Here is a 1,153,433-nt window from a genome sequence, read left to right as displayed (position 1 = left end):
GGTCGCTGACATGTGGGCCCAACCCCTGGTCAACATTAGATTAGTGACTAACCTAACCCCTAATTAGTTAGTTAACTAATTGAGTCACTGACGTGTGGACCCCACACGTCAGGTTTGACTTAGACCGGCCCTGTTGACCTGCTGACATCACAGTGATGTAGTAAAGAATTTTCTGGATTTAAACTTATTCAGAAAATTCCAGAAATTGTTATAAACTTCAAAAAATCATAGAAATTAACCTATAACTCCAAATGAAAAGATTTATATATGAAAAATGATTAGAAAAATCCAATCTATCCATCTGTACTGGTTTCATGCATGACAAAGCAAATTAACCTTGTTGTATAAATCAGAATATGATAATGCACTCTATAAAGTCATAACTTGAGTTTGAATTTGAACCCTTGGTTCAAATTGACTCAAACCCTTCTGGTTTTAGTTGCATTAGCTCAACACACTCATTTTGCCATGTCATGCGCATGCATCTTACTGTTGCATATTGCCATGTATTGATTGCGTTACGGTGTGATCTCCGTGGTAGGTTCTGCTCCCGAGGATATTTGCGAGTATCCAGCTGAAGGAAAGTACCCCTCGACCACTCTGTCAGGCAAGCAACCCCCCATTTGATCATATTGATACAATCCCATCTTCTCGCTCCTGCTCTCATTTACTGCATTAAGACAACAACGTTTCAAACTGCGATGTGCTGCGGTAGTTGAACCCATTTCCTCTGCATGACCTGTCTTTGCCACATTAACTAGATGAAACCCACTAGCATGTGTAGGAGTTGATTGAGCCATGTTTGTGTTTCCTACCATGCTATGCCTACTATGCTTAGAGTCGTGTCATGTCTGGTTCATCTGGGTGATGGGCTAGAGTGAAATGGTTGTGTCAGTGATGAGAGTGAAGTGTTGAACATGTTTTGGTAAAGGTATCGATGAGAGGCCATGTAGGAGTACATGGTGGGTTGTTTCATTGGAACCGTCCCTAAGAACCGAGATCTGTATGTGTGATTTAAGATCAGCTACTACCACGCATTGGGCCCTAAAATATGACCTTGCTCGACTTATTGACCCCCCTTGTCCTCTGTCCAGGAGTCGCAAGTAGTTTATGGTGTTTGTAGTTTACTGGAGGCCGTGCGCAACACTGACCCTCGGGGTGGGTTGTGATGCGGCAGGTACGTGGCACGGTGTACCAGGACACCCGTTTGGTGCCTCAGGAACCCTGCACACATTGTTCGGGGCCGTAGTGGAAACCTCGACCGGACTCCCTGCGGATGGAGCCTGAATAGGCGATAAACCTAGACTAGGGACTTGTGTGGTTAGTCAGGTCGTGGTCTACACCCACGTCGGCTTTCGCTTGAAGTCTGCCGAGCACATGTCGTGTGCGGACGCTAAGTGGTGGAAACATGTGTGAAGAAGTACACCCCTGCAGGGTTAACATCATCTATTCGAATAGCCGCGTCCGCGGTAAAGGACTACTTGGTTGCCTATACAGTTCATAGACAGGTTAATGGATACTCCTAAAATCCTCAAGACAAGTGTCAGTGATATGGATGGCCTTCTCGTAGGGAGACGGGAATGAATCCATAGTAGTGTATTGATGTGGTGATTAGTGGACTCGTGTGCAAAAAATCATTTACAAGATACTATCAATCGTAGGGTAGAATAGCCAAGAGTCAAAGCTGGCTTGCTGCAATAAGCTCCACTACCCTTGTTGATAATGTTGCATGTATGTAGGATCTGATTAAGTCTTGCTGAGTACCTTTGTACTCATGTTTTCTTAATACACTGTTGCAGAGGAGAACACTGCCCCCTCCGATGGGTTTTATGTAGATCTCGACGTTGATGAGTAACTTGCTGCCCAGGTGGTGACCCTGAGCTTGTGAAGGGCCTATGTAGATAGACAGGCTTCATCAAGCCTTCTTTCTTTCTAGTTGTCTATACTCAGACAAGTTTGCTTCCGCATGTGCTTGTATGTTTGTATGACTTGAGTGTTGGGTCGTATGACCCCTACCTGTATGGATATGTTATGTATAGCTCTCCAAAGCCTTTTAAATAAATAATTTGAGTCATAGAGTTTGGTTGTGATGCCATGTTGTATTTGCACATATCAAGCATATTGTGTGTATGATTTTGAAATGCTTGGTATGTGTGGGATCTGAAACCTAGTTGTTTATTCTTGGTAGCCTCTCTTATGGGGAAATGTCTCCTAGTGCTTCCACTGAGCCATGGTAGCTTGCTACTGCTCCAGAACACTTAGGCTGGCCGGCATGTGTCCTTCTTCGTTCCTGTGTCTATCCCTTCAGGCAAATGTCATGCGTTTTTCCTTTAAGTCCTTGTAGCTTGCTACGACTTGGGTTCATATGTTGATCCAACATGTTCGTTGCTGGGTCATGTATTCATGTCCCTGTAAGTTAGTGCCACTGTGGATTCATGACTAGTCATGTCGGCCTGGGTTCTCTGTCATATGGATGCTAGCGACACTATCATATACGTGAGCCAAAAGGCACAAACGGTCCCGGGCCAGGTAAGGTGGCACTCGTGGGGATACCGTGCGTGAGGCCGCAAAGTGATATGATGTGTTACATGCTAGATTAGTGTGACTTAGGATCGGGGTCCTAACAACACCTTCGCATGGAACGCTTCCCCAGCGAACGCAAGTCCAAACTTCTACCGTGAGCCGACGGACCCTTCAAGGTGCTAGCACACTACAACAACAATGGTTACAAGACCGATCTCCCACATGACAAGTACTCCATGAGCCATACCTTGAATGTAAAATATATCACTCCCTACCATGGTGATGAGGATTTCAATCCGAGGTCGGATCTTTCCCAAGGGGGGAGATGATGCGGAGCATCCCATGGTCATCCCCATGGACACTACCTCAACTACCCAAGCTCCAAGTGGACCCATGACAAGAGCTCAAGCACGTTCTATTCAATCCAAGGTGACATCTCTCCTACTTGAGATTCCCTTACATTCGAGTGAGACATGGCTACTGCCTAAGTCAAAAACACGATGTGTGATCAGGTACAACGCACAAGCCACAGAGCCAAGAGCTGAGGAAGAAGGAGCAAGCGTCAACTCTCTGTTTAGCTTGAAACTTCCGACCAGAGCTCGGAACCTCCGGCCTCCCTAGAACTTCTGACCTCCGATGACCCAGACGAGCCCGGGCATGCCAATTCTCTGGTTAGCCTGGAACCAGCCCGGAACCTGGCCCAGACCTTCCAGCCCCCGGAACCCCCGGCCTGCCCGGACCTTCCGGCCCCTGGACGCTAGCCCAACTATGACCATGCCAACTCTCTGGTTAGGCCGGACCCTCCCAGTACCTTGGCCCGGAACCTCCTGCGCCAGGAACTTCCGGTCTCGCCCGGAACTTCCGGCCTTGCCTGCGTGCAATGACTCGGGATGAGGCCCATGTACCCTTTCGCCCCCTAGACTATAAATACTCTTCTCCTACCTCCGTTTTAGGGTTAGCATTGGTTTAGCTCATACTTGAGATAGAGATTTGCTCACCCATCCGGATCTACTCCACCGAAAGAGATCGCGGCCTCTATAGAGAAGATCCACCTTGGATTCAAGACCCCTAACGGGAAGACCCTCAAGACCTCCTCATGGAGAAGAACTTGCTACTTGTATCGTCCCTTGTTGATCGTGGATCGTGTATCCTTGATTCCTGCTTCCATGGACTCAAAAAGGACAAGTCCTTGGACCCATCAACAGAATCATCAGCTTCTTCGACTCTCTTGGACAGCGGTGTCAGGATACGCCCGATCTCTTCATCAAAATCCTTGCTCACCGAAATAGATGAGTGATACGTCTCCAACGTATCTATAATTTTTTATTGTTCCACGCTATTACATTATCTATTTTGGATGTTTTATATGCATTATTATGCTATTTTATATTATTTTCGGGACTAACTTATTAACCTAGAGCCTAGTGCGAGTTTCTATTTTTCTTCTTCTTGTTTTTGAGTTTTACAGAAAAGGAATATCAAACGGAGTCCAAACGGAATAAAAATTTATGACGATTTTTCTTGGACCAGAAGACACACGTAAGATTTGGAGACGAAGGGAGAAGAGTCCCAACGGCTCCACAAGCCCTCAGGGCATGCCCTAGGAGGGGGGCCTGGCTTGTGGGCCCCACAAAAGTCCTCTAGCCCTAATCTTTGGCCTATATATTCAGAAATATTCCCAAACCAACAAAAGCGTCCACCAAAATACTTTTCCGCAGCCGCAAGCCTTTATTTCCGCGAGATCCCATCTTGGGGCCTTTTTCAGTATCCTGCTGGAGGGGGATTCAATCACGGAGGGCATCTACATCAACCCTATTTCCCTTCCGATGAAGCGTGAGTAGTTTACCATAGACCTATGGGTCCATAGCTAGTAGCTAGATGGCTTCTTCTTTCTCTTTGATCTTCAATACAATCACTGGTGCAGAGACGTGCTATACAAATGGTTTTTACCAACTTTCCGCGATGGAGTTTTCAACCGTCGCCTAGTGAGTGTGTGCGATAGGGGTGTCCTTCCCACACGACCTAGAAATCGCCGGGGATAGGCCCTCCGACCACATAGGTGGGGGCAAAATGAGCTCATGTGCGATCGGGCGAGGCATCGAAACCCAACCGTTTCCGTTCGTACGTACATCCCACACGGTGAATCCCAGAAAAACATTTTCGTTCGTATGTATATCACACACAGTTTTTTGTGTGGAAATGTTTGTGCAAGGTGGCCTAACACAAACAGTTCTCTACCGGAAGCCGTGTGTGATTGTTTGTTGATCCAACACGGCTACTTTCTAGAAACCGTGTGGGTTGTTTGAGTTCATCGCCCATAGTGTTGTCTGAGTAATCATCTGCAATAGAGAACTCCAATAAGTAGGGTAATTAGCCTATTATTGATAATCCATGTAGTAATCATATTGATATTTATTATAAAACACACCAGATATTTCATATCCTTAAAACAGCAACCAGGATTTCATAATCGAATTACATCAGATAGCTTCAGCACTTAGTTACACCATTACACAACAGCACCAAGTTTCACATGCAACATCAAAAACCTTTGCAAAGTAGCATCATACACGGTAAATAGACAGATGAATCTCATCTGGGAAACTGCAGAAGCGGAAGGAAAATATTGAGCCTTCAGTGATGCTGAATGTCCTTGCAACTTTAGGCCAGTGGCTATGGACAATTTCCCACCCAACCTTCTTCCTCTTCAGGAAGACTTCAATATTGTACCATGGGTGTTGAATGAATACCTTCCTCGCCTCTTGACCATGCAGGTGGTTTGAGAGGTAATCATCGGTGAACTACTTTGAAAAGTACTAAAAACAAATATATGCATAAATCGCTGTTATAAATTTTGAAATGACGAAAGGGGTAAAAACAAGGTAAAAGAGTTAGCACCATCCTATAGTTGATTGATGTCTTCTTCATTGTGCAAACAAAAATCTTGGTATTATTCGTCGCAAGTTTCTTCATCCTACAATCTTTCTGAGTTTCTTCACTTGAATGATATTCTTGGACATGTCATTTCCCCATATGCAAAATGGGTCGAACAGTGGGTCTAAGCCTCTGACAGCATGACCTACATGTGCAAGACCAAAGTGTAAGAAACTTAAATATTAGAATGATCCTTGCAACTGCACAATAATGTGTTATTAGCGAAAGGACCATGCATGAGCAAACCTCGATGGTAAACCACAGTGTCTCCCATTTGTTTCCTTGCAACACATATAAGGAAGATCTTGATCAAGTTAACTAAGAGTTCCCATACTATCAGTAGAATATGTATTGAGTACATCCAAGTTCGATTTATTTTTCACATGCATAACAATACAAAATTGTACCCACAACAAATGAAAATCAAATTGCAGAATTGAACCAAACAGTTAAATGGACAACAAACCAAATGAACCAAAACAGTTAATTGAGCATGACATTGCAGAATAGAAACATGTACTAGAGGATAAGACAGTTAACAAAACAAAGAATGCTTGAGAACAGTGCTACGAAATGTAGCAATTGTTGGACCAAACTGTTAACTGAACATTACATTTTAGAGGAACAAACTGTTAACTGAACATCTGATTGCATATTAACATTACAGGGGACAAATCACTAGAAGGCACTGGCGGTGGCCTCGAGAAAACAACACGAACTATATTTTAAAGTAGACAACCACGTGGCGGTGTCGACGGTGGCCTCGAAGACAAGGTGCTCCTCCATGATTTGGCGGTCGACACGCATGGCAGCCATAGCAACCTCGTGCGCGCGTGTGTCGGATTCGGGGTTCCGCAGACCCTTGAGAGGTTCGAACACTGGGTGCATGCGAAGAACTCATCCTCACCAGTCTGCCTACGCTCTGATCCCACGGCCTAGCTCGACGACCCAACGAACAAGAGACACAGTGGTTTACCCAGGTTTCGGCCACCTTGCGGTGTAAAACCCTACTCCTACTTTGTGGTGGATTGGCCTCGGGGGGGTTGTGGATGAACTAGTACAATGGACGAACAGCCTCAGGAGGTGAGGTGTTCTTGGGCTCGATGAGCTAGTGAGGTGGTCAGGGTGGAATGGATCCCCTCCCTCCTATGGTGGTGGCTAGGTCCTATTTATAGTGTGATGAGGACATCAATACCATTGTTACACCCACAGCCCCTACTGTTACATATACTGGACCAATTACTAGAGCTCGCGCACGCCAATTAAATTACCAGGTACTTTCGTTTCTTGGTAATGATTCTAATGTTCATGAGATTATGATGCTGCCTAAATTGGATACATTTGTTTTTCTTACAAATGAAGGGCCTAGCTTTGAGATGGATGAACATTGGAGCAAGAACACGCATGGAGTTGATGGCATGCGCAAGGGGATCAAGAAAGGAGTTACAAGTGATGATTTCAGGACTTTGAAGCCGCCATAAGGAGTGCATGAAGCCTTGGACGGAATATACAAGATGCCACTTCATAATATTCGTCCATAGGCTATTCTAGGTGTTGCGTCACCTTATTAATGGGCCAGGCCCATGTAATTTCGAAATACTTAAGTATAGGCTATTTTTAGAGTCCGTATGTGTGGGGAAACAAGAGTTAGGGTTGGTTTCGGACCCCACCCTCAAGGGCCACGAAATTCCCCCCTCTTCCTCCATATATACAGCCCTTAGGGCGTCGTTTAGACTTTGGGTTTTGTTTAGATTAAAAGTTCGCCATAGCTGCAACTTCGCGTACTTCGTTTGTGTCCAACGACCAGACCAAGACGTCACAGAACCCCACCTTGATCAATAAAGCTTTCATCTTATATTCGCAATATCCCGATTGCAATCTCAGTTTCTTGCTTGTTCTTCGTTTGCTCACAGGAAACAGACCCTCGTGGTCAGGTTAATCGTGCTCCGGCGTGGTCAATAACCCTCGGAAGTTGGTTTAGCGATTGCTAAGGCGCGACGTCTCGCACGTTCGTAGTCGGATCGTCAAGGTCGACGCCCACAAAACGATAGCCACCATCTCATCGAAACATCGGGACACCTTAGCTTCTATCATAGTGGCCTTGGTCCTCTTCCCAAATGTAGGCTGGAAGGGATCCCACAACGACCAAATTCAAAGGGAGACAACTAGTACAAGTTATCCTGACAAAAGTAGTCTTCGCCTACTAAAGCCTCTAGTGGTGACGCCGCGGTGGGCTCCACGATGACATCCGTCCTGGCGGTCTTGGTCTTGTTGCACCAAAATGGAAACCTTTGCTTGACGCCTCGGGACTCCGCGCCTGCGCTTCTCTCCTTAGCACCAAAGAGGAAACTAGTACACTGCGCTCGCTGGCGCCCTCTTGGCCTTGGTCGTCATGGCTCATGTCATATGAACCTCACGAGGTGCACCTTGCATTGATATCTCCGCTCCTCGGGAGCCAGCCTAGTGATGGTGCCCCCCAGGGAGGTCTTGGTGTTGTCTGCCTCACGAGGCTTGGCCCCTCGGGAGGGTCATGGGTTGTTGTTGTTGAAGCTGGGCCGTACTGGGCCGCTGGCAGAGCCACGCCGTGGGCCACAGGCAGGCAAGTCTGGGTACCCCCGGTCCAAGAATGCCGACAGTAGCCCCCGGGCCCAAGGCGCGCTCATACTTGGCTTCGAGGTGAAGCCAAAGGGCAAGTGCGGAGCATCGCGGGCCCTAACCGCCTGCGGCCTTGGTTGATGCATGATGATTGATGGGACGTGGGTGCCTCCGCTTCCCCATGCTGCCTCGACAACCGTCCTTGTGTGGTAAAAAGGCCGGCGCTCGCTATAGAGCTTTCATTGCCTTCCCTTCATCTTGCTCCAGATCCCCTTCTCCTTCTGCCCGAAAAAACTCCAGATTCGCCAAACCTCCGCCCCTAGCATGCGACCGATGGCCACTAACAAGGAGGATCCCTTGGCTGCAGTCGCACGTTCACCCTCCTGGTTCGAGCCTGCCTTGAGCGCGTCCACCGTCGCCGAGGAGAAGCACCTTGCTGTCGTGCTACAACTGACGTGGGTAGCAGCAACGAGGGGTAGAGACGGCGCTCCAAGCTGGCTCCGCCAAGCCGGAAGCCTTGGGCGGCACCTTCTATCCCTTCTTCCTTCACATCGTCTTTGCGGGGCTGATTCCCCCTTTCTCTGACTTCTATGCTGTTCTTCACCACTACAAGCTCCACGCCCTCCATCTTCATCCCAACTCCGTCCTCCTCCTGTCGATCTTCTCATTTTATTGTGAGGCATTTCTGAGGGTGATGCCCTCAATGGCGCTACTCCGTCACTTCTTCTATCTTCGGGTCAAGGACGGCCAGTGCATGGGGTGCGCCAACTTCGTCGCGGCCAACAGCAGCAACACGATCTCGCAAGCCAGGGAGAAGGTGGAGGACCTCCGGAATAAATGGATCTTCATGGACGCCAAGCGATCCTACCCTCGGCTAAAGCTGCCGACCGGGATGCCTACGTCCCACAATGGATGGACTCACCAGAAGCTCACGGATCCTTGGGTGGGGCACCTGATGGAGAAGATGGTGGCCGATCTGAAGTCGGACGATCCGAAGGCGGAGAAGCTGACGGGGCCCATGATCGTTAAGGAGTTCCTGACGTAGCGCCTGGCCCCGCTCCAGGCGCGCTCTCGCCCCTTATGGAAGATCAAGGGCGAGGGCGGGGACCTCCGGCTGCGCCCGGACAACTTGCCCGATGAGGAACTGAACAAGGCCGTGCGCACCTTGCTCGGGAAGGATCAGGGTTGCCCCCCAGATACCCATCTTCCGCTGTATCGCCATCCCGATGGGGAGAAGATCGTCGATGCCATGCCTATCATCGACAAGCGCGGGCTTGTGCCTCTGCGGCCTTCTCGGCCCCGGGCTCCCCGATAGCGGTGTCCTTTGGCGAGTCTGACGAGGAGAAGAGGGCGAATTCGGAGGAGACCTTGGAAGGTGCGGGGGAGACATCCCCCTTGCGCCAAACTGACCTCCTCCTCGTCCGTTCCGATGACGATGAGAGCACCTCGTCCAAGAGTCCCCGCACTTCGCCGAGGTCAGCACGAGATCTAGGGGCACCCCTCCGAAGAAGCTGAAGCTTGGGGAGAGCCGCGTTCACTTCGCGGGCAAACTGCTTGAAGATGCGATGAGAGGCTGGGGTCTGAGCACCGCCCAGATGTAGGCTATGGTGCGAGGCTCCTGGAAGCCCCCCAGCCCCCTCATCCTGGTGGTGGTTGTCATTCCTTCTTGGTGCTGGCTGCAGCGGAGGGAGCCCAGCGTTGCCCTAATGACGATCCTCACGAGACTGGTCCTTCCAGGGGCCCTCGCGAGGCTGGCCCTGCCAGCGCTCCTCGCGAGGCTAATCGTGCCAGTCCTGGCGGGGGCCGCGGTCGTCCCAGCGTCCTCCAGTTCGGCCTCCTCCACGGCCGTAGCCCCGGTCGCTGCGCTCGGGGCAACGACCGAGGCTCCCGTCGCGGATGGCCCTGAGCTCCTGACAGTTGTTGGTGTTGTCGATGTGTACGTTGTGGAAGACGGAGAACGGGCGATTTCTCTTGGATGATTCTGGGTGATCGTATCCGCGCTTCATCTCTGGTTCAGCCACGAGCATGGCTGCCCCCTTGTGCTTCATGTCCTTGGCCTTGGCTTTCTTGTCCTCTGGGTCGATCTCTGGGAGCTCGAGGAGGGAGAGGCGTCCTTCCTCAGCTCTCGCGCACTTGGTTGCCATGTTGAACATCTCCAGAGCCGTGCATAGGTCCTCATGTATGGCGAGCTCTTCCTTCATCTTGACGTCGTGGACACCATCAGTGAATGCGGAGATGATGGCCTTGTCCGACACCTTGGGGATCTTGAGACAAATGTTGTTGAAGCGCTGGATGTACTTCTATAGGGTCTCTCCTGGCTACTACTTGATGCACCGCAAGTCACCCGCGGCAGGCGGGCGGTCGCGAGTGCCCTGGAACTTGGCGACGAAACACTCACGCTTCTCGCCTCAGGAGGAGATCGACCCCACGGGCAGGTTCAGGAGCCAAGAACGTGCCCCATCCTTGAGGGCCATGGGAAACCAGTTCACCATAAACTTCTCGTCACTGTTGGCCGCCTCGATGCTCAGCTCATAGAGCTGCAAGAACTCAGCAGGGTCGGGGTGCCGTCGTAGCACGGAGGCAGGTTGGGCTTGAACTTTCCCAGCCAGACGATGCTACCTAGCTCTGGTGCACAAGCACATGCTCCAATGCACCAAAGTTGGTTGAAAAATCACATGTGTGTCCTTGGGTGAATTTCTAGGTCCCATGCAAGAAACAGGAATGGAATTCAAACATCTGGGCGTCGTGGCTCAGCCAGAAATATTGAGAAACTTGGTTTTTTAATTCCTGTAATCCAAAAAACACCTGAAAATCATGAAACTTGGCATGGTGTCATGACATGGCACCAACATGATGTGGTTATTTTTTTGGCTGAATTGGGAAAGCTTTGGTATAAGCTAAATGCAAACCGGAGCTTCTCTTAAGAAGGCTCGTGGTTCCGAGAGGGAACATGTCACCTCCGTGTGCGAAACGACAGACACTGCCTTCTCCCGCCTTGATTTTTTTACACAGGCAACTTAAACCATATAGGAGTTTCATGCTAAATTTTGGAATTATTCCAGTTTCGTTTGGTCCTTTTTATACATTAATTGATTTTCCAGGCATTTACTGCACATAATTCAAATTTGAAGTACAAGCGCATGCTCTAGTGCGCAAAAATTAGTTGGAAAATCATTATGTGTACTTGGGCAAATTTCTAGGTCCCATGGAAGAAGTGGGAATGGAATTCAAACATCCGGGCGTCTTGGCTCGGCCTGAAACATAAGAAACTTGGTTTTAAAATCCCCGTAAATCCTAAACTCGCCTGAAAATCATGAAACTTGGCATGGTGTCATGACATGGCACCAATATGTTGTGGTAATTTTTTTGTCCAATTTGCCCAAGGCGCACACATTAACAATCGACAAAGTCATTTTGAAACAAGTGTTGTCACATTACAAATCGGAAACACAAGTATTATTGAAACCGTGGGTGTTCTACTTACCATCTACGTGCCGCCATGTGTCCCCTTTTTTATTGGCTAGGAGGTGCCGTGCGGGGTAGCTAATTGAGTATGGGAGGCGTGCGATCAGACCCCTGCGCGTGCTCATCAGGAGGAGAACCCTTTGACCTCTATCTGCCACCCACCTCCCTCCCAACGTTTCCATTAATGGCGCCCAAGCCCCTGTTTCATGGTATGGCTATGTCTCACTCGACTGAGATTTAAGAGAGAAAAAAGAAAATCTGAAAAGAAAGTTTTGCACGGATCTTGATGTAAGATCCGACGGACCTATATAGGATCGACTGCGACTTATAGCAAGATTGGTGAATATAAGGACGATGACAGTGGATAATAATTGCCTTACATATTTAGGAAGATAATTAAAAAAGCCACATGTAACAACGCCCGAAATACACAAGGGCAAAAGAAGAAGGAAGACATCGATCTGGCTCGCTGATCTCTACTTTCTTGATGCCTTGTTGTAGGCCGCGGGAACTAGTCTCCGCAGTGAGCGGCGATGAGCTATTTCGTATCCTCAAGACGCTGCTTGAGAGCATCCACGGATTCCTCCACCAACCTTTGGTGCTCGATGCGGAGCATGGCATTCTCGTCCATAAGTTTCTAGACGATGATGCCGGTCCTCTGCAATAAGGCAGTGGTGTCCTCGTGATGCTTCGTTGTTCTGGCGATCTTCGTCCTCAGTAGGTCGCGCTCGGTGTGGAGCTTCGCCTTGTCCTCCCCTATTCCCTGGATGACGCCGGTAGCATTTTCAAACGAGGCCTTCATCTCGTCCACCTGCTTCTTCTAGTCAGAGATCCGACCCATCAGGTCATCGAGCATAGCGTGCATGCGCCTGTGAGAGTCTTCGCCTACCCGCGAGAGATTTTCCCAGGCCACCGCGGCATGGGAGGACATCTCTTTTGCATTCGTGGCGCGGCGGGACATCTCTGCTGCTTCCGTGGTGGCCGGACCAGTCTGTTGCATCGACGGCGCGACGGGACCTTTGTGCTGCTTCGGTGGTGCGGCGGGACCTCTGTGCTGCTACGGCCGCGCGGCGGGACATGTCGGCTGCTTTCGCGGCGAGGCGGGACATCTCTTGTGCTTTCGCTTCCATACTCGCCTCTCCCTGGTAGTAATCTATCGACCCAGAACTCACGCTGGCCATGGTAGACGCAAGGGAATGACGATGAATGACTTGTTTGTTTTTGTGGATGAGGAATTGGGGAGGAATGTGCAGTCATCTTGGAGTAGTAGTATTTATAACCGAGTACTAATACACTCCTAAGTGGGAAATCGTTTAGGTTTTGATCGGTGTGAACAGGTTTGCAATTAAATATGGCGTGGTAGTAATTCGGAATATGACGGGACGCAGGCTCAAAATTTATTGATGGTTCTATAATTTCTAAGTGCGGCACTATTCCCAGACGGCGTAACGTGGGCACGCTTTCTTGGCCGCGTACGTGGCGTTTGCACCATAGGGTGCACTGCAATAGGCGATATCAGCACACGTCTTGTTCCAACAATCGTGCGCGCTCATTATTACCAGCGTGCACACTTCTTTTAATTAGAATATGTGCACGTCTAGCGTACACGGCACACACGTTGATCTGTCTAACTGTTTCTATTCGTAGTGGCTAATCGCAAACAACTCATCCGTGTGAAGTGTATGTCATCAATTGCAAACACGTTAATCTGTCTGACCGTTCTGTTGTGTTGCCTAATCGCGAACAGTTCATACGTCTGAAGTGTATGCCCTCAATCACACACACCTTCATTTGGCTGCCCATTTCTGTTGTTCTGCCTCATCACAAATAGTTAATTGCACTAAACTATATGTCGTATATCACACACGCCTTCATTTGGCTGGCCGTTTCTATTCTTCTTCCTCATCGCAAACAGTTCATTGAACTGAATCGTATGCCCCGCATCACACACACAACTAAAATCTGAACTATGTTTGATGTATCCGCCATCGCAAACATTTTGCATCTTTTTACATCACCGTTGCGATTAATGCATCACACACAGTTTCGTTGAAGGGTCTTTGATTGTATGGTCGTGTTAGCAGCATCCTGCCATAGTGAATGTTCTCCTCTATGTTCTTGGAGATCTATCCGATGTAATCTTCTTTTGCCGTGTGTTTGTCAAGATCGGTGAATTGTGGATTTATGATCAGACAATCAATGAATATTATTTGAATCTTCTCTGAATTCTTATATGCATGATTTGATATCTTTGTATTTCTCTTTGAATTATCGGTTGGTTTGGCCAACTAGATTAGTATTTCTTGCAATTGGAGAGCTGCTTAGTTTTGGGTTCAATCTTGTGGTGTCCTCACCCAGTGAGAAAGTAGGGGTAGCGAAGCACGTATTTGTATTGTTGCCATCAAGGGTAAAAAGATGGGGTTTTCATCATATTTCTTGAGTTTATCCCTCTACATCATGTCATCTTACTTAAGGTGTTACTCCATTCTTATGAACTTAATATTCTAGATGCATGTTGGATAGCGGTCGATGTCTGGAGTAATAGTAGTAGATGCAGAATTTTTCAGTCTACTTGACACGGGTGTGATGCCTATATTCATAATCATTGCCTGGGATATCGTCATAACTTTGCGCTTTTCCATCAATTGCTCAACAGTAATTTGTTCACCCATCGTATTATTTTCCTTCAAGGGAGAAGCCTCTAGTGAAACATATGGCCCCGGATCTATTTTGCATCATATATTTTCAGATCTACAAACCAAAAATACCTTGCTGCAATTTATTTACTTTTACTTTGTTTTATGTTTTAGTAATATTTTATATCTATCTCTATCAGATCTCACCTTTGCAAGTGACCGTGAAGGGATTGACAACCCCTTGATCGTGTTGGGTGTAAGGATGGCAATGGGTCGGGTTTGGATCGGGTTGAACAATCTCAAATCCATATCCATGTCCATGAAGAAAGTCTTTGCCCGCCCATGAAAAAATCCATGGGTGAAAAATTGTGTCCATGTCCAAATTTGATGGATATCCATACCCATTGGATATCCATTGGGTCCTCTCGAGACATATAAATAAGACATAACACAATATTAACATAAACTCTTCCATTCTTCACCTCGTGGTAGGCTAGGCTTCACTTATGGTAAATCAACATCCACTAACAACCTAAGATCATTTAGTATTTTTCTAACAGATGAGAATGACGAGTCATTTAAGGAGGAGGTAAAAATAAGGGAAGGGGTGTTGGATTATGTTACAGAGGGGATTGAATGTCAACTAAAAAAAGTTACGATGGGGATTGTGTAATTTCTTATGCATGTTTTAGATAAAAAAAAGTGTAAAATTGTTGTGGGACATATGACCGTGGGGCAGGGATAGCAGATTTTCCCCATTAAGTCATACTATCGGGTCGGGTTTGAGTATATCCATGGGTACAAGATTATATCCATGCCCTATCCACGAACAATCGGGTTGGGTTTGGGCGCCGCCCATGGACACAAAAGCATATCCAAACCCTATCCATTCGGGTCGGATATCCATGGATATCCATGTCCATGGATAAAATTGCCATCCTTAGTTGGGTGCAAGTGTTTGATTGTTTGTGCAGGTGCATAGATAGGAGACTTGGGTGTATCTCCTACTGGAATTATACCTTGGTTCTTAACTAAGGGAAATACTTATCTCTACTTTGCTGCATCACCCTTTCCTCTTCAAGGGAAAAAACCAATGCAAGCTCAAGAAGTAGTAGGAAGAATTTCTGGCGCTGTTGCTGGGGAGATCTACATCAAGCCTACCAAGTACCCACTGATACATCTCCAACGTATCTATAATTTATGAAGTATTCATGCTATTATATTATCTGTTTTGGATGTTTATGGGCTTTGTTATACACTTTTATATTATTTTTGGGACTAACCTATTAACCGGAGGCCCGGCCCAAAATGTCATTTTATTGCCTATTTCAGTGTTTCGAAGAAAAGGAATATCAAACGGAGTCCAAACGGAATGAAACCTTTGGGAGAGTTATTTTTGGAACGGAAGCAATCCAGGAGACTTGGAGTAGACGTCAGGGAAGCTTCGAGGAAGCCACGAGGCAGGGAGGCATGCCCTACCCCCTGGGCGTGCCCCCCACCCTCGTGGGCCCGTCGTGGCTCCCCTGACCGACTTCTTTCGCCTATATATATCCATATACCCTAAAAACATCGGGGAACAAAATAGATCGAGAGTTCCACCGTCGGAAGCCTCCGTAGCCACCGAAAACCAATATAGACCCGTTCCGGCACCCTGCCGGAGGGGGGAATCCCTCTCCGATGGCCATCTTCATCATCTCGGCGATCTGCATGACGAGGAGGGAGTAGTTCACCCTCGGGCTGAGGGTATTTACCAGTAGCTATGTGCTTGATCTCTCTCTCTCTCTCTCTCGTGTTCTTGAGATGGTACAATCTTGATGTATCGTGAGCTTTGCTATTATATTTGGATCTTATGATGTTTCTCCCCCTCTACTCTCTTGTGATGAATTGAGTTTTCCCTTTGAAGTTATCTTATCAGATTGAGTCTTTAAGGATTTGAGAACACTTGATGTATGTCTTGCGTGCTTATCTGTGGTGACAATGGGATATCATGTGATCCACTTGATGTATGTTTTGGTGATCAACTTGCGAGTTACGTGACCTCGTGAACTTATGCATAGGGGTTGGCACACGTTTTCGTCTTGACTCCCCGGTAGAAACTTTGGGGCACTCTTTGAAGTTCTTTGTGGGTTGAATAGATGAATCTGAGATTGTGTGATGCATATCGTATAATCATACCCACAAATACTTGAGGTGACATTGGAGTATCTAGGTGACATTAGGGTTTTGGTTGATTTGTGTCTTAAGGTGTTATCCTAGTATGAACTCTATGGTAGATTGAACGGAAATAATAGCCTCATGTTATTTTACTACAGACTCTTGAATAGATCGATCAGAAAGGATAACTTTGAGGTGGTTGTGTACCCTACCATAATCTCTTCGTTTGTTCTCCGCTATTAGTGACTTTGGAGTGACTCTTTGTTGCATGTTGAGGGATAATTATATGATCCAATTATGTTACTATTGTTGAAGGAACTTGCACTAGTGAAAGTATGAACCCTAGGCCTTGTTTCAACGCATTGCAATACCGTTTGTGCTCACTTTTATCATTAGTTACCTTGCTGTTTTTATATTTTCAGATTACAAAAACCTTTATCTACTATCCATATTGCATTTGTATCACCATCTCTTCGCCGAACTAGTGCACCTATACAATTTACCATTGTATTGGGTGTGTTGGGGACACAAGAGACTCTTTGTTATTTGGTTGCAGGGTTGTTTGAGAGAGACCATCTTCAACCTACGCCTCCCACAGATTGATAAACCGTAGGTCATCCACTTGAGGGAAATTTGCTACTGTCCTACAAACCTTTCACTTGGAGGCCCAACAACGTCTACAAGAAGTAGGTTGCGTAGTAGACATCAAACTCTTTTCTGGCGCCTTTGCCGGGGAGGTTAGCACTTGAAGGTATATCTTTAGATCTTGCAATCGAATCTTTTAGTTTCTTGTTTTATCACTAGTTTAGTTTATAAAAGAAAATTACGAGAAAAATGGAATTGAGTTTGCCTCATATGCTTCATCTTTTTAATATTTTTCGTGAGAATGATGGAAAGGAAAATTGTGCTCAAATGCTCGAAGAAGAAGTCTCTAAAATGTTTGGCACTAAATATTTGAATGATGAGCATGATTGTAATGTTGTTAGTATGAACTCCTTGAATATCCATAGTACTAATGATGATTGCATTAGTCATGATGAAAATGTCTCTTACAAGCATGTCAACTTTTGTGGAGTGCATAGAGTTTGCAAGTACACACCAAATAGGGAAGATAGATTTTGCAAGAGGCATAAGTATTTGGAAACTAAGTGGTTGCAAGAGAGGCTAGATGTTTGTGCTGAAAATTTAAAATTTCTTCACCATACTTGTGAACTTTGCAATGAACATGGTCATTTAAATCTCCGATGAAGATTGTTCCATGATCGTATCGTGTCCAAAAATTGTGATGATTTGATTTCCCTTGCACATCATAATGAACTTAGTTTGCTTTTGGGTTATGAAGAAATGAAACGTATAACTACGCATATTCCAGAATATAACCTTGAGAAATTCCTCGATATTGATCTAGAAGAAATTTTTATGTACTGTGCGGTGAATTGCATTGAAAATCCTTATATTGCCAATTACATAAAGAAAAGAAAACAAATAGAAGATGAATAGAATACTAATGAAAGGGAAGAGACTTCCCAATATCCTCCTATTATTTCTTATGATGAATCAGGTAATGAGGAGGAGCCTTCTATCCAACCAATCTCATCAATAAGGAGGTCCAAAAAGAGGATTGAACCCACACATAATGTGAAGAAGAAAAAGAAAAGACGGAGAAGTAAAGGTGAAAAGGTATCCCTCCCAAATGATGTTGCTCCTATTACTCATTGTGATGATGATAATTGTTATACTATTGGTGCTATCCGTACTATCAATGATGAGAGTGATTATGCTTATGATATGAAAAGGCCCAAGCTTGGGGATGCTATGTTTTATTTGAATGACAAGTTTGAAAATATATTTGCTGCAATTAATGTTTGTCCCAAGCTTGGGGATGCTATGTTTAATGAAGATGATATTTGTAGTCTCTCAAGTTTTGATATGCAAACTTATTATGATGATAGCATGCCTACTACTTATGATGATTATATTGATGAAAGTGGATTTGGAGAGGTCATGACTTTATTTCGTAATGATTCCACTATCTTGGAAGAGGTTTCAATCGATTATGATGAGAACAAAGTTGCTACTTATGATGATTATTGTGATGACACTTATGCTATAGAAAGTAGTGATGATTATATTAAAACTTTTCATGATTATGATTACCCTTTACCTGCACATTACTCTTTTAATGTGGAGACAATTTATAGTATTCGAGTTTCTTATGATACTCCCACTATTCCAAATGAGAAGAATTTTGCTTATGTGGAGAGTAATAAAATTTCTATGCTGGTAGATCATGAAAAGAATGCTTTAGGTTCTGGTTATATTGTTGAATTCATTCATGATGCTACTTAAAATTATTATGAGGGAGGAACGTATGCTTGTAGGAATTGCAATAATATCAAGTTTCCTCTCTATGTGCTTAAAATCCGGAAGTTATGCTTGTTTTACCTTCCTATGCAAGTTGATTCTTGTTCCCATAAGTTGTTTGCTCACAAAATCCTGATGCATAGGAAGTGGGTTAGACTTAAATGTGCTAGTCATATTCTTCATGATGCTCTCTTTATGTTTCAACTCTTATCTTTTATGTGAGCATCATTGAAATCATCATGCCAAGCTAAGGGCGTTAAACGTTAGCGCTTGTTGGGAGGCAAGCCAATTTTGATTTTTGTTCCTGTGTTGTAATAAATAATTAATATAGCCTCTGTTTAGATGTGGTTTTATGTTTTATTTAGTGTTTGTGCCAAGTAGAACCTTTGGGAAGACTTGGGTGAAGTCTTTGTGATCTTGCTGTAAAAAACAGAAAATTTAGCGCTCACGAGTTTTGCTACCATTTTTTACTGGAGAGTGCGATTAAGTTGATTCTTTTTGCAGATGATTAAAAGAAAAATTCCTCACGTCCACCAATTTATTTCAGAATTTTGGGGGTTACATAAGTATACGTTTGATACATATTACTACAGACTGTTCTGTTTTTGATAGATTCTGTTTTCATTGTGTTGTTTGCTTATTTTGATGAATCTATGAGTAGTATCGGAGGGTATTAATCATAGAGAAGTTGGAATACAGTAGATATTACACCAATATGAATTTAAAATGAGTTCATAATAGTACCTAAGTGGTGATTTATTTTCTTATACTAACGGAGCTTACCAGTTTTCTGTTAAGTTTTGTGTTGTGAAGTTTTCAAGTTTTGCGTAAAGATTCGATAGACTATGGAATAAGGAGTGGAAAGAGCCTAAGCTTGGGGATGACCAAGGCACCCGAAGGTAATATTCAAGGACAACCAAGAGCCTAAGCTTGGGGATGCCCCGGATGGCATCCTCTCTTTCGTCTTCGTTCATCGGTAACTTTACTTGGAGCTATATTTTTATTCACCACATGATATGTGTTTTGCTTGGAGCGTCAATTTATTTTGTTAGGATTTTCTTTATGTTATTTATGACAATGTTTTGCATCTTTTATTTCAATAAAAGTGGTATTGATAGCCTTTACTATGCCTATTTTACAAGTCTACATGTTGCTATTTGAAAACAGAAAGTTTACCGTTGTTGCAAAAATTCCCTAGAAAATCCAGAATGTGATAAAATGTTGAAACCTTTTGCATAATAAGATCTGATAAATTTAATATAGTGGGAATTTTCGTTCATAATTTTTGGAGCTAGTGAATTATGGATCTTGCTGCATTCTTTACAGACTGTCCTGTTTAGGCAGATTGCTGTTATGTTTGCATTGTTTGCATATGTTTGCTTGTTTAATGATTCTATTTGAGGATAGGACTATTAAATATGCGGAGGCATTTAGTATGAAAAGTTGATTAATAATATTAGTGATTTGCTACAGAAGAGTATGATAAGGTTTTTTTTGCATTGGTTTATACTAACTTATCTCACGAGTCCTTGTTGAGTTTTGTGTGGATGAAGCTTTTGAGATTTAGGGAGACCGTGATATGAGAGGAATTAAGGAGACACAGAAGATCAAGCTTGGGGATGCCCAAGGCATCCCAAGATAACATTTCAAGAAGTCTCAAGTGTCTAAGCTTGGGGATGCCCCGGTTGGCATCTGATACGTCTCCAACGTATCTATAATTTTTTATTGCTCCATGCTATATTATCTACTGTTTTGGACTATATTGGGCTTTATTTTCCACTTTTATATTATTTTTGGGACTAACCTATTAACAGGAGGCCCAGCCCAGAATTGCTGTTTTTTTGCCTATTTCAGTGTTTCGGAGAAACAGAATATCAAACGGAGTCCAAACGGAATAAAATATTCGGGAACGTGATTTTCTCACCGAACGTGATCCAGGAGACTTGGGTCCTACTCTAGGGGGTCAAAGAGGAGGTCACGAGGGTGGGGGGCGCTCCCCCCTAGGGCGCGCCCCCTGACTCGTGGGCCCCTCGGTGCTCCACCAACATACTCCTTCCTCCTATATATACACACGTACCCCCAAACGATCAGAACAGGAGCCAAAAACCTAATTCCACCGCCGCAACTTTCTGTATCCACGAGATCCCATCTTGGGGCCTGTTCCGGAGCTCCGCCGGAAGAGGGCCGTCATCACGGAGGGCTTCTACATCATCCTAGCCCCTCCGATGAAGTGTGAGTAGTTTACCTCAGACCTTCGGGTCCATAGTTAGTAGCTAGATGGCTTCTTCTCTCTCTTTGAATCTCAATACAAAGTTCTCCCCCTCTCTTGGGGAGATCTATTCGATGTAATCTTCTTTTTGCGGTGTGTTTGTTGAGACCGATGAATTGTGGGTTTATGATCAAGTCTATCCATGAATAATATTTGAATCTTCTCTGAATTCTTTTATGTATGATTGGTTATCTTTGCAAGTCTCTTCGAATTATCCGTTTGGTTTGGCCAACTAGATTGGTAGTTCTTGCCATGGGAGAAGTGCTTAGCTTTGGGTTCGATCTTGCGGTGTCCTTACCCGGTGATAGAAGGGGCAGCAAGGCATGTATTGTATCGTTGCCATCGAGGATAACAAGATGGGGTTTATTTCATATTGCATGAATTTATCTCTCTACATCATGTCATCTTGCTTAAGGCGTTACTCTGTTTTTAACTTAATACTCTAGATGCATGCTGGATAGCGGTCGATGAGTGGAGTAATAGTAGTAGATGCAGAATCATTTCGATCTACTTGTCACCGAAGTGATGCCTATATACATGATCATGCCTAGATATTCTCATAACTATGCTCAATTCTATCAATTTCTCAACAGTAATTTGTTCACCCACCGTAGAATACTTATGCTCTTGAGAGAAGCCACTAGTGAAACCTATGGCCCCCGCGTCTATTCTCATCATATCAATCTCCATCACTTTAATCTTGTTTTGCTCTTTTACTTTGCTTTTACCTTTTACTTTGCATCTTTATACCAAAAATACAAAAAAATATTATATCTATCCGATCTCACTCTCGTAAGTGACCATGAAGGGATTGACAACCCCTAATCGCGTTGGTTGCGAGTAGCTATCGCTTTGTGTAGGTACGAGGGACTTGAGTGTGGCCTCCTACTGGATTGATACCTTGGTTCTCAAAAACTGAGGGAAATACTTACGCTACTCTATTGCATCATCCCTTCCTCTTCGGGGAAAACCAATGCAAGCTCAAGACATAGCAAGAAGGATTTCTGGCGCCGTTGCCGGGGAGTCTACGCAAAAAGTCAACATACCAAGTACCCATTGCAATCCCTATCTCTCGCATTACATTATTTGCCATTTGCCTCTCATTTTCCTCTCCCCCCACTTCACCCTTGCCGTTTTATTCGCCCCCTCTCTCTCTATCCTCCCTCTCTATTTGCCTCTTTTGCCCGCTTGCCTCTTGTTTGCTCGTGTGCTAGTTTGTTTGCTTGTCGTCATGGCTAGTCTCATTGATGAGGACATCAATACCATTGTTACACCCACAACCCCTACTGTTACATATACTGGACCAATTACTAGAGCTCGCGCACGCCAATTAAATTACCAGGTACTTTCGTTTCTTGGTAATGATTCTAATGTTCATGAGATTATGATGCTGCCTAAATTGGATACATTTGTTTTGCTTTCAAATGAAGGGTCTAGCTTGGAGAAGGATGAACATTGGAGCAAGAACACGCATGGAGTTGATGGCATGCGCAAGGGGATCAAGAACGGAGTTACAAGTGATGATTTCAGGACTTTGAAGCCGCCATAAGGAGTGCATGAAGCCATGGACGAAATATACAAGATGCCACTTCATAATATTCGTCCATAGGCTATTCTAGGTGCTGCGTCACCTTATTAGTGGGCCAGGCCCATGTAATTTCGAAATACTTAAGTATAGGCTATTTTTAGAGTCCGTATGTGTGGGGAAACAAGAGTTAGGGTTGGTTTCGGACCCCACCCTCAAGGGCCACGAAATTCCCCTCTCTTCCTCCATATATACAGCCCTTAGGGCATCGTTTAGACTTTGGGTTTTGTTTAGATTAAAAGTTCGCCATAGCTGCAACTTCTCGTACTTCGTTTGTGTCCAACGACCAGACCAAGACGTCACAGAACCCAACCTTGATCAATAAAGCTTTCATCTTATATTCGCAATATCCAGATTGCAATCTCAACTTCTTGCTTGTTCTTCGTTTGCTCGCAGGAAACAGGCCCTCGTGGTCAGGTTGATCGTGCTCCGGCGTGGTCAATAACCCCTCGGAAGTTGGTTTAGCGATTGCTAAGGCGCGACGTCTCGCACGTTCGTAGTCGGATCGTCAAGGTCGACTCCCACAGAAAACGATAGCCACCATCTCATCGAAACATCGGGACACCTTTGCCTCTATCAAGTGGTATCAGATTTCCAGGTTGCTCGGTGAGATTTTTACAGTTTTTCGTAGATTAGATCGAGTCTGTTCTTCATACCTACAGTCCACGAAAAAGCCACAAAAAAAATTAGGGTTAGTTCATCATATCCGAACCAATCTGAGCCTTTGCATAATCTTTTTAGGGTTTTTGCTTTGTTGAATTTGCGGTTGCATCGTCGTGTCAAGTTGCTGGTCTTAGAGTCTAGTCTTTTAGAGTTTCAAGTTCTGGTCATAAGTTGTCACGCCGCCGCCGCACCATCATCATCGCCCATCTACCACCATTGCTTATCCGCCACCGTTCTGAATCCGTATCCATATACCACCACCAATCCGTATCCATATACCACCACCAATCTGTATCCATATACCACCACCAATCTGTAACCATATATCCACCACCAATCCGAGTTCTTCTCATATTAGGTTTGTTCTTGAGATCAATCTCAATTCCGGTTCGTGTTTCCTTGCCTGCGTAGGTCTCGGAAAAAAAAAGTCTGGAGACCGCCGGGCAGTTTTTAGGCCAAAATTTTCACGGGCAAAAATATTTTTTCCCTATCCTATTTTTAGGCTTTTCTGAGTCTTTTGAGCCACGTGCCATCATAGTGATTTTTTGTCGCACTTTTTCGTCGTCGCTGCCCTGATTTCCGAAAAAAAAGTGAATTTTTTTTTCATGCCCATCCTATCAGTTTGACGAGGGAAGAGTTTTGAGACACTCGCCATTATAGTAATTTTTCGCAAAAAAAAAGAGGAGCGCAAAAAAAAAGAGGAGCGCAAAAAAAAGCGAAAAAAAAAGTTCCAGAGTGTGCTTTTCCCTTATTTACGTGCAGCGCCGTGATTTTGTTAGTGTTCTAGGCTCGCGTCTCTAGCACGGTCTAGCCTAGGACCAACACAGTACCGTCGTTGAGCGTTTATTCAACTTTGCATCTCTGAATTGATTATTGCTGACCCTTTTTGCTACCATACTATAAGCCTTCCCAGCTCCACATACCTCTACGTCGTGCGTTTGACTCTCCCTGGCAATCGCTCTATCCAAGCTTTTGAGAGTTTTGACTACAACGGTTGCTGATCACCGCCTGCTGCTGGGTAAGAACTGGTAAGAATTTGAGATTTGCTTGACGGATTTGTGACACCCGCCACCACCACCTCTTGTTAGTATTCTGTAGGATCATATTCTTGTGTGTTTTCTATTGTTGCTAACCATGGCAGGATCACAAGCCGACGAGACTGACTGGGAGAACATGACGAATCAGGAGTTGCATGATAAATTTCAGCAAATGATGAATGGACAGGTGCAGGATGTGCTAAACAGATTTGAAGAGGCCATGGAGAAGATAGATGACATGGAGAAGACGTTCGAAACAAATCTCGATAACAGGTTTAATGAATTGCTCGCGCGTCTTCCACCACCACCACCGGCTGCACCTAACGCACCTCTACAACAACAACGACGACGACTACCTACACATCGTGAAACATCTCTCCGCCGAGCGAGCCGTCTCCCTCTTGCACCTGGCCAAACTGTTGGTGCTGCTGTTGCTACTTCTGTGGCTCCTGCTGCTGATGCGGAGGAGGATGATTTTGCTGGCGATTACGAGGATGAGGTTGATCAAAATCAGAACTACGTGCCACCACCAGCACAGCAACCATCAGGTCGTCCACATGCAAATAATGGCAATGGTAGGGCTCACCCTCAGGTACGAGATCATGACCATCTCCCTAAACTAAAATTGAATATTCCACCATTTGAGGGTAGATATGTTCCTGATATATATCTTACTTGGGAGTTAGAAACTGAACAACGATTTACATGTTTACAATATCCCGAGGAGAGACGTGTTCCTGCTGCTGTTTGTGCATTCACTAGTTTTGCATGTGTTTGGTGGTCTGAGCATTGTAGATTATATCCCATTCCTGCTACTTGGGCTGCTTTGAAAACTGCTATGCGTACTCATTGGGTTCCACCATATTATCAACGTGAATTACTTCAAAAATTGCAGCGCTTAAGACAGGGAAAAAATTCTGTAGAAGAATATTATCAGGAATTACAAACTGGCATGATTAGATGTGGTATTGTTGAGGAGAATGAAGCTATGCTTGCACGTTTTATGGGTGGATTAAATAGAGATATTCAGACGATTCTAGAGTATAAGGAGTATACTAATATCACTCGTTTATTCCATTTTTCTTGTAAAGCTGAACGTGAAGTGCGGGATCGACAGGCATTGGCGCGGACTAACTTTTCTGCAGGTCGACCTTCTTCATGGACACCACGTGCATCATCTACTTCCACATGTTCTGCTACACCGGCGCCTCCGTCGGCTGCCACCTCCAACCGTGATACAATAAAGCAGGCACAATCACCACTATCTGCCAAGAGCACACCTTCTGGGCCTGCAAAGAGCTCTTCTTCATCCATGGCATCAACAGGGCAAACACATGATATTATTTGTCGACGTTGCAAGGGTGGAGGTCATTATGCGAGAGAATGCCCATCTAAGCGTGTGATGATTGTTACTGAGGATGGTGGGTATGAGTCCGCTAGTGACTATGATGAGGAGACTTTGGCTCTTATTACACGTGACGAACACGGTGGAGACGATTCTGATCATGAGACGCAATACATGGCTCCTGAAGATGCTGACAGGTATGAATGTTTAGTTGCTCAACGTGTTTTGAGTGTGCAGGTTACACAAGCTGAGCAAAATCAGAGGCATAATTTGTTTCATACAAAGGGAGTTGTGAAGGAACGTTCTGTTCGCGTGATCATAGATGGAGGGAGTTGCAACAACTTGGCTAGCATCGAGATGGTGGAGAAGCTATCTCTCACCACAAGACCACATCCACATCCTTACTACATCCAATGGTTAAACAACAGCGGCAAGGTTAAGGTAACACGTACTGTTCGTGTGCATTTTAGTATCTCTACATATGCTGATTATGTTGATTGTGATGTGGTACCTATGCAAGCATGTTCCTTATTACTTGGTAGACCATGGCAATTTGATAAAAATTCTATTCACCATGGTAGAAACAATCAGTATACTCTTGTTCATAACGATAAAAATATTACTTTGCTTCCTATGACTCCTGATTCCATTTTGAAAGATGATATTAATAGAGCTAATAAAGCAAAACAGGAGAAAACTAAGAGTGAAAATCAGATTGTGGCAAAAGAATTTGAGCAACAAATGCAGCCTAATAATAATAAACAATCTAGTGTTGCTTCTGAAATTAAATTGAAAAGTGCATGTTTACTTGCCACCAAATCTGATATTGATGATCTAGATTTTAGCAAATCTGTTTGCTATGCTTTTGTGTGCAAAGAGGCATTATTTTCATTCGAGGACGTGCATTCCTCTTTGCCTCCTGCTGTCACTAACATTTTGCAGGAGTTCGTCGACGTCTTTCCACAAGACGTGCCACCGGGATTACCACCTATTCGCGGGATTGAGCATCAAATTGACTTAATTCCCGGTGCATCATTACCCAACCATGCACCATACCGTACCAATCCAGAGGAGACGAAGGAGATTATGCGTCAAGTACAAGAACTGCTCGACAAAGGTTATATACGCGAATCCCTTAATCCTTGTGCTGTTCCTATCATTTTAGTGCCGAAAAAGGATGGTACGTCGCGTATGTGCGTTGATTGTAGAGGCATTAATAATATTACTATTCGTTATCGTCATCCTATTCCTAGGCTAGATGATATGCTTGATGAATTGAGTGGCTCTACAATATTCTCCAAAGTTGATTTGCGTAGTGGTTACCATCAAATTCGTATGAAATTGGGAGATGAATGGAAAACAGCATTTAAAACTAAGTTTGGATTATATGAGTGGTTAGTCATGCCTTTTGGGTTAACTAATGCACCTAGTACTTTCATGAGGTTAATGAACGAAGTTTTACGTGCTTTCATTGGACGATTTGTGGTAGTTTACTTTGATGACATATTGATTTATAGCAAATCTTTGGAGGAACATTTGGAACATTTACGTGCTGTTTTTATTGCTCTACGTGATGCACGTTTGTTTGGTAACCTTGGAAAGTGCACCTTTTTCACCGACCGAGTATCTTTTCTTGGCTATGTTGTTACTCCACAGGGAATTGAAGTTGATAAAGCCAAGATTGAAGCTATTGAGAGTTGGCCGCAGCCCAAAACGGTCACACAAGTGAGGAGTTTCCTTGGCCTCGCTGGTTTCTATAGGCGTTTTGTGAGAGATTTCAGCACCATTGCTGCACCTCTCAACGAGCTTACAAAGAAGGATGTACCTTTTGTTTGGGGTACCGCACAGGAAGAAGCCTTCACGGTATTGAAAGATAAGTTGACACATGCTCCTTTACTCCAACTTCCTAATTTCAATAAGACTTTTGAGCTTGAATGTGATGCTAGTGGAATTGGATTAGGAGGTGTGTTATTACAAGATGGAAAACCTGTTGCATACTTTTCTGAAAAATTGAGTGGGCCTAGTCTGAACTATTCTACTTATGATAAAGAATTATATGCTCTTGTTTGGACCTTAGAAACATGGCAACATTATTTATGGCCCAAGGAATTTGTTATACATTCTGATCATGAATCTTTGAAACACATTAAAAGTCAAGCAAAACTGAACCGTCGACATGCTAAATGGGTTGAATTCATTGAGACTTTCCCTTATGTGATTAAACACAAGAAGGGTAAAGAAAATGTTATTGCTGATGCCTTGTCTCGTCGTTATACTATGCTTTCACAACTTGACTTTAAAATATTTGGTTTGGAGACCATCAAAGATCAATATGTTAATGATGCTGAATTTAAAGATGTATTGCAGAATTGTAAGGAAGGGAGAACTTGGAACAAGTTCGTTCTTAACGATGGATTTGTGTTTCGTGCTAACAAGCTATGCATTCCAGCTAGCTCCGTTCGTCTTTTGTTGTTGCAGGAGGCGCATGGAGGAGGATTAATGGGACACTTTGGCGTCAAGAAGACGGAGGATATACTTGCTACACATTTCTTTTAGCCAAAGATGAGACGGGATGTTGAGCGTTTTGTTGCTCGCTGCACTACATGTCAAAGAGCTAAGTCACGACTCAATCCTCATGGTTTATATATGCCTTTGCCTGTACCTAGTGTTCCTTGGGAGGATATATCTATGGACTTTGTTTTAGGTTTACCTAGAACAAAGAAGGGGAGGGATAGCATATTTGTTGTCGTGGATAGGTTCTCGAAAATGGCACACTTTATACCATGTCATAAAAGCGATGATGCTGTTAATGTTGCTGATTTGTTCTTTCGTGAAATTATTCGCTTACATGGTGTGCCAAATACTATTGTTTCAGATCGTGATACTAAATTTCTTAGCCACTTTTGGAGATGTTTATGGGCTAAGTTGGGGACTAAGCTACTTTTTAGTACTACTTGTCACCCCCAAACTGATGGACAAACTGAAGTAGTCAATAGAACATTGTCTACTATTCTTAGGGCTGTTTTGAAGAATAACAAGAAAATGTGGGAAGAATGCTTGCCTCATATTGAATTTGCTTATAATCGTTCATTGCATTCTACTACTAAGATGTGCCCTTTTCAAATTGTGTATGGTTTCCTACCTCGTGCACCTATTGATTTGTTGCCTCTTCCATCTTCGGAGAAGGTTAATTTTGATGCTAAAGAACGTTCTGAATTGATTTTAAAAATGCATGAGTTAACTAAGGAAAACATTGAGCGTATGAATGCTAAATATAAACTTGCTGGAGATAAGGGTAGAAAACATGTTGTGTTTGCACCTGGAGATCTTGTTTGGTTACATTTGCGTAAAGATAGATTTCCTAATCTGCGCAAATCAAAGCTAATGCCACGTGCTGATGGTCCTTTTAAGGTTTTAGAGAAAATAAATGATAATGCATATAAACTTGAGCTACCTGCAGATTTTGGGGTTAGTCCCACTTTTAACATTGCAGATTTGAAGCCTTATTTGGGTGAGGAAGATGAGCTTTCGTCGAGGACGACTTCAATTCAAGAAGGGGAGGATGATGAGGACATCAATACCATTGTTACACCCACAGCCCCTACTGTTACATATACTGGACCAATTACTAGAGCTCGCGCACGCCAATTAAATTACCAAGTACTTTCGTTTCTTGGTAATGATTCTAATGTTCATGAGATTATGATGCTGCCTAAATTGGATACATTTGTTTTGCTTTCAAATGAAGGGTCTAGCTTGGAGAAGGATGAACATTGGAGCAAGAACACGCATGGAGTTGATGGCATGCGCAAGGGGATCAAGAACGGAGTTACAAGTGATGATTTCAGGACTTTGAAGCCGCCATAAGGAGTGCATGAAGCCATGGACGAAATATACAAGATGCCACTTCATAATATTCGTCCATAGGCTATTCTAGGTGCTGCGTCACCTTATTAATGGGCCAGGCCCATGTAATTTCGAAATACTTAAGTATAGGCTATTTTTAGAGTCCGTATGTGTGGGGAAACAAGAGTTAGGGTTGGTTTCGGACCCCACCCTCAAGGGCCACGAAATTCCCCTCTCTTCCTCCATATATACAGCCCTTAGGGCGTCGTTTAGACTTTGGGTTTTGTTTAGATTAAAAGTTCGCCATAGCTGCAACTTCTCGTACTTCGTTTGTGTCCAACGACCAGACCAAGACGTCACAGAACCCCACCTTGATCAATAAAGCTTTCATCTTATATTCGCAATATCCAGATTGCAATCTCAGTTTCTTGCTTGTTCTTCGTTTGCTCGCAGGAAACAGGCCCTCGTGGTCAGGTTGATCGTGCTCCGGCGTGGTCAATAACCCCTCGGAAGTTGGTTTAGCGATTGCTAAGGCGCGACGTCTCGCACGTTCGTAGTCGGATCGTCTAGGTCGACTCCCACAGAAAACGATAGCCACCATCTCATCGGAACATCGGGACACCTTTGCCTCTATCACTCATATCTTTCCCGTTGTCTCCCGAGAGTGAAGTTCTAAATTTTAAACAAAGGGAGGGAGAAAATCTAAAAGATGCTTCGTATAGAATTTGCAATGCTCAAAATAGATCTACCAGGAAGCAATCTACCTTAGTTCTTCTCCGCAATTTTTATGTAGGTGTTAATCCTTGGTATAGATATATCCACGATACCATTACCGGAGGGAACTTCTTGGGTAGCCATACTTTTGATTCTTATAATGCTATGCTAAATTTATTTGGCTCACCACCTCTTTTGGTTAATGGAACCACGTTAACTTTGGAGCATGTTATGCAAAGACTTGAAATTATTGAAAATAAAGTTGCTACTATTGAATCAATTGAAAATCTAGATAAAAAGATCCACCATCAAATTACTCAATATGGATCTAAGGTAGGAATGACTCTGAAAAATATTAAGGAAAAGGGACCCATAGTTAATGAGAAGATAAACTTAGATCCTACTAGAATTGATAAACTTGAGGGTATCGTTACAAACTTGGGAACCGCTTTTTCTTCCATAAAGAATACTCCAAGTCCTCCTACTAAAATTGCCAAGCTTATGTATGTTCCTAAAAATAAGGGTGAATCATCTAGTAAGGAAACTGTGGATCTTAAATCTATAAGTATTCATCCTAATATTTTTGCTATCATTAAGGAACCGATTGCTACAAATGAATTTTTCGATCTTGTGCCTAAAAGTTTTATAATCACTAGAAATAAAGAAATTCCTAAGGGAAATAGATGCCTCATCGAAGAATTGCCTACCAAAGATGGCAATACCTAGATCTATCCTCGCTTTTATGCCTAGCTAGGGGCGTTAAACGATAGCGCTTGTTGGGAGGCAACCCAATTTTATTTTTATTCATTGCCTTTTGCTCTTGTTTAGTAATAAATAAATTATTTAGCCTCTGTTTTGGTTGTGTTTTTTGTTTTTAATTAGTGTTTGTGCCAAGTAGAACCGTTGGGAAGACTTGGGGAAAGTCTTGTTGAACTTGCTGTAAAAAACAGAAACTTTAGCGCTCACGAGAACTGCTGTCATTTTTATTTGAAGAGTGATATTTAGTTAATTATTTTTGAAGATGATTAATAGATAAATTACTCACGTCCAGCAATTTATTTTAGAATTTTTGGGGTTCCAGATCTTGCGATAGCTACAGATTACTACAGACTGTTCTGTTTTTGACAGATTCTGTTTTTCGTGTGTTGTTTGCTTATTTTGATGAATCTATGGTTAGTAAAATAGTTTATAATCCATAGAGAAGTTGGAATACAGTAGTTTTAACACCAATATAAATAAAGAATTAGTTCATTACAGTACCTTGAAGTGGTCTTTTGTTTTCTTTCGCTAACGGAGCTCACGAGTTTTCTATTTTGAGTTTTGTGTTGTGAAGTTTTCAAGTTTTGGGTGAATTCTTTTGATGGATCATGGAACGAGGAGTGGCAAGAGCCTAAGCTTGGGGATGCCCATGGCACCCCCAAGATAATACAAGGACACCAAAAAGTCAAAGCTTGGGGATGCCCCGGAAGGCATCCCCTCTTTCGTCCACTTCCATCGGTAATTTACTTGGAGCTATATTTTTATTCATCAACATGATATGTGTTTTGCTTGGAGCGTCTTGTATCATTTGTGTCTTAGTATTCCACAATCATCCTTGTTGTACACACCTTTTGAGAGATCCATACATGAATTAAAATTTGATAGAATACTCTATGTGCTTCACTTATATCTTTTGAGCTAAGTAGTTTTGCTCTATGTGCTTCACTTATATCTTTTGAGCTAAGTAGTTTTGCTCTATGTGCTTCACTTATATCTTTTGAGCATTATAATTTTGCTCTATGTGCTTCACTTAGATCTTTTAGAGCACGGTGGTGGATTTTTTTTAAAGAAACTATTGATCTCTCATGCTTCACTTAAATTATTTTGAGAGTCTCTTAATAGCATGGTAATTTGCTTAATAATAATATGCTTGGTATTCAAGATTTGTGAAACTTTCTTTTGAGTGTGTTGAATACTAAGAAAAGATTGAAGCATGATAATTGTTTTGAGATATGGAGGTGATAATATTAAAGTCATGCTAGTTGAGTAGTTGTGAATTTAAAGAATACTTGTGTTAAAGTTTGTGATTCCCATAGCATGCACGTATGGTGAACCGTTATGTGACGAAGTCGGAGCATGATTTATTTATTGATTGTCTTCCTTATGAGTGGCGGTCGGGGATGAGCGATGGTCTTTTCCTACCAATCTATCCCCCTAGGAGCATGCGCGTAATACTTTGCTTTGATAACTTCTAGATTTTTGCAATAAGTATATGAGTTCTTTATGACTAATGTTGAGTCCATGGATTATACGCACTCTCACCCTTCCACCTTTGCTAGCCTCTCTAATACCGCGCACCTTTCGCCGGTATCATACACCTACCATATACCTTCCTCAAAACAACCACCATACCTACCTATTATGGCATTTCCATAGCCATTCCAAGATATATTGCCATGCAACTTTCCACCACCTAGTTCACCATGACACATTCATCATTGTCATATTGCTTAGCATGATCATGTAGATGACAAAGTATTTGTGGCAAAGCCACCGTTCATAATTTCTTCATACTTGTCACTCTTGATTCATTGCATATCCCGGTACACCGCCGGAGGCATCCATATAGAGTCATACTTTGTTTTAGAATCGAGTTGTAATCATTGAGTTGTAAAAAAATAGAAGTGTGATGATCATCATTCAATAGAGCGTTGTCCCAATAAAAAAGGCCAAAGAAAAAAAGAAGGCCCAAAAAAAGAGAAAATAAATAAAAAGGGGCAATGCTACTATCTTTTTTTCCACACTTGTGCTTCAAAGTAGCACCATGATATAGCGAGTCTCATATATTGTGCTTCAAAGTAGCACCATGTTCTTCATATAGAGAGTCTCATGTTATCACTTTCATATACTAGTGGGAATTTTACATTATAGAACTTGGCTTGTATATTCCAATGATGGGCTTCCTCAAAATTGCCCTAGGTCTTCGTGAGCAAGCAAGTTGGATGCGCACCCACTTAGTTTCTTTTGTTGAGCGTTCATACATTTATAGCTCTAGTGCATCCATTGCATGGCAATCCCTACTCACTCACATTGATATCTATTGATGGGCATCTCCATAGCCCATTGATACGCCTAGTTGATGTGAGACTATCTTCTCCTTTTTGTCTTCTCCACAACCACCATTCTATTCCACCTATAGTGCTATATCCATGGCTCACGCTCATGTATTGCGTGAAGATTGAAAAAGTTTTGAAAAAGTTAGAGTATGAAACAATTGCTTGGCTTGTCATCGGGGTTGTGCATGATCTAAATACTTTGTGTGGTGAAGATGGAGCATAGCCAGACTATATGATTTTATAGGGATAACTTTCTTTGGCCATGTTATTTTGAGAAGACATAATTGCTTTGTTAGTATGCTTGAAGTATTATTATTTTTTATGTCAATATAAACTTTTGTCTTGAATCTTTTCTAATCTGAATATTCATACCACAATTAAGAAGATTTGCATTGAAATTATGCCAAGTAGCACTCCGCATCAAAAATTCTCTTTTTATCATTTACCTACTCGAGGACGAGCAGGAATTAAGCTTGGGGATGCCTGATACGTCTCCAACGTATCTATAATTTTTGATTGCTCCATGCTATATTATCTACTGTTTTGGACTATATTGGGCTTTATTTTCCACTTTTATATTATTTTTGGGACTAACCGATTAACCGGAGGCCCAGCCCAGAATTGCTGTTTTTTTACCCATTTCAGTGTTTCGGAGAAACATAATATCAAACGGAGTCCAAACGGAATAAAATCTTCGGGAACGTGATTTTCTCACCGAACGTGATCCAGGAGACTTGGACCCTACTCCAGGGGGTCAAAGAGGAGGTCACGAGGGTGGGGGCACCCCCCCTAGGGGGCGCCCCCTACCTCGTGGGCCCCTCGGTGCTCCACCGACGTACTCCTTCCTCCTATATATACACACGTACCCCCAAACGATCAGAACAGGAGCCAAAAACCTAATTCCATCACTGCAACTTTTTGTATCCACGAGATCCCATCTTGGGGCCTGTTCCGGAGCTCCGCCGGAAGAGGGCCGTCATCACGGAGGGCTTCTACATCATCCTAGCCCCTCCGATGAAGTGTGAGTAGTTTACCTCAGACCTTCGGGTCCATAGTTAGTAGCTAGATGGCTTCTTCTCTCTCTTTGAATCTCAATACAAAGTTCTCCCCCTCTCTTGTGGAGATCTATTCGATGTAATCTTCTTTTTGCGGTGTGTTTGTTGAGACCGATGAATTGTGGGTTTATGATCAAGTCTATCTATGAATAATATTTGAATCTTCTCTGAATTCTTTTATGTATGATTGGTTATCTTTGCAAGTCTCTTCGAATTATCCGTTTGGTTTGGCCAACTAGATTGGTAGTTCTTGCCATGGGAGAAGTGCTTAGCTTTGGGTTCGATCTTGCGGTGTCCTTACCCGGTGACAGAAGGGGAAGCAAGGCATGTATTGTATCGTTGCCATCAAGGATAACAAGATGGGGTTTATTTCATATTGCATGAATTTATCTCTCTACATCATGCCATCTTGCTTAAGGCGTTACTCTATTTTTAACTTAATACTCTAGATGCATGCTCGATAGCGGTCGATGAGTGGAGTAATAGTAGTAGATGCAGAATCGTTTCGATCTACTTGTCACGGACGTGATGCCTATATATTCTCATAACTATGCTCAATTCTGTCAATTTCTCAACAGTAATTTGTTCACCCACCGTAGAATACTTATGCTCTTGAGAGAAGCCACTAGTGAAACCTATGGCCCCCGGGTCTATTCTCATCATATCAATCTCCATCACTTTAATCTTGTTTTTCTTTTTACTTTGCTTTTACATTTTACTTTGCATCTTTATACCAAAAATTCCAAAAATATTATATCTATCAGATCTCACTCTCGTAAGTGACCGTGAAGGGATTGACTACCCCTAATCGCGTTGGTTGCGAGTAGCTATCGCTTTGTGCAGGTACGAGGGACTTGAGCGTGGCCTCCTACTGGATTGATACCTTGGTTCTCAAAAACTAAGGGAAATACTTACGCTACTCTGCTGCATCATCCCTTCCTCTTCGGGGAAAACCAACGCAAGCTCAAGACGTAGCAGCATCCCACCTTTCTTCTTCAACAACTATCGGTTAGTATCGGTTGATCCTAAGTTTTTTGCTTCTTCACATGATGTTTGCTATTCTTAGATGTAATTTTATTTTGTTTTTGCTTGTTGTTTGAATAAAGTATCAAGATCTGAAATTATTAAATGGGAGAGTCTTCACATAGCTAAATAATTATTTAACTACTCATTGATCTTCACTCATATCTTTCGGAGTAGTTTGTTATTCATTCACGTGCTTCACATATATCCTATGAGTAAATGGTTGAGTGAATTGAATATAATAATTCTGAAATTATATATGTTTCATATGCTTATCCCATGGGGAGTAATGACTTCACATATAAGAAGTAGAGGTGGTAAATATTGAAGGTTAGAAAACATTGTATTGGTCACTTGAACAATCCATGAAAGAATATTGAGGGAAGAGAGATTTCACATATAAATATACTATCTTGGACATCTTTTGCAATTGTGAGCACTCATTAAAATATGACATGTTAAAAGGTTGATGTTAGACAAGGAAGACAACATAATGGGTTATGTTTTCTTATATCTGAAATAAAGTATATTGTCATGGATCATTCAACATGCCGAGCTTGCCTTTCTCCCTCATGCTAGCCAATTCTTTGCACCAAGTAGAGATACTACTTGTGCTTCCAAACATCCCTTAAACCAGTATTGCCATGAGAGTCCACCATACCTACCTATGGATTGAGTTAGATCCTTCAAGTAAGTTGTCATCGGTGCATGCAATAAAAATTGCTCTCTAAATATGTATGATCTATTAGTGTGGAGAAAATAAGCTTTATACTATCTTGTGATGTGGAAGCAATAAAAGCGACGGGCTGCATAATAAATGCCCCTATCACAAGTGGCAATATAAAGTGACTTTCTTTCGCATTAAAATTTTGTGCATCCAACTATAAAAGCGCATGACAACCTCTGCTTCCCTCTGCAAAGGGCCTATCTTTTATTCTTGTCTTATACCTTATGCAAGAGTCATGGTGATATTCACCTTTCCTTTTTACATTTTATCCTTTGGCAAGCACATTGTATTGGAAAGATCCTGATATATATATATATATCCAATTGGATGTAAGGCATCATGAACTATTATTGTTGACATTACCCTTGAGGTAAAAGGTCGGGAGGCGAATCTATAAGCCCCTATCTTTCTCTGTGTATGATTAAAACATTGAACCCATAAGTATCACGTGAGTGTTAGCAATTGTGAAAGACTAAATGATAGTTGAGTATGTGAAGTTTGCTGAATCAAAGCTCTGACATGGACCCTTCCTGAAAATAAGATGAATTGTAATTGTTTGATGACTAATAACACGGTTTGTTAGTTTTCAAGAAAGTTTATGATCTATACTTTAACATGTGAATAGCTTGTTACTTGATCATGAGAAGTCCTATGAGTTGAGCTACTGTTATGATATATAATGATGCTAGAAAAGGTGATTGAAATTACCATTGATCAAACTTGTGCACCTGCTAGCATTCACACTTCATAAATTCTTTCTTTTATCATTTACCTACTCGAGGACGAGCAGGAATTAAGCTTGGGGATGCTGATATGTCTCCAACGTATCTACAATTTATGAAGTATTCATGCTATTATATTATCTGTTTTGGATGTTTACGGGCTTTATTATATACTTTTATATTATTTTTGGGACTAACCTATTAACCGGAGGCCCGACCCAAAATGTTGTTTTATTGCCTATTTCAGTTTTTTGAAGAAAAGGAATATCAAACGGAGTCCAAACGGAATGAAACCTTCGGGAGAGTTATTTTTGGAACAGAAGCAATCCAGGAGACTTGGAGTAGATGTCAGGGAAGCTTCGAGGAAGCCACGAGGCAGGGAGGCGTGCCCTACCCCCTGGGCGCGCACCCCACCCTCGTGGCTCCCCTGACCGACTTCTTTCGCCTATATATATATCCATATACCCAAAAAACATGGGGGAACAGAATAGATCGGGAGTTCTGCCGCCAGAAGCCTCCATAGCCACCGAAAACCAATCTAGACCCGTTCCGGCACCCTGCCGGAGGGGGGGAATCCCTCTCCGGTGGCCATCTTCATCATCCTGGCGCTCTCCATGATGAGGAGGGAGTAGTTCACGCTCGGGGCTGAGGGTATGTACCAGTAGCTATGTGCTCGATCTCTCTCTCTCTCTCTCTCGTGTTCTTGAGATGGTACGATCTTGATGTATCGTGAGCTTTGCTATTATATTTGGATCTTATGATGTTTCTCCCCCTCTACTCTCTTGTGATGAATTGAGTTTTCCCTTTGAAGTTATCTTATCGGATTGAGTCTTTAAGGATTTGAGAACACTTGATGTATGTCTTGCACGTGCTTATCTGTGGTGACAATGGGATATCATGTGATCCACTTGATGTATGTTTTGGTGATCAACTTGCGAGTTCCGTGACCTCGTGAACTTATGCATAGGGGTTGGCACACGTTTTCGTCTTGACTCTCCGGTAGAAACTTTGGGGCACTCTTTGAAGTTCTTTGTGTTGGTTGAATAGATGAATCTGAGATTGTGTGATGCATATCGTATAATCATACCCACGGATACTTGAGGTGGCATTGGAGTATCTAGGTGACATTAGGGTTTTGGTTGATTCGTGTCTTAAGGTGTTATCCTAGTATGAACTCTATGATAGATTGAACGGAAAGAATAGCCTCGTGTTATTTTACTACGGACTCTTGAATAGATCGATCAGAAAGGATAACTTTGAGGTGGTTTCGTACCCTACCATAATCTCTTCGTTTGTTCTCCGCCATTAGTGACTTTGGAGTGACTCTTTTGGCATGTTGAGGGATAGTTATATGATCCAATTATGTTAGTATTGTTGAGGGAACTTGCACTAGTGAAAGTATGAACCCTAGGCCTTGTTTCAACGCATTGCAATACCGTTTGTGATCACTTTTATCATTAGTTACCTTGCTGTTTTTATATTTTCAGATTACAAAAACCTTTATCTACTATCCATATTGCACTTGTATCACCATCTCTTCGCCGAACTAGTGCACCTATACAATTTACCATTGTATTGGGTGTGTTGGGGACACAAGAGACTCTATGTTATTTGGTTGCAGGGTTGTTTGAGAGAGACCATCTTCAACCTACGCCTCCCACAGATTGATAAACCTTAGGTCATCCACTTGAGGGAAATTTGCTACTGTCCTACAAACCTCTGCACTTGGAGGCCCAACAATGTCTACAAGAAGAAGGTTGCATAGTAGACATCACCCACCATAAACTTTCATCTCTCGCATTACATTATTTGCCATTTTCCTCTCGTTTTCCTCTCCCCCACTTCTAGAACACTTTTAGAAAAACGCAAAAAGATTTGCCCTTTTATTCGCCCTTCTTTCTTTCATCTTTCGTTTGCCCTTATGTCTTACTTGGTTTGTTTGCTATTTTTCTTGCCATAATTGTGTATTTATTGAAACTCAGGAAGCAAAAAGTTTATAGATCCTCGTCCACTTGCTAATATTTTTAAAAGATCCAATTATGATGAACCAATTGCTAGTGAGTTGAGTGCACTAGATTATCTTTATGAGGTTTTGTTTGAAATTCGTGAATATGGAATTTGTGATGAAGTGTTGAAAGAAGTGATTCACGATAGCTCCTTGAATGAAAAGCTTGATTGCAATGATGTTTTTATAAATTCTATTAATGTCAATTGTGCTAATAATATGCAAAACCCCAAGCTAGGGGATGCTAGTTTTGCTATGTCCACTACTTATTGTAATGATCATGATTGGGGTGATTCTTCTTATGATCTTGAAATTTTTTATTTAAGCCTCATGAACAATATGTTTGCAATAATATTGGAAGTAGGTTTGGAAGAGTGTCAACTCTAGTTAATAATGATCCCACTACTTTGGAGATTTATTATGAAATTTTTGATAAGTGGGCTTAGAGAACTAGTGACTTTATTTAATGATAATCCCACTATTCTGGAAGAGTGTCAACTTTGCATGCATGTGGATCACGAAGAGAATATTTTATGTGATAGTTATATTACTGAATTCGATTATGATCCTACATGTAATTATTATGAGAGATGAAAATATAGTTGTAGAAATTTTCATGTTACTAAATTACCTCTTGTTATGTTGAGATTGCTATTATTTCTTTCTTCTTCCTTGCATATGCTAGTTTTTACTGGTCTTGATAAATCTTTTCCCTAAAAGATGCCTATGCATAGGAAGTATGTTAGACTTAAACTTGTTTTTCACATGCTACATGTTGCTCTCTTTGTGTTTCAATTACTATCTTTCATGTGAGCATCATTAAAATTATCAACGCCTAGCTACACGGCGTTAAACAATAGCGCTTGTTGGGGGGCAACCCAATTTTTTTTGTTCTTGCTTTTTTTGTTCCTGTTTTTTGAATAAATTTATCATCTAGCCTCTGGTTAGATGTGTTTTCATGTTTTAATTTAGTGTTTGAGCCAAGCAAGACCTTTGGGATGATCTATGGTGATAGTTGATTTGATCTTGCTGAAAAACAGAAACTTTTGCGCTCATTGTCAGAATTTCTAAAACTCACAGAAGCGTGGACTAACTCTAGATTTTATTAAACAAGATTGATATGCAAATTTCCTAAGTATACAAATTTTTAGATTGCTACAGACTGTTTTGTTTTTGACAGATTCTGTTTTCTATGTGTTGTTTGCTTATTTTGTGAATCTATGGGTAGTATCGGGGGGGGGGGTATGAACCATAGAGAAGTTGGGATACAGTAGATATTACAAAAATATAAATAAAGAATGAGTTCGCAACAATACCAAAAAGTGGTGATTTATTTTCTTATACTAACGGATCTCATGAGCTTTCTTGTTGAGTTTTGTGTTGTGAAGTTTTCAAGTTTTGGGTAAAGATTTGATGGACTATGGAATAAGGAGTGGCAAGATCCTGAGCTTGGGGATGTCCAAGGCACCCCAAAGTAATATTCAAGGACAACCAAACATCTAAGCTTGGGGATGCCCTGGATGGCATCCCCTCTTTTGTCTTCGTCTATCTGTAAATTTACTTGAGGCTATATTTTTATTCACCACATGATATGTGTTTTGCTTGGAGCGTCTTGTATGATATGAGTCTTTGCTTTTTAGTTTTCCAAAATCATCCTTGATGTACACACCTTTTGAGAGAGTCACGCATGAATCGCAAATTTATTAGAATACTCTTTGTGCTTCACTTATATTTTTTGAGCTAGGAAATTGCTCTAGTGCTTCACCTATATCTTTTTAGAGCAGGGCGGTGGCTTTATTTTATAGAAATTGTTGAACTCCCATGCTTCGCTTATACTATTTTGAGAGTCTCTCTAAACAGTATGGTAATTTTTTTATGTTATGAATTTAGTCCTAATATGATGGGCATCCAAGAGGGATATAATAAAAAATCATTTAAAGAGCATTGAATACTATGTGAAGTTTGATTCCTTATGATTATTTTGAGATATACAGTTGGTGATATTAGATTCATGCTAGTGAGTAATAGTGGATTGGTAGAAATATTTGTGTTGAAGTTTGTGATTCCCGTAGCATGCACGTATGGTGAACCGTTATGTGATGAAGTCGGAGCATGATTTATTTATTGATTGCCTTCCTTATGAGTGGCGGTCGGGGACGAGCGATGGTATTTTCCTACCAATCTATCCCCTAGGAGCGTGCGCGTAGTACTTTGTTTCGATAACTAATAGATTTTTGCAATAAGTATGTGAGTTCTTTATGACTAATGTTGAGTCCATGGATTATACGCACGCTCACCCTTCCACCATTGCTAGCCTCTCTAGTACCGCACAACTTTCGCCGGTGCATTAAACCCACCATTTACCTTTCCTCAAAACAACTACCATACTAACCTATTATGGCATTTCCATAGCCATTCCGAGATATATTGCCATGCAACTTCCACCGTTCCGTTTTATTATGACACGCACCATCATTGTCATATTGCTTTGCATGATCGTAAGATAGCTAGCGTGATGTTTTGATGTTGTTGGTACGCTAGATCATTGCACATCCTAGTACACCGCTGGAGGCATTCATATAGAGTCATATTTTGTTCTAAGTATCGAGTTGTAATTCTTGAGTTGTAAGTAAATAAAAGTGTGATGATCATCATTATTAGAGCATTGTTCCATGTGAGGAAAGGATGATGGAAGCTATGATTCCCTCATGGGTTGGGATCAGTCTCCAGACTTTATAAAAATAAAAGAGGCAGAAGAAGCCCACAAAAAATAAAAGAGGCCAAAGAAGGCCACCAAAAAAATGAGAGAAAAGAGAGAAGGGACAATGTTACTATCCTTTTTCCACACTTGTGCTTCAAATTAGCACCATGATCTTCATGATAGAGTGTCTCCTATGTTGTCACTTTCATATACTAGTGGGAATTTTTCATTATAGAACTTGGCTTGTCTATTCTAATGATGGGCTTCCTCAAATTCCCCTAGGTCTTCATGAGGAAGCGAGTTGGATGCACACCCACTTAGTTTCTTTTTGAGCTTCCATACACTTATAGCTCTAGTGGATCCGTTGCATGGCAATCCCTACTCACTCACATTGATATCTATTGATGGGCATCTCCACATCACATTAATACGCCTAGTTGATGTGAGACTATCTCCTTCTCTTTGTCTTCTCCACGACCACATATTCTATTCCACCTACAGTGCTATATCCATGGCTCACGCTCATGTATTGCGTGAAAGTTGAAAAAGTTTGAGAACATCAAAAGTATGAAACAATTGCTTGCCTTGTCATCGGGGTTGTGCATGATTTAATACTTTGTGTGATGAAGATGGAGCATAGCCAGACTATATGATTTTGTAGGGATAACTTTCTTTGGCCATGTTATTTTGAGAAGACATGATTGCTTTATTAGTACGCTTGAAGTATTATTGTTTTTATGTTAATATTAAACTTTTGTTTTGAATCTTATGGATCTGAACATTCATGCCACAATAAACAAAAATACATGGATAAATATGTTAGGTAGCATTCCACATCAAATATTCCATTTTTTGTCATTTACCTACTCGAGGACGAGTAGGAATTAAGCTTGGGGATACTTGATACGTCTCCAACGTATCTATAATTTTTTATTGTTCCATGCTATTATATTATCTATTTTGGATATTCTATATGCAATATTATGCTATTTTATATTATTTTTGGGACTAACTTATTAACCTAGAGCCTAGTGCTAGTTTTTGTTTTTTCCTTGTTTATGAGTTTTACAGGAAAGGAATATCAAATGGAGTCCAAACGGAATAAAACTTTACGACAATTTTTCTTGGAGCAAAAGACACACATAGGACTTGGAGACGAAGGCATAAGAGTTCCGAGGGCTCCACAAGCCCTCAGAGTGCGCCCCTGGCTTGTGGGCCCCATGGGAGTCTTCCAACCCTAATCGTTGGTCTATAAATTCAGAAATATTCCCAAACAAACAGAAGCGTCCACCAAAGTACTTTTCCGCCGCCGCAAGCCTCTGTTTTCGCGAGATCCCATCTTGGGGCCTTTTCTGGCATCCTGTTGGAGGGGGATTCGACGACGGAGGGCATCTACATCAACTCTATTGCCCTTCTAATGAAGCGTGAGTAGTTTACCACAGACCTATGGGTCCATAGCTAGTAGCTAGATGGCTTATTCTCACTCTCTCTCTTTGATTCTCAATACCATGTTCTCCTCGATGTTCCTGGAGATCTATCTGATGTAATCTTCTTTTGAAGTGTGTTTGTTGAGATCCGATGAATTGTGGATTTATGATGAGCTTATCTTTGAATATTATTTGAATCTTCTCTAAATTCTTATATGCATGATTTGATATCTTTTATTTCTCTTCGAATTATAGGTTTGGTTTGGCCAACTAGATTGGTTTTTCTTGCAATGGGAGAGGTGCTTACATTTGGGTTCAATCTTGCGTGATTTCACCCAGTGACAAAGTAGGGGTAGCGAGGCACATATTGAATTGTTGCCATCGGGAATAAAAAGATGGAGTTTTCATCATATTGCTTGAGTTTATTCCTCTACATCATTTGTCATCTTACTTAAGGCGTTACTCCATTCTTTATGAACTTAATACTCTAGATGCATGCTGGATAGCGGTCGATGTGTGGAATAATAGTAGTAGATGCAAGCAGGAGCCGATCTACTTGACATGGACGTGATGCCTATATTGCATAATCATTGCCTTAGATATAGATCTTCCTCCTATATATTCACATATATTCTAGAACCACCAGAAGCATCCATGGAAACACTTCTCCACCGCCGCAACCTTCTATTTCCGAGAGATACCATCTTGGGGCCTTCTCCGGCATCCTGCCGGAGGGGGATTCGATCACGGAGGGCATCTACATCAACCCTATTGCCCTTCCGATGAATCATGAGTAGTTTACCACAGACCTACGGGTCCATAGCTAGTAGCTAGGTGGCTTCTACTCTCTCTTTGATCTTCAATACAATGTTCTCCTCGATGTTCTTGGAGATCTATCCAATGTAATCTTCTTTTGTAGTGTGTTTGTCGAGATTAATGAATTGTGGATTTATGATCAGATTATCTATGAATATTATCTGAACCTTCTCTGAATTCTTATGTGCATGATTTGATATCTTTGTATTTCTCTTCGAATTATCGGTTTGGTTTGGCCAACTAGATTGGTATTTTTTGCAATGGGAGAGGTGCTTAGTTTTGGGTTCAATCTTGCAGTGTCCTTACCTAGTGACAAACTAGGGGTAGTGAGGCATGTATTTGTATTGTTGCCATCAAGGGTAAAAAGATGGGGTTTTCATCATATTGCTTGAGTTTATCCCTATAAATCATGTCATCTTACTTAAGGCCTTACTCCGTTCTTATGAACTTAATACTCTAGATGCTTGCTGGATGGCGGTCGATGTGTGGAGTAATAGTAGTAGATGCAGAATCGTTTCAGTCTACTTGGCACGGACATCATGCCTATATTCATAATCATTACCGTGGATATTGTCATAACTATGCGCTTTTCTATCAATTGCTCGATAGTAATTTGTTCACCCATCGTATTATTTTCCTTCAAGGGAGAAGCCTCCAGTGAAACCTATGGCTTCCGGGTCTATTTTACATCATATATTTTCAGATTTATAAAGCAAAAATACCAAAATACCTTACTTCAATTTATTTACTTTCATTTTGTTTTATGTTTTAATAATCTTTTATATCTACCTCTATCAGATCTCACCTTTGCAAGTGACGGGAAGGGATTGACAACTCCTTTATCGCGTTGGGTGCAAGTGTTTGATTGTTTGTGCAGGTGCATAGATTTGAGACTTGCGTGTATCTCATACTAGATTGATACCTTGGTTCTTAACTGAGGGAAGTACTTATCTCTACTTTGCTATATAACCCTTTCCTCTTCAAGGGAAAAACCAACGCAAGCTCAAGAAGTAGCAGCAACAAACTAAAGGCACCGACAGGATAGCTTGCTGGAGAAAGCTTGTTTACTTAAACGTATAGGGGCACCTCGCCTCTGCATGGACATGATACATGCACAGGTACCCGACAAGGCATTTCTGTTTCATTAATATGCTAATAAGAATGTACAGATCTTACAGAACATAAGCAGGGTTGCCTCGTCGGGTACCTGTGCATGTATCATGTCCATGTACATAAGCAGGGTCTTACAGATCAGTACTTGCTTATTAGCATATTAATGAAAAAGAAAAGCCTTGTCGGGTACCTGTGCATGTATCATGTCCATGCAAAGGTGAGGTGCCTCTATACATTTAAGTAAACAAGCTTTCTCCAGCAAGCTATCCTGCCGGTGCCTTTAGTTTGTTGCTGCTACTTCTTGAGCTTGCGTTGGTTTTTCCCTCGAAGAGGAAAGGGTGATGCAGCACAGTAGAGATAAGTATTTCCCTGAGTTAAGAACCAAGGTATCAATCCAGTAGGAGAAACGCGCAAGTCCCCAATAGATGCACCTGCACAAACAATCAAACACTTGCACCCAACGCGATAAAGGGGTTGTCAATCCCTTCACGGTCACTTGCAAACGTGAGATCTGATAGAACTAAACAAAAGATAAAATATTTTTGGGTTTTTTTGTTTACAGATCTGAAAATAAAATATTGCAAAATAGTAGATTGGAAACTAATATGATGGAAAATAGACCCGGGGGCCATAGGTTTCACTAGAGGCTTCTCTCTTGAAGGCAAATAATGTGGTGGGTGAGCAAATTACTATCGAGCAATTGATAGAAAAGTGCAAAGTTATGACGATATCCAAGGCAATGCTTATGCAATATATGCATCACATCCGTGTCAAGTAGACCGACTCCTGCCTGCATCTACTACTATTACTCCACACATCGACCACTATCCAGCATGCATCTAGAGTATTAAGTTCATAAAGAACGGAGTAACAGCTTAAGTAAGATGACATGATGTAGAGGAATAAACTCAAGCAATATGATGAAAACCCCATCTTTTTATCCTCGATGGCAACAATTCAATACATGTCTCGCTACCCCTACTTTGTCACTGGGTGAAATCACGCAAGATTGAACCCAAAGCTAAGCACCTCTCCCATTGCAAGGAAAACCAATATAGTTGGCCAAAACAAACCGATAATTCAAAGAGAAATACAAAGATATCAAATCATGAATATAAGAATTCCGAGAAGATTTAAATAATATTCATAGATAAGCTCATCATAAATCCACAATTCATCGGATCCCAACAAACACACCGCAAAAGAATATTACATCGGATAGATCTCCAAGAACATCAAGGAGAACATGGTATTGAGAATCAAAGAGAGAGAATAAGCCAACTAGCTACTAGCTATGGACCCATAGGTCTGTGGTAAACTACTCACGCTTCATCGGAAGGGCAATAGAGTTGATGTAGATGCCCTCCGTGATCGAATCCCCCTCTGGTAGGATGCCGAAAAAGGCCCCAAGATGGGATCTCACGGGAACAAATGGTTGCGGCGGTGGATAAGTGTTTTTGTGGATGCTTCTAGTGGTTCTAGAATATATGTGAATATATAGGAAGAAGATCTAGGTCAGGTAGTCACCGAGGGGACCACAAGGTAGGGGGGCGCGCCCTCCACCCTTGCCGCCTCCTGGTGGCTCTTCTGACTTGCACTCCAAGTCCCCCGGGTGTCTTCTGGTCCAAGAGAAATCATCATGAAGTTTTATTCCGTTTGGACTCTGTTTAGTATTCCTTTTCTGCGAAGCTCAAAAACAAGGAAAAAACAGAAACTGGCACTGGCTCTAGGTTAATAAGTTAGTCCCAAAAATAATATAAAATAGCATATTAATGCATATAAAACATCCAAAACAAATAATGTAATAGCATGGAACAATAAAAAATTATAGATACATTGGAGACGTATCAAGCATCCCCAAGCTTAATTCCTGCTCGTCCTCGAGTAGGTAAATGATAAAAATAGAATTTTTGATGTGGAATGCTACCTAACATATTTATCCATGTAATTTTCTTTATTATGGCATGAATGTTCAGATCCATAAGATTCAAAACAAAAGTTTAATATTGACATAAAAAGATAGTACTTCAAGCATACTAATAAAGCAATCATGTCTTCTCAAAATAACACGGCCAAAGAAAGTTATCCCTATAAAATCATATAGTCTGGGTATGCTCCATCTTCATCACAGAAAGTATTCGAATCATGCACAACCTTGATGAAAAGCCAAGCAATTGTTTCATACTTTTGATGTTCTCAAACTTTTCAACTTTCATGCAATACATGAGCATGAGCCATGGACATAGCACTATAGGTGGAAAAGAATATGGTGGTTGTGGAGAAGACAAGAAGAAGGAGATAGTCTCACATCAACTAGGCGTTTCGACGGGCTATGGAGATGCCCATCAATAGATATCAATGTGAGTGAGTAGGGATTGCCATGCAATGGATGCACTATAGCTATAAGTTTATGAAAGCTCAAAAATATACTAAGTGGGTGTGCATCCAACTCGCTTGCTCACGAAGACCTAGGACAATTTGAGGAAGCCCATCATTGGAATATACAAGCCAAGTTCTATGATGAAAAATTCCCACTAGTATATGAAAGTGATAACATAGGAGACTCTCTATCACGAAGATCATGGTGCTACTTTGAAGCACAAGTGTGGAAAAAGGATAGTAACATTGCCCCTTCTCTCTTTTCTCCCATTTTTTATTTTTTATGGTGGGCTTCTTTGGCCTCTTTTATTTTTTATAAAGTCCGAAGACTCATCCCAACTTGTGAGGGAATCATAGTTTCCATCATCCTTTCCTCACATGGGACAATGCTCTAATAATGATGATCATCACACTTTTATTTACTTACAACTCAAGAATTATAACTCAATACTGAGAAAAAATATGACTCTATATGAATGCCTCCGATGGTGTACCGGGATGTGCAATGATCTAGCGTAGCAAATCACATCATAAAAGGGGCAAGCCATGTAAACATCATGCTAGCTTTCTTACGGTCATGCAAATCAATATGACAATGACGCAGCGTGTCATAACAAAACGGAATGGCGGAAAGTTGCATGGCAATATATCCCGGAATGGCTATGGAAATGCGATAATAGGTAGGTATGGTGGTTGTTTTGATGTAACATCCCAAAATTCTAAATTTTGGAATGTTATAAACACATAGATAAATTGATTGATTGTTTGATTGATTGCGTGAAGTGAGTGAATTCGAAGCTTTTGAAAGTTAAATGAGAGGGAATAAAAGGACTTTCCCAAACTTTCATATTGGTTTTCTGTTCTTCGTGAATTCAAATTCTTTTCAACACAAAACCCCGGAGAGAAGATGACATGACTTCTTCCATTTATTTAAATGACAAGGGGTGTTGAAAATATTTGAATTTCATTTGAAAATATTTCCAATTCAGAAACTTTAAGCAACTCAATGATTTTCACGAGAGAAGATAAAATGACTTCTTCAAATTATATGAAATATGAGTTGGGAGTTTCAAAGAATTAACTTCAAAGCTCTTTTGAATTTATTTTCAATTTGGAATATTAGATCATCATGCATACCTTATTTTCTTGCATTTTGGTCGATCCTAGAAATTTCACGCAGCTCAAGGACCTTCGGAGAGAGTTGGAGATTTCGTTATTTTCTTATTTGAGAGATTTTTCTCGAATTGGAAAAGAGGATCATTTGATTTATTTATTTCATCTTCAAAAATTTTCCGATGTCAAAATAAGAGAGCGGGAATAATATGACTTTCCCGAAATTTAGGGAAAATGAAGATTTAATAAATAGATCAAATTTCGTTTTCCGGAGTTTATTTGCATTTTATTTGGATAGGGAAAAATGCGCGTTTTTGAAAATTTTATTTTAGGCCCGGAGAAAAGTTCATTTTGTTCGGCTCATTTTTAGGAGTCGGGGAAAATTTATTTTAGATTTTTCGGAGTTCGTTTAGATCTCTTTTTGTTTTTTTTTCTGTGCGCGAAATCTGTTTAAAAAAAAAACTGCAGCGCCTTGGGCCAAAGGCCCAAGCCACCAGCCGGCCGAGGCCAAGGCCATCGCTAGCGCCCCAGCCTCCCCGTGCGCAGGCGCCAGGCGCCACGGAGCCGCCGCCTCTTTCTTTTAGGAAATCCTAGTAGGACTTTTGTCCTACTTCCGTTTATTTTTCTAGATCTTTTCTACTCCTATTCTTATTCCTTGCCCCCTATCCCAAGTTTTGTCTCCCCTCACCCATATAAATACCCAAGCACCCCCCCTCTAAACACATCAAATCAAAGCCGCAACAAGCAGCAGCACGCAGCTCCACCCCGCACCCTGCGTCACCGCCGCCCCGCGCCTAAGCCGCCTCACCACCACCGCGCCGCGCCGCACCACCACCTCACCACCACCGAGCCGCGCCTCTCACCCGTGCCGCGCCTCACCCGCCGCCGCACCACACCCGCGCCGCCCTGCGTCACCACCGCCGCCGCCGCACCTTGCCGCGCCGCCGCCGCCCTGCGTCAACGCCGCCGTCGCCGCCATTCGCCGGAGGTACCGCGCCGCGTCTCTTCTTTCCCTCGGTTCGGTTTTTCTTATAAACCGTTCCGATTCTTTTCTTCTCTACGGATTCGTTTTCTTTCCGATTTTTCGCTAAACCGTTCCGGTGTTCTAGATCGGTTTTTCGTTTCGATCTCTTTTCCGAAAACCCTAGATTGGTTTTCATTCTTCTTTCGGACCGTTCGTCTCAACGAACGTGATCACCGATTATTTCACGGTTAACGACGCCTGTTCGTATAACCGTTCTTCTTTTTCTTCTCGTCGGATTTATTCCGCGATCGCGATCTCAGATCCGATCTTCGTTCTAGTTTATCTTCTCGCCCGTTTATCGGAATCAGGTGATTCAAGCGCCTGGAGTTTCGTCTCGAAACCGCCGTTCCGTCTAATCAACTTAAACAAGTTTTTGCTACTGTAAAATTTTGACCTAGTTCAACTTGCTAGAACCGAGTTGTTTTCTGCCGCCGTTTGTTTTCCGTTTCTTTGTTCGGTTCGTTCTTTCTTTGTAACCGGAGTTCTTAAGTTGAACTTTCTGGTTCGTTCTCTCGTTCGAGTTTTCCCTGTGCATTAGATGAGTACTTATTGTGTGGTTACTATTGCTTGCCTATGATAGATTGACCGGAGTGTGACGAGTAGATCTATCACGAGTTTTGAGTGCAAATCATCTTCATCAACATTGCAGGCAAGTTCACACTTTGATCATACCTTTTCTACAACCCATGTTTTATTGCATTAGATCAATCCTCACACATTGCATGATTAGGATCTAATTAAATTGTGGGATGGGAAGTAGATGAGGTAGTACCTATTACCTGTATTATTATCAAACCCTTGGGAGTTACTTCTACGTTTGCTTATTATGCCATGCTATGCTAGTAGACGTGGATTGGGTGAGTGATATCCATGACAGATGTGAGTTGATAATTTTAATGGTTTATCTAAGGTGGCAACTTAAACACACATCTGGGTGGATTGAGGCACCTGATGTCTATCAGGACTTGCCTGTTTTTTTTGGACCGCCACCCAGGCTCAAAGGGATCATAAGATCTTTCATGCTAGAAACTTCCGGGTGCAGCCACATGCTACTATGGGCTCTAGCATAGTTGACTAAGTTGTGCGAACTCTTACGGGGTGGACTAGCAGATGTAGGGGATGTAGGTGTACCGGTCTACCCCACATGTAAGGTGCTAGTGCTTCTGAAAGACTATGTCTCGGTCATCCGTTTCTCAAACACCATGTAGTGCGAGAAAACAAACGGAGGCGATCAAGTCATGTGGGGAAAAGTGCGCAACCTCGGCAGAGTAACAAACTAATCATGATTAGCCGTGTCCCCGGTTATGGACAACTTGAGTATCTAGTACTTGAATATCATTGTGAATCTCAACATGTTACTTCTAATTAATGTTGTTGGGTTTTAATTATTTTTAATTGGGATTGAGAATGCTGTCAACCATTCTCAATGTTTCACAACCACCATGATAGTTAAATAAATTTATTCCTTTGTAGTAGGGAAAAATTGGCTTTACGCAAAAACCTTATAACCATAGAGCTTTTCCACCAGCCATATATGCATATAGTGATAGCCATTGTTCATCATTTTCTCTATGGTGTGAATTTGCCAGTACATTCAATGTACTGACCCGTTTCGGGCTGCAACGTCTCATGTTGCAGGTTTCTTACGACGAGTAAGTGTTACGTTAGGGTTACGATTTCTACACTCAACTTTGCCGTTGGTGTTGATGGGAAACCACAACCTTGTTGCTTCCGCTATATGGATTGAGGTAATAGTATTTACGTTACTTTATACATGTGATTTACCTCTGTTATAAATCCTTCGAGTACTGTGTGTGTCAGCATACTAATCCAGGGATGACACATAAGCACAGAGACTTGATCCATTCGGGTCGGGTCGCTACAAGATGGTATCAGAGCACATGTTGACTGTAGGACGTGACCCTAGAAACTGGCAAGCCCATAGCAAAGATTTTTCTCTACAACTTTTCCTTTCAAAAAGATCTTTTACCTCTCTTCTCTTCTGAGCTTATTCAAAAATTCCCTTTAGTGAGACCATACCCCTTTCTCCTTTTGACCATTTGAAGATTCGACGGATGAGACCACTCCAAGAAGTACAAGATATCGGACAACTGAGACCACTATGGAATGAAGGAGATTTTACCATACATTATGATAATGGAAACTACAACTGTGAAGACTCTGAAGACAAGTAGAATTTGTAGGCTCTGAAGAATCCCCAGATTTGTATGACCTAGGAATGCTACCCCTATAGAACTTGGCAGATTATGGAAGTTGTCAATACCCGAGATCAAGGTGTATCGAAGAAAGACTGAAACAAGGAGTATGAGAACTCGAAGTTTTGTCAAAGAAACCCTAAGGCAGGAGATATCAACTGGCAAGATAGCTCATGGAAATGAAAAGAGCAGAAATACGGTTATTCGTGATGTCATCGCCCGCTTATGCTATTGTCACCATGCCGAGTTGATGCATTTCATCAGAATGGATTTGATGGAAGAAGGCTGATGGAGCACCTACCATAAGATGAAGTTTTAGCCCTAGCCGGTATATCACCAGGATCTGGAGTAGTACATCAAGAAGTTTAAAATGGAGCTCCAGGAAGTCGTATTAGATAAGGAAGTATTTCATGAGGAACTCAGGATCCTGAAGATGAGAGTAGCCAAGCTGGAGGAGCAGAACCTCGAGATACCGGAGATTCGTCAGGAACTAAAGGACAGTAGAACATGGTTCATGCCAAGGATGTTGAAACCAGAAGTTTGGAATGCAACTCCATAAATATTGAAGGATGCCACGATAGACTTTGCGTCAATAGAGATGATCTGGCAAAAGAACTTGAGAAGGACAAGCATGATTGGAAGAAGCCATTGGAGGCTTGAACAAGGCTTGAAGAGTTGGTGATTTTGAAGATTTATTAACCTTTAGAAGACCAAACCCCTATTATATACCTACGTTAGATGCGACGATTGTGAGCTGTCACTTGTTTGATGTTTTTCGACAGCCACAACAAAAATCTGTCTTTCAAAACTTTTGTTTGCATTGTGTGCATCTCCCTCTCTATCTCTCTTATCTCACCCCAAACCCATGGACCCAATAGAGGATGAACGGAGATGAGCTTGTATTTTCTGGACCGATGAGTCAATTGGAGACAGACCGATGGATTCAGAACATGGAGGATCATATGGAGAACAACCCTATAGTCGGAAAGGATATGGCCCAGTATGCCCTTCAATGCTTTGAAAGAGGTGCTGCTACTTGGTGGAGGATGTACCAAACCATCAATGGATGGCAAGGAGTAACCACTTGGAAAAAAAATTAAGTTGACTTTGCTAAAGTCACAGTTTGTGTCCCAGAAGTTGAAGCCTTATGGAAAGGATATAAGGAAACCTTGTGCATGCAAGACTTGTGGAGAAATCGGACACACCCATAAAGAACACAAGGATGAATGCCCTAACTGTGAAGGAAGTCACCCAGTTGAAGAATGCCCAACTAGGAAGATTACTTGTTTCTTGTGTGAAGGGACTACCCACTATCCTGCTTAGTGTCACATTTACCCCATGGTACAAAGAACCATCCAGCAGAAGGAAGAAGCAATGAAAGGAGCTCTTATGGAAAGTTTAGAAGAACCTGTGATGAAGAAAGAGGTGGAGGACACACCCAAAGAAGAACCAATTAAACCCTGCACCAAGTCTTGCTATTCATGTGGAGAAGAAGGACACATCTCCCAAAATTGTATGAATGGGGATCTAGTAGAATTCCCGATAGAGGAAGTAGAATATGACCCACAGGAAATAGAAGCCATGATTGGTATGGAAAGGTCCAGAAAGAGAAAACGATTGGATTCCAGGAAGGACCTAAGTCATATCACCTGTTATAGGTGCAAGGAGTCAGGGCACTACCTCAGCAGTTGCCCAAAAAGGAAACCTCGATACTTGTCAGATGTAATATGTTTCCGTTGTAATAAAGCAGGGCACTTTGCCAGAGATTGTCCGAAGGAGAAGGAGACTTGTGATAAATAGTTGAGTTTGTAACAGAAGGAATATAGTCGTAGTAGTGAGGACATTTTCCTTTATATTGAGGTGTTGAGTTGAGACATGTAATGGAGAAGCGAGAGATTGTAAACATTTGAGAATGAATAAAGTAGCATCGTTGGTACTGATATGGATTTTATGAGCTGTTACTCTATGAGGAAAGATGTTGACCATTTTTGAGGATATGAGAAATATGGTCTATAAAAATATTGGAGCTTTTTTAAGGGTGGTAGTACCCTGTAAGAACCGTTGACCCCTAGAAAAGATAAGGATACTCCACTGAGTGGATTTCAGACAAAATGAATACGAGTTTTGTCTCGATATGTGTGATACCCCAAGAGTATGTGGGATGAAGTTGGAGACCGACAGTTGTTTGGACCAAAGGTGATCAAAGGAGTCAGAAGAGAATGTTAAGTTGATTCGAGATAGACTGAAGGTAGCTCAGTCCAGGCAGAAGAGTTGTGCAGACTCAAAACTGAAGGAGGTAGTCTATGAAATTGGAGACAGAGCATGTCTTCATGTGTTCCCTCTGCGAGGAGTTAAACGAATTGGAGTTAAGGGACAGTTAGCCCCAAGATTTGTAGGACCATACCGAGTTTTGGAGCGTATGGGAGAAGTGGCCAACAAGTTGGAGTCACCCGAAGGACTGTCAGGAGTTCAAGATGTGTTTCACGTTTCCCAGTTGAAGAAGTGCCATGCAGAGATGGCCAATATTCCCTTGTAAGGACGCTTGACCACAGAAAGGATAATGATGTTCCACGAAGTGGAATATGGACTTCATAAGTATAAGTTTTTATCCCGATATGAGGGATATTCCACAAGGATGAAGAGATGAATTACTATTGGATATAAAGGAGGTATGATGTTGGAAATGTGGATCAATGGAAACTCCATGATGAGTCTGAGTAAACATGTCCTAGTTTGGTGCCAATAGAAGGAAGGAAGATGATACAATTGGATGGATTTAAGAATACTAGGAAGTTGGAAGATGGAATAATGATAAGTTGCCCAATGATAAGTTCAAGGACTACAAGTGATGAGATGGGCCATAACCCACAGGCCCCAGGACCTGCCAAGAAGCAAGCACATTCTTGCTGAAGGAAGGACCCTGGAGGAGGATATACCTTTGTCGATAGACGATTCCATAGGAGTAACGCAAAACCTGAGAGTTGTGAAGGAACGATAGATGGTTGTTTGGCTTGCAGAATCTATGGAATTATCCGAACTTGGTTCGTCGACAAGAGAAATTCTGCAATGCTTGTGAGGATGACCGAGTGTTAGAATGCGAGATTCGCTAAACCGTATACAAGGTAATGATTTGGGTGCGGGATGGATTGATCACCATACCGACTTACTCTTATTATTCGCCTTGCTATATGGGATGGTAAATCTGAGTGACTTGCCTATAGTAGAGAGACGACGATATTAAACCTTGTTAAACCTTAGAATGGTATAAGAATTTTTCCCTTGTACACGGCAGCTTTTTGCCAACCGTAGGTTATACGGTGAGGATCAACCCAGACCCATTTCCTGCAGGAGAAACCATAAATTGTTGACCACCATGAGATATCGATAGTTGTTTAGTCTTGGCGCCAGACCCGTCAGTTAAGAAGACCCAGTCTCGAAAGAACCTTACCTAGATGAAAGACAAAAGAATTGAGGAAAAAGGTTATGCCACTACCTGAAGAGCCTAGAGAAGGATTTATCCTGAAGATCTGAGAAGACCGACACAGTCAAGAATAAGGATGGGGTATATGAATTTTGATGGAAGAGTAACCATGCTTCTAAGGGTGGTAGCACCCCAGACCCCGGAGATGATCGATGGAATTTTGAGGAGACCCCCAAACCCTAACCTATTTCTTTCTAGCCTCTCCGAATCTCGAGGACGAGATTCATTTTAAGGGTGGTAGGTTTGTAACATCCCAAAATTCTAAATTTTGGAATGTTATAAACACATAGATAGATTGATTGATTGTTTGATTGATTGCGTGAAGTGAGTGAATTCGAAGCTTTTGAAAGTTAAATGAGAGGGAATAAAAGGACTTTCCCAAACTTTCATATTGGTTTTCTGTTCTTCGTGAATTCAAATTCTTTTCAACACAAAACCCCGGAGAGAAGATGACATGACTTCTTCCATTTATTTAAATGACAAGGGGTGTTGAAAATATTTGAATTTCATTTGAAAATATTTCCAATTCAGAAACTTTAAGCAACTCAATGATTTTCACGAGAGAAGATAAAATGACTTCTTCAAATTATATGAAATATGAGTTGGGAGTTTCAAAGAATTAACTTCAAAGCTCTTTTGAATTTATTTTCAATTTGGAATATTAGATCATCATGCATACCTTATTTTCTTGCATTTTGGTCGATCCTAGAAATTTCACGCAGCTCAAGGACCTTCGGAGAGAGTTGGAGATTTCGTTATTTTCTTATTTGAGAGATTTTTCTCGAATTGGAAAAGAGGATCATTTGATTTATTTATTTCATCTTCAATAATTTTCCGATGTCAAAATAAGAGAGCGGGAATAATATGACTTTCCCGAAATTTAGGGAAAATGAAGATTTAATAAATAGATCAAATTTCGTTTTCCGGAGTTTATTTGCATTTTATTTGGATAGGGAAAAATGCGCGTTTTTGAAAATTTTATTTTAGGCCCGGAGAAAAGTTCATTTTGTTCGGCTCATTTTTAGGAGTTGGGGAAAATTTATTTTAGATTTTTCGGAGTTCGTTTAGATCTCTTTTTGTTTTTTTTTCTGTGCACGAAATCTGTTTTAAAAAAAAACTGCAGCGCCTTGGGCCAAAGGCCCAAGCCACCAGCCGGCCGAGGCCAAGGCCATCGCTAGCGCCCCAGCCTCCCCGTGCGCAGGCGCCAGGCGCCACGGAGCCGCCGCCTCTTTCTTTTAGGAAATCCTAGTAGGACTTTTGTCCTACTTCCGTTTATTTTTCTAGATCTTTTCTACTCCTATTCTTATTCCTTGCCCCCTATCCCAAGTTTTGTCTCCCCTCACCCATATAAATACCCAAGCACCCCCCCTCTAAACACATCAAATCAAAGCCGCAACAAGCAGCAGCACGCAGCTCCACCCCGCGCCCTGCGTCACCGCCGCCCCGCGCCTAAGCCGCCTCACCACCACCGCGCCGCGCTGCACCACCACCTCACCACCACCGAGCCGCGCCTCTCACCCGTGCCGCGCCTCACCCGCCGCCGCACCACACCCGCGCCGCCCTGCGTCACCACCGCCGCCGCCGCACCTTGCCGCGCCGCCGCCGCCGCCCTGCGTCAACGCCGCCGTCGCCGCCATTCGCCGGAGGTACCGCGCCGCGTCTCTTCTTTCCCTCGGTTCGGTTTTTCTTATAAACCGTTCCGATTCTTTTCTTCTCTACCGATTCGTTTTCTTTCCGATTTTTCGCTAAACCGTTCCGGTGTTCTAGATCGGTTTTTCGTTTCGATCTCTTTTCCGAAAACCCTAGATTGGTTTTCGTTCTTCTTTCGGACCGTTCGTCTCAACGAACATGATCACCGATTATTTCACGGTTAACGACGCCTGTTCGTATAACCGTTCTTCTTTTTCTTCTCGTCCGATTTATTCCGCGATCGCGATCTCAGATCCGATCTTCGTTCTAGTTTATCTTCTCGCCCGTTTATCGGAATCAGGTGATTCAAGCGCCTGGAGTTTCGTCTCGAAACCGCCGTTCCGTCTAATCAACTTAAACAAGTTTTTGCTACTGTAAAATTTTGACCTAGTTCAACTTGCTAGAACCGAGTTGTTTTCTGCCGCCGTTTGTTTTCCGTTTCTTTGTTCGGTTCGTTCTTTCTTTGTAACCGGAGTTCTTAAGTTGAACTTTCTGGTTCGTTCTCTCGTTCGAGTTTTCCCTGTGCATTAGATGAGTACTTATTGTGTGGTTACTATTGCTTGCCTATGATAGATTGACCGGAGTGTGACGAGTAGATCTATCACGAGTTTTGAGTGCAAATCATCTTCATCAACATTGCAGGCAAGTTCACACTTTGATCATACCTTTTCTACAACCCATGTTTTATTGCATTAGATCAATCCTCACACATTGCATGATTAGGATCTAATTAAATTGTGGGATGGGAAGTAGATGAGGTAGTACCTATTACCTGTATTATTATCAAACCCTTGGGAGTTACTTCTACGTTTGCTTATTATGCCATGCTATGCTAGTAGACGTGGATTGGGTGAGTGATATCCATGACAGATGTGAGTTGATAATTTTAATGGTTTATCTAAGGTGGCAACTTAAACACACATCTGGGTGGATTGAGGCACCTGATGTCTATCAGGACTTGCCTGTTTTTTTTGGACCGCCACCCAGGCTCAAAGGGATCATAAGATCTTTCATGCTAGAAACTTCCGGGTGCAGCCACATGCTACTATGGGCTCTAGCATAGTTGACTAAGTTGTGCGAACTCTTACGGGGTGGACTAGCAGATGTAGGGGATGTAGGTGTACCGGTCTACCCCACATGTAAGGTGCTAGTGCTTCTGAAAGACTATGTCTCGGTCATCCGTTTCTCAAACACCATGTAGTGCGAGAAAACAAACGGAGGCGATCGAGTCATGTGGGGAAAAGTGCGCAACCTCTGCAGAGTAACAAACTAATCATGATTAGCCGTGTCCCCGGTTATGGACAACTTGAGTATCTAGTACTTGAATATCATTGTGAATCTCAACATGTTACTTCTAATTAATGTTGTTGGGTTTTAATTATTTTTAATTGGGATTGAGAATGCTGTCAACCATTCTCAATGTTTCACAACCACCATGATAGTTAAATAAATTTATTCCTTTGTAGTAGGGAAAAATTGGCTTTACGCAAAAACCTTATAAACATAGAGCTTTTCCACCAGCCATATATGCATATAGTGATAGCCATTGTTCATCATTTTCTCTATGGTGTGAATTTGCCAGTACATTCAATGTACTGACCCGTTTCGGGCTGCAACGTCTCATGTTGCAGGTTTCTTACGACGAGTAAGTGTTACGTTAGGGTTACGATTTCTACACTCAACTTTGCCGTTGGTGTTGATGGGAAACCACAACCTTGTTGCTTCCGCTATATGGATTGAGGTAATAGTATTTACGTTACTTTATACATGTGATTTACCTCTGTTATAAATCCTTCGAGTACTGTGTGTGTCAGCATACTAATCCAGGGATGACACATAAGCACAGAGACTTGATCCATTCGGGTCGGGTCGCTACATTTGAGGAAGGTAAAAGGTGGGTGTACGACACCGGCGAAAGTTGCGCGGTACTCGCAATGGTGGAAGGGTGAGAGTGCGTATAATCCATGGACTCAACATTAGCCATACAGAACTCACATACTTATTGCAAAAATATTTTAGTCATTGAAACAAAGTACTACGTGCATGCTCCTAGGGGGATGGATTGGTAGGAAAAGACCATCGCTCGTCCCCGACCGCCACTCATAAGGAAGAAAATCAATAAATAAATCATGCTCCGACTTCATCACAGAATGGTTCGCCATACGTGCATGCTATGGGAATCACAAACTTTAACACAATTATTTCTACAATCCACAATTAATCACTTGCATGACTCTAATATCATCATCCTCATATCTCAAAACAATCATAAGGAATCAAACTTCTCATAGTATTCAATGCACTTCATATAAAAGTTTTTTTATATCCCTCTTGGATGCCCATCATATTAGGACTAAATTCATAACCAAAGTAAATTAACACGTTGTTTAGAGAGACTCTCAAAATAATATAAGTGAAGCATGAGAGTTCAACAATTTCTATAAAATAAAGCCACTGCCGTGCTCTAAAAAGATATAAGTGAAGCACTAGAACAAAATTGCCTAGCTCAAAAGATATAAGTGAAGCACATAGAGTATTCTAATAAATCACGATTCATACATGTCCCTCTCAAAAGGTGTGTACAGCAAGGATGATTGTGGCAAACTAAAATTTAAAGACTCATATCATACAAGACGCTCCAATCTAAACACATATCATGTTGTGAATAAAAATATGGCCTGAACTAAATTTACCGATAAACGAAGACGAAAGAGGGGATGCCATCCGGGGCATCCCCAAGCTTAGGATCTTGGTTGCCCTTGAATATTAGCATGGGGTGCCTTGGTCATTTTCAATCTTAGGCTCTTGCCACTCCTTATTCCATTGTCCATCAAATCTTTACCCAAAACTTGAAAACTTCACAACACAAAACTCAACAAAAAATCTCATGAGATCCGTTAGTATAAGAAAATAAAATCACCACTTTTGGTACCGTTGTGAACTCATTACTTATTTATATTGGTGTAATATCTACTGTAATCAAACTTGTCCATGGTTCATACCCCCCCCCCCCGATACTACCCATAGATTCATCAAAATAAGCAAACAACACATAGAAAATAGAATCTGTCAAAAATAGAACAACATGTAACAATCTGTAAAATTCGAATAGTTCTACAACTCCAACAATTCTGAGAAATTAGGAAACCCTGGGCTATTTGTATACCAATCCTTTGCAAAAAGAATCAGATCAAAAGCACACTTCTGTAAAAAAATGAAATTATTTTTCTGGGCGCAAAAGTTTCTGTTTTTCAGCAAGATCAAATCAACTATCACCATAAGCCATCCCAAAGGTCTTACTTGGCACAAACACTAATTAAAATACAAAAACATATCTAACCAGAAGATGAATTATTTATTTAAAAACAGAACAAAAAAGGAAGAAAATAAAATAAAATTGGGTTGCCTCCCAACAAGTGCTATTGTTTAGCGCCCTTAGTTAGGCCTAAAAACATAGATCTAGGTATTGTCATCTTTGGTATGCAATCCATAAGTAGCTCTCATAATAGATGCATATGGCAACTTAATTTTGTTTCTAGGAAAGTGCTCTATGTCGTTCCTTAACGTAAATTGAAATCTAATGTTTCCTTTTTTCATATTAATAATTGCACCAATCGTTCTAAGCAAAGGTCTACCAAGAATAATAGGACATGTAGGATTGCAATCTATATCAAGAACAATGAAATCTACATGCACATAATTACTATTTGGAACAATAAGAACATCATTAATTCTTCCCATAGGTTTCTTAATAGTGGAATCTACAAGATGCAAATTTAAAGAACAATCATCAAATTCATGAAAACCTAACACATCACATAAAGTTTTTGGAATCGTGAAAATGCTAGCACCCAAATCACACAAAGCATGGCACTCATAATCTTTAATCTTAATCTTAATAGTAGGTTCCCACTCATCATAAAGTTTCATAGGTTTAGAAACTTCCAATTCAAGCTTTTCTTCAAAAGATTTCGTCATAGCATCAATGATATTTTTAGTAAAAGCTTTATTTGGACTATAAGCATGAGGAGAATTCAACATGGATTGCAACAAGGAAATACAATCTATTAAAGAACAATTATCATAATTAAATTCCTTGAAATCCAAAAGAGTGGGTTCATCCTACTTAAAGTTTTGACCTCTCCAATCCCACTTTTATCAATTTTTGCATCTAGATCTATAAACTTCGAATCATTGGGACACCTTTTAACAAAGTTGACTCATCTCCAGCCCCATCTTTACCAAGATTTATATTGGAAAACAAAGATTCGGTAGGAGTCACATCAATCACTTTAAGATCTTCATCATTATTTTAACAAAAACTAGAAGAGCGTGCTTTTACAAACCAATCTCGGTTAGCACGCATCTTAGCGGTTATTTCTTTGCACTCATCAATGGACATTGTCACAGCCTTTAGAGATTCATTGATATCATGCTTGGGTGGAATAGATCTAATTTTTAAAGAATCAACATCAAGAGAAATTCTATCCACGTTCCTGGCCAAATCATCAATCTTAAGCAATTTTTCTTCAACCAAAGCATTGAAATTCTTTTGCGAACTCATAAATTCTTTAACACTATTCTCAAAATTAGAGGGCATGTTATTATAATTTCCATAAGAATTTTTGTAGGAATTACCATAATTATTAGAAGAAATACTAGGAAACGGCCTAGGATTAAAATTACCTCTATACGCGTTATTACCAAAATTTTCCCTACCAACAAAATTCACATCCATTATTAATTCATTATTATTCTCAAAGTAGACAAAGGAATATAATTAGGATCAATAGAAGCACTGTTGCCAGCAAATAATTTCATAAGCTCATCCATCTTTCCACTCAAAACATTAATCTCTTCAATCGCATGCACTTTTTTACTAGTGGAAGATCTTTCGGTGTGCCATTGAGAATAATTAACCATGATATTATCTAGGAGTTTAGTAGCTTCTCCTAAAGTAATTTCTATAAAAGTGCCTCCCGCGGCTGAATCTAGAAGATTTCTAGAAGCAAAATTCAATCCGGCATAAAATTTTTGTATGATCATCCACAAATTTAAACCATGAGCAGGGAAATTTCATATCATCAATTTCATCCTTTCCCAAGATTGTGCAACATGCTCATGATCAAGTTGCTTAAAATTCATAATATCGTTCCTAAGGGAGATGATCTTGGCAGGAGGAAAATACTTGGAAATAAAAGCATCTTGACACTTATTCCATGAATCAATGTTGTTTTTAGGCAAAGATGAAAACCAAGATTTAGCACGATCTCGAAGTGAGAACGGAAATAGCTTAAATTTAACAATATCACTATCCAAATCTTTCTTCTTTTGGATATCACACAACTCAACGAAATTATTCAGATGGGATGCGACATCTTCACTAGGAAGGACGGAAAATTGGTCTTTTGTAACAAGGTTCAGCAAAGCGGCATTAATTTCATAAGATTCCGCACTAGTGGTGGGAGCAATTGGAGTACTAATAAAATCATTATTATTAGTATTGGAAAACTCACACAATTTGGTATTCTCTTGAGCCATCATGAAAAAGCAATCAATCTAACACACGAGCAAACGAAAAAGACGAATGGAAGAAGGGCGAATAAAAAGGCAAATCTTTTCGGAAATTGTTTTAGAATTGGGGGAGAGGAAAACGAGAGGCAAATGGAGAATAATGTAATCCAATAGAGAGAGTACTTGGTAGGCTTGACGCAGATCTTGACTTGGCATAGATCTCCCCGGCAACGACGCTAGAAATTCTTCCTTCTACTTCTTGAGCTTGCGTTGGTTTTTTCCTTGAAGAGGAAAGGGTGATGCAGCAAAGTAGAGATAAGTATTTCCCTCAGTTAAGAACCAAGGTATCAATCCAGTAGGAGAAGAACGCGCAAATCACCAATACCTACACAAACAATCAAACACTTGCACCCAACGCGATAAAGGGGTTGTCAATCCCTTCACAGTCACTTGCAAAGGTGAGATCTGATAGAGATAGATAAATGAAACTAAACAAAAGATAAAATATTTTTGGGTTTTTTACTTTATAGATCTGAAAAATAAAGATTGCAACATAGTAGATCGGAAACTAATATGATGGAAAATAGACACGGGGGCCATAGGTTTCACTAGAGGCTTCTCTCATGAAGGCAAATTATATAGTGGGTGAACAAATTACTGTCGAGCAATTGATAGAAAAGCGCAAAGTTATGACAATATCCAAGGCAATGATTATGCAATATAGGCATCACGTCCGTGTCAAGTAGGCCGACTCCTGCCTGCATCTAGTACTATTACTCCACACATCGACCGCTATCGAGTATGCATCTAGAGTATTAAGTTCATAAATAAAGGAGTAACGCCTTACGTTAGATTACATGATGAAGATGAATAAACTCATGCAATATGATGTAAACGCCATATTTTTATCCTCGATGACAACAATTCAATACGTGTCCCACACCTCTCCTGTTGCAGGAAAACCAATCTAGTTGGCCAAACCAAACTGATAATTCAAAGAGAAATACAAAGATAACAAATCATGCATATAATAATTCAGAGAAGATTCAAATAATATTCATATATAAGCTGCTCACAAATCCATAATTCATCAGATCTCGACAAACACACTTCAAAAGAAGATTACATTGATAGATCTCCAAGAACATCAAGGAGAACATGGTATTGAGAATCAAAGAGAGAGAAGAAACCATCTAGCTAGTAGCTATGGACCTGTAGGTCTGTGGCAAACTACTCATGCTTCATCGGAAGGGCAATAGAGTTGATGTAGATGCCCTCCGTGATCGAATCCCCCTCTAGCAGGATGCCAGAAAATGCCCCAAGATGGGCTCTCATGGGAGTAGAAGGTTGCGGTGGTGGAAAAGTGTTTTCGTGGATGCCTCTGGTGGTTTGCGAATATATGTGAATATATAGGAGGAAGAACTAGGCCAGGGGGGTCACAAGGGGCCCATAAGGCAGGGGGCGCCCCCACTAGGGCGTGCCCTCCACCCTTGCTGCCGCCTCATGGCTCTTCTGACTTGAACTCCAAGTCTCTTGCGTGTCTTCTGGTCCAAGAAAAATCATAGCGAAATTTTTATTCCGTTTGGTATTCCTTTTCTGCGAAGCTCAAAAACAAGGAAAAACCAGAAACTTGCACCAGGCTCTAGGTTAGAAGTCAGTCCCAAAAATAATATAAAATAGCATATTAATGCATATAAAACATCCAAAACAAATAATATAATAGCATGGAATAATCCAAAATTATAGATACGTTGGTGACGTATCAAGCATCCCCAAGCTTAATTCATGCTCGTCCTCGAGTAGGTAAATGATAAAAACAGAATTTCTGATGTGGAATGCTACCTAACATATTTATCCATGTAATTTTCTTTATTGTGGCATGAATATTCAGATCCATAAGATTCAAAACAAAAGTTTAATATTGACATAAACACAATAATACTTCAAGCATACTAACAAGGCAATTATGTCTTCTCAAAATAACATGGCCAAAGAAAGTTAGCCCTACAAAATCATATAGTATGGCTATGCTCCGTCTTCATCACACAAAATATTCGAATCATGCACAACCCCGATGACAAGCCAAGCAATTGTTTCATACTTTTGATGTTCTCAAACCTTTTCAACTTTCATGCAATACATGAGTGTGAGCCATGGACATAACACTATAGCTGGGATAGAATATGTTGGTTGTGGAGAAGATAAAAAAGATGGAGATAGTCTCACATCAACTAGGCATATCAACAGGCTATGGAGATGCCCATCAATAGATATCAATGTGAGTGAGTAGGGATTGCCATGCAACGAATGCACTAGAGCTATAAGTTTATGAAAGCTCAAAAGAAAACTAAGTGTGTGTGCATCGAACTTGCTTGCTCACGAAGACCTAGGGCAATTTGAGGAAGCCCATCATTGGAATATACAAGCCAAGTTCTATAATGAAAACTTCCCATTAGTATATGAAAGTGACAACATAGGAGACTCTCTATCATGAAGATCATGGTGCTACTTTGAAGCACAAGTGTGGAAAAAGGATAGTAACATTGGTCCTTCTCTCTTTCTCTCATTTTTTGTTTGGCTTCTTTGGCTTCATTTTTTTGTTGGCTTCTTTGTCCTCTTTTTTTTCCTCACATGGTGCCATGTTCTAATAATGAAGATCATCACACTTTTATTTACTTACAACTCAAGAATTACAACTCGATACTTAGAACAAAATATGACTCTACATGAATGCCTTCGGTGGTGTACCGGGATGTGCAATGACTCAAGAGTGACATGTATGAAAAAATTATAAAGGTGGATTTGCCACAAATACGATATCAACTACATGATCATGCAAAGCAATATGTCAATGATGGTATGTGTCATAATAAACGGAATGGTGGAAGTTGCATGGCAATATATGTCGGAATAGCTATGGAAATGTCATAATAGGTAGGGATGATGGCTGTTTCGAGGAAGGTAATAGGTCGGTGTATGGCACTGGCGAAATTTGTGTGGTACTAGAGAGGCTAGCAATGGTGGAAGGGTGAGAGTGTGTATAATCCATGGACTCAACATTAGTCATAAAGAACTCACATACTTATTGCAAAAATCTATTAGTCATCGAAACAAAGTACTATGCACATGCTCCTGGGGGGATAGACTGGTAGGAAAAGACCATCGCTCGTCCCCAACCACAACTCATAAGGAAGACAATCAATAAATAAATCATGCTCCAACTTTGTTACATAACGGTTCACCATACGTGCATGCTACAAGAATCGCAAACCTTAACACAAAAATTTCTCCAATCCACAATTACTCACTAGCATGACTGTAATATCACCATCTTTATATCTCAAAACAATAATAAGGAATCAAACTTCTCATAGTATTCAATGCACTTTATATGAAAGTTTTTATTATATCCCTCTTGGATGCCTATCATATTAGGACTAAATTCATAACCAAAGCAAATTACCACGCTGTTTAGAGAGACGCTCAAAATAATATAAGCGAAGCTTGAGTGTTCAATAATTTCTATAAAATAAAACCACCACCGTGCTCTAAAAAGATATAAGTGAAGCACTAGAGCAAAATTTCCTAGCTCAAAAGATATAAGTGAAGCACATAGAGTATTCTAATAAATGATGATTCATGTGTGTCCCTCTCAAAAGGTGTGTACAATAAGGATGATTGTGGCAAAAAAAGTAAACACTCATATCATACAAGACGCTCCAAGCAAAACACATATCATGTGGTGAATTAAAATATAGCCTCAAGTAAATTTACCGATAGACGAAGATGAAAGAGGGGATGCCATCCGGGGCATCCCTAAGCTTAGGCTCTGGGTTGTCCTTGAATATTACCTTGGTGTGCCTTGGGCATCCCCAAGCTTAGGCTCTCGCCACTCCTTATTCCATAGTCAATGAAATCGTTACCCAAAACTTCAAAACTTCACAACACAAAACTCAAGAGAAAATCTCATAAGATTCGTTAGTATAAGAAAATAAATCACCACTTTTGGTACTATGGTGAACTCATTCTTTATTTATATTGGTGTAATGTCTACTGTATTTCTTCCATGGTTCATACCCCCCGATACAACCCATAGATTCATCAAAATAAGCAAACAACCCATAGAAAACAGAATCTGTCAAAAACAGAACAGTCTGTAGCGATCTATAACTCTCGAATACTTCTGTAACTCCAAAAATTCTGAAAAATTAGGAAAACCTGGGAAGTTTGCTTACCAATCTTGTGCAAAAAGAATCAGATCAAAAGCACGCTTCTGTAATCAAGAACTAGGAAATATGATAATAACTAATTTATTATTCATCCTGTCTCCATGATAATCCCCTATACTTGAAGAGTGCACGAGGAAGTGGAAAGGTAGGAGGGCGTGCCCTACCCCCTGGGCGCACCTCTGTACCTTGTTGTCACCTTGTGTGCCCTCCGGACTCTGTTTTCTTGCAAAGTACTTCTTTTGGTCGGTAAAAATTCATTATATAATCTCTTGAAGGTTTTGACCATCGTACCACTTCAATATCTCCTCTTTTCATTTTGAGTTGTTTCTGCATCAGATGTCTTCGCAAGAGTCGGTCGGGGAGAGTCGTGTCTCTCATCCGACACCGGGCCCAAGAGCAAACAGTGAAGCTGACCACTTCGGGCAATCAACAGAGGAAGATATGGAGGCTGACTTGAAAAGGGTGGATGCCATGGAGGAGGATCAAGAAGTTACCTCTCGTCTTCAACCTGGATTCATGTTGGAGGAACTTCAGAGCTCAGCGACACCAAATTCAGTCATCCCTCCCAATGCTAGATTTCTCTCTTATGAAAATATGAAGAAGAGTGTTGCTTTTCCCCCACAGCTATGAAACATCCATGGGTGATTAGAGCTCTAGCCATCACGGCTAAACTTTGCAAGGAAATAATGGATCTTAAGCAGCAAAATAATAAGCTCGAGGGGGAGAATCGCATCCTAAGGGGCATCATCGCCAAGAATATCACATCACCACCTCCGAAGAAAGACACATAAATACATGGGTATGGGCACTCCCCTTGGCAACTGCCAAGCTTGGGGGAGGTGCCCCGGTATCGTATCACCATCACATCTTTACCTTTACCATTTTTCTTAGTTCGGTCCTTTTGGTTATATCTTGATCTAATAGAATAAAGTTTTTAGTATGATCTAGCTTTGAGTTTTATCTTGATATCTATCTATGTAATCGAGTCCTTGAGTTATATATAATAAAAAGTAGTTTTGAGTTGAGGGCTTTACTTTCTTGCTATGATCTTGAGGGAATAAAATAAGAGAAAGAATATAAAAAGAAATAAAAAGATCATATAATGATCTTATGGAGAGTGATGACTTCACATATAAAGAGTATGATGAATAAAAATGTTGAGAGTTGACAAACATAGTTTTGGTCATTATTGCAATTAATAGGAAGTAATAAATAAAGAGAGGCTTCACATATAAATATACCATCTTGGACATCTTTTGTAATTGTGAGCACTCATTAAAATATGACATGGGAAAAGTTGAGGTTGGACAAGGAAGACAACATAATGGGTTATGTTTTCTTATATCCGAATAGAAGTTATATTGTCATGGATTCTCCAACATGTTGAGCTTGTTTTTCTCTCTTATACTAGCCAAATCCTTTGCACCAAGTAGAGATATTACTTGTGCTTCCAAACATCCCTTAAACCAGTTTTGCCATGAGAGTCCACCATACCTACCTATGGATTGAGAAAGATCTGATGAGGACATGAGTACCTTGGATACGACCAAAAATATTGCATACATGTATATTTGTGAGGTGATTTCTAATGCAAACTACGCAATAATTTATTTATGTCATCCAGGACAAAGATACTTCACAAACTTTTGTGTCATGTTTAATTGCAAGTGTATGGGACGTTTGTACAATCCAAATGTGAAGATAAGGGAAAAGAGAAGTTTAGGTGTTGTTCAAAAAGTCTTCTCACATCACTTTTAGGCCAAGAGAAGATAGAGTCCAAGTCTCTCATGTTCTGGATTCAGATTCAGACTGCACAGACATACCTGACTCAAAACACAAATAATACTTCCATACGAACTCCGAATTGGGTGATTCTTCTTTTTGTTGGAAAGTAGATTTCGTGCTCTTTCCAACCCAATTGGATTCACCTTAAAATTCATACGGAGCATTGAGTTATCAACGAAACAATCTGATGCTGCAGCAGAATCTGAGTCAAACTACAAGTCCAAAGGTGTTGCATCACCTCCACTTGGGACCATGAGCCTTGTACGACCTAGGGTTAGTTTTAGGCTGCCTTGGGATGTCTTCCCACATCCTTGGCCGCCACCCCTTGCTCTTATATAAGTAGATCAATCTAGTAGCTTTTTCCTTGGGATTTGTTTAGTTAAAAGTTAGCCAACGCAACTTCGTGTACTTTGTTTGTGTCCAACGACCAGACCAAGACCGCTTTCGGATCCCCACCTTTATCAATACTTCATCTAAATTCGCAATATTCAGATTGCATTATCATATTCTTGCTTGTTCTTCGATTGCATGCAGGAATAGACCTTCGTGGTCAGGCTGATCGTATTTCCAGCATCATCGATAACCTTAGGAGATTGGTTTAGCGATTGCTAAGGCGCAACGTCATGCATGTTTGTAGTCGGATCGTCAAAGTCGGCTCCACCAAATCGATAGTTATCATCTCATCGAAAGATCGGGACCCTCACCTCTATCAAGTGGTATCATTTTTTAGGTTGCTCGATGAGAATTTCTAGCTTTCCCTAGATTAGATTTATTTTCTTACCTATTATCCAAGAAAAAGACACAAAAAAGTTAGATCTATTCATCCTTTGTCCAAGACAGTCTGACCTTTGCAATTTGTTTTCATTGTTTGCTTTGTTGAATTTGCGGTTGCATCATCGTGTCAAGTTGCTGGTCTTAGTGTCTAGTTCGTTTAGAGTTTCGAGGTTTGTTCACATTAGTCACGCCGTCGCTGCATCATTATTCCTTCCGCTGTCCATCAGCTCCATCCATCAATTTCCACCGCGTGCCACCCATCATTCATTGGCATTATCATAGTTGAGGTCGTTCGCATCTTTGCTTGATCCAATCTGCATCTTATCTAGTTGTTTTGGAAAGAGGGAGAGAGGAAAAAAAACTTAGAGAAAAAAGTCAGAGAAAAAAAAGAGAGAAAGAAAAAAGAGTGAGAAAAAAGGATATAAGAAATAAAACAAAATCCGGATCTATCTGGACTCAATCGCGTACTTGAATTTGGATTGGAATCTGTTGTGCGCACTGTTCAGTAAAACAGGCATAACTTCCTCATACAAAGTCCGGGTTGGCTCCGCGAGTACTCAAATTACAACCAGTGAAGAGCCGCATCTAAATAGTTTCAGAAGCTAGTTCAATATTTGAGACCTCAAAATCAGCTTCTAAATAGGTCTTTTTGCCCTCCGAAGTTCGTGAACACAGCTTGTTCTAGTTTTTTAGGCTAGTTTTTGAATTTTTGTACTCCTCATATCAACTCGGAATTGAGTGATTCCTTTTGCATTTGAAAGATTGAGTGAGTGTCATTCTTGAGAAAAAATTATCAGAAATTGGCACAAACTATTCCAGAGGAAAGTTTGAGAGAAAGTTGTTGGTATATCCTGCTTGGCAGTTGTTTCACATAATTATCTTTACTGCTATTGTGATCTTCACTTTTATCTTGTTGTCCAGAGCTACTTCATATCCTTTATTGATACTACTTGTGCTACACCGTGACCTCATTACTGTTATAGGCTCGCGTCTCTAGTCCAGTCTAGCCTAGGACCAGCACAGTACCGTCTCTGAGCGTTTATTCAACATTGCATCTCTGAATTGATTATTGCTAATCTTTTGCTACCATATATTTAAGCCTTCCAAGCTCCACATGTTTCTACACCGTGTATACGTACGTTCCCCTGGCAATCGCTTTACTCAATCTTCAGAGTTATTTGACAGTGCTGGTTGCCTGTCACCACCTATTGCATGGTAGGAACTTGTAAGATATTGATAGTTGCTTTAGTGTGAGCGTTTTACCACCACATCCTAGTAGTTCATAGGAACATTATTCTTGGATTTTGTTTCTTGCTTTCTACTAATTATGACAGGTTCCAGAGTTATTAGTTCTTGGGCTTCAACGATCGTGGGAGACGTGCCACCACCTAAGCAAATACTACAACTGTCACAAGACATACACAAACATCCAAACGCACATGATCATGTTAATGTTTCTATACCAGCATTTAATGGCTGTTTTAGACCTGCTTTATATATTGCATGGAAGTTCGACATAAATAATGTATTTGCTTCCCATAATTTTGCTGATTGTAAAAAAGTTAAGGTTGCGGTTGGTTCTTTCACTGGTTATGCTTTAGTTTGGTGGAATGAATACTGTCAGTTAAACCCTGATTACATACCTACTACTTGGGATGGTTTAAAACATGTCATGAGAGATAAATTCATTGATGTTTATTATACTCGTGGCATGATTAAAAAATTACAACATTTAAAACAAGGCACTAACACGATAACAAAATACTATGATGATTTACAAACTACATTGTTGCACTCATTTTTAGAAGGAAGTGAAGAAGATTTGATGGATTGATTTTGGGGAGGATTAAACCGTGATATTCAAGAGATACTAATTCATGAAGAGTGTTATCCTATGGACCATTTGTTTCGTCTTGCTTGCAAAGCTGAATAGGAAATAAAACGACATGTTTCCCACAAGGAGAACAAGCACACGATGCACATTCCAACTATTGATACAGATGTTTCTTCAACTACTAGGGCATACTACGACAACCACATCCGTTGTGGCGAGGACTACATCATCTGCACCATGTGATAGATCACCACTGAGAGTGCCTACATCATCTGAGTTGATCATAAGAGGTAATGACAAAGGTACAGATTTTCCACTTTCACATGAGAATGATGCATGCCTAGTTAACTTGAATACATCATGTGTTGAGTCACCTGTTGATTTGAGCACACCACCTATTTTAGGGAATCGTGTTACTATCATGAATGCGTCATGTGATCAAACAACTGAAATACCAACAATTTTGAGTGCACCCATTGAATTAACTGTTGATGCAAAAGAACCAATGTTTAGTCATTTTGATATGACCTCTAATATTGGTGATGATTCTGTGACCAATGACTTATTGCATGTTTTCTTATTTAAGCATGTTGTAGCATGTAAATTTGGTGCAAGTAAGGTTTATTCGCCAATGTTGGGATGATTTAATGATGAACATTGTCAACCTTTTGAAATGAATAAGAGCTTCACTTATATATGCAAATTGAGTTGCAATATTTTCATGCCTTCTACTTCTTGTGATAATATTTTGGCTTCAGATTTTATGAACTAGGAAAGGTACTCATGTATACATGTGTCATATGTGCAAAAACCAAGGGAAGTAAAAAAATGGATGACATATACATATACAACATGTACACCTTGTATCTTTTGTTAGCCACATTTCAGAATAAGCAACGCCGAGGACTACTTTGTTTTCAAGAAGGGGAGGATGATGAGGACGTGAATACCTTGGATACGACCAAAAATATTGCATACATGTATATTTGTGAGGTGATTTCTAATGCAAACTATGCAATAATTTATTTATGTCATCCAGGAAAAAGATACTTCACAAACTTTTGTGTCATGTTTAATTGCATGCGTATGGGACGTTTGTACAATCCACATATGAAGATAAGGGAAAAAGAGAAGTTTAGGTGATGTTCAAAAAGTCTTCTCATGTCACTTTCGGGCCAAGAGAAGATAGAGTCTAAGTCTCTCACGTTCTGGATTGTAGCGACCAAACCTCAAACAGCCAGATCTCTGTGCATCAGTGTCGTCCCTGGATCGGTAATGCTGACACGCATAGTAATTGAGGATTTATAACAGAGTAGCAATCACACACTTATTACATCGAATGTCTCAAAAGAGAACATATATAATAAATATGGCTTAAGGCCATCTAAAGCAATAACAACGGAAGGCTTGGAAGATAAAGTGAGTCCATCAACTCCAACGGCATCACTGAGTGAAAGACAACGACCTATGGCTCCTTACTCGTCGTCCGAAAAGTCTGCAACATGAACGCTGCAGCCCGAAACGGGTCAGCACATGGAATATGCTGGCAAGGTAATACATAGAGAGTAATGAACAGGATAATTGCTATCACTACATGCATATTTGGCTGGTGGTAAGCTCTATGGTTACAGTTTTGCATAAAGCCAATTTTTCCCTACAACAAAGGAATAAATTTTATTTAACTCTCATGGTGGTTGTTAAACATTGAGAAGGTTCCTCCAACTTAATCCCAATTAAACATCATCATTAACCCAATCAAATTATATTAAGGGTGATGAGATCAACATGATAATCCAAGAACCAGATACTCAAGATGTCCATAACCGGGGACACGGCTAACCATGATTAGTTTGTACACTCTACAGAGGTTTGCGCACTTTTCCCCACAAGACTCGAATACATCCATGGTCGGAGATTCGAGACACAGACTTTTTGAAGCATTAACTCTCTACTCTGGATAGACAGTACCACCTACAACCCACTACATCTGCTAGTCTACCTCTTCGAGAGCTTCACACAACTTACTCAACTATGCCAGAGCCCATAACGGCTTGTGGCTTCACACGGAAGTTTCTAGCATGAATAATCTTATGATCCCTTTGAGCCTGGGTGGCGGGCCGTAGGATGATCACACGGGTCCTCCGGGATATCCTAGGACAACACTGGATTCTCCAGGTGCCCACAAGCAATCCACCCAGATGTGTATTTAAGTTGCCACCTTAAGTTTAACCATTAATTAACAACTCACATTTGTCATGAAAACACTCACAATCCACGTCTACGAGCAGAGCATAGCAATATAAGCAACGTAGAAGTAACTCCCATAGGGTTGAAAATAAACAGGTGAATAGGTACTACCTCATCTACTTCCCAAAACCCACAATTTAATCAGATCCTAACCATGCAATTGTTTGAGGATTGATCTAATGCAATAAAACTGGTTAGTAAAGGGGTATGATCAAAGTTTTACTTGCCTTGCTAATGATTCGTGAAACCGAGAGACTCGTAGTAGCACGCTTCGCACTCCGGGTACTCTATCGCAAACAAACAAGCATACAATAAGCACTCAACTAGAAGCACGGGTAAAACTCAGATAATAAGTCTAACCAGAAAGTTCAACTTAAGAACTCCGGTTTGCAAAAAGAATCGAACCAAATGAAGCAACGAAACTCAAACTGCGAAAGAAACAAGATCCGTTTACTAATCTGGACTTGAGTCAAATTTTACAGTAGCAAAATCTTGTTTAAGTTGGTTAAACGGAAAGAGAGCTTCGAAACAAAGATCTAGGCACTTGAATCGCCTGATTCCCATAAATGAGTGAAAAGTTATACTACAACAAACATTAGGACAGAAATCGTGATCGAAAATAATCACGGAAAACCCTGAAAAAAATAAAAACTGATGAACAGGCTAACGAACGAACGTTCGTTGTCTGCGGTTAACGGGTGAAAACCGTTCGTTAAAACGAACGTACGAACGGGCGTTCGCTAAATAACTAAACTGAAAAAACCAAACCGATCTAGATCTAGGGTTTTGAAAAAAACTGATCGGTTTTTCGACGAAACCCGGAGGCAGCGGCGGCTACCTCGTCGACGGCGGGGTCGGTGGCGGCGGCGAGCGGATCCGGCGGCAGGGTCGGGCGGTGCGTGTGGCGGCGGTGGCGAGCGGCTCCGGCGGCGGCGCGTGGCGGCGGCAGCGGCGCTAGGGTTAGGGTTCGGGACGGGGTGGGCTGGCGGCTCGGGCCTTCGGCTTATAAAGGCCGCCCGGGTGCAGTGTCCAGGTCGGACATGGCCCGGTAAGTCGGTTAACTTTTTAAAAAAATCCACGCAGAAAAACAAAGAAAAGAAATACTAACGGACTCCAAAATTCCTGAAATAAATCCCGTCCTCTAAAAATCTAATGGACAAGGTGAACATTTATTTGGGCCTCTAATGCAATTTTGAAAAATGCATTTTTCTCCTAATTCAAATAAAATAACGACAAAACTCCGAATAAAATCTTATTTGATTTTAATATTAAATCTCCAATATGTCTTTATTTTTGGGAAGTCATTTTATCCCCTCTCTTTTATTTTTCATAAGAGAAATATTCGAAGAGAAAATAATCAAAATCAAACGATCCTCTTTTCAAAATTTGAGAAAACTCAAATATGAAAATAACGAAATCCCCAACTCTCTCCGTGGGTCATTGAGTTGCGTAGAATTTCTAGGATCAAGCCAAAAATGCAATAAAATATGATATGCAATGATGATCTAGTGCATAACATTCCAAATTGGAAATTTGGGATGTTACAAGCCTACCCCCCTTAAGATGAATCTTGCCCTCGAGATTCAGGTTGGCTAGAAAATAGGTGAGGGTGATCCTTTGGCAGGTCTTCCTCTCTTTCCCAGGTGGCTTCATCCTCGGTATGGTGGCTCCACTAAACTTTGCGGAACTTGATAACCTTGCTGTGTGTGAGTCGGCTGGCAAACTCAAGAATCTTGACTGGTTTCTCCTCGTAGGTCAAATCGGTATCCAACTGAATCGATTCCAGTGGCATTGTATCTCTCGGAGGAATATCAGCCATCTCTGCGTGGCACTTCTTCAATTGAGAAATGTGGAACACATCGTGAACTCCTAACAATCCTTTGGGCAATTCCAACTTGTAAGCAACTTCTCCCATACGTTCCAAAACCTTGTATGGTCCCACAAAACGTAGCGCTAACTTTCCCTTAACTCCAAAATGCTTCACTCCTCGAAGTGGTGATACCCGAAGATACACTCTGTCCCCGACTTCGTAAACTGTCTCCTTGTGTTTAGAATCCGCATAGCTCTTCTGCCTGGACTGGGCTACCTTGAGTCTATCGCGTATCAGTTTAACCTTCTCTTCAGACTCTTTGATCAAATCTGGTCCAAACAAACTGACGGTCTCCAACTTCATCCCACAACAATGGTGTCCTGCACCTCCTTCCGTACAATGCTTCGAAAGGGGCCATCTTCAAACTGGCTTGATAGTTGTTATTGTAAGAGAACTCTGCATAAGGCAAGTTGTCATCCCAACTAGATCCATAGTCTTGTGAACAAGCTTTCAACATGTCTTCCAGAATCTGATTGACTCTCTTAGTCTGTCCATTCGTTTGTGGGTGAAAGGTTGTACTGAACTCTAGCCTGGTTCCCAAAGTCTCATGCAATTGATTCCAAAATTTTGAGGTAAACTGGGTTCCTCTATCTGATACAATGGTCCTCGGAACTCAATGTAGACATACGATCCTGGTCATGTAAATCTTCGCCAACTTAGCACTGGTATAGGTGGTCTTCACTGGGATGAAATGAGCTACCTTCGTCAAACGATCGACTACAACCCATATCGAGTCGTAGCCTTAATGAGTCCTGGGTAATCGCGTGATAAAGTCCATGCCTAGTTTATCCCACTTCCATTCGGGTATCGGCAATGGTTGTAACAATCCAGCTGGCTTCTAATGTTCTTCCTTCACTCTCTGACATACATCACAAACTTCTACATACTCCGTAATATCCTTCTTCATTCCTGTCCACCAGAAACTACCCTTCAAATCCAGATACATCTTGGTATTTCCTAGGTGAATCGAATACGGCGAATCGTGGGCCTCTTGTAGAATCAACTTCCTGATCTCCGAATCATTTGGCACATATACGCGATCCTCAAACCATAGGGTATCGTGCTCGTCCTCACAAAATCCCTTAGCTTTTCCTTTGCTCATCCTCTCTTTTATCTCGGCAATCTCCTTGTCCGTCTTCTGAGCTTCCCTGATCTTATCCATCAAAGTAGACTGAATCTCCAATGCTGCTACATAACCCCTCGGAACTATTTCCAAACATAGCTCACGAAGATCCTCTGCTAACTCCTTGGGTAACTCTCCGGTCATGAGTGTATTGACATGACTCTTGCGGCTCAACGCATCGGCTACTACGTTAGCCTTTCCGGGATGATAATGCAACTTCATATCATAATCCTTGATGAGCTCCAACCATCTCCTTTGCCTGAGATTCAACTCCTTCTGCGTAAAGATATACTTCAAACTCTTGTGATCCGTGTACACCTCACAATGGTTTCCGATGAGAAAATGTCTCCATGTCTTCAATGCATGCACAACGGCTGGTAACTCCAAATCATGGGTAGAATAATTCAACTCATGGGGTTTAAGCTGTCGTGAGGCATAAGAAACAACTCTTCCTTCCTGCATAAGCACTGCTCCAAGTCCTCGATGAGAAGTGTCGCAATACACCTGGTAATCCTTGCGTTGATCTGGGAGAATCAACACTGGAGCTGTAACCAAGCGTTTCTTTAACTCTTGAAAACTGGCCTCACATTCCTCAGTCCATTTAAACTTAGTGTCCTTCTTCAACAACTCTGGCATGGGCTTTGCAATCTTCGAGAAATTCTCAATGAACCTTCTGTAGTATCGTGTGAGTCCAAGAAAACTCCGGATCTCTCCAACTGACGTGGGTGCTTCCCAATTTGTCACAGTGATGACCTTGGTAGGGTCTACGGCTATTCCTTCTCTGGATATAACATGTCCGAGGAATCCAACTTCCTTCAACCAAAACTCACACTTGCTGAACTTGGCATATAGCTGATGTTCTCTGAGCTTCCCAAGTACCAAACGCAAATGCTCCTTATGCTCCTCTTCATTCTTCGAGTAGACCAAAATATCATCGATGAACACCACGACGAACTTATCCAAAAACTCCATAAACACCTTGTTCATCATGTTCATAAAATAGGCAGGTGCGTTAGTCAGACCAAATGACATAACGGTATACTCATATAGTCCGTACCTTGTGGTAAAAGATGTCTTAGGTATATCCTGCTCTCGAATCTTCAACTGGTGGTACCCTGATCGCAGATCGATCTTGGAAAACACCTTAGCTCCTTGTAGCTGGTCAAACAAATCATTTATCATCGGCAGTGGGTACTTGTTCTTGATCGTCACTTCATTCAATCCTCGATAATCAACAACCATCCTCAATGATCCATCCTTCTTCTCCACTAGAAGCACTGATGATCCCCAAGGTGACGAGCTTGGGCGAATATAGCCTTTATCCAGTAACTCCTTAATCTTCTTCTTAATTTCCTCTAAATCCTTAGCGGGCATCCTGTACGATCTCTTAGATATTGGCCATGTGCCTGGCAAAAGCTCGATCAAAAACTCGACATCTCTATCCGGTGGCATGCCTGGCAACTCTTCTGGAAATACATCTGGGAAATCCTTCACTACAGGTACTTCCTCCTATACAACTCCTGATAAGGAATTCACTTGAGTCCTATTCGGCACATGCCGGGATACATATTTGATCCTTCTTCCTTCTGGGGTGGTAAGCAAAATCGACTTACTGGCGCAGTCAATGTTCCCTCCATACTTCGATAACCAATCCATGCCTAATATCACATCCAGTCCTTGTGACTCCAATACTATTAAGTCTGAGGGGAACACGTAGCTACCAATCCTTAATGGTAACCGATCACACCATAGGCTAGCCATATACTCTGCTCCTGGCGAGGTTACTAACATGGGTGTCCTAAGGGCTTGGGTTGGCAGTTTAAACTTTTCCACAAATCCCCTTGATATGTATGAATGCGATGCACCAGTATCAAAAAGAACAATTGCAGTAAATGACTTAATCATAAACTTACCTATTACTGCATCCGGTTGCGCTTCAACCTCCTCCACATTCACGTGGTTCACTTGTCCCCTATTTAAAGGGTTGGGCTTCTTCCCAGAGCTTCCATTGCCATTCCCATTCTTTGCTTCAGAACATTCCGTGGCATAATGTCCATTCTTCCCGCACTTGAAGCAAGTAACGTGACTTAGATCCTTCTTGGCGGGCATTGCCGGGTTGGTATGGTTCTGGCCGTTGCTTCCTCCATTACCATTCCCATTTATAGGGCCACTATGGTTGTGCGAAATCCCTCCATTGTGATTGTGACCTCCATGGTAATGTTGAAGGGGTCCTCCTGAGTTCGGGGTAAAACAGGGTCTCTGCTGAGCTCTAGAATTGTACTTCCCTTGTCCATACTTCCTCTTGCGGTTGTCAATCTGCTGCTGCTTCCCTTCAATCATGAGAGCTCTATCTACCAACTCCTGGTAGTTATTGAAAGTTGCCACCATCAACTGCATGCTCAGCTCATCATTCAGTCCTTCCAAGAACTTCTCATGATTCATGACATCTGTGGCAACGTCATCTGGGGCATAATGTGCTAGCTTACTAAAGTCATCCACATACTGGCCAACGGTGCGTCCTCCTTGGCGTAAGTTGTGAAACTTACGCTTCTTCATGGCCATAGCTCCTGCTGATGCATGGGCGGTACGGAATGCTTGCTGAAACTACTCCCAAGTGACATTGGCTATAGGAAAAGTGACTGTGTAATTATCCCACCATGAGGCTGCTGGTCCATCCAATTGGTGCGCGGCAAAACGCACCTTCTCAGCATCTGTGCATCCTGCAGTGGTCAACTCCCTTCCAATCATGCGGAGCCAATCATCTGCAACTATCGGCTCGGTGCTACTGGAAAACACCGGTGGCTGCAACCTCAGAAAACGGGCTAAGTTGTCAACTCGAGGTGGTGGTGGTGGGTTGTTGTTGTTGCCTTGGTTCTGAACTAACAATTGTATCAAGGCATTTTGCTGCTAGATCAACTGAGTGAGCTCCGGTGGGAAAGTAAATCCGGGGTCACATCTCGGAGGCATCTGAGGGTTTAGAGGGAAGAGATTTAGAATAGAATGAGGTCTAGTGAGATAGCATTACCCATATGCACATGAGACAAACACAATCATATCACTTCAATCAACTCAAACAAGGGCATACAGTCGATCTAATTATCGTTACAAAAGTGCTCGGTCTAATCTATATACAAGGGGGAATACTACTACTGATATGGTGGTCGACTAGAAAAATTGATCGGTGGAAGACTCCATAATATCTGCTCCAGATTCATCAATAGAGTCATCATCGCCATCGTCGGGGTCCGAGTCGGTGTCGTCGATGATGATGTAGTTCTCCGGGCAAGTGGAATCGTCGTCTTCTCCTCCCGGCGCGGGGTCTCCCATGAATACTCCTAGCTTCCTTGTCAGATCGTCATTCTTCTCCACTAGTATCATCATTTCCTCCTCGTATCCATCGCGTGTAGACTTGAGTTCTTCCTCCAGCTCCGTGATCCTAGTTATTGCCTTCTTCAGATCTATCATGCCTGCGCACATCTGGTTCTCCTAGCGACGAATGTGCTGATTTAACTCCTGGATGAAAGCTGCAATGGACCTATCCTTCCTGGTGCTGATCATCTCCCATTGCTCATCTCGGCGCCCACAAATCTGGTAGATAGTATCCTTGAGATCCTTGTGGTAAACTTCTCCAATGCGTCCCATGGTGATGTGGGCTGCCCATGCTCTTGCCTAGACTCTGGGTTGGTGCATCAAAGGAAAACTCTATGGGCTCAGTGACTGGCGCGAACGTCCTTCCTGGAACTTGAACTTGAATCACCCAGCGCTCCTTTTCTGGTAAAGTGGCGTTGTAGGTCCCAGTGAAGCTTGGTATTCCGATGTTCAGGTATCTAGTAACTTCCTTCAAGTGTCGTCCTAAAGGTGTATCTTCATCTGGTTGAGTGAACTTGTTCCTTGCATCCGCCATCCTAAAGAGTAGAAAATGGAGAGGAGTCAGAAATGAGAAGAGAGTAGTGATCTAGGGTTTTAGCTTAGTGGTCGTGTCCTACAGTCAGTGTGTGCTCTGATACCATCTTGTAGCGACCAGACCTCAAACAGTCTGATCTCTGCGCATCAGTGTCATCCCTGGATCGGTAATGCTGACATGAACAGTACTTGAGGATTTATAACAGAGTAACAATCACACGCTTATTACATCGAATGTCTCAAAAGAGAACTTATACAATAAATATGGCTTAAGGCCATCTAAAGCGATAACAGCGGAAGGTTTGGAAGATAAAGTGAGTCCATCAACTCCAACGACCTATGGCTCCTTACTCGCCATCTGAAAAGTTTGCAACATGAACGCTGTAGCCCGAAACGGGTCAGCACATGGAATATGCTGGCAAGGTAACACATAGACAGTAATGAATAGAATAATTGCTATCACTACATGCATATTTGGCTGGTGATAAGCTCTATGGTTACAGTTTTGCATAAAGCCAATTTTTCCCTACAACAAAGGAATAAATTTTATTTAACTATCATGGTGGTTGTTAAACATTAAGAAGGTTCCTCCAACTCAATCCCAATTAAACATCATCATTAACCCAATCAAATTATATTAAGGGTGATGAGATCAACATGATAATCCAAGAACCAGATACTCAAGATGTCCATAACCGGGGACACGGCTAACCATGATTAGTTTGTACACTCTGCAGAGGTTTGCGCACTTTTCCCCACAGGACTCGAATACATCCATGGTCGGAGATTCGAGACACAGTCTTTCTGAAGCATTAACTCTCCACTCTGGATAGATAGTACCACCTACAACCCACTACATCTGCTAGTCTACCTCTTCGAGAGCTTCACGCAACTTACTCAACTATGCCAGAGCCCATACTGGCTTGTGGCTGCACACGGAAGTGTCTAGCATGAATAATCTTATGATCCCTTTGAGCCTGGGTGGCGGACCATAGGATGATCACACGGGTCCTCCAGGATATCCTAGGACAACACTGGATTCTCCAGGTGCCCATAAGCAATCCACCCAGATGTGTATTTAAGTTGCCATCTTAAGTTGAACCATTAATTAACAACTCACATCTATCATGAAAACACTCAAACCCAATCCACGTCTACGAGCATAGCATAGCAATATAAGCAACGTAGAAGTAACTCCCATAGGGTTGAAAATAAACAGGTGAATAGGTACTACCTCATCTACTTCCCAAAACCCACAATTTAATCAGATACTAACCATGCAATTGTTTGAGGATTGATCTAATGCAATAAAACTAGGTAGTAAAGGGGTATGATCAAAGTGTTACTTGCCTTGCTGATGATCCGTGAAACCTAGAGACTCGTAGTAGCATGCTTCGCACTCCGGGTACTCTTTCGCAAACAAACAAGCATACAATAAGCACTCAGCTAGAAGCACGGGTAAAACTCAAATAAGAATTCTAACCAGAAAGTTCAACTTAGGAACTCCGGTTTGCAAAAAGAATCAAACCAAATGAAGCAACGAAACTCAAACTGCGAAAGAAACAAGATCCGTTTACTAATCCGGACTTAAGTCAAATTTTACAGTAGCAAAATCTTGTTTAAGTTGGTTAAACAGAAAGAGGGCTTCAAAACGAAGATCTAAGCGCTTGAATCGTCTGATTCCGATAAACAAGCGAAAAGTGATACTAGAACGAAGACTAGGGCAGAAATCGCGATCGAAAATAATCGCGGAAAAACCCTGGAAAAAGAAAAACTGATGAACAGGCTAACGAGCGAACGTTCGTTGTCTGCGGTTAATGGGTGAAAACCGTTCGTTAAAATGAACATACAAACGGGCGTTCGCTAAATAACTAGACCGAAAAAAAACCAAACCGATCTAGATCTAGGGTTTCGAAAAAACCGATCGGTTTTTTGACGAAAACCGGCGGCGGCGGCTACCTCGTCGGCGGCGGGGTTGGTGGTGGCGGTGAGCGGCTCCGGGAGCGGGCTCAGGCGGCGCGTGCTGCGGCGGTGGCGAGCGGCTCCGGGAGCGGGCTCGGGCGGCGCGTGCTGCGGCGGTGGCGAGCGGCTCCGGCGGCGGCGCGTGGCGAGCGGCTCCGGCGGCGGCGCGTGGCGGCGACTGCGGCGCTAGGGTTAGGGTTCAGGACGGGGTGGGCTGGCGGCTCGGGCCTTCGGCTTATAAAGGCCGCTCGGGTGCAGTGTCCAGGTCGGACACGGCCCGGTAAGTCGGTTGACTTTTTTTAAAAAAAATTCCGCATAGAAAAACGAAGAAAAGAAATACTAAACGGACTCCAAAAATCCTGAAATAAATTTTCCCCGTCCTCTAAAAGTCTAACGGACAAGGTGAACATTTATTTGGGCCTCTAATGCAATTTTGAAAAATGCATTTTTTTTCCTAATTCAAATAAAATAACGACAAAACTCCGAATAAAATCTTATTTGATTTTAATATTAAATCTCCAATATTTCTTTATTTTTGGGAAGTTATGTTATCCCCTCTCTTTTATTTTTCATAAGAGAAATATTCGAAGAGAAAATAATTAAAATCAAACGATCCTATTTTCAAAATTTGAGAAAACTCAAATATGAAAATAACGAAATGCCCAACTCTCTCCATGGGTCATTGAATTGCGTAGAATTTCTAGGATCAAGCCAAAAATGTAATAAAATATGATATGAAATGATGATCTAGTGCATAACATTCCAAATTGGAAATTTGGGATGTTACATGGATTCAAATTCGGACTGCACAGACATACCTGATTCAAAACACCAATAACTCTTTCATATGGACTCTGAATTGGGTGATTCTTTTTTTGCTGGAAAGTAGATTTCGTGCTCATTCCAACCCAATTGGATTCACATTAAAATTCATCCGGAGCATTGAGTTATCGACGAAACAATCTGACGTTGCAGCAGAATCCAAGTCAAACTAAAAGTCCAAAGGTGTTGCATCACCTCCACTTGGGCCCATGAGCCTTGTACAACCTAGGGTTAGTTTTAGGCTGCCTTGGGACGTCCTCCCACCTCCTTGGCCGCCATCCCTTACTCCTATGTAAGTAGGTCCATCTAGTAGCTTTTTTCCTTGGGATTTGTTTAGTTAAAAGTTAGCCAATGCAACTTCGTGTACTTCGTTTATGTCCAACGACCAGACCAAGACCGCTTTCGGATCCCCACCTTTACCAATACTTCATCTAAATTTGCAATATTCAAATTGCATTATCATGTTCTTGCTTGTTCTTTGACTGCGTGCAAGAATAGACCTTTGTGGTCAGGGTGATTCTGTTTCCAGCATCATCGGTAACCTTAGGAGATTGGTTTAGCTACTGCTAAGGCGCAATGTCGTGCATGTTTGTAGTCAGATCGTCAAAGTCAGCTCCACCAGATCGATAGTTATCATCTCATCGAAAGATCAGGACCCTCGCCTCTATCAAGATCCATCAAGTAAGTTGTCATTGGTGCAAGCAATAAAAATTGCTCTGTAAATATGTATGATCTATTAGTGTGAAGAAAATAAGCTTTATATGAACTTGTGATATGGAGGAAGTAAAAGCGACAGACTACATAATAAAGTTCTTTATCCCAAGAAGAAATATATAGTGACGTTCTTTTGCATTAAGATTTTATGCATCCAACTATAAAAGCACATGACAACCTCTGCTTCCCTCTGCGAAGGGCCTATCTTTTACTTTCAGCTTCCACCCTTATACAAGAGTCATGGTGATCTTCACCTTTCCTTTTTACACCTTTTCTTTTTGGCAAGCACAATGTGTTGGAGAAAGATCCATACAAACATACATACATACATACATCTGAGCTATTCTATTTCGCGTAATAGAATATTATTCTGCTACTATTGTTGAATTGATGAATTTAAACAGTTGTACTGATGCTGTCAGCCCCTCCCACTGGCCACTCCAGCCGTCGACCGAGCTGCTCGCGGCCGATCTCTCCACCCGCCCGCCTCCCTCCCGGCAACCCAAGCCCCACCCTAGGCGCGGTGATGGGTGCCGGGGCGCGGGGGTGGCCGTCGGCGGCTACATCGTCCACTAGGATGACGACGCGCCCAAGATCCCCAGCTGCTCCAATGATTTCATGCTCGTACGCCACCCTCTCACTCATCATCATCATCCTCCTCCCCACCTCTCTCGATCGAGTGGAGCGGTCGGCCCAGGTTTCCGATTCCGAGCCCATGGCTGGGTGGCCGGCGGATCTTTGTTCTTGGCTGGGCGCGTGACCTCGGAGCCTAAGGAGCAGCAACCAGAGCCTCGTGCTCGGCGCGCTCGACAACCCCTGCCCAAGGTGAGACCCCAGCACCCGTCTCCTCCTGCCGCCCCTTGCAGCGCTATGCTCTGCCACGCAGCTTCTTTTGATCGCATGGCGAGCGGGTGGGTCGTGGAATGGTACGACGCGATCGATTCGTCCTGCCAGTGGATTCGCTGGCCGCCGTCTTGGTTCCATCCATGGTTGATTTGCCCGGTGGACTGGTAGGCAGGCAGGCGGGTAGGCGCCGGACGAGTGAGCGCTTGTGAGATTCGATCTGGTTGCTTTGTCCTTCAAGGTGGACTCGCGGTCGGTAGGTTAGGGTGAATCGGTGGCTGCTAGATTTGGGAACTAGCAGTAGCGCCATGGCTCTGCTTCTTGGCTGGAGAGCATGCCCGGCCTGAGTAGTCAGTGACTGGACGCTGCCATGTCGTTGACTAAGAGAGCTGGGAGATCCCTTTTTAGCTACGACGTCTTCTTATTAATGCAACAACTCGTGTGCGTCGTGCAGATGAATGTCGACAAGCTGAAGAAGATGGCCAGTGTTTTGATACGAGCAGAATCGTTTCCCGCTTTCAGCATGTTACCTGTTCTACATATATCCATTTTACCTGTGTCAGTCGTTTGTTTCAGGCCTAAAATGTCTCATCAGAATGAATAATTTGTGCCATGTGAACCATTCTAACATGTACAAGTTTTTGCCCCAGCCCACCCACATGGTGATGTACTCAATACTAATCCTAGGCAGTTGTCTTTTTGGTACTCCCCAAGGTGCTACATATGTACTCACTATGGCGATGTATTTGTACTGCCCAAACACATATGCAGGAGCCGAAAATAAGAATTTAGAAAAAAAATAGTGCTCACTGGAATAGGGACAAACACCTACAGAGCAAACAGAGTACTCGTACTAATCTCTGTGTGTGTTTGTACTGAGGAGGTATTTTTCATAGAGTAGTTTTGAATAGTTTCAAAAAAGTACTTGAACTGATGTCCGTATGGGTTTGTACTAAGTGTGTTTTCGCAGACTAGACTTTACTTTTTTGGTACGGCTTTTCCATGTAACTTTTCTATGGTTTGCAGTATCATAGTCCTCGAACTTGCATGGTTTATACCATTGAACTAAATGGTATTTTTCAAAAATAAAATATTTTGTGTGCTTCTTTTTTAACTCATTTTTTTTACAATGATGTTTTGGACTTCTCGCGTTTTGCGACTTGAACTTTTACCTTTTGAATTCCCGTGGGTTTTTCTTTTGTTTGAGCTTTTTCCCAAACTTAGCTGAGACGTCATGTTTGAACATACAACTTTTGTAGTTGTGAACTTGTAGTTTTTTCCATTTATTAAGTTGCTTTTTCCTCCAAACTTCTACTGCTACATTTGTTTTGCAAATTTATTGTCCCTTGAGTTAGAACTGATGCAATTTTTAGTTTTTAATTTATAGTAATTATGGTACTAGAGTTTGTACTTCTCAAAAAATAATCACTTGATGTTCTTTTAGTTTTAATTTTTAATTTTCTTTCTCATCCTTGTCCTTACTAATGGTGTCATCACCATCGTACCTTTATGGTTTATATAGTTGAACGGACTTACATTTTTACCATTCCCTTCTTTTAAAAACTTATGTTTTCTTCTCCAAACTTCCTACCTGACAAGAATCATAACTTATTTATTTTTTACGTGTGTACTTCCAAGAGTCTTTAATGACATTTTCACTATTTTACTTTGTTTTACCTCATCAAACAAGCGCACAACACATTTGAAGAAACAAAATACGAATCTTTGAAACACTAGGGGGATAACCATTGCACATGACTTCATGTATGCCTTCATCATAGAAAAATAGACTGAATATCGCCAAGTTCTAAGATTGAACAAATGAATCATACAGAATATTGTCAAAATGCCGCATTTTCTCGCTAAAACAAACTTTTGTACTTGCATCCAGGTTCAGCTATTTACCGAAAGTAGAACTTCTCAGTTTTATTAAATCAAACTGATGTTTAAATGTTCACCATTTTTGGCCTACAGATCAGAATACTGAGAACACCATATATGCTTAAGGTCCCGGCAGTACAAAGTTACAAACAAATTCTAAACACCATATATGCTGAAGGTCCCGTCAGTACAAAGTTATAGAACAAATTTACGCAACGATAGTAATCACAAACAACACTAGCTCGACTATCCGGCATGTCTGTGCGACAAGGGGGAGAGAGATACTCCGATGCTAGATGTGTAGAGACAACAAGCTCATGCGTAGAAGACGATGGACGGCCCGTGCAGCAGGCCTTGAACTGCTCGCCTGATGGCTATGGATCATCCAAAATCATTTGTGGAATTAATTAGCATGTATTTTCACCTTTGTGGAACTATGACAGGTAGCTGGCTCATCGGTTTCGCAGCTCGTGGCTCTGTAGGAGCTCGTCGACGTGCCACGGCTCCACAACAACGGTTGTGAGTAGTTCAACCTCTCCATCTTTTCCCTTGTACTTCTAAAACTAGGAAAAATGAAACAACTCATCAGCTCCAGATGATCAAAACACAGACAGGAGGAACTGAAAATCAGAGAAAAGAGAAACTAACCTTTTCGTTTTTGTTGAACTCGGTAACTTTTGCCCCTTGTACTTCCCACTTCCCAGGCTATGAACTTTTTCTGGGTCTGAAAACCAAAATAACTTTGTATGTACACCATATGCAAGTCATGGTTGCACTTGCGCACACACACACACACACACAGATTTGGTCTTGCTTTTGTCAACCAAGCTGAACCTCAAAATGGCCGCATGTAGACCAAGAAATAACTGGATAAGATGCACCATAGCAGCTAATGCCCACAACACTTGCCCCTGCAACAATTCCTCCTCCTTGTTTCACTCCAGCTCTGCATTAATTTCCATTATGCAGGGTATGACAGTGACATGCAAAACCTTTTGTTTCTAACGGGTGCACTTGTGTGGAGTTACCTAGGCTGACATTGGTTCTCTGATTTTCTTTACACTACCAACTTTCTGCCTTTTTACAAGCAAACTAATCGAAATCTTGCTGGTGCACTTCTGTATTTTAATCAAGGTGAAGTGATGTACTTGCAAAGTTAACTTATTGTGTTCCTTTTTTCATAATGAACTGATGTAGCCTCTATACAGTGTAATTGGTGCAGCCTTACACTGTAATTACCTACATGGTTGAACTAGTTAATACATTTTGCTTTCCGTTGTGCATTTCTTTTTAATTAGACAAACGGTGGATTGGTGGTACTACCACCACAATTTCTCTATATATTTCTGATCTGAACGCGCCAATTAGAATAGATTGCCAAAAAATTGTAATCGCATGCCTAAAATGTTGCAACAGTGTTTTCTATAGAAGCCTTTCTCCTATAGAGGGCATTTTCACATGCTTTTCCTTGACATTCATGTTGCAGCAATGTTTATATAAAAAAATGTCTTGATTGTAAGGCATCACAGCAAGTGTAAAAGTTTTTTTCCAAATGACCTTAATCACTAAATACACACAGTTGGCTTGATCAGTGTCACAGTAATGCCAATCATCTTATGCTATAGGAAGAACATGGAAACACAGATGAAATTGGACTTATGACCAGCAAGTAGTGGAACTGAACAAAATATAAAATGTAGTGGAAAAATTGAATAGGGGCGGAGACCCACCGGCAGGAGGGAGGTAGCGTGGTGAGCTGAGGACGCCATTTGTGCAGGGCCAGCACCGGGCCAGCACTGTACTATCAGAAAGGTGTACTTGTACTTCTCAAAGTAATGGAATAGGGGTAGTTTCTCCTCTAACTTTATTCAATTCAAGTATGATACACACATCGGTATTTTAAGCACTATGATTTTTGTAGCTCTCAGAAAAGAAAGCATGAGAATTATTCAACAATACACAGGAAAGTGAACATCCAAAATATTTTGATTTAGCAAGTGATATGTTACTAACTAGAGTAGCAAAGCTACCAAGCAAATGCACCGACACACTCAACATCAGGGAAATCCCAATTCTTACAAGATCAAACTGCGCTAGTTCATGATGCAAAGGTCGGCTGCCTGGCTCGTCATCGTCGAACTGAACCCCACAACCCCTGTCGAACTTCTGAAATATTTTATAGTATGGGTTAGATACAGTTCCAAACTAGTACCTGAAACCATCCCCAAATATGCATGTCAAACTTCAGAGTTGGAAGTAATAAACACCCAAATATGCATGGGCTTATATGAGTATCGATAAGCTACGAAATAAACACTTAGATATGAATTTGCTTCAAGTCAAGTTCGTTTTTTTAATTTGATGCATGTTTGCACTATAGAACTGCTACTGGTTTGCAAGATGGACTTGAGTACTCCTCTATAAAGAAATATAAGAGCATTGTAGATCACTACTTTAGTGATCTAAACGCTCTTATATTTCTCTTGTTAATTTTTCCATAGTTTACTCCCAAGATCATCACCACAAAAGAAACACATATGCATTCCAGTGTACCTTGGCGATGCATCGGCTTGTACTGAGGGTGTAGATTAGAGTGGCCGGAAGAGGATACAGCAGCACGCGCACACCACCGGATAAGTCCAGAACACATGTATATATTCACACATCTCCATCTACAAGGAAGGATAGATGGGTAATTGATAAGAGAAAAATGAATGCTAGAATGTAAACCTGGAATTAGAAAAAAAACAAGTAGCAATGTGATACGTCTCCAACGTATCTATAATTTTTGATTGTTCCATGCTATTATATTATCTGTTTTGGATGTTAATGGGATTTATTTTACACTTTTATATTATTTTTGGGACTAACATATTAACCCAAGGCCCAGTGCAAATTGCAGTTTTTTTTGCCTATTTCAGTGTTTCGCAGAAAAGGAATATCAAACGGAATCCAAACGGAATGAAACCTTTGGGAACGTGATTTTTGGAACAAACGTGATCCATAGGACTTGGAGTGGACGTCAAGAAACGAACGAGGAGTCCACGAGGCAGGGGGCGCGCCTACCTCTCCTGGGCGTGCCCTCCCCCCTCATGGGCCCCTTGTGGCTCAACCGACCTACTTCTTCCTCCTATATATAGTCATATACCCTGAAAATATCGAGGAGCTCCACGAAACCCTATTTCTACCACCGCAACCTTCTGTACCCAAGAGATCCCATGTTGGGGCCTTTTTCGGATCTCCGCCGGAGGGGGCATCAATCACGGAGGGCCTCTACATCAACTCCATGGCCTCTCCGGTGATGTGTGATTAGTTTACTTCAGACCTTCGGGTCCATAGTTATTAGCTAGATGGATTCTTCTCTCTCTTTGGATCTCAATACAAAGTTCTCCTCGATCTTCTTGGAGATCTACTCGATGTAACTCTTTTTGCGTTGTGTTTGTCGAGATCTGATGAATTGTGGGTTTATGATCAAGTGTATCTATGAACAATATTTGATTCTTCTCTGAAATCTTTTATGTATGATTGGTTTATCTTTGCAAGTCTCTTCGAATTATCAATTTGGTTTGGCCTACTAGATTGATCTTTCTTGCAATGGGAGAAGTGCTTAGCTTTGGGTTCAATCTTGTGGTGCTCGATCCTAGTGACAGAAAGGGAAACGACACGTATTGTGTTGTTGCCATCGAGGATAGAAAGATGGGGTTTATATCATGTTGCTTGAGTTTATCCCTCTACATCATGTCATCTTACCTAATGTGTTACTCTGTTCTTATGAACTTAATACTCTAGATGCATGCTAGATAGCGGTCGATGTGTGGAGTAATAGTAGTACATGCAGGCAGGAGTCGGTCTAGTTGTCACGGACGTGATGCCTATATACATGATCATGCCTAGATATTCTCATAATTATTATCTTTTCTATCAATTGCTCGACAGTAATTTGTTCACCCACCGTAATACTTATGCTATCTTGAGAGAAGCCACTAGTGAAACATATGCCCCCCGGGTCTATTCTCCATTATATTAATCTTCCATCAACAAGCTATTTCTATTACCTTTTATTTTGCAATCTTTAATTTTACTCTTTATCATAAAAATACCAAAAATATTATCTTATCATCTCTATCAGATCTCACTCTCATAAGTGACCGTGAAGGGATTGACAACCCCTTTATCGCGTTAGTTGCGAGGTTCTTATTTGTTTGTGTAGGTACAAGGGACTTGCGTGTGGCCTCCTACTAGATTGATACCTTGGTTCTCAAAAACTGAGGGAAATACTTACGCTACTTTGTTGCATCATCCTTTCCTCTTCAAGGGAAAACCAACGCAGTGCTCAAGAGGTAGCAAGAAGGATTTCTGGCGCTGTTGCCGAGTAGTCTACGCACAAGTCAAGACATACCAAGTACCCATCATAAAATCTTATCCCTCGCAATACATTATTTGCCATTTGCCTATACTTTTCCTCTCCCCCACTTCACCCTTGCCATTTTATTCACCCTCTTTTTTGTTCCCCTTCTCTTCTCCAGTTCGCCTCTTTTTGCTTGTTTCTTGTTTGCTTGTGTGTTGGATTGCTTGCTTGTCATGATGGCTCAAGACAATACTAAATTGTGTGATTTTTCCAATACCAACAATAATGATTTTATTAGCACTCCGATTGCTCCTCTTACCAATGCCGAATCTTGTGAAATCAATGCTGCTTTGATGAATCTTGTCATGAAAGATCCGTTTTCTGGCCTTCATAGTGAAGATGCCGCTACCCATCTAAACAACTTTGTTGATTTATGTGATATGAAAAAGAAGAAAGATGTGGATAATGATATTGTTAAACTGAAGCTATTCCCATTTTCTCTTAGAGATCGTGCTAAAACTTGGTTTTCGTCTTTGCCTAACAATAGTATCGATTCTTGGAAAAAGTGCAAAGATGCTTTTATCTCCAAGTTTTTTCCTCCCGCTAAGACCATCACTCTTAGAAACGATATTATGAATTTTAATAAACATGATCATGAACATGTTGCACAAGCTTGGGAGAGGATGAAATTAATGATACGTAATTGCCCTACACATGGTTTGAATCTTTGGATGATTATACAAAAAATTTATGCCGAATTGAACTTTGCTTCTAGAAATCTTTTAGATTCGGCCGCGGGAGGCACTTTTATGGAAATCACTTTAGGAGAAGCTACTAAACTCCTAGATAATATTATGGTTAATTATTCTCAATGGCATACTGAAAGATCTACTAGTAAAAATGTGCATGGTATAGAAGAAATCAATGGTTTGAGTGGAAAGATGGATGAGCTTATGAAATGGTTTGCTAATAAGAGTGTATCTTCTCATCCTAATGATATGCCTTTGTCTACTTTGATTGAGAATAATAATGAATCTATGGATGTGAATTTTGTTGGTAGGAACAATTTTGGTAATAACGCGTATAGAGGTAATTTTAATCCTAGGCCGTTTCCTAGTAATTCCTCTAATAATTATGGTAATTCCTACAACAATTCTTATGGAAATTATAATAAGATGCCCTCTAATTTTGAATCTAATATTAAAGAACTTATTAGTTCGCAAAAGAGTTTCAATGCTTTGATTGAAGAAAAATTCTCTAAGATTGATGAGTTGGCTAGGAACGTGGATATAATTTATCTTGATGTTGATTCTTTGAAACTTAGATCTATTACACCTAAGCATGATATCAATGAGTCACTCAAAGCTATGAGAATTTCCATTGATGAGTGCAAAGAAAGAACCGCTAGGATGCGTGCTAAAAAAGATTGCTTTGTGAAAGTGTTTTCTTCTAGTTTCCATGATAATAATGATGAAGATCTAAAAGTTATTGATGTATCCCCTTTTAAATCTTTGTTTTGCAATATGAATCTTTATAATTATGGGACCAGAGATGAGTCAACTTTAGTTAGAAGGCGTCCCAATGATACGGAGTTTTTGGATGTTGATGCAAAAATTGATAAAAGTGGGATGGGAGAGGTCAAAAGTTTAAATAGCAATGAACCCACTATCTTGGATTTCCAGGAAATTAATTATGATAATTGTTCTTTAATAGATTGTATTTCCTTGTTTTAATCCATGCTAAATTCTCTGCATGCTTATAGTCAAAATAAAGCTTTTGCTAAACATATCGTTGATGCTTTAATGCAATCTTATGAAGAAAAGCTTGAATTGGAAGTTTCTGTCCCTAGAAAACTTCATGATGAGTGGGAACCTACTATTAAAAATTAAAATTAAAGATCATGAATGCTATGCTTTGTGTGATTTGGGTGCTAGTGTTTCCACGATTCCTAAAACTTTGTGTGATTTGCTAGGTTTTCGTGAATTTGATGATACTTTCCTATAAAGAAAATTAAATTGCCTTATGAATCTATTATGAGGGCCACTTATGGATTGCATACCAAAGATGATAATACCTAGATCTATCCTTGCTTTTATGCCTAGCTAGGGGCGTTAAACGATAGCGCTTGATGGGAGGCAACCCAATTTTATTTTTGTTCTTTGCTTTTTGATTCTGTTTAGTAATAAATAATTAATATGGCCTCATTTTATATGTGGTTTTATGCTTTTGATTAGTGTTTGTGCCAAGTAGAATCTTTGGGAAGACTTGGGGAAAGTCCTTGCGATCTTGCTATAAAAAACAGAAACTTTAGCGCTCACGAGATTTGCTGTCATTTTTTAATGGAGAGTGCTATTTAGTTAATTATTTATGCAGATGATTAATAGATAAATTCCTCACGTCCAGAAATTTATTTTAGAATTTTGGGGGTTCCACAAGTATTCGAAACCTACAGATTACTACAGACTGTTCTGTTTTTGACAGATTCTGTTTTCGTGTGTTGTTTGCTTATTTTGATGAATCTATGGCTAGTAATAGAGTTTATGAACCATAGAAAAATTGGAATGCAGTAGGTTTAACACCAATATAAATAAATAATGAGTTCATTAAAGTACCTTGAAGTGGTGGTTTGTTTTCTTTTACTAACGGAGCTCACGAGATTTTCTTTTAAGTTTTGTGTTGTGAAGTTTTCAAGTTTTGGGTAAAGATTTGATGGATTATGGAACAAGGAGTGGCAAGAGCCTAAGACTGGGGATGCCCAAGGCACCCCAAGGTAAAATCCAAGGACAACCAAACACCTAAGCTTGGGGATGCCCCGGAAGGCATCCCCTCTTTCGTCTTTGTCCATCGGTAACTTTACTTGGAGCTATATTTTTATTCACCACATGATATGTGTTTTGTTTGGAGCGTCTTGTATGATTTGAGTCTTTGCTTTTTAGTTTACCACAATCATCCTTGCTGTACACACCTTTTGGGAGAGACACACATGAATCGGAATTTATTAGAATACTCTATGTGCTTCACTTATATCTTTTGAGCTAGATAATTTTGCTCTAGTACTTCGCTCATATCTTTTAGAGCACGGTGGTGGTTTTATTTTATAAAAATTATTGATCTCTCATGCTTCACTTATATTATTTTGATAGTCCCTTAGAACAGCATGCTAGTTTGCTTTGGTTATGAATTTAGTCCTGATATGATAGGCATCCAAGATCGGTATAATAAAAACTTTCATAAAAAGTGCATTAAGTACTAGGAGAAGTTTGATACTTGATAATTTTTTTGACATATAAAGGTGGTAATATTAGAGTGTGCTAGTTTAGTAGTTGTGAATTTGAGAAATACTGGCGTTGAAGTTTGCAAGTCCTGTAGCATCCACATATGGTGACCGTTGTGTAACAAATTTGAAACATGAGGTGTTATTTGATTGTCTTCCTTATGACTGGCAGTCGGGGACGAGCGATGGTATTTTTCTATCAATCTATCCCCCTAGGAGCATGCGCGTAATGCTTTGTTTTTGATGACTTGTAGATTTTTGCAATAAGTATGTGAGTTCTTTATGACTAATGTTGAGTCCATGGATTATACGCACTCTCATCCTTCCATCATTGCTAGCCTCTTCGGTACCGTGCATTGCCCTTTCTCACCTTGAGAGTTGGTGCAAATTTCGCCGGTGCATCCAAACCCCGTGATATGATACGCTCTGTCACACATAAACCTCCTTATATCTTCCTCAAAACAGCAACCATACCTACCTATTATGGCATTTCCATAGCCATTCCGAGATATATTGCCATGCAACTTTTCACCGTTCCATTTATCATGACACACATCATCATTGTCATATTGCCTTGCATGATCATGTAGTTGACATCGTATTTATGGCAAAGCCATCGTTCATAATTTTTCATACATGTCACTCTTGATTCATTGCCCTTCCCGGTACACCACCGGAGGCATTCATATAGAGTCATACTTTGTTCTAGTATCGAGTTGTAATCATTGAGTTGTAAACAAATAGAAGTGTGATGATCATCATTAGTAGATCATTGTCCCAAATAAAAAAAAGAAAAATGCCAAAAAAAAGAAGGCCCAATATATATATATATATAGGTAAAACTGTGTCTATCATAGCTTGCCACAGAATTATTTAAGTGTCCCTAAACTTTTAACGGTTTAAAAGTTATTAAAAAATATGAAATAAATATGGGAGCATCTCTCTAATGTAATAAGCATTTCAGCTCACTGCGACATAAATATATACTGAACTATTTGTTTTTTTGTCCAGGACACATACAGTCGTATTTTTTTAATCCCTCCGTTGGATCATGTTATATTATAGGTGTGTTGGTTCAATATTGTTTTTAGAATTTTTGAGAACTTTTGCATCGTTGAAACCCTTAACTAGTTCTGTGGCAAGCACTTGTAGAAAATCCTATATATAAAGGGGCAATGCTACTATCCTTTTTTCCACACTTGTGCTTCAAAGTAGCACCATGATCTTTATGCTAGAGAGTCTCTTGTTTTGTCACTTTCATATACAAGTGGGAATTTTTCATTATAGAACTTGGCTTGTATATTCCAACAATGGGCTTCCTCAAATGCCCTGTGTCTTCGTGAGCAAGCAAGTTGGATGCACACTCACTTATTTTCTTTTGTTGAGCTTTCATACATTTATAGCTCTAGTGCATCCGTTGCATGGTAATCCCTACTCCTTGCATTGACACCAATTGATGGGCATCTCCCTAGCCCATTGATTAGCCGCGTCGATGTGAGACTTTCTCCTTTTTGTCTTCTCCATATAACCCCATCATCATATTTTATTCCACCCACAGTGCTATATCCATGGCTCACGCTCATGTATTACGTGAAAGTTGAATTTTTTTTAGATTACTAAAGTGTGAAACAATTGCTTGGCTTGTCATCGGGGTTGTGCATGATGAGAGCATTTTTGTGTGACGAAAATGGACATTGACCAAACTATATGATTTTGTAGGGATGAACATTCTTTTGCCATGTTATTTTGAGAAGACATAATTGCTTAGTTAGTATGCTTGAAGTATTATCATTTTTATGTCAATATTAAACTTTTGTCTTGAATCTTTCAGATCTGAATATTCATGCCACAATAAAAAGAATTACATTTAGAATTATGTTAGGTAGCATTCCACATCAAAAATTCTGTTTTTATCATTTACCTACTCGAGGACGAGCAGGAATTAAGCTTGGGGATGCTTGATACGTCTCCAACGTATCTATAATTTTTGATTGTTCCATGCTATTTTATTATCTTTTTTGAATGTTAATGGGCTTTATTTTACACTTTTATATTAATTTCGGGACTAACCTATAAACACAAGGCCCAGTGCAAATTGCTGTTTTTTTTGCCTATTTCAGTGTTTCGCAGAAAAAGAATATCAAATGGAATCCAAACGCAGTGCTCAAGAGGTAGCACAATGTTTTTACGGAAAATGCCCACGGGTCAGTTCCACAGCTCTTTCAATTTGAAGGCACTAACAGAAATACTAATAGAGAAATAGCAAAGCACCATCTTTTTGGTAATCCAGGAAAGTATAAAAACACCATAACATGATTTTTGCTAATGGGGTATATACTGATGTACCAGTACAGGTTTGCTGTCAAACTTTACTTGTTGTTTGGGATGTACTACTTTTACGAAACTTAACTGAACAGGACTGAATTGCAACACTCAGAATTTCATATCATTTTTCAGAACTTTATTATATCTTCATTTTTGTAATCTGCTGCCTGTTCCTGCTATTTTTTCAGGGTTTTTTTTGTGAACTGAGTCTTCTGCGTTCCAGTGCTGCATCTTCCTCTAAATTCATCTCTTTTTTCATAAATGTTACATCCTGTTTTTCGGCAACCTGCAAAAAAGAAGGATCAAAATCTGAAAATTGAGGAAGTACAGGGGGGCGCCGGACCTGGAAGAGGAGGTCGTCGCATGAGCAGCCTAGCCGGATACAGCTGCAGAGCAAGAGACGATCGGAGGCGGAGCTAGCAGTTGGACTGCGAACCATGGAAGAGCTCGATTCTGTCGAGCGCGAACAGGTGAGCGAAGCCCGAACTTAAAGAGGAAGACTAGCTGAACTGAGAAAGTAAACCAATTTGTCACACACATCTAGTGGAACTGAATAACAACACACAGACTGACGAGTGTACAATTCATCAAACTTCTGGACAGTAGGGCACCAGCGGTGGGCAGGGACATGTGCACCAGCTGGGGTAGGGGACGCATATGGGAGCCCAAGGTGCGGGCGGAAGGTGGCTCGACACAATCAGCCTGGGAGCTGCGACGGGTGAACGACCTGGGGCGGCCGGGTTGGACTGTCGGTCGCAGCAGCAGCGAAGCCAACGCCCTGGCCACACCAGGATGAGAGGCAACCAGAAGGAGGTGGAGGGGCGTGTCCACGGCGGAGAGCTTGAACGGCCAGTGGTTGCACGTTGAACTGCCTGCACACGGTGGTAGAGCGGCAGCGGCGCATGGATCTGGTGCGGGGCGACAGCCGCGGCGCCGGTTGTATTGCGGGGCGGCAGTGGGATCTGGGAAGGAGGCGACGTCCGGCAGGTCAGGGAAAGGAGATGGCGACCGTCAGCGCATCAGAAGGAGGAGGGTGGCGCGCAGTGGAGAGAGGCGGTCGGCGCGGGGGAAGGAGCGGCCGGCGCGCGGGGCAGGGAGGTGGCCGGCGCGGGGAAGGAGGGGGGCCGCGCGTGGGTCGGGGAGGTGGCTGGCGCAGGGAAGGAGAGGCTGGTGTGGGGGAGAGAGCCGGGCGGCGACGCGCCGGAGGGTAGCCCGGGGGCGGCGCGCCGAGGGGAGCCCGGGGACGGCGCGCCGGAGGGGAGCCCGGGGGTGGCGCGCGGGGGAGGAGGTCATGGCGGCGAGGATCTCATCGGGGTTGTGTCAGAGATGATGAGTGTTGGGGCATTTTCTGTATTTGTCTTCGGGTCGGGGAAGTTTTAGACGTGCCTCTCTCAATTGGTTTCGAGATTCGTCAGATCGCGCCCTTATAGTCCTGATAGTAACAGAATAATATTACGTTTCTAGTAACAGAATAGTCCAGTATATATATATATAGACTATAGTCCAGTATATATATATAGGTATACAGGACTCCTCTTCTGTACTTTTGAGAGTATATACTTCCATTCTCAATATACCTCATATACGCATTAATTATACCTCTTTATTATTCTCAATATACTTTATTAAATATTCTAAGATATCCTAATACGAGTTTTTTTTTAGCATCAGTACAAACTCCGCACATGCCACCCCCACCACCGGCCAGCCTTCCCCGCTCCGCCGCCCGCCCCCCACCCCCTCCACCAACCTTCTGCGATGCTGGCCCAGCGCTAGGGGCAGTCGCCGGTAGCGCACCACCCCGTCGCTCCACCTCCAGTGAGCCAGCGATGGGATCCGGCCCTCCCCAACCAACATCGCACCATACCTTCTTCCCCTGCACCTTCCTCCCCCTCACTCCGCCCCCGCCGCCAGCAGTAGACCCGCCCCGGTGATCGCCTCCACCTTCCTCCGGCACAGGGCGCCGCCGCCTTGACCTAGACCAAGACACCGTGCTCCTTCGCCACTGGATCCCGTTGTCGGCCACACCGCGACGAGCCCGGGCACCACGAGCCGCCGCGAGGCCAGCCATCACCGGATCCGGACAACCGCGGCCCCACACGACCCGCCATCGTCGGTTCATAGCCCGCAAGGCCTCGCGCAAGCTGCCTCCTCTCCCTCCGTCGCATGGGGCCGCCCCACCTTCTCCTCCTCCCTGGTTCAGATCGAGCCAAGGATGAGATTTCTCCTCCTCGTTGCGGTCCCCAGCCATGACGCCATCTGTGCTGCTCGGCCACCGCCCCACCTCGTGCAGCTCGGTCGTCGCCCCTGTGTAGCTCGCCCCCTCCCCCCATGCAGCTCGGTCCCCGGCCAAGGCTTCCATCCTCCAGATCCGGCGGCCATGGCATCTGCTGCCTCCTCTATGCCTGTAATGGCAGCGACAACCACCCGTGCAGTACAGAAAAGGGCTTCTTTTTTCCTTTTTTGTTGTTCTGGATGTGCAGTGTTGCCGGATCCTGCAAGCAGTACGTTGTGTGCCTTCGTGTGGTTCATCCACGACCGCCGCAAATCCCCTCCCTGCCCTACCCTCTTTATTCCACAGTCGGGCACGCTCGTCATGGGGCTGCTACTGGTCTGAGACGTGGGACGAGCTCGAGCGCCTGGTCTCCTTGCACGCGCATGATGGAGGCGATGCAAGTCAGGGAGGATGGTTGGCGTGCGGGTTCCGTACTGCCTGACCGAGCCAGCCACATACATGGGTGTCGTGCCAGTGCTGTTCGCCGTGGACGCATGGTGCAGTGCACCTCGTCATGTGGTGCGGTTCGGAACAGTTTCTTCCCACATTTTTTCTAGATTTTTCATGTGCAATTCAGTCACATCACTTGAGCAAAATAATTGTGTGTGTATTTTTTCAGATTATGGCTGTTAATTTGGGTGAATTCAGTTTCTAATGAAGTGTCACATCCCTAGCTTCTGGCATTTCACTAGGCTAGTTTCATGTGTGCATCATGTTTAAGTTTTGCCTAAACTTGAATTGGGGATGTTTAAACCCTAGCACCAAATGAAATTCAACTAGGACCACAATGAAATATTCTCAATGATCCCAAAATGCCCTTTGGAAATGTTCATCATTCCTGATAAAGGTAAAAAACTCTGCCAAAAATGATAAACATATTTCCAGGTCATTTCTGGATTTTTGAATTAACTCATATTGTAATTGAATTGGGGCATTTAAATCCTATAAATATTTTGAATGCTCTAATGATTCTGAAACTAGTTGAGGGTTGTTGGGAATAATTTCAACAGTGCCCACAAATATTTTCAGGATTTTTGGAAATGCTCTGGCATTTTTAATAAAGACAAAACAATTGCAGAAAATAGAAAACAGAAACAATTAATAAAAGAGAGAGGAGAAAGGAACCTACCTGGCCCACTTACCTGTAGCCGGCCCAGCTTGACCAGCCCAGCCCACCTACCTCGTCGCTCGTCGTCTTCCTCTGCCAGTAGGCAGAGGCGAAGACGCACGCGCGCGCCGGGAGGCCTCCACCTCCTGCTTTGCGCTGGCAGCGTCCCTGCGAGTCCAGCTGCTTGCCTGGAGACGCCATGCTGCCCCCCGACTCTCTCTCGCTCTCTCTCGTCCCCATCCTCTCCCCTGGCTCTCTCCCTCGCACGCACTGAACGCAGCCGCCGCCGCTCACCGTTGCCGCACCCAGAGCCTCCCCCTCGACCCCTCGACGTGCCCAGTAGCTCCGCTACCTCGTCCTTGACCTCCTCGCCAAGCCAAGCGACGCCGGACGCCCTCACCGCCGTCTTCTTCAACCTCGGGCCACCGAGATCGCCGGCGACCGTGCGCCCGCTCCGACGCTTCCCCGAGCTCGCCGAGGCCACCGAACGAACCGCTGTGAGCTCCTGCGTGGATCCCCTCCTTCCTCCCCTTTGATTTCGAGCCGTAGACGTCGCCCCCTTGACGACCGTAGCCGCCGCCGCTTGAGCTCGTCGGCGGCGCAGCTCCGGTGACCAAATGGTCACCCCGGCGAGTCCAACTTGCTCCCCGCAACGCGTAGTGCCCCGCTAGACCTTCGCCTTGCTTGTTAGCACACCGCAGCGCTAACCCGCACTAGCCCCGAACTCCGGCAGCCGCCGCGGGTTCCACTCCGGCGAACTCCGGCCACCCCCGCACCTCCCGTTGGTCTCCCTAGATGCGCACGGGCATGGGCTATCCTATGGTGCCCCTGGCGCGTCGATCCGTCGCCTCTGGTGAGTTCCGAGCAAACTCCGCCGTGGTTCGAGGTCACCGCCGGCGAGACTCCGGCGACTGTCGACGTGGCCACTTAGTTAGCACTAATCACTCACTAATTGACCTCCTGACCCACTTACATGTGGGCCCAACGCCTAAACTATTTAGTTTAACTTTCTGTTAGATTAGCACTACTTCCAGTGGGCCCCGCTTGTCAACTTTGACTTGGTCACGTCAGCTTTGACCGGGTCCCACATGTCAGCCTCTGTAGCTGACTATGTGTCACTGACAAGTGGGCCACACCTGTCAGGTTTGACCTGGATGGTCTTGTTGACCAGCTGACATCAGCATGACCTAATGCTGACGCAATATTTCCTTTCTGGAATTTAAATAAATCTTAAATGATTTATTATTTTCAGAAAATGCCCAAAACTTCTAAAAATCATAGAAATTCAACCGTAACTCCAAATGAAATAAATTATATATGAAAAATTATCAGAAAAATTCAAGGAATCCATCTGTACCATTTTCATGCATGTTAGAACAACTTAAGGCCATTGTTTAGGACAAATCAAATGAATGGTATTTAAATAACCACATGTGGAGTTTGAATTTGAACTTTGGGTTCAAACCAACTTCATTTAATTGTGTTACTAGTTGCATTAGCTCAATCAACAACATATTGCCATGTCATTATCATGCATCATGTTGTGCATTGCATTGATTTGTGTTCCTTCTCTGTTGCCAGTGGTTGTCCCCTCTCGATAGACGTTGTACCGACGCTGTGATCGTTGACACTGATGAAGACCCAATGATATCTTCGGAAGTGCCAGGCAAGCAAACCCCCTTGTTCATCCCGATACAATCCCACTCTCTCGCTCCTGCTCTCTTTTATTGCATTAGGATAACAACAATTCGACTGTTACATGCTGCGGTAGCTGAACCCCTTTTCCTCTGCATGACCTGTCATTGCCACAGTAAATAGATGAAACCCCACTAGCATGAGTAGGACTTGTTTGAGCCCTGATGTGCCTACTCATTCATGCTTGTTTGTCATGCCTGCTACTGCTTAGAGTTGAGTTAGGTCTGATTCATCGGGGATGAGTTGGAATGTGGTGAACATGTCCTACTGTTGAGAGCTAAGTGTGTGAACATGATTTGGTAAAGGTAGCGGTGAGAGGCCATGTAGGAGTACATGGTGGGTTGTCTCATTGCAGCCGTTCTTAGGAACTGAGTTCTGTGTCTGTGATCCATGAAAAGCTACTACCACTCATTGGGATCCTTAATTGACCCTCTCGGCTTCTTAATCACCCTAGTCCTCTGTCCAGGAGTTGCAACTAGTTTCTGGTGTTTATAGGATATGTGTTGGCGGCCGTGCATAGCGCTGACCCCAGGGGTGGGCTATGTTGCAGTAGATACACCGTGGTCGGGCATGCCGGGCGCCCGTTTGGTGTCTCGGAACCCTGTACACATCGTTCGGGGCCGTATGTGCAAACCTCGGCCGGACTCCCTGCGGATGGAACCTGGATAGGCGATAAACCTGGACTAGAGACTTTGAGTGTTTAGGTAGGCCGTGGCCGACACCCTCGTTGGGCTTCCGCTTGAAGGTTGCCGAGTACATGTCGTGTAAACGACGGTAAGTGGTGGGAGCGTGTGTGAAGAAGTACACCCCTGCAGGGTTATCATTATCTATTCGAATAGCCAGATTCCTCGGATATGGAAACTTGGACCCCTTGCATAGTTCATAGACAAGTGAAAGTGGACACTATAAAACTCGCAAGATAAGTATGAGTGCTATGGATGGCCTTCTCGTAGGAAGACGGGAGCGGATCCATAGTGGTGTATTGATATGGTGAATATGTGGACTCGTGTGCCCAACTCAAAAGAGTTGCTTGCAGTCGTAGTTCAGGTTAGCCACCGAGTCAAAGTTGGCTTGCTGCAGTTAAACTCCACCACCCCCCCTTGTTGATACCGATGCATATGTAGCTAGTTCTGATGTAAGTCTTGCTGAGTACCTTTGTACTCACGTTTGCTTAATTTATGTTTTGCAGAGAGACTTCAGTCTCGCTAGTAGTTCTGCGTGGACTTCGATGTTTAGCTTGATACCTCAGCTACGATCTTGTGCCCTCGGCAGGATCTGGTAGTTAGTCAGGCTTCTTAGCCTTTTTCATTTGTAGATGTATGTACTCAGACATGTTAAGCTTCCGCATGTGTTTTGATTTGTATGCTATGATTGTTGGGTCATGAGACTCATGTTTGTAATTTCTCGCTCCTCGGAGCCTAATGAATAAATACTTGAGACGTAGAGTTATGTTGTGATGCCATGTTGTATTTACACATATCGAGCATATTGTGTGTATGATTGAAATGCTTGGTATGTGTGGGATCCGACAATCTAGTTGTTTATCCTTGGCAGTCTCTCTTATGGGGAAATGTAGTCTAGTGTTTTCATGAGCCATAGTAGTCCGCTACAGCCCGGTTCACCGGAGTCCTACTAGCCCAGCACTACTGCTCAGGACACTTGACTGGCCGGCATGTGTTTCACTTCGTTCCTGTGTCTGTCCCTTTGGGGAAATTTCACGCGGTGAAATCCGGAGTCCTGCCTAGCCTGCTACAGCCCGGGTTCCCGGAGTCCTGTTAGCCCAGTGCTATAGCCCGGATTCACACGCTGCTGACCGACATGCTCGATGTGATTCATGTATGCCTGTCCCCATAGGTTGGTGCCGCTTTGGGTTCACGACTAGTCATGTCGGCCCGGGTTCTCTGTCATATGGATGCTAGCGACATTATGATATACGTGAGCCAAAAGGCGCAAACGGTCCCGGGCCAGGTAAGGTGGCACCCGTGGGAATACCGTGCGTGAGGCCGCAAAGTGATATGAAGTGTTACATGCTAGATCGGTGTGACTTAGGATCGGGGTCCTGACATGAAGTTTGTTAAATCCCTCTGTGTTGTTCGGCTGGCGCCGACATGAGGTTCACTTCTACATGGTAGCTTGGATGCCTTGGCATTGCACGTTGTCATTTGCTGTGGTGTCGTGCGGGTGTGTGCGGCGTGCAGCTCGGAGCAAGCGGGCATGCAGTTTAGATCGTTGTTTGTGGTTTTTTTGTCTATCAAATGTATCTGGTTGGGATATGATGTATTGTGTATACAAAATATTTGTTGAGAAGTTTATTTCAACAAGCATTAATGGTTCATTTTGAGAGAAAAAATTTGTTGATGAAGGCCATTTCGAGGAGTCTTGTGGTTCATTGTATTTAATGAGGAGTCTTGTTGTCTCATGCAGTTTGCTATAAAAACTGACAGATGTGGCATTGAAGCTCACTTAGTTGTCCCATGCAGTTTGCTATAAAACTTCTACGTGGTTCACTTGTCCCACTTGTAAAACACTTGTAAAACAGGAAAAACACTTGTAAAACAAGGAAAAATACTATCTCAAAGAAGCTCACTTCTATATTAGATGTAGTTCACTCGCTCAGTCACTATGGTACACTCGCTTGGTCAACGGGCGTAAAAAACTTGTAAAACAGGGAAAATAATATCTCAAAGAAGCTCGCTTCTATATTATATGTAGTTCACTCGCTCAGTCATTGTGGTCCACTCGCTTGGTTAACGCGCGTAAAAAACTTGTAAAACAGGGAAAGATAATATCTCAAAGAAGCTCGCTTCTATATTAGATGTAGTTCACTCGCTCAATCACTGTGGTCCACTCGCTTGGTCAATGCGCATAAAAAAATAAGTATGAAAAAAGACAACAAAAACTCATGAGGTTCACTTTGGTAGTGTTGCGGTTCACTTTCGGGAGTGTTGCGGTCCACTCGTTCAAAAAAGAGTTGAAAAAAAGACAACAAAAAATTGTGCGAGAAAAGTTTACGTCTAACAAAAAGAAATCAAGAAGTTTGTTTGCCCATATGATGCAGTGCGGTTTTTAGTCTGAAAGCAGCGCGTTCTTCTGTCCGATGCAGTGCATATGACGATTTTGGTCTCGCGAAGAACAGAGTGTCCGCTTTTCGGTAAAATCAAAACTGCTCTTAAACTGAAAGGAATTAGAGAGAGTGTTCTACATGAAGAAGTGCCTATCGTCGATATCTTTCCAACGGCGTATGATTTGAATTATTCCGACCAGCAGTTCGTAAATATTTCGCAAAAAAACGCCAGCTGCCTCTCGACGTCAACTGCATGATTTTCAAAATTAACTAAAAACCATAAGGAATCTCAAAAACATTTCAACATGTGAAAGTTGTGCCTTGTCCGTAGCTTTCCAACGGTGTATCATACATCTCGTTTCGACAAACGGTTAGAAAACAGGAGCGAAAACAGTACTGAAAATTTCAAAAAAATTGAAAAACATAATTCCGCGATTTAGTAAATTTGAAACAGTTCTTAAACCGTAACGAATTAGAGAAAATAATAGATATGAAAAAGATGCGCCTCGATGATATCTTTCCAACGGTGTATCATTTGCTTCATTCTGACGAGCGGTTTAGAAGAAATCGCGAAAAAATGCTCGCTGCCACTCGTCATGGGACGCACCATTTTCAAAACTGCTCTTAAACCGTGTGGAATCTCGAAAAGTGTTCATCATGTCGAAGTTGCGCCTAATCCATAGCTTTCCAACGGTATATTATACACCTTGTTCTGATAAACGGTTAAAAAACTAGAGCGAAAACAGTACCAGAAAAAACACGGCGTGCAGTTTTTTTGCGACGGGAAGTTCACTCGCGTGAGTACTGCAGCACACTTGATTCAAACAATGACGTGCACTTGCGTTGAGCATCCCGTGCGGAAGTGTTGTCAGAATAACTATTCTGCTAATATTAGCATAATAGACCGGCTTAGAATAGTTATTTGGATCACGTGAGGCCCTATATAGAGCGATCGGGTTGTTCCCGAACTACCCAACCCGCTACAGAAAAAAAAACGCCCCACCATCCCACAACCGCTCGTCCCTAACCTCCCCTGATCCCCTATGATCCACCGTGATGGCGCCTCCCTCCCCTGGATCCGGCACCTCTCGCTGCCGTCTCCCCAGCCCCGACGCGCCTCTCCTCCCGCCACCTCCTGCATCTCGCCGCCCCTGTTCCTTCACCCTACAATGCGCCGCCACCATGCATCTCGCCGCCATCACCACCCTCCCTGGATCTCGCCGCCGCGTGGCTCCTCCGCCACGGCCGCGGGCTTCCTCCCCCATGGCCGACGTTCCTCCTCCCCAACGGCTGCCGCCTGCCATCGCCCCCCCCGACACCTCCTCTCCGTCACGACTCCCGTCGCCACCCTCCAGCCCCGGCACCTCCTCTGCCGCCCTTTCTCTCAGATCCGCCACCAACCCCGGCGCCTCGGATCCCCACCGCCGAGCAGTTCCCATGCAGGTCTCCCACGTGCTACTACTGGTCAACTATGCCGTCGCGCGAAGTTCACCGATCAGAGCTCCGGTCAGATCCGTCGCCGGTGCATCACCTTGGTCAGTCTCCAACGCTGCCCTGCATCTCCTCCTATTACGGCTGTCCATGGCCACCTCTCGTGTGCCTTCTCCTCCCAGGTCACTCCCGTTGGGCTGGGATAGGATCCTCGTGCGTACTGCGCCCAGTTGTCACCGTGGACTGCTCCAAATCGTCACCGTGAAGAGCTTCCAAAGCTTTCCTACATGTTGATGTATCCCGCATGCACATCTTCAATCTCCTTCATGTATCTTCTGTGTTTAGGAAAAATGCTCGATGAAATTTATATTCCGAGAAGTTCATATATTATTGTGTGGAAAGGTCATGTATTAGTATTACCTAGTAAGTGAAAAAATGGTAGTGTGTTCATCTTCTTCCAGTCAGTGTTCATATGTGTTCAGTACATGTTCATACATGTTCTGTTTGTTTCCGCAACTCTGATGTGAAATGGCTCGACACTAAGCACGTCCGCAGGGCTGTGGCCTGCTGCCGCTGGTGAGTTTGTGTCCTAGCGATGTGTGCATGTGCTGATGGTGTGAGTGCGTGATGTATGTCTATACACACGAACTGGAAAAGTTTCAGATCTTGTAGCCTGCTCGTGTGCACTACAAGTGTTTGTGTTTATGCCCCAAGGAAGAAAACATGTTATTTTTAATCGAGAACATAATTTAAAACACACACTTGGGCAACCAAGCTATCTATGTTTTTCTATCACAAAATAAATCATGCCAATGCAAATTCAAAACTTCATATATGGATTACAAAAATATTTTGCATGGCGTTCCAGTTTGTTTGTTTGTTGACTCAAAACTTCATGAAGTTCGATTTCTGCAAAAGAGGATTTTGAGCAAAGAATGATTTACCCATTAAAAAATATAGAAGTTCAAATGAAAATAACAGTGTAGTTCAAAGTTAAAAAACTAAACTTTCACTTAAAAAAATAAAATCCTAGAAGTTCAATTTAGAAAAAACAATAATTTGATTTTCATCATTTCAAAAAAAACCGAGAAGTTCAGTTTAAGGAACCTAAGAAGTGCGAATTTAAAAACTCAAAAATTCCTTTGTGCTAAACAAATAAAAATTGAGAAGTTCAAAATAAAAAAACAGAGTAGTTCGATGTATATGAAAAAAACAAATTATTTTCGTTTCTAGGAAAAACAGAAGTATGAAACTTCAATTTTAAAAATTTGTTTAATGCTTATTTGAAAACATATTTTTTTCTAAGAATAAGACTAAGAAGTTCAAATTAAGAAAACAGAGAAGTTCAACGCATATAAAAAGCTCAGATTTTTTCTCTTTACTAAAGAATAAAATGAAGAACTTCAAATTAAAATAAAAGGACCAACTAAAAAAAGTTTACAAAGTGTTGATCTTTATTAAAAAATCTAGGATTTTCATAGATATCCATTTTTGTTAGATTATCAATGATGAAGTTCATATTGAGAAGCTAGTCAAATTTGGTGTTTATTTAAAAAATCGAAAACAATTCTTTACTAAAAAAATATAAAAAGCGGAAGTTCAAATTGAAATAACAGAGAAGTTCGGAGTTTATTAAAACCTAGCATTTACCTATTCAAAAAATAAAAAACACAAGGCCATTTTTTTGCACTTTAAAAAACAACTCATAAATGGAAAAAATGGTTGCTAGAAGTTCAAGTGCTCGGTCCGAGAAAGTTCAAAAATTCTTGTGAGAGAGGTTGAACAAAAATACGTGACAGAAGTTCAAGATGAAAACGGCAGGAAGTTCAACTACTACACAAAATGCATTTCAGATAGGAATATAAGAATAGAAAATAAAAAGCTTCAAAGATTTGTTGCAAGAAGTTCACGTGCTCCTCCCGGTGAAGTTCAAGATCTCTAGTGTGAGACGTCCGACCTTCAATTACATGTAAAAAATAGGCAAAAAACGACATTGTTTTTGCCATTTTTAAAACTGCTCTCAAATGAAAAAAAATTGTAATGTATGTCTACATGAAAAAGATGCTCCTATTCATAAGCTTTCCAACGGTATATTGTATGCTATATTCCGATGAATGGTTTAAAATTTTCTGTATACCGTTAAAAACACATTTATACGCATTAAAAAAAATATTTTGAACCGTTGCGAGTATGAAAAACTGATCAACACGAAAAAGGTGCGTGTTTTCAACAACTTTCCATCGGTATATTATTTCATCAATTCCGGTAAGTGGTTTGAGAGTTACGGCCAAAAAACAACACGTCAAAAATAGAGTGAAGTTCAAACAAACATGCCTGAGAAGTTCAGCTACTTCATGCAGTGCATTTCCATTCGCGATGAAGGCAGAAATCATGATCTCGTCATTTTCTAATTTACTCCAGAACGGTAGGAATATCATTTGTGTAAGTTCAAGTCCTCGGTCGGAGAAAGTTAAAAAAATTATTGTGAGAGAGGTTTGTATAAAAGGAAAATCATTTGTGTAACACTGACGAATGGATGAGAAAATTACAAACAAAAATATGTCACAGAAGTTCAACGTGAAAACAGCAGGAAGTTCAACTACTACACTGAATGAATTTCAGATGAATAACTTTTCAAACCGTCGCGAGTACCAAAAAATGATCAACACGGAAAGTTGTGTGTTTACAGTAGCTTTCCACCGGTATATCACTTGCTTAATTCCGGTGAGCGGATGGAGAGCTATGAGAAAAAACAGCACGTGAAAAAACAGAGTGAAGTTCAAGTAGACATGCTGAGAAGTTCAAGTTCTTCACGCGGTGCATTTTCGAAGAATCTGTTTCGCGATAAAGGCAGAACGAATGATCTCACCATTTTTGAAATTACTTGAAAATAGCTAGGAATCAGAGAAAATCATCATCATGAAAAAATTTCGCATTTTCCGTAGCCTTTCAAGGGTATATTATTTGCCCCATTCCGATAAAGTTTGTAGAAATTACGGCCAAAAAATATTTTTAGCCATTTTCAAAATTGACTTAAAACCATAAGGAATTGGGAGAAACAATATATACCAATAAGTTTCGCATTTCATTAAGCTTTCCAACGCCATATCATTTGTTGCATTCGGACATACGGTTCAAAAATTAGCTCGAAAATACAAATTCACTAGAACATGTGTCATTTTCTAAATCTCTTTTAAACCGTTCAAAACTAGAAAAAACTCTCAACATGAAAAAGTAGCGCATTTCATAAGATTTCCAACGCCATATCATTTGCCTCAATTGGATTAGCCGTTTAGAAATGACATCGATGAACTCGGCTGTTCGGTTTGCAAAATTTTACTATTTTCCAAATTAGTCTTTATCCATAGGGAATTAGAGAAAACTTTCAACATGTGGAAATAGCGGTTTTGCTGTAGCTTTCCAACGCCATATTATTTGCCTCATTACGATAAACAGTTTAGAAATGCGATCAAAAATATGATTCACGTTTTTTGTATGAAGAAAAAATGGTTTTTATAAATGCTTTTAAACCGCTTACATTTTACCAAAAATTCAACTTGGGTCATGATAGTCGTGTCCATAGCTTTCCAACCGTATATCACAAGCCCCATTTGGACACTTTTTTTGCTGAAGTTCAACCTTGTACTCGGGGAAGGTCAGGTGCGTTACTCGGGGAAGTTCATGTTGTGATCAGAATATTATTCTGATCCCGTGATCAGAATAGTGTTTATATATATATATATAGGAGTAGGATTTTCTACAAGTGCTTGCCACAGAACTAGTTAAGGGTTTCAACGGTGCAAAAGTTCTCAAAAATTCTGAAAAAAATACTGAACCAACACACCTATAATATAACATGATCCAACGGAGGGATTAAAAAAATATGACTGTATGTGTCCTGGACAAAAAACAAATAGTTCAGTATATATTTATGTCGCAGTGAGCTGAAATGCTTATTATTTTTGCCGAGGACACATAGATGCATATTTTGACAATCCCTCCGTTGGATCATCTTATTACATTAGAGAGATGCTCCCATATTTATTTCATATTTTTGATAACTTTTGAACCGTTAAAAGTTTAGGGACATTTAACTAGTTCTGTGGCAAGCTATGGTAGACACAGTTTTACCTATATATATATTCACTCGGATATAGGTTATCATAAAGTATTATTGTTGGCGTTACCCTTGAGGTAAGAGGTTGGGAAGCGAAAGATTAAAGCTTTGAACTCATAAGTATCACATGAGTGTTAGCAATTGTGAAAGATTTAATGATAGTTGAGTATGTGGACTTGCTGAAAAGCTCTTATATTGACTCTTTCTGTTGTTATGATACATTGCAATTGCTTCAATGACTGAGATCATAGTTTGTTAGTTTTCAATGAAGTTTTTGATTCATATTTTACCTTCTGAACAAATTTTTACTTTGTCATACGAAATTGTATGACAATATATGTTGCTGTTCTAAAGATGATCATGATGCCCTCATGTCCGTATTTTATTTTATCGACACCTCTATCTCTAAACATGTGGACATATTTTCGCATACCCCAAGGTGAAAATAATTGGGATTCTTTCCACTAGTAAAAAAGTGCATGCGATTGAAGTCATTGTAGGGGAACGTTGCATGGGAAACAAAAAAATTCCTACGGTCACCAAGATCAATGTAGGAGATGACCATCTATAAGAGGAGAGATTGGATCTACATACCCTTGTAGATCACTAAGCAGAAGCGCTAAGAAACACGATTGATGTAGTCGAACGTCTTCGCGATCCAATCACGACCCGTCCCGCGAACGTCTTTGCGATCCAATCACGATCTGTCCCGCAAACTCCCAATCCAAGTGCCGAACGGACGACACCTCTGCACTCAACACACATACAGCTTGATGAGGCCTTCACCTTTGCGAAGCGAGGGATGGTGAAGTAGTAGCTCGAGTCCTCTAGTAGCACGATGGCGTGGTGGCGGTGGTGGTGGCGAAATCTCAGCAGAGCTTCGCTAAGCGCTACGGAGAGGAAGAAGGCTACGAGAGAGAGGAGGGGCCGCGTCATGGCGTATGAGGGTGCGCCTGCCCTCTCTCTACCTCTCTATATAGGGAGAAGGGAGAGAGGGGGGTGCCCCTAGGGGATCCCATCTAGGGCCGGCGGCCACAAGAGGGAAACCCTAGATGGGTTTTCCCCCTTAGGAGACTTGACCCCGAGCTAAAGGGGTGGGAACCCTAGGGGGCACCCCTCCTCCTCTGGCAATGTGGGATGGGGTGAGGGGGCGCACAACCCCTTAGTGGGCTAGTTTGCCCCCTCCCCCTGGCCCATGAGGGTCCCCAACACTTGTCGGGGCCCCCCGAAACCCCTTTCGGTCATGCTGGTCATCACCCGGTACCCCCGGAACACTTCCGGACTCCAATACCCGTTGTCCAATATATCAATCTTCACCTCCGGACCATTTCTAAGTTCCTCGTCACGTCCGGGATCTCATCCGGGACTCGAACAACATTCAGTAACCACTATAATGACTCAACTATACTTATATCGTCACCAACCGTTAAATGTGTAGACCCTGCAGGTTCGAGAACTATGCAGACATGACCGATAAACATCTACGGTCAATAAGCAATAGCGGGACCTGGATGCCCATATTAGTTCCTACATATTATATGAAGATCTTATCGGTCGAACCGCGATGTCAAGGATTCAGCTAATCCCGTATGCAGTTCCCTTTGTCTATCGGTGTGTTACTTGCCCGAGATTCGATCGTCGGTATCCCCATACCTAGTTTAATCTCGTTGCCGGCAAGCCTCTTTACTCATTCCATAATACAGGATCCTGTGGCTAACCTATTAGTCACATTGCTTGCAAGCTTATTATAATGTTGTATTACCGAGTGGGCCCTGAGATACCTCAACATCATATGGAGTGACAAATCCCAGTCTTGATCCATGCCAACTCAACAGACACCCCCGGAGATACCTGTAGAGCACCTTTATAGTCACTCAGTTAGGTTGCGACATTTGGTACACACAAGGTACTCCTCCGGTGTCAGTGAGTTGCATGATCTCATGGTCATAGGAACATATACTTGACATGCAGAAAATGATAGCAATAAACTTGATACGATCATATGCTACGTTTATAGTTTGAGTCTTGTCCATCACATCATTCTCCTAATGATGTGATCCCATTATCAAATGACAAATCATGTCCATGGTTAGGAAACCATAGCCATCTTTGATCAACGAGGCTAGTCCGATAGAGGCTTATTAGGGACATGTTGTCTATGTATCCACACATGTATTTTAGTTTCCGATCAATACAATTCTAGCATGGATAATAAACGATTATCATGAACAGGGAAATATGATAATAACTAATTTATTATTGCATCTAGGGCATATTTCCAATAGTCTCCCACTTGCACTAGAGTCAATAATCTAGTTCACATCGCCATGTGATTAACACCCAATTAGTTCTGCAGTTTGATCATGTTTTGCTTGTGAGAGAGGTTTTAGCCAACGGGTCTGCAACATTCAGATCTGCGTGTACTTCGCAAATTTTATGTCATACTGTAGATGCTGCTACGATGATCCACTTGGAGCTATTCCAAATGGCTCCTCCACTATATGTATCCAATTTGCTACTGAGAGTCATCTGGATTGGTGTCAAAGCTTGCATCGACCTAACCCTTTACGCCGAACTCTTTATCACCTCCATAACCGAGAAAATCTACTCAGAGTCATCCGGATTAGTGTTAAAGCTTGCATCAATGTAACCCTTTACGCCGAACTCTTTATCACCTCCATAACCGAGAAACATTTCCTTATTCTTCTAAGTATAATTATGACCGCTGTCCAGTGATCCTCTCCTAGATCACTCTTGTACCCCCTTGCCAGACACATGTCAAGGTACACATTAGGTGCGGTACACAGCATGGCATACCATATAGAGCCTATGGCTATGGCATAGGGGACGACCTTCGTCCTTTCTCTTTCTTCTGCCGTGGTCGAGCTTTGAGTCTTACTCAACTTCACACCTTACAACTTAGGCAAGAACTCCTTTGACTGATCCATTTTGAACTCCTTCAAAATCATGTCAAGGTATGTGCTCCGTGAAAGTCTTATTAGGCGTCTTGATCTATCTCTATAGATCTTGGTGCCCAATATGTAAGTAGCTTTACCTAGGTCTTCCTTTGAAAAACTCCTTTCAAACAACCCTTTATGGTTTCCAGAAATTCTACATCATTTCCGATCAACAATATGTCATCCACATATACTTATCAGAAATGTTGTAGTGCTCCCACTCACTTTCTTGTAAATACAAGTTTCTTGCAAACTTTGTATAAACCCAAAAGCTTTGATCACCTCATCAAAGTGTATATTCCAACTCCGAGATGCTTGCTCCAGTCCATAGAACGATCGCTGGAGCTTGCAAGACTTTTAGCATCCTTAGGATCGACAAAACCTTCTGGTTGTATGACATACAACCTTACCTCACAGAAACCGTTATGGAAACTCTGTTTCGACATCCATCCACCAGATTTCGTAATCGAAAAATGCAGCAACTGCTAACATAATCCCAATAGACTTTAGCATAGCTACGAGTGAGAAAGTCTCATCATAGTCAACTCCTTGAACTTGTCGGGAACTTCTTTGCGACAACTCAAGCTTCATAAATGGTTACATTACCATCAATGTATGTCTTCTTAAAGATCCATTTATTCCGAGTGACCTTTTGCCCTTTAGGTAATACTTCCAAAGCCCATACTTTGGTTTCATACATGGATCCCATCTCACATTTCAGGGCCTCTAACCATTTGTTGGAATCCGGGCCCACCATTGCTTCTCCATAGCTTGTAGGTTCACCGTTGTCCAACAACATGACCTCTAAGACAGGGTTACCGTACCAGTCAGAAGTTGTACATACCCTTGTCGACCTACAAGGTTCGACAGTAACTTGATTCGAAGCTTCATGATCATCATCATTAGCTTCCTCTTCAACTGACGTAGGTGCCACAGAAACATCTTTCTGTGTTGCGCTACTATCTGGTTGAAGTAAAGGTTCAACAACCTCATCAAGTTCTATCTTCCTCCCACTCAATTCTTTCGAGAGAAAACTCTTTCTCAAGAAAGGACCCGTTCTTAGTGACAAACACTTTGCCCTCGGATCTGAGATAGAAGGTATACCCAACTGTCTCTTTTGGGTATCCTATGAAGAACCATTTGTCCGCTTTGGGTTCGAGCTTTTCTGGCTGAAGCCTTTTGACATAAGCATCGCAACCCCAAACTTTAAGAAACGACAACTTAGGTTTATTGCCAAACCACAATTCATATGGTGTCGTCTCCACAGACTTAGATGGTGCCCTATTTAAAGTGAATGTAGTTGTCTCTAATGCATAACCCCAAAACGAGAGTGGCAGATCCAATAAGGTACGATTACGACATTCGGACACACCATTACGCTGTGGTGTTCTAGGCGGCATCAGTTGTGAAACAATTCCACATTGTCTTAAGTGATTTCCAAACTCATAACTTAGATACTCTCCCTTCGATCAGATTGTAGGAATTTGATCTTGTTACGATGATTCCCAACTTCACTCTAAAATTGTTTGAACTTTTCAAACGTTTCAGACTTATGCTTCATCAAGTAAATATACCCATATCTACTCAAATCATCAGTGAATGTGAGAAAGTAACGATATCCACTGCGTGCGTCAACACTCATCGGGCCACACACATCAGTATGTATGATTTCCAACAAGTCACTTGCCCGTTCCATTGTACCGGAAAACGGGGTCTTAGTCATCTTGCCCATGAGGCATGGTTCACATGTGTATAGTGATTCAAAATCAAGTGACTCCAAAAGTCCATCACCATGGAGTTCTTCATGCGTTTTACACCAATATGATCTAAGCGGCAGTGCCACAAGAAAGTGGTACTATCATTATTAACTCTACATCTTTTGGCATCAATGTTATGAACATGTGTATCACTACGATCGGGATTCAATAAACCATTCACATTGGGTGTATGACCATAGAAGGTATTATTCACGTAAACAAAATAACCATTATTCTTTGATTTAAATGAACAACTGTATTGCAATAAACATGATCTAATCATGTTCATGCTCAACGCAGACACCAAATAACATTTATCTAGGTTCAACACTAATCCCGAAGGTAGAGGAGCGTGCGATGGTGATCACATCAACCATGGAAACACTTCCAACACACATCGTCGCCTCGCCCTTAGCTAGTCTCTGTTTATTCCCTAGCTTTTGTTTTGAGTTAATAATATTATAAACTCAACCGGTATCTAATACCCATATGCTACTGGGAGTACTACTAAGGTACACATCAATAACACGTATATCAAATATACTTTTGTTGAAGTTGTCAGCCTTCTCATCTACCAACTATTTTGGGTAGTTCCTCTACCAGTGACCATTCCCCTTACAATAGAAGCACTTAGTCTCGGGTTTAGGTTCAACCTTGGGTTTCTTCACTAGAGCGACAACTGGCTTGCCATTCATGAAGTTTCCCTTCTCGCCCTCACCCTTCTTGAAAGCAGTGGTCTTGTTAACCATCAACACTTGATGCTCCTTCTTGATTTCTACCTTCGCAGTCTTAAGCACCGCAAACAGCTCCGGGGTCATCTCCATCCCTTGCATGTTATAGTTCATCACGAAGCTCTAGTAGCTTAGTGATAGTGACTTGAGAACTCTGTCAATCACTATCTTATCTGGAAGATCAACTCCCACTTGACTCAAGCGATCGTAGCACTCAAACATTTCGAGCACATGCTCACTGGCTGAGCTATTCTCCTCCATCTTGTAGGCAAAGAACTTGTCAGATGTCTCATACCTCTCAACACGGGCATGCGCCTGAAATACCAATTTCAGCTCTTGGAAAATCTCATATGTTCCATGGCGTTCAAAACGCCTTTGGAGCCCCAATTCTTAGCTATAAAGAATGGCACACTGAACTATCAAGTAGTCATCAGAACATGTCTGCCAGATGTTCACAACATTGACAGACGACGCTAGAGTGGTTGGTACACTAAGCGGTGCATCAAGGACATAAGCTTTCTGTGTAGCAGTGAGGACAATCCTCAAACTACGGACCTAGTTCGCATAATTTCTTACAATATCTTTCAACTTAGTCTTTCTTTAGGAACGTATTAAAACATGGAGCTATAGCGCGAGCTATTGAACATAATTTGCAAAAAAATAGACTATGGTCATGATAAATGAGTTCAATTAATCATATTACTTAAGAACTCCCACTCAAATTGACATCCCTCTGGTAATCCGAGTGTAACATGATCCAAATTTACCAACCCAAGTCCGATCATCATGTGAGATGAGGTGGTTTCAATGGTGAACATCTCCATGTTGATCATATCTACTACATGACTCATGTTCAACCTTTCGGTCTCTTGTGTTCCGAGGCCATGTTTGTACATGCTAGGCTCGTCAAGTTTAACCCAAGTGTTCCGCATGTGCAAAACTAGCTTGCACCCATTGTATGTGGATGTAGAGTCTATCACACCCGATCATCACGTAGTGCTTCGAAAATGACGAACTCGGTGCACACTTGGGGAGAACACAATTTTATCTTGAAATTTTAGTGAGGGATCTCCTTATAATGCTACCGTCGTCCTAAGCAAATAAGATGCATAAAAGTATTAACATCACATGCAAATCATAAGTGACATGATATGGCCATCAACTTGTGCTTTTGATCTCCATCTCCAAAGCACCGGCATGATCTCCATCGTCACCGGCATGACACCATGATCTCCATCATCGTGTCACCATCGGGGTTGTCACGCCAACCATGCTTCTACTACTATTTCTACCGCTTAGCGATAAAGTAAAGCATTACATAGCGCTTAATGATTGACACACAGGTCATACAATAATTAAAGACAACCCTATGGCTCCCGCCGGTTGCCGTATGCATCGACATGCAAGTCGATATAAACTATTACAAAATTGATTAGCTCATACATGAAATATATTTCATCATGTCTTTTGCCATATCATATCACAACATACCCTACAAAAACAAGTTAGACGTCCTCTACCTTGTTGTTGCATGTTTTATATGGCTGCTATGGGTATCTAGCAAGAACAATTCTTACCTACGCAAAGCCACAATGGTGATATGCAAGTTGCTATTTAACCTTCTACAAGGGCCACCTTTGTCGAATCCGATTCAACTAAGGTGGGAGAGACAGACACCCGCTAGCCATCTTTATGAAACAAAGTCACATGTCTGTCGATGGAACCGGTCTCATGTACGTGGACATGTAAGATCGGTCCGGGCCGCTTCATCCCACAATACCGCCGAATCAAGAAAAGACCAATGAAGGAACCAATCTGAATATCAACTCCCACAAACTCCTTTATGTTCTACTCGTGATGTCATCTACGCAAACCTAGCTATGATGCCACTGTTGGGCAACATTGCATGGGAACAAAAAAAATCCTACGCTCACTAAGATCAATCTAGGAGATGACCATCTACAAGAGGAGAGATTGGATCTACACACCCTTGTAGATCACTAAGCATAAGCGTTAAGAAACGCGGTTGATGTAGTCGAACGTCTTCGTGATCCAATCATGATCCATCCCGCGAACGTCTTTGCAATCCAATCACGATCCGTCCCGCGAACTCCTGATCCAAGTGTCGAACGGATGGCACCTCCGCGTTCAACACATGTACGGCTTGATGATGTCTTCACCTCCTCGATCTAGTGAGCAATGGTGAAGTAGTAGCTCGAGTCCTCCGGCAGCACGACGGCGTGGTGGCGGTGGTGGTGGCAGAATCACAGCAGAGCTTCATTAAGCGCTATGGAGAGGAAGAAGGCTACGAGAGAGAGGAGGGGCAGCGCTGTGGCGTATGAGGGTGCAGCTGCCCTCTCTCTACCTCTCTATATATAGGGGGAAGGGGGAGAGGGGCGCCCCTAGGGATCCCATCTAGGGCCGGCGGCCACAAGAGGGAAACCCTAGATGGGTTTTCCCCCTTAGGAGACTTGGCCCCCAATCCAAAGGGGTGGGAACCCTAGGGGGCACCCCCACCGCCTCTGGCAACGTGGGATGGGGTGAGGGGGGCGCACAACCCCTTATTGGGCTGGTTTGCCCCTCCCCTTGGCTCATGAGGCCCCCAACACTTGCCAGGGCCCCCAGAAACCCCTTTCGATAATGCTGGTCATCAGCCGGTACCCCCAGAACACTTCTGGACTCCAATACCCTTCGTCCAATATATCAATCTTCACCTCCGGACCATTCCGGAGTTCCTTGTCACATCCGAGATCTCATCCGGGACTCCGAACAACCTTTGGTAACCACCATAATGACTCAAGTATACTTACATCGTCACCAAAAGTTAAGTGTGTAGACCCTACGGGTTCGAGAACTATGCAGACATGACCGATACACCTCTATGGTCAATAACCAATAGCGGGACTTGGATGCCCATATTGGTTCCTACATATTCTATGAAGATCTTATTGGTCGAACCTCAATGTCAAGGATTCAGCTAATCCCGTATGCAATTCCCTTTGTCTCTCGGTATGTTACTTGCTCGAGATTCGATCGTCGGTATCCCCATACCTAGTTCAATCTCGTTACCGGCAAGTCTCTTTACTCGTTCTGTAATAGAATATCCCGTGGTTAGCCCATTAGTCACATTGCTTGCAAGCTTCCTATGATGGTGTATTACCGAGTGGGCCCTGAGATACCTCTCCGTCATACAGAGTGACAAATCCCAGTCTTGATCCATGCCAACTCAACATACACCCTTGGAGATACCTGTAGAGCACCTTTATAGTCACCCAGTTACGTTGCAACGTTTGGTACACACAAGGTACTCCACCGATGTCAGTGAGTTGCATGATCTCATGGTCATAGGAACATATACTTGACATGCAGTAAACGATAGCAATAAACTTGATATGATCATATGCTACATTTATAGTTTGGGTCTTGTCCATCACATCATTCTCCTAATGGTGTGATCCCGTTATCAAATGACAACTCATGTCCATGGCTAGGAAACCATAGCCATCTTTGATCAACGAGCTAGTCCGGCAGAGGCTTACTAGGGACATGTTGTTGTCTATGTATCCACACATGTATTTGAGTTTCCGATCAATAAAATTCTAGCATGTATAATAAAGATTATCATGAACATGGAAATATGATAATAACTAATTTATTATTGCCTCTAGGGCATATTTCCAACACATACTAGGTCATTGTTTCCAGGGGCATCTTTCCTCCAGGAAATGGCATCACTTTCCCTTGCTTCCTCTACTGTTGTTATTCCAAAATCCTACTTTCTCCTGAGAGCCCCTACATTTATCTTCATCACCAGGTGATTTTCTCCACACAACATATTTACGAGTTATGATCCGCATACCCTAAGGTGATAATAATTGGGATTCTTTTTGGTGATTATTGTAGTTTGAGGAGTTCATGTATTCACTAAGTGCTAATGCTTTGGTCTGGCTCTCTATTAAAAGGAGGCCTTAATATCCCTTAGTTTCCATTAGGACCCTGCTTCCACGGGAGGGTAGGACAAAAGATGTCATGCAAGTTCTTTTCCATAAGCACGTATGACTATATACGGAATACAAGCCTACATTATATTGATGAATTGGAGCTAGTTCTGTGTCACCCTAGGTTATAATTGTTGCATGGTGAATGCCATCCGACATAATTATCCATCATTGATCCATTGCCTACGAGCTTTTCACATATTGATCTTTGCTATGTTACTTTGTTGTTGCCACTGTCACAATTGCTACGAATCTGCTACTATTACTTTTGCCACCATTACCGTTACTTACACATGATAGAGGCGTGGCTTCAAAGTCCTGAAATCATCACATGTATGGTGTCCCATATTTTGATGAGATGGCGGCTATCATTTATGGTGGAGTAGACTTTGACTATCTGACTACGAACGTGCGAGGACGTCGCGCCTTAGCAATCTCTAAACCAACTCCGAGAGGTTATTGACCACGTCGGAGCACGAGCAACCTGACCACGAGGGTCTATTTACTGCAAGCAAACAAAGAACAAGCAAGAAACTAAGATTGCAATCTGGAAATTACGAATATAAGATGAAAGCTTTATTGATCAAGGTGGGGTTGTGACGCCTTGGTCTGGTCGTTGAACACAAACGAAGTACACGAAGTTGTAGCTATGGCGAACTTTTAATCTAAACAAAACCCTAAGTCTAAATGACGCCCTAAGGGGAATTTCGTGGCCCTTGGAGGAGTGTTCCGAAACCAACCCTAACTCTTGTTTCCCCACACATACAGACTCTAAAAATAGCCTATACTTAAGTATTTTGAAATTACATGGGCCTGGCCCAATAATAAGGTGATGCAGCACCTAGAATAGCCTCTGGATGAAATATATGAAGTGGCATCTTGTATATTTCATCCAAGGCTTCATGTGCTCATTATGGTGGCTTCAAAGTCCTGAAATCATCACATGTAACTCTGTTCTTGTTCCCCTTGCGCATGCCATCATCCCCATGCTTGGTCTTGCTCCAGTGTTCATCCCTCTTATCCATGCCAGGCCCTTCATTTGTAAGCAAAACAAATGTATCCAATTTAGGCAGCATCACATTCTCATGGGCGAGACGAGCTCCCCTGTGATCCCATAGGTGTCGTTCTCACCGACGTGCCCCCTCACTTTACCGGGGACGACAAGGAAGCTCGTCTCGCCCTGTTACCGCCTCGCCTCGCACTGACTAGGCATGCAGCGCCATGCTGGCTGGCTGACTGCTGAGTTGGTGCGGTGGCGGAGTCTTCATGAAGATCAGCATGCCACCACGCAGGTGCTCGCTGAGTTGGCCTGGAAGCTGCACGTCGCCATGCAGGTGCCTGCCTCGTTGGAGGGTTGACTGCTGTGTTGGAATGGCGGTGGAGCCTTGGCAGGTGGGGGCCTGACTGCAGCCCCGCATATGTCCTCGGCAAGGGCCTTGCTAGGATCTCACAGGTGTCCCCGGCAAGGGTCTTGCAGGCGGTCTCGTGAGCGTCCCCGGGGGATTTCTGTCTTCTCGTCCTCATCTAGTCTTGTATGTTCTTGGCCTTTACAAAGATCCGCATGCCACCATGTAGGAGCCTCCCGAGCCTTGGTTCCAATGTAGTCGACGGTGTCGGAACTCTTAGGCTCAAGGGTGGAGGCTCTGCTGGTGTTGGGCAAGTTGCACTGGCAAGACTCTTGCCGGGGCTACGTAAGCTCCCTCGGCAAGGCTCTTGCTGGGGAAAGCCCACCTTGTCCCTCTGCTTCTCGCGCCTTCGGCTTGGTGCTGCTTTGGTAGTCTTGTGTCTTCGCTTCCTCTGCTCCGCCAAGCATGGCCGCAGGCGTGTGGCTGCGACTGCCCACGCACAAGTAAAAGGGTAAAAAAGGCCCCCTAATTTTGAACACCAACAGGAGCCCCCGGGCCTTGGCCACATATAAGAGCGGAGCGTTATTAGGCAAGGCCCAGAACGATGCGCGGGTACGCGTGGCAGAGTTTTACTGCAGTAACTCCCTTGCTAGTTGTGCTTCCCCACAACCCGCGTTGAATGTGTGACATGGGGGTCATGCATGGGGCGGTTGTGGCCCGCTTGCATCACGTCGTGGTAAATGGTAAAGAGGCGGCCCGCGCCTTCCCCATAAAAAGGGAAAACCGCAGGCGCACTGCTCATTTACCCCTTGTGCCCTTCCCAATCTCGGAACCGTCGGTCCCTTCTTCTTCCTCCAGCTCTTGCCTTTGCTCGCCGCCGCAGCGCCCTCATTGCCCTTAATCCTCCATCCCCTCTTGGTCGCTATGGCACCCAAGATAGGCAAAGGCAAGGTGGCGGCCAAGGATGCCGGGGAGAAAGAGGCGTCGGAGAGCGAGTTGGCGCCGCTTCGGACGCTGCACACCTAATTCCCATCGACGGTCGATGCAGTCCATCTCAGGGACTACTTCAAGCCCCTGTGGGGGAGGAAGACGATGGGGCACCCTGCCACGTGTATCGTCCCTGCCGATTTCGCCGAGGCTGGCCCAAATCGGTACCCCTTCTTTGTTGACTACTTCTCTTGCGGGCTCTGCCCCCCTTTTTCTGATTTCTTCAAGGACGTCATGCACACCTACGGCTTCCATCTTCTGGATCTTACGCCGAATGTCGTGGCGGCATGGCCTTCTTCACTCATCTCTGCGAGGGCTTCGCCAGAGTGCTCCCTAGCATGCTACTCTTCCGCCACTACTTCTACCCTCGCATCCAGTCAGGGGGCGCCATCTCCGGATGCATCACCAGGATCCCGAGGTCTCAGGAGAAAGGCACGTATCCGGAGGGCGCCCAGAAGGAGTCTGTCAGGAGATGCATGGAGGTGGACCGGCAGACTCCGGCGAACCTGACAGAACTCCCGTTGGCGCCCAGAGGTGGGAGGAGTGGCGGAGCCGGTGGTGCTGGATCGAGGAGGAGGATCCACGGGAGTTCTGTCAGGTTCGCCGGAGTCTGCCGGTCCACCGCAAGGACTGGAGCAACCTCGACGCCAACGACAAGAAGCTCTTGGTCGCCACCACCAGGATCAATCGCCTCACCGTGGCCGGGCTCACCCTTGAAATGATCAGGGCTGATTTCATCCGCCGCCGGATTGCCCCACTGCACAACAAGGGGAGGCCGGCCTGGGACTACAGGAACACGGCTGACGTCATGAGGCTCCGCCCTGGCTTGAACCACAACGCCACGGTGACGGGGCATGCTCACTTTTGCCAGAGGCTCTTCCAGCTCAAGGTGAGTAACGACGGCAGAGCTGACAGGACTGGCAAAGCCGAGAAGGCCGGTAAGACCATCAAGGCGTCTTTGTTTGGGTTGCCGGCAGGAGTTGTCCCGTTGAGCAACAACTCTCGCCAGACCGCCATCATTGCCATGATGCCGGACTTCAACATGCATGGCCTTGATCCGCTCTGGGTCGAGCCAAAAGCGGAGGAGGTGTAGGCGTTCTTCGACAACTTGTCGGAGAAATATGTCCGTGATGAGCCGCTGCTCATCCGCGACACCACCAAGGAGGAGCTGGACTACATCGCCGCCAGGGCGGCGGAGGCGGCGCTTGCCAAGGAGGCTGGCAGCGCCGGCACCGTGAAGGACGAGGCTGACACGGCTGCAGAGGATAAATAGCTCACCGGTGGGTGAAGTCTGCTGGGGAGGCCAGCAGCGTTGGCGCCGGGCCCCCCTCGTTGAAAATGTGGTCGAGGAGTCGGCCGAAGAAGAGGCCGAGGCTGACGACCCCCCAGCCACAGAGAAGAGACGCGTCCTGCGGCGGGCTAGCTCCGGCGAGCCGGTCTGGCCCGACAGGACCGCGCAATGGCAACAGGTCCAGGACCAGTCCGTGCGCCAGACGAGGGCCGCGGCGATGAAGGCCGCGGCAGCGAGGAAGGCGGTGAAGGCCGCGGTAGCGAAGAAAACGGCGGCTGCTTCCTCGTCCTTCGGATGGCACCTCGGAGGTTAATTTTGACCTTGGGTCCTTCAGCCCGAAGAGGAAGAGGAGGCTAGTGGAAGAAGAGGCAGAGGACAAGTAAGCACTTTGCCCTTCTGTTGGGGAACGTAGTAATTTCAAAAATTTCCTACGCACACACAGGATCATGGTGATGCATAGCAACGAGAGGGAAGAGTATCGTCCACGTACCCTCGTAGACCGTAAGTGGAAGCGTTAGCACAACACGGTTGATGTAGTCGTACGTCTTCACGATCCGACCGATCCAAGTACCGAACGCATGACACCTCCGAATTCAGCACACGTTCAGCTCGATGACGTCCCTCGAACTCCGGTCCAGCGGAGCTTTGAGGGAGAGTTCCGTCAGCACGACGGCGTGGTGACTATGTTGATTTTCTACTGTCGCAGGGCTTCGCCTAAGCACCACTACGATATTATCGATGTGGACTATGATGGAGAGGGGCACCGCACACGGTTAAAAGATCCAAGAGATCAATTGTTGTGTCTATGGGGTGGCCCCTGGCCACGTATATAAAGGAGTGGAGGTAGGGGAGAGGGCCGGCCCCTATGGCGCGCCCTGGAGGAGTCCTACTCCCACCAAGAGTAGGATTCCTCCCCTTCCAAGTAGTAGGAGTAGGAGACAAGGAAGGGGAAGAGGGAAGAGAAGGAAGGAGGGAGCGGCGCCCCTCCCCCTAGTCCAATTCAGACTAGTCATTGGGGGGCGCGCGGCCTGCCTCTCTCTCTCTCCCCTAAAGCCCAATAAGGCCCGTATACTTCTTCCCCCGTATTCCCGTAACTCCCTGGTACTCCGAAAAATACCCGAACCACTCGGAACCTTTCCGATGTCCGAATATAGTCGTCCAATATATCGATCTTTACGTCTCGACCATTTCGAGACTCCTCGTCATCTCCCCGATCTCAACAGGGACTCCGAACTACCTTCGATACATCAAAACACATAAACTCATAATATAACCGTCATCGAACTTCAAGCGTGCGGACACTACGGGTTCGAGAACTATGTAGACATGACCGAGACACGTCTCCGGTCAATAACCAATAGCGGAACCTGGATGCTCATATTGGCTCCTACATATTCTACGAAGATCTTTATCGGTCAAACCGCATAACAACATACGTTGTTCCCTTTGTCATCGGTATGTTACTTGCCCGAGATTCGATCGTCGGTATCTCAATACCTAGTTCAATCTCGTTACCAACAAGTCTCTTTACTCGCTCCATAATACATCAACCCGCAACTAACTCATTAGTTGCAATGCTTGCAAGGCTTAAGTGATGTGTATCGCCGAGTGGGCCCAGAGATACCTCTCCAACAATCGAAGTGACAAATCCTAATCTTGAAATACGTCAACCCAACAAGTACCTTTGGAGACACCTTTAGAGCACCTTTATAATAACCCAGTTATGTTGTGACGTTTGGTAGCACACAAAGTGTTCCTCCGGCAAACGGGAGTTGCATAATCTCATAGTCATAGGAACATGTATAAGTCATGAAGAAAGCAATAGCAACAAACTAAACGATCAAGTGCTAAGCTAACGGAATGGGTCAAGTCAATCACATCATTCTCCTAATGATGTGATCCCGTTAATCAAATGACAACTCTTTGTCTATGGCTAGGAAACATAACCATCGTTGATCAACGATCTAGTCAAGTAGAGACATACTAGTGACCCTCTGTTTGTCTATGTATTCACACATGTATCATGTTTCCGGTTAATACAATTCTAGCATGAATAATAAACATTTATCATGATATAAGGAAGTAAATAATAACTTTATTATTGCCTCTAGGGCATATTTCCTTGAGTCTCCCACTTGCACTAGAGTCAGTAATCTAGTTCATGTCTTAATGTGATTAGTTCACATCTCCATGTGACTAATTCCCAAAGGGTTTACTAGAGTCTGTAATCTAGTTCACATCGCTATGTGATTAACACCCAAAGAGTGATCATGTTTTGCTTGTGAGAGAAGTTTAGTCTACGGGTCTGCAACATTCAGATCCGTATGTATTTCGCAAATTTCTATGTCTACAATGCTCTGCACAGACCTACTCTAGCTAATTGCTCCCACTTTCAATATGTATCCAGATTGATACTTAGAGTCATCTACATCGATGTAAAAAGCTTGCATCGACGTAACTCTTTACAACGAACACTTTTATCACCTCCATAACCGAGAAATATTTTCTTAGTCCTCTAAGGATAATTTTGACCGCTGTCCAGTGATTTACGCCTAAATCACTATTGTACTCCCTTGCCAGAAAGATGCTAAGGTATACAATAGGGCTGGTAAACAGCATAGCATACTTTATAACACCTATGACTGAGGCATAGGGAATGACTTATCATTCTCTTTCTATTTTCTGCTGTGGTCGGGTTTTGAATCTTTACTCAACTTCACACCTTGCAACACAGGCAAGAACTCCTTCTTTGACTGTTCCATTTTGAACTACTTAAAAATCTTGTCAAGGTATGTACTCATTGAAATAACTTATCAGGCGTCTTGATCTATCACTATAGATCTTGATGCTCAACGTGTAAGCAGCTTCATCGAGGTCTTTCTTTGAAAAACTCCTTTCAAATACTCCTTTATGCTTTCCAGAAAATTCTGCATTCTTTCAGATCAACAATATGTCATTCACCTATACTTATCAGAAATGTTGTAGTGCTCCCACTCACTTTCTTGTAAATACAGGCTTCACCGTAAGTCTGTATAAAACCATATACTTTGATCATTTTATCAAAGCATATATTCCAACTCCGAGATGCTTGCACCAGTCCATATATGGATAGCTGGAGCTTGCTCACTTTGTTAGCACCTTTAGGGTCGACAAAACCTTCTGGTTGCATCATATACAACTCTTCTTTTTAAGAAATCCATGAAGGAATACAGTTTTGACATTCATTTGCCAGATTTCATAAAATGCGGCAACTGCTAACATGATTCGGACAGACTTTTAAGCATCGATACGAGTGAGAAAATCTCATCATAGTGAACACCTTGAACTTGTCGAAAACACTTTGCGACAATTCGAGCTTTGTAGATAGTAACACTACTATCAGCGCCCGTCTTCCTCTTGAAGATCCATTTATTCTTAATGACTCGCCGATCATCGGGCAAGTCAATTAAAGTCCATACTTTGTTTTCATACATGGATCCAATCTCAGATTTCATGGCCTCAAGCCATTTCGCGGAATTTGGGCTCATCATCGCTTCCTCATAGTTCGTAGGTTCGTCATGGTCAATTAACATGACCTCCAGAACAGGATTACCGTACCACTCTGGTGCGGATCTCACTCTGGTTGACCTATGAGCTTCGGTAGTAACTTGATCTGAAGTTACATGATCATCATCATTAGCTTCCTCACCAATTGGTGTAGGAGTCACAGAAACAGATTTCTGTGATGATCTACTTTCTAATAAGGGAGCAGGTACAGTTACCTCATCAAGTTCTACTTTCCGCCCACACACTTCTTTCGAGAGAAACTCCTTCTCTAGAAAGGATCCATTCTCAACAACGAATGTCTTGCCTTCGGATCTGTGATAGAAGGTGTACCCAACTGTCTCCTTTGGGTATCCTATGAAGACACATTTCTCCGATTTGGGTTTGAACTTATCAGGATGAAACTCTTTCTTATAAGCATCGCAACCCCAAACTTTAAGAAACGACAACTTTGGTTTGTTGCCAAACCACAGTTCATATGCTGTCGTCTCAACGGATTTAGATGGTGCCCTTTTTAACGTGAATGTAGCCGTCTCTAATGCATAACCCCAAAACTATAGTGGTTAATTGGTAAGAAACATCATAGATTGCACTATATCCAATAATAGTATGGTTATGACATTCGGACACACCATTATGCTGTGGTGTTCCAGGTGGCACGATTTTGTGAAACTATTCCACATTGTTTTAATTGAAGACCAAACTCGTAACTCAAATATTTATCTCTACGATCAGATCGTAGAAACTTTATTTTCTTGTCATGATGATTTTCCACTTCACTCTAAATTTCTTTGAACTTTTCAAATGTTTCAGACTTATGTTTCATCAAGTAGATATACCCATATCTGCTCAAACCATCTATGAAGGTCAAAAAATAACGATACCTGCCGCGAGCCTCAACACTCATCGGACTGCATACATCAGTATGTATTATTTCCAATATGTCAGTTGCTCGCTCCATTGTTCCGGAGAACGGAGTCTTAGTCATCTTGCCCATGATGCATGGTTCGCAAGCATCAAAATGATTCATAATCAAGTGATTCCAAAAGCCCATCAGCATGGAGTTTCTTCATGCGCTTTACACCAATATGACCTAAACGGCAGTGTCACAAATAAGTTGCACTATCATTATTAACTTTGCATCTTTTGGCTTCAATGTTATGAATATGTGTATCACTACGATCCAGATTCAACGAACCATTTTCATTGGGTGTATGGCTATAGAAGGTTTTATTCATGTAAACAGAACAACAATTATTCTCTAACTTAAATGAATAACTGTTTTACAATAAACATGATCAAATCATATTCATGCTCAACGCAAACACCAAATAACATTTATTTAGGTTTAACACTAATCCCGAAAGTATAGGGAGTGTGCGATGATGATCATATCAATCTTGGAACCACTTCCAACACACATCGTCACTTCACCCTTAACTAGTCTCTATTCATTCTGCAACTCCCGTTTCGAGTTACTACTCTTAGCAACTGAACCAGTATCAAATACCGAGGGGTTGCTAAACACTAGTAAAGTACACATCAATAACATGTATATAAAATATAGCATTGTTCACTTTGCCATCCTTCTTATCCGCCAAATACTTGGGGCAGTTCCGCTTCAAGTGACCAGTCCCTTTGTAGTAGAAGCACTTAGTCTCAGGCTTAGGTCCAGAATTGGGCTTCTTCACTTGAGCAACAACTTGCTTGCCATTCTTCTTGAAGTTCCCTTTCTTCCCCTTTGCCATTTTCTTGAAACTAGTGGTCTTGTTAATCATCAACACTTGATGCTCTTTCTTGATTTCTACCTTCATCGATTTCATCATCATGAAAAGCTCGGGAATCATTTTCGTCATCCCTTGCATACCATAGTTCATCACGAAGTTCTACTAACTTGGTGATGGTGACTAGAGAATTCTGTCAATCTCTATTTTATTTGGAAGATTAACTCCCACTTGATTCAAGCGATTGTAGTACCCAGACAATATGAACACATTCTCACTGCTTGAGCTATTCTCCTCCATCTTTTAGCTATAGAACTTGTTGGAGACTTCATATCTCTCAACTCGGGTATTTGCTTGAAATATTAACTTCAACTCCTGGAACATCTCATATGATTCATGACGTTCAAAACATCTTTGAAGTCCCGATTCTAAGCTGTTAAGCATGGTGCACTAAACTATCAAGTAGTCATCATATTGAGCTAGCCAAACATTCATGACGTCTGCATCTGCTCCTGCAATAGGTCTGTCACCTAGCGGTGCATCAAGGACATAATTCTTCTGTGCAACAATGAGGATAATCCTCAGATCACTGATCCAATCCGCAACATTGCTAATAACATTTTTATGCTTGTGATGTCCATCTCTGAAGCACCGTCATGGTCACCATCGTCACCGGTGCAACACCTTGATCTCCATCGTAGCACCGTTGTTGTCTCTCCAACTATTATTTCTACGACTCTCACTACCGCTTAGTGATAAAGTAAAGCAATTACAGGGCGATTGCATTGCATACAATAAAGCGACAACCATATGGCTCCTGCCAGTTGCCGATAACTCGGTTACAAAACATGATCATCTCATACAATAAAATATAGCATCAAGTATTGACCATATCACATCACAACATGCCCTGCAAAAACAAGTTAGACATCCTCTACTTTGTTGTTGCAAGTTTTACATGGCTGCTACGGGCTGAGAAAGAACCGTTCTTACCTACGCATCAAAACCACAACGATAGTTCGTCAAGTTAGTGTTGTTTTAACCTTCTCAAGGACCGGGTGTAGACACACTCGGTTCAACTAAAGTTGGAGAAACTGACACCCGCCAGCCACCTGTGTGCAAAGCACGTCGGTAGAACCAGTCTCGTGTAAGCATACGCGTAATGTCGGTCCGGGCCGCTTCATCCAACAATACCGCCGAACCAAAGTATGACATGCTGGTAAGCAGTATGACTTGTATCGCCCACAACTCACTTGTGTTCTACTCGTGCATATAACATCAACGCATAAAACCTGGCTCGGATGCCACTGATGGGGAACATAGTAATTTCAAAAATTTCCTACGCACACACGGGATCATGGTGATGCATAGCAACGAGAGGGAAGAGTATCGTCCACGTACCCTCGTAGACCGTAAGCGGAAGCGTTCGCACAACGCGGTTGATATAGTCATACGTCTTCACTATCCGACCGATCCAAGTACCGAACACACGACACCTCCGAGTTCAGCACACGTTCAACTCGATGACATCCCTCAAACTTCGATCCAGCCGAGCTTTGAGGGAGAGTTCCGTCAGCATGATGGCGTGGTGACTATGTTGATGTTCTACCAGCCTAGAGCTTCGCCTAAGCACCGCTACGATATTATCGATGTGGACTATGATGGAGAGGGGCACCGCACATGGCTAAAAGATCCAAGAGATCAATTGTTGTGTCTATGGGGTGCCCCTGGCCACGTATATAAAGGAGTGGAGGAGGGGGAGAGGTCCGGCCCCTATGGCGCGCCCTGGAGGAGTCCTACTCCCACCGGGAGTAGGATTCCTCCCCTTCCAAGTAGTAGGAGTAGGAGACAAGTAAGGGGAAGAGGGAAGAGAAGGAAGGAGGGGGCGCCTCCCTTCCCCCTAGTCCAATTCGGACTAGTCATTGGGGGGGCGGCCTGCCTCTCTCTCTCCCCTAAAGCCCAATAAGGCCAATATATTTCTTCCCCCGTATTCCCGTAACTCCCCGGTACTCCGAAAAATACCCGAACCACTCGGAACCTTTCCGATGTCGGAATATAGTCGTCCAATATATCGATCTTTACGTCTCGACCATTTCGAGACTCCCCGTCATGTCCCCGATCTCATCAGGGACTCCGAACTACCTTCGGTACATCAAAACACATAAACTCATAATATAACCGTCATCAAACTTTAAGCATGCGGACCCTACAAGTTCAAGAACTATGTAGACATGACCAAGACACGTCTCCAGTCAATAACCAATAGCGGAACCTGGATGCTCATATTGGCTCCTACATATTCTACGAAGATCTTTATCGGTCAAAACGCATAACAACATACGTTGTTCCCTTTGTCATCAGTATGTTACTTGCCCGAGATTCGATCGTCGGTATCTCAATACCAAGTTCAATCTCGTTACCGGCAAGTCTCTTTACTCGTTCAGTAATACATCATCCCGCAACTAAATCATTAGTTGCAATGCTTGCAAGGCTTAAGTGATGTGTATTACCAAGTGGGCCCAGAGATACCTCCTCGACAATCGGAGTGACACATCATAATCTCGAAATACGCCAACCCAACAAGTACCTTCGGAGACACCTTGAGAGCACCTTTATAATCACCCAGTTATGTTGTGACGTTTGGTAGCACACAAAGTGTTCCTCCGGCAAACGGGAGTTGCATAATCTCATAGTCATAGGAACATGTATAAGTCATGAAGAAAGCAATAGCAACAAACTAAACGATCAAGTGCTAAGCTAACGGAATGGGTCAAGTCAATCACATCATTCTCCTAATGATGTGATCCCATTAATCAAATGACAACTCTTTGTCTATGGCTAGGAAACATAACCATCTTTGATCAACGAGCTAGTCAAGTAGAGATATACTAGTGACACTCTGTTTGTCTATGTATTCACATATGTATCATGTTTCAGGTTAATAAAACTCTAGCATGAATAATAAACATTTATCATGATATAAGGAAATAAATAATAATTTTATTATTGCCTATAGGGCATATTTCCTTCACCTTCATCATCTCCTGAGCCCATGCCTGTGTTATCCTCCTTCAACTTGATGTTATCCTCACAGGGACACGGAGACGTTGTCCTAGAGGGTGGCGAAGAGGGCTAGGGCCTCGATGGGCGACATGCCCTCGGCGAGCACTCCGTGCATGCCGGAGTTGGTAGTGATTAGCCCAGACGACAGCCCCGACGCAGCCCTCGCTTCAGCCCCCAGCGTGAGATCACTACTCACTTCCCGTCGATGTGTGTTGGGGCACGATCCCTTGGTGCTGACCTTGCCGGGTTCGCAGGAGGAGAGCGGCAGCAGGAGGAGCCGCTGAGGGCCACCCCCAACACGCTGCCCCTGTCGACCATGCCACCCAGAGGGGCTTGCCTAACAAGGGCACCAAGCACCGATCCCACATGCACGGAGGAGGAGGAGGTGAACTTGGGTGGTAGTGGCTCCATCCCGGCAACGAATGTTGGCGGGGAGGGAACCACTTCTCCCCAGCTTGGCACGGGTACGTGGCCTGCCTCCTGTCCTTGTCTTTTCTTCTTCTTCTTCTTCTTCTTGAACCTTGACTTTGGCCTCGTCTCATTCTTCTTCTTGGTATCCAGACCCTCCCCCGGCGGACCAGGAGGATATTGATACCGTCATCGAGGAGGTCGCCAAGGACGCCGAGGCCGAGAACGACAAGATTGCTGCCGAGGAGGCCGCCAAGACCGCCGCCGAGGAGTCCGCCAAGGGTCCTACCGGGGAGGCCGGCAAGGCCGCTGCCGAAGAGGCCGCCAAGGCTGCTACCGAGGAGGCCGACAAGGGGCCTGCCGGGTAGGAGGTGGCCAACGACCAACCTTCCTCCCCTACAGCCCCTGTCCCGGGAAAGTACTTGAAGGTGGGCGACGACCTGTTCGTCGACCTCCCGTGGGCACTAGGGCACCAACTGAGGGGAGGTGTTTGACGACGAGGCACTTGCCACCGTTGGGATCCAGGTTGTTGATGAACAGAGCACTAGCGGTGGCGGTTCTCAAGAGGAGCAGCTTCTCCGGGCCATGAGCGTCAACTTCCAGAAGCTCCAGGAGCTCCACCGTGCCCGCCTAGACAAGGCGAAATCCAGGATGGTGGTAGCGGACAAGGCGGAGGTGGATCTTGAGGAGCATGTCGCTCAGACGCAGGCCTAGTTCTGTGAGGCTTAGGAAGAACTCAAGGCTACCCAGGGCGAGCTGGCTGAGCGCAAACAGGAGCTCACCCTGAAGCAGGCTGACGTTGAGAAGACCCAGGAGGTGGCGAAAGAGCAGGCCACCAAGGACGAGGCTGCTCGGCAACAACACCAGGCTCTGCTGAACTCCCAGGAGGAAGATCTTGCTGCCTGTGAGGAGGCGCTCGCTGCCACACTCCGCGGCAAGGATGAGGAGGTTGAGAAGATCGTTGTGCAGCGGACCTAGGAGCTAGAGCAGAGGCACAAGGACGCGCTCGATGCTCGGACTCGGGTTCACACTAGCAAAGTGGAGAAGCTGGAGCTAGAGTGGGGTGGGTTGAAGAAAGTGGTCTTGGAGCTGATGGGGGAGAGGGACACGGCCAAACGCGGCTTGGCGGATGCCCAGGCCATAGTCTCTGACAAGGCCAAGATGCTCTCCGAGGCTGACGACTCCATCAATGACCTTAAGCTGAAACTAGACGACTTGTAGGGGAAGCTTACAGAGGCCGGAGCTCGTGAGGAGACCCTGAACAAGGCCCTGGAGGATGAGAAGCGGCTGCGGAGCAACGACGGCGCTGAACACAAGGATTACACGAAGATCGTAAACCTCTGGGTCAGCCGCCTCGTCAATGTCACGGAGAGGCTCACACGCAGCTGGCCGCCATGGGCATGCTGAACTTCAAGTATTCCCGGAGGTGAACGTGAGCCCCAACGCCAGGCTGACCTTGTTCTTCGAGGGCGTCATTGAAGCCCTGGAGCAGCTTCGTTCCAACTGAGCGACCTCTCTGGCCCATGAGGCCCAGAAGCTCTGCCGAGGTGCCCTGACCAAGGTCCTCACCAAGGTGGCGTACTGGAACCCCAACGTCGACTTTGCCGACGCGCTGGAGAGCTTGCCGGAGGGTGTCGACCTCACGGCGCTCGAAGAGCGTATTGAGCCCATCATCAGCCACGTCGACAGAGTCAAGAGGGTGGAGGGCCAGCGCCGAGACTAGGCACCCCATTTCTCATTGCCGCTGCGAGTTCATGACCAAGACGATTTTATCTTAAGTTAGAACTGCAGCAACAATTAATGTAATATAACTCTGCAAACACTTCAAGATGAAACATGCTATCTTCCTGTGTCGATCTTTCTTTGTACGTATACACCTTACACCCAGTAGGATAGGTTCGCTGGTGCGTAAACCCATGCTATGGGGCTTCAAGGACGGATCCTTTGCAGCCTGCCGGGGGGCGCTTGCTGCCGGACAAACCACCTTGCTGCTCTCAGCGCGGCCGCTTAAACTGTTGAGTGGACTCGAAACAGAACAAGGCCGTTGCTAATAGCGGGTAGGTCACCTTGCCGTTCTCAGCACGGCCGCTTGAACTGTTGAGCAGACTCGAAACAGAACAAGGGTGTTGCCAATAGTGGAAGGGTCCCATTGCGTGCAGGTTTTCCGTACAAAGAGCAAGATCTTTCGAGGAGAATAACGTTATATTAAGAACAAATGCTCAAGGTTGTGCGTGACTTAGCTTTTTGCGGCCACGCGGACGGCCGTTGCGGCTGCGAACGGCTCCAGAGCACGGCTGATTGACGTCGCCTTCTCTTCTTGAGCCATTGCAATGAAGGAGTCAGTAAGTTGACTCCAAAACCGGATTTTCACAGCTTGCGCCCCCTACCTGGCGCGCCAAAGATGTCAGTGAGAACGACACCTATGGGATCACAGGGAATCCCTTCTACGGTTGGCGGGCGCGGGGCTGTGGAAAGAGCGGGTTTAGAAGATCAACAAGGGGGAATTTATTCAGGTTCAGGCTGCAAGTGATGCATAATACCCTACTCCTACTGGTTTGTGTTTATCTGGTGTTCTTGGACTTAGCTACAAAGCGTACAGGGTCCAAAAAGTCCGAATCCTTCTCTTGTATGCCTCAGGCCTCCTTTTATAGCCAAAGGGGTCGCCATAGTGGCACAAAGGAGGTGGAAAATTTGTACTGTATACGAGTCTATCGCCTGGTACCGTAGGACAAACGCATTTAATGTGCTGTCGACGTGCCTCCTCACTTTATCAGGGATGGCAAGGAAGCTCGTCTCGCCCGTCGCCGCCTTGCATCGCACTGACGCGCTACTACCTCTTAAGCGCTGCGTTGGTTTTCCCTTGAAGAGGAAAGAATGATGCAACAAAGTAGCGTAAGTATTTCCCTTAGTTTTTGAGAACCAAGGTAGCAATCCAGTAGGAAACTACACGCAAGTCCCTTGTACCTGCACAAACAAATAAGAACCTCGCAACCAACGCGATAAAGGGGTTGTCAATCCCTTCACCGTCACTTACGAGAGTGAGATCTGATAGAGATAATAATAAGATAAATACTTTTGGAATTTTATGATATAGATTGAAAGTAAAGATTGCAAAATAAAATAGATTGGAAACTTATATGATAAAAGATAGACCCGGGGGCCATAGGTTTCACTAGTGGCTTCTCTCAAAATTGCATAAGTATTACAGTGGCTGAACAAATTACTGTCGAGCAATTGATAGAAAAGTGCATAATTATGAGAATATCTCGGCATGATCATGTATATAGGCATCATGTCCGCGACAAGTAGACCGAAACGATTCTGCATCTACTACTATTACTCCACACACCGTGTGCTATCCATCATGCATCTAGAGTATTAAGTTCATTAAGAATAGAGTAATGCATTAGGCAAGATGACATGATGTAGAGGGATAAACTCAAGCAATATGATATAAACCCCATCTTTTTATCCTCGATGGCAACAATACAATACGTGCCTTGCTGCCCCTACTGTCACTGGGAAAAGACACCGCAAGATTGAACCCAAAGCTAAGCACTTCTCCCATTGCAAGAAAGATCAATCTAGTAGGCCAAACCAAACAGATAATTCGAAGAGACTTGCAAAGGTAACTAATCATACATAAAAGATTTCAGAGAAGAATCAAATATTGTTCATAGATAAACTTGATCATAAACCCACAATTCAGCAGATGATGAGGACATCAATACCATTGTTACACCCACAGCCCCTACTGTTACATATACTGGACCAATTACTAGAGCTCGCGCACACCAATTAAATTACTAGGTACTTTCGTTTCTTGGTAATGATTCTAATGTTCATGAGATTATGATGCTGCCTAAATTGGATACATTTGTTTTGCTTACAAATGAAGGGCCTAGCTTGGAGAAGGATGAACATTGGAGCAAGAACACGCATGGAGTTGATGGCATGCGCAAGGGGATCAAGAACGGAGTTACAAGTGATGATTTCAGGACTTTGAAGCCGCCATAAGGAGTGCATGAAGCCTTGGACGAAATATACAAGATGCCACTTCATAATATTCGTCCATAGGCTATTCTAGGTGCTGCGTCACCTTATTAATGGGCCAGGCCCATGTAATTTCGAAATACTTAATTATAGGCTATTTTTAGAGTCCGTATGTGTGGGGAAACAAGAGTTAGGGTTGGTTTCGGACCCCACCCTCAAGGGCCACGAAATTCCCCCCTCTTCCTCCATATATACAGCCCTTAGGGCGTCGTTTAGACTTTGGGTTTTGTTTAGATTAAAAGTTCGCCATAGCTGCAACTTCGCGTACTTCGTTTGTGTCCAACGACCAGACCAAGACGTCACAGAACCCCACCTTGATCAATAAAGCTTTCATCTTATATTCGCAATATCCCGATTGCAATCTCAGTTTCTTGCTTGTTCTTCGTTTGCTCGCAGGAAACAGACCCTCGTGGTCAGGTTGATCGTGCTCCGGCGTGGTCAATAACCCTCGGAAGTTGGTTTAGCGATTGCTAAGGCGCGACGTCTCGCACGTTCGTAGTCGGATCGTCAAGGTCGACTCCCACAGAAAATGATAGCCACCATCTCATCGAAACATCGGGACAACTTAGCCTCTATCAAGTGGTATCAGATTTCCAGGTTGCTCGGTGAGATTTTTACAGTTTTTCGTAGATTAGATCGAGTCTGTTCTTCATACCTACAGTCCACGAAAAAAAGGCACACAAAAAAAAATTAGGGTTAGTTCATCATATCCGAACCAATCTGAGCCTTTGCATAATCTTTTTAGGGTTTTTGCTTTGTTGAATTTGCGGTTGCATCGTCGTGTCAAGTTGCTGGTCTTAGAGTCTAGTCTTTTAGAGTTTCGAGTTCTGGTCATAAGTTGTCACGCCGCCGCCGCACCATCATCATCGCCCATCTACCACTTTTGCTTATCCGCCACCGCTCTGAATCCATATCCATATACCACTACCAATCCGTATCCATATACCACCACCAATCTCTATCCATATACCACCACCGCTACCATATACCACCACCGCTGCCATATACCACAACCATATATCCACCACCAATCCGAGTTCTTCTCATATTAGGTTTGTTCTTGAGATCAATCTAAATTCCGAGTCGTGTTTCCTTGCCTGCGTAGGTCTCGGAAAAAAAAAGTCTGGAGACCCCCAGGCAGTTTTTAGGCCAAAATTTTCACGGGCAAATTTTTTTTCCCTATCCTATTTTTAGGCTTTTCTGAGTCTTTTGAGCCACGTGCCATCATAGTGATTTTTTGTCGCACTTTTTCGTCGTCGCTGCCTTGATTTCCGAAAAAAAAAGTGAAAAAAAAAATTCGTGCCCATCCTATCAGTTTGACGAGGGAAGAGTTTTGAGACACTCGCCATTATAGTGATTTTTCGCAAAAAAAAAGAGCGCAAAAAAAAGGAGCGCCAAAAAAAGAGCGAAAAAAAAGTTCCAGAGTGTGCTTTTCCCTTATTTACGTGCAGCGCCGTGATTTTGTTAGTGTTCTAGGCTCGCGTCTCTAGCACGGTCTAGCCTAGGACCAGCACAGTATCGTCGTTGAGCGTTTATTCAACTTTGCATCTCTGAATTGATTATTGCTGACCCTTTTTGCTACCATACTATAAGCCTTCCCAGCTCCACATACATCTACGTCGTGCGTTTGACTCTCCCTGGCAATCGCTCTATCCAAGCTTTTGAGAGTTTTTGACTACAACGGTTGCTGATCACCGCCTGCTGCTGGGTAAGAACTGGTAAGAATTTGAGATTTTCTTGACGGATTTGTGACACCCGCCACCGCCACCACTTGTTAGTAGTCTGTAGGATCATATTCTTGTGTGTTTCTATTGCTGCTAACCATGACAGGATCACAAGCCGACGAGACTGACTGGGAGAACTTGACGAACAAGGAGCTTCATGATACGTTTCAGCAAATGATGAATGGACAGGTGCAAGATGTGATAAACAGATTTGAAGAGGCCATGGAGAAGATAGATGGCATGGAGAAGACGTTTGAAACAAAGCTCGATAACAAGTTTGCTGAATTGCTTTCGCGTTTTCCACCACCACCACCGGATGCTCCTGCCGCACCTTTGCAACAACAGCAACAACATCGACTACCTCCACGTCGGGAAACAGCCCTCCGCCGAGCGAGCCGTGTCCCTCTTCAGTCGGGCCAAACTGCTGGTGCTGTTGTTGATACTTCTGTGGCTCCTACTGCTGATGTGGAGGAGGATGATTATGTGGGAGATTATGAGGATGAGGTTGATCAGAATCAGAACTACGTGCCACCACCAGCACAGCAACCACCAGGTCGTCCACATGCAAATAATGGCAATGGTAGGGCTCACCCTCAGGTACGAGATCATGACCATCTCCCTAAACTAAAATTGAATAGTCCACCATTTGAGGGTAGATATGTTCCTGATATATATCTTACTTGGGAGTTAGAAACTGAAAAACGATTTACATGTTTACAATATCCCGAGGAGAGACGTGTTCCTGCTGCTGTTTGTGCATTCACTAGTTTTGCATGTGTTTGGTGGTCTGAGCATTGTAGATTATATCCTATTCCGGCTACTTGGGCTGCTTTGAAAACTACTATGCGTATTCGTTGGGTTCCACCATATTATCAACGTGAATTACTTCAAAAATTGCAGCGCTTAAGACAGGGAAAAAATTCTGTAGAAGAATATTATCAGGAATTACAAACTGGCATGATTAGATGTGGTATTGTTGAGGAGAATGAAGCTATGCTTGCACGTTTTTGGCTGGATTAAATAGAGAGATTCAGACAATTCTAGAGTATAAGGAGTATACTAATATCACTCGTTTATTCCATCTTGCTTGTAAAGCTGAACGTGAAGTGCAGGATCGACAGGCATTGGCGCGGACTAACTTTTCTGCAGGTCGACCTTCATCATGGACACCACGTGCATCATCTACTTCCACACGTTCTGCTACACCGGCGCCTCCGTCGGCTACCACCTCCAACCGTGATACAATAAAGCAGGCACAATCACCACTATCTGCCAAGAGCACACCTTCTGGGCCTGCAAAGAGCTCTTCTTCATCCATGGCATCAACAGGGCAAACACATGATATTATTTGTCGACGTTGCAAGGGTGGAGGTCATTATGCGAGAGAATGCCCATCTAAGCGTGTGATGATTGTTACTGAGGATGGTGGGTATGAGTCCGCTAGTGACTATGATGAGGAGACTTTGGCTCTTATTACACGTGACGAACACGGTGGAGACGATTCTGATCATGAGACGCAATACATGGCTCCTGAAGATGCTGACAGGTATGAATGTTTAGTTGCTCAACGTGTTTTGAGTGTGCAGGTTACACAAGCTGAGCAAAATCAGAGGCATAATTTGTTCCATACAAAGGGAGTTGTGAAGGAACGTTCTGTTCGCGTGATCATAGATGGAGGGAGCTGCAATAACTTGGCTAGCATGGAGATGGTGGAGAAGCTATCTCTCACCACAAGACCACATCCACATCCTTACTACATCCAATGGTTCAACAACAGCGGCAAGGTTAAGGTAACACGTACTGTTCGTGTGCATTTTAGTATCTCTACATATGCTGATTATGTTGATTGTGATGTGGTACCTATGCAAGCATGTTCCTTATTACTTGGTAGACCATGGCAATTTGATAAAAATTCTGTACACCATGGTAGAAACAATCAGTATACTCTTGTTCATAACGATAAAAATATTACTTTGCTTCCTATGACTCCTGATTCCATTTTGAAAGATGATATTAATAGAGCTAATAAAGCAAAACAGGAGACAAATAAGAGTGAAAATCAGATTGTGGCAAAAGAATTTGAGCACCAAATGAAGCCTAATAATAAACCATCTACTGTTGTTTCTGAAATTAAATTGAAAAGTGCATGTTTACTTGCCACCAAATCTGATATTGATGAGCTAGATTTCAGCAAATCTGTTTGCTATGCTTTTGTGTGCAAAGAGGCATTATTTTCATTCGAGGACGTGCCTTCCTCTTTGCCCCCTGCTGTCACTAACATTTTGCAGGAGCATCAAATTGACTTAATTCCCGGTGCTTCGCTACCCAACCGTGCACCATACCGTACCAATCCAGAGGAGACAAAGGAGATTATGCGTCAAGTACAAGAACTGCTCGACAAAGGTTATATACGCGAATCCCTTAGTCCTTGTGCTGTTCCTATCATTTTAGTGCCGAAAAAGGATGGTACGTCGCGTATGTGCGTTGATTGTAGAGGCATTAATAATATTACTATTCGTTATCGTCATCCTATTCCTAGGCTAGATGATATGCTTGATGAATTGAGTGGCTCTACAATATTCTCCAGAGTTGATTTGCGTAGTGGATACCATCAAATTCGTATGAAATTGGGTGATGAATGGAAAACAGCATTTAAAACTAAGTTTGGATTATATGAGTGGTTAGTCATGCCTTTTGGGTTAACTAATGCACCTAGTACTTTCATGAGGTTAATGAACGAAGTTTTACGTGCTTTCATTGGACGATTTGTGGAAGTTTACTTTGATGACATATTGTTTTATAGCAAATCTTTGGAGGAACATTTGGAACATTTACGTGCTGTTTTTATTGCTCTACGTGATGCACGTTTGTTTGGAAACCTTGGAAAGTGCACCTTTTGCACCGACCGAGTATCTTTTCTTGGCTATGTTGTTACTCCACAGGGAATTGAAGTTGATAAAGACAAGATTGAAGCTATTGAGAGTTGGCCGCAGCCCAAAACGGTCACACAAGTGAGGAGTTTCCTTGGCCTCGCTGGTTTCTATAGGCGTTTTGTGAGAGATTTCAGCACCATTGCTGCACCTCTCAACGAGCTTACAAAGAAGGATGTGCCTTTTGTTTGGGGTACCGCACAGGAAGAAGCCTTCACGGTATTGAAAGATAAGTTGACACATGCTCCTTTACTCCAACTTCCTAATTTCAATAAGACTTTTGAGCTTGAATGTGATGCTAGTGGAATTGGATTAGGAGGTGTGTTATTACAAGATGGAAAACCTGTTGCATACTTTTCTGAAAAATTGAGTGGGCCTAGTCTGAACTATTCTACTTATGATAAAGAATTATATGCTCTTGTTCGGACCTTAGAAACATGGCAACATTATTTATGGCCCAAGGAATTTGTTATACATTTTGATCATGAATCTTTGAAACACATTAAAAGTCAAGCAAAACTGAACCGTAGACATGCTAAATGGGTTGAATTCATTGAGACTTTCCCTTATGTCATTAAACACAAGAAGGGTAAAGAAAATGCTATTGTTGATGCCTTGTCTCGTCGTTATACTATGCTTTCACAACTTGACTTTAAAATATTTGATTTGGAGACCATCAAAGATCAATATGTTCATGATGCTGAATTTAAAGATGTATTGCAGAATTGTAAGGAAGGGAGAACTTGGAACAAGTCCGTTCTTAACGATGGATTTGTGTTTCGTGCTAACAAGCTATGCATTCCAGCTAGCTCCGTTCGTCTTTTGTTGTTGCAGGAGGCGCATGGAGGAGGATTAATGGGACACTTTGGCGTCAAGAAGACGGAGGATATACTTGCTACACATTTCTTTTGGCCAAAGATGAGACGGGATGTTGAGCGTTTTGTTGCTCGCTGCACTACATGTCAAAGAGCTAAGTCACGACTCAATCCTCATGGTTTATATATGCCTTTGCCTGTACCTAGTGTTCCTTGGGAGGATATATCTATGGACTTTGTTTTAGGTTTACCTCGAACAAAGAAGGGGAGGGATAGCATATTTGTTGTCGTGGATAGGTTCTCGAAAATGGCACACTTTATACCATGTCATAAAAGCGATGATGCTGTTAATGTTGCTGATTTGTTCTTTCGTGAAATTATTCGCTTACATGGTGTGCCAAATACTATTGTTTCAGATCGTGATACTAAATTTCTTAGCCACTTTTGGAGATGTTTATGGGCTAAGTTGGGGACTAAGCTGCTTTTTAGTACTACTTGTCACCCCCAAACTGATGGACAAACTGAAGTAGTCAATAGAACATTGTCTACTATGCTTAGGGCTGTTTTGAAGAATAACAAGAAAATGTGGGAAGAATGCTTGCCTCATATTGAATTTGCTTATAATCGCTCATTGCATTCTACTACTAAGATGTGCCCTTTTGAAATTGTGTATGGTTTCCTACCTCGTGCACCTATTGATTTGTTGCCTCTTTCATCTTCAGAGAAGGTTAATTTTGATTCTAAAGAACGTTCTGAATTGATTTTAAAAATGCATGAGTTAACTAAGGAAAACATTGAGCGTATGAATGCTAAATATAAACTTGCTGGAGATAAGGGTAGAAAACATGTTGTGTTTGCGCCTGGAGATCTTGTTTGGTTACATTTGCGTAAAGATAGATTTCCTAATCTGCGCAAATCAAAGCTAATGCCACGTGCTGATGGTCCTTTTAAGGTGTTAGAGAAAATAAATGATAATGCATATAAACTTGAGCTACCTGTAGACTTTGGGGTTAGTCCCACTTTTAACATTGCAGATTTGAAGCCTTATTTGGGTGAGGAAGATGCGCTTCCGTCGAGGACGACTTCATTTCAAGAAGGGGAGGATGATGAGGACATCAATACCATTGTTACACCCACAGCCCCTACTGTTACATATACTGGACCAATTACTAGAGCTCGCGCACGCCAATTAAATTACCAGGTACTTTCGTTTCTTGGTAATGATTCTAATGTTCATGAGATTATGATGCTGCCTAAATTGGATACATTTGTTTTGCTTACAAATGAAGGGCCTAGCTTGGAGAAGGATGAACATTGGAGCAAGAACACGCATGGAGTTGATGGCATGCGCAAGGGGATCAAGAACGGAGTTACAAGTGATGATTTCAGGACTTTGAAGCCGCCATAAGGAGTGCATGAAGCCTTGGACGAAATATACAAGATGCCACTTCATAATATTCGTCCATAGGCTATTCTAGGTGCTGCGTCACCTTATTAATGGGCCAGGCCCATGTAATTTCGAAATACTTAATTATAGGCTATTTTTAGAGTCCGTATGTGTGGGGAAACAAGAGTTAGGGTTGGTTTCGGACCCCACCCTCAAGGGCCACGAAATTCCCCCCTCTTCCTCCATATATACAGCCCTTAGGGCGTCGTTTAGACTTTGGGTTTTGTTTAGATTAAAAGTTCGCCATAGCTGCAACTTCGCGTACTTCGTTTGTGTCCAACGACCAGACCAAGACGTCACAGAACCCCACCTTGATCAATAAAGCTTTCATCTTATATTCGCAATATCCCGATTGCAATCTCAGTTTCTTGCTTGTTCTTCGTTTGCTCGCAGGAAACAGACCCTCGTGGTCAGGTTGATCGTGCTCCGGCGTGGTCAATAACCCTCGGAAGTTGGTTTAGCGATTGCTAAGGCGCGACGTCTCGCACGTTCGTAGTCGGATCGTCAAGGTCGACTCCCACAGAAAACGATAGCCACCATCTCATTGAAACATCGGGACACCTTAGCCTCTATCAATGCTTATGTGAAAAAGCTTCAACCTGATAAGCTCGAACCCAAATCGGAGAAATGTGTCTTCATAGGATACCCGAAGGAGACTGTTGGGTACACCTTCTATCACAGATCCGGAGGCAAGACATTTTTGCTAAGAATGGATCCTTTCTAGAGAAGGAGTTTCTCTCGAAAGAAGTGAGTGGGAGGAAAGTAGAACTTGATGAGGTAACTGTACCTGCTCCCTTATTGGAAAGTAGTACATCACAGAAACCGGTTTCTATGACACCTACACCAATTAGTGAGGAAGCTAATGATGATGATCATGAAACTTCAGAACAAGTTACTATTGAACCTTGTAGATCAACCAGAGTAAGGCACCAGAGTGGTACGGTAATCCTGTTCTGGAAGTCATGCTACTAGATCATGATGAACCTACGAACTATGAAGAAGCAATGGTGAGCGCAGATTCCGCAAAATGGCTTGAAGCCATGAAATCTGAGATGGGATCCATGTATGAGAACAAAGTGTGGACTTTGGTTGACTTGCCCAATGATCGGCAAGCAATTGAAAATAAATGGATCTTCAAGAAGAAGACTAACACTGATGGTAATGTTACTGTCTACAAAGCTCGACTTGTCGCAAAAGGTTTTCGACAAGTTCAAGGGATTGACTACGATGAGACCTTCTCACCCGTAGCGATGCTTAAGTCTGTCCGAATCATGCTAGCAATTGCCGCATTTTATGATTATGAAATTTGGCAGATGGATGTCAAAACTGCATTCCTGAATGGATTTATGGAAGAAGAGTTGTATATGATGCAGCCGGAAGGTTTTGTCAATCCAAAGGGAGCTAACAAAGTGTGCAAGCTCTAGTGATCCATTTATGGACTGGTGCAAGCATCTCGGACTTGGAATAAATGCTTTGATAGTGTGATCAAAGCATTTGGTTTTGTACAGACTTTTGGAGAAGCCTGTATTTACAAGAAAGTGAGTGGGAGCTCTGTAGCATTTCTGATATTATATGTGGATGACATATTGCTAATCGGAAATGATATAGAATTTCTGGATAGTATAAAGGGATACTTGAATAAGAGTTTTTCAATGAAAGACCTCGGTGAAGCTGCTTACATATTGGGCATTAAGATCTATAGAGATAGATCAAGACACTTAATTGGACTTTCACAAAGCACATACCTTGACAAAGGTTTGAAGAAATTCAAAATGGATCAAGCAAATAAAGGATTCTTGCCTGTGTTACAAGGTGTGAAGTTGAGTAAGACTCAATGCCCGACCACTGCAGAAGATAGAGAGAAAATGAAAGATGTTCCCTATGCTTCAGCCATAGGCTCCATCATGTATGCAATGCTGTGTACCAGACCTGATGTGTGCCTTGCTATAAGTCTAGCAGGGAGGTACCAAAGTAATCCAGGAGTGGGTCACTGGACAATGGTCAAGAACATCCTGAAATACCTGAAAAGGACTAAGGATATGTTTCTCGTATATGGAGGTGACAAAGAGCTCATCGTAAATGGTTACGGTGATGCAAGCTTTGACACTGATCCGGACGATTCTAAATCGCAAACCGGATACGTATTTACATTAAACGGTGGAGCTGTCAGTTGGTGCAGTTCTAAACAAAGCGTCGTGGCGGGATCTACATGTGAAGCGGAGTACATAGATGCTTCGGAAGCAGCAAACGAAGGAGTTTGGATGAAGGAGTTCATATCCGATCTAGGTGTCACACCTAGTGCATCGGGTCCAATGAAAATCTTTTATGACAATACTGGTGCAATTGCCTTGGCAAAGGAATCCAGATTTCACAAGAGAACCAAGCACATCAAGAGACGCTTCAATTCCATCCGGGATCTAGTCCAGGAGGGAGACATAGAGATTTGCAAGATACATACGGATCTGAATGTAGCAGACCCATTGACTAAGCCTCTTCCACGAGCAAAACATGATCAGCACCAAGGCTCCATGGGTGTTAGAATCATTACTGTGTAATCTAGATTATTGACTCTAGTGCAAGTGGGAGACTGAAGGAAATATTCCCTAGAGGCAATAATAAAGTTATTATTTATTTCCTTATATCATGATAAATGTTTATTATTCATGCTAGAATTGTATTAACCGGAAACGTAATACTTGTGTGAATACATAGACAAACAAAGTGTCACTAGTATGCCTCTACTTGACTAGCTCGTTAATCGAAGATGGTTATGTTTCCTAACCATAGACATGAGTTGTCATTTGATTAACGGGATCACATCATTAGGAGAATGATGTGATTGACATGACCCATTCCATTAGCTTAGCACCCGATCGTTTAGTATGTTGCTATTGCTTTCTTCTTGACTTATACATGTTCCTATGACTATGAGATTATGCAACTCCCATTTACCGGAGGAACACTTTGTGTCGTGGAATTGTCACGGCAGATGTCCTCATGAAAGGACTTAGTCGCGAGGCCAACGCATCTATGTGGTAGCTTGAAGGGGTTGAGCGGAATCGAGAGACGCAACACACAAGACGAGGATTTAGACAGCTTCGGGCCCCGGGAAACATCGTCCGGTAATAACCCTACATACTGTTTGAGGCTAGGTCTCATTATGATCACGAGAGAGTCGCCGGTAAGCCGGCTCTTTGTGTCTAGCCCTAGAGATTGTTTTTCTCTCCCTCCTTTGGGGAGCCCTGCCCCTCCTTATATAAGTTAGAGGGGCAGGTTACATGTGGAGTCCTAGTAGGACTAGGACTAATCTATCTTCTCTTACAAGTTGATTACAAGTCCGGGTCTTGCTTCCTCGTAAAGGAAATATTCGTCATCCCTTTCCTCTTAAGACGGCCCACCATAATATGAGCTGGACTTCTAGGCCTTGGGCCATCCGTGAGTCGCCAGGCTCGTGAGTCGTCTGATCAGTGAGCCGCCAGACCCGTGAATCGCCAGTCCTCCAGCGGGTCATCGGTGAAGCGCCAAGTCTGGCCGGGTCATACTTCCGGCCGGGTCATACCGCGGGGTATATCCCCGACATTAGCCCCCAATTTAATTTGGATTTATCCATGTTAAACCGATCCTGCAAAACAACTCAAGAACGACTTTGACAGGTTGTGCTCCGGGTTAAATATTCTTTATAAGCCGGCACTTGATCATCCTTAAGTCTTTGTCATCTCCTTCTTGATATGTATCCATAATCTCATAGCAAATCTCTTTAGCAGATATGTTCAAATTTTTCCAATGCAAAAAATCTAGATACTTTCTTTGAAAAATCCGGGTCAACATGCCAGCTTCAGAGTCAATTTGCTGACATTGGTCTCTTGTTGAGAAATATTGTAAGAGATAATCCACTTGAGTCGGCTTTCAATGCTCTGTCTTGACAAAAATATTGGTCTTCAAATATTCAACTTATATTCAGCCAGCTTGAAGATATAAAACTTGCCAGTTTATGATTACCAAAATTGCCGGGTTATAAATAGATGATGCCGAGTCGTAATTGTCGCCGACGCCGGTTTATGATTTTTGCAGACACCGGGTCAATCTGATTTACTCAAACTGAGAATTTGAAGATATTTCTCCCTTATATCCATATTACCTGTAGCCCCCAAGGGCCGGTTTAATCAACATGAATAAGCCGGGACTTATCACCATGGCTTTAAAAAAAATCCAGTTGTGTAGCCCCCATGAGTCGGTTATATATAGTCATAGTAGTGTAGCCGGGTCATCCTAGAATTGTCTTCAGCAAAGAGCAATTTTCATTAGCCCCCAAGTGTCGGGTCATTATGTAATAATGAGCAGGGACTTTGTAAATATGATGATATAAATTTGAGCAGTGATGTGTAGCCCCCAAGGGCCGGCTTAGTAAGATAATACTAAGCTGGGACTTTTCATTGAAAATAATATCATAAGATGTAACCCCCATCCTGGGGCTTGAACCCACGTCCACAAGGTTAAGAGCTTTGTGCTTTACCAACTGAGCAGTGGATCCTTCAATATAATGGAATAAGGCTTGTATATCTTGAATTTTAACAGGAGCAATTGGTAGCCCCCAATGGCCGGCTCATTACAATGGGATGAGTCGGGTCTTCAATAAGGCCAATAAAAATGACTTTGCATTAGCCCCCAAGTGTCATGGTGCATGCTTGCAGCGACATGAGACTTGTATATTTAATGTAACCTCAACTTGAATAATGTAGCCCCCAAGTGCCGGGTTGTAAGCCTGCAGCGACTCGGGACTATTTCCTCCATTGTAAAATAAATCATGCCCATTGATAAAGATAATAGCCGTTGCGCTAAAGCGACTTTGAAAATCTCAATCATAATACTGGTTATTGATAATCATAATAGAAATCCAGCCATGTTGGCTATTCAAGATTTGAATAATATAATCTGGTATGAAAAACCTCAATCATATAATATTATCATGAAAATCCAGCCAAGTTTGGCTATTTTAAAGATTCAAATACCTTATCTGTTGACAAGTAAATCTAGAGTTTTAAATACCTGGCTGCTCTTGACCGATGGCGATTTAATACGCCTCCATTGTAAGCCGGAATTTTTATAACCCGACGGCTTATAGCCTTTGAGAAAATCCAGAACGGATAATCATTTTGAAGCATCAATTTTAATGATGAGTTTGGACTTAAGCATTTATATAAGTCATAGTTCTGCAAATCCTGCACAAAATTTAAACAACATATACCCTGGCGACTTAACGTCAAAAGCCAGGGCGGGTAACCACCCAAATGTAGTCTTATCCTGCACACAAGTAGATCACAAGATCCCTATGATCCTTTGGATTATACCGCCGGTTTATATGACTCGGACAGTGAGGGTGAGAACCCAATTCTGTAAAAGCCGGCACATATGATATTTGTGACAACTCAAATATTTGTGATTACAAAAAACTGTATGAGAAACAGATAAATTTTTTTTGAGGCTTCTGATTCGAATACGATCAGTAAACTGTTCCAAAGGGGTTAAGCTAAGATTCGAATACGATCGCATAGCCCCCAGTGGCTTTGGCGATGCCGATCAAGAGGGTATCGACAGCTATGTTCTCTTTGGTTCGAATATGACCTATGTTTGAACAGGAAGCCTCCAAATGACCTTAAGAGTTGTTTAGCGACGCTGATTCGAATACGATCCACGTCGATTCCCAAAGGGGTTGAGCTATGATTCGGATACGATCAAGAAGCCCCCAAGTGGGTTCGGCAGTTTGCCAATCAAAAGGGTATCGACAACTATGTTCTCTTTGGTTCGAATACGACCTATGTTTGAACAGGAAGCCCCCAAGTGACCATATAAGTTTTGGCATCGCGCCGATCAAGAGGGTACTGATAGCTATGCCCGATGAGCAGGAAGCCCCCAAGTGATCATAATAAGATAAGCCGTAAGGCAGGATGTCCAAGTTTGAACCGCGCATCATGGCAGCAAGTTCTTTTGGCAACCTTTAATTTTTCTGAGAACTCGAACTTGCGAGAGATTAAATCTTTTTGAACCGGAACTTTAAACCGGATTTAAAAGCTTCAAAAATTTGTGAGGGACAAATTTACCTTGAGCCGGATTTTGAACCGGATTTGAGAGCTTCAGTGCTTTGTAGGAGAAAGATGTCTCTTGAACCGGATTTTAAACCAGAATCCTTATTTCGAGCCGGAAATCTTCTGATAGCCTTTAAATTTTCATTTATCTAGCAGTAATCTCCGGGGCCGGGTTATTTTTCCCTTCAATGACCCGGAGTTCTTGAATTTATTGAAACCGGCTAATTTTGCTGAGTCATACCATTGTAGCCCCCAAGTCTCAAGACGACTCGAGGAGTTGGCTTGAGATTCTCCATATTTAACCATAGCAAAAGGTGTATAAGGTTGAGGTGACTGCGGCGGGTTATAAATGATCCCGTATGAGCCGTGTCAGCAACTCGGCCAATGGCTCCTTCCAACTGGTTGTTCGAAGTTAACCAAACTGTAGTGGCGGCGACTCATGGGCCTGCCCATTGAACCATCCAGTGCAGACGGCGGCTGATAATATATTATAATTTGCCTCCAGTTTGTTGGAAAAAAACCAGGCTTCCCAAGTAGTGACTTGCTCATACTCAATAAACAGCTCATCCAGATAAGTGCAGCCCGGTGTGCCGATGTAAATCAGGCCGCGAGAGACGGATGGTAAAGACGACCGTAACATCAGAGGCGGCACAGACAGATGAACCGGCCGTGGCGTTGTAAGCCGGTGCAGACAGGCAAGTTGTCCTCCTTGTTGTAAGCCAGCGTGGTCGCGAGAGACGGCCACGGCGTTGCAAGCCGGCGTGGTCGCGAGAGACGGCCACGATGTTGTAAGCCGGTGCAGGAGTCCCTTGAGTAACGACGACCACCTGTGCCAAAAGATGTTGGCGTGCCTCCATCTCCTCCGTATAATATCACTTTTTGTCATAAATAATTGCCCTGCATAAACAATATTGCAGACCAAGGCAAAGATAAACTTGTTCTTTGACAAAAACAACATGTGCTAATAAAACAAACTTGGATGGATATCACCTGATTTGTTTGGACGACGGATGATCACAACAAAAGCGGTTCAGGCGGACCGGCGACTCCCAGCGGCTAAAGACCGCAGAGGCATAGATGATGTAGGCAGCATAAAAACAGCGATGCAAGCTCGGACAGCGGGTCAGCACGAGGGCGGCTCAACGCCCGACGGCGGAGCGATGTGCTAGCGACTTAGCGATGATGGCATGAAGCAGGGGCAGAGGTAGCCCAACGTGGCTCCGGCGGTTCAACGCAGAGGCAATTTAAGCTGAAGCACGAACTTGGCTTTACTAACGACCATAGTGTCGATCAATCTTCTCTTAATGACTTCTCCATCATCTCATCCATCTCAACAATAATCTTGCTGTGAGGCCACAGCCACGCACGGTAGAAATCAAGGGCAGGGCCGACGGGTTAGCTACAACGGCTCTCGGCGGTTTAGTGATCTTAAACAGCCGGAGGCGCGGCGACTTGACCCGGTGGCGGCCGACAATGGGTGGTAAGTCAGCTTGAGGCGGTTTAGACAGAAGCGGGGCGGGTCAAGGTGTCCCCGGCAAGGCGGAGAACAGCAGTGGCTCGGGGCCGGCTCGACGGGAATTGGCATCGTCAACGGCGCAAGGTGCAATGGGCACAAGCCGTCCCTGATGTATTTGACCCTTATGATCCTCAGCAGTGTCCGTTAGTCGACCCGGCACGTTGAATAAGCTGGACCGCAGGGGGCTTGGCCCATCTTGATAATTTTTGGATGTACATCGACTAGTACTGATGATTCTGAGCGGATGCTTTATTCATCTGGGACTATTTTGCCTTGTACACCGAACAACAGTAGTAGTGAGAGGAGCGCCCATGAGAAATTCTTCTGAATGTACGCCCTCATGTATATGAAAACTCTGCACCACAATCGAACACGCAGTTGTAGAGGGGCGTCGGCGGTTTGTTGGCTGAGGCGATAGCCGATCAACGGAAACGCGGCGACGGGGCGATCCGACGAGGCCACAAGCGGCAGAGTCCGAATCCAAACCTCCCTCCACGTCGTTTCCAGGTCGCGATTGCTTTGTCTTTTTCTTCTTCTGATACTTCGACATGTATCGCATGTGCAGCAGCAGTAGTAACTACTTATCCCTGTCTTGGGGAATCAAACCAAATGACTAGCTGAAAATTTCAGTCCATCTTTAAACTGATTTTTTGATCATTCAGAGAGCTTGAAAAATGATGACACCAATATATACGCATAACAGCCTTTGATTTCCGATTATTGACAATCGTGATTATGAGTCTCAGCAGTGCTTGAGGTGGCCAACTTGCAAAACGGCTTGGAACCGGCTCGAGGCGCGAGACAATGGCGGCGGCCAAACGGCGTGAGGTGGAACCGCATCCGCGGGCTGAACGAAGTATGGAGACCCGGCGACTCAAGCGAGGACTGCAGCTCGGACAGGCTGGTTTGACACCATCCGCGGCAGAGGCCAAGCGTGAAGGCGACGGCAGCTTACAGCAATAGCGAGGTGGCAGGGCCGCGCTTGAGACGGACACGTGAGGCCATAGCTAAGGCGGCCGCGAAGCCAGATGGTTCGATGCCGGCCACAGCGGCTCGACACGGCGGGGAAGGCCGCAATGATGGCGACCGCTGTGGGTCCCCCGACAACCCGGAGCGAGGACGAGGCGGCGATGGCGAGTGAGGCCGCGCGTGCCTAGGCGGGCGACGGGGCGAGGCCGGGAAGATGAGATGGGCGAAGGGTTAGTCCGCGAATTCCCATCGTTGACTCTCCTGGGACCCGGATCTGAACCACCCCTTTTTTTCCTTTTTCTTTTGAGGTTTGGCCACGTGACCAGCTGTTTGGCCGGTAGCTGATTTTCTACCTCCCTCGGGACTTGCTTCCCTGGTTGGACTCGGACTTTGCTTTTTATTGCATGTACTCATCAATGCAGAGTTTGCCCAGGAGCCGATCGAGTTGGACAACGATACGGACAACCGAAAAACAATGGAGACAACCGATGCTGGCAACGATGACTCTGTCGATCTCGACTCCGGGCGATTCAAATCTCTGAACGCTGGCCGGAAAAAATCCCATACCTTCAGTAAATACGATCAACCATCTCCAGTAAACATGCTAGCCATCCGGTGCGGTGATAGAGCCGCTGCTATTTTGTTGATGACGATTGGACTGAATTCCCATGAAATCCAAGGTTACTCATAACGGGTTATAGTGCATGATTTCCCCGTGCCAGTTCTTCTTCATCGGACCAATCGCGAGCTTCTCGACACCTAGGAAAAATCCCTCCAAGAACTCAACACCACCGGGCGCGAGCCCCATGGTGGGCGTCAACTGTCGTGGAATTCTCACGGCAGATGTCCTCATGAAAGGACTTAGTCGCGAGGCCAACGCATCTATGTGATAGCTTGAAGGGGTTGAGCAGAATCGAGAGACGCAACACACAAGACGAGGATTTAGACAGCTTCGGGCCCCAGGAAATATCGTCCGGTAATAAGCCTACATGCTGTTTGAGGCTAGGTCTCATTATGATCACGAGAGAGTCGCCGGTAAGCCGGCTCTTTGTGTCTAGCCCTAGAGATTGTTTTTCTCTCCCTCCTTTGGGGAGCCCTACCCCTCCTTATATAAGTTAGAGGGGCGGGTTACATGTGGAGTCCTAGTAGGACTAGGACTAATCTATCTTCTCTTACAAGTTGATTACAAGTCCGGGTCTTGCTTCCTCGTAAAGGAAATATTCGTCATCCCTTTCCTCTTAAGACGGCCCATCATAATATGAGCCGGACTTCTAGGCCTTGGGCCATCCATGAGTCGCCAGGCTCGTGAGTCATCTGATCAGTGAGCCGCCAGACCCGTGAATCGCCAGTCCTCCAGCGGGTCATCGGTGAAGCGCCAAGTCCGGCCGGGTCATACTTCCGGCCGGGTCATACCGCGGGGTATATCCCCGACACTTTGTGTGCTACCAAACGTCACAACGTAACTGGGTGATTATAAAGGTGCTCTACAGGTGTCTCCAAAGGTACATGTTGGGTTGGCGTATTTCGAGATTAGGATTTGTCGCTCCGATTGTCGGATAGGTATCTCTGGGCCCTATCGGTAATGCACATCACTTAAGCCTTGCAAGCAATGCAACTAATAAGTTAGTTGCAAGATGATGTATTACGGAACGAGTAAAGAGACTTGCCGGTAACGAGATTGAACTAGGTATTGAGATACCGACGATCGAATCTCGGGCAAGTAACATACCGATGACAAAGGGAACAACGTATGTTGTTATGCGGTCTAACCGATAAAGATCTTCGTAGAATATGTAGGAGCCAATATGAGCATCCAGGTTCCGCTATTGGTTATTGACCGGAGACGTGTCTCGGTCATGTCTACATATGGTTGTCGGTACGAGTTAGTTGCGGGATGATGTATTTCGAGATTAGGATGTGCCCGAGATTCGATCGTCGGTATCTCAATACCTAGTTCAATCTCGTTACCGGCAAGTCTCTTTACTCATTCTGTAATACATCATCCCGCAACTAACTCATTAGTTACAATGCTTGCAAGGCTTATAGTGATGTGCATTACCGAGTGGGCCCAGAGATACCTCTCCGACAATTAGAGTGACAAATCCTAATCTCGAAATGCGCCAACTCAACAAGTACCTTCGGAGACACCTGTAGAGCACCTTTGTAATCACCCAGTTACGTTGTGACGTTTGGTAGCATACAAAGTGTTCCTCCGGTAAACAGGAGTTGCATAATCTCATAGTCATAGGAACATGTATAAGTCATGAAGAAAGCAATAGCAACATACTAAACGGTCAAGTGCTAAGCTAACGGAATGGGTCAAGTCAATCACATCATTCTCCTAATGATGTGATCCCGTTAATCAAATGACAAATTATGTTTATGGTTAGGAAACATAATCATCTTTGATAAACGAGCTAGTCAAGTAGAGGCATACTAGTGACACTCTGTTTGTCTATGTATTCACACATGTATCATGTTTCTGGTTAATACAATTTTAGCATGAATAATAAACATTTATCATGATATAAGGAAATAAATAATAACTTTATTATTACCTCTAGGGCATATTTCCTTCAGTGTCCCACTTGCACTAGAGCCAATAATCAAGATTACACAGTAATGATTCTAACACCCATGGAGCCTTGGTGTTGATCATGTTTTGCTCGTGGAAGAAGCTTAGTCAAGGGTCTGCAACATTCACATCCGTATGTATCTTGCAAATCTCTATGTCTCCCACCTGGACTTGATCCCGGATGGAGTGGAAGCGTCTCTTGATGTGTTTGGTTCTCTTTTGAAATCTGGATTCCTTTGCCAAGGCAATTGCATCTGTATTGTCACAAAAGATTTTCATTGGACCTGATGCACTAGGTACGACACCTAGATCGGATATGAACTCCTTCATCCAGACTCCTTCATTCGCTGCTTCCGAAGCAGCAATGTACTCCGCTTCACATGTAGATCCCGCCACGACGCTCTATTTAGAACTGCTCCAACTGACAGCTCCACCGTTCAATATGAACACGTATCCGGTTTGTGATTTAGAATTGTTTGGATCCGTGTCAAAGCTTGCATCAACGTAACCATTTACGATGAGCTCTTTTTCACCTCCATAAACGAGAAACATATCCTTAGTCCTTTTGAAGTATTTCAGGATGTTCTTGACCGCTGTCCAGTGATCCACTCCTGGATTACTTTGGTACTTCCCTGCCAAACTTATGGCAAGGCACACATCAGGTCTAGTACACATCATGACATGCATAATAGAACCTATGGCTGAGGCATAGGGAATGACTTTCATTTTCTCTCTATCTTCTTCTGTGGTCGGACTTTGAGTCTGACTCAATTCACACCTTGCAACACATGCAAGAACTCTTTCTTTGACCGGTCCATTTTGAACTTCTTCAGAACTTTGTCAAGGTATGTGCTTTGTGAAAGTCCTATTAAGCGTCTTGATCTATCCCTATAGATCTTGATGCCCAATATATAAGCAGCTTCATCGAGGTCTTTCATTGAAAAACTCTTGTTTAAGTATCCTTTTATGCTATCCAGAAATTCTATATCATTTCCAATCAACAATATGTCATCCACATATAATATTAGAAATGCTACAGAGCTCCCACTCACTTTCTTGTAAATACAGGCTTCTCCAAAAGTCTGTATAAAACCATACGCTTTGATTACACTATCAAAACGTTTATTCCAACTCCAAGAGGCTTGCACCAGTCCATAAATGGATCGCTGGAGCTTGCACACTTTGTTAGCACCTTTTGGATCGATAAAACCTTCAGGTTGCATCATATAAAACTCTTCTTCCAGAAATCCATTCAGGAATGCAGTCTTTACATCCATTTACCAAATTTCATAATCATAAAATGTGGCAATAGCTAACATGATTCAGACAGACTTAAGCATCGCTACTGGTGAGAAGGTCTCATCATAGTCAACTCCTTGAACTTGTCGAAAACCTTTTGCAACAAGTCGAGCTTTGTAGATAGTAACATTACCATCAGCGTATGTCTTCTTCTTGAAGATCCATTTATTTTCGACGGCCTGCCGATCATCGGGCAAGTCAACCAAAGTCCACACTTTGTTCTCATACATGGATCCCATCTCAGATTTCATGGCCTCAATCCATTTTGTGGAATCTGGGCTCATCATCGCTTCCTCATAGTTCGTAGGTTCATCATGGTCAAGTAACATGACTTCCAGAACAGGATTACCGTACCACTCTGGTGCGGATCTTACTCTGGTTGACCTACGAGGTTCGGTAGTAACTTGATCTGAAGTTTCATGATCATCATCATTAGCTTCCTCACTAATTGGTGTAGATGTCACAGGAACTGGTATCTGTGATGAACTACTTTCCAATAAGGGAGCATGTATAGTTACCTCATCAAGTTCTACTTTCCTCCCACTCACTTCTTTCGAGAGAAAATCCTTCTCTAGAAAGGATCCATTCTTAGCAACGAATGTCTTGCCTTTGGATCTGTGATAGAAGGTGTACCCAACAATTTCCTTTGGGTATCCTATGAAGACACATTTCTACGATTTGGGTTTGAGCTTATCAGGTTGAAGCTTTTTCACATAAGCATGGCAGCCCCAAACTTTAAGAAACAACAACTTTGGTTTCTTGCCAAACCATAGTTCATAAGGCGTCGTCCTAACAGATTTTGATGGTTCCCTATTTAACGTGAATGCAGCCGTCTCTAAAGCATAACCCCAAAATGATAGCGGTAAATCAGTAAGAGACATCATAGATCGCACCATATCTAGTAAAGTACGATTACGACATTCGGACACACCATTACGCTGTGGTGTTCCGGGTGGCGTGAGTTGCGAAACTATTCCGCATTGTTTCAAATGTAGACCAAACTCATAACTCAAATATTCTCCTCCATGATCAGATCGTAGAAACTTTATTTTCTTGTTACGATGATTTTCCACTTCACTCTGAAATTCTTTGAACTTTGCAAATGTTTCAGACTTATGTTTCATTAAGTAGATATACACATATCTGCTTAAACCATCTGTGAAGGTGAGAAAATAATGATACCCGCCACGAGCCTCAATATTCATCAGACCACATACATCAGTATGTATGATTTCCAACAAATCTGTTGCTCGCTCCATAGTTCCGGAGAACGACGTTTTAGTCATCTCGCCCATAAGGTATGGTTCGCAAGTACCAAGTAATTCATAATCAAGTGATTCCAAAAGTCCATCAGTATGGAGTTTCTTCATGCGCTTTATACCAATATGACCCAAACTGCAGTGCCACAAATATGTTGCACTATCATTATCAACTCTGCATCTTTTGGCTTCAACATTATGAATATGTGTATCACTACTATCGAGATTCAACAAAAATAGACCACTCTTTAAGGGTGCATGACCATAAAAGATATTACTCATATAAATAGAACAACCATTATTCTCATATTTAAATGAATAACCGTCTCGCATCAAACAAGATCCAGATATAATGTTCATGCTTAACGCTGGCACCAAATAACAATTATTTAGGTCTAAAACTAATCCCGAAGGTAGATGTAGAGGTAGCGTGCCGATGGCGATCACATCGACTTTGGAACCATTTCCCACGCACATCGTCACCTCGTCCTTAGCCAGTCTTCGCTTAATCCGTAGTCCCTGTTTCGAGTTGCAAATATTAGCAACAGAACCAGTATCAAATACCCAGGTGCTACTGCGAGCTCTGGTAAGGTACACATCAATAACATGTATATCACATATACCTTTGTTCACCTTGCCATCCTTCTTATCCGCCAAATACTTGGGGCAGTTCCGCTTCCAGTGACCAGTCTATTTGCAGTAGAAGCACTCAGTCTCAGGCTTAGGTCCTGACTTGGGTTTCTTCTCCTGAGCAGCAACTTGTTTGCTATTCTTGTTGAAGTTCCCCTTCTTCTTCCCTTTGCCCTTTTTCTTGAATCTGGTGGTCTTGTTGACCATCAACACTTGATGCTCCTTCTTGATTTCTACCTCCGCTGCCTTTAGCATTGCGAAGAGCTTGGGAATTGTTTTTTTCATCCCTTGCATATTATAGTTCATCACGAAGCTTTCGTAGCTTGGTGGCAGTGATTGAAGAACTCTGTCAATGACACTATCAATAGGAAGATTAACTCCCAGTTGAGTTAAGTGATTATGATACCCAGACATTTTGAGTATATGTTCACTGACATAACTATTCTCCTCCATCTTGCAGCTATAGAACTTATTGAAGACTTCATATCTCTCAATTCGGGCATTTGCTTGAAATATTAGCTTCAGCTCCTGGAACATCTCATATGCTCCATGGCGTTCAAAACGTCGTTGAAGTCCTGGTTCTAAACCGTAACATGGCACACTGAACTATCGAGTAGTCATCAGCTTTACTCTGCCAGACGTTCTTAACGTCATCAGCAGCATCTGCAGCAGGCCTAGCACCGGCGGTGCTTCCAGGACGTAATTCTTCTGTGCAGCAATGAGGATAATCCTCAAGTTACGGACCCAGTCCGTGTAATTGCTACCATCATCTTTCAACTTTGCTTTCTCAAGGAACGCATTAAAATTCAACGGAACAACATCAAGGGCCATCTATCTACAATCAACATAGACAAGAAAAATACTATCAGGTACTAAGTTCATGGTAAATTTAAGTTTAGTTAATCATATTACTTAAGAACTCCCACTTAGATAGACATCCCTCTAATCATCTAAGTGATCACGTGATCCAAATCAACTAAACCATGTCCGATCATCATGTGAGATGGAGTAGTTTTCAATGGTGAACATCACTATGTTGATCATATCTACTATATGATTCACGCTCAACCTTTCGGTCTCAGTGTTCCGAGGCCATATCTGCATATGCTAGGCTCGTCAAGTTTAACCTGAGTATTCTGCGTGTGCAAAACTGGCTTGCACCCGTTGTAGATGAACGTAGAGCTTATCACACCCGATCATCACGTGGTGTCTCGGCACGACGAACTTTGGCAATGGTGCATACTCAGGGAGAACACTTTTACCTTGAAATTTAGTGAGAGATCATCTTATAATGCTACCGTCAAACAAAGCAGAATAAGATGCATAAAGGATAAACATCACATGCAATCAATATAAGTGATATGATATGGCCATCATCATCTTGTGCTTGTGATCTCCATCTCCGAAGCACCATCATGATCACCATCGTCACCGGCGCGACACCTTGATCTCCATCGTAGCATCATTGTCATCTCACCAACTATTGCTTCTACGACTATCGCTACCGATTAGTGATAAAGTAAAGCAATTACAGGGCGATTACATTGAATACAATAAAGCGACAACCATATGGCTCCTGCCAGTTGCCGATAACTCGGTTACAAAACATGATCATCTCATACAACAAAATATAGCATCATGTCTTGACAATATCACATCACAACATGCCCTGCAAAAACAAGTTAGACGTCCTCTACTTTGTTGTTGCAAATTTTACGTGGCTGCTATGGGCTGAGCAAGAACCATTCTTACCTATGCATCAAAACCACAACGATAGTTCGTCAAGTTAGTGTTGTTTTAACCTTCACAAGGACCGGGCGTAGCCACACTTGGTTCAACTAAAGTTGGAGAAACTGACACCCGCCAGCCACCTGTGTGCAAAGCACGTCGGTAGAACCATTCTCGCGTAAGCGTACGCGTAATGTCGGTCGGGGCCGCTTCATCCAACAATACCATCGAACCAAAGTATGACATGCTGGTAAGCAATATGACTTGTATCGCCCATAACTCACTTGTGTTCTACTCGTGCATATAACATCTACGCATAAAATCAGGCTCGGATGCCACTGTTGGGGAACATGGTAATTTCAAAAAAATTCCTACGCACACACAGGATCATGGTGATGCATAGCAACGAGAGGGGAGAGTGTATCTACGTACCCTTGTAGACCGAATGCGGAAGCATTAGCACAACGCGGTTGATGTAGTCGTACGTCTTCACGATTCGACTGATCCAAGTACCGAACGCACAGCACCTCCGAGTTCTGCAGACGTTCAACTCGATGACGTCCCACGAGCTCCGATCTAGCAAAGCTTCACATGAGAGTTTCGTCAACACGACGGCGTGGTGACGGTGATGATGATGCTACCGACGCAGGGCTTCGCCTAAGCACCGCTACGATATGATCGAGGTGGATTATGGTGGAGGGGGGCACCGCACACGGCTAAGAGATCAATGATCAATTGGTGTGTCTTTGGGGTGCCCCCTACCCCCGTATATAAAGGAGCAAGGGGGAGGAGGCGACCGGCCAGGGAGAGGCGCGCCAAGGGGAGTCCTACTCCCACCGGGAGTAGGATTCCCCCCTTTCCAACTTGGAGTAGGAGAGGGAAGGAAGAGGAATGAGGGAGGAAGGAAAGGGGGCCCGGCCCCCCTCCCAATTCGGATTGGGCTTGGGGGGCGCCACCTCCCTTGCTCATTTCCCCTCCTTTCCACTAAAGCCCAATAAGGCCCATATACCTCCCGGGGGGTTCCGATAACCTCCCGGCGCTTCGGTATATTCCCGATCTCTCTCGGAACCAGTCCGGTATCCAAATATAGTCGTCCAATATATCGATATTTACGTCTCGACCATTTCGAGACTCCTCATCATGTTCGTGATCATATCCGGGACTCCGAACTACCTTCGGTACATCAAAACACAAAAACTCATAATACCGATCGTCACTGAACTTTAAGAGTGCGGACCCTGTGGGTTCGAGAACTATGTAGACATGACTGAGACACGTCTCCGGTCAATAACCAATAGTGGAACCTGGATGCTCATATTGGTTCCTACATATTGTACGAAGATCTTTACCGGTCAAACCGCATAACAACTTATGTTGTTCCCTTTGTCATCCGTATGTTACTTGCCCGAGATTCGATCATCGGCATCTCAATACCTAGTTCAATCTCGTTACCGGCAAGTCTCTTTACTCGTTCCGTAATACATCATCCCGCAACTAACTCATTAGTTACAATGCTTGCAAGGCTTATAGTGATGTGCATTACCGAGTGGGCCCAGAGATACCTCTCCGACAATCGAAGTGACAAATCCTAATCTCGAAATACGCCAACTCAACAAGTACCTTCGGAGACACCTGTAGAGCACCTTTATAATCACCCAGTTACATTGTGATGTTTGGTAGTACACAAAGTGTTCCTCTGGTAAATGGGAGTTGCATAATCTCATAGTCATAGGAACATGTATAAGTCATGAAGAAAGCAATAGCAACATACTAAACGATCAAGTGCTAAGCTAACAGAATGGGTCAAGTCAATCACATCATTTTCCTAATGATGTGATCCCGTTAATCAAATGTCAACTCATGTCTATGGTTAGGAAACATAACCATCTTTGATAAACGAGCTAGTCAAGTAGAGGCATATTAGTGACACTCTGTTTGTCTATGTATTCACACATGTATCATGTTTCCGGTTAATACAATTCTAGCATGAATAAGAAACATTTATCATGATATAAGGAAATAAATAATAACTTCATTATTGCCTCTAGGGCATATTTCCTTCAGTGTCGGCCAAGGAGGTGGGAGGACGTCCCAAGGCAGCCTAAAACTAACCCTAGGTTGTATAAGGCCCATGGTCCCAAGTGGAAGTGATTCAAAACCTTTGGACTTGTAGATTGACTCGGATTCTGCTGCAGCGTCAAATTGTTTCGTCAATATCTCAACACTCCGGACGAATTTGAAGGTGAATCCAATTGGGTTTGAAAGAGGACGAAATCTACTTTGTTACAAAAAAAGAATCACCCAATTCGGAGTCCGGATGGAAGTGTTGGAAATATGCCCTAGAGGCAATAATAAAGTGGTTATTATTATATTTCCTCAATCAAGATAAAGGATTATTATTCATGTTATAATTGTATTGGCCGGAAACTTAAATACATGTGTGGATACATAAACTAATATTGTGTCCCTGGTGAGGCTCTACTAGACTAGCTTGTTGATCAAAAGATGGTTAAGGTTTCCTAACCATAGACATGTGTTGTCACTTGATAACGGGATCACATCATTAGGAGAATGATGTGATGGACAAGACCCATCCGTTAGCTTAGCATATGACCATTTAGTTTATTGCTACTGCTTTCTTAATGTCAAATACATATTCCTTCGACCGTGAGATCATGCAACTCTCGGATACCAGAGGAATACCTTGTGTACTATCAAATGTCACAACATAACAGGGTGATCATAAAGGTGCTCTACAGGTATCTCTGAAGGTGTATGTTGAGTTGGCATGGATCAAGATTGGGATTTGTCACTTCGTGTGACGGAGAGGTATCTCTGGGCCCTCTCGGTAATACAGCATCACAAGAAGCTTGCAAGCAAAGTGACTAAGGAGTTAGTTACGAGATGACGTATTATCGATCGAGTAAAGAGACATGCCGGTAATGAGATTGAACTAGGTATGGAGATACCGACGATCGAATCTCGGACAAGTAACATACCGACAAACAAAGGGAACTACATATGTTATCATAGAGGTTTGACTGATAAAGATCTTCGTAGAATATGTAGGGACCAATATGGGCATCTAGGTCCCGCTATTGGTTATTTACCGGAGAAGTGTCTCGGTCATGTCTATGTTATTCTCGAACCCGTAGGGTCCGCATGCTTAATGTTCGTTGACGAGATAGTATTATATGAGTTATGTGAGTTGGTGACCAAATGTTGTTCGGAGTCCCGGACATGACGAGGATCTCTGGAATGGTCCGGAGGTAAAGATTGATATATAGGATGATAGTATTTGGTGTCCGGCAAGGTTTTGAAATGCACCTGAATTTTATCGGAGTGTCAGAAGGGGTCCCGGGATGCCACCGGTACTTGGTGGGCCTCATGGGCCAAAGGAGGGAGGCGCATGAGCGTCTACAAAACTCAACTTGTTGCGAAAGGTTTTTGACAAGTTCAAGGGGTTGACTACGATGAGACTTTCTCACCCGTAGCGATGCTTAAGTCTGTCTGGATCGTGTTAGCAATTGCCTCATTTTATGATTATGAAATATGGCAAATGGACGTCAAAACTGCATTCCTTAATGGTTTCTTAAAAAAGAGTTGTATATGATGCAAACAGAAGGTTTTGTCGATTTTAAAGGTGCTAACAAAGTGTGCAAGCTCCAGCGATTCATCTATGGACTGGTGTAAGCATCTCGGAGTTGGAATATACGCTTTGATGAGGTGATCAAAGCATATGGTTTTATACAGACTTACGGCAAAGTCTCTATTTACAAGAAAGTGAGTGGGAGCTCTGTAGCATTTCTAATATTATATGTGGATGGCATATTTCTGATTGGAAATGATATAGAATTTCTGGATAGCATAAAAGGATACTTGAATAAGAATTTTTCAATGAAAGACCTCGGTGAAGCTGCTTATATATTGGGCATCAAGATCTATAGGGATATATCAAGACGCTTAATAGGACTTTCACAAAGCACATACCTTGACAAAGTTCTGAAGAAGTTCAAAATGGACCAGTAAAAGAAAGAGTTCTTGCATGTGTTGCAAGGTGTGAACTTGAGTCAGACTCAAAGTCCGACCACAGCAGAAGATAGAGAGAAAATGAAATTCATTCCCTATGCCTCAGCCATAGGTTCTATTATGCATGTCATGATGTGTACCATACCTGATGTGTGCCTTGCCATAAGTTTGGCAGGGAGGTACCAAAGTAATCCAGGAGTGGATCACTGGACATCGGTCAAGAATATCCTGAAGTACCTGAAAAGGACCAAGGATATGTTTCTCGTTTATGGAGGTGACGAAGAGCTCGTCGTAAAGGGTTATGTCGATGTTGGCTTTGACACAAATCCGGATGACTCTAAGCCACAAACCGGATATGTATTTATATTGAATGGTGGAGCTATCAGTTGGTGCAGTTCCAAGCAGAGTGTCGTGTGGGATCTACATGTGAAGCGGAGTACATAGCTGCTTCGGAAGCAACGCATGAAGGAATCTGGATGAAGGAGTTCATATCCTATCTGGGTGTAATACCCAGTGCATCGGGTCCAATGATAATGTTTTGTGACAACACTGGAGCAATTAACTTAACAAAGGAATCCAGGTTCCACAAGAGAACCAAACACATCAAGCGATGCTTCAACTCCATTCGTGAATAGGTTAAGGATGGAGAAATAGAAATTTGAAAAGTACATACAGATTTGAATGTGGCAGACCCATTGACTAAACCTCTTCCGCGGGCAAAACATGATCAGCACCAAGATTCCATGGGTGTTAGATTCATTACTATGTAATCTAGATTATTGACTCTAGTGCAAGTGGGAGACTGTTGGAAATATGCCCTGGAGGCAATAATAAAGTGGTTATTATTATATTTCCTTAATCATGACATAATTGTATTGATCGGAAACTTAAATACATGTGTGGATACATAAACAAATATCGTGTCCCTAGTGAGCCTCTACTAGAGTAGCTCGTTGATCAAAAGATGGTTAAGATCTCCTAACCATAGACACGTGTTGTCACTTGATAACGAGATCATGTCATTAGGAGAATGATGTGATGGACAAGAACCATCTGTTATGATGAGGACATCAATACCATTGTTACACTCACAGCCCCTACTGTTACATATACTGGACCAATTACTAGAGCTCGCGCACGCCAATTAAATTACCAGGTACTTTCGTTTCTTGGTAATGATTCTAATGTTCATGAGATTATGATGCTGCCTAAATTGGATACATTTGTTTTGCTTACAAATGAAGGGCCTAGCTTGGAGAAGGATGAACATTGGAGCAAGAACACGCCTGGAGTTGATGGCATGCGCAAGGGGATCAAGAACGGAGTTACAAGTGATGATTTCAGGACTTTGAAGCCGCCATAAGGAGTGCAGGAAGCCTTGGACGAAATATACAAGATGCCACTTCATAATATTCGTCCATAGGCTATTCTAGGTACCGCGTCACCTTATTAATGGGCCAGGCCCATGTAATTTCGAAATACTTAAGTATAGGTGCTGTGTCACCTTATTAAGGTCGACTCCCACAGAAAACGATAGCCACCATCTCATCGAAACATCGGGACACCTTTGCCTCTATCAAGTGGTATCAGATTTCCAGGTTGCTCGGTGAGATTTTACAGTTTTTCGTAGATTAGATCGAGTCTATTCTTCATACCTATAGTCCACGAAAAAGCCAGAAAAAAAAATTAGGGTTAGTTCATCATATCCGAACCAATCTGAGCCTTTGCATAATCTTTTTAGGGTTTTTGCTTTGTTGAATTTGCGGTTGCATCGTCGTGTCAAGTTGCTGGTCTTAGAGTCTAGTCTTTTAGAGTTTCGAGTTCTGGTCATAAGTTGTCACGCCGCCGCCGCACCATCATCATCGCCCATCTACCACTTTTTGCTTACCCGCCACCGCTCTGAATCCATATCCATATACCATCACCAATCCGTATCCATATACCACCACCGCTACCATATACCACCACCGCTGCCATATACCACAACCATATATCCACCACCAATCCGAGTTCTTCTCATATTAGGTTTGTTCTTGAGATCAATCTAAATTCTGGTTCGTGTTTCCTTGCCTGCGTAGGTCTCGGAAAAAAAAAGAAAAAAAAAGGAGGCTGGAGACCCCCGGGCAGTTTTTAGGCCAAAGTTTTCACGGGCAAATTTTTTTTCCCTATCCTATTTTTAGGCTTTTCTGAGTCTTCTGAGCCACGTGCCATCATAGTGATTTTTTGTCGCACTTTTTCGTCGTCGCTGCCCTGATTTCTGAAAAAAAGTGAAAAAAAAAATTTCGTGCCCATCCTATCAGTTTGACGAGGGAAGAGTTTTGAGACACTCGCCATTATAGTGATTTTTCGCAAAAAAAAGAGGAGTGCAAAAAAAAGGTGCGCAAAAAAAAGAGTGAAAAAAAAGAGTTCCAGAGTGTGCTTTTCCCTTATTTACGTGCAGCGCCGTGATTTTGTTAGTGTTCTAGGCTCGCGTCTCTAGCACGGTCTAGCCTAGGACCAGCACAGTACCGCCATTGAGCGTTTATTCAACTTTGCATCTCTGAATTGATTATTGCTGACCCTTTTTGCTACCATACTATAAGCCTTCCCAGCTCCACATACATCTACGTCGTGCGTTTGACTCTCCCTGGCAATCGCTCTATCCAAGCTTTTGAGAGTTTTTGACTACAACGGTTGCCGATCACCGCCTGCTGCTGGGTAAGAACTGGTAAGAATTTGAGATTTACTTGACGGATTTGTGACACCCGCCACCACCACCACTTGTTAGTAGTCTGTAGGATCATATTCTTGTGTGTTTCTATTGCTGCTAACCATGCCAGGATCACAAGCCGACGAGACTGACTGGGAGAACTTGACGAACAAGGAGCTTCATGATACGTTTCAGCAAATGATGAATGGACAGGTGCAAGATGTGATAAACAGATTTGAAGAGGCCATGGAGAAGATAGATGGCATGGAGAAGACGTTTGAAACAAAGCTCGATAACAAGTTTGCTGAATTGCTGTCGCGTTTTCCACCACCACCACCGGCTGCTCCTGCCGCACCTCTGCAACAATAGCAACAACACCGACTACCTCCACGTCGGGAAACAGCCCTCCGCCGAGTGAGCCGTGTCCCTCTTCAGTCGGGCCAAACTGCTGGTGCTGCTGTTGATACTTCTGTGGCTCCTACTGCTGATGTGGAGGAGGATGCTTATGTGGGAGATTATGAGGATGAGGTTGATCAAAATCAGAACTACGTGCCACCAACAGCACAGCAACCACCAGGTCGTCCACATGCAAATAATGGCAATGGTAGGGCTCACCCTCAGGTACGAGATCATGACCATCTCCCTAAACTAAAATTGAATATTCCACCATTTGAGGGTAGATATGTTCCTGATATATATCTTACTTGGGAGTTAGAAACTGAATAACGATTTACATGTTTACAATATCCCGAGGAGAGACGTGTTCCTGCTGCTGTTTGTGCTTTCACTAGTTTTGCATGTGTTTGGTGGTCTGAGCATTGTAGATTATATCCTATTCCGGCTACTTGGGCTGCTTTGAAAACTGCTATGCGTACTCGTTGGGTTCCACCATATTATCAACGTGAATTACTTCAAAAATTGCAGCGCTTAAGATAGGGAAAAAATTCTGTAGAAGAATATTATCAGGAATTACAAACTGGCATGATTAGATGTGGTATTGTTGAGGAGAATGAAGCTATGCTTGCACATTTTATGGGTGGATTAAATAGAGAGATTCAGACGATTCTAGAGTATAAGGAATATACTAATATCACTCGTTTATTCCATCTTGCTTGTAAAGCTGAACATGAAGTGCAGGATCGACAGGCATTGGCGCGGACTACCTTTTCTGCAGGTCGACCTTCATCATGGACACCACGTGCATCATCTACTTCCACACGTTCTGCTACACCGGCGCCTCCGTCGGCTGCCACCTCCAACCGTGATACAATAAAGCAGGCACAATCACCACTATCTGCCAAGAGCACACCTTCTGGGCCTGCAAAGAGCTCTTCTTCATCCATGGCATCAACAGGGCAAACACATGATATTATTTGTCGACGTTGCAAGGGTGGAGGTCATTATGCGAGAGAATGCCCATCTAAGCGTGTGATGACTGTTACTAAGGATGGTGGGTATGAGTCCGCTAGTGACTATGATGAGGAGACTTTGGCTCTTATTACACGTGACGAACACGGTGGAGACGATTCTGATCATGAGACGCAATACATGGCTCCTGACGATGCTGACAGGTATGAATGTTTAGTTGCTCAACGTGTTTTGAGTGTGCAGGTTACACAAGCTGAGCAAAATCAGAGGCATAATTTGTTCCATACAAAGGGAGTTGTGAAGGAACGTTCTGTTCGCGTGATCATAGATGGAGGGAGCTGCAATAACTTGGCTAGCATGGAGATGGTGGAGAAGCTATCTCTCACCACAAGACCACATCCACATCCTTACTACATCCAATGGTTCAACAACAGCGGCAAGGTTAAGGTAACACGTACTGTTTGTGTGCATTTTAGTATCTCTACATATGCTGATTATGTTGATTGTGATGTGGTACCTATGCAAGCATGTTTCTTATTACTTGGTAGACCATGGCAATTTGATAAAAATTCTGTACACCATGGTAGAAACAATCAGTATACTCTTGTTCATAACGATAAAAATATTACTTTGCTTCCTATGACTCCTGATTCCATTTTGAAAGATGATATTAATAGAGCTAATAAAGCAAAACAGGAGACAAATAAGAGTGAAAATCAGATTGTGGCAAAAGAATTTGAGCACCAAATGAAGCCTAATAATAAACCATCTACTGTTGTTTCTGAAATTAAATTGAAAAGTGCATGTTTACTTGCAACCAAATCTGATATTGATGAGCTAGATTTCAGCAAATCTGTTTGCTATGCTTTTGTGTGCAAAGAGGCATTATTTTCATTCGAGGACGTGCCTTCCTCTTTGCCCCTGCTGTCACTAACATTTTGCAGGAGTTCGCTGACGTCTTTCCACAAGACGTGCCACCGGGATTACCACCTATTCGAGGGATTGAGCATCAAATTGATTTAATTCCCGGTGCTTCGCTACCCAACCGTGCACCATACCGTACCAATCCAGAGGAGACGAAGGAGATTATGCGTCAAGTACAAGAACTGCTCGACAAAGGTTATATACGCGAATCCCTTAGTCCTTGTGCTGTTCCTATCATTTTAGTGCCGAAAAAGGATGGTACGTCGCGTATGTGCGTTGATTGTAGAGGCATTAATAATATTACTATTCGTTATCGTCATCCTATTCCTAGGCTAGATGATATGCTTGATGAATTGAGTGGCTATACTATATTCTCCAAAGTTGATTTGCGTAGTGGATACTATCAAATTCGTATGAAATTGGGTGATGAATGGAAAACAGCATTTAAAACTAAGTTTGGATTATATGAGTGGTTAGTCATGCCTTTTGGGTTAACTAATGCACCTAGTACTTTCATGAGGTTAATGAACGAAGTTTTACGTGCTTTCATTGGACGATTTGTGGTAGTTTACTTTGATGACATATTGATTTATAGCAAATCCTTGGAGGAACATTTGGAACATTTACGTGCTATTTTTATTGCTCTACGTGATGCACGTTTGTTTGGAAACCTTGGAAAGTGCACCTTTTGCACCGACCGAGTATCTTTTCTTGGCTATGTTGTTACTCCACAGGGAATTGAAGTTGATAAAGCCAAGATTGAAGCTATTGAGAGTTGGCCGCAGCCCAAAACAGTCACACAAGTGAGGAGTTTCCTTGGCCTCGCTGGTTTCTATAGGCGTTTTGTGAGAGATTTCAGCACCATTGCTGCACCTCTCAACGAGCTTACAAAGAAGGATGTGCCTTTTGTTTGGGGTACCGCACAGGAAGAATCCTTCACGGTATTGAAAGATAAGTTGACACATGCTCCTTTACTCCAACTTCCTGATTTCAATAAGACTTTTGAGCTTGAATGTGATGCTAGTGGAATTGGATTAGGAGGTTATTACAAGATGGAAAACCTGTTGCATACTTTTCTGAAAAATTGAGTGGGCCTAGTCTGAACTATTCTACTTATGATAAAGAATTATATGCTCTTGTTCGGACCTTAGAAACATGGCAACATTATTTATGGCCCAAGGAATTTGTTATACATTCTGATCATGAATCTTTGAAACACATTAAAAGTCAAGCAAAACTGAATCGTAGACATGCTAAGTGGGTTGAATTCATTGAGACTTTCCCTTATGTCATTAAACACAAGAAGGGTAAAGAAAATGTTATTGCTGATGCCTTGTCTCGTCGTTATACTATGCTTTCACAACTTGACTTTAAAATATTTGGTTTGGAGACCATCAAAGATCAATATGTTCATGATGCTGAATTTAAAGATGTATTGCAGAATTGTAAGGAAGGGAGAACTTGGAACAAGTTCGTTCTTAACGATGGATTTGTGTTTCGTGCTAACAAGCTATGCATTCCAGCTAGCTCCGTTCGTCTTTTGTTGTTGCAGGAGGCGCATGGAGGAGGATTAATGGGACACTTTGGCGTCAAGAAGACGGAGGATATACTTGCTACACATTTCTTTTGGCCAAAGATGAGACGGGATGTTGAGCGTTTTGTTGCTCGCTGCACTACATGTCAAAGAGCTAAGTCACGACTCAATCCTCATGGTTTATATATGCCTTTGCCAGTACCTAGTGTTCCTTGGGAGGATATATCTATGGACTTTGTTTTAGGTTTACCTCGAACAAAGAAGGGGAGGGATAGCATATTTGTTGTCGTGGATAGGTTCTCGAAAATGGCACACTTTATACCATGTCATAAAAGCGATGATGCTGTTAATGTTGCTGATTTGTTCTTTCGTGAAATTATTCGCTTACATGGTGTGCCAAATACTATTGTTTCAGATCGTGATACTAAATTTCTTAGCCACTTTTGGAGATGTTTATGGGCTAAGTTGGGGACTAAGCTGCTTTTTAGTACTACTTGTCACCCCCAAACTGATGGACAAACTGAAGTAGTCAATAGAACATTGTCTACTATGCTTAGGGCTGTTTTGAAGAATAACAAGAAAATGTGGGAAGAATGCTTGCCTCATATTGAATTTGCTTATAATCGCTCATTACATTCTACTACTAAGATGTGCCCTTTTGAAATTGTGTATGGTTTCCTACCTCGTGCACCTATTGATTTGTTGCCTCTTTCATCTTCAGAGAAGGTTAATTTTGATTCTAAAGAACGTTCTGAATTGATTTTAAAAATGCATGAGTTAACTAAGGAAAACATTGAGCGTATGAATGCTAAATATAAACTTGCTGGAGATAAGGGTAGAAAACATGTTGTGTTTGCGCCTGGAGATCTTGTTTGGTTACATTTGCGTAAAGATAGATTTCCTAATCTGCGCAAATCAAAGCTAATGCCACGTGCTGATGGTCCTTTTAAGGTGTTAGAGAAAATAAATGATAATGCATATAAACTTGAGCTACCTGTAGACTTTGGGGTTAGTCCCACTTTTAACATTGCAGATTTGAAGCCTTATTTGGGTGAGGAAGATGCGCTTCCGTCGAGGACGACTTCATTTCAAGAAGGGGAGGATGATGAGGACATCAATACCATTGTTACACCCACAGCCCCTACTGTTACATATACTGGACCAATTACTAGAGCTCGCGCACGCCAATTAAATTACCAGGTACTTTCGTTTCTTGGTAATGATTCTAATGTTCATGAGATTATGATGCTGCCTAAATTGGATACATTTGTTTTGCTTACAAATGAAGGGCCTAGCTTGGAGAAGGATGAACATTGGAGCAAGAACACGCATGGAGTTGATGGCATGCGCAAGGGGATCAAGAACGGAGTTACAAGTGATGATTTCAGGACTTTGAAGCCGCCATAAGGAGTGCATGAAGCCTTGGACGAAATATACAAGATGCCACTTCATAATATTCGTCCATAGGCTATTCTAGGTGCTGCGTCACCTTATTAATGGGCCAGGCCCATGTAATTTCGAAATACTTAATTATAGGCTATTTTTAGAGTCCGTATGTGTGGGGAAACAAGAGTTAGGGTTGGTTTCGGACCCCACCCTCAAGGGCCACGAAATTCCCCCCTCTTCCTCCATATATACAGCCCTTAGGGCGTCGTTTAGACTTTGGGTTTTGTTTAGATTAAAAGTTCGCCATAGCTGCAACTTCACGTACTTCGTTTGTGTCCAACGACCAGACCAAGACGTCACAGAACCCCACCTTGATCAATAAAGCTTTCATCTTATATTCGCAATATCCCGATTGCAATCTCAGTTTCTTGCTTGTTCTTCGTTTGCTCGCAGGAAACAGACCCTCGTGGTCAGGTTGATCGTGCTCCGGCGTGGTCAATAACCCTCGGAAGTTGGTTTAGCGATTGCTAAGGCGCGACGTCTCGCACGTTCGTAGTCGGATCGTCAAGGTCGACTCCCACAGAAAACGATAGCCACCATCTCATTGAAACATCGGGACACCTTAGCCTCTATCAATGCTTATGTGAAAAAGCTTCAACCTGATAAGCTCGAATCCAAATCGGAGAAATGTGTCTTCATAGGATACCCGAAGGAGACTGTTGGGTACACCTTCTATCACAGATCCGGAGGCAAGACATTTTTGCTAAGAATGGATCCTTTCTAGAGAAGGAGTTTCTCTCGAAAGAAGTGAGTGGGAGGAAAGTAGAACTTGATGAGGTAACTGTACCTGCTCCCTTATTGGAAAGTAGTACATCACAGAAACCGGTTTCTATGACACCTACACCAATTAGTGAGGAAGCTAATGATGATGATCATGAAACTTCAGAACAAGTTACTATTGAACCTTGTAGATCAACCAGAGTAAGGCACCAGAGTGGTACGGTAATCCTGTTCTGGAAGTCATGCTACTAGATCATGATGAACCTACGAACTATGAAGAAGCAATGGTGAGCCCAGATTCCGCAAAATGGCTTGAAGCCATGAAATCTGAGATGGGATCCATGTATGAGAACAAAGTGTGGACTTTGGTTGACTTGCCCAATGATCGGCAAGCAATTGAAAATAAATGGATCTTCAAGAAGAAGACTAACACTGATGGTAATGTTACTGTCTACAAAGCTCGACTTGTCGCAAAAGGTTTTCGACAAGTTCAAGGGATTGACTACGATGAGACCTTCTCACCCGTAGCGATGCTTAAGTCTGTCCGAATCATGCTAGCAATTGCCGCATTTTATGATTATGAAATTTGGCAGATGGATGTCAAAACTGCATTCCTGAATGGATTTATGGAAGAAGAGTTGTATATGATGCAGCCGGAAGGTTTTGTCAATCCAAAGGGAGCTAACAAAGTGTGCAAGCTCTAGTGATCCATTTATGGACTGGTGCAAGCATCTCGGACTTGGAATAAATGCTTTGATAGTGTGATCAAAGCATTTGGTTTTGTACAGACTTTTGGAGAAGCCTGTATTTACAAGAAAGTGAGTGGGAGCTCTGTAGCATTTCTGATATTATATGTGGATGACATATTGCTAATCGGAAATGATATAGAATTTCTGGATAGTATAAAGGGATACTTGAATAAGAGTTTTTCAATGAAAGACCTCGGTGAAGCTGCTTACATATTGGGCATTAAGATCTATAGAGATAGATCAAGACACTTAATTGGACTTTCACAAAGCACATACCTTGACAAAGGTTTGAAGAAATTCAAAATGGATCAAGCAAATAAAGGATTCTTGCCTGTGTTACAAGGTGTGAAGTTGAGTAAGACTCAATGCCCGACCACTGCAGAAGATAGAGAGAAAATGAAAGATGTTCCCTATGCTTCAGCCATAGGCTCCATCATGTATGCAATGCTGTGTACCAGACCTGATGTGTGCCTTGCTATAAGTCTAGCAGGGAGGTACCAAAGTAATCCAGGAGTGGGTCACTGGACAATGGTCAAGAACATCCTGAAATACCTGAAAAGGACTAAGGATATGTTTCTCGTATATGGAGGTGACAAAGAGCTCATCGTAAATGGTTACGGTGATGCAAGCTTTGACACTGATCCGGACGATTCTAAATCGCAAACCGGATACGTATTTACATTAAACGGTGGAGCTGTCAGTTGGTGCAGTTCTAAACAAAGCGTCGTGGCGGGATCTACATGTGAAGCGGAGTACATAGATGCTTCGGAAGCAGCAAACGAAGGAGTTTGGATGAAGGAGTTCATATCCGATCTAGGTGTCACACCTAGTGCATCGGGTCCAATGAAAATCTTTTATGACAATACTGGTGCAATTGCCTTGGCAAAGGAATCCAGATTTCACAAGAGAACCAAGCACATCAAGAGACGCTTCAATTCCATCCGGGATCTAGTCCAGGAGGGAGACATAGAGATTTGCAAGATACATACGGATCTGAATGTAGCAGACCCATTGACTAAGCCTCTTCCACGAGCAAAACATGATCAGCACCAAGGCTCCATGGGTGTTAGAATCATTACTGTGTAATCTAGATTATTGACTCTAGTGCAAGTGGGAGACTGAAGGAAATATTCCCTAGAGGCAATAATAAAGTTATTATTTATTTCCTTATATCATGATAAATGTTTATTATTCATGCTAGAATTGTATTAACCGGAAACGTAATACTTGTGTGAATACATAGACAAACAAAGTGTCACTAGTATGCCTCTACTTGACTAGCTCGTTAATCGAAGATGGTTATGTTTCCTAACCATAGACATGAGTTGTCATTTGATTAACGGGATCACATCATTAGGAGAATGATGTGATTGACATGACCCATTCCATTAGCTTAGCACCCGATCGTTTAGTATGTTGCTATTGCTTTCTTCTTGACTTATACATGTTCCTATGACTATGAGATTATGCAACTCCCATTTACCGGAGGAACACTTTGTGTCGTGGAATTGTCACGGCAGATGTCCTCATGAAAGGACTTAGTCGCGAGGCCAACGCATCTATGTGGTAGCTTGAAGGGGTTGAGCGGAATCGAGAGACGCAACACACAAGACGAGGATTTAGACAGCTTCGGGCCCCGGGAAACATCGTCCGGTAATAACCCTACATACTGTTTGAGGCTAGGTCTCATTATGATCACGAGAGAGTCGCCGGTAAGCCGGCTCTTTGTGTCTAGCCCTAGAGATTGTTTTTCTCTCCCTCCTTTGGGGAGCCCTGCCCCTCCTTATATAAGTTAGAGGGGTAGGTTACATGTGGAGTCCTAGTAGGACTAGGACTAATCTATCTTCTCTTACAAGTTGATTACAAGTCTGGGTCTTGCTTCCTCGTAAAGGAAATATTCGTCATCCCTTTCCTCTTAAGACGGCCCACCATAATATGAGCTGGACTTCTAGGCCTTGGGCCATCCGTGAGTCGCCAGGCTCGTGAGTCGTCTGATCAGTGAGCCGCCAGACCCGTGAATCGCCAGTCCTCCAGCGGGTCATCGGTGAAGCGCCAAGTCTGGCCGGGTCATACTTCCGGTCGGGTCATACCGCGGGGTATATCCCCGACATTAGCCCCCAATTTAATTTGGATTTATCCATGTTAAACCGATCCTGCAAAACAACTCAAGAACGACTTTGACAGGTTGTGCTCCGGGTTAAATATTCTTTATAAGCCGGCACTTGATCATCCTTAAGTCTTTGTCATCTCCTTCTTGATATGTATCCATAATCTCATAGCAAATCTCTTTAGCAGATATGTTCAAATTTTTCCAATGCAAAAAATCTAGATACTTTCTTTGAAAAATCCGGGTCAACATGCCAGCTTCAGAGTCAATTTGCTGACATTGGTCTCTTGTTGAGAAATATTGTAAGAGATAATCCACTTGAGTCGGCTTTCAATGCTCTGTCTTGACAAAAATATTGGTCTTCAAATATTCAACTTATATTCAGCCAGCTTGAAGATATAAAACTTGCCAGTTTATGATTACCAAAATTGCCGGGTTATAAATAGATGATGCCGAGTCGTAATTGTCGCCGACGCCGGTTTATGATTTTTGCAGACACCGGGTCAATCTGATTTACTCAAACTGAGAATTTGAAGATATTTCTCCCTTATATCCATATTACCTGTAGCCCCCAAGGGCCGGTTTAATCAACATGAATAAGCCGGGACTTATCACCATGGCTTTAAAAAAAATCCAGTTGTGTAGCCCCCATGAGTCGGTTATATATAGTCATAGTAGTGTAGCCGGGTCATCCTAGAATTGTCTTCAGCAAAGAGCAATTTTCATTAGCCCCCAAGTGTTGGGTCATTATGTAATAATGAGCAGGGACTTTGTAAATATGATGATATAAATTTGAGCAGTGATGTGTAGCCCCCAAGGGCCGGCTTAGTAAGATAATACTAAGCTGGGACTTTTCATTGAAAATAATATCATAAGATGTAACCCCCATCCTGGGGCTTGAACCCACGTCCACAAGGTTAAGAGCTTTGTGCTTTACCAACTGAGCAGTGGATCCTTCAATATAATGGAATAAGGCTTGTATATCTTGAATTTTAACAGGAGCAATTGGTAGCCCCCAATGGCCGGCTCATTACAATGGGATGAGTCGGGTCTTCAATAAGGCCAATAAAAATGACTTTGCATTAGCCCCCAAGTGTCATGGTGCATGCTTGCAGCGACATGAGACTTGTATATTTAATGTAACCTCAACTTGAATAATGTAGCCCCCAAGTGCCGGGTTGTAAGCCTGCAGCGACTCGGGACTATTTCCTCCATTGTAAAATAAATCATGCCCATTGATAAAGATAATAGCCGTTGCGCTAAAGCGACTTTGAAAATCTCAATCATAATACTGGTTATTGATAATCATAATAGAAATCCAGCCATGTTGGCTATTCAAGATTTGAATAATATAATCTGGTATGAAAAACCTCAATCATATAATATTATCATGAAAATCCAGCCAAGTTTGGCTATTTTAAAGATTCAAATACCTTATCTGTTGACAAGTAAATCTAGAGTTTTAAATACCTGGCTGCTCTTGACCGATGGCGATTTAATACGCCTCCATTGTAAGCCGGAATTTTTATAACCCGACGGCTTATAGCCTTTGAGAAAATCCAGAACGGATAATCATTTTGAAGCATCAATTTTAATGATGAGTTTGGACTTAAGCATTTATATAAGTCATAGTTCTGCAAATCCTGCACAAAATTTAAACAACATATACCCTGGCGACTTAACGTCAAAAGCCAGGGCGGGTAACCACCCAAATGTAGTCTTATCCTGCACACAAGTAGATCACAAGATCCCTATGATCCTTTGGATTATACCGCCGGTTTATATGACCCGGACAGTGAGGGTGAGAACCCAATTCTGTAAAAGCCGGCACATATGATATTTGTGACAACTCAAATATTTGTGATTACAAAAAACTGTATGAGAAACAGATAAATTTTTTTTGAGGCTTCTAATTCGAATACGATCAGTAAACTGTTCCAAAGGGGTTAAGCTAAGATTCGAATACGATCGCATAGCCCCCAGTGGCTTTGGCGATGCCGATCAAGAGGGTATCGACAGCTATGTTCTCTTTGGTTCGAATATGACCTATGTTTGAACAGGAAGCCTCCAAATGACCTTAAGAGTTGTTTAGCGACGCTGATTCGAATACGATCCACGTCGATTCCCAAAGGGGTTGAGCTATGATTCGGATACGATCAAGAAGCCCCCAAGTGGGTTCGGCAGTTTGCCAATCAAAAGGGTATCGACAACTATGTTCTCTTTGGTTCGAATACGACCTATGTTTGAACAGGAAGCCCCCAAGTGACCATATAAGTTTTGGCATCGCGCCGATCAAGAGGGTACTGATAGCTATGCCCGATGAGCAGGAAGCCCCCAAGTGATCATAATAAGATAAGCCGTAAGGCAGGATGTCCAAGTTTGAACCGCGCATCATGGCAGCAAGTTCTTTTGGCAACCTTTAATTTTTCTGAGAACTCGAACTTGCGAGAGATTAAATCTTTTTGAACCGGAACTTTAAACCGGATTTAAAAGCTTCAAAAATTTGTGAGGGACAAATTTACCTTGAGCCGGATTTTGAACCGGATTTGAGAGCTTCAGTGCTTTGTAGGAGAAAGATGTCTCTTGAACCGGATTTTAAACCAGAATCCTTATTTCGAGCCGGAAATCTTCTGATAGCCTTTAAATTTTCATTTATCTAGCAGTAATCTCCGGGGCCGGGTTATTTTTCCCTTCAATGACCCGGAGTTCTTGAATTTATTGAAACCGGCTAATTTTGCTGAGTCATACCATTGTAGCCCCCAAGTCTCAAGACGACTCGAGGAGTTGGCTTGAGATTCTCCATATTTAACCATAGCAAAAGGTGTATAAGGTTGAGGTGACTGCGGCGGGTTATAAATGATCCCGTATGAGCCGTGTCAGCAACTCGGCCAATGGCTCCTTCCAACTGGTTGTTCGAAGTTAACCAAACTGTAGTGGCGGCGACTCATGGGCCTGCCCATTGAACCATCCAGTGCAGACGGCGGCTGATAATATATTATAATTTGCCTCCAGTTTGTTGGAAAAAAACCAGGCTTCCCAAGTAGTGACTTGCTCATACTCAATAAACAGCTCATCCAGATAAGTGCAGCCCGATGTGCCGATGTAAATCAGGCCGCGAGAGACGGATGGTAAAGACGACCGTAACATCAGAGGCGGCACAGACAGATGAACCGGCCGTGGCGTTGTAAGCCGGTGCAGACAGGCAAGTTGTCCTCCTTGTTGTAAGCCAGCGTGGTCGCGAGAGACGGCCACGGCGTTGCAAGCCGGCGTGGTCGCGAGAGACGGCCACGATGTTGTAAGCCGGTGCAGGAGTCCCTTGAGTAACGACGACCACCTGTGCCAAAAGATGTTGGCGTGCCTCCATCTCCTCCGTATAATATCACTTTTTGTCATAAATAATTGCCCTGCATAAACAATATTGCAGACCAAGGCAAAGATAAACTTGTTCTTTGACAAAAACAACATGTGCTAATAAAACAAACTTGGATGGATATCACCTGATTTGTTTGGACGACGGATGATCACAACAAAAGCGGTTCAGGCGGACCGGCGACTCCCAGCGGCTAAAGACCGCAGAGGCATAGATGATGTAGGCAGCATAAAAACAGCGATGCAAGCTCGGACAGCGGGTCAGCACGAGGGCGGCTCAACGCCCGACGGCGGAGCGATGTGCTAGCGACTTAGCGATGATGGCATGAAGCAGGGGCAGAGGTAGCCCAACGTGGCTCCGGCGGTTCAACGCAGAGGCAATTTAAGCTGAAGCACGAACTTGGCTTTACTAACGACCATAGTGTCGATCAATCTTCTCTTAATGACTTCTCCATCATCTCATCCATCTCAACAATAATCTTGCTGTGAGGCCACAGCCACGCACGGTAGAAATCAAGGGCAGGGCCGACGGGTTAGCTACAACGGCTCTCGGCGGTTTAGTGATCTTAAACAGCCGGAGGCGCGGCGACTTGACCCGGTGGCGGCCGACAATGGGTGGTAAGTCAGCTTGAGGCGGTTTAGACAGAAGCGGGGCGGGTCAAGGTGTCCCCGGCAAGGCGGAGAACAGCAGTGGCTCGGGGCCGGCTCGACGGGAATTGGCATCGTCAACGGCGCAAGGTGCAATGGGCACAAGCCGTCCCTGATGTATTTGACCCTTATGATCCTCAGCAGTGTCCGTTAGTCGACCCGGCACGTTGAATAAGCTGGACCGCAGGGGGCTTGGCCCATCTTGATAATTTTTGGATGTACATCGACTAGTACTGATGATTCTGAGCGGATGCTTTATTCATCTGGGACTATTTTGCCTTGTACACCGAACAACAGTAGTAGTGAGAGGAGCGCCCATGAGAAATTCTTCTGAATGTACGCCCTCATGTATATGAAAACTCTGCACCACAATCGAACACGCAGTTGTAGAGGGGCGTCGGCGGTTTGTTGGCTGAGGCGATAGCCGATCAACGGAAACGCGGCGACGGGGCGATCCGACGAGGCCACAAGCGGCAGAGTCCGAATCCAAACCTCCCTCCACGTCGTTTCCAGGTCGCGATTGCTTTGTCTTTTTCTTCTTCTGATACTTCGACATGTATCGCATGTGCAGCAGCAGTAGTAACTACTTATCCCTGTCTTGGGGAATCAAACCAAATGACTAGCTGAAAATTTCAGTCCATCTTTAAACTGATTTTTTGATCATTCAGAGAGCTTGAAAAATGATGACACCAATATATACGCATAACAGCCTTTGATTTCCGATTATTGACAATCGTGATTATGAGTCTCAGCAGTGCTTGAGGTGGCCAACTTGCAAAACGGCTTGGAACCGGCTCGAGGCGCGAGACAATGGCGGCGGCCAAACGGCGTGAGGTGGAACCGCATCCGCGGGCTGAACGAAGTATGGAGACCCGGCGACTCAAGCGAGGACTGCAGCTCGGACAGGCTGGTTTGACACCATCCGCGGCAGAGGCCAAGCGTGAAGGCGACGGCAGCTTACAGCAATAGCGAGGTGGCAGGGCCGCGCTTGAGACGGACACGTGAGGCCATAGCTAAGGCGGCCGCGAAGCCAGATGGTTCGATGCCGGCCACAGCGGCTCGACACGGCGGGGAAGGCCGCAATGATGGCGACCGCTGTGGGTCCCCCGACAACCCGGAGCGAGGACGAGGCGGCGATGGCGAGTGAGGCCGCGTGTGCCTAGGCGGGCGACGGGGCGAGGCCGGGAAGATGAGATGGGCGAAGGGTTAGTCCGCGAATTCCCATCGTTGACTCTCCTGGGACCCGGATCTGAACCACCCCTTTTTTTCCTTTTTCTTTTGAGGTTTGGCCACGTGACCAGCTGTTTGGCCGGTAGCTGATTTTCTACCTCCCTCGGGACTTGCTTCCCTGGTTGGACTCGGACTTTGCTTTTTATTGCATGTACTCATCAATGCAGAGTTTGCCCAGGAGCCGATCGAGTTGGACAACGATACGGACAACCGAAAAACAATGGAGACAACCGATGCTGGCAACGATGACTCTGTCGATCTCGACTCCGGGCGATTCAAATCTCTGAACGCTGGCCGGAAAAAATCCCATACCTTCAGTAAATACGATCAACCATCTCCAGTAAACATGCTAGCCATCCGGTGCGGTGATAGAGCCGCTGCTATTTTGTTGATGACGATTGGACTGAATTCCCATGAAATCCAAGGTTACTCATAACGGGTTATAGTGCATGATTTCCCCGTGCCAGTTCTTCTTCATAGGACCAATCGCGAGCTTCTCGACACCTAGGAAAAATCCCTCCAAGAACTCAACACCACCGGGCGCGAGCCCCATGGTGGGCGTCAACTGTCGTGGAATTCTCACGGCAGATGTCCTCATGAAAGGACTTAGTCGCGAGGCCAACGCATCTATGTGATAGCTTGAAGGGGTTGAGCGGAATCGAGAGACGCAACACACAAGACGAGGATTTAGACAGCTTCGGGCCCCAGGAAATATCGTCCGGTAATAAGCCTACATGCTGTTTGAGGCTAGGTCTCATTATGATCACGAGAGAGTCGCCGGTAAGCCGGCTCTTTGTGTCTAGCCCTAGAGATTGTTTTTCTCTCCCTCCTTTGGGGAGCCCTACCCCTCCTTATATAAGTTAGAGGGGCGGGTTACATGTGGAGTCCTAGTAGGACTAGGACTAATCTATCTTCTCTTACAAGTTGATTACAAGTCCGGGTCTTGCTTCCTCGTAAAGGAAATATTCGTCATCCCTTTCCTCTTAAGACGGCCCATCATAATATGAGCCGGACTTCTAGGCCTTGGGCCATCCATGAGTCGCCAGGCTCGTGAGTCATCTGATCAGTGAGCCGCCAGACCCGTGAATCGCCAGTCCTCCAGCGGGTCATCGGTGAAGCGCCAAGTCCGGCCGGGTCATACTTCCGGCCGGGTCATACCGCGGGGTATATCCCCGACACTTTGTGTGCTACCAAACGTCACAACGTAACTGGGTGATTATAAAGGTGCTCTACAGGTGTCTCCAAAGGTACATGTTGGGTTGGCGTATTTCGAGATTAGGATTTGTCGCTCCGATTGTCGGATAGGTATCTCTGGGCCCTATCGGTAATGCACATCACTTAAGCCTTGCAAGCTACCATCCTTCTATTTTTTTTTAGTTATTCACTGGAGCAATTATATATTGAAGTCAATCCGAGGCAAGTGTTCGGGTCTATTATGACATAAAGATTAGGTGCCTAACGGACATTGTTTATCTTGAAAAACAAATATTTCTCGACGTAAGAAAAAAATCTTTTTTATTTTTAATTTAAGAAACTAGTGTATTTTTTTTGAGTGCTTCCCCATGGGTATCTGGTAACCACGTATGTAGGGGTATAATCGGCAATTTGACAGCATAAGCAATAAGGAAGCCAAAATATAAAAGTATTTCCAAGGTTGCAGGGTATGATTGATTAATTAATCTTTCCAAATCTAATCCTGGACCTCAGAAGATAGAGGAGAGCGCCAGGCCCAGATTTCCGGAATACTTCTACGGGGAATGCTCATTGAATGAGCATTCTCCATATTATGCCTTGAAGAGGACTCGAACCTCCACGCTCTTCAGCACGAGATTTTGAGTCTCGCGTGTCTACCATTTCACCATCAAGGCATCTTGGAGCCAAGGTAAGATCGGCTCGGGATCATGGGACCCTTTTCTATCAGATAGGAGGGGCTCTTGTACAAAATAGACTTACTAAGTAATAACCCCATAGAATCTATCTATATAAAGATAAAGAGGCAATCGTGTCAGGAAGCGGGTTTTGTGAAATCTTCTAGGATGTTAATTGGTAAAAGGATTGGAGTTGGTTTAATATATTTCTCGAAATAGCTCAATCCTTTTTTGCTAAGACCAGCATAAAAATATGCCGCTGACGTGAGTAAAGCTAAAGCAACAGTAGTATTTATATCATTCGTGGGCGCTGCTAATTCCCCATGGGGTAACTGGGCAGCCCGGCAAGTAGACATCCACAGGAATTAACTTATCAACTCCCCGAACAGTACTATAGGAATCCGTACTGAACATTCCCCCTGTAATAGTACAGGCTCCCATAGCAATGACGTATTTTGGTTCAGGCATTTGCTCGTATAATCTCACTAAAGAGGGCCCGAGCCATCAGTGAGATACCACTCTGGAAGAGCTCGGATTCTAACCTTGTGTCAGACCCGCGGGCCAAGGGACAGTCTCAGGTAGACAGTTTCTATGGGGCGTAGGCCTCCCAAAAGGTAACGCAATGCAACTAATAAGTTAGTTGCAAGATGATGTATTACGGAACGAGTAAAGAGACTTGCCGGTAACGAGATTGAACTAGGTATTGAGATACCGACGATCGAATCTCGGGCAAGTAACATACCGATGACAAAGGGAACAACGTATGTTGTTATGCGGTCTAACCGATAAAGATCTTCGTAGAATATGTAGGAGCCAATATGAGCATCCAGGTTCCGCTATTGGTTATTGACCGGAGACGTGTCTCGGTCATGTCTACATATGGTTGTCGGTACGAGTTAGTTGCGGGATGATGTATTTCGAGATTAGGATGTGCCCGAGATTCGATCGTCGGTATCTCAATACCTAGTTCAATCTCGTTACCGGCAAGTCTCTTTACTCATTCCGTAATACATCATCCCGCAACTAACTCATTAGTTACAATGCTTGCAAGGCTTATAGTGATGTGCATTACCGAGTGGGCCCAGAGATACCTCTCCGACAATTAGAGTGACAAATCCTAATCTCGAAATGCGCCAACTCAACAAGTACCTTCGGAGACACCTGTAGAGCACCTTTGTAATCACCCAGTTACGTTGTGACGTTTGGTAGCATACAAAGTGTTCCTCCGGTAAACAGGAGTTGCATAATCTCATAGTCATAGGAACATGTATAAGTCATGAAGAAAGCAATAGCAACATACTAAACGGTCAAGTGCTAAGCTAACGGAATGGGTCAAGTCAATCACATCATTCTCCTAATGATGTGATCCCGTTAATCAAATGACAAATTATGTTTATGGTTAGGAAACATAATCATCTTTGATAAACGAGCTAGTCAAGTAGAGGCATACTAGTGACACTCTGTTTGTCTATGTATTCACACATGTATCATGTTTCTGGTTAATACAATTTTAGCATGAATAATAAACATTTATCATGATATAAGGAAATAAATAATAACTTTATTATTACCTCTAGGGCATATTTCCTTCAGTGTCCCACTTGCACTAGAGCCAATAATCAAGATTACACAGTAATGATTCTAACACCCATGGAGCCTTGGTGTTGATCATGTTTTGCTCGTGGAAGAAGCTTAGTCAAGGGTCTGCAACATTCACATCCGTATGTATCTTGCAAATCTCTATGTCTCCCACCTGGACTTGATCCCGGATGGAGTGGAAGCGTCTCTTGATGTGTTTGGTTCTCTTTTGAAATCTGGATTCCTTTGCCAAGGCAATTGCATCTGTATTGTCACAAAAGATTTTCATTGGACCTGATGCACTAGGTACGACACCTAGATCGGATATGAACTCCTTCATCCAGACTCCTTCATTCGCTGCTTCCGAAGCAGCAATGTACTCCGCTTCACATGTAGATCCCGCCACGACGCTCTATTTAGAACTGCTCCAACTGACAGCTCCACCGTTCAATATGAACACGTATCCGGTTTGTGATTTAGAATTGTTTGGATCCGTGTCAAAGCTTGCATCAACGTAACCATTTACGATGAGCTCTTTGTCACCTCCATAAACGAGAAACATATCCTTAGTCCTTTTGAAGTATTTCAGGATGTTCTTGACCGCTGTCCAGTGATCCACTCCTGGATTACTTTGGTACTTCCCTGCCAAACTTATGGCAAGGCACACATAAGGTCTAGTACACATCATGACATGCATAATAGAACCTATGGCTGAGGCATAGGGAATGACTTTCATTTTCTCTCTATCTTCTTCTGTGGTCGGACTTTGAGTCTGACTCAATTCACACCTTGCAACACATGCAAGAACTCTTTCTTTGACCGGTCCATTTTGAACTTCTTCAGAACTTTGTCAAGGTATGTGCTTTGTGAAAGTCCTATTAAGCGTCTTGATCTATCCCTATAGATCTTGATGCCCAATATATAAGCAGCTTCATCGAGGTCTTTCATTGAAAAACTCTTGTTTAAGTATCCTTTTATGCTATCCAGAAATTCTATATCATTTCCAATCAACAATATGTCATCCACATATAATATTAGAAATGCTACAGAGCTCCCACTCACTTTCTTGTAAATACAGGCTTCTCCAAAAGTCTGTATAAAACCATACGCTTTGATTACACTATCAAAACGTTTATTCCAACTCCAAGAGGCTTGCACCAGTCCATAAATGGATCGCTGGAGCTTGCACACTTTGTTAGCACCTTTTGGATCGATAAAACCTTCAGGTTGCATCATATAAAACTCTTCTTCCAGAAATCCATTCAGGAATGCAGTCTTTACATCCATTTACCAAATTTCATAATCATAAAATGTGGCAATAGCTAACATGATTCAGACAGACTTAAGCATCGCTACTGGTGAGAAGGTCTCATCATAGTCAACTCCTTGAACTTGTCGAAAACCTTTTGCAACAAGTCGAGCTTTGTAGATAGTAACATTACCATCAGCGTATGTCTTCTTCTTGAAGATCCATTTATTTTCGACGGCCTGCCGATCATCGGGCAAGTCAACCAAAGTCCACACTTTGTTCTCATACATGGATCCCATCTCAGATTTCATGGCCTCAATCCATTTTGTGGAATCTGGGCTCATCATCGCTTCCTCATAGTTCGTAGGTTCATCATGGTCAAGTAACATGACTTCCAGAACAGGATTACCGTACCACTCTGGTGCGGATCTTACTCTGGTTGACCTACGAGGTTCGGTAGTAACTTGATCTGAAGTTTCATGATCATCATCATTAGCTTCCTCACTAATTGGTGTAGATGTCACAGGAACTGGTATCTGTGATGAACTACTTTCCAATAAGGGAGCATGTATAGTTACCTCATCAAGTTCTACTTTCCTCCCACTCACTTCTTTCGAGAGAAAATCCTTCTCTAGAAAGGATCCATTCTTAGCAACGAATGTCTTGCCTTTGGATCTGTGATAGAAGGTGTACCCAACAATTTCCTTTGGGTATCCTATGAAGACACATTTCTACGATTTGGGTTTGAGCTTATCAGGTTGAAGCTTTTTCACATAAGCATGGCAGCCCCAAACTTTAAGAAACAACAACTTTGGTTTCTTGCCAAACCATAGTTCATAAGGCGTCGTCCTAACAGATTTTGATGGTTCCCTATTTAACGTGAATGCAGCCGTCTCTAAAGCATAACCCCAAAATGATAGCGGTAAATCAGTAAGAGACATCATAGATCGCACCATATCTAGTAAAGTACGATTACGACATTCGGACACACCATTACGCTGTGGTGTTCCGGGTGGCGTGAGTTGCGAAACTATTCCGCATTGTTTCAAATGTAGACCAAACTCATAACTCAAATATTCTCCTCCATGATCAGATCGTAGAAACTTTATTTTCTTGTTACGATGATTTTCCACTTCACTCTGAAATTCTTTGAACTTTGCAAATGTTTCAGACTTATGTTTCATTAAGTAGATATACACATATCTGCTTAAACCATCTGTGAAGGTGAGAAAATAATGATACCCGCCACGAGCCTCAATATTCATCAGACCACATACATCAGTATGTATGATTTCCAACAAATCTGTTGCTCGCTCCATAGTTCCGGAGAACGACGTTTTAGTCATCTCGCCCATAAGGTATGGTTCGCAAGTACCAAGTAATTCATAATCAAGTGATTCCAAAAGTCCATCAGTATGGAGTTTCTTCATGCGCTTTATACCAATATGACCCAAACTGCAGTGCCACAAATATGTTGCACTATCATTATCAACTCTGCATCTTTTGGCTTCAACATTATGAATATGTGTATCACTACTATCGAGATTCAACAAAAATAGACCACTCTTTAAGGGTGCATGACCATAAAAGATATTACTCATATAAATAGAACAACCATTATTCTCATATTTAAATGAATAACCGTCTCGCATCAAACAAGATCCAGATATAATGTTCATGCTTAACGCTGGCACCAAATAACAATTATTTAGGTCTAAAACTAATCCCGAAGGTAGATGTAGAGGTAGCGTGCCGATGGCGATCACATCGACTTTGGAACCATTTCCCACGCACATCGTCACCTCGTCCTTAGCCAGTCTTCGCTTAATCCGTAGTCCCTGTTTCGAGTTGCAAATATTAGCAACAGAACCAGTATCAAATACCCAGGTGCTACTGCGAGCTCTGGTAAGGTACACATCAATAACATGTATATCACATATACCTTTGTTCACCTTGCCATCCTTCTTATCCGCCAAATACTTGGGGCAGTTCCGCTTCCAGTGACCAGTCTATTTGCAGTAGAAGCACTCAGTCTCAGGCTTAGGTCCTGACTTGGGTTTCTTCTCCTGAGCAGCAACTTGTTTGCTATTCTTGTTGAAGTTCCCCTTCTTCTTCCCTTTGCCCTTTTTCTTGAATCTGGTGGTCTTGTTGACCATCAACACTTGATGCTCCTTCTTGATTTCTACCTCCGCTGCCTTTAGCATTGCGAAGAGCTTGGGAATTGTTTTTTTCATCCCTTGCATATTATAGTTCATCACGAAGCTTTCGTAGCTTGGTGGCAGTGATTGAAGAACTCTGTCAATGACACTATCAATAGGAAGATTAACTCCCAGTTGAGTTAAGTGATTATGATACCCAGACATTTTGAGTATATGTTCACTGACATAACTATTCTCCTCCATCTTGCAGCTATAGAACTTATTGAAGACTTCATATCTCTCAATTCGGGCATTTGCTTGAAATATTAGCTTCAGCTCCTGGAACATCTCATATGCTCCATGGCGTTCAAAACGTCGTTGAAGTCCTGGTTCTAAACCGTAACATGGCACACTGAACTATCGAGTAGTCATCAGCTTTACTCTGCCAGACGTTCTTAACGTCATCAGCAGCATCTGCAGCAGGCCTAGCACCGGCGGTGCTTCCAGGACGTAATTCTTCTGTGCAGCAATGAGGATAATCCTCAAGTTACGGACCCAGTCCGTGTAATTGCTACCATCATCTTTCAACTTTGCTTTCTCAAGGAACGCATTAAAATTCAACGGAACAACATCAAGGGCCATCTATCTACAATCAACATAGACAAGAAAAATACTATCAGGTACTAAGTTCATGGTAAATTTAAGTTTAGTTAATCATATTACTTAAGAACTCCCACTTAGATAGACATCCCTCTAATCATCTAAGTGATCACGTGATCCAAATCAACTAAACCATGTCCGATCATCATGTGAGATGGAGTAGTTTTCAATGGTGAACATCACTATGTTGATCATATCTACTATATGATTCACGCTCAACCTTTCGGTCTCAGTGTTCCGAGGCCATATCTGCATATGCTAGGCTCGTCAAGTTTAACCTGAGTATTCTGCGTGTGCAAAACTGGCTTGCACCCGTTGTAGATGAACGTAGAGCTTATCACACCCGATCATCACGTGGTGTCTCGGCACGACGAACTTTGGCAATGGTGCATACTCAGGGAGAACACTTTTACCTTGAAATTTAGTGAGAGATCATCTTATAATGCTACCGTCAAACAAAGCAGAATAAGATGCATAAAGGATAAACATCACATGCAATCAATATAAGTGATATGATATGGCCATCATCATCTTGTGCTTGTGATCTCCATCTCCGAAGCACCATCATGATCACCATCGTCACCGGCGCGACACCTTGATCTCCATCGTAGCATCATTGTCATCTCACCAACTATTGCTTCTACGACTATCGCTACCGATTAGTGATAAAGTAAAGCAATTACAGGGCGATTACATTGAATACAATAAAGCGACAACCATATGGCTCCTGCCAGTTGCCGATAACTCGGTTACAAAACATGATCATCTCATACAACAAAATATAGCATCATGTCTTGACAATATCACATCACAACATGCCCTGCAAAAACAAGTTAGACGTCCTCTACTTTGTTGTTGCAAATTTTACGTGGCTGCTATGGGCTGAGCAAGAACCATTCTTACCTATGCATCAAAACCACAACGATAGTTCGTCAAGTTAGTGTTGTTTTAACCTTCACAAGGACCGGGCGTAGCCACACTTGGTTCAACTAAAGTTGGAGAAACTGACACCCGCCAGCCACCTGTGTGCAAAGCACGTCGGTAGAACCATTCTCGCGTAAGCGTACGCGTAATGTCGGTCGGGGCCGCTTCATCCAACAATACCATCGAACCAAAGTATGACATGCTGGTAAGCAATATGACTTGTATCGCCCATAACTCACTTGTGTTCTACTCGTGCATATAACATCTACGCATAAAATCAGGCTCGGATGCCACTGTTGGGGAACATGGTAATTTCAAAAAAATTCCTACGCACACACAGGATCATGGTGATGCATAGCAACGAGAGGGGAGAGTGTATCTACGTACCCTTGTAGACCGAATGCGGAAGCATTAGCACAACGCGGTTGATGTAGTCGTACGTCTTCACGATTCGACTGATCCAAGTACCGAACGCACAGCACCTCCGAGTTCTGCAGACGTTCAACTCGATGACGTCCCACGAGCTCCGATCTAGCAAAGCTTCACATGAGAGTTTCGTCAACACGACGGCGTGGTGACGGTGATGATGATGCTACCGACGCAGGGCTTCGCCTAAGCACCGCTACGATATGATCGAGGTGGATTATGGTGGAGGGGGGCACCGCACACGGCTAAGAGATCAATGATCAATTGGTGTGTCTTTGGGGTGCCCCCTACCCCCGTATATAAAGGAGCAAGGGGGAGGAGGCGACCGGCCAGGGAGAGGCGCGCCAAGGGGAGTCCTACTCCCACCGGGAGTAGGATTCCCCCCTTTCCAACTTGGAGTAGGAGAGGGAAGGAAGAGGAATGAGGGAGGAAGGAAAGGGGGCCCGGCCCCCCTCCCAATTCGGATTGGGCTTGGGGGGCGCCACCTCCCTTGCTCATTTCCCCTCCTTTCCACTAAAGCCCAATAAGGCCCATATACCTCCCGGGGGGTTCCGATAACCTCCCGGCGCTTCGGTATATTCCCGATCTCTCTCGGAACCAGTCCGGTATCCAAATATAGTCGTCCAATATATCGATATTTACGTCTCGACCATTTCGAGACTCCTCGTCATGTTCGTGATCATATCCGGGACTCCGAACTACCTTCGGTACATCAAAACACAAAAACTCATAATACCGATCGTCACTGAACTTTAAGAGTGCGGACCCTGTGGGTTCGAGAACTATGTAGACATGACTGAGACACGTCTCCGGTCAATAACCAATAGTGGAACCTGGATGCTCATATTGGTTCCTACATATTGTACGAAGATCTTTACCGGTCAAACCGCATAACAACTTATGTTGTTCCCTTTGTCATCCGTATGTTACTTGCCCGAGATTCGATCATCGGCATCTCAATACCTAGTTCAATCTCGTTACCGGCAAGTCTCTTTACTCGTTCCGTAATACATCATCCCGCAACTAACTCATTAGTTACAATGCTTGCAAGGCTTATAGTGATGTGCATTACCGAGTGGGCCCAGAGATACCTCTCCGACAATCGAAGTGACAAATCCTAATCTCGAAATACGCCAACTCAACAAGTACCTTCGGAGACACCTGTAGAGCACCTTTATAATCACCCAGTTACATTGTGATGTTTGGTAGTACACAAAGTGTTCCTCTGGTAAATGGGAGTTGCATAATCTCATAGTCATAGGAACATGTATAAGTCATGAAGAAAGCAATAGCAACATACTAAACGATCAAGTGCTAAGCTAACAGAATGGGTCAAGTCAATCACATCATTTTCCTAATGATGTGATCCCGTTAATCAAATGTCAACTCATGTCTATGGTTAGGAAACATAACCATCTTTGATAAACGAGCTAGTCAAGTAGAGGCATATTAGTGACACTCTGTTTGTCTATGTATTCACACATGTATCATGTTTCCGGTTAATACAATTCTAGCATGAATAAGAAACATTTATCATGATATAAGGAAATAAATAATAACTTCATTATTGCCTCTAGGGCATATTTCCTTCAGTGTCGGCCAAGGAGGTGGGAGGACGTCCCAAGGCAGCCTAAAACTAACCCTAGGTTGTATAAGGCCCATGGTCCCAAGTGGAAGTGATTCAAAACCTTTGGACTTGTAGATTGACTCGGATTCTGCTGCAGCGTCAAATTGTTTCGTCAATATCTCAACACTCCGGACGAATTTGAAGGTGAATCCAATTGGGTTTGAAAGAGGACGAAATCTACTTTGTTACAAAAAAAGAATCACCCAATTCGGAGTCCGGATGGAAGTGTTGGAAATATGCCCTAGAGGCAATAATAAAGTGGTTATTATTATATTTCCTCAATCAAGATAAAGGATTATTATTCATGTTATAATTGTATTGGCCGGAAACTTAAATACATGTGTGGATACATAAACTAATATTGTGTCCCTGGTGAGGCTCTACTAGACTAGCTTGTTGATCAAAAGATGGTTAAGGTTTCCTAACCATAGACATGTGTTGTCACTTGATAACGGGATCACATCATTAGGAGAATGATGTGATGGACAAGACCCATCCGTTAGCTTAGCATATGACCATTTAGTTTATTGCTACTGCTTTCTTAATGTCAAATACATATTCCTTCGACCGTGAGATCATGCAACTCTCGGATACCAGAGGAATACCTTGTGTACTATCAAATGTCACAACATAACAGGGTGATCATAAAGGTGCTCTACAGGTATCTCTGAAGGTGTATGTTGAGTTGGCATGGATCAAGATTGGGATTTGTCACTTCGTGTGACGGAGAGGTATCTCTGGGCCCTCTCGGTAATACAGCATCACAAGAAGCTTGCAAGCAAAGTGACTAAGGAGTTAGTTACGAGATGACGTATTATCGATCGAGTAAAGAGACATGCCGGTAATGAGATTGAACTAGGTATGGAGATACCGACGATCGAATCTCGAACAAGTAACATACCGACAAACAAAGGGAACTACATATGTTATCATAGAGGTTTGACTGATAAAGATCTTCGTAGAATATGTAGGGACCAATATGGGCATCTAGGTCCCGCTATTGGTTATTTACCGGAGAAGTGTCTCGGTCATGTCTATGTTATTCTCGAACCCGTAGGGTCCGCATGCTTAATGTTCGTTGACGAGATAGTATTATATGAGTTATGTGAGTTGGTGACCAAATGTTGTTCGGAGTCCCGGACATGACGAGGATCTCTGGAATGGTCCGGAGGTAAAGATTGATATATAGGATGATAGTATTTGGTGTCCGGCAAGGTTTCGAAATGCACCTGAATTTTATCGGAGTGTCAGAAGGGGTCCCGGGATGCCACCGGTACTTGGTGGGCCTCATGGGCCAAAGGAGGGAGGCGCATGAGCGTCTACAAAACTCAACTTGTTGCGAAAGGTTTTTGACAAGTTCAAGGGGTTGACTACGATGAGACTTTCTCACCCGTAGCGATGCTTAAGTCTGTCTGGATCGTGTTAGCAATTGCCTCATTTTATGATTATGAAATATGGCAAATGGACGTCAAAACTGCATTCCTTAATGGTTTCTTAAAAAAGAGTTGTATATGATGCAAACAGAAGGTTTTGTCGATTTTAAAGGTGCTAACAAAGTGTGCAAGCTCCAGCGATTCATCTATGGACTGGTGTAAGCATCTCGGAGTTGGAATATACGCTTTGATGAGGTGATCAAAGCATATGGTTTTATACAGACTTACGGCAAAGTCTCTATTTACAAGAAAGTGAGTGGGAGCTCTGTAGCATTTCTAATATTATATGTGGATGGCATATTTCTGATTGGAAATGATATAGAATTTCTGGATAGCATAAAAGGATACTTGAATAAGAATTTTTCAATGAAAGACCTCGGTGAAGCTGCTTATATATTGGGCATCAAGATCTATAGGGATATATCAAGACGCTTAATAGGACTTTCACAAAGCACATACCTTGACAAAGTTCTGAAGAAGTTCAAAATGGACCAGTAAAAGAAAGAGTTCTTGCATGTGTTGCAAGGTGTGAACTTGAGTCAGACTCAAAGTCCGACCACAGCAGAAGATAGAGAGAAAATGAAATTCATTCCCTATGCCTCAGCCATAGGTTCTATTATGCATGTCATGATGTGTACCATACCTGATGTGTGCCTTGCCATAAGTTTGGCAGGGAGGTACCAAAGTAATCCAGGAGTGGATCACTGGACATCGGTCAAGAATATCCTGAAGTACCTGAAAAGGACCAAGGATATGTTTCTCGTTTATGGAGGTGACGAAGAGCTCGTCGTAAAGGGTTATGTCGATGTTGGCTTTGACACAAATCCGGATGACTCTAAGCCACAAACCGGATATGTATTTATATTGAATGGTGGAGCTATCAGTTGGTGCAGTTCCAAGCAGAGTGTCGTGTGGGATCTACATGTGAAGCGGAGTACATAGCTGCTTCGGAAGCAACGCATGAAGGAATCTGGATGAAGGAGTTCATATCCTATCTGGGTGTAATACCCAGTGCATCGGGTCCAATGATAATGTTTTGTGACAACACTGGAGCAATTAACTTAACAAAGGAATCCAGGTTCCACAAGAGAACCAAACACATCAAGCGATGCTTCAACTCCATTCGTGAATAGGTTAAGGATGGAGAAATAGAAATTTGAAAAGTACATACAGATTTGAATGTGGCAGACCCATTGACTAAACCTCTTCCGCGGGCAAAACATGATCAGCACCAAGATTCCATGGGTGTTAGATTCATTACTATGTAATCTAGATTATTGACTCTAGTGCAAGTGGGAGACTGTTGGAAATATGCCCTGGAGGCAATAATAAAGTGGTTATTATTATATTTCCTTAATCATGACATAATTGTATTGATCGGAAACTTAAATACATGTGTGGATACATAAACAAATATCGTGTCCCTAGTGAGCCTCTACTAGAGTAGCTCGTTGATCAAAAGATGGTTAAGATCTCCTAACCATAGACACGTGTTGTCACTTGATAACGAGATCATGTCATTAGGAGAATGATGTGATGGACAAGAACCATCTGTTATGATGAGGACATCAATACCATTGTTACACTCACAGCCCCTACTGTTACATATACTGGACCAATTACTAGAGCTCGCGCACGCCAATTAAATTACCAGGTACTTTCGTTTCTTGGTAATGATTCTAATGTTCATGAGATTATGATGCTGCCTAAATTGGATACATTTGTTTTGCTTACAAATGAAGGGCCTAGCTTGGAGAAGGATGAACATTGGAGCAAGAACACGCCTGGAGTTGATGGCATGCGCAAGGGGATCAAGAACGGAGTTACAAGTGATGATTTCAGGACTTTGAAGCCGCCATAAGGAGTGCAGGAAGCCTTGGACGAAATATACAAGATGCCACTTCATAATATTCGTCCATAGGCTATTCTAGGTACCGCGTCACCTTATTAATGGGCCAGGCCCATGTAATTTCGAAATACTTAAGTATAGGTGCTGTGTCACCTTATTAAGGTCGACTCCCACAGAAAACGATAGCCACCATCTCATCGAAACATCGGGACACCTTTGCCTCTATCAAGTGGTATCAGATTTCCAGGTTGCTCGGTGAGATTTTACAGTTTTTCGTAGATTAGATCGAGTCTATTCTTCATACCTATAGTCCACGAAAAAGCCAGAAAAAAAAATTAGGGTTAGTTCATCATATCCGAACCAATCTGAGCCTTTGCATAATCTTTTTAGGGTTTTTGCTTTGTTGAATTTGCGGTTGCATCGTCGTGTCAAGTTGCTGGTCTTAGAGTCTAGTCTTTTAGAGTTTCGAGTTCTGGTCATAAGTTGTCACGCCGCCGCCGCACCATCATCATCGCCCATCTACCACTTTTTGCTTACCCGCCACCGCTCTGAATCCATATCCATATACCATCACCAATCCGTATCCATATACCACCACCGCTACCATATACCACCACCGCTGCCATATACCACAACCATATATCCACCACCAATCCGAGTTCTTCTCATATTAGGTTTGTTCTTGAGATCAATCTAAATTCTGGTTCGTGTTTCCTTGCCTGCGTAGGTCTCGGAAAAAAAAAAGAAAAAAAAAAGGAGTCTGGAGACCCCCGGGCAGTTTTTAGGCCAAAGTTTTCACGGGCAAATTTTTTTTCCCTATCCTATTTTTAGGCTTTTCTGAGTCTTCTGAGCCACGTGCCATCATAGTGATTTTTTGTCGCACTTTTTCGTCGTCGCTGCCCTGATTTCTGAAAAAAAGTGAAAAAAAAAAATTTCGTGCCCATCCTATCAGTTTGACGAGGGAAGAGTTTTGAGACACTCGCCATTATAGTGATTTTTCGCAAAAAAAAGAGGAGTGCAAAAAAAAGGTGCGCAAAAAAAAGAGTGAAAAAAAAGAGTTCCAGAGTGTGCTTTTCCCTTATTTACGTGCAGCGCCGTGATTTTGTTAGTGTTCTAGGCTCGCGTCTCTAGCACGGTCTAGCCTAGGACCAGCACAGTACCGCCATTGAGCGTTTATTCAACTTTGCATCTCTGAATTGATTATTGCTGACCCTTTTTGCTACCATACTATAAGCCTTCCCAGCTCCACATACATCTACGTCGTGCGTTTGACTCTCCCTGGCAATCGCTCTATCCAAGCTTTTGAGAGTTTTTGACTACAATGGTTGCCGATCACCGCCTGCTGCTGGGTAAGAACTGGTAAGAATTTGAGATTTACTTGACGGATTTGTGACACCCGCCACCACCACCACTTGTTAGTAGTCTGTAGGATCATATTCTTGTGTGTTTCTATTGCTGCTAACCATGCCAGGATCACAAGCCGACGAGACTGACTGGGAGAACTTGACGAACAAGGAGCTTCATGATACGTTTCAGCAAATGATGAATGGACAGGTGCAAGATGTGATAAACAGATTTGAAGAGGCCATGGAGAAGATAGATGGCATGGAGAAGACGTTTGAAACAAAGCTCGATAACAAGTTTGCTGAATTGCTGTCGCGTTTTCCACCACCACCACCGGCTGCTCCTGCCGCACCTCTGCAACAATAGCAACAACACCGACTACCTCCACGTCGGGAAACAGCCCTCCGCCGAGTGAGCCGTGTCCCTCTTCAGTCGGGCCAAACTGCTGGTGCTGCTGTTGATACTTCTGTGGCTCCTACTGCTGATGTGGAGGAGGATGCTTATGTGGGAGATTATGAGGATGAGGTTGATCAAAATCAGAACTACGTGCCACCAACAGCACAGCAACCACCAGGTCGTCCACATGCAAATAATGGCAATGGTAGGGCTCACCCTCAGGTACGAGATCATGACCATCTCCCTAAACTAAAATTGAATATTCCACCATTTGAGGGTAGATATGTTCCTGATATATATCTTACTTGGGAGTTAGAAACTGAATAACGATTTACATGTTTACAATATCCCGAGGAGAGACGTGTTCCTGCTGCTGTTTGTGCTTTCACTAGTTTTGCATGTGTTTGGTGGTCTGAGCATTGTAGATTATATCCTATTCCGGCTACTTGGGCTGCTTTGAAAACTGCTATGCGTACTCGTTGGGTTCCACCATATTATCAACGTGAATTACTTCAAAAATTGCAGCGCTTAAGATAGGGAAAAAATTCTGTAGAAGAATATTATCAGGAATTACAAACTGGCATGATTAGATGTGGTATTGTTGAGGAGAATGAAGCTATGCTTGCACGTTTTATGGGTGGATTAAATAGAGAGATTCAGACGATTCTAGAGTATAAGGAATATACTAATATCACTCGTTTATTCCATCTTGCTTGTAAAGCTGAACATGAAGTGCAGGATCGACAGGCATTGGCGCGGACTACCTTTTCTGCAGGTCGACCTTCATCATGGACACCACGTGCATCATCTACTTCCACACGTTCTGCTACACCGGCGCCTCCGTCGGCTGCCACCTCCAACCGTGATACAATAAAGCAGGCACAATCACCACTATCTGCCAAGAGCACACCTTCTGGGCCTGCAAAGAGCTCTTCTTCATCCATGGCATCAACAGGGCAAACACATGATATTATTTGTCGACGTTGCAAGGGTGGAGGTCATTATGCGAGAGAATGCCCATCTAAGCGTGTGATGACTGTTACTAAGGATGGTGGGTATGAGTCCGCTAGTGACTATGATGAGGAGACTTTGGCTCTTATTACACGTGACGAACACGGTGGAGACGATTCTGATCATGAGACGCAATACATGGCTCCTGACGATGCTGACAGGTATGAATGTTTAGTTGCTCAACGTGTTTTGAGTGTGCAGGTTACACAAGCTGAGCAAAATCAGAGGCATAATTTGTTCCATACAAAGGGAGTTGTGAAGGAACGTTCTGTTCGCGTGATCATAGATGGAGGGAGCTGCAATAACTTGGCTAGCATGGAGATGGTGGAGAAGCTATCTCTCACCACAAGACCACATCCACATCCTTACTACATCCAATGGTTCAACAACAGCGGCAAGGTTAAGGTAACACGTACTGTTTGTGTGCATTTTAGTATCTCTACATATGCTGATTATGTTGATTGTGATGTGGTACCTATGCAAGCATGTTTCTTATTACTTGGTAGACCATGGCAATTTGATAAAAATTCTGTACACCATGGTAGAAACAATCAGTATACTCTTGTTCATAACGATAAAAATATTACTTTGCTTCCTATGACTCCTGATTCCATTTTGAAAGATGATATTAATAGAGCTAATAAAGCAAAACAGGAGACAAATAAGAGTGAAAATCAGATTGTGGCAAAAGAATTTGAGCACCAAATGAAGCCTAATAATAAACCATCTACTGTTGTTTCTGAAATTAAATTGAAAAGTGCATGTTTACTTGCAACCAAATCTGATATTGATGAGCTAGATTTCAGCAAATCTGTTTGCTATGCTTTTGTGTGCAAAGAGGCATTATTTTCATTCGAGGACGTGCCTTCCTCTTTGCCCCTGCTGTCACTAACATTTTGCAGGAGTTCGCTGACGTCTTTCCACAAGACGTGCCACCGGGATTACCACCTATTCGAGGGATTGAGCATCAAATTGATTTAATTCCCGGTGCTTCGCTACCCAACCGTGCACCATACCGTACCAATCCAGAGGAGACGAAGGAGATTATGCGTCAAGTACAAGAACTGCTCGACAAAGGTTATATACGCGAATCCCTTAGTCCTTGTGCTGTTCCTATCATTTTAGTGCCGAAAAAGGATGGTACGTCGCGTATGTGCGTTGATTGTAGAGGCATTAATAATATTACTATTCGTTATCGTCATCCTATTCCTAGGCTAGATGATATGCTTGATGAATTGAGTGGCTATACTATATTCTCCAAAGTTGATTTGCGTAGTGGATACTATCAAATTCGTATGAAATTGGGTGATGAATGGAAAACAGCATTTAAAACTAAGTTTGGATTATATGAGTGGTTAGTCATGCCTTTTGGGTTAACTAATGCACCTAGTACTTTCATGAGGTTAATGAACGAAGTTTTACGTGCTTTCATTGGACGATTTGTGGTAGTTTACTTTGATGACATATTGATTTATAGCAAATCCTTGGAGGAACATTTGGAACATTTACGTGCTATTTTTATTGCTCTACGTGATGCACGTTTGTTTGGAAACCTTGGAAAGTGCACCTTTTGCACCGACCGAGTATCTTTTCTTGGCTATGTTGTTACTCCACAGGGAATTGAAGTTGATAAAGCCAAGATTGAAGCTATTGAGAGTTGGCCGCAGCCCAAAACAGTCACACAAGTGAGGAGTTTCCTTGGCCTCGCTGGTTTCTATAGGCGTTTTGTGAGAGATTTCAGCACCATTGCTGCACCTCTCAACGAGCTTACAAAGAAGGATGTGCCTTTTGTTTGGGGTACCGCACAGGAAGAATCCTTCACGGTATTGAAAGATAAGTTGACACATGCTCCTTTACTCCAACTTCCTGATTTCAATAAGACTTTTGAGCTTGAATGTGATGCTAGTGGAATTGGATTAGGAGGTTATTACAAGATGGAAAACCTGTTGCATACTTTTCTGAAAAATTGAGTGGGCCTAGTCTGAACTATTCTACTTATGATAAAGAATTATATGCTCTTGTTCGGACCTTAGAAACATGGCAACATTATTTATGGCCCAAGGAATTTGTTATACATTCTGATCATGAATCTTTGAAACACATTAAAAGTCAAGCAAAACTGAATCGTAGACATGCTAAGTGGGTTGAATTCATTGAGACTTTCCCTTATGTCATTAAACACAAGAAGGGTAAAGAAAATGTTATTGCTGATGCCTTGTCTCGTCGTTATACTATGCTTTCACAACTTGACTTTAAAATATTTGGTTTGGAGACCATCAAAGATCAATATGTTCATGATGCTGAATTTAAAGATGTATTGCAGAATTGTAAGGAAGGGAGAACTTGGAACAAGTTCGTTCTTAACGATGGATTTGTGTTTCGTGCTAACAAGCTATGCATTCCAGCTAGCTCCGTTCGTCTTTTGTTGTTGCAGGAGGCGCATGGAGGAGGATTAATGGGACACTTTGGCGTCAAGAAGACGGAGGATATACTTGCTACACATTTCTTTTGGCCAAAGATGAGACGGGATGTTGAGCGTTTTGTTGCTCGCTGCACTACATGTCAAAGAGCTAAGTCACGACTCAATCCTCATGGTTTATATATGCCTTTGCCAGTACCTAGTGTTCCTTGGGAGGATATATCTATGGACTTTGTTTTAGGTTTACCTCGAACAAAGAAGGGGAGGGATAGCATATTTGTTGTCGTGGATAGGTTCTCGAAAATGGCACACTTTATACCATGTCATAAAAGCGATGATGCTGTTAATGTTGCTGATTTGTTCTTTCGTGAAATTATTCGCTTACATGGTGTGCCAAATACTATTGTTTCAGATCGTGATACTAAATTTCTTAGCCACTTTTGGAGATGTTTATGGGCTAAGTTGGGGACTAAGCTGCTTTTTAGTACTACTTGTCACCCCCAAACTGATGGACAAACTGAAGTAGTCAATAGAACATTGTCTACTATGCTTAGGGCTGTTTTGAAGAATAACAAGAAAATGTGGGAAGAATGCTTGCCTCATATTGAATTTGCTTATAATCGCTCATTACATTCTACTACTAAGATGTGCCCTTTTGAAATTGTGTATGGTTTCCTACCTCGTGCACCTATTGATTTGTTGCCTCTTTCATCTTCAGAGAAGGTTAATTTTGATTCTAAAGAACGTTCTGAATTGATTTTAAAAATGCATGAGTTAACTAAGGAAAACATTGAGCGTATGAATGCTAAATATAAACTTGCTGGAGATAAGGGTAGAAAACATGTTGTGTTTGCGCCTGGAGATCTTGTTTGGTTACATTTGCGTAAAGATAGATTTCCTAATCTGCGCAAATCAAAGCTAATGCCACGTGCTGATGGTCCTTTTAAGGTGTTAGAGAAAATAAATGATAATGCATATAAACTTGAGCTACCTGTAGACTTTGGGGTTAGTCCCACTTTTAACATTGCAGATTTGAAGCCTTATTTGGGTGAGGAAGATGCGCTTCCGTCGAGGACGACTTCATTTCAAGAAGGGGAGGATGATGAGGACATCAATACCATTGTTACACCCACAGCCCCTACTGTTACATATACTGGACCAATTACTAGAGCTCGCGCACGCCAATTAAATTACCAGGTACTTTCGTTTCTTGGTAATGATTCTAATGTTCATGAGATTATGATGCTGCCTAAATTGGATACATTTGTTTTGCTTACAAATGAAGGGCCTAGCTTGGAGAAGGATGAACATTGGAGCAAGAACACGCATGGAGTTGATGGCATGCGCAAGGGGATCAAGAACGGAGTTACAAGTGATGATTTCAGGACTTTGAAGCCGCCATAAGGAGTGCATGAAGCCTTGGACGAAATATACAAGATGCCACTTCATAATATTCGTCCATAGGCTATTCTAGGTGCTGCGTCACCTTATTAATGGGCCAGGCCCATGTAATTTCGAAATACTTAATTATAGGCTATTTTTAGAGTCCGTATGTGTGGGGAAACAAGAGTTAGGGTTGGTTTCGGACCCCACCCTCAAGGGCCACGAAATTCCCCCCTCTTCCTCCATATATACAGCCCTTAGGGCGTCGTTTAGACTTTGGGTTTTGTTTAGATTAAAAGTTCGCCATAGCTGCAACTTCGCGTACTTCGTTTGTGTCCAACGACCAGACCAAGACGTCACAGAACCCCACCTTGATCAATAAAGCTTTCATCTTATATTCGCAATATCCCGATTGCAATCTCAGTTTCTTGCTTGTTCTTCGTTTGCTCGCAGGAAACAGACCCTCGTGGTCAGGTTGATCGTGCTCCGGCGTGGTCAATAACCCTCGGAAGTTGGTTTAGCGATTGCTAAGGCGCGACGTCTCGCACGTTCGTAGTCGGATCGTCAAGGTCGACTCCCACAGAAAACGATAGCCACCATCTCATTGAAACATCGGGACACCTTAGCCTCTATCAATGCTTATGTGAAAAAGCTTCAACCTGATAAGCTCGAATCCAAATCGGAGAAATGTGTCTTCATAGGATACCCGAAGGAGACTGTTGGGTACACCTTCTATCACAGATCCGGAGGCAAGACATTTTTGCTAAGAATGGATCCTTTCTAGAGAAGGAGTTTCTCTCGAAAGAAGTGAGTGGGAGGAAAGTAGAACTTGATGAGGTAACTGTACCTGCTCCCTTATTGGAAAGTAGTACATCACAGAAACCGGTTTCTATGACACCTACACCAATTAGTGAGGAAGCTAATGATGATGATCATGAAACTTCAGAACAAGTTACTATTGAACCTTGTAGATCAACCAGAGTAAGGCACCAGAGTGGTACGGTAATCCTGTTCTGGAAGTCATGCTACTAGATCATGATGAACCTACGAACTATGAAGAAGCAATGGTGAGCCCAGATTCCGCAAAATGGCTTGAAGCCATGAAATCTGAGATGGGATCCATGTATGAGAACAAAGTGTGGACTTTGGTTGACTTGCCCAATGATCGGCAAGCAATTGAAAATAAATGGATCTTCAAGAAGAAGACTAACACTGATGGTAATGTTACTGTCTACAAAGCTCGACTTGTCGCAAAAGGTTTTCGACAAGTTCAAGGGATTGACTACGATGAGACCTTCTCACCCGTAGCGATGCTTAAGTCTGTCCGAATCATGCTAGCAATTGCCGCATTTTATGATTATGAAATTTGGCAGATGGATGTCAAAACTGCATTCCTGAATGGATTTATGGAAGAAGAGTTGTATATGATGCAGCCGGAAGGTTTTGTCAATCCAAAGGGAGCTAACAAAGTGTGCAAGCTCTAGTGATCCATTTATGGACTGGTGCAAGCATCTCGGACTTGGAATAAATGCTTTGATAGTGTGATCAAAGCATTTGGTTTTGTACAGACTTTTGGAGAAGCCTGTATTTACAAGAAAGTGAGTGGGAGCTCTGTAGCATTTCTGATATTATATGTGGATGACATATTGCTAATCGGAAATGATATAGAATTTCTGGATAGTATAAAGGGATACTTGAATAAGAGTTTTTCAATGAAAGACCTCGGTGAAGCTGCTTACATATTGGGCATTAAGATCTATAGAGATAGATCAAGACACTTAATTGGACTTTCACAAAGCACATACCTTGACAAAGGTTTGAAGAAATTCAAAATGGATCAAGCAAATAAAGGATTCTTGCCTGTGTTACAAGGTGTGAAGTTGAGTAAGACTCAATGCCCGACCACTGCAGAAGATAGAGAGAAAATGAAAGATGTTCCCTATGCTTCAGCCATAGGCTCCATCATGTATGCAATGCTGTGTACCAGACCTGATGTGTGCCTTGCTATAAGTCTAGCAGGGAGGTACCAAAGTAATCCAGGAGTGGGTCACTGGACAATGGTCAAGAACATCCTGAAATACCTGAAAAGGACTAAGGATATGTTTCTCGTATATGGAGGTGACAAAGAGCTCATCGTAAATGGTTACGGTGATGCAAGCTTTGACACTGATCCGGACGATTCTAAATCGCAAACCGGATACGTATTTACATTAAACGGTGGAGCTGTCAGTTGGTGCAGTTCTAAACAAAGCGTCGTGGCGGGATCTACATGTGAAGCGGAGTACATAGATGCTTCGGAAGCAGCAAACGAAGGAGTTTGGATGAAGGAGTTCATATCCGATCTAGGTGTCACACCTAGTGCATCGGGTCCAATGAAAATCTTTTATGACAATACTGGTGCAATTGCCTTGGCAAAGGAATCCAGATTTCACAAGAGAACCAAGCACATCAAGAGACGCTTCAATTCCATCCGGGATCTAGTCCAGGAGGGAGACATAGAGATTTGCAAGATACATACGGATCTGAATGTAGCAGACCCATTGACTAAGCCTCTTCCACGAGCAAAACATGATCAGCACCAAGGCTCCATGGGTGTTAGAATCATTACTGTGTAATCTAGATTATTGACTCTAGTGCAAGTGGGAGACTGAAGGAAATATTCCCTAGAGGCAATAATAAAGTTATTATTTATTTCCTTATATCATGATAAATGTTTATTATTCATGCTAGAATTGTATTAACCGAAAACGTAATACTTGTGTGAATACATAGACAAACAAAGTGTCACTAGTATGCCTCTACTTGACTAGCTCGTTAATCGAAGATGGTTATGTTTCCTAACCATAGACATGAGTTGTCATTTGATTAACGGGATCACATCATTAGGAGAATGATGTGATTGACATGACCCATTCCATTAGCTTAGCACCCGATCGTTTAGTATGTTGCTATTGCTTTCTTCTTGACTTATACATGTTCCTATGACTATGAGATTATGCAACTCCCATTTACCGGAGGAACACTTTGTGTCGTGGAATTGTCACGGCAGATGTCCTCATGAAAGGACTTAGTCGCGAGGCCAACGCATCTATGTGGTAGCTTGAAGGGGTTGAGCGGAATCGAGAGACGCAACACACAAGACGAGGATTTAGACAGCTTCGGGCCCCGGGAAACATCGTCCGGTAATAACCCTACATACTGTTTGAGGCTAGGTCTCATTATGATCACGAGAGAGTCGCCGGTAAGCCGGCTCTTTGTGTCTAGCCCTAGAGATTGTTTTTCTCTCCCTCCTTTGGGGAGCCCTGCCCCTCCTTATATAAGTTAGAGGGGTAGGTTACATGTGGAGTCCTAGTAGGACTAGGACTAATCTATCTTCTCTTACAAGTTGATTACAAGTCCGGGTCTTGCTTCCTCGTAAAGGAAATATTCGTCATCCCTTTCCTCTTAAGACGGCCCACCATAATATGAGCTGGACTTCTAGGCCTTGGGCCATCCGTGAGTCGCCAGGCTCGTGAGTCGTCTGATCAGTGAGCCGCCAGACCCGTGAATCGCCAGTCCTCCAGCGGGTCATCGGTGAAGCGCCAAGTCTGGCCGGGTCATACTTCCGGTCGGGTCATACCGCGGGGTATATCCCCGACATTAGCCCCCAATTTAATTTGGATTTATCCATGTTAAACCGATCCTGCAAAACAACTCAAGAACGACTTTGACAGGTTGTGCTCCGGGTTAAATATTCTTTATAAGCCGGCACTTGATCATCCTTAAGTCTTTGTCATCTCCTTCTTGATATGTATCCATAATCTCATAGCAAATCTCTTTAGCAGATATGTTCAAATTTTTCCAATGCAAAAAATCTAGATACTTTCTTTGAAAAATCCGGGTCAACATGCCAGCTTCAGAGTCAATTTGCTGACATTGGTCTCTTGTTGAGAAATATTGTAAGAGATAATCCACTTGAGTCGGCTTTCAATGCTCTGTCTTGACAAAAATATTGGTCTTCAAATATTCAACTTATATTCAGCCAGCTTGAAGATATAAAACTTGCCAGTTTATGATTACCAAAATTGCCGGGTTATAAATAGATGATGCCGAGTCGTAATTGTCGCCGACGCCGGTTTATGATTTTTGCAGACACCGGGTCAATCTGATTTACTCAAACTGAGAATTTGAAGATATTTCTCCCTTATATCCATATTACCTGTAGCCCCCAAGGGCCGGTTTAATCAACATGAATAAGCCGGGACTTATCACCATGGCTTTAAAAAAAATCCAGTTGTGTAGCCCCCATGAGTCGGTTATATATAGTCATAGTAGTGTAGCCGGGTCATCCTAGAATTGTCTTCAGCAAAGAGCAATTTTCATTAGCCCCCAAGTGTCGGGTCATTATGTAATAATGAGCAGGGACTTTGTAAATATGATGATATAAATTTGAGCAGTGATGTGTAGCCCCCAAGGGCCGGCTTAGTAAGATAATACTAAGCTGGGACTTTTCATTGAAAATAATATCATAAGATGTAACCCCCATCCTGGGGCTTGAACCCACGTCCACAAGGTTAAGAGCTTTGTGCTTTACCAACTGAGCAGTGGATCCTTCAATATAATGGAATAAGGCTTGTATATCTTGAATTTTAACAGGAGCAATTGGTAGCCCCCAATGGCCGGCTCATTACAATGGGATGAGTCGGGTCTTCAATAAGGCCAATAAAAATGACTTTGCATTAGCCCCCAAGTGTCATGGTGCATGCTTGCAGCGACATGAGACTTGTATATTTAATGTAACCTCAACTTGAATAATGTAGCCCCCAAGTGCCGGGTTGTAAGCCTGCAGCGACTCGGGACTATTTCCTCCATTGTAAAATAAATCATGCCCATTGATAAAGATAATAGCCGTTGCGCTAAAGCGACTTTGAAAATCTCAATCATAATACTGGTTATTGATAATCATAATAGAAATCCAGCCATGTTGGCTATTCAAGATTTGAATAATATAATCTGGTATGAAAAACCTCAATCATATAATATTATCATGAAAATCCAGCCAAGTTTGGCTATTTTAAAGATTCAAATACCTTATCTGTTGACAAGTAAATCTAGAGTTTTAAATACCTGGCTGCTCTTGACCGATGGCGATTTAATACGCCTCCATTGTAAGCCGGAATTTTTATAACCCGACGGCTTATAGCCTTTGAGAAAATCCAGAACGGATAATCATTTTGAAGCATCAATTTTAATGATGAGTTTGGACTTAAGCATTTATATAAGTCATAGTTCTGCAAATCCTGCACAAAATTTAAACAACATATACCCTGGCGACTTAACGTCAAAAGCCAGGGCGGGTAACCACCCAAATGTAGTCTTATCCTGCACACAAGTAGATCACAAGATCCCTATGATCCTTTGGATTATACCGCCGGTTTATATGACCCGGACAGTGAGGGTGAGAACCCAATTCTGTAAAAGCCGGCACATATGATATTTGTGACAACTCAAATATTTGTGATTACAAAAAACTGTATGAGAAACAGATAAATTTTTTTTGAGGCTTCTGATTCGAATACGATCAGTAAACTGTTCCAAAGGGGTTAAGCTAAGATTCGAATACGATCGCATAGCCCCCAGTGGCTTTGGCGATGCCGATCAAGAGGGTATCGACAGCTATGTTCTCTTTGGTTCGAATATGACCTATGTTTGAACAGGAAGCCTCCAAATGACCTTAAGAGTTGTTTAGCGACGCTGATTCGAATACGATCCACGTCGATTCCCAAAGGGGTTGAGCTATGATTCGGATACGATCAAGAAGCCCCCAAGTGGGTTCGGCAGTTTGCCAATCAAAAGGGTATCGACAACTATGTTCTCTTTGGTTCGAATACGACCTATGTTTGAACAGGAAGCCCCCAAGTGACCATATAAGTTTTGGCATCGCGCCGATCAAGAGGGTACTGATAGCTATGCCCGATGAGCAGGAAGCCCCCAAGTGATCATAATAAGATAAGCCGTAAGGCAGGATGTCCAAGTTTGAACCGCGCATCATGGCAGCAAGTTCTTTTGGCAACCTTTAATTTTTCTGAGAACTTGAACTTGCGAGAGATTAAATCTTTTTGAACCGGAACTTTAAACCGGATTTAAAAGCTTCAAAAATTTGTGAGGGACAAATTTACCTTGAGCCGGATTTTGAACCGGATTTGAGAGCTTCAGTGCTTTGTAGGAGAAAGATGTCTCTTGAACCGGATTTTAAACCAGAATCCTTATTTCGAGCCGGAAATCTTCTGATAGCCTTTAAATTTTCATTTATCTAGCAGTAATCTCCGGGGCCGGGTTATTTTTCCCTTCAATGACCCGGAGTTCTTGAATTTATTGAAACCGGCTAATTTTGCTGAGTCATACCATTGTAGCCCCCAAGTCTCAAGACGACTCGAGGAGTTGGCTTGAGATTCTCCATATTTAACCATAGCAAAAGGTGTATAAGGTTGAGGTGACTGCGGCGGGTTATAAATGATCCCGTATGAGCCGTGTCAGCAACTCGGCCAATGGCTCCTTCCAACTGGTTGTTCGAAGTTAACCAAACTGTAGTGGCGGCGACTCATGGGCCTGCCCATTGAACCATCCAGTGCAGACGGCGGCTGATAATATATTATAATTTGCCTCCAGTTTGTTGGAAAAAAACCAGGCTTCCCAAGTAGTGACTTGCTCATACTCAATAAACAGCTCATCCAGATAAGTGCAGCCCGGTGTGCCGATGTAAATCAGGCCGCGAGAGACGGATGGTAAAGACGACCGTAACATCAGAGGCGGCACAGACAGATGAACCGGCCGTGGCGTTGTAAGCCGGTGCAGACAGGCAAGTTGTCCTCCTTGTTGTAAGCCAGCGTGGTCGCGAGAGACGGCCACGGCGTTGCAAGCCGGCGTGGTCGCGAGAGACGGCCACGATGTTGTAAGCCGGTGCAGGAGTCCCTTGAGTAACGACGACCACCTGTGCCAAAAGATGTTGGCGTGCCTCCATCTCCTCCGTATAATATCACTTTTTGTCATAAATAATTGCCCTGCATAAACAATATTGCAGACCAAGGCAAAGATAAACTTGTTCTTTGACAAAAACAACATGTGCTAATAAAACAAACTTGGATGGATATCACCTGATTTGTTTGGACGACGGATGATCACAACAAAAGCGGTTCAGGCGGACCGGCGACTCCCAGCGGCTAAAGACCGCAGAGGCATAGATGATGTAGGCAGCATAAAAACAGCGATGCAAGCTCGGACAGCGGGTCAGCACGAGGGCGGCTCAACTCCCGACGGCGGAGCGATGTGCTAGCGACTTAGCGATGATGGCATGAAGCAGGGGCAGAGGTAGCCCAACGTGGCTCCGGCGGTTCAACGCAGAGGCAATTTAAGCTGAAGCACGAACTTGGCTTTACTAACGACCATAGTGTCGATCAATCTTCTCTTAATGACTTCTCCATCATCTCATCCATCTCAACAATAATCTTGCTGTGAGGCCACAGCCACGCACGGTAGAAATCAAGGGCAGGGCCGACGGGTTAGCTACAACGGCTCTCGGCGGTTTAGTGATCTTAAACAGCCGGAGGCGCGGCGACTTGACCCGGCGGCGGCCGACAATGGGTGGTAAGTCAGCTTGAGGCGGTTTAGACAGAAGCGGGGCGGGTCAAGGTGTCCCCGGCAAGGCGGAGAACAGCAGTGGCTCGGGGCCGGCTCGACGGGAATTGGCATCGTCAACGGCGCAAGGTGCAATGGGCACAAGCCGTCCCTGATGTATTTGACCCTTATGATCCTCAGCAGTGTCCGTTAGTCGACCCGGCACGTTGAATAAGCTGGACCGCAGGGGGCTTGGCCCATCTTGATAATTTTTGGATGTACATCGACTAGTTCTGATGATTCTGAGCGGATGCTTTATTCATCTGGGACTATTTTGCCTTGTACACCGAACAACAGTAGTAGTGAGAGGAGCGCCCATGAGAAATTCTTCTGAATGTACGCCCTCATGTATATGAAAACTCTGCACCACAATCGAACACGCAGTTGTAGAGGGGCGTCGGCGGTTCGTTGGCTGAGGCGATAGCCGATCAACGGAAACGCGGCGACGGGGCGATCCGACGAGGCCGCAAGCGGCAGAGTCCGAATCCAAACCTCCCTCCACGTCGTTTCCAGGTCGCGATTGCTTTGTCTTTTTCTTCTTCTAATACTTCGACATGTATCGCATGTGCAGCAGCAGTAGTAACTACTTATCCCTGTCTTGGGGAATCAAACCAAATGACTAGCTGAAAATTTTAGTCCATCTTTAAACTGATTTTTTGATCATTCAGAGAGCTTGAAAAATGATGACACCAATATATACGCATAACAGCCTTTGATTTCCGATTATTGACAATCGTGATTATGAGTCTCAGCAGTGCTTGAGGTGGCCAACTTGCAAAACGGCTTGGAACCGGCTCGAGGCGCGAGACAATGGCGGCGGCCAAACGGCGTGAGGTGGAACCGCATCCGCGGGCTGAACGAAGTATGGAGACCCGGCGACTCAAGCGAGGACTGCAGCTCGGACAGGCTGGTTTGACACCATCCGCGGCAGAGGCCAAGCGTGAAGGCGACGGCAGCTTACAGCAATAGCGAGGTGGCAGGGCCGCGCTTGAGACGGACACGTGAGGCCATAGCTAAGGCGGCCGCGAAGCCAGATGGTTCGATGCCGGCCACAGCGGCTCGACACGGCGGGGAAGGCCGCAATGATGGCGACCGCTGTGGGTCCCCCGACAACCCGGAGCGAGGACGAGGCGGCGATGGCGAGTGAGGCCGCGCGTGCCTAGGCGGGCGACGGGGCGATGCCGGGAAGATGAGATGGGCGAAGGGTTAGTCCGCGAATTCCCATCGTTGACTCTCCTGGGACCCGGATCTGAACCACCCCTTTTTTTCCTTTTTCTTTTGAGGTTTGGCCACGTGACCAGCTGTTTGGCCGGTAGCTGATTTTCTACCTCCCTCGGGACTTGCTTCCCTGGTTGGACTCGGACTTTGCTTTTTATTGCATGTACTCATCAATGCAGAGTTTGCCCAGGAGCCGATCGAGTTGGACAACGATACGGACAACCGAAAAACAATGGAGACAACCGATGCTGGCAACGATGACTCTGTCGATCTCGACTCCGGGCGATTCAAATCTCTGAACGCTGGCCGGAAAAAATCCCATACCTTCAGTAAATACGATCAACCATCTCCAGTAAACATGCTAGCCATCCGGTGCGGTGATAGAGCCGCTGCTATTTTGTTGATGACGATTGGACTGAATTCCCATGAAATCCAAGGTTACTCATAACGGGTTATAGTGCATGATTTCCCCGTGCCAGTTCTTCTTCATCGGACCAATCGCGAGCTTCTCGACACCTAGGAAAAATCCCTCCAAGAACTCAACACCACCGGGCGCGAGCCCCATGGTGGGCGTCAACTGTCGTGGAATTCTCACGGCAGATGTCCTCATGAAAGGACTTAGTCGCGAGGCCAACGCATCTATGTGATAGCTTGAAGGGGTTGAGCAGAATCGAGAGACGCAACACACAAGACGAGGATTTAGACAGCTTCGGGCCCCAGGAAATATCGTCCGGTAATAAGCCTACATGCTGTTTGAGGCTAGGTCTCATTATGATCACGAGAGAGTCGCCGGTAAGCCGGCTCTTTGTGTCTAGCCCTAGAGATTGTTTTTCTCTCCCTCCTTTGGGGAGCCCTACCCCTCCTTATATAAGTTAGAGGGGCGGGTTACATGTGGAGTCCTAGTAGGACTAGGACTAATCTATCTTCTCTTACAAGTTGATTACAAGTCCGGGTCTTGCTTCCTCGTAAAGGAAATATTCGTCATCCCTTTCCTCTTAAGACGGCCCATCATAATATGAGCCGGACTTCTAGGCCTTGGGCCATCCATGAGTCGCCAGGCTCGTGAGTCATCTGATCAGTGAGCCGCCAGACCCGTGAATCGCCAGTCCTCCAGCGGGTCATCGGTGAAGCGCCAAGTCCGGCCGGGTCATACTTCCGGCCGGGTCATACCGCGGGGTATATCCCCGACACTTTGTGTGCTACCAAACGTCACAACGTAACTGGGTGATTATAAAGGTGCTCTACAGGTGTCTCCAAAGGTACATGTTGGGTTGGCGTATTTCGAGATTAGGATTTGTCGCTCCGATTGTCGGATAGGTATCTCTGGGCCCTATCGGTAATGCACATCACTTAAGCCTTGCAAGCAATGCAACTAATAAGTTAGTTGCAAGATGATGTATTACGGAACGAGTAAAGAGACTTGCCGGTAACGAGATTGAACTAGGTATTGAGATACCGACGATCGAATCTCGGGCAAGTAACATACCGATGACAAAGGGAACAACGTATGTTGTTATGCGGTCTAACCGATAAAGATCTTCGTAGAATATGTAGGAGCCAATATGAGCATCCAGGTTCCGCTATTGGTTATTGACCGGAGACGTGTCTCGGTCATGTCTACATATGGTTGTCGGTACGAGTTAGTTGCGGGATGATGTATTTCGAGATTAGGATGTGCCCGAGATTCGATCGTCGGTATCTCAATACCTAGTTCAATCTCGTTACCGGCAAGTCTCTTTACTCATTCCGTAATACATCATCCCGCAACTAACTCATTAGTTACAATGCTTGCAAGGCTTATAGTGATGTGCATTACCGAGTGGGCCCAGAGATACCTCTCCGACAATTAGAGTGACAAATCCTAATCTCGAAATGCGCCAACTCAACAAGTACCTTCGGAGACACCTGTAGAGCACCTTTGTAATCACCCAGTTACGTTGTGACGTTTGGTAGAATACAAAGTGTTCCTCCGGTAAACAGGAGTTGCATAATCTCATAGTCATAGGAACATGTATAAGTCATGAAGAAAGCAATAGCAACATACTAAACGGTCAAGTGCTAAGCTAACGGAATGGGTCAAGTCAATCACATCATTCTCCTAATGATGTGATCCCGTTAATCAAATGACAAATTATGTTTATGGTTAGGAAACATAATCATCTTTGATAAACGAGCTAGTCAAGTAGAGGCATACTAGTGACACTCTGTTTGTCTATGTATTCACACATGTATCATGTTTCTGGTTAATACAATTTTAGCATGAATAATAAACATTTATCATGATATAAGGAAATAAATAATAACTTTATTATTACCTCTAGGGCATATTTCCTTCAGTGTCCCACTTGCACTAGAGCCAATAATCAAGATTACACAGTAATGATTCTAACACCCATGGAGCCTTGGTGTTGATCATGTTTTGCTCGTGGAAGAAGCTTAGTCAAGGGTCTGCAACATTCACATCCGTATGTATCTTGCAAATCTCTATGTCTCCCACCTGGACTTGATCCCGGATGGAGTGGAAGCGTCTCTTGATGTGTTTGGTTCTCTTTTGAAATCTGGATTCCTTTGCCAAGGCAATTGCATCTGTATTGTCACAAAAGATTTTCATTGGACCTGATGCACTAGGTACGACACCTAGATCGGATATGAACTCCTTCATCCAGACTCCTTCATTCGCTGCTTCCGAAGCAGCAATGTACTCCGCTTCACATGTAGATCCCGCCACGACGCTCTATTTAGAACTGCTCCAACTGACAGCTCCACCGTTCAATATGAACACGTATCCGGTTTGTGATTTAGAATTGTTTGGATCCGTGTCAAAGCTTGCATCAACGTAACCATTTACGATGAGCTCTTTTTCACCTCCATAAACGAGAAACATATCCTTAGTCCTTTTGAAGTATTTCAGGATGTTCTTGACCGCTGTCCAGTGATCCACTCCTGGATTACTTTGGTACTTCCCTGCCAAACTTATGGCAAGGCACACATCAGGTCTAGTACACATCATGACATGCATAATAGAACCTATGGCTGAGGCATAGGGAATGACTTTCATTTTCTCTCTATCTTCTTCTGTGGTCGGACTTTGAGTCTGACTCAATTCACACCTTGCAACACATGCAAGAACTCTTTCTTTGACCGGTCCATTTTGAACTTCTTCAGAACTTTGTCAAGGTATGTGCTTTGTGAAAGTCCTATTAAGCGTCTTGATCTATCCCTATAGATCTTGATGCCCAATATATAAGCAGCTTCATCGAGGTCTTTCATTGAAAAACTCTTGTTTAAGTATCCTTTTATGCTATCCAGAAATTCTATATCATTTCCAATCAACAATATGTCATCCACATATAATATTAGAAATGCTACAGAGCTCCCACTCACTTTCTTGTAAATACAGGCTTCTCCAAAAGTCTGTATAAAACCATACGCTTTGATTACACTATCAAAACGTTTATTCCAACTCCAAGAGGCTTGCACCAGTCCATAAATGGATCGCTGGAGCTTGCACACTTTGTTAGCACCTTTTGGATCGATAAAACCTTCAGGTTGCATCATATAAAACTCTTCTTCCAGAAATCCATTCAGGAATGCAGTCTTTACATCCATTTACCAAATTTCATAATCATAAAATGTGGCAATAGCTAACATGATTCAGACAGACTTAAGCATCGCTACTGGTGAGAAGGTCTCATCATAGTCAACTCCTTGAACTTGTCGAAAACCTTTTGCAACAAGTCGAGCTTTGTAGATAGTAACATTACCATCAGCGTATGTCTTCTTCTTGAAGATCCATTTATTTTCGACGGCCTGCCGATCATCGGGCAAGTCAACCAAAGTCCACACTTTGTTCTCATACATGGATCCCATCTCAGATTTCATGGCCTCAATCCATTTTGTGGAATCTGGGCTCATCATCGCTTCCTCATAGTTCGTAGGTTCATCATGGTCAAGTAACATGACTTCCAGAACAGGATTACCGTACCACTCTGGTGCGGATCTTACTCTGGTTGACCTATGAGGTTCGGTAGTAACTTGATCTGAAGTTTCATGATCATCATCATTAGCTTCCTCACTAATTGGTGTAGATGTCACAGGAACTGGTATCTGTGATGAACTACTTTCCAATAAGGGAGCATGTATAGTTACCTCATCAAGTTCTACTTTCCTCCCACTCACTTCTTTCGAGAGAAAATCCTTCTCTAGAAAGGATCCATTCTTAGCAACGAATGTCTTGCCTTTGGATCTGTGATAGAAGGTGTACCCAACAATTTCCTTTGGGTATCCTATGAAGACACATTTCTACGATTTGGGTTTGAGCTTATCAGGTTGAAGCTTTTTCACATAAGCATGGCAGCCCCAAACTTTAAGAAACAACAACTTTGGTTTCTTGCCAAACCATAGTTCATAAGGCGTCGTCCTAACAGATTTTGATGGTTCCCTATTTAACGTGAATGCAGCCGTCTCTAAAGCATAACCCCAAAATGATAGCGGTAAATCAGTAAGAGACATCATAGATCGCACCATATCTAGTAAAGTACGATTACGACATTCGGACACACCATTACGCTGTGGTGTTCCGGGTGGCGTGAGTTGCGAAACTATTCCGCATTGTTTCAAATGTAGACCAAACTCATAACTCAAATATTCTCCTCCATGATCAGATCGTAGAAACTTTATTTTCTTGTTACGATGATTTTCCACTTCACTCTGAAATTCTTTGAACTTTGCAAATGTTTCAGACTTATGTTTCATTAAGTAGATATACACATATCTGCTTAAACCATCTGTGAAGGTGAGAAAATAATGATACCCGCCACGAGCCTCAATATTCATCAGACCACATACATCAGTATGTATGATTTCCAACAAATCTGTTGCTCGCTCCATAGTTCCGGAGAACGACGTTTTAGTCATCTCGCCCATAAGGTATGGTTCGCAAGTACCAAGTAATTCATAATCAAGTGATTCCAAAAGTCCATCAGTATGGAGTTTCTTCATGCGCTTTATACCAATATGACCCAAACTGCAGTGCCACAAATATGTTGCACTATCATTATCAACTCTGCATCTTTTGGCTTCAACATTATGAATATGTGTATCACTACTATCGAGATTCAACAAAAATAGACCACTCTTTAAGGGTGCATGACCATAAAAGATATTACTCATATAAATAGAACAACCATTATTCTCATATTTAAATGAATAACCGTCTCGCATCAAACAAGATCCAGATATAATGTTCATGCTTAACGCTGGCACCAAATAACAATTATTTAGGTCTAAAACTAATCCCGAAGGTAGATGTAGAGGTAGCGTGCCGATGGCGATCACATCGACTTTGGAACCATTTCCCACGCACATCGTCACCTCGTCCTTAGCCAGTCTTCGCTTAATCCGTAGTCCCTGTTTCGAGTTGCAAATATTAGCAACAGAACCAGTATCAAATACCCAGGTGGTACTGCGAGCTCTGGTAAGGTACACATCAATAACATGTATATCACATATACCTTTGTTCACCTTGCCATCCTTCTTATCCGCCAAATACTTGGGGCAGTTCCGCTTCCAGTGACCAGTCTATTTGCAGTAGAAGCACTCAGTCTCAGGCTTAGGTCCTGACTTGGGTTTCTTCTCCTGAGCAGCAACTTGTTTGCTATTCTTGTTGAAGTTCCCCTTCTTCTTCCCTTTGCCCTTTTTCTTGAATCTGGTGGTCTTGTTGACCATCAACACTTGATGCTCCTTCTTGATTTCTACCTCCGCTGCCTTTAGCATTGCGAAGAGCTTGGGAATTGTTTTTTTCATCCCTTGCATATTATAGTTCATCACGAAGCTTTCGTAGCTTGGTGGCAGTGATTGAAGAACTCTGTCAATGACACTATCAATAGGAAGATTAACTCCCAGTTGAGTTAAGTGATTATGATACCCAGACATTTTGAGTATATGTTCACTGACATAACTATTCTCCTCCATCTTGCAGCTATAGAACTTATTGAAGACTTCATATCTCTCAATTCGGGCATTTGCTTGAAATATTAGCTTCAGCTCCTGGAACATCTCATATGCTCCATGGCGTTCAAAACGTCGTTGAAGTCCTGGTTCTAAACCGTAACATGGCACACTGAACTATCGAGTAGTCATCAGCTTTACTCTGCCAGACGTTCTTAACGTCATCAGCAGCATCTGCAGCAGGCCTAGCACCGGCGGTGCTTCCAGGACGTAATTCTTCTGTGCAGCAATGAGGATAATCCTCAAGTTACGGACCCAGTCCGTGTAATTGCTACCATCATCTTTCAACTTTGCTTTCTCAAGGAACGCATTAAAATTCAACGGAACAACATCAAGGGCCATCTATCTACAATCAACATAGACAAGAAAAATACTATCAGGTACTAAGTTCATGGTAAATTTAAGTTTAGTTAATCATATTACTTAAGAACTCCCACTTAGATAGACATCCCTCTAATCATCTAAGTGATCACGTGATCCAAATCAACTAAACCATGTCCGATCATCATGTGAGATGGAGTAGTTTTCAATGGTGAACATCACTATGTTGATCATATCTACTATATGATTCACGCTCAACCTTTCGGTCTCAGTGTTCCGAGGCCATATCTGCATATGCTAGGCTCGTCAAGTTTAACCTGAGTATTCTGCGTGTGCAAAACTGGCTTGCACCCGTTGTAGATGAACGTAGAGCTTATCACACCCGATCATCACGTGGTGTCTCGGCACGACGAACTTTGGCAATGGTGCATACTCAGGGAGAACACTTTTACCTTGAAATTTAGTGAGAGATCATCTTATAATGCTACCGTCAAACAAAGAAGAATAAGATGCATAAAGGATAAACATCACATGCAATCAATATAAGTGATATGATATGGCCATCATCATCTTGTGCTTGTGATCTCCATCTCCGAAGCACCATCATGATCACCATCGTCACCGGCGCGACACCTTGATCTCCATCGTAGCATCATTGTCATCTCACCAACTATTGCTTCTACGACTATCGCTACCGATTAGTGATAAAGTAAAGCAATTACAGGGCGATTACATTGAATACAATAAAGCGACAACCATATGGCTCCTGCCAGTTGCCGATAACTCGGTTACAAAACATGATCATCTCATACAACAAAATATAGCATCATGTCTTGACAATATCACATCACAACATGCCCTGCAAAAACAAGTTAGACGTCCTCTACTTTGTTGTTGCAAATTTTACGTGGCTGCTATGGGCTGAGCAAGAACCATTCTTACCTATGCATCAAAACCACAACGATAGTTCGTCAAGTTAGTGTTGTTTTAACCTTCACAAGGACCGGGCGTAGCCACACTTGGTTCAACTAAAGTTGGAGAAACTGACACCCGCCAGCCACCTGTGTGCAAAGCACGTCGGTAGAACCATTCTCGCGTAAGCGTACGCGTAATGTCGGTCGGGGCCGCTTCATCCAACAATACCATCGAACCAAAGTATGACATGCTGGTAAGCAATATGACTTGTATCGCCCATAACTCACTTGTGTTCTACTCGTGCATATAACATCTACGCATAAAATCAGGCTCGGATGCCACTGTTGGGGAACATGGTAATTTCAAAAAAATTCCTACGCACACACAGGATCATGGTGATGCATAGCAACGAGAGGGGAGAGTGTATCTACGTACCCTTGTAGACCGAATGCAGAAGCATTAGCACAACGCGGTTGATGTAGTCGTACGTCTTCACGATTCGACTGATCCAAGTACCGAACGCACAGCACCTCCGAGTTCTGCAGACGTTCAACTCGATGACGTCCCACGAGCTCCGATCTAGCAAAGCTTCACATGAGAGTTTCGTCAACACGACGGCGTGGTGACGGTGATGATGATGCTACCGACGCAGGGCTTCGCCTAAGCACCGCTACGATATGATCGAGGTGGATTATGGTGGAGGGGGGCACCGCACACGGCTAAGAGATCAATGATCAATTGGTGTGTCTTTGGGGTGCCCCCTACCCCCGTATATAAAGGAGCAAGGGGGAGGAGGCGACCGGCCAGGGAGAGGCGCGCCAAGGGGAGTCCTACTCCCACCGGGAGTAGGATTCCCCCCTTTCCAACTTGGAGTAGGAGAGGGAAGGAAGAGGAATGAGGGAGGAAGGAAAGGGGGCCCGGCCCCCCTCCCAATTCGGATTGGGCTTGGGGGGCGCCACCTCCCTTGCTCATTTCCCCTCCTTTCCACTAAAGCCCAATAAGGCCCATATACCTCCCGGGGGGTTCCGATAACCTCCCGGCGCTTCGGTATATTCCCGATCTCTCTCGGAACCAGTCCGGTATCCAAATATAGTCGTCCAATATATCGATATTTACGTCTCGACCATTTCGAGACTCCTCGTCATGTTCGTGATCATATCCGGGACTCCGAACTACCTTCGGTACATCAAAACACAAAAACTCATAATACCGATCGTCACTGAACTTTAAGAGTGCGGACCCTGTGGGTTCGAGAACTATGTAGACATGACTGAGACACGTCTCCGGTCAATAACCAATAGTGGAACCTGGATGCTCATATTGGTTCCTACATATTGTACGAAGATCTTTACCGGTCAAACCGCATAACAACTTATGTTGTTCCCTTTGTCATCCGTATGTTACTTGCCCGAGATTCGATCATCGGCATCTCAATACCTAGTTCAATCTCGTTACCGGCAAGTCTCTTTACTCGTTCCGTAATACATCATCCCGCAACTAACTCATTAGTTACAATGCTTGCAAGGCTTATAGTGATGTGCATTACCGAGTGGGCCCAGAGATACCTCTCCGACAATCGAAGTGACAAATCCTAATCTCGAAATACGCCAACTCAACAAGTACCTTCGGAGACACCTGTAGAGCACCTTTATAATCACCCAGTTACATTGTGATGTTTGGTAGTACACAAAGTGTTCCTCTGGTAAATGGGAGTTGCATAATCTCATAGTCATAGGAACATGTATAAGTCATGAAGAAAGCAATAGCAACATACTAAACGATCAAGTGCTAAGCTAACAGAATGGGTCAAGTCAATCACATCATTTTCCTAATGATGTGATCCCGTTAATCAAATGTCAACTCATGTCTATGGTTAGGAAACATAACCATCTTTGATAAACGAGCTAGTCAAGTAGAGGCATATTAGTGACACTCTGTTTGTCTATGTATTCACACATGTATCATGTTTCCGGTTAATACAATTCTAGCATGAATAAGAAACATTTATCATGATATAAGGAAATAAATAATAACTTCATTATTGCCTCTAGGGCATATTTCCTTCAGTGTCGGCCAAGGAGGTGGGAGGACGTCCCAAGGCAGCCTAAAACTAACCCTAGGTTGTATAAGGCCCATGGTCCCAAGTGGAAGTGATTCAAAACCTTTGGACTTGTAGATTGACTCGGATTCTGCTGCAGCGTCAAATTGTTTCGTCAATATCTCAACACTCCGGACGAATTTGAAGGTGAATCCAATTGGGTTTGAAAGAGGACGAAATCTACTTTGTTACAAAAAAAGAATCACCCAATTCGGAGTCCGGATGGAAGTGTTGGAAATATGCCCTAGAGGCAATAATAAAGTGGTTATTATTATATTTCCTCAATCAAGATAAAGGATTATTATTCATGTTATAATTGTATTGGCCGGAAACTTAAATACATGTGTGGATACATAAACTAATATTGTGTCCCTGGTGAGGCTCTACTAGACTAGCTTGTTGATCAAAAGATGGTTAAGGTTTCCTAACCATAGACATGTGTTGTCACTTGATAACGGGATCACATCATTAGGAGAATGATGTGATGGACAAGACCCATCCGTTAGCTTAGCATATGACCATTTAGTTTATTGCTACTGCTTTCTTAATGTCAAATACATATTCCTTCGACCGTGAGATCATGCAACTCTCGGATACCAGAGGAATACCTTGTGTACTATCAAATGTCACAACATAACAGGGTGATCATAAAGGTGCTCTACAGGTATCTCTGAAGGTGTATGTTGAGTTGGCATGGATCAAGATTGGGATTTGTCACTTCGTGTGACGGAGAGGTATCTCTGGGCCCTCTCGGTAATACAGCATCACAAGAAGCTTGCAAGCAAAGTGACTAAGGAGTTAGTTACGAGATGACGTATTATCGATCGAGTAAAGAGACATGCCGGTAATGAGATTGAACTAGGTATGGAGATACCGACGATCGAATCTCGGACAAGTAACATACCGACAAACAAAGGGAACTACATATGTTATCATAGAGGTTTGACTGATAAAGATCTTCGTAGAATATGTAGGGACCAATATGGGCATCTAGGTCCCGCTATTGGTTATTTACCGGAGAAGTGTCTCGGTCATGTCTATGTTATTCTCGAACCCGTAGGGTCCGCATGCTTAATGTTCGTTGACGAGATAGTATTATATGAGTTATGTGAGTTGGTGACCAAATGTTGTTCGGAGTCCCGGACATGACGAGGATCTCTGGAATGGTCCGGAGGTAAAGATTGATATATAGGATGATAGTATTTGGTGTCCGGCAAGGTTTCGAAATGCACCTGAATTTTATCGGAGTGTCAGAAGGGGTCCCGGGATGCCACCGGTACTTGGTGGGCCTCATGGGCCAAAGGAGGGAGGCGCATGAGCGTCTACAAAACTCAACTTGTTGCGAAAGGTTTTTGACAAGTTCAAGGGGTTGACTACGATGAGACTTTCTCACCCGTAGCGATGCTTAAGTCTGTCTGGATCGTGTTAGCAATTGCCTCATTTTATGATTATGAAATATGGCAAATGGACGTCAAAACTGCATTCCTTAATGGTTTCTTAAAAAAGAGTTGTATATGATGCAAACAGAAGGTTTTGTCGATTTTAAAGGTGCTAACAAAGTGTGCAAGCTCCAGCGATTCATCTATGGACTGGTGTAAGCATCTCGGAGTTGGAATATACGCTTTGATGAGGTGATCAAAGCATATGGTTTTATACAGACTTACGGCAAAGTCTCTATTTACAAGAAAGTGAGTGGGAGCTCTGTAGCATTTCTAATATTATATGTGGATGGCATATTTCTGATTGGAAATGATATAGAATTTCTGGATAGCATAAAAGGATACTTGAATAAGAATTTTTCAATGAAAGACCTCGGTGAAGCTGCTTATATATTGGGCATCAAGATCTATAGGGATATATCAAGACGCTTAATAGGACTTTCACAAAGCACATACCTTGACAAAGTTCTGAAGAAGTTCAAAATGGACCAGTAAAAGAAAGAGTTCTTGCATGTGTTGCAAGGTGTGAACTTGAGTCAGACTCAAAGTCCGACCACAGCAGAAGATAGAGAGAAAATGAAATTCATTCCCTATGCCTCAGCCATAGGTTCTATTATGCATGTCATGATGTGTACCATACCTGATGTGTGCCTTGCCATAAGTTTGGCAGGGAGGTACCAAAGTAATCCAGGAGTGGATCACTGGACATCGGTCAAGAATATCCTGAAGTACCTGAAAAGGACCAAGGATATGTTTCTCGTTTATGGAGGTGACGAAGAGCTCGTCGTAAAGGGTTATGTCGATGTTGGCTTTGACACAAATCCGGATGACTCTAAGCCACAAACCGGATACGTATTTATATTGAATGGTGGAGCTATCAGTTGGTGCAGTTCCAAGCAGAGTGTCGTGTGGGATCTACATGTGAAGCGGAGTACATAGCTGCTTCAGAAGCAACGCATGAAGGAATCTGGATGAAGGAGTTCATATCCTATCTGGGTGTAATACCCAGTGCATCGGGTCCAATGATAATGTTTTGTGACAACACTGGAGCAATTAACTTAACAAAGGAATCCAGGTTCCACAAGAGAACCAAACACATCAAGCGATGCTTCAACTCCATTCGTGAATAGGTTAAGGATGGAGAAATAGAAATTTGAAAAGTACATACAGATTTGAATGTGGCAGACCCATTGACTAAACCTCTTCCGCGGGCAAAACATGATCAGCACCAAGATTCCATGGGTGTTAGATTCATTACTATGTAATCTAGATTATTGACTCTAGTGCAAGTGGGAGACTGTTGGAAATATGCCCTGGAGGCAATAATAAAGTGGTTATTATTATATTTCCTTAATCATGACATAATTGTATTGATCGGAAACTTAAATACATGTGTGGATACATAAACAAATATCGTGTCCCTAGTGAGCCTCTACTAGAGTAGCTCGTTGATCAAAAGATGGTTAAGATCTCCTAACCATAGACACGTGTTGTCACTTGATAACGAGATCATGTCATTAGGAGAATGATGTGATGGACAAGAACCATCTGTTATGATGAGGACATCAATACCATTGTTACACTCACAGCCCCTACTGTTACATATACTGGACCAATTACTAGATCTCGCGCACGCCAATTAAATTACCAGGTACTTTCGTTTCTTGGTAATGATTCTAATGTTCATGAGATTATGATGCTGCCTAAATTGGATACATTTGTTTTGCTTACAAATGAAGGGCCTAGCTTGGAGAAGGATGAACATTGGAGCAAGAACACGCCTGGAGTTGATGGCATGCGCAAGGGGATCAAGAACGGAGTTACAAGTGATGATTTCAGGACTTTGAAGCCGCCATAAGGAGTGCAGGAAGCCTTGGACGAAATATACAAGATGCCACTTCATAATATTCGTCCATAGGCTATTCTAGGTACTGCGTCACCTTATTAATGGGCCAGGCCCATGTAATTTCGAAATACTTAAGTATAGGTGCTGCGTCACCTTATTAAGGTCGACTCCCACAGAAAACGATAGCCACCATCTCATCGAAACATCGGGACACCTTTGCCTCTATCAAGTGGTATCAGATTTCCAGGTTGCTCGGTGAGATTTTACAGTTTTTCGTAGATTAGATCGAGTCTATTCTTCATACCTATAGTCCACGAAAAAGCCAGAAAAAAAAATTAGGGTTAGTTCATCATATCCGAACCAATCTGAGCCTTTGCATAATCTTTTTAGGGTTTTTGCTTTGTTGAATTTGCGGTTGCATCGTCGTGTCAAGTTGCTGGTCTTAGAGTCTAGTCTTTTAGAGTTTCGAGTTCTGGTCATAAGTTGTCACGCCGCCGCCGCACCATCATCATCGCCCATCTACCACTTTTTGCTTACCCGCCACCGCTCTGAATCCATATCCATATACCATCACCAATCCGTATCCATATACCACCACCGCTACCATATACCACCACCGCTGCCATATACCACAACCATATATCCACCACCAATCCGAGTTCTTCTCATATTAGGTTTGTTCTTGAGATCAATCTAAATTCTGGTTCGTGTTTCCTTGCCTGCGTAGGTCTCGGAAAAAAAAAGAAAAAAAAAAGGAGTCTGGAGACCCCCGGGCAGTTTTTAGGCCAAAGTTTTCACGGGCAAATTTTTTTCCCTATCCTATTTTTAGGCTTTTCTGAGTCTTCTGAGCCACGTGCCATCATAGTGATTTTTTGTCGCACTTTTTCGTCGTCGCTGCCCTGATTTCTGAAAAAAAGTGAAAAAAAAAATTCGTGCCCATCCTATCAGTTTGACGAGGGAAGAGTTTTGAGACACTCGCCATTATAGTGATTTCTCGCAAAAAAAAGAGGAGTGCAAAAAAAAGGTGCGCAAAAAAAAGAGTGAAAAAAAAGAGTTCCAGAGTGTGCTTTTCCCTTATTTACGTGCAGCGCCGTGATTTTGTTAGTGTTCTAGGCTCGCGTCTCTAGCACGGTCTAGCCTAGGACCAGCACAGTACCGCCATTGAGCGTTTATTCAACTTCGCATCTCTGAATTGATTATTGCTGACCCTTTTTGCTACCATACTATAAGCCTTCCCAGCTCCACATACATCTACGTCGTGCGTTTGACTCTCCCTGGCAATCGCTCTATCCAAGCTTTTGAGAGTTTTTGACTACAACGGTTGCCGATCACCGCCTGCTGCTGGGTAAGAACTGGTAAGAATTTGAGATTTACTTGACGGATTTGTGACACCCGCCACCACCACCACTTGTTAGTAGTCTGTAGGATCATATTCTTGTGTGTTTCTATTGCTGCTAACCATGCCAGGATCACAAGCCGACGAGACTGACTGGGAGAACTTGACGAACAAGGAGCTTCATGATACGTTTCAGCAAATGATGAATGGACAGGTGCAAGATGTGATAAACAGATTTGAAGAGGCCATGGAGAAGATAGATGGCATGGAGAAGACGTTTGAAACAAAGCTCGATAACAAGTTTGCTGAATTGCTGTCGCGTTTTCCACCACCACCACCGGCTGCTCCTGCCGCACCTCTGCAACAATAGCAACAACACCGACTACCTCCACGTCGGGAAACAGCCCTCCGCCGAGTGAGCCGTGTCCCTCTTCAGTCGGGCCAAACTGCTGGTGCTGCTGTTGATACTTCTGTGGCTCCTACTGCTGATGTGGAGGAGGATGCTTATGTGGGAGATTATGAGGATGAGGTTGATCAAAATCAGAACTACGTGCCACCAACAGCACAGCAACCACCAGGTCGTCCACATGCAAATAATGGCAATGGTAGGGCTCACCCTCAGGTACGAGATCATGACCATCTCCCTAAACTAAAATTGAATATTCCACCATTTGAGGGTAGATATGTTCCTGATATATATCTTACTTGGGAGTTAGAAACTGAATAACGATTTACATGTTTACAATATCCCGAGGAGAGACGTGTTCCTGCTGCTGTTTGTGCTTTCACTAGTTTTGCATGTGTTTGGTGGTCTGAGCATTGTAGATTATATCCTATTCCGGCTACTTGGGCTGCTTTGAAAACTGCTATGCGTACTCGTTGGGTTCCACCATATTATCAACGTGAATTACTTCAAAAATTGCAGCGCTTAAGATAGGGAAAAAATTCTGTAGAAGAATATTATCAGGAATTACAAACTGGCATGATTAGATGTGGTATTGTTGAGGAGAATGAAGCTATGCTTGCACGTTTTATGGGTGGATTAAATAGAGAGATTCAGACGATTCTAGAGTATAAGGAATATACTAATATCACTCGTTTATTCCATCTTGCTTGTAAAGCTGAACATGAAGTGCAGGATCGACAGGCATTGGCGCGGACTACCTTTTCTGCAGGTCGACCTTCATCATGGACACCACGTGCATCATCTACTTCCACACGTTCTGCTACACCGGCGCCTCCGTCGGCTGCCACCTCCAACCGTGATACAATAAAGCAGGCACAATCACCACTATCTGCCAAGAGCACACCTTCTGGGCCTGCAAAGAGCTCTTCTTCATCCATGGCATCAACAGGGCAAACACATGATATTATTTGTCGACGTTGCAAGGGTGGAGGTCATTATGCGAGAGAATGCCCATCTAAGCGTGTGATGACTGTTACTAAGGATGGTGGGTATGAGTCCGCTAGTGACTATGATGAGGAGACTTTGGCTCTTATTACACGTGACGAACACGGTGGAGACGATTCTGATCATGAGACGCAATACATGGCTCCTGACGATGCTGACAGGTATGAATGTTTAGTTGCTCAACGTGTTTTGAGTGTGCAGGTTACACAAGCTGAGCAAAATCAGAGGCATAATTTGTTCCATACAAAGGGAGTTGTGAAGGAACGTTCTGTTCGCGTGATCATAGATGGAGGGAGCTGCAATAACTTGGCTAGCATGGAGATGGTGGAGAAGCTATCTCTCACCACAAGACCACATCCACATCCTTACTACATCCAATGGTTCAACAACAGCGGCAAGGTTAAGGTAACACGTACTGTTTGTGTGCATTTTAGTATCTCTACATATGCTGATTATGTTGATTGTGATGTGGTACCTATGCAAGCATGTTTCTTATTACTTGGTAGACCATGGCAATTTGATAAAAATTCTGTACACCATGGTAGAAACAATCAGTATACTCTTGTTCATAACGATAAAAATATTACTTTGCTTCCTATGACTCCTGATTCCATTTTGAAAGATGATATTAATAGAGCTAATAAAGCAAAACAGGAGACAAATAAGAGTGAAAATCAGATTGTGGCAAAAGAATTTGAGCACCAAATGAAGCCTAATAATAAACCATCTACTGTTGTTTCTGAAATTAAATTGAAAAGTGCATGTTTACTTGCAACCAAATCTGATATTGATGAGCTAGATTTCAGCAAATCTGTTTGCTATGCTTTTGTGTGCAAAGAGGCATTATTTTCATTCGAGGACGTGCCTTCCTCTTTGCCCCTGCTGTCACTAACATTTTGCAGGAGTTCGCTGACGTCTTTCCACAAGACGTGCCACCGGGATTACCACCTATTCGAGGGATTGAGCATCAAATTGATTTAATTCCCGGTGCTTCGCTACCCAACCGTGCACCATACCGTACCAATCCAGAGGAGACGAAGGAGATTATGCGTCAAGTACAAGAACTGCTCGACAAAGGTTATATACGCGAATCCCTTAGTCCTTGTGCTGTTCCTATCATTTTAGTGCCGAAAAAGGATGGTACGTCGCGTATGTGCGTTGATTGTAGAGGCATTAATAATATTACTATTCGTTATCGTCATCCTATTCCTAGGCTAGATGATATGCTTGATGAATTGAGTGGCTATACTATATTCTCCAAAGTTGATTTGCGTAGTGGATACTATCAAATTCGTATGAAATTGGGTGATGAATGGAAAACAGCATTTAAAACTAAGTTTGGATTATATGAGTGGTTAGTCATGCCTTTTGGGTTAACTAATGCACCTAGTACTTTCATGAGGTTAATGAACGAAGTTTTACGTGCTTTCATTGGACGATTTGTGGTAGTTTACTTTGATGACATATTGATTTATAGCAAATCCTTGGAGGAACATTTGGAACATTTACGTGCTATTTTTATTGCTCTACGTGATGCACGTTTGTTTGGAAACCTTGGAAAGTGCACCTTTTGCACCGACCGAGTATCTTTTCTTGGCTATGTTGTTACTCCACAGGGAATTGAAGTTGATAAAGCCAAGATTGAAGCTATTGAGAGTTGGCCGCAGCCCAAAACAGTCACACAAGTGAGGAGTTTCCTTGGCCTCGCTGGTTTCTATAGGCGTTTTGTGAGAGATTTCAGCACCATTGCTGCACCTCTCAACGAGCTTACAAAGAAGGATGTGCCTTTTGTTTGGGGTACCGCACAGGAAGAAGCCTTCACGGTATTGAAAGATAAGTTGACACATGCTCCTTTACTCCAACTTCCTGATTTCAATAAGACTTTTGAGCTTGAATGTGATGCTAGTGGAATTGGATTAGGAGGTTATTACAAGATGGAAAACCTGTTGCATACTTTTCTGAAAAATTGAGTGGGCCTAGTCTGAACTATTCTACTTATGATAAAGAATTATATGCTCTTGTTCGGACCTTAGAAACATGGCAACATTATTTATGGCCCAAGGAATTTGTTATACATTCTGATCATGAATCTTTGAAACACATTAAAAGTCAAGCAAAACTGAATCGTAGACATGCTAAATGGGTTGAATTCATTGAGACTTTCCCTTATGTCATTAAACACAAGAAGGGTAAAGAAAATGTTATTGCTGATGCCTTGTCTCGTCGTTATACTATGCTTTCACAACTTGACTTTAAAATATTTGGTTTGGAGACCATCAAAGATCAATATGTTCATGATGCTGAATTTAAAGATGTATTGCAGAATTGTAAGGAAGGGAGAACTTGGAACAAGTTCGTTCTTAACGATGGATTTGTGTTTCGTGCTAACAAGCTATGCATTCCAGCTAGCTCCGTTCGTCTTTTGTTGTTGCAGGAGGCGCATGGAGGAGGATTAATGGGACACTTTGGCGTCAAGAAGACGGAGGATATACTTGCTACACATTTCTTTTGGCCAAAGATGAGACGGGATGTTGAGCGTTTTGTTGCTCGCTGCACTACATGTCAAAGAGCTAAGTCACGACTCAATCCTCATGGTTTATATATGCCTTTGCCAGTACCTAGTGTTCCTTGGGAGGATATATCTATGGACTTTGTTTTAGGTTTACCTCGAACAAAGAAGGGGAGGGATAGCATATTTGTTGTCGTGGATAGGTTCTCGAAAATGGCACACTTTATACCATGTCATAAAAGCGATGATGCTGTTAATGTTGCTGATTTGTTCTTTCGTGAAATTATTCGCTTACATGGTGTGCCAAATACTATTGTTTCAGATCGTGATACTAAATTTCTTAGCCACTTTTGGAGATGTTTATGGGCTAAGTTGGGGACTAAGCTGCTTTTTAGTACTACTTGTCACCCCCAAACTGATGGACAAACTGAAGTAGTCAATAGAACACTGTCTACTATGCTTAGGGCTGTTTTGAAGAATAACAAGAAAATGTGGGAAGAATGATTGCCTCATATTGAATTTGCTTATAATCGCTCATTGCATTCTACTACTAAGATGTGCCCTTTTGAAATTGTGTATGGTTTCCTACCTCGTGCACCTATTGATTTGTTGCCTCTTCCATCTTCAGAGAAGGTTAATTTTGATGCTAAAGAACGTTCTGAATTGATTTTAAAAATGCATGAGTTAACTAAGGAAAACATTGAGCGTATGAATGCTAAATATAAACTTGCTGGAGATAAGGGTAGAAAACATGTTGTGTTTGCGCCTGGAGATCTTGTTTGGTTACATTTGCGTAAAGATAGATTTCCTAATCTGCGCAAATCAAAGCTAATGCCACGTGCTGATGGTCCTTTAAGGTGTTAGAGAAAATAAATGATAATGCATATAAACTTGAGCTACCTGTAGATTTTGGGGTTAGTCCCACTTTTAACATTGCAGATTTGAAGCCTTATTTGGGTGAGGAAGATGCGCTTCCGTCGAGGACGACTTCATTTCAAGAAGGGGAGGATGATGAGGACATCAATACCATTGTTACACTCATAGCCCCTACTGTTACATATACTGGACCAATTACTAGAGCTCGCGCACGCCAATTAAATTACCAGGTACTTTCGTTTCTTGGTAATGATTCTAATGTTCATGAGATTATGATGCTGCCTAAATTGGATACATTTGTTTTGCTTACAAATGAAGGGCCTAGCTTGGAGAAGGATGAACATTGGAGCAAGAACACGCCTGGAGTTGATGGCATGCGCAAGGGGATTAAGAACGGAGTTACAAGTGATGATTTCAGGACTTTGAAGCCGCCATAAGGAGTGCATGAAGCCTTGGACGAAATATACAAGATGCCACTTCATAATATTCGTCCATAGGCTATTCTAGGTGCTGCGTCACCTTATTAATGGGCCAGGCCCATGTAATTTCGAAATACTTAAGTATAGGCTATTTTTAGAGTCCGTATGTGTGGGGAAACAAGAGTTAGGGTTGGTTTCGGACCCCACCCTCAAGGGCCACGAAATTCCCCCCTCTTCCTCCATATATACAGCCCTTAGGGCGTCGTTTAGACTTTGGGTTTTATTTAGATTAAAAGTTCGCCATAGCTGCAACTTCGCGTACTTCGTTTGTGTCCAACGACCAGACCAAGACGTCACAGAACCCCACCTTGATCAATAAAGCTTTCATCTTATATTTGCAATATCCCGATTGCAATCTCAGTTTCTTGCTTGTTCTTCATTTGCTCGCAGGAAACAGACCCTCGTGGTCAGGTTGATCGTGCTCCGGCGTGGTCAATAACCCTCGGAAGTTGGTTTAGCGATTGCTAAGGCGCGACGTCTCGCACGTTCGTAGTCGGATCGTCAAGGTCGACTCCCACAGAAAACGATAGCCACCATCTCATCGAAACATCGGGACACCTTAGCCTCTATCAACATCCAAGGTTGATAATATAATAGCATGAATACTTCATAAATTATAGATACGTTGGAGACGTATCAGCATCCCCAAGCTCAATTCCTGCTCGTCCTCGAGTAGGTAAATGAGAAAAGAAATAATTTATGAAGTGTGAATGCTAGCAAGTGCATAAGTCTCATCAATGATAGTTCCAATCACTTTTTCTAGCATCATTATATATCATAATAGTAGCTCATTTTCATAAAACTTTTCATGATCAAGTAACAAGCTATTCACATGTTAAAGTATAGATCATAGACTTTCTTGAAACTAACAAACTATATTCTTAGTCATCAAACAATTGCAATTCATCTTATTTTCAGGAAGGGCCTATGTCAGAGCTTTGATTTAGCAAACTCCACATACTCAACTATCATTTAATCTTTCACAATTGCTAACACTCATGTGATATTTATGGGTTCAAAGTTTTAATCGGACACAGAGAAAGATAGGGGCTTATAGATTCGCCTTCCAACCTTTTACCTCAAGGGTAATGTCAACAATAATAGTTCATGATAACTTACATCCAATTGGATATATATATCAGGATCTTTCCAACACAATGTGCTTGCCAAAGGATAAAATGTAAAAAGGAAAGGTGAAGATCACCATGACTCTTGCATAAGGGTATAAGATAAAAGTAGAAGATAGGCCCTTCGCAGAGGGAAGCAGAGGTTGTCATGCGCTTTTATGGTTGGATGCACAAAATCTTAATGCAAAAGAATGTCACTTTATATTGCCACTTGTGATATGGACCTTCATTATGCAGTCCATCGCTTTTATTTCTTCCACATCACAAGATCGTATAAAGCTTATTGTCTCCACATTAATAGATCATACATATTTAGAGGGCGATTTTTATTGCATGCACTAATGACAACTTACTTGAAGGATCTTACTCAATCCATATGTAGGTATGGTGGACTCTCATGGCAAAACTGGTTTAAGGAATGTTTGGACGCACAAGTAGTATCTCTACTTGGTGCAAAGAATTTGGCTAGCATGAGGGGGAAAAGCAAGCTCAACATGTTGGATGATCCAAGACAACATACTTTATTTTGGATATAAGAAAACATAACCCATTACGCTGTCCTCTTTGTCCGACGTCAACCTTTTAGCATGTCATATTTTAATGAGTGCTCACAATTACAAAATATGTCCAAGATAGTATATTTATATGTGAAATCTCTCTTCCTTCAATATTCTTTCATGAATTGTTCAAGTGACCAATTCTATGTTTGCTAACTTTTAATAAGTTTACTACCTATACTTATTCTGTGTGAAGTCATTACTCCCCATGGTATAAGCATATGAAACATATATAAATTCAGATTTATGATATCAATTCATTCAACCATTTACTCATAGGATATATGTGAAGCACGTGAGTAGATGACAAACTACTCCAAAAAGATATAAGTGAAGGACACTGAGTAGTCAAATGATTAACTAGCCATGGGAGGATTCTTTTTCATTCAAGATTTCAGATCCAATGATTTTATTCAAACAGAAGTAAAATTGAAAATACGGTCCAAGCAAAACACATATCATGTGACGAATAAAAATATAGCTCCGAGTAAGGTATACCGGTAATTTTGAAGACGGAAGAGGGGATGTCTTCCGGGGCATCCCCAAGTTTGGAGCTTGAGTCTTCCTTGAATATTAACTTGGGGTGCCTTGGGCATCCCCAATCTTAGGGTATTTCCACTCCTTATTCTCCTCATATCGATAACTCACCCAAAGCTTGAAAACTTCAATCACACAAAACTTAACGGAACTTCGTGAGATAGGTTAGTACGATGAAGACTAAACCATTCACTTTGGTACTGTCAAAGACAAGGCTCATAATTTTTATCACACAATTCCTACTGTACCATATCATTTCTACAATTTATATTGAGAAATATAAGCCATAGAAACTAGAAAACAAGCAAACTATGCAATGGAAACAAAATCTGTCAGAAACAGAACAATATGTAATGATCCGAACACCAACCACATTTCTTCTGCTCCAAAAATTCTGAAATAAATTGGTGGACGTGAGTAATTTGTCTATTAATATTCTGAAAAAAGAATCAACTCAATCACACTCTTCTGTAAAAAATGGCAGCTAATCTCGTGAGCGCAAAGTTTCTGTTTTTTTACAGCAAGATCACATTAACTTTCACCCAAGTTTTCCCAAAGGTCTTACTTGGCACTTCATTGAAACAAAAGCTATAATACATGATTAATACAGTATATTAATCATGAGAACACACAAAAACAGTAAGGGTAAATATTGGTTTGTCTCCCAACAAGCGCTTTTCTTTAATGCCTTTTAGCTAGGCATGATAATTTCAATGATGCTCACATAAAAGATAAGAATTGAAACATAAAGAGAGCATCATGAAGAATATGACTAGCACATTTAAACCTATCCCACTTCCTATGCCTAGGGATTTTGTGAGCACACAATTTATGGGAACAAGAATCAACTAGCATAGGAAGGCAAAACAAGTATCACTTCAAAACTTTAAGCACGTAGAGAGGAAAACTTGATATTATTGCACTCCTACAAGCATGTATTCCTCCGTCATAATAATTTTCAGTAGCATCATGAATGAGTTCAACAATATTACCATCACATAAAGCATTCTTTTCATGATCTACGAGCATAGAAATTTTACTACTCTCCACATAAGCAAAATTCTCCTCATTCAGAATAGCGGGATCACTAGTTCCTAAAGTTGACACTCTTCCAAACCCGCTTTAGATAATAGTATTAATCATACTCCAAAAGATATAAGTGAAGTGCATGGAGTGTTCTACAATTAATATAGACTAACCAATATCCAAGCTCAAAATATATAAGTGAAGCACACGAAGCATTGTATAAAACCACACTCAAAAGATTTAAGTGAAGCTCAAAGAGCAATTCTATAAGATCATACTTAGAAGATATAAGTGAAGCACATGAAGTATTCTATAAATTTATGAAGGGACATCTCATACTAGCATGGTTCTTAAAGAAAAATAAAAATTCAAAGGACACAAATCATGTGAACAAAACAAAAACCGAGGTATACCGATAATTGTTGACGAAGAAAGATGGGATGCCAACCGGGGCATCCCCAAGCTTAGATGCTTGAGTATCCTTAGAATATTTACTTGGGGTGCCTTGGGCGTCCCCAAGCTCGAGCTCTTGCCTCTCTTTATTCTTCTCACATCGGCAACTCCTCGTTCTTCGAACACTTCATCCACACAAAACTGTAACAAAAACTTTGTGAGATCCGTTAGTATAATAAAGCAAATCACTAACTTTAGGTACTGTTTCAAACTCATTCCAATTTCATATTATAACTATATCTACTGTATTCCAACTTCCCTATGGTTCATACCATCCGATACTGGCCATAGATGCATCAAAGTAAGCAAACAACACACGAAAAACAGAATCTGTCTAAAACAGGACAGTCTGGAGGTTTAGTAAATTTCTGTAACTCCAAAAATTATGAAATAAATTAGACAATTTGAAAAATTTGTACATAAGTAATGTGCAAAAAATTTCAGACCCATTTGACTTTCCAGTAAAAAATGTAAAATCATGCGCTACAGCCAAAGTTTCTGTTTTTTGTTCTGCACATAGTAAACAAGCAATCTAATCATCCTAAAACCAAAGCTTGGCACATTATTTTTATAATACAATGGATATATGTAAGGGGATAATTATTTACAGAGAAACTTCCATGAAAAATTCTACATTGTTTCCGTGAGCATGAACACGAGTGCTCAAGGTCGAACCTCACTTCTTCAATGCATAACTTTCCAATCACTTCTCTTTTTGAATAACTTTTTAGGCATGAGAGGCAAGTTTTTTTTTTGTATTTTCATTCTTAATTTTTTTGTATGTTTCACCCACAACTAAACAGAACCAAAAAAAGGGAAAACAAAATCTACTTAGTGAAGAAATCGAACAAGCATACACAAGAATATCAACCCCACGCTATTGCTCCCCGGCAACGGCGCCAGAAAAGAGCTTGATAATCCCCAAGTGCAGGGAATCATCGTAGCAATTTCCAAAGGTGGAAGTGATAAGTATGGAGTGTCGAACCCACAAGGAGCTAAAGGTAAGATCAATATTCTCTCAAGCCCTATCTGCCACTAATATGACTCTACGTACACCGAACGTTTGCTTCCAACTAGCAACGAGAAATAAAACTACGTTGTGGGTATGAAGTGGATAACTTTGTATTGTATCGGAGAGATAAACTATTAAAGTAGGTGTTGTTATCATAAAGTTAGAATATATTACTAAATATTATAAATAGTGAGTGTGGAATAATGGTGGATCGGTGTGCAGAATTGTCCTAGGTAATTGTTAACAAGACCGATAATCGCTATTGCAATTTCATAGAAGGAGAGGCATACGCTAACATACTTTCTCTTCTTGAATCATTTGCACTTATGATTGGAACTCTAGCAAGCATCTGCAACTACTAAAGATCATTAAGGTAAAACCCAACCATAGCATTAAAGTATCAAGTCCTCTTTATTCCCATACGCCATGTCCCGCTTATCCGTGTTTGTGTTTCAGTCACTCACGCAACGCAGACAATAAGAAAACCATGGACATATTGCAACACCCTACAACATGAATCCCTCACGCTTGCGTGACACGGAGGGCACCATAGGACAACACCAAAGTAAAACATACAACTCATACCAATCTATATCATCAATCAACCCAAAGACAAAGGATATCTACTCAAAACATCATAGGATGGCAACACATCATTGGATCATAATATGTGGCATAAAGAACCATGTTCAAGTAGGGATTACAGCGGGGTGCGGGAAAGTGGACCGCATAAAAGAGATGAGGATGGTGATGATGATGGTGATGTTGATGAAGACGATCACCGCGACGATGATTTCCCTCCCGATGGCACTCCGGTGCCACCGAGAGAGAGGAGGAGAGGTTCTCCCCCTTATGCTTCCTCCTCCATGGCCTCCCCCCTAGATGGGGAGAGGTTCTCCCTCTGGTCCTTGGCCTTCATGACGATGATGGCCCCTCTGGGATCCTCCTCCATGCCATCCGGTGATGATGGCCCCCTCCGACATGGTGCCAGAGAGGGCCTAGATTGATTTCTCGTGGCTACAGAGGCTTGCGGCGGCGGAACTTCCGATCTAGGTTATTTTCTAAAGGTTTCTGTATTTATAGGAATTTTTGGCGTCGGTCTCACGTCAAGGAAGTGCCCGAGTCGTCCACGAGGTAGGCCCACGCGCTTGGAGGGGTGGGCGCGCCCCCCACACTCGTGGATGGCCCAGGACTCTTCTGTCCCAACTCTTTTACTCCGGGGTCTTCTTTTGGTCCATAAAAAATCGTCAAAAATTGGCACGTCAATTGGACTCCGTTTGGTATTCCTTTTTTTGTAAAACTCAAAAACAAGGAAAAAACAGAAACTGGCACTGGGCACTAGGTTAATAGGTTAGTCCCAAAAATCATATAAAATAGAATATAAATGCATATAAAACATCCAAGGTTGATAATATAATAGCATGAATACTTCATAAATTATAGATACGTTGGAGACGTATCAGGCCTCCTGGCACGCCCAGGTGGGTTGTGCCCCCCTCAGGGTACCCCCAGGTGCAACTAGGGCTCATTGCCTTTCTTCTGGCCCATAAAAAATCTCTGTAAAGTTTCGTGGCATTTGGACTCCGTTTGATATTGATTTTCTGCGATGTAAAAAACATGGAAAAAACAACAACTGGCACTTGGCACTATGTCAATAGGTTAGTACCAAAGAATGATATAAAATGACTAAAATGATTATAAAACATCCAAGATTGATAATAAAACAGCATGGAACAATCAAAAATTATAGATACATCAGAGACGTATCAGTATGGAGATACCGATGATCAAATCTCGGGCAAGTAACATACCGACAGACCAAGGGAACTACGGATGTTGTCATAAAGGTTCGACCGATAAAGATCTTCATAGAATATGTATGAACCAATATGGCATCCAGGTACCGCTATTGGTTATTGACCGAAGAAGCCTCTCAGTCATGTGTACAACATTCTCGAACCCGTAGGGTCCGCACGCTTAACGTTCGTTGATGATATAGTATTATATGAGTTATGTGAGTTGGTGACTGAATGTTGTTCAGAGTCCCGAAAGAGATGACGGACATGGAGAGGAGCTCTAGAATGGTTCGGAGGTAAAGTTTGATATATAGGATGATGGTATTTGGTCTCCAGAAAGGTTTCAGAATGCATCAGAATTTTACTGGAGTGTCGGAAGGTGTTCCGGGAGGCCACCGGTACTTGGTTGGCCTCATGGGCCAAAGGAGGGAGGCGCACCAGCCCACTAAGGGGCTGGGCGCTCTCCACCTCCCTTGGCCACGTGCTATGAAGGAAAGGGGGGCGCTAAGGCAGGGCAGCCGCCGGCCCCTCCCCTGCCATCTCCTCCCCCCCTAAAGAATGAAAGGGGGAGGCGCCTAGGGCAGGAGCCCAGGGCTGGCCGCAGCCCATCTTGGAGCGCCCTAGGGCAACACACACCATGATCCCCAAGTCATGTGTGTGGTTCCCCCCTCCCTCTAGTTCTAGTTCCTCCTCCGTCTACATCCGTTGTGCTTGGCGAAGCCGTGCGGATAGTTTCACCACCACCGTCACCGTGCCATCGTGTTGCCAGAACTCATCTACTACTTCGCCTCTCTTGCTGGATCGAGAAGGCGAGGACGTCATCGAGCTGAACGTGTGCTGAACGCGGAGGTGTTGTACGTTCGGTACTTGATTGGGACAGATCATGAAGGTGTATGACTACATCAACTGCGTTGATAAACGCTCCCGCTTAGCGATCTACAAGGGTATGTAGATGCTCCCCCCTCTCGTAGCTATGCATCTCCATGGATAGATCTTGCGTGTGCATATTTTTTTGTTTTCCATGCAACATTCCCCAACAGAAAGAGATCTTGGCGTTTGGAGTCGGGTATGTCTATGCAGTCCAAATCCGAGTCCAGAACGCGAGAGACTTGGACTCTATCTTCTCTTGGCCCAAAAGTGACATGAGAGGACTTGTTGGACATCACCTAAACTTATCTTTTTCCCTTAACATCATATGTGGATTGTACAAATGTCCCATACACCTGCAATTAGACATGGCACAAAAGTCTGGGAAGTATTTTTGTCCTGGATAATATAAATAAATTATTGCATAGTTTGTATTAGAAATCACCTCACAATATGCATGTATGCAATATTTTTGGTCGTATCCAAGGTAGTCATGTCCTCATCATCCTCCCCTTCTTGAAAACAAAGCCGTCCTCGGCGTTGCTTAATCTGAAATGTGGCTAACAAAAGAGACAAGGTGTACATGTTGTATATGTATATGTTATCCAGTTTTACTTCCCTTGGTTTTTGCACATATGACACATGTATGCATGAGTAACTTTCATAGTTAACAAAATATAAAGCCAAAATATTATCACAAGAAGTAGAAGGCATGAAAATATTGCAACTCAGTATGCACATATAAGTGAAACTCTTATTCATATCAAAAGATTGACAATGTTCATCATTAAACCATCCCAACATTGGTGAATAAACCTTACTTGTGTCAAATTTACATGCTACAACATGCTTAAATAAGCAAACATGCAATAAGTCATTTGACACGGAATCATCACCAAGATTAGAGGTCATATCAAAATGATTAAACATTGGTTCTTTAGCATCTACAGTTAATTCAATGGGTGCACTCAATTTTTTTTGGCATTTCAGTTGTTTGATCACATGACACATTCATGACAGTAACACGATTATCTAAAATAGGTGGCGTGCTCAAATCAATAGGTAAATCAACACATGATGCATCTAAGTTAACTAGGCATGCATCATTCTCATGTGAAGTTATATCATCAATACCTTTACTATTACCTTGTCGCAAAGACGTAGCTGATTTAGGTACGAACGATGACAATGTACCATACACTTGAGATGATGTCGCGCTCACAATCTGAGGTATGGATGCTCTAGTAGGTCCAACGGTGGAGGAACCAACCGGTGGTGAGCATGAACTGGAATAGTAGTTATTGTAGTCACCCAATGCATCCTCATGTATCTGTCTCTCAAAGGTACAAGCACGAACATATATACCAGTAATGCAATGAGGAATATACTGAAATCTTGCACGAATATCATGGTTGAAACCACCAAAAAATCTACTCGTTCTATCATCCTCAGATTCTTCTATGTCACAATGATGCATATAAGATTTGAACTCTTGGTAGTAAGCATGAACAGTGTTACTGCCTTGTTTTAATTGTTCCAATTTGCGAAGCAATTAACGACGATAGTAAGGAGGAAAAAATTGTTGTTTCATTACAGCTTCCAAATTTTTCCAAGTTGTGGGTTGGTTAATGTTTTTCTTACAATGTACACTTAGAAGAAAAACCAGTAAATGCTCCAGTGGCAGCTCGTACTCTATCAAGTTTAGAAAAATCATGGTGACTAAAAACTTGTTCTACTTCAAGATCCCAAGCTAGATAAATAGCAGGAATAAATCTTATGGAAATATGCCCTAGAGGCAATAATAAAATGGTTATTATTATATTTACTTAATCATGATAAAGGTTTATTATTCATGCTAGAATTGTATTGACCGGAAACTTAAATACATGTGTGGATACATAAAAAAAATACCGTGTCCCTAGTAAGCCTCTACTAGACTAGCTCGTTGATCAAGAGATGGAGAAGACCCAACCGTTAGCATAGCATATGATCGTTTAGTTTATTGCTACTGCTTTCTTAATGTTAAATACATGTTTCTTCGACCATGAGATCAAGCAACTCCCGGATACCGGAGGAATACCTTGTGTGCTATCAAACGTCACAACATAACTGGGTGATCATAAAGATGCTCTACAGGTATCTCCGAAGGTGTCTGTTGAGTTGGCGTGAATCATGTAGGAAGGGGGTGAATGGGAGTTTTAATTTTTCTTCGGAAAATTTAAATCTCTCAGAACCCAACAGCGGAATAAACGATAAACAAGCTAAGAAGAACTACAACAGAGTACCAAAGGGAAACTAAGGCATGCACCAAAGTAAATTACATGAATGGAATGCATCGAAAGTAAACTTGGGTAACTGAAGGTGCTTGATGGTGACAAGGTATTTGTTCGACCAGTTCGCCCTTCTACACAAGGACTACGGCTGGTTGGAGGGGTTGTGACTTAACATGGAAGATAAACTCTTTTCACCCTATTCTCCTCGACAATTGATTCGTCAACCGATGCCGATCAGTCGTGGTAGATACTTGAAGGCGATCTCCGAACCTTTACAGACTTCTTCTTCGATAACCATAATCACTCTTGGTCTCTGAAGAAATTGACACCTAATCGTCTAAAGAGTTTGCAGCTCTCAAGAGTAATAGGCAGAGCGTACTAAAATTAGATTCCAGTGATGCTGAACCACTATCTAATTCTTCGACTAGGGTTTTTCTCTCAGTAGATTTTAAACTCAAATTGCTCAGAGAGGGGGTTGCTCAACAATCTTCTCAGAATCAAACGGAGTAGCCACCAGACAAAGCTGGCGCGGGGTAGATATTTGCTACCTCTTGAGCTTGCGTTGGTTTTCCCTTGAAGAGGAAAGGGTGATGCAGCACAGTAGCATAAGTATTTCCCTCAGTTTTGAGAACTAAGGTATCAATCTAGTAGGACATAACACACACGACACCTAGTACCTGCACAAACAAACAAGAACCTCGCAACCAACGCGATAAAGGGGTTGTCAATCCCTTCATGGTCACTTACGAGAGTGAGATCTGATAGAAATAATAAGATAAATATTTTTGGTATTTTTGTTGTATAGATTGGAAAATAAAGATTGCAAAATAGAAATAGCAAATTGATAGGAAAATAATATGGTGGAAGATAGACCCGGGGGCCATAGGTTTCACTAGTGGCTTCTCCCAAGATAGCAATTTCTACGGTGAGTGAACAAATTATTGTCGAGGAATTTATAGAAAAGCGAATAGTTATGAGAATATCTAGGCATGATCATGTATATAGGCATCACGTCCGCGACAAGTAGACTGAAACGATTCTGCATCTACTACTATTACTCCACACATCGACCGCTATCCAGCATGCATCTAGAGTATTAAGTTCATAAGAACAAAGTAACGCATTAGGCAAGATGACATGATGTAGAGGGATAAACTCAAGAAATATGATATAAACCTCATCTTTCTATCCTTGATGGCAACAATACAATACGTGCCTTGCTGCCCCTGCTATCACTGGGAAAGGACACCACAAGATTGAACCCAAAGCTAAGCACTTCTCCCATTGCAAGAACGATCAATCTAGTAGGCCAAACTATACTGATAATTCGAAGAGACTTGCAAAGATATTTAAATCATGCATAAAGGATTTCATAGAAGAATCAAATATTGTTCATAAATGATCATAAACCCATAATTCATCGAATCTCGACAAACACACCGCAAAAAGAATTACATCGAATAGATCTCCAAGAGAATAGAGGAGAACTTTGTATTGAGATCCAAACACTACTAGGAAAAGGCCTACTAATGGCGCACCAGTGATGCCTACTAATGGCGCATCACCCAGTGCGCCATTAGTATATAACACCATGCGCCATTAGTATGCCTCCCAGGGCCATATTTAACCATGTGCTTTGGCACACTAATGCCGCACTGCGGATGGATGCGCCATTAGTATACTTGGCATACTAATGGCGCACTCTGTAGTGATGCGCCATTAGTATGAATATTAGGTTTTATTTTTTTTTTACTTTTCTGATTTTTGCACAGGTTACAAATATATTATTTAACTGAATATAGACAGTAGCACACATCAACAGCAGATTCATCGAATACAATAGAAGATTAGTCTCCGAATACAATTCATCATATTAGTCTCCGAATTCAAAAGGCCGAACAAAGATAAAACATTACAAGTCTCGAGACCGCGAGTATCGAGTTTGTCGGAAGTAATACTAATCCTAAGAAGTCCTACTAATCATCATCATACAACTTCTACTCGTTATTCATAACAAGTCATATGATCATCATCTTGATAGTCATCGAACCAACCCTACTTAATTGTTCTTAGCACATGATCATCAGTATTAGGCAGGACCTAAATACCCTATTTAAGCTAAAATAGCATAAAACAATATAGACCCTGACTCTCCATTATGGAGAATGGAGAACATCCTGTCTCCAATTCTTGCGCTTCGCTTCCTTTTGCTTCCAAGAAGCTCCTTACGACTGTCCATACATTTTTTCCATCCTTTGATTTTCATGTCTCCACTTCTTTTAGAAATCTCGTATGGACAGTTGAGATTCGTAGGACGACCTGGCTATATGTTCAAAACATTAACACTACCTTTCTGATACATCATATGAGGCACACAATTCTCTGGGATTTTCTATTGAAAAACATAGTAATAACTTCATAGTTAGCAATGATGTACTAGTTTTAGAAGTATGCAAAAGATGCACGGATGTCGTAATAGTAAAAATCTTACCAGGGTATCTCCATGGTAGTTACCGTAGTTGAACGCATGCACTAGTGGCACGTATTTACCATAATGTTGAGGAGTTTGATTGTGGATAGTGTAATTCTCAATGTCAGTACAAAATCCGACCGGATGCTTTTTCTCCTTGTAAGTTGTTAATTCGGAGCCATCGGTGTAGTGGGTTTTGTCTACCATCTCCCGCACATTCTTTGAACAATAAAAATAAGCTGTCAATGGAAATAAGCTGTCAACTATTTTGAAATAAACAATATAAATTAGCTAATAACTATGTTTGAGAAACTCACATAGCGGTAGAACTGGAGGCGTATCAACAAGGACCCAAATGTCCATATTGTCTTGGTTGATGTCAGGATTACCAAGATCCATGGTGATAAGCATACCCTCATCAAAACCATACATCTTGCAAAATGCTTCCCAATTTTTGCAACCAAAATGGGTTACGCTCTCAGAATTATATAGATTTACTTCAAAGTCCACATCGTGATGAGTCCTTAGGTGAATTTTCTTTGTTTCAGAAATTTCATGGTCTTCAAAATCCATCCTCTCCAAGACATAGCGTCTTGCATGGCATGGGATAAGCTATACTCGAATTGTAGAAGATGAAAATTACACGTTGAAATAGTTGAAGTCATGCTTAATTATGAAAATAACACTTGTCGTCGTTGTGTACCGTTTCAACTTCGAAGGTCTCCTCGAGCTTAATGCTGAAGCGCCGATCATCGCCCAGGTGAGGCATGTCGCACAGACCTCGATTGTCGTGGCACCAGTCACACTTCGCCGGGAGACTTTCGTCGTCCGATGATGATGACGACATATCCTACGTTCATAATTCAAAACTACATCATTTAGGGTTTGTCGACACCGCGGCATCCTAAAAGCTAAGCTTTTATCATTTAGGGTTTGTCGACGCTGAGGCACCCTAAAAGCCTAAGCTTTCATCATTTAGGTTCTTATTGACCGAGGCACCCTAAAAGCCAAGGTTTTATCATTTAGGGGTTGTCGACGTCGAGGCACCCTAAAAGCCTAAGCTTTCATCATTTAGGTTTTGTCGACGCCGATGCATGCATTAGTCGCAAGTACCCCATATGTCCTATTTTTAGCAAAGTCATGCTAAAATTAACGGAAAATTTCGGCATGGCCTTTGCTAAAAATAGGACATATGGAGTACACAAATTTGCCGTAACAGAAGTTAATCGACATTCCGGCAAACTCAAGGGCCTCTCGGGGTACCTGCAAATTCATCACGACACAATGGTCAGAGACAAAACCTAGCAAACTAGCAAGATGATCATCATCTTTAAAAGTCATTACTTGTCAAATACAGAAGAAGGAACAATTTATTTGTGACATAGTTGGCCCATACAGAAGAAGCAACACCCTGCACTAGCCTAAAAACAAGTGAAGTTTCACCCATATAATAACAACTTTATAAAAATAGAGAAGTTGCTATGTTTTTTCTACTGCTAGGAAAAACATCACTCATTGGAAATGAAAATCTCAGTACCAGCATTTTGAACTTTGAAATGAAATACAGTAGTAGTATTAGTAGTATATGGAGTAGTATCTTTTCTAGTAGTAGTATTAGTTGTATATGGAGTAGCAAGTTTTGCCTCAGAGACCGCAAAAGCTATGTTTTTTCTCAATTCAGATAGCTAAGTGGAAAACCACGTCAAGTCCTGTTTTAATACTCTATTTCTCAATGCATGCAATTGGTTTCATCTGGACTACATCAAAGAACCACCAATAAAGGACATTGAAAAAATATATAGAGATGCCTACGGTTCCTATCCTTGAGTAGCATGATTAGAGATGAGTAGGTCTCCTAAAGGTGTCATAAGCACCTGCTGTTACTCTTGGAAGCAATGCAAACATGTAAAAGTTATTACTGTTGACAATACTACTCAAATATCCAACTATCAGGACACAAGGCATGGTAATCCATCTAATCTAATGAAATCTGAACTCAACTTGATCATGGTTCATGCCCTCAGACACATCAGCACCTCAAGAATGCCATGACAAAAATGAAAAGGACCAAGACAATCACCACACAAGTGAAGAGAGAACTCGGGGCCTCTTTGACAAAAATGAAAAGGACCAATACAATGAAAAGGAGCAGTGATATGAAAAAACTAAGGTAAGGGGGGACATCAAAACGCAGAAGTGCATAACACAAGCTCACCGACATAGACACACATAACAGCCGCACAACAGCATAGACATTAAACATGTGCAGAGATCACAATCAACAGAGGCATAACAGTAGAAATTACAGGTGTAGATTGCTCTGTTCAACAAACTTCCTATCAGTCCAACAATGTTTCTGAATCTAAACTTTTTCAGTTAACAGAACCTAAACCTGACAATGTTCAGTTAACAGAAGGGGGGGAGGGGAACCGGTGCAGCTCACCGAGAGGAAGACGATGGGGAGCTCATGCGGGGATCGACGGTGAGGCCACGGTGGCCGGAGGTAGAAGAAGGCGCAGACGCCCTAGATGGTGGAGGCGTCAGTGTCATAGAGGTGCCAGAGACCTTGCCCTGCGAGACAGAGAAGGGGCTGTCAGCCGCGGCACAGGCAGGGGCAAGGGGAGGAGGAGGAGGGGAAGGGGAGGAGGAGGGTCGGGGGGGCATACGGTGTTGCGTCGCTGCTCGGCACCGACGACGAGGAGGAAGGTGAAGACGTTGAGGGTCAGGGAGGCGGGGTGATAGAGGCGAGGGTGTCCCGATCTTTCGATGAGATGATAACTATCGATTTGGTGGAGACTACTTTGACGATCCGACTACAAACGTGCACGACGTTGCGCCTTAGCAATCGCTAAACCAATCTCCTGAGGTTACTGACGATGCCGGAAGCACGGTCAGCCTGACCACGAAGGTCTATTCCTGCAAGCAATCGAAGAACGAGCAAGAATATGATAAAGCAATCTGAATATTGCAAATATATATGAGGTATTGATAATGGTGGGGATCCGTAAGCGGTCTTGGTCTGGTCGTTGGACACAAACGAAGTACACGAAGTTGCAATGGCTAACTTTTAACTAAACAAATCCCAAGGAAAAAGCTACTAGATGGATCTACTTATATAGGAGCAAGGGGTGGCGTCCAAGGAGGTGGGAGGATGTCCCAAGGCAGCCTAAAACTAACCCTAGGTCGTACAAGGCTCATGGGCCCAAGTGGAGGTGATGCAACACCTTTGGGCTTGTAGTTTGACTCGGATTCTGCTGCAACGTCAGATTGTTTCGTCCGTAACTCAACGCTCCGGACGAATTTGAAGGTGAATCCAATTGGGTTGGAAAGAGCACGAAATCTAGTTTCCAAAAAAAAAAGAATCACCCAATTCGGAGTCCGTATGAAAAAGTTGTTGGCGTTTTGAGTCAGGTATGTCTGTGCAGTCCGAATCTGAATCCAGAACGTGAAAGACTTGGACTCTATCTTCTCTTGGCCCAAAAGTGACGTGAGAGGACTTTTTGAACACAACATGAACTTCTCCTTTTCCCTTATCTTCATATGTGGATTATACAAATGTCCCATACACCTGCAATTAGACAAAACACAAAAGTGTGTGAAGTATTTTTGTTCCGGATAACATAAATACATTATTGAATAGTTTGCATTAGAAATCACCTGACAAATATGCATGTATGCAATATTTTTGGTCGTATCCAAGGTAGTCATGTCCTCATCATCCTCCCCTTTTTGAAAACAAAGCCGTCCTCGGCGTTGCTTAATCTGAAATGTGGCTAACAAAAGAGACAAGGTGTACATGTTGTATATGTATATGTCATCCAGTTTAACTTCCTTTGATTTTTGCACGTATGACACATGTATACATGAGTAACTTTCATAGTTCATAAAAACTAAAGCCAAAAAATTATCACAAGAAGTAGAAGGCATGAAAATATTAGAACTCGGTTTGCACATATAAGTGAAGCTCTTATTTATTTCAAAAGATTCGCAATGTTCATCATTAAACCATCCCAACTTTGGTGAATAAACCTTACTTGCATCAAATTTACATGCTACGACATGCTTAAATAAGCAAACATGCAATAAGTCATTGGACACAGAATCATCACCAAGATTGGAGGCCATATCAAAATGATTAAACATTAGTTCTTTTGCATCAACAGTTAATTCAATGGGTGCACTCAAAATTATTGATATTTCAGTTGTTTGATCACATGACGCATTCATGACAGTAACAAGATTCTCTAAAATAGGTGGTGTGCTCAAATCAACAGGTAACTCAATACATGACGCATTCAAGTTAACTAGACATGCATCATTCTCATGTGAAGTTATATCATCAATACCTTTACTGTTACCTTGTGGCAAAGATGTAGCTGATGTAGGTATGGACGTTGACAATGTACCATACCCTTGAGATGATGCCGCGCTCATAATCCGAGGTGCAATGATGGAGGAACCCACCGGCGGTGGTGAGCATGAACTGGAATAGTAGTTGTCGTAGTCACCTAATGCATCCTCCTGTATCTGTCTCTCAAAGGTACAGGCACGGACATACATACCAGTAATGCAACGAGGAATATACTGAAATCTTGCCTGAATATTATGGTTCAAACCACCAAAAAATCTATTCATTGTATCATTCTCAGATTCTTCTATGTCACAATGATGCATATAAGATTTGAACTCTTGGTAGTAAGCATGAACAGTGTTGTTGCCTTGTTTAAATTGTTCAAATTTGTGAAGCAATTCACGACGATAATAAGGAGGGAAAAATTGTTGTCTCATTACAGCTTTCAAAACTTTCCAAGTTGTGGGTTGGTTATCAATGTTTTTCTTACAATGTACACTCCACCAAACAGAAGCAAAACCAGTAAATGCTCTAATGGTAGCTCGTACTCTCTCAAGTTCAGAAAAATCATGGTGACTAAAAACTTGTTCTACTTCAAGCTCCCAAGCTAGATAAATAGCAGGATTAAATCTACCCTCAAATGATGGTAAAGAGATAACCTGACCATATGCTTGTGTGTGTTGTCCCGACTCTCGTGATGGTGAAGATGTGTCCGTCGTCCAAGAACTTCTATCTCTGGAACCTGTCATGATTAGTAGAAACAAGAACCAAAATTCGAGAATAATGTTCCTATGAACTACTAGGATGTGGTTGTAAAGTGCTCACAGTAAAGCAAATATCAATATCTTACAAGTTCTTACCATGCGGCAGGTGGTGACAGGCAACCAGCGGTGTCAAATAACTCCGAAGATTGTGTAAAGCGATTGCCAGGGGAACGTGCGTATACACGGTGTAGAAATATGTGGAGCTGGGTTGGCTATATATGGTAGCAAAAGATTAGCAATAATCAATTCAGAGATGCAATGTTGAATAAACGCTCAACGACGGTACTGTGCTGGTCCTAGGCTAGACCGAACTAGAGACGCGAGCCTAGAACAGTAATGAGGTCACGTCGTAGCACAACCAGCATCAATGAAGGATACTAAGTAGCTCTGGACAGCAAGATATAAGTGAAGATCACAACGGCAGTAAAGATAATGATGTGAAACAACAGCCAAGCTGTTTTACTAAACAGTGCACAAAACAGATTCCAATCCGAATTCAACTACGAGATTGAGTCTAAAAAGATCCGAATTTTGTTTTTTTCCTCTCTTTTTTCCTCACACTTTTTTTTTCTTTCTCTCTTTTTTTCTCTGACTTTTTTTTCTCTTTTTTTTCTCTTTTTTTTCTCTCTTTTTTTTCTCCCTCTTTCCAAAACAAACTAGATAAGATGCAGATTGGATCAAGTGAAGATGTGAACGATCTCAACTATTATTATGACAATGAATGGTGGGTAGCACGTGGTGGAAATTGATGGATGGGTGGTGGACAGCGGAAGAGATAATGATGCAGCGGTGGCGTGACTAATGTGAACAGAACTCGAAACTCTAAACGAACTAGACACTAAGACCAGCAACTCGACACGACGATGCAACCGATAATTCAACTATGCAAGCAATGAAAAAAAATTTGCAAAGGCTCAGACTGGCTTGGACCAAGGATGAATAGATCTAACCCTTTTTGTGGCTTTTTCTTGGACAATAGGTAAGAAAATAAATCTAATCTAGGAAAACTGGAAATTCTCACCGAGCAACCTGAAAACTGATACCACTTGATAGAGGCGAGGGTGTCCCGATCTTTCGATGCGATGATAACTATCGATTTGGTGGAGACGACTTTGACGATCCGACTACAAACGTGCACGACGTTGCGCCTTAGCAATCGCTAAACCAATCTCCTGAGGTTACTGACGATGCCGGAAGCACGGTCAGCCTGACCACGAAGGTCTATTCCTGCAAGCAATCGAAGAACGAGCAAGAATATGATAAAGCAATCTGAATATTGCAAATATATATATGAGGTATTGATAATGGTGGGGATCCGTAAGCGGTCTTGGTCTGGTCGTTGGACACAAACGAAGTACACGAAGTTGCAATGGCTAACTTTTAACTAAACAAATCCCAAGGAAAAAGCTACTAGATGGATCTACTTATATAGGAGCAAGGGGTGGCGGCCAAGGAGGTGGGAGGATGTCCCAAGGCAGCCTAAAACTAACCCTAGGTCGTACAAGGCTCATGGGCCCAAGTGGAGGTGATGCAACACCTTTGGGCTTGTAGTTTGACTCGGATTCTGCTGCAACGTCAGATTGTTTCGTCCGTAACTCAACGCTCCGGACGAATTTGAAGGTGAATCCAATTGGGTTGGAAAGAGCACGAAATCTAGTTTCCAACAAAAAAAGAATCACCCAATTCAGAGTCCGTATGAAAAAGTTGTTGGCGTTTTGAGTCAGGTATGTCTGTGCAGTCCGAATCTGAATCCAGAACGTGAAAGACTTGGACTCTATCTTCTCTTGGCCCAAAAGTGACGTGAGAGGACTTTTTGAACACAACATGAACTTCTCCTTTTCCCTTATCTTCATATGTGGATTATACAAATGTCCCATACACCTGCAATTAGACAAAACACAAAAGTGTGTGAAGTATTTTTGTTCCGGATAACATAAATAGATTATTGAATAGTTTGTATTAGAAATCACCTGACAAATATGCATATATGCAATATTTTTGGTCGTATCCAAGGTAGTCATGTCCTCATCACGGGGGTGGGGGCGTGGGGGCGGCGGGGGTGGGGGCGCGGGGGCGCGTGGGCGGCGGGGGTGGAGTCCGGCGGGGGTCGGGGCGGCGGCGTCGTGGGTCTGGCGAGGGAGAGAGGGACGAAAGGGGATCTCTGGCAAGGGAGAGGGAGGACTTAGCTATAGGGGGAAGCTTACTAATGGTGCACCACCCGTCGGTGCGCCATTAGAAATCTTTTTTTAGATAGCAATGGCGCACCCACCGCCGGTGCGCCATTAGAAATCTTTTTTTAGATAGCAATGGCGCACCACCAGGCCGGTGCGCCATTAGTATATTTATTATTATTACTTTTTAATAAATGAATATGAATATGAAACAGTAATATTTTTTATAAAAACAGTAATAATTGTTGTTTAACAACAATTGTATTCTACAATTTTTTATAATTATTTTTTAGAAAATGAAAATGAATATGAAACAGTAATAATTTTTTATAAAAACAGTAATAATTTTTTAAAAATATCATCAAATTTGTTATTTGAAAATATCATCGGCGGCGGCGGTGGAGCAGGGGAGGGTGCGGGGGGTCGTCGGCGGCGGTGGAGCAGGGGAGGGTGCGGGGGGTCGTCGGCGGCGGTGGAGCGGGGGAGGGTGCAGTGGGTCGTCGGCGGCGGTGGAGCAGGGGAGGGTGCGGGGGGTCGTCGGCGGAGGTGGAGCGGGGGGAGGGTGCGGGGGGGGGGGGGGGTGCTCGGCGGCGAGGGGGATCTGGCGAGGGGGATAGCTATCGAGAGGGAGGGGGATCGAGATCGAGTGTCCTCATGAATATTCAATATTTTTTCATATGGAATATGAAAAAATATCATCAAATTTGAAAAAATATTCATGAATTCAAAAGGTGCCCATGAAATTTAAAAATATTCATGATATCAAAAAGTAAAAAAAGTGCCCATTACTAGTTTAAACTTGTAATGGCGCACTATGCAATGGTGCGCCATTAGTAATTTTGCAGAAAAGTAAAAAAAATATACTAATGGTGCACTTTTACAGGGTGCGCCATTAGTAGTTTAAACTAGTAATGGCGCACTGTGAGGCGGTGCGCCATTAGTAGTTTTGCAAAAAAAAGAATAATTCTTTTTAGTACTGGCGCACTCCCTGTCTGGTGCGCCATTACTAGTTAGAACTAGTAATGGCGCACTTCGTTAGGATGCGCCATTAGTATGTATGTAAAAATGAAAAAAAATTATCACTAGTGGCGCACCTATTTTTTGGTGCGCCATTAGTGTCTTCCACACTAATGGCGCATCACAAACAGGTGCGCCATTAGTATATAGTAGTGGCGCACTACTTCCCTGGTGTGCCATTAGTGTCAATCCTATCTATAGCCCTTTTCCTAGTAGTGAAAGAGAGAGAAGAAGCCATCTAGCTAATAACTATGGACCCGAAGGTGTGTGGTAAACTACTCACACATCATCGGAGAGGCTATGGTGTTGATGTAGAAGCCCTCCGTGATCGATTCCCCCTCAGGTGGAGCGCCGGAAAAGGCCCGAAGATGGGATCTCTTGAGTACAGAAGGTTGCGGTGATGGAAATAGGGTTTCATGGTGCTCCTGGATGTTTTCGGGGTATATGGGTATATATAGGAGGAAGAAGTACGTCGGTGGAGCTGCGAGGGGCCCACGAGGGTGGGGGGCGCGCCTGCCCCCTGGGCGCGCCCCCTACCTCGTGGCCTCCTCGCTTCTTTCTTGACGGCCACTTCAAGTCTACTGGATCACATTTGTTCCAAAAGTAACTCTCCCGAAGGTTTCATTTCGTTTGGATTCGGTTTGATATTCCTTTTTTGCGAAACACTGAAATAGGCAAAAAAACAGCAATTTGCACTCGGCCTTTGGTTAGTAGGTTAGTCCCAAAAATAATATAAAAATGTAAATTAAAGCCCATTAAACATCCAAAACAGATAATATAATAGCATGGAACAATCAAAAATTATAGATACGTTAAAGACGTATCAATCATCCCCAAGCTTAATTCCTGCTCGTCCTCGAGTAGGTAAATGATAAAAACAGAATTTTTCATGTGGAATGCTACCTAGCATAATTCTCAATGTAATTTTCTTTTGTAGCGACCAGACCTCAAACAGTCTGATCTCTGTGCTCCGGTGTCATCCCTGGATCAGTAATGCTGACACCACACAGTACTCGGAGGATTTATAGCAGAATAGCAAGCACACACTTATTACATCGAGTGTCTCAAGAGAGAACTTATTACAATAAATATGGCTTAAGGCCATCTAATAACGATAACAACGGAAGGCTTGGAAGATAAGTGAGTCCATCAACTCCGACAGCATCACTAAGTATAGAACCACGACCTAAAAACTCCTTAATCGTCGTCTGAAAAGTCTGCAACATTAACGTTGCAGTCCGAAACGGGTCAACACATGGAATATGCTGGCAATGTAACACACAGAGAGTAATGGAATGAAACAGCTATACTATATGCATATCTGGCTGGTGGAAAGCTCTATGGTTACAGGTTTTTGCGAAAAGCCAATTTTTCCCTACTTCAAAGGAATAAATTTAATTACTATCATGGTGGTTGTTAAAAATTGAGAATGGTTGACAACATTCTCAATCCCAATTAAGCATCATCATTAAACATAACCCAACAAAATTAATTTAGAGTAACATGTTGAGATTCACATGATAATCCAAGTACTAGATACTCAAGATGTCCATAACCGGGGACACGGCTAACCATGATTAGTTTATTACACTCTGCAGAGGTTTGCACACTTTTCCCCACAAGACTCGATCGCCTCCGTTTGGTTTCTCGCACTACATGGTGTTTGAGAAGACGGATGACCGAGACATAGTCTTTCAGAAGCGCTAGCACCTTACGATCGGGTAGACCGTACCAACCTACATCCCCTACATCTGCTAGTCTACCACTGTAAGAGTTCGCACAACTTAGTCAACTATGCTAGAGCCCATAATAGCTTGTGGCTGCACACGGAAGTTTCTAGTATGAATAGTCTCATGATCCCTTTGAGCCTGGGTGGCGGTCCAAAAGAAAACAGGAAAGTCCTGGAATACCCAGGTGCCTCAATCCACCTAGATGTGTGTTTAAGTTGCCACCTTAGATAAACCATTAATTAATAAACTCACATCTGTCATGGATATCTCTCACCCAATCCACGTCTACTAGCATAGCATGGTATAATAAGCAAACATAGAATTAACTCCCAAAGGTTTGATAATAAACAGGTAATAGGTACTACCTCATCTACTTCCCATCCCACAATTTAATTAGATCCTAATCATGCAATGTGTGAGGGTTGATCTAATGCAATAAAACTGGGTAGTAGAAAAGGTATGATCAAGTGTTACTTACCTTGCTGATGATCCGCGAAACCTAGAGATTCGAAGTAACAAGCGGCGCACTCCGGGTATTCTATCGTCATCATATCGCAGACAAACAAACAAGCATACAATAAGTACTCATCTAATGCACAGGTAAAACTCAAATAAGAGATCTAACCAGAAGGTTCAACTTAAGAACTCTGGTTGGCAAAAAGAATCAAATCGAACGAAGCAACGAAAGACGAACGGCGAAAGAAAACAACTTTGTTCTAGTAATCTGGATCTAGGGCAAATTTTACAGTAGCAAAAGAATGGAGGGTTTCGAGATAGAGGGTTTTGAGATGAAACTCTAGGCGCTTGAATCGCCTGATTCCGATAAACGAGCGAAAAGTTATACTAAAACGAAAATCAGATCAGGAATCGCGATCAGAAAAATCGCGGATTTAATCTGAGAAAAAGAAAAACGACGAACGCCGATTTTTTTTCTCTTTTTTTCGGCATGGAAAACGAGGCGTGACGAACCTCGGCAGCGGGATTCCGGCGGCGGCGGCTAGGGCGAGGCGGCGGCTGGGCTGGGGGCTGGCTAGGGTTTCCCTCGGGGTGGACTACCCCGGCTTATAAAGGCCCCCCTCGGGCCGGAGTCCTAGTCGGACACGGCCCGTAGGTCGGTTCATTTTTTTTAATTATTCCGCTCGGAAGAAAAATAAAAATAAATACTAAACAGACTCCAAAAATTCCGAAATAAATTTTCACGGGCTTCTAAAATCAAGCTTCACAAGGTGAACATTTATTTGGGACCTAAATGCAATTTTGGAAAACGCACATTTTTCCTAAATTCAAATAAAACACCGAAAAACTCCGAAATAAAATCTTATTTGATTTTTTTATTAAATCCTCAATATTTCTTTATTTTGGGAAAGTCATTTTATTCCCTCTCTCATATTTTTGTAATAGAAATAATTGATGATAAAATAAATAAAATCAAATGATCCTATTCTCAAAATTCGAGAGAACTCAAATATGAAAATAACGAAATCCCCAACTCTCTCCGTGGGTCCTTGAGTTGCGTAGAATTTCTAGGATCAACCAAAATGCAAAATAAAATATGCTATGCAATGATGATCTAATGTATAACATTCCAAATTGAAAATTTGGGATGTTACAAACCTACCCCCCTTAAGATGAATCTCGCCCTCGAGATTCGGGTTGGCTAGAAAATAGGTGAGGGTGGTCCTTGAGCAAATCTTCCTCTCGTTCCCAGGTGGCTTCATCCTCCGTGTGGTGGCTCCACTGAACTTTGCAAAACTTGATAACCTTGCTGCGAGTGACTCGGTTGGCAACCTCAAGGATCTTAATTGGTTTCTCCTCGTATGTCAAATCGTTATCCAACTGAATAGTTTCCAAAGGCACTGTGTCTCTCAACGGTATATCAGCCATCTCCGCGTGACACTTCTTCAACTGGGAAACGTGGAACACATCATGAACTCCTGACAATCCTTCGGGCAATTCCAACGTGTAGGCCACTTCTCCCATACGCTCCAAAACTCGATATGGTCCTACAAATCGTGGCGCTAGCTTCCCTTTAACTCCAAAACGCTTTGTTCCCCGAAGTGGAGATACTCAAAGATAAGCTCTATCTCCAACTTCGTAAACTGTCTCCTTGCGTTTAGAATCTGCATAACTCTTCTGTCTGGACTGGGCTACCTTGAGCCTATCGTGAATCAACTTCACCTTCTGTTCAGACTCTTTAATCAAATCAGGTCCAAACAACTGGCGATCTCCAGCTTCGTCCCATGACAACGGTGTCCTGCACCTCCTTCCGTACAATGCTTCGAAAGGGGCCATCTTCAAACTGGTTTGGTAACTGTTGTTGTAAGAGAACTCTGCATATGGCAAATTGTCGTCCCAACTAGATCCATAATCTAGCGCACAAGCTCTCAGCATATCCTCCAAAATCTGATTGACTCTCTCGGTCTGTCCATCTGTCTGTGGATGAAAAGCTGTACTGAATTCTAGTCTGGTACCCAAAGTTTCGTGCAACTGCTTCCAGAACTTTGAGGTAAAGTGGGTTCCTCTATCTGATACGATACTCCTTGGAACTCCATGCAGACATACGATCCTGGTCATGTATATCTTTGCCAACTTAGCACTGGTGTAAGTGGTCTTTACTGGGATGAAATGAACTACTTTCGTCAATCGATCGACTACAACCCAAATCGAGTCATAGCCTGAACGAGTCCTGGGCAATCCCGTGATAAAATCCATGCCTAGCTTATCCCACTTCCATTCGGGTATCGGTAATGGTTGTAACAATCCTGCTGGCTTCTGATGCTCCGCCTTTACTCTCTGACATACATCACAAACTGCTACATACTCCACAATATCCTTCTTCATTCCGGTCTACCAGAAAATATCCTTCAAATCCAAATACATCTTGGTATTTCCTGGGTGAATCGAATATGGTGAATCGTGTGCCTCTTGCAAAATCAACTTCCCGATCTCCGGGTCATTGGGTACATAAACGCGGTCTTCAAACCATAGGGTGTCGTGCTCATCCTCACGAATCCTTTAGCTTTTCCTTTATTAGGTTTCTCCTTTATAGCGGCAATCTCTTGGTCAGCTTTCTGAGCTTCCCTGATTCTATCCATCAAAGTTGACTGAATCTCCAATGCTGCTACATAGCTTCTCGGAACTATTTCCAAACATAGTTCACGAAAATTTTCTGCTAACTCCTTGGGTATTTCTCCCGTCATTAACGTATTGACATGGCTCTTACGGCTTAATGCGTCAGCTACTACATTAGCCTTTCCGGGATGATAATGCAATTTCATATCATAATCCTTGATAAGCTCCAACCATCTCCTTTGTCTGAGATTTAACTCCTTCTGTGTGAAAATGTACTTCAAACTCTTATGATCCGTGTACACCTCACAATGATTTCCAATGAGGAAATGCCTCCATGTTTTCAAAGCATGCACTACGGCTGCTAACTCCAAATCATGCGTAGCATAATTCAACTCATGAGACTTCAGTTGTCTTGAGGCATATGAAACGACTCTCCCTTCCTGCATAAGCACTGCTCCAAGTCCTCGACGTGAAGTGTCACAATACACCTCATAATCTTTGGTCTGGTCTGGCAAAATCAACACTGGTGAGGTAACCAAGCGTTTCTTCAACTCCTGGAAACTAGCCTCACATTCCTCCGTCCATATGAACTTGGTATCTTTCTTTAATAACTCCGGCATAGGCTTCGCAGTCTTTGAGAAATTCTCAATAAATCTCCGGTAGTATCCTGCGAGTCCAAGAAAACTTCGGATCTCTCCCACGGTGGTTGGTGCTTCCCACTTGGTCATGGTATCAACTTTAGCGGGATCTACTGCTATTCCTTCTCCGGATATAACGTGTCCGAGAAATCCTACTTCCTTCAACCAAAACTCACATTTGCTGAACTTGGCATATAGTTGATGTTCTCTGAGCTTTCCAAGTACCAAACGCAAATGCTCCTTATGCTCCTCTTCATTCTTCGAATAAACCAGGATATCATCGATGAACACCACGACGAACTTATCCAAAAACTCCATAAACACTTTGTTCATCATGTTCATAAAATAGGCAGGTGCGTTAGTCAGACCAAATGACATAACGGTATACTCGTATAGCCCATACCTAGTGGTAAAAGCTGTCTTCGGAATATCCTGTTCTCGAATCTTCAACTGGTGGTATCCTGATCGCAGATCGATCTTGGAAAATACCTTAGCTCCTTGCAATCGATCAAACAGATCGTTGATCATTGGTAGTGGGTACTTGTTCTTGATCGTTACTTCATTCAATCCTCGGTAATCAACAACCATCCTTAACGATCCATCCTTCTTCTCCACTAGAAGTACTGGCAATCCCCAAGGCGAAGAACTTGGGCGGATATATCCCTTGTCCAGTAACTCCTTAATCTGCTTCTTAATTTCTACCAAATCCTTTGCTGGCATCCTATATGGTCTCTTCGATATTGGCCCTGTGCCTGGCAATAGCTCAAGCAAAAACTCAATATCTCTATCCGGTGGCATGCCTGGCAACTCTTCCGGAAATACATTGGGAAAATCCCTTACCACTGGTACTTCCTCCTGCACAACTCCTGTTAGGCAATTTACTTGAGTCCTCTTTGGCACATGTCGGGATACATACTTGATCCTTCTCCCTTCTGGTGTGCTAAGCAAAATTGACTTACTAGAACATTCAATGTTCCCTTCATACATTGATAACCAATCCATGCCTAATATCACATCCAATCCTTGAGATTCCAATACTATTAGGTCTGAGGGAAAAACATAGTTACCAATCCTTAATGGTAACCGATCACACCATAGACTAGCCACATATTCTGCTCCAGGCGAGGTTACTAACATGGGTGACCTAAGGGCTTGGGTTGATAGGTTGTACTTATCCACAAATCCCCTTGAGATGTATGAATGCGATGCACCAGTATCAAAAAGAACGAGTGCAGTAAATGACTTAACCAAAAACTTACCTATTACTGCATCAGGCTGAGCTTCAACCTCCTCCACGCTAACGTGGTTCACCTGTCCCCTGTTGAAAGGGTTTGGCTTCTTCCCAGAACTTCCATTGCCATTTCCATTTTGTATTTCAGGGCACTCATTGGCATAATGTCCGGTCTTTGAACACTTAAAGCAAGTGCCTTGGCTCAGATCCTTCTTGGCTGGGGCCGATGGGTTGGTGCGGTTCTAGCCATTGCTTCCTCCACCATTACCATTTCTGGTGCCATTGTGATTGTGCGAGCTACCCCCTCCATGGGTATGCTGAAAATGTCCTCCCGGTCTAGGGGTAAAACGTGGCTTCTGCTGAGCTCCAGAATTATACTTTCCTTGTCCATACTTCCTCTTGCGATTCTCAATTTGCTGCTGCTTCCCTTCAATCATAAGAGCACGATCTACCAACTCCTGGTAGTTGTTGAAGGTTGCTACCATCAACTGCATGCTCAACTCATCATTCAGTCCTTCCAGAAACTTCTCCTGCTTAGCTACATCCGTAGCAACATCATCTGGGGCATAACGTGCTAACTTACTAAAGTCATCCACATACTGGCCAACTGTCCGTCCTCCTTGGCGTAAGTTGCGAAACTCACGCTTCTTCATGGCCATAGCTCCTGCTGAAACATGTGCAGTACGAAAAGCTTGCTGAAACTGGTCCCATGTGACAGTGTCGACTGGGAAAGTGGCTGTGAAATTCTCCCACCATGATGCTGCGGGTCCTTCTAACTGATGCGCGGCAAACTTCACCTTCTCCGCATCTGCGCATCCTGCTGTGGTCAACTCCCTAGCTATCTTGCGGAGCCAATCATCTGCTACTATCGGCTCGGTGCTACTGGAAAACACTGGCGGATTCAGCCTAAGAAAACGGGCTAAGTGATCAACAGGTGGTGGTGGTGGTGGTGGGTTGTTGTTGTTCCCTTGATTCTGATTCTGGACTAGCAACTGCATCAATGTGTTCTGCTGCTGGATCAATTGGGTGAGCTCCGGTGGGAAGGCAAATCCGGGGTCACGTCTCGGAGGCATCTGAGGGTTTAGAAAAGATGAGATATAAGAATAGAGGGGGTCTAAAGAGAAAACACTACCCATATGCACATGAGGCAAAAGCAAACAATTCACTTCAATCAATCAAACAAGGGCATACAATCGATATATCTATCACAAAAGTGCTCGGACTACTATATTTACATGGTGGACTACTACTACTGATGAGGTGGTCTACTAGAAATATTCTTCGATTGCAGACTCCATGATATCTGCTCCAGCTTCATCAACATAATCATCATTGCTACTATCTTGTTCCGAGTCGGTGCCGTCGATGATGATGTAGTCTTCCGGGCTAATCTCCTTGGGTTCTTCGTCTTCCTCTACTGGTGTAGGGCCTCCCATAAATATTCCAATCTTCTTGATCAGGTCGTCATTCTTCTCCACCAATACTTCAATTTCCTCTTCATAATCTTCACGTGTAGCCTTGAGTTCTTCCTCCAGTTCCTTGATTCTAGTCTTAGCCTTCTTCAAATCTATCATGTCGGCGCACATCCGGTTCTCCTGTCGTCGAATGTGCTGGTTTAGCTCCTGGACAAAAGCTGCGATTGATCTATCCTTCCTGGTGCTGATCATCTCCCAGTGTTCATCTCGACGCCCACAAATCTGGTAGATAGTATCCTTGAGGTCATTGCGGTAGACTTCTCCAATGCGTCCCATGGCGATGTGAGCTGCCATGCTTTGTCCAAGACTCCAAGTTGGTGCATCAAAAGAAAACTCTATGGGCTCAGTGACTGGCATGAACGTCCTTCCTGGAACTTGAACTTGAATCATCCAGCGCTCTTCTTCAGGTAAAGCGGCGTTGTAGGTTCCGGTGAAGCTTGGTACTCCTATGTTCAGGTATCTAGTGACTTCCTTCAAGTGATGTCCAAAGGGTGTATCTTCATCCGGTTGCATGAACTTGTTCCTTGCATCCACCATCCTAAAGGGTAGAAAAGATGAGAGGTCAGAAGAGAAGAGAGTGAATAGTGATCTAGGTCCTTTAGCTTAGTGGTCGTGTCCTACAGTCAGCGTGTGCTCTGATACCATCTCTGTAGTGACCAGACCTCAAACAGTCTGATCTCTGTGCTCCGGTGTCATCCCTGGATCAGTAATGCTGACACCACACAGTACTCGGAGGATTTATAGCAGAGTAGCAATCACACACTTATTACATCGAGTGTCTCAAGAGAGAACTTATTACAATAAATATGGCTTAAGGCCATCTAATAACGATAACAGCGGAAGGCTTGGAAGATAAGTGAGTCCATCAACTCCAACGACATCACTGAGTATAGAACCACGACCTAAAAACTCCTTAATCGTCGTCTGAAAAGTCTGCAACATTAACATTGCAGCCCGAAACGGGTCAGCACATGGAATATGCTGGCAATGTAACACACAAAGAGTAATGGAATGAAACAGCTATACTATATGCATATCTGGCTGGTGGAAAGCTCTATGGTTACAGGTTTTTGCGAAAAGCCAATTTTTCCCTACTTCAAAGGAATAAATTTAATTACTATCATGGTGGTTGTTAAAAATTGAGAATGGTTGACAACATTCTCAATCCCAATTAAGCATCATCATTAAACATAACCCAACAAAATTAATTTAGAGTAACATGTTGAGATTCACATGATAATCCAAGTACTAGATACTCAAGATGTCCATAACCGGGGACACGGCTAACCATGATTAGTTTATTACACTCTGCAGAGGTTTGCACACTTTTCCCCACAAGACTCGATCGCCTCCGTTTGGTTTCTCGCACTACATGGTGTTTGAGAAGACGGATGACCGTGACATAGTCTTTCAGAAGCGCTAGCACCTTACGATCGGGTAGACCGTACCAACCTACATCCCCTACATCTGCTAGTCTAACACTGTAAGAGTTCGCACAACTTAGTCAACTATGCTAGAGCCCATAATAGCTTGTGGCTGCACACGGAAGTTTCTAGTATGAATAGTCTCATGATCCCTTTGAGCCTGGGTGGCGGTCCAAAAGAAAACAGGCAAGTCCTGGAATACCCAGGTGCCTCAATCCACCCAGATGTGTGTTTAAGTTGCCACCTTAGATAAACCATTAATTAATAAACTCACATCTGTCATGGATATCTCTCACCCAATCCACGTCTACTAGCATAGCATGGTATAATAAGCAAACGTAGAATTAACTCCCAAAGGTTTGATAATAAACAGGTAATAGGTACTACCTCATCTACTTCCCATCCCACAATTTAATTAGATCCTAATCATGCAATGTGTGAGGGTTGATCTAATGCAATAAAACTGGGTAACGGAAAAGGTATGATCAAGTGTTACTTGCCTTGCTGATGATCCGTGAAACCTAGAGATTCGAAGTAACAAGCGGCGCACTCCGGGTATTCTATCGCAGACAAACAAACAAGCATACAATAAGTACTCATCTAATGCACAGGTAAAACTCAAATAAGAGTCTAACCAGAAGGTTCAACTTAAGAACTCCGGTTGGCAAAAAGAATCAAATCAAACGAAGCAACGAAAGACGAACGGCGAAAGAAAACAACTTTGTTAAATCCTCAATACTTCTTTATTTTGGGAAAGTCATTTTATTCCCTCTCTCATATTTTTGTAATAGAAATAATTGATGATAAAATAAATAAAATCAAATGATCCTATTCTCAAAATTCGAGAGAACTCAAATATGAAAATAACGAAATCCCCAACTCTCTCCGTGGGTCCTTGAGTTGCGTAGAATTTCTAGGATCAACCAAAATGCAAAATAAAATATGCTATGCAATGATGATCTAATGTATAACATTCCAAATTGAAAATTTCGGATGTTACATCTTTATTGTGGCATGAATGTTCAGATCCGAAAGATTCAAGACAAAAGTTTAATATTGACATAAAAATAATAATACTTCAAGCATACTAATAAAGCAATCATGTCTTCTCAAAATAACATGGCCAAAGAAAGTTATCCCTACAAAATCTTATAGTCTGGCTATGCTCCATCACCACAAAAAATATTTAAATCATGCACAACCCCGATGACAAGCCAAGAAATTGTTTCATACTTTTGATGTTCTCAAACTTTTTCAATCTTCACGCAATATATGAGCGTGAGCCATGTATATAGCACTATAGGTGGAATAGAATGGTGGTTGTGGAGAAGACAAAGGAGAAGATAGTCTCACATCAACTAGGCGTATCAACAGGCCATGGAGATGCCCATCAATAGATATCAATGTGAGTGAGTAGGGATTGCCCTGCAATGGATGCACTAGAGCTATAAGTGTATGGAAGCTCAACAAAAGAAACTAAGTGGGTGTGCATCCAACTCGCTTGCTCACGAAGACCTAGGGCATTTTGAGGAAGCCCATCATTGGAATATATAAGCCAAGTTTTATAATGTGAAATTCCCACTAGTATATGAAAGTGACAACATAGGAGACTCTCTATCATGAAGATCATGGTGCTACTTTGAAGCACAAGTGTGGTAAAAGGATAGTAACATTGTCCCTTCTCTCTTTTTCTCTCATTTTTTTTATTTGGGCCTTTTTCTCTCTCTTTTTATGGCCTCTTTTTTTCGTCCGGAGTCTCATCCCGACTTGTGGGGGAATCATAGTCTCCATCATCCTTTCCTCACTTGGGACAATGATCTAATAATGATGATCATCACACTTTTATTTACTTACAACTCAAGTATTACAACTCGATACTTAGAACAAAATATGACTCTATGTGAATGCCTCCGGCGGTGTACCGGGATGTGAAATGACTCATGAGTGACATGTATGAAAGAATTATGAAGGTGGCTTTGCCACAAATACGATGTCAACTACATGATCATGCAAAGCAATATGACAATGATGAAGCGTGTCATAATAAACGGAACGGTGGTAGGTTGCATGGCAATATATCTCGGAATGGCTATGGAAATGCCATAATAGGTAGGTATGGTGACTGTTTTGAGGAAAGTATATGGTGGGTTTATGGTACTGGCGAAAGTTGCGCGGTACTAGAGAGGCTAGCAATGGTGGAAGGGTGAGAGTGCGTATGATCCATGGACTCAACATTAGTCATAACGAACTCACATACTTATTGCAAAAATCTATTAGTCATCGAAACAAATTACTATGCGCATGCTCCTAGGGGGATAGATTGGTAGGAAAAGACCATCGCTCGTCCCCGACCGTCACTTATAAGGAAGACAATAAATAAATAAATAATGCTCCGACTTCATCACATAACGGTTCACCATACGTGCATGCTACGGGAATCACAAACTTTAACACAAGTATTTCTCAAATTCACAACTACTCAACTAGCATGACTCTAATATCACCATCTTCATATCTCAAAACAATCATCAAGTATCAAACTTCTCATAGTATTCAATGCACTTTTATGATAGTTTTTATTATACACATCATGGATGCCTATCATATTAGGACTAATTTTATAACCAAAGAAAATTACCATGCTGTTCTAAAGGACTCTCAAAATAATATAAGTGAAGCATGAGAGATCAATAATTTCTATAAAATAAAACCACCACCGTGCTCTAAAAAGATATAAGTGAAGCACTAGAGCAAAATTATCTAGCTCAAAAGATATAAGTGAAGCACATAGAGTATTCTAATAAATTATGATTCATGTGTGTCTCTCCCAAAATATGTGTACGGAAAGGATGATTGTGGTAAACTAAAAAGCAAAGACTCAAATCATACAAGACGCTCCAAGCAAAACACATATCATGTGGTGAATAAAAAAATAGCCTCAAGTAAAGTTGCCGATGGATGAAGACGAAAGAGGGGATGCCCCGGAAGGCTTTTGGTTGTCCTTGAATTTTACCTAGGGGTGCCTTGGGCATACCCAAGCTTAGTCTCCTGCCACTCCTTGTTCCAAAACCCATCAAATCTTTACCCAAAACTTGAAAACTTCACAACACAAAACTTCAACAGAAAATCTCATGAGCTCCGTTAGTATAAGAAAACAAACCACCACTTCAAGGTACTGTAATGAACTCATTATTTATTTATTTATATTGGTGTTAAAACTAATGTATTATAACTTCTCTATGGTTCATACCCCCCGATACTAGCCATAGATTAATCAAAATAAGCAAACAACACACGAAAAACAGAATCTGTCAAAAACAGAACAGTCTGTTGTAATCTGTAGGTTTTGAATAATTATGTAACCCCAAAAATTCTTAAATAAATTGGTGGACGTGAGGACTTTGTCTATTAATCATCTACAAAAATAATCAACCTAATCTCACTCTCCAGTAAAAAATGGCAGCAAATCTCGTGAGCGCTAAAGTTTCTGTTTTTTACAGCAAGATCACACAAACTTCCCCCAAGTCTTCCCAAAGGTTCTACTTGGCACAAAAACTAATTAAAAGCATAAAAGCACATATAAAAAGAAGCTAGATGAATTATTTATTACTAAACAAAAACAAAAAAACAAGAAAAAAAATAAAATTGGGTTGCCTCCCAACAAGCGCTATCGTTTAACGCCCCTAGCTAGGCATAAAAACAAGAATAGATCTAGGTATTGTCATCTTTGGTAGGCAACTCATCAATAGAACACTTATAACCCTTAGGAGTTTCCTTCTTTTTATTAATGATCAAACTCCTAGGCAAGAAATCAAGGAAATCATTCGTAGCAAAAGGTTCCTTAATGATAGTAAAAAAGTTGGGGTGAACACTTGCTTTAAGATCCGCATTTTCCTTACTAGAAGATTCACCCTTTTTATTTTTAGGCACATACATAAATATGGCAACTCTGGTAGTAGGAGGATTTGGAGTGTTTTTCACGGAAGAAAAGGCAGACCCTAAGTTGGTAATAATATCCTCAAGTTTATCAATTCTTGTGGAATCTTGATCTATTTTTTCATTGACTATGGGTTCTTTTTCTTTAAAAAAATTCAGAGTAACTCCTACCTTAGATCCATATTGGGTAATCTGGTTGTGGATCTTTTTATCCAAATTCTCAATCAACACTACTGTGGCAACTTTATTTTCAATAATTTCAAGCCTTTGCATCACATGTTCCAAAGTTAAAATAGTTCCATTAACCAAGAGAGGTGGTGAGCCAAACAAATCTATCATAGAATTATAAGAATCAAAAGTATGGCTACCCAAGAAATTCCCTCCGGTAATGGTATCAAGAATATATCTATTTTAAGGGGTGATGCCTACATAAAAATTGCGAAGAAGAATGGAAGTGGATTGCTTCCTAGTGGATCTATTCTGAGCATTGCAAATTCTATACCAAGCATCTTTTAGATTTTCTCCCTCCTTTTGTTTAAAATTAAGAACTTCATGATCGGGAGTACTAACGATGATAGAAGGGCTAGCCATAATAGCAAAACCAACGATCTAACACACGGATACACAAGAAGCAAGTAAAAAGAGGCGAACAAAAAAAGAGGCAAGCGGAAAAGAGGGCGAATAAAACGACAAGGGTGAAGTGGGGGAGAGGAAAACAAGAGGCAAATGGCAAATAATGTAATGCGAGGGATAAGAGTTTGTGATGGGTACTTGGTATGTCTTGACTTGTGCGTAGATATCCCCGACAACGGCGCCGGAAATCCTTCTTGCTACCTCTTGAGCTTGCGTTGGTTTTCCCTTGAAGAGGAAAGGGTGATGCAACACAGTAGCGTAAGTATTTCCCTCAGTTTTGAGAACCAAGGTATCAATCTAGTAGGAGATAGCACACAAGTCACCTAGTACCTGCACAAACAAACAAGAACCTCGCAATCAACGCGATGAAGGGGTTGTCAATCCCTTCACGGTCACTTATGAGAGTGAGATCTGATAGAGATGATAAGATAAATATTTTTGGTATTTCTATTGTATAGATTGGAAAATAAAGATTGCAAAATAGAAATAGCAAATTGATAGGAAAATAATATGATGGAAGATAGACCCGAGGGCCATAGGTTTCACTAGTGGCTTCTCTCAAGATAGCAATTTCTATGGTGGGTGAACAAATTACTGTCGAGCAATTGATAGAAAAGCGAATAGTTATGAGAATATCTAGGCACGATCATGTATATAGGCATCACGTCTGCGACAAGTAGACCGAAACGATTCTGCATCTACTACTATTACTCCACACATCGACCACTATCCAGCATGCATCTAGAGTTTTAAGTTCATAAGAACAGAGTAACGCGTTAGGCAAGATGACATGATGTCGAGGGATAAACTCAAGCAATATGATATAAACCCCATCTTTTTATCCTCGATGGCAACAATACAATACGTGCCTTGCTGCCCCTGCTGTCACTGGGAAAGGACACCGCAAGATTGAACCCAAAGCTAAGCACTTCTCCCATTGCAAGAACGATCAATCTAGTAGGCCAAACCAAACTGATAATTCAAAGAGACTTGCAAAGATATTAAATCATGCATAAAAGATTTCAGAGAAGAATCAAATATTGTTCATATATAATCCTGATCATAAACCCACAATTCATCGGATCTCGACAAACACACCGCAAAAAGAATTACATCGAATAGATCTCCAAGAGAATCAAGGAGAACTTTGTATTGAGATCCAAAGAGAGAGAAGAAGCCATCTAGCTAATAACTATGGACCCGAAGGTCTGTGGTAAACTACTCACACATCATCGGAGAGGCTATGGTGTTGATGTAGAAGCCCTCCGTGATCGATTCCGCCTCTGGCGGAGCGCCGGAAAAGGACCCAAGATGGGATCTCACGGGTACAGAAGGTTGCGGCGGTGGAAATAGGGTTTCGTGGTGCTCTTGGATGTTTTCGGGGTATATGGGTATATATAGGAGGAAGAAGTATGCTGGTGGAGCTGCGAGGGGCCCGCGAGGGTGGGGGGCGCGCCCCCTGCCTCGTGGCCTCCTCGCTTCTTTCTTGATGGCCACACCAAGTCTCCTGGATCATGTTTGTTCCAAAAATAACTCTCCCGAAGGTTTCATTCCGTTTGGATTCCGTTTGATATTCCTTTTCTGCGAAACACTAAAATAGGAAAAAAAACAGCAATTTGCATTGGGCCTTTGGTTAGTAGGTTAGTCCCAAAAATAATATAAAAAGGTAAATTAAAGCCCATTAAACATCCAAAACAGATAATATAATAGCACGGAACAATAAAAAATTATAGATACGTTGGAGACGTATCAAGCTTCCCCAAGCTTAATTCCTGCTCGTCCTCGAGTAGGTAAATGATAAAAACAGAATTTTTGATGTGGAATGCTACCTAGCATAATTCTCAATGTAATTTTCTTTATTGTGGCATGAATGTTCAGATTCGAAAGATTCAAAACAAAAGTTTAATATTGACATAAAAATAATAATACTTCAAGCATACTAATAAAGCAATCATGTCTTCTCAAAATAACATGGCCAAAGAAAGTTATCCCTACAAAATCATATAGTCTGGCTATGCTCCATCTTCACCACACAAAATATTTAAATCATGCACAACTCCGATGACAAGCCAAGCAATTGTTTCATACTTTTGATATTCTCAAACTTTTTCAATATTCACGCAATATATGAGCGTGAGCCATGGATATAGCACCATAGGTGGAATAGAATGGTGGTTGTGGAGAAGACAAAGGAGAAGATAGTCTCACATCAACTAGGCGTATCAACGGGCCATGGAGATCCCATCAATAGATATCAATGTGAGTGAGTAGGGATTGCCATGCAACAGATGCACTAGAGCTATAAGTGTATGAAAGCTCAACAAAAGAAACTAAGTGGGTGTGCATCCAACTCGCTTGCTCACGAAGACCTAGGGCATTTTGAGGAAGCCCATCATTGGAATATGCAAGCCAAGTTCTATAATGTGAAATTCCCACTAGTATGTGAAATTCCCATCGCTTGCACTGATGACAACTTACTTGAAGGATCTTAATCAATCCATAGGTAGATATGGTGGACTCTTATGACAAGAGACCGTGTTCAAGGATTTTTGGACGCAAAAGTACTATCTCTCCTTAGTATGAAATTTTGACTAGCAAAAGATTATAAGCAGGCACCACATGTTAGAGGATGCATGACAATATAACTTCTATGTCAATATAAGCAAACATAACCCATTACTTTGTCTTCCTTCTGTGGACTATTTGATCAAGCTAAAAGTAATTAATGGGGGCTCACAATCATAAAAGATGTCCAAGATAGTGTATTTATATGTGAAACCTCTCTTCCTTTATTAGTCTTTCATGAATTGCATCAATGACCAATGCTACATTTGTTAACTTCCAATAAATTTTATTAGTATACTTCTTATATGTGAAGTCATCACGCCCCATGGTATTAGCATATGAATTTTTTATTATTGCTAAGATGAAGAAAGTAAAGCAACAAAACTCAAACTACTCTTCATTATATAACTCTCACACTCGATTACATAGATAGAATAATCACGAAGCAAGCTCCTGAAAAATACTTCATACTAATACTTTTATTCTTCTAGATCATGAAATAACCAAGGATCAAACTAAGATAAAAGTGATGGTGATACGATACTTGGGCACCTCCCCCAAGCTTGGAACAAGCCAAAGGTGGTGCCCATACCCATGTACTCAAGTTTCCCCTGTTTGAATCTTGTGACGACATGATGATCCTAATACCAAAGTCTTGGTAGGATATAGCCAAAAACAAGAGTAGAGGAAAACATTGCAATATGGTGTTCAAACAACATGGAGTATATAAAGAACTTTTATCCCGCGGGAGAAGTTTACGGAGTCGGAAAAGTGCATGAGGGACCCACAAGGCACCTGGGCACGCCCAGGGGGTAGGGCGCATCCCCTTGCCTTGTGGTCCACATACATATTCCTTTTTAGGATTCCGGAGCGTTATAGAAGGCCTCTTTTAGATGTTCCTCCGGTGTAATTGCTTGAATAATATTGGTTACAATGTTAATGGGGGGTACCTGCAACATAATGTTTAATTCTCTGCCCATTAACCATCTTCGGACTAGTTCCGTCAGCATTATTGATCTTGACGGCTTTAGAACGATAAACTTCTTCGACGATGTATGGCCCTTCCCATTTGGAGAGAAGTTTGCATACAAAGTGTCTAAACCGAGAATTGTACAATAGGAATTAGTCACCGACATCAAATTCTCGTTTTGAATTCTTTTATCATGCCATCTTTTATCATCTTCTTTAAATAACTTAGCATTTTCATAAGCTTGCATTCTCCACTCATCGAGAGAACTAATATCAAATAACCACTTTTCATCGGGAAGTTTGAAATCATAATTAAGTTCTTTAATTGCCCAATAAGCTTTATGCTCCAACTCAAGAGGTAAATGACATGCTTTTCCATAGACCATTTTATACGGGGACATACCCATTGGATTTTTATAAGCGGTTATGTATGCCCACAATGCATCACCAAGTTTCTTGGACCAATTTTCCTAGATCTATTAACAGTCTCTTGCAAGATTAATTTTATTTCTCTGTTGCTCAATTCAACTTGCCCACTAGACTGAGGATGATAAGGTGATGCGATTATATGGTTTACATCATATTTAGCTAAGATTTTATGGAATGCACCATGAATAAAATGTGAACTACCATCAGTCATTAAATGACTTCAAACCTCGAAAAGACAATTTCTTTAAGCATTTTAATAGATGTGTTGTGGTCAGCACTACTAGTTGGAATAGCTTCTAACCACTTAGTAACATAATCAACAACAACTAAGATATGAGTATATTCATTAGAGGAAGGAAAAGGTCCCACATAACCAAAGCCCCAGACATCAGATGGTTCAATAACAAGTGAATAATTCATAGGCATTTCTTGAAGTCTACCTACATTAATAATTCTTTGACATTCATAACAAGAGAGGACAAACTTACATGTACCCTTAAAGAGAGTAGTCCAGTAAAAAAATCGTATTGCAATACCTTATGTGCAGTTCTATCTTCAACAAATACCGTATGCCTCAGAGTGGCACTTCCTTGGGATCTGTTCCTACTCATGCTCAGGTACACAACATCTAAGAACACCATCTACTCCTTATTTATAGAGACGTGGGCCAGTCCAAAAGTAATGTCTTAAATCAAATAAGAACTTTTTTGTTGATATGTGTAATTAGGTGGTAGGTATTTGGCAACGATAAAATTAGCATAGTCTGAATACCAAGGATTATCACGAGAGGTAGAGGCATTTATATCAGCTAATTGCTCATCCGGAAAACTATCATTAACATGTATTGGGACATCAAGAATATTTTTCATCCTAGGCAAATTATCTGTGATAGGATTTTCAGTTCCCTTGCTATCAACAATATGCAAATCAAACTTTTGCAATAAAAGAACCCATCTAATCAGCCTAGTTTAGCATCTTTCTTTTCCATAAGATATTTAATAGCAGCATGATCAGTATGAATAGTAACTTTAGAGTCAACAATATAAGGTCTGAAGTTATCACATGCAAACACAACTGCTAGAAATTTGTTCTTAGTAGTAGCATAATTTCTTTGAGCACCATCCAAGGTCTTAGTAGCATAATGAATAACATTTAATTTCCTCTCAAATCCTTAACCTAGAACAACACCAATAGCATAGTCACTAGCATCACACATAATTTCAAAGGGTAGGTTCCAGTCAGGTGGTTGAACAATAGGTGCAGATATTAGGGCTTTCTTAAGTATTTCAAATGCTTCTACACAATCATCATAAAAAACAAATTGAACAACTTTTTGTAGTAGATTAGTGAGAGGCCTGGAAATTTTAGAGAAGTCCTTAATGAACCTTCTATTGAAGCCAACATGACCTTAAAAGCTTCTTATACCTTTGATATCTTTAGGATTCGGAATTTTCCCAATTGCATCGACTTTAGCTTTATCTACCTCAATGCCTATTTCGGAAGTTTTATGACCAAGGATTATACCTTCGTTCACCATAAAGTGGCACTTATCCCAATTCAAGACAAGACTGGTCTCTTCACATCTCTGCAAAACTTTATCACGATTGCTCAAGCAATCATCAAAAGAAGTTTCATAAACGGAAAAATCATCCATGAATACCTCAACAATTTTCTCACGAAACTCAGAGAATATAGCAGTCATACATCCTTGAAAGGTAGCAGATGCATTACATAAACCAAAAGGTATACGTCTACAAGCATAATTTCCATAATGACAAGTAAAAGTATTATTCTCTTTATCTTCTTGTGACACATGTATTTGAGAGAAACTGAATATCCATCTAGGAAACAGAAGTGTGTATGCTAAGACAGTCTTTCTAACATTTGATCAATGAAAGGCAATGGGTAATGATCTTTTCTAGTAGCTTTATTTAATTTGCCGAAATCAATTACCATCCTATAACTGGTTGCAACTATTTGTGGGATAAGTTCATTTTTATCATTAGGAACAATAGTGATGCCACCTTTCTTAGGGACACAATGAACAAGACTTACCCATCTACTATCAACTGTAGGATAAATTATACCTGCCTCCAGGAGCTTTAGTATTTATGTTCTTACATCATCTTTCATTTTAGGATTCAAGTGGCGTTGATGATCGACAACTAGTTTAGCATCAGGCTCCATATTAATCTTGTATTGGCATAGAGTAGGGCCTATGCCCTTCAGATCATCAAGAGTATATCCAATTGCAGCATGATGCTTCCTCGAGGTTTTTAATAATCTCTTTTCTTCATGCACCGAAAGGTTAGCATAGATAATAACAGGATATGTCTTCTTTTTATTAAGATAAGCATATTTGAATGTACCTGGGAGTTTCTTGAATTCAAACACAGGATCACTCTTAGGTGGAAGAGTGTCTCCAAAGTTTAAACATGCAAATTATGTTTAAGGATAGGTTCTTGCCTAAAGAACATTTCATCTATTCCAGTTCTTTCATTCATGTGCATACCATTTTCATGATCTAGCAGGTATTGTTCTAATGGATCAGTAGGAGGCACAACAATAGAAGCAAGACCAATAATATCATCTTTACTAGACAATTCTTTGTCATGAGGTTGTCTATTAGACTTAGAGAAATTAAATTCATGAGACACATCACCAAACTTGACCTTAACCCTTTCTTTAACACAATTTTAGTATTAACAGTATTTAAGAAAGGTCTACCAAATATAATGGGACAGAAACTAACTTATTGGGACCCAAGTACTAAGAAATCAATAGGATATTTGATCTTACCACACAAGACTTCAACATCTCTAACAATCCCAAGTGGTGAAATAGTATCTCAGTTTGCAAGCTTAATAGTAACATCAATATCTTTTATCTCAGTAGGTGCAATATCATGCACAACTTCTTGATATAAAGAAAATGGAATAACACTTATACTAGCACCCATAACAGATAAACCATAATAGCAATGATCTCTAATCTTGATAGAGACAACAGGCATGCCGACAACTGGCCTATTCTTATCTAGTTTATCTTGTTCAATGTTAAGTTGTTTAGCAATTCTTGCAGCTTCATCACAGAAATAAATAACATACCCATCAGTATTATCAACCAAGAGATCTTTAATCATTGCAATAGAAGGTTCTACCTTAATTTGTCCAGGTTGGTTAGGTGTTTTAATATTACTCTTATGAATCATGGTTCTAGCTTTAGCATGTTCCTTAATCCTAATAGGGAAAGGAGGTTTCTTAATATAAGTAGTGGGTACAAATGGATTAGCAATATAAGAAATTGTTTCAATTTTAGCAATAACTGGTTCTTCACAAATTTCTTCATTGGCTGGATGAAATTTAAACCACTTCTCCTTAGAGAGATCAACATGAGCAGCAAATGATTCACGAAATGTAGCCACTATCTCAGAGTCAAGTCCATACTTTGCACTAAGCTTATGAAAAACATTTGTTTCTATAAAGGACTTAACACAATCAAATTCAAGATTTATACCCGACTCATTACCTTTGTCGATTTCCCAATCTCCAGAGTTAGATTTAATTCTTTCAATAGGATCCCATTTGAATTCGATACTTCTTTTCATGAAGGAACTCGTAGAAGAAGAATCAAGCATTGTTCTATCATTGGAAGCCAAGCTTAATTTTTTTTGTATAATCATCTCTCTCAAGAGCTCATGATTGGGGCATGTGTGCATCATGTATTTAACCCCCCCCCCCAATGTTGAGCGATAACTTCTCCTTCATGAGGATAAAAATTCTAATGGAATTCCAGCTTCAATCGGTTCCAGTCCCATGTTTCAGATTCATCCAATAGCCTATACCATGCCAATGCTTTTCCCCTCAACTATAAAGGGAATACTTTCTTCTTAACTCCATCTCCTGATAAACCTGCAAGCTTAAACAATCCACATAGTTCATCTATGTAGATTAGGTGCATATCAGGATGTATTGTTCCATCTTTTGCATAAGGATTATCAAGCATTTTTTCCATATTACCCGAAGGAATTTCAAAAGAAATATTTTCAGTTGGTTCAGTAGGTTGAGGAGTGGCTCTTACCACTTCTAGTCAAGGTCAAGATACTCCAAACAAGCCCCTCAAAGGATTATTTTTCATAGTGACAAGTGAAGATAAAAAACATCACCCAATATAATTGTTTCCTTACCAAATTCCTCTTACCAAAAGCGCTTCACTCCCAGACAATGATGCCAGAAAAAAGTCTTGATGACCCACAAGTATAGGGGATCAATCTTAGTCCTCTCAATAAGTAAGAGTGTCGAACCCAACGAGGACCAGAAGGAATTGATAAGCGTTTTCAGCAAGCTACCTAATCTCCGCAAGTGTTTTAAAGTAGTAGTAAGAAATAGTTTGAAAGAAAGATAATTCATATAAAGTAAAAAGTAACCAAAGTGGTAAAGTGCAGCAAGGTGGCCCGATACTTCTATCGCAAAGGAGAAGCCGGAATTTCTTCTTATATTAAGCAAAGCATTCTCGAGGACACATGAGAATTCTCATCTAGTCGCGTTCATCATGCTTAGTAGATTCGCGTTCACTAGTTTAATAATTAGATTTGTGGGTGGACCGGTGCTAGGGTGTTGTTATTATTTGAAAAAAACAACCCTCTTATGATTACCCCCTCTCGCAGGCATCTGCAACTACAAAAGAAGAATTAAGATAAATCTAACCATATCATCAAACATAAAAATTGAAACCAACACCTTATGGAATAGCGCATTGCTACTTGTGAGTGGCGTTGGAATTTCCTCGAAGAGGAGAGGATGATGCTGTCGGGCTCGTGGGACCAGGGGTACCTAGGCCCGTCTGCCTTTAGCCCAGGGCGCGACAAATGACAAGAGCCCAAGAGGTGGCCCATCAGCAAGCGTCACAAGCAAGACCCCTCGCGAGGTCTGCGCCCTCGCGAGGCCCCTATCAGCAGGCGTCCTGGGTTGACTAGGCGGCACCACCGGAGCCTTGCAAGGTGGCCTCCCGAGGACCCCTCAGGGAGGCAAGAGAGTCAAGAGTAGCCCAGCCAGCCACGCGGGGTCGCGCCTTCACGTGGGTGACGCGTGCAGCAACGAACAATGCCAGAGACTATGCCAGCATGCGCGGATGAAGAGGATTTCCCCTTTGGTGCTAAGGGAGCAAGGCCAGCCTGCTGGTTCTCAAAGAAATCCCCAAAGGTTGCCTGATTGGTGCAAGAGGACCAAGACAACGGGCGTGCAGGGCGGAAGTCATCACCGGGCCCACCGGCGCGTCATGGATAGCAGCTTTGCAGGCGAAGACCATCTTTTATTAGCATAGACTGCGCCCTTGACCCCTTCAATATTGTTGTTGTGTGGCAACCTTTCCCACCAATGTTTTTGGGGGAAGAGGACCAGGGAAGATATAAAAGAAGGGCAGGGTGCTGCTGTAACGAGGGATCATTCTGTCCCCAAACCTTTCTACTCTTGTTCTCCACCACCATAGCAATCCACAAACCAAAGTAGGAGAATAGTTTTACACCACAAGGTGGCCCGAACCGGGGTAACTGCAGTGTCTCCGGCCTTTTCTCGCTAGCACACTCTCACCGTAGTCTCGCTGTGATTTGCGGCAGGGAAGGATTGGGTGGTAGGAACGAGCGCACCCCAGTGTTTGAACCTTTGGGTCCCCGGAGCCCCGATTCCAAAATTTGACGCGCCAGGTAGGGGTGCGCCGCCGTTCTTCCGCTCTGTCCCGTCTTTTGCTTCACCAAGCTTCATGGTTGATGCTCGTCGCGAGCATGCTGAGCGCCGCCACCATCGAACATGCTACCCACGAGCACCAAGACTCCTCCATGCACCCCTCTGTGCAGCCGGATGGCCGCACCACTACAGCTTCTTCCTCCCTCACCCGTCGAACTCGCAGGCCGCGTTGCTCATGGCGCGCGAGCTGCTGCGTTACCGCTTGGCCGACACTAGCTACGACGCCTGGCTTGGCCGCATCACCGAGCTCATAAACGCCGCCAGAGATACCCCGATGCCCTCTCACTCGCTCCGCCCCCACCGTCTCGCACTGGGGACATGGCACACGATGCGACTCCGCCACCTTCCATGTGTAGCGACCTCGCCAAACCCCTGTGTGACATGCGTCCATGTGCCCTGCCCCACAGAGCGCCCCCGCCGGCCCGAGATGAGGCTAGCTGCCAGATCGTCCACCGCATGCTGCCGATGCGCGCGTGCTCCTCGAGCAACAACATCAGCGCCAGGACCGGATCGTCCAAGAGGTCACAGGGGCTAGGTGCCAAAACCATGCCGCCCTCGCCCGTGCCATTCCCTCGAGCATCGTGGGATGACGGGCTTTCACCCACGAGCTGCACCAGGTGGTCTGGCCTATTAAGTTAGAGACAAAGCTGCCCCCACGTTACAATGACATTCCCGACCCCACGGCGTTCCTCGAGCTCTATGCATTGAGCATCGAGGCTGCGATCAGTGATGACAAGGTCATGGCAAACTGGTTCCCCATGGACCTCAAGGATGGAGCATGTTCCTGGCTCATGAACCTTCATGAAGGGTCGATTTCTTTGTGCGGCGAGCTCTGTGACTAGTTGGTCGCTAACTTCAAGGGCATGCACGATTGCCCCCTCACCATTAATGACCTACAGGGTGTGCAGCAGCGCCCTGGCGAGACCCTCCACAAATTCATATAGCGCTTCAGTCAAGTGCGCCATAAGATCCTGCGCGCTTCTGATGAGGACATCATCTCAGCGTTCTCCACCAGTGTCACAAACGTCAGGATGCGCAAGAAGCTCGCCTTCAACGATGATCTGAGCTCGACGCTGGAGCTGTTTAACCTCGCCGACAAGTGCGCCAAGGTTGAAGAAGGCCGCCTCTTCATCCACAACGACACCAACACCATGCTCGATGACAACAAGACCAAGGGAAAATATGTCAAGCGTAAGGGCCCTTTCGTGTGGGTTGTGGAGCCTGAGCAGAAGCACGACGCGACTATGACGAGCCCGAGAAGGACAGTCACCCGTTCTGTGTCCACCACAATGTGCGCACTCACAACACCGAAGACTGCCAAGAGCTCAAGTAACTCCGCTATGAGCGCTTGAGCCGCCGAGGGGACCGCAACGATCGCGGTGCCGGCCACGGAGGAGGCCGTGGTGGCAGTCGATGGGATAGACGCAATGGCAACCAATGCCAGGCCTGGTGCGACCAGCCTCATGAGGGCGCTTGGCGCGATCAGCCTCGCGAGGGGCACACTCAAGCCAACGCCACCCTTCTGCCGTTGTCGCCGCCCAGGAGGAATGACATCAACCAGCTCAACAACGGGGCTACCAGGAGCCTCGCATGATAGCTTTAGGGAGCTCATGCCCCCCGTCCAATCGCATCTTCAAGCAGTTCTCTCACGAGGTGAACGCCGCCCTCCCGAGGCTTGAGGCTGCGCGACCTATCAAGTGGTCACAGTACGCCATCACCTTCGACTCCAAGGACCACCTCAAGTCCACGGCCGCTGCTGGCGCGCTCCCCATGTTGTTCACCCCCACCATCAGCAACGTCCTTGTCACCAAGACCCTCATTGACGAAGGCGCTGGCCTCAACATGATCTCCATCGAGACCTTCGAGATGCTCCAAGTGCCTTGTGACCAGATGATGCCACCCAGGCCCTTCTCTGGGTGACCGATGGGTCTACCATCCCTCTGGGGCAAGTGTGCCTCCTAGTGACTTTCGACACCCGCCACAACTACCACACCGAGCTAATCGACTTCGACGTGGTGCACATTGGTCTGTCATACAACACCATCCTGGGGTATCCGGCACTCGCCAAGTTCATGTCAGTGACCCACCACGGCTACAACATCCACAAGATGCCTGGCTGTAGCAACGTCATTACCATCACATCTGACGAGAAAGACACAGTCAGCTCCCTCGAGCACGCCTGCCGGGCCGCCACGGCCACACACTCGAACGGTGAGGACACCGCCGGGCCTCCCGAGGCCGCTTCTGCATGGAAGAAGCAGCAGCTCTCCGAAGCCTGCCCCGAAGTAGAGAAGGCATCGGCCGATGCCAGCGGCCCAGGCCCTGCCCTCACCATCGGCGCCTGCCTCCCTCCCACATAGGAAGGCATGTTCAACGCCTCCCTTCGGGCAGGCTCGGGTGTTTTCTTCACGAAGGCATCTAACTTGTCCAGTGTGCCGAGGAAGGTGATCGAGCACCACCTAACGGGGTGCCCAGCGACGCCCCGCCAAGCAAGGAGTACGGCTCAGGCGCCAGAGAAGCAAGAGTTCATCATCTAGGAAGTCTCCAAGCTGCAGGAAACTCGAGCCATCCATGGGAAGCGCCACCTCAAGCGGCCCACCAACCCAGTCATCATCCTTGAGAAGGGAGGCAAGGTGCGCATGTGCATCGACCTTGCGAGCCTCAACAGGGCCTGCTCTCAAGACCTCTTCTGGCCGTCGCGCGTTGGCCGGGGCACGGGCCTCGCCACCAACTACGCCCACATGCCCTTCGACTTGATGAACATCGTCGCCAGCTTCCAAAGGCTGGCGCGGTTCACGACGGAACCTTGCGAGCCTTCTGCGCACCGTGAGCCCCCTGGGCATTGGGAGCCTCCCGGCCTCTGATCAACGAGCCTCTGCAGCGCACTCCATCAAGCCACTCGACAACGCTATTTTATGAGGTGACTTTTTGCTGTGCTAATTGAGGGTGCTCCACGGGCTGCACCAACCATAGGCCGACCCGTGCCAGGCACGGATGCGGCACCACCTTTTGGTCGGGTAATGAATCTGGTTATGCCCTAGTAAGTTTATGTCGCTTGGGGGTTGATATGTCTTCGTAGTATCTACTTTTCCAAACACTTTTGCTCTTGTTTTGGACTCTAATTTGTATGGTTTGAATGAAACTAGCCCGTACTGACGCTATTTTCTGCAGAACTACCGTGGTGTTGTTTTTGTGCTAAAATAAAAGTTCTCAGAATTGGACAAAACTTTTTGGAGAATTGTTTTAGAATAAAATAAAAATATTGGATCCAACACCCACTTGAGGGGGGTCCCTACTGCCCACTAGGCACCAGGGCACACCACCCCCTGGCACGCCCTGGTGGATAGTGGGCCCCTCGAGGCTCCGTTGACCCTAACTCCAACTCTATAAATTCCTATTTTCTGAGAAAAAGGGAGAGGATGTTTCATCATGTTTTACGATATGGAGTCGCCGCCACCTCTTGTTCTTCATCGGGAGGCCAGATCTGGAGTCCGTCTAGGGCTCCGGAGAGGGGGGTCTTTCGTCTTCGTCATGATCAACCATCCTCCATCACCAATTTCATGATGCTCACCGTCGGGAGTGAGTAATTCCTTCATAGGCTTGCTGGACGGTGATTGGTTGGACGAGATTCATCATGCAATTGAGTTAGTTTTGTTAGGGCTTGATCCCTAGTATCCACTATATTCTGAGATTGATGTTGCTATGACTTTGCTATGCTTGTCACTAGGGCCCGAGTGCCATGATTTCAGATCTGAACCGTTTATGTTTTCACCAATATATTTGTGTTCTTGATCCGATCTTGCAAGTTATATGCACCTGTTACATGTTATGATCCACATACCCCAAGGTGACAATAATTAGGATTCTTTTCGGTGATTACCATAGTTTGAGGAGTTCATGTATTCACTATGTGTTAATGCTTTGTTCTGGTTCTCTATTAAAAGGAGGCCTTAATATCCCTTAGTTTCCTTATGGACCTGGCTGCCATGGGAGGGTAGGGCAAAAGATGTCATGCAAGTTCTTTTCCATAAGCACATATGACTATTTACGAAATACATGCCTACATTACATTGATGAATTGGAGCTAGTTCCGTGTCGCCCTAGGTTATGACTATTTTATGATGAATATTATCCAACCTTATCACTGATCTAATGCCTATGAGGTTTTCACATATTGTTCTTGCTAAGTTACTATTGTTGCTGCTACCATCACAATTGCTACAAAATTACTGTTACTGCTATTACCGTTACCATTGCTATTGTTACTACTACTATCAAATTGCCATACTACTGTGCTACTGATCACTTTGCTATACATATTTAGTCTCTAGGTGTGGTTGAATTCACAACTCAACTGCTAATACTTACAAGTATTCTTTGGCTCCCCTTGTACCGAATCAATAAATTTGGGTTGAATACTCTACCCTTAAAATCTGTTGCGATCCCCTATACTTGTGGGTTATCACCCCATCGCCTAATTAAACTAGATTTAACTAAATGGATAAGTTGTAGACAATGACATGTGGGTCCCCTGTCCTGTTTGACCAGTCAAACTGTTGACTGGGTTGACCCAGTCTATGACATATGGGTCCTGTTTGACCCTATTGACCACTCAACATTGACTGGTCAACTACTGACTGTACTAGCTGACTGGACCCCCTGGACCCCACTATCATACAAATGGGCTAGCCCACTCCTGTCTACAAAAAGTAATTCAGGCATTTTAATTCAAATCCAAAAAATTTAGATAACGCAAAAACTTTAGAAACTTATAGAAAATAAAATGTAACTCGAATGAAAATAATTTATATATCAAAGTTGACCAGAAAAACATAATGAATCTGAATATGTCATCCACATACCTGCCACATGCCTTTAACATAACAAACATGGAACCTTCCCCTCTGTATCAATGCCGAAGAAATTGCATGGAGCCGGGAAAACATTCCCGCATATTTCCCCCCTTCTTTTAAACTGTGTAGTAATGCATTGGAGCATATCACCAACACATTTTACCATGACATACATTTGTGATGCATTTGATTGCTTTGTTATTGATTGTTCCCCCTCTGTTACTTCCTTTCCGGCAGATCCCGAGACCGCTGATGATCCGGTGATTGTCTACTTTGTTGAGGATTTGTTATCGTGTGCAGAGCTTCGAAGCAAGCAAAACCCCCTTAACCATCCAGATATCGCCCAGTCATTCTCTCTTATTATTGCATTAGATTTTGCTACTGTTGTTCCGATAGTTCTTATTCTGATGCATAGCCTGCTTTTTTATAACCTACTATTGATACTTTACCTTTTATCCTATATGCTTAGTATAGGTATGTTACTGTCCCATCAGTGGACCTACACCTTGTCCGTGTTGCCATGTTGTACTATCTGGGTTATCCGAGACAATGGGTCACTATACCGAGACCAGAACACCCCTAAAGGCCCTAACAACTGTACGACTCTACCGAGCCGTATCAAGTGTGATCTACCGAGGGTGATTCCTTGTATTTCACTCCCGATGGCGACTTTGTAGTGTAGCACATCTAGTGCGACCAACTAAGGGTGATTCCTCATATTTCACTCTAGGTGACGACTCTGTCGTGCAGTATATCAAGGTAAACCTATCAAGGGTGGTTCAACTAGTTTCACCTTGATGGTATGGACCTGAAACCCGATAGTTCCAATGATAAAGATGGGTCGGACCCAAGGGTACCCATGAGAGATAATGTCGCGGAACGACAGGGCAGGTAGAGACCACCTAGGAGAAAGGTGGGTCTGGTCCTTGGTCGTGGTCTGTGAGTTACCAAGTTGGCGCGACAGGAGACCTATTCATGTCCACGGGCTACTAATAACACAATTAACTAGATTGGGTATTTGATTGAGATTCCCATTGACATATACACATTAACTGCCACTTGAGATAATGGTTTATGGGACCCTCGACATCGTACGATTTCTTCTGATAGCTCTTTCAGACATCTAGTTTAGCATTGCGACATGGTATACAACAGATATCCTTCGACCAGGTGAAGCCAAACCCTGCTTGCAATGACCCGGAGTGCTTAGGGGTGAGAGGCCGAACATCCCCTTCACGCTTAGGATTTAGACCGGTGGGGACCCCTCTAGAGAGCCTAGGTAGGACTACAGCGTGTCGATTGCCTGAGGCCGGGCATTACCTAGAAAAGTGTGTCTGGCCAGAGGTAATTGAGCGTATCAGGTAATGTAGTGCACCTGTGCAGGGAGGTTAAACTATTCGAATCACCATGTCCACGGTAACAAGACGCTTGGATATATGAGAGTATCCCGCTCTTATACAACTTGAACCAGATACTTGATGGAGTACATTGCTCAATAAATATGGAATGCCCATGGATATTTTCTTGTAGGGAGTCGAGGAAGGATCTCAGGGTATTGTACTGATGTGTTAATTACAAGTTGGTATGTATATACTCATACTCCTTCCCTTGCTGCAAGATGATCTGTTCTCCTTTCATCTATTGCTGCAAGATGGTGGCCCTTCTGATGCATAGAGCTTTCCCCCTCTAGTTCTGGCATTCTGCGGTATAGTCCATTGATATAGCCCATTCCTTTGATACCGATGCATATGTAGTATAGATTTTATGTAAGTATTGCAAGTACTTCGGTTGAGTACTCACCATTGCTTCGCACCCCTTTTTCTTCTACCCGGTTGCTGTGATTAGGTGATGGAACCCAGGAGCCAGAAGATCCCGAGAATGATTGCTATGTGGAGTTCGACAACCAGGAATAGTTTGGAGGTCCCAGGTAGGAGGCTTCTCCTTTTTGATCTAGAGTCATTGTTTGTTTTCGTCTTCTTAAGGCACCTTTGTATTTGGTTGTACTCATACCTAACTCTTGATGTAATTTTGGTTGTTGCGACCCTGGCTTGTAACATTTTGTTTATTTGTTTAATTTGAGTCGTAGAGTTGTGTTGTGATATTATACCGTGAGTCAGTGATCTTGATCGTGCATATTGTGTGGATGTTTAGTGCATGATTAATTTCAGGGGCGTCACAAGTTGGTATCAGACCTGACTGCCTATAGGAATCCCTTCCACTCCTTGGTCAATGTTGAGTCTAGACTTGAAAGAAAAACTACTTTACTAACTATGTTGTGTGTTTTACCGGCCCACATCACTTATGGATGGGATTAGGATCTTTTATTCCACATCTTTACTCTGGGTTCTGATCACTCTTCTCTTCGGGTTAAAGATTTTGCTAACTCTAGGTTCTCGCGTCGACTTCATTCTGGAGATCCACTCATTCCCAATGAATTCTTGATGTCTCAAGATACTCCGAAATACTCTCTAAATTCCAAGGTATTTTTGAACCTATGGCACTTTAATTCTTGTGTCCATATACACTTATGAATAATTTTATACGACCGCCACTCATATTTTGTGCATTTGCTATTGTTAACTTGATCCTGTTGATTTTGCACAGAATGTCAGATCATGGAGATCCTCCACCACCACTATATATTGCCGCCTTGATGCAGCAAATTGAACTGAACCATTGGATCAACGAGAGTCTAGTGAACCATTTGGAACACAACGATGCTCATCAGGAGCCTAGCCTGATCTCATTTCAGGAGTTCGTGCACCTCAACCCTTCCATTTTCTGCAACTCCTCCAATCCTATGGATGCTGATGACTGGCTTCATGACATCTTTTTTGAAACGGAGTCATCTAATGTTGTCCCTGCTAGTTACGTCACCTTTGCGGCATTTCACGTGAAAGGTCCAGCTGCTCAATGGTGGGAAATCCACATGGGTATGCTACCTGTTGGAACAGTCACCACTTGGTTAGAATTCGAGATGCCTTTCATGCACATCACATTCCTCAGGGATTGGTGGACGAGAGGAAGAAGGAATTCCGCAACCTCACTCAGGGCAAGATGACAGTGGATGAATATCAGAGGGAATTCTGCAACCTGTCTGGCTATGCTGAAGATGACATCTCCACTGATGCACGAAGCAGGAGAAGTTTCGTGAAGGACTAGATCCTGATCTGAAGCATGCCCTTAGTCTCCATGAATCACAAACTTTGCAACACTTGTTAGCAAAGCTATTCATGCTGAAACTAGTCAGGCTAAGCACCAGGAGTCTTTTAAGCGCACTCACGACATTGGCTCATCTTCAGGCCTGTCTTCTCACAAGCGCCGAGTGTGGATTCCGCACAATGTCCATCACCGACCTCTCCCAGCACCGAGACCATCTTATGGTTCCCCTCGTCTGCCTCCGCCACTGAGACAACGTAGAATCAAATGTGGACAGCCCAATGCTATGGCTCCTTGCCCTGTACGTGGAGCCTGTAACAAGTGTGGAATGTCAAGCCATTATGCCAAGTTTTGCCCACAGAAACAGAATCAGAATACCAGTCCGCTTGCATTCGGTCGTGGTTATGCTAACCATGATAATGCAGGAGAAGCTCAGAATGAACCAAACATCATGATGGGAACCTTCCTAGTTAATTCAGTTCTAGCTTCTATTCTTTTTGACTCAGCAGCATCACATTCATTTGTGTCCCAGCAGTTTGCACATCTGCATGGCTTAGCCATGGAATATTTACCCACTCCTTTAGCGATTCAATCCTCGGGATCCAAGTGGCAAACCACAATGGTAAACCCCAACAACCAAATCAAAATTGAAGGGCTAGCCTTCTCTGCTTCTCTTATTTTCCCTTCCAACATAGATGTCATTCTTGGTATCAATTCGTTGAAAATCTACAATGATTTGATCGACTGTGCCGCCAAAACAGTCCAACTCATACACCCTTCCAGCCAAATATTCACCTACATAGCTCAATTAATCAAGAATGCCGAAACCCAGATATACATGATGAATGCTTTGAATGCATCACCGCCGCTTGACATCGAGAACATCCCGGTCATCTGTGACTTCTAGGATGCCTTCCCATAAGAACTTCCAGGAATACCCCTGTCGAGTGTGGGTACGACCATCTATGGGATCAAGGCAATCCCTTTTGTGGTTCGACTGAGGGAATTGATAGGCACAAAGAGCAGGGTCAGCAGAGAATGCACGTTGTTTACCCAGGTTCGGGCCGCTTGTGAAGTCTAAAACCCTACTCCTGCTTTGTGTATTGGATTGTGTATATGGGTCCATCTACAAGGAGCGCACGCCTGGCGAGGTGCTCGGGGGGTGCAGCTACATGCGTATAATGGATAGCGTCTCGACCTTTGTTAAGGTAGCAATGGAACTCCTTTTATAGACTAAGGGATCACTGATACGTCTCCAACGTATCTATAATTTATGAAGTACTCATGCCATGTTTACAACATTTTTGTATGATTTTGGTAGGATCGGATTAGAACTAACTCGGACTAACGATGTTTTCAGCAGAACTACCATGGTGTCGTTTTTTGTGAGAAATAATAGTTCTTGGAATGGGCCAATTTTTTTGATGATTTTTATGGACGAAAAGAGACCCCCGAAGCACCGGAGCTGGACCAGAAGGTAACCGAGGAGGCCACAAGCCCGGGGGGCGCGCCCACCCCCATATTGCACGCCTCCTGAGTTTGTGGGCCCCTCGGGTAGCCCCTTGATGTGAGACGACGCCAAAAATTCCTACAAATACCAAACCCCCCGAAAAGAACCCTAAATGAGAAGTTTTGCCACCGCAAGTCTCTGTAGCCACGAAAGACCAATCAGGACCCCATTCCGGCACCCTACCGGAGGGGGAAATCATCACCAGAGGCCATCTTCATCATCCCGATGGCCACCATGATGAGGGGGAGTAGTTCACCCTCAGGGCTGAGGGTATTGATGGCTTGTGTCCGTGTCAGTATTTTCCCCGAAGAGGAAGGGATGATGCAGCACCGCTATGGTAGGTATTTGCCTCAGTGATGAGACAAAGGTTATCGAACCAGTAGGAGAACCATGCAACACTATGTAAACAATACCTGCACACAAAGAACAAATACTTGCAACCCAACGCGTAAGAGGGGTTGTCAATCCCTCCCGGGTAAAAGATAGATTAGTTTGTAGTAGATTGGATAAATAGATCTTGCGGAAACGCGGAATAAAATAAATAACAAAAAAATGCAGCAAGGTATTTTTGGGTTTTTTGAATAATACATCTAAAAATAAAAGTGGCAAATAATAGATCGGAAAGCAAATATGAAAGAGAATAGACCCGGAGGCCGTAGATAGGTTTCACTAGTGGCTTCTCTCGAGAAAAATAGCATACGGTGGGTAAACAAATAACTGTTGGGCAATCCATAGACCTTCAAATAATTACGACGATATCCAGGCAATTATCATTATATAGTCATCATGTCCAAGATTAGTATACCGACTCCTGCCTGCATCTACTACTATTACTTCACATACCGGCCGCTATCCAGCAGGCATCTAGTGTATTAAGTTCATGGAGAAACAAAGTAATGCAATAAGAACGATGACATGATGTAGACAAGATCTATTCATGTAGGAATAGACCCCATCTTCTTATCCTTAATAGCAATGATACATACATGTCATGTTTCCTTCTGTCACTGGGATTGAGGACCGTAAGATTGAACCCATCACAAAGCACCTCTTCCCATGGCAAGAAAAATTGATCTAGTTGGCCTAAGTAAACCAAAGATTCGAAGAAGAAATACGAGGCTACAAGAAATCATGCATATAAGAGATCAAAACTCAAATAACTTACATGGATAAAATAGTTCTGATCATAAACTCAAAGTTCATCGGATCCAAACAAACACACTGCAAAAAGAGTTACATTAAATAGATCTCCAAGAGACCATTGTATTGAGAATCAAAACAGAGAGAGGAAGCTATGTAGCTACTGCCTACGGACCCATAGGTCTGCAATGAACTACTCATGCAACATCGGAGAGGCACCAATGAGGATGATGAACCCCTCCGTGATGGTGTCTAGATTGGATCTGGTGGTTCTGAACTTGCGGCAACTGGAATTGTGTTTCATCAACTTCCCTAGGGTTTTTGGATTTTCGGGGTATTTATAGAGCAAAGAGGCGGTGCGGGAGGCGGCCGAGGTGGGCACAACCCACCAGGGCGCGCCTGGGCCCCCAGGTGCGCCCAGGTGGGTTGTGCTCCCCTCAGAGCCCCCCTCTGGTACTTCTTTGGCCCAACATGTGTCTTCTGGAATTCTTCAAAAAGTTTAGCTATGTTTGGACTCCATTTGGTATTGATTTTCTGCGAAGGTAAAAACAAGCAAAAGAACAACAACTGGCACTGGGCACTATGTCAATAGGTTAGTCCCAAAAAATGATATAAAGTTGCTACAAAATGATGGTAAAACATCCAAGAATGATAGTATAATAGCATGGAACAAGCAAAAATTATAGATACGTTGGAGAGTATCAACATCCCCAAGCTTAATTCCTACTCATTCTTGAGTAGGTAAATGATAAAAACAGAATTTTGATGTGCAATGCTGCCTAACATGTTCATCGCATAATCTTTCTTTTGTAGCATGGACATTTGGACTTTTATATGATTCAAAGCAATAGTCTAGTTTTGACATGAAGATTTCAGTACTCAAGCATATCAACAAGCAACCATGTCATTCAAAATATCAACACTAAAGCAAGTTATCCCTAGCTCATCATGCTCAATCATTGATCCATCCATGAAACACACTCGCATATTAGTTACACGCAATGCTCAAGTACGATCATAGTGCCCCTTAGTTGGTGCTTTATAAGAGAAGATGGAGACTCAAATAAAAATATAAATTGCATAAAGTAAACAGAAAGGCCCTTCGCAAAGGGAAGTAGGGATTTGTAGAGGTGCCAGAGCTCAAAGCGAAAAAGATAGAGATAAAACATTTTGGGTGGCATGCTTTTCCTGTCAATGAAAATGATCGAGTAGTTCCCAATACTTTCCATGCTAGATATGTCATAGGCGGTTCCCAAACAGAAAATAAAGGTTATTCCTTTTCCACCATAATTTCATATTCCACGTACGACGAGCCGTATACATGGGTGCCGTCCATACCAACACTTTCCAAGGAATTTATTATTTGACAACATAAAGTAAATTCATTTTTCATTTCAGGACTGGGCATCCCTAATACCTTTGCCGTACTCTCGTGCAATGACAAGTGCATAAACACTCATCTTGAGAATAACACATCTAGAATGGAAAAATATCAGCCACCCCCTACCGTTCCATGAGCGGTACGAGCACACAAAAAGGAAATTATTTTGAAAATTAGAGATGGCACATACAAATTTGCTTAGAACGGAAAGAGAATACCGCATATAGGTAGGTATGCTGGACTCATATGGCAAAACTGGGTTTAAGGATTTTGGATGCACAAGTAGTATTCCTACTTAGTACAAGGGAAGGCTATCAATAAGATTGGGAAGCATCCAACCAAGAAACGAAAAATCACATAAGAGAGCATTAAGTGTAACTAACACCGAATAATGCACCACATGTAGGATGTAATTTCATTGCATAACTATTGACTTTCGTGCCTGCATAGGGAATCATAAACCTTAACACCAATATTCTTACTAAAGCATAATTACCCACCAACATGACTCACATATCACTATCATCATATCACTAAACTATTACAAGGAATCAAGTTTATTTTACCCAATGATCTTCATGAAAGTTTTTGTTATATCCCTCTTGAATATCTATCCCTTTGGTACTAGTTTCATATGTTGCTTTTGATAGCTCAAACAAATTTAAGTGAAGAACATTAGCATAAAAATTTTCATCTCTGAAAATAATATAAGTGAAGCATGAGAGAATTTCTTCAAAAAAATTACTAACTCTCAAATAAATCTAAGTGAAGCATGAGAGCATGTCTTCAAAAATACTAAAGCACACCGTGCTCAAAAAGATATAAGTGAAGCACTAGAGTAATTCTATAGCTCAAAATTTTTTAGTGAAACACAAAGAGCAATTCTAACAAATCATAGTATAATTTTGGCTCTCTCAAATAGGTGTGTCCTGCAAGGATAGATGACAGAAAATAAAAAGCAAAACAAGCAAAGATTCATATAATACATGACGCTCCAAGCAAAACTCATGATATGTGACGAATAAAAATATAGCTTCAAGTAAAATACCGATGGTCGTTAGAAGAAAGAGGGGATGCCACTCGAGGGCATCCCCAAGCTTAGTTGCTTGTTCCTCTTTGGATAATGACTTGGGGTGCAATCTTAGGATATTCTTACTCCTTATTCCTTCATCCATTGTGATCTCACCCAAAACTTGAAAACTTCAATCACACAAAACTCAACAACACCTTTGTGAGATCCGTTAGTATAAGAAAACAAATCACTAATCTAAGTACTGTTTCAAACCCATTCATATTTTAGTTTTGCATTATATCTACTGTATTCTAACTTTGCTATGGCTTATACCCCCTGATACAAATCATAGATTCATCAAAATAAGCACACAAGACAAAGAAACAGAATCTGTCAAAAACAGAACAATATGTAGCAATCTGAAAACTTCATATACTTATGTAACTACAAAAATTCTTAAAACTTAGGACAACATAGGCAATTTGTATATCAATCTTGTGTAAAAAATTCAGAATTTTTCGTCGCTTCCTTGATTTTTCAAAATTATTTCACAGGACGCAAAAGTTTCTATTTTAAACAAGATCAGATGAACTATCACCCAACATGATCCCAAAGGCTTTGCCTGGCCCAAACACTTATTAAAACATAAAAAACACAATCATAATAGAGGCATAATTGTGCAAACACTCAAGAACATAAAGAAAAAGGCAAAAATAAATTTATCCATTGGGTTGCCTCCCAACAAGCGCTATTGTTTTACGCCCCCTAGCTAGGCATAAAGCATAGATTCAAATATTGTCATCTTTCTTCTTATTTTCCTTAGATGTGTTTTTGTCAGGAGGTTTTGCAAAAATAACTTGAAACACATTATCCATATGAACACTAGCACTTCAAGTTGCTTATCATCATATCCCCTTTGATTTCCGGCGACAATCCAAGAATAGTGTTCATTGACATCATTGAAAACTTGTTGGATTATATCTAAAAGGGGGATTTCCTTTCTAAGATTCTCATCGAAAATTTGATTATTTCCAAGAAAGTGTCTCAACATATAATCACTATTATAAAGGATCTCATCTATCACCGGTTTCTCACGGTTCATGCCATACAAAATAAAAAAAATCCCTTGCTTCCCATATTATGTAATCAAATTCATTCATAAGAACAAGGGTATCCAACTTTTTAGCTTTAGGATTCTTTATAACGGGCAACTCATAAAACAATCTTTGCAAGGTAGGATGAGTACGGATAAATTTATTTTCAAGATTCAGAACTAGTGCTGAAATAGCTTCCGCATAGGATTTAGTTCTTTTAAGTATAGGAGCATCATCAAGAGTTAAATTTCCGACACAGTTGAAAAATTCTTGGATATGTTCCTTTACCATAATATTCCCTTGCCCCAAAACAAACGTTTTAGCATCCAGATTTCTAGATCGTCCAATTTTAGGAGTTAGGCCATCATCTGTTTCTACCATACCAAAATCACTCATGATGACAAGTTCAAGAAAATAAGAGATCTGACGAGAAAACAGTGAACAAAAAAGAGGGCGAGTAAAACGACAAATTTTTGTGAGGCGGGGGAGATGAAAACAAGTGGAAAATGACAAATAATGTAAATCGTTTGGAGATGAGATTTGTGATTAGGAACCTGATAGATGTTGATGATGTGTCCCCCGCAACAGTGCCAGGAATCCTTTCTCGATGGCTCGTGTCCGCATCAGTATTTTCCCCGAAGAGGAAGGGATGATGCAACACAACTATGGCAGGTATTTCCCTTAGTGATGCGACCAAGCTTATCAAACCAGTAGGAGAACCAAGCAACACTATGTAAACGGTACCTGCACATAAAGAACAAATACTTGCAACCCGACGCGTAAGAGGGGTTGTCAGTCCCTCCCGGGTAAAAGATAGATTGGTTTGTAGTAGATCTCGCGGAAATGCGGAATAAAATAAATAATAAAAAATTGTAGCAAGGTATTTTTGGGTTTTTGGAACAATAGATCTGAAAATAAAAGTGGCAAATAATAGTTCGGAAAGGAAATATGAAAGAGAATAGACCCGGGGGCCGTAGGTTTCACTAGTGGCTTCTCTTGAGAAAAATAGCATACGATAGGTAAACAAATTATTGTTGGGAAATTGATAGAACTTCAAATAATTATGAAGATATCCAGGTAATGATCATTATATAGGAATCACGTCCAAGATTAGTAGACTGACTCCTGCGTGCATCTACTACTATTACTCCACACATCGACCGCTCTCCAGCATGCATCTAGTGTATTAAGTTCATGGAGAAATGGAGTAATGCAATAAGAACGATGACATGATGTAGACAAGATCTATTCACGCAGGAATAGACCCATCTTGTTATCCTTAATAGCAACAATACATACGTGTAATGTCTCCTTCTGTCACTGGGATTGAGCACCATAAGATCGAACCCATCACAAAAGCACCTCTTCCCATGGCAAGAAAAACCGTTCTAGTTGGCCTAACTATACCAAAGATTCGAAGAAGAAATACGAGGCTATAAGCAATCATGCATATAAGAGATCAAAACTCAAATAACTTTCATGGATAAAATAGATCTGATCATAAACTGAAAGTTCATCAGATCCCAACAAACACACCGCAAAAAGAGTTACATCAAATAGATCTCCAAGAGACCATTGTATTGAGAATCAAAAGAGAGAGAGGAAGCCATCTAGCTACTGCCTAAAGACCTGTAGGTCTACAATGAACTACTCATGCATCATCAGAGAGGCACCAATGAGGATGATGAACCCCTCCGTAATGGTGTCTAGATTGGATCTGGTGGTTCTGGAACTTGTGGCGGTTGGAATTGTGTTTCATTGACTCCCCTAGGGGTTTTGGATTTTTGGGGTATTTATAGGCAAAGAGGCGGCATGGGAGGCGGTCGAGGTGGGCACAACCCACCAGGGCGCGCCCCCCAGGCGAGCCCATATGGGTTGTGTTCCCCTCGGAGCCCCCCTCTAGTACTTCTTTGGCCCAATAGGTGTCTTCTGGTCCAGGAAAGTTCTCCAAAAAGTTTTGCTACGTTTGTACTCCATTTGGTATTGATTTTCTGGAAGTAAAAAACAAGCAAAAAACAACAACTAGCACTGGGCACTATGTCAATAGGTTAATCCCAAGTTGCTATAAAATGATGGTAAAAAATCCAAGAATGATAATATAACAACATGGAACAAGCAAAAATTATAGATACGTTGGAGACGTATCAGGTATGTACTGGTAGTTATCTGTTTGATCTCTCTCTCTCTCTCTCTCTCTCTCTCTCTCGTGTTCTTGATTTGGCACGATCTTGATGTACCATGAGCTTTGTTAATATATTTCGATCTTATGGTGTTCTTCCCTCTCTACCTTCTTGTGATGAATTGAGTCTTGCTCTTCGAGGTTTTGTTATGTTGGATTGAATATTGGATTTGAAAACACTTGATGTATGTCTTGCATATGGATACCCGTGGTGACAAAGGGGTATTATATTGATTCACTTGATGTACGTTTTCGTACTCAACTCACAGATTGCCAAGGTGACATTAGGTAATCTATGCATAGGGTTTGATGCACCTTTTTGTCATATGTTCTCTGATAGAAAATTTGGAGTGATTCTTTGTTGCACGTTGAGGGATTGTTATATGATCCAATTATGTGATCAATGTTGAGAGATTTTGCACTAGTGAAAGTATGAACCCTAGGCCTTATTTTCAAGCATTGCAAATTAGGGCCGCAATAAAGCTTGAGGCTCGCGAGCCGCTCAAGATCGACTCGTTTTTTGGCTCGACTCGAAAAGAAATGAGCTGACTTTGAACACTTTATGTAGCTCGGCCGAGAAATGATCCGATCTTGAGCCAATATTGGCTCACTGGATTTTAGCTCGACTAGTACAAATGCCCGTGCGTTGCAACGGGCGAAAAAAATCACATGTCACCAAGCACATCTGTATCTGCATGCTAGAAGGAATTGCAGTAGGGAAATGTATATTCTTGTAGCCAAATAGACGTATTGATTGATCACCGTTGCACTTGCTAGGTTGCTTCCTCCGAACAGCACTGCCTTGCGCATGCCAACATTTGATGTCATGGACCAGATCGACCGGTGATCGATGGCGTCTCTTTCTCGCACATAATTCCTACTCCGCCCTATCTGTATCACCCATGCCCGCGTAGATGGACTTCTTGGGGTCGGTGTGAGTATTGACAAGATAAATAAACATGTGCTTGGAAACCTAAAAAAACAGATTAACACCCAAACAACGGTTCTGCGCATGCCCCTCAAACGACTTTGCAAGTAGCAAAACAATTGTTTGACAAAAGTACAAAGATCCATTCTTGGAAACAATCCATTATCAGAGAGAATAGCGTCTAGTACTCTCCTGTTACAACATCACATGGGATATAAAATAAGATTTGCCAAGTTCTAGGTTTATAATAAAAAATATTCATAACTTTACATGTCTACAACTAACTCATTATTTTGATTATACATTCAACTTTCAGTAAATTGATCAATGGCAGTGAGCTACATATGCATATGATTTTTATTCCACCCACCAAAATATCATTAATGAAACGATGTAACAAAAAATACATCATAAACAAGTGTACTTTGACCTTACATTTTTTTGTATTTACGCATAAATGTACTGACAGAACTGAATGACTAAATTACCTCATGAAGTTTTACGGCCTTTGCACCCTTTTTTATGTGGAAGATCTCCCATCACTCGCAAGTTCCAAGTGAACTACACTCTTGCACATATGTATTGTTGGAACGCTAAATTTCATTATGTACATCTGTTTGAACTTTCAAGCTGTTGTTTGTAAGCTGCTTTTTTATGGTGTCTTCTGTCTTGCACGCAATGCTTCTTCACAAAATACAAAAGAACACCATTTATTTAGAACCAGAGATAGTGCAAGGTTACACACCTCCAGATCAATAAACCTTGTCCCCTTAAACATCATAAAATAGTCTTGTTAAAACACAATGAAAGTTGAAATGCATCAGTATTCAGTACATTGATCTTTTACTTTCTGAAGCAAAATCCCATTGATCTTCTGAATTCTGGGTCTGTAGGGAGAATAGGAGGCTCAGGCTACTCACAAATATTCCGGCACCTATGTCAATGTTGTACCATGAGGCACCTTATCTCCCAAGGCCGAGTACAGAAAGATAGACATGGAAACACATCAATTATCATTATAGTTTTCTACCACATTTGGCTTTAACATTCAAAAGACAATTCAAGTACTGATTCTTCTAAACTGCAGTTGCCCACAAGCTGTTCCAAAGTCACCAAAGTTGGGGAGAAAGAAGGCACCCAACTATGGATTATTAGTGTCAAGAAAGTGCTTTGGCCGTTGCAAAACCATGTATATGAGGGAGAGATAGGGGGCTATCCTAGTAGCTAGATTAGCTAGCAATGTTAGCAGTCACTGGTTCTTGCTCCTCCTGGTGGATGTTAGTTATTGTTCTTGCATCAAACACCTGCGCATGCAGCCAAAAAATTCAGAGATATAAGATGATAGAGAGGAGGACGATGACATGAGGAGATGCATTGTTCAATCACCACCGCCCAAGCACCATCAGCAGACCACACACACCAGGCTCTCAGGCCACCACCGACCCGAGACTCATCAAGCTTGTATGTTGTGCCCTTAGGCCGCCCCCTGTGCAAGTTTTAGACCCTGGATGCCTTAGTTGCCGATGCAACACCCTTCTAGCAGAGATGATAGAGAAAGGAAAAACGAATAGAGAATAATTGAACCCCTTCTCTGCACGCTTCAGTTCCCCGGCCGTTCAAGCATCGTTTCTGTAGTTAACAAGATTTTCTCCCCCTCTGACGGTGCGCCTAACCTGCTACTCCAGGGAGGTCACATCTTTCTGCGGCGGAAGAGGACCAAGGTGGATGGGGCTCGGGCCACCATATTCACGAGGATTGGACCCGTGGAGGAACACAAGCTGGAGATGTGGAGGAGCAGCGGCCGGATCGATGCTAGGCTTGATTGGGCGGCGGATCGAGGTCCCCCAGTGGGCGCCGTCGTCTCCGCGAGGACCAGCAACACCGCTGGCTTCCATTGTCCTTGTTCTGGAGGTAACCACCACCGGGCTTCCGTCGTCCTGGTTCGCGCGATAACCACCACCGTGCTCAGGCGGCGGCCATCGCCTCTCCATGCATCTGGCGTTGGCCAGCAGTAGTAGCGTCGCCCTCTTCAAATCACCATAGGGTGGGGGCGGCGGGGGAATGGGCTGGCAAGCGCGCTGCGGCGGGGGCGTGGCGTGGCAGGAGGCGGCGGCTTGCCGGAGGTGGAGATAGGTTTGGGAGGCAGGGTCGTGACTCATGACTCGTGAGGGTAGGTTATTTTTTTATCTCGACCGTACTGGTTCGGCCGACTTATTTCAAGTATTGTGGATCGAATACCAAAAGAGCCAGGGACTTTCTTAAAAAACGCCGCGACAGTGAACCCGACAGACTCAACCCGTGCTTTATTATTAGGAAAAGATAGCTCGACATAATACCATTATGTTAAATGATCATGCCATATATTAAATGGAAATAAGATAATTTGTTACCATATATGATATGCATGAATTTTCTCCATTTTATTTACCAGCAAACATGGAAGCTTAATTGAGCGCAGAGAAGATTTATGCGTAATTATGGTACGTGGTCATCTATGTGTTAAATATCCTCTTATTTTTGGCAAAATTTCTCAGCATATGCACTTTTGTTTTCTTGTTTTTATCCATGAAGACCACCATCTATTGCTAGTTTTCCCAAGAGACCAAGAGGAGATCTCCTGAGCACGACGAGATTGCCATACAAAGTTGTGTCGTGCTGTGTGCTTATCTAGTTGAAATGATCACCACAAATTTATAATTTTTACCATCTTATTTAGCTCGATAGTAGCTTGAGATCAACTCAAGATTGTTACAAGATGAGCACAAGTCATGTTCTATGGCTCGATCTTGAGAGTCACTCAGTTTGAGCTCACTCTAATTTTAATATAAGTTGAGCTGAGCCCGCTCCAACTCGCTCGAACCCGACTCATTTGCAGCCCTCATTGCAATACCCTATCATCCTTAGTCTAGTGGTCAAGTTGAACTTAGCAATAGAGAAATAAAATTTAAATTTTACAAAAAATTGTCAATAGGTCCTGAAAGAATTGGTCTAAGAAATTAGATGATGCACTTTGGGATTATAGAACAACTTATAAAAATCCCATGGGTATGTCTCCTTATAAAATGGTTTATGGAAAAGCTTGTCATTTGCCTCTTAAGTTAGACCATAAAGCATATTGGGCAATTAAAGAACTCAACTATGATTTCAAACTTGCCGATGAAAAGAGGTTATTTGATATTAGCTCAGTAGATGAATGAAGAACCCAAGCTTATGAAAATGCCAAATTATTTAAAGAAAAAGTTAAGAGATGGCATGATAAAAGAATCCAAAAGCATGAGTTCAAAGTGGGTGTATGTCCTTTTGCACAACTCTCATTTCAGATTCAACTTCTCTCCAAATGGAAAGGACCTTATGTTATCAAAGAAGTTTATCTCCTGGAGCTGTCAAAATAAATAATGCCGAAGGTACTAACCCGAAGGTTGTCAATGGGCAAAGAATCAAACATTATATCTTAGGTATGCCTATTAATGTTGAAAGCAATATTATTCAAACCATGACACCGGAGGAACACATAGAAGAAACCTTCTGGAACACTCCAGATCCGTGAAAAAGAGGAGGTATGTGATACGAAGAGGATGCTTGGTTGATGAAGATTGAATTGAAGAGAGAAGAGCCCGAAGAAACCATCAAGAGGGACAAGAGCAAGTAAGCTACTGGAGATCAAGCTCCAGCAGTAGAGCAGACCATGCCCCCGGAGGAAGAAGAAGATATCCTTCAACCATATTATGAACATCTCACTCCTACTAAGATTGAAGCCTTTAGGATCATTGAAATGGTTCGTGTTCAAAACAAATATCTCACCCGTGAAAATATTTGATTGCAAGAGCACATCATTTCCCTTCGGAGGGTCATCCGAAGATTGGAGTATCTTTTGAGCCTGAAGGGCAAACCTACTACTACCTCATCATCACCACCACCTTCTTCATCACCAAAGGAGACTTGAGTATCGGGTATGGGTAGTCCCCTTGGCTTGTGCCAAGCTTGGGGGGAGGTGCCCTCGTATCGTATCACCATCACCATCACTATGTTTTGCCTTTACTTATCTTAGTTCGATCCTTAGTTATCTTTTGCTTTAGTTCAATAAAAATTTAGTTCAATCTTTCTTCGAGTGTTTGCTTAGTGATCTATCTATCCTTGTAGTCATGTGCGAGATATATAATAAAGTTTAGTTTGAGTTTTGCTTTCTTTACTTTCATGTTCGAATAAAAATAAATGAAAATAAATGAAAAAGATCATATGCTAATCTTATGGTAAGTGATGAAATCACATAAGGAAGAGTATAAGTAGTAAAATTTATTGGAGATGGACAAACATAGAATTGGTCAATGATGTAATTCATGAAAGAATTAATAAGGTAAGAGAATATTCACATGCAAATACACTATCTTAGACATCTTTTATGATTGTGAGCCCCCATCAAAATATTATATGCCAAAATTGTTGACGTTGGACAAGGAAGACAACGTAATGATTTATGTTTGTTCATATTCACATAGAAGTTATATTGGCATTGATCCTTTAACATGTGGTGCTTGACCCCTATCATTGCTAGCCAAAAATTCCGCACTAAGTAGAGATACTACTTGTGCATCCAAAAATCCTTAAACCCAAATATTGCTTTGAGAGTCCACCATACCTACCTATGGATTGAGTAAGATCCTTCAAGTAAGTTGTCATCGGTGCAATAAGGCAATACAATTGCTTCTAAATGTGTTAGATCATTTAGTGTAAGAGAAAATTGAGCGTTGTATGAACTTGTGATGGCAAAATAATAAAGGCGACAGACTGCACAATAAAGGTTGCTATCACAAGGGGCAATATAACGTGATGTTCTTTTGCACTAAGAGATTGAGCATACAACCAAAAAGCGCATGACGACCTCTTCTTCACTTTGAGAAGGGCCTATCTTTTACTTTTATGTATTTACTTTTATGCAAGAGTCAAAGTATTCTTCCCTATTCCTTTTTATTTTCTCCTTTGCAAGCATCATGTGGTGAGGAAAGATCTAGGCACATATATCCAGTTGAATATGGGTGGACATAGGTTATTATTGTTGACATCACCCTTAAGGTGAATGCGTTGGGAGGCGAAACTATAAGCCCCTATCTTCCTATGTGTTTGGTTGAAACTTTTTGCTCATGGGTACGTGGTGAGTGTTAGCAATAATAGAAGACTATATGATGGTTGAGTATGTGGACTTGCCAAAAGGCTCCGATACGTAACCCTTCCTGAAAATATGATGAATTGTAGTTGCAAAGTTGACTCGGAAAATAGTTTTTTGGTTTTCAATAGAGTTTATGCTTTATAATTCGATGTTGTGATGAATTGTTACTTGTTCACGAGAAGCTTATGATAAAATTTATGTGATAAAATTTCTATGATAAAGTTTGTTGCTTTTATAATAATATACATGATGCTTCTATGTCCATAATTTTATTTTTATTGACACCACTCTCTCTCTCTAAGCATGTGGACATGTTTTTCGATTTCGGGTTTCGCTCGAGGACAAGCGAGGTCTAAGCTTGGGGGAGTTGATACATCCATTTTGCATCATGTTTACCTACTGTTATTTACTATGTTTTATTACATAATAATGCTTTTTGGAGTAATTGTAATGCCTTTTCTCTCATAATTGCAAGGTCTACACAAAGAGGGAGAATGCCGGCAGCTGGAATTCTAGACCTGGAAAAGCTACGTCAGAGTTACCTATTCTGCACATCTCCAAGTGAGCTGAAAATTTACGGAGAATTATTTTGGAATATATGAGGAATATTGGAGCAAATAACCACCAGAGGGGGCCCACCAGGTGGGCACAACCCACCTGGGCGCCAGGGAGCCCAGGCGCACCCTGGTGGGTTGTGCCCTCCTCGGCCCACCTCCGGTGCCCCTCTACTGGTATATAAGTCATTTTGACCTAGAAAAAATAAGGAGAGGACTTTCAGGACGAAGAGTGATGCGGAGCATCCCAAGGCCATCCCCATGGACCCAACTACATCTCCTACGACACCTCTTGGACCCATGACACAAGCACGTGCAAGAGCTCTCGAAACCAAGGTGACATCACTCCTTTCAGATTTCCACTTCGATGCACATGAGACATGGCTACTACCTCATACGGACACTCTGTGCATACTCAGGTATCTTGGAGAAGCTAAGGAGCGAGGAGAAGAAGAGGAAGATGGACGTGAAGACGAAGAAGAAGAACTGCTACAAGTTCCCAGGCTCCGGACGACCGACGAACACCGGACGTCCGACGACCTCCAGGCTCCGGACGTCCGGGCCCCTCCGGACGACCGACGCTCCCACACCCGAGACGAAATCTACGGACATCCGATGCCCAACGGATGACCGACGCCCGGACGTCCGACCCCGACCAGACGTCCGACCAAAGACCACCCGGGCCGAAACTACGGACGTCCGACAGGCACCGGAAGCCCGGACCCCCGCGAGCCTCCGGACGTCCGATGCCTGTGCGCTGATGCATGTTGGGCCGCAGCCCATATACCCCTTCGCCCCCCTCTTTTGCACTAAGACTATATATACTCCACCTCGTCCAACTTTCTAGGGTTAGCCTTGGTTTAGCTCATTTTGAGAGATAGAGCTTCGCTCATCCACATCGGATCTACTCCTCGTGAGAGACCGCGGCCTCTTCGGAGAAGATCCCTTTGGATTCAAGACCCCTCTTTAAGGAAGAACATCAAGACCTCCTCACGGAGAAGACCTTTACCCTTGTATCGTCCTTGGTTGATTGTGTACCGCGTGAACTCTATGTATTCGAGGATCTAGCACATGTGTGACTTTCTTGCGTTGGTTTAGTGTTTCTCTTGTGTTTCCCCCTCCTTTTCCCCTCATGTTCTTCGTGTTCTTCACGGGATTCCGCTCCTATCGTGAAATATCAGCCCAAGGGTTCCTACCCTACATCATCTTGGTATCATGAGCCATGTTGATCACGATTTCGGAGCCTCCCCGTTGTGTTTCTAGCCTTGTTTTTGTTGTTTTTCGTCCTAATTCGAAAATTCCCCACAAAAATAGCCCCAATTTTTTTTGTGATTTGTTAGTGTGTTGAGATTTTGTTGGTTTGGATCCGTGGATTTGCTTTGTTTTGAGTGGATCTAGCTTTCCCCCCCTTTCCCCACCCTTTCCATCCACAAAATCCTCCGGATTTGACCATCTTCGCCATCTCCACCTCGAACCCTAGCTGTTCATCCCGTGCCCAAAATTCGCCCAGGCACTGGACGTCCGACCCAGCCCGAACATCCAACGACCGGACGACCGGCCCAGCCCGGACGTCCGATCGACCCTGATGAAACTGAATTTTTTTCAGTGTAGTCACCACCACCGCCCCACATTTCCGCATACGCACTCCCACCACCATTACGCCATCACCATTTCCGCACACCACCACCATTTGGACCGTTTCGCACTTCGACACGTGTTGCCACTTCGAGCTTTGAGAATTTAAGTTGCGGTTCCGTATCCTTTTGTGTTTTGGCTATCTAGGTACAGTTCGACATCGACATCACCGACGCTCATCTTCGCCACGGACGCGTCATCAACAACGACCACCTCGACTACATCTTGGTATTCGGTCCACCATTTTGGCACCATACCGTAAGCAAGAACGGTAACCTCGTCTTGGTATTGGACATATCACTCTTGCCATTACATTGATAGTCATCATAGCCTTACTCCTTTGCGTTGCTTACCCATTGAGACTAGCCATTGGGTATTGCCGGCCATGAGACTTGTGCACATTAGTGATCATACTTCCCATCGCATACATACATCATTGTTGCATATATTGGTACCATCCCTTGTGTCACAAAGTTGTCATCGCATACACAATTGCTATCTTGGTTCGTCAAGCATCGCATAAGAAAAGAGCTCCAACATCAAAGAGCCAAACAAGCTTTTAAGCAAAGAGGAAAGATAAGCAAAGAGCTTTTAAGCAAGAACCATAGCATCATACAACATTAAGATTGTCATACTCGATCATCTTGGATCATATCATAGAAACACCTTGCATAAAGCATACTTGGGATAGAAGTCGTTGCATTTTTGCTTAGTAGGTTGTGCACAAATTCTTGTATCCGCCTATTGTGCAATCATGCTAGCATCTCTCTAGTGTTGTGCAACAAGAGCATTTTCGTGGATTCCACATTTTGGCTCATCCTTGGTTGCCCAACCCCACTTATCTTTTTGTGTGTGTGTTTCCGTGTACCTTATATGCTTGGTCTACTTGTTACATTGCATCTTGCGAATCTTTTCCAACATTATTGAAGCTCACTTACAATTGCATGAAATTTTGTGCCACCATCCTAACCAAGCTCCACCAAAAGCTTTTACTTGTGTATGTGTGAGAAACCGACAAGAGCTAGTACCAATTGTGCTATTTCCTTGTCCTACATTGGAGTGATCATCGATCCACTTTCAATTTCGGTCAAGGTACATTTGGTATTCGTTCTTATCTTTCTACCACTCACATTGTGTATCTTGGAATGATGGATATGCCAAGTACTTCTACCAACCCACTCTTCATTGAGCACAACGACGACATGAACTCCTACGTCACCAAGAATCACCTCTTTGGTGCACAACGTGCTTTGCATCAAGAGCAACAAGCTATGAGTGAACGCATCGACAACCTTGCCGCCGACTTGCGACTTTCCGAGCAACGTACAAGGGACTACTTCGACCACAAGCTCGACGATCACAAGCAAGAGAATGACACAAGGATGGATGAAATTCGCGCTTTGTTGCTCAACCACTCTTCTTCCACTTCATCTTCATCAAGGACTCGCTCAAGCCGACACTCTGACTTCACCCTCTCCGGCTCAAGTACACTGACATCAAACACTCTTCGCCGTGTCGCGCGCAACGATCATCAAGCAAGCATCTACCCCCTACGCAACACCGACTCTCAAGAGCGCCGACAACGTCAAACTCAAGAGGCCTTTGCGCTAGCACGAGAACTGCAACGACAACGCCAACATGAAGAGGAAGAGCGAGCGCGTCTACACCAAGTTGCACAAGATGCCGAGGCACAACGCCAAGAAGTACAACTCCGTGAAGCTCAAGCACTTGCGGCGCAACAAGCCCTCCAAGATTCAAGTAGAGCCGTAGCCAACCAAGGCCGACAAGCTCGAGAACAAGAAGAAGCATTTCGCAAAGAAATTCATGAACGAAGATTTCAAGCTCGCGTGCATCGTCAAGTTCCTCAAGCTCCTCCTCGAGCTCGACAAGCCCCTCCACAAGCTCGCCAAGAACATCAAGTTCATCAAGAGCATGAAGACAATGGAAATCCTCCATGACAAGAGCAACATGAGGTTGACAACCCCCCTCACCAAGCGCGACACGAGCTTGACAATCATCTACAACACGGGCGTCATCATCCCCGACCCCAACACAATGAAGAGCAACGCTATGGCAAGCTCAAGTTCACCATGCCCAAGTCCAATGGAAGCAACGATCCCGAAGTGTACCTTTCATGGGCATTGCAAGTTGACAAGATCTTCTGTTTGCACAACTATGAAGAAGAGAAGAAGGTCGCAATGGCATCCCTTGAGTTCCAAGACTATGTCCTCATTTGGTGGGAACAACTCATAGAGCGCCGAGAGGCAAGAGGTGAACCACCCATCACTACTTGGGCGCAAATGAAGGATGTCATGAGAGCACGCTTCGTGCCAACCTACTACAACCGCGACCTCTTCAAGAAACTCCAACTACTCAAGCAAGGAACCAAGAGGTTGAAGAATACTACAAGGAGATGGAGATTGCCATGATAAGAGCCAATGTCATGGAAGATGATGAGCAAACAATGGCACGTTTCTTGAATGGACTCAACCATCCTATCAAGAAGATCGTAGACTTCCAACCATACTCGAACCTCATCGAGCTAGTGCATCAAGCCACCAAAGCGGAACGCCAAGTGCAAGATGATTTCAAGTATGCCAAGTTCTCTTCCAAGACATACGGCTTCTCCAACAACCAAGCTTCAATGACTCCAACACCGACTACCAAGCCTTCTAATAGCACCATCGACAAGTCGAGTTCCAAGAAAGCTTTGTCAACTCCAAGTTCATCCTCCTACTACGAGCAACTTCAAGCCGAGAGCTTCATCATCATCCACTCCATCCGATGAGACCGTCAAGACAAGTTCCTTCAATGCTTCACATGCGGAGGCCGAGGCCACAAGTCCTATGAGTGCACCAACAAGCGGACCATGATCCTCAACGATGACGACACTTACGACTCAATGAGTGAAGAAGAAATGGACACCATAGAGCAAGCCGCCATGCACCGGCAAGTGAACGATGAAGAGGAACAAGTCTTTTGCGATGAAGATTCAAGTCCCGCTCTCGTTGTCTCCAAGGTCTTGAATCTCCAACATCACCAATAAGAAGACCAACGATGCCACATATTCCACACCAAGGCCGGCATCAATGGACGATCCGTCAAGGTTATCATCGATGGAGGGAGTTGTCATAATCTAGCAAGTGAAGAACTTTGCTCCAAGCTCCAATTGCCCAAGACGAAGCACCCTCATCCATACAAAGTGCAATGGCTTAGCGACTCCAGCACTATCCAAGTCGAGCATCGAGTACAAGTCTCCTTCAAAATTGGCGCCTACGAAGACACCTTAGAGTGCGACGTCGTTCCAATGACCGTTTGCCATCTTCTCCTTGGACGCCCATGGCAATTTGATAGAGTCACCCACAACGGCCGAACGAACCACTACATCTTCAAGATGAAAGGCAAGGAGTACGTCCTCCGTCCAATGTCGCCAAGTCAAGTGATCGCCGACAAGCAAGCCACCCATTGTGGAGATCATAGTGAGAGAGCAAGCCACCAAAAAGAGAGTGAGCGCCACAAGCCCAAATTGAACACCTCCACGATGAGCGAAAAGAAGAACTTAGTCCTATTTGCCACCAAAAGTGAGATAAGAGGAGTGTGTGAGAACCCATCTAGTGTCCTACACTACATCCTTGTGTGCAAGGACAATGCACCACAAACTAACACTCCTCACACTCTTTCTCTAGTGTTGTCTTCTCTTCTGCAGGAATTTCACGATGTTTTCCCCAACGAGCTACCTCTGGGACTACCTCCACTACGAGGCATTGAGCACCGCATCGACCTCATCCCCGGAGCAGGGCTTCCAAACAAAGCTCCCTACCGCGTCAACCCCGAAGAAACCAAAGAAATACAAAGGCAAGTAAAGCATCTCATATACCATGGACATGTGCGTGAAAGTTTGAGCCCTTGTGCCGTCCCAGTCATTCTTGTGCCAAAACACGACGGTAGCTTTCGCATGTGCTCCAATTGTAGACCCATCAATGCTATCACCGTTCGCTATAGGTATCTCATTCCACGCCTAGATGATATGCTTGATGAACTTAGCGGTGCCACTATCTTTTCTAAAATTGATCTTAAAAGTGGTTACTATCAAATTCGCATACAAATGGAAAAACGCTTTCAAAACCAAGTTTGGCTTGTATGAGTGGCTAGTCATGCCTATGGGTCTCTCGGAAGCACCGTGTACTTTTATGCGTCTTATGAATCATGTTTTTCGCCCTTACATTGGTATATTTGTTGTGGTCTACTTTGATGATATCCTTGTTTTTAGCAAATCTCTTAAAGATCATGTCACCCACGTTCGAACCGTTTTGCAAACTCTTTGAAAAGAGCAACTCTATGCTAATATGGAGAGATGCCTTTTTGGCGTTGATAAGCTCGTTTTCTTGGGTTTTGTTGTTTCTTCTAAGGGTGTTCATGTTGATGAGTCCAAAATCAATGCTATTAAGACTTGGCCACAACCAACCAATTTGCAACAAGTGTGTAGCTTTCTTGGCCTTGCGGGTTTCTATCGTTGCTTTGTGAAGGATTTTAGCACAATTGCTTCTCCTTTGCATGCTTTGAGCAAGAAGAATGCGCCTTTTGTTTGGGGGGCATCCCAAGATACCGCTTTCAATGAGCTTAAGAATTTGCTTACTCATGCTCCCGTGCTTGCTTTACCCAACTTTGACAAACCTTTTGAGATTCATTGCGATGCTAGTGGTAGTGGCATAGGAGGCGTGTTAATGCAAGAGAAGTGCCCCATAGCTTACTTTACTGAGAAACTCTCCGGCGCGCAACTCAATTACCCCATCTACGACAAAGAGCTATATGCTTTAGTCCGTGTTTTGCATAGCAATAGAGCGAGCAACTAGCAAGCAAAGATAGAAGTGATTTCGAGGGTATGGTCATCTTGCCTGCAAAGTTCTCAGAGTTGACGAAAGCTTGATCCTCGTAAGCGTACTCAACAGGTTCCTCAACCACGTACTCGTCTCTCGGCTCTACTCAAAGCAAGAACACAATCAAAGGACCAACAATCAATCACGGTGCAATGCACAATCAACATGATGCAAAACATGGCATGACATGCGGGATGTGATATGCAATGCATATGTGTGCTCTGGAAGGGGAAGATTGATCAAGGCATCAACTTGGCAACATGAGATGATTTCGGTCGAAATCGATATAAAGATCACCGGAATTAGATGCACAGTTTGCAAATGGCAAGCAAAACAAGAATGGCACAATTCTGCGATCAACAGCACGATGCCATATGGAATGTAACAAGAAACTAAGCTACTGCACTCCAACATAGCAATAAAGCATATGTCAGTGATCTAATCAAGATGCTTGACAAAACATGAATACTGAGCTACGACACAAGAGCATGGTAGAGGCGAGGGTGTCCCGATCTTTCGATGAGATGATAACTATCGATTTGGTGGAGATGACTTTGACGATCCGACTACAAACGTGCACGACGTTGCGCCTTAGCAATCGCTAAACCAATCTCCTGAGGTTACTGACGATGCCGGAAGCACGGTCAGCCTGACCACGAAGGTCTATTCCTGCAAGCAATCGAAGAACGAGCAAGAATATGATAAAGCAATCTGAATATTGCAAATATATATGAGGTATTGATAATGGTGGGGATCCGTAAGCGGTCTTTGTCTGGTCGTTGGACACAAACGAAGTACACGAAGTTGCAATGGCTAACTTTTAACTAAACAAATCCCAAGGAAAAAGCTACTAGATGGATCTACTTATATAGGAGCAAGGGGTGGCGGCCAAGGAGGTGGGAGGACGTCCCAAGGCAGCCTAAAACTAACCCTAGGTCGTACAAGGCTCATGGGCCCAAGTGGAGGTGATGCAACACCTTTGGGCTTGTAGTTTGACTCGGATTCTGCTGCAACGTCAGATTGTTTCGTCTGTAACTCAACGCTCCGGATGAATTTGAAGGTGAATCCAATTGGGTTGGAAAGAGCACGAAATCTAGTTTCCAACAAAAAAAGAATCACCCAATTCGGAGTCCGTATGAAAAAGTTGTTGGCGTTTTGAGTCAGGTATGTCTGTGCAGTACGAATCTGAATCCAGAACGTGAAAGACTTGGACTCTATCTTCTCTTGGCCCAAAAGTGACGTGAGAGGACTTTTTGAACACAACATAAACTTCTCCTTTTCCCTTATCTTCATATGTGGATTTTACAAATGTCCCATACACCTGCAATTAGACAAAACACAAAAGTGTGTGAAGTATTTTTGTTCTGGATAACATAAATAGATTATTGAATAGTTTGCATTAGAAATCACCTGACAAATATGCATGTATGCAATATTTTTGGTCGTATCCAAGGTAGTCATGTCCTCATCAGAGCAGGTTCAAACTAGCATGGCAAAAGTGCAAAAGATATTAGCTTCACAGACTTAGTGAAAATACTAACATGCCAGGAACAACATCAGGAAGCAATATTTAGAGAAAGCAAACAACAAGCTACAGGAACATATCATAGCAAACAAAGGCATGGAATGAATCTACTCAAAGTATAGAACAAAAGTCCCTTACTGATCATGAGACAAAAAGGCACAGAAGATATGATGGCACCCATGTAAACATAGCAAGTTTTATTAACAGATTCAGACTTAGCAGAAAACTGAGCATGGCATAAACAGAATTATGAAGGCTTCTTTGCAATCTCAAATCACTCATCACAAAGCCTTGCATGACAAAACAAGCATAGAAATAACAAGAAGACATGTTCATGAAGCTTACCATGGCAAGAACAAGTTTATAGCATGCATGGATCAACTACAACAACCATGGCAAAATTGATTAACATGTAAACAATCTGTGAGGAACATTTTATAGCAAAAGTAGAGCAAGATTGAGACATGCTAGGGCACTCCACAATTGCAAACAGGGGCATGGATGGATAGCGCACAACCATATTTTCAAATCATCCTTACTGAAGCAACTCAAAACAAGCATAGATCACTGTAGCATCATGGTTACATGGCATAAAAATAACAGCAGGAAAATGACTTAGTGAAATCCTAAGACCCTGAAATCAGCAATATCATGAAGGCTACTTTGCATGCTTGTGCTAGTCACCAAAAAGATCACAAAAAATACATGGTAAACACCCCTGTAAAGATGGCATGGCATAGATCAAAACACATGTAGAGCTCATGCCCATATGATGCACACAACAAATGTGACAAAAATGGCAAATCCTCATACTCTGATAAGTAACAGCAACTAACAATTTATAGCACTCTTGCATCCACGATTTGGGCATCAAGATGGACACAAATAAGCATTCCACGATGGAATGAAATGAAGAGCATATCACAATGAACATTTCGATATCTCATATGCATGAAACGGAGCTACGGTCATGGAGATGTGACATTTGGAAATTAGCATACAAATTATCAGGATTTAGGACTTAGTGAAAAAAAGGTCCGAGCGTCAGATAGCTAAACAGCGCTCGGGGCGGGGAATAGGGAATCTCACCACGTGGGCTTCGGCCCAGTTGGCGTTGCAGCAGTCCACGAGGAGGAGGGGTGGCCGGGCTGGGCCGATGGAGCTAGGCCGGCTGCGGGGCCCGCGACGGGTGGAGGCGGCGCTGATCGTCTTCCCCGACAGGAGGAGGTAGATCGAGGCCGGGCAAGGGGCGGCGGCGCCGGCGAACGGCGATGGCTGTGGGAGACTAATCCGACAGCGGGGGAGCTTCGCCGGCGAGCGGGGCGGGCGGATCCGGGCGTGGCGCCCCCGGATCCGACGATTGCGAGGCTGGGCGGCGACGAGGGAGCTCCGGGCGGTGGGCGGAGTCAACAGGCGATGGCGCGGGACGCGCGGCGCGGAAGCCAAGGCGAAGGCAGCGGACGACGGCGGGCACCCGGTGAGGACGGCGAGTGGCGCTAGGGCGGCGCTCGGGCGACAGCGGGAGGCGCTCGGGCGAATCGAGCGGATTGGGCCCGAAGGGCCAGATCCGGGTCCCAGCAGGCCGGCGCGGTGCGGGGGAGCCGTGGGACAGGTGGCGCGCTGCCATTGGTTGCGGGTGGCGGCGGAGCTGAGGTGGCATGACGGGATTGGCTGGAGCGATGTGGAGGGCGGACATGTCCGGCGGTGGTGGGATTTGTCCGGCGGCGCGAGGTGGAAGGAGGCTAGGGTTTGCACCGCGAATTTTGGACGGGGGAGGCCTTTATATAGGTAGAGGGAGTTTGGAGTGTCCAAATGGAGTGTAGTTTTCGCCACGCGATCGTGATCCAACGGCGGAGGTCATGGAAGGGGTTTTGGAAGGGTTATTGGGCCGTTTTGGAGGGGTGTTGGGCTGCAACACACACGAGGCCTTTGCGGTTCCCTGGTTAACCGTTGTAGTATCAAACGGACTCCAAATGGCACGAAATTTGACAGGCGGTCTACCGGTGGTGTAGCAAGGCCACTTGGCAAATCTCGGTCCATTCCGAGAACGTTTAACACCCACTCACGAAAAGTGACAAGAGGGGTGCGCTGGTGCAAGAGGGAGTGTCGGATTGCAAAACGGACAACGGGAAAAATGCTCGGATGCAAGAGACGAACACGTATGCAAATGAGATGCACCTGATGACATGAACAAAAAGCAAAATGAAGACAAAACCCCAACCACAAAGGGAATCTCACATCGCATCTCCGGAAAAGGCAAGAGTCAGAGTTACAAATATGGAAAGTTGTATCCGGGGCGTTACACCACCATACCTACCTATGGATTGAGTAAGATCCTTCAAGTAAGTTGTCATCGATGCAATAAGGCAATAAAATCGCTTCTAGATGTGTTAGATCATTTAGTGTAAGAGAAAATTGAGCGTTGTACGAACTTGTGATGACAAAATAAAGGCGATAGACTACATAATAAAGGTTGCTATCACAAGGGGCAATATAACACGACTTTCTTTTGCACTAAGAGATTGAGCATACAACCAAAAAGCGCATGGCAACTGATACGTCTCCAACGTATCTACTTTTCCAAACACTTTTGCCCTTGTTTTGGACTCTAACTTGCATGATTTGAATGGAAATAACCCGGACTGACGCTGTTTTCAGCAGAATTGCCATGGTGTTATTTTTGTGCAGAAATAAAAGTTCTTGGAATGACCTGAAAATCAACGGAGAATATTTTTGGAAAATATAAAAAATACTGGCAAAAGAATCAAGGCCAGGGGGCCCACACCCTATCGACGAGGGTGGGGGGCGTGCCTACCCCCTGGGCGCGCCCCTACCTCATGGGCCCCCTGGTGCTCCACCGACCTCAACTCCAACTCCATATATTAACGTTCGGGGAGAAAAAAATCAGAGAGAAGGATTCATCGCGTTTTACGACACAGAGCCGCCGCCAATCCCTAATCTCTCTCGGGAGGGCTGATCTGGAGTCCGTTCGGGGCTCCGAAGAGGGAAATCTATCGCCATCGTCATCATCAACCTTCCTCCATCACCAATTTCATGATGCTCACCGCCGTTCGTGAGTAATTCCACCGTAGGCTTGCTGGACGGTGATGGGTTGGATGAGATTTATCATGTAATTGAGTTAGTTTTGTTAGGGTTTGATCCCTAGTATCCATTATGTTCTGAGATTGATGTTGTTATGACTTTGCTATGCTTAATGCTTGTCACTAGGGCCCGAGTGCCATGATTTCAGATCTGAACCTATTATGTTTTCATGAATATATGTGAGTTCTTGATCCTATCTTGCAAGTCTATAGTCACCTATTATGTGTTATGATCCGTTAACCCCGAAGTGACAATAATCGGGATACTTACCGGTGATGACCGTAGTTTGAGGAGTTCATGTATTCACTAAGTGTTAATGCTTTGGTCCGGTACTCTATTAAAAGGAGGCATTAATATCCCTTAGTTTCCAATAGGACCCCGCTGCCACGGTAGGGTAGGACAAAAGATGTCATGCAAGTTCTTTTCCATAAGCACGTATGACTATATTCGGAATACATGCCTACATTACATTGATGGACTGGAGCTAGTTCTGTGTCACCCTATGTTATAATTATTGCATGAGGAATCGCATCCGACATAATTATCCATCACTGCTCCATTGCCTACGAGCTTTTCACATATTGATCTCTTCTTAGTTACTTTTTTGTTGTCGCTGTTACAGTTACTACAAAACTGCTACTGTTACTTTTGCTACCGTTACGGCTACTATCATATTACTTTGCTACTAAATACTTGCTGCAGATATTAAATCTTTTAGGTGCGGTTGAATTGACAACTCAACTGTTAATACTTGAGAATATTCTTTGGCTCCCCTTGTGTCGAATCAATAAATTTGGGTTGAATACTCTACCCTCAAAAATTGTTGTGATCCCCTATACTTGTGGGTTATCAAGACTATTTTCTGGCGCCGTTGCGGGGGAGCATAGCTCTATTCTTTGAGTCACTTGGGATTTATATCTGTTGATCATTAGGAAGAATATGAAAGATAAAAGAACCAAAAATTTTCCCTCAACTACGAGGGGAGGTAAGGAACTGCCATCTAGCTCTGCACTTGATTCACCTTCTGTTTTGAGTAAACTTGCGACACCTACTCCTGCTATTCATTCTGATATGTCGCATGTTATAGATGATGCCACTTCTGCTTTGCATGATATTTATGATGAAACTACTTCTATGCTTGATAATACTATGCCACTAGGTGAATTTCTTGATGAACAACTTGCTAGGGCTAGAGAGAATGGAAGTATTGAAACTGATAATATTGATGAAAGTGATGATGAAGATTCTCCCCCTAGATATGAATTGCCTGTTGTGCCTGAGGGCTATGTTATGGATGAAGAAACTGCTAGAGATTTCTTATCTTGCAATGATAGATATGATCTTAAGAAATTATTAGCTAAGCTTAAAGAAAAATCATTGAATGCTAGAATGAAATATGACCCTGCTTTTGCTACTTCACCTATTTTTATTTCTGATAAGGATTATGATTTCTCTGTCGACCCTGGGTTAATTACTTTGGTTGAATCTGATCCTTTTTATGGCTATGAATCTGAAACTGTTGTGGAACATCTTACTAAATTAAATGATATAGCCACCCTATTCACTAATGATGAGAAAACTCGCTACTATTATATCCTTAAGTTATTTCCGGTCTCATTAAAAGGTGATGCTAAAACATGGTTTAATTCTCTTGATCCTGGTTGTGTGCGTAGTCCCCAGGATATGATTTATTACTTCTTTGCTAAATATTTCCCCGCTCATAAGAAACAAGCTACCTTAAGGGAAATATATAATTTTGTGCAAATTGAAGAAGAGAGTCTCCCACAAGTTTGGGGGAGGCTTCTCCAATTACTTAATGCTTTTCCTGATCATCGTCTCAAGAAAAATGAAATAGTTGATATCTTTTATAATGGACTAACCGATGCTTCCAGAGACCACCTGGATAGTTGTGCTGGTCGTGTTTTCAGGGAAAGAACTGTTGATCAAGCTGAATTGTTATTTAATAATATGTTGAGTAATGAAAATGATTGGACACTTCCTGAACCAACTCCTAAGCCATCTCCGAAGAAAAGGGGTATTCTATTTCTCAGTCCTGAAGATATGCAAGAGGCAAAGAAATCTATGAAAGAAAAAGGTATTAAAACTGAAGATGTTAAGAATTTACCACCTATTGAAGAAATACATGGTCTTGATAACCCGACACAGGTAGTAAAGGTAAATTCTCTCTATAGATTTGATGAAGGTGATATTCCTCGTTATAAGTCTGCTAGCCAATGCTTAGATGAGTTTGATAATTTTATTGTTAAACAAGAAAACTTCAATGCTCATGTTGGTAGACAATTGAAACACAATGCTTATATGATTGAACACTTGAGTGATTATATGTCTAGAGTTAAAGGTGAACTTAAACTTATTAGTAAACATGCTTCTATGGTTACCACTCAAGTAGAACAAGTACTTAAGGCTCAGAATGATTTGCTCAATGAATTAAATAATAAGAAAAATGATAATGTTGTTAGAGTTGTGACTAGAGGTGGTAAAATGACTCAGGAACCTTTGTATCCTGAGGGCCACCCTAAGAGAATTGAGCAAGATTCTCAGAGAACTAATTTTGATGCTCCTAGTTCTTCTAAGAAGAAGAAAAAGAAAAATGATAGGACTTTGCATGCTTCTAGTGAACCTGTTGTTGACACACCTGACAATCCCAATGATATTTGTATTTCTGATGCTGAAACACAATCTGGAAATGAACATGAACCCAGTAATAATGTTAATGATGATGTTCATGTTGATGCTCAACCTAGCAATGACAATGATGTAGAGATTGAACCTGCTGTTGATCTTGATAGCCCACAATCAAAGAATCAATGTTATGATAAGAGAGACTTCGTTGCCAGGAAGCACGGTAAAGAAAGAGAACCATGGGTTCAGAAACCCATGCCTTTTCCTCCTAAACCATCCAAGAAAAAGGATGATGAGAATTTTGAGCGCTTTGCTGACATGATTAGACCTATCTTTTTGCGTATGCGTTTGACTGATATGCTTAAAATGAATCCTTATGCTAAGTATATGAAAGATATTGTTACTAATAAAAGAAAGATACCAGAAGCTGAAATTTCCACCATGCTTGCTAATTATACTTTTTAAGGGTGGAATACCAAAGAAACCTAGAGATCCAGGAGTACCAACTATACCATGTTCCATTAAAAGAAACTATGTTAAAACTACTTTATGTGATCTTGGAGCCGGTGTTAGTGTTATGCCTCTCTCTTTATATCGTAGACTTGATTTGAATAAGTTGACACCCTACTGAAATATCTTTGCAAATGGCTGATAAATCAACTGCTATACCTGTCGGTATTTGTGAGGATGTGCCTGTTGTGGTTGCAAACGCTACTATTTTAATAGACTTTGTTATTCTTGATATTCCCGAGGACGATTGTATGTCTATTATTCTTGGTAGACCCTTTCTGAATACTGCAGGGGCTGTTATTGATTGCAACAAAGGCAATGTCACCTTTCATGTTAATGGTAATGAGCATATGGTACACTTTTCGAAGAAAAAACCTCAAGTCCATAGTATCAATTCTATTGGAAAAATTTCAACGATTACCATTGGAGGTATTGAATTTCCTCTTCCTACTGTCAAGAAGAAATATGATATTCTTATTTTTGGGGATGTGCATATCCCAGTTGAGGTGACCTAGTGTTATTCGAAATTTCTCCGGTTTCATGCAATTCGGAATGAGTTTGTTAACAAGACTTGATCAACCTTGTTAGTGGATTCCTTTTGATGAGCATGAGATGGATGAAGTTAGAAAGCACAACTCTCTGTACCCACTTTTTACTTTCTGTTATTTAATTTAAATAAAGTAAAAATAGTATTTTCTGTCTATTTTCTGAATTATCCTTGCAATAAAAAATACCCCGAAAATAAAAGTTCTCCAAATGCCCTAAAAATTTAATATAATTTTTTCTGGAATATTTAAGAATTATTGGCACTGAGAACACACCAGGGGGACCCACCATGTGCCCACGAGGGTGGAGGGCGCGCCCCCTACCTCGTGGACCCCACGTGGGTCCCCTACACTTATTCTTGCACCCACACACTTCGTCTTCCTCCAGAAAAAATCATCCACCAGCTCAAACCCGAGTTCTAGCTCATCTTGCTGCCATTTTCGATCTCCTTGCTCAAAGCTCCATTCACAAAACTGCTTTGGGGGGATTGTTCTTCGGTATGTGACTCCTCCAATGTTCCAATTAGTTTTTGTTCTAGTGCTTTATTTATTGCAAATTTTTGCTGCTTAGGTGACCCTGTTTTTGAGCTTGCATGTCAAATTTATATGGCCCCAAGTAGTTTTAATGCATGATATGGCCTCTAGGCACTTGTAGGAGTAGTTGCTATCAATGTTGTTGAGTTTGGTTCACTTCTATTTTAAGTTACTAAAAATTTCAGAAATTTCAAAGGAAGAAATATGTTTAGGAAAATGTACCAAGGTGGTTCCTCAAGGAAGCAAGGACCCATGCCCGCGATATGTGAGCCAGACTATGAACTACCAAGAGAAGCTCAAGTGCGGCCTTGTGAATGGCCGTCGGAAGATTTTATGGTCCAAGCAGGAATTAAGGAGGAATTTGACGCGTATGTGCGTAATGCTGAACTTGAGGGCTTCGTGTCAGATAATTGCCCCCAATATTATCACCTAACTGATTCCTTTGTGAGAAGATTTAAATTTGCATCATAACGCAATTCTCACACTGTCCTATTTGATCTCTATGATGAATCTTATACCATGGACTTGGAAGATTTTAATACTACTTGTAAACTCCCATAGTGGGGTAATGTTAGTGAACCTCGCAAATCTAAATTTAAATAATTTCTTGCTAGTATCACTGTGGGGAATCTAGAGAAATAACACAAGCTACCATAGGGAGCATTCATTTTCTTGCCATACATTATTTTACTCTCTTTATAGGTAGATGCATCAATGGTAAGGATGAGGCATGTCACATGTGTGTTCCCGATCTTAGTGTTATCAAGAGTGTTGTATTAGGAGATAAACAATATAACTTGGGGGACATTGTTGCACGTAGGTTGCATCATAACAGTATTATTGGAGATTTGTTCGGTGGAATTTATGCAACCCGTTTAGCTAATTTTCTTGAGATACCTATACATGAGAATGATATTGAATTGCCTCCTGCTTATCTAGATTATAATGCTATGGTTCGTCATCAGTTTGTTGAGAGGAACGATCAATTCCTCCAGTACCGACTAATCTTTGACAGGCGTGGCACTGTCCATGTTGCTCTCCCTGCTCCTGCTTTCTTTGATTTTCAGAAAAAAGGGAGATATGTTATAACCAGGGAGGAGGCGAACGAGTACGAGAGGAGGACGGAGGCAGCTCGCCTCCAAGCTGCAACTCGTGAGGCAGTAGCGGCTGCATCTCAGTACGACCCCAGCTTCAACTTCGGATATCCACCAGGCCATCCATGGCATAGACCAACTTAGCCCAAAAGCCCAAGCTTGGGGGAGTACGTATTTCACACCGACATTACATTCATGTTCACACACTCATGCCAGTTGTCGGTGCTCATACTTTTTCATTGTATTGCTAGTTGATTTTCTTTTCCAGCTTTCTTCTTGTGTGTTTGAAAAACCTTAATAAAAAACAAAAAAAATTTAGTTGTAGATTTTAGCTAGTTTACTTTCCATGCTTGTAGTAGTAATTAAAAATAAAACCTAAAAAGATTTCTCGTTCTTCTTTTGCTTGTTGGGAGCTTTCCCGTGTAAATAGTTTTGTTTCTTTTCTTTTCTTTGGGAGTCGAGAGGAGAAGACCTTAATGAAAATGTTGAGTGGCTCTCATATGCATTATTGTTGATCTAACAAAGAGCCCATATTACCTTGTCTTCTCCCTTGAATTGAATGCTTGCTGATTCCAGCTTAGTCCAATCCACGTGCACTATTATTATTATCCACACCGTCCGGTCGTGCAAGTGAAAGGCAATAATGACGATTTATGATGAACTAATTGAGATGAGAGAAGCTGGTATGAACTCGGCCTCTTTTGTTTTTGTAAATATGATTAGTTCATCATTCCTGATTCAGCCTATTATGAAGAAACATGTTTGCAATGACAATTAGAGATTATAGTTGCTCATGCCATGCTTAATTTGCTAGGAGTTTATAATGGTTTACCTTGCGTGCCAACATGCTATTAAAATGGTTGTGATGTGGTATGATAGGGTGGTATCCTACTTTGAACGATTTGAGTGGCTTGACTTGGCACATGTTCACGCATGTAGTTGAAACAAAATCAACATAGCCTCCACAATATTTATGTTCATGGTGAATTATATCCTACTCATGCTTGCATTCAGTGTTTATTAATTTTAATGCATATTCATGACTATTGTCGCTCTCTAGCTGGTCGCTTCCCAGTCTCTTTCTAGCCTTCACTTGTACTAAGCGGGAATACTGCTTGTGCATTCAACTTCATAAACCCCAAAGTTATCCCATATGAGTCCACAGTACCTTCCTATATGCAGTATCTACCTGCCGTCCCAAGTAAATTTGTATGTGCCAAACTCTAAACCTTCAAATAAAAATTCGGTTTTGTATGCTCGAATAGCTCATGTATCAAATAAGGTTGTCTGTATCTTCCATGCTAGGCGGGTTATTCTCAAGAGGAGTGGACTCCGCTCCTCACTCACGAGAAAATGGCTGGTCACTGGGATGCCCAGTCCCATGCCCAAATCAAATCAAAATAATTGCAAACAAAACTCCCCCAGGATTGTTGTTAGTTGGAGGCACCCGTTGTTTCGGGCAAGCCATGGATTGATGCTTGTTGGTGGTGGGGGAGTATAAACTTTACCATTCTGCTTGGGAACTGCCTATAATGTGTGTAGCAGGGAAGATATCGAGATCTCTCGGTTGTTATGTTGACAATGAAAGTATAACGCTCTCTATTTCAAAACTGAGCTCTCGCACCTCTACATATCCCCGATTCCCTCTGCGAAGGGCTTATCTATTTACTTTTATGTTGAGTCATCATCCTCTTATTAAAAAGCACCAGTTGGAGAGCACCGCTGTCATTTGCATGTATTATTATTAGTTTACATTGAGTATGACTGTGACTGGATCTCTTTTACCATGAACTACAATTTGTAGTCAGCCCTTGATCTTCAGGGGTGTTCTGCATTTATGTTTTGCGGTCTCAGAAAGGGCTAGCGAGATACCATCTTGTTATATCATATTATGATTGTTTTGAGAAAGTATTGCCATCCGAGACTTATTATTATTGCTCGCTAGTTGATTATGCCATTGATATGAGTAAACATGAGACCTAAATGTTATTGTGAATATGGTTAGTTCATAATATTTGCTGAAAACTTGAATGCTGGCTTTACATATTTACAACGGCAAGAGCAAACAGAGTTTGTAAAAGTTTTTCTTTATCACTTTCAGTTTGTCAACTGAATTGCTTGAGGACAAGCAAAGGTTTAAGCTTGGGGGAGTTGATATGTCTCCAATGTATCTACTTTTCCAAACACTTTTGCCCTTGTTTTGGACTCTAACTTGCATGATTTGAATGGAACTAACCCGGACTGGTGTTGTTTTCAGCAGAATTGCCATGATGTTATTTTTGTGCAGAAATAAAAGTTCTTGGAATGACCAAAAAATCAACGGAGAATATTGTTGGAATATATAAAAAATACTGGCAAAAGAATCAAGGCCAGGGGCCCACACCCTATCCACGAGGGTGGGGGCGCGCCCACCGCCCCTGGGCGCGCCCCCTGCCTCGTGGCCCCCTGGTGCTCCACCGACCTCAACTCCAACTCCATATATTCACGCTCGGGGAGAAAAATAATCAGAGAGAAGGATTCATCGCGTTTTATGATACGGAGCCGCCGCCAAGCCCTAATCTCTCTCGGGAGGGCTGATCTGGAGTCCGTTCGGGGCTCCGGAGAGGGGAATCCGTCGCCATCGTCATCATCAACCTTCCTCCATCACCAATTTCATGATGCTCACCGCCGTGCGTGAGTAATTCCATCGTAGGCTTGCTGGACGATGATGGGTTGGATGAGATTTATCATGTAATCAAGTTAGTTATATTAGGGATTGATCCCTATTATCCATTATGTTCTGAGATTGATGTTGCTATGACTTTGCTATGCTTAATGCTTGTCACTAGGGCCCGAGTGCCATGATTTCAGATCTGAACCTATTATGTTTTCAAGAATATATGTGAGTTCTTGATCCTGTCTTGCAAGTCTATAGTCACCTATTGTGACGCCCCCGATTTGACCGTACACTAATCATGCACGCAAATGTGTACGATCAAGATCAAGGACTCACGGGTAGATATCACAACACAACTCTACAAATAAAATAAGTCATACAAGCATCATATTACAAGCCAGGGGCCTCGAGGGCTCGAATACAAGAGCTCGATCATAGACGAGTCAGCGGAAGCAACAAAATCTGAGTACGGACATAAGTTAAACAAGTTTGCCTTAAGAAGGCTAGCACAAACTGAGATACAGATCGAAAGAGGCGCAGGCCTCCTGCCTGGGATCCTCCTAACTACTCCTGGTCGTCGTCAGCGGGCAGCACGTAGTAGTAGGCACGTCCGGTGTAGTAGGAGTCGTCGTCGAAGGTGGCGTCTGGCTCCTGGGCTCCAACATCTGGTTGCGACAACCAGGTAGAAGGGATAGGGGGAAAAGAGGGAGAAAGCAACCGTGAGTACTCATCCAAAGTACTCGCAAGCAAGGAGCTACACTACATATGTATGCATTGGTATCAAATGGAATAAGGCTATCATATGTGGACTGAACTGCAGAATGCCGAAATAAGAGGGGGATAGCTAGTCCTTTCGAAGACTACGCTTCTGGCAGCCGCCGTCTTGCGGCATGTAGAAGAGAGTAGACTGAAGACCTCTAAGTAGCATCGTATAGCATAATCCTAACCGATGATCCTCCCCTCGTCGCCCTGTGAGAGAGCGATCATCGGTTGTATCTGGTACTTGGAAGGGTGTGTTTTATTAAGTATCCGGTTCTAGTTGTCATAAGGTCAAGGTACAACTCCAAGTCGTCCTGTTACCGAAGATCACTGCTATTCGAATAGATTAACTTCCCTGCAGGGGTGCACCACATAACCCAACACGCTCGATCCCATTTGGCCGGACACACTTTTCGGGGTCATGCCCAGCCGCGGAAGATCAACACGTCGCAGCCTACCTAGGCACAACAGAGAGGCCAGCACGCCGGTCTAAACCTAAGCGCACAGGGGTCTGGGCCCATCGCCCATAGCACACCTGCACGTTGCGTACGCGGCCGGAGAGCAGACCTAGCAACCTCCATTTCAAAGGAAGTTACGTTACGCAGTCCAACTCAGCGCGCGCCGCTCAGTCGCTGGCGTCACGAAGTGCTTCGGCTGATACCACAACGTCGAGTGCCCATAACTGTCCCCGCGTAGATGGTTAGTGCGTATAGGCCAGTAGCCAGACTCAAATCAAATACCAAGATCTCGTTAAGCGTGTTAAGTATCCGCGAACGCCGAACAAGGCCAGGCCCACCTCTCTCCTGGGTGGTCGCAACCTGCCCTGTCGCTCCGCCTCAAAGTAACAATCGGGGGCCGTCGGGAACCCAGGCCCACCTCTACCGGGATGGAGCCACCTGCCCCTTCAGCCCCCATCTCCGAACAGTATCACAAGTAAGGTAACTGTGTAAAGTATATTGTATATGCCCGTGGTCACCTCCCGAAGTGATCACGGCCCAGTAGTATAGCATGGCAGACGGACAAGAGTGTAGGGCCACTGATGGAACACTAGCATCCTATACTAAGCAGTAGGATAGCAGGTAATGGTAACAACAGTATTAGTAAGGACAGGCTATGCATCAGGATAGGAATAACGGAAAGCAGTAACATGCTACACTACTCTAATGCAAGCAGTATAGAGAAGAGTAGGCGATATCTGGTGATCAAAGGGGGGGCTTGCCTGGTTGCTCTGGCAAGAGAGAGGGGTCGTCAACACCGTAGTCGTATTGGGTAGCAGCGGCGTCGGTCTCGGTGTCTAGCGAGAGAAGAGGGGGAAGAAACAATAAATATAATGCAAACAAATGCATGACGATGCATGACATGACAAAGCGTGATGCTAGATGTGCCCTAACGCAGTACGAGGTGGTACCGGTGAAGGGGGAAAACATCCGGGAACGTATTCCCGGTGTTCCGCGTTTTCAAACAGATGAACCGGAGGGGGGAAGTTGCGAGTTCGGTATGTTAGGGATGTGTGGCGGACGAACGGGCTACGTATCCGGATTCGTCTCGTCGTTCTGAGCAACTTTCATGTACAAGGTTTTTCCACCCGAGCTACGGTTTATTTTATATTAATTATTAAAGATTTAAATCATTTTTAGGACTAACAGAATTAATTAATTTAGGAAATACTATTATGACCTCAGCATGATGTCAGCGGTCAACTCTGACCGTTGACCAGTCAACTGGTGGGTGGGGCCGTCGGTCATTGACTGTTATCTCATTATCAGAATTAATTAGCCTAATTAGGTTTAGGTTAACTAAACAGAATTAATTAAGTTAATTAATTATCCTAATTAATTAATTATTATAATTTTCTAATTCCTCTTTTCTTTAAAGGGGCATGGGGCCCATATGTCATAGGCTCATAATAATTAAATAGGGCTAATTAGATTTAACTAAATGATTAGGTTAATCTAATCCGATTTAATTAATTCTCTAATTAATTAATTAACATTTTACTTATTATATTTATTATTTATTTTTTTCTTCTTTTTTTTGTTAAAAACGTTCTGGTCGTGGGGCCCCCCTGTCATAGGCACAGGGGGCCTTAACGGGTTTTGGGCGCCGGGGCAACGGTTGCCGCCCGAACGGGCGCAGTTGCGGGCGCCGGGGCGCCTGGACCGGGCGCTGCCTTGCCGGCAGCCATGGCGGGGCACGACGCCGGCCATGGAAGGGAGCGGGCCGCGGCGGATGCGGTGGTAGGGGGTGGTAGCTGGGGCGAGGACACGGCCGGCAGCAGCAAAGGCAGCATCGACAGCGGTGATGTGGTATCAGGCGAGCAGCGGCAGCGCAGGCAGGCGAGCAGCGGCAGCGCAAGCAGGCGCATCCAGGGACGGCGAGCGGGCGCAGTGCACGGGGAGGCAACGGCGGAGGGAGAGCAGTGGCAAGGGTCGGTGCGCGGCCACGGGCGAGAGAGAGAGAGAGGAGGGGGAGCGCGGGGCGTGCTCACGGGGGGAGTAGGGGTTCGGGCAGCGGGCTCGGGGCGGCCGGCGTGGAGGGGACAAGGAGGCGGCAGTCCGGCGAGCTGGCGAAGGTGTCGAGGTCCGGCAACGGCGTGGCGAGGTAGAGGCCTCGGGCGGTGTCTCGCGGTGCGAAGGAGGGGCGAGGAGGCGAGGCGACGACAGCGGGTGGTCGGCGGGGGAGGCCGCGGGGCGTCGGGGGCGAAGGGATCGGGATGATCGATAGGGGGAGGAGAGAGCGAGAGGGGGGAATGGGGGAGTGGGGGGTTACGGTTAGGGTTTCCCCCCTCCTGGGGATAAGGTAGGGGCGGGTCGGCCGGCTGGGCCAGGTGGGCCGGCCTGGCCGGTGAGCTGGGCCGTCTGGCCCAGTTGGCCAGGGGGCCCTTTTTATCCTTTTTAGTTTTGTTTTTTTTTCTGTTTTATCTTTGTTGCTTATTGTTTTAGTTTTTTGTGAAATATATACTTGGCATCTAATTTGGTATTTCAATTTAGTCCACTGCCACAAAAACTCTAGTCCCCAAATAATTTAGTTTGATATTTTATTTAATTAGTGAAGGCATTTAAATAATTAGTTTTGCTACTATTTAAATCATTATGGTGTAGTTAAGCATTTCATAAAAGTTTGGTTTCACCACCCCATTTACCTATGATTTATCCGACACATTTAGAACATTTCAGTTTTATTTTTGGAAAACTTTTGTTGTTTGCCTTAATTTCAAATTTGAATTTGAATCGTTTTCGAACTAACACGAGATTAGCGACAGTAACGGAGGTGACGTGGTGTCACTAGCAGAGGTTACTGTAGCTTGATTATTCGGGCGTCACAATCCTCCTCCACTACAAGAAATCTCGTCCCGAGATTTAAGAGGTAGAGAAGGGGGGATAGGTCTAGTTACGGAATGCTAACGGATCTCCTCGCTCTTGGTTCCTCTTCTCGAAGTGGGCGATCCATTATATTGATGTCTTCCCTTTTATGCCCCAACTCATCAAGATGAAGTCAGCATCTTTTCTTCGGGGGGGTTCCATCATACTTACGAAAGAATAAAGGGGTATTCCGGGAGAACGAACCTGTACAAGGTTGACTATCTGGTCGATAACATCGGGGACGGTGGCAGAAAGTAACTCTTGAATTGAAACTTAAGAAAATATCGAGAGCAAAGTAATGAGGTTTCATGGGATGTTTCGAGCGAGCAGGCAACCGTTCGATGCCTGAAACAGGGCTCGAAAGGGGCTCAAAGCAATGGGAATAAGTGTTGCGTCTGATACCAGAATAGATCTCTAAGCAGGTGGCCCGTGAAGTACATATGAAGTCAAGCGCGAGGAATAACTTTGACAATAGGTTGTACAGGAGAGTCAGGTTTCGATCCTGTGGAACTATGGGTTATGGGCCCACCATGTGGGTTAAAAGTATGAAGGGCGAGGACATCTTGCACGATCATGTGAGCAAGGCATGTCAGAGGATAGTCCGTCGGTTAAGTCGGCAACAACATCGTTACCAAGGGCGAGGGACGAAGAGAACCATTCTCCTGCTCGTTGAAACAAGGCGGACCAATAGGCAAAGTTCTCGTCCATCGGTGGTTACCGAATGTCATCAACAATCGCAACAGGGTCTTGCGGACAAAGTGGTACAACGAGGTGTTTACATAAGCAGGGAAATATTACTGCTTATATATTATAGATCACAAGGAGGTTTAAACAAACCAATGGAAAGGAAAATATGATTATCAAATTAAACAGAACAAGGGAAAGGAAAATGTGTTTAAACACATATTTCAGGGGTATATCCTTCCCAAGGACAAGCAGAGCACGATATCCATGACAGGATATTATGTCGAAAACTCTTGAGGTAAGGGGAGAGAAATTTCATGACATTACCCATGCAACGGTGTTTGGATAATTGAGCAGGTAACATTTAGCATTATGCTTCAAATGTTTTTATTGAAAATCGAAGTACCACAGGCATGCTTCGAGATAGCATCGACATGGTCTTCAAGCAAAGATCGGACTTTGGATATGCAAAGGATCCATCAGGAACAACTTATAGAATAAGTCTTACAATTTCCTCGTGGAAGAATGGCTAACCTTGCTGAAAAGGAATTTATAACAATAGGGCCTCCGGCCAGGTGTGTTGGGCATGCCATCACCTTACCGGGTCATAAAAGACCAGTGTTATAACTCTTGGAAAAATGTTCCAACCATCATATCTGACCGAGATTCAAATCTGATCGGTGTTAGCATACCTTAGACTCAGGATGCCTGAGAAGAAAAGGTGCAACAAAAATTGTCAAGATGGCATTGTAAGATTCTCGGGAATTGAACTGTGGAAGCAAGTTCTGAATCATGAGTTCATTATTAAATCAAGGATAGAATGAGGAGGTGGCTGATGAACTCAGCGACAATTCATCGAGATTTCCAAAAGATGGATTTCCACAATTATGTGAACAAGGAAATATCATTTGTCAGATCAATGATATAATGATGTATGCTCGAGGGGAACATACTCAACTGAACAATGATAGAAGGGTGCACCCAGGAATCTGGACTAGGTAGCACGATCAATGTTCGAATGATGATTCAATAAGCAATAGAATTTCTAAAGAAACTGTAGACCAATAACTTCAAAGCAATAGGGTTGCTAGAAGTTTAGAATTTACACATCACAGACCATTTGTCGGTATTCCGGTTAGAAACAACACGGAGACCAAGAATGAACGCAAATGGCGAGAGATATTACTATATCAAGAATTCTCAAGAGGTGGTAAAATTGCCACGACATTCTTGACATAAAAGGTGGTAATGTTACAAGGTAAAGAAGGACAAATGCTGGATAGCAAGGAACTCAAGGTATAACACAAAACATGAACAAGTTTGTGTTGGAGGGAAGGCAATAAAGTGGCCGATGATAACACAAATCATCAGGGGCAAGGATGGTATTTCTCATCATGAATTCAGTTGATACCCTTGAAGAGCTCAGAATGTTGATGATTAAAATTAGCACGATAATGATGTATCCGTTCAGACTAGGACAGACATGGAGTATTAAACTTGTAAGCGATGAAGATCTCTAATCCTCGTTGAATCGCAGTGCAGACTTGATTCCGTTATCGGTGTCCTTGAGTGTTTCATAACTCAAAGCCCGTGAAAAATTGGAGTCCGCGCGAATGTAATACCTGATGAAGAACTCATAAGAGGTTATGCAGTTCCATGATAATCTCGAGATACCAGGGGGTAATACTCGACGACATGTCAAAGTAAAGGTTGGACTGGAGTATTGACCTACAGAAAACAAGTGCTTAAACTTGCCCGAGAAATGGGATCAGAGAAGAACATGGTCAGAACCACGATTGCAAAAGGCCAGATCCCAGATATAAGATGAACTTCTACCAAGGGAATAATTAATTAAAGAGAAGCTTTAATGGTAAGATCTACATCATGTCCATGGGCATGAACACAAAGTTCAAGGTTGACTCCCACTTCTTCAATGCATAACCTTTCATTCATTGCTCTAGGTAAAAATGATCTTAGTGTCAAAACCTACCCGGTGAATTACCAGAGGAGTATGACCCGTGAAAACTTTCGGGTTCACACAGATTAAGGAAGACATAGGTTCAACCCATCGGGGCTTCTTAGAACATATACCATGAACTTCAGGAGTAAATAACACAAGTTCAAAAGTAGAGCATGGCTGACAAAAGTAGAGTATACAATTTACAAGGGCATTATGTATTAGGTAAAGAACTCACAAGAATTTTGGTTGTGAAGGACATTGTCGGAAAATAACCCGGCAATGGGTATGGCGGTCCACAACGGGGCTGATGTGAGTATCAGTACTCAATCAAAGGAAGAAGGAATGCCAAGGCATCGGATTATAGAAACAACTGACTAATTCAAAGCTTAATGCAAAGAAATTTTATGATTCCCAAATCAAGGGATCAGAAGCAATTGTTCTGATAAAAAATGAATAAGTTCAATAGACTTAGAAGCACAAACGATCAAGGCATTGATTGGTCAAGAACCAACTCATATCCAAATGACGTCTGAGCCGGAAGGATGAATCCTAGGATTCGACCGAGGAATGCGGGCATTCTCAACATATTGAATCAACGGACTTAAAATGATAAAGACAAGGGAGGCCAATAAGATTACGAAACTTATCGGATTAACCACAATTTAAGAAAGAGAGAATTTCAAGAGCAATAGGCTGCTCGGGATTTTCGGAAGATCGAATAGTATTTCGAAGACCATTGTGAAACACATGAACAACTGGGGGATGAGCGGATACTCGATAAGTGTGAGAATTTTCCATAGGGGTATTCAGGTGACAAATAACTGCAAGGCAGTAAGCTTAAAGGATTATCGAAACAACGACGAGTTTTTCAGGGTATCTTGTAATAACAAGACCAACTGGGGATGAAGGTAAGAATAACAACTGCAAGTAGTTATCCATAAGGGTTTACGGTGAAAGAGGAATTGCAAATGCGATGAACACAAGTTCTCAGGTTAACAGCGGAGAGTATCTTCACGTGCAGCAGACGATCATCAGTAATAAGGGGCTCTCCGGGTGAAAGTGATAATGAGATCCTAATGTTAGATTTAGCAAAATTCATTTAACCCGAATAGAAGAGAGATCAGAGTCCCAGAGTATAGATAAGGAGTAAAAGATCCTAATACCACCCAGATGGCGACGTGGGCCCGTAAGGCACACAACCATGTTAGTAAAAGTTTTTGAAATGTCTAGAATCAATTTCGGCCAAGGAGTGTGAAAGGGGGATTCCTACAGGCAGTCGGCTCTGATACCAACTTGTGACGCCCCCGATTTGACCGTACACTAATCATGCACGCAAATGTGTACGATCAAGATCAAGGACTCACGGGTAGATATCACAACACAACTCTACAAATAAAATAAGTCATACAAGCATCATATTACAAGCCAGGGGCCTCGAGAGCTCGAATACAAGAGCTCGATCATAGACGAGTCAGCGGAAGCAACAAAATCTGAGTACGGACATATGTTAAACAAGTTTGCCTTAAGAAGGCTAGCACAAACTGAGATACAGATCAAAAGAGGCGCAGGCCTCCTGCCTAGGATCCTCCTAACTACTCCTGGTCGTCGTCAGCGGGCAGCACGTAGTAGTAGGCACGTCCGGTGTAGTAGGAGTCGTCGTCGAAGGTGGCGTCTGGCTCCTGGGCTCCAACATCTGGTTGCGACAACCAGGTAGAAGGGATAGGGGGAAAAGAGGGAGAAAGCAACCGTGAGTACTCATCCAAAGTACTCGCAAGCAAGGAGCTACACTACATATGTATGCATTGGTAACAAATGGAATAAGGCTATCATATGTGGACTGAACTGCAGAATGCCGGAATAAGAGGGGGATAGCTAGTCCTTTCGAAGACTACGCTTCTGGCAGCTGCCGTCTTGCGGCATGTAGAAGAGAGTAGACTGAAGACCTCCAAGTAGCATCGTATAGCATAATCCTAACCGATGATCCTCCCCTCGTCGCCCTGTGAGAGAGCGATCACCGGTTGTATCTGGCACTTGGAAGGGTGTGTTTTATTAAGTATCCGGTTCTAGTTGTCATAAGGTCAAGGTACAACTCCAAGTCGTCCTGTTACCGAAGATCACGGCTATTCGAATAGATTAACTTCCCTGCAGGGGTGCACCACATAACCCAACATGCTCGATCCCATTTGGCCGGACACACTTTTCGGGGTCATGCCCGGCCGCGGAAGATCAACACGTCGCAGCCCTACCTAGGCACAACAGAGAGGCCAGCACGCCGGTCTAAACCTAAGCGCACAGGGGTCTGGGCCCATCGCCCATAGCACACCTGCACGTTGCGTACGCGGCCGGAGAGCAGACCTAGCAACCTCCATTTCAAAGGAAGTCACATTACGCGGTCCAACCCGGCGCGCGCCGCTCAGTCGCTGGCGTCACGAAGTGCTTCGGCTGATACCACGACGTCGAGTGCCCATAACTGTCCCCGCGTAGATGGTTAGTGCGTATAGGCCAGTAGCCAGACTCAGATCAAATACCAAGATCTCGTTAAGCGTGTTAAGTATCCACGAACGCCGAACAAGGCCAGGCCCACCTCTCTCCTAGGTGGTCGCAACCTGCCCTGTCGCTCCGCCTCAAAGTAACAATCTGGGGCCGTCGGGAACCCAGGCCCACCTCTACCGGGATGGAGCCACCTGCCCCTTCAGCCCCCATCTCCGAACAGTATCACAAGTAAGGTAACTGTGTAAAGTATATTGTATATGCCCGTGGTCACCTCCCGAAGTGATCACGGCCCAGTAGTATAGCATGGCAGACGGACAAGAGTGTAGGGCCACTGATGGAACACTAGCATCCTATACTAAGCAGTAGGATAGCAGGTAATGGTAACAACAGTATTAGTAAGGACAGGCTATGCATCAGGATAGGAATAACGGAAAGCAGTAACATGCTACACTACTCTAATGCAAGCAGTATAGAGAAGAGTAGGCGATATCTGGTGATCAAACGGGGGGCTTGCCTGGTTGCTCTGGCAAGAGAGAGGGGTCGTCAACACCGTAGTCGTATTGGGTAGCAGCGGCGTCGGTCTCGGTGTCTAGCGAGAGAAGAGGGGGAAGAAACAATAAATATAATGCAAACAAATGCATGACGATGCATGACATGACAAAGCGTGATGCTAGATGTGCCCTAACGCAGTACGAGGTGGTACCGGTGAAGGGGGAAAACATCCGGGAACGTATTCCCGGTGTTCCGCGTTTTCAAACAGATGAACCGGAGGGGGGAAGTTGCGAGTTCGGTATGTTAGGGATGTGTGGCGGACGAACGGGCTACGTATCCGGATTCGTCTCGTCGTTCTGAGCAACTTTCATGTACAAGGTTTTTCCACCCGAGCTACGGTTTATTTTATATTAATTATTAAAGATTTAAATCATTTTTAGGACTAACAGAATTAATTAATTTAGGAAATACTATTATGACCTCAGCATGATGTCAGCGGTCAACTCTGACCGTTGACCAGTCAACTAGTGGGTGGGGCCGTCGGTCATTGACTGTTATCTCATTATCAGAATTAATTAGCCTAATTAGGTTTAGGTTAACTAAACAGAATTAATTAAGTTAATTAATTATCCTAATTAATTAATTATTATAATTTTCTAATTCCTCTTTTCTTTAAAGGGGCATGGGGCCCATATGTCATAGGCTCATAATAATTAAATAGGGCTAATTAGATTTAACTAAATGATTAGGTTAATCTAATCCGATTTAATTAATTCTCTAATTAATTAATTAACATTTTAATTATTATATTTATTATTTATTATTTTCTTCTTCTTTTTTTGTTAAAAACGTTCTGGTCGTGGGGCCCCCCTGTCATAGGCACAGGGGGCCTTAACGGGTTTTGGGCGCCGGGGCAACGGTTGCCGCCCGAACGGGCGCAGTTGCGGGCGCTGGGGCGCCTGGACCGGGCGCTGCCTTGCCGGCAGCCATGGCGGGGCACGACGCCGGCCATGGAAGGGAGCGGGCCGCGGCAGATGCGGTGGTAGGGGGTGGTAGCTGGGGCGAGGACACGGCCGGCAGCAGCAAAGGCAGCATCGACAGCGGCGATGCGGTATCAGGTGAGCAGCGGCATCGCAGGCAGGCGCGTCCAGGGACGGCGAGCGGGCGCAGTGCACGGGGAGGCAACGACGGAGGGAGAGCAGCGGCAAGGGTCGGCGCGCGTCCACGGGCGAGAGAGAGAGAGGAGGGGGAGCGCGGGGCGTGCTCACGGGGGGAGTAGGGGTTCGGGCAGCGGGCTCGGGGCGGCCGACGTGGAGGGGACGAGGAGGCGGCAGTCCGGTGAGCTGGCGAAGGTGTCGAGGTCCGGCGACGGCGTGGCGAGGTAGAGGCCTCGGGCGGCGTCTCGCGGTGCGAAGGAGGGGCGAGGAGGCGAGGCGACGACAGCGGGTGGTCGGCGGGGGAGGCCGCGGGGCGTCGGGGGCGAAGGGATCGGGGTCGATCCCGATCCAGATCGGTAGGGGGAGGAGAGAGCGAGAGGGGGGAATGGGGGAGTGGGGGGTTACGGTTAGGGTTTCCCCCCTCCTGGGGATAAGGTAGGGGCGGGTCGGCCGGCTGGGCCAGGTGGGCCGACCTGGCCGGTGAGCTGGGCCTTCTGGCCCAGTTGGCCAGGGGGCCCTGTTTATCCTTTTTAGTTTTTTTTTCTGTTTTATCTTTGTTGCTTATTGTTTTAGGTTTTTTGTGAAATATATACTTGGCATCTAATTTGGTATTTCAATTTAGTCCACTGCCACAAAAACTCTAGTCCCCAAATAATTTAGTTTGATATTTTATTTAATTAGTGAAGGCATTTAAATAATTAGTTTTGCTACTATTTAAATCATTATGGTGTAGTTAAGCATTTCATAAAAGTTTGGTTTCACCACCCCATTTACCTACGATTTATCCGACACATTTAGAACATTTTAGTTTTATTTTTGGAAAACTTTTGTTGTTTGCCTTAATTTCAAATTTGAATTTGAATCGTTTTCGAACTAACACGAGATTAGCGACAGTAACGGAGGTGACGTGGTGTCATTAGCAGAGGTTACTGTAGCTTGATTATTCGGGCGTCACACCTATTATGTGTTATGATCCGTTAACCCCGAAGTGACAATAATCGGGATACTTACCGGGGATGACCGTAGTTTGAGGAGTTCATGTATTCACTAAGTGTTAATGCTTTGGTCCGGTACTCTATTAAAAGGAGGCCTTAATATCCCTTAGTTTCCAATAGGACCCCACTGCCACGGGAGGGTAGGAAAAAAGATGACATGCAAGTTCTTTTCCATAAGCATGTATGACTATTTCGGAATACATGCCTACATTACATTGATGAACTGGAGCTAGTTCTGTGTCACCCTATGTTATAACTATTGCATGAGGAATCGCATCTGACAATTATCCATCATTGATCCATTGCCTACGAGGCTTTCACATATTGATCTTTGCTTAGTTACTTTTCCGTTGCCGCTGTTACAATTACTACAAAACTGCTATTGTTACTTTTGCTACCGTTACCGCTACTATCATATTACTTTGCTACTAAATACTTGCTGCCGATATAAAATCTTTCAGGTGCAGTTGAATTGACAACTCAACTGTTAATACTTGAGAATATTCTTTGGGTTGAATACTCTACCCTCGAAAACTGTTGCGATCCCGTATACTTGTGGGTTATCAGCAACCTCTGCTTCCCTCTGTGAAGGGCCTTTCTTTTAATTTTATATATTTAGTTTTATGCAAGAGTCAAAGTATTCTTCTCTATTCCTTTTTATTTTCTCCTTTGCAAGCATCATGTGGCGAGGAAAGATCTTGGCACATATATCCAGTTGAATATGGGTGGACATGAGTTATTATTGTTGACATCACCCTTGAGGTGAATGCTTTGGGAGGCGAAACTATAAGCCCTTATCTTCCTACGTGTCTGGTTGAAATGTTTTTCCCATGGCTACGCGGTGAGTGTTAGCAATCATAGAATACTATATGATGGTTGAGTATGTGGACTTGCCAAAAGGCTTCGATACGTGACCCTTCCTGAAAAGATGATGAATTGTAGTTGCAAAGTTGACTGAGAATATAGTTTGTTGATTTTTAATAGAGTTTATGCTTTATACTTCGATGTTGTGATGAATTGTTACTTGTTCACGAGAAGCTTATGATAAAAGTTATGTGATAAAAGTTCTATGATAAAGTTTGTTGCTATTATAATAATATACATGATGCTTCTATGTCCGTATTTTGTTTTTACCCACAACTCTCTCTCTCTCTCTAAGCATGTGGACATGTTTTTCGATTTCGATTTTCACTTGAGGACAAGCAAGGTCTAAGCTCGGGGGAGTTGAGACATCCACTTTGCATCATGTTTACCTACTGTTATTTACTATGTATTATTGCATAATAATGCTTTTTGGAGTAGTTCTAATGCATTTTCTCTAATAATATGCAAGGTCTACACAAAGTGGGAGAATGCCAGCAGCTGGAATTCTGGACCTGGAAAAGCTATGTCAGAGTTTCCTATTTTGCACATATCCAAATGAGCTGAAAATTTACAGAGAATTATTTTGGAATATATGAGGAATATTGGAGCAAATAACCACCAGAGGGGGGCCACCAGGTGGGCACAACCCACCTGGGCGTGCCATGGAGCCCAGGCGCGCCCTGGTGGGTTGTGCCCTCCTTGGCCTACCTTCGGTGTCCCTCTTCTGGTATATATGTCATTTTGACCTAGAAAAAAATTAGGAGAGGAATTTCTGGACGAAGCACCGCCGTCTCGAGGCGGAACTTGAACATGAGCACTTTTGCCCTTTGGCGGAACGATTCCGCCGGGGGAACTTCCCTCCCGGAGGGGGAAATCATCGTCATCATCACCAACAACTCTCCCATGTTGGGGAGGGCAATCTTCAGCAACATCTTCAACATCACCATCTCGTCTCAAACCCTGGTTCATCTCTTGTGTTTAATCTTTGCACCGAAACCTTTGATTGGTGCTTGTGGGTAACTAATAGTGTTGATTACATCTTATAGTTTATTACTATATGGTTTATTTGGTGGAAGATTATATGTTCAGATCCATTATGCTATTTAATACCCCTCTGATCTTGAGCATGATTATCATTTGTGAGTAGTTTCTTTTGTTCTTGAGGTCACGGGAGAAATCTTGTTGCAAGTAATCATGTGAACTTGATATGTGTTCGATATTTTGATGTTATGTATGTTGTGATTCCCTTAGTGATGTCATGTGAACGTCGACTACATGACACTTCACTTTATTTTGGCCTAACGTAATGCATTATGGAGTAGTTATTAGATGATGGGTTGCTAGAGTGACAGAAGCTTAAACCCTAGTTTATGCGCTATTCCATAAGGGACCGATTTGGATCCAGAAGTTTAATGCTATGGTTAGATATTATCCTAATACTTTTCTCATAGTTGCGGATGCTTGCGAGGGGGTTAATCATAATTAGGAGGCTTGTTCAAGTAAGAACAATACCTAAGCACCAGTCCACCCACATATCAAATTATCAAAGTAGCGAACACAAATCGAACCAACATGATGAAAGTGACTAGATGAAGTTCCCGTGTACCCTCAAGAACACTTTGCCTATTATAAGAGACAGTTTTGGCCTGTCCTTTTCCACAATAGGATTGGGCTACCTTGCTGCACTTTATCTATCGTTACCGTTACTTGCTCATTACAAAATATCTTTCTATCAAACTATTTGTTACCAACAATTCCAGTGCTTGCAGAAAACTACCTTGCTAAAAACCACTTGTCGTTTCCTTCTGCTCCTCATTGGGTTCTACACTCTTACTTATCGAAAGGAATATGATTGATCCCCTATACTTGTGTGTCATCATCCTACAGAACTCTGCGCTTGGAGGCCCAATACTAGTCTACAAGAATAAAGTTGCGTAGTAGACATCAAGCTCTTTTCTGGCGCCATTGCTGGGGAGGTGAGTGCTTGAAGGTATATCTTTAGATCTTGCAATTGAATCTTTTAGTTTCTTGTTTTATCACTAATTTGGTTTATAAAATAAAACTACAAAAAAATGGAATTGAGGTTGCCACATATAATTCATCTTTATAATGTCTTTCTTGAAAATGATGGATCGGAAAATTGTGTCAAAGTGTTAGAAGAAGTCAATAGAATGTTTGGCATAAAATCCATGAATGATGAACATGATTGGAATGTTGTTAGTATGAATTCCTTGAATATCCATGATGCTAATGATATGCAAAGCCACAAGCTTGAGGATGCTATGTTTCATGAAGATGATATTTTTTGTCCCCCAAGTTTTGATGAACAAATTTATTATGATGATAGCATGCCTCCTATTTATGATGATTATGTTTATCAAAGTGGGTTTGGAAGAGTGTCAACTCTAGTTAATGATACCACTATTTTGGAGGATGTCGAATCTTTTCATGTAACATCCCAATTTTCAATTTGGATGTTTATAAATATGTCATTCATGTGCATCCATGATTTATGCATTTTTGCCCATTTGTTTTATTTGAATTTTGATCCAAGGAACTTTGATCAACTCAAGGACCAAAAGAGAGATTTTGAAGTTCCCTAAAACCATTTTGAAAATTTCAAAGTTGGGAATTTGGATCAAATTTGGTTTCACCAAAATTTATTTCCATTATTTCAGAAATAAAATAAAGAGAGAAGATAAAAGGACTTCTTCAAAAACAGAAAAGAAATATTGTAAATTTAATTTGGAATCAAAATATATTTGTTGGGTTTTATTTGCAATTTATTTTGTTGCAAATTTTATTAGTATAGCAAAAATGTTTATGTTTAAAATTTGCATTTTAGGCCAGATAAAAGTTCACAGGTTCATATATAAGACCATATAACTATGTGAAATTTTCTAGAATTTTTTAGACTTATTTTACTTATATTTTTTGGTACTTTAGTGTTTCTGTAAAGAAAACATAAAAATGTTTTTTTTGAAAAAAAGGAGAAAGCTGCCAGGCCAGGCCAACTGGCCCAGCCCAGCAGCAAGGCGACACCCAAGCCAGCACAGACAGCGAGGCCAGAATTTCCTATTCGCTACTTATTACGGCAAGTTGTCGCGCCTTCGCACAGGGCGCAACTCACTCTGGGCCAGCCCATTTGCTGTCGTTTCCATTCTCGCGAGATTAAAAATAGCAAAAATGCGAGATTAAAAACGGTTTGCGCTAGGTATCGAACCCATCACTTCATGTAGATGTAACAGCTGTGCTAGCCACCGCGACTGGCCTGTGCAAGTTAACAAACAACAACGCGAAACTTAGAGAAACAAACAGCAGCAACAAAACCACTACTGCAGGATGCTGCTAGTGCGACACTACGATCAGAGACCCTTCGACGAAACTGTGTGCGATGCAATAATCACAAACGGTGGTGTAAAAACCCGTCAAAAAAGGTGCAAAATGCTTGCGATGGAGGATACATCAAACATGGTTCAGATTTTAGTTGTGTGTGTGATGCAGGGCATACGATTTAGTTCAATTAACTGTTTGTGATGAGGAGGAAAAAAAGAAACGAGCAGCCAGATGAAGGTGTGTGCGATATACAGCATACGGTTTACTCAGATGAACTGTTTGTGATTAGGCAACACAAAACAAATGGTCAGCCATACCAAGGTGTGTGCGATATGCGGCATGTGGTTCACTCGGACTAACTGTTTGTGTTGAGACAAGAGAACAGAAATGGTTCAATATAACAAGATGTGTGTGATACACGGTAAACAAGTCTGTAATTAGAAATGTGTGCGAAGACCGATAATAACACAGACAGTTGCTCCTAATAAGACGTGTGTGTTGTGCGATGGGATTGCATACAGAATAACAACATTATATACACACTTATAAGGACATGGTTGCATACTCAAATTAAACATCCACTTACATTGGTGGCTACTATAACCATGGCATTTATACACACCAAAGTAAACTATTACATGCATAATTACATAGGTGGCTACTACACACATGACATTTCCACACACAAAGTAAACTATATTTTACATGCATGATTAACTAGCATAAACGATCATCTGATCATCATCTACTTCTTGTGACGCTTGCTCTGCTTGTGGCTTGATCCGGGCTCGTCAATTTGGGTAACGAGGCACTTCCTCATGTCAACGATCCGCCTGTGCATCTTGTAGCATGTGTACACACTCTTGGCCACGAACCTGAGGTGAGGTTCATCCAGGCCCTGTGCCAAGATAGGGGACTTGTTCTCTGGGCATCCTCTTCATCTTTTCATAGTAGGGGTCGATGATGGTCGAGGCGAGTTCGACCAGGGAGTCCTTCCGTGCTGCCCCAGACCCTGTCGTGGTCACGGATTTCGACATGGTTCTTGTAGGCCAAGCCCGTAACACTGAGCGCTTTTACATCATCAGTGGTTTCCACCATGGCGAACTTGTAGTCGGTGCTATTGACAAACCTTTTGAAACGGTCGCAAGGCTTTGTGGCCATGCAGTAGTGGTAGATTAGGACATGATGGCGCACGCACAACTGGGCGATGACAACCTTCTTATCTATGCCGGGACGACCGACGGTGAACTCGAGGTCGATGTCGACCACCTTATACTTGTCTCGAGCAAGCAACTGCTCACCGTTGTTGATGTAGTTGTCCACCATGGCTGAGTCGATGGTGTACACCACTGAGAGATCTGCCTCCCTCGCGTGGGTCTCCACTCTATGCTCGCCGAACTCCATTGGAGCGCCGCTAGACATCCCCTCTCTATGTGTCATCGTGGGTGTGCTTGTTGTGTTTTGGGGCACGATCGAAAGGTTGAAGAGACTAAGGTTATAATGGCCACGGGAATTAAAGGGGAAGCCGGGCGGCTAGGAATATTGGCACTCCCTGATGGCAGTTCTAATTTGTAGCACGAAACTCCATGTGGGGACACCGACTCATAAGTCGTGATCACCTAATGCACATGTACAGTGATCCCAGAGATCAATGCTCACTGAACACACAGAAGCTGAATAACAAGAGTCTTACATCCATACATACCGTCTTACATAAATTAAGACCATTATGGTCGAGTCTTGAGTATAACTTCGCAGCGGAAATCTTCGTCGATAACTTGGACCCATGCCATCTGCCTTAACCCTACAGGAATTCTGACTGGGAAGCGTCCTAGCTCGCATGTTCGTCACCGAAGTATTCTTCATCATATCCTGTTCTTTCATGCCTGGCCAATAAAATAACCAGTGGCAAGCCAATGAGTACTTTGAATGTACTCGCAAGCAACCCAAGGGTGATAACATAATAATTATGCAAGGCTCTATTGCTAATTTGGCATTTTTGCGGAAAGCTAGTTTTTCTCGTGCAAGTATGATCATCATTTATCAAGGACATGAATGTGTCTGCAACAAGTATCAGGAGGTTACATACATCAACATCGAGAAAGAGTTATGAACAACTCATGCTCAAGCTCACCGTGACTTTCTCACGAATCACATCAACAGATTTACCAAACCGTGTTGTTTTCCAGAAACTTATGGACATAGTCTAAGCAGCACCACCCAACTGTCCTTGACCGTGGACACGGCTATTTGAATAGTTTTACACTCTACAGAGGTTGCACACTTTACCCACAAGATCCGGGGAACTTCTGTGTCACCCACGACCCGTGGTACCTCAAGTACCCGGGGTAAGCACCCGATCACTATCTTTCCCTAGACGACACTAACATAGAGTCCACTCGATTGGTAGTAACCCCTGTACCCAACATTTCACAACTTAAAATTGTGGATCCTCGCTCCCATGTTTGTCACATACCACTGGCACGGGGTACCAACGGTGTGTTCGGTGCCCCATAAAAATGTTCTTGGCCGCCCTACCTGGCACGACCCCGTCCCGAGAGAGTGCAACAACAACTCTCCCATCACTAGTAATGCAGGCTCCAAGCTAGTATCGGCCTAGGTAATCAATAATGCCCTTTCCCATATAAGGGTAGAGTGGTTGCGCATGTAAGGTTGGGACGGTCGACAAATCTTAAATCTAATCCGTCTTTGTAAACAACACTTTTATCAAGCCTTGGTACACTACTTCTCCAAGAAGTAGTGACCTAGTTCATCATGATCTCCCAGGGGCATCAGTGGCACCCACTAGGGCTGTTTGCAAGTATGTCAAACCACACTTGTTTCTTTCTATGCATAGCCCTGACACCTTTTGCATAGCCAACTACTATAGCATATATTTCTATAATCCATCAACAAAACTCTAAATAAGGATAGAGTCATGAACAATGCAAGTATCAACGGGTATGCAACAAAGGCAAGCCCAGCAAGGTTGCCATTCAAGAACCATCATGCACTCGATGAAACAGTGAAAATGTTCTCGTGATATAAAAGGGTTCAACATGGTCAAAGGGCTGACCTGGAGGTGGTTGGAGGGCACGGGAGGAGGAATGGGCTGGCCTGGGTGGTGTACGGGAGATAGAGGGAGCAAATGGAGCAGCGAGGAGGGCCTCGAACGGCCTTAAGTAGTGAGGCCAGGTGCGCCGTAGGCGGAGCTCACGGCCATGGCCTGGGGCGTCGCCAGAGGCCATACGGGCACTTTGGGGCGTGTCTGGGGCGCTTGTGGTCGTGGTCCAGGCCGGGGGAAAAGGAGAGGGGGAGCGGGGTGAGCTCCTGGCGGGACCTGAGCTCGCGCGCCCACTGGCCGAGCCGGGCGGCGTCGGGCACGGGCAGCAGCGGGTGAGAGAGAGGGAGAGAGGAGGGGGCCAGCAGGGCTGTCGTTGTGCAGATGTCGAGGGCGTCGACTAGCGCGCTGGGGCGGCCCGAGGTGGTGGGGGAGCGCGGCGTCAACGGTCGGGTGCTCTGCCAGTCGCTCCAGAGCGCGCAAGTGGCCGACATCCGCGGCTTTTTCGCGCGCACTCGCGCGCCCACTTGTGTCTAGTGGCTGCAGGGGGAGTAAACAAAGTGGAAATTGCATTGGATGCCTTGGGGAGCCAGTAGAAAAGAGGAGGGTAGAGAGAGAGTGAAAATGCTACTGTCCAGAGAAGAAAAATGGGGTTTCACCCCCCTCAATCATTGCCCCTTGGGCTGGAAAGCTTGTGGGAGGTTAAGAGGGACTAGATTAGGGTGTGGGTGGAGTTTCAACTCATGGAGATTAGTGGAAGGGGCTGAAACATGGAGTTTTAAATTTTGTCAGAAGGTGTTTGATGGTAGTTTGGGAAAGAAATGCATTCCCCTTGCCATCATATTTAACAGGAGTGAGTGGAATCACATAAAAGTAGTGACCACCAATTTTGAGGTCAAGTGGAGAAAGTGGCCAATGCAACTTTTGAAAACCCTAGAAATCAATAGAAATGACTTTTCCAAGATTTAGTCATGCAAATCTATTCTCCTTGATGCACCACTTGGTGTAGTGTCATCATTTGCGGATTTGAACATGTCCACAAAAATTCAGATCAAAAGGACACACTAGGCAATGTAGAGTTGTTCAAATTTGGTTCTGGACAGAAAGGGTTTTGGAACACTTTGATCATGATATCCTTCTCTCCAACTTGTGCCATTTTTCCTAGATGCATTATTACACCATTTGAGCATGTGCACCAAGTTTGAGAGCATTTGGACATGTTTGGCAGTGCAAAGTTGTTCAAACTTGAGAAAGGACATAAATGGTTTTGAGAGGGTTTGGTGGGGCTATATTGTTCTCCATGACATGAGACTTTGTAGGATCCTCAAGTAGGTCATTTTGGACATGATAGAATTTTCCTGTATTTAATGGAGAATAGTTTCTTTGTAAACATTTCAAAAGCTTGAAATGTCCAGAAATAGTTTTTGAGGGATTTGACCAATAATTTGAACATGACCATGTGTTGAAACTCTTATATATGGACAATATATGTCCACTGAGCTTCCCTAAATTTTCTCAAATATTTTTGAAACATTAAAATAATTTTAACCTATTAAAGACCATTTCTGTCCTTAAGAAAAGCCTTGAAATAAAATAGGAAAATAATTTTTAAAATTATATTTTTGTGGTTTATGGGAGCCCTATACCTAATAGGTTTCAAATATACTTTTTGAAAGATTTTTCACACCCTTAATTAAGTACTTGTAGCTCAAGTCTCAATTCAGGGGTTTTTGGAAAAAACTAATTTAGAAAATACTTTTTGGCCAAAATATTTCTGAAAGAAATTATTTTTATGTCCTGCACACATGGCATGATCATTGGGCAAGGTTTTGGATCAAGGAGAAGGAGTATAAGAGTTGGAGGATTTATTTGATTTTTAGAGCACTTGCAACCAACACACAAAAATCAAATCAAGCAAAGACCAAAACACTCAAAAGTTTTTGTCAAACCACATTTTATCATGATTATCCTAGCTCCCATGTTTGTCACATACCACTGGCACGGGGTACCAACGGTGTGTCCGGTGCCCCATAAAAATGTTCTTGGCCGCCCTACCTGGCATGACCCCGTCCCGAGAGAGCGCAACAACAACTCTCCCATCACTAGTAATGTGGGCTCCAAGCTAGTATCGAATGCCCTTTCCCATATAAGGGTAGAGTGGTTGCGCATGTAAGGTTGGGACGGTCGACAAATCTTAAATCTAATCCGTCTCTGTAAACAACACTTTTATCAAGCCTCGGTACACTACTTCTCCAACTAGTAGTGACCTAGTTCATCATCATCTCCCAGGGGCATCAGTGGCATCCACTAGGGCTGTTTGCAAGTATGTCAAACCACACTTGTTTCTTTTCATGCATAGCCCGGACACCTTTTGCGTTGCCAACTACTATAGCATATATTTCTATAATCCATCAACACAACTCTAAACAAGGATAGATTCATGAATAATGCAAGTATCAACGGGTGTGCAACAGAGGCAAGCCCAGCAAGGTTGCCATTCAAGAACCATCATGCACTCGATGAAACAGTGAAAATGTTCTCGTGATATAAAAGGGTTCAACATGGTCAAAGGGCTGCTTGCCTGGTTCATCAGAGTCTTCAAATCTTCTGGTCCATCTCCGAGTATTTCGTCTACTTCGTCAACTAATGTCGGAAACAATCATAGTAAGCAACACAACAAGGCAGAAAATAAAAGTGCTCCAAAAATATTAATTTGACTTTTCTAGGACATCTCTGGTTATATGAAAAATAACCATAGTGGTTTCATTGGGATTGGGTCAGTGGATATTCCTGAACATTTCAATATGATGGAATCAAGGGATTTGTGGATTTGCAAGAAGTGTATAGAAATATATTTTTGAAAAATGAGCAAAGGCACCCATTTAACAAACCATGATTTTAGAAGCATCTAGGAGTTGGTTTCACTGGATTTGGAGTTCAAATGAATTTCCTATGAATTTGCAAAGTTGACAAATATGAAGAAATGGCTCATTATTTTGTGTGGGACAGAACGTATTAAGAAAAATGTTCATAAGCTAAGTTATGAACTTAGAAGCATCTAGGAATTTGAATCATGGCATCTGGATCAAAGATGATCTCTTTGTGATTTTCCAAAGTCCATCACAGAAATAGGGAAATGGGGTTTTGTGAAATATGTGTGAAAGAAAGTATTCTGGAAAAATGTACAAATAGCACCATGAGATAGGTCACAAATTTAGAAACTACTAGAAATTTTGAATCATCAAATTTGGAGTTATTTTGAATTGTTTATGGATTTTACAAATTGTATAGAAAAGAAAAAGGAAAAGGTTTTTACCCAAACGGGCTGGATCTGGGCGGCAACAGCGTGCTTTGGGCGAGGCTTAACGGTAGGGCGCTGCTGGGCCGGCCCAGCAGCTCGGCCGCGCGCGCTGAGGGGGGGGGGGTTGACGTCGAAGGCGGCTTCGCGGAGGCCCGCCTTCATGCCAGGGAGGCGGATTTCGCTGAAGCCGTTTCCACTTAAACGGCGGGGCCCGGCGCTCAGGCCATCTCCTACCTCCCGCTCGAACAGAGCAGAGGCAGGGGAGGCGAGGCCAAGCGGCGCCAGCACTCTCTCCGGCGGTACCGGCCACGTTCGGCGACGCCCAGCATGCCGACGGATTCAGGAGAGCGTGATGCACCCGCCGAGGTGCGCGACGACGGCTGGGGTGGCCGGATGCAAGCGGTGCATAGCCCATGGCGGACGGAGGCGACAGTTAGGTTGGGGCATGGCGCTGCAGCTGCGGAGACGACGAAATGAAGAGGGGGAGATATGCATGATGGTAGCGGAGATGTTCTTAGGCCATGAGGTGGAGAGGAGGGGCTCGGGTTGGCACGAATTTGGGCAGAGTCCGACGGCTCGGCTCCGGCCATGGAGGTGGTTGGAGGGCACGGGAGGAGGAATGGGCTGGCCTGGGTGGTGTACGGGAGATAGAGGGAGCAAATGGAGCAGCGAGGAGGGCCTGGAACGACCTTAAGTAGTGAGGCCAGGTGCGTCGTAGGCGGAGCTCACGGCCATGGCCTGGGGCGTCGCCAGAGGCCATACGGGACACTCTGGGGCGTGTATGGGGCGCTTGTGGTCGTGGTCCAAGCCGAGGGAAAATGAGAGGGGGAGCGGGGCGAGCTCCTGGCGGGACCCGAGCTCGTGTGCCCATTGGCTGAGCCGGGCGGCGTCGAGCACGGGCAGTAGGGGTGAGAGAGAGGGAGAGAGGAGGGGCCAGCAGGGCTGTCGTGGTGCGGACGTCGAGGGCATCGTCTGGCGCGCTGTGGCAGCCCGAGGTGGTGGGGGAGCGAGGTGTCAACGGTCGGGTGCTCTGCCAGGCGCTCCAGAGCGTGCAAGTGGCTGGCATCCGCGGCTTTTCCGCATGCACTCGCGCGTCCACTTGTGTCTAGTGGCTGCAGGGGGGAGTAAACAAAGTGGAAATGGCATTGGATGCCTCGGGGAGCCAGTAGAAGAGAGGAAGGGTAGAGAGAGAGAGAGTGAAAATGTTGCTGTCCAGAGAAGAAAAATGGGGTTTTACCCCCTCAATCATTGCCCCTTGGGCTGGAAAGCTTGTGGGAGGTTAAGAGGGACTAGATTAGGGTGTGGGTGGAGTTTCAACTCATGGAGATTAGTGGAAGGGGCTAAAACATGGAGTTTTAAAATTTGTCAGCAGGTGTTTGATGGTAGTTTCGGAAAGCAAATGCATTCTCCTTGCCATCATATTTAACAGGAGTGAGTGGCATCACATAAAAGTAGTGACCACCAATTTTGAGGTCAAGTGGAGAAAGTGGCCAATGCAACTTTTGTAAACCCTAGAAATCAATAGAAATGACTTTTCCAAGATTTAGTCATGCAAATCTATTCTCCTTGATGCACCACTTGGTGTAGTGTCATCATTTGAGGATTTGAACATGTCCACAAAAATTCAGATCAAAAGGACACACTTGGCAATGTAGAGTTGTTCAAATTTGGTTCTGGACAGAAAGGGTTTTAGAACACTTTGATCATGATATCCTTCTCTCCAACTTGTGCCATTTTGCCTAGATGCATTATTACACCATTTGAGAATGTGCACCAAGTTTGAGAGCATTTGGACATGTTTGGCAGTGCAAAGTTGTTCAAACTTGAGAAAGGACAGAAATGGTTTTGAGAGGGTTTGGTGGGGCTATATTGTTCTCCATGACATGAGACTTTGTAGGATCCTCAAGTAGGTCATTTTGTACATGATAGAATTTTCCTGTATTTAATGGAGAATATTTTCTTTGTAAACATTTCAAAAGCTTGAATGTCCAGAAATAGTTTTTGAGGGATTTGACCAATAATTTGAATATGACCATGTGCTGAAACTCTGATATATGGACAATATATGTCCATTGAGCTTCCCTAAATTTTCTCAAATATTTTTTAAAAATTAAAATAATTTTAACCTATTAAAGACCATTTCTGTCCTTAAGAAAAGCCTTTAAATAAAATAGGAAAATAATTTTTAAAATTATATTTTTGTGGTTTATGGGAGCCCTATACCTAATAGGTTTCAAATATACTTTTTGAAAGATTTTTCACACCTTTAATTAAGTACTTGTAGTTCAAGTCTCAATTCAGGGGTTTTTGGAAAAACCTAATTTAGAAAATAGTTTTTGGCCAAAATATTTTTGAAAGAAATTATTTTTATGTCCTGCACACATGGCATGATCATTGGGCAAGTTTTTGGATCAAGGAGAAGGAGTCTAAGAGTTGGAGGATTTATTTGATTTTTAGAGCACTTGCAACCAACACACAAAAATCAAATCAAGCAAAGACCAAAACACTCAAAAGTTTTTGTCAAACCACATTTTATCATGATTAATTAGCTTAAGTGTTGTGAAATGAAAATCAGGGTGTGACACACCATCGTGCCGCACGTAACTGCATCATGTGGCAACGCGCGCGGTGCAACCGCATGCATATGGGGCCCCCAACGTGATCGTGCGCACGCCCAACCGCTGGCAGAGCGCGCACGGAGGAACGCAAACAAAGCGCTCCGCGGTCGCCTCAATGACAAGCAACCGGTGGGTCTATTCTAATAACACCCCTTAAGACCTTATTCTAATAACACTTCCTCTTATTCTGATAACACGGCCGAGCGACCCGCGGTTACAGACTAATCCAGCAAAAATGCCCGCCTTATCCTCTCGTCACCCACCCAAAACATCTCTCTCTCCCCCACGGCCTCCCCCACGCCCCACACCCATGCCTGCTGCTGCACCACCACCTCCCCTGCTTCCTCCGCGCCGACGCTGCAACACCACCTCCCCTGCTTCCCCCACGCCACCGCCGCACCACCACGTCCCCCTGCTTCCACCGTGTCGTCGCCGGACCACCACCTTCCTCTACTTCCCCCTATCACCGCCACACCACCACCTCCCCTGCTTCCAAACGCCGCCCGTGCCCGGCCACCGCCCAACCCCACCCCGGCGTTCCTCTCCTATGGCGCTGCAACACCGCCCAGCACCCTGATCCGTACCTGCCTCTCCTTGCAAATCCTCCTCCCCATCCCGAGCTCTCGTCCTCCTAGCCAAGATCCATGGCCGTCGCAGCCCACCCCTTGGGCCTAGCCAATCCCCACTCCCCACCTTCCTTCTCTCCACCATGGTCTCGCCGCCATCAGCCCCAGGGCCGACCAACAACTCTGGCCATGCCCCTGCCAAGCAACCACTGGATCCACTCCGCCACCGATGCACATCTCCCCAACTCCCCTCCCCTAGCGTGCTCACCTCCCACCTCAGGGGTCACTGGATCGGGATCCAGGCCGGGGGCTCCCCCTAACTACGCAACACCGTCGGATCGGCCTCCCTACGCCCCTGAGATTCCAGATCGGGCCTCCCCCCAAGGAGTACACCATGCAGCTCGGGCAGCACGCTCGTGCGGTTCGGCCATCCTGCAATGGCCGTTGTCCTCGCGTGTGCGCCCTACTGGCCATGTCATGCGCCATTGGGACCGCGGCTGCCTCCAGTCGTCAGTGCGCTAGCTTCCCCGACGAACAGCCCATCTGGAAACGAGCTTCCCCTCCTCCCCTTGCAGCCCATACATCCAGACTTGCAGTGCGCTGGGCACGCGATGTGGTTTGGTGCGCCTAGCCATGCAGTTGACGGCTCCTGGTGAAGTCCACTACTTTTTTCGGTTCATGCGGTTCCAGTGCAATGCATCTCATGTCGGTCCGCTGTTGCTAATTGCTGCAAATCAGTTTAAGTTTCTTTCGCAGGAGGGAGGCGAAGAAGCAAACAAAGAGATGGAGAAATGCACTGCACACTCAGACTAAAAAATGTTGTTGATGATGGTTTGCTAGTTAATGAATCATGCCGTAAAATGTGTATTATGAAGTCCACTATTTGCACCAAGAAGTTCGGCTGAGCCCGTATCTCAGCTCACCGGTCGTCTCTCCTGCAGTTTGATTATGTAGCATAGCTTTTTGTTTAGCCAGTGTGCAGTTCGGGATACATAGCCGAGCTGTTCAACAGAAAAAAATGCAACTTCGAGGGTGGTTTGCTGGCTGTTGACTTTATTGTTTGCTCTAGCTGTTGACTTTATTGATTAATACGGAAGAAGACTAACAATGAAAAAAGAAGGAAAGAAGTGCACTGCAGCCCCTTAGTGGTTCACCTTGTATAAAAAAGAGAAAGAAATCCCCATAGAAAGTTTACTTTCTTTCTCGAATGCAATTTTTTTGTATGTGGGACGATTGGAAATAATAGTTCACTCCAATTTGTGTAGCAGCTCATTGCACCTATGTATAAAGTGCATCGTGTGTCTCAAAAATCAGTCGACTACATCAACACGTGCAGTGCGTTTGGTCCTCAGATGTGGTTCATTTTTCAGATTGATGCTGTTCACTTGCACCTAACATGAAAGTGTGAAAAATTTAGTGAAACAACAAGATGGTAATGCGGTTCACTTTGATATATGATGTGGTTCGCTTGCCCTAGTCTCCGTAGTCCACTCTTGTTAAAAAAATGTTGAAAAAAAGACAACAAAAACTCGTCTGAGAAAAAAAATTACGTTCCACAAAAGAAATCATGAAGTTTACTTGACCGTCTGATGCAGTGCGGTTTTCACTCTGAAGCAGTGCGGTCGGCCGTATGATGTTGTTCGCCCCGTAAGTGCAAAAAAATTATTACGAAGGCGGAAAAAAAGTAATGCGGTTCACTTCTTGATAGTGTTGTGGTTCATTTACACCCGATGTGAATTGCACTCTACTTTCTCGTCCTTGAAAAAAAATTACGTTTGAATAAAATAAACCATGCAGTTCTCTAACAAGTCTGATGCAGTGCAGTCTTTCATCCGATGCAGTGCAGTTTTCAGTTGGATGAAGTACCCACATCGATTTGGGTGTCGCGAAAAAACAAAGTGTCCGCATTTTGGTAAATTTAAAACTGCTCTTAAACCGTAACGAATTAGAAAGAGTGTTCTACATGAAAAAGTTGCAACTCGTCGATATCTTTCTAACGACATATCATTTGAATCATTTCGACAACCGATTTGTAAAAATTTCGCGAAAAACGGCCGCAGTCACTCATCGTCCATCGTATGATTTTTAAAATTAACTTAAAACCGTGAGGAATCTCAAAAACATTTCAACATATGAAAGTTGCGCCTCGTCCATAGCTCTTCAACGGGATATTACACGCCTCGTTTTGACAAACGGTTAAAAAACTGGAGCGAAAACAGTACCAAATATTTAATATTTTTTGAAAAAACAGAATTCTGCTAGTAAATTTGAAACTTCTCTTAAACTGTAACGAATTAGAGAAAACAATAGTTATGTAAAAGATGCGCCTCGATGATATTTATCCAACGGTGTATCATTTGCCTCATTCCGACGAGCGGTTTAGAAAAAAACGCGAAAAAACGCTCGCTGCCCCTATTCGTGGGCCGCAAACTGCTCTTAAACCGCGGGGAATCTCGAAAAGTGTTCAACATGACGAAGTTGTGCCTAATCCGTAGCTTTCCAACGGTATATTACACGCCTCGTTTCGATAAATGGTTAAAAAACTAGAGCGAAAACAGTACCGAAAAAACACTACGCGCAGTTTTTTCCAACGTGAAGTACACTAGCCTCTGTAATGCACTGCTCTTTCTAAAGAAAGTGCAGTGCCCTCGCGTTGAGCATGCAGTGCGGAAGTGTTATCAGAATAACTATTCTGATAATATTATCAGAATAGACGGGCTATATATATATATATATAGTGTTACTATTCATCACCCAGGGTGCAGAATAAGTTATTGTCCACCCGAGATAATATTATGATCATTTCATAATTAAATTATGCTTTTAATTTAAATAGTTACATTCCTATTGATTCACTACGTAAAATTTGGCATAAGAATATAAAAATATAGGTCATAAGACAAGAAAATTTACAGTTTATATGTATTTTACACTATGTTCTTACGTTTGTAATTTTACATAACATAAAATATTTTTTACAACAATTATATATTTTCTTACGGTCTCTTTTTACGTCAGAAAATAAGACAAAACTTACGGAACGTAAAATTATGGGGCATTGATGGTAAATTGAGAGGGGTGAAGAATAACTATTCTCACCCAGGGTGACGAATAGCATGACCCTATATATATATAGCAGTTGAACACGCATGGAAAAGGTGTCCACAAGCCCAGCGCGCCGACGGACGTGAGCAGAGCGCGCTGCGACGCCTAATGGCGAGTAGAGCTTACCGAGGGACGTGAGCAGAGGCCGGCACAATGATAGGTGGCAAATAAGACGAACCGTGTGAGCGATGTCAGAGACATCAAGCACGAATCAAATTAGGGTTGCGTGTGCGATACGTGGCATATAGTTGATCCATCCGAGCTGTTTGTGATGGAATAAGCCGTGTGTGTTGCGGGCAAATTCTTGCTGGTATATAACCTTAAATTTAACCAAAAAGTGTTAATGCATGTTACAAAAATTGTATAGCTGGAAACTATGTTCAAATACGACTCCAATGATATAATCTTTGGCGACATGCATTCGTATTTTATTAGTTAAATCCTACTTATAAACCAGGATGGGGGTATAGTAGGTAATTAAATCGCAAACATTTTTTTGTATTAACCGTATGTGTACGTGTCCTTCATCCTCCTCTCGCACGTCTTGTCACCCGCTGCCGCAGACGGCTTACAGTGCAAGCTTGCACAGCGCGCGGGGGCGTTCTTTTCGCCAAATGGTGGCTCGAAGTGGTGCCAATGAATCGTCGGTGAGCCCGTTCCCACGCAACCTTGCAGGTTCCTGCGCAAGCTTCCCGCCCGACTCGGTGAAATCCCCCAAAATCCCAAAGCTTACCGTCCTGCTATATAAACCCTCACAGCCGGCGAGTCCCGCGTCGCATTTTTCCCTCCCTCCCTGTAGCTTATCTCATCTACTTCTCGCATAATTGCTAATGGCACCAGTCCTTCGTCGTCGCTCAGCCACTCTGCCATCATCAGAGGACAGCTCCAGTTGGGAGGCTACACCGCGACGGCAGCGCAGTTCCCAGCGTAGTGTAGTGCGTGTCGCATCCCTATTGGGTGTGCGCGGAACACCCACCACATGCTCTGCCGCCGCTGCCCGTCGGCCGCTGTTGTCGGCCGCCATTGCCACCACACCACCGTCGAAAGCCAGGGCCATCTCCTACTCCGCCGCCGCGGTCCGAAGGCGGGAGGTGGCCGTCATGGCCGCCACCCCATTGCCGGCCACCGTGGACATCACCCGCTCCGCCACCGTGGCCCGAAGGCGGGAGGTGGTGGTTGTGGCTGCCACCCCATCATCGGCCGCCGTGGCCGCCAGCCCACCATCGACCGCTGGGATCATCACCCACTCTGCCACTGTCGCCCGAAGGAGGGAGGCGGAGGTGGAGGCCCGCACGTGCGTCAACAACCTTGCGCGCTACATCGAGGTCCTACGGGAGGAGGAGGAGCGCCTCGTCGATCATGCAAAGAGCTTTACCGCAGCCGTGGCCACAGCACACGTCGACGCAGAGGAGAGGAATCAGGAGATCTATGAGCAGTCCGGTCGCTTCGAGAGGGATCGTCTAGAGCGGCAGTGGGCGTTCGAGCTGGCGAGCGTCGCTGAACGTGCAAGAGCTGCAGGAACCATATTTCATTTGTCCAGCTTGTCGGTAGGCTCCTCCTCCTCCTCTGGCTCTTACTGAGCGCGCTCAGCAGAGGAGAGGCTGCCGGAAGTAGCACAAAGCCCCTTCGTAGTAGTAGTATTTAGGGGCTATTTTGTTCATTCATCTGACTATAGATGTGTGGTGGAACTATACAACATACTTAAAATTAGCTAGTATATATAGTTGAACTAGCTATTTCAGTACGTGGTTGGCAACAATTGCGGAAATATTTGGTCGGTTCAGCTCTCGAGTTGAACGGTTTGTATAAATTAAGAACGACTGCTTAATCTATGAATGAAATCTATGCTTAATTACTGAATTTTAGTTGCAAAAATTAGATAGTGCTAGTGATTTTAGCTGCACATTTTGACAAATCGCAGTTTTACAAGGATTGACAAATGGCAATGTTACTAGATCAACAAATGTCAATCTTTCCAGTTTGACAAATGGCAACATACCCAATATGACAGATGCAAATCTTACCAAATTGTTTGTACGTGGTTGCACACGGGTCATCCAAAACAACCGTTTGCGTTGAAGGGATGCACAAATCCTGCGCTGTGAATTTTCCCTCGACTTAAGGGGGGAGACCATAGCTCTCACTTTGCATACGGGTGTTCTATCTAAAACATTTGCGATCAAGAGCTGTAGAAATCCTGCTCGGCACATTTTCTCTTGGCTTCCTGGGGAAGCTGTTGGTTTGGATACGGGTGTTCTAACTAAAACATTGGCGACGAAGAGCTGCACAAATCCTGCTAGGCACATTTTCCCTTGGCTTCCTGGGGAAGTTGTCGGTTTTGCATACGGGAGTTCTAACTAAAACGTTTGCGATGAGTGTTTTATATTTTAAAACCAAAGTAAACTGCGGCTTGGGCGCCATTAATGGAGAGGATGCGAGCAAGGCGGGCGGCCATGGAATTCAAAGGGCTCGCTTTGCAGTGAGCCCGTGCGGCGTACAGCTCGCATGCTTCCCGATGAGCCTCCGCATTGGAGTACAGCTCGCACGCCTCCCGTTTAGTCAAGCACTCAAGCACCTGTCCGCACGGCACCTCCTAGCCATTAAAAGAGTGAGGTGTGGCGTCACGTGAATGGTTAACAGAATGCACACAATTTATATGCACTGGAGCATGTGCATGTAGTTCAAATTTGAATTATGCACATAAAATGCCTAGAAAACCCAGTTAATGTATAAAAATGTCCAAACAAACCCGAAAAATTCCAAAATTAAATATGTTGACACTAGAAATTTTTTGAAAGCAATAAGAGGCAACGGATATCATTTCGTCCCCAAAGGTGGCACGTTCCCTACCGAAACCATCACGCTTGTTGTGAGAAGCTCTGGTTTGTGAGACACTTATACCCAAACCTGCCCCAAATGGGATAAAAAATTTACCACAACATGTTGATGCCGCTCAATGATAGAATGGCAAAATTTTCATGAATATCAGACGAGTTTTGGATTTACTAGAATTTAAAAACCAAGTATCTCAATGTTTGTGGCCGAGTGAAGGTGGCAGGTTGTTTGAAATTATTTCCCATTTCTTGTATGGGACCTAAGCATGCAACCAAGGAAACAGATTTGATTTTTCAACCAGTTTATATGCACTAGAGCGTGTGCATGTAGTTCAAATTTGAATTATGCACCTAAAATGCCTACAAAACAAAGTTAATGTATAAAAATGTCCAAACGAATCCCGAAAAATTCCAAAATTAAACACAACACTCATGTTATTCTATGTTGACACTAGAATTTTTTTGAAAGAAATAAGAGGCAACAGATATCGTTTCGTCCTCAAAGGTGGCACGTTCCCTACCGAAACCATCACGGTTGTTGTGAGAAGCTCTGGTTTGTGAGACGCTTATACCCAAACCTGCCCCAAATGGGACAAAAAATTTACCACGGCATGTTGATGCCGCTCCATGATAGCATGCCAAGTTTCATGAATTTTAGACAAGTTTTGTATTTACTAGAATAGAATTTAAAAACTAGGTATCTCAATGTTTGCGGCCGAGTGACGGTGGCAGGGTGTTTGAAATTCATTCCCATTTCTTGCATGATTTTTCAACCAGTTTATATGCAATGGAGCACATGCATGTAGTTCAAATTTGAATTATGCACTTGAAATGCCTACAAAACCAAGTTAATGTATAAAAATGTCCAAACGAACCCCGAAAAATTCAAAAATTAATCACAACACTCCTGTTGTTCTATGTTGACACTAGAAATTTTTTGAAAGCAGTAAGAGGCAATGGACATCGTTTCGTCCCCAAAGGTGGCACGTTCCCTACCGAAACCATCACGCTTGTTCTGAGAAGCTCTGGTTTTGTGAGACGCTTATACCCACACCTGCCCCAAATGGGACAAAAATTTTACCACGACATGTTGATTCCGCTCCATGATAGCATGCCAAGTTTCATGAATGTTAGACGAGTTTTGGATTTACTAGATTTAAAAACCAGGTATCTCAATGTTTGTGGCCGAGTGACGGTGGCAGGGTGTTTGAAATTCATTCCCATTTCTTGCATGGGACCTAAGCATGCAACCAAGGACACAGATTTGGTTTTTCAACCAGTTTATATGCACTGGAGCATGTGCTGTTGGGGAACACAGTAATTTCAAAATTTTCCTACGCACATGCAAGATCTATCATGGTGATGCATAGCAACGAGAGGGGAAGAGTGTTGTCCACGTACCATCGTAGACCGTAAGCGAAAGCGTTATGACAACGCGGTTGATGTAGTCGAACGTCTTCACGATCCGACCGATCCTAGAACCGAAGGTACGACACCTCCACGATCTGCACACGTTTAGCTCGGGGACGTCCCGCGAACTCTAGATCCAGCTGAGTGTCAAGGGAGAGTTTTGTCAGTACGACGGCATGATGATGGTGATGATGAAGCTACCGGAATAGGGCTTCGCATAAACGATATGACTGAGGTGGATTATGGTGGAGGGGGAGGGGGGCACCGCACACGGCTAAGACAATTGTCAACTTGTGTGTCTATGGGGTGCCCCCTTCCCCTTATATAAAGGGGTGGAGGAGGGGGAGGGGCCGGCCGCCTATGGCGCGCCCAAGGGAGTCCTCCTCCCACCGGGAGCAGGATTCTCCCCCCTTCCCTAGTTGGATTAGGAGAGGAAGGAAGGGGGAGAGAGGGGGAAAGGAAAGGCCCCCCCACCCAATTCGCATTGGGCTTGGGGGGGCGCCCCTCCAAGGCTCCCTTATCCTCTCTCCAACTATGGCCCAAGAAGGCCCATATACTTCCCGGGGGGTTCCGGTAACCTCCCGGTACTCCGGTATATTCGCGAACTCACCCGGACCCATTCCGATGTCCAAACATAGGCTTCCTATATATCGATCTTTATGTCTCGACAATTTCGAGACTCCTCGTCATGCTCGTGATCACATCCGGGACTCCGAACAACCTTCGGTACATCAAAACACATAAACTCATAATACCGATCGTCATCGAACGCCAAGCGTGCAGACCCTACGGGTTCGAGAACTATGTAGACATGACCGAGACTTATCTCCAGTCAATAACCAATAGCGGAACCTGGATGCTCATATTGGTTCCTACATATTCTACGAAGATCTTTATCGGTCAAACTGCATAACAACATACGTTGTTCCCTTTGTCATCAGTATGTTACCTGCCCGAGATTCGATCGTCGGTATCTCAATACCTAGTTCAATCTCGTTACCGGCAAGTATCTTTACTCGTTTCGTAATGCATCATCCCGTAACTAACTCATTAGTCACATTGCTTGCAAGGCTTATAGTGATGTGCATTACTGAGAGGGCCCAGAGATACCTCTCCGATACACAGAGTGACAAATCCTAATCTTGATCTATGCTAACTCAACAAACACCATCGGAGACACTGTAGAGCATCTTTATAGTCACCTAGTTACGTTGTGACGTTTGACAGAACACTAAGTGTTCCTCCGGTATTTGGGAGTTGCATAGTCTCATAGTCATAGGAACATGTATAAGTTATGGAGAAAGCAATAGCAGTAAACTAAACGATCATCATGCTAAGCTAACGGATGGGTCAAGTCAATCACATCATTCTCTAATGATGTGATCCCGTTCATCAAATGAGAACTCTTTGTCCATGGCTAGGAAACTTAACCATCTTTGATCCATGAGCTAGTCAAGTAGAGGCATACTAGTGAGACCCTATTTGTCTATGTATTCACACATGTACTAAGTTTCCGGTTAATACAATTCTAGCATGAATAATAAAAATGTATCATGATATAATGAAATATAAATAACAACTTTATTATTGCCTCTAGGGCATATTTCCTTCAGTCTCCCACTTGCACTAGAGTCAATAATCTAGTTCACATCGTCATGTGATTTCACACCAATAGTTCACATCTTTATGTGAGTAGTTCACATCTTCATGTGACTAATACCCAACGGGTTTACTAGAGTCAATAATCTAGTTCACATCGCTATGTGATTAACACCCAAAGAGTGATAATGTTTTGCTTGTGAGAGAAGTTTAGTCATCTAGTTTACGGGTCTACAACATTCAGATCCAATGTATTTTGCAAATTCCTATGTCTACAATACTCTGCACAGAGCTACTCTAGCTAATTGCTCCCACTTTCAATATGTATCTAGATCGAGACTTAGAGTCATCTAGATTGGTGTAAAAAGCTTGCATCGATGTAACTCTTTACGACGAACTCTTTTATCACCTCCATAACCAAGAAATATTTCCTTTGTCCTCTAAGGATAATTTTGACCGCTGTCCAGTGATCTACTCCTAGATCACTATTGTACTCTCTTGCCAAAATCATGCTAAGGTATACAATAGTTCTGGTACACAACATAGCATACTTTATAGAACCTATGAATGAGGCATAGGGAATGACTTTTCATCCTCTTTCTATTTTTTGCCGTGGTCGGGTTTTGAGTCTTTACTCAACTTCACACCTTGCAACACTAGCAAGACTCTTTCTTTGGCTGATCCATTTTGAACTCCTTCAAAATATTGTCAAGGTATGTACTCACTGAAAAAACTTATCAAGCGTCTTGATCTATATCTATAGATCTTGATGCTCAATATATAAGCAGCTTTACCGAGTTCTTTCTTTGAAAAACTCCTTTCAAACACTCCTTTATGCTTTCTAGAAAATTCTTCATCATTTTCGATCAACAATATGTCATACACATATACTTATTAGAAAGGTTGTAGTGCTCCCACTCACTTTCTTATAAATACAGGCTTCTCCAAAAGTCTGTATAAAACAATATGCTTTGATCAACTCATCAAAACGTATATTCCAACTCCGAGATGCTTGCATCAGTCCATAGATGGATCGCTGGAGCTTGCACACTTTGTTAGCACCTTTAGGATTGACAAAACTTTCTTGTTGTATCATATACAACTCTTATTCAAGAAATCCATTAAGGAATGTAGTTTTGACATCCATTTGCCAGATTTCATAAAATGTGGCAATTGCTAACATGATTCGGACAGACTTAAGCATCGCTACGAGTGAGAAAATCTCATCGTAGTCAACACCTTGAACTTGTCGAAAACCTTTTGCGACAATTCGAGCTTTGTAGATAGTAACACTACTATCATCGGAAAGTCAATCAAAGTCCATACTTTGTTCTCATACATGGATCCCATCTCAGATTTCACGGCCTTAGCCATTTCGCGGAATTTGGGCTCATCGTCGCTTCCCCATAGTTCGTAGGTTCGTCATGGTCAAGTAACATGACCTCCAGAACAGGATTACTGTACCACTCTGGTGCGGATCTTACTCTGGTTGACCTACGATGTTCGGTAGTAACTTGATCTGAAGTTTCATGACCATCATCATTAACTTCCTCACTGATTGGTGTAGGCATCACTGGAACTGATTTCAATGATGAGCTACTTTCCAATTCGGGAGAAGGTACAGTTACCTCATCAGGTTCTACTTTCCTCCCACTCACTTCTTTAGAGAGAAACTCCTTCTCTAGAAAGGATTCATTCTTAGCAACGAATATCTTGCCTTCAGATCTGTGATAGAAGGTGTACCCAACAGTCTCTTTTGGGTATCCTATGAAGACACATTTCTCCCATTTGGGTTCGAGCTTATCAGGTTGAAGCTTTTTCACATAAGCATCATAGCCCCAAACTTTAAGAAACAACTTGGGTTTCTTGCCAAACCACAGTTCATAAGGTGTCGTCTCAACGGATTTTGATGGTGCCCTATTTAACGTGAATGCAGCTGTCTCTAAATCATAACCCCAAAACGATAGCGGTAAATCAGTAAGAGACATCATAGATCGCACCATATCTAATAAAGAATGGTTATGACGTTTGGACACACCATTACATTGTGGTGTTCCAGGTGGCATGAGTTGCGGAACTATTCCGCATTATTTCGAATGAAAACCAAACTCGTAACTCAAATATTTGTTTTCGTGATCAGATCATAGAAACTTTATTTTCTTGTTATGATGATTTTCCACTTCACTCTAAAATTCTTTGAAATTTTCAAATGTTTCAGACTTATGTTTCATCAAGTAGATATACCCATATCTGCTCAAATCATCTGTGAAGGTCAGAAAATAACGATACCCGCCGCGAGCCTCAACACTCATTGGACAACACACATCAGTATGTATTATTTCCAACAAGTCTGTTGCTCGCTCCATTGTTCTGAAGAATGGAGTCTTAGTCATCTTGCCCATGAGGCATGGTTCACAAGCATCAAGTGATTCCAAAAGTCCATCAGCATGGAGTTTCTTCATGGGCTTTACACCAATATGACCTAAACGGCATTGCCACATATAAGTTGCACTATCATTATTAACTTTGCATATTTTGGCTTCAATATTATGAATATGTGTATCACTACGATCGGGATTCAATAAACCGTTGATATTGAGTGTATGACCATAGAAGGTTTTATTCATGTAAATAGAACAACAATTATTCTTTGACTTAAATGAATAACCGTATTTCAATAAACATGATCCAACCATATTCATGCTCAACGCAAACACCAAATAACTTTTATTTTAGGTTAAACACTAATCCCGAAGGTAAAGGGAGTGTGCGATGGTGATCTTATCAACCTTGGAATTACTTCCAACTCACATCATCACCTCGCCCTTAACTAGTCTCTGTTTATTTTGCAACTCCTGTTTCGAGTTACTACTCTTAGCAACTGAACCAGTATCAAATACTGAGGGGTTGCTATAAACACTAGTAAAGTACACATCAATAACATGTATATCAAATATACCATTGTTCACTTTGCCATCCTTCTTATCCGCCAAGTATCTAGGGCAGTTCCACTTCCTGTGACCATTTCCTTTGCAGTAGAAGCACTCAGTTTCAGGCTTGGGTCTAGCTTTGGGTTTTTCATGGGAGTGGAAACTTGCTTGCCATTCTTCTTGAAGTTCCATTTCTTTCCCTTGCCCTTTTACTTGAAACTAGTGGTCTTGTCAACCATCAACACTTGATGCTTTTCTTGATTTCTACCTTCGCTGATTTCAGCACGCGAAGAGCTCGGAAATCGTTTTCATCATCCCTTACATATTATAGTTCATCACGAAGTTCTAGTAACTTGGTGATAGTGACTAGAGAACTCTGTCAATCACTACCTTATTTGAAAGATTAGCTCCCACTCGATTCAAGCGATTGTAGTACTCAGACATTCTGAGCACATGCTCACTATTTTTGAGCTATTCTCCTCCATCTTGTAGGCAAAGTACTTGTCAGAGGTCTCATACCTCTCGACTCGGGCATGAGTCTGAAATACCAATTTCAATTCTTGGAACATCTTATATGCTCTGTGGCATTCAAAACGTTTTTGAATTCCTGGTTCTAAGCCGTAAAGCATGGTGCACTAAACAATCAAGTAGTAATCATACCGAGCTTTGCCAAATGCTCATAACGTCTACATCTGCTCCTGCAATAGGTCTGTCACCTAGCGGTGCATCAAGGACATAATTCTTCTATGGAGCAATGAGGATAATTCTCAGATCGTGGAGCTAGTCCGCATCATTGCTACTAACATCTTTCAACATAGTTTTCTCTAGGAACATATCATAAATAAAACGAGGAAGCTATACGCAAGCAACTAATCTACAACATAGATATGCAAATACTATCAAGACTAAGTTAATGATAAATTTAAGTCCAATTAATCATATTACTTAAGAACTCCCACTGAGATAGACATATCTCTAATCATCTAAGTGATCACATGATCCATATCAACTAAACCATGTCCGATCATCACGTGAGATGGAGTAGCTTTCAATGGTGAACATCACTATGTTGATCATATCTACTATATGATTCACGCTCGACCTTTCGGTCTCAGTGTTCCGAGGCCATATCTGCATATGCTAGGCTCGTCAAGTTTAACCCGGGTATTCTGCGTGTGCAAAACTGGCTTGCACCCGTTGTTTCTGAACGTAGAGCTTATCACACCCGATCATCACGTGTTGTCTCGACACGACGAACTGTAGCAACGGTGCATACTCAGGGAGAACACTTATAACTTGAAATTTAGTGAGAGATCATCTTATAATGCTACCGCCGAAATAAGCAAAATAAGATGCATAAAGGATAAACATCACATGCAATCAATATAAGTGATATGATATGGCCATCATCATCTTGTGCCTTTGATCTCCATCTCCAAAGCACCGTCATGATCACCATCGTCACCGGCTTGATCTCCATCGAAGCATCGTTGTCGTCTCGCCAACTATTGCTTCTACGACTATTGCTACCTCTTTGTGATAAAGTAAAGCAATTACATGGAGATTGCATTTCATACAATAAAGCGACAACCATATGGCTCCTGCCAGTTGCCGATAACTCTGTCACAAAACATGATCATCTCATACAATAAAATTTAGCATCATGTCTTGACCATATCACATCACAACATGCCCTGCAAGAACAAGTTAGACGTCCTCTACTTTGTTGTTGCAAGTTTTACGTGGCTGCTATGGTCTGAGAAAGAACTGTTCTTACTTACGCATCAAAAACCACAACACGATATAGTGATTGCTTTTTGATCTTTAGAAAGAACCTTGTTCATTTAATCCGATTCAACTAAAGTTGGAGAAACTGACACCCACTAGCCACATGTGTGCGAAGCACGTCGGTAGAACCAGTCTCGCATAAGCGTACACGTAATGTCGGTCTGAGCCGCTTCATCCAACAATACCGCTGAATCAAGAATCAACTAGTGACAGCAAGCAATATGTATATACCCACTCCCACAACTCCTTTGTGTTCTACTTGTGCACATAACATCTACGCATAGACCTGGCTCTGATACCACTGTTGGGGAATGCAGTAATTTCAAAATTTTCCTACGCACACGCAAGATCTATCATGGTGATGCATAGCAACGAGAGGGGAAGAGTGTTGTCCACGTACCCTCGTAGACCGTAAGTGGAAGCGTTATGATAACGTGGTTGATGTAGTCGAACGTCTTCATGATTCGACTAATCCTAGCACTGAAGGTACGGCACCTCCGCGATTTGCACACGTTCAGCTCGGAGACATCCCACGAACTCTAGATCCAGCTGAGTGTCGAGGGAGAGTTTCGTCAGCACGACGGCGTGATGACGGTGATGATGAAGCTAATGGAACATGGCTTTACATAAGAACTGCAACGATATGACCGAGGTGGATTATGGTGGAGGGGGGGCACCGCACACGGCTAATACAATTGTCAACTTGTGTGTCTATGGGGTGCCCCCTCCCCCGTACATAAAGGAGTGGAGGAGGGGGAGGGGCTGGCCCTCTATAGCGCGTCCAAGGGAGTCCTCCTCCCACCGGGAGTAGGATTCCCTCCTTCCCTAGTTGGATTAGGAGAGGAAGGAAGGGGGAGAGAGGGGGAAAGGAAAGGGGAGCCGCCCCCACCCAATTCGGATTGGGCTTGGGGGGCGCCCCCTCCTAGGCTCCCTTCTCCTCTCTCCCACTATGGCACAATAAGGCCCATATACTTCCTGGGGGGTTCCGGTAACCTCCTGGTACTCCAGTATATTCCCGAACTCACCCGGAACCATTCCGATGTCCAAACATAGGCTTCCAATATATCGATCTTTATGTCTCGACAATTTCGAGACTCCTCGTCATGCCCGTGATCACATCCGGGACTCCAAACAACCTTTAGTACATCAAAATACATAAACTCATAATATCGTTCGTCACCGAACGTTAAGCGTGCGGACCCTACGGGTTCGAGAACTATGTAGACATGACTGAGACTCATCTCCGGTCAATAACCAATAGTGGAACCTGGATGCTCATATTGGTTCCTACATATTCTATGAAGATCTTTATCGGTCAAACCGCATAACAACATACGTTGGTCCCTTTGTCATCGATATGTTACTTGCCCGAGATTCGATCGTCGGTATCTCAATACCTAGTTCAATCTCGTTACCGGCAAGTCTCTTTACTCGTTCCATAATGCATCATCCCGTAACTAACTCATTAGTCACATTGCTTGCAAGGCTTATAGTGATGTGCATTACCGAGAGGGCCCAGAGATACCTCTTCGATACACGGAGTGACAAATCCTAATCTTGATCTATGCTAACTCAACAAACACCATCGGAGACACCTGTAGAGCATCTTTATAGTCACCCAGTTACGTTGTGACGTTTGATAGCACACTAAGTGTTCCTCTGGTATTCGGGAGTTGCATAATCTCATAGTCATAGGAACATGTATAAGTTATGGAGAAAGCAATAGCAGTAAACTAAACGATCATCGTGCTAAGCTAACGGGTGAGTCAAGTCAATCACACCATTCTCTAATGATGTGATCCCGTCCATCAAATGGCAACTCTTTGTCCATGGCTAGGAAACTTAACCATGTTTGATCCACGAGCTAGTAAGTAGAGGCATATTAGTGACACTCTGTTTGTCTATGCATTCACACATGTACTAAGTTTCTGGTTAATACAATTCTAGAATGAATAATAAACATTTATCATGATATAAGGAAATATAAATAACAACTTTATTATTGCCTCTAGGGCATATTTCCTTCATGTGCATGTAGTTCAAATTTGAATTATGCACCTGAAATGCCTACAAAACAAAGTTAATGTATAAAAATGTCCAAACAAACCCCGAAAAAATTCAAAAATTGAACACAACACTCCTGGTGTTCTATGTTGACACTAGAAATTTTTTGAAAGCAATAAGAGGCAACGGATATCGTTTCGTCCCCAAAGGTGGCACGTTCCCTACCGAAACCATCACACTTGTTGTGAGAAGCTCTAGTTTGTGAGACACTTATACCCAAACCTGGCCCAAATGGGACAAATTTTTTACCACGGCATGTTGATGTCGCTCCATGATAGCATGCCAAGTTTCATGAATTTCAGACGAGTTTTGGATTGACTAGAATTTAAAAACCAAGTATCTCAATGTTTGCGGCCGAGTGACGGTGGTAGGGTGTTTGACATTCATTCCCATTTCTTGCATGGGACCTAAGCATGCAACCAAGGACACGAATTTCATTTTTCAACCAGTTTATATACACCGGAGCATGTGCATGTAGTTCAAATTTGAATTATGCACCTGAAATGCCTACAAAACCAAGTTAATGTATAAAAACATCCAAATGAACCCTGAATAATTCCAATTTTTTTGACAACACACCTATAGTTGCACGTTCACTGCAAAATAAAAGTTCTAGCAATTCAAACACCATCCTTTGCAGCTGTGACCCCATTACGTAATTCAAATCAAGACGAAAAATGAAGCAATTCAAACACCATCCTTTACAGTTTATTATCACCAACCGTGTGAGATGCAACACAAAATATCTTGGAGCACCGTTGGAGTGTCAAGCACACTAGCCCGCTCCTTGAAATATCATTTCACTGTTCAATTATCGCCGGTGAAAGACGGGGACGTGGACCCACGTCGTGAGGGCAACTTCGGCGGCCCACTCCGGTGAGAGCGCGGCCGCAACCGCCAGACAGGTGCTAACAAGCTTCGTGAGGGCGACCACAATCTGCGTCCGGGCAGCCAAGGCAGCCCAAACGGCCGATGTTGCTTCTCAGGCGGCGGCAACAGCATTTGCCTCAGGGATAGCAACTAGCAAGAGCGGCATGCCAGTTGTCCGTTCCGCAGCGGCGGCCTTATCCCTAATGGAGGCCGCCCACGACCATGTCGAGGCCATCCACGCCAAGCTCATGGCGATCACCGCACAAATCGAACGAAGCTTCTCTGACAACGGTCGGCAACCCACAACCGAAGAGTTGGCAATCGCGGAGAGAGTTCGAGCAGCCGTCCATTCCTGCGCGGCATACCTTGCCACGACGGAGCCCACCAAAGCCCAGATCCTGGCCGCCCACACCCAGCTCGTGGCGGCCTATTCCAAAGATATGGCGGACGCGGATGGTGAGATGCTTGCGGAGTATGGTGCACTTGATGCCATGGAGCCCCTTCCCTGGGAGACCATCGGGTACGAGCTGGACATGGAGGTGGCGGCGGAGATTGACGAGCACCAGCCGTAGTAGTACTCTTTGTTTTGCTTAATTATTAAGAGCACTAGTCTTTAATTTGTTAGAGTAATGTTTAGGTCAACTAGCTCTGTTTAATTGCTGAACTTGCTTGATTAAGAAGTGTGGGTCTGTTGTAGTCTCCTTTGTGTACCCAAATTATGCAATGACGTGGATGACCACTGTAACCAGGGAAATTCGAACCAAAATTTTTGACGTTCAAACTCATCACACACGGGTTAAGTTATCTGAATTATTTGTGATGTTCACATATCGTACACAGTTCTGAATAAGGGACCATGTCTGATGACACTTTGTACGCTAGTTTTTTTGCTAAAGCGATTCCAAATTTTCGCTTCTGTGGAAATATCTACCTCCCCGCCCCTACCCTTACCAAAAGCCACATTTCCCCTGTTTCTGCCTTCCTTTCCAAGTTGAAACTTTCACTCCTTGCTTGCAGTGCCGCCTCCTCGCCGACGACCCTCCTTCACGCTGCTCGGCCTCGCCTATCTAGGCAGGTAATCCACACCCGACCCCATCCACCTCCTCCTTCCACATCCCACATGCCCCGACCGCCAGCGCGAGCACCTTCCACCCAAATCACCGACCCCTCCACCAAATAAGTGTTGCCCTAAGCCATGGTGCATGTAGTATAGCTCGGATCTCAAGGAGCATTTGGCAGCGGAGAAGCAAATCGCGACTACACGCACAGATGAGGTCGCAATGGCTGCCATTCGTGCCGACCCCCAGATCTTGGAGGAGCACCTTGCCATTTGCTAGCTACGCCGGTTAAGCATGCTCGGTTTACCCGTTGCGTGCGCTGCTCCTGCCTTTCCTTCACAAATTCTAGTGAATTGTGCCATCTAATTTTACCATGCAGTATGTTGCTCTAGTGTATATGTTCTATATGTCGTGCAGTGTGGTGCTCACTTATCAACTATTTTTTAATTAGTTGTCGTCTTCAGTTAACTGTTTGGTTCAACTCTGCAAATGTGATGTTCAATTCTTCAGGCAACAATTTTGTATTATCTTCGATGTGAGAAATAAATCAAATTTATCTTTACAAAATACATGAGAAACGAATACAATTGCTATATTTCCAAGTTGTCAAGCATGCTTGGTTTGGTTATACATTGTGCAATGTGGTGTTCAGTTAACGTTTGGTTCATTTGTGTTGTGGTGTTTAGTTAACTGTTTGGTTCAATTCTGCAATGCGATGTTCCATAGTTGTGGGTGCATTCTGTTATTGTAGACCATGTGAGGAATAAATTGAATTTCGCTGTAGTAAATACATGAGAAACAAAAACAATTACTATATTTCCAAGTTGTTAAGCATGCTTGGTTTGGTTAACTGTCTGATCTTCTATTAGGAGTATGTTATTTAGTGCAATGTGGTGCTCAGTTAATGTTTGGTTCATTAGTTGTGGTGTTTCGTGCTACCTCTTGAGCATGCGTTGGTTTTCCCTTGAAGAGGAAAGGGTGATGCAGCAAAGTAGCATAAGTATTTCCCTCAGTTTTTGAGAACCAAGGTATCAATCCAATAGGAGACTACACGCAAATCGCCTAGTACCTGCACAAACAAATAAGAACCTTGCAACCAACGCGATAAAGGGGTTGTCAATCCCTTCACGGCCACTTGCAAAAGTGAGATCTGATAAAGATAATAAGATAAATATTTTTGGTATTTTTGTGGTATAGATTGGAAAATAAAGATTGCAAAATAAATAGTAAACTAGAATTATAGATTGGAAACTTATATGATGTAAAGTAGACACGGGGACCATAGGTTTCACTAGTGGCTTCTCTCAAGATAGCATGTATTATGGTGGGTGAACAAATTACTGCCGAGCAATTGATAGAAAAGCGCATAGTTATGATGATATCTAAGGCAATGATCATGAATATAGGCATCACGTCCGTGTAAAGTAGACCGAAACGATTCAGCATCTACTACTATTACTCCACACATCGACCGCTATCCAGCATGCATCTAGAGTATTAAGTTCATAAGAACGGAGTAACGCATTAGGCAAGATGACATGATATAGAGGGATAAACTCAAGCAATATGATATAAACCCCATATTTTTATCCTCGATGGCAACAATACAATACGTGTCGTTTCCCTTTCTGTCACTAGGATCGAGCACCGCAAGATTGAACCCAAAGCTAAGCACTTCTCCCATTGCAAGAAAGATCAATCTAGTAGGCCAAACTAAACCGATATTTCGAAGAGACTTGCAAACATATCAAATCATGCATATAAGAATTCAGGGAAGAATCAAATATTGTTCATAGATAATCAAGTTCATAAACCCACAATTCATCGGATCTCGGCAAATACACCGCAAAAGAGTTGCATCGAATAGATCTCCAAGAAGATCGAGGAGAACTTTGTATTGAGATCGAAAGAGAGAGAAGAAGCCATCTAGCTAATAACTATGGACCCGAAGGTCTGTGGTAAACTACTCAAACATCATCGGAGAGGCCATGGCATCGATGTAGAAGCCCTCCGTGATCGAATCCCCCTCCGGCAGATCACCGGAAAAGGCCCCAAGATGGGATCTCATGGATACAGAAGGTTGCAGCGGTGGAAAAGGTGTTTCGTGGCTCTCCTCGAAGGTTTCAGGGTATGAGAGTATATATAGGCGAAAGAAGTAGGTTAGTGGAGCTGCGAGGGGCCCACGAGGGTGGGGGGCGCGCCCTCCTGCCTCATGGATTCCTCGCTGCTTCCTTGATGTCCACTCCAAGTCTCCTGGATTGCTTTTGTTCCAAAAACGATCCTCGTGAAGGTTTCATTCCGTTTGGATTCCGTTTGATATTTCTTTTCTGCGAAACACTGAAATAGGCAAAAAACAACAATTTACACTAGGCTTTCGATTAATAGGTTAGTCCCAAAAATAATATAAAAAGGTATATTAAAGCCCATTAAACATCCAAAACGGATAATATAATAGCATGGAACAATAAAAATTTATGGATACGTTGGAGACGTATCAAGCATCTCCAAGCTTAATTCCTACTTGTCCTCGAGTAGGTAAATGATAAAAACAGAATTTTTTATGTGGAATGCTCCCTAAAATAATTTTCATGTAATTCTCTTTATTGTGGCATGAATGTTCAGATCCAAAAGATTCAAGATAAAAGTTTAATATTGACATAAAATAGTAATATTTCAAGCATGCTAAGAAAGCAATTATGTCTTATCAAAATAACATAGCCAAAGAAAGCTTATCCCTACAAAATCATATAGTTTGGCCATGCTTCATTCTCATCACACAAAATGCTCCCATCATGCATAACCCCGATGACAAGCCGAGCAATTGGTTCATACTTTTTAACGCGCTTTAGCCTTTTCAACCCTTACGCAATACATGAGCGCAAGCCATGGATATAACACTATAGGTGGAATAGAATATGATGATGGGGGTTATGCGAGAAGACAAAAAAGGAGAAATTCTCACATTGACGCGACTAATCAACGGGCTATGGAGATGCCCATCAATTGATGTCAATGCGAGGAGTAGGGATAGCCATGCAACGGATGCACTAGAGCTATAAGTGTATGAAAGCTCATCAAAAGAAACTAAGTGGGTGTGCATCCAACTTGCTTGCTCATGAAGACCTAGGGAATTTTGAGGAAGCCCATCATTGGAATATACAAGCCAAGTTCTATAATGAAAAATTCCCACTAGTATATGAAAGTGACAAAATAAGAACATCTCTATCATGAAGATCATGGTGCTATTTTGAACCACAAGTGTGGATAGTAACATTGTCCCTTCTCTCTTTTTCTCTCATTTTTTGGGCTTCTTTGGCCTCTCTTTTTTATTTCATAGTCTCCATCCTTCTTTTCTCACAGGGACAATGCTCTAATAATGATGATCATCACACTTTTATTTACTCATAACTCAATGTTACAACTCGATACAAGAATGAAAATATGACTCTACGTGAATGCCTCCGGCGGTGTACTGGGATATGCGATGAATCAAGAGCGACATGTATGAAAGAATTATAAAAGTGGCTTTGCCACAAATACGATGTCAACTCCATGATCATGCAAAGAAATATGACAATGATGGAGCGTGTCATAATAAACTGAACGGTGGAAAGTTGCATGGCAATATATCTCGGAATGGCTATGGAAATGCCATAATAGGTAGGTATGGTGGCTGTTTTGAGGAAGATATAAACAGGCTTATGTGTGATAGAGCGTATCGTATCACGGGGTTTGGATGCACCAGCGAAGTTTGCACCAACTCTCAAGGTGATAAAGGGCAATGCACGGTACCGTAGAGGCTAGCAAATTGCGGAAAGGTAAGAGTGCGTATGATCCATGGACTCACATTAGTCATAAGGAACTCATATACTTATTACAAAAGTTTATTAGCCCTCAAAGCAAAGTACTACTATGCATGCCCCTAGAGGGATAGATTGGTAGGAAAAGATCATCGCTCGTCCCCGACCGCCACTCATAAGGAAAGCACTCAAAGAACACCCCATGCTTCAAATTTGTCACACAATGTTTACCATACATGCATGCTACGGGACTTCCCAAATTTAACACACGTATTTCTCAATTTCACAATTGCCCAACTAGCATGACTCTAACATTACCACCTTTATATCTCAAAACATCTATCAAGTATCATAGTATTCAATGCACTCTATATGAAAGTTTTTATCATACCCATCTTGAATGCCTATCATATTATGACTAATTTGATAGCCAAAACAAATTACCATGATGTTCTAAAAGACTCTCAAAATAATATAAGTGAATCACGAGAGATCAATAATTTCTACAAAATAAAACCACCACCGTGCTCTAAAAAAATAAGTGAAGCACTAGAGCAAAATTATCTAGCTCAAAAGATATAAGTGAAGCACATAGAGTATTCTAATAAATTCTGATTCATGTGTGTCTCTCCAAAAAGGTGTGTACAACAAGGATGATTGTGGTAAACTAAAAAGAAAAGACTCAAATCATACAAGATGCTCCAAGAAAAACACATATCATGTGGTGAATAAATATAGCCTCAAGTAAAGTTACCGATAGACGAAGACGAAAGAGGGAATGCCTTCCGGGGCATCCCCAAGCTTAGGCGTTTGGTTGTCCTTGAATTTTACCTTGGGGTGCCTTGATCATCCCCAAGCTTAGGCTCTTGCCACTCCTTATTCCATAATCCATCAAATATTTACCCAAAAACTTGAAAACTTCGCAACACAAAACTCAACAGAAAATCTCATGAGCTCCGTTAGTATAAGAAAACAAACCACCACCTTAAGGTACTGTAATGAACTCATTCTTTATTTATATTGGTATTAAACCTACTGTATTCCAACTTCTCTATGGTTCATACCCCCCCCCCCCCCGATACAAGCCATAGATTCATCAAAATAAGCAAACAACACACGAAAAACAGAATCTGTCAAAAACAGAACACTGTGTAGTAGTCTGTAGGTTTAGAATACTTCTGTAACTCCAAAAATCCTGAGAAATTAGGACGTCCTAAACAGTTTGTATATTGATCTACCGCAGTTGGGATTGGTATTTTATCGCTCTCTGGTAAAAAATTAAAATTATTCTCGTGAGCGCATACTTTCTGTTTTTTTCAGCAAGATCAAATAACAATCATCCAAGAAGATCCTAAAGGCTTTACTTGGCACAAACACTAATTAAAACATAAAAAACACAATCATAACAGAGGATATATGATTTATTGATTGCTAAACATGAATAAAAAGCAAGGAATAAAAATAAAATTGGGTTGCCTCCCAACAAGCGCTATCGTTTAACGCCCCTAGCTAGGCATAAAAACAAGAATAGATCTAGGCATTGTCATCTTTGGGATGCAATCCATAAGTGTCTCTTATAATAGATTCATAAGGTAATTTAATTTCCTTCCTAGGAAGGTGTTCCATGCCCCTCCTTAATGGAAATTGGAATCTAATATTTCCTTCTTTCATATTAATAATTGCACCAATCGTTCTAAGGAAAGGTCTACCAAGAATAATAGGACATGTAGGATTGCAATCTATATCAAGAACAATAAAATATATGGGCACATAATTCTTATTTGCAATAATAAGAACATCATTAATCCTTCCCATAGGTTTCTTAATGGTGGAATCCGCAAGATGCAAATTTAAAGAACAATCATCAAATTCATGGAAACCTAGCACATCACACAAAGTTTTTGGAATCGTGGAAACACTAGCACCTAGATCACATAAAGCATAACATTCATGATTTTTGATCTTATTTTTAATAGTAGGGTCCCACTCATCATAAACTTTTCTAGGGACAGAAAATTCCAATTCAAGCTTTTCTTCATAGGATTGCATTAAAGCATCAACAATATGTTTGGTAAAAGCTTTATTTTGACTATAAGCATGAGGAGAATTTAACACGGATTGCAACAAGGAAATACAATCTATTAAAGAACAATTATCATAATTAAATTCCTTGAAATCCAAAATAGTGGGTTCATTGCTATGTAAAGTTTTGACCTCTTCAATCCCACTTTTACCAATTTTTGCATCAAGATCTAAAAACTCCAAATCATTTGGACGCCTTTTAACTAAAGTTGACTCATCTCCAGTCCCATCTTTATCAAGATTCATATTGGAAAACAAAGATTTAATAGGAGACACATCAATCACTTTTAGATCTTCATCATTATTATCATGAAAACTAGAAGAACACGCTTTCACAAAGCAATCTTTTTAGCACGCATCCTAGTGGTTCTTTCTTTGCACTCATCAATGGAAATTCTCATAGCTTTGAGAGACTCATTGATATCATTATTAGGTGGAATAGATCTAAGTTTCAAAGAATCAACATCAAGAGAAATTCTATCCACGTTCCTAGCCAACTCACCAATCTTAGGCAGTTTTTCTTCAAGCAAAGCATTGAAATTCTTTTGCGAAATCATAAATTCTTTAACACTAGTCTCGAAATCAGAGGGCATATTATTAAAATTTCCATAAGAGTTGTTGTAGTAATTACCATAATTATTAGAGGAGTTACTAGGGAATGACCTAGATTAAAGTTTCCTCTATACGCGTTGTTACCAAAATTGTTTCTACCAACAAAATTCACATCCATAGATTCATTATTATTCTCTATCAAAGTAGACAAAGGCATATCATTACGATCAGAAGAAACGCTCTTATTAGCAAACAATTTCATAAGTTCATCCATCTTTCCACTCAAGACATTAATCTCTTCTATCACATGAACCTTTTTACTAGTAGATCTTTCGGTGTGCCATTGAGAATAATTAACCATAATATTATCTAGGAGTTTAGTAGCTTCTCCTAAAGTGATTTTCATAAAAGTGCCTCCCGCAGCCGAATCTAAAAGATTTCTAGAAGCAAAATTCAATCTAGCATAATTTTTTGTATAATCATCCATAAATTCAAACCATGTGTAGGGAAATTATGTATCATTGATTTCATCCTCTCCCAAGCTTGTGCAACATGCTCTCGATCAAGTTGCTTAAAATTCATAATATCATTTCTAAGAGAGATGATCTTAGCGGGAGGAAAATACTTAGAGATAAAAGCATCTTTGCACTTATTCCATGAATCAATACTATTTTTAGGCAAAGAAGAGAACCAAGTTTTAGCACGATATCTAAGCGAAAGAGGAAATAGCTTCAATTTAACAATATCATTATCCACATCTTTCTTCTTTTGCATATCACACAAATCAACGAAGTTGTTTAGATGGGTAGTGACATCTTCACTAGGAAGGCCAGAAAATTGATCTTTCATGACAAGATTCAACAAAGCGGCATTAATTTCACAAGATTTAGAATCGGTAATAGGAGCAATCGGAGTGCTAATAAAATCATTATTGTTGGTATTGGAATAGTCACACAATTTAGTATTATCTTGAGCCATCGTGACAATCAATCAATCCAACAAACAAGCACAGAAGAAGCAAGCAAAAAGAGACGAACGAAAAAAAGGTGAATAAAATGGCAAAGGTGAAGTGGGGGAGAGGAAACGAGAGGCAAATGGCAAATATTGTAATGCGAGGGATAAGAGTTTGTGATGGGTACTTAGTATGTCTTGACTTGTGTGTAGATCTCCCCAGCAACGGCGCCACAAATCCTTCTTGCTACCTCTTGAGCATTCATTGGTTTTCCCTTGAAGAGGAAAGGGTGATGCAGCAAAGTAGCGTAAGTATTTCCCTCAGTTTTTGAGAACCAAGGTATCAATCCAGTAGGAGACTACACACAAATCTCCTAGTACCTGCACAAACAAATAAGAACATTGCAACCAACACGATAAAGGGGTTGTCAATCCCTTCACGGCCACATGCAAAAGTGAGATTTGATAAAGATAATAAGATAAATATTTTTGGTATTTTTGTGGTATAGATTGAAAATAAAGATTGCAAAAAAATAGTAAACTAGAATTGCAGATTGGAAACTTATATGATGTAAAGTAGACCCCGGGGCCATACGTTTCACTAGTGGCTTCTCTCAAGATAGCATGTTATAACGCCCGGATAATTAAGCTACAGTGATTCCCCGCTAATGATGCCACGTCACCACGGTTACTGTGGTAAACTCTCGATAGTTTAGAACCGAAACAAGTTCAAAATTTAAATAAAAGAAAACAATAAAAGTTTTCAAAAATTAAAACAAAAATGTTCGGTGGTTGCCAAATATTACAAAGATAATTATAATGAAACAAACACATTTTTATAAAATGCCTAAATAATTTAAAATGATTTAAAACAGAAGAGGAAATAAAGAAAAGGAAAACAGGAAACAAAACAAAAAAAAGAGAGAAAACCCCCTGGGCCGTGGCCCAACTGGGCCAACCCCCAGGCCCAGCCGGCCGGCCCGCTACCCCCCCTCCATAACCCCCACCAGGGGGGGAAACCCTAATCGGCCACCACCCATTTCCCCCCCCCCCCACGACGCGCCCCCCTTCTCCCCCGATCCAGATCGGATCGGGCTCGACGCCGCCGCCTCGCCCTCATCGCCGCCGAACGCCGTCGCCTCCCCTTCCCCGCCTGGACCTCGCCGGCGCCCTTCCCCACCGGCCTGCTCCCCCACGTCGACGTCGTCCCCGCTCGCCCCACTCGCTGCCTCGGCCTCCTCCTCGCCCCGTGCCGAGGCCGCCGTTCCAGCGCCGCGCCCCCGACCTCGTTGCTCGCCGCCCGGAGCCACCCCGCCGCCGCTGCCGTCCTCTTCATCACCGCACCCCGCCACGCTCGTCATCGCCGTCTTCCTCCTCAAACCCCCGCTGCCACTTCCCTACAGGCTCCCGGTGAGGCCCCCGGCCTCTTCCTCCCCCTCGTCCCCGTCGACGCGGTCGAGCTCCCCCCGCGTGCGCGCGCCCGACCGCACGCCCGGCGACCTCTGGCCGCGCCCGCGCCACGTTCCCGACCGGCTAGTGCCCGCCGCGGCCCCGCGCTCTCTTGCACCCGCCCGCGCCGGCCACCGCTCGCATGGCCTCGCCCCCTCGCCCCGCATCGCCATCTCCGGCCTCCCCGTGACGCCCAGGCCGTGCCCGCTTGCCCCCCCCCTCGCGCCGGCTGGCCATGGCCGCGCCCGTGGCCTCTTCCCCTATCGCGTGGTCGGCGCGGCCCCGCCGCTCGCCGGAGCTGGCCGGCCCTTCCCATACGGGCGACCCGGTGGCCTCCGCCTGCGCCCCGGGTTCCCATACGGGTGCCCGCACGCTCACGGGGGCTTCGCCCCAGCAACCGCGCCCGCTAGCGCCCGAACCCACTAGGCCCCCTGGGGCCACTGACATGGGGGCCCCAGCCCCAGAACGTTTTATTAAAAAAAAATTAAAATAAAATTAATAAAATTAATAAAAATAAAAAATGATTTAATTAAATTAATTATTAATTAATTAATTAATTAAGAAATTAATTAAGTTAATTAATCCGGTTTAATTAATTTAATTAACTAGTTAAGTTTAATTAAACTGTAATTAGATTAACCTAAACCCTAATTAACCTAATTAGAGGATGATAGGTGGGTCCCCCCGGGACCCACATGTCAGGTTGACCAAGTCAACTCTGTTGACTGCTGATGTCAGCATGACATCATGCTGATGTCATTAAATCATTTTCGAATTAATTAAATAATTAATTAAATCTCAGAAATTAATAAAATCTTTAGAAAATCATATCTTTTAATCCGTAACTCGGATTAAAATATTTTCAACATGAAAGTTGCTCAGAACGACGAGGCGAATTTGAATATGCAGCCCGTTTATCCGCCACGCATCCCTAGCATAGCGAACGCGCAACTTTCCCCCTCTGTTTCATCTGTCCGAAAACGCGAAACACCGGGGATACTTTCCCGGATGTTTCCCTCCTTCACCGGTATCACCTCATACCGCGATAGGGCACCCCTAGCACCGCTACTTGTCATGTCATGCATCACTATGCATATGCTTGCTTAAATATTTATTGTTTCTCCCCCCTCTTCTCTCGCTAGACACCGGGACCGACGCCGCTGCTACCCAGTACGACTACGGAGTTGACGATCCCTCTCTCTTGCCAGAGCAACCAGGCAAGCCCCCCCCTTTTTGATCACCAGATTTCGCCTACTCTTCTCTATACTGCTTGCATTAGAGTAGTGTAGCATGTTACTGCTTCCCGTTAATCCTATACTGATGCATAGCCTGTCCTTGCTACTACTGTTGTTACCTTACCTGCAATCCTAATGCTTAGTTTAGGATGCTAGTTTTTCATCAGTGGCCCTACATCCTTGTCCGTCTGCCATGCTATACTATCGGGCCATGATCACTCGGGAGTTGATCACGGGTATATACTATATACTTTATACATGATACATGTGGTGACTAAAGATGGGTCGGCTTGAGGAGCACCCGCGAGTGGATCTTTGAGGCGGAGCGACAGGGCAGGTTCCGACCACCTAGGAGAGAGGTGGGCCTGGCCCTGGTCGACGTTCGCGGATACTTAACACGCTTAACGAGATCTGGGTATTTGATCTGAGTTTGGCCATTTGGTCTATACGCACTAACCATCTATGCGGGAGTAGTTATGGGTATCCCGGCGTCGTGGTATCAGCCGAAGCCTTCGTGACGTCAGCGACTGAGTGGCGCGCCGCCGGATTGGAACGTAAGCCTGCTCTTGTATTAAGGGGGCTAGTTCTGCTTCCGGCCGCGTACGCAACGTGCAGGTGTGCTAAGGGCGATGGGCCCAGACCCCTGTGCGCTTAGGTTTAGACCGGCGTGCTGACCTCTCTGTTGTGCCTAGGTGGGGCTGCGACGTGTTGATCTTCCGAGGCCGGGCATGACCCAGGAAAGTGTGTCCGGCCAAATGGGATCGAGCGTGTTGGGGTATGTGGTGCACCCCTGCAGGGAAGTTAATCTATTCGAATAGCCGTGATCTTCGGTAACAGGACGACTTGGAGTTGTACCTTGACCTTATGACAACTAGAACTGGATACTTAATAAAACACACCCTTCCAAGTGCCAGATACAACCGGTGATTGCTCTCTCACAGGGCAATGAGAGGAGGATCATCGGTTAGGATTATGCTATGCGATGCTACTTGGAGGACTTTAGTCTACTCTCTTCTACATGCTGCAAGATGGAGGCTGCCAGAAGCGTAGTCTTCGAAAGGACTAGCTATCCCCCCCTTATTCCGGCTCTCTGCAGTTCAGTCCACATATGATACCCTTATTCCATTTGATACCAATGCATACATACGTAGTATAGCTCCTTGCTTGCGAGTACTTTGGATGAGTACTCACGGTTGCTTTCTCCCTCTTTTCCCCCTATCCCTTCTACCTGGTTGTTGCAACCAGATGTTGGAGCCCAGGAGCCAGACGCCACCGTCGACGACGACTCCTACTACACCGGAGGTGCCTACTACTACGTGGTGCCCGCTGACGACAACCAGGAGTAGTTAGGAGGATCCCAGGCAGGAGGTCTGCGCCTCTTTCGATCTGTATCCCAGTTTGTGCTAGCCTTCTTAAGGCAAACTTGCTTAACTTATGTCTGTACTCAGATATTGTTGCTTCCGCTGACTCGTCTATGATCGAGCTCTTGTATTCGAGCCCTCGAGGCCCCTGGCTTGTAATATGATGCTTGTATGACTTATTTTTATTTGTAGAGTTGTGTTGTGATATCTTCCCGTGAGTCCCTGATCTTGATCGTACACGTTTGCGTGTATGATTAGTGTATGATTAAATCGGGGGCGTCACAAGTTGGTATCAGAGCCGACTGCCTGTAGGAACTCCCCTTCCACACTCCTTGGCCGAAGTCGAGTCTAGACATTGCAAAAACTTTTACTAACTTGGCTGTGTGCCTTACGGGCCCCCGTCGCCATCGGGTGGTACTAGGATCTTTTACTCCTCGACCTTTACTCTGGGACTCCGAACCCTCTTCTACTCGGGTTAAACGATTTTACTAACTCTAACACTAGGGTCCCGTGACCACGCTCACCCCAAAGTTGGATAAGCCCTAGTTATTCTTTAGAGTAGTACTTGAACATTATCCACATTGTCATTTGACTCCTGTGAAAACATCTTTGTTTTCAGATGGAACCCACGAGGCAGGTCGTGCGCCACACGACGGCCATTGGTGCCTCAGGATCACCTGTCGTGCTAGCTGAGATGATGACCTATCTGGGTTATCGCTGGCACCCTGAGTACACCGTCTATGAGGAGTATCAGGACTTCAACCAGGAGCAGTACCGTGCCATCGTCCACCTCTACTCTCGGGAGTATGACTCCACTACCGTGCTGCACACTGCTCATGGTGTTGGAGTGACTATCGATATGGCGGTCCACGATGCTGCTTATGCTGCTCTGACACGTCTCCGTGGAGAGTATCAGGAGTTGGATACCTCCCCCTTCAGGCACATTGCTATCGCATCCGATGTTGGTGCGGAGGGTTACTACACTGCTGCCTACTCCACTGTCACCCGAGAGCCCTTCTACCATCAGAACCTGGTTCTGCATGCTGATGGGCTGGATCGAGCTAACCGAGCTCTTCGCCACGAGTTGTACACCACTCGTCAGCACCTCTACCGTGCTCTGACGATGTTGCACCCCTTCGTCGGATCTGGGGAGCTGTCGCGTTCTGCGATCTACCCTGCCCGGACCGTGATGCCCCAGGGCGTCGGCTGGCCAGATGTGGGAGGCTACTCTCCTGCATTGGGTCCTCTCCTGCCACCTGCGCGTCGGGTTCCGCACCAGAGTATCCGTGGGCCCCAGGCTACTCGCGTAGAGGTCTTCCCTTCGCGTCACTACCAGCTGTCGGGCTACACCTACCTCCACAGTACCGCATGGGACTGACGTAGACTTGCTTGTTAGTGTTAGCTGCATTCGCCGCGAGCCTGTGTGCCGCCTATGATGTCTTAGTCTATGTACCAGACTCTGTGTAACGAACTCCATGCATGATCTCTTTTGTAAGATATGCCGACTACTATGTAGTATCTATCGTGCTGCTTTCGTTGTGCATGTTTCATCATGAATGATTCTCGTCTTTGCACATTTCTCAATACTGAACTACCCCTGTTATATATTAGCAGGATGGTTAGACCAGGTGGTCGTGGTCGTGGTCGTGGTGGCAACGCCCCACCACCACCTGAGTACATGGCTGGGATGATGCAACAGTTTGAGCTGAATCGTCAGTTCATGGAGAATATTATGGCTCAGTTTCCTCACCCCAATATGAACCAGCAGCCAACCCAAGTGACCCTGCAGGATTTCATGCGCCTGAACCCAACTGTGTACCGCAGCTCAACTCAGCCTCTGGATGCTGATGACTGGCTCCGTGACATCACCTATGAGATGGAGTCTGCTGATGTAGCCCCTGCCAGCTATGTCACCTTTGCTTCCTTCTTCCTGAAAGGACCCGCAGCTCAATGGTGGGATAGCCACAGGCGTACTCTGCCAGCTGGAACAATCATCACCTGGCCAGACTTCCAAGCTGCCTTCCGTGCTCGCTTCATTCCTCAGGGAGTTATGGACCGGAAGAAGCGTGAGTTCCGCAACCTCACCCAAGGCAATAAAACTGTGGAAGCTTACCAGCGGGAGTTTCTTGACTTGTCCCGCTATGCTGAAGAAGACATCGCAACTGATGCACGCAGACAGGAGAAGTTCCGTGATGGCCTTCAAGCTGACATCAAGCTCGCACTTCTAGTGCACGACTTTGCTGATTTCGCCACTCTGGTGAACAAAGCCATCAACGTCGAAACTGGTCTGCAGGAATACCAGAGCTCTCACAAGCGCAGCCGTGACACGGGCTCATCTTCGGGCCCGTCCTCGCAGAAGCGCAAGATATGGATCCCCAACAGCATGTACCAGCCGGATGCACCTGCCCCAAGGCAGTCCTATGCTGCACCTCGTCTGCCTGCTCCTCCAACTAGGCAGACAAGACTTCCAGCTCCACCACCACAAGCTCCTGTTCCCACTCCCAATAATGGCCTCTGCTACAAGTGTGGTCAGCCAGGTCACCGTGCTAGGGATTGCAATCAAAACCAGAATCAACTGGCCCTCCCAGCAACTGGCCGTGGAAGCAACCAGCCTCGCGACAACAGTGCCAAGTCTTATGGTCGTGTTCATGCCAACCATGTTGATCTCAATGAAGTTCTAGACCAGCCTGCTACCATGATGGGTACACTCCTCGTAAACTCAGTACCTGCATCTGTTTTATTCGATTCAGGGGCATCGCATTCATTCATGTCAGAAGATTTTGCATACAAGCATGACGTTAAATGTGAGGAGATGAACGCTTCGGTATTGGTAAAAACCCCCGTGGGACAATGTCAAACCTCACTGGTTGGCATCGATGTCCCCGTGGAAATCGATGGGCTGGAATGCCTCTCCCATTATCCTGAAGTCGTCTAACATCGACCTCATTCTGGGAATGGATTGGTTGAAAGCGCATACTGCTTTTATAGTTTGCGCCACTAAGGTTGTCCATCTGCTACACCCTTCTGACGAAATAATAGCTTACCAAGCTCATCTAGTTCAGAACGTCGAGGCACGTCTTTATGCCTTGAATGCGTTGAACGCTGCACCACTCGAGGGCATTGAAAACATTCCCGTCGTTCGTGAATTCCAAGATGTCTTCCCAGAAGAACTTCCAGGGATTCCTCCTGTTAGAGCTGTCGAATTCATCATCGACTTGAAACCCGGCACTACCCCTATAGCTAAACGACCCTACAAGATGCCGCCGCATGAACTCATTGAGCTTAAAGAGGAAATCGACAAATCTCTTGTCAAAGGTTTCATTCGCCCAAGTTGCTCTCCTTGGGGAGCACCTTCTCTCTTTGTTAAGAAGAAGGATGGGACAAACCGATTAGTCCAAGACTACCGTCCTATAAACCAAGCTACCATTCAGAATAAATATCCTCTTCCTCGAATCAATGATCTTTATGATCAACTGGCTGGCTCATCAGTGTTCTCCAAACTCGACTTGAGGTTGGGTTACCACCAGATCCGTGTTCGTGAAGAGGACATCCCAAAAACCGCCTTCGTGACTCGGTATGGGTCATACGAGTACACCGTCATGTCATTCGGTTTAACGAATGCTCCAGCCACCTTCTCTCGTCTGATGAATTATATATTCATGGATTACCTCGACAAGTTCGTCGTGGTTTATCTGGACGATATCCTTGTATTTTCCAAGAACGAGGAAGAACATGCTGGACATCTGCGTCTTGTGCTAGAGAAGCTTCGAGAACATCAACTGTATGCTAAGTATTCCAAGTGTGAATTCTGGCTCCCCGAAGTAACCTATCTTGGGCATGTCATCTCCAAGGATGGTATTGCCGTCAACCCTGAACGAGTTCAGGCTATACTTGATTGGACTCCTCCGAAGAATGTGAAGCAAGTCCGAAGTTTTCTCGGTCTCGCCAGCTATTGCCGTCGATTCGTCGAGAACTTCTCCAAGATTGCCAGGCCTCTGACTAATTTGTTGCATAAGGGTGTCAAGTTCGACTGGACAGACAAGTGTCAGGAAAGTTTCCAGGCGCTCAAAGACAAGTTGACTTCTGCCCCCGTACTTGCTCCACCTGATACTAAGAAGGACTTCGTCATTTACTGCGACGCTTCCCGTCAAGGATTAGGCTGTGTCCTAATGCAAGAGCGCAGAGTGATTGCTTATGCCTCTCGTCAACTGCGCCCTCACGAAGAAAACTACCCGGTTCATGACCTCGAGCTTGCTGCTGTCATTCATGCACTGAAGCAGTGGCGACATTACCTTCTCGGTAATCGTTGCGAGATCTTCACCGACCATCAAAGTCTGAAGTATCTGTTTACTCAGCCAGACCTGAACCTCCGTCAGCAAAGATGGATGGAGACTGTTGCAGACTTTGACGTGGATATATCATATACCCCCGGCAAGGCTAATGTAATGGCTGATGCCCTGAGCCGCAAGTCTTACTGCAACCACCTCCAGGTCCACAAAGTTCAGCCCTCGCTTACCGAAGAATTTAGAAGGCTGAACCTCCATATTGTTCCCCCGGGATCACTCGCTCCCCCTCCCGAAGGTTTCCCCAAACAGAACCTCCATGTTGTTTCCAAGGGTTCTCTCAATACCCTGGTTGCGAAACCAGATCTTGTGGACACCATCAAATGGATACAGAAGTGTGACGATGAAGTCCTCAAGATTAAGCGCGACCTCCAAAGAGGGAAGCCCTCATTCTTCACGATCGCCGACGATGGCGCCTTGTATTTCAAAGGCCGCTTAGTGGTACCATGTTCGAAGAAAAACCTGGATAAGACTAAAAGGGTTATGCAAGAAGCCCATGATACGCCTCTGTCCATCCATCCTGGTAGTACAAAGATGTACCAGGATATTCGTCAAAGATTCTGGTGGTCTAATATGAAGCAGGACATTGCTCGTTATGTTGCTGAGTGTGATGTTTGTCGCCGAATCAAAGCAGAGCATCAAAGGCCTGCTGGAACTCTGCAACCTATCTCTATTCCTGAATGGAAATGGGACCATGTTGAAATGGACTTCGTCACTGGATTTCCCAAATCGCAGAAAGGTAATGATGCTATTCTTGTCGTCATTGACCGGCTTTCCAAAGTTGCCCATTTCCTGGCGGTCAAAGAGACAATCACTGCTAGTTAGCTTGCTACTCTCTACATGGCCAGAATTGTTTCACTTCACGGTATCCCACTGGTTATCAGTTCAGACCGTGGCAGTTTATTCACTTCAAGATTCTGGGCAAGTTTTCAAGAAGCTATGGGGACTCACTTATCTTTCAGTACTGCGTTTCATCCGCAGTCACAAGGGCAAGTTGAACGTGTCAATCAAGTTCTCGAAGACATGCTTCGAGCTTGTGTAATCTCATTCGGCAAGAAATGGGAGGAATCTCTTCCATATGCCGAGTTCTCTTATAATAATAGCTATCAAGCTAGTCTGAAGATGTCCCCCTTCGAAGTGCTATATGGACGAAAGTGTCGAACCCCTCTGAACTGGTCAGAAACTGGGGAACGTCCACTCTTTGGTCCGGATATTATACAACAGGCCGAAGAACAAGTTCGCATTATTCGCGAGAATCTCAAGACTGCTCAGTCACGTCAGAAAAGTCAGTATGACCGTCATCACCAAGACATGGTCTATCAACCTGGCGAAAAGGCTTATCTTCGAGTTACACCAATGAAGGGTGCTCACCGCTTCGGGATCAAGGGCAAGCTAGCTCCTCGCTATATCGGTCCCTTCACTATTCTCGAAAGGCGTGGAAAGGTGGCATATCAACTGGAGCTTCCACCGAACCTTTCTCAGGTTCACGATGTGTTCCACGTGTCACAACTCCGCCGTTGCTTCAAGGATCCAATCCGAGCGGTGGATCATGAAGTGCTCGAATTGCAACAGGACCTCTCGTATAAAGAGCATCCGGTCCGCATTCTTGACCAAGCTGAACGCCGCACACGTCAGAAGGCGATCAAATTCCTCAAAGTCCAGTGGTCGAATCACTCTGAAGACGAAGCCACTTGGGAACGCGAGGATCGCCTGCGTGATGAATACCCCGCGTTGTTTCCTTCTACCTCCTAAATCTCGGGACGAGATTTCTTGTAGTGGAGGAGTTTTGTAACGCCCGGATAATTAAGCTACAGTGATTCCCCGCTAATGATGCCACGTCACCACGGTTACTGTGGTAAACTCTCGATAGTTCAGAACCGAAACAAGTTCAAAATTTAAATAAAAGAAAACAATAAAAGTTTTCAAAAATTAAAACAAAAATGTTCGGTGGTTGCCAAATATTACAAAGATAATTATAATGAAACAAACACATTTTTATAAAATGCCTAAATAATTTAAAATGATTTAAAACAGAAGAGGAAATAAAGAAAAGGAAAACAGGAAACAAAAAAAAAGAGAGAGAAAACCCCCTGGGCCGTGGCCCAACTGGGCCAACCCCCAGGCCCAGCCGGCCGGCCCGCTACCCCCCCTCCATAACCCCCACCAGGGGGGGAAACCCTAATCGGCCACCACCCATTTCCCCCCCCCCACGACGCGCCCCCCTTCTCCCCCGATCCAGATCGGATCGGGCTCGACGCCGCCGCCTCGCCCTCATCGCCGCCGAACGCCGTCGCCTCCCCTTCCCCGCCTGGACCTCGCCGGCGCCCTTCCCCACCGGCCTGCTCCCCCACGTCGACGTCGTCCCCGCTCGCCCCACTCGCTGCCTCGGCCTCCTCCTCGCCCCGTGCCGAGGCCGCCGTTCCAGCGCCGCGCCCCCGACCTCGTTGCTCGCCGCCCGGAGCCACCCCGCCGCCGCTGCCGTCCTCTTCATCACCGCACCCCGCCACGCTCGTCGTCGCCGTCTTCCTCCTCAAACCCTCGCTGCCACTTCCCTAGAGGCTCCCGGTGAGGCCCCCGGCCTCTTCCTCCCCCTCGTCCCCGTCGACGCGGTCGAGCTCCCCCCGCGTGCGCGCGCCCGACCGCATGCCCGGCGACCTCTGGCCGCGCCCGCGCCACGTTCCCGACCGGCTAGTGCCCGCCGCGGCCCCGCGCTCTCTTGCACCCGCCCGCGCCGGCCACCGCTCGCATGGCCTCGCCCCCTCGCCCCGCATCGCCATCTCCGGCCTCCCCGTGACGCCCAAGCCGTGCCCGCTTGCCCCCCCCCTCGCGCCGGCTGGCCATGGCCGCGCCCGTGGCCTCTTCCCCTATCGCGTGGTCGGCGCGGCCCCGCCGCTCGCCGGAGCTGGCCGGCCCTTCCCATACGGGCGACCCGGTGGCCTCCGCCTGCGCCCCGGGTTCCCATACGGGTGCCCGCACGCTCACGGGGGCTTCGCCCAAGCAACCGCGCCCGCTAGCGCCCGAACCCACTAGGCCCCCTGGGGCCACTGACATGGGGGCCCCAGCCCCAGAACGTTTTATTAAAAAAAAATTAAAATAAAATTAATATAATTAATAAAAATAAAAAATGATTTAATTAAATTAATTATTAATTAATTAATTAAGAAATTAATTAAGTTAATTAATCCGGTTTAATTAATTTAATTAACTAGTTAAGTTTAATTAAACTGTAATTAGATTAACCTAAACCCTAATTAACCTAATTAGAGGATGACAGGTGGGTCCCCCCGGGACCCACATGTCAGGTTGACCAAGTCAACTCTGTTGACTGCTGATGTCAGCATGACATCATGCTGATGTTATTAAATCATTTTCGAATTAATTAAATAATTAATTAAATCTCAGAAATTAATAAAATCTTTAGAAAATCATATCTTTTAATCCGTAACTCGGATTAAAATATTTTCAACATGAAAGTTGCTCAGAACGACGAGGCGAATTTGAATATGCAGCCCGTTTATCCGCCACGCATCCCTAGCATAGCGAACGCGCAACTTTCCCCCTCTGTTTCATCTGTCCGAAAACGCGAAACACCGGGGATACTTTCCCGGATGTTTCCCTCCTTCACCGGTATCACCTCATACCGCGATAGGGCACCCCTAGCACCGCTACTTGTCATGTCATGCATCACTATGCATATGCTTGCTTAAATATTTATTGTTTCTCCCCCCTCTTCTGTCGCTAGACACCGGGACCGACGCCGCTGCTACCCAGTACGACTACGGAGTTGACGATCCCTCTCTCTTGCCAGAGCAACCAGGCAAGCCCCCCCCTTTTTGATCACCAGATTTCGCCTACTCTTCTCTATACTGCTTGCATTAGAGTAGTGTAGCATGTTACTGCTTCCCGTTAATCCTATACTGATGCATAGCCTGTCCTTGCTACTACTGTTGTTACCTTACCTGCAATCCTAATGCTTAGTTTAGGATGCTAGTTTTTCATCAGTGGCCCTACATCCTTGTCCGTCTGCCATGCTATACTATCGGGCCGTGATCACTCGGGAGTTGATCACGGGTATATACTATATACTTTATACATGATACATGTGGTGACTAAAGATGGGTCGGCTTGAGGAGCACCCGCGAGTGGATCTTTGAGGCGGAGCGACAGGGCAGGTTCCGACCACCTAGGAGAGAGGTGGGCCTGGCCCTGGTCGACGTTCGCGGATACTTAACACGCTTAACGAGATCTGGGTATTTGATCTGAGTTTGGCCATTTGGTCTATACGCACTAACCATCTACGCGGGAGTAGTTATGGGTATCCCGGCGTCGTGGTATCAGCCGAAGCCTTCGTGACGTCAGCGACTGAGTGGCGCGCGCCGGATTGGAACGTAAGCCTGCTCTTGTATTAAGGGGGCTAGTTCTGCTTCCGGCCGCGTACGCAACGTGCAGGTGTGCTAAGGGCGATGGGCCCAGACCCCTGTGCGCTTAGGTTTAGACCGGCGTGCTGACCTCTCTGTTGTGCCTAGGTGGGGCTGCGACGTGTTGATCTTCCGAGGCCGGGCATGACCCAGGAAAGTGTGTCCGGCCAAATGGGATCGAGCGTGTTGGGGTATGTGGTGCACCCCTGCAGGGAAGTTAATCTATTCGAATAGCCGTGATCTTCGGTAACAGGACGACTTGGAGTTGTACCTTGACCTTATGACAACTAGAACTGGATACTTAATAAAACACACCCTTCCAAGTGCCAGATACAACCGGTGATTGCTCTCTCACAGGGCAATGAGAGGAGGATCATCGGTTAGGATTATGCTATGCGATGCTACTTGGAGGACTTTAGTCTACTCTCTTCTACATGCTGCAAGATGGAGGCTGCCAGAAGCGTAGTCTTCGAAAGGACTAGCTATCCCCCCCTTATTCCGGCTCTCTGCAGTTCAGTCCACATATGATACCCTTATTCCATTTGATACCAATGCATACATACGTAGTATAGCTCCTTGCTTGCGAGTACTTTGGATGAGTACTCACGGTTGCTTTCTCCCTCTTTTCCCCCTATCCCTTCTACCTGGTTGTCGCAACCAGATGTTGGAGCCCAGGAGCCAGACGCCACCGTCGACGACGACTCCTACTACACCGGAGGTGCCTACTACTACGTGGTGCCCGCTGACGACAACCAGGAGTAGTTAGGAGGATCCCAGGCAGGAGGTCTGCGCCTCTTTCGATCTGTATCCCAGTTTGTGCTAGCCTTCTTAAGGCAAACTTGCTTAACTTATGTCTGTACTCAGATATTGTTGCTTCCGCTGACTCGTCTATGATCGAGCTCTTGTATTCGAGCCCTCGAGGCCCCTGGCTTGTAATATGATGCTTGTATGACTTATTTTTATTTGTAGAGTTGTGTTGTGATATCTTCCCGTGAGTCCCTGATCTTGATCGTACACGTTTGCGTGTATGATTAGTGTACGATTAAATCGGGGGCGTCACACATGTATTACGGTGGGTGAACAAATTACTACCGAGCAATTGATAGAAAAGCGCATAGTTATGATGATATCTAAGGCAATGATCATGAATATAGGCATCACGTCCGTGTCAAGTAGACCGAAACGATTCTGCATCTACTACTATTACTCCACACATCGACCGCTATCCAGCATGCATCTAGAGTATTAAGTTCATAAGAACAGAGTAACGCATTAGGCAAGATGACATGATGTAGAGGGATAAACTCAAGCAATATGATATAAACCCCATCTTTTTATCCTCAATGGCAACAATACAATACGTGTCGTTTCCCTTTCTGTCACTGGGATCGAGCTCCGCAAGATTGAACCCAAAGCTAAGCACTTCTCTCATTGCAAGAAAGATCAATCTAGTAGGCCAAACTAAACTGATAATTCAAAAGACTTGCAAACATATCAAATCATGCATATAAGAATTCAGAGAAGAATCAAATATTGTTCATAGATAATCAAGTTCATAAACCCACAATTCATCGGATCTCGACAAACACACCACAAAAGAGTTACATCGAATAGATCTCCAAGAATATCGAGGAGAACTTTGTATTGAGATCCAAAAAGAGAGAAGAAGCCATCTAGCTAATAATTATGGACCCGGAGGTCTGTGGTAAACTACTCACACATCATCGGAGAGGCTATGGTGTTGATGTAGAAGCCCTCCGTGATCGAATCCCCCTCCGGCAGATCGCCGGAAAAGGCCCCAAGATGGGATCTCACGGGTACAAAAGGTTGCAGCGGTGGAAAAGGTGTTTCCTGGCTCTCCCTGAAGGTTTCAGGGTATGAGAGTATATATAGGCGAAAGAAGTAGGTCGGTGGAGCAGCGAAGGGCCCACGAGGGTAGGGGGCCCTTGGGGCGTGCCCTCCTGCCTCGTGGCTTCCTCACTGCTTCCTTGATGTCCACTCCAAGTCTCTTGGATTGGGTTTGTTCCAAAAACAATCACCGCGAAGGTTTCATCCCGTTTGGATTCCGTTTGATATTCCTTTTCCGTGAAACACTGAAATAGGCAAAAAAACAGCAATTTGCACTGGGCTTTCGGTTAATAGGTTAGTCCCAAAAATAATATAAAAAGGTATATTAAAGCCCATTAAACATCCAAAATAGATAATATAATAGCATGGAACAATCAAAAATTATAGATACATTGGAGACGTATCATTTAGTTAACTACTTGGTTCAATTCTGCAATGCGATGTCCAATTGTCGTGGGTAGAATTTTGTATTGTTGTGCATGTGAGGAATAAATCGAATTTGGCTGCACTTAATACATGAGAAACATATACAAGTGCTATATTTCCTAGTTCTTAATCATGCTTGGTTTGGATAAATGGGTTTTCCATGTGGCTTGAATTAATCTGATGAATCTGCAATATGCTTATTTTTCATCAACATATTTTACTGATAGCATGCGAACCCTTACTTGACCTGACTAACTACCTTATATGTGTTGCAGGGAAACAATGGTAAGCACTGAGGTTTACAATCGAGGTTAGCACGTGCATGGTCCGTTGTCTAATAGCACATTATCGTGCAATTGCAGGAACCATTCTAATATTTAGGTTTTTAACAATTTGGTCTTGCACATGTAGGTCCTGCTGTCAGAGGTTTTGACCCAATGTTCGACCATTTTTGCATATGGGGAAATGAGTTGTCCATGAATATCAGTCAAGTCAAGAAACTCAGAAAGATTGTTAGGATAAAGAAATTAGCGACAAAAAATAACAAGATCTTTGTCCGCACAATGAAGAAGACATCAGTTTACTACATGATGGTACTAACTATTACACCTTGCCTTTTTTACTCCTTTGCCCCATTTCTAATATAGAGAAGATAATTATGAACATCCTTGTTTTTAGGCCTTTCCAAAGTAGTTCACTAATGATTAGCTCTCAAACCACATGTATGGTCAGGAGGCGAGGAAGGTATTCATAAAACACCCGTGATTCAATATTGAAGTTTTCGTGAAGAGGACGTAGGATGGACGGTCAATCATCCACAGGCACTGGCGTAAAGTTACAAAGACCTTCAACATCAATGAAGGCTCAATATTCGCCTTCTACTTCAGCAGTTTTCCATATGAGATACATCTGCCTATGTACCGTCTATGATGCTAATTTCCAAAGTTTATAGATGTTGCATGTGAAACTTGGTGCTGGTGTAGTTGTGTAATGGGGTAGCTGAGTGCTGAAGCTATATGATGTTGTACTCGGATGTATTTCAATTATGAAAATGAAATATATTATGTGCTTAATATGAAATGTCAATTAGATTAATAAATGGATTATTAATAATCGGATAATTAGCCTGCTAATTGGGTTTTTCTATTGCAAATGGTTATTGAGAAAACACCGTGTGTGATGCATTCAATAACGCACACAATTTTTGGGAATAAACTGTGTTGGATTAATGAACAATCACACATGACCTTCTCTTGAAAACTGTTTGCATTAGGCCACCTTGCGCAAACGTTTACAACATAAAAACTGTGTGTGATGGACAGCCTTTGCCACACAGTTTCTTCTGCGCACCATGTGTGATGCATTCAATGACGCAAATGATAAAATTGTTAATATCATGTGCAATGGCAACGCTATCACAAACGATTTAATGGGAAAAATTGTGTGTGATGTACCTGTGAACGAAAACATTTTCCTTGGAGCGAATGTGTGGGATGTACATATGAACGGAAACATTTAGCGGGGACTGACAGTGTGGGATGTACTTGCGACCGAAAACAATTTCGCCTGTATAATTGTATTTTTAGCTCTACTGTATGTATTTTTGTATTTGAGCGCTCGTCGGTCGCACACGAACTCATTTTGCCGAGCGTGTGTGCCAGGAGGGCATATCGCCGACGGTTTCTGGGTCGTGTGGGAAGGACCCCCTATCGCCATCACTATCTCTTTCTGTTCTTTTATTTACTTTATTTTTTCTTTTCTTTTTAAGTTAAAATATTGTTCAGAATTTTAACAAAATCTTGTTGTCAAAATTTGTTCATGTTTTTGAATTAATGTTCACATTGCCAAAATTTTGTTCACAATTTCAAAAAATATTCATGTTTTCAGATTTTTTGTTACAATTCAAAAAGATGTTCAAAATTCCAAATTTTGTTCACATTTTCAAAATTTTGTTCTCAATTCACAAACATGTTTGGAATTTCGAAATTTTTTCATTGCTTTAAAAAATGTTTTTGGACTTTTGTTCATGTTCTAAAAAATGTTCGAAATTTATAATTTTGTTCACATTTTGAAAAATTGTTCGCATTGTTAAAAAAATGTTCAGAATTTCCAATGAAAATCATGTAGAAAAATGCTTGGAGTTCCAAAATTTTGTTCGCATTTTAAAAAAATGTTCACATTTTCAAAAAATTGTTCTCACTTTTAAATTTTGTTTGTTTTCTGAAAAAAGTTTACAATTGTAGATTTTCTTTATTTTTCTAAAAAATGTTCTGAATTTATAAATTTGTTCATCTTTTCAAAAAGTTTGGAGGTGCACATTTCATGCTCTTTTCGAAATTTGTTCAAAATTTCAATTTTCTGTTCTCATTTTTTGAAATTTTCTATTACAAATTTGTTTGTAATTTTGAAAAATGTTCTCATTTGCAATTTTTGGATTTTCTAGCAAACATTAAGTTTTATCGATCTCATTGTTGTTTCTTTTACTGTTCTGCTGCAAATTTAGCACCAGAGCTAGTTGGCCGCAATGGATAACAAATCACGTGCTAGGACGCGAGGTCATCGGTTCGAATCCCATACCCGCGTATTCCTTTTTCGCATTTTTTCGTCTCACGAATGCCAAATGGGCCGGTCCTGGTTCGGCACGCTTGTGTGAAACGTCGACATTTCGATGCAGTTAGCATCACATAGGAGCTCTCAGTGAGGCAAGCCGCGCCCCCGCCCACGCTCGCACAGCCCCACGTGCTCCAAAAAAACAAGAACGAGGCCAGTGCCCCACGCCTGATCCCCTCGCCGCTTGGATCCCTCTCTCTCGTTGACTTCTCTGTCTCTATGGCGCCTGGACCCCACCTTTCTTTCTTCTCCCTCACGAACAGAGAACATAACAGAGGATACTACACGTACAGATACACGACGCTGACTATGATTCAAGTTCATGGAAATCCTATCTCCAGTCAACCCCACGCCCAAGGAAGATGTCCTATAAATAGCCACGACCCTCCTCGACCGATTCTCCCAAACCCCAACACCCAAGACCACCTCTAGTTGACGCCCTCGCCATTCCAATCTCGCCCCAGAAGCTATAGTTCATCGCCGGATTTTGACGCCGGTGAGCAATCCCGAGCCTTCTTCTTTTGTGTTCCGATTTCCCTCGATCTCTACCATCGTTTTCACAAGGTCTTACATTCCCTATCCATCTACAGAGGCCGCCCCGACCTCGTCGTCTTCACTAGAGCACCGGGAGCACAGAGCTTCATCATCTCATCCCATCGTCGTCCGTCATCGCCAACCAACCCCGACTCCACCACTGGACGAGCCACTCTCCGTCGCATCTCCCCGACACCTCCGCCGCCACTCACGATCGCCGGAGCCGTCGCCACCGCCACACCCGATAGCCCCAAGTCCTCGTTCTTCTCTTCTCTGTAAGTACAAGCAAGCTGTTATTTCGGTTAAAAACATTCAGTTTTTTTACTTTAGATCATTAGATCGGTTTTAATTACCTTTTTTAGCGGTTTAGTACGGTTCGGATCAAACTAGCCGACCAGTTATATTCTATAAAAAAATGCACATGTACGTTTGGTTAAGTTTCACCCGAGCGGTTGATAGTTTCAGATCGTCCATCCCGTTTAGGCCCAACAGCTCCCGTACGTTTTTTTTTTCAAATTCTATACCAATTTTTCTTTTAGCGTATCTTTTAATCTATAGATCCGATTTAATTGATTATTTGTCCTATAGTTTCATAAAAATTCCCTATATCCAGAGAACAAAATGAAAAATATTTTTGAAAGTTTTAAATTTCGAATTCAAACAGATCTGAATTCAAACTTCGTTAGGCCATAACTTGAGTTTCGTAACTCCGTTTTGAGTGATTCTTTTTGTAAATCGAAGCTTGTGACGTGTACATTCTGTTAAAACCAAAATCATATATTTTTACTACTATTAAAAAAGCGTTCTGTACAGAAGCTTTATTTGGTTGTTTTTGGAGTTTCTCAAAGTTTTTTTTTCATTTTCTTCTTGATTCTTTGCTTGATTGCTTATGTGTGTCAATGTTTGCTTCGTTAGATCATCCGGAGTGTGAAGCTTGCTATTACGAATCCCTAGAGTTTAACGATCATCAACAAGGCAAGTTACACTTTGATCATACTTTTCTATACCTAGTTTTTACTATGCATTAGTTCACCCCTACAAATTTGCATGAGTAGGATTGGAAAATTGAGGCATTGCTATGTAGTTCATGAGGTAGGAACCTATGATCCTTGAAACACCCCGAGAATATTCATTATGTCATATATTGCTTAGCCATGTTCGTAGACGGGGATTGGTGTGTGAGAATCATGCAAGTTACTAGAGAAATAATAACTAAGGGTAACTTGAGGTGGCTTGTGATCATCCTACAGAATGCCACCCAGGCTCAAAGGGATCATACGATATTTCATGCCTAGAAACTTCCGTGTGCAGCCACAAGCCAATATGGGGGTAGGCTAGCAGATGTAGGGGAAACTAGGTGTACCGGCCTATCCAGGGTTAAGGGGAACACATTTAGAAACACTATGTCTCAATATTCCGATCATGGATGTGGTCGAGTCTTGTGGGGAAAAGTGCGCAAACCTCTGCAGAGTGTGCAAACTAATCATGATTAGTCGTGTCCCCGGTTACAGACAAATTTCAGTATCTAGAAGTGATTTATTTGTTGATCTCATCACTTTATTTAATTAATGTATTGGGTTATTAATAATTTGGGATTTTGGGATTGAGTTGGAGGAACCTTCTCAACAATGGCATAAACTTGGTAGTAAAATAAAATTTTATTCCTTTGTTGTTGGGAAAAAATAGCTTTATGCAAAATTAATCTTAGAGCCTCCACCAGCCAAATTTTTGCATATAGAGATAGTTTTTTTCATCATTGCTCTATAGTGTGACTTTGCGAGCATATTCCATGTGCTGACCTACACGGCTGCAATGTCTCATGTTGCAGAGTTTTCCGACGAGAGTAAGGTGCGATAGGTCGTTGTTCTGCACTCAGTTTTGCCGTGGAGTTGGATGGACTCATTTATCTTTGAAGCTTCCACAATTATTTTATTTAGATGGCCTTCAGGCATATTTATGTAATAAATACTCCTTTGAGGACCTCAATGTAATAAAGCGTGTGACTGAACTCTGTTATAATTCCTCGAGTACTATGTGTGTCAGCATACCGATCCAGGGATGACACTTAAGCACACAGACTCTGGTCCATTGGGATCAGATCGCTACATTTCACAATATTTATAAAAGTGGATTTGGAGAGGTCATGACTTTATTTAATGATCAATCCACTATTTGGAAGAGGTTTCAATTGATTACGACAACAAAGTTGCTATCTATGATGATTATTGTGATGACATGTATGCTATAAAGAATAATGATAACCATGAAACTTTTCATCATGATTTTAATGATCAAATTGATTATGTGAATCAAATATCACATGATAGTTATTTTGTTGAGTTTGCTCCCACTACTATTCATGAGGATAATTTTGCTTATGTGGAGAGCAATAATTTTTTATGCATGTGCATCATGAAAAGAGTGATTTATGTGATAATTATATTGTTTAATTCATTCATGATGCTATTGAAAATTATTATGAGAGAGGAACATATGCTTGTAGATATTGCAATAATATCAAGTTTCCTCTCTATGTGTTGAAAATCTTGAAGTTTTGCTTGTTTTGCCTTCCTATGCTAGTTGATTCTTGTTCACATAAATTGTTTGCTCACAAAATCCCTATGCATAGGAAGTGGGTTAGACTTAAATGTTCTATTCATATGCTTCATGATGCTCCCATTATGTTTCAATTCTTATCTTCTATGTGAGCGTCATTGAAATCATCATGCCTAGCTAAAAAGGCATTAAAGAAAAGCGCTTGTTAGGAGATGTCAGTGGAAACGACACCTATGGAATCACTAGGATCCCTTCTACGATTGGCAGGCACGGGGTTGTGCAAAGAGCGGGTCTAGTAGCCAGCGCAAAGATCGTTTACCTAGGTTCGGGCCGCAAGGATGCGTAATACCCTAGTCCTGCTTTGGTGTATATTTGAGTGTTCTTGAGCTTTCGAACTAGCTGCGATGCATGCGTAGTCCAAAAGATCTGAATCCTTCTCCAGTACGCCTCGGGCCTCCTTTTATAGTCAAAAGGGGTTGCCAATGTGGCGCACTGGAGGTGGAAAGGTATACAGTCTACAAGCTTATCGCCCGTCATTACAGGACAAGGCGCATTAAATGCGCTCCTTAGGCGTCATGTTGCTTTATTAGGGACAGTAACAAGGCCCGTCCCGTCCGTCGCCGTTCCTCGTCGCTCCGACACACGTCCAGGCCAACGAGGCATGCAGCGCCACGTGAGCTGGCAGGCTGCTGAGATGGCGTGGTGGTAGGGTATTCACGAATATCTGCATGCCACCACGCAGGTGCTTGATTAGCTGGATTAGCATCCATGTACTGCCACGTGGATACTAGCCTCAATTGGTGGGTCGGCCGCTGAGGTGGGGCGGTGACGGGGCGGCAAGGTCTTGTTGCGGTCCTGCGTATATTCCCAGCAAGGGTCCTGCCGGGGTCTTGTGATCGCCCTCGGCAAGAGTCTTGCCGGGGCCATGCGAGTGTTTTTGGCAAGGAGCCTTGTCGGGGCCTCGGGGGCATCCTCGCCAAGGGGGCTTGCGATTGTCTTGTCTTTTGGTCATCGTCTAGTCTTGTCTGCTCTATGTCTTCATAATGATTTGCATGTCACCATGGAGGTTCCTCCCGAGCCTTGGTTCCAATGTGGTTGATGGTGTTGGAACCCTTGGGCTCAAGGATGGTGCGCTCTGCTGGCGTTGGGCAAGTTGCGCCGGCAAGGGTCTTGCCGGGGCTGCGGAGGCCGCCCCGGCAAGGGTCTTGCCGGGGGAGTCCACCTCGCCCTCTTGCTCTTTGTGTCTCTGGTCTTGGTGTTGTTCTGGTTGTCTTGTGCTTCTGCTTCCTCTGCCCCGCTAGGTATGGCCGCAGGCACAGCTCTAACTGTCCGCGCACAATTAAAGGGGTACAAAAGAGAGCCCCTACTTTTGTGCACCGACAGGAGACAACCCAATATTTATATCTACTATTTTCATGTGTTCACATGATTAAGCTACTATATTAATCATGTTTTATGGAATTTGTTTCAATAAAGTACCATCTAAACTCTTTGGGATAATGTGGATGATAGTTAACTTGATTCTGTGCAAAAACACAAACTTTTGCGCACAGTAACAAAATTGTTAAAAATCACTTGAGCATCAAAAAATTCTGAATTTTTCACAGATGATTGATATACAAATTTCCTACATTGTGCTAATTTTTTAGAATTTTTGGGGTAACATAAGTATGGCCATTGTCCAGATCTTTATAGACTGTTCTATTTTTGACATATTCTGTTTTCAATGCATAGTTTGCTTGTTTTAGTGTTTCCATAGCTTATATTAAGTGATATAAATTGTGTAAATAATAAGTTATAGTAGGCATTATGTGATAAAATTATGAATCTTTTGTTTGACGGTACCCAAGTGAATGATTTGTTTTATCATACTAACCCATCTCACAAAGTTCCGTTAAGTTTTGTGTGATTGAAGTTTTCAAGTTTTGGGTGAGATATTTATATAAGGAGAATAAGTAGTGACAAAACCTAAGCTTGGGGATGCTCAAGGCACCCCAAGGTAATATTCAAGGAAGATCCAAGCAACTAAGCTTGGGGATGCCCCGGAAGGCATCCCCTCTTTCGTCTTCAACATTATCGGTAACCTCACTTGGAGTTTTTCTTGGAGCGTCCTTTTGTTTTGTTGATATTTTCTTACTTCTATTTATAATAATGTTTTGAATCTTTTAGTTCAATAAAAAGGTCAAGTATAGCCTTTACCATGCTTATTTTGCAAGTCTATATGTTGCTATTTTAAAAACATATAGTTTTCTATCATTGTATGAATTCTTCTGGAAAGTTAGCATGTGATAAAATCTTGAAACTTTTACACAATGAGTAACATCAAATTTACTATAGTGTGGTAATTTTTGCAGAATTTTTGGAGTTAGAGAAGTATGAATCTTCTTGCATTCTTTACAGACTGTCTTGTTTAGACAGATTGCTGTTGCTTGTTTAATGATTCTATTTGAGGATAGGGGTATTAAATATGTAGAGACATTTAGTTTGCAATGTTAAATTATAATTTCAGTGATTTTCTATAGTAGAGAATGATAAGGTTTTGCATTGATTTATACGAACTTATCTTATGAGTTCTTGTTGAGTTTTGTGTGGATGAAGTTTTTAAGATTTAGGGAAACCGTGATATAAAATGAATTAAGGAGACACAAAAGCTCAAGCTTGGGGATGCCCAAGGCATCCCTAGTTAATATTTCAAGAAGTCTCAAGCATCTAAGCTTGGGGAGGCCCCGGTTGGCATCCCACCTTTCTTCTTCAACAATGATCAGTCAGTTTTGGTTGAGCCTAAGTTTTTGCTTTTTCACATGATATGTGATATCCTTGGAATGTCATTTATTTTGTTTTGCTTGCAGTTCGAATAAAATACTTAAGATTTGAAATTCTTAGATGAGAGAGAGTCTTCACATAGCTACTTAATTATTTGACTACTCATTGATCTTCACTTATATCTTTTTGGAGTAGTTTGTCATTTACTCTCGTGCTTCACGTATATCCTATGAATAAATGGTTGAATGAATTGAATATTACAAATCTAAAATTATATATGTTTCATATGCTTATCCCATGGGGAGTAATGACTTCACATATACAAAGTATAGATGGTAAAATTTGTTGAAAGTTAGCAAACACAACATTGGTCACTTGAACAATTCATGAAATAGTATTGAAGGAAGAGAGATTTCACATATAAATATACTATCTTGGACATCTTCTATGATTGTGAGCCCCATTAATTATTTTCAAACTTGAGCAAATTAGTTGAAGTTGGACAGGGTAGACAACGTGATGAGTTATGTTTGGGTATATTTGTATAGAAGTTATATTGTTATGGATCCTCCAACGTGTGGTGCTTCATTAGGATCTTTTGCTAGCCTTGACTAGTAATAAGCAGAAATACTGCTTGTGCATCCACATCCTTAAACCCAAAGTTATTCCGTTTGAGTCCACCATACCTACCTATTTACCTGTCGTTCCAAGTAAATTTACATGTGCCAAACTCTAAATCTTCAAATAATAATCTGTTTTATATGCTCAAATCGCTCATGAAGAGACACGGGGCGGCCAATATCTTCCATGCTAGGTGGGTTATTCTCACGATGAGTGTTTATTCGCTTGTCATTCACGGTAAAGTGACTGGTAATTGGGATGCCCAGTCCTATGATCAAAATCAAAATCAAAATCAAAACATAATAATGAAACAAAACTCCCCCGGATCATTGTTGGTATGGAGGACACCCGAGGATTCGGATCGCCATGGCTTGTGTTTGTTGGTGGACGGGGAGTAAAAACTTTACCTTTCTGTTTGGGAACTGCCTATAATGTGTCTAGCATAGAAGATAGTGGGAACTCTATGTCGTTATGTGATAGAGGAGGTGGCTGTCCCGATCTTTCGATGAGATGATAACTATCGATTTGGTGGAGACGACTTTGACGATCCGACTACAAACGTGCACGACGTTGCGCCTTAGCAATCGCTAAACCAACTCCGAGGGGTTATTGACCACGCTGGAGCACGATCAACCTGACCACGAAGGTCTATTCCTGCAAGCAATCGAAGAACGAGCAAGAATATGATAAAGCAATCTGAATATCGCGAATATATATGAAGTATTGATAATGGTGGGGATCCGTAAGCGGTCTTGGTCTGGTCGTTGGACACAAACGAAGTACACGAAGTTGCAATGGCTAACTTTTAACTAAACAAATCCCAAAGTCTAAACGACGCCCTAAGGGCTGTATATATGGAGGAAGAGGGGGAATTTCGTGGCCCTTGAGGGTGGGGTCCGAAACCAACCCTAACTCTTGTTTCCCCACACATACGGACTCTAAAAATAGCCTATACTTAAGTATTTCGAAATTACATGGGCCTGGCCCATTAATAAGGTGACGCAGCACCTAGAATAGCCTATGGACGAATATTATGAAGTGGCATCTTGTATATTTCGTCCAAGGCTTCATGCACTCCTTATGGCGGCTTCAAAGTCCTGAAATCATCACTTGTAACTCCGTTCTTGATCCCCTTGCGCATGCCATCAACTCCATGCGTGTTCTTGCTCCAATGTTCATCCTTCTCCAAGCTAGGCCCTTCATTTGTAAGCAAAACAAATGTATCCAATTTAGGCAGCATCATAATCTCATGAACATTAGAATCATTACCAAGAAACGAAAGTACCTGGTAATTTAATTGGCGTGCGCGAGCTCTAGTAATTGGTCCAGTATATGTAACAGTAGGGGTTGTGGGTGTAATAATGGTATTGATGTCCTCATCATCCTCCCCTTCTTGAAATGAAGTCGTCCTCGACGGAAGCGCATCTTCCTCACCCAAATAAGGCTTCAAATCTGCAATGTTAAAAGTGGGACTAACCCCAAAATCTATAGGTAGCTCAAGTTTATATGCATTATCATTTATTTTCTCTAACACCTTAAAAGGACCATCAGCACGTGGCATTAGCTTTGATTTGCGTAGATTAGGAAATCTATCTTTACGCAAATGTAACCAAACAAGATCTCCAGGCGCAAACACAACATGTTTTCTACCCTTATCTCCAGCAAGTTTATATTTAGCATTCATGCGCTCAATGTTTTCCTTAGTTAACTCATGCATTTTTAAAATCAATTTAGAACGTTCTTTAGCATCAAAATTAACCTTCTCTGAAGATGGAAGAGGCAACAAATCAATAGGTGCACGAGGTAGGAAACCATACACAATTTCAAAAGGGCACATCTTAGTAGTAGAATGAAATGAGCGATTATAAGCAAATTCAATATGAGGCAAGCATTCTTCCCACATTTTCTTGTTATTCTTCAAAACAGCCCTAAGCATAGTAGACAATGTTCTATTGACTACTTCAGTTCGTCCATCAGTTTGGGGGTGACAAGTAGTACTAAAAAGCAGCTTAGTCCCCAACTTAGCCCATAAACATCTCCAAAAGTGGCTAAGAAATTTAGTATCACGATCTGAAACAATAGTATTTGGCACACCATGTAAGCGAATAATTTCACGAAAGAACAAATCAGCAACATCAACAGCATCATCACTTTTATGACATGGTATAAAGTGTGCCATTTTCGAGAACCTATCCACGACAACAAATATGCTATCCCTCCCCTTCTTTGTTCGAGGTAAACCTAAAACAAAGTCCATAGATATATCCTCCCAAGGAACACTAGGTACTGGCAAAGGCATATATAAACCATGAGGATTGTGTCGTGACTTAGCTCTTTGACATGTAGTGCAGCGAGCAACAAAACGCTCAACATCCCGTCTCATCTTTGGCCAAAAGAAATGTGTAGCAAGTATATCCTCTGTCTTCTTGACGCCAAAGTGTCCCATTAGTCCTCCTCCATGCGCCTCCTGCAACAACAAAAGACGAACGGAGCTAGCTGGAATGCATAGCTTGTTAGCACGAAACACAAATCCATCGTCAAGAACGAACTTGTTCCAAGTTCTCCCTTCCTTACAATTCTGCAATACATCTTTAAATTCAGCATCATGAACATATTGATCTTTGATGGTCTCCAAACCAAATATTTTAAAGTCAAGTTGTGAAAGCATAGTATAACGACGAGACAAGGCATCAGCAATAACATTTTCTTTACCCTTCTTATGTTTAATGACATAAGCGAAAGTCTCAATGAATTCAACCCAGTTAGCATGTCTACGGTTCAGTTTTGCTTGACTTTTAATGTGTTTCAAAGATTCATGATCAGAATGTATAACAAATTCCTTGGGCCATAAATAATGTTGCCATGTTTCTAAGGTCCGAACAAGAGCATATAATTCTTTATCATAAGTAGAATAGTTCAGACTAGGCCCACTCAATTTTTCAGAAAAGTATGCATCAGGTTTTCCATCTTGTAATAACACACCTCCTAATCCAATTCCACTAGCATCACATTCAAGCTCAAAAGTCTTATTGAAATTAGGAAGTTGGAGTAAAGGAGCATGTGTCAACTTATCTTTCAATACCGTGAAGGCTTCTTCCTGTGCGGTACCCCAAACAAAAGGCACATCCTTCTTTGTAAGCTCGTTGAGAGGTGCAGCAATGGTGCTGAAATCTCTCACAAAACGCCTATAGAAACCAGCGAGGCCAAGGAAACTCCTCACTTGTGTGACCGTTTTGGGCTGCGGCCAACTCTCAATAGCTTCAATCTTGGCTTTATCAACTTCAATTCCCTGTGGAGTAACAACATAGCCAAGAAAAGATACTCGGTCGGTGCAAAAGGTGCACTTTCCAAGGTTTCCAAACAAACGTGCATCACGTAGAGCAATAAAAACAGCACGTAAATGTTCCAAATGTTCCTCCAAAGATTTGCTATAAATCAATATGTCATCAAAGTAAACTACCACAAATCGTCCAATGAAAGCACGTAAAACTTCGTTCATTAACCTCATGAAAGTACTAGGTGCATTAGTTAACCCAAAAGGCATGACTAACCACTCATATAATCCAAACTTAGTTTTAAATGCTGTTTTCCATTCATCACCCAATTTCATACGAATTTGATGGTATCTACTACGCAAATCAACTTTGGAGAATATTGTAGAGCCACTCAATTCATCAAGCATATCATCTAGCCTAGGAATAGGATGACGATAACGAATAGTAATATTATTAATGCCTCTACAATCAACGCACATACGCGACGTACCATCCTTTTTTGGCACTAAAATGATAGGAACAGCACAAGGACTAAGGGATTCGCGTATATAACCTTTGTCGAGCAGTTCTTGTACTTGACGCATAATCTCCTTCGTCTCCTCTGGATTGGTACGGTATGGTGCACGGTTGGGTAGCGAAGCACCGGGAATTAAGTCAATTTGATGCTCAATCCCTCGAATAGGTGGTAATCCCGGTGGCACGTCTTGTGGAAAGACGTCAGCGAACTCCTGCAAAATGTTAATGACAGCAGGGGGCAAAGAGGAAGGCACGTCCTCGAATGAAAATAATGCCTCTTTGCACACAAAAGCATAGCAAACCGATTTGCTGAAATCTAGCTCATCAATATCAGATTTGGTGGCAAGTAAACATGCACTTTTCAATTTAATTTTAGAAACAACAGTAGATGGTTTATTATTTGGCTTCATTTGGTGCTCAAATTCTTTTTCCACAATCTGATTTTCACTCTTATTTGTCTCCTGTTTTGCTTTATTAGCTCTATTAAAATCATCTTTCAAAATGGAATCAGGAGTCATAGGAAGCAAAGTAATATTTTTATCGTTATGAACAAGAGTATACCGATTGTTTCTACCATGGTGTACAGAATTTTTATCAAATTGCCATGGTCTACCAAGTAATAAGGAACATGCTTGCATAGGTACCACATCACAATCAACATAATCAGCATATGTAGAGATACTAAAATGCACACGAACAGTACGTGTTACCTTAACCTTGCCGCTGTTGTTGAACCATTGGATGTAGTAAGGATGTGGATGTGGTCTTGTGGTGAGAGATAGCTTCTCCACCATCTCCATGCTAGCCAAGTTATTGCAGCTCCCTCCATCTATGATCACGCGAACAGAACGTTCCTTCACAACTCCCTTTGTATGGAACAAATTATGCCTCTGATTTTGCTCAGCTTGTGTAACCTGCACACTCAAAACACGTTGAGCAACTAAACATTCATACCTGTCAGCATCTTTAGGAGCCATGTATTGCGTCTCATGATCAGAATCGTCTCCACCGTGTTCGTCACGTGTAATAAGAGCCAAAGTCTCCTCATCATAGTCACTAGCGGACTCATACCCACCATCCTCAGTAACAATCATCACACGCTTAGATGGGCATTCTCTCGCATAATGACCTCCACCCTTGCAACATCGACAAATAATATCATGTGTTTGCCCTGTTGATGCCATGGATGAAGAAGAGCTCTTTGCAGGCCCAGAAGGTGTGCTCTTGGCAGATAGTGGTGATTGTGCCTGCTTTATTGTATCACGGTTGGAGGTGGAAGCCGACGGAGGCGCCGGTGTAGCAGAACGTGTGGAAGTAGATGATGCACGTGGTGTCCATGATGAAGGTCGACCTGCAGAAAAGTTAGTCCGCGCCAATGCCTGTCGATCCTGCACTTCACGTTCAGCTTTACAAGCAAGATGGAATAAACGAGTGACATTAGTATACTCCTTATACTCTAGAATCATCTGAATCTCTCTATTTAATCCACCCATAAAACATGCAAGCATAGCTTCATTCTCCTCAACAATACCACATCTAATCATGCCAGTTTGTAATTCCTGATAATATTCTTCTACAGAATTTTTTCCCTGTCTTAAGCGCTGCAATTTTTGAAGTAATTCACGTTGATAATATGGTGGAACCCAACGAGTACGCATAGCAGTTTTCAAAGCAGCCCAAGTAGCCGGAATAGGAAATAATCTACAATGCTCAGACCACCAAACACATGCAAAACTAGTGAAAGCACAAACAGCAGCAGGAACACGTCTCTCCTCGGGATATTGTAAACATGTAAATCGTTGTTCAGTTTCTAACTCCCAAGTAAGATATATATTAGGAACATATCTACCCTCAAATGGTGGAATATTCAATTTTAGTTTAGGGAGATGGTCATGATCTCGTACCTGAGGGTGAGCCCTACCATTGCCATTATTTGCATGTGGACGACCTGGTGGTTGCTGTGCTGTTGGTGGCACGTAGTTCTGATTTTGATCAACCTCATCCTCATAATCTCCCACATAAGCATCCTCCTCCACATCAGCAGTAGGAGCCACAGAAGTATCAACAGCAGCACCAGCAGTTTGGCCCGACTGAAGAGGGACACGGCTCGCTCGGCGGAGGGCTGTTTCCCGACGTGGAGGTAGTCGGTGTTGTTGCTGTTGTTGTAGAGGTGCGGCAGGAGCAGCCGGTGGTGGTGGTGGAAAACGCGACAGCAATTCAGCAAACTTGTTATCGAGCTTTGTTTCAAACGTCTTCTCCATGCCATCTATCTTCTCCATGGCCTCTTCAAATCTGTTTATCACATCTTGCACCTGTCCATTCATCATTTGCTGAAACGTATCATGAAGCTCCTTGTTCGTCAAGTTCTCCCAGTCAGTCTCGTCGGCTTGTGATCCTGGCATGGTTAGCAGCAATAGAAACACACAAGAATATGATCCTACAGACTACTAACAAGTGGTGGTGGTGGCGGGTGTCACAAATCTGTCAAGCAAATCTCAAATTCTTACCAGTTCTTACCCAGCAGCAGGCGGTGATCGGCAACCGTTGTAGTCAAAAACTCTCAAAAGCTTGGATAGGGCGATTGCCAGGGAGAGTCAAACACACGACGTAGATGTATGTGGAGCTGGGAAGGCTTATAGTATGGTAGCAAAAAGGGTCAGCAATAATCAATTCAGAGATGCAATGTTGCATAAACGCTCAACGACGGTACTGTGCTGGTCCTAGGCTAGACCGAACTAGAGACGCGAGCCTAGAACACTAATGAGGTCACGTCGTAGCACAACCAGCATCAATGAAGGATACTAAGTAGCTCTGGACAGCAAGATATAAGTGAAGATCACAACGACAGTAAAGATAATGATGTGAAACAACAGCCAAGCTGTTTTACTGAACAGTGCACAAAACAGATTCCAATCCGAATTCAACTACGAGATTGAGTCTAAAAAGATTCGAATTCTGTTTTTTTTTCTCTTTTTTTTTCCTCACACTTCTTTTTCTTTCTCTCCTTTTTTTCTCTGACTTTTTTTTCTCTTTTTTTTCTCTCGTTTTTTTTCTCTCTTTTTTTCTCCCTCTTTCCAAAACAAACTAGATAAGATGCAGATTGGATCAAGTGAAGATGTGAACGATCTCAACTATTATTATGACAATGAATGGTGGGTAGCACGTGGTGGAAATTGATGGATGGGTGGTGGACAGCGGAAGAGATAATGATGCAGCGGTGGCATGACTAATGTGAACAGAACTCGAAACTCTAAATGAACTAGACACTAAGACCAGCAACTCGACACGACGATGCAACCGATAATTCAACTATGCAAGCAATGAAAAGAAAATTGCAAAGGCTCGGACTGGCTTGGACCAAGGATGAATAGATCTAACTCTTTTTTGTGGCTTTTTCTTGGACAATAGGTAAGAAAATAAATCTAATCTAGGAAAACTAGAAATTCTCACCGAGCAACCTGAAAACTGATACCACTTGATAGAGGAGGTGGCTGTCCCAATCTTTCGATGAGATGATAACTATCGATTTGGTGGAGACGACTTTGACGATCCGACTACAAACGTGCACGACGTTGCGCCTTAGCAATCGCTAAACCAACTCCGAGGGGTTATTGACCACGCTGGAGCACGATCAACCTGACCACGAAGGTCTATTCCTGCAAGCAATCGAAGAACGAGCAAGAATATGATAAAGCAATCTGAATATCGCGAATATATATGAAGTATTGATAATGATGGGGATCCGTAAGCGGTCTTGGTCTGGTCGTTGGACACAAACGAAGTACACGAAGTTGCAATGGCTAACTTTTAACTAAACAAATCCCAAAGTCTAAACGACGCCCTAAGGGCTGTATATATGGAGGAAGAGGGGGGAATTTCGTGGCCCTTGAGGGTGGGGTCCGAAACCAACCCTAACTCTTGTTTCCCCACACATACGGACTCTAAAAATAGCCTATACTTAAGTATTTCGAAATTACATGGGCCTGGCCCATTAATAAGGTGACGCGGCACCTAGAATAGCCTATGGACGAATATTATGAAGTGGCATCTTGTATATTTCGTCCAAGGCTTCATGCACTCCTTATGGCGGCTTCAAAGTCCTGAAATCATCACTTGTAACTCCGTTCTTGATCCCCTTGCGCATGCCATCAACTCCATGCGTGTTCTTGCTCCAATGTTCATCCTTCTCCAAGCTAGGCCCTTCATTTGTAAGCAAAACAAATGTATCCAATTTAGGCAGCATCATAATCTCATGAACATTAGAATCATTACCAAGAAACGAAAGTACCTGGTAATTTAATTGGCATGCGCGAGCTCTAGTAATTGGTCCAGTATATGTAACAGTAGGGGCTGTGGGTGTAATAATGGTATTGATGTCCTCATCATTATGTTGACAATGAAGGCATACCTCTCAAAATTATATTCATCTCTGTTTTAAAATCTTCGAGCTCTGGCACCTCTGCAAACCCCTGCTTCCCTCTGGGAAGGGCCTATCTTTTACTTTTATGCAAGAGTCGGTAGTATTCCTTCTCATTTCAACCCCAATTATTCTCTAGTTGGCAAGTATCATGTGGTGGGGAAAGATCCAAGCATATATGGCCATTCAAATATATTTGATCATCAATTATTATTGTTGACAATTATCAGTATGATAAATAAGTTAGGAGGCGAAACATTAAGCCCCTATCTTTCTCTGTGTTCGATGGATGATATTTGTTCTAAAAATATGCTTTGAGTGTCAATAAACATGGAAAACTATATGATAGTTGTGTATGTGGAATTTGCTAAATCAAAGCTCTTACATAGACCCTTCCTGAAAATAAGATGAATTGCAACTGTTTGATGACTGAGAACATAGTTTGTTAGTTTTCAAGAAAGTTTATGGTCTATACTTTAACATGCGAATAGCTTGTTACTTGACAATGAGAAGTTTTATGTGATGAGGTACTATTTATGATATATAATGATGCTAGAAAAATTGTTTGGCACTATCATTGATCAAATTTATGCACTATGATAGCATTCACACTTCATAAATTATTTCTTTTATCATTTACCTACTCGAGGACGATCAGGAATTAAGCTTGGGGATGCTAATACGTCTCCAATGTATCTGTAATTTATGAAGTACTCATGCCATTTTTACACCATATAGGTTTTGGTATGTTTTGATTAGAACTAACCCAGACTAACACTACTTTCAGCAAAACTACCATGGTGTCATTTTTGGTGCGGAAATAAAAGTTCTCAGAATGGGCTTAAAATTTACGATGATTTTTTATGGACCAAAAGAGACCCCTGAACCACCGGAGCTGGACCAGGAGGTGACCGAGGAGGCCACAAGCCTCAGGGGCGCGCCCACCCCCTAGAATGCACCTCCTGAGCTTGTGGGCCCCTCAAGCACCCCTTGAAAGTGAGACCGACGCCAAAAATTCCTATAAATACTAAAACCCCCCAAAAGAACCCTAGATGAGAAGTTCCGTCGCTGCAAGCCTCTGTAGCCACAAAAGACCAATGGGGACCCCGCCGTGCTAGAGGGGGAAATCATAACCGGAGACCATCTTCATCATCCCGACGGCCACCATGATGAGGAGGGAGTAGTTCACCCTCGGGGCTAAGGGTATGTACTAGTAGCTATGCGTTTGATATCTCTCTCTCTCTCTCTCGTGTTCTTGATTTGGCACGATCTTGATGTACCATGAGCTTTGTCAATATATTTGGATCTTATGGTGTTCTTCCCTCTCTACCTTCCTGTGATGAATTGAGTCTTGCTCTTCAAGATTACGTTATGTTGGATTCAATATTGAATTTGAGAGCACTTGATGTATGTCTTGCATATGGATACCCATGGTGATAATGGGGTATTATATAAATTCACTTGATGTATGTTTTGGCACTCAACTCACAGATTCCCGAGGTGACATTGGGGTAATCTATGCATAGGGATCAATGCACATTTCCATCCTACGTTCTCCGATAAAAACTTTGGAGTGATTCTTTGTTGCACGTTGAGGGTGTTGGGGAACGTTGAATGGAAGACAAAAAAATTCTACACACACACAAGATCTATCCATGGAGATGCACAATTACGAGAGGGGAAGAGCATCTACATACACTTGTAGATCGCTAAGTGGAAGCATTTATCAACGCGGTTGATGTAGTCATACACCTTCATGATCCGTCCCGATCAAGTACCGAACGTACGACACCTCCGTGTTTAGCACACGTTCAGCTCCATGACGTTCTCGCCTTCTCGATCTAGCAAGAGAGGTGAAGTCTTAGACGAGTTCCGGCAGCATGATGGCATGGTGACGGTGGTGGTGAAACTATTTCGCAGAGCTTCGCCGAGGTCAACGGTTTAGGACGAAGGACGAACTAGAGGGAGAGGGGGCGCCGCACACGGCTTGGGAATCATGGTGTGTGTTGCCCCCTCCCCTCCTCACACACACACACACACACACACACACACATATATATATATATATATAGCGTCCGCCCTAGGGGGCCTGTCCAAGGTGCGCTCCCCTTCCTTCTTGGCGCGTGTGGGGTGGAAGGAGAGGGGGCTAGTTGCCTTATGCCGCCCCTTCCTTCTCCCTTGCGCGAAGAAAGGCAGGAGGGGGCCATCCCCTCCTCTTTCCTTACCCTAGGGCCGGCAGCCAGGAGGTGGGCGTACCAGCCTCCTGTGGGCTGCTGTGCTCCCTTCTCCTTGGCCCGTGAAGCCCAATAACTCCCAGTGGCCTCCGAGAACCCCATCCGGCACTCTGTTGGTAATCTGGTGGATTCAGAAACCTTTCTGAAACCCGAATACCTTCATCCTATATATAAAATTACCTCTGGACCATTCCAGAGCACCTCGTCATGTCTGTGATATCATCCGGGACCCCGAGCAACATTCAGTCACCAACATACATAACTCATATAGTACTATATCATCAACGAACGTTAAGCGTGCAGACCCTACGGGTTCGAGAATGATGTAGATATGACCGAGACACTTCTCCCGTCAATAACCAATAGCGGGACGTGGATGCCCATATTAGTTCCTACATATTCTTCGAAGATCTTTATCGGTCAAACCTTTATGACAACATAGGTAGTTCCATTTATCTGTCGGTATGTTACTTGCCCAAGATTCGATCGTCCGTATCTCCATACCTAGTTCAATCTCGTTACCGGCAAGTCTCTTTACTCGTTCAATAATATATCATCTTGCAACTAACTCCTTAGTCACTTTGCTAGCAAGATTCTTGTGATGTTGTATTACCGATAGGGCCCATATATACTTCTCCGTCATACAGAGTGATAAATCCCAATATAGATTCATGCCAACTCAATAGACACCTTCGGAGATATATACTTGTAGAGCACCTTTATGATCACCCAGTTATGAATTGACGTTTGATAGAACACAAGGTATTCCTCCAGTATCTGGGATTTGCATGATTTCATGGTCGAACAAATATGTATTTGACATTAGAAAGCAGTAGCAAAAACTGAATGACCATATGCTATGCTAACGTATGGGTCTTGTCCATGATCCCGTTATCAAGTGAAAACACATGTTTATGGTTAGGAAACCTTAACCATCTTTTGATCAACAAGCTAGTCTATTAGAGGCTCGCTAGGGACACGGTATTTGTTTATGTACCCACACATGTATTTAAGTTTCTAATCAATACAATTATAGCATGAATAATAAACGTTTATCATGATTAAGGAAATATAATAATAACCACTTTATTATTTCCTCTAGGGCATATTCCCAACACTCACCCACTTGCACTAGAGTCAATAATCTAGATTACATAGTTACGAATCTAACACCCATGGAGTCTTGATGTTGATCATGTTTTTCCTATGAAAGAGGTTTAGTCAACTGGTCTGCCACATTCAGATCCGTATGTACTTTGAAAATTTCTATGTCTCCATCCTTGACCTTTTACGAATAGAGTTGAAGCGTTGATTGATGTGTTTGGTTCTCTTATGAAACCTAGAATCCTTGGCTAAGGCAATTGCTCCAGTGTTGTCACAAAATATTTTCATTGGACTCGATGCACTGGGTATCACACCCAGATCGGATATGAACTCCTTCATCTAGACTCCTTCACATGCTGCTTCTGAAGCAGCTATGTACCCTGCTTCACACGTAGATCCCGCCACAACACTCTGCTTGGAACTGCACCAACTGACAACTCCACCATTCAATATAAATACGTATTTGGTTTGCGACTTAGAGTCATCTGTACCTATGTCGAAGCTAGCATCGACACAACCCTTTAAGACGAGCTCTTCGTCACCTCCATAAATGAGAAACATATCCTTGGTCCTTTTTGGGCACTTCAGGATATTCTTGACTGCTGTCTAGTGACCCACTACTGGATTACTTTGGCACCTCCTTGACAAACTTATGGCAAGGCACACATCAGGTCTGGTACACAACATGGCATACATAATAGAACCTATGGCTTAGGTATAAGGAATGACTTTCATTTTCTCTCTATCTTCTACCATGGTCGGACTTTGAGTCTGACTCAATTTCACACCTTACAACACAAGCTAGAACTCTTTCTTTGACTGGTCCATTTTGAACTTCTTCATAACTTTGTCAAGGTATGTGCTTTGTGGAAGTCCTATTAAGCATCTCGATCTATCCCTATAGATCTTGATTCCTAATATATAAGTAGCTTCACCGAGGTCTTTCATTTAAAAATTCTTATTCAAGTATCCTTTTATGCTATCCAGAAATTCTATAACATTTCCAATCAGCAATATGCCATCCACATATAATATCAGAAATGCTATAGAGCTCCCACTCACTTTCTTGTAAATACAGGCTTCACCGTAAGTCTCTATAAAACCATATGGTTTGGTCACCTCATCAAAGTGTATATTCCAACTCCAAGATGCTTGCACCAGTCCATAGATGGATCGCTGGAGTTTGCACACTTTGTTAGCTTTTTATGATCGACAAAACCTTCTAGTTGCATCATATACAACTCTTCTGTAAGAAACCCGTTAAGGAATGCAGTTTTGACGTCCATTTGCCAGATTTCATAATCATAAAATGCGGTAATTGCTAAAATGATTCAGACAGACTTAAGCATCGCTAAGGGTGAGAAAGTCTCATCGTAGTCAACCCCTTGAACTTGTCGAAAACCTTTTACAGCAAGTCGAGCTTTGTAGACAATGATATTACCATCACCATCCGGCTTCCTCTTGAAGATCCATTTCTTCTCAATGGCTTGCCGATCATCGGGCAAGTCCACCAAAGTCCACATTCTGTTCTCATACATGGATCCTATCTCAGATTTCATGGCCTCAAGCCATTTATCGGAATCTGGGCTGATCATAGCTTTCATAGTTCGTAGGTTCGCCGTTGTCTAACAACATGACTTCCAGGACAGGATTACGGTACCACTCTAGTGCGATACATGTTCTGGTCAATCTACGAGGTTTAGTAGTAACTTGATCTGAAGTTTCATGATCATCATCATTAGCTTCTTCTCTACTTGGTGTAGACATCACGGGAACGGTTTTCTCTGATGTGATACTTTCCAATTCGAGAGAAGGTACACTTACCTCATCAACTTCTACTTTCCTCCCACTCACTTCTTCCGAGAGAAACTTCTTATCTAGAAATGACCCATCCTTAGTGAAAGTGCAACTATCCCCGGGTGGTTTTGGTAATTCCTAACAACATATATGTAACATCCCAAATTTTCAATTTGGAATGTTATACATAGATCATTCTTGCATATCATATTTTATTGCATTTCGTTTCGCGATCCTCGAAAATCCTAAGCAACTCAAGGACCCTCGGAGAGAGTTGGGGATTTTCCGGTTTTCATATTTGATTTTTATCAAATATTGAAATGAGGATGTCGGTTTTAAATTATTTTTCTCTCCGAATAATATTTCATATTAAAATATATGAGAGGAGATAATATGACTTCTCCAAAATAATTGAAATATCGGAGGAAAAATATTAAAATCAAATATTTGATTTTATTCGGATTTTATTGTAATTTTATTTGCATTAGAAAAATTTGCCCGTGTTTCAAAGTTGCATTTTAGGGCCAAGAAAATGTTCATCTCGTTCTAAATATTTTATTTAGATGGTGAAAATTTGTTTTGGCATTTTTAGAATTTTATTTTATTTTCTAGGAATTTTTTTTCTGTTCGGCGGAATTGTTTTTTAAAAAAAACTTTGGGCGCCGACTGGGCCGAAACCCAGCCGGGCCGGCCCATCTCCCCGCGCCGCCGTCTCCCACCAGGACGCGCCGCCGCCAACTCGGACAAGAGTCCGAGCCGAACTCCTCCGCCGCCGCCTTGCCCCCTCCTCCGAGCCACCTCCCCCCTTTATATGCCACCCCAAGCCCCCCCACCACCACCACCAACCCCGCCGCCGCCGCAGCCCGCCTCCTGAGCCGCGTCGCCGCCTCCCGCGCCTCACCGCCGCAGCGCCGCCGCCGCCGCCCCTCGCCGCAGCGCCGCGCCGCCCCGCAAGCCCTCGGCCCCGCCGCCGAAGCCCCAGCCCGCCGGAGCCCCACGCCTCGCCGGATCCGATGAGGTAGCCGTTCGCCGCCGGTTTTCTCTAGAAAACTGATTCATTTTTTTTGAAAACCCTAGTTCGTTTTTTAGATCGGTTTGCCGGTTTTTCTCGTTTTAGTTATTTAGCGGACGTTCGTCCGTATGTTTGTTTGAATGAACGGTTTTCGCACGTTAGTTACAGACAACGAGCGCTCGTTCGTTAGCCTGTTCATCAGTTTTCTTTTATCGGATTTTTCCATGGTTATTCCCGATCGCGATTTCTGATCCGATTTTCGTTTCAGTTTATCTTTTTGCTCGTTTATCAGAATCAGGCGATTCAAGCGACTAGATCTTCGTCTCGAAACCCTCTTTCTGTTTAATCAACTTAAACAAGATTTTGGCATAGTAAAATTTGACCTTAGTGCAGATTAGTAAACGGGCCTTGTTTCTGTCGCCGTTTGAGTTTCGTTGCTCCGTTTGATTTGATTCTTTTTGCAAACCGGAGTTCTTAAGTTGAACTTTCTGGTCAATCTCTCTTATTTGAGTTTTGCCCGTGCATCTTTGCTTGATTGCTTATGTATGCTTTTGTTTGTTTGTGATAGAATTCCCGGAGTGCGAAGCGTGCTACTACGAGTCTCTAGGTTTTGCAGATCATCAGCAAGGCAAGTAACACATTGATCATACTCTTTCCATACCCAGTTTTTATGCATTAGTTCAATCCTCAAACATTGCATGATTAGGATGTGATTAACATGTGGGTTGGGAAGTAGTTGATGAGGTAGAACCTATTGCCCTGTTATACTCAAACCTTGGGAGTTACTTCTTCGTGTTGCTTATATTGCTATGCTATGCTCGTAGACGTGGTTGGGTGAGTGAAATCCATGACAGATGTGAGATTGCTAATTAATGGTTCAACCTAAGGTGGCAACTTGAATACACATCTGGGTGGATTGTTTGTTGGGCACCTGGGGAATCCAATGTTGTCCTAGGATGTAACGCCCCGAGACCGATGTGCCAGGTGTCGTGCAGTTATTCGCTGTTGTTGCCTTGTCATTGCTTGCATGTCATGCATTGCATATCATGTCTTCATGCGCATTTCATTTGCATACGTGTTCGCCTCATGCATCCGAGCATTTTCCCCGTTGTTCGCTTTGCATTCCGGCGCTTCGTTCTCCTCCGGTGGTCTTTTCTACCTTTCTTTCGTGTGTGGGCATTAAACATTTCCGGATTGGACCGAGACTTGTCATGCGGCCTTGGTTTACTACCGGTAGACCGCCTGTAAAGTTTCGTATCATTTGGACTTCGTTTGATACTCCAACGGTTAACCGAGGGACCGAGAAGGCCTCGTGTGTGTTGCAGCCCAACACCCTTCCATTTTGGCCCAAAACCCACCTAACTCTGCTCCATCATCTCGGTCGTTCGATCACGATCGCGTGGCCGAAAACCGCACCTCATTTGGACTCTCCTAGCTCCCTCTACCTATAAAAGAGCACCCCTTCCCGAAATTTCGGATCAATTCGCAGATGAAACCCTAGATCCAACTCCCTCTGCGCCGCCGGACGTTTCTTCCCGCGCCGGACATGTCCGCCGCCCTCAGCCACCTCACTCCGACCAACCGGAGAGCGCCACCTCACCGCCGCCAGCACCCTCACCCACTCAGCGCGCGACACGTCAGCGCCGCCACCCTCCACCGCGCCGGCCCTGCAGGCCCATCGCAGGCCCGCGCTGGCCCGAGCCGCCGTCGTCCGAAACTTGCGCGAGCCCGATCCAGGGCCTCGTCGCCGTTCCTCTACGCCACCTCGTCCGGCTCGCCGGAGCAACTCGCCGGCGACCCCCAGCTCGCCGCAGTAGGGACCCGACGCCATGGAGTTCGCCGCCGCCGGCCACATCTTCACCCGAACCCGGCCGGTATCCACCGGATCTGGCCCGGCCGGACCGGGATCCGCCGTCCCCGCTTCCCCGGCGCCGTTCCCTCGCCGGCGTCGTCGCCATGGATCTCCGCCTCGCCCTGCCTCCCCGATCCGATCGGGAGACGACGAGCGCCCCCGTTGACTCCTTCACGGGCCCCGAGTCCGGCCCAGCGCGCCGCCCCGCCTCGGCCTGCCTCCTCCTCCTTCATGGGCCGGCCCAGCTCCCCCAGCCAACGCAGCGCAGCGCCAAGCCCAGCTCCAGATCCGCGCCGCCCTAGCCTGGCCCAGCTCCCACGCGCGGCCTAGCGAGCCCCTTCGCGGCCTGCCTCTTCCACCGTCCGGGCCGAAGCCCATGGGTGAGGCCACCGCCCCCTCCTTTTTTTCCTCTCTCTAGTTGGCCCAGGACAGTTTCGGCCCATGTCATGTTTTTTTTCCAGCGCCTGGGATTTTCCTATTTATCCAGAGATTGCCAGTTTTGCAGTTTAGTCCCCCTAGGTCATGCATTTAATAACTCACTAACCGTGCATCGGATTAAAATGATTTATATATGAAACTTGCTCAGAATTTTGTGTAGATTAATAATATCCAACTTTTATCTATGTTTGAAATATTAAAAATGCTGTTTGTTTAAATTTGCTCCTATGCCATGTTAAAATGATTTAATTCATAACTATTCAACCGTAACTCGGAATTTAATAAACTTTATATGTAAATGGGGTAGAATTTTGCCTAGTTTATCATGGTGACATTGTCTTGCATGTTTAACAACTCTAAAATAATGTTTAGGGCAGAACAGTACCAAACCTAATTTATGCTCATGAGGAGTTTCCGGAATTGTTGTTCGTTGTTTCCGGCCTCATTTAACCTTGACTAGATAGGTAGTTTTCTTTTGCTTCACCCTCTTGCCATGTTTAACAACATTTAATATTGTTGGGTACATAAACGGGATCAAACTAAATAACTTATCGTGGTGTTTCGTCAATATGCAACTCGTTGCATATTTGAGCTCCACTTAATTTGTAGGATTGTTTGTGCACTTTGCCATGCCATGCTTCATTAAACCGGACACGCATCATACTTGTTTGCAGATCATGCCATGTCTATGTGGTGGTTGTTTACTATGTTGTGTGCTTCTTTTCCGGTGATTGCTTCTTCGGGTTGGTTCCGGTAACGTCGAGTTTGTGAGGAACCGTTCGACTACGTCCGTTTGTCTTCTTCATGGACTCGTTCTTCTTCCTTGCGGGATTTCAGGCAAGATGATCATACCCTCGAAATCACTACTATCTTTGCTATGCTAGTTTGCTCGCTCTTGCTATGCCAATGCTACGATGCCTACCTTTTGCTTGTCAGCCTCCCAATTGCCATGTTGAACCTCTAACCCACCCTGTCCTAGCAAACCGTTGATTGGCTATGTTACCGCTTTGCTCAGCCCCTCTTATAGCATTGCTAGTTGCAGGTGAAGATTGGAGCCGTTCCTTGTTGGAACATTTATTTACTTGTTGGGATATCATTATATTGCTATGTTATCTTAATGCATCTATATACTTGGTAAAGGGTGGAAGGCTCGGCCTTATGCCTGGTGTTTTGTTCCACTCTTGCCGCCCTAGTTTCCGTCATATCGGTGTTATGTTCCCGGATTTTGCGTTCCTTACACGGTTGGGCTATTATGGAACCCCTTGACAGTTCGCCTTAAGTAAAGCTCTTCCAGCAATGCCCAACATTGGTTTTACCATTTGCCACCTAGCCTTTTCTTTTCCCTTGGGAGTCGCGCTCCTGAGGGTCATCATTATTTTACCCCCCCCCCCCCCGGGCCAGTGCTCCTCTGAGTGTTGGTCCAACTTGTCAGCCGCCGGTGGCCACCAGGGGCAACTCTAGGCTAGCCTACCGGAAGTTTGGACGATCCGATGTGCCCTGAGAAAGAGATATGTGCAGCTCCTATCGGGATTTGTCGGCACATTCGGGTGGTGTTGCTAGTTTAGTTTTACCCTGTCGAAATGTCTTGTTGTACCGGGATACCGAGTCTGATCGGAATGTCTCGGGTGGAGGTCTATTCCTTCGTTGACCGTGAGAGCTTGTGATGGGCTAAGTTGGGACACCCCTGCAGGGATTTGAACTTTCGAAAGCCGTGCCCGCGGTTATGGGCAGATGGGAATTTGTTAATGTCTGGTTGTAGAAAACCTGAAGTTGACCTTAATTAAAATGAATCAACCGCGTGCGTAACCGTGATGGTCTCTTTCCGGCGGAGTCCGGGAAGTGAACACGGTTGTTGGAGTTATGCTTGACGTAGGTAGTCCAGGATCACTTTTTGATCATACTTTTATCGACCGTGCTTTGCCTTCTCTTCTCGCTCTCATTTGCGTATGTTAGCCACCATATATGCTAGTCGCTTGCTGCAGCTCCACCTCATACCTTTACCTTACCCATAAGCTTAAATAGTCCTGATCGCGAGGGTGCGAGATTGCTGAGTCCCCGTGGCTCACAGATACTTCCAAACCCAGCTTGCAGGTGCCGATGAGACCGTGCAGTTGATGCAACCAAGCTCAGGAGGGGCTCGATGAAGATCTTGTCCTTTGTGTTGTTTCGTTCTAGTTGATCAGTAGTGGAGCCCAGTTGGGGTCGATCGGGGACCTTTGTCGCATTTGGGGTTCTTCTTTTATTTTGGCTCCGTAGTCGGGACCTGATTGTATTTGGTTGTTGTAATGCTTTATTCATGTAATTGTGTGAAGTGGCGATTGTAAGCCAACTATGTAATCTCTTTCCCTTATTATATTCCATGGGTTGTGTGAAGATTACCTCACTTGCGACATATGCCTTCAATGCGATTATGCCTCTAAGTCGTGCCTCGACACGTGGGAGATATAGTCGCATCGAGGGTGTTACAACTTGGTAATCAGAGCCTTCCCCGACCTTAGGAGCCCCATTGCTTGATCGTTTTTAGCAGCCGAGTTGTGTCTAGAAAAAATGTTTTGAGTCATTTAGGAATTATATATTGGAGAGATTAGGAATTCTTTTACTTCCCAGTCTCCTCATCGCTCTGGTAAGGCATCTTGACGTAGAGTTTTAACTCTTCTCTTCTCAAATTTCACTAAAAAAATTTTAGGATCACGCGAGTATCTTGGAATCGTTCCGATGGCTTATGATGAGAACATTGTCTTGGTGCCTCCTGTCAGGGGTTTAGTGGAAGTGTCCCGGGGAGTTGAGCTCTAAGGTGTTGTCATCATAATTTTATCGTTGCAATTCTGGAATACTTGAGATATGTTCGCTGACATCGAAAATCTCTTTTATGTAGTTCGTTGGTGAGATAACCTCGACGCCACCCAGTACTGGGGCGGGAGTTCGGGAGTATCGCCATAACTTGTATAACGGATGCTTTTCGAAGGTTGAGGTAGATGGTTTCCGAAGGTTTCTTGGTTATGTGTTGAAGGATGGATACAGCTGGATGTAGGATTTGCTAGTTTGGGTGAGATATTATGCTTCCCCTGTATCCCCAACACCTGATTGCATAACCGGAAAGGTTCGGGAGTTTCATAGGTGGGAATTCAAGTAGCTCTTAGGATATCTTTCCGACAAATGTATGATATGAAATTGGGGTTCGACGTCTAGTGGTCCGCCTATTCACGGTCGGTTTTACAGTTGTCTCGTTGTGTCTTAAAGAGTCCTTGGCTATGCCGACTCGGGGACGCTTCGTATGTCATGGGCACTGCCTTGTACATGATGGTGCTGTACGATCGAGCCCGTGTAGGCCCACCACGAAAACTTCGGACGAAATCTCTATCATATGTTTGTTCCGGCTTATTCTGCAAGCCAATCCTTTGTTTTGTTTTCAGTTGTGGTATTCGAGTTGCTTCAATGTCAAATGTTGATTCCATACCTTCCCCAAATGGTGTTCTCATACTCCGATGCGAATACTAATCCTTCTCGATCATCGAGTTTCTCATTTCAATTTCTTTTCAACTGGTGTGTCTCTCCTCAAGTGGATCCGATCATTTTCAACATCTGCAAGATCAAGTATCAGCTCTCTCAACGGCGTTCGTTTCATCCATCTCCAAGTTGTCTTTCTTTTCCCACCCTCCCTCCCTTTTTGTTTCTTCGAGGACCCAGATTTCTTCATCGGGTATCCATTCAACTCATGTGAAGTCACTCCATTCTTTTTCATCAATATTCTTACCCGGTGGTTCTCAAGGAGATGTTCTACTAGTTTGTCATTCTCCATTCTTTTCTTCTCCGGTGAAACCAATTTAAGCTTCGGTGTTGATCATATCTTTTTCCTTGATTCAAATATCTTCTCATGCCGGTGCACCTCATATTCATTCACTTCTCGCCATTTAATTGTTCCGGAGTGCTCAAGATATCTCGAAGATTCGTGTTTCCACTCTGCATTCGTTCAAGCTCTTTCGAGGTTGTTATCTCATTCAAGTCATTTAATTCAACCGTTGCAACCTCTCTTTTAAATCATTTCAACGGTGTTTCTTTTGAGTGGGCCCTAACCCACAAGTCTTTTCCCAGGATCTTACCTGACTCTTCTTATTTTTCCGAAGCCATCCACAAATTTCTTTTCGAAGTTTGACGTAAGAATGATTTTCATCAGCCAAAGGGTTTCTCCAAGATCTTTCAAATTCTTTCATCGTGGGTTCAACTTTTCCATTCTTCTTCATCCCGGAGTATCTCAACAATTCTTGGTGGTGTTTCCCGTCGTCATTCTCGGATTTTGAAGACCGAAGAAGAGTTTCTCTTTAATCTTGCTCTATTCTCTTCAAGATTCGTGATTCTAGCCTGTTGCCATCCGCTCGTAATTGTTTTGATCGTGAGAATTCTTTTCACCTATCCGGAGTAATTCAGAGTATTTTCAGTTTGATTCTCCAGAGTCCATCATCTCAGAATTTACTCATTCTCAGCTTTCAGTTATCATTCTCAAATCTTACCGGTGCATCGTTCAAGTATTCTCTAATCAGGTCGTCATCTCTTCATTCTCATGGATCTAAATTCTCTCAAGCGTCTTCGTTCATTTGCAAATTCTTCCCGGTGATTCGTTATCGTTTATTCGAGCATTTTCAATTCTTACGGTGGTTCTTTCAAGATCTCTCTTCCTTGTTCATCATATCAATTCATTTGTTGTTCCAATCCTACCGGTGGTTCGTTAAAGACGTTCTCAAGATTATGTTATATCTCTCTTAATCCTTTCTACGAGAATAAGTAGTATGCCAAATCCATTGCCACCAATTTAATTGGTGAAGGATAAGCATAATGTAATTCTTATTCTTGTTTCATTCAAGTGATTAATTCCTTATTCCGGAGGTTCATCAAAATTCTTGTTTCCAATTGTTCATCTTCTCTTTTTCCCGGAGTTCCAACCTTTTTCAACTATTTCATCACGAGATCCATCTAAATCATTGCAAGGATTCACCTTGTGTTTTCAATTTCTCTTTCTTTTATTCTTTTGTTACCGGAGTTTCTTCATGGAGGTTCTACATGATGGTTCATCAAGGATTTAATTTCTTCTCGAAGTGTTCATCAATATTCTGTTCAGGGGAACTCAAGCTTTCATCACCTTCCTATCCGGAGTGCAATTCTTTCTTCCGTATTATTGGAGGTGGTATTATGTCATTCTTAATAATTTGAGTTCATGTTTCATAACTCACATGTTGTTATGAATGAGACATTTTTGAATCCATCAATCTCGTCATTGGAGCTATCTTGGGTTATATTTCACCTAAGCTTTCCCTAAGGATTGTTGCTATTATGGTGCTCATAAATGATCCAAGCTCTTCATTTGCCCTTTCCTGTGCGACATACCTTTCTCGTAAATTTGTTCATATCAATCCAATTCTTTTCCGTGAGTGGCAGGTTGTCACCTCATAATTCGAGATGTATTCCATAAGACCATATCAAACTTATCCTTTTCGTTGTTGGTTTTCCAACAACTCCGTTCTAGCACTTGTTGTAAGCGTGCTCCCTCAAGATTTGTTTCCCTGCGTTCCGGAGGCATTGTGATGTTGCTCTCTCCAACCCATCTTCTTGCTTTGTCAGGATCGTGTTTTTTCATGCCTATCCATTAAAACGGAGTGCCGTGCCCTTTTGCTCAAGTTCTTTTCATTTTATCAAGTTTTTGGCCTTCCGTTTCAACCGGAGCACTGCCCGAATTTGGTCTTCCTTGATCCCCTTCTTTAACCGGAGCGTTTTCAATATATATCTTGCCCTTCAACCTCAAGGTTTTTCGCAATGCTCTTTGTCCCTTTTTTTTCTAACGGTGTGTTTTCGACCTAGTTCACCTTCGTTGTATTCTTTTCTCGAACTTGTTCAACCTTTGTAAGGTTCTTTGGTTTCACTCGTTTGTCAAGAAGCAACTTAGTTTACCTCTTCTCTTTCTCTTCCGTTTTCCCTCCGGTGCCATTCTAGATCTCGGGACGAGATCCTCTCATAGTGGTGGAGTGTTGTAACGCCCCGAGACCGATGTGCTAGGTGTCGTGCAGTTATTCGCTGTTGTTGCCTTGTCATTGCTTGCGTGTCATGCATTGCATATCATGTCTTCATGCGCATTTCATTTACATACGTGTTTGCCTCATGCATCCGAGCATTTTCCCCGTTGTCCGCTTTGCATTCCGGCGCTTCGTTCTCCTCCGGTGGTCTTTTCTACCTTTCTTTCGTGTGTGGGCATTAAACATTTCCGGATTGGACCGAGACTTGTCATGCGGCCTTGGTTTACTACCGGTAGACCGCCTGTAAAGTTTCGTATCATTTGGACTTCGTTTGATACTCCAACGGTTAACCGAGGGACCGAGAAGGCCTCGTGTGTGTTGCAGCCCAACACCCTTCCATTTTGGCCCAAAACCCACCTAACTCTGCTCCATCATCTCGGTCGTTCGATCACGATCGCGTGGCCGAAAACCGCACCTCATTTGGACTCTCCTAGCTCCCTCTACCTATAAAAGAGCACCCCTTCCCGAAATTTCGGATCAATTCGTGGATGAAACCCTAGATCCAACTCCCTCCGCGCCGCCGGATGTTTCTTCCCGCGCCGGACATGTCCGCCGCCCTCAGCCACCTCACTCCGACCAACCGGAGAGCGCCACCTCACCGCCGCCAGCGCCCTCACCCACTCAGCGCGCGACACGTCAGCGCCGCCACCCTCCACCATGCCGGCCCTGCAGGCCCATTGCAGGCCCGCGCTGGCCCGAGCCGCCGTCGTCCGAAACTTGCGCGAGCCCGATCCAGGGCCTCGTCGCCGTTCCTCTACGCCACCTCGTCCGGCTCGCCGGAGCAACTCGCCGGCGACCCCCAGCTCGCCGCAGTAGGGACCCGACGCCATGGAGTTCGCCGCCGCCGGCCACGTCTTCACCCGAACCCGGCCGGGATCCACCGGATCTGGCCCCGCCGGACCGGGATCCGCCGTCCCCTCTTCCCCGGCGCCGTTCCCTCGCCGGCTCGTCGCCATGGATCTCCGCCTCGCCCTGCCTCCCCGATCCGATCAGGAGACGACGAGCACCCCCGTTGACTCCTTCACGGGCCCCGAGTCCGGCCCAGCGCGCCGCCCCGCCTCGGCCTGCCTCCTCCTCCTTCGTGGGCCGGCCCAGCTTCCCCGGCCAGCGCAGCGCCAAGCCCAGCTCCAGATCCGCGCCGCCCTAGCCTGGCCCAGCTCCCACACGCGGCCTAGCGAGCCCCTTCGCGGCCTGCCTCTTCCACCGTCCGGGCCGAAGCCCATGGGTGAGGCCACCGCCCCCTCCTTTTTTTTCCTCTCTCTAGTTGGCCCGGGACAGTTTCGGCCCATGTCATGTTTTTTTTTCCAGCGCCTGGGATTTTCCTATTTATCCAGAGATTGCCAGTTTTGCAGTTTAGTCCCCCTAGGTCATGCATTTAATAACTCACTAACCGTGCATCGGATTAAAATGATTTATATATGAAACTTGCTCAGAATTTTGTGTAGATTAATAATATCCAACTTTCATCTATGTTTGAAATATTAAAAATGATGTTTGTTTAAATTTGCTCCTATGCCATGTTAAAATGATTTAATTCATAACTATTCAACCGTAACTCGGAATTTAATAAACTTTATATGTAAATGGGGTAGAATTTTGCCTAGTTTATCATGGTGACATTGTCTTGCATGTTTAACAACTCTAAAATAATGTTTAGGGCAGAACAGTACCAAACCTAATTTATGCTCATGAGGAGTTTCCGGAATTGTTGTTCGTTGTTTCCGGCCTCATTTAACCTTGACTAGATAGGTAGTTTTCTTTTGCTTCACCCTCTTGCCATGTTTAACAACATTTAATATTGTTGGGTACATAAACGGGATCAAACTAAATAACTTATCGTGGTGTTTCATCAATATGCAACTCGTTGCATATTTGAGCTCCACTTAATTTGTAGGATTGTTTGTGCACTTTGCCATGCCATGCTTCATTAAACCGGACACGCGTCATACTTGTTTGCACATCATGCCATGTCTATGTGGTGGTTTTTTACTATGTTGTGTGCTTCTTTTCCGGTGATTGCTTCTTCGGGTTGGTTCCGGTAACGTCGAGTTTGTGAGGAACCGTTCGACTACGTCCGTTTGTCTTCTTCATGGACTCGTTCTTCTTCCTTGCGGGATTTCAGGCAAGATGATCATACCCTCGAAATCACTACTATCTTTGCTATGCTAGTTTGCTCGCTCTTGCTATGCCAATGCTACGATGCCTACCTTTTGCTTGTCAGCCTCCCAATTGCCATGTTGAACCTCTAACCCACCCTGTCCTAGCAAACCGTTGATTGGCTATGTTACCGCTTTGCTCAGCCCCTCTTATAGCGTTGCTAGTTGCAGGTGAAGATTGGAGCCGTTCCTTGTTGGAACATTTATTTACTTGTTGGGATATCATTATATTGCTATGTTATCTTAATGCATCTATATACTTGGTAAAGGGTGGAAGGCTCGGCCTTATGCCTGGTGTTTTGTTCCACTCTTGCCGCCCTAGTTTCCGTCATATCGGTGTTATGTTCCCGGATTTTGCGTTCCTTACATGGTTGGGGTATTATGGGAACCCCTTGACAGTTTGCCTTAAGTAAAGCTCTTCCAGCAATGCCCAACATTGGTTTTACCATTTGCCACCTAGCCTTTTCTTTTCCCTTGGGAGTCGCGCTCCTGAGGGTCATCATTATTTTACCCCCCCCCCCCCGGGCCAGTGCTCCTCTGAGTGTTGGTCCAACTTGTCAGCCGCCGGTGGCCACCAGGGGCAACTCTGGGCTGGCCTATCGGAAGTTTGGACGATCCGGTGTGCCCTGAGAAAGAGATATGTGCAGCTCCTATCGGGATTTTTCGGCACATTCGGGTGGTGTTGCTGGTTTAGTTTTACCCTGTCGAAATGTCTTGTTGTACCGGGATACCGAGTCTGATCGGAATGTCTCGGGTGGAGGTCTATTCCTTCGTTGACCGTGAGAGCTTGTGATGGGCTAAGTTGGGACACCCCTGCAGGGATTTGAACTTTCGAAAGCCGTGCCCGCGGTTATGGGCAGATGGGAATTTGTTAATGTCCGGTTGTAGAAAACCTGAAGTTGACCTTAATTAAAATGAATCAACCGCGTGCGTAACCGTGATGGTCTCTTTCCGGCGGAGTCCGGGAAGTGAACATGGTTGTTGGAGTTATGCTTGACGTAGGTAGTCCAGGATCACTTCTTGATCATACTTTTATCGACCGTGCTTTGCCTTCTCTTCTCGCTCTCATTTGCGTATGTTAGCCACCATATATGCTAGTCGCTTGCTGCAGCTCCACCTCATACCTTTACCTTACCCATAAGCTTAAATAGTCTTGATCGCGAGGGTGCGAGATTGCTGAGTCCCCGTGGCTCATAGATACTTCCAAACCCAGCTTGCAGGTGCCGATGAGACCGTGCAGTTGACGCAACCAAGCTCAGGAGGGGCTCGATGAAGATCTTGTCCTTTGTGTTGTTTCATTCTAGTTGATCAGTAGTGGAGCCCGGTTGGGGTCGATCGGGGACCTTTGTCGCATTTGGGGTTCTTCTTTTATTTTGGCTCCGTAGTCGGGCCCTGATTGTATTTGGTTGTTGTAATGCTTTATTCATGTAATTATGTGAAGTGGCGATTGTAAGCCAACTATGTAATCTCTTTCCCTTATTATATTCCATGGGTTGTGTGAAGATTACCTCACTTGCGACATATGCCTTCAATGCGATTATGCCTCTAAGTCGTGCCTCGACACGTGGGAGATATAGTCGCATCGAGGGTGTTACATAGGATATCCCGGAGTACCCGTGTGATAATCCTATGGTCCGCCACCCAGGCTCAAAGGGAACTGAGATATTTTCATGCTAGAAACTTCCGTGTGCAGCCACACGCTATTATGGGCTCTAGCATAGTTGAGTAAGTTGCGTGAAGCTCCCGAAGAGGTGGATCAGTAGGTAGAGGGATGTAGGTTGGTATGGTCTGCCCGAAGTAAGGGGTTAATGCTTCTGAAAGACTGTGTCTCGGTCATCCGTTTCTCAAACATCGTGTAGTGCGAGAAAACCTACGGAGGCGATCGAGTCTTGTGGGGAAAAGTGTGCAAACCTCTGCAGAGTGTACAATCTAATCATGGTTAGCCGTGTCCCCGGTTATGGACAATCTTGAGTATCTAGTACTTGGAGTATCTTAAGTATCGCATCACTCTTAATTAATAATGTTGGGTTGATAATTACTTTTAATTGGGATTGAGTTGGAGGAACCTTCTCAATGATGTTTCAACTACCATGATAGTTAAATTAAAATCTATTCCTTTGTTTTTCGCAAAAATTATAACCATAGAGCTTTCCACCAGCCAAATATGCATGTAGTGATAGCATTATTCTGTTCTTGCTCTACTGTGTTATATTGCCAGCATATTCCATGTGCTGACCCGTTTTCGGGCTGCAACGTATTATGTTGCAGACTTTTCAGACAAGGAGTAAGGTTCGTTAGGTCGTTGCCATGCAGCTCAGCTATGCCGCTGGAGTTGATGGACTCACTTTATCTTCCAAGCCTTTCGTTGTTATCGTATTAGATGGCCTTAAGCCATATTTATTGTGATAAGTTCTCTTTTGAGACATTCGATGTAATAAGTGTGTGATTGCTACTCTGTTATAAATCCTTCGGGTACTGTGTGTGTCAGCATTACCGATCCAGGGATGACACTAAAGCACAGAGACTTGACCGTTTGATGTCGGGTCGCTACAATATAGCTCATTGAGCAAATGCTACTTGAAGATAAATATTTCAAGAAAAGCTCAATGATTGGCATGACATGGATTAGAAAGTGGATCCCTCAAAATGCTAAGGACAAAGGATTGGCTCAAGCTCAAAGCTCGGGACTCTACATTTTTTTGTTTTAAGTGATCCAAGATCACATTGAGTCCATAGGAAAAGCAAATACTATCAAGAGGGGGTGAGGTGTTGCTTAATGAGTTTCTTGCTCAAAGTGCTTAGTGATATGCTCCAAAAACCCTCAACTACTTTCTCACATCCCCATATGTCCCAAACCAAAAGTCAAACTCGGCCCCACTGAAACTGTCTATCCGGAGCCACCGAGTTCAGTTGACATAGCCACTACCAGAAACCCTAGTCCCACCGAGATTGCAATGCAAACTCTCTGTTTCCCTTTCGTAACGTTTCGGTTCTACCAAGAGAGCGAATCGGTCCCACCGAGTTTGCCTGACCAACTCTCTGGTTAGTCTATTACCAAAATCGGTCACACCGAGTTTGTGTAATCAGTCTCACCAAGAGTACGTTATGCCCTAACCTTAATGATATCGGTCCCACCGAGTGGACATGTCGGTCCCACCAAAAACCCTAACGGTCACATTATGAACTAAATCGGTCTGACCGAGTTGTATGATTCGGTCCCACTGAGTTTGGTGATTTGTGTGTAACGGTTAGATTTTGCGTGGACGCTATATATACCCCTCCACCCACTCTTCATTCGTGGAGAGAGCCATCAGAACATGCCTACACTTCCAACATACATTTTTTGAGAGAGAACCACCTAAACTTGTGTTGAGGTCAAGATACTTCATTCCAACCACATAAATCTTGATCTCTAGCCTTCCCCAAGTTGCTTTCCACTCAAATCATCTTTCCACCGAATCCTATCCTATGAGAGAGAGTTGAGTGTTGGGGAGACTATCATTTGAAGCACAAGAGCAAGGAGTTCATCATCAACACACCATTTGTTACCTCTTGGAGAGTGGTGTCTCCTAGATTGGTTAGGTGACACTTGGGATCCTCCGTCAAGATTGTGGAGTTTAACCAATGAGTTTGTACGGGCAAGGAGATCGCCTACTTCGTGAAGATCTACCCTAGTGAGGCAAGTCCTTCGTGGGCGATGGCCATTGTGGGATAGACAAGGTTGCTTCTTCGTGGACCCTTCATGGGTGGAGCCCTCCTTGGACCCGCGTAACCATTACCCTTCGTGGGTTGAAGTCTCCATCAACGTGGATGTACGATAGCACCACCTATCGGAACCACGCCAAAAATTTCCGTGTCTGATAGAGGCTAAGGTGTCCCGATGTTTTGATGAGAAGGTGGCTATCATTTTCTGTGGGAGTCGACCTTGACGATCCGACTACGAACGTGCGAGACGTCGCGCCTTAGCAATCGCTAAACCAACTTCCGAGGGTTATTGACCACGCCGGAGCACGATCAACCTGACCACGAGGGTCTGTTTCCTGCGAACAAACGAAGAACAAGCAAGAAACTGAGATTGCAATCAGGATATTGTGAATATAAGATGAAAGCTTTATTGATCAAGGTGGGGTTCTGTGACGTCTTGGTCTGGTCGTTGGACACAAACGAAGTACGCGAAGTTGCAGCTATGGCGAACTTTTAATCTAAACAAAACCCAAAGTCTAAACGATGCCCTAAGGGCTGTATATATGGAGGAAGAGAGGGGAATTTCATGGCCCTTGAGGGTGGGGTCCGAAACCAACCCTAACTCTTGTTTCCCCACACATACGGACTCTAAAAATAGCCTATACTTAAGTATTTCGAAATTACATGGGCCGGGCCCATTAATAAGGTGACGCAGCACCTAGAATAGCCTATGGACGAATATTATGAAGTGGCATCTTGTATATTTCGTCCAAGGCTTCATGCACTCCTTATGGCGGCTTCAAAGTCCTGAAATCATCACTTGTAACTCCGTTCTTGATCCCCTTGCGCATGCCATCAACTCCATGCGTGTTCTTGCTCCAATGTTCATCCTTCTCCAAGCTAGGCCCTTCATTTGTAAGCAAAACAAATGTATCCAATTTAGGCAGCATCATAATCTCGTGAACATTAGAATCATTACCAAGAAACGAAAGTACCTGGTAATTTAATTGGCGTGCGCGAGCTCTAGTAATTGGTCCAGTATATGTAACAGTAGGGGATGTGGGTGTAACAATGGTATTGATGTCCTCATCATCCTCCCCTTCTTGAAATGAAGTCGTCCTCGACGGAAGCGCATCTTCCTCACCCAAATAAGGCTTCAAATCTGCAATGTTAAAAGTGGGACTAACCCCAAAATCTACAGGTAGCTCAAGTTTATATGCATTATCATTTATTTTCTCTAACACCTTAAAAGGACCATCAGCACGTGGCATTAGCTTTGATTTGCGCAGATTAGGAAATCTATCTTTACGCAAATGTAACCAAACAAGATCTCAAGGCGCAAACACAACATGTTTTCTACCCTTATCTCCAGCAAGTTTATATTTAGCATTCATACGCTGAATGTTTTCCTTAGTTAACTCATGCATTTTTGAAATCAATTCAGAATGTTCTTTAGCATCAAAATTAACCTTCTCTGAAGATGGAAGAGGCAACAAATCAATAGGTGCACGAGGTAGGAAACCATACACAATTTCAAAAGGGCACATCTTAGTAGTAGAATGCAATGAACGATTATAAGCAAATTCAATATGAGGCAAGCATTCTTCCCACATTTTCTTGTTATTCTTCAAAACAGCCCTAAGCATAGTAGACAATGTTCTATTGACTACTTCAGTTTGTCCATCAGTTTGGGGGTGACAAGTAGTACTAAAAAGCAGCTTAGTCCCCAACTTAGCCCATAAACATCTCCAAAAGTGGCTAAGAAATTTAGTATCACGATCTAAAACAATAGTATTTGGCACACCATGTAAGCGAATAATTTCACGAAAGAACAAATCAGCAACATTAACAGCATCATCGCTTTTATGACATGGTATAAAGTGTGCCATTTTCGAGAACCTATCTATGACAACAAATATGCTATCCCTCCCCTTCTTTGTTTGAGGTAAACCTAAAACAAAGTCCATAGATATATCCTCCCAAGGAACACTAGGTACAGGCAAAGGCATATATAAACCATGAGGATTGAGTCGTGACTTAGCTCTTTGACATGTAGTGCAGCGAGCAACAAAACGCTCAACATCCCGTCTCATCTTTGGCCAAAAGAAATGTGTAGCAAGTATATCCTCCGTCTTCTTGACGCCAAAGTGTCCCATTAATCCTCCTCCATGCGCCTCCTGCAACAACAAAAGACGAACGGAGCTAGCTGGAATGCATAGCTTGTTAGCACGAAACACAAATCCATCGTTAAGAACGGACTTGTTCCAAGTTCTCCCTTCCTTACAATTCTGCAATACATCTTTAAATTCAGCATCATGAACATATTGATCTTTGATGGTCTCCAAACCAAATATTTTAAAGTCAAGTTGTGAAAGCATAGTTTTGCAAGTCATGAACATTCAAGTCATGAACATATTGTTCCAAGTCATGAACATATTCTGCAATAGGTTTTCCATCTTCTAATAACACACCTCCTAATCCAATTCCACTAGCATCACATTCAAGCTCAAAAGTCTTATTGAAATTAGGAAGTTGGAGTAAAGGAGCATGTGTCAACTTATCTTTCAATACCGTGAAGTCTTCTTCCTGTGCGGTACCCCAAACAAAAGGCACATCCTTCTTTGTAAGCTCGTTGAGAGGTGCAGCAATGGTGCTGAAATCTCTCACAAAATGCCTATAGAAACCAGCGAGGCCAAGGAAACTCCTCACTTGTGTGACCGTTTTGGGCTGCGGCCAACTCTCAATAGCTTCAATCTTGGCTTTATCAACTTCAATTCCCTGTGGAGTAACAACATAGCCAAGAAAAGATACTCGGTCGGTGCAAAAGGTGCACTTTCCAAGGTTTCCAAAAAAACGTGCATCACGTAGAGCAATAAAAACAGCACGTAAATGTTCCAAATGTTCCTCCAAAGATTTGCTATAAATCAATATGTCATCAAAGTAAACTACCACAAATCGTCCAATGAAAGCACGTAAAACTTCGTTCATTAACCTCATGAAAGTACTAGGTGCATTAGTTAACCCAAAAGGCATGACTAACCACTCATATAATCCAAACTTAGTTTTAAATGTTGTTTTCCATTCATCACCCAATTTCATACGAATTTGATGGTATCCACTACGCAAATCAACTTTGGAGAATATTGTAGAGCCACTCAATTCATCAAGCATATCATCTAACCTAGGAATAGGAAGACGATAACGAATAGTAATATTATTAATGCCTCTACAATCAACACACATACGCGACGTACCATCCTTTTTCAGCACTAAAATGATAGGAACAGCACAAGGACTAAGGGATTCGCGTATATAACCTTTGTCGAGCAGTTCTTGTACTTGATGCATAATCTCCTTCGTCTCCTCTGGATTGGTACGGTATGGTGCACGGTTGGGTAGCGAAGCACCGGGAATTAAGTCAATTTGATGCTCAATCCCTCGAATAGGTGGTAATCCCGGTGGCACGTCTTGTGGAAAGACGTCAGCGAACTCCTGCAAAATGTTAGTGACAGCAGGGGGCAAAGAGGAAGGCACGTCCTCGAATGAAAATAATGCCTCTTTGCACACAAAAGCATAGCAAACAGATGCACACAAAAGCATAGCAACCAGATTTGCTAAAATCTAGCTCATCAATATCAGATTTGGTGGCAAGTAAACATGCACTTTTCAATTTAATTTCAGAAACAACAGTAGATGGTTTATTATTAGGCTTCATTTGGTGCTCAAATTATTTTGCCACAATCTGATTTTCACTCTTATTTGTCTCCTGTTTTGCTTTATTAGCTCTATTAATATCATCTTTCAAAATGGAATCAGGAGTCATAGGAAGCAAAGTAATATTTTTATCGTTATGAACAAGAGTATACTGATTGTTTCTACCATGGTGTACAGAATTTTTATCAAATTGCCATGGTCTACCAAGTAATAAGGAACATGCTTGCATAGGTACCACATCACAATCAACATAATCAGCATATGTAGAGATACTAAAATGCACGCGAACAGTACGTGTTACCTTAATCTTGCCGCTGTTGTTGAACCATTGGATGTAGTAACGATGTGGGGTGGTCTTGTGGTGAGAGATAGCTTCTCCACCATCTCCATGCTAGCCAAGTTATTGCAGCTCCCTCCATCTATGATCACGCGAACAGAACGTTCCTTCACAACTCCCTTTGTATGGAACAAATTATGCCTCTGATTTTGCTCAGCTTGTGTAACCTGCACACTCAAAACACGTTGAGCAACTAAACATTCATACCTGTCAGCATCTTCAGGAGCCATGTATTGCGTCTCATGATCAGAATCGTCTCCACCGTGTTCGTCACGTGTAATAAGAGCCAAAGTCTCCTCATCATAGTCACTAGCGGACTCATACCCACCATCCTCAGTAACAATCATCACACGCTTAGATGGGCATTCTCTTGCATAATGACCTCCACCCTTGCAACGTCGACAAATAATATCATGTGTTTGCCCTGTTGATGCCATGGATGAAGAAGAGCTCTTTGCAGGCCCAGAAGGTGTGCTCTTGGCAGATAGTGGTGATTGTGCCTGCTTTATTGTATCACGGTTGGAGGTGGCAGCCGACGGAGGCGCCGGTGTAGCAGAACGTGTGGAAGTAGAGGATGCACGTGGTGTCCATGATGAAGGTCGACCTGCAGAAAAGTTAGTCTGCGCCAATGCCTGTCGATCCTGCACTTCACGTTCAGCTTTACAAGCAAGATGGAATAAACGAGTGATATTAGTATACTCCTTATACTCTAGAATCGTCTGAATCTCTCTATTTAATCCACCCATAAAACGTGCAAGCATAGCTTCATTCTCCTCAACAATACCACATCTAATCATGCCAGTTTGTAATTCCTGATAATATTCTTCTACAGAATTTTTTCCCTGTCTTAAGCGCTGCAATTTTTGAAGTAATTCACGTTGATAATATGGTGGAACCCAACGAGTACGCATAGCAGTTTTCAAAGCAGCCCAAGTAGCCGGAATAGGATATAATCTACAATGCTCAGACCACCAAACACATGCAAAACTAGTGAAAGCACAAACAGCAGCAGGAACACGTCTCTCCTTGGGATATTGTAAACATGTAAATCATTGTTCAGTTTCTAACTCCCAAGTAAGATATATATCAGGAACATATCTACCCTCAAATGGTGGAATATTCAATTTTAGTTTAGGGAGATGGTCATGATCTCGTACCTGAGGGTGAGCCCTACCATTGCCATTATTTGCATGTGGACGACCTGGTGGTTGCTGTGCTGGTGGTGGCACGTAGTTCTGATTTTGATCAACCTCATCCTCATAATCTCCCACATAATCATCCTCCTCCACATCAGCAGTAGGAGCCACAGAAGTCTCAACAGCAGCACCAGTAGTTTGGCTCGACTGAAGAGGGACATGGCTCGCTCGGCGGAGGGCTGTTTCCCGACGTGGAGGTAGTCGGTGTTGTTGCTGTTGTTGCAGAGGTGCAGCAGGAGCAGCCGGTGGTGGTGGTGGAAAACGCGAAAGCAATTCAGCAAACTTATTATCGAGCTTTGTTTCAAACGTCTTCTCCATGCCATCTATCTTCTCCATGGCCTCTTCAAATCTGTTTATCACATCTTGCACCTGTCCACTCATCATTTGCTGAAACGTATCATGAAGCTCCTTGTTCGTCAAGTTCTCCCAGTCAGTCTCGTCGGCTTGTGATCCTGGCATGGTTAGCAGCAATAGAAACACACAAGAATATGATCCTACAGACTACTAACAAGTGGTGGTGGTGGCGGGTGTCAATTTTAGTTTAGGGAGATGGTCATGATCTCGTACCTGAGGGTGAGCCCTACCAGTGCCATTATTTGCATGTGGACGACCTGATGGTTGTTGTGCTGGTGGTGGCACGTAGTTCTGATTTTGATCAACCTCATCCTCGTAATCGCCAGCAAAATCATCCTCCTCCGCATCAGCAGCAGGAGCCACAGAAGTAGCAACAGCAGCACCAACAGTTTGGCCAGGTGCAAGAGGGAGACGGCTCGCTCGGCGGAGGGCTGTTTCACGATGTGTAGGTAGTCGTCGTTGTTGTTGTTGTAGAGGTGCGTTAGGTGCAGCTGGTGGTGGTGGTGGAAGACGCGCGAGCAATTCATTAAACCTGTTATCGAGCTTTGTTTCGAACGTCTTCTCCATGTCATCTATCTTCTCCATGGCCTCTTCAAATCTGTTTAGCACATCCTGCACCTGTCCATTCATCATTTGCTGAAATTTATCATGCAACTCCTGATTCGTCATGTTCTCCCAGTCAGTCTCGTCGGCTTGTGATCCTGCCATGGTTAGCAACAATAGAAAACACACAAGAATATGATCCTACAGAATACTAACAAGAGGTGGTGGTGGCGGGTGTCACAAATCCGTCAAGCAAATCTCAAATTCTTACCAGTTCTTACCCAGCAGCAGGCGGTGATCGGCAACCGTTGTAGTCAAAACTCTCAAAAGCTTGGATAGAGCGATTGCCAGGGAGAGTCAAACGCACGACGTAGATGTATGTGGAGCTGGGAAGGCTTATAGTATGGTAGCAAAAAGGGTCAGCAATAATCAATTCAGAGATGCAAAGTTGAATAAACGCTCAACGACGGTACTGTGCTGGTCCTAGGCTAGACCGTGCTAGAGACGCGAGCCTAGAACACTAACAAAATCACGGCGCTGCACGTAAATAAGGGAAAAGCACACTCTGGAACTCTTTTTTTTTGCTCTTTTTTTGCGCTCCTCTTTTTTTTCGAAAAATCACTATAATGGCGAGTGTCTCAAAACTCTTCCCTCGTCAAACTGATAGGATGGGCACGAAATTTTTTTTTCACTTTTTTTTTGGAAATCAGGGCAGCGACGACGAAAAAGTGCGACAAAAAATCACTACGATGGCACGTGGCTCAAAAGACTCAGAAAAACCTAAAATAGGATAGGGAAAAAAATTTCCCGTGAAAATTTTGGCCTAAAAACTGCCCGGGGGTCTCCAGACTTTTTTTTTCCGAGACCTACGCAGGCAAGGAAACACGAATCGGAATTTAGATTGATCTCAAGAACAAACCTAATATGAGAAGAACTCAGATTGGTGGTGGATATATGGTTGTGGTATATGGCAGCGGTGGTGGTATATGGATAGAGATTGGTGGTGGTATATGGATACGGATTGGTGATGGTATATGGATATGGATTCAGAGCGGTGGCGGGTAAGCAAAAGTGGTAGATGGGCGATGATGATGGTGCGGCGGCGGCGTGACAACTTATGACCAGAACTCGAAACTCTAAAAGACTAGACTCTAAGACCAGCAACTTGACACGACGATGCAACCGCAAATTCAACAAAGCAAAAACCCTAAAAAGATTATGCAAAGGCTCAGATTGGTTCGGATATGATGAACTAACCCTAATTTTTTTTGTGGCTTTTTCATGGACTGTAGGTATGAAGAACAGACTCGATCTAATCTACGAAAAACTGTAAAATCTCACCGAGCAACCTGGAAATCTGTTACCACTTGATAGAGGCTAAGGTGTCCCGATGTTTCGATGAGAAGGTGGCTATCGTTTTCTGTGGGAGTCGACCTTGACGATCCGACTACGAACGTGCGAGACGTCGCGCCTTAGCAATCGCTAAACCAACTTCCGAGGGTTATTGACCACGCCGGAGCATGATCAACCTGACCACGAGGGTCTGTTTCCTACGAACAAATGAAGAACAAGCAAGAAACTGAGATTGCAATCGGGATATTGCGAATATAAGATGAAAGCTTTATTGATCAAGGTGGGGTTCTGTGACGTCTTGGTCTGGTCGTTGGACACAAACGAAGTACACGAAGTTGCAGCTATGGCGAACTTTTAATCTAAACAAAACCCAAAGTCTAAACGATGCCCTAAGGGCTTTATATATGGAGGAAGAGAGGGGAATTTCGTGGCCCTTGAGGGTGGGGTCCGAAACCAACCCTAACTCTTGTTTCCCCACACATACGGACTCTAAAAATAGCCTATACTTAAGTATTTCGAAATTACATGGGCCTGGCCCATTAATAAGGTGACGCAGCACTTGGAATAGCCTATGGACGAATATTATGAAGTGGCGTCTTGTATATTTCGTCCAAGGCTTCATGCACTCCTTATGGCGGCTTCAAAGTCCTAAAATCATCACTTGTAACTCCGTTCTTGATCCCCTTGCGCATGCCATCAACTCCATGCGTGTTCTTGCTCCAATGTTCATCCTTCTCCAAGCTAGGCCCTTCATTTGTAAGCAAAACAAATGTATCCAATTTAGGCAGCACCATAATCTCATAAACATTAGAATCATTACCAAGAAACGAAAGTACCTGGTAATTTAATTGGCGTGCGCGAGCTCTAGTAATTGGTCCAGTATATGTAACAGTAGGGGTTGTGGGTGTAACAATGGTATTGATGTCCTCATCAGTGTCTACATTGTGTTTGCTCCCTCTAAACTCCTCCCTTTACCTTCATATGCAATTGTTTTACATTCTGCTGCTATACTCTTAGAATTGCATGTGTAGGTTGTTTGCTTGACTTGTGCTAAGTTGCTAAAATCTACCAAGAATTAAAATTGGGAAAAGGCTAGATTTTTATTTGGTCAAGTAGTCTAATCACCCCCTCTAGACTTACTTTTGATCCTACAAGTGATATCAGAGCTTTGGTCTCCATTGGCTTTGATCTCCATAGCTTTTGGTGGTCATAGCCTTGGTTTCACAACCTAGGAGAGTATGGCGTCTAGCGAGGGAAATTACCACTGTAGAGGTCCTTACTTTGATGGTACTAATTTTGCTAGTTGGAAGCATAAGATGAAAATGCATATTCTTGGACATAACCCCGCCATTTGGGCTATTGTGTGCATTGGCTTGCAAGGTGAATTCTTTGATGGGAGAGAACCGAACTGTGAAGCTACCACGGAAGAGTTAAAGATGCTGCAACAATGCTCAAGCTTGTGATATTCTCTTCAACGGATTGTGCCCCGAAGAATTCAACAAAATCATCCGTCTTGAGAATGCAAAGGAAATCTGGGATACTTTGATTGATATGCATGAAGGTACCGACTCCGTCAAGGAATCCAAATTGGATGTGCTTCAAAGTCAACTTGACAAGTTCAAAATTAAGGATGGTGAAGGTGTCGCTGAAATGTACTCTAGGCTTGCTCTCATTACAAATGAGATTGCCGGCTTAGGAAGTGAAGAGATGACCGATAGATTCATCATCAAGAAGATCCTAAGAGCCTTGGATGGAAAATATGATACCGTGTGCACATTGATCCAAATGATGCCTAACTACAAAGATCTCAAGCCAGCGGAAGTCATTGGAAGAATTGTCGCTCATGAGATGCCACTCAAGGATAAGGAAGAGCTCCATAACAAGTCAAATGGTGCCTACAAAGCCTCATGTGATACCCCCACATCATTAAATGAGAATCAAACCTTCAATGAAGAATTGAGCCTAATGGTGAAGAACCTCAACAAGTTCTACAAGAACAGAAGCAAGGAAAGAGGTTCTAAGTCAAGGTCCTACAATGACAAAAGATCTTCTAGTTGTGAGCGTAACTGCTACAATTGTGGAAGACCTGGACACTATTCAAATGAGTGTATGGCTCCTTACAAAAGAAGAAGTAGGAGAGAAGAATCACCGCCAAGAGAGAGAAGGAGTAGAGATGACCATTATGAACGAAGATCCTCTCAGAGAAGCAAGGATTCGGAGAGGAAGGACAAATCATCAAAGAGCTACACAAAAAGAAGACATCAAGCTCATGTTGGTGAATGGGTATCCGGCTCCGACTCCGACAGTCACTCCGAAAGAAGCTATCACTTTGACTCTGAGTATACTCAAGATGAAGGTGTTGCCGGTCTAGCACTTGTGTCAACCAAACTCCTACGACATATTTGAACCCGGTTACGCAACCCCTTCGTCCGCCACACGTCCCTAGCATAGCAAACCTGCAACCGTCCCCCTCCATTTCATTTGTCTGAAAATGCCTAACTCCGGGAAAACTTTCCAGGATGTTTTCCCCCTTCGTCGGTATCGTATAACACTGCGTTAGAACACCCCTAGCACCGCTTATTGACTTGTCATGCATCTGTTTGCTTGTATTTACTGTTTCTTCCCCCTCTCCTCTCCAGTAGACCCCGAGAATGCTCCTGATGCCCCTGTGATCGACTACGTCAATGACGACACTTCTTCTTTTTCAGCAGAGCTTCCAGGCAAGCAAACCCCCCCCCCCCCCTTGAGCATTCCGATATCGCCCATTTCTTTCCCTCTCATGCTTGCATTAGAACTGCTACTGCTTTCTATATGATCCTACTCTGATGCATAGCCTGTTGTTGTTACCTGCTTTTATACCTTACCTGCTTATCCTAAACTGCTTAGTATAGGTTGGTTAGAGATCCATCAGTGACCCCACCTTGTCCCAGTTGCCTCGCTTATGTTCGATGACTCGATCAACGTGATCGACGTCCAGGCCCCGACACCGCACATCACCCCCCTAGTTGTACGACTCTGCAAATTTACCATCAAGTGCCGAGGGTGGAACCTCTTACATCACTCCTGATGAGATCTCCGTAGTGTAGCTATATGTTCGAGGTCATCGAGGGTGATTTCCTCCTTAACCACTTCCGTTACGGCTCTGTCGTGCAACCCATCAAACGTGAACCTCGAGGGTGGATCCTCTTACGTTCACCTTGATGACAACATCGAGTGGAATTCACCAGGAGTGATTCCTCGGGTTTTCCCTTTGGTGTTAGACACATAGTTACTATGGTTACTATGACTTTACACTAAACCATGTTACTGAAGACGGGTCGACCCTGAGGGGTACCCGCGCGAGCTTAATGGCGAGTGATGTGGAGTCGCGTTGACCTGGAAGGTGCCCACGAGATACTTACGAGGCGTGGCCGGGCATTCTTAGCCCTTGCCGCAAGTACTCGAGACAGGGCGACGGGGTCACATCGATCGTGAGTCTCTGCTCGTTACCGCGCGTTCCTAATCCACTACGATTTGGATATTTGATCCGAGGGGCCTCTCTCCTGATAGCACTAACCATCACGTGGGCATAGTATGGGCGTTCTGCGTCGTATACATTAGCCGAAGATTAATAGACGTCAGCGACTGAGCGGCGCGCGCTGGGTTGGACTGGTAAGCACCTACCTTGTTGAAGGAGGTAGCTAGGTCTGCTCACCGGCCGCGTACGCAACGTGCAGGAGTTCCCGGGGAGATGGCCCATGACCCCTGGGGGCATAGGTTTAGTCCGGCGTGCTGGCCTCTCTATTAAGCCTAGGTCGGGTTGTGGCGTATTGTTTGGCCGAGGCCGGGCATGACCCAGGAAAGTGTGTCCGGCCGGAGTTAATCGAGCGTGGTGGGTAAGTTGGTGCACCCCTGCAGGGAAGAAAACATCTATCGATAGCCCGTCCTACGGTAACGGACACTTGGAGTTGCATCACGATCGATACAACTAGAACTGGATACTTGTGATGAGCACTGGATGGTGATGAGATTTGGAATGTGTTGACACTTGGATAGTATGGCTCTGGGATTGCTTTCTCGCAGGGAGTCGAGAAAGGATCTCTGGCCGAGGTTGATAACATTACTGCTACTTTACTTTATGCTACTCTACTCCCTCCTATTGCTGCAAGATGGTGGTTTCCAGAAGATGCTAGTCTTTGATAGGCTAGGCTTTCCCCTTCCCTTCAGGCATTCTACAATTTTAGTCCACAGATACAACCCTTTCCTTTGATACAGATGCATACTTAGTTATTTCTGATGTAAGTCTTGCGAGTACTTTGGATGAGTACTCACGGTTGCTTTGCTACTTCTTTTCCCCCATACCCGATTGTTGCGACCAGATGACGGATCCCAGGAGCCAGACGACGCCACTGATGACTACTACTACCCGGAGGATGCCTACTACTACGTGAAAACCATAGACGACTAGGAGTAGTTAGGAGGCTCCCAGGCAGGAGGCCTTGCCTTTTCGATCGTTGTTGCTTTTGTGCTAGCCTTCTTAAGGCAAACTTGTCTAACTTATGTTTGTACTCAGATATTTTTGCTTCCGCTGACTCTTGTGTATTCGAGCTTATGTATTCGAGCCCTCAAGGCCCTGGCTTGTAATATAAAGCTTGTATTATTTTAATTTGTGTCTAGAGTTGTGTTGTGATATCTTCCTGTGAGTCCTTGATCTTGATCGTACACATTTGCGTGTATGATTTGTGTACGATTGAATCAAGGGAGTCACATGAGCGATCGGTCCCACCGAGATTGCAATGCAAACTCTCTGTTTCCCTTTCTAACGTTTCGGTTCTACCAAGAGAGCGAATCGGTCCCACCGAGTTTGCCTGACCAACTCTCTGGTTAGTCTATTACCAAAATCGGTCACACCGAGTTTGTGTAATCAGTCTCACCAAGATTACGTTATGCCCTAACCTTAATGATATCGGTCCCACCGAGTGGACATGTCGGTCCCACCAAAAACCCTAACGGTCACATTATGAACTAAATCGGTCTGACCGAGTTGTATGATTCGGTCCCACTGAGTTTGGTGATTTGTGTGTAACGGTTAGATTTTGCGTGGACGCTATATATACCCCTCCACCCACTCTTTATTCGTGGATAGAGCCATCAGAACATGCCTACACTTCCAACATACATTTTCTGAGAGAGAACCACCTACACTTGTGTTGCGGTCAAGATACTTCATTCCAATCACATAAATCTTGATCTCTAGCCTTCCCCGAGTTGCTTTCCACTCAAATCATCTTTCCACCAAATCCTATCCTATGAGAGAGAGTTGAGTGTTGGGGAGACTATCATCTGAAGCACAAGAGCAAGGAGTTCATCATCAACACGCCATTTGTTACCTCTTGGAGAGTGGTGTCTCCTAGATTGGTTAGGTGTCACTTGGGAGCCCCTATCAAGATTGTGGAGTTGAACCAAGGAGTTTGTACGGGCAAGGAGATCGCCAACTTCGTGAAGATCTACCCTAGTGAGGCAAGTCCTTCATGGGCGATGGCCATGGTGGGATAGACAAGGTTGCTTCTTCGTGGACCCTTCGTGGGTGGAGCCCTCCATGGACTCGTGCAACCGTTACCCTTCGTGGGTTGAAGTCTCCATCAACGTGGATGTACGATAGCACCACCTATCGGAACCACGCCAAAAATCTTTGTGTCTACATTGCGTTTTCTCCCTCTAAACTCCTCCCTTTACGTTCATATGCAATTGTTTTACATTCTGCTGCTATACTCTTAGAATTGCAGGTGTTTGTTGTTTGCTTGACTTGTGTTAAGTTGCTAAAATCTGCCAAGAATTAAAATTGGGAAAAGGCTAGATTTTTATTTGGTCAAGTAGTCTAATCACCCCCCCCTCTAGACTTACTTTCGATCCTACACTTAGCAACAAAGATCTTGCCTTCATATCTTGGTAGAAGGTATACCCAATAGTTTCTTTAGGGTATCCTATGAAGACACACTTCTCCGCTTTGGGTTCAAGCTTATCAGGCTGGAGCCTTTTGACATAAGCGTTGCATCCCCAAACTTTAAGAAACGACAGCTTAGGTTTCTTGCCAAATGATATGTCTCCATCGTATCTACTTTTCCAAATTCTTTTGCCCTTGTTTTGGACTCTAATTTGCATGATTTGAATGGAACTAACCCGGACTGACGTTGTTTTCAGCAAAATTGCTATGGTGTTATTTTTGTGCAGAAATAGAAGTTCTCGGAATGACCTAAAAATTTAAGGAGAATATTTTAGGAATATATAAAAATATTGGCGCAGGAATTAACCAGAGGGGGTGCACCCAGAGGCCACAAGCCTACCCCCCTAAGGCCCACCTACAGGGCTTGTGGGCCCCCTAGACCTCCTCCGACCTCAACTCCAACTCTATATAACCCTATTTGGGGAGAAAAAACAGGAAGAATGATTCATCATGTTTTATGATACGGAGCCGCCGCCGCCTCCTGTTCTTCATCGGGAGGGTTGATCTGGAGTCTGTTCGGGGCTCCGAAAAGGAGGATTCATCGCCATCATCATCACCAACCTTCCTCCATCACCAATTTCATGATGCTCACCATCGTGTGTGAGTAATTCCATCATAGGCTTGCTGGACAGTGATGGGTTGGATGAGATTTATCATGTAATCGAGTTAGTTTTGCTAGGGTTTGATCCCTAGTATTCACTATGTTCTGAGATTGATGTTGCTATAACTTTACTATGCTTAATGCTTGTCACTAGGGCGTGAGTGACATGATTTCAGATATGAACCTATTATGTTTTCATGAATATATTTTTTCTTGATCCGATCTTGCAAGTTGTAGACATCTATTACGAGTTCTGATCCGCATACCCCAAGGTGACAGTAATTGGGATGCTTTGTTCCGGTTCTCTATTAAAAGGAAGAATTAATATCCCTTAGTTTCTATTAGGACCCCACTGCCATGGGAGGGTAGGACAAAAGATGTCATGCAAGTTCTTTTCCATAAGCACGTATGACTATATACGGAATACATGTCTACATTATATTGATGAATTGGAGCTAGTTCTGTGTCAGCCTAGGTTATGACTGCTACAAGATGAATATCATCTGACACAATTATCATTGCCGACCCATTGCCTACGAGCTTTTTACATATTGGTCTTTGCTAAGTTACTTTTGTTGCTACTGCTGTTACAATCACTACAAACTGCTATTCTTACTTTTGCCACTGTTACCGTTACTTCCATATTACTTTGCTACTAAATACTTTGCTGCAGATATTAAGTCTTCCAGGTGTTGTTGAATTGACAACTCGGCTGCTAATACTCGTGAATATTCTTTGGCTCCCCTTGTGTCGAATCAATAAATTTGGGTTGAATACTCTACCCTTGAAAACTGTTGCAATCCCCTATACTTGTGGCTTATCAAGACCTTTTTCTATCGCCGTTGCCGGGGATCATAGCTCCATTCTCTGAGTCACTTGGATTTATATCTATTGGTCACTATGAGGAATTTTAAAGATACCAAAACCATGATTTTTGCTTCTACTACGAGATGAGGTAAGGAACTTCCATCACACTCTGCACTTGATTCACCTTCTGTTTTGAGTAAGCTTGCGACACCTACACCTGCTATTGATTTTGATATGTCGCATGTTATTGATGATGCTACTTCTGCTATGCATGATGCTTATGATGATACTACTACTTTGCTTGATAGTAATATGCCACTGGGTGAATTTCTTGATGAACAACTTGCTAGAGCTAAAAATATTGAGAATGCTGAAGATGGTGATATTACTGAGACTGATGAAATTATTGAAACTGAACACTTTGAAACACCTGTTAGACCTAGCTCTCCTAGATATGAATTGCCTGTTATGCCTGACAGTTATGTTATGGATGGAGAGGTAGCTAGGGACTTTCTTGCTTGTAAGGATAGAGACAATCTTAAGAAATTACTGCAAGTGAAAAGAAAAATCTTTGAATGCTAGAATGCAATATGATCCTAAGTTTGCTACTTCACCTATCTTTGTTACTGATAAGGATTGTGAATTCTCTGTCGATCCTGAGTTTTACTTTGCTTGAATATGATCCTTTCCATGGTTATAATCCAGAATTGCTATGGCACATCTTACTAAATTGAATGACATAGCCACGCTATTTGCCCATGAGGAAAAAATTGCTATTACTATATACTTAAGTTGTTTCCTTTCTTGTTAAAGGGTGATGCTAAGTTATGGTTTAATTCTCTTGCTCCTGGTTGTGTGCGTAGTCCCTAGGATATGATATATTATTTCTCTAGAAAAAAATTCCCGCTCATAAGAAACAAGCTGCTTTACAGGAAATATTTAACTTTGTGCAAACTAAAGAAGAGAGTCTTCCACAAGCTTGGGGGAGGCTTCTCCAATTACTTAATGCTTTGCCTGATCATCTTCTCAAGAAAAATGAAATACTTGATTTCTTTTGTAATGGACTAACCGATGCTTCCAGGGACCACCTAGATAGTTGTGCTGGTTGTGTTTTCAGGGAACAAACTATGAACAAGCGAAAGTGCTATTGAATAATATATTAAGCAATGATAATGATTGGACTCTTCCCGAACGACCTCCTAAGCCAACTCCGAAGAAGAGAGGTATTCTATTTCTTAGTCCTGAAGGTATGTAAGAGGCATAAAATCTATGAAAGAAAAAGGTATTAAAGCTGAAGATGTTAAGAATTTACCACCTATTGAAGAAATACATGGTCTTGATAACCTGACACGGGTAGTTGAGGTAAATTTTTTCATAGATTTGATGAAGGTGACATTCCTTATAATAAGTCTGCTAGTCAATGCTAGATGAATTTGATAACTTTATTGTTAAACAACAAAACTTCAATGCATATGTTAGTAGATAATTGAAACATAATGCTTATATGCTTGAATGCTTCCATGGTAAAAACTCAAGTAGAGCAAGTTCTCAAGGCACAAAATGATTTGTTGAATGAGATGAATAATAAGAACAATGATAATGCTATTAGAGTTATGACTAGAGGTGGTAAAATAACTCAGGAACCTTTGTATCCTGAGGGTCATCCTAAGAGAGTAGAACAAGACTCTCAAAGAATTAATACTGACGCACCTAGTCCTTCTAAAAGGAAAAAAGAAGGATGATAGGACTTTGCATGCTTCTAGTGAACCCGTTATAGATACACCTGAGAACCCAAATGATATTTCTATTTTTGATGCTAAAACACTATGTGATGATGAACATGAACCTAGTGATAATGTTAATGACGATCTTCATGTTGATGCTCAACCTAGTAATAATAATGATGTGGAGATAGAACCTGCTGTTGATCTTGATAACCCACAACCTAAGAATAAAAGATATGATAAAAGAGACTTCATTGCTAGGAAACATGGTAAAGAAAGAGAACCATGGGTTCAGAAACCCATGCCCTTTCCTCCTAAACCATCCAAGAAAAAAGGATGATGAGGAATTTGAGTGCTTTGTTGAAATGCTTAGACATGACTTTTTGCGTATGCGTTTGACTGATATTCTGAAAATGTCTCCTTATGCTAAGTATATGAAAGATATTGTTACAAATAAAAGAAAGATACCGGAACCTGAAATTTTCACCATGCTTGATAATTACACTTTTAAGGGTGGAATACCAAAGAAACTAGGAGATCCAGGAATACCAACTATACCATGCCCCATTAAAAGAAACTATGTTAAAACTATTTTATGTGATTTGGGAGCCTGTGTTAGTGTTATGCCTTTCTCTTTATATCGTAGAATTGACTTGAATAAGTTGACACCAACTGAAATCTCTTTGCAAATGGCCGATAAATCAACTGCTATACCCATCGGTATTTGTGAGGATGTGCCTCTTGTAGTTGCAAATGTTACTATCATAACGGATTTTGTTATTCTTGGTATTCCTGAGGACGACAGTATGTCAATCATCCTTGGTAGACCCTTTTCGAATACCGCAGGGGCTGTTATTGATTGCAATAAAGGCAATGCCACTTTTCATGTTAATGGTAATGGGCATACGGTACACTTTCCGAAGAAACAACCTCAAGTTAATAGCATCAATTCTATTGGAAAAATCTCAAGTCTTGCTGTTGGAGGTTTTGAATTCCCTATTCCTACTGTCAAAAAGAAATATGATATTCTTATTGTTGGGGACATGCATATCCCCGTTGAGGTAACCTAGTGTTATACGAAGATTCTCCGGTTTCATGTCATCCGAAAGAAGTTTGTTAATAAGACTTGATCAACCTTGTTAATGGATTCCTTTTGATGGGCATGAGATGGATGAATTTAGTAAACACAACTCTCTATACCTACTCTCTATGTTCTGTTATTTAGAGTAAATAAAGCAAAATGCTATTATTTGTCAGTTTTCTGAATTATCCGTGCAATAAAAAATGACCAAAAATAGAAGTTCTCCAAATGCCCTGAAAATTTAGTATGATTTTTTTAGAATATTTAAGAATTTTTGGCACTGAAAACACCTCAGGGAGGTGCACTAGTGGGCCACAAGCCCAAAGGGTTCCCCCACGCCCCTGGGCGCACCTACAGGGATTGTGGGTCCCACGTGGGTCCCCCTCACTTATGCCAGCACCCATCCACTTCGTCTTCCTCTAGAAAAAATCCCACCATTGCTCAAACATGTGTTCTTACTCATTTTCTTCCATTTTTGATCTCCTTGCTCGGAGCTCCATTTCTGAAACTGTTTCGGGGATTTTTTTCATCAGTATGTGACTCCTCCAATGGTCCAATTAGTTTTTGTTCTAGTGCTTTATATATTGCAAATTTTTGCTGTTGTCGTGACCTTGTTCTTGAGCATGCATGCCAGATTTATATGGTCCAGAGTAGTTTTGTTGCATGATATAGCCTCTAGACACTTGTGGGAGTAGTTGCTATCAATCTTGTTGAGTTTTGTTCACTTTTATTTTTAGTTACTAATTTTTTTAGAGAAAAGATAAACCATGAGGAGGTGGTTAAGGGGTTCTTCAAGTCAGAATTCATAGGGAAATGAGAATGAGGAGAAGAAGAAGCCCAAGAACAACCTTCCTTGCGCTGCAGAGGTTCGGCCGTGTGATTGGCAAGTGATGTATTCTTGAGGGAGGCCGGAATTTATGATGATTTCTATTATTTGGTGGAGAAAGTTGGTAGCACCGCCTTCCTCCAAGATAAGTGTGACTAGTATCTCCTCCTCACTAATACCTAAGTGTAAAACTTTCATTTTTATCCTAGGAAATCACCACCCACGATAGAGTTTCATTTATATGATGATGAGGACATCAATACAATTGTTACACCCACAGCCCCTACTGTTACATATACTGGACCAATTACTAGAGCTCGCGCACGCCAATTAAATTACCAGGTACTTTCGTTTCTTGGTAATGATTCTAATGTTCATGAGATTATGATGCTGCCTAAATTGGATACATTTGTTTTGCTTACAAATGAAGGGCCTAGCTTGGAGAAGGATGAACATTGGAGCAAGAACACGCATGGAGTTGATGGCATGCGCAAGGGGATCAAGAACGGAGTTACAAGTGATGATTTCAGGACTTTGAAGCCGCCATAAGGAGTGCATGAAGCCTTGGATGAAATATACAAGATGCCACTTCATAATATTTGTCCATAGGCTATTCTAGGTGCTGCGTCACCTTATTAATGGGCCAGGCCCATGTAATTTCGAAATACTTAAGTATAGGCTATTTTTAGAGTCCGTATGTGTGGGGAAACAAGAGTTAGGGTTGGTTTCGGACCCCACCCTCAAGGGCCACGAAATTCCCCCCCTCTTCCTCCATATATACAGCCCTTAGGGCGTCGTTTAGACTTTGGGTTTTGTTTAGATTAAAAGTTCGCCATAGCTGCAACTTCGCGTACTTCGTTTGTGTCCAACGACCAGACCAAGACGTCACAGAACCCCACCTTGATCAATAAAGCTTTCATCTTATATTCGCAATATTCCGATTGCAATCTCAGTTTCTTGCTTGTTCTTCGTTTGCTCGCAGGAAACAGACCCTCGTGGTCAGGTTGATCGTGCTCCGGCGTGGTCAATAACCCTTGGAAGTTGGTTTAGCGATTGCTAAGGCGCGACGTCTCGCACGTTCGTAGTCGGATCGTCAAGGTCGACTCCCACAAAAAACGATAGCCACCATCTCATCGAAACATCGGGACACCTTAGCCTCTATCAAGTGGTACCAGATTTCCAGGTTGCTCGGTGAGATTTTATAGTTTTTCGTAGATTAGATCGAGTCTGTTCTTCATACCTACAGTCCACGAAAAAGCCAGGAAAAAAAATTAGGGTTAGTTCATCATATCCGAACCAATCTGAGCCTTTGCATAATCTTTTTAGGGTTTTTGCTTTGTTGAATTTGCGGTTGCATCGTCGTGTCAAGTTGCTGGTCTTAGAGTCTAGTCTTTTAGAGTTTCGAGTTCTGGTCATAAGTTGTCACGCCGCCGCCGCACCATCATCATTGCTTCATCTACCACTTTTGCTTATCCACCACCGCTCTGAATCCATATCCATATACCACCACCAATCCGTATCCATATACCACCACCAATCTGTATCCATATACCACCACCGCTACCATATACCACCACCGCTGCCATATACCACAACCATATATCCACCACCAATCCGAGTTCTTATCATATTAGGTTTGTTCTTGAGATCAATCTAAATTCTGATTCGTGTTTCCTTGCCTGCGTAGGTCTCGGAAAAAAAAAGAGTCTGGAGACCCCCAGGCAGTTTTTAGGCCAAAATTTTCACGGGCAAATTTTTTTCCCCTATCCTATTTTTAGGCTTTTCTGAGTCTTTTGAGCCACGTGCCATCATAGTGATTTTTTGTCGCACTTTTTCGTCGTCGCTGCCCTGATTTCCGAAAAAAAAGTGAAAAAAAAATTTCGTGCCCATCCTATCAGTTTGACGAGGGAAGAGTTTTGAGACACTCGCCATTATAGTGATTTTTCGCAAAAAAAAGAGGAGCGCGAAAAAAGAGCGAAAAAAAGAGTTCCAGAGTGTGCTTTTCCCTTATTTACGTGCAGCGCCGTGATTTTGTTAGTGTTCTAGGCTCGCGTCTCTAGCATGGTCTAGCCTAGGACCAGCACAATACCGTCGTTGAGCATTTATTCAACTTTGCATCTCTGAATTGATTATTGCTGACCCTTTTTGCTACCATACTATAAGCCTTCCCAGCTCCACATACATCTACGTCGTGCGTTTGACTCTCCCTGGCAATCGCTCTATCCAAGCTTTTGAGAGTTTTGACTACAATGGTTGCCGATCACCGCCTGCTGCTGGGTAAGAACTGGTAAGAATTTGAGATTTGCTTGACGGATTTGTGACACCCTCCACCACCACCACTTGTTAGCAGTCTGTAGGATCATATTCTTGTGTGTTTCTATTGCTGCTAACCATGCCAGGATCACAAGCCGACGAGACTGACTGGGAGAACTTGACGAACAAGGAGCTTCATGATACGTTTCAGCAAATGATGAGTGGACAGGTGCAAGATGTGATAAACAGATTTGAAGAGGCCATGGAGAAGATAGATGGCATGGAGAAGACGTTTGAAACAAAGCTCGATAATAAGTTTGCTGAATTGCTTTCGCGTTTTCCACCACCACCACCGGCTGCTCTTGCTGCACCTATGCAACAACAGCAACAACACCGACTACCTCCACGTCGGGAAACAGCCCTCTGCCGAGCGAGCCGTGTCCCTCTTCAGTCGGGCCAAACTGCTGGTGCTGCTGTTGAGACTTCTGTGGCTCCTACTGCTGATGTGGAGGAGGATGATTATGTGGGAGATTATGAGGATGAGGTTGATCAAAATCAGAACTACGTGCCACCACCAGCACAGCAACCACCAGGTCGTCCACATGCAAATAATGGCAATGGTAGGGCTCACCCTCAGGTACGAGATCATGACCATCTCCCTAAACTAAAATTGAATATTCCACCATTTGAGGGTAGATATGTTCCTGATATATATCTTACTTGGGAGTTAGAAACTGAACAACGATTTACATGTTTACAATATCCCGAGGAGAGACGTGTTCCTGCTGCTGTTTGTGCTTTCACTAGTTTTGCATGTGTTTGGTGGTCTGAGCATTGTAGATTATATCCTATTCCGGCTACTTGGGCTGCTTTGAAAACTGCTATGCGTACTCGTTGGGTTCCACCATATTATCAACGTGAATTACTTCAAAAATTGCAGCGCTTAAGACAGGGAAAACATTCTGTAGAAGAATATTATCAGGAATTACAAACTGGCATGATTAGATGTGGTATTGTTGAGGAGAATGAAGCTATGCTTGCACGTTTTATGGGTGGATTAAATAGAGAGATTCAGACGATTCTAGAGTATAAGGAGTATACTAATATCACTCGTTTATTCCATCTTGCTTGTAAAGCTGAATGTGAAGTGCAGGGTCGACAGGCATTGGCGCGGACTAACTTTTCTGCAGGTCGACCTTCATCATGGACACCACGTGCATCCTCTACTTCCACACGTTCTGCTACACCGGCGCCTCCGTCGGCTGCCACCTCCAACCGTGATACAATAAAGCAGGCACAATCACCACTATCTGCCAAGAGCACACCTTCTGGGCCTGCAAAGAGCTCTTCTTCATCCATGGCATCAACAGGGCAAACACATGATATTATTTGTCGACGTTGCAAGGGTGGAGGTCATTATGCAAGAGAATGCCCATCTAAGCGTGTGATGATTGTTACTGAGGATGGTGGGTATGAGTCCGCTAGTGACTATGATGAGGAGACTCTGGCTCTTATTACACGTGACGAACACGGTGGAGACGATTCTGATCATGAGACGCAATACATGGCTCCTGAAGATGCTGACAGGTATGAATGTTTAGTTGCTCAACGTGTTTTGAGTGTGCAGGTTACACAAGCTGAGCAAAATCAGAGGCATAATTTGTTCCATACAAAGGGAGTTGTGAAGGAACGTTCTATTCGCGTGATCATAGATGGAGGGAGCTGCAATAACTTGGCTAGCATGGAGATGGTGGAGAAGCTATCTCTCACCACAAGACCACATCCACATCCTTACTACATCAAATGGTTCAACAACAGCGGCAAGATTAAGGTAACACGTACTGTTCGTGTGCATTTTAGTATCTCTACATATGCTGATTATGTTGATTGTGATGTGGTGCCTATGCAAGCATGTTCCTTATTACTTGGTAGACCATGGCAATTTGATAAAAATTCTGTACACCATGGTAGAAACAATCAGTATACTCTTGTTCATAACGATAAAAATATTACTTTGCTTCCTATGACTCCTGATTCCATTTTGAAAGATGATATTAATAGAGCTAATAAAGAAAAACAGGAGACAAATAAGAGTGAAAATCAGATTGTGGCAAAATAATTTGAGCACCAAATGAAGCCTAATAATAAACCATCTACTGTTGTTTCTGAAATTAAATTGAAAAGTGCATGTTTACTTGCCACCAAATCTGATATTGATGAGCTAGATTTTAGCAAATCTGTTTGCTATGCTTTTGTGTGCAAAGAGGCATTATTTTCATTCGAGGACGTGCCTTCCTCTTTGCCCCCTGCTGTCACTAACATTTTGCAGGAGTTCGCTGATGTCTTTCCACAAGACGTGCCACCGGGATTACCACCTATTCGAGGGATTGAGCATCAAATTGACTTAATTCCCGGTGCTTCGCTACCCAACCGTGCACCATACCGTACCAATCCAGAGGAGACGAAGGAGATTATGCGTCAAGTACAAGAACTGCTCGACAAAGGTTATATACGCGAATCCCTTAGTCCTTGTGCTGTTCCTATCATTTTAGTGCCGAAAAAGGATGGTACGTCGCGTATGTGCGTTGATTGTAGAGGCATTAATAATATTACTATTCGTTATCATCATCCTATTCCTAGGCTAGATGATATGCTTGATGAATTGAGTGGCTCTACAATATTCTCCAAAGTTGATTTGCGTAGTGGATACCATCAAATTCGTATGAAATTGGGTGATGAATGGAAAACAGCATTTAAAACTAAGTTTGGATTATATGAGTGGTTAGTCATGCCTTTTGGGTTAACTAATGCACCTAGTACTTTCATGAGGTTAATGAACGAAGTTTTACGTGCTTTCATTGGACGATTTGTGGTAGTTTACTTTGATGACATATTGATTTATAGCAAATCTTTGGAGGAACATTTGGAACATTTACGTGCTGTTTTTATTGCTCTACGTGATGCACGTTTGTTTGGAAACCTTGGAAAGTGCACCTTTTGCACCGACCAAGTATCTTTTCCTGGCTATGTTGTTACTCCACAGGGAATTGAAGTTGATAAAGCCAAGATTGAAGCTATTGAGAGTTGGCCGCAGCCCAAAACGGTCACACAAGTGAGGAGTTTCCTTGGCCTCGCTGGTTTCTATAGGCATTTTGTGAGAGATTTCAGCACCATTGCTGCACCTCTCAACGAGCTTACAAAGAAGGATGTGCCTTTTGTTTGGGGTACCGCACAGGAAGAAGCCTTCACGGTATTGAAAGATAAGTTGACACATGCTCCTTTACTCCAACTTCCTAATTTCAATAAGACTTTTGAGCTTGAATGTGATGCTAGTGGAATTGGATTAGGAGGTGTGTTATTACAAGATGGAAAACCTGTTGCATACTTTTCTGAAAAATTGAGTGGGCCTAGTCTGAACTATTCTACTTATGATAAAGAATTATATGCTCTTGTTCGGACCTTAGAAACATGGCAACATTATTTATGGCCCAAGGAATTTGTTATACATTCTGATCATGAATCTTTGAAACACATTAAAAGTCAAGCAAAACTGAACCGTAGACATGCTAAATGGGTTGAATTCATTGAGACTTTCCCTTATGTCATTAAACACAAGAAGGGTAAAGAAAATGTCATTGCTGATGCCTTGTCTCGTCGTTATACTATGCTTTCACAACTTGACTTTAAAATATTTGGTTTGGAGACCATCAAAGATCAATATGTTCATGATGCTGAATTTAAAGATGTATTGCAGAATTGTAAGGAAGGGAGAACTTGGAACAAGTTCGTTCTTAACGATGGATTTGTGTTTCGTGCTAACAAGCTATGCATTCCAGCTAGCTCCGTTCGTCTTTTGTTGTTGTAGGAGGCGCACGGAGGAGAATTAATGGGACACTTTGGCGTCAAGAAGACGGAGGATATACTTGCTACACATTTCTTTTGGCCAAAGATGAGACGGGATGTTGAGCGTTTTGTTGCTCGCTGCACTACATGTCAAAGAGCTAAGTCACGACTCAATCCTCATGGTTTATATATGCCTTTGCCTGTACCTAGTGTTCCTTGGGCGGATATATCTATGGACTTTGTTTTAGGTTTACCTCGAACAAGGAAGGGGAGGGATAGCATATTTGTTGTCGTGGATAGGTTCTCGAAAATGGCACACTTTATACCATGTCATAAAAGCGATGATGCTGTTAATGTTGCTGATTTGTTCTTTCGTGAAATTATTCGCTTACATGGTGTGCCAAATACTATTGTTTCAGATCGTGATACTAAATTTCTTAGCCACTTTTGGAGATGTTTATGGGCTAAGTTGGGGACTAAGCTGCTTTTTAGTACTACTTGTCACCCCCAAACTGATGGACAAACTGAAGTAGTCAATAGAACATTGTCTACTATGCTTAGGGCTGTTTTGAAGAATAACAAGAAAATGTGGGAAGAATGCTTGCCTCATATTGAATTTGCTTATAATCGTTCATTGCATTCTACTACTAAGATGTGCCCTTTTGAAATTGTGTATGGTTTCCTACCTCGTGCACCTATTGATTTGTTGCCTCTTCCATCTTCAGAGAAGGTTAATTTTGATGCTAAAGAATGTTCTGAATTGATTTTAAAACTGCATGAGTTAACTAAGGAAAACATTGAGCGTATGAATGCTAAATATAAACTTGCTGGAGATAAGGGTAGAAAACATGTTGTGTTTGCGCCTGGAGATCTTGTTTGGTTACATTTGCGTAAAGATAGATTTCCTAATCTGCGCAAATAAAAGCTAATGCCACGTGTTGATGGTCCTTTTAAGGTGTTAGAGAAAATAAATGATAATGCATATAAACTTGAGCTACCTGTAGATTTTGGGGTTAGTCCTACTTTTAACATTGCAGATTTGAAGCCTTATTTGGGTGAGGAAGATGCGCTTCCGTCGAGGACGACTTCATTTCAAGAAGGGAGGATGATGAGGACATCAATACCATTGTTACACCCACAGCCCCTACTGTTACATATTCTGGACCAATTACTTGAGCTCGCGCACGCCAATTAAATTACCAGGTACTTTCGTTTCTTGGTAATGATTCTAATGTTCATGAGATTATGATGCTGCCTAAATTGGATACATTTGTTTTGCTTACAAATGAAGGGCCTAGCTTGGAGAAGGATGAACATTGGAGCAAGAACACGCATGGAGTTGATGGCATGCGCAAGGGGATCAAGAACGGAGTTACAAGTGATGATTTCAGGACTTTGAAGCCGCCATAAGGAGTGCATGAAGCCTTGGACGAAATATACAAGATGCCACTTCATAATATTCGTCCATAGGCTATTCTAGGTGATGCGTCACCTTATTAATGGGCCAGGCCCATGTAATTTCGAAATACTTAAGTATAGGCTATTTTTAGAGTCGGTATGTGTGGGGAAATAAGAGTTAGGGTTGGTTTCGGACCCCACCCTCAAGGGCCACGAAATTCCCCCCCCTCTTCCTCCATATATACAGCCCTTAGGGCGTCGTTTAGACTTTGGGTTTTGTTTAGATTAAAAGTTCGCCATAGCTGCAACTTCGCGTACTTCATTTGTGTCCAACGACCAGACCAAGACGTCACAGAACCCCACCTTGATCAATAAAGCTTTCATATTATATTCGCAATATTCCGATTGCAATCTCAGTTTCTTGCTTGTTCTTCATTTGCTCGCAGGAAACAGGCCCTCGTGGTCAGGTTGATCGTGCTCCGGCATGGTCAATAACCCTCGGAAGTTGGTTTAGCGATTGCTAAGGCGCGACGTCTCGCACGTTCGTAGTCGGATCGTCAAGGTCGACTCCCACAGAAAACGATAGCCACCATCTCATCGAAACATCGGGACACCTTAGCCTCTATCATATGATGAGCCTAAGAAGAAGACACTTTATGATTTTTGCAATGTTTGCAAATTACCTTATGAGTGCAGCGTCAGTGAACCACGTCCTAGAGACGTGGAGGACTTTATTGTTGAAACTACTATGGGGGAAGAGAGAGGGGTGTCGGAAGTGAGAGTGGCTAGCTTACATTTTCCTGTTTTGTGCTATTATTCATTATTGCTGGGAGATGTTTGATTGGCCGTGGGGAGAGTGGAGGCCTTAGTGCCCCTGACCTTGCTATTTTGCGCCATGCTTTATATTGTGATAGAACTTTTAGTTTGGGCGCTATTGTTGCTCGGCGGTTAAACACAAACCGCTCGAAGGGCCCCATCTTTGGAGGTATGTATGCCTCTCACCTTGCTAGACATTTTGAGATACCCATTAGGCATGATGATGAGGAGCAGATGTTGTTACCCGTTAAGTATTTAAACTTTGCTAGTATAGCACATGATTTTATTAAGAAATATGATGACAAACGAGTCCTCTAGAACCTAGTATTTAGTCAGGGTACTTGTGAGACTATTGCTCTGCCTGTACCTTCTTTGTTCAATATTTATTCAGGCAGGTACACTATTATGCCCGAGGACATCTACAGATTTGGGGTCTTTCACAACCCCCGGCACCTGAGCCAACACCAGTTTCGATCCGTGTCAGGAGCCTATTTATCAGTGGGAGCCATAGGAGCTCGCTTGGAACCCCCAGGACCCTCAGGAGTATCAAGGAGAGGGTTATTTCGAGCCATGTCCCTAGACCAACTTAGGCCAAAAGCCTAAGCTTGGGGGAGTACGTATTTCTCACCGACATTACATTCATGTTCACACACTCATTTCAGTTGTCGGTGTTCATCCTTTTTCACTATATTATCCATGTTAGTTTATTTTTCTCTTTCTTGCTTTCTTCTTGTGTGTTTGAAAAACTTTGAGGAAATCCAAAAAATTAGTTCTTGTTTCTTTTTAGCTTTTCTTTCTAGTTTAATTAGTAGTAGTATTGAAAGAAAATTGTCAGTGCAACAAACCCTAGTGCGTGTTGCCCGAACTGTACACAGGCCCAAGGGCAAGGTTACAACATCCAAGACAAGGGCAAGCAGAAGAGATATCTCTTTGAGTAATTAAAGGGCAGATCAAGAAGACCAAGACAAGCCAAAGGAGCAAGATATCACTAAGGAAAAACCTTCCTTGCCGGTCAAGCGAGCCCGTTCAGGACGAGGCCACACCGAAGACAAGTCTCAAGACCCCCTCCCCGGCAAGCTCGCCGGGGAGGCTGAGGGCAGAACACCCCGCCAAGATTCCACAACTCCACCTCACATCAATGCAAGTCACCTATCAGTACGGTGTTGAGCCCCCAGGTGATTAAGCGGCAGCCATTTGGCACGTGGCAGCCATTTCTGAGGAAGATCGCCCCTAAATGACACCCGTCCAGAGGTGTGTCACACAGGCAGGCGAGAAGGTGGTTGAATAGCACGACAAGGCTTGCCGGCTTATGCCCATGACGTGACACTAAGTGGTGCATTTAATGCGCCTTGTCCTCTCTACAGAGTTAGGTATGATAGCACTGTTTGCTATCTAATCAGTGCATAATGACTGCTTTGCCACTGTGGTAACCCCTTGACCTGTAAAAGGAGGCCGCCTTAGAAAGGATTCGGGCCCTTGTACACTTAGACGCACGTAGCCGCTCTCGTCTTGAGGAGACCTTGGCGGGCTTGAGCGCTGCGCGTTCATCACGGTCCTCACATCAATCCATCAAAGCAGGAGTAGGGTTTTACGCCTCGCGGCGGCCTGAACCTGGGTAAAAACCATCGCGTCACCATTGTCGTGCTGCCCTACGGCCTCCGCTCTTTTTGCAACGCACCCTTCCCCCTTGCCGACCACAAGGGGCCAATGGCCCCATAGGTGGCCGTGTTGAATCACGACATCTTTGGTGTGCCAGGTAGGGGGAGCGCCTGTGCGAACCCGAGGTCGTAAGCAGCGCGTCAATCTTCATCACCATCATCTTCATCAACGGCTTCGTCATCCATGGCGCCCAAGAATAAGTCCGGAGCTACAACTCAACCGTCCACCTCGAAGGCCCCCTCGCATGCAGCCACTGATGCCATGGGGGCTGCGGGGACGCACGGGGACGTGGACGCCGTGAGGAATGTGACCGGCGCGGGCGTCGCCATCACCCGTTCCCCCCGCGGCTAAAGCAGGAGCAGGAGGCGTCAGAGGAGGACATCAGCAACAGCACCCTAGCAGCCACGGACTAGAAGATGCGGGTGGGGAGAACATTCCATGTCCGTCTCTGCACCTCGCTGAAGGACGCAGCCGCAGCGATGGCGCTCACTCTGGTGCGAATCGCAACCCTCTAGCTGCCCCTGCTGCGGGTGCGACCACGGGGCCCGTGCCATCCCTAGGGCAAGTTAACCAAGATGATGCGCCGAATAGGGTCGCGAATCCCCAAGCGCACCCGCCTCGTCACCACGCCACCTTGCCGACCGGCTCGCGACAACAAGAACACAACGCTGCCACTACCAGCACCGTCAGAAGCCAGGCGACGTCGTGATCTACACCGTCGTCTATGCCAAGCACCGCTTCGGAAGCCATGGCGCGGGCCCAACTTCTGTTGATATTTCCGCCAGCGGCCGATCAAATGGATGAGTGGAGAGACACCATTCAGAGCCTGATTGGTTTCGCTGAGGTAGGAGGATCACAGCGGGCACGCCCACCACGTCCTCCACAGACAATGACAACGGCCCGAGCTGCTGGCTGTACCGAAGGGGCCACTCCTATGGTGTAGTCCCCTCCACGGCAACTAGTGTAGGGGTCGTAGCTAGAGCCACGCGATCAAGAACCTGACAATGTGTCGATGGCTTCGTATGATCCTCAAGCCTATCGAGACCAGTGGCAGGTCCTGGAAGACATGCGAAGGGAAGATGCATGCGTCATCATAGAACGACGCCATGAAACCCGCCGCCAGTTTGATAGGTGAAATGGTCCCGACGTCGACGAGCCCGCGCCTGGTGAAGACGGATACCTACCTTTCGAGGTTGGGTGTCCTGCCATCACCCACGAGCTGCGGCAAGTCCGTTGGCCATCTGCTCGTATGTTCAAGCCAGAGTTACGGGAAAAGTATGATGGAAGACTGAACCCGCCAGAGTTCTTGAGCATCTACACCATCATCGTACAAGTTGTCGGAGGAAGAGATGAGAAGGTATTCGCCAACTACTTCCCTTTGGCGCTCAAGACAAACGTAAGGTCATGGCTTATGCACTTGCCGAGAACTCCATCTCGATGTAGGCCGACCTATGCCATGAGTTTTTGGTGCCTTCACAGGCGGCCATCAAGAACCAGGGTGGCCCAGTGATTTGCAGATCCTTCCACAGAAGGAAGGAGAGAGTTTGCGGAAGTACATGTAGAGGTTCAGCCGGGTGCAAAAGAACATTCTAGATATCCACACAGCAGTTGTGATTGTTGCATTCCAGTCCAACATACGCAAACGCATGATACGTTCCAAGATGAACGTCTGGTTGCCCAAGACTGTGAATGAGCTTTACACCTTGGTAGATAAGTGTGACCGTATAGAGGAGGGGAGGCGGCTCCCCGGAGAAGAAGATGGCATCAACATCGACTCAGAAGATGATGACGATACTCCCAGCCAGAAGACGAAGAACAAGAAACGCAACAAGAAGCGCAAGGATAAAGAAGTGCTAGCTGTTGAAGGATCAAGCACTCTAGTATCGGCAGGAAGGCCAAGACCGAGGCTCCCGGCAAGGAAGTTGCCGCGTGCACTACTTGTCGAGAAGCACGACTACCGAGAAGGCTGGGAAGGCAGACATGCCGTACTGCAAGATCCTTCGGACCAAGAGCCATGATCTCCAAGAGTGTCATCAAGTTGAGCAACTCGTCAAGAAGCAAAAAGCCGAGTATGAGAAGCGTGACAAGGAAAGAGACCAAGATGGCATTGGCGGGAAGGGCCGAGGTGGCCGAGGAGGTCGCCCCGGCAAGGTCCTTCAGCATCAAGGGGAACCTGCCAAAGGCCGCGAGAAGAAGGAATGCGATGACGAGAGTGATGAAGGGGATGAAGAGGAAACTAGTGAGCAGGAGTTCCAGAAGGCCACTAACACCCCGTGCATTGACGGAGGTGCGTCCTTGCACTCCTCTCACCGTGAGCTTAAACAGTGCGAGCGTGAGGTCAATGTTGTGGAGCTAGTGGCAGATTATCATAAACCACTCAAGTGGTCCCGCACACCCATCATCTTTGACGAAGAGGACCATCCTGACTGCACCACCGCGGTAGGGTGCTTGCCATTGTTGGTTTCACCAACAATCCGTAACCTCAAGGTCACAAAGATGTTGGTTGATGGCGGGGCTAGGTTGAAGCTGATTTCTCCCAAAGTCATCAGCAAGCTGCAGATAACAGAAGAAGAGCTCAAGGTTACTGGCATCTTTTAAGGGATCAACCCTGGCAGGAGTCGTCCAAAGGGGAAGATCATGCTGCTAGTACTGTTTCCATGTCCAAGGAAGATGAAGAGAAGACCGCATTCATAACCCCATGTGGCACATACTATTTTGTATGGATGCCCTTTGGGTTAAAGAGCGCTGGATCCACTTTTCCAAGAGGAGTGCAAAATGGTTTTGAGCCCGACCTGCACAGGAATATTGAAGCCTACATGGATGACATGGTGGTCAAAACCAAGGACAAATAAACTCTCATTCAGGACTTGGAAGAGACCTTTGCAAATATGTGCAAGATCAACTTGAAGCTAAACCCAGAGAAGTGTGTGTTTGGCGTTCCTTCCGGCAAGCTACTTGCCTTCTTCGTGTCCCACCGGGGGATAGAGGCCAACCCCGACAAGATCAAGGCAATCGAGCAGATTCAAGCACCCTAGACAGTTAAATATGTGAGGCATTTGACTGGATGTGTTGCTGCGCTGAGCAGGTTCATTTCCAAGTCCGCCAAGCACGCCTTGCCGTTCTCCAAAATCTTGAAGAAAGCAGGGACCGTGGAGTGGACCCCGGAGGCAGACACCGCGCTGCAAGATTTGAAGTCCTACCTTTCCTTTGTTCCCACCTTAGTCTCTCCTAAACCACAAGAACCGTTGCTGCTATACCTAGCGGCAACCAATCAAGTGGTTAGTGCAGCGCAGGTGGCGGAGCGGAAGTAGATGAAGGAACAGAAGCGACTACCGTCCCCTCCGGAGAGGAAACTAAACTCTTCCCGGCAAGATCAAGTGCAGATCAGAACAAAGAGGAGCGGGGCCATGGAGACAATTCCAAGATCACGACAAGGAAGAAGGTGGTGCAGTGGCCAGTTGTGACGCCCCAAGACTGGAGATTCAGATGCCTTCCATGTTTTCCGAGATTCGTCGTGTGATTGGTTTGATTCATTGCATTCATTTTTGCATCATGTGCATTGCATCATGTCATTTAATTTTGTAAAACTCAACTAAATAAAATTGCATGGATCTTCGGTCCATTTAAATGGAGGGATATTCACTATGGTGATTTCTCTTTAAAACATATACTTCCAATATTAGGGAGCTATAATAAATATTCCATTCTTTTGGAATTAACCATAAAACACGTGCAAAATAATTCCCATGCCTTTTCTGCTTCGAGTTGATCTCCAAACCTTGCCAATAATTATTTCTCCATTTTTTTAGGCTCCTCCAAAAGTCTCAACATTTTTTTGGACCTTCCCTAACCTCACTTCCCATTCAAATCTTTTGGAATAAATTTCGAATGAGTTTGAATTCAACTTCAACCGCGTGCCCACTTCTATTTTTCCGGGATCAAGCTCATTTTTGTGAGTCCGAGAAAATAATCCCCTTGCCCAAACTCTTTTTCTAACCTTTTATTTTCTTACCTTTTATTTCTCTTTAGTTTTCTGTTATGAAAAGAGAGGCTAAGAGAGAGAGAGGCGGCCTGCACCGCTGGCCTCTTGGGCCTGACTCCTAGGTCGGCCCAGCCCCCTTCCTAACCCTAGGCCTCGAGCCCCGACCTCCTCCTCTCGTTCTCTCCCTCCCTCCAGCGCCGCAACACATGAGAGGACCTCCTCCCTTGACCTGACCCCTCCTCCTCATTCCCTTGCGATGCTCGGAGGCTGCCGCCCGCTCCTCCCTCGATCCCGCCGGAATCGAGCGCCGCCGAGCAGCTCCCTCACCTGCTCCTCGTCCCGTCCCCTCTGCCTCCGCCACGCCCCTCGCTGCCGTCTCCTCCAGCCTCGGGACAGCGCCACCTCCCACCTACCGCCGAGCGTCACCCCTCCTCTGCCATGGCCTTCTCCTCCAGCGCGTGCCTCCGCCCCCAACGACCTTGGCCGCCTTGTCATCGAGCTCGCCTTCGTCTCCCAGGCGCCGTAGCTCCTCCATGCAGCATCCGCCCGAGCTTCGGCAGCCGTTGTCGTATGCCCGCAGTGCTCGGCCTCCTGCCCTACTCCCCTGCATCAGCCCTAGAGATCACCGCCGCCGGGAATCATCAGGTCCGACAACCCCTCGTCCAGCACGCCGTCTCCTTCCTCGCCGGAGTTCCTCATGAGCCTCCCCCTTGTTCACATCCACAGCCGCCAGGCAAGGCCTCCTCACACGCTCGTGCTCCTCCTGATGCTTGCGCTGCCTCACCCGCCTATCAGGAACGTCGTGGCTGCCACCCCATGGAGTTCCATCGGCCCAGATCTGGCCGGGAACCAGACGAGCCCCGTGCTTGCCTTTTGCCGCTGACCACCAAGATCTCCACCTTGCTACTGCTCACTCGAGACCATCGTGTTGCATAACATGAGTACGACCACGGACGGCTACCTGCAGATGGATTTCGTAAGTTCAACGACCATCGACATGTACCCCTACACCGCACCGAAACGCCGAGTTTCTTGCCGTGACCCCGAACATCTATGGAATCTTGTGCGACTATGGACGTGAATGACCACCGTCGACCCCAAGTTACACGGATTTGTCAAGTCCTTCTACGAAAACGTGTACCGCTACCATCGCAAGAATCGAGACCGACAAGTTCGAAGATGCAAGTACCACTCCAAACCATTTACGACTACCGTCGCCGAAGACCCGTGTAACGCAAACATCAAGTTCAATCACCGTCGCGTGAACCGCTACTTCCACGACGGCTGTGAACGACTACTTCCCTCGACGAACTCGATACACTTCGAAAACGCACGCTTCGAAGGTATAACCCCGAGATGACCGTCCGAGAATGAATGCTTGTGTTGTATGAGATGCATCCTTTGTCTGCAGCGTGTCCGGAGTGTCTCTCGCTTCCATGCCATCGACTCATGGGAACCCAGTAATTGTGATCACTCCACCATCTTTTGCATGTTCCCGCCGCACTTCCTTTTGCACCGCTATCTCCATGAGCTACCGGAATCGATATGTTGATGTGTCATCATTTTCAGATTCGTTGACGTGGCCCCCTTTTCCTTCCGCCATGGCGACAATGCTTCATATCAAGCTCATGTCAACTTTTAACAAAAATTGCATAAAACTTGCACATGTCATCCGCATCATAATAATAACATTTAAAATGTTTAAATTTGTTGTTGCAGTAAATTGCTAATGCACATGAGGAATTACCAGAATTGTTGTTTGATGTTTCCGGCCTCATTTAAAATGCCTAACTATGTATTTTACTCATGCTTCACCTCTTGCCATGTCTAACAACATTTAATATTGTTGAGTACATAACCGGGAGATAACTAAATAAGTCATGTGGTGTTTCGTCAATATGCAACTCGTTGCATGTTGAGCTCCACTTAACTTCTAGTATTGTTTGTTGCACTTTGCCTTGCCATGCCATGCCTCTTTAAGCCGGACATGCATCATCCTTGGTTGTGCATCATGCCATGTTTATGCTTGTGTGTTTACCTTGTTGCTTGCTTCTTTCCGGTTTGTTTCTCTCGTTAGCTTCGGTTTCGTTCTAGAGTTGTGAGGATCCGTTCGACTACGTTCGTTTGTCTTCTTCATGGACTCGTTCTTCTTCCTTGCGGGATCTCATGCAAGATGACCATACCCTTGAAATCACTTCTATCTTTGCTTGCTAGTTGTTCGCTCTATCACTATGTCACGCTACCAACCACTTGCTATATCATGCCTCCCATATTGCCATGCCAAGCCTCTAACCCACCTTTCCTAGCAAACCGTTGTTTGGCTATGTTACAGCTTTTGCTCAGCCCCTCTTATAGCGTTTCTAGTTGCAGGTGAAGTTGAAGTTTGTTCCATGTTGGAACATGTTTTTGTTCGGATATCACAATATCTCTTATTTAATTAATGCATCTATATACATGGTAAAGGGTGGAAGGCTTGGCCTTATGCCTAGTGTTTTGTTCCACTCTTGCCGCCCTAGTTTCTGTCATACTGGTGTTATGTTCCTTGATTTTGTGTTCCTTACGCGGTTGGGTGTTATGGGAATCCCTTGACAGTTCGCCTTGAATAAAACTCCTCCAGCAAGGCCCAACCTTGGTTTTAACATTTGCCACCTAAGCCTTTTTCCCTTGGGTTCTGCAGACTCAAGGGTCATCTTTATTTTAACCCCTGGGCCAGTGCTCCTCTGAGTGTTGGTCCAAAATAGAGCCACTTGTGGTGCCGCCCCTAGGCAACTTTGGGTATTGTCGGTTTCCGTACGTAGTGTTCATCTGGTTTTCCCTGAGAACGAGATACATGCGACTCCTATCGGGACTGTCGGCACATCGGGCGGCTTGGCTGGTCTTGTTTTACCATTGTCGAAATGTCTTGTAACCGGGATACCGAGACTGATCGGGTCTTCCCGGGAGAAGGAATATCCTTCGTTGACCGTGAGAGCTTGTGATGGGCTAAGTTGGGACACCCCAGCAGGGTATAAACTTTCGAGAGCCGTGCCCGCGGTTATGTGGCAGATGGTAATTTGTTAATATCCGGTTTTAGAGAACTTGACACTTAACTTAATTAAAACGCATCAACCGCGTGTGTAGCCATGATGGTCTCTTTCCGGTGGAGTCCGGGAAGTGAACACGGTCTTGTGTTATGCTGGAACATAAGTAGCTTCAGGATCACTTCTTGATCACTTCTAGCTTCTCGACCGTCGCGTTGCTTCTCTTCTCGCTCTTATTTGCATATGTTAGCCACCATATATGCTAGTGCTTGCTGCAGCTCCACCTCACTACCCCTTTCCTACCCATAAGCTTAACTAGTCTTGATCTCGCGGGTGTGAGATTGCTGAGTCCTCGTGTCTCACGGATACTTCCAAACAAATGCAGGTGCCGATGAAACCAGTGCAGGTGACGCAACCGAGCTCAAGTGGGAGCTTGATGAAGATCTTGATCGTTGTTTTGTTCCTTTTCCGGTTGATCAGTAGTGGAGCCCAGTTGGGACAATCGGGGATCTAGCATTTGGGGTTTATCTTCCTTTTTATTCGGATTTGACCGTAGTCGGTCTTTGAGTGTATTTGGATGATGTATGAATTATTTATGTATTGTGTGAAGTGGCGATTGTAAGCCAACTCTTTATCCCTTTCTTATTCAGTACATGGGATTGTGTGAAGATTACCCCTCTTGCGACAAAACTACCATGCGGCTATGCCTCTAAGTCGTGCCTCGACACGTGGGAGATATAGCCGCATTGTGGGTGTTACAAGTTGGTAATCAGAGCCATCCCCGACTTAAGAGCCCCCTGCTTGATCGAATCGCTGACGTTGCTGAGTCTAGAACAAAAAATTTCGAGTCTTAGGATTATATATATATCGGAGAGTAGGATTATTTTTACTCCTCAGTCCCTTCGTCGCTCTGGTGAGGTCTCCTGACGTAGATGTTTTGACTTTCCCTCCTCAAATTTCATGATTTTTTTAGGATCACGCATGTATCTTGGAATCGTTCTGATAGTCTTGTGACGAGAACATTGTTCTTGGTGCCTCCTGACATTTAGGGGTTGTGGCAGTGTCCCGGGGAGTTGAGCTCCGAGGTGTTGTCGTCATAATTTTATCGTTGCAGTTCTGGAATACCCGAGTTCGCCGACATCAAAAATCTCTTTTATGCAGTTGTTGGTGAGATAACCTCGATGCCACCCAGTATTGGGGCGGGAGTTCGGGAGTATTGCCATAACTCGTATAACAGATGCTTTTTCGAAGGTTGAGGTACATGATTTCCGAAGGTTTCTTGGTTATGTGTTGAAGGATGGATATAGCTGGATGTAGGGATTCTTAGTTTGGGTGAGATATTATGCTTCCCCTATATCCCCAACACCTGATTGCATAACCAGAAAGTTTCGGGAGTTTATAAGTGGGAATTCAAGTAGCTCCTAGAATATCTTTCCGACAGATGCATGATATGGGACTGGGTAAATCTCTACCATATGTTTGTTTCCGGCTTATTTTGCAAGCCAATCCTATGTTTTGTTTTGGTTTGTGGTATTCGAGTTGCTTCAATGTCAAGTGTTGATTCCATACCTTTCCTAAGCAGTGTTCTCATATTTCTATGGGAGTAATAACCCTTTCGATCATCGAGATGGTCACGCCAATTCTTTTTCAATCGACGTACTTCTCTTCCAGTGGATCCGATCATTTTGAACAACCGCAAGATCAATTCTAAGTTTTCTCAATGGTGTTTGTTTCATCCGTCCCAAGTTGCCTTTGTTTTCCCTCCCTCCCACCCTTTTGCTTAAAGGACTCATATTTCTTATTCAAGTATCCTTTTATCGATGGGAAGTCTCTCCATTCTTTTCCTTCAACGTTCTTATCCGGTGATTCTCAGGAAGATACTAACGGAGCTTCAAGTTAATCATTCTTTGTTCTTTTTCTTCTCCGGTGGATTAAATTCAAGCTTTGTCGATCATATATTTTCCTCGTTTCAAACGTTTTCTCATGCCGGTGCACCTCTTAATCATCCACTTCTCGCTATTCAATTGTTCCGGAGTGCTGAAGATATCTCAGAAGATTCAAGTTTCCATTCTCAATTCGCTCAAGTTCTTTTGAGGATGTTATCACATTCAAGCCGTTTAAATCAACTGATGCAATCTACCTTTCAAGTAATTGTTCGAAGGTGTTTCTTTTGAGTGGGCCCTAACCCACAGGTCTTTTCCCAGGATCTTACCTGACTTTTCTAATGACATAAGAATGAGTTTTCAACAGTCAATTGCCTTCTCCAATATCACTTTCAATTTTTTCATCTTTGGCTCAACCTTTCCTCTTTTAATAATTCCGGAGTACCTCAACAATTCATGGTGGTGTTTCTCGTCGTCATTCTTGAATCTTGAAGACCGAAGAGGAGTTTCTCTTCAATCATATCTGTTCTCTTGAAGGTTCGTGGTTCTAGCTTGAGGCCATCCTCTCATAATTGTTTTCGATTGTGAGAATTCTTTTCACCCATCAGGAGCAATTCAGGAGTCTTTTCAGTCTGATTCTCCGAAGGCCATCATTTCGGGTTTATTCATTCTTAGCTTTCAGCTCTCATTCTCTAGTCAGCTCGTGATCTCTTTGTCATCTTGTATCTAAATTCCCTCAAGCATCTTCATTCCTTTTCCAATTCTTCCCGGTGAATTGTGCCTTTGCTACTTCCATTTTCAATTCTTACGGTGGTTCGTTCAAGAATTCTCTTTCGTTGTTATTGTATCAATTCATTCGTTCTTTCCAAATCCTACTGGTGGTTCGTTGAAGTCCTTCTCAAGTTTGCGCTATCTCTCTCTTAATCCTTTCTACAAGAATAAGTAGTATGCCAAATCCGTTGCTTGTCATCAATTTAAATTGGTGAAGGATACGCATAACGTAATTCTTATTATTGTTTCATCCAAGTGATCTAATCTCTTCTTTCCAGAGTTGTTCATCATGTCACATTTCTCGGTTCGAGATGCTTCATCTTTTCTTTTCTGTAGTTTCAAGTTTTCCGCTTTATCTCGTCGCGAAGCTCCATCTAAATCATCGCAAGGCTTCACCTTGTGTTTTCAACTTCTCTTTCTTTTTATCATCTTTTTTACTGGAGCTCTTCATGAAGGCCCAACATGGTGGTTCGTCAAGGATTCTTTTCATTCTTCAATTGTTCTTCAAGATATCTCTCGAAGTTAAGATCCGCCAAGCTATACTCTAAAATGAACACGGTGCTCAACACATGTCTTGTTTTGAGGAGTTCAAGCATTCTTCATCTTGCATTCCGAAGTGCGATTCTTTCTACCTTATCTTTTGAGGTGGTGCTATATCATTTCTTGACAATTTCCCTTCGTGTTTCATGATTCACAAGTTATCAAGAATGAGGTATTTTAAATCCATTAATCTCTTCGTTGGAGTTATCTTGTGTCATATTTCACCTAAAACTTTCCCTAAGGATTGTGCTATTTATGGTGCTTATAAACGACCCAAGTTCTTCATTTATCATCCTGGTGAAATAAGTTTCTCGTCTCCTTGTTGATATCAATCCAATCTATTGTTTCCATTAGTGGCAGAATTTCACCTCATAATTTTGAGACGTTTTCCATAAGCCCACTACAAGCTTATTCGTTTCGTTGTTGGTTTTCCAACAACTCCGTTATAACCTTCTTGGAAGGGTGCTTTCCAAGCTCATTGGTGGCAGAAGTAGGCATTTTCTTCTCCATTTCTTTTATTGCAATGACCTATCTTCTATTCTTCCTTCCGGAGGCATTGTGATGTTGCTCTCTTCACTCATCATCTCGAGTTGTGAGGATCGTGTTCTTTTCATGCTTATCCATTTAACCGGAGTGTTGTGTCCTCTGCTCAAGTTCTTTTCATCTTATCAAGTCTTGCATCTCTTCTCATCTGGAGTGTTGTCCGAATTTGTTCTTCCTTCTTCCTGTTTTCTAACGGAGTGTTTTCAACTTCGATCATCTCCATTGTATTATTTTCTCAAAATGGTTTAACCTCTCAAGGTTCTTTGGTATCACTCGTTTGTCAAAAGAAGCAACTTTGTTTTACCTCTTCTCTTCATATTCCGTTTCTCTCCGGTGCCATCCTTAGATATCGAGATGAGATCTCTTGTAAGTGGAGGAGTGTTGTGACGCCCCAAGACTGGAGATTTAGACGCCTTCCATGTTTTCTGAGATTCGTCGTGTGATTGGTTTGGTTCGTTGCATTCATTTTTGCATCATGTCATTTAATTTTGTAAAACTCAACTAAATAAATTGCATGGATCTTCGGTCCATTTAAATCGAGGGATATTCACTATGGTGATTTGTCTTTAAAACATATCCTTCCAATATTAAGGAGCTATAATAAATATTCCATTCTTTTGGAATTAACCATAACACACGTGCAAAATAATTCCCATGCCTTTTCTGCTTCGAGTTGATCTCCAAACCTTGCCGATAATTCTTTCTCCATTTTTTGAGGCTCCTCCAAAAGTCTCAACATTTTTTTGGACCTTCCCTAACCTCACTTCCCATTCAAATCTTTTGGAATATTTTAGACTAAAGTTTGGCAAATGCCTACACATTTTAGACTGAAAAAAGATAAGTGCCCCGTAATCCCTTTGTTGTCCCTCTCCTCCTAGGAACTACTGCGGGAGGTGAAGAGGGCAAAAGGAGTGCCTGAACAGGAGCCCAGCCCGACCCCGTAAGGACCTACCGGGCGTAGCCTGACAAGATCGAGAGTGGCGAGGCTGCGAAGGAGGGGGCGAAGAGAGTAGCTTGGCGATGCCCTGGCACCACCCCCCAGGGCCAGCAAGACGCCCCAGCACAGGCACCGGCGGGGAGAGACTGCCGGAGCTCAGCTAGAAGACTGCTGGAGGAGGCGAAGGCACCAAGAGAGCATCCCCCTCCCCGGCAGCCGTCCGGAAGAGGCGATGATGATTGTGCCGAGGAAGGAGGGGACGAGCGGAAATATGAGGTAGCGGGCAGGCAATACGAGATGAAGGCGTTGGTGCCATCATACTCCGACCTGACGGCTGCCACCCGCTTTCTCCGTCTTCCCTCGTTTTTTCTTCATCACCATCGCTCCGGGAGGACGCCGACCCCTCGGCTCGTCACCTCCCCCGAAGAAGAGGCAGACGGCGATGGCGACCGAGGCATGCGAGGAGCGCCACTCCCCACCTTGGTGGATAGGAAGACACTGCCATCTTCAGAATCAACCCCGACCCCGCTAGAAGGAGCAGTTCTGGGATTACTAAGGATCCCGAGCACTGCACTATAGGCGGGCACAGGAAGCCCTAGAGGCCTCGCCGATAGGATGAAAAGCTCGACTTGCGGCAAGGGCAAGTACTCCCCTCCAGGTGGCTGGCTTGTGTGGGGGAAATGAGTTCTCCACCATTTTGGGGAAGCACAATGCCTCCCACACTACAATCAATTCGGCGCCCGCATCTGTAACCGCCGCATCTCCTACAACCCTGGACCAGACACACTCCCCGAACATCAACACGAGTACTCGACGTCATCACCCCTGAGCTAGAGCCCGGGGCCTGGCCCCGGTCTCCCCCCTCGACATAACAAAGGAGAAGGCAAGAAATAAAAAGGAAGAGGTGCGTGGATGGGCGCCTCCGCTCCCTCTCGCACCCCCTTTTTTATAGGAAAGCTGGGGCTGGGGGCTGATCCTTCACCCCCACCCCTGAGGGGCTCATTCTGATCTGACCCGTCCAAGCTACCACTAATGGCCGGATCCGATTACTGCCCCTTACACCAATCCAAGAAGACCCAACCTTCGCCATGACACTCTTTTCCGCACCACGCGCCTCCGTTACCTACCCCACTCGATGCATGCAGCATATGTGGCAAAGGATAAGGGCGTGGTGGGATGAGTAAATTGGTAGTTAGTCCCCCGTGGGTTAAAGTCATTCATGGGCCATTAAAGAGATGGCCCCACTAAAACTGGTATCACGTGATGCGGGGAAAAACCGGAAACTGACTCAAGCGCATGTTAATGAAGAAGCAAAGAAATTCTCAAGAGATGAGCTACCACAAACTCTTCGCCTATATACTAGATAGGGCCTACCCCGACGACGCTCGGCAGCGCGTTCGTGCCAGGCCCCAGAGCTCCTGTGCATGCAACAAACCCTGGTGTGTGTTGTCCAGACTATACACAGGCCCAAGGGCAAGGTTACAACATCCAAGACAAGGCCACACAGAATAGATAGCTCTATGAGAAATTAAAGGGTGGATCAACAAGACGAAGACAAGCCAAAGGAGCAAGATATCACTAAGGAAAAACCTCCCTCGCTAGGCAGGCGAGCCTGGTTAGGTCGAGGCCACACCGAAGACAAGTCTCAAGACTCTTGCCAGGGACGCCGAGGGTGGAACACCCCGCCAAGGCTCCACCGCTCCACCTCACAGCAACGCAAGCCACCTATCAGTGCGGTGTCGAGCCCCTAGGTGATTAAGTGGCAGTCATTTGGCACGTGGCAACCATTTCTGAGGAAGATCACCCCTAAATGATACTCATCTAGAGGCATGTCACACAGGCAGGAGAGAAGGTTGTGAATAGCATGGCAAGGCTTGCTGGGCTACGCCCATGACGTGACACTAAACGGTGCATTTAATGTGCCTTGTCATGTCTGCATAGTTAGGTATGATAGCACTATTTGCTATCTAATCAGTTCATAATGACCGATTTGCCACTGTGGTAACCCCTTGACCTATAAAAGGAGGACTGAGGCAACCTTAGAAAGGATTTAGACCCTTGTGCACTTATACGTGCGTAGCCGCTCTTGTCCTGAGGCGACCATGCCGGGCTTGAGCATTGCGTGTTCATCATGGTCCTCCCATCAATCCACCAAAGTAGAAGTAGGGTTTATGCCTCACGGCAGCCCGAACCACTGCGTCACCATTGTCGTGCTGCCCTACGGCCTCCGCTCTTTGTGCAACGTGCCCTTCCCCCTTGCCGAACTACAAGGGGCCGATGGCCCCATAGGTGGCCATGTTGAACCATGACAAAAAACCCAAAAATATTTCTCGTTCTTCTTTTGCTTGTTGGGAGCTTTCCCATGTAAAGGGTTTTTATCGTTCTTGTTTTACTTTCTTCAGAAAAACAAAACTCCAAAAATATTTCAGTGTGTTTCTTTGAAATTATTTTCTTTTCTTTGGGTCGAAAGGAGAAGACCATGATGAAAACTTTGAGTGGCTCTCATATGCATTGTTGTTGATCCAACAAAGAGGCCATATTACCTTGTCTTCTCCTTTGAATAAATGTTTACATATTCCATCTTAGTTCAATGCATGTGCACTCTTAATATTATTCACATCGTTCGTACCATTCGGTCGTGCAAGTGAAAGGCAATAATGACGATATTTGATGAAAAGATTGAGATTGAGAAAAGCTGGTATGAACTCGACCTATTTTGTTTTTGTAAATATGATTAGCTCATCATTCTTAATTCAGCTCATTATGAATGAAACATGTTTGTAATGACAATTAGATATTATAGTTACTCATGCCATGCTTAATTAGCTAGTAGTTGATAATGGTATACCTTGTGTGCCAACATGTTTTTTTAAATAGTTATGATGTAGTATGATAGGATGGTATCCTCCTTCGAATGATTTAAGTGGCTTGACTTAGCACATGCTCATGAATGTAACTGAATCAAAAACAACATAGCCTCTATGATATTTATGTTCATGCTGTCTTATATCCTACTCATACTTGCACTCAGTGTTGATTAATTTCAATGCATGTTTATGACCGTTGGCGCTCTCTAGTTGGTCGCTCCTCAATCTTTTGCTAGCCTTCACTTGTACTAAGCGGGAATACTACTTTCGCATCCACTTCCTTAAACCCAAAGTTGTTCCATGTGAGTCCACCATACCTACCTATATGTGGTATTTACCTACCGTTCCAAGTATATTTGCATGTGCCAAACTCTAAACTTTCAAATAATAATCTGTTTTGTATGCCCGAATCGCTTATATAGCGACTGGGGGCTGTCAGTTTCTTCCATGCTAGGTGGGTTATTCTCATGATGAGTGTTTATTCACTTGTCATTCACGATAAAGTGGTTGGTAATCGGGATGCCCAGTTCTATGCTCAAAATCAAATCAAAATATAACAATAAAACAAAACTCCCCCAGGACTGTTGTTGCTATGGACGGCACCCGTGGATGCGGCTAGCCGTGGAATGTGATCGTTGGTGGAGGGGGAGTAAAAACTTTACCATTCTGTTTGGGACCCACCTATAATGTATCTAGCATGGAAGATAGTGAGATCTCTTGGTTGTTATGTTGACAATGAAAGCATATCGCTCAAAATTATATTCATATCTGTTTTAAAATATCTGGGCTCTAGCACCTCTGCAAATCACTGCTTCCCTCTACGAAGGACCTATCTATTTACTTATATTGTTGAGTCATCGTCCTCTTATAAAAAGCACCAGCTGGAGAGCACCACTGTCATTTATATGCTTTGTTTTTAATTGATGTTGAGTATGAGTGTGAATGGATCTCTTTTGCCATGAATTATAATGTATAGTTAGTCCTTGATCTCCAGGGGTGCTCTGCATTTATGTTTTGCGGTCTCAGAAAGGGCTAGCGAGATACCATTTTGTCATATTATATCATGATTTTTTTGAAAAAGTGTTCTCATCCGAGATTTATTATTATTACTCGCTAGTTGATTATGCCATTGATATGAGTAAATGTGAGACCAAAATGTTATTGTGAATATGGCTACTTCATAATCTTTGCTGAAAACCTGAATATTGGCTAGACATATTTGCAACAATAAGATCAAACAGAGTTTGTAAAAGTTTTTCTTTGTCATTTTTCAGTTTGTCAACTGAATTGCTTGAGGACAAGCAATGGGTTAAGCTTGGGGGAGTTGATACGTGTCCATCATATCTACTTTTCCAAACTCTTTTGCCCTTGTGTTGGGCCCTAATTTGCATGATTTGAATGTAACTAACCAGGACTAACGTTGTTTTCAGCAGAATTGCTATGGTGTTATTTTTGTGCAGAAATAAAAGTTCTCGGATTTACCTGAAAAATTTACGGAGAATATTTTTGGAATATATAAAAAAATACTAGCACAGGAATTAACTAGAGGGGTCCACCCAGAGACCACAAGCCTGGGGGTCACGCCCCCTAGTGCGCGCCTACAGGGCTTGTGGGCCCCCTGAACCTCCTTCGACCTCAACTCCAACTCTATATAACCCTATTCGGGGAGAAAAATCAGGGAGAGGGATTCATTGCGTTTTACGATTCGGAGCCATCGCCGCCTCCTATTCCTCATAGGGAGGGCTGATCTGGAGTCCGTTCAGGGCTCCGGAGAGGGGGATTCGTCGCCATTATCATCAGCAACCTTCCTCCATCACCAATTTCATGATGCTCACCGCCGTGTGTGAGTAATTCCATCATAGGCTTGCGGGCGGTGATGGGTTGGATGAGATTTATCATGTAATCGAGTTAGTTTTGTTAGGGTTTGATCCCTAGTATCCACTACGTTTTGAGATTGATGTTGCTATGACTTTGCTATGCTTAATGCTTGTCACTAGTGCCCGAGTGCCATGATTTCAGGTCTGAACCTATTATGTTTTCATGAATATATTTATGTTCTTGATCCTATCTTGCAAGTTGTAGAAACCTATTACGAGTTATGATCCGCATACCCCAAGGTGAAAAAAATGGGATTCTTTCCGGCGATTACCGTAGTTTGAGAAGTTCATGTATTCACTTAGTGCTAATGCTTTGTTCCGGTTCTCTATTAAAAGGAAACCTTAATATCCCTTAGTTTCCATTGGGACCCTGCTGACACAGGAGGGTAGGTCAAAATATGTCATGCAAGTTCTTTTCCATAAGCACGTATGACTATATACGAAATACATGCCTACATTATATTGATGAATTGGAGCTAGTTCTGTGTCACCCTAGGTTATGACTGCTACATGATGAATATCATCCGACACAATTTTTATTGTCGATCCATTGCCTACGAGCTTTTCACATATTGATCTTTGCTAAGATATTTTTGTTGCTACTGCTGTTACAATCACTACAAACTGCTATTATTACTTTCTGCACCGCTACCGTTACTTCCATATTACTTTGCTACTAACTACTTTGCTGTAGATATTAAGTCTTCCGGGTGTGGTTGAATTGACAATTTAGCTGCTAATACTCGTGAATATTCTTTGGCTCCCCTTGTGTCGAATCAATAAATTTGGGTTGAATACTCTACCCTCGAAAACTGTTGTGATCCCCTATACTTGTGGGTTATCACCAAACCAAAGTTCATACGGTGTCGTCTCAACGGATTTAGATGGTACCCTATTTAACGTGAATGCGGCTGTCTCTAATGCATAACCCCAAAACAATACAGGCAAATCGGTAAGATACATCATAGAACACACCATATCTAATAAAGTACGGTTACAACGTTCAAACACACCATTACGCTGTGGTGTTCCAGGTGGCATGAATTATGAAACAGTTTCATATTGTCTTAAATGAAGGCCAAACACGTAACTCAAATATTCGCCTCTGCGCTCAGATCATAGAAACTTTATTTTCTTGTTATGATGATCTCCACTTCACTCTGAAATTCTTTAGACTTTCCAAATGATCTAGACTTGTGGTTCATCAAGTAGATATACCCATACCTACTTAAATCATCTATGAAGGTTAGAAAATAACGATACCCGCCGCGTGCTTCAACACTCATCGGACCGCATACATCGGTATGTATTATTTCCAATAAGTCATTAGCTCGCTCCATTGTTTCGGAGAATGGAGTTTTAGTCATCTTACCCATGAGGCATGGTTCATAAGTATCAAGTGATTCCAAAAGTACATCCGCATGGAGTTTCTTCATGTGTTTTACACCAATATGACCTAAATGGCAGTGCCACAAGTATGTTGCACTATCATTATCAACTTTGCATCTTTTGGCATCGATATTATGAATATGTGTATCACTACGATCGAGATTCAACAAGAATAGACCATTAATCAAAGGTGCATGACCATAAAAGATATTACTCATGTAAATAGAACAACCATTATTCTCTGACTTAAATGAATAATTATCTCGCAATAAACAAGATCCAGATATAATGTTCATGCTCAACATTGGCACCAAATGTCCCTTGCCCTTTTTCTTAAAACTGGTGGTCTTGTTAACCATCAACACTTGATGCTCTTTCTTGATTTCTACCTCCGCCGATTTCAGCGAAGAGCTCGGGAATCATTTTCGTCATCCCTTGCATATTATAGTTCATCACGAAGCCTTTGTAGCTTGGTGGCATTGACTGAAGAACTCTGTCAATAACACTCTCATATGGAGGATCAATTCCCTACTGAGTTAAGTCGTTGTGGTACCAAGACATTCTGAGTATGTGTTCACTCACAGAACTGTCCTCATCTGACGAGGACATCAATACCACCTCGTGCATGCCAATTAAATTACCAGGTACTTACGTTTCTTGGTAATGATTCTAATGTTCATGAGAATATGATGCTGCCTAAATTGGATATAGTTGTTTTGCTTACAAATGAAGGGCCTAGCTTGGAGAAGGATGAACATTGGAGCAAGAAAAAGCATGGAGATGATGGCATGCGCAAGGGAAACAAGAACAGAGTTTCAAGTGATGATTTCAGGACTATGAAGCCACCGTAATAAGTGCATGAAGGCTTGGACAAAATATACAAGATGCCACTTCAAAAATTTCATCCAGAGGCTATTATAGGTGTTCCCTCACCTTATTGTTGGGCCAGGCCCATGTAATATCAAAATACATAAGTATAGGTTGTTTTTAGAGTCTGTATGTGTGGGGAAACAAAGTTAGGGTCGGTTTCGGACCCCTCCAACAAAGGATCATGAAATTCCCCCTACTCCTCCATATATACAGCCCTTAGGGCGTCGTTTAGACTTTGGGTTTTGTTTAGATTAAAAGTTTGCCATAGCTGCAACTTCACGTACTTCGTTTGTGTTCAACGACCAGACCAAGATGTCATAGAACCCCGCCTTCATTAATTAAGTTTTCCTCTTATATTCGCAATATCCATATTGCAATTTCAGTTTCTTGCTTGTTCTTCATTTGCTTGTAGGAAATAGACCTTCGTGGTCAGGTTGATCGTGCTCCCGCGTGGTCAATAACCTCTCGGAGTTGGTTTAGCGATTGCTAAGGCGCGACGTCCTCACACGTTCGTAGTCAGACCGTCAAAGTATACTACACCAAAAACGATAGCCACCATTTCATCGAAAGACGGGACACCTTTGCCTCTATCATCATCCATCTTACAAGTAAAGAACTTGTTAGAGACTTCATATCTCTCAACCCGGGCATTAGCTTGAAATATCAACTTCATCTCTTGGAATATCTCATATGCTCAGTGGCGTTCAAAACATTTTTGAAGTCCCGGTTCCAAGCCGTAAAGCATGGCACACTGAACTATCACGTAGTCATCAGATCGAGCCTGCCAGACATTCATAACGTCTACATCAGCTCCTGCAGCAGGTCTGTCACCTAGTGGTGCATCAAGGGAATAATTCTTCAATGCAGCAATGAGGATAATCCTCAAGTTACAGACTCAGTCCGTGTAGTCTCTACCATCACCTTTCAACTAATCTAGGAATGCATTAAAATTCAAGGGAACGGTAGCACGGACCTTTGATCTACAACATAGATTTGCAAAAACTATTAGGACTAAGTTCATGACAAATTTTAGTTCAATTAATCAAATTACTAATGAACTCACACTTAAATCAACATCCCTCAAGTTTTCTAAGTGATACATGATCCAAATCAACTAACCCATGTCCGATCATCATGTGAGATGGGGTAGTCTTTAATGGTGAACATCTCTATGTTGATCATATCTACTATATGGATCGCGTTTGACCTTTCGGTCTCCAGTGTTCCGAGACCATGTCTATACATGCTAGGCTCATCAAGTTTAACCCAAGTATTCCTCATGTGCAAAACTGGCTTACACCCGTTGTATGTGAACGTAGAATCTATCACACCCTATCATCACGAGGTGCTTCGGAATGACGAACTTTAGCAATGGTGCACACTCGGGGAGAACACTTTATCTTGAAATTAAGTGAAAGGATCATCTTATAATGCTACCACCATTCTAAGAAAAATAAGATGCATAAAGGATGAACATCACATGCAATCAAAAAATGTGACATGATATGGCCATCATCATCTGGTGCCTTTTATCTCCATCTCCAAAGCATCGGCGTGATCTCCAGCATCACCAGCATGACACCTTGGTCTCCATCGTTGCATCGGGGTCGTCTCGCCAACTATTGCTTGTACAACTATTGCTAACGCATGGCGATAAAGTAAAGCAATTACATGGCGCTTAGTGATTGACACGCAGGTCATACAATAATTACATGGCGCTAAGGCTCCCGCCGGTTGTCATACTCATCGACATGCAAGTTGTGAACTTATTAAAAAAACATGATCATCTCATACATCAACATATATCATATCATATCTTGACCATATCATATAACAACATGCCCTATAGAAACAAGTTAGACGTCATCTACTTTGTTGTTGCAAGTTTTACGTGGCTGCTAAGGGCAACTAGCAAGTACCGTTCTTACCTACGCATAACCACAACAGTGATTATCAAGTTGCCATTTAACCTTCTGCAAGGACCGCCTTAGTCAAATCCGATTCAACTAAATTAGGAGAAACAGACACCCGCCAACCACCTTTATGCAAAACAAGTTGCATGTCTGTGAGTGGAACCGGTCTCATGTGCGTGGACATGTAAGGGTGGTCCGAGCCGCTTCATCCCACAATGCCGTCGAATCAAAATAAGACATTGGTGGGAAGCAATATGAACATCACCGCCACAACTCCTTTGTGTTCTACTCATGCATATCATCTACGCATAGACCTAGCTTTGATACCATTGTTGGGGAATGTTGCATGGAAAACAAAAACATTCTACGCACATGCAAGATCAATCCATGGAGATGCATAGCTACGAGAGGGGAGAGCATCTACATACCCTTGTAGATCGCCAAGCGCAACGCAATTGATGTAGTCATACACCTTCACTGTCCATCCCGATCAAGTACCGAACGTACGACACCTCCGCGTTCAGCTGACGTTCAGCTTGATGACATCCTCGCCTTCTCGATCTAGAAAGAGAGGCGAAGCAGTAGATGAGTTCCGGCAGCACGAGGTGTGGTGACGGTGGGGTGAAACTATTCAGTAGAGCTTCGCCGAGCTCAACGGTTTAGAACGTAGGACGAACTAGAGGGAGAGGGGGCACCGCACATGGCTTGGGAATCGTGGTGTGTGTTGCCTCCTCCCCTCCTCACATGTATATAGTTGGAGGGGGAGGGGAGGCAGCCCTAGGCACACTCCAAGGGGGGCGGCAGCCGCCCTAGGGGCTTGCCATAGGTACACCCCTTCCTTCTTGGCGCGAGAGGGCAAAGGAAAGGGAGCTAGCTGCCTTAAGGCTCCTCCCCTTCGTTCTCCCTTGCACGGAGAAAGGCAGGAGGGGGCCAACCCCTCCTCTTTCCTTCCCCTAGGGCTGGCGGCCAGGAGGTGGGCGCGCCCGCCCCCTGTCGGCTGGGGTGCTCCCTTCTCCTTGGTCCGTTAAGCCCAATACCTCCCGTGGCCTCTCGGAACCCCTTCCGGCACTCCGATGCATTTCAAAACCTTTCCGAAACCCGAATACCTTCATCCTATATATCAATCTTTACCTCTGGACCATTCCAGAGCTCCTCGTCATGTCCGTGATCTTATCTAGGACTCCGAATAACATTCGGTCACCAATATACACAACTCATATAGTACTATATCGTCAACAAACGTTAAGAATGCGAACCCTACGGGTTCGAGAATGATGTAGACATGACCGAGACGCTTCTCTGGTCAATAACCAATAGAGGGACCTGGATGCTCATATTGGTTCCTACACATTCTACAAAGATCTTTATCGGTCGCTCGGGCAAGTAACATACCGACAGACAAAGGGAACTACATATGTTGTCATAAAGGTAGATTCGATCATTGGTATCTCCATACCTAGTTCAATCTCGTTACCGCCAAGTGTCTTTAGTCAGCTGTAATACATAATCTTGCAACTAAATCCTTAGTCACTTTACTTGCAAGCTTCTTGTCATGTTGTATTACCGAGAGGGCCCAGAGATACCTCTCCATCATACAGAGTGACAAATCCCAATCTCGATTCACTCCAACTCAACAGACACCTTCAGAGATACCTGTAGAGCACCTTTACGATTACCTAGTTATGAAGTGACGTTTGATAGCACAGAAGGTATTCCTCCGGTATCTGAGAGTTGCATGATCTCATGGTCGAAGGAATATGTATTTGACATTAAGAATGCAGTAATAAAAACTAAACGATCATATGCTATGCTAATGGATGGATCTTGTCTATCACATCATTCTCCTAATGATGTGATCCCGTTATCAAGTGACAACACATGCCTATGGTTAGGAAACCTTAACCATCTTTTGATCAACGAGCTAGTCTAGTATAGTCTCACTAGGGACATGGTATTTGTTTATGTATCCACACATGTATTTAAGTTTCCAATCAATACAATTATAGCATGAATAATAAACCTTTATCATGATTAAGGAAATATAGTAATAACCACTTCATTATTGCCTCTAGGGCATATTTCCAATAGAGGGATTGTTATATGATCCAATTATGTTATCATTGTTGAGAGATTTTGCAATAGTGAAAGTATGAACCCTAGGCCTTGTTTTCAAGCATTGAAATACAGTTTTTGCTCACTTTTTCTACTTGCTACCTTGCTGTTTTTATATTTTCAGATTACAAAAACCTATATCAACTATCATATTACACTTGTATCAACATCTCTTCGCCGAACTAGTGCACCTATACGATTTACCATTGTATTGGGTGTGTTGGGGACATAAGAGACTCTTTGTTATTTGGTTGCAGGGTTGTTTGAGAGAGACCATCTTCTTCCTACACCTCCCATGGATTGATAAACCTTAGGTCATCCACTTGAGGAAAATTAGCTACTGTCTGATAACCCACAAGTATAGGGGATCACAACAGTTTTCGAGAGTAGAGTATTCGACCCAAATTTATTGATTTGACACAAGGGGAGCCAAAGAATATTCTCAAGTATTAGCAGTTGAGTTGTCAATTCAACCACACCTCAAAGACTTAATATCTGCAGCAAAGTATTTTGTAGCAAAGTAATATGGAAGTAATAGTAATGGTGGCAAAAATAACAGTAGCAGTTTTGTAGTGAGTGTGACAGCAGTAGCAACAAAAGTAACTTAGCAAAGATCAATATGTGAAAATCTCGTAGGCAAAGGATCGACAATGATAATTGTGTTGGATGATATTCATCATGTAGCAGTCATAACCTAGGGTGACACAGAACTAGCTCCAATTCATCAATGTAATGTAGGAATGTATTCCGTATATAGTCATACGTGCTTATGGAAAAGAAATTGCATGATATCTTTTGTCCTACCCTCTCGTGGCAGAAGGGTCCTAATGGAAACTAAGGGATATTAAGGCCTCCTTTTAATAGAGAACTGGACCAAAGCATTAGCACTTAGTGAATACATGAACTCCTCAAACTACGGTAATCACTGGAAAGAATCCCAATTATTGTCACCTTAGGGTATGCATATCATAACTCATAAGGTGTATAGAACTTGCAAGATAGGATCAAGAACACACATATATTCATGAAAACATAATAGGTTCAGATCTGAAATCATGCAACTTGGGCCCTAGTGACAAGCATTAAGCATAGCAAAGTCATAGCAACATCAATCTCAGAACATAGTGGATACTATGGATCAAACTCTAACAAAACTAACTCGATTACATGATGAATCACATCCAACCCATCACCGTCCAGCAAGCCTACGATGGAATTACTCACGCACGGCGGTGAGCATCATGAAATTGGTGATGGAGGAAGGTTGCTGATGATGATGGTGACAAATCCCCCTCTGCGGAGCCCCAAACAAACTCTACAACTTGATGAAGAATGGGAGTCGGCGGCGGCTCTGTACCCTAAAATGCGAGAATCCTTCTCCCTGATTTTTTTCACTCTGGATGTGAAGATATAGAGTTGGACTTAGGGTCGGAGGAGGTCTAGGGGGCCCACAAGCCGCCAGGGCGCGCCCTAGGTTTGTGGCCAATGGGTGGACCCCCTCTGGTTGATTCTTTCGCCAGTATTTTTTATATATTCCAGAAATATTCTTCATAAATTTTCATGTCATTCCGAGAACTTTTATTTATGCACAAAAAATAACACCAAGGCAATTCTGCTGAAAACATCGTCAGTCCAAGTTAGTTCCATTCAAACCATGCAAATTAGCGTCCGAAACAAGGGCAAAAGAGTTTGGAATAGTAGATACGATGGAGACATATCAAATCCCCCAAGCTTAACCCATTGCTTGTCCTCAAGCAATTCAGTTGACAAAATGACAATGACAAATAAAAACTTTTATAAACTCTGTTTGATCTTGTTGTTGCAAATATGTATAGCCAGCATTCAGGTTTTCAGCAAAGATTATGAAGTAACCATATTCATAATAACATTCAGGTCTCACATTTACTCATATCAATGGCATAATCAACTAGTGAGCAATAATAATAAATCTTGGATGACAACACTTTTTTCAAAACAATCATGATATGATATAACAAAATGGTATCTCGCTAGCCCTTCTCGAGACCGCAAAACATAAATGCAGAGCACCCCTGAAGATCAAGGACTGACTAGACATTGTAATTCATGGTAAAAGAGATCCAGTCACACTCATACTCAATATCAATTAATAACAAAACATACAAATGACAGTGGTGCTCTCTAACTGGTGCTTTTTATAAGAGGATGATGACTCAGCAATAAAAGTAAATAGATAGGCCCTTCGTAGAGGGAAGCAGGGATTTGCAGAGGTGCCAGAGCTCGAGCTTTGTGATACAGAGATGAATATAATTTTGAGTGGTATGTTTTCATTGTCAACATATCAACCAAGAGATCTCATTATATTCCATGCTAGATATATTATAGGCAGTTCCCAAACAGAATGGTAAAGTTTTTACTCCCCCTCCACCAACAAGCACACTCCACGGCTGGTCCAAAAGAACGGGTACCGTCCATACCAACAACAGTCTTGGGGGAGTTCTTTTTGAAGTTATCTTTTGATTTGACTTCGAGCATGGAACTGGGCACCCCGATTACCAGCCACTTTCTTGTGAATGACAAGTGAATAAACACTCATCATGAGAATAACCCACCTAGCATGGAAGATACTGACAGCCCCCAGTCGCTACATGAGTGATTCGGGCATACAAAACCGACTATTATTTGAAGGTTTAGAGTTTGGCACACGCAAATTTACTTGGAACGACAGGTAAATACCGCATATAAGTATGTATGGTGGACTCATATGGAACTACTTTGGGTTTATGGAAGTGGATGCAGAAGCAACATTCTCGCTTAGTACAAGTGAAGGCTAGCAAAAGATTGAGGAGCGGCCAACTAGAGAACGATAAGAGTCATAAACATGCGTTGAGATTAACCAACATTGAGTGCAGGCATGAGTAGGATATAAATCACCATGAACATAAATATCGTTGAGGCTATATTGATTTTGTTTCAACTACATGCGTGAACATGTGCCAAGTCAAGCCACTCGAATCATTCAAAGGAGGATACCATCCTATCATACTACATCACAACCATTTTAAAAGCATGTTGGCACGCAAGGTAAACCATTATAAACTCCTAGCTAATTAAGAATGGCATGAGTAACTATAATCTCTAATTGTCATTGCAAACATGTTTCATTCAGAAGGGGCTGAATCAAGAATGATGAACTAATCATATTTACAAAAACAAAATAGGTCGAGTTCATAGAAACTTTTCCTCATCTCAATCATTTTATCAAATGTCGTCATTATTGCCTTTCACTTGCACAACCGAACGGTGTGAATAATAATAAGAGTGCACGTTCATCGGACTAAGCTGGAATCTGCAAACATTTATTCAAAGGAGAAGACAAGGTAGTGTGGACTCTTTGTTAGATCAACCATAGTGCATATGATAGCCACGCAACATTTTCATCGTGGCCTTCTCCTGACGACCCAAAGAAAGGGAAAAGAAATCCAAAGAAACACACTGAAAATGTTTTTGGAGTATTTTTTTCTGAAGAAAGTAAAACAAGAACGAGAAAAACTATTTACACAGGAAAGCTCCCAACAAGCAAAAGAATAACGAGAAATCTTTTTGGGTTTTCTTTTAATACTACTACTAAATAAACATGGAAAGGATACTAAAAAGAAACAACAGCTATTTTTTGGATTTTCTCAAAGTTTTTTAAACACACAAGAAGAAAGCAAGAAAAAGAAATAAACTAACATGGATAGTACAATGAAAAAGTATGAAAACCGACAACTGAAATGAATGTGTGGACATGAATGTAATGTCGGTGAGAAATACATACCACCCCAAGCTTAGGCTTTTGGCCTAAGTTGGTCTAGGGCCATGGCTGGCCTGGTGGATATCCAAAGTTATAGTCGGGGTTGTACTGGGATGCGGCAGCTACTGCCTGAAGGGTTGCAGCATGGAGGCGAGCGGCCTCCACCTCTCTCTCATACTCGTCTGCCTCCTCTCTAGTTATAAAATATCTCCCTCTTACCTGAAAGTTAAAGACATGAGCAGGAGTGGTAATATGGACAACATGCTGCCCGTCAAAGATTAGTCGGTACTGGGGGGCGTTCATTCCTATCAAGAAACTGGTAGCATACCATGGCATTATATTCAAGAAAAGCAGGTGATAACTCATTGTCATTCCCCCTTATGGGTACCCCAAATAATTAGCTAAACGGGTTGCATAAATCCCACCAAATAAATCTCCATCTTTAGCATTAAGATGTAACCTCCTCGCAATAATGGCCCCCAGGTTATATCGTTTATCACCCAACACCGCACACTTGAGGACACTAAGATCTGATGCACAAAGGTGGTTATGATCATGTTTACCATTAATGCATCTACCTATGAAGAGAGAGAAATAATGTATGGAAGGAAAATGAATGCTCCCCAAAGAGGCTTGTGTAATATTTCTAGTTTCTCCCACAACAATGCTAGCAAGGAAATCATTATACTCAGTTTTGGGAGGCTTGTTGTGAATGCCCCATTGTGGGATTTTGCATGCAGTATTAAAATCTTCAAGGTCCATGGTATATGATTCATCATAACGATCAAATAAAACAATATGGGTATTGCGTTGAGATGTAAATTTAAACCTTCGGACAAATGAATCAGTGAGTTGATAGTATTGAGGACACTTATCTGATACGAAGTCCTCAAGATCCGCATTCCGTACATACGCATCAAATTCCTATTTGAAACCTGCATGAACCATGAATTGATCCAACGACCATTCACAAGGCCGTACTTGAGCTTCTCTTGGTGTTTTTCTTCCTCTGAAAAATTTCTGAAATTTTTAGTAACTCAAAATAAAAGTGAACCAAAGTCAACAAAATTGATAGCAACTACTCCAACAAGTTTCTAGAGGCTATGTCATGCATCAAAACTACTTTGGACCATATAAATTTGACATGCGAGCTCAAGAACAAGGTCACCACAATAGCAAAAATCTGCAATAAATAAAGCACTAGAACAAAAACTAATTGGACCACTAGAGGAGTCACATACCGAAGAACAATCCCCCAAAACAGTTTTGCAAATGGACCTTTGCACAAGGAGATAAAAAATGGCAGCAAGATGAGCAAGAACACGGGTTTGAGCAACGGGATGATTTTTTCTGGAGGAAGACGAAGTGGATGGGTGCTATAATAAGTGAGGGGGACCCACGTGGGACCCACAAGGCAGGGGGCGTGCCCAGGGTGTAGGGCGCGCCCTCCACCCTTGTGGTCCACTGGTGCAGTCCCCTGGTGCATGTTCAGTGCCAGAAATTCTAAAATGTTCTATAAAAAATCATACTAAATTTTCAGGGCACTTGGAGAACTTTTATTTTTGGGACATTTTTTATTGGAGAGATAATTCAAAAAACAAACGAATAATACTATTTTTGCTTTATTTATTCTAAATAACAGAAAGTAAAAAGTAGGTACAGAAAGTTGTGCTTCCTAAATTCATCCATCTCATGCTCATCAAAAGGAATTCATTAACAATGTTGATCAAGTCTTATTAACAAACTTCTTTCGAATAACATAAAACCAGAGAATTTTTGGATAACACTAGGTTACCTCAACGGGGATATGTATGTCCCCAAAAATAAGAATATCATATTTCTTTTTGGCAGTAGGAAGAGGGAATTCAAAACCTCCAATAGTAATAGTTGAAATTTTTCCAATAGAATTGATACTATGAACTTGAGGTTGTTTCTTCGGAATCTGTATCGTATGCTCATTACCATTAACATGAAAAGTGACATTGCCTTGGTTGCAATCAATAATAGCCCCTGCAATATTCAAAAAGGGTCTACCAAGGATGATTGACATATTGTCATCCTCAGGAATATCAAGAATAACAAAGTTCGTTGAGATAGTAATGTTTGCAACCATGATAGGCACATCCTCACAAATACCGATGTGTATAGCAGTTGATTTATCAGCCATTTGCAAAGAAATTTCAGTAGGTGTCAACTTATTCAATTCAAGTCTACGGTATAAAGAGAAAGGCATAACACTAACACCGGCTCCAAGATCACATAAAGCAGTTTTAACATAGTTTCTTTTAATAGAGATGGTATAGTTGGTATTCCTGGATCTCCTAGTTTCTTTGGTATTCCACCCTTAAAACTATAATTAACAAGCATGGTGGAAATTTCAGCCTCCGATATCTTTCTTTTATTTGTAACAATATCTTTCATATACTTAGCATAGGAAGACATTTTCATAATATCGGTCAAACACATAAGCAAAAGACAGGTCTAAGCATTTCAGCAAAGCGCTCCAAATCCTCATCATCCTTTTTCTTGGATGGTTTAGGAGGAAAGGGCATGGGTTTCTGAAACCATGGTTCTCTTTGTCTACCATGTTTCCTAGCAATGAAGTCTCGCTTATCATAATGTTGATTCTTTGATTGTGGGTTATCAAGATCAATAACAGGTTCTACCTCCACATCATTATCATTACTAGGTTGAGCATCAACCTAAACATCATCATTAACATTATCACTAGGTTCATGTTCATTACCAAATTGTGTATCAACATTAGAAATAGAAATATCATTCTCAGGTGTGTCTATGACAGGTTCACTAGAAGCATGCAAAGTCCTATCAGGTTTCCTTTTCTTTTTATTACTAGGAGGACTAGGTGCATCAATATTAATTCTCTGAGAATCTTACTACTCATCTCATTGAGCAAATCATCATGTGCCTTAATTACTTGTTCTACTTGAGTTCTAACCATGGAATCATCTTACTAATAAGCTTAAGATCATTAACAGTTCTACTCATATAATCACCCAAGCAGTCAAGCATGTAAGCATTACGTTTCAATTTTCTACTAACATAAGCATTGAAATTTTCCTATTTAACAATAAAATTATCAAACTCATCCAAGCATTGACTAGCTGACTTATTATGAGGAATATCACCTTCATCAAATCTATAGAGAGAGTTTACCTCTACTACCTGTGTTGGGTTCATAGATTTCTTTGCCTCTTACATATCTTCAGGATAGAGAAATATAATACCTCTTTTCTTCAGAGTTGGCTGAGGAGTTGGTTTAGGAAGTGTCCAATCATTATCATTACTAAATATATTATTCAATAGCAATTCAGCTTGCTCAACAGTTCGTTCCGTGCAAACACAACCAGCACAACTATCTAGGTGGTCCCTAGAAGCATCGGTTTGTCCATTATAAAAGATATCAAGTATTTCATTTTTCTTGAGGGGATGATCAGGCAAATCATTAAGTAATTGGAGAAGCCTCCCCCAAGCTTGTGGGAGACTCTCTTCTTCAAATTGCACAAAGTTAAATATTTCCTTTAAAGCAGCTTGTTTCTTATGAGCATGGAAATATTTTTCAGAGAAGTAGTAAATCATATCCTGGGGACTACGCACACAACCAGGAGCAAGAGAATTAAACCATAACTTATCATCACCCTTTAACGAGAAAGGAAACAACTTAAGAATATAGTAATAGCGATTTTTTTCCTCATGAGCACATAGGGTAGCTATATCATTCAATTTAGTAAGATGCGCCACAACAGTTTCAGATTCATAACCATGGAAAGGATCAGATTCAACCAAAGCAATTAACTCAGGATCGACATAGAATTCATAATCCTTATTAGTAACAAAGATAGGCGAAGTAGAAAACTTAGGATTATATTGCATTCTAGCATTCAAAGATTTTTCTTTCCCCTTGCGTAATAATTTCTTAAGACCATCTCTATCCTTACAAGCAAGAAAGTCCCTAGCTACCTCTCCATCCATAACATAACCCTCAGGCATAACACGAAGTTCATATCTAGGAGAGCTAGTCTTATCAGGTGTCTCAAAGTTTTTAGTTTCAATAATTTCATCAGTTTCAGAAATATCATCATCTTTAGCATAATCAATAGTTCTAACTCTAGCAAGATGTTCATCAAGTAATTCACCCAGCAGCACAATTTTATCAAGCAAAGTAGTAGCATCATAAGCATCATCAATAACATGCGACATATCAGAATCTATAGCAGGTGTAGGTATCGCAAGCTTACTCAAAACAGAAGGTGAATCAAGTGCAGAGCTAGATGGCAGTTCCTTACCTCCCCTTGTAGCAGAGGAAAAAAAATCTTGGTTCTATTATCTTTCAAATTCCTCATAGTGATCAACAAATATATATCCCAAGAGACTCAGAGAATAGAGCCATGCTCCCTGGAAATGGCGCCAGAAATTCTTCCCGCTACTTCTTGAACTTGCGTTGGTTTTTCTCTTGAAGATGAAAGGGTGATGCAACAAAGTAGAGATAAGTGTTTCCCTCAGTTAAGAACCAAGGTATTAATCCATTAGGAGAAGAACGCACAAATCACCAATACCTGCACACACAATCAAACACTTGCACCCAATGCGACAAAGGGGTTGTCAATCCCTTCACTGTCACTTGCAAAGGTCAGATCCGGTAGAGATAGATAAATAAAACTAAACAAAAGAAACATATTTTGGGGGTTTTTTGGTTTATAGATGTAAAAATAAAGATTGCAAAATAGCAGATCGGAAACTAATATGATGGAAAATAGACCCCGGGGCCATAGGTTTCACTAGAGGCTTCTCTCATGAAGGCAAATAATACGGTGGGTGAACAAACTACTGTCGAGCAATTAATAGAAAAGTGCAAAGTTATGATGATATCCAAGGCAATGATTATGCAATATAGGCATCACGCCCATGTCAAGTAGACCGACTCCTGCCTGCATCTACTACTATTACTCCACACATCGACGGTTATCCAGCATGCATCTAGAGTATTAAGTTCATAAAGAACGGAGTAACGCCTTATGTAAGATGACATGATATAGAGGAATAACCTCATGCAATATGATGTAAACCCCATCTTTTTATCCTCAATGGCAACAATTCAATACATGTCTCGCTACCCCTACTTTGTCACTAGGTGAAATCACGCAAGATTGAACCCAAAGCTAAGCACCTTCCACCATTGCTAGCCTCTCTAGTACCGCGCAACTTTCGTCGATGCCATACACCCACCTATTATCTTCCTCAAAACAGCCACCATACCTACGTATTATGGCATTTCCATAGCCATTCCGAGATATATTGACATGCAACTTCCACCGTTCCATTTATTATGACACAGACCATCATTGTCATATTGCTTTGCATGATCATGTAGTTGACATCGTATTTGTCGGAAAGCCACCTTTCATAATTTTTTCATACATGTCACTCTTGAGTCATTGCACATCCCGGTACACCGCCGGAGGCATTCATATAGAGTCATATTTTGTTCTAAGTATTGAGTTGTAATTCTTGAGTTGTATGTAAATAAAAGTGTGATGATCTTCATTATTAGAGCATTGCCCTATGTGAGGAAAAAAATAAAAGAGGCCAAAGAAGCCAAACAAAAAATGAGAGAAAAGAGAGAAGGGGCAATGTTACTATCCTTTTACCACACTTGTGCTTCAAAGTAGCACCATGATCTTCATGATAGGGAGTCTCCTATGTTGTCACTTTCATATACTAGTGGGAATTTTTCATTATAGAACTTGGCTTGTATATTCCAACGATGGGCTTCCTCAAATTGCCCTGGGTCTTCGTTAGCAAGCAAGTTGGATGCACACCCACTTAGTTTTCTTTTGAGCTTTCATATACTTATAGCTCTAGTGCATCAGTTGCATGGCAATCCCTACTCACTCACATTGATATCTATTGATGGAAATCTCCATAGCCCGTTGATACGCCTACTTGATGTGAGACTATCTCCTCCTTTTTTGTCTTCTTCACAACCACCATATCCTATTCCACCTATAGTGCTATGTCCATGGCTCACACTCATGTATTGCATGAAAGTTGAAAAGGTTTGAGAACATCAAAAGTATGAAACAATTGCTTGGCTTGTCATCGGGGTTGTGCATGATTTGAATATTTTGTGTGATGAAGATGGAGCATAGCCAGACTATATGATTTTGTAGGGATAACTTTCTTCGGCCATGTTATTTTGAGAAGACATAATTGCCTTGTTAGTATGCCTGAAGTATTATTGTTTTTATGTCAATATTAAACTTTTGTTTTCAATCTTATGGATCTAAACATTTTTTCCACAATAAAGAAAATTACATGGATAAATATGTTAGGTAGCATTCCACATCAAAAAAATCTGTTTTTATCATTTACCTACTCGAGGACGAGTAGGAATTAAGCTTGGGGATGCTTGATACGTCTCCAACCTATCTATAATTTTTGATTGTTCCATGCTATTATATTATCTGTTTTGGATGTTTTATATGCATTAATATTCTATTTTATATTTTTTGGGACTAACATATTAACCTAGGGCCCAGTGCTAGTTTCTATTTTTTCCTTATTTTTGAGCTTGGTAGAAAAGGAATACCAAACAGAGTCCAAATGAAATAAAACTTTCGCGCTGCTTTTTCTTGGACCAGCAGACACCCAGGAGACTTGGAGTGCAAGTCAGAAGAGCCACGAGGCGGCGGCAAGGGTGGAGGGCGCGCCCTAGTGGGGTCCGCCCCCTGCCTTATGGGCCTCTCGTGACCCCCTTGACCTAGTTCCTCCTCCTATATATTCACATATATTCCCAAACTACCCGAAGCATCCACGAAAACACTTCTCCATCACTACAACCTTCTGTTGCCATGAGATCCCATCTTGGGGCCTTTTCCGGCATCCTGCCGGAGGGGGATTCGATCACGGAGGGTATCTACATCAACTCTATTGCCCTTCCGATGAAGCGTGAGTAGTTTACCACAGATCTATGGGTCCATAGATAGTAGCTAGATGGCTTCTTCTCTCTCTTTGATTCTCAATACCATGTTCTCCTTGATGTTCTTGGAGATCTGTCCGATGTAATCTTCTTTTGCGGTGTGTTTGTCGAGATCCGATGAATTGTGGATTTATGATCATCTTATCTATGAATATTATTTGAATCTTCTCTTAATTCTTGTATGCATGATTTGGTATCTTTGTATTTCTCTTCGAATTATTGGTTTGGTTTGGCTAACTAGATTGGTTTTTCTTGCAATGGGAGAGGTGCTTAGCTTTGGGTTCAAAGATCAATATTTGCATGTTGCTGATTTTAAATATTTAATTCAGAATTGTAAAGAAGGAAGAACATGGAACAACTTCATTGTTAATGATGGATTTGTGTTCCGTGCTAACAAGCTATGCATTCCAGCTAGCTCCATTCGTCTTTTGTTGTTGCAGGAGGCTCATGGAGGAGATTGGACCGTTTGAGGTCTGGTCGCTACAAGATGGTATCAGAGCACACGCTGACTGTAGGACACAACCACTAAGCTAAAGACCTAGATCACTACTCACTCTCTTCTCTTTCTGACTTCTCATCTTTTCTACTCTTTTAGGATGGCGGATGCAAGGAACAAGTTCACGCAACCAGATGAAGATACACCCTTTGGATGTCACTTGAAGGAAGTCACTAGATACCTAAACATAGGAGTACCAAGCTTCACCGGAACCTACAACGCCACTTTACCTGAAGAAGAGCGCTGGATGATTCAAGTTCAAGTTCCAGGAAGGACGTTCATGCCAGTCACTGAGCCCATAGAGTTTTCTTTTGATGCACCAACTTGGAGTCTAGGAAAGAGCATGGTAGCTCACATCGCCATGGGACGCATTGGAGAAGTCTACCGCAATGATCTCAAGGATACTATCTACCAGATTTGTGGGTGCAGAGATGAGCACTGGGAGATGATTAGCACCAGGAAGGATAGATCAGTTGCAGCTTTTATCCAAGAGTTAAACCAGCACATTCGACGTCAGGAGAACCAGATGTGCGCCGACATGATAGATCTGAAGAAGGCGAGGACAAGGATCAAGGAACTGGAGGAAGAACTCAAGGCTACACGTGAAGATTACGAAGAGGAAATCAAAGTATTAGTGGAGAAGAATGATGATCTGATCAAGAAGAACAGAATATTTATGGGAGGCCCTACACCAGTAGAAGAAGACGAAGAACCCAAGGAGATTCGCCCGGAAGACTACATCATCATCGACGACACCGACTCGGATCCAGACGATAGTGATGATGACTATGTTGATGAAGCTGGAGCAGATATAATGGAGTCTGCAACCGAAGAATATTTCTAGTAGACCACCTCATCAGTAGTAGTAGTCCACCATGTAAATATAGTAGTCCGGGCACTTTTGTGATAGTTAGATCGATTGTATGCCCTTGTTTGATTGATTGAATGAAGTGAATTGTTTGCTTTTGCCTCATGTGCATATGGGTAGTGTTTTCTCTTTAGACCCCCTCTATTCTTAAATCTCATCTTTTCTGAAACCTCAGATGCCTCCGAGACGTGACCCCGGATTTACCTTTCCACCGGAGCTCACCTAGTTGATCCAGCAGCAGAACACATTGATGCAGTTGTTAGTCCAGAATCAGAATCAGGGAAACAACAACAACAACCCACCACCACCACCACCACCTGTTGATCACTTAGCCCGTTTTCTTAGGCTAAATCCGCCGGTGTTTTCTAGTAGCACCGAGCCGATAGTAGCAGATGATTGGCTCCGCAAGACAGCTAGAGAGTTGACCACAGCAGGATGCACGGATGCGGAAAAGGTGAAGTTTGCCGCACATCAGCTTGAAGGACCCGCAGCATCATGGTGGGAGAATTTCACAGCCACTTTCCCTGTCGACACTGTCACGTGGGACCAGTGTCAGCAGGCTTTTCGAACTGCCCATGTTTCAGCAGGAGCTATGGCCATGAAGAAGCAGAGTTTCGCAACTTGCGCCAAGGAGGACGGACAGTTGGCCAGTATGTGGAGGACTTTAGTAAATTAGCACGTTATGCCCCAGATGACGTTGCTACAGATGCAGCTAAGCAGGAGAAGTTTCTGGAAGGACTGAACAATGAGTTGAGCATGCAGTTGATGGTAGCAACCTTCAACAATTACCAGGAGTTGGTAGATTGTGCTCTCATGATTGAAGGGAAGCAGCAGCAGATTGAGAATCACAAGAGGAAGTATGGACAAGGGAAGTACAATTCAGGAGCTCAGCAGAAGCCACATTTTACCCCTAGACCGGGAGGACATTTTCAGCATACCCATGGAGGAGGTAGCTCGCACAATCACAATGGCACCAAGAATGGTAATGGGAATGGAGGAAGCAACGGCCAGAATCGCACCAACCCATCGACCCCAGCCAAGAGAGACCTGAGCCAAGTCACTTGCTTTAAGTGCCAGAAGACCAGACATTATGCCAATGAATGTCCTGAATCATAGAATGGTAATGGCAATGGAAGCTCTAGGAAGAAGCTGGACCCTTTCAACAGGGGACGGGTGAACCACGTTAACATGGAGGAGGTTGAAGAGCAGCCGGATGCAGTAATCGGTAAGTTTTTGGTTAAGTCATTTACTGCACTCATTCTTTTTGATACTGGTGCATCGCATTCATACATATCAAGGGGATTTGTGGATAAGTATAACCTGCCCACCAAGGTTCTTAGAACACCTATGTTAGTAAGCTCACCAGGAGCGGAGTATATGGCTAGCCAAGGATGTTTTCAAGTGCCATTAAGTATTGGTAGGCATGTGTTCCCCTCGGATTTAATCATTTTGGAATCACAAGGTTTGGATGTAATTCTGGGTATGGATTGGCTGTCGATGTATGGAGGAAACATCGATTGCGCCAGTAAGTCAATCTTGCTTACCACCCCAGAAGGGAGAAGGATCAAGTATGTATCCCGGCATGTGCCAAAGAGGACTCAAGTAAATTGTTTAACAGGAGTTGTGCAGGAGGAAGTACCAGTAGTGAAGGAATTCCCCGATGTATTTCCAGAAGAATTGCCAGGCATGCCACCGGATAGAGATATTGAGTTTTTGATTGAGCTTTTGCCAGGCACATGGCCAATATCAAAGAGACCATATAGGATGCCCGCAAAGGATTTGGTGGAGATAAGAAGCAAATTAAGGAGTTACTGGATAAAGGATACATTCGCCCAAGTTCATCGCCTTGGGGATCGCCAGTACTTCTAGTGGAAAAGAAGGATGGATCGTTAAGGATGGTTGTTGATTATCGAGGTTTGAATGAAGTAACCATCAAGAACAAGTACCCACTACCGATGATCAATGATCTGTTTGATCGATTGCAAGGAGCTAAGGTATTTTCCAAGATCGATCTGCGATCAGGATACCACCAGTTGAAGATTCGAGAAGAGGATATACCTAAGACGGCTTTTACCACCAGGTATGGGCTGTACGAGTATATCGTTATGTCATTTGGTCTGACTAACGCACCTGCATATTTTATGAACATGATGAACAAAGTGTTTATGGAGTTCTTGGATAAGTTCATCGTAGTGTTCATTGATGATATCCTGGTTTACTCGAAGAATGAAGAGGAGCATAAGGAGCATTTGCGTTTGGTTCTTGGAAAGCTCAGAGAACATCAATTATATGCCAAGTTTAGCAAATGTGAGTTTGGGTTGAAAGAAGTTGGATTTCTTGGTCACGTTATATCCGGAGAAGGTATAGCAGTAGATCCCACTAAAGTTGATACCGTGACCAAGTGGGAAGCGCCAACAACAGTTGGAGAGATCCGGAGTTTTCTAGGACTCGCAGGATACTACCGGAGGTTTATTGAGAATTTCTCAAAGATTGCGAAGCCTATGACGGAGTTGTTGAAGAAGGATACCAAGTTCATATGGACTGAGGAATGTGAGGCTAGTTTTCAGGAGTTGAAGAAACGTTTGGTTACCACACCAGTGTTGATTTTACCGGATCAAACCAAGGATTATGAGATGTATTGTGACGCTTCACGTCGAGGACTTGGAGCAGTTCTTATGCAGGAAGGAAGAGTTGTTTCATATGCCTCACGACAGCTTAAGCCCCATGAGTTGAATTATGCTACGCATGATTTGGAGTTAGCAACCGTAGTGCATGCATTGAAGACTTGGAGACATTTTCTGATTGGAAACCATTGCGAGGTGTACACGGATCACAAGAGTTTGAAGTATATTTTCACACAGAAGGAGTTGAACCTCAGACAAAGGAGATGGTTGGAGCTCATTAAGGATTATGATATGAAATTGCATTACCACCCCGGAAAGGTTAACGTAGTAGCTGACGTGTTGAGCCGTAAGAGCCATGTCAACACCCTAATGACGGAAGATTTACCAGATGAGTTAGCCGAAAATCTTCGGGAGCTATGTTTGGAAATAGTTCCAAGAGGCTATGTAGAAGCATTGGAGATTCAGTCTACGCTGATGGATAAGATCAGAGAAGCCCAGAAGACTGACAAGGAGATTGCTTCTATTAAGGAGAAAATGAGCAAAGGAAAAGCTAAGGGATTTCGTGAGGATGAGCACGATACCTTATGGTTTGAAGACCGTGTCTATGTACCAAATGATTCAGAGATTAGGAAGTTAATTTTACAAGAGGCCCATGATTCACCGTATTCGATTCACCCAGGAAATACCAAGATGTATCTGGATTTGAAGGATATTTTCTGGTGGACCGGAATGAAGAAGGATATTGCGGAATATGTAGCAGTTTGTGATGTATGTCCATGAGTAAAGGCAGAGCATCAGAAGCCAGCCGGATTGCTACAGCCATTGCCGATACCCGAATGGAAGTGGGATAAGCTAGGCATGGATTTTATTACAGGATTGCCCAGAACACGTTCAGGCTATGACTTGATATGGGTTGTAGTCGATCGTTTGACAAAGGTAGCTCATTTCATTCCAGTGAAGACTACCTATACTAGTGCAAAGTTGGCAAAGATATACATGACTAGAATCGTTTGTCTGCATGGAGTTCCAAGGAGCATAGTATCAGATAGAGGAACCCAATTTACCTCAAAGTTCTGGAATCAGTTACATGAAACTTTGGGTACCAGACTGGAGTTTAGCATAGCTTTCCACCCGCAGACAGATGGACAGACTGAGAGAGTCAATCTGATTTTGGAGGATATGCTAAGAGCTTGTGCGCTAGATTACGGATCTAGTTGGGACGAGAATTTGCCGTATGCAGAGTTCTCTTACAACAACAGCTATCAATCCAGTTTGAAGATGGCCCCTTTCGAAGCCTTGTACGGAAGGAGGTGCAGGACCCCACTGTCTTGGGATGAAGTTGGAGACCGCCAGTTGTTTGGACCGGATCTGATAAAGAAGTCTGAACAGAAAGTGAAATTGATTCGTGATAGGCTCAAGGTAGCTCAATCCAGGCAGAAGAGTTATGCAGATTCTAAACGCAAGGAGACAGTTTACGCAGTCGGAGACCGAGTTTATCTTCGAGTATCTCCACTTCGAGGAGTTAAGCGCTTTGGAGTTAAGGGAAAGTTAGCGCCACGTTTTGTAGGCCCATACAAAGTTTTGGAGCGTATGGGAGAAGTTGCCTATAAGTTGGAATTGCCCGAAGGATTGTCAGGAGTTCATGATGTGTTTCATGTATCCCAGTTGAAGAAGTGCCACACATGGCTGACATACCGCTGAGAGATACGGTACCACTGGAAGCGATTCAGTTGGATAGTGATTTGACCAATGAGGAGAAACCAGTTAAGATACTAGAGTATGCCAGTCGAGTCACCCGCAGCAAGGTTATCAAGTTTTGCAAGGTTCAGTGGAGCCACCACACGAAGGATGAAGCCACCTGGGAACAAGAGGAAGATTTGCTAAAGGACCACCCTCACCTATTTTCTAGCCAACCCGAATCTCTAGGGCGAGATTCATCTTAAGGGGGGTAGGTTTGTAACATCCCAAATTTTCAATTTGGAATGTTATACACTAGATCATCATTGCATATCATATTTATTGCATTTTTGGTTGATCCTAGAAATTTCACGCAACTCAAGGACCCTCGGAGAGAGTTGGGGATTTCGTTATTTTCATATTTGAGTTGTCTCAAATTTTGAAAATAGGATCATTTGATTTTATTTATTTTATCTTCAATTATTTCTATTATAAAAATTATGAGAGAGGGAATAAAATGACTTTCCCAAAATAAAGAAATATTGGGGATTTAATAAAAAAATCAAATAAGATTTTATTTTGGTTTTATTCGCTATTTTATTTGAATTTAGAAAAAATGCGCGTTTTTCAAGATTGCATTTAGGTCCCAAATAAATGTTCATCCTGTGCAGCTTGATTTTAGAAGTCGGGGAAAATTTATTTCGGGATTTTTGGAGTCCGTTTAGTATTTCTTTTGTTTTTTTTCGAGCGTAATTATATAAAATAAAGTCCGAACCGACCTTGGGCCGTAACCGGCCAGGACTCCTCCTGGCCGGGCCTTCTTATAAGCGCCCCGAGGCCCCCGACCAAGCCCAGCCGCGCTCCGCCCGAAACCCTAACCCTAGCCGGCCGCCGCCGCCGCCGCGCCGCCCCGCCGCCGCCGCCGCCGTTCGCCGGAGTCGCCGGAGGTAGTTTTTTTTTCGTCGCCGGTTTTTCTCGAAAAACCGTTTGGTTTTCCGATGGTTTTGTTCGTTTTTTTAGTTTCGGTTTTTTAAATAGATCGGTTTTTCTAGTTTATTTAATTAGCTAGCGTTCGTCCGTTCGTTCGTTTTAACGAACGTTTGGCGTTTTTCTTTTTCTCGGATTAAATCCGCGGTTTTTCTGATCACGATTCCTGATCCGATTTTCGTTTTAGTCTAACTTTTCGCTCGTTTATCGGAATCAGGCGATTCAAGCGCCTGGAGTTTCATCTCAAAACCCTCTTTCCGTTTAACCAACTCAAACAAGTTTTTGCCATTGTAAAAATTGCCCTAGATCCAGAATAGTAAATGAAGCCTGTTTCTTTTGTCGTTTGTCTTTCGTTGCTTCGTTCGATTTGATTCTTTTTGCCAACCGGAGTTCTTAAGTTAAACTTTCTGGTTAGATCTCTTATGTGAGTTTTACATGTGCATTAGTTGAGTACTTATTGTATGCTTGTTTGTTTGCGATAGAGTTCCCGGAGTGCGCCGCTTGCTACTTCGAATCACTAGGTTTCCCGGATCATCAGCAAGGCAAGTAACACTTTGATCATGCTTTTCTCTTTACCCAGTTTTATTGCATTAGATCAATTCTCACACATTGCATGATTAGGATCTAATTAAATTGTGGGTTTGGGAAGTAGATGAGGTAGAACCTATTACCTGTTATTATCAAACCTTTGGGAGTTACTTCTACGTTTGCTTATTATGCTATGCTATGCTAGTAGACATGGATTGGGTGAGTGTATCCATGACAGATGTGAGATTGTTAATTAATGGTTTATTTAAGGTGGCAACTTAAACACACATCTGGGTGGATTGAGGCACCTGGGTATTCCAGCGATTGCCTATTTTCTTTATGGACCGCCAACCAGGCTCAAAGGGATCATGAGATTGTTCATGCTAGAAACTTTCGTGTGCAGCCACAAGCTATTATGGGCTCTAGCATAGTTGAGTAAGTTGTGCGAACTCTTACAGTGGTAGACTAGCAGATGTAGGGGAAAGTAGGTGTAACGGTCTACCCGATCGTAAGGTGCTAGCGCTTCTGAAAGACTGTGTCTCGGTCATCAGTCTTCTCAAACACCATGTAGTGCAAGAAACCAAACGGAGGAGATCGAGTCTTGTGGGGAAAAGTGCGCAAACCTCTGCAGAGTGTATAAACTAATCATGATTAGCCATGTCCCCGGTTATGGACATCTTGAGTATCTAGTACCTGGATTATCATGTGAATCTCAACATGTTACTCTAAAATTTAATTTTGTTGGGTTTTGTTTAATGATGATGCTTAATTGGGATTGAGAATGCTGTCAACCATTCTCAATGTTTAACAACTACCATGATAGTTAAATAAAATTTATTCCTTTGCAGTAGGGAAAAATTGGCTTTACGCAAAACTATAACCATAGAGCTTTCCACCGGCCAAATATGCATATAGAATAGCCTATTTCATTCCATTAATCTATATGTGTTATTTTTCCAGCATATTCCATGTGCTGACCCATTTCGGGCTGCAACGTTAATGTTGCAGACTTTTCAGACGACGATTAAGGTGTTTTTAGGTCGTGGTTCTATACTCAGTGATGCCGTTGGAGTTGATGGACTCACTTATCTTCCAAGCCTTCTACTGTTATCGTTATTAGATGGCCTTAAGCCATATTTATTGTAATAGGTTCTCTTTTGAGACATTCGATGTAATAAGTGTGTGATTGCTACTCTGTTATAAATCCTTCAAGTACTGTGTGGTGTCAGCATTACTGATCCAGGGATGACACCTGAGCACAGAGATTGGACCGTTTGAGGTCTGGTCGCTACACTTGTTCCAAGTTCTACCCTCTCTGCAATTGAGCAATATATCTTTAAAATCGACATCATTAGCGTATTGCTCTTTTATAGTTTCAAGTCCAAAAATTTTGAAGTCAAGTTGTGATAACATGGTATAGCGTCTAGACAATGCATCGGCAATAACACTCTCCTTCCCTTTCTTGTGCTTAATAACATAAGGAAAAGATTCAATAAATTCAACCCATTTTGCATGTCTACGGTTCAGTTTGCTTTGGCTTCTAATATGCTTGAGTGATTCATGATCAGAATGTATAACAAACTCCTTAGGCCATAAATAATGTTGCCATGTCTCCAAAGTCCGAACTAGTGCATAAAGTTCTTTATCGTATGTTGAATAATTCAGACTAGGCCCACTGAGTTTTTCACTAAAGTATGCTACTGGTTTGCCTTCTTGCAATAGAACACCACCTAAACCAATGCCGCTAGCATCACATTCTAATTCAAACATCTTACTGAAATCAGGTAATTGCAGCAAAGGGGCATGCGTAAGCTTATCTTTAAGAATAGTGAGGGCTTCCTCTTGTGCGCTGCTCCAAACAAATGGCACATTTTTCTTTGTGAGTTCATTAAGCGGTGCTGCGATGATGCTAAAATCCTTCACAAACCGCGAGTAGAATCCAGCAAGTCCGAGAAAACTACGTACCTGTGTGATCGAGTTAGGGGTCGGCCAACTCTGGATCGCTTCAACCTTGGCTTTATCAACTTCAATTCCCTATGCTGTCACAACATAGCCAAGAAAAGCGACTCGATCCATGCAAAAAGTGCACTTATCAATGTTACCAAATAAACGTGCATCACGTAGAGCAGAAAAAACAGCACGCAAATGGTCCAAGTGTTCCTCTAGTGACTTACTATAAATCAGAATATCATCGAAGTATACTACCACAAATCGTCCAATGAAAGCTCGAAAGACTTCATTCATTAGTCTCATGAAAGTACTAGGTGCATTAGTCAATCCAAAAGGCATAACTAACCACTCATATAAACCAAATTTAGTTGTGAAAGCAATTTTCCATTCATCACCTAGTTTCATACGAATTTGATGGTAGCCACTACGCAAGTCCACTTTAGAAAACACAACTGAGCCACTGAGTTCATCAAGCATGTCATCTAATCTAGGAATAGGATGATGATATCGAATTGTAATATTATTGATGGCTCTACAATCAACACACATACGTGAAGTACCATCTTTTTTAGGAACAAGTAAAATTGGTACAACACATGGACTAAGGGATTCACGAATGTAACCTTTTTCAAGTAGTTCTTGAACTTGTCGCTGAATCCCTTAGTCTCCTCGGGATTAGTCCGGTACAGCCCATGGTTGGGTAATGAGGCGCCAGGTATCAAGTCAATTTGATGTTCAATTCCTCTCATAGGTGGCAGCCCCGGTGGAACTTCCTTTGGGAAAACATCATGATACTCCTGCAAAAGGTTAGCGACAACAGGAGGCAAAGAAGAAGGCATGTCCTCAAATGAAAACAAAACTTCTTTGCAAATAAGAGCATAACATTCATCAGTATGAGCATCTAACTCAAAAATTTCAGCACGTGTAGCTAAGAAAGAAGCACCTTTCAATTTAATTTCTTTAGATGTGCTAGGATCAGATTTGTGCGTCTTATTAAATTGTTCTAACTCATCAACAACTTTCTGATTTTCAGATTTAGTACGCTCAGTATTTGTGTTTCTACTAGCCCTAGCAAGATCATCTTTTAAAATTTGCTCAGGAGACATAGGGTGTAGAATGATTTTCTTTCCTTTATGTGTGAGAGTGTAATGGTTAGTTGATGAGGACATCAATACCATTGTTACACCCACAGCCCCTACTGTTACATATACTGGACCAATTACTAGAGCTCGCGCACGCCAATTAAATTACCAGGTACTTTCGTTTCTTGGTAATGATTCTAATGTTCATGAGATTATGATGCTGCCTAAATTGGATACATTTGTTTTGCTTACAAATGAAGGGCCTAGCTTGGAGAAGGATGAACATTGGAGCAAGAACACGCATGGAGTTGATGGCATGCGCAAGGGGATCAAGAACGGAGTTACAAGTGATGATTTCAGGACTTTGAAGCCGCCATAAGGAGTGCATGAAGCCTTGGACGAAATATACAAGATGCCACTTCATAATATTCGTCCATAGGCTATTCTAGGTGCTGCGTCACCTTATTAATGGGCCAGGCCCATGTAATTTCGAAATACTTAAGTATAGGCTATTTTTAGAGTCCGTATGTGTGGGGAAACAAGAGTTAGGGTTGGTTTCGGACCCCACCCTCAAGGGCCACGAAATTCCCCCCTCTTCCTCCATATATACAGCCCTTAGGGCGTCATTTAGACTTTGGGTTTTGTTTAGATTAAAAGTTCGCCATAGCTGCAACTTCGCGTACTTCGTTTGTGTCCAACGACCAGACCAAGACGTCACAGAACCCCACCTTGATCAATAAAGCTTTCATCTTATATTCGCAATATCCCGATTGCAATCTCAGTTTCTTGCTTGTTCTTCGTTTGCTCGCAGGAAACAGACCCTCGTGGTCAGGTTGATCGTGCTCCGGCGTGGTCAATAACCCTCGGAAGTTGGTTTAGCGATTGCTAAGGCGTGACGTCTCGCACGTTCGTAGTCGGATCGTCAAGGTCGACTCCCACAGAAAATGATAGCCACCATCACATCGAAACATCGGGACACCTTAGCCTCTATCAAGTGGTATTAGATTTCCAGGTTGCTCGGTGAGATTTTACAGTTTTTCGTAGATTAGATCGAGTCTGTTCTTCAAACCTACAGTCCACGAAAAAGCCACACAAACAAAATTAGGGTTAGTTCATCATATCCGAACCAATCTGAGCCTTTGCATAATCTTTTTAGGGTTTTTGCTTTGTTGAATTTGCGGTTGCATCGTCGTGTCAAGTTGCTGGTCTTAGAGTCTAGTCTTTTAGAGTTTCGAGTTCTGGTCATAAGTTGTCACGCCGCCGCCGCACCATCATCATCGCCCATCTATCACTTTTGCTTATCCACCACTGCTCTGAATCCTTATCCATATACCACTACCAATCCGTATCCATATACCACCATCAATCTCTATCCATATACCACCACCGCTACCATATACCACCACCGCTGCCATATACCACAACCATATATCCACCACCAATCCGAGTTCTTCTCATATTAGGTTTGTTCTTGAGATCAATCTAAATTCTGATTCGTGTTTCCTTGCCTGCGTAGGTCTCGAAAAAAAAGAGTCTGGAGACCCCCGAGCAGTTTTTAGGCCAAAATTTTCACGGGCAAATTTTTTTCCCTCTCCTATTTTTAGGCTTTTCTGAGTATTTTGAGCCACGTGCCATCATAGTGATTTTTTGTCACACTTTTTCGTCGTCGCTGCCCTGATTTCTGAAAAAAAAGTGAAAAAAAATTCCGTGCCCATCCTATCAGTTTGACGAGGGAAGAGTTTTGAGACACTCGCCATTATAGTGATTTTTCACAAAAAAAAGAGGAGCGCAAAAAAAAGGAGCGCAAAAAAAAGCGAAAAAAAAAGAGTTCCAGAGTGTGCTTTTCCCTTATTTACGTGCAGCGCCGTGATTTTGTTAGTGTTCTAGGCTCGCGTCTCTAGCACGGTCTAGCCTAGGACCAGCACAGTACCGTCGTTGAGCATTTATTCAACTTTGCATCTCTGAATTGATTATTGCTGACCCTTTTTGCTACCATACTATAAGCCTTCCCAGCTCCACATATATCTACGTCGTGCGTTTGACTCTCCCTGGCAATCACTCTATCCAAGCTTTTGAGAGTTTTGACTACAACGGTTGCCGATCACCGCCTGCTGCTGGGTAAGAACTGGTAAGAATTTGAGATTTGCTTGACGGATTTGTGACACCCGCCACCACCACCACTTGTTAGTAGTCTGTAGGATCATATTCTTGTGTGTTTCTATTGCTGCTAACCATGCCAGGATCACAAGTCGATGAGACTGACTGGGAGAACTTGACGAACAAGGAGCTTCATGATACGTTTCAGCAAATGATGAGTGGACAGGTGCAAGATGTGATAAACAGATTTGAAGAGGCCATGGAGAAGATAGATGGCATGGAGAAGACGTTTGAAACAAAGCTCGATAACAAGTTTGCTGAATTGCTGTCGCGTTTTCCACCACCACCACCGGATGCTCCTGCCGCACCTTTGCAACAACAGCAACAACATCGACCACCTCCACGTCGGGAAACAGCCCTCCGCCGAGCGAGCTGTGTCCCTCTTCAGTCGGGCCAAACTACTGGTGCTGTTGTTGATACTTCTGTGGCTCCTACTGCTGATGTGGAGGAGGATGATTATGTGGGAGATTATGAGGATGAGGTTGATCAGAATCAGAACTACGTGCCACCACCAGCACAGCAACCACCAGGTCGTCCACATGCAAATAATGGCAATGGTAGGGCTCACCCTCAGGTACGAGATCATGACCATCTCCCTAAACTAAAATTGAATATTCCACCATTTGAGGGTAGATATGTTCCTGATATATATCTTACTTGGGAGTTAGAAACTGAAAAACGATTTACATGTTTACAATATCCCGAGGAGAGACGTGTTCCTGCTGCTGTTTGTGCATTCACTAGTTTTGCATGTGTTTGGTGGTCTGAGCATTGTAGATTATATCCTATTCCGGCTACTTGGGCTGCTTTGAAAACTACTATGCGTATTCGTTGGGTTCCACCATATTATCAACGTGAATTACTTCAAAAATTGCAGCACTTAAGATAGGGAAATTTTTTTGTAGAAGAATATTATCAGGAATTACAAACTGGCATGATTAGATGTGGTATTGTTGAGGAGAATGAAGCTATGCTTGCACGTTTTATGGGTGGATTAAATAGAGAGATTCAGACGATTCTAGAGTATAAGGAGTATACTAATATCACTCGTTTATTCCATCTTGCTTGTAAAGCTGAACGTGAAGTGCAGGATCGACAGACATTGGCGCTGACTAACTTTTATGCAGGTCGACCTTCATCATGGACACCACGTGCATCATCTAATTCCACACGTTCTACTACACCGGCGCCTCCGTCGGCTGCCACCTCCAACCGTGATACAATAAAGCAGGCACAATCACCACTATCTGCCAAGAGCACACCTTCTGGGCCTGCAAAGAGCTCTTCTTCATCCATGGCATCAACAGGGCAAACACATGATATTATTTGTCGACGTTGCAAGGGTGGAGGTCATTATGCGAGAGAATGCCCATCTAAGCGTGTGATGATTGTTACTGAGGATGGTGGGTATGAGTCCGCTAGTGACTATGATGAGGAGACTTTGGCTCTTATTACACGTGAAGAACACGGTGGAGACGATTTTGATCATGAGACACAATACATGCCTCCTGAAGATGCTGACAGGTATGAATGTTTAGTTGCTCAACGTGTTTTGAGTGTGCAGGTTACACAAGCTGAGCAAAATCAGAGGCATAATTTGCTCCATACAAAGGGAGTTGTGAAGGAACGTTCTGTTTGCGTGATCATAGATGGAGGGAGCTGCAATAACTTGGCTAGCATGGAGATGGTGGAGAAGCTATCTCTCACCACAAGACCACATCCACATCCTTACTACATCCAATGGTTCAACAACAGCGGCAAGGTTAAGGTAACACGTACTGTTCGTGTGCATTTTAGTATCTCTACATATGCTGATTATGTTGATTGTGATGTGGTGCCTATGCAAGCATGTTCCTTATTACTTGGTAGACCATGGCAATTTGATAAAAATTCTGTACACCATGGTAGAAACAATCAGTATACTCTTGTTCATAATGATAAAAATATTACTTTGCTTCCTATGACTCCTGATTCCATTTTGAAAGATGATATTAATAGAGCTAATAAAGCAAAATAGGAGACAAATAAGAGTGAAAAATCAGATTGTGGCAAAATAATTTGAGCACCAAATGAAGCCTAATAATAAACCATCTACTGTTGTTTCTGAAATTAAATTGAAAAGTGCATGTTTACTTGCCACCAAATCTGATATTGATGAGCTAGATTTTAGCAAATCTGTTTGCTATGCTTTTGTGTGCAAAGAGGCATTATTTCCATTCGAGGACGTGCCTTCCTCTTTGCCCCCTGCTGTCACTAACAATTTGTAGGAGTTCGCTGACGTCTTTCCACAAGACGTGCCACCGGGATTACCACCTATTCGAGGGATTGAGCATCAAATTGACTTAATTCCCGGTGCTTCGCTACCCAACCGTGCACCATACCGTACCAATCTAGAGGAGACGAAGGAGATTATGCGTCAAGTACAAGAACTGCTCGACAAAGGTTATATACGCGAATCCCTTAGTCCTTGTGCTGTTCCTATCATTTTAGTGCCGAAAAAGGATGGTACGTCGCGTATGTGCGTTGATTGTAGAGGCATTAATAATATTACTATTCGTTATCGTCATCCTATTCCTAGGCTAGATGATATGCTTGATGAATTGAGTGGCTCTACAATATTCTCCAAAGTTGATTTGCGTAGTGGATACCATCAAATTCGTATGAAATTGGGTGATGAATGGAAAATAGCATTTAAAACTAAGTTTGGATTATATGAGTGGTTAGTCATGCCTTTTGGGTTAACTAATGCACCTAGTACTTTCATGAGGTTAATGAACGAAGTTTTACGTGCTTTCATTGGACGATTTGTGGTAGTTTACTTTGATGAAATATTGATTTATAGCAAATCTTTGGAGGAACATTTGGAACATTTACGTGCTGTTTTTATTGCTCTACGTGATGCACGTTTGTTTGGAAACCTTGGAAAGTGCACCTTTTGCACCGACCGAGTATCTTTTCTTGGCTATGTTGTTACTCCATAGGGAATTGAAGTTGATAAAGCCAAGATTGAAGCTATTGAGAGTTGGCCGCAGCCCAAAACGGTCACACAAGTGAGGAGTTTCTTTGGCCTCGCTGGTTTCTATAGGCGTTTTGTGAGAGATTTCAGCACCATTGCTGCACCTCTCAACGAGCTTACAAAGAAGGATGTGCCTTTTGTTTGGGGTACCGCACAGGAAGAAGCTTTCATGGTATTGAAAGATAAGTTGACACATGCTCCTTTACTCCAACTTCCTAATTTCAATAAGAGTTTTGAGCTTGAATGTGATGCTAGTGGAATTGGATTAGGAGGTGTGTTATTACAAGATGGAAAACCTGTTGCATACTTTTCTGAAAAATTGAGTGGGCCTAGTCTGAACTATTCTACTTATGATAAAGAATTATATGCTCTTGTTCGGACCTTAGAAACATGGCAACATTATTTATGGCCCAAGGAATTTGTTATACATTCTGATCATGAATCTTTGAAACACATTAAAAGTCAAGCAAAACTGAACCGTAGACATGCTAAATGGGTTGAATTCATTGAGACTTTCCCTTATGTCATTAAACACAAGAAGGGTAAAGAAAATGTTATTGCTGATGCCTTGTATCGTCGTTATACTATGCTTTCACAACTTGACTTTAAAATATTTGGTTTGGAGACCATCAAAGATCAATATGTTCATGATGCTGAATTTAAAGATGTATTGCAGAATTGTAAGGAAGGGAGAGCTTGGAACAAGTTCGTTCTTAACGATGGATTTGTGTTTCGTTCTAACAAGCTATGCATTCCAGCTAGCTCCGTTCGTCTTTTGTTGTTGCAGGAGGCGCATGGAGGAGGATTAATGGGACACTTTGGCGTCAAGAAGACGGAGGATATACTTGCTACACATTTCTTTTGGCCAAAGATGAGACGGGATGTTGAGCGTTTTGTTGCTCGCTGCACTACATGTCAAAGAGCTAAGTCACGACTCAATCCTCATGGTTTATATATGCCTTTGCCTGTACCTAGTGTTCCTTGGGAGGATATATCAAAGAAGGGGAGGGATAGCATATTTGTTGTCGTGGATAGGTTCTCGAAAATGGCACACTTTATACCATGTCATAAAAGTGATGATGCTGTTAATGTTGCTGATTTGTTCTTTCGTGAAATTATTCGCTTACATGGTGTGCCAAATACTATTGTTTCAGATCGTGATACTAAATTTCTTAGCCACTTTTGGAGATGTTTATGGGCTAAGTTGGGGACTAAGCTGCTTTTTAGTACTACTTGTCACCCCCAAACTGATGGACAAACTGAAGTAGTCAATAGAACGTTGTCTACTATTCTTAGGGCTGTTTTGAAGAATAACAAGAAAATGTGGGAAGAATTCTTGCCTCATATTGAATTTGCTTATAATCGTTCATTGCATTCTACTACTAAGATGTGCCCTTTTGAAATTGTGTATGGTTTCCTACCTCGTGCACCTATTGATTTGTTGCCTCTTCCATCTTCAGAGAAGGTTAATTTTGATGCTAAAGAACGTTCTGAATTGATTTTAAAAATGCATGAGTTAACTAAGGAAAACATTGAGCGTATGAATGCTAAATATAAACTTGCTGGAGATAAGGGTAGAAAACATGTTGTGTTTGCGCCTGGGGATCTTGTTTGGTTATATTTGCGTAAAGATAGATTTCCTAATCTACGCAAATCAAAGCTAATGCCATGTGCTGATGGTCCTTTTAAGGTGTTAGAGAAAATAAATGATAATGCATATAAACTTGAGCTACCTGTAGATTTTGGGGTTAGTCCCACTTTTAACATTGCAGATTTGAAGCCTTATTTGGGTGAGGAAGATGCGCTTCCGTCGAGGACGACTTCATTTCAAGAAGGGGAGGATGATGAGGACATCAATACCATTGTTGCACCCACAGCCCCTACTGTTACATATACTGGACCAATTACTAGAGCTCGCGCACACCAATTAAATTACCAGGTACTTTCGTATCTTGGTAATGATTCTAATGTTCATGAGATTATGATGCTGCCTAAATTGGATACATTTGTTTTGCTTACAAATGAAGGGCCTAGCTTGGAGAAGGATGAACATTGGAACAAGAACACGCATGGAGTTGATGGCATGCGCAAGGGGATCAAGAACGGAGTTACAAGTGATGATTTCAGGACTTTGAAGCCGCCATAAGGAGTGCATGAAGCCTTGGACGAAATATACAAGATGCCACTTCATAATATCCGTCCATAGGCTATTCTAGGTGCTGCGTCACCTTATTAATGGGACAGGCCCATGTAATTTTGAAATACTTAAGTATAGGCTATTTTTAGAGTCCGTATGTGTGGGGAAACAAGAGTTAGGGTTGGTTTCGGACCCCACCCTCAAGGGCCACGAAATTCCCCCCTCTTCCTCCATATATACAGCCCTTAGGGCGTCATTTAGACTTTGGGTTTTGTTTAGATTAAAAGTTCGCCATAGATGCAACTTCGCGTACTTCGTTTGTGTCCAACGACCAGACCAAGACGTCACAGAACCCCATCTTGATCAATAAAGCTTTCATCTTATATTCGCAATATCCCGATTGCAATCTCAGTTTCTTGCTTGTTCTTTGTTTGCTCGCAGGAAACAGACCCTCGTGGTCAGGTTGATCGTGCTCCGGCGTGGTCAATAACCCTCGGAAGTTGGTTTAGCGATTGCTAAGGCGCGACGTCTCGCACGTTCGTAGTCGGATCGTCAAGGTCGACTCCCACAGAAAACGATAGCCACCATCTCATCGAAACATCGGGACACCTTAGCCTCTATCATTAGTTCTACCATCATGTAAACATTGTTTATCATACTGCCATGGCCTTCCTAGTAACATAGAACAAGCTTGCATAGGCACAATATCGCAATCAATAGTATCATGGTATGAACCTAAAGAAAAAGGAACTCTCACAATGCGTGTCACCTTTACTTTTCCACCATCATTAAACCATTGAATGTAGTAAGGTTGTGAATGTTATCGGGAAGGTAGGGAGAGCTTCTCCACCATGTCAATGCTTGCTAAATTGTTACAACTCCCTCCATCAATGATTATGCGAACGGAACGCTCCTTGATGACTCCTTTGATGTGGAAGAGGTTGTGACGTTGATCCTTCTTTGCTTTGACAATCTGAGCACTAAGTACATGATGTGATATAAGACTCATGTACTTATCGGCGTCGTCGGTGGTCACATCTTCTTCCTCTTGCTCTGGTCCTGTGTCATCATCTTCATGTGCAGCAAGCAAGGCATATGTGTCTTCATCAAAATCACTAGTGGAGTCGTACTCGCCGTCTTCACGAATGATCAATACACGCTTATTAGGACATTCCTTCATGACATGGAAAAATCCCTTACAAGTGTGGCACTGGATATCCTCTGTTCTTTTGGAGGAAGTGGACGATGACGATGAACTTTTTGTTGGAATTTGTGTAGTACTTTTCAGTGGTGCCGAAGTGTGTGATGCTGAAGTTGATGAAGAAGGCCCCGGTCGAGAGGTTGCGGGTGCTGTTGTAGAGGTGCGAGTGGATGGGCCAGCAGGGGTGCACATCGCCCTTGTGGAAGTACGACCTGCAGAAAAATTAGGACGCATTCTCGAACGACCCTGCACTTCATGTTCATCATGTATAGCAAGATGGAATAAACGGGTCATTGAATGATAATCCTTATAAGCAAGTATGTCATAAATTTCTCTGTTCAATCCACCCAAGAACCTAGCCATAGAGGCTTCCTCAGTCTCAACTAAACCACAACGTAACATGCCCATTTGCAATTCTTGATAATAGTCTTCAACAGATTTAGATCCTTGGTTCAAGCGTTGTAGTTTATTTAGCAGGTCACGTTCATAATATCCAGGAACAAAACGGTGACGCATTACTAATTTCAAAGTTTCCCAAGTGGCAGGAATATTATTAGGATGTTTAGGACAATGTTCTCTCCACCAAACAGAAGCAAAATCACTAAACTCACTAGTTGCAGCCCTAACTCTTTTATCATCAGGAAAATCATGGCAAGCAAATTTTTGATCAACTAATAATTCCCAGTCAAGATAAACATCCACTTCATATTTCCCATCAAAAGGAGGCATGCCAAATTTAATTCTACCCGAAGAGTCGTCATGGCCACGTACCTGAGGACGCTGGTGTCGTCCCATACCTTGTTGATTATTACGTAGTCGATGATGATCATGATCCATTGTTATCATTAACTGCATTAGGATCCTCGGAATCACCATCATAGTTGTCATCTTGGATGTCTTCATGCGGGCCGGCTATCGATTTGGCGTTGCAAGGACGGGGCTGGTCGACGGCACCGGTATATGAAAGAGGGTGCCTCGGGTCCCCTGGGAGCACCCGACATGCGCGTTGTAGACCTGTGTTGGTGGCTGGAAGACGTGGAGCGGTAGTGGAGGCGGCACCCAGACAGGCATCCTGGGCATCGAGACGTTTCATAATAGATGCAAGTGTTTGAGTGAATGTCTCATTGCTATCCTCGATCGACTTGAGACGCTTATCAAGTGCGCCCTCGAACGCTGTGAACCGCTCGGTGTATGCATGCACATCCTCCTCAAGGCGTGCCACCGTGGCTTTCATGTTGTCTTCGTCACCTGCCATGGTTAGGATGAAACAAGAACAAAATCACAAGTATATGGTTCCTACAGTAACTACAGTGAGACGATGGAAAATTTCTCTCAACTCTCGAGCAATTACCAAGCTCTTACCAGTTCTTACCGTGCTGCAGTGGTTGTCGGCCGTTGGTGATGTCAAAAGTGATCAAAAGATTGATATAGCGATTACCAAGTGACCAAAAAAGGTGCAATATAGGAAGTGGAGCTTGGTGAAGGTTTCCTCAACTCACAATATGTGGCACAATTAAGGAAAAAGTAATGCAAGCTGAATAATTGTTCAAACTCCTAACTAGTGATGGTAGTCGACTAGTAAGAGATAAAACAATCTAAGCCTAGATACTGAATCAAGGGAGTGGAAACCGATACAAATATAATAGCTCTAAATAGCTATGTATAAGTGAGGTATAAAGTAGCGTATGGCGACCAAGAGCGAGAAACAAAATGTCCAGCAAGTATCACGTGTATAGCAGAGGAACAATTCTGAAAGTCGAAAGAGATTGCACCAAGAGTGGTAGCCGGCCTGAATGTTGCAACCTTTTTTTTCTTTTTTGTCTCTTTTTTTCTTTTGCTTATTTCTTTTTTTACTTTTCTTTTCTTTTTTTTCTTTTTTTCTTTTCTTTTTCCTCAGGCCGGTTGCTAGCAGAAATCACGGACAGAAATTAAATCCCAAGAAAAGAAAGATGCAGAGCTACTGAACAAGTTGCAATGAGAGCTAGCTAGATGTATGTTCGGCGTTGAGATTAGCTAGCACTAATACTAGTGCAAAGGATCAGCCTGATGAATGTATCGCACGCGGAGGCAGACTGGCACGGCTGGATGTCTGACGGCTTGCATCTCGCCTGTGGTGAAACGACACGAAGGGCCAGACAGGGTGTGCCTAGATGTCTGGCAGCTCGCGAAGCGTGTAGGGATAGAGCATCGATGTACGCATAGGGATCTGCAATGCTAATAAGCGCCGGATAAAAGTTGTAGGCAAGGAAATACTGACATCCAGAGTCTATTAAAATTGGAGTCAATAGATCGCTATCTCTCGCTTTTTTTCAGATGACGAACGAACTTGCGGCGGAAAATATGGTGGACAAAAATAGGGTTCGATCTAGTAGACAATTTTTCCCCAAACTAATCTAAACCAACACTAATTCTAGGATATATGCAACCAAAAATTCAACTATGCAAATACTAGATGCAAAAATTGCTAAAGGCTAAAAAGGTAGGTGTAATGGATGAACTAATCTAATTTTTTTGGCTTTATCGTGGGTTTATAGAACAGAAAAAGAAACTAAACTATGAAAACTATAAATCTCTCACCGATGAACCTGAAAACTGATACCACTTGATACGACGGCGGCCCGATCTTTCGATGAGAGTGTAGATAATTATCGATTTGGTGGATTTTGACCTTGACGATCCGGCTATACCGTATCCGGCGATACGCCTCGACAATCGCTAAACCAATCTCCAATGGTTATTGACCTTGTCGTAGGCATGATCAACCTGAACAATGAGGTTCGAATTCCTGCAAGCAATCGAAGAACCAGCAAGAACAAAGGTGAATTGCAACTGAAATTGCGGATGAAAAATTGAGTACACGAACTAGATGAAAAATTGGGGTTCCACTGTGGATCTGACAAGGCGGTAGTCCTACACGTCTCGTAGATGCGAAATTGTAGCGATGGCTAAACAATACAATAAAACCCAGGTCTAAAGTCTAATCTAGGATAGCTATTTATTAAAGCTAGACGTCGGTTTGCTGTATCCCATCCGGACACGGACGGCTTCAGGCGTACGTCCACGCGTGGGCCTTCACAGGCCGCCAAATATTCTAATACCTATTCAAGTACATTGGTCTTGGCCCTTTTACAACTCCTTTGGTCATGGCCCTTGTACACGTGATTGCATGCATGGATGGTTCGCTGTGGATGCATGCATGCAGGTGACATGGTTGATGGATTCGGTGGACATGCATGCATTGCTCCATCTGATTTGAATGCGCAGTTGACTTCATCTCTAATATCTCCATTATTCTTGAGTACAAGCAAATCGGAACATGAGTGTAGCATTGTATTTTTGTCAGTCAAATCATATGTACGAAGGAGCGATAGTACCTGGCCATTTATTTGACGCGCACGCGCTCTAGTTATAGGTCCGGATGGAATAACTGATGTAGGAGTGGCGGTAGGTGTAACTGCGGCAGATATGTCCTCATTACTATCATAAACTCTTATCCCTTGCATTACATTATTTACCATTTGCCTCTCGTTTTCCTCTCCCCCACTTCACCCTCGCCGTTTTATTCGCCCTCTTTTCTGTTCACCTCTTTTCCGCTTGCTTCTTGTGTCGCCATGTGTCATTATGGCTAATTCTCCTATCGTTGTTAGTACTCCCGAGCATGAATTTCTCAATTTTAAACAAAGGGAGGGAGAAAATTTAAAATATGCTTGGAATAGAATTTGCAATGCTCAGAATAGATCCTCTAGGAAGCTATCCACTTTCATTCTTCTTGGCAATTTTTATGTAGGCATCATCCCTTGGAACAGATATATTCTTGATACCATTACCGGAGGGAATTTCTTGGGTAGCCATACTTTTGATTCTTATAATGCTATGATAGATTTGTTTGACCCACCACCTCTCTTGGTTAATGGAACTATTTTAACTTTGGAACATGTGATGCAAAGGCTTGAAATTATTGAAAATAAAATTGCCTCTGTGGAGTTGATTGAAAATTTGGATAAAAATATCCACAACCAAATCACTCAATATGGATCCAAGGTAGGAGCTACTCTTAATTTTTTTAAATAAAAAGAACCTATAGTTAACGAAAGAATAGATCTAGATTCCACAAGAATTGGTAAACTTGAGGATATTATTACTAATTTAGGATATGCCTTCTCATCTGTTAAAAATACTCCAAATCCTCCTACTACCAAGGTTGCCAAATTTATGTATGTTCCTAAAAATAAGGGTGAAACTTCTAGTAAGGAAATTGTGAATCTCAAATCTATAAGTGTTCACCCCAACTTCTTCAATATCATTAAAGAACCTTTTGCTACAAATGAATTTCTTGATTTCTTGTCTAGGAGTTTGATCATTAATAAAACGAAGGAAACTCCCAAGAGTTATAAGTGTTCTATTGAAGAATTGCATATCAAAGATGATAATACCTAGATCTATTCTTGCTTTTATGCCTAGCTAGGGGCGTTAAACGATAGCGTTTGTTGAGAGGCTACCCAATTTTATTTTTGTTTCTTGCTTTTTGTTCCTGTTTAGTAATAAATAATTCATATAGCCTCTGTTTAGATATGGTTTTATGTTTTTTATTAGTGTTTGTGCCAAGTAGAACCTTTGGGAAGACTTGGGGAAAGTCTTTGCGATCTTGCTGTATAAAACATAAACTTTAGCGCTCACGAGATTTGCTGCCATTTTTTACTGGAGAGTGCGATTAGGTTGATTCTTTTTGAAGATGATTAATAGATAAATTCCTCACTTCCGTAAATTTATTTCCGAATTTTTGGGCTTACAAAAGTATTCTAAACTTACAGATTATTACAGACTGTTCTGTTTTTGACAGATTCTGTTTTTCGTGTGTTGTTTCCTTATTTTGATGCATCTATGGCTAGTATCGGAGGGTATGAAGCATAGATAAGTTGGAATATAGTAGGTTTAACACAAATATAAATAAATAATGAGTTCATTACATTACCTTAAGTGGTGGTTTGTTTTCTTATACTAACGAAGCTCAAGAGATTTTCTGTTGAGTTTGGTGTTGTGAAGTTTTCAAGTTTTGGGTAAAGATTTGATGGATTATGTAATAAGGAGTGGCAAGAGCCTAAGCTTGGTGATGCCCAAGGCACCCCAAGGTAAAATTAAAGGACAACCAAAAGCCTAAGCTTGGGGATGCCCCGTAAGGCATCCCCTCTTTCGTCTTCGTCCATCGGTAACTTTACTTGAGGCTATATTTTTATTCACCACATGATATGTGTTTTGCTTGGAGCGTCTTGTATGATTTGAGTCTTTGATTTTTAGTTTACCACAATCATCCTTGCTGTACACACCTTTTTGGAGAGACACACATGAATTAGAATTTATTAGAATACTCTATGTGCTTCACTTATATCTTTTGAGATAGATAATTTTGCTCTAGTTCTTCACTTATATCTTTTAGAGCACGGTGGTGGTTTTATTTTATAGAAATTATTGATCTCTCATGCTTCAGTTATATTATTCTGAGAGTCCTTTAGAACAGCATGGTAATTTGTTTTGGTTATAAAATTTAGTCGTAATATGATAGGCATCCAAGATGGGTATAATAAAAACTATCATAAAAAGTGCACTGAATACTATGAGAAGTTTGATACTTGATGATTGTTTTGAGATATGAAGATGGTGATATTAGAGTCATGCTAGTTGAGTAGTTGTGAATTTGAGAAATACTTGTTCTAAAGTTTTTGATTCCCGTAGCATGCACATATGGTGAACCGTTATGTGATGAAGTCGGAGCATGAATTATTTATTGATTGTCTTCCTTATGAGTGGCGGTCGGGGACGAGCGATGGTCTTTCCCTACCAATCTATCCCCCTAGGAGCATGCGCATAGTACTTTGTTTCGATAACTAATAAATTTTTGCAATAATTATGTGAGTTCTTTATGACTAATGTTGAGTCCATGGATTATACGCACCCTCACCCTTCCATCATTGCTAGCCTCCCTAGTACTGCGCAACTTTCGCCGGTACCATAAACCCACCATATACCTTCCTCAAAACAGCCACCATACCTACCTATTATGGCATTTCCATAGCCATTCCGAGATATATAGCCATGCAACTTTCCACCGTTCCTTTTATTATGACACGCTTCATCATTGTCATATTGCTTTGCATGATCATGTAGTTGACATCGTATTTGTGGCAAAGCCACCGTTCATAATTATTTCATACATGTCACTCATGAATCATTGCACATCTCGGTACACCGCCGGAGGCATTCACATAGAGTCATATTTTGTTCTAAGAATTGAGTTGAGTTGTAAGTAAATAAAGTGTGATGATCATCATTATTAGAGCATTGTCCCATGTGAGGATAGGATGATGGAGACTATGATTCCCCCACAAGTCCGGATGAGACTCCAGACAAAAAATAAATAAAAAAGAGGGCATAAAAAAGAGAGAGGAAAGGCACAGATAAAAAATGAGAGAAAAAGAGAGAAGGGGCAATGTTACTATCCTTTTACCACACTTGTGCTTCAAAGTAGCACCACGATCTTCATGATAGAGAGTCTCCTATGTTGTCACTTTCATATACTAGTGGGAGTTTTACATTATATAACTTGGCTTGTATATTCCAATGATGGGCTTCCTCAAAATGCCCTAGGTCTTCGTGAGCAAGCAAGTTGGATGCACACCCACTTAGTTTATTTTGTTGAGCTTTCATACAATTATAGCTCTAGTACATCTGTTGCATGGCAATCCCTACTCACTCACATTGATATCTATTGATGGGCATCTCCATAGCCCGTTGATACGCCTAGTTGATGTGAGACTATCTTCATCTTTTTGTCTTCTCCACAACCACTATTCTATTCCACCTATAGTGCTATGTCCATTGCTCACGCTCATGTATTGCGTGAAGATTGAAAAAGTTTGAGAACATCCAAAGTATGAAACAATTGCTTGGCTTGTCATCGGGGTTGTGCATGATTTAAATATTTTGTGTGGTGAAGATAGAGCATAGCCAGACTATATGATTTTGTAGGGATAACTTTCTTTGGCCATGTTATTTTGAGAAGACATAATAGCTTAGTTAGTATGGTTGAAGTATTATTATTTTTATGTCAACATTAAACATTTTCTTGAATTTTCGGATCTGAACATGCATGCCACAATAAAGAAAATTACATTGAGAATTATGCTAGGTAGCATTCCACATCAAAAATTCTGTTTTTATCATTTACCTACTCGAGGACGAGCAGGAATTAAGCTTGGGGATGCTTGATACGTCTCCAACGTATCTATAATTTTTGATTGTTCCATGCTATTATTTTATCTTTTTTGGATGTTTATGGGCTTTATTATACACTTTTATATTATTTTTGGGACTAACCTACTAACCCAAAGCCCAGTGCAAATTGTTTTTTGCCTATTTCAATGTTTCGCAGAAAAGGAATATCAAGCGGAATCCAAACGGAATGAAACCTTCGGGAGAGTTATTTTTGGAACAAACGTGATCCAAGGGACTTGGAGTAGACATCAAGAAATCAACGAGGAGGCCACGAGGTAGGGAGGCACGCCTACCACCTGGGCGTGCCCCCACCCTCGTGGGCCCCTCATAGCTCCACCGACCTACTTCTTCCTCCTATATATGTCCATATACCCCGAAAACATCCAGGAGCACCACGAAACCCTATTTTCAGCGCCGCAACCTTCTATACCCAAGAGATCCCATATTGGGGCCTTTTCCGGAGCTCCGCCAGAGGGGGAGTCGATCATAGAGGACTTCTACGTCAACACCATAACCTCTCCGATGATGTGTGAGTAGTTTACCACAGACCTTCGGGTCCATAGTTCTTAGCTAGATGCCTTCTTCTCTTTCTTTGGATCTCAATACAATGTTCTCCTGGATCTTCTTGGAGATCTATTCGATGTAACTCTTTTTGCGGTGTGTTTGTCGAGATCTCCTGATAGAGGCTAAGTTGTCCCGATGTTTCGATGAGATGGTGGCTATCGTTTTCTGTGGGAGTCGACCTTGACGATCCGACTATGAACGTGCGAGACGTCGCGCCTTAGCAATCGCTAAACCAACTTCCGAGGGTTATTGACCACGCCGGAGCACGATCAACCTGACCACGAGGGTCTGTTTCCTGCGAGCAAACGAAGAACAAGCAAGAAACTGAGATTGCAATCGGGATATTGCGAATATAAGATGAAAGCTTTATTGATCAAGGTGGGGTTCTGTGACGTCTTGGTCTGGTCGTTGGACACAAACGAAGTACGCGAAGTTGCAGCTATGGCGAACTTTTAATCTAAACAAAACCCAAAGTCTAAACGACACCCTAAGGGCTGTATATATGGAGGAAGAGGGGGGAATTTCGTGGCCCTTGAGGGTGGGGTCCGAAACCAACCCTAACTCTTGTTTCCCCACACATACGGACTCTAAAAATAGCCTATACTTAAGTATTTCGAAATTACATGGGCCTGGCCCATTAATAAGGTGACGCAGCACCTAGAATAGCCTATGGACGAATATTATGAAGTGGCATCTTGTATATTTCGTCCAAGGCTTCATGCACTCCTTATGGCGGCTTCAAAGTCCTGAAATCATCACTTGTAACTCCGTTTTTGATCCCCTTGCGCATGCCATCAACTCCATGCGTGTTCTTGCTCCAATGTTCATCCTTCTCCAAGCTAGGCCCTTCATTTGTAAGCAAAACAAATGTATCCAATTTAGGCAGCATCATAATCTCATGAACATTAGAATCATTACCAAGAAACGAAAGTACCTGGTAATTTAATTGGCGTGCGCGAGCTCTAGTAATTGGTCCAGTATATGTAACAGTAGGGGCTGTGGGTGTAACAATGGTATTGATGTCCTCATCATCCTCCCCTTCTTGAAATGAAGTCGTCCTCGACGGAAGCGCATCTTCCTCACCCAAATAAGGCTTCAAATCTGCAATGTTAAAAGTGGGACTAACCCCAAAGTCTACAGGTAGCTCAAGTTTATATGCATTATCATTTATTTTCTCTAACACCTTAAAAGGACCATCAGCACGTGGCATTAGCTTTGATTTGCGCAGATTAGGAAATCTATCTTTACGCAAATGTAACCAAACAAGATCTCCAGGCGCAAACACAACATGTTTTCTACCCTTATCTCCAGCAAGTTTATATTTAGCATTCATACGCTCAATGTTTTCCTTAGTTAACTCATGCATTTTTAAAATCAATTCAGAACGTTCTTTAGAATCAAAATTAACCTTCTCTGAAGATGAAAGAGGCAACAAATCAATAGGTGCACGAGGTAGGAAACCATACACAATTTCAAAAGGGCACATCTTAGTAGTAGAATGCAATGAGCGATTATAAGCAAATTCAATATGAGGCAAGCATTCTTCCCACATTTTCTTGTTATTCTTCAAAACAGCCCTAAGCATAGTAGACAATGTTCTATTGACTACTTCAGTTTGTCCATCAGTTTGGGGGTGACAAGTAGTACTAAAAAGCAGCTTAGTCCCCAACTTAGCCCATAAACATCTCCAAAAGTGGCTAAGAAATTTAGTATCACGATCTGAAACAATAGTATTTGGCACACCATGTAAGCGAATAATTTCACGAAAGAACAAATCAGCAACATTAACAGCATCATCGCTTTTATGACATGGTATAAAGTGTGCCATTTTCGAGAACCTATCCACGACAACAAATATGCTATCCCTCCCCTTCTTTGTTTGAGGTAAACCTAAAACAAAGTCCATAGATATATCCTCCCAAGGAACACTAGGTACAGGCAAAGGCATATATAAACCATGAGGATTGAGTCGTGACTTAGCTCTTTGACATGTAGTGCAGCGAGCAACAAAACGCTCAACATCCCGTCTCATCTTTGGCCAAAAGAAATGTGTAGCAAGTATATCCTCCGTCTTCTTGACGCCAAAGTGTCCCATTAATCCTCCTCCATGCGCCTCCTGCAACAACAAAAGACGAACGGAGCTAGCTGGAATGCATAGCTTGTTAGCACGAAACACAAATCCATCATTAAGAACGGACTTGTTCCAAGTTCTCCCTTCCTTACAATTCTGCAATACATCTTTAAATTCAGCATCATGAACATATTGATCTTTGATGGTCTCCAAACCAAATATTTTAAAGTCAAGTTGTGAAAGCATAGTATAACGACGAGACAAGGCATCAGCAATAACATTTTCTTTACCCTTCTTGTGTTTAATGACATAAGGGAAAGTCTCAATGAATTCAACCCATTTAGCATGTCTACGGTTCAGTTTTACTTGACTTTTAATGTGTTTCAAAGATTCATGATCAGAATGTATAACAAATTCCTTGGGCCATAAATAATGTTGCCATGTTTCTAAGGTCCGAACAAGAGCATATAATTCTTTATCATAAGTAGAATAGTTCAGACTAGGCCCACTCAATTTTTCAGAAAAGTATGCAACAGGTTTTCCATCTTGTAATAACACACCTCCTAATCCAATTCCACTAGCATCACATTCAAGCTCAAAAGTCTTATTGAAATTAGGAAGTTGGAGTAAAGGAGCATGTGTCAACTTATCTTTCAAAACCGTGAAGGCTTCTTCCTGTGCGGTACCCCAAACAAAAGGCACATCCTTCTTTGTAAGCTCGTTGAGAGGTGCAGCAATGGTGCTGAAATCTCTCACAAAACGCCTATAGAAACCAGCGAGGCCAAGGAAACTCCTCACTTGTGTGACCGTTTTGGGCTGCGGCCAACTCTCAATAGCTTCAATCTTGGCTTTATCAACTTCAATTCCCTGTGGAGTAACAACATAGCCAAGAAAAGATACTCGGTCGGTGCAAAAGGTGCACTTTCCAAGGTTTCCAAACAAACGTGCATCACGTAGAGCAATAAAAACAGCACGTAAATGTTTCAAATGTTCCTCCAAAGATTTGCTATAAATCAATATGTCATCAAAGTAAACTACCACAAATCGTCCAATGAAAGCACGTAAAACTTCGTTCATTAACCTCATGAAAGTACTAGGTGCATTAGTTAACCCAAAAGGCATGACTAACCACTCATATAATCCAAACTTAGTTTTAAATGTTGTTTTCCATTCATCACCCAATTTCATATGAATTTGATGGTATCCACTACGCAAATCAACTTTGGAGAATATTGTAGAGCCACTCAATTCATCAAGCATATCATCTAGCCTAGGAATAGGATGACGATAACGAATAGTAATATTATTAATGCCTCTACAATCAACGCACATACGCGACGTACCATCCTTTTTCGGCACTAAAATGATAGGAACAGCACAAGGACTAAGGGATTCGCGTATATAACCTTTGTCGAGCAGTTCTTGTACTTGACGCATAATCTCCTTCGTCTCCTCTGGATTGGTACGGTATGGTGCACGGTTGGGTAGCGAAGCACCGGGAATTAAGTCAATTTGATGCTCAATCCCTCGAATAGGTGGTAATCCCGGTGGCACGTCTTGTGGAAAGACGTCAGCGAACTCCTGCAAAATGTTAGTGACAGCAGGGGGCAAAGAGGAAGGCACGTCCTCGAATGAAAATAATGCCTCTTTGCACACAAAAGCATAGCAAACAGATTTGCTGAAATCTAGCTCATCAATATCAGATTTGGTGGCAAGTAAACATGCACTTTTCAATTTAATTTCAGAAACAACAGTAGATGGTTTATTATTAGGCTTCATTTGGTGCTCAAATTCTTTTGCCACAATCTGATTTTCACTCTTATTTGTCTCCTGTTTTGCTTTATTAGCTCTATTAATATCATCTTTCAAAATGGAATCAGGAGTCATAGGAAGCAAAGTAATATTTTTATCGTTATGAACAAGAGTATACTGATTGTTTCTACCATGGTGTACATAATTTTTATCAAATTGCCATGGTCTACCAAGTAATAAGGAACATGCTTGCATAGGTACCACATCACAATCAACATAATCAGCATATGTAGAGATACTAAAATGCACACGAACAGTACGTGTTACCTTAACCTTGCCGCTGTTGTTGAACCATTGGATGTAGTAAGGATGTGGATGTGGTCTTGTGGTGAGAGATAGCTTCTCCACCATCTCCATGCTAGCCAAGTTATTGCAGCTCCCTCCATCTATGATCACGTGAACAGAACATTCCTTCACAACTCCCTTTGTATGGAACAAATTATGCCTCTGATTTTGCTCAGCTTGTGTAACCTGCAGACTCAAAACACGTTGAGCAACTAAACTTTCATACCTGTCAGCATCTTCAGGAGCCATGTATTGCGTCTCATGATCAGAATCGTCTCCACTGTGTTCGTCACGTGTAATAAGAGCCAAAGTCTCCTCATCATAGTCACTAGCGGACTCATACCCACCATCCTTAGTAACAATCATCACACGCTTAGATGGGCATTCTCTCGCATAATGACCTCCACCCTTGCAACGTCGACAAATAATATCATGTGTTTGCCCTGTTGATGCCATGGATGAAGAAGAGCTCTTTGCAGGCCCAGAAGGTGTGCTCTTGGCAGATAGTGGTGATTGTGCCTGCTTTATTGTATCACGGTTGGAGGTGGCAGCCGACGGAGGCGCCGGTGTAGCAGAACGTGTGGAAGTAGATGATGCACGTGGTGTCCATGATGAAGGTCGACCTGCAGAAAAGGTAGTCCGCGCCAATGCCTGTCGATCCTGCACTTCACGTTCAGCTTTACAAGCAAGATGGAATAAACGAGTGATATTAGTATATTCCTTATACTCTAGAATCGTCTGAATCTCTCTATTTAATCCACCCATAAAACGTGCAAGCATAGCTTCATTCTCCTCAACAATACCACATCTAATCATGCCAGTTTGTAATTCCTGATAATATTCTTCTACAGAATTTTTTCCCTGTCTTAAGCGCTGCAATTTTTGAAGTAATTCACGTTGATAATATGGTGGAACCCAACGAGTACGCATAGCAGTTTTCAAAGCAGCCCAAGTAGCCGGAATAGGATATAATCTACAATGCTCAGACCACCAAACACATGCAAAACTAGTGAAAGCACAAACAGCAGCAGGAACACGTCTCTCCTCGGGATATTGTAAACATGTAAATCGTTATTCAGTTTCTAACTCCCAAGTAAGATATATATCAGGAACATATCTACCCTCAAATGGTGGAATATTCAATTTTAGTTTAGGGAGATGGTCATGATCTCGTACCTGAGGGTGAGCCCTACCATTGCCATTATTTGCATGTGGACGACCTGGTGGTTGCTGTGCTGTTGGTGGCACGTAGTTCTGATTTTGATCAACCTCATCCTCATAATCTCCCACATAAGCATCCTCCTCCACATCAGCAGTAGGAGCCACAGAAGTATCAACAGCAGCACCAGCAGTTTGGCCCGACTGAAGAGGGACACGGCTCACTCGGCGGAGGGCTGTTTCCCGACGTGGAGGTAGTCGGTGTTGTTGCTATTGTTGCAGAGGTGCGGCAGGAGCAGCCGGTGGTGGTGGTGGAAAACGCGAAAGCAATTCAGCAAACTTGTTATCGAGCTTTGTTTCAAACGTCTTCTCCATGCCATCTATCTTCTCCATGGCCTCTTCAAATCTGTTTATCACATCTTGCACCTGTCCATTCATCATTTGCTGAAACGTATCATGAAGCTCCTTGTTCGTCAAGTTCTCCCAGTCAGTCTCGTCGGCTTGTGATCCTGGCATGGTTAGCAGCAATAGAAACACACAAGAATATGATCCTACAGACTACTAACAAGTGGTGGTGGTGGCGGGTGTCACAAATCCGTCAAGCAAATCTCAAATTCTTACCAGTTCTTACCCAGCAGCAGGCGGTGATCGGCAACCGTTGTAGTCAAAAACTCTCAAAAGCTTGGATAGAGCGATTGCCAGGGAGAGTCAAACGCACGACGTAGATGTATGTGGAGCTGGGAAGGCTTATAGTATGGTAGCAAAAAGGGTCAGCAATAATCAATTCAGAGATGCAAAGTTGAATAAACGCTCAACGACGGTACTGTGCTGGTCCTAGGCTAGACCGTGCTAGAGACGCGAGCCTAGAACACTAACAAAATCACGGTGCTGCACGTAAATAAGGGAAAAGCACACTATGGAACTTTTTTTTTCGCTCTTTTTTTTTGCGCTCCTTTTTTCTGAGCTCCTCTTTTTTTTGCGAAAAATCACTATAATGGCGAGTGTCTCAAAACTCTTCCCTCATCAAACTGATAGGATGGGCATGAAAAAAAAATTCCACTTTTTTTTCAGAAATCAGGGCAGCGACGACGAAAAAGTGCGACAAAAAATCACTATGATGGCACGTGGCTCAAAAGACTCAGAAAAGCCTAAAAATAGGATAGGGAAAAAAATTTGCCCGTGAAAATTTTGGCCTAAAAACTGCCCGTGAATTTTTGTTTTCCGAGACCTACGCAGGCAAGGAAACACGACTCGGAATTTAGATTGATCTCAAGAACAAACCTAATATGAGAAGAACTCGGATTGGTGGTGGATATATGGTTGTGGTATATGGCAGCGGTGGTGGTATATGGTAGCGGTGGTGGTATATGGATAGAGATTGGTGGTGGTATATGGATACGGATTGGTAGTGGTATATGGATATGGATTCAGAGCGGTGGCGGATAAGCAAAAGTGGTAGATGGGCGATGATGATGGTGCGGCGGCGGCGTGACAACTTATGACCAGAACTCGAAACTCTAAAAGACTAGACTCTAAGACCAGCAACTTGACACGACGATGCAACCGCAAATTCAACAAAGCAAAAGCCCTAAAAAGATTATGCAAAGGCTCAGATTGGTTCGGATATGATGAACTAACCCTATTTTTTTTGTGTGGCTTTTTTTTCGTGGACTGTAGGTATGAAGAACAGACTCGATCTAATCTACAAAAAACTATAAAAATCTCACCGAGCAACCTGGAAATCTGATACCACTTGTTAGAGGCTAAGGTGTCCCGATGTTTCGATGAGATGGTGGCTATCGTTTTCTGTGGGAGTCGACCTTGATGATCCGACTACGAACGTGCGAGACGTCGCGCCTTAGCAATCGCTAAACCAACTTCAGAGGGTTATTGACCACGCCGGAGCACGATCAACCTGACCACGAGGGTCTGTTTCCTGCGAGCAAACGAAGAACAAGCAAGAAACTGAGATTGCAATCGGGATATTGCGAATATAAGATGAAAGCTTTATTGATCAAGGTGGGGTTCTGTGACATCTTGGTCTGGTCGTTGGACACAAACGAAGTACGCGAAGTTGCAGCTATGGCGAACTTTTAATCTAAACAAAACCCAAAGTCTAAACGACACCCTAAGGGCTGTATATATGGAGGAAGAGGGGGGAATTTCGTGGCCCTTGAGGGTGGGGTCCGAAACCAACCCTAACTCTTGTTTCCCCACACATACGGACTCTAAAAATAGCCTATACTTAAGTATTTCGAAATTACATGGGCCTGGCCCATTAATAAGGTGACGCAGCACCTAGAATAGCCTATGGACGAATATTATGAAGTGGCATCTTGTATATTTCGTCCAAGGCTTCATGCACTCCTTATGGCGGCTTCAAAGTCCTGAAATCATCACTTGTAACTCCGTTCTTGATCCCCTTGCGCATGCCATCAACTCCATGCGTGTTCTTGCTCCAATGTTCATCCTTCTCCAAGCTAGGCCCTTCATTTGTAAGCAAAACAAATGTATCCAATTTAGGCAGCATCATAATCTCATGAACATTAGAATCATTACCAAGAAACGAAAGTACCTGGTAATTTAATTGGCGTGCGCGAGCTCTAGTAATTGGTCCAGTATATGTAACAGTAGGGGCTGTGGGTGTAACAATGGTATTGATGTCCTCATCAAGCATCGCAGCCCCAAACTTTCAGAAATGACAACTTTGGTTTCTTGCCAAACCATAGTTCATAAGGCGTCGTCTCAACGGATTTTGATGGTGCCCTATTTAACGTGAATGCGGCCGTCTCTAAAGCATAACCCCAAAACGATAGCGGTAAATCTGTAAGAGACATCATAGATCGCACCATATCAAGTAAAGTACGATTACGACGTTCGGACACACCATTGCGCTGTGGTGTTCCGGGTGGCGTGAGTTGCGAAACTATTCCGCATTGTTTCAAATGTAAACCAAACTTGTAACTCAAATATTCTCCTCCACGATCAGATCGTAGAAACTTTATTTTCTTGTTACGATGATTTTCAACTTCACTCTGAAATTCTTTGAACTTTTCAAATGTTTCAGACTTATGTTTCATTAAGTAGATATACCCATATCTGCTTAAATCATCTATGAAGGTGAGAAAATAACGATATCCGCCACGAGCTTCAACATTCATTGGACCACATACATCTGTATATGTATGATTTCCAACAAATCTGTTGCTCTCTCCATAGTACCGGAGAACGGCGTTTTAGTCATCTTGCCCATGAGGCACGGTTCGCAAGTACCAAGTGATTCATAATCAAGTGGTTCCAAAAGTCCATCAGTATGGAGTTTCTTCATGCGCTTTACACCGATATGACCTAAATGGTAGTGCCATAAATAAGTTGCACTATCATTATCAACTCTGCATCTTTTGGCTTCAACATTATGAATATGTGTATCACTACTATCGAGATTCATCAAAAATAGACCACTCTTCAAGGGTGCATGACCATAAAAGATATTACTCATATAAATAGAACAACCATTATTCTCTGATTTAAATGAATAACCGTCTCGCATCAAACAAGATCCAGATATAATGTCCATGCTTAACGCTGGCACCAAATAACAATTATTTAGGTCTAATACTAATCCCGATGGTAGATGTAGAGGTAGCGTGCCGACCGCGATCACATCGACTTTGGAACCATTTCCCACGCGCATCGTCACCTCGTCCTTCGCCAGTGTTCGCTTAATTCGTAGTCCCTGTTTCGAGTTGCAAATATTAGCAATAGAACCAGTATCAAATACCCAGGTGCTACTGTGAGCTCTAGTAAGGTACACATCAATAAATGTATATCACATATACCTTTGTTCACCTTGCCATCCTTCTTATCCGCCAAATACTTTGGGCAGTTCCGCTTCCAGTGACCTGTCTGCTTGTAGTAGAAGCACTCGGTTTCAGGCTTAGGTCCAGACTTGGGTTTCTTCTCATGAGGAGAAACTTGCTTGCTGTTCTTCTTGAAGTTCCCCTTCTTCTTCCCCTTGCCCTTTTTCTTGAAACTAGTGGTCTTGTTGACCATCAACACTTGATGCTCCTTCTTGATTTCTACCTCCACAGCTTTTAGCATTGCGAAGAGCTCGGGAATTGTCTTATCCATCCCTTGCATATTATAGTTCATCACGAAGCTCTTGTAGCTAGGTGGAAGTGATTGGAGAATTCTGTCAATGACGCAATCATCCGGAAGATTAACTCCTAGTTGAATCAAGTGATTATTATACCCAGACATTTTGAGTATATGCTCACTGACAGAACTGTTCTCCTCCATCTTGCAGCTATAGAACTTATTGGAGACTTCATATATCTCAATCCGGGCATTTCCTTGAAATATTAGCTTCAACTCCTGGAACATCTCATATGCTCCATGACGTTCAAAACGTCGTTGAAGACCCGGTTCTAAGCCGTAATGCATGGCACATTGAACTATCGAGTAGTCATCAGCTTTGCTCTGCCAGACGTTCTTAACATCATCAGTTGCATCAGCAGCAGGCCTGGCACCCAGCGGTGCTTCCAGGACGTAATTCTTCTATGCAGCAATGAGGATAATCCTCAAGTTACGGACCCAGTCCGTATAATTGCTACCATCATCTTTCAACTTTGCTTTCTCAAGGAACGCATTAAAATTCAACGGAACAACAGCACGGGCCATCTATCTACAATCAAACATAAACAAGCAAGATACTATCAGGTACTAAGTTCATGATAAATTTAAGTTCAATTAATCATATTACTTAAGAACTCCCACTTAGAAAGACATCCCTCTAATCTTCTAAGTGATCACGTGATCCAAATCAACTAAACCATAACCGATCATCACGTGAAATGGAGTAGTTTTCAATGGTGAACATCACTATGTTGATCATATCTACTATATGATTCACGCTTGACCTTTCGGTCTCAGTGTTCCGAGGCCATATCTGCATATGCTAGGCTCGTCAAGTTTAACCTGAGTATTCTGCGTGTGCAAAACTGGCTTGCACCCGTTGTAGATGGACGTAGAGCTTATCACACCCGATCATCACGTGGTGTCTGGGAACGACGAACTTTGCAACGGTGCATACTCAGGGAGAACACTTTTATCTTGAAATTTAGTGAGAGATCATCTTATAATGCTACCGTCAATCAAAGCAAGATAAGATGCATAAAATATAAACATCACATGCAATCAATATAAGTGATATGATATGGCCATCATCATCTTGTGCTTGTGATCTCCATCTCCGAAGCATCGTCATGATCACCATCATCACTGGCGCGACACCTTGATCTTCATCGTAGCATCGTTGTCGTCTCGCCAATCTTATGCTTCTACGACTATCGCTACCGCTTAGTGATAAAGTAAAGCATTACAGGGCGATTGCATTGCATACAATAAAGCGACAACCATATGGCTCCTGCCAGTTGCCGATAACTTGGTTACAAAACATGATCATCTCATACAATAAAATTTAGCATCATGCCTTGACCATATCACATCACAACATGCCCTGCAAAAACAAGTTAGACGTCCTCTACTTTGTTTGTTGCAAGCTTTACATGGCTGCTACGGGCTTAGCAAGAACCAATCTTACCTACGCATCAAAAACCACAACGATAGTTTGTCAAGTTGGTGCTGTTTTAACCTTCGCAAGGACCGGGCGTAGCCACACTCGGTTCAACTAAAGTTGGAGAAACTGACACCCGCCAGCCACCTGTGTGCAAAGCACGTCGGTAGAACCAGTCCCGCATAAGCGTACGCGTAATGTCGGTCCGGGCCGCTTCATCCAACAATACCGCCGAACCAAAGTATGACATGCTGGTAAGCAGTATGACTTATATCGCCCACAACTCACTTGTGTTCTACTCATGCATATAACATCAACACATAAAACCTAGGCTCTGATACCACTAATGGGGAACGTAGTAATTTCAAAAAAAAAATTCCTACGCACACGCAAGATCATGGTGATGCACAGCAACGAGAGGAGAGAGTGTTGTCTATGTACCCTCGTAGACCGGAAGCGGAAGCATTAGCACAACACGGTTGATGTAGTCATACGTCTTCACGGCCCGACCGATCAAGCACCGAAACTACGGCACCTCCGAGTTTTTGCACACGTTCAGCTCAATGACGATCCCCGGACTCCGATCCAGCAAAGTATCGGGGATGAGTTCCGTCAGCACGACGGCGTGGTGACGATCTTGATGTTCTACCGTCGTAGGGCTTCGCCTAAGCACCGCTACAATATTATCGAGGATTATGGTGGAGGGGGGCACCGCACACGGCTAAGAGATCAATGATCAATTGTTGTGTCTCTGGGGTTCCCCCCTGCCCCCGTATATAAAGGAGTGGAGGAGGGGGCCGGCCAAGGAGGACGGCGCGCCCAAGGGGGGGAGTCCAACTCCCACCGGGAGTAGGACTCCCCCTTTTCCTATTAGGAGTAGGAGAGGGAAGGAAAAGGAAGGAGGGAGGAAGGAAAGGGGGGCCGGCCCCCCTCCCAATTCGGATTGGGCTTGGGGGGGCGCCCCCTCCCTTGCTCCTTTCCCCTCCTTTCCACAAAGGCCCAATAAGGCCCATATACCTCCGGGGGGGTTCCGATAACCTTCCGGTGATCCGGTATTGTCCCAATCTCACCCAGAACCTTTCCGGTGTCCAAATATAGTTGTCCAATATATCGATCTTTATGTCTCGACCATTTCGAGACTCCTCGTCAAGTCTGTGGTCACATCCGGGACTCCGAACAACCTTCGGTACATCAAAATATATAAACTCATAATGAAACTGTCATCGTAACATTAAGCGTGCGGACCCTACGGGTTCGAGAACAATGTAGACATGACCGAGACACGTCTCCAATCAATAACCAATAGCGGAACCTGGATGCTCATATTGGCTCCTACATATTCTACGAAGATCTTTATCGGTCAGACCGCATAACAACATACGTTGTTCCCTTTGTCATCGGTATGTTACTTGCCTAAGATTCGATCGTCGGTATCTCAATACCTAGTTCAATCTCATTACCGGCAAGTCTCTTTACTCGTTCCGTAATACATCATCTTGCAACTAACTTATTAGTTGCATTGCTTGCAAGGCTTAAGTGATGTGCATTACCGAGAGGGCCCAGAGATACCTCTCCGACAATCGGAGCGACAAATCCTAATCTCGAAATACGCCAACCCAACATGTACCTTTGGGACACCTGTAGAGCACCTTTATAATCACCCAGTTACGTTGTGACATTTGGTAGCACACAAAGTGTTCCTTCGGTAAACGGGAGTTGCATAATCTCGTAGTCATAGGAACATGTATAAGTCATGAAGAAAGCAATAGCAACATACTAAACGATCGGGTGCTAAGCTAATAGAATGGATCATGTCAATCACATCATTCTCCTAATGATGTGATCCCGTTAATCAAATGACAACTCATGTCTATGGTTAGGAAACATAACCATCTTCGATTAACGAGCTAGTCAAGTAGAGGCATACTAGTGACACTTTGTTTGTCTATGTATTCACACAAGTATTACGTTTCCGGTTAATACAATTCTAGCATGAATAATAAACATTTATCATGATATAAGGAAATAAATAATAACTTTATTATTGCCTCTAGGGCATATTTCCTTCAAGCTGCACATATCTCGTTCTCAGGGCACACTGGATGAGCGCTCCGTATAGCTAAAACCAAACCTCGAGTTTCCCCGAGGGGGCGCTGCAAAGGACTCTAGTTTGGACCAACACTCAGAGGAGCACTGGTCCGGGGGTTTAAAATAAAGATGACCCTTGGGTTGCCGACCCAAGGGAAAAAGCTAGGTGGCAAATGGTAAAACCAAGGTTGGGCCTTGCTGGAGGAGTTTTATTCAAGGCGAACTGTCAAGGGGTTCCCATTATAACCCAACCGCGTAAGGAACGCAAAATCAAGGAACATAACACCGGTATGACGTAAAATAGGGCGGCAAGAGTGGAACAAAACACCAGGCATAAGGCCGAGCCTTCCACCCTTTACCAAGTATATAGATGCATTAAATAAATAAGAGATATTGTGATATCCCAACAATAAACATGTTCCAACAAGGAACAAGCTCCAATCTTCACCCGCAACTAACAACGCTATAAGAGGGGCTGAGCAAAGCGGTAACATAGCCAAACAACGGTTTGCTTGGACAAGGTGGGTTAGAGGTTTGACATGGAAATATGGGAGGCATGATAAGCAAGTGGTAGGTATCGTAGCATAGGCATAGCAAAAGAGCGAGCATCTAGCAAGCAAAGATAGAAGTGATTTCGAGGGTATGGTCATCTTGCCTGCAAAGTTCTCCGAGTTGACGTTAGCTTGATCCTCGTAAGCGTACTCAACGGGTTCCTCGATCACGTACTCGTCTCCCGGCTCTACCCAAAGAAAGAACACAAACAAAGGGAACCGCAATCAACCACGGTGCAATGCGCAAGCAACATGATGAAAAACATGGCATGATATGCGGGATGTAATATGTAATGCATATGTATGCTTCGGAAAGGAAAGATTGAACCTGGCCCCAACTTGGAAAACCAAGAGTGCCACTGGAAAGATGAGTTGATTTTGGTCGAAATTGACATAAAGATCACCGGAATCGGATGCATGGTTTGCAAATGACAAGCAGAACACATATGGCACTGATCTGCGATTAACAGCACGAGGCCATCTAAATGCATCAAGAGCAACAAGCTACTGCGCCCTAACATAGCAACAATGCACATGGAAGTGATCCACTCAAGATGCTTGACAAAAGATGAACACTGAGCTACGGCTAAATCACTCAATAGCGGGTTCAAACAAGCATGGCAAAAGTGCAAAAGATATCAGGTTATAGACTTAGTGAAAATAACATGTCAGGAATTAACATCAGGAAGCAAAGTTTAGAGCAAGATAACAACATGCTACAGGAACATATCATGGCAAAGCAAGGCATGGCATGAAGCTACTCAAAGCATACAACAAAAGTCCCCTACTGACCATAACCCAAAAGGGATTAGAAAATACAATGGCAACCATGTGAACATAGCAACTTTCGTTAACAGATTCAGACTTGGCAGAAAACTGGAACATGGCAAAACCGATTCACGTAGGCATGTTTGCGAGCTCGACACACTCACCACAAGGCATTTCATGACAAACTAAGCATACACCTAGCAAGTAGACATGGCATAGAAGCTAAACATGGTAAGAACAACCTCATAGCATGCACGGATCAACTACATCAACCCCGGCAAAATTGAATAACATGTAAACAATCTGCCAGGAACATTTGATAGCGAAAATAGAGCAAGATTGAGTCATGCTAAGGTGCTCCAAAAATGCAAACAAAGACATGGATGGATAGAGCACAACAATGTCTCAAAATGATCCTTACTGAACATGCTCAAAAGAGGCATGGATCACTCTGTAGCAACATGAATACATGGCATAAAAATATTATCAGGGAAAAGACTTAGAAGATTTCTAAGTCCCTAAAATCAGCAACATCACGAGAGCTACTTTGCATGCTTGTGCTAGTCACCACAAAGATCACAAAAATACATGGCACACACCCCTGTAAAGATGGCATGGCATACTTCAAAACACATGTAGGGCTCAAGTTCATAGGAGGCACACATTAATCATGGCAAAAATGAGAAATGACCAATATCTGATAAGATTCTGAAACTAACATTACATAGCACTCTTGCAACAGCATTTAGGGCATCAAGATGAGCTCAAATGAACATAGTGCAATGAAATGAAATGAAGTACACGTCGAGACGAACAATTTGATAGGCTACACGCCCAAAACGGAGCCACGGGTGAAAAGTTATGATGCGATGAAAAATGCTAAAAAATTACTGGAACTTAGTCGAAATTATACCCCTCCGAGAAGTCAATGGGATGGAGTGGAGTGGGACGACGAGATCTGGGACGGAGGGTGCTGTTTGGTTGGACGAACTGGTGGATCTGGTCCTGATCCACCGGACCTCGCCGGAGACGACGGAGATGGCCGGAGGGTGGCCGGAGATGGTCGGGCGGACGAGGAGAAGCGCCACCGGGGTCGGGGCGGCGAGCACCGACCGGCTCCGGGCCGGAGGACGGCGCGCGGTGGAGGGCGAGGCGCGGGCATGCGGGCGGCGACCGGGCGGCGCGGTTGCCGGCACGGCGGCGGGGAGCGGAGCGGCGGAGCTGGCGAAGGCGAAGGCCGGCGTGAGTGGGCGAGCTCGCCAGCAGGAGGCGGCGCGGGGCGAGCGGGTGGACGGCGGCGGGGCGCACGGGCGGCGCGGGTCACAGCGGCGGCGAACGGGCCAGGCGGGCCCCGGATGGGCTCTGCGGGCCGTGGCGCGGTGCGAGGGGAGCGGCGGCGACAGATGGCGCGATGTGAGTGGGCGAGGGCGGCGGCGCGATGACGTGTCAGCGCGTGATTCGCCGGAGTGAGGTGGAGGCTGGACGTGTCCGGTGCGGGAAGGACATGTCCGGCGGCGCAGAGGAGCGGGGCTAGGGTTTCGTCCGCGAATTTTTGGAGGGGATCACATATTTATAGGTAGAGGGAGCTAGGAGAGTCCAAATGAGGTGCGGTTTTCGACCACACGATCGTGATTGAACGACCGAGATGATGGAGGGGGTTTAGGTGGGTTTTTGGGCCACTTTGGAGAGGTGTTGGGCTGCAACACACACGAGGCCTTTACAGTTCCCCGGTTAACCGTTGGAGTATCAAACGAAGTCCAAATGGCACGAAACTTGACAGGTGGTCTACCGGTAGTAAACCAAGGCCGCCTGGCAAGTCTCGGTCCAATCCGAGAACGTTTAACACCCGCACACGAAAAGAGGTAAAAGGAGACACCGGAGGACATAGAAGCGCCGGAATGCAAAACGGACAACGGGGAAAAAGCTCGGATGCATGAGACGAACACGTATGCAAACACGATACACATGATGACATGATATGAGATGCATGACAAAGACAAAAGCAACACAAAGACAAAAACCCAACAACGAGGAATATCATAACTTAGTGCCGAAAATGGCAAGAGTTGGAATACAAATATGGCAGGTTACATATGGGGCGTTAGAACACTCCACCACTACGATAGGATCTTGTCCCGTGATCTAGGACTGGAAAAACTCCGGGTATTCAGAACAGAGGTGGTCCTCGCATTCCCAGGTGGCTTCACGGTCGGAATGATGTGACCACTTCACTTTCAGGAATTTGATAGACTTGTTGCGAGTCTTGCGCTCAGTTTCTTCAAGAATAGCAATGGGATGCTCATGATAAGACATGTCTTCTTGGAGATCAATCTATTCGAAGTTGATGGTGCGGTCAGGAGTCTTGAAACACTTGCGGAGCTGAGACACATGAAACACGTCGTGCATGTTTGCAAAGTTGGATGGAAGCTCAAGTTGATAGGCGAGATCGCCTCTTTTGCCAATGATCTTGAAAGGACCCACGTATCTAGGGGCAGGCTTCCCTTTGATACCGAAGCGACGAGTGCCTTTCATTGGAGAGACGCGGAGGTAGACATGGTCTCCGATCTCGAAAGCAAAGTCATGATGCTTGCTATCATAGTAACTCTTCTGGCACGATTACGCGGCTTTGAGATTTTCACGAATGACTTTGCACATTTCTTCAGCCTCTGTGATCAGGTCATTTCTAAGAAGTTCGCGTTCACCAGTCTCTGACCAGTTAAGAGTAGTACGACACTTCCTGCCATAGAGAATCTCGAATGGGGCCTTGTCCGAACTCGCTTGGAAGATGTTGTTGTAGGAGAACTCGGCATATGGAAGACAATCTTCCCACTTCATACCGAAAGAAATGACACAAGCCCTAAGCATATCTTCAAGAATTTGATTGACTCGCTCGACTTGGCCACTAGTTTGAGGATGGAAAGCTGTACTGAAGCGAATGTTGGTGCCCATGGTCTTCTGAAAAGAATCCCAGAACTTGGTGAAGATGCTACCACTATCTGAAGATATCAACTGCGGAATGTCATGCAGAGGGACAATCCTGGAGGTATATAGCTCTGCCAACTGAGCTGCTGTGATAGATTCTTTGATAGGAAGAAAATGAGCCACTTTGGTGAGCTTGTCGATGACAACGAAGATAGCATCATTGCCATGCTTGGACTTGGGAAATACAGTCAAGAAGTCCATCTCAATATGATCAAACTTCCATTCTGGAATGGCAAGAGGTTGGAGGAGACTAGCTGGCCGTTGGTGTTCTGTTGGGGAACGTAGTAATTTCAAAATTTTCCTACGCACACGCAAGATCATGGTGATGCATAGCAACGAGGGGAGAGTGGTCTATGTACCCTTGTAGACCGACAGCGGAAGCGTTATATCAACGCGGTTGATGTAGTCGTACGTCTTTACGATCCGACCGATCCAAGCACCAAAACTACGGCACCTCCGAGTTTCAGCACACGTTCAGCTCGATGACGATCCCCGGACTCCGATCCAGCAAAGTGTCGGGGAAGAGTTCCGTCAGCACGACGGCGTGGTGATGATCTTGATGTTCAACTGTTGCAGAGCTTCGCCTAAGCACCACTACAATATTATCGAGGATTATGGTGGAAGGGGGCACCGCACACGGCTAAGAAAACGATCACGTGGATCAACTTGTGTGTCTAGGGGTGCCCCTTGCCTCCGTATATAAAGGATCCAAGGGGGGTGCAGCCGGCCCTAGTAGGAGGCACGCAGGAGGAGTCGTACTCCTACCGGGAGTAGGACTCCCCTCCCTTTCCTTGTCCAAGTAGGAGAGGGGGGAGGAAGGGAGAGAGGAGAGGAAGGAAAGGGGGGGCGCCGCCCCTTCCTCCTTGTCCAATTCGGACTAGGGGGAGAGGGGGTGTGCGGCCTGCCCTGGCAGCCCCTCCTCTTCTCCACTTTAGGCCCATGAGGCCCATTAACCCCCCGGGGGGTTCCGGTAACCCCCCGGTACTCCGGTTTTATCCGAAACTTCCCCGGAACACTTCCGGTGTCCGAATATAGCCGTCCAATATATCAATCTTTATGTCTCGACCATTTCGAGACTCCTCGTTATGTCCGTGATCATATCCGGGACTCCGAACTAACTTCGGTACATCAAAACTCATAAACTCATAATATAACTATCATCGAAACCTTAAGCGTGCGGACCCTACGGGTTCGAGAACCATGTAGACATGACCGAGACACGTCTCTGGTCAATAACCAATAGCGGAACCTGGATGCTCATATTGGCTCCCACATATTCTACGAAGATCTTTTATCGGTCAGACCGCATAATAACATACGTTGTTCCCTTTGTCATCGGTATGTTACTTGCCCGAGATTCGATCGTCGGTATCTCAATACCTAGTTCAATCTCGTTACCGGCAAGTCTCTTTACTCGTTTCGTAATACATCATCTCACAACTAACTCATTAGTTGCAATGCTTGCAAGGCTTATGTGATGTGCATTACCGAGAGGGCCCAGAGATACCTCTCCGACAATCGGAGTGACAAATCCTAATCTCAAAATACGCCAACTCAACATGTACCTTTGGAGACACCTGTAGAGTACCTTTATAATCACCCAGTTATGTTGTGACGTTTGGTAGCACACAAAGTGTTCCTCCGGCAAATTGCATAATCTCATAGTCATAGGAACATGTATAAGTCATGAATAAAGCAATAGCAACATACTAAACGATCGAGTGCTAAGCTAACGGAATGGGTCAAGTCAATCACATCATTCTCCTAATGATGTGATCCCATTAATCAAATAACAACTCTTTGTCTATGGTTAGGAAACATAACCATCTTTGATTAACGAGCTAGTCAAGTAGAGGCATACTAGTGACACTCTGTTTGTCTATGTATTCACACATGTATTATGTTTCCGGTTAATACAATTCTAGCATGAATAATAAACATTTATCATGAAATAAGGAAATAAATAGTAACTTTATTATTGCCTCTAGGGCATATTTCCTTCAGTCTCCCACTTGCACTAGAGTCAATAATCTAGTTCGCATCGCCATGTGATCTAACATCAATAGTTCACATCTTTATGTGGTTAACACCCATAGTTCACATCGATATGTGACCAACACCCAAAGGATTGACTAGAGTCAGTAATCTAGTTCACATCGCTATGTGATTAACACCCAAAGAGTACTAAGGTGTGATCATGTTTTGCTTGTGAGATAATTTTAGTCAACGGGTCTGTTATATTCAGATCCGTAAGTATTTTCAAATATCTATGTCAACAATGCTCTGCATGGAGCTACTTTAGCTAATTGCTCCCACTTTCAATATGTATCCAGATTGAGACTTAGAGTCATCTGGATCAGTGTCAAAACTTGCATCGACGTAACCCTTTACGACAAACCTTTTGTCACCTCCATAATCGAGAAACATATCCTTATTCTACTAAGGATAATTTTGACCAATGTCCAGTGATCTACTCCTAGATCACTATTGTACTCCCTTGCCAAACTCAGGTCAGGGTATACAATAGGTCTGGTACACAGCATGGCATACTTTATAGAACCTATGGCTAAGGCATAGGGAATGACTTTCATTCTCTCTCTATCTTCTACCGTGGTCGGGTTTTGAGTCTTACTCAACTTCACACCTTGTAACACAGGCAAGAACTTCTTCTTTGACTGTTCCATTTTGAACTACTTCAAAATCTTGTCAAGGTATGTACTCATTGAAAAACTTATCAAGCATCTTGATCTATCTCTATAGATCTTGATGCTCAATATGTAAGCAGCTTCACCAAGGTCTTTCTTTGAAAAACTTCTTTCAAATATTCCTTTATGCTTTGCAGAATAATTCTACATTATCTCCGATCAACAATATGTCTTTCACATATACTTATCAGAAATGATGTAGTGCTCCCACTCACTTTCTTGTAAATACAGGCTTCACCGCAAGTCTGTATAAAACTATATGCTTTGATCAACTTATCAAAGTGTATATTCGAACTCCGAGATGCTTGCACCAGTCCATAGATGGATCGCTGGAGCTTGCATATTTTGTTAGTACCTTTAGGATTGACAAAACCTTCCGGTTTCATCATATACAACTCTTCTTTAATAAATCCATTAAGGAATGCAGTTTTGTTTATCCATTTGCCAGATTTCATAAAATGCGGCAATTGCTAACATGATTCGGACAGACTTAAGCATAGATACGAGTGAGAAACTCTCATCGTAGTCAACACTTTGAACTTGTCGAAAACCATTTGCGACAATTCTAGCTTTGTAGATAGTAACACTACTATCAACGCCCGTCTTCCTCTTGAAGATCCTTTTAATCTCAATGGCTCACCGATCATTGGGCAAGTCAATCAAAGTCCATACTTTGTTCTCATACATGGATCTCATCTCAGATTTCATGGCCTCAAGCCATTTCGCGGAATCTGGGCTCATCATCGCTTCCTCATAGTTCGTAGGCTCGTCATGGTCAAGTAACATGACCTTCAGAACAGGATTTACCGTACCACTCTGGTGCGGATCTCATTCTGGTTTACCTAGGAGGTTCGGTAGTAACTTGATCTAAAGTTACATGATCATCATCATTAGCTTCCTCACTAATTGGTGTAGTAGTCACAGGAACAGATTTATGTGATGAACTACTTTCCAATAAGGGAGCAGGTACAGTTACCTCATCAAGTTCTACTTTCCTCCCACTCACTTCTTTCGAGAGAAACTCCTTCTCTAGAAAGGATCCATTCTCAGCAATGAATAACTTGCCTTCGGATCTGTGATAGAAGGTGTACCCAACATTTTCTTTTGGGTATCCTATGAAGATTTACTTCTCCGATTTAGGTTCAAGCTTATCATGTTGAAACTTTTTCACATAAGCATCGCAGTCCCAAATTTTAAGAAACGACAGCTTAGGTTTCTCGCCAAACCATAGTTCATACAGTGTCATCTCCATGGATTTAGATGGTGCCCTATTTAACGTGAATGTAGCTGTCTCTAATGCATAACCCCAAAACGATAGTGGTAAATCAGTAAGAGACGTCATAGATCGCACCATATCTAATAAAGTACGGTTACGACGTTCGGACACACCATTACACTGTGGTGTTCCAGGTGGCGTGAGTAGTGAAACTATTTCACATTGTTTTTAACTGAAGGCCAAACTCGTTAACTCAAATATTTTATTTCCGCGATCATATCATAGAAACTTTTATTTTTGTTACGATGATTCTCCACTTCACTCTGAAATTCTTTGAACTTCTCAAATATTTCAGACTTGTGTTTCATCAAGTAGATATACTCATATCTGCTCAAATCATCTGTGAAGATCAGAAAATAACGATACCTGTCGCGAGCCTCAATATTCATCGGACCACATACATCAGTATGTATGATTTCCAACAAATCTGTTGCTCGCTCCATTGTTCCGAAGAACGGAGTCTTAGTCATCTTACCCATGAGGCATGGTTCGCAAGCATCAACTGATTCATAATCAAGTGATTCCAAAAGCCCATCAGCATGGAGTTTCTTCATGCTCTTTACACCAATATGACCTAAACGGCAGTGCCACAAATAAGCTGCACTATCATTATTAACTTTCCATCTTTTGGTTTCAATATTATGATTATGTGTATCACTACGATCGAGATCCAATGAACTATTTTCATTGGGTGTGTAACCATATAAGGTTTTATTCATGTAAATAGAACAACAAATTATTCTCTTACTTAAATGAATAACCATATTACAGTAAACATGATCAAATCATATTCATGCTCAACGCAAACACCAAATAACACTTATTTAGGTTCAACACTAATCCCGAAAGTATAGGGAGTGTGCGATGATGATCATATCAATCTTGGAACCACTTCCAACACACATCATCACTTCACCCTTAACTAGTCTCTGTTTATTCTGCAACTCCCATTTCAAGTTACTAATCTTAGCAACTGAACTAGTATCAAATACTGAGGGGTTGGTATAAACACTAGTAAAGTACACATCAATAACATGTATATCAAATATACTTATGTTCACTTTGCCATCCTTCTTATCCGCCAATCACTTGGGGTAGTTCCGCTTCCAGTGATCAGTCCCTTTGCAGTAGAAGCACTTAGTCTCAGGCTTAGGACCAGACTTGGGCTTCTTCACTTGAGCAGCAACTTGCTTGCCGTTCTTCTTGAAGTTCCCCTTCTTCCCTTTGCCCTTTTCTTGAAACTAGTGGTCTTGTCAACCATCAACACTTGATGCTCTTTCTTGATTTCTACCTTCATCGATTTCATCATCATGAAAAGCTCGGGAGTCGTTTTTGTCATCCCTTGCATACTATAGTTCATCACGTAGTTCTACTAACTTGGTGATGGTGACTAGAGAATTCTGTCAATCACTATCTTATCTGGAAGATTAACTCCCACTTGATTCAAGCGATTGTAGTACCCAGACAATCTGAGCACATGCTCACTAGTTGAGCGATTCTCCTCCATCTTTTAGCTATAGAACTTGTTGGAAACTTCATATCTCTCAACTCGGGTATTTGCTTGAAATATTAACTTCAACTCCTGGAACATCTCATATGGTCCATGACGTTCAAAACGTCTTTGAAGTCCCGATTCTAAGCCGTTAAGCATGGCACACTAAACTATCAAGTAGTCATCATATTGGGCTAGCCAAACGTTCATAACGTTTGCATCTGCTTCTGTAATAGGTCTGTCACCTAGCGGTGCATCAAGGACATAATTCTTCTGTGCAGTAATGAGGATAAACCTCAGATCACGGATCCAATCCGCATCGTTGCTACTAACATCTTTCAACACAATTTTCTCTAGGAACATATCAAAATAAACACAGGGAAGCAACAACGCGAGCTATTGATCTACAACATAGATATGCTAATACTACCAGGACTAAGTTCATGATAAATTAAAGTTCAATTAATCATATTACTTAAGAACTCCCACTTAGATAGACATCCCTCTAATCCTCTAAGTGATCACGTGATCCAAATCAACTAAACCATAACCGATCATCACGTGAAATGGAGTAGTTTTCAATGGTGAACATCGCTATGTTGATCATATCTACTATATGATTCACGCTCGACCTTTCGGTCTCAGTGTTCCGAGGCCATATCTGCATATGCTAGGCTCGTCAAGTTTAACCTGAGTATTCTGCGTGTGCAAAACTGGCTTGCACCCGTTGTAGATGGACATAGAGCTTATCACACCCGATCATCACGTGGTGTCTGGGCACGACGAACTTTGTCAACGGTGCATACTCAGGGAGAACACTACTTGATAATTAGTGAGAGATCATCTTATAATGCTACCGTCAATCAAAGCAAGATAAGATGCATAAAAGATAGACATCACATGCAATCAATATAAGTGATATGATATGGCCATCATCTTCTTGTACTTGTGATCTCCATCTCCGAAGTACCATCATGATCACCATCGTCACCAGCGAGACACCTTGATCACCATCGTAGCATCGTTGTCGTCTCGCCGATCTTATGCTTCCACGACTATTGCTACCGCTTAGTGATAAAGTAAAGCATTACAGCGCAGTTGCATTGCATACAATAAAACGACAACCATATGGCTCCTGCCAGTTGCCGATAACTTGGTTACAAAACATGATCATCTCATACAATAAAATTTAGCATCATGTCTTGACCATATCACATCACAACATGCCCTGCAAAAACAAGTTAGACGTCCTCTACTTTGTTGTCGCAAGTTTTACGTGGCTGCTATGGGCTTAAGCAAGAACTAATCTTACCTACGCATCAAAACCACAATGATAGTTTGTCAAGTTGGTGTTGTTTTAACCTTCGCAAGGACTGGGCGTAGCCACACTCGGTTCAACTAAAGTTGGAGAAACTGACACCCGCTAGCCACCTTGGTGCAAAGCACGTCGGGAGAACCGGTCTCGCGTAAGCGTACGCGTAATGTCGGTCCAGGCCGCTTCGTCCAACAATACCGCCGAACCAAAGTATGACATGCTGGTAAGCAGTATGACTTATATCGCCCACAACTCACTTGTGTTCTACTCGTGCATATAACATCAACACATAAAACCTAGACTCTGATACCATTGTTGGGGAACATAGTAATTTCAAAATTTTCCTATGCACACGCAAGATCATGGTGATGCATAGCAACGAGGGGAAAGTGTGGTCTACGTACCCTTGTAGACCGACAGCGGAAGCGTTATATCAATGCGGTTGATGTAGTCGTACGTCTTTATGATCCGACCGATCCAAGCACCAAAACTACGGCACATCCGAGTTTCAGCACACGTTCAGCTCGATGACGATCCCCGGACTCCGATCCAGCAAAGTGTCGGGGAAGAGTTCCGTCAGCACGACGGCATGGTGACGATCTTGATGTTCAACTGTTGCAGGGCTTCGCCTAAGCACCACTACAATATTATCGAGGATTATGGTGGAAGGAGGCACCGCACACGGCTAAGAAAACGATCACGTGGATCAACTTGTGTGTCTAGGGGTGCCCCTTGCCTCCGTATATAAAGGATCCAAGGGGGGTGCGGCCGGCCCTAGTAGGAGGCACGCAGGAGGAGTCCTACTCCTACCGGGAGTAGGACTCCCCTCCCTTTCCTTGTCCAAGTAGGAGAGGGGAAGGAAGGGAGAGAGGAGAAGAAGGAAAGGGGGGGCGCCGCCCCTCCCTCCTTGTCCAATTCGGACTAGGGGGAGAGGGGGCGCGCGGCCTGCCCTGGCAGCCCCTCCTCTTCTCCACTTTAAGCCTATGAGGCCCATTAACCCCCCGGGGGGTTCCGGTAACCCCCCGGTACTCCGGTTTTATCCGAAACTTCCCCGGAACACTTATGGTGTCCGAATATAGCCGTCCAATATATCAATCTTTATGTCTCAACCATTTCGAGACTCCTCGTTATGTCCGTGATCATATCCGGGACTCCGAACTAACTTTGGTACATCAAAACTCATAAACTCATAATATAACTGTCATCGAAACCTTAAGCATGCGGACCCTACGGGTTCGAGAACAATGTAGACATGACCGAGACACGTCTTTGGTCAATAACCAATAGCGGAACCTGGATGCTCATATTGGCTCCCACATATTCTATGAAGATCTTTTATCGGTCAGACCGCATAACAACATACGTTGTTCCCTTTGTCATCGGTATGTTACTTGCCCGAGATTCGATCGTCGGTATCTCAATACCTAGTTCAATCTCGTTACCGGCAAGTCTCTTTACTCATTTCGTAATACATCATCTCGCAACTAACTCATTAGTTGCAATGCTTGCAAGGCTTATGTGATGTGCATTACCGAGAGGGCCCAGAGATACCTCTCTGACAATCGGAGTGACAAATCCTAATCTCGAAATACGCCAACTCAACATGTACCTTTGGAGACACCTGTAGAGTACCTTTATAATCACCCAGTTACGTTGTGACGTTTGGTAGCACACAAAGTGTTCCTCCGGCAAACGGGAGTTGCATAATCTCATAGTCATAGGAACATGTATAAGTCATGAAGAAAGCAATAGCAACATACTAAACGATCGAGTGCTAAGCTAACGGAATGGGTCAAGTCAATCACATCATTCTCCTAATGATGTGATCCCATTAATCAAATAACAACTCTTTGTCTATGGTTAGGAAACATAACCATCTTTGATTAACGAGCTAGTCAAGTAGAGGCATACTAGTGACACTCTGTTTGTCTATGTATTCACACATGTATTATGTTTCCGGTTAATACAATTCTAGCATGAATAATAAACATTTATCATGAAATAAGGAAATAAATAATAACTTTATTATTGCCTCTAGGGCATATTTCCTTCATGTTCTGCTTTCACTCTTCTGCAGACATCACATTCATTCACGAACTGAGCAATCTCGCGCTTCATTCGAGTTCACCAATACGACTGCTTGAGGTCATGGTACATCTTTGTACTTCCAGGGTGAATAGAGAGGAGTGAATTGTGAGCTTCGTTCATAATGACTTTACGAAGGTCACCCTTAGGAACAACAATGCGATCCTCGAAGAATAGAGTATCCTTGTCATCAAGGCGATAGCACTTGTACTTGGGTTGACTCTTGGAAATCCCAATCTTCACCTTCTTCACCATAGCATCAAGAAGTTGAGCCTCACGAATCTGATCTTCCAAAGTAGGAGAGACTTGGAGGTTGGCAAGGAATCCTTGAGGAACAACTTGGAGATTAAGTTTGCGGAAAGCTTCACAAAGCTCTGGTTGGTATGGCTTGATAATCAAACTGTTGCAGTAAGCCTTCCTGCTCAATGCATCAGCAATGACATTGGCCTTGCATGGAGTATATTCAATACTCGGATTATACTCTTGAATCATTTCGACCCAACGAGTCTGCCTGAGGTTGAGGTTGGGCTGAGTGAAGATGTACTTGAGACTCTTATGATCAGTGAAGATGTCCACTTTCCTTCCCAACAAGAGATTTCTCCCTGTTAAAAGAGCATGGACAACTGCCGCCAACTCGAGGTCATGAGTGGGGTAGTTCTTTTCGTTGGGCTTCAATTGGCGAGAGGTATAGGCCACAACTTTCTTCTCTTGCATCAACACTACACCGAGCACTTAAAGGGAAGCATCACAGAAAACCTCGAATGGTTTGGATTCATCAGGAGGAGTCAGAACTGGAGCTGTGACTAACTTCTGTTTGAGGGTGTTGAAAGCGATGTCACATTCAGGCGACCAGACATACTTCACATGCTTCTGTAGGAGGTTGGAAAGAGGCTTCGCGATCTTAGAGAAGTTCTCAACGAACCTTCGACAATAGCTTGCGAGCCCAAGGAAGCTGCGGAGTTGCTTCACATTCTGAGGCGGTTCCCAATTCACAATTGCAGACACCTTCTCAGGATTAACAGATATGCCCTTGGCGGAGATGATATGTCCAAGGTAGAGAACCTCATCGAGCCAAAACTCGCACTTTGAAAACTCCGCATAGAACTGATGTTCTCTGAGTTTATCCAGCACCAATCTCAAATGCTTGGCATGATCCTCCTTGTTCTTGGAAAAGACCAAAATGTCATTGAGGTAGACCAAGACGAAGTCATTTGTGTAGGCGTTGAAGATGAAGTTCATCATGCGAGAGAATGTTGGAGGAGCATTGACAAGGCCAAAAGACATGACAGTGTATTCATATGAACCATAGCTTGTTCTGAATGTTGTCTTGGGGATATCTTCTTCACGAATGCGAATCTGATGATAGCCCATACGGAGGTCAAGCTTGGAGAATACTTGAGCACCTTTGAGTTGTTCGAAAAGCTCATTGATGTTGGGAAGTGGGTACTTGTTCTTTATGGTCTTATTGTTCAATGGCCGGTAGTCGACACAAAGTCGGTCTGTTCCATCCTTCTTCTTGACAAAAAGAACACCACAACCCCATGGAGAAGAACTTGATCGGATGAGACCATACGCTCTTGAATATCGAGTTGTTTCTTCAGCTCCTTCAACTCTTCAGGTCCAAGCTTGTAAGGACGTTTGCAAATAGGTTCCGTGCCAGGCTCAAGATCAATGACGAATTCAACTGGCCGGTGAGGAGGCATTCCTGGAAGCTCTTCTGGAAAGACGTCTTGATATTCACAAACGACTGGAATCTAAGAGATGGCATCCAGCTCGCCCTTCTCATTAAGAGAAAACAGTCGAATGGTATCATCACGAGCGGCAAAGATGATTACATCCTCAGACGAATGTGTCAATTGAATCTGCCTGGCAGCACAATCAAGCTGAGCCTTGTGCTTAGAAAGTCAGTCCATTCCGAGAATAAGATCAATATCCGAGTCACCAAGAACAATAGGAGACGCTAGAAATTTGTAGTCGCCCAACGTGATAGTAACATCCGGGACGCAGATATTAGCTGTCATTTGCTTGCCTGGGGACACAATTGATAAAGATCTTGGCAAAAGTTGATAATCGCACTCATACTTTGATGCAAAAGGTTTAGAAATGAAACAATGCGATGCACCAATGTCAAAAAGAACTTTTGCAGGAACATCGTTAACAGGAAGGTTACCCATGATCACATCTGACAAGTCCTCTGCCTGAGCTGCGTTCATCAAGTTGACCTTGGCATGCTTGGGATTATGCTTGACCACTGCGGTGCTGGCAGATCTCACAGGAGGAGGAGGAGGAGGAAGATGCCTCTGATTGAAGTATTTGTTGGCATAGTGACCCTTCTGCTGACACTTGTTGCACGTGACTTCTGAAAGCGGACGGTGATACGGAGCACTTGATCTTGGAGCATGAGACGAAGTCTTGTTCTGAAAGCCTGGGTTGGGTGGGTGGGAAGATCCATTGCCACCTTTGCTCTTCTGCTGATAAGGCTGGCGGAACGGAGGAGGAGGCAACCAATACTTTTGCTGCTTAGTTGCCACTTGAGTTGAGGAAGAAGGAGTTGCATCCCTAACTCATTTCTTGGAAGCATTGCACTTGAGTTGAGCAGCCTCTTGTTTCAGTGCCATATTGTAGAACTCATCATACTTCTTCGGCTCAAAAAGCACAAGGGCTAGTTGGAGATCTTCTCTAAGGCCACCCCTGAACTGATAAATCATGCTCTTCTCGTCAGGGACGTCTTGCTTAGCGAAACGAGCGAGCTTCTGGAACAGGATGTTATACCGGTAAACAGACAAGCTGCCTTGCTTCAGATTGCGGAACTCGTCACGCTTGCTCTCAACAACACTCTGAGGAATGTGGTGAGCTTTGAAGTCTTGACGGAATTCATTCCAGGTAATCACATGACCTCCTTTGGAATCTTTGTATTGCTGATACCACTCAGCAGCTTGGTCTTTGAGTTGGAACGAGGCAAACTTGACAAAGTCCTCAAGCCTGACGTTGCTGCACTCGAAATGCTTGCAGATATCCATGAGCCAATCATCAGCGTTTGTTGCCTCGACACAGTTACTGAAGGTCTTTGGCTGGTTTGCGAGGAACTGGTTGAGTGTAGCAAACTGATTCTGGTTGTTGCCATGGCCTTGATTTCCTTGGTTGCGCTCTTGCAAGAGTTGCATAAGCATCTACGTGTTGGCGTTGGTAGTGGCCATCACAGCTTGCCATGCCTCCGGAGGTGGAGGTGGTGGCGGCGGTTCAGGATTCTGACGCGTTGGAGGAGCCATCCTGAAGAGGGTGACCTCCGTTAGCATCTTGACAGACATATATTCAAGCTGAATCAATGGATTGGAATTGCAACATATAGTCTTAACATTCGAACAAGAATGAACGAATGCATTCCAATTAAATGGTCACACTTCCATAAATTGAGAAGCCACTTAGATAGAGGTAGATGAATAAAACAACAAGGTACGGACAAGAACAAATACTTGGTGAGGATTACCCAATCACAAACCAAATATCCGCGGAAGAAATACTAGAGCTACATGAATTCCCACCTATGAAACTCCCGAACCTTTCTGGTTATGCAATCAGGTGTTGGGGATACAGGGGAAGCATAATATCTCACCCAAAGATAGCAAATCCTACATCCAGCTGTATCCATCCTTCAACACATAACCAAGAAACCTTCGGAAATCATTTACCTCAACCTTCGAAAAGCATCCGTTATACGAGTTATGGCAATACTCCCGAACTCCTGCCCCAGTACTGGGTGGCGTCGAGGTTATCTCACCAACAACTGCATAAAAGAGATTTTTGATGTCGGCGAAACTCAGGTATTCCAGAATTGCAACGATAAAATTGTGACGACAACACCTCAGAGCTCAACTCCCCGGGACACTGCCACAACCCCTAAATGTCAGGAGGCACCAAGAATAATGTTCTCGTCACAAAACCATCGGAAAAATTCCAAGAAACCCGTGTGATCCTAATTTTTTTTGTCAAATTTAAGAAGAGAAGAGTCAAAACTCTACGTCAGGATGCCTCACCAGAGTGATGAAGGGACTGAGGAGTAAAAAGAATCCTACTCTCCGATATATATAATCCTATAAGACTCAAAACATTTTTCTAGACTCAACAACGCCAACGATTTGATCAAGCAGGGGGCTCCTAAGTCGGGGAAGGCTCTGATTACCAACTTGTAACACCCATGATGCGGCTATATCTCCCACGTGTCGGGGCACGACTTAGAGGCATGTAACACCCCGGATGTAATTTACCCAATATGTACTCCAACTCTTGTCGTTTCCGGCTTTAAGTTATTTTATTTTCTCGGGTTCGGGTTTTTGTCTCTGTGTGTTGTTATCGTTGTCTTGCATCTCATATCATGTCATCATGTGCATTGCATTTGCATACGTGTTCATCTCATGCATTCGAGCATTTTCCCCGTTGTCCGTTTTGCATTCCGGCGCTTCGTTCTCCTCCGGTGGTCATTTCTACCTTTCTTTCATGTGTGGGGATTAAACATTTCCGGATTGGACCGAGACTTGCCAAGCGGCCTTGGTTTACTACCGGTAGACTGCCTGTCAAGTTTCGTACCATTTGGATTTCGTTTGATGCTCCAACAGTTAACCGAGGGACCGAAAAGGCCTCGTGTGTGTTGCAGCCCAATACCCCTCCAATTTGGCCCAAAACCCACCAAAACCCTCTCCATCATCTAGAGCGTTCGATCACAATCGCGTGGCCGAAAACCGCACCTCATTTGGAGTCTCCTAGCTCCCTCTATGCCTATATAAAGACCACTCCCCGAAATTTTTGGGCAAACCCTAGATCTCTCCCTCTCCTATCGCGCCGGACACTTCCTCCCGCACCGACGGACATGTCCGGCTAGCCGCGCCGCCGCCACGTGTCGCCCACCGGTTGGCCGCGCCGCCGCCCCACTTCCTCGTCCGCCGCCGGCCCGGGAGGCCCAGGAGGGGCCCCCGCGGCCCATCCCGCCGCGCTGCCGCACGGGCGCCGCCCGCCCGCGGTCGCCGCCCACGCCTTGCGCCGGCCGACGACCTCACCGGCCTCTGCCGCCGCCTGCCTCCTTCCCGTCCGAGCCGGCGAGCTCCGGCCGCCGCCCCGCACCGGCGAGCGCCGCCGCGTCCGCCCCGCCACCGCACGGAGCGCCGCCATCGCCACCACCGCCCCGGCTGTCTTCCTCCTCCTCCGGCGCCCCGGCAAGTCCCTGTTCCGGCGAAGCTTCGGCCAACCTCGGGGAACGCGCCAGATCTGGATCTGAGATCCCGTTTGGGTTGACTTTTGCCCCGAAACCCTAATTATTTGCTCCTGTTCATCGCATCGTAACTCCTCATCCGTAGATCCGTTTTTGGCATATAGCATATCAAAATGTTCGTCTCAGAGAGTACATCATTTCATCTCATTGCATCATTTTCATTCGAGTTCATCTTGATGCCCAAAATGCTGTTAGAAGAATGCTATTTGAGATATTTGTCAGATCTGCTGCTCCAATTAGATATTTGTCATTTTTGCCATGATTATTGTGTGTATGATATGCCCATGAGCTCTTCATGTATTTTGTTATAGGATTTGTCATCTTTCCAGGGGTGCAACCCATGTATTTTTGTGATGTGTGTGGTGACTAGCACAAGCTTGCAAAGTGAGGCATTTGTTAATGCTGATTTCAGGGACTTAGCATTTCCACTAAGTCCTTGACCTGTTTATCTCATATGGCGATATGTTCATGTTGATTCCTAGTGATCCGTGCCTCTTTTGAGGATGATCAGTAAGGATGTTTTGTTAATTTTGTAGTGATCTATCCATTCATGTCTTTGTTTGCAATTATGGAGCACCCTAGCTTGAGTCAATCGAGCTCTACTTTTGTCATTTCGTGAATCTGGGCAGATTGTCTACTTGTTAGCGATTTTGCCGAGGATGTTGTAGTTGATCCGTGCATACTATGTTATTGTTCTTGCCATGTCTAGCTTGTATCTTGTGTATTCTTGATGCGTGTATGTTTATATTGTCATGAAATGCTCTGTAGTGAGTGCATCGAGCTCGTAAACATGCCTACTTGATATCTGTTTCAGCATGCTCCAGTTTTCACTAAGTCTGAGAACTGATTATGTTTTTGCCATGTTCACATGCTTGCAAATGTATTTTCTGATCCCTTTTGGCTCAAAGTCACTAAGGGGCTTTTGTTAATCTCTATGAGTAGCTCCATTCCATGCTTTACTTTGACATGTTCAAGTCCTGTAGCATGTAGTTTTTTTGCTCCAAAGAGTGCTATCTGATCTGAAATTCCAGACAGGTGTTAATTTCACTAAGTCTGAAATCTGTTTGTCAAATGCATTTTTGCCATGCTTGTTTGAACCTGTTAATGGATGAATTGGCCGTAGCTCAGTGCTAGACTTTTGTTAAGAATCATGAATGGATCCTTGCCATGTATTTTGATGCCATGTTTGAGTGCTGTAGCATGTTCATCTTGTTGCATTTAGATGGCTACTTGCTGTAAATCGCAGAACATGGCCATATTTGAATTGCTTGCCATTTCCAAACCGTAACTCCGATTCTGGCGTTCTTTATATCGTTTTCAAGCGATTTCATCTCATCTTTCCAGTGGCACACTTGGATTTCCAAGTTGAGTCCAGGTTCATGCATCCCTTGTCAAATCTTGCATATGCATCCCGCATCGCATCCCGCATAGCATGCCATCCTTGCATCATATTGTTTGAGCTTTGCACGTGGTTGATTGTGTTCTGTTTGCTTGTTTGTATTGTTTGGGTAGAGCCGGGAGATGAGTTCGCTAACGAGGAGCCCGTTGAGTTTGCTTTCGAGGATCCAGTCAACTCTGACAACGTTGCAGGCAAGATGATCATACCCTCGAAATCACTACTATCTTTGCTTTGCTAGATGCTCGCTCTTTTGCTATGCCTATGGTACGATGCCTACCACTTGCTTTCAAGCCTCCCAAATTGCCATGTCAAACCTCTAACCCACCATGTCCTAGCAAACCGTTGATTGGCTATGTTACCGCTTTGCTCAGCCCCTCTTATAGCGTTGCTAGTTGCAGGTGAAGATTGGAGACCGTTCCTTGTTGGAACATTATTTTACTTGTTGGGATATCATTATATTGCCATGTTATCTTAATGCATCTATATACTTGGTAAAGGGTGGAAGGCTCGGCCTCTCGCCTAGTGTTTTGTTCCACTCTTACCACCCTAGTTTCCGTCATATCGGTGTTATGTTCCCGGATTTTGCGTCCCTTACGCGGTTGGGTGATAATGGGAACCCCTTGATAGTTCGCCTTGATTAAAGCTTTTCTAGCAATGCCCAACCTTGGTTTTACCATTTGCCACCTAGCCCCTTTTTCCCTTGGGTTTCCGGAGCCCGAGGGTCATCTTATTTTAAACCCCCCGGGCCAGTGCTCCTCTGAGTGTTGGTCCACCTCGTCAGCCGTCGGTGGCCACCAGGGGCAACTCTGGGCTGGCCTACCGGAAGTTTGGACAATCTGAGTGTGCCCTGAGAACGAGATATGTGCAGCTCCTATCGGGATTTGTCGGCACATTCGGGCGGTGTTGCTGGATTTGTTTTAACCTGTCGAAGTGTTTTGAAGAACCGGGATACCGAGTCTGATCCGAACGTCTCGGGAGGAGGTCTATTCCTTCGTTGACCATGAGAGCTTGTCATGGGCTAAGTTGGGACTCCCCTGCAGGGATTTGATCTTTCGAAATCCGTGCCCGCGGTTATGGGCAGATGGGAATTTGTTAATGTCCAGTTGTAGATAACTTGAACCTTAACTTAATTAAAATGAATCAACAGTGTGAGTTACCGTGATGGTCTCTTCTCGGCGAAGTCCGGGAAGTGAACACGGTGTTGGAGTAATGCTTGCGCAGGTTGTTCTCTAGTTTCTCATTCGCGCTTTGCCTCCTCTTCTCGTTCTCTTTTGCGAACAGGATAGCCGCCATATATGCTAGTCGCTTGCTGCAGCTACACATATTTTCCTTGCCTTACCTATTAAGCTTAAATAGTCTTGATCGCGAGGGTGCGAGATTGCTGAGTCCCCGTGGCTCACAGGTTACTTCCAAACTAGATGCAGGGCCTGATGATTCCGCTCCAGATGGCGCGCTTGAGCTCAAGTGGGAGTTCGACGAGGACTCTCAACGATACTACGTGTCTTTCCCTGATGATCAGTAGTGGTGCCCAGTTGGGGTGATCGGGACCGTGTCGCATGTTGGGTTATCTTTTATTTTGGCGCCGTAGTCGGGCCATGAGTGTTTGAATGTTGTAATGCTATTTATGTACTTGATTGACGTGGCGAGTGTAAGCCAACTATGTATCTCCCCTTTTATTATCTATATTACATGGGATGTTGTGATGATTGCCTAACTTGCGACATTGCTTTCAATGCGGTTATGTCTCTAAGTCGTGCCTCGACACATGGGAGCTATAGCCGCATCGCGGGCGTTATAAGTTGGTAATCAGAGCCTTCCCCGACCTTAGGAGCCCCATTGCTTGATCATTTTTAGCAGCCGTTGTTGAGTCTAGAAAAATGTTTTGAGTCATTTAGGAATTATATATCGGAGAGTTTAGGAATTCTTTTTACTTCCCAGTCTCCTCATCGCTCTGGTAAGGCATCCTGACGTAGAGTTTTGACTCTTCTCTTCTCAAATTTCACTAAAAAAAATTTAGGGTCATGCGGGTATCTTGGAATCGTTCCGATGGCTTTGTGATGAGAACATTGTCTTGGTGCCTCCTGTCAGGGGTTTTGTGGCAGTGTCCCGGGGAGTTGAGCTCCGAGGTGTTGTCGTCATAATTTTATCATTGCAGTTCTCGAATACCTGAGTTTAGTACGCCGACATCGAAAATCTCTTTTATGCAGTTTGTTGGTGAGATAACCTCGACGCCACCCAGTACTGGGGCGGGAGTTCGGGAGTATCACCATAACTTGTATAACGGATGCTTTTCGAAGGTTGAGGTAGATGGTTTCCGAAGTTTTCTCGGTTATGTGTTGAAGGATGGATACAGCTGGATGTAGGATTTGCTAGATTTGGGTGAGATATTATGCTTCCCCTGTATCCCCAACACCTGATTGCATAACCGGAAAGGTTCGGGAGTTTCATAGGTGGGAATTCTTGTAGCTCTAGCTCTTCTTCCACGGATATTTGGTTTGAGATTGGGATTTCTTACCGAGTATTCGTTCTTGATCCGTAACTTGTTGATTTATTTCTCTACCTAAATCCTAAGTGGCTTCTCAATTTATGGATATGTGACCATTTCAAGAGGAATGCATTCATTCATTTTGTTCGGATGTGAAGACTTTATGTTGCAATTTTTCATTCCGTTGGATTCAGCTTCATTTTATCTGTCAATGTGCTAACGGTGGTCAACCTCTTCAGGATGGCTCCCGCTAAGAGCACCAATCAGAATCAGAATCAGGATCCGCCACCACCTCCACCTCCTCTGGAGGCATGGCAAGCTGTGATGGCCGCAACCAATGCAAACACACAGTTGATCATGCAAATTCTTCAAGAGCGCAATCAAGGCAACCAAGGGAACCAAGGCAACAATCAGAATCACTTTGCTACACTCAACCAGTTCCTTGCTAACGGGCCAAAGACTTTCAGCAATTGTGTTGAGGCAACCGATGCTGACGATTGGCTAGTGGATCTGTGCAAGCATTTCGAGTGCAGTAACATCAGGCCTGAGGACTTTGTCAAGTTTGCTTCCTTCCAACTCAAAGATCAAGCTGCAGAATGGTTCCAGCAGTACAAGGATTCCAGAGGTGGACGTGTTATTACCTGGGATGAATTCCGTCAAGATTTCAGAGCTCATCATATTCCTCAGAGCGTGGTTGAAAGCAAGCATGAGGAATTCCGCAACCTGAAGCAAGGCTCTTTGTCTGTCTATGACTACAACAAGTTGTTCCAGAAGCTCGCCCGCTTTGCCAAGCAGGACGTCCCTGATGAGAAGAGCATGATATACCAGTTCAGGGGTGGTCTCAGAGAGGAAATCCAGCTAGCTCTTGTTCTCTTTGAGCCCTTGAGGTACGGTGAGTTCTACAACATGGCACTGAAGCAAGAGGCCACTCAACTGAGGTGTGATGCTTCCAAGAAGTGAGTCAGAGACACTACTCCTTCTTCCTCTACTCAAGTGGCCAAGCAGCAGAAGTATTGGCTTCCTCCTCCTCCGTTCCATCAACCGTATCAGAAGAGCAAAGGTGGCAGTGGATCTTCCCACCCACCCAACCCTGGCTTTCAGAACAAGACTTCGTCTCAAGCTCCAAGATCAAGTGCTCCGTACCACCGTCCGCTTTCAGAGGTCACGTGCAACAAGTGCCAACAGAAGGGTCACTATCCCAACAAATGCTTGAATCAGAGGTGTCTCCCTCCTCCTCCTCCTGTGAGATCGACAAGTACAGCTGTGGTCAAGCATAACCCCAAGTACGCCAAGGTCAACTTGATGAATGTAGCTCAGGCAGAGGACTCGTCAGATGTCATCATGGGTAACCTTCCTGTTAACGATGTTCCTGCAAAAGTTCTTTTTGACACTGGTGCATCGCATTGTTTCATCTCGAAACCTTTTGCATCTAAGCATGAGTTGATTTCCCAAGTTATGCATACACCGTTAGCAGTTGTCTCTCCGGGTAAATGTTTGCTCGCTAACCACGAGATTCCGGATATTTCTATTATGATGGGTGATTTCAAGTTTCTGGCTTCTCCAATGGTTCTTGGTAACTCGGATATTGATCTTATTCTCGGGATGGATTGGCTATCTAAGCACAAGGCTCAGCTTGATTGTGCAGCCAGGCAGATTCAATTGACTCATTCGTCTGAGGATGTAATTGTCTTTGCCGCTCGGGATAATACTATCCGTCTGTTTTCTCTCAATGAGAAGGGTGAACTGGATGCTATCTCGCAAATTCCATTCGTTTGCGAATATCAAGACGTCTTTCCAGAAGAGCTTCCAGGAATGCCTCCGCACCGGCTAGTTGAATTCGTCATTGATCTTGAGCCTGGCACAGAACCAGTGTGCAAGCGTCCTTACAAGCTCGGACCTGAAGAGTTGAAGGAGCTAAAGAAGCAACTCAATGTTCAAGAGAGAATGGGTCTCATCCGGCCTAGTTCTTCTCCGTGGGGTTGTGGTGTTCTTTTTGTGAAGAAGAAGGATGGAACGGACCGACTTTGTGTTGATTACCGTCCATTGAACAAGAAGACCATCAAGAACAAGTATCCACTTCCCAACATCAACGAGCTGGTCGAACAACTCAAAGGTGCCCAAGTATTTTCTCCAAGCTTGATCTCCGTATGGGTTATCATCAGATTCGAATCCGTGAGCAAGATATTCCCAAGACGGCTTTCAGGACAAGCTATGGGTCATATGAATACACTGTCATGTCTTTTGGCCTCGTCAACGCTCCTCCGACGTTCTCTCGCATGATGAACTTCATCTTCAACGCCTACACCAATGACTTCGTTTTGGTCTATCTCGATGACATTCTGGCTTTCTCGAAGAACAAGGAAGATCATGCCAAGCACTTGCATTTGGTGCTCGATAAGCTCAGAGAACACAAGTTCTACGCCAAGTTCTCCAAGTGCGAATTTTGGCTCGATGAGGTCCTTTATCTTGGTCATATCATCTCCGCCAAGGGCATTGCGGTAAATCCTGAGAAGGTGTCTGCAATTGTGAATTGGGAACCTCCTCAGAACGTGAAGCAACTCCGTAGCTTCCTCGGTCTCGCAAGCTATTGCCGAAGATTCGTTGAAAACTTTTCTAAGATCGCGAAGCCTCTCTCAAATCTTCTCCAGAAGCACGTCAAGTACGTTTGGTCTCCGGAGTGTGACATTGCTTTCAACACTTTGAAAGAGAAATTGGTCACTGCTCCAGTTCTGACTCCGCCTGATGAATCCAAGCCGTACGAGGTCTTTTGTGATGCCTCTCTCCAAGGTCTTGGCGCAGTGTTGATGCAAGAGAAGAAAGTTGTGGCTTATACCTCTCTCCAGTTGAAGCCCAATGAGAAGAACTACCCCACTCATGATCTCGAGTTGGCGGCAGTTGTGCATGCTCTTTTGACTTGGAGACATCTCTTATTGGGAAGAAAAGTGGACATCTTCACTGACCACAAGAGTCTCAAGTACATCTTCACTCAGCCTAATCTCAACCTCAGGCAAACTCGATGGGTCAAAATGATTCAAGAGTATAATCCGAGTATCGAGTATACTCCAGGCAAGGCCAATGTGATTGCTGACGCATTGAGCAGGAAGGCTTACTGCAACAGCCTTATTCTCAAGCCTTATCAACCCGAGCTTTGTGAAGCTTTCCGCAAACTTAATCTGCAAGTTGTTCCTCAAGGTTTCCTCGCCAACCTTCAAGTCTCTCCTACCTTGGAAGACCAGATTCGCCAAGCTCAGCTTCTTGATGCTATGGTGAAGAAGGTGAAGATTGGGATTGCCAAGAATCAACCCAAGTACAAGTGCTACCGCCTTGATGACAAGGATACTCTCTTCTTCGAGGATCGTATTGTTGTACCCAAAGGTGAACTTCGTAAAGTGATCATGAGCGAGGCTCAAAATTCTCTCCTCTCCATCCACCCTGGGTGCACGAAGATGTATCAGGACCTCAAGCAGGCTTATTGGTGGACTCGAATGAAGCGCGAGATTGCTCAGTTCATGAATGAGTGTGATGTCTGCAGAAGAGTGAAGGCAGAACACCAAAGGCCAGCTGGTCTCCTCCAACCTCTTGCCATTCCAGAATGGAAGTTTGACCACATTGAAATGGACTTCATGACTGGGTTTCCAAAGTCCAAGCGTGGCAATGATGCTATATTCGTTGTCAGTGACAAACTCACCAAAGTGGCTCACTTTCTGCCTATCAAAGAGTCAATAACTGCAGCTCAATTGGCGGAACTCTATACCTCTCGTTGTCTCTCTTCATAGTATCCCACAAGTGATCTCTTCAGACCGTGGAAGCATTTTTATCTCCAAGTTTTGGGATTCTTTTTAGAAGGCCATGGGCACCAACATCCGCTTCAGCACATCTTTCCATCCTCAAACTAGCGGTCAAGTCGAGCGTGTCAATCAGATTCTTGAAGATATGCTCAGGGCTTGTGTGATCTCCTTCGGCATGAAGTGGGAGGATTGTCTTCCTTATGCTTAATTCTCCTACAGCAACAGTTTTCAAGCAAGTTCGGGAAGGCCCCATTTGAAATTCTGTATGGCAGGAAGTGCCGTACCCCTCTCAACTGGTCTGAAACCGGTGAACGTCAGCTTCTCGGAAATGACTTAATCACAGAGGCAGAGGAAATGTGCAAAGTCATTCGAGATAACCTCAAAGCAGCCCAATCCCGCCAGAAGAGTTACTATGATAGTAAGCACCGTGATTTGGCTTTCGAGATCGGAGATCATGTTTACCTCCGTGTCTCTCCAATGAAAGGTACTCGCCGCTTCGGTATCAAAGGGAAGCTTGCGCCTAGATACGTGGGACCTTTCAAGATTGTCAGCAAGAGAGGCGATCTCGCCTATCAACTCGAGCTTCCTTCAAACTTTGCAAATGTTCATGATGTGTTCCATGTCTCTCAGCTCCGAAAGTGCTTCAAGACTCCTGACCGCACCATCAACTTCGAGGATATTGAGCTCCAAGAAGATCTCTCTTATCGTGAGCACCCAGTTGCTATTCTTGAAGAGACTGAACGCAAGACTCGCAACAAGTCAATCAAATTCCTCAAAGTCAAGTGGTCACACCATTCCGACCGTGAAGCTACCTGGGAACGCGAGGATCACCTCCGTTCTGAGTATCCGGCGTTCTTTCAATCCTAGATCTCGAGACGAGATCCTTTCGTAATGGTGGAGTGTTGTAACACCCCGGATGTAATTTACCCAATATGTACTCCAACTCTTGCCGTTTCCGGCTTTAAGTTATTTTATTTTCTCGGGTTCGGGTTTTTGTCTCCGTGTGTTGTTATCGTTGTCTTGCATCTCATATCATGTCATCATGTGCATTGCATTTGCATACGTGTTCATCTCATGCATTCGAGCGTTTTCCCCGTTGTCCGTTTTGCATTTCGGCGCTTCGTTCTCCTCCGGTGGTCATTTCTACCTTTCTTTCGTGTGTGGGGATTAAACATTTCCGGATTGTACTGAGACTTGCCAAGCGGCCTAGGTTTACTACCGGTAGACTGCCTGTCAAGTTTCGTACCATTTGGATTTTGTTTGATGCTCCAGCGGTTAACCGAGGGACCGAAAAGGCCTCGTGTGTGTTGCAGCCCAACACCCCTCCAATTTTGATGAGGACATCAATACCATTGTTACACCCACAGCCCCTACTGTTACATATACTGGACCAACTACTAGAGCTCGCGCACGCCAATTAAATTACCAGGTACTTTCGTTTCTTGGTAATGATTCTAATGTTCATGAGATTATGATGCTGCCTAAATTGGATACATTTGTTTTGCTTACAAATGAAGGGCCTAGTTTGGAGAAGGATGAACATTGGAGCAAGAACACACATGGAGTTGATGGCATGCGCAAGGGGATCAAGAATGGATTTACAAGTGATGATTTCAGGACTTTGAAGCCGCCATAAGGAGTGCATGAAGCCTTGGACGAAATATACAAGATGCCACTTCATAATATTCGTCCATAGGCTAATCTAGGTGCTGCGTCACCTTATTAATGGGCCAGGCCCATGTAATTTCGAAATACTTAAGTATAGGCTATTTTTAGAGTCCGTATGTGTGGGGAAACAAGAGTTAGGGTTGGTTTCGGACCCCACCCTCAAGGGCCACGAAATTCCCCCCTCTTCCTCCATATATACAGCCCTTAGGGTGTCGTTTAGACCTTGGGTTTTGTTTAGATTAAAAGTTCGCCATAGCTGCAACTTCGCGTACTTCGTTTGTGTCCAACGACCAGACCAAGACGTCACAGAACCCCACCTTGATCAATAAAGCTTTCATCTTATATTCGCAATATCCTGATTGCAATCTCAGTTTCTTGCTTGTTCTTCGTTTGCTCGCAGGAAACAGACCCTCGTGGTCAGGTTGATCGTGCTCCGGCGTGGTCAATAACCCTTGGAAGTTGGTTTAGCGATTGCTAAGGCGCGACGTCTCGCACGTTCGTAGTCGGATCGTCAAGGTCGACTCCCACAGAAAACGATAGCCACCATCTCATCGAAACATCGGGACACCTTAGCCTCTATCAAGTGGTATCAGATTTCCAGGTTGCTCGGTGAGATTTTACAGTTTTTCGTAGATTAGATCGAGTCTGTTCTTCATACCTACAGTCCACGAAAAAGCCACAAAAAAAATTAGGGTTAGTTCATCATATCCGAACCAATCTGAGCCTTTGCATAATCTTTTTAGGGTTTTTGCTTTGTTGAATTTGCGGTTGCATCGTCGTGTCAAGTTGCTGGTCTTAGAGTCTAGTCTTTTAGAGTTTCGAGTTCTGGTCATAAGTTGTCACGCCGCCGCCGCACCATCATCATCACCCATCTACCACTTTTGCTTCTCCGCCACCGCTCTGAATCCATATCCATATACCACCACCAATCCGTATCCATATACCACCACCAGTCTGTATCCATATACCACCACCGCTACCATATACCACAACCATATATCCACCACCAATCCGAGTTCTTCTCATATTAGGTTTGTTCTTGAGATCAATCTAAATTCCGATTCGTGTTTCCTTGCCTGCGTAGGTCTCGGGAAAAAAAAGAGTCTGGAGACCCCCGGGCAGTTTTTAGGCCAAAATTTTCACGGGCAAATTTTTTTCCCCTATCCTATTTTTAGGCTTTTCTGAGTATTTTGAGCCACGTGCCATCATAGTGATTTTTTGTCGCACTTTTTCGTCGTCGCTGCCCTGATTTCCGAAAAAAAGTGAAAAAAAAAATTCGTGCCCATCCTATCAGTTTGACGAGGGAAGGGTTTTGAGACACTCGCCATTATAGTGATTTTTCGCCAAAAAAAGAAGAAAAAAGAGCGCAAAAAAAAGGAGCGCAAAAAAAAGAGCAAAAAAAAAGAGTTCCAGAGTGTGCTTTTCCCTTATTTACGTGCAGTGCCGTGATTTTGTTAGTGTTCTAGGCTCGCGTCTCTAGCACGGTCTAGCCTAGGACCAGCACAGTACCGTCGTTGAGCGTTTATTCAACTTTGCATCTCTGAATTGATTATTGCTGACCCTTTTTGCTACCATACTATAAGCCTTCCCAGCTCCACATACATCTACGTCGTGCGTTTGACCCTCCCTGGCAATCGCTCTATCCAAGCTTTTGAGAGTTTTGACTATAACGGTTGCCGATCACCGCCTGCTGCTGGGTAAGAACTGGTAAGAATTTGAAATTTGCTTGAGGGATTTGTGACACCCACCACCACCACCACTTGTTAGTAGTCTGTAGGATCATATTCTTGTGTGTTTCTATTGCTGCTAACCATGCCAGGATCACAAGCCGACGAGACTGACTGGGAGAACTTGACGAACAAGGAGCTTCATGATACGTTTCAGCAAATGATGAATGGACAGGTGCAAGATGTGATAAAAAGATTTGAAGAGGCCATGGAGAAGATAGATGGCATGGAGAAGACGTTTGAAACAAAGCTCGATAACAAGTTTGCTGAATTGCTTTCGCGTTTTCCACCAACACCACCGGCTGCTCCTGCCGCACCTCTGCAACAACAGCAACAACACCGACTACCTCCACGTCGGGAAACAGCCCTCCGCCGAGCGAGCCGTGTCCCTCTTCAGTCGGGCCAAATTGCTGGTGCTGCTGTTGATACTTCTGTGGCTCCTACTGCTGATGTGGAGGAGGATGCTTATGTGGGAGATTATGAGGATGAGGTTGATCAAAATCAGAACTACGTGCCACCAACAGCACAGCAACCACCAGGTCGTCCACATGTAAATAATGGCAATGGTAGGGCTCACCCTCAGGTATGCGATCAGGACCATCTCCCTAAACTAAAATTGAATATTCCACCATTTGAGGGTAGATATGTTCCTGATATATATCTTACTTGGGAGTTAGAAACTGAACAACGATTTACATGTTTAGAATATCCCGAGGAGAGACGTGTTCCTGCTGCTGTTTGTGCTTTCACTAGTTTTGCATGTGTTTGGTGGTCTGAGCATTGTAGATTATATCCTATTCCGGCTACTTGGGCTGCTTTGAAAACTGCTATGCGTACTCGTTGGGTTCCACCATATTATCAACGTGAATTACTTCAAAAATTGCAGCGCTTAAGACAGGGAAAAAATTCTGTAGAAGAATATTATCAGGAATTACAAACTGGCATGATTAGATGTGGTATTGTTGAGGAGAATGAAGCTATGCTTGCACGTTTTATGGGTGGATTAAATAGAGAGATTCAGACGATTCTAGAGTATAAGGAGTATACTAATATCACTCGTTTATTCCATCTTGCTTGTAAAGCTGAACGTGAAGTGCAGGATCGACAGGCATTGGCGCGGACTAACTTTTCTGCAGGTCGACCTTCATCATGGACACCACGTGCATCATCTACTTCCACACGTTCTGCTACACCGGCGCCTCCGTCGGCTACCACCTCCAACCGTGATACAATAAAGCAGGCACAATCACCACTATCTGCCAAGAGCACACCTTCTGGGCCTGCAAAGAGCTCTTCTTCATCCATGGCATCAACAGGGCAAACACATGATATTATTTGTCGACGTTGCAAGGGTGGAGGTCATTATGCGAGAGAATGCCCATCTAAGCGTGTGATGATTGTTACTGAGGATGGTGGGTATGAGTCCGCTAGTGACTATGATGAGGAGACTTTGGCTCTTATTACACATGACGAACACAGTGGAGACGATTCTGATCATGAGACGCAATACATGGCTCCTGAAGATGCTGACAGGTATGAATGTTTAGTTTCTCAACGTGTTTTGAGTGTGCAGGTTACACAAGCTGAGCAAAATCAGAGGCATAATTTGTTCCATACAAAGGGAGTTGTGAAGGAACGTTCTGTTCGCGTGATCATAGATGGAGGGAGCTGCAATAACTTGGCTAGCATGGAGATGGTGGAGAAGCTATCTCTCACCACAAGACCACATCCACATCCTTACTACATCCAATGGTTCAACAACAGCGGCAAGGTTAAGGTAACACGTACTGTTCGTGTGCATTTTAGTATCTCTACATATGCTGATTATGTTGATTGTGATGTGGTACCTATGCAAGCATGTTCCTTATTACTTGGTAGACCATGGCAATTTGATAAAAATTCTGTACACCATGGTAGAAACAATCAGTATACTCTTGTTCATAACGATAAAAATATTACTTTGCTTCCTATGACTCCTAATTCCATTTTGAAAGATGATATTAATAGAGCTAATAAAGCAAAACAGGAGACAAGTAAGAGTGAAAATCAGATTGTGGCAAAAGAATTTGAGCACCAAATGAAGCCTAATAATAAACCATCTACTGTTGTTTCTGAAATTAAATTTAAAAGTGCATGTTTACTTGCCACCAAATCTGATATTGATGAGCTAGATTTCAGCAAATCTGTTTGCTATGCTTTTGTGTGCAAAGAGGCATTATTTTCATTCGAGGACGTGCCTTCCTCTTTGCCCCCTGCTGTCACTAACATTTTGCAGGAGTTCGCTGACGTCTTTCCACAAGACGTGCCACCGGGATTACCACCTATTCGAGGGATTGAGCATCAAATTGACTTAATTCCCGGTGCTTCGCTACCCAACCGTGCACCATACCGTACCAATCCAGAGGAGACGAAGGAGATTATGCGTCAAGTACAAGAACTGCTCGACAAAGGTTATATACGCGAATCCCTTAGTCCTTGTGCTGTTCCTATCATTTTAGTGCCGAAAAAGGATGGTACGTCGCGTATGTGTGTTGATTGTAGAGGCATAAATAATATGTTCCTCCAAAGATTTGCTATAAATCAATATGTCATCAAAGTAAACTACCACAAATCGTCCAATGAAAGCACGTAAAACTTCATTCATTAACCTCATGAAAGTACTAGGTGCATTAGTTAACCCAAAAGGCATGACTAACCACTCATATAATCCAAACCTAGTTTTAAATGCTATTTTCCATTCATCTCCCAATTTCATACGAATTTGATGGTATCCGCTACGCAAATCAACTTTGGAGAATATTGTAGGGCCACTCAATTCATCAAGCATATCATCTAGTAATATTATTTATGCCTCTACAATCAACGCACATACGCGACGTACCATCCTTTTTCGGCACTAAAATGATAGGAACAGCACAAGGACTAAGGGATTCGCGTATATAACCTTTGTCGAGCAGTTCTTGTACTTGACGCATAATCTCCCTCGTCTCCTCTGGATTGGTACGGTATGGTGCACGGTTGGGTAGCGAAGCACCGGGAATTAAGTCAATTTGATGCTCAATCCCTCGAATAGGTGGTAATCCCGGTGGCACGTCTTGTGGAAAGACGTCAGCGAACTCCTGCAAAATGTTAGTGACAGTAGGGGGCAAAGAGGAAGGCACGTCCTCGAATGAAAATAATGCCTCTTTGCACACAAAAGCATAGCAAACAGATGTGCTGAAATCTAGCTCATCAATATCAGATTTGGTGGCAAGTAAACATGCACTTTTCAATTTAATTTCAGAAACAACAGTAGATGGTTTATTATTAGGCTTCATTTGGTGCTCAAATTCTTTTGCCACAATCTGATTTTCACTCTTATTTGTCTCCTTTTTGCTTTATTAGCTCTATTAATATCATCTTTCAAAATGGAATCGGGAGTCATAGGAAGCAAAGTAATATTTTTATCGTTATGAACAAGAGTATACTGATTGTTTCTACCATGGTGTACAGAATTTTTATCAAATTGCCATGGTCTACCAAGTAATAAGGAACATGCTTGCATAGGTACCACATCACAAACAACATAATCAGCATATGTAGAGATACTAAAATGCACACGAACAGTACGTGTTACCTTAACCTTGCCGCTGTTGTTGAACCATTGGATGTAGTAAGGATGTGGATGTGGTCTTGTGGTGAGAGATAGCTTCTCCACCATCTCCATGCTAGCCAAGTTATTGCAGCTCCCTCCATCTATGATCACGCGAACAGAACGTTCCTTCACAACTCCCTTTGTATGGAACAAATTATGCCTCTGATTTTGCTCAGCTTGTGTAACCTGCGCACTCAAAACACGTTGAGCAACTAAACATTCATACCTGTCAGCATCTTCAGGAGCCATGTATTGCGTCTCATGATCAGAATCGTCTCCACCGTGTTCGTCACGTGTAATAAGAGCCAAAGTCTCCTCATCATAGTCACTAGCGGACTCATACCCACCATCCTCAGTAACAATCATCACACGCTTAGATGGGCATTCTCTCGCATAATGACCTCCACCCTTGCAACGTCGACAAATAATATCATGTGTTTGCCCTGTTGATGCCATGGATGAAGAAGAGCTCTTTGCAGGCCCAGAAGGTGTGCTCTTGGCAGATAGTGGTGATTGTGCCTGCTTTATTGTATCACGGTTGGAGGTGGCAGCCGATGGAGGCGTCGGTGTAGCAGAACGTGTGGAAGTAGATGATGCACGTGGTGTCCATGATGAAGGTCGACCTGCAGAAAAGTTAGTCCGCGCCAATGCCTGTCGATCCTGCACTTCACGTTCAGCTTTACAAGCAAGATGGAATAAACGAGTGATATTAGTATACTCCTTATACTCTAGAATCGTCTGAATCTCTCTATTTAATCCACCCATAAAACGTGCAAGCATAGCTTCATTCTCCTCAACAATACCACATCTAATCATGCCAGTTTGTAATTCCTGATAATATTCTTCTACAGAATGTTTTCCCTGTCTTAAGCGCTGCAATTTTTGAAGTAATTCACATTGATAATATGGTGGAACCCAACGAGTACGCATAGCAGTTTTCAAAGCAGCCCAAGTAGCCGGAATAGGATATAATCTACAATGCTCAGACCACCAAACACATGCAAAACTAGTGAAAGCACAAACAGCAGCAGGAACACGTCTCTCCTCGGGATATTGTAAACATGTAAATCGTTGTTCAGTTTCTAACTCCCAAGTAAGATATATATCAGGAACATATCTACCCTCAAATGGTGGAATATTCAATTTTAGTTTAGGGAGATGGTCATGATCTCGTACCTGAGGGTGAGCCCTACCATTGCCATTATTTGCATGTGGACGACCTGGTGGTTGCTGTGCTGTTGGTGGCACGTAGTTCTGATTTTGATCAACCTCATCCTCATAATCTCCCACATAAGCATCCTCCTCCACATCAGCAGTAGGAGCCACAGAAGTATCAACAGCAGCACCAGCAGTTTGGCCTGACTGAAGAGGGACACGGCTCGCTCGGCGGAGGGCTGTTTCCCGACGTGGAGGTAGTCGGTGTTGTTGCTGTTGTTGCAGAGGTGCGGCAGGAGCAGCCGGTGGTGGTGGTGGAAAACGCGAAAGCAATTCAGCAAACTTGTTATCGATCTTTGTTTCAAACGTCTTCTCCATGCCATCTATCTTCTCCATGGCCTCTTCAAATCTGTTTATCACATCTTGCACCTGTCCATTCATCATTTGCTGAAACGTATCATGAAGCTCCTTGTTCGTCAAGTTCTCCCAGTCAGTCTCGTCGGCTTGTGATCCTGGCATGGTTAGCAGCAATAGAAACACACAAGAATATGATCCTACAGACTACTAACAAGTGGTGGTGGTGGCGGGTGTCACAAATCCGTCAAGCAAATCTCAAATTCTTACCAGTTCTTACCCAGCAGCAGGCGGTGATCGGCAACCGTTGTAGTCAAAAACTCTCAAAAGCTTGGATAGAGAGATTGCCAGGGAGAGTCAAACGCACGACGTAGATGTATGTGGAGCTGGGAAGGCTTATAGTATGGTAGCAAAAAGGGTCAGCAATAATCAATTCAGAGATGCAAAGTTGAATAAACGCTCAACAACGGTACTGTGCTGGTCCTAGGCTAGACCGTGCTAGAGACGCGAGCCTAGAACACTAACAAAATCACGGCGCTGCACGTAAATAAGGGAAAAGCACACTCTGGAACTTTTTTTTCGCTATTTTTTTTGCGCTCCTCTTTTTTTTTGCGAAAAATCACTATAATGGCGAGTGTCTCAAAACTCTTCCCTCGTCAAACTGATAGGATGGGCACGTAATTTTTTTTTCACTTTTTTTTCGGAAATCAGGGCAGCGACGACGAAAAAGTGCGACAAAAAATCACTATGATGGCACGTGGCTCAAAAGACTCAGAAAAGCCTAAATATAGGATAGGGAAAAAAAATTGCCCGTGAAAATTTTGGCCTAAAAACTGCCCGGGCGTCTCCAGACTCTTTTTTTTCCGAGACCTACGCAGGCAAGGAAACACGACTCGGAATTTAGATTGATCTCAAGAACAAACCTAATATGAGAAGAACTCGGATTGGTGGTGGATATATGGTTGTGGTATATGGCAGCGGTGGTGGTATATGGTAGCGGTGGTGGTATATGGATAGAGGTTGGTGGTGGTATATGGATATGGATTCAGAGCGGTGGCGGATAAGCAAAAGTGGTAGATGGGCGATGATGATGGTGCGGCGGCGGCGTGACAACTTATGACCAGAACTTGAAACTCTAAAAGACTAGACTCTAAGACCAGCAACTTGACACGACGATGCAACCGTAAATTCAACAAAGCGAAAACCCTAATAAGATTATGCAAAGGCTCAGATTGGTTCGGATATGATGAACTAACCCTAATTTTTTTGTGTGGCTTTTTTTTCGTGGACTGTAGGTATGAAGAACAGACTCGATCTAATCTACGAAAAACTGTAAAAATCTCACCGAGCAACCTGGAAATCTGATACCACTTGATAGAGGCTAAGGTGTCCCGATGTTTCGATGAGATGGTGGCTATCATTTTCTGTGGGAGTCGACCTTGACGATCCGACTACGAACGTGCGAGACGTCGCGCCTTAGCAATCGCTAAACCAACTTCCGAGGGTTATTGACCACGCCGGAGCACGATCAACCTGACCACGAGGGTCTGTTTCCTACGAGCAAATGAAGAACAAGCAAGAAACTGAGATTGCAATCGAGATATTGCGAATATAAGATGAAAGCTTTATTGATCAAGGTGGGGTTCTGTGACGTCTTGGTCTGGTCGTTGGACACAAACGAAGTACGCGAAGTTGCAGCTATGGCGAACTTTTAATCTAAACAAAACCCAAAGTCTAAACGACGCCCTAAGGGCTGTATATATGGAGGAAGAGGGGGGAATTTCGTGGCCCTTGAGGGTGGGGTCCGAAACCAACCCTAACTCTTGTTTCCCCACACATACGGACTCTAAAAATAGCCTATACTTAAATATTTCGAAATTACATGGGCCTGGCCCATTAATAAGGTGACGCAGCACCTAGAATAGCCTATGGACGAATATTATGAAGTGGCATCTTGTATATTTCGTCCAAGGCTTCATGCACTCCTTATGGCGGCTTCAAAGTCCTGAAATCATCACTTGTAACTCCGTTCTTGATCCCCTTGCGCATGCCATCAACTCCATGCGTGTTCTTGCTCCAATGTTCATCCTTCTCCAAGCTAGGCCCTTCATTTGTAAGCAAAACCAATGTATCCAATTTAGGCAGCATCATAATCTCAGGAACATTAGAATCATTACCAAGAAACGAAAGTACCTGGTAATTTAATTGGCGTGCGCGAGCTCTAGTAATTGGTCCAGTATATGTAACAGTAGGGGCTGTGGGTGTAACAATGGTATTGATGTCCTCATCAGTTTATATTGTCATGACATGCTCTGTAGTGAGTGCATCGAGCTCGTAAACATGCCTACTTGATATCTGTTTCAGCATGCTCCAGTTTTCACTAAGTCTGAGAACTGATTATGTTTTTGCCATGTTCACATGCTTGCAAATGTATTTTCTGATCCCTTTTGGCTCAAAGTCACTAAGGGGATTTTGTTAATCTCTATGAGTAGCTCCATTCCATGCTTTACTTTGACATGTTCAAGTCCTGTAGCATGTAGTTTTGTTGCTCCAAAGAGTGCTATCTGATCTGAAATTCCAGACAAGTGTTAATTTCACTAAGTCTGAAATCTGTTTGTCAAATGCATTTTTGCCATGCTTGTTTGAACCTGTTAATGGATGAATTGGCCGTAGCTCAGTGCTAGACTTTTGTTAAGAATCATGAATGGATCCCTGACATGTATTTTGATGCCATGTTTGAGTGCTGTAGCATGTTCATCTTGTTGCATTTCGATGGCTACTTGCTGTAAATCGCAGAACGTGGCCATATTTGAATTGCTTGCCATTTCCAAACCGTAACTCCGATTCCAGCGTTCTTTATATCGTTTTCAAGCGATTTCATCTCATATTTCCAGTGGCACACTTGAATTTCCAAGTTGAGGCCAGGTTCATGCATCCCTTGTCAAATCTTGCATATGCATCCCGCATCGCATCCCGCATAGCATGCCATCCTTGCATCATATTGTTTGAGCTTTGCACGTGGTTGATTGTGTTCTGTTTGCTTGTTTGTCTTGTTTGGGTAGAGCCGGGAGACGAGTTCGCTAACGAGGAGCCCGTTGAGTTTGCTTTCGAGGATCCAGTCAACTCTGACAACGTTGCAGGCAAGATGATCATACCCTCAAAATCACTACTATCTTTGCTTTGCTAGATGCTCGCTCTTTTGCTATACCTATGCTACGATGCCTACCACTTGCTTTCAAGCCTCCCAAATTGCCATGTCAAACCTCTAACCCACCATGTCCTAGCAAACCGTTGATTGGCTATGTTACTGCTTTGCTCATCCCCTCTTATAGCGTTGCTAGTTGCAGGTGAAGATTGGAGACCGTTCCTTGTTGGAACATTATTTTACTTGTTGGGATATCATTATATTGCCATGTTATCTTAGTGCATCTATATACTTGGTAAAGGGTGGAAGGCTCGGCCTCTCGCCTAGTGTTTTTTTCCACTCTTACCGCCCTAGTTTCCATCATATCGGTGTTATGTTCCCGGATTTTGCGTCCCTTACGCGGTTGGGTGATAATGGGAACCCCTTGATAGTTCGCCTTGATTAAAGCTTTTCCAGCAATGCCCAACCTTGGTTTTACCATTTGCCACCTAGCCCCTTTTTCCCTTGGGTTTCCGAAGCCCGAGGATCATCTTATTTTAAACCCCCCGGGCCAGTGCTCCTCTGAGTGTTGGTCCACCTCGTCAGCCGCCGGTGGCCACCAGGGGCAACTCTGGGCTGGCCTACCGGAAGTTTGGACAATCTGAGTGTGCCCTGAGAACGAGATATGTGCAGCTCCTATCGGGATTTGTCGGCACATTCGGGCGGTGTTGCTGGATTTGTTTTAACCTGTTGAAGTGTTTTGAAGAACCGGGATACCGAGTCTGATCGGAACGTCTCGGGAGGAGGTCTATTCCTTCGTTGACCGTGAGAGCTTGTCATGGGCTAAGTTGGGACTCCCCTGCAGGGATTTGATCTTTCGAAAGCCGTGCCCGTGGTTATGGGCAGATGGGAATTTGTTAATGTCCGGTTGTAGATAACTTGAAGCTTAACTTAATTAAAATGAATCAACAGTGTGAGTTACCGTGATGGTCTCTTCTCGGCGGAGTCCGGGAAGTGAACACGGTGTTGGAGTAATGCTTGCGCAGGTTGTTCTCTAGTTTCTTGTTCGCGCTTTGCCTCCTCTTCTCGCTCTCTTTTGCGAACAGGATAGCCGCCATATATGCTAGTCGCTTGCTGCAGCTACACATATTTTCCTTGCCTTACCTATTAAGCTTAAATAGTCTTGATCTCGAGGGTGCAAGATTGCTGAGTCCCTGTGGCTCACAGATTACTTCCAAACCAGATGCAGGGCCTGATGATTCCGCTCCAGATGGCGCGCTTGAGCTCAAGTGGGAGTTCGACGAGGACTCTCAATGATACTACGTGTCTTTCCCTGATGATCAGTAGTGGTGCCCAGTTGGGGTGATCGGGACCGTGTCGCATGTTGGGTTATCTTTTATTTTGGCACAGTAGTCGGGCCATGAGTGTTTGAATGTTGTAATGCTATTTATGTACTTGATTGACGTGGCGAGTGTAAGCCAACTATGTATCTCCCCTTTTATTATCTATATTACATGGGATGTTGTGATGATTGCCTAACTTGCGACATTGCTTTCAATGCGGTTATGTCTCTAAGTCGTGCCTCGACACGTGGGAGCTATAGCCGCATCGCGGGCGTTATAAGGCATAACCGCATTGTAGGCAATGTCGCAAGAGGGGTAATCTTTACACATCCCATGTATTGAATAAGGAAAGAGGTACATAATTGGCTTATAATCGCCACGTCATACAATAGCATAAATATAACATTACAATCATTCAGATACAATCAAGGTCTGACTACGGAACCAAAATAAAGACAACCCCAAATGCATAATGTCCCCGATCGCCCCAACTGGGCTCCACTACTGATCGTCTGGAAAGGAAACGTAGTATCGTCCTGAGTCCTCATCGAACTCCCACTTGAGCTCAGTCGAATCTCCTGGAGCGGTTTCATCGGTCCTCGCATCTGGTTTTGGAAGTAATCTATGAGTCACGGGGACTCAGCAATCTCACACCCTCGCGATCAGGACTATTTAAGCTTATAGGTAGGTAAAAGGTCTGAAGTGGAGCTGCAGCAAGCACTAGCATATATGGTGGCTAACATACGCAAATGAGAGCGAGAAGAGAAGGCAAAGGCACGATCGATAAACTATGATTAAGAAGTGATCCTAGAACAACCTACGTTCAAGCATAACACGAGACCGTGTTCTCTTCCCGGACTCCGCCGAAAAGAGACCATCACGGCCACACACTTTGTTGATTCATTTTAATTAAGTTAAGTTTAAGGTTTTCTACAACCGGACATTAACAAATTCCCATCTGCCCATAACCACGGGCACGGCTTTCGAAAGTTCAAATCCATGCAGGGGTGTCCCAACTTAGCCCATCACAAGCTCTCATGGTCAACGAAGGATATTCCTTCTCCCAAGACAATCCGATCAGACTCGGAATCCCGGTTACAAGACATCTCGACAATGGTAAAACTAAACCAGCAAAGCCACCCGGATGTGCCGACAAATCCCGATAGGAGCTGCACTTATCTCGTTCTCAGGGCACACCGGATGAGCGCTCCGTACAGCTAAAACCAAACCTCGAGTTTCCCCGAGGGGGCGCTGCAAAGGACTCTAGTTTGGACCAACACTCAGAGGAGCACTGGCCCGGGGGTTTAAAATAAAGATGACCCTTGGGTTGGCCGACCCAAGGGAAAAGGCTAGGTGGCAAATGGTAAAACCAAGGTTGGGCCTTGCTGGAGGAGTTTTATTCAAGCCCAACTGTCAAGGGGTTCCCATTATAACACAACCGCGTAAGGAACGCAAAATCAAGGAACATAACACCGGTATGACGGAAACTAGGGCGGCAAGAGTGGAACAAAACACCAGGCATAAGGCCGAGCCTTCCACCCTTTACCAAGTATATAGATGCATTAAATAAATAAGAGATATTGTGATACCCCAACTGATGAGGACATCAATACCATTGTTACACCCACAGCCCCTACTGTTACATATACTGGACCAATTACTAGAGCTCGCGCACGCCAATTAAATTACCAGGTACTTTCGTTTCTTGGTAATGATTCTAATGTTCATGAGATTATGATGCTGCCTAAATTGGATACATTTGTTTTGCTTACAAATGAAGGGCCTAGCTTGGAGAAGGATGAACATTGGAGCAAGAACACGCATGGAGTTGATGGCATGCGCAAGGGGATCAAGAACGGAGTTACAAGTGATGATTTCAGGACTTTGAAGCCGCCATAAGGAGTGCATGAAGCCTTGGACGAAATATACAAGATGCCACTTCATAATATTCGTCCATAGGCTATTCTAGGTGCTGCGTCACCTTATTAATGGGCCAGGCCCATGTAATTTCGAAATACTTAAGTATAGGCTATTTTTAGAGTCCGTATGTGTGGGGAAACAAGAGTTAGGGTTGGTTTCGGACCCCACCCTCAAGGGCCACGAAATTCCCCCCTCTTCCTCCATATATACAGCCCTTAGGGCGTCGTTTAGACTTTGGGTTTTGTTTAGATTAAAAGTTCGCCATAGCTGCAACTTCGCGTACTTCGTTTGTGTCCAACGACCAGACCAAGACGTCACAGAACCCCACCTTGATCAATAAAGCTTTCATCTTATATTCGCAATATCCCGATTGCAATCTCAGTTTCTTGCTTGTTCTTCATTTGCTCGCAGGAAATAGACCCTCGTGGTCAGGTTGATCGAGCTCCGGCGTGGTCAATAACCCTCGGAAGTTGGTTTAGCGATTGCTAAGGCGCGACGTCTCGCACGTTCGTAGTCGGATCGTCAAGGTCGACTCCCACAGAAAATGATAGCCACCATCTCATCGAAACATCGGGACACCTTAGCATCTATCAAGTGGTATCAGATTTCCAGGTTGCTCGGTGAGATTTTTACAGTTTTTCGTAGATTAGATCGAGTCTGTTCTTCATACCTACAGTCCACGAAAAAAAAGCCACACAAAAAAATTAGGGTTAGTTCATCATATCCGAACCAATCTGAGCCTTTGCATAATCTTTTTAGGGTTTTTGCTTTGTTGAATTTGCGGTTGCATCGTCGTGTCAAGTTGCTGGTCTTAGAGTCTAGTCTTCTAGAGTTTCGAGTTCTGGTCATAAGTTGTCACGCCGCCGCCGCACCATCATCATCGCCCATCTACCACTTTTGCTTATCCGCCACCGCTCTGAATCCATATCCATATACCACCACCAATCCGTATCCATATACCACCACCAATCTGTATCCATATACCACCACCGCTACCATATACCACCACCGCTGCCATATACCACAACCATATATCCACCACCAATCCGAGTTCTTCTCATATTAGGTTTGTTCTTGAGATCAATCTAAATTCCGATTCGTGTTTCCTTGCCTGCGTAGCTCTTGAAAAAAAGAGTCTGGAGACCCCCGGGCAGTTTTTAGGCCAAAATTTTCATGGGCAAAATTTTTTTCCCTATCCTATTTTTAGGCTTTTCTGAGTCTTTTGAGCCACGTGCCATCATAGTGATTTTTTGTCGCACTTTTTCGTCGTCGCTGCCCTGATTTCCGAAAAAAAAGTGAAAAAAAAATTACGTGCCCATCCTATCAGTTTGACGAGGGAAGAGTTTTCAGACACTCGCCATTATAGTGATTTTTCGCAAAAAAAAGAGGAGCGCAAAAAAAAGGAGCGCAAAAAAAAGAGCGAAAAAAAAGAGTTCCAGTGTGTGCTTTTCCCTTATTTACGTGCAGCGCCATGATTTTGTTAGTGTTCTAGGCTCGCGTCTCTAGCACGGTCTAGCCTAGGACTAGCACAGTACCGTCGTTGAGCGTTTATTCAACTTTGCATCTCTAAATTGATTATTGCTGACCCTTTTTGCTACCATACTATAAGCCTTCCCAGCTCCACATACATCTACGTCGTGCGTTTGACTCTCCCTGGCAATCGCTCTATCCAAGCTTTTGAGAGTTTTGACTACAACGGTTGCCGATCACCGCCTGCTGCTGGGTAAGAACTGGTAAGAATTTGAGATTTGCTTGACGGATTTGTGACACCCGCCACCATCACCACTTGTTAGTAGTCTGTAGGATCATATTCTTGTGTGTTTCTATTGCTTCTAACCATGCCAGGATCACAAGTCGACGAGACTGACTGGGAGAACTTGACGAACAAGGAGCTTCATGATACGTTTCAGCAAATGATGAATGGACAGGTGCAAGATGTGATAAACAGATTTGAAGAGGCCATGGAGAAGACGTTTCAAACAAATCTCGATAACAAGTTTACTGAATTGCTTTCGCGTTTTCCACCACCACCACCGGCTGCTCCTGCCGCACCTCTGCAACAACAGCAACAACATCGACTACCTCCACGTCGGGAAACAGCCCTCCGCCGAGCGAGTCGTGTCCCTCTTCAGTCGGGCCAAATTGCTGGTGCTGCTGTTGATACTTCTGTGGCTCCTACTGCTGATGTGGAGGAGGATGATTATGTGGGAGATTATGAGGATGAGGTTGATCAAAATCAGAACTACGTGCCACCACCAGCACAGCAACCACCAGGTCGTCCACATGCAAATAATGGCAATGGTAGGGCTCACCCTCAGGTACGAGATCATGACCATCTCCCTAAACTAAAATTGAATATTCCACCATTTGAGGGTAGATATGTTCCTGATATATATCTTACTTGGGAGTTAGAAACTGAACAACGATTTACATGTTTACAATATCCCGAGAGACGTGTTCCTGCTGCTGTTTGTGCATTCACTAGTTTTGCATGTGTTTGGTGGTCTGAGCATTGTAGATTATATCCTATTCCGGCTACTTGGGCTGCTTTGAAAACTGCTATGCGTACTCGTTGGGTTCCACCATATTATCAACGTGAATTACTACAAAAATTGCAGCGCTTAAGATAGGGAAAAAATTCTGTAGAAGAATATTATCAGGAATTACAAACTGGCATGATTAGATGTGGTATTGTTGAGGAGAATGAAGCTATGCTTGCATGTTTTATGGGTGGATTAAATAGAGAGATTCAGACGATTCTAGAGTATAAGGAGTATACTAATATCACTCGTTTATTCCATCTTGCTTGTAAAGCTGAACGTGAAGTGCAGGATCGACAGGCATTGGCGCGGACTAACTTTTCTGCAGGTCGACCTTCATCATGGACACCACGTGCATCATATACTTCCACACGTTCTGCTACACCGGCGCCTCCGTCGGCTGCCACCTCCAACCGTGATACAATTAAGCAGGCACAATCACCACTATCTGCCAAGAGCACACCTTCTGGGCCTGCAAAGAGCTCTTCTTCATCCATGGCATCAACAGGGCAAACACATGATATTATTTGTCGACGTTGCAAGGGTGGAGGTCATTATGCGAGAAAATGCCCATCTAAGCGTGTGATGGTTGTTACTGAGGATGGTGGGTATGAGTCCGCTAGTGACTATGATGAGGAGACTTTGGCTCTTATTACACGTGACGAACACGGTGGAGACGATTCTGATCATGAGGCGCAATACATGGCTCCTGAAGGTGCTGGCAGGTATGAATGTTTAGTTGCTCAACGTGTTTTGAGTGTGCAGGTTACACAAGCTGAGCAAAATCAGAGGCATAATTTGTTCCATACAAAGGGAGTTGTGAAGGAACGTTCTGTTCGCGTGATCATAGATGGAGGGAGCTGCAATAACTTGGCTAGCATGGAGATGGTGGAGAAGCTATCTCTCACCACAAGACCACATCCACATCCTTACTACATCCAATGGTTCAACAACAGCGGCAAGATTAAGGTAACACGTACTATTCGTGTGCATTTTAGTATCTCTACATATGCTGATTATGTTGATTGTGATGTGGTACCTATGCAAGCATGTTCCTTATTACTTGGTAGACCATGGCAATTTGATAAAAATTCTGTACACCATGGTAGAAACAATCAGTATACTCTTGTTCATAACGATAAAAATATTACTTTGCTTCCTATGACTCATGATTCCATTTTGAAAGATGATATTAATAGAGCTAATAAAGCAAAACAGGAGACAAATAAGAGTGAAAATCAGATTGTGGCAAAAGAATTTGAGCACCAAATGAAGCCTAATAATAAACCATCTACTGTTGTTTCTGAAATTAAATTGAAAAGTGCATGTTTACTTGCCACCAAATCTGATATTGATGAGCTAGATTTCAGCACATCTGTTTGCTATGCTTTTTTGTGCAAAGAGGCATTATTTTCATTCGAGGACGTGCCTTCCTCTTTGCCCCCTGCTATCACTAACATTTTGCAGGAGTTCGTTGACGTCTTTCCACAAGACGTGCCACCGGGATTACCACCTATTCGAGGGATTGAGCATCAAATTGACTTAATTCCCGGTGCTTCGCTACCCAACCGTGCACCATACCGTACCAATCCAGAGGAGACGAAGGAGATTATGCGTCAAGTACAAGAACTGCTCGACAAAGGTTATATACGTGAATCCCTTAGTCCTTGTGCTGTTCCTATCATTTTAGTGCCGAAAAAGGATGGTACGTCGCGTATGTGCGTTGATTGTAGAGGCATTAATAATATTACTATTCATTATCGTCATGCTATTCCTAGCCTAGATGATATGCTTGATGAATTGAGTGGCTCTACAATATTCTCCAAAGTTGATTTGCGTAGTGGATACCATCAAATTCATATGAAATTGGGTGATGAATGGAAAACAGCATTTAAAACTAAGTTTGGTTTATATGAGTGGTTAGTCATGCCTTTTGGGTTAACTAATGCACCTAGTACTTCCATGAGGTTAATGAACGAAGTTTTACGTGCTTTCATTGGACGATTTGTGGTAGTTTACTTTGATGACATATTGATTTATAGCAAATCTTTGGAGGAACATTTGGAACATTTACGTGTTGTTTTTATTGCTCTACGTGATGCACGTTTGTTTGGAAACCTTGGAAAGTGCACCTTTTGCACCGATCGAGTATCTTTTCTTGGCTATGTTGTTACTCCACAGGGAATTGAAGTTGATAAAGCCAAGATTGAAGCTATTGAGAGTTGGCCGCAGCCCAAAACGGTTACACAAGTGAGGAGTTTCCTTGGCCTCGCTGGTTTCTATAGGCGTTTTGTGAGAGATTTCAGCACCATTGCTGCACCTCTCAACGAGCTTACAAAGAAGGATGTGCCTTTTGTTTGGGGTACCGCACAGGAAGAAGCCTTCACGGTTTTGAAAGATAAGTTGACACATGCTCCTTTACTCCAACTTCCTAATTTCAATAAGACTTTTGAGCTTGAATGTGATGCTAGTGGAATTGGATTAGGAGGTGTGTTATTACAAGATGGAAAACCTGTTGCATACTTTTCTGAAAAATTGAGTGGGCCTAGTCTGAACTATTCTACTTATGATAAAGAATTATATGCTCTTGTTCGGACCTTAGAAACATGGCAACATTATTTATGGCCCAAGGAATTTGTTATACATTCTGATCATGAATCTTTGAAACACATTAAAAGTCAAGCAAAACTGAACCGTAGACATGCTAAATGGGTTGAATTCATTGAGACTTTCCCTTATGTCATTAAACACAAGAAGGGTAAAGAAAATGTTATTGCCGATGCCTTGTCTCGTCGTTATACTATGCTTTCACAACTTGACTTTAAAATATTTGGTTTGGAGACCATCAAAGATCAATATGTTCATGATGCTGAATTTAAAGATGTATTGCAGAATTGTAAGGAAGGGAGAACTTGGAACAAGTTCGTTCTTAACGATGGATTTGTGTTTCGTGCTAACAAGCTATGCATTCCAGCTAGCTCCGTTCGTCTTTTGTTGTTGCAGGAGGCGCATGGAGGAGGATTAATGGGACACTTTGGCGTCAAGAAGACGGAGGATATACTTGCTACACATTTCTTTTGGCCAAAGATGAGACGGGATGTTGAGCGTTTTGTTGCTCGCTGCACTACATGTCAAAGAGCTAAGTCACGACTCAATCCTCATGGTTTATATATGCCTTTGCCAGTACCTAGTGTTCCTTGGGAGGATATATCTATGGACTTTGTTTTAGGTTTACCTCGAACAAAGAAGGGGAGGGATAGCATATTTGTTGTCGTGGATAGGTTCTCGAAAATGGCACACTTTATACCATGTCATAAAAGCGATGATGTTGTTAATGTTGCTGATTTGTTCTTTCGTGAAATTATTCGCTTACATGGTGTGCCAAATACTATTGTTTCAGATCGTGATACTAAATTTCTTAGCCACTTTTGGAGATGTTTATGGGCTAAGTTGGGGACTAAGCTGCTTTTTAGTACTACTTGTCACCCCCAAACTGATGGACAAACTGAAGTAGTCAATAGAACATTGTCTACTATGCTTAGGGCTGTTCTGAAGAATAACAAGAAAATGTGGGAAGAATGCTTGCCTCATATTGAATTTGCTTATAATCGTTCATTGCATTCTACTACTAAGATGTGCCCTTTTGAAATTGTGTATGGTTTCCTACCTCGTGCACCTATTGATTTGTTGCCTCTTCCATCTTCAAAGAAGGTTAATTTTGATGCTAAAGAACGTTCTGAATTGATTTTAAAAATGCATGAGTTAACTAAGGAAAACATTGAGCGTATGAATGCTAAATATAAACTTGCTAGAGATAAGGGTAGAAAACATGTTGTGTTTGCGCCTGGAGATCGTGTTTGGTTACATTTGCGTAAAGATAGATCTCCTAATCTGCGCAAATCAAAGCTAATGCCACGTGCTGATGGTCCTTTTAAGGTGTTAGAGAAAATAAATGATAATGCATATAAACTTGAGCTACCTGTAGATTTTGGGGTTAGTCCCACTTTTAACATTGTAGATTTGAAGCCTTATTTGGGTGAGGAAGATGCGCTTCCGTCGAGGACGACTTCATTTCAAGAAGGGGAGGATGATGAGGACATCAATACCATTGTTACACCCACAGCCCCTACTGTTACATATACTGGACCAATTACTAGAGCTCGCGCACGCCAATTAAATTACCAGGTACTTTCGTTTCTTGGTAATGATTCTAATGTTCATGAGATTATGATGCTGCCTAAATTGGATACATTTGTTTTGCTTACAAATGAAGGGCCTAGCTTGGAGAAGGATGAACATTGGAGCAAGAACACACATGGAGTTGATGGCATGCGCAAGGGGATCAAGAACGGAGTTACAAGTGATGATTTCAGGACTTTAAAGCCGCCATAAGGAGTGCATGAAGCCTTGGACGAAATATACAAGATGCCACTTCATAATATTCGTCCATAGGCTATTCTAGGTGCTGCGTCACCTTATTAATGGGCCAGGCCCATGTAATTTCGAAATACTTAAGTATAGGCTATTTTTAGAGTCCGTATGTGTGGGGAAACAAGAGTTAGGGTTGGTTTCGGACCCCACCCTCAAGGGCCACGAAATTCCCCCCTCTTCCTCCATATATACAGCCCTTAGGGCGTCGTTTAGACTTTGGGATTTGTTTAGTTAAAAGTTAGCCATTGCAACTTCGTGTACTTCATTTGTGTCCAACGACCAGACCAAGACCGCTTCCGGATCCCCACCATTATCAATACTTCATATATATTTGCGATATTCAGATTGCTTTATCATATTCTTGCTCGTTCTTCGATTGCTTGCAGGAATAGACCTTCGTGGTCAAGCTGACCGTGCTTCCAGCATCGTCAGTAACCTCAGGAGATTGGTTTAGCGGTTGCTAAGGCGCAACGTCGTGCACGTTTGTAGTCGGATCGTCAAAGTCGTCTCCACCAAATCGATAGTTATCATCTCATCGAAAGATCGGGACACCTTAGCCCCTACCAAAAACCAAGCAAAGAACTCTTGCATCATGAAATAATTTCTAACAGTACCAAAATTATGTGAATTTGCCCTTATCAGAAAGTTTAGGTCAAGAGCTTCAATTTGCAAAAAGAATCAACTCAAACGGAGCTATGAAACTCAAGTTATGATCAAACGAAGTTAGAATTCAAATCTGATCGAATTCAAATTTTAAAACTTTCAAAAACATGTTTAAGTTGTTTTACTGGATATAGGAGATCGTAACGAAGACGTGGGCGTTGGTTTCGTCTAATTCCGACTAACGAGCAAAAAGTTATAATCGTTTGAAAACTAGGGGCTGATCTGTAAAGAAAATATTCACGGATGGGTCCCTAGCCGAAAACTATAATAAAAAGAAAAAGAAAAATTCTACTGTACGAACGTTCGCTATGAAACCCTAACGAACAAAAATCGTTCACTGTGAATACCTAACCAGTGAGCGTTCGTAAAATAAGTCTAACTAAAAAAAATTAAACCGGCTAAAGAGAAAATCGAAGAAAACCTATAAGGGATAAACCGGATCGAGACGGTTTATTACCGGTTCGGGGGTTTTCTGACGAAAACCAGGGCGGGCGGTTTTTGACGGGCGGCGGGGCGGATCCGGCCGGCGGCGAACTCCGGCGTGGGCGTCCGGGCGGCGGTGGCGTTCGGCGATGCGGGGCGAGCGGCGCGGTGCGGGGGCGAGCGCACGGCGAGGCGGCGGAGGGGCGCGGCGCAGGCGACACGGGCCTAGTGCGGCGGGGTGGCGCAGGCGGCGAGATTCCGCGGCGGCGGCGGCGCGTGAGCAGAGGAAGGCGGCGGTGAAGAGAGGAACGGGGCCCGGGGCTCCGGATTTATAGGGAGGGGAGGAAGTGGCGTGGAGGAGGGGGCAGAGGAGGCCGGGCGGTGCACGGCGTCCATGGCGGCGCGGCGGCGTGCGGGAGCCAGAGTCCGGGCGGAGGTCAGGGACGTGCGGGGCTGGGCTGGCTGGGCCGCGACCTAGCTGGGTGCTGGGCCGGCCCAGTCGGCGAAGATTTTTTTTTAAAAAAATTAATACAACATTTTCCAAACAAATAAAATAATTAAAGCAAAATATTATATAGGCATATAATATATCAAAATTTTCAGAAAAAGATTTTCTACACGGTGAATATTTTTCTTGCATTAAATAAAATACACATAAATTCTAATAATTCAAACAGTGCTACTAGTCTATTAAAATCCAACAAAAACCATTTTAAAAATACCAAAATGATTTCAAATTAATTTTTCTCCAATTTTCTAATGTAGGGAATCATGTTACCCTATTTTCCATATATTTTATTTTTGGAGAAAATAATTTGAATAAAACTCAAATAAATCCAAATTGAAAATTAATTCCAAAAGGACTTTGAAATTGATCCTTTGAAACTCCCAGCTCAAATTTCATATAATTTGAAGAAGTCATTTTATCTTCGCTCATGAAAATCATTGAGTTGCATAAAGTTTCAGAATTGGAAATATTCCCAAATGAAATTCAAATATTTTCAACACCCCGTGTCATTTAAATAAATGGAAGAAGTCATGTCATCTTCTCTCCAGGGTTTTGTGTTTGGAAAGAATTTGAATTCATGGAGATCATAAAAGCAAAATGAAAGTTTGGGAAAGTCCTTTTATTCCCTCTCATTTAACTTTCAAAAAGTTTCGAATTTCACTCAATCAATCACACAACAATCAAACAATCAATCAATCTATCTATTTAGTATAACATTCCAAAATTTAGAATTTTGGGATGTTACAAACCTACCACCCTTAAAATGAATCTCGTCCTCGAGATTCGGAGAGGCTAGCAAGAAAAGGTTAGGGTTTGGGGGTCTCCTCAAAATCCATCGATCATCACCGGGGTGTGGTGCTACCACCCTTAGAAACATTGTTACGGTTCCATCAAAACTCATATGCTTCATCCGTATTGTTAACAGTATCGGTCTTCTCAGATCTTCAGGATAATTCCTTATCCAGGCTCTTCTGGTAGTGGCATAACCTTTACCACAATTCTTCTGTCCTTTCATCTTAGTAAGGTTATTCTGAGACTGGGTCTTCATAGCTGATAGGTCTGGCGCCAAAACTAAACAACTATCGATATCTCATGGTGGTCAACAATTTATGGTTTCTCCTACACGAAATGGGTCTGGTTGATCCTCACCGTATAACCTATGGTTGGCAAAAATTGCCTTGTACAAGGGAAAAATACATATACCATTCTAAGGCTTAAAGAAGGTTTTGATCGTCGTCTCTCTACTATAGGTAAGTCACTCAGATTTACCATCCCACATAGCAAGGCGAATAATAAGAGTAAGTCGGTATGGTGATCAATCCATCCCGCACCCAAATCATTACCTTGTATGCGGTTTAGCGAATCTAGCATTCTAACACTCGGTCATCCTCACAAGCATTGCAGAATTTCTCTTGTCCACGAACTGCAATCGGAATAATCCATTGATTCTGCAAGCCAAACAAACATCTATCGTTCCTTCACAACTCTCAGGTTTTGCGTTACTCCTATAAAATCGTCTATCGATAAGGGCATATCCTCTTCCAGGGTTTTTCCTTCAGCAGGAGTGTGCTTGCTTCTTGGCAGGTCCTGGAGCCTGTAGGTTATGGCCCATCTCATCACTTGTAGTCCTTGAACTTATCATCGGGCAACTGATCATTATTCCAACTTCCAACTTCCTAGTATTCTTAAATCCACCCAATTGTACTGTCTTCCTTCCTTCTATTGGCACCAAACTAGGACATGATTACTCAGACTCATCATGGAATTTCCATTGATCCATATTTCCAACATCATACCTCCTTTATATCCAATAGTAATTTATCTCTTCATCCTCGTGGGATATCCCTCATACCGAGATAAAAACCTATACTTATGAAGTCCATATTCACTTCGTGGAACATCATTATCCTTTCCAGGGTCAAGCGTCCTTACAGGGGAATATTGGCCATCTCTGCATGGCATTCTTCAACTGAGAAACGTGAAACACATCATGAACTCTGACAGTCCTTCGGGTGACTCCAACTTGTTGGCCACTTCTCCCATACGCTCCAAAACTCGGTATGGTCCTACAAATCTCGGGGCTAACTTTCCCTTAACTACAAATCGTTTAACTCCTCGCAGAGGGAACACACGAAGACATGCTCTATCTCCAATTTCATAGACTACCTCCTTGAGTTTTTGAGTCTACATAACTCTTCTACCTGGACTGAGCTACCTTCAGTCTATCTCGAATCAACTTAACATTCTCTTCTGACTCCTTGATCACATTTGGTCCAAACAACTGACGGTCTCCAACTTCATCCCACACACTCTTGGGGTATCACACATATCGAGACAAAACTCGTATTCATTTTGTCCGAAATCCACTCAGTGGAGTATCCTTATCTTTTCCAAGAGTCAAGGGTTCTTACAGGGTACTACCACCCTCAAAATGCACAAATCTTCCATAGAACATATTTCTCATATCCTCAAAAATGGTCAAAATCCTTCTTCATAGAGTAACAACTCATAAAATCCATATCAGTACCAACGATGCTAACTTTATTCATTCTCAAATGATTACCATCTCTCGCTCCTCCATTACATGTCTCAACTCAACACCTCAATATAAAGAAAATGTTCTCACTTCTACTACTCCATTTCTTTTGTTACAAACTCAACTATCTAGCACAAGTTTCCTTCTCCTTGGGGCATTCTCTGGCAAAGTGCCCGGCTCCATTACAACTAAAACATATTACTTCTGGCAAGTATCGAGGTTTCCTTTTTGGACAACTGTTGAGGTAGTGCCCTGACTCCTTGCACCTGTAACAGGTGATATGACTCAGGTCCTTCCTGGAATCAAATCTGCTTCTCTTCCTGGACTTTTCCATTCCAATCATGGATTCTATTTCTTGTGGGTCATATTCTACTCCTCCGTCGGGAATTCTACTAGATTCCCATTCAAACAATTTTGGGAGATGTGTCCTTCTTCTCCACATGAATAGCAAGACTTAGTGCAGGGTTTACTCGGGTCTTCTTTAGGTGTGTCCTCCATCACAGCTTCTTCTAGAATTTCCATGAGGGCTCCTTTCATTTCTTCTTTCTTCTGTTGGATGGTTCGTTCTACCATGGGGTAAATGTGACACTGAGCAGGATAGTGGGTAGTCCCTTCACACAAGAAACAAGTAATCTGCCTAGTTGTGCATTCTTCAACTGGGTGACTTCCTTCACAACTAGGGCATTCATCCTTGTGTTCTTTATGGGTGTGTCCTATTTCTCCACAAATCTTGCATGCACAAGGTTTCTTCATATCCTTTCCATAAGGCTTCAACTTATGGGACACAAGGTGAGATCTCTGCAGAGTCAACTTTAATTCTTTCCAAGTGGTTACTCCTTGCCATCCATTGATGGTTTGGTACATCCTCCACCAAGTAGCAGCACCTCTTTCAAAGCACCGAAGAGCATGCTGGGTCATATCATGTCCAACTATAGGGTTATTCTCCATGTGATCCTCCATGTTCTGAATCCATTGGTCCGTCTCCAATTGACTCACCGGTCCAGAAAATATAAGTTCATCTTCATTCATCCTCTATTGGGTCCATGGATTTGGGGGTGAGATAAGAGATATAAAGAGGGATACACACAATACAAACAAAAGTTTTGAAAAGACAGATTTTATTTGTGGCTGTCGGGAAAAACATCAAACAAATGACAGCTCACAAACATCGCATCTAACGTAGGTAGATAACAGGGGTTGGGTCTTCTAAAGGTTAATAAATCTTCAAAGTCATCAAACTCTTCAAGTCTTGTTCATGCCTCCAACGGCTTCTTCCGATCATGCTTGTCCTTTTCCAGTTCTTTTGCCAGATCATCTCTGTTGGCGCAAGGTCTATCATGACGTCCTTTAATATTTCTGGAGTTGCATTCCAAACTTCTGGGTTTCAACATCCTTGGCGTGAACCATGGTCCTACTGTCCTTCAGTTCCTGACGAATCTTCGGTATCTCGAGGTTTTGCTCCTCTAGCTTGGCTACTTTCAGCTTTTGGTTCCCGAGTTCTTCACGAAATGCTTCCTTGTCTAATACGGCTTCATGGAGCTCCACCTTAAACTTCTTGATGTACTACTCCAGATCCTGGCGATACACCGGCTAAGGTTAAAACTTCATCTTACTAATAGGTGCTCCATCAGCCTTCTTCCATCAAATCCATTCTGAAGAAATGTATCCTTAACTCAGCACGGTGACAATAGCATCAGCGGGCGATGACATCATGGATAACCATGTTTCTGCTCTTGTCATTCCCATGAGCTATCATTCCATAGTTGATATCTCCTGCCTTAGGGTTTTCTTTGACAAAACTTCGAGTTCTCATGCTCCTTATTTCAGTCTTTCTCCGATACACCTTGATCTCGGGTATTGACAACTTCCATAGTCTGCCAAGTTCCATAAGGGTAGCCTTCCTAGGTCATACAAATCTGGGAATTCTTCAGAGCCTTCAAATTCTACTTGTCTTCGGTCTTCAACCGTTGTAGTTTCCATTATTCAGATGCACGAAAAATACTCTTCATTCCGAAGTGGTCTTAGTTGTCCAATATCTTGTACTTCTTGGAGTGGTCTCATCAGTCGAATCTTTGTGTGGTCAAAAGGGGAAAGGGGTATGGTCTCACTAAAGGGAATTTTTGAATAAGATTAGAAGAGAAGAGAGGTAAAAGATCTTTTTGAAAGGGAAAGTTGTAGAGAAAAATCTTTGCTATGGGCTTGCCAGTTTCTAGGGTCACGTCCTACAGTCAACATGTGCTCTGATACCATCTTGTAGCGACCCGACCCGAATGGATCAAGTCTCTGTGCTTAAGTGTCATCCCTGGATCGGTATGCTGACACACACAGTACTCGAGGATTTATAGCAGAGGTAAATCACATGTATAAAGTAACGTAAATACTATTACCTCAATCCAAATAGCAGAAGTAACAAGGTTATGGATTCCCATCAACACCAACGACAAAGTTGAGTGTAGAAATCGTAACCCTAACGTATCACTTTCTCGTCATAAGATAATCCTGCAACATGAGACGTTGCAGCCACAAAGGGTTAGTACATGGAATGTACTAGCAAATTCACACCATAGAGAATGATGAACAATGGCTATCACTACATGTATATTTGGCTGGTGGAAAAGCTCTATGGTTATAAGGTTTTTGCGAAAAGCCAATGTTTCCCTACTGCAAAAGAATAACTTTTATTTAACTATCATGGTCATTGTTAAACATTGAGAATGGTTGACAGCATTCTCAATCCCAATTAAGTAACATCATTAAAACCCAACAATATTCATTTAAAGTAACGTGATGAGATTCACATGATAATCCAAGTACTAGATACTCAAGATGTCCATAACCGGGGACACGGCTAATCATGATTAGTTTATACACTCTGCAGAGGTTTGCACACTTTTCCCCACAAGACTCGATTGCCTCTGTTTGGTTTCTCGCACTACATGGTGTTTGAGAAGACGGATGACCAAGACATAGTCTTTGAGAAGCGCTAGCACCTTACAATGGATAGACCGTTACACCTACTTTCCCCTACATCTGCTAGTCTACCCTGTAAGAGTTCGCACGACTTAATCAACTATGCTAGAGCCCATAATAGCTTGTGGCTGCACACATAAGTTTCTAGTATGAATAATCTCATGATCCCTTTGAGCCTGGGTGGCGGTCCATAAAAAACAGGCAATCCTGGTCTACCCAGGTGCCTAGACAGGCAATCCTAGAATAACCAGGTGCCTCAATCCACCCAGATGTGTGTTTAATTTGCCACCTTAAGTAAACCATTAATTAACAATCTCACATCTGTCATGAATACTCTCAAAACCCAATCCACGTCTACGAGCATAGCATGGCAATGTAAGCATAACGTAAAAGTAACTCCCAAGGTTTGAATGCAGGGCAATAGGTTCCTACCTCATCAACTACTTCCCATCCCACAATTTAATTAGATCCTAATCATGCAATGTTGGAGGTTTGATCTAATGCAATAAAAACTGGGTATGAAAAAGGTATGATCAAAGTGTGAACTTGCCTGCAATGTTGATGAAGATGATTCGCACTCAAAACTCTTGATAGCTCTACTCGTCACACTCCGGTCAATCTATCGTAAGCAAGCAATAGTAACCACACATAAGCAATCACTCAAAAGACCAGAAAGATCGAAGAAGACGATTCAGAAAACATCAAAACCAAGCAAAGAACTCTTGCAACATGAAATAATTTCTAACAGTACCAAAATTATGTGAATTTGGCCTTATCAGAAAGTTTAGGTCAAGAGCTTCGATTTGCAAAAAGAATCAACTCAAATGGAGCTACGAAACTCAAGTTATGATCAAACGAAGTTAGAATTCAAATATGATCTAATTCAAATTTTAAAACTTTCAAAAACATGTTTAAGTTGTTTTACTGGATAGAGGAGATTGTAACGAAGACGTGGGCCTTGGTTTCATCTAATTCTGACTAACGAGCAAAAAGTTATAATCGTTTGAAAACCAGGGGCTGATCTATAAAGAAAATATTCATGGATGGGTCCCTGGCCGAAAACTATAATAAAAAGAAAAAGAAAAATTATATTGTACGAACGTTCTCTATGAAACCCTAACGAACAAAAATCGTTCACTGTGAATACCTAACCAGTGAGCGTTCGTAAAATAAGTCTAACTAAAAAAATTAAACCGGCTAAAGAGAAAACCGAAGAAAACCTAAAAGGGATAAACCGGATCGGGACGGTTTATTACCGGTTCGGGGTTTTCCGACGAAACCAGGGCGGGCGGTTTTCGACGGGCGGCGGGGCGGATCCGGCCGGCGGCGAACTCCGGCGCGGGCGTCCGGGCGGCGGTGGCGTTCGGCGATGCGGGGCGAGCGGCGCGGCGCGGAGGCGAGCGCACGGCAAGGCGACGGAGGGGCGCGGCACAGGCGACGCGTGCCTAGTGCAGCGGGGCGGCGCAGGCGGCAAGATTCCGCGGCGGCGGCGGCGCGTGAGCAGAGGAAGGCGGCGGCGAAGAGAGGAACGGGGCCCGGGGCTCCGGATTTATAGGAAGGGGAGGAAGTGGCGTGGAGGAGGGGGCAGAGGAGGCCGGGCGGTGCACGGCGTCCATGGCGGCGCGGCGGCGTGCGGGAGCCGGAGGTCGGGGACGCGCGGGGCTGGGCTGGCTGGGCCGCGACCTGGCTGGGTGCTGGACCGGCCCAGTCGACGAAGATTTTTTTTAAAATTTTTTTAATACAACATTTTGCAGACAAATAAAATAATTAAAGCAAAATATTATATAGGCATATAATATATCAAAATTTTTTAAAAAATATTTTCTACACGGTGAACATTTTTCTTGCATAAAATAGAATACACATAAATTCTAATAATTCAAACAGTACTACTGGTCTATTAAAATCTAACAAAAACCATTTTAAAAATACCAAAATGATTTCAAATTAATTTTTCTCCAATTTTCTAATGTAGGGAATCATGTTACCCTATTTTCCATATATTTTATTTTTGGAGAAAATAATTTGAATAAAACTCAAATAAATCCAAATTGAAAATTAATTCCAAAAGGACTTTGAAATTGATCCTTTGAAACTCACAACTCATATTTCATATAATTTGAAAAAGTCATTTTATCTTCGCTCGTGAAAATCATTGAGTTGCATAAAGTTTCAGAATTGGAAATATTCTCAAATGAAATTCAAATATTTTCAACACCCTGTGTCATTTAAATAAATGGAAGAAGTCATGTCATCTTCTCTCCAGGGTTTTGTGTTTGAAAATAATTTGAATTCATGGAGATCATAAAAGCAAAATGAAAGTTTGGGAAAGTCCTTTTATTCTCTCTCATTTAAATTTCAAAAAGTTTTAAATTTCACTCAATCAATTACACAACAATCAATCTATCTATCTATTTATTATAACATTCCAAAATTTAGAATTTTGGGATGTTACAGTCAGTAACCTCAGGAGATTGGTTTAACGGTTGCTAAGGTGCAACGTCGTGCATGTTTGTAGTCGATCATCAAAGTCGACTCCACCAAATCGATAGTTATCATCTCATCGAAATATCGGGACACGCTCGCCTCTATCATAATGTCTTCACCGAGTTTCAACCTTTTCATTGTTTTATCAAGGATCAGGACACAAGGGACGTTCTTCTTAGAGGCTGCCTGCGCCATGGACCCTATGCACTTGATGTGCCGCATGTCCCTCAGGCTTTCAGCGCGCGTGCATGTGTCGTCTACTCATTGGCACGCACGGCTTGGTCATCCTGCCACTCGCATAGTTTGTCATGTTCTTCATCGCCATGATTTTCCAATTGTGTCCAATAAACTTGTTGAAACAGTTTGTGATGCCTGCTAGCAAGGCAAGAGTCATCAGCTTTCGTTTTCAGAGTCGAGTCATGTAGTCAGAAATCCACTTCAGCTTGTGTTTTCTGATTTGTGGGTTCATGCCAAAACATCTGTTAGCGGCCATAATTACTATGTCAGTTTTATTGATGCCTACAGTTGCTTCACTTGGCTTTATGTTATTGAGCGTAAATATGATGTGTTTGAAATTTTTCTGCAATTTCAAGCCCATTTTGAGCGTCTTCTTTAGCATAAAATCATACATGTACAATCTGATTTGGAGGGGGGGGGGTAAGTATCACAACCTCAATGCGTTCTTCAACAAGTTTGGGATTTCGTATTGTGTGTCTTGTCCTCATACGCATCAGCAGAATGGCACCGCTGAGCGTAAGCATCGTCATGTTGTTGAAACTGGCCTTGCTTTGCTTGCTCATGCATCGGTTCTTTTTTGGTTTTGGAGTGATGCCGTCTCCACCGCCTGTTTTCTTGTTAATAGGCTTCCTACACGACTCCTTGGATGAAAACACCACTTGAACTCTTACTTAATGAAACTCCAAATTATACGTTCCTCAAAGTGTTTGCGTGTGCGTGTTGGCCTCACCTTCACCCCTGTAATAAGCGTAAGCTCGAGTTTCGATCCAAAAAATGTGTCTTCCTCGATTATACTTCTGTTCATAAAGGGTACAAGTGCCTTTATGTTCTGTCTAACCGTGTCCACATCTCGTGTGATGTGATGTTTGACGAGAATGTGTTCCAGTTTTCATCATTTTCGTCTACTCAAACCACTCCGGCACCACTTTTGTGTTCCACCTCTCCACTGCTCTGATACCATGTAAAACTTAGGGTTTGAGAAACTGCTCGACCCCCCAACACGAGTGTGGCTATACAGTCATGTATAGATGCTACGTATTATACAGTCTAAGAGGTACACCAACATGTACAATACAGAATACAAGTCATGTACAGATGCTACGTATTATACAGTCTAACATAGATAAATTGGTGGGATAGAAAAATGATGAGAAGGTTTTAATCGGAGTGAAGGCGACGCTGCCAACTCCCCTTTAATAATAGAGATTTTCTTTCCATATGCTTCTATTTTTTTCTTCCGAACTTCGTACCGGTAACTTAGTGCACCTACGATGTGACCAAACATATGCAATATATCATTGCTTAAAATATTCATGTTCATGCAATCAGATTCCATATAAATATATCACAACCAATTCTGATTTATTTCATTGAAAATTGAGCGTCAAAATATAGTTATTCTAAAAAAAAGAGTTACTCATAGTCTAGCTAATGTTGGTCGTTCTGGTAGTAGCATTGATTGTTTGTTGTGTCGAGTGCCAGATAAGTAGCTCAGATTGTATTAACAGACTGTAATTTCATTACCGAGAAATAAAATCCACTTTTTCCTGCAAAAAAGCATCTAGTTTTTTTATTTTGAGGAAAAAAAGGAGGATTAGAGTTTCTTGGTGACAAGGACGAGCATAAAAAATCTGGAGAATGTTTTTTTAGGGGTATCTGGAGAATGGCTAACAGGTCAAATCGCACCTGGTGGCTAATAAAAATAAAATCGCACCGCCTAATTGGCTGCCAGCCCATGGAGACTATCTGCTATATATACCAGCCCACGCATCGCCCAAACATTTACCAGCCCAGCCCAAATGAATCACCACGCCCAGCTATATATATAAGCTCCCACTCTCACAAACCATTCTTCAGAACCCTAGAAGCCGCAGCTTCCCATTCCTCGCCGCCGCCGCCGCTTCGTACCCGCTCGAAGCCGACCCGACCATGGTGAGTTCGAAACCCTGCATCATCTCGTAACCCGTCCATGTCGCCCTCGTAACGCCGGATCGATGTTTCGTGTCCTCAGGCGGACGTCGACGTTGACACGGAGGTGGCCGCCGGCGCGCAGCCGAAGAAGAGGACGTTCCGCAAGTTCAGCTATCGCGGCGTGGATCTCGATGCCCTCCTCGACATGTCCACCGACGACCTTGTCCAGATGTTCCCCGCTCGCGCCCGCAGAAGGTACCTGTTGTCTATGCATCTCGCGCGTTCGAGTTTCGTTGTTTGTTGTCCTTCGTCTGATGTGGATGAATCGCTGTGTGCTCTGGCAGGTTCAAGAGGGGTCTCAAGAGGAAGCCCATGGCGCTCGTCAAGAAGCTGCGCAAGGCGGTGAGTTGCCCAGTCCTTTTTCTTTGTTTCCGTTTTATGAACATTCTGACTGATATAACTCAAGTTACTACTAGTCTACTACCTTATACGGTATGATGCCTGGATCTGTCTACTTACTATTGCGGGACTCAGGGATTTTAAGTTACTTGTTTGGTTTCTGTCACAATAAATGTTTATGTTACCATTGTCTTTTTTAGAAGGTTAATCTTAGCGGCATGTGCTGATTGGTACTGGGAAATAGACATTCAGTTACTCGAGCACATGCTGTTAATTCAGGTGCCTCCTATGTCTCCTGCAACAATCTTTAAGATCTATTGGCTACATTCTCGTGCATAGCTATCAATATTTTTTGTTTTGGTTTCAAGTTTAAACACTTGTGCCATCATAGGTCCTGAGTTGTCTAAAACTATAAACTCTGATCTCCATAGAATGTTTGAGAAATGTGTCAACTTCTATCAACTTGGTGAACGGGTTGCCACCAACTCAGATCTTTGTAAGAGTAAAGATAGAATGTGTTGTTTTTCTGTCGCAAGGTCAGGTTTCCTCACTATGCTGTATGTTGTTTATGCGTTTATGGTGCTATGCATTTGATCTTTCCTTCTTTACATGATCTGAGTTTGAAATTAGTTCAGACTATGTGAGCTGACTACTTTTGTTCTACCATATGAACTTCAGTAGTGCATTCATAACTAGCAATGCCGGCTATTATACTTCAATAACATGATTCTGAGCTGCTAACCTAAAAAAGGAGAATATGCTCTTTCCTCATTCTTTCCACTGTAATGTTGCAAATCTCACTGTATTATAGCTGCATTTCCATGCAATACTATATAATTGCCTGTGTGTTGCAGAGGGGCACCTTTTGTTTTCTTAATGCAATTGCACACTGAAAATGTATTTTAGCTTCCAATTGGATCAGTAGTTATTCAGTTACTAAATGAAACATGATTTTATTTAATAAATTATAAGCAGACCAAAAAGCAGCCAAGACTGAATGGAAGAGTTGGGGTTGTCAAATCGAAGTAAACATAAGATGGAACCTTGCATATTTTGGAAGATATACTTATTGGCTTACCAGGAAACATTATCTTATTTGATAAATAGATGATTTTTAAGTAGTGTTGGTTTTAACAAAAATTGAAGAGAAGCTTGTCCAACATCGTCTGAGATGGTTTGGGCATATTCAGCGCAGGCCTCCAGAAGCTCCAGTGCATAGCGGACAGCTAAATCATGCGGAGAATGTCAAGAGATGGCGGGGTAGACCGAATTTGACATGGGAGGAGTCCGTTTAGAGAGACCTGAAGGATTGGAGTATCACCAAAGAGCTAGCTATGGACAGGGGTGCGTGGAAGCTTGCTATCCATGTGCCCGAGCCATGAGTTGGTTGCGAGAGTTTATGGGTTTCACCTCTAGCCTACGCCAATTTGTTTGGGACTGAAGGCTGTGTTGTTGTTGTTGGTTTTAACAAAAACCAGTAGAAACAGCAAAAGCAAAAACGGAGGGGGAGGTTTGATGAAAGAATTAGTTAAGGAGGGAAAACTAGCTTAAGCTAGAGCTTTTTATTTTACTAACATGTAGTTACCTGACAATCTGTTCCGTTGGTCTTGAACAGAAAAAGGACGCTCCTGCTGGTGAGAAGCCTGAGCCAGTGAGGACACATCTTCGTAACATGATCATTGTCCCTGAGATGATTGGCAGCCTTATCGGTGTCTACAATGGCAAGACCTTCAACCAGGTTGAGATTAAGCCTGAGATGATTGGCCATTACCTTGCAGAGTTCTCTATCTCCTACAAGCCAGTGAAGCATGGTAGGCCCGGTATCGGTGCCACACACTCTTCCCGGTTCATTCCTCTTAAATGAGTTATGCCGCTTTCTACTTTGAAAGAATTCAGTACGGACCATCTGGTGGCATGTCCATCTAGCTGTCTCCCTTGTTTTGAACCAGTTATATATCTAGTATTTGGTTCTGTTTAGCTATAATTTCGTTATGCACAATGAGCTGTTCTACCTAAATGCTCTGAGAATCTTGTTTCCATTGTGAAGGTTCATTTTGATTCATGCTGTGCTTGTCAGTTTGTGAGATTTTTACTATGAAATGCACACTTTTTGATTGGTAATCATTTGGCCTGCCCATCACTACTCAAAATGGCCATCTGATGGCCACAACACGAGCTCATAAGCTTTGTGATAACACCGTTTTGATTCTCAGCCCATGTAGCCTTGGGTTTTGCTTTGTATCTGATTTTTTTGTGAGCGGTTAATGGATCATTTGAATTCTCTGTTACTATTCATACTCGGTTACGCCATCATGCTAGTTTTCGATTTTCGCATTGATTTGTTGTGTAAATCGGTGTGAATTGAGCACAATGAACTCAGAAAGATAACTCAGTTTTCTTGCAAAAAAAGAAAGAAAACTCAGTTTCCGCTATCAAACCAAGGTAGGTTCAAGTTGCCCGCAGCCCCACGGTCAAATAGAGATATAAGTACACTACTAGCATCCATAACCCCACAGTATCTTGGATGAATACTTAGCTCCAAAACTTGTGGTTCTCCCCATCAACGGTATCTATCAACCAAGGTTTGCCCTCAAACAATATAGGTGTAAGGGGTAGGTGACCAATAATGTCATCATATCAAAGTTGAAGTTCAAATTACCGGAGTTTGGGGTACTTTGATGAATTACCGGAGTTTGGAGTTTGAGGAATAGCACCGTAAATGTTCATGTAATGTACTCTATCTAATACATCAACCATCCAGTATCTAAATATTTTGGCCACGAAAAAATTGTACCAATTGATTTGTTTGATCAACTCGAGATAGCTACTACGTGCTGAAGAAGCTCCCACAGAAAGTAGAGAATCAATGTTGAAGTTGTGCTTTTTGCCGAATGTTGGCATGGCACACCCTCAAAGGCAGAATGCACCGCATTAGAAGAGTGCTAAAAAAGAAAAGAAAAAGAGACGGGCCGAGGTTTTGCTAGGGTTTGGAGAGGTTTAGAGGAGGAAGAAGAAGAAGAAGAAAAGAGAGAGGTGGGGGAGATTTACCTTCTTCCTCAGGCTTATTATGGCCGCCAGGGTGCGAAACGACCGCTCATACGGGTGCGGGTGCCTGCATGGAACGTCGTAGTTCTCCTTGATAACTTACTTGCGTCTGTGCATAGATGAAATGACAGCTGAAACGGGGCGGCAACGTTCGCTTTGAACACCATCATTCGCTCTGTTCTGTTTCTTCTTCTAGTCGATGATGTCAAATGACCGCTCGACGGGTGCGTGCACTTGTTTGGAACGCCGTCAAACGCTCTGGAAATTTTCTATGTTTCTACAAAGAAATGAAACGACCGCTTGAACAGGCGCTTGTGCTTGTTGGAAACACCATCTTTCTCCGTGTTGTCTCTGCTTATTTTGCGTTGGAACCTTCAGCAGGTCATGCGACCGCCCATAAGACCGCTGCGGTCGTTTTAAAGGCCGTCTTTTGACCTGTTTCTTCTGAAACTTTTCTTTTTCTCTATTCTCCCACGGGGTTAGTTCCAATACATAGACATATTTCCAGGTATCCAAACATCAATTCAACATATAATTCAACTTGCACATCACAAGTCCTTCATTAGTCTCTTCCAAACTTCTTCAAAAAGAACTTCAATCACTCTTTTATTGAAACAAATAAAAACTTACTTGTCTACTTTATTCGCGTGGGTTGCCTCCCACGAAGCGCTTGTTTTCGGTTGGTTAGCTCGACTGTAGTGGTGATCTAGGTGGTGCAAACACACGGAGACCATAGCTTCTAGCATTCACGACGATGCCTTCTCCTGCATAGTTCTTCATTTTCTTTTTCCTGGGGAAATGTCTTACAAAAGGATCTTTAGCTGGTAAATCAAATCTCACATTCCCCTCAATCACATTTATCACAGCTTTGATAGTCCTTAGAAAAGGTCTACCGAGAATTATAGGAGCAATTGGATCCTCAGGCATATCTATTGTCACAAGATCAATCATGACAGGGCAATCACTAATTTGAACTATAACACCATGCTTAATGCCTACTGCTCAAGTAAAATAGAGTTAGCCATATTCAAAATGATCTCAGTATTAGCATAAGGAACGAGATTGAGACTATCATAAACAGATTTGGGGATAGTGGAAACACTTGCCCCTAAATCACATAAGGCACTGAATTTATTCAATCCCATCTCAATCTCTACAGTGTGTTGAAAAGCATCCTCTTGCTTAGCTTGTAACTTACTGTAGAGCTTCTTCCTTTCATCATCGAGTTCATGTACCTTGGCTGCAACTTGTTCAACAAAAACATTATATGCAATCTGGAAAATTCTGGCTAGGCAGTTTTTAGACCATTTGTAGACTTTTTTGAAAAAAAAATTGTTGCGGAGCAAAAAAAAGAGGGAAAAAAGTGCAAAAAAATGAAAAAAGAGAAAAAAAATTCAGAGTGTGCTCCTCCCTTGTCTACATGCAGCGCCGTGATTTTGTTAGTGTTCTAGGCTCGCGTCTCTAGCACGGTCTAGCCTAAGACTAGCACAGTACAGTCGTTGAACGTTTATTCAACTTTGCATCTCTGAATTGATTATTGCTGACATTTTTGCTACCATATCATAAGCCTTCCAGCTCCACATACATCTACGTCGTGCGTTTGACACCACCTGGCAATCGCCCTGTCCAAGCTTTGAGAGTTTTGACTACAACAGTTGCCGATCACCACCTGCTGCTGGGTAAGAACTAGTAAAAATTTGAGATTCGCTTGACGGATTTGTGATACACCACCACCACCACCACTTCCTAGTAGTCTGTAGGATCATATTCTTGTATGTTTCTATTGCTGCTAACCATGGCAAGATCACAAGCCGATGAGACTGATTGGGAGAACATGACGAACAAACAGTTACATGATAAATTTTAGCAAATGATGAGTGGACAGGTGCAAGATGTGCTAAACAGATTTGAAGAGGCCATGGAGAAGATAGATGGCATTGAGAAGACGTTCGAAAAAAAGCTCGATAACAAGTTTAATGAATTGTTCACGCGTCTTCCACCACCACCGCGAGCTGCACCTGTCGCACCTCTACAACAACAAGAACAACAACAACGTCGCCTTCCAAATCAAGTGGGACGAGCACTGCGCGTTCCCCTTGAGCCTGGACAAAATTCTGGTGCCGCTGCTACTGCTGGTGATGCTTCTGTAGCTCCTGCTGCTACTGTAGTGGTGGAGGACTATTACGAGTATGGGGTTGATCAAAATCAAAACTAAGTGCAACCACCAGCACCACCACCAGCAGGTCGACCTCGGGCATATAATCGCAATGGTAGGGCTGTAGCTCCACCTCAGGTACGAGATCATGACCATCTCCCTAAACTAAAATTGAATATTCCACCATTTGAGGGTAGATATGTTCCTGATATATATCTTACTTGGGAGTTAGAAACTGAACAACGATTTACATGTTTACAATATCCCGAGGAGAGACGTGTTCCTGCTGCTGTTTGTGCTTTCACTAGTTTTGCATGTGTTTGGTGGTCTGAGCATTGTAGATTATATCCTATTCCGGCTACTTGGGTTGCTTTGAAAACTGCTATGCGTACTCGTTGGGTTCCACCATATTATCAACGTGAATTACTTCAAAAATTGCAGCGCTTAAGACAGGGAAAAAATTCTGTAGAAGAATATTATCAGGAATTACAAACTGGCATGATTAGATGTGGTATTGTTGAGGAGAATGAAGCTATGCTTGCACGTTTTATGGGTGGATTAAATAGAGAGATTCAGACGATTCTAGAGTATAAGGAGTATACTAATATCACTCGTTTATTCCATCTTGCTTGTAAAGCTGAACGTGAAGTGCAGGATCGACAGGCATTGGCGCGGACTAACTTTTCTGCAGGTCGACCTTCATCATGGACACCACGTGCATCATCTACTTCCACACGTTCTGCTACACCGGCGCCTCCGTCGGCTGCCACCTCCAACCGTGATACAATAAAGCAGGCACAATCACCATTATCTGCCAAGAGCACACCTTCTGGGCCTGCAAAGAGCTCTTCTTCATCCATGGCATCAACAGGGCAAACACATGATATTATTTGTCGACGTTGCAAGGGTGGAGGTCATTATGCGAGAGAATGCCCATCTAAGCGTGTGATGATTGTTACTGAGGATGGTGGGTATGAGTCCGCTAGTGACTATGATGAGGAGACTTTGGCTCTTATTACACGTGACGAACACGGTGGAGACGATTCTGATCATGAGACGCAATACATGGCTGCCGAGGATGCTGACAGGTACGAATGTTTAGTTGCTCAACGTGTTTTGAGTGTGCAGGTTACACAAGCTGAGCAAAATCAGAGGCATAATTTGTTCCATACAAAGGGAGTTGTGAAGGAACGTTCTGTTCGCGTCATCATAGATGGAGGGAGCTGCAACACTTGGCTAGCATGGAGATAGTGGAGAAGCTATCTCTCAACACAAGACCACATCCACATCCTTACTACATCCAATGGTTCAACAACAGCGGCAAGGTTAAGGTAACACATACTGTTCGTGTGCATTTTAGTATCTCTACATATGCTGATTATGTTGATTGTGATGTGGTACCTATGTAAGCATGTTCCTTATTACTTGGTAGACCATGGCAATTTGATAAAAATTCTGCACACCATGGTAGAAACAATCAGTATACTCTTGTTCATACGGACAAAAATATTACTTTGCTTCCTATGACTTCTGATTCCATTTTGAAAGATGATGTTAATAGAGCTAATAAAGCAAAACAGGAGACAAATAAGAGTGAAAATCAGATTGTGGCAAAAGAATTTGAGCAACAAATGAAGCCTAATAATAAACCATCTAGTGTTGCTTCTGAAATTAAATTGAAAACTGCATGTTTACTTACCACCAAATCTGATATTGATGATCTAGATTTTAGCAAATCTGTTTGCTATACTTTTGTGTGCAAAGAGGCATTATTTTCATTCGAGGACATGCCTTCCTCTTTGTCTCTTACTGTTACTAACATTTTGTAGGAGCTCGCTGACGTCTTTCCACAAGACGTGCCACCGGGATTACCACCTATTCGAGGGATTGAGCATCAGATTGACTTAATTCCTGGTGCCTTGCTACCCAACCGTGCACCGTACCGTACCAATCCAGAGGAGACGAAGGAGATTATGCGTCAAGTCCAGGAGCTGCTCGACAAATGTTATAGACGCGAACCACTTAGTACTTGTGCTGTTCCTATTATTCTAGTGCCGAAAAAGGATGGTACATCGTGTATGTGTGTTGATTGTAGAGACATTAATAATATTACTATTCGTTATCGTCATCCTATTCCTAGGCTAGATGATATGCTTGATAAATTGAGTGGCTCTACAATATTCTCCAAAGTTGATTTGCGTAGTGGATACCATCAAATTCGTATGAAATTGGGTGATGAATGGAAAACAATATTAAGAACTAAGTTTGGATTATATGAGTGGTTAGTCATGCCTTTTGGGTTAACTAATGCACCTAGTACTTTCATGAGGTTAATGAACGAAGTTTTACGTGCTTTCATTGGACGATTTGTGGTAGTTTACTTTGATGACATATTGATTTATAGCAAATCTTTGGAGGAACATTTGGAACATTTACGTGCTATTTTTATTGCTCTACGTGATGCACGTTTGTTTGGAAACCTTGGAAAGTGCACCTTTTGCACCGACCGAGTATCTTTTCTTGGCTATGTTGTTACTCCACAGGGAATTGAAGTTGATAAAGCCAAGATTGAAGCTATTGAGAGTTGGCCGCAGCCCAAAACGGTCACACAAGTGAGGAGTTTCCTTGGCCTCGCTGGTTTCTATAGGCGTATTGTGAGAGATTTCAGCACCATTGCTGCACCTCTCAACGAGCTTACAAAGAAGGATGTGCCTTTTGTTTGGGGTACCGCACAGGAAGAAGCCTTCACGGTATTGAAAGATAAGTTGACACATGCTCCTTTACTCCAACTTCCTAATTTCAATAAGACTTTTGAGCTTGAATGTGATGCTAGTGGAATTGGATTAGGAGGTGTGTTATTACAAGATGGAAAACCTGTTGCATACTTTTCTGAAAAATTGAGTGGGCCTAGTCTGAACTATTCTACTTATGATAAAGAATTATATGCTCTTGTTCGGACCTTAGAAACATGGCAACATTATTTATGGCCCAAGGAATTTGTTATACATTCTGATCATGAATCTTTGAAACACATTAAAAGTCAAGCAAAACTGAACCGTCGACATGCTAAATGGGTTGAATTCATTGAGACTTTCCCTTATGTGATTAAACACAAGAAGGGTAAAGAAAATGTTATTGCTGATGCCTTGTCTCGTCGTTATACTATGCTTTCACAACTTGACTTTAAAATATTTGGTTTGGAGACCATCAAGGATCAATATGTTAATGATGCTGAATTTACAGATGTATTGCAGAATTGTAAGGAAGGGAGAACTTGGAACAAGTTCGTTCTTAACAATGGATTTGTGTTTCGTGCTAACAAGCTACGCATTCCAGCTAGCTCCGTTCGTCTTTTGTTGTTGCAGGAGGCGCATGGAGGAGGATTAATGGGACACTTTGGCGTCAAGAAGACGGAGGATATACTTGCTACACATTTCTTTTGGCCAAAGATGAGACGGGATGTTGAGCGTTTTGTTGCTCGCTGCACTACATGTCAAAGAGCTAAGTCACGACTCAATCCTCATGGTTTATATATGCCTTTGCCTGTACCTAGTGTTCCTTGGGAGGATATATCTATGGACTTTGTTTTAGGTTTACCTAGAACAAAGAAGGGGAGGGATAGCATATTTGTTGTCGTGGATAGGTTCTCGAAAATGGCACACTTTATACCATGTCATAAAAGCGATGATGCTGTTCATGTTGCTGATTTGTTCTTTCGTGAAATTATTCGCTTACATGGTGTGCCAAATACTATTGTTTCAGATCGTGATACTAAATTTCTTAGCCACTTTTGGAGATGTTTATGGGCTAAGTTGGGGACTAAGCTGCTTTTTAGTACTACTTGTCACCCCCAAACTGATGGACAAACTGAAGTAGTCAATAGAACATTGTCTACTATGCTTAGGGCTGTTTTGAAGAATAACAAGAAAATGTGGGAAGAATGCTTGCCTCATATTGAATTTGCTTATAATCGTTCATTGCATTCTACTACTAAGATGTGCCCTTTTGAAATTGTGTATGGTTTCCTACCTCGTGCACCTATTGATTTGTTGCCTCTTCCATCTTCGGAGAAGGTTAATTTTGATGCTAAAGAACGTTCTGAATTGATTTTGAAAATGCATGAGTTAACTAAGGAAAACATTGAGCGTATGAATGCTAAATATAAACTTGCTGGAGATAAGGGTAGAAAACATGTTGTGTTTGCACCTGGAGATCTTGTTTGGTTACATTTGCGTAAAGATAGATTTCCTAATCTGCGCAAATCAAAGCTAATGCCACGTGCTGATGGTCCTTTTAAGGTTTTAGAGAAAATAAATGATAATGCATATAAACTTGAGCTACCTGCAGATTTTGGGGTTAGTCCCACTTTTAATATTGCAGATTTGAAGCCTTATTTGGGTGAGGAAGATGAGCTTCCGTCGAGGACGACTTCATTTCAAGAAGGGGAGGATGATGAGGACATCAATACCATTGTTACACCCACAGCCCCTACTGTTACATATACTGGACCAATTACTAGAGCTCGCGCACGCCAATTAAATTACCAGGTACTTTCGTTTCTTGGTAATGATTCTAATGTTCATGAGATTATGATGCTGCCTAAATTGGATACATTTGTTTTGCTTTCAAATGAAGGGCCTAGCTTGGAGAAGGATGAACATTGGAGCAAGAACACGCATGAAGTTGATGGCATGCGCAAGGGGATCAAGAACGGAGTTACAAGTGATGATTTCAGGACTTTGAAGCCGCCATAAGGAGTGCATGAAGCCATGGACGAAATATACAAGATGCCACTTCATAATATTCGTCCATAGGCTATTCTAGGTGCTGCGTCACCTTATTAATGGGCCAGGCCCATGTAATTTCGAAATACTTAAGTATAGGCTATTTTTAGAGTCCGTATGTGTGGGGGAAACAAGAGTTAGGGTTGGTTTCGGACCCCACCCTCAAGGGCCACGAAATTCCCCTCTCTTCCTCCATATATACAGCCCTTAGGGCGTCGTTTAGACTTTGGGTTTTGTTTAGATTAAAAGTTCGCCATAGCTGCAACTTCGCGTACTTCGTTTGTGTCCAACGACCAGACCAAGACGTCACAGAACCCCACCTTGATCAATAAAGCTTTCATCTTATATTCGCAATATCCAGATTGCAATCTCAGTTTCTTGCTTGTTCTTCGTTTGCTCGCAGGAAACAGGCCCTCGGGGTCAGGTTGATCGTGCTCCGGCGTGGTCAATAACCCCTCGGAAGTTGGTTTAGCGATTGCTAAGGCGCGACGTCTCGCACGTTCGTAGTCGGATCGTCAAGGTCGACTCCCACAGAAAACGATAGCCACCATCTCATCGAAACATCGGGACACCTTTGCCTCTATCAGAGAACTTGGAACAAGTTCGTTCTTAACGATGGATTTGTGTTTCGTGCTAACAAGCTATGCATTCCAGCTAGCTCCGTTCGTCTTTTGTTGTTGCAGGAGGCGCATGGAGGAGGATTAATGGGACACTTTGGCGTCAAGAAGACGGAGGATATACTTGCTACACATTTCTTTTGGCCAAAGATGAGACGGGATGTTGAGCATTTTGTTGCTCGCTGCACTACATGTCAAAGAGCTAAGTCACGACTCAATCCTCATGGTTTATATATGCCTTTGCTAGTACCTAGTGTTCCTTGGGAGGATATATCTATGGACTTTGTTTTAGGTTTACCTCGAACAAAGAAGGGGAGGGATAGCATATTTGTTGTCGTGGATAGGTTCTCGAAAATGGCACACTTTATACCATGTCATAAAAGCGATGATGCTGTTAATGTTGCTGATTTGTTCTTTCGTGAAATTATTCGCTTACATGGTGTGCCAAATACTATTGTTTCAGATCGTGATACTAAATTTCTTAGCCACTTTTGGAGATGTTTATGGGCTAAGTTGGGGACTAAGCTGCTTTTTAGTACTACTTGTCACCCCCAAACTGATGGACAAACTGAAGTAGTCAATAGAACATTGTCTACTATGCTTAGGGCTGTTTTGAAGAATAACAAGAAAATGTGGGAAGAATGCTTGCCTCATATTGAATTTGCTTATAATCGCTCATTGCATTCTACTACTAAGATGTGCCCTTTTGAAATTGTGTATGGTTTCCTACCTCGTGTACCTATTGATTTGTTGCCTCTTCCATCTTCAGAGAAGGTTAATTTTGATGCTAAAGAACGTTCTGAATTGATTTTAAAAATGCATGAGTTAACTAAGGAAAACATTGAGCGTATGAATGCTAAATATAAACTTGCTGGAGATAAGGGTAGAAAACATGTTGTGTTTGCGCCTGGAGATCTTGTTTGGTTACATTTGCGTAAAGATAGATTTCCTAATCTGCGCAAATCAAAGCTAATGCCACGTGCTGATGGTCCTTTTAAGGTGTTAGAGAAAATAAATGATAATGCATATAAACTTGAGCTACCTGTAGATTTTGGGGTTAGTCCCACTTTTAACATTGCAGATTTGAAGCCTTATTTGGGTGAGGAAGATGCGCTTCCGTCGAGGACGACTTCATTTCAAGAAGGGGAGGATGATGAGGACATCAATACCATTGTTACACCCACATCCCCTACTGTTACATATACTGGACCAATTACTAGAGCTCGCGCACGCCAATTAAATTACCAGGTACTTTCGTTTCTTGGTAATGATTCTAATGTTCATGAGATTATGATGCTGCCTAAATTGGATACATTTGTTTTGCTGACAAATGAAGGGCCTAGCTTGGAGAAGGATGAACATTTGAGCAAGAACACGCCTGGAGTTGATGGCATGCGCAAGGGGATCAAGAACGGAGTTACAAGTGATGATTTCAGGACTTTGAAGCCGCCATAAGGAGTGCATGAAGCCTTGGACGAAATATACAAGATGCCACTTCATAATATTCGTCCATAGGCTATTCTAGGTGCTGCGTCACCTTATTAATGGGCCAGGCCCATGTAATTTCGAATACTTAAGTATAGGCTATTTTTAGAGTCCGTATGTGTGGGGAAACAAGAGTTAGGGTTGGTTTCGGACCCCACCCTCAAGGGCCACGAAATTCCCCCCTCTTCCTCCATATATACAGCCCTTAGGGCGTCGTTTAGACTTTGGGGTTTTGTTTAGATTAAAGGTTCGCCATAGCTGCAACTTCACGTACTTCGTTTGTGTCCAACGACCAGACCAAGACGTCACAGAACCCCACCTTGATCAATAAAGCTTTCATCTTATATTCGCAATATCCCGATTGCAATCTCAGTTTCTTGCTTGTTCTTCGTTCGCTCGCAGGAAACAGACCCTCGTGGTCAGGTTGATCGTGCTCCGGCGTGGTCAATAACCCTCGGAAGTTGGTTTAGCGATTGCTAAGGCGCGACGTCTCGCACGTTCGTAGTCGGATCGTCAAGGTCGACTCCCACAGAAAACGATAGCCACCATCTCATCGAAACATCGGGACACCTTAGCCTCTATCACTGACATACTTGAGAGGCTCAACACACATGAGTTTCAGCTTTCTGAGAAAAGAGACATCTAGGGTCCCAACTATGGGCGAACTCGTGCCTTGAAGGCAAAAGTTGTCTCCTCATCTGAAGAAGAGTCTGACAGCAGTTCTGATGATCCTGAAGACATTGGAAAGGAGCTTGCTATGCTTGTGAAGAAGTTCCAAAAATTCACCAAGAAGAAAGGCTTCAGAAAGTCCTCACGATCAAGCTCAAGGAATGATGAAGCTTCTGCTCATGACTACAAGAAGAGAACATGCCACAAGTGCAAGAAACCTGGCCACTACATCTCTGAGTGTCCGCAGTGGGACAATGAGAACAAGAGGAAAAAGAAGAGCAAGGAGTATGATTTTGACGACAAGAAGAAGAAGAAATACTCAAAGTCTTCTTCCAAGTCCTCCTCAAAGTCTTCATCACACAAGAAGAGCTCATCTGGCAAGGCACGTGCGTTTGTTGGCAAGGAAATGGATTCAGAGGAGGAGTCCGCTTCTGAGGAGGCGGAGGTGGAGTCTGAGGACGAGTCCGATTCTGGCGTTGCGAGTCTGGCTATAGCATACGTTGCCAAGTCCATCTTCAACACTGAAGATAATGACTCCGTCACCGACACCGATGCAAATGACAAGGACTACTCCGCTCCTACCTACTGCTTCATGGCACGCGGTGCCAAGGTAAACACACGCACTACTCACTATCAAACTTCCAGTGAAGATGACTCTGATTGTGGTTCCAAACCCAGCTACAAAACACTTGCTAAAATTGGAACTGAACAACAGAAAGCTATGGAACATATTCAAAAACTGTTAGACAAAAGCGATGACCTGTTAGACGCTGAAATGACTCGATGTCAGTCCTTAATTGAAACATAAAAAATCTTCACGTTAAGTATGAGGAACTTGAAAGTCATCATGAAACGCTCTCAACAACTCATGAAAAGCTTTCCTATGATTATCTTCAAAGGAAGCAAGATCTTGAGAAATTGAGAGCGGCTCATGAAGATCTTCAAAAGGAAAACGAGTCACTTCGCGCCAAACAGATCAGTTCAGCTCAGGAAGGATTTGAACCACCATGTATTAAATGTATTGAGCATGACAACGCTACTTTTGTTGCTGGTTGTTCTACTGCTGCTACTATTGCAATATCTTCAACTGCTGATGTGCCAACTAACCCCTCTGCTGAGGATGCCACTGCTATTGCTGATGAGAATGCTAGGTTGAAGACATTGCTTGAAACAGGGATGTTCAAAAGCCTCAAAGGGCATGAGACACTATGTGATGTCCTCAAAAGGCAGATCCTGAACTGAAACCCTAGGAAAGAGGGTGTTGGGTTCGAAAGGAAAATGAATGCTGATGGCTCTTACTGGAAACTTGAGCAGTACCCCAAAACCACATGGGTTGCTACAAAGGGACCTTCAGTGGATCCATCCACCCTATCTGGCTTCACTTGTGCTAATCCCATTGTTATTGATGAATCCTTTGATGCAAACTATAAACTGTTTAAGAATCAGAAGGGTGAAGTGTTTGCCAGGTATATTGGTACTAACTGCAGGAATGGACCGCCTATGAAGAAGGTCTGGGTGCCGAAAAGGTGTTTGGAGAATCTTCCTGTGAATGTCATCATGACACCACAGGTGAAGAAGACAAACCCCAGACCACAGGCTTCATACGGTCCAAAGGCTTCATATAGACAAAGGACTCACCTGAGTCGCACTAACGCAAATGTTTTGCAGGGAAGCCATACTCAGGCCTGTGAATATGAGCGCGTTTCATCAAACCGCCATGTTCATAAGACCAAGAACTATTCTGCTTATTCTTATGAGTACTATTGTCCACCTGCAAGACTTTTTGCTAGGGCTCCAAAGCCAAAGTTCTCAGATGCTGCACTTAGACTCATTGCTTCGAAGCCACCCTTGAAGATGTGGGTGGCTAAGAAAGCTTAACTCTCTTTTGCAGGGAAAGGTCTCCAGCCGAAAACCAAAATCGTCTGAAGCTATTGCTGGGGACCTTAAACATCTTGTAGGGCGCAAGATCAAATGCCCAAATGGTCTTATTATGTACTTTGTTCCTGAGTCGCTTGCTACTTGCCCTATCAGTCCTAATCTCGGTCTAAGCTTTCATAATCCACTGGCTCGTCAAATGTTTTTGCTTCACAATTCTCTTCATGAAGCCTATCCCCCTAACTGCACTATAGGGTACGACACCAGCTACTTCAGAATGGATTATTGATAGTGGGTGTACCAATCACATGACTGGCAAGCGAAGCCTTCTTATGGACTCAACCTTACGTCCATCTGACAAAAGTCACATCACATTGGCTCACACTGGTAAAAGTAAGGTATTGGGTCTAGGTAGAGTTGCAATCTCAAAGGATCAACACATGGATAAAGTCATGCTTGTTGATCCCTTGGTTTCAACTTAATGCCTGTCTCAATGCTTTGCGATTTAAACATGATTGTGATGTTTGGAAAATATCGTTGCCTCGTTCTAATGGAATCTGACAAGTCTCTAGTGTTTGAAGGGTATCAGAAAGATGATTTGTACGTGGTAGATTTCTTAGCAGGACCACAGCTTGCAGTATGTTTTCTAGCAAAAGCTTCAGAATGCTGGCTCTGGCATCAGAGGCTAGGGCATGCTGGCATGAGGAACTTGCACACTCTTGCAAGAAAGAAGCATGTCATAGGCATTGAGGGCGTCAAGTTCAAGAAGGATCACTTATGCGGTGCCTGTGAAGCAGGAAAGATGACGAGGGCCAAGCATCTCTCGAAGACAATCATGACAACGACTCAACCCTTCGAACTGCTCCACATGGATCTTTTCAGTCCCACTCATTACTCAACTCTTACTACTACTGCTTGTCTCTATGGCTTTGTCATTGTTGATGATTATTCAATATATACTTGGGTGCATATAATCCTCTATAAAACTGAAGTGCAGGATGCCTTCAAACGCTTCGCCAATCGAGGAATGAACAACTATGGCGTCAAGATAAAGCACATCAGAAGTGACAATGGCACTGAATTCAAGAACACTGGCCTAGATACATATCTTGATACTTTGGGCATCACACATGAATTCTCAGCTCCGTACATGCCACAACAGAATGGCGTCATTGAACGCAAGAACAGAACACTTATTGAGATGGCTCGGACAATGCTTGATGAATACATGACTCCAAGAAAATTCTGGCCTGAAGCCATTGATACTGCATGCCATATCATCAACTATGTTTATCTTCACAAGCTTCTGAACAAGACATCCTATGAGCTCCTTACTGGCAAGAAGCCAAATGTCAGTTACTTCAGAGTATTTGGTGCCAGGTGCTGGATCAAGGATCCACATCACACTTCAAAATTGGACCAAAAGCACATGAAGGTTTTATGCTTGGATATGGAAAGGATTCGCACTCCTACAGAGTCTTCAACCTCTTTCACTATAAAGTGGTTGAAACTGTGGATGTGCGGTTCGATGAGACTAACGGCTCGCAAAGAGAGCACCTGCCAAATGTGCTAGATGAAGTTCCATCCAGTGAATCAATCAAACTTATGGGAACTGGAGAAATCATACCTTCTGAAGCTCAGCCTGAAGAGGAACTTATCATCTCCGCACCTGATCAACCTGAAGACAATGATCAACCTGAAGACAATGCTCAGCCTGAAGACAATCCTTCTAGCGATGACAATGATCAGCAAGAGCAAAATCTTCGTCCTGTACATCCTCGTGTTGCAAATGAAGTACATATTGAGAGAATAATTGATAGCATCAATGCACCAGGTCCACTCACTCGTTCAAGGGCAACACAGCTAGCAAATTTCTGTGGGCACTTTGCATTTGTCTTAATATCTGAACCCAAGAAAGTTGATGAAGCCTTCATGGAACCTGAATGGATTGAAGCTATGCAAGAAGAGCTTCAAAAGTTTGAGCTGAATAATGTATGGGAACTGGTTAAGCGTCCTGATCCTCACAAGCACAATATAATAGGCACCAAATGGATATATTGCAACAAGAAAGATGAGCATGGTCAAGTTGTCAGAAACAAAGCTCGTCTCATTGCTCAAGGATATACTCAAGTTGAAGGGATTAACTTCGATGAGACATTTGCTCCTGTGGCTAGACTTGATGATGAGGACATCAATACCATTGTTACACCCACAGCCCATACTGTTACATATACTGGACCAATTACTAGAGCTCGCGCACTCCAATTAAATTACCAGGTACTTTCGTTTCTTGGTAATGATTCTAATGTTCATGAGATTATGATGCTGCCTAAATTGGATACATTTGTTTTGCTTACAAATGAAGGGCCTAGCTTGGAGAAGGATGAACATTGGAGCAAGAACGCCTGGAGTTGATGGCATGCGCAAGGGGATCAAGAACGGAGTTACAAGTGATGATTTCAGGACTTTGAAGCCGCCATAAGGAGTGCATGAAGCCTTGGACGAAATATACAAGATGCCACTTCATAATATTCGTCCATAGGCTATTCTAGGTGCCGCGTCACCTTATTAATGGGCCAGGCCCATGTAATTTCGAAATACTTAAGTATAGGCTATTTTTAGAGTCCGTATGTGTGGGGAAACAAGAGTTAGGGTTGGTTTCGGACCCCACCCTCAAGGGCCACGAAATTCCCCCCTCTTCCTCCATATATACAGCCCTTAGGGCGTCGTTTAGACTTTGGGTTTTGTTTAGATTAAAAGTTCACCATAGCTGCAACTTCGCGTACTTCGTTTGTGTCCAACGACCAGACCAAGACGTCACAGAACCCCACCTTGATCAATAAAGCTTTCATCTTATATTCGCAATATCCCGATTGCAATCTCAGTTTCTTGCTTGTTCTTCGTTTGCTCGCAGGAAACAGACTCTCGTGGTCAGGTTGATCGTGCTCCGGCGTGGTCAATAACCCTCGGAAGTTGGTTTAGCGATTGCTAAGGCGCGATGTCTCGCACGTTCGTAGTCGGATCGTCAAGGTCGACTCCCACAGAAAACGATAGCCACCATCTCATCGAAACATCGGGACACCTTAGCCTCTATCACTTGAAGCCATACACATACTGCTGGCCTATGCAAATCATCATAACATTCTTCTGCATCAAATGGATGTGAAGAGCACTTTTCTCAATGGCAAGATTGACGAAGAAGTGTATGTTGCACAACCGCCTGGCTTTGAAGATCCAAAACATCTTGATATGGTGTACAAGCTCAACAAGGCACTATATGGCCTCAAACAAGCCCCTAGGGCTTGGTATGACACACTCAAAGACTTCCTGAAGAGCAAAGGCTTCAAACCTGGTTCCCTCGACCCCACTCTCTTCACGAAGACATATGATGGTGAACTGTTTGTGTGCCAAATATATGTGGATGACATTATCTTCGGCTGCACCAATCAGAAATACAGTGACGAGTTTGGATATATGACGCAAGAGCAATATCAGATGTCCATGATGGGTGAGCTGAAGTTCTTCCTTGGTCTTCAAATACGTCAGCAACGCAACGACATCTTTATATCTCAAGAGAAATACCTCAAAGGTTGTCTGAAGAAATTTGGAATGCAAGATTGCAAAGGCTACACGACGCCAATGCCAGCCAAACATCATATGGGTCCCTACGACAATGGTAAAGAGTTCGATCAAAAGGTATACCGCTCCATGATTGGTTCCTTACTTTATTTATGTGCATCTAGGCCAGATATCATGCTTAGTGTTTGCATGTGTGCCCGGTTCCAAGCGGCACCAAAGGAATCGAATCACTTTGCTGTGAAGCGAATTCTCAGATATTTGGCTCACACCCCAACACTAGGATTATGGTATCCAAAGGGCTCAGAGTTTGATCTAGTTGGATTCTCGGATGTTGACTATGCTCGTGACAAGGTGGATCGCAAGTCTACATCAGGCATATGTCATTTTCTGGGACGATCACTTGTATGTTGGTCTTCAAAGAAGCAGAACTGTGTATCTCTCTCCACTGCTGAATCTGAATACATTGCTGCTGGATCTTGCTGCGCTCAGCTTCTATGGATGAAGCAAACACTCAAAGACTATGGCATTCACCTGAATCAAGTACCACTCTACTGCGACAACGAAAGCGCCATCAAGATTGCCAACAACCCAGTTCAGCACTCAAAGACAAAGCACATTGAAATTCGTCATCACTTTCTCAGAGATCATGTTGTGAAGGAAGATATTGATATCATACACATCAACACTGAAGAGCAATTGGCAAATATCTTCACCAAGCCCTTGGATGAGAAGAGGTTTTGCAAGTTATGGTGTGAGCTAAATATCTTGGAATCCTCAAATGTCCTATGATCAGGCACACATCCTAACACTTATGCATGTTGATGACTTAGATGTGCAACACACGAGGTAAAGAATATCTTCAATCAATGAAGACTTACATTCTGAGTGTGAATACATTAACGTGGAATTTGACTTCGGAGCGCCACGATAATTGTGCGCCGTGTCTGGGTCTAATACTTCCTATACGGTGGGTAACGCCACCACCAAATTCTTCTGTTTGAAGTGTTTTACCCATGGCGTTACATGTGCTATGTCTTCACATTTTGTTTGTCTTCATTTTCAACTTGTCTTCATGATTATCTTCACTATGTTGACTTGATTGTCTTCTGATATATACATACTAGTGTTCTGTCCTCTACATCATTCACTTATAGCTATGTCTTCCTTGTTGAATCTTTTGAACTAAGTGAATGTGATCGGACCCTAATCTCTCTATGCTTTCTATCTCAAACTCTATCTGTCCAAATCATATGCATTCTATTGAAACTGTCGAATGTCTTCTCTGCGTCCTAGTCAGCAGAAGATACAGACACAAACATTAAGTCCGTTTTCAATGCTAATAACTTCACCTGAAACTCGGAGAAGTGGGAACGACCACCCGACAATCCAGGCGTGCGTGGGAACGTGGAACAACCTTTGATATGTTGCATGATGGCCACGTGTCCTTCAGATGTGAATCGCCAGGGGCACCTGTGTAATAACACTGTGCCGTCCCTGACCCAATAAATACACACCTCACCACAGTCATTATCCTTTCTTCCACTCTCGCACAAACCCTAGCGCCACCTCTAGCCCTCGACGACACCGGCGACGAAGCGCTTAGCTGCCGCGACCTTACCGACACCGTCTTCACGCCGGCCACGGACATCGTCTTCTCCGCCGTTGCCGTAGGTGTCCTCTGTCGCCAAGTTAGGGCACGGAGGATCGAACTGCTCGGCCTCCTCTCCCACTCCGTCTAGCAGTTCTTCGTGTGGTAAATAAAACTTCCTTTTTACGGCCCCTTTGATCCTATAGATTCATCACTTTCTACCACAAGCAGTTTCTGTTCACACAAGTCGGATCTATTTCATACTGCATCTCATGATATGCCTAGTATGTACACTTATGCTTCACAAAGTAGTTAGATTCCTCACTTGTACTTATTCGTGGATTCGTACAAATCTGGAACCAACTCTCTATCTATGAGTGAATGTCTTCGCACTATGAGGTCAATGTCTTCTAAACTGATTTATCTTCAAAATCTTCTGAGAATGCATATGACCTCTTCCCCTTCCCTCGCACCTTAATGCTATCACAGGTACATGTCCGTGGGAGAATCCCTTGGTTCTCATAGTCTGCATTCGTTTGCAGAATTCTTACAACATCACATTAACTCTCCTGAAGCCAGTTCCTGTTTGACCAGAAAGTGGAAGCCTTTGAAGCCTTTAAACGTGTTGAAGCCCTTTAGTTTAAGCTTCATGGCACCAGAGAAACCTACAAGAAAGGGTGGCAGACAGCGTCGTGGCAACACCTCAAGAGATTTTCCTCCTGACCTCTATGAGCTGTACAAGACAGATCCAGAGGAGGACTACAATCAGCGAAAAACTCGAATCCAATGGATTCGAAGATATTGGGCACAACAATGGTTTAAGTACAGGTTCGTGACCCAGGAGTATGCTGAGAAGAATGCCATCAAACGACCATGGGGAGACATTCTATACAGAAATCTTCAACCCAAGTCCAGAGCTGAATCCATTGAACAAGGCTTCTATCCTTGCATGGTCCGTGGACCGCAGCCTGCGGATCCAAACCCATCTTCATTACTGTGGTGCCACGATGATAATCTGTTCAAGCGCAACCTTCAGTTTGCCAGGAACTCGGCCAAAGAGAACAAGAAGTCATGAGGCTTAGACTTCAATCCAGGCCCCTCTGCTCCTCGTGCTGATGGCACATGCGAAGCTGAACCCAATCTTGTTGGGCCCTTCTACAACCTGGAAGGTCTCATCACTCATATCATGGTTCAAGGGACAGCCGTGGATGAGCCTGCAGATGACGCTGAATCTGATGAAGCACCTGCACCGCCGAAGCCAAAGAAACTGAAGAAGCCTAAAGCTTCAAAGCCTGCTCCTTCACCAAAGGTCTTACAGGCGAAGCCTCTGGCCACTGCACCTCCTGAACACAGTGTGCAGTCTGAAGATTTGTCACGCATCTCCAAGCCCTTGAGAGTAAAGATGCCCTTGCAACCCACCAACCAAGAACTGACTGCTGCTGCTATTCTGCGCAACGACGCCATTGATCTGTCCAGCGATGAAGATCTTGCAGATGAAGCTCTTGAGCAACTGATCAAGAGCAAAGAAGAAGCAGAAATCTTCAATGATTTGCCTCTCTTTGACGTAGAAATCCTTCACAACTTCATTGATGAGTGGTTTGAAACCCCCAATCTCAGCTTTGATGATCTGCAACTTCCAATTGGCCTCAGCGTCGCTTTCACTGGCGCCATTGCTTCTGAGCTAGCTCTAGCTCAGCGCATCGTTGAACTGAAGCAAAAGATCGACTATGAGAAAGCTCAGTTCAAGCAGCACATGCAAAGCTCAGCGTGCAAGATGTCAAGAACTTCAAGACTATGTTGCACGAGCTCAAGGAAGCCTTTCTCAAGAAATGCGAAGAAGCTAAAGGTTCTCGTGAGCGCATGAAGAGTCTGGCTGACAAGTGCGTGCAAGCCTACAATGAAGCTGAAAAGCGCAAGGCTCTTGGGCGTCCTGGCATCGATCCCAGGATGGCTGCAAAGAAGAAGAAGAAGCCAGCTGTGGTCGAACCCGAAGCAACAAGGCAGGAAGCACATCCCATTGCCTTCCCAGCCAGTATGACAGGCTCGAAGCCTAAGGTCCCCATAGTGGCTTCAGAATTAAAGAAGACAAGGGCTGCCGAGGCTGAAGCCAGAAAAAGGAAACATCCTGAAGCTTCTGATGTCACTCCCTCCAAGAAGAAGCGCAAAACCAAGAAAGATCGGGCTGCTCCCACAGAGCCCCTTATTGTTGAGCCCATCTCAGTTGCTCGTCCTGCCTCTTCGCATCAAGAACGACGGATGGTAATTCATGAGCCTGCTTCCACAGAGGCTCCTGAAGCTGAAGACATTCCAGCAGTTGACCCCACCGCTGCTGAAGACATTGGTCACCATGACAATGTTGAAGATGATGAAGTCCTTCCTCAGATCGAGCACCAATTGGTATCATCGCCTGTGCTTACGCATAGCGAACTCATCAGCATTGGTCGTCCTCTGACGCCAACTACTCAGGATGCATCGTGGGCTGATCACCCATAGAGACAAGACACTCCAAGCTCTCCCCAACCGCAAGCTACCCCAACAGTGCAAGATGATGATGACTTTGTGGCCCAACACACTCCATCTCCACAAGTGTCACCCGCATTAAGCAGGCTTCGCAAAGGACCAAGGCCCCAAGTCACTCCCACAATGCACGTGTCTGAACCCGAAGCCAAAATGGCTGAAGACATTCCGGCTGCATCAGCCGATGAAGAAGAAGATGAAGAAGAAGCCCCAAGAGACACAAGAGTTGCTACACCCCCGTCTCACCAAGATGTTGTTCTCGAGGAGAACGTGACCGACCCTCCAGCTTCTGAAGTGGAGGTTAACAACCCTGAAGTAACCACCAATATCACTGCTGACGCCAATGACGTTGTCATGGTTGACGCCAATATGGCGCCGGAAGCCACTGAGGCGCCAGAAGCCAATGAGGCACCAGAAGTCAATGCTGCAACACCTAATGTCAATGCTGCAGCACCTGAGGTCCAAGTACCTGAAGCACATGTGGCCCCTGAAGCCCATGAAGACAATGCCAATGCCCCTGTCCCCCCTCCAAGACCTCACACAATGGAGCTGGCATTTGATCGTGGTCAGCCAGTTATGGTTCGATGGCCCATTCTGACTCCTCCGCCTGCTGCTGGTCCACAATTTGAGTACCACGTCGAGCACATGCCTCAAGTCCAAAAGCCCAAGCCAAGACTTCCACGATTCCCAGGCACTGCCACTTCACCTGGGGTCTTCACTGCGAATGGCTTCGTGGCACATAATACCTTCTTCAACAGCTCCAAGAACCCTTATACTAGACCGCGCATTTCCTCAGATCGGTTCTGGAGCTATCAGCAGCGCAGCTACTATTCACGTGTCCTATACAATCAAGGGCGCATATTTCCACATATGCGCCTCGACTCTGAAGCTATAGCTGGTCTGCCCTGCCTCGAAGAAGCATTGGACTAATTCAGAGATTCTAGTCTGTTGTAGTTCATCACTGACAAGGAGCACTGGAATGAAGAATTGCTGCTTCAATTCTATGCCACTCTTCGTATTCGAGGCTACAACAGGGATCCGAAGACTTGGGTCCTTGAGTGGATGACAGGCAATGTCCATCATGAAGCTAAAGCTCTTGATATCATTGAGCTCACAGGCCTGCACACTCCTGGTGAATACTATGAACCAGGTTGTCAACAACATCAAAATGCCTTGGAAAGCATCTTTCAGAAGCCAAAACCCAACATGAGTCAAATGCTGAGCATGATGAAGCCTCTACCTCACAACGCTGAATACCCATCTGAGTTCTTTGTTGAAGACCTAGAGTACCTGCCTCGCACCATTTACCACATCATCAGGAAGACTCTATGGCCTGTCAAAGGACACTCATCTGCAGCGAAGCTTGAAGGAGCAATGAAGACTTTGGTTTGCTATATCTTCAATGGCATCAGCTTCAATGCTCAAGACTTCTTCATCAGGCAGTTGACTGCGTCTGGCTCCGACATCTTTGGGTTGAAATTCTATGCTCCATGGGTCATGTGTCTGATCAAGCGTCACTCAGCCTTCAACTATCAGCCGTCTGCGCGCAATCATCTTATATTCTTGCCCGAGGTTGATCTGTCACTTGAAGCCATTTACCCAGAGCCTGCTAAGTGATGAGGACATCAATACCATTGTTACACCCACAGCCCCTACTGTTACATATACTGGACCAATTACTAGAGCTCGCGCACGCCAATTAAATTACCAGGTACTTTCGTTTCTTGGTAATGATTCTAATGTTCATGAGATTATGATGCTGCCTAAATTGGATACATTTGTTTTGCTTACAAATGAAGGGCCTAGCTTGGAGAGGGATGAACATTGGAGCAAGAACACGCATGGAGTTGATGGCATGCGCAAGGGGATCAAGAACGGAGTTACAAGTGATGATTTCAGGACTTTGAAGCCGCCATAAGGAGTGCATGAAGCCTTGGACAAAATATACAAGATGCCACTTCATAATATTCGTCCATAGGCTATTCTAGGTGCTGCGTCACCTTATTAATGGGCCAGGCCCATGTAATTTCGAAATACTTAAGTATAGGCTATTTTTAGAGTCCGTATGTGTGGGGAAACAAGAGTTAGGGTTGGTTTCGGACCCCACCCTCAAGGGCCATGAAATTTCCCCCCTCTTCCTCCATATATACAGCCCTTAGGGCGTCGTTTAGACTTTGGGTTTTGTTTAGATTAAAAGTTTGCCATAGCTGCAACTTCGCGTACTTCGTTTGTGTCCAACGACCAGACCAAGACGTCACAGAACCCCACCTTGATCAATAAAGCTTTCATCTTATATTCGCAATATCCCGATTGCAATCTCAGTTTCTTGCTTGTTCTTCGTTTGCTCGCAGGAAACAGACCCTCGTGGTCAGGTTGATCGTTCTCCGGCGTGGTCAATAACCCTCGGAAGTTGGTTTAGCGATTGCTAAGGCGCGACGTCTCGCACGTTCGTAGTCGGATCGTCAAGGTCAACTCCCACAGAAAACGATAGCCACCATCTCATCGAAACATCGGGACACCTTAGCCTCTATCAAGTGGTATCAGATTTCCAGGTTGCTCGGTGAGATTTTACAGGAGTATACTAATATCACTCGTTTATTCCATCTTGCTTGTAAAGCTGAAAGTGAAGTGCAGGATCGACAGGCATTGGCGCGGACTAACTTTTCTGCAGGTCGACCTTCATCATGGACACCACGTGCATCATCTACTTCCACACGTTCTGCTACACCGGCGCCTCCGTCAGCTGCCACCTCCAACCGTGATACAATAAAGCAGGCACAATCACCACTATCTGCCAAGAGCACACCTTCTGGGCCTGCAAAGAGCTCTTCTTCATCCATGGCATCAACAGGGCAAACACATGATATTATTTGTCGACGTTGCAAGGGTGGAGGTCATTATGCGAGAGAATGCCCATCTAAGCGTGTGATGATTGTTACTGAGGATGGTGGGTATGAGTCCGCTAGTGACTATGATGAGGAGACTTTGGCTCTTATTACACGTGAAGAACACGGTGGAGACAATTCTGATCATGAGACGCAATACATGGCTCCTGAAGATGCTAACAGGTATGAATGTTTAGTTGCTCAACGTGTTTTGAGTGTGCAGGTTACACAAGCTGAACAAAATCAGAGGCATAATTTGTTCCATACAAAGGGAGTTGTGAAGGAACGTTCTGTTCGCGTGATCATAGATGGAGGGAGCTGCAATAACTTGGCTAGCATGGAGATGGTGGAGAAGCTATCTCTCACCACAAGACCACATCCACATCCTTACTACATCCAATGGTTCAACAACAGCGGCAAGGTGAAGGTAACACGTACTGTTCGTGTGCATTTTAGTATCTCTACATATGCTGATTATGTTGATTGTGATGTGGTACCTATGCAAGCATGTTCCTTATTACTTGGTAGACCATGGCAATTTGATAAAAATTCTGTACACCATGGTAGAAACAATCAGTATACTCTTGTTCATAACGATAAAAATATTACTTTGCTTCCTATGACTCCTGATTCCATTTTGAAAGATGATATTAATAGAGCTAATAAAGCAAAACAGGAGACAAATAAGAGTGAAAATCAGATTGTGGCAAAAGAATTTGAGCACCAAATGAAGCCTAATAATAAACCATCTACTGTTGTTTCTGAAATTAAATTGAAAAGTGCATGTTTACTTGCCACCAAATCTGATATTGATGAGCTAGATTTCAGCAAATCTGTTTGCTATGCTTTTGTGTGCAAAGAGGCATTATTTTCATTCGAGGACGTGCCTTCCTCTTTGCCCCCTGCTGTCACTAAAATTTTGCAGGAGTTCGCTGACGTCTTTCCACAAGACGTGCCACCGGGATTACCACCTATTCGAGGGATTGAGCATCAAATTGACTTAATTCCCGGTGCTTCGCTACCCAACCGTGCACCATACCGTACCAATCCAGAGGAGACGAAGGAGATTATGCGTCAAGTACAAGAACTGCTCGACAAAGGTTATATACGCGAATCCCTTAGTCCTTGTGCTATTCCTATCATTTTAGTACCGAAAAAGGATGGTACGTCGCGTATGTGCGTTGATTGTAGAGGCATTAATAATATTACTATTCGTTATCGTCATCCTATTCCTAGGCTAGATGATATGCTTGATGAATTGAGTGGCTCTACAATATTCTCCAAAGTTGATTTGCGTAGTGGATACCATCAAATTCGTATGAAATTGGGTGATGAATGGAAAACAGCATTTAAAACTACGTTTGGATTATATGAGTGGTTAGTCATGCCTTTTGGGTTAACTAATGCACCTAGTACTTTCATGAGGTTAATGAACGAAGTTTTACGTGCTTTCATTGGACGATTTGTGGTAGTTTACTTTGATGACATATTGATTTATAGCAAATCTTTGGAGGAACATTTGGAACATTTACGTGCTGTTTTTATTGCTCTACGTGATGCACGTTTGTTTGGAAACCTTGGAAAGTGCACCTTTTGCACCGACCGAGTATCTTTTCTTGGCTATGTTGTTACTCCACAGGGAATTGAAGTTGATAAAGCCAAGATTGAAGCTATTGAGAGTTGGCCGCAGCCCAAAACGGTAACACAAGTGAGGAGTTTCCTTGGCCTCGCTGGTTTCTATAGGCGTATTGTGAGAGATTTCAGCACCATTGCTGCACCTCTCAATGAGCTTACAAAGAAGGATGTGCCTTTTGTTTGGGGTACCGCACAGGAAGAAGCTTTCACGGTATTGAATGATAAGTTGACACATGCTCCTTTACTCCAACTTCCTAATTTCAATAAGACTTTTGAGCTTGAATGTGATGCTAGTGGAATTGGATTAGGAGGTGTGTTATTACAAGATGGAAAACCTGTTGCATACTTTTCTGAAAAACTGAGTGGGCCTAGTCTGAACTATTCTACTTATGATAAAGAATTATATGCTCTTGTTCGGACCTTAGAAACATGGCAACATTATTTATGGCCCAAGGAATTTGTTATACATTCTGATCATGAATCTTTGAAACACATTAAAAGTCAAGCAAAACTGAACCGTAGACATGCTAAATGGGTTGAATTCATTGAGACTTTCCCTTATGTCATTAAACACAAGAAGGGTAAAGAAAATGTTATTGCTGATGCCTTGTCTCGTCGTTATACTATGCTTTCACAACTAGACTTTAAAATATTTGGTTTGGAGACCATCAAAGATCAATATGTTCATGATGCTGAATTTAAAGATGTATTGCAGAATTGTAAGGAAGGGAGAACTTGGAACAAGTTCGTTCTTAACGATGGATTTGTGTTTCGTGCTAACAAGCTATGCATTCCAGCTAGCTCCGTTCGTCTTTTGTTGTTGCAGGAGGCGCATGGAGGATGATTAATGGGACACTTTGGCGTCAAGAAGACAGAGGATATACTTGCTACACATTTCTTTTGGCCAAAGATGAGACGGGATGTTGAGCGTTTTGTTGCTCGCTGCACTACATGTCAAAGAGCTAAGTCACGACTCAATCCTCATGGTTTATATATGCCTTTGCCTGTACCTAGTGTTCCTTGGGAGGATATATCTATGGACTTTGTTTTAGGTTTACCTCGAACAAAGAAGGGGAGGGATAGCATATTTGTTGTCGTGGATAGGTTCTCGAAAATGGCACACTTTATACCATGTCATAAAAGCGATGATGCTGTTAATGTTGCTGATTTGTTCTTTCGTGAAATTATTCGCTTACATGGTGTGCCAAATACTATTGTTTCAGATCGTGATACTAAATTTCTTAGCCACTTTTGGAGATGTTTATGGGCTAAGTTGGGGACTAAGCTGCTTTTTAGTACTACTTGTCACCCCCAAACTGATGGACAAACTGAAGTAGTCAATAGAACATTGTCTACTATGCTTAGGGCTGTTTTGAAGAATAACAAGAAAATGTGGGAAGAATGCTTGCCTCATATTGAATTTGCTTATAATCGTTCATTGCACTCTACTACTAAGATGTGCCCTTTTGAAATTGTGTATGGTTTTCTACCTCGTGCACCTATTGATTTGTTGCCTCTTCCATCTTCAGAGAAGGTTAATTTTGATGCTAAAGAACGTTCTGAATTGATTTTAAAAATGCATGAGTTAACTAAGGAAAACATTGAGCGTATGAATGCTAAATATAAACTTGCTGGAGATAAGGGTAGAAAACATGTTGTGTTTGCGCCTGGAGATCTTGTTTGGTTACATATGCGTAAAGATAGATTTCCTAATCTGCGCAAATCAAAGCTAATGCCACGTGCTGATGGTCCTTTTAAGGTGTTAGAGAAAATAAATGATAATGCATATAAACTTGAGCTATCTGTAGATTTTGGGGTTAGTCCCACTTTTAACATTGCAGATTTGAAGCCTTATTTGGGTGAGGAAGACGCGCTTCCGTCGAGGACGACTTCATTTCAAGAAGGGGAGGATGATGAGGACATCAATACCATTGTTACACCCACAGCCCCTACTGTTACATATACCGGACCAATTACTAGAGCTCGCGCACGCCAATTAAATTACCAGGTACTTTCGTTTCTTGGTAATGATTCTAATGTTCATGAGATTATGATGCTGCCTAAATTGGATACATTTGTTTTGCTTACAAATGAAGGGCCTAGCTTGGAGCGGGATGAACATTGGAGCAAGAACACGCATGGAGTTGATGGCATGCGCAAGGGGATCAAGAACGGAGTTACAAGTGATGATTTCAGGACTTTGAAGCCGCCATAAGGAGTGCATGAAGCCTTGGACGAAATATACAAGATGCCACTTCATAATATTCGTCCATAGGCTATTCTAGGTGCTGCGTCACCTTATTAATGGGCCAGGCCCATGTAATTTCGAAATACTTAAGTATAGGCTATTTTTAGAGTTTGTATGTGTGGGGAAACAAGAGTTAGGGTTGGTTTCAGACCCCACCCTCAAGGGCCACGAAATTTCCCCCCTCTTCCTCCATATATACAGCCCTTAGGGCGTCGTTTAGACTTTGGGTTTTGTTTAGATTAAAAGTTCGCCATAGCTGCAACTTTGCGTACTTCGTTTGTGTCCAACGACCAGACCAAGACGTCACAGAACCCCACCTTGATCAATAAAGCTTTCATCTTATATTCGCAATATCCCGATTGCAATCTCAGTTTCTTGCTTGTTCTTCGTTTGCTCGCAGGAAACAGACCCTCGTGGTCAGGTTGATCGTGCTCCGGCGTGGTCAATAACCCTCGAAAGTTGGTTTAGGGATTGCTAAGGCGCGACGTCTCGCACGTTCGTAGTCGGATCGTCAAGGTCAACTCCCACAGAAAACGATAGCCACCACCTCATCGAAACATCGGGACACCTTAGCCTCTATCACTAAGGATCCCCTTTATCTTCACAATGCTGATCACCAAAGCTTCACCTAGCCCATTGAAGGAATTCCAGCAGTGTCTCATGTTTATCCCCTTGCTGGAAACACACGTGCCCCTCGTGCTCAAACTGATGCCACTGGTAGCACCATTGCGCAAAGGCGCCAAAGATGATCTCATGTCCTCAATGACCGAGAGCTTCTCATCGCGCTGCATCAGAAACAGGACAAACATCATGACTGGCTTAAGCGTCAGATGCAAAGCCTCTTGGTGGATGTCAACCGCATTCGCAATCTTGCCACCAAGAATGCCTTTGTCACTCATGAAACCTGTCGGAGGTCATGGAAGAGTTTGACCCTACTGAGTGCTGAAGCTGATCTGCACGACGATGGCTTCACCGAACGCTTCAAGTTTGACTCATCTCCTCCCAGAAATGCTCACTTGCATCGGACTCCCTCACTTGAAGACTCTGAATACTCGTCCTCAGCTGTGACCGTAAATGCCAGAGTCATCGATGACCAAGATGATGCAACTTCACCTCCTCCAACTTCAGCGCGTGACAACACAACACCAAGTTCCTCTGCACCACCGGATCTCACCGACGACCCTGCTGCCTCGCTTGCACCTCATGGGAACGAGTAGGCGCTCTATGTCTTCAAACCTTTTTGGTCCTCACTGACAAAAGGGGGAGAAGCATATGAGTTGATAGTCTTCAAGCGGGTCCATATGGGTGGTTGCTTTACTTTTTGCTACTTTTGCCAAGTGCTTACAACTCTCGTTTTCGATACATTTGGTTCTTTGAGTTGTAACACTTAAACTCGATGGTCGTCTGCTACTTATTTGCTATTCTGTGATGCGATGATAAATTCCGCATGTGCGACGATAAATTCTGCACTTAGATCATTTTGCAGACGTCCATTTTTCATTATGCATGTCATTATCTTCACATACTTTTCTTGCATGATGAATTGTCATCATAAGTTGAAGAGGATCTCCACAAGTACAACCTGCCATGTGCATTTGCATACCAAAAGCAAATTACTTATATGCACATTTTCAAGGGGAGCCTTTGCCACTTATGATGACAATCCCCTATCCTTTACAAAACATATTTTATTCCCCATTGAAAACTTCAACAAGTTTGTCATCAATCACCAAAAAGGGGGAGATTGTAAGTGCATCTAGTGCCACCCCTAGTTGGTTTTGGAGTATTGATGACAAACCTAGTTGAGGGACTAATGTGTTTGTGAGAATTACAGGATAACACAGGTAGAAGTCCCTCATTGATTCGGTTTTCCTACCACAGATGACCCCTAAAAATGTAAGAAGACATTGAAGTCAAAGGTGGTATGTGAAGACATTCACATTGAAGACTATGACAAGAAGACATCGCATGAAGACTATGGAGCGCGAAGACTTAGTTCTTTTGTCGTTCTTTTTCTTCTTTGTTGAGTCATAGGAACCACCTACTGTTAAGTGGGGTCCAAGTGAACCATTCAGAATGACTGAAGTGATGCTTAACCAAAATCCTATGTCTTCGAGTAAAGACTATGAGAGCAAATCTTGTCCAGAGTTGGATAAGTCAGCTTTGCTTGTAGCTCAAGTAAAGTTGCCGTGTGTGTTTGAAATCTGACCATTGGAACACGTGTCAGTTCCTTAGTGACCAAGGGTCATTTCAGACAAATCAGGTCGGGTTGCCTAGTGGCTATAAGTAGCCCACCCCCTACAACCATAAACGGTTGGCTGCTCAGAGTTAGTGCACGGCTTTTGTCGTTTGAGAGCAACCCACCTCGAAGCCTTTGAGAGAGAATTCCTTGCGAGGATAAAGCTCTAAACACCCAGAGCCAAAGAGTGTTAGGCATCACTTAAGTCTTCCTGTCTGTGTGATCTGAAGACTTATTACACTTGAGGACTGTGAATCCTCCAGCCGGTTAGGCGTCGCGTTCTGAGCATCCAAGAGTCATTGTGGATCGCCGGTGAATGAAGTCTGTGAAGGTTTGGAAGTCTACCTTGAAGACTTACCAGAGTGATTGGGCGAGGACTGGGTGTCCTTAGCTCAAGGGGAATAAGGTGAAGACGAGGTCTTATGAGTTGAATCTCAGCCTCCCTAACCAGACGTACAGTTGTCACAGCAACTGGAACTGGTCCAACAAATCATTGTCTTCAATGAGTCACTGGTTTCATCCTTCCCTTCCCTTTACTTACTGTTGGTCCTGGTGAAGTCATTGTATGATTGATTTATCTTTTGTCTTCACTGAGTGACTGCTTGTTCTGATTGGCTTCACAATATCTTCCTACCTGATCTTTACTGCCTAGCTGCTATTAGTCATTGTGCTTTCACTCCATTTAATACTTGACTATGGTTTGCCTAGTGTAGTCTACCTTCCACTGCATGGTAATAGGTTTATTTCTATCGTTTGTCTTCGAAACTTCCATGTTTTGAAGACTTTCATAAAAATCGCCTATTCACCCCCCCTCTAGTCGATCACTAGCACTTTCAGTTTTCAAACTGGCAGTCAAACGGTCAAAGGGCAAAAGCATAAGAGGAGCAAAGTGACTTGGACAGAAATGGTGACTTTTGGAAATTAGGGGTAAAATAGAAGAGTGGGACACAACTAGGGGCATAAATCTAATTATCCCTTCTTGAATGGGCTCAATCACCCAATCAAGAAGATCGCCGACTTCCATCCATACTCGAACCTCATCGAGCTAGTGCATCAAGCTACCAAGGCAGAACGTCATGTACAAGATGACTTCAAATATGCCAAGTTCTCATCCAAGTCCTATGGTTTCTCAAACTACCAAGCTTCAATGACTACAATGCCTTCTACCTCAACCAAGCCATCTACAAGCAACGGTGACAAGTCAAGTTACAAGAAAACTTTGACAACCTCAAGTCGCCCTCCCACTACAAGCAACTTCAAGCCAAGAGCTTCATCATCATCTACCCCAACCGATGGGAACATCAAGACAAGTTATTTCAAATGCTTCACATGCGACGGACGAGGCCACAAGTCATTCGAGTGTACAAACAAGCACACCATGATCCTCAACGACGATGGTACATATGACTCCATGAGTGAAGGAGAAATGGAAGCACTTGAGCAAGTGGCCATGCACCGGCAAGTGAACAAAGATGAAGAGGATCAAGTCTTTTGTGACGAAGACTCAAGCCCCGCTCTCGTTGCCTCCACGGTTTTGACTCTTCAACATCAACAAGAATAAGACCAAAGATGCCATATATTCCATACCAAGGCTGGCATCAATGGAAGGTCCGTCATGGTCATCATCGATGGAGGGAGTTGTCATAACTTGTCAAGTGAAGAACTTTTCTCCAAACTCCAATTAGTCAAGATGAAGCACCCACATCCCTACAAAGTTCAATGGCTTAGCGACTCCAGCACTATCCAAGTCGAGCATAGAGTGCAAGTCTCCTTCAAGATCGGAGCTTACGAAGACACTTTGGAGTGTGATGTAGTTTCGATGTCCGTTTGCCACCTCCTTCTTGGGTGACCATCGCAATTTGATCGATGTGTCATCCACAACGGCCGAATGAATAACTATAGCTTCAATATGATAGGAAAGGAGTACGTCCTTTGACCTATGTCTCCAAGCCAAGTGATCGCCGACAAGCAAACAACCCATCATGGAGATAATAATGAGAGTGTGAACCACCAAAAAGAGAGTGAGCGCCACAAGCCAAAATTGAGTGCCTCCACGATGAGCGACAAGAAGAACTTAGTTCTATTTGCCACCAACGTGAGATGAGAGAAGTGTGTGAGAACCCATCAAGTGTCATGCACTATGTACTTTTGTGCAAGGATGACGCACCAAAAGCTAACACCTCTCACAATCTACCCTTAGTGTTATCTTCTCTATTGCAGGACTTCCAAGATGTTTTCCCCGACGAGCTACCTCCGGGTCTACCTCCACTATGAGGCATCGAGCACCGAATTGACATCATCCCCGGAGCTACCCTTCCTAACAAGACTCCCTACTGCGTCAACCCTGAGGAAACTAAGGAGATCCAATGGCAAGTACAACAACTCATCAACAACGACCATGTACGAGAAAGTTTGAGCCCTTGTGTCGTCCCGGTAATCCTTGTTGCCAACAAAGATGGTACATATCACATGTGTTCCGATTTCCGTCCTATCAATGCTATTACCGTGCTTTATCGTGACCCTATCCGACGCCTAGATGATATGCTACATGAGCTTAGCGGAGCCACCATCTTCTCTAAAAATGATCTTAAAAGTGGCTACTATCAAATACGCATCCAAGAAGGCGATGAAAGGAAAACCGCATTTAAGACCAAATTTGGCTTATATGAATGGCTTGTTATGCAAATGGGTTTATCTGAAGCACCCGATACTTTCATGTGACTCATGCATTCTGTTTTTCGACCCTATATTGGTGTATTTGTTCTGGTCTACTTTGATGATATTCTTGTCTTTAGCAAATCTCTCAAAGATCATGTCACCCACCTTAGGACCGTGTTGCAAACCCTCTGAAAAGAGCTCCTTTATTCTAATATGGACAAATGCCTTTTTGGTGTTGATAAGCTTGTTTTCTTGGGTTTCGTTGTATATTCTACGGGTGTTCATGTAGATGAATCTAAGATCAATGCTATTAAAACTTGGCCCCAACCAACCAACTTGCAACAAGTGTGTAGTTTTCTTGGTTTAGTCGGTTTCTATCGTAGATTTGTGAAGGATTTTAGCACCATTGCTTCACCTTTGCATGCTTTGAGTAAGAAAAATGCGCCTTTTGTTTGGGGACCATATCAAGATAGTGCATTTAATGAACTTAACAATTTGCTTACTCATGGTCCCGTGCTTGCATTAACCAACTTTGACAAACCTTTTAAAGTTCATTGCGATGCTAGTGGTAATGGCATAGTACGTGTGTTAACGCAAGAGAAGCGCCCCATAGAATACTTTAGTGAGAAACTTTCCGGAGTGCAACTCAACTACCCCATTTATGACAAAGAGCTATATGCTTTAGTGCGAGTTTTGCGTGAATGGGAACATTACCTTCGCCATCATGAATGTATCATTCATACCGATCATGAAACGCTTAAGTACCTTAAGGGTCAAACTAAGTTGAACAAGCGTCATGCTAAATGGAGTGAATTCATTGAGTCATTTCCTTATGTCATCAAGTATGTCAAAGGCAAGCAAAATGTCATGGCAGATGTGCTTTCTCGTATATGCATGCTTGTTAATCAACTTGAATTGAATGTCATAGTCTTTGAGCACATAAAAGACTTGTATGTGCATGATCCTACTTTTGCTATTCCTTATGCCAAATGTTTGATGCATACATCTTGGGAACGATATTACATCAATGATGATTATCTTATGAGATCTCACAAACTTTGCATCCCCGAGTCTTCTCTTCGTTTGTTACTTTTGCGAGAATCTCATGGAGGAGGACTAATGGGACACTTCGGACGCGGCAAGACATTTTCTACGCTCTCCAAGAACTATTTTTGGCCCAAGATGTTCTGCGACGTCTCACGCTTCACCACCCGATGTTCGACATGTCACAAAGCTAAGTCCAAAGCTCAATATCTTGGTCTATATACACCCCTTCCAATTCCATATAATCCATGGGAAGATATTAGTATGGACTTTGTGCTTGGTTTGCCTAGAAGTAGAAACGGCAAAGATTCTGTATTTGTTGTTGTGGACCGATTCTCAAAAATGGCCCATTTCATACCATGCAACAAGATAGACGATGCTTCACATATTGCAAATCTCTTTTGTAGGGAAATCTTACGCCTACATGGAGTGCCAAAGACAATTGTCTCGGACCGCGGTGTCAAGTTCTTGAGTTATTTTTGGAAGACCCTATGCGCCAAGCTCGGAATCAAGCTACTATTCTCCATGACATACCATCCACAAACCGATGGCCAAACGGAAGTGACGAACCGAACACTCTCCACCCTACTACGCGTGTTGATCAAGAGGAACATCAAGGAGTGGGAGGAGTGCCTACCGATCCCCGAGTATGCCTACAACCACGCAAGACACTCAACTACCGACAAGTCCCCCTTCGAGGTCATCTATGGATTCAACCCGTTGTCCCCATTGGACATTCTTCCTCTACCACTCACTACAAAAAAATACACTTCTGTGATGATACGTGTTTGTCACAGTAGGTCGTGTTTTTTGTCATGCATGTACATCCATGAAAAATTTATGAGAATCAAGATAGTCATACCTGTGCTGTCGTAGAAGTGTTCCATGACATTACCAAAATTATCATCACGGAAATGTCCAATTCCATGTCGATAAATCACACGTCACAGAAGTGCTTTCGTCAAGGGTGACCGACACGTGGCATCCCCGTAACGGAACGCTGTTAAGCTATCGGGTCGGGTTTTGGATCCGATAACCCGTTAACATCCCTGACCAATGGGGATTTTCCATGTGTAAAATCATCATTGGCTAGAGGAAACACGTGTCGGCTCATCATTGGGACAGATGTCATCCACTCATTGGACATGAGGCGCCTATGATAGGTCGACACGTGGCACGGCCCAAGAGTGGCCCATTTCGGTGAAAAAGGCCGGCCCAGTAAAAATTAGCAGGCCGGCCCATATAAGGCCTACTTGTGTCAGGTCCATTTAAGCCCACGGCCCATACGAGATGTGACAATTCGGCCCGTTAAAGATTTGACACCATTGCAGCCCATCGTTAGTTCGAGCCCGTTAACAGCCCGCTATATATTTGGGCTCAATGTCGGCCCGATGAGATTTCGGCTTGTTAACGGCCCATTTAATGGATGGGCCAATTTTCAGGATGTACATCTTTCGGCCTTTTAGCGACCCATTTAAATGTTGGGCTAATTTCCGGCCCGGTGTGTCTTTCAGCCTGTTGACGGCCCATAAATCTGATGGGCCATTTGTAGTCGGACCTGAGTTTCGGCCTTTTAGCGGCCCATTTAAGTGTTGGGCCAATTTCTAGCCCGGTGTCACTTTCAGCCTGTTGACGACCCATAAATTAGTTGGGCCAATTGTAGTCGGACTTGAGTTTGGCCTTTTAGCAACCCATTTAAGTGTTAGCCAATTCCCGGCCCTGTGTGCCTTTCGGCCTGTTAACGGACCATAAATGAGTTGGGCCATTTGTAGTCGGACCTTAGTTTTGGCCTCTTAACGGCCATGCCCTTCATGGTCCAATACCAGCCCAGTTTCTCTTTCGGCCTGCTAAAGGCCCACAATACAGTTGGGCCGTTTACAATACGACCTGACTTTCGGCCTCTTAGCGGCACATGCTCTTCATGGTCCAATACAAGCCCGCTGTCTCTTTTGGCCTGCTAAAGGCCTACAGTATAGTTGGGCCATATGTAGCCCAAACTTAGTAACGTCCTGTTAATGGCCCGTGAAATAAATTGGGGCCACCTGTTGCCCGCTTCGATGTCGGCCTGTTAACGATCCGGGATGTAAGAGGGCCGACCATTAACTTTCGGCCTAGTAACGGCCCATTAACTTAATGGGCCCACTAAAGTTCATTCATGTCTTTAGGCCAAATTAGATAATTTGAGTCCATTACGACGAGCAAAGGTACGACATATAGGGAATAACGTTGCACATCCAGAATATATTACAGGAAATTACATCCACTGGGCAATCAAATATTGATGCCAGTGCAAACAAATGAGCAGAACCTAACCATCTACAACGTCACAATCTGCAACCTCAGCACAGACCTCAGCACAGATGACGCCCATAAGCATGTGGGCAAGTTCTTGCTGCTTTGCCACACTGTCTCTGAAAACATCGATCAGTTGTTGTGTCGCACGACTCTGCACCTCTGATTCATCCACCATTTCCATCATTGCTTCGGCCATTAATTGGTTCACAAACATACATTTATTCTGTTGCATTCGATACAGAGGATACTGAACAGATTCAGATGGCGATTTTGGCAGGCTTGTATTATTGATAGTGGAGAGTGTCTTGACCACTGCATCATAACATAAATTAGGACGGGAACCAAACAGATTAATCATGAGTTATTTCCATCTTACCTGGCCAAGATTTACTGGAAAGAAACAATGGGGTTGCCTTGCTGTTTTCAGAGTTTGTTTTCTTATCTTCAGTAGCCTGCACAAAATTAACACACTAGCATTGCTATCATTGGCCAAGTCAGATAATAGGAAAGCAACATTGACACAACGAACGTTTGGGCGACTAGCCTACACCAAATTAACACAATATGGCACAGCTATCATCAGCCAGGTAAGGTAATACGAAAGCAACATTGACACAATGAATGAATGGGCAACCAGAGAAGCACTACAATTCAGTAATGTGTGTGATATGAGATAGCACATCCATGCAGATCAGTACGCAAAACTACCAGACAGTTTTCCTTACAAAAATCAACATTGGCGCCTTTAATATTTTGCTACAACTAATTTTAGATCAGATAAAGGTTAGATTCACGCAGATTAACAAAATACATGCTGATGTAAAAATATAGTGATATACAACATGTACTTACATCAACACTGGAGCACAGAGATTTCCCGCAAGATATTTTCCTCATATACGATCCCAGTGGAGGAAGTCTTGTATTGTTTAACCTTATTTTCTAAAAGAGAGACAGGTAAGAAACATGTAGAAAATATGATCAGAATGCTATAAAATTTCATGATGCGAGGATACGCACACGCTTCTTAGAATGGAGTTGACATTCTTTTGTTGGACTGGAGCGGACCAGTTCTTTGGCCACTGGAATCTGCTTATTATCAGTGGGAGTTAGGTTTCTCTGTGCTGGAGCAGTATCTATGAAAAATGGAGTTGGTTTATTATATCCTGGCGTTTGGATCTTTTGCAAAGACCTGGTTTGTAACCCTTCAGATTCTAACATAGCCGTCTTCCCCTTGCATGCCTTATATAGAAGAATGGTGATTCATTTATAAAACATGCTACATCAGAGATGGAATAGGTAATGAAGAATAGAAAGGAATGACATATTGACATGTATTCACTCCATCTGGAAATAAATGGATGGGTCTAGGCGTATTTCAGTTCTAGATACATCCAGTTTTATCCATTTCTGCGACATTTAATCCAGACGGAGGGAGTATGATGTAAGAGCTAGGGATACGACAGGACAACACAGTAAAAAAACACTGAAAAACCCACTGCAGAACCAAAGTATTTAAACCCACTGATATGAGATAGTACACTGATGCAGCTCAGGATGCAAAACTACCAGGCAGTTTTCCTTGCAAAAATCAACATTGTGGCCTTTAATCATACATTTTGCTACAACTAAATTTAGATCACCACGAGCACCACGAGTTGAACAATTATCTACAACATGGGCGTCATCATCCCCGACCCCAATACAATGAAAAGCAATGCTACGGCAAGCTCAAGTTCACCATGCCCAAGTTCAACGGAAGCAAGGATCTCGAAGAGTACCTTTCATGGGCATTGAAAGTTGACAAGATCTTCCGTTTGCACAATTATGAAGAAGAGAAGAAGATCGCGATGGCATCCCTTGAGTTCCAAGACTATGTCCTTATTTGGTGGGAACAAGTCATTGAGCGCCGAGAGGCAAGAGGTGATCCACCCATCACTACTTGGGCGCAAATGAAGGATGTCATGAGAGCATGCTTTGTTCCTACCTACTACAACCACGATCTCTTCAAGAAACTCCAACAACTCAAGCAAGGAACCAAGAGCGTTGAAGAATACTACAAGGAGATGGATATTGCAATGATAAGAGCCAATGTCACGGAAGATGATGAGCAAACAATGGCACGCTTCTTGAATGGCCTCAACCATCCCATCAAGAAGATCGCCGACTTCCAACCATACTCAAATCTCATCGAGCTAGTGCACCAAGCCACCAAAGCAGAACGCCAAGTGCAAGATGATTTCAAATATGCCAAGTACTCGTCCAAGACCTACGGCTCCTCTTATCAAGCTCCCGTGACTTCGGCAACTCCTACCTCAACTAGAGCATCACCAAGTACCGGCGACAAGTCGAGTTACAAGAAGACTTCGACAAGCGCAAGTCGTCCTCCTACTACAAGCAACTTCAAGCCGAAAGCTTCATCATCATCTACTCCAACCGATGAGACCATCAAGACAAGTTCCATCAAATGTTTCACATGCGGAGGCCGAGGCCACAAGTCCTTCGAGTGCACAAACAAGCGCACCATGATCCTCAACGATGACGGAACCTACTACTCCATGAGTGAAGGAGAAATGGAAGCCCTTGAGCAAGTGGCCATGCACCGACAAGTGAACAACGAAGATGAAGATGATCAAGTCTTTTGTGATGAAGATTCAAGTCCCGCTCTTGTTGTCTCCAAGGTCTTGACTCTTCAACATCAACAAGACGAAGATCAAAGATGCCATATCTTCCACACAAAGGCCAGCATCAACGGACGGTCCGTCAAGGTCATCACCGATGGAGGTAGTTGCCACAACTTAGCAAGTGAAGAACTATGCTCCAAACTCCAATTGGTCAAGACGAAGCACCCTCACCCCTACAAGGTTCAATGGCTAAGTGACACCGGCACCATACAAGTCGAGCATCGAGTACAAGTCTCTTTCAAGATCGGCGCCTATGAAGACACTTTGGAGTGTGATGTGCTTCCGATGACCGATTCCCACCTTCTTCTTGGACGGCTATGGCAATTTGACCGAGGTGTCATTCACAATGGGTGTACAAATCACTATAGCTTCAAGATGAAAGGGAAGGAGTTTGTGCTACATCTTATGTCTCCAAGCCAAGTGCTTGACGACAAGCAAAACATCCATCGTGGAGAGAATAGTGAGAGAGTGAGCCACCAAAAAGAGAGTGAGCTCCACAAGCCCAAATTGAGTGCCTCCACGATGAGCGACAAGAAAAACTTAGTCCTATTTGCCACCAAACGTGAGATGAGAGAAGTGTGTGAGAACCCATCAAGTGTCCTACACTATGTCCTATTGTGCAAGGACGAGGCACCAAAAACTAACACCTCTCACAATCTACCTTTGGTGTTATCTTCTCTATTGCAGGAATTTCAAGATGTTTTCCCCGATGAGCTACCTCCGGGACTACCTCCACTTCGAGGCATTGAGCACCGCATCGACCTCGTCCCCCGAGCACCGCTTCCGAACAAAGCTCCCTACCGCGTCAGCCCCGAAGAAACCAAAGAAATTCAAAGGGACATACTACGTCTTCATGGAATGCCAAGGACAATTGTCTCGGACCGCGACGTCAAGTTATTGAGTTACTTTTGGAAGACCTTATGCGCCAAGCTCGGAATCAAGTTACTCTTCTCCACGGCATACCACCCTCAAACCGACGGCCAAACGGAGGTGACGAACCATACACTCTCCATTCTACTATGAGTCTTGATCAAGAAGAACATCAAGGAGTGGGAGGAGTGCCTACCAATCGCCGAGTTCGCCTACAACCGTGCAACACATTCGACTACCGGCAAGTCCCCTTTCGAGGTCGTCTATGGATTCAACCCATTGTCCCCATTGGATATTCTTCCTCTACCACAACAAGAGAGCATCAACATGGATGCGAGCGACCAAGTGAACCACCTCAAGAAGATGCATGAAGATATAGGGCACACCATAGAGCGCCAAGTACAATGACTCGCGACCAAGCGCAACACCAACACGTCCCCAATTCTGTTCCAACCGGGTGACCTAGTTTGGGTACATCTCCACAAGGATCATTTTCCCAAGGAGCGCAAGTCCAAGCTACTTCCAAGAGCCGATGGCCCATTCAAGGTACTCGCACGCTACAACAACAACGCCTACAAGGTCGACATCCCAGGAGACAAGTACAATGTGAGCGACACATTCAACGTCAAAGACTTGGCCAAGTACCATGGTGATGAAGGTCACGATCAGTGGACGGATCTCTCCCAAGGGGGGGGGGGAGATGATGCGGAGCATCCTTCCATCATCCCCATGGACTCTACACCGACACATCAAGGCCCACGTGGACCTATGACAAGAGCGAGAACACGTGCTTTGGAAACCGAGGTGAACTCCTTCCTACTTAGCTTGCATATGGATACGAATGGAACATTGTTGCTACCTCACCAAGATACGCTATGTCTCATTAGGTACAAAGAGGAACACCACCAAGAGGCTCAAGTGCACCCCCAAGGAGAAGAGGAACCACCCCAAGGCCACGCGGACCAAGACGGAGTGCAACACCAGCAAAACTGGAAGTCCCAGGTGACCCCGTGCGCACGGGCCCCCGAGACCCCGTGCCCACGGGCTGTCCAGGAAGTTGGCGTTGGAGCACCCCGTTCGCACAGGCCTGTACCGTGCCCATGGGACCCTCGTGCGCACGGGCCCAACTTACCCCATGCGCATGGGCCACCCAGGATGGACGGCTGAGATCCCCAAACCGAGCCCCTCTTCATCTCTCTCGACCCCAAGACTATATAAACCGTACCTAGGGCTATGTTTAGGGTTAGCAAAGTATGAGATAAGATATTTGTGAGCTTTGCTCCTCCTACCTTCCCACTTGTGGAATCAAGGCCCCTTTTGGGAAGAATCCTAGTGGATTTCAAGACCTCCTCTAGGAGAAGACTATCTTCAAGACCTCCTCTAGGAGAAGACTATCCTCAAAACCTCATCTCCTAGGAGCGGGAAGAACTTTGCCATTGTATCTTTCCTTTGATTGTGTTTGTGACTTGTGGATCTTGTATTGCTATTCTAGTGGATGTGTAATTGGGGAATTGTTTGAGTGATACCTCTTTGCGTTCTTGAGAGTTTGCCCTTTTCCCCCTCCAAGTATGAAAAGACCCCCCTCTAGGATTTCATCCTATATCAGCGACTGTGAAATTGGTGCGGTGGGGGCGCCATGGAGGTGGGGCTGAGGTTTCGCGGCTCGGGAGAAGGGAGCTTCCCGGGGAGAAGGTGATTTGGCGCCCACGAGGTATGAATGGGGGCGGGCGGGGGAAATTGGGAGGGGAGTGGAACCATGTCTTACGGATGCATTTGTATGAAATGTGAGGGGGAGTTACAGTTCTACCCTTTCCTATAGGCTTCTCGGCTTGGGTCTGTGTACTGAGGGTCGGGTATAGTAGAGTAACTTTGCTTCTCTGGGCGGGAGCGATTTCGGGCGAGGAGGGCGTGTTTTGACCTATAGTCGGCGCGAGCGATTTCGGGCAAGGAGAGCGTGTTTTGAAATAGTGGGCATGAGCTATATCGGGCGATGAGAGCGTGTTTTGCCGACCATGGTTTATGAATTATTCGGCACATGTCATTTCGGCCGAGGAGAAGGCGCGCTTGGATGAAGTTACGAACCTACCCTCGATGTACAACGGGCCAATTGATGTGTGTCCCACATAGGACGGTAATTTCGTGTCTCCCATTTATTTGCTCGGGCTAATTCCATCGAGCAGAGAGGATGTTTAACGGTTCGTTCAAATTTTGGGAGAACGAGCATCCACGTCTACCTTACCAAGTCGATTCGGATCAAATTTTGAAATATTAGCTTGCCACTTCTTTTTTAGATGGAGAGATGATGCTCGGGAGTAATGTGTTTTTACATGCTCGTTGCTAGCGATTTACTATATGACAAATAGTTGACCCACTAAAAAACGCGAATCAAACCCAAAATGAAATATCTTGATTCAATGAAATAGCTCGTCCAGTAGGTCAAAATAGTGAACTAAATCCAAAATTGAATACCTCAATCGAGTAGCATGTTGTACAGTATTATAGTACTCCATGAACATGTTGAAAGTCAAATTAATGAACTTGTTTGATATACGCATATATCCGTTCATGTGTGGATTGCAGACAACATGTTCTCCAATTTAAATATTTGAATGCAAGTTTATATCAAAACATGGTTTATATCAGTCTTTGATGCATAAAACGCGACCTCCCCCTCTCCCGGACTCCTGTTCTCTCTCTCTCTCTCTTGCCGACAATCTTCAATTCTGTCGCACGCATCCGACACAAAAACCTTGTTCGTCCCTCTCCCTTTCTCTCCATCTCTCTCTCTTCTCTCTCTCTCTCTCTCTCTTTGTGTGTGTGTGTGGTGGTGGGGGGGGGGGTCTTTCTAGTTCGCATGCATATATGCACCATCTATAGGTCTCTCTCGCACACTATGTATGATACTCTAGCTTGTCCAAGCTAGATATCTTGGGTGCACTCATCGTACGCACACAGATTCCTTGGCTCTTTGCCTGTAACTCTCTCACGCACCACTATGTCGTCTCGGAGCTCTTCCCCCCTCTCTCAAACTCTCCATCCACCTGGGTCACACATACACATGCATATCTCGCTCGCACTTGATAGGCCCATCTAAAACTCTATCTCTCCCCCTCGTTCTCTCTCCATCTCACACGCGCACACACACAATCTCATGCCCAGCTAGCCAAGTATGATGGTCTCTCACTCAATTGTAGGCACACGCAGTCCCCCCTATATGTATATGACTAGCTAATCTTAGTCTCCATCACAAACATGTGCATGGTCTATCTCGATTTCTCTCGGGGCATCTTTCTATCGCGCACGCACTCCCTCGATCTCCCACCCATATAGTCCCCTCACGATCTCGACGGGATCTCTCTATCACAAACACACCCTCTCTCCCTCCCCATGCATCCATGCCATCCATGTGTCCCTCTCGACCTTTGTTCCTTGTTGGCCACACCTTTATTGGACATGTGCTACAGGGGTGTCTCTCTCCGTTGCAAACAATCACACACTAGCTATCTTCGTGTATCTCCTCGCCTCGCTTTTCCATCTCGGAGATGCATGCGTGATATGTTCGCATAAGAAACGAAAAAACACACACTCTCTCTAATTTGTCGTTTGTTGTCACTTTCTCTTTCACACACATACTCTTTTTGCACACTTACTCATTCTCCTTCACACGCACTTGATCTGTCTCGACTGAGGCACTCTCCTAGGTCCATAGCATATAGATTTATTGAAAAGTAAACCATCACAAAGTTTGACCATGTACGTGGAGAAAAAGAATTACACCTAATACGGCAAACATATACCATTAGATTCACCATGAGATGTAGTTTTGTATGATGTATCTTTGGTATTGTAGATATAAATAACATTTGCGTAAACCTGATCAAAGTTTCCAAAGTTTGACTTCTAAAAAATTTACATGCACTGCATTATCGAGCGGATGGAATATCTCTTTCCCCCTCTCAGCTATCTGACGCACCACTCAGCCCTATCGGGGCTCCTCAATCTCTCTCAAACTTTATTGGTCAGTTTGGTTCGTGACCTGACCCTCATGCCTTGATGGCCGGTACTGCCTGGTGTGGACATGAGATGTAAAATATTTCTGCCTGGCCAGGCTTGTGTGGTGCTGAAGCGTTTGGTTCATGCCTGGGCCAGGCAAAGCATCAACGTCCCATCAATCAATCCATGCGTCAATTATTTAATGCTAATATCCATCCATGTTGCTGTTAGCCTCGTGGCCACATGACCAGGCACGACCAGGCGTTTGAAATCGCTCGCCTGGGCCAGGCTACTTCCAGTGTCTGGAGTTCAGCCAGGCTAATTAAAGTGCAAGGGAACCCAGGCCAGGCGGGCTTTCTTTTTCACAGGGTAGCAACCAAACAAGCGTGCATGAAATCCAGCCACAACCCTAGGCTAGGCAAAAGATGCTCAGGACGCAAGGCAAACTGGCCTTATATCTCCCTGGTTCACACATACACATGTCTCGCTCGCGCTATACATATAGACCCATCCAACACTCTCCGCCCTTGTTCTCTCTCCATGTGACACGCACCCCCTAAGTACCATAATCCCTCAATCCATCATAGGTGCAAGCACTCCCCCCCTCCTAAGTATGATTATCTCTTACTAGCCAACAGGAACACACGTATTGTCTCCTTCCATCCATACGTCTATCTCGATATCTCTCGGGGCATCTTCTATCATGCACACACCTTGTCACTCGATCTCCCACCCATGTAGTCCCATCACGATCTCTAGGGGATCTCTCTATGACAAACATACACTCTCTCCTCCCCATGTGTGCATTTTCTCCATACGTCTCTCTCGACCTCTCTCCCTTGTTTGTCAGACCCCTCTTGGCCACGTGCTAGGGGTCTTGCTCTCTCAGTTCCAAACAACCACACACAACAATGAAAGAGTGACCCATCCAATATGCGTATTTGAGGTTGTCTCAAAGGGAAGGAGTTCACCTTTATGAAAATGTCAAAAATGTTGGTGTCAAAAACACGCATCGTGTACGCCTTCACATGACCAAGTTGTCTCCTGGTGGAACCACCTTGTGAATCCTTCAAAATTAAAGAACATGACAAACACTCGGAAAAACAAATGAGGTTAGCAAAAATGCAAAACCTATCATTCGTGTGGTAAGATACCCAACAGGTGTATGAATCGTGCTCATCATAAGAAAGGACAAGGGAGCATTTCATAGTATGGAGGCATATGATGCGAGAACAACCAAATACAATAGGCTCAATCAAACAAGCATGCATCACAAGTAAGATGTCCAAGTCTCCACGATCAATAAGCATAGATGCAACAATTGGAGGCAAGCGACAATGATCAATACAAATCAAGTGAGAGACATGAACATATATGTCATCAACCCAAGAAAGCAAGTAAGAGTGGAACATGGGTGATGCAACAAACCAAGCAATCATAGTGATCAAGTCAAGCAAGCTAGTAGTGCGAAGATGCAACATACTAGAAGCAATCATGGCAATCATGTCCTGTGTGCAAATAGTGGGCATGAATAATGCACGTGACATATCACAATCATGAAGGCAAGATATGAGCAAAATAGCATCAATAGCATGAGGCACATGATAAACATGGCAATAGCAACAATGATCTCCACCAAGCATGCAAATACACATAGGAGTAGCATAATGGTGAATCATGGGTAGATGCAAGAAAGGGTCACAATTGCATGGAAAAGACATAGAAATAGGCATAACATGCAAAGTGAACATGATAGTATGGGCATAATCTAACAAGTGATATATAGCCCATAGCCGTGTGAGAGCTAAGTAGAGGAGATGCGCATAGTTCTTGCATGAAGGGAATGGTGGTAAGGATAGTCCACGGGATCCCAAATCGCTGTTGCTCTCAAGAGCTCGTTTCGTCAACTCATGGGATTGGGAGGTCGACGAGTATACATGAGTACCTACAAAAAACAAAGACAAAGGGAAAATTGTGTGTGCGTGGTATATGTACACATCATCCATCATGATGCACACGTGCTTGTTTTGGTTAGCACAAAATATCCAATGATCGAATAAATGAGATGCATGATATAGAAACATGTCATCCATCATGATAGGTTTGTTGTTATGTATAGCATAATGGAGACTCAAATTGTGTAATGCATCATGAGAAATATGTAGAGCATTGTTATTCATGGAATGCATATGGTGCAAGCAATTATGGGAATCATGCAAAGTTTGGAATACATCAAAATCTCCTAATATGTATGAGGAAACTATGGGGGCCTCCTCATGATCATTAGTGGAAACATCACATGGAGAATATTGACAACATCCAAAACAAAGAATATTCGGAACAATGTGATCATGGCATGGCATAGTAGATGAATTGCACAAATCATGTAAGGGAAGCATGGTAATATCATCACATGAAAAACAAAAGCCAATGACCATCATCTCGTCATCTATGCCATAAGTGCAAATGGGATTTATTTAAATGGGGCATGCATAGCTACTATGTTGAGATTGAAATGATGCAATATGGGATATCTCACTCATAGCATATGACAAGTTCAATGGATTGTCAAACATGATGTGACCGATAGAATTTTCACATGATATCTTATGGATCATAGCATCACAACTAGGCAAATCAACATGCTCATCATCATATTCATCATAAATAGGTAAGTCATGACATGAAGAAGTCGCACTAGCATGAAGCATGGGAATAGGTGGATCAACATCATGGAAGCAATCATTGGTGAGATAGTCCACTAGTGGGACAAGAGAAGCACCATCACTTATATTACCTTTAGAGCAATGCTCATGTGTTGTAGGTGAGGTGTCGAAGACCAAGTCATGGTCATCTTCATCTTGATGGAACCATGTGGGGGGTGAATCTTCTTCCACTATGGCCATCGTCGTCTCCATTCGAGGTATGGACTCGTCGAGGATGGGCGTGTCGTCATGTAGGAGACCTAGCACCAAAGAACAAAACACACTCGGAGTAGAGGTTAAGTCGTTAGAAATCATAGTGGCCTCACATGTCGTCTCAACTACCTCACTCACTAGGTGTTGTGGCTCACTCACTCCCTCTTGGATGCTCCCACTCATATGGTTGGTGGAGTCACTCAAATGGCTCTCAACCTCACATAGAATGTGTGGCATGCTCTCAAGTGTGGGGCTAGTGGTGGTCACACTCATTCTCTCATAGGAAATGCACTCAATGTCATATATGGTGGAGTCACTCATCTCACTCATGGGGTGGTGGCTCTCCTCACATGGCAATTGGGTCATCTCATGATATGTGGGTGTCAGAGAGATGTAGGTGCAAACGTCTCCATGCTCAATCATGTCGTAGTCGTAGCCGTGGATGAAGGCCGAAGATGGCACACCATCACTCTCCTCTAAGACCAAAGATAAGGTCTCATGTGCGGTCTCGTACCTTGACTCGGAGTATGACTCCAATATGAGCGTCGTCTTCATGTTGTTGAAGATGTTCGTGCTCGTCGCCGTGGTCGAAGGAGATGGCCCTTTCTGGACCTTCTTGTCACCGTCTTGTTGTTGGAGGCCCATATGAGGTGGCACCTCGTAGCTCGTCTCCATGACCGAAGGGAATATCCCATGCTCGGCCATCTTCCTTGAGGGGCTTCCAAAGATGGAAGAGTCGTCCTCGCTCGTAGGTGGTCGCCTTGTAGTTGAAGATGTCGATGTAGGCGAACTCATGGGAAGTAGGCGAAGATGTTGTACATCCAAAGGCGAAGATGCCTTGATAGCACTTGGTAAAGATGCCGAAGTGGTTGTTGTAGCCGTAGCGCCGTCTTGGTTGTGGTCGTCTCACGGTCTTCTCTTATTTTCATGAAGGTTGGCCTTGCCGTGAAGTAGGGCTTGTTGGGACTTGTGCATTTGCGATTGGCGAGCATCTTCATGATGATGGTTTCGTTGTCGTGCTTGAGCTCGATGGCATTCGTCGTCGTGCACATGATGCTTGGAGGTGACTTGCCCTTCATGATGATGTGGATCACGAACGTGATGTTGGTCACCATGGAGATGTGGACGTGGACGACTTGGGCTTGCATCATTTTTTGCGCTCCAAAGACTTGTGACTTGAATGTCATCGCCTTGAGGATGATGAAGGGGAAGAACGGTTGATCAACAAGGTCTGAATTCCTCCATCCTTGCATCTTGCCCCTCCTTTTGTGCGGAAAGCTTGTTGTCAATGTAGTCCCTTTTCCTTGCTTCGGAGTGACAAATGCCGATGGAGAGGTTCTTAATGCGCTCTCGCAATCTTGATTGTGCACCTTGCATTTGTTGTTGTAGATCAAATATTGACACTTTGGTGATGTAGTTGTTCACGTCGTTGTTGTGGAAGACCGGAGATGAAATGCCTTGCCTATCCATCACAAGACTCGAGCAAATATGAGTTGAAGAAAGAGAAGAACTTATACCAAATGTACCTTGACCAATGTTGAAGATGGATCAATGATCACTCAATGATATAACAAGGAAATAGCACAATTGGTATCAATTCTTGTCGGTTTCTCCCACCTACACAAATAAGGCTTATGGTGGAGCTCGGTGAGGATAGTGGCACAAAAAATTTAATGCAAAATGTTAGCAAGAGTCAATAATGTTGAAAGAGATTCACAAATTTGCAAGTGAAACAAGTAGACCAATAGCAATGAATGGCACACGGAAACGCACACACAGATAGATAAATGGGGTCATGCAACCAAGGATGAGCACAAAATGTGGAATCCACGAAAACGCTCGTGTTGCACAACTCAAGAGAGACGCTAGCACGATTTCTCAATAAGCGGATACGACACTTGTGCACAACTTATAAGATGTAAAATGTATCAACTTTCTATCCCAAGTATGCTATATATGTATGGTTCCCGGTGTTATGATCCAAGATGATCGGATTTGACAATCTTATATGCAATGTGGTATGATGCTATGGCACTTGCTTACAAGCTTCTTTGCTCTTTCTCTTTTGCTTAAAAGCTTATTCTTTTTTTGTATGGCCACTTTTGATAGAGGCAAAGGTGTCCCGATGTTTCGATGAGATGGTGGCTATCGTTTTCTGTGGGAGTCGACCTTGACGATCCGACTACGAACGTGCGAGACGTCGCGCCTTAGAAATCGCTAAACCAACTTCCGAGGGGTTATTGACCACGCCGGAGCACGATCAACCTGACCACGAGGGCCTGTTTCCTGCGAGCAAACGAAGAACAAGCAAGAAACTGAGATTGCAATCTGGATATTGCGAATATAAGATGAAAGCTTTATTGATCAAGGTGGGGTTCTGTGACGTCTTGGTCTGGTCGTTGGACACAAACGAAGTACGCGAAGTTGCAGCTATGGCGAACTTTTAATCTAACCAAAACCCAAAGTCTAAACGACGCCCTAAGGGCTGTATATATGGAGGAAGAGAGGGGAATTTCGTGGCCCTTGAGGGTGGGGTCCGAAACCAACCCTAACTCTTGTTTCCCCCACACATACGGACTCTAAAAATAGCCTATACTTAAGTATTTCGAAATTACATGGGCCTGGCCCATTAATAAGGTGACGCAGCACCTAGAATAGCCTATGGACGAATATTATGAAGTGGCATCTTGTATATTTCGTCCATGGCTTCATGCACTCCTTATGGCGGCTTCAAAGTCCTGAAATCATCACTTGTAACTCCGTTCTTGATCCCCTTGCGCATGCCATCAACTTCATGCGTGTTCTTGCTCCAATGTTCATCCTTCTCCAAGCTAGGCCCTTCATTTGAAAGCAAAACAAATGTATCCAATTTAGGCAGCATCATAATCTCATGAACATTAGAATCATTACCAAGAAACGAAAGTACCTGGTAATTTAATTGGCGTGCGCGAGCTCTAGTAATTGGTCCAGTATATGTAACAGTAGGGGCTGTGGGTGTAACAATGGTATTGATGTCCTCATCATCCTCCCCTTCTTGAAATGAAGTCGTCCTCGACGGAAGCTCATCTTCCTCACCCAAATAAGGCTTCAAATCTGCAATATTAAAAGTGGGACTAACCCCAAAATCTGCAGGTAGCTCAAGTTTATATGCATTATCATTTATTTTCTCTAAAACCTTAAAAGGACCATCAGCACGTGGCATTAGCTTTGATTTGCGCAGATTAGGAAATCTATCTTTACGTAAATGTAACCAAACAAGATCTCCAGGTGCAAACACAACATGTTTTCTACCCTTATCTCCAGCAAGTTTATATTTAGCATTCATACGCTCAATGTTTTCCTTAGTTAACTCATGCATTTTCAAAATCAATTCAGAACATTCTTTAGCATCAAAATTAACCTTCTCCGAAGATGGAAGAGGCAACAAATCAATAGGTGCACGAGGTAGGAAACCATACACAATTTCAAAAGGGCACATCTTAGTAGTAGAATGCAATGAACGATTATAAGCAAATTCAATATGAGGCAAGCATTCTTCCCACATTTTCTTGTTATTCTTCAAAACAGCCCTAAGCATAGTAGACAATGTTCTATTGACTACTTCAGTTTGTCCATCAGTCTGGGGGTGACAAGTAGTACTAAAAAGCAGCTTAGTCCCCAACTTAGCCCATAAACATCTCCAAAAGTGGCTAAGAAATTTAGTATCACGATCTGAAACAATAGTATTTGGCACACCATGTAAGCGAATAATTTCACGAAAGAACAAATCAGCAACATTAACAGCATCATCGCTTTTATGACATGGTATAAAGTGTGCCATTTTCGAGAACCTATCCACGACAACAAATATGCTATCCCTCCCCTTCTTTGTTCTAGGTAAACCTAAAACAAAGTCCATAGATATATCCTCCCAAGGAACACTAGGTACAGGCAAAGGCATATATAAACCATGAGGATTGAGTCGTGACTTAGCTCTTTGACATGTAGTGCAGCGAGCAACAAAACGCTCAACATCCCGTCTCATCTTTGGCCAAAAGAAATGTGTAGCAAGTATATCCTCCGTCTTCTTGACGCCAAAGTGTCCCATTAATCCTCCTCCATGCGCCTCCTGCAACAACAAAAGACGAATGGAGCTAGCTGGAATGCATAGCTTGTTAGCACGAAACACAAATCCATTGTTAAGAACGAACTTGTTCCAAGTTCTCCCTTCCTTACAATTCTGCAATACATCTGTAAATTCAGCATCATTAACATATTGATCCTTGATGGTCTCCAAACCAAATATTTTAAAGTCAAGTTGTGAAAGCATAGTATAACGACGAGACAAGGCATCAGCAATAACATTTTCTTTACCCTTCTTGTGTTTAATCACATAAGGGAAAGTCTCAATGAATTCAACCCATTTAGCATGTCGACGGTTCAGTTTTGCTTGACTTTTAATGTGTTTCAAAGATTCATGATCAGAATGTATAACAAATTCCTTGGGCCATAAATAATGTTGCCATGTTTCTAAGGTCCGAACAAGAGCATATAATTCTTTATCATAAGTAGAATAGTTCAGACTAGGCCCACTCAATTTTTCAGAAAAGTATGCAACAGGTTTTCCATCTTGTAATAACACACCTCCTAATCCAATTCCACTAGCATCACATTCAAGCTCAAAAGTCTTATTGAAATTAGGAAGTTGGAGTAAAGGAGCATGTGTCAACTTATCTTTCAATACCGTGAAGGCTTCTTCCTGTGCGGTACCCCAAACAAAAGGTACATCCTTCTTTGTAAGCTCGTTGAGAGGTGCAGCAATGGTGCTGAAATCTCTCACAAAACGCCTATAGAAACCAGCGAGGCCAAGGAAACTCCTCACTTGTGTGACTGTTTTGGGCTGCGGCCAACTCTCAATAGCTTCAATCTTGGCTTTATCAACTTCAATTCCCTGTGGAGTAACAACATAGCCAAGAAAAGATACTCGGTCGGTGCAAAAGGTGCACTTTCCAAGGTTACCAAACAAACGTGCATCACGTAGAGCAATAAAAACAGCACGTAAATGTTCCAAATGTTCCTCCAAAGATTTGCTATAAATCAATATGTCATCAAAGTAAACTACCACAAATCGTCCAATGAAAGCACGTAAAACTTCGTTCATTAACCTCATGAAAGTACTAGGTGCATTAGTTAACCCAAAAGGCATGACTAACCACTCATATAATCCAAACTTAGTTTTAAATGCTGTTTTCCATTCATCTCCCAATTTCATACGAATTTGATGGTAACCACTACGCAAATCAACTTTGGAGAATATTGTAGAGCCACTCAATTCATCAAGCATATCATCTAGCCTAGGAATAGGATGACGATAACGAATAGTAATATTATTAATGCCTCTACAATCAACGCACATACGCGACGTACCATCCTTTTTCGGCACTAAAATGATAGGAACAGCACAAGGACTAAGGGATTCGCGTATATAACCTTTGTCGAGCAGTTCTTGTACTTGACGCATAATCTCCTTCGTCTCCTCTGGATTGGTACGGTATGGTGCCCGGTTGGGTAATGATGCACCGGGAATTAAGTCAATTTGATGCTCAATCCCGCGAATAGGTGGTAATCCCGGTGGCACGTCTTGTGGAAAGACGTCGGCGAACTCCTGCAAAATGTTAGTGACAGCAGGAGGCAAAGAGGAAGGCACGTCCTCGAATGAAAATAATGCCTCTTTGCACACAAAAGCATAGCAAACAGATTTGCTAAAATCTAGATCATCAATATCAGATTTGGTGGCAAGTAAACATGCACTTTTCAATTTAATTTCAGAAGCAACACTAGATTGTTTATTATTATTAGGCTGCATTTGTTGCTCAAATTCTTTCGCCACAATCTGATTTTCACTCTTAGTTTTCTCCTGTTTTGCTTTATTAGCTCTATTAATATCATCTTTCAAAATGGAATCAGGAGTCATAGGAAGCAAAGTAATATTTTTATCCTTATGAACAAGAGTATACTGATTGTTTCTACCATGGTGAATAGAATTTTTATCAAATTGCCATGGTCTACCAAGTAATAAGGAACATGCTTGCATCGGTACCACATCACAATCAACATAATCAGCATATGTAGAGATACTAAAATGCACACGAACAGTACGTGTTACCTTAACCTTGCCGCTGTTGTTGAACCATTGGATGTAGTAAGGATGTGGATGTGGTCTTGTGGTGAGAGATAGCTTCTCCACCATCTCGATGCTAGCCAAGTTGTTGCAACTCCCTCCATCTATGATCACGCGAACAGAACGTTCCTTCACAACTCCCTTTGTATGGAACAAATTATGCCTCTGATTTTGCTCAGCTTGTGTAACCTGCACACTCAAAACACGTTGAGCAACTAAACATTCATACCTGTCAGCATATTCAGGAGCCATGTATTGCGTCTCATGATCAGAATCGTCTCCACCGTGTTCGTCACGTGTAATAAGAGCCAAAGTCTCCTCATCATAGTCACTAGCGGACTCATACCCACCATCCTCAGTAACAATCATCACACGCTTAGATGGGCATTCTCTCGCATAATGACCTCCACCCTTGCAACGTCGACAAATAATATCATGTGTTTGCCCTGTTGATGCCATGGATGAAGAAGAGCTCTTTGCAGGCCCAGAAGGTGTGCTCTTGGCAGATAGTGGTGATTGTGCCTACTTTATTGTATCACGGTTGGAGGTGGCAGCCGACGGAGGCGCCGGTGAAGCAGAACGTGTGGAAGTAGATGATGCACGTGGTGTCCATGAAGAAGGTCGACCTGCAGAAAAGTTAGTCCGCGCCAATGCCTGTCGATCCTGCACTTCACGTTCAGCTTTACAAGCAAGATGGAATAAACGAGTGATATTAGTATACTCCTTATACTCTAGAATCGTCTGAATCTCTCTATTTAATCCACCCATAAAACGTGCAAGCATAGCTTCATTCTCCTCAACAATACCACATGTAATCATGCCAGTTTGTAATTCCTGATAATATTCTTCTACAGAATTTTTTCCCTGTCTTAAGCGCTGCAATTTGTGAAGTAATTCACGTTGATAATATGGTGGAACCCAACGAGTACGCATAGCAGTTTTCAAAGCAGCCCAAGTAGCAGGAATGGGATATAATCTACAATGCTCAGACCACCAAACACATGCAAAACTAGTGAATGCACAAACAGCAGCAGGAACACGTCTCTCCTCGGGATATTGTAAACATGTAAATCGTTGTTCAGTTTCTAACTCCCAAGTAAGATATATATCAGGAACATATCTACCCTCAGATGGTGGAATATTCAATTTTAGTTTAGGGAGATGGTCATGATCTCGTACCTGAGGGTGAGCCCTACCATTGCCATTATTTGCATGTGGACGACCTGATGGTTGCTGTGCTGGTGGTGGCACGTAGTTCTGATTTTGATCAACCTCATCCTCGTAATCGCCAGCAAAATCATCCTCCTCCGCATCAGCAGCAGGAGCCACAGAAGTAGCAACAGCAGCACCAACAGTTTGGCCAGGTGCAAGAGGGATACGGCTCGCTCGGCGGAGGGCTGTTTCACGATGTGTAGGTAGTCGTCGTTGTTGTTGTTGTAGAGGTATGTTAGGTGCAGCCGGTGGTGGTGGTGGAAGACGCGCGAGCAATTCATTAAACCTGTCATCGAGCTTTGTTTCGAACGTCTTCTCCATGTCATCTATCTTCTCCATGGCCTCTTCAAATCTGTTTAGCACATCCTGCACCCGTCCATTCATCATTTGCTGAAATTTATCATGCAACTCCTGATTCGTCATGTTCTCCCAGTCAGTCTCGTCGGCTTGTGATCCTGCCATGGTTAGCAACAATAGAAAACACACAAGAATATGATCCTATAGAATACTAACAAGAGGTGGTGGTGGCGGGTGTCACAAATCCGTCAAGCAAATCTCAAATTTTTACCAGTTCTTACCCAACAGCAGGCGGTGATCGGCAACCGTTGTAGTCAAAACTCTCAAAAGCTTGGATAGAGCGATTGCCAGGGAGAGTCAAACGCACGACGTAGAGGTATGTGGAGCTGGGAAGGCTTATAGTATGGTAGCAAAAAGGGTCAGCAATAATCAATTCAGAGATGCAAAGTTGAATAAACGCTCAACGACGGTACTGTGCTGGTCCTAGGCTAGACCGTGCTAGAGACGCGAGCCTAGAACACTAACAAAATCACGGCGCTGCACGTAAATAAGGGAAAAGCACACTCTGGAACTTTTTTTTTTTCGCTTTTTTTTTGCGCTCCTCTTTTTTTTTTTGCGAAAAATTACTATAATGGCGAGTGTCTCAAAACTCTTCCCTCGTCAAACTGATAGGATGGGCACGAAATTTTTTTTTTTCACTTTTTTTTTTCGGAAATCAGGGCAGCGACGACGAAAAAGTGCGACAAAAAATCACTATGATGGCACGTGGCTCAAAAGACTCAGAAAAGCCTAAAAATAGGATAGGGAAAAAATATTTTTGCCCGTGAAAATTTTGGCCTAAAAACTGCCCGGGGGTCTCCAGACTTTTTTTTTTCCGAGACCTACGCAGGCAAGGAAACACGAATCGGAATTGAGATTGATCTCAAAAACAAACCTAATATGAGAAGAACTCGGATTGGTGGTGGATATATGGTGGTGGTATATGGCAGCGGTGGTGGTATATGGTAGCGGTGGTGGTATATGGATAGAGATTGATGGTGGTATATGGATACGGATTGGTGGTGGTATATGGATATGGATTCAGAGCGGTGGCGGATAAGCAAAAGTGGTAGATGGGCGATGATGATGGTGCGGCGGCGGCGTGACAACTTGTGACCAGAACTCGAAACTCTAAAAGACTAGACTCTAAGACCAGCAACTTGACACGACGATGCAACCGCAAATTCAACAAAGCAAAAACCCTAAAAAGATTATGCAAAGGCTCAGATTGGTTCGGATATGATGAACTAACCCTAATTTTTTTTTGTGTGGCTTTTTCATGGACTGTAGGTATGAAGAACAGACTCGATCTAATCTACGAAAAACTGTAAAATCTCACCGAGCAACCTGGAAATCTGATACCACTTGATAGAGGCAAAGGTGTCCCGATGTTTCGATGAGATGGTGGCTATCGTTTTCTGTGGGAGTCGACCTTGACGATCCGACTACGAACGTGCGAGACGTCGCGCCTTAGCAATCGCTAAACCAACTTCCGAGGGGTTATTGACCACGCCGGAGCACGATCAACCTGACCACGAGGGCCTGTTTCCTGCGAGCAAACGAAGAACAAGCAAGAAACTGAGATTGCAATCTGGATATTGCGAATATAAGATGAAAGCTTTATTGATCAAGGTGGGGTTCTGTGACGTCTTGGTCTGGTCGTTGGACACAAACGAAGTACGCGAAGTTGTAGCTATGGCGAACTTTTAATCTAAACAAAACCCAAAGTCTAAACGACGCCCTAAGGGCTGTATATATGGAGGAAGAGAGGGGAATTTCGTGGCCCTTGAGGGTGGGGTCCGAAACCAACCCTAACTCTTGTTTCCCCCACACATACGGACTCTAAAAATAGCCTATACTTAAGTATTTCGAAATTACATGGGCCTGGCCCATTAATAAGGTGACGCAGCACCTAGAATAGCCTATGGACGAATATTATGAAGTGGCATCTTGTAATTTCGTCCATGGCTTCATGCACTCCTTATGGCGGCTTCAAAGTCCTGAAATCATCACTTGTAACTCTGTTCTTGATCCCCTTGCGCATGCCGTCAACTTCATGCGTGTTCTTGCTCCAATGTTCATCCTTCTCCAAGCTAGGCCCTTCATTTGAAAGCAAAACAAATGTATCCAATTTAGGCAGCATCATAATCTCATGAACATTAGAATCATTACCAAGAAACGAAAGTACCTGGTAATTTAATTGGCGTGCGCGAGCTCTAGTAATTGGTCCAGTATATGTAACAGTAGGGGCTGTGGGTGTAACAATGGTATTGATGTCCTCATCAACTTTTGCACAATGCACAAACCAAAATAGCAATTGTATATATGCGGGAACAAACTTGTGGCACAAGGGATGATATGATACCAATACGATACGGTATGTATGCAATGGAAGGTGTAGATCACTAATGTGCACAAGTAACGTTGCCAGCAATACTCAAATGGCTAGTCTCGATAGGCAAGTGGCGCAAAATGGGCTAGGGGTTATCAATGCAATGGCAAGGGAATATACAAAAGGGGTAACGCGACGATACCAAGATGATATGGAGGTTACCGTCCTTGGCGATGATGAGTGGCGGTGTTCTTGATGTAGATACCAAGATGATGGAGACTCGTCCCTAAGTAGCCGAAACACCTTAGGAAACAGAAAACCCGCGAACTCAAAATCTCCAAAGGCAAATGTCAAATGGTGGTAGCGGAATGCGGTGGTGGTTGCAGAGATGCAATGATGGGTTATGCGAGTGGAAGGGTATGATGGGCTATACACGGTGTCGGAGTTGGAAGCACGGTCCCTAAGTAGCCGAAACACCTTAGGAGACACAACTCACAACACAAACATAATTGGGTTAAGTTGGGGGTGGCGGAAGTGTATTGATGCAGGGTGGAACCCTAGATGGCCGATCTTTCACGAAAAGAGCGGATCCTGCGAAGAACACGAAGAACACAAGGGTAAACACAAGGGGAACACAAGAGAAACACTCAAACTAACAAGATTCGGTCACATGTGCTAGATCCATGAAGACAAAAGGAGATACAAGATCCATGATCAACAAGGGACGATAGATGGTAACCGGTTCTTCTCCAAAGGAGGTATTGATGGGGGCCACCCAAAAGGGGGTCTTGAATCCCAAGTATGCTATATATGTATGATGTTCCGGTGCTATGATCCAAGATGATCGGATATGACAATCTTGTATGCAATATGGTATGATGCTATGGCACTTGCTTACAAGCTTCTTTGCTCTTTCTCTTTTGCTTAAAATCTTTTTCTTCTTTTTGTATGGCCACATTGGTACAATGCACAAACCAAGATAGCAATTGGGTATATACGGGAACAATCTTGTGACACAAGGGATGATATGATACCAATATGATATGGTATGTATGCAATGTATGGTGTAGATCACTAATGTGCACAAGTAACGTTGCCGGCAATACTCAAATGGCTAGTCTCGATTGCAAGTGACGCAAAATGGACTAGGGGTTAACAATGCAATGGCAAGGGAATATACAATGGAGGGATACCACGATACCGAGATGATATGGAGGTTACCGTCCTTGGCGATGATGACTGGCGGTGTTCTTGATTGATAGGGGCTAAGGTGTCCCGATGTTTCGATGAGATGGTGGCTATTGTTTTCTGTGGGAGTCGACTTTAACGATCCGACTACGAACGTGCGAGACGTCGCGCCTTAGCAATCGCTAAACCAACTTCCGAGGGTTATTGACCACGCCGGAGCACGATCAACCTGACCACGAGGGTCTGTTTCCTGCGAGCAAACGAAGAACAAGCAAGAAACTGAGATTGCAATCTGGATGTTGTGAATATAAGATGAAAGCTTTATTGATCAAGGTGGGGTTCTGTGACGTCTTGGTCTGGTCGTTGGACACAAACGAAGTACGCAAAGTTGCAGCTATGGCGAACTTTTAATCTAAACAAAACCCAAGGTCTAAACGACGCCCTAAGGGCTGTATATATGGAGGAAGAGGGGGGGAATTTCGTGGCCCTTGAGGGTGGGGTCCGAAACCAACCCTAACTCTTGTTTCCCCACACATACGGACTCTAAAAATAGCCTATACTTAAGTATTTCGAAATTACATGGGCCTGGCCCATTAATAAGGTGACGCAGCACCTAGATTAGCCTATGGACGAATATTATGAAGTGGCATCTTGTATATTTCGTCCAAGGCTTCATGCACTCCTTATGGCGGCTTCAAAGTCCTGAAATCATCACTTGTAACTCCGTTCTTGATCCCTTTGCGCATGCCATCAACTCCATGCGTGTTCTTGCTCCAATGTTCATCCTTCTCCAAACTAGGCCCTTCATTTGTAAGCAAAACAAATGTATCCAATTTAGGCAGCATCATAATCTCATGAACATTAGAATCATTACCAAGAAACGAAAGTACCTGGTAATTTAATTGGCGTATCTGAGCTCTAGCAACTGTTCCAAGAGGTAAAACAACAGGGGATATGGGTGTAACTGTGGTAGCCATGTCCTCATCATCCTCCCCTTCTTGAAAACAAAGCCGTCCTCGGCGTTGCTTAATCTGAAATATGGCTAACAATAGAGACAAGGTGTACACATTGTATATGTATATGTCATCCATTTTAACTGATCTCAGTTGTGGCACATGTGACACAGTTATACAAGAGCTCCCTTCAAAAGTCGTGAAAAATAAAGCCAATATATTATCACAAGAAGTCAAAGGCATGAAAATATTGCAACTCAGTTTGCACATATAAGTGAAGCTCTTATTCATAATAGAAGATTGGCAATGCTCATCATTAAACCATCCCAACCTTGATGAACCATCACCAAGATTAGAGGTCATATCAAAATGATTAAACATTAGCACAACTATTTTCAAACGTATTTGATCCAAATCTGATCTTTTCACTGATTCACATGGTTCTTTTGCATCAATAGTTAATTCAATGGGTTCACTCAAAATTGTTTGATCACATGGCAAAGTCAAATCATGAACATAGTCCTCTAAAATAGCTGGTGTGATCAAAGTAGTGGGTAGCTCATCGCATGGTTCATTTAAATTGACAAGGAATTCATCATACTCATGTGGAGGTGGAAGATCGGTACCTTTGTCATTACCTCTGATGATCAACAAAGATGATGTAGGCACTCTAGGTGGCGACACGTCACATGGTGGAGCTGATGTAGTGCTCTCAACAATGGATGTTGTTGCCATAGGAGACGCAGTGGTGGAAGGAACAACCGTCGCAACTCGTGGGATTTGCACCTTCCGCTTGTTTATCTTGTGGGCAACACGTCTTGTTATCTCCTGTTCAGCTTTGCAAGCAAGACGAAACAAACGGTCCATAGGATAACATGTTTCATGAATTAGTATCTCCTGAATGTCACGGTTTAATCCTCCCCAAAATCTATCCATAAAATCTTCTTCACTTTCTTCTAAAGAGGAATGCAACAAGGTAGTTTGTAAAGTATCATAATATTTCGTTACAGTGTCACTACCTTGTTTTAAATGTTGCAACTTTTTAATCATGTCACGAGTATAATAAGCGGGGACGAATGTATGTCGCATGGCAAGTTTCAAATCATCCCAAGTAATAGGTATATAATCAGGGTGTAACCGACAATATTCACTCCACCAAACTAAAGCATAACCAGTGAAAGAACCAACAGCAACCTTAACTTTTTTACATTCATCAAAATTATGGGAAGCAAATATAATATTTATGTCAAACTCCCATTCAATATATAAAGCAGGTCTAAAACGGCCATTAAATGATGGTATAGAAACATTAACCTGATCATGTGCATTTGGATGTTTATGCACCTCTCGTGATCGTTGTGGAATTTGCATAGGTGGTGGCACGTCTCCCGCGATCGACAAAGCCCATGGATTGACTCTAGATCCTGTCATGATTAGTAGAAACAAGAAACAAAATCCAAAAATAATGTTCCTATAACTACTAGGATGTGGTAGTAAAACGCTCACAGTAAAGCAAATATCAATGTCTTATAATGTCTTACCATGCAACAGGCGGTGATCGGCAACCAGCGGTGTCAAGTAACTCCAAAAGTTGGGTAAAGCGATTGCCAGGTGAGCGTATGGATAGACGGTGTAGAAATATGTGGAGCTGGGTTGGCTTTATATATGTGGGGAAAAAAATGCTACAACCACATTAATTAGTGCAAGCTGAAAATTCGTTCAAAATGGTCGAGTGCTGGTTCTAGGCTAGACTGTACTAGAGACGCGAGCCTAAGACACAGACGAAATTCACGATATGCCGCGAACACCAGCCGTATTGTTCTTTTAACCACACCTTTTTTACAGCAACAAGACACGTGGTACAAACCTCCTTTTTCTCTTTTTCTTTTATCAGTTCTCCAAAGAAATCCAACCGAGTGAGGCAACCTCTTTTTTTTTACCACAGCCAAAGTACTACTACGTACTAGTAGTCTATATCACAAGGAACACTGGGTTTTTTTTTCGCCAAGAAAACTGCCAGAAATTGGAAACCACCAACCGATTGTTTTTTTTCAACAGAGACAAACGAATCTGAACACCTGCGATCTCCACCCCTCCTGTAATGCAACCTGCTCTTTTTTTTATTTAACAACAAACGTGCCACACAAGGACACCAAATCAGCCACCAACCAATCGGATGGGCACTTTCCTTTCACTTTACCTCTTTCCTCCTTATTCTGTTTTTCTTTCTTGGCCGATCAGAATTGCCTTTTTTTCAATCGCTTTGATTTCCTTCCAAATCGCACAAACTCCTACGTAAAAGAAACAGATCCGTAGCTTTCCTTATTTTTTTTCATCCAAACGTGGAAACAACCACCTCTCCTTGATTTACGTGAAGATTTATTTCCTCCTTTCCGTTTTTTTTTCAAAGAATTTGCCCAACAAAACGGCCACCAACCAAACCAATTGGCAGTTGCCTTCTTTATGCAAGTCGGATTCCAAAGGCAATAAATAAATGTCACATAAACCTACCAATAGTACACCAGATTTTAATGGACACGTCCCACCTTGGGAAGTTTCCTTTTATTGTCTTTCCAAACATGCATGCATGCGCGGCCAATCAGGATTTTTTTTCCTCCAAAGTCCAAACGTGGAATCTATGATTCTCTTTGCCAACAAACTAGGAAAGATAAAACAAATGGATTCTCCTTGCCGCCGAACGAAATCAGTATCCTCTTGCCCTTTTTTTTTCAAGCGCTGGAACAACCTTGCCGAATATTTTTCCTTTTATTTGACCGATCCAAACATTTCCTATTTATCTCCAACGTTGGCTGTACCTTTCCTTCTTTGAAATAGAAAATCAGTCAATCTTTCTAAATAACTCAAACCGATCAGCCCTCTATCTTTCTTTTTTTTGGCCGACTCTTTTTTTATTACTTTCCTAACCGATCCAATCACCTTCCTTGTTTCAACGGACAACACCGCACGATAAACTCAATTGACTAGAATGTGATGTCTCTCTTACCAAGAATCGTGGGATTCCTGTCCTTCAAAAACATGCAAGGCAAGCCAGCTTTTCCTTCTTTCTTTCCAATATTGCCCGTAGCAGTACATTGAACATTTTTTTCTTTTGTGACCGATCCAATCTCTCTTCGAATCTCTCTCTCTTTTTTAAGGATCTTTTCTCAACTTTTTCTCTCCAAGATGAATCAGGCCGCAATGAACGGTGAAGAGATGATTGCAAAACACATCAAAAAGATCGTGACTTGTGGCAACAATGGATGAATGGTGGTGACGGCGATGAATAAAATAAGTGGCAGCAGAATATGACAATGAAGTGGATGATGATGTATACGGATGTGGCGTGAACAAAACGTGACTAGAACTCGAAACTCTAAAAGACTAGACACTAAAAACCAGCAACTCGACACACGATGCAACCAAAATTTCAACCATGCAAAAACTAAGTGATAATAGCGAAAGGCTCAGACTGTCTGGGATACGGATGAACTAATCTAACTCTCTTTTTTTGTGGCTTTTCCGTGGACTGTAGGTATGAATGACAGATGCGATCTAAACTGTGAAAAACTGTAAAATCTCACCGAGCAACCTGAAAACTGATACCACTTGATAGGGGCTAAGGTGTCCCGATGTTTCGATGAGATGGTGGCTATTGTTTTCTGTGGGAGTCGACTTTGACGATCCGACTACGAATGTGCGAGACGTCGCGCCTTAGCAATCGCTAAACCAACTTCCGAGGGTTATTGACCACGCCGGAGCACGATCAACCTGACCACGAGGGTCTGTTTCCTGTGAGCAAACGAAGAACAAGCAAGAAACTGAGATTGCAATCTGGATGTTGCGAATATAAGATGAAAGCTTTATTGATCAAGGTGGGGTTCTGTGACGTCTTGGTCTGGTCGTTGGACACAAACGAAGTACGCAAAGTTGCAGCTATGGCGAACTTTTAATCTAAACAAAACCCAAGGTCTAAACGACGCCCTAAGGCCTGTATATATGGAGGAAGAGGGGGGGAATTTCGTGGCCCTTGAGGGTGGGGTCCGAAACCAACCCTAACTCTTGTTTCCCCACACATACGGACTCTAAAAATAGCCTATACTTAAGTATTTCGAAATTACATGGGCCTGGCCCATTAATAAGGTGACGCAGCACCTAGATTAGCCTATGGACGAATATTATGAAGTGGCATCTTGTATATTTCGTCCAAGGCTTCATGCACTCCTTATGGCGGCTTCAAAGTCCTGAAATCATCACTTGTAACTCCGTTCTTGATCCCTTTGCGCATGCCATCAACTCCATGCGTGTTCTTGCTCCAATGTTCATCCTTCTCCAAACTAGGCCCTTCATTTGTAAGCAAAACAAATGTATCCAATTTAGGCAGCATCATAATCTCATGAACATTAGAATCATTACCAAGAAACGAAAGTACCTGATAATTTAATTGGCGTATCCGAGCTCTAGCAACTGTTCCAAGAGGTAAAACAACAGGGGATATGGGTGTAACTGTGGTAGCCATGTCCTCATCATTGATGTAGATACCAAAATGATGGAGACTCATCCCTAAGTAGCCGAAACACCTTAGAAAACGGAAAAACCGCCAACTCAAAATCTCAAATGTCAAATGGTGGTAGCGGGAATGCGGTGGTGGTGTTGCGGAAGCTCAATGGGATTGCGGAAATGCAATGATGGGTTATGCGAGTAGGCAATATGAAAATGGAGGGTAAGGTGGTGGGCTATACACGGTGTTGGAGTTGCAAGCACGGTCCCTAAGTAGCCTAAAGACCTTAGGAGACACAACTCACAACACAAACATAATTGGGTTAAGTTGGGGTGGCGGAAGTGTATAGTGGTCAAGCCTATGCAGAAGTTATGGTGGTGGTTGATGAATAAGCAATCGTCCTTAAGTAGGCGAAACACCTTAGGAGACTCTAATCACTACTCAAACAACCACTAATGCTATGGGGATCACAAAGGGTTAGGTTGCGGAAGACGGTGGTGGTGTAGCAGATGATGTGGTGGAAGCCCTAGGCAAAGTGCCAAAGTTCCAAAACTTTGATGAAGTCAAATGATATTGGTGGTATTTTGTGGCAAGGGGGATGTCAAGAGATTCAAAACGAGCTAAAGAACGTCAAAATCGGAGTTCGGATGAATTAGTTATGGCCGAAACAAGAATTAGCCGAAGTCAATATCTACAGGTTACAGACGTCCGTAAAAGGACGGATGTTCGGGGGCCGGACGTCTGGTGGGCTCAGAAATTGACAAGAACGGTACCAATTGTGCTATTACCTTTGATGCGGAGCATCCCAAGGTCATCCCCATGGACCTACCATCGTTTCATCAAGTGCCCTAGCGGACCCATGACACGAGCACGTGCAAGAGCTCTCGAAACCGAGGTGACATCTCTCCTCTCACAAGTTCACTTCGATGCACATGAGACATGGCTACTACCTCAAATGGAGACATTATGCATACTCAGGTATTAAGGAGTTTGCCATGAAGAAGCTAAGGAGCAAGGAGAATCAGAAGAGGAAGATGGAGCTGAAGAAGAAGAGACAGGCGTCAACTCTCTGGACAGCCCGGAACTTCCGGCCAGAGCCCGGAAGTTCGGGCCCCCGGACCCTCCGGCTGACCCGGAGCTTCTGGCCTCTAACGTCTTCGACCAGCTCGGGCGTGCCAACTCTTTGGTTAGCCCGGAACCAGCCCGGATCCCGTCCCAGACCTACCGACCTCCGGAACCTCCGGCCAGCCCGGACCTTCCGGCCCCTAGACGCCAACCCAACTCCACCCGTGCCAACTCTCTGGTTAGGCCGGACCCTCGCTGGAACTTGGCCCGGAATCTCTGGCGCCCGGAACTTCCAGCCTCACCCGGAACTTCCGGCCCTGCCTGCGCGCAGCGACTTGGGTTGAGGCCCGTGTACCCTTTCTCCCCTGAGACTATATATACTCTTCTCCTACCTACGTTTTAGGGTTAGCATTGGTTGAGCTCATACTTGAGATCGAGTTTTGCTCATCCACATCGGATCTACTCCACGAGAGAGACTGCGACCCTTCTTCAGAGAAGATCCCTTTGGATTCAAGACCTTCTTGCGGAGAAGACCATCAAGACCTCCTCACGAGAAGACCTGTTACCTTTGTATCGTGCTTAGTCGACCGTGGATCGTGTGATCTCTTATGTACTCGAGGATCTAGCGTATGTGTGACTATTTCTTGTTGTTTTAGTGATTCTCTCGTGTTTCCCCTTGTGTTTCCCCTCGTGTTTTTCCTTGTGTTCTTCGTGTTCTTCGCGGGATCCGCTCCTTTCGTGAAAGATCGGCCCCTAGTGTTCCTACCCTACATCATCTTGGTATCTAGAGCCACATTGATCACGATTTCGGAGCCTCCCCTTTTGTTTGCAAGCCTAATTTTGTTGATTTTGTCCCTAATACGAAAATCCCCAGAAAAATAGCCCTCCCAATTTTTTTGTGATTTGTTGGTGATGAAGTTTTGTTAGATTTGATGCGTGAATTTTGTGTGTGGCTCGTAGATCTAGCTTCCCCACACTTCTTTTTCCCCAATTTTTTCTTTTCCCCTTTGGATTTGGGTTGTTCTCCAAGTTTTTCCGCCCAAATCCACGATCCCCAATTCTCTGTTCTTGCCAGATTCGCGACCACCGGAACTTCTGGCCCCACCTGAACCTTCCGACCACCAGACCTTCTGGCCAACCCCAGAACCTCCGGACCCCGGACCTTCTGTCTTGCCCAGAACTTCCGGCCTCGACAAGAAGTCTGCGCATCTTAGACCACTTCCGCATGCGCACTCCCACCACCTTTACACCATCACAACTTCTGCATACCTCCACCATTGCTTACCCGTTTCGCACTCTAACACGTTTATCAACTTCGAGCTTTCAGAATTTGAGTTGTGGTTCCGTGTCCTATTGTGTTTCGGCTATTTAGGTACGGTTCGACATCTACATCACCGCCGCTCATCTTCGCCACGGATGCATCATCAACAACGACCACCTCGACTACATCTTGGTATTCACGCCACCATTTTGACACCATATCGTAAGCAAGAAGCGGTAACATCATCTTGGTACTGGATACATCATTCTTGCCATTACATTGATAACCACATAACCCATCTTTGCGTACCTTACCCATCGAGACTAGCTTTTGAGTATTGCTGGCAACGAGACTTGTGCACATTAGTGATCATACTTCCCATAGCATACATACATCATTGGTGCATATCTTGGTATCATCTCTTGTGTCACAAGGTTGTCATCGCATACACAATTGCTATCTTGGTTCGTGAAGCATTGCATGAGAAAAGAGCTCAAACAACAAAGAGCCAAACAAGCTTTTAAGCAAAAGGGAAAGATAAGCAAAGAGTTTTTAAGCAAGAACCATAGCATCATACAACATTAAGATTGTCATACTAGATCATCTTGGATCATATCATCAGAAGACCTTGCATAGAGCATACTTGGGATAGAAGTCGTTGCATTTTTGCTTAGTAGGTTGTGCACAAGTCTTTGTATCCGCCTATTGTGAAATCGTGCTAGCGTCTCTCTAGTGTTGCAGAGCATTTTGGTGGATTCCACATTTTGGCTCATCCTTGGTTGCACGACCCCACTTATCTTTTTACGTGTGTGTTTCCGTGTACCTAATATCGCTTGGTCTACTTGTTGCAGTGCAAACTTGCGAATCTTTTCCAACATTATTGAAGCTCACAAACAATTGCATCAAATTTTGTGCCACCATCCTAACCAAGCTCCACCATAAGCTTTTACTTGTGTAGGTGTGAGAAACCGACAAGAATTGGTACCAATTGTGCTATTTCCTTGTTCCACATTGGAGTGATCCTTGATCCACCTTCAACTTCGGTCAAGCTACATTTGGTATACGTTCTTCTCCTTCTCCCACTCACATATTTCTCTTGAAATGATGGATAGTCCAAGTACTTCTACCAACCCACTCTTCATCGGGCAAGACGACGACATGAACTCCTACGTCACAAAGATCCACCTCTTTGGTGCACAGCGTGCTTTGCATCAAGAGCAACAAAGCGATGAGTGAACGCATCGACAACCTCGCCACCGACTTGCGACTCTCCGAGCAACGTACAAGGGACTACTTCGACCACAAGCTCGACGATCACAAGCAAGAGAACGACGCAACAATGGACGAGATTCGTGCTTTTTTGCTCAACCGCTCTTCTTCCACTTCGTCCTCATCAAGACGGAGCCGCTCAAGTCAACACTCCGACTTCACCCTCTCCGGATCAAGTATACTGACATCGAACACTCTTCGTCGTGCCGCACGCAATGATCATCAAGCGAACCTCAATCCTCTACGCGACACCGACTCTCAAGAGCACCGACATCGTCAAAACCAAGCTACCTTTGCGCAAGCACGAGAACGACAATGCCAACATGAAGAGGAAGAGGGAGCACGTCTACACCAAGAAGCACCAGATGCCGAGGCACAACGCCAAGAGCAACAATTGCGAGATTCTTAAGCACTTGAGGTGCAACAAGCCCTGCGAGAATCAAGTCGAGCCGTAGCCAACCGAGGCCGACAAGCTCGTGAACATGAAGAAGCACTTCACGAAGAAGCTCATGAACGATGTTATTAAGCTGGCGTGCAACGTCAAACTCGACAAGTTCCTCCACAAGCTTGCCAAGAACATCAAGTTCAACAAGAATAAGAGGACATTGGAGATCGTCTACAGCAAGAGCAACTTATGCGAGACGACCCTCCTCGTCAAGGAAGTCATCATCCAAGACCCGAACACAATGAAGAGCAACGATACGGCAAGCTAAAGTTCACCATGCCCAAGTTTTCCGGAAGCAATGATCTCAAAGAGTACCTTTCATGGGCATTGAAGGTCAGCAAAATCTTCCGTTTGCACAACTACGAGGAAGAGAAGAAGACCGCGATGGCATCCCTTGAGTTCCAAGACTATGTCCTCATATGGTGGGAACAAGTCATCGAGCGCCGTGAGGTAAGAGGTGAAACACCCATCACTACTTGGGCGCAAATGAAGGATGTCATGAGAGCACACTTCGTGTCTACCTACTACAACCGCGACATCTTCAAGAAACTCCAACTACTCAAGCAAGGAACCAAGAGTGTTGAAGAGTACTACAAGGAAATGGACATTGCCATGATACGAGCCAATGTCACGGAAGATGATGAGCAAACTATGGCACGTTTCTTGAATGGACTCAACCATCCTATCAAGAATATTGCCGACTTCCAACCATACTCGAACCTCATCGAGCTCGTGCGTCAAGCTACCAAAGCGGAACGTCAAGTGCAAGACAATTACAAGTATGCCAAGTTCTCATCCAAGTCATACGGCTTCTCCAACACCCAAGCTTCAACGACTCCAACACCATCTACCAAGCCTTCTACAAGCAACATCAACAAGTCGAGTTACAAGAAAGCTTCGCCAACCCCAGGTCATCCTCCTACAATGAGCAACTCCAAGCCGAGAGCTTCATCATCATCTACCCCAACCGATGAGACCATCAAGACGAGTTCCTTCAAATGCTTCACATGCAGAGGCCGAGGCCTCAAGTCCTATGAGTGCACCAACAAGCGGACCATGATCCTCAATGACGACGGCACTTATGACTCAATGAGTGAAGGAGAAATGTAAGCCCTTGAGCAAGTGGCTATACACCAGCAAGTGAACGAACAAGACACGAAACAAGTCTTTTGTGATGAAGATTTAAGTCCTGCTCTCGTTGTCTCCAAGGTCTTGACTCTTCAACATCAACAAGAACAAGATCAATGATGCCACATCTTCCACACCAAGGCCGACATCAATGTAAGATCCGTCAAGGTCATCATCGATGGAGGGAGTTGTCATAACCTCGCAAGTGAAGAACTTTGCTCCAAGCTCCAATTGCCCAAGAGGAAGCATCCCCATCCCAACAAAGTTAAATGGCTTAGTTACTCCGGCACTACCCAAGTCGAGCATCGAGTACAAATCTCCTTCAAAATTGGCGCCTACGAAGACACTTTGGAGTGTGATGTCGTTCCAATGACCGTTTGCCACCTTCTTCTTGGACGCCCATGACAATTTGATAGAGGTGTCATCCACAACGGCGGAACGAAACACTACATCTTCAAGATGAAAGGAAAGGAGTACGTACTTCGCCCTATGTCTCCAAGACAAGTGATCTCCGAAAAGAAAGCCACCCATCATGGAGAGAATAGTGAGAGAGCGAACCACCAAAAAGATAGTGAGTGCCACAAGCCCAAATCGAGTGCCTCCACGATGAGCGACAAGAAGAACTTAGTTCTCTTTGCCACCAAAAGTGAGATAAGAGGAGTGTGTGAGAACCCATCTAGTGTCCTACACTATGTCCTTTTGTCCAAGGATGACGCACCAAACACTAACACCTCTCACGCTCTACCTTTAATGTTGTCTTCTCTTTTGTAGGAATTACAGGATGTTTTCCCCGACGAGCTACCTCCGGGACTACCTCCACTACGAGGCATCGAGCACCGCATCGACCTCATCCTTGGAGCACCTATTCCGAACAAAGCTCCCTACCGCGTCAACCCCGAAGAAACCAAAGAAATACAAAGGCAAGTAAAGCATCTCATAGACCATGGGCATGTGCGTGAAAGTTTGAGTCCTTGTGCCATTACGGTCATTCTTGTGCCAAAACGAGATGGTAGTTTTCGCATGTGCTCCGATTGTAGACCTATCAATGCTATCACCATTCGCTATAGGTATCCCATTCCACGCCTTGATGATATGCTTGATGAACTTAGTGGTGCCACTATCTTTTCAAAAATTGATCTTAAATGTGGTTACTATCAAATCCGCATACAAGAGGGTGATGAATGGAAATCCGCTTTCAAAACAAAGTTTGGCTTGTATGAGTGGTTAGTCATGCCTATGGGTCTATCGGAAGCACCCGGTACTTTTATGCGTCTTATGAATTATGTGTTTTGCCCTTACATTGGTGAGTTTGTTGTGGTCTACTTCGATGATATCCTTGTTTATAGCAAATACCTCAAAGATCATGTCTCGCATATTCGAACCGTTTTGCAAACTCTTCGAAAAGAGCGTCTCTATGCTAATATGGAAAAGTGCCTTTTTGGCGTTGATAAGCTCGTTTCTTGGGTTTTGTTGTTTCCTCTATGGGTGTTCATGTTGATGATTCTAAGATCAATGCTATCAAAACTTGGCCACAACTAACCAACTTGCATCAAGTGCATAGCTTCCTTGGTCTAGCTGGTTTCTACCATAGATTTGTGAAGGACGTTAGCACCATTGGTTCACCTTTGCATGCTTTGAGCAAGAAAAATGCGCCTTTTGTTTGGGGACCATCCCAAGATATCGCTTTCAATGAGCTTAAGAATTTGCTTACTCATGCTCCCGTGCTTGCTTTATCAAACTTTGACAAGCCCTTTGAGATTCATTGTGATGCTAGTGGTAATGGCATAGGGGGTGTGTTAACGTAAGAGAAGCGCCCCATAGCTTACTTTAGTGAGAAACTTTCCAGAGTGCAACTCAATTACCCCATCTATGACAAAGAGTTATATGCTTTAGTGTGAGTTTTGCATGAATTGGAACACTATCTTCGCCCTCATGAATTCATCATTCATGCTGATCATGAAATGCTCAAATACCTTAAGGGTCAAACCAAGTTGAACAAGCGTCATGCTAAATGGAGTGAATTCATTGAGTCTTTTCCTTATGTCATCAAGTACATCAAAGGTAAGGAAAATGTTGTGGCGGATGCTCTTTCCCACATATGCATGCTTGTTACTCAACTTGAATTGGATTTCATTGGCTTTGAGCACATAAAAGACTTGTATGAGCATGATCCTATTTTTGCTACTCCTTATGCCAAATGTTTGACGCATACCTCTTGGGAACGCTATTACATCAAAGATGGATATCTTATGAAAGCTAACAAGCTTTGCATCCCCGAGTCTTCTCTTCGTTTGTTGCTTTTGCAGGAATCTCATGGAGGAGGACTAATGGGACATTTTGGACGTGATAAGACTTTCGCAACGCTCTCCAAGAACTACTATTGGCCCAAGATGTTTCGCGACATCAACCGCTTCACCAACCGATGCTCTACATGTCGCAAAGCTAAGTCTAAAGCTCAATCCCATGGTATTTACATGCCTCTCCCAATTCTATATCAACCATGGGAAGATATTAGCATGGATTTTGTACTTGGCTTGCCTAGGACTAGAAATGGAAAGGATTCGGTATTTGTCATTATGGACCGATTCTCTAAGATGGCACATTTCATTCCTTGCAACAAGATAGACGATGCTTCACATGTTGCCAATCTCTTCCGTAGGGAAATATTGCATCTACATGGAGTGCCAAAGACCATCGTCTCGGACCGCGATGTCAAGTTCCTAAGCTACTTTTGGAAGACCCTCCGCGCCAAGCTCAGAATCAAGCTACTCTTCTCCACGGCGTATCATCCACAATCCGACGGCCAAACGGAGGTGACCAACTGCACACTCTCCGCTCTACTTCGCGTGCTCATAAAGAACAACATCAAGGAGTGGTAGGAGTGTATACCTATCGCCGAGTTCGCCTACAACAGAGCAAGACACTCAACAACCGACAAGTCCCCCTTTGAGGTCATCTACAGATTCAACCCATTGTCCCCATTGGACATTATCACTCTACCACTACAAGAGCGCGTCAATATGGATGCAAGTGCACGTGCGAACCATCTCAAGAAGGTGCATGAAGATACAAGGCACACCATCGAGTGCCAAGTACAATGACTTGCGACCAAGCTCAACATCAACAAGCAACCCATGGTATTCGACATCGGTGATCTTGTGTGGCTACACCTTTGCAAAGACCGCTTCCCCAATGAACGCAAGTCCAAGATTCTACCTCGAGCGGATGGACCCTTCAAGGTGCTTGCATGCTACAACAACAACGCTTACAAGATCGACCTCCCGGGCGACAAGTACAATGTGAGCGACATCTTTAATGTCAAGGACCTCGCGCCCTACCATGGTGATGAAGAATTTGATCCGACGTCGGATCTTCCCCAAGGGAGGGAAGATGATGCGGAGCATCCCAATGTCATCCCCATGGACCTACCATCGTCTCATCAAGTGCCTAGCGGACCCATGACACGAGCACGCGCAAGAGCTCTCGAAACCGAGGTGACATCTCCCCTCTCACAAGTTCACTTCGATGCATATGAGACATGGCTACTACCTCAAATGGAGACATTATGCATACTCAGGTATCAAGGAGTTGGCCATGAAGAAGCTAAGGAGCAAGGAGAATCAGAAGAGGAAGATGGAGCTGAAGAAGAAGAGACATGCATCAACTCTTTGGACAGCCCGGAACTTCCGGCCAGAGCCCGGAACTTCCTCCCCCCGGACCCTCCGGTCGACCCGGAGCTTCCGGCCTCCGACGTCTTCGACCAGCCCGGGCATGCCAACTCTCTGGTTAGCCTGAAACCTTCGGCCAGCCTGGACCTTTCGGCCCCTGGACGCCAACCCAACTCCACCCGTGCCAACTCTCTAGTTAGGCCGGACCCTCCCCGGAACCTGGCCCAGAACCTCCAGCGCCAGGAACTTCCGGCCTCACCCGGAACTTCCGGCCCAGCCTACGCGCAGCGACTTGGGCCAAGGCCCGTGTACCCTTTCACCCCTTAGACTATATATACTCTTCTCCTACCTATGTTTTAGGGTTAGCATTGGTTTAGCTCATACTTGAGATAGAGCTTTGCTCATCCACATCGGATCTACTCCACGAGAGAGACCACGGCCTCTCTTCAAAGAAGATCCTTTGGATTCAAGACCTCCATTCGGAGAAGACCATCAAGTCCTCCTCACGGAGAAGACCCGTTACCTTTGTGTCGTCCTTAGTCGACACTGGATCGTGTGATCTCTTATGTACTCGAGGATCTAGCATATGTGTGACTATTTCTTGTTGGTTTAGTGATTCTCTCGTGTTTCCCCTTGTGTTTCCCCTCGTGTTTTTCCTCGCGTTCTTCGCGGGATCCGCTCCTTTCATGAAATATTGGCCCCTAGGGTTCCTACCCTACATCAGTTGCAAACTTCCGGTCGTCCCTGGGCTCCGGACGTCCGTAAAAGTGATGGTCGGTCGGTGTATCAGGGTCAACGCGGGATTTGAGATCCGGAACGCGATTTTGGGTGGAATTTGATGATTTTGGGGTCAAAATAGATGAGATTTCGTGGATGACAGATGGGGAAACTTGGGGAAATGCTAGATCCACTCGAAACGAAGCAAATCCATGGATCAAAATCAACAAAACTTCCTCAAACCAACAAATCACAAACAAAATTTGGGGCAATTTTTGGTGGGGATTTTCAAATTTGGGGAAGAACACAACAAAATTAGGCTAGAAAACAACAAAGGGAGGCTCCAAAATCTTGATCAACGTGGCTCATGATACCAAGATGATGTAGGGTGGAACCCTACATGGCCGATCTTTCACGAAAGGAGCAGATCCCGCAAAGAACACGAGGGGAAACACGTGGGGAAACACGAGGGGAACACGAGAGAAACACTTAAACTAACAAGATTCAGTCACACATGTGCTAGATCCATGAACACAAAAGGAGATACAAGATCCACGATCAACAAGGGACGATACACGGTAACCGGTTCTTCTCCAAAGGAGGTCTTGATGGGGGCCACCCAAAAGGGGGTGTTGAATGCAAGGGGATCTCATCCGACGAGGGGCCGTGGTCTCTCTCGTGGAGTAGATCCGTAATGGATGAGCAAAGCTCTATCTCTAAATGAGCTACCACTTTGCTAACCCTAGCTAGGAGGAGGGAGCGGTCTATTTATAGTCGTAGTACAAAAGGGGTGCAAAGTGAAGGGGTACATGGGCCTCAGCCCGCAACTGCACATAGCCAGGGACCGGACGTTCGTAAGGTGTCGGTCGTCCGGAGGCTCGCGGAGGTCCAGACGTCCGGTGATCCTCGGGCTTCCGTAGAATCTGGCTCGGTCGCTGAAGTACCGGATTTCTGGAAGTGCCTGCTCATCCGGTGGCGTCGAACGTCCGCTAGTTTGGCTCGGGCTTCAGGCTCTGGATTTCCAGAGACGTTCGGATGTCCAGTCGATGGAGGGGGATCGGACGTCCGGTAAGGACTGGTCGTCCGGCGGCTGTAGCCTCTGGGCAACTCCTTTTCTTGTTCCTCGCGCGTGGTATCCTCGCCGTCTTGTCCATGGTCTTCCTCTTGGTTCTTGGTCATGCATAGCACACATGTTTGAGGTAGTAGCCATGTCTCACATGTGGAAAGTGACTATTCAGAGAGGAGCGAGTTCACCTCGTGTCCGATGGCGTATGGGGTTTGGAGAGTAGCCGGAGTGTACATGGGGATGAACATAGGATGCTCTGCATCATGTATGGTGGGCAAGCCTATGCGGAAGTGGTGGTGGTGGTTGATGAAGAAGCAACCGTCCCTAAGTAGCCAAAACACCTTAGGAGACTCTAATCGGGTGCAATGGGGAACAAAATGGGTTAGGTTGCGAAAGGCAATGGTGGTAATGTGGATGATATGGTCGAAGTCCTAGGCAAAGATGCCAAAGTTCCAAAAAATTGGAGTCAAAAGGTGATGGTAGTATTTTTGTGGGAAGGGGGATGTCAAGGCTTCAAAACAAACTAAAGAACGTGAAAATCGGACTCCTGATGAATTAGTTATGGCCGAAACAAGAATTCAGCCGAGTCAGTGTCAGGGTTAGCCGGAGATCCGGGAGGAGGTCTAGCTCATCCGGGCTATGTCCGGATGATCCGGGAGTACATCCGGATGATCCGGGTTCGTCAGCTCTGGTACGGGTATTCGGGTGCGTGGGTTATCCGGACGTCTGGGAGAGGGTCCAGCTGATCCGGGAGGTGTTTGGATGATCCGGGAGACGGTCCGGATGATCCGGGCAGGTCAAACTGCTCAGGATTTCCTCTCAGAGACGAATTTTTGGGCGAAAAATGGGTGATTTTCAGGGCAAAATTGAGCATATTTCGGGGATGGAAGGTGGGGAAACTTGGGAAGATGCTAGATCCACTCGAAACCAAGCAAATCTATGGATCAAAATCAATAAAACATCATCAGACCAACAAATCACAAAAAATTGGGGCTATTTTTGGTGGGGATTTTCAAAATTTTAGGACGAAATCAAGCAAAAGAAGGCTAGAAAATGGTGGGAGGGACTCCAAATATGTGATAAACTTGGCTCATGATACCAAGATGATGTAGGGTGGAACCCTATACGGTTGATCTTTCACAAAAGGAGCGGATCCCAACTAAGAACACGAAGAACACGGGGAAGAACGGAGAGAAATCACAAGGGGAAACACTCAAGAACAAGTCCAATCACACATCCACTAGACAGTCAAACACACAAGATCCACAAGGTACATGAACAACGAAGGGAAAGATAGAAGGTAAGGTTCATCTCCATGAGGAGGTCTCGAAGGGGCCACCCAAGAGGGGGTCTTGAACCCAAGAGGATCTTCTCCGTAGAGGGGCTGCAGTCTCTCTCATGGAGTAGATCCATAATGGATGAGAAAAGTTATATCTCTAAATGAGCTAATCCTTTGCTAACCCTAGAAAGGAGGTGGAGGAGGTCTATTTATAGCCCAAGGGGCGAAGGGGTAAATGAGGGGGCGAATGGGTACACGGGCCTCGGCCCAAGTCATGCGCGCAGGCAAGGCCGGATGATCCGGACGGGGTCCTGGATAATCCGGGCGTCGGGGGTCCAGATGATCTGGATGGAGTCCCGGATGATCCGGCTTCGGTAGAAGCCTTAGGGTGTCTTCAGTGCAGTTACCCAGACGATCCGGGGAAGGGTTCGGATGACCCGGCTGATCTGGACAGCGGTCCGGATGTCCGGCCTGGCTCCAGCAGCTGCTCCGTGTTCTTCTTCTCCTTTCTTCCATCTTCTCTTCCACGCTTCCCTCGCGGATGGTGTAGTTGTTCCTTGGCGCTTGCACTCCTCGTCATCATCCGTAGTGTTCCGACAATACCTATGCATGCACACGAGCGGAGTGTCAAGTAGTATACCATCCTCAAAGGTTTCAAGTGAGCACGTGTAAAGGAGATGATTCACCTTTGTGTATGTGAAGCAGATGTCGCACGTGTCACTCGCTGAACGGACTCTTGACATGGTGATGTCCATAGGATGCTCCGCATCACGCTTGTTCAACTTGGTTTGACCCTTAAGGTATTTAAGAGTTTCATGATCGGCATGAATGATAAATTCATGAGGGCGAAGATAGTGTTCCCATTCATGAAAAACTCGCACTAAAGCATATAAGTCTTTCTCATAGATGGGGTAATTGAGTTGCGCTCCGAAAAGTTTCTCACTAAATTAAGCTATGGGGCGCTTCTCTTGCGTTAACACACCTCCTATGCCATTATCACTAGCATCACAATGAATCTCAAAGGGCTTGTCAAAGTCGGGTAATGCAAGAACGGGAGCATGAGTACAGAAATTCTTAAGCTCATTGAAAGCGGTATCTTGGGATGGTCCCCAAACAAAAGGCGCATTTTTCTTGCTCAAAGCGTGCAAAGGTGAAGCAATGGTGCTAAAGTCCTTCACAAATCTATGGTAGAAACCGGCTAAACCAAGGAACCTACGCACTTGATGTAAGTTAGTTGGTTGTGGCCAAGTTTTAATAGCATTGATCTTAGAGTCATCAACATGAACACCCTTAGAGGAAACAACAAAACCCAAGAAAATGAGCTTATCAATGCCAAAAAGGCACTATTCCATGTTAGCATAGAGACGCTCTTTTCGAAGAGTTTGCAAAACGGTTCGAACATGGGTGACATGATCTTTGAGAGATTTGCTATAAACAAGGATATCATCAAAGTAGACCACAACAAACTCACCAATATACGGGCGAAACGCATAATTCATAAGATGCATAAAAATACCTGGTGCTTCCGATAAACTCATAGGCATGATTAATGATGCGGAGCATCCTATGGACATCACCATGTCAAGAGTCCGTTTGGCGAGTGACACGTGCGACATCTACTTCACATACACAAAGGTGAATCATCTCCTTTACACGTGCTCACTAGACACCTTCGAGGATGGTATACTACTTGACACTCCACTCGTGTGCATGCATAGGTATTGTTGGAACACTACGGATGACGAGGAGGAGTGCAAGCGCCAAGGAACAACTACACCATCCGCGAGGGAAGCATGGAAGCAAAGACGGAAGAAGATGGAGCTGCTGAAGCTACAACGGCCGGACATCCGGGCCAGAGGCCGGACCCGACGCCTGGGCAGCCACACAGGAACTGCCCCAACAGTCGACCAGCCGCAAGCCAGCTCCAGGCCCCGGACATCCGGCCCATGCCCGGACATCCGACGCTTCCCCCGGAAATCTGGACATCAACTATCTAGAGAAGAACAGATTCGGCCCCGCCAGGCCGGACCTCCGGCGAGAGCCCCGGACATCCGGTGCCCTGCGAAAGACCGGACATCGGGCGCCTGCCTGTATGCAGAGTCGGGCCAGAGGCCCGTGTATCCCTTTCCCACATACCCCTTCGTGGCTTAGACTATATATACCCCTTCCCCTCCTCCTAGTTAGGGTTAGCGTTGTGATAGCTCATTTGAGAGATAGAGCTTCGCTCATCTATACGCATCTACTCCTTGAGAGACCGCGGCCCCTCTTCGGAGAAGATACACCTTGGATTCAAGATCCCCTCTTGGGCAGCCCCGTAAAGACCTCCTCACGGAGAAGAACCGGTGTGACGCCCCCGACTCAATCGTACAATAATCATACACGCAAACGTGTACGATCAAGATCAGGGACTCATGGTAAGATATCACAACACAACTCTACAAATAAAATAAGTCATACAAGCATCATATTACAAGCCAGGGGCCTCGAAGGCTCGAATACAAGAGCTCGATCATAGACGAGTCAGCGGAAGCAACAATATCTGAGTACAGACATAAGTTAAACAAGTTTGCCTTAAGAAGGCTAGCACAAACTGGGATACATATCGAAAGAGGCGCAGGCCTCCTGCTTGGGATCCTCCTAAACTACTCCTAGTCGTCGTCAGTGGCGTGCACGTAGTAGTAGGCACCTGCCGAGTAGTAGCAGTCATCATCGACAGTGGCGTCTGGCTCCTGGGCTCCATCGTCTGGTCGCAGCAATCGGGTATAGAAAGGGGGAAAAGAGGGAGCAAGGCAACCGTGAGTACTCATCCAAAGTACTCGCAAGCAAGGAGCTACACTACATATGTATGCATTGGTATCAAATGGAATAAGGGTATCATATATGGACTGAACTGCAACATGCCGGAATAAGAGGGGGATAGCTAGTCCTTTCGAAGACTGCGCTTCTAGTAACCTCCATCTTGCAGCAGGAGAAGAGAGTAGAAGGTAAGTTCACCAAGTAACATCGCATAGCATAATCCTAACCGATGATCCTCCCCTCGTCGCCCTGTGAGAGAGTGATCACCGGTTGTATCTGGCACTTGGAAGGGTATGTTTTATTAAGTATCCGGTTCTAGTTGTCGTAAGGTCAAGGTACAACTCCAAGTTGTCCTGTTACCGAAGATCACGGCTATTCGAATAGATTAAATTCCCTACAGGGGTGCACCACATTTCCCAACACACTCGATCCCCTTTGTCCGGACACACTTTCCTGGGTCATGCCTGGCCTCGGGAGATCAACACGTCGCAGCCCTACCTTGGCACAACAGAGAGGTCAGCACACCGGTCTAAATCCTATGGCGCAGGGGTCTGGGCCCATCGCCCATTGCACATCTGCATGTTGCGTACGCGGCCGGAAGCAGACCGAGCCCCCTTAATACAAGCGCAAGCTTACGCTCCAATGCGGCGCGCGCCGCTCAGTCGATGACGTCATGAAGGCTTCGGCTGATACCACGACGTCGAGTGCCCATAACTGTCCCCGCGTAGATGGTTAGTGCGTATAGGCCAGTGGCCAGACTCAGATCAGATACCAAGATCTCGTTAAACGTGTTATCTTGAAATAACCGCGAACGCCGACCAGGGCCAGGCCCATCTCTCTCCTAGGTGGTCTCAACCTGCCCTGTCACTTCGCCACAAAGATCCACACAGAGGGCCGTCGGGAAAGTATGTCCTTCCAGCCCCCAATTCGTGAATGAACCGCGGGTACTCCTCGAGCCAACCCGACTTTAGTCATCACATGTATCATGTATAAAGTATATAGTATATACCCGTGATCACCTCCCAAGTGATCACGGCCCGATAGTATAGCATGGCAGACGGACAAGAATGTAAGGCCATTGATGATAAACTAGCATCCTATACTAAGCATATAGGAATGCAGGTAAGGTGTCAACAGATGTAGCAACAATGGCAGGCTATGCATCAGAATAGGATTAACGGAAAGCAGTAACATGCTACACTACTCTAATGCAAGAAGTAGATAGAAGAGTAGGTGATATCTGGTGATCAAATGGGGGCTAGCCTGGTTGCTCGGGCAAGAGAGAGGAGTCGTCAACACCGTAGTCGTACTGGGTAGTAGTGGCGTCGGTCTCGGTGTCAAGCGAGAGAAGAGGGGGAAGAAACAATAAATATTTAAGCAAACAGATGCATAGAGATGCATGACATGACAAGTATCGGTGCTAGGGGTGCCCTAACGTGGTATGAGGTGGTACCGGTGAAGGGGGGAAACATCCGGGAAAATATCCCCGGTGTTTTGCGTTTTCGGATAGACGAACCGGAGGGGGAAAGTTGCGTGTCCGGTATGCTAGGGATGTGTAACACCCTGGATATAACTTTCCCTATTTGTACTCCAACTCTTGCCGTTTCCGGCGTTAAGTTATATTTATTTCCTCGGGTTCGAGTTTTGTCTCCTTGTGTTGTTATCGTTGTCATGCATCTCATATCATGCCATCATGTGCATTGCATTTGCATACGTGCTCGTCTCAGGCATTCGAGCATTTTTTCCGTTGTCCGTTTTGCATTCCGGTGCTTCGTTCTCCTCCGGTGGTCATTTCTAGCCTTCTTTCGTGTGTGGGGATTAAACATTTCCGGATTGAACCGAGACTTGCCAAGCGGCCTTGGTTTACTACCGGTAGACCGCCTGTCAAGTTTAGTATCATTTGGACTTCATTTGATACTCCAATGGTTAACCGAGGGACCGAAAAGGCCTCGTGTGTGTTGCAGCCCAACACCCCTCCAATTTGGCCCAAAACCCACCTAACTCTGCTCCATCATCTAGATCGTTCGATCACGATCGCGTGGCCGAAAACCGCACCTCATTTGGACTCTCCTAGCTCCCTCTATGCCTATATATAGACCCCTCCTTCAAATTCGCGGTTCCACTCTTCCCCTAACCCTAGATCCATCCACCGCCGCCGTCGGACGTGTCCGGGACGGACCAGACGCGTCCACTCCGCGCGCCCAGCCTCTCCCGCGCCGCCATGTGGCCACAGCCGCCGTCCATGCCGCCGCGGCCCGCCAGGCCCAGGGAGGGCCCCCGCGGCCCGAGCCGCCGCGCCGCCACCTCCCGGCCCGCGCGCCGCCGCCTCCCGGCCGCCGCCTCGCGCCGCCGCCGCCGCCTTGCCCGGCCGCCGCCTCCGGCCGCCATCGCCGGCCCCGGCCCGGCCTCTCCTCTCCACTCCGGCGACATCGGGGAAGAACTCCGGCGTGAACAGTGCGCGCCGGCCCCGCCTCGGATTCCGCGGCGGTCAAACCCTAGATCTGGGGTTGTTTTTTTACTAAGTCCCTGATATTCTCAGTGCATATGCACATGTTCGTAGCCCCGTAACTTTGCATACGTATCTCCGATTCATGCATATAGCATATCAAAATGTTCACCTCAGAGAGTACATCATTTCATTCCATTGCATCATTTTCATTTGAGCTCATCTTGATGCCCGAAATGCTGTTAGAAGAGGGCTACTTGAGTTAATTGTCAGATCTGCTACTCCGTTTAGCACTTTTGTCATTTTTGCCATGATTAATGTGTGCATGCTATGCCCATGAGTTCTACATATGTTTTGTTAAGGGTTTTGCCATCTTTCCAGAGGTGCAACCCATGTATTTTTGTGATGTGTGTAGTGACTTGTGCAAGCTTGCAAAGTGGTGCACTTGATAATTCTGTTTTCAGGAACTTAGTGATTTCACTAAGTCCTGGAGCTGTTTATCTCATGATGCCATATGTTCTTGTTGTTTCCTAGTGATCCGTGCCTCTTTTGAGGATGATCAATAAGGATGTTTTGTTAATATTGTCGTGCTCTATCCATCCATGTCTTTGTTTGCATTTATGGATCTCCCTAGCTTGAGTCAATCGAGCTCTACTTTTGCTACTTTGTGAATCTGGGCAGATTGTCAACTTGTTTGCAATTTTGCCGATGTTGTTGTAGTTGATCCGTGCTTTCTATACCATTGTTCTTGCCATGTCTTGCTTTAATTTTGTGCCTTCTTGATGGGTGTATGCTTGTCTTGCCATGACTTGCACTCTAGTGAGTGCATCGAGCTCGTAAACATGCCTACTTGGGTTATATTTCAGCATGTGCCAGTTTTCACGAAGTCTGAAAACTGATTATGTTTTTGCTATGTTCACGTGCTTGCAATTGTATTTTATGATCCCTTTTGGCTCAAGGTCACTAAGGGACTTTTGTTAAGCTCTTTGAGTACCTCCATGCCATGCTTTACTTTGCCATGTTCAGGTCCTGTAGCATGTAGTTTTCATGCTCCAAACAGGGCTACCTGATCTGAAATTCCAGACAAGTGTTAATTTCACTAAGTCTGAGATCTGTTTGTCATATGCATTTTTGCCATGCTTGTTTGAACCTGTTAATGGATGAATTGGCCGTAGCTCAGTGCTAGACTTTTGTTAAGAATCTTGTGTGCATCCCTGCCATGTATTTTGTTGTCATGTTTGGGTGCTGTAGCATGTTCATCTCATTGCATTTAGATGCCTACTTGCTGTAAATCGCAGACCGGTGTCATTTTTGAATCACTTGCCATTTCCAAACCGTAACTCCGATTCCGGCGTTCTTTATATCGTTTTCAAGCGATTTCATCTCATCTTTCCATTGGCACACTTGGTTTTCCAAGTTGAGTCCAGGTTCATGCATTTCCTGTCATATCTTGCATTTTGCATCTCGCATCACATTCCGCATAGCATACCATCTTTGCATTGCATTGTTTGAGTTTGCACGTGGTTGATCGTATCCTTGTTGCTTGTTTGCCTTGTTTGAGTAGAGCCGGGAGACGAGTTCGCTAACGAGGAGCCCGTTGAGTTTGCTTTTGAGGATCCAGTCAAGTCTGACAACTGTGCAGGCAAGATGATCATACCCTCGAAATCACTACTATCTTTGCTATGCTAGTTTGCTCGCTCTTTTGCTATGCCAATGCTACGATGCCTACCACTTGCTTGCAAGCCTCCCATTTTGCCATGTCAAACCTCTAACCCACCTTGTCCTAGCAAACCGTTGATTGGCTATGTTACCGCTTTGCTTAGCCCCTCTTATAGCGTTGCTAGTTGCAGGTGAAGATTGGAGGCCGTTCCTTGTTGGAACATCTTTTATTTACTTGTTGGGATATCGTTATATTGCTATGCTATCTTAATGCATCTATATACTTGGTAAAGGGTGGAAGGCTCGGCCTCTCGCCTAGTGTTTTGTTCCACTCTTGCCGCCCTAGTTTTCCGTCATATCGGTGTTATGTTCCCGGATTTTTGCGTTCCTTATGCGGTTGGGTTATAATGGGAACCCCTTGATAGTTCGCCTTGATTAAAGCTTTTCCAGCAATGCCCAACCTTGGTTTTACCATTTGCCACCTAGCCTTTTCTTTCCCTTGGGTTCTGCAGACTCAAGGGTCATCATTATTTTAACCCCCCCGGGCCAGTGCTCCTCTGAGTGTTGGTCCACCTGTCAGCTACCGGTGGCCACCAGGGGCAACTCTGGGCTGGCCTACCCATACCTAGGACAATCTGAGTGTGCCCTGAGAAAGAGATATGTGCAGCTCCTATCGGGATTTGTCGGCACATTCGGGCGGTGTTGCTGGTCTTGTTTTAACCTGTCGAAGTGTCTTGAATTACCGAGATACCGAGTCTGATCGGAACGTCTTGGGAGGAGGTCTATTCCTTCATTGACCGTGAGAGCTTGTCATGGGCTAAGTTGGGACTCCCCTGCAGGGATTTGAACTTTCGAAAGCCGTGCCCGCGGTTATGGGCACATGGGAATTTGTTAATGTCCGGTTGTAGATAACTTGAACCTTAACTTAATTAAAATGAATCAACTGAGTATGTTACCGTGATGGCCTCTTCTTGGCGGAGTCCGGGAAGTGGACACGGTGTTGGAGTAATGTTTGCGCAGGTTGTTCTCTAGTTTCTCGCTCGCGCTTTGCCTCCTCTTCTCGCTCTCTTTTGCGAATAAGTTAGCCACCATATATGCTAGTCACTTGCTGCAGGAGACCTATATTTACCTTGCCTTACCTATAAGCTTAAATAGTCTTGATCGCGAGGGTGCGAGATTGCTGAGTCCCTATGGCTCACAGATTACTATTACACCAGATGCAGGGCCTGATGATTCCGCTCCAGGAGACGCGTACGAGCTCAAGTGGGAGTTCGACGAAGACTCTCAACGTTACTATGTTTCCTTTCCCAATGATCAGTAGTGGTGCCCAGTTGGGGGTGAACGGGACCGTTGTCGCATGTTGGGTTATCTTTTATTTTGGCACCGTAGTCGGGCCATGAGTGTTTGGATGATGTAATGTTATTTATGTCCTTGATTGACGTGGCGAGTGTAAGCCAACTATGTTATCTCCCCTTTATTATTTATATTACATGGGATGTTGTGAAGATTGCCTAACTTGCGACATTTGCCTTCAATGCGATTGTGTCTCTAAGTCGTGCCTCGACACGTGGGAGCTATAGTCGCATCGAGGGTGTTACAAGTTGGTAATCAGAGCCTTCCCTGACCTTAGGAGCCCCATTGCTTGATCGTTTTAGCGGCCGAGTTGTGTCTAGAAAAATGTTTTGAGTCTTTAGGAATTATATATCGGAGAGATTAGGAATTCTTTTACTTCCCAGTCTCCTCATCGCTCCGGTAAGGCATCCTGACGTAGAGTTTTGACTCTTCTCTTCTGAAATTTCACTAATTTTTTTTAGGATCACGCGGGTATCTTGGAATCGTTCCGATGGTTTTATGATGAGAACATTGTCTTGGTGCCTCCAGTCAGGGGTTTAGTGGAAGTGTCCCGGGGAGTTGAGCTCTGAGGTGTTGTCATCATAATTTTATCGTTGCAGTTCTGGAATACCTGAGTCTAGTACGCCGACATCGAAAATCTCTTTTATGCAGTTCGTTGGTGAGATAACCTCGACGCCACCCAGTACTGGGGCGGGAGTTCGGGAGTATCGCCATAACTTGTATAACGGATGCTTTTCGAAGGTTGAGGTAGATAGTTTCCGAAGGTTTCTTGGTTATGTGTTGAAGGATGGATACAGCTAGATGTAGGAATTGCTAGATTTGGGTGAGATATTATACTTCCCCTGTATCCCCAACACCTGATTGCATAACCGGAAAGGTTCGGGAGTTTCATAGGTGGGAATTCTAGTAGCTCTAGTCCTTCTTCCACGGATATTGGTTTGAGATTGGGATTTCTTACCGATTATTCGTTCTTGATCCGTACCTTGTTGATTTATTTCTCTACCTTAATTCTACGTGGCTTCTCAATTTATGGATATGTGACCATTTCAAGAGGAATGCATTCGTTCATTTTGTTCGGATGTGAAGACTATATGTTGCAATTTTCATTCCGTTGGATTCAGCTTCAATATTTCTCTGTCAATGTGCTAATGGTGGTCAACCTCTTCAGGATGGCTCCACCAACGCGCACGACTCCGAATCCTGATCCGCCACCACCTCCACCTCCTCCAGAGGCATGGCAAGCTGTGATGGCTGCAACCAATGAAAACACACAGTTGATCATGCAAATTCTTCAAGAGCGCAATCAAGGCAACCAAGGGAATCAAGGCAGCAATCAGAATCACTTTGCTACACTCAACCAGTTCCTTGCTAACGGGCCAAAGACTTTCAGCAATTGTGTTGAGGCAACCGATGCTGACGATTGGCTTGTGGATCTGTGTAAGCATTTCGAGTGCAGTAATGTCAGGCCTGAGGACTTTGTTAAGTTCGCTTCCTTCCAACTCAAAGATCAAGCTGCAGAATGGTTTCAGCAGTACAAGGACTCCAGAGGTGGACGTGTTATCACTTGGGATGATTTCCGTCGAGATTTCCGAGCTCATCATATTCCCCAGAGCATGGTTGAAAGCAAGCGTGAGGAATTCCGCAATCTGAAGCAAGGCTCTTTATCTGTCTATGACTACAACAAGTTGTTCTAGAAGCTCGCCCGGTTTGCCAAGCAGGACGTCCCTGATGAGAAGAGCGTGATATATCAGTTCAGGGGTGGTCTCAGAGAAGAAATTCAGCTCGCTCTTGTCCTCTTTGAACCCTTGAGATACGATGAGTTCTACAACATGGCACTGAAGCAAGAGGCTGCTCAGTTGAGGTGCGATGCTTCCAAGAAGCGAGTCAGAGATGTTACTCCTTCTTCCTCTACTCAAGTGGCCAAGCAGCAGAAGTATTGGCTTCCTCCTCCTCCGTTCCATCAGCCGTATCATCAGAAGAGCAAAGGTGGCAGTGGTTCTTCCCACCCACCCAACCCTGGCTTTCAGAACAAGACTTCGTCTCAACCTCCAAGATCGAGTGCTCTGTATCACCGTCCGCTTTAAGAGGTCACATGCAACAAGTGCCAACAGAAGGGGCACTATGCCAACAAGTGTTTCAACCAGAGGCGTCTTCCTCCTCCTCCTCCTCCTTTCAGATCGGCAAGTACAGCTGTGGTCAAGCATAACCCCAAGCACGCCAAGGTCAACTTGATGAATGCAGCTCAGGCAGAGGACTCGTCAGATGTGATCATGGATAACCTTCCTGTTAATGATATACCTGCAAAAGTTCTTTTTGACACTGGTGCATCTACTTGCTTCATCTCGAGACCGTTTACAAATAGGCATGAATTGGTTTCGCAAGTTTTGCCTAGTCCTTTAGTAGTTGTCTCTCCCGGTAAGCGCATGCATGCTAACTCCATCGTTCCGGATGTTACTATCACTTTGGGTGACTACAAGTTCTTGGCTTCCCCAACGGTTCTCGGTGACTCGGATATTGATCTTATTCTCGAGATGGATTGGCTTTCTAAGCACAAGGCACATCTTGATTGTGCTACCAGGCAGATTCAATTGACTCATTCGTCTGAGGATGTAATTGTCTTTGCCGCTCGGGATAATACCATCCGTCTGTTTTCTCTCAATGAGAAGGGTGAATTGGACGCTATCTCGCAAATTCCAGTCGTTTGCGAATATCAAGACGTTTTCCAGAAGAGCTTCCAGGAATGCCTCCGCACCGGCCTGTTGAATTCGTTATTGATCTTCAGCCTGGCATGGAACCTGTGTGCAAACGTCCTTACAAGCTCGGACCTGAAGAGTTGAAGGAGCTGAGGAAGCAACTCGATATTCAAGAGAAAATGGGTCTCATCCGGCCTAGTTCTTCTCCGTGGGGTTGTGGTGTTCTTTTTGTGAAGAAGAAGGATGGAACGGACCGACTTTGTGTTGATTACCGTCCAGTGAACAAGAAGACTATCAAGAACAAATATCCACTTCCCAACATCAATGAGCTGTTCGAACAACTCAAAGGTGCTTGAGTATTCTCCAAGCTTGATCTCCGTATGGGTTATCATCAGATTCAAATTCGTGAGCAAGATATTCCCAAGACGGCTTTCAGGACAAGCTTTGGTTCATATGAATACACTGTCATGTCTTTTGGCCTCGTCAACGCTCCTCCAACGTTCTCTCGCATGATGAACTTCATCTTCAACGCCTACACCAATGACTTCGTTTTGGTCTACCTCGACGACATTCTGGTTTTCTCAAAGAACAAGGAAGATCATGCCAAGCACTTGCATTTGGTTCTTGATAAGCTCAGAGAACATCAGTTCTACGCCAAGTTCTCCAAGTGTGAATTTTGGCTCGATGAGGTTCTTTATCTTTGTCATATCATCTCTGCCAAGGGTATTGCCGTGAATCCTGAGAAGGTGTCTGCAATTGTGAATTGGGAACCTCCTCAGAACGTGAAGCAACTCCGTAGCTTCCTCGGTCTCGCAAGCTATTGCCGAAGATTCGTTGAAAACTTATCTAAAATCGCGAAGCCTCTCTTTAATCTTCTCCAGAAGCACGTCAAGTACGTTTGGTCTCCGGAGTGTGATATTGCTTTCAACACTTTGAAAGAGAAATTGATCACTGCTCCAGTTCTGACTCCGCCTGATGAATCCAAGCCGTACGAGGTCTTTTGTGATGCCTCTCTCCAAGGTCTTGGCGCAGTATTGATGCAAGAGAAGAAAGTTGTTGCTTATACATCTCGCCAGTTGAAGCCTAATGAGAAGAACTACCCCACTCATGATCTCGAGTTGGCGGCAGTTGTGCATGCTCTGTTGACTTGGAGACATCTTCTATTGGGAAGAAAAGTGGACATTTTCACTGATCACAAGAGTCTCAAGTACATCTTCACTCAGCCTAATCTCGACCTCAGGCAAACTCGATGGGTCGAAATGATTCAAGAGTATAATCCGAGTATCGAGTATACTCCAGGCAGGGCTAATGTGATTGCTGACGCATTGAGCAGGAAAGCTTACTGCAACAGTCTGATTCTTAAACCTTATCAACCCGAGATTTGTGAAGCTTTCCGCAAACTTAATCTGCAAATTGTTCCTCAAGGTTTCCTCGCCAACCTTCAAGTTTGTCCTACCTTGGAAGACCAGATTCGCCAAGCCCAGCTTCTTGATGCTATGGTGAAAAAGGTGAAAATTGGGATTGCCAAGAGTCAGTCCAAGTACAAGTGCTACCGCCTTGATGACAAGGTGATGAGGACATCAATACCATTGTTACACCCACAGCCCCTACTGTTACATATACTGGACCAATTACTAGAGCTCGCGCACGCCAATTAAATTACCAGGTACTTTCGTTTCTTGGTAATGATTCTAATGTTCATGAGATTATGATGCTGCCTAAATTGGATACATTTGTTTTGCTTACAAATGAAGGGCCTAGCTTGGAGAAGGATGAACATTGGAGCAAGAACACGCATGGAGTTGATGGCATGCGCAAGGGGATCAAGAACGGAGTTACAAGTGATGATTTCAGGACTTTGAAGCCGCCATAAGGAGTGCATGAAGCCTTGGACGAAATATACAAGATGCCACTTCATAATATTCGTCCATAGGCTATTCTAGGTGCTGCGTCACCTTATTAATGGGCCAGGCCCATGTAATTTCGAAATACTTAAGTATAGGCTATTTTTAGAGTCCGTATGTGTGGGGAAACAAGAGTTAGGGTTGGTTTCGGACCCCACCCTCAAGGGCCACGAAATTCCCCCCTCTTCCTCCATATATACAGCCCTTAGGGCGTCGTTTAGACTTTGGGTTTTGTTTAGATTAAAAGTTCGCCATAGCTGCAACTTCGCGTACTTCGTTTGTGTCCAACGACCAGACCAAGACGTCACAGAACCCCACCTTGATCAATAAAGCTTTCATCTTATATTCGCAATATCCCGATTGCAATCTCAGTTTCTTGCTTGTTCTTCGTTTGCTCGCAGGAAACAGAACCTCGTGGTTAGGTTGATCATGCTCCGGCGTGGTCAATAACCCTCGGAAGTTGGTTTAGCGATTGCTAAGGCGCGACGTTTCGCATGTTCGTAGTCAGATCGTCAAGGTCGACTCCCACAGAAAACGATAGCCACCATCTCATCGAAACATCGGGACACCTTAGCCTGTATCAAGTGGTATCGGATTTCCAGGTTGCTCGGTGAGATTTTACAGTTTTTCGTAGATTAGATCGAGTCTGTTCTTCATACCTACAGTCCACGAAAAAGCCAAAAAAAATTAGGGTTAGTTCATCATATCCGAACCAATCTGAGCCTTTGCATAATCTTTTTAGGGTTTTTGCTTTGTTGAATTTGCGGTTGCATCGTCGTCTCAAGTTGCTGGTCTTAGAGTCTAGTCTTTTAGAGTTTCGAGTTCTGGTCATAAGTTGTCACGCCGCCGCCGCACCATCATCATCGCCCATCTACCACTTTTGCTTATCCGCCACCGCTCCAAATCCATACCCATATACCACCACCAATCCGTATCCATATACCACCACCAATCTGTATCCATATACCACCACCGCTACCATATACCACCACCGCTGCCATATACCACAACCATATATCCACCACCAATCCGAGTTCTTCTCATATTAGGTTTGTTCTTGAGATCAATCTAAATTCTGATTCGTGTTTCCTTGCCTGCGTAGGTCTCGGAAAAAAAAAGAGTCTGGAGACCCCCGGGCAGTTTTTAGGCCAAAATTTTCACGGGCAATTTTTTTTTCCCTATCCTATTTTTAGGCTTTTCTGAGTCTTTTGAGCCACGTGCCATCATAGTGATTTTTTGTCACACTTTTTCGTCGTCGCTGCCCTGATTTCCGAAAAAAAAAGTGAATTTTTTTTTCGTGCCCATGCTATCAGTTTGACGAGGGAGAATTTTGAGACACTCGCCATTATAGTGATTTTTCGCCAAAAAAAAAGAGGAGCGCAAAAAAAAGGAGCGAAAAAAAGAGTTCCAGAGTGTGCTTTTCCCTTATTTACGTGCAGCGCCGTGATTTTGTTAATGTTCTAGGCTCGCGTCTCTAGCACGGTCTAGCCTACGACCAGCACAGTACCGTCGTTGAGCGTTTATTCAACTTTGCATCTCTGAATTGATTATTGCTGACCCTTTTTGCTACCATACTATAAGCCTTCCCAGCTCCACATACATCTACGTCGTGCGTTTGACTCTCCCTGGCAATCGCTCTATCCAAGCTTTTGAGAGTTTTGACTACAACGGTTGCTGATCACCGCCTGCTGCTGGGTAAGAACTGGTAAGAATTTGAGATTTGCTTGATGGATTTGTGACACCCGCCACCACCACCACTTGTTAGTAGTCTGTAGGATCATATTCTTGTGTGTTTCTATTGCTGCTAACCATGCCAGGATCACAAGCCGACGAGACTGACTGGGAGAACTTGATGAACAAGGAGCTTCATGATACGTTTCAGCAAATGATGAATGGACAGGTGCAAGATGTGATAAACAGATTTGAAGAGGCCATGGAGAAGATAGATGGCATGGAGAAGACGTTTGAAACAAAGCTCGATAACAAGTTTGCTGAATTGCTTTCGCGTTTTCCACCACCACCACCGGCTGCTCCTGCCTCACCTCTGCAACAATAGCAACAACATCGACTACCTCCACGTCGGGAAACAGCCCTCCGCTGAGCGAGCCGTGTCCCTCTTCTGTCGGGCCAAACTGCTGGTGCTGCTGTTGATACTTCTGTGGCTCCTACTGCTGATGTGGAGGAGGATGATTATGTGGGAGATTATGAGGATGAGGTTGATCAAAATCAGAACTACGTGCCACCACCAGCACAGCAACCACTAGGTCGTCCACATGCAAATAATGGCAATGGTAGGGCTCACCCTCAGGTACGAGATCATGACCATCTCCCTAAACTAAAATTGAATATTCCACCATTTGAGGGGAGATATGTTCCTGATATATATCTTACTTGGGAGTTAGAAACTGAACAGCGATTTACATGTTTACAATATCCCGAGGAGAGACGTGTTCCTGCTGCTGTTTGTGCTTTCACTAGTTTTGCATGTGTTTGGTGGTCTGAGCATTGTAGATTATATCCTATTCCGGCTACTTGGGCTGCTTTGAAAACTGCTATGCGTACTCGTTGGGTTCCACCATATTATCAACGTGAATTACTTCAAAAATTGCAGCGCTTAAGACAGGGAAAAAATTCTGTAGAAGAATATTATCAGGAATTACAAACTGGCATGATTAGATGTGGTATTGTTGAGGAGAATGAAGCTATGCTTGCATGTTTTATGGGTGGATTAAATAGAGAGATTCAGACGATTCTAGAGTATAAGGAGTATACTAATATCACTCGTTTATTCCATCTTGCTTGTAAAGCTGAACGTGAAGTGCAGGATCGACAGGCATTGGCGCGGACTAACTTTTCTGCAGGTCGACCTTCATCATGGACACCACGTGCATCATCTACTTCCACACGTTCTGCTACACCGGCGCCTCCGTCGGCTGCCACCTCCAACTGTGATACAATAAAGCAGGCACAATCACCACTATCTGCCAAGAGCACACCTTCTGGGCCTGCAAAGAGCTCTTCTTCATCCATGGCATCAATAGGGCAAACACATGATATTATTTGTCGACGTTGCAAGGGTGGAGGTCATTATGCGAGAGAATGCCCATCTAAGAGTGTGATGATTGTTACTGAGGATGGTGGGTATGAGTCCGCTAGTGACTATGATGAGGAGACTTTGGCTCTTATTACACATGAAGAACACGGTGGAGACAATTCTGATCATGAGACGCAATACATGGCTCCTGAAGATGCTGACAGGTATTAATGTTTAGTTGCTCAACGTGTTCTGAGTGTGCAGGTTACACAAGCTGAGCAAAATCAGAGGCATAATTTGTTCCATACAAAGGGAGTTGTGAAGGAACGTTCTGTTCGCGTGATCATAGATGGAGGGAGCTGCAATAACTTGGCTAGCATGGAGATGGTGGAGAAGCTATCTCTCACCACAAGACCACATCCACATCCTTACTACATCCAATGGTTCAACAACAGCGGCAAGGTTAAGGTAACACGTACTGCTCGTGTGCATTTTAGTATCTCAACATATGCTGATTATGTTGATTGTGATGTGGTACCTATGCAAGCATGTTCCTTATTACTTGGTAGACCATGGCAATTTGATAAAAATTCTGTACACCATGGTAGAAACAATCAGTATACTCTTGTTCATAACGATAAAAATATTACTTTGCTTCCTATGACTCCTGATTCCATTTTGAAAGATGATATTAATAGAGCTAATAAAGCAAAACAGGAGACAAATAAGAGTGAAAATCAGATTGTGGCAAAAGAATTTGAGCACCAAATGAAGCCTAATAATAAACCATCTACTGTTGTTTCTAAAATTAAATTGAAAAGTGCATGTTTACTTGCCACCAAATCTAATATTGATGAGCTAGATTTTAGCAAATCTGTTTGCTATGCTTTTGTGTGCAAAGAGGCATTATTTTCATTCGAGGACGTGCCTTCCTCTTTGCCCCCTGCTGTCACTAACATTTTGCAGGAGTTCGCTGACGTCTTTCCACAAGACGTGCCACCGGGATTACCACCTATTCGAGGGATTGAGCATCAAATTGACTTAATTCCCAGTGCTTCGCTACCCAACCGTGCACCATACCGTACCAATCCAGAGGAGACGAAGGAGATTATGCGTCAAGTACAAGAACTGCTCGACAAAGGTTATATACGCGAATCCCTTAGTCCTTGTGCTGTTCCTATCATTTTAGTACCGAAAAAGGATGGTACGTCACGTATGTGCGTTGATTGTAGAGGCATTAATAATATTACTATTCGTTATCGTCATCCTATTCCTAGGCTAGATGATATGCTTGATGAATTGAGTGGCTCTACAATATTCTCCAAAGTTGATTTGCGTAGTGGATACCATCAAATTCGTATGAAATTGGGTGATGAATGGAAAACAGCATTTAAAACTAAGTTTGGATTATATGAGTGGTTAGTCATGCCTTTTGGGTTAACTAATGCACCTAGTACTTTCATGAGGTTAATGAACGAAGTTTTACGTGCTTTCATTGGACGATTTGTGGTAGTTTACTTTGATGACATATTGATTTATAGCAAATCTTTGGAGGAACATTTGGAACATTTACGTGCTGTTTTTATTGCTCTACGTGATGCACGTTTGTTTGGAAACCTTGGAAAGTGCACCTTTTGCACCGACCGAGTATGTTTTCTTGGCTATGTTGTTACTCCACAGGGAATTGAAGTTGATAAAGCCAAGATTGAAGCTATTGAGAGTTGGCCGCAGCTCAAAACGGTCACACAAGTGAGGAGTTTCCTTGGCCTCGCTGGTTTCTATAGGCGTTTTGTGAGAGATTTCAGCACCATTGCTGCACCTCTCAACGAGTTTACAAAGAAGGATGTGCCTTTTGTTTGGGGTACCGCACAGGAAGAAGCTTTCACGGTATTGAAAGATAAGTTGACACATGCTCCTTTACTCCAACTTCCTAACTTCAATAAGACTTTTGAGCTTGAATGTGATGCTAGTGGAATTGGATTAGGAGGTGTGTTATTACAAGATGGAAAACCTGTTGCATACTTTTCTGAAAAATTGAGTGGGCCTAGTCTGAACTATTCTACTTATGATAAAGAATTATATGCTCTTGTTCGGACCTTAGAAACATGGCAACATTATTTATGGCCCAAGGAATTTGTTATACATTCTGATCATGAATCTTTGAAACACATTAAAAGTCAAGCAAAACTGAACCGTAGACATGCTAAATGGGTTGAATTCATTGAGACTTTCCCTTATGTCATGAAACACAAGAAGGGTAAAGAAAATGTTATTGCTGATGCCTTGTCTCGTCGTTATACTATGCTTTCACAACTTGACTTTAAAATATTTGGTTTGGAGACCATCAAAGATCAATATGTTCATGATGCTGAATTTAAAGATGTATTGCAGAATTGTAAGGAAGGGAGAACTTGGAACAAGTTCGTTCTTAACGATGGATTTGTGTTTCGTGCTAACAAGCTATGCATTCCAGCTAGCTCCGTTCGTCTTTTGTTGTTGCAGGAGGCGCATGGAGGAGGATTAATGGGACACTTTGGCGTCAAGAAGACGGAGGATATACTTGCTACACATTTCTTTTGGCCAAAGATGAAACGGGATGTTGAGCATTTTGTTGCTCGCTGCACTACATGTCAAAAAGCTAAGTCACGACTCAATCCTCATGGTTTATATATGCCTTTGCCTGTACCTAGTGTTCCTTGGGAGGATATATCTATGGACTTTGTTTTAGGTTTACCTCGAACAAAGAAGGGGAGGGATAGCACATTTGTTGTCGTGGATAGGTTCTCGAAAATGGCACACTTTATACCATGTCATAAAAGCGATGATGCTGTTAATGTTGCTAATCTGTTCTTTCGTGAAATTATTCACTTACATGGTGTGCCAAATACTATTGTTTCAGATCGTGATACTAAATTTCTTAGCCACTTTTGGAGATGTTTATGGGCTAAGTTGGGGACTAAGCTGCTTTTTAGTACTACTTGTCACCCACAAACTGATGGACAAACTGATGTAGTCAATAGAACATTGTCTACTATGCTTAGGGCTGTTTTGAAGAATAACAAGAAAATGTGGGAAGAATGCTTGCCTCATATTGAATTTGCTTATAATCGTTCATTGCATTCTACTACTAAGATGTGCCCTTTTGAAATTGTGTATGGTTTCCTACCTCGTGCACCTATTGATTTGTTGCCTCTTCCATCTTCAGAGAAGGTTAATTTTGATGCTAAAGAACGTTCTGAATTGATTTTAAAAATGCATGAGTTAACTAAGGAAAACATTGAGCGTATGAATGCTAAATAAAAACTTGCTGGAGATAAGGGTAGAAAACATGTTGTGTTTGCGCCTGGAGATCTTGTTTGGTTACATTTGCGTAAAGATAGATTTCCTAATCTGCGCAAATCAAAGCTAATGCCACGTGCTGATGGTCCTTTTAAGGTGTTAGAGAAAATAAATGATAATGCATATAAACTTGAGCTACCTGTAGATTTTGGGGTTAGTCCCACTTTTAGCATTGCAGATTTGAAGCCTTATTTGGGTGAGGAAGATGCGCTTCCGTCGAGGACGACTTCATTTCAAGAAGGGGAGGATGATGAGGACATCAATACCATTGTTACACCCACAGCCCCTACTGTTACATATACTGGACCAATTACTAGAGCTCGCGCACGCCAATTAAATTACCAGGTACTTTCGTTTCTTGGTAATGATTCTAATGTTCATGAGATTATGATGCTGCCTAAATTGGATACATTTGTTTTGCTTACAAATGAAGGGCCTAGCTTGGAGAAGGATGAACATTGGAGCAAGAACACACATGGAGTTGATGGCATGCGCAAGGGGATCAAGAACGGAGTTACAAGTGATGATTTCAGGACTTTGAAGCCGCCATAAGGAGTGCATGAAGCCTTGGACGAAATATACAAGATGCCACTTCATAATATTCGTCCATAGGCTATTCTAGGTGCTGCGTCACCTTATTAATGGGCCAGGCCCATGTAATTTCGAAATACTTAAGTATAGGCTATTTTTAGAGTCCGTATGTGTGGGGAAACAAGAGTTAGGGTTGGTTTCGGACCCCACCCTCAAGGGCCACGAAATTCCCCCCTCTTCCTCCATATATACAGCCCTTAGGGTGTCGTTTAGACTTTGGGTTTTGTTTAGATTAAAAGTTCGCCATAGCTGCAACTTCGCGTACTTCGTTTGTGTCCAACGACCAGACCAAGACGTCACAGAACCCCACCTTGATCAATAAAGCTTTCATCTTACATTCGCAATATCCCGATTGCAATCTCAGTTTCTTGCTTGTTCTTTGTTTGCTCGCAGGAAACAGACCCTCGTGGTCAGGTTGATCGTGCTCCGGCGTGGTCAATAACCCTCGGAAGTTGGTTTAGCGATTGCTAAGGCGCGACGTCTCGCACGTTCGTAGTCGGATCGTCAAGGTCGACTCCCACAGAAAACGATAGCCACCATCTCATCGAAACATCGGGACACCTTAGCCTCTATCACAAGGACACTCTCTTCTTCGAGGATCGTATTGTTGTACCCAAAGGTGACCTCCGTAAAGTGATCATGAACGAGGCTCACAATTCTCTCCTCTCCATCCACCCTGGGAGCACGAAGATGTATCAGGACCTCAAGCAAGCTTATTGGTGGACTCGAATGAAGCGCGAGATTGCTCAATTCGTGAATGAATGTGATGTCTGCAGAAGAGTGAAGGCAGAACACCAAAGGCCAGCAGGTCTCCTCCAACCTCTTGCCATTCCAGAATGGAAGTTTGACCACATTGAAATGGACTTCGTGATTGGGTTTCCAAAGTCCAAGCGTGGCAATGATGCTATATTCGTTGTCATCGACAAACTCACCAAAGTGGCTCACTTTCTGCCTATCAAAGAGTCGATCACTGCAGCTCAATTGGCGGAACTCTATACCTCTCGAATTGTCTCTCTGCACGGTATTCCACAAGTGATCTCTTCAGACCGTGGCAGCATCTTTACCTCGAAGTTTTGGGATTCTTTTCAGAAGGCCATGGGCACCAACATCCGCTTCAGCACAGCTTTCCATCCTTAAACTAGCGGTCAAGTCGAGCGTGTCAACCAGATTCTTGAAGATATGCTCAGGGCGTGTGTGATCTCCTTCGGCATGAAGTGGGAGGATTGTCTTCCTTATGCTGAATTCTCCTACAACAACAGTTTTCAAGCAAGTTCGGGCAAGGCCCCATTTGAAATTCTGTATGGAAGGAAGTGCCGTACCCCTCTCAACTGGTCTGAAACCGGTGAACGTCAGCTTTTGGGTAATGACTTAATCACAGAGGCAGAAGAAATGTGCAAAGTCATTCATGATAACCTCAAAGCAGCCCAATCCCGCCAGAAGAGCCACTATGATAGTAAGCACCGTGATTTGGCTTTCGAGATCGGAGGTCATGTTTACCTCCGCGTCTCTCCTATGAAAGGTACTCGTTGCTTCGGTATCAAAGGGAAGCTTGCTCCTAGATACGTGGGACCTTTCAAGATTGTCAGCAAGAGAGGCGACCTCGCCTATCAACTCGAGCTTCCTTCAAACTTTGCAAATGTTCATGACGTGTTCCATGTCTGATAGAGGCTAAGGTGTCCCAATGTTTCGATGAGATGGTGGCTATCGTTTTCTGTGGGAGTCGACCTTGACGATCCGACTACGAACGTGCGAGACGCCGTGCCTTAGCAATCGCTAAACCAACTTCCGAGGGTTATTGACCACGCCGGAGCACGATCAACCTGACCACGAGGGTCTGTTTCCTGCGAGCAAACGAAGAACAAGCAAGAAACTGAGATTGCAATCGGGATATTGCGAATATAAGATGAAAGCTTTATTGATCAAGGTGGGGTTCTGTGACGTCTTGGTCTGGTCGTTGGACACAAACGAAGTACGCGAAGTTGCAGCTATGGCGAACTTTTAATCTAAACAAAACCCAAAGTCTAAACGACGCCCTAAGGGCTGTATATATGGAGGAAGAGGGGGGAATTTCGTGCCCTTGAGGGTGGGGTCCGAAACCAACCCTAACTCTTGTTTCCCCACACATACGGACTCTAAAAATAGCCTATACTTAAGTATTTCGAAATTACATGGGCCTGGCCCATTAATAAGGTGACGCAGCACCTAGAATAGCCTATGGACGAATATTATGAAGTGGCATCTTGTATATTTCATCCAAGGCTTCATGCACTCCTTATGGCGGCTTCAAAGTCCTGAAATCATCACTTGTAACTCCGTTCTTGATCCCCTTGCGCATGCCATCAACTCCAGGCGTGTTCTTGCTCCAATGTTCATGCTTCTCCAAGCTAGGCCCTTCATTTGTAAGCAAAACAAATGTATCCAATTTAGGCAGCATCATAATCTCATGAACATTAGAATCATTACCAAGAAACGAAAGTACCTGGTAATTTAATTGGCGTGCGCGAGCTCTAGTAATTGGTCCAGTATATGTAACAGTAGGGGCTGTGGGTGTAACAATGGTATTGATGTCCTCATCAATGTCTCTCAGCTTCAAAAGTGCTTCAAGACTCCTGACCGCACCGTCAACTTCGAGGACATTGAGCTCCAAGAAGATCTCTCTTATTGTGAGCACCCAGTTGCTATTCTTGAAGAGACTGAACGCAAGACTCGCAACAAGTCAATCAAATTTCTCAAAGTCAAGTGGTCACACCATTCCGACCGTGAAGCTACCTGGGAACGCGAGGATCACCTCCGTTCTGAGTACCCGGCGTTCTTTCAGTCCTAGATCTCGGGGCGAGATCCTTTCATAGTGGTGGAGTGTTGTAACACCCCGGATATAACTTTCCCTATTTGTACTCCAACTCTTGCCATTTCCGGCGTTAAGTTATATTTATTTCCTCGGGTTCGGGTTTTGTCTCCGTGTGTTGTTATCGTTGTCATGCATCTCATATCATGTCATCATGTGCATTGCATTTGCATACGTGCTCGTCTCAGGCATTCGAGCATTTTTTCCATTGTCCGTTTTGCATTCCGGCGCTTCGTTCTCCTCCGGTGGTCATTTCTAGCCTTCTTTCGTGTGTGGGGATTAAACATTTCCGGATTGGACCGAGACTTGCCAAGCGGCCTTGGTTTACTACCGGTAGACCGCCTCTCAAGTTTCGTATCATTTGGACTTCATTTGATACTCCAACGGTTAACCGAGGGACCGAAAAGGCCTCGTGTGTGTTGCAGCCCAACACCCCTCCAATTTGGCCCAAAACCCACCTAACTCTGCTCCATCATCTAGATCGTTCGATCATGATCGCGTGGCCGAAAACTGCACCTCAGTATAGACCCCCTCTATGCCTATATATAGACCCCCTCCTAGCTCCCTCTATGCATATATATAGACCCGCTCCTTCAAATTCACGGTTCCACTCTTCCCCTAACCCTAGATCCATCCACGGCCGCCGCCGGACGTGTCCGGGACGGACCGGACGCGTCCGCTCCGCCGCGCCCAGCCTCTCCCGCGCCGCCACGTGGCCACAGCCGCCGTCCCCGCCGCCGCGGCCCGCCAGGCCCAGGGAGGGCCCCGCGGCCCGAGCCGCCGCCGCCGCCCCGCGCCGCCGCCTCGCGCCGCCGCCCCACGCCGCCGCCTCACACCTCGCGCCGCCGCCGCCGCCTCGCCCGGCCGCCGCCTCCGGCCGCCACCGCCGGCCCCGGCCCGGCCTCTCCTCTCCACTCCGACGACATCGGCGACGAACTCCGGCGTGAACAGTGCGTGCCGGCCCCGCCTCGGATTCCGCGCCAGTCAAACCCTAGATCTGGGGTTGTTTTTTACTAAGTCCCTGATATTCTCAGTCCATATGCACATGTTCGTAACCCCGTAACTTTGCATCCGTAGCTCCGATTCATCCATATAGCATATCAAAATGTTCATCTCAGAGAGTACAACATTTCAGTCCATCGCATCATGTTCATTTGAGCTCATCTTGACGCCCGAAATGCTGTTAGAAGAGGGCTACTTGAGTTAATTGTCAGATCTGCTACTCCGTTTAGCACTTTTGTCATTTTTCCATGATTAATGTGTGCATGCTATGCCCATGAGTTCTACATATGTTTTGTTAAGGGTTTTGCCATCTTTCCAGAGGTGCAACCCATGTATTTTTGTGATGTGTGTAGTGACTTGTGCAAGCTTGCAAAGTGGTGCACTTGATAATTCTGTTTTCAGGGACTTAGTGATTTCACTAAGTCCTGGAGCTGTTTATCTCATGATGCCATATGTTCTTGTTGTTTCCTAGTGATCCGTGCCTCTTTTGAGGATGATCAATAAGGATGTTTTGTTAATATTGTCGTGCTCTATCCATCCATGTCTCTGTTTGCATTTATGGAGCACCCTAGCTTGAGTCAATCCAGCTCTACTTTTGCTACTTTGTGCATCTGGGCAGATTGTCAACTTGTTTGCAATTTTGCCGATGTTGTTGTAGTTGATCCGTGCTTTCTATACCATTGTTCTTGCCATGTCTTGCTTTAATTTTGTGCCTTCTTGATGGGTGTATGCTTGTCTTGCCATGACTTGCACTCTAGTGAGTGCATCGAGCTCGTAAACATGCCTACTTGGGTTATATTTCAGCATTGTCTTGCCATGTCTAGCTTTCATTATGAGATCTGTTTGTCATATGCATTTTTGCCATGCTTGTTTGAACCTGTTAATGGATGAATTGGCCGTAGCTCAGTGCTAGACTTTTGTTAAGCATCTTGTGTGCATCCCTGCCATGTATTTTTTTTGTCATGTTTGGGTGCTGTAGCATGTTCATCTCATTGCATTTAGATGCCTACTTGCTGTAAATCGCAGACCGGTGTCATTTTTGAATCACTTGCCATTTCCAAACCGTAACTCCGATTCCGGCGTTCTTTATATCGTTTTCAAGCGATTTCATCTCATCTTTCCAGTGGAACACTTGGTTTTCCAAGTTGAGTCCAGGTTCATGCATTTCCTGTCATATCTTGCATTTTGCATCTCGCATCGCATTCCGCATAGCATACCATCTTTGCATTGCATTGTTTGAGTTTGCACGTGGTTGATCGTATCCTTGTTGCTTGTTTGTCTTGTTTGAGTAGAGCCGGGAGACGAGTTCGCTAACGAGGAGCCCGTTGAGTTTGCTTTTGAGGATCCAGTCAAGTCTGACAACTGTGCAGGCAAGATGATCATACCCTCGAAATCACTACTATCTTTGCTATGCTAGTTTGCTCGCTCTTTTGCTATGCCAATGCTACGATGCCTACCACTTGCTTGCAAGCCTCCCATTTTGCCATGTCAAACCTCTAACCCACCTTGTCCTAGCAAACCGTTGATTGGCTATGTTACCGCTTTGCTTAGCCCCTCTTATAGCGTTGCTAGTTGCAGGTGAAGATTGGAGGCCGTTCCTTGTTGGAACATCTTTTATTTACTTGTTGGGATATCATTATATTGCTATGTTATCTTAATGCATCTATATACTTGGTAAAGGGTGGAAGGCTCGGCCTCTCGCCTAGTGTTTTGTTCCACTCTTACCGCCCTAGTTTTCCGTCATATCGGTGTTATGTTCCCGGATTTTTGCGTTCCTTATGCGGTTGGGTTATAATGGGAACCCCTTGATAGTTCGCCTTGATTAAAGCTTTTCCAGCAATGCCCAACCTTGGTTTTACCATTTGCCACCTAGCCTTTTCTTTCCCTTGGGTTCTGCAGACTCAAGGGTCATCATTATTTTAACCCCCCCGGGCCAGTGCTCCTCTGAGTGTTGGTCCACCTGTCAGCTACCGGTGGCCACCAGGGGCAACTCTAGGCTGGCCTACCCATACCTAGGACAATCTGAGTGTGCCCTGAGAAAGAGATATGTGCAGCTCCTATCGGGATTTGTCGGCACATTCGGGCGGTGTTGCTGGTCTTGTTTTAACCTGTCGAAGTGTCTTGAATTACCGAGATACCGAGTCTGATCGGAACGTCTTGGGAGGAGGTCTATTCCTTCGTTGACCGTGAGAGCTTGTCATGGGCTAAGTTGGGACTCCCCTGCAGGGATTTGAACTTTCGAAAGCCGTGCCCGCGGTTATGGGCACATGGGAATTTGTTAATGTCCGGTTGTAGATAACTTGAACCTTAACTTAATTAAAATGAATCAACTGAGTATGTTACCGTGATGGCCTCTTCTCGGCGGAGTCCGGGAAGTGGACACGGTGTTGGAGTAATGTTTGCGCAGGTTGTTCTCTAGTTTCTCGCTCGCGCTTTGCCTCCTCTTCTCGCTCTCTTTTGCGAATAAGTTAGCCACCATATATGCTAGTCACTTGCTGCAGCTCCACCTATATTTACCTTGCCTTACCTATAAGCTTAAATAGTCTTGATCGCGAGGGTGCGAGATTGCTGAGTCCCCGTGGCTCACAGATTACTATTACACCAGATGCAGGGCCTGATGATTCCGCTCCAGGAGACGCGTACGAGCTCAAGTGGGAGTTCGACGAAGACTCTCAACGTTACTATGTTTCCTTTCCCAATGATCAGTAGTGGTGCCCAGTTGGGGGTGAACGGGACCGTTGTCGCATGTTGGGTTATCTTTTATTTTGGCACCGTAGTCGGGCCATGAGTGTTTGGATGATGTAATGCTATTTATGTCCTTGATTGACGTGGCGAGTGTAAGCCAACTATGTTATCTCCCCTTTATTATTTATATTACACGGGATGTTGTGAAGATTGCCTAACTTGTGACATATGTCTTCAATGCGATTATGTCTCTAAATCGTGCCTCGACACGTGCGAGCTATAGTCGCATCGAGGGTGTTACAGGATGTGTGGCGGACGAACGGGTTGCATATTCGGATTCGTCTCGTCGTTCTGAGCAACTTTCATGTACAAAGTTTTTCCATCTGAGTTACATATTATTTTATATTAATTTTCTAAAGTTTTAACAATATCCTAGAATTTACTGGATTAAATATTAATTCAAAATAAATGAATAAAATGCTACGGGTACCCAGGATTATACCCAGTTGTTCAGCACAAAGGCTGACAGTGGGCCCAGTTGACTTGGTCAACCAGCCTATCAGCAGAGGCTGACATGTGGGCGAGAGGGTCCAGTTAGCAGTTGACTAGGTCAATGCTAACTAGCCAAGTCTGACCGGTGGGGTCCATTTGTCATACTCTGATGTTAATCTAAATTAGTTAGTTAAATTAATTAGCTAGGTGGGGCCCCACTGTCGGTGTCATATTTTCACTGAACCATTATTTAACAGACTTATTTAGCCATGAACTAATCTAATTAGCTAGTGGGCCCATAGGTCAGTGGCACACAGGGGGTGATTTGGGGTTAAGGATGTTCCAAATCAGCAGGGAAACGACGGCGAGGCGTAACACATTGGAGACGGTCGTGCGCTCGCCTCCGACGATCGTTCGAGCGGCGGTTGGCACGGACCGGTCGAGGGCCTCGCCGCACACTCACTGGAACAAACCGTAGGCGCGGGGACGGTCGAAATCGACCACCATGTCGGCGGCGAGCATCGGCAGAGGCACGGCCTCGTCGGTCAGGCGTCTACAGGGGATGTGGAAGAGAGGGAAGAGGCCAGGGGGAGCCGGATGCTCACATCGTTGCAGAGGAGAGCTCGGGGAGGCCGGAGGAACCCTGCTGGCGAGGTCCGGCGGCCGAACGGGGCTGTAGGCGCGAGGAAGAGCAGAGGGCATGGGGAGGCGCGACACGGGGTCGACGGACTCAGCACGGGGCAAGGAGGAAGTCGGGGCACGCGAGGTGGTGGCGAGCTTCACCGGGGCGGGGCGCGAAGATGAAGGCGGCGACTAGTGGTGCTGCAGGCGCGATGCGAGGACGACGAAGAAGCTGTGGGGTGGAGGTGGCAGTCCTCGAGCGCGAGCGTGCTCGCCGAGGCCGCGAGGTCGAGGCGGCGAGGGGCTCCGGCGAGGTCGCCGGAAGGACGCGCGAGCCCAGGGGGGTAGGAGGCGCATGGGGTGGCGTCGGCCCGATCCCGATCTAGATCGGGGGAGGGGCAGAGGGAGGACACGAGGGAGAGGGGGATCGTGGCGTGGGGGTGTACGCTAGGGTTTGGGTATAGGAGTGGGCCGGCTGGGCCGCGTGGGTGGCCAGCTGAGCCAAGAGGCCCAGCGGGGGGGGGGGTCTTTTGTTTTTTTGTCTGTTCTTTTTCCTTTTTTACCGTTTTCTTTTATTTTACTTTTGTTAGTTTAGTTTCTTTAAATTACCAAGTTAGCACCTAAATTAGTATTATCAAAATAGGCCACTTCCAAGCCTAGTTTGGACCCAAAATTATTTAGTTTAATATTTTAATATTTTCAAAAGCAAATAAATTATTATTGTCGCCATTGTTTGTAATTACTTCAGGGCATTTAAACATTTTGTAAAAGGTTGGTTCGAACACCAAAATAAGTTAGGGATTATTTGCCACATGATGAACATTTTAGTTTTCATGTTTGAAAACTTTTATTGTCTGCCTTTATTCTAATTTTGAAATTTGAACTGGGTTTCAAACTGACGCGAGTTTATCAATAGTAATCGAGGTGACGTGGCTTCATTAGCGGAGGTTCACTATAGCTTAATTATCCGGGCATCACAATTCTCCTCCACTACAAGAAATCTCGTCCCGAGATTTAAGGGAGAGTCTAAGGGGGAAAGGTTTTGGTTACGAAATTCTAGCTAGTGTTCTCGGTCTTAGTTGATCTTCTCGAAGTGGTTGATCCATTACATTGATGTCTTTATTTTTCTGCTTGAGGTCAACATGATGCAGTCGGAATCATTTTTTCGGGAACTCCATCGTACTTCCGAAAGAATAAATTGTGGGTATGTTCTAGGAGAACGGACCTCTGCAAGGTTGACTATCTGGTAGCTAACATCGGGGACGGCCGCGGAAAGTAACTCTCGAACTGAAACTTAAGAAAATATCGAGAGTAAAGTAAGGAGGTACCCTGATAAGTTTCAAGCGGGTAGGCAATCGTTTGGTGCCTGAAACAACATGTGAAAGGGGTTCAAAGCAACGAGAATAAGTATTATGTATGATACCATAATTGATGATCTCTCGGAGGGTGGCTCGTGAATTACATACGAGGTCACGCTCGAGGAATAACTTTGGAAACCGGGGGTGTACATAAGAGTTATGTTTCGATCTTGTGGAACTGTGGGTTATGGGCCCACCATGTGGGTTAAAAGTAGGATGGGCGGAGACGTCTTGCGTGATCATGCAAGCAAGGCATGTCAGGGGGTAGCATGTCGATTTATGTCGGCAACAACGTCGGTACCAAGGGCGAGGGACGAAGAGAACCATTCTCCTGCTCGTTGAACGAGGCAGACCAATAGGCAAAGTTCTCGTCCATCGGTGGTTACTGGAAAGTCATCAACAATAATAACAGGGTCTTGCTGACAGAATTGTAGACCGAGGTGTTTACATAAGTAGGATAATTTTACTGCTTATATCCTATAGACCTCCAGAAAGGTTAAACCAAACAATGGAAAGGAAAAGGTGATCATTAGATTAAACAGAAGAATGGAAAGGAAAATGTGTTTAAAGACATATTTCAAGGGTATATCCTTCCCAAGGACAAGCAGAGTATGATATCCATGACCGGATATAATGTAGAAAACTCTTAGGTAAGGTGCGAGAAATTTCATGACATTACCCATATAGTGGGGTTTGGGTAATTGAGCAGGAAACATTTAGCATTGGGCTTCAAATGTTCTGGTTGATAATCGGAGTACCACAGACATGCTTCAAGATAGCATTGACATGGTCAATTGGTAAAGATCAGACTTTGGATACTCAAAGGACTCATCAGGAACAACATATAGAATAAGTCTTATGATTTCCTCATGGAAGAATTGTTAACCTTGCTAAATAGGAAACTGATAACAATAGGTCCCCCAGCCAGGTGTGCTAGGCATGACATCACCTTACCGAGGTATATAAAGATCAATGCTATGACTTTTGGAAAATGTTCCAACCAGCATATCTGACAAGTTTCACATCTGATTGGTGTCAGGACACCTCAGACTCAGGATGCTTGAGAAGAAGAGGTGCAACACAATTGACGAGACGACATTATATGATTCCTGAGAAATTTTCTATGGAAGCGAATTCCGAACAAGGGTTCATCACTAAATCAAGGAGAGGTGAGGAGGTGACTGATTGACTCAACGACAATCCATTGAGATTTCCAAAAGATGGATTTCCACAACTATGTGAACAAGGAGATAACATTAGCTAGATCAAATGACTTAATGATGTATGCTCGAGGAAAACATACACAGTTGCACCCGAAATATGGGCTAGGTAGCATGATCAATGTTCGAATGATGATTCAATAAGCCATAGACGTAGAATGAAACTATAGACCAATAACTTCAAAGCAATAGGGTTGCTAGAAGTTTAGAATTTACACATCATAGACCATTTGTTGGTATTTCGGTTAGAAACAACACAGGGACCAAGAAATGAATGGAGATGGCGATAAGTATTACTACATCAAGAATTTCTTAAGAGGTGGTGAAATTCTCGCGACATTCTTCACATAAAAGACAGTGGTACCCAAGGTAGAACATAACATAAGCTAGATAGCAAGGAACTCAAGATTCAATCCAAAACATGAACAAGTTTGTGTTAACAGAAGGAAATAAAGTGCTTGATGATAACACAAATCATCGAGGGCAAGGTTGGTATTTCTCATCATGAATTCGATATACATATATATATATATCTTGGAAGAGCTTAGGATGTTGATGATGATCACGACACAGTTGTCGAGAGATTTCATGAAGATCTAATCGTTCGGCGATGACATCAAGTCAAAGGAATGATGAAGCGAAAGGTTATTGGAACCACGCGTACGACACAAACTCGGAATCAACCTTATTGTTCGAGGTGAAATGACATGACAAGGAAGATCGACGTAAGCTTAGCTCATCATCAAAATTTATGCTCCGGGAATAAGGACCAGGTAGCACAGTTAAAATTAACACTAGCCGATCAGGCTAGGAATGACGTGATGGAGTATTAAACTCCTCAACAATACTGTAGATTCGATTCACTAATCGGCATTCTCTATTGACGACAACCCAGAACCCGTGGAGTGATTATGACGGGGAAAGGTACTACTTCATCAAAAATTCATAAGATGAAGTGCAATGGGTTGATATCCTCAAGATACCAGGGGGTAATACTCGAAGGTAGAACAAAATAGAGGTTGGGCAGGCGTACTGATCTGCAGAAGACAAGTACTTTAACTTGTCCGAGAAATAGAATCAAAGGAGAACAATCATGGTCAGATCCACGGTTCCAATGGATCAATTCACAGATACCAGATGATACTTATCAAAGAAATAGTTATTATTACAAGAAGCTTCCATGATAGGATCTACATCGTGTCCATGGGCATGAACACAGAGTTCAAGGTCGACTCCCACTTCTCTAATGCATAACATTTCTTTCACTTCTCACCTTCAACGAAGTTGTGTTGAAATTTTATCTGACATAACAACAGTAGACTATGACCCGTAGTAGTTTCCGGGTTCACACAGATTAGAAAAGGCATAGGTTCAACCCATCAGGGTCTATTAGGAACATATACCACAGACTTCAGGAGTAAATAACACAAGATCAAAAGCATAGCATGGTTGGTCAATCAGAGGATAGGATTTACCAATGGAGTAAGAACTTCCAAAGTGATTGAATATGAAGAACGCTATCGGATAAAATCCAACAAAGGATCCGATGGTCCTCAAGGGATCTGATGTGAGCATCGGTACTCAACCAGAGGAAGAAAGAATTCAAAGAGATCAGATTATAGAAACAACTGACTAACTCAAAGCTCAAATGCAAAGGAATTATGAATTCCAAGACAATGGATCAGAAGCAATGCTCTGATTAGGGATGGATAAGTTGAAAAGCCTTAGGGGTACAATCGACGGTGATTTGAGTGGTCGAGAACCAACTCATGTTCAAAATGACGTCAGAGCCGGAAGGATGAATTCTAGGATCTGATTGAGGATTACGAGCATTCGCAACATATTGAATTAACAGACTCAAAATGATAATGACAAGGGATGCCATTAAGATTACGAGACATATGGGATTAACCATAGTGCAAGCAAGCGAGAATTATAAGAGCAATAGGAAGCTCAGGATTTTTGGAAGATCAAATAGCATTGCAAAGAATTTTGTGAAACACATGATCAACGGGGAATGAGAGGATACTCGATAAGTGCAAGGAATTATCCGTAGGGGTATTCCCGTGGAAAGGAACTACAAGGCAGTAGGCACAAGTATTCTCAGAACAATAGAGAGAATTTGGGGTATCTTGTAATAACAAGATCAACGGGGAATGATTGTATGAATATCAAGTGTATGTAGTTATCCATAAGGATATTATAGTGGTAGGGAATTGCAAAGGCGATGAGGACATGTTCTCGGGAGAACATCAGAGAGTGCCTCTAGAATCTTCTGGTGCACCAAGCAATCATCGGTAATAAGGTGCTCTCCGGGTAAAAGTCATCATGAGATCCCAATGTTAGATTTAGCAAAATTCATTTAACCCGAATAAAAGAGAGACCAGAGTCCCAGAGTATAGACGAGGAAAAAAAAGATCCTAATACCACCCAATGGTGACGTGGGCCCGTAAGCCGCACAGCCATGCTAGTTAAAAGTTTTGCAACGACTAGACTCAACTTCGGCCAAGGAGTTTGGAAGGGGGATTCCTACAGGCAGTCGGCTCTGATACCAACTTTTGACGCCCCTGATTCAATCGTACACTTATCATACACGCAAACGTGTACGATCAAGATCAGGGACTCACGGTAAGATATCACAACACAACTCTACAAATAAAATAAGTCATACAAGCATCATATTACAAGCCAGGGGCCTCGAAGGCTTGAATACAAGGGCTCGATCATAGACGAGTCAGCGGAAGCAACAATATCTGAGTACAGACATAAGTTAAACAAGTTTTCCTTAAGAAGGCTAGCACAAACTGGGATACAGATCGAAAGTGGCGCAGGCCTCCTGCCTGGGATCCTCCTAAACTACTCCTAGTCATCGTCAGCGGCCTGAACGTAGTAGTAGGCACCTCCCGAGTAGTAGCAGTCGTCATCGACAGTGGCGTCTGGCTCCTGGGCTCCATCGTCTGGTCGCAGCAATCAGGTATAGAAAGGGGAAAAGAGGGAGCAAGGCAACCGTGAGTACTCATCCAAAGTACTCGCAAGCAAGGAGCTACACTACATATGTATGCATTGGTATCAAATGGAATAAGGGTATCATATATGGACTGAACTGCAACATGCCGGAATAAGAGGGGGATAGCTAGTCCTTTCGAAGACTGCGCTTCTAGTAACCTCCATCTTGCAGCAGGAGAAGAGAGTAGAAGGTAAGTTCACCAAGTAACATCACATAGCATAATCCTAACCGATGATCCTCCCCTCGTCGCCCTATGAGAGAGCTATCACCGGTTGTATCTAGCACTTGGAAGGGTGTGTTTATTAAGTATCCGGTTCTAGTTATCATAAGGTCAAGGTACAACTCCAAGTCGTCCTGTTACCGAAGATCACGGCTATTCGAATAGATTTACTTCCCTGCAGGGGTGCAACACATTTCCCAACACACTCGATCCCCTTTGTCCGGACACACTTTCCTGGGTCATGCCTGGCCTCAGAAGATCAACACGTCACAACCCTACCTAGGCACAACAGAGAGGTCAGCACGCCGGTCTAAATCCTATGGCGCAGGGGTCTGGGCCCATCGCCCATTCCATACCTGCACGTTGCGTACGCGGCCGGAAGCAGACCGAGCCCCCTTAATACAAGGGCGAGCTTACGGTCCAATGCGGCGCGCGCCGCTCAGTCGCTGACGTCACGAAGGCTTTGGCTGATACCACGACGTCGAGTGCCCATAAATGTCCCCGCGTAGATGGTTAGTGCGTATAGGCCAGTGGCCATACTCAGATCAAATACCAAGATCTCGTTAAACGTGTTATCTTGAAATAACCGCGAACGCCGACCAGGGCCAGGCCCATCTCTCTCCTAGGTGGTCTCAACCTGCCCTGTCGCTTCGCCACAAAGATCCACACAGAGGGCCGTCGGGAAAGTATGTCCTTCCAGCCCCCACTTCATGAATCAACCGCGGGTACTCCTCGAGCCAACCCGACTTTAGTCATCACATGTATCATGTATAAAGTATATAGTATATACCCGTGATCACCTCCCGAGTGATCACGGCCCGATAGTATAGCATGGCAGACAGACAAGAATGTAGGGCCACTGATGATAAACTAGCATCCTATACTAAGCATTTAGGAATGCAGGTAAGGTGTCAACAGATGTAGCAACAATGGCAGGCTATGCATCAGAATAGGATTAACGGAAAGCAGTAACATGCTACACTACTCTAATGCAAGAAGTAGAGAGAAGAGTAGGCGATATCTGGTGATCAAAGGGGGGCTTGTCTGGTTGCTCGGGAAGAGAGAGGGGTCGTCAACACCATAGTCATACTGGGTAGTAGCGGCGTTGATCTCGGTGTCTAGCGAGAGAAGAGGGGGAAGAAACAATAAATATTTAAGCAAACAGATGAATAGAGATGCATGACATGACAAGTGTCGGTGCTAGGGGTGCCCTAACATGGTATGAGGTGGTACCGGTGAAGGGGGGAAACATCCGGGAAAATATCCCCGGTGTTTCGCGTTTTCGGACAAACGAACCGGAGGGGGAAAGTTGCATGTTCGGTATGCTAGGGATGTGTGGCGAATGAATGAGTTGCATATTCAGATTCGTCGCATCGTTCTGAGCAACTTTCATGTACAAAGTTTTTTCATCCGAGTTAAGTATTATTTTATATTAATTTCCTAAATTTTAACAATATTCTAGAATTTAGTGGATTAAATATTAATTCGAAATGAATGAATAAAATGCTACGGGTACCCAGGATTGTACCCAGTTGTTCAGCACAAAGGATGACAGTGGGCCCAGTTGACTTGGTTAACCAGCCTATCAGCAGAGGCTGACATGTGGGCCAGAGGGTCCAGTCAGCAGTTGACTATGTCAACGCTGACTAGCCAAGTCTGACCGGTGGGGTCCATTTGTCATACTCTGATGTTAATCTAAATTAGTTAGTTAAATTAATTAGCTAGGTGGGGCCCCACTGTCGGTGTCATATTTTAACTGAACCATTATTTAACAGACTTATTTAGCTATGAACTAATCTAATTAGATAGTGGGCCCATAGGTCAGTGGCACACAGGGGGTGATTTGGGGTTAAGGATGTTCCACATCAGCAAGGAAACGACGATGAGGCGGAATGCATTGGCGACGGTCGTGCGCTTGCCTCCGGTGATCGTTTGAGCGGTGGTCGGCACGGACCGGTCGAGGGCCTCGCCGCACACTCACAGGAACAAACCATAGGCGCGGGGACGATCGAAATTGACCACCATGTCGGCGGCGAGTAGCGGCAGAGGCACGGCCTCGTCGGTCAGGCGTCTACGGGGGATGTGGAAGAGAGGGAAGAGGCCAGGGGGAGCCGGATGCTCACATCGTTGCAGAGGAGAGCTCGGGGAGGCCGGAGGAACCCTGCCGGCGAGGTCCGGCGGTCGGACGGGGCTTCAGGCGCGAGGAAGAGCAGAGGGCATGGGGAGGCGCGACGCATGGTCAACGGACTCAGGACGGGGCAAGGAGGAAGTCGCGGCACGCGAGGTGGTGGCGAGCTTCAGCGGGCGGGGCGCGACGATGACGACGGCGGCCGGTGGTGCTGTAGGCGCGATGCGAGGACGACGAAGAAGCTGCGGAGTGGAGGCGACAGTCCTCGAGCGCGGGCGTGCTCGCCGAGGCCGCGAGGTCGAGGCGGCGAGGGGCTCCGGCGAGGTCGCCGGCAGGACGCGCGAGCCCAAGGGTAGGAGGCGCACGGGGTGGCGTCGGCCCGATCCCGATCTGGATCGGGGGAGGGGCAGAGGGAGGACACGAGGGAGAGGGGGATCGTGCCGTGGGGGGTGTGCGCTAGGATTTAGGTATAGGAGTGGGGTTATCCGGCCGGGGTGGGCCGGCTGGGCCGCGTGGGTGGCCAGCTGGGCCAAGAGGCCCAGCGGGGGGGGGGGGGTCTTTTGTTGTTTGTTTGTTTTTTTGTTCTTTTTTCCTTTTTTTACTGTTTTCTTTTATTTTACTTTTGTTAGTTTAGTTTCTTTAAATTACCAAGTTAGCACCCAAATTAGTATTATTAAAATAGGCCACTGCCAAGCCTAGTTTGGACCCAAAATTATTTAGTTTAATATTTTTATATTTTCAAAAGCAAATAAATTATTATTTTAGCCATTGTTTGTAATTAGTTCAGGGCATTTAAACATTTTGAAAAAGGTTGGTTCCAACACCAAAATAAGTTAGGGATTATTTGCCACATGATGAACATTTTAGTTTTCATGTTTGAAAACTTTTATTGTCTGCCTTTATTCTAATTTTGAAATTTGAACTGGGTTTCGAACTGACGCGAGTTTATCAACAGTAACCGATGTGACGTGGCTTCTTTAGCAGAGGTTCACTTGAGCTTAATTATCCGGGCGTCACAATTCTCCTCCACTACAAGAAATCTCGTCCCGAGATTTAAGGGAGAGTCTAAGGGGGAAAGGTTTTGGTTACGAAATTCTAGCGAGTGTTCTCGGTCTTAGTTGATCTTCTCGAAGTGGTTGATCCATTACATTGATGTCTTTATTTTTCTACTTGAGGTCATCATGATGCAGTCGGCATCCTTTCTTCAGTAACTCCATCATACTTACGAAAGAATAAATTGTGGGTATGTTCCAGGAGAACGGACCTCTACAAGGTTGACTATCTGGTAGCTAACATCGGGGACGGCCGCGGAAAGTAACTCTCGAACTGAAACTTAAGAAAATATCAAGAGTAAAGTAAGGAGGTACCCTGAGAAGTTTCAAGCGGGTAGGCAATTATAAGATGCCTGAAACAACATGTGAAAGGGGTTCAAAGCAACGGGAATAAGTATTATGTCTGATACCCTAATTGATGATCTCTTAGAGTGTGGCTCGTGAATTACATACAAGGTCACGCTCGAGGAATAACTTTGGAAACCGGGGGTGTACCGAAGAGTTAGGTTTCGATCCTGTGGAACTGTGGGTTATGGGCCCACCATGTGGGTTAAAAGTAGGAAGGGCGGAGACGTCTTGCGTTATCATGCAAGCAAGCATGTCAGGGGGTAGCCTGTCAATTTATGTCTGCAACAACGTCGGTACCAAGGGCGAGGGATGAAGAGAACCATTCTCCTTCTCGTTGAACGAGACAGACCAATAGGCAAAGTTCTCGTCCATCGGCGGTTACCGGAAAGTCATCAACAATAATAACATGGTCTTCCTGACAGAATTGTAGACCGAGGTGTTTACATAAGTAGGATAATTTTACTGCTTATATCCTATAGACCTCTAGAAAGGTTAAACCAAACAATGGAAAGGAAAAGGTGATCATTAGATTAAACAGAAGAATGGAAAGGAAAATGTGTTTAAAGACATATTTCAAGGGTATATCCTTCCCAAGGACAAGCAGAGTATGATATCCATGACCGGATATAATGTAGAAAACTCTTAGGTAAGGTGAGGGAAATTTCATGACATTACCCATATACTGGTGTTTGGGTAATTGAGCAGGAAACATTTAGCATTGGGCTTCAAATGTTCTGGTTGATAATCGGAGTACCACAGACATGCTTCGAGATAGCATTGACATGGTCAATGGGTAAAGATCAGACTTTGGATACTCAAAGGACTCATCAGGAACAACATATAGAATAAGTCTTATGATTTCCTCATGGAAGAATTGTTAACCTTGCTAAATAGGAAACTGATAACAATAGGTCCCCAACCAGATGATCACGATTTCAGAGCCTCCCCGTTGTGTCTTCTAGCCTAATTTTGTTGTGTTCTTCCCCAATTTCAAAAATCCCCACCAAAAATAGGCCCCAATTTTTTTTGTGATTTGTTGGTTTGATGAGGTTTTGTTGGATTTGATCCATGGATTTGCTTGGTTTCGAGTGGATCTAGCATATCCCCAAGTTTCCCCACTTTCCATCCATGAAATCTCTCCAATTTTGTCATTGGAATCATCAATTTCCGCCCCCAGTTCGAAAATTTCCGCCCCAAACGAGATCTGGAATCATCGGGCCGGACATCCGGGCCAAAGGCCGGACATCCGGATCCTGGACGCCAAATCTGCTCGGTTCTGGACAGACAACCCCGGAAATCCGGGCTCAACCCTGGACGTCCGGCCCTTGTAACTTCAGCCATCACCGTTTCACCGTTTTGTCCATAACTAATTCATCCGGAGTCTGATTTTTGCGTTCTTTAGCTCGTTGAAAAGCTCTTGACATCCCCTTTCCCACAAAAATACTACCATTACCATTTGACTCCATCAAATATTTGGAACTTTGGCATCTTTGCCAAGGGCTTCCACCATAACTTCCGCAAAACCACCATAGCCTTCTGCAACCTAACCAATTTTGTTCTCCTTAGCATTTGAGGTTGTTTGAGCTGTGATTTGAGTCTCCTAAAGTGTTTAGGCTACTTAGGGATGATTGCTTCTTCATCAACCACCACCACCATAACTTCCGCATAGGCTTGCCCACCGTACACTTCCACCAACCCAACTTAACCCAATTTTGTTTTTGTTGTGAGTTGAGTCTCCTAAGGTGTTTCGGCTACTTAGGGACCATGCTTCTAACTCCGACACCGTGTATAGTCCACCACCTTACCCTCCACTTCCACATTGCGTCTCAAAACCCATCATTGCCATTCCGCAATTCCTTTGGGCTTCCACGTGACCACCACCGCATTCCCGCTACCACCATTTGACATTTGAGGTTTTGAGTTCATGGTTTTTCCGTCTCCTAAGGTGTTTCGGCTACTTAGGGACGAGTCTCCATCATCTTGGTATCTCCATCAAGATCATCGCCACTCATCATCGACACAGACGGTAACCTTCATATCATCTTGGTATCGTGGTATCCCTCCATTGTATATTCCCTTGCCATTGCATTGATAACCCCTAGCCCATTTTGCGTCACTTACTTATCGAGAGTATTGCCGGCAATGTTACTTGTGCACATTAGTGATCTACACCATACATTGCATACATACCATATCATATTGGTATCATATCATCCCTTGTGTCACAAGATTGTTCCCGTATATACCCAATTGCTATCTTGGTTTGTGCATTTCGCATTGTGGCCATATAAAAAAATAAAAAAAGAATAATCTTTTAAGCAAAAGAGTGAACAAAGAGCTTGTAAGCAATAGCCATAGCATCATACCACATTGCATATCTGATCATCTTGGATCATAGTACCGGAACATCATACATAGCATACTTGGGATAGAAAGTTGATACATTTTGCATATCATAGGTTGTGCACAAGTGTCGTATCCACCTATAGAGCAATCGTGCTAGCGTCTCTCTTGAGTTGTGATGAGGACATCAATACCATTGTTACACCCACAACCCCTACTGTTACATATACTGGACCAATTACTAGAGCTCGCGCACGCCAATTAAATTACCAGGTACTTTCGTTTCTTGGTAATGATTCTAATGTTCATGAGATTATGATGCTGCCTAAATTGGATACATTTGTTTTGCTTACAAATGAAGGGCCTAGCTTGGAGAAGGATGAACATTGGAGCAAGAACACGCATGGAGTTGATGGCATGTGCAAGAGGATCAAGAACGGAGTTACAAGTGATGATTTCAGGACTTTGAAGCCGCCATAAGGAGTGCATGAAGCCTTGGACGAAATATACAAGATGCCACTTCATAATATTCGTCCATAGGCTATTCTAGGTGCTGCGTCACCTTATTAATGGGCCAGGCCCATGTAATTTCGAAATACTTAAGTATAGGCTATTTTTAGAGTCCGTATGTGTGGGGAAACAAGAGTTAGGGTTGGTTTCGGACCCCACCCTCAAGGGCCACGAAATTCCCCCCTCTTCCTCCATATATACAGCCCTTAGGGCGTCGTTTAGACTTTGGGTTTTGTTTAGATTAAAAGTTCGCCATAGCTGCAACTTCGCGTACTTCGTTTGTGTCCAACGACCAGACCAAGACGTCACACAACCCCACCTTGATCAATAAAGCTTTCATCTTATATTCGTAATATCCAGATTGCAATCTCAGTTTCTTGCTTGTTCTTCATTTGCTCGCAGGAAACAGACCCTCGTGGTCAGGTTGATCGTGCTCCGGCGTGGTCAATAACCCTCGGAAGTTGGTTTAGCGATTGCTAAGGCGCAACGTCTCGCACGTTCATAGTCGGATCGTCAAGGTCAACTCCCACAGAAAACGATAGCCACCATATCATCGAAACATCGGGACACCTTAGCCTCTATCAAGTGGTATCAGATTTCCAGGTTGCTCGATGAGATTTTATAGTTTTTCGTAGATTAGATCGAGTCTGTTCTTCATACCTACAGTCCACGAAAAAGCCACACACAAAAAAATTAGGGTTAGTTCATCATATCCGAACCAATCTGAGCCTTTGTATAATCTTTTTAGGGTTTTTGCTTTGTTGAATTTGCGGTTGCATCGTCGTGTCAAGTTGCTGGTCTTAGAGTCTAGTCTTTTAGAGTTTCGAGTTCTGGTCATAAGTTGTCACGCCGCCGCCGCACCATCATCATCGCCCATCTACCACTTTTGCTTATCCGCCACCGCTCTGAATCCATATCCATATACCACGACCAATCCGTATCCATATACCACCATCAATCTCTATCCATATACCACCACCGCTACCATATACCACCACCGCTGCCATATACCAGAACCATATATCCACCACCAATCCGAGTTCTTCTCATATTAGGTTTGTTCTTGAGATCAATCTAAATTCCGATTCGTGTTTCCTTGCCTGCGTAGGTCTCGGGAAAAAAAAAGAGTCTGGAGACCCCCGGGCAGTTTTTAGGCCAAAATTTTCACGGGCAAATTTTTTTTCCCTATCCTATTTTTAGACTTTTCTGAGTCTTTTGAGCCACGTGCCATCATAGTGATTTTTTGTCGCACTTCTTCGTCGTCGCTCCCTTGATTTCCGAAAAGAAAGTGAAAAAAAAATTCCATGCCCATCCTATCAGTTTGACGAGGGAAGAGTTTTGAGACACTCGCCATTATAGTGATTTTTCACAAAAAAAAGAGGAGCGCAAAAAAAAGAGGAGCGCAAAAAAAAGGAGAGCAAAAAAAAAAGAGAGCGAAAAAAAAGAGAGAGTTCCAGAGTGTGCTTTTCCCTTATTTACGTGCAGCGCCGTGATTTTGTTAGTGTTCTAGGCTCGCGTCTCTAGCACGGTCTAGCCTAGGACCAGCACAGTACCGTCGTTGAGCGTTTATTCAACTTTGCATCTCTGAATTGATTATTGCTGACCCTTTTTGCTACCATACTATAAGCCTTCCCAGCTCCACATACATCTACGTCGTGCGTTTGACTCTCCCTGGCAATCGCCCTATCCAAGCTTTTGAGAGTTTTGACTACAACGGTTGCCGATCACCGCCTGCTGCTGGGTAAGAACTGGTAAGAATTTGAGATTTGCTTGACAGATTTGTGACACCCGCCACCACCACCACTTGTTAGTAGTCTGTAGGATCATATTCTTGTGTGTTTCTATTGCTGCTAACCATGCCAGGATCACAAGCCGACGAGACTGACTGGGAGAACTTGACGAACAAGGAGCTTCATGATACGTTTCAGCAAATGATGAATGGACAGGTGCAAGATGTGATAAACAGATTTGAAGAGGCCATGGAGAAGATAGATGGCATGGAGAAGACGTTTGAAACAAAGCTCTATAACAAGTTTGCTGAATTGCTGTCGCGTTTTCCACCACCACCACCGGCTGCTCCTGCCGCACCTCTGCAACAACAGCAACAACACCGACTACCTCCACGTCGGGAAACAGCCCTCCGCCGAGCGAGCCGTGTCCCTCTTCAGTCGGGCCAAACTGCTGGTGCTGCTGATGAGGACATCAATACCATTGTTACACCCACAGCCCCTACTGTTACATATACTGGACCAATTACTAGAGCTCGCGCACGCCAATTAAATTACCAGGTACTTTCGTTTCTTGGTAATGATTCTAATGTTCATGAGATTATGATGCTGCCTAAATTGGATACATTTGTTTTGCTTACAAATGAAGGTCCTAGCTTGGAGAAGGATGAACATTGGAGCAAGAACACGAATGGAGTTGATGGCATGCGCAAGGGGATCAAGAACGGAGTTACAAGTGATGATTTCAGGACTTTGAAGCCGCCATAAGGAGTGCATGAAGCCTTGGACGAAATATACAAGATGCCACTTCATAATATTCGTCCATAGGCTATTCTAGGTGCTGCGTCACCTTATTAATGGGCCAGGCCCATGTAATTTCGAAATACTTAAGTATAGGCTATTTTTAGAGTCCGTATGTGTGGGGAAACAAGAGTTAGGGTTGGTTTCGGACCCCACCCTCAAGGGCCACGAAATTCCCCTCTCTTCCTCCATATATACAGCCCTTAGGGCGTCGTTTAGACTTGGGTTTTGTTTAGATTAAAAGTTCGCCATAGCTGCAACTTCGCGTACTTCGTTTGTGTCCAACGACCAGACCAAGACGTCACAGAACCCCACCTTGATCAATAAAGCTTTCATCTTATATTCGCAATATCCAGATTGCAATCTCAGCTTCTTGCTTGTTCTTCGTTTGCTCGCAGGAAACAGGCCCTCGTGGTCAGGTTGATCGTGCTCCGGCGTGGTCAATAACCCCTCGGAAGTTGGTTTAGCGATTGCTAAGGCGCGACGTCTCGCACGTTCGTAGTCGGATCGTCAAGGTCGACTCCCACAGAAAACGATAGCCACCATCTCATCGAAACATCGGGACACCTTTGCCTCTATCAAGTGGTATCAGATTTCCAGGTTGCTCGGTGAGATTTTACAGTTTTTCGTAGATTAGATTGAGTCTGTTCTTCATACCTACAGTCCACGAAAAAGCCACAAAAAAAAATTAGGGTTAGTTCATCATATCCGAACCAATCTGAGCCTTTGCATAATCTTTTTAGGGTTTTTGCTTTGTTGAATTTGCGGTTGCATCGTCGTGTCAAGTTGCTGGTCTTAGAGTCTAGTCTTTTAGAGTTTCGAGTTCTGGTCATAAGTTGTCACGCCGCCGCCGCACCATCATCATCGCCCATCTACCACTTTTGCTTATCCGCCACCGCTTTGAATCCATATCCATATACCACCACCAATCCGTATCCATATACCACCACCAATCTGTATTCATATACCACCACCGCTACCATATACCACCACCGCTGCCATATACCACAACCATATATCCACCACCAATCCGAGTTCTCCTCATATTAGGTTTGTTCTTGAGATCAATCTCAATTCCGATTCGTGTTTCCTTGCCTGCGTAGGTCTCGGAAAAAAAAAGAGTCTGGAGACCCCCGGGCAGTTTTTAGGCCAAAATTTTCTCGGGCAAATTTTTTTTTTCCCTATCCTATTTTTAGGCTTTTCTGAGTCTTTTGAGCCACGTGCCATCATAGTGATTTTTTGTCGCACTTTTTCGTCGTCGCTGCCCTGATTTCCGAAAAAAAAAGTGGAAAAAAAATTTTCGTGCCCATACTATCAGTTTGACGACGGAAGAGTTTTGAGACACTCGCCGTTATAGTAATTTTTCGCAAAAAAAAAAGAGGAGCGCAAAAAAAAAAAAAGAGGAGCGCAAAAAAAAAGGAGCGCAAAAAAAAAGCGAAAAAAAAAGTTCCAGAGTGTGCTTTTCCCTTATTTACGTGCAGCGCCGTGATTTTGTTAGTGTTCTAGGCTCGCGTCTCTAGCACGGTCTAGCCTAGGACCAGCACAGTACCGTCGTTGAGCGTTTATTCAACTTTGCATCTCTGAATTGATTATTGCTGACCCTTTTTGCTACCATACTATAAGCCTTCCCAGCTCCACATACCTCTACGTCGTGCGTTTGACTCTCCCTGGCAATCGCTCTATCCAAGCTTTTGAGAGTTTTGACTACAACGGTTGCCGATCACCGCCTGCTGCTGGGTAAGAACTGGTAAGAATTTGAGATTTGCTTGACGGATTTGTGACACCCGCCACCACCACCTCTTGTTAGTATTCTGTAGGATCATATTCTTGTGTGTTTTCTATTGTTGCTAACCATGGCAGGATCACAAGCCGACGAGACTGACTGGGAGAACATGACGAATCAGGAGTTGCATGATAAATTTCAGCAAATGATGAATGGACAGGTGCAGGATGTGCTAAACAGATTTGAAGAGGCCATGGAGAAGATAGATGACATGGAGAAGACGTTCGAAACAAAGCTCGATGACAGGTTTAATGAATTGCTCGCGCGTCTTCCACCACCACCACCGGCTGCACCTAACGCACCTCTACAACAACAACAACGACGACTACCTACACATCGTGAAACAGCCCTCCGCCGAGCGAGCCGTCTCCCTCTTGCACCTGGCCAAACTGTTGGTGCTGCTGTTGCTACTTCTGTGGCTCCTGCTGCTGATGCGGAGGAGGGTGATTTTGCTGGCGATTACGAGGATGAGGTTGATCAAAATCAGAACTACGTGCCACCACCAGCACAGCAACCATCAGGTCGTCCACATGCAAATAATGGCAATGGTAGGGCTCACGCTCAGGTACGAGATCATGACCATCTCCCTAAACTAAAATTGAATATTCCACCATTTGAGGGTAGATATGTTCCTGATATATATCTTACTTGGGAGTTAGAAACTGAACAACGATTTACATGTTTACAATATCCCGAGGAGAGACGTGTTCCTGCTGCTGTTTGTGCATTCACTAGTTTTGCATGTGTTTGGTGGTCTGAGCATTGTAGATTATATCCCATTCCTGCTACTTGGGCTGCTTTGAAAACTGCTATGCGTACTCGTTGGGTTCCACCATATTATCAACGTGAATTACTTCAAAAATTGCAGCGCTTAAGACAGGGAAAAAATTCTGTAGAAGAATATTATCAGGAATTACAAACTGGCATGATTAGATGTGGTATTGTTGAGGAGAATGAAGCTATGCTTGCACGTTTTATGGGTGGATTAAATAGAGAGATTCAGACGATTCTAGAGTATAAGGAGTATACTAATATCACTCGTTTATTCCATCTTGCTTGTAAAGCTGAACGTGAAGTGCAGGATCGACAGGCATTGGCGCGGACTAACTTTTCTGCAGGTCGACCTTCTTCATGGACACCACGTGCATCATCTACTTCCACACGTTCTGCTTCACCGGCGCCTCCGTCGGCTGCCACCTCCAACCGTGATACAATAAAGCAGGCACAATCACCACTATCTGCCAAGAGCACACCTTCTGGGCCTGCAAAGAGCTCTTCTTCATCCATGGCATCAACAGGGCAGACACATGATATTATTTGTCGACGTTGCAAGGGTGGAGGTCATTATGCGAGAGAATGCCCATCTAAGCGTGTGATGATTGTTACTGAGGATGGTGGGTATGAGTCCGCTAGTGACTATGATGAGGAGACTTTGGCTCTTATTACACGTGACGAACACGGTGGAGACGATTCTGATCATGAGACGCAATACATGGCTCCTGAAGATGCTGACAGGTATGAATGTTTAGTTGCTCAACGTGTTTTGAGTGTGCAGGTTACACAAGCTGAGCAAAATCAGAGGCATAATTTGTTCCATACAAAGGGAGTTGTGAAGGAACGTTCTGTTCGCGTGATCATAGATGGAGGGAGTTGCAACAACTTGGCTAGCATCGAGATGGTGGAGAAGCTATCTCTCACCACAAGACCACATCCACATCCTTACTACATCCAATGGTTCAACAACAGCGGCAAGGTTAAGGTAACACGTACTGTTCGTGTGCATTTTAGTATCTCTACATATGCTGATTATGTTGATTGTGATGTGGTACCTATGCAAGCATGTTCCTTATTACTTGGTAGACCATGGCAATTTGATAAAAATTCTATTCACCATGGTAGAAACAATCAGTATACTCTTGTTCATAAGGATAAAAATATTACTTTGCTTCCTATGACTCCTGATTCCATTTTGAAAGATGATATTAATAGAGCTAATAAAGCAAAACAGGAGAAAACTAAGAGTGAAAATCAGATTGTGGCAAAAGAATTTGAGCAACAAATGCAGCCTAATAATAATAAACAATCTAGTGTTGCTTCTGAAATTAAATTGAAAAGTGCATGTTTACTTGCCACCAAATCTGATATTGATGATCTAGATTTTAGCAAATCTGTTTGCTATGCTTTTGTGTGCAAAGAGGCATTATTTTCATTCGAGGACGCGCCTTCCTCTTTGCCTCCTGCTGTCACTAACATTTTGCAGGAGTTCGCCGACGTCTTTCCACAAGACGTGCCACCGGGATTACCACCTATTCGCGGGATTGAGCATCAAATTGACTTAATTCCCGGTGCATCATTACCCAACCGTGCACCATACCGTACCAATCCAGAGGAGACGAAGGAGATTATGCGTCAAGTACAAGAACTGCTCGACAAAGGTTATATACGCGAATCCCTTAGTCCTTGTGCTGTTCCTATCATTTTAGTGCCGAAAAAGGATGGTACGTCGCGTATGTGCGTTGATTGTAGAGGCATTAATAATATTACTATTCGTTATCGTCATCCTATTCCTAGGCTAGATGATATGCTTGATGAATTGAGTGGCTCTACAATATTCTCCAAAGTTGATTTGCGTAGTGGTTACCATCAAATTCGTATGAAATTGGGAGATGAATGGAAAACAACATTTAAAACTAAGTTTGGATTATATGAGTGGTTAGTCATGCCTTTTGGGTTAACTAATGCACCTAGTACTTTCATGAGGTTAATGAACGAAGTTTTACGTGCCTTCATTGGACGATTTGTGGTAGTTTACTTTGATGACATATTGATTTATAGCAAATCTTTGGAGGACCATTTGGAACATTTACGTGCTGTTTTTATTGCTCTACGTGATGCACGTTTGTTTGGTAACCTTGGAAAGTGCACCTTTTGCACCGACCGAGTATCTTTTCTTGGCTATGTTGTTACTCCACAGGGAATTGAAGTTGATAAAGCCAAGATTGAAGCTATTGAGAGTTGGCCGCAGCCCAAAACGGTCACACAAGTGAGGAGTTTCCTTGGCCTCGCTGGTTTCTATAGGCGTTTTGTGAGAGATTTCAGCACCATTGCTGCACCTCTCAACGAGCTTACAAAGAAGGATGTACCTTTTGTTTGGGGTACCGCACAGGAAGAAGCCTTCACGGTATTGAAAGGTAAGTTGACACATGCTCCTTTACTCCAACTTCCTAATTTCAATAAGACTTTTGAGCTTGAATGTGATGCTAGTGGAATTGGATTAGGAGGTGTGTTATTACAAGATGGGAAACCTGTTGCATACTTTTCTGAAAAATTGAGTGGGCCTAGTCTGAACTATTCTACTTATGATAAAGAATTATATGCTCTTGTTCGGACCTTAGAAACATGGCAACATTATTTATGGTCCAAGGAATTTGTTATACATTCTGATCATGAATCTTTGAAACACATTAAAAGTCAAGCAAAACTGAACCGTCGACATGCTAAATGGGTTGAATTCATTGAGACTTTCCCTTATGTGATTAAACACAAGAAGGGTAAAGAAAATGTTATTGCTGATGCCTTGTCTCGTCGTTATACTATGCTTTCACAACTTGACTTTAAAATATTTGGTTTGGAGACCATCAAGGATCAATATGTTAATGATGCTGAATTTAAAGATGTATTGCAGAATTCTAAGGAAGGGAGAACTTGGAACAAGTTCGTTCTTAACGATGGATTTGTGTTTCGTGCTAACAAGCTATGCATTCCAGCTAGCTCCGTTCGTCTTTTGTTATTGCAGGAGGCGCATGGAGGAGGATTAATGGGACACTTTGGCGTCAAGAAGACGGAGGATATACTTGCTACACATTTCTTTTGGCCAAAGATGAGACGGGATGTTGAGCGTTTTGTTGCTCGCTGCACTACCTGTCAAAGAGCTAAGTCACGACTCAATCCTCATGGTTTATATATGCCTTTGCCTGTACCTAGTGTTCCTTGGGAGGATATATCTATGGACTTTGTTTTAGGTTTACCTCGAACAAAGAAGGGGAGGGATAGCATATTTGTTGTCGTGGATAGGTTCTCGAAAATGGCACACTTTATACCATGTCATAAAAGTGATGATGCTGTTAATGTTGCTGATTTGTTCTTTCGTGAAATTATTCGCTTACATGGTGTGCCAAATACTATTGTTTCAGATCGTGATACTAAATTTCTTAGCCACTTTTGGAGATGTTTATGGGCTAAGTTGGGGACTAAGCTGCTTTTTAGTACTACTTGTCACCCCCAAACTGATGGACAAACTGAAGTAGTCAATAAAACATTGTCTACTATGCTTAGGGCTGTTTTGAAGAATAACAAGAAAATGTGGGAAGAATGCTTGCCTCATATTGAATTTGCTTATAATCGTTCATTGCATTCTACTACTAAGATGTGCCCTTTTGAAATTGTGTATGGTTTCCTACCTCGTGCACCTATTGATTTGTTGCCTCTTCCATCTTCGGAGAAGGTTAATTTTGATGCTAAAGAACGTTCTGAATTGATTTTAAAAATGCATGAGTTAACTAAGGAAAACATTGAGCGTATGAATGCTAAATATAAACTTGCTGGAGATAAGGGTAGAAAACATGTTGTGTTTGCACCTGGAGATCTTGTTTGGTTACATTTGCGTAAAGATAGATTTCCTAATCTGCGCAAATCAAAGCTAATGCCACGTGCTGATGGTCCTTTTAAGGTTTTAGAGAAAATAAATGATAATGCATATAAACTTGAGCTACCTGCAGATTTTGGGGTTAGTCCCACTTTTAACATTGCAGATTTGAAGCGTTATTTGGGTGAGGAAGATAAGCTTCCGTCGAGGACGACTTCATTTCAAGAAGGGGAGGATGATGAGGACATCAATACCATTGTTACACCCACAGCCCCTACTGTTACATATACTGGACCAATTACTAGAGCTCGCGCACGCCAATTAAATTACCAGGTACTTTCGTTTCTTGGTAATGATTCTAATGTTCATGAGATTATGATGCTGCCTAAATTGGATACATTTGTTTTGCTTACAAATGAAGGTCCTAGCTTGGAGAAGGATGAACATTGGAGCAAGAACACGAATGGAGTTGATGGCATGCGCAAGGGGATCAAGAACGGAGTTACAAGTGATGATTTCAGGACTTTGAAGCCGCCATAAGGAGTGCATGAAGCCTTGGACGAAATATACAAGATGCCACTTCATAATATTCGTCCATAGGCTATTCTAGGTGCTGCGTCACCTTATTAATGGGCTAGGCCCATGTAATTTCGAAATACTTAAGTATAGGCTATTTTTAGAGTCCGTATGTGTGGGGAAACAAGAGTTAGGGTTGGTTTCGGACCCCACCCTCAAGGGCCACGAAATTCCCCTCTCTTCCTCCATATATACAGCCCTTAGGGCGTCGTTTAGACTTGGGTTTTGTTTAGATTAAAAGTTCGCCATAGCTGCAACTTCGCGTACTTCGTTTGTGTCCAACGACCAGACCAAGACGTCACAGAACCCCACCTTGATCAATAAAGCTTTCATCTTATATTCGCAATATCCAGATTGTAATCTCAGCTTCTTGCTTGTTCTTCGTTTGCTCGCAGGAAACAGGCCCTCGTGGTCAGGTTGATCGTGCTCCGGCGTGGTCAATAACCCCTCGGAAGTTGGTTTAGCGATTGCTAAGGCGCGACGTCTCGCACGTTCGTAGTCGGATCGTCAAGGTCGACTCCCACAGAAAACGATAGCCACCATCTCATCGAAACATCGGGACACCTTTGCCTCTATCAGCTGCTGTTGATACTTCTGTGGTTCCTACTGCTGATGTGGAGGAGGATGCTTATGTGGGAGATTATGAGGATGAGGTTGATCAAAATCAGAACTACGTGCCACCAACAGCACAGCAACCACCAGGTCGTCCACATGCAAATAATGGCAATGGTAGGGCTCACCCTCAGGTACGAGATCATGACCATCTCCCTAAACTAAAATTGAATATTCCACCATTTGAGGGTAGATATGTTCCTGATATATATCTTACTTGGGAGTTAGAACCTGAACAACGATTTACATGTTTACAATATCCCGAGGAGAGACGTGTTCCTGCTGCTGTTTGTGCTTTCACTAGTTTTGCATGTGTTTGGTGGTCTGAGCATTGTAGATTATATCCTATTCCGGCTACTTGGGCTGCTTTGAAAACTGCTATGCGTACTCGTTGGGTTCCACCATATTATCAACGTGAATTACTTCAAAAATTGCAGCGCTTAAGACAGGGAAAAAATTCTGTAGAAGAATATTATCAGGAATTACAAACTGGCATGATTAGATGTGGTATTGTTGAGGAGAATGAAGCTATGCTTGCACGTTTTATGGGTGGATTAAATAGAGAGATTCAGACGATTCTAGAGTATAAGGAGTATACTAATATCACTCGTTTATTCCATCTTGCTTGTAAAGCTGAACGTGAAGTGCAGGATCGACAGGCATTGGCGCGGACTAACTTTTCTGCAGGTCGACCTTCATCATGGACACCACGTGCATCATCTACTTCCACACGTTCTGCTACACCGGCGCCTCCGTCGGCTGCCACCTCCAACCGTGATACAATAAAGCAGGCACAATCACCACTATCTGCCAAGAGCTCACCTTCTGGGCCTGCAAAGAGCTCTTCTTCATCCATGGCATCAACAGGGCAAACACATGATATTATTTGTCGACGTTGCAAGGGTGGAGGTCATTATGCGAGAGAATGCCCATCTAAGCGTGTGATGATTGTTACTGAGGATGGTGGGTATGAGTCCGCTAGTGACTATGATGAGGAGACTTTTGCTCTTATTACACGTGACGGACACGGTGGAGACGATTGTGATCATGAGACGCAATACATGGCTCCTGAAGATACTGACAAGTATGAATGTTTAGTTGCTCAACGTGTTTTGAGCGTGCAGGTTACACAAGCTGAGCAAAATCATAGGCATAATTTGTTCCATACAAAGGGAGTTGTGAAGGAACGTTCTGTTCGCGTGATCATAGATGGAGGGAGTTGCAATAACTTGGCTAGCATGGAGATGGTGGAGAATCTATCTCTCACCACAAGACCACATCCACATCCTTACTACATCCAATGGTTCAACAACAGCGGCAAGGTTAAGGTAACACGTACTGTTCGTGTGCATTTTAGTATCTCTACATATGCTGATTATGTTGATTGTGATGTGGTACCTATGCAAGCATGTTCCTTATTACTTGGTAGACCATGGCAATTTGATAAAAATTCTGTACACCATGGTAGAAACAATCAGTATACTCTTGTTCATAACGATAAAAATATTACTTTGCTTCCTATGACTCCTGATTCCATTTTGAAAGATGATATTAATAGAGCTAATAAAGCAAAACAGAAGACAAATAAGAGTGAAAATCAGATTGTGGCAAAAGAATTTGAGCACCAAATGAAGCGTAATAATAAACCATCTACTGTTGTTTCTGAAATTAAATTGAAAAGTGCATGTTTACTTGCCACCAAATCTGATATTGATGAGCTACATTTCAGCAAATCTGTTTGCTATGCTTTTGTGTGCAAAGAGGCATTATTTTCATTCGAGGACGTGCCTTCCTCTTTGCCCCCTGCTGTCACTAACATTTTGCAGGAGTTCGCTGACGTCTTTCCACAAGACGTGCCACCGGGATTACCACCTATTCGAGGGATTGAGCATCAAATTGACTTAATTCCCGATGCTTCGCTACCCAACCGTGCACCATACCGTACCAATCCAGAGGAGACGAAGGAGATTATGCGTCAAGTACAAGAACTGCTCGACAAAGGTTATATACGCGAATCCCTTAGTCCTTGTGCTGTTCCTATCATTTTAGTGCCGAAAAAGGATGGTACGTCGCGTATGTGCGCTGATTGTAGAGGCATTAATAATATTACTATTCGTTATCGTCATCCTATTCCTAGGCTAGATGATATGCTTGATGAATTGAGTGGCTCTACAATATTCTCCAAAGTTGATTTGCGTAGTGGATACCATCAAATTCGTATGAAATTGGGTGATGAATGGAAAACAGCATTTAAAACTAAGTTTGGATTATATGAGTGGTTAGTCATGCCTTTTGGGTTAACTAATGCACCTAGTACTTTCATGAGGTTAATGAACGAAGTTCTACGTGCTTTCATTGGACGATTTGTGGTAGTTTAATTTGATGACATATTGATTTATAGCAAATCTTTGGAGGAACATTTGGAACATTTACGTGCTGTTTTTATTGCTCTACGTGATGCACGTTTGTTTGGAAACCTTGGAAAGTGCACCTTTTGCACCGACCGAGTATCTTTTCTTGGCTATGTTGTTACTCCACAGGGAATTGGAGTTGATAAAGCCAAGATTGAAGCTATTGAGAGTTGGCCGCAGCCCAAAACGGTCACACAAGTGAGGAGTTTCCTTGGCCTCGCTGGTTTCTATAGGCATTTTGTAAGAGATTTCAGCACCATTGCTGCACCTCTCAACGAGCTTACAAAGAAGGATGTGCCTTTTGTTTGGGGTACCGCACAGGAAGAAGCCTTCACGGTATTGAAAGATAAGTTGACACATGCTCCTTTACTCCAACTTCCTAATTTCAATAAGACTTTTGAGCTTGAATGTGATGCTAGTGGAATTGGATTAGGAGGTGTGTTATTACAAGATGGAAAACCTGTTGCATACTTTTCTGAAAAATTGAGTGGGCCTAGTCTGAACTATTCTACTTATGATAAAGAATTATATGCTCTTGTTCGGACCTTAGAAACATGGCAACATTATTTATGGCCCAAGGAATTTGTTATACATTCTGATCATGAATCTTTGAAACACATTAAAAGTCAAGCAAAACTGAACCGTAGATATGCTAAATGGGTTGAATTCATTGAGACTTTCCCTTATGTCATTAAACACAAGAAGGGTAAAGAAAATGTTATTGCTGATGCCTTGTCTCGTCGTTATACTATGCTTTCACAACTTGACTTTAAAATATTTGGTTTGGAGACCATCAAAGATCAATATGTTCATGATGCTGAATTTAAAGATGTATTGCAGAATTGTAAGGAAGGGAGAACTTGGAACAAGTTCGTTCTTAACGATGGATTTGTGTTTCGTGCTAACAAGCTATGCATTCCAGCTAGCTCCGTTCGTCTTTTGTTGTTGCAGGAGGCGCATGGAGGAGGATTAATGGGACACTTTGGCGTCAAGAAGACGGAGGATATACTTGCTACACATTTCTTTTGGCCAAAGATGAGATGGGATGTTGAGCGTTTTGTTGCTCGCTGCACTACATGTCAAAGAGCTAAGTCACGACTCAATCCTCATGGTTTATATATGCCTTTGCCAGTACCTAGTGTTCCTTGGGAGGATATATCTATGGACTTTGTTTTAGGTTTACCTCGAACAAAGAAGGGGAGGGATAGCATATTTGTTGTCGTGGATAGGTTCTCGAAAATGGCACACTTTATACCATGTCATAAAAGCGATGATGCTGTTAATGTTGCTGATTTGTTCTTTCTTGAAATTATTCACTTACATGGTGTGCCAAATACTATTGTTTTAGATCATGATACTAAATTTCTTAGCCACTTTTGGAGATGTTTATGGGCTAAGTTGGGGACTAAGCTGCTTTTTAGTACTACTTGTCACCCCCAAACTGATGGACAACCTGAAGTAGTCAATAGAACATTGTCTACTATGCTTAGGGCTGTTTTGAAGAATAACAAGAAAATGTGGGAAGAATGCTTGCCTCATATTGAATTTGCTTATAATCGCTCATTGCATTCTACTACTAAGATGTGCCCTTTTGAAATTGTGTATGGTTTCCTACCCCGTGCACCTATTGATTTGTTGCCTCTTCCATCTTCAGAGAAGGTTAATTTTGATGCTAAAGAACGTTCTGAATTGATTTTAAAAATGCATGAGTTAACTAAGGAAAACATTGAGCGTATGAATGCTAAATATAAACTTGCTGGAGATAAGGGTAGAAAACATGTTGTGTTTGCGCCTGGAGATCTTGTTTGGTTACATTTGCGTAAAGATAGATTTCCTAATCTGCGCAAATCAAAGCTAATGCCACGTGCTGATGGTCCTTTTAAGGTGTTAGAGAAAATAAATGATAATGCATATAAACTTGAGCTACCTGTAGATTTTGGGGTTAGTCCCACTTTTAACATTGCAGATTTGAAGCCTTATTTGGGTGAGGAAGATGCGCTTCCGTCGAGGACGACTTCATTTCAAGAAGGGGAGGATGATGAGGACATCAATACCATTGTTACACCCACAGCCCCTACTGTTACATATACTGGACCAATTACTAGAGCTCGCGCACGCCAATTAAATTACCAGGTACTTTCGTTTCTTGGTAATGATTCTAATGTTCATGAGATTATGATGCTGCCTAAATTGGATACATTTGTTTTGCTTACAAATGAAGGGCCTAGCTTGGAGAAGGATGAACATTGGAGCAAGAACACGCATGGAGTTGATGGCATGCGCAAGGGGATCAAGAACGGAGTTACAAGTGATGATTTCAGGACTTTGAAGCCGCCATAAGGAGTGCATGAAGCCTTGGACGAAATATACAAGATGCCACTTCATAATATTCGTCCATAGGCTATTCTAGGTGCTGCGTCACCTTATTAATGGGCTAGGCCCATGTAATTTCGAAATACTTAAGTATAGGCTATTTTTAGAGTCCGTATGTGTGGGGAAACAAGAGTTAGGGTTGGTTTCGGACCCCACCCTCAAGGGCCACGAAATTCCCCCCTCTTCCTCCATATATACAGCCCTTAGGGCGTCGTTTAGACTTTGGGTTTTGTTTAGATTAAAAGTTCGCCATAGCTGCAACTTCGCGTACTTCGTTTGTTTCCAACGACCAGACCAAGACGTCACAGAACCCCACCTTGATCAATAAAGCTTTCATCTTATATTCGCAATATCCAGATTGCAATCTCAGTTTCTTGCTTGTTCTTCCTTTGCTCGCAGGAAACAGACCCTCGTGGTCAGGTTGATCGTGCTCCGGCGTGGTCAATAACCCTCGGAAGTTGGTTTAGCGATTGGTAAGGCGTGACGTCTCGCACGTTCGTAGTCGGATCGTCAAGGTCAACTCCCACAGAAAACGATGGCCACCATCTCATCGAAACATCAGGACACCTTAGCCTCTATCAGCGGTCTTCCTCATCTTCGAGAAGACGCTCAAGAGCACATGCCTCCGAGGTACCATCTCCGGCAAGATCACATCGGCATGGACACCATCACCAAAAAGAACGTGAACATCAAGAGCTCAGCACCAACAACCGCTCAATGACTTCACCGTCTCCCTTGGCAACTTCGCCAAGCGACTTCAAGGCATCTTCGCCTTCGGATATACGGCATCTTCGCCAATAAGCACCTCAAGACTACGCTCAAGAGAAGCTCCCCAAGCTCAAGTCCGTGACTTCCACGAGCTACTACGACCTCGACATCGACCATGAGATTCCTTTCTATGGAACTCAAGAACCCGAGGAGTATCTTGAGTGGGAGCGCCTAATGGACGACTACCTCAAGCTACATCAAGTTCCTCCCGAAGATCAAGTGAAGTGCGCCACAATGAACTTCCACGACTACCCGTCCACATGGTGGCTTCACACACCTTCGGAGAGCTATGACATGAGTTGTCCCAAGACGAAGAGAGCTTTGCAGCGAGAGTTCGTGCCTCCAACCTACACGGATCAACTTCGGCGCTAATTGGAGAACACTATCCAAGGATCCAAGTCCATCGACGAGTACTTCAAGGAGATGAAGATTGCCTTGCGACGAGTCGGCAAGGACGACCCCATTTCGATGAAGTTCTACTTCATGACGGGATTGAACGACATCTCCAAGACTATCTTCCTCGAGAACTACAAGTCCCTCGACGACAACTACATTGGTGCTCTCAAGGCGGAACAAGAACTCATGAAGGCCAAGGCTTCTCAACCCCAAGCACACTTCTCTAAGACCAAGCTCCAAGACGACGAGCATGAGGCTAGTATCACCATGATGTCCAAGACCGACGAGCTCCAAGATGGTGCTACCATGTTCGGCTTCACCGCCTTACCTCTTTGTGGCATTGACAATGCTGAGTCAACCATGACTCTTTTTCAAGATGGTGCGGCGACGAGTACGACTACGGAGACCCTCAAGGACCAAGCTTTGGAGGCATGCGGCATGGTGACGAGCATGGAGGATGCTTCCATCTTAGGAGGCGAGAGTGATGATGTGCCATCTTCGGCCTTCATCCATGGCGACGACAACGAGATGGTTGAGCATGGGATTTTCCCTTCTACCACGGCGCCATATGATGACTTGAGTGACTTTAGCCACCATATTGAGAGCGAGAGTGACTTCACCACTAGCCCCATATATGATGTGCTGCCACAATTCCCATGTGAGGAGAGACAGAACCCCCACCACTTGAGTGAGATGAGTGACTCCACCTGATAGAGGCAAAGGTGTCCCGATGTTTCGATGAGATGGTGGCTATCGTTTTCTGTGGGAGTCGACCTTGACGATCCGACTACGATCGTGCGAGACGTCGCGCCTTAGCAATCGCTAAACCAACTTCCGAGGGGTTATTGACCACGCCGGAGCACGATCAACCTGACCACGAGGGCCTGTTTCCTGCGAGCAAACGAAGAACAAGCAAGAAACTGAGATTGCAATCTGGATATTGCGAATATAAGATGAAAGCTTTATTGATCAAGGTGGGGTTCTGTGACGTCTTGGTCTGGTCGTTGGACACAAACGAAGTACGTGAAGTTGCAGCTATGGCGAACTTTTAATCTAAACAAAACCCCCAAAGTCTAAACGACGCCCTAAGGGCTGTATATATGGAGGAAGAGAGGGGAATTTCGTGGCCCTTGAGGGTGGGGTCCGAAACCAACCCTAACTCTTGTTTCCCCACACATACGGACTCTAAAAATAGCCTATACTTAAGTATTTCGAAATTACATAGGCCTGGCCCATTAATAAGGTGACGCAGCACCTAGAATAGCCTATGGACGAATATTATGAAGTGGCATCTTGTATATTTCGTCCATGGCTTCATGCACTCCTTATGGCGGCTTCAAAGTCCTGAAATCATCACTTGTAACTCCGTTCTTGATCCCCTTGCGCATGCCATCAACTTCATGCGTGTTCTTGCTCCAATGTTCATCCTTCTCCAAGCTAGGCCCTTCATTTGAAAGCAAAACAAATGTATCCAATTTAGGCAGCATCATAATCTCATGAACATTAGAATCATTACCAAGAAACGAAAGTACCTGGTAATTTAATTGGCGTGCGCGAGCTCTAGTAATTGGTCCAGTATATGTAACAGTAGGGGCTGTGGGTGTAACAGTGGTATTGATGTCCTCATCATCCTCCCCTTCTTGAAATGAAGTCGTCCTCGACGAAAGCTCATCTTCCTCACCCAGATAAGGCTTCAAATCTGCAATATTAAAAGTGGGACTAACCCCAAAATCTGCAGGTAGCTCAAGTTTATATGCATTATCATTTATTTTCTCTAAAACCTTAAAAGGACCATCAGCACGTGGCATTAGCTTTGATTTGCGCAGATTAGGAAATCTATCTTTACGCAAATGTAACCAAACAAGATCTCCAGGTGAAAACACAACATGTTTTCTACCCTTATCTCCAGCAAGTTTATATTTAGCATTCATACGCTCAATGTTTTCCTTAGTTAATTCATGCATTTTTAAAATCAATTCAGAACGTTCTTTAGCATCAAAATTAACCTTCTCCGAAGATGGAAGAGGCAACAAATCAATAGGTGCACGAGGTAGGAAACCATACACAATTTCAAAAGGGCACATCTTCGTAGTAGAATGCAATGAACGATTGTAAGCAAATTCAATATGAGGCAAGCATTCTTCCCACATTTTCTTGTTATTCTTCAAAACAGCCCTAAGCATAGTAGACAATGTTCTATTGACTACTTCAGTTTGTCCATCAGTTTGGGGGTGACAAGTAGTACTAAAAAGCAGCTTAGTCCCCAACTTAGCCCATAAACATCTCCAAAAGTGGCTAAGAAATTTAGTATCACGATCTGAAACAATAGTATTTGGCACACCATGTAAGCGAATAATTTCACGAAAGAACAAATCAGCAACATTAACAGCATCATCGCTTTTATGACATGGTATAAAGTGTGCCATTTTCGAGAACCTATCCACGACAACAAATATGCTATCCCTCCCCTTCTTTGTTCGAGGTAAACCTAAAACAAAGTCCATAGATATATCCTCCCAAGGAACACTAGGTACAGGCAAAGGCATATATAAACCATGAGGATTGAGTCGTGACTTAGCTCTTTGACATGTAGTGCAGCGAGCAACAAAACGCTCAACATCCCGTCTCATCTTTGGCCAAAAGAAATGTGTAGCAAGTATATCCTCCGTCTTCTTGACGCCAAAGTGTCCCATTAATCCTCCTCCATGCGCCTCCTGCAATAACAAAAGACGAACGGAGCTAGCTGGAATGCATAGCTTGTTAGCACGAAACACAAATCCATCGTTAAGAACGAACTTGTTCCAAGTTCTCCCTTCCTTACAATTCTGCAATACATCTTTAAATTCAGCATCATTAACATATTGATCCTTGATGGTCTCCAAACCAAATATTTTAAAGTCAAGTTGTGAAAGCATAGTATAACGACGAGACAAGGCATCAGCAATAACATTTTCTTTACCCTTCTTGTGTTTAATCACATAAGGGAAAGTCTCAATGAATTCAACCCATTTAGCATGTCGACGGTTCAGTTTTGCTTGACTTTTAATGTGTTTCAAAGATTCATGATCAGAATGTATAACAAATTCCTTGGACCATAAATAATGTTGCCATGTTTCTAAGGTCCGAACAAGAGCATATAATTCTTTATCATAAGTAGAATAGTTCAGACTAGGCCCACTCAATTTTTCAGAAAAGTATGCAACAGGTTTCCCATCTTGTAATAACACACCTCCTAATCCAATTCCACTAGCATCACATTCAAGCTCAAAAGTCTTATTGAAATTAGGAAGTTGGAGTAAAGGAGCATGTGTCAACTTACCTTTCAATACCGTGAAGGCTTCTTCCTGTGCGGTACCCCAAACAAAAGGTACATCCTTCTTTGTAAGCTCGTTGAGAGGTGCAGCAATGGTGCTGAAATCTCTCACAAAACGCCTATAGAAACCAGCGAGGCCAAGGAAACTCCTCACTTGTGTGACCGTTTTGGGCTGCGGCCAACTCTCAATAGCTTCAATCTTGGCTTTATCAACTTCAATTCCCTGTGGAGTAACAACATAGCCAAGAAAAGATACTCGGTCGGTGCAAAAGGTGCACTTTCCAAGGTTACCAAACAAACGTGCATCACGTAGAGCAATAAAAACAGCACGTAAATGTTCCAAATGTTCCTCCAAAGATTTGCTATAAATCAATATGTCATCAAAGTAAACTACCACAAATCGTCCAATGAAAGCACGTAAAACTTCGTTCATTAACCTCATGAAAGTACTAGGTGCATTAGTTAACCCAAAAGGCATGACTAACCACTCATATAATCCAAACTTAGTTTTAAATGCTGTTTTCCATTCATCTCCCAATTTCATACGAATTTGATGGTAACCACTACGCAAATCAACTTTGGAGAATATTGTAGAGCCACTCAATTCATCAAGCATATCATCTAGCCTAGGAATAGGATGACGATAATGAATAGTAATATTATTAATGCCTCTACAATCAACGCACATACGCGACGTACCATCCTTTTTCGGCACTAAAATGATAGGAACAGCACAAGGACTAAGGGATTCGCGTATATAACCTTTGTCGAGCAGTTCTTGTACTTGACGCATAATCTCCTTCGTCTCCTCTGGATTGGTACGGTATGGTGCCCGGTTGGGTAATGATGCACCGGGAATTAAGTCAATTTGATGCTCAATCCCGCGAATAGGTGGTAATCCCGGTGGCACGTCTTGTGGAAAGACGTCGGCGAACTCCTGCAAAATGTTAGTGACAGCAGGAGGCAAAGAGGAAGGCATGTCCTCGAATGAAAATAATGCCTCTTTGCACACAAAAGCATAGCAAACAGATTTGCTAAAATCTAGATCATCAATATCAGATTTGGTGGCAAGTAAACATGCACTTTTCAATTTAATTTCAGAAGCAACACTAGATTGTTTATTATTATTAGGCTGCATTTGTTGCTCAAATTCTTTTGCCACAATCTGATTTTCACTCTTAGTTTTCTCCTGTTTTGCTTTATGAGCTCTATTAATATCATCTTTCAAAATGGAATCAGGAGTCATAGGAAGCAAAGTAATATTTTTATCCTTATGCACAAGAGTATACTGATTGTTTCTACCATGGTGAATAGAATTTTTATCAAATTGCCATGGTCTACCAAGTAATAAGGAACATGCTTGCATCGGTACCACATCACAATCAACATAATCAGCATATGTAGAGATACTAAAATGCACACGAACAGTACGTGTTACCTTAACCTTGCCGCTGTTGTTGAACCATTGGATGTAGTAAGGATGTGGATGTGGTCTGGTGGTGAGAGATAGCTTCTCCACCATCTCGATGCTAGCCAAGTTGTTGCAACTCCCTCCATCTATGATCACGCGAACAGAACGTTCCTTCACAACTCCCTTTGTATGGAACAAATTATGCCTCTGATTTTGCTCAGCTTGTGTAACCTGCACACTCAAAACACGTTGAGCAACTAAACATTCATACCTGTCAGCATCTTCAGGAGCCATGTATTGCGTCTCATGATCAGAATCGTCTCCACCGTGTTCGTCACGTGTAATAAGAGCCAAAGTCTCCTCATCATAGTCACTAGCGGACTCATACACACCATCCTCAGTAACAATCATCACACGCTTAGATGGGCATTCTCTCGCATAATGACCTCCACCCTTGCAACGTCGACAAATAATATCATGTGTTTGCCCTGTTGATGCCATGGATGAAGAAGAGCTCTTTGCAGGCCCAGAAGGTGTGCTCTTGGCAGATAGTGGTGATTGTGCCTGCTTTATTGTATCACGGTTGGAGGTGGCAGCCGACGGAGGCGCCGGTGTAGTAGAACGTGTGGAAGTAGATGATGCACGTGGTGTCCATGAAGAAGGTCGACCTGCAGAAAAGTTAGTCCGCGCCAATGCCTGTCGATCCTGCACTTCACGTTCAGCTTTACAAGCAAGATGGAATAAACGAGTGATATTAGTATACTCCTTATACTCTAGAATCGTCTGAATCTCTCTATTTAATCCACCCATAAAACGTGCAAGCATAGCTTCATTCTCCTCAACAATACCACATCTAATCATGCCAGTTTGTAATTCCTGATAATATTCTTCTACAGAATTTTTTCCCTGTCTTAAGCGCTGCAATTTTTGAAGTAATTCACGTTGATAATATGGTGGAACCCAACGAGTACGCATAGCAGTTTTCAAAGCAACCCAAGTAGCAGGAATGGGATATAATCTACAATGCTCAGACCACCAAACACATGCAAAACTAGTGAATGCACAAACAGCAGCAGGAACACGTCTCTCCTCGGGATATTGTAAACATGTAAATCGTTGTTCAGTTTCTAACTCCCAAGTAAGGTATATATCAGGAACATATCTACCCTCAAATGGTGGAATATTCAATTTTAGTTTAGGGAGATGGTCATGATCTCGTACCTGAGGGTGAGCCCTACCATTGCCATTATTTGCATGTGGACGACCTGATGGTTGCTGTGCTGGTGGTGGCACGTAGTTCTGATTTTGATCAACCTCATCCTCGTAATCGCTAGCAAAATCATCCTCCTCCGCATCAGCAGCAGGAGCCACAGAAGTAGCAACAGGAGCACCAACAGTTTGGCCAGGTGCAAGAGGGAGACGGCTCGCTCGGCGGAGGGCTGTTTCACGATGTGTAGGTAGTCGTCGTTGTTGTTGTTGTAGAGGTGCGTTAGGTGCAGCCGGTGGTGGTGGTGGAAGACGCGCGAGCAATTCATTAAACCTGTTATCGAGCTTTGTTTCGAACGTCTTCTCCATGTCATCTATCTTCTCCATGGCCTCTTCAAATCTGTTTAGCACATCCTGCACCTGTCCATTCATCATTTGCTGAAATTTATCATGCAACTCCTGATTCGTCATGTTCTCCCAGTCAGTCTCGTCGGCTTGTGATCCTGCCATGGTTAGCAACAATAGAAAACACACAAGAATATGATCCTACAGAATACTAACAAGAGGTGGTGGTGGCGGGTGTCACAAATCCGTCAAGCAAATCTCAAATTCTTACCAGTTCTTACCCAGCAGCAGGCGGTGATCGGCAACCGTTGTAGTCAAAACTCTCAAAAGCTTGGATAGAGCGATTGCCAGGGAGAGTCAAACGCACGACGTAGAGGTATGTGGAGCTGGGAAGGCTTATAGTATGGTAGCAAAAAGGGTCAGCAATAATCAATTCAGAGATGCAAAGTTGAATAAACGCTCAACGACGGTACTGTGCTGGTCCTAGGCTAGACCGTGCTAGAGACGCGAGCCTAGAACACTAACAAAATCACGGCGCTGCACGTAAATCAGGGAAAAGCACACTCTGGAACTTTTTTTTTTTTGCTTTTTTTTTTGCGCTCCTCTTTTTTTTTTTGCGCTCCTCTTTTTTTTTTTTGCGCTCCTCTTTTTTTTTTTTGCGAAAAATTACTATAATGGCGAGTGTCTCAAAACTCTTCCCTCGTCAAACTAATAGGATGGGCACGAAATTTTTTTTTTTCACTTTTTTTTTTTCGGAAATCAGGGCAGCGACGACGAAAAAGTGCGACAAAAAATCACTATGATGGCACGTGGCTCAAAAGACTCAGAAAAGCCTAAAAATAGGATAGGGAAAAAAAATTTTTGCCCGAGAAAATTTTGGCCTAAAAACTGCCCGGGGGTCTCCAGACTCTTTTTTTTTTTTGTTTTCCGAGACCTACGCAGGCAAGGAAACACGAATCGGAATTGAGATTGATCTCAAGAACAAACCTAATATGAGAAGAACTCGGATTGGTGGTGGATATATGGTGGATTCAGAGCGGTGGCGGATAAGCAAAAGTGGTAGATGGGCGATGATGATGGTGCGGCGGTGGCGTGACAACTTGTGAACAGAACTCGAAACTCTAAAAGACTAGACTCTAAGACCAGCAACTTGACACGACGATGCAACCGCAAATTCAACAAAGCAAAAACCCTAAAAAGATTATGCAAAGGCTCAGATTGGTTCGGATATGATGAACTAACCCTAATTTTTTTTTGTGTGGCTTTTTCGTGGACTGTAGGTATGAAGAACAGACTCGATCTAATCTACGAAAAACTGTAAAATCTCACCGAGCAACCTGGAAATCTGATACCACTTGATAGAGGCAAAGGTGTCCCGATGTTTCGATGAGATGGTGGCTATCGTTTTCTGTGGGAGTCGACCTTGACGATCCGACTACGATCGTGCGAGACGTCGCGCCTTAGCAATCGCTAAACCAACTTCCGAGGGGTTATTGACCACGCCGGAGCACGATCAACCTGACCACGAGGGCCTGTTTCCTGCGAGCAAACGAAGAACAAGCAAGAAACTGAGATTGCAATCTGGATATTGCGAATATAAGATGAAAGCTTTATTGATCAAGGTGGGGTTCTGTGACGTCTTGGTCTGGTCGTTGGACACAAACGAAGTACGTGAAGTTGCAGCTATGGCGAACTTTTAATCTAAACAAAACCCCCAAAGTCTAAACGACGCCCTAAGGGCTGTATATATGGAGGAAGAGAGGGGAATTTCGTGGCCCTTGAGGGTGGGGTCCGAAACCAACCCTAACTCTTGTTTCCCCACACATACGGACTCTAAAAATAGCCTATACTTAAGTATTTCGAAATTACATAGGCCTGGCCCATTAATAAGGTGACGCAGCACCTAGAATAGCCTATGGACGAATATTATGAAGTGGCATCTTGTATATTTCGTCCATGGCTTCATGCACTCCTTATGGCGGCTTCAAAGTCCTGAAATCATCACTTGTAACTCCGTTCTTGATCCCCTTGCGCATGCCATCAACTTCATGCGTGTTCTTGCTCCAATGTTCATCCTTCTCCAAGCTAGGCCCTTCATTTGAAAGCAAAACAAATGTATCCAATTTAGGCAGCATCATAATCTCATGAACATTAGAATCATTACCAAGAAACGAAAGTACCTGGTAATTTAATTGGCGTGCGCGAGCTCTAGTAATTGGTCCAGTATATGTAACAGTAGGGGCTGTGGGTGTAACAGTGGTATTGATGTCCTCATCACCACCATATGTGAGATTGAGTGCACCTACCTTGAGGGAGTGAGTGAACCATCACATAGAGAGAGTGAGAGAGTTGATATGATGAGGCCACTTTCAACACTAACGACTTGACCTCTACCTCTATTGCGTCTTCTCATTTGGTGCTAGGTCCCATCTATGATGACGTGCCGATTCGCGATGACTTCGTCCTCCCTTTGGACAAGACGATGGCCATGGTGGAATATGATGCACCCCCACATGGTTCCATCAAGATGAAGATGACCACCATTTGGTCTTTCCTACCTCACCTACACCACATGAGTGGAATGACAAAGGTAACATAGGTGAAGGTGATGCTCTAGTCCCACAAGTGGACATTCTTGACATTGATTGCTTGCATGATGTTGATCAACCTATTACCTTGCTTCATGCTAGTGCGACTTCCCCATGTGATGATTTACCCATTTATGATGCGTATGATGATTGCCATGTGGAGTCTATTAGTTGTGATGTCATGTTACATAGGATTTCTTCTGCTAATTCTCTCGGTCACATCATGTTTGCCCATCCGCTTGACTTGTCATATGCTATGCATGAGATCAATCATATGTCATATTTGCAATCTCTTCATAGTGACTATGCATATGCTATTAAAATAAACCCAATTTGCACATATGGCATAGATGACAAGCCTATGGTTATTGGCATTTGTTTCTCTTGTGATGATATTGACATGCTACCTTTGCATCATTTATCTCATAAGCCATGCCATAACCACCTAGCTTCGGATATGCATAGTTTTGGATGTGTCCATTTTCTCCATATGATGTTTGCAATATTGCTCATGAGGAGACCCCCATAGTTTCCTCGTACATTTTAGGAGATTTGGATTCATCCCATTCATTGCATGATCCCAATAATTGTGTGCACAATATGCTCCCCATGAATAAACATGATATGTTCATTACCATGCCTTTGCCATGCATTCGTGACCCATGCTTTGCATTACACATGATGATTGATTCTCATACTTGTATGTGTATTTGCAAGCTTGGTGGAGATATTGCTTGTTATTGCCATGTTTGCTTTGTGCCCCATGCCAATGATGATACTATGATCTTGCTTTGTGTTTGTGCTTGCGATATGTCATGTGCATTGCCTATGCCTATTATTTGCTCACATGACATGATTGCCATGATTTACTCTAGTATGTTGCATCTTCGCACTACTAGCTTGCACAACTTGATTACTATGATTGCTTCATGTTGCATCTCCGATGACTCAAACTTTCTCGCTTCATGCGGTTGATGACAACCATCTACATGCTTTGCACATGATTGTTATTGCTTCTTGTCATATATCTCCATATGTTGCCTCTCTCATGCTAGATGATTTGCCATGTATTGAATGCAACGATGCATTTCGCCTTGCTCATGAGATTGCCCCCATAGCATTCTCATATCTATTCGGAGATTTTGACATATTCCTTGTGAAGCATGCTTGTCTTACCTCTTTGCATCATATACCTAGTGCCATGAATATAGCCATTGTAGCATCATATTATTCACGCACTTGTGCTTCTAATGGTTATGTGCAAGAGAAGAGAACCATCATGATGGATGATGTGTTTATCTACCATGCGCATACGTTCTTTCTTTTGTTGTGTGCATGTGTAGAATACTTGGACTTTGTGTCAACTTCCACGTCATGTGAGTTGACCATTTGAGCTCTTGAGAGCGAACCACCTTCTACCACGACGATTCTACATCGCACTTGCTTGTACTTTGGCATTGTGAAGAATGCACAAGGATACGCCTTCCAGGTGACATCTTTCTTGAGCATGGATATTGCGGATCATACTACTTGTGTTGCTTGCACCATGAGACTTCTTGTTCATATCGGACCCCTTGATTGCTCACATGTTAGAGATCTTGCTTCGACTTGTCATTTCCACCATTCCATGCATCATGATATATATGCCTTGTGTGTTGCATCCAATTCTTGGATTACTTGCTCCTCTCATATGTTTGGTTGCAACAATGTCATCACTTCACAAATGCCATGTCCCATTGGTTGCTACATGCTTGCCTTGATTGCCTCACACATGATGAACAATGGCTCTTTCCATTGTGTTGAGTGCCACATGATATTCAAACACATTTGCATCTCTACCTCACAATTGCATACTTGCCCCCATGATTTCTTTGCTTGTGCTCGATTGATATGTTTACATGCCATGTCACAATCCTTTGTCACACCCTATGCTATGCTTGATGACGACACTTGTTTGGTGAATCACCTCTTGAATGCTTGGTTTTGCACTAATGCTAACCACATTTGTTTTTCCAAGTGTTTGTTGTCCTTGCTACTTTTGAAGGAATCACTAGACGGTGCGACATTGGCGAGCGCCCATTTCGAGCTTCAAGACGACGAGTACTTGGTGAACGTCCACTTCTACACGGTGAAGCCATCTCTTTCCCATGGTGATTTGGTTTTCGATCCGAGGTCGGATCTTTCCCAAAGGAGGGGAGATGATTCGGAGCATCCTATGGACATCACCATGTCAAGAGTCTGTTCGGTGAGTGCCAAGTGTGACATCTACTTGACATACACAAAGGTGAATCATCTCATTTACACGTGCTCACTTGACACCTTCGAGGATGGTATACTACTTGACACTCCACTCGTGTGAATGCATAGGTATTGTCGGAACACTACGGACGACGAGGAGGAGTGCAAGCGCCAAGGAACAACTACACCATCCGCGAGGGAAGCCTGGAAGCGAAGACAGAAGAAGACGGAGCTACTGAAGCTACAACGGCCGGATATCCAGGCCAGAGGCCGGATATCCGGTGCCTGGGCAGCCGCACAGGAACTGCCCCAACAGCCGACCAGCCGCAAGCCAGCTCTAGGCCCCGGACATCCGGCCCATGCCCAGACATCCGGCCCAGCCCGGACATCCGACCCTTCCCCCAAAAATCCGGACAACAACTATCCAGAGAAGAACAGATTCGGCCCCGTCAGGCCGGACAACCGGCGAGAGCCTGTCGTGGAATTTTCACGACAGATGTCCTAGTGATAGGACTTAGTCGTAGGGCCATCGCAACTAGGAAGCTTAAAGGGTTTAATCGGGACAAAGGACACGAGAGGTTTATACTGGTTCGGCCCCTTACGGTGAAGGTAAGGCCTAGTCCAGTTGATGTTGTATTGCTAGGTTTCGATGACCAAGGAGTGAATCCGCTAGCTTGGCTATCGATCTCTTGTTTCTTGTCCTAAGCCGCCACCGGGTCGTCCCCTTATATACACGGGTTGACGCCTGGCGGCCTACAGAGTCCCGGCCGGCTCATAAAACGTGTCTAACTCGGTGACTTCTTTTATATGCCTTTCTTTACAAGTCTTTCCTTACATACGGTGGTTTACAATATTGGGCCTTAAGCCGCCTCTGGGCTTAGGCCTTCTATAAGTCTTAATAAACGATCACCTTGAATATTACTGGGCTTCTTTTGTAACCCGCCATTGGGGTTGACCCGGCCCATCCTGGGCGGGTCATACCTGGTAGCTATATCCCCAACATGAGGCCCCAGGTTGACTTGAAAATTGTTCTTTGTCAATCTTCAATACTTAGACGAAATCCATCTTCCTCTGTCTGAAAAAACTCTGTAACCCGCCATCACGTCATCTTCAACGGATCTTTTATCTTTTAATGTCTTCCGAGAATCGAGGCGTCCGTTTAGCTGGATAATCATTATTTTGGTCTTCCTCAATTTTCGCGCCCGCTTGTTCACTTATCCCCTTATAAATAGGCTTGGCCGGTCCTTCTTATTTCTTCTTCTTCCTTCCATCTTCTCGCTACCTCTCTACTTCTCGAGCTCCGCTGCTGCTGTAGCACTCACCGTTTCCCTCAACGTCGGCCGCTGCATCACCCTGAGCTCGTCCAGAGAAATGCAGTGACTCTTCACAGTACATCTGCATTTCGTAAGATCCTTCTTTTTCACGCACTTAGATCTATATTAGGGTTGCGAGATCATCGGTGTTCTTCGCTGTTCATCATGGATATTCTTGTAGTTCTTACTCCGCAGCCTCTTCTGATCCAAAAAGGAACACATAACTCATGCGGTAGTTGTTTTGTGTCCATTTTTGACACCAGTAGATCCCTTTTTCCTGTACAGATGCCTTATTATAAGTCACGAACTCATTCGTACTAGATTTTTAGGTCTGGAATATTTTCTTTTCGGAACTGCCATTTGATCCAAAATAATAATGACAGCTTGGTAAACTTGTTTGTGCCAACACTTAGCCATTTTCTGTTTCTAGCATCCTTTGAATATCTTTAGTCATGGCGGCTTATGACTCCGGCTTTCCTTTATATGTCATTAGCCCTTATTTAAGCCACCACGATTCATCTATATCATGATCATGAACCTGCAACTTCACCAAATAAATTGAACCGGCAAATTACTTTCTTTTGAGCTTCCCCTTTTTCATCATGCCGTCAAAAGCACCGACAGTCTGCAACTAGGTCCCCTCCACAGTAACTGAGGATAACTTGAAAGAGTTTGTCACCATTGGATTTTTGCCGGAGAAAAACGTTATGTCTTATCGTGCTCCTGACCCGGACGAGGAACGGCCTAATCCCAAAGACGGTCAAGTTATTGTCTTCACTGACCACATGAATCGGGGTTTTTCTCCACCCGGCTCAAAGTTCTTTAGAGACGTTCTTCATTTTTCAAACTTCACCCTCAAGACCTTGGACCCAATTCCATATCCAACATCTACAATTTTCAAGTTCTCTGTGAGGTGTATCTTCAAGAAGAGCCGACTGTGGAACTCTTTAGAGAGTACTTTTATCTGAACTGCCAGAATGAGTGTACCAATGGCCCTAGCTTGGAACTCGTGGAATCTCAATCTAGCGCCGACAGGGCGCCGTCTTTCCCTTAATAGTCTTACCGAGTCATCCCAAAGATTGGAATCAGACCTGGTTCTATTGCCAAGATACGTCTCCAGCCAATGAAAAACCACTACCGGGTTATCGCGTGGAGCGTCTGGATTCCAAGTTTGTGCTCCCTGATAAACTTACTGCTGCTGAATGCAAGAAGCTTATTCCATCTATTAAAAGGATTAATGCCTTATTGGGGAATGGCTTAACCGGAGTTGACTTGATCCGTTGCTGGATCTCATGGCAGGTCATCCCTCTAAGCCGCCGATCCAAATTGATGTATGAGTATGGCGGAGGTCCAAATGATTCTCTGCATCACAACTCTATACAACTAACTGAAGAAAACATTGTTGCAATGTCAACCATCCTTGTGAACGGAAAATATGAGGACTGCAGTAAGGTTGGGTGAGGGAGTCCTGGATTAGGGGGTGTTCGGGTAGCCGGACTATACCTTCAGCCGGACTCCAGGACTATGAAGATACAAGATTGAAGACTTCGTCCCGTGTCCGGATGGGACTTTCCTTGGCGTGGAAGGCAAGCTTGGCGATGCAGATATTCAAGATCTCCTACCATTGTAACCAACTTTGTGTAACCCTAACCCTCTCCGGTGTCTACATAAACCGGAGGGTTTTAGTCCGTAGGACAACTTCATTATACAACAATCATACCATAGGCTAGCTTCTAGGGTTTAGCCTCCTTGATCTCGTGGTAGATCTACTCTTGTACTACCCATATCATCAATATTAATCGAGCAGGACGTAGGGTTTTACCTCCATCAAGAGGGCCCGAACCTGGGTAAAACATTGTGTCCCTTGCCTCCTGTTACCATCCGCCTAGACGCACAGTTCGGGACCCCCTATCCGAGATCCGCCGGTTTTGACACCGACATTGGTGCTTTCATTGAGAGTTCCTCTGTGTCGTCGCTTTTAGGCCCGATGGCTCCTTCGATCATCAACAACGATGTAGTCCAGGGTGAGACTTTTCTCCCTGGACAGATCTTCGTCTTCGGCGGCTTCGCACTACGGGCCAATGCTTGGCCACCTTGAGCAGATCGAAAGCTACGCCCCTGGCCATCAGGTCAGGTTTGGAAGCCTAAACTATACGGCTGACATCCACGGGGACTTGATCTTCGACGGATTCGAGCCACAGCCATGCGCGCCACACTGTCTCGATGGGCATGATATAGCTCTGCCGCCGAACAACGCCTTGGAGGCCGCACACACATCGGTTCCGACCATTGATTCAGAGCCTACTGCACCGATCGAGGATCAGCGGTTGGACGCTGCCTCAGGGGCTGCGATCTCAGAGCCGATCTAGCCGAACTCCAGCCCCGCACTCCGCATGGCCTATGACTCCGAGGAGCCGGATTCCTCTCCAAACTCCGAGCCCCCCGCGCCCCTGCCGATCGAATCCGATTGGGCGCCAATAATGGAGTTCACCGCCGCAGACATCTTTCAGCACTCGCCCTTCGGCGACATCCTGAATTCGCTAAAGTCTCTCTCTTTATCAGGAGAGCCCTGGCCAGAGTACGGTCAGCAAGGATGGGATTCGGATGATGAAGAAATTCAAAACCCACCCACCACCCACTTCGTAGCCACTGTCGACGACTTAAGCGACATGCTCGACTTCGACTCCGAAGACATCGACGGTATGGACGATGATGCAGGAGACAACAAAGAACCAATGCCTATAGGGCATCGGACAGCCACCTCATCTCACGATGTGTGCATGGTGGATACCCCTAAAGGAAGCAACAACGAGGAAAACGGGGATGGAAAGAGGGATCGATCTCTCGAAAAACAATCAAAGCGTCGGCGTAAACGCCGACCCAAGCCCTGCCTCGATAAAGACCCAGCCATAGAGCAGGATGAGCCAGTAGACGACGAGCATGCCTTAGAGCAACCGTCCCAACAGGACAACCCGGATAGAGAAACCGAACATCCCTCCCCCGGCAAAAATGGCATTCTGGACGACCCTACGCCGGACAAGCCCACGAAGCAGAATAACCTCCACAAACGGCTCGTTGCAACAGCACACAGCCTGAAAAAGCAGAAGCGGAAACTAAAAACTACGGAAGATGCGCTTAGGATCAGATGGAGTAAAGTAATCAATACCGGAGGCAAATACGGTGATAGTCACCGCACTAAAAGCTATCCGAAGAGAAAGCTACTGCCCGAATTCGACGAGGAGGCCTTAGAGCCCTCGCATTCCATAAGTGAGAAAGCCACACGGTCGGATAGATGACCCCATGGCCAGCATAAAGCGGCAAGTAGCGCCGCACTTAAGCCGGCATGCGACCCACTTAAGGATTCGCATCATGGCCCAGCCAGGTCCATTTATGGGCCAAGAAAGCAAGCTCTTGTAAGCAATGCAATAAAGCCACTATCAAAATCCGGCACACCCAAATACAAGGGTGCCGCACACCCCCTATGTTTCACCGATGAGGTCCTGGATTATGAATTTCCAGCGGGATTCAAACCCGTAAACATAGAGGCATATGATGGAACAATAGACCCCGGAGTCTGGATCGAGGATTATATCCTCCACATACATATGGCTAGAGGAGATGACCTCCATGCCATAAAATACTTACCCCTCAAGCTTAAAGGGCCAGCCCGGCATTGGCTCAAAAGCCTTCCTGAAAACACAATCGGAAGTTGGGAAGAGCTCGAGGACGCTTTCCGAGCAAATTTTCAAGGGACCTATGTCCGCCCTCCGGGTGCAGACGATCTTAGTCACATAACTCAACAGCCCGGAGAGTCAGCTCGGCAATTCTGGAATAGATTTCTTACTAAAAAGAATCAGATAGTCGACTGTCCGGACGCTGAAGCCTTAGCGGCTTTCAGGCATAATGTCTGAGACGAATGGCTCGCCAGACACCTCGGCCAAGAAAAGCCAAGAACAATGGCCGCACTAACAAGCCTCATGACCCGCTTTTGCGCAGGAGAGGACAGCTGGTTGGCAAGATGCAGCACCAGTGACCCAAGTACATCTGAAACTAGGGATGGAAACGGAAAACCGCGACGCAATAAGGACCGTCGCCGGACTAAGGAAAAAAGTACGAAGAGCACGGCAGTCAACGCCGGATTCAAAAGCTCACGACAGAATCAGAAAAAGCCGCCCCTCCAAGATAACAGGGACGACCTATCCAACCTACACAAAATCTTGGATAGGATATGTCAAATGCACAGCACTCCCGGAAAGCCTGCTAATGATACCCACAGAGATTGTTGGGTTTTCAAACAATCCGGCAGACTCAACGCCGAACACAAGGGGCTCGACACACCAAGCGAAGACGAGGTCGAACCCCAAAAGCAGAGTACCAGGAAACAAAAGAATTTCCCACAAGAAGTAAAAACAGTAAACTTACTCCACATAACAAAACATGCGGCACCCATAAAGGTACGCACCCCACGGCCTATCCCAAAGGAATCCCGCCACTGGTTGTCAAAACCAATCATCTTCGATCATCTGGATTATTCTAGAAGTATCCGGAACCCAGGCTAGACTGCCCTGGTACTCGATCCAATAATTGGCGGACTCCAGTTTTCAAATGTCCTTATGGACGGTGGCAGCGGACTCAACCTGATATATCAGGACTGAATCCGCCACATGGGGATCGACCCAAAAAGAATTCGCCACAGCAAAACCTCCTTTCAAGGAGTAACGTCAGGTCCAGACACCCATTGCATGGGTTTTCTCCGGCACGAGGTTATTTTCGGCTCTGCCGATAACTTCCGTCGCGAAAAGCTGACTTACCACATCGTCCCATTCTCAAGTCGCTACCAAGCACTACTGGGATGCGAAGCTTTCGCCCGCTTTAACGCAATACCGCATTATGCATCTCTTACGCTTAAGATGCCCGGTCCACGCGGCATCATCTCCTTAAAGGGGAAGCAATGAGAACACCTCCCCCAAGCGGAGGGTTGTGGGGCCGCTTTAATAGCCCCACAATACAATGGCTTCACCAGCCAGAACATAGGAACAGGTCATTAAGACCACAGACACGGATAAGCGAGTCCGGCACAAAAGTATCATTAATAAAGGCTTAGTGGCCATATACCCCTGCACTAGGGGCTTCACACGTATAAAATAAGAGACAATAAAGCTCAATTTTCCATATTTTACTTTACACTTTGTTTATTTCATATAACTTTTGTTCGGCACGCCCCTTTTTCAACTTAGTTGCTCTCTTTTTATAGATGAACGTCGTGCTGCGCCCGTCCAGGATACGACACAACGGAGACACAGGCGCAGATGTGCAGTAGGGACCCGTTCCAAGGATTCTTTTCAGATTAAGACCCTGGGTAAACCTTTTTTTACTGTCTCTTGTTGATACACATCCCCTGGTTCTATGACCCAGGAGGAGGCTGGCGTCTTGGCATGTGGCCACGTAAGAATTCTTGCGCGTACCTGGAAACTAGGGGCTTATACCTCATGGCGTTACCTCGCCCGCTCTCATAAAGATCGAATACCTTAGGGAGTGTTCGGCGTCGCGAGTTTGGCCTTATATCCATCAGCTCCGAGTCATGATTTTGGTCAAATGTTGGGTTGCCCGGCTCCTGTGTTCGTCCGCCTTACGTTCCGCTCTATCGGCTAAGGCGGCACCAGGAGAACTACTGCGATTGTGCCCTGGTTCGGCCAGGCGAGCACCTCAGTAGAGAAAGCCGAAAACCGACTGTCATGATATGGCGTGAGACTGGTCAACCGCTCGACGACTCTCCGGAATCTGTAGGATTCCTCCACATTAACGAAGGGCCGTTTCCCGGCCAGGCACATACGCGTCCCGAATTCGGGCGAGCGCAATCGCCACCAGGGGCTACCTAAATAGTCCCATTGTCAAGCTCCTATGTCTAAGTGAAAGTGTTAAAGCATTATAGTCCGGTTGCCTAGCTCGCTGCGCTATCACCTCCTTTGTAGGACCAAGACGTTGGATTAAGTGTGAAAATGCGCCTTCTGCGAGCACCCCCGCACTATGTGCGTGGGGGCTGAAGCCAACGACTGCAATCTTTCAGATTTTGTATATATATCTTAAAACGGCCACACAGGAGGTGTTCCAAATACTTGCAGGCACAAGCATAAAAGGCTACTACAATTCATCAAAATATTGCTTTATAATTACATATGCTATCAGAACATAGCATCCTTCGAGCATTGCGCCTCTATTACACAAGCGCCCTCAAGGACTTCCTGAAAATAGTGCTCGAAGGGTACTCGGCTTTTGTCCGAATCTTGGGATGCAACAACGGTGGTCTCCATCTCTGCCCAGTATGTCTTGACACGGGCAAGAGCCATCCGTGCGCCCTCTATGCATGCTGACCTCTTCATCGCATTGACACGTGGCGCCGCGTCAAGGAATTGATGCACCAAGCTGAAATAACTTTTTGGCTCCGATCTCCCCGGCCACAGATGACCCATGACGTACTTCATGGCGAGTTCGGACAATCTATTCAGTTCGGCCCATTGAGCCAGACGATCGTCTACTGCCAGCGGACGCTCTGGATTCTGGAACTACGACCAGAAAAGCCTTTCCACTTCGTGATCTTCTCGATCTCGAAAGTATTCGTTTGCATCAGCATCACTCGCTGCCAAATCCAGATAGGTGTCCTCCGCACTCCACATCTGGTCCAACGGAGCAAACTTCGGATCACAAAACTTCCTCCGCAGCATAAAGGGCTTTCCAGCCGCAATCTATCCGGCCTGACGCAGCTCCTCCTTCGCAGCTCTCATCGCAGAGCGAGCGTCCTTGGCATCAGCAATAGCCTTCTCTAAGTCCGTCTGTCTTGCCCGATCCTCTTTCTCAAGAAACTTGCAACGGTCAGCAGAACTTTTAAACTTCACGGCCATCTCGGCCATCTCTTTCTTTCTTCGGCAGTGAGCAGCCTGTTCGGCTCTCAGCTCTTCAAGGGCCTTCTCGACAGCCGCATCACTTTTCCTGGCTTGTTCCTTAGCTCGGGCAAGTTCCGCCCGAAGACTCTCCACGGCGGCCGCACCATCTGCGTCAAGCACACTCATGGTAAGATACTGGCATAAAGCTCCTCTTACCAGCTGCCGCCTGAGGAATTGCATACCTTGAGCCTCATCAAGCCGCTCGTTGACGAGCGTGATGTCGGCAGCCGCCACGTGAAGTTGCCGCTTTAGTTCGGTAAAATCATCAGTCAGGCTCGATTCTGGACACTTCGCCACCTGTATACAAAGGCGACATTTTAGACCTGGGATTATGATCCTCTGCGCGCCGTCAATTTTGACAACGCACAGAGTCTCAGGGGCTACTATCTACACAGGGCGCATCTTGTTCATGCGCAACTGATGAAGAAGTACATTATCAAACGTACCTCAAAACCCGTCAGCAAACTTCTGATGGCCTCATGCAATCCGCTTTCCGCAGACAAAATCCTTCTAATCACCATACCCATCAATGCACGGTGCTCCTCTGAGATAGAAGCTCGCCCCAGCAGAATCATCAGCTCCTCCGACCGCGCATCGGACGCTGCCGGACTCGTCCTATGACCTCCATCGAAGGCCGGACGCGGAGAACCTTGGGGGGGCATATGGCTACCTTCCACCCCTGCCGGATTCGGAGAAACCCTCCGCGATGACACCTCAGGGTCGCCCGCCTCGCCAGGCAGTACGGCAGGGGGAGGCGTCCCACTCTCCATCATCTCCGGAAGAAGATCCCCCGAAGACGAGCTCTGCTGAGAAGGGCTGAGGTCCGAGCTACAAAGTAAAATTTCGGTTAATCTTCTCAGATAAAAAGCAAGGATTTCTCTCATCCCTCTAAAGGAAAATCTTTCTCTACTTACGGCTCGCTGGAGGGCTGATCCCTTTGAGGGCGTAGTTCGGTCGAGGATCTCCCCGGCGTCGGACCCTCTGACGAGGACTTTTTCCCCCGCTTCGAGGCCATGGTCTCCGGGTCGTCAGAGGCGGCCCTCTTCTTCCCCTTAGGAGAGGAATTGTCGGTTCCTCCCTTCGGAGCAGCCTCCTTCGAGGAGGCCATAGTTTCCTTGTCCTCCCCCTCACTTCCCTCCAAAGGCACGATCTTCAACATCCTGACTAGCACGGGATCCGGCCTGGTCTCAGGAAGGGGAGCCGGACACCTGATCAGCTTTGCCTTCGCTATCCACTCCTGTTTAAAAGGATAGCTCTTTTAGGGGCGAATTTATGACAATTTTACGGATAGCGAGTCCGGGCACATTGTTACTTACTTGAGTATCCGGGCGATTGCAGCTTAAACCTGCGTCCTCGGTCAAATCCAGACACATTGCTTGTGATCCGAAGAACATTTTATACATCTCCACGGGCGTTGCACCCATAAAATGCTGGAGAGCTCGTGGTCCCTCCGGATTAAACTCCCACAGACGAAGGGAGCGACATTTGCCGGGCAGCGTTCGGCGAATCAGCATGACCTGCGTCACCTTGACCAGGTTGAGGTCTCTTTCTAAGAGATCCCTGATGTGGCCCTGCAACAAGGGCACATCTTTGGATAACCCCCAATCTAATCCTTTGTTGACCCATGACGCTAGCCGTGGGGGGGGGGGGGCGAGCGAAAGGCAGGAGGCGCCACCCACTTGGCGCTCCTGGGAGCGGTGATATAGAACCACTCTCGTTGCCACAAGCCGAGCTCATCTTGAAAGGAGCCCTCGGGCCATGGAGCATCAGCATTCTTACTTATGACAGCGCCTCCGCACTCTACGTGCCGTCCCTCGATCATCTTCGGCTCCACTCCAAAAGTCTTGAGCCATAATCCGAAGTGAGGAGTAACACGGAGGAACGCTTCGCACACAACGATAAATGAGGAAATGTGGAGGATGGACTCCGGACCTAAGTCATGAAATTCCAACCCATAATAGAACATCAGCCCCCTCACGAGGGGATCCATCGGGAAGCCTAACCCCCGAAGGAAGTGAGACATGAACACTACGCTCTCACCGGGCTGGGGACTGGGAATAGCCTGCCTTTGAGCAGGCAACCTATGCGAAATTTCGGCGGTCAAGAACTTAGCCTCTCTCAACTTTAGCACGTCCTCCTCCGTGACGGAGGAGGGCATCCATCGGCCATGAAGGTCGGAACCGGACATTGTCGAAGGTCCGAAGCGCCTGGAATCTGGAGCCTAGGGTGTTGGAACTCGAGGCAACGGGCGAACTTGTTTTGAGATTGGGGAAAAGGAGTAAGGCATGGTATCTTTATAAGAGGTTGAATACCAGGAGCCCTTCCCGTAACCATTTGGGACTCGCCTTTAATCGAGAAGACATGCTAACGGGCACGATTGGGTTACCCACGTCCGTATTGATGAGAATCCCATAAATAAATGGGACACGATCTCTGCTTTGACAAGACGTGCCAAGGAAACCGCCTCGCAAAACATGCTGAGGTGGAAAAGTGAAAACGATTCGAATAAAGGCTTGGCCGTAGTGTGATGTCATGCTGCGGAATACGTCAGCAGATTAGATTTGTGTTAATATTATTCTCTCTATGGCAATACGTGGAAACTTATTTTGCAGAGCCGGACACTACTCTTGGTGTTTACAAACTTTTATGAAGAATTTGGAGGAGGAACCCGCCTTGCAATGCCGAAGACAATCAGCGCGTCGGACTCGTCGTCATTGAAGCCTGGTTCAGGGGCTACTGAGGGAGTCATGGATTAGGGGGTGTTCGGGTAGCCGGACTATACCTTCAGCCGGACTCCAGGACTATGAAGATACAAGATTGAAGACTTCATCCCGTGTCCGGATGGGACTTTCCTTGGCATGGAAGGCAAGCTTGGCGATGCGGATATTCAAGATCTCCTACCATTGTAACCGACTTTGTGTAACCCTAACCCTCTCTAGTGTCTATATAAACCGGAGGGTTTTAGTCCGTAGGACAACTTCATTATACAACAACCATACCATAGGCTAGCTTCTAGGGTTTAGCCTCCTTGATCTTGTGGTAGATCTACTCTTGTACTACCCATATCATCAATATTAATCGAGCAGGACGTAGGGTTTTACCTCCATCAAGAGGGCCCGAACCTGGGTAAAACATTGTGTCCCTTGCCTCCTGTTACCATCCGCCTAGACGCACAGTTCGGGACCCCCTACCTGAGATCCGCCGGTTTTGACACCGACATTGGGTTAGATCCCTTCTGCAAACTTAACCATGCACTAGAGGTGAAAAACCCCTGACCTCTTTCTCTTTTTGTGTTTTCCTCAGTAGTTTTAAATACTTGCATGACCTTTTATCCTGTTTATTTGTTTACAGGCCAAATCCGACTTCTGGAAGGCCAAGTATGACCATGAAGCTGCTAAGAAGGCTAGAGCTGCCGCCATAGCCGCCAGGAAGACGACCCGGAGGTCCAAGAAGAAAAGGAGCACTGCTTCGGACCTGTTAAAGCTTGACGATGATACTGAGTCGGAGGTAGCTCTTGACTCCCTTGGCCAGTTTTTTAATAACCTTATTGACACTGACTATTGCCAGGACGACACGAGGGCCGGCCAGGCCATAGAAGAAGAGGTAACTATTTCCTCCGACTCAGCCCATTTGTCAAGACAGAAACTTCGACTGGTAACCCGGAAAGTAAGGTTTTTGCACCCTTTGGCTTATTTGGACCCCCATTTTCTTTTGAAAAAGTAGCAACATGAGAGCCGCCGTCAAGCTCAAAATAATGACGACGATGAACCGCCTTCTGTTTTACAACAAACTCCTCGAAAATGCCCAAATGAGGTTTCTTTCATCGTCATCTTTTGCTTTCATTAATGAATCTATTCCTTTGCCTCACTGACTTCATTTTACCTTTTACAGGAGGTTTCTGGCTCTTCTTGCGAGTCATCTCAGACTTAGTTTCCAGCTTACAAAACTGCTCCTGGGTAAGGAAAAATCAGCTTTCCTCTGTATCTTTAAAAACTGCATTCTTACACTAACTGTCTCATAAAACTTTTCTTACCGGCCAAGCCAAATCCAAGAAGGCCAAGGTGATTAAGCCGTCAGAAGACCCGAAGGTTCCTGCACCTGAGCCGGCCATGCCAACTCCTCCCTCTGAAACTGAAGCACCTGAAGACCCGGCTGTTCATACTCAATTGGATCCTCCTGAGTTGTCAGCCGATGAGATCACCCTTAATCCGACTATCACTGAACCATCTAGTTTAGCTAACCCGCCAACAACTTCTGATACTGATGTGTTGATTACTGGTAGCCGATTTGTTGAATCGGGGACCCCCACTGTGTTAGCCCGGCACACTGCTAAGCAAGAAGCCTTGGAGAAGCAGAAAGTGTGTTTTGATATCTCTCACTACACTCATCTGAGTGCTAGTGACATACTGTCCGACTATCTCAGTCATATTCATTCCAACCATGAGTCGGAAATTGAGATGGTCAAACAATTGCAGGTAAAATATGAGGTATGTTCTCTAGTTCATTTATACTCTGCCAGCCCCCAAGTCTTCAGATGATGAACCTGAATGATCTGTAGACTTTATGATATAGGTTGATACTTTGTCTCTAAGCTTTTCGAAAGTCCAACAAATTAGCGTAAACTTCACCTGTAGTCCCCAAGGGCCGGCTCAATTTATCATAAATGAACCGGTACTTAACTTCATAACTGTCTTTTACTAGTCCCAGTAAGTATTGCAATCCGGCTTAATCTTGAGAAACCTTCTGAATATCATGCATTAGCCCCCAAATGCCAAGTGTTGTTACTTTGTAAAACACTGGGGACTTGAAACATATAAGAATCATAAAAAATTGCTTTGGCAGACATTAGCCCCCAAGTGTCAAGTGGTATTGTGGTGCATAGTACTTGAGACTTGAACCCATATAACTTTTAGTTTTAAGCCTGTGTATGTTTTGTAGAACGCCCTATCTGAATTGGGCTCCCAATTAACTTATGCAAAGACCCGGCTGATGGATCAAGAGGTAGAAATCAAGACTGCTGACTCTAAACTCCAATTAAGTCTTTCTAAGATAGAAAAATTGAAGACCAGCTTAACTTCAAAGAAGAAATCCTGGGCCGAAGATAAGACGTTGCTAATACAACATGCTGAAACAGCTGAGGCGGCTCTTGAGGAGGTTACCACAGAGCTCACCGGCTTAAATAACCGGGTGTCTCAAATGGTCTCCGCCATCTTTGGTAAGTCATCTGTATTAATAACTTGTACCTTCTTTTGACCCGGAATATAAGCCGCCTGCTGAGCCTTTGTTTAAAAAACACTCACAGGTCCACAAAGCAAAAATCTAAGCCAAGACAGTGTGACCAAATTGAAGGCGATTTATACCTTGGTGGAGCAATTGTATACTGGCGCTCAACGAGCACTTGCCACCATCTCCCCTGCCAACCAAGGACCCAATCAGTTGAGTGATGTCTTGAAGAAGTTATCAATCTTACCCGCCAGGTTTCAAGAGGTCAAACAATCCTGTGCCAGAGCCGGAGCCCTGACTGCCCTGAGCCGCTCCAAAGCCTGGGTGCCAGATCTAGACCCGGCAGATGTAGCTAAGGGGTACCCTACCGTGAAGGAAGACATGACTCTATTTGAGCAAGATGACTACATTGCCAGTGTGAGGGGAGTTCGACCTCAAGCTACTATTCTTGGAGATGAGACCAACATCGATAAATATCAGCCGGGTTTTGATATGGAGAATAAGAAGATGGCGACTCCCTCTTATAAAGTGACAGATCTTATCCCGCCGGTTCGTCAACACACTTTTGCCCCAGAAATTGATCCGGCCGGCCTGATTGATGATGAAGCGGAGTTCATTGCTCTGAACGGCTTTGACTGGTCCAATCCCAGCTTCCAATTAGTAGAAGGAAGTGAACCGGCGAGGGGAGAGTCATAACCATCTTGTGGGCTTTCAAAGCCTTATAACAGATTTAGCTTGAAATTGTATGTGTTGCTTATGCCATTGCACACAAAATGTTGCATACTACTCTTTGCTAGCACATCTTTGATTATATCTGCAATGTTTTTAACTTTGCTCCTGCAAAAAGTGAAAGAGCTGGCCTAGCGGTTTAACACCGGACGGGTCAAAAACACCCGGTATATGTCTTGTCATATTGGAAAATATAAGCAAGGCTAAAAAACATGTTCGTGAACAACACTATCATACTAGTGTTTCTGGACTGCCGGTTTTCATGATCCAATCTTTTTTGAGAAGTCAATGCTTCCATATACCTGATGACTATCACGCCTTGGCGGCCTATTGTCAAATAGTCAAGCCGGCTTAAATAAAAACCATACTGATAGTTTAGATTTGAGACAATAAAAACCAGTAAGACAAAATAGCAGATTTAAAACAACATAAATTTGGGGGTTTCTGATTCAAATACGATCAGTAAACCGGACCAAAGGGGTTAAGCTAAGATTCGAATACGATCATATAGCCCCCAGTGGTTTGGTGTTGCGCCGATCAAGAGGGTACCGACAGCTATGTTCTCTTTGGTTCGAATATGACCTATGTTTGAACAGGAAGCCCCCAAATGACCTTGAGAGGTTTTTAACGACCCTGATTCGAATATGATCCAAGTCGGACCCAAAAGGGGTTAAGATATGATTCGGATACGATCAAGAAGCCCCCTAGTGAGTTTGGCTTTGAGCCGATCAAGAGGGTTACGACAGCTATGTTCTCTTTGGTTCGAATACGACCTATGTTTGAATAGGAAGCCCCCAAGTGATCATGAGGTTTACAGCTAGATTCGAATACGATCATAAGCCAGACCAAAAAGGTTAAGCTAGATTCAGATATGATCAGCTCCTTAATAGTCATTTAAATAATGAAAATAGTAAAGATATATGATCTTTGAAGAGGAAAAAGACATAGGTCCTACTTTATTACTTATCATAATATATACAACGTCAAAGTATGTACATGACGAGAGCCGGTAGCTCAGGTGTAGTATGGCCGAAGCTGAGCAATGTTCCACGGCAGGCGGGTCTCCTCCTCTGACGTACGTGAATCTTTGTGCTCTCGAACGTCAATGAGGTAATATGACCCGTTGTTTAAATTCTTGCTGACCACAAAGGGTCCTTCCCAAGGCGGGGATAGTTTGTGTGCATCCGACAGATCCTGGATGAGCCGGAGCACCAGGTCACCTTGTTGAAAGGTCCTGGACTTAACCCGGCGGCTGTGATAACGGCACGGGTCCTGTTGATAAATTGCTGATCGAGCCGCCGCTAAGTCTCTCTCCTCATCTAATAAGTCAAGTGCATCATGTCGGGCTTGTTCAATATTAGCTTCAACGTAAGCCTCCACGTGAGGTGAGTCATGACGGATGTCACTAGGCAGCACCGCTTCCGCTCCATAAACCATGAAGAAAGGTGTATAACCTGTAGACCTGTTAGGAGTGGTGTTGATACTCCACAGCACCGAGGGTAATTCCTCTACCCAACAACCCGGCGTCCGTTGTAAGGGAACCATAAGCCGGGGCTTGAGACCTTTTAAGATTTCCTGATTTGCTCTCTCAGCCTGACCATTAGATTGAGGGTGAGCTACGGAAGAAACATCAAGCCGAATGTGCTCACTTGACAAAACTCCTCCATAGCACCTTGGGACAAATTAGTGCCATTATCAGTGATAATGCTGTGTGGAAAACAAAGTGAAAAATCACCTTTTTCATGAACTGAACCATCATGGCTCCATCACACTTACTCATTGGCTCTGCCTCAACCCATTTTGTGAATTTGTCAACTGCCACTAAGAGATGTGTCTTTTTATCCTTGGACCTTTTGAAAGGTCCAACCATGTCAAGCCCCCAAACTGCAACGGGCCAAGTGATTGGAATCATCCGCAACTCTTGAGCCGGCACATGCGCTCGTCGTGCAAAGTTTTGACATCCATCACACCTACTGACCAGATCCTCTGCATCAGCGTGAGCCGTTAACCAGTAAAAACTATGACGAAAAGCTTTGGCCACAAGAGACTTTGACCCGGCGTGATGACCACAATCCCCTTCATGGATCTCACGAAGTATTTCTTGACCTTCTTCAGGAGAAACACAATGTTGAAACGCTCCAGTGACGCTGCAATGATACAACTCTCCATCATAAATCGTCATTGACTTGGACCGCTGGGTTATCTGTCGGGCCAGGGTCTCGTCCTCTGGCAACTCGCCCCGGGTCATGTAAGCCATGAATGGTACTGTCCAATCTGGAATAACATGAATAGCCGCCACTAACTGTGCCTCCGGGTCAGGAATGCCCAATTCTTCCTCTGTAGGCAACTTAACAGACGGGTTATGTAAAACATCCAAAAATGTGTTAGGTGGTACCGGCTTACATGAGATCCCAACCGGCTTAAGGCATCGGCTGCTTCGTTCTTTCTGCGGTCAATGTGTTCCACTTGATAACCCTTAAAATGCCCCGCAACAGCGTTGACCTCGCGGCGATAAGCTGCCATGAGAGGATCCTTGGAATCCCACTTGCCTGACACCTATTGAGCAACCAAATCTGAATCGCCAAGGCACCGGACCCAGCTCAGACTCATCTCTTTAGCCATTCGAAGACCATGGATCAAGGCTTCATATTCTGCTGCGTTGTTAGTACAAGGAAACATCAATCGCAACACATAACAAAACTTGTCCCCTCGAGGAGAATTTAAAACAACTCCAGCCCCCGAGCCTTCCAACTGTGTGGACCCATCAAAATGAATCATCCAATATGTGTTGTCTGGCTTCTCCTCTGGCATCTACAACTCTGTGCAGTCGTTAATGAAGTCAACCAGCGCTTGAAATTTGATCGCAATACATGGCATATACTTCAAACCATGAGACCCAAGTTCAATAGCCCACTTGGCGACTCATCCTATGGCTTCTCTATTTTGAATGATGTCTCCTAGAGGAGCAGAGCTAACCACAGTGATTGTGTGACCCCGAAAGTAATGTTTGAGCTTCCGGGTTGCCATGATCACCCCGTAAACGAGCTTTTGCCAATGTGGGTATCTTTGTTTAGATTCAATGAGCACCTCACTGACGTAGTAAACCGCCCGTTGGACCGGATGTTCCTTGCCAGCCTCCTTGCGCTCCACAACAATGGCCACACTGACAGCACGTGAGTTAGCAGCTACATATAACAACAACAGCTCTTTCTCAACCAAAGCAGCAAGAACCGGCGGCTTAGGGAGTTGTTTCTTCAGATCCTCAAAAGCAGAGTTAGCAGTGTCACTCCAGACAAAGTCATCTGCCTTTTTCATCATTTGATACAAAGGCATCGCCTTCTCACCTAACCGGCTTATGAACCGGCTTAAGGCAGCGACGCGACCCGCCAAACGCTGAACGTCATTGATGCACACCGGTTTGGCCAGAGATGTAATTGCCTTAATTTTCTCTGGATTAGCCTCAATACCTCTGTTAGACACCAAAAAACCCAAGAGTTTGTCAGCTGGGACTCCAAAAACACATTTGGCCGGGTTAAGCATCATCTTGTAGACCCGGAGGTTATCAAAGGTCTCCTTCAGATTAGTTACCAAGGTTTCGTTCTCTCCAGATTTCACCACTGTGTCATCCACATAAGCATGAACGTTACGCCCAATCTGACTATGAAGACAATTCTGTACACATCGTTGATAAGTCGCATGGGCACTTTTGAGTCCAAAAGGCATAGACACAAAGCAGAAGGCTCCAAACGGAGTAATGAAAGCCGTCTTCTCCTGGTCCTTAACTGCCATCTTAATCCGATGATAACCTGAATATGCATCCAAAAAACTCAAACGCTCGCAACCCGCCGTAGCATCAATGATCTGATCAATATGAGGGAGAGCAAAAGGATCGGCCGGACAACCCTTGTTCAAATCGGTGTAATCCACACACATACGCCAGGTGCCATTCTTTTTGAGTACAAGCATCGGGTTAGTCAACCCTCTGGGTGAAAAACTTCAACAATGAACCTGGCCGCCAAGAGCCGGGCCACCTCTTCTCCAATGGCCTTGCACCTTTCCTCGTTAAACCGTCGAAGAAACTGCCTGACCGGCTTAAACTTCGGATCAATATTAAGAGTGTGCTTAGCGAGTTCTCTCGGGACACCCGGCATGTCAGAAAGTTTCCATGCAAAGATGTCCCAGTTCTCACGGATGAACTCGATGAGCGCACTTTCCTATTTTGGATCCAAGTTGGCACTGATGATGAACTGTTTGGATGAGTCGTCAGGCACAAAATCAACCATCTTGGTGTCATCCGCTGACTTGAATTTCAACACCGGTTCATGCTCTGTAGTTGGCTTCTTCAAAGACGTCATGTCTGTCGGGTCAACATTATCTTTATAAAACTTTAACTCTTCTGTCGCACAAACAGACTTAGCATAAGCGGCATCACCTTCTTCACATTCCAGGGCTATTTTCCGGCTTCCATGTACTGTGATGGTACCTTTATAACCCGGCATCTTGAGCTGCAGATACACATAACACGGTCGAGCCATGAACTTGGCATAAGCCGGACGTGCAAACAGAGCATGATATGGGCTTTTGATCTTAACCACCTCAAAAGTTAACTTCTCAGCCCTGGAATCATATTCATCCCCAAAGGCTACTTCCAGTTTAATCTTACCAACTGGGTATGCCGACTTACCGGGCACAACACCATGAAAAACAATGTTGGATTGTTTAAGACTCTTATCAGTCAACCCCATCCGACGAAACGTCTCATAATAGAGGATGTTGATGCTGCTGCCTCCGTCCATGAGCCCCATAGTGAACTTATATCTACCAACCTGAGGTGCCACCACCAAGGCCAAGTGACCCGGATTATCAACCCGGGAGGGTTATCTTCCCTACTCCACACAATAGGCTGCTCTGACCACCTCAAATAACATGGAATCGCCTGCTCAATAGCATTGACAATCCTCTTACGAAGCTTCTGGTCCCTCTTGCATAAACTAGTGGTAAATATGTGGTACTGCCCACTATTCAACTGTTTTGGGTTACTCTGTGATGCGGAGTATCCTACGATCATCCCCATGACACGAGCACGAGCTAGAGCTCTCGAGAACGAGGTGATTTCTTTCCTTAATGATATCCCATTTGATCCTCTCGAGGCATGGCTACTACCTAAGTCCGAAATGTTCTGCATGATTAGGTATCAAGGGGACCCTCCTGAAGATGCACGTGAAGTCGGACAAACCGCCAAGTCCACGGATGAAGAGAAACACCGAAAGGATAAGAAGGCAGCTCCAGGACCTAGACATCCGGCCCCAGGCCCGGACATCCGGCCGCTGGAGGCGACCACTACAGCAACAGCCGCCCAGCCGCCAAGTGCTCCAGGCCTCGGACATCCGGCGTCAACCCAGGACATCCGGCGCCTCGCCAAGTCCCGGACATCCGGCCTCGCCCCTGGAAATCCGGCGCCCTCCAAACAGAGAGCAACAAAGTCAGCTCCTCCAGCCCGGACATCCGGCTCTCTGTGAAGCCCCGGACATCTGGCCCGTCGCCCGGACGTCCGGCCTCCCCTACCTGCGTGCAGTGCATCTGGGCCAAGGCCTATGTACCCCTTCGCCCCTTAGACTATATATACTCCCCCACCTCCTCCTAGTTAGGGTTAGCGTTGTGATAGCTCATTTGAGAGATAGAGCTTCGCTCATCCATATCGGATCTACTCCACGAGAGAGACTGCGGCCCCTCTACAGAGAAGATCCACCTTGGATTCAAGACCCCTCACGGGAAGATCCCCTTGTGGATTCAAGACCTCCTCACGGAGAAGAACCGGTTACCTCTTCTATCGTTCGTTGTTGACTTTGGATCTTGTATCTCTCTTTGGATCATACTTGTTGGTTTGAGTGTTCTCTTGTGTTCCCCTCATGATTTTCCCCTCGTTTCCCTCCTCGCGTTCTTCCCGTTCTTCGCGGGATCCGCTCATCTCGTGAAAGATCGAGCCGCTAGGGTTCTACCCTACATCATCTTGGTATCATGAGCCACGTTGATCACGATTTCGGAGCCTCCCCGTTGTGTTTTCTAGGCTAATTTTGTTGTGTTCTTCCCCAATTTCGAAAATCCCCACCAAAAATAGCCCCAATTTTTTTGTGATTTGTTGGTTTGACGAAGTTTTGTTGATTTTGATCCATGGATTTGCTTGGTTTCGAGTGGATCTAGCATATCCCCAATTTTCCCCACTTTCCATCCACAAAATCCATCAAATTTTGCCCTTGGAATCATCAATTTCCGCCCCAAATCAAGTTTCAAAGTCCAAATCCCAATCTGGAATCGTCGGGCCGGACATCCGGGCTAAAGGCCGGACATCCCGGCCATCGTGCCGGATATCCGGGTCCCCGGCCGGACATCCGGCTCTTGGAGTGCCAAATCTGCACGGTTCTAGACATCAGGTCCCGGATTTCCGGCCCCGAGCCCGGATGTCCGGCCCCTGGCATTTCAGCCTTTCCCATTTCACCGTTTTGTCCATAACTAATTCATCCGGATTCCGTTTTTGACGTTCTTTAGCTCGTTCAAAAGCTCTTGACATCCCCCTTCCCACAGAAATGTTACCATCACCATTTGACTCCATCAAATTTTTGGAACTTTGTCTTTGCCTAGGGCTTCCACCACAACCTCCGCATAACCACCACCGACTTCCGCAACCTAACCAATTTTGTTCCCCATCGCATTAGTGGTTGCTTGAGGAGTGATTTGAGTCTCCTAAGGTGTTTAGGCTACTTAAGGGACGGTTGCTTCTTCATCAACCACCACCACCACCACCATAACTTCCGCATAGGCTTGACCACCATACACTTCCACCATCCCAACTTAAACCAATTTTGTTTGTGTTGTGAGCTGTGTCTCCTAAGGTGTTTCGGCTACTTAGGGACCGTGCTTCCAACCCCGACACCGTGTATAGCCAACCTTACCCTCCACTTCCGCATTACCTACTCGTATAACCCATCATTGCACTTCCACAAAACCACCACCGCATTCCCGCTACCACCATTTGACATTTGAGATTTTGAGTTCGCGGTTTTTCCGTTTCCTAAGGTGTTTCGGCTACTTAGGGATGAGTCTCCATCATCTTGGTATCTCCATCAAGATCACCGCCACTCATCATTGCCAAGGATGGTAACCTCCATATCATCTCGGTATCGTGGTATCCCTCCATTGTATATTCCCTTGCCATTGCATTGATAACCCCTAGCCCATTTTGCGTCACTTGCCTATCGAGACTAGCCATTTGTATTGCCGGCAACGTTACTTGTGCACATTAGTGATCTACACCATACATTTCATATGTACCATATCATTTGGTATCATATCATCGCTTGTGTCACAAGATTGTCCCCGTATATACCCAATTGCTATCTTGGTTTGTGCATTTCGCATTGTGGCCATACAAAAAAGAACAAGAATAAAGCTTTTAAGCAAAAGAGAAAGAGCAAAGAAGCTTGTAAGCAAGTGCCATAGCATCATACCACATTGCATATAAGATTGTCATATCCGATCATCTTGGATCATACCACCGGAACATCATATACATAGCATTGGGATAGAAGTCGTTGCATTTTTGTCTCCTATAGGTTGTGCACAAGTGCCGTATCTGCCTATTGAGAAAACGTGCTAGCGTCTCTCTAGAGTTGTGCAACAAGAGCATTTTCCATGGATTCCACATTTTGAGCTCATCCTTGGTTGCACGACCCCATTTATCTATCTGTGTGTGTGTTCCCGTGTGCCACATATTGCTATTGGTCTACTTGTTACACTTGCGAATTTGTGAATCTCTTTCAATATTATTGACTTTTGCTAACATTTTGCATCAATTTTTTTGTGCCACTATCCTCACCGAGCTCCACCAATTGTGTAGGTGTGAGAAACCAACAAGAATTGGTACCAATTGTGCTATTTCCTTGTTCCACATTGGAGTGATCATTGATCCACCTTCAACTTCGGTCAAGGTACATTTGGTATTCGTTCTTCTCTTTCTCCCACTCATATTGGCTCGTGTCTTGTGATGGATAGGCAAGGCATTTCATCTCCGGTCTTCGACAACAACGACGGCGTGAACAACTACATCACCAAAGCGTCAATCTTCGATCTACAACGACAAACGCAAGGCGCACAATCAAGATTGTGAGAGCGCATCGAGAACCTCTCCATTGACATCCGCCACTCCGAAGCGAGGAAAAGGGACTACATCGACAACAAGCTTTCCGCCCAAAAGGAGGAACAAGATGCAAGGATGGAGGAGATTAGGACCTTGTTGATCAACCATTCTTCCCCTTCATCATCCTCAAGGCGGCGACATTCCAATCATAAGTCTTCGGAGCGCAAAAATGATGCAATCGCAAGTCGTCCACATCCACATCTCCATGGCGACCACCATCACGTTCGTGATCAACCTCGTCATGAAGGGCAAGTCACCTCCAAGCAACATGTGCATGATGACGACGAATGACATCTACAACGAGCTCAAGTGCGACAACGCCAACATCATCATGATGATGCTCTCCAAGCGCAAATGCACAAGTCCCAACAAGCCCTACTTCACGCCAAGTCCAAACTTCATGAGCACAAGAGAAGACCGCGAGACGAGCACCACCAAGATGGCGCTATGGCTACTACCACCACCACTTTGGCATCTTCGCCAAGTGCTATCAAGGCATCTTCGCCTACTTCCCACAAGTACGCCTAAAACGACTTCATCAAGCCCAAGGCGACCACCTACGAGCGAGGGCGACACTTCCATCTTCGGAAGCCCCTCAAGGAAGATGGCCGAGCATGGGAAATTCCCTTCGGTCATAGAGACGAGCTACGAGGTGCCACATCGTATGAGCCTCCAACAACAAGACGGTGACAACAAGGCCGAGCTAGGGCCATCCCCTACAACCACGGTGACGAGCATGAACCTCTTCACCAACATGAAGACGGCGCCCATATTGGACTCATTTTCCGAGTCAAGATACGCGAGCACACATGAGACCTTATCTTTGGTCTTAGAGGAGAGTGATGATGTGCCATCTTCGGCCTTCATCCACGGCTACGACAACGACATGATTGAGCATGGAGACATTTGCACCACCATCTCTCCGACACCCACATATGAAGAGATGCCCCAATTCCCATGTGAGGAGAGCCACCCCACCATGAGTGATATGAGTGACTCCACCATATGTGACATTGAGAGCATTTCCTATGAGAGGATGAGTGTGACCACCACTAGCCCCACACTTGAGAGCATGACACACATCCTATGTGAGGTTGAGAGCCATTTGAGTGACTCCACCAACCATATGAGTGAGAGCATCCAAGAGGGAGTGAGTGAGCCACCACACTTAGTGAGTGAGGTAGTTGACACGGCATGTGAGGCCACTATGATTTCTAACGACCTAACCTCTACTCCGATTGTGTTTTCTTCTTTGGTGCTAGGTCTCATACATGACGACACGCCTATCCTCGACGAGTCCATACCTCCAATGGAGACAAGGATGGCCATGGTGGAAGAAGATGCACCCCCACATGGTTCCATCAAGATGAAGATGACCACGACTTGGTCTTCGACACCTCACCTACGACACATGAGCGATGCTCCAAAGGTAACATAGGTGATGGTGCTTCTCTTGTCCCACTAGTGGACTATTTTACGAATGATTGCTTGCATGATGTTGACACACCTATACCCATGCTTCATGCTAGTGCGACTTCATGTCATGACTTACCTATTTATGATGAATATGATGACGAGCATGTCGAGTTGCCTAGTTGTGATGCTATGCTCCATAGGATATCATGTGAAAATTCTTTTGGTCACATCATGTTTGACAATCCATTAAACTTGTCATATGCTATGAGTGAGATATCGCATATCACATCATTTCAATCTCAACATAGTAACTATGCATGCCCCATTAAAATAAATCCCATTTGCACTTATGGCATAGATGACGAGATGATGGTCATTGGCTTTTGTTTTTCATGTGATGATATTGCTATGCTTCCTATACATGATTTGCGCAATTCATCTACTATGCCATGCCATGATCACATTGTTCCAAATATGCATTGTTTTGGATGTTGTCAATATTCTCCATGTGATGTTTCCATTAATGCTCATGAGGAGACCCCCATAGTTTCCTCATACATATTCAGATATTTTGATGCATTCCATACTTTGCATGATTCTCATAATTGCTCGCACCGTATGCATTCCATGAATAACAATGCTCTAGATATTTCTCGTGATGTATTACACAATTTGAGTCTCCATTATGCTATACATAACAACAAACCTACCATGATGGATGACATGTTTCTATATCACGCATCTCATTTATTTGAGCATTGGATATTTTGTGCTAACCAACACAAGCACGTGCGCATCATGATGGATGATGTGTACATCTACCACGCACACACAATTTTTCCTTTGTCTTTGTTTTGTGTAGGTACTCATGCACAATCGTCAACCTCTCAATCCCAAGAGTTGACGAAACGAGCTCTTGAGAGCAAAGATGACTTGGGATCCCGTGAACTATCCTTACCACCATTCTCTTCGCGCAACGACTACGCGCATCTCTCTCACTTGGCTCTCACACGGCTATGGGCTATATACCGCTTGTCGCTTCATGCTCATTTTACCGTGTTCACTTTGCATGCTATGCTTGCTTCTATGCCTTTGCCATGCAATTATGACCCTTGCTTGCATCTACCCATGATTCACCATTATACTACTTCTATGTGTATTTGCATGCTTGGTGGAGATCCTTGTTGCTTTTGCCATGTTTATCATGTACCTCATGCTATTGATGCTATTTTGCTCATATCCTCCTTTCATGCTTGTGATATGTCTTGTGCATTATTCATGGCCACCATTTGCACACATGACATACTTGACATGATTCCTTCTAGTATGTTGCATCTTCATAGTAATAGCTTGCTTGCCTTGATTCACATGATTGCTTGCTTTCTCTCATCACCCGTGTTCCATTCTTACTTGCTTTGTTGGGTGGATGACGTATATGTTCATGCCTCTCACATGATATATTTTGTTCATTATCGCTTGCCTCCAATTGTTGCATCTATGATTATTGATCGTGGAGACTTGGACACTTTACTTGTGATGCATGCTTGCTTGATTGAGCCTATTGTATTTGGTTGTTCTTGCATCATCATATGCCTCCATACTACGAAATGCTCCCTTGTCCTTTCTTATGATGAGCATGATGCATACACTTGTTGGGTATTTTACCACACGAATGATCGGTTTTGCATCTCTGCTAACCTCATTTGTTTTTCCGAGTGTTTTTCATGTTATTTCATGTTGAAGGATTCACAAGGCGATACAGTCATGACACAATTTGTCATGTGAAGGCACACACAATGTGCAACACCAACATTTGCGAGAATCTCGTAAAGGTGAACTCCTTCCCTTTGAGCCATCCTCAAATATGCATATTGGATGGGTCACTCTTTCATTGTTGTTTCCTTCTTCTTGTCTACATGTTACATCTATTGGATGGAGGACCGACATTGGGGATGCAACCCATGGACCTTCAAGTTGAGGAGCGCTCAGACTTATTGGATGCACCTTCGAACCTACACTCATGCCACGACATCGAGCATTGGTACTCCAACACCTCCATATTTGGCGATTGTGCTCACACATGTCATGCTCGATGGACATATCATACACATCACAAATTTGCATCTTATGCATGGATTGACTCACATCATGATTGCCTTGTTGCATCTTGTATTCCCATGTCATCCATGATATATGAGCTTGTGCACTTTCTTAGCAAATTTGTTGTGATCTTCCTTGATGGCATATATATACATCATGATCATATTGCTCATCATCAATTGCATGATCACATACTCCTATTGAGCATCCATTGCCATATTCATGCTATTGATAAACCATATCACTATGACATAATTTTGCACCGTGGTTACATTGATCATATTCACAACACATTTGTGTGCATAATGAATGTTTTTGCTCCCATGAATTCTTTGCATACCATTCCATATCTTTTGGATAAGCTTCATGCACCTTGTCATGCTCAATCTTGTTGCCCGGACTCATTCTTACATGATGGACACTTTGTGTGCGCTAACCATTGTATTTTCGAGTATCGTTTGTGTTTGCTTTTCCTGCATGTATACCACTTCGGCGACACCTTGGAGTACTTGGATTGTGCAATGTCTTCAACTCCGTCCAACTACAAGTCCGTCCACAACAACTGTTTCCATGGTGATGAGGATCACGATCCGAGGTCGGATCATCCCCAAGGGAGGGGAGATGATGCGGAGCATCCTACGATCATCCCCATGACACGAGCACGAGCTAGAGCTCTCGAGAACGAGGTGACTTCTTTCCTTAATGATATCCCATTTGATCCTCTCGAGGCATGGCTACTACCTAAGTCCGAAATGTTATGCATGATTAGGTATCAAGAGGAACCTCCCGAAGATGCACGTGAAGTTAGACAAACCGCCAAGTCCACGGATGAAGAGAAACGCCGAAAGGAGAAGAAGGCAGCTCCAGGACCCGGACATCCGGCGCCAGGCCCGGACATCCGGCCGCTGGAGGCGACCACTACAGCAATAGCCGCCCAGCCGCCAAGTGCTCTAGGCCTCAGACATCCAGCGTCAACCCCGGACATCCGGCGCCTCGCCAAGTCCCGGACATCCGGCCTCACCCCCGGAAATCCGGCGCCCTCCAAACAGAGAGCAACAAAGTCAGCTCCTCTAGCCCGGACATCTGGTTGTGCCAGCCCGGACATCCGGCCCGTCGCCCGGACGTCCGGCCTCCCCTGCCTGCGTGCAGTGCATCTGGGCCAAGGCCCATGTACCCCTTCGCCCCTTAGACTATATATACTCCCCCACCTCATCCTAGTTATGGTTAGCGTTTTGACCCTATGCATTGGTGTTAGCCACAAACTCGTCAGCCTTACGTTTATTACCTCCTTGATTCGCCGGGTTATGCTGATGACCCTTGCCATTGCCGTTCTTCTTTCCCTTCCCTGTCTTCTCTTCATCCTACGCGGGATCCTTGGTACTATCAGAATCAGCATATTTGGCCAGGGCCGCCATCAACTGGCCCATGTCATTAGAATCACGCTTGAGCCGCCCCAGCTTCTGTTTCAGAGGTTCAAAATGACAATTTTTTCTCCAACATTAAGACCGCAGAGTCGGCATCCATCTTATCAAATGAATGTATTATGTCCTTGACTCGGTGCACCCAATGGGTCGTGGACTCACCTTCCTCTTGCTTACAATTAGTCAGGTCCATGATTGACATAGGTTGTTTACATGTGTCCTTGAAGTTCTGAATGAACCGGGCTTTTAACTCCGCCCATGAGCCGATAGAATTGGGGGGCAACCCTTTCAACCAAGTGTGTGCTGTTCCATCCAACATCATAGTGAAATACTTAGCTATTGCCGCATCGCTAACCTCCAATAGCTCCATCGCCATCTCGTAACTTTCGATCCATGCCCTAGGCTACAAGTTGGTCGTGTAATTAGGCACCTTACGAGGCCCTTTAAAGTCCTTTGACAAGCGCTCATTACGTAGAGCCGGCACCAGGCAAGGGACACCTCCTGTTCTTGTGGCCACTCCTGCCTCAACAGAGGTTGCCGGATAAACCAGAAAGGCCTGATGAGCCGCCTGCTCAACTGCCAGTTGAACCGCCCACTCAGCCTCTTAACGCATTCTCTCCTGATCTGCCAAGTTAAGGGCTCCACCCCGTGCCGGCTCATGCCTACGTGGTTGGTTACGTCGTTGAGCATTGCTCGACATAGCTGCTGAGTCCATATGCCTGCTATAGCTCGGGCTCCGGCTGGGGTGAGGGGTTGAATGGATTCTGTCTCGACTGTAAGAGTACGCATCCTGCTGCGCCAGAGCCGTCTGAAGAAGTTCTCTCACCCTTCGTGTTTCAATTGCTGTCGGAGAGTCGCCTTCCATCAGGAGAGCCACCAAACGAGCCCACGCAGCGATGAGATTCTCCAAAGGGTTAGAAAAGTGACCCGGTGGTATTGGTGTGTAATGAGGCGGAGCAGTATTTATATGGGGTGTTTCCATGGCCCGCGGTTGAACCGGCGCCCCAGCCCCAGGTGTCGTGATCCGGTTTGCCTCCGGCGGGTTACTTGGACCAGCCCCGGGTGTGTGGAAGAGATTCCTAGGGTCATAAGTCAGAGGCAGACGTGACTGAGTTTTCTGGTGCCTTCTCCTCATGACCTCATTTGACGCGTTTAGGTCCACCGAGAGCCGGAAAGTCTCCGCTTGAAGCTGCTGAGCATGAGCATCCAAAGCCACCCGCTCCGCGGCCATCCCGACCTCTTCTGCTGCTAAATTTTCCTTGGCCTGTGCCATCTCTTCGCGTAGTCATGCCACCTCTGCGTCATGCTGAGCCTTATCCGCCAGCTCCACTACAGCAGTCAACAGAGCCGTCAACTTATCCATGAGGTCCATTAGCAGCTGAGATGGGGGGCGCGCGGGGTCTCCTGACCCGGCTGCTGCCGACCCGGTGGTTATTGCTGCCACAGCCATAGACTTCTGCCCGGGTTGAGCCAGCCATAAAAACTCCGACTCGATTCGGTGACTCAGAGAGGTCCGGAATACTGCTGCCATCAAAACAGCCCCCAAGCACGCCATCTTGTAGCTGATACAAAGAATTTGTCTCGCCTGAGGACGACTCACCGTCAGAACAGATGTCCGTCTCACTACCATCCACTGATCCTTCAGAGAACTCACCTCCATGGATGCAACCCACGCAGGCATGCCTTACGGCAGGTTGAGCCTGGGTGGATCTCGCGCGCTAAGCCGTCTCGATGAGGTTGGTGCAGACGTCCGGCTCAGGGCCCGACTCGCCGATCCGGCCGATGAAGACATGGATTCCGCCAAAGGGGACCCGGTACCCGTACTCAATTGAGCTGGCCTCAGGGCCCCAGCCTTCGTCGTCGATGTAGAGCTTGCCATGACGACTCTTGGTCATCCGGCCCACAGCGTATCCCTTGATCCCTTTGAAGTTGCCTTCAAGAACTCAAATCCACTGTGCGCTGGCCCTACGGTGGGCACCAACTATCATGGAATTGTCACGGCAGATGTCCTAGCGAAAGGACTTAGTCATAGGGCCATCGCAACTAGGAATCTTAAAGGGGTTAATCGGGACAAAGGACACGAGAGGTTTATACTGGTTCGGCCCCTTACGGTGAAGGTAAGGCCTAGTCCAGTTGATGTTGTATTGCTAGGTTTCGATGACCAAGGAGCGAATCCGCTAGCTTGGCTATCGATCTCTTGTTTCTTGTCCTAAGCCGTCGCCGGGTCGTCCCCTTATATACACGGGTTGACGCCTGGCGGCCTACAGAGTCCCGGCCGGCTCATAAAACGTGTCCGACTCGGTGACTTATTTTATATGCCTTTCTTTACATACGACGGTTTACAATATTGGGCCTTAAGCCACCTCTGGGCTTAAGCCTTCTACGAGTCTTAATAAACTATCAACTTGAATATTACTGGGCTTCTTTTGTAACTCGCCATTGGGGTTGATCCGGCCCCTCTTGTGCAGGTCATACCTTGTAGCTATATCCCCAACAGAGCCCCAGACATCCGGTGCCCCGCGAACGGCCGAACATCGGGCCCCCAGCCCGGACATCCGGCGCCTGCCTGCGCGCAGAGTCGGGTCAGACGCCCATGTATCCCTTTCCCACATACCCCTTCGTGCCTTAGACTATATATACCCCTTCCTCTCCTCCTAGTTAGGGTTAGCGTTGTGATAGCTCATTTGAGACATAGAGCTTCGCTCATCCATACGGATCTACTCCTTGAGAGAGACGGCGACCCGTCTTCGGAGAAGATCCACCTTGGATTCAAGACCCCCTCTTGGGCGGCCCCATCAAGACCTCCTCACGAAGAAGAACCGGTTACCCTATGTATTGTCCTTTGTTGGATTCTGATCTTGTACCTCTTTGTGTTTTGAGGATCTAGCACATGTGTGCTCGTTCTTGTTGGTTTGAGTGATTCTCTCATGTTTCCCCTTGTGTTCTTCGTGTTCTTCACGGGATCCGCTCCTTTTGTGGAAGATCGGCCCCTAGGGTTTCCACCCTACATCAACTAACCACTCATACAAACCAAACTTTGTTTTGAAAGCGGTCTTCAATTCATCACCCTCTTGTATGCGGATTTGATAGTAACCACTTTTAAGATCAATTTTGGAAAAAATAGTGGCACCGCTAAGTTCATCAAGGATATCATCAAGGCGTGGAATGGGAAACCTATAGCGAACGGTGATAGCATTGATAGGTCTACAATCGGAACACATGCGAAAGCTACCGTCTCATTTTGGCACAAGAATGACCGGAACGGCACAATGACTCAAACTTTCACACACATGTCCATGGTCTATGAGATGTTTTACTTGCCTTTGTATTTCTTTGGTTTCTTCGGGGTTGACGCGGTAGGGAGATTTGTTCGGAAGAGGTGCTCCGGGGATGAGGTCGATGCGGTGCTCGATGCCTCGTAGTGCAGGTCGTCCCGGAGGAAGCTCGTTGGGGAAACATCTTGGAATTCCTGCAAAATAGAAGACAACACTCAAAGTAGAGTGTAAGAGGTGTTAGCTTTTGGTGCGTTGTCCTTGCACAAAAGGAGATAGTGTAGAAAACTAGATGGGTTCTCACACACTCCTCTTATCTCACTCTTGGTGGCAAATAGAACTAAGTTTTTCTTTTCGCTCATCATGGAGGAACTCGATTTGGGCTTGTGGCGCTCACTCTCTCTTTGGTGGTTTGCTCTCTCACTATTCTCTCCATGATGGGTGGCTTGCTTGTCGGCGATCACTTGGCTTGGAGACATAGGGCGAAGTACGTACTCATTTCCTTTCATGTTGAAGATATAGTGGTTTGTTCGGCCGTTGTGTATGACACCTCTATCAAATTGCCATGGTCGACCAAGAAGAAGGTGGCGAACAGTCATTGGAACGACATCACACTCGAAAGTGTCTTCGTAAGCACCGATTTTGAAGGACAATTGCACTCTATGCTCGACTTGAATAGTGCCAGAGTCGCTTAGCCATTGAACTTTGTAGGGATGTGGGTGCTTCGTCTTGGGCAATTGGAGCTTGGAGCAAAGTATTCACTTGCTAGGTTATGACAACTCCCTCCATCGATGATGACCTTGATGGACCTTCCATTGATGTCGGCCTTGGTATGGAATATGTGGCATCTTTGGTCTTCTTCTTGGTGATGTTGAAAGGTCAAGACCTTGGAGACAACTAGAGCGGGACTTGAATCTTCATCACAAAAGACTTGTTCCTCTTCATCGTTCACTTGCCGGTGCATGGCGACTTGCTCAAGTGCTTCCGTTTCTCCTTCACTCATGGAGTCGTATGGACCATCGTCGTTGAGGATCATGGTTCGCTTGTTGGTACATTCAAAGGACTTGTGGCCTCGTCCTCCGCATGTGAAGCATTTGAAGGAACTTGTCTTGACGGTCTCATCGGTTGGGGTAGATGATGATGAAGCTCTCGGCTTGAAGTTGCTCATTGTAGGAGGATGACTTGAGATTGTCGAAGCTTTCTTGTAACTCGACTTGTCGACGTTGCTTGTAGAAGGCTTGGTTGATGTAGAAGGTGTTGAAGTCGTTGAAGCTTGGGTGTTGGAGGAACCATAGGACTTGGATGAGAACTTGGCATACTTGAAGTCATCTCCCACTTGACGTTCCGCTTTGGTAGCTTGATGCACTAGCTCGATGAGGTTCGAGTATGGTTGGAAGTCGGTGATCTTCTTGATGGGACGATTGATTCCATTCAAGAAACATGCCATAGTTTGCTCATCATCTTCCGTGACATTGGCTCGTATCATTGCAATCTCCATTTCCTTGTAGTACTCTTCAATGCTCTTGGTTCCTTTCTTGAGTAGTTGGGGTTTCTTAAAGAGGTCGCGGTTGTAGTAGGTAGGCACGAAGCATGCTCCCAAGACATACTTCATTTGCACCCAAGTAGCGATGGGTGGTTCACCCTTTGCCTCTCGGTGCTCAATGACTTGTTCCCACCAAATGAGGACATAGTCTTGGAACTCAAGGGATCCCATCACGATCTTCTTCTCTTCATAGTTGTGCAAGCGGAAGATTTTGTCGACCTTCAATGCCCATGAAAGGTACTCTTCGGGATCATTGCTTCCATTGAACTTGGGCATGGTGAACTTTAGCTTGCCGTAGCGTTGCTCTTCATTGTGTTCGGGACCGGGATTGTGACGTCCTTAACAAGGAGGATCATCCCTCACAACTTGCTCTTGCCATGGAGGATTTCCATTGTATTCTTGCTCTTGTTGAACTTGATGTTCTTGGAAAGCTTGTGGAGGAACTTGTCGAACTTGACGATGCACGTGAGCTTGATATATTCGTTCTTGAACTTCTTCGCGAAGTGCTTCTTGATGTTCATGCGCTTGTCGGCCTCGGTTGGCTATGGTTCGACTTGATTCTCGGAGGGCTTGTTGCGCCTCAAGTGCTTGAGCTTCTCGCAATTGTTGCTCTTTACTTTGTGCCTCGGCATCTTGTGCTTCTTGGTGTAGACGCACTTTCTCTTCCTCTTCGTGTTGGCGTTGTCGTTGCTGTTCTCGTGCTTGCACAAAGATAGCTTGGTTTTGACGATGTCTTTGTTCTTGAGAGTTGTTGTCGTGTAGACGGTTGCGGTTGGCTTGACGATCTTGGACCGTGGCACGACGAAGAGTGTTTAATGTCTGTGTACTTGAACCGGAGATGGTGTAGTCAGAGTGTCGACTTGAGAGGCTCCGTCTTGATGAGGGCGAAGTGAAAGAAGAGCGATTGAGCAAAAAAGCACGAATCTCGTCCATTCTTGCATCGTTCTCTTGCTTGTGGCCGTCGAGCTTGTGGTCGAAGTAATCTCTTATGTGTTGCTCGGAGAGTCGCAAGTCGGTGGCGAGATTGTCGATGCGTTCACTCATTGCTTGTTGCTCTTGATGCAAAGCACATTGTGCACCAAAGAGGTGGCTCTTTGTGACGTAGGAGTTCATGTCATCGTCTTGCCCGATGAAGAGTGGGTTGGTAGAAGTACTTGGTCATGTAGGGTAGAACCTGTCGGTGTACAAAAAGAGGGGTACACTTTTTGTACCCCTAAAACTGTGCACGGGCAGTCTGAGCCACGGGCACCACCACACCAAGCAAGGCAAGGGAGGTGAGCCAAGGTAAGGCCGAAGCTCGAGAGAAGCAGAACGACGCCAAGACCAAGCCCACAAAGAGCAAAGGAGACGAAGTGGACTCTCCCCGGCAAGATCCTTGCCGGGAGGCGGTTTTAGCAAACCCGGCAAGACCCTTGCCGTGGCAGCTCGCCCCACACCTACGGAGTGAGTCACCCTTGAGTCCACTGCCCCCATGGGGCAAGGATTCGGGAGACATCCCCGTGGTGGCATGCAGATCTTTGTGAAGGCATTCAAGATCAGATACACCCTTTAGAAGATGATGATCCTTGGCGGGATCCCAGCCAAGGAGGACCACAAGGCCCCCGGCAAGAGCCTTGCCGGGGATGACAGCAGGCGGCACAGCAAGACCCTTGCCGGGGCCCCGACAAGGCCCTTGCCAAGAACACCCGTAGGGCCACCATCAGGCCCACGCCAGTCAAACCTCCACCGTCGTTCGCATGCAGCTGCCGACCCAACCAGCTGGGCAGGCACCTGCATGGCGGCATGCGGATCTTCGTGGAGACCCACCACTGCGCAACCTCAGCTGCCTGCCTGCCTACATGGCACTGCGGGCGCCGCTGGCCAGGGCGCGTGTCGACACGAGAGGGAGCAGCGACGGACGAGACATGGCTCTCCCCCGTCCCCGATAAAGCAAGTACACCTGGGTAAGACGCATTAAATGCGCCTTGTCATGTAATGCGAGGGATAACCTCACATCACTGTACCCTTTCCACCTCCTGTGTGCTACTATGGCAACCCCTTTCCTATAAAAGGAGGCCCGAGGCGACCAGGAGGAGGATTCGGCTTTTTGGAGCTCCTCACTCCCCATAGCTAGCTGAAGAACACAGATATACAATCCACCAAAGAAGGAGTAGGGTTTTACGCATCCTCGCGGCCCGAACCTGGATAAACGAACCGTGTGCTATCTGTTTGATCCGCTCTCCTCACGACCCCACGCCCCGCAACCGTAGTAGGGATTCTTGTGATCCCATAGGCGTCGTTCCCACCGACATCTTTGGCGCGCCAGGTAGGGGGCGCAGTTGTGAGAATCGGCTTTAGCAGTTAATTCGACGCTTCTTCATCGTCATGGCGCCCAAGAAGAAGACGACGGTGGCGGTTGGCCCGTCGGAAGCGGGACATCCCGTCCCGACGCGGGCAAGCAGCGGACCGGTCGCAGAAAGGACCCGGGGCGCCGTTCGCGAACACCAACACCGTCCCAGCAGCCGGAGTTTGGGAGGCGGCGATGTTCGTGCGCCTGGTAACGGGGGGCATGCTGCCAAATCCAAAGACGGAGCCAGGCCCTCCGCGGGTGGCGCGGGGCCTTCCAAGGTCGCTACCACCACGCCCGAAGGCGATGCGAGGGCCTCCAAGACTCCCACGCCGGCGCCGACGGCGCGCTCCTCTCAAGCGGCGCGCGACGAACGGCGTAATCACGCCGAAGACCCCGGGCTTTGCCGCGGGAAGAGCCCCGAGCGCCACTCCCGGGAGGTAGAAGACCTGCCCGCTCGCCGAGGCGCTGGTGAAGATGGCATGCGACCGCGGGGTCGTGTTAGAGCTCCTTCTGACATGGTCAGAAGTCGAAGCGCGTCGCGATCCGTGCAGGTTTCGCTGCCACCAACGCTAGCAGAATCCCTGGCGCGCGCGCAGTTGCTCCTTGATTTTCCTCCCACTACGGGGAAACTGGACGAATGGAGAGCCACTATCCGAAGGCTTGTTGCGGTGGCCAACAAAGACGAACCGAGTCCGGTGGAGCCCCCGGGTCGGCGCTCCGACGGAGTCCCATGCACCAGTGGCAGGAAAGCCGGTGGTGCCGCGACCACGGTGCATTCGCCTCCTCCTCGCCCGGTACCGCGGACGCCAGCCCGTCGCGACGTTACGGGCGACGAAATCTCCATAGCATCGTCCGACCCGCGGACCCATTGTGACCAGTGCCAAGTCCTTCGGGAACGAGAACATGAAGATTCTCGAACCACTATCGAGCGCCGGCGCGGAGCGCGCCACCAGTCATACAGGCGAGCAGGACCTGCTGTGAACCACCCGGCACCGGAGAGCCCTGGAGGCCTACCTTACGAGGTAGGCTGTCCGTCTTTTACCCGTGAGTTGCGGCAGTTCCAGTGGCCCACTCACCGCACCTTCAAACCTGACGTGGGCGAAAAGTACAGCGGCAAGACCCACCCGTCCGAGTTCCTCAGCATCTACACCATTGCGATGCAAGCTGCCGGAACTCGCGACGATAAGGTGCTTGCGAATTACTTTCCGTTGGCTCTTAAACCCAATGCCATGTCATGGTTGATGCACTTGCCGGTAGACTCTATTTCCTCCTAGTCGGATTTGTGCCATGAGTTTGTGGGCGCCTTTACTGGAGGCCACCAAGCCCATGGCCAAGCGAGCGACCTGCACGTCATTCCCCAGAAGGGAGGCGAGAGTCTCCGCAAGTATATACAGAGGTTCAGCCGGATACAGTACAATATCCCTAATGTTCACCCTGCCGCCATCATCAGCGCGTTCCATCAGAACGTGCGTAACCGCAAGATGCGCGAAGAGCTGTCAATGAACAAGGTGAAAGATGTAGCAGAACTCTATGTTCTTGCTGACAGATGTGCCCGGGCTAAAGAGGGAAGGAAGTACCCCGGCGAAGACGCCGGTGTGGAAACCGACTCCTCAGATGAAGATGCCGCCGCCCCGGCGAAGAAGGGCCGGCGCTGCAACAGGAAGCGCAAAGGTAAAGCCGTGCTTGCCGTCGAGGGATCTGATGACACTGGATCCACCAAGAAAACCAAGGCAGATGACCCCGGCAAGGAAATTGCCGGATGTGTCGCCTGCCGGGCCTTGGCGGTTGCCGAGAAGCCAGGAAACTCCGACAAGCGATACTGCAAGATCCATTGCACCAAAGGCCATGCTCTCCAAGACTGCTGACAGGTTGAGCTCCTCGCTGAGAAGCAGAGGGCTGAATATGAGAGGCGGGACAAGGAGAAGGGCCAAGACGGTGCTAAGGGGTCCGGCAAGAAGCGTGACGGCCAGGTGGGCCGTCGCGGCAAGGATAAACAACAGGAGAGGCCCGCCTGGGGCCGTGACAAAAAGCCAGAAGACGACGATCACGAAGAGGATGACGAATCCGGCGACCAAGAGTTTCAGAAAGCTATAGAGGCCATGTGCGTCGACGGCGGCGCCTCGCTGCATACTTCTCACCGCCAGCTTAAACAGTGGGCGCGAGAGATTACAGCGGCAGAGCCGTCGTTTGATGCCCAAAGGCCGCTGAAGTGGTCCAGCACACCTATCATTTTTGACACTGAGGATCACCCTGATCGCACTACTGCGGACGGGTGCTTGCCATTGTTGGTTTCACCAACAATACGCAACCTTAAGGTGACAAAGATGCTAGTCGATGGCGGGGCCGGTCTGAACTTGATCTCGCCTGCCGTGATCGAGAAACTGCAGATTCCTGATGGAGACCTCGAAGAGACGGGCACGTTTCAGGGGGTCAACCCAGGAAGAAGCCAACCTAAGGGAAAGGTCACGCTGCCCGTGACTTTTGGAAGCGATCTGAACTACAGGACGGAGAGGATCGTGTTTGCTGTTGCCAAGATCCCCTTGCCCTACAACGGGATCCTTGGCCGCCCAGCGCTGGCCAAGTTCATGGCGGCGTCACACTACGCTTACAACATCCTGAAGATGCCAGGACCTGTGACGATCATCACCATCCCCTCCGATAAGAAAGATGCGCTGATTTGCGCTGACCAACTATACCAACAAGCAGTTGCAGCAGCTGCCGCCACTAGGGCACTTGCTCCTGCCGCTGGGACCCCGGGAGGGAAGAAGAAGAAGAAGACCGGTGAGACCTCGGACACCCACTCCGGCAAGCGCACCTCTTCGGAGTGTAGCGCTCCCGTCGAGGACGTGCCAGAGAGCTCCACCGGCGGAAACAAGAAGCCCAGGGCCATACCGCCGGGAACCAAGAAGGTTTCTGTCAATGAGGACGACACGGGAGGGGCTTTCACCATAAGCTCCACCCTTGACGACAAATAGGAAGACGCGCTCGTCACCTTCCTGCGGGTGAATGTCAATGTGTTTGCATGGCAAGCTTCCGACATCCCCGGCGTTCCCAGGGAGGTGATTGAGCACCACCTTGCTGTCTGTCCTCATGCGCGGCCCGTCTAGCAGAAGGTCAGAAAGCAAGCTTTGGAACGACAAGAGTTCATCACAGAGGAGATCCGGAAACTGGAAGCAGCGGGTTTGGTAAGAGGAGTGCTCCATCCAACGTGGTTGGCCAATCCGGTCGTAGTGTGCAAGGCTAATGGGAAGTGGAGGCTGTGTATTGATTACACAGATATCAATAAGGCTTGTCCTAAGGACCCCTTCCCGTTGCCGCGCATCGACCAGATTGTTGACTCCACAGCTGGGTGTGATCTGTTGTCATTCCTCGATGCCTACTCCGGCTACCACCAGATCTTCATGACAAAAGAAGACGAAGAGAAAACAACATTCATCACCCCATGTGGTACGTATTGTTTCATGCGGATGCCTTTCGGGCTGAAGAGTGCTGGTTCGACGTTTGCAAGGGCGGTCCAGATTGGTTTTGAACCCCAGCTCCATAGAAATATGGAAGCTTATATGGATGACATAGTGGTCAAAACCAAGGACAGGGCAACCCTCATACCGGATTTGCAAGAAACATTTGCAAACCTACGCAAGATCAATCTCAAGCTGAACCCTGAGAAGTGCATCTTTGGCGTCCCGTCCGGCAAGCTTCTCAGGTTCTTTGTGTCACAGCGTGGGATAGAGGCCAATCCGGACAAGATCAAAGCTATAGAGCAGATTGAAGCACCCAAGCGAATCAAGGATGTGCGTCGGCTTGCTGGTTGCGTCGCCGCCATGGGCAGATTCATTTCCAAGTCTGCCGAGCACGCCCTTCCCTTTTTCAAGATCCTGAAAAAGGCGGGCCCGATGGAGTGGACGCCAGAAGCCGAAGCAACATTGCAAGATTTGAAGAAGTACCTCTCCTCCGCGCCAATACTAGTTGCGCCTAGGCCACAGGAGCCATTGCTGCTATACCTGGCGGCAACGAACCAGGTGGTCAGCGCCGCACTAGTGGCGCTGAGAGAGGTTGACGACGAGGTAATGGCAGCGACAGAGCCCGACACCACCAATGCAGAGACGACACAGCCAGTTGAAGTGCCGCCGAAGAAGTAAATGATGCAGCACCCGCTCTACTTTGTTAGTTCCCTCCTGCAGGGAGCTAGATCAAGGTACTCCGGTGTGCAGAAACTGCTCTTCGGCCTTCTTATGGCCTCGAGGATGCTGCGTCACTACTTCCAGGCACACGAGATCACTGTCGTCACTCGCCTCCCTCTGCAACGGATATTGCACAATCCATATGCAATGGGAAGAATTGTGGAATGGGCACTGGAGCTGTCCAGCTTTGGCCTCAAATTTGAAAGTACTTCGACGATTCAGAGCCGAGTCCTGGCGGAGTTCATTGCAGAATGGACCACAACACCTGACGAAGAAGCCCAACAGACTGCTCTCCCCGGCAAGGAGGCAAGTTGCAGTTGGATCATGTACTTTGATGGAGCTTTCTCCTTACACGGCGCCGGGGCTGGCGTACTACTTGTTGCGCCCACCGGAGAGCACCTCAAGTACGTGATCCAGATGCACTTCCCCAGGGAGGTGTCAACAAACAATACGACAGAGTACGAAGGGCTGCTTGCCGGTCTTAGGATCGCAGCGGACCTCGGAATCAAGAAGCTCATCGTCAGGGGCGACTCGCAGCTCGTCGTCAAGCAAGTCAACAAGGACTACCAGAGCCCGTTGTTGAAGGCCTACGTCGATGAAGTGAGAAAGCTGGGAGAGCGTTTCGACGGTATACAGGCTGAATACGTTCCCCGAGCGGAGAACGATACCGCCGATTACCTGTCAAAACACGCTACCCTCAAGCTACATGTGGAACCAGGTACCTTTGTGCTCCAGCTAACTCAGCCATCCGTTGATCCATCAACAGAGCAGAACAAGAGGAGGAAATCAGGACCCGGCAAGTACTTTCCCGCCGAGCTTCCCGGAGCCGCCGGCAAGGATGTTGCCGGAGAGACTGAGCCCGCCAAGGGACGGCTAGCTCCGGCGGAGCGTCAAGCTCTTGCCGTCGAGACAGCCGCTCCTATAGCGGAGGAAATGCCTTTAGTCCTCGCCGTCGAGCCCAAGCTCCACCATGGGCACAGCATACTGTCCGATTCCTCCAAACAGGGGAACTTCCTGAAGAGCAGGAAGAAGCGGAAAAAGTAGCCCGTCGCTCTACCATGTACCAGTTCGTCGATGACGTCCTGTACAGAAAGAGACCGAACGGTGTGAAATTGAAGTGTATCCCTCGGGAGGAAGGACTGGAGCTGTTGGCGGAGATACACGGAGGCATATGTGGATCCCACATCGGGTCAAGGGCCCTTGCCGACAAGGCATTTTGGCAAGGCTTCTTCTGGCCCACCGCCCTCCAGGATGCGACGACACTAGTCACCAGGTGTGAAGCGTGTCAGTTCCATTCAAAGAAGCTTCATCAGCCAGCTCAATCCCTTCAAACCATTCCTCTCTCCTGGCCCATCTCGGTCTGGGGGCTTGACATACTGGGCCCTTTCCCCCGCGCTGTCGGGGGCTTTGAGTACTTGTACGTTGCAATCGACAAGTTCACAAAGTGGCCGGAGGTGGAGGCAGTGGGGAAGGTCACAGCTCAGTCAGCCGTCAAGTTCTTCAAGGGACTAGTGTGCCATTTTGGTGTACCCAACAGGGTCATCACCGACAACGGCACACAGTTCACAAGCCGCACCTTCATGCAATATATCCAAGACCTCGACAGCAAAGTCTGTTTCGCTTCCATTGCTCACCCACGAAGCAATGGTCAAGCTGAGAGGGCAAACGCTGAAGTACTGCGAGGCTTAAGGACCAAGACCTTTGATAGGCTGCACAAGAGTGGAAGGCGCTAGATTGATGAGTTGCCGACGGTTCTTTGGTCGATCAGGACGACGCCAAATCGAGCCACCGGCCAGACACCCTTTGCCCTAGTATACGGGGCAGAAGCAGTTCTCCCCACTGAACTCATATACGGGTCACCTCGAGTGCTTGCTTATGATGAGCTTGAGCAAGAGCAACTGCGGCAAGATGACGCAATGCTCCTTGAGGAAGATCGTCTTTGGGCGGCTGTGAGAGCAGCACGCTACCAGCAAGCCTTGCACCGCTACCATAGCGGCAAGGTTCATGCCCGAAGCCTTGAGGAAGGCGACCTTGTCCTTCGGTGCGTTCAATCGGCCAAGAATTCCAACAAGTTGACGCCAAAGTGGGAAGGCCCTTATCGGGTAATACGAGTCACCAGGCCCGGCGCAGTCCGCCTGGAGACCGAAGATGCCGTTTCGGTGAGTAACTCCTGGAACATTGAGCATCTTCGCAAGTTTTACCCGTGAGGCGCGGCTTGCTGGGCCCCCCGGCAAGCCACCTTTTGTACAAGCATTGCCGATGATGCATGTAACCCTTTGTACAAAGCCAGGCACAGACCCTGAGCATAAATAAATGAAGCGCTGCCGCCCTAAGTTATAGCATGAATGCTAGGTCGAGTCTCGTCCTTGGTTAGGGTTGATAGTGCTTAGCAGCGACTAACGCCTAGCTTAGAGGTCGAGTGTGCGTCTCTTTGCCATTCTTTCGTCTTCTTTGGTTCGCAGGACTCACAGATATCCTTGCCAGATCACTTGAGGACGAAAAAGAGAAGAGGGACAGACCAGCATCTAGACCCCGGCAAGCCAGTATTGCCGGGGGCTGCAAGAGCAAAGATTCACCCACGGCAAACCAGAGTTGTCGGGGGCTACAGCTTCAGATAAGTTCTTCATCCCTTATCATGCGTTCCCTTATGGACTGAGGTATGTGAAACCTCGTTTTTTCCTAAAGCTACTATGCTCCCCTAACTCTAGGCCCTAGGGCTCGTTCCTGGGGCCAGGTTTCGTCGTAGTCGCGGCAGTGAGAGGATGAAACAAGGAGCCTGAACCCACCTCATCCCTGCCCCCGCCAAAGGTGTGAGAAAGGTCGAGCGAAGTGGGAGACGGCAAGGCTTGTTGCCGGGCAAGGAAATGTTTATCTTAAATATATCAAGGATTTACTCCTTGTCGTGGGTTCTGCCACAAACAAATGACCCGGCAAGCATCCCTTTTTCATTAAAAACATTCCACTCAGGTACAATCCATAGGGAATGAAAAACATGAATGATGGGATTACAAGTTTTAAATTCAGCTAAGGCCCGAAGGCTTACAAACTAAAAAGAGATAAGGTGCCCGTAATCCCTTTCTTGTCCCTCTCCTCAGGAGGCAGGTCAAGGAGGCGAAAAGGGCAAAAGGGGCGCCTAGGCGAGCTACGGGTGGCAGAAGACACCAAGAGAACATCTCGGTGGCCGTCCGAAGGCTGGATGGTGATGGCAGCGCCGGAAGCAGAGCTCGAAGACGAGGCGACAGGACGGCAGCACGCGTCGAAGGCGTCGGTGCCCGCGTACTCCGATTTGACGGCCTTGCCGCCCGCCCTCTTCCTCTTCCCCAGCCTCCCAACGCCAGCCGCCCAAGGAGACGACCCCGAGGAGTTCAGGGAGCCGGCGACACGGATGATGGGGTCGCCGGCGCCGCACGGAGCGGCGCCCGACACCTAATCGGACCCGTCATCCTGCCGCCTACTACCCTCGTCGTCGCTGCCACTGTCCTCCTCGTCACTCTCGCCCGAGGAGGAGTCTTCTCTATCAGAAGAGCTCTCCACGCAGCACCTTGCATGGGTCCCAAAGCACCCGAAGACCTTGACGGAGAGAAGGCCATCCTCCATCAGCTTGAAATGGAGAGTGAGCCCCTCCGTCAAGCGGTGGATATGAGCGAACATATTCCATCCTCGACGAAGATACATCTCGTGAGGGGCTGGGAAGTCGACGCGAACCCACGTGCCACTGATCCCACAACCCCTCATGTGCAGCCGCAGCGACTCCGGCGGATCCAGCTCCATCTCCCGCGCGAATGGAGTCGGGAGACGAAGGCGACGGCGAGGCGGCCGGTGCAGCCTGACGAAGAACTCGCAAGGGTCATCCCCAACGTGGCCCTCCATGGGGGGAGGAACTGCTGGCGGAAGCGAGGCCGGCGCGCCGCCCCGTCCTCCTCTTCCCCGAGCGCCTCGACCTCGCCCACGGCCTCGCCCCCTGCCCCTTCCCCTCGCGGCTGGCTCTGCCACCGCGGGTGCAGGAGAAGGAGGGACGCGTTGTCGAGCGGTGACCCTCGCCGCCACCGTTGAAGGACCAGGATTCCCTCTCTCCATGGCGGATGGAAGGGGGGAGCAGAAGCTGAAGGAAGGAGGAGATGAAAGAATGCGGGACGCCATCCCCCCTCCCGCTCTTTATAAAGGAACGGGGTGGGGGCTCGGCCGCCCCTCTCAGCCAATAAAGACGCGGAAGGCGCAGGGAACTGGGACCGACCCGCCACCCCAGCCCGCGGCGGCCCGGTTTCCCGCCTCCACTGTTCGCCGCCCCAAGCGCATGAGAGCCACGTGGCAGGCGTGCAGGACCGAGGCGACGGATGAGGCGACCTCTCCCCACCCTGTGATCGTGGGGAGTGGATGCCTTGAAGACCACGCCTCGGCCCCGTTCAGTAAATGGGTCGTGCCTCCACGCCTCCCTCCGTTTATGGGGAAGGCGCGAACCGCCCCCTTTACTACGACGTGACGCATGCATGCAGAGCTCAGCCCCACGCATGCCGCCCACGTCACACGCGCCTACCCACGCCACGCCACGCGCGGGAGTCGTGTGAAGCGCAGCGCGCGAAGAGACTTACCGCGGTAAAAACCGCCCCGCCTGCCCGCGCACCGTTTTTGGGCCTAGCCCAATGACGCGATTGCGCTTACGTGTGGCCCAGGCCCGGGGGCTCCTGTCGGTGTACAAAAAGAGGGGTACACTTTTTGTACCCCTATAACTGTGCACGGGCAATCTGAGCCATGGGCACCACCACACTAAGCAAGGCAAGGGAGGTGAGCCAAGGTAAGGCCGAAGCTCGAGAGAAGCAGAACGATGCCAAGACCAAGCCCACAAAGAGCAAAGGAGACGAAGCGGACTCCCCCCGGCAAGATCCTTGCCGGGAGGCGGTTTTAGCAAACCCGGCAAGACCCTTGCCGTGGCAGCTCGCCCCACACCTACGGAGTGAGTCACCCTTGAGTCCACTGCCCCCATGGGGCAAGGATTCGGGAGACATCCCCGTGGTGGCATGCAGATCTTTGTGAAGGCATTCAAGATCAGATACACCCTTTAGAAGATGATGATCCTTGGCAGGATCCCAGCCAAGGAGGACCACAAGGCCCCCAGCAAGAGCCTTGCCAGGGATGATAGGAGGCGCCACAGCAAGACCCTTGCCGGGGCCCCGGCAAGGCCCTTGCCAAGAACACCCGTAGGGCCACCATCAGGCCCACGCCAGTCAAACCTCCACCGCCGTTCGCATGCAGCTGCCGACCCAACCAGTTGGGCAGGCACCTGCGTGGCGGCATGCGGATCTTCGTGGAGACCCACCACTGCGCCACCTCAGCTGCTTGTCTTCCTACATGGCACCGCGGGCGCCGCTGGCCAGGGCGCGTGTCGACACGAGAGGGAGCAGCGACGGATGAGACAGGGCTCTCCCCCGTCCCCGATAAAGCAAGGACACCTGGGCAAGACGCATTAAATGTGCCTTTTCATGTAATGCGAGGGATAACCTCACATCACTGTACCCTTTCCACCTCTTGTGTGCTACTGTGGCAACCCCTTTCCTATAAAAGGAGGCCCGAGGCGACCAGGAGGAGGATTCAGCTTTTTGGAGCTCCTCACGCCCCATAGCTAGCTCAAGAACACAGATATACAATCCACCAAAGCAGGAGTAGGGTTTTACGCATCCTCGCGGCCCGAACCTGGATAAACGAACCGTGTGCTATCTGTTTGATCCACTCTTCTCACGACCACGCGCCCCGCAACCGTAGTAGGGATTCTTGTGATCCCATAGGTGTCGTTCCCACCGACAGAACCCTATGAGGCCGATCTTTCACGAAAGGAGTGGATCCCGCGATGAACACTAGGGGGAAAACACGAGGGGAAAGAGAGGAATCACTCAAATAGACAAGAAACAATCACACATGTGCTAGATCCATGAACACAAAGAGATACACGATCCAAATCCAACAAAGGACGATACATAGGGTAACCGGTTCTTCTCCGTAGAGGAGGTCTTGAGGGGGGCCGCCCAAGAGGGGGATTTGAATCCAAGGGGATCTTCTCCATAGAGGGGCCGCGGTCTCTCTCGTGGAGTAGATCCGTAATGGATGAACAAAGCACTATCTCTAATATGAGCTAAACCAATGCTAACCCTAGAAAGAGGAGGGGGAGGAGTATATATAGTCTAAGCCACGTAGGGGTACATGGGCCTCGGCCCAAGTCACGCGCGCATGCATGGTCCGGATGATCCGGATGGGGTCCCGGATGATCCGGGAGTCGGCGGTCCGGATGGTCTAGCTTCGTCGAGCAGGCTTTGGGTGTCTTTGGGCACATTAGCCAGATCATCCGGGTGGTCATCCGGATCGTCCTTCTCGGTATGGATCGTCTGGCTGGGGGTCCGGATGATCCGGGCAAGTCCTGTCTTGTCCGTTCTTCTTCTTCCTTCTCCTCTTCCATGCTTGGCCTTGGCCCTTTGGTTCTCCATCGTCATCTCGGATGTACCTTGGTATATTCAAGGTCCATTCATGAGGTAGTAGCCATGTCTCATATGTGGAAAGTGACGGTTCGAAGAGGAGTGAGTTCACCTCGTGTCCAATAGCGTATAGTCGAGGTCTCATCGTATGTCCTCTTGGGCCTTGGATAGTAGTCAGAGTGTACATGGGGATGAACGTGGGATGCTCCGCATCATCTCCCCCCCCCCCTGATAAAGATCCGACCTCGGATCGTGATCCTCATCACCATGGAAACGGTTGTCGTGGACGGACTTTTAGTTGGACGGAGTTGAAGGCATGGCACAATCCAAGTACTCCAAGGTGTCTCCGGTATGTGGTACATGCAAAATGAGCAAACACAAAGTACACTTGGAAATACAATGGTTAGCGCACAGAAGAATGAGTCCGTTCGGCAAGATTGTTCGTGACAAAGCGCATGAAGCTTATTAATATGATATAGAATGATACGCAAAGCATTCATTCATTATGCACGCAAATGTGTTGTGAATACGATCAATGCAACCATGGTGCAAAATGATTTCATAGTGAGACAGTTTATCAATAGCATGAATATGGCAATGGATGCTCAGCATGAATAAGTTATCATGCAATTGATGGTAGGCAATATGATTATGATGTATGAATATGCCATCAAGAAAGATCACAAAAAATTTGCTAAGAAAGCGCACAAGCTCATATATCATGGGTGACATGGGAATACAAGATGCAACAAGGCAATCATAATGTGAGTAAATCCATGCATAAGATGCAAATTTGTCATGTGTATGATATGTCCATCGAGCATGACATGTGTGAGCACAATCAACAAATAAGGAGGTGTTGGTGTACCAATGCTCAATGTCGTGGCATGAGTGGAGGTTCGAAGGTGCATCCAATAAGTCCGAGCGCTCCATAATGTGAAGGTCCATAGAGCCAATCTCCAATGTCGGTCCGCCATCCAATATGTGCAACATGTAGACAAGAAGAAGGAAACAACAATGAAAGAATGACCCATCCAATATGTGTATGTGAGGATGGCTCAAAGGGAAGGAGGTCACCTTTAGGAGATTCTCGCAAATGTTGGTGTTGCACATCATGTATTCCTTCGCATGACCAAGTTGTCGAATAACGACACTGTCTTGTGAATCCTCCAAAATGAAAGAACATGACAAACAATTGGAAAAACAAATGAGGTGAGAGGAAGTGCAAAACCTATCATTTGTTTGGTAAGATACCCAATAAGTGTATGCATCATGCAAATCATAAGAAAGGACAATGGAGCATTTGATAGTATGGAGGCATATGATGCAAGAACAACCAAATACAATAGGCTCAAGTAAACAAGCATGCATCACAAGTAATATGTCCAAGTCTCCATGATCAATAAGCATAGAAAGTTGGCACTCAATACAAGGGTATATGAGAGATGGAACTAATGGAGACACGAGACAATGATCAAGATAAATCATGTGAGAGGCAAGAGCATATATGTCATCAACCCAAGAAAGCGAGTAATAGTGGAACATGGGTGATGCGACAAAGCAAGCAATCATAGCGATCAAGTGGTGTAAGCTAGTAGTGCGAAGATGCAACATACTAGAGGTAATCATAGCAATCATGTCATGTGTGCAAATAGTGAGCATATATGATGCGCATGACATATCACAAGCATGAAAACAAGATATGAGAAATGTATCATCATTGTGGAAGAGGTCATATGGAAATAGCAATGGAACATCATGGCTCTCCCAACACGAGAATCAACAATAGCATGAGGCACATGATAAACATGGCAATAGAAAAAGGATCTCCACTAAGCATGCAAATACACATAGGAGTATCATAATTGTGAATCATGGGTAGATACAAGCAAGGGTCACAATTGCATGGCAAAATCATGTAAAGAGGCATAACATGCAAAGTGAACAAGATACAATGGGTATAAAGTAACAAGTGATATATAGCCCATAACCTTGTGAGAGCCAAGTATAAGAGATATGCGTAGTCCTTGCGCGAACGGAATGGTGGTAAGGATAGTCCACGGGATCCCAAGTCATTGTTGCTCTCAAGAGCTTGTTTCGTCAACTCTTGGGACTGAGAGGTTGACGAGTATACATGAGTACCTACACAAGACAAAGACAAAGGGAAAATTGTGTATGCGTGGTAGATGTACACATCATCCATCATGATGCGCACATGCATGTGTTGGTTAGCACAAAATAGCGATGTTCAAATAAGTGAGATGCGTGATATAGAAACATGTCATCCATCATGATAGGTTTCTTATTATGTATAGCATAATGGAGACTCAAATTTTTTAATGCATCATGAGAAATATGTAGAGCATTGTTATTCATGGAATGCATATGGTGCAAGCAATTATGGGAATCATGCAAAGTATGGAATGCATCAAAATCTCCTAATATGTATGAGGAAATTATGGGGGTCTCCTCATGATCATTAGTGGAAACATCACATGGAGAATATTGACAACATCCAAAACAAAGCATATTTGGAACAATGTGATCATGGCATGGTATAGTAGATGAATTGCGCAAATCATGTAGAGGAAGCATGTCAATATCACCACATGAAAAACAAAAGCCAATGACCATCTTCTCGTCATCTATGCCATAAGTGCAAATGGGATTTATTTTAATGGGGCATGCATAGTTACTATGTTGAGATTGAAATGATGCAATGTGGGAGGTCTCACTCATAGCATATGACAAGTTTAATGGAACATGATGTGACCGATAGAATTTTCACAAGATATCCTATGGAGCATAGCATCACAACTAGGCAAATCAACATGCTCATCATCATATTCATCATAAATAGGTAAGTCATGACATGAAGAAGTTGCACTAGCATGAAGCATGGGAATAGGTGGATCAACATCATGCAAGCAATCATTGGTGAGATAGTCCACTAGTGGTACAAGAGAAGCACCATCACCTATTTTACCTTTGGAGCATCGCTCATGTGTTGTAGGTGAGGTGTCGAAGACCAAGTTGTGGTCACCTTCATCTTGATGGAACCATGTGGGGGTGCATCATCGTCCACAATGGCCATCGTCATCTCCATTGGAGGTATGGACTCGACGAGGATCGGCGTGTCGTCATGTAGGAGACCTACCACCAAAGAAGAAAACACACTCGGAATAGAGGTTAAGTCATCAGAAATCATAGTGGCCTCACATTCCATCTCAACTACCTCACTCACTAAGTATTGTGGCTCACTCACTCCCTCCCGGATTCTCTCACTCATATGGTTGGTGGAGGCACTCAAATGGCTCTCAACCTCACATAGGATGTGTGGCATGCTCTCAAGTGTGGGGTTAGTGGTGGTCACACTCATCCTCTCATAGGTAATGCACTCAATGTCATATATGGTGGAGTCACTCATCTCACTCATGGGGTGGTGGATCTTCTCACATGGCAATTGGGGCATCTCGTCACATGTCGGTGTCGGAGAGATGTTGGTGCAAATGTCCCCATGGTCAATCATGTCGTAGTCGTAGTCGTAGTTGTGGATGAAGGCCGAAGATGGCACATCATCACTCTCCTCTAAGACAAAAAATATGGTATCATGTGCGGTCTCGTAGCTTGACTCGGAGTATGAGTCCAATATGGGCGCCGTCTTCATGTTGTTGAAGAGGTTCGTGCTCGTCACCATGGTCGAAGGGGATGGCCCTTGCTGGAACTTCTTGTCGCCGTCTTGTTTTAGGAGGCCCATATGATGTGGCGCCTCATAGCTCGTCTCCATGACCGAAGGGAATGTCCCATGTTCAGCCATCTTCCCTGGGGGGCTTCCAAAGATGGAAGTGTCACCGTCGCTCATAGGTGGTCGCCTTGTACTTGATGATGTCGATGTAGGCAAACTCACGGGAAGTAGGCGAAGATGTCGTACGTCCAAAGGCTAAGATGCCTTGATAGCACTTGGCAAAGATGTCGAAGTGGTTGTTGTAGCCGTAGCTCCGTCTTGGTGGTGCTCGTCTCGCGGTCTTCTCTTATGCTCATGAATGTTAGCCTTGGCATGAAGTATGGCTTGTTGGGACTTGTGCATTTGCGCTTGGTGAGCATCGTCATGATGATGGTGTCGTTGTCGTACTTGAGCTCGTAGTAGATGTCATTCGTCGTCGTGTACATGTTGCTTGGAGGTGACTTGCCCTTCATGAAGATGTTGACGATGGTTGCCAAGGGGATGTCGACGTGGACGACTTGCGCTTGCGTCTTGTTTGCGCTCCGAAGAATTGTGACTTGAATTTCGCCTCCTTGAGGATGATGAAGGGGAAGAACGGTTGATCAACAAGGTCCGAATCTCCTCCATCCCTGCATCTTGCTCCTCCTTTTGTGCGGAAAGCTTGTTGTTGATGTAGTCCCTTTTCCTTGCTTCGGAGTGATGAATGTCGATGGAGAGGTTCTCGATGCGCTCTTGCAAGGTAGAATGTGCGGATTTCGATACTCGTTGTAGTTCAAAGATGGACACTTTGGTGATGTAGTTGTTCACGCCGTCGTTGTTGTCGAACACCGGAGATGAAATGCCTTGCCTATCCATCACAAGACTCGAGCAAATATGCGTGGGAGAAAGACTTATACCAAATGTACCTTGATCGAAGTTGAAGATGGATCAATGATTACTCAATGATGTAATAAGGATGATGTAGGGTAGGAACCCTAGGGGCCGATCTTTCACGAAAGGAGCGGATCCCGTGATGAACACGAAGAACACGAGGGGAATCACGAGGGGAAATCACAAAGGTTCACAAAGAAAAACACTCAAACCAACAAGAAATAGTCACACATATGCTAGATCCTCGATTACATAAGAGATCACATGATCCACGGTCAACTAAGGACGATACAAGTAGCACAATCTTCTTCGTGAGGAGGTCTTGAGGTTCTTCTCCGTGAGGAGGTCTTGAATCCACTTGGGGGATCTTCTCCGAGGACGCGCGATCTCCGAGGAGAAGGTTTCCAAGTGGATGAGAAAAGCTCTCACACAAATATGAGCTAATCCTTAGCTAACCCGAGAAAGAGGTGGTGGAGTCATATATATAGGAGTTGGGGGCGAAGGGGTACGTGGGCCTCAGCCAATCATCATGCACGCAGGCACTGTCCGGATGATCCGGATGTTGGCCGGATGATCCAGGCTTCGGGGTTTCGGATGATCCCGGTCGGCGTCCGGATGGTCCGGCTGTGTCTTGCGGGCTGCGGGAGGTCCGGATGTCCGGGTCCTGGTCCGGACGTCCGGGTATGTCCGGATGATCCGGGTCCTGGTCCGGATGATCCGGCTTCAGGGCGACGCTTCGGGTGTTCTCTGGTGGGTTAGCCGGATCGTCCGGGTTGTGGTCCGGATCATCCAGGCTAGGGCCGGATCGTCCGGACGGTGGTCCAGATCGTCCGGGCTTCGGCTGACTTAGCACTTCTTCTTCGTCGTCTTCATGTCCATCTTCCTCTTCGGATTCTCCTTGCTCCTTAGCATCTCCATGGCTAACTGCTTGATACTTGAGTATGCACATCATCTCCGTTTGAGGTAGTAGCCAAGTCTCATGTGCATCGACGTGGAATTGTGAGAGGAGAGATGTCACATCGGTTTCGAGAGCTCTTGCACATGGTCTTGTCATGGGTCTGCTAGGCACTTGGTGAGACAATTTTAGGTCCATGGGGATGATCTTGGGATGCTCCGCATCAAAGGAAATAGCACAATTGGTACTGTTCTTGTCAATTTCTCACACCTACACAAATAAGGCTTATGGTGGAGCTCGGTGAGGATAGTGGCACAAAATATTTGATGTAAAATGTTAGCAAGAGTCAATAATGTTGAAAGAGATTCACAAATTCGCAATTGTAACAAGTAGACCAATTGCATGGAATGGCACACGAAAACACACACACGGATAGATAAATGGGGTTGTGCAACCAAGGAATGAGCACAAAATGTGGAATCCACGGAAAACGCTTGTGTTGCACAACTCAAGAGAGACGCTAGCACGATTGCTCAATAGGCGGATACGACACTTGTGCACAACCTATAAGATGCAAAGATATATCAACTCTCTATCCCAAGTATGGTATGTATGTATGGTTCCCGGTGTTTCTCAAGATGATCGAATATGACAATCTTATATGCAATGTGGTATGATGCTATGGCACTTGCTTACAAGCTTTTTGCTATCTCTTTTTGCTTAAAAGCTTATTCTTTTTTTGATATGGCCACAATGCACAAACCAAGATAGCAATAATGTATATGCGGGAACAAACTTGTGGCACACCAGATGATATGATACCAATATGATATGGTATGTATGCAACGTATGGTGTAGATCACTAATGTGCACAAGTAATGTTGCCGGCAATACTCAAATGGCTAGTCTCGATAGGCAAGTGACGCAAAATGGGCTAGGGGTTATCAATGCAATGGCAAGGGAATATACAATGGATGGATACCACGATACCAAGATGATATGGAGGTTACGATCCTTGGCGATGATGAGTGGCGGTGATCTTGATGGAGATACCAAGATGATGGAGACTCGTCCCTAAGTAGCCAAAACACCTTAGGAAACTGACAAACCGTGAACTCACAATCTCAAATGTCAAATGATGGTAGCGGGATGTGGTGGTGGTTTGGTGGAAGCTCAAAGGAATTGCAAAATGGCAATGATGGGTTGTGGAGTATGCAATGCGAAAATGGAGGGTAAGGTGGAGGACTATACACAGTTTCGGAGTTGGAAGCATGGTCCCTAGTAAGTTGCATCTTCGCACTACTAGATTGCACGACTTGATTACTGTGCTTGCTTATGTTGCATCACCAATGATTCATACTTGCTCATTTCATGCGGTTGATGACACCCATCTTCATGCTTTGCACATGATTGTTATTGCTTCTTGTCATATATCTCCATGTGTTGCCTCTCTCATGCTAGATGATTTTCCATGTATTGAGTGCAATTATGCCTTTAGTCTTGATAATGAGTTTGCCCCCATAGCATTCTCGCATATATTTGGAGATTTTGACATTTTTCTTGTGAAGCATGCTTGTCTTGCCTCTTTTCACCATATACCTAGTGCCATGAGTATAGCCATTGTTGCGTCATATTATTCATTCACTTGTGCTTCTAATGGTTATGTGCAAGAGAAGAGAACCATCATGATGGATGATGTGTTTATCTACCATGCGCATACGTTCTTTGCTTTGTTTTGTGCATGCGTAGGATACTTGGACTTTGTGTCAACTTCCATGTCACGTGAGTTGACAATCCGAGCTCTTGAGAGCAAACCACCTCTTACTATGATTATTCTACATCGCATTTGCTTGTACTTCGGCATTGTGAAGAATGCACAAGGACATGCCTTCAAGGTGACATCTTTCTTGAGCATGGATGTAGCGGATCATTATACCTGTGTTGCTTGCACCATGAGACTTATTGGTCATCTTGGACCACTTCATTGCGCACATTTAGAGATCTTGCTTCACCTTGCCATTTTCAAAATTCCATACATCATGATATATATGCCTTGTGTATTGCATCCAATTCTTGGATTACTTGCTCCTATCACATGTTTGGTTGCAACTGTGTCATTTCTTCACATATGCCATGTCCCATCGATTGCTACATGCTTGCCTTGATTGCCTCACACATGATGAACAATTGCTCTTTCTTTTGTTTTGAGGGCCACACTATATTCACTACACCCTATGCACGTTATGCTTGGAATGTCTTGCACTTGACCCATGTGTTTAGACACTTCATTTCTTTTGGTGTTGTGAATGATTCCTATGCCTACCATAGACCTTTCATTGAGCGCTTTGCCCATGTTTGCTATGATCTTGAGGTAGATGCTTATTCACTTTTCCAACATATTTGCATCACTACCTCACATTTACATGCTTGTCCCCATGATATCTTTGCTTGTGCTCAATTTATGTGCTTATATGCCATGTCACAATCCTTTGTCAAACCATATGCTTTGCATGATGATGACACTTGTTTGGTGAATCACCTCTTGAATGCTTGGTTTTGCACTAACGCTAACCACATTTGTTTTTTCCAAGTGTTTGTTTTCTTTTCTCCTTTTGAAGGAATCCCAATATGGTGCGACATTGGAGAGTGCCCATTTCGAGCATCAAGATGATGAGAACTTGGTGATCGACCACTCCTACACGGCGACACCATCTCTTTCCCATGGTGATTTGGATTTCGATCCGAGGTCGGATCTTTTCCAAGGGAGGGGAGATGATGCGGGGCATCCTACGGGCATCACCATGTTAAGAGTCAGTTCGGCGAGTGACACGTGCGACATCTACTTCACATACACAAAGGTGAATCATCTCCTTTACACGTGCTCACTTGACCCCTTCGAGGATGGTATACTATATTACACTCCACTCGTGTGCATGCATAGCTATTGTCAGAATGGTACAGACGACGAGGAGGAGTGCGAGCCCAAATGTACAACTAAACCATCCACGAGGGAAGCGTGGAAGCAAAGACGGAAGAAGGAGCTGCGGAGTCTATAGCGACAGACGACCGACACTCTACAGCGCCCGGATGACCAACGTCCACCAGACGTCTGACGCGACCATGCCAGGACCAGCCAGGAGATCTACAGTGGCCGGACGACCGACAACCTCCGGACGTCTGACAAGCCCCAGCGCTCGGACGACCGACGCCGACCGGACGACCGTCGCCACTTTCACAGAGCGATATTAGTGGAAGTCTGACGCCCTCCGGACGACCGACCCCCGCGAGCGACCGGACATCTGACGCCAACCGGACGTCCGACCCTGCCTGTGCGTAGCCGGGCCTTTGGCCTTGTATCTCTCTCCCACTTACCCCTTCATGCCTTAGACTATAAATAGACCTTCCCCTCATCCTTTCTAGGGTTAGAAATGTAGTAGCTCATTAGAAATAGAGCTTTTCTCATCCATTACGGATCTACTCCACGAGAGAGACCACGGCCCCTCTTCGGAGAAGATCCATCTTGGATTCAAGACCCCATACGAGAAGAACCGGTTACCCTATGTATCGTCCTTTGTTGGATTTGGATCGTGTATCTCTTTGTGTTTTGAGGATCTAGCATATGTGTGACTGTATCTTGTTGGTTTTAGTGATTCTCTCGCGTTTTCCCTCGTGTTCTTCGTGTTCATCATTGGGATCCGCTCATTTCATGAAAGATCGGCCATCTAGGGTTCCACCCTACATCAAGAGGAATCACTCAAATAGACAAGAAACAATCACACATGTGCTGGATCCATGAACACAAAGAGATACACGATCCAAATCCAACAAAGGACGATACATAGGGTAACCGGTTCTTCTCCGTAGAGGAGGTCTTGAGGGGGGCCGCCCAAGACGGGGTCTTGAATCCAAGGGGATCTTCTCCGTAGAGGGGACGCGGTCTCTCTCGTGGAGTAGATCCGTAATGGACGAGCAAAGCTCTATCTCTAATATGAGCTAAACCAATGCTAACCCTAGAAAGAGGAAGGGGAGGAGTATATATAGTCTAAGCCACGAAGGGGTAAGTGAGGGGCGAAGGGGTACACGGGCCTCGGCCCAAGTCATGCATGAAAGCATGGTCTAGATGATTCGGATGGGGCCCCGGATGATCCGAGCATCGGCGGTCTGGATGATCCGGGAGGCCGTCCGGATGATCCGGCTTTGTCGAGCAGGCTTTGGGTGTCTTTGGGCACGTTAGTCGGATCATCCGGCTCGGTCCAGATCGTCCGGCTGGGGATCTGGATGATCCAGGCAAGTCCTGTTTTGTCTGTTCTTCTTCTTCCTTCTCCTCTTCCATGCTTGGCCTTGGCCCTTTGGTTCTCCATGGTCATCTCGGATGTACCTGGGTATATGCAAGGTCCATGCATGAGGTAGTAGCCATGTCTCATATGTGGAAAATGACGGTTCGAAGAGGAGTGAGTTCACCTTGTGTCCAATGGCGTATGGTCGAGGTCTCATCGTATGTCCTCTTGGGGCTTGGAGAGTAGTCGAAGTGTACAAGGGGATGAATGTGAGATTCTCTGCATCACTTGGCCTATCCATAATTCCAAGAGAAATATGTGAGTGAGAGAAGGAGAAGAACTTATACCAAATGTACCTTGACCGATGTTGAAGATGGATCAAAGATCACTCCAATGTGGAACAAGGAAATAGCACAATTGGTACCAATTCTTGTTGATTTCTCACAACTACACAAGTAAAAGCTTATGGTGGAGCTTGGTTAGGATGGTGGCACAAAATTTGATGCAATTGTTAGTGAGCTTCAATAATGTTGGAAAAGATTCGAAAGTTTGCAATGCAACAAGTAGACCAAGCAAAATAAGGTACACGGAAACACACACGCAAAGAGATAAGTGGGGTCGTGCAACCAAGGATGAGCCCAAATGTGGAATTCACAAAAATGCTCTTGTTGCACAACACTAGAGAGACGCTAGCATGATTGCACAATAGGCGGGTAAGAAGACTTGTGCACGACCTACTAAGCAAAAATGCGACGACTTCTATCTCAAGTATGCTCTATGTATGGTGTTTCAATGATATGATCCAAGATGATTTAGTATGACAATCTTAAAGTTGTATGATGCTATGGTTCTTGCTTAAAAGCTCTTTGCTTATCTTTTCCTTTTGCTTAAAATCTGGTTTGGCTCTTTGTTGTTTGAGCTCTTTTCTCATGCAATGCTTTACGAACCAATATAGCAATTGTGTATGCGATGACAACCTTGTGACACAAGAGTTGATACCAAGATATGCACCAATGATATATGTATGCTATGGGAAGTATGATCACTAATGTGCACAAGTCACGTTTCCTACAATACTCAAAGGCTAGTCTCGATGGGTAAGCGACGCAAAAGAGTAATGCTATGAAGGCTATCAATGTAGTGGCAATAATGATGTATCACTAAGCCAAGATGAGTTTATCGTTCTTGCTTACGATATGGTGTATAAATGGTGTAGTGGTTGTTGTCGATGACGCGTTCATGGCAAATATGAGCAGTGGTGATGTTGATGTCGAACCGTACCTAAATAGCCGAAACACAATAGGACACGGAACCGGAACTCAAATTCTCAAAGCAAAACGTGACAAAATTGTCGCAGTTGGTAGTGGTAAGCGATGGTGGTTTATGTGGTATATGGCGGTGCTATGCGGAAGTGGTGGTTGTATGCGGAAGTGTATGTGGGCACCGGAACAAAATTTGGCGAAATATGGACGTAAAACAGGCGGTGGATGCAAGTAATGCTACCAGGGGCCGGATGATGTAGGGTAGAACCCTAGTGGCCCGATCTTTCATGATTGGAGTTGATTCCCTCAAAGAACACGATGAACACGGGGAAGAACGGAGAGAAATCACAAGGGGAAACACTCAAGAACAAGTCCAACCACACATCCACTAGACTCAAATCCACACAAGATCCACAAAGGTACATGAACAACAAAGAGAAAGATACAAGGTAGAGTTCATCTCCAAGAGGAGGTCTTGAGGTCTTCTCCGTGAGGAGGTCTTGAATCCAAGGTGGATCTTCTCCGAAGCGGCACACGGTCTCTCTCTCGATGGAGTAGATCCGTAATGGATGAGCAAAGCTCTATCTCAAATGAGCTACTACTTTGCTAACCCTAGAAAAAGGAGGGGGCGGAGTATATATAGTCTAAGCCACGGATGGGATCTCGAATGATCCGGGAGTCGGGGGTACGGATGATCCGGGTGGACGTCTGGATGATCCGGCTACATCGAGCAGGCTTCGGGTGTCTTCGGGCACGTTAGCCGGATCATTCGGGTGGTCGTCCGGATCGTCCGGCTAGGGGTCTGGATGACCCGGGCAAGTCCTGTCTTGTGTGTTCTTCTTATTCCTTCTCCTCTTCCATGCATGGCCTTGGTCCTTTGGTTCTCCATGGTCATCTCGGATGTACCTGGGTATATGCAAGGTCCATGCATGAGTTAGTAGCCATGTCTCATATGTGGAAAGTGACGGTTCGAAGAGGAGTGAGTTCACTTTGTGTCCAATGGTGTATGGTCGAGGTCTCATCGTATGTCCTCTTGGGGCTTAGAGAGTAGTCGAAGTGTACATGGGGATCAACGTGGGATGCTTCTCATTATCTCCCCGCCTTTGGAAAGATCCGACCTCGGATCGTGATCCTCTTCACCATGGAAACGGTTGTCGTGGGCGGACTTGTAGTTGGACGGAGTTGAAGGCGTGGCACAATCCAAGTACTCCAAGGTGTCTCTGGTATGTGGTACATGCAAAATGAGCAAACACAAAGTACACTTGGAAATACAATGGTTAGCGCACACAAAGTGTCCATCATAGAAGAATGAGTCCGTTCGGCAAGACTGTTCGTGACAAAACACATGAAGCTTATTAATATGATATAGAATGATATGCAAAGCATTCATGGGCGCAAAAGCATTGATTGTGCACACAAATGTGTTGTGAATATGATCAATGCAACCATGGTGCAAAATGGTGTCATAGTGAGACGGTTTATCAATAGCATGAATATGGAAATGGATGCTCAATATGAATAAGTTATCATGCAATTGATGGTAGCCAATATGATCATGATGTATGAATATGCCATCAAGAAAGATCACAACAAATTTTCTAAGAAAGTGCACAAGCTCATATATCATGGATGACATGGGAATTCAAGATGCAATAAGGCGATCATAATGTCAGTCAATCCATGCATAAGATGCAAATTTGTCATGTGTATGATATGTCCATCGAGCATGACATGTGTGAGCACAACCAACAAATAAGGAGGTGTTGGTGTATCAATGCTCGATGTCGTGGAATAAGTGGAGGTTCGAAGGTGCATCCAATAAGTCCAAGTGCTCCTCAATGTGAAGGTCCAAAGAGCCAATCTCCAATGTCGGCCCTCCCTCCAATATGTGCAACATGTAGACAAGAAGAAGGAAACAACAATGAAAGAATGACCCATCGAATATACGTATGTGAGGATGGCTCAAAGGGAAGGAGGTCACCTTTAGGAGATTCTCACAAATGTTGGTGTTGCACATCGTGTATGCCTTCGCATGACCAAGTTGTCGCATAAAGACACTGCCTTGTGAATCCTCCAAAATGAAAGAACATGACAAACACTTGGGAAAACAAATGAGGTTAGCGGAAGTGCAAAACCTATCATTTGTGTGGTAAGATACCCAACAAGTGTATGCATCATGCAAATCATAAGAAAGGACAAGGGAGCATTTCATAGTATGGAGGCATATGATGCGAGAACAACCAAATACAATAGGCTCAAGTAAACAAGCATGCATCACAAGTAATATGTCCAAGTCTCCACGATCAATAAGCATAGCAAGTTGGCACTCAATACAAGGGTATATGAGAGATGGAACTAATGGAGACACGAGACAATGATCAAGATAAATCATGTGAGAGGCAAGAGCATATATGTTATCAACCCAAGAAAGCGAGTAATAGTGGAAGATGGGCGATGCGAAAAAAGCAAACAATCATAGCGATCAAGTGGTGTGAGCTAGTAGTGCGAAGATGCAACATACTAGAGGTAATCATGGCAATCATGTCATGTGTGCAAATAGTGAGCACATATGATGCGCATGACATATCACAAGCATGAAAACAAGATATGAGAAATGTATCATCATTGTATTGGCAAGAGGTCATATGGAAATAGCAATGGAACATCATGGCTCTCCCAACACGAGAATCAACAATAGCGTGAGGCACATGATAAACATGGCAATAGCAACAAGGATCTCCACTAGGCATGCAAATACACATAGGAGTATCATAATTGTGAATCATGGGTGGATGCAAGCAAGGGTCACAATTGCATGGCAAAATCATGTAAAGAGGCATAACATACAAAGTGAACAAGATACAATGGGCATAAAGTAACAAGTGATATATAGCCCATAGCCTTGTCAGAACCAAGTAAAAGATATGCACGTAGTCCTTGCGTGAAGGGAATGGTGGTAAGGATAGTCCACGGGATCCCAAGTCATCGTTGCTCTCAGGAGCTCGTTTCTTCAACTCTTGGGATTGAGAGGCTCACGAGTATACATGAGTACCTACACAAGACAAAGACAAAGGGAAAATTGTGTATGCGTGGTAGATGTACACATCATCCATCATGATGCACACATGCATGTGTTGGTTAGCATAAAATAGTCGATGGTCAAATAAGTGAGATGCGTGATATAGAAACATGTCATCCATCGTGATAGGTTTCTTATTATGTATAGCATAATGGAGACTCAAATTTTTTAATGCATCATGAGAAATATGTAGAGCATTGTTATTCATGGAATGCATATGGTGTACACTATCATGGGAATCATGCAAAGTATGGAATGCATCAAAATCTCCTAATATATATGAGGAAACTATGGGGGTCTCCTCATGATCATTAGTGGAAACATCACATGGAGAATATTGACAACGTCCAAAACAATGCATATTTGGAACATTGTGATCATGGCATGATATAGTATATGAATTGTGTAAATCATGTAAAGGAAGCATGGCAATATCATCACATGAAAAACAAAAGCCAATGACCATCATCTCGTCATCTATGCCATTAGTGCAAATGGTATTTATTTTAATGGGACATGCATAGTTACTATGTTGAGATTAAAATGAAGCAATATGGGAGATCTCACTCATAGCATATGACAAATTTAAAGGATTGTCAAACATGATGTGACCAATAGAATTTTCACATGATATCCTATGGAGCATAGCATCACAACTAGGCAACCGAACATGCTCATCATCAGATTCATTATAAATTGCTAAGTCGTGACATGAGGAAGTCGCACTAGAATGAAGCATGGTAATAGGTGTGTCAACATCATGCAAGCAATCTTTGGTAATATAGTCCACTAGCGGGGCAAGAGAAGCACCATCACCTATGTTACCTTTAGAGAATCGCTCATGTGTGGTAGGTGAGGTGTCGAAGATAAGTCGTGATCAACTTCATCTTGATGGAACCATGTGGGGGGTGCATCATCGTCCATCGTGCCCATCATCAGCCCCATTGGAGGTACGGACTCGTCGAGGATAGGCATGTTGTCATGTAGGAGACCTAGCACCAAATAAGAAAACACACTCAGAGTAGAGGTTATGTTGTTAGAAATCATAGTGGCCTCACATGCCGTGTCAACTACCTCACTCACTAAGTGCTGTGGCTCACTTACTCCCGGTATGATGCTCTCACTCATATGGTTGGTGGAGTCACTCAAATGGCTCTCAACCTCACATAGGATGTGTGGCATGCTCTCAAGTGTGGGGCTAGTGGTGGTCACACTCATCCTCTCATTGGAAATGCACTCAATGTCATATATGGTGGAGTCACTCATCTCACTCATGGGGTGGTGGCTCTTCTCACATGGCAATTGGGGCATCTCGTCACATGTCGGTGTCGGAGAGATGTTGGTGCAAATGTCTCCATGCTCAATCATGTCATAGTGGTAGCCGTGGATCAAGGCCGAAGATGGCACATCATCACTCTCCTCTAAGACCAAAGATAAGGTCTCATGTGTGGTCTCGTAGCTTGACTCGGAGAGTCCAATATGGGCGCCGTCTTCATGTTGTTGAAGAGGTTCGTGCTCGTCGCTGTGGGCAAAGGGGATGGCCCTTGCTCGACCTTCTTGTCGCTGTCTTGTTGTAGGAGGCCCATATGATGTGGCACCTCGTAGCTCATCTCCATGACCTCCATGTTGATGATGGTCGCCATGGAGATGTGGACGTGGAGGACTTGCGCTTGCATCTCCTCCATCCTTGCATCTTGCTCGTCCTTTTGCGCGGAAAGCTTTTTGTCGATGTAGTCCCTTTTCCTTGCTTCAGAGTGACGAATGTCGATGGAGAGGTTCTCGATGCGGTCTTGCAAGGTAGAATGTGCGGCTTTCGCTGCTCGTTGTAGTTAGAAGATGGACGCTTTGGTGATGTAGTTGTTCACGCCGTCGTTGTTGTCGAAGACCGGAGATGAATTGCCTTGCCTATCCATCACAAGACTTGAGCAAATATGAGTGGGAGAAAGAGAAGAAACTTATACCAAATGTGCCTTGGCCGAATTTGAAGATGGATCAGTGATCACTCAATGGTGTAACAAGGAAATATCGCAATTGGTACTGTTCTTGTCAATTTCTGACACCTACACAAATAAGGCTTATGGTGGAGCTTGGTGAGGATAGTGGCACAAAAAAATTGATGTAAAATGTTAGCAAGAGTCAATAATGTTGAAAGAGATTCACAAATTCACAAGTGAAACAAGTAGACCAATAGAAATATGTGGCACACGGAAACACACACATAGATATATAACTGGGGTCGTGCAACCAAGGAATGATCACAAAATGTGAAATCCACGGAAAACGCTCGTGTTGCACAACTCAAGAGAGACGCTAGCACGATTTCTCAATAGGCGGATACGACAATTGTGCACAACCTATGATATGCAAAACATATCAACTTCTATCCCAAGTACGCTATATATGTATGATGTTCCGGTGTTATGATCCAAGATGATTGGATATGACAATCTTCTATGCAATGTGGTATGGTGCTATGGCACTTCCTTACAAGCTTCTTTGCTCTCTAGTTTTGCTTAAAAGCTTATTCTCTCTTTTTTGATATGGCCGCAATGCACAAACCAAGATAGCAATAATGTATATGCGAGGACAAACTTGTTGATGTGGAGCATCCTATGGTCATCCCCATGGACCTACCATCGCCTCATGAAGTGCCAAGAGGACCTATGGCTCGAGCTACAACTAGAGCTCTCCAGACCGAGGTGACTTCTCTCCTTAGTGATATTACATGTGATCCTCTTGAGACATGGCAACTACCTAAGTCTGAGATCTTGTGCATGATTAGGTACCAAGAGGACCCTCCCGAAGATGCACGTGAAGAAGGACAAGCCGCCAAGTCCACAGATGAAGAGGAACGCCGAAAGGAGAAGAAGGCAGCTCCAGGGCCCGGAATCCGGCCTCGAGCCCGGGCATCTGGTCGCTGGAGACATCAACTACAGCAGTCGTCCAGCCGATGGACATCTACAAGCCCCGGACATCCGGCCCCAACCCGGACATTCGGCCTGCCCGGAAATCAGGCCCCAACGCCCGGATATCTGGACAAGCTGCAAACAGAGGACAGAAGAGAATCCCCGTCAGCCCGGACATGATAGAGGCGAAGGTGTCCCGATGTTTCGATGAGATGGTGGCTATCGTGTTCGGTGGGTGTCGACCTTGACGATACGACTATGAACATGCGAGACATCGTGCCTTAGCAATCGCTAAACCAACTTCCGAGGGTTATTGACCATGCTGGAACTCGATCAACCTGACCACGAGGGTCTGTTTCCTGCGAGCAAACGAAGAACAAGCAAGAAACTAAGATTGCAATCTGGGTATTGCGAATATAAGAGGAAAGCTTTATTGATCAACGTGGGGTTTTATGACGCCTTTGTCTCGTCGTTGAACACAAACGAAGTACACGAAGTTGCAGCTATGGCGAACTTTAATCTAAACAAAACCCAAAGACTAAACGACGCCCTAAGGGTTGTATATATGGAGGAAAGGGGGGGCATTTCATGGCCCTTGGAGGAGGGGTCCGAAACCAACCCTATCTCTTGTTTCCCCACACATACGGACTCTGAAAACAGCCTATACTTAAGTATTTCAAAAATACATGGGCCTGGCCCAATAATAAGGTGACACAGCACCTAGAATAGCCTCTGGACGAAATTTATGAAGTGGCATCTTGTATATCTCGTCCAAGGCTTCATGCACTCCTTATAGTGGCTTCAAAGTCCTAAAATCATCACTTGTAACTCCGTTCTTGATCCCCTTGCGCATGCCATCATCTCCATGCTTGGTCTTGCTCCAGTGTTCATCCCTCTTATCCATGCTAGGCCCTTCATTTCTAAGCAAAACAAATGTATCCAATTTAGGCAACATCATATTCTCATGAATATTAGAATCATTACCAAGAAACGGAAGTACCTGATAATTTAATTGGCATGCGCGAGCTCTAGTAATTGGTCCAGTATGTATAGCAGCAAGGGTTGTGGGTGTAACAATGGTATTGATGTCCTCATCATCCTCCCCTTCTTGAAATGAAGTCGTCCTCGACGGAAGCTCATCTTCCTCACCCAAATAAGGTTTCAAATCTGCAAAGTTAAAAGTGGGACTAACCCCAAAATCTGCAGGCAACTCAAGTTTATATGCATTATCATTTATCTTCTCTAACACGTTAAATGGACCATTAGCACGTGGCATTAGCTTTGATTTGCACAAATTAGGAAATCTATCCTTACACAAATGCAACCAAACAAGATCTCCAGGTGCAAACACAACATGTTTTCTACCCTTATCTCCAGCAAGTTTATATTTAGCATTCATACGCTCAATGTTTTCCTTAGTTAACTCATGCATTTTTAAAATCAATTCAGCATGTTCTTTAGCATCAAAATTAACCTTCTCCGGAGATGGAAGAGGCAACAAATCAATAGGTGCACGAGGTAGGAAACCATACACAATTTCGAAAGGGCACATCTTAGTAGTAGAATGCAATGAACGATTATAAGCAAATTCAATATGAGGCAAGCATTCTTCCCTCATTTTCTTATTATTCTTCAAAACATCCCTAAGCATAGTAGACAATGTTCGATTGACTACTTCAGTTTGTCCATCAGTTTGGGGGTGACAAGTAGTACTAAAAAGCAGTTTAGTCCCCAACTTAGCCCATGAACATCTCCAAAAGTGGCTAAGAAATTTAGTATCACGATCTGAAACAATAGTATTTGGCACACCATGCAAGCGAATAATTTCATGAAAGAACAAATCAGCAACATTAACAACATCATCGCTTTTATGACATGGTATAAAGTGTGCCATTTTTGAAAATCTATCCACAACAACAAATATGCTATCCCTCCCCTTCTTTGTTCGAGGTAAACCTAAAACAAAGTCCATAGGTATTTCCTCCCAAGGAACATTAGGTACAGGCAAAGGCATATATAAACCATGAGGATTGAGTCATGACTTAGCTTTTTGACATGTAGTGCAGCGAGCAACAAAACGCTCAACATCCCGTCTCATCTTTGGCCAAAAGAAATGTGTAGCAAGTATAACCTCCGTCTTCTTGGCGCCAAAGTGTCCCTTTAATCCTCCCCCATGCGCCTCCTGCAACAACAAAAGACGAACGGAGCTAGCTGGAATGCATAGCTTTATAGCATGAAACACAAATCCATCGTTAACAATGAACTTGTTCCAAGTTCTCCCTTCCTTACAATTTTGCAATACATCTTTAAATTCAGCATCATGCACATATTGATCTTTGGTGGTCTCCAAACCAAATATATTAAAGTCAATTTGTGAAAGCATAGTATAACGACGAGACAATGCATCAGCAATAACATTTTCTTTACTCTTTTTGTGTTTAACAACTTAAGGGAAAGTTGTCGGTGTCAAAACCGGCGGATCTCGGGTAGGGGGTCCAGAACTGTGCGTCTAGGATCGATGGTAACAAGAGACAGGGGACACCATGTTTACCCAGGTCAGGGCCCTCTCTATGGAGGTAATACCCTACGTCCTGCTTGATTAACCTTGATGAATATCAGCGTTACAAGAGTTGATCTACCACGAGATCATAATGGCTAAAACCTACTATGGTAATGAGTATATCCTTTCTGGACTAACCCCTTCGGTTTATATAGACACCGGGAGGATCTAGGGTTTACATAGAGTCGGTGATGAGGACATGACTACCTTGGATACGACCAAAAATATTGCATACATGCATATTTGTCAGGTTATTTCTAGTGCAAACTATTCAATAATCTATTTATGTTATCCAGAACAAAAATACTTGACAAACTTTTGTGTTTTGTCTAATTGCAGGTGTATGGGACATGTGTACAATCCACATATGAAGATAAAGGGAGAAAGAGATGTTTACTTGCTGTTCAAAAAGTTCTCTCACGTCACTTTTGGCCCAAAAGAAGATAGAGTCCAAGTCTCTCACGTTCTGTGTTCAGATTCGGACTGCACAGACATACCTAACTCAAAACACAACAACTTTTTCATACGGAATCCAAATTGGGTGATTCTTTTTTTGTTGGAAACTAGATTTCGTGCTCTTTCCAACCCAATTGTATTCACCTTCAAATTCATCCGGAGCATTGAGATATTGACGAAACAATCTGACGTTGCAGCAGAATCCGAGTCAAACAACAAGTCCAAAGGTGTTGCATCACCTCCACTTGGGCCCATGAGCCTTGTACGACCTAGGGTTAGTTTTAGGCTGCCTTGGGACGTCCTTCCACCTCCTTGGCCGCCACTCCTTGCTCCTAATAAGTAGATCCATCTAGTAGCTTTTTCCTTGGATTTGTTTAGTTAAAAGTTAGCCATTGCAACTTCGTGTACTTCGTTTGTGTCCAACGACCAGACCAAGACCGCTTATGGATCCCCACTATTATCAATACTTCATATATATTCGCAATATTTAGATTGCTTTATCATATTCTTGCTCGTTCTTCGATTGCTTGCAGGAATAGACCTTCGTGGTCAGGCTGACCGTGCTTCCGGCATCGTCGGTAACCTCAGGAGATTGGTTTAGCGATTGCTAAGGCGCAACGTCGTGCCCGTTTGTAGTTGGATTGTCAAAGTCGTCTCCACCAAATCGATAGATATCATCTCATCGAAAGATCGGGACACCCTCGCCTCTATCAAGTGGTATCAGTTTTCAGGTTGCTCGGTGAGAGTTCCAGTATTTCCTAGATTAGATTTATTTTCTTACCTATTGTCCAAGAAAAAGCCATAATTTTTTTAGATCTATTCATCATTTGTCCAAGCCAGTCTGAGCCTTTGCAATTTTCTTTTCATTGCTTGCATAGTTGAATTATCGGTTTCATCGTCGTGTCGAGTTGCTGGTCTTAGTGTCTAGTTCGTTTAGAGTTTTGAGTTCTGTTCACATTAGTCACGCCGCCGCTGCATCGTTATCCCTTCTGCTGTCCACCACCCATCCATCAATTTCCACCACGTGCTACCCATCGTTCATTGTCACAATCATAGTTGAGGTTGTTCACATTTTCGCTAGATCCAATTTGCATCTTATCTAGTTTGTCTTGGAAAGAGGGAGAGAGAAAAAAAAAGGCGGAGAAAAAAAAGAGAAAAAAGTAAAAAAGTCAGAGAAAGAAAGGAGAAAAAGAAAAAAATGTGAGGAAAAAAAAGAGAGAAGAAAAAAAAACAAAATTCGGATCTATCTAGACTCAATCTCGTAGTTGAATTCGGATTGGAATCTGTTCTGTGCACTGTTCAATAAAACAGGCATAACTTCCTCATATGAAGTCCGTTTTGGCTCCATGAGTACTGAAACGAAAGCTAGCGACGAGCCACATCTAAATAGTTGCATAAGCTTATTCAATATTTGGCACCTCAAAATCGGCTTCTAAATAGGTCTTTTTGCCCTCCGAAGTTCACGAACACAGCTTATTCCAGTTTTCCACACCAGTTTTAAATTTTTTTGACTCCTGATATCAACTCGGAATTGAGTGATTCCTTTTGTGTTTGAAATATTGAGTCAGTACCATTGTTGAAAAAAATTATCAAAAAATTGGCACAAACTTTTCTAGAGGAAAGTTGGAGAGAAAGTTGTTGATATATCCTTCTTGGCTGCTGTTTCATATCATTATATTTACTGCTATTGTGATCTTCACTTATATGTTGTTGTCCAGAGCTACTTCATATCCTTCATTGATGCTAGTTGTGCTACGTCGTGACCTCATTAGTGTTCTAGGCTCGCGTCTCTAGTCCGGTCTAGCCCAGGACCAGCACAGTGCCGTCGTTGAGCGTTTATTCAACATTGCATCTCTGAATTGATTATTGCTAATTTTTTGTTACCAAATATAGCCAACCCAACTCCACATATTTCTACACTGTGTATACGTACGTTCCCTGGCAATCGCTTTACACAATCTTTGGAGTTATTTGAAACCGCTGGTTGCCTGACACCACGTGCCGCATGGTAAGAACTTGTAAGATATTGATATTTGCTTTACTGTGAGCACTTTACAACCACATCCTAGTAGTTCATAGGAACATTATTCTCGAATTTTGTTTCTTGTTTCTACTAATCATGACAGGTTCCGGAGATAGAAGTTCTTGGACGACAGACACATCTTCACCATCACGAGAGTTGGGACAACACACACATGCACATGGTCAGGTTATCTCTTTACTGTCATTTTAGGGTAGATTTAATCCTGCTATTTATCTAGCTTGGGAGCTTGAAGTAGAACAAGTTTTTACTCACCATGATTTTTTCTGAACTTGAGAGAGTACGAGCTACCACTAGATCATTTACTGGTTTTTCTCCTGTTTGGTGAAGTGTACATTGTAAGAAAAACATTGATAACCAACCCACAACTTGGAAAGTTTTGAAAGATGTAATGAGACAACAATTTTTCCTCCTTACTATCGTCGTGAATTGCTTTGGATCAATTAAAACAAGATAGTAACACTGTTCATGCTTACTACCAAGAGTTCAAATCTTATATGCATCATTGTGACATGGAAGAATCTGAGGATAATACAATGAATAGATTTTTTGGTGGTTTGAACCATGATATCCGTGCAAGGTTTCAGTATATTCCTCGTTGCATTACTGGTATGTATGTTCGCGCTTGTACCTTTGAGAGACAGATACAGGAGGATGCATTGGGTGACAACAACAACTACTATTCCAGTTCATGCTCACCACCGCCGGTTGGTTCCGCCACCGTGGCACCTACTAGAGCAGCCCCACCTCGGATTGTGAGCGCGACATCATCTCAAGAGTATGATACATTCTCAACGTCCATGCCTACATCAGCTAGGTCTTTGCAACAAGGTAACAATAAAGGTATTGATGATATAACTTCACATGAGAATGATGCATGCCTAGTTAACTTGAATGCATCATGTGTTGAGTTCCCTGTTGATTTGAGCACACCATCTATTTTAGAGAATCTTGTTACTGTCATGAATACATCATGTGATCAAACAACTGAAATACCAACAATTTTGAGTGCACCCATTGAATTAACTATTGATGCAAAAGAACCAATGTTTAATCATTTTGATATAACCTATAATCTTGGTGATGATTCTATGTCCAATGACTTATTGCATGTTTACTTATTTAAGCATGTTGTAGCATGTAAATTTGATGCAAGTAAGGTTTATTCACCAATGTTGGGATGGTTTAATGACGAACATTGTCAATCTTTTGAAATGAGTAAGAGCCTATGTGCAAACTGAGTTGCAATATTTTCATGCTTTCTACTTCTTGTGATAATTTTTTGGATTTAGATTTTATGAACTATGAAAGTTACTCATGTATACACGTGTCATATGTGCAAAAATCAAGGGAAGTAAAAATGGATGACATATACATATATAGCATGTACACCTTGTCTCTTTTGTTAGCCACATTTCAGATTAAGCAACGGCGAGGACGGCTTTGTTTTCAAGAAGGGGAGGATGATGAGGACATGACTACCTTGGATACGACCAAAAATATTGCATACATGCATATTTGTCACGTGATTTCTAGTGCAAACTATTCAATAATCTATTTATATTATCCAGAACAAAAATACTTCACACACTTTTGTGTTTTGTCTAATTGCAGATGTATGGGACATTTGTACAATCCACATATGAAGATAAGGGAGAAAGAGATGTTTACTTGCTGTTCAAAAAGTTCTCTCACGTCACTTTTGGCCCAAGAGAAGATAGAGTCCAAGTCTCTCACGTTCTGGATTCAGATTCGGACTACACAGATATACCTGATTCAAAACGCCAACAACTTTTTCATACGGACTCTGAATTGTGTGATTCTTTTTTTGTTGGAAACTAGATTTCGTGCTTTTTCCAACCCAATTGGATTCACCTTCAAATTCGTCCGGAGCATTGAGATATCGATGAAACAATTTGACGTTGCAGCAGAATCCGAGTCAAACAACAAGTCCAAAGGTGTTGCATCACCTCCACTTGGGCCCATGAGCCTTGTACGACCTAGGGTTAGTTTTAAGCTGCCTTGGGACGTCCTTCCACCTCCTTGGTTTCCACTCCTTGCTCCTATATAAATAGATCCATCTAGTAGCTTTTTCCTTGGGATTTGTTTAGTTAAAAGCTAGCCATTGCAACTTCGTGTACTTTGTTTGTGTCCAACGACCAGACCAAGACCGCTTACGGATCCCCACTATTATCAATACTTCATATATATTTGCAATATTCAGATTGATTTACCATAATCTTCCTCGTTCTTTGATTGCTTGCAGGAATAGACCTTCGTGGTCAGGCTGACCGTGCTTCCGGCATCGTCAGTAACCTTAGGAGATTGGTTTAACGATTGCTAAGGTGCAACGTCGTGCACGTTTGTAGTCGGATCGTCAAAGTCGTCTCCACCAAATCGATAGATATCATCTCATCAAAAGATCGGGACACCCTCGTCTCTATCAGTCGGTTACATAAGAAGGAATCTTCATAGTCGGTTGCCAAGCTTGCCTTCCATGCCAAGGAGAGTCCAATCCGGACACGGGTACAGTTTTCGGCCTTCATGTCTTCATAGCCCATTAGTTGGCCCATGGATAACAGGCCGGATGCCCGAGGACCCCTTAGTCCAGGACTCCTTCAGTAGCCCCTGAACCTGACTTCAATGACGAGGAGTCCGGCGCGCAGATTGTCTTCGGCATTACAAGGCGGGTTCCCTTCTATCCGAACTTCAAGATTGTCTTCGGATGCTATGATAGTATCTGGACCTGTTAGACACACACACACCATACATAACTGTAGAGAGAATATATTTCTACACGAGTCTATTCTGCTGACAGCTTTTTACAACATGACATCACATCTGCCCGGTCACAATTCCAAACCGCTTTCATGTTTCGACGCCCCACATCCCGAGACACGGTTGCCATTGGCACGTCTTGTCAAAGTAGAGACCGTGTCCCCTTATCGCAGGATTCTCATCAATGCGGACATGGGTAACCCAACCGTGCCGTTTATGCAGCCCTTGGGAATAGGCGAATCTTAAGGCGAGTTAGGAGGCGTTTAATATTCGTTGCCTCTATAAGGGGATAAGGGTTCCCTCTTCCTCTCTCACGCCCTCTCTCTATCTCCGCATTTCCAATCTCAAGCCCTAGCGCCCAAGTTATCACCTCCTTCCCACTCAAGCAACCATGTCCGGATCCGGAGGTCAAGGCAAGTGGATGGTCTCCTCCGTCAAGGAGGAGAACATTATGGAGTTTCAGACAGCCGGATACTTGCCGAAGGAGATCACTCACCGCCTGCCGACCAAGGGACAAGTTGTCCCCACTCCGAAGCCCACCGAGAGGGTAGTGTTCCTCCCCCATTTCTTCCACGGGCTAGGGTTTCCACTCCACCCTTTCGTCCACGGGCTGATGTATTATTACGGGATAAATTTCCATGATCTGTCCCCAAATTCCTTCCTCAACATCATGGTGTTTATCGTCATGTGTGAGGCCTTCCTCCGCATCTAACCCCACTTCGGGCTCTGGCTCAAAGTCTTTAACGTGAAGCTGAAGGTGGTAGATGGCCAGCACGCGAAGTGCGGAGGAGCCATGGTGAGCAAGCTGTCCAACGTCTCCTGGCCCAAAGGTACTTTTGCAGACATAGTAAACGAGTGGCAGAAGTAGTGGTTCTACATCACAGAACCTCACGGCACCACCTGGGCCGCAACTGCCGTATTCCGCTCCGGCGCTCCCATGCGACTCACCTCTTGGGTCGAGAAGAGTCTGGACTGGGGTTCCCCTGATGTCATGGTGGGCGCACGGCAGATGCCAAGGGATGGCTAAAGAGAGCAGGAGGCTCGAGGGCGCTGGTGGACTCCAAAGGTGAGGTTGGCATGAGCGGGCGCGGGACGCCGGACATACCCAGGTTCGGGGCTCTCCGGAGAGATAATACCCCTAATCCTGCCGAGTGTTGTTGTAAGATTGATAGTACAATGTTGCTCCTGGAGCTGTATATAGGAGGAGGGAAGCTGGCCAAGGCTTAGGCAGTTCCCACTCCTCGGGTGTTGCTAACTAGGTGTGTGTGATGGAATGAGTTTGCTTGCCCGTGAGCATGAGGGCTCATGGGGGGTTTTATAGGTCAACCCCCCAGGGGTACAATGGTAATGTTACAAGTCGATGGGTCCGTATTGTCGCTGTCCAGGGACCCGGGCTGGGTCCCGCTAAGGGCTTGTGGTTCGCCGTGTTCCCCTAGGTGCGGGCCCCGCATGCCTAGGGGGACTGTGCGCCGTCTGGTCGATCGTCAGGGCGTGGCCGAGTCGAGTCGCGTATAGTGCTCTTCGTCAAGTCACCGCTTCATGTTGTCAGCGGTGAAGGCGGGGGCACTGTAGCCACGCCGGCCCTGGTCAGCGGGTAGGTGAGGGGCACTGTTGCTACGTACCCGCTGACCAGAGGTATGGGCGGGGCACTGTTGCCTTGGTCATCATTGATTGAAGTCTTGTCCGCATCATAAGGCCTGGATGGGACGGGAGTTGACCCGCGGCTGGGTTGTGTAGCACGCCATGGGTGGCACTGGCTTGTTGAGGAGGCTTTGGTCATGCCGGGTTCGGCCGTCTTGCGCTAGTTGTTGGGGCCGAGTCGACGTGTCTTGCCGGGTCGGCTAGTCTGGCCGGCTTGCGGGGCTTGGCCGGGTCGAGCGACCCGGCCAAGCGCGTGCCGGAATTGAGGGGTAGTGCCAACCCCGTTGTTTTTGAAGAGGATCCGGGTTCCGTTGCCTGCCCGGGGTCCATCCCCCCGACAGTAGTCCCCGAAGCTGTGAAGGTCCGCCGTCTTCGGATGAGTGGGCCTTCGCAGTTTCCCCTTAAGCAAGGTGGATTCTGCGAGCGTCGGGTCCGGCAACACCCACTGTGTGGTGGTTTTCTCGGAAACCGGATCGTGCCATCCCGGCTGTGGCGGGGACCGAGAAGTTCGCCGAATTTTGGGGCAATCCCTCGGGCCTCGCGCGACACCGCCTGGTGCCCGGAAGTCATAGGGTCCTGACAGGCCACGCGCGTGATGGGACCGGGCGACGGGCTGGGGCCCACCACCGCGCGCCCTCGGCCCAAGCGCGTGGATTTATTGCTGCGTCCGTGGGCCGGTTGCTCTTCCCCGGGCAGTTACTGCGCGTGTATGTGCGCACTTATTGCGGGGGTAGTGAAACGGGTGCATGCAGACGATCCTTCTTCCCCACTTCCCCACGTTCAAACCGAGGGTTATAAATTGGGGGCAGGGGGGCGGCGGACATTATTCTCGCTCGCGCCCTCCTGTCCCTTTGCTCTCACTTCGCTCCTTGCAACCGACGCACTGCGGCGCCCGCTGCTCCGAGCAGAACTCCTTCGACGTCCACCTTCCTTCTTCTTCTTATTCATTTGATCATGTCGCTGCCATCAGGCTCCTGGATGGGCTCGAACGTCACCTCCGAGGACATCACCCGACTCCAGGCGCCGCGACACCTGCCGCGGGAGACGGACGTCAGCGTCCGCCTGCCGCGGGGCGAGCAGAGGCCTCAGCCCAAGGGGCAGGAGCGCGTGGTCTTCCTCACGCACTTCGAGCGCGGATTCGGGCTGCCGGTGAGCACCTTCTTCCATGCGTTCTTGGAGTTCTTCCGGCTCCAGCCACATCATCTTGGCGCCGACGCCATCGTCCAGCTCTCCGGATTCGTCACCCTCTGCGAGGGGTACCTGGGGGACGAGCCTTCGATCGACCTCTGGGCGCACTTCTTCTCCTTGAAGCAGCAGGATCCGTCGGCCAGGGAGTTTGCCGACTGCGGCACCGCCGTCATCTCAATGCGGTCGGGGGCGGATTTCCCCAAGATCCCGCTGGAGGATTCTGCCAAGAAGTGGCAGAACTCCTTCTTCTACGTCCGCAACCTTGGCGCGGATCACCTCAACCTTCCGGCCTTCGCCATCACACCGCCGCGGGCGAAGACGAACTGGGGCTACTCCCCAGGCGCCCGTCGCAGGAGATCGTCAATCTCTGCGAGCGGGTGACGGTGATGAGGACGCAGGAGGGGCTCACCAGCACCGACCTCCTCGCCGCGTCCATCAAGTGCCAGGTCCTTCCGCTTCAGGGGCGCTCCTGCCTCATCGGCGAGATGGTCGGCCTTCAAGACCCCAACCGCATGGGGTCGACGCGGCTGTCCATGGCGCAGATCGTGCGTAGCGTGAATGACATCTCCAAGGCCAACCTTGGGGAGGATTGGCAGTTCGGCAAGGTGCCGTACAACGGGTCGAACCCGGCGCCACAGGTGAGTGTCTGGTCTTCTTACTTTGCTACCATGCACCTTCTCGTCCGTCCTGGTGCGACGCGGGTGGTACTTCTAAACGCGATTCGGCATCCTTACTCCTGGGCCTCGTCGCTGGTGGCGCCGGTGGCGCCAGAGGAGCCTGTGGCTCGTGGCGGGGAGGAGGAGGCCGAGTCTGATGCCGGCACTGGGCGTCGCGCGGGTAATTCTCATGTTTTTCTTCATGTGTCTTGAGTTGCTAACCGCGGCACGGAACGCTCGGTGCTGACGCAAGTTGTTGGTGTAGTGGCATTGGGCGAGGAAGGCGGTGAAGCGGGCGGAGCCGGGTCCTCGCATGGGACGGAGCCGAGCCGCCCGCATGGGAAAGACATCATTGTGCCACGACCCCAGGCCCCGAAGCGCACGGCGGACCCAGCCGGGGCCGGGAGGCCGGTCAAGAGGAAGCCCGGCGGCGGGGACGGGAGGCCAACCCCGGTCCCGGTCTTGGCAGGGTAAGCTTCATCTCTCGCTCGTGCTCCGATTTCTTCCTAGAGCTAGTCCTGTTTCTTTTCTGCTTATTCCGTCTTCTTCTTCGGGTCGCCAATCGCGCTGGCGAGGGCGGCGGCTGAACCCACGGCCGCCGAAGGGGCCGAGTTCCGCAGGAGCCGGTCTGACCTCGCCGACCAGGCCAAGGTGGAGGAACATGCCGACTCGGATCTTGGCCTGGATCCGAACGACGCCGAAGCCGTGGCCTGGCGGGACAGGAATCGGGCCGAGGCGGAGCTGAAGGCGGCGTCGGTCCGTTCTTGGACCGATGCGGCGGCAGCAGGGGCGCGAGGCGGCGCGGAGCCGGCCTGGCGCGAGATGCTGGAGGGCACGGTGGTGGTGGCGACGGTCTTTGAGCCGTCGCTGGCGAGGGAGCACGGCCGTGGAGGCCGGGCTGCGGTGGTGATCTCCGACCGGGCGGTCATGGAGGTGGCGGACGACTCCCCGCCACGGGCCGATGTGGTCGGGCGAGCGGGGGCTGATGGTGGTGGAGGCGGCGCCGTTTTGGAAGAGGCACCACAGGCGGCGGTGTCGGAGGTGCCGCCGGTTTTGGAGGAGGCACCACTGGCAGCTGGGTCGGAGACGGTGACGTAGGGCGTCCCGGCGTTCGGGTCGTCGTTGGCGCCAGGAGGGGCGTTGGGGGAGGTGTTGGCCGCCTCGCGAGCGGCCAGCGGGGAGTACGCCTTGGTTCCCCAGCAGGGAGGGAATTGAGCTGCCGTGCCACAGCCGGCGCGGAGCGGGAGCGCCGTTGTCTTCGGGCCTCAGACCCAGGAGGAGGCGGCGCTGGACGCCGTCAGTCGCCGCCTGCGAGGCCGGACGAAACGGCTCGAGGCCTTCGCCCAGGCCGAGGTGGAGCGGACGCGCGACCTGGAGCACGCCGTTCTGGTAAGTTTTCTTGTAAGTTCTTCTTTGTGGGGCGCGCCAGCGCACCCACTGGGTGTAGCCCCCGAGGTTCGGGCCAACTATGTAGTAGTTGGGTCGAATCTTTAGAGTGTTGGCCTTGTTCTGACTTTTGCTTTCTTCAGCATCTCGACGCTTTCCGGGTCGCCGCCTACAATCGTCTCCTGGGCAAGGAGCAGCTTGCCGCTAAGGAGGAGGAGCTCCACGTCGCCGCAGGTATTCTTGTGCTCTTTTCTGGTGGGGGCGCGCTAGCGCACCCACTGGGTGTAGCCCCCGAGATTCGGGCCAACTGTGTCACAGTTGGGCCAAATCTTAAGTTTTGCTTTTTTCTTCTGCTGAGTCCTTCTTTTTCGCAGCCAGGTGCTGCCCTGGAGGGCTCGTTTGCTCCGGTCCGGTCATCACTACGACCGGCTCGTTGCCAACACCGGCCGTCTTGGCGTCGAGGCGGCGCAGGGGAGGGCGGAGGCGGCTGCGGCTCGGCGGTCTCTCGACGAGGCCAACCGGCTGCATAGCAGCTGGCGGGTCACAAGAGCCGCCTCGAGGACGAGGTGGAGAACCTAAAGACGGAAGCCGCCAAGGTGGCAAAGGCGCAGCAGGCCCTGGTGGAGGCGGATCAACAGCGCGGTCAGCTGGCCGACGACAAGGGCCGGCTCAAGGCCGAGGTGGATCGCCTGCGGGAGCAGGTCACCACGGCTGAGGGGGCCCGTCAGACGAGGCCTGTCGCCGCGAGGCGGCCAAAAACAAGGACGCCGAGCTGAAGGCCGCCCTTGCCAAGGCGGCCGATCTGGAGAAGGCGCTCAAGGAGCGCGGTCGCGCCATCAAACGGGAGCGGCGTGGTACATTGCTTGAAGTGCAGCACCTGGAAGAGTCCTCCAGTAAGTGCTTTTTCTTGTCGTTCGCCGGGTCAGGATCTGGCCTTTCTTCCTTGTTGTTCTTCTTCTAACTTGCGTCTTCCTTTGTGGCAGGGGCCTTCCCAGAGACGCAGCGGCTGGCGGAGGAAGCCGTCCGCCATCACCGCGACCCGACCGGCGCCGTTGCGTCCGGGACGGATCCGCGGGTGGCCTGGACCTTCCCAGAGATCATCGCCGCCGCTGAGGCCCGCCTGCAGGTCCTGGGAACGTAGTTGGGGTGGCTGTCCCAGGCCGGCACCGCAATGACGGCGGCCCTATGGCCAGACTCCGCCCAACCGAGCAGCTTCTCGCGCTTGGCGCGTTGGTTGGAGATGGGGCCGGACCGGCTTGGTGAGTGGCGCGTCTCCGCCGCTCGTGCTAGTGTTTAGATGGCGATCCGGTTCGCGCTCTCCTGGCATCCGGACCTGCAGCTGGACGCGTTGATGGGCCAGCGGGCCGGTTCAGAGCAGCACTTGCAGGAGCAAGCCGGCCGGATCGCCTCCCGGGCCAGCTACATCGCCGAGTTCGCCTTCCACGACGAGTTCCATCTGGAGCGGACGGAAGATGGCAGAGCCATGGACGGCGATGACTACGGCTTGCTCCTCCATGATACGGAGGGGAGCTCGGAGGAGATGGGCGTCTACCGCGACGCGGGTGCTAAGGAGGACACCGGCGCCATGCTGGACCTGGAGGCCGCCAGGGGAGAGCCGTCGACATCGCGACGCGATGCTGGAGATGCGTGAGAAACTTTGCAAAATCTGTTAAATAGCAGGTCCAACCACCCACTGGGGGTTTTAGGGTGCAAAGAACTCGGGCCGTGGGCCTTTATTTAAATACTTGTGTGGATGTCCTAGGTGCTTTTGCTTTTTTGCCTTCCGTTTTTTGGACCGATTTCATGCACTTTTCCTTTCCCAAACCTCCCCCCCCCCCCCGCGAGTCAGATGGCTGAGGCTCTGGTGCGTGACAAGGAGCTCGGTTCTTTGAGAGGAGCGCGCAGGACTTGGGTCCCTCGAAATGTTGAGCGCGAGCGAAACACCCACTGGGCCGGCTGGCGGCAATCCGGCGAAGCCGGTTGGCGAGCAGGCGGTCATGCAGCTATTCATTTGATGATTGGTGGGCCGGGTTGATCGACCCGGTAGCCTTTGACTTAGTGTATGAAGCGTAAAGGAGCTTTGGCCCGTTGTGCTTGCCAGCCGACAGCCAAAGCTGGATCTGTGGCTTTAGGGCGAAGTGGGGGGCCGCGACATCCTAACTCTATCAGGAATCACCAAGTAAGGCGGCGGGGTGGCGACCGAGCCGGCCCGCCCCCGAGCCAATGGGTCGAGCGAGTCGGACCGGTGGCCGGGTTCAGTGGTATAGTCATGCAAGAAAATAGGACACAATAAATTGGTCGACAAAAGGCAGCCCCCGAGTCTTGTTCGGGGACCCCATAGTTTCATGCGTTTACAAAAGGCGACGATACATATGCTTGTGCGGCTAACTGTAAAATGAACGGAGGAGTTCCGCATTCCACGGCCGGGTCGTTTCTTCACCGGCGGTGTCCTTCTTGCGCTTCCTTGACTTGCGTGCGTTGATGAGGTAGTAGGCGTTGCGGTCGCGCAAGGCCTTGCTCACGATGAATGGGCCCTCCCATGGAGGGGACAGCTTGTGCTGGCCTGCCTGCTTTTGGACGAGTCGGAGGACGAGGTCGCCCTCGCGGAACGCGAGGGGCTTGATCTTCTTGCTGTGGTAGTGCCTTAGGCCTTGCTGGTAGATGGTCGAGCGACTGAGCACCAGGAGGCATGCTTCTTCGAGCGGGTCGACGCCATCTTTGCGGGCTTCTCTGGCTTCGGCTTCGGTGTACATCGTGACGCGCGGCGAGTCGAACTCGACGTCGGTCAGGATGACAGCTTCTGCTCCGTAGACGAGGAAGACAAGGTGAACCTGGTCGACCGATTCGGCATGGTGCGTAGACTCCAAAGAAAGGTTGGCAACTCATCAAGCCAGCTGCCGGGTGAGCGGATGAGCGGCTCAACGAGTCGCGGCTTGACGCCGGACAGGATGAGTCCATTGGCCCGCTCGACCTGCCCGTTGGACTACGGATGCGCAACGAAGGCCAGGTCGAGCTGGATGCCGGAGACGGAGCAGTATTGTTCGAGCGCGCCCTTGGCGAAGTTGGTGTCGTTGTCGGTGATGATGCTGTTTGGCATGCCGTAGCGCACCGCTATGTCCTTGATGAACCGGGAGGTTGTTGGCCCGTCTAGATTCTTGATTGGTCTTGCCTCGATCCACGTGGTGAATTTGTCCACTGCCACCAGCAAGTGCGTCATGCCACCTCGAGCGGTTTTGAAGGGTCCCACCATGTCGAGTCCCCAGACCGCGAAGGGCCAGGCGATCGGTATGGTGCGGAGTGCTGACGCCGGCTGGTGGCTGCGTTTGCTGAAGCGCTGGCATCCCTCACACTTGAGGATGAGTGACTCAGCATCTTCGAGGGCCGTGGGCCAGTAGAAACCATGGTGGAATGCCTTGGCCACCAAGGATTGTGATGCGGCATGGTGCCCGCACTCGCCCTGATGTATGTCGCGGAGGATGTCGATGCCCCGTTCCTGCTCGACGCAGCGCTGGAACACGCCGGTGGAGCTACGCTTGACGAGCTCGTTGTTGATGATGCTGTAAGCGGACGCCCAACGCTGCACTTGCCGAGTTTCGGTCTCGTCCATGGGGAGAAATCCGTTCTCCAAAAATTCTTATATTGGGAGGGCCCAAGGTGGAGCCATAACCACGGCAAAGACGGCCACCAGGGTGGGTTCCGAGTCGGCAGCCCCCTAGCTGGGTTTAGCAGCCCCCGGGTCGGGGATGGCGACGCCCGGGTCCGGGACGATGGTGGCCGGGTCGAGCTAAGCATCCCCTGGGCCGGGTTGAGCAGTCCCCGGGCTGGGTTGAGGTGCGGCCGGGTCGTTTTGAACGTGGATGGACTAGGAGTCCGGCGATGGCTTGATGGACGGCTTGCGCAAGTGCTCGAGGGAGACGCCGGACGGGATGGCTTGTCGTGACGAGGCTATCTTGGCGAACATGTCGACTGCTTCGTTCTCCGCGTGCGGGACATGCAGGAACTCGCAGCCCTCAAAGGATCCGGACAGCTTCTGGACGAGGAAGCGGTAGCTTGCCATGTTGGGTCGCGGGCGTCCCGTTCGCCGGAGCACTGCTGCACCACCAGGTCTGAGTCGTCGTAGCACATGATGCGCCGGATGCCGAGTTCCTTGGCAAGCCAGAGGCCGTTCACAAGGGCTTCGTACTCGGAGACGTTGTTGGAGGCGATGAAGTGGATCTGGAGCGCATAGCAGAGCCGGTCGCCCTTCGGGGACGATAGTACAATGCTGGCCCCCAAGCCGAGTCGCATCTTGGACCCGTCGAAGTGCATGCGCCAATGCTCGAGTCGGGAGGCGGCGGCAAGTACTGGGTCTCGGTCCAGTCGACGAGGAAGTCGGCCAAGGCTTGAGACTTGACCGTGGTGCGGGGTTCGTAGAGAATGGTGTGGCCGGCTAGCTGGATCACCCACTTGGCAACCCGGCCAGAGGCATCCCGGCACCCGATGATTTCTCCCATAGGCGCCGTGTTGACCACGGTGACAATGTGCTCTTGGAAATACTGCTTCAGCTTCTTGGCGGTGAGGTATAGGCCGTAACACATCTTCTGGTAGTGCGGATAGTTCTGCTTGGAGTTGGAGAGCACCTCACTCAGGTAGTAGACTGGGCGCTGGACGGCTTGGACATTGCCCTTCTCTGGTCGCTCGACCACCAGCACCGTGCTGACCGCCCGCGAGGTCATGGCTATGTAGAGCAGCAGTGGCTCCTTGTCGGTCGGCGCGGCCAGGACTGGTGTGGTGGAGAGCATGTGCTTGAGGTCTTGGAAGGCCTTGTCTGCCTTGCCGTTCCATTCGAACAGGCTCGTCTTCTTCATTAGCTGGTACAGGGGTAGCGCCCTCTCGCCCAGCCAGCTTAGAAACCGGTTGACCGAGGCCAAGCATCCGGTAAACTTCTGGACATCACGCAGCCGAGCCGGCTTGCGCATGCGCTCGATGGCCTTGATATTCTCTGGGTTCGCCTCAATGCTGCGTTTCGAGACGAGGAAGCCGAGTAGCTTTCTGCCCGGGATGCCGAAGACGCATTTTTCCGGGTTAAGCTTGACCTTGTATTCGCGGAGGTTGGCGAATATTGCCTTCAAATCATCGAGGAGCGTGAGGTGCTGCTTGGTCTTCACCACGATGTCGTCCACATACACATGGATATTGCGGCCAGTTGCGGCAGCAGGCATTTCTGCATGCAGCGCTGGAAGGTGGCGCCGGCGTTCTTCAAGCCAAACGACATGGTGATGTAGCAATACGCCCCAAAGGGCGTGATGAAGGACGTCTTCAGGGCGTCAGCCGGGTCCAGCTTGATCTGGTGGTAGTCGGAGTAAGCGTCCAAGAAGGACAGGAGCTCACACCCGGCGGTCAAGTCAATGACTTGGTCGATCCGCGGGAGGGTGAACAGATCCTTGGGACAGGCCTCGTTGAGGCTAGTGTAGTCGATACACATGCGCCAGGTCTTGTTCTTCTTCAGGACGAGGACTGGATTGGCCAGCCACTCAGGGTGAAACACTTCCATTATGAAGTCGGCCGCCAAAAGCTTGGCGACCTCTTCACCAATGGTTCTTCTCTTTTCTTCGGAAAATCGTCGTAGGGGTTGACGGACAGGCTTGGCGTCCTTGCGAACATGAAGTTTGTGCTCGGCGTACTTCCTCGGGATACCCTGCATGTCCTTGGGGGTCCATGCGAAGATATCCCGATTCTCACGGAGGAAGTCGACGAGCTCGCCTTCCTATTTGCTGTCCAGGAGGGCGCCTACGACAACGTACTTGCTACAGCTGGGGTCTTCTGGGTTGAGCTTCACTTTCTTGATCTCCTTGGAGGGCTTGAAGGCGGCCTCGTCGGTCGGGTCCGAGGTCGGGATCGACGCGGCGGAGGCCTCGCCTACCAGGGCGACGATCTGGTCGAGCTGGCGCCGCTCCTCGGCAATGACCAGTGACTCGACCAACTTGGTGCCATCTCGGGCGTACTCCAGGGACTTGCGGTAATCGCCGGTGATGGTGATGAGGCACTTGGGACCTCGCATCTTCATCTTCAGGTACGCGTAGTGGGGAACCGCCATGAACTTGCCAAGCGCGGGCCGGCCCAGCAACGCGTGATATGCGCTGGACAGGTCCACCACCTTGAACCAGATTGGTTCACGCCGGAAGTGGCCACTGTCACCGAACATGACGTCTAGCCGAACCCGGCCAATGGGGAGCAGGAGAGGTCGGGCACGATGCCGTGGAAGACCGTTCGGGTGGGCTCCAGGTCCTCGGCCTTGAGGCCGAGCTTGGTCATCGCGTCGCGGTAGAGGATGTTGATGTTGCTGCCGCCGTAGATGAGGACTCGGGAGAACTTGCATGTGCGCCGCGCGATGATGGTGGGGTTGAGGACAAGGGCGTAGCCACCCGGACACATCATGACTGTCGAGTGATCCTCTCGGGTCCAGGTGATCGGGCGATCCGACCAATGCATGAACTCCGGCTTGGCCGGGACGACGGTGTTCACCTCTGCCGAAGGAGGCGCTTGTTGCGCTTATCGTCGCCGTGGCTGGTGAAGATGACGTAGGCCGTGTTCTGGTCCGGGTAGGCGTCGTCGCGCATCGCGCCGCCAGCTGGAGGCGGCGGTGGAGGCGGAGGCGTCTGTCCCGCGCCTGGAGCCGGAGCCGGAGTGGGCGGGACGTCGCCCCTCATGATGTGCTTGGTGATGGCGCACTACCGAAGCGTGTGCGTGGAGGGTTTTGCGCCGCTGTGGTGCTTGCAGGGGGCGTCGAGTATCTGCTCGAAGCTCATGGCGGGTTGCCATGCTGTCTTGCCGGTTTGCCGGCGCTTCGCCACCGGTTCCGCCGCGGGCTCGGCGGTCGCGATGAGCCGGTTGTCGTGACGCGGCGCCGGCTGGTCGGCCTTGCGCTTGTTGTTTTGGTGATGCTGCTGCCGACTGCTTTCGCCGGCCGACTTCGGAGGGGGAACCGGCTTTGTCTTGCCGGCTTCATCCAGCGCCACCTGGATCTTCATGGCGGAGTCGTCAGTAGCGTACTTGTCCGTCGTCACCATGAGCGCGGCCATGGTGGCTGGCGTAAGAGCTTGTGCTTGAGGAGGGTGTCGTCTCGGCACCCGCTGACGAAGTACTGGATCGCCTGGACTTCATGGACGCCCTCGTAGCTGTTCCAAAGCTCGGTCTAGTGTGCGAGGTACTCGCGACCGGTCTCCGCAGGCCCCTACACGCACATGGCGAGCTGTCTAGGGCGGCCGGGTCGCTTGTAGGTGATATGTCTCCAACGTATCTATAATTTTTGATTGCTCCATGCTATATTATCTATTGTTTTAGGAAATATTGGGCTTTATTATCCACTTTTATATTACTTTTGGGACTAACCTATTAACCGGAGGCCCAATCTAGATTTGCTGTTTTATGCCTATTTCGGTGTTTTGAAGAAAAGGAATATCAGAGGAGTCGAAACGGAACGAAATCAACTGGAGAAGTTATTTTTGGAAGGAAACACACCTGATGGACTTGGACCCCACGTCAAGGAAGGAACGAGGTGCTCACGAGGGCGGGGGGCGCCCCCCCTAGGGCGCGCCCCCTGTCTCGTGGGGCCCCCGTGGCTCCCCTGACGTACCTCCTGCACCCATATATACTTACGTGACCTAAAACTTCCAGAACGCAAAATAGATCAGGAGTTCCGTCGCCAGAAGCCTCCGTAGCCACCAAAAGTCAATCGGGACCCTGTTCCGGCACCCTGCCGGAGGAGGGAACCCTCACTGGTGGCCATCTTCATCATCCCGGTGCTCTCCATGACGAGGAGGGAGTAGTTCTCCCTCCGGGCTGAGGGTATGTACCAGTAGCTATGTGTTTGATCTCTCTCTCTCTCTCATGTTCTTGAGGTGATACGATCTTGATGTATCGCGAGCTTTGCTGTTATATTTGGATCCTATGATGTTTCTTCCCCCCCCCCCTCTACTCTCTTGTAATGAATCGAGTTTCCCCTTTGAAGTAATCTTATCGGATTGAGTCTTTAAAGACTTGAGAACACTTGATGTATGTCTTGCCGTGGATATCTGTGGTGACAATGGGATACCATGTGCAACTTGATGTATGTTAAGGTGACCAACTTGCGGGTTTCGTGACATTGGGAACCTATGCATAGGGGTTGGCACACGTTTTTGTCCTGATTCTCCGGTAGAACTTTGGGGCACTCTTTGAGGTCCTTTGTGTTGGTTGAATAGATGAATTGATATTGTGTGATGCATATCATATAATCATGCCCACGGATACTTGAGGTGACATTGGAGTATCTAGGTGACATTAGGATTTTGGTTGATTTGTATCTTAAGGTGTTATTCTAGTACGAACACTAGGGCTGTTTGTGACACTTATAGGAATAGCCCAACGGATTGATTGGAAAGAATAACTTTGAGGTGGTTTCATACCCTCTTCGTTTGTTCTCCGCTATTAGTGATTTGGAGTGACTCTTTGTTCCATGTTGAGGGATAGTTTTACGATCCAATTATGTTAGTATTGTTGAGGGAACTTACACTAGCGAAAGTATGAACCCTAGGCCTTGTTTACCATCATTGCAATACCGTTTACGCTCACTTTTTGTAACGCCCTCGATGCGGCTATATATCCCACATGTCGAAGCACGACTTAGAGGCATAACTGCATTGAAAACAATGTCGCACATGAGGTAATCTTCACACAACCCATGTAATACATAAGGGAAAGAGATACATAGTTGGCTTACAATCGCCACTTCACACAATTACATGAATAAAGCATTACATCATCCAGATACAATCAAGGTCCGACTACGGAACCAAAATGAAAGAAGACTACCCCAAATGGTACACAGATCCCCGATCGTCCCGACTGTGCTCCACTAATGATCAACTGGAAACGGAACAACATAACGAACACGTTCTTCAATGAGCTCCTCCTTGAGCTTGGTTGCGTCACCTGCTCGGTTACATCGGCACCTGCAAACTGGTTTTGGAAGTATCTGTGAGTCACGGGGACTCAGCAATCTCGCACCCTCGCGATCAAGACTATTTAAGCTTATAGGAATGGTAAATGGTATGAGTAGAGCTACAGCAAGCGGCTAGCATATATGGTGGCTAACATACACAAAAGAGAGCGAGAAGAGAAGGCAAAAGCACGGTCTAGAATCTATGATCAAGAAGTGATCCTAGAACAATCTACGTCAAGCATAACTCTAACACCGTGTTCACTTCCCGGACTCCGCCGAGAAGAGACCATCACGGTAACACACGCGGTTGGTGCATTTTAATTAAGATCAACTTCAGGTTTTCTACAACCGGACATTAACAAATTCCCATCTGCCCATAACCGTGGGCCCGGCTTTCGAAAGTTCAAATCCCTGCAGGGGTGTCCAACTTAGCCCATCACAAGCGCTCACGGTCAACGAAGGATATTCCTTCTCCTAAGACAATCCGATCAGACTCGGCATCCCGGTTACAAGACATCCTCGACAATGGTAAAACATGTCCAGCAACACCGCCCGAATGTGCCGAAAAATCCCGATAGGAGCTGCACATATCTCGTTCTCAGGGCACACTCAGATGAGCGCTCCATACAACTAAAACCAAACCTCGAGTTTCCCCGAGGGGGCGCTGCATAGGGCTCTAGTTTGGACCAACACTCAGAGGCGCACTGGCCCGAGGGGGTTAAAATAATGATGACCCTTGGGAGCGCGACTCCCAATGGAAAAAGAGGCTAGGTGGCGAATGGTAAAACCAAGGTTGGGCATTGCTGGAGGAGTTTTATTCAAGGCGAACTGTCAAGGGGTTCCCAGTATAACCCAACCATGTAAGGAACGCAAAATCCGGGAACATTACACCGATATGATGGAAACCTGGGCGGCAAGAGTGGAACAAAACAACAGGCATAAGGCCGAGCCTTCCACCCTTTACCAAGTATATAGATGCATTAATTAAATAAGAGATATTGTGATATCCCAACAAGAATCCATGTTCCAACAAGGAACACACTTCAATCTTCACCTGCAACTAACAATGCTATAAGAGGGGCTGAGCAAAGCGGTAACATAGCCAAACAATGGTTTGCTAGGACAAGGTGGGTTAGAGGCTTGGCTTAACAATATGGGAGGCATGATAAGCAAGTGGTAGGTATCGCATCATAGGCATAGCAAAAGAGCGAGCAACTAGCAAGCAAAGATAGAAGTGATTTCGAGGGTATGGTCATCTTGCCTGAGATCCCGCATGGAAGAAGAGCGAGTCCATGAAGAGGACAAACGGACGAAGTCGAACGGGTCCTCGCAAACGCAACGTTATCGGAACCAACCCGAAGAAGCAACACCGGAAAGAAGCACACAACATAGTAAACAGCCAACACGTGAACATGGCTTGATATGCGGGATGCGGTATGTGATGCATATGCATGATTTGGAAATGAATGATTGAACCTGGCCTCAACTTGGAAATCCAAGAGTGCCACTGGAAAGAGGAGTTGATTTCGGTCGAAATCGATATAAAGATCACCGGAAACGATGCACGGTTTGGAAATGGCAAGCAAAACAAATATAGCACCGGTCTGCGATAAACAGCAAGTAGCCTTCTAAATGCATCAAGATAAATATGCTAGAGCACTCAAACATGGCAACAAAATACATGACAGGGATCCACTCATGATGCTTGACAAAATATGAACACTTAGCTACGGCTAATTCATCCATTAACAGGTTCAAACAAGGATGGTAAAAGTGCAAATGATAACAGGTTTCAGACTTAGTGAAATTAACAGCATGTCAGGAATTTATCATCAGGAAGCAATCTTTAGAGCATGAAAACTACATACTACAGGAACATATCATGGCAAAGAAAGGCATGGCATGAAGCTACTCTAAGCATATAACAAAAGTCCCTTAGTGACCTTGAGCCAACAGGAATCAGAAAATACAATTGCAAGCATGTGAACATAGAGGAAACATAAACAGATTCAGACTTAGTGAAAAAAACTGGAACATGAGAACAGATTAACAAGTAGGCATGTTTATGAGCTCGATGAACTCACTACAGAGCATGGCATGACAAACTAAGCATACACCCATGAAGAAGACATGGCATAGAAGCTAGACATGGAAAGAACAACATCATAGCATGCACGGATCAATAGCAACAACCTCGGCAAAATTGCTAAACATGTTAACAATATGCCAGGAACAATTTATAGCAAAAGTAGAGCTCGATTGACTCAAGCTAGGTTGCTCCATAATTGCAAAAAAAGACATGGATGGGTAGAGTACCACAATATTAACAAAACATCCTTACTGATCATCCTCAAAAGAGCCATGGATCACACGGAAACAACATGAACATATGGCATAAAAATAAAATCAGGACAAGGACTTAGTAAAATTCTAAGTCCGTGAAATCAGCATCAACGAGTAAGCTACTTTGCATGCTTGTGCTAGTCACCACAAAGATCGTAAAAATACATGGCATACACCCCTGTAAAGATGGCATGAAATATAACAAAACACATGTAGAGCTCAGGGTCATAGCATGCATACATTAATCATGGCAAAAATGACAAAAGGCCATTTGCTGAAACAGATCTGACATATTCATCACATAGCCCTCTTTCAACAGCATTTCAGGCATCAAGATGAGCTCAAATGAAAACGATACAATAAGATTAAATGATGTACTCGTCGAGACGAACATTTTGATATGCTACACGCACGAATCGGAGCTAGGGATGCAGAGTTATGACATGTCAAAGTATGCAAAAAATAGGGTTTCGGGGAGAAAAGTCAACCGAGATATTTTCAGATCTGGATCCAGATCGGCGCGGATTACGAGCATCGACGGAGTTCACTGTAGCAGCCTGGTCTCGCTGGAAAAACTGTTCACCGGAGAGGCGGGACTTGCCGGAGGAAGGGGAGGAAGCCAGAGTGGAGGCGCGGGGCGGCGGCACATGGTGCCGAATGGCGCACGGCGGCGGACGGCGGCCTCGGGACGTGGGAGCCGGCCGGCGCCAGAACATGCGGCGGGCGTCGCGGCGTCCGGTGCGGTGGCGGGCGGCGACCGGCCCGACGAAGGTCGTCGTCGTGCGCGCCTTGGGGCGGCGCGGGGCGCGGGATCTCCCGCGGGAGCCGGTGGCGGCGGTTGGGCCCCGCGTGACCGATCCGGGCCGTGCGGGCCGGCGGCGGAGGGAGGAGAGAGAGGAGGCCGCGACGGTGAGGTGGCAGCGCGGGATTGGTCTGGCGTGGAGGCGCGGACATGTCCGGCGGCGCGGGAGTTTTGTACGGACACGAGGTAGAGGAAGGCTAGGGTTTCATCCATGAATTTTTGGAGGGGAACACATATTTATGGGTAGAGGGAGCTAGGAGAGTCCAAATGAGGTGCGGTTTGTGGCCACGCGATCGTGATCGAACGCTCTAGATGATGGAAGAGGTTAAGGTGGGTTTTTGGGCCACTTTGGAGGGGTGTTGGGCTGCAACACACACGAGGCCTTTTCGGTCCCTCGGTTAAACATTGGAGTATCAAACGATTTCCAAATGGCATGAAACTTGACAGGCGGTCTAACGGTAGTAAACCCAGGCTGCATGACAAGTCTCGGTCCAATCCGAAAACATTTAACACCCGCACACGAAAAGAGGTAGAAAGGACCACCGGGTGACATAGGAGCGCGCAAATGCAATGCACATGATGACATGATATGAGATGCATGACAACGACAACAACACACAGAGACAAAAACCCGAACCCGAGAAAATAAAATAACTTAGCGCCGGAAACGGCAAGAGTTGGATTACATATTAGGTAAATTACATCCGGGGTGTTACAACACTCCACCACTACGAAAGGATCTCGTCCCGAGATCTAGGACTGGAAGAACGCCGGGTATTCAGAATGGAGGTGATCCTCGCGTTCCCAGGTGGCTTCATGGTCGGAATGGTGTGACCACTTGACTTTGAGGAATTTGATTGACTTATTGCGAGTCTTGCGTTCAGTCTCGTCAAGAATAGCAACGGGGTGCTCACGATAAGAGAGATCTTCTTGGAGATCAATATCTTCGAAGTTGACGGTGTGGTCAGAAGTCTTGAAGCACTTGCGGAGCTGAGAGACATGGAACACGTCATGGACATTTGCAAAGTTTGAAGGAAGCTCGAGTTGATAGGCGAGATCGCCTCTCTTACTGACGATCCTGAAAGGTCCCATGTATCTAGGGACAAGCTTCCCTTTGATACCGAAGCGACGAGTACCTTTCATTGGAGAGACGCGGAGGTAAACATGATCTCCGACCTCGAAAGCCAAATCACGGTGCTTACTATCATAGTAGCTCTTCTAGCGCGACTGCACTGCTTTGAGGTTATCACGAATGACTTTGCACATTTCCTCTGCCTCTGTGATTAAGTCATTTCCCAGAAGTTGACGTTCACCGGTTTCAGACCAGTTGAGAGGGGTACGGCACTTCCTGCCATACAGAATTTTGAATGGGGCCTTGCCCGAACTTGCTTGAAAACTGTTGTTGTAGGAGAATTCAGCATATGGAAGACAATCCTCCCACTTCATGCCGAAGGAGATCACACACGCCCTGAGCATATCTTCAAGAATCTGGTTGACACGCTCGACTTGACCGCTAGTTTGAGGATGGAAAGCTGTGTTGAAGCGGATGTTGGTGCCCATGGCCTTCTGAAAAGACTCCCAAAACTTGGAGGTAAAGATGCTGCCACGGTCTGAAGAGATCACCTGTGGAATACCATGCAGCGAGACAATTCGAGAGGTATAGAGCTCCGCCAATTGAGCTGCAGTGATAGACTCTTTGATAGGCAGAAAGTGAGCCACTTTAGTGAGTTTGTCAATGACAACGAATATAGCATCATTGCCACGCTTGGACTTTGGAAACCCAGTCACGAAGTCCATCTCAATGTGATCAAACTTCCATTCTGGAATGGCAAGAGGTTGGAGGAGACCAGCTGGCCTTTGGTGTTCTGCCTTCATTCTTAAGCAAACATCACATTCATTCACGAACTGAGCAATCTCGCGCTTCATTCGAGTCCACCAATAAGCCTGCTTGAGGTCCTGATACATCTTCGTACTCCCAGGATGGATGGAGAGGAGTGAATTGTGACCCTCGTTCATGATCACTTTACGAAGGTCACCTTTGGGCACAACAATACGATCCTCGAAGAAGAGAGTATCCTTGTCACCAAGGCGGTAGCACTTGTACTTGGGTTGACTCTTGGCAATCCCAATCTTCACCTTCTTCACCATAGCATCAAGAAGTTGAGCCTCGCGAATCTGATCTTCCAAAGTAGGAGAGACTTGAAGGTTGGCGAGGAAACCTTGAGGAACAACTTGCAGATTGAGTTTGCGGAAAGCTTCACAAAGCTCGGGCTGGTAAGGCTTGAGAATCAGACTGTTGCAGTAAGCCTTCCTGCTCAAAGCGTCAGCAATCACATTGGCCTTGCCTGGAGTATACTCGATACTCGGATTATACTCTTGAATCATTTCGACCCATCGAGTCTGCCTGAGGTTGAGATTAGGCTGAGTGAAGATGTACTTGAGACTCTTGTGGTCAGTGAAAATGTCCACTTTTCTTCCCAATAAGAGATGTCTCCATGTCAAAAGAGCATGCACAACTACCGACAACTCGAGGTCATGAGTGGGGTAGTTCTTCTCATTGGGCTTCAACTGGCGAGAGGTATAAGCCACAACTTTCTTCTCTTGCATCAACACTGCACCAAGACCTTGAAGAGAGGCATCGCAGAAGACCTCGAACGGTTTGGATTCATCGGGAGGAGTCAGAACTGGAGCAGTGACCAATTTCTCTTTCAAAGTGTTGAAAGCGATGTCACATTCCGGAGACCAAACGTACTTGACGTGCTTCTGGAGAAGGTTTGAAAGCGGCTTCGCGATCTTTGAAAAGTTCTCAACGAACCTTCGACAGTAGCTTGCGAGACCTAGGAAGCTACGGAGTTGCTTCACGTTATGAGGTGGTTCCCAATTCACAACTGCAGACACCTTCTCAGGATTCACCGCAATGCCCTTGGCAGAGATGATATGCCCAAGATAGAGAACCTCATTGAGCCAAAACTCGCACTTTGAGAACTTGGCGTAGAACTGATGTTCCCTGAGCTTATCGAGCACCAAACGCAAGTGCTTGGCATGATCTTCCTTGTTCTTCGAAAAGACCAGAATGTCGTCGAGATAGACCAAAACAAAGTCGTTTGTGTAGGCGTTGAAGATGAAGTTCATCATGCGAGAGAAAGTCGGAGGAGCGTTGACGAGGCCAAAAGACATGACAGTGTATTCATATGAACCATAGCTTATTCTGAAAGCCGTCTTGGGAATATCTTGCCCACGGATTCGAATCTGGTGATAACCCATACGGAGATCAAGCTTGGAGAATACTTGGGCACCTTTGAGTTGTTCGAACAGCTCATTGATGTTGGGAAGTGGGTACTTGTTCTTGATAGTCTTCTTATTCAATGGACGGTAGTCAACACAAGGTCGGTCCGTTCCATCCTTCTTCTTCACAAAAAGAACTCCACAACCCCACGGAGAAGAACTAGGTCGGATGAGACCCAGTCGCTCTTGAATATCGAGTTTCTTCTTCAACTCCTTCAACTCTTCAGGTCCGAGCTTGTAAGGACGCTTGCAAACCGGTTCCGTGCCAGGCTCAAGATCGATCACGAATTCAACTGTCCGGTGCGGAGGCATTCCTGGAAGCTCTTCTGGAAAGATGTCTTGGTATTCGCAAATGACTGGAATTTGCGAGATGGCATCCAGTTCACCCTTCTCATTGAGAGAAAACAGACGGATTGTATCATCACGAGCGGCAAAGACAATTACATCCTCAGACGAATGAGTCAATTGAATCTGCTTGGCTGCACAATCAAGATGCACCTTGTGCTTAGAAAGCCAATCCATTCCAAGAATAAGATCAATATTCGAGTCACCCAGAACCATTGGAGAAGAAAGAAACTTGTAGTCGCCCAAAGTGATAGTAACATCTGGAACCTCCAGACTTGCACTCAAACCTTTGCCAGGAGAAACGATATCCATTTGTTTGCCCAAATGAGAAGAAACGGATTCATGCTTGGTAAAAAATGGCTTTGACATGAAACAATGCGATGCACCAGTGTCAAAAAGAACTTTTGCAGGAACATCATTAACAGGAAGGTTACCCATGATGACATCTGGCGAGTCCTCTGCCTGAGCTGCGTTCAAGAAGTTGACCTTGGCGTGCTTGGGGTTATGCTTGACCACAGCTGTACTTGCCGATCTCATAGGAGGAGGAGGAGGAGGGAGACACCTCTGATTGAAACATTTGTTGGCATAGTGACCCTTCTGTTGGCACTTGTTGCACGTGACCTCTGAAAGCGGACGGTGGTACGGAGCACTCGATCTTGGAGCTTGAGACGAAGTCTTGTTCTGAAAGCCAGGGTTGGGCGGGTGGGAAGATCCACTGCCACCTTTGCTCTTCTGTTGATATGGCTGATGAAACGGAGGAGGAGGAAGCCAATACTTCTACTGCTTGGCCACTTGAGTAGAGGAAGAAGGAGTAGCATCTCTGACTCGCTTCTTGGACGCATCACACTTTAGTTGAGCAGCCTCTTGCTTCAATGCCATGTTGTAGAACTCATCGTACCTCTTGGGCTCAAAGAGAACAAGAGCTAGCTGGATTTCTTCTCTGAGACCACCCCTGAACTGGTATATCATGCTCTTCTCGTCGGGGACGTCCTGCTTAGCAAAGCGGGCGAGCTTCTAAAACAACTTGTTGTAGTCATAGACAGACATAGAGCCTTGCTTCAGGTTGCAGAATTCCTCATGCTTGCTTTCAACCATGCTCTGAGGAATATGATGAGCTTTGAAGTTTTGACGGAATTCATCCCAGGTAATCACACGGCCTCCTCTAGAATCTTTGTACTGCTGAAACCATTCTGCAGCTTGGTCTTTGAGTTGGAAGGAAGCGAACTTGACAAAGTCCTCAGGCCTGACGTTACTGCACTCGAAATGCTTGCATAAGTCCACGAGCCAATCATCAGCATCAGTTGCCTCAACACAATTGCTGAAAGTCTTTAGCTGGTTAGCAAGGAACTGGTTGAGTGTAGCAAAGTGATTCTGATTGTTGCCTTGGTTCGCTTGATTGCGCTCTTGAAGAATTTGCATGATCAACTGCGTGTTTGCATTGGTAGCGGCCATCACAGCTTGCCATGCCTCCGGAGGTGGAGGTGGTGGTGGCGGATCCTGATTCTGATTCTGATTGTTGCCCTTAGCGGGAGCCATCCTGAAGAGGGTGACATCCGTTAACACATTGACAGATAAAAATTGAAGCTGAATCAAGCGGGTTGAAATTGCAACATATAGTCTTCACATCCGAACATAAGAACGAATGCATTCCACTTGAAATGGTCACATATCCATAAATTGAGAAGCCACTTAGAATTTAGGTAAAAGAATAATTCAACAAGGTACGTAGCAAGAACGAATACTCGGTAAGAAATCCCAATCTCAAACCAAATATCCGTGGAAGAAGAGCTAGAGCTACAAGAATTCCCAGCTATGAAACTCCCGAACCTTTCCGGTTATGCAATCAAGTGTTGGGGATACATGGGAAGCATAATATCTCACCCAAATCTAGCAAATCCTACATCCAGTTGTATCCATCCTTCAACACATAACCGAGAAAACTTCGGAAACCATCTACCTCAACCTTCGAAAAGCATCCGTTATACAAGTTATGGCAATACTCCTGAACTCCCGCCCCAGTACTGGGTGGCGTCGAGGTTATCTCATCGACAACTGCATAAAAGAGATTTTTGATGTCGGCGAACTAAACTCAGGTATTCCAGAACTGCAACTGTAAAATTGTGACGACAACACCTCGGAGCTCAACTCCCCGGGACACTGCCACAACCCCTAAATGACAGGAGGCACCAAGAACAATGTTCTCGTCACAAATCCATCGGAACGATTCCAAGATACCCGCGTGATCCTAAATTTTTTTTTGTGAAATTTGAGAAGAGAAGAGTCAAAACTCTACGTCAGGATGCCTTACCAAAGCGATGAAGGGACTGGGGAGTAAAAAGAATTCCTAAACTCTCCGATATATAATTCCTAAATGACTCAAAACATTTTTCTAGACTCAACTCGGCCGCTAATAACGATCAAGCAATGGGGCTCCTAAGGTCGGGGAAGGCTCTGATTACCAACTTGTAACGCCCTCGATGCGGCTATATCTCCTACGTGTCGAAGCACAACTTAGAGGCATTACCGCATTGAAAGCAATGTCACAAGTAAGGTAATCTTCACAACATCCCATGTAAATAGATAAAAGGGGAAAGGATACATAGTTGGCTTACACTCGCCACGTCACACAAAGTACATAAATAGCATTACATCAACCAATACAATCATGGTCCGACTACGGTACCAAAATAAAAGATCAACCCAACATGCGACACGGTCCCGATCGCCCCAACTGGCCACCACTACTGATCATCAGGGAAAGACACATAGTAACGGCGTGAGTCTTTGTCGAACTCCCACTTGAGCTCAAGCGCATCATCTGGAACGGAATCATCAGGCCCTGCATCTGGTTTGGAAGTAATCTGTGAGCCACGGGGATTCAGCAATCTCGCACCCTCGCGATCAAGACTATTTAAGCTTATAGGAAAGGCAAGGTAAATATGTGGAGCTGCAGCAAGCGACTAGCATATATGGTGGCTAACCTATTCTCAAAAGAGAGCGAGGAGAGAAGGCAAAGCACGAACGAAGAACTAGAGAACAACCTACGGCAAACATTACTCCAACACCGTGTTCACTTCCCGGACTCCGCCGAGAAGAGACCATCACGGTAACACACACCGTTGATTCATTTTAATTAAGTTAAGGTTCAAGTTATCTACAACCGGACATTAACAAATTCCTATCTGCCCATAATCGCAGGCACGGCTTTCGAAAGTTCAAATCCTTGCAGGGGAGTCCCAACTTAGCCCATGACAAGCTCTCACGGTCAATGAAGGATATACCTTCTCCCGAGACATTCCGATCAGACTCGGTATCCCGGTTCTACAAGACAACTTCGACAAGTTAAAACAAATCCAGCAACACCGCCCGAATGTGCCGACAAATCCCGATAGGAGCTGCACATATCTCGTTCTCAGGGCACACTCAGATAGGTCAAGCTACGAGTAAAACCAAACCTCGAGTTTCCCCGAGGTGGCCCCGCAGGCTGCCCAGTTCGGACCAACACTCAGAGGAGCACTGGCCCGGGGGGGTTTAAATAAGATGACCCTTGGGCTCCGGAAACCCAAGGGAAAAAGAGGCTAGGTGGCAAATGGTAAAACCAAGGTTGGGCATTGCTGGAAGAGTTTCATTCAAGGCGATTTGTCAAGGGGTTCCCATTATTACCCAACCGCGTAAGGAACGCAAAATCCGGGAACATAACACCGATATGACGGAAACTAGGGCGGCAAGAGTGGAACAAAACACTAGGCAAAAGGCTGAGCCTTCCACCCTTTACCAAGTATATAGATGCATTAAGATAACAAGGTAATGTAATGATATCCCAACAAGTAAATAATGTTCCAACAAGGAACGGTCTCCAATCTTCACCTGCAACTAGCAACGCTATAAGAGGGGCTGAGCAAAGCGGTAACATAGCCAATCAACGGTTTGCTAGGACATGATGGGTTAGAGGTTTGTCATGGCAATTTGGGAGGCATGATAAGCAAGTGGTAGGCATTGTAGCATAGGCATAGCAAAAGAGCGAGCATCTAGCAAAGCAAAGATAGAAGTGATTTCGAGGGTATGATCATCTTGCCTGCAAAGTTGTCAGAGTTGACTGGATCCTCGAAAGCAAACTCAACGGGCTCCTCGTTAGCGAACTCGTCTCCCGGCTCTACCCAAACAAGAAAAACAAGCAAAAGGAACACAATCAACCACGTGCAAAGCTCAAACAACATGATGCAAACATGGTATGCTATGCGGGATGCGATATGCGATGCATATGCAAGATTTGACAAGGAATGATTGAACCTGGCCTCAACATGGAAATCAAAGTGTGCCACTGGAAAGGTGAGGTGATCTCGCTTGAATTCGATATAAAGAACACTGGAATCGGAGACATGGTTTGGAAATGGCAAGCAAAACAAATATGGCACCGGTCTGCGATAAACAGCAAGTAGCCATCTAGATGCATCAAGATAAATATACTACATCACTCAAACAAGACAACAAAATACATGGAAGGGATCCACTCATGATTCTTGACGAAAGAGGAACACTGAGCTACGGCCAATTCATCCATTAACAGGTTCAAACAAGCATGGCAAAAATGCAAATGGTAAACAGATTTCAGACTTAGTGAAATTAACACTAGTCTGGAATTTAAGATCAGGTAGCACACTTTGGAGCATGAAACATATGCTACAGGAACTTAACATGGCAAAGTAAAGCATGGCATGGAGCTACTCAAAGAGCTTAACAAAAGTCCCTCGGTGACCTTGAGACAAAAGGGATCAGAAAATACAATTGCAAGCATGTGAACATGGCAAAAACATAATCAGATCTCAGACTTAGTGAAAAACTGGAGCATGCAAATCTGTTAGCAAGTAGGCATGTTTACAAGCTCGATGCACTCACTACAGAGCAAGGCATGACAATCTAAGCATACACCCATGAATAATACATGTTATATAAGCTAGACATGGCAAGAACAACAACATAGCATGCACGGATCAACAACAACATCCTCGGCAAAATCACTAACAAGTAGACAATCTGCCCAGATTCACGAAATAGCAAAAGTAGAGCTCGATCGACTCAAGCTAGGGTGCTCCATAATTGTAAACAAAGACATGGATGGATAGAGCACTACAAGATTAACAAATCATCCGTACTGATCATCCTCCAAAGAGGCACGGATCACTAGGAAACAACATGAACATATGGAATATTGATAAAAACAGATCAAGGACCTAGTGAAATCTCTAAGTCCCTGAAATCAGCATCAACGAATGCACCACTTAGCAAGCTTGTGCTAGTCACCACACACATCACAAAAATACATGGATAGCACCTCTGGAAAGATGACAAAGCATATAACAAAACACATGTAGAGCTTAGGGGCATATCATGCACACAATAATCATGCCAAAAATGACAAATAGCTATTTGGTGCAGCAGATCTGACAATTAACTCAAATAGCACTCTTCGAACAGCATTTCAGGCATCAAGATGAACTCAAATGAAAATGATGCAATGAGATGAAATGATGTGATCTCTCAGGCGAACATTTTGATATGCTACACGCCCAAAACAGATCTACGGATGCAAAGATACAGCACGATGAAATGTGCAAAATATGATGAGGACATGGCTACCATAGTTACACCCATATCCCTTGTTGTTTTACCTCTTGGAACAGTTGCTAGAGCTCAGATACGCCAATTAAATTATAAGGTACTTTCGTTTCTTGGTAATGTTTCTAGTGTTCATGAGAATATGATGCTGCCTAACTTAGATACATTTTTGTTGCTTGCAATTGAAGGGCCTAGCACGGACAAGAAGGATGAACATTGGAGCATGGTCAAGCACGGAGATGAAGGTGCGTGCAAAGAGAACAAGAACCGAGGTTCAAGTGGAGATTTCCGGACTTTGAAGCCACCATGATGACATACAAGAAGATGAACGAAATATACAAGATGGCCTTTCATAAATTTCCTCCATAGCTTATTATTGGTGTTGCGCCACCTTATTTTGGGCCAGGCCCATGTAATCTATTTTTAGAGTCCATATTGTAGGGGACACGACTTAGGAGGTGTTTTAGTCCCACCTTACCAAGGGTGGACAAAATCCCCTCTCTTTTCCCTATATATATAGCCCTTAAGGCTTTGTTTAGACTTGGGATTTGTTTAGTTAAAAGTTAGCCATTGCAACTTCGTGTATTTCGTTTGTGTCCAACGACCAGACCAAGACCGCTTCCGGATCCCCACCATTATCAATACTTCATATATATTTGCAATATTCAGATTGCTTTATCATATTCTTGCTCGTTCTTCGATTGCTTGCAGGAATAGACCTTCGTGGTCAGGCTGACCGTGCTTCCAACATCGTCAGTAACCTCAGGAGATTGGTTTAGCGATTGCTAAGGCGCAACGTCATGCACGTTTGTAGTCGGATCGTCAAAGTCGTCTCCACCAAATCGATATTTATCATCTCATCGAAAGATCGGGACCCTCGCCTCTATCAAGTGGTATCAGTTTTCAGGTTGCTCGGTGAGATTTTCTAGTTTTTCATAGTTTAGATTGCATCTGTTCTTCATACCTATAGTCCACAAAAAAAGCCAAAAAAAGTTAGATTAGTTCGTCATATCCCAGACAGTCTGAGCCTTTCGCTATTATCACTTAGTTTTTGTTTTGTTGAATTTTCGGTTGCATCGTATGTCGAGTTGCTGGTTTCTAGTGTCTAGTCTTTTAGAGTTTCGAGTTCTAGTCACGTTTGGTTCACGCCGCATACGCTTACGCCATCATCCACATAATTGTCCTCTTCCGCTGCCACTCATTGTTTTTGCCGCTGTTGTTGTCATACATCACCACCATCCACCAGCCATTGTCGTTGTCGTCATCCTCTCATGAGCAACATTGATACTTGATTCATCTCGAGAGATCTGGTGGGCAGATTTTGTTGGGACGTTGTGATCACACACACACAAAAAAAAATTCAGATCAATTTGTACTTGGGGTGTACGTGACCTAGTACAAGAGAGAGAAAGAACCGAGAAAGATTAACAACGGAAATTAAAGTTGTTGGATTCGGTTGTGTACTAGAAGGAAAGTGTTGACCCATTAGGAGGTTAAAAAAAGGAGCAGCCAACGTGGATATAAAAAAGGAAAGTTTGACTCTGTTTCCTAAGACTAAGGGATTTCCTTTTGTTTTGGAGGAAGTGGAGACCAAAAAAAAACTGTTTGGTTCGGTATTCCACGTCTACGCATAACGTGGAGTCCTGGCGATTCACTTTTTCTGGATTTTTTTTTGTGTTTGAGAAGAAATCTAGCGCGCGAAAAAAAAGAAGCAGATAGAAGGAACTGCCGTGGATAGAGGAAAGAATAAAAAATCTGATCCGTTTCTTCCTCTGGGTTTGTTTCCTCACGAAAGATTTGCCAGCTTTGGAGTGTGAGATCTCACGTGGAAGGAGTTGTCCTTTGGAAAGTGTGTTCATCAAAAAAAAAGAGAAAAGATTTGGAAGTAACAGATCACGTGGGTGCTTGAAAGGAAAGTTGAATCTGCAATTAGTGAGGAATCTGTTGGTTGCGGAAAGTTTTGTGCGTATCAAAAGAAAAGATTAAAAAAAAGGCAAGTGCGTTGGTGTTTGGTAGCTGGCTGATTTTGTGGGAAGTTTGCTGGGGCGTTTTGACTAAAAAAGAAGAGGAAAAGGGGGACGTAGTATGCACCTGGTTTGGTAACTTCGGATCTGCAAAATAAAAAAAAGATTAGGCCGAATCTTACTGGTTTGGTAACTTCAGATCAGCTAAAAAAAGAGCAGATTTGGCCTGATTACGGGAGAAGTGGAGATCGCAGAAAAAAAAAGAGAGAGAAGGCAAGTGCTGATCCAAATTTGGCCTGTTGAAGGAAATTTCGTTTTTTGCATCTTGTTTCCAAAGAAAGGCCTAACGTGGTAGAATACACGCACATCTTTTGGAAGGATAGAAAAGAAAAACAGATTCGACAGCTTCTGTTGTGTTGGTCCGGTTGCAAAATTTGCACTGGAGGAAAAAAAAGACAAGTACATCTATACATGCTAGTTTGTTTGGTTGGAATCATTCACGTTGGAGACCACGCTGCAAAAAAAACAGAATATTGTGGAAGGATGAGATAAGTGGTTTATTCTGTTTGGAGGGCATCCTATTGTTCGGAAGTATCTTGGAGTGCAGTTTTTTTTCCCCTCACCGTGTATTGTTTTGTGCTACTTTGTCAGTGCGTGAAAATTATTTGTGTTATAGGCTCACGTCTCTAGTACGGTCTAGCCTAGAACCAGCACTCGACCACTTTGAACGAATTTTCAGCTTGCATTAATTAACGTGGTTGTAGCATTTTTTTTTCACATATATAAAGCCAACCCAGCTCCACATATTTCTACACCGTGTATCCATACGTTCACCTAGCAATCGCTTTAGCCAACTTTTGGAGTTACTTGACACCGCTGGTTGCCGATCACCGCCTGCTGCATGGTAAGACATTGTAAGACATTGATATTTGCTTTACTGTGAGCGTTTTACTACCACATCCTAGTAGTTATAGGAACATTATTTTTGGATTTTGTTTCTACTAATCATGACAGGATCTAGAGTCAATCCATGGGCTTTGTCGATCGCGGGAGACGTGCCACCACCTATGCAAATTCCACAACGATCACGAGAGGTGCATAAACATCCAAATGCACATGATCAGGTTAATGTTTCTATACCATCATTTAATGGCCGTTTTAGACCTGCTTTATATATTGAATGGGAGTTCGACATAAATATTATATTTTCTTCCCATAATTTTGATGAACGTAAAAAAGTTAAGGTTGCGGTTGGTTCTTTCACTGGTTATGCTTTAGTTTGGTGGAGTGAATATTGTCGGTTACACCCTGATTATATACCTATTACTTGGGATGATTTGAAACTTGCCATGCGACATACATTCGTCCCCGCTTATTATACTCATGACATGATTAAAAGGTTGCAACATTTAAAACAAGGTAGTGACACTGTAATGAAATATTATGATGATTTACAAACTACCTTGTTGCATTCCTCTTTAGAAGAAAGTGAAGAAGAATTTATGGATAGATTTTGGGGAGGATTAAACCGTGACATTCAGGAGATACTAATTCATGAAACATGTTATCCTATGGACCGTTTGTTTCGTCTTACTTGCAAAGCTGAACAGGAGATAACAAGACATGTTGCCCACAAGATAAACAAGCGGAAGGTGCAAATCCCATGAGTTGCGACGGTTGTTCCTTCCACCATTGCGTCTCCTATGGCAACAACATCCATTGTTGAGAGCACTACATCACCTCCACCATGTGACATGTCGCCACCTAGAGTGCCTAAATCATCTTTGTTGATCATAAGAGGTAATGACAAAGGTACCGATCTTCCACCTCCACATGAGTATGATGAATGCCTTGTCAATTTAAATGAACCATGTGATGAGCTACCCACTACTTTGATCACACCAGCTATTTTAGAGGACTATGTTCATGATTTGACTTTGCCATGTGATCAAACAATTTTGAGTGAACCCATTGAATTAACTATTGATGCAAAAGAACCATGTGAATCAGTGAAAAGATCAGATTTGGATCAAATACGTTTGAAAATAGTTGTGCCAATGTTTAATCATTTTGATATGACCTCTAATCTTGGTGATGGTTCATCAAGGTTGGGATGGTTTAATGATGAGCATTGCCAATCTTTTATTATGAATAAGAGCTTCACTTATATGTGCAAACTGAGTAGCAATATTTTCATGCCTTTGACTTCTTGTGATAATATATTGGCTTTATTTTTCACGACTTTTGAAGGGTGCTCTTGTATAACTATGTCACATGTGCCACAACTGAGATCAGTTAAAATGGATGACATATACATATACAACGTGTACACCTTGTCTCTATTGTTAGCCATATTTCAGATTAAGCAACACCGAGGACGGCTTTGTTTTCAAGAAGGGGAGGATGATGAGGTTATGGCTACCACAGTTACACCCATATCCCTTGTTGTTTTACCTCTTGGAACAGTTGCTAGAGCTCAGATACGCCAATTAAATTATCAGGTACTTTCGTTTCTTGGTAATGTTTCTAGTGTTCATGAGAATATGATGCTGCCTAACTTAGATACATTTTTGTTGCTTGCAATTGAAGGGCCAAGCACGGACAAGAAGGATGAACATTGGAGCATGGTCAAGCACGGAGATGAAGGTGCGTGCAAAGAGAACAAGAACGGAGGTTCAAGTGGAGATTTCCGGACTTTGAAGCCACCATGATGACATACAAGAAGATGGACGAAATATACAAGATGGCCTTTCATAAATTTCCTCCATAGCTTATTATTGGTGTTGCGCCACCTTATTTTGAGCCAGGCCCATGTAATCTATTTTTAGAGTCCATATTGTAGGGGAAACGACTTAGGAGGTGTTTTAGTCCCACCTTGCCAAGGGTGGACAAAATCCCCTCTCTTTTCCCTATATATATAGCCCTTAAGGCTTCGTTTAGACTTGGGATTTGTTTAGTTAAAAGTTAGCCATTGCAACTTCGTGTATTTCGTTTGTGTCCAACGACCAGACCAAGACCGCTTCCGGATCCCCACCATTATCAATACTTCATATATATATTTGCAATATTCAGATTGCTTTATCATATTCTTGCTCGTTCTTCGATTGCTTGCAGGAATAGACCTTCGTGGTCAGGCTGACCGTGCTTCCAGCATCGTCAGTAACCTCAGGAGATTGGTTTAGCGATTGCTAAGGCGCAACGTCGTGCACGTTTGTAGTCGGATCGTCAAAGTCGTCTCCACCAAATCGATATTTATCATCTCATCGAAAGATCGGGACCCTCGCCTCTATCAAAATAGTTAGGGTCTCTCAGAAAAAGTCAACCAAGGTGCTGTTCCCAGATCTAGATCCGGATCGGCGCACGGACGCCGAGGTCGCCAGAAAAGTCGACGGGCCGCCGGAGTTGATGGAGCTTGCCGGCGCGAGGGGAGGAGGAGGCCGGAACCGGGGCCGGCGAGGTCCAGGCGGCGCGGCGCAGCACCCGGCGACGTGGGGCGGCGACCGGCGAGGAGATCCGGCGCGGGGAAGGAGCTCGCCGCGGTGGAGCTTGCTCCGCCCGGCGATGGGCGGCGGGGCGGCGCGGTGAGGGCGGCGCGCCTCGGGCAGTTGGCGGCGGAAACGGGCCTCGGGGGCCCGGGGTGGGCTTCCCGGGCCGGCGGCAGAGGAAGGCGGCGATGTGGGCTCGGGCGCCACGTGGCAAGCCCCGGTTGGCGGGAGGCGGCAGATCTGGTTTTTAGGGTTTCGGGGGGAAGAAGAAACGTGGATCTCGGAGGGGGTGGTATTTATAGGCATAGAGGGAGCTAGGAGTATCCAAATGAGGTGCGGTTTTCGGCCACGCGATCGTTATCGAACGCTCTAGATGATGGAGAGGGTTTTGGTGGGTTTTGGGCCAAAATGGAGGGGTGTTGGGCTGCAACACACATGAGGCCTTCTCGGTCCCTCAGTTAACCGTTGGAGCATCAAACGAAGTCCAAATGGTACGAAACTTGACAGGCGGTCTACCGGTAGTAAACCAAGGCCGCATGGAAAGTCTCGGTCCAATCCGGAAATGTTTAACCCCCACACACGAAAGGAAGGTAGAAATGACCACTAGAGGTGATGGAGGCTAAGGTGTCCCGATGTTTCGATGAGATGGTGGCTATCGTTTTCTGTGGGAGTCGACCTTGACGATCCGACTATGAACATGCGAGACGTCGCGCCTTAGCAATCGCTAAACCAACTTCCGAGGGTTATTGACCACGCTGGAGCACGATCAACCTGACCACGAGGGTCTGTTTCCTGCGAGCAAACGAAGAACAAGCAAGAAACTGAGATTGCAATCGGGATATTGTGAATATAAGATGAAAGCTTTATTGATCAAGGTGGAGTTCTGTGACGTCTTGGTCTGGTCGTTGGACACAAACGAAGTACGCGAAGTTGCAGCTATGGCGAACTTTTAATCTAAACAAAACCCAAAGTCTAAACGACGCCCTAAGGGCTGTATATATGGAGGAAGAGGGGGGAATTTCGTGGCCCTTGAGGGTGGGGTCCGAAACCAACCCTAACTCTTGTTTCCCCACACATACGGACTCTAAAAATAGCCTATACTTAAGTATTTCGAAATTACATGGGCCTGGCCCATTAATAAGGTGACGCAGCACCTAGAATAGCCTATGGACAAATATTATGAAGTGGCATCTTGTATATTTCGTCCAAGGCTTCATGCACTCCTTATGGCGGCTTCAAAGTCCTGAAATCATCACTTGTAACTCCGTTCTTGATCCCCTTGCGCATGCCATCAACTCCATGCGTGTTCTTGCTCCAATGTTCATCCTTCTCCAAGCTAGGCCCTTCATTTGTAAGCAAAACAAATGTATCCAATTTAGGCAGCATCATAATCTCATGAACATTAGAATCATTACCAAGAAACGAAAGTACCTGGTAATTTAATTGGCGTGCGCGAGCTCTAGTAATTGGTCCAGTATATGTAACAGTAGGGGCTGTGGGTGTAACAATGGTATTGATGTCCTCATCATCCTCCCCTTCTTGAAATGAAGTCGTCCTCGACGGAAGCGCATCTTCCTCACCCAAATAAGGCTTCAAATCTGCAATGTTAAAAGTGGGACTAACCCCAAAATCTACAGGTAGCTCAAGTTTATATGCATTATCATTTATTTTCTCTAACACCTTAAAAGGACCATCAGCACGTGGCATTAGCTTTGATTTGCGCAGATTAGGAAATCTATCTTTACGCAAATGTAACCAGACAAGATCTCCAGGCGCAAACACAACATGTTTTCTACCCTTATCTCCAGCAAGTTTATATTTAGCATTCATACGCTCAATGTTTTCCTTAGTTAACTCATGCATTTTTAAAATCAATTCAGAACGTTCTTTAGCATCAAAATTAACCTTCTCTGAAAATGGAAGAGGCAACAAATCAATAGGTGCACGAGGTAGGAAACCATACACAATTTCAAAAGGGCACATCTTAGTAGTAGAATGCAATGAACGATTATAAGCAAATTCAATATGAGGCAAGCATTCTTCCCACATTTTCTTGTTATTCTTCAAAACAGCCCTAAGCATAGTAGACAATGTTCTATTGACTACTTCAGTTTGTTCATCAGTTTGGGGGTGACAAGTAGTACTAAAAAGCAGCTTAGTCCCCAACTTAGCCCATAAACATCTCCAAAGGCTAAGAAATTTAGTATCACGATCTGAAACAATAGTATTTGGCCCACCATGTAAGCGAATAATTTCACGAAAGAACAAATCAGCAACATTAACAGTATCATCGCTTTTATGACATGGTATAAAGTGTGCCATTTTCGAGAACCTATCCACGACAACAAATATGCTATCCCTCCCCTTCTTTGTTCGAGGTAAACCTAAAACAAAGTCCATAGATATATCCTCCCAAGGAACACTAGGTACAGTCAAAGGCATATATAAACCATGAGGATTGAGTCGTGACTTAGCTCTTTGACATGTAGTGCAGCGAGCAACAAAACGCTCAACATCCCGTCTCATCTTTGGCCAAAAGAAATGTGTAGCAAGTATATCCTCCGTCTTCTTGACGCCAAAGTGTCCCATTAATCCTCCTCCATGCGCCTCCTGCAACAACAAAAGACGAACGGAGCTAGCTGGAATGCATAGCTTGTTAGCACGAAACACAAATCCATCGTTAAGAATGAACTTGTTCCAAGTTCTCCCTTCCTTACAATTCTGCAATACATCTTTAAATTCAGCATCATGAACATATTGATCTTTGATGGTCTCCAAACCAAATATTTTAAAGTCAAGTTGTGAAAGCATAGTATAACGACGAGACAAGGCATCAGCAATAACATTTTCTTTACCCTTCTTGTGTTTAATGACATAAGGGAAAGTCTCAATGAATTCAACCCATTTAGCATGTCTACGGTTCAGTTTTGCTTGACTTTTAATGTGTTTCAAAGATTCATGATCAGAATGTATAACAAATTCCTTGGGCCATAAATAATGTTGCCATGTTTCTAAGGTCCGAACAAGAGCATATAATTCTTTATCATAAGTAGAATAGTTCAGACTAGGCCTACTCAATTTTTCAGAAAAGTATGCAACAGGTTTTCCATCTTGTAATAACACACCTCCTAATCCAATTCCACTAGCATCACATTCAAGCTCAAAAGTCTTATTGAAATTAGGAAGTTGGAGTAAAGGAGCATGTGTCAACTTATCTTTCAATACCGTGAAAGCTTCTTCCTGTGCGGTACCCCAAACAAAAGGCACATCCTTCTTTGTAAGCTCGTTGAGACGTGCAGCAATGGTGCTGAAATCTCTCACAAAACGCCTATAGAAACCAGCGAGGCCAAGGAAACTCCTCACTTGTGAGACTGTTTTGGGCTGCGGCCAACTCTCAATAGCTTCAATCTTGGCTTTATCAACTTCAATTCCCTGTGGAGTAACAACATAGCCAAGAAAAGATACTCGGTCGGTGCAAAAGGTGCGCTTTCCAAGGTTTCCAAACAAACATGCATCACATAGAGCAATAAAAACAGCACGTAAATGTTCCAAATGTTCCTCCAAAGATTTGCTATAAATCAATATGTCATCAAAGTAAACTACCACAAATCGTCCAATGAAAGCACGTAAAACTTCGTTCATTAACCTCATGAAAGTACTAGGTGCATTAGTTAACCCAAAAGGCATGACTAACCACTCATATAATCCAAACTTAGTTTTAAATGCTGTTTTCCATTCATCACCCAATTTCATACGAATTTGATGGTATCCAGTACGCAAATCAACTTTGGAGAATATTGTAGAGCCACTCAATTCATCAAGCATATCATCTAGCCTAGGAATAGGATGACGATAACGAATAGTAATATTATTAATGCCTCTACAATCAACGCACATACGCGACGTACCATCCTTTTTCGGCACTAAAATGATAGGAACAGCACAAGGACTAAGGGATTCGCGTATATAACCTTTGTCGAGCAGTTCTTGTACTTGACGCATAATCTCCTTCGTCTCCTCTGGATTGGTACGGTATGGTGCATGGTTGGGTAGCGAAGCACCGGGAATTAAGTCAATTTGATGCTCAATCCCTCGAATAGGTGGTAATCCCGGTGGCACGTCTTGTGGAAAGACGTCAGCGAACTCCTGCAAAATGTTAGTGACAGCAGGGGGCAAAGAGGAAGGCACGTCCTCGAATGAAAATAATGCCTCTTTGCACACAAAATCATAGCAAACAGATTTGCTAAAATCTAGCTCATCAATATCAGATTTGGTGGCAAGTAAACATGCACTTTTCAATTTAATTTCAGAAACAACAGTAGATGGTTTATTATTAGGCTTCATTTGGTGCTCAAATTCTTTTGCCACAATCTGATTTTCACTCTTATTTGTCTCCTGTTTTGCTTTATTAGCTCTATTAATATCATCTTTCAAAATGGAATCAGGAGTCATAGGAAGCAAAGTAATATTTTTATCGTTATGAACAAGAGTATACTGATTGTTTCTACCATGGTGTACAGAATTTTTATCAAATTGCCATGGTCTATCAAGTAATAAGGAACATGCTTGCATAGGTACCACATCACAATCAACATAATCAGCATATGTAGAGATACTAAAATGCACACGAACAGTACGTGTTACCTTAACCTTGCCGCTGTTGTTGAACCATTGGATGTAGTAAGGATGTGGATGTGGCCTTGTGGTGAGAGATAGCTTCTCCACCATCTCCATGCTAGCCAAGTTATTGCAGCTCCCTCCATCTATGATCACGCGAACAGAACGTTCCTTCATAACTCCCTTTGTATGGAACAAATTATGCCTCTGATTTCGCTCAGCTTGTGTAACCTGCACACTCAAAACACGTTGAGCAACTAATCATTCATACCTGTCAGCATCTTCAGGAGCCATGTATTGCGTCTCATGATCAGAATCGTCTCCACCGTGTTCTTCACGTGTAATAAGAGCCAAAGTCTCCTCATCATAGTCACTAGCGGACTCATACCCACCATCCTCAGTAACAATCATCACACGCTTAGATGGGCATTCTCTCGCATAATGACCTCCACCCTTGCAACGTCGACAAATAATATCATGTGTTTGCCCTGTTGATGCCATGGATGAAGAAGAGCTCTTTGCAGGCCCAGAAGGTGTGCTCTTGGCAGATAGTGGTGATTGTGCCTGCTTTATTGTATCACGGTGGGAGGTGGCAGCCGACGGAGGCGCCAGTGTAGCAGAACGTGTGGAAGTAGATGATGCACGTGGTGTCCATGATGAAGGTCGACCTGCAGAAAAGTTAGTCCGCGCCAATGCCTGTCGATCCTGCACTTCACGTTCAGCTTTACAAGCAAGATGGAATAAACGAGTGATATTAGTATACTCCTTATACTCTAGAATCGTCTGAATCTCTCTATTTAATCCACCCATAAAACGTGCAAGCATAGCTTCATTCTCCTCAACAATACCACATCTAATCATGTCAGTTTGTAATTCCTGATAATATTCTTCTATAGAATTTTTTCCCTGTCTTAAGCGCTGCAATTTTTGAAGTAATTCACGTTGATAATATGGTGGAACCCAACGAGTACGCATAGCAGTTTTCAAAGCAGCCCAAGTAGCCGGAATAGGATATAATCTACAATGCTCAGACCACCAAACACATGCAAAACTAGTGAATGCACAAACAGCAGCAGGAACACGTCTCTCCTCGGGATATTGTAAACATGTAAATCGTTGTTCAGTTTCTAACTCCCAAGTAAGATATATATCAGGAACATATCTACCCTCAAATGGTGGAATATTCAATTTTAGTTTAGGGAGATGGTCATGATCTCGCACCTGAGGGTGAGCCCTACCATTGCCATTATTTGCATGTGGACGACCTGGTGGTTGCTGTGCTGGTGGTGGCACATAGTTCTGATTTTGATCAACCTCATCCTCATAATCTCCCACATAATCATCCTCCTCCACATCAGCAGTAGGAGCCACAGAAGTATCAACAACAGCACCAGCAGTTTGGCCCGACTGAAGAGGGACACGGCTCGCTCGGTGGAGGGCTGTTTCCCGACGTGGAGGTAGTCGATGTTGTTGCTGTTGTTGCAGAGGTGCGGCAGGAGCAGCTGGTGGTGGTGGTGGAAAACGCGAAAGCAATTCAGCAAACTTGTTATCGAGCTTTGTTTCAAACGTCTTCTCCATGCCATCTATCTTCTCCATGGCCTCTTCAAATCTGTGTATCACATCTTGCACCTGTCCACTCATCATTTGCTGAAACGTATCATGAAGCTCCTTGTTCGTCAAGTTCTCCCAGTCAGTCTCGTCGGCTTGTGATCCTGGCATGGTTAGCAGCAATAGAAACACACAAGAATATGATCCTACAGACTACTAACAAGTGGTGGTGGTGGCGGGTGTCACAAATCCGTCAAGAAAATCTCAAACTCTTACCAGTTCTTACCCAGCAGCAGGCGGTGATCGGCAACCGTTGTAGTCAAAACTCTCAAAAGCTTGGATAGAGCGATTGCCAGGGAGAGTCAAACGCACGACGTAGATGTATGTGGAGTTGGGAAGGCTTATCGTATGGTAGCAAAAAGGGTCAGCAATAATCAATTCAGAGATGCAAAGTTGAATAAACGCTCAACGACGGTACTGTGCTGGTCCTAGGCTAGACCGTGCTAGAGACGCGAGCCTAGAACACTAACAAAATCACGGCGCTGCACGTAAATAAGGGAAAAGCACACTCTGGAACTCTCTTTTTTTTGCTCTTTTTTTTGCGCTCCTTTTTTTGCGCTCCTCTTTTTTTTGTGAAAAATCACTATAATGGCGAGTGTCTCAAAACTCTTCCCTCGTCAAACTGATAGGATGGGCACGAAATTTTTTTTCACTTTTTTTTCGGAAATCAGGGCAGCGACGACGAAAAAGTGCGACAAAAAATCACTATGATGGCACGTGGCTCAAAAGACTCAGGAAAACCTAAAAATAGGATAGGGAAAAAAAATTTGCCCGTGAAAATTTTGGCCTAAAAACTGCCCGGGGGTCTCTAGACTCTTTTTTTTCCGAGACCTACGCAGGCAAGGAAACACGAATCGGAATTTAGATTGAACTCAAGAACAAACCTAATATGAGAACAACTCAGATTGGTGGTGGATATATGGTTGTGGTATATGGCAGCGGTGGTGGTATATGGTAGCGGTGGTGGTATATGGATACAGATTGGTAGTGGTATAAGCAAAAGTGGTAGATGGGCGATGATGATGGTGCAGCGGTGGCGTGACAACTTATGACCAGAACTCGAAACTCTAAAAGACTAGACTCTAAGACCAGCAACTTGACACGACGATGCAACCGCAAATTCAACAAAGCAAAACCCTAAAAAGATTATACAAAGGCTCAGATTGGTTCGGATATGATGAACTAACCCTAATTTTTTTTCTGGCTTTTTCGTGGACTGTAGGTATGAAGAACAGACTCGATCTAATCTACGAAAAACTGTAAAATCTCACCGAGCAACCTGGAAATCTGATACCACTTGAGGTGATAGAGGCTAAGGTGTCCCGATGTTTCGATGAGATGGTGGCTATCGTTTTCTGTGGGATTCGACCTTGACGATCCGACTACGAACGTGCGAGACGTCGCGCCTTAGCAATCGCTAAACCAACTTCCGAGGGTTATTAACCACGCCGGAGCATGATCAACCTGACCACGAGGGTCTGTTTCCTGCGAGCAAACGAAGAACAAGCAAGAAACTGAGATTGCAATCGGGATATTGCGAATATAAGATGAAAGCTTTATTGATCAAGGTGGGGTTCTGTGACGTCTTGGTCTGGTCGTTGGACACAAACGAAGTACGCGAAGTTGCAGCTATGGCGAACTTTTAATCTAAACAAAACCCAAAGTCTAAACGACGCCCTAAGGGCTGTATCTATGGAGGAAGAGGGGGGAATTTCGTGGCCCTTGAGGGTGGGGTCCGAAACCAACCCTAACTCTTGTTTCCCCACACATACGGACTCTAAAAATAGCCTATACTTAAGTATTTCGAAATTACATGGGCCTGGCCCATTAATAAGGTGACGCAGCACCTAGAATAGCCTATGGACGAATATTATGAAGTGGCATCTTGTATATTTCGTCCAAGGCTTCATGCACTCCTTATGGCGGCTTCAAAGTCCTGAAATCATCACTTGTAACTCCGTTCTTGATCCCCTTGCGCATGCCATCAACTCCATGCGTGTTCTTGCTCCAATGTTCATCCTTCTCCAAGCTAGGCCCTTCATTTGTAAGCAAAACAAATGTATCCAATTTAGGCAGCATCATAATCTCATGAACATTAGAATCATTACCAAGAAACGAAAGTACCTGGTAATTTAATTGGCGTGCGCGAGCTCTAGTAATTGGTCCAGTATATGTAACAGTAGGGGCTGTGGGTGTAACAATGGTATTGATGTCCTCATCAGAAGGAGATAGGAGCGCCGGAATGCAAAACGGACAACGGGGAAAATGCTCGGATGCATGAGATGAACACGTATGCAAATGCAATGCACATGATGATATGATATGAGATGCATGACAACGACAACAACACACGGAGACAAAAACCCGAACCTGAGAAAATAAAATAACTTAGCGCCGGAAACGGCAAGAGTTGGAGTACATATTAGGTAAATTACATGCGGGGTGTTACAAGACATGACCGAGACATGTCTCCGGTCAATAACCAATAGCGAAACCTGGATGCTCATATTGGCTCCTACATATTCTACGAAGATCTTTATCGGTCAAACCGCATAACAACATATGTTGTTCCCTTTGTCATCGGTATGTCACTAGCCCGAGATTCGGTCATCGGTATCTCAATACCTAGTTCAATCTCATTACCGGCAAGTCTCTTTACTCATTCCGTAATACATCATCCCGCAACTAACTCATTAGTTACAATGCTTGCAAGGCTTATAGTGATGTGCATTACTGAGTGGGCCCAGAGATACCTCTCCGACAATCGGAGTGACAAATCCTAATTTGGAAATACACAAACTCAACAAGTACCTTCGGAGACACCTGTAGAGTACCTTTATAATCACCCAGTTACGTTGTGATGTTTGGTAGCACACAAAGTGTTCCTCCGGTAAACGAGAGTTGCATAATCTCATAGTCATAGGAACATGTATATGTCATGAAGAAAGCAATAGCAACATACTAAACGATCAAGTGCTAAGCTAACAGAATGGTTCAAGTCAATCACATCATTCTCCTAATGATGTGATCCCATTTATCAAATGAGAACTCAAGTCCATGGTTAGCAAACATAACCATCTTTGATCAACGAGCTAGTCAAGTAGAGGCATACTAGTGAAACTCTGTTTATCTATGTATTCACACATGTATTATGTTTCCGGTTAATACAATTCTAGCATGAATAATAAACAATTATCATGATATGAGGAAATAAATAATAACTTTATTATTGCCTCTAGGGCATATTTCCTTCAGTCTCCCACTTGCACTAGAGTCAATAATCTAGTTCACATCTTTATGCGATTAGTTCACATCTCCATGTGACTAATACCCAAAGGATTTACTAGAGTCAATAATCTAGTTCACATCACTATGTGATTAACACCCAAAGAGTGATCATGTTTTTCTTGTGAGAGAAGTTTAGCCTATGGGTCTGCAACATTCAGATCCGTATGTATTCCGCAAATTTCTATGTCTACAATGCTCTGCACGGAGCTACTCTAGCTAATTGCTCCCACTTTCAAAATGTATCCAGATCGAGACTTAGAGTCATCTAGATCGATGTAAAAATCTTGCATCGACGTAACTCTTTAAGGTGAACTCTTTTATCACTTCCATAACCGAGAAATATTTCCTTAGTCCTCTAAGGATAATTTTGACCGCTGTCCAGTGATCTACTCCTAGATCACTATTGTACTCCCTTGCCAGAATGATGCTAAGGTATACAATAGGACTGGTAAACATCATAGCATACTTTATAGAACCTATGACTGAGGCATAGGGAATGACTTTTCATTCTCTTTCTATTTTTTGCTGTTGTCGGATTTTGAGTCTTTACTCAACTTCACACCTTGCAACACAGGTAAGAACTCCTTGTTTAACTGTTCCATTTTGAACTACTTCAAAATCTTGTCAAGGTATGTACTCATTGAAAAAACTTATCAAGCGTCTTTGATCTATCTCTATAGATCTTGATGCTCAATGTGTAAGCAGCTTCATCGAGGTCTTTCTTTGAGAAAACTCTTTTCAAACACTCCTTTATGCTTTCCAGAAAATTCTACATTATTTTCGATCAACAATATGTCATTCACATACACTTATCAGAAATGTTGTAGTGCTCCCACTCACTTTCTTGTAAATACAGGCTTCACCGCAAGTCTGTATAAAACCATATGCTTTGATCAACTCATCAAAGCGTATATTCCAACTCCGAGATGTTTGCACCAGTCCATAGATGGATTGCCGGAGCTTCCTCACTTTGTTAGCACCTTTAGGATCGACAAAACCTTCTGGTTGCATCATATACAACTATTCTTTTAAGAAATCCATGAAGTAATATAGTTTGGACATCCATTTGCCAGATTTCATAAAATACGGCAACTGCTAACATGATTCGGACAGACTTTTAAGCATCGATACAAGTGAGAAAATCTCATTGTAGTCAACCCTTGAACTTGTCGAAAACATTTTTGCACCAATTCGAGCTTTGTAGATAGTAACACTACTATCAGTGTCCGTGTTCCTCTTGAAGATCCATTTATTCTTAATGACTCACCGATCATTGGGCAAGTCAATCAAAGTCCATACTTTGTTCTCATACACGGATCCCATCTCAGATTTCATGGTCTCAAACCATCTCGCGGAATCTGGGCTCATCATCGCTTCCTCATAGTTTGTAGGTTCGTCATGGTCAAGTAACATGACATCCAGAACAGGATTACCGTACCACTCTGGTGCGGATCTCACTCTAGTTTACCTACGAGGTTCGGTTGTAACTTGATCTGAAGTTACATGATCATCATCATTAGCTTCCTCACTAATTGGTGTAGGAGTTAGAGGAACAGATTTCTGTGATGAACTATTTTCCAATTCGGGAGAAGGTACAATTACCTTATCAAGTTCTACTTTCCTCCCACCCACTTCTTTCGAGAGAAACTCCTTCTCTAGATGATAGAGGCGAGGATCCCGATCTTTCGATGAGATGATAACTATCGATTTGGTGGAGACGACTTTGACGATCCAACTACAAACATGCACGACGTTGCGCCTTAGCAACCGCTAAGCCAATCTCCTGAGGTTACTGACGATGCTGGAAGCACGGTCAGCCTGACCACGAAGGTCTATTCCTGCAAGCAATCAAAGAACGAGCAAGAATATGATAAAGCAATCTGAATATCGCAAATATATATGAAGTATTGATAATGCTGGGGATCCGGAAGCGGTCTTGGTCTGCTCGTTGGACACAAACGAAGTACATGAAGTTGCAATGGCTAACTTTTAACTAAACAAATCCCAAGCAAAAAGCTACTAGATGGATCTACTTATATAGGAGCAAGGGGTGGCGGCCAAACAGGTGGGAGGACGTCCCAAGGCAGCCTAAAACTAACCCTAGGTCGTACAAGGCTCATGGGCCCAAGTGGAGGTGATGCAACACCTTTGGGCTTGTAGTTTGACTCGGATTCTGCTGCAACGTCAGATTGTTTCGTCCGTAACTCAACGCTCCGGACGAATTTGAAGGTGAATCCAATTGGGTTTGAAAAAGAATGAAATCTAGTTTCCAACAAAAAAAGAATCACCCAATTCGGAGTCTGTATGAAAAAGTTGTTGGCGTTTTGAGTCAGGTATGTCTGTGCAGTCCGAATCTGAATCCAGAACGTGAAAGACTTAGACTCTATCTTCTCTTGGCCCAAAAGTGACGTGAGAGGACTTTTTGAACACAACATAAACTTCTCCTTTTCCCTTATCTTCATATGTGAATTGTACAAATGTCCCATACACCTGCAATTAGACAAAACACAAAAGTGTGTGAAGTATTTTTGTTCTGGATAACATAAATAGATTATTGAATAGTTTGCATTAGAAATCACCTGACAAATATGCATGTATGCAATATTTTTGGTCGTATCCAAGGTAGTCATGTCCTCATCATCCTCCCCTTTTTGAAAACAAAGCCGTCCTCGGCGTTGCTTAATCACAAATGTGGCTAACAAAAGAGACAAGGTGTACATGTTGTATATGTATATGTCATCCAGTTTAACTTCCCTTGATTTTTGCACGTATGACACATGTATACATGAGTAACTTTCATAGTTCATAAAAACTAAAGCCAAAAAATTATCACAAGAAGTAGAAGGCATGAAAATATTAGAACTCAGTTTGCACATATAAGTGAAGCTCTTATTCATTTCAAAAGATTCGCAATGTTCATCATTAAACCATCCCAACTTTGGTGAATAAACCTTACTTGCATCAAATTTACATGCTACAACATGCTTAAATAAGCAAACATGCAATAAGTCATTGGACACAGAATCATCACCAAGATTGGAGGCCATATCAAAATGATTAAACATTAGTTCTTTTGCATCAATAGTTAATTCAATGGGTGCACTCAAAATTATTGATATTTCAGTTGTTTGATCACATGACGCATTCATGACAGTAACAAGATTCTCTAAAATAGGTGGTGTGCTCAAATCAACAGGTAACTCAATACATGACGCATTCAAGTTAACTAAGCATGCATCATTCTCATGTGAAGTTATATCATCAATACCTTTACTGTTACCTTGTGGCAAAGATGTAGCTGATGTAGGTACGGACGTTGACAATGTACCATACCCTTGAGATGATCCCGCGCTCATAATCCGAGGTGCAATGATGGAGGAACCCACTAGCGGTGGCGAGCATGAACTGGAATAGTAGTTGTTGTAGTCACCTAATGTATCCTCCTTTATCTGTCTCTCAAAGGTACAAGCACGGACATACATACCAGTAATGCAACAAGGAATATACTGAAATCTTGCCTGAATATCATGGTTCAAACCACCAAAAAATCTATTCATTGTATCATTCTCAGATTCTTCTATGTCACAATGATGCATATAAGATTTGAACTCTTGGTAGTAAGCATGAACAGTGTTGTTGCCTTGTTTAAATTGTTCAAATTTGCGAAGCAATTCACGACGATAATAAGGAGGGAAAAATTGTTGTCTCATTACAGCTTTCAAAACTTTCCAAGTTGTGGGTTGGTTATCAATGTTTTTCTTACAATGTACACTACACCAAACAGAAGCAAAATCAGTAAATGCTCTAGTGGCTGCTCGCACTCGCTCAAGTTCAGAAAAGTCATGGTGACTAAAAACTCGTTCTACTTCAAGCTCCCAAGCTAGATATGTAGTAGGATTAAATCTACCCTCAAATGACGGTAAAAAGATAACCTGACCATGTGCTTGTGTGTGTTGTCCCAACTCTCGTGATGGTGAAGATGTGTCCGTCGTCCAAGAACTTCTATCTTCGGAACCTGTCATGATTAGTAGAAAAAGAAACAAAATTCAAGAATAATGTTCCTATGAACTACTAGGGTGTGGTGGTAAAGCGCTCACAGTAAAGCAAATATCAATATCTTACAAGTTCTTACCAAGCAACAGGTCGTGACAGGCAACCAACGGTGTCAAATAACTCTGAAGATTGTGTAAAGCGATTGCCAGGGGAACGTACGTATACACGGTGTAGAAATATGTGGAGCTGGGTTGGCTATATATGGTAGAAAAAGATTAGCAATAATCAATTCAGAGATGCAATGTTGAATAAACGCTCAACGACGGTACTGTGCTGGTCCTAGGCTAGACCGAACTAGAGACGCGAGCCTAGAACACTAATGAGGTCACGTCGTAGCACAACTAGCATCAATGAAGGATACTAAGTAGCTCTGGGCAGCAAGATATAAGTGAAGATCACAACGGCAGTAAAGATAATGATGTGAAACAACAGCCAAGCAAGATATATCAACAACTTTGTCTCCAACTTTCCTTTGAAAAAGTTTGTGCCGATTTTTTTGATTTTTTTTCCTGACTTTTTTTCTCTTTCTTTTTTTCTCCCGCTTTCCAAAACAAACTAGATAAGACGCAGATTGGATCAAGCGAAGATGTGAACAATCTCAACTATTATTATGACAATGAATGGTGGGTAGCACGTGGTGGAAATTGATGGATGGGTGGTGGACAGCGGAAGAGGTAATGATGCAGCGGTGGCGTGACTAATGTGAACAGAATTCGAAACTCTAAACGAACTAGACACTAAGACCAGCAACTCGACACGACGATGCAACCGATAATTCAACTATGCAAGCAATGAAAAGAAAATTGCAAAGGCTCAGACTGGCTTGGACCAAGGATGAATAGATCTAACTCTTTTTTGTGGCTTTTTCTTGGACAATAGGTAAGAAAATAAATCTAATCTAGGAAAACTGGAAATTCTCACCGAGCAACCTGAAAACTGATACCACTTGATAGAGGCGAGGGTCCCGATCTTTCGATGAGATGATAACTATCGATTTGGTGGAGACGACTTTGACGATCCGACTACAAACATGCACGACGTTGCGCCTTAGCAACCGCTAAACCAATCTCCTGAGGTTACTGACGATGCTGGAAGCACGGTCAGCCTGACCACGAAGGTCTATTCCTGCAAGCAATCGAAGAACGAGCAAGAATATGATAAAGCAATCTGAATATCGCAAATATATATGAAGTATTGATAATGGTGGGGATCCGGAAGCGGTCTTGGTCTGGTCGTTGGACACAAACGAAGTACACGAAGTTGCAATGGCTAACTTTTAACTAAACAAATCCCAAGCAAAAAGCTACTAGATGGATCTACTTATATAGAATCAAGGGGTGGCGGCCAAGGAGGTGGGAGGACGTCCCAAGGCAGCCTAAAACTAACCCTAGGTCGTACAAGGCTCATGGGCCCAAGTGGAGGTGATGCAACACCTTTGGGCTTGTAGTTTGACTCGGATTCTGCTGCAACGTCAGATTGTTTCGTCCGTAACTCAACGCTCCGGACGAATTTGAAGGTGAATCCAATTGGGTTGGAAAAATCACGAAATCTAGTTTCCAACAAAAAAAGAATCACCCAATTCGGAGTCCGTATGAAAAAGTTGTTGGCGTTTTGAGTCAGGTATGTCTGTGCAGTCCGAATCTGAATCCAGAACGTGAAAGACTTAGACTCTATCTTCTCTTGGCCCAAAAGTGACGTGAGAGGACTTTTTGAACACAACATAAACTTCTCCTTTTCCCTTATCTTCATATGTGGATTGTACAAATGTCCCATACACCTGCAATTAGACAAAACACAAAAGTGTGTGAAGTATTTTTGTTCTGGATAACATAAATAGATTATTGAATAGTTTGCATTAGAAATCACCTGACAAATATGCATGTATGCAATATTTTTGGTCGTATCCAAGGTAGTCATGTCCTCATCACTATAAAGGACCCATTCTTGGCAACGAATGTCTTGCCTTCGGATCTGTGATAGAAGGTGTACCCAACTGTCTCCTATGGGTATCCTATGAAGACACATTTCTCCGGTCCGGGTTTGAGCTTATTAGGATGAAACTTTTTCACATAAGCATCACAACCCCAAACTTTAAGAAATGACAACTTTGGTTTCTTGACAAACGACAGTTCATATGGTGTCGTCTCAACGGATTTAGATGGTGCAGCTGTCTCTAATGCATAACCACAAAACGATAGTGGTAAATCGGTAAGAGACATCATAGATTACACCATATCTAATATAGTACGGTTATGATGTTCGGACACACCATTACGCTGTGGTGTTCCAGGTGGCGTGAGTTGCGAAACTATTCCGCATTGTTGCAAATGAAGACCAAACTCGTAACTCAAATATTCTCCTCCATGATCAGATCGTAGAAACTTTATTTTCTTGTTACGATGATTTTCCACTTCTCTCTGAAATTATTTGAACTTTTCAAATGTTTTAGATTTATGTTTCATCAAGAAGATATACCCATATCTTACTTAAATCATCTGTGAAGGTCAGAAAATAACGATACCTGCTGCGAGCCTCAACACTCATCGGACTGCATACATCAGTATGTATTATTTCCAACACGTCTGTTGCTTGCTCCATTGTTCCGGAGAACGGAGTCTTGGTCATCACGCCCATGAGGCATGGTTCGCAAGCATCAACCGATTCATAATCAAGTGATTCCAAAAGCCCATCAGCATGGATTTTCTTCATGCGCTTTACACCAATATGACCTAAACAGCAGTGCCACAAATAAGTTGCACTATCATTATTAACTTTGCATCTTTTGGCTTCAATATTATGAATATGTGTATCACTATGATCGAGATTCAATAAACCATTCACCTTGGGTGTATGACCATTGAAGGTTTTATTCTTGTAAACAGAACAACAATTATTCTCTGATTTTAAATGAATAACCGTGTTGCTATAAATATGATCAAATCATATTCATGCTTAACGCAAACACCAAATAACATTTATTTAGGTTCAACACTAATCCCGAAAGTATAGGGAGTGTGCGATAATGACCATATCAATCTTGAAACCACTTCCAACACACATCGTCACTTCACCCTTAACTAGTCTTTGTTCATTCTGCAACTCCCGTTTCGAGTTACTAATCTCAGCAACTGAACTAGTATCAAATACTGAGGGGTTGCTATAAACACTAGTAAAGTACACATCAATAACATGTATATCAAATATACCTTTGTTCACTTTGCCATGCTTCTTATCCGCCAAATACTTGGGGCAGTTCTGCTTCCAGTGACAAGTCCCTCTGCAGTAGAAGCACTTAGTCTCGGGCTTAGTTCTAGACTTGGGCTTCTTCACTTTAGTAACAAGTTGCTTGCCTTTCTTCTTGAAGTTCCCCTTCTTCCCACCGCCCTTTTCTTGAAACTAGTGGTCTTGTCAACCATCGACATTTGATGCTTTTCTTGATTTCTACCTTCGTCGATTTCTACATCACGAAGATATTGGGAATCGTTTCCGTTATCCCTTGGATATTATAGTTCATCATACCGAGCTTTGCCAAACGTTCATAACGTCTGCATATGCTCCTGCAATAGGTCCGTCACCTAGCGGTGCATCAAGGACATGATTCTTCTATGCGGCAATGAGGATAATCCTCAGATCACGGGCCCAATCCGCATCATTGCTACTAACGTCTTTCAATTTATTTTACTCTAGGAACATATCAAAAATAAACGGGGAAGCTATGTGCGAGCTATTGATCTACAACATAGATATGCAAATACTATCAGGACTAAGTTCATGATACATTTAAGTTCATTTAATCATATTACTTAAGAACTCCCACTTAGATAGACATCCCTCTAGTCATCTAAATGATCACGTGATCCAAATCAACTAAACCATGTCCGATCATCACGTGAGATGGAGTAGTTTTTAATGGTGAACATCATTATGTTGATCATATCTACTATATGATTCACGCTCGACCTTTCAGTCTCAGTGTTCCGAGGCCATATCTCCATATGCTAGGCTCGTCAAGTGTAACCTGAGTATTCCGAGTGTGCAACTGTTTTGCACCGGTTGTATTTGAACGTAGAGCTTATCACACCCGATCACGTGGTGTCTCAGCACGAAGAACTTTCACAACCGTGCATACTCAGGGAGAACACTTGTACCTTGAAATTTAGTGAGAGATCATCTTATAGTGGTACCATCGATCTAAGCAAAATAAGATGCATAAAAGATAAACATCACATGCAATCAATATAAGTGATATGATAGGGCCATCATCATCTTGTGCTTGTGATCTCCATCTCCGAAGCACCGTCATGATCCCCATCGTCACCGAGGCGACACCTTGATCTCCATCGTAGCATTGTTGTCATCTTGCCAACTATTGCTTCTACGACTATCGCGACCACTTAGTGATACAGTAAAGCAATTACAGGGCGATTGTATTGCATACAATAAAGCGACAACCATATGGCTCCTGCCAGTTGCCGATAACTCGGTTACAAAACATAATCATCTCATACAATAAAATTTAGCATCATGCCTTGACCATATCACATCACAACATGCCCTGCAAAAACAAGTTAGACGTCCTCTACTTTGTTGTTGCAAGTTTTACGTGGCTACTACGGGCTGAGCAAGAACCGTTCTTACCTACGCATCAAAACCACAACGATAGTTTGTCAAGTTAGTGATGTTTTAACCTTCTCAAGGACCGGGCATAGCCACACTCGGTTCAACTAAAGTTGGAGAAACTGACCCCCGCCAGCCACCTGTGTGCAAAGCACGTTGGTAGAACCAGTCTCGCCTAAGCGTACGCGTAATGTCGGTCCGGGCCGCTTCATCCAACAATACCGCTGAACCAAAGTGTGACATGCTGGTAAGCAGTATGACTTGTATCGCCACAACTTGCTTGTGTTCTACTCGTGCATATAACATCTACGCATAAAACCTGGCTAGGATGCCATTGTTGGGGAACATAGTAATTTCAAAAAAATAATCCTATGCACGCACAGGATCATGGTGATGCATAGCAACGAGAGGGGAGACTGTTGTCTACATACCCTCATAGACCGAAAGCGGAAGCGTTAGCACAACGCGGATGATGTAGTCGTACGTCTTCACGATCCGACCGATCCAAGTACCGAACGTACGATACCTCCGAGTTTAGCACACGTTCAGCTCGATGACGTCTCGCAAACTCCGATCCACCAGAGCTTCACGGGAGATGTAACACCCCAAATTTTCAATTTGGAATATTATACATTAGATCATCAATGCATATCATATTTCTTTTGCATTTTGGTTGATCCTAGAAATTCTACGCAACTCAATGACCCACGGAGAGAGTTGGGGATTTCGATATTTTCATATTTGAGTTCTCTCAAATTTTGAGAATAGGATCATTTGATTTTATTTATTTTAACATCAATTATTTCTATTACAAAACTATGAGAGAGGGAATAAAATGACTTTCCCAAAATAAAGAAATATTGAGGATTTAATAATAAAATCAAATAAGATTTTATTTCGTAGTTTTTCGGTGTTTTATTTGATTTAGGAAAAATGTGCGTTTTTCAAAATTGCATTTAGGTCCCAAATAAATGTTCACCCTATGAAGCTTGATTTTAGAAGCCCGTGGAAATTTATTTCGGAATTTTTGGAGTCCGTTTAGTATTTCTTTTTTTCCTTTTTCCGAGCGGAATATATATATATATATAAAACGCGCCACGCGCCGACTGGGCCAAGGCCCAGCCGACGGCCCACCCCGCCGCCTGTGTCTCCCTCCAGGAGACCGGAGCCGCGCCGCCGCCCAAGTCCGGCTCGGGGCCGCAGCCGTGCCCCCTCCCCCAAGGGAGCACCCCCCTCCCTCTCTTAAATACTGAGCCGCCCCACCGCCCCTCACCTCACCCCGCCCCGCCCCGCCAAGCCGCAGCCGCCCCGCCGCCTGCGCTACTGCCGCTGCCGCCGCGCGCCGCACGCCGCCGCCGCTGCTGCGCCGCCCCGCATAGCCACCGCCGCCGCCGGAGGCCCGCCCCGCCGCCGGAGTACCTCGCCGGAGGTATAGCCGCCGACGTTCACCGATCCGTTCGTTTTAGCAAACGTGTTCACCGGTTAGTTTCTGTTAATGAACGTCCGTTCGATTAACTATTCGTTAGTTTTCTTTTTCTCGGATAAAATCCGCGATTTATCTGATCGCGATTCCTGATCCGATTTTCGTTTTAGTTTATATTTTCGCTCGTTTATCGGAATCAGGCGATTCAAGCGCCTAGAGTTTCGTCTCGAAACCCTCTATCCGTTTAACCAACTTAAACAAGATTTTGCTACTGTAAAATTTGCCCTAGATCCAGATTACTAGAACGAAGTTGTTTTCTTTCGCCGTTTGACTTTCGTTGCTTTGTTCGATTTGGTTCTTTTTGCCAACGGGAGTTCTTAAGTTGAACCTTCTGGTTATATCTCTTATTTGAGTTTTACCTGTGCATTAGATGAGTACTTATTGCTTGCTCGTTTTGTTTGTTTGCGATAGAGTATCCGGAGTGCGCCGCTTGTTACTTCGAATCTCTAGGTTTCCCGGATCATCTGCAAGGCAAGTAACACTTTGATCATACCTTTTTCTACTACCCAGTTTTATTGCATTAGATCAATCCTCACACATTGCATGATTAGGATCTAATTAAATTGTGGGATGGGAAGTAGTTGAGGTAGTACCTATTACCTGTTTATTATCAAACCTTTGGGAGTTACTTCCACGTTTGCTTATTATGCCATGCTATGCTAGTAGACGTGGATTGGGTGAGTGATATCCATGACAGATGTGAGTTTTCTTAATTAATGGTTTATCTAAGGTGGCAAATTAAACATACATCTGGGTGGATTGAGGCACCTGGGTATTCCAGGACTTGCCTGTTTTCTTTTGGACCGCCACCCAGGCTCAAAGGGATCATAAGACTATTCATACTAAAAACTTCCGTGTGCAGCCACAAGCTATTATGGGCTCTAGCATAGTTGACTAAGTTGTGTGAACTCTTACAGTGGTAGACTAGCAGATGTAGGGGATGTAGGTGGTACGGTCTACCCGATCGTAAGGTGCTAGCGCTTCTGAAAGACTATGTCTCGATCATCCGTCTTCTCAAACACCATGTAGTGCGAGAAACCAAACGGAGGCGATCGAGTCTTGTGGGGAAAAGTGCGCAAACCTCTGCAGAGTGTAACAAACTAATAATGATTAGCCATGTCCCCGGTTATGGACATCTTGAGTATCTAGTACCTGGATTATCATGTGAATCTCAACATGTTACTCTAAATTAATTTTGTTGGGTTATGTTTAATGTTGATGCTTAATTGGGATTGAGAATGCTGTCAACCATTCTCAATGTTTAACAACTACCATGATAGTTAAATAAATTTTATTCCTTTGTAGTAGGGAAAAATTGGCTTTTCGCAAAAACATATAACCATAGAGCTTTTCCACCAGCCAAATATGCATATAGTATAGCTGTTTCATTCCATTACTCTCTATGTGTTACCTTGCCAGCATATTCCATGTGCTGGCCCGTTTTCGGGCTGCAACGTTAATGTTGCAGACTTTTCATATGATGATTAAGGAGTTTTTAGGTCGTGGTCCTATACTCAGTGATGCCGTTGGAGTTGATGGACTCACTTATCTTCCAAGCCTTCCGCTGTTATCGTTAGTAGATGGCCTTAAGCCATATTTATTGTAATAAGCTTTCTTATGGGACACTCGATGTAATAAGTGTGTGATTGCTACTCTGCTATAAATCCTCCGAGTACTGTGTGGTGTCAGCATTACTGATCCAGGGATGACACTGGAGCACAGAGATCAGACTGTTTCAGGTCTAGTCGCTACAGGAGAGTTCCGTCAGCACGACGGCATGGTGACGGTGATGATGTTGCTACTGACACGGGGCTTCGCCTAAGCACCGCTACGATATGATCGAGATGGAATATGGTGGAGGGGGGCACCGCACACGACTAAGAGATCAAGAGATCAATTGTTGTGTCTAGAGGTGCCCCCTGCCCCTGTATATAAAGGAATAGGGGGGAGTAGGCAAACGGCCAGGGGAGGGCGCACCAAGGAGGACTCCTACTCCCACCGGGAGTAGGACTCCCTCTTTTCCTAGTTGGAGTAGGAGGGGGAAAGGAAGGGAAGGAGAGAGTGGAAGGAAAGGGGGCGCCCCCCTCCTTGTCCAATTCGGACTAGAGGGGGAGGGGGCGCGACCTGCCCTAGCCGCCCCTCCTCTTCTCCACTAAGGCCCATCTTGGCCCATTAAACTCCCCGGGGGGTTCCGGTAACCCCCCGGTACTCCGATATATGTCTGAAACTCCCTGAAACCATTCCGATGTCCGAACATAGTCGTCCAATATATCGATCTTTATGTCTTGACCATTTCGAGACTCCTCATCATGTCCATGATCATATCCGGGACTCCGAACTCCCTTCGGTACACCAAAACACAAAAACTCATAATACAATCGTCACCGAAACTATAAGCGTGCGGACCGTACGGGTTCGAGAACTATGTAGACATGACCCGGTCAATAACCAATAGCGGAACGTGGATGCTCATATTGGCTCCTACATATTCTACGAAGATCTTTATCGGTCAAACCGCATAACAACATACGTTGTTCCCTTTGTCATCGGTATGTTACTTGCCCGAGATTCGATCGTCGGTATCTCAATAACTAGTTCAATCTCGTTACTGGCAAGTCTCTTTACTCGTTCCGTAAGACATCATCCCGCAACTAACTCATTAGTTACAATGCTTGCAAGGCTTATAGTGATGTGCATTATTGAGTGGGCCCAGAGATACCTCTCTGACAATCGGAGTGACAAATCCTAATCTTGAAATACGCCAACTCAACAAGTACCTTCGGAGACACCTGTAGAGTACCTTTATAATCACCCAGTTACGTTGTGACGTTTGGTAGCACACAAAGTGTTCCTCCGGTAAAGGGGAGTTGCATAATCTCATAGTCGTAGGAACATGTTAAGTCATGAAGAAAGCAATAGCAACATACTAAACGATCAAGTGCTAAGCTAACGGAATGGGTCAAGTCAATCACATCATTCTCCTAATGTTGTGATCCCGTTTATCAAATGACAACTCATGTCCATGGTTAGGAAACATAACCATCTTTGATCAACGAGCTAGTCAAGTAGAGGCATACTAGTGACACTCTGTTTGTCTATGTATTCACACATGTATTATGTTTCCGGTTAATACAATTCTATCATGAATAATACAAATTTATCATGATATAAGGAAATAAATAATTACTTTATTATTGCCTCTAGGGCATATTTCCTTCAAAATTCATGAGGGCGAAGATAGCGTTCCCATTCATGCAAAACTCGCACTAAAGCATATAATTCTTTGTCATAGATGGGGTAATTGAGGTGCACTCCAGAAAGTTTCTCACTAAAGTAAGGTATGGGGCGCTTCTCTTTCGTTAACACACCTCCTATGCCATTACCACTAGCATCGCAATGAATCTCAAAGGGCTTGTCAAAGTTGGGTAATGCAAGAACGGGAGCATGCGTAAGCAAATTCTTCAGCTCATTGAAAGCGGTATCTTGGGATGGTCCCCAAACAAAAGGAGCATTTTTCTTGCTCAAAGTATGCAAAGGTGAAGCAATGGTGCTAAAGTCCTTCACAAATCGACTGTAAAAACCGGCTAGACCAAGGAAGCTACTCACTTGATGCAAGTTGGTTGGTTGTGGCCAAGTTTTAATAGCATTGATCTTGGAGTCATCAACATGAACACCCTTAGACGAAACAACAAAACCCAAGAAAACGAGCTTATCAACACCAAAAAGGCACTTTTCCATGTTAGCATAGAGACGCTCTTTTCGAAGAGTTTGCAAAACGGTTCGGACATGGGTGACATGATCTTTAAGAGGTTTGCTATAAACAAGGATATCGTCGAAGTAGACCACAACAAACTCACCAATGTAAGGGCGAAATACATAATTCATAAGACGCATAAAAGTACCAGGTGCTTCCGATAGACCCATAGGCATGACTAACCACTCATACAAGCCAAACTTTGTTTTGAAAGCGGTTTTCCATTCATTAACCTCTTGTATGCAGATTTGATAGTAACCACTTTTAAGATCAATTTTGGAAAATAAAGTGGCACCACTAAGTTCATCAAGCATATCATCAAGGCGTGGAATGGGATACCTATAGCGAATGGTGATAGCATTGATAGGTCTACAATCGGAGCACATGTGAAAGCTACCGCCTCGTTTTGGCACAAGAATGACCGAAACGGCACAAGGACTCAAACTTTCATGCACATGTCCATGGTCTATGAGATGTTTTACTTCGGGGTTGACGTGGTATGGAGCTTTGTTCAGAAGAGGTGCTCCGGGGATGAGGTTGATGTGGTGCTCGATGCTTCATAGTGGAGGTAGTCCTGGAGGTAGCTCGTCGGGGAAAACGTCTTGGAGAGAAGACAACACTAAAGGTAGAGCGTGAGAGGTGTTAGATTTTGGAGCGTCGTCCTTGCACAAAAGGACATAGTGTAGGACACTAAATGGGTTCTCACACACTCCTCTTATCTCAATTTTGGTGGCAAATAGAACTAAGTTCTTTTCGCTCATCGTGGAGGCACACGATTTGGGCTTGTGGCGCTCACTCTCTTTTTGGTGGCTCGCTCTCTCACCATTCTCTCCATGATGGGTGGCTTGCTTGTCGGTGATCACTTGGCTTGGAGACATAGGGAGAAGTACGTACTCTTTTCCTTTCATCTTGAAGATGTAGTGGTTCGTTCGGCCGTTGTGGATGACACCTCTATCAAATTGCCATGGGCGTCCAAGAAGAAAGTGGCAAACGGTCATTGGAACAACATCACACTCCAAAGTGTCTTCGTAGGCACCAATTTTTAAGGTGACTTGTACTCGATGCTCGACTCGGATAGTTCCAGAGTCGCTAAGCCATTGAACTTTGTAGGGATGTGGGTGCTTCATCTTGGGCAATTGGAGCTTGGAGCAAAGTTCTTCACTTGCTAAGTTATGACAACTCCCTCCATCGATGATGACCTTGACGAACCTTTCATTGATGTCGGCCTTGGTATGGAATATGTGGCATCTTTGGTCTTCTTCTTGGTGATGTTGAAGAGTCAAGACCTTGGAGACAACTAGAGAGGGACTTGAATCTTCATCGCAAAAGACTTGTTCCTCTTCATCGTTCACTTGCCGGTGCATGGCGACTTGCTCAAGTGCTTCCGTTTCTCCTTCGCTCATGGAGTCATATGTACCATCGTCGTTGAGGATCATGGTTCGCTTGTTGGTACACTCAAAGGACTTGTGGCCTCGGCCTCCGCATGTGAAGCATTTGAAGGAACTTGTCTTGATGGTCTCATCGGTTGGGTAGATGATGATGAAGCTCTCGGCTTGCAGTTTCTCTATGTAGGAGGATGACTTGGGGTTGATGAAGCTTTCTTGTAACTCGATTTGTCGATGTTGCTTGTAGAAGGCTTTGTTGATGTAGAAGGTGTTGGTGTCGTTGAAGCTTGGTTGTTGGAGAAGCCGTATGACTTGGATGAGAACTTGGCATACTTGAAGTCTTCTTGCACTTGACGTTCCGCTTTGGTAGCTTGATGCACTAGCCCGATGAGGTTCGAGTATAGTTGGAAGTCGGCGATCTTCTTGATGGGATGATTGAGTCCATTCAAGAAACGTGCCATAGTTCGCTCATCATCTTCCGTGACATTGGGTCGTATCATTGCAATCTCCATTTTCTTGTAGTACTCTTCAACGCTCTTGGTTCCTTGCTTGAGTAGTTTGAGTTTCTTGAAGAGGTCGCGATTGTAGTAGGTAGGCACGAAGCGTGCTCTCATGACATCCTTCATTTGCGCCCAAGTAGTGATGGGTAGTTCACCTCTTGCCTCACGGCGCTCGATGATTTGTTCCCACCAAATGAGGACATAGTCTTGGAACTCAAGGGATGCCATCGCGATCTTCTTCTCTTCTTCATAGTTGTGCAAATGGAAGATTTTGTCGACCTTCAATGCCCATGAAAGGTATTCTTCGGGATCATTGCTTCCATTGAACTTGGGCATGGTGAACTTTTGCTTGCCGTAGCGTTGCTCTTCATTGTGTTCGGGTCGGGGATGATGACGTCCTTGATGAGGAGGATCATCTTTCACAACTTTCTCTTATCGTGGAGGATGTCCAATGTCATCTTGTTGTTTTTGAACTTGATGTTCTTGGTGGGCTTATGGAGGAACTTGTCAAGCTTGACGTTGCATGTGAGCTTGATATCTTCGTTCGTCAATTTCTTCACGAAGTGCTTCTTCATGTTCACGAGCTTGTCGGCCTCGGTTGGCTACGGCTCGACTTGAATCTCAGAGGGCTTGTTGCACCGCAAGTGCTTGAGCATCTCGCAATTGTTGCTCTTGACATTGTGCCTCGACATCTTGTGCTTCTTGGTGTAGACGCGCTCACTCTTCCTCTTCGTGTTGGTATTGTCGTTGTCGTTCTTGTGCTTGCGCAAAGGTAGCTTGGTTTTGATGGTGTCAGTGCTCTTGAGAGTCGGTGTCGCATAGACGATTGAGGCTTGCTTGATGATTGTTGCTCACGGAATGGCGAAGAGTGTTTGATGTCGGTGTACTTGAGCCGGAGAGGGTGAAGTCGGAGTGTCGACTTGAGCGGCTCCGTCTTGATGAGGACAAAGTGGAAGAAGAGCGGTTGAGCAACAAAGCACGAATCTCGTCCATTGTTGCGTCATTCTCTTGCTTGTGATCGTCGAGCTTGTGGTCGAAGTAGTCTCTTGTACATTGCTCGGAGAGTCGCAAGTCGGTGGCGAGGTTGTCTATGCATTCACTCATTGCTTGTTGCTCTTGATGCAAAGCACGTTGTGTCGTGGGTTTGTCACGGCAGATGTCCTTGTGAAAGGACTTAGTCGTGGAGCCATCGCAACAGGTTAGCTTAAAGGGGTTAAACCGGACAAGGGGACACGGGGAGCTTACACTAGTTTGGCCCCTTCGATGAAGGTAAAAGCCTACGTCTAGTTGTGATTGGTATTGCTAGGGTTTCGTTGACCAGGGAGCGGATCCGCTTTGACTGGCTCTCGAGTTGTTGTCTGTTGTGCCTAAACCGCTGTCGGGTCGTCCCTTTATATACATAGGTTGACGCCCGCCGGTTTACAGAGTCCCGAAGCTGGATCATAAACGTGTTCGGTTCGGTCTCTATACTTCCTATCTTACAATGCAAGTTACATAATAAGGTCAGTTTACATCTATAGGCCTTAACTCGCCTTTGGGCCTTAGGCCTTCATAAAGCGCCATCATTCTTACGTCTTCATGGGCTTCTAATCTTCATAAAGTTAATCCGGCTACTCCCGGCCGGTTTACGCCCAGTAGTAATATCCCCAACACATGTATACCCTTGATATGACCTTGTCATTCATTATTGTATCAGTCTCCGGTTTACGTAATTTCACATATCTGTATATTTTTAATCCATTGCATCTTGCGTACCACCATGAATGATTTGCAAACCGGCATTTCTTTTTCATCTTTTCATTTCACAATGGCCAAACCGTTTTTTGCTTGCAACTGGGCTCGCTCCCGGGTCACCGAAGAACAGTTGAACAGAATGGTCAATATCGTCACCTTGCCCAAGAAAACTGAAATTCAATGGCGAGGTCCAGGAACGGAGAATCCTCCTACCCCGAGGCAGGGTGAGGTAGTGGTCTTTGTCGACCACATAGGTCGTGGTTTCAAACCGCCCGGTTTGAAGTTTTTCCGAGATGTGCTTGCCAGTTTCCAACTCCATCCTCAAGATATCGGACCCAATTCGGTGTCCAATCTATGCAACTTCCAAGTCTTCTGTGAAGTATACTTACAAGAAGAACCAACTGCTGAGCTGTTCCGAGACTTTTTTCATCTGAATCGGCATACAGAATTTGTAAACGGTCCCAACACTGAACTTGGTGGTGTCTCTGTTCAAAAGCGGAATGAAGTTGAATTCCCTCATGCCAAACTGCACAGTCACCCTAAGGAATGGAACCAAACTTGGTTCTACTGCATAGATACCTCTCCTGAAGATGAGAACCCTCTTCCAGGCTACCGTGATCACCGGCTTTCCAACACTCATCCAATGCCGCAACGTTTAAGTTATGTGCAACGGGCCAAATATGCCCTTCAACTCGCTAAGCTCCGGGCCATTATGGCCAACGATTTAACACGCGTTGATTTTGTGCGTTGCTGGATATCTTGGAGCGTCTTGCCACTAAGCCCCCGCCCCAGTTTAGTGTGTGAGTACACTGGTGAATTAGAAGACCCCCAACGCCACATCAACATTCAGGTAATCGATGAAGAGGTCACTGAAAGCGTCAAGAAAATTTTGAATGATCCGGAATCAGTCTGTCGCCAAACTAGCTTGAACCCCTTCTACACTCAAAATAAACCGCCTGCTGTAAGCACTATGCTTCCGTTTTGTCACAGCCCTAGAATTTGTGCCTACAAATAGTTGCATCTGCATCCATGCATCATGTTATTTTCAAATTAATTTGAATTGGGGATGATGAAACCCTAGCACCAAAAGAACTCAACTAGGATCAAAATAAAAATATTTCAATGAACCCAAAATGCCCTTCATAAATGTCCATCATTTTTGAATTGCTCTAGAACCTCTGCCAAAAATAATGCACATATTTCTAGGCCATTCTGGATTTTTGAATTAAATCTTATTGTATTTGACTTTGGGCATTTAAATACTATAAATAATTTAAATGTTCAAATAATGTTGGAACTATTTTTGGGCCACTGAAATAATTCAGCAAGTGTCGATGAATATTTTCAGGATTTTAGGAAAGGCCTTGGTATTTTTACTAAGCTCAAAACTATAGCAAAAAACTAGAAAACAGAAACAAAAGTAGAAAGACAAAGAGGGAAAGAAACCCACCTAACTTACCGTAGCCCATTTAGCCGGCCCGCTATGGTGCAGCCCACCTGCCAATCATCTTCTCCACCGCGCCAGTAGACAGGGCGCGTGTACTCGACGCACGCGCGCTCACCGCACGCCACGCAGCAGCTGCCTGGCTGCCTCCTGAGACACGTCGACGACGTGGGCGACTTCGCCACTGCCGTCCGCATCGAGCCATCCCTCTCTGCTCACTTTCCCCTCATCCCAGCGCTTCTCCCCCCCGATGCCGAAGCCGCCACGAGTAGGCCACCGCAGTTCTTGCAGCCACCGCCACCGCCTCGCTGAACCACCATATCCAGGAGGTTCCCCACGTCTCCCTTGACCTCTCTGCTGAAGCACGCGACCGCGGGCGCCTCGAAACATCGCTCTCGAGCTTGTCACCGCCGCATCTGCTCGCCGGACTTCATCGACGATTCACCACCTACCGGTCCTCCCCGAGCCCGCTGAGCCTCCCCGTCGAACCACCGTGAGCCGTGCTACCTTTCCCCTTTGTTTCCCTCGTCGGATACGTGCCGTAGCTACCGCTCCCGTCAGCTCCCGAGCTCGCCGCCGCCGGCCATGACGCCACCGCGACCACAACTGTTGTCGCCCGCGTCCAAGCCCGTTAACGTTCTCAGAAGCTCCCCAGCAAACCAAATCCACCACCGCACATCCTACCGTGCACTCCAGCCCCTCCAGGCAAACCCCATGCTCTGGCCGCCGCCCAAGTGGTCGCCGCCGTCGACCCCGGCCTCCCTGCGCCCAGCTGCGTGCACCCCTGGATGGGGGCGAGCGAGGGCTCCCCCCTGGTGCCCTCAGCGCGGTAAGCCACAGCCTCTAGCGCCACTCTGGCGAGCTGCGCCGTGTCTGTGTGTCGTCGGCGACTAACCCGGCGGCTGCCGACGTGGCCGTCATTAGATTAGGGACTAATTAACCGTATTAGTTACCACTAGTCACTGACGGTGGGTCCCAGTTTGTTAGTTTACTGGTTAACCAAAATAATTACGTCAGCATGACCTAATGCTGATGCAGTAATACATTTTCTGGATTTATTTATAATCAGGAAATTCCAGAAAATGCCCGAAAGTTCTAAAAATCATAAAAAATTATCTATAACTCCAAATGAAATAATTTATATATGAAAAATTATCAGAAAAACTCAAGGAATCCATCTGTACCATTTTCATTCATGTTTGAGCAAGTTAACCTCACTGTTTAGGATGAAACATGATTAGGGCAAAATTCATAATAGGTTTGGAGTTGGAATTTGATATAGTTTTGAATTCCACCTTAATTAAAATGACTTTCTGTTGCATTATCCCAAATCACAGCATATTGCCATGTCATGATCATGCATCATATTGTTGCATTACATTGATTGTATTCTTCCTTGTTGCCGGTAATTGCCCCCTCTCAGTAGACGATGTTTCCGACGACGTGATCGATGACACCGATGAAGAGCTATACTATCTTCAGAAGTGCCAGGCAAGCAAAACCCCCTTGTTCATTCCGATACAATCCCACTCTCTCGCTCCTGCTCTCATTTACTGCATTAGGACAACAACGATTCAACTGTTACATGTTGCGGTAGTTGAACCCCTTTCCTCTGCATGACCTGTCATTGCCACAATAAATAGATGAAACCCACTAGCATGAGTAGGAGTTGTTTGAGCCCTGATGTGCCTACTCATTCATGCTTGTTTGTCATGCCTGCTATTGCATAGAGTTGTGTCGGGTCTGATTCATCGGGAATGAATTGGAATGGTGATGGACATGTCCTACTGTGTGAGCTAAGTGTGTGAACACGATTTGGTAAAGGTAGCGGTGAGAGGCCATGTAGGAGTACATGGTGGGTTGTCTCATTGAAACCATTCTTAGGAACTGAGTTCTGTGTCTGTGATCCATGAATAGCTACTACCACTCATTGGGATCCTTAATTGACCCTCTCGGCTTCTTAATCACCCTAGTACTCTGTCCAGGAGTTGCAACTAGTTTCTGGTGTTTGTAGGTTATGTGTTGGCGGCCGTGCGTAGCGCTGCCCCTAGGGGTGGGCTATGATGCGGTAGATACACCGTGGCACGGTGTACCGGGTGCCCGTTTGGTGTCTCGGGAACCCTGTTCACATCGTTCGGGGCTATATGTGGAAACCTCGGCCGGACTCCCTGCGGATGGAACCTGGATAGGCGATAAACCTAGACTAGAGACTTGAGTGTTTAGGTAGGCCGTGGCCAACACCCTCGTTGGGCTTCCGCTTGAAGGTTGCCGAGTACATGTCGTGTAAACGACGGTAAGTGGTGGGAGAGTGTGTGAAGAAGTACACCCCTGCAGGGTTATCATTATCTATTCGAATAGCCAAATTCCTCGGATATGGAAACTTGGACCCCTTGCATAGTTCATAGACAAGTGAAAGTGGATACTCTAAAACTCGCAAGATAAGTGTGAGTGCTATCGATGGCCTTCTCGTAGGGAGACGAGAGCGGATCCATAGTGGTGTATTGAATTGTGAATATGTGGACTCGTGTGTGCCACCTCAACAGAGTTGCTTGCAGTCGTAGTTCATGTTAGCCACTGAGTCAAAGCTGGCTTGCTGCAGTTAAACTCCACCACCCCCTTTATTGATACCGATGCATATGTAGATAGTTCTGATGTAAGTCTTGCTGGGTACATTTGTACTCACGTTTGCCTATTTTATGTTTTGCAGAGAGACGTCAGTCTCGCTAGTAGTTCCGTGTGGACTTCGACGTTTAGCTTGATACCTCAGCTACGATCTTGTGCCCTCGGCAGGATCTGGTAGATAGTCAGTCTTCTTAGCCTTTTTCATTTGTAGATGTATGTAATCATACATGTTAAGCTTCCGCATGTGCTTTGATTTGTATGCCATGATTGTTGGGTCATGAAACCCATGTTTGTAATATCTCGCTCCTCGGAGCCTGATGAATAAATACTTGAGTTGTAGAGTTATGTTGTGATGCCATGTTGTATTTACACATATCGAGCATATTGTGTGTATGATTGAAATGCTTGGTATGTGTGGGATCCGACAATCTAGTTGTTTATCCTTGGCAGCCTCTCTTATGGAGAAATGTAGTCTAGGGCTTCGATGAGCCATAGTAGTTCACTACAGCCCGGTTCACCGGAGTCCTGTTAGCCCAGCACTACTGCTCCGGACACTTGACTGGCCGGCATGTGTTTCACTTCGTTCCTGTGTCTGTCCCTTCAGGGAAATGTCACGCGGTGACATCCGGAGTCCTGCCTAGCCTGCTACAGCCCGGGTTCTCGGAGTCCTGTTAGCCCAGTGCTACAGCCCGGATTCACACGCTGCTGACCGACATGCTCGATGTGATTCATGTATGCCTGTCCCCATAGGTTAGTGCCGCTTTGGGTTCACGACTAGCCATGTCAGCCCGGGTTCTCTGTCATATGGATGCTAGCGACACTATCATATACGTGAGCCAAAAGGCGCAAACGTTCCCGGGCCATGGTAAGGCGACACCCATGGGAATACCATGCGTGAGGCCGCAAAGTGATATGAGGTGTTACCTGCTAGATCGATGTGACTTGGAATCGGGGTCCTGACAGCTTTGGTATCAGAGTCTGACTGCCTGTAGGATTACCTAGCCAAACCGGTCGGAGTTGTGTCTAGAAATGCTTTAGTTATGTAGGGGAATTGATTGTGGAACGGAACGTAAGGCTCTTTTTACTCCTTTACCTTATGCCCTTCTGATTTGAGTCAACCTCTTCTTTTCTACGGGGATTAGGAACTAGGCTTCTCCTCTATCTCTCAGGATGACGTGTTACTAAACCGTAGTTGCCTAGGATTGTTGAGTTCAAGCCTCAGTTCAGTTCCTACTACTTCCATATGTTCGTAGCTGGACTCAGAACCTTGATATTGTGATGTTGAGTGGTTATGCCACCATTTTGTAGGATGTCTCAAATCTTTTTGAGCATTTACAGCCGTTATGCTGTCCGAGTCATCCCAGGTTTCTAAATAGTCTGAAGCATTTGCAAATCCCTTCTTTCCGTTCCCGATGATCCTTTTGGGCCAGATTGACCACACTAATTGTTGAGTTGAGGTACTACATTACCTCGACATATATGTTGGAGCTATTATTATGACCCTAGGTGTCTTAGAGGACCACCTAGTAATCTAGCCATGTTTTGCATTCCCAGTGTGATGATTCTGGCCATCATTCTCGGAAGCATCCCGTGATGCCATTAGTAGTAGGTATTCTACTCATGGGTTCTTGAACCCGAGATTCACCCTACTTGCTTCATGTTGATAGTGTTTGCTAGTTCCTTAGGACATTAGTAAACCTTTGTGATAGTCCTCGAGGGTTGTGGTATCTCATTCTTCCAGTACCATGAACCAATATGGCAGAAGTTCTTGAACCAAAAGATCACAACCAGAGCTCTTAATGGGTTCTTGATTCTATGTTGTGACTCTTCCAGTTCTACCTTTCTGGATGGGTTATCCAGAAGAAACATGTTGAATTTATTCAACACGCTAACCGATGCACCTACAACTTAGAGAAATCATATGTTCCTTTGAGTTGTCCCCCTTCAGTTATATTCCGACCTTCATCTATCAATTGATAGTCAGGAGTAGTCGTGCACTCGTGTTCTCGATGCCTATTACTCTTATGGTTCGTCAAGCCATTCTATTCCAGAATGACTAGGAGAAACAAACTCCAGTACCTCATCCATATCCAGGATTGGGTCAAAGCAGTTGTAATCCGCAAATAAAATGCCAATCTAGCTTTTGATTCTGTTCTACCTTGGAGTATTACCATCTTTATATCAAGAATGTCATGGAAATTGCACACCATCCTATGAACTCTTGATACAGTGATACTTCTTGCCATCATTATTCATTCCTCGGTCCCCATGTTATTGTAACCGGAACGCCAACAAGTGAATCGTGATGTGTGAAATCAATACTCCTATCAACCCCGTTGCTTGGTAGTTAATGGACCATAAACTCATTCTTAGCATGTTGGTTATTGAATCATCATTCTAAGATTGATCGTGCTACCTAGTCCTTATCTCCGGAGCACTATTCGATCAATGAGATAGGATTGTGTCACACCCTTGCTCTATTGGTCACATTGTCTTGCCTCGCAAAGCAAGATTGTTCTCGAGCTTAGTAACATATCAGTGGTTCGTGAATTTCCGAATATCTTCTCGAAAGTGTTATCAGGTTGTCACTTGACCGCTATGTTGAGTTCGTGATCAAGTTGGTTTCTTGTAAACCACTCCTTCTCCAAGGATCCGTGTTGGATACCCCTGAGCTAGTCGGTTAAGCTAAACAACAACTTGGAGAGTTGGAAGATAAAAGCTTGCCTAACTTAGTTCGTTCCAAAGGGATATCCTTGTGTTTGTGTGTGTGTGTGTTGAAGAAAGATGATATCTTCATCAACTAATCCCCATGATCAGTTGTTGAACCTATTGTCTTGTCCAAACCATGATTTGAGTGTGGGCTATCGTCAAATCAAGTTAGAACCAATGATATTCGTAATGTTGTCTTACTCGTGGTTGATTCCTCGAGCATACACCACTACATCTTTTGGTCTGACCAATACTATCACCATGTTCACATAATGGTGGAAGTACAGTGATATGGAAATTTCGATGAGTTGTTGTTGAGCCCATCGGCAGCATTTTCTCTCCCCCATGATTCATGTTGAACATCCACCTAGTGTTGGAAACTTGTGTAAGAATTTTCTTCATGCCCCGTTCATGAAGTATGTTTGGATGAAAGTAGTGACTTCCTCTAAGTTCACGTGCAACCGATGCAAGTTGTCGCCGTGAATTCAAGGGAGATTGTTTTTGCTTCCTTTGGAATCATCCCAAGTCAGTCATGCATTCTTGCGAGGTATTCTATGGTTTGGTAGATTAATTACCTCCACTCCATATGTGTTCCTAGCACACCAAGCCACTGAATGCTTGTTCAAGGATAATAAGTTCTAAGTGCTAGTCCTGAAGGTACCAGACGGATTTGTACAAGATTTTGTTATCCCTAATGAGGGTTCCCAACCTAAACTCGGTAGTGTTTTATTATAAGACTACTATGTGGTCATGCTTGTCTTGGACAACGTGTTCACGGGTATGTAGCAGAACCAGCTCATGTTTTGGAGCTTACTATCGTAGTTCATTTCCCAAGAATCTTGTAACGTCATCTCGTCGGTTTGTGTTGCAAACTTTCTTTCCAGACACATTGTCTGAATTATCCTGTTACCAACCAGATTTGAATCTCAGGCAGATATGATGGTTGGAACTTCTTCCGAGAACTATGATATAGGTTCCAGTGAAGTGGACACACCTAGCTGGAAGCACTGCTGTTGTAGTATCCTGATTAAGCCGTTTGGTCACCTCCCAAGGATTTCGCATAACTTATTCTTGAAGTTGTTCCTTAGGGATCCTTATGCTCTCAGTTTCTTCGATGATTCTATAACCATTGGAACGTTGGAAACACTCTCGACTATTGAGTTCTTCCCCAGTTACCAGAATCATTCCCAACATTTGCATTTTGTTCCCAGCTTGCATCTGAGTAGTTGTTGTTCAGGATCATCTTCAAAAGTGTTCCTGTCATGGGTCCCATCCATTTCCGGTGATAAGCAAAAGTCATCAATTGCGTTGTCTTCAACAAGGTAGTCCACATCATCCATTCTGGTATGGGTATGCCATTCGTTCGAATTCGTTCACACGATCATTTGTGATTGCCTTAGGCTGGTATAAAGAATTTCAATGATCTTTGTATCAAAAGTAATTCTTTTTGCCACTTAAGGAAACAATTCAATGAGTCACCTTTTCCAAGGTGCCCCGTTAAGGGATCATGGCAATTATTTCCTCGCCACCTTGACACCTTCCACCATCTTTCTAAGCGTGGAATTGTTGCCCACCAAATCAAACCCCGTCGTTTGTTCTTCCATCCCTCTCGATGTGTTTTGTGTCTCAACTCGAGATGTTTCAACATCTCATTCCGTGAGTTGAGATTGTATAGTTTGATCTTTGAGAAGATCAATCCTAGTAGAGTTTCTTTCCGTCATCATCTCGTGGATGAAGATCTCAAAAGCGAGGATGTCAAGATCAACGTATGCTACGAATCAACAACCTTATGAGGTGCAACTTGGATCATGAAGATTGTGTTGGTCTTGTGCCCCCTCTGTCTTCTTACCTCACTTCTTGAATCTCCGGACGAGATTCTTGTTTAGTGGGGGTGAGTTGTCACAGCCCTAGAATTTGTGCCTGCAAATAGTTGCATCTGCATCCATGCATCATGTTATTTTCAAATTAATTTGAATTGGGGACGATGAAACCCTAGCACCAAAAGAACTCAACTAGGATCAAAATAAAAATATTTCAATGAACCCAAAATGCCCTTCATAAATGTCCATCATTTTTGAATTGGTCTAGAACCTCTGCCAAAAATAATGCACATATTTCTAGGCCATTCTGGATTTTTGAATTAAATATTATTGTATTTGACTTTGGGCATTTAAATACTATAAATAATTTAAATGTTCAAATAATGTTGGAACTATTTTTGGGCCACTGAAATAATTCAGCAAGTGTCGATGAATATTTTCAGGATTTTAGGAAAGGCCTTGGTATTTTTACTAAGCTCAAAACTACAACACAAAACTAGAAAACAGAAACAAAAGTAGAAAGACAGAGAGGGAAAGAAACCCACCTAACTTACTGCAGCCCATTTAGCCGGCCCGCTACTGTGCAGCCCACCTGCCAATCATCTTCTCCACTACGCCAGTAGACAGGGCGCGTGTGCTCGACGCATGCGCGCTCACCGCGCGCCACACAGCAGCTGCCTGGCTGCCTTCTGAGACACGTCGACGACACGGGCGACTTCGCCGCTGCTGTCCGCATCGAACCATCCCTCTCTGCTCACTTTCCCCTCGTCCCAGCACTCCCCCCCCCCCCCCGTCGATGCCGAAGCCGCCACGAGCAGGCCACCACAGTTCTCGCAGCCACCGCCGCCACCTCGCTGAACCACCATATCCAGGAGGTTCCCCACGTCTCCCTCGACCTCTCTACTGAAGCACGCGACCGTGGGCGCCCTGAAACGTCGCCCTCGAGCTCGTCACCGCCGCATCTGCTCGCCGGACTTCATCGATGATTCACCACCTACCGGTCCTCCCCGAGCCTGCTGAGCCTCCCCGTCGAACCACCGTGAGCCGTGGTACCTTTCCCCTCTGTTTCCCTCGTCGGATACGTGCCGTAGCTACCGCTCCCGTTAGCTCCCGAGCTCGCCGCCGCCGGCCATGACGCCACCGCGACCACAACCGCTGTCGCCCGCGTCCGAGCCCGTTAACGTTCTCAGAAGCTCCCCAGCAAGCCAAATCCACCACCTGCACCTACTACCCTGCACTGCAGCCCCTCCAGGACAACCCCGTGCTCCGGCCTGCGCCCACGTGGTCGCCGCCGTCGACCCCGGCCTCCCTGCGCCCAGCTGCGTGCACCCCTGGATGGGGGCGAGCAAGGGCTCCCCCCTGGTGCCCTCAGCGCAGCAAGCCACAGCCTCTAGCACCACTCTAGCGAGCTGCGCTGCGTCTGTGTGTCACTGGCGACTAACCAGGTGGCTGCCGACGTGGCCGTCATTAGATTAGGGACTAGTTAACCGTATTAGTTACCACTAGTCACTGACAGTGGGTCCTAGTTTGTTAGTTTACTGGTTAACCAAAATAATTAGGCTAATTAGCAAAACAAGTGGACCCATGCGTCAGCTTTGACCGAGCTGACGTGGACCTTGACCGGCCCCACCCGTTAGTGACCCAAGACAGCACTATTACACTGACCAGTGGGCCCAACTGGTCAGGTTTGACCAGGACGACTCCTGTTGACCTGCTGACGTCAGCATGACCTAATGCTGACGCAGTAATACATTTTCTAGGTTTATTAATAATCAGGAAATTACAGAAAATGCCCAAAACTTCTAAAAATCATAGAAAATTATCTATAACTCCAAATGAAATAATTTATATATGAAAATTTATCAGAAAAATTCAAGGAATCCATCTGTACCATTTTCATGCATGTTTGAGCAAGTTAACCTCACTGTTTAGGATGAAACATGATTAGGGCAAATTTCATAATCGGTTTGGAGTTGGAATTTGATATAGTTTTGAATTCCACCTCGATTAAAATGACTTTCTGTTGCATTAGCCCAAATCACAGCATATTACCATGTCATGATCATGCATCATATTGTTGCATTGCATTGATTGTATTCTTCCTTGTTGCCGGTAATTGCCCCCTCTTAGTAGACGATGTTTCCGACGACGTGATCGATGACACCGATGAAGAGCTATACTATCTTCAGAAGTGCCAGGCAAGAAAAACCCCCTTGTTCATTCTGATACAATCCCACTCTCTCACTCCTGCTCTCTTTTACTGCATTAGGACAACGACGATTCAACTGTTACATGCTGCGGTAGTTGAACCCCTTTCCTCTGCATGACCTGTCATTGCCACAGTAAGTAGATGAAACCCACTAGCATGAGTAGGAGTTGTTTGAGCCCTGATGTGCCTACTCATTCATGCTTGTTTGTCATGCCTTCTATTGCATAGAGTTGTGTCGGGTCTGATTCATCGGGAATGAATTGGAATGGTGATGAACATGTCCTACTGTGTGCGAGCTAAGTGTGTGAACACGATTAGGTAAAGGTAGCGGTGAGAGGCCATGTAGGAGTACATGGTGGGTTGTCTCATTGAAACCATTCTTAGGATCTTAGTTCTGTGTCTGTGATCCATGAACAGCTACTACCACTCATTGGGATCCTTAATTGACCCTCTCGGCTTCTTAATCACCCTAGTACTCTGTCCAGGAGTTGCAACTAGTTTCTGGTGTTTGTAGGTTATGTGTTGGCGGCCGTGCGTAGCGCTGACCCTAGGGGTGGGCTATGATGCGGTAGATACACCGCGGTACGGTGTACCGGGCGCCCGTTTGGTGTCTCGGGAACCCTGTTCACATCGTTCGGGGCCGTATGTGGAAACCTCGGCCGGACTCCCTACGGATGGAACCTGGATAGGCGCTAAACCTGGACTAGAGACTTAAGTGTTTAGGTAGGCCGTGGCCGACACCCTCGTTGGGCTTCCGCTTGAAGGTTGCCGAGTACATGTTGTGTAAACGACGGTAAGTGGTGGGAGCGTGCGTGAAGAAGTACACCCCTGCAGGGTTATCATTATCTATTCGAATAGCCGAATTCCTCGGATATGGAAACTTGGACCCCTTGCATAGTTCATAGACAAGTGAAAGTGGATACTCTGAAACTCGCAAGATAAGTGTGAGTGCTATCGATGGCCTTCTCGTAGGGAGACGAGAGCGGATCCATAGTGGTGTATTGAATTGTGAATATGTGGACTCGTGTGTGCCACCTCAACAGAGTTGCTTGCAGTCGTAGTTCATGTTAGGCACTGAGTCAAAGCTGCCTTGCTGCAGTTAAACTCCACCACCCCCTTTATTGATACCGATGCATATGTAGATAGTTCCGATGTAAGTCTTGTTGGGTACATTTGTACTCACGTTTGCCTATTTTACGTTTTGCAGAGAGACGTCAGTCTCTCTAGTAGTTCCGTGTGGACTTCGACGTTTAGCTTGATACCTTAGCTACAATCTTGTGCCCTCGGTAGGATCTAGTAGATAGTCAGGCTTCTTAGCCTTTTTCATTTGTAGATGTCTGTACTCAGACATGTTAAGCTTCTGCATGTGCTTTGATTTGTATGCTATGATTGTTGGGTCATGAGACCCATGTTTGTAATATCTCGCTCCTCGAAGCCTAATGAATAAATACTTGAGTTGTAGAGTTATGTTGTGATGCCATGTTGTATTTACACATATCGAGCATATTGTGTGTATGATTGAAATGCTTGGTATGTGTGGGATCCGACAATCTTGTTGTTTATCCTTGGTAGCCTCTCTTATGGGGAAATGTAGTCTAGGGCTTCCATGAGCCATAGTAGTCCGCTACAGCCCGGTTCACCGGAGTCCTGTTAGCCCAGCACTACTGCTCAGGACACTTGACTGGCCGGCATGTGTTTCACTTTGTTCCTGTGTCTGTCCCTTTGGGGAAATGTCACGCGGTGACATCCGGAGTCCTGCCTAGCCTGCTACAGCCCGGGTTCCCGGAGTCCTGTTAGCCAAGTGCTACAGCCCGGATTCACACGCTGCTGACCGACATGCTCGATGTGATTCATGTATGCCTGTCGCCATAGGTTAGTGCCGCTTTGGGTTCATGACTAGCCATGTCGGCCCGGGTTCTCTGTCATATGGATGCTAGCGACACTATCATATACGTGAGCCAAAAGGCGCAAACGGTCCCGGGCCATGGTAAGGCGACACCCATGGGAATACCATGCGTGAGGCCGCAAAGTGATATGAGGTGTTACCTGCTAGATCGATGTGACTTGGAATCGGGGTCCTGACAGCTTTGGTATCAGAGTCTGACTGCCTGTAGGATTACCAAGCCAAACCGGTCAGAGTTGTGTCTAGAAATGCTTTAGTTATGTAGGGGAATTGATTCTGGAAGGGAACGTAAGGCTCTTTTTACTCCTTTACCTTATGCCCTTCTGATTTGAGTCAACCTCTTTATGCGTGACCCGTGGGAATACCGTGCGTGAGGCTGCAAAGTGATATGAGGTGTTACCGGCTAGATCGATGTGACTTGGAATCGGGGTCCTGACACTTTTTATCTTTGATATCTTTAAATTGTTCAACTTGTAAACTTTCTTCTGTTTGTGTATAAACAGGGTGATGATCCTTTCTGGAAGCGGAAATCCGCAATAAAGCGGCAAAGCCATCCCGTCCCAAAACCAAAGCTGTCAAGCGTACCTCAAAGCGGAAAACAGCTAACCAGATCAACATGGAATTGGATGAAGATGCAGATGATCCGGAAGTTGAGGTAGAACTTGACTCACTTGGCTCCCTTTTCATGCACCTCATTAACAATGATCATTATCAGGAGGATGTAGAAGGCAACCAAGCTAATGCTATAGAGGTAATTACCCTTTCCTCCGGTTCAGACTCTATTGCAACACAAAAAACCCGTCAAGCGATCCGAAAAGTAAGCTTTTCTCATCCTCTTGCTTACTTGGATCCAACATTTATTTTGAAGATGCAGCAGCATGAAGCATGTCGAACCACCCGGCACAGCAGCCAATAGGTTACTTCGGCTGGTTTACCTGATACCCCGGTTTGGAAGCGCCGATCTGAGGTCTCCCCCACTTTTGACAATTCTTATCCCAAGGCAGGTTATTTCAGACAACCTCTTAATCCATCCGATTCAAATTATCAGGTGACACCTCCCTCATCTTCTGGCGAGTCAACAACAACCCAACTCCCTCCTCTTAAAACTGTAGCTGGGTAAGCATTCAAACCCTCTCTTCAAATGCGTTGACAATCTTGAATAAGATGCTAAACCTCTTTTAATTTTGTTTGGAGAGCCAAAGCCAGACCCAGCAAGAAAGCTCGGGTCAACAATCCGTCAGAAGACCAGGCAGTTTTTGAAGAAGAGCAAATAGGTGATCCGGACCAAACTCGTGAACCGTAGGGTCCTCATCCTGAAGCTACTTTTGATGAACCGCCCCTTGAAGACCAGAATATTGATGAACAACCAGAAGTTGATCCTGCCATGCCTGACACTGAACCGGCAGCTCCAAACCGGGCTAGTCCAGTGAGAGGTACTAGTACTCCATCATCACCCGCAAAAACTACTGAGGGCCAAGGAGATGATGTTATCATTACTGGCATGGGCCACAACTCTCCTGGCCATCCTGTATTCTTGGCCCAACATAGTGCCAAAGAAGAGCATGCTGCCAGGGAAAAGGGTAAATGGAGTACTGACTTATCAAGCTATGCTCATCTCAGTGCTGAAGAACTTCACTCCGGTTTTTTAAACCATCTGCACTTAAACCATGACTATGAAGCCGGTTTGGTGAACCTGATGAAGGAACGCTATGAGGTATTTTCATCTCCCTTTATTTCTTGATTCCAAAGTTAAGACACTAGCCCAAGTAGCCCCCAAGGGCCATTTTATGATGTTAATCTTAAACTGGGACTTTGTAATACTTTAATCCTCTCCTGCTGACCCTCAAAATGTCAGGTCCTTACTGAAAACAAAACCGATACTTTACCAATGTAATTATGTAGCTTTCCTCAGTGTAGCCCCAAAGGCCGGTTTAGCTTTGCGAGGTAATCCGGGTCTTGAATCCATGCGTCCGTTTTGAACAGATGTACATTAGCCCCCAAGTGTCAAGGATAATGCTTGCATTGTTCTGGATACTTATAAAAGATGTATTGATAATAGAGCAAATAGGCATTAGCCCCCAAGTACGAAGTGCATAACTTGTTATACGCTTAGTACTTAGAAAATACATATCCTGTTGTTGACATATCTTCGCTGTTATAGGCCGAGCTAAGCAATAAAGATGCCCGAACCACTGATTTGCAAGAGAACGTGAAGTCCCAACAAGCAGAGGCTGTGAAAGCCAAGGAGGAGCTGACCAAAGCCCTGACAGCTATGGAAAAGCTAAAGGAGTCTTTTAACAAGGAATGTGCTGACTGGGAAACCGAAAAGGCCGGTTTAACCAAAAGAGCTGAGGATGCCGAAGCAGCCCTGAAGCCAGTTGTAGATGAACTAACTGGTTTGAAGCAGCAAATCAACACCATGACGTCCGCTATATTTGGTAAGTATATCCTTATGTTGTTTGTCCAATTCATTAGATCTTATTGTTTACCAGTTGGGCTGATATTAAACCATGATAGGCACCCGCATTACTCATCTGGGCGCTGATATGCGGATGAAGCTTAAAGTGGCTTACACCTTAATAGAACAGCTTTACTCTGGATCCCAGTATGCTATATGCACTGCAGCCTACAATAAACCGGCACCAACACTGATAAAAGAAACCCTTGAGAAGCTGGCCATGCTACCAGCCCGGATTGCTAAACTAAAGAAGGCAGCCGCAAGAGCAGGAGCGTGGACCGCAGTAATCCGGGCCAAAGCATGGATTCCGGATCTTGAAGAGGATGACATCATTAAAGGATATCCAGGTGTGAAGGAGGACGGTTCAAACTTCGACAATGATGATCCCCGAAGGCTGACAAAGGAGATGCGGCCAATAGCCAGCAAACTGGCAGAAGACACAGACTTATCTCATTTCCAGCCGGCTTACGACACTGAAGGGAAGAGACAGCCTGCCGAAATCCATGAAGTCGAAGAACTTGTGCCTCCAATCCGTAAGCATACTTACGCTCCTGACATTAACCCCTCCAGCCTTATCTATGAAGAAGCCGTGTTTCAAGCTTTTACCGGAATCGATTGGTCAACGGTTGATTTCCAGCGTTTGGGGAGGTATGAAGAAGAAGTGATTGCAGCAATGATCCTCAATCGTCAAGCCGTCCATATGAAGCATCTTAAACCGGCAGCCGGTTTACAAGCTATTATGTGCCACTGCTTTGAAACAATTATTCAATTGGAGTCGTTTTGAGGCTTCTTGTAATAGGATAGCAAAACCCCATTATCTGCCATGCCCTCGAGCATGTTTATGTTGCTTTGACATGTGGAAAACTTGTTTCACTTTTTTGGGATCTATTTATGCATAGCCCATGATGATTTGTGTTCCTGGATGCAAGAACTTGAAAGTGTCCTAGTGGTTTACCACTGGACGGGTCATGATGCCCAAAAATATAAAATACTTGGATGAATAATCAAAGTTTGTATTAAAAATAACATATGCAACATACCTCGTTGGCTGACCAAATGTTTGTATGGTAAAGGTGAAAACACCAATCCGAAGCATTGATAACTCCTGGCCGTCTTGCCGGTTCATGTAGAAATCATATTGGGCTAAAAAGCCGTTGATTTGTTCGTATAAGCTGGTGACATCTAGTCAAGACCAGTCCGGAGCAATTCGCTACTAGTTTAGAATATGGTCATGTACTAACAACGAAGCACTGAAAGTCTTGCCGGTTTGTCAGAAAAATGTTTATAAATCCCTTATCATGAAAATAGCAAAAACAACAGAAATATGCAAGGCTTTTCATGGGCTGCCAGGCCCTAAATCGTGGCTTTTCATGGGCTGCCAGGCCGCTGAGTTAAACCATTTTGCAAAGCCTTTTTAAGATGGACCTCAATCTTTAACCAATCACCAATTTAACTTTGACAAGTTCAGGGTCCATGGGATTGACTTGTGAAACGTTCAATGGGTCATAACAGGTTTACCTGGACGGAGTGACTTACTTAAAGAGGCAGGATAACCTGGGTTTTTAGGTGAATACACCTGGCTTCCAAGCCTGGCTTGATAGCCTATTACAAGGGTTCAAACTCATTGTTCTATGAGAAGCAAAGAGCCCCCAGGTAATATGTGAGCTGTGCTCGGTGGTTACCTATGTTTGAACTGTGCTTAATGTAACAGACTCTCTTTGGCTCCACATAATTTACTTTTTGGCTTAACGCCTATCAAGAGGTGTAGCTATTGTGTGATAACAACCAAGCCCCCTAGTGATATCCCTTTGTGGTGTTAAACCGATCAAGAGGTGTAGCTATGGTGTGACAACAACCAAGCCCCCTAGTGATATCCCTTTGTGGTGTTAAACCGATCAAGAAGTGTAGCTATGGTGTGACAACAACCAAGCCCCTAGTGATATCCCTTTGTGGTTTCAAACCGATCAAGAGGTGTAGCTATGGTTCAGATATGACCAAGCCCCCTAGTTATTTTCTTTATATCCGTGCAGCTGCAGAGACCGGTTTAATAAAACTCCGCTTTCTCAGTAGAAACTCTTGTAAGCACACACATGATGTAAAAAGAACAGAGACCCCGCTTTATTCGAGGCTCCGGTTTATTATATAATATATACATTGTCATAAATATGTACATATGAAGAGCATGTGGCTCAAGTATAGTAAGGCCGAAGAAGAGCTATATTCTACAGTCGCTTGGTCTCCTCCTCCGATTTACGTGAGTCTTTGTGCTCTCGAACATCAATGAGGTAGTATGACCCATTGTGCAGATTCTTGCTGACCACAAAAGGTCCTTCCCAAGGTGGGGATAACTTGTGCATATCAGTCTGATCCTGGATGAGCCGGAGCACCAGATCGCCCTCTTGAAAAGTTCTGGTCTTAACCCGGCGGCTGTGATAACGTCGGAGATCTTGTTGATAAATCGCCGAACGTGCTGCTGCAAGATCACGCTCCTCATCTAACAGGTCCAGGGAATCCCGACGTGCCTTCTCATTATCAGCTTCAACATAAGCTGTCAGACGGGGCGAGTCGTGACGGATGTCACTAGGAAGAACTGCCTCCGCTCCATAAACCATGAAGAAAGGTGTGTAACCCATAGATCTGTTGGGTGTGGTGTTGATGCGCCATAACACAGAAGGTAACTCCTCAACCCAACAACCCGGTGTCCTTTTCAAAGGAACCATAAGCCGGGGTTTAATACCTCGCAAAATTTCTTGATTTTCCCTCTCCGCTTGACCATTAGATTGGGGGTGAGCCACCGATGCTATATCAAGCCGGATGTGCTCACGTTGGCAAAATTCCTCTATCTCTCCCTTTGACAGATTAGTACCATTATCAGTTATAATACTGTGTGGAAAGCCAAACCGGAATATCACCTTTTTGATGAACTGAACTGCCGTGGCCGCATCACACTTACTGACTGGCTCTGCTTCCACCCATTTGATGAATTTGTCAACTGCCACTAACAAGTGGGTCTTTTTGTCCTTGGATCGCTTGAAGGGTCCAACCATATCAAGCCCCCAAGTCGCAAACAGCCACGTTATTGGAATCATCCTCAACTCTTGAGATGGAATATGAGCACGGCGTGCAAATTTTTGACAACCATCACATCGTTTAACTAAATCCTAAGCATCAGCATGAGTTGTTAACCAATAGAAACCATGGCAAAAAGCTTTAGCCACCAAAGACTTTGAACCGGCATGATGACCACAATCACCTTCATGGATTTCTCGCAAAATCTCACAACCCTCTTGAGGAGAGACACAACGCTGAATTGCCCCTGAGACGCTGTAACAATGTAACTCTCCGTTGAGTATGGTCATCGACTTAGAACGCCGGATTATCTGCCGGGCCGAGGTTTCATCCTCCGGTAACTCACCCCAGTTCATGTAAGCCAGGTATGGGATTGTCCAATCTAGTATGACATGCAAAGCTGCCACCAATTGAGCTTCCAGATCAGGAATTGCCAACTCCTCCTCTATTGGTACCTTGACCGACGGATTATGCAGCACGTCAAGAAAGACATTTGGTGGGACCGGTTTACGCTGAGAACCAAGGCGGCTTAAAGCGTCTGCCGCTTCGTTCTTTCGCCGGTCTATATGGTCCACCTGATAACCCTTGAAGTGACCAGCCACTGTGTCCACCTCTCGTCGATATGCAGCCATGAGTGGGTCTTTAGAATCCCAAGTACCATACACCTGTTGAGCCACTAGATATGAATCCCCAAAGCACTTAACCTGGCTTAAGTTCATCTCCTTAGCCATCCGAAGACCATGGAGTAAGGCCTCATACTCAGCTGCATTGTTAGTACAAGGGAACATTAAATGGAGGACATAACAAAACTTGTCACCTCGTGGGGAAGTTAGTATGTGACAGAGGCTAAGGTGTCCCGATGTTTCGATGAGATGGTGGCTATCGTTTTCTGTGGGAGTCGACCTTGACGATCCGACAACGAACGTGCGAGATGTCGCGCCTTAGCAATCGCTAAACCAACTTCCGAGGGTTATTGACCATGCCGGAGCACGATCAACCTGACCACGAGGGTCTGTTTCCTGCGAGCAAACGAAGAACAAGCAAGAAACTGAGATTGCAATCGGGATATTGCGAATATAAGATGAAAGCTTTATTGATCAAGGTGGGGTTCTGTGACGTCTTGGTCCGGTCGTTGGACACAAACGAAGTACGCGAAGTTGCAGCTATGGCGAACTTTTAATCTAAACAAAACCCAAAGTCTAAACGACGCCCTAAGGGCTGTATATATGGAGGAAGAGGGGGGAATTTCGTGGCCCTTGAGGGTGGGGTCCGAAACCAACCCTAACTCTTGTTTCCCCACACATACGGACTCTAAAAATAGCCTATACTTAAGTATTTCGAAATTACATGGGCCTGGCCCATTAATAAGGTGACGCAGCACCTAGAATAGCCTATGGACGAATATTATGAAGTGGCATCTGGTATATTTCGTCCAAGGCTTCATGCACTCCTTATGGCGGCTTCAAAGTCCTGAAATCATCACTTGTAACTCCGTTCTTGATCCCCTTGCGCATGCCATCAACTCCATGCGTGTTCTTGCTCCAATGTTCATCCTTCTCCAAGCTAGGCCCTTCATTTGTAAGCAAAACAAATGTATCCAATTTAGGCAGCATCATAATCTCATGAACATTAGAATCATTACCAAGAAACGAAAGTACCTGGTAATTTAATTGGCATGCGCGAGCTCTAGTAATTGGTCCAGTATATGTAACAGTAGGGGCTGTGGGTGTAACAATGGTATTGATGTCCTCATCATCCTCCCCTTCTTGAAATGAAGTCGTCCCCGACGGAAGCGCATCTTCCTCACCCAAATAAGGCTTCAAATCTGCAATGTTAAAAGTGGGACTAACCCCAAAATCTACAGGTAGCTCAAGTTTATATGCATTATCCTTTATTTTCTCTAACACCTTAAAAGGACCATCAGCACGTGGCATTTGCTTTGATTTGCGCAGATTAGGAAATCTATCTTTACGCAAATGTAACCAAACAAGATCTCCAGGCGCAAACACAACATGTTTTCTACCCTTATCTCCAGCAAGTTTATATTTAGCATTCATATGCTCAATGTTTTCCTTAGTTAACTAATGCATTTTTAAAATCAATTCAGAACGTTCTTTAGCATCAAAATTAACCTTCTCTGAAGATGGCAACAAATCAATAGGTGCATGAGGTAGGAAACCATACACAATTTCAAAAGGGCACATCTTAGTAGTAGAATGCAATGAACGATTATAAGCAAATTCAATATGAGGCAAGCATTCTTCCCACATTTTCTTGTTATTCTTCAAAACAGCCCTAAGCATAGTAGACAATGTTCTATTGACTACTTCAGTTTGTCCATCAGTTTGGGGGTGACAAGTAGTACTAAAAAGCAGCTTAGTCCCCAACTTAGCCCATAAACATCTCCAAAAGTGGCTAAGAAATTTAGTATCACGATCTGAAACAATAGTATTTGGCACACCATGTAAGCAAATACTTTCACGAAAGAACAAATCAGCAACATTAACAGCATCATCGCTTTTATGACATGGTATAAAGTGTGCCATTTTCGAGAACCTATCCACGACAACAAATATGCTATCCCTCCCCTTCTTTGTTTGAGGTAAACCTAAAACTAAGTCCATAGATATATCCTCCCAAGGAACACTAGGTACAGGCAAAGGCATATATAAACCATGAGGATTGAGTCGTGACTTAGCTCTTTGACATGTAGTGCAGCAAGCAACAAAACGCTCAACATCCCGTCTCATCTTTGGCCAAAATAAATGTGTAGCAAGTATATCCTCCGTCTTCTTGACGCCACAGTGTCCCGTTAATCCTCCTCCATGCGCCTCCTGCAACAACAAAAGACGAACGGAGCTAGCTGGAATGCATAGCTTGTTAGCACGAAACACAAATCCATCGTTAAGAACGAACTTGTTCCAAGTTCTCCCTTCCTTACAATTCTGCAATACATCTTTAAATTCAGCATCATGAACATATTGATCTTTGATGGTCTCCAAACCAAATATTTTAAAGTCAAGTTGTCAAAGCATAGTATAACGACGAGACAAGGCATCAGCAATAACATTTTCTTTACCCTTCTTGTGTTTAATGACATAAGGGAAAGTCTCAATGAATTCAACCCATTTAGCATGTCTACGGTTCAGTTTTGCTTGACTTTTAATGTGTTTCAAAGATTCATGATCAGAATGTATAACAAATTCCTTGGGCCATAAATAATGTTTCCATGTTTCTAAGGTCTGAACAAGAGCATATAATTCTTTATCATAAGTAGAATAGTTCAGATTAGGCCCACTCAATTTTTCAGAAAAGTATGCAACAGGTTTTCCATCTTGTAATAACACACCTCCTAATCCAATTCCACTAGCATCACATTCAAGCTCAAAAGTCTTATTAAATTAGGAAGTTGGAGTAAAGGAGCATGTGTCAACTTATCTTTCAATACCGTGAAAGCTTCTTCCTGTGCGGTACCCCAAACAAAAGGCACATCCTTCTTTGTAAGCTCGTTGAGAGGTGCAGCAATGGTGCTGAAATCTCTCACAAAACGCCTATAGAAACCAGCGAGGCCAAGGAAACTCCTCACTTGTGTGACCGTTTTGGGCTGCGGCCAACTCTCAATAGCTTCAATCTTGGCTTTATCAACTTCAATTCCCTATGGAGTAACAACATAGCCAAGAAAAGATACTCGGTCGGTGCAAAAGGTGCACTTTCCAAGGTTTCCAAACAAACGTGCATCACGTAGAGCAATAAAAACAGCACGTAAATGTTCCAAATGTTCCTCCAAAGATTTGCTATAAATCAATATGTCATCAAAGTAAACTACCACAAATCATCCAATGAAAGCACGTAAAACTTTGTTCATTAACCTCATGAAAGTACTAGGTGCATTAGTTAACCCAAAAGGCATGACTAACCACTCATATAATCCAAAATTAGTTTTAAATGCTGTTTTCCATTCATCACCGAATTTCATACGAATTTGATGGTATCCACTACGCAAATCAACTTTGGAGAATATTGTAGAGCCACTCAATTCATCAAGCATATCATCTAGCCTAGGAATAGGATGACGATAACGAATAGTAATATTATTAATGCCTCTACAATCAACGCACATACGCGATGTACCATCCTTTTTCAGCACTAAAATGATAGGAACAGCACAAGGACTAAGGGATTCGCGTATATAACCTTTGTCGAGCAGTTCTTGTACTTGACGCATAATCTCCTTCGTCTCCTCTGGATTGGTACGGTATGGTGCATGGTTGGGTAGCGAAGCACCGAGAATTAAGTCAATTTGATGCTCAATCCCTCGAATAGGTGGTAATCCCGGTGGCACGTCTTGTGGAAAGACGTCAGCGAACTCCTGCAAAATGTTAGTGACAGCAGGGGGCAAAGAGGAAGGCATGTCCTCGAATGAAAATAATGCCTCTTTGCACACAAAAGCATAGCAAACAGATTTGCTTAAATCTAGCTCATCAATATCAGATTTGGTGGCAAGTAAACATGCACTTTTCAATTTAATTTCAGAAACAACAGTAGATGGTTTATTATTAGGCTTCATTTGGTGCTCAAATTCTTTTACCACAATCTGATTTTCACTCTTATTTGTCTCCTGTTTTGCTTTATTAGCTCTATTAATATCATCTTTCAAAATGGAATCAGGAGTCATAGGAAGCAAAGTAATATTTTTATCGTTATGAACAAGAGTATACTGATTGTTTCTACCATGATGTACAGTATTTTTATCAAATTGCCATGGTCTACCAAGTAATAAGGAACATGCTTGCATAGGTACCACATCACAATCAACATAATCAGCATATGTAGAGATACTAAAATGCACACGAACAGTACGTGTTACCTTAACCTTGCCGCTGTTGTTGAACCATTGGATGTAGTAAGGATGTGGATGTGGTCTTGTGGTGAGAGATAGCTTCTCCACCATCTCCATGCTAGCCAAGTTATTGCAGCTCCCTCCATCTATGATCACGCGAACAGAACGTTCCTTCACAACTCCCTTTGTATGGAACAAATTATGCCTCTGATTTTGCTCAGCTTGTGTAACCTGCACACTCAAAACACGTTGAGCAACTAAACATTAATACCTGTCAGCATCTTCAGGAGCCATGTATTGCGTCTCATAATCAGAATCGTCTCCACCGTGTTCTTCACGTGTAATAAGAGCCAAAGTCTCCTCATCATAGTCACTAGCGGACTCATACCCACCATCCTCAATAACAATCATCACACGCTTAGATGGGCATTCTCTCGCATAATGACCTCCACCCTTGCAACGTCGACAAATAATATCATGTGTTTGCCCTGTTGATGCCATGGATGAAGAAGAGCTCTTTGCAGGCACAGAAGGTGTGCTCTTGGCAGATAGTGGTGATTGTGCCTGCTTTATTGTATCACGGTTGGAGGTGGTAGCCGACGGAGGCGCCGGTGTAGCAGAACGTGTGGAAGTAGATGATGCACGTGGTGTCCATGATGAAGGTCGACCTGCAGAAAAGTTAGTCTGCGCCAATGCCTGTCGATCCTGCACTTCACGTTCAGCTTTACAAGCAAGATGGAATAAACGAGTGATATTAGTATACTCTTTATACTCTAGAATCGTCTGAATCTCTCTATTTAATCCACCCATAAAACGTGCAAGCATAGCTTCATTCTCCTCAACAATACCACATCTAATCATGCCAGTTTGTAATTCCTGATAATATTCTTCTACAGAATTTTTCCCTGTCTTAAGCGCTGCAATTTTTGAAGTAATTCACGTTGATAATATGGTGGAACCCAACGAATACGCATAGCAGTTTTCAAAGCAGCCCAAGTAGCCGGAATAGGATATAATCTACAATGCTCAGACCACCAAACACATGCAAAACTAGTGAATGCACAAACAGCAGCAGGAACACGTCTCTCCTCGGGATATTGTAAACATGTAAATCGTTGTTCAGTTTCTAACTCCCAAGTAAGATATATATCAGGAACATATCTACCCTCAAATGGTGGAATATTCAATTTTAGTTTAGGGAGATGGTCATGATCTCGTACCTGAGGGTGAGCCCTACCATTGCCATTATTTGCATGTGGACGACCTGGTGGTTGCTGTGCTGGTGGTGGCACGTAGTTCTGATTTTGATCAACCTCATCCTCTGATAGAGGCGAGGGTGTCCCGATCTTTCGATGAGATGATAACTATCGATTTGGTGGAGACGACTATGACGATCCGACTACAAACGTGCATGACGTTGCGCCTTAGCAATCGCTAAACCAATCTCCTGAGGTTACTGACGATGTCGGAAGCACGGTCAGCCTGACCACGAAGGTCTATTCCTGCTAGCAATCGAAGAACGAGCAAGAATATGATAAAGCAATCTGAATATTGCAAATATATATGAGGTATTGATAATGGTGGGGATCCGTAAGCGGTCTTAGTCTGGTCGTTGGACACAAACGAAGTACACGAAGTTGCAATGGCTAACTTTTAACTAAACAAATCCCAAGGAAAAAGCTACTAGATGGATCTACTTATATAGGAGCAAGGGGTGGCGGCCAAGGAGGTGGGAGGACGTCCCAAGGCAGCCTAAAACTAACCCTAGGTCGTACAAGGCTCATGGGCCCAAGTGGAGGTGATGCAACACCTTTGGGCTTGTAGTTTGACTCGGATTCTGCTGCAACGTCAGATTGTTTCGTCCGTAAATCAACGCTCCGGACGAATTTGAAGGTGAATCCAATTGGGTTGGAAAGATCACGAAATCTAGTTTCCAACAAAAAAAGAATCACCCAATTCGGAGTCCGTATGAAAAAGTTGTTGGCATTTTGAGTCAGGTATGTCTGTGCAGTCCGAATCTGAATCCAGAACGTGAAAGACTTGGACTCTATCTTCTCTTGGCCCAAAAGTGACGTGAGAGGACTTTTTGAACACAACATAAACTTCTCCTTTTCCCTTATCTTCATATTTGGATTATACAAATGTCCCATACACCTGCAATTAGACAAAACACAAAAGTGTGTGAAGTATTTTTGTTCCGGATAACATAAATAGATTATTGAATAGTTTGCATTAGAAATCACCTGACAAATATGCATGTATGCAATATTTTTGGTCGTATCCAAGGTAGTCATGTCCTCATCATCCTCCCCTTTTTGAAAACAAAGCCATCCTCGGCGTTGCTTAATCTGAAATGTGGCTAACGAAAGAGACAAGGTGTACATGTTGTATATGTATATGTCATCCAGTTTAACTTCCTTTGATTTTTGCACGTATGACACATGTATACATGAGTAACTTTCATAGTTCATAAAAACTAAAGCCAAAACATTATCACAAGAAGTAGAAGGCATGAAAATATTAGAACTCGGTTTGCACATATAAGTGAAGCTCTTATTCATTTCAAAAGATTCGCAATGTTCATCATTAAACCATCCCAACTTTGGTGAATAAACCTTACTTGCATCAAATTTACATGCTACGACATGCTTAAATAAGCAAACATGCAATAAGTCATTGGACACAGAATCATCACCAAGATTGGAGGCCATATCAAAATGATTAAACATTAGTTCTTTTGCATCAACAGTTAATTCAATGGGTGCACTCAAAATTATTGATATTTCAGTTGTTTGATCACATGACGCATTCATGACAGTAACAAGATTCTCTAAAATAGGTGGTGTGCTCAAATCAACAGGTAACTCAATACATGACGCATTCAAGTTAACTAGACATGCATCATTCTCATGTGAAGTTATATCATCAATACCTTTACTGTTACCTTGTGGCAAAGATGTAGCTGATGTAGGTATGGACGTTGACAATGTACCATACCCTTGAGATGATGCCGTGTTCATAATCCAAGGTGCAATGATGGAGGAACCCACCGGCGGTGGTGAGCATGAACTGGAATAGTAGTTGTCGTAGTCACCTAATGCATCCTCCTGTATCTGTCTCTCAAAGGTACAGGCACGGACATACATACCAGTAATGCAACGAGGAATATACTGAAATCTTGCCTGAATATTATGGTTCAAACCACCAAAAAATCTATTCATTGTATCATTCTCAGATTCTTCTATGTCACAATGATGCATATAAGATTTGAACTCTTGGTAGTAAGCATGAACAGTGTTGTTGCCTTGTTTAAATTGTTCAAATTTGTGAAGCAATTCACGACGATAATAAGGAGGGAAAAATTGTTGTCTCATTACAGCTTTCAAAACTTTCCAGGTTGTGGGTTGGTTATCAATGTTTTTCTTACAATGTACACTCCACCAAACAGAAGCAAAACCAGTAAATGCTCTAATGGTAGCTCGTACTCTCTCAAGTTCAGAAAAATCATGATGACTAAAAACTTTTTCTACTTCAAGCTCCCAAGCTAGATAAATAGCAGGATTAAATCTACCCTCAAATGATGGTAAAGAGATAACCTGACCATATGCTTGTGTGTGTTGTCCCAACTCTCGTGATGGTGAAGATGTGTCTGTCGTCCAAGAACTTCTATCTCTGGAACCTGTCATGATTAGTAGAAACAATAACCAAAATTCGAGAATAATGTTCCTATGAACTACTAGGATGTGGTTGTAAAGTGCTCACAGTAAAGCAAATATCAATATCTTACAAGTTCTTACCATGCAGCAGGTGGTGACAGGCAACCAGCGGTGTCAAATAACTCCGAAGATTGTGTAAAGCGATTGCCAGGGGAACATGCGTATACACGGTGTAGAAATATGTGGAGCTGGGTTGGCTATATATGGTAGCAAAAGATTAGCAATAATCAATTCAGAGATGCAATGTTGAATAAACGCTCAACGACGATACTGTGCTGGTCCTAGGCTAGACCGAACTAGAGACGCGAGCCTAGAACACTAATGAGGTCACGTCGTAGCACAACCAGCATCAATGAAGGATACTAAGTAGCTCTGGACAGCAAGATATAAGTGAAGATCACAACGGCAGTAAAGATAATGATGTGAAACAACAGCCAAGCTGTTTTACTGAACAGTGCACAAAACAGATTCCAATCCGAATTCAACTACGAGATTGAGTCTAAAAAGATCCGAATTTTGTTTTTTTTTCTCTTTTTTTTCCTCACACTTTTTTTTCTTTCTCTCCTTTTTTTCTCTGACTTTTTTTTCTCTTTTTTTCCTCTTGTTTTTTTTCTCTCTTTTTTTTCTCCCTCTTTCCAAAACAAACTAGATAAGATGCAGATTGGATCAAGTGAAGATGTGAACGATCTCAACTATTATTATGACAATGAATGGTGGGTAGCACGTGGTGGAAATTGATGGATGGGTGGTGGACAGCGGAAGAGATAATGATGCAACGGTGGCGTGACTAATGTGAACAGAACTCGAAACTCTAAACGAACTAGACACTAAGACCAGCAACTCGACACGACGATGCAACCGATAATTCAACTATGCAAGCAATGAAAAGAAAATTGCAAAGGCTCAGACTGGCTTGGACCAAGGATGAATAGATCTAAATCTTTTTTGTGGCTTTTTCTTGGACAATAGGTAAGAAAATAAATCTAATCTAGGAAAACTGGAAATTCTCACCGAGCAACCTGAAAACTGATACCACTTGATAAAGGCGAGGGTGTCCCGATCTTTCGATGAGATGATAACTATCGATTTGGTGGAGACGACTATGACGATCCGACTACAAACGTGCACGACGTTGCGCCTTAGCAATCGCTAAACCAATCTCCTGAGGTTACTGACGATGCCGGAAGCACGGTCAGCCTGACCACGAAGGTCTATTCCTGCAAGCAATCGAAGAACGAGCAAGAATATGATAAAGCAATCTGAATATTGCAAATATATATGAGGTATTGATAATGGTGGGGATCCGTAAGCGGTCTTAGTCTGGTCGTTGGACACAAACGAAGTACACGAAGTTGCAATGGCTAACTTTTAACTAAACAAATCCCAAGGAAAAAGCTACTAGATGGATCTACTTATATAGGAGCAAGGGGTGGCGGCCAAGGAGGTGGGAGGACGTCCCAAGGCAGCCTAAAACTAACCCTAGGTCGTACAAGGCTCATGGGCCCAAATGGAGGTGATGCAACACCTTTGGGCTTGTAGTTTGACTCGGATTCTGCTGCAACGTCAGATTGTTTCGTCCGTAAATCAACGCTCCGGACGAATTTGAAGGTGAATCCAATTGGGTTGGAAAGAGCACGAAATCTAGTTTCCAACAAAAAAAGAATCACCCAATTCGGAGTCCGTATGAAAAAGTTGTTGGCGTTTTGAGTCAGGTATGTCTGTGCAGTCCGAATCTGAATCCAGAACGTGAAAGACTTGGACTCTATCTTCTCTTGGCCCAAAAGTGACGTGAGAGGACTTTTTGAACACAACATAAACTTCTCCTTTTCCCTTATCTTCATATGTGGATTATAAAAATGTCCCATACACCTGCAATTAGACAAAACACAAAAGTGTGTGAAGTATTTTTGTTCCGGATAACATAAATAGATTATTGAATAGTTTGCATTAGAAATCACCTGACAAATATGCATGTATCAATATTTTTGGTCGTATCCAAGGTAGTCATGTCCTCATCATCCTCATAATCTCCCACATAATCATCCTCCTCCACATCAGCAGTAGGAGCCACAGAAGTATCAACAGCAGCACCAGCAGTTTGGCCCGACTGAAGAGGGACACGGCTCGCTCGGCGGAGGGCTATTTTCCGACGTGGAGGTAGTCGATGTTGTTGCTGTTGTTGCAGAGGTGCGGCAGGAGCAGCCAGTGGTGGTGGTGGAAAACGCGAAAGCAATTCAGCAAACTTGTTATCGAGCTTTGTTTCAAACGTCTTCTCCATGCCATCTATCTTCTCCATGGCCTCTTCAAATCTGTTTATCACATCTTGCACCTGTCCACTCATTATTTGCTGAAACGTATCATGAAGCTCCTTGTTCGTCAAGTTCTCCCAGTCAGTATCGTCGACTTGTGATCCTGGCATGGTTAGCAGCAATAGAAACACACAAGAATATGATCCTACAGACTACTAACATGTGGTGGTGGTGGCGGGTGTCACAAATCCGTCAAGCAAATCTCAAATTCTTACCAGTTCTTACCCAGCAGCAGGCGGTGATCGGCAACCGTTGTAGTCAAAACTCTCAAAAGCTTGGATAGAGCGATTGCCAGGGAGAGTCAAACGCACGACGTAGATGTATGTGGAGCTGGGAAGGCTTATAGTATGGTAGCAAAAAGGGTCAGCAATAATCAATTCAGAGATGCAAAGTTGAATAAACGCTCAACGACGGTACTGTGCTGGTCCTAGGCTAGACCGTGCTAGAGACGCGAGCCTAGAACACTAACAAAATCACGGCGCTGCACGTAAATAAGGGAAAAGCACACTCTGGAAGTCTTTTTTTTCGCTCTTTTTTGCGCTCCTTTTTTTTGCGATCCTCTTTTTTTTGCGAAAAATCACTATAATGGCGAGTGCCTCAAAACTCTTCCCTCGTCAAACTGATAGGATGGGCACGATTTTTTTTTTTCACTTTTTTCGGAAATCAGGGCAGCGACGATGAAAAAGTGCGACAAAAAATCACTATGATGGCACGTGGCTCAAAAGACTCAGAAAAGCCTAAAAATAGGATAGGGAAAAAAATTGCCCGTGAAAATTTTGGCCTAAAAACTGCCCGGGGGTCTCCAGACTCTTTTTTTTCCGAGACCTACGCAGGCAAGGAAACACGAATCGGAATTTAGATTGATCTCAAGAACAAACCTAATATGAGAAGAACTCGGATTGGTGGTGGATATATGGTTGTGGTATATGGCAGCGATGGTGGTATATGGTAGCGGTGGTGGTATATGGCAGCGGTGGTGGTATATGGTAGCGGTGGTGGTATATGGATATAGATTGGTGGTGGTATATGGATATGGATTGGTGGTGGTATATGGATACGGATTCAGAGCGGTGGCGGATAAGCAATGGTGGTAGATGGGCGATGATGATGGTGCCGCGGCGGCGTGACAACTTATGACCAGAACTCGAAACTCTAAAAGACTAGACTCTAAGACCAGCAACTTGACACGACGATGCAACCGCAAATTCAACAAAGCAAAAACCCTAAAAAGATTATGCAAAGGCTCAGATTGGTTCGGATATGATGAACTAACCCTAATTTTTTTGTGGCTTTTTCGTGGACATTAGGTATGAAGAACAGACTCGATCTAATCTACGAAAAACTGTAAAATCTCACCGAGCAACCTGGAAATATGATACCAGTTGATAGAGGCTAAGGTGTCCCGATGTTTCGATGAGATGGTGGCTATCGTTTTCTGTGGGAGTTGACCTTGACGATCCGACTACGAACGTGCGAGACGTCGCGCCTTATCAATCGCTAAACCAACTTTCGAGGGTTATTGACCACGCCGGAGCACGATCAACCTGACCACGAGGGTCTGTTTCCTGCGAGCAAACGAAGAACAAGCAAGAAACTGAGATTGCAATCGGGATATTGCGAATATAAGATGAAAGCTTTATTGATCAAGGTGGGGTTCTGTGACGTCTTGGTCTGGTCGTTGGACACAAACGAAGTACGCGAAGTTGCAGCTATGGCGAACTTTTAATCTAAACAAAACCCGAAGTCTAAACGACGCCCTAAGGGCTGTATATATGGAGGAAGAGGGGGGAAATTTCGTGGCCCTTGAGGGTGGGGTCCGAAACCAACCCTAACTCTTGTTTCCCCACACATACGGACTCTAAAAATAGCCTATACTTAAGTATTTCGAAATTACATGGGCCTGGCCCATTAATAAGGTGACGCAGCACCTAGAATAGCCTATGGACGAATATTATGAAGTGGCATCTTGTATATTTCGTCCAAGGCTTCATGCACTCCTTATGGCGGCTTCAAAGTCCTGAAATCATCACTTGTAACTCCGTTCTTGATCCCCTTGCGCATGCCATCAACTCCATGCGTGTTCTTGCTCCAATGTTCATCCTTCTCCAAGCTAGGCCCTTCATTTGTAAGAAAAACAAATGTATCCAATTTAGGCAGCATCATAATCTCATGAACATTAGAATCATTACCAAGAAAGGAAAGTACCTGGTAATTTAATTGGCGTGCGCGAGCTCTAGTAATTGGTCCAGTATATGTAACAGTAGGGACTGTGGGTGTAACAATGGTATTGATGTCCTCATCAGGTTAGCAGCAATAGAAACACACAAGAATATGATCCTACAGACTACTAACAAGTGGTGGTGGTGGCGGGTGTCACAAATCCATCAAGCAAATCTCAAATTCTTACTAGTTCTTACCCAGCAGCAGGCGGTGATCGGCAACCGTTGTAGTCAAAACTCTCAAAAGCATGGATAGAGCGATTGCCAGGGAGAGTCAAACGCACGACATAGATGTATGTGGAGCTGGGAAGGCTTATAGTATGGTAGCAAAAAGGGTCAGCAATAATCAATTCAGAGATGCAAAGTTGAATAAACGCTCAACGACGGTACTGTGCTGGTCCTAGGCTAGACCGTGCTAGAGACGCGAGCCTAGAACACTAACAAAATCACGGCGCTGCACGTAAATAAGGGAAAAGCACACTCTGGAACTCCTTTTTTCGCTCTTTTTTTTTGCGCTCCTTCTTTTTGCGCTCCTCTTTTTTTTGCGAAAAATCACTATAATGGCGAGTGTCTCAAAACTCTTCCCTCGTCAAACTGATAGGATGGGCACGAATTTTTTTTTTCACTTTTTTTTGGGAAATCAGGGCAGCGACGATGAAAAAGTGCGACAAAAAATCACTATGATGGCACGTGGCTCAAAAGACTCAGAAAAGCCTAAAAATAGGATAGGGAAAAAAAATTTGCCCGTGAAAATTTTGGCCTTAAAACTGCCCGGGGGTCTCCAGACTCTTTTTTTTTCGAGACCTACGCAGGCAAGGAAACACGAATCAGAATTTAGATTGATCTCAAGAACAAACCTAATATGAGAAGAACTCGGATTGGTGGTGGATATATGGTTGTGGTATATGGCAGCGGTGGTGGTATATGGTAGCGGTGGTGGTATATGGATACAGATTGGTGGTGGTATATGGATACGGATTGGTGGTGGTATATGGATATGGATTTAGAGCGGTGGCGGATAAGCAAAAGTGGTAGATGGGCGATGATGATGGTGCGGCGGCGGCGTGACAACTTATGACCAGAACTTGAAACTCTAAAAGACTAGACTCTAAGACCAGCAACTTGACACGACGATGCAACCGCAAATTCAACAAAGCAAAAACCCTAAAAAGATTATGCAAAGGCTCAGATTGGTTCGGATATGATGAACTAACCCTAATTTTTTTCTGGCTTTTTCATGGACTGTAGGTATGAAGAACAGACTCGATCTAATCTACGAAAAACTGTAAAATCTCACCGAGCAACCTGGAAATCTGATACCACTTGATAGAGGCTAAGGTGTCCCGATGTTTCGATGAGATGGTGGCTATCGTTTTCTATGGGAGTCGACCTTGACGATCCGACTACAAACGTGCGAGACGTCGCGCCTTAGCAATCGCTAAACCAACTTCCGAGGGTTATAGACCACGCCGGAGCATGATCAACCTGACCACGAGGGTCTGTTTCCTGCGAGCAAACAAAGAACAAGCAAGAAACTGAGATTGCAATCGGGATATTGTGAATATAAGATGAAAGCTTTATTGATCAAGGTGGGGTTCTGTGACGTCTTGGTCTGGTCGTTGGACACAAACGAAGTACGCGAAGTTGCAGCTATGGCGAACTTTTAATCTAAACAAAACCCAAAGTCTAAACAACGCCCTAAGGGTTGTATATATGGAGGAAGAGGGGGAATTTCGTGGCCCTTGAGGGTGGGGTCCGAAACGAACCCTAACTCTTGTTTCCCCACACATACGAACTCTAAAAATAGCCTATACTTAAGTATTTCGAAATTACATGGGCCTGGCCTATTAATAAGGTGACGCAGCACCTAGAATAGCCTATGGACGAATATTATGAAGTGGCATCTTGTATATTTCGTCCAAGGCTTCATGCACTCCTTATGGCGGCTTCAAAGTCCTGAAATCATCACTTGTAACTCCGTTCTTGATCCCCTTGCGCATGCCATCAACTCCATGCGTGTTCTTGCTCCAATGTTCATCCTTCTCCAAGCTAGGCCCTTCATTTGTAAGCAAAACAAATGTATCCAATTTAGGCAGCATCATAATCTCATGAACATTAGAATCATTACCAAGAAACAAAAGTACCTGGTAATTTAATTGGCGTGCGCGAGCTCTAGTAATTGGTCCAGTATATGTAACAGTAGGGGCTGTGGGTGTAACAATGGTATTGATGTCCTCATCAGTATGACTCCAGCCCCGAGCCCTCCAACTATCTGGATCCATCAAAATGAATAGTCCAATATGTGTTATCTGGATTTTCCTCTGGTGCCTGCAACTCTATCCAATCATTGATGAAATCCACGAGCGCTTGGGATTTAATTGTTGTGCGAGGCATATATTTGAGCCCGTGAGGCCCAAGCTCAATAGCCCACTTAGCAATCCGGCCAGTTGCTTCTCTGTTTTGAATGATATCTCCCAGAGGGGCTGAACTGACCACTGTGACAGGATGACCCTGAAAATAATGTTTGAGCTTCCGGCTTGCCATAAACACTCCATACACCAGCTTCTTCCAATGTCGATACCTCTGCTTTGATTCAATGAGCACCTCACTGATATAATAAACCGGCCGTTGAACCGGATATTCCTTTCCAGCTTCCTTGCGCGCCACCACAATAGCCACGCTAACAGCTCGGGTATTAGCAGCCACATACAGCAATAACGGCTCTTTATCGATCGGGGCTGCAAGCACAGGTAGTTCAGCTAACTGCCTCTTTAGATCCTCAAATGCTTTATCAGCCGCCTCACTCCAGACAAAATCATCTGTTTTCTTTAGAATCTGATATAGAGGGATAGCCTTCTCCCCAAGACGACTGATAAACCGGCTCAAAGCCACAATCCGGCCGGCCAAACGTTGAACGTCATTGATACACGCCGGTTTAGCCAAAGATGTAATTGCTGTGATCTTTTTCGGATTGGCCTCAATGCCTCTGTTTGACACCAGAAAACCCAAGAGTTTGCCTGCCGGGACACCAAAGACACACTTTTCGGGATTGAGCATCATCTTGTAAACTCGGAGGTTGTCAAAGGTTTCTCTCAAATCATCTATCAATATTTCCTCCTTCCCAGAATTTATCACAATATCATCTATATAGGCATGAACATTGCGCCCAATCTGCTTATGAAGACAATTCTGAACACAGCATTGATAAGTCGCATGGGCACTCTTGAGCCCAAAAGGCATAGAGACATAGCAGAAGGCTTCAAAAGGAGTTATAAAAGCCGTCTTCTCCTGGTCCTTAACTGCCATTTTGATCGGATGATAACCAGAATAAGCGTCCAGAAAACACAAACGATCACAATCTGCCGTAGCATCAATAATCTGATCAATACGAGGGAGGGCAAAGGGATCTGCAAGGCAAGCTTTATTCAAGTCTGTGTAATCTACACACATATGCCAAGTGCTATTTTTCTTAAGAACCAGCACCAGATTAGCCAACCCCTCCGGGTGAAAGACCTCCACGATAAACCCTGCGGCCAACAACCGAGCTACCTCTTCACCAATAGCTTTGCGCCTTTCTTTATTGAAGCGGCGGAGAAACTGTCGGACCGGTTTAAACTTAGGATCAATGTTAAGTGTGTGCTCAGCGAGTTCCCTCGGTACACCTAGCATGTCAGAAGGTTTCCATGCAAAGATGTCCCTGTTCTCACGGATGAACTCGATGAGCGCGCTTTCCTATTTGGGATCCAGGTTAGCACTGATGCTGAATTGCTTGGATGAATCGCCAGGAACAAAATCAACCATCTTAGTATCTGTGGCCGATATAAATTTCAACGCCGGATCGTGTTCCATAGTTTGCTTTTTCAAAGAAGTCATATCTGCCGGATCAACTTGGTCTTTATAAAACTTCAGCTCCTCCGTGGCACAAACCGACTCAGCATAAGCGGCATCACCTTCCTCACATTCCAGAGCGATCTTCCTGCTTCCGTGTACTGTGATGGTCCCCTTATGACCTGGCATCTTAAGCTGTAGATAAACATAACACGGCCTCGCCATGAACTTAGCATAAGCCGGTCGCCCAAACAAAGCGTGATATGGACTTTTGATTTTCACCACCTCAAAAGTCAATGTTTCTGATCTTGAATCATGATCATCTCCAAAAGCCCCTCTAAGGCTATCTTGCCCACTGGATATGCGGACTTACCAGGCACCACACCATGAAAAACGGTGTTTGACGGTTTAAGATTCTTATCTGTCAACCCCATACGATGGAAGGTAACATAATATAAAATGCTGATACTACTTCCCCCATCCATGAGTACCTTAGTGAACTTATATCCTCCAACTTGAGGGGCCACCACTAAGGCCAGATGACCCGGATTGTCAACCCGGGGCGGGTGATCCTCTCTACTCCATAAAATGGGTTGCTCTGACCAGCGCAAATACTGAGGCACCGCCTGTTCAACAGAGTTTACTGCCCTCTTGTGAAGCTTCTGGTCACGCTTACACAAGCTAGTGGTGAAGACATGATATTGCCCACTATTTAACTGCTTAGGATTGCTCTGATAACCCGACTGCTGCTGGTGGTGGTGGTTCTCCTGATGGTTGTAACCTCCCTGGTTGCCTTGGTTCCCTTGATTGCTGTGCCTAGTTTGATTGCCCTAAAATCCTGAACCAGAGCTGCCGCCTCCGTAACCCGGCCCGTGGAAACCACCTCCTGAACCACCGGGTGGGCCATTATCGTACTGAAACATATTGGAGTTCTTGAAATCTCGCATGATATAACAATCCTTCCAAAGATGCGATGCTGGCTTCTCCTTTGATCCATGCTTTGGACAGGGTTGATTTAACATGCGCTCCAAATTGGGGCCTGAACCTCTGCCCCTCTGGGGCTGCTTTCCCTTACGGCACTGGCCATTCTCTTGAGTATTGGTGTTAGCCACGAAGTCCAAACTGTTGTCGGCCTTGTGCTTACCATTGTTCCCATGGCTTGCCGGATTATGTTGCTGACCCTTGGTGTTGCCGTTCTTTTTCCCTTTCTCCGGTTTGTCCTCCTCCGAGTCAGGGTCTTTGGTATTATCTAAATCGGCGTATTTAACAAAAGCGGCCATAAGCGTTGACATATCATTGCAGTGACGTTTGAGCCTTCCTAACTTCTGTTTGAGCGGTAGAAAACGGCAATTGCCCTCTAACGTTAGCACTGCGGTATCTGCATTGATACGATCAGATGAATGCAAAATAGCTGAGACCTGCTTTACCCAATGGGTCATGGACTCCCCATCCTCTTGGACACAAGCGGCCAGATCCACAATTGACATGGGCTGCTTACAAGTATTTTTGAAGTTCTGGATAAACCGGTGCTTCAATTCGACCCATGATCCAACAGAGTTAGTTGGTAAGCTCTTCAGCCAAGTACGAGCTATTCCTTCCAACATCATGGTGAAGTATTTAGCACATACGGCTTCATCCACATCTAACATCTCAATTGCCATCTCGTAACTTTCAACCCATGCCTCTGATTGCAGATCGGCGGTGTAATTGGGTACCTTATGAGGTCCTTTAAAATCCTTGGGCATTCGCACATTACGCAAAGCGGGGGTGGGACACGGTACCCCTAAGGAACTGAATACCACACATGGCTCTACTGAAGCGGTAGGGTGAACCGGCGTGGGTTGACGGGCTCCGTGCTGAGCTGCTAACTTAGCCTCTCGACGTGCGCGACCATGATCCACCACATCCTGCGCATTAGCACCTCCCCCTGCCGGGTTGTGCCCTCGCGGCGAGTTACGGCGACGTGCACTGCTTGACACGGCCGGTTCATCCTCAACGTGCCTGCTGTAGCTCCGGCTTGGACGGGGGGTGGAATCAATCCTCTCACGACTGTGCGAATATGCCTGCTGCTGGTTTAGAGCTGTTTGAAGGAGATCTCTGGCCCGTCGTGCCTCAACCGCAACTGGTGATTTGCCGTTGGTTGGGAGGGCTGCCAACCGTGAAGCGGTGGCCACAATGTTGTCCAACGGGTTGGAGTAATGCCCGGGGGTGTTGGAACATACTGTGGCACAACATTGTTCTAACGGGGCGGGTCCATCGTGCGCGGCTGAACCGGCACTCTTGTCCCTGGTGCCTCCGTCTGATTTAATATTGGCTGGTTACTAGTTCCTTCTCCTGGCGTATTGAAGAGATTTCTTGGCTCATAACTCGGCGGGAGATGCGTTCGGTACCTTCTTATCATGACTTCCTCTGAAGCATTCTGATCCAGCCTAAGCCGGTAGGCCTGAGTTTCCAACTCGGCCCGTTCTGTAGCCATCCTAGCGTTCTCTGCCGGTAGGTCTGCTTTAGCCTAAGTTATCTGATCTTTCACCTTTGCGATCTCCACGTTGTGTTGATCTCGGGCTGCTCCGTCCACCTCCGCGGCCATCAATGTTGCCAAAGTGTCGAACAAGTCAGACAGAACTTGAGCCGGAGGTGGCGCAGAGCTCCCTGTCCCCGCCGGCGTGGCTGTTGCTGAACCGGAGAGCATTGCTGCGCGGTTGATGAGTAGGGCACTGACTGTGTACCAGCCATGAAGATAGCGGCCCGGTTTGGCAGATCAGGGGAGTCTGGAATACTGTTGCCCTTGGAGCCTCCACTAATCCGACCATCCTACAACTGATAGAGTGATTCGGTTTCTCCAGAAGACTCGTCATCGGAGCGGACTACGGTTTCTCCATCGGATGCCGGTCCGTCCTCATATACTGCTCCATGGATGACACCTACGAAAACATGCCTTGCCATGGGCTGAACCGGCGAAGGGCTTGCACGTCGAGCCGTCTCGATGATGTCGGTGCAGGTGTCCGGCTCAGGGCCCGGTTCGCCAATCTTGCCGATGAAGACGTGAATCCCACCAAAGGGGACCCGGTACCCGTATTCGATTGAATCAGCCTCGGGGCCCCATCCTGCGTTGTCGATGTAGAGCTTGCCGCGACGACTCCTCGTCATCTGGCCCACAGCGTATCCCTTGAGTCCATCAAAGCTGCCCTTTAAGAACTCGAAACCATCGTGCGATAGCCCCACGGTGGGCGCCAACTGTCGTGGGTTTGTCACGGCAGATGTCCTTGTGAAAGGACTTAGTCGTGGAGACATCGCAATGGGTTAGCTTAAAGGGGTTAAACCGGACAAGGGGACATGGGGAGTTTATACTAGTTCGGCCCCTTCGACGAAGGTAAAAGCCTACGTCTAGTTGTGATTAATATTGCTAGGGTTTCGATGACCAGGGAGCGAATCCGCTTTGACTAGCTCTCGAGTTGTTGTCTGTTGTCCCTAAACCGCTGCTGGGTCGTCCCTTTATATACATAGGTTGACGCCCCCCGGTTTACAGAGTCCCGAAGCCGGATCATAAACATGTCCGGTTCGGTCTCTATACTTCCTATCTTACAATGCAAGTTACATAATAAGGTCGGTTTACATCTACAGGCCTTAACTCGCCTTTGGGCCTTAGGCCTTCATAAAGCGCCATCATTCTTATGTCTTCATGGGCTTCTAATCTTCATAAAGTTAATCCGGCTACTCCCGGCCGGTTTACGCCAAGTAGTAATATCCCCAACACGTTGTGCACCAAAGAGGTGGCTCGTGGTGGCATAGGAGTTCATGTCGTCATCTTGCCTGATGAAGAGTGGGTTGGTAGAAGTACTTGGCCTATCCATCATTCCAAGAGAAATATGTGAGTGGGAGAAAGAGAAGAAAGTATACCAAATGTACCTTGACCGAAGTTGAAGGTGGATCAATGATCACTCCAATGTGGAACAAGGAAATAGCACAATTGGTACCAATTCTTGTCGGTTTCTCAGACCTACACAAGTAAAAGCTTATGATGGAGCTTGGTTAGGATTGTGGCACAAAATTTGATGCAATTGTTAGTGAGCTTAAATAATGTTGGAAAAGATTCGCAAGTTTGCAATGCAACAAGTAGACCAAGTAAAATTAGGTACACGGAAACACACACACAAAGAGAATAGTGGGGTCGTGCAACCAAGGATGAGCCAAAATGTGGAATCCACAAAAATGCTCTTATTGCACAACACTAGAGAGACGCTAGCATGATTGCACAATAGGCGGATACGAAGACTTGTGCACAACCTACTAAGCAAAAATGCAACGACTTCTATCCCAAGTATGCTCTATGTATGGTGTTTCGATGATATGATCCAAGATGATCTAGTATGACAATCTTAATGTTGTATGATGTTATGGTTCTTGTTTAAAAGCTCTTTACTTATCTTTCCCACTTGCTTAAAAGCTTGTTTGGCTCTTTGTTTGAGCTATTTTCTCATGCAATGCTTCACGAACCAAGATAGCAATTGTGTATGCAATGACAACCTTGTGACACAAGAGATGATACCAAGATATGCACCAATGATGTATGTATGCTATGGGGAGTATGATCACTAATGTGCACAAGTCACGTTGCCGGCAATACTCAAAGGCTAGTCTCGATGGGTAAGCGACGCAAAAGAGTAAGGCTATGATGGCTATCAATGTAATGGCAAGAACGATGTATCACGATACCAAGATGAGTTTACCATTTCTTGCTTCCTTGTCCGTAAGAAAGAACGGATGACACTGATCAAATGAGTGGCGCGAATACCAATATGATGTTGTCGAGATGGTCATTGTTGATGATGTTGAACCGTACCTAAATAGCTGAAACACAATAGGACACGGAACCACAACTCAAATTCTCAAGACAAAATGGGACAAAATTGTCAGAGTTGGTAGAGGTAAGCGATGGTGGTGTATGTGGTATATGGTGGTGCTATGCGGAAGTGGTGGTGGTATGCGGAAGTGTATGTGGGCACCGAAACAAAATTTGGTGAAATATGGACGGAAAACGGGGCGGTGGATGGAGATGTTGCTGCCAGCGGCCGGAGGTCCGGGCTTGATGGCCGGATGTCCAGTCTGTCGGGCCAGATGTCCTGGATCTGGATCCGGATGAAATTTGCGTGGATGGTGGAAAATCCAGGCAAAATTTAGATGAATTTGTGGATGGAAATTGGGGAAAAGTGGATCGAGAGCTTGATCTACCTGTAACACACAAAATCTGCGGATCAAATCCAACAAAACTTCATCACAGCAACAAATCACAAAAAAAATTGGGGCTATTTTTGTGGGGAATTTTCGAATTAGGGACAAAATCAACAACGACAAGGCTAGAAACACAATGGGGAGGCTCCGAAATCGTGATCAACCTCGCTCTAGATACCAAGATGATGTAGGGTAGGAACCCTAGGGGCCGATCTTTCACGAAAGGAGCGGATCCCGCGAAGAACACGAGGAACACGAGGGGGGAAAACGAGGGGAATCACGAGGGAAAACACGAGAGAATCACTAAACCAACAAGAAATAGTCACACATGTGCTAGATCCATGAACACAAAGGAAGATACAAGATCCACGGACAACTAAGGACGATACAAGTAGCACGATCTTCTCCGTGAGGAGGTCTTGATGGTCTTCTCCGCGAGGAGGTCTTGAACTACAGTGGATCTTCTCCGTCGAGGGGCCGCGGTCTCTCTTGCGGAGTAGATCTGTATGGATGAGCGAGGATCTATCTCTAATATGAGCTATCACAACGCTAACCCTAAAATGTAGGTAGGAGAAGAGTATATATAGTCTAGGTGGGTGAAGGGGTACACGGGCCTCGGGCCCTTACACTGTGCGCAGATAGGGGAGGCCGGACGTCCGGGCGTCGGACCGGATGTTCGGGCGTTCGCGGAAGGCCGGATGTCCGGGCTGGAGGGGCCGGATGTCCGGGCTGGCGGGGGTTCCATTTTGTTCTCTGTTGCAGCTCATACGGATATCCGGGCGAGATGCCGGATTTCTTGGCTGGGGCCAGATGTCCGGGCTGGGACCGGATGTCCAGGGCCTGTAGATGTCCATCGGCTATAGCTGATGTCCCCAGCGGCCGGATGTTCGGGCCCTGGAGATGCCTTCTTCTCCTTTCGGCGTTCCTCTTCATTCGTGGACTTGGTGGCTTGTCCGTCTTCACGTGCATCTTTGGGAGGGTCCTCTTGGTACCTAATCATGCACAACACTCAGACTTAGGTAGTAGCCATGTCTCGAGGGGATCATATGCAATATCACTAAGGAGAGAAGTCACATCGGTCTTGAGAGCTCTAGCTCTAGCTCGAGTCATAGGTCCTCTTGGCACTTCGTGAGACGATGGTAGGTCCATGGGGATGACCGTAGGATGCTCTGCATCAATGTGTCAACTTATCTTTCAATACCGTGAAGGCTTCTTCCTGTGCGGTACCCCAAACACAAGGCACATCCGTCTTTGTAAGCTCGTTGAGAGGTGCAGCAATGGTGCTGAAATCCCTCACAAAACTCCTATAGAAACCAGCGAGGCCAAGGAAACTCCTCACTTGAGTGACTGTTTTGGGCTGCGGCCAACTCCTAATAGCTTCAATATTGGCTTTATCAACTTCAATACCCTATGGAGTAACAACATAGCCAAGAAAAGATACTCGGTCGGTGCAAAAGGTACACTTTCCAAGGTTATCAAACAAACGTGCATCACGTAGAGCAATAAAAACAACATGTAAATGTTCCAAATGTTCCTCCAAAGATTTACTATAAATCAGTATATCATCAAAATAGACTACCATAAATCGTCCAACGAAAGCATGTAAAACTTCGTTCCTTAATCTCATGAAATCCACTACAGAAATCAACTTTGGAGAATATTGTAGAGCCACTCAATTCATCAAGCATATCATCTAGCTTAGGAATGGGATGACTATAACGAATAGTAATATTATTAATGCCTCTACAATCAACACACATACGCGATGTACCATCCTTTTTAGGCACTAGTATAATAGGAACAACACAAGGACTAAGAGATTCACGTATATACCCTTTGTCGAGCAGCTCCTGTACTTGATGCATAATCTCCTTGGTCTCCTCTGGATTGGTACGGTATGGTGCACGGTTGCGTAGCGATGCACCGGGAATTAAGTCAATTTGATGTGTAATCCCTTGAATAGGTGGTAATCCCGGTGGCACATCTTGTGAAAAGACGTCAGCGAACTCCTGCAAAATGTGAGTGACAGCAGGGGGCAAAGAGGAAGGCACGTCCTCGAATGAAAATAATGCCTCTTTGCACACAAAAGCATAGCAAACAGATTTGCTGAAATCTAGCTCATCAATATCAGATTTTGTGGCAAGTAAACATGCACTTTTCAATTTAATGTCAGAAGCAACACTAGATGGTTTATTATTAGGTTTCATTTGTTGCTCAAAATCTTCTGCCACAATCTGATTTTCACTCTTATTTTTCTCCTGTTTTGCTTTATTAGCTCTATTAACATCATCTTTCAAAATGGAATCAGGAGTCATAGGAAGCAAAGTAATATTTTTATCCACATGAACAAGAGTATTCTGATGGTTTCCACCATGGTGTACAGATTTTTTTGTCAAATTGCCATGGTCTACCAAGTAATAAGGAACATGCTTGCATAGGTACCACATCACAATCAACATAATCAGCATATGTAGAGATACTAAAATGCATATGAACGGTACGTGTTACCTTAACCTTGCCGCTGTTGTTGAACCATTGGATGTAGTAAAGATATGGATGTGGTCTTGTGGTGAGAGAGAGCTTCTCCACCATCTCCATGCTAGCCAAGTTGTTGCAGCTCCCTCCATCTATGATGATGCGAATAGAACGTTCCTTCACAACTCCCTTTGTATGGAACAAATTATGCCTCTGATTTTGCTCGGCATGTGTAACCTGCACACTCAAAACACGTTGAGCAACTAAACATTCATACATGTCAGCATCTTCAACGGCAATGTATTGCGTCTCATGATCAGAATCATCTCCACCGTGTTCTTCATGTGTAATAAGAGCCAAAGTCTCCTCATCATAGTCACTAGCGGACTCATACCCACCATCCTCAGTAGCAATCATCACACATTGAGATTTGCATTCTCTCGCAAAATGTCCTCTTCCCTTACAACGACAACAAATAATATCACTTGTGTGCCATGTTGATGCCATGGAAGAAGAAGAGCTCTGCGCAGGACCGACGGGTGTGCTCTTGGCAGATAGTGGTGGTTGTGCCTGCTTTCTTGTCTCACAGCTGGAGGTGGCACCTGATGGAGGTGCTAGTGCAGTGCAAGTAGAGGATGCACGTGGTGTCCATGATGAAGATCGACCTGCAGAAAAGTTAGTTCGCGCAAATGCCTGTCGATCCTGCACTTCATGTTCAGCTTTACAAGCAAGATGGAATAAACGAGTGATATTATTATACTCCTTATACTCTAGAATGGTCTGAATCTCTCTATTTAATCCACCCATAAAACATGCAAGCATAGCTTCATTCTCCTCAACAATACCACATCTAATCATGCCAGTTTGTAATTCCTGATAATATTCTTCTACAGAATTTTTTCCTTGTCTTAAACGGTGCAATTTTTGAAGTAATTCACACTGATAATATGGTGGAACCCAACGAGTACGCATAGCAGTTTTCAAAGCAGCCCAAGTAGCTGGAATAGGATATAATCGACAATATTCAGACCACCAAATACATGAAAAACTAGTGAAAGCACAAACATCAGCAGGAACATGTCTCTCCTCGGGATATTGTAAACATGTAAAACGTTGTTCAGTTTCTCACTCCCAAGTAAGATATATATATATCAGGAACATATCTACCCTCAAACGTTTTTTTCTTAACCTACTCAGGCAAGGAAAGACGAACCAGAAATTAGATAGATCTCAAAAACAAACCTTATATGAAAGGAACTCAGATTGGTGGTGGATATATGGTGGTAGGATATGGCAGCGGTGGTGGTATATGGATACGGATTGGTTCTGGTATATGGATATGGATTGGTAGTGGTATATGGATACAGATTGGGGATGGTATATGGAGACGGATCGGTGGCGGATAAGCGGTGGTGGTAGAACGCAGTGGCGATGATGATGGTGCGGCGGCGGCGTGACAACTTATGACCAGAACTTGAAACTCTAAAAGACTAGACTCTAAGACCAGCAACTAGACACGACGATGCAACCGCAAATTCACCAAAGCAAAATACTGAAAAGACTATGCAAAGGCTCAGACTAGTTTGGATATGATGAACTAACCCTAATTTTTTTGGCTTTTTCGTGGATTGTAGGTATGAAGAACAGACTCGATCCAAACTACGAAAAACTCTAAAATCTCATAGAGCAACCTAGAAATCTGATACCACTTGATAGAGGCGAACGTGTCCCGATGTTTCGATGAGATGGTGGCTATCATTTTCTGTGGGAGTCGACCTTGACGATCCGACCACGCACGTGCGAGACGTCGCGCCTTAGCAATCGCTAATCCAACTTCTGAGGGGTTATTGACCACGCCGGAGCATGATCAACCTGACCATGAGGGTCTGTTTCCTGCGAGCAAATGAAGAACAAGCAAGAAACTGAGATTGCAATCTGGATATTGCGAATATAAGATGAAAGCTTTATTGATCAAGGTGGGGTTCTGTGACATCTTGGTCTGGTTGTTGAACACAAACGAAGTACGCGAAGTTGAAGCTATGGTGAACTTTTAATCTAAACAAAACCCAAAGTCTAAACGATGCCCCAAGGGTTGTATATATGGAGGAAGAGGGGGGAATTTCGTGGCTCTTGGAGGAGGGGTCCGAAACCAACCCTAATTTTTGTTTCCCCACACATATGGACTCTAAAAACAGCCTATACTTAAGTATTTCGAAAATACATGGGCCTGGCCCAATAATAAGGTGACGCAGCACCTAGAATAGCCTCTGGACGAAACTTATGAAGTGGCATCTTGTATATTTCATCTAAGGCTTCATGCACTCCTTATGGTGGCTTCAAAGTCCTGAAATCATCACTTGTAACTCCGTTCTTGATCCCCTAGCGCATGCCATCATCTCCATCCTTGGTCTTGCTCCAGTGTTCATCCCTCTTATCCATGCTAGGCCCTTCATTTGCAAGCAAAACAAATGTATCCAATTTAGGCAGCATCATATTCTCATGAACATTAGAATCATTACCAAGAAACGAAAGTACCTGATAATTTAATTGGCGTGCACGAGCTCTAGTAATTGTTCCAGTATGTATAGCAGCAGGGGTTGTGGGTGTAACAATGGTATTGATGTCCTCATCAAGATGCCGAGGCACAATGTCAAGAGCAACAATTGCGAGATGCTCAAGCACTTGAGGCGCAACAAGCCCTCCGAGAATCAAGTCGAGCCGTAGCCAACCGAGGCCGACAAGCTCGTGAACATGAAGAAGCAATTCGCGAAGAAGCTCACGAACGAGTATATCAAGCCCGTGTGCAACGTCAAGCTCGACAAGTTCCTCCACAAGCTCGCCAAGAACATCAAGTTCAACAAGAGCAAGAAGACAATGGAAATCCTCCACGGCAAGAGCCAATTGTAAGAGACGACCCTCCTCGTCAAGGACGTCATCATCCCCGTCCCGAACACAATGAAGAGCAACGCTACGGCAAGCTAAAGTTCACCATGCCCAAGTTCAATGGAAGCATTGATCCCGAGGAGTACCTTTCATGGGCATTGAAGGTCAACAAAATCTCCCGCTTGCACAACTATGAAGAACAGAAGAAGATCGCGATGGCATCCCTTGAGTTCCAAGACTATGTCCTCATTTAGTGGGAACAAATCATTGAGCGCCAAGAGGAAGAAGGTGAACCACCCATCACTACTTGGGTGCAAAATGAAGGATGTCATGAGAGCATGCTCCGTGCCTACCTACTACAATCGCGACCTCTTCAAGAAACTCCAACTACTCAAGCTAGGAACCAAGAGCGTTGAAGAGTAATACAAGGAAATGGAGATTGCAATGATACGAGCCAATGTCACGGAAGCTAATGAGCAAACTATGGCATGTTTCTTGAATGGACTCAATCACCCTATCAAGAAGATCGCCGACTTCCAACCATACTCGAACCTCATTGAGCTAGTGCATCAAGCTACCAAAGCGGAACGTCAAGTGCAAGACGACTTGAAGTATGCTAAGTTCTCATCCAAGTCATACGGCTTCTCCAACATCCAAGCTTCAATGACTAAAACACCATCTACCAAGCCTTTTACAAGCAACGTCGACAAGTTGAGTGACAAGAAAGCTTCGACAACCTCAAGTCATCCTCCTACAACAAGCAACTTCAAGCCGAGAGCTTCATCATCATCTACTCGAACCGATGAGACCGTCAAGACAAGTTCCTTCAAATTTTCACATGCAGAGGCCGAGGACACAAGTCCTTTGAGTGTACCAACAAGCTAACCATGATCCTCAACGGTGATGATACATACGACTCCATGAGTGAAGGAGAAACGGAAGCACTTGAGCAAGTCGCCATGCACCGGCAAGTGAATGATGAAGAGGAACAAGTCTTTTGTGATGAAGATTCAAGTCCCGCTCTAGCTGTCTCAAAGGTCTTGACTCTTCAACATCACCAAGAAGACGACCAAAGATGCCATATCTTTCATACCAATGCCAGCATCAATGGACGGTCCGTCAAGGTCATCATCGATGGAGGGAGTTGCCATAACTTAGCAAGTGAAGAACTTTCCTCCAAGCCCCAATTTCCCAAGACGAAGCACCCACATCCATACAAAGTTCAATGGCTAAGCGACTCCGGCACTATTCAAGTCAAGTATAGAGTGCAAGTCTCCTTCAAAACCGGTGCTTACGAAGACACTTTGGAGTGTGATGTCGTTCCAATGACCATTTGCCAACTTATCCTTGGTCGACCATGGCAATTTGATAGAGGTGTCATCCACAATGGCCGAACGAACCACTACATCTTCAAGATGAAAGGAAAGGAGTATGTACTTCGCCTTATGTCTCCAAGCCAAGTGATCGCCGACAAGCAAGCCACCCATCGTGGAGAGAATAGTGAGAGAGCGAACCACCAAAAATAGAGTAAGCACCACAAGCCCAAATTGAGTGCCTCCACGATGAGCGACAAGAAGAACTTAGTTCCATTTGCCACCAAATGTGAGATAAGAGAAGCGTGTGAGAACCCATCTAGTGTGATACACTACATCCTTTTGTGCAAGGACGAGGCACCAAAAGCTAACACCTCTCACACTCTACTATTTAGTGTTGTCTTCTCTTTTGCAGGAATTCCAAGATGTTTTCCCCGACGAACTACCTCCGAGACTACCTCCACTACGAGGCATCGATCACCGCATCGACCTCATCCCCGGAGCACCTCTACCGAACAAAGCTCCCTACCGCGTCAACCCCAAAGAAACCAAAGAAATACAAAGGCAGGTATAGCATCTCATAGACCATGGACATGTGCGTGAAAGTTTGAATCCTTGTGCCATTCCGGTCATTCTTGTGCCAAAACGAGATGGTAGCTTTTGCATGTGCTCTGATTGTAGACCTATCAATGCTATCACCGTTCGCTATAGGTATCCCATTCCATGCCTTGATGATATGCTTGATGAACTTAGTGGTGCCACTATATTTTCCAAAATTGATCTTAAAAGTGGTTACTGTCAAATCCGCATACAAGAGGGTGATGAATGGAAAACCGCTTTCAAAACAAAGTTTGGTTTGTATGAGTTGTTAGTCATGCCTATGGGTTTATCGGAAGCACCGGGTACTTTTATGTGTCTTATGAATCATGTATTTCGCCCTTACATTGGTGAGTTTGTTGTGGTCTACTTCGATGATATCCTTGTTTATAGCAAATCTCTTAAAGATCATGTCACCCATGTTCGAACCGTTTTGAAAACTCTTCGAAAAGAGTGTCTCTATGCTAACATGGAAAAGTGCCTTTTTGGCGTTGAAAAGCTCGTTTTCTTGGGTTTTGTTGTTTCCTCTAAGGGTGTTCATGTTGATGACTCTAAGATCAATGCTATTAAAACTTGGCCTCAACCAACCAACTTGCATCAAGTGCGTAGCTTCCTTCGTTTAGCCGGTTTCTACCGTAGATTTGTGAAGGACTTTAGCACCATTGCTTCACCTTTGCATGCTTTGAGCAAGAAAAATGCGCCTTTTGTTTGGCGACGATCCCAAGATACTGCTTTCAATGAGCTTAAGAATTTGCTTACTCATGCTCTCGTGCTTGCATTACCCAACTTTGACAAGCCCTTTGAGATTCATTGTGATGCTAGTGGTAATGGCATAGGAGGTGTGTTAACGCAAGAGAAGCGCCCCATAGCTTACTTTAGTGAGAAACTTTCCGGAGCGCAACTCAATTATCCCATCTATGACAAAGAGTTATATGCTTTAGTGTGAGTTTTGCATGAATGGGAACACTATCTTCTCCCTCGTGAATTCATCATTCATACCGATCATGAAACGCTCAAATACCTTAAGGGTCAAACCAAGTTGAACAAGCGTCATGCTAAATGGAGTGAATTCATTGAGTCTTTTCCTTATGTCATCAAGTACATCAAATGTAAGGAAAATGTTGTGGCAGACATTCTTTCCCGCATATGCATGCTTGTTACTCAACTTGAATTGGATGTCATTCGCTTTGAGCACATAAAAGACTTGTATGCGCATGACCCCACTTTTGCTACTCCTTATGCCAAATGTTTGATGCATACATCTTGGGAACACTATTACATCAAAGAGAGATATCTTATGAGAGCTAACAAACTTTGCATCCCTGAGTCTTCTCTCCGTTTGTTGCTTTTGCAGGAATCTCATGGAGGAGGGCTAATGGGACATTTTGGACACGACAAGACTTCCGCTAAACTCTCCAAGAACTATTATTGGCCCAAGATGTTTCGCGACGTTAACCGCTTCACCAACCGATGCTCTACATGTCGCAAAGCTAAGTCTAAAGCTCAATCACATGGCCTTTACATACCTCTCCCAATTCTGTATCAACCACGGGAAGATATTAGCATGGATTTTGTACTTGGATTGCCTAGGACTAGAAATGGAAAGGATTCGGTATTTGTTGTGGTGGACCGATTCTCTAAGATGGCACATTTCATTCCTTGCAACAAGATAGACGATGCTTCACATGTTGCCAATATCTTTTGTAGGGAAATCTTACGACTACGCGGAGTGCCAAAGACAATTGTCTCGGACCGCGACGTCAAGTTCTTGAGTTACTTTTGGAAGAACCTATGTGCCAAGCTCGGAATCAAGCTACTCTTCTGCACGGCTTACCATCCTCAAACCAACGGCCCAAACGGAGGTGACCAATCGCACACTCTCCGCTCTACTTCGAGTGCTAATCAAGAAGAACATCAAGGAGTGGGAGGAGTGTCTACATATCGTCGAGTTCTCCTACAACCGCGCAAGACACTCAACTACCGGCAAGTCCCCCTTCGAGGTCGTCTATGGATTCAACCCATTGTCCCCTTCGGACATTCTACCTCTACCACTACAAGAGCGCTTCAATATGGACGCAAGTGCACGTGTGAACCATCTCAAGAAGGTGCATGAAGATACAAGGCACACCATCGAGCGCCAAGTACAATGACTTGCGACCAAGCGCAACATCACCAAGCACCCCATGGTATTCAACATTGGAGATCTTGTGTGGCTACACCTTCGCAAGGACCGCTTCCCCCACGAACGCAAGTCCAAACCTCGACCATGAGCGGATGGACCTTTCAAGGTGCTTGAACGCTACAACAACAATGCCTACAAGATCAATATTCCATGCGACAAGTACTCCGTGAGCGACATCTTCAACGTCAAAGATCTCTCGCCCTACCATGGTGATGAGGATTTCGATCCGACGTCGGATCTTCCCCAAGGGAGGGGAGATGATGCGGAGCATCCTACAGTCATCCCCGTGGACCTACCATCGTCTCAAGAAGTGCCAAGAGAACCTATGACTCAAGCTAGAGCTAGAGCTCTTGAACCCGAGGTGACTTCTTTAAGGAGAGAAGTCACTTATAATATGGTAGCAAAAAGGGTCAACAATAATCAATTCAGAGACGGAAAGTTAACTAAACGCTCAATGACGGCACTCTGCTGGTCCTAGGCTAGAACGTACTAGAGACGTGAGCCTAGAACACGAACAAAATCACGACGCTGCACGTAAACAACGGAGGAGCACTCTCTGAATTTGTTTTCCTTTTTTTCGCTTTTTTTGCACTTTTTTCCTCTTTTTTTGCTGTGCAACAATTTTTTTTCGAAAAAGTCTACAAATGGTCTAAAAACTGCCTAACCAGAATTTTCCAGACTTAATTTTTTTAGTTTGGAACTATTTTTCTACTACCGGTAGCACAGAATTGGGGAGTCCGACTTGGTCACGGCTCGAAGTATCGCGTGATCTGGAACTCGAAAACAAAGCAAAAAATACTGGACTCAACTAGGACTGGTGGCAGAGATGAATCTGGTGGAACTCGGACTAGTGGTTGTATATGGCGATGATATATCTGGACTCGGATTGGTGGTGGTATATGGTGATGGTATATGTGGACTCAGATTGGTGGTTGTATATGGCGATGGTATATGTGGACTCGGAATGGTGGTTGTATATGGCATCGGCGATGTATATGGTGGGGTGGGGGTATATGGTAATGATGATGACGAAGGTGCGGTGGCGGCGTGACCACCTGTGAACAGAACTCGAAACTCTAAGGGACTAGACGCTAAGACTAGGAACTCGACACGATGATGCAACCGCAAATTCAATAAAGCAAAAATCTAAAAATACTATGCAAAGGCTCAGATTGGTTCAGATGTGATGACCTAACCCTAAATTCTTTTGGCCTTTTCGTGAACTGTAGGTATGAAGAACAAACTCGATCTAAACTATGAAAAACTGTAAAATCTCACTGAGCAACCTGAAAATCTGATACAACTTGATAGAGGCAAAGGTGTCCTGATGTTTCGATGAGATGGTGGCTATCGTTTTCTATGGGAGTCAACCTTGACGATCCGACTACAAACGTGTGAGACGTCGCGGCTTAGCAATCGCTAAACCAACTTTCGAGGGGTTATTGACCATGCCGGAGCACGATCAACCTGACTACGAGGGTCTGTTTCCTACGAGCAAACGAAGAACAAGCAAGAAATTGAGATTGCAATCTGGATATTGCGAATATAAGATGAAAGCTTTATTGATCAAGGTGGGGTTCTGTGACGCCTTTGTATGGTCGTTGAACATAAACGAAGTACGCGAAGTTGCAGCTATGGCAAACTTTAATCTAAATAAAACCCAAAGTCTAAACGACGCCCTAAGGGCTATATATATGGAGGAAGGGGGGGAATTTCGTGGTCCTTGGAGGAGGGGTCCGAAACCAACCCTAACTCTTGTTTCCCCACACATACGGACTCTAAAAACAGCCTATACTTAAGTATTTCGAAAATACATGGGCCTGGCCCAAAAATAAGGTGACGCAGCACCTAGAATAGCCTTTGGACGAAATTTATGAAGTGGCATCTTGTATATTTACTCCAAGGCTTCATGCACTTATTATAGTGGCTTCAAAGTCTTGGAATCATCACTTGTAACTCCGTTCTAGATCCCCTTGCGCGTGCCATCATCTCCATGTTTGGTCTTGCTCCAGTGTTCATCCCTCTTATCCATGCCAGGCCCTTCATTTGTAAGCAAAACAAATGTACCCAATTTAGCCAGCATCATATTCTCATGAACATTATAATCATTACCAAGAAACGAAAGTACCTGATAATTTAATTTGCGTGCGCGAGCTCTAGTAATTGCTCCAGTATGTATAGCAGCAGGGGATGTGGGTGTAACAATGGTATTGATGTCCTCATCAGTCTTTGTGTGAAGAGAGCGGTGGAAAAGGCAATCCATGAGATCCCAAATCATCGTTGCTCTCTAGAGCTCGTTTTGTCAACTCATGGGATTCTGAGGTTGACAAGTATTCATGGGTACCTACACAAAAGAGACACAAACGAAAGAAATTGTGTGTGTGGTAAATGTACACATCATCCATCATGATGTGTATGTGCACATCAGAGTTAGCACAAGATAAGCTTCGCTCAAAAAAATTTGATGCATGGTATAAGAACATGTCATATATCATGGAAGAATAGTTATTGTGTATAACACAATGGGGGTGCTAATTGAGCATACAAGTATAAGGAACAACAATAGCATTTTTTATTCATGGGAAGCATATTGTGCACACAAGTAATGGGATCATGCAATGAATGGGATGAATCAAAATCTCCTAAAATGTATGAGGAAACTATGGGGGTCTCATCATGAGCAATGTTGGAAACATCATATGGAGAAAATGGACACCATCGAAAGCAATGCATATCCGACGCTAGGTGGTCAGGGCATGGCATATGAGATAGATGATGCAAAGGGGGCATATCAATGTCATCACAAGAAAAACAAATGCCAATAACCATGGGTTTGTCATCTATGCCATATGTGCAAATTGGGTTCATTTTAATGGCATATGCATAGTCACTGCGATGAGATTGCAAATATAACATATGATGGATCTCATGCATAGCATATGACAAGTCAAGTGGATTGTCAAACATGATGTGACCTAAAGAATGATCACAAGAAATCCTATGTAACATGGTAGCACAACTAATAGACTCCACATGGCAATCATCATACTCATCATAAATGGGTAAATCATCGCATGGGGAAGTCACACTAGCGTGGCATGGTAATAGGTTGATCAACATCATGCAAGCAAGCAATGACAAGAATGTCCACTAGTGGGGCTAGAGCATCACCGTCACCTATGTTGCCATTTTCATTCCACTCAAGTAGTGTAGGTGAGGTGGGAAAGACCAAATGGTGGTCATGTTCATCTTGATGGAACCATGTGGGGGGGGGGGGTACATCATATTCCACCATGGCCATCGCCTTGTCCAAAGGGAGGACGAAGTCATCGCGAATTGGCGCATCATCATAGATGGGACCTAGCACCAAATGAGAAGGCACAACAGAGGTAGAGGTCAAGTCATTATTGTTGAAAGTGGACTCACATGGCCTATCAACTATCTCACTCTCTCTATGTGGTGGTGCACTCACTCCCTCAAGGTAGGTGCACTCAATCTCATGTATGGTGGAGTCACTCATCTCACTCAAGTGGTGGGGGTTGTGGCTCTCGTCACATGGGAATTGGGGCAACTCGTCATATATGGGGCTAGTGGTGAAGTCATGCTCACTAGTAATATGGTGGCACAAGTCACTCAAGTCATCATACGTCGTCGTGGTCAAGGTGAAATACTCAACCATCTCATCGCCGTCGCCATGGATGAAGGCCGAAGATGGCACATCACCACTCTCCTCCATGACCGAAGGGAAAATCCCATGCTCGATCATCTCGTCACCGTTGCTATGGATGAAGGCGGAAGATGGCACATCATCACTCTCGCCTCCTAAGATGGAAGCATCATCCTTGCTTGCCACCTTGTCGCTCGCCTCCAAAGCTTGGTCCTTGAGGGTCTCCGTAGTCGTACTCGTCGCTGCACCGTCTATAAAAATAGTCATGGTAGACTCGGCATCATCAATGCCACAAAGAGGTATGTCGGTGAAGTCGAACTTGGGATCATCATCTTGGAGCTCATCGGGCATGGACATCATGGTGGTACAAGCCTCATGCTCGTTGTCTTGGAGCTTGGTCTTAGAGAAGTGTGCTTGGGGTAGAGAAGTGATGTAGGGTAGGACCTTAGTGGCCTGATCTTTCACGATTGGAGTGGATTCCCTCAAAGAACACGATGAACATGGGGAAGAACGGAGAGAAATCACAAGGGGAAACACTCAAGAACAAGTCCAATCACGCATCCACTAGACTCAAATCCAGACAAGATCCACAAAGGTACAAGAACAACAAAGGGAAAGATACAAGGTAGAGTTCATCTCCAAGAGGAGGTCTTGAGGTATTCTCCGTGAGGAGGTCTTGAATCCAAGGTGGATCTTCTTTGAAGAGGAACGCGGTCTCTCTCTCGATGGAGTAGATCCGTAATGGATGAGCAAAGATCTATCTCTAATGAGCTACTACTTTGCTAACCCTAGAAAGGAGGTGGAGGAGGTCTATATATAGTCTAGTGGGAGAAGGGGTAAGTGAGGGGGCGAATGGGTACACGGGCCTCGGCCCAAGTCATGCACGCAAGCAAGGGCCGGATGATCCGGATGGGGGTCCAGATGATCCGGGCATTGTCCGGATGATCCGGGACCTCATCCGGATTATCCGGCTCCACCGAGTAGATTCTACAAGGTTCGACCATCGAGGTTGGGGGATTACCCGGCTGATCCAGGCGGGTGTCCGGATGATCCGGCTGAGCTCGTATGATCCGTCTCGGCATCCGGATGATCCGGTTCGGCGTCCGAATGTCCGGCTCCAGCTCAGCAGCTGCTTCGTCTTCTTCTCCTTTCTTCCGTCTTCTCTCCCATGCTTCCCTCGTTGACGGTGTAGTCGTTCCTTGGCGCTTGCACTCCTCCTTGACATCAGTGAAGCTCTGACAGTACCAATGCATGCACACGGGAGAAGTGTCAAGTAGTATACCATCCTCGAAGGGGTCAAGTGAGCACGTGAAAAGGAGATGATTCACCTCTGTGTATGTGAAGTAGATGTCGCATGTGTCACTGGCCAAAGGGACTTTTGACATGGTGATGTCCATAGGATGCTCCGCATCATCCCCTCCCCCTTGAGAAAGGTTCGACCTCAGATCGAAATCCAAATCACCATGGGAAAGAGACGACATCGCCGTGTAGGAGTGGTAGATCACCAAGTTGTCGTCATCTTGAAGCTCGAAATGGGCACTCTCCATTGTCGCACCATCTTGGGATTCCTTGAAAAGGAGCAAAGACAACAAACACTTGGAAAAACAAATGTGGTTAGCGTTAGTGCAAAACCAAGCATTCAAGCGGTGATTCACCCAACAAGTGTCATCATAAAGCATAGAATAAGGTTTGACAAAGGATTGTAGCATGTCATGTAAGCATATGGATTGAGCAAAATCAAGGTCATCATGGAAACAAGTATGAAAATGTGAGGTAGTGATGCAAATGTGTGTGACAAAAGAAGAAGCATCTACCTTATGGTCATAGCAAGCATGGATAAAGTGCTCAATGAAAGGTATATGGTAGGCATATGAAGCATTCACAACACCAAATAAAATGTAGTGACTGAACACATGGGACAAGTGCAAGACAATCCAAGCATAATGTGCATAGGGTGTAGTGAATATAGTGTGGCACTCGACACAGTAGAAAGAGAAATTGTTCATCATGTGTGAGGCAATCAACGCAAGCATGTAGCAATCAATGAGACATGTCATATGTGAAGAAATGATATTGTTGCAACCAAGCATATGATAGAAGCAAATAATCCAAGAATTGGAAACACACAAGGCATATATATCATGATGCATGGAATGGTGAAAATGACAAGTCGAAGCAAGATCTCTAACATGTGTGCAATCAAGTGGTCCATGATGAACAATAAGTCTCATGGTGCAAGCAACACAAGTAGTATGATCCGCAATATCCATGTTCAAGAAAGATGTCACCTTGAAGGCGTGTCCTTGTGCATTCTTCACAATGCCAAAGCACAAGCAAGTGCAATGTAGAATCATCATGGTAGAAGGTGGTTCGCTCTCAAGAGCTCGAATAATCAACTCATGTGAAGTGGAAGTCGACATGATGTCCAAGTATCCTACACATGAACAAAACAAAACAAAGAAAGTATGCGCATTGTAGATAAACACATCATCCATCATGATGGTTCTCTTCTCTTGCACATAATTATTAGAAGCACAAGTGCATGAATAATATGATGCAACAATGGATATAATCATGGCACTAGATATATGGTGCAAAGATGTAAGACAAGCATGCTTCACAAGAATTATGTCGAAATCTCCAAATATATGTGAGAATGCTATGGGGGCAAACTCATTGTCAAGACTAAAGGCAAAATTGCACTCAATACATGGCAAATCATCTAGCATGAGAGAGGCAACATATGGAGATATATGACAAGAAGCAATAATAATCATGTGCAAAGCATGTAGATGGTTGTCATCAATCGCAAGAAATGAGCAAGTATGAATCATTGGTGATGCAACATAAGCAAGCATAGTAATCAAGGCGTGTAAACTAGTGGAGCGAAGATGCAACATACTAGAGGAAATCATGGCAAACATGTCATGTGAGCAAATAAATAGGCAAAGGCAATGCACATGACATGTCGCAAGCACGAGCAAAAAGCAAGATCATAATATCATCATAGGAATGGGGCACAAAGCAAACATGGCAATAACAAGTAATATCTCCACCAAGCTTGCAAGTACACATACAAGTATGAGAATCAATCGTCATGTGCAATGCAAAGCATGGGTCACATATGCATGGCAAAGGCATAGGAATGCGCATATCATGCAAAGTGAACATGGCAAGATGGGCATAGAATATGTATTGGCCAATAATCCATAACCATGTGAGGGACATGTAAAATAAATGTGCGAAGTCTTTGCGCGAAGAGAGCGGTGGGAAAGACAATCCATGGGATCCCAAGTCACCCTTACTCTCTGGAGCTCGTTTTGTCAACTCATGGGATTGTGAGGTTGACAAGTATTCGTGGGTACCTACACAAAAGAGACACAAGCCAAAGAAATTGTGTGTGTGGTAAATGTACACATCATCCATCATGATGTGTATGTGCACGTGAGAGTTAGTACAAGATAAGCATCTCTCAAAGAAATTTGATGCATGGCATAAGAACATGTCATCCATCATGAAAGAATAGTTATTGTGTATAACACGGTGGGGACACAAATTGAGAATGCAAGTATGTGTCCCAACAATAGCATGGTTATTCATGGGAAGCATATGGTGCACACAAGTATTGGGATCATGCAATGAATGGGGTGAATCAAAATCTCCTAAAATGTATGAGGAAACTATGGGGGTCTCCACATGAGCAATATTGGAAACATCATATGGAGCAAATGGACAACATCCAAAACAGTGCATATCCGAAGCTAGGTGGTCATGGCATGGCATATGAGATAAATAATGCAAAGGGAGCATATCAATATCATCACAAGAAAAACAAATGCCAATAACCATGGGCTTGTTATCTATGCCATATGTGCAAATTGGGTTTATTTTAATAGCATCTGCATAATCACTATGAAGAGATTGCAAATATGACATATGATTGATCTCATGCATAACATATGACAAGTCAAGCGGATTGGCAAACATGATGTGATGTAAAGAATTGTCACAAGAAGTCCTATGCAAAATGGCATCACAACTAATAGAATCCACATGGAAATCATCAAACTCATCATAAATGGGTAAATCATCGCATGGGGAAGTCGCACTAGCATGAAGCATGGTAATAGGTTGATCAACAGCATGCAAGCAATCAATGTCAAGAATGTCCACTAGTGGGACTAGAGAATCACCTTCACCTATGTTACCTTTGTCATTCCACTCAAGTGGTGTAGGTGAGGTGGCAAAGACCAAATGGTGGTCATCATCATCAACTTGATAGAACCATGTGGGGGTGCATCATATTCCACCATGGCCATCGTCTTGTCCAAAGGTAGGACGTAGTCGTCGTGAATCGGCTTGTCATCATATATGGGACCTAGCACCAAATGAGAACACACAATAGAGGTAGAGGTTAAGTCGTTAGAAATCAAAGAGGCCTCACATGCCCTATCAACTATCACACTCTCTCTATGTGGTGGTTCACTGACTCCCTCAAAATAGGTGCGCTCAAACTTACATATGGTGGAGTCACTCATCTCACTCAAGAGGTGGGGGTTGTGGCTCTCCTCACATGGGAATTGTGGCAACACATCATATATCGGGCTAGTCGTGAAGTCACTCTCACTCTCAATATGGCGGCTAGAGTCACTCAAGTCATCATATGTCGCCATGGTCGAAGGGAAAATCCCATGCTCAACCATCTCGTTGTCGTCACCGTGGATGAAGGCCGAAGATGGCACATCATCACTCTTGCCTCCTAAGATGGAAGCATCATCCTTGCTCATCACCATGTCGCTCGCCTCCAAAGCATGTTCCTTGATTAGCTCCATAGTCGTAGTCGTTGCCACACCGTCTTGAAAAAGAGTCGAAGTAGACTGGGCACCATCAATGCCACAAAGAGGGATGGCGGTGAAGTGGAACTTGGGAGCATCATCTTGGAGCTCGTTGGGCTTGGACATCTTGGTGGTACTATCCTCATGCTCGTTGTCGTAGAGCTTGGTCACCGTGAAGTGTGCTTGGGGTGGAGAAGCCTTGGCCTTCATGAGTTCTTGTTCTGCCTTGAGAGCACCAATGTAGTTGTCGTCGAGGGACATGTAGTTCTCGAGGAAGATAGTCTTGGAGATGTCGTTGTTCAATCCCATCGTGAAGTTGAACGTCATCGAAATGGGGTCGTCCATGCCGGCTCGTCGCAAGGCAATCTTCATTTCCTTGAAGTACTCGTCGATGGACTTGGATGCTTGGGTGGTGTTCTTCAATTGGTGTAGAAGTTGTTCCGTGTAGGTTGGAGTCACAAACTTTCGCCGCAAAGCTCTCTTCGTCTTGGGCCAACTCATGTCGTAGCTCTCCTAAGGTGTGTGAAGACACCATGTGGACGCGTAGTCGTGGAAGTTCGTTGTGGCACACTTCACTTGATCTTCGGGAGGAACTTGATGTAGCGTGAGGTAGTCGTCCATTAGGCGCTCCCACTCGAGATACTCCTCGGGTTCTTCAGTCCCATAGAAAGGAATCCTGTGGTCGGTGTCGAGGTCGTAGTAGCTCATGGGAGTCGAAGACTTGAGCTTGGGAAACTTGGGGAGATGCTAGATCCACTGGAAACCAAGCAAATCCACGAATTAAAATCAACAAAACTTCCTCAAACCAACAAATCACAAAAAAAATTGGGGCTATTTTTGTTGGGGAATTTTCGAAATTGGGACAAAATCAAGAAAGAAAAAGAGGGGTAGGAGCTCCAAATATGTGATCAACGTGGCCCATGATACCAAGATGATATCATGAGACAAGCTGGCTCTGATCCAAGATGATGTAGGGTAGATCCCGAGTGGCCCAATCTTTCACGATTGGAGTGGATTCCCTCGAAAAACACGATGAACACGGGGAAGAACGGAGAGAAATCACAAGGGGAAACACTCAAGAACAAGTCCAATCACACATATACTAGACTCAAATCCACACAAGATCCATAAAGGTACAAGAACAACAGAGGGAAAGATACTAGGTAGAGTTCATCTCAAAGAGGAGGTCTTAAGGTCTTCTCCATGAGGAGGTCCTGAATCCAAGGTGGATCTTCTTCGAAGAGGCACGCGGTCTCTCTCTCGATGGAGTAGATCCGTACTGGATGAGCAAAGCTCTATCTCTAATGAGTTACTACTTTGCTAACCCTAGAAAGGAGGTGGAGGAGGTTTATATATAGTCTAGTGGGCGAAGGGGTAAGTGAGGGGGCGAATGGGTACACGGGCCTCGGCCCAAGTCATCCACGCAGGCAAGGGCCGGATGATCCGGATGGGGGTCCAGATGATCTGGGCATCGTCCGGATGATCCAGGACCTCGTCCGGATGATCCGGCTCTGCCGAGCAGATTCTGCAAAGTTTCGGCCGTCGAGGTTGGGGGATTACCCAGATGATCCGGGTGGGCGTCCGGATGATCTGGCTGAGCCGGGATGATCCGGCTCGTCGTCCGGATGTCCGGCTCCAGCTGAGCAGCTGCTCCGTATTCTTCTCCTTTCTTCCGTCTTATCTCCCACGCTTCCCTCACGGACTTTATAGTCGTTCCTTGGCGCTTGCACTCCTCCTTGACATCCGTGAAGCTTAGACAATACTTATGCATGCACATGGGAGAAGTGTCAAGTAGTATACCATCCTCGAAGGGGTCAAGTGAGCACGTGAAAAGGAGATGATTCACCTTTGTGTATGTGAAGTAGATTTCGCATGTGTCACTTGCCAAAGGGACTCTTGACATGGTGATGTTCGTAGGATGCTCCGCATCAAGAAGCCTTGGCCTTCATGAGTTCTTGTTCCGCCTTGAGATCACCAATGTAGTTGTCGTCGAGGGACATGTAGTTCTCGAGGAAGATCGTCTTGGAGATGTTGTGCAATCCCATCATGAAGTGGAACTCCATCGAAATGGGGTCGTCCACACCGGCTCGTCGCAAGGCAATCTTCATCTCCTTGAAGTACGCGTCGATGGACTTGGATCCTTGGGTGGTGTTCTCCAATTGGCATAGAAGTTGTTCCATGTAGGTTGGAGGCACAAACTCTTGCCGCAAAGCTCTCTTCATCTAGGGTCAACTCATGTTGTAGGTCTCCGAAGGTGTGTGTTAAGCCACCATGTGTACGTGTAGTGATGCGGAGCATCCCTAGGTCATCCCCATGGACCTACCATCGTCTCACCAAGTGACTAGCAGACCCATGACACGAGCACGTGCAAGAGCACTCGAAACCGAGGTGACATCTCTCCTCTCACAAGTCCACTTCGTTGCACATGAGACATGGCTACTACCTCAAACGGAGACATTGTGCATACTCATGTATCGAGGAGTTAGCCATGAAGAAGCTAAGGAGCCAGGAGAATCAGAAGAAGAAGATGGACGTGAAGACCGAGAAGAAGGAGAGCTGCGGAGGAAGCTACAGGCTCTAGACGACCGGCCCATCCCAGACGTCCGACCCCTGGAGGTCCCAACAGCCTAAGGAATTGAGGCCTGCACACGCTAAAGTGGCCGGACGACCGACCAGGACCGGACGTTCGACGACTCCCAGGCTCCGGACAACCGACGCTACGCCAACAGAACGGAATTAGCGGAAGTCCGAGGAAGACCGGACGACCGGACACCTACGGTGATAGAGGCAAGGGTGTCCCGATCTTTCGATGAGATGATAACTATCGATTTAGTGGAGACGACTTTGATGATCCGACTACAAACGTACAATGACGTTGCGCCTTAGAAATCGCTAAACTAACTCCGAGAGGTTATTGACCACGCCGGAGCACGATCAACCTGACCACGAAGGTCTATTCCTGAAAGCAATCGAAGAACAAGCAAGAATATGATTAAGCAATCTGAATATTGCGAATATGGATGATGTATTAATTAAAGTGGGGTTTCATAAGCGATCTTGGTCTGGTCGTTGGACACAAACGAAATACACGAAGTTGCAGCGATGGCTAACTTTTAACTAAATAAAACCCAAGTCTAAACGATGCCTTAAGGGCTATATTTATAGGGAAAAGAGAGGGGATTTCGTCCACCCTTGGCAAGGTGGGACTAAAACACCTCCTAAGTCATTTCCCCTACAATATGGACTCTAAAAATAGATTACATGGGCCTGTCCCAAAATAAGGCGGTGCAACACCGTTAATAAGCTATGGACGAAATTTATGAAAGGCTATCTTGTATATTTTGTCCATCTTCATGTATGTCATCATGGTGGCTTCAAAGTTCGGAAATCTCCACTTGAACCTCTGTTCTTGTTCTCTTGGCATGTACCTTCATCTCCGTGCTTGACGATGCTCCAATGTTCATCCTTCTTGTCCATGCTAGGCCCTTCAATTCCAAGCAACACAAATGTATCTAAGTTAGGCAGCATCATATTCTCATGAACACTAGAAACACTACCAAGAAACGAAGGTGCCTGATAATTTAATTGGTGTATGCGAGCTCTAGCAATTGCTCCAAGAGGTAAAACAGCAGGGGATATGGGTGTAACTGCGGTAGCCATGTCCTCATCATACGGACGTCCGAGGCCGTGGCGACAGAACCTAATTTACGGATTTCCGAAGATCTACGGACGTCCGGACCCTGGCTGCGTCCAGTTTCAGGGCGAAGCCCATGTACCCCTCCACTTCGCCCCTCTTTTGCACTAAGACTATAAATAGACCTCTCCCTCCTCCTAGTTAGGGTTAGCAAAAGATTAGATCATATTTCGTGTGAGAGATTTGCTCATCCACTTGGTTAGCTCTCCTCAGAGATAGCGCCTCCTCGGAAAGATCCCCCAAGCGGATTCAAGACCCCTTTACAGGAAGAACCTCAAGACCTCCTCCCGGAGAAGATCGTGCTACTTGTATCATCCTTAGTTGACTGTGGATCGTGCGATCTCTTATGTACTCGAGGATCTAGCATATGTGTGACTATTTCTTGTTGGTTTAGTGACTCTCCGGTGTATCCCCTTGTGTTTCCCCTCGTATTTCCCCTCGTGTTATTCGTGTTCATCACGGGATCCGCTCCTTTCGTGAAAGATTGACCTCTATGGTTCCTACCCTACAGCACATAGTCGTGGAAGTTTCTTGTGGTGCACTTCACTTGATTTTCGGGAGGAACTTGATGTAGCTTGAGGTAGTCGTCCATCAAACGCTCCCACTCGAGATACTCCTCGGGTTCTTGAGTCCCATTGAAAGGAATCGCGTGGTCAATGTGAAGGTCGTAGTAGCTTGTGGAAGTCGCAGACTTGAGCTTGGGGAGCTTCTCTTGAAGTACTTGTGGGCAAAGATGTCGTATGTCCATAGGCGAAGATGCCTTGAATTCGCTTGGTGAAAATGCAAGGGGAGATGGTGAAGTCATTGAGAAGTTGTTGGTGTTGAGCTCTTGACTTTCACGTCCTTGTTGGTGATGGTGTCGATGCCGATGTGATTTTGCCGGAGATGGTAGCTCGGAAGCATGTGCTCTTGAGCGTCTTCTCGAAGATGAGGAAGACCGCTTGTAGGACTTGATGAGGGCCTTGATCTCCTCCATTTGAGCTTGCATCTTGGCGTCTGATGCGGAGCATCCCACGTTCATCCCCATGTACACTTCGACTACTCTCCAAGCCCCAAGGATACATAAGATGAGACCTCGACTATACACCATTGGACACAAGGTGAACTCGCTCCTCTTGGAACCATCACTTTCCACATATGAGACATGGCTACTACCTCAAATATATGTGCTATGCATGACCAGGAACAAAGAGGAAGGCCATGGACAAGACGGCGAGGACACCAAGCACACGGAACAAGAGGAACAGCTGTCAGGAAGCATCAGCTCCCGGACGTCCGACAGTCACTGGACATCCGACGCCTGGAGTCTCCACCAGCAAGATGGACCAGCCGACGAAAGCTACAATGAACGGATGACCGACCAAGGCCGGACGTCCGACGACCATCAGCCACAGGACGACCGACAACGTCCAGAAATCCGACAAGGGCTATCCCGAGCCAAAACGCCGGACGTCCGACAAGTACCGGATGACCGGATCCTCACGAGCCACCGGACGCCCGGTACCTGTCGGACGACCGGCGCCTGTCTGTGCGCAGAGTATCGGGCCGAGGCCCATGTATCCCCCACTTACACCTTCGTGGCCCTAGACTATATGTACTCCTCCACCTCCTCCTAGGTAGGGATAGCATTGGTTTAGCTCATATTTAGAGATAGAGCATTGCTCATCCACATTGGATCTACTCCACGAGAGAGACCGCGGCCCCTCTTCGGAGAAGATCCCTTTGGATTCAAGACCTCCTTGCGGAGAAGATCATCAAGACCCCCTCTTGGGCGGCCCCATCAAGACCTCCTCACAGAGAAGACCATTACCTCTTGTATCGTCCGTTGTTGATCATGGATCTTGTATCTCCCTTTGTGTTCATGGATCTAGCGCATGTGTGATCATTCTTGTTGGTTTTAGTGCTTCTCTTGTGTTGCCCCTCGTGTTTCCCCTCATGATTCCCCTTGTTTCCCCCTCGTGTTCTTCGTGTTCTTCGTGGGATCCGCTCCTTTCATGAAAGATCAGTCACATAGGGTTCTACCCTACATCATCTTGGTATCATGAGCCATGTTGATCACGATTTCGGAGCCTCCCCTCGTTGTTTTCTAGTCTAATTTTGTTGTGTTCTTCCCCAAATTCAAAAATCACCACCAAAAATAGCCCCAAATTTTTTTGTGATTTGTTGGTTTGACGAAGTTTTGTTGGATTTGATCCATGGATTTGCTTGGTTTCAAGTGGATCTAGCATCTCCCCGAGTTTCCCAATCTTTCTTCCACGAAATTCCCTCTATTTTGACCCCCAAATCCCCAAATTCCGCCCAAAATCGCGTCCGGATCTGAAATTTTGCGTTGACCCCGACCCACCGGACGACCGGCCTTTCACGGACGTCCGGAGCCCCTGGAACGACCGGACGTCTGACCTCTTCCGGACGACCGGAACCCCTAACCCGAGCTGAATTTACGGACTTCCGAGCCTGCCCGGACGTCCGGCCCCCAGACATCCGACCATCATCGGACGTCCGTAACGTGCAAAAACATATTTCGCTCATATTTTGTTTTGGCCATAACTAATTCATCTGGAGTCTGATTTTCGCATTCTTTAGCTTGTTAGAAAGCTCTTGACATCCTCCTTCCCACAAAAATACCACCAACATCATTTGACTTCATCAAATGTTTTGAACTTTGGCATCTTTGCCTAGGGCTTACACCACATCATCCGCTACACCACCACCGACTTCCGCAACCTAACCAATTTTGTTCCCCTTCGCATTAATGGTTGCTTGAGGAGTGGTTTGAGTCTCCTAAGGTGTCTAGGCTACTTAGGGACAGTTGCTTCTTCATCAACCACCACCACCACTTCCGCATAGGCTTACCAACCATACACTTCTTTCCACACCGACTTAACCCAATTTTGGTTGTGTTGTGAGTTGTGTCTACTAAGGTGTTCCGTCTACTTAGGGACCGTGCTCCCAACTCCGACACCGTGTATAGTCCACCACCTTACCCTCCATTTCTGCATAGCGTACTCCACAACCCATCAGTGCATTTCCATAATCCCTTTGAGCTTCCGCAACCACCACCGCATTCCCGCTACCGCCATTTGACATTTGACATTTGAGATTTTGAGTTCGCGGTTTTTCCATTTCCTAAGATGTTTCGGCTACTTAGGGACGAGTCTCCATCATCTTGGTACCTCCGTCAATATCACCGCCACTCATCATCGCCACAGACGGTAACCTCCATATCATCTTGGTATCGTGCTATCCCTCCATTGTATATTCCCTTGACATTGCATGGATAAACCCTAGCCCATTTTGCGTTACTTGCCTATCGAGACTAGCCATTTGAGTATTGCCAGCAATGTTACTTGTGCACATTAGTGATCTACACCATACATTGCATACATACCATATCATATTGGTATCATATCATCTCATGTGCCTCAAGTTTGTTCCCGCATATATACAATTGCTATCTTGGTTTGTGCATTCCACATTGTGGCCATATACAAAAAAAGGAATAAAGCTTTTAAGCAAAAGAGAAAGAGCAAAGAAGCTTGTAAGAAATAGCCATAGCATCATACCACATTGTCATATCCGATCATCTTGGAGCATACCACCGGAATATCATACATAGCATACTTGGGATAGAAAGTTCATACATTTTGCATCTTATAGGTTGTGCACAAGTATCGTATCCGCCTATAGAGCAGTCTTGCTAGCTTCTCTCTTGAGTTGTGCAACACGAGCGTTTTCCGTGGATTCCACATTTTGTGCTCATCCTTGGTTGCACGACCCCATTTATCTATCTGTGTGTGCGTTTCCGTGTGCCATTCTTTTCTATTGGTCTACTTGTTTCACTTGCGAATTTGTGAATCTCTTTCAACATTATTGACTCTTGCTAACATTTTGCATCAAATTTTTGTGCCACTATCCTCACCAAGCTCCACCATAAGCCTTATTTTTGTAGGTGTGAGAAACCGACAAGATTTGGTACCAATTGTGCTATTTCCTTGTTCTACATTGGATCGATCATTGATCCACCTTCAACTTCGGTCAAGGTACATTTGGTATTCGTTCTTCTCTTTCTCCCACTCATATTGGCTCGAGTCTTGTGATGGATAGGCAAGGCATTTCATCTCCGGTCTTTCACAACAATGGCAGCGTGAACAACTACATCACCAAAGCGTCAATCTTCGATCTACAATGACAAATGCAAGGCGCACAATCAAGATTGCGAGAGCGCATCGAGAACCTCTCCATCAACATTCGTCACTCCAAAGTGAGGAAAAGGCACTACATCGACAACAAGCTTTCAGCGCACAAGGAGGAGCAATATGCAAGGATGGAGGAGATTCGGACTTTGTTGGCCAAACATTCTTCCCCTTCATCATCCTCAAGGCGGTGGCGAGTACATCGATCCTCTTCGGAGCGCCCAAGCGATACAAGCGCAAGTCGTCCACGTCCGCATCTCCATGGCGACCACCATCACGTTCGTGATCCACCTCATCATGAAGGGCAAGTCACCTCCAAGCATCATGTGCACGACGACGACGAACGCCATCGAGCTCAAGCACGACAACGACAACATCATCATGAAGATGCTCGAGATGCGCCTACCTACAAGTCCCAACAAGCCCTACTTCACGCCAAGTCCAAACTTCATGACCACAAGAGAAGACCACGAGACAAGCACCACCAAGAGCATGCTACGGCTACAACAACCACCTCGGCATCTTCGCCAAGTGCTATCAAGGCATCTTCGCCTTTGGACGTACGCCATCTTCGCCTACTTCCCGTGAGTTCGCCTACATCGACATCATCAAGTACAAGGAGACCACCTATGAGCGAGGGTGACACTTCCATCTTCGGAAGCCCCCCAAGAAAGAAGGTCGAGCTAGGGCCATCCCCTTCGACCACGGCGACGAGCATGAACCTCTTCAACAACATGAAGATGGTGCCCATATTGGACTCATACTCCGAGTCAAGCTACGAGACCGCACATGAGACCTTATCTTCGGTCTTAGAGGAGAGTGATGATGTGCCATCTTCGGCCTTCATCCACGGCTACGACCACGACATGATTGAGCATGGAGACATTTGCACCTACATCTCTCCTACACCGACATGTGACGAGATGCCCCAATGGCCATGTGAGGAGAGCCAACACACCACGAGTGATATGAGTGACTCCACCATATGTGACATTGAGTGCATTTCCTATGAGAGGATGAGTGTGACCACCACTAGCCCCACACTTGAGAGCATGCCACACATCCTATGTGAGGTTGAGAGCCATTTGAGTGACTCCACCAACCATATGAGTGAGAGCATCCAAGTGGGAGTGAGTGAGCCACAACACTTAGTGAGTGAGGTAGTTGACATGGCATGTGAGGCCACTATGATTTCTAATGACTTAACCTCTACTCCAAGTGTGTTTTCTTCTTTGGTGCTAGGTCTCATACATGATGACACGCCTATCCTCGATGAGTCCATACCTCCAATGGAGACGACGATGGCCATGATGGACGATGATGCACCCCCCACATGGTTCCATCAGGATGAAGATGATCATGACTTGTTCTTCGACACCTCACCTACAACACATGAGCGATGCTCCAAAGGTAACATAGGTGATGGTGCTTCTCTTGTCCCACTAGTGGACTATCTCACCAATGATTGCTTGCATGATGTTGATCCACCTATTCCAATGCTTCATGCTAGTGCGAATTCTTCATGTCATGACTTACCTATTTATGATAAATATGATGATGAGCATGTTGATTTGTCTAGTTGTGATGCTATGCTTCATAGGATATCTCGTGAAAATTGTTTTGGTCACATCATGTTTGACAATCCATTAACCTTGTCATATGCTGTGAGTGAGATCTCCCATATTGCATGATTTCAATCTCAACATAATAACTATGCATGCCCCATTACAATAAATCCCATTTGCACTTATGGCATAGATGACGAGATGATGGTCATTGGCTTTTGTTTTTCCTGTGATGACATTGCCATGCTTCCTTTACATGATTTGCGCCATTCATCTACTATGCCATGCCATGATCACAATGTTCCAACTATGCATTGTCTTGGATGTTGTCAATATTCTCCATGTGATGTTTCCACTAATGATCATGAGGAGACCCCCATAGTTTGCTCATACATATTAGGAGATTTTGATGCATTCCATACATTGCATGATTCTCATAATTGCTTGCACCATATGCATTCCATGAATAACAATGCTCTACATATTTCTTGTGATGCATTACACAATTTGAGTCTCCATTATGCTATACATAATAACATACCTCTCATGATGGATGACATGTTTCTATATCACGCATCTCATTTATTTGAGAATTTGATATTTTGTGCTAACCAACACAAGCACGTGCGCATCATGATGGATGATGTGTACATCTACCACGCGCACACAATTTTCCCTTTGTCTTTGTTTTGTGTAGGTACTCACGTATACTCGTCAACCTCTCAATCCCAAGAGTTGACGAAACGAGCTCTTGATAGCAAAGATGACTTGGGATCCCGTGAACTATCCTTACCACCACTCTCTTCGCGCAACGACTACACGCATCTCTCTCACTTAGACCTCACACGGCTATGGTCTATATACCGCTTGTCGCTTCATGCTCATTTTTCGGTGTTCACTTTGCATGCTATGCTTACTTCTATGACTTTGCCATGCAATTGTGACCCTTTCTTGCATCTACCCATGATTCACCATTATGCTACTCCTATGTGTATTTGCATGCTTGGTGGAGATCCTTGTTGCTATTGCCATGTTTATCATGTGCCTCATGCTATTGATGCTATTTTGCTCATATCCTCCTTTCATGCTTGTGATATGTCATGTGAATTATTCATGCACACTATTTGCACCCATGACATGCTTGCTATGATTCCCTCTAGTATGTTGCATCTTCGCACTACTAGCTCACACCACTTGATTGCTATGATTGCTTGCTTTCTCGCATCACCCATGTTACATTATTACTTGCTTTCTTGGGTTGATGAGGCATATGTTCATGCCTCTCACATGGCATATTTTGTTCATTGTCGCTTGCCTCCAGTTGTTGCGTCTATGCTTATTGATCGTGGAGACTTGGACACCTTACTTGTGATGCATGCTTGCTTGTTTGGGCCTATTGTATTTGGTTGTTCTCGCATCATATGCCTCCATACTATGAAATGCTCCCTTGTCCTTTCTTATGATGAGCATGATGCATCCACTTGTTGGGTATCTTACCACACGAATGATTGGTTTTGCATTTCCGCTAACCTCATTTGTTTTTCCGAGTGTTTGTCATGTTCTTTCATTTTGAAGGATTCACAAGGCGATACCGTCATGAGACAATTTGGTCATGTGAAGGCATACACGATGAGCGACACCAACATTTGCGAGAATCTCCTAAAGGTGAACTCCTTCCCTTTGAGCCATCCTCAAATATGCATATTGGATGGTCATTCTTTCATTGTTGTTTCCTTCTTGTTGTCTACATGCTACATCTCGCGAACGGAGGAGCGACATGGGAGATTGGCTCTATGGACCTTCACAGTGAGGAGCGCTCGGACTTATTGGATGCACCTTCGAACCGCCACTCATGCCACGACATCGAGCATTGGTACAACAACACCTCCATATTTGTTGATTGTGCTCACACATGTCATGCTCGATGGACATATCATACACATGACAAATTTTCATCTTATGCATGTATTGACTCACATTATGATTGCCTTGTTGCATCTTGTATTCCTATGTCATCCATGATATATGAGCTTGTGCATTTCCTTAGCAAATTTGTTGTGATCTTTCTTGATGGCATATTCATACATCATGATCTTATTGCCTACCATAAATTGCATGATCACATCACATTGATCATCCATTACCATATTCATGCTATTGATAAACCGTCTCACTGTAACATCATTTTGCACCGTGGTTGCATTGATCATATTCTTGCTTTCACTCCCATGAATGTTGTGCATACATTTCCATATCTTTTGGATAAGCTTCATGCACCTTGTCATGATCAATATTGTCGCACGGACACATGTTTACTTGATGGACACTTCGTGTGCGCTAACCATTGTATTTCCAGGTGTACTTCGTGTTTGCTTATTTTGCATGTACCATAACCGGAGACACCTTGGAGTACTTGGATTGCGCCATGCCTTCAACTCCGTCCAACTACAAGTCCGTCCACGACAACCATTTCCATGGTGATGAGGATCACGATCCGAGGTCGGATCTTTCCCAAGGGGGGGGGAGATGATGCGGAGCATCCCACATTCATCCCTATGTACACTCCGACTACTCTCCAAGCCCCAAGGATACATAAGATGAGACCTTAACTATACACCATTGGACACAAGGTGAACTCGCTCCTGTTGGAACCATCACTTTCCACATATGAGACATGGCTAATACCTCAAATATATGTGATATGCACGACCAAGAATAAAGACGAAGACCATGGACAAGACAGCGAGGACACCAAGCACACGGAACAAGGGGAAGAGCTGCTAGGAAGCATCAGCTCCCGGACATCCGACAGTCACCGGACGTCCGACGCATGGAGTCTCCACCAGCCAGATGGACCAGCCGAAGAAAGCTACAGCGGCCAGACGATCGACCAAGGCCGGACGTCCGACGACCATCAGCCACCGGACGACCGACAACGTCCGGAAATCCAACAAGGGCTATCCCGAGCCAAAAAGCCAGACGTCCGACAAGTACCGGACGACCGGACCCTCACGAGCCACCGGACGTCTGGTACCCGTCGGACCACCGGCGCCTGTCTGTGCGCAGAGTATCGGGCCGAGGCCCATGTATCCCCCACTTACCCCTTCGTGGCCCTAGACTATATATACTCCTCCACCTCCTCCTAGGTAGGGTTACCATTGGTTTAGCTCATATTTAGAGATAGAGCATTGCTCATCCACATCGTATCTACTCCACGAGAGAGACCGCGGCCCCTCTTCGAAGAAGATCCCTTTGGATTCAAGACCTCCTCACGGAGAAGACCGTTACCTCTTGTATCGTCCGTTGTTGATCGTGGATCTTGTATCTCCCTTTATGTTCATGGATCTAGCGCATGTGTGATCATTCTTGTTGGTTTTAGTGCTTCTCTCATGTTTACCCTCGTGATTCCCCTCGTTTTCCCCCTCGTGTTCTTCATGTTCTTCGCAGGATCCGCTCCTTTCGTGAAAGATCGGCCACATAGGGTTCTACCCTACATTAGCGTCGTTGGAGTTGTTCGTGGCATCGAACTTGTCGTTGTTGTTGTAGACCGAAGATGAAATGCCTTGCCTATCCATCACAAAACTCGAGTAGAGGTGAGTAAGAAATGAGATAAACGATACCAAGTTACCTTTCCCCAAAGTTGAGGATGTATCCCGTTTCACTCAATGTGAGATGAAAGAATAGTGGAATTGGTACCGGATTTGTTTACTCACACCTATCAAGTAAAGCTTATGGAATAGCTCGGTTAGGATAGTGGCACAAAAATTTGATGTAAAATGTTAAGAGTCAATAATGTTGAAAGACATTCATGAATTCGCAACTGAAACAAGTTGACCAATAGCAATGAATGGCACACGGAAACTCACACATGGATAGATAAATGGGACCGTGCAACCAAGGAATGAGCACAAAATGTAGAATACACGGAAAACGCTCGTGTTGCACAACTCAAGAGAGACGCTAGCACGATTGCTCAATAGGCGAATACGACACTTGTGCACAACCTATAAGATGCAAAATGGATAAACTTTCTATGCCAAGTATGCTATGTATGTATGGTGATGAGGACATGACTACCTTGGGTATGACAGAAAATATTGCATACATGTATATTTGTGAGGTGATTTCTAATGCGAACTATGCAATGATTTATTTATGTCAACCAGGACAAAAATACTTCACAAACTTTTGTGCCATGTCTAATTGCAGGTGTATGAGACATTTTTACAATCCACATATGAAGGTAAGGGAAAAAGAGAAGTTTAGGCACTGTTCAAAAAGTCCTCTCACGTCACTTTTGGGCCAAGAGAAGATAGAGTCCAAGTCTCTCACGTACCGGATTCAGATTCGGACTGCACAGACATACCTGTCTCAAAATGCCAACAACTTTTTCATACAGACTCCAAATTGGGTGATTCTTTTTTTGTTTGAAAGTAGATTTCGTGATCTTTCCAACACAATTAGATTCACCTTCAAATTCATCTGGAGTGTTGAGTTATGGATGAAATAATCTGACATTGCAGCAGAATCTAAGTCAAACTACAAGCCCAAAGGTGTTGCATCACCTCCACTTGGGCCCATGAGCCTTGTACGACCTAGGGTTGGTTTTAGGCTGCCTTGGGATGTCCTCCCACCTCTTTGGCCACCACCCCCTTGCTCCTATATAAGTAGATCCATCTAGTAGCTTTTTCCTTGGGGATTTGTTTAGTTAAAAGTTAGCCATTGCAACTTCGTGTACTTCGTTTGTGTCCAACGACCAGACCAAGACCGCTTCCAGATCCCCACCTTTATTAATACTTCATCCATATTTTCAATATTCAGATTGCTTTTATCATATTTTTGCTTGTTCTTCGATTGCATGCAAGAATAGACCTTTGTGGTCAGGTTGATCGTGCTCCGGCGTGGTCAATAACCTCTCGGAGTTGGTTTAGCGATTGCTAAGGCGCAACGTCGTGCACGTTTGTAGTCGGATCGTCAAAGTCGTCTCCACCAAATCGATAGTTATCATCTCATCAAAAGATCGGGGCAACCAGCCTCTATCAAGTGGTATCAGTTTTCAGGTTGCTCGGTGAGAATTTCCAGTTTTTCCTAGATTAGATTTATTTTCTTACCTACTGTCCAAGAAAAAGCCAAAAAAGTTAGATCTATTCATCCTTTGTCCAAGCCAGTCTGAGCCTTTGCAATTTTCTTTTCATTTCTTGCATAGTTGAATTATTGGTTGCATCGTCGTGTCGAGTTGCTGGTCTTAGTCTAGTTCGTTTAGAGTTTCGAGTTATGTTCACATTAGTCACGCCGCCGCTGCATCGTTATCCCTTCTGCTGTCCACCACCCATCCATCCACCACGTGCTACCCACCGTTCATTGTCATAATCATAGTTGAGATCGTTCACATTTTTGCTTGATCCAATCTACATGTTATCTAGTTTGTTTTGGAAAGAGGGAGAGAGAAAAAAAGTCCGAGAAAGAAGAGAAAGAAAAATAAAAAAAGTGTGCGAGAATGCTACATTGTCATAATCATAGTTGAGATCGTTCACATTTTTGCTTGATCCAATCTACATCTTATCTAGTTTGTTTTGGAAAGAGGGAGAGAGAAAAAAAAGAGAGAGAAAAAAGTCAGAGAAAAAAAGAGAAAGAAAAAGAAAAAGATATATGGTGCAAAGATGTAAGACAAGCATGCTTCACAAGAATTATGTCAAAATCTCCAAATATATGCGAGAATGCTATGGGGGCAAACCCATTGTCAAGACTAAAGGCAAAATTGCACTCAATACATGGCAACTCATCTAGCATGAGAGAGGCAACATATGGAGATATATGACAAGAAGCAATAATAATCATGTGCAAAGCACGTAGATGGTTGTCATCAACCGTAGGAAATGAGCAAGTATGAATCATTGGTGATGCAACATAAGCAAGCATAGTAATCAAGGCGTGTAAACTAGTGGAGCGAAGATGCAACATACTAGAGGAAATCATGGCAAACATGTCATGTGAGCAAATAAATAGGCAAAGGCAATGCACATGACATGTCGCAAGCACGAGCAAAAAGCAAGATCATAATATCATCATAGGAATGGGGCACAAAGCAAACATGGAAATAACAAGTAATATCTCCACCAAGCTTGCAAATACACATACAAGTATGAGAATCAATCGTCATGTGCAATGCAAAGCATGGGTCACAAATGCATGGCAAAGGCATAGGAATGTGCATATCATGCAAAGTGAACATGGCAAGATGGGCATAGAATATGTATTGGCCAATAATTCATAACCATGTGAGGGACATGTAAAATAAATGTGCGAAGTCTTTGCGCGAAGAGAGCGGTGGGAAAGACAATCCATGGGATCCCAAGTCACCCTTACTCTCTGGAGCTCGTTTTGTCAACTCATGGGATTGTGAGGTTGACAAGTATTCGTGGGTACCTACACAAAAGAGACACAAGCCAAAGAAATTGTGTGTGTGGTAAATGTACACATCATCCATCATGATGTGTATGTGCACGTGAGAGTTAGTACAAGATAAGCATCTCTCAAAGAAATTTGATGCATGGCATAAGAACATGTCATCCATCATGAAAGAATAGTTATTGTGTATAACACGGTGGGGACACAAATTGAGAATGCAAGTATGTGTCCCAACAATAGCATGGTTATTCATGGGAAGCATATGGTGCACACAAGTATTGGGATCATGCAATGAATGGGGTGAATCAAAATCTCCTAAAATGTATGAGGAAACTATGGGGGTCTCCACATGAGCAATATTGGAAACATCATATGGAGCAAATGGACAACATCCAAAACAGTGCATATCCGAAGCTAGGTGGTCATGGCATGGCATATGAGATAAATAATGCAAAGGGAGCATATCAATATCATCACAAGAAAAACAAATGCCAATAACCATGGGCTTGTTATCTATGCCATATGTGCAAATTGGGTTTATTTTAATAGCATCTGCATAATCACTATGAAGAGATTGCAAATATGACATATGATTGATCTCATGCATAACATATGACAAGTCAAGCGGATTGGCAAACATGATGTGATGTAAAGAATTGTCACAAGAAGTCCTATGCAACATGGCATCACAACTAATAGAATCCACATGGAAATCATCAAACTCATCATAAATGGGTAAATCATCGCATGGGGAAGTCGCACTAGCATGAAGCATGGTAATAGGTTGATCAACAGCATGCAAGCAATCAATGTCAAGAATGTCCACTAGTGGGACTAGAGAATCACCTTCACCTATGTTACCTTTGTCATTCCACTCAAGTGGTGTAGGTGAGGTGGCAAAGACCAAATGGTGGTCATCATCATCAACTTGATAGAACCATGTGGGGGTGCATCATATTCCACCATGGCCATCGTCTTGTCCAAAGGTAGGACGTAGTCGTCGTGAATCGGCTTGTCATCATATATGGGACCTAGCACCAAATGAGAACACACAATAGAGGTAGAGGTTAAGTCGTTAGAAATCAAAGAGGCCTCACATGCCCTATCAACTATCACACTCTCTCTATGTGGTGGTTCACTGACTCCCTCAAAATAGGTGCGCTCAAACTTACATATGGTGGAGTCACTCATCTCACTCAAGAGGTGGGGGTTGTGGCTCTCCTCACATGGGAATTGTGGCAACACATCATATATCAGGCTAGTGGTGAAGTCACTCTCACTCTCAATATGGCGGCTAAAGTCACTCAAGTCATCATATGTCGCCGTGGTCGAAGGGAAAATCCCATGCTCAACCATCTCGTTGTCGTCGCCGTGGATGAAGGCCGAAGATGGCACATCATAACTCTCGCCTCCTAAGACGGAAGCATCATCCTTGCTCATCACCATGTCGCTCGCCTCCAAAGCATGTTCTTTGATTGGCTCCATAGTCGCAGTCGTCGCCACACCGTCTTGAAAAAGAGTCGAAGTAGACTGGGCACCATCAATGCCACAAAGAGGGATGGCGGTGAAGTGGAACTTGGGAGCATCGTCTTGGAGCTCGTCGGGCTTGGACATCTTGGTGGTACTATCCTCATGCTCGTTGTCGTAGAGCTTGGTCACCATGAAGTGTGCTTGGGGTGGAGAAGCCTTGGCCTTCATGAGTTCTTGTTCTGCCTTGAGAGCACCAATGTAGTTGTCGTCGAGGGACATGTAGTTCTCGAGGAAGATAGTCTTGGAGATTTCGTTGTTCAATCCCATCGTGAAGTAGAACTTCATCGAAATGGGGTCGTCCATGCCGGCTCGTCGCAAGGCAATCTTCATTTCCTTGAAGTACTCGTCGATGGACTTGGATCCTTGGGTGGTGTTCTTCAATTGGTGTAGAAGTTGTTCCGTGTAGGTTGGAGTCACAAACTGTCGCCACAAAGCTCTCTTCGTCTTGGGCCAACTCATGTCGTAGCTCTCCGAAGGTGTGTGAAGCCACCATGTGGATGCGTAGTCATGGAAGTTCGTTGTGGCGCAGTTCACTTGATCTTCGGGATGAACTTGATGTAGCGTGAGGTAGTCGTCCATTAGGTGCTCCCACTCGAGATACTCCTCGGGTTCTTGAGTCCCATAGAAAGGAATCCTGTGGTCGGTGTCGAGGTCGTAGTAGCTCATGGGAGTCGAAGACTTGAGCTTGGGAAACTTGGGGAATTCTAGATCCACTGGAAACCAAGCAAATCCACGAATTAAAATCAACAAAACTTTCTCAAACCAACAAATCACAAAAAAAATTGGGGCTATTTTTGTTGGGGAATTTTCGAAATTGGGACAAAATCAAGCTAGAAAAAGAGGGGTAGGAGCTCCAAATATGTGATCAACGTGGCTCATGATACCAAGATGATATCATGAGACAAGCTGGCTCTGATCCAAGATGATGTAGGGTAGAACCCTAGTGGCCCAATCTTTCATGATTGGAGTGGATTCCCTCGAAAAACACGATGAACACGGGGAAGAACGGAGATAAATCACAAGGGGAAACACTCAAGAACAAGTCCAATCACACATCTACTAGAATCAAATCCACACAAGATCCATAAAGGTACAAGAACAACAAAGGGAAAGATACTAGGTAGAGTTCATCTCCAAGAGGAGGTCTTGAGGTCTTCTCCATGAGGAGGTCCTGAATCCAAGGTGGATCTTCTCCGAAGAGGCACCCGGTCTCTCTCTCGATGGAGTAGATCCGTAATGGATGAGCAAAGCTCTATCTCTAATGAGCTACTACTTTGCTAACCCTAGAAAGGAGGTGGAGGAGGTCTATATATAGTCTAGTGGGCGAAGGGGTAAGTGAGGGGGCGAATGGGTACACGGGCCTCGGCCCAAGTCATCCACGTAGGCAAGGGCCGGGTGATCCGGATGGGGGTCCAAATGATCTGGGCATCGTCCGAATGATCCGGGACCTCGTCCGGATGATCCGGCTCTGCCGAGCAGATTCTGCAAGTTTTGGCCGTCGAGGTTGGGGGATTACCCGGATGATCCGGGTGGGCGTCCGGATGATCCGGCTCGTCGTCCGGATGATTAATTGCAGGTGTATGAGACATTTTAACAATCCACATATGAATGTAATGGAAAAAGAGAAGTTTAGGTGCTGTTCAAAAAGTCCTCTCACGTTACTTTTGGGCCAAGAGAAGATAGAGTCAAAGTGTCTCACGTACTGGATTCAGATTCGGACTGCACAGACATACCTGTCTCAAAATGACAACAACTTTTTCATACAGACTCCAAATTGGGTGGTTCTTTTTTGTTTGAAACTAGATTTCGTGATCTTTCCAACACAATTAGATTCACCTTTAAATTCGTCCGGAGTGTTAAGTTATGGACGAAACAATCTGACATTGCAGCAGAATCTGAGTCAAACTACAAGCCCAAAGGTGTTGCATCACCTCCACTTGGGCCCATGAGCCTTGTACGACCTAGGGTTGGTTTTAGGCTACCTTGGGACGTACTTCCACCTCCTTGGCCGCCACCCCTTGCTCCTATATAAGTAGATCCATCTAGTAGCTTTCTCCTTGGGGATTTGTTTAGTTAAAAGTTAGCCATTGCAACTTCGTGTACTTTGTTTGTGTCCAACGACCAGGCCAAGACCGCCTCCGGATCCCCACCTTTATCAATACTTCATCCATATTTGCAATATTCAGATTGCTTTTATCATATTTTTGCTTGTTCTTCGATTGCATGCAGGAATAGACCTTCGTGGTCAGGTTGATCATGCTCCGGCGTGGTCAATAACCTCTCGGAGTTGGTTTAGCGATTGCTAAGGCGCAACGTCGTGCACGTTTGTAGTCGGATCGTCAAAGTCGTCTCCACCAAATCGATAGTTATCGTCTCATTGAAAGATCGGGGCAACCCTCCTCTATCGAGTTGTATCAGTTTTCAAGTTGCTCGGTGAGAATTTCCAGTTTTTCCTAGATTAGATTTATTTTCTTACCTACTATCCAAGAAAAAGCCAAAAAAGTTAGATCTATTCATCCTTTGTCCAAGCTAGTCTGAGCCTTTGCAATTTTCTTTTCATTGCTTGCATAGTTGAATTATTGGTTGCATCGTCGTGTCGAGTTGCTGGTCTTAGTCTAGTTCGTTTAGAGTTTCGAGTTCTGTTCACATTAGTCACGCCGCCACTGCATCATTATCCCTTCCGCTGTCCACCACCCATCCATCCACCACGTGGTACCCACCGTTCATTGTCATAATCATAGTTGAGATCGTTCACATTTTTGCTTGATCCAATCTACATCTTATCTAGTTTGTTTTGGAAAGAGAGAGAGAGAAAAAAGGTCAGAGAAAAAAGAGAAAGAAAAAGAAAAAAAGTGTGCGAGAATGCTACATTGTCATAATCATAGTTGAGATCGTTCACATTTTCGCTTGATCCAATCTACATCTTATCTAGTTTGTTTTGGAAAGAGGGAGAGAGAAAAAAAGAGAGAAAAAAGTCAGAGAAAAAAAGAGAAAGAAAAAGAAAAGGATATATGGTGCAAAGATGTAAGACAAGCATGCTTCACAAGAATTTTGTCAAAATCTCCAAATATATGCGAGAATGCTATGGGGGCAAACCCATTGTCAAGACTAAAGGGAAAATTGCACTAAATACATGGCAAATCATCTAGCATGAGAGAGGCAACATATGTAGATATATGACAAGAAGCAATAATAATCATGTGCAAAGCATGTAGATGGTTGTCATCAACCGCAAGAAATGAGCAAGTATGAATCATTGGTGATGCAACATAAGCAAGCATAGTAATCAAGGCGTGTAAACTAGTGGAGCGAAGATGCAACATACTAGAGGAAATCAGGGCAAACATGTCATGTGAGCAAATAAATAGGCAAAGGCAATGCGCATGACATGTCGCAAGCACGAGCAAAAAGCAAGATCATAATATCATCATAGGAATGGGGCACAAAGCAAACATGGCAATAACAAGTAATATCTCCACCAAGCTTGCAAATACACATACAAGTATGAGAATCAATCGTCATGTGCAATGCAAAGCGTGGGTCACAAATGCATGGCAAAGGCATACATTTGCGCATATCATGCAAAGTGAACATGGCAAGATGGGCATAGAATATGTATTGGCCAATAATCCATAACCATGTGAGGGACATGTAGAATAAATGTGCGAAGTCGTTGCATGTTTGTTTTGGAAAGAGGGAGAGAGAAAAAAAGAGAGAGAAAGAGAAAGAAAAAGAAAAAAGTGTGAGGAAAAAGAGAGAAGAAAAAAAACAAAATTCTGATCTATCTAGACTCGATCTCGTTGTTGAATTCAGATTGGAATCTGTTTTGTGCACTGTTCAGTAAAATAGGCATAACTTCCTCATACGGAGTCCGTTTTGGCTCCGTGAGTGCTCAAATGAAAGGTAGCGACGAGCCGCATCTAAAATTGGCTTCTAAATCGGTCTTTTTGCCCTCTGAAGTTCACGAACACAGCTTATTCTGATTTTCAGGCCAGTTTTAGAATTTTTTGACTCCTCATATCAACTCGGAATTGAGTGATTCCTTTTGTGTTTGAAAGCTTGAGTCAATACCATTCCTGAAAAAAATTATCAAAAAATTGGCACAAACTTTTCTAGAGGATTGTGGGAGACAAAGTTGTTGATATATCCTGCTTGGCTGTTGTTTCACATCATTATCTTTACTGCCGTTGTGATCTTCACTTATATTTTGCTGTCCAAAGCTACTTAGTATCCTTCATTGAGGCTAGTTGTGCTATGCCGTAACCTCATTAGTGTGCTAGGCTCGCGTCTCTAGTCCTGTCTAGCCTAGGACCAACACAGTATCGTCGTTTAGCGTTTATTCAACATTACATCTCTGAATTGATTATTGTTAATCTTTTGCTACCATATATAGCCAACCCAGCTCCACATATTTCTACATCGTGTATATGTACGTTCCCCTGGCAATCACTTTACACAATCTTCGGAGTTATTTGACACCGCTGGTTGCCTATCACCACCTGCCGCATGGTAAGAACTTGTAAGATATAGGTATTTGCTTTAGTGTGAGCACTTTACAACCACATCCTAGTAGTTCATAGGAACATTATTCTTGAATTTTGTTTCTTGTTTCTACTAATCATGAAAGGTTCCGGAGATAGAAGTTCTTGGACGACGGACACATCTTCACCATCACGAGAGTTGGGACAACACACACAAGCACATGGCCAGGTTATCTTTTTACCATCATTTGAGGGGAGATTTAATCCTGCTATTTATCTAGCTTGGGAGCTTGAAGTAGAACAAGTTTTTTCACCATGACTTTTCTGAACTTGAGTGAGTGCGAGCTACCACTAGAGCATTTACTGGTTTTGCTTCTATTTGGTGGAGTGTGCATTGTAAGAGAAACATTGATAACCAACCCACAACTTGGAAAGATTTGAAATATGTAATGAGACAACAATTTTTCCTCCTTACTATCGTCGTGAATTGCTTCGCAAATTGGAACAATTAAAATAAGGCAGTAACAATGTTCATGCTTACTACCAAGAGTTCAAATCTTATATGCATCATTGTGACATAGAAAATTCTGAGGATGATACAATGAATAGATTTTTTGGTGGTTTGAACCATGATATCCGTGCAAGATTTCAGTATATTCCTCATTGCATTACTGGTATGTATGTTCACGCTTGTACCTTTGAGAGACAGATACAGGAGGATGCATTGGGTGGCTACAACAACTACTACTCCAGTTCATGCTCACCACCGCCGGTTGGTTCCTCCACCGTTGCACCTACTAGAGTAGCCCCACCTCGGATTCTGAGCGCAAAATCATCTCAAGAGTTTGGTACATTGTCAACGCCCGTACCTACATCAGCTACGTCTTTGCGACAAGGTAACAGTGAAGGTATTGATGATATAACTTCACATGATAATGATGCATGCCTAGTTAACTTGAATGCATCATGTGTTGAGTTACCTCTTGATTTGAGCACACCACCTGTTTTAGAGAATCTTGTTACTGTCATGAATGCGTCATGTGATCAAACAACTAAAATACCAACAATTTTGAGTGCACCCATTGAATTAACTGTTGATGCAAAAGAATCAATATTTAATCATTTTGATATGACCTCTAATCTTGGTGATGATTCTGTGTCAAATGACTTATTGCATGTTTGCTTATTTAAGCATGTTGTAGCATGTAAACTTCATGCAAGTAAGGTTTATTCACCAATGTTGGGATGGTTTAATGATGAACATTGTCAATCCTTTGATGTGAATAAGAGCTTCACTTATATGTGCAATCTGAGTTGCAATATTTTCATGTATTCTACTTCTTGTGATAATATTTCGGCTTCAGATTTTATGAGCTATGAAAGTACTCATGTATACATGTGTCATTTGTGCAAAAACCAAGGAAGGTAAAAATGGATGACATATACATATACAACATGTACACCTTGTCTCTTTTGTTACCCACATTTCAGATTAAGCAACGCCAAGGACGGCTTTGTTTTCAAGAAGGGGAGGATGATGAGGACATGACTACCTTGGATACGACCAAAAATATTGCATACATGTATATTGGTGAGGTGATTTCTTACTTATCAGAAGGAGTACGATAGATCCCCTATACTTGTGGGTCATCAATATTCTTTTCTAGCGCCGTTTCCGGGGAGTGAAGCGCCTTTGGTAAGTGGAATTTGGTAAGGAAACATTTATATAGTGTGCTGAAATTTACTGTCACTTGTTACTATGGAAAATAATCCTTTGAGGGGCTTGTTCGGGGTATCTTCACCTCGACCGGCAGAGAAAAGAGTTGCTCCTCAACCTACTGCACGTACTGAAAATATTTATTATCAAATTCCTTCGGGTATGATATAGAAATTGCTAGCTAATCCTTATGATGGAGATGGAACATTACATCCTGATATGCACCTAATCTATGTGGATAAAGTTTGTGGATTATTTAAGCTTGCAGGTATGCCTGAGGATGTTGTCAAGAATAAGGTATTCCCTTTATCTTTGAAGGGAAAGGCATTGTCATGGTATAGGCTATGTGATGATATTCGATCATGGAACTACAACCGATTGAAATTGGAATTTCATCAGAAGTTTTATCCTATGCATCTGGTTCATCGTGATCTGAATTATATATATAATTTTTGGCCTCATGAAGGAGAAAGTGTTTCTCAAGCTTGGGGGAGGCTTAAGTCAATGTTATATTCATGCCCCAATCATGAGCTCTCAAGAGAAATTATTATTCAAAAATTTTATGCTCGGCTTTCTCATAATGATTGATCCATGCTCGATACTTCTTGTACTGGTTCCTATATAAAGAAGGATATTGAATTCAAATGGGATTTATTAGAAAGAATTAAATGCAACTCTGAAGATTGGGACCTCGACCAAGGTAAGGAGTCAGGTATAAACCTTAACTTTGATTGTGTTAAATTTTTTATGGATACGGATGCTTTTCGTGATTTTAGCACTAAATATGGACTTGACTCTGAGATAGTAGCTTCTTTCTATGAATCTTTTGCTACTGATGTTGATCTCCCTAAGGAGAAATGGTTTAAATATCATCCTCCCATTGAAGTTAAAGTAGTAGAACGTATTAAAGTTGAAGAAGAAACTAGTACTTATAATGTTGATCTTGTTGTTCCTACTGCTTATATTGAGAAACCACCTTTTCCTGTTAGAATAAAGGATCATGCTAAAGCTTCAACTATGGTTTGTAAGAGTTATAATAGAACACCTATAACCCCTAAGCAAATTACAGTTGAACCTAGTATTGCTATGGTTAAAGTTCTCTTGGTTGATAATATTGATGGGCAGGTTATTTATTTCTGTGATTGTAGCGACCAGACCTCAAACAGTCTGATCTCTGTGCTCCGGTGTCATCCCTGGATCAGTAATACTGACACCACACAGTACTCGGAGGATTTATAGCAGAGTAGCAATCACACACTTATTACATCGAGCGTCTCAAAAGAGAACTTATTACATTAAATATGGCTTAAGGCCATCTAATAAGGATAACAGCGGAATGCTTGGAAGATAAGTGAGTCCATCAACTCCAACGGCATCACTGAGTACAGAACCACGACCTAAAACTCCTTAATCATCGTCTGAAAAGTCTTCAACATTAACGTTGCAGCCCGAAAACGGGTCAGCACATGGAATATGCTGGCAAGGTAACACATAGAGAGTAATGGAATGAAATAGCTATACTATATGCATATTTGGCTGGTGGAAAGCTCTTTGGTTACAGTTTTGCGTAAAGCCAATTTTTCCCTACTTCAAAGGAATAAATTTATTTAACTATCATGGTGGTTGTTAAACATTGAGAATAGTTGACAGCATTCTCAATCCCAATTAAGCATCATCATTAAACAAAACCCAACAAAATTAATTTAGAGTAACATGTTGAGATTCACATGATAATCCAGGTACTAGATACTCAAGATGTCCATAACCGGGGACACGGCTAACCATGATTAGTTTATTACACTCTGCAGAGGTTTGCGCATTTTTCCCCACAAGACTCGATCGCCTCCGTTTGGTTTCTCGCACTACATGGTGTTTGAGAAGACGGATGACCGAGACATAGTCTTTCAGAAGCGCTAGCACCTTACGATCGGGTAGACCGTACCAACCTACATCCCCTACATCTGCTAGTCTACCACTGTAAGAGTTCGCACAACTTAGTCAACTATGCTAGAGCCTATAATAGCTTGTGGCTGCACACGGAAGTTTCTAGTATGAATAGTCTCATGATCCCTTTGAGCCTGGGTGGCAGTCCAAAAGAAAACAGGCAAGTCCTGGAATACCCAGGTGCCTCAATCCACCCAGATGTGTGTTTAAGTTGCCACCTTATATAAACCATTAATTTAACAATCTCACATCTGTCATGGATATCACTCACCCAATCCACGTCTACTAGCATAGCATGGCATGATAAGCAAACGTAGAAGTAACTCCCAAAGGTTTGATAATAACAGGTAATAGGTACTACCTCATCTACTTCCCATCCCACAATTTAATTAGATCCTAATCATGCAATGTGTGAGGGTTGATCTAATGCAATAAAACTGGGTAGTAGAAAAGGTATGATCAAAGTGTTACTTGCCTTGCTGATGATCCGCGAAACCTAGCGATTCGAAGTAACAGGCGGCGCACTCCGGGTATTCTATCGCAGACAAACAAGCAAGCATACAATAAGTACTCATCTAATGCACAAGTAAAACTCAAATAAGAGATCTAACCAAAAGGTTCAACTTAAGAACTCCGGTTGGCAAAAAGAATCAAATCGAACAAAGCAACGAAAGTCAAACGGCGAAAGAAAACAACTTCATTCTAGTAATCTGGATCTAGGGCAAATTTTACAGTAGCAAAATCTTGTTTAAGTTGGTTAAACGGATAGAGGGTTTCGAGACAAAACTCTAGGCGCTTGAATCGCCTGATTCCGATAAACGAGCGAAAAGTTAAAATAAAACGAAAATCGGACCAGGAATCGCGATCAGAAAAATCGCGGATTTAATCCGAGAAAAAGAAAAACGCCGAACGCCAATTTTTTTAATTTTTTTTCTCTTTTTTTCGGCACGAAGACGAGGCATGACGAACCTCGGGCGGCGGGATCGTTGGCGGCGGCGGGGGCGGCTCCGACGGCGTGCGCGGATCGAGGCGGTGCTGATGGGCTGGGGCGGCGCTATTTAAAGGCTACCCCCGGGCGGTGTCCCGCTCGGGTACGGCCCGAAGTCGGTTCGTTTTTTTTAATTATTCAGCTCGGAAGAAAAATAAAAAGAAATACTAAACGGACTCCAAAAATTCCGAAATAAATTTTCACGGGCTTCTAAAATCAAGCCGCACAAGGTGAACATTTATATGGGACCTAAATGCAATTTTGAAAACGCACTTTTTTCCTAAATTCAAATAAAACACCGTAAAACTCCAAAACAAAATCTTTTTTGATTTTTTTATTAAATCCTCAATATTTCTTTATTTTGGGAAAGTCATTTTATTCCCTCTCTCATATTTTTGTAATAGAAATAATTGATGATAAAATAAATAAAATCAAATGATCCTATTCTCAAAATTTGAGAGAACTCAAATATGAAAATAACGAAATCTCCAACTCTCTCCGTGTGTCCTTGAGTTGCGTAGAATTTCTAGGATCAACCAAAATGCACAATAAAAATATGATATGCATGATGATCTAATGTATAACATTCCAAATTGAAAATTTGGGATGTTACGAACCTACCCCCCTTAAGATGAATCTCGCCCTCGAGATTCAGGTTGGATAGAAAATAGGTGAGGGTAGTCCTTGAGCAAATCTTCCTCTCGTTCCCAGGTGGCTTCATCCTCTGTGTGGTGGCTCCACTGAACTTTGCAAAATCCGATAACCTTGCTGCGAGTAACTCGGCTGGCAAACTCGAGAATCTTAATTGGTTTCTCCTCGTAGGTCAAATCGTTATCCAACTGAATAGTTTCCAAAGGCACTGTATCTCTCAATGGTATGTCAGCCATCTCCGCGTGGCACTTCTTCAACTGGGGGAACACATCATGAACTCCTCACAATCCTTCGGGCAATTCCAACTTGTGGGCTACTTCTCCCATACGCTCCAAAACTCGATATGGTCCTACAAATCGTGGCGCTAACTTCCCTTTAACTCCAAAACGCTTTGTTCCCCAAAGTGGAGATACTCAAAGATAAGCTCTATCTCCGACTTCGTAAACTGTCTCCTTGCGTTTAGAATCTGCATAACTTTTCTGTCTGGACTGGGCTACCTTGAGCCTATCTCGAATCAACTTCACCTTCTGTTCAGACTCTTTAATCAAGCCAGGTCCAAACAACTGGCGGTCTCCAACTTCGTCCCATGACAACGGTGTCCTGCACCTCCTTCCGTACAAGGCTTCGAAAGGGGCCATCTTCAAACTGGTTTGGTAACTGTTGTTGTAAGAGAACTCTGCATATGGCAAATTATCGTCCCAACTAGATCTGTAATCTACCGCACAATCTCTCAGCATATCCTCCAAAATCTGATTGACTCTCTTGGTCTGTCCATCTGTCTGTGGATGAAAAGCTGTACTGAATTCTAGCCTGGTACCCAAAGTTTCGTGCAACTGCTTCCAGAACTTTGAGGTAAACTGGGTTCCTCTATCTGATACGATACTCCTTGGAACTCCATGCAGACATACGATCCTGGTCATGTATATCTTTGCCAACTTAGCTCTGGTGTAAGTGGTCTTTACCGGGATAAAATGAGCTACCTTCCTCAATCGATCAACTACAACCCAAATCGAGTCATAGCCTGAACAAGTCCTGGGCAATCCCATGATAAAATCCATACCTAGCTTATCCCACTTCCATTCGGGTATCGGCAATGGTTGTAACAATCCTGCTGGTTTCTGATGTTCTGCCTTTACTCTCTGACATACATCACAAACTGCTAGATACTCCGCAATATCCTTCTTCATTCCGGTCCACCAGAAAATATCCTTCAAATCCAAATACATCTTGGTATTTCCTGGGTGAATCGAATATGGTGAATCATGGGCCTCTTGTAAAATCAACTTCCTGATCTCCGGGTCATTGGGCACGTAAACGCGGTCTTCAAACCATAGGGTGTCGTGCTCATCCTCACGAAATCCTTTAGCTTTTCCTTTGCTCAATTTCTCCTTAATAGCGGTAATCTCTTTGTCAGTTTTCTGAGCTTCTCTGATTCTATCCATCAAAGTTGACTGAATCTCCAATGCTGCTACATAGCCTCTCGGAACTATTTCCAAGCATAGTTCACGAAGATTTTCTGCTAACTCCTTGGGTATTTCTCCCGTCATTAACGTGTTGACATGGCACTTACGGCTTAATGCGTTAGCTACTACATTAGCCTTTCCGGGATGATGATGCAATTTCATATCATAATCCTTGATAAGCTCCAACCATCTCCTTTGTCTGAGATTTAACTCCTTCTGTGTGAAAATGTACTTCAAACTCTTATGATCCGTGTACACCTCACAATGATTTCCAATGAGGAAATGCCTCCATGTTTTCAAAGCATGCACTACGGCTGCTAACTCCAAATCATGCGTAGCATAATTCAACTCATGAGGCTTCAGTTGTCTTGAGGCATATGAAACAACTCTCCCTTCCTACATAAGCACTGCTCCAAGTCCTCGACGTGAAGCGTCGCAATACACCTCATAATCTTTGGTCTGGTCTGGCAAAATCAACACTGGTGAGGTAACCAAACGTTTCATCAACTCCTAGAAACTAGCCTCACATTCCTCCGTCCATATGAACTTGGTATCTTTCTTTAATAACTCCGTCATAGGCTTCGCAATCTTTGAGAAATTCTCAATGAATCTCCGGTAGTATCCGGCGAGTCCAAGAAAACTCCGGATCTCTCCAACTGTTGTTGGGGCTTCCCACTTGGTCACGGTTTCAAATTTAGTGGGATCTACTGCTATACCTTCTCCAGATATAACATGTCCGAGAAATCCTACTTCCTTCAACCAAAACTCACATTTGCTGAACTTGGCATATAGTTGATGTTCTCTGAGCTTTCCAAGTACCAAACGCAAATTCTCCTTATGCTCCTCTTCATTCTTCGAATAAAGCAGGATATCATCAATGAACACTACGACGAACTTATCCAAAAACTCCATAAACACTTTGTTCATCATGTTCATAAAATAGGCAGGTGCGTTAGTCAGACCAAATGACATAACGGTATACTCGTACAGCCCATACCTGGTGGTAAAAGCTGTCTTCGGAATATCCTGTTCTCGAATCTTCAACTGGTGGTATCCTGATCGCAGATCGATCTTGGAAAATACCTTAGCTCCTTGCAATCGATCAAACAGATCATTAATCATTGGTAGTGGGTACTTGTTCTTGATCGTTACTTCATTCAATCCTCGATAATCAACAACCATCCTTAACGATCCATCCTTCTTCTCCACTAGATGTACTGGCGATCCCCAAGGCGGAGAACTTGGGCGAATATATCCTTTATCCAGTAACTCCTTAATCTGCTTCTTAATTTCCACCAAATCCTTTGCTGGCATCCTATATGGTCTCTTTGATATTGGCCCTGTGCCTGGCAATAGCTCAATCAAAAACTCAATATCTCTGTCCGGTGGCATGCCTGGCAACTCCTCTGGAAACACATCAGGGAAATCCCTTACCACTAGTACTTCCTCCTGCACAACTCCTGTTAGGAAATTTACTTGTGTCCTCTTTGGCACATGCCGGGATACATACTTGATCCTTCTCCCTTCTGGTGTGGTAAGCAAAATTAACTTGCTAGCACATTCAATATTCCCTTCATACTTTGATAACCAATCCATGCCTAATATCACATCCAATCCTTGGGATTCCAATACTATTAGGTCTGAGGGAAAAACATATTTACCAATCCTTAATGGTAACCGATCACACCATAGACTAGCCACATACTCTGCTCCGGGCGAGGTTACTAACATGGGTGACCTAAGGGCTTGGGTTGGTAGGTTATGCTTATCCACAAATCCCCTTGAGATGTATGAATGCGATGCACCAGTATCAAAAAGAACGAGTGTAGTAAATGACTTAACCAAAAACTTACCTATTATTGCATCGGGCTGAGCTTCAACCTCCTCCACGCTAACGTGGTTCACCTGTCCCCTGTTAAAAGGGTTCGGCTTCTTCCCTGAACTTCCATTGCCATTTTGGCCTTCAGGACATTCATTGGCATAATGTCCGGTCTTCTGACACTTAAAACAAGTGACTTGGCTTAGGTCCTTCTTGGCTGGGGTTGAGGGGTTGGTACGGTTCTGGCCGTTGCTTCCTCCATTCCCATTACCATTCCTGGTGCCATTGTGATTGTGCGAGCTACCTCCTCCATGGGTATGCTGAAAATGTCCTCCCGGTCTAGGGGTAAAACACGGCTTCTGCTGAGCTCCAGAATTGTACTTTCCTTGTCCATACTTCCTCTTGCGATTCTCAATTTGCTGCTTCTTCCCTTCAATCATAAGAGCATGATCTACCAACTCCTGGTAGTTGTTGAAGGTTGCTACCATCAACTGCATGCTCAAGTCATCGTTCAGTCCTTCTAGAAACTTCTCCTGCTTAGCTGCATCCGTAGCGACGTTATCTGGGGCATAACATGCTAGCTTACTAAATTCCTCCACATACTGGCCAACTGTCCTTCCTCCTTGGCACAAGTTGCGAAACTCACGCTTCTTCATGGCCATAGCTCCTGCTGAAACATGTGCAGTACGAAAAGCCTGCTGAAACTGGTCCCATGTGACAGTGTCAACTAGGAAAGTGGCTGTGAAATTCTCCCACCATGATGCTGCGGGTCCTTCTAACTGATGTGCGGCAAACTTCACCTTCTCCGCATCTGTGCATCCTGCTGTGGTCAACTCCCTAGCTGTCTTGCGGAGCCAATCATCTGCTACTATCGGCTTGGTGCTACTGGAAAACACCAGCGGATTCAGCCTAAGAAAACGGGCTAAGTGATCAACAGGTGGTGGTGGGTTGTTGTTGTTCCCTTGATTCTGATTCTGGACTAGCAACTGCATCAATGTGTTCTGCTGCTGGATCAACTGAATGAGCTCCGGTGGGAAGGCAAATCCGGGGTCATGTCTCGGAGGCATCTGAGGGTTTAGAAAAGATGAGATATAAGAATAGAGGGGGTCTAAAGAGAAAACACTACCCATACGCACATGAGGCAAAAGCAAACAATTCACTTCATTCAATCAAACAAGGGCATACAATCGATCTATCTATCGCAAAAGTGCTCGGACTACTATATTTACATGGTGGACTACTACTACTGATGAGGTGGTCTACTAGAAATATTCTTCGGTTGCAGACTCCATGATATCTGCTCCAGCTTCATCAACATAATCATCATCGCTACTATCTTGTTCCGAGTCGGTGCCGTCGATGATGATGTAGTCTTCCGGGCTAATCTCCTTGGGTTCTTCGTCTTCCTCTATTGGCGTAGGGCCTCCCATAAATATTCCGATCTTCTTGATCAGGTCGTCATTCTTCTCCACCAATACTTCAATTTCCTCTTCATAATCTTCACGTGTAGCCTTGAGTTCGTCCTCCAGTTCCTTGATTCTAGTCTTAGCCTTCTTCAGATCTATCATGTCGGCGCACATCTGGTTCTCCTGTCGTCGAATGTGCTGGTTTAGCTCCTGGATAAAAGCTGCAATTGATCTATCCTTCCTGGTGCTGATCATCTCCCAGTGCTCATCTCGGCGCCCACAAATCTGGTAGATAGTATCCTTGAGATCATTGCGGTAGACTTCTCCAATGCGTCCCATGGCGATGTGAGCTGCCATGCTCTTTGCTAGACTCCAAGTTGGTGCATCAAAATAAAATTCTATGGGCTCAGTGACTGGCATGAACGTCCTTCCTGGAACATGAACTTGAATCATCCAGCGCTCTTCTTCAGGTAAAGTGGCGTTGTAGGTTCCTGTGAAGCTTGTACTCCTATGTTCAGGTATCTAGTGACTTTCCTTCAAGTGGCGTCCGAAGGGTGTATCTTCATCCGGTTGTGTGAACTTGTTCCTTGCATCCGCCATCCTAAAGAGTAGAAAAGATGAGAGGTCAGAAGAGAAGAGAGTGAATAGTGATCTAGGTCTTTAGCTTAGTGGTCGTGTCCTACAGTCAGCGTGTGCTCTGATACCATCTTTGGAGCGACCAGACCTCAAACAGTCTGATCTCTGTGCTCCGGTGTCATCCCTGGATCAGTAATGCTGACACCACACAGTACTCGGAGGATTTATAGCAGAGTAGCAATCACACACTTATTACATCGAGCGTCTCAAAAGAGAACTTATTACATTAAATATGGCTTAAGGCCATCTAATAAGGATAACAGCGGAATGCTTGGAAGATAAGTGAGTCCATCAACTCCAACGGCATCACTGAGTACAGAACCACGACCTAAAACTCCTTAATCATCGTCTGAAAAGTATTCAACATTAACGTTGCAGCCCGAAAACGGGTCAGCACATGGAATATGCTGGCAAGGTAACACATAGAGAGTAATGGAATGAAATAGCTATACTATATGCATATTTGGCTGGTGGAAAGCTCTATGGTTATAGTTTTGCGTAAAGCCAATTTTTCCCTACTTCAAAGGAATAAATTTATTTAACTATCATGGTGGTTGTTAAACATTGAGGATGGTTGATAGCATTCTCAATCCCAATTAAGCATCATCATTAAACAAAACCCAACAATATTAATTTAGAGTAACATGTTGAGATTCACATGATAATCCAGGTACTAGATACTCAAGATGTCCATAACCGGGGACACGGCTAACCATGATTAGTTTATTACACTCTGCAAAGGTTTGCGCACTTTTCCCCACAAGACTCGATCGCCTCCGTTTGGTTTCTCGCACTACATGGTGTTTGAGAAGACGGATGACCGAGACATAGTCTTTCAGAAGCGCTAGCACCTTACGATCGGGTAGACCGTACCAACCTACATCCCCTACATCTGCTAGTCTACCACTGTAAGAGTTCGCACAACTTAGTCAACTATGCTAGAGCCCATAATGGCTTGTGGCTGCACATGGAAGTTTCTAGTATGAATAGTCTCATGATCCCTTTGAGCCTGGGTGGTGGTCCAAAAGAAAACAGGCAAGTCCTGGAATACCCAGGTGCCTCAATCCACCCAGATGTGTGTTTAAGTTGCCACCTTAGATAAACCATTAATTTAACAATCTCAAATCTTTCATGGATATCACTCACCCAATCCACGTCTACTAGCATAGCATGGCATGATAAGCAAACGTAGAAGTAACTCCCAAAGGTTTGATAATAACAGGTAATAGGTACTACCTCATCTACTTCCCATCCCACAATTTAATTAGATCCTAATCATGCAATGTGTGAGGGTTGATCTAATGCAATAAAACTGGGTAGTAGAAAAGGTATGATCAAAGTGTTACTTGCCTTGCTGATGATCCGCGAAACCTAGCGATTCGAAGTAACAGGCGGCGCACTCCGGGTATTCTATCGCAGACAAACAAGCAAGCATACAATAAGTACTCATCTAATGCACAGGTAAAACTCAAATAAGAGATCTAACCAGAAGGTTCAACTTAAGAACTCCGGTTGGCAAAAAGAATCAAATCAAACAAAGCAACGAAAGTCAAACGGCGAAAGAAAAAAACTTCGTTCTAGTAATCTAGATCTAGGGCAAATTTTACAGTAGCAAAATCTTGTTTAAGTTGGTTAAACGGATAGAGGGTTTCGAGACGAAACTCTGGGCGCTTGAATTGCCTGATTCCGATAAACCAGCGAAAAGTTAAACTAAAACGAAAATTGGATCAGGAATCACGATCAGAAAAATCGCGGATTTAATTCGAGAAAAAGAAAAACGACGAACGTTGATTTTTTTCTCTCTTTTTTTCCGGCACGGAAAATGAGGCGCGACGAACCTCGGGCGGCGGGATCATCGGCGGCGGCGGCGGCTCCGGCTGCGCGCGCGGATCAAGGCGGGGCTGATGGGCTGGGGCGGCTCGGGGCGGCGCTATTTAAAGGCTGCCCCCGGGCGGTGTCCCGCTCGGGTACGGCCCCAAGTCGGTTCGTTTTTTTTAATTATTCCGCTCGGAAGAAAAATAAAAAGAAATACTAAACGGACTCCAAAAATTCCGAAATAAATTTTCTCGGGCTTCTAAAATCAAGCCGCACAAGGTGAACATTTATTTGGGCCCTAAATGCAATTTTGAAAAACGCACTTTTTTCCTAAATTCAAATAAAACACCGAAAAACTCCGAAATAAAATCTTATTTGATTTTTTATTAAATCCTCAATATTTATTTATTTTGGGAAAGTCATTTTATTCCCTCTCTCATATTTTTGTAATAGAAATAATTGATGATAAAATAAATAAAATCAAATGATCCTATTCTCAAAATTTGAGAGAACTCAAATATGAAAATAACGAAATCCCCAACTCTCTCCGTGGGTCCTTGAGTTGCGTAGAATTTCTAGGATCAACCAAAATGCACAATAAAAATATGATATGAATGATGATCTAATTTATAACATTCCAAATTGAAAATTTGGGATGTTACGGTGATGAAGCTGCTAGAATTACTAAACCTGATATGAAAGGTAAACATAGACCTGTAGTTGGCATGCCTGTTGTTTCTATTAAAATAGGGGATCATTGTTATCATGGCTTATGTGATGTGGGTGCTAGTGTGAGTGCAATTCCTTATACCTTGTATGAATAAATTATGAAGGATATAGCACATACTGAGATAGAAGATATTGATGTTACTATTAAGCTTGCCAATAGAGATACTATTTCACCAATTGGGATTATTAGTGATGTTGAAGTCTTGTGTGGAAAAATTAAATACCCTACTGATTTTGTTGTTCTTGGTTCCCCACAAGATAACTTTTGTCCCATTATATTTGGTAGACCTTTCTTGAATATAGTTAATGTTAAGATAGACTGGGAGATGGATATTGTTACTGTTGGTTTAGGGGATATGTCTCATGATTTAAATTTCTCTAAATTACATAGACAACCCCATGATAAAGAATTGCCTAGCAAGGATGAAATTATTGGTCTTGCTTCTATTGTCGTGCCTCCTAGTGATCCTTTAGAACAATATTTGCTAGACCATGAAAATGATATGTTTATGAATGAAAGAAGGGAAATAGATGAAATATTCTTTAATCAGGGACCAATTTTGAAACACAATTTGCCTGTTGAAATCCTTGGGGATCAACCTCCACCCAAGGGTGATCCCGTGTTCGAGCTTAAACAATTACCTCATAATCTTCATGAAAAGAAGATATATCCTGTTACTATTAGTGCTAACCTTTGAGAGCATGAAGAAAATAAATTATTGAAAACTCTGAAGAAGCACCGTGCCGCTATTGGATATACTCTTGATGATCTTAAGGGCATTAGTCCCACTCTATGTCAACACGAAATAAAATTGGAGAAAGATGCTAAACCAGTTGTTGATCATCAAAGACGGTTCAATCCTAAGACGAAAGAAGTGGTAAGAAATGAAATACTAAAGCTTCTGGAGGTGGGTATAATTTATCCTATTGCCGATAGTCAATGGGTAAGCCCTGTTCATTTTGTCCCTAAAAAGGGAGGTATTATTGTTGTTCCTAATGATAAGAATGAACTGATTCCACAAAGAATTGTTACAAGTTATAGAATGGTTATTAATTTTCGCAAATTGAATAAAGCTACTAGAGAAGATCATTACCCTCTACCTTTTATCGATCACATGCTAGAAAGACTATCCAAACATACTCATTTTTGCTTTCTAGATGGTTATTCTGATTTCTCTCAAATACCTGTGTCAAAAGATGATCAAGAGAAAACCACTTTTACTTGCCCTTTCGGTACCTTTCCATATAGACGTATGCCTTTTGGTTTATGTAATGCACCTGCTACCTTTCAAAGATGTATGACTACTATATTCTTTGATTTTTGTGAAAATATTGTTGAGGTTTTCATGGATGATTTCTCCATTATCGGAACTTCTTTTGATGATTGATCAAGCAACCTTGATCGAGTTTTGTAGAGATGTGAAGAAACTAATATTGTCTTTAATTGGGAGAAATGCCACTTTATGGTTAATGAAGATATTGTCCGGGGCATAAAATTTCTGAAAGAGGTATTGAAGTTGATAAAGCTAAAGTAGATGCTATTGAAAAGATGTCGTGTCCTAAAGATATCAAAAGTATAAGAAGTTTCCTTGGTCATGTTGGTTTCTATAGGAGGTTTATTAAAGACTTCTCTAAAATTTCTAGGCCTCTCACTAATCTCTTGCAAAAATATGTTCATTTTGTTTTTGATGATGATTGTGTAGAAGCATTTGAAATACTTAATAAGGTCTTGATTTCTGCACCCATTGTTTAGCCACCTGATTGGAACTTGCCTTTTGAAATCATGTGTGATAATAGTGATTATGATGTTGGTGTTGTTCTAGGACAAAGTGTTGATAAGAAATTAAATGTTATTCAATATGCTAGTAAAACTCTAGACAGTGCCCAGAGAAACTATGCTACTACTGAAAAAGAATTTTTAGCAGTTGTATTTGCTTGTGATAAGTTCCGACTTTATATTGTTTATTCTAAAGTAACTGTTCACACCGATCATGCTGCTATTAAATATCTTATGGAAAAGAAAGATGCTAAACCTAGACTTATTAGATGGGTTCTGTTGCTACAAGAATTTGATTTGCATATTATTGATAGAAAGGGAACTGAGAAGCCCGTTGCAGATAACTTGTCTAGATTGGAAAATGTTCTTGATGACCCACTACCTATTGATGATAGCTTTCCTGATGAACAATTAGCTGTCATAAATGCTTCTCGTAATACTCCATGGTATGCTGATTATGCTAATTACATTGTTGCTAAATTTATACTACCTAGTTTCACGTACCAGCAAAAGAAAAAGTTTTTCTATGATTTAAGACATTACTTTTGGGATGACCCACTCCTTTATAAAGAAGGAGTGGATGGTGTTATTAGACGTTGTGTACCTGAGCATGAACAGGAACAAATCCTACGCAAGTGCCACTCCGAAGCTTATGGAGAAGACCATGCTGGAGATAGAACTGCACACAAGGTATTGCAAATCTGATTTCTATTGGCCCGCTCTCTTCAAGGATGCCCGTAAGTTTGTCTTGCCTCATGATGAATTCCAAAGGATTGGTAATATTAGTAGACGAATTATTCACTTGTTATTAAACCATTTGATGTTCGGGGCTTTGATTATATGGGACCTTTTCCTACCTTTAATGGGTATACACATATTTTAGTTGTTGTTGATCACATTACTAAGTGGGTAGAAGCTATTCCAACTAGTAGTGCTAATCATAACACTTCCATTAAGATGCTTAAAGAGGTTATTTTTCCGAGGTTTGGAGTCCCTAGATATTTAATGACTGATGGTGGTTCACATTTTATTCATGGCGCTGGTACCTCTTGAGCACTGCGTTGGTTTTCCCTTGAAGAGGAAAGGGTGGTGCAGTAAAGCAGCGCAAGTATTTCCCTCAGTTTTTGAGAACCAAGGTATCAATCCATTAGGAGACCACGCGCGACTCACCTCGTACCTACACAAACAAATAAGAACCTCGCAACCAACGCGATAAAGGGGTTGTCAATCCCTTCAGGCCACTTGCAAGAGTGAGATCTGGTAGAGATAATAATAATAAGATAAATATTTTTGGTATTTTTATGATATAGATTGAAAGTAAAGATAGCAAAATAAAGTAGATGGGAAACTTACATGATGGAGAATAGACCCGGGGGCCATAGGTTTCAATAGTGGCTTCTCTCAAGAAAGCATAAGTATTACGGTGGGTGAACAAATTACTGTCGAGAAATTGATAGAAAAGCGAATAATTATGAGAATATCTAGGTATGATTATGTATATAGGCATCACGTCCGTGAAAAGTAGGCCGACTCCGGCCTGCATCTACTACTATTACTCCACACATCGACCGCTATCCAGCATGCATCTAGAGTATTAAGTTCATAAGAACAAAGTAACGCCTTAAGCAAGATGACATGATGTAGAGGGATAAACTCATGCAATATGATGTAAACCCCATCTTTTTATCCTTGATGGCAACAATAAAATATGCATTGTTTCCCTTTCTGTCACTGGGATCGAGCACCGCAAGATTGAACCCAAAGCTAAGCACTTCTCCCATTGCAAGAAAGATCAATCTAGTAGGCCAAACCAAACTGATAATTCGAAGAGACTTGCAAAGATAAACCAATCATACATAAAAGAATTCAGAGAAGATTCAAATATTGTTCATAGATAATCTGGATCATAAACCCACAATTCATTGGATCTCGAGAAACACACCGCAAAAGAAGATTACATCGAATAGATCTCCAAGAGAATGGAGGAGAACTTTGTATTGAGATCCGAAGAGAGTGAAGAAGCCATCTAGCTACTAGCTATGGACCCGTAGGCCTGAAATAAACTACTCACACATCATCGGAGAGGCCATGTAGTTGATGTAGAGGCCCTCCGTGATCAATGCCCCCTCCGACGGAGCTCCGGATAAGGCCCCAAGATGGGATCTCTTGGGTACATAAGGTAGCGGCGGTGAAAATAGAGTTTCGTGGTGCTCCTGGATGTTTGCGGGGTATATGGATATATATAGGAGGAAGAAGTAGGTCGGTGGAGCAATGAGGGACCCACGAGGGTGGAGGGCGCGCCTAGGGGGGTGGGCGTGCCCCCTGCCTCGTGGCCTCCTCGATTGTTTCTTGACGTCCACTCCAAGTCTCCTGGATCAAGTTTGTTCCAAAAATAACGCTCCCGAAGGTTTCATTCCATTTGGACTCCGTTTGATATTCCTTTTCGGCGAAACACTAAAATAGTAAAAAAGCAGCAATTTGGGTCGGGCCTCCAGTTAATAGGTTAGTCCCAAACATAATATAAAAGTGTAAAAATAAGCCCATAAACATCCAAAATAGATAATATAATAGCATGGAGCAATCAAAAATTATAGATACGTTCGAGACGTATCAAGTGCTTTCTGTAAAATGCTTGCTAAATATGATGTCAACCATAGAATTGCATCTCCATGTCACCCTCAATCTAGTGGTCAAGTAGAATTGAGCAATAGAGAGATTAAATTAATACTGGAAAAGACTGTTAATAGATCTAGAAAGAATTGGTCTAAGAAACTTGACGATGCACGATGGGCTTATAGAACTGCTTATAAGAATCCTATGGGTATTTCTCCATATAAAATGGTTTATGGAAAAGTATGTCATTTACCTCTTGAATTAGAACATAAGGCATATTAGGCTATTAAAGAGATCAACTATGACTTCAGACTTGCCGGTGAGAAGAGGTTATTTGACATTAGCTCACTTGATGAATGGAGAACCCAAGCCTATGAGAATGCAAAGTTGTTTAAAGAAAAAGTTAAAAGATGGCATGATAAAAGGATACAAAAGCGTGAGTTTAACGTAGGTGATCATGTTTTGCTATACAACTCTTGTTTAAGATTTTTTGCAGGAAAGATTCTCTCTAAACGGGAAGGTCCCTACGTTATCGAGGAGGTCTATCGTTCTGGTGGCATAAAAATCAACAACGCTGAAGGCACAAATCCGAAGGTGGTAAATGGTCAAAGAATCAAACATTATATCTCAGGTACTCCCATAAATGTTGAAACGAATGTTATTGACACCGTAACACTGGAGGTGTACATAAGGGACACTTTCCAAAACGTTTCAGACTCCAATAAGGAATAGGTATGAGGTACGGTAAGTAAACCGACTCCAAAAAGTTTCTAGTAGCATTTTTTCTTCGTTTTGGAATATTTAAAAAATTAGGAAATTTAGAAGTAGTCCGAAAGAGACACGAGGCCACCACAAGGGTGGAGGGCGCGCCCTACCCCCTAGGCGCGCCCCCGACCTTGCGGCCACCTCGTGTGCCCTCCAGACTCCGTTTTCTTGCACGATACTTCTTATGGTCGGTAAAAATTCATTATATAATCTCCTGAAGGTTTTGACCACCGTACCATGGAGAAATCCTCTGTTATTGTTTTGAGTTGTTTCTGTAGCAGATTTAGAGCGAGATGTCTTCGCAAGAGTCAGTCGGGGAGAGTCGGGTATCTCACCTGACACCGGGCCCAAGAGCATACAACAAAGCTGGCCACTTTAGGCAATCAACGGAGGAAGAGATGGAGGCTGACTGGAAGAGGGTGGATGCCATGGAAGAGGATCAAGAAGTTACCTCTCGTCTTCAAACTAGATTCATGCTGGAGGAACTTTAGAGCTCAGCAATACCAAATTCGGTTATTCCTCCCAATGCTAGATTTCTCTCTTATGAAAGTATGAAAAAGAGTGTTGCTTTCTCTCCCGCAGCTAGGAAACATCCATGGGTGATTGAGCTCTAGCCGTCACAGGTAAGCTTCGCAAGGAAGTAATGGATCTTAAGTAGCAAATTAATAAGCTCGAGGAAGAGAATCATATCTTAAAGGGTATCATCGCCAAGAATATCACATCACCACCTCCGAAGAAAGAGACATAAATACATGGGTATGGGCACTCCCATTGGCAACTGCCAAGCTAGGGGGAGATGGCTCGGTATCGTATCACCATCACACCTTTAACTTTACCTTTTTCTTAGTTCTATCCTTTTGGTTATATCTTGATCTAGTAGAATAAAGTTTTAGTATGATCTATGCTTTGAGTTTTTTTTCGATCTCTATCTATGTAATCGAGTCCGTGAGTTATATATAATGAAGAGTAGTTTTGAGTTGAGGGCTTTGCATTTTTCTATGATCTTGAGGGCATAAAATAATAAAAAGAAATAAAAAGATCATATATTGATCTTATGGAAAGTAATGACTTCACAGATAAAGAGTATGATGAATAAAAGTTATTGAGAGTTGACAAACATAGTTTTGGTCATTGTTGCAATTAATAGGAAGTAATAAAGAAAGAGAGGCTTCACATATAAATACACTATCTTGGACATCTTTTGTAATTGTGAGCACTCATTAAAATATGACATGCTAAAAGGTCGATGTTGGACAAGGAAGACAACATAATGGGTTATGGTTTCTTATATCCGAATAGAAGTTATATTGTCATGGATCATCCAACATGTTGAGCTTGCCTCTCCCCCTCATGCTAGCCAAATTCTTTGCACCAAGTAGAGATACTACTTGTGCTTCCAAACATCCCTTAAACCAGTTTTGCCATGAGAGTTCACCATACCTACCTATGGATTGAGTAAGATCCTTCAACTAAGTTGTCATCAGTGCAAGGAATAAAAATTGATCTCTAAATATGTATGATCTATTAGTGTGAAGAATATAAGCTTTATACGAACTTCTGATATTGAAGAAATAAAAGCGACAGACTGCATAATAAAGTTCCTTATCACAAGCGGCAATATAAAGTGACGTTCTTTTGCATTAAGATTTTGTGCATCCAACCATAAAAGCGCATGACAACCTCTGCCTCCCTTTGCGAAGGGCCTATCTTTTACTTTTATCATCTATCCTTATACAAGAGTCATGGTGATCATCACCTTTCCTTTTTAAACTTTTTCCTTTGGCAAGCACTATATGTTGGAAAGATCTGGATATATATATCCACTCAGATGTAGGTTTTCATCAACTATTATTGTTGACATTGCCCTTGAGGTAAAAGGTTGGGAGGCGAAACTATAAACCCCTTTCTCTGTGTCCGATTGAAACCTTGTACCCATAAGTATCGTGCGAGTGTTAGCAATTGTGAAGTATTAAATGATAGTTGAGTATGTGGACTTGCTAAAAAGCTCTTGAATTGACTCTTTCCGATGTTATGAAAAATTAAAATTGTTTCAATGACTGAGATCATAGTTTGTTAGTTTTCAATGAAGTTTCTGATTCGTACTTCACCTTGTGAACAAATTGTTACTTTAAGATAAGAAATCATATGGCAATATTAGTTTTTGTTCTAAAGATGATCATGATGCCCTCATGTCCATATTTTATATTATCGACACCTCTATCTCTAAACATGTGGACATATTTTTCAATATCGGCTATCGCTTGAGGACAAGCGAGGTCTAAGCTTGGGGGAGTTGATACATCCATTTTGCATCATGCTTTTATATTAATATTTATTGCATTATGGGCTGTTATTACACATTATATCACAATACTTATACCTTTTCTCTCTTATTTTATAAGGTTTACACAAAGAGGGAGAATGCGGCCAGCTGGAATTCTGGATTGGAAAAGGAGCAAATATTAGAGAACTATTCTGCACAACTCCAAAAGTCCTGGAACTTCACGGAGCATGTTTTTGGAATATATAAAAAATATTGGCCGAAGAAAATACCAGAGGGGGGCCACCAGCCAGCCACAAGGCTGGAGGGCGCGCCCTACCCCCCTAGGCGTGCCCCCGTCCTTGTGGGCCCCCTGGCAGGCATCCGACGCCCATCTTCTGCTATGTAGTGTGTTTTCACCTGGAAAAAATCAGAAGGAAGCTTTTGGGACGAAGTGTCGCTGTCTCGAGGTGCAACCTGGGCAGAACCAATCTAGCGCTCCGGCCGAGCTGTTCTGTCGGGGAAACATCCCTCCGGGAGGGGGAAATCGTAGCCATCGTCATCACCAACAATCTTCTCATCGAGAGGGGTTCAATCTCCATCAACATCTTCACCAGCACCATCTCCACTCAAACCCTAGATCATCTCTTGTATCCGATCTTTGTCTCAAAACCTCAGATTGGTTCCTATGGGTTGCTAGTAGTGTTGATTACTCCTGGTAGTTGATGCTAGTAGGTTTATTTGGTGGAAGATCATATGTTCGGATCCTTAATGATAATTAATACTCCTCTGCTTATGAACATGAATACGCTTTGTGAGCAGTAACGTTTGTTCCCGAGGACATGGGAGAAGTCTTGTTATAATTAATCATGTTAATTTAGTATTCGTTCAATATTTTGATGAGATGTATGTTGTCTTTCCTCTAGTGGTGTTATGTGAATGTCGACTACATGACACTTCACCATTATTTGGGCCTAGAGGAAAGCATTAGGAAGTAATAAGTAGATGATGAGTTGCTACAGTGATAGAAGCTTAAACCCTAGTTTATGCGTTGCTTCGTAAGGGGCTGATTTGGATCCATATGTTTCATGCTATGGTTAGATTTATCTTAATTCTTCTTTTGTATTTGCAGATACTTGAGAGAGGGGTTAATCATAAGTCCAAGGAAGGGCAGCACCCAAGCACTGGTCCACCCACATATCAAAATATCAAAGTAACGAACGCGAATCACATGAGCATGATGAAAACTAGCTTGACAACAATTCCCATGTGTCATCAGGAGCACTATGCTTTATATAAGAGTTCGTCCAGGCTTGTCCTTTGCTACAAAAAGGATTGGGCCATCTTCCTACACCTTATTTACTTTTGTTACCCGTTACGATTTATCCTATCACAAAACTATCTGTCACCGATAATTTCAATGCTTGCAGATAATACCTTGCTGAAAACCGCTTGTCATTTCCTTTAGCTCCTCATTTGGTTCAACACTCTTACTTACCGAAAGGACTATGATAGAGCCCCTATACTTGTAGGTCATCTGGTGGCCGCCTGGATGATCAAGATGGCCACCGGTGTTGATTTCCCCCACCAACAGGGTGCCGGAACGGGGTCTAGATTGGTTTTTCGTGGCTACAGAGGCTTGCGGCGATGGAATTTCTGATCTAGGGTAATTTCTGATGGTATCGCTATTTATAGGATTTTTTGGCATTGATTTCACGCGAAGATGGCCCTCGAGGTGAGCACAACCCACCGGGGCAAGCCGGGCCCCTTAGGTGCGCCCTGGTGTGTTGTGCATATTTCAAATTTGAACTACATGCACATGATCCAATGCATATAAATTGGTTGAAAAATCAAATATGTGTCCTTCGGTGCATGCTTAGGTCCCATGCAAGAAATGGGAATGAATGTCAAACACCCTGTGATGAGGACATCAATACCATTGTGACACCCACAGCCCCTACTGTTACATATACTGGACCAATTACTAGAGCTCGCGCACGCCAATTAAATTACCAGGTACTTCCGTTTCTTGGTAATGATTCTAATGTTCATGAGATTATGATGCTGCCTAAATTGGATACATTTGTTTTGCTTACAAATGAAGGGCCTAGCTTGGAGAAGGATGAACATTGGAGCAAGAACACACATGGAGTTGATGGCATGCGCAAGGGGATCAAGAACGGAGTTACAAGTGATGATTTCAGGACTTTGAAGCCGCCATAAGGAGTGCATGAAGCCTTGGACGAAATATACAAGATGCCACTTCATAATATTCGTCCATAGGCTATTCTAGGTGCTGCGTCACCTTATTAATGGGCCAGGCCCATGTAATTTCGAAATACTTAAGTATAGGCTATTTTTAGAGTCCGTATGTGTGGGGAAACAAGAGTTAGGGTTGGTTTCGGACCCCACCCTCGAGGGCCACGAAATTCCCCCCTCTTCCTCCATATATACAGCCCTTAGGGCATCATTTAGACTTTGGGTTTTGTTTAGATTAAAAGTTCGCCATAGCTGCAACTTCGCGTACTTCGTTTGTGTCCAACGACCAGACCAAGACGTCACAGAACCCCACCTTGATCAATAAAGCTTTCATCTTATATTCGCAATATCCCGATTGCAATCTCAGTTTCTTGCTTGTTCTTCGTTTGTTCGCAGGAAACAGACCCTCGTGGTAAGGTTGATCGTGCTCCGGCGTGGTCAATAACCCTCGGAAGTTGGTTTAGCGATTGCTAAGGCGCGACGTCTCGCACGTTCGTAGTCGGATCGTCAAGGTCGACTCCCACAGAAAACGATAGCCACCATCTCATCGAAACATCGGGACACCTTAGCCTCTATCACCCTGCCACCGTCACTCGATCGCAAACATTGAGATACCTGGATTTTAAATTCTACTAAATCCAAAACTCGTCTGAAATTCATGAAACCTGGCATGCTATCATGGAGCGGCATCAACATGCCGTGGTAAAAATTTTGTCCCATTTGGGGGCAAGTTTGCGTATAAGCTTCTCACAAATCAGAGCTTCTCACAACAAGTGTGATAGTTTCGGTAGGGAACGTGACACCTTTGGGGATGAAACGATATCCATTGCCTCTTATTGCTCTCAAAAATTTTCTAGTGTCAACATAGAACAACAAGAGTGTTGTGTTTAATTTTGGAATTTTTCAGGGATCGTTTGGACATTTTTATACATTAACTGGGTTTTGTAGGCATTTCAGGTGCATAATTCAAATTTGAACTACATGCACATGCTCCAGTGCATATAAACGTGTTGAAAAATCAAATCTTTTTCCTTGGTTGCATGCTTAGGTCCCATGCAAGAAATGGGAATGAATGTCAAACACCATGCCACTGTCACTCGGCCGCAAACATTGAGATGCCTGGTTTTTAAATTCTAGTAAATCCAAAACTCGTCTAAAATTCATGAAACTTGGCATGCTATCTTGGAACGGCATCAACATGCGATGGTAATTGTTTTGTCCCATTTGGGGCAGGTTTGGGTATAAGCTTCTCACAAACCAGAGCTTCTCACAACAAGTGTGATGGTTTCGGTAGGGAACGTGGCACCTTTGGGGACGAAACTATATCCGTTGCCTCTTATTGCTTTAAAAAATTTCCTAGTGTCAACATAGAACAACATGAGTGTTGTGTTTAATTTTGGAATTTTTCGGGGTTCGTTTGGATATTTTTATACATTAACTAGGCTTTTTAGGAATTTCAGGTAGATAATTCAAATTTGAACTACATGCACATGCTCCTGTGCATATAAACAAGTTGAAAAATCAAATCTGTGTCCTTGGTTGCATGCTTAGGTCCCATGCAAGAATGGGAATGAATGTCAAACAACCTGCCACCGTCACTTGGCCGCAAACATTGAGATACCTAGTTTTTAAATTCTAGTAAATCCAAAACTCGTCTGAAATTCATGAAACTTGGCATGCTATCATGGAGTGGCATCAACATGCCGTGGTAAATTTTTTGTCCCATTTGGTGCAGGTTTGGGTATAAGCTTCTCATAAACCAGAGCTTCTCACAACAAGCGTGATGGTTTCGGTAGGGAACGTGACACCTTTGGTGACGAAAGGTAGCCATTGCCTCTTATTGCTTTCAAAACAATTCTAGTGTCAACATAGAACAACAGGAGTGTTGTGTTTAATTTTGGAATTTTTTGGGGTTTGTTTGGACATTTTTATACATTAACTGGGTTTTCTAGGCATTTTAGGTGCATATAAACGGGTTGAAAAATCAAATTTGTGTCCTCTGTTGCATGCTTAGGTCCCATGCAAGAAATGAGAATGAATGGAAAACACCCCGCCACTGTCACTCAGCCGCAAACATTGAGATACCTAGTTTTTAAATTCTGGTAAAACCAAAAATCGTCTGAAATTCATGAAACTTGGCATGCTATTATGGATTGGGGTCAGGATGATGTGGTAAAAATTTTGTCCTATTTGGGGTAGGTTTGGGTATAAGCGTCTCTCAAACCAGAGCTTCTCACAACAAGCGTGATGGTTTCAGTAGGGGACGTGCCACCTTTGGGGACGAAACAATATCGTTGCCTCTTATTGCTTTAAAAAAATTCTAGTGTCAATATAGAACAACAGGAGTGTTGTGTTTAATTTTGGAACTTTTCGGGGTTTGTTTGGACATCTTTATATATTAATTGGATTTTCCAGGCATTTTATGTGCATAATTCGAATTTGAACTACATGCACATGCTCAAGTACATATAAATGGTTGAAAATCAAATCTGTGTCCTTCGGTGCATGCTTAGGTACCATGCATGAAATTGGAATGAATTTCAAACACCAGGGCACTGTTGATTGCCGGCAAAACATTGAGATACTTTGTTTTTAAATTCTAGTAAATCCAAAACTTGTCTGAAATTCATGAAACTTGGCATGCTATCATGTAGCGGCATCAACATGCCGTGGTAAATTTTTTGTCCCATTTGGGGCAGGTTTGGGTATAAGCTTCTCACAAAACAGAGCTTCTCACAACAAGCGTGATGGTTTCGGTAGGGAACGTGACACCTTTAGGGACGAAACGACATCCGTTTCCTCTTATTGCTTTCAAATTTTTTCCAGTGTCAACATAGAAGAACATGAGTGTTGTGTTTAATTTTGGAATTTTTCGGGGTTCGTTTGCACATTTTTATACATTAAATAGGTTTTCTAGGCATTTTTTGTGCATAATTCAAATTTGAACTACATGCACATGCTCCTGTGCATATAAATTGGTTGGAAAATCAAATCTGTGTCCTTCGGTGCATGCTTAGTTCCCATGCAAGAAATGGAATTTATTTCAAACACCCTTCCACCATCACTCGGCCGCAAACATTGAGATACCTGGTTTTTAATTCTAGTAATATAAAACTCATCTGAAATTCATGAGACTTAGCATGCTATCATGGAGCGGCATCAACATGTCGTGGTAAATTTTTAGTCCCATTTGGGGCAGGTTTGGGTATAAGCTTCTCACAAACCAAAGCTTCTCACAACAAGCGTGATGGTTTCGGTAGGGAACGTGACACCTTTGGGGACGAAATGATATCTGTTGCCTCTTATTGCTTTAAAAAAAATTCTAGTGTCAACATAGTACAACACGAGTGTTGTGTTTAATTTTGGAATTTTCAGGGTTCGTTTGGACATTTTTATACATTAATTGCGTTTTCTAGGAATTTTATGTGCATAATTAAAATTTGAACTACACGCACATGCACCAGTGCATATAAATTGGTTGAAAATCAAATCGGTTTCCTTCGGTGCATTCTTGGGTCCCATTCATGAAATGGGAATGAATTTCAAGCACCAGGGCACTGTTGATTGCCGGCAAAATGTTCAGATACTTTGTTTATAAATTCTAGTAAATCCAAAACTCATGTGAAATTGTTGAAACTTGGCATGCCATCATGGAATGGCACCCGACATGTTGTGGTATTTTTCGTGTCCATTTTGAGAGAAGGCGCACTCAAATAATAGCCAACAAAGGCATTTTAGAAACAAATAGTTGAACATTGTAACATCTCAAATGTTTTGTGTAATTTAAATTTTGTGCGTTCTGTTAAATATTCACGTGACGCCACGGCTCACTCTTTTAATGGCTAGGAGGTGCCATGCGGACAGGTTCTTGAGTGCTTGACTAAACAGAAGGCGTGCGAGCTGTACTCCAATGCGGAGGCTCACCGGGAAGCATCTGAGCTGTACGCCGTGCATTCTCACCGGGAAGAGTGCAAGCTGTACACCTTACTCGCATCCTCTCCATTAATGGCGCCCAAGCCGCAGTTTAATACGGTTTTTAAATATAAACCACTCATCGCAAACGTTTTAGTTAGAACACCCGTATGCAAACCGACAACTTCCCCAGGAAGCCAAGGGAAAATGTGCCGAGCAGGATTTGTGCAACTCTGGATCGCAAACGTTTTAGTTAGAACACCCGTATGCAAACCGACAGCTTCCCCAGGAAGCCAAGAGAAAATGTACCAAGCAGGATTTCTACAGCTCTTGATTGCAAGCGTTTTAGATAGATCACCCGTATGCAAAGTGAGAGCTATGGTCTTCCCCCTTAAGTCGAGGGAAAATTCACAGCGCAGGATTTGTGCACCCCTTCAACACAAACGGTGGTTTTGGATGACCCGTGTGAAACCACGTACAAACAATTTGGTAAGATTTGTATCTATCATATTGGGTATTTTGCCATTTGTCAAATTGGAAAGATTGACATTTGTTGATCTAGTAACATTGCCACTTGTCAATCCTTCTAACACTACGATTTGTCAAAATATGCAGCTAAAGATCACTAGCACTATCTAATTTTTGCAACTAAGATTCAGTAATTAAGCATAGATTTCATTCATAGATTAAGCAGTTGTTCCTAATTTATACAAACAGTTCAACTCGACAGCTGAACCGACCAAACTTTTCCCCAATTGTTTCCAATCACGTACTGAAATAGCTAGTTCAACTATATATACTAGCTAATCTTCAATACGTTGTACAGGTCCACCACATCTATAGTTAGATGAACTGAACAAAATAACCCCTAAATACTACTACTACGGATGGGCTTTGTGCTACTTCCAGCAGCCTCTCCTCTGTCGAGCGCGCTCAGTAAGAGGCAGAGGAGGAGGAGCCTACCGACAAGCTGGACAACTGCAATACGGTGCTTGCTGATGCTGCACGTTCAGCGAAGCTCGCCAGCTCGAACACCCACTTCCACTCCAGACGACCCCTCTCAAAGCGGTCGGATTGCTCGTAGATCTCCTGATTCCTCGCCTCCGTGTCGGCGTGTGCTATGACCACGGCTCCGGTAAGGCTCTTTGCATGCTCGACGAGGCGCTCCTCCGTCTCCCACGGGAACTCGATGTAGCGCGCAAGGTCACTGATGCACGTGTGGGCCTCCACCTCCACCTCCCTCCTTCGGGCAGCGGTGGCGGAGCGGGTGATGATCCCAGCGGTCGACGGTGGGCTGGTGGCCACAGCGGCCCATGATGGGGTGGCGGCCATGACGGCCACCTCCCGCCTTCGGGCCGCGGTGGCGGAGCGGGTGATGGACGGCGGTGGGGTGGCGGCTACGACGGCCAACTCCCACCTTCGGGCCGTAGTGGCGGAGCTGGTGATGGCCGGTAGTGGGGTGGCGGCCACGACGGCCACCTCCGCCTTCAGGCCGCGGCGGTGGAGCGGGCGATGGCCCTGGCTTTCCATGTTGGTGTGGCGGCAACGGTGACCGGCAACACCTGCCGACGGGCACCGGCGGCGGAGCTTGTGGTGGGTGTTCCATGCACACCCAACAGGGACGCCGCGCACACTACACTACACCGGGGACTGCGCTGCGGTGTAGCCTCCCAGCTGGAGCTGTCCTCTGATGACGGCAGAGTGGCTGAGTGATGACGACGAACTGGTGCAATTGGCGATTGTGGGAGAAGCAGGCGAGATAAGCTACAGGGAAGGAGGGGAAAATGCGACGCAAGACTCGCTTGCCGATAAGCATTGGGATTTTGGGGGATTTCACCGAGTCGAGCAGGAAGCTTGCGCAGAACGAGTCAGGTTGCGTAGGAACAGGCTCACCGACAATTCATTGGTGCCACCATTTGGCCAAAAGAACACCCCCGCGCGTTGCGCAAGCTTGCGCTGTAAGCCGTCTGCGGTAGCGGGGTGACAAGATGTGTGAGAGGAGGACGAAAGGACACGTACACATACTGTTAATACAAAAATTTGTTTGTGATTTAATTACCTACTATACCCATGTCCTGGTTTATAAGTAGGATTTAACTAATAAAATACGAATGCATGTTGCCAAAGATTATATCGTTGGATTCATATTTGAACATAGTTTCCAGTTATACAATTTTTGTAACATGCATTAACACTTTTTTGGTTAAATTTAAGGTTATATACCAGCAAGCATTTGCCCGCAACACACATGGCTTATTCCATCACTCGGATAGATCAACTATATGCCACGTATCACACACGCAACTCCAATCTGATTCGTGCTTGATGTCTCCGACATCGCCCGCACAGTTTGTCTTATTTGCCATGTATCACTGTGTCGGCCTCTGCTCGCGTCCCTCGGCAAGTTGTGCTCGCCGTTAGGCGCCGTGGCGCGCTACTCGCGTCCGTCGGCGTGCTTGGCTTGTGGACAGCTTTTCCTTGCGTGTTCCACTTCTATATGCATATATATATGGTTGCTCGTCATTGAGGTGACCGTGGAGCGCTCTTCTCGCGTCCCTCCGTGCGCACTCTGCCAGCGGTTGGGCGTGCATACAATCACGTCAGGGGCTCCATATGCATGCGGTTGCACCGCGCGTGTTGCCACGAGATGAAGTTACGTGCGGCACGATGGAGCTACATGCTGCAAATTAGAACTACCATCAGGGCCTACCGATATTCCTGGCCGTCTGGCTTCCCCTTTAATTCCTGCGGCCATTATAACCTTAGTCTCTTCAACCTTTCGATCGTGCCCCACAACACAACAAGCACACCCACAGTGACACATAGAGAGGGGATGTCTAGCGGTGCTCCAATGGAGTTCGGCGAGCATAAAGTGGATACCCACGCGAGGGAGACGGATCTCTCGGTGGTGTAAACCATCAACCCGGCCGTGGTGGACGACTACATCAACAGCGTTGAGCAGTTGCTTGCTCGAGACAAGTACAAGGTGGTCGGCATGGACCTCCAGTACACCGTCGGTCGTCTCGACATAGATCAGAAGGTTGCCATCGCCCAGTTGTGCGTATGCCATCATGTCCTCGTCTACCACTACTGCATGGCCACAGAGCCTTGTGACCATTTCAACAGGTTTGTCAACAGCACCGACTACAAGTTCGCCACGGTGGAAACCACCAACGATGTAAAAGCGCTTAGGGTTATGGGCTTGGCCTGCAGGAACCTTGTTGAAATCCGTGACCACTACAACGTCTGGGGCAGCATGAAGGACTCCCTGGTTGAACTCGCCTCGGCCATCATCGACCCCTACTACGAGAAGATGAAGCAGGATGCCCAGAGTACAAGTCCCGTATCTTGGCACAGGGCCTGGATGCGGCAACTAGATGAACCTCACCTCATGTTCGCGGCCAAGAGCATGTACACATGCTACGAGATGCACAGGCGGATCGTTGACTTGAGGAAGTGCCTCGTTACCCAAATTGACGAGCCCATATCGAGCCACAAGTAGTGCAAGCGTCACAAGAAGTAGATGATGATCAAATGATCGTTTATGCTAGTTAATCATGCATGTAATATATAGTTTACTTTATTGGTGTGTGGTATGTGATGTGTGTAGTAGCCTCCTATGTAATTATGCATGTAATAGTTTACTTTGGTGTGTGCAAATGCCATAGTTGCAGTAGCCACCTATGTAAGTGGATGTTTAATTTGGTTATGCAACCATGTCCTTATAATTGTGTACATATATATATATATATATATATATGTTATTGTTCTGTATGCAATCCCATCGCATAACACACACGTATTATTAGCAGCAACCGTCTGTGTTATTATCGGTCTTCGCACACATTTCTGATTATAGACCTGTTTGCCGCGTATCACACACATCTTGTTATATTTAACTGTTTCTGTTCTCTTGTCTCAACACAAACAGTTCATCCGAGTGAACAACATGCTGCATATCGCACACACCTTGATCTGGTTGACCATTTCTTTTGTGTTGCCTAATTACAAACAGTTCATCCGAGTGAACCGTATGTTGTATATCGCACACACCTTCATCTGGCTGCCCATTTCTTTTGTTCCTCCTCATCGCAAATAGTTAATTGAACCAAACCGTATGCCCTGCATATGCACACGCAACTAAAATCTAAACCTTGTTTGATGCATCCTCCATCGCAAATGTTTTGCACCTTTTTTGACAGGGTTTTTGCACCACCGTTTGCGATTATTGCATCGCACACAGTTTCGTCGAAGGGTCTCTAATCGTAGTTTCGCGTTAGCAGCATCCTGTAGTAGTGATTACCCAACTTTTCTTTAAACGGCAAGGAACTTCAACCTTTCTTGGTGAAGGACTGGTATATGATTGTTACTAGCCTTCTATATAAATGCTTCGCTCTCAATATTTTGTACTGTGTCACTGCCCTATGTGCTACTCAGGCGCCGATCTCTTTCCATATAAATGACATGCTCTAATTATTATGAACGGTTTTCGACCTGTGGAATGTATCCCTTTCTATGTACCTGACTTGATCTAGTCCTGATCTATTAAACATTTTTTTGTCACTTAGCATTGCCTGCTTGACCAAAACTTTGGGACCGGCACCCTTATGCCAAGGGGCTATCCCGATCTACTGTGTGTGATTGTCTCCTTATCATACATGTTCTATAATCGTGAACTATTTGTGATGAGGCGCACATCGTAAACGTAGCACCACCGAATAATGACTGCAATGGCAATGCGAGCACAAACGAGTAGCAAGAATGGATCGTTTGGGATATTCGAGATATCAAAAAAAGTTGTCTGAAGACTTGCGTTTGGGATGGATGTTGGCATCGCATACCTTTAGTTATGCAAAACATATGCATTGCTACTCCCTCCCCGACGATTTCTAGGTCGTGCGGGAAGAACTCCCCTATTGCACACACTAGCAAGGCGGCAATTTAAAATTTCATTGCGGATAGGAATTAAAAAGCATTTGTATAGCCGCTCGTTGTACCAGTGGTACATTATCAGGTATGGTGTGACTCGATAATCTCATGGTCCAAGGAATCATACACACATTACCTCTCGTCTTATGAACTATAGACTTCAGATGATATAATCTCCAAGTATAACAAACAACTTGGGTAAAATCCACACGAGTGTTCTTCCAACATTGTGCTTCATATTTTGCTAGCATTAACGTCATGCCCATGATCAAGAAAACAAAATCATCAATCAACACTTGAGCTAGTCCTAGAGGCTAGACTAGGAATCTTGTTGTACCGTTTATAACTCTACACGTGCTAATGAGTTTCCCTCTGAATCGCATATGCATGAACCATAGCAATTATTGTTTGAAATATGCCCTAGAGGCAATAATAAATTTGTTATTATCATATTTCCTTGTTCATGATAAATGTTTATTATTCATGCTAGAATTGTATTGACTGGAAACTTAAATACATGTGTGAATACATAGACAACATCGTGTCCCTAGAAACCATCTATTAGACTAGCACATTAAACAAAGATGGTTAAGGTTTCCTAATGATGGACATTAGTTGTCATTTGATAATGAGATCACATCAGTAGGAGAATGATGTGATGGGCAGAGCCACCATAAGATTAGCATCAGATTGTATCACTTAATTATTTGCTACAACTTTCTTCATGTCAAGTATCTATTCCTTAGACCATGAGATCATGTCACTCTCGGATACAGAAGGAATACCTTGTGTGCTATCAAACATCACTTCGTAACTGGGTGATTATATAGATGCTCTGTAGGTATCTCCCAAGGTGTCTGTTGGGTTCCATGGATCAAGACTGGGATTTGTCACTCCGTGTGACAGAGACATATCTTTGGGCCCTCTCGGTAATACAACATCACAAGAAACTTCATGTTACTAATGAGTTTAGTCACAGGATCTTGTATTACAGAACAGGTAAAGAGACTCACTGGTAATAAGACTGAACTAGGTATGGAGATATTGACGATCGAATCTCGGGCAAGTAACATATCGCCAGACAAAGGTAATTGCATATTGGATTAACTAAATCCTTGACATCGTGGTTCAATCGATAAAGATCTTCGTGGAATTTGTAGGAACTAATGTGTACATCTAGGTCCTACTATTGGCCATTGACAGGAGAGGTGTCTCGGTCATGTCTACATGATTCTTGAACCCATAGGGTTGCACGCTTAATGTTCGATGATGCTAGAGTAGTATTGGGATATTTGCATTGGTGACTGAAGGTTGTTGAGAGTCCTGTAAGAGAACCCAGGCAGTACGAGTAGTTCTGGAATGGTCCGGAGGTAAATATTTATATATGATAATATTTTGTTTGGGTTCCGAAAAAGATTGGGGGTCCACCAGGAGCGTACGGGGGTGGGGGCACTGAAGGGTTTTGGAGGTCCACCGAAGGGACCAACCAGCCCCGGAAGGCTACATGGACCCTTAGTGGGTGCCCTAGGCCTACCTGGGACAGGAGGGCCACACCCCACCAGGCCCACGCGACCAGGGGCATCTGCCCCTGGCTTGGAGAGGGGCCGCGACCCCTCACTTGTAGGAGGGCATCCGCCCATTAGCTTGGAAAGGGGGGCGTCGCCCTCTGTCTTGGAGGGGGGCATCCGCCCCCACACCCCTATATAATTAGGGGAGGGTGTAGGGGCAGACACACCCAACCACTTCCCTCGCACAACCCGTCCCCATCTCTCCCACCACCTCATCCTGGTTTGGCTTGGCGAAGCCCTGCTGTTGCTCCCCCACCACCATCACCACCACACTGTCGTGTTGGTTGTGATTTCATCTACTTCTCCTTCGCTTACTGGATCAAGGAGGAGGAGACGCCATCCAGCGGCACTTGTGCTAAACTCGGAGGTGCCATTCATTCGCACTAGATTGGTTGGATCGTGATTGGATCACGAAGTGTACGACTACATCAACCACATTTTATGCGCTGCCACTTTTGGTCTACAAGGGTACATAGACACACTCCCCTCTCGTTGTTATGCATCTCCTAGATTAGACTTGGGTGTTCGTAGGAATTTTTTTGATTTTCATGCTTTGTTCCCCATCAGTGGCATCATGAGCTAGGTCTATGCGTAGATGTATATGCATGAGTAGAACACAAAGAAGTTGTGGGCATTGATGTTCAAATTGCTTACTTACTTTGTATTATTTGGATTTGGTGGTATTGTGGCATGAAGTAGCTCAGACCAACCTTACTTGTCCTTGCACAAGAGACTGGTTCAAGTGACTGATATGCAACTTGTATTGCATAAAATTGGCTTTGCGGCTGTCTGTCTCTCCCACCTTAGTTGAATCTGATTTGACAACGACAGTTCTTGTAGAAGGTTAAAAGGCAGCTTTTATATCACCATTGTGGTTTTGCATAGATAAGAATGGTTCTTATAGTTTGCAGGGCATGTTATGATGTGGTATGGCCAAAACGTGTTGTGATATATGTTGATGTTTGAGATGATCATGTTTTGTGATTGGTTCACGACTTGCATGTCGATGAGTATGGCAACCGGCAGGAGCCATAGTTTGCTTTTATTTATTGTATGACTTGTGTGTCAATTAATAAATGCCATGTAATTTCTTTACATTATCTCTGTGAGTTAGCAATAGTCGTAGAAGCAACAGTTGGTGGAGACAACCACATGACGGCACAATGATGAAGATCATGGTGCCATGCCAGTGATGATCAAGATCATGTTAGTGCTTTGGAGATGGAGATCAAAAGCATAAGATGATAATGGCCATATCATGTCACATATTGACTGCATGTGATGTTTATCTTTTTTGCATCTTGTTTTGCTTAGGACGAAGGTAGAATTATAAGATGATCCCTTCACTTAAGTTCAATATAAAATGTGTTCTCCCTAAGTATGCACCATTGTGAAAGTTCATCATTTCAAAGCACCTCGTGATAATCAGGTGTGGTAGACTCTATGTTCATATACAACGGGTGTAAGCTAGTTTTCCACATGCATAATACTTGGGTTAAACTTGACGAGTCTGGCATGTGCGGACATGGCCTCGGAACATGGAGGACCAAAAGGTTGAACATGAGTCGTATAGTAGATATGTTCAACATGGAGTTGTTCATCATTGATGACCACCCCACCTCAAGTGAGGATCAGACATGGGTTAGTTGATCTGGATCATGTAAAACTTAGACAACTTTAGGGACGTTGATTTAGGAGTTCACTAGTAGTTTGATTGACTGAACCAATTATCATGAACATAGTCTTAATGTCTTTGCAAATTATGTCGTAGATCAATGGCTCGCGCTGTAGCTCCCCTAGATTTGATGCATTCCTCCTCAAGACGGAGCCGCTCAAGTCGACACTCCGACTACACCATCTGTGGCTCAAGTACACCGACATCGAATAATCTTTGATGTGCCACGCGCCAAGATCGTCAAGCAAACCGCAATCCTCTACATGACAAAGACTCTCAAGAGCAATGACACCGTCAAAACCAAGCTACTCTTGCGCAAGCACGAGAACGACAACGCCAACACCAACAAGAAGAGGAAGAGAGAGCGCGACTACACCAAGATGCCGAGGCACAACGTCAAGAACAACAATTGCGAGAAGCTCAAGAACTTGAGGCACAACGTGCCCAATTTTGCGTATCTTACCGATCGAGACTAGCCTTTGATTATTGCCGGCAACGTAACTTGTGCACATTAGTGATCATACTTCCCATTGCATACATATGAGATCATTGGTCCATATCTTGGTATCATCTTTTGTGTCACAAAGTTGTCATCGCATACACAATTGCTATCTCGTTTCATGAAACATTGCATGAGAAAAGAGCTCAAAAGAGAAAGGGCCAAACAAGCTAGATAATCAAAGAGTTTTTAAGCAAGAATCATAGCATCATACTACATTAAGATTGTCATACTAGATCATCTTGGATCATATCATCGGAATACCATACATAGAGCATACTTGGGATAGCAGCCGTTGCATTTTTGCTTAGTAGGTTGCACACAAGTCTTCGTATCCGCCTATTGTGCAATCGTGCTAGTGTCTCTCTAGTGTTGTGCAATACGAGCATTTTTGTGGATTCCACATTTTGGCTCATTCCTTGGTTGCACGACCCCATTTATCTCTTTGTGTCTGTGTTTCCGTGTACCATATTTTGCTATTGGTCTACTTTTTGCATTCCAACTTTGTGAATCTTTTCCAGCATTATTGAAGCTTACTAACAATTGCATCAAATTTTGTGCCACCATCCTAATTGAGCTCCACTATAAGCTTTTACTTGTGTAGGTGTGAGAAACCGACAAGAATTGGTACTAATTGTGCTATTTCCTTGTTCCACATTGAGTGATCAATGATCCGCCTTCAACATCGGTCAAGGTACATTTGGTATAAGTTCCTCTCTTTCTCCCACTCACATATTTGTTTGGAATGATGGATAGGCCAGGTACTTCTACCAACCCACTCTTCATCGAGCAAGATGACGACATGACCTCCTACGTTACAAAGAGCCGCCTCTTTGGTGCACAACGTGCTTTGCATCAAGAGAAACAAGCAGTGAGTGAACGCATCGAAAATCTCGCCACTGACTTGCGACTCTCCGAGCAACGTACAAGAGACTATTTTGACAACAAGCTCGATGACCACAAACTAGAGAATGATGCAAGGACGAGATTCGTGCTTTGTTGCTGAACCGCTCTTCTTCCACTTCTTCCTCCTCAAGACGGAGCCGCTCAAGTCGACACTCCGACTACACCATCTCCGGCTCAAGTACACCGACATCGTATACTCTTCGACGTGCCGCGCGCCAAGATCGTCAAGCAAACCGCAACCCTCTACACGACAGTGACTCTCAAGAGCAACGACACCGTCAAAACCAAGCTACTCTTGTGCAAGCACAAGAACGGCAATGCCAACGCCAACAAAAAAGGAAGAGAGAGCGAGACTACACAAAGATGCACAAGATGCTGAGGAACAACGTCAAGAACAACAATTACGAGAAGCTCAAGCACTTGAGGCGCAACATGCCCTCTGAGATTCAAGTCGAGCCGTAGCCACACGCAGCCGACAAAATCGTGAGCATCGAGAAGCGCTTCGCGAAGAGGTTCAAGAGAGGATTTTTCAATCAAGAGTGAATCATCAAGTCCCTCAAGCTCCTCGACAAGCTCGACAAGCACCTCAAGTTTAACAGGAGCAAAAAGACAATGGAAATCCTCCAAGACAAGAGCAAGTTGAGGGAGACGATCCTCCTCATCAAGGACGTCATCACCACCGACCCCAACACAATGAGGAGCAACGCTACGACAAGCTAAAGTTCACCATGCCCAAGTTCAATGGAAGCAATGATCTCGAAGAGTACCTTTCATGAGCATTGAAGGTTGACAAAATCTTCCGCTTGCACAACTATGAGGAAGACAAGAAGATCGCGATGGCATCCCTTGTGTTCCAAGACTACATCCTCATTTGGTGGGAACAAGTCATTGATCGCCGAGCGGCAAGAGGTGAACCACCCATCACTACTTGGGCGCGAATGAAGGATGTCATGGGAGCACTCTTCGTGCCAACTTACTACAATTGCTACCTCTTCAAGAAACTCCAACTCCTCGAGCAAGGATCCAAGAGCGTTGAAGAATACTACAAAGAAATGGAGATTGCCATGATACGAGCCAATGTCACGGAAGATGATGAGCAAACTATGGCACGTTTCTTGAATGGACTCAATCATCCTATCAAGAAGATCACCGACTTCCAACCATACTCGAACCTTATCAAGCTAGTGCATCAAGCTACCAAAGCGGAACATCAAGTGCAAGATGACTTCAAGTATGCCAAGTTCTCATCCAAGTCCTATGGCTTCTCCAACATCCAAGCTTCAATGACTCCATCACCTTCTACTTGAACCAAGCCATCTACAGGCAACACCGACAAGTCGAGTTACAAGAAAAATTTGACAACCTCAAGTCATCCTCCTACTACAAGCAACTTCAAGCCGCGAGCTTCATCATCATCTACCCCAATCGATGAGACCATCAAGACAAGTTCCTTGAAATGCTTCACATGCGGAGGCCGAGGCCACAAGTCCTTTGAGTGTACCAACAAGCGCACCATGATCCTCAACGACGATGGTACATACGACTCCATGAGTGAAGGAGAAATGGAAGCACTTGAGCAAGTGGCCATGCACCGGCAAGTGAACGAAGATGAAGAGGATCAAGTCTTTTGTGGCGAAGATTTAAGCCCTGTTCTCGTTGTCTCCAAGGTCTTGACTCTTCAACATCAACAAGAAGAAGACCAAAGATGCCATATCTTTCGTACCAAGGCCGACACAAATGGAAGACCCGTCAAGGTCATCGTTGATGGAGGGAGTTGCCATAACTTAGAAAGTGAAGAACTATGCTCCAAGCTATAATTGGTCAAGATGAAGTACCCACATCCCTACAAAGTTCAATGGCTTAGCGACTCCGGCCCTATCCAAGTCGAGCATAGAGTGCAAGTCTCCTTCAAAATCGGAGCTTACGAAGACACTTTGGAGTGTGATGTCGTTCCAATGAATGTGTGCCACCTTCTTCTTGGGCGACCATGGCAATTTGATCGAGGTGTCATCCACAACGGCCGAACGAACCACTAAATCTTCAAGATGAAAGGAAAGGAGTACATACTTCGACCTATGTCTCTAGGCCAAGTGATTGCAGACAAGCAAGCCACCCATCGTGGAGAGAATAGTGAGAGAGCAAACCACCAAAAAAAGAGTGAGCGCCATAACCCCAAATCGAGTGCCTCCACGATGAGCGAAAAGAAGAACTTAGTTCTATTTGCCACAAAACATGAGATGAGAGAAGTCTGTGAGAACCCATCAAGTGTCATTCATTATGTCCTTTGGTGCAACGACGAGGCACCAAAAGCTAACACCTCTCACAATCTACCTTTAGTGTTATCTTCTCTATTGCAGGAATTCCAAGATGTTTTCCCCGACGAGCTACCTCCGGGTCTACCTCCTCTACGAGGCATCGAGCACCGAATCGACCTCGTCCACGGAGCCCCCCTTCCTAACAAGGATGCCTACCACGTCAACCCCAAGGAAACTAAGGAGATCCAACGGCAAGTACAACAACTCATCAACAACGGCCATGTACAAGAAAGTTTGAGCCCTTGTGTCGTCCCTATAATCCTTGTTCCCAAGAAAGATGGTACATATCGCATATGTTTTGATTGCCGTCCTATCAATGCTATTACTGTGCGTTATCATTACCTTATTCCATGCCTAGATGATATGCTTGATGAGCTTAGCGGAGCTACCATTTTCTCTAAGATTGATCTTAAGAGTGGCTACTATCAAATACACATCCAAGAAGGTGATGAATGGAAAATCGCATTTAATATCAAATTTGGCTTATATGAATGGCTTGTTATGTCAATGGGTTTATCCGAAGCACCCAATACTTTCATTTGACTCATGCATTTTGTTTTTCGACCTTACATTGGTGTATTTGTTGTGGTCTACTTTGACGATATTCTTGTCTTTAGCAAATCTCTAAAGGAGTATGTCACCCACGTTCGCACCGTGCAACAAACTCTTAGAAAAGAGCACCATTATGCTAATATGGATAAATGCCTTTTCGGTGTTGATAAGCTTGTTTTCTTGGGTTTTGTTGTATCTTCTAAGGGTGTTCATGTTGATGAATCGAAGATCAATGCTATTAAAACTTTGCCACAGCCAACCAACTTGCAACAAGCGCGTAGCTTCCTTGGTTTAGCCGGTTTCTATCGTCGCTTTGTGAAAGATTTTAGCACCATTGCTTCACCTTTGCATGCTTTGAGTAAGAAGAATGCGCCTTTTGTTTGGGGACCATCCCAAGATACTGCATTCAATGAGCTTAAAAATTTGCTTAGTCATCCTCCCGTGCTTGCTTTACCCAACTTCGACAAACCTTTTGAGATTCATTGCGATGCTAGTGGTAATGGCATCGGAGTTGTGTTAACGCAAAAGAAGTTACTTATAGCTTACTTTAGTGAGAAACTTTCCGGAGCGCAACTCAATTACACCATCTATGACAAAGAGCTATATTCTTTAGTGCGAGTTTTGCAAGAATGGGAACATTATCTTGGCCCTCATGAATTTATCATCCATGCCGACCATGAAACAGTTAAATATCTTAAGGGTCAAACTTAGTTGATCAAGCGTCATGCTAAATGGAGTGAATTCCTTGAGTCTTTTCCTTATGTCATCAAGTACATTAAAGGTAAGGAAAATGTTGTGGCAGATGCACTTTCCCGCATATGCATGCTTGTTACTAAACTTGAATTGAATGTGATTGGCTTTGAGAACATATAGACTTGTATGCGCATGATCCTACTTTTGCTATTCCTTATGCCAAATGTTTGACGCATACATCTGGGGAATGCTACTACATCAAAGATGATTATCTTATGAGAGCTAACAAACTTTGCATCCCTGAGTCTTCTCTTCGTTTGTTACTTTTGCAAGAATCTCATGGATGAGGACTAATGGGACACTTTGTACGCGACAAGACATTTGCTACGCTCTCTAAGAACTATTTTTGGACCAAGATGTTCCGTGACGTCAACCGCTTCACCAAATGATGCTCTACATGTCGCAAAGCTAAGTCTAAAGCTCAATCCCATGGTCTCTATATGCCTCTTCCAATTCTGTATCAACCATGGGAAGATATTAGCATGGATTTTGTGCTTGGTTTGCCTAGAACTAGAAATGGAAAGGATTCCGTGTTTGTTGTTGTGGACCGACTCTCTAAGATGGCTCATTTAATTTCTTGCTTAAAGATAGATGATTCTTCACATGTTGCCAATCTTTTTTGTAAGGAAATATTGCGCCTACATGGAGTACCAAAGACGATTGTCTCGGACCGCGACGTCAAGTTCCTAAGCTACTTTTGGAAAACCTTATGCGCCAAGCTCGGAATCAAGCTACTTTTCTCCACGGCATACCATCCACAAACCGACGGCCAAACGGAGGTGACCAACCGCACACTCTCCGCTCTAATTCGCGTGTTAATCAAGAAGAACATCAAGGAGTGGGAGGAGTGTCTACCCATCGCCGAGCACGCCTACAACCGAGCAAGGCATTCTACTACCGGCAAGTCCCCCTTCAAGGTTGTCTACGGTTCCAACCCGTTGTCCCCATTGGACATTCTTCCTCTACCACTACAAGAGCGCACAAACATGGACGCGAGTGCACGAGTCAACTATCTCAAGAAGATGCATGAAGATACAAGGCACACCATTGAGCGCCAAGTACAACGACTCACGACCAAGCTCAACCTCAACAAGCACCCCATGGTATTCAACATTGGAGATCTTGTGTGGCTACACCTTCACAAGGACCGCTTCCCCAGCAAACGCAAGTCCAAACTTCTACCATGAGCGGATGGAGCCTTCAAGGTGCTTGAACACTACAACAACAACGCCTACAAGATCGACATTCCACGAGACAAGTACTTCGTGAGTGACATCTTCAACGTCAAAGATCTCTCGCTCTACCATGGTGATGAAGATTTCAATCCGTGGTCGGATCTTTCCCAAGGGAGGGGAGATGATGCGGAGCATCCTATGGTCATCCCCATGGACCTACCATCGTCTCATGAAATGCCAAGAGGACCTATGACATGAGCTAGAGCTAGAGCTCTCGAGACCGAGGTGACTTCCTTCCTTAGTGATATCGCATATGATCCTCTCGAGACATGGCTACTACCTAAGTCCGGAATGTTGTGCATGATCAGGTACCAAGAGGACCCTCCCGAAGATGCATGTGAAGGCGGACAACTCCCCAAGTTCATGGATGAAGAGAACCATCGGAAGGAGTTAAGAAAAGCTTCCAGGCCCCAGACATCTAGCCAGGACCTTGAACATCCATCCCCTAGAGCATCGTCCACAGTAGCCGCCCAGTCGCCAACCACCTACAGGCCCCGGACATCGGGCCCCAGCCCGGATATCCGGCCCGAAGCCTGGAAATCCGACACCCTCTATCCAGAGAGCGTCAAGGCCAGCCCTGACCGCCCGGACATCCGGCTCAAGCCCGGACATCCGGCGCCTCGTGAAGCCCCGGACATCCTGCATCCCCTGTCTGCGCACAATGTAAGGACCCGAGGCCCGTGTACCCCTTAGCCCACCTAGACTATATATACTCCTCCTCCCTCTTTCTAGAGTTAGCGTTGTGTTAGCTCATATGTGAGATAGAGCTTTGCTCATCCATCCGGATCTACTCCATTGCGAGGGACCAACACCTCTTCGGAGAAGATACACTTGGATTCAAGACCCCTAACGGGAAGACCTCAAGACCTCCTCACGGAGAAGAACTGGTTACCCTATGTACCGTCCCTTGTTCGATTTGGACCGTGTGATCTCTATGTGTACTCAGATCTAGCATATGTGTGATCGTTCCACTACTAGGAAAAGGGCTATAGATGAAATTGACACTAATGGCGCACCAGACACGTGGTGCACCACTACTATATACTAATGGCACACCATGTGCTAGTGCGCCATTAGTGTGGAAGGCACTAATGGCACACTAGACACATGGTGCGCCACTAGTAACAATTTTTTTTTCATTTTTCCAAACATACAAATGGCGCATCCAGGCACAGTGCGCCATTACTAGTTCTAACTAGTAATGGCGCACCAACAACCAAGTACGCCACTACTGTATTTTTTTATTTTTTTGCAAAACTACTAATGGCGCACCGTGGCATAGTGCGCCATTACTAGTTTAAACTAGTAATGGTGCACTCTGCCACGGTGCGCCATTAGTATATATATATATTTTATTTTTTTGCAAAACTACTAATGGCGCACCACCAGCAGGTGCGCCATTAGTATGTAGGGTTACTAATGGCGCATGAGTGGGTGGTGCGCCATTAGTAACATGGGACCAGCTAGATATTTTGGACAGCCACACCTACACACTCACTTTCCCCACTTCATTCCCTCCACCTCCTTCTCCAAGCTTGTGTCGGCTGCCTCCTCCTCCTCACCTCATTTGCACCATAGATTCATCAAAATTAAGTGGTTAAGTTACCTATTTTTGATAGGTAAGTAAGGGGAAAGCTATCTTTATGTTGTAGATCTACTTTTTTCTCCCTAGCTCGCTCCAACAACGTGCACATGCACTTTTTGTGGCCTAGCTAGATCTATGTATGTTTGTGGTGTTGCATATATGTTTGTGTTTGCAGGTACCGATATTTTAAATGCGATAGTAGCCAATATTTTGCTGGAATGTTGATTCATTTCCGTTTCGGCAAGAATTTTGGCACTATGCATTCTTTTTGGTCCTATTTTTAGGGAAAGTCATGCCAAATTTTTTTCTTGGTTCTAAAATATCATTTTGCTCTACCCCGTAGGCGACCATGGTCCGCATGATGACTGAAGGCATCGTGAATAGGTTTTTGAGCTCTGCGAAGGCCGAGATGCTTCAAAAGAACGAGACGGAGATAAGATGTCCGTGTCGAAGATGCAAGCTGAAGAGCCTTATTGCTGACCCGGATTCCGGGCAGGTGCGGGACCACCTGCTCTTGCGTGGTTTCATGGATGGCTATCAGTGGCAAGGTGATGAAGATGACTATGAAGTCGTCCATGGGGGCCGGGCAAGAAATGAGGAAGGGCAGCAAGACAACCACCGCGGCTCGGGCAGGCGAGAAGACGAAGAATCTCCAGGACATGATCACGACGGTGACGCTGTACACAGTCATCATGTAGAAGATGCCGGACATGATGATGAGGAAGATCAAGACGAAGGGTATGATCATGAAGATGAAGATGCCGGAGCAGGCGACGATGGAGGCTGGGTGCAGGACCCTCATATTCAAGAGCTGCTTCTCAAGCAGACGGATAACGCAAGAGCTGCCGCCCGAGAGAAAGCCAAGCTGGATCAACTGGAGATAGACGCGGTTACTCCATTGTATGAAGGATGCAGGCCTGAGGATACAAGCCTGAAAGTAACGCTTATGGCTCTGGAGATGAAGGTAAAACACAAAATGACCGATGCATGCTTCGACGAGAACATGTCATTCTAGCACGAACGTCTTCCCAAGGGGAACAAGTGCCCGACCAGTTTCGAGGAGGCGAAGAAAATCGTGTGTCCTCTGGATTTACCGCACGTGAAATAGCACGTGGAGTCTACCATATGTCCGGTGTGCGGCGTCACTCGATACAAGAAGTGGAAGAAAGCTCCTCGAAAAGTGGTGTGGTACTTTCCGATCACTCCTCGTCTGCAGCGGTATTTCGCGGACCCTAAGGTAGCAAAGCTCCTGCGTTGGCACGCGGATAGGGAGCGGAAGAAGCGGGAAGATGACAGAAATGATCCGGAGATAAATAAAAAAGACAAGATGCTGAGTCACCCTAAGGATGCGAGCTAGTGGCAAGCGTTGAACTTCGAAGTCCCAGAATTTGGGAACGATCCAAGGAACATCATGCTGGGCGCAAGCACCGATGGAGTCAATCCATTTGGCAGCCAAAGAAGCACACATAGCACCTGGCCTGTGTTTGTGTGGATGTACAACCTCCCCCCTGGTTGTGCATGAAGAGGAATTACATTCACATGAGTATGCTAATTAAAGGGCCGAAACAACCAGGGAACAACATCAATCTGTATCTGGGGCTGCTGAAAGAGGAGCTAGACACGCTGTGGAAAACGCCAGCCAATATGTGGGACGCCACAGAGAAAGAATATTTCCCCATGGGAGCCGCACTGCTCACGACGGTTCACGACTATCTCGGTTACAGATATCTCACGGGCAGGTGGTCCACGGATTTTCTGGATGCGTCAGGTGCATGGATGACACAACGTATCGCCAGCTAGATAGAGATCCCGGGTCTTCAAAAACCGTGTTCACGGGACATCGAAGGTGGCTTCGCGACGATGACCCGTGGAGGAAACGCAAGGATCTGTTCGATGGTGAAACCGAACCCCGAAGACGCCCGCGTATGAGGAGCGGCGAGGAAATAGACGAGCTGTTGAAATATTGGAAAGATTGCCCACTGCCGGGAAAGAAGCAAAAGGCGCCAGAGCCAGGAAAGAAGTGAAAGGTGCCAGAGCCGCTGCTGAAGGTATGGAAGACGAGGTCTGTTTTGTGGGACTTGCCATACTTGAAGATCTACCATGTGCTTCACAGCCTTGATGTCATGAATATCACGAAGAACATGTGCGAGAGTCTGCTTGGTACCCTGCTCAACATGCCAGAGAGGACCAAAGATGGGCCAAAAGCAAGGGCAGACTTGAAATCAATGGGCATCAGGCATGAGCTTCACGCTAATGATGATGATGATGAGGTGAAGCAGGACACAGAAATTCGTCGCAAAGGTAAAAAGGCCAAGAAGACCGGAAATGACTACCCTCCCGCGTGCTTCACTCTAAGTCAGGAGGAGATCGAGCAGTTTTTCACCTGCCTCGTAGGAGTAAAACTTCCTTACGGTTACGCGGGGAAGATAAGCAGATACCTAGACCCAGCGAAGCAGAAGTTCAGCGGGATGAAGTCTCACGATTGTCACGTGGTGATGACTCATATACTTCCAGTTGCAATCCGTGGGATCATGGACGCGCACGTCCGTGAAACGCTATTTGGCCTATGCAACTTTTTCGACGTCATCTCTCGGAAGTCGGTTGACGTGAGGCAACTCTGAAGGCTACAGGAAGAGATCGTGTGATACTATGCGAGCTTGAGATGTACTTCCCGCCCGCATTCTTCGACGTTATGGTGCATCTGCTGGTCCATATCGTGGAGGATATCATCCAACTCGGGCCGACGTTCCTGTACAGCATGATGCCGTTCGAAAGGATGAATGGTGTCATCAAAGGATACGTTCGCAACATGTCACGTCGAGAGGGAAGCATAGCCAGGGGCTTTCTGACTGAAGAGTGCATCTCCTACTGCACGAATTATCTAGGCATCGAGAACCCCGTTGGTCTGCCCATCAACTGGCACCTCGGCAGGCTCGCTGGATGGGGTCACCGTGAGGGTCGCCGCGAAATGCATGTCGACTTCGATGGTCGACTCGCCGACTTTGAAAGAGCAAACCTAGTCACGCTACAACACATAGATGTGGTCGATCCTTGGGTGGTAGAGCACAAAACCTTTATTGAGAAGACGTACAATGACCGAGGCCAACAAAGGACGGACGGAGATATAATCAAAGAGCACAACTCATGTTTCACGCGTTGGTTCAAGCAGAAGCTTCTGTCGTACCCTTTACATGAGGTTTCTTCCGCGGAAGAACAACTCATATTCGCCTTGTCACAGGGTGCCGAGCACAACCTGATGACCTATGAGGCGTACGATATCAACGGCTACACATTCTACACCGAGAACAAGGACATGGAGAGCGATGGTTATCAGAACTCCGGGGTAACGATGGAATCCTACACCGGTAACGACAAGGATAGATACTACGGAAGGATCGAGGAGATTTGGGAGCTGAGCTACGCTGGAGAGAAGGTCCTGATGTTCCGTGTCAGATGGGCCAAGAGCGTCCTAAAAGAAGACCGGTATTTCACCACCATGGTTATACCCGAAGCCAAATCCAAGACCGCGGGCGCAAACGTCACCGTGAAAAATGAGCCATGGGTACTGGCTTCCCAAGTGGACCAATGCTTCTTCATTACCGACCCGTTAAAGCCAAGTCATGTTGTCGTGAGGAGAGGCAAAAGGAAGATCATCGGAATGGATGGAGTAGCAGATGAGCAAGACTTCGACAAGTACGGCGACCCGAAGATCAAACATGACGACGACGGTGAAGTAGCAGCATACACCACAGGAAGAACAGGACCACCCTACCTAAAGGACGTCCGTTCAAGAGAAGAACTCCATTTACGAAAAATAAGGGCAAGAAGATTGGGAATAGATAGCTAGCTAAGATCGATTGTATTTAAATTGTAGCCCAAAGATCTCGATCCCCCTCCATCTCGATCGCTATCATTTCTCGATTGTATATCATGGGCACTTTTTGAACTCATGAATGTTTTTAAATTTCATGGACACTCGATCTCGACCCCCCTCCATCTCGATCGCTATCCCACCTCGCCAGATCTCGATCCCCCTCCGATGACCCCCAGCCCCGCTGCCCCGACCCCCGCCGGACTCCACCCCCGCCGCCCCCGCACCCCCGCATCCTCCCCGGCCCGCTCCACCGTCACAAATAAATGCAACTAAAATTGCAAAAAAAAAACAAATTTGATTATATTTTCAAATAAAAAATTTGATGATAGTTTCAAATAAAAAATATGATGATATTTTTTCATATTCATAAATATTTTCAAATAACAAATTTGATGATATTTTTTAAAAAATTACTACTATTTTTATAAAAAATTATTATTGTTTCATATTCATATTCATTTTCTTAAAAATTATTAGATGCAACAAAAATCCAAAATGTTTTACCAATTCACAAATGAATGCAACTAAAAATCCAAAAAAAGACTAGTTGTGCTTGGGGATATGTTACTCCCAAAAGCATATAAAGTTTGTTAAATTTGGAGCTATGGATATTTAGTTATGATTTAAACAAGTTTGAACATATATAAACACAAATAAATATCAAACAACATTTTAAATGTTGTTAACATGGCAACAAACTGCATATTATTTTTCTACATGAAATTCTGAGCATCTAGCATATGTGACATGTTATATTTAGATGCATGGATAAAAAGATATGTGCAAAGAAAAAATGCATAAAAACAAAAATTGGGGAGCCTAGGAATCGAACCCAAGACCTCCTAGTGTGTGTGCTACGTGTTGACCAGTCGGGCTAGTGTGTGTGTTCTGATGGAGATAGGGTTAGGTCGAATATAACCTGTGTGCTCGAACTGTAATAAAAAAATTACTAATGGCGCACCAGGGGGAGGTGCGCCATCGCTGTCGCCGTACTTATGGCGCACTAGGGGGAGGTGCGCTATTGCTACCCCCCCCCCACTCCACCTATTCCCCTCTTGCCTCTCTCCCTCCCTTGCCAGATCCCCTTCGTCCCTCTCCCTCGCCAGATCCACCCCCGCCGGACTCCACCCCCGCCGCCCCCGCGCCCCCACCAACGCAGCTCCCCCGCGCTGCCGCCCCCGCGCCCCTGCGCCCCCACCACTACAGCTCCCCTGCGCCGCCGCCCCCGCGCCCCCACCACCTGCGGCTGACTAACGCTAGCCCGCGCGGCTTCGTTGCGGCGTCGTCGCCGTTCTCTTCACCGACCTCGTCGTCTGCGCGTGGCTGCGCCTCCTGGCCGTGGTCTTGCGCAGGCCCCGAGCCCTAGGGTTCCGGCTCCAAGGTGGGTGGCAAGCTCGCCGGCGCAACCCCGACGCCGTGTATGACCTCGACTACATATTCGCACGTGATCCCCTCCCCTCTCCTCCCCCTTCCCCTTCCTTCTTCCTCAACCGATGCTCCGAGTCTCGACGGATATACATGCACGACCCGTTGTAGCCGGCCATCTCCGACGAGCTCACGCCGACGACTACAGCATCCAGGCACGCTCACCCCCTGGAAAACCATAGTTTTCATGCTACATACTCCCGTGGAAAACCATAGTTTCAGCCCACCACATGGCCATGAAATTCCCAGTTTATCACTACTCTACTACTACCAAGCAATATGGCTCAGTGCTCCAAATGCTCAAAAACTGGAAGTTTCTTAGCACCTCTTGCTCCATTCATCCATAATGAGCTGCTCAGTAGGTTCTGTGGTAGATAAAGTTGCTCTGCACCTGCACTGCAGTACAAATCAACATTCTTCTACTGCAGATGAAAGTATTGTCAGGTTATGCTCTGGTAAAAAGTCTCCACATCTTGTAGTGGTGGGTATAGCAGCTAGTGTATGGTACTAGTACTATGGACCATTTGTGCAGGCAGGAATGTGATGCCAAAACACCATGATGAGTGATGTGCTCTCTGTTTCTTGGCACCACCACCAGACTAGAGTCTGAGACCGCATTTTCACTACTCAGCATGCATTTGAAATTTGTTTACAGCATTGCTTGCTCGGGGCGACAAATAATTCGACATCTGATTTACCCACTGCTCCATGTTAATGTACAGAATCTGAGACCGCATACATACATACATACATACATACATACATACATACATACATACATACATACATACATACATACATACATACATACATACATACATACATGAACTGCTTATTTTCCCTTGATAGATGAAGTATGTGTGTATTCAGATGCTTTGTGTAATTGTACCTGTTATATCCGACAACTGTTTATTATGGTTTTGATTTTCTTACAGTGTTATCAAGTATAACAACATAGTGGGATCATTTGTCAACATAGTGGGATCATTTTGCAGATTCCAGCAAACAACATAGTGGGATCATTTGTCAAGGCCAGCATCAGAGTGCTAATTTACAGTTATAAGTAGATAAAAGATTCAGAGAGTAGATCTTTTCTTACCAGCATCATGAAGGTCGGGAATATCTTTGTAGAAAACAAAAAGATTAGGAAACTGAATCTAAGGACTAGGCTAAACCTTTGTACTTTACTGTCTTTAACATGGTATAAAATACCTGAACTAAAATCAGAACTTGCAAACATTTTATTACTTGTTGCATTGGAGGTTCATCTTGTCTTGAGGCAAACAAATCAGCATTGGAGGCTCATCTTTGAGGCTCATCTTTATTACATATCAGAACTTGCAAACAAATCTATGAAAAAGAAATAACAAGTTTGTCTTGAGGGTCATCTTTGAGACAGGTTATCTGTGTCGGTTGTCGGAGCATTGGAGGTTACTGCTGAGAGCTGTCACAGCAGTGCGTGGCGTCAGTGATGGCCAAGCTGCTAGTTCAACTACTGGCCAACTAGTGGCCCTTGTTATCAAAGTAGTCTTGCCACATGTTCATAGTAATCTCCAACCATATTAGCAGTACTAAATAAAACTTGTCTTGTTTTATGGGAATGGTTGATTACCTTGATTATACTTACTGGATGGTTTATTTATAGTTCTTAAAATATGAAAATGAAAATTATTTGTATCCCTCGTTAAAGGTATTTCTGAGCTGTTTGTGCTCCCTGCATCTTTCAGCTCTCATTTGTAGTGGAGTTGTTGAATTATATGCTGTTATTGGACATGTTTTACGTGTTGATCCATCAATTGATCACATTGAGAAAGACTTGTAAAGTTGCTGGATTTTGTCTCCGACCATTGTGTCGTGATGAATTTGCAGGTACCCCGAGAGGCCCTTGAGTTTGCCGGAATGTCGATTAACTTCCGTTCCGGCAAATTCGGGTACTCCATATGTCCTATTTTCAGCAAAGGTCATGCTGAAATTTTCCATGAATTTTAGCATGACTTTGCTAAAAATAGGACATATGGGGTACTTGCGACTAATGCATGGGCCGAGGTATCTTAGTACTTAGTTAAGTAGGATCAACTGCCCCGTCATTCTTGCTGCATTAAACCATAGGTGGCAATAGAGCCAAGTGATTAGGCCCAACTTAGAATTCTCCTTAGCATCGATAAACCCTAGATGATAAACCCAACATAGGTGGCAATAGAGCCAAGTGATTAGTGCCAAGTGATTAGGCCCAACCTAGGGTGCCTCGGCATCGATAAACCCTAAATGATGAAAACTTAACTTGGCTTCTATAGGGTGCCTTGGTGTTGATGAGAACCTAAATGATGTACGCTTAGGCTTTTAGGGTGCCTCGGCGTCGACAAACCCTAAATGATAAAAGCTTAGCTTTAAGATGCCTCGGTGTCGAAAAACCTTAAATGATGAGACCATGATCTTGTTCCTTGATAATAACCAACTTTTGACCAAACTTTTTTCCTATTTAGAGCGAAACATGGCCCACAACATGAGGCCGGCGGTTCGGGCGGCAAGCAATTCTGGGAGCTGTCCCAGGAGTTGGAGGAAGAACCTCACCGCTATGAGGACACTGCGGAAGACACCGATCCTGACTACACAACCCCTAGTGGCGTCGGGGATGACACCACTGATGATGGCGCCGCGGATGCCACCACTGATGATGGCGGCGCATGCACAGATGGCAGCCAACCGAAGAGGCAACGGAAGGACCGGCGCCCGAGCGTGCACGGCACCGTCAGGGAGGAATTTATTGAAGTGATCTCCGACGGGCATCTGACGGCGCCCAAAGAAGTAGTCAAGGGGTACTCGGTTCAGCTCGGGTGCATTCTCCGGAGCACCGTCTCGATCAACACTGAGAACCTAAGGCATGAGGACCGAGGGAATTTGCACAGCCTCCTCTTCACGAAGCTGCACGAACGATACAAGTTCCCCGCTGAGTTTGCAAACACACGCCTCTCAGGGAATAAAGTGAACGGTGCCTCCCTCACGAGGATGAGCACGGCCCTGTCTACTTGGAAACGCACGGTGAAGGCAATGATTGAAAAAGGTGATAGTTATGAGAAGATCAAGGCGAAATATCCTTTGATGAGCGAAGATGACTAAAAGGAGTTCAAGATCAAGTGCGAGAGCAGCGCAACCTCCAAATCAAGTCAGTGGGGGAAAGAAATGCGAAGTTGAACTTAGGGGTCCACCAACTCGGTCCCGGCGGTTACAGAGTGGCGGAGCCTATATGGGACAAGGACGACGCGGAGCATGCCAAGCAAGGCCTACCGCCCCGCTTCGAGAAATACTGTGACAAGCAGACCAGGAACTTCCTCAGGGCCCGGTACAAGGAGGACCCAGTAACAAAGGAGCTTACCACGGATCCGAAGACCAGGGCGCTTGAGCTTGTTCTGGTAAGGAATACAGCCCCCGCGTAATTAGGTCCATATGGTTGCATTATAATTAATCCCCAATATTTCTAAATGGTTCACGTTCCTTCTGCAGGACAATGAAAGCAGTAGCGCGGGGTCGTCTCAGAGCTCCCCTTTCGACACCCCTTTAAATAGGGCGTTGAACGTAATGAAAAACAAGGATAAGCTCAGTAAGTCGACGTCAGCTGGTCGTGTGGCCGGCAAAGGCTTGTCCACAAAATGGTTGTCATACTATACTGCTGGTGGGCGAAAGGAGAAAAAGACCAGCTCGGAAAGCCAGTCATGTGAGGTTGAAGCACTCAAGGCACAAGTGGCTCGGATTCCGGAGATTGTCCAAGAGCAAGTGCGACAACAACTTGGAACGACGCTCAACGCCATGGTGCCTACGTTGATTCATGGGCTGATGACATGGATTGCGGGCGGCTAATAGGGGCCTCCCCCGGTTCCCAGCTTCACGGCCAACAACTCGCACAACGCACAGGCGGCACCATTGGTGTCTCCGGCGGAGGCGGTATTCGTGTCTCCAGCGCCGGCACGGGCATTGGAGCTTAATGCACCCGAGTGTACGCCGGCCGGCACCTCGCCAGCAAGCGGCCCCTCCGTCAGTTGCACGCCTGCCATTGGCGGTGCCTCGACATTAGCCGAGCTCGACGGCATCACGGTAACTAAGCCTCTCGGACGATGACTTCATCTCCTTGCCTTTGACTGGTATCCCTGACGCCCTACATGTTTTCGCAGGGCGCCACCGATGTTCCTTGCACTCTCCCGCACTTCATGGGCGGCGAGTTGGTCGATGTCGCCAAGGGCAGAATCGTTCAACCGGGCAACCCCGTGTTCCACGGTAATCCGATGCCACCCACAGTTTATAGGGTTGAAGTGGTTCGGGTGCTGCCAGGCTGCGACGAGCTGTTACCTCCGATTCGACCCGCTGGGGCTGACGAAGAAGATGAGATGACCCTCAGCGTCTGCATAAGCTGGCCCCTGCTTTGGCCGAAGAGCCAGATTCGTTTGGGGGCGGGGGACACCACCCCACAGACAAGACCGCCAATCGTGCCGGCGCCAAGCCATGGCAAGAACGCCGCAACGCTACCGAACATGCCGGACATCCCTATGGCACAAGATCCAAACATGCATATGGCACAGGATTCGGACGACGATGACAACAACGACGGTACATTTACCAATGTCGATAAGTACTTTGCCAAACATGGGTACAGTGACGAGTTCTACGGGCCTCCTTATCAAGAACCCAACCAAGAGGACCGCGATCTAGCTGGTACGGCGGAGAAACCCAATTGCAACAGGCGTCGTCTGGCGTTCAGTTCTCAAGAGACGCCTCCAGCTGCCGCCTTCACCGAGCCTCAGATAGCTGAGGTGTGAAATATTATCAGCCCCAACACGCTCAAGAAGGCGGTCTGTGAGCAGAACTAGGTCCCATTACAGTAGATCAAGAAGAAGGGACAGAAACGAAAGGCTAAAAAGGGCGCCGGTGCGAGCCAGCCGGCACCGAGTACGATCCGTGCTCAGGACGGGCCACCTTCACCTAAGGATATCTCGAGGAGGGTGCATGTGGTGGGTAGGGCGATGCTACCGACAAATATGCTCAATGCTGCAACTGGTGCTATGCGGAGTCTGCATGACAGTATTCTTTCTTTGGAGAGGCGGCGTCTTAGAGAGAATGATGTGGCATACCCGGTTTTCATGGCCAAGGTGCCAGAGGGCAAGGGCTTTGTGGATGGCGCCATCGGGGGTACGATCGTCCTGCGGTTTGATGACATCTTTGCTATGTTTAACCTTCATCCGCTGCACTACACCTTCGTTCGGCTGTTTTCGCTGAGTATGGAGATGCGGATCATTAGAGACAAGACCCCAGACGTCGTGATAGTCGACCCCTTCTACGTGCGTGCCAAGCTCTTGGGCAGCGCTGGGGACCGCCAAGTCGCGAGTTCACACCTCGAAGGCATCATTCTGGCAAACCCAGATAAGGATAACTTCCTCATGTCTTTATTTCCCGAGTAAGTCATCCCTTAACCGCCCCATAACATATGATTTCTTAGATTTCGATCGTTTTTTTTCTAACATTCTGTGTTCTGTGCAGTGACACACATTGCACACTCATCCTCTTAAGCCCGAAATATTCCATGGCCACGTATTTCGACCCGAACTGTGACTCCAAGATAGACTAGACAAATATCAAGAAAGTTCTTGATGATGTTCTCCCCGGCTACGCCAAATCTGGAGGCACCTTCACCAGGCCAGTTTGTAGGTACGGCAGGCACGTGTTCGCCCACAATACTAAGTTCTACTGCGTCAAGCAGCCGCCTGGCGGTTAGAAGGATGCCTACTACGCCCTCCATCACATGCGGGCGATCGTACGGGACCATCATCACCTTCTGCTACCAGATAATCTCAAAGATTGGGCTGCGAGCTTGTCGGCAATCCAGGACGTGGACATCAGACAAGAATTCTTTCGCATCCAGTCGGAGTTTGCGGAAATCATCCATCAAGATGTCCTTCATACCTCGGGGCAGTTCTACCTCAGATATCAACCGTCCAATAGTGAGATAGACACAACGCTACAAATGCAGGCTGACAACGCCCGCGATTTCATGACCATCACGACAGACGGCGGCTTCATCCACGCTCCGGTCCCATGAGTCGAGTCGGAAGTAGTGATGCTATGTGTACTTCTGAAACATTGATTGGCTCGTGTTGTAATTAAACTTTAATTAATTGTATGTGTCTTTGGTTTGGACAGTCGTTCAACTTAGATGTAATCGATGCTATTTATTAGTAGGACCATGAATCGTGCTATTAATGTCTTGCTTTTCTCTTCCGATCCTTTTGTTGCATACTTATATATTGCTCATGTATTGTCTGTTGTTTGGCTTGTGCATAGATATGCCGTCGTATGTCGTGTACAAGGGTAAGGTTCCCGGAGTCTACGACGACTGGGAGGAGTGTCGGAGACAGGTTCACCATTTCAGCGGTAACAGTTACAAAGGGTACACCACTAGGGCGGAGGCGGAATCTAGATACGCCCGCTATCTAGCAGGAGAGAGGAGGGAGCGTTGGAGGAACCAGATGAAGACTAGTTTCATCGCGATGATGCTCATCGTGATGACCGCAGCTCTCTTCTATGTGATGGTAGTTTAGATGATCGATATCGACTTGTAATGTGAAGACAAACTCGCTACTCGCGGCCTCAAGACTTGTAATGTTCTATCTTTGTTCGGTCTTTTGAATTCGGAGACTAATATGATGAATTGTATTCGGAGACTAATCTTCTATTGTATTCGATGAATCTGCTGTTGCTGTGTGGTGCTGTCTATATTCTGTCCAATAATATATTTTGTAACCTGTGCAAAAATTAGAAAAGTAAAAAAAACCTAATATTCATACTAATGGTGCATCATCTCAAAGTGCGCCATTAGTATGCCGAAGGATACTAACGGCGCATCACTACATAGTGCGCCATTAGTGTGCCAAAGGATACTAGTGGCGCATCACCCCACAGTGCGCCATTAGTGTGCCAAAGCACATGGGTAAATATGGCCCCCTGGGAGGCATACTAATGGCGCATGTTGGTCTATACTAATGGCGCACGGCGTGGTGCGCCATTAGTATACCAGATACTAATGGCGCACCCATGGTGCGCCATTAGTATATAATACTAGTGGCGTGGTACTAGGGGCGCACCAGTAGTGCGCCATTAGTAGGCAAAACCGGTGCGCCACTAGTAGGCCTTTTCCTAGTAGTGTTCTTGTTGTTTTGAGTGATTCTCTCGTGTTTCCCCTCGTGTTCTTTGTGTTCTTCGCATGATCCGCTCCTTTCGTGAAAGATCGGCCATCTAGGGTTCCACCTTACATCAGGAGGGGCACAGGGGGCAGACATGCCAAACCTCTTCCCTCGCGCAGCCCTTCCCCGTCTCTCCCACCACCTCATCTCGGTTTGTCTTGGCGAAGCCCTGCCGGTGCTCCACCACAACCATTACCACCACGCCGTCTTGCTGGTTGTGATATGTGTCTACTACACAACTTGTTCTTGTAGACTCGTGCTGGGCCTCCAAGCGTAGAGTTTTGTAGGACAGTAGGAAATTTCCTTCAAGTGGATGACATAAGGTTTATCAATCCGTGGGAGGCGTAGGATGAAGATGGTCTCTCTCAAACAACCCTGCAACCAAATAATAAAAAGTCTCTTGTGTCCCCAACACACCAAATACAATGGTAAATTGTATAGGTGCACTAGTTCAGCGAGGAGATGGTGATACAAGTGTAGTAATGATTGTAGATATTAATTTTTGTAATAGTAACAATAAAATACAACAAGGTAGCAAGTAACAAAAGTGAGCACAAATGGTATTGCAATGCTTGAAAGTGAGGCTTAAGGTTCGTACTTTCGCTAGTGCAATCTCTCAACAGTGCTAATATAATTGGATCATATAACCGTCCTCAAGGTGCGATAAAGAATCACTCCAAAGTTCCTATCTAGATGAGAACATAAGAAGAAATTGTTTGTAGGGTACGAAACCACCTCAAAGCTATTCTTTTCGATCAATCTATCCTAGAGTTCATACTAAAATAACACCAAGATATTCTTTCTGATCGATCTGACCAAGAGTTCATACAAAAAAACACCACAAGATACACATCAACCAACTCTAATGTCACCTAGATACTCCAATGTCATCACGAGTATCTGTGAGTTGATTATACGATATGCATCAAACAATTTCACATACATAATATTCAATCCAACACAAAGAACCTCAAAGAGTGCCCCAAGATTTCTACGAGAGAAACTAAGACGCCCCTATGCATAGATTACCTGATAGAGGCTAAGGTGTCCCGATGTTTCGATGAGATGGTGGCTATCGTTTTCTGTGGGAGTCGACCTTGACGATCCGACTACGAACGTGCGAGACGTCGCGCCTTAGCAATCGCTAAACCAACTTCCGAGGGTTATTGACCACGCCGGAGCACGATTAACCTGACCACGAGGGTCTGTTTCCTGCGAACAAACGAAGAACAAGCAAGAAACTGAGATTGCAATCGGGATATTGCGAATATAAGATGAAAGCTTTATTGATCAAGGTGGGGTTCTGTGACGTCTTGGTCTGGTCGTTGGACACAAACGAAGTACGCGAAGTTGCAGCTATGGCGAACTTTTAATCTAAAAAAACCGAAAGTCTAAACGACGCCCTAAGGGCTGTATATATGGAGGAAGAGGGGGGAATTTCGTGGCCCTTGAGGGTGGGGTCCGAAACCAACCCTAACTCTTGTTTCCCCTCACATATGGACTCTAAAAATAGCCTATACTTAAGTATTTCGAAATTACATGGGCCTGGCCCATTAATAAGGTGACGCAGCACCTAGAATAGCCTATGGACGAATATTATGAAGTGGCATCTTGTATATTTCGTCCAAGGCTTCATGCACTCCTTATGGCGGCTTCAAAGTCCTGAAATCATCACTTGTAACTCCGTTCTTGATCCCCTTACGCATGCCATCAACTCCATGCGTGTTCTTGCTCCAATGTTCATCCTTCTCCAAGCTAGGCCCTTCATTTGTAAGCAAAACAAATGTATCCAATTTAGGCAGCATCATAATCTCATGAACATTAGAATCATTACCAAGAAACGAAAGTACCTGGTAATTTAATTGGCGTGCGCGAGCTCTAGTAATTGGTCCAGTATATGTAACAGTAGGGGCTGTGGGTGTAACAATGGTATTGATGTCCTCATCATCCTCCCCTTCTTGAAATGAAGTCGTCCTCGACGGAAGCGCATCTTCCTCACCCAAATAAGGCTTCAAATCTGCAATGTTAAAAGTGGGACTAACCCAAAAATCTACAGGTAGCTCAAGTTTATATGCATTATCATTTATTTTCTCTAACACCTTAAAAGGACCATCAGCACGTGGCATTAGCTTTGATTTGCGCAGATTAGGAAATCTATCTTTACGCAAATGTAACCAAACAAGATCTCCAGGCGCAAACACAACATGTTTTCTACCCTTATCTCTAGCAAGTTTATATTTAGCATTCATACGCTCAATGTTTTCCTTAGTTAACTCATGCATTTTTAAAATCAATTCAGAACGTTCTTTAGCATCAAAATTAACCTTCTCTGAAGATGGAAGAGGCAACAAATCAATAGGTGCACGAGGTAGGAAACCATACACAATTTCAAAAGGGCACATCTTAGTAGTAGAATGTAATGATTATAAGCAAATTCAATATGTGGCAAGCATTCTTCCCACATTTTCTTGTTATTCATCAAAACAGCCCTAAGCATAGTAGACAATGTTCTATTGACTACTTCAGTTTGTCCATCAGTTTCGGGGTGACAAGTAGTACTAAAAAGCAGCTTAGTCCCCAACTTAGCCCATAAACATCTCCAAAAGTGGCTAAGAAATTTAGTATCATGATCTGAAACAATAGTATTTGGCACACCATGTAAGCGAATAATTTCACGAAAGAACAAATCAGCAACATTAATAGCATCATCGCTTTTATGACATGGTATAAAGTGTGCCATTTTCGAGAACCTATCCACGACAACAAATATGCTATCCCTCCCCTTCTTTGTTCGAGGTAAACCTAAAACAAAGTCCATAGATATATCCTCCCAAGGAACACTAGGTACAGGCAAAGGCATATATAAACCATGAGGATTGAGTCGTGACTTAGCTCTTTGACATGTAGTGCAGCGAGCAACAAAACGCTCAACATACCGTCTCATCTTTGGCCAAAAGAAATGTGTAGCAAGTATATCCTCCGTCTTCTTGACGCCAAAGTGTCCCATTAGTCCTCCTCCATGTGCCTCCTGCAACAACAAAAGACGAACGGAGCTAGCTGGAATGCATAGCTTGTTAGCACGAAACACAAATCCATCGTTAAGAACGAACTTGTTCCAAGTTCTCCCTTCCTTACAATTCTGCAATACATCTTTAAATTCAGCATCATGAACATATTGATCTTTGATGGTCTCCAAACCAAATATTTTAAAGTCAAGTTGTGAAAGCATAGTATAACGACGAGACAAGGCATCAGCAATAACATTTTCTTTACCCTTCTTGTGTTTAATGACATAAGGGAAAGTCTCAATGAATTCAACCCATTTAGCATGTCTACGGTTCAGTTTTGCTTGACTTTTAATGTGTTTCAAAGATTCATGATCAGAATGTATAACAAATTCCTTGGGCCATAAATAATGTTGCCATGTTTCTAAGGTCCGAACAAGAGCATATAATTCTTTATCATAAGTAGAATAGTTCAGACTAGGCCCACTCAATTTTTCAGAAAAGTATGCAACAGGTTTTCCATCTTGTAATAACACACCTCCTAATCCAATTCCACTAGCATCACATTCAAGCTCAAAAGTCTTATTGAAATTAGGAAGTTGGAGTAAAGGAGCATGTGTCAACTTATCTTTCAATACCGTGAAAGCTTCTTCCTGTGCGGTACCCCAAACAAAAGGCACATCCTTCTTTGTAAGCTCGTTGAGAGGTGCAGCAATGGTGCTGAAATCTCTCACAAAACGCCTATAGAAACCAGCGAGGCCAAGGAAACTCCTCACTTGTGTGACCATTTTGGGCTGCGGCCAACTCTCAATAGCTTCAATCTTGGCTTTATCAACTTCAATTCCCTGTGGAGTAAGAACATAGCCAAGAAAAGATACTCGGTCGATGCAAAAGGTGCACTTTCCAAGGTTTCCAAACAAACGTGCATCACGTAGAGCAATAAAAACAGCACGTAAATGTTCCAAATGTTCCTCCAAAGATTTGCTATAAATCAATATGTCATCAAAGTAAACTACCACAAATCGTCCAATGAAAGCACGTAAGACTTTGTTCATTAACCTTATGAAAGTACTAGGTGCATTAGTTAACCCAAAAGGCATGACTAACCACTCATATAATCCAAACTTAGTTTTAAATGCTGTTTTCCATTCATCACCCAATTTCATACGAATTTGATGGTATCCACTACGCAAATCAACTTTGGAGAATATTGTAGAGCCACTCAATTCATCAAGCATATCATCTAGCCTAGGAATAGGATGACGATAACGAATAGTAATATTATTAATGCCTCTACAATCAACGCACATACGCGACGTACCATCCTTTTTCGGCACTAAAATGATAGGAACAGCACAAGGACTAAGGGATTCGCGTATATAACCTTTGTCGAGCAGTTCTTGTACTTGACGCATAATCTCCTTCGTCTCCTCTGGATTGGTACGGTATGGTGCACGGTTGGGTAGCGAAGCACCGGGAATTAAGTCAATTTGATGCTCAATCCCTCGAATAGGTGGTAATCCCGGTGGCACGTCTTGTGGAAAGACGTTAGCGAACTCCTGCAAAATGTTAGTGACAGCAGGGGGCAAAGAGGAAGGCACGTCATCGAATGAAAATAATGCCTCTTTGCACACAAAAGCATAGCAAACAGATTTGCTAAAATCTAGCTCATCAATATCAGATTTGGTGGCAAGTAAACATGCACTTTTCAATTTAATTTCAGAAACAACAGTAGATGGTTTATTATTAGGCTTCATTTGGTGCTCAAATTCTTTTGCCACAATCTGATTTTCACTCTTATTTGTCTCCTGTTTTGCTTTATTAGCTCTATTAATATCATCTTTCAAAATGGAATCAGGAGTCATAGGAAGCAAAGTAATATTTTTATCGTTATGAACAAGAGTATACTGATTGTTTCTACCATGGTGTACGGAATTTTTATCAAATTGCCATGGTCTACCAAGTAATAAGGAACATGCTTGCATAGGTACCACATCACAATCAACATAATCAGCATACGTAGAGATACTAAAATGCACACGAATAGTACGTGTTACCTTAACCTTGCCGCTGTTGTTGAACCATTGGATGTAGTAAGGATGTGGATGTGGTCTTGTGGTGAGAGATAGCTTCTCCACCATCTCCATGCTAGCCAAGTTATTGCAGCTCCCTCCATCTATGATCACGCGAACAGAACGTTCCTTCACAACTCCCTTTGTATGGAACAAATTATGCCTCTGATTTTGCTCAGCTTGTGTAACCTGCACACTCAAAATACGTTGAGCAACTAAACATTCATACCTGTCAGCATCTTCAGGAGCCATGTATTGCGTCTCATGATCAGAATCGTCTCCACCGTGTTCTTCACGTGTAATAAGATCCAAAGTCTCCTCATCATAGTCACTAGCGGACTCATACCCACCATCCTCAGTAACAATCATCACACGCTTAGATGGGCATTCTCTCGCATAATGACCTCCACCCTTGCAACGTCGACAAATAATATCATGTGTTTGCCCTGTTGATGCCATGGATGAAGAAGAGCTCTTTGCAGGCCCAGAAGGTGTGCTCTTGGCAGATAGTGGTGATTGTGCCTGCTTTATTGTACCACGGTGGGAGGTGGCAGCCGACGGAGGCGCCGGTGTAGCAGAACGTGTGGAAGTAGATGATGCACGTGGTGTCCATGATGAAGGTCGACCTGCAGAAAAGTTAGTCCGCGCCAATGCCTGTCGATCCTGCACTTCACGTTCAGCTTTACAAGCAAGATGGAATAAACGAGTGATATTAGTATACTCCTTATACTCTAGAATCGTCTGAATCTCTCTATTTAATCCACCCATAAAACGTGCAAGCATAGCTTCATTCTCCTCAACAATACCACATCTAATCATGCCAGTTTGTAATTCCTGATAATATTCTTCTACAGAATTTTTTCCCTGTCTTAAGCGCTGCAATTTTTGAAGTAATTCACGTTGATAATATGGTGGAACCCAACGAATACGCATAGCAGTTTTCAAAGCAGCCCAAGTAGCCGGAATAGGATATAATCTACAATGCTCAGACCACCAAACACATGCAAAACTAGTGAATGCACAAACAGCAGCAGGAACACGTCTCTCCTCGGGATATTGTAAACATGTAAATCGTTGTTCAGTTTCTAACTCCCAAGTAAGATATATATCAGGAACATATCTACCCTCAAATGGTGGAATATTCAATTTTAGTTTAGGGAGATGGTCATGATCTCGTACCTGAGGGTGAGCCCTACCATTGCCATTATTTGCATGTGGACGACCTGGTGGTTGCTGTGCTGGTGGTGGCACGTAGTTCTGATTTTGATCAACCTCATCCTCATAATCTCCCACATAATCATCCTCCTCCACATCAGCAGTAGGAGCCACAGAAGTATCAACAGCAGCACCAGCAGTTTGGCCCGACTGAAGAGGGACACGGCTCGCTCGACGGAGGGCTGTTTCCCGACGTGGAGGTAGTCGATGTTGTTGCTGTTGTTGCAGAGGTGCGGCAGGAGCAGCCGGTGGTGGTGGAAAACGCGAAAGCAATTCATCAAACTTGTTATCGAGCTTTGGTTCAAACGTCTTCTCCATGCCATCTATCTTCTCCATGGCCTCTTCAAATCTGTTTATCACATCTTGCACCTGTCCACTCATCATTTGCTGAAACGTATCATGAAGCTCCTTGTTCGTCAAGTTCTCCCAGTCAGTCTCGTCGACTTGTGATCCTGGCATGGTTAGCAGCAATAGAAACACACAAGAATATGATCCTACAGACTACTAACAAGTGGTGGTGGTGGCGGGTGTCACAAATCCGTCAAGCAAATCTCAAATTCTTACCAGTACTTACCCAGCAGCAGGCGGTGATCGGCAACCGTTGTAGTCAAAACTCTCAAAAGCTTGGATAGAGCGATTGCCAGGGAGAGTCAAACGCACGACGTAGATGTATGTGGAGCTGGGAAGGCTTATAGTATGGTAGCAAAAGGGTCAGCAATAATCAATTCAGAGATGCAAAGTTGAATAAATGCTCAACGACGGTACTGTGCTGGTCCTAGGCTAGACCGTGCTAGAGACGCGAGCCTAGAACACTAACAAAATCACGGCGCTGCACGTAAATAAGGGAAAAGCACACTCTGGAACTCTTTTTTTCGCTCTTTTTTTTGCGCTCCTCTTTTTTTTGCGAAAAATCACTATAATGGTGAGTGTCTCAAAACTCTTCCCTCGTCAAACTGATAGGATGGGCACAAATTTTTTTTCACTTTTTTTCAGAAATCAGGGCAGCGACGACGAAAAAGTGCAACAAAAAATCACTATGATGGCACGTGGCTCAAAAGACTCAGAAAAGCCTAAAAATAGGATAGGGAAAAAAAATTTGCCCGTGAAAATTTTGGCCTAAAAACTGCCCGGGGGTCTCCAGACTCTTTTTTTTTCCGAGACCTACGCAGGCAAGGAAACACGAATCAGAATTTAGATTGATCTCAAGAACAAACCAATTATGAGAAGAACTCGGATTGGTGGTGGATATATGGTTGTGGTATATGGCAGCGGTGGTGGTATATGGTAGCGGTGGTGGTATATGGATACAGATTGGTGGTGGTATATGGATACGGATTGGTGGTGGTATATGGATATGGATTCAGAGCGGTGGCGGATAAGCAAAAGTGGTAGATGGGCGATGATGATGGTGCGGCGGCGGCGTGACAACTTATGACCAGAACTCGAAACTCTAAATGAACTAGACACTAAGACCAGCAACTCGACACGACGATGCAACCGATAATTCAACTATGCAAGCAATGAAAAGAAAACTGCAAAGGCTCAGACTGGCTTGGACCAAGGATGAATAGATCTAACTCTTTTTTGTGGCTTTTTCTTGGATAATAGGTAAGAAAATGAATCTAATCTAGGAAAACTGGAAATTCTCACCGAGCAACCTGAAAACTGATACCACTTGATAGAGGCTAAGGTGTCCTGATGTTTCGATGAGATGGTGGCTATCGTTTTCTGTGGGAGTCGACCTTGACGATCCGACTACGAACGTGCGAGACGTCGCGCCTTAGCAATCGCTAAACCAACTTCCGAGGGTTATTGACCACGCCGGAGCACGATCAACCTGACCACGAGGGTCTGTTTCCTGCGAACAAACGAAGAACAAGCAAGAAACTGAGATTGCAATCGGGATATTGCGAATATAAGATGAAAGCTTTATTGATCAAGGTGGGGTTCTGTGACGTCTTGGTCTGGTCGTTGGACACAAACGAAGTACGCGAAGTTGCAGCTATGGCGAACTTTTAATCTAAACAAAACCGAAAGTCTAAACGACGCCCTAAGGGCTGTATATATGGAGGAAGAGGGGGGAATTTCGTGGCCCTTGAGGGTGGGGTCCGAAACTAACCCTAACTCTTGTTTCCCCTCACATACGGACTCTAAAAATAGCCTATACTTAAGTATTTCGAAATTACATGGGCCTGGCCCATTAATAAGGTGACGCAGCACCTAGAATAGCCTATGGACGAATATTATGAAGTGGCATCTTGTATATTTCGTCCAAGGCTTCATGCACTCCTTATGGCGGCTTCAAAGTCCTGAAATCATCACTTGTAACTCCGTTCTTGATCCCCTTGCGCATGCCATCAACTCCATGCGTGTTCTTGCTCCAATGTTCATCCTTCTCCAAGCTAGGCCCTTCATTTGTAAGCAAAACAAATGTATCCAATTTAGGCAGCATCATAATCTCATGAACAATAGAATCAATACCAAGAAACGAAAGTACCTGGTAATTTAATTGGCGTGCGCGAGCTCTAGTAATTGGTCCAGTATATGTAACAGTAGGGGCTGTGGGTGTAACAATGGTATTAATGTCCTCATCATTACCCCAATGTCACCTCAGGAATCCGCGAATTGAGTGCCAAAACACACATCAAGTGAATCAATATGATACCCCATTGACACCATGGGTATTCATAGCAAGACATACAACAAGTGTTCTCAAATCCATAAAAGTATTCAATCCGATAAGAACGAAATCTCAAAGAGAAAACTCAATTCATAACAAAAAGATAGAGAGGAGAAACACCATATGATCCAACTACATTAACAAAGCCTGGGATACATCAAGATCGTGACATCTCAAGAACACGAGAGAGAGAGAGAGAGAGAGAGAGAGATTAAACACATAGCTACTGGTACAAACCCTCAGCAACGAGGGTGGACTACTTCCTCCAAATCATGGTGGTGATATGTCCATTTTGTATCATGCTTTTATATTGATATTTTTTGCATTATGGTCTATTATTACACTTTATATCACAATACTTATACCTTTTCTCTCTTATTTTATAAGGTTTACATGAAGAGGGAGAATGCCGGCAGCTGGAATTCTGGACTGGAAAAGGAGAAAATATTAGTGACCTATTATGAACAAATCCAAAAGTCCTGGAACTTCACGGAGCATGTTTTTGGAATATATAAAAAATACTGGGCGAAGAAAATATCATAGGGGGCCACCAGCCAGCCACAAGGGTGGAGGGCACTCCCTACCCCCAGGCGCGCCCCTGTCCTTGTGGGCCCCCTGGCAGGCCTCCGACGCCCATCTTCTACTATATGGTGTGTTTTGACCTGGAAAAAAATTAGAAGGAAGCTTTCGGGATGAAGCGCCACCGTCTCGAGGCGTAACCTGGGCAGAACCAATCTAGGGCTCCGGCGAAGCTGTTCTGCAGGGGAAACATCCCTTCGGGAGGGGTAAATCGAAGCCATCGTCATCACCAACGATCCTCTCATCGAGAGGGGGTCAATCTCCATCAACATCTTCACCATCTCCTCTCAAACCCTAGTGCATCTCTTATATCCAATCTTTGTCTCAAAACCTCAGATTAGTACCTGTGGGTTGCTAGTAGTGTTGATTACTCCTTGTAGTTGATGCTAGTTGGTTTATTCGGTCGAAGATCATGTGTTCAGATCCTTAATGATAATTAATACTCCTCTGATTATGAACATGAATATGCTTTGGGAGTAGTTATGTTTGTTCCTGAGGACATGGGAGAAGTCTTGTTATAAGTAATCATGTGAATTTGGTATTCGTTCGATATTTTCATGAGATGTATGTTGTGTTTCCTCTAGTGGTGTTATGGGAACATCGACTACATGACACTTCACCATTATTTGGGCCTAGGGGAAGGCATTGGGAAGTAATAAGTAGATGATGGGTTGCTAGAGTGACAGAAGCTTAAACCCTAGTTTATGTGTTGCTTCGTAAGGGGCTAATTTGGATCCATATGTTTCATTCTATGGTTAGATTTATCTTAATTCTTCTTTCATAGTTGCGGATGCTTGCGAGAGGGGTTTATCATAAGTGGGAGGCTTTTCCAAGGAAGGGCAGCACAGAAGCACTGCTCCAGCCACATATCAAATTATCAAAGTAATGAACGCGAATCATATGAGCATGATGAAAACTAGCTTGGCAACAATTCCCATGTGTCCTCGGGAGCACTTTGCTTTATATAAGAGTTCGTCCAGGCTTGTCCTTTGCTACAAAAAGGATTGGGCCATCTTGCTACACCTTATTTACTTTTGTTACCCATTACCCATTATGATTTATCTTATCACAAAACTATCTGTCACCGATAATTCAGTGCTTGCAGAGAATACCTTGCTGAAAACCGCTTGTCATTTCCTTCTGCTCCTCGTTGGGTTCAACACTCTTACTTATCAAAAGGACTACGATAGATCCCCTATACTTGTGGGTCATCAATATTATTTTCTGGCGTCGTTGCTGGGGAGTGAAGCGCCTTTGGTAAGTGGAATTTGGTAAGGAAACATTTATATACTATGCTGAAATTTACTGTCAGTTGTTACTATGGAAAATAATCCTTTGAGGGGCTTGTTCGGGGTATCTTCACCTCGACCGGAATAGCAAAGAGTTTCTCCTCAACACACTGCAGCTACTGAAAATATTTATTATGAAATTCCTTCGGGTATGATACAAAAACTGCAAGCTAATCCTTATGAAGGAGATGGAACATTACATCCTGATATGCACCTAATCTATGTGGATGAAGTTTGAGGATTATTTAAGCTTGTAGGTATGACCGAGGATGTTGTCAATAATAAGGTCTTCCCTTTATATTTGAAGGGAAATGCATTGACATGGTATAGGCTATGTGATGATATTGGATCATGGAATTACAACCGATTGAAATTGGAATTTCATCAGAAGTTTTATCCTATCTGGTTCATCGTGATCGGAATTATATATATAATTTTTGGCCTCGTGAAGGATAAAGTGTCGCTCAAGCTTGGGGGAGGCTTAAGTCAATGTTATATTCATGCCCCAATCATGAGCTCTCAAGAGAAATTATTGTTCAAAATTTTTATGCTCGGCTTTCTCATAATGATCGATCCATGCTCAATACTTCTTGTACTGGTTCCTATATAAAGAAGGATATTGAATTCAAATGGGATTTATTAGAAAGAATTAAACGCAACTCTGAAGATTGGGACCTCGACCAAGGTAAGGAGTCAGGTATAAACCTTAAGTTTGATTGTGTTAAATTTTTTATGGATATCGATGCTTTTCGTCATTTTAGCACTAAATATGGACTTGATTCTGAGATAATAGCTTCTTTCTGTGAATCTTTTGCTAGTCATGTTGATCTCCCTAAGGAGAAGTGGTATAGTATAATCCTCCCATTTAAGTTAAAGTAGTAGAACCTATTAAAGTTGAAGAAGAAACTATTACTTACAATGTTGATCCTGTTGTCCCTACTACTTATATTGAGAAACCACCTTTTCCTCTTAGAATAAAGGATCATGCTAAAGCTTCAACTATGGTTCGTAAGAGTTATACTAGAACACATAAACCCCCTGAGCAAATTAAAGTTGAACCTTGTATTGCTATGGTTAAAAGATCTCTTCGTTGATAATATCGATGGGCATGTTATTTATTTTTGTGATGAAGCTGCTAGAATTGCTAAACCTGATATGAAAGATAAACATAGACACGTAGTTGGCATGCCTGTTTTTTCTGTTAAAATAGGGGATCATTGTTATCATGGCTTATGTGATGTGGGTGGTAGTGTGAGTGCAATTCCTTATACCTTGTATGAAGAAATTATGAAGGATATTGCACCTGCTGAGATAGAAGATATTGATGTTACTATTAAGCTTGCCAATAGAGATACTATTTCACCAATTGGGATTGTTAGAGATGTTGAAGTCTTGTATGGAAAAATTAAATACCCTACTGATTTTGTTGTTCTTGGTTCCCCACAAGATAACTTTTGTTCCATTATATTTGGTAGACCTTTCTTGAATACCGTTAATGCTAAGATAGACTGCAAGATGGATATTGTTACTGTTGGTTTAGGGTATATTTCTCATGATTTAAATTTATCAAAATTTCATAGACAACCCCATGATAAATAATTGCCTAGCAAGGATGAAATTATTGGTCTTGCTTCTATTGTCGTGCCTCCTACTGACCCTTTAGAACAATATAAGCTAAACCATGAAAATGATATGTTTATGAATGAAAGAAGGGAAATAGATGAAATATTCTTTAATCAGGGACCTATTTTGAAACACAATTTGCCTGTTGAAATCCTTGGGGATCCTCCTCCACCAAGGGTGATCCCGTGTTCGAGCTTAAACAATTACCTGGTACTTTGAAATATGCTTATCTTGATGAAAAGAAGATATATCCTGTTATTATTAGTGATAACCTTTGAGAGCGTGAAGAAAAGAAATTATTGAAAACTCTGAAGAAGCACCGTGCCGCTATTGGATATACTCTTGATGATCTTAAGGGCATTAGTCCCACTCTATGTCAGCAAAAAAGTAAAATTGGAGAAAGATGCTAAACCAGTTGTTGATCATCAACGACGGTTCAATCCTAAGATGGAAGAAGTGGTAAGAAATGAAGTACTAAAGCTTCTGGAGGCAGGTATAATTTATCCTATTGCTGATAGTCAATGGGTAAGCCATGTTCATTATGTCCCTAAGAAGGGATGTATTACTGTTGTTCCTAATGATATGAATGAATTGATTCCACAAAGAATTGTTACATGTTATAGAATGGTTCTTGATTTTCACAAATTGAATAAAGCTACTAGAAAAGATCATTACCCTCTACCTTTTTATCGATCAAATAGTAGAAAGACTATCCAAACATACTCATTTTTGCTTTCTAGATGGTTATTATGGTTTAGCTCAAATACCTGGGTCAAAAGATGATCAAGAGAAAACCACTTTTAGTTGCCCTTTTGGTACCTTTGCTTATAGACGTATGCTTTTTGGTTTATGTAATGCACCTGCTACCTTTCAAAGATGTATGACTACTATATTCTCTGATTTTTGTGAAAAGATTGTTGAGGTTTTCATGGATGGTTTCTCCGTTTAAGGAACTTCTTTTGATGATTTCTTAAGCAACCTTGATCAATTTTTGCAGAGATATGAAGAAACTAATCTTTTCTTGAACTGGGAGAAGTTTCACTTTATAGTTAATGAAGGTATTGTCCTAGGGCATAAAATTTCTAAAAGAGGTATTGAAGTTGATCGAGCTAAAGTAGATGCTATTGAAAAGATGCCATGTCCTAAAGATATCAAAAGTATAAGAAGTTTCCTTGGTCATGTTGGTTTCTATAGGAGGTTTATTAAAGACTTCTCTAAAATTTCTAGGCCCCTCACCAATCTCCTGCAAAAATATGTTCCTTTTGTTTTTGATGATGATTGTGTAGAGGCATTTGAAATACTTAAGAAGGTCTTGATTTCTGCACCTATTGTTCAGCCACTTGATTGGAACTTGCCTTTTGAAATCATGTGTGATAATAGTGATTATCCTGTTGGTGTTGTTCTAGGACAAAGAGTTGATAAGAAATTAAATGTTATTCAATATGCTAGTAAAACTCTAGACAGTGCCCAGAGAAACTATGCTACTACTGAAAAATAATTTTTAGCAGTTGTATTTGCTTGTGATAAGTTTAGACCTTGTGTTGTGGATTCTAAAGTAACTGTTCACACTGATCATGCTGCTATTAAATATCTTATGGAAAAGAAAGATGCTAAACCTAGACTTATTAGATGGGTTCTCTTGCTACAAGAATTTGATTTGCATATTATTGATAGAAAGGGAGCTGAGAACCCTCGTTGCAGATAACTTATCTAGATTAGAAATGTTCTTGATGACCCACTACCTATTGATGATAGCTTTCCTGATGAACAATTAACTGTCATAAATGCTTCTCGTAATACTCCATTGTATGTTGATTATGCTAATTACATTGTTGCTAAATTTATACCACCTAGTTTCACATACCGGCAAAAGAAAAAGGTTTTCTATGAATTAAGACATTACTTTTGGGATGACCCACACCTTTATAAAGAAGGAGTGGATGGTGTTATTAGACGTTGTGTACCTAAGCATGAACAGGAACAAATACTACGCAAGTGCCACTCCGAAGCTTAGGAGGACACCATGCTGGAGATAGAACTGCACACAAGGTATTGCAATCCGGTTTCTATTGGCCCACTCTCTTCAAGGATGCTCGTAAGTTTTTCTTGTCTTGTGATGAATTCCAAAGGATTGGTAATATTAGTAGATGTCAGGAAATGCCTATGAACTACTCACTTATTATTGAACCATTTGATGTTTGGGGCTTTGATTATATGGGACCTTTTCCTTCCTTTAATGGGTATACACATATTTTAGTTGTTGTTGATCACGTTACTAAGTGGGTAGAAGCTATTCCAACTAGTAGCGTTGATCATCACACTTCTATTAAGATGCTTAAAGAAGTTATTTTTCTGAGGTTTGGAGTCCCTAGATATTTAATGACTGATGGTGGTTCACATTTTATTCATGGCACTTTCCGTAAAATTCTTGCTAAATATGATCTCAACCATAGAATTGCATCTCCATATCAACCTCAGTCTAGTGGTCAAGTAGAATTGAGAAATAGAGAGATTAAATTAATTTTGAAAAAAGACTGTTAATAGATCTAGAAAGAATTGGTCTAAGAAACTTGACGATGCACCATGGGCTTATAGAACTGCTTATAAGAATCCTATGGGTATTTCTCCTTATAAAATGGTTTACGGAAAAGTATGTCATTTACCTCTTGAATTAGAACATAAGGCATATTGGGCTATTAAAGATCTCAACTATGATTTCAAACTTGCCGACGAGAAGAGGTTATTTGACATTAGCTCACTTGATGAATGGAGAACCCAAGCCTATGAGAATGCAAAGTTGTTTAAAGAAAAAGTTAAAAGATGGCATGATAAAAGGATACAAAGGCGTGAGTTTAACATAGGTGATCATGTTTTGCTGTACAACTCTCGTTTAAGATTTTTTGCAGCAAATCTTCTCTCAAAATGGGAAGGTCCCTACGTTATTGAGGAGGTCTATTGTTCCGGTGCCATAAAAATCAACAACGCCGAAGGCACAAATTCAAAGGTGGTAAATGGTCAAAGAATCAAACATTATATCTCATGTACTCCCATAAATGTTGAAACCAATGTTATTGACACCGTAACACTGGAGGAGTACATAAGGGATATTTTCCAGAACGTTTCAGACTCCGATAAGGAATAGGTATGAGGTACAGTAAGTAAACCGACTCCTAAACGTTTCCAGTTGCAATTTTTCTCCATTTTGGAATATTTGAAAAATTAGGAAATTCAAAAGTAGTCCGAAAGAGACTCGAGGCCACCACAAGGGTGGAGGGTGCGCCCTACCCCCCTTGGTGCGCCACCGACCTTGTGGCCACCTCGTGTGCCCTCCAGACTCCGTTTTCTTGCATGATACTTCTTATGGTCGGTAAAAATTCATTATATAATCTCCTGAAGGTTTTGACCACCGTACCACGACAAAATCCTCTGTTATTGTTTTGAGTTTTATCTGCAACAGATTTAGAGCGAGGTGTCTTCGCAAGAGTCAGTCGGGGAGAGTCGGGTATCTCACCCGACACCAGGCCCAGGAGCATACAGCAAAGCTGACCACTTTGGGCAATCAACGGAGGAAGAGATGGAGGCTGACATGAAAAGGGTGGACGCCATGGATTAGGATCAAGAAGTTACCTCTCGTCTTCAAACTATATTCAGGCTGGAGAACTTTAGAGCTCAGCAATAGCAAATTCGATTATTCCTCCCAATTCTAGATTTCTCTCTTATGAAAATATGAAAAAGAGAGTTGCTTTCTCTCCCGCAGCTGGGAAACATCCATGGGTGATTGAGCTCTAGTCGTCATAGGTAAGATTCACAAGGAACTAATGGATCTAAAGCAGCAAATTAATAAGCTCGAGGAAAAGAATCATATCTTAAAGGGTATCATTGCCAAGAATATCACATCACCACCTCTGAAGAAAGAGACATAAATACATGGGTATGGGCACTCCCCTTGGGAACTGCCAAGCTTGGGGGAGCTGCCTCTGTATCGTATCACCATCACACCTTTAGCTTTATGTTGTTCTTAGTTCTATCCTTTTGGTTATATCTTGATCTAATAGAATAATGTTTTAGTATGATCTATGCTTTGAGTTTTGTTTCGATCTCTATCTATGTAATCGAGTCCGTGAGTTATATATAATAAAGAGTATTTTTGAGTTGAGGGCTTTGCTATTTTCCTATGATCCTGAGGGAATAAAATAATAAAAAGAAATAAACAGATCATATATTGATCTTATGGAAAGTAATGACTTCACAGATAAAGATTATGATGAATAAAAGTTATTGAGAGTTGACAAACATAGTTTTGGTCATTGTTGCAATTAATGGGAAGTAATAAAGAAAGAGAGGCTTCACATATAAATACACTATCTTGGACATCTTTTGTAATTGTGAGCACTCATTAAAATATGACATGCTAAAAGGTCGATGTTGGACAAGGAAGACAACATAATGGGTTATGGTTTCTTATATCCGAATAGAAGTTATATTGTCATGGATCATCCAACATGTTGAGCTTGCCTCTCCCCCTCATGCTAGCCAAATTCTTTGCACCAAGTAGAGATACTACTTGTGCTTCCAAACATCCCTTAAACCAGTTTTGCCATGAGAGTTCACCATACCTACCTATGGATTGAGTAAGATCCTTCAACTAAGTTGTCATCAGTGCAAGGAATAAAAATTGATCTCTAAATATGTATGATCTATTAGTGTGAAGAATATAAGCTTTATACGAACTTCTGATATGGAAGAAATAAAAGCGACAGACTGCATAATAAAGTTCCTTATCACAAGCGGCAATATAAAGTGACGTTCTTTTGCATTAAGATTTTGTGCATCCAACCATAAAAGCGCATGACAACCTCTGCCTCCCTTTGCGAAGGGCCTATCTTTTACTTCTATCATCTATCCTTATACAAGAGTCAGGGTGATCATCACCTTTCCTTTTTAAACTTTTTCCTTTGGTAAGCACTATATGTTGGAAAGATCTCGATATATATATCCAGTCAGATGTAGGTTTTCATAAAGTATTATTGTTGACATTGCCCTTGAGGTAAAAGGTTGGGACGTGAAACTATAAACCCCTTTCTCTGTGTCTGATTGAAACCTTGTACCCATAAGTATCGCGCGAGTGTTAGCAATTGTGAAAGATTAAATGATAGTTGAGTATGTGGACTTGCTAAAAAGCTCTTGAATTGACTCTTTCCGATGTTATGAAAAATTAAAATTGTTTCAATGACTGAGATCATAGTTTGTTAGTTTTCAATGAAGTTTCTGATTCGTACTTCACCTTGTGAACAAATTGTTACTTTAAGATAAGAAATCATATGGCAATATTAGTTGTTGTTCTAAAGATGATCATGATGCCCTCATGTCCATATTTTATATTATTGACACCTCTATCTCTAAACAAGTAGACATATTTTTCAATATTGGCTATCGCTTGAGGACAAGCGAGGTCTAAGCTTGGGGGAGTTGATACATCCATTTTGCATCATGCTTTTATATTAATATTTATTGCATTATGGGCTTTTATTACACATTATATCACAATACTTATACATTAAAATATGACATGCTAAAAGGTCGATGTTGGACAAGGAAGACAGCATAATGGGTTATGTTTTCTTATATCCGAATAGAAGTTATATTGTCATGGATCATCCAACATGTTGAGCTTCCCTTTACCCTCATGCTAGCCAAATTCTTTGCACCAAGTAGAGATACTACTTGTGCTTCCAAACTTCCCTTAAACCAGTTTTGCCATGAGAGTCCACCATACCTACCTATGGATTGAGTAAGATCCTTCAATTAAGTTGTCATCAGTGCCAGCAATAAAAATTGCTCTCTAAATATGTATGACCTATTAGTGTGATGAAAATAAGCTTTATACAAACTTGTGATATGGAAGAAATAAAAGCAACAGACTACATAATAAAGGTCCTTATCACAAGCGGCAATATAAAGTGACATTCTTTTGCGTTAAGATTTTGTGCATCCAACCATAAAAGTGCATGACAACCTCTTCCTCCCTCTGCGAAGGGCCTATCTTTTACTTTTATCATCTATCCTTATACAAGAGTCATGGTGATCATCACCTTTCCTTTTTACACTTTTTCCTTTGGCAAGCACTATATGTTGGAAAGATCCGAATATATATGTCCACTCAGATGTATGTTTTCATAAAGTATTATTGTTGACATTACCCTTGAGGTAAAAGGTTGGGAGGCGAAACTATAAACCCCTTTCTGTGTCCGATTGAAACCTTGTACCCATAAATATCATGTGAGTGTTAACAATTGTGAAAGATTAAACGATAGTTGAGTATGTGGACTTGCTGAAAAGCTCTTGAATTGACTCTTTCCGATGTTATGATAAATTGCAATTGTTTCAATGACTGAGATCATAGTTTGTTAGTTTTCAATGAAGTTTCTGATTCATACTTCACCTTGTGAACAAATTGTTACTTTAATATAAGAAATCATATGGAAATATTAGTTGTTGTTCTAAAGATGATCATGATGCCCACATGTCCATATTTTATATTATCGACACCTCTATTTCTAAACATGTGGAAATATTTTTCGATATCGGCTATCGCTTGAGGACAAGCGAGGTCTAAGCTTGGGGGAGTTGATACGTCCATTTTGCATCATGCTTTTGTATTGATATTTATTGCATTATGGGTTGTTATTACACATTATATCACAATACTTATGCCTTTTCTCTCTTATTTTATATGGTTTACATGAAGAGGGAGAATGCCGGCAGCTAGAATTCTGTACTAGAAAAGGAGCAAATATTAGAGACCTATTCTGCACACAACTCCAAAAGTCCTAGAACTTCACGGGGCATATTTTTGGAATATATAAAAAATATTGGCCGAAGAAAATACCAAAGGGGGCCACCAGCCAGCCACATGGGTGGAGGGCGCGCCCTACCCCCTGGGCATGCCCCCCGTCCTTGTGGGCCCTTGGCAGGCCTCCGACACCCATCATCTGCTATATGGTGTGTTTTGACCTGGAAAAAATCAGAAGGAAGCTTTTGGGACGAAGCACCGTTGTCTCGAGGCGGAACCTGGGCAGAACCAATATATGGCTCCGGCGGAGCTGTTCTCATTAAGAGGGGGTCAATCTCCATCAACATCTTCACCAGCACCATCTCGTCTCAAACCCTAGTTCATCTCTTGTATCCGATCATTGTCTCAAAACCTCAGATTGGTACCTGGGGGTTGCTAGTAGTGTTGATTACTCCTTGTAGTTGATGCTAGTTGGTTTTTTTGATGGAAGATCATATGTTCAGATCCTTAATGATAATTAATACTCCTCTGATTATGAACATGAATATGCTTTGTGAGCAGTTACGTTTGTTCCAGAGGACATGGGTGAAGTATTGTTATAAGTAATCATTTGAATTTGGTATTCGTTCGATATTTTGATGAGATGTATGTTGTCTTTCCTCTTGTGGTGTTATGTGAATGTCGACTACATGACACTTCACCATTATTTGGGACTAGGGCAAGGCATTGGGAAGTAATAAGTAGATGATGGGTTCCTAGATTGATAGAAGCTTAAACCCTAGTTTATGTGTTGCTTCGTAAGGGGCTGATTTAGATCCATATGTTTCATGCTATGGTTAGATTTATCTTAATTCTTCTTTTGTATTTGCGGATGCCTGCAAGAGAGGTTAATCATAAGTGGGAGGCTTGTGCAAGGAAGGGCAGCACCCAAGCACGGTCCACCCACATATCAAATTATCAAAGTAACGGACGTGAATCACATGAGCATGATGAAAACTAGCTTGACAACAATTCCCATGTGTCCTCGGGAGCACTATGCTCTATATAATGGTTCGTCTAGGCTTGTCCTTTGCTACAAAAAGGATTGGGCCATCTTGTTGCACCATATTTACTTTTGTTACCCGTTACGATTTATCTTATCACAAAACTATCTGTCACCGATAATTTCGGTGCTTGCAGAGAATACCATGCTGAAAACCTTGTGTCATTTCCTTCTCCTCCTCACTTGGTTCGACACTCTTACTTATCGAAAGCACTATGATAGATCCCCTATACTTGTAGGTCATCAGGTGGCCGTCGGGATGATCAAGATGGCCACCGGTGATGATTTCCCACTCCAGCAGGGTGCAGGAACGGGATCTAGATTGGTTTTTTGTGGCTACGGAGGCTTGCGATGGTGGATCTTCTTATCTAGGGTTATTTCTGATGGTTTCTCTATTTATAGGATTTTTTTGGCATTGATTACACATAAATATGGGCGTCGAGGTGAGCACAACCCACCGTGGCAAGCCGGGCCCCTCAGGCACGCCCTGGTGGGTTGTGCATAATTCAAATTTGAACTACATGTACATGCTCCAGTGCATATAAATTGGTTGAAATGTCAAATATGTGTCCTTCGGTGCATGCTTTAGTCCCATGCAAGAAATGGGAATGAATGTCAAACACCCTGCCACCGTCACTCGACCGCAAACATTGAAATACCTGGACTTTAAATTCTAGTAAGTCCAAAACTCGTCTGAAATTCATGAAACTTGGCATGCTATGATGGAGCGGGATCAACATGCCGTGGTAAAATTTTTGTCCCAATTGGGGCAGGCTTGGGTATAAGCTTCTCACAAACCAGAGTTTCTCACAACAAGCGTGATGGTTTCAGTAGGGAACGTGACACCATTGGGGACGAAACGATATCCGTTGCCTCTTATTGGTTTCAAAAAATTTCTAGTGCCAACATAGAACAACATGAGTGTTGTGCTTAATTTTGGCATTTTTCGGGGTTTGTTTGGACATTTTTATACATTAACTGGGTTTTGTAGGTATTTCAGGTGCATAATTCAAATTTGAACTACATGCACATGCTCCAGTGCATATAAACGAGTTGAAAAATCAAATATGTGTCCTTGGTTGCATGCTTAGATCCCATGCATGAAATGGGAATGAATGTCAAACACCCTGCCACCGTCACTCGGCCGCAAACATTGAGATGATTGGTTTTTAAATTCTAGTAAATACAAAACTCGTTTAAAATTCATGAAACTTGGCATGCTATCTTGGAGTGGCATCAACATGTCGTGCTAAAATTTTTGTCCCATTTGGGGCAGGTTTGGGTATAAGCTTCTCACAAACCAGAGCTTCTCACAACAAGCATGATGGTTTCGGTAGGGAACGTGGCACCTTTGGGGACGAAACGATATGCATTGCCTCCAATTGCTTTCAAAATTTTCCTAGTGTCAACATAGAACAACAGGAGTGTTGTGTTTAATTTTGGAATTTTTCAGGGTTTGTTTGGACAGTTTTATACATTAACTGGGCTTTTTTGGCATTTCAGGTACATAATTCAACTTTGAACTACATGCAAATGCTCCAGTGCATATAAACGGGTTGAAAAATCAAATCTATGTCCTTGGTTGCATGCTTAGGTCCCATGCAAGAAATGGGAATGAATGTCAAACACCCTGCCACCGTCACTCGGCCACAAACATTGAGATACCTGGTTTTTAAATTCTAGAAAATCCAAAACTCATCAAAAATTCATGAAACTTGGCATGCTATCATGGAGCGGCATCAACATGTCATGCTAAAAATTTTGTCCCATTTGGTGCAGGTTTGAGTATAAGCTTCTCACAAACCATAGCTTCTCACAACAAGCGTGATGGTTTCAGTAGGGAACCTGACACCTTTGGGGACAAAACGATATCAGTTGCCTCTTATTGCTTGCAAAAAAATTCTAGTATCAACATAGAACAAAAGGAGTGTTGTGTTTAATTCTGGAATTTTTCGGGGTTCGTTTGGACATTTTTATACATTAACTGGGTTTTGTAGGCATTCAGGTGCATAATTCAAATTTGAAGTACATGCACATGCTCCAGTGCATATAAACGTGTTGAAAAATCAAATATGTGTCCTTGGTTGCATCTTTAGGTCCCATGCATGAAATGGGAATGAATGTCAAACAACCTGCCAGCGTCACTCGACCGCAAACATTGAGATACCTGGTTTCTAAATTCTAGTAAATCCAGAACTCATCTGAAATTCATGAAACATGGCATGCTATCATGGAGTGGCATCAACATGCCGTGGTAAAATTTTTGTCTCATTTGGGGCAGGTTTGGGTATGAGCTTCTCATAAACGAGAGCTTCTTATAACAAGCGTGATGGTTTCGGTAGGGAACGTGACACCTTTGGGGATGAAACATAGTCGTTTCCACTTATTGCTTTCAAAAAATTTCTAGTGTCAACATAGAACAACAGGAGCGTTGTGTTTAATTTAGGAATTTTTCGGGGTTCGTTTGGACATTTTTATAAATTAACTGGGTTTTCTAGGCATTTCAGGTGCATAATTCAAATTTGAACTACATGCACATGCTCCAGTGCATATAAATGGGTTGAAAAATCAAATATATGTCCTTGGTTGCATGCTTAGGTCCCATGCAAGAAATGAGAATGAATGTCAAACACCCTGCCACCGTCACTCGGCCGCAAACCTTGAGATACTTGGTTTTTCAAATTTGGTAAATCGAAACCTTGCCTGAAATGGCATGCTATCATTACCTTGGTTGCATGCTTAGGTCCCACGCAGGAAATGATAATGAATGTCAAACACCCTGCCACCGTCACTCGGCCGCAAACATTGAGATACCTGGTCTTTAAATTCTAGTAAATCCAAATCTCATCTGAAATTCATGAAACTTGGCATGCTATCATGGAGCGGCATCAACATGCTGTGATAAAAATTTTCTCCCATTTGGGGCAGGTTTGCGTATAAGATTCTCACAAACAAGAGCTTCTCAAAACAAGCGTGATGGCTTCGGTATGGAACATGACACCTTTGGGGACGAAACAATATCCATTGTCTCTTATTGCTTTCAAAAATTTTATAGTGTCAACATAGAACAACCGGAGTGTTGTGTTTAATTTTGGAGTTTTTCGGGGTTTGTTTGGACGTTTTTATAAATTAATTGGGTTTTCTAGGAATTTTATGTGCATAATTTAAATTTGAACCACATGCACATACTCCAGTGCATATAAGTAGGTTGAAAAATCAAACATGTGTATTTCGGTGCATGCTTAGGTCCCATGCAAGAAATGGGAATGAATGTCAAACACCCTGCCACTGTCACTCGGCCGCAAACATTGAGATATCTGGTTATTAAATTATAGTAAATCAAAAACTCGTCTGAAATTCATGAAACTTGGCATGCTATCATGGAGCGGCATCAACATGTTGTGGTAAAATTTTGTCCCATTTGGGGCAGGTTTGGGTATAAGCTTCTCACAATCCATAGAATCTCACAACAAGCGTGATGGTTTCGTTAGGGAACATGACACCTTTGGGGACGAAATGATACCCGGTTCCTCTTATTGGTTTCAAAATTTTTCTAGTTTCAACACAGAACAACATGCTGTGGTAAATTTTTAGTCCCATTTGGGGCAGGTTTGGGTATAAGCTTCTGACAAACCAAAGCTTCTCACAACAAGCGTGATGGTTTCGGTAGGGAACGTGACACCTTTGGGGACGAAACGATATCTGTTGCCTCTTATTGCTTTAAAAAAATTCTAGTGTCAACATAGTACAACACGAGTGTTGTGTTTAATTTTGGATTTTTTTGGGGTTCGTTTGGACATTTTTATACATTAATTGCGTTTTCTAGGAATTTTATGTGCATAATTCAAATTTGAACTACATGCACATGTTCCAGTGCATATAAATTGGTTGAAAAATCAAATTTGTGTCCTTCGGTGCATGCATAGGTCCCATGCATGAAATGGTAATGAATTTCAAACACCAGGGCACTGTTGATTGCCGGCAAAATGTTGAGATACTTTATTTTTAAATTCTATTAAATCCAAAACTTGTCTGAAATGCATGAAACTTGGCATGCTATCATGGAGCGGCATCAAGATGTCGTGGTAAATTTTTTGTCCCATTTGGGGCAGGTTTTGGTATAAGCTTCTCACAACAAGCATGATGGTTTCGGTAGGGAACGTGCCACCTTTGTGGACGAAATAATATTTGTTGCCTCTTATTGCTTTAAAAAAATTCTAGTGTCAACATAGAACAACATGAGTGTTGTGTTTAATTTTGGAATTTTTCGGGGTTTGCTTGGACATTTTATACATTAATTGGGTTTTCTACGCATTTTATGTGCATAATTCAAATTTGAACAACACACACATGCTCTAGTGCATATAAATTGGTTGAAAAATCAAATCTATGTTCTTCCATGCATGCTTGGGTCCCATGCATGAAATGGGACTGAATTTCAAATACCAGGGCACTGTTGATTGCCAGCAAAACATTGAGATACTTTGTTTTTAAATTTTAGTAAATTCAAAACTTGTGTGAAATGCATAAAACTTGGCATGCTATCATGGAATGGCACCCGACATGCTGTGGTATTTTTCGTGTCCATTTTGAGAGATGGCGCACTCGAATAACAGCCAACAAAGGCATTTTGAAACAAATAGCCGCCACTATAACATCTCAAACTTTTTGTATAATTTAAATTGTGTGCTTTCTGTTAAATATTCACGTGACGCCACGCCTCACTCTTTTAATAGCTAGGAGGTGTCGTGCGGACAGGTGCTTGAGTGCTTGAATAAACGGGAGGCATGCGAGTTGTACTCCAATGCAGAGGCTCACCGGGAAGTGTGCAAGCTGTACACCACGCAGGCTCACTGGGAAGCGAGCCCTTTGACTTCTCCATTAATGGCGCCCAAGCCACAATTTAATATAGTTTTTAAATATAAAACACTCATCGCAAACATTTTAGTTAGAACACCATATGCAAACCGACAACTTCCCCTGGAAGCCAAGGGAAAATGTGCCGAGCAAGATTTGTGCAGCTCTTGATCGCAAACGTTTTAGTTAGAACACCCGTATGCAAACGGACAGCTTCCCCAGGAAAAATGTACCAAGCAGGATTTCTGCAGCTCTTGATAGCAAAAGTTTTATATAGAACACCCGTATGTAAGGTGAGAGCTATGGTCTTCCCCCTTAAGTCGAGGGAAAATTCGCAGCACAGGATTTGTGCATCCCTTCAACGCAAATGGTTGTTTTGGATGACCCGTGTGTCGGTGGGAACGACACCTATGGGATCACAAGAATCCCTACTACGGTTGCGGGGCGCGGGGTCATGAGAAGAGCGGATCAAACAGATAGCACACGGTTTGTTTATCCAGGTTCGGGCCGCGAGGATGCGTAAAACCCTACTCCTGCTTTGGTGGATTGTATATCTGTGTTCTTGAGCTAGCTATGGGGCGTGAGGAGCTCCAAAAAGCCGAATCCTCCTCCTGGTCGCTTTGGGCCTCCTTTTATAGGAAAGGGGTTGCCACAGTGGCACACAAGAGGTGGAAGGGGTACAGTGATGCGAGGTTATCCCTCGCATTACATGACAAGGCGCATTTAATGCGTCTTTCCCAGGTGTCCTTGCTTTATCGGGGACGGGGGAGAGCCCTGCCTCGTCCGTCGCCGCTCCCTCTCGTGTCGACACGCGCCCTGGCCAGCGGCGCCCGCGGTGCCATGTAGGCAGGCAGGCAGCTGAGGTGGCGCAGTGGTGGGTCTCCATGAAGATCTGCATGCCGCCACGCAGGTGCCTGCCCAGCTGGTTAGGTCAGCAGCTGCATGCGAACGGCGGTGGAGGTTTGACTGGCGTGGGCCTGACGGTGGCCCTACGGTGTTCTTGGCAAGGGCCTTGCCGGGGCCCCGGCAAGGGTCTTGCCATGGCGCCTGCTGTCATCCCCGGCAAGGCTCTTGCCGGGGGCCTTGTGGTCCTCCTTGGCTGGGATCCCGCCAAGGATCATCATCTTCTAAAGGGTGTATCTGATCTTGAATGTCTTCACAAAGATCAGTATGCCACCACGGGGATGTCTCCCGAATCCTTGCCCCATGGGGGTAGTGGACTCAGGGGTGACTCACTCTGTAGGTGTGGGGCGAGCTGCCACGGCAAGGGTCTTGCCGGGTTTGCTAAAACCGCCTCCCGGCAAGGATCTTGTCGGGGGGGTCCGCTTCGTCCCCTTGGCTCTTTGTGGTCTTGGTCTTGGCGTCATTCTGCTTCTCCTGAGCTTTGGCCTTACCTTGGCTCACGTCCCTTGCCTTGCTCAGTGTGGTGGTGCCCGTGGCTTAGACTGCCTGTGCATAGTTATAGGGGTACAAAAAGTGTACCCCTCTTTTTGTACACCGACAGGAGCCCCCGGGCCTGGGCCACACGTAAGCGCAACCGCGTCGTTGGGCTAGGCCCAAAAAGGGTGCGCGGGCAGGCGGGGTGGTTTTTACCGCGGTAAGTCTCTTCGCGCGCTGTGCTTCCCATGCTTCCCCCGCGTGGCGTGGCGTGGGGAGGCGTGCTTGACGTGGGCGGCATGCGTGGGGTTGCTTCCCGCGGGCATGCGTCACATCACAGTTAATGTGAAAGGAGGCGGCTCGCGTTTTTCCCCCATAAGAAGGAATAACCGTGGGCGCGCTGCTCACTTTCTCCTCTTCCCTCGTGCCTTTTCCAATCTCAGAGCCACCGTTTCCTCTCTTCCTTCCTTCCTAAGCTTCCGCCGTCGCTCGCCGTCGTTGCTTCGCCATCCCCCTTCCTTAGCCCTCTGAACTTCTTGGTCGCCATGGCTCCCAAATTCGCCAAGGGCAAGGGGGTGGCTAAGGGCGTCGGGACGGTGGAGCCGCCGGAGAGCGCGCTGTCGAGGGACCGGACGAAGTCCGCCTTCTTCTTCCCCTCGACGGTTGATGTTCAAGAGCTCCGGGCCTCCTTCAAGCCCCTATGGGGAGTGAAGACGGGGGAGAGGATTCGGGACACCCGGCGACGCGCGTCATTCCTGCCGCTTGCGCTGATCCTGCCCCAAATCGGTACCCCTTCTTCGTTGATTACTTTTCTTGCGGGTTATGCCCCCCTTTCTCCGATTTCTTCTGCGACGTTATGCGCACCTTCGGCTTTCGCCTCTTGGATTTTACTCCGAATGCGGTGGCGTGCATGGCTTTCTTCGCGCATCTTTGCGAAGGCTTTGCCGGGGTGCAGCCCAACACGGCACTATTCCGCCATTACTTCTTCCCTCGAATCCAGCCAGGAGGAGCCGTCTCTGGTTGCGTCACCTGGATCCCAAGATCCAAGGGGGCGTACCCGGATGGTGCCGCAAAGGAGAGGTGGGAGGAATGGCGTGGCCAGTGGTGCTGGATTGAAGATGAAAACCCGCCGGAATTCTGCAAGGTCCGCCGAGTGCCACCGGTCTGTGGAAGCGATTGGAGCGATGTTGACGCCGCCGATGGGAGGCTCACCGTCGCCACCACTAGGATTCTCCGGCTCACCGAGGCCGGACTCACCCTTGAGATGATCGGGGCGGACTTCATTCGCCGCCGAATCGCCCCGTTGCACAGCAAGGGGAGGCCAGCTTGGCTCTTTACGAACCCGCCTGACATTATGCGACTCCGCCCCGGCCTCGATCACAACTTCACAGTGCTGGCGCATGCCCAGTTCTACCAGCGGCTTTTCCAGCTTGATGTGGGTCGCGATGGCAAGGTCGAGCGGACCGGCAAGGCCGCGAGGGCTGCCGCAAAGGTTGGCAAGGCCCTCAAGGGGCCATTTTTCAAGCTGCCAGCGGGGGTGGTCCCGTTGTGCAACAATTCGCGTCGGTCCGAGATCATCGCCATGATGCCGGACTGTAATGCGCATGGCCCTATCCTGAGCTGGGAGGAGCCAAAGGACGAGGATGTGCAGCAATTCTTCGACACCCTGATTGAGGTGTACATCAATGCCGACGCCGAGCGGTGTCTTATAATGGACACCACCCAGGCAGAGCTGGACTACATCACCACTAGGGAGAGGGAGGCACAGCTTGCCATGGAGGCCGACAGCGCCAGGGGCATGGAGGACAAGGCCGCAATGGCGGCGGAGGAAGAGGAGCTCACCCGGTAGGCGGCGGCCACCGAGGAGGCCAGCAGCGCCGACACCGGAGCTCCGCTTGTCGAGGACGCGGCCGACGAGTCGTCGGAGGAGGAGGGCATGGGGGCGGGCTCGACGCCAGCCAGGGGAAGAGGGCAAGTCCTGCGGCGGTCTGGCTCCGGCGAGCCGGTCCGGCCCGGCAGGGCTACGCGGCCTCAATTGACCCTGGAGGGGTCCGGGCGCCACACGAGGGCCACGACAGCGAAGAGGCTGATGAGGGCCGCTGAGAAGAAGAAGGCGATAGCCCCTTCCTCATCTGGGCACGCACAAACCCCGCCGCCTCCTTCGCCTCCTCCGGCAAGCGTCGACTCGGATGATGATGTGGAGTTCCCTTTTGATCTCGGGCCTCTCAGTCCGGAGAGGAAAAGGAAACTAGTGGAAGAGGAGGAGACAGATGACAAGTAAGTTCTCCGTTCCTTACTGTCATTTCCATTTCCTCGAATTGGGTCGCTTGTCTTGATCCATTTTTGCTTCCGTAGGGAGACAGAGACATTGGCCTAGAGGGTGAAGAGGGCGAGGACCTCGGCGAGCAGCCAGCCCCGGCCGGGGCTTCAACGACACCACTGGTGGTGCTGAGCAGCCCGGACAGCAGCCCCCAGCGTAAGTTCGTCACCCTCTTCTTACTCGACATGTGGTAGGCGCTCGATGCTATGATGCTGAGCTTGCCGGATTTGCAGGAGGGGAGCGGCAGCAGGAGGAGTCACAGAGGGCTACTCCTAACACACCACCCCCATCGACTACGCCACCGCGGGGGGCGTCCCCGGCAAGGGCATCAGGCACGGTGCCCACACCCATGGAGGAAGAGGGGAACTTGGGCGCTTGTGGCTCTGCCACGGCACCAAATGTTGGCGGAGAGGGGACTTCTGCTTCACAGCCTGGCACTGGTGAGTTGCCTGTCCTTAGTCTCTGTTTTTCCCCTATTCTTTTCTTGGCTTCATTGCTCCCGTTGCTGCCCAGGTCCTCCTTCAACAGACATGGAGGTCGTGGACACTGTTGTCGGGGATATTGCTGAGGAGGCCGCGGCGGAGGCCAGCAGGATTGCCGCCGAGGAGGCCGCCAAAGACACTGACAAGGCCGCCGCCGACGAAGTCGCCAAGGGTGCCACCGGGGATGCCGCTACGGGGGCTGCCAAGGCAACCGGCGAGGCTTCTGCCGAGGGCGCCAGTGGTGGACCTGCCGGTGAGGCCGACAAGGCCTCCGCCGAGGAAGAGGTGGTGGGTGACCAGCCTCCTTCCTCCTCAACCTCGGGCCCCGGCAGATATCTGAAGGTGGGCGACGATCTCTTCGTCCACCTCCCAGGGGCGTCAAGTCGGGCGCCCGCCGAAGGGGAAGTCTTTGATGGCGAGGTGCTTGCCACCATCGGGCTTGAGGTTGTCGGTGAGCCGGGCATTGGCGGTGACGGTTCTTCGGAAGAGCGGCTTTTCCGTCCTATGGGGGCCAACTTCCGAAAACTCCAGGCGCTCTACCATGTCCATCTGGACAAGGTTAAGTCCAGGATGGCAACGGTGGACCAGGCGGAGGTGGATTTCAAGGCGCGCTATGCCGAGATGCAGACCTGGTTACACGAGGCTCGCGAGGAGCAGAGGGCCTTTCAGGAGAAATTGGCCGAGCGCGATGTGGAGCTCACCATGAAGATGGCCGACATCGAGAAGGCCCAGGAAAAGGTGGTGAACTTGGCTGCCGCGGCCGAGGCCGCCCGGAACCAGCATCAAGCCACCTTGGATTCCCAGGAAGAGGACCTCATCGCGCGTGAGGCGAAGCTTGCCTATCGGCGTTCTGGGAATGGGGGTCCCCAGACTTGCCTGCCTGCGGCCTGCGGCGTGGCTCAAAGGGGGGCCCAGTGCGGCCCATCTTCATCAACACAGACCCAAGACCCTCGCGAGGGGCCAAGCCTCGCGGGGCGGACGAAACAGAGCTTCCTCAGGCACGGCCTCATCAGGCTGGCTCGCGAGGAGGCGGAGAGATCAAGGCGGGGTACCTCACGAGGTGCCCGTGACACAAGCCATGACGACCAAGGGTGCCAGGCGGGCGCCAGCCCGCGCAGTGTCCTCCTTTCCTCTTTGGTGCAAAGGGAGCAAGCGCAGGCGAGAGCATCAAGCAAAGGCACCCGTTTCAGTGCAACGAGACCAAGACCAGCCCAACGGCAGGGAGGAAGTCATTGTGGAGCCCAAGCTAGCGTCACCACCAGAGCCTTTGGCAGGCGAGGACCAACTATAGTCAGGATAAGTGTACCCGATGTTCCCCTTCAAAATGGCCAATTGTTGGCGCCCTTCCCGCTCAATATTTGGGAAGAGGCCCAGGGCCTTTGCCTAGAAAGAGGACTAGCCACCCCCAGGGGATGAAAAGAGACGAAGGGGAGGAGAAGAGATCATCAGGATAGAGAGAGAGATCAGATCAACGAGATAAGATCAGATCGGCAAGAGAGAGAGAGAGAGAAGGGTGACTGAACTCCTCCTAGCAGTTCATCGCCCCAGCCAAGAACATACCCTCGCGAGGCTGTTCTTCCTTGTATTTCTCATCATCATCAGCCCAAGAGGCAATCCACCAAAACCACACTGGAGTAGGGTATTACACCACAACGGTGGCCCGAACCAGTATAAACCCTATGTCTCTTGTGTTGTTCTTTCCATAGCTTAGATCTTAGCGAGGCAGTGGGTGCAGGTAGGTAGAAGGCGAAATCTCCACGCGCACCCAAGTGTTCGAACCTCAAGGGTCTGCCGGAACCCGAAACCCGACATTGGCGCGCCAGGTAGGGGTGCGCCGGAATCCACCTTCTACCGCTTCGTGTCCCGTCGCGTTGTCATCACCATGTCCGGCGACCAGGCGGGCAACCCAGATCCTTGGGCGGCGTGGCCCGCCCGCGCAGAGCCGCTCGCCTCGGGCGACCCCGTACCCCAGGCAGCTCGCGGTCCACAGGGCGCCGCGGGCCGCGGGCGATGCGGACAAGCTTCGACAGCTCTCACACAGCGGCAGGCGCGGTCGGCAGCAAGGGCCTCCAATCACGCCGCGGCCACGACACCGTACACCCGCCGGGAGCAGGCGAACTCGAGGGCCGCGCTCATGGTGGCCCGAGAGCTGCTGCAGTGCAGACTGCTGGAGGGCGGCCGCGACGTGTTGCTGGAGCGGGTGGCAGAGCTCTTGGGCTTTGCCGCCTCGGGGGCTCACCCCTTCTGCACCCAGCTCCCAACTCCAGTCCAGGGCGGCCCGCGCGGGGGCTCCGCTCGCGCCCGCGGGCTCCAAGGCTACTCCAACGCCAGTGAAGCTGTCGGCACCGAACCGGCGGCGGTGCTGCCCCCGCTCCCGGTCCACGAAGAAGAAGGACTCGACGCGACCCACTGCCCCAGTGGACAGCCGCGCTTCCACCCCACGGTGGGCGCGTCAAGCAGAGCCGCATGGCACGCGAAGCACTACGGCGTGGCCTTCGGGATGACGGCGCCAGAAGAATACGTGCCCCACATGATGGACCAAGGGCACCCTCACGAGGGCGAACAAGGCTCACTCCTCAGCCCAAGCTGGGGGGACGAGGCGCCAGAAGCTGAGCTCTTCCAGGAGCCCCGGGACGGTCCCACTAGCCACGCTGGGGGCAACGATTATCGGGTACCGCTAATTCCTCAGGAACATGCATACGCTAATCATGGATCGCAGGAGGTGCAGGTCGCCACAGCGAGCAGCTGCCCCGCTCCCACAGTCTCCTACCCCTCGGGAGGAGGGCGCAGGGGGCCGCACGAGAGGGGCCGAGATCCGACATCACCACCGCGGCGTTCGGAGCAAGGTGTTCTCAGGAGGTAGGCCCTCTGCTGGGGAGGTGCCTCAGGGCCTGCCCCTGGCGGACGACCCATGGTCGTCGGGGGAACCGCTGGCGACCGCTCTACCCCATCGATGGCGTCCTGGTTTCCGGTCGTCGTTGATGGCACTAGAGTGTGGCGCAAGGCGGGGCCCTCGTCTGGCGATATGAAGCAAGGCCAGTACCTGTGAAGAAGGCCCAGTGCCTGTGAAGCTCGCCGCCCCGTGACACTCTCACGTAATAATGAGTGGGGCTGTACACGCCCCGAAGTCTCAGGGGTGCCGGCCTCAGGCCCTGGGGCCCCCTCCCACGCCCAGTGGCAGCACTTAGCTCCGCGCTGGTGAGAAGACGTCCAAGAGTAGATTAGGTGCCGGACGCGGCCTTTTGTCTGCTTTCATTGTTTTTCCCTTTGGTTGTTGCTTTCCCCCACTAGATTTAAGTTGGATTCGAATTTGAGATTTGCGTGTGTTCGGGGAAGGGGTGCTTAGTCTCGTTCGAGCAATTCCTCGTGTTTTGGTTACCACTCCGCCTCAGCTGCCTCCCCTCGCGAGCCCCTCGCGAGCCGGGTCAGGCCTAGCTTGCGCGCAGCCCAGACTGCCGCTGCCGCGTCCTCTCAGGAGGGTTTTTTACTGCAGATCCTACGGATTCGATCAGGGAACACTCGGGATACCACAGCCTCCCACAGGCTACCTCAGGGCCCACATGGAACGAAGGTAAAACTTGCCAACCAGCACGTCACTTAGCCAACCACTTGGCGCGGGCGCATGGGTAATGTAACGTCTACTAATACGATGAACACAAGTTTTACATGAGGGGCTCCCCCTCCCAAAATGCTCTCACAGCCATCAGGCCAAGGCCTGAGTTCTATTCATGCAGGGTAAGGAAACAGGAACGATGCACAATCAGTCGGATGAATCCCCCAATGCGTCCTCAGGAGCACCTCCCGAACCGTTGCTGCCGTCGCTGGACTCGCCAACGCTGTCTGCGTTGCCGCCAGCAGCGTCAAGGCCGTTCACCACGCCGCCCTCGTCGGCGGCCACGATCACGCCGTCGTTGTCCGAAGCAAAGGCCCTGACAAGAGCATCCATATTGTCTTCCACCCAGTGCGCCAGGTCGACTCGGACGGCCTGGGGGACTGGGGCGATGGCGGCATCGAAATCGAAGTGGGGATCCATGTTCTGGAGATGGCTGAAGACGCGAGAAAAGGTGCGCCCGAGCAGGGCGCGGCTCCTCTCCTCCACCAACCTGTCGGCCCTGACCGACCGCGCCTCCAGCTGCGTCACCACGTCAGTGAAGAACTGAAGGTTGCTGGCGTAGTTGACTGCGTGCGGCTCGCCAACAGCCGCCTCGCAGATGTTGCCCAAGGCTGTGTTGGCTCTCTCCCGGAGCGTGGTGAGCATGGGGCCGTGCTCATGATCCAGGATCTGCCGCCGACGTATCTCGTCTGCATTCTGGCGCGCGACGGCCTCAGCCTCCTCCACCCGATGGTGAAGAAGGAGCACCTCAGCCTGGGAGGTGGTTGACCCCCCTTGCGCTACCTCGAGGGCGGCCAGAAAGGCATCGGCCCGCCGCGTCGCTTCCTCCAGCTTGTCCCTCAAGGCAGTAGTCCTACCTTCAGCCTCGGCCCGGATCAACCCCAGCCTCTCCTCGAACTCGCGCTTGAGGTTCAAGCGCGCCGTCACCACCCGACGTCCGACCTCCTCTAGGACACGGGCTTCCCGTGCTGCGACATCATCCGCCGCCTGTGTCACCAAGCGCTCCCTCGTCTCCAGACGCTCGTACTCGCGTGCATGTTCAGCGGCTTCTAGCGTCAGCGCCTCCTCACACTTCTGGAGCTCTGCTGGGTCGCCAGAGGCCATCCTCATCGACACGAGGGCTGCCTCACGCAGCTCCACTTGCTCCTCCAGTGAGTGGCACTGGGCTAGGAGCTCCTGAGCCCGCTCCTCCGCCGCCTCTCGCCGCCGGTCAGCTTCCCGGGCCTCCTCAGCGGCCTGAGATCGGGCCTCCCGAGAGGCCACCAGCGACGCCTTGGCCTCTTCGTCATCAAGATCGCGCTGATGGCGCGCAAGGGCGATGGCACCCTCCAGCTCACGCCTCTCTGCAGCCAGGCGCAGACCCTCGGCCTCAAGGCGCGCGTCTTCATCAGCAAGTTCCTCACCAAGCAGGTTCACCGCGTCAGCTGCCCTTCGAAGGAATCCTTGGCGAAGAGCGCGACGCTCCCGGGCGTGCTCGAGCACGTTTTCCACACCATCATCTGCCCCAAGCAAGCGCCGGGGGCCATGAATCGGCACACCCCCTCCGGGCAAGGGGCTGGGGGCTGGCACCCTTGCGACGGCCGGGCACGCCACGCCAGAAGCCCGGCCTGGAGCCAGCCCGCCCCTAGATGAAGAGCGCAGGGAGCGCCTCAGCCAATCGCAGTCCACGACCAGGCGAGAAGCCCACGGCAGGCTGGCTATGCCACGAGAAGGCCCGCGAGGGAGGATCGCGAGGTGCGCAGGGCCTCGATGCGCCTCGGGACGGTTCACCTCTCCGATTGCCCTCACCACAAGGGCTCTGCTGCTCGGAGCGCTTGAAGACGGTAGAGGGGCGAAGCCAAGGGGGGCCGCCCCTCAGCCATCTCCGCGAGCTCGGCTGGAAGGGGCCTGCGGAGCAAGGATCAGTAAAAGAAACAGAAGGATCGGGAGCTGGAAAAGGAGAAGGCTTACTCGTCACTGGCGAAGTACTTTCTACGCTCCAGCAGGCGACAAGGGTAATCATCGCCCAGGGCCTCCCTTCTCTTTCGGAGGGCCTCAAAGTCCACGCGGAAGTGGCCCAAGAGTTGAGCGCAGGGATCAACCTGCGACAAGGACAGAGCGTCAAGGCGATCTGCGTCAAGGGCACCTGCCTGATGCGCACTGCCAGTCGCCTCGCCAAGAGAAGCGGCTGGAGCCTCAGGGGCCTCATCCGCAGGTGCTGGGGGCAGGTGCTTGCCGCCCTCAGCCTCAGCGGCATGGGCCCCAAGAGCTGCTCCCTGATGAGCATCGCCCGGCACTGCCACCCCGCCGGGAGCCCCCTCAGCCTCTGGCGCCTCATGCCTCCCTGCTCCGCCACTTGAGGAAGAGTCGCCTTGGCCGACTGGAAGGGCAGTCACCGTCACTGGATTCTCGCGATGCCCTTGGAGGCTGGCAGGGCGTGGCCCCCACTCATCAAAGATAGGCATCTGGTTCACAAAGTCGCCCCTGTTCTGGCAGAGGTACAGCAAGGCCCCTCCTCGCTGGATGCTGCCAGGGTTGGGGTCCCCAGTCAGGATCAAGAGCACTGTCCTCAGCACTTCAGGCGTCAGGTCCTCTTCCTGGAGCCTCATACGATCATCACGCCCGCTGAATGCCCACATCCGGTGGGAGTGGCGTTGGAGAGGAGCAATGCAGCGTAGCAGGAACTCCTTCACCACCTTGGGCGCCGTCACGCCAAGCGACCTCAAGAACGCGAAGTGGTGCCAGACGAAGACGAGTCGGGGGCTCTCGAGCGTCTCCTGGCCCCAGCCCGAATTGGGGACAGCAGGCGAGGTTGGCTCCGACAGCAGGGGGCTGGGCACCCCTACATCCACATACAGCCACCGCTCGCGGAACCTAGCCGCGGGCGGAGGGAGCCTGAAGTCAATCCCTGAGGCTGCTGTCTCAGACCCGGCAGTGAAGCTCACGCACGCCGAGCATTGGGTAGGGTTGACAAGGCGCAGAGAGAAGAAGTGGCGCAGCAAGGCAACCGAAGGAAGGATGCCCATCATTGCCTCACAAACAAAGGCGAAGACTGAAAGAAGGGTGATGGATTCAGGACCCAGATGCATCATGTGGATCTGATAGTGGGAAAGCACGGCATTGAAGAAATCAGAAAAGGGGGGAACCAGACCCGCCCACAGGGCATCGTTAAAATACTGGACCTCGGTGGCTATCCTGTGGATGGAGAAGTGAGACGCGGGCCAGGCCGTCGTCCTCCCGCATTCGTTGAAGATAGTGGCCAGAGCCGAGCTGACCTTGCCCAAGCCCTCTCGATCGGTTATGATCGACTGGTCGACGGCGGGGGCCGCCGACGGCGGCGAGCGAGGTGGAGGCATGGTTTTCTTCCCTCTTCCCTTCTTCGTCGGAGCCATGGCGATGGGAAGGGGGGGGGGAAGGTTCGAGATTTGGTTGAAAACAGAAGCTGGAGTTCGATGGAGGAAGAACAGAGGGCGCTCGAGCAACAGAAAGGGGAGCGGCTGTGTACGACTACGAGTCCGCCTAGCATGGCACAAAATAAGGGGGCGTGGGGGAACAGTGCCGCCCACGCCCAATCTACCGCCACGCGGCGCCCAAGGTCACAGGCTGTTAGGGCCCGTGGCGCTTTGCTCTTGCCCTTTCGCCTCCCTGCACCGCCAAGTCCGGGCGCGCCTTGGGCCCAGGGGCTACTGTCGGCGTTCTAGGAACGGGGGTCCCCAGACTTGCCTACCTGTGGCCTGCGGCGTGGCTCAAAGGGGGGGCCCAGCACGGCCCATCTTCATCAACACATACCCAAGACCCTCGCGAGGGGCCAAGCCTCGTGGGGCGGACGACACAGAGCTTCCTCAGGCACGGCCTTATCAGGCTGGATCGCGAGGAGGCAGAGAGATCAAGGCGGGGTACCTCACGAGGTGCCCGTGACGCAAGCCATCACGACCAAGGGTGCCAGGCGGGCGCCAGCCCGCGCAGTGTCCTCCTTTCCTCTTTGGTGCAAAGGGAGCAAGGGCAGGCGAGAGCATCAAGCAAAGGCACCCGTTTCGGTGCAACGAGACCAAGACCAGCCCAACGGCAGGGAGGAAGTCATTGTGGAGCCCAAGCTAGCATCACCACCAGAGCCTTTGGCAGGCGAGGACCAACTTTAGTCAGGATAAGTGTACCCAATGTTCCCCTTCAAAATGGCCAATTGTTGGCGCCCTTCCCGCTCAATATTTGGGAAGAGGCCCAGGGCCTTTGCCTATAAATAGGACTAGCCACCCCCAGGGGATGAAAAGAGATGAAGGGGAGGAGAAGAGATCATCTGGATAGAGAGAGAGAGATCAGATCAACGAGATAAGATCAGATCGGCAAGAGAGAGAGAGAGAAGGGTGACTGAACTCCTTCTAGCAGTTCATCGCCCCAGCCAAGAACAGACCCTCGCGAGGCTGTTCTTCCTTGTATTGCTCATCATCATCAGCCCAAGAGGCAATCCACGAAACCACACTAGAGTAGGGTATTACACCACAACGGTGGCCCGAACCAGTATAAACCCTGTGTCTCTTGTGTTGTTCTTTCCATAGCTTAGATCTTAGCGAGGCAGTGGGGTGCAGGTAGGTAGAAGGCGAAATCTCCGCGCGCACCCCAGTGTTCGAACCTCAAGGGTCTGCCGGAACCCGAAACCCGACATTGCCGCAGCGCTCCATGGCAAGGATGAGGAGCTCGAGGCCCTTGTCACGCGGCGGACTCGCGAGCTGGAGCACAGGCATAAGGAGGCACTCGATGCCCAGGCTCTGGCCCATGCCGGCAAGGTAAGGGAGTTGGAGGTGGCGCAGAACAAGCTGAAGGAGCAGGCCCTCAAGCTGTCCAACGAGAAGAGCACACTCAACAGCGCCTTGGTGGAGGCGCAAGGAGCGATCATCAGCAGGGCTGGGGAGCTCTCCGAAGCGCAAAACTCCGTTAGAGACCTCAAGCGGAAGCTGGAGGATCTCAAGAAGATGCTGTCGGAGAGCAGGGCTCGGGAGGAGACCTTGACCAGGAGCCTGGAGGAGGAGAAGCAGCAGCGGGCGAACGAGGCCGCCTCCCACCAGGATTATGTGGCGGGCGAGAACAGATGGATCGGCCGTCTGGAGGAGGTCGCCGGCAGGGTCACCTCGCAGTTGGCCACCATGGGGATGCCAAATGTGAGGTACGCCCCTGAGCACAGCGGGACCGTCAACACCAAGTTGACCATGTTCTTCGAGGGCGTCCTCGGAGCCTTGGCTTATCTTCACTCCAACAGGACGGCCACGCTGGCCGAGGAGGCCCGGCGACTTTGCCGGAGGGTCGTGACCAAGGTCCTCACCAAGATGGTGTATTGGAATCCCGATCTTGACTTCGCGGCCGCGATGAAGAACTTGCCGGATGGTGCTGACCTCACGGTGCTCAAGAAGCGCATTAAGCCCATCACCGACTGCATCGATGAAATCAAGAGGGTGGAAGGCCACCGCCGGGATTAGGCATCCCGTTCTTCTTCGCCGCTGTGGGTTCCCGACCAAGACAAATTTTATCTTTAGTTAGAACCGCAACTATGATGTGATGTAATATAACTTTGAAGTACTCTTAATTTTCATGCATGTTATTTCCCCGTTCAATTCCTCTTTGTATGCGTGCCCTACGTCGATCGGGAAGGCTTGTCGGCGCGGAAGCTCCTAGCAGCGTTTTGGGGACGGATCCCCATGGCCAGCCGGGTACGCGTGCTGCCGGACGAGCCACCTTTCCATTCTGAACGCGGCCGCTCGAACTGTCGAGCTTGACTCGAGTCAGAATCGGAGGCGTTACTGATCGCGGAAGGCTACTCTGCCATTCTCAACGTAGCCGCTTGAGCTGTTGAGCGGACTCGAAACATGGCAAGCGCGTTGCCGATCGTGGTAGAGCCCCCTGGCGTGCAGGTTTCCCATACAAAGCAAATATCTCCGGGGGGAATAACCTCAAATAAGAAGGGTAGCACAAATAAGGGTTCAGTGCAACTTAGCTTCTGTTTGCGATCGCTCGAGAGTCGATCTTCTGGCCTCCTTTCTTCTTCAAGGGTCACGAAGATGAAGGAGTGCCGGGCTAACTGCTAGAGCCGATTCTCACAACTGCGGGCCCCTACCTGGCGCGCCAAAGATGTCGGTGGGAACGACACCTATGGGATCACAAGAATCCCTACTACAGTTGCGGGGCGCGGGGTCATGAGAAGAGCGGATCAAACAGATAGCACACGGTTCGTTTATCCAGGTTCGTGCCACGAGGATGCGTAAAACCCTACTCCTGCTTTGGTGGATTGTATACCTGTGTTCTTGAGCTAGCTATGGGGCGTGAGGAGCTCCAAAAAGCCGAATCCTCCTCCTAGTCGCCTCGGGCCTCCTTTTATAGGAAAGGGGTTGCCACAGTGGCACACAGGAGGTGGAAAGGGTACAGTGATGCGAGGTTATCCCTCGCATTACATGAGAAGGCGCATTTAATGTGTCTTGCCTAGGTGTCCTTGCTTTATTGGGGACGGGGGAGAGCCCTGCCTCGTCCATTGCTGCTCCCTCTCGTGTCGACACGCGCCCTGGCCAGCGGCGCCCGCGGTGCCATGTAGGCAGGCAGGCAGCTGAGGTGGCGCAGTGGTGGGTCTCCATGAAGATCCGCATGCCGCCACGCAGGTGCCTGCCCTGCTGGTTGGGTCGGCAGCTGCATGCGAACGGCGGTGGAGGTTTGACTGGCGTGGGCCTGACGGTGGCCCTACGGGTGTTCTTGGCAAGGGCCTTGCCGGGGCCCCGGCAAGGGTCTTGCCATGGCGCCTGCTGTCAACCCCGGCAAGGCTCTTGCCGGGGGCCTTGTGGTCCTCCTTGGCTGGGATCCCGCCAAGGATCATCATCTTCTAAAGGGTGTATCTGATCTTGAATGTCTTCACAAAGATCTGTATGCCACCACGGGGATGTCTCTCGAATCCTTGCCCCATGGGGGCAGTGGACTCAAGGGTGACTCACTCCGTAGGTGTGGGGCGAGCTGCCACGGCAAGGGTCTTGCCGGGTTTGCTAAAATCGCCTCCCAGCAAGGATCTTGCCGGGGGGCCCACTTTGTCCCCTTTGCTCTTTGTGGTCTTGGTCTTGGCGTCCTTCTGCTTCTCCTGAGCTTCGGCCTTTCCTTAGCTCACCTCCCTTGCCTTTCTCAGTGTGGTGGTGCCCGTGGCTCAGACTGCCCGTGCACAGTTATAGGGGTACAAAAAGTGTACCCCTCTTTTTGTACACCAACATCGTGTGCAACCATGTACAAACAATTTGGTAAGTTTTACATCTGTCATATTGGGTACATTGCCATTTGTCAAACTGGAAAGATTGACATTTGTTGATCTGGTAACATTGCCATTTGTCAATCCTTGTAACACTGCGATTTGTCAAAAGATGCAGCTAAAAATCACTAGCACTATATAATTTTTGCAACTAAAATTCAGTAATTAAGCATAGATTTCATTCATAGATTAAGCAATCGTTCTTAATTTATGCAAACAGTTCAACTCGACAGCTGGACCGACCAAAATTTTCCCCAATTGTTTCCAACCACGTACTAAAATAGCTAGTTCAACTATATATACTAGCTAATTTTAAGTATATTGTACAGTTCCACCACAACTATAGTCAGATGAACTGAACAAAATAGCCCCTAAATACTACTACTATGGAGGGGCTTTGTGCTACTTTCGGCAGCCTCTCCTCTGCCGAGCGCTCAGTAAGAGGCAGAGGAGGAGCCTACTGATGAGCTGGACAACTGCAATACGGTGCCTGCCGCTGCTGCATGTTCAGTGACGCTCACCAGCTCGAACGCCCACTGCCGCTCCAGACGACCCCTCTCGAAGCGGCCGGATTGCTTGTAGATCTCCTGATTCCTCACCTCTGCATCGGCGCATGCTGCGGCCATGGCTTCGGTAAGGCTCTTTGCATGCTCCACGAGGCGCTCCTCCTCCTCCCGCAGGAACTCGATGTAGTGAACAAGGTCGCTGACGCACGTGCGGGCCTCCACCTCTACCATCCTCCCTCAGGCGGCGGTGGCGGAGTGGGTGATGATCCCGGCGGTCGACGGTGGGCTGGCGGCCACGGCGGCCGATGATGGGGTGGCCGCCACGATGGCCACCTCCCGCCTTCGGGCCGCGGTGGCGGAGCGGGTGATGGCCGGCTGTGGGGTGGAGGCCACGACGGCCAACTCCCGCCTTCGGGCCGTGGTGGCCGAGCGGGTGATGGCCGGTAGTGGGGTGGCGGCCTCGGCGGCCACCTCCCGCCTTCGGGCCGTGGCGGTGGAGCGGGCAATGGCCCTGGCTTTCGATGTTGGTGTGGCGGAAATGGCGGCCGGCAACATCTACCGACGGGGACCGGCAGAGGAGCGTGTGGTGGGTGTTCCGTGCACACCCAACAGGGACGCCACGCGCACTACACTACGCCGGGGACTGCGCCGCTGCCGCGGTGTAGCCTCCCAGCAGGAGCTGTCCTCTGATGACGGCGGAGTGGCTGAGTGACGACGACGGACCGGTGCCATTGGCGATTGTGGGAGAAGCAGACGAGATAAGCTATAGGGAGGGAGGGGAAATGCAGAGCAGGACTCGCTGGCCGTGAGGGTTCATATAGCAGGCCTGTAAGCACTGGGATTTTGGGGGATTTCACCGAGTCGGGCGGGAATCTTGCGCGGGAACCTGCGAGGTTGTGCGGGAACGGGCTCATCGACAATTCATTGGCGGCACCGTTTGGCCAAAAGAACGCCCCCGCGCGTTGCGCAAGCTTGCGCTGTAAGCCGTCTGCGGCAGCGGGGTGACAAGACATGTGAGAGGAGGACGAAAGGACACATACACATACGGTTAATGCAAAAAAATGTTTATGATTTAATTACCTACTATACCCCCGTCCTGGTTTATAAGTAGGATTTAATTAATAAAATACGAATGCATGTTGCCAAATATTATATTGTTGGATTCGTATTTGAACATAGTTTCTAGTTATACAATTTTTGTAACATGCATTAACACTTTTTTGGTTAAATTTAAGGTTATGTACCAGCAAGCGTTTTCCCACAACACACACGGCTTATTCCATCACAAACGGCTCGGATGGATCAACTATATGCCACGTATCGCACACACAACTCTAATCTGATTAGTGCTTGATGTCTCCGACATCGCTTGCACAGTTCGTCTTATTTGCCACATATCAGTGTGCCGGCCTCTACTCTCGTCCCTCAGCAAGCTCTGCTCGCCATTAGGTGCTGTGGCGCACTACTCGCGTCCGTTGGCGCGTGTCGGCGTTCTGGGAACGGGGGTCCCCAGACTTGCCTGCCTGCGGCCTGCGGCGTGGCTCAAAGGGGGGCCCAGCACGGCCCATCTTCACCAACACAGACCCAAGACCCTCCTGAGGGGCCAAGCCTCGCGGGGCGGACGACGCGGAGCTTCCTCAGGCACGGCCTCATCAGGCTGGCTCGCGAGGAGGCGGAGAGATCAAGGCGGGGTACCTCACGAGGTGTCTGTGACGCAAGCCATGACGACCAAAGGCGCCAGGCGGGTGCTAGCCCGCGCAGCGTCCTCCTTTCCTCTTTGGTGCAAAGGGAGCAAGCGTAGCCGCGGAGTACCGAGGCATCAAGCAAAGGTTGCCATTTCGGTGCAACAAGACCAAGACCAGGAGGACTGCAAGACGGAGGTCATTGTGGAGCCCAAGACGGCGTCACCACCAGAGCTTTGAGCAGGCGAAGACTACTTTTGTCAGGATAGCTAGTACTAGATGTCCCCCTTCAAATTAGCCCGCCATTGTTGGCTCCCTTCCCGCTCGATATTTGGGAAGAGGACCAGGGCCTCTATAAATAGGACCAACCACCCACAGAGAAAAGGGGGGACGAGGAAAGAGAAAAAGGACGAGAGAAGGAAAAGAGAGAGAGAGAGATGGGTGACTGAACTCCTCCCAGCAGTTCATCGCCCCAGCCGAGAGCAGACCCTCACGAGGTTGTTCTTCCTTGTATTGTTCATCATCATCAGCCCAAGAGGCAATCCACCACACCACACACTGGAGTAGGGTATTACACCACAACGATGGCCCGAACCAGTATAAACCCTGTGTCATTCGTGTTGTTCTTTCCATTGCTTAGATCTTAGCGAGGCGGAGGGGTGTAGGTAGGTAGGCGGCGAAATCTCCACGCGCACCCCAATGTTCGAACCTCAAGGGTCTGCCGGAACCCGAAATCCGACATTTGGCACGCCAGGTAGGGGTGCGCCGGAATTCGTCTTCCACCGCCCCGTTCTCCTCCGACCATCGCGCCCATGTCTGACGCTCGTCGGGCCCGCACTGAGCGCCGGGCCGCTCTCGCTACCCGCGTCGCCTAGACGGCTCCTGTCGGCGGGCATCCTCGCCGTTCCCCGTCACCTGCCATCAACGCCGCCACCGGCCCGGTGGGGGACGAGCAGCAAGCATCGTCTCAGCATTCGTCCGTGTGGCAAGACGGCCGCACCGCTACTCCCTCGCTCACCCCAGATGGTTCTTCGTCCCGCGCGCTCCGCGCTCCCATGGAGGCTCGAGCTGCGCTCATCGCGGCAAATGAGCTCCTGCGCTACCGTCCCGTCGACGACTTCTATGAAGAATGGCTGGACCGCGTCGCCGAGCTCGTCCGCGCCGCAGGGGGCTCTCCTGCGCCGTCCGCTCCGCTGCACCGCACCCCACCCCGCGTGGGCGACGATACTCCGGCGGCGCCCCGGCCGCCTCCTCCACAAGAAGGCGCCATGGCTCCAAGGCGCGTGGCCCCTGGGCGGAACCCGCTCCGTCAGGTGCCAGCGCGGCAAGAGCAGGGCTGCCAAGAAGTCCCTCACCTGCAAGAAGCTGCCCGGGCACTCCCTGCTCCAGCACGTCGCGACCATGCTCCTGCTCCTGCACATCAAGACCCAGCTGCAACGCGTGGGGACATGCAAGACCAAGCTCTCCGTCACCCAAGGCCTCCCGTGGCCACAGCAGGCTGCCGTGCCTTCACCACCGAGCTGCGCAGCGTCGCGTGGCCCGGCAAGTTCAAGCCGGACTTGCCTCCTCGTTACGACGGCACGGCTGACCCTGCGGAGTTCCTCCAGCTCTACGAGCTGGGCATCGAAGCTGCCAACGGAGATGAGAAGGTCATGGCGAACTGGTTTCCCATGGCACTCAAGGACGGGGCCCACACTTGGCTCCTGAACCTGGCTCCAGGCACGATCTCCTCCTAGGACGAGATGCGCACCCGCTTTATCGCCAACTTCCAAGGTACTCGCGACCGGCCACCCGTCATGAGCGACATGCGCCGCATCAAGCAACAACCCGGCGAGACCCTACAGAAGTACATCCGGCGCTTCAACAACGCACGCCTCAAGATTCCCAAGGTGACCGAGGAGGCCATCATCTCAGCCTTCTCCGACAGCGTGCGTGATGTCAACATGAAGCAGGAGCTGGCGATGCATGAAGACCTGTGCACTTCCTTGGAGCTGTTCAACTTGGCGACCAAGTGCGCCAGGGTTGAGGAAGGGCGTCTCTCCCTCCTCGAGCTGCCTGCCACAGACCCAGAAGAGAAGAAGCCCAAGGCAAAGGACGTGAAGCGCAAGGGGGCTGCCGTGCTTGCGGCAGAACCAGACACCAAGCGGGGAAGAGATCAGCCCAAACCTTCCAAGGGCAGCCAGTACTGTGTGTACCACGACCTCCACACCCACAACACCAACGAATGTCAAGAGCTCCGAGCCGTGCGAGAAGGAAGGATCGGCCGTCGCCTCGACCGCGGTGACCGGGGCTACGGTCGAGGAGGAGGAAGGAACGCAGGACGCTGGGAAGACCGTGGCCCGCGCCAAGGGTGGCGCGATCAACCTCGCAAGGATCGCTGGCAAGACCCGCCTCGTGAGGGAGACTGGAGGGATCAGCCTCGCAAGGATCGCCCGCATGGCAACGCATGCCTCCCTCCGCTGCCGCCGCAGCCAAGGAGAAACGAGGACCGCCACCAAGACGAGGGGGCTAGGGGCTTCCAGGAGCCGCGCGCGATCGCCTGCATCCTGGGCGAGGCTCAGGCCCCAGCCTCTCAACGCATCTTCAAGCAGTTCGCCCGCGAAGTGAATGCAGTCCTCCCCAGGCTTGAAGCAACGCGCCCACTCAGGTGGTCGGCGTGCGCCATCACGTTCAGCTCAGCAGATCAGCTCAAGTGTGCGGCTACAGCCGGAGTCCTCTCGATGCTTTCTTCCCCAATCATCAACAACGTGGTGGTCACCAGGACCCTCATCGATGGCGGGGCAGGGCTCAACATCCTGTCCGTGGAAACATTCAACAATCTCCAAGTGCCCTACAGCCAGCTTCAGCCAACCAAGCCCTTCTACGGAATCACCGACGGCTCTAGGGTCCCGATTGGGCAGGTCCGCCTCCCTGTCACCTTCGGGGCACGCGACAACTACCGCACCGAGCTCATCGACTTCGACGTCGCTCACATTCGCCTGCCCTACAACGCCATCCTTGGGTACCCGGCGCTGACCAAGTTCATGGCCGTAACTCACCACGGCTACAACGTCCTCAAGATGCCAGGAAGTGGCGGAGTCATCACGGTGCCCTGTGAAGAGAAGGATGTGGTGTGCTCCCTGAAACGAGCCTTTCAGGCCGCGTCACTGGAAGACCCAGATCGCGGAAGCAGGAGGCTTCCCGAGACCGCCCCCAAGAAGAAGAAGACATTGTCCGGCCCGGCCCCTCAGGAGGCAGGCCCCTCTAGGCCCGTGCCTGCCCAGGGGGAACCTCCTTCCGTCGCATAGGAAAGCACGCCTGACGCCCTCCTCAGGCAGGGCTCGAGGGCTCTCCCCTGGAGGGCCACCGACCTGGCTAGGGTCACGAGGGAGGCGCTTGGGCACCACATGGAGGCATGCTTCGAAGCACGTTTCCCTCAAGAAGGAGTAAGGCAAGGAGAGCCAGACCCTCAGGAGTTCATCAGCAAGGCCATTCAGGAGCTATAGGAGTCAAGGGTCATGAAAGGCGGCCGCCGTCTACCAGCAGTGGCTCCCCATCCAGGCGAGGATGGTGGGCTGCACGTCTGCATCGACATACCAGGGCTCAACCGAGTCGCCTCTGGCCCTCGCGAGTGGGCGCTGCGGAGGTCCACCCCACAGCTGCGTTCGCATGCCTTACGGCTTGCCGAACGCGGCTGTCACGTACCAGCGCCTCATAAGGGGCATCATGGAGGCACATGAGGCCAGATGTTCCGCAGCCCTGGCGGAGATGGAGATGGCCCGCAGGGGGCCACCAGCGCCTCCGGAGCCTCCTGAGGCCCCTGGGCCTGGGGGCTCGTGAGGATCGGCTTCCGCAGCCCACCGAGTCTGCTACACCAACACCCCTTCGTCCTCAACGTCATCAGGTGACATCTTTCAAGTTTCACTTCTAGCTAGGAGCGCCCCCCCAGGGCTGCATTATTCCCAGGCCGCGTGGGTCCATCCCTGCGGCATGTATCCCTTTTTATTTCATGCTGTTAGCTTACCTTGTTGGGGGCGCCCCTCGGGCTGCACGATCCCCAAGTCGCTCGGGCCAGACCCAGCGGCGTGTATCTCATTTGCAGTTATTTCCGGTTATGCGTCATACCCACCATGCTTGACTATTTGATGCCGGCCCACGGCACCTCTTCTTCTCCATGCCGACTGCTTACACGTTAAAGGGGGGGTACCTGAGCATCGCGACTCAGGGCTCTTACTGGCTCTCCAGCCCTCACCCTCTGGCCTTGTCCACGGCATCGCGGCCTGGCATACCAGCGACGGCTGAGACCAGCTCGAGGGCCGGGACCCGAGGTCGTAGAGTGCCGGCATCTAACCAAATTTGCAGGGACACATCACAAGATAAGGCCCAGTGCCAGGCACAACCCGCGTAGAGGTAGGGCCCCGTGAGTCCTGCGCTGGCCCACGGGTGCCCAGATACACCTCGCCAGGCCCTACCGTGCCAGCCACGTGTCAGGGCGGGGCTGTACACGCCCCGGGGGCTCCTCCCGGAGGGGGGCCCCCTCCCACGTACCAATGGAAGCACCATGCTCTGTGCTGGCTGACGACACTGCCGAGGAGCGGCTATGCCCGTACACATACGGAAGCGGTATGCTCCGCGCTGGTGATAAACAACTGAGGGTGGCCCCCGGGCCGCATCAACCTCAGGGAGCCCGGAGCTCAGTGTCTAGCCTCATCGTAACGCCTCCCCTCGAGAGTGCCGCGCGAGGGGGCTGGGCATGGGGGCTGCGCCTGGGTCACGCCCAGACGCACGCCGCCCAGCCAGCCCCCCCCCCTCCCGGGGCCTGGTTCGTCGCGCCTCTCTTCCCGAGCGGAGCTAAGGTACGAAGGCCGTTTGAGCGTCAAGGGGGACTCCTGAGCATCGTGACTCAGGAGCCTAACTGGTCACATAGCCCCTCACTCTTTAGTTCCGAAAGGCTAACGCTGGGTGAGGTATGCGCGCGGCCGGGCTCTGCAGACGTAGAACGGTAGATCCACCCACATCACACCTCCCTACTTGCTGTTCGTGCGCCAAGGGGGACTCCTGAGCATCGTGACTCAGGAGCCTAACTTGTCACGTAGCCCCTCACTCCTTGGCCCCATCCTGGTTTCCGGTCGGGACTAACATTGGGTGAGGTATGCGCGGGGCCGGGCTCTACCGGCGTAGAACATAAGCAAGTAGGAAGGAAAAGCACAAATTTCAAGGAATTCAAAAGCAAATATTACAGTCCACACTGTTATCTCAATGCCAAACACAAGTTTAAACGCCTCCCCGAGGCATGATACATGTGCAGGAATTAAAGGCAGGACAGGAGCCACAACAGAGTCACTTGTCGACGGTGGAGCATCGCGGAGTGGGTGCGCCTCATGGAGCAGTGGGGTTGGCAGCGCCTTGCTTCGGCTTGGTGCTAAAGGCCCGGAACTTCCCCAGCAGAGCCTCCGCGCGACCCTTCACGGCCTCGGCAGCGGCAGCGGCACGCTCGCTGCTTACTGGCTCCAGCAGGTCGTCGAGGTCGACGTCAGGATCGCGAAGGTAGATGTGGGTGAGCACCCGCGTCAGTGCTGCAGAAGACAGGACACGTGCCTCGGCCTCCGCCGTGGGGCCAAGGCCAAGGGAGACATCTTCAAGAGCGCGAACCAGGAAGGGAAGCAGCTTTGCGTGGCCGTCCTCGGCGCCAGCCAGCGGGCTCTCTAGGCCGCTGTCGTAAAGCGTCCTCAGCGAGGAGCGTGCCTTCGCCTCCATCTCCGTGAAGGCCACGCGGTCCTCGGCAAGAAACAGGGCCTTGTCATCCAGCTCGGCCTTCCTCGCCCCCAACTCCTGCTCCAGCGCGCCTAGGCAGTCGCGGCGCTTCCTGAGCTTGATCTCCCTCTCCTTGACGGCTGCCTCGCAAGCTTTCACACCTTCTTCCTGCTCTTGGCAAAGGCGGACCTCTTTCGCAAGCTGGTCCCGCAGGCCCTGCAGCTCGTCCTCCAGCACCTTGCAGCGACCACGGACGTCGACCACCTACCCCAGGGCTACGTCACGAGAAGCCTTTGCCTCAAGGACGGCCTGCTTCTCCTCATCACGAGCCGTCGAGGCCTGGACCAGCGCCGCCCGAATCGAAGCGTCGGAGCGAACCCATCAGGAAGCCAGCTCCAAGCGCCCGGCCACCAAGCGAGGGTCGGCGCCAAGAAGATCCTGCCGCAGTCGGTCCAGCTCAACGATAGCACGATCCAGAACGGCAGAAGGAGTCGGAGAGACAGCAGCCGGTGGAGCAGGAGGAGAAGGCGGCCGCGCGGCCACAGCATCCTGAGGCGGAGTCTGCTGCGCCCCAACGGCTGTAGTGGCGGCGGCAGGCAAGGACACCTCGGGAGTCACTTGGGCCGTGGGGGCCGAGCTCGCCCCAGCCGGCTCAGCCAGGCCTCGCGAGGACGACCGGGCAGGAGAAGCCCGTGCGTCGCGGTCACCCTCCTTCGTGGGCAGAGGCACTGCCATGGATGGAACCTCAGGAGCTCCCTTCGACTTCTTTGCTGCAGGCGCCAGCCTGTCCAAGAGATGCGGACGTCAAGCCTCAGAAGCAGAATAAGAAATAAAGACAAGAATCAAACGCTTACGGGTCGTCGCCAGTGAGCTCAAGCGGCCTCCGGCCAAATTTGAAGCCTGAAAGCCGGCTGGAAGGGTCAACCTCGGGAAGCTTGGAAGCGGAAGGTGCGGTCCGCTCGGGGCCGGGGCAAACCCGCGGGAGATCAGCCCGGTCCAGTCCTTCTTCGGGATCGGAGGCAAGCTCCCACCATCCTGCTCATCGTCATCCTCGTCGTCATCGCTCGGAGAGAGGCGAAGAACACGGGACCTGCGCCGGGGGAGGGGAGCCCTCGACTCTCCATCAGTCGCCTCAGAGTCAGGCCCTCTTTCCCGCTCCCCTCCTTCCTCGTCTTCGCTGGAGTCGTCGGAGGGCACGTCCACCGGTTCCTCAGGAGTTTCCATGGGCACGGGCCCATCCCTGTTGAAGACGGGCATGGACTCCACTACCTGCTCCCAGTCGTCGCGGAGGAACAAGGGCGTAGGAGCACCCTCCAACCTCGCCACATCGCCCCCGACCAGAGATTGGAGGACCGTAGCCAGATCTCCGTCGGCCAAGGCTGCGGGGCTCGGATGGGGCCTCCACATCGGGAGTGGGTACAGCCGAAGCGGAGCCAGCTGGTGCTCCAGGAATTCCCTCAGCAGCGACACGCCGGTCAGCTTCGCCGCCGCCATGTTGGCCGGCCTCAGATCCGCATCCATCTTCTCCAACACCAGCTTCGCGCGGGGGTCCACGAGCTCCGCTCGACCCCAATCGCTGGAGCTCGTGGGCTGCCCCGTGGGCAAGATCAGCCGAGGGTGAATGCGCCCAGCATCCGCCAAGACCCACTTGCTCCTGAAGCCCTCAATCCTTTTCCCGGGGTTCGAGATGGCAATGGCGCCGCCGTACGCGATGAAGCTCGCGCACGCGGAAGCAGGACCGCGAGAGGTCCGGAGGTAGAAGTAGTGGCGCAGCAAGGCCACTGAGGGCTGCACCCCCACGTGAGCCTCGCAGTAATAGGCGAAGATTGCCAGGACAAGGACGGAGTTGGGGTGGATATGCAGAGCCTGTAGCTTGTAATGGTGGAGGACAGAGAAGAAGAACTCGGAGAAGGGAGGCACCAGGCCAGCAGCAATGGAGCTTACGAAGAACGGATAGAAGGTGCTCCCTTGACCCTCAGGGGTGGCCGAGCCGGCCTTGAACACCTTCGCCCCGTCGATGCCCCGCGCCGCCGCCATCCGGCGCAACCGGGCAAGGCTCGCCTCCGACACGTTCGGCGAGTCCAGAGCAGACGAGTACCAAGCTACGGCCGGGGGCTGACAAGGCGCCATGGCTTCCTAGGTCATGCGGTCGGAGCAGATCTGGAAACTTTGGAGGAAGGAAGGAGAGGCGCAAGAAAGGGGATCTGAGCAGCAATCGGAGAAAGCAAAAAGCAAAGCCTAGGCAGATGCCGCTCCTTTATCAACTCGCACGGTTGCTAAGGCGCTCACTCCAATCAACCGCCACGCGGCGCCCAAGGCCGCAGGCTGTTAGGGCCCGCGGCGCTTCGCTCTTGCCCTTCCGCCTCCCTGCATGGCCAAGTCCGGGCGCACCTTGGGCCCGGGGGCTACTGTCGACATTCTAGGAACAGGGGTCCCCAGACTTGCCTGGCTGCGGCCTGCGGCGTGGCTCAAAGGGGGGCCCAGCACGGCCCATCTTCACCAACATAGACCCAAGACCCTCGCGAGGAGCCAAGCCTCGCGGGGCGGACGACGTGGAGCTTCCTCAGGCACGGCCTCATCAGGCTGGCTCGCGAGGAGGCAGAGAGATCAAGGCGGGGTACCTCATGAGGTGCCCGTGACGAGAGCCATGACGACCAAAGGCGCCAGCGGGTGCTAGCCCGCGCAGCGTCCTCCTTTCCTCTTTGGAGCAAAGGGAGCAAGCGCAGCCGCGGAGTACCGAGGCATCAGGCAAAGGTTGCCATTTCGGTGCAACAAGACCAAGACCAGGAGGACTGCAAGACGGAGGTCATTGTGGAGCCCAAGATGGCGTCACCACCAGAGCTTTGAGCAGGCGAAGACTACTTTTATCAGGATAGCTAGTACTAGCTGTCCCCCTTCAAATTAGCTCGCCATTGTTGGCTACCTTCCCGCTCGATATTTGGGAAGAGGACCAGGGCCTCTATAAATAGGACCAACCACGCACAGAGAAAAGGGGGGATGAGGAAAGAGAAAAAGTACGAGAGAAGGAAAAGAGAGAGAGATGGGTGACTGAACTCCTCCCAGCAGTTCATCGCCCCAGCTGAGAGCAGACCCTCGCGAGGCTGTTCTTCCTTGTATTGTTCATCATCATCAGCCCAAGAGGCAATCCACCACACCACACACTGGAGTAGGGTATTACACCACAACGGTGGCCCGAACCAGTATAAACCCTGTGTCATTCATGTTGTTCTTTCCATTGCTTAGATCTTAGCAAGGCGGAGGGGTGTAGGTAGGTAGGAGGCAAAATCTCCGCGCGCACCCCAGTGTTCGAACCTCAAGGGTCTGCCGGAACCCGAAATCCGATAGCGCGCTCTGCTCGCATCCGTCAGCGCGCTCTGGTTGCTCATCGTTAAGGCGACCGCGAAGTGCTCTTCTCTCATCCATCCGCGTGTTCTCTGCCAGTGGCTGGGCGTGCGCACGATCATGTCAGGGGCCCCATATGCATGCGGTTGCACCGCGCGTGTTGCCACGAGATGCAGTTACGTGCGGCACGATGGAGTAACATGCTACAAATTAGAACTGCCATCAGGGCCTGCGATATTCCTGGCCTTCTAGCTTCCCCTTTAATTCCCGCGGCCATTATAACCTTAGTCTCTTCAACCATTCGATCGCGCCCCACAATACAACAAGCACACCCACGATGACACATAGAGTGGGGATGTCTAGCGGTGCTCCAATGGAGTTCCGCGAGCATAAAGTGGAGATCCACGCGAGGGAGACGGATCTCTCAGTGGTGTAAACCATCAAGCCGGCCGTGGTGGATGACTACATCAACAATGTTGAGCAGTTGCTTGTTCAAGACAAGTACAAGGTGGTCGCGGCATGGACCTCCAGTACACCGCCGGTCGTACCGACATATGTCAGAAGGTTGACGTCGCCCAGTTGTGTCTGTGCCATCATGTCTTCATCTACCACTACTGCATGGCCACAGAGCCTTGCGACCGTTTCAACAGGTTTGTCAATAGCACCGACTACAAGTTTGCCATGGTGGAAACCACCGACAATGTAAAAGCGCTTAGGGTTACAGGCTTGACCTGCAAGAACCTTGTCGAAATCCGTGACCACTACAGCGTCTGGAGCAGCATGAGGGACTCGCTGGTTGAACTCGCCTCGGCCATCATCGACCCCTAATACAAGAAGATGAAGCAGGATGCCCAAAGAACAAGTCCCGTATCATGGCACAGGGCCTGGATGCGGCAACTAGATGAACCTCACCTCAGGTTCACGGCCAAGAGCATGTACACATGCTACAAGATGCACAGGCGGATCGTTGACATGAGGAAGTTCCTCGTTACCCAAATCGACGAGCCCAGGTCGAGCCACAAGCATAGCAAGTGTCATAAGAAGTAGATGAAGATCAGATGATAGTTTATGCTAGTTAATCATGCATGTAATATATAGTTTACTTTATTGGTGTGTTGAAATGTCATGTGTGTAGTAGCCTCCTATGTAATTATGCATGGAATAGTTTACTTTGGCGTGTGCAAATGCATGGTTGTAGTAGCCACCTATGTAAGTGGATGTTTAATTTGGTTATGCAATCATGTCCTTATAAGTGTGTGTATATATATGTTGTTGTTCTGTATGCAGTCCCATCGCATAACACACACTTCTTATTAGCAGCAATCGTCTGTGTTATTGTCAGTCTTCGCACACATTTCTGATTATAGACATGTTTGCCGCGTATCACACAAAATTTGTTATATTGAACCATTTCGATTCTCTTGTCTCAACACAAACAGTTCATCCGAGTGAACCGCATGCCGTATATCGCGCACACCTTGATCTGGCTGACTGTTTCTTTTGTGTTACCTAATCACAAACAGTTCATCCGAGTGAACCGTATGCTGTATATTGCACACACCTTCATCTGGCTGACCGTTTATTTTGTTCCTCCTCATAGCAAACAGTTAATTGAACCGAACTGTATGCCTTGCATCGCACACGCAACTAAAATCTGAACCATGTTTGATGCATCCTCCATCGCAAACATTTTGCACCTTTTTTGATGGGTTTTTACACCACCATTTGTGATTATTGCATCGCACACAGTTTCGTCGAAGGGTCTCTGATTGTAGTGTCGCGTTAGCAGCATCCTGCAGTAGGGATTACCCAACTTTTCTTTAAGCGACGAGGAACTTCAACCTTTCTTGGTGAAGGGCTGGTATCTAATTTTTACTAGCCTTTTGTATAAATGCTTCGCTCTCCATATTTTGTACTGTGTCGCTGCCCTATGTGCTACTCAGGCATCGGTCTCTTTCCATATAAATGACATGCTCTAATTATTATGAACTGTTTTCGACCTATGGGACCGGCTATGTACATGACTTGATCTACTCCTGATCTATCAAACATTTTTTGTCACTTAGCATTGCATGCTTGACCAAAACTTTGGGACTAGCACCCTTGCGCCAAGGGGTGATCTCGATCTAGTGTGTGTGATTGTCTGCTTATCATACATGTTCTATAATCGTGAACTGTTTGTGATGAGGCGCGCATCGTAAACGTAGCACCACCGAATAATGACTGCAATGGCAATGCGAGCACAAACGAGTAGCAAGAATGGAGCGTTTGGGATATCCGAGATATCACAAAAAGTTGTCTGAAGACTCACGTTTGGGATAGATGTTGGCATCGCATACCTTTAGTTATGCAAAACATATGCATTGCTACTCGCTATCCCCGACAATTTCTAGGTCATACGGGAAGGACCCCCCTATTGCACACACTAGCAAGGCGACAATTTAAAATTTCATTGCAGATAGGAATTAAAAACCATTTGTATAGCAGCTCATTATACCAGTGGTACATTATCAGGTATGGAGTGACTCAATAATCTCATGGTCTAAGGAATCATACACACATTACCTCTCGTCTTATGAACTATAGACTTCAGATGATATAATCTCCAAGTATAACAAACAACTTGGGTAAACTCAACATGAGTGTTCTTCCAACATCGTTCTTGATATGTTGCTAGCATTAACGTCATGCTCATGATCAAGAAAACAAAATCATCAGTCAACACTTGAGCTAGTCCTAGAGGCTAGACTAGGAATCTTGTTGTACCGTTTATAACTCTACACATGCTAATGAGTTTTCCTCTGAATCGCATATGCGTGAACCATAGAAATTATTGTTTAAATATGCCCTAGAGGCAATAATAAATTTGTTATTATCATATTTCCTTGTTCATGATAAATTTTTATTATTCATGCTAGAATTGTATTGACTGGAAACTTAAATACATGTGTGAATACATAGACTACATCGTGTCCCTAGAAACCCTCTATTAGACTAGCACATAAAACAAAGATGGTTAAGGTTTCCTAACCATGGACATGATTTGTCATTTGATAATGAGATCACATCATTAGGAGAATGATGTGATGGGCAGAGCCACCATAAGATTAGCATCAGATCGTATCACTTAGTTATTTGCTACAACTATCTTCATGTCAAGTATCTATTCGTTAGACCATGAGATCATGTCACTCCCGGATACCGAAGGAATACCTTCTGTGCTATCAAACATCACTTCGTAACTGGGTGATCATAAAGATGCTCTGTAGGTATCTCCGAATGTGTCTGTTGGGTTCCATGGATCAAGATTGGGATTTGTCACTCCATGTGACAGAGACATATCTTTGGGCCCTCTCGGTAATACAACATCACAAGAAGCTTCATGTGACTAACGAGTTTAGTCACATGATCTTGTATTACAGAACAAGTAAAGAGACTCACTGGTAATGAGACTGAACTAGGTATGGGGATATCAACGATCGAATCTTGGGCAACTACCATATCGCCAGACAAAGGTAATAGCATATGGGATTAACTGAACCTTGACATCATAGTTCAATCGATAAAGATCTTCATGGAATATGTAGGAACCAATGTGTACATCTAGGTCCTACTATTGGTCATTGACAGGAGAGGTGTCTCAGTCATGTTTACATGATTCTTGACCCCATAGGGTCGCACGCTTAATGTTCGTTGACGCTAGAGTACTATTGGGATATTTGCATTGGTGACCGAAGGTTGTTTAGAGTCCTAGAAGAGAACCCATGCATCACGAGTAGTTCTGGAATGGTCCGGAGGTAAAGATTTACATATGAGAAAATTTTGTTTTGGTTCCGAAAAATTTTGGGGGTCCACCAGGAGCATATGGGGGGTGGGGCACCGAAGGGTTTCGGAGGTCCACCGGAGGGACCAACCAGCCCCGAAAGGCTACATGGACCCTTAGTGGGTGCGCTAGGCCTACGTGGGCCAGGATGGCCACACCCCAGCAGGCCCATGCGACCAGGGGGCATCCGCTGCTGGCTTGGAGGGGGGGCCGCGACCCCTCACTTGTAGGAGGGGCATGCGCCCCCTTGTCTTGGAAAGGGGGGCCTTGCCCTCTGTCTTGGAGATGGGCATCCGCCCCGCCCCCACACCTCTATATAAATAGGGGCGGGGTGTAGGGGGCAGACACACCCAACCACTTCCCTCGCATAACCCGTCCCCATCTGTCCCACCACCTCATCTTGGTTTGGCTTGGCGAAGCCCTGCTGTGAAGGAAATATGCCCTAGAGGCAATAATAAAGTTAAATGTTAGAATTGTATTAACCGGAAACTTAGTACATGTGTGAATATATAGACAAACAGAGTGTCACTAGTTTGCCTCTACTTGACTAGCTCGTTGAATTAATGATGGTTATGTTTCCTAACCATTGACATGAGTTGTGATTTGATTAACGGGATCACATCATTAGAGAATGATGTGATTGACAAGACCCATCCGTTAGCTTAGCACGGCGATCGTTTAGTTTGTTGCTATTGCTTTCTCCACAACTTATACATGTTCCTATGACTATGAGATCATGCAACTCCCGAATACCGGAGGAACACTTTGTGTGCTACCAAATGTCACAACGTAACTGGGTGATTATAAAGGTGCTCTACAGGTGTATCCGATGGTGTTTGTTGAGTTGGCATAGATCGAGATTAGGATTTGTCACTCCGATTGTCGGAGAGGTATCTCTGGGCCCTCTCGGTAATGCACATCACTATAAGCCTTGCAAGCAATGTGACTGATGAGTTAGTTGCGGGATGATGCATTACAGAACGAGTAAAGAGGCTTGCCAGTAATGAGATTGATCTAGGTATTGAGATACCGATGATCGAATCTCGGGCACGTAACATACCGATGACAAAGGGAACAACGTATATCGTTATGCGGTTTGACCGATAAAGATCTTTGTAGAATATGTGGGAGCCAATATGAACATCCAAGTTCTGCTATTGGTTATTGACCGGAGACGTGTCTCGGTCATGTCTACATAGTTCTTGAACCCGTAGGGTCCGCACGCTTAACGTTCGGTGACGATCGGTATTATGAGTTTATGTGTTTTGATGTACCGAAGGTAGTTCGGAGTCCCGGATATGATCATGGACATGATGGGGAGTCTCGAAATGGTCCAGACATAAAGATTGATATATTGGACGGCTATATTCGGACATCGGAAGAGTTCCGGGTGATTTCGAAGAAAACCGGAGTACAAGAGGGTTACCGGAACCCCCCCAGGAGAACTAATGGGCCACACGGGCCTTAATGGAGAGAGAGAGGGCCGGCCAGGGCAGGTCGCGCGCCCCCTACCCCTCTAGTCCGAATTGGACTAGGGAAGGGGGGCGGCGCCCCCTTTTCCTTCTCCCTCTCATCCTTCCTTTTCCCCTCCTAGTAGGAGTAGGAAAGGGGAGTCCTACTTCAACTAGAAGGAGGACTCCTCCTCTCCTGGCGCGCCCCAAGGGCCGACTGGCCTCCCCCTTGCTCCTTTATATACGGGGGAAGGGGTGCACCCTAGAACACACAAGTTGATTCTTTCCAGCCATGTGTTGTGCCCCCCTCCACCATAATCCACCTCGGTCATATCGTAGCGGTGCTTAGGCGAAGCCCTGTTCCGGTAGCATCATCATCACCGTCATCACGTCGTCGTGCTGACGAAGCTCTCCCTCGACACTCTACTGGATCATGAGTTCGTGGGACGTCACCGAGCTGAACGTGTGCAGATCACGGAGGTGCCATACTTTCGGTACTAGGATCGGTCGATCGTGAAGACGTACGACTACATCAACCGCGTTGCCATAACGCTTCCGCTTACGGTCTATGAGGGTACATAGACAATACTCTCCCCTCTCATTACTATGCATCACCATGATCTTGTGTGTGAGTAGGAATTTTTTTTGAAATTACCGCGTTCCCCTGCAGTAGCACCCGAGCCAGGTTTATGCGTAGATGTTAAATGCATGAGTAGAACACAAAGGAGTTGTGGGCGTGGGTATATACATATTGATTGCTGTCACTAGTTGATTCTTGATTCGGCGGTATTGTTGGATGAAGTGGCCCAGACCGACACTATGCGTACGCTTAAGCTTTCGCGAGACTGGTTCTACCGACGTGCTTCGCACACAGGTGGCTAGTGGATGTCAGTTTCTCCAACTTTAGTTGAATCAGATTCAATGAACATGGTTCTTTTTGAAGATCAAAAAGCAATCACTATACTATGATGTGGTTTTTGATGTGTATGTAAGAACGGTTCTTGCTTAGCCCGTAGCAGCCACGCAAAACTTGCAACAACAAAGTAGAGGACATCTAACTTGTTTTTGCAGGGCATGTTGTGATGTGATATGGTCAAGACACGATGCTAAATTTTATTGTATGAGATGATCATATTTTGTAACACGGTTATCGGCAACTGGCAGGAGCCATATGGTTGTCGTTTTATTGTATGAAATGCAATCGCCATGTAATTGCTTTACTTTATGACTAAGCGGTAGCGATAGTCATAGACGAGATGACAATGATGCTTCGATGGAGATCAAGGTGTCTAGCCGGTGACGATGGTGATCATGACGGTGCTTTGGAGATGGAGATCAAAGGCACAAGATGATGATGGCCATATCATATCACTTATATTGATTGCATGTGATGTTTATCCTTTATGCATCTTATTTTTCTTAGTTCGGTGGTAGCATTATAAGATGATCTCTCACAAAATTTCAAGGTATAAGTGATTTCCTTGAGTATGCACCGTTGCTACAGTTCGTCGTGCCGACACACCACGTGATGATGGGGTGTGATAAGCTCTACGTTCACATACAACAGGTGCAAGCCAGTTTTGCACACGCAGAATACTCGGGTTAAACTTGACGAGCCTAACAGATGCAGATATGGCCTCGGAACACTGAGACTAAAAAGTCGAGCGTGAATCATATAGTATATATGATCAACATAGTGATGTTCACCATTGAAAACTACTCCATCTCACGTGATGATCGGACATCGTTTAGTTGATATGGATCACGTGATCACTTAGATGATTAGATAGACATCTATCTAAGTGGGAGTTCTTAAGTAATTTGATTAATTGAACTTTAATTTATCATGAACTTAGTACCTGATAGTATTTTGCATGTCTATGTTGTTGTAGATAGATGGCCCGTGTTGTTGTTCCATTGAATTTTAATGCATTCCTAGAGAAAGATAAGTTGAAAGATGATGGTAGCAACTACATGGATAGGGTCCGTAACTTGAGGATTATCCTCATTGCTGCACAGAAGAATTACGTCCTGGAAGCACCGCTAGGAGACAAACCCGTTGCAGGAGCAATGCCAGATGTCGTGAACACCTGGCAGAGCAAAGCTGATGACTACTCGGTAGTTGAGTGTGCCATGCTTTACGGCTTAGAACCGAGACTTCAACGATGTTTTGAACGTCATGGAGCATATGAGATGTTCCAGGAGTTGAAGTTAATATTTCAAGCAAATGCCCGGATTGAGAGATATGAAGTCTCCAATAAGTTCTACAGCTGCAAGATGGAGGAGAATAGTTTTTCCAGTTAACATATACTCAGAATGTTTGGGTACCACAACCACTTGACTCAGCTGGGAGTTAATCTTCCTGATGATAGTGTCATTGATAGAGTTCTTCAATCACTACCACCAAGCTACAAGAGCTTCGTGATGAACTATAACATGCAAGGGATGGATAAGATGATTCCTGAGCTCCTCGCAATGCTAAAAGTTGTGAAGGTAGAAATCAAGAAGGAGCATCAAGTGTTGATGGTCAACAAGACCACCAGTTTCAAGAAAAAGGGTAAAGGGAAGAAGGGGAACTTCAAGAAGAACAACAAGCTAGTTGCTGCTCAAGTGAAGAAACCCAAGTCTGGACCTAAGCCTGAGACTGAGTGCTTCTACTGCGAAGGGACTGGTCACTGGAAGCGGAACTGCCCCAAGTATTTGGCGGAGAAGAAGGATGGCAAAGTGAAAGGTATATTTGATATACATGTTATTGATGTGTACCTTACTAATGCTCACAGTTGTGCCTGGGTATTTCATACTAGTTCAGTTGCTAAAATTTGCAACTCGAAATAGGGGCTACGGATTAAGCGAAGATTGGCTAAGGACAAGGTGATGATGCGCGTAGGAAATGGTTCAAAAGTCGATGTGATCGCAGTCGGCACGCTACCTCTACATCTACCTTCAGGATTAGTTTTAGACCTAAATAATTGTTATTTAGTGCCAGCGTTGAGCATGAACATTATATCTGTATCTTGTTTAATGCGAGACGGCTATTCATTTAAATCAGAGAATAATGGTTGTTCTATTTATGTGAGTAATATCTTTTATGGTCATGCACCCTTGGTGAGTGGTCTATTTTTACTAAATCTTGATAGTAGTGATACACATGTTCATAGTATTGAAGCCAAAAGATGCAGAGTTGATAATGATAGTGCAAATTATTTGTGGCACTTCCGTTTAGGTTATATTGGTGTAAAGCGCATGAAGAAACTCCATTCTGATGGTCTTATGGAATCACTTGATTATGAATCACTTGGTACTTGCGAACCATGCATCATGGACAAGATGACTAAAACTCCGTTCTCCGGAACAATGGAGCAAGCAACAGAGTTATTGGAAATCATACATACTGATGTATGTGGTCCAATGAACATTGAAGCTCGCAGCGGATACCGTTATTTTCTCACCTTCACAGATGATTTGAGCAGATATGGGTATATCTACTTAATGAAACATAAGTCTGAAACATTTGAAAAGTTCAAAGAATTTTGGAGTGAAGTGGAAAATCATCGTAACAAGAAAATAAAGTTTCTACGATTTGATCATGGAGGAGAATATTTGAGTTACGAGTTTGGTCTTCATCTGAAACAATGTAGAATAGTTTCGCAACTCACGCCACCCGGAACACCACAACGTAATGGTGTGTCCGAATGTCGTAATCGTATTGTGCTGGATATGGTGTGATCTATGATGTCTCTCACTGATTTACCGCTATCGTTTCGGGGTTATGCTTTAGAGACAGCTGGATTCACGTTAAATAGGGCACCATCTAAATCCGTAGAGACAACACCTTATGAACTGTGGTTTGGCAAGAAACCCAAGTTGTCGTTTCTTAAAGTTTGGGGCTGCAATTCTTATGTGAAGAAGCTTCAACCTGATAAGCTCGAACCCAAATCGTAGAAATGTGCCTTCAAAGGATACCCAAAATAGACTGTTGGGTACACCTGCTATCACAGATCCGAAGGCAAGATATTCATTGCTAAGAATGGATCCTTTCTAGAGAAGGAGTTTCTCTCGAAAGAAGTGAGTGGGATGAAAGTAGAACTTGATGAGGTAATTGTACCTGCTCCCTTATTGGAAAGTAGTTCATCACTGAAATCAGTTCCAGTGATTCATACACCAGTAAGTGAGGAAGCTAATGATGATGATCATGAAACTTCTGATCAAGTTACTACCGAACCTCGTAGGTCAACCAGAGTAAGATCCGCACTAGAGTGGTACGGTAATCTTGTTCTGGAAGTCATGTTAGTTGACCATGACGAACCTACAAAATACGAAGAAGCGATGATGAGCCCAACTTCCGCAAAATGGCTTGAAGCCATGAAATCTGAGATGGGATCCATGTATGAGAACAAAGTATGGGCTTTGGTTGACTTGCCCGATGATCGGCAGGCCATAGAGAATAAATGGATCTTCAATAAGAAGACTGATGCTGACGGTAATGTTACTATCTACAAAGCTCGACTTGTTGCAAAAGGTTTTCGACAAGTTCAAGGAGTTGACTATGATGAGACCTTCTCACCCGTAGTGATGCATAAGTCCGTCCGAATCATGTTAGCATTGCTGCATTTAATGATTATGAAATATGGCAAATGGATGTCAAAACTCCATTCCTTAATGGATATCTTAAAGAAGAGTTGTATATGATGCAACCATAAGGTTTTGTCGATCCAAAAGGTGCTAACAAAGTGTGCAAGCTCCAGCGATCCATTTATGGACTGGTGCAAGCCTCTCGGAGTTGGAATATACACTTTGATAGTGTGATCAAAGCATATGGTTTTATACATACTTTTGGAGAAGCTTGTATTTATAAGAAAGTGAGTGGGAGCTCTGTAGCATTTCTAATATTATATGTGGATGACATATTGTTGATCGGAAATGATACTGAATTTATGAATAGCATAAAAGGATACTTGAATAAGAATTTTTCAATGAAAGACCTCGGTGAAGCTGCTTATATATTGGGCATTAAGATCTATAGAGATAGATCAAGACGCTTAATTGGACTTTCACAAAGCACATACCTTGATAAAGTTTTGAAAAAGTTCAAAATGGATCAGGCAAATAAAGGGTTCTTGCCTGTGTTACAAGGTGTGAAGTTGAGTCCGACTCAATGCCCGACCACTGAAGAAGATAGAGAGAAAATGAAAGGTGTTCCTTATGCTTCAGCCATAGGCTCTATCACGTATGAAATGTTGTGTACCAGACCTGATGTGTGCCTTGCTATCAGTTTAGCAGGGAGGTACCAAAGTAATCCAGGAGTGGATCACTAGACAGTGGTCAAGAACATCCTGAAATACCTGAAAAGGACTAAGGATATGTTTCTCATATATGGAGGTGACAAAGAGCTCGTCGTAAACGGTTATGTCGATGCAAGCTTTGACACTGATCCGGATTACTCTAAGTCACAAACCGGATACATGTTTTTATTAAATGGTGGAGCTGTCAGTTGGTGCAATTCCAAGCAGAGCGTCGTGGTGGGATCTACGTGTGAAGCGGAGTACATAGCTGCTTCGGAAGCATCAAATGAAGGAGTCTGGATGAAGGAGTTCATATCCGATCTAGGTGTCATACCTAGTGTATCGGGTCCAATCAAAATCTTTTGTGACAATACTGGTGCATCAAGATACGCTTCATTTCCATCCGCGATCAATTCAATGAGGGAGACATAGAGATTTGTAAGATACATACGGACCTGAATGTTGCAGACCCATTGACTAAGCCTCTCTCACGAGGAAAACATGATCAGCACCAAGACTCCATGGGTGTTAGAATCATTACAATGTAATCTAGATTATTGACTCTAGTGCAAGTGGGCGACTAAAGGAAATATGCCCTAGAGGCAATAATAAAGTTATTATTTATATTTACTTATATCATGATAAATGTTTATTATTCATGCTAGAATTGTATTAACCAGAAACTTAGTACATGTGTGAATATATAGAAAAACAGAGTGTCACTAGTTTGCCTCTAGTTGACCAGCTCGTTGAATCAATGATGGTCATGTTTCCTAACCATAGACATGAGTTGTCATTTGATTAACGGGATCACATCATTAGAGAATGATGTGATTGACAAGACCCATCCGTTAGCTTAGCACAATGATCGTTTAGTTTGTTGCTATTGCTTTCTCCATAACTTATACATATTCCTATGACTATGAGATCATGCAACTCCCGAATACTGAAGGAACACTTTGTGTGCTACCAAACGTCATAACGTAACTGGGTGATTATAAAGGTGCTCTACAGGTGTCTCCGATGGTGTTTGTTGAGTTGGCATAGATCGAGATTAGGATTTGTCACTCCGATTGTCGGAGAGGTATCTCTGGGCCCTCTCGGTAATGCACATCACTATAAGCCTTGCAAGCAATGTGACTAATGTGACTAATGAGTAAAGAGACTTGCCGGTAATGAGATTGAACTAGGTATTGAGATACCAACTATCGAATCTCGGGCAAGTAACATACCGATGACAAATGGAACAACGTATATCGTTATGTGGTTTGACCGATAAAGATCTTCGTAGAATATGTGGGGGCCAATACGAACATCTAGGTTATTGACCGGAGACGTGTCTCAGTCATGTTTACATAGTTACCGAACCCGTAGGATCCGCACACTTAACGTTCAGTGACGATCGGTATTATGAGTTTATGTGTTTTGATGTACCAAAGGTAGTTCAGAGTCCCGGATATGATCATGGACATGACGAGGAGTCTCGAAATGGTCGAGACATAAATATTGATATATTGGACGGCTATATTCGGACATCGGCAGTGTTTTGGGTGATTTCGAAGAAAACCAGAATATCGGAGGGTTTCTGGAACCCCTCCGGGAGAACTAATGGGCCACATGGGCCTTAGTGGATAGAGAGAGGGCTGGCCAGGGCAGGCTGCATGCCCCCTCTCCCTCTAGTCCGAATTGGACTAGGGAAGGGGGGCGGAGCCCCCCTTTCCTTCTCCCTCTCCTCCTTCCTTTCCCCCTACCCCTCTAGTCCGAATTGGACTAGGGAAGGGGGGCGGCGTCCCCCTTTCCTTCTCCCTCTCCTCCTTCCTTTCCCCCTCCTAGTAGGAGTAGGAAAGGGGAGTCCTACTCCTACTAGGAGGAGGACTCCTCCTCTCCTGCCGCGCCCCAAGGGCCGGCCGGCCTTCCCCTTGCTCCTTTATATACGGGGGCAGGGCGCACCCTAGAACACACAAGTTGATTGTTTCCAGCCGTGTGCGGTGCCCCCCTCCACCATAATCCACCTCGGTCATATCGTAGCGGTGCTTAGGCGAAGCCTTGTTCCAGTAGCAGCATCATCACCGTCATCACGCCGTCGTGCTAACGAAGCTCTCCCTCGACAATCTGTTGGATCATGAGTTCGTGGGACGTCACCGAGCTGAACGTGTACAGATCACAGAGTTGTCGTACTTTCAGTACTAGGATCGGTCGACCGTGAAGACGTACGACTACATCAACCGCGTTGTCATAACGCTTTCGCTTACGGTCTACGACGGTACGTAGACAATACTCTCCCCTCTCATTGCTATGCATCACCATGATCTTGCATGTGTGTAGGAATTTTTTTGAAATTACTGCGTTCCCCAACAGTGGCATCCGAGCCATGTTTATGCGTAGATGTTATGTGCACGAGTATAACACAAAGGAGTTGTGGGCGTGGGTATATACATATTGCTTGCCGTCACTAGTTGATTCTTGATTTGGCGGTATTGTTGGATGAAGCAGCCCAGACCGACATTACGCGTACGCTTACGCGAGACTGGTTCTACCGACATGCTTCACACACAGGCGGCTGGTGGGTGTCAGTTTCTCCAACTTTAGCTGAATCGGATTCAATGAACAGGGTTCTTTCTGAAGATCCAAAAGCAATCACTATACCGTGTTGTGGTTTTGGATGCGTTATGGCAATCACTACACCATTCATTCACACTAGATTGGTTGGATCGTGATTGGATCATGAAGTGTACGACTACATCAACCACATTTTATGCGCTGCCACTTTTGGTCTACAAGGGTACATAGAAACACACCCCTCACGTTGTTATGCATCTCCTAGATTAGACTTGGGTGTTCATAGGTTTTTTTTTATTTTCATGCTTCGTTCCCCATCAGTGGCATCATGAGCTAGGTCTATGCGTAGATGTATGCATGACTAGAACACAAAGAAGTTGTGGCCATTGATGTTCAAATTGCTTACTTCCTTTGTATTATTTGGATTCGGTGGTATTGTGGCATGAAGCAGCTCGGACCAACCTTACTTGTCCTCGCACAAGAGACCGGTTCTAATGACTGATATGCAACTTGTATTGCATAAAATTGGCTTTGCAGGTGTCCGTCTCTCCCACCTTAGTTGAATCTGATTTGACAACGACAGTTCTTGTAGAAGGTTAAAAGGCATCTTGTATATCACCGTTGTGGTTTTGCATAGATAAGAATGGTTCTTATAGTTTGCCCTAGCAGCCTTGTAAAATTGCAGTAACAAAGTAGAGGACGTCTAACTTGTTTTTGCAGGGTATGTTATGATGTGGTATGGCGAAAACGTGTTCTGATATATGTTGATGTATGAGATGATCACATTTTGTGATAGGTTCACGGATTGCATGTCGATGAGTATGGCAACCGGCAGGAGCCATAGAGTTGCTTTTATTTATTGTATGACTTGTGTATCAATTAATAAACGCCATGTAATTTATTTACATTATCTCTGTGAGTTAGCAATAGTCATAGAAGCAACAGTTGGTGGAGACAACCACATGACGGCACAATGATGAAGATCATGGTGCCATGCCGGTGATGATCAAGATCATGTTAGTGCTTTGGAGATGGAGATCAAAAGCACAAGATGTTAATGGCAATATCATGTGACATATTGATTGCATGTGATGTTTATCTTTTTTGGCATCTTATTTTTCTTAGGACGAAGGTAGCATTATAAGATGGTCCCTTCACTTAAGTTCAATATAAAATGTGTTCACCCTAAGTATGCACCATTTTGAAAGTTCATCATTTCAAAGCACCTCGTGATAATCGGGTGTGATAGACTCTACGTTCATATACAACGGGTGTAAGCTAGTTTTCCACATGCAGAATACTTGGGTTAAACTTGACGGGTCTAGCATGTGCAGACATGGCCTCGGAACACGGAGGACCAAAAGGTTGAACATGAGTTATATAGTAGATATGATCAACATGGAGATGCTCACCATTGATGACCACCCCACCTCAAGTGATGATCAGACATGGGTTAGTTGATCTGGATCATGTAAAACTTAGACAACTTTAGGGATGTTGATTTAATGTGAGTTCACTAGTAGTTTGATTAACCGAACCAATTATCATGAACATAGTCTTAATGTCTTTGCAAATTATGTTGTAGATCAAGGGATCACGCTGTAGCTCCCCTGGATTTGATGCACTCCTAGAGAAAGCTAAGTTTAAAGATGATGTAAGCAACTATGCGGATTAGGTCCATATGAGGATTATCCTCATTGCTGCATGGAGGGCTTTTGTCCGTGATGCACCATTAGGTCAGCCACCCGCTCCCTCGACTATAGATGTCATGAACATTTGGCAGAATCGAGTTGATGACTACTTGATAGTTCAGTGCGCGATGCTATACGGCTTAGAACCGGGGCTCCAAATATGTTTTGAGCACCACGGAGCATATGAGATGTTCCAGCAGCTGAAATTGGTATTTCAAACTCATGCCCGGGTTGAGCGGTATGACACCTCCGACAAGTTCTTTAGCTGTAAGATGGAGGAGAACAGCTGAAAGTGCGTTATATCGACTAGAGGGGGGGTGAATAGGCGATTTTTATGAAATTCTTCACTGAGGAATTTGCCGGTGAGGAAATTCCTTAGCGAAGAACTACTAGCAGGGGAATAAGTACTCAAAAGTAAACCTAACAGAATACAAGCATAGTCATCATGATGAAATGAAGACAGGCACAGAGTACAGGAAGCGTGAGCACAGGATAACTCAGGATGAAGACAAACGGACTGAAGAAATTGAACTGAGGAAATTGAGAAAGTCTTCAGTCAAAGTCTTCAAACACAGATATGAACAAACACACAACACAGTTATGAGGAAATGAAAGAGTTGAGGGAATAGAACCAGTAAGCTTGGTGAAGACAATGATTTGGTAGATCAGTTCCAACTGCTGTCTCACTTGTACGTCTGGTTGGAGCGGCTGAGTATTTAAACTCGAGGACACACAGTCCCGGACACCCAGTCAAGGACACTTAGTCCAAGACACCCAGTCCTCACCGTATTCTCCTTGAACTAAGGTCACACAGACCTCATCCAATCACTCGTGGTAAGTCTTCAAGCGACTTCCAAACCTTCACAAACTTGGTCACCCGGCGATCCACAATTCCTCGTGGATGCTCTAGACCATGACACCTAACCGTTTGGAAGAAGCACAGTCTTCAAAGGTAAAAAGCGTCGGATCCACTCAGGATCAATCTCTTCAGTGTTGCTCAATCACTTGGGGTTTAGAGGTGTTTGGGTTTTGGGTTTTTGGATTTTCCTCACTTGATGATTTTCGCTCAAAGTCCTCAGAGGATGGGTTGCACTCAAATGACAAGTGTCAGTTTCTCTCGGAGCAGCCAACCAGCTAGTGGTTGTAGGGGACGGCTATTTATAGCCTAGGGAGCAGCCCGACATGATAAGACATAAATGCCCTTCAATGATATGATCGTTAGGTGGATAGATATTTTGGGACAGCTGGCGCATAGCACAACAACGGTCGGAATTTTGAGTAGCAAAATCCTCAGGGCTATCATGTTCCTCACTGCGTAGGCAATCCGCACTGGCGAATTCCTAACTCCTCAGTCAGGACAAATTCCTCAGAGACCAGAAGAACTTCGTCTCTGTCAGTGAAGAAATTGACTGAACTGTATGAGATTTCCAATGGCTTCACTCGAAGGGATTGGTAGGTGTAGGATTTTGAGTTGAGCATCACATGGAAATTTTTCCTTAGTATTTCCTCGACCCCCTTTAACAGTATGGTGTTTCCTATGACTCAAGAAAGAGAAAAACAAAACTATGAAAACGAAGGTCTGCAAGCTTCATATTCCTCGCATGAATATCAAGTCTTCACGGACACACAAATTTCTTCACTTTCAAAGTCTTCATGAAAGTCTTCAGAAATACCAAAATCTTCAGTCGAAGATATTCATTTTTAGGGGTCGACTTTTCTTGTAAATATCAAACTCCTCATAGACTTATAGACCTGTGTACACTCACAAACGCATTAGTCCCGTAACCTATAAGTCTTCAATACACCAAAATCACTAAGGGGCACTAGATGCACTTACAATCTCCCCCTTTTTGGTGATTCATGACAATATAGGTTAAGTTTTCAACAGGGATAAACATATGAAGTGTAGCTACTGCTATTGAGGAATTTGATTGCAAGATATAGAAGAACTCCCCCTGAAGATGTGCATAGTGAGGAATTTGCTTTTGAAGCAATGCACACTTGAAGAGTTGAATCATGGAGATCTCCCCCTATATCTTGTAATTCATACACGCATTTAACATATAATATGAAGAATTTGAAATGCATGATGAAATATGGTGCCTGATGAAATTTAGCATGCGTGCAATAATATTAACAAGGAATAAGCATGCAGAATAGTGCATCAAAAGTATCAGAGCATAGTGCATCAAAAGTATCAGAGCACCATCGGGTTTAAGATTACAACTCGATCCAATAAAGTTTCAGAAGAACGAGAGTTGTAACTCAGCAAAAAAACGCCCATATAGTAGACCCGCTTGAAGACTAACTCATATTTCTCCCCCTTTGTCATCGAATGACCAAAAGGATCGAAAATGAGGACTAACACCCTTGAAGATAATCATGTTGATGAAGGAGCGCCAGTGTTGTTGGGGTCGTTTGTTGATGTAGGGCCTGCCGCAGTGTCGTCCAAATCTTCATGTTCATCAGTGTCGCGCGATGAAGAAACTGAGCTGGCCACTAGAGAAGGAACCTGGACCTTCTTGAATTTCTTCGGTGGAGGTGCAGACCAGTCAAAATCTTCTTTGAGGCCCATGTTCTTCAGATCTTCTTCACCATACAGATGTGACAGGATTGCCCAGGTGCGACCAAAGACTTGATGGAGGTAGTAGTGGTTTTTCTTCACTGCATTGTGTGTGGCAGTCAGGTTGTGAAGAAGTGAACCAAACTGACGCTTAACCCATTTGTGATTTCGATCCACCTTCTGGTGAAGACTAAGCAGAAGTTCTCGGTCAGTCATCACGCGTGGAGCAGTGGCTTGAGGAGTGGACTTAGGTGCATTGGCAGAGTCATGTGTGGCAGAGTCATCATTGGTGGAATAAGATGCAACTTTGCGAAACTGACCATCCAATGGACGAATGCCTTCATCTATTACAGCTGGTGCCTTGCCCTTTCCATCAACTGAGGAATATGTCTGCTTGAGGACTTCAATTGGGGGCAAGTAGCTGAGGTGATTCTGGAAATCAGATTTGTAGTTGAGTGAAGACCTTGTCCTAAGGAATCTCATAATCCAAGGTGCATAAGGCTTCAGCTCAAACGGAGACAGTGCAACATTGGCCATAGTCCTCATGAAGAAATCGTGATAATTGACAGGAATGCCATGAACGATGTTGAATACCAGATTCTTCATGATGCCAACAATTTCCTCATCAGATGAGTCATGGCCTTTGATGGGACTGATTGTCCTCGTAAGAATACGATAGATAGTTCTGGGCACGTACAACAATTCCTTCACGAGGAATTTGGTTCGTGGTGCCTGGCCTGGTTTCAAAGGCTTCATCAGCACCTGCATGTAATGATGTGTGAGCTTAGGTTCACTGTAGATGCAGCAAGCTTCTTCAAGGGGAGGACTGAGTGGTAGAGCACGAAGCAATTCAGAGGCTGGTGCAGTGTAGTGAGTGTTTTCAGACATCCAGTCCAGCACCCATGAATTCACATCTTCAGCATCTCCGGTGATGTGCAGTGTTGCATAGAAATGAAGAATCAGTTCTTCATTCCAATCGCAGATGTCAGAGCAAAAGTTGAGTAGTCCAGCGTCATGAAGAACACTAAGGACTGGTGTGAAGCACGACAGAGATTCCATATCCACGTGAGGAATATGCTCATGGTAGAAGATTTTCTCCTTGTTGAACAGCACTGAGGAATAGAAATTTGCTTGACTGGCAGTCCAGAAACGCCTCTTCCTAATGCGAGTAGAGTCATATGGGTTGTAATCTTCGAAGAAGACATGCTCACCGAAGAAATCATCAGCCTTAAACTTTTGCTTGCGTGAGAATGGATCCTTTGGCTTCGACAGAGGAGTGTCAGTGAGTTGCATCACGACCTCAGGAATCTCAATCGCAGGTTCTTCAGGCTAAGGAATTTCTGGTTCCTCCTTAGTGGCATTCTGTGTCGTTGGTTGTTCAGCAGCAGCAGTTTCTTCAGCGCTAGTGGCTGGAATTTCCTCATGGACAGATGCAGTGGGATGAGTTTCTTCAGAGCCCATGTGAACAATTTGTGTGGGGGACTGAGGAATTTGTTGTAGAGGGGTGAACATTGGAGAATTTGGATGTTGACCTTCCCAGAATTCATCACTGATTACGGGTGTGGAGCAGCCAATGTCCACATCTTCATCTTCCATTTCTTCAACGTCAGCCTCTTCAGCTGTGAACTGAGGCATAGGCGAGGAGATGAAAGGTGTTGAAGGGATCGCATCCACTTCAATTTCTTCATCCAATGGTTCAGACGAAGCAGCAAAAGGAGTTTCTTCATCAGATCCGCTGGGGATCACATAGTCTTCATCAAAAGGAACAAGGTCCTTTGATGGCCTGGTTGAGATGGGAACAACATCAATGGGATTCGCAAATGAACTTGTCATAGGCTTCATTTTCTTCGGAGCTGAAGAATCTGAAGCAGCTGATGCTTTCCTTTTCTTCACTGCAGCACGCTCTGCAGCCTTGATCTTCTTCACATCTGATGCAGATGGAAGGATTGGAGTTGAAGTTGGTGCAGGAGTAGCTGAGCAATCTGGCTGATTTTCTTCAGGCACAACTGATGCAGTTGCCCTGAGTTCTTCAGTTTCTTCAGGCACACCACTAGTGGGTGCCCTGGCAATTTCTTCAGTCGCTGGAATGCAGTCATCAGCCCTGGAACTCACACTATCTTCAGCAGCCTGATTGTCATCAGCGGTGCTGGCATTTTCTTCAGTAGGCTGAGCAGATGCTTCAGCCTGGGGAATTTCCTGTTGCGTTGGGGCTACAACATTGGAAGTGAAGTTATCCGCAAGTTTTGCAAAAAGAACCTTGGCTCCAAGCCAATCAGTGCGATATGCGTCAAAGTCATCACTGAGTTTCTTAATCTCAGTCTGAATAGTGACAAGTTCTTCAGTGGTCATAGAGACAACATTTTCTTCAGATAGCGCTATTTCTTGTACTGCGCTTTCTTGATCTGCCTGGCCTTCTCAAATTTCCACTTTTCTTCTTTAATGAAGTGGGTCAGCATGTGACTCTGGCCAGGAGTCAGCTTGAAGTCAGGCAAGGGAGTGTTGGGGTCCTTGTGCCAATCATCAATGTAGTCGAGGATCAGCTTGGTATCCAAAAGCAGTGGCACCTCTGATCCTTTGGCTCTAGCGGCCCTGACTTGCCTGTCTCTGATGATTTCTACAAGTTCATCATCATCAGCTTCGTCTTCATTAGACAACACTTGGAAGGCAACTTGCTTCTTTTGAGGACTTGGGCGAGGACCTCGTCCAGCAGTGGTCTTTGTCTTCAGCAGTGAGGGGACAACTGAGGAACTTGGTGCAGCTGAGGAACTAGCTGAGACACCTGATGCAATGGCGATGCCGGCAGTCCTTTGGCACGAGGCGAGATGCACAGGTGCTGAGGATTTGGCCGAAATAGCTGAAGGCTTTGGGGGAGGAGCCGAGGACTTTGGAGGAACAGGAGCAGCATGAGGAATTTTTCGTGAGGGCTTTGAGGATTCTGGCCGTGAGGGCATTGTTGGTGAAGCACTTGGCTTGCGCGCAGGCTTCTTAGACATATCCTTCTTTGGCTTGACAGCAGAGGCCTCAGCAGAGGCAGCAGCTCTAGCAGAGTCTTCATTGAATTTCCTCACTGCTTCTTTGGCTTGCTTAGCCAGCTTGGCTTGGCGCTTGGCCCATTCATCAGGATAGTCCTCACCGCGCTTGAGGCTGGTGGGATCTGCTATTTGGCCAGGTGCCAATGGAGCTCTTGGGCATGGAGGATTGAGTGCGAATTTCTTCATGTACTTAGGAGTGACATATCTGTACTCCCTCCATTCTCTTGCCCATCTCCTCTCTATCCTCTGTTTGCGCACTTTGCGCTCATTCTTGGTTTCCTCAGTAGGTGTGCAGTACCCAACATATATGTCATCAGGGATCTCAAACGATGTATTTACCTCAGGCATCTTTCCTCCCTTCTATGGCCTTTTACCATCAGCCATTTTCTTCAGTTGAGGAATTTGAACAATCGAATTCTCTGAAGAAGTATGCAAATTTTCTTCGAGGAACGCTGCAAATGAGTTAAGTTGATGAGAACCTAGTGATTCAGCAGCTGACATGTGTACCTGTGAACAGAGTATAGTTGCGAGGAATTTGGAGAGGTCATATGCGTTCTCATAAGGTTTTTCAAAAAGAACAAGTTTGAGGAATTTGACCAGATGAGTCTTGAAGATTTTCACCAAGCGTTCTTTGTCTTAGGTTCCAGAGTTGTATAGATCGAAGATCCACACAATTGAGGAATCTTGAAGAAAAATGATGCTTAGAGAAACGAATCAAGAACAGATGACTTGTGAGGTGTTCAGTGTGTGGAGATATGAAGAAAAACACTTTTGAAGATTTTGTAGATAATCATTCGAATCAACAAGGGTAGTAAAAGTAACTTTTAATTATCCTGGATGAAGAACACAACGAACTGGAGTGAGGAGATGTGAAGTTCGTCTATGCAGATCTTCCACGCCCTAACTTGGCAGAGGAAGACGGCTACGGCGGCGGTGGAGTGAAGATGTCCACGGTCGGCGCGAGTATGTCGGCGACGAGGTCGAGGCAGTGAAGCTCTTCCTCACCGGCGGCGATGAAGTAGCGGCGGTGCTAGGGTTTGAGAAGCTCGAGCTGGAGAGAGAGGTCGAGCGGAGTAAAAGAAGTGAGGAAGGGAAGGAGGGGTATTTATAGCCACGGAAACTGCTCGCTCAAAGAAATTGGACGAACGTGCCCCTGACCCTTCTCATTCGCAGGACATGCATCACCCATGTAGTGAGAGGTGGAGATCGTGTTAGATTGTGGGTGAGTGGATAAGTGTATCGAGGGATGCGGAACGGTTTGAGCGGCGAAGCCGAAAATTTAGATAAGATAGGTTTTAAAGTTCCGTTCGCAATTTCTTCAGCTGACAAGGACATAGTGAAGATTTTGAACAAGTTTCAAATAGAACGCACATGAAGAATTTGTGAACAGATTGGGTTGAGTATAGCATAGAGGGGAAGGGTCCGATCACATTCACTTAGCAGAAAACCAACTTGAAGAAATAGCAATAAGTGAATGCTGTAGAGGACATAAACTCATATATATATATATACCAATGAAGAAAAATGACGGAACAAGTGAAGACTATGCAAAGTTCAACAATATGAATAATTTGAGGAATTTCAACTTTTGGTGGTGGCGTGACCCACCGTATAAGAATGATGATTTCAGACACCTCGTACAATTATCGTAGGGTTCTGAGAATCAAATTCTTCATTAATTTCTTCACACTAAGAGTGTCATTCTTCATTGAATGAAGAAAAACGTTTCTTCATGTGTTGCACATCTAAGTCATCAATTTTGCACATCTAAGTCATTATTTTCAAAGAACATTCGAAGATTCTAGGATATTTAGCTCACACCGCAACTTGCTAAATCTCTTCTCATCCAAGGGCTTTGTGAAGATATCGGCTAACTCTTCTTCAGTCTTCACATGCTCAATAGAAATGTCGCCCTTCAACACATGATCATGAAGAAAATGATGACGAATCTGAATGTGCTTTGTCTTCGAGTGCTGAACTGGGTTGTGAGCAATCTTGATGGCACTCTCATTGTCACAGAGGAGAGGCACATTCTTCATGTTGACGCCGTAGTCCTTGAGAGTTTGCTTTATCCATAGCAATTGGGCACATCAAGAACCAGCGGCAATGTACTCAGCTTCAGCAGTAGATAGTGATACGCAGTTCTGTTTCTTCGAGAACCAACAGACCAAAGATCGTCCGAGGAAATGACATGTACCAGATGTTGACTTGCGATTCACACGATCACCAGCATAGTCAGAGTCAGAATATCCAATAAGATCAAAAGTCGAGCCCTTGGGGTACCATAATCCAAGTGTTGGTGTGTGAGCTAGATATCGAAGAATATGCTTCACAACCTTATGGTGTGATTCCATCGATGCAGCTTGAAATCAGGCACACATGCAAACACTAAGCATTATATCTGGCCTAGATGCACATAAGTACAATAAGGAACCTATCATGGAGCGGTATACCTTATGATCAAAGTCAATACCATTTTCATCAGTGCATAGATGGCCATTTATGGGCATAGGAATTTTGACGCCTTTGCAATCTTGCATGCCGAACTTCCTCAGTACATCCTTGAGGTATTTCTCCTGAGAGATGAATATGCCATTGTGTTGTTGACGAATTTGAAGACCTAAGAAGAATTTCAACTCTCCCATCCTAGACATTTGATATTCTTCACTCATCATATAGGCAAATTCATCACTATAACGTTGGTCAGTACAACCAAAGATAATATCATCAACATATAGTTGGCACACAAACAATTCACCATCATAAGATTTAGTGAAAAGAGTAGGGTCGAGTGAACCGGGTTTGAAGCCTTTCTTCATGAGGAGTTCCTTCAAGGTATCATACCAAGCCCGTGGGGCCTGCTTGAGGCCATAGAGGGCCTTGTTGAGTCTGAAGACTTTGTCAGGATTCTTTGGATCTTCAAAACCTGGGGGTTGAGAAACATATACTTCTTCCTCAAGCTTACCATTCAGGAATGCACTTTTCACATCCATTTGATATAAAGTGATAATGGTTAGCATAAGCAAGTAATATGCGAATAGCCTCAAGTCTAGCAACAGGTGCAGAAGTTTCATTGAAATCAATTCCTTCAACCTGTGTGTAGCCTTGAGCTACAAGCCGTGCCTTATTCCACACCACAAGGCCATTTTCATCTTGCTTGTTGCGGTAGATCCACTTTGTGCCGATGATATTGTGCTTGCGAGGATCTGGACGTTTGACCAGTTCCCAGACATTGTTGAGCTCGAACTGATGTAATTCTTCTTGCATGGCCTGAATGCACTCAGGCTCCAGAAATGCTTCATCTACCTTAGTGGGCTCTGTAATAGAGACAAAAGCATACTGCCCACAAAAGTTAGACAAATGTGAAGCTTTTGAGTATGTGAGAGGACCTGGCGCTTCGATGTCATTGATGATCTTTTCAGCTTGCACTTCTTTTGCAATGCGAGGATGAGCTGGTTGTCGTTGAAGAGTTTGATCAGCGTTTTCTTCAGCACCATTTTCTTCAGCATTTTCTTCAGGTGCATTAGCTCGACATTCTTCATGTTCTGGAATGAATTCTTCAGCAGATTCTTCAGTAGGAATGATATCCTCAGTAGCCTTGAACTTGATAGTTTCCTCAGGTGCTGGTTCATCTATCACAGTAGGTAGGTGCTCTCTTTGCGAGCCATTAGTTTCAGCGAACCGCACATCTACAGTTTCAACAACTTTGTGAAGAACGTTGTTGAAAACTCTGTAGGTGTGCGATTCCTTTCCGTAACCAAGCATAAAACCTTCATGTGCTTTCGGTGCAAATTTTGAGTTGTGATGAGGATCTCTAATCCAACATTTAGCAACGCAGTATCAATTGCTTCAGTACAGAAACGACGGGGCGTTTTGTATTCATCAAGCATAGTGCGATCCATCTCAGCAAGAATCATGTTCTTGCGCTCCACGACGCCATTCTGCTAAGGAGTGTAAGGAGCAGATAGCTCATGAGTAATACCAAGTTCATTGAGATAGTCATCGAGACCAGAATTCTTGAACTCAGTGCCATTGTCACTTCTGATGTGCTTGATCTTCACACCGAAGTTGGTTGAAGCCCTCGAGGAAAATCGTTTGAAGACTTCCTGCACTTCATGTTTGTAAGTAACAAGGTGTACCCATGTGTAGCGAGAATAATCATCAATAATAACAAAGCCATATTGAGATGCTTCATTTGAAATAGCAGAATAATGATTAGGACCAAAGAGATCCATGTGAAGCAATTCAAATGGGCGAGTGGTGGTCATGATAGTCTTCGCTCGATGCTTGGCCTTCGTCATCTTCCTAGCTTCACAAGCTCCGCATAGGTGATCCTTGAGGAATTTGACATTCTCGATGCCAATGACATGCTTCTTCTTCGCAAGCACGTGCAAATTCCTCATGCCTGCATGCCCAAGTCGTCGATGCCAGAGCCAGCCTTCTGAAGCTTTTGCAAGTAAGCACACGGCTGGTTGTGGTCCTGTAGAGAAATCAAAAATATATAGGTCTCCTCTCCTAAAGCCTTCAAAGACTTTGGAATTGTCAGCTTCCATAACCACAACACAACGGTACTTTCCAAAGACAACAACCATATCATGATCACAAAGCATTGAGACAGACATAAGGTTGTATCCTAAGGACTCAACAAGCATGACTTTGTCCATGTGTCGATCCTTTGTAATCGCAACCTGACTTTTGCCTTTGTCAGCAAAGATGATATGCTTCAGATCCGACGAAGATAACGGAGCATCCATCAATAGATTCTTGGCACCAGTCATGTGGTTTGTACATCCACTATCGAGGACCCACTCAGTGGCTTTGGGTTGATCTTCCTGCATATGAATTAGTGCAGCTTACAAACTCATATACTTCATCAGTGAAGAATATGACATCAATTCATCAGATCAATTTCATCAAGTAAAAGAACTAATAATGCAATATGAGGATGTGAGAAATGAAAGTTCTTTTCTTCATGGTTAGCCTGCGTCATTTCAGGCATGCTCAGGTCTCCAGCAAATTCTTCAGACGATTACGTGCGTCTGGAGACCTGACCCTGCAGAAGAGATTAGTTCTTTTTCTTCACCACCCACATCTGAAGGGGTGGCAAAGAGTTCATCATTCTACGAGCTCCATATGAGAAGGATGGCATAGAGGCCAGTCCATTTTGTTTCACATAAGAGGGGTTAGAGTAAGCATAAGAGTATGCAGAGAAATTCTTCGAGGACTTATGGACATAATGATTTGAAGAATAATGCACATATCCATAATCCTTAGATCTTCCCTACAAAACAGACGGGTTAGCACGATGATGTTCATATGAGGACTTTGATCCATATGAGGAATTTGGTCCATATGAAGAATTTGATCTGGGGTTCCTATTCTTCACAGGTGGCGTCATGATGACATTCACCTGAAGATTTTCAAGGCATCTTTTGGGAACCCAGATTTTCTTCATAGGGGAGCCGTTCCTGCAGTTAGTGCCAACATATATAGCAAATACTTCACCATTCTGATTTTTGAATAGCTTATAGTTGGAGTCAATTGACTCATCATCAGAATGAGGAGATTCACATGCAAATCCAGATAAGTTAGATGGATCAACTGGAGGTCCCTTTGCAGCAACCCATGTAGTTTTGGGGTACTGCTCAGGCTTCCAATATGTACCATCAGCATTGAGTTTCCTCTCAAAGGCGATACCCTCTTTCCTACGGTTCCTGTTGAGGATCTACTTTTTAAGCACATCACAAAGAGCCTGATGCCCTTTGAGGCTTTTGTACATGCCTGTCATGTATAATTCCTTCAGCCCTGCTTCGTCAGTGATACTAGCAATGTCCTCAGATGAGGAATTAGTGATAGCAGAGGCATGTGAAGAATTTGAAACATTAGCAGCATTTGAACATTCAGGTGAAGAATTAGCAGATTCATGTTCAATGCACTTCAAGCATGGAGGAACAAATTCCTCCTGAGAAGCGCTGATTTGTTGAGCAAGTAATGAATCGTGCTCCTTCTGAAGATCTTCATAACTCACTCTTAGCTTCTCAAGGTCTTGCTTTCTTTGAAGAAATTCATAAGAAAGCTTCTCATGATCCGATAAGAGAGTGTTATGATGATCTTGAAGGGTGTCATGCTTAGTATGAAGTCTCTGAAGACTTTTAGCAAAAGCTTTTGACTGATCCATTTCCTCACCCAACATATCATCGCTCTTGTTTAGCATATAGTGAGCTTTTTCCAAAGCTCTTTGTTGTTTAGTAGCAAGGGAAGCAAGTTTGACATAGCTGGGTCCAAATTCATCACCAAATTCATCATCACTGGACTCAGATAGGTAGCATTCAGTTACCTCAGCATCTTTTGCCTTAAGGCATGATGCAGAAGATGATGATTCTAGTTCGAATGTTATCGTTTTAAGAGATTCCTTGAAGTCCTCAAACCAAGGATCATGACAGGTTCGATGACCTTCATAGACCTCAGAGAGACGGTCCCAGATGAGCTTCGCATGATCGAGATGCATGATATTCCTGAACTGATTTTGTGACAGACTAGAGCAGATGACATCCTTCGCCGTGAGGTTGAGAAGAGTATACTTGTGAATGTCATCAGCATCCGCCATCTTGCACAGATCAGTCAGGCCAATCTCAGTGACGGGCCACAACTCGTTGTTCATCGCCATGAGGCGTTTCTTCGTCATGTCCTTCCACTTGGGATACTCATGACCGTCAAAGATGGGGCATGCCACCTTCGTCATACCTGCGGTCGACATAACTAAAACTTGAGGCGGTTAAACCAAAATCACACAGAACAAGGGACTACCTTGCTCTGATACCAATTGAAAGTGCGTTATATCGACTAGAGGGGGGGGGTGAATAGGCGATTTTTATGAAATTCTTCACTGAGGAATTTGCCGGTGAGGAAATTCCTTAGCGAAGAACTACTAGCAGCGGAATAAGTACTCAAAAGTAAACATAACAGAATACAAGCATAGTCATCATGATGAAATGAAGACAGGCACAGAGTACAGGAAGCGTGAGCACAGGATAACTCAGGATGAAGACAAACAAACTGAAGAAATTGAACTGAGGAAATTGAGAAAGTCTTCAGTCAAAGTCTTCAAACACAGATATGAACAAACACACAACACAGTTATGAGGAAATGAAAGAGTTGAGGGAATAGAACCAGTAAGCTTGGTGAAGACAATGATTTGGTAGACACGTTCCAACTGCTGTCTCAGTTGTACATCTGGTTGGAGCGGCTGAGTATTTAAACTCGAGGACACACAGTCCCGGACACCCAGTCAAGGACACTTAGTCCAAGACACCCAGTCCTCACCGTATTCTCCTTGAACTAAGGTCACACAGACCTCGTCCAATCACTCGTGGTAAGTCTTCAGGCGACTTCCAAACCTTCACAAACTTGGTCACCCAGCGATCCACAATTCCTCTTGGATGCTCTAGACCATGACGCCTAACCATCTGGAAGAAGCATAGTCTTCAAAGGTAACAAGCGTCGGATCCACTCAGGATCAATCTCGTTAGTGATGCTCAATCACTTGGGGTTTGTAGGCGTTTGGGTTTTGGGTTTTTGGTTTTTCCTCACTTGATGATTTTCGCTCAAAGTCCTCAGAGGATGGGTTGCTCTCAAATGACAAGTGTCAGTTTCTCTCGGAGCAGCCAACCAGCTAGTGGTTGTAGGGGGAGGCTATTTATAGCCTAGGGAGCAGCCCGACATGATAAGACATAAATGCCCTTCAATGATATGACCGTTAGGTGGATAGATATTTTAGGACAGCTAGCGCATAGCACAGCAACGGTCGGAATTTTGAGTAGAAAAATCCTCAGGGCTATCATGTTCCTCACTGTGTAGGCAATCCGCACTAGCGAATTCCTAACTCCTCAGTCAGGACAAATTCCTCATAGACCAGAAGAACTTCGTCTCTGTCACTAAAGAAATTGACTGAACTGTATGAGATTTCCAATGGCTTCACTCGAAGGGATTGGTAGGTGTAGGATTTTGAGTTGAGCATCACATGGAAATTTTCCTTAGTATTTCCTCGACCCCTTTTAACAGTAGGTGTTTCCTATCACTCAAGAAAGAGAAAAACAAAACTATGAAAACGAAGGTCTTCAAGCTTCATATTCCTCGCATGAATATCAAGTCTTCACGGACACACCAATTTCTTCACTTTCAAAGTCTTCATGAAAGTCTTCAGAAATACCAAAATCTTCAGTCGAAGATATTCATTTTTAGGGGTCGACTTTTCCTGTAAATATCAAACTCCTCATAGACTTATAGACCTATGTACACTCACAAACGCATTAGTCCCTTAACCTATAAGTCTTCAATACACCAAAATCACTAAGGGGCACTAGATGCACTTACAACAGCTTCGTTAGTCAGCACGTACTCAAGATGTCTGGGTACTACAATCGCATGAATCATTTGGGAGTTAATCTTCCGGATGAAGTAGCGATTCACGGAGTTCATCAGTCACTACCACAAAACTACACAGGCTTCATGATGAACTATAATATGCAAGGGATGGAGAAAACGACCCTGAGCTCTTTGCGATGCTTAAGGCCATGGAGGTGGAAATCAAGAAAGAGCATCAAGTATTGATGGTCAACAAGACCACCAATTTCAAAAAGAAAGGCAAGGGAAAGAAAGGGAACTTCAAGAAGAATGGCAAACCAGTTGCCGCTCCTGTGAAGAAACACAAGGCTGGACTCAAACCTAAGAATGAGAGCCTCTACTTCAAGGGGAATGGCCACTGGAAGCGGAACTGCCCCATGTACTTGTCAGATATATAAGAAGGATGGCAACTTCAACAAAGGTATATTTGGTATAAATATTATTGATGTGTACCTTACTAGTGCTCGTAGTAGCGCCTGAGCATTTCATACTGGTTCGGTTGCTAATATTTGTGACACGAAACATGAGCCACAGAATAAATGGAGACTAGCTAAGGATGAAGTGATGATGCCAATTGGAAATGGCTCCAAGGTTGATGTGATCGCCGTCCGCACTCTTCCTCTAAGTCTACCATCGGGATTAGTTTTAAACCCAAATAATTGTAATTTGGTGCCTGTGTTGAGCATGAACATTATATCAGGTTCTTGTTATTGCGAGCCATTTATTCATTTAAGTCATAGAGCAATTGTTGTTCTATTTATATGAATAATATCTTTTATGGTCATGCACCCCTTGTGAATGGTTTATTCTTGTTGAATATCGATCATAGTGATACACATGTTCATAATATTAATGCCAAAGATACAAAGCTAATGATGATAGTACCACATACTTGTGGCACTACTGATTAGGTCATATTGGTGTAAAACGCATGAAGAAACCCCATTCTGATGGACTTTTGGAATCACTTGATTATGAATCATTTGAAACATGTGAGCCATGCCTCATGGGCAAGATGAATAAAACCCCATTTTCTGGTATAATGGAGAAGGCAAGTGACTTAATGGAAATAATACATGTCGATGTATGCGATTCGATGAACGTTGAAGCACATGGTGGAATCATTATTTCCTAACCTTCACGAATGATTTGAGTAGATATGGGTATATTTACTTAATGAAACACAAGTTTGAAACATTTGTAAAGTTCAAGGAATGTCAGAGTGAAGTGGAGAATCGCGTAACAAGAAAATAAACTTTCTAGGATCTGATCATGGAGGTGACTATTTGAGTTATGAGTTTGGCACGCATTTAAGACAATGTGGAACTGTTTCACAACTCATGCCACCTGGAACACCACTACGTAATGGTGTGTTCGAACATCATAATCATACTTTATTTGATACGGTCCATTCTACGATGTCTCTTACTGATTTGCCACTCTCGTTCTAGGGTTATGCAGTAGAGAAATTTGTAGTCACGTTAAATAGGGCATCATCTAAATCCGTTGAGATGACACCATATGAATTATAATTTGGCAAGAAACCTCAGTTGTCGTTTCTTAAAGTTTGGGGATGCAACACTTATGTCGAGAGGCTTCAGCCTGACAAGTTCGAACCCAAATTAGAGAAGTGCGTCTTCATAGGATACCCTAAAGAGACTATTAGGTACACCTTCTACCATAGATCCGAAGGCAAGATCTTTGTTTCCAAGAATGGGTTCTTTCTAAAGGAGTTTCTCTTGAAAGAGGTGAGTGGGAGGAAAGTAGAACTTGATGAGGTAATTGTACCTTCTCTAGAATTGGAAAGTAGTGCATCGCTAATGATGATGATCATGAAACTTTGGGTCAATTTACTAATGAACTTCATAGGTCGATCAGGACATGTTCTGCACCAGAGTGGTACAGTGATCCTGTCCTAGAAGTCATGTTGTTAGACAATGATGAACCAATGAACTTTGAAGAAGCAATGATGAGCCCGGGTTCCATCAACTAGCTTGAGGCCATGAAATCCGACATAGGAACCACGTGTGAAAACAAACTATGGACTTCGGCAGACTTGCTCGATGACCGGCAGGGCATTGAGAACAAATGGATATCAAGAAGAAGACAGATGATGATGGTAATGTCACCATCTATAAAGCTCGACCTGTCACAAAGGGTTTTCGATAAGTTCAAGGGGTTGACTACAATGAGACTTTCTCACCCCTAAAGATTCTTAAGTCTGTTAAGATTATGTTAGCAATTGCCGCATATTTCGATTATGAAATCTTGCAGATGGACATCAAAACAATGTTCCTTAATGCTTTCCTTAGGTATGCAAGATCTGGAGATCCATCTATGGACTGGTGCAACAATATCGGAGTTAGAAAATACGCTTTGATGAGGTGATCAAAGCTTTTGGTCTTATACAAACTTATGGAGAACCTTGTATTTAGAAGCAAGTGGGTGGGAGACATGTTGACTAAACCTCTTCCAAGAGCAAAACATGATCAACACAACTCTACGGGTGTTATATTCATTACGATAAACTAGATTATTGACTCTAGTGCAAATGGGAGACTGTTGGAAATATGCCCTAGAGGAAATAATAAATTGGTTATTATCATATTTCCTTGTTCATAATAAATGTTTATTATTTCATGCTAGAATTATATTGACCAAAAACATAAATGCATGTATGAATACATAAACAACACCATGTCCCTAGTAAGACTCTACTAGACTAGGTCGTTGATTAAAGATGGTTAAGGTTTACTAACCATAGACATAAGTTTTCATTTGATAACGGGATCACATCATTAGGAGAATAATGTGATGGATAGACCCAACCATAAGCTTAGTGTCACATCGTATCACTTAGTTATTTGCTACAGCTTTCTTCATGTCAAGTATGTGTTCCTTAGACCATGAGATCATGTCACTCCTGGATATTAGAGGAATACCTTGTGTGCTATCAAACGTTACATCATAACTGGGTGATCATAAAGGTGCTCCATAGGTATCTCCAAAGGTGTCTATTCGGTTGCATGGATCGAGACTAGGATTTGTCACTCCGTGTAATGGAGAGATATCTTCGGGCTCTCTTGGTAATAGAAAATCACAAGAATCTTCATGTGACTAATGAGTTTAGTCACGGGATCTTCTATTATGTAATGAGTAAAGAGACTCGTCGGTAACTTGATTGAACTAGGTATGGAGATACCGGTGATCAAATGTCGGGCAAGTAACATATCGCCGGACAAAGGGAATTGCTTACGGGGTTAACTGAATACTTGACATCGTGGTTCAACCAATAAAGATCTTCGTGGAATACGTAGGAACCAATATGGGAATCTAGGTCCTACTATTGGTTATTGACCGGAGAGGTGTCTCAGTCATGTCTACATGGTTCTCGAACCCATAGGGTAGCACACTTAACGTTCGATGATGCTAGAGTAGTATTAGGATATTTGCATTGGTGCCCGGAGGTTTTTTGGAGTCTCGGATGAGATCTCAAACATCACGAGGAGTTTCATAATGGTCCAGAGGTAAAGATTTATATATGGGAAAGTTTTTTTCGGGTTCCGAAAAAGTTCGGGGATCCACCAGGGGCACCGAAAAGTTCATGTTTCAAAAAATATTGGGGAATTTCAAAAAAAATTCTCGTTTTCAAAATTTGTTCACTAATTTTCATAAAAATATACATGCTTAAAAAATTACACGGTTTCAACATTTTGTACACAATTTAAATTAATGTTCGTGTTTAAAAAAAATATTCAGGAATTCAAAAATGTTCTCATTTTCAAAATGTGTTCACAATTTTTCATAACAACGTGCATGCTTAAAAAATTTACGCGGTTTCAACATTTTTCACATTTCCAAAAAAGCGTACTAATACGTATTTTGTTCGCATTTTTGAAAAAAATATTCATGTTTTAACTTTTTGTTCTGAATTTAAAGAATGTTCTTGATCCATTTTTTTAAAAAATTTAAAATTATTCATGATCTTAGAAAATATTCGGGAAATGCGAAATGGTTCACTTTTCAAAAAAGCATTTCCTTATATAAAAAACTACTGCAATTCAAAACGGTTCGCAATTTTCAAAAAGTGTTTTACAAATCTCAACGCCTGTTGTGATTTCTTATAGTTTTTTTGCGCCTTTGTGTCCAGTTGTTGATGTCTGGTGTAGTGGCTAATCGCTCGTTGTTAGGAGGCTGCATTGTGCGAGGTTAGTGGATTGAATCCTGCCTCTCCTGTGTTTTCTTTTTATTGCGCGACAGGAAACAACTGCCGGCACGTATGTGCGCCGGCCCAGGCTGAGGTCTACCTGTGTGAAACCCTGCCATTCTACCATGGAATGCAGCAGATAGGAAGTCCCGGCATCCGCCCCCTAGCTTGGAGGGGGCGGCCCCTGCCTTTGAGGAGGGGCATCTGCCCCCTTTGCTTGGAAAGGGGGGCGCTGCCCTGGCTTCGAGGGGACCTTCCGCCCCACACACCTATATAAAGAGGGGAGGGGCCACTACAAAAAAAGACACATCCATGACATTTTGGGTCGAACGAATTTTTTTCTGTCATACTTGTGACACTTCTATGACGATAATTGTGACAAAACCCGGTATCATCATAGATGTGGTGGGGTCCTACTTCTATGACAAAAAACCATGACAGAAAAATGGGCTTTTCATCCAGGGTGGGCCGGAGTCGCAGTTGCACGACATTCTTTGGGCCGTCCATGACGGAAAAAAACCATGGTAGAAGCGAGGGCGAGGAAAATATTGGGGAGTTCCCGGTTACGGTGGGTGGTCGGGGGCCGAGCGATGCGCGTTTCTCTCGTACATACGCGCATGTGTGCGAGGCGTTGGGCTCTAACTGAAGCCGAGCGATTGCACTAGCTACGTTACTGAACCCCGATTGATCCCTTGCTGTTAACTGAATCCGAGTGATTCCTTCGCTACTGCTGCTAACTGAAGCCGATCGATGCTGCCTCTGGATGAACAATGAGCGTTGTTGGGGGGGGGTGGATGAACAATTCCTGGTGGGGGTTGGATGAACAAGACCCCGTGGTAGTAGAGGCCGTTGCCGCTGGATGAACAGTACCCCGATCGATCGAGACGGTGGATGAACGGGACCTCATGGAGGGGTGGATGAACAGGACCCCGTGGAGGGATGGATGAACACGACCCCGTGGAGGGTTGGTTGAACAGTAGCCGATGGAGGGTAAGATGAACAGTAGCCCATGGAGGGGTGGTTGAACAGGACCCCGTGGAGAGGGCTGGTTGAACAGTAGCCGGTGGTGGAGCGTGCGGTGGAGGCTGGATGAACAGGAGCCTGTCGATGAACAGTCACAGGTGGAGGCTTTAGGAGGTCGACGGTGGATGAATAGTAGCCCGTGGAGGCAGTCGACGATGGAGATGAACAGTATCCCGTAGAGTCCCATTTTGCGGTACTCCACACCCCTCCCGATGAACAGGACACCTGTTTCGACCGTAGCGCTCCAACACAAGTCTGTTTCCTCCATTTTGCGGTACGCCACACCCTCCCGATCAACAGGACCCCGTTTCCACCATAGGAGGTCCGTTTCCTCTGTTTTGCGGTACGCCAGACCCCTCCCAATGAACAAGATCCCGTTTCGATCGTGGCCAGTCGAACACAAGGCCGTTTCCTCCGTTCTTTGGTATGCTAGGCCTCGTTTCCATTGGTTATTCCATCCAAGTCGGTTGGCTCCCGATGAACACGACGATGCATTCTGTTCTGACCCAGCCGGTTGCCTCCCCATGAACACGACGACGGCTCAGCTTCTCCATTCCAACCCAGCCATATACGCGAGCCCTGGCCGTACGTATGCGTGAGTAGGCGTTCGAGACCCCGCCCGTATGTACGTACGTGGCCGTATTTTCTTTCTTGCACCCTGGCCGCTGTACGTACGTGTACATGCTACGTGCGCGCCTCAACTATGTCATGTACGCGCCTCTACTATGACACGTCCGCGCCTCTACATAGACCAGTATGTACGTACCCGTTCACGGCCAAAATGACAGCGCTACATACGCATCGACCAGGTGGGTCCCGACTATCAGGCACTTCCTTGCGTGCGAAGATGTAGCTAGTGGGTCCCAGCAGTCATGGGGCGAATCATTTTTTTTGCACGTAATATGGATGTACTTTCTTGCGTGCGAAGATGTAACTGGTGGGTCCTAGCAGTCAGGGGGGAAATGTTTTTTCACAAAATATGGTGGCCCGTCCGGGGGGTCCCTACGGTTAGGTGGAGGAATCATTTTTTCCGCGTAATAAGGAGGCACTTCCTTGCTGCAACTATGGACTCAGTTGTCAGCATCTCCATGTACAGTACTCTTCCGATGGAAGTCGTTCCTTGACCACGTTGACCACGCCGCGCCGAGAGCACCAGGGCGGTGGACGACGGCGAGACCTAGGAAGGGGACGACGTGGAGCCGGGGAAGACGCCGTAGTGGTTGCCCACGCGAAGAGGAGTACGAGGGTTCACTGGTTTGGCTGCGGTGTGAGGCTGTTGTCGCTGCAGAATAACAGGGGGTGTGGGTGAGTAGAGGGATGGCCATGCCAGCGGTGGGAGAGTAGGGGTCGGTGAGGCCTCCGCGGTATCACAGCCAGCCACGGGAGGTAGGAGCATGCGGCAAGACCGGCACTGGTTTGGGCGGCTGGAGCAAGAAGACCAGAGGTTGAAGAAGCACTAGGGCCGTTGGATGGACATCATACTGTCACTCGAGCTAGAATCGTTCATATTGACTAAGTTGACAAAACGCTTCGTCCCCGTCAATTTCATAGGCCCACAAGTCAGCCTACCACTATGGTGGGTCCCAGCTAGTAGGGGGTATTCATTTTTTTGTGCGTAATAAGGAGGCACTTCCTTGCATGCGAAGATATAGCTGGTGGGTCTGACCTGTCAGCGGGGGAACGTTTTTTTTGCGAAATACAGAGGCCCTTCCGGTGGGTCCCTGCTGTCAGGTGGAGGAATCATTATTTTGCACGTAATAAGGAGGCATTTCCTTGTGTGTGGCCGTGGACCTAGCTGTCAGCCTCTCCACGCATGGTCTACTTCCGATGGATGTCATTCGTTGACCACGTTGACCACTCCGCACCGAGCGCATCCAAGGTGGTGGACAACGGCAAGGCCCCGGACAGCAACGATCCAGAGATGGTAAGACACGGGAGTAGAGTCGTAGACAGAGAGCTGTATGAGGGTAACTGGTTCTGGTGCGGTGTGGTTCGGCAGTCGGTGGAGAAGAACAGGAGGTGTGGAGGGATGGCCTAGCCAACGATGGGGTAGCACTTCACAGCGAAGCGTGCTAAGCTGAGCTGCTAGCAGAAGGAGGCGGGAGCAGGTGGTCCTGGCTGCGCTGGAGGAAGAAGACGAGAGATTGAAGATGGATGCCGGTCATTGGATGCAAATCTAACGGCTAACGATGTCAGAATCATTTGTTGACTAAGTTGACAACGACTTGCGTTGGCTTTGACCTATTGGCATGTATTCAACCCATTTTTTCAGAATTTACAGTCAATTTGATCTATTTTTTTAGAATTACAATCCATTTGCGAGGCTGGGTGAACAAATAATGTAGCGTCCTTGTGGCCCATTTAATTTTTTCCTAAAAAATTACAGGCCATTTGCACTTTCTCGAAATACATGATTTTGCTGGGCTGATTCTAATTATAATGTCGGGTTGGGCGCAACAATGTTATCAAAAAAATAAACAGGGGCTGAGCATTTTGTTATAAATATATTTAAATAATACGTGATTTATTATTACATTGGTCCTTAAATCTTACCAAGCTTTTGAACACAATCACTAGGATTTTCGTTGCCAAAAAAATCTAGGATTTTATTGTTAAGAAATTATTTTTATAAGTTAATAAGATGTGGGATATTCTTTTCTTACATATGTAAGTATCTGTTAAATATATGATGACAATAACAATAATATATAATAACATATAAAATTATTGAAATATATATAATATAGTTAGAAGGGAAACATAAGTTTGACCAGGCGTTCCTATTCTTATATAGAAAAATAGAACAGACCTCTGCGTTTTCTTCAAAAATATACATAAATTGGGCTATCGATGTTTCAGGAAAAATAAAACCTCAGATGGGAGGTCCATAGGCCGGTCGATATATGACGGCCCTCAAAAAAATACAAACGGACATGTCTGGGCTGCGCATGTTAAAAAAGAAAGCCTAGACGGGGCAGCCCAACACCAAGCTGAAACTTGTTGCCGGGTGATAATAAATGATACCAGCCAGCTCCCCGGCTTCGTTGTGAATTTATCTCCTATAGTAAGTACGTTCAAGCACCTAAAAAATATTACTATGTTGACAAACCCGTGGCCCCAACGTCAGTATAGGATTAGGAGGAAGTATTTTTTCGATGAGGCACTTGCTTGCGTACGGCCATAGACCTGGTGGGTCCCTACTGTCCGCTTCTCCATGTATAGTCCTCTCCAGATTCCTCTCGTTTGTTCAACATGTTCACAATGGCAGACAGCGGCGCCGCGGCGAGTGCACAAAGGCGCAAGAAGAGATTAGACCACCTGAGCCAGTGCCTTATTTGTAACGAAAGTACTGAACTAGCCCGGTGGCCAAGTGACGCTACCTGACAGATGTTCTGCCCGGGTTCGATTCCACCTGATGTAGGGAAAATATGTCCAAATTTTTTGCCTCTGCCATTATTGACATGTTGGTCCCCATTGTCATCTATGCACACCACGTCCAACACTTGCCAAAACTCAGTCCCTCGTTTTCTCTGTTTTTCGCACACTCGACATTGTGTGGCCATTTTGAAAATAGCATACCTTTTTGACTGTGCATCATATGAAGATGTGCTATGCATGAATGTTGATCAACATGATGTTAACTGGCTGGTAGTGCCATTTTTGACCATGAATAAAACTTCCAACATGATGTTAACCCTGTTTTGATAAGGTCATGTTAATATGAATGCTCTGCCTCTGAAAGTTCTAGTTTCTTATCTGAAATTGAAACTTGCAGTTTCTTCTCTGAGAATCACATTGTCTGCACTTTTATACTCCTATGAAACTACATTTTTAAGTGCTAAAAATAGATATCAAGAATTCATAAAATACTTCATATGCTCAACACTGCAAATCTGAAATTCAAAAGACATTCATATCTGAAAGTACTCTCAAAATACACAACACAATTTACAACCTGCAAATACTAACAACCCTAAGCCCCTCTCCCTCTTCTCCATTGAAAAACCACGTCCTATCCTCTCCATCATCTCTCTTCCAAAACCACCGCCTCGCCTCTCCCTCTTCTCCATTGCAAAACCACCTCCTCTCTCCTCGGACGAGGATCCCCTGACGTAGCCCATCCTGCCATTGAGACACTGACACATGGGTCCCAGCAAGCGCGGGGCCCGCCTGTCAGCGACCGAATGGCAGGGAAACCTCTCCTCTCCATCATCTCGATTCCAAAACCATCATCTCGCCTCTCCCTCTTCTCCATTGCAAAACCACCCCCTCTCCTCTCCATCATCTCCTTTCCAAAACCACCGTCTCGCCTCTCCCTCTTCTCTATTGCAAGACCACTGTCTCTCCTCCCATCATCCAAAGCTAGCACCGGACCACTCAGAAGGACATCTATGGAGAGGATGCAGTAGCGAATCAGGCAGATCGCCGATGGTGACCAGGCAAAGTTAGCCAGATTGAAGAAGATCCTTACTTGCTTTGACAATGAGTGGGAGGTTTCGAGGACGGTGAGGGCCATGTGGCAATGTATGCGAAAGAGCGAGACGACGGCAATGAGGGTGGCGATGTACTCCTCGACGACAGTCACGCCGTAGTCCTTCGAGTTCATCGAGTATCTCCTCTAGGCGATGGAGCAGATAGATTCGCCCGAGGAGAAAGTCAGGTGGAGGTGGTGGGCGTACCGGTCGAAGGTCTAGCTCCCAGAGGATAATGAATCGATAGACTATGGTGTGCCATTCGTGAGGGTGCAGAGCCAGCCAGAGCCACATGAGTATTCGTTCTACCACCGCAAGAGGAGGCCGGATGGTGCGACATCGCTTCCCCACCGTTCTCCATGGTTCCCTCATCGCTCGCCTCGTTTCAACGACATCGGTAGGGTTTATGGTAAGCTTCGCACTAACCTAATCTTCCATCTACTCATGCTTACAATCAGTGTGACAACTAATAAAAATCATGCTTACAATCAGTCTTCGAGTACTAAGCCAATCACCCTAAAATAGCTCTGGACCTTTGGGTCAAAGTTGTGACACTGTGTACAAATAAAGAAAAATAGATTGGTGCTTCTTCCATAAAAGAGTACTCCCTAGAAAACTGCCAATATAAGCTACTAGTATTTTTTTTAAGTCTAAGCTACTAGTATTTGGTTAGAGGATTTGTTGCTGAGAAAGATCCGTCCACAGTGAGTGCCACACATCCCACTGGTGGTGGTGGATGCCAATGCTTAGATGGAGCAGGGTTGGTGTCGGTAATTTTTACTTGGCACCTTGCAGTCTACATATATGTCATTTCCATTCGTATATTTGTGCAATTCCACCAAAATGTAGCTGAATAACCCTGTTTGCACAGATAAAGAAAAAGCGTGATTACATTATAGTGGCACTAGTTGATTAAACATACACTAATAAATAGAAGAAAATATTGCGATAGTATCATAGTATCCCATGCTGCGAGGGCGAGATGGTCCCTGCGACGCCTCATATGGCATGCCTCATACAGGAAATCGACCCAAGTCTCCCCGATACACCTTCTGCCAGTGATGAACATCAGTGTATAGTGGTAGTACAAGGAGGGGCCTTGAGACATTCCAATCTCTATTTTTGTGCAGATCAACTAAAATTAAGCACCCTAGTTTGCAAAAACACTTAAACATTAACAATGGGACTAGTTGATGAAACATATACTAACAAAGAGAAGCACTTTATTTATCTACATTGGAAATGAAATGATAGAGAGGACACTCCCTCCATTTTAACTGTATTATTACTTCGTTTTATCAGTGGCACTAGGGTCGAGCAGGTGGCAAAGGAGGTGTACCGTGCGTCGCAACGATGGAGGCCGGGGGTGCTTAGACTGGGATGTCGAAGCTGGCTCTATCTCCCCCCCTGATGTTTCTGTGGTAGCATTTGGGTTGTAATCCAAACTTGGTAGAGCTGGTGCCGCGTCCCCCTACCTGCCTAGCTTATGTGGTGAACTTGTTTCCTGCTAGTACTCAGTCCGGTATAGTACTAGTTGCATAACTGCCCGTTTACACTGAGATGTTGTCGGATAATGGTTCTCTATGGTCTGGTTTCTTTCATGAAATCGAAGGAAACCCCCTCTTTCGATATATAAAAAATATATGTGGCACTAGCGGTTCCAAAACATTGCCTCAAATTAATAGTGCCACTAGATTAAGGTGCAAAATAATAACATTACTACTTTATCATGGCAGTGCCAAAACAGTAGCACAAGAGCAGACCCCACATGCAGGATCGTTGGCAAACGGTCAGACCGCACATACCTCATGATGGGAACCATATCTACAGTCAACACCATCATAGAAGGGATTACACCAGTCACCAACATGAATGATCCAATTCATGGAACCTTTTGGTGCAATTCACCTAAAATGAAGCAATGTCCCATGAGCTAGCAGCTTCTTCTTCATTTTTTTTAAGAAAAGGGCTTCAGCCTCGATTCCATTTCCATCAGAAAACGAAACCTATAGAGCTTCTTCTTCATTAGTTGCAATAGAATTGAGCAAAATCAAGGTTCGTTGTGAAGCTCCTGGAATGTTCAACTATAATTTGGATATCATTTGTGCAGTTCAACTAAGATCAAGCGTGAAATGTATGTCTCTGTTTGCACAAAAAAGGTGGAAAGGAGGGTGAAAAACAAGTGATGAAACATACATCAAATGAAAAGAAGCATGTCCCTTATCTGAATGGCAATCCTACAAGGACAGTAGCAATTTCTAAAGAAGCAGCATTGCTAGATATTAGTGTGGGCATTAGGATTAACTATGACAACCGTTAAATACGACATTACTTTAATGGTGGCATTGCTTCATTTTACCAGCAACGTTACATTAACAGCTGCTACAGATTCGGTATTTGGGCACGAGAGAGTAGGTGGACCAGGACAGTTGCATTTCTAACAAAAAGAAGCAACTTATCTTAATGGGAAATTTAGCAGGACATGAAAAAAGTGCCATTGATTCATATTACTAGAGGCATTATGTTGAAAACAACATTGGTTTAACGTGTCCTTACTTTTAACAGTGTTACTGCTACATTTGGCATTACATAAGAGTGGCTCGGGGCAACAAACATCAGAACAGGATATCTGGGTTGGTCCCATTTTTGTTCGGTATAGCCACCTTATATTGTGTGAGGCTAACAAATCTAGTGTTGTACTTACTCTGTTGACTTGTCCCCCAGTCCCCACTTTCTTTCCTTTTTCAATAAATAGATCGGGTTTATATTGAGTTTTTACTGCGTTTCCCTTTATTTCCCTATTAGACCAAGAGACCAGTTGGATAGCCAGTCTCTTCTTCTTTTCGCCCCCATTATTTCCTCTTTCGACCAAGTCCTAGATTCAGGTAATAGATCTTCCCACACCCCCGCCCCCATTCTTCCTTGTTTGAACCAAGTAGTACTAGATTCGAGTGCATGAACTACTTTTTCCTCTTAACAGTCAAAATTTAGGTGGCTTTCGAACAGCCGATCAATCCTATCTACAAGGGGGCCTAGGAAATAGTAAAAGATACAAATGCAGCGACGTCGGGAGCTCGGGAAGTAGAGCAAGGACGGTTTCGAAGGAAGTTATACCTGAGGGTCACCGGGATGTCGCTAGGTGGGCGGCGGGAGGCTGGATCTGCCCACACTACGGTAGCGAGGAAGAAGGGGTCGGAGGCCTTCCCTAGCCAGCGGTGCTTGGGAGAGAACGGCAAGGCATGCTGATCGGGATGCACCGATAGTGGGTAAGAGACGTTGCCGAGGACGAACGCATGAATGTTGCACCCTCTCACCTTCCCCGGCAGAGAGGATCTAGCTGGATCTGTGACCAGCGATGAGCAGAGAGAGAGAGTGTGTGGCCATCACTGTCGTGTTTAGATCTGGAGAGGACGAGACAATGTGAAGAGAGTAACACTAGCAAGCAAGCGTGGAGGCTCCTGCCTATATAGTGGAGTACTATTTTTCTTTTGTCTACCGGAGTCGGCTAGACCTCGTCAATGACTGTCGAGAAGTCTTCATGCACGTGCCCCAGAGGCGCAGTTGTCGTCATTTTGATCTAAAGCACCGGATTATAACATATAACACGAAAAAATGCCACATGACAAGAAACCATAACCTCACTGCCCAAAGGAGATAACATGAATCCCGATGGACAAACTAGACGAGGATCAAAGCTCAAATTAAAGATAAACTCGTAGAAAAGGGATCCATCGATAGATGTCCTAATTAACATAGCAGTCTTCACCTAGATGGTAGCCGAGTAGTCTTTGTGCATGTGCCCCCAATGACCAGTTCCTTGGAGGAACTCAGTTGTCGTTGTTTAACCCTAGCAGTGATCCGAAGCACATCACACCTAATATTGCGAGATGACAAGAAACCTTTTTTAGATTTCTCATCGGAACTACAGCCATGTACAACACAGCCTGCACGATATGTAGACGATAGCCAATCCAGGTGTGTCTGCTGGAGTCTGGTCACATGCATGGACGAACTGATCTTCCGTGTCATGCAGGGATCGTCCAGGCACCAACGTATGTACAACACTTTTCTAGTACTATCGCTCGTCTCTCTCTTCTATTAACTCACCCGACATGCGGGGCCGGGGAGTGTGCCTATGGTTGATTCTCAATTGCGATCCCACATGTGTGTGCAAATGCAATATGACGCATGTTCCATTCGGAGAGCGGCATGCCAGACCGACCGACCGTCTGGGGTGGACGCGAACGCGACGGGCGTGTTTGTATACTTAGTACATGTGTACAGCTATTTTCTTGAGGCTTAGCTCCATGGAGCAATCCATGGATACAAAATTTGTATACTGTACTATTTAAAAGTTAAGGGCGGGGTAGTTCCACCTAGTCGGTTTGACAGAGACGCGAGAAGATGAGGGACTAGGCTGCTGCAAACGTAGGGCTATGTGATTTCACAGTGAGTTACTGCTGGATAGGTGGGGCCCCGTGATTTGACTTGCCATTTTATCATTTTACCTGTGGCGCTACGACCGGCGTGAGTCTCCCAATTCCTGACCACCTCCATGGTATACAGGTGCCTCTCCCAATGCTCCACCATGTAGAGGCTGGCTCTTGCATGAGAACCCACTCCTCCACTTTTTCCTTGCCTCTTTCCTCCACATATGCAAAAATGCCATGTAAGCAGGCTTATAGCCCACTATTGTACTTGCTCGTACAGGTCCTAAGCCTGCCACATAGGCATAAAGTCTGATGTGGCAAGTTAATTACTCCCTCTGTCTAGGTGTGCAAGTCATCTTACGAAAACCAAATAATCCCAAAACATTTAGGCGCGGTGCATACATCATTTCTTGTTTCTTGACATATCAACCAATAAGAGATGTGGGGTGTGCATGCTTTTAATGACTTGAGACTACCATTTCATTGGAATAGGTCAGGAATAGGTCACTCCTTGTCAAATGCAATAAATACAATGAAGAAAGAGATAGAGAGAAGTAAAAAAAATACTCTTATAGACAACCTTATAGCTAACCTTGTTGTATGAGTGACTAAGTGATGACTATGTATGACGTGCCAACATCAGATAGCCTAACGCACCGTGTGAAATCTCCAAGGGCACGACCGGGCGAGCGAGGCGACTATCGTGGTAGGCGCGACCACGATACAGGTTGTTGGCAGCCCTTGGATGTGAGATCGAACGGTTACATGCTAAGTTGCTGCAAATTTGCAGAATAACCCTCCAGTATAGGATATTCACCCATTGGTCTAGAATCACGCCATGCAACCGTTCAATCTCAGATCCAAGGGCTCTTGGAAGCCCGTATCATGGGAGAATGGAAAGCTTCATATCACCTATAATTTTCCCAACGCTTGACATGACATCGAAAGCCATTTCATTGGGCGTCGAGTAGACATGACATCTAATAAGGCCCCCATAGTACTGTGCATAAATCCATTTATCAACCAGGCAAGCCACTACCCTGCCGTTCACACACCCGACTCAACATTTTTACAAAAACCGCTGGCAATTCGCTCCTACTCGTCCCCGGATGTCATTTAACATTATGGCAGTTCGCTCCTAGTCATCCCGTCCTTTCACATTATGGCAGTTCCACTAATCCTAACCCTCCTCCCAAATCCATGGTGTCCCAAATCTCCATGATCTACGGTGAGTACAAGGTTAGAACCATCACCGGCGATAAGTTCGATGTCATCTACACCCGTTCTTCCGTGACAGTGAAAGGATGCCTTGCTCGCTTTAGACGCATGTTCTAAAACTCAAATGATGAGTGGGTCGCTGGGCTAGATGTTGAGTACACCACAGTCCTTGGAAGCGAGAAGACTCTAAAGGAGGCAGAGAAGAAGAAGCCCGCCGTGATCCAAGTTTGTGTGAGTGACTTATGCTTGGTCTACCACATATGCCATGCGGATGTTGAGTGCCAGGATTTTAAGAACTTCCTCAAAGACGGCCGAGTCAAATTTGTTACTGAAGACTTTAGGAACGACAGGGAGGTCCTGCATCGGATAGGCCTCGTTGTAGGCAACCCCTTCGACCTCCAGAAGGAAGGGCTGGTGCCCTCCTGTGATCAGCCTTCAATGCTGACCCTAGCAGGAGCCATTGTTCATCCTTCGTATGGTACACTGAAGAAACCTCTGTTCAAGTTTCATCATGCATGGGAGTGGAATGTACTAGATATAGACCACATCCACTACACTACAATGGATGTCTACCTTTGTTTCAATATCTACAAGGGTTGGATGAAGAGCAAGAGCCAAGTGTGCGGTTCAAGCAAAGAAGTATCGGCCAAGAGGAAGAGGGACAAGGACGAGGTCGAGCACGTGGACGAGGAGTCCAAGTAAGGTGGCAGTGTCGTTGCTCATGGTGGTTCTAATGCAGTGTCTACCGGATTAGTTGCTTAGTTTAATTTCAAGTGTGCTTAGTTTTATTCGAGGGGTGTGTTGTGCTGAGCCCCCAGCAGAACTATGTTATGTTCCTTTCTCGTTACTTTAACTCTTCGGTGCGTACATACTAGTATTTCTTACAGTTCATCTTTTAGATGGTATAGTACTACCACTCGTTTCTTCACCTTATATACGTACAATATATATGGCCAACATCATATAGCCAGCAGTTTAATTGTCAAAGAATTCCAGGGTGCTTAGTTTTATTTGAGGGGTGTGTTGTGCTGGACACCATTATTGTGACTCAAATCTCTTTGGCCATGTTATAATGACATAAATACAGATGGACCAACATGCCAACTCTCCCTCTATCTCACTACAGTAAAATAAAGTGTGGGGCCTACTTGATCCCAACAACGTTCTTATTTTCTTGTAAAATTATTCGCTTGGTCACTCCTGATAAGCGGGGCCACACTTATCATTGTGAGAATCGGCTTATTTTTGTCATACGTATAACATGGTCAATGGGTTTGACATGAAAATAACATTGTCTAATGGCATTTTTGAGCAAACATCTAACTTAATGATGGCATTTTTGAGATATCTAATTGCATTTTTAGCAGGCATCTCACGGATCGATGGCATTTTTGAGTAGTTGTAACTTCTAATGGCAAAACTGAGTAGTGATACACAACTAGTGGCATAAATAACAAGAACCCAAGAATTAAATAGGTATGCTAATTTATTTAATATAATTTAGCACCCCATTTAAGCACGTACTAGCTTTTTTAATAGTACCATATGCATAATTTGGCGACGAGCGCTCTCTATGTATCACCTTTTTTTCTTTAATTCCATCTTGCTAGTTTTGCTCCATGGCGCAATCCATCGATACTACTACTGTACGAATGTATACATTTTTAAAAGGCTAGAGGGCGGGGCATTCTTGCTTGGTCGGTTTCAAGAGAGGCGAGGGCCTTTCTGATTTGATGGCATAGTACTACTGGAAGGCGGGGCCTTGTGATTTGACTGCTCGTATAAATGTGCCGACGACTTGAGGAGGAGCAAAGAACCGTGCGGTATACTCAAGTTTTCCACTGGAGTAGTACGACGGAGGAGCACGGAACACGGCAGCCCAGTGCCATATGGCGATAAAAATTGATCTAATTTGCTAGTCATCTCATTGTTAACATTGTTCTATTCATGCCTCGCAGAGAACATGACACGTGTGGCGAAACACCCGAATAAAAAGAAGAAACACAGGCACCCCAAAAAAAGAAGGAAGACACACACACAAGTCTGGGGCACTGCTCTCTACTACATGAATGGTTGCTGGCCGCGGAGTCATAACTTCTTCTTCATCGCCTCCACGACCTCCATCTCCTTGCGCGTCTCCTCCACCATCTTCATTCTTTCCATGACGCGGGATTTATCGATGCAAGCCTTCATCATCTGTTCCACGGCCGCATTACGTACCTTGACAGCAGTCGGGTGCTCGATGCAGAGCTTCACCAACTCCTCCTTCTGTTCCATGACGAGGGCCTGCAGCATCTTCATCGAGGAACTACTATTCTCATGCAGCTTCTTCCAGCTAGCGTTCTCCTCCTTTAGCAGGTCGAGCTCGTGGCAGAGCTTCGCCTTGTCCTCCTGAAGTTGCAGGATTTCGCATGTCATCTTCTTCTCCGAGGCAATGCTCTTCTTGAGCATCATCATCAAGCCAGCGATCAACTCCCCCTGCTCATTGAGCTCAGCGGGCATGTCATCAAGGTTCTCCTTCAGAAGCTCCACCAAGCCATGGATGAACTCCTTCTGCTTATTGAGGTGCTTATTGAGCTGATCGGGCATGTCGGCATGTTCGCCTCCATGGCTAGGGTACTCCTGGGAGCCATCGCCTGCCCGTGAGAGATCTTTCGAGGTCTTTGCGAGGCGGCGAGCCCTCTTTTTCACGGCCTTGGTGGCCGCTCCCTTGTTACGAGTAGTTCTGATAGTTCTCAACCTAGAGCTCTGCACACCGGCCATGGCAAGGATGGACGAACAAGAAATACTTATGAGGAGGAAGAGGTAGAGTGATTTTCCGCTAGGTACTAGTTCCCCTTTTTGTAACCTAGTACTAGCATTAGTACTAAACACACGCATAGTCGGAACACGTTCGGGTTTGACACGTGCTAGGTGTGAGCAGGTTTGGACTTAATTATACTACTCCCTCCGTCTAGGTGAATAAGTCATCTTAGGTTGTGCACCGTGACCAAGAAGGAGGGGAGAACGAGAGAACTTAATGTTTATTTGCTAATTAATAGCATTGCATGCAATGAACTAACCACTTCATGTCGTGTTTGGTAGTCTTGAGTCATTGAAAACATGCACGCCCCACATCTCTTATTGGTTGATATATTAAGAAACAAGAAACGAGGTGGGAGCATTTGTATGCACTTTTGGAATGGGATGGGAACAAGCTAAAGATTAATTGATGGTTTTGTTTTCGAGGCCCGAAACGGCTCCCGATGAGTTTAGTGGAACATAAATTTCAAGTACTCCCTCCATCTCCAGTTTACTAGGCTTGCACATGTATCTGGGACGTCAATGTAATTTATATAAAATAAATTGTTTAACATAAAGAATACTCTGAATATTTGAAGTTTGTAATGATTTTTTGTAATGTATGCATGTTATTAAGTTGGTCAAATTAACGACCTAGGTACACATGCAAGACTTGTAAACTAAGATAGAGGGAGTACTACACTGCTCAAATGCGATCGCACAAGTCAGTGATGTAACTGGTCGTACATGTTAGACCAAGCCGATGCGTGTCCCTTTGGTGAGACGCGGGTCCGACCGACCGTCTATTGGTTCGACCGACTATAAAGTATTACGCGATGGAGACTTCTGGTTGTGGCTTCGGTTCATTGTCACGACCAAGAATTATAAAGCTAGTGATAAATCAATTACCATCTTTTTCCAAACGACCAAGTATTTTGACAGGAATACAATACATATAGATGGAGTGATTGTCAAGGTTGCAAACTTACATGGCATTGCAAGTTCACTGCAGCAGCAACCGACTAGGTCACTGCATCGCTAGCGGGGAAGGAGGGTAGCTCACCTCGCCTACGATGCATGCCAAGCGGTGCCGCCGCAACTGGTCCCGGGATTTGGCTTCTCCTACTGCCCATTTCAACAGTTGCACCGGCTGCTCATGCCATTGCGCAGGCATGCACATTCTTTCCTCCGTAGTCGACTCCGTGAATATGATCTTTGCCATTATCCCTAGCTCGAAATCAACGCGACGCTGCCAGATGCTGACATCCCTCAGCATCTCTCCCCTGAGATCGACTTGCGCCTCCGCCTTGTGCTGCGCCAGGCGCAACTCCTTGGAACTTCTCTCCAATCAATGCGACGCTTCCTTGATCCGATTTGCCCTTGCTTCCCACCACCTGAAATGCAGCCCTGGCATGTCCTCTGGCACCACCGATCTGTTATTCCAGAGTACTGGATCCCATCTAAAACACATGTGGGTTTCGCTCAAAGGCGGTAGTGATGCGGGCCACAGCGAGAGGGCAGCCTGTGGGATCCTGGGATCCAAGGGATTATCCATGGCAGGATCTGGTGGGCGAGGCGGGGAGGCGAGCCTAGGCGTTGGGAGAGCCCTACGAGGCTAAGATAAAGATAGTAATACTCCACTCCGTCCATATTTAAATACAAAGGTCACCAACAGTAGCCCTGGCAAGAATTGATCATGCTGCCTGCGTCCTGTTTTATTGGCCCCCTTTTTCTGCCACTTTTTTGACATGCATAAATATTATGTTACTTAAAAATATGGTCAAAAATTGGCACATAATACGAAGGCGACCAATGAAAGTAGCAACCCATGATTTAACTATTCGCATGTACTCAGTGGAGTAGTAATGTTTTTCTTCCTCTCACGTCCACTTGATAACCCACAAGTATAGGGGATCGCAACAGTTTTCGAGGGTAGAGTATTCAACCCAAATTTATTGATTCGACACAAGGGGAGCCAAAGAATACTCTCAAGTATTAGCAGCTGAGTTGTCAATTCAACCACACCTGGAAACTTAATATCTGCAGCAAAGTATTTAGTAGCAAAGTAATATGATAGTACTGGTAACGGTAGCAAAAGGTAACGGTAGCAGAAGTAATATTTTTGGTGTTTTATAGTGATGATAACAATAGCAACGGAAAAGTAAATAAGCGAAGAACAATGTATGGAAAGCTCATAGGCAATTGATCGGTGATAGAGAATTATGCCGGATGCAATCGATCATGTAATAGTCATAACCTAGGGTGACACAGAACTAGCTCCAATTCATCAATGTAATGTAGGCATGTATTCCGAATATAGTCATATGTGCTTATGGAAAAGAACTTGCATGACATCTTTTGTCCTACCCTCCCGTGGCAGCGGGGTCCTAGTGGAAACTAAGGGATATTAAGGCCTCCTTTTAATAGAGTACCGGACCAAAGCATTAACACATAGTGAATACATGAACTCCTCAAACTACGGTCATCACCGGGAGTGGTCCCGATTATTGTCACTTCGGGGTTGCCGGATCATAACACATAGTAGGTGACTATATACTTGAAAGATAGGATCAAGAACTCACATATATTCATGAAAACATAATAGGTTGATATCTGAAATCATGGCACTCGGGCCCTAGAGACAAGCATTAAGCATAGCAAAGTCATAGCAACAACAATCTCAGAACATAGTGGATACTAGGGATCAAACCCTAACAAAACTAACTCGATTACATGATAGATCTCATCCAACCCATCACCGTCCAGCAAGCCTATGATGGAATTACTCACGCACGGCGGTGATCATCATGAAATTGGTGATGGAGGAAGGTTGATGATGATGATGGCGACATATTCCCCTCTCCGGAGCCCCGAACGGACTCCAGATCAGCCCTCCCGAGAGAGTTTAGGGCTTGGCGGCGGCTCCGTATCATAAAACATGATGAATCCTTCCCCTTCATTTTTTTCTCACCGAACACGAATATATGGAGTTGGAGTTGAGGTCGGTGGAGCTCCAACGGGCCCACGAGGCCGGGGGGCACGCCCAGGGGGGCAGGCACGCCCCCCTACCTCGTGGCTAGGGTGTGGGCCCCCTGGGCTTGATTCTTTGCTAGTATTTTTTATTATTTTCGAAAATAATCTCCGTGGAGTTTTAGGTCATTTTGAGAACTTTTGTTTCTGCACATAAATAACACCATGGCAATTCTGCTGAAAACATCGTCAGTCCGGGTTAGTTCCTTTCAAATCATGCAAGTTAGAGTCCAAAACAAGGGCAAAAGTGTTTGGAAAAGTAGATACGACGGAGACGTATCAACTCCCCCAAGCTTAAACCTTTGCTTGTCCTCAAGCAATTCAGTTGACAAACTGAAAGTGATAAACAAAAACTTTTACAAACTCTGTTTGCTCTTGTTGTTGTAAATATATAAAGCCAGCATTCAAGTTTTCAGCAAAGATTATGAACTAACCATATTCACAATAACTCTTAGGTCTCATGTTTACTCATATCAATGGCATAATCAACTAGTGAGCAATAATAATAAATCTCGGATGACAACACTTTCTCAAAACAATCATAATACGATATAACAAGATGGTATCTCGCTAGCCCTTTCTGAGACTGCAAAACATAAATGCAGTGCACCTTTAAAGATCAAGGACTGACTAGACATTGTAATCCATGGTAAAAGGGATCCAGTCAAGTCATACTCAATGTAAACTAACAGTAATGAATGCAAATGACAGCGGTGCTCTCCAACTAGTGCTTTTTAATAAGAGGATGATGACTCAACATAAAAGTAAATAGATAGGCCCTTCGCAGAGGGAAGCAGGGATTTATAGAGGTGCCAAAGCTCGATTTTGAAATAGAGGTGATTAATATTCTGTGCGTTATACTTTCATTGTCAACATAACAACCAAGAGATGGCGATATCTTCCATGCTACACACATTATAGGCGGTTCCCAAATAGAATGGTAAAGTTTATGCCCCCCCTCCACCAACAAGCATCAATCCATGGCTTGCTCGAAACAACGAGTGCCTCCAACTAACAACAGTCCCAGGGGGAGTTTTGTTTGCAATTATTTTGATTTTATTTGCATAAAGCATGGAACTGGGCATCTCGGTGACCAGCCATTTTCTCGTGAATGAGGAGCGGAGTCCATTCCTCTTGAGAATAACCCGCCTAACATGGAAGATACGGACAACCCTAGTTGATACATGAGCTATTCGAGCATACAAAACAGAATTTCATTTGAAGGTTAAGAGTTTGGCACATACAAATTTACTTGGAACGGCAGGTAGATACCGTATATAGGTAGGTATGGTGGACTCATATGGAATAACGTTGGGGTTTATGGGATTGGATGCACACGCAATATTCCCGCTTAGTACAGGTGAAGGCTAGAAAAAGACTGGGAAGCGACCAGCCAGAGAGCGACAACAGTCATGAACATGCATTAAAATTAATCAACACTGAATGCAAGCATGCGTAGGATATAATGCACCATGAACATAAATATCATAGAGGCTATGTTGATTTTGTTTCAACTACATGCGTGAACATGTGCCAAGTCAAGCCACTCGAATCATTCAAAAGAGGATACCACCCTATCATACCACATCACAACCATTTTAATAGCATGTTGGCACGCAAGGTAAACCATTATAAGCTCCTAGCTAATTAAGCATGGCATAAGAAACTATAATCTTTAATTGTCATTGCAAACATGTTTATTCATAATAGGCTGAATCAGGAACGATGAACTAATCATATTTACAAAAACAAGAGAGGTCGAGTTCATACCAGCTTCTCCCATCTCAATCAGTCCATCATATATCATCATAATTGCCTTTCACTTGCACGACCAAATGATGTGAATAATAATAACAGTGCACGTACATTGGACTAAGCTAGAATCTGCAAGCATTCAATAAACATGAGAAGACAAGGCAAAATGGTCTCTTGGTTAAATCAACAATAATGCATATAGGAGTCACTTCAACAATTTAATTATGGTCTTCTCCTATCGACCCCCAAAGAAAAGAAAAGAAATAAAACTATTTACACGGGAAAGTTCCCAACAAGCAAAAGAAGAACGGGAAATCTTTCTGGGTTTTCTTTTAAATTACTACTACAGGCATAGAAATTAAAGCTAGCTAAAAGCTACAACTAATTTTTTTTGGTTTTTCTTAAGGTTTATCAAACACACAAGAAGAAAGCATAAAAAGGAAATAAACTAGTATGGATGATACAATGAAAAAGTACAAGCACCGACATCTAGCAATGAGTGTGTGAACATAAATGTAATGTCGGTGGGAAATATGTACTCCCTCAAGCTTAGGCTTTTGTCCTAAGTTGGTCTATTGCTACGGATGGCCTGGCGGATATCCAAAGTTGTAGTTGGGGTCGTGCTGTGATGCAGCAGTCATTGCATCGTGGGCTGCAGCTTGGAGGCGAGCTATCTCAGCCCTCCTCTTATACTCTTCCGCCTCCTCTCTGGTTATAAAATATCTCCCTTTTGCCTGAAAGTCAAAGAAAGTAGAAGCAAGGAGAGCGACGTGATAGGTGCGTCGTCTGTCAAAGATTAGTTGGTACTGGAGGAACTGATCGTTCCTCTCAACAAAATGATGACGAACCATAGCCTCATAATCCAAATAAGTAGGAGGCAACTCAAAATCATCCTCACGTATGGTTATACCAAGAAAATTAGCTATACAGGTTGCATAAATTCCACCGAAGAAATCTCCATTAAATCTATTATGATGCAACCTACGTGCAACAATGGCTCCCAAATTATAAAATTTATCTCCTAACACAGCACTCCTAAGAATACTGAGGTCAAGGACACACATATGACATGCTTCATCTTTACCATTTATGCACCTACCTATGAAGATAGCAAAATAATGTATAGCAGGAAAATGAATGCTCCCTATGGTAGCTTGTGCTATATCTCTAGATTCCCTCACAATTATACTAGCAAGAAAATCTCTAAATTCAGATTTGCGAGGTTCACTAGCACTACCCCATTGTGGAAGTTTGCAAGCAGTGGTAAAGTCCTCTAAGTCCATAATATAAGAATTTTCATAAAGATCAAATGGGACAGTTTGAGAATTGCGTGAAGATGAAAATTCAAACCTCCTCACAAAGGAACTAGTGAGATAGTGGTACTGACGGCACTTTTCTGCGTCGAAGCTCACAAAATCAGCGTTACGCAAATATGCGTTAAATTCTTCCTTAATTCCTGCTCGATCCATGAAGTCCTCTGAAGGCCATTCACAAGGCCGCACTAGAGCGTCCCTTCGTGGCTCATCATCAGCATCACGCATTGCATGCCTGGGTCCTTGTTTCCTTGAAGAACCACCTTGGTACATTTTCCTAAGCATATTTTTTCCTCTGAAAAATTTCTGAAATTCTTAGTAACTTCAAATAAAAGTAAACCAAACTCAACAAAATTGATAGCAACTACTCCTACAAGTACCTGGAGCATATATCATGCATTAGAACTACTTGGAGCCATATAAATTTGACATGCAAGCTCAAGAACATGGTCACCTGGGCAGCACAAATTTGCAATGAATAAAGCACTAGAACAAAAACTAATTGGACCAATGGAGGAGTCACATACCAAGGAACAATCCCCCAAAGCAGTTACCACTACTATCATATTACTTTGCTACTAAATACTTTTTTCTTCAGGACTAAGAAATAAAACACCTGTTTTCTTCGGAGTTGGTTTAGGAATAGGCTCAGGAGTTGGCTCAGGAGCGGGCTCAGGAAGTGTCCAATTATTTTCATTTGTCAACATATTATTCAATAGAATTTCAGCTTCAACCGGTGTTCTTTCCGTGAAAACAGAACAAGCACAACTATCGAGGTAATCCCTGGAAGCATCGGTTAGTCCATTATAAAAGATATCAAGTATTTCATTTTTCTTAAGAGGGTGATCAGGCAAAGCATTAAGTAATTGGAGAAGCCTCCCCCAAGCTTGTGGGAGACTCTCTTCTTCAATTTGCACAAAATTATATATATCCCTTAAGGCAGCTTGTTTCTTATGAGCAGGGAAATATTTAGCAGAGAAGTAATAAATCATATCCTGGGGACTACGCACACAACCAGGATCAAGAGAATTAAACCATATCTTAGCATCACCCTTTAATGAGAACGGAAATATTTTAAGGATATAAAAGTAGAAAGTTCTCTCATCATTAGTGAACAGGGAGGCTATATCATTTAATTTAGTAAGATGTGCCACAATAGTTTCAGATTCATAACCATAAAAAGGATCAGATTCAACGGAAGTAATTATATCAGGATCAATAGAGAATTCATAATACTTATCAGTAACAAAGATAGGTGAAGTAGCATAAGCAGGATCATATTTCATTCTAGCATTTAGAATTTTTTGTTTAAGCTTAGCTAATAATTTCTTAAGGTCACTTCTATCATTGCATGCAAGAAAGTCTATTTTAGTTTCTTCATCCATAACATAGCCCTCGGGCACAACAGGCAATTCATATTTATTAGGAGAGCCTTCATCATCACTTTCATCAATATTATCAGTTTCAATAATTTCATTCTCTCTAGCCCTAGAAAGTTGTTCATCAAGAAATTCACCAAGTGGAACAGTAGTATCTAGCATAGAAGTAGTTTCATCATAAGTATCATGCATAACAGAAGTGGCATCATCAATAATATGCGACATATCAGAATTAATAGCAGAAGCAGGTTTAGGTGTCGCAAGCTTACTCAAAACAGAAGGTGAATCAAGTGCAGAGCTAGATGGCAGTTCCTCACCTCCCCTCGTAGTTGAGGGATAAATTTTTGTTTTCGCGTCTTTCAAGTTCTTCATAGTGACCAGCAGATATAAATCCCAAGTGACTCAAAGAATAGAGCTATGCTCCCCGGCAACGGCACCGGAAAATAGTCTTGATAACCCACAAGTATAGGGGATCGCAATAGTTTTTGAGGGTAGAGTATTCAACCCAAATTTATTGATTCGACACAAGGGGAGCCAAAGAATATTCTCAAGTATTAGCAGCTGAGTTGTCAATTCAACCACACCTGGAAACTTAATATCTGCAGCAAAGTATTTAGTAGCAAAGTAATATGATAGTAGTGGTAACGGTAGCAAAAGTAATATTTTTGGTGTTTTATAGTGATGATAACAATAGCAACGGAAAAGTAAATAAGCGAAGAACAATATATGGAAAGCTTGGAGGAAATGGATCGGTGATAGAGAATTATGCCGGATGCGATCGATCATGTAACAGTCATAACCTAGGGTGACACAGAACTAGCTCCAATTCATCAATGTAATGTAGGCATGTATTCTGAATATAGTCATACGTGCTTATGGAAAAGAACTTGCATGACATCTTTTGTCCTACCCTCCCGTGGCAGCGGGGTCCTTGTGGAAACTAAGGGATATTAAGGCCTCCTTTTAATAGAGTACCAGACCAAAGCATTAACACATAGTGAATACATGAACTCCTCAAACTACGGTCATCACCGGGAGTGGTGCCGATTATTGTCACTTCGGGGTTGCCGGATCATAACACATAGTAGGTGACTATAGACTTGCAAGATATGATCAAGAACTGACATATATTCATGAAAACATAATAGGTTCAGATCTGAAATCATGGCACTTGGGCCCTAGTGATAAGCATTAAGCATATCAATGCCATAGCAACATCAATCTCAAAACATAGTGGATACTAGGGATCAAACCCTAACAAAACTAACTCGATTACATGATAAATCTCATCCAACCCATCACCGTCCAGCAAGCCTACGATGGAATTACTCACGCACGGCGGTGAGCATCATGAAATTGGTGATGGAGGAAGGTTGATGATGATGATGGCGACGGATTCCCCTCTCCGGAGCCCCGAACGGACTCCAGATCAGCCCTCCCGAGAGATTTTAGGGCTTGGCGGCGGCTCCGTATAGTAAAACGTGATGAATCCTTCTTCATTTTGTTCTCCCCGAACACGAATATATGTAGTTGGAATTGAGGTCGGTGGAGCTCCAGGGGGCCCATGAGGCAGGGGGCGCACCCAGGGGGCAGGCGCGCCCCCACCCTTGTGGCTAGGGTGAAAGTGTGTTATATCGACTAGAGGGGGTGAATAGGCCATTTTTATGAAATTCTTCACTGAGGAATTTGCCAGCGAGGAGATTCCTTAGCGAAGACCTACTAGCAGCGGAATGAGTACTCAAAAGTAAACATAACAGAATACAAGCATAGTCATCATGATGAAATGAAGACAGGCACAGAGTACAGAAGCGTAAGCATAGGATAACACAGGATGAAGACAAACAGACTAAAGAAATTGAACTGAGGAAATTGAGAAAGTCTTCAGTCAAAGTCTTCAAAACACAGATATGAACAAGCACACAACACAGTTATGAGGAAATGAAAGAGTTGAGGAAATAGAACCAGTAAGCTTGGTGATGACAATGATTTGGTAGACCAGTTCCAACTGTTGTCGCAGTTGTACGTCTGGTTGGAGCGGCTGAGTATTTAAACTCGAGGACACACAGTCCCGAACACCCAGTCCTGAACACGCAGCTCAGGACACCCAGTCCTCACCGTATTCTCCTTGAACTAAGGTCACACAGACCTCGTCCAATCACTCGTGGTAAGTCTTCAGGCAACTTCCAAACCTTCACAAACTCGGCCACTCGGCAATCAACAATACTAGACCATGACGCCTAACCGTCTGGAAGAAGCACAGTCTTCAAAGGTAACAAGCGTCGGATCCACGCAGGATCAATCTCTTCAGTGATGCTCAATCACTTGGGGTTTGTAGGTGTTTGGGTTTTGGGTTTTTGGTTTTTCCTCACTTGATGATTTTCGCTCAAAGTCCTCAGAGGATGGGTTGCTCTCAAATGATAAGTGTCAGTTTCTCTCGGAGCAGCCAGCTAGTGGTTGTAGGGGCGGCTATTTATAGCCTAGGGAGCAGCCCGACATGATAAGACATAAATGCCCTTCAATGATATGACCGTTAGGTGGATAGATATTTTGGGACAGCTGGCACATAGCACAGCAACGATCGGAATTTTGAGTAGCAAAATCCTCAGGGCTATCATGTTCCTCACTGTGTAGGTAATCCGCACTGGCGAATTCCTAACTCCCCAGTCAGAACAAATTCCTCAGAGACCAGAAGTGCTTCGTCTCTGTCACTGAAGAAATTGATTGAACTGTATGAGATTTCCAATGGCTTCACTTGAAGGGATTGGTAGGTGTAGGATTTTGAGTTGAGCATCACATGGAAATTTTTCCATAGTATTTCCTCGACCCCCTTTAACAGTACGGTGTTTTCTATGACTCAAGAAAGAGAAAATGAAACTATGAAAACAAAAGTTTTCACGCTTCATGTTCCTCGAATGAATACCAAGTCTTCAAGGTCACACCAATTTCTTCACTTCCAAAGTCTTCAGAAAGTCTTCAGAAATCCAAAGTCTTTAGTCGAAGAACATCATTTTTAGGGGTCGACTTTCTCTGTAACTATCAAACTCCTCATAGACTTATAGACCTGTATACACTCACAAACGCATTAGTCCCTTAACCTATAAGTCTTCAATACACCAAAATCACTAAGGGGCACTAGATGCACTTACAATCTCCCCCTTTTTGGTGATGGGTGACAATATAGATTAAGTTTTCAACGGGGATAAACATATGAAGTGTAACTACTAATATTGAGGAATTTGATTGCAAGATATAGAAGAACTCCCCCCTGAAGATGTGCATAGTGAGGAATTTGCTTTTGAAGCAATGCACACTTGAAGAGTTGAATCATGGAGATCTCCCCCTATATCTTGTAATTCATACACGCATTTAACATATAACAGTGAAGAATTTGAAATGCATGATGAAATATGGTGACTGATGTAATTCAGCATGCGTGCAATAATATTAACGAGGAATAAGCATGCAGAAAAACGTATCAAGAATATCAGAGCACCATCAGGTTTAAGTTTACAACTCGATCAATAAAGTCGCAGAAGAACGAGAGTTGTAACTTAACAAAAAAACGCCCATATAGAAAGACCCGCTTGAAGACTAACTCAAAATTCTCCCCCTTTGTCATAAAATGACCAAAAGGATCGAATATGAGGACTAACGCCCCTGAAGAATATCAAGTTGATGAAGGAGCACCAGCATTGTTGGGGTCGTTTGTCGTAGTAGGGCCTGCCGCAGTGTCGTCCAAGTCTTCATTTTCATCAGTGTCGCGCGATGAAGAATATGAGCTGGCCACCAGAGAAGGAACCTTGACCTTCTTGAATTTCTTCGGTGGAGGTGCAGACCAGTCAAAATCTTCTTTGAGACCCATGTTCTTCAGATCTTCTTCACCATACAGATGTGACACGATTGCCCAGGTGCGACCGAAGACTTGATGGAGGTAGTAATGGTTTTTCTTCACTGCATTGTGTGTGGCAGTCATGTTGTGAAGTGAACCAAACTGACGCTTAACCCATTTGTGATTTCAATCCACCTTCTGGTGAAGACTAAGCAGAAGTTCACGGCCAGTCATCACGCGTGGAGCAGTGGCTTGAGGAGTGGACTTGGGTGCATTGGCAGAGTCATGTGTGGCAGAGTCATCATTGGTGGAATAAGATGTAGCTTTGCGAAAATGACCATCCAATGGACGAATGCCTTCATCTATTACAGCTAGTGCCTTGCCCTTTCCATCAACTGAGGAATATGTCTGCTTGAGGACTTCAATTGGGGGCAAGTAGCTGAGGTGATTCTGGAAATCAGCTTTGTAGTTGAGTGAAGACCTTGTCCTGAGGAATCTCATAATCCAAGGTGCATAAGGCTTCAGCTCAAACGGAGACAGTGCAACATTTGCCATAGTCCTCATGAAGAAATCATGATAATTGACAGGAATGCCATGAACGATGTTGAATACCAGATTCTTCATGATGCCAACAATTTCCTCATCAGATGAGTCATGGCCTTTGATGGGACTGATTGTCCTCGTAAGAATATGATAGACAGTTCTGGGCACGTACAACAATTCCTTCACGAGGAATTTGGTTTGTGGTGCCTGGCCTGGTTTCAAAGGCTTCATCAGCACCTGCATGTAATGATGTGTGAGCTTAGGTTCACTGTAGATGCAGCAAGCTTCTTCAAGGGGGGTACTGAGTGGTAGAGCACGAAGCAATTCAGAGGCTGGTGCAGTGTAGTGAGTGTTTTCAGACATCCAGTCCAGCACCCATGAATTCACATCTTCAGCATCTCCGATGATGTGCAGCGTTGCATAGAATTGAAGAATCAGTTCTTCATTCCAATCGCAGATGTCAGAGCAAAAGTTTAGCAGTCCAGCGTCGTGAAGAACACTGAGGACTGGTGCAAAGCACGGCAGAGATTCCATATCCACGTGAGGAATATGCTCATGGTAGAAGATTTTCTCCTTGTTGAACAGCACTGAGGAATAGAAATTTGCTTGACTGGCAGTCCAGAAACGCCTCTTCCTAATGCGAGCAGAGTTATATGGGTTGTAATCTTCGAAGAATACATGCTCGCCAAAGAAATCATCAGCCTTGAACTTTTGCTTGCGTGAGAATGGGTCCTTTGGCTTCGGCAAAGGAGTGTCAGTGAGTTGCATCACGACCTTAGGAATCTCAATCGCAGGTTCTTCAGGCTGAGGAATTTCTGGTTCCTCCTCAGTGATAGTCTGCGTCGTTGGTTGTTCAGCAGCAACAGTTTCTTCAGCGCTAGTGGCTGGAATTTTCTCATGGACAGATGTAGTGGGATGAGTTTCTTCAGAGCCCATATGTACAGTTTGTGTGGGGGACTGAGGAATTTGCTGTAGAGGGGTGAACATTGGAGAATTTGGATGTTGACCTTCCCAGAATTCATCACTGTTTATAGGTGTGGATCAGCCAACGTCCACATCTTCATCTTCCATTTCTTCAACGCCAGGCTCTTCAGCTGTGAACTGAAGCATAGGCGAGGAGATGATAGGTGTTGAAGGGATCGCATCCACTTCAATTTCTTCATGCAATGGTTCAGACGAAGCAGCAGAAGGAGTTTCTTCATCAGATCCGCTGGGGATCACATAGTCTTCATCAAAAGGAACAAGGTCCTTTGATGGCCTGGTTGAGATGGGAACAACATCAATGGGATTCGCAAATGAACTTGTCATAGGCTTCATTTTCTTCGGAGCTGAAGAATCTGAAGCAGCTGATGCTTTCCTTTTCTTCACTGCAGCATGCTCTGCAGCCTTGGTCTTCTTCATATCTGATGCAGAGGGAAGGATTGGAGTTGAAGTTGGTGCAGGAGCAGCTGAGGAATCTGGTTGATTTTCTTCAGGCACAACTGATGCAGTTGCCCCGAGTTCTTCAGTTACTTCAGGCGCACCACTAGTGGGTGCCCTGGCAATTTCTTCAGTGGCTAGAATGCAGTCATCAGCCCTGGAACTCACATTTTCTTTAGCAGCCTGATTTTCATCAGCGGTGCTGGCATTTTCTTTAGTAGGCTGAGCAGATGCTTCAGCCTGAGGAATTTCCTGTTGCGTTGGGGCTGCAACATTGGAAGTGAAGTTGTCCACAAGTTTCACAAAACGAACCTTGGCTCCAAGCCAATTAGCGCGATATGCGTCAAAGTCATCACTGAGTTTCTTGATCTCATTCTGAATAGTGACAAGTTCTTCAGTTGTCATAGAGATAACGTTTTTCTTCAGATAGCGCTCTTTCTTGTACCGCGCTTTATTGATCTGCCTGGCCTTCTCAAGTTTCCACTTTTCTTCTTGAATGAAGTGGGTCAGCATGTGACTTTGGCCAGGAGTCAGCTTGAAGTCAGGCAAGGGGGTGTTGGGGTCCTTGTGCCAAACATCAATGTAGTCGAGGATCAACTTGGGATCCAAAAGCAGTGGCACCTCTGATCCTTTGGCTCTAGCGGCCCTGACTTGCCTGTCTCTGATGATTTCTGCAAGTTCATCATCATCAGTTTCATCTTCTTCAGACGGTACTTGGAAAGCAACTTGTTTCTTTTGAGGACTTGGGCGAGGACCTCGTCCAGCAGTGGCCTTTGTCTTCAGCAGTGAGGGGCCAGCTGAGGAACTTGGTGCAGCTGAGGAACTAGCTGAGACACCTGAGGCAATGGAGATGCCTTCAGTCCTTTGGCACGAGGCGAGATGCACATGTGCTGAGGATTTAGTCGGAACAACTGAGGGCTTTGGTGGAGGAGCTGAGGACTTTGGAGGAGCAGGAGCAGCATGAGGAATTGGCCATGAGGGCTTTGAGGATTCTGGCGTGAGGGCATTGCTGAGGAACTTGGCCTTGAGGGCATTGTTGGTGAAGCACTTGGCTTGCGCGCAGGCTTCTTTGACATAGCCTTCTTTGGCTTGACAGCAAAGGCCTCAGCAGAGGTAGCAGCAGCAGCAGAGTCTTCATTGAATTTCCTCACTGCTTCTTTGGCTTGCTTAGCCAACTTGGCTTGGTGCTTGGCCCATTCATCAGGATAGTCCTCACCGCGCTTGAGGCTGGTGGGATCAATGATTTGGCCAGGTGCCAACGGAGGTCTTGGGCATGGAGGATTGAGTGCGAATTTCTTCATGTACTTAGGAGTGACATATTTGTACTCCCTCCACTCTCTAGCCCATCTCCTCTATATCTTCTGAATGCGCACTTTGCGCTCATTCTTGTTTTCCTCAGTAGGTGTGCAGTACCCAGCATATATTTCATCAGGGATCTCAAACGCTGTATTTACCTCAGGCCTCTTTCCTCCCTTCTGTGGCTTCTTACCGTCAGCCATTTTCTTCAGTTGAGGAATTTGAACAATTGAATTCTCTGAAGAAGTATGCAACTTTTCTTCGAGGAACGCTGCAAATGAGTTAAGTTTATGAGAACCTAGTGATTCAGTAGCTGACATGTGTACCTGTGAACAGAGTACAGTTGCAAGGAATTTGGAGAGGTCATATGCGTTCTCAGAAGGTTTTGTAAAAAGAACAAGTTAGAGGAATTTGACCAGATGAGTCTTGAAGAAGTTCACTAAGCGTTCTTTGTCTTAGGTTCCAGAGATGTGTAGATTAAAAATCCAGACATTTGAGGAATCTTGAAGAAAAACATGGCTTAGAGAAACGAATCAAGAACAGATGACTTGTGAGGTGTTTAGTGTGTGAAGCTATGAAGAAAAACACCTTTGAAGATTTTGAAGATAATCATTCGAATCAACGAGGGTAGTAAAAGTAACTTTTAATTACCCTGGACGAAGAACACGATGAACTGGAGTGAGGAGATGTGAAGTTCGTCTGTGCAGATCTTCCACGCCCTAACTTGGCGGAGGAAGACGGCTAGGGCGGTGCCGAAATGAAGATTTCTGCGGTCCGCGTGAGTACGTCGGCGATGAGGTCGTGGCAGTGAAGCTCTTCCTCACTGGCGGCGATGAAGTAGCGGCGGCACTAGGGTTTGAGAAGCTCGAGCTGGAGAGAGAGATCGAGCGGAGTAAAAGAAGTGAGGAAGGGAAGGAGGGGTATTTATAGCCACGGTGAAAAACTGCTTGCCCGAAGAAATTGGATGAACGTGCCCCTGACCCTTCTCATTCGCTTGACATGTGTCACCCACGTATTGAGAGGTGGAGATCGTGTGCGATCGTGGGCGAGTGGATAAGTATAACGTAGGATGCGGAACGATTTGAGCGGCAAAGCCGAAAATTTAGATAAGATAGGTTTTAAAGTTCCGTTCGCAATTTCTTCAGCTGACAAGGACACAGTGAAGATTTTGAACGAGTTTCAAATAGAACGCACATGAAGAATTTGTGAACAGATTGGGTTGAGTATAGCATAGAGGGGAAGGGTCCGATCACATTCACTTAGCAGAAAACCAACTTGAAGAAATAGCAATAAGTGAATGCTATAGAGAACATAAACTCATATATATATACATATATATATATAGCCAATGAAGAGAAACGACGGAAACAGTGAAGACTATGCAAAGTTGAAGAATATGAATAATTTGAGGAATTTCAACTTTTCGTGGTGGCGTGACGCACCATATAAGAATGGTGATTTCAGATACCGCGTACAATTATCGTAGGGTTCTGAGAATCAAATTCTTCATTAATTTCTTCACACTAAGAGTGTTATTCTTCATTGATTGAAGAAAAACGTTTCTTCATGTGTTGCACATCTAAGTCATCAATTTTGCATTAAGTGTTAGCATGTGTGTCCTTTTCAAAGAACATTCGAAGATTCTAGGATATTTAGCTCACACCGCAACTTGCTAAATCTCTTCTCATCCAAGGGCTTTGTGAAGATATCGGCTAGCTCTTCTTCAGTCTTCACATGCTCAATAGAAATGTCGCCCTTCAACACATGATCACGAAGAAAATGATGATGAATCTGAATGTGCTTTGTCTTCGAGTGCTAAACTGGGTTGTGAGCAATCTTGATGGCACTCTCATTGTCACAAAAGAGAGGCACGTTCTTCATGTTGACGCTATAGTCCTTGAGAATTTGCTTCATCCATAGCAATTGGGCACAGGAAGAACCAGCGGCAATGTACTCAGCTTCAGCAGTAGATAGTGATATGCAGTTCTGTTTCTTCGAGGACCAACAGACCAAAGATCGTCCGAGGAAATGACATGTACCAGATGTTGACTTGCGGTCCACACGATCACCAACATAGTCAGAGTCAGAATATCCAATGAGATCAAAAGCCGAGCCCTTGGGGTACCATAATCCAAGTGTTGGTGTGTGAGCTAGATATCGAAGAATATGCTTCACAACCTTATGGTGTGATTCCTTCGGTGTATCTTGAAATCGGGCACACATGCAAACACTAAGCATTATATCTGGCCTAGATGCACATAAGTACAATAAAGAACCTATCATGGAGCGGTATACCTTATGATCGAAGTCAATACCATTTTCATCGGTGCACAGAGGGCCATTTGTGGGCATAGGAATTTTGACGCCTTTGCAATCTCGCATGCCGAATTTCCTCAGTACATCCTTGAGGTATTTCTCCTGAGATATGAATATGCCATTGCGTTGTTGACGAATTTGAAGACCTAAGAGGAATTTCAACTCTCCCATCATAGACATTTGGTATTCTTCACTCATCATATAGGCAAATTCATCACTATAACGTTGGTCAGTATAGCCAAAGATAATATCATCAACATATATTTGGCACACAAACAATTCACCATCATAAGATTTAGTGAAAAGAGTAGGGTCGAGTGAGTCGGGTTTGAAGCCTTTCGTCATGAGGAATTTCTTCAAAGTATCATACCAAGCCCGTGGGGCCTGCTTGAGGCCATAGAGGGCCTTGTTGAGTCTGAAGACTTTGTCAGGATTCTTTGGATCTTCAAAACCTGGGGGTTGAGCAACATATACTTCTTCCTCAAGCTTACCATTGAGGAATTCACTTTTCACATCCATTTGATATAAAGTGATATCATGATGGTTAGCATAAGCAAGTAATATGCGAATAGCCTCAAGTCTAGCAACAGGTGCAAAAGTTTCATCGAAATCAATTCCTTCAACCTGTGTGTAGCCTTGAGCTACAAGCCGTGCCTTATTCCTCACCACAAGGCCATTTTCATCTTGCTTGTTGCGGTAGATCCACTTTGTGCCGATGATATTGTGCTTGGGAGGATCTGGACGTTTGACCAGTTCCCAGACATTGTTGAGCTCGAACTGATGTAATTCTTCTTGCATGGCCTGAATCCACTCAGGCTCCAGAAATGCTTCATCTACCTTAGTGGGCTCTGTAATAGAGACAAAAGCATACTGCCCACAAAAGTTAGACAAATGTGAAGCTTTTGAGCGTGTGAGAGGACCTGGCGCTTTGATGTCATTGATGATCTTTTCAACTTGCACTTCTTTTGCAATGCGAGGATGAGCTGGTTGCCGTTGAAGAATTTGATCAGCGTTTTCTTCAGCACCATTTTCTTCAGCATTTTCTTCAGGTGCATTAGCTCGACGTTCTTCATGTTCTGGAATGAGTACTTCAGCAGATTCTTCAGTGGGAATGACATCCTCAGTAGCCTTGAACTTGATAGTTTCCTTAGGTGCTGGTTCATCTATCACAGTAGGTAGGTGCTCTCTTTGCGAGCCATTAGTTTCATCGAACCGCACATCTACAGTTTCAACAACTTTGTGAAGAACGTTGTTGAAGAATCTGTAGGTGTGCGAGTCCTTTCCGTAACCAAGCATAAAACCTTCATGTGCTTTCGGTGCAAATTTTGAGTTGTGATGAGGATCTCTAATCCAACATTTAGCACCGAAGACTTTGAAATAACTTTCATTGGGTTTCTTATCAGTGAGGAGTTCATAGGCAGTTTTGTTGAAGAATTTGTGAAGATATACTCTGTTGATGATGTGGCACGCAGTATCAATTGCCTCAGTCCAGAATCGACGAGGCGTTTTGTATTCATCAAGCATAGTGCGAGCCATCTCAGCAAGAGTCATGTTCTTATGCTCCACAACGTCGTTCTGCTGAGGAGTATAAGGAGCAGATAACTCATGAGTAATACCAAGTTCATCAAGTGTCGGGACCCCGATCCTAAGTCACACCGATCTAGCATGTAACACTTCATATCACTTTGCGGCCTCACGCACGGTATTCCCATGGGTGCCACCTTACCTGGCCCGGGACCGTTTGCGCCTTTTGGCTCACGTATATGATAGTGTCGCTAGCATCCATATGACAGAGAACCCGGGCCGACATGACTAGTCGTGAACCCAAAGTAGCACTAACTTACAGGGACATGCATACATGAATCAACCTCGAGCATGTCGGTCAACAGCGTATGAATCCGGGCTGTAGCACTGGCCTAACAGGACTCCGGGAACCCGAGCTGTAGCAGGCTATACAGGACTCCGGATGTCACCGCGTGACATTTCCCCGAAGGGACAGACACAGGAACGAAGTGAATCACATGCCGGCCAGTCAAGTGTTCCGGAGCAGTAGTGCTGGGCTAGCAGAACTCCGGTGAACCGGGCTGTAGCGGACTACTATGGCACATGGAAGCACAAGACTACATTTCCCCATAAGAGAGGCTATCAGAGGTAAACAACTAGGTTGTCGGATCCCACACATAGCAATACACATTACACTTACGCATAACATGCAAGTATGTGATGTACATCATGGCATCACGACATAACTCAAACTCATATAGATAAAGGCCCAGAAGAGCCACATAGCATTCAATACAAACAGGGGTCTCATGACCCATCATTCAGAGCATACAAGCAACGGAAACATTACATGTCTGAGTACAGACAACTACAAAGGAAAAGACTAAGAAGCCTGACTAAACACGACCCTCCCAAGGGTACAAGATCGTAGCTGGGATACAAGCTACTCGTCGAAGCCACTAGTGTAACCAACTGCAAAACAAAAATAAGCAAACATGAGTACAAAGGTACCCAGCAAGTCTTACATCAGAGCTATCTACATATGCAACATTATCAACAAAGGGGGTGGTGGAGTTTAACAGCAGCAAGCCAGCTTTGACTTAGTGGCTAACCTATACTACAAGTATCAGAAACTTCTTTGAGGTAAGAAGACGCACACGAGTGCACATGTTCACCATATCAATACTCCACTATGGATCCGTTCCCGTCTTCCTACGAGAAGGCCATCCATAGCACTCACGCTTATCTTGCGGATTTTAGAGTATCCACTTCAAGTTGTCTATGTACTACATAAGTACTCCAAGTTTCCATATCCGAGGAAAATGGCTATTCGAATAGACGATATTGACCCTGCAGGGGTGTACTTCTTCACACATGCTCCTGCCACTTATAGCCCTGTACACGTCATGTACCTCGGCAACCTTCAAGCGGAAGCCGGGTGAGGGAGTCGGCCACAACCTGACTAACCACACAAGTCTCTCATCCAGGTTTATCGCCTATTCGGGTTCCATCCGCAAGGAGATCTGACCGGGGTGTCGCTCACGGCCCCAAACGATGTGTGCAGGGTTCCCAAGCCCACCATCCGGGTGCCACTTGGTACGCTGTGCCATGGTGCCTAGTCTATCCCAAGCCCATCCTGTTGAACACCACCTGGTAGACAAGTAGCACTACCTACAAATGCCAGAAACTAGTTGCAACTCCTGGACAGAGATCAAGCGGATTAATAAGCCGAGAGGGGCCGGATAACCGGAACCCAATGTGTGGTAGTAACTGGACTTGGATAACATACACAGAACTCAGTGCTTAAGGACGGTTCCAATGAGACAACCCACCATGTACTCCTACATGGCCTCTCATCGCTACCTTTACCAAAACGTGTTCACACACTTAGCCTTTACCGGTAGGACATGTTCACCACTCCGATTCATTCCCGATGAATCAGACCTGACACAACTCTAAGCATAGCTGGCATAAAGAAAAACAAGCATGGATGAGCAGGCACATCAAGGCTCAAGCAACTCCTACTCACGCTAGTGGGTTTCAACTATTTACTGTGGCAATGACAGGTCATGCAGAGGAATGGGTACAGCTACCGCAACAGAAAGTAGCAGTTTGAATCGTTGTTGTCCTAATGCAGTAAAAGGAGCAGGAGCGAGAGAGTGGGATTTATCGAGATGCTCAAGGGGGTTTGCTTGCCTGATAGATCCACGAAGAAGCACTGCTCCTCAGACAGGTACTCGGGACACCTTCCGGAGTAGACCTATCGAGAGGGGACGGTGCCGGCAATCAATAAACAACCATATGAAACAATATGATGCACGAAGATGACCTTTCAAAGATGCTATGATTTGCCCTAATGCATCTAGCATCAATTTGGTTGAAGTCCATATGAACCAAGGGTTCATATGCAAACCCCAAATTAAGTATATAACATGCCATTATTACGTTTTCACTTATACAGCAAGTATAAGTTGGCTTTTCATGCATGAAACTAGCATAAATGGATTCCTTGCATTTTTCTGATGATTTTTCATATATAAATTATTTCATTCTGAGCTACGGTTTAATTTCTATGATTTTTAGAATTTTTAACTATTTTCTGGAATTCTCTGAATTATTTAAAGTCCAGAAATGAATTACAGCGTCAGCGTGACGTCACAGAGGCGTCATCAGGTCAACGGCTCGGTCTAGGTCAAACCTGGACGGTGGGGCCCGCGTGTTAGTGTCACAGGGCTAATCCTATTTTAGTTAACCCTAAACTAGGTAATTAGATGGGGCTGGCCCCACATGTCAATGGCCCAGGGGAGGTCAAACCCCTGGTCAACAGGCCCAACACGCCGGCGGCTCGTCGCCGGTGACAGCACGCACGGCGGAGGCTCGGGTTTCGCCCTCAGGCGACCAAAAAGGACGGCGGAGGGGCTCTGTGTGGACCTGGGCGTGCGCCGCATCCAGGGAAGCACACGAGAGGGGCTGGGGTGGCCGGAGTCGACGGCACCGACGAGCGGAGCGACGCCGCAGTTCGGGCGCACTCGAGAACTGGGCTGCGGTGGCCGTGGAGTGGCGTGCTTAGCTCCTACGGCACCTACGCGGCGCGGTGAGCACGTGGGTGTGCTCGGTTGGGAACTACGACGGCTGTGGCCACGGCGGCGAGAAACTCGGGCGGCGGCGCGGTTCGGTCTCCGGCGGAGCGACGGCTACAACGTGGAAATGGAGCGCAAAGGAGGGGGGTTCGGGTCAGTGGCTCACGGCGAGTCGGACGAGCAGGTCGGTGAGGCCGGAGGAGCGTCGGAGCGGGCGGGGCGGTGAGGCGGATCTCCAGCGACCCGAGGAGGATGAAGGGGTCGGGGACGATGCTTCGAGGCGTCCGGCGCCGCGTGGCCCGGCGAAGAGGACTAGGGCGACGAGGCGGATCTCGTGGGCATGTCGGAGAGGCGAGGGGAAGGCGGTGGCCGCGGTGGCACACGGCGGTGCTCTCCGCTGCGCTTGGGACAGAGGGGGAGAGCGAGACAGAGGATGGGGAGGAGCTCGGGGAGAATGGAGAGAGACCAGGGGGGCTCGGTGGAGCTCTCGGGGGTGGACAGCGCCGAGGAGGGAGAGTAGGCAGCAAGCAGCTGCCTGGCGGGCATGCACGCTCGCCGTGCTCCCTTTCGCCGCTGCCTCCTGGCAAGGGAGACGACTGGCAACGGCCAGTTGGGCCGGGCCACTGCTGGACCGTGGTGGGGCGCCAGGTAAGTCAGGTAAATCCTTTTTCCTGTTTTCTATTTCTATTTCTGACATTTGTTTTGTATCCAAAAGAAATGTTAATACACTTTCATAAATGCTGAAAATATTTGTGGCATCTAGATATAATATTCCAGAGGCCCTTACCAATTCCCAACATTTTTGGAGCCATTAAAATATTTATATAATTTAAACAGCTCCAAATCAAATATTTATGCATTGATTCAAAAATCCAAAATGTGTAGCAAAAATGTGCATCACTTCTGGTTGTTGTTCCCAACATTTTCCAAAGAGCATGAACATTTTTTAATAGCATTTTGGGTTCATTGAAAATCCATTTTAAAGTTGAACCTATTTGAATTTGCTTTGGTGCTAGGGTTTGCAACTTTCCCCATTTCAAATTTATTTGAAATTTAAACATGATGCACAAGCAAGCCTAGGATCATACCAGAACTAGGGATGTGACAGCTCGCCCCCACTCGAAGAAATCTCGTCCCGAGATTCAGGAGTTGGCGGAAAGAAAGCAGGGTACTCAAGTCGAAGACGATCTTCTCGCTCCCAAGTAGCTTCTCTCTCGGAATGATGAGACCATTGAACCTTGAGAAACTTGATGTTATGACGTCGAGTGGCGCGCTCTGCTTGATCCAGAATGCTAACAGGGTACTCTCGATAAGTAAGGTTATCTTGGAGATCAAGCGTTTCGTGGTCCACTCCGCGGATGGGATCCGAGAAGCAACGCCTGAGTTGAGAGACGTGGAAGACATCATGAACTCGAGAAAGATATGGGGGTAGTTCCAACTGGTAGGCAACCTCTCCTCGTTTGGCGAGAATGCGAAAAGGACCAATGTAATGAGGAGCCAACTTGCCCTTGATACCGAAACGATGGGTACCCTTCAAAGGAGTAACCCGAAGGTAAGCCTTGTCGCCAACTTCATAAGCCACTTCCTTATGACGACGGTCATACTGGCTCTTTTGACGAGATTGTGCTGTTTTCAAATTCTCACGAATGATGCGAACTTGCTCTTCTGCCTCCTGGATCATATCCGGTCCAAAGAATTGTCTTTCACCGGTTTCTGACCAGTTCAAAGGTGTTCGACATCTTCATCCATAGAGAATCTCAAAAGGAGCTTTCTTAAGACTGGAATGGTAGCTATTGTTATAAGCAAACTCGGCAAAAGGAAGACATTTGTCCCAATCCATACCAAATGAGATAACGCAAGCTCTAAGCATGTCTTCAAGAATTTGGTTGACCCTTTCCACCTGACCACTTGATTGAGGGTGGAAAGCGGTACTGAAGGAAAGATGGGTGCCCATGGCAGTTTGGAAACTTTCCCAGAAATGAGAGGTGAAAAGACTGCCACAGTCTGAATTGATCTCTAGTGGAACACCATGGAGTGACACTATTCGGGAGATATATAAGTCAGCGAGCTGACTAGCAGTGATACTCTCTCGAACAGGTAGGAAGTGAGCCACTTTGGAAAGACGGTCAATGACTACGAAGATAGCATTATTTCCTTTCTTAGTCCTGGGAAAGCCGGTGATGAAGTCCATACCAACTTTGTCCCATTTCCAGTCAGGAATAGCTAAAGGTTGAAGGGTGCCAGCAGGTCTTTGATGCTCTGCCTTAACGCGACGACAAACATCACAGTTGGCAATATACTGAGCAATTTCTCTCTTCATCCTAGTCCACCAGAACCTCTGGCGTAGGTCCTAATACATCTTTGTACTACCGGGATGAATCGTGAGAGGGGATTCATGGGCCTCCTTAAGGATCAGTTGCTGCATCTGTTGACATTTGGGAACCACCAAACGGTTTCCAAAGTAAACAACACCTCGTTCATCCATAGAGAAACAGTTGGCAACTCCCTTGGAAATATTCTTCTTGATTCGGGAGATTCCTGTATCATGCTTCTGAGCCTCTATGATCTGATCCGTAAGGGTAGGTTTCGCCACCAAGGTAGAAAGAGAACCACGAGGAGCTATGTGAAGGTTAAGCTTACAAAATTCCTCATGGAGGGGTGGTTGACCTTGTTGCAACATGAGGTTGTTGCAATAGGATTTATGACTTAAAGCATCAGCCATGACATTGGCTTTGCCTGGGGTGTAGGTGATTCCTAAGTCGTAATCCGAGATCAACTCCAACCAACGTCTCTGTATGAGATTCAGATCCGGTTGGGGGAAGATATACTTGAGACTCTGATGGTCAGTGTATATTTTGCAACGGTTACCAAGAAGGTAATGTCGCCAAGTCTTAAGTGCATAGACTACGGCTGCAAGCTCCAGATCATGTGTAGGATAATTTTCCTCATGTGGATGCAACTGTCGAGATGCATAGGCAATCACATGACGATCCTGCATAAGAATACAACCTAGTCCTTGACGTGAAGCGTCGCAATAGATAACAAAGTCTTTAGTGAAATCCGGTGGCACGAGTATGGGCGCAGAAGTCAGGCGTCTTTTCAGTTCCTGAAAACTGTGCTCACACTGTGGGGTCCACTCAAACCTTTTATCTTTCTTGAGAAGCTCTGTGAGGGGTTTGGCCACTTTGGATAAGTTTTCAATGAAGCGGCGACAATAACTGGCTAGACCAAGGAAACTCCTAACTTGTTTGACCGTTTTGGGTGGAGTCCAATCGAGAACGGCTTTGACTCTCTTGGGATTGACAGCAATGCCCTTACCAGAGATCACGTGGCCCAAATAGGTCACTTCTGGCAACCAAAATTCACACTTGGAGAACTTGGCATAAAGGCGGTGCTCTCTGAGTTTTTCTAACACGAGTCTGAGATGTTCGACATGCTCTTCCTCGTTCTTCGAGTAAATAAGAATATCATCGAGATAAACCACGACGAACTTATCTAAGTACTCCATAAAGATCGAGTTCATCAAGCAGGAGAAAGTAGCTGGAGCATTGGTTAGGCCGAAAGACATCACGGTGTACTCGTATTGACCATAACGAGTGACAAAGGCCGTTTTGGGAATGTCCCCGTTTCTGATCTTGATTTGGTGGTAGCCTAACCTCAAATCCATCTTGGAAAAGACTGAGGATCCAGCGAGCTGATCATACAGGTCGTTGATCCTGGGGAGCGGATATTTGTTCTTTATCGTGACCAAATTAACGGGATGATAATCTACAACCATCCGATCCGTACCATCCTTCTTCTTGACGAAGAGGACAGGACAAGCCCAAGGAGAAGAACTGGGACGGATGAAACCCTTTTGCAAGGACTCATCAAGTTGTAACTTAAGCTCGGCTAACTCCAAAGGTGCCATCTTGTATGGTCTCCTAGAGATTGGAACAGTTCCTGGGATAAGTTCTATGACAAACTCTACATCTCTGTCAGGTGGGACACCTGGTAGTTCTTATGGAAAGACATCCGGGAAGTCACGGACTACCAGAATATCTTCAAGGTCTGGAAGAGGGCTGGCATTAAGAGAATAGAGTTGGCGCCTTGCAACTCTAGTAGAGACAGTGACTATTTTGCCAGATGGATGTGTAAGTTGAACAGATCTAGTGTAACAATCGATCTTGGCATGATGAGCTGTCATCCAGTCCATACCCAAGATGATGTTATTATCTGAGGACTTTAGAGATATCAAAGAAGTAAGGAATACCAGTCTGTCAACAAGGATTTCATTACCATGGCTTACCTTGGAGGTTTGCCATTTGGAACCAGGAGTCTGGATTATTAGTGGAGTCGGCATATCACAAAATGACATGTCGTGCAACCGAGCATAACCTTCGGATATGAAGGAGTGGGATGCTCCAGTATCGAACAGAACTGAAGCTGGGTGACAATTGACAAGAAGCGTACCAAGTACGACGTCGGGATCATCTTGAGCTGCTGTAGCTAAGACATGGTTCACACATGCTCGTTCAATGGAGACTGGCTTGGTACTGATCATCTTGACTGATGGCTTTTCACGGCCAACAGACCTCTCAGACTGGGGTGGAGCATAACTGGACCGAGGGCAGTCGCGTGCATAGTGTCCTGGTTCTCCGCAGGTAAAGCAAGTTCCTGGGGTAGGACATGGACCTACATTGGCAAGTGGTCCACTAATAGGCCTGGGTGGAGCACGTTGCTGAGTTGGGTGAGGCGCCACATCGGATGGCCTCGGTGCATATCCAGGTGGGAGAGCCGAGTTCAGAATCCAAATCCGTCGCTTCTGAGAGCCAGAGCGGGAGGAAGAACCCAGATCACGGTTGTGCTTTCGAGACTCCTCGTAAGTGAGTTGAGCTATCTCTGCATTAATGGCCTTGTTCACAAGAGCCTGGAAAGTATCACAATGATGCAGGTGGAGATCACGACGCAACTTAGGGTTGAGACCCTTCTGGAACCTAGCCTGCTTCTTAGTGTCCGTGGACACTTCTTCTGTAGCATAGCGGGCGAGGTTTCCAAACTCTCTACTGTAAGCATCAACAGGCAGCTTACCCTGGGTAAAACTACAGAACTCTCCCCTCTTGTGGTCAATGAGAGCCTGAGGAATGTGGTGCTCATGAAAAGCCTCGGTGAAATCTTTCCACGTAGGAAACTGGCCAGCTGGAAGCATAGCCTCATAGCTCTGCCACCAAATACTAGCAGGACCTTCCAGGTGATAGGTAGCATAGGTGACCTTGTCACCTTAAGCTACGTTCGCAGAATGCAACTTGCGAGTGATGCTTCGGAGCCAGTAATCTACATCGAGTGGCTCAATGGAATGATGGAAGGTGGGTGGTTTCAGACCAATGAAGTCGGCGATGGAAACCAACTTCTTACGCGGATGTGCGGTGTTTTGCTCAATCTGTGCCAGCAAGCGGTTAGTCTCACGCTTGTTCCTCTCGAATGCTAACAAGAACTCTGCCGTCAAAGGCTGGTCAGGAGGATCCTCGTCCCTACCATCTCCGTGATTCTTGCTATGAGCAACTGAACCTCGGTTAGCAGACGACATCCTGGCACATGAACCAAGGAAACAAGGATGGAATTAGCATCGACATAAGGATGCGAAATGTAATGCAAAAGCATTAGAAACTCTTGAAATCCTAGGACAATTTCGGCAGCATAACGGCTGTAAATGCTCAAAAGGGATTTTGAGACATTCATCAAAGGAATAGCATAATCAATCAACATCATAATATCAAGGTTCCGGGTCAAACTGAGGACACACAGAAGTAGTAGAACTGTACAGTGACACAACCCAACAATCCTAAGACTTTACAGTTTAGTAACACGTCATCCTGAGAGATAGAGGAGAATCCTAGGCCTTAACCCTCGTAGAAAAGAAGAGGCTGACTCAGAAAGAATGACATGAGGTAAAGGAGTAAAAAGAGCCTTACGTTCCCTTCCACAATCAATTCCCTTATATAACTAAAGCATTACTAGACTCAACTTCGACCAGTGTGGCTTGGTAATCCTACAGTCAGTCAGGCTCTGATACCAACACTGTCGGGACCCCGATCCTAAGTCACACCGATCTAGCATGTAACACTTCATATCACTTTGTGGCCTCAGGCACAGTATTCCCACGGGTGCCACCTTACCTGGCCCAGGACCGTTTGCGCCTTTTGGCTCACGTATATGATAGTGTCGCTAGCATCCATATGACAGAGAACCCGGGCCGACATGACTAGTCGTGAACCCAAAGTAGCACTAACTTACAGGGACAGGCATACATGAATCAACCTCGAGCATGTCAGTCAACAGCGTATGAATCCGGGCTGTAGCACTGGGCTAATAGGACTCCGGGAACCCGGGCTGTAGCAGGCTAGACAGGACTCCGGATGTCACCGCGTGACATTTCCCCGAAGGGACAGACACAGGAACGAAGTGAATCACATGCCGGCCAGTCAAGTGTTCTGGAGCAGTAGTGCTGGGCTAGCAGGACTCCGGTGAACCGGGCTGTAGCGGACTACTATGGCACATGGAATCACAAGACTACATTTCCGCATAAGAGAGGCTATCAGAGGTAAACAACTAGGTTGTCGGATCCCACACATAGCAATACACGTTACACGTACACATAACATGCAAGTATGTGTTGTACATCATGGCATCACAACATAACTCAAACTCATATAGATAAAGGCCCAGAAGAGCCACATAGCATTCAATACAAACAGGATTCTCATGACCCATCATTCAGAGCATACAAGCAACGGAAACATCACATGTCTGAGTACAGACAACTACAAAGGAAAATACTAAGAAGCCTGACTAAACACGACCCTCCCAAGGGTACAAGATCGTAGCTGGGATACAAGCTACTCGTCGAAGCCACTAGTGTAACCAACTGCAAAACATAAATAAGCAAACGTGAGTACAAAGGTACCCAACAAGTCTTACATCAGAGCTATCTACATATGCAACATTATCAACAAAGGGGGTGGTGGAGTTTAACAGCAGCAAGCCCGCTTTGACTCAGTGGCTAACCTATACTACGAGTATCAGAAAACAGCTATTCGAATAGATGATATTGACCCTGCAGGGGTGTACTTCTTCACACACGCTCCCGCCACTTATAACCCTGTACACGTCATGTACCTCGGCAACCTTCAAGTGGAAGCCGGGCGAGGGAGTCGGCCACGACCTGACTAACCACACAAGTCTCTCGTCCAAGTTTATCGCCTATTCGGGTTCCATCCGCAAGGAGATCTGACCGGGGTGTCGCTCACGGCCCCAAACGATGTGTGCAGGGTTCCCAAGCCCACCATCCGGGTGCCACTTGGTACGCTGTGCCACGGTGCCTAGTCTATCCCAAGCCCATCCTGTCGAACACCACCTGGTAGACAAGTAGCACTACCTACAAATGCCAGAAACTAGTTGCAACTCCTGGACAGAGATTAAGCGGATTAATAAGCCGAGAGGGGCCGGATAACCGGAACCCAATGTGTGGTAGTAACTGGACTTGGATAACATACACAGAACTCAGTGCTTAAGGACGGTTCCAATGAGACAACCCACCATGTACTCCTACATGGCCTCTCATCGCTACCTTTACCAAACCGTGTTCACACACTTAGCCTTTACCGGTAGGACATGTTCACCACTCCGATTCATTCCCGATGAATCAGACCTGACACAACTCTAAGCATAGCTGGCATAAAGAAAAACAAGCATGGATGAGCAGGCACATCAAGGCTCAAGCAACTCCTACTCATGCTAGTGGGTTTCAACTATTTACTGTGGCAATGACAGGTCATGCAGAGGAATGGGTACAGCTACCGCAGCAGAAAGTAGCAGTTTGAATCATTGTTGTCCTAATGCAGTAAAAGGAGCAGGAGCGAGAGAGTGGGATTTATCGAGATGCTCAAGGGGGTTTGCTTGCCTGATAGATCCACGAAGAAGCACTGCTCCTCAGACAGGTACTCGGGACACCTTCCGGAGTAGAACCTATCGAGAGGGGACGGTGCCGGCAATCAATAAACAACCATATGAAACAATATGATGCATGAAGATGACCTTTCAAAGATGCTATGATTTGCCCTAATGCATCTAGCATCAATTTGGTTGAAGTCCATATGAACCAAGGGTTCATATGCAAACCCCAAATTAAGTATATAACATGCCATTATTACGTTTTCACTTATACAGCAAGTATAAGTTGGTTTTTCATGCATGAAACTATCATAAATGGATTCCTTGCATTTTTCTGATGATTTTTCATATATAAATTATTTCATTCTGAGCTACGGTTTAATTTCTAGGATTTTTAGAAGTTTTAACTATTTTCTGGAATTCTCTGAATTATTTAAAATCCAGAAATCAATTATTGCGTCAGCGTGACGTCACATAGGCGTCAGCAGGTCAACGGCTCGGTCCAGGTCAAACCTGGATGGTGGGGCCCGCGTGTTAGTGTCACAGGGCTAATCCTATTTTAGTTAACCCTAAACTAGGTAATTAGATGGGGCTGGCCCCACATGTCAATGGCCTAGGGGAGGTTAAACCCCTGGTCAATAGGCCCAACACGCTGGTGGCTCGTCGCCGGCGACAGCACGCACGGCGGAGGCTCGGGATTCGCCCTCAGGCGACCAAAAAGGACGGCGGAGGGGCTCTGCGTGGAGCTGGGCATGCGCCGCATCCAGGGAAGCACACGAGAGGGGCTGGGGTGGCCGGAGTCGACGGCACCGACGAGCGGAGCGACGCCGGAGTTCGGGCGCACTCGGGAACGGGGCTGCGGTGGCCGTGGAGTGGCGTGCTTAGCTCCTACAGCACCTACGCGGCGCGGTGAGCACGTGGGTGTGCTCAGTTGGGAGCTACGACGGCTGTGGCCACAACGGCGAGAAGCTCGGGCAGCGGCGTGGTTCGGTCTCCGGCGGAGCGACGGCTACAACATGCAAACAGAGCGCAAAGGAGGGGGGTTCGGGTCAGTGGCTCACGGCGAGTCGGACGAGCAGGTCGGTGAGGCCGGAGGAGCGTCGGAGCGAGCGGGGCGGCGAGGCGGATCTCCGGTGACCCGAGGAGGATGAAGGGGTCGGGGACGATGCTTCGAGGCGTCCGGCGCCGCGTGGCCCGGCGGAGAGGACTAGGGCGACGAGGCGGACCTCGTGGGCACGTCGGAGAGGCGAGGGGAAGGCGGTGGTCGCGGTGGCGCACAGCGGTGCTCTCCGCTGCGCTCGGGACAGAGGGGGAGAGCGAGACAGAGGATGGGGTGGAGCTCGGGGAGAATGGAGAGAGACCAGGGGGCTCGGTGGAGCTCTCGGGGGTGGACAACGCCGAGGAGGGAGAGGAGGCAGCAAGCAGCTGCCTGGCGGGCATGCACGCTCACCGTGCTCCCTTTCACCGCTGCCTCCTGGCGAGGGAGACGACTGGCAACGGCCAGTTGGGCCGAGCCACTGCTGAGCCGTGGTGGGGCGCCAGGTAAGTCAGGTAAATCCTTTTCCTGTTTTCTTTTTCTATTTCTGACATTTGTTTTGTATCCAAAAGAAATGTTAAAACACTTTCGTAAATGCTGAAAATATTTGTGGCATCTAGATATAATATTCCAGAGGCCCTTACCAATTCCCAACATTTTTGGAGCCATTAAAATATTTATATAATTTAAACAGCTCCAAATCAAATATTTATGCATTGATTCAAAAATCCAAAATGTGTAGCAAAAATGTGCATCACTTCTGGTTGTTGTTCCCAACATTATCCAAAGAGCATGAACATTTTTGAATAGCATTTTGGGTTCATTGAAAATCCATTTTAAAGTTGAACCTATTTGAATTTGCTTTGGTGCTAGGGTTTGCAACTTTCCCCATTTCAAATTTATTTGAAATTTAAACATGATGCACAAGCAAGCCTAGGATCATACCAGAACTAGGGATGTGACATCAAGATAGTCATCGAGACCAGAATTCTTGAACTCAGTGCCATTGTCACTTCTGATGTGCTTCATCTTCACACCAAAGTTGGTTGAAGCCCTCAAGGAAAATCGTTTGAAGACTTCCTGCACTTCATGTTTGTAAGTAACAAGGTGTACCCATGTGTAACGAGAGTAATCATCAACAATAACAAAGCCATATTGAGATGCTTCATTTGAAATAGCAGAATAATGATTAGGACCGAAGAGATCCATGTGAAGCAATTCAAATGGGCGAGTAGTGGTCATGATAGTCTTCGCTGGATGCTTGGCCTTGGTCATCTTCCCAGCTTCACAGGCTCCGCGGTGATCCTTGAGGAATTTGACATTCTCGATGCCAATGACATGCTTCTTCTTCGCAAGCGTGTGCAAATTCCTCATGCCTGCATGACCAAGTCGTCGATGCCAGAGCCAGCCTTCTGAAGCTTTTGCAAGTAAGCACACGGCTGGTTGTGGTCCTGTAGAGAAATCAACAATATACAGGTCTCCTCTCCTAAAGCCTTCGAAGACTTTGGAATTGTCAGCTTCCATAACCACAACACAAGGGTACTTGCCAAAGACAACAACCATATCAAGATCACAAAGCATTGAGACAGACATAAGGTTGTATCCTAAGGACTCAACAAGCATGACGTTGTCCATGTGTTGATCCTTTGTGATCGCAACCTTACCTAGACCCAATACCTGACTTTTGCCTTTGTCAGCAAAGATGATGTGCTTCAGATGCAACGGAGATAATGGAGCATCCATCAATAGATTCTTGTCACTAGTCATGTGGTTTGTACATCCACTATCGAGGACCCACTCAGTGGCTTTGGGTTGATCATCCTGCAGATGAATTAGTGCAGCTTACAAACTCATACACTTCATCAATGAAGAATATGACATCAATTCATCAAATCAATTTCATCATGTAAAGAAACTGATAAAGCAATATGAGGACGTGAGAAATGAAAGTTCATTTCTTCATGATTAGCATGCGTCCTATCAGGCATACTTAGGTCTCCAGCAAATTCTTCAGACGATTATGTACGTCTAGAGACCTGACCCTGCAGAAGAGATTAGTTCTTTTTCTTCACCACCCACATCTGAAGGGGCGGCAAAGAGTTCATCACTCTGCGAGCTCCATACGAGAAGGATGGCATAGAAGCCAGTCCATTTCATTTCACATAAGAGGGGTTAGAGTAAGCATAAGAGTATGCAGAGAAATTCTTCGAGGACTTATGGACATAATGATTTGAAGAATAATGCACATATCCATAATCCTTAGATCTTCCCTGCGAAACAGACGGGTTAGCATGATGATGTTCATATAAGGACTTTGATCCATATGAGGAATATGATCCATGTGAGGAGTTTGGTTCGTATGAGGACTTGGATCCATATGAAGAATTTGGTCCATATGAAGAATTTGATCTGGGGTTCCTATTCTTCACAGGTGGCGTCATAATGACATTCACCTGAAGATTTTCAAGGCATCTTTTGGGAACCCAGATTTTCTTCATAGGGGGACCGTTCCTGTAGTTAGTGCCAACATATCTAGCAAATACTTCACCATTCTAATTTTTGAACAGTTTATAGTTGGAGTCAATTGACTCATCATCAGAATGAGGAGATTCACATGCAAATCCAGATAAGTTAGATGGATCAACTGGAGGTCCCTTTGCAGCAACCCATGTAGTTTTGGGGTACTACTCAGGCTTCCAATATGTACCATCAGCATTGAGTTTCCTCTCAAAGGCAATACCCTCTTTCCTAGGGTTCCTGTCGAGGATCTGCTTTTTAAGCACATCACAAAGAGCCTGATGCCCTTTGAGGCTTTTGTACATGCCTGTCGTGTACAATTCCTTCAACCCTGCATCATCAGTGATACTAGCAATGTCCTCAGATGAGGAATTAGTGATAGCAGAGGTATGTGAAGAATTTGAAACATTAGCAGCATTTGAACATTCAGGTGAAGAATTAGCAGATTCACGTTCAATGCACTTCAAGCATGGAGGAACAAATTCCTCCTGAGAAGCGCTGATTTGTTGAGCAAGTAATGAATCGTGCTCCTTCTGAAGATCTTCATAACTCACTCTTAGCTTCTCAAGGTCTTGCTTTCTTTGAAGAAATTCATAAGAAAGCTTCTCATGATCCGATAAGAGAGTGTTATGATGATCTTGAAGGGTGTCATGCTTAGTATGAAGTCTCTGAAGACTTTCAGCCAAAGCTTTTGACTGATCCATTTCCTCACCCAACATATCATCGCTCTTGTTTAGCATATAGTGAGCTTTTTCCAAAGCTCTTTGTTGTCTAGTAGCAAGGGAAGCAAGTTTGACATAGCTGGGTCCAAATTCATCACCAGATTCATCATCACTGGACTCGGATAGGTAGCATTCAGTTACCTCAGCATCTTTTGCCATAAGGCATGATGAAGAAGATGATGATTCTGGTTCAAATGTTGTCGTTTTGAGAGATTCCTTGAAGTCCTCAAACCAAGGATCATGACAGGCTCGATGACCTTCATAGACCTCAGAGAGACGGTCCCAGATGAGCTTCGCATGATCGAGATGCATGATATTCCTGAACTGATTTTGTGACAGACTGGAGCAGATGACATCCTTCATCGTGAGGTTGAGAAGAGTATACTTGCGAATGTCATCAGCTTCCGCCATCTTGCACAGATCAGTCAGGCCAATCTCAGTGACGGTCCACAACTCGCTGTTCATCGCCATGAGACCTTTCTTCATCATGGCCTTCCACTTGGGATACTCGTGACCGTCAAAGATGGGGCATGTCACCTTCGTCATACCTGCGATCGACATAACTAAAACTCCAGGAGTTAAACCAAAATCACACAGAACAAGGGAGTACCTTGCTCTGATACCAATTGAAAGTGCGTTATATCGACTAGAGGGGGGGTGAATAGGCGATTTTTATGAAATTCTTCACTGAGGAATTTGCCGGCGAGGAGATTCCTTAGCGAAGAACTACTAGCAGCGGAATGAGTACTCAAAAGTAAACATAACAGAATACAAGCATAGTCATCATGATGAAATGAAGACAGGCACAGAGTACAGAAGCGTAAGCACATGATAACACAGGATGAAGACAAACAGACTGAAGAAATTGAACTGAGGAAATTGAGAAAGTCTTCAGTCAAAGTCTTCAAAACACAGTTATGAACAGGTACACATCACAGTTATGAGGAAATGAAGGAGTTGAGGAAATAGGACCAGTAAGCTTGGTGATGACAATGATTTGGTAGACCAGTTCCAACTGCTGTCTCAGTTGTACGTCTGGCTCAGTATTTAAACTCGAGGACACACAGTCCCGGACACCCAGTCCTGAACATGCAGCTCAGGACACCCAGTCCTCACCGTATTCTCCTTGAACTAAGGTCACACAGACCTCGTCCAATCACTCGTGGTAAGTATTCAGGCGACTTCCAAACCTTCACAAACTCGGTCACTCGGTGATCCACAATTCCTCTTGGATGCTCTAGACCATGACGCCTAACCGTCTGGAAGAAGCACAATCTTCAAAGGTAACAAGCGTCGGATCCACGCAGGATCAATCTCTTCAGTGATGCTCAATCACTTGGGGTTTGTAGGTGTTCGAGTTTTGGGTTTTTGGTTTTTCCTCACTTGATGATTTTTGCTCAAAGTCCTCAGAGGATGGGTTGCTCTCAAATGACAAGTGTCAGTTTCTCTCGGAGCAGCCAGCCAGCTAGTGGTTGTAGGGGGTGGCTATTTATAGCCTAGGGAGCAGCCCGACATGATAAGACATAAATGCCCTTCAATGATATGACCGTTAGGTGGATAGATATTTTGGGACAGCTGGCGCATAGCACAGCAACGGTCGGAATTTTGAGTAGCAAAATCCTCAGGGATATCATGTTCCTCATTGTGTAGGTAATCCGCACTGGCGAATTCCTAACTCCTCAGTCAGAACAAATTCCTCACAGACCAGAAGAGCTTCGTCTCTGTCACTGAAGAAATTGACTGAACTGTATGAGATTTCCAATGGCTTCACTCGAAGGGATTGGTACGTGTAGGATTTTGAGTTGAGCATCACATGGAAATTTTTCCTTAGTATTTCCTCGACCCCCTTTAACAGTACGGTGTTTTCTATGACTCAAGAAAGAGAAAATGAAACTATGAAAACAAAAGTCTTCACGCTTCATGTTCCTCGAATGAATACCAAGTCTTCAAGGTCACACCGATTTCTTCACTTTCAAAGTCTTCAGAAATCCAAAGTCTTCAGTCGAAGAATGTCATTTCTAGGGGTCGACTTTCTCTGTAACTATCAAACTCCTCATAGACTTATAGACCTGTATACACTCACAAACACATTAGTCCCTTAACCTATAAGTCTTCAATACACCAAAATCACTAAGGGGCACTAGATGCACTTACCGGGTGTGGGCCCCCTGGCCTTGATTCTTTGCCAGTATTTTTTATTATTTCCAAAAATAATCTCCGTGGAGTTTCAGGTCATTCCGAGAACTTTTGTTTCTGCACATAAATAACATCATGGCAATTTTGCTGAAAACACCGTCAGTCCGGGTTAGTTCCATTCAAATCATGCAAGTTAGAGTCCAAACAAGGGAAAATGTGTTTGAAAAAGTAGATACGATGGAGACGTATCACCACTCAATTTGCATGCGCTGTATTAATTGACCATCAATGAAGTGAAGGACTTTACACGCGTCAAAGTATCACGCGGGGTGGATCTTCGTACAAAAATGCGTCCCCGCATGTACCCGCGTGTGCATGCGAGGGAATGAGTGTGTGTGTGGCATGCGTGCAAATCTTCGCTTTGTGTATGTACCGCCAGTGTGCCTCAGAGAGGACGAGTACATTCTTCTGGACCCAGCAGCACGCGACTGTGATCCATCCACACAAGGAGGTCGCGACAACGCCTCCACATGTGCCACGTCGCATCATGAACTCTAAGAGAGACACTGTGTAGCATGCCATTGAAATTCTAATTTATGTGTTTTGCAGATACTCGAAGTACTAGTAAGGTACACGCGCATTGCACGCATCAGATTTGGCAACCAAATTATAAATAAATACCACACTATAGCATGTAAGCTTTGAGTCATATATGCCTGATGTAGACGTTCATTTAATTCTTATAGTTCAACTCATTCAAAATCAATTAGTTTTTAGAAAAAAATCTAGGGCCTCTTTGATCCGTAGGATTTCCAAAATATGGGAATAGAAAAACATGGGATTAGAGTGGAATGTTGTCTTGAATCCTATAGGATTGTACGAGTGTTTGATTGTGCATAGAAAAACGCAGGATTCTTTCAAAAAAGTTTGAGTGGACGGGATGTTTCCTACGAAATCTAGTGCAAATGAATCCTATGGAAAAAAATCATATGGTTTACAATCCTACGAATCGAACAACCAAGATAGGAAAAGTTCCTAAGGATTAGAATCCTCCAAAACCTTTGAGAATCCTTTGAATCAAAGAAGCCATTAATCTATTTTATGATTCATGGAATTGTGCATCTTAAAGCATAAAGTAAAATAAATAAATTGATGAGGACATCAATACCATTGTTACACCCACAGCCCCTGCTACTATACATACTGGACCAATTACTAGAGCTCGTGCACGCCAATTGAATTACCATGTACTTTTGTTTTTTGGTAATGATTCTAATGTTCATGAGAATATGATGCTGCCTAAATTGGATACATTTGTTTTGCTTACAAATGAAGGGCCTAGCATGGATAAGAGGGATGAACACTGGAGCAAGACCAAGCATGGAGATGATCACATGCGCAATGGGGATCAAGAACGGCGTTACAAGTGATAATTTCAGGACTTTGAAGCCACCATAAGGAGTGCATGAAGCCTTGGACGAAATATACAAGATGTCGCTTCATAAATTTCGTCTAGAGGCTATTCTAGGTGCTGCGTCACCTTATTATTGGGCCAGGCCCATGTATTTTCGAAATACTTAAGTATAGGCTATTTTTAGAGTCCGTATGTGGGGGGAAATAAGAGTTAGGGTTGGTTTCGGACCCCTCCTTCAAGGGCGACGAAATTCCCCCCTCTTCCTCCATATATACAGCCCTTAGGGCGTAGTTTAGACTTTGGGTTTTGTTCAGATTAAAAGTTCTCATAGCTGCAACTTCGCGTACTTCGTTTGTGTCCAACGACCAGACCAGGACGTCACAGAACCCCACCATCATTAATAAAGTTTTCCTCTTTTATTCGCAATATCCAGATTGCAATCTCAGTTTCTTGCTTGTTCTTCGTTTGCTCGCAGGAAATAGACCCTCGTGGTCAGGTTGATCATGCTCCGGTGTGGTCAATAACCCTCGGAAGTTGGTTTAGCTATTGCTAAGGCGCGACGTCTTCGCACATTCGTAGTCAGATCGTCAAAGTCGACTCCCATAGAAAACGATATCTATCTCATCGAAACATTAGGACACCTTTGCCTCTATCAAGTGGTATCAGATTTCCAGGTTGCTCGGTGAGATTTTATAGTTTTTCATAGTTTAGATCGAGTCTGTTCTTCATACCTAGAGTCCATGAAAAAGCCAAAAAAATTAGGGTTAGTTCATCATATCCGAACCAGTCTGAGCCTTTGCATAGTCTTTTCAATATTTTGCTCTATTGAATTTGCGGTTGCATCGTCGTGTCTAGTTGCTAGTCTTAGAGTCTAGTCTTTTAGAGTTTCGAGTTCTGGTCATAAGTTGTCACGCTGCCGCCGCACCATCATCATCATCGCCCCTGTCATCTACCACCACCGCTTATACGCCACCAATCCGTCTCCATATACCATCACCAATCCGTATGCATATACCACCACCAATCCGTATCCATATACCACCACCAATCCATATCCATATACCACCACCAATCCGTATCCATATACCACCACCGCTGCCATATCTTACCACCATATATCCACCACCAATCCGAGTTCCTTTCATATTAAGTTTTGTTTCAAGATCCGTCTAATTTCCTATTCATGTTTTCTTGTCTGAGTGGGTTTCGAAAAAAAGTCCAGAGACCCCCGGGTAGTTTTTAGGCCAAAATTTTCACACGCAAATTTTTTCCCTATCCTATTTTTAGGTTTTTCTGAGTCTTTTGAGCCACGTGCCATCATAGTGATTTTTTGTCGCACTTTTTCGTTGTGGCTGCCCTAATTTCCGAAAAAAGTAAAAAAAATCATGCCCATCCTGTCAGTTTGACGAGTGAAGAGTTTTGAGACACTCGCCATTATAGTGATTTTTCGCAAAAAATAGAGGAGCACAGAAAAAAAGAGGAGCGCTAAAAAAACAGAGCGAAAAAAGTTACAGAGTGCTTTTCCCTTGTTTACATGCAGCGCCGTGATTTTGTTAGTGTTCTAGGCTCGCGTCTCTAGCATGGTCTAGCCTAGGACCAGCACAATACCGTCGTTGAGCATTTATTCAACATTGCGTCTCTGAATTGATTATTGCTGACCCTTTTTGCTACCATATTATAAGCCTTCCCAGCTCCACATACATCTACGTCGTGCGTTTGACTTTCCCTAGTAATCGCTCTATCCAAGCTTTGAGAGTTTTGACTAGTAGTAGTTGCCGATCACCGCCTGCTGCAGGGTAGGAACTGGTAAGAATTTGTGATTTGCTTGACGGATTTGTGACACCCACCACCACCTCTTGTTAGTAGTCAGTAGGATCATATTCTTGTGTGTTTCTATTGCTGCTAACCATGGCAGGATCACAAGTCGACGAGACTGACTGGGAGAACATGACGAATAAGGAGTTGCATGATAAATTTTAGCAAATGATGAGTGGACAAGTGTAAGATGTGCTAAACAGATTTGAAGAAGCCACGAAGAAGATAGATGGCATGGAGAAGACGTTTGAAACAAAGCTCGATAACAAGTTTAATGAATTGCTCGCACGTCTTCCACCACCACCACCGACTGCACCTAACGCACCTCTACAACAATAACAAGGTCTCCTTCCAAATCAAGTGGGACGAGCACAGCGCGTCACCATTGACCCTGGGCAAAATTCTGGTGCCGCTGTTGATGCTTCTGTCGCTCCTGCTGCTACTACAGAGGTGCAGGACCATTACGAGGATGAGGTTGATCAAAATCAGAACTACGTGCAACCACCAGCACCACCAAAACCAGGTCGTCCTCAGGTATATCATCGCAACAGTAGGGTTGCACCACCATCTGAGGTATGAGATCATGACCTGTTTCCTAAACTGAAGTTGAATATTCCACCATTTGAGGGTAGATATGTTCTTGATATATATCTTACTTGGGAGTTAGAAACTGAACAACGTTTTACATGTTTACAATATCCCGAGGAGAGACGTGTTCCTGCTGTTGTTTATGCTTTTACTAGTTTTGCATGTGTTTGGTGGTCTGAACATTGTAGATTATATCCTATTCCAGCTACTTGGGCTGCGTTGAAAACTGCTATGCGTACTAGTTGGGTTCCACCATATTATCAACGTGAATTACTTCAAAAATTGCACCGTTTAAGACAAGGAAAAAATTCTATAGAAGAATATTATCAGGAATTACAAACTGGCATGATTAGATGTGGTATTGTTGAGGAGAATGAACCTATGCTTGCATGTTTTATGGGTGGATTAAATAGAGAGATTCAGACCATTCTAGAGTATAAGGAGTATACTAATATCACTCATTTATTCCATCTTGCTTGTAAAGCTGAACATGAAGTGCAAGATTGACAGGCATTGGCACGAACTAACTTTTCTGCAGGTCGATCTTCATCATGGACACCACATGCATCCTCTACTTCCACTGCACTAGCATCTCCATCAGGTTTCACCTCCAGCCATGATACGAGAAAGCAGGCACAACCACCACTCTCTGCCAAGAGCACAGTTGTCGGGCCTGCGCAGAGCTCTTCTTCTTCCATGGCATCAACAGGGCACACAAGTGATATTATTTTTCATCGTTGTAAGGGAAGAGGACATTTTGCGAGAGAATGCAAATCTCAGCGTGTGATGATTGCTACTGAGGATGGTGGGTATGAGTCCGCTAGTGACTATGATGAGGAGACGTTGGCTCTTATTACACATGAAGAACAAAGTGGAGAGGATTCTGATCATGAGACGCAATACATGGCTGCTGAAGATGCTGACAGGTATGAATGTTTAGTTCCTCAACGTGTTTTGAGTGTGCAGGTTACACAAGCTGAGCAAAATCAGAGGCATAATTTGTTCCATACAAAGGGAGTTGTGAAGGAACGTTCTATTCGCGTCATCATAGATGGAGGGAGTTGTAACAACTTGGCTAGCATGGATATGGTGGAGAAGCTATCTCTCACCACAAGGTCGCATCCACATCCTTACTACATCCAATGGTTCAACAACAGCGGCAAGGTTAAGGTAACACGTACTGTTCATGTGCATTTTAGTATCTCTACATATGCTGATTATGTTGATTGTTATGTGGTACCCATGCAAGCATGTTCCTTATTACTTGGTAGACCATGGTAATTTGATAAAAAAATTGTACACCATGGTAGAAATAATCAGTATACTCATGTTCATAAGGATAGCCACATTACTTTGCTTCCTATGACTCCTGAATCCATTTTGAAAGATGATATTAATAGAGCTAATAAAGAAAAATAGGAGAAAAATAATAGTGAAAATCAGATTGTTGCAAAAGAATTTGAGTAACAAATGAAACCTAATAATAAACCATCTAGTGTTGCTTCTGAAATTAAGTTGAAAAGGGCATGTTTACTTGCCACAAAATCTAACATTGATGATTTATATTTCAGAAAATCTGTTTGCTATGCTTTTGTGTGCAAAGAGACATTATTTTCATTCGAAGACGTGCCTTCCTCTTTGCCCCCTTCTATCACTAACATTTTGCAGGAGTTCGCTGACGTCTTCCCACAAGACGTGCCACCGGTATTACCACCTATTCGAGGGATTGAGCATCAAATTGACTTAATTCCCGGTGCATCGCTACTCAACCGTGCACCATACCGTACCAATCCAGAGGAGACGAAGGAGATTATGCGTCAAGTACAAGAGCTGCTCGACAAAGGTTACATACGCGAATCTCTTAGTCCTTGTGCTATTCCTATTATACTAGTGCCTAAAAAGGATGGTACGTCACGTATGTGTGCTGATTATAGATGCATTAATAATATTACTATTCATTATCATCATCCTATTCCGAGGCTAGATTGTATGCTTGATGAATTGAGTGGCTCTACATTTTTCTCCAAAGTTGATTTGCATAGTGGATACCATCAAATTCGTATGAAATTGGGAGATGAATGGAAAACAACATTTAAAACTAAGTTTGGTTTATATGAGTAAGTCATGCCTTTTGGGTTAACTAATGCACCTAGTACTTTCATGAGAGTAATGAACGAAGTTTTACGTGCTTTCATTGGATGATTTGTGGTAGTCTATTTTGATGGTATACTGATTTATAATAGATATTTGGAGGAATATTTGGAACAATTACGTGGTGCACGTTTGTTTGGTAACCTTGGGAAGTGCACCTTCTGCACTGACCGAGTATCTTTTCTTGGCTAAGCTGTTACTCCACAGGGAATTGAAGTTGATAAAGCCAAGATTGAAGCTATTGAGAGTTGGCCGCAGCCCAAAACGGTCACACAAGTGAGGAGTTTTCTTGGCCTCGCTGGATTCTATAGGCGTTTTGTGAGAGATTTCAGCACTATTGTTGCACCTCTCAATGAGCTTACAAAGAAGGATGTACCTTTTGTTTGGGGTACCACACAGGAAGAAGCCTTCATGGTATTGAAAGATAAGTTGACACATGCTCCTTTACTCCAATTTCCTGATTTTAATAAGACTCTTGAGCTTGAATGTGATGCTAGTGGAATTGGATTAGGAGGTGTGTTATTACAAGATGGCAAGCCTGTTGCATACTTTTCTGAAACATTGAGTGGGCCTAGTCTCAATTATTCTACTTGCGATAAAGAATTATGTTCTCTTGTTCGGACTTTAGAAAAATGGCAGCATTATTTATGGCCCGAAGAATTTGTTATACATTCTGATCATGAATCATTGAAACATATTAAAAGTCAAGCTAAACTGAATCGTAGACATGCTAAATGGGTTGAATTCAATGAGACTTTCCCTTATATCATTAAACACAAGAAGGGTAAAGAAAATGTTATTGCTGATGCTTTGTCTCGTCGCTCTACTATGCTTTCACAACTTGACTTCAAAATATTTGGTTTGGAGACCATCAAAGATCAATATGTGCATGATGTTGATTTTGAAGATGTAATGCGGAATTGTAAAGAAGGAAGAACGTGGAACAAGTTTGTCGTTAATGATGGATTTGTGTTCCGTGCTAACAAGCTATGCATTCCAGCTAGCTCCATTCGTCTTTTGTTGTTGCAGGAGGCGCATGGAGGAGGATTAATAGGACACTTTGGCGTGAAGAAGACAGAGGACATACTTGCTACACATTTCTTTTGGCCAAAGACGAGACGGATGTTGACCGATTTGTTGCTCGCTGCACTACATGTCAAAAAGCTAAGTCACGACTCAATCCTTATGGTTTATATATGCCTTTGTCTGTACCTAGTGTTCCTTGGGAGGATATATCTATGGACTTTGTTTTAGGTTTACCTCGAACAAAGAAGGGGAGGGATAGCATATTTGTTGTCGTGGATAGATTTTCGAAAATGGCACACATTATACCATGTCATAAAAGCGATGATGCTGTTAATGTTGCTGATTTGTTCTTTCGTGAAATTATTCGCTTGCAAGGTGTGCCAAATACTATTGTTTCAGATCGTGATACTAAATTTCTTAGCCACTTTTGGAGATGTTTATGGGCTAAGTTGGGGACTAAACTGCTTTTTAGTACTACTTGTCACCCCCAAACTGATGGACAAACTGAAGTAGTCAATAGAACATTGTCTACTATGCTTGGAGTTGTTTTGAAGAATAAAAATAAAATGTGGGAAGAATTCTTGCCTCATATTGAATTTGCTTATAATCGTTCATTGCATTCTACTACTAAGATGTGCCCTTTTGAAATTGTGTATGGTTTCCTACCTCGTGCACCTATTGATTTGTTGCCTCTTCCATCTTCGGAGAAGGTTAATTTTGATGCTAAAGAACATGCTGAATTGATTTTAAAAACACATGAGTTAACTAAGGAAAACATTGAGCATATGAATGCTAAATATAAACTTGCTGGAGATAAGGGTAGAAAACATGTTATTTTTGCACCTGGAGATCTTGTTTGGTTACATTTGCATAAGGATAGATTTCCTAATTTGTGCAAATCAAAGCTAATGCCACATGCTGATGGTCCTTTTAAGGTGTTAGATAAAATAAATGATAATGCATATAGACTTGAGCTGCCTGCAGATTTTGGGGTTAGTCCCACTTTTAACATTGCAGATTTGAAGCCTTATTTGGGTGAGGAAGATGAGCTTCCGTCGAGGACGACTTCATTTAAAGAAGGGGAGGATGATGAGTACATCAATACCATTGTTACACCCACAGCCCCTGCTGCTATACATACTGGATCAATTACTAGAGCTCGTGCACGCCAATTGAATTACGAGGTACTTTCGTTTCTTGGTAATGATTCTAATGTTCATGAGAATATGATGCTGCCTAAATTGGATACATTTGTTTTGCTTACAAATGAAGGGCCTAGCATGGATAAGAGGGATGAACACTAGAGCAAGACCAAGCATGGAGATGATGGCATACGCAAGGGGATCAAGAACAGAGCTACAAGTGATGATTTCAGGACTTTGAAGCCACCATAAGGAGTGCATGAAGCCTTGGACGAAATATACAAGATGCCACTTCATAAATTTCGTCCAGAGGATATTCTAGGTGCTGTTTCACCTTATTATTGGGCCATGCCCATGTATTTTCGAAATACTTAAGTATAGGCTGTTTTTAGAGTCCGTATGTGTGGGGAAACAAGAGTTAGGGTTGGTTTCGGACCCCTCCTCCAAGGGCGACGAAATTCCCCCTCTTCCTCCATATATACAGCCCTTAGGGCATCGTCTAGACATTGGGTTTTGTTTAGATTAAAAGTTCATGATAGCTGCAACTTCGCGTATTTCGTTTGTGTCCAACAACCAGACCAAGACGTCACAAAACCCTACCTTCATTAATAAAGCTTTCCTCTTTTATTTGCAATATCCAGATTGCAATCTCAATTTCTTGCTTGTTCTTCATTTGCTCGCAGGAAATAGACCCTTGTGGTCAGGTTGATCGTGCTCCGGCGTGGTCAATAACCCTCGGAAGTTGGTTTAGCGATTGCTAAGGCGCGACATCATCGCACGTTCGTAGTCGGATCGTCAAAGTCGACTCCCACAGAAAACGATATCTATCTCATCGAAACATCGGGACACCTTCGCCTCTATCACAAATAATGGCAATTAAACTAGAAAAAAAGTTTATACGGAATATCGATATTTAAAGAGATGGGGCGAGAACGTGCATTGTTGCGGGCAGTGGCGGAATCATGAAAAATAAATGAGCTAGGGGGCCAAGCATTGCTAATCCTTTACGAGGAGGGCCAATTCATCAACTTAAACCATTTAGAGGAACATCGATCGTTGCGCATGCACGTGAGAGATAAAGAATGCCCGATATGATGGAGAGGTCTGTGTGTGTGTGCGTGCATGGGAGCCCGACATGAAGAAAAAGATTGCATGTGTGCGATGGATAATGCCGACTGGTAGTGTGTGTGCATGCATGCACGGGAGAAAGTTAGTAGTACAATTATAAAGAGAAGACGACTGTGTGGGTGTAAAAAGACTAGGTGAGGTCATAATCAATGTAAAGTTGAATTCAAATATTTGAATAAGAGATCATGATGTTTGAAACCCATGCATGCATGAATATAACTGAGATATGCGCGGTGTGGTTTGGAAACGAGCATGTTGTACTGTATATACATTGACCAAGGTCAGACTGATTTGAATTTGAGATACCGATGGCAGACATCATTTGGCCACATTGCATCCGTGCATGGGCACACTATTCTAACTGGAGATGATGGTTGGCTTTCGCGTCACATATCTATATCTATACCCCTACATTTTATATTTTATATTTGTTATATAGTGTGCAGATAACATTAACTTTGAAAGATGGTCGTTGGATGAAGCCAATCTGATGGTGCCGAGATGGAAAATTTGAGCACTACTGGACGTTGAATATCATCTAGATTCCACCAGATTTTGCCACATGTACAATCTAGAAGACTCCATGGTTGAACTTAAGCATAATGCACAAACCTCAAAACACAAGCACTTCTTCTTTGTTCTCGAATCTTCCGTATCAGAATTGCCCAAATGTTTTTTCTACATGATTTGCCATTATTTGTTTTTACTTTATGCTTTACAACGCACAATTCCATGAATCTTAAAATAGATTAGCCTTCTTATAAAACTCGATGATTTTGAATGAAATGAACTATAAGAATTAAACGAACATCTACATCATGCATATATGACTCAAAGCTTACATGCTATAATGTGATATTTATACATAATTTGGTTGCCAAATCTCATGTGTGCAATGCACATGTACCTTACCAGTCTAAATGGTGTTTGTGTGTCTGTTGTGCGTGTTAAACACATTGTACATAGTATCATACATGGTTTAGATTCCGAACATCTAGATAGAGCATACATGTACTATGATTTGAATTCAACATAAAATGGATACATATATTTGAATTTGAGATCGTATGTACATGTAGTTCGTATTTATATAGGAATTTACTTCTCCTATATTCATGTCATGTCTTGTGAAGATAATATTTAGATGGTTGTATAACTAACCCGAGTACAATCCCATTCAAACAGGGAAAATGTACTCAAATTTAATTAGTCCATATGCTAGACAACACACATTGTTTATTTATTGTTGAGGCAAGTGCAAATAGTTTTGGTACTGTACATGTTATGTTTGTTGTCCCGATTCTTTTAGTTTTTGTTATTGTATTTGAATGCATTTCTAGTAATATAGTAAAACAGGACATGGCTCTCTCTAGTGATGAGGTGCTAATTGTTTTTTGGGGTACACATTAAGCTTGTTCTCCCGAAATTTCAAGTCGCGCCTTGTTATGCCGAAATTTCAAGTTAGCATCTCTGTCTATCATGCTGCGAAACTCCTGCCTCTTCAACCCGCGCCTTGTTACCCCAAAATATTTAAGATATATCTTTGTCTCGTTGTGCTCCGAAAACTCCCTCAATCTCAACCCGCACCTTGCTATCCCAAAATTACAACGGGCGCGAAAACACCCACCCTGCAAAATCCCGACACGTGAAATGCCCGTGATACCCCTTAACCGGAAGAACCGCCTAGCTCAAATCGGTGGGGGTGCTTTTGTAACTTACCACACATTTCTGACAAGCACGTTCCTAAGCCATGGTTCCCCCTCCCATCGCCTCCTTTTCGCCATTCGAAATCCCGGGCCGCCATAACCTCTCCGCTCTAGCCGCGAAACCCCACCCTCCTCCGTCTGCCACCTCACCGCAGCCTAGCCGGAGCCTCTTCCACGACGACGTCATCCACAACAACACCTCGACGTCCCTCATCCACTGTACCAGATGAGGATCCGTCATCGATCTTGTTGTGCCACCGGTTTAGCCACCCCGTCCTCCACCTCCAAGGAGCTGCCCTAACGTTCCCCTCGGCTTTCGCGCCACCTCTATTCCTACAACACTATCTTCAACTGCACCACCGGAAGAACATCATCATCACCATTTCCTTGGATTAAGCTGAGGCCTAATCGGCACCACCAAAGAGGTTGTACACTAATCGCCGTATTTTCTTCTTCATTAGATCTCACGGTGCTGCCGGCCCTTGGTCCCGAGCCGACATGGCGCGGCTCCATCCACGGCGGTGTCGCCGGCCACTTCCTCCACGGCGTCGCTCCCTCGGCGGCGACGTACACATTAGTAGGAGCTGCTGCTGCTTTAGCTCTTGCTCGCGCTACTGCTCTCCTCTTGCTCTCGGTCCCCTGCCTGGTCTGCTCTTGCTCGTGCCGCTACTCTCGCCCTTGCTCTTGCTTGCAATGCTGCTCTGATTTGGCTACACTTCAGTCGACTGAATCGACTTTTGGGTCAGTCGATTTTCAGGGGGTGGGGGGGGCTCGCAGGAGTTAAGGAAGAACCAGCCACAGCAGGGAGGGGGGCTCGCCAGAGAGGTACCCCACTATATATCTTAGGGTTCAGGGTGCGGGCAGTGGCGTCGGGGTCGCCGGAGAAAAAGCTCGGCATGGGGGGGTCCTAGAGGGATGGCCGGGGCGGCGGTAGACCGGCGGTGGGGAGCGGTTTTTGGGCGGGCGTGGCGGCGCACCGCCGACCGCGGGCGGCGGGGGGCAGCGGTTTGGCTGGTGATGGTTGGCGGCTCAGGGGGATGGAGGTTCAAGATGAACTGCTACAAGACAAGCTGCCCCGGCTCTCGCACGCGCTGCTGCTACAGCTTTTCTGCTACTAGTGCATTCAGTTTCGACAGCAAAATTCAGTTTCGACAGTTAAGTTCAGTTTCGATAGTTAAATTCAGTTTCGATAGTTAAGTTCAGACATGAGCGGTTGATGTATTTTACATCTAGGACTTTGTGGTTATGTATTTTACGTCATCTATTGGATATGCTATTAGAATTCCACTCAAGTTAATGTTGTCTCTCTTGTCCTGCTTCAGCCTCGGCATCGTACAACTCACTGGAGCTGCTCCAACGATGAAACCCTCCATCACAGCGAAGCAGTACCCCGGGCTCCATCTCCAGATGCCTAAGATCTTCTTCCCCTCCTCCGATAGCCAAGTCAGCCGGAGCATCCTCACCGACCAACCCAATCACGCTGTGATCGACATGGCTTCGCCAAAGAGGTTGTACACTTGTTGCATCTCTTTTTTACTCTACATGTTATATATATTGTCCACTAAGCACATGTAGTAACGTGAAATACGATTATTTTATCCTACTCTATGACAAGCAGTGAGGTACCAGGTACCTTAGCTATCCCTGATGGACTCTCTTGAACACCATCATTATTTATCTCCGCGCGTTTGAGCTGTGCATTTGTCGATGGGCCTAGGAGTTGAGCTAGTAGAGCTGTGGCCTGGGTCCAAAGTAGTAGAAGTAGCACAAAAACATTTTTTGAGTGTAGGGTTTTCCTTGCTCAAGCCTGACTACTAGAATCGCCAGTGCTTGAAAGGAAAAGTGAAGGAAAAACATAGGAATTGGAAGGTTTCCTATAGTACTATTATTCATGCATTTGGTTTAAAGAAATGGAGCAAAGGAAAACTATAGGATTTGTTCCTTTAGTGTCTCCTTGAAAGAAAAATCGTAGGAATTTTAATTTGCACTTGTCCTCCTTTTCAAATTCCTATTCATGAAGCACAATACTAGGAGATAGTAGCATAATAGCATTATAACAGTACATTTTCTTGCGGTTTGACTTAATCTCACCATGCTTCTTTGCATCCCGTGATCTTCCAATTCTTGTGAACCAAACACCCAGATTGGAAGAAATCATGTGTTTTAAAATTCCCTATTTTGCACGTGCATTCCTATACTATTCCTATCTATTACCTATCCCTACATTGTTAGAATCCTTAAATTAAACAAGCCCTTACACAATTACTTCTGTTACAGATATATGTCAAAGAAAACCTTGTGTGGTTTGTCCTGCTCCTGCTGCGTTGTGTTCCACCCCATCTCAGCTGCTCCAATGATGGAAGGGTTCACCACAGCAGGGATCCGCTCTCCAGACTGTCTTTCGCCGCCTTAGATCTTCTTTCCCGTCGCGGGCAGCCACGACAACTGCATTACCATCATCAACTGAGAAGATGACCTTGAGGACTACACGGGTCCCCAAGAGAGGTCGCACTCTTCCGTGTTTGCTTACCTTATGAACCACTTAATATGATGACATGCTACTTTATCGTCGTGTTCACCTATTTTACTCCGAGTCAGGTCCAAACTAATGCTAAAACTTGAGTTTTTAAATGGTTGTGGGGTACATATTGGGGCAGCAATCAGTACTATCTGTCTACTATCTGTTTAATCTTGGGTGTCTACTATGAGTTTCATGTTGGGTGCAAACAAACATTAAAGGAGCCATTATCTGTACTTTTTAACTAAAGCTATTATCTACCTGCTATCATTGGTTTGGGTCTATCCACAGTTTGCTACCAGCACTCTGGATTTGTACATGCACTCCTTAAATAATCTCACGATGTTTTATTCCTATGCATGTCAGTTATTGTACACAATGGAATTGAACATGTAGAGAAAAAGTGACGAGCCTTCCGTGGTAACAAAATTTCATGCAGACGTCACTCCATGGTGGGTGCAAAGGCAGCCCCCTCCACCCATTTTGGATTGTAATCAAGAGGAAGATAACTGTTCTGAGGTGGATTCAGAAGGAGAAGACCACTCCTATTTACCCCCTGAGGTCTTCGCTCTAACTTGGCATGCTGATGTTGGTAATATCATGCATATGGTGCCTTGCATTGCTTACTTTATACATCAAATATGTTATCTACTTAGTTTAGACATGCTTTGTGTGAATGCCATCTGTTTAGTTTCTTTATAATATATGTGAATCATGCAATGCCATCTTATTTAGCCAGGCATCATATATGTGAATTTTGCAATGCCACCCTGGTTAGCCAGTCATCTTATATGTGAATTATATCATGCCATCATCTTTTATTACGTGTTAAATTTGTTAGCAATTTTAGTACATTCAATTAGTCTTCCTATGCATTAGCCATTCGGCACGGTCATGGAAAAATCTAGAGTGGAAACAAGGTCTTCAGAGAAGACAATGTTGTTTGATGAAGCGCATGTCTTGCTGGTTACGGATAGCTCCTCAGAGCAGGATTCAGAGACAGATGACCAGTCCTATCCCCCCCCCCCCCGAGGTGCATGCTCCAACTTGGCAGGGTTATGTTGCTCATATCATGCATATGGTATCTTGCATTGCTATGTCATTTACTTAGTTTAGACATGCTTTGTGTGAATGCCACCTGTTTAGTGTCTAATTACCATATATGTGAATTATGCAATGCCATGCAGCAAGGTTGTCAGAATCGTGATCATGAATCGGATCGAAGCTCTGATGATAGGATCGCAAATCGTAGAATCTTCACTATCAGGATCGTAGAAACGTAGATTCTATGAACCAAAATCGTAGAATCAAAGGGGTTAGTTTGGATCGTAAAGTCGTAGAATCGTACAACAGAATCACGATTCTGACAACCTTGCCATGCAGTTTAGCCAAGCGTCATATATGTGAATTATATCATGCCATCCTTTTTTGTATTTCTAGTTGCATTTTTCGACAATGTTTGTATATTCAACTGCTCTTCCTGTGCATCAGCCATTTGAATTGGTGATGGAGAAATCTAGAGTGAAAGCAAGGTCTTCAGAGCAGACAATGCTACCTGCTGAAGCAGATATCTTGCTGGTTACAAATAGCTCTTTAGAGGAGGATTCAGAGGCGGATGACCAGTCCTATTGTCCCCATGAGGTGTATGCTCAAACTTGGCAGAGTTACATTACTCATATCATGCATATGTTGTGTTGCAATGCTTAGTTTTTACATCACATACACAATATTGAATGCCATCTCCTTAGTTGACACATCATATATGCGATTGCCCACTATTCACTTGCTTAGTATATAAATCATATATTTGAATTATATCATGCCATGATGTTTACATAGACAGCATGTATCTGAATTATGGCATGCCAACCCATTTTCTAAAGACATAATATAGTTATATCATCTCATCATGTTTACATAGTCATCATATTTTGAATTATGTCATTCTATCCGTGAATTATATCATGCCATCATGTTTCCATCGACGACATGTTTGTGATTTATGGCATGCCAACCACTTTAATAGACACATCGTATAGTTATATCATGTCATCATGTTTACATAGTCATCATATTTTGAAGTATGTCATTCTATTGTATTTAGTTAGCCATCATACATGTGAAATTGTGTCATGCTATCCTGTTTAATTAGCCATCATATATGTGAAACTATCTCCTACTATTCTGTTTGGTTAGACAACATAAATGTGAATTATTTCATGTCCTGTTTTCTTCCCTACTGTCCATTGCACTTGTCTATCTTACAATGTATATTCATTCAATTAGTTTTATTGTTTATCAGCCATTTCAATTGGAGGGGGTGATGGCAGTATCTATGGGAGTAAAAACACGGTCTTCAGAAAAGATCGTGCTACCTGTCGATGCAGATAGAACCACAGTTGTACTTGCCCAAGAACCATCCCCACCACACATAACCCAAACTTGCGCAGATTGTACCCCTACCAGATTGGACAGAGAACTAGCTACACCCCTTCTAACCCCAACCCCATCAGATAGTAACCCAGTTCTAGTTGACACAACACCGTCTCCACCATAGAGCACCCAAAACACGATCAGTTAGTAAGGCAACTGCAGAAGAAGAAGAAGAAGAAGAAGAAGAAGAATTGTTCTCAAGTCAACGCTTAAAGCAGAAGAAGAATTGTTCTCAAGTCAGGTTCCGTAGCTATGGTTCATACTACTTTGCTCTTGCATCACTGTATTTACTCATACCAACTAATTTAAAATTTGAAGGATGCAATTGAAACTCCAATGGCGCAACAGGTATGTTTTAAACCTGTTTCTTCAACATGTTTGTTGTTGTAACTTGCTCTATGTTGATTTAAGTTTCAATTGAGTAAACAGTTATGTTCTCATGCCATGCACATTACAAGTGTTGTTATTATTGTGTAGTTTCCCACACTTATACTTTGTCTATGCTGCTTTGTATTAAATAGATATGATTCGAACTGTCTCTATCTTGATTTGGCAACATAAACTAGAATGATATAGACCATACAGTGACCATACTACATAGATATATGTTTGTTTCGTGTTGTTATCCTGTCCACCTTACAACTGAACTGGTTTACCAAAATGAGTTTCATATACAACATGGTAAACCTGTGATGTGTTTGTTTGTTGTTCTTTTAGAACACAGATAAAATATTGGAGAAGATTACCCCGTTATGCAATGGTAAAGGAAGTAATGCAGATAAGGTTCAAGATAGTGAGACATCCCTGTTGGTCTCCAAGAAAGCTGATGAAAACTATATTGAACACACTGGGACAACCACAAATTCCTGTCTTGATGTAGTGTTCGAGTTACTGGCTACTACTGGTGGCACCAGCTCTTCGAACTCGCTGCCTGAATTAGTTCGGCTTCTTGAGTCTCAACTTCAAGTTGAAAGACATCGATCAGATGTTATTCGACAGGAAGCGAAAGGACTGAGGAAGTCCATGCAGAATCTAGATGCACACTTTCTGGTGCAACAGCAAGTGCTGGAGGATTTAAGCGCCAAACAAGAGAAAGTTAATAAGCTTGCAAAGCATCTTGCCAGCATTATGGGTACCCAGGATATTGTTTCTTGAGCTCTTCTGAAGTGGTTTCAGTTCTGGACTTGTTTTTCCATGATGTTTATTTGCACTGGTCGCCAACTTTGACGACCAGTGTATATGATATGCGGCTTTGTTCCCTATATTTGCACTAGTGGCGAACTTTGATCCCTAGTTGATGTAATATGTGTAATAGCCTAGCATAAGTTGCTTTCTTATTTATTTCCTTGTTGTCTTGTTTATTTGTTTGCCTGTAGTCAGTGCTGTTGTTTTTCTGCGGTTTGCTAGTAGCCACAATAACCTATTTTTTTAAACTAGGCCACAATAACCATGGGCTACATATTTACTGTATTTACCATGGGCCTCCTACGGGCTGTATTCTAAGGGCCGTAGAAACAATGGGCCTTCTACGGGTCGTAGCATCAATGGGCCTTCTACAGGCCGTATGATCGATCGGCCAAACATGGGCCAAAAACAGACTGCATTATGGGTCGTAAACAAGCTAGATTTGAAATCGTCCGTTCATGCGCCGACCATAACAGGACGTCGTTAATCGGCCGTATTTGATGACGTTACGAAAACGACCCAAAGGATTAGCGGGCTGCAAACGGGCCAATTGTAACCACGGGCTGAATTTGTCCCACAAGCAGAAAAGGCGAGTAACGGGCCGTAAGTAACCGAATGCTGGAAATAAGCCCAAGAATAAATGGTCCCTAAGAAGGCTGAAAGATAACACGGTTGTAAATGGCCCAATGGAATAATGGGCCGTTAATGGGTATAAAGCGGTACACTGTTCATTGCGGGCCAGATTCACCATAGGCTGTTAATGGGCCAAGAGTTACAAATGGCCTCGTATGGGCCAAAAGATATCATTGGCCGTACATGGGCGGAAGTTACAACGGGCTGGAATCGTATTGGATAGCTTAGATGAAGCTAATTAGCTTAATTCCGATAGGTCGTAATGGGCCGTGAGTTAGCGGGCCGTAAATGGGCTATATACGAACAGACCATTAATAGGCTTTTCGTGGGCCGGCCCGTTTCCTTTTGACCAAGTCAAATGGGCCAGCCTTTTCACTGGAATGGGCCTCTGTTGGGCCGTGCCATGTGTTGACGTATCATAGGTGCCTCCTGTCCAATGAATGTGAAAGTGCGTTATATCGACTAGAGGGGGGTGAATAGGCGATTTTTATGAAAGTCTTCAAAACGTGGGAGTTATGAAGACAAACAGTGAAGACTTTGCCTATTACTATGCAGCGGAAGTTAGATTACACTAGGCAAGCCATGGTCAAGTATTCAATAGAGTGAAAGCACAAAGACAAACAGCTGCAGTGTAATAAGGATCAGGTAGGAAGAAGTTATGAAGCCAAACAGATCATACATTCATGTTGTGAAGACAAAAGATAGAGCAAGCATGCAATAGCTTCACAATGAGTAATAGTAAGACAAAGGAAGTGAAGATGAACCAGTGACTCATTGGAAACAATGATGTGTTGGACCAGTTCCAGTTGCTGTGACAACTGTACGTCTGGTTGGAGCGGCTAGGTATTTAAACCTTAGGACACACAGTCCCGGACACCCAGTCCTGAACACGCAGCTTAGGACACCAAGTCCTCACCATATTCTCCTTGAGCTAAGGTCACATAGTCCTCGCCCAATCACTCTGGTAAGTCTTCAAGGTAGACTCCCAAACCTTCACAGACTTCATTCACTGGCAATCCACAATGTCTCTTGGATGCTCTAAACGCGACGCCTAACCGTCTGGAGGATTCACAGTCCCCAAGTGTAATAAGTCTTCAGATCACACAGACAAGAAGACTTAAGTGATGCCCAATGTTCTCTGGCTCTGGGTGGTTAGGGCTTTTCTCCTCGCTAGGGATTTTCTCTCAAAGGCTTCGAGGTGGGTTGCTCTCAAACGACAAAAGCCGTGCACTGAAATCTGAGCAGCCAACCGTTTATGGTTGTAGGGGGTGGGCTATTTATAGCCACTTGGCAACCCGACCTGATTTGTCCGAAATGACCCTGGGTCACTAAGGAACTGACACGTGTCGCAACGGTCAGATTTCAAACTCTCATGGCAACTTTACTTGGGCTGCAAGCAAAGCTGACTTGTCCGGCTCTAGACAAGATTCGCTCTCATTGTCTTCACTCGAAGACATAGGTTTTAGGTTTAGGCATCACTTCAGTCATTCTGACTGGTTCTCCTGGACCCCACTTAACAGTACGGTGGTTCCTATGACTCAACACAAAAGAAAAAGAACTGCGAAAGATCTAAGTCTTCGAGCTCCATGGGCTTCATAACGTGTCTTCTTTTGTCATAGTCTTCAAAGTGAATATCTTCATATACCACCTTTGACTTCAATGTCTTCATACATTTTTGGGGGTCATCTCTGGTAGTAAAACCAAATCAATGAGGGACTTCTACCTGTGTTATCCTGCAATTCTCACGAACACATTAGTCCCTCATCTAGGTTTGTCGTCAATACTCCAAAACCAACTAGGGGTGGCACTAGATGCACTTACAATCTCCCCCTTTTTGGTGATTGATGACAAACTAGTTGAAGTTTTCAACGGGGAATATAGTCTGTGAAATTGTAAAGGATGAGGAATTGTCTTCATAAGTTGCAAGGGCTCCCCCTGAAGATGTGCATATAAGTTAATTTGCTTTTGGAATGCAAATGCACATGGCAGGTTGTACTTGGAGATCCACTTCAGCTTATGATGACAATCCACTTTGCATGTGAAAGTATATGAAGATAATGACATGCATAATGGAAAATGGACGTCTGCAGAATGAGATAAGTGCGGAATTTATCGTCGCACATGCGGAATTTATCTTCGCAAAACAGGGTGGCAAACAAGTAGCAGACGACCATCGAGTCTTAGTGATACAACTCAAAGAACCAAATGAAGCAAAAACGAGAGTTGTAAGCACGAAGCAAAATATAACAAAACATAAAGCACCCGCCCATTTGGACCCGCTTGAAGACTATCAACCCATATGCTTCTCCCCCTTTTGTCAGCAAGGACCAAAAAGGTTTGAAGACATAGAGTGTCTACTTGTTCCCAGGAGCAGCAGGGTCGTTGGAGGTGTTTGGCGGTGCAGAGGAGCTTGGAGGTGCTGAAGCAGGTGGCGGTGATGTAGCATCGTCTTCTTCATCAATGATTCTGGCAGTGACTGTGGCAGCAGATGAAGAAAACTCAGAGTCTTCAAGTGATGGTGTCAAACTTGAAGCGCTCTGTGAAGCCATCTTCTTCTTCATCACAGCCCTTCTAGGAGGTGTGGTGTCAAACTTGAAGCGCTCTGTGAAGCCATCCTCTTCAAGTTCAGCTTCAGTACATATCATTGAGAGCCCTTTCCATGTACGACGACAGGTTTCATGAGTGACGAAGGCATTCTTGGTGGCAAGATTTCGAAGACGATTAACATCCACCAAGAGGCTTTTCATCTGACGCTTTAGCCAGTCGTGATGCCTATCTTGTTTTTGATGAAGGGCCACAAGAAGCTCTCGGTCAGTGAGAACACGAGTGCGCTTCTTGGGTCTTGAAGCAGTTGCACTATCAGTGGCTTCAGTTGAAGCAGGGTGTGGCGCACGTGTAGTGCCAGCAAAAGGATACACCCTGGAGATGGCTTCAACACCTTCATCGTTCCGTGTGAAGCTCTGGTGTTCTGCATTCTGAAGACTCAACGGTTGCTTGGCAGGCTCTGGATATATAGCTTCAGCAGAGGTATCCACATCTGGCAAGAAGATCCGATGGTTTCAGGCTGAGGGCTGATATGAGATCGCAGAGTGCAGTTTGATCAGCCTCATCACCCAAGGAGCATAGAACTTCAAACCAAATAAGTCTGAGCCTGACGCTGCAAGTTGGCGTATGAAGAAATCCTGTGCGTTGAACCATTTGCCATGAAGGATGTAGAATATCATAGTCTTCATTGCACCCTCAATCTTTGCATTTGGAGAGTGCCCCTTAATGGGCCAGAGAGTCCGCCGGATGATGTGATATATGGTCCTGGGCAGGTACTCAAGGTCTTCAACGAAGAACTCAGTTGGATAGGGTGCATCATGGGGCAATGGCTTCATCATTGAGAGCATCTGACTCATATTGGGTTCAGTCCGCTGGAATATGCTCTCAATAGCTTCAGCATGTAGTTGACAGCCTTCCTCGAAGAATTCGCCAGGAGTGGGCAGGCCGGTGAGCTCAATGATATCAAATGCATTGGCTTCATGATGGACATTGCCGGTCATCCACTCCAGGACCCAAGTCTTCTGATCTCTGTTGTATCCTTTAATGTGGAGGGTGGCATAGAACTGAAGCAGAAGCTCTTCATTCCAGTGCTCTTCATCAGTTATAAACGGTAGCAACCCCACTTGCTTGAAGCAATCCAGCGCTTCCTCTATGCAGGGCAGACCAGCAATGGCTTCAACATCAAGGCGCTTGTGAGGGAAGATGCGACCTTGGTTGTATAGGATGCATGAATAGTAGCTCTGCTGAGGATAGCTCCAGAACCTATCTGATGAAATCCTTTCCCTTGAATAGGGGTTCTTGGAGCTGTTGAAAAATGTATTGTCTGCCCTGAAGCTATTGATGTCAAAGGCGCCAGGTGCTGATGCAGGACCTGGGAATCTTGGCAGCCTTGGAACTGGCTTCTGAACATGAGGCCTGTGCTCAACATGGTAATCAAATTGAGGACCTGCAGCAGACTCAGGAACAGAAGTGTCTGGTTCAGTAGCTTCGCTGTCTGCTGAAGCTTTTGGTGGGGAGGACTCCACATTGGCTTCAGTGTTTGTTGTGGCAGCCTCAACATTTTCAGCCTCCACTCGACTAGCTGGAGGGTCAGACTTAGGCACGTTCTCTTGGAGAATTGCTTCTTGATGGAGCATTGGAGTGGGCTCTTGTGATGCTTCTTCTTCGGCCGATGTAGCCGGAATGTCTTCAGTATAGACTTGAGGCCTTGGACCTCTGTGAAGCCTGCGGAACACAGACGACGCTTGTGGGGTTGGAGTGGGCTGGTCCTCGAAGTCTGCTTCCTCTTGAGGGCGATCCGCCCATGACGCATCTTGTGCAATTGGCGTCAGAGGACGACCAATGCTGATGAGCTCGCTTTGTTCACACTGAGGAAGGACTGCATCATCTTGCACATTGTCCTGATGACCAATGTCTTCAGCAGCAATTGGGTCGGCTGCTGGTATGTCTTCAGCTTCAGGAGCCTCTGTGGAAGCAGGCTCATGAACTGTCAATTGGCATTCTGGATTGGGGTGAACCATAGAGATAGGTTCAACTATCAAGGGCTCTGTGGGAGCAGCCCGAGATTTCTAGATCTTGCGCTTCTTCTTGCTGGGGGCAGTAGGAGAGGCTTCAGAGCTTTTCCTTTTCCTAGCTTCAGCCTCAGCAGTTCTTGTCTTCTTCAGCTCTGAAGCTGTTGACCGGCTCTTTGGCTTCGAGCCAGTCGTTGCAGTTGGGAAGACAATTGGAACTGCTTCCTGCCTAGGTGCCTCTGGTTCAGCCATAGCAGGCTTCTTCTTCTTCTTCGCGGCCATCTTGGGGTCAATGCCTGGACGCCCAAGTGCCTTGCGCTTTTCAACCTCGTTGTAGGCTTGTACACATCTTTCCGCCAGAGACTTCATCCGCTCAAGTGAGCCCTGAGCTTCTGCACGCTTCTTCAGAAAATTTTCTTTGAGCTCATGCAGCATGGTCTTGAAGCTCTTCACTTCTTGCACGCTGAGCTTGGCCATATTCTTCTTGAACTGAGCCTTTTCATGATCAATTTTCTGCTTCAGCTCAACAATGCGCTGAGCAATGGCCAGTTCTGAAGCAATTGCGCCTTGGAAGGCGACGCTGAGGCCAACGGGCAGCTGCAGATCTTCGAAGCTGATGTCTGGTGAGGCAAACCATTCGTCGATGAAATTGTGGATGATGGCGACATCAAAGAGAGGCAAATTGTTGAAGATTTCAGCCTCTTCTTTGCTCTTGATGAGCTGCTCTAGAGCGTCATCTCCAAGATCTTCATCACTTGACAGATCTATGGCTTCGCTGCGCAGGATGGCAGCAGCTGTGAGCTCTTTGCTGGTGTGTGGCTGAGGCACCTTGGCCTTCTGGGGCTTGGAGACGCGGGATATGTCTTCAGACTGCACACTGTCTTTAGGAGGTGCAGTTGCCAATGGCTTCGCCCTTGAGACTTTTGAGGAAGGAGCCGGCTTTGAAGCTTTTGGCTTCTTCGACTGCTTTTGCTTCGGTTCAGCAGGAGCTTCATCAGACTCAGAGTCAGCTGGAGGGTCATTCACGGCAGTCCCTTGGACTAAGATGTGGGTGATGAGGCCTTCAAGGTTGGCAAACGGACCGATGATATTGGGTTCGGCGTCGCGTGTGCCATCTGCCCTTGGTGCGGAGGGACCAGGGTTGAAGTCTAACCCAAATTTCTTCTTGTTCAGCTTCGCTGATTGTTGAGCAAACTGGAAGTTGTGCTTGAACAGATTGTCGTCACGACACCAGAGGAGTGACGACGGATGTGCATCATCAGGCTGTGGTCCTCGGACCATGCATGGGTAGAAGCCTTGAGCAATGGCTTCATCTCTGGTCCTGGGTATGAGATTCTTGAAACGGATGTCCCCCCATGGTCTCCTGATGGCACTTTTCTCAGCATACTCCTGGGTGACGAAGCGGTATTTGAACCATTGTTCTGCCCAATAGCGTCGAATCCGTTGGATTCGAGTCTTGCGCTGCCCATAGTTCTCTTCAGGATCTGTTTTATACATTTCTGCCAGGTCTTCAGGCAGATCTTTGGAAGTTCCTTCACGTCTCTGTCTGCCCCCTTTCCTTGCTGCTGCTTCTGAAGCCATAAACTTTAACTTGAAAGGCTTCAAAACTTTCAAAGGCTTCAAAGGCTTTCTTTTACTAGACCAACAGGAACTGGCTTCAGGAGAGTTTATGTGATGCTGTAGGAATTCTGCAAATGAATGCAGACTATGAGAACCGAAGGATTCTCCCACGGACATGTACCTGTGACAGCATTAAGGTGCGAGGGAAGGGGAAGAGGTCATATGCATTCTCAGAAGGTTTTGAAGATTAATCAGTTTAGAAGACATTAACCTCATCGTGCGAAGACATTCACTCATAGATAAGAAGTTGGTTCCAGATTTGTACGAACCCACAAATCAGTACAAGTGAGGAATCTAACTACTTTATGAAGCACAAGTGAATATACTAGGCATGTCATGAGATGCAGATTGAGAGATCTATCTTAGGTGAAGAGAAACTTCTTATGGTAGAAAGTGACAGAACCATGAGATCAAAAGAAGCTGTGAAAAGAAGTTTTATTTACCACACTTGGAACTGCTAGACAGAAGTGAGAGATGATGCCGAGCAGTTCAGTCCTCCGTGCCCTAACTTGGCGACAGAAGACACCTACGGCGACGGCGGAGAGGACGATGTCCGCAGTCGGCGTGAGGACGGCGTCGGAGAAGTTGCGGCAGCGAAGCGCTTCGTCGCCGGCGTCGTCGAGTGCTAGCGGTGGCGCTAGGGTTCGTGCGAGGGTGAAAGAAGGATATAATGACCGTGGTAAGTGTGAATTATAGGCTCAGGGGCGGCACTGTGCTATTACATAGGTGCCCCTGGCGGTTCGCATCTAAGGAATGCGTGGCCAGTTTGCGGAAGTTTTGGGTTTGTTCCACGTCCCACGCACGCCTGGATTGTCGGGCGGTCGTTCCTGCTTCTCCGGATTTTATGTGGAGGAATGAGCATTGAAAACGGACTTTATGGTTGTCTCTATATCTTCTGCTGACTAGGACGCAGTGAAGACATTCGACAGTTTCAATAGAATGCATATGACTTGGAGAGATAGAGTTTGAGATAGAAAGCATAGAGAGATTGGGGTCCGATCACATTCACTTAGTTCAAAAGATTCAACCAAGAAGACATAGCTATAAGTGAATGCTGTAGAGGACAGAACACTAGTATGTATATATCTATATAATCAACGTAGTGAATATAATCATGAAGACATGTTGAGTTCGAAGCCAAACCAAATGTGAAGATATTGCAAGGTAACGCCATGAGTGAAACACTTCAAAATGGAATGTTTGGTGGTGGCGTTACCCACCGTATAGGAAGTATTAGACCCAGACACGGCGCACAATTATCGTGGCGCTCCGAAGTCAAATTCCACATTAATGTATTCACACTTAGAATGTATGTCTTCATTGATTGAAGATATACTTTACTTTGTGTGTTGCACATCTAAGTCATCAATATGCATAAGTGTTAGGATGTGTGCCTGATCACAGGACATTTGAGGATTCCAAGATATTTAGCTCACACCGTAACTTGCAAAACCTCTTCTCATCCAGGGGCTTGGTGAAGATATCTGCCAATTTCTCTTCAGTGTTGATGTGTATGATATCAATGTCTTCCTTCACAACATGATCTCTGAGAAAGTGATGACGAATTTCAATGTGCTTTGTCTTCAAGTGCTGAACTGGGTTGTTGGCAATCTTGATGGCGCTTTCGTTGTCGCAGTAAAGTGGTACTTGCTTCAGATGAATGCCATAGTCCTTGAGTGTTTGCTTCATCCACAGAAGCTGAGCGCAGCAAGATCCAGCAGCAATGTATTCAGATTCAACAGTGGAGAGAGATACACAGTTCTGCTTCTTTGAAGACCAACATACAAGTGATCGTCCCAAAAAGTGACATGTGCCTGATGTAGACTTGCGATCAACTTTGTCACCAGCATAATCAGCATCCGAAAATCCAACCAAATCAAACTCTGAGCCCTTTGGATACCATAATCCTAGAGTTGGGGTGTGAGCCAAATATCGAAGAATTCGCTTCACAGCTAAGTGATGCGACTCCTTTGGTGCCGCTTGAAATCGAGCACACATGCAAACACTAAGCATAATATCTGGCCTAGATGCACATAAATAAAGCAAAGAACCAATCATGGAGCGGTATACCTTTTGATCGAACTCTTTACCATTGTCGTCAGGACCTAGATGATGTTTGGCTAGCATTGGTGTTGTGAAGCCTTTGCAGTCTTGCATACCGAACTTCTTCAGACAATCTTTGAGATACTTCTCTTGAGATATGAAGATGCCATTGCGTTGTTGTCGTATTTGAAGACCGAGGAAGAACTTTAGCTCTCCCATCATAGACATCTGATATTGCTCTTGCATCATATATCCAAACTCTTCACTGTACTTCTGATTGGTGCAGCCGAAGATAATGTCATCCACATATATTTGGCACACAAACAGTTCACCATCATATGTCTTCGTGAAAAGAGTGGGATCCAGGGAACCAGGTATGAAGCCTTTGCTCTTCAGGAAGTATTTGAGTGTGTCATACCAGGCCCTAGGGGCTTGTTTGAGGCCATACAGCGCCTTGTTGAGCTTGTATACCATGTTAGGATGTTTTGGATTTTCAAAGCCAGGTGGTTGTGCAACATACACTTCTTCTTCAATCTTACCATTGAGAAAGGCACTTTTCACATCCATTTGATATAGAAGTATGTTATGATGATTTGCATAGGCCAGCAGTATGCGTATGGCTTCAAGCCTAGCCACAGGAGCAAATGTTTCATCGAAGTCAATGCCCTCCACTTGAGTATATCCTTGAGCAACGAGACGAGCTTTGTTTCTGACAACTTGACCATGCTCATCTTGTTTGTTGCGGTATATCCATTTGGTGCCTATTATGTTGTGCTTCCGTGGATCAGGACGCTTAACCAGTTCCCATACATTATTCAGCTCAAACTGTTGAAGCTCTTCTTGCATAGCTTGAATCCATTCAGGTTCCATGAAGGCTTCTTCAACTTTCTTGGGTTCTGATATTGAGACGAATGCGAAGTGCCCACAGAAATTTGCTAGCTGAGTTGCCCTTAAACGAGTGAGTGGACCAGGTGCATTGATGCTGTCAATTATTCTGTCAATCTGCACTTCATTGGCAACACGAGGATGTACAGGGCGAAGACTTTGCTCTTGCTGATCTGTGTTGTTGTTGGGAGGAATGTCTTCAGGCTGAGCATTGTCTTCATGTTGATCAGGTGCTGAGATGATAAGTTCTTCTTCAGGATGAGCTTCAGAAGGTATAATCTTTCCAGTTCCCATAAGCTTGATTGATTCACTAGCTGGGACTTCATCTAGCACATTTGGCAGTTGCTCTCTTTGTGAACCATTTGTCTCATCGAACCGCACATCCACTGTTTCAACAACTTTGTAATGAAAGAGGTTGAAGACTCTGTAGGAGTGCGAATCCTTTCCATATCCAAGCATAAAGCCCTCATGTGCTTTTGGTGCAAACTTTGAGGTGTGGTGTGGGTCCTTGATCCAGCACCTTGAGCCAAATACTCTGAAGTAACTGACATTTGGCTTCTTGCCAGTTAGGAGTTCATAAGATGTCTTGTTCAGAAGCTTGTGAAGATAAACACGATTGATAGTATGGCATGCAGTGTCAATGGCTTCAGTCCAGAATTTTCTTGGAGTCTTGTATTCATCTAGCATTGTTCTGGCCATCTCAATGAGTGTTCTGTTCTTGCGTTCGACGACGCCATTCTGCTGTGGCGTGTACGGAGCTGAGAATTCATGTGTGATCCCCAAGGTATCAAGATATGTGTCAAGGCCAGTGTTCTTGAATTCAGTGCCATTGTCACTTCTGATGTGCTTTATCTTGGCGCCAAAATTGTTCATAGCTCGATTGGCGAAGCGTCTGAAGACATCCCGCACTTCAGTCTTGTAAAGGATTATGTGCACCCAAGTATATCTAGAGTAATCATCAACAATGACAAAGCCATAGAGGCAAGCAGTAGTAGTAAAAGTTGAGTAGTGAGTGGGACCGAAAAGATCCATGTGGAGCAGTTCGAAGGGTTGTGTAGTAGTCATGATTGTCTTCGAAGGATGTTTTGCCCTGGTCATCTTCCCTGCTTCACAGGCACCGCATAAGTGATCTTTCTTGAACTTGACGCCCTCGATGCCTATGACATGCTTCTTCTTCGCAAGGGTGTGGAGGTTCCTCATGCTGGCATGCCCAAGCCTTCGATGCCAAAGCCAGCATTCTGAAGCTTTTGCAAGAAGACATACTGCAAGTTGTGGCCCTGCTGAGAAATCTACCACATACAAATCATCTTTCCGATACCCTTCAAACACTAGAGACTTGTCAGATTCCATTAGTACTAGGCAACGATATTTTCCAAACATTACGGTCATGTTCAAATCGCAAAGCATTGAGACAGACATTAAGTTGAAGCCAAGGGATTCAACAAGCATGACTTTATCCATGTGTTGATCCTTTGAGATTGCAACTCTACCTAGACCCAATACCTTACTTTTACCAGTGTCAGCAAATGTGATGTGGCTCTTGTTGGATGGACGTAAGGTTGAGTCCATAAGAAGGCTTCTTTTGCCAGTCATGTGATTTGTACACCCACTGTCAATAATCCATTCTGAAGACTTTGAAGTTGCTGGTGTCGTACCCTACAGTGCAGTTAGGGGGATAGGCTTCACGAAGAGAATTGTGAAGCAAAAACATTTGACGAACCAGTGGGTTATGAAAACTTAGATCCTGATTAGGACTAATAGGGAGAGTAGCATGCGATTTAGGAACGAAGTACATAATGATGCCATTCGGGCATTTTATCTTGCGCCCTACAAGATTTTTAAGGTCCCCAGCAAAAGCGTTAGAAGATTTTGTTTTTCTGCTGGAGACCTTTCCCTGCAAAAGAGAGTTAAGCTTTCTTAACCACCCACATCTTCAAGGGTGGCTTAGAAGCAATAAGTCTAAGTGCAGCATCTGAGAATTTTGGTTTTGAAGCCTTAGCAAACAGTCTTGCAGGTGGACAATAATACTCATAGGAATAAGCAGAATAATTTTTGGTCATATGAACATGACGGTTCGATGAACCGCTCTCATATTCATATGCCTGAGTATGGTTTCCCTGCAAAACATTTGCGTTAGTGTGACTCAGGTGAGTCCTCTGTTTGTATGAAGCCTTTGGACCGTATGAAGCCTTTGGTCTGAGGTTTGTCTTCTTCAAGTGAGGTGTCATGAAGACATTCACAGGAAGATTTTCCAGACACTTTTTCGGAACCCAGATCTTCTTCATAGGCGGTCCATTCCTGCAGTTAGTACCAATGTACCTGGCAAACACTTCACCATTCTGATTCTTAAACAGTTTATAGTTTGCATCAAAGGATTCATCAATGATAATGGGGTTAGCACAAGTGAAGCCAGATAAATTGGATGGATCTGCTGAAGGTTCCTTTGCAGCAACCCATGTGGTTTTGGGGTACTGCTCAGGCTTCCAGTAAGAGCCATCTGCATTTATTTTCCTTGCAAACCCAACACCCTCTTTCCTAGGGTTTCGATTCAGAATCTGCTTCTTGAGGACATCACATAATGTCTGATGTCCTTTAAGGCTTTTGTACATCCCTGTTTCAAGCAATGTCTTCAACCTAGCATTCTCATCAGCAATAGTAGTGGTATCCTCAGCAGAGGGGTTAGTTACCACATCAATAGTTGAAGATATTGCAACAGCAGTAGCAGTGGAACATTCAGCAACAGAAGTAGCATTATCACGCTCAATGCATTTAAGACATGGTGGTTCAAATCCTTCCTGAGCGGAACTGATCTGTTCGGCGCGAAGTGATTCGTTTTCCTTTTGAAGATCTTCATGAGCCACTCTCAATTTCTCAAGTTCTTGCTTCCTTTGAAGATAATCATAGGAAAGCTTTTCATGAGTTGTTGAGAGAGTATCAAGACGATCTTCAAGTTCTTGATACTTAACGTGAAGATTTTTTATGTCTTCAATTAAGGACTCAGATCGAGTCATTTCAGCACCCAACAGATCATCGCTTCTGTCTAACAGTTTTTGAATATGTTCCATAGCTTTCTGTTGTTCAGTTGCAATTTTAGCAAGTGTTTTGTAGCTGGGTTTTGAATCACAGTCAGAGTCATCATCACTAGATCTTTGATAGCGAGTAGTGCATGTGTTTACCTTGGCACCGCGTGCCATGAAGCAGTAGGTAGGAGTGGAGTCGTTCTTGTCATTTGCATCGGTGTCAGTGATGAAGTCATTGTCTTCAGTGTTGAAGATGGACTTGGCGATGTATGCTGTAGCCAGACTCGCAATGCCAGACTCAGACTCCTCCTCAGATTCCACCTCTGCCTCCTCAGAAGCGGATTCCTCATCTGAATCCATTTCCTTGCCAACAAATGCACGTTCCTTGCCAGATGAGCTCTTCTTGTGTGATGAAGACTTTGAGGAAGACTTGGAAGAAGACTTTGAGTATTTCTTCTTCTTCTTGTCGTCAGAATCATATTCCTTGCTCTTCCTTTTCCTTCTGTTCTCATTGTCCCACTGTGGACACTCAGAGATGAAGTGTCCAGTTTTCTTGCACTTGTGACATGTTTTCTTCTTGTAGTCATGAGTAGAAGCTTCATCATTCCTTGAGCTTGATCGTGAAGATTTTCTAAAGCCTTTCTTCTTGGTGAATTTTTGGAACTTCTTCACTAGCATTGCAAGTTCCCTTCCAATGTCTTCAGGATCATCAGAAGTGTTGTCAGATTCTTCTTCAGATGAGGAAACAGCTTTTGCCTTCAAGGCACGAGTTCGCCCATAGTTTGGACCGTAGATATCTCTTTTCTCAGAAAGCTAAAACTCATCTGATGAGGACATCAATACCATTGTTACACCCACAGCCCCTACTGTTACATATACTGGACCAATTACTAGAGCTCGCACATGCCAATTAAATTACCAGGTACTTTCGTTTCTTGGTAATGATTCTAATGTTCATGAGATTATGATGCTGCCTAAATTGGATACATTTGTTTTGCTTACAAATGAAGGGCCTAGCTTGGAGAAGGATGAACATTGGAGCAAGAACACGCATGGAGTTGATGGCATGCGCAAGGGGATCAAGAACGGAGTTACAAGTGATGATTTCAGGACTTTGAAGCCGCCATAAGGAGTGCATGAAGCCTTGGACGAAATATACAATATGCCACTTCATAATATTCGTCCATAGGCTATTCTAGGTGCTGCGTCACCTTAATATTGGGCCAGGCCCATGTAATTTCGAAATACTTAAGTATAGGCTATTTTTAGAGTCTGTATGTGTGGGGAAACAAGAGTTAGGGTTGGTTTCGGACCCCACCCTCAAGGGCCACGAAATTCCCCCCTCTTCCTCCATATATACAGCCCTTAGGGCGTCGTTTAGACTTTGGGTTTTGTTTAGATTAAAAGTTCGCCATAGCTGCAACTTTGCGTACTTCGTTTGTGTCCAACGACCAGACCAAGACGTCACAGAACCCCACCTTGATCAATAAAGCTTTCATCTTATATTCGCAATATCCCGATTGCAATCTCAGTTTCTTGCTTGTTCTTCGTTTGCTCGCAGGAAACAGACCCTCGTGGTCAGGTTGATCGTGCTCCGGCGTGGTCAATAACCCTCGGAAGTTGGTTTAGCGATTGCTAAGGCGCGACGTCTCGCACGTTCGTAGTCGGATCGTCAAGGTCGACTCCCACAGAAAACGATAGCCACCATCTCATCGAAACATCGGGACACCTTAGCCTCTATCAAGTGGTATCAGATTTCCAGGTTGCTCGGTGAGATTTTTACAGTTTTTCGTAGATTAGATCGAGTCTGTTCTTCATACCTACAGTCCACGAAAAAAAAGCCACAAAAAAAATTAGGGTTAGTTCATCATATCCGAACCAATCTGAGCCTTTGCATAATCTTTTTAGGGTTTTTGCTTTGTTGAATTTGCGGTTGCATCGTCGTGTCAAGTTGCTGGTCTTAGAGTCTAGTCTTTTAGAGTTTCGAGTTCTGGTCATAAGTTGTCACGCCGCCGCCGCACCATCATCATCGCCCATCTACCACTTTTGCTTATCCGCCACCGCTCTGAATCCATATCCATATACCACTATCAATTCGTATCCATATACCACCACCAATCTGTATCCATATACCACCACCGCTACCATATACCACCACCGCTGCCATATACCACAACCATATATCCACCACCAATCCGAGTTCTTCTCATATTAGGTTTGTTCTTGAGATCAATCTAAATTCCGATTCGTGTTTCCTTGCCTGCGTAGGTCTCGGAAAAAAAAGAGCGCAAAAAAAAGGAGCGCAAAAAAAAAGAGCGAAAAAAAAAGTTCCAGAGTGTGCTTTTCCCTTATTTGCGTGCAGCGCCGTGATTTTGTTAGTGTTCTAGGCTCGCGTCTCTAGCACGGTCTAGCCTAGGACCAGCACAGTACCGTCGTTGAGCGTTTATTCAACTTTGCATCTCTGAGTTGATTATTGCTGACCCTTTTTGCTACCATACTATAAGCCTTCCCAGCTCCACATACATCTACGTCGTGCGTTTGACTCTCCCTGGCAATCGCTCTATCCAAGCTTTTGAGAGTTTTTGACTACAACGGTTGCCGATCACCGCCTGCTGCTGGGTAAGAACTGGTAAGAATTTGAGATTTGCTTGACGGATTTGTGACACCCGCCA

General features: G+C 44.5%; 3 protein-coding genes, 2 long non-coding RNA genes and 1 pseudogene across 5 annotated transcripts; 1 reads left to right on the top strand and 5 right to left on the bottom strand.

Annotated features, from left to right (window-relative positions):
* Positions 1-96,136: 96,136 nt before the first annotated feature.
* Positions 96,137-97,746, bottom strand: LOC147985033 (uncharacterized). The gene is made up of 2 exons (XR_015616385.1): positions 96,508-97,746; positions 96,137-96,450 (listed from the first exon to the last, which is right to left on the bottom strand). It is a non-coding gene; the product is annotated as an uncharacterized LOC147985033 (long non-coding RNA).
* A 239,053-nt stretch (positions 97,747-336,799) lies between these two features.
* LOC147985032 (uncharacterized) lies at positions 336,800-337,498 on the bottom strand (annotated as a pseudogene).
* A 241,294-nt stretch (positions 337,499-578,792) lies between these two features.
* Positions 578,793-581,389, top strand: LOC125537129 (small ribosomal subunit protein uS19). Its single transcript, XM_048700423.2, has 4 exons — positions 578,793-578,949; positions 579,029-579,183; positions 579,273-579,330; positions 580,943-581,389. The coding sequence occupies exons 1-4, from the start codon at positions 578,947-578,949 to the stop codon at positions 581,189-581,191; spliced, it is 465 nt and encodes a 154-aa protein (XP_048556380.1). The 5' UTR covers positions 578,793-578,946; the 3' UTR covers positions 581,192-581,389.
* A 106,972-nt stretch (positions 581,390-688,361) lies between these two features.
* LOC147985031 (uncharacterized) lies at positions 688,362-691,527 on the bottom strand. The gene is made up of 2 exons (XR_015616384.1): positions 691,076-691,527; positions 688,362-690,070 (listed from the first exon to the last, which is right to left on the bottom strand). It is a non-coding gene; the product is annotated as an uncharacterized LOC147985031 (long non-coding RNA).
* Positions 691,528-799,752: 108,225 nt separating this feature from the next.
* On the bottom strand, positions 799,753-800,975 carry LOC147985030 (uncharacterized). Its single transcript, XM_087541374.1, has 2 exons — positions 800,367-800,975; positions 799,753-800,199 (listed from the first exon to the last, which is right to left on the bottom strand). Exons 1-2 carry the CDS (start codon positions 800,973-800,975, stop codon positions 799,753-799,755), a joined length of 1,056 nt encoding a protein of 351 aa, XP_087397500.1.
* A 2,139-nt stretch (positions 800,976-803,114) lies between these two features.
* On the bottom strand, positions 803,115-803,552 carry LOC147985029 (uncharacterized). Its single transcript, XM_087541373.1, has one exon. It carries the CDS (start codon positions 803,550-803,552, stop codon positions 803,115-803,117), a length of 438 nt encoding a protein of 145 aa, XP_087397499.1.
* Between the last annotated feature and the right edge of the window lie 349,881 nt (positions 803,553-1,153,433).

This window comes from Triticum urartu, chromosome 2A (assembly GCF_056163025.1).
Source record: "Triticum urartu cultivar PI428250 chromosome 2A, HENAU_Tu73, whole genome shotgun sequence".
Classification (NCBI taxonomy): Eukaryota; Viridiplantae; Streptophyta; class Magnoliopsida; order Poales; family Poaceae; genus Triticum; species Triticum urartu.
Note: the sequence above shows the minus strand (reverse complement) of the source record. Positions and strands in the feature narration are given on the sequence as shown.

What these genes read in the sequence shown, in the direction of transcription:
- LOC125537129 (XM_048700423.2), top strand. An exon ending in CCCGCTCGCGCCCGCAGAAG is followed by an intron (nt 579,184 to 579,272) that starts GTACCTGTTGTC and finishes GTGCTCTGGCAG; the next exon opens with GTTCAAGAGGGGTCTCAAGA. An exon ending in TCAAGAAGCTGCGCAAGGCG is followed by an intron (nt 579,331 to 580,942) that starts GTGAGTTGCCCA and finishes GGTCTTGAACAG; the next exon opens with AAAAAGGACGCTCCTGCTGG.
- LOC147985030 (XM_087541374.1), bottom strand. Translation starts at nt 800,975, where the DNA reads ATGGACGAGACCGAAACTCGGCAAGTGCAGCGTTGGGCGTCCGCTTAC. An exon ending in TCCAGCTCGACCTGGCCTTC is followed by an intron (nt 800,200 to 800,366) that starts GTTGCGCATCCG and finishes TCGGTCGACCAG; the next exon opens with GTTCACCTTGTCTTCCTCGT.
- LOC147985029 (XM_087541373.1), bottom strand. Translation starts at nt 803,552, where the DNA reads ATGTTCGGTGACAGTGGCCACTTCCGGCGTGAACCAATCTGGTTCAAG.